The 977,517-nt window shown below is 40.5% G+C and overlaps 113 protein-coding genes, 3 long non-coding RNA genes and 12 other non-coding genes across 201 annotated transcripts; 68 read left to right on the forward strand and 60 right to left on the reverse strand.

The window, feature by feature from the left end:
* Positions 1–747: 747 nt before the first annotated feature.
* Positions 748–2,547, forward strand: LOC108145744 (serine hydrolase-like protein). Its single transcript, XM_017271307.2, has 2 exons — positions 748–1,132; positions 1,564–2,547. The coding sequence occupies exons 1-2, from the start codon at positions 1,109–1,111 to the stop codon at positions 2,470–2,472; spliced, it is 933 nt and encodes a 310-aa protein (XP_017126796.1). The 5' UTR covers positions 748–1,108; the 3' UTR covers positions 2,473–2,547.
* A 629-nt stretch (positions 2,548–3,176) lies between these two features.
* Positions 3,177–5,173, forward strand: LOC108146536 (probable serine hydrolase). Its single transcript, XM_017272576.2, has 2 exons — positions 3,177–3,625; positions 3,775–5,173. The coding sequence occupies exons 1-2, from the start codon at positions 3,602–3,604 to the stop codon at positions 4,762–4,764; spliced, it is 1,014 nt and encodes a 337-aa protein (XP_017128065.1). The 5' UTR covers positions 3,177–3,601; the 3' UTR covers positions 4,765–5,173.
* Positions 5,174–5,347: 174 nt separating this feature from the next.
* LOC108146337 (serine hydrolase-like protein) lies at positions 5,348–6,759 on the forward strand. The gene is made up of 2 exons (XM_017272303.2): positions 5,348–5,518; positions 5,746–6,759. Exons 1-2 carry the CDS (start codon positions 5,495–5,497, stop codon positions 6,757–6,759), a joined length of 1,038 nt encoding a protein of 345 aa, XP_017127792.1. The 5' UTR covers positions 5,348–5,494.
* Positions 6,760–7,312: 553 nt separating this feature from the next.
* On the forward strand, positions 7,313–9,210 carry LOC108146336 (probable serine hydrolase). Its single transcript, XM_017272301.1, has 2 exons — positions 7,313–7,426; positions 7,874–9,210. Exons 1-2 carry the CDS (start codon positions 7,403–7,405, stop codon positions 8,888–8,890), a joined length of 1,041 nt encoding a protein of 346 aa, XP_017127790.1. The 5' UTR covers positions 7,313–7,402; the 3' UTR covers positions 8,891–9,210.
* Positions 9,211–14,645: 5,435 nt separating this feature from the next.
* Positions 14,646–28,017, forward strand: LOC108145642. Its single transcript, XM_017271179.2, is given in 11 exon segments — positions 14,646–14,754; positions 16,992–17,246; positions 18,247–18,442; positions 18,950–19,063; positions 19,145–19,319; positions 21,011–21,102; positions 21,105–21,780; positions 22,763–23,127; positions 23,763–24,271; positions 25,506–26,424; positions 26,858–28,017. Coding segments are annotated over 10 exon segments (3,816 nt in total). The 5' UTR covers positions 14,646–14,754; positions 16,992–17,079; the 3' UTR covers positions 27,461–28,017.
* Positions 28,018–29,657: 1,640 nt separating this feature from the next.
* LOC121467099 (muscle M-line assembly protein unc-89) lies at positions 29,658–64,722 on the forward strand. 4 transcript variants are annotated; one of them, XM_041708197.1, is made up of 19 exons: positions 29,658–29,762; positions 31,163–31,684; positions 42,272–42,394; positions 42,463–43,770; positions 43,983–44,324; positions 45,862–46,038; positions 46,639–47,397; positions 49,249–49,443; positions 49,960–51,385; positions 51,624–51,784; positions 53,360–55,151; positions 56,439–56,645; positions 57,221–57,399; positions 57,691–59,334; positions 59,754–61,224; positions 61,890–62,339; positions 63,022–63,104; positions 63,196–63,376; positions 64,363–64,722. In XM_041708197.1, exons 2-19 carry the CDS (start codon positions 31,322–31,324, stop codon positions 64,464–64,466), a joined length of 10,965 nt encoding a protein of 3,654 aa, XP_041564131.1. In that variant the 5' UTR covers positions 29,658–29,762; positions 31,163–31,321; the 3' UTR covers positions 64,467–64,722. The 4 variants fall into 4 exon arrangements, with proteins under 4 accessions (XP_041564131.1, XP_041564132.1, XP_041564129.1 ...); XM_041708198.1 differs by lacking the exon at positions 61,890–62,339; XM_041708195.1 differs by lacking the exon at positions 57,691–59,334.
* Positions 64,723–72,671: 7,949 nt separating this feature from the next.
* LOC108145644 (titin) lies at positions 72,672–154,128 on the forward strand. Of its 4 annotated transcripts, XM_041708200.1 has the most exons (35): positions 72,672–72,907; positions 73,839–74,200; positions 76,997–78,584; positions 78,945–79,174; positions 79,240–80,604; positions 80,666–83,464; positions 83,555–89,113; positions 89,173–89,460; positions 89,523–89,754; positions 89,819–89,990; positions 90,051–90,237; positions 91,021–91,369; positions 91,435–92,746; positions 92,895–93,024; positions 97,249–102,723; positions 102,925–104,160; positions 104,527–104,594; positions 104,677–104,980; positions 105,314–105,388; positions 108,655–114,492; positions 114,654–129,995; positions 130,209–130,433; positions 130,997–140,227; positions 140,878–146,016; positions 146,235–146,276; positions 146,339–146,590; positions 146,704–147,672; positions 147,751–149,418; positions 149,486–149,627; positions 150,214–151,229; positions 151,290–151,595; positions 151,826–151,930; positions 151,994–152,188; positions 152,251–152,553; positions 153,192–154,128. In XM_041708200.1, exons 2-35 carry the CDS (start codon positions 74,008–74,010, stop codon positions 153,380–153,382), a joined length of 62,526 nt encoding a protein of 20,841 aa, XP_041564134.1. In that variant the 5' UTR covers positions 72,672–72,907; positions 73,839–74,007; the 3' UTR covers positions 153,383–154,128. The 4 variants fall into 4 exon arrangements, with proteins under 4 accessions (XP_041564134.1, XP_041564136.1, XP_041564137.1 ...); XM_041708202.1 differs by lacking the exon at positions 114,654–129,995; XM_041708203.1 differs by lacking the exon at positions 130,997–140,227 and having other exon boundaries at positions 72,673–72,907.
* Positions 105,399–108,645, forward strand: LOC108145643 (titin-like). Its single transcript, XM_017271180.1, has 4 exons — positions 105,399–106,315; positions 106,384–107,459; positions 107,675–107,735; positions 107,926–108,645. The coding sequence occupies exons 1-4, from the start codon at positions 106,243–106,245 to the stop codon at positions 107,994–107,996; spliced, it is 1,281 nt and encodes a 426-aa protein (XP_017126669.1). The 5' UTR covers positions 105,399–106,242; the 3' UTR covers positions 107,997–108,645.
* Positions 154,129–155,853: 1,725 nt separating the features above from the next.
* On the forward strand, positions 155,854–156,580 carry LOC108145786. Of its 2 annotated transcripts, none has more exons than XM_017271356.1 (4): positions 155,854–155,952; positions 156,008–156,187; positions 156,246–156,282; positions 156,431–156,580. In XM_017271356.1, exons 2-4 carry the CDS (start codon positions 156,020–156,022, stop codon positions 156,484–156,486), a joined length of 261 nt encoding a protein of 86 aa, XP_017126845.1. In that variant the 5' UTR covers positions 155,854–155,952; positions 156,008–156,019; the 3' UTR covers positions 156,487–156,580. The 2 variants fall into 2 exon arrangements, with proteins under 2 accessions (XP_017126845.1, XP_017126844.1); XM_017271355.2 differs by having other exon boundaries at positions 155,871–155,956.
* An 11,464-nt stretch (positions 156,581–168,044) lies between these two features.
* On the reverse strand, positions 168,045–169,163 carry LOC108145609. Its single transcript, XM_017271144.1, is given in 4 exon segments — positions 168,045–168,358; positions 168,448–168,909; positions 168,912–169,049; positions 169,052–169,163. Coding segments are annotated over 4 exon segments (1,026 nt in total).
* Positions 169,164–174,085: 4,922 nt separating this feature from the next.
* Positions 174,086–175,354, forward strand: LOC108145747. The gene is given in 4 exon segments (XM_017271309.1): positions 174,086–174,378; positions 174,380–174,861; positions 174,864–175,015; positions 175,073–175,354. Coding segments are annotated over 4 exon segments (1,209 nt in total).
* A 112-nt stretch (positions 175,355–175,466) lies between these two features.
* Positions 175,467–176,873, forward strand: LOC108145610. The gene is made up of 2 exons (XM_017271145.1): positions 175,467–176,597; positions 176,658–176,873. The coding sequence occupies exons 1-2, from the start codon at positions 175,467–175,469 to the stop codon at positions 176,871–176,873; spliced, it is 1,347 nt and encodes a 448-aa protein (XP_017126634.1).
* A 56,640-nt stretch (positions 176,874–233,513) lies between these two features.
* On the reverse strand, positions 233,514–236,482 carry LOC108145712 (proton-coupled amino acid transporter-like protein CG1139). Its single transcript, XM_017271273.2, has 9 exons — positions 236,228–236,482; positions 235,852–235,977; positions 235,648–235,798; positions 235,468–235,589; positions 234,768–234,997; positions 234,465–234,595; positions 234,221–234,399; positions 233,977–234,149; positions 233,514–233,782 (listed from the first exon to the last, which is right to left on the reverse strand). The coding sequence occupies exons 1-9, from the start codon at positions 236,230–236,232 to the stop codon at positions 233,541–233,543; spliced, it is 1,359 nt and encodes a 452-aa protein (XP_017126762.1). The 5' UTR covers positions 236,233–236,482; the 3' UTR covers positions 233,514–233,540.
* A 753-nt stretch (positions 236,483–237,235) lies between these two features.
* LOC108145611 (axoneme-associated protein mst101(1)) lies at positions 237,236–239,300 on the forward strand. Its single transcript, XM_041708475.1, has 2 exons — positions 237,236–238,906; positions 239,283–239,300. The coding sequence occupies exons 1-2, from the start codon at positions 237,284–237,286 to the stop codon at positions 239,298–239,300; spliced, it is 1,641 nt and encodes a 546-aa protein (XP_041564409.1). The 5' UTR covers positions 237,236–237,283.
* Positions 239,301–239,366: 66 nt separating this feature from the next.
* Positions 239,367–243,340, forward strand: LOC108145888. Of its 2 annotated transcripts, none has more exons than XM_017271536.1 (3): positions 239,367–239,833; positions 242,510–242,812; positions 242,924–243,340. In XM_017271536.1, exons 1-3 carry the CDS (start codon positions 239,816–239,818, stop codon positions 243,239–243,241), a joined length of 639 nt encoding a protein of 212 aa, XP_017127025.1. In that variant the 5' UTR covers positions 239,367–239,815; the 3' UTR covers positions 243,242–243,340. The 2 variants fall into 2 exon arrangements, with proteins under 2 accessions (XP_017127025.1, XP_017127026.1); XM_017271537.2 differs by lacking the exon at positions 239,367–239,833 and adding an exon at positions 241,673–241,712.
* On the reverse strand, positions 243,250–246,095 carry LOC108145887 (succinyl-CoA:3-ketoacid-coenzyme A transferase, mitochondrial). Its single transcript, XM_017271535.1, has 4 exons — positions 245,934–246,095; positions 245,205–245,403; positions 243,907–244,883; positions 243,250–243,709 (listed from the first exon to the last, which is right to left on the reverse strand). Exons 1-4 carry the CDS (start codon positions 245,991–245,993, stop codon positions 243,395–243,397), a joined length of 1,551 nt encoding a protein of 516 aa, XP_017127024.1. The 5' UTR covers positions 245,994–246,095; the 3' UTR covers positions 243,250–243,394.
* Positions 246,096–246,516: 421 nt separating this feature from the next.
* LOC108145885 (lysosomal-trafficking regulator) lies at positions 246,517–266,371 on the forward strand. Its single transcript, XM_017271531.2, has 18 exons — positions 246,517–246,756; positions 248,261–248,539; positions 248,617–248,693; positions 249,340–249,505; positions 249,565–249,675; positions 249,985–252,571; positions 254,510–255,298; positions 255,701–256,143; positions 256,266–257,249; positions 257,893–259,470; positions 259,984–260,154; positions 260,577–261,302; positions 261,792–261,925; positions 261,985–262,738; positions 263,147–263,647; positions 263,986–264,890; positions 265,364–265,843; positions 265,914–266,371. Exons 2-18 carry the CDS (start codon positions 248,429–248,431, stop codon positions 266,032–266,034), a joined length of 10,638 nt encoding a protein of 3,545 aa, XP_017127020.1. The 5' UTR covers positions 246,517–246,756; positions 248,261–248,428; the 3' UTR covers positions 266,035–266,371.
* LOC108145886 (centrobin) lies at positions 266,357–268,907 on the reverse strand. The gene is made up of 4 exons (XM_017271533.2): positions 267,586–268,907; positions 267,361–267,522; positions 266,962–267,299; positions 266,357–266,902 (listed from the first exon to the last, which is right to left on the reverse strand). Exons 1-4 carry the CDS (start codon positions 268,780–268,782, stop codon positions 266,497–266,499), a joined length of 2,103 nt encoding a protein of 700 aa, XP_017127022.1. The 5' UTR covers positions 268,783–268,907; the 3' UTR covers positions 266,357–266,496.
* Positions 268,908–269,579: 672 nt separating this feature from the next.
* On the forward strand, positions 269,580–275,306 carry LOC108146321. The gene is made up of 11 exons (XM_017272285.1): positions 269,580–269,775; positions 269,839–270,039; positions 270,127–270,595; positions 270,649–271,410; positions 271,464–271,606; positions 271,667–271,784; positions 271,852–271,947; positions 271,999–273,408; positions 273,727–273,768; positions 273,831–274,238; positions 274,299–275,306. The coding sequence occupies exons 1-11, from the start codon at positions 269,665–269,667 to the stop codon at positions 274,511–274,513; spliced, it is 3,975 nt and encodes a 1,324-aa protein (XP_017127774.1). The 5' UTR covers positions 269,580–269,664; the 3' UTR covers positions 274,514–275,306.
* On the reverse strand, positions 275,176–276,949 carry LOC108146322 (microfibrillar-associated protein 1). Its single transcript, XM_017272286.2, has 3 exons — positions 276,784–276,949; positions 275,798–276,719; positions 275,176–275,739 (listed from the first exon to the last, which is right to left on the reverse strand). The coding sequence occupies exons 1-3, from the start codon at positions 276,851–276,853 to the stop codon at positions 275,304–275,306; spliced, it is 1,428 nt and encodes a 475-aa protein (XP_017127775.1). The 5' UTR covers positions 276,854–276,949; the 3' UTR covers positions 275,176–275,303.
* A 3,170-nt stretch (positions 276,950–280,119) lies between these two features.
* LOC108146284 (sodium-coupled monocarboxylate transporter 1) lies at positions 280,120–286,287 on the forward strand. Its single transcript, XM_017272225.2, has 7 exons — positions 280,120–280,450; positions 282,987–283,747; positions 283,811–283,972; positions 284,218–284,333; positions 284,389–284,748; positions 284,817–285,278; positions 285,681–286,287. The coding sequence occupies exons 2-7, from the start codon at positions 283,079–283,081 to the stop codon at positions 285,982–285,984; spliced, it is 2,073 nt and encodes a 690-aa protein (XP_017127714.1). The 5' UTR covers positions 280,120–280,450; positions 282,987–283,078; the 3' UTR covers positions 285,985–286,287.
* Positions 286,288–286,526: 239 nt separating this feature from the next.
* Positions 286,527–302,807, reverse strand: LOC108146283 (putative uncharacterized protein DDB_G0288537). The gene is made up of 5 exons (XM_017272224.2): positions 302,186–302,807; positions 297,564–298,280; positions 296,762–296,866; positions 296,596–296,699; positions 286,527–287,734 (listed from the first exon to the last, which is right to left on the reverse strand). The coding sequence occupies exons 1-5, from the start codon at positions 302,712–302,714 to the stop codon at positions 286,943–286,945; spliced, it is 2,247 nt and encodes a 748-aa protein (XP_017127713.1). The 5' UTR covers positions 302,715–302,807; the 3' UTR covers positions 286,527–286,942.
* Positions 296,394–296,465, reverse strand: Trnac-gca. The gene has a single exon. It is a non-coding gene; the product is annotated as a tRNA-Cys (tRNA).
* Positions 302,808–311,810: 9,003 nt separating the features above from the next.
* Positions 311,811–337,939, forward strand: LOC108146445 (lysosome membrane protein 2). Of its 2 annotated transcripts, none has more exons than XM_017272455.2 (8): positions 311,811–311,829; positions 325,995–326,295; positions 333,195–333,286; positions 333,346–333,503; positions 335,001–335,142; positions 335,466–336,179; positions 336,894–337,019; positions 337,080–337,939. In XM_017272455.2, exons 2-8 carry the CDS (start codon positions 326,004–326,006, stop codon positions 337,458–337,460), a joined length of 1,905 nt encoding a protein of 634 aa, XP_017127944.1. In that variant the 5' UTR covers positions 311,811–311,829; positions 325,995–326,003; the 3' UTR covers positions 337,461–337,939. The 2 variants fall into 2 exon arrangements, with proteins under 2 accessions (XP_017127944.1, XP_017127943.1); XM_017272454.2 differs by lacking the exon at positions 311,811–311,829 and adding an exon at positions 316,630–316,931.
* A 2,411-nt stretch (positions 337,940–340,350) lies between these two features.
* LOC108146160 (LHFPL tetraspan subfamily member 3 protein) lies at positions 340,351–347,185 on the reverse strand. Its single transcript, XM_017272047.2, has 6 exons — positions 347,017–347,185; positions 342,166–342,348; positions 341,959–342,092; positions 341,324–341,450; positions 340,941–341,183; positions 340,351–340,874 (listed from the first exon to the last, which is right to left on the reverse strand). Exons 2-6 carry the CDS (start codon positions 342,305–342,307, stop codon positions 340,723–340,725), a joined length of 798 nt encoding a protein of 265 aa, XP_017127536.1. The 5' UTR covers positions 342,308–342,348; positions 347,017–347,185; the 3' UTR covers positions 340,351–340,722.
* Positions 347,186–348,273: 1,088 nt separating this feature from the next.
* Positions 348,274–349,410, forward strand: LOC108146161 (adenine phosphoribosyltransferase). The gene is made up of 3 exons (XM_017272048.2): positions 348,274–348,507; positions 348,648–348,885; positions 349,026–349,410. The coding sequence occupies exons 1-3, from the start codon at positions 348,416–348,418 to the stop codon at positions 349,239–349,241; spliced, it is 546 nt and encodes a 181-aa protein (XP_017127537.1). The 5' UTR covers positions 348,274–348,415; the 3' UTR covers positions 349,242–349,410.
* A 1,017-nt stretch (positions 349,411–350,427) lies between these two features.
* Positions 350,428–358,801, forward strand: LOC108146159 (carbohydrate sulfotransferase 11). Of its 6 annotated transcripts, none has more exons than XM_017272042.1 (9): positions 350,428–350,460; positions 351,896–352,308; positions 355,218–355,439; positions 355,723–355,870; positions 355,961–356,027; positions 357,356–357,500; positions 357,578–357,733; positions 358,170–358,507; positions 358,566–358,801. In XM_017272042.1, exons 2-9 carry the CDS (start codon positions 352,165–352,167, stop codon positions 358,657–358,659), a joined length of 1,314 nt encoding a protein of 437 aa, XP_017127531.1. In that variant the 5' UTR covers positions 350,428–350,460; positions 351,896–352,164; the 3' UTR covers positions 358,660–358,801. The 6 variants fall into 6 exon arrangements, with proteins under 6 accessions (XP_017127531.1, XP_017127530.1, XP_017127533.1 ...); XM_017272041.1 differs by having other exon boundaries at positions 350,441–350,460; positions 351,887–352,308; XM_017272044.2 differs by lacking the exon at positions 350,428–350,460 and adding an exon at positions 350,495–350,814.
* A 480-nt stretch (positions 358,802–359,281) lies between these two features.
* LOC108145976 (FACT complex subunit spt16) lies at positions 359,282–364,339 on the forward strand. 2 transcript variants are annotated; one of them, XM_017271709.2, is made up of 9 exons: positions 359,282–359,482; positions 359,669–359,932; positions 359,999–360,298; positions 360,362–361,539; positions 361,609–362,475; positions 362,538–362,800; positions 362,867–363,020; positions 363,121–363,240; positions 363,992–364,339. In XM_017271709.2, exons 1-9 carry the CDS (start codon positions 359,414–359,416, stop codon positions 364,149–364,151), a joined length of 3,375 nt encoding a protein of 1,124 aa, XP_017127198.1. In that variant the 5' UTR covers positions 359,282–359,413; the 3' UTR covers positions 364,152–364,339. The 2 variants fall into 2 exon arrangements, with proteins under 2 accessions (XP_017127198.1, XP_017127199.1); XM_017271710.2 differs by lacking the exon at positions 363,121–363,240.
* A 12-nt stretch (positions 364,340–364,351) lies between these two features.
* LOC108145979 (coiled-coil domain-containing protein 181) lies at positions 364,352–367,677 on the reverse strand. Its single transcript, XM_017271712.1, has 2 exons — positions 365,823–367,677; positions 364,352–365,769 (listed from the first exon to the last, which is right to left on the reverse strand). The coding sequence occupies exons 1-2, from the start codon at positions 365,887–365,889 to the stop codon at positions 364,352–364,354; spliced, it is 1,485 nt and encodes a 494-aa protein (XP_017127201.1). The 5' UTR covers positions 365,890–367,677.
* A 108-nt stretch (positions 367,678–367,785) lies between these two features.
* LOC108145980 (transmembrane protein 134) lies at positions 367,786–371,615 on the reverse strand. The gene is made up of 2 exons (XM_017271714.2): positions 371,130–371,615; positions 367,786–369,382 (listed from the first exon to the last, which is right to left on the reverse strand). Exons 1-2 carry the CDS (start codon positions 371,291–371,293, stop codon positions 369,031–369,033), a joined length of 516 nt encoding a protein of 171 aa, XP_017127203.1. The 5' UTR covers positions 371,294–371,615; the 3' UTR covers positions 367,786–369,030.
* Positions 371,616–372,261: 646 nt separating this feature from the next.
* LOC108145977 (HBS1-like protein) lies at positions 372,262–374,516 on the forward strand. The gene has a single exon (XM_017271711.2). It carries the CDS (start codon positions 372,380–372,382, stop codon positions 374,390–374,392), a length of 2,013 nt encoding a protein of 670 aa, XP_017127200.1. The 5' UTR covers positions 372,262–372,379; the 3' UTR covers positions 374,393–374,516.
* A 982-nt stretch (positions 374,517–375,498) lies between these two features.
* On the forward strand, positions 375,499–378,578 carry LOC108146245 (ras-related protein Rap1). Its single transcript, XM_017272181.2, has 2 exons — positions 375,499–375,675; positions 376,073–378,578. Exon 2 carries the CDS (start codon positions 376,503–376,505, stop codon positions 377,055–377,057), a length of 555 nt encoding a protein of 184 aa, XP_017127670.1. The 5' UTR covers positions 375,499–375,675; positions 376,073–376,502; the 3' UTR covers positions 377,058–378,578.
* An 86-nt stretch (positions 378,579–378,664) lies between these two features.
* Positions 378,665–380,574, reverse strand: LOC108146244 (CUE domain-containing protein 1). Of its 3 annotated transcripts, none has more exons than XM_017272179.2 (2): positions 380,370–380,574; positions 378,665–380,239 (listed from the first exon to the last, which is right to left on the reverse strand). In XM_017272179.2, exons 1-2 carry the CDS (start codon positions 380,526–380,528, stop codon positions 379,556–379,558), a joined length of 843 nt encoding a protein of 280 aa, XP_017127668.1. In that variant the 5' UTR covers positions 380,529–380,574; the 3' UTR covers positions 378,665–379,555. The 3 variants fall into 3 exon arrangements, with proteins under 3 accessions (XP_017127668.1, XP_017127667.1, XP_017127669.1); XM_017272178.2 differs by having other exon boundaries at positions 378,665–380,284; XM_017272180.2 differs by having other exon boundaries at positions 378,665–380,236; positions 380,370–380,573.
* Positions 380,575–382,628: 2,054 nt separating this feature from the next.
* LOC108145720 lies at positions 382,629–388,158 on the forward strand. Of its 2 annotated transcripts, XM_017271281.2 has the most exons (5): positions 382,629–383,281; positions 386,973–387,176; positions 387,250–387,547; positions 387,797–387,808; positions 387,884–388,158. In XM_017271281.2, exons 2-5 carry the CDS (start codon positions 386,979–386,981, stop codon positions 387,952–387,954), a joined length of 579 nt encoding a protein of 192 aa, XP_017126770.1. In that variant the 5' UTR covers positions 382,629–383,281; positions 386,973–386,978; the 3' UTR covers positions 387,955–388,158. The 2 variants fall into 2 exon arrangements, with proteins under 2 accessions (XP_017126770.1, XP_017126771.1); XM_017271282.2 differs by lacking the exon at positions 387,797–387,808.
* An 11,841-nt stretch (positions 388,159–399,999) lies between these two features.
* LOC108146431 lies at positions 400,000–411,852 on the forward strand. Its single transcript, XM_041708477.1, has 8 exons — positions 400,000–400,110; positions 400,200–400,337; positions 401,130–401,534; positions 408,816–408,877; positions 408,965–409,115; positions 409,559–409,655; positions 409,713–409,955; positions 411,473–411,852. Exons 1-8 carry the CDS (start codon positions 400,096–400,098, stop codon positions 411,631–411,633), a joined length of 1,272 nt encoding a protein of 423 aa, XP_041564411.1. The 5' UTR covers positions 400,000–400,095; the 3' UTR covers positions 411,634–411,852.
* A 9,723-nt stretch (positions 411,853–421,575) lies between these two features.
* LOC108145769 lies at positions 421,576–422,917 on the forward strand. Its single transcript, XM_017271338.1, has 2 exons — positions 421,576–421,734; positions 422,328–422,917. Exons 1-2 carry the CDS (start codon positions 421,576–421,578, stop codon positions 422,640–422,642), a joined length of 474 nt encoding a protein of 157 aa, XP_017126827.1. The 3' UTR covers positions 422,643–422,917.
* Positions 422,918–424,779: 1,862 nt separating this feature from the next.
* On the reverse strand, positions 424,780–438,980 carry LOC108146290 (pollen-specific leucine-rich repeat extensin-like protein 2). Of its 2 annotated transcripts, none has more exons than XM_041708138.1 (5): positions 438,896–438,980; positions 436,921–436,975; positions 426,445–426,656; positions 425,599–425,899; positions 424,780–425,346 (listed from the first exon to the last, which is right to left on the reverse strand). In XM_041708138.1, the coding sequence occupies exons 2-5, from the start codon at positions 436,921–436,923 to the stop codon at positions 424,933–424,935; spliced, it is 930 nt and encodes a 309-aa protein (XP_041564072.1). In that variant the 5' UTR covers positions 436,924–436,975; positions 438,896–438,980; the 3' UTR covers positions 424,780–424,932. The 2 variants fall into 2 exon arrangements, with proteins under 2 accessions (XP_041564072.1, XP_017127724.1); XM_017272235.2 differs by having other exon boundaries at positions 438,806–438,967.
* Positions 438,981–444,652: 5,672 nt separating this feature from the next.
* LOC108146457 (RNA-binding protein 33) lies at positions 444,653–448,633 on the reverse strand. Of its 2 annotated transcripts, none has more exons than XM_017272469.2 (4): positions 448,405–448,633; positions 448,154–448,288; positions 446,015–446,680; positions 444,653–445,245 (listed from the first exon to the last, which is right to left on the reverse strand). In XM_017272469.2, the coding sequence occupies exons 1-4, from the start codon at positions 448,520–448,522 to the stop codon at positions 444,842–444,844; spliced, it is 1,323 nt and encodes a 440-aa protein (XP_017127958.1). In that variant the 5' UTR covers positions 448,523–448,633; the 3' UTR covers positions 444,653–444,841. The 2 variants fall into 2 exon arrangements, with proteins under 2 accessions (XP_017127958.1, XP_017127959.1); XM_017272470.2 differs by lacking the exons at positions 444,653–445,245; positions 446,015–446,680 and adding exons at positions 446,719–447,281; positions 447,347–447,964.
* Positions 448,634–449,323: 690 nt separating this feature from the next.
* LOC108146288 (protein JTB) lies at positions 449,324–450,051 on the forward strand. Its single transcript, XM_017272233.2, has 2 exons — positions 449,324–449,382; positions 449,439–450,051. Exon 2 carries the CDS (start codon positions 449,481–449,483, stop codon positions 449,937–449,939), a length of 459 nt encoding a protein of 152 aa, XP_017127722.1. The 5' UTR covers positions 449,324–449,382; positions 449,439–449,480; the 3' UTR covers positions 449,940–450,051.
* Positions 449,979–453,333, reverse strand: LOC108146287 (patj homolog). The gene is made up of 2 exons (XM_017272232.2): positions 451,464–453,333; positions 449,979–451,405 (listed from the first exon to the last, which is right to left on the reverse strand). The coding sequence occupies exons 1-2, from the start codon at positions 453,006–453,008 to the stop codon at positions 450,341–450,343; spliced, it is 2,610 nt and encodes an 869-aa protein (XP_017127721.1). The 5' UTR covers positions 453,009–453,333; the 3' UTR covers positions 449,979–450,340.
* Positions 453,334–453,572: 239 nt separating this feature from the next.
* LOC108146464 (dnaJ homolog subfamily B member 13) lies at positions 453,573–454,820 on the reverse strand. The gene is made up of 2 exons (XM_017272478.2): positions 453,827–454,820; positions 453,573–453,772 (listed from the first exon to the last, which is right to left on the reverse strand). Exons 1-2 carry the CDS (start codon positions 454,809–454,811, stop codon positions 453,654–453,656), a joined length of 1,104 nt encoding a protein of 367 aa, XP_017127967.1. The 5' UTR covers positions 454,812–454,820; the 3' UTR covers positions 453,573–453,653.
* Positions 454,821–454,861: 41 nt separating this feature from the next.
* On the reverse strand, positions 454,862–457,017 carry LOC108146463 (hsp90 co-chaperone Cdc37). Its single transcript, XM_017272477.2, has 4 exons — positions 456,882–457,017; positions 456,606–456,809; positions 455,380–456,039; positions 454,862–455,320 (listed from the first exon to the last, which is right to left on the reverse strand). Exons 1-4 carry the CDS (start codon positions 456,912–456,914, stop codon positions 455,027–455,029), a joined length of 1,191 nt encoding a protein of 396 aa, XP_017127966.1. The 5' UTR covers positions 456,915–457,017; the 3' UTR covers positions 454,862–455,026.
* Positions 457,018–457,977: 960 nt separating this feature from the next.
* Positions 457,978–476,464, forward strand: LOC108145828 (spectrin alpha chain). 4 transcript variants are annotated; one of them, XM_017271433.2, is made up of 9 exons: positions 457,978–458,093; positions 464,585–464,668; positions 464,729–468,779; positions 469,576–469,671; positions 470,703–472,626; positions 473,097–473,700; positions 473,894–473,923; positions 474,830–475,430; positions 475,594–476,464. In XM_017271433.2, exons 3-9 carry the CDS (start codon positions 464,790–464,792, stop codon positions 475,720–475,722), a joined length of 7,374 nt encoding a protein of 2,457 aa, XP_017126922.1. In that variant the 5' UTR covers positions 457,978–458,093; positions 464,585–464,668; positions 464,729–464,789; the 3' UTR covers positions 475,723–476,464. The 4 variants fall into 4 exon arrangements, with proteins under 4 accessions (XP_017126922.1, XP_017126924.1, XP_017126925.1 ...); XM_017271435.2 differs by lacking the exon at positions 473,894–473,923; XM_017271436.2 differs by lacking the exon at positions 469,576–469,671.
* Positions 458,001–463,754, forward strand: LOC108145829 (protein disks lost). Its single transcript, XM_041708114.1, has 2 exons — positions 458,001–458,093; positions 459,907–463,754. The coding sequence occupies exon 2, from the start codon at positions 460,040–460,042 to the stop codon at positions 463,688–463,690; it is 3,651 nt and encodes a 1,216-aa protein (XP_041564048.1). The 5' UTR covers positions 458,001–458,093; positions 459,907–460,039; the 3' UTR covers positions 463,691–463,754.
* Positions 476,465–476,634: 170 nt separating the features above from the next.
* LOC108145830 (39S ribosomal protein L46, mitochondrial) lies at positions 476,635–477,554 on the reverse strand. The gene has a single exon (XM_017271439.2). The coding sequence runs from the start codon at positions 477,462–477,464 to the stop codon at positions 476,688–476,690; it is 777 nt and encodes a 258-aa protein (XP_017126928.1). The 5' UTR covers positions 477,465–477,554; the 3' UTR covers positions 476,635–476,687.
* Positions 477,555–478,068: 514 nt separating this feature from the next.
* LOC108146509 (U6 snRNA-associated Sm-like protein LSm8) lies at positions 478,069–478,495 on the forward strand. The gene has a single exon (XM_017272546.2). The coding sequence runs from the start codon at positions 478,172–478,174 to the stop codon at positions 478,457–478,459; it is 288 nt and encodes a 95-aa protein (XP_017128035.1). The 5' UTR covers positions 478,069–478,171; the 3' UTR covers positions 478,460–478,495.
* LOC108146508 (DNA polymerase delta subunit 2) lies at positions 478,481–479,909 on the reverse strand. The gene has a single exon (XM_017272544.2). It carries the CDS (start codon positions 479,816–479,818, stop codon positions 478,523–478,525), a length of 1,296 nt encoding a protein of 431 aa, XP_017128033.1. The 5' UTR covers positions 479,819–479,909; the 3' UTR covers positions 478,481–478,522.
* A 549-nt stretch (positions 479,910–480,458) lies between these two features.
* On the forward strand, positions 480,459–483,790 carry LOC108146147 (ankyrin-1). The gene is made up of 4 exons (XM_017272003.2): positions 480,459–481,611; positions 481,683–482,015; positions 482,068–482,171; positions 482,227–483,790. Exons 1-4 carry the CDS (start codon positions 480,801–480,803, stop codon positions 482,995–482,997), a joined length of 2,019 nt encoding a protein of 672 aa, XP_017127492.1. The 5' UTR covers positions 480,459–480,800; the 3' UTR covers positions 482,998–483,790.
* Positions 483,791–483,853: 63 nt separating this feature from the next.
* LOC108146146 (dynein heavy chain 12, axonemal) lies at positions 483,854–499,880 on the forward strand. The gene is made up of 10 exons (XM_017272002.2): positions 483,854–485,110; positions 485,674–486,560; positions 486,973–487,153; positions 487,212–489,881; positions 490,095–490,409; positions 490,556–490,798; positions 491,367–492,455; positions 493,173–496,950; positions 497,374–497,693; positions 498,216–499,880. The coding sequence occupies exons 1-10, from the start codon at positions 483,929–483,931 to the stop codon at positions 499,443–499,445; spliced, it is 11,895 nt and encodes a 3,964-aa protein (XP_017127491.1). The 5' UTR covers positions 483,854–483,928; the 3' UTR covers positions 499,446–499,880.
* Positions 499,881–500,253: 373 nt separating this feature from the next.
* Positions 500,254–503,406, reverse strand: LOC108146416 (DDB1- and CUL4-associated factor 8). Its single transcript, XM_017272419.2, has 5 exons — positions 503,046–503,406; positions 502,220–502,955; positions 501,192–502,162; positions 500,879–501,119; positions 500,254–500,720 (listed from the first exon to the last, which is right to left on the reverse strand). The coding sequence occupies exons 1-5, from the start codon at positions 503,165–503,167 to the stop codon at positions 500,460–500,462; spliced, it is 2,331 nt and encodes a 776-aa protein (XP_017127908.2). The 5' UTR covers positions 503,168–503,406; the 3' UTR covers positions 500,254–500,459.
* Positions 503,407–503,970: 564 nt separating this feature from the next.
* LOC108146193 (probable chitinase 2) lies at positions 503,971–508,119 on the forward strand. Its single transcript, XM_017272106.2, has 5 exons — positions 503,971–504,091; positions 505,566–505,686; positions 505,766–505,930; positions 506,343–506,848; positions 507,331–508,119. The coding sequence occupies exons 2-5, from the start codon at positions 505,590–505,592 to the stop codon at positions 508,006–508,008; spliced, it is 1,446 nt and encodes a 481-aa protein (XP_017127595.1). The 5' UTR covers positions 503,971–504,091; positions 505,566–505,589; the 3' UTR covers positions 508,009–508,119.
* Positions 508,120–508,750: 631 nt separating this feature from the next.
* Positions 508,751–515,138, reverse strand: LOC108146192. Of its 4 annotated transcripts, none has more exons than XM_017272103.2 (4): positions 513,972–515,138; positions 512,317–512,549; positions 511,945–512,128; positions 508,751–511,882 (listed from the first exon to the last, which is right to left on the reverse strand). In XM_017272103.2, the coding sequence occupies exons 1-4, from the start codon at positions 514,810–514,812 to the stop codon at positions 509,703–509,705; spliced, it is 3,438 nt and encodes a 1,145-aa protein (XP_017127592.1). In that variant the 5' UTR covers positions 514,813–515,138; the 3' UTR covers positions 508,751–509,702. The 4 variants fall into 4 exon arrangements, with proteins under 4 accessions (XP_017127592.1, XP_017127591.1, XP_017127594.1 ...); XM_017272102.2 differs by having other exon boundaries at positions 508,751–511,885; XM_017272105.2 differs by lacking the exon at positions 513,972–515,138 and adding an exon at positions 512,621–513,071.
* A 2,102-nt stretch (positions 515,139–517,240) lies between these two features.
* LOC108146396 (glycerol kinase) lies at positions 517,241–525,065 on the reverse strand. 2 transcript variants are annotated; one of them, XM_017272394.1, is made up of 3 exons: positions 524,889–525,065; positions 519,122–519,748; positions 517,241–518,711 (listed from the first exon to the last, which is right to left on the reverse strand). In XM_017272394.1, the coding sequence occupies exons 2-3, from the start codon at positions 519,741–519,743 to the stop codon at positions 517,603–517,605; spliced, it is 1,731 nt and encodes a 576-aa protein (XP_017127883.1). In that variant the 5' UTR covers positions 519,744–519,748; positions 524,889–525,065; the 3' UTR covers positions 517,241–517,602. The 2 variants fall into 2 exon arrangements, with proteins under 2 accessions (XP_017127883.1, XP_017127884.1); XM_017272395.2 differs by lacking the exon at positions 524,889–525,065 and adding an exon at positions 521,411–521,591.
* A 593-nt stretch (positions 525,066–525,658) lies between these two features.
* LOC108146378 (uncharacterized protein At4g17910) lies at positions 525,659–528,066 on the forward strand. The gene is made up of 2 exons (XM_017272369.2): positions 525,659–526,784; positions 526,846–528,066. The coding sequence occupies exons 1-2, from the start codon at positions 525,956–525,958 to the stop codon at positions 527,523–527,525; spliced, it is 1,509 nt and encodes a 502-aa protein (XP_017127858.1). The 5' UTR covers positions 525,659–525,955; the 3' UTR covers positions 527,526–528,066.
* A 101-nt stretch (positions 528,067–528,167) lies between these two features.
* On the forward strand, positions 528,168–533,111 carry LOC108146377 (WD repeat-containing protein 35). The gene is made up of 9 exons (XM_017272368.2): positions 528,168–528,370; positions 528,432–528,543; positions 528,801–529,237; positions 529,351–529,525; positions 529,579–530,151; positions 530,424–530,527; positions 530,586–530,884; positions 531,056–532,756; positions 532,819–533,111. The coding sequence occupies exons 1-9, from the start codon at positions 528,347–528,349 to the stop codon at positions 533,009–533,011; spliced, it is 3,618 nt and encodes a 1,205-aa protein (XP_017127857.1). The 5' UTR covers positions 528,168–528,346; the 3' UTR covers positions 533,012–533,111.
* Positions 533,112–533,433: 322 nt separating this feature from the next.
* LOC108146053 (protein draper) lies at positions 533,434–552,050 on the forward strand. 3 transcript variants are annotated; one of them, XM_017271862.2, is made up of 12 exons: positions 533,434–534,048; positions 541,823–542,072; positions 542,134–542,297; positions 542,364–542,489; positions 546,323–546,569; positions 547,042–548,081; positions 548,888–549,094; positions 549,162–549,662; positions 550,210–550,521; positions 550,583–550,729; positions 550,819–550,851; positions 550,972–552,050. In XM_017271862.2, exons 2-12 carry the CDS (start codon positions 541,972–541,974, stop codon positions 551,226–551,228), a joined length of 3,135 nt encoding a protein of 1,044 aa, XP_017127351.1. In that variant the 5' UTR covers positions 533,434–534,048; positions 541,823–541,971; the 3' UTR covers positions 551,229–552,050. The 3 variants fall into 3 exon arrangements, with proteins under 3 accessions (XP_017127351.1, XP_017127352.1, XP_041564410.1); XM_017271863.2 differs by lacking the exon at positions 550,819–550,851 and having other exon boundaries at positions 533,435–534,048; XM_041708476.1 differs by lacking the exons at positions 546,323–546,569; positions 547,042–548,081; positions 550,819–550,851 and having other exon boundaries at positions 533,435–534,048; positions 548,945–549,094.
* On the reverse strand, positions 540,025–541,321 carry LOC108146056. Its single transcript, XM_017271867.2, has one exon. The coding sequence runs from the start codon at positions 541,203–541,205 to the stop codon at positions 540,297–540,299; it is 909 nt and encodes a 302-aa protein (XP_017127356.2). The 5' UTR covers positions 541,206–541,321; the 3' UTR covers positions 540,025–540,296.
* LOC108146055 lies at positions 542,496–546,316 on the forward strand. The gene is made up of 2 exons (XM_017271866.2): positions 542,496–545,396; positions 546,117–546,316. The coding sequence occupies exons 1-2, from the start codon at positions 543,094–543,096 to the stop codon at positions 546,247–546,249; spliced, it is 2,436 nt and encodes an 811-aa protein (XP_017127355.2). The 5' UTR covers positions 542,496–543,093; the 3' UTR covers positions 546,250–546,316.
* Positions 552,051–552,108: 58 nt separating the features above from the next.
* Positions 552,109–601,727, reverse strand: LOC108146165. Its single transcript, XM_017272061.2, has 5 exons — positions 601,059–601,727; positions 573,434–573,490; positions 556,053–556,565; positions 554,183–555,685; positions 552,109–553,782 (listed from the first exon to the last, which is right to left on the reverse strand). The coding sequence occupies exons 1-5, from the start codon at positions 601,102–601,104 to the stop codon at positions 553,160–553,162; spliced, it is 2,742 nt and encodes a 913-aa protein (XP_017127550.2). The 5' UTR covers positions 601,105–601,727; the 3' UTR covers positions 552,109–553,159.
* LOC108146168 (cold and drought-regulated protein CORA) lies at positions 569,535–572,069 on the forward strand. Its single transcript, XM_017272063.2, has 2 exons — positions 569,535–569,801; positions 570,277–572,069. Exons 1-2 carry the CDS (start codon positions 569,793–569,795, stop codon positions 570,790–570,792), a joined length of 525 nt encoding a protein of 174 aa, XP_017127552.1. The 5' UTR covers positions 569,535–569,792; the 3' UTR covers positions 570,793–572,069.
* On the reverse strand, positions 576,433–578,608 carry LOC108146166. The gene is made up of 2 exons (XM_017272062.2): positions 578,504–578,608; positions 576,433–578,437 (listed from the first exon to the last, which is right to left on the reverse strand). The coding sequence occupies exons 1-2, from the start codon at positions 578,504–578,506 to the stop codon at positions 576,653–576,655; spliced, it is 1,788 nt and encodes a 595-aa protein (XP_017127551.1). The 5' UTR covers positions 578,507–578,608; the 3' UTR covers positions 576,433–576,652.
* Positions 601,728–604,404: 2,677 nt separating the features above from the next.
* On the forward strand, positions 604,405–607,236 carry LOC108145752 (dynein intermediate chain 4, axonemal). The gene is made up of 4 exons (XM_017271316.2): positions 604,405–604,665; positions 605,154–606,595; positions 606,744–606,959; positions 607,020–607,236. The coding sequence occupies exons 1-4, from the start codon at positions 604,483–604,485 to the stop codon at positions 607,234–607,236; spliced, it is 2,058 nt and encodes a 685-aa protein (XP_017126805.1). The 5' UTR covers positions 604,405–604,482.
* A 755-nt stretch (positions 607,237–607,991) lies between these two features.
* On the forward strand, positions 607,992–609,309 carry LOC108145764 (ras-related protein Rab-34). Its single transcript, XM_017271332.2, has 6 exons — positions 607,992–608,245; positions 608,304–608,405; positions 608,465–608,529; positions 608,674–608,807; positions 608,861–609,086; positions 609,145–609,309. The coding sequence occupies exons 1-6, from the start codon at positions 607,998–608,000 to the stop codon at positions 609,201–609,203; spliced, it is 834 nt and encodes a 277-aa protein (XP_017126821.1). The 5' UTR covers positions 607,992–607,997; the 3' UTR covers positions 609,204–609,309.
* Positions 609,310–609,667: 358 nt separating this feature from the next.
* Positions 609,668–611,170, forward strand: LOC108146370 (60S ribosomal protein L23a). The gene is made up of 3 exons (XM_017272355.2): positions 609,668–609,777; positions 610,141–610,556; positions 610,622–611,170. The coding sequence occupies exons 1-3, from the start codon at positions 609,747–609,749 to the stop codon at positions 611,009–611,011; spliced, it is 837 nt and encodes a 278-aa protein (XP_017127844.1). The 5' UTR covers positions 609,668–609,746; the 3' UTR covers positions 611,012–611,170.
* A 222-nt stretch (positions 611,171–611,392) lies between these two features.
* Positions 611,393–611,490, forward strand: LOC121467152. The gene has a single exon (XR_005977302.1). It is a non-coding gene; the product is annotated as a small nucleolar RNA Me28S-Am2634 (small nucleolar RNA).
* Positions 611,491–611,625: 135 nt separating this feature from the next.
* Positions 611,626–611,726, forward strand: LOC121467153. Its single transcript, XR_005977303.1, has one exon. It is a non-coding gene; the product is annotated as a small nucleolar RNA Me28S-Am2634 (small nucleolar RNA).
* Positions 611,727–611,855: 129 nt separating this feature from the next.
* LOC121467151 lies at positions 611,856–611,953 on the forward strand. The gene has a single exon (XR_005977301.1). It is a non-coding gene; the product is annotated as a small nucleolar RNA Me28S-Am2634 (small nucleolar RNA).
* A 111-nt stretch (positions 611,954–612,064) lies between these two features.
* LOC108146369 (telomere length and silencing protein 1 homolog) lies at positions 612,065–613,175 on the reverse strand. Its single transcript, XM_017272353.1, has 3 exons — positions 612,983–613,175; positions 612,313–612,926; positions 612,065–612,258 (listed from the first exon to the last, which is right to left on the reverse strand). The coding sequence occupies exons 1-3, from the start codon at positions 613,096–613,098 to the stop codon at positions 612,104–612,106; spliced, it is 885 nt and encodes a 294-aa protein (XP_017127842.1). The 5' UTR covers positions 613,099–613,175; the 3' UTR covers positions 612,065–612,103.
* A 129-nt stretch (positions 613,176–613,304) lies between these two features.
* LOC108146163 (serine/arginine repetitive matrix protein 2) lies at positions 613,305–626,005 on the forward strand. 7 transcript variants are annotated; one of them, XM_017272059.2, is made up of 11 exons: positions 613,305–613,428; positions 613,511–613,832; positions 614,350–614,451; positions 616,401–617,114; positions 617,723–618,097; positions 618,334–618,396; positions 619,544–619,682; positions 620,993–621,063; positions 621,123–624,065; positions 624,768–624,980; positions 625,513–626,005. In XM_017272059.2, exons 2-11 carry the CDS (start codon positions 613,594–613,596, stop codon positions 625,676–625,678), a joined length of 5,025 nt encoding a protein of 1,674 aa, XP_017127548.2. In that variant the 5' UTR covers positions 613,305–613,428; positions 613,511–613,593; the 3' UTR covers positions 625,679–626,005. The 7 variants fall into 7 exon arrangements, with proteins under 7 accessions (XP_017127548.2, XP_017127544.1, XP_017127546.1 ...); XM_017272055.2 differs by lacking the exon at positions 616,401–617,114 and having other exon boundaries at positions 621,123–622,851; positions 623,866–624,065; XM_017272057.2 differs by lacking the exons at positions 616,401–617,114; positions 625,513–626,005 and adding an exon at positions 625,080–625,357 and having other exon boundaries at positions 621,123–622,851; positions 623,866–624,065.
* Positions 626,006–626,835: 830 nt separating this feature from the next.
* On the reverse strand, positions 626,836–628,068 carry LOC108146278 (Golgi-associated plant pathogenesis-related protein 1-like). Its single transcript, XM_017272217.2, has 3 exons — positions 627,694–628,068; positions 627,500–627,628; positions 626,836–627,433 (listed from the first exon to the last, which is right to left on the reverse strand). The coding sequence occupies exons 1-3, from the start codon at positions 627,733–627,735 to the stop codon at positions 627,113–627,115; spliced, it is 492 nt and encodes a 163-aa protein (XP_017127706.1). The 5' UTR covers positions 627,736–628,068; the 3' UTR covers positions 626,836–627,112.
* Positions 628,069–628,189: 121 nt separating this feature from the next.
* LOC108146277 (peroxisomal membrane protein PMP22) lies at positions 628,190–629,444 on the reverse strand. 3 transcript variants are annotated; one of them, XM_017272216.2, is made up of 4 exons: positions 629,327–629,444; positions 629,114–629,226; positions 628,786–629,044; positions 628,190–628,671 (listed from the first exon to the last, which is right to left on the reverse strand). In XM_017272216.2, exons 2-4 carry the CDS (start codon positions 629,200–629,202, stop codon positions 628,444–628,446), a joined length of 576 nt encoding a protein of 191 aa, XP_017127705.1. In that variant the 5' UTR covers positions 629,203–629,226; positions 629,327–629,444; the 3' UTR covers positions 628,190–628,443. The 3 variants fall into 3 exon arrangements, with proteins under 3 accessions (XP_017127705.1, XP_041564034.1, XP_041564033.1); XM_041708100.1 differs by having other exon boundaries at positions 629,114–629,240; positions 629,327–629,425; XM_041708099.1 differs by lacking the exon at positions 629,327–629,444 and adding an exon at positions 629,287–629,305.
* A 365-nt stretch (positions 629,445–629,809) lies between these two features.
* LOC108146276 (vacuolar protein sorting-associated protein VTA1 homolog) lies at positions 629,810–631,462 on the forward strand. Its single transcript, XM_017272215.2, has 4 exons — positions 629,810–630,023; positions 630,096–630,157; positions 630,243–630,393; positions 630,461–631,462. The coding sequence occupies exons 1-4, from the start codon at positions 629,914–629,916 to the stop codon at positions 631,074–631,076; spliced, it is 939 nt and encodes a 312-aa protein (XP_017127704.1). The 5' UTR covers positions 629,810–629,913; the 3' UTR covers positions 631,077–631,462.
* LOC108146279 (transmembrane protein 35A) lies at positions 631,229–633,906 on the reverse strand. Its single transcript, XM_017272219.2, has 3 exons — positions 633,346–633,906; positions 631,905–632,043; positions 631,229–631,837 (listed from the first exon to the last, which is right to left on the reverse strand). The coding sequence occupies exons 1-3, from the start codon at positions 633,466–633,468 to the stop codon at positions 631,617–631,619; spliced, it is 483 nt and encodes a 160-aa protein (XP_017127708.1). The 5' UTR covers positions 633,469–633,906; the 3' UTR covers positions 631,229–631,616.
* A 691-nt stretch (positions 633,907–634,597) lies between these two features.
* Positions 634,598–635,572, reverse strand: LOC108145777 (protein brother). Its single transcript, XM_017271347.2, has one exon. It carries the CDS (start codon positions 635,313–635,315, stop codon positions 634,674–634,676), a length of 642 nt encoding a protein of 213 aa, XP_017126836.1. The 5' UTR covers positions 635,316–635,572; the 3' UTR covers positions 634,598–634,673.
* Positions 635,573–635,876: 304 nt separating this feature from the next.
* LOC108146498 (proline-rich protein PRCC) lies at positions 635,877–637,424 on the forward strand. The gene has a single exon (XM_017272534.2). It carries the CDS (start codon positions 635,941–635,943, stop codon positions 637,375–637,377), a length of 1,437 nt encoding a protein of 478 aa, XP_017128023.1. The 5' UTR covers positions 635,877–635,940; the 3' UTR covers positions 637,378–637,424.
* On the reverse strand, positions 637,372–637,919 carry LOC108146499 (transmembrane protein 60). The gene has a single exon (XM_017272535.2). It carries the CDS (start codon positions 637,836–637,838, stop codon positions 637,443–637,445), a length of 396 nt encoding a protein of 131 aa, XP_017128024.1. The 5' UTR covers positions 637,839–637,919; the 3' UTR covers positions 637,372–637,442.
* Positions 637,920–638,307: 388 nt separating this feature from the next.
* LOC108145972 (coatomer subunit alpha) lies at positions 638,308–642,520 on the forward strand. Its single transcript, XM_017271701.2, has 3 exons — positions 638,308–638,403; positions 638,513–639,562; positions 639,623–642,520. Exons 2-3 carry the CDS (start codon positions 638,617–638,619, stop codon positions 642,379–642,381), a joined length of 3,705 nt encoding a protein of 1,234 aa, XP_017127190.1. The 5' UTR covers positions 638,308–638,403; positions 638,513–638,616; the 3' UTR covers positions 642,382–642,520.
* Positions 642,521–642,818: 298 nt separating this feature from the next.
* On the reverse strand, positions 642,819–644,172 carry LOC108145974 (protein big brother). Its single transcript, XM_017271705.2, has one exon. The coding sequence runs from the start codon at positions 643,777–643,779 to the stop codon at positions 643,138–643,140; it is 642 nt and encodes a 213-aa protein (XP_017127194.1). The 5' UTR covers positions 643,780–644,172; the 3' UTR covers positions 642,819–643,137.
* Positions 644,173–644,696: 524 nt separating this feature from the next.
* Positions 644,697–646,130, forward strand: LOC108145973 (methyltransferase-like protein). Of its 2 annotated transcripts, none has more exons than XM_017271703.2 (2): positions 644,697–644,895; positions 645,087–646,130. In XM_017271703.2, the coding sequence occupies exons 1-2, from the start codon at positions 644,801–644,803 to the stop codon at positions 645,898–645,900; spliced, it is 909 nt and encodes a 302-aa protein (XP_017127192.1). In that variant the 5' UTR covers positions 644,697–644,800; the 3' UTR covers positions 645,901–646,130. The 2 variants fall into 2 exon arrangements, with proteins under 2 accessions (XP_017127192.1, XP_017127191.1); XM_017271702.2 differs by having other exon boundaries at positions 644,796–645,028.
* Positions 646,131–646,350: 220 nt separating this feature from the next.
* On the forward strand, positions 646,351–652,626 carry LOC108145975 (vesicle-associated membrane protein 2). 5 transcript variants are annotated; one of them, XR_001774439.2, is made up of 7 exons: positions 646,351–646,436; positions 646,857–647,294; positions 648,604–648,754; positions 649,224–649,382; positions 649,444–649,495; positions 651,125–651,565; positions 652,187–652,277. XR_001774439.2 is itself a non-coding variant. In XM_017271706.2 (6 exons), coding segments are annotated over exons 2-6 (552 nt in total). In that variant the 5' UTR covers positions 646,352–646,436; positions 646,857–647,292; the 3' UTR covers positions 652,375–652,626. The 5 variants fall into 5 exon arrangements, 3 of the variants coding, with proteins under 3 accessions (XP_017127195.1, XP_017127196.1, XP_017127197.1); XR_001774440.2 differs by having other exon boundaries at positions 646,378–646,436; positions 646,854–647,294; XM_017271706.2 differs by lacking the exon at positions 651,125–651,565 and having other exon boundaries at positions 646,352–646,436; positions 652,187–652,626.
* Positions 652,627–656,026: 3,400 nt separating this feature from the next.
* LOC108145852 (vitamin K-dependent gamma-carboxylase) lies at positions 656,027–662,586 on the forward strand. The gene is made up of 4 exons (XM_017271471.2): positions 656,027–656,125; positions 660,005–660,592; positions 660,699–661,045; positions 661,493–662,586. Exons 2-4 carry the CDS (start codon positions 660,015–660,017, stop codon positions 662,584–662,586), a joined length of 2,019 nt encoding a protein of 672 aa, XP_017126960.1. The 5' UTR covers positions 656,027–656,125; positions 660,005–660,014.
* LOC108145854 lies at positions 657,030–659,618 on the forward strand. The gene has a single exon (XM_017271474.2). It carries the CDS (start codon positions 657,441–657,443, stop codon positions 658,191–658,193), a length of 753 nt encoding a protein of 250 aa, XP_017126963.1. The 5' UTR covers positions 657,030–657,440; the 3' UTR covers positions 658,194–659,618.
* An 843-nt stretch (positions 662,587–663,429) lies between the features above and the next one.
* LOC108145851 (ATP-binding cassette sub-family B member 7, mitochondrial) lies at positions 663,430–669,113 on the reverse strand. 2 transcript variants are annotated; one of them, XM_017271468.2, is made up of 6 exons: positions 668,889–669,113; positions 666,572–666,698; positions 666,070–666,295; positions 665,325–665,479; positions 663,922–665,270; positions 663,430–663,860 (listed from the first exon to the last, which is right to left on the reverse strand). In XM_017271468.2, exons 1-6 carry the CDS (start codon positions 668,997–668,999, stop codon positions 663,615–663,617), a joined length of 2,214 nt encoding a protein of 737 aa, XP_017126957.1. In that variant the 5' UTR covers positions 669,000–669,113; the 3' UTR covers positions 663,430–663,614. The 2 variants fall into 2 exon arrangements, with proteins under 2 accessions (XP_017126957.1, XP_017126958.1); XM_017271469.2 differs by having other exon boundaries at positions 666,070–666,193; positions 668,889–669,112.
* Positions 666,599–669,004, reverse strand: LOC108145853 (SET domain-containing protein 4). Of its 2 annotated transcripts, XM_017271473.1 has the most exons (3): positions 668,889–669,004; positions 667,233–668,653; positions 666,599–666,698 (listed from the first exon to the last, which is right to left on the reverse strand). In XM_017271473.1, exon 2 carries the CDS (start codon positions 668,576–668,578, stop codon positions 667,235–667,237), a length of 1,344 nt encoding a protein of 447 aa, XP_017126962.1. In that variant the 5' UTR covers positions 668,579–668,653; positions 668,889–669,004; the 3' UTR covers positions 666,599–666,698; positions 667,233–667,234. The 2 variants fall into 2 exon arrangements, with proteins under 2 accessions (XP_017126962.1, XP_017126961.1); XM_017271472.2 differs by lacking the exon at positions 666,599–666,698 and having other exon boundaries at positions 666,750–668,653.
* A 484-nt stretch (positions 669,114–669,597) lies between the features above and the next one.
* LOC108145859 (protein OPI10 homolog) lies at positions 669,598–670,478 on the forward strand. The gene is made up of 2 exons (XM_017271480.2): positions 669,598–670,075; positions 670,209–670,478. Exons 1-2 carry the CDS (start codon positions 669,680–669,682, stop codon positions 670,404–670,406), a joined length of 594 nt encoding a protein of 197 aa, XP_017126969.1. The 5' UTR covers positions 669,598–669,679; the 3' UTR covers positions 670,407–670,478.
* LOC108145856 (2-oxoglutarate dehydrogenase, mitochondrial) lies at positions 670,448–686,211 on the reverse strand. 2 transcript variants are annotated; one of them, XM_017271477.2, is made up of 10 exons: positions 685,975–686,211; positions 685,381–685,738; positions 685,248–685,320; positions 684,883–685,193; positions 683,192–684,006; positions 682,503–682,657; positions 681,540–682,437; positions 681,022–681,176; positions 670,549–671,137; positions 670,448–670,484 (listed from the first exon to the last, which is right to left on the reverse strand). In XM_017271477.2, exons 1-9 carry the CDS (start codon positions 686,200–686,202, stop codon positions 670,549–670,551), a joined length of 3,582 nt encoding a protein of 1,193 aa, XP_017126966.1. In that variant the 5' UTR covers positions 686,203–686,211; the 3' UTR covers positions 670,448–670,484. The 2 variants fall into 2 exon arrangements, with proteins under 2 accessions (XP_017126966.1, XP_017126965.1); XM_017271476.2 differs by having other exon boundaries at positions 670,477–671,137.
* LOC108145855 (titin homolog) lies at positions 673,614–677,842 on the forward strand. Its single transcript, XM_017271475.2, has one exon. It carries the CDS (start codon positions 673,629–673,631, stop codon positions 677,508–677,510), a length of 3,882 nt encoding a protein of 1,293 aa, XP_017126964.1. The 5' UTR covers positions 673,614–673,628; the 3' UTR covers positions 677,511–677,842.
* Positions 686,212–686,479: 268 nt separating the features above from the next.
* LOC108145858 lies at positions 686,480–688,666 on the reverse strand. The gene is made up of 3 exons (XM_017271479.2): positions 688,340–688,666; positions 688,053–688,286; positions 686,480–687,846 (listed from the first exon to the last, which is right to left on the reverse strand). The coding sequence occupies exons 1-3, from the start codon at positions 688,556–688,558 to the stop codon at positions 686,491–686,493; spliced, it is 1,809 nt and encodes a 602-aa protein (XP_017126968.1). The 5' UTR covers positions 688,559–688,666; the 3' UTR covers positions 686,480–686,490.
* Positions 688,667–689,114: 448 nt separating this feature from the next.
* On the forward strand, positions 689,115–690,910 carry LOC108145935 (TOX high mobility group box family member 4-B). Of its 2 annotated transcripts, none has more exons than XM_017271639.2 (2): positions 689,115–689,301; positions 689,829–690,910. In XM_017271639.2, the coding sequence occupies exons 1-2, from the start codon at positions 689,221–689,223 to the stop codon at positions 690,507–690,509; spliced, it is 762 nt and encodes a 253-aa protein (XP_017127128.1). In that variant the 5' UTR covers positions 689,115–689,220; the 3' UTR covers positions 690,510–690,910. The 2 variants fall into 2 exon arrangements, with proteins under 2 accessions (XP_017127128.1, XP_017127129.1); XM_017271640.2 differs by lacking the exon at positions 689,115–689,301 and adding an exon at positions 689,360–689,755.
* An 81-nt stretch (positions 690,911–690,991) lies between these two features.
* On the reverse strand, positions 690,992–719,433 carry LOC108145933. 2 transcript variants are annotated; one of them, XM_017271637.2, is made up of 5 exons: positions 718,824–719,433; positions 694,762–699,685; positions 693,495–694,263; positions 691,968–693,428; positions 690,992–691,905 (listed from the first exon to the last, which is right to left on the reverse strand). In XM_017271637.2, the coding sequence occupies exons 2-4, from the start codon at positions 698,671–698,673 to the stop codon at positions 692,005–692,007; spliced, it is 6,105 nt and encodes a 2,034-aa protein (XP_017127126.1). In that variant the 5' UTR covers positions 698,674–699,685; positions 718,824–719,433; the 3' UTR covers positions 690,992–691,905; positions 691,968–692,004. The 2 variants fall into 2 exon arrangements, with proteins under 2 accessions (XP_017127126.1, XP_017127127.1); XM_017271638.2 differs by lacking the exon at positions 718,824–719,433 and adding an exon at positions 706,671–707,082.
* Positions 702,539–704,117, forward strand: LOC121467123. Its single transcript, XR_005977259.1, has 3 exons — positions 702,539–702,851; positions 702,911–703,093; positions 703,489–704,117. It is a non-coding gene; the product is annotated as an uncharacterized LOC121467123 (long non-coding RNA).
* Positions 719,434–720,291: 858 nt separating the features above from the next.
* Positions 720,292–729,439, reverse strand: LOC108146310 (transmembrane protein 184B). 2 transcript variants are annotated; one of them, XM_017272267.2, is made up of 8 exons: positions 729,091–729,439; positions 725,304–725,547; positions 725,077–725,242; positions 724,752–725,010; positions 724,029–724,368; positions 723,481–723,555; positions 723,335–723,419; positions 720,292–721,727 (listed from the first exon to the last, which is right to left on the reverse strand). In XM_017272267.2, exons 2-8 carry the CDS (start codon positions 725,544–725,546, stop codon positions 721,441–721,443), a joined length of 1,455 nt encoding a protein of 484 aa, XP_017127756.1. In that variant the 5' UTR covers position 725,547; positions 729,091–729,439; the 3' UTR covers positions 720,292–721,440. The 2 variants fall into 2 exon arrangements, with proteins under 2 accessions (XP_017127756.1, XP_017127757.1); XM_017272268.2 differs by lacking the exon at positions 720,292–721,727 and adding an exon at positions 722,369–723,111.
* A 958-nt stretch (positions 729,440–730,397) lies between these two features.
* Positions 730,398–740,831, forward strand: LOC108146281 (transcription factor mef2A). Of its 2 annotated transcripts, none has more exons than XM_017272221.2 (3): positions 730,398–730,604; positions 735,751–736,069; positions 737,769–740,831. In XM_017272221.2, the coding sequence occupies exons 2-3, from the start codon at positions 735,927–735,929 to the stop codon at positions 740,689–740,691; spliced, it is 3,066 nt and encodes a 1,021-aa protein (XP_017127710.1). In that variant the 5' UTR covers positions 730,398–730,604; positions 735,751–735,926; the 3' UTR covers positions 740,692–740,831. The 2 variants fall into 2 exon arrangements, with proteins under 2 accessions (XP_017127710.1, XP_017127711.1); XM_017272222.2 differs by lacking the exon at positions 730,398–730,604 and adding an exon at positions 733,937–734,061.
* LOC108146282 (cyclin-K) lies at positions 730,947–734,715 on the reverse strand. The gene is made up of 2 exons (XM_017272223.2): positions 734,226–734,715; positions 730,947–733,293 (listed from the first exon to the last, which is right to left on the reverse strand). The coding sequence occupies exons 1-2, from the start codon at positions 734,238–734,240 to the stop codon at positions 731,923–731,925; spliced, it is 1,386 nt and encodes a 461-aa protein (XP_017127712.2). The 5' UTR covers positions 734,241–734,715; the 3' UTR covers positions 730,947–731,922.
* A 186-nt stretch (positions 740,832–741,017) lies between the features above and the next one.
* LOC108145660 (peroxisome biogenesis factor 10) lies at positions 741,018–742,283 on the reverse strand. The gene is made up of 2 exons (XM_017271213.2): positions 741,894–742,283; positions 741,018–741,836 (listed from the first exon to the last, which is right to left on the reverse strand). The coding sequence occupies exons 1-2, from the start codon at positions 742,164–742,166 to the stop codon at positions 741,210–741,212; spliced, it is 900 nt and encodes a 299-aa protein (XP_017126702.1). The 5' UTR covers positions 742,167–742,283; the 3' UTR covers positions 741,018–741,209.
* Positions 742,284–742,625: 342 nt separating this feature from the next.
* LOC108146016 (RING finger protein 10) lies at positions 742,626–746,016 on the forward strand. The gene is made up of 4 exons (XM_017271790.2): positions 742,626–743,355; positions 743,580–745,073; positions 745,137–745,291; positions 745,350–746,016. Exons 1-4 carry the CDS (start codon positions 743,265–743,267, stop codon positions 745,791–745,793), a joined length of 2,184 nt encoding a protein of 727 aa, XP_017127279.1. The 5' UTR covers positions 742,626–743,264; the 3' UTR covers positions 745,794–746,016.
* Positions 746,017–746,147: 131 nt separating this feature from the next.
* Positions 746,148–748,140, reverse strand: LOC108146018 (choline-phosphate cytidylyltransferase A). The gene is made up of 3 exons (XM_017271794.2): positions 747,896–748,140; positions 747,280–747,603; positions 746,148–746,948 (listed from the first exon to the last, which is right to left on the reverse strand). Exons 1-3 carry the CDS (start codon positions 748,007–748,009, stop codon positions 746,253–746,255), a joined length of 1,134 nt encoding a protein of 377 aa, XP_017127283.1. The 5' UTR covers positions 748,010–748,140; the 3' UTR covers positions 746,148–746,252.
* A 995-nt stretch (positions 748,141–749,135) lies between these two features.
* LOC108146017 (choline-phosphate cytidylyltransferase A) lies at positions 749,136–757,477 on the reverse strand. 2 transcript variants are annotated; one of them, XM_017271792.2, is made up of 4 exons: positions 757,235–757,477; positions 751,428–752,044; positions 750,541–750,864; positions 749,136–750,478 (listed from the first exon to the last, which is right to left on the reverse strand). In XM_017271792.2, exons 2-4 carry the CDS (start codon positions 751,962–751,964, stop codon positions 749,738–749,740), a joined length of 1,602 nt encoding a protein of 533 aa, XP_017127281.1. In that variant the 5' UTR covers positions 751,965–752,044; positions 757,235–757,477; the 3' UTR covers positions 749,136–749,737. The 2 variants fall into 2 exon arrangements, with proteins under 2 accessions (XP_017127281.1, XP_017127282.1); XM_017271793.2 differs by lacking the exons at positions 751,428–752,044; positions 757,235–757,477 and adding an exon at positions 750,929–751,027.
* Positions 757,478–758,086: 609 nt separating this feature from the next.
* LOC108146189 (DENN domain-containing protein 5B) lies at positions 758,087–767,264 on the reverse strand. Of its 3 annotated transcripts, none has more exons than XM_017272098.2 (15): positions 767,094–767,264; positions 766,443–766,900; positions 766,277–766,386; positions 765,089–765,501; positions 764,733–765,022; positions 763,592–764,672; positions 762,577–762,783; positions 761,669–761,846; positions 761,274–761,613; positions 761,083–761,212; positions 760,771–761,021; positions 760,552–760,697; positions 760,222–760,340; positions 759,767–760,149; positions 758,087–759,292 (listed from the first exon to the last, which is right to left on the reverse strand). In XM_017272098.2, exons 2-15 carry the CDS (start codon positions 766,714–766,716, stop codon positions 758,871–758,873), a joined length of 4,344 nt encoding a protein of 1,447 aa, XP_017127587.1. In that variant the 5' UTR covers positions 766,717–766,900; positions 767,094–767,264; the 3' UTR covers positions 758,087–758,870. The 3 variants fall into 3 exon arrangements, with proteins under 3 accessions (XP_017127587.1, XP_017127588.1, XP_017127589.1); XM_017272099.2 differs by lacking the exon at positions 767,094–767,264 and adding an exon at positions 766,953–767,069; XM_017272100.2 differs by lacking the exons at positions 758,087–759,292; positions 759,767–760,149; positions 760,222–760,340; ... (2 more) ...; positions 761,083–761,212; positions 761,274–761,613 and having other exon boundaries at positions 761,817–762,100.
* LOC108146190 lies at positions 763,169–763,578 on the forward strand. The gene is made up of 2 exons (XR_001774465.2): positions 763,169–763,315; positions 763,362–763,578. It is a non-coding gene; the product is annotated as an uncharacterized LOC108146190 (long non-coding RNA).
* A 570-nt stretch (positions 767,265–767,834) lies between the features above and the next one.
* Positions 767,835–769,969, forward strand: LOC108146448 (protein phosphatase PTC7 homolog). Its single transcript, XM_017272458.2, has one exon. It carries the CDS (start codon positions 768,102–768,104, stop codon positions 769,068–769,070), a length of 969 nt encoding a protein of 322 aa, XP_017127947.1. The 5' UTR covers positions 767,835–768,101; the 3' UTR covers positions 769,071–769,969.
* A 525-nt stretch (positions 769,970–770,494) lies between these two features.
* Positions 770,495–782,698, forward strand: LOC108145880 (GATOR complex protein Iml1). Of its 6 annotated transcripts, XM_017271521.2 has the most exons (22): positions 770,495–770,668; positions 770,743–771,050; positions 771,113–771,601; positions 771,665–772,272; positions 772,337–772,508; positions 772,566–772,992; positions 773,053–773,184; positions 775,382–775,519; positions 776,762–777,164; positions 777,221–777,395; positions 777,837–778,028; positions 778,805–778,879; positions 779,109–779,173; positions 780,418–780,525; positions 780,780–780,986; positions 781,042–781,139; positions 781,200–781,367; positions 781,426–781,586; positions 781,652–781,814; positions 781,876–781,988; positions 782,048–782,103; positions 782,161–782,698. In XM_017271521.2, the coding sequence occupies exons 1-22, from the start codon at positions 770,617–770,619 to the stop codon at positions 782,501–782,503; spliced, it is 4,653 nt and encodes a 1,550-aa protein (XP_017127010.1). In that variant the 5' UTR covers positions 770,495–770,616; the 3' UTR covers positions 782,504–782,698. The 6 variants fall into 6 exon arrangements, with proteins under 6 accessions (XP_017127010.1, XP_017127011.1, XP_017127012.1 ...); XM_017271522.2 differs by lacking the exons at positions 778,805–778,879; positions 779,109–779,173 and adding an exon at positions 780,107–780,168; XM_017271523.2 differs by lacking the exons at positions 778,805–778,879; positions 779,109–779,173 and adding an exon at positions 780,110–780,168.
* On the forward strand, positions 773,191–775,294 carry LOC108145883. Of its 2 annotated transcripts, XM_017271530.2 has the most exons (2): positions 773,191–774,267; positions 774,335–774,454. In XM_017271530.2, the coding sequence occupies exons 1-2, from the start codon at positions 773,315–773,317 to the stop codon at positions 774,354–774,356; spliced, it is 975 nt and encodes a 324-aa protein (XP_017127019.1). In that variant the 5' UTR covers positions 773,191–773,314; the 3' UTR covers positions 774,357–774,454. The 2 variants fall into 2 exon arrangements, with proteins under 2 accessions (XP_017127019.1, XP_017127018.1); XM_017271529.1 differs by having other exon boundaries at positions 773,191–775,294.
* LOC108145881 (puromycin-sensitive aminopeptidase) lies at positions 782,641–788,867 on the reverse strand. 3 transcript variants are annotated; one of them, XM_041708428.1, is made up of 7 exons: positions 788,765–788,843; positions 788,488–788,553; positions 787,693–788,111; positions 785,509–786,325; positions 783,545–784,869; positions 783,361–783,483; positions 782,641–783,302 (listed from the first exon to the last, which is right to left on the reverse strand). In XM_041708428.1, exons 1-7 carry the CDS (start codon positions 788,826–788,828, stop codon positions 783,090–783,092), a joined length of 3,027 nt encoding a protein of 1,008 aa, XP_041564362.1. In that variant the 5' UTR covers positions 788,829–788,843; the 3' UTR covers positions 782,641–783,089. The 3 variants fall into 3 exon arrangements, with proteins under 3 accessions (XP_041564362.1, XP_041564361.1, XP_017127016.1); XM_041708427.1 differs by having other exon boundaries at positions 787,693–788,333; XM_017271527.2 differs by lacking the exon at positions 788,488–788,553 and having other exon boundaries at positions 787,693–788,333; positions 788,765–788,867.
* Positions 788,868–789,460: 593 nt separating this feature from the next.
* LOC108145882 (protein cueball) lies at positions 789,461–797,103 on the forward strand. The gene is made up of 4 exons (XM_017271528.2): positions 789,461–789,838; positions 794,217–795,633; positions 795,700–796,033; positions 796,099–797,103. The coding sequence occupies exons 1-4, from the start codon at positions 789,745–789,747 to the stop codon at positions 796,198–796,200; spliced, it is 1,947 nt and encodes a 648-aa protein (XP_017127017.1). The 5' UTR covers positions 789,461–789,744; the 3' UTR covers positions 796,201–797,103.
* Positions 797,104–797,527: 424 nt separating this feature from the next.
* Positions 797,528–803,717, forward strand: LOC108146240 (poly(U)-binding-splicing factor half pint). Of its 4 annotated transcripts, none has more exons than XM_017272169.1 (5): positions 797,528–797,655; positions 798,453–798,546; positions 800,937–801,231; positions 801,724–802,227; positions 802,288–803,717. In XM_017272169.1, the coding sequence occupies exons 1-5, from the start codon at positions 797,653–797,655 to the stop codon at positions 803,312–803,314; spliced, it is 1,923 nt and encodes a 640-aa protein (XP_017127658.1). In that variant the 5' UTR covers positions 797,528–797,652; the 3' UTR covers positions 803,315–803,717. The 4 variants fall into 4 exon arrangements, with proteins under 4 accessions (XP_017127658.1, XP_041563951.1, XP_041563952.1 ...); XM_041708017.1 differs by lacking the exon at positions 797,528–797,655 and adding an exon at positions 798,889–800,067 and having other exon boundaries at positions 798,452–798,546; positions 800,436–801,231; XM_041708018.1 differs by lacking the exon at positions 797,528–797,655 and adding an exon at positions 799,929–800,067 and having other exon boundaries at positions 800,436–801,231.
* Positions 803,718–804,097: 380 nt separating this feature from the next.
* Positions 804,098–810,159, forward strand: LOC108146180 (protein zer-1 homolog). Of its 3 annotated transcripts, XM_017272088.1 has the most exons (10): positions 804,098–804,409; positions 805,906–806,262; positions 806,806–807,620; positions 807,681–807,805; positions 807,866–808,037; positions 808,096–808,257; positions 808,320–808,481; positions 808,709–808,858; positions 808,943–809,188; positions 809,255–810,159. In XM_017272088.1, exons 2-10 carry the CDS (start codon positions 805,962–805,964, stop codon positions 809,414–809,416), a joined length of 2,295 nt encoding a protein of 764 aa, XP_017127577.1. In that variant the 5' UTR covers positions 804,098–804,409; positions 805,906–805,961; the 3' UTR covers positions 809,417–810,159. The 3 variants fall into 3 exon arrangements, with proteins under 3 accessions (XP_017127577.1, XP_017127576.1, XP_017127575.1); XM_017272087.1 differs by having other exon boundaries at positions 805,882–806,262; positions 808,709–809,188; XM_017272086.1 differs by having other exon boundaries at positions 808,709–809,188.
* Positions 810,160–811,205: 1,046 nt separating this feature from the next.
* On the forward strand, positions 811,206–826,750 carry LOC108146182 (protein rhomboid). 2 transcript variants are annotated; one of them, XM_017272089.2, is made up of 8 exons: positions 811,206–811,232; positions 812,432–812,684; positions 812,740–812,832; positions 812,990–813,013; positions 813,082–813,258; positions 824,978–825,208; positions 825,271–825,682; positions 825,750–826,750. In XM_017272089.2, exons 2-8 carry the CDS (start codon positions 812,514–812,516, stop codon positions 826,097–826,099), a joined length of 1,458 nt encoding a protein of 485 aa, XP_017127578.1. In that variant the 5' UTR covers positions 811,206–811,232; positions 812,432–812,513; the 3' UTR covers positions 826,100–826,750. The 2 variants fall into 2 exon arrangements, with proteins under 2 accessions (XP_017127578.1, XP_017127579.1); XM_017272090.2 differs by lacking the exons at positions 811,206–811,232; positions 812,432–812,684; positions 812,740–812,832; positions 812,990–813,013; positions 813,082–813,258 and adding an exon at positions 823,226–823,388.
* Positions 819,967–821,318, reverse strand: LOC108146184. Its single transcript, XR_001774464.1, has 3 exons — positions 820,874–821,318; positions 820,512–820,603; positions 819,967–820,454 (listed from the first exon to the last, which is right to left on the reverse strand). It is a non-coding gene; the product is annotated as an uncharacterized LOC108146184 (long non-coding RNA).
* LOC108146183 (dynein light chain roadblock-type 2) lies at positions 823,924–824,652 on the reverse strand. The gene has a single exon (XM_017272091.2). The coding sequence runs from the start codon at positions 824,552–824,554 to the stop codon at positions 824,240–824,242; it is 315 nt and encodes a 104-aa protein (XP_017127580.1). The 5' UTR covers positions 824,555–824,652; the 3' UTR covers positions 823,924–824,239.
* Positions 826,751–830,741: 3,991 nt separating the features above from the next.
* Positions 830,742–831,559, forward strand: LOC108146428 (N-alpha-acetyltransferase 30). Its single transcript, XM_017272432.2, has one exon. The coding sequence runs from the start codon at positions 830,796–830,798 to the stop codon at positions 831,528–831,530; it is 735 nt and encodes a 244-aa protein (XP_017127921.1). The 5' UTR covers positions 830,742–830,795; the 3' UTR covers positions 831,531–831,559.
* Positions 831,560–835,168: 3,609 nt separating this feature from the next.
* On the reverse strand, positions 835,169–839,536 carry LOC108146427 (protein rhomboid). The gene is made up of 4 exons (XM_017272431.2): positions 839,212–839,536; positions 837,543–837,896; positions 836,476–836,893; positions 835,169–836,299 (listed from the first exon to the last, which is right to left on the reverse strand). The coding sequence occupies exons 2-4, from the start codon at positions 837,873–837,875 to the stop codon at positions 835,986–835,988; spliced, it is 1,065 nt and encodes a 354-aa protein (XP_017127920.1). The 5' UTR covers positions 837,876–837,896; positions 839,212–839,536; the 3' UTR covers positions 835,169–835,985.
* Positions 839,537–872,185: 32,649 nt separating this feature from the next.
* LOC108145756 lies at positions 872,186–872,898 on the reverse strand. 2 transcript variants are annotated; one of them, XM_017271321.2, is made up of 3 exons: positions 872,536–872,898; positions 872,366–872,460; positions 872,186–872,309 (listed from the first exon to the last, which is right to left on the reverse strand). In XM_017271321.2, the coding sequence occupies exons 1-2, from the start codon at positions 872,780–872,782 to the stop codon at positions 872,423–872,425; spliced, it is 285 nt and encodes a 94-aa protein (XP_017126810.1). In that variant the 5' UTR covers positions 872,783–872,898; the 3' UTR covers positions 872,186–872,309; positions 872,366–872,422. The 2 variants fall into 2 exon arrangements, with proteins under 2 accessions (XP_017126810.1, XP_017126811.1); XM_017271322.2 differs by having other exon boundaries at positions 872,366–872,478; positions 872,536–872,897.
* A 107-nt stretch (positions 872,899–873,005) lies between these two features.
* On the forward strand, positions 873,006–876,780 carry LOC108145612 (cohesin subunit SA-1). The gene is made up of 7 exons (XM_017271148.2): positions 873,006–873,312; positions 873,374–873,467; positions 873,535–873,708; positions 873,777–873,978; positions 874,218–875,794; positions 875,849–876,139; positions 876,208–876,780. The coding sequence occupies exons 1-7, from the start codon at positions 873,254–873,256 to the stop codon at positions 876,733–876,735; spliced, it is 2,925 nt and encodes a 974-aa protein (XP_017126637.2). The 5' UTR covers positions 873,006–873,253; the 3' UTR covers positions 876,736–876,780.
* Positions 876,781–884,725: 7,945 nt separating this feature from the next.
* Positions 884,726–886,308, forward strand: LOC108145714. Its single transcript, XM_017271275.2, has one exon. It carries the CDS (start codon positions 884,854–884,856, stop codon positions 886,168–886,170), a length of 1,317 nt encoding a protein of 438 aa, XP_017126764.1. The 5' UTR covers positions 884,726–884,853; the 3' UTR covers positions 886,171–886,308.
* Positions 886,309–894,028: 7,720 nt separating this feature from the next.
* LOC108145728 (alpha-(1,3)-fucosyltransferase C) lies at positions 894,029–896,134 on the reverse strand. Of its 4 annotated transcripts, XM_041708406.1 has the most exons (4): positions 896,027–896,095; positions 895,950–895,974; positions 894,929–895,884; positions 894,029–894,677 (listed from the first exon to the last, which is right to left on the reverse strand). In XM_041708406.1, the coding sequence occupies exons 3-4, from the start codon at positions 895,867–895,869 to the stop codon at positions 894,257–894,259; spliced, it is 1,362 nt and encodes a 453-aa protein (XP_041564340.1). In that variant the 5' UTR covers positions 895,870–895,884; positions 895,950–895,974; positions 896,027–896,095; the 3' UTR covers positions 894,029–894,256. The 4 variants fall into 4 exon arrangements, with proteins under 4 accessions (XP_041564340.1, XP_017126780.1, XP_041564339.1 ...); XM_017271291.2 differs by lacking the exon at positions 895,950–895,974 and having other exon boundaries at positions 894,929–895,930; positions 896,027–896,134; XM_041708405.1 differs by having other exon boundaries at positions 895,960–896,104.
* A 4,584-nt stretch (positions 896,135–900,718) lies between these two features.
* Positions 900,719–902,692, reverse strand: LOC108145613. The gene is made up of 2 exons (XM_017271149.2): positions 902,328–902,692; positions 900,719–902,267 (listed from the first exon to the last, which is right to left on the reverse strand). Exons 1-2 carry the CDS (start codon positions 902,690–902,692, stop codon positions 900,719–900,721), a joined length of 1,914 nt encoding a protein of 637 aa, XP_017126638.2.
* A 187-nt stretch (positions 902,693–902,879) lies between these two features.
* Positions 902,880–904,894, reverse strand: LOC121467092. The gene is made up of 2 exons (XM_041708175.1): positions 904,500–904,894; positions 902,880–904,434 (listed from the first exon to the last, which is right to left on the reverse strand). The coding sequence occupies exons 1-2, from the start codon at positions 904,892–904,894 to the stop codon at positions 902,880–902,882; spliced, it is 1,950 nt and encodes a 649-aa protein (XP_041564109.1).
* Positions 904,895–915,944: 11,050 nt separating this feature from the next.
* On the reverse strand, positions 915,945–916,016 carry Trnae-cuc. The gene has a single exon. It is a non-coding gene; the product is annotated as a tRNA-Glu (tRNA).
* LOC108145614 (DC-STAMP domain-containing protein 2) lies at positions 915,945–918,934 on the reverse strand. Of its 3 annotated transcripts, none has more exons than XM_041708136.1 (10): positions 918,388–918,934; positions 918,024–918,334; positions 917,699–917,959; positions 917,271–917,647; positions 917,053–917,221; positions 916,701–917,003; positions 916,544–916,649; positions 916,420–916,488; positions 916,243–916,365; positions 915,945–916,186 (listed from the first exon to the last, which is right to left on the reverse strand). In XM_041708136.1, exons 1-10 carry the CDS (start codon positions 918,897–918,899, stop codon positions 916,114–916,116), a joined length of 2,304 nt encoding a protein of 767 aa, XP_041564070.1. In that variant the 5' UTR covers positions 918,900–918,934; the 3' UTR covers positions 915,945–916,113. The 3 variants fall into 3 exon arrangements, with proteins under 3 accessions (XP_041564070.1, XP_017126639.2, XP_041564071.1); XM_017271150.2 differs by having other exon boundaries at positions 915,945–916,189; XM_041708137.1 differs by lacking the exons at positions 915,945–916,186; positions 916,243–916,365; positions 916,420–916,488; positions 916,544–916,649; positions 916,701–917,003 and having other exon boundaries at positions 917,082–917,148.
* Positions 918,935–919,046: 112 nt separating this feature from the next.
* On the reverse strand, positions 919,047–919,118 carry Trnae-cuc. The gene has a single exon. It is a non-coding gene; the product is annotated as a tRNA-Glu (tRNA).
* Positions 919,119–919,284: 166 nt separating this feature from the next.
* On the reverse strand, positions 919,285–919,356 carry Trnae-cuc. Its single transcript has one exon. It is a non-coding gene; the product is annotated as a tRNA-Glu (tRNA).
* A 174-nt stretch (positions 919,357–919,530) lies between these two features.
* Trnae-cuc lies at positions 919,531–919,602 on the reverse strand. Its single transcript has one exon. It is a non-coding gene; the product is annotated as a tRNA-Glu (tRNA).
* Positions 919,603–919,756: 154 nt separating this feature from the next.
* Positions 919,757–919,828, reverse strand: Trnae-cuc. The gene has a single exon. It is a non-coding gene; the product is annotated as a tRNA-Glu (tRNA).
* A 16,003-nt stretch (positions 919,829–935,831) lies between these two features.
* On the reverse strand, positions 935,832–955,256 carry LOC108145678 (protein rhomboid). Of its 2 annotated transcripts, none has more exons than XM_017271233.2 (4): positions 954,988–955,256; positions 939,161–939,568; positions 937,027–937,411; positions 935,832–936,587 (listed from the first exon to the last, which is right to left on the reverse strand). In XM_017271233.2, exons 2-4 carry the CDS (start codon positions 939,404–939,406, stop codon positions 936,271–936,273), a joined length of 948 nt encoding a protein of 315 aa, XP_017126722.1. In that variant the 5' UTR covers positions 939,407–939,568; positions 954,988–955,256; the 3' UTR covers positions 935,832–936,270. The 2 variants fall into 2 exon arrangements, with proteins under 2 accessions (XP_017126722.1, XP_017126721.1); XM_017271232.2 differs by having other exon boundaries at positions 939,161–939,571.
* Positions 943,988–944,059, reverse strand: Trnae-cuc. Its single transcript has one exon. It is a non-coding gene; the product is annotated as a tRNA-Glu (tRNA).
* On the reverse strand, positions 944,317–944,388 carry Trnae-cuc. Its single transcript has one exon. It is a non-coding gene; the product is annotated as a tRNA-Glu (tRNA).
* Trnae-cuc lies at positions 944,652–944,723 on the reverse strand. The gene has a single exon. It is a non-coding gene; the product is annotated as a tRNA-Glu (tRNA).
* Positions 955,257–977,517: the final 22,261 nt, after the last annotated feature.

Raw genomic sequence — 977,517 nt, forward strand, 5'->3', positions numbered from 1 at the left:
CCTAGACTGGACTTAACTCTCGTTTTGACAACAACTTGGCTTTCTTAGCTGGTGAAATGGGCACTGGAAAAAATGGGAAGTGATTACCACGCACGAAAACAATTCATCGCTGCACTTTGAAGCTGTGTCTGTTTATCTGCAACGTCTTTAATGCTCTTCTAATCTCATCAACTTAGAAATACAATATCAAGTGCGTCAAATGCTAACCTAAATTTCGTACATTTAGGCTTAACCCACTTCTACCTGTGCAGATTTAACAGCGCAAAAATTAAACAGTAAAATCAAATCACCAATTAAATTTTAACAATGTTTATTTTAGATTAATTTTTGTAAAATAGTTCTTTCGCTTTTTTCAGCGCGATCTTTAAGAATCCTTCATAATATATTTTTTAACAATTTTCTTAGGAATATATTTTTTTTATTAGGTATGTACAATTTTTTATTGTGTATAAAAAAATCGTTAAGCCCTGTTCCAAACATACCGTCAGTTTATTAAAATGAAATAAAATTAATTTACTTATTTAATTTTAATAATATTGATAATTGAGTTACAGTCATTTACTTTGTTTTTAGTTAAATATTTAAAATTATTGTCCGATATAATGGGTTAATTCTATTTTGCTGTTATACTGTCACTCAGCTGACTGCCGCATACTATCTCATTTTTGTGCATTAACATTCACAAAACCAGAATTTTGGCTGCGTTAATTGTCAAAAACAAAAATTAGTTGGTCCAAAGCATTCCGATAAGCAAGTCGTCGTTTCGGTTGAAAAATTTTAGCAATTGTTATGGTGGGAATTGAGTGCATGAAATAGTAAATGTTCACGATTGCCTCTTCATTTTATTCAATATTGTATGCTAAACTGTCACCCTCTATTGTAAAATAAATATTGTGATCTGCATTGAAAACGATAAATCATAAGCTTTTTTGTAATGTGTAACCCAACCACACACAGAACTTCGTGAAGTAATCATCTCTCGGTGTAACAAATCTGCAGTTTCAAGGCTGCCTAAAACGTCTGTGGTTGATTGGATAAAAAATTTAAAAACTTTATATCACAAGATCGAATTTTTAGTGCACTTAATTGCGGCAAATCAACAGACAGAATGGAAACTTTATCATCAAGCTCTGTAAGTAATTAAAACTGAAAAAAAAAAATGAAGAAAAAAAATCAACTATATATGTATATACCCATTTATTAAAAATTGTTTCCTCATAAGAAAACAACAGTATATATAAAAATATATATATTTTTTTTTAATTGCTTTGCTGAAGTGTCTGCGAATGCTAAAAAACGTAAAAATAAGCTAAGTTCTAACACCATCTAAAAGAGAACAAAAGCATAATCAGCAACGCTTTTTTTCAAACTCATATTTCTGTATGACGTTTGTAAATCTTTAATCAAGAGATTTTATTTTAAAATCAAAAATTAGCAAAACAGAATTGGTTATCTCTGTATTTGGGCTGCCATTTTAGAGATCAAAGGTGGTCAAATCTTATTTTGCGAAACAAGAATACCAACTTAATATTTAATATTTAATAATTTCCGATCCATTTGCAGTTTGTGGATGTGAAGATTCCGGCTCCTTGGGGTTACATATCAGGACGTTGGTATGGTAATCGAACGGATAGACCTATCTTGGCAATACACGGTTGGCTGGACAATTTGGGAACCTTTGAGCAACTGATTCCGCTGCTACCGGATTACATAGGAATGCTCTGTATCGATCTGCCCGGACATGGAAGATCTTCTCGATTTCCAGCGGGCGTGCACTATAACGTCTACGATTACGTGTTCATCATTCCCAGGGTGATGAAGGAGCTTGGCCTGTCAAAGGTCGCCCTAATGGGTCATTCTCTGGGTGGCGTGATGAGCTTCATGTACGCGGCAATGGCGCCCAGCACTGTGGATTTCGTTATATCACTGGATGTACTGTTGCCTCGCAGAATCGAAGATCCCAGTAAGCTAACCAGGGATATAGAAGGATATATGGTGGAGGAGAAGCGACAGGCAGATGGTACCCAGCCCGAACCACCCTCGTTTACGTTGAGTAAAATGCGCAATGTCCTGGCCAAGAGCAGCAATAACTCGATTCCTCACAACCTGGCCGATCACATGCTCCACCGCCAGGTGGCCAAGTCACAGATTTACCCGGAAAAGGTGTACTTTTCGAGAGACGGACGCGTTAAGTTCTACCACATATTCGATATTGAAAACGGTCTGGCCGCCGAAATGGCGAGGCGTATTCAAAAGAAACCCTATCTGGTCATCAAGGGATCCCTTTCGCCATTCGTTGGTCCCCGTTGCGACGAGGCCATGTCCATTCTGTCTCAAGATAATCCACACTTTGAGTTCTACGAGGTGGAGGGCGGCAAACACCATGTCCATCTTCATGCGGCCAAAGAATGTGCTCGCTATATCGTGCCCTTTATCCGCAAACACATACCTTCACAAAGCAGCAAATTGTAATGTAGATTTGAAACTACTACACTCTCATTTGTTATTTTTATAGGATTTTGTTGTTACTCTTTAAAATAGATTAATACTTGTTGTAAAAAATAAAAAAAAAATTAAAATAAAATCACAGACAAAAAGCAGAATTGGGTGCAGAGATGGCCAGCAAAAATAGGAAAGAAGCCCAACCTCATCACCAAGGGATCTTTCTCGCACTATTTGAGTCCCCGAAGTGACGAGGCCATTGCATTTTGGACCAGGGTAATCCACTATTTGAGTTATATGAAGAAGATGGAGATCACTTTCATTTGCAATTTCCCAAAGAGTGGGCAAAGTACATAGATCCCTTTATCCAGCAATATCATCCTGCGAAGCAAAAAAGACAGCAATATAGAGAAATGGAACCATTGGAAAGCACCTTTCGTATTTGTGAGCACTTTTTATATTTAATTTACCTTTTAAAAATTTTGGTCAGCATATTTCTCTGCTATGAAAAGGAAAAAAGTTACTTGGAACCTTTGTTAGAATTATAAAATCTCTTAACAATATTACATAAATTTTTTTCCACAGTTACTTGCTTTAAAGCATTTTTAAAATAAAACGGAATTACTAACACCATTCGCCCCGAGAAAGCCAAAAGCTTATTTCGCTCTTTAAAAGCTTTATGATTGTTTTGGTTTTGCGACCTAGGCGCAGTTTTTCTCAGTAGTCCAGCGGAATGCACGTGCTGTTTTAATAAACTTCAAAAACTAATAAAATGTTAAACATTTATTTAAGATAAGCATATAATAAACATATTTAACTGTGCAATTTTATAAAAGACTTATTTAAATTCATAAACCAATGCTAGATGATAAAAATGTTACCTTGCTCTCTTAATGTTTAGTTATCATAAGCTTTTAATATTTGAATCGCCGCTCTTACTTCGCTCTTTTTTTTTTAACTCTGTAATATAACGATCTCTCTTTTTCGATTCGAGTAGGTTATTAATGAAAAGAGTATGAAGATAATGAAATAGTTCTTGCATAGAAGTGAATGCGTTGGGTCGCATTTATAAAATAGGCTAACACATATATTTTGCAATATCACACAAGATAACAGCATCTGAGCTAAAACAATTATAATAAAATCGAGTTTGAAAGAAATGGGAAAATTATCGCTGAGTGATGTAAGTGAATCATAAGAACGGATTAAGGCGACCTTTGCTCGCCAATTATTAATTTGTAATCTAAGACAATGCCAAGTTAACGATTAGTTATTGGTCTAGACTCTAGAGTATTTTGCAATAACAGCATAATCATTCTTTAATTTTTCCAGTACGAGGCGGTGAAGATTCCTGTGCCTTGGGGCTTCATTTCGGGTCGGTGGTATGGCAATCGAAAGGAGCGACCTATACTGGCAATTCACGGATGGTTGGACAACCTGGGCACCTTTGACCGACTGATTCCTCTGCTTCCCGACTACATTGGAGTACTCTGCATCGATTTGCCAGGCCATGGAAGATCATCGCACCTTCAGCCGGGAATGTACTACAGTGTCTACGATTATGTGTTCATTATTCCGCGTGTGATGAAGGAGTACGGATGGTCAAAGGTCTCCCTGATAGGTCACTCATTGGGCGGTGTCCTCAGCTTCATTTACACCTCGTTGGCTCCTCACACAGTGGATATGGTCGTCTCGCTGGACATATTGCTGCCATTAAGGAACGATATAGAGTATATGGAACTGAGCATTGAGAAGCAACTGCTGGATGTTGACAGGCAGAAGCTGGGAAACTATACTGAGCCACCGTCTTACACTCTGCCTCAGTTGGAAAAAGTCATGGCGTTGGGAACCTTCAATTCCGTTTCCCCAGATCTTGCCAAGCATATGCTGCACCGCCAGTTGATCAAATCGAAACTATATCCCGAAAAATTCTACTTCTCCAGGGATATTCGTGTTAAATACTACCACCTTATAGATATCGATGATGGTCTAGGAGCAGAAATGGCAAGACGGATTTACAAGAAACCATTTCTTATTATAAAAGGTTCAAGGTCACCATATTTGCCACCTCGTAACTACGAGGCCATTTCCATTTTGGCAAAAGATAACCCACACTTTGAGTTCTACCAAGTGGAGGGCGGAACCCATCATCTTCATCTTCATGCCGCCGAGGAGGTCGCCAGCTACCTAGTGCCCTTCATCCAGCATCATCGACCTCCTGCCTTGAATTCCTGGACGATCGCAGGAAACGGGAATAGTATTAACTCAAAGAAAAAGAAAGGATTCTTAGCATGGACCAAGAAAAAAACCAGCAAGTTGTAAAACAAGTAAAGTACAAAATTTAGTCGCAGGTAAATCTAATTTCCTTCATATTGCTAAATAAAAACATTTAAAAACATTTGTTTGTTATGTACAAAATTGAGTCGCAAGTAAATCTAATTTCCTTCATATTGCTAAATAAAACCATTTCAAAATATTTGTTTGTTATGTAAACATACATACTTTTTTGTTACTAGTTTTTAATTTAACTTTAATTTTAATTTTTAACTGTTTTTCAAGTATAAATTTTCTAATACAAAAATGTATATGATTGTGTGTCATATTTATGTATACTTAAAGAACCATAACAAAAATGTAGTGTTGTAAATATTTTATTCTATTTGTAAGGCTAGTTTTAAGAATTTTAATAATAAAGAATATTACTTGACTAATAAAGTAAATGCTGGTTGCACATCTTGATGCTTACAATCATTACAAAAGGGTTATTAATTTCTGTATAGAAGATCTAACAATTGTTCTCTTCTAAATGTAAAGCTCTCTGTTGTAAAGCTCATTTTGTCATTCTCTTTTTTTGGAGGCCTAATAGCTGAGTGAAAGTGATAAAGCAAATCAGTCGTTGAACAACTGTTCGAGCTGTAAGAATTACAATTTAGGTATAGTAAGTCCCGAATTTTAATCAGATACTCAAGATTATAACTGGAAGTGGTGCCACACTTACCGGACCGAGTCTAAAAATTGTCGACGGGCAAAGTTCAGAAGGCAGTCAGTCTGGATGGGAACTTTGTCATTGAGTGATGTGAGTAGGTAAACACCTAAACAATAAACCAAAAAAAAGAGATAAGCAGAACTTGCCCCTACTAAAGTTGTGTAACTGCGCAATGATTTTGAAATCACCAATATATGTCAGTGTTCCAGGTCCACTTTAAAATTCAATTATTTTAATGAAATATTTAAAATTGTTTGTAAGCTGATTATTAATAACATTTTTTTAATTTTTATATATATTTTCACAACATTTAATAGTATAAGGAGGTAAAAATCCCTGTACCTTGGGGTCACATTGCTGGACGTTGGTATGGCAATCGAAAGGAGCGACCGATCTTGGCAATCCACGGATGGTTGGACAATTTGGGCACCTTCGATCGGTTGATTCCCCTACTTCCCGACTATATAGGAGTACTCTGTATCGATCTTCCTGGACATGGCAAATCCTCTCGAATTCAGCCAGGGATGCACTATTCCATCTACGATTACGTAATCATCATTCCGCGCGTGAAGAAGGAGTACGGATGGTCAAAGGTCTCCCTAATGGGTCACTCCTTGGGTGGCATCATAAGTTTCCTTTATACTTCACTGGCTCCTCATACTGTGGATATGGTAATTTCCCTGGACATTGTGATGCCTATGACACCAGAACCTAAAAAGGTAATTGGTAGTCTAGTTCAGACCATAGAAAAGCATCTGGAAGTTGAAGATCGTCAGGAGAAGATAAATCTACACGAGCCGCCCTCCTACACAATGTCTCAATTGACCGAAATCCTTGCCAAAGGAAGTTCCAATTCCGTGCCACCCGAGTTGGCCAAGCACCTTCTTCATCGTCAGCTGTCGAAGTCGCAACTTTACCCAGAGAAGTACTACTTCGCCAGAGATGGACGGGTGAAATTCTACCATCGCACACAAATGGAACCTGGACTCACTGAGGAATTGTCAAAGCGAATCAAAAAGAAGCCCTACTTGATCATAAAGGGATCAAAGTCTCCAATGATTGGAGTTCTAAGCGAGAGGCCATTGTCCATTTTGCGTGAAAATAATCCGCACTTTGAGTTCCACGAGCTGGATGGAGGTACCCATCATGTCCATCTGCATGGCGCCGAGGAGTGTGCCCGGTATATAGTACCCTTCATCCGACGTCATCGACCGCCAACCTTGACTTCTTGGTCTTTAACCGCAAAGGAGCATCAACTTAACGCCAAAGAAAATCGCAGGCAACAAGAAAGATTCCTTGAGAGGAGGAAAAACAATCACAGCAAACTATAAAGTATTTTATAATATAAGTATTGATTTTTCCAATCACTTGACAATTTCATTAGTTTAATTAAAAAAATTCAGATCACAATATAATAAGAGGTTAAGCCCTACAGACTAAAGTCACTGTCTTCAGCTGATCAAGATCACATATAACTACATTAAATGATTTTATGCTAACTAAAAACTTAAATAAGTTGCTATTAACTGACAAGTAAAATCATTCAAGTAAACCTAAAGATCATGTTTGTATCTCTTGCTCAACTTAAAATTGAATATTAAAATAATACCACAGGTGCTATAATAACTTGAATTTCCATTAAAAACAAAAGCTTCTAAAATTCTTTCAATAAGTAAAATTGATTTTATTCTCTTTAAAAATGTTTTTATACACTCTTAAGGTTCTCTTATTCTCTGAACGATTAGTTCTCTTTCAGATTCTCTCTTTAGTTAGCTTTTAAAGCGAAAAAATTGATATTGCGAATTAGTCGATGAACAACTGTTGCACGTGAAAGAAGTACAATTTTTATTCCCGAAATGTCATTGTAAAGTCAGCATTTTGGGCTATAAACATAAGATAGTACTGGACGAGACACCACAATTGCTGGATCAAGTCTAAAAGTGGTCGGCGGGCAAAGTTCAAAGGGCCGTCGGGATGGGAACCTTGTCATTGAGCGATGTGAGTAAGCAAAAATATATAAAATAATAAAGCTAAGAGAAGTGATAAGAAGACTTTCACTGCACAACAAAACCTTTGCTTGCCAACTCTTACAAAGCTGCTTGGAATTAACTAACTAACTGAGCATTTAGAGAGATGATAAACAAAGCATTTATTATTATTTTAAAACAAATACTTTGTGCTTAACAAAATCAAATTATTAACAACAAAAAAGTAAACTTGTAAAAATAGCGTAGTAATATTCAGTTTAAATATTTAATAAAACATGTTGAATTCAATAGTCAGATATTTATTCTTACTATTTATGTTTTTTATCAGTGTGGTAAAATATGTAATTTAAGTTTAAAGTTGAACTGTTTATAAAACCTTTCAAACTAAATATTTTAAATTGCAAGCTAAAAATGAAATACTTTTTCTTTTCCTATTTATTTTTACAATATCTAATAGTTCAAGGAGGTGAGAATCCCAGCACCTTGGGGTCACATCGCAGGTCGATGGTATGGTAACCGTACAGAGCGACCTATTCTGGCAATCCACGGATGGCTGGACAATCTGGGCACCTTTGATCGCCTGATTCCCCTGCTGCCGGATTATATAGGAGTACTTTGCATAGATCTTCCCGGACATGGAAGATCGTCTCGCCTTCAGCCGGGTCTGCACTACAATATGTACGATTTAATTTACATTATTCCCCGGGTAATGAAGGAGTACGGCTGGACAAAGGTCTCGCTGATGGGTCACTCTTTGGGTGGCATCTTAAGCTTCTTCTATACATCCCTGGCTCCAAACACGGTGGACATGGTCATATCCTTGGATATTTTGTTGCCCAAGCCACTGGGAGATCCCGGAAGGGCCCTTCTCCAGGTGGCCCAGGAAATGGATAAGCATCTGGTGGAAGAGGATCGGCAGGAGGAGGGCAATTTGCACGAACCGCCCTCCTACACTCTCGCCCAGTTGACCAAAGTCCTGGCCAAAGGAAGCTACAATTCTGTGACCCCCGAGTTTGCCAAACACCTGCTCCACCGCCAGGTGAAAAATTCTCAACTTTACCCGGACAGATTCTATTTCTCCAGAGATGGACGTGTCAAATACTATAACTCCATGGCTCTAGAAAGCGGACTTGCAGCAGAAATGGCCAGAAGGATCCGAAGAAAGCCCTACTTGATCATTAAAGGATCAAAGTCAGCATATGTGGGAATTGAGTGTGAGGAGCCCATGTCCATTCTGCGTGAAAACAATCCGCACTTTCAGTTCTATGAGGTTGAAGGCGGTACCCATCATGTCCATCTGCATGCCGCCGAGGAGTGCGCCCGTTACATAGTGCCCTTCATCAGGCATCATCGACCTCCAAACTTGACTTCTTGGTCACTAACTGGAAAAGAGCAGCAACTTAGCTCGAAAGAAAAACGCAGGGTTCTGGAGAGATTTTTTGAAAGAAGTAAAAACAAACGCAGCAAACTGTAAGATACACTAAATACTAAAGGGATTACCTATATAAATATTGATGTTTGTCCATAAAATCACTGTTTGATCTCTTTAAATAGTTTGGTTTCACTCTTAATAGTTGAAATTTTTAAGCAAAGCTAAATACTTTATAAAACAATTTTTTTTTAATCTTTAAATTACACCGTGGCCCACGAAGAAAACCTATAAAAATACAGGATTGATATTTTTCAAATATTTTTTATTGAATAGTCCATTAATCCGTTTCAGTTATGGAAGACCACTTTAAACAACTTTTTTTTGCTGCTTTTGAAGGAAATAAAATTGCCAAATAAAATTTATTCGCAGACATCTTCGAAGTTTTAAGTGACAAATTTTGCCTAATTTATCACTATTACAAAAGGTACGATAAATGTTTAGTGTGTGTTATTTCTATGATTGGATATTTAATTATCAGACATTGCCTGGGCGAAGTTAATGCCACAGCAGGCAGTCTTTTATCCCGATATATTTCCTATCCTCCCCCTTAAGGTTCTTGTGTGACTATTTCCTGCTCACCCGCTGGCATTCGACTTGCAATTTACGGAATTTTAAGCAGCTTACAGCTTGAGCCGCATTAGAACAATTAGCGCAGTCGATAACATAGATTTCGAGCCAGTAGAGTGCAAAAAGTTAAGCAGCAACTGAAAATGTCCTTAAGAGTTGTCCTTAAATTGAATTTAAAGAGTGGGAATAGTTGCGAAATCGAAATACAGCACATAATCAGCTAACCAAATAAATGCAAATTAAATAACCGAAATAACCAAGCAAAACTTTTCTGTCCCTCACAAAAGTAGACTTGATTCATGGAAAATTTATTATCGGAAGGCGAAGAAGATTTCCGTTGCTTACTTTTGGGCCGACGCCTAGTAACGAAAGCCGGGAAAATATTATTTAGAAGTGGGTGTGCAAATGCGAGTGGCATTTATTAAATTAAACACTTTGTTGTTGGCCAGGAAATTGTTGAATTTGTATCGCATAATTTTCTTGTCATACATTTTGATTGGATACGTATTAATATTTATGGCCGGAGCTTCCTAATTTTGTCTCATCGCTCGGCTGGCTAATTCAATCAATTAACGTTTTGAGTGTCGAAAGCAAGAAAATTAATGAAAATTCACGAAAACTCACGAAAATTCCTTTCTTACACTATCGATTTTGCCATTTTAGAGAGTAAAACAAGCATACACAAATGTGTACTACACATGTACATACCTACACGTGGCATATTTTGGTTGTAATCAGAGACGCCGCAGGGTTTCTCTCCGTTTTCCATTTTTTTGGCATTTTGAAGGTGGAAACCATAAAGCCTTGAACGGCATATGCCTAGATTTGGCAAATTTAAGTGGGTTGGGCGGCGATTCCCGGCTCGTGTGCACTTAAATTCCCTTTGAATGGGTCTCGGAAACTTGAACGCTTTCCGCCTCCAATTTCAGCAACAATTTTGCTTCTGGTGTGATATTGGGTTAGGCAGTATTAAAGAGGTTAAGTAAAATCGCTCGGGTCTTGGGGTTCTTCTAGCTAAATGGCCAGGAAAGTTGATGAATTCGCGGGGCAGCCTTGCGCAGACACTTAATGAAAGTGAAACAAAGCCATTATTTTCACTAGATGAACACTTCCGCGAAATAAAGATTTTTGGGAATTCGGTCTTGAAACTTGGGCAAACCTTAAATCAACTTGTAGCTAATTTGAAAGATCAAAGCAATTTGTTCAAAGAAATTAAAAACTTACTATCACTGTTGCGTTGGGATGCATTTTAAATTTTATATTTATTCTCAAAGGGGCAATGAAACTTGAAACATAAATGACTATAATAAATTAATTGGCGTACTAAATTTAGCAAAAATATGTTTAAAATTTCTCATAGAAATCTTGGGAATAATAAAATCAATTTAAAGGCAATTTAAGGGAAAACATTTGAGGAACTACATGGATTTTCTTTGGTAAAATTTTTCAAACTAAAATAAACTCCAGACAATAAATAAAACACCATAAAATAAAATTGTTTGGCATTTTAAAAAGATTAAAATTTTGCATAAAATTTGTTTGGAAAAGTTGTGAGAAAATAAAATCAATTTGAAAGCAATTGAAAAAGCTTAAAGCAAAGTTTAAAGCATTTCAGGAAATTTATAGATTTTCTTTTAAATGTAATATATTTTTTTACTGGTTTTACTTTCTCAACTTAAAGTTACCTCCAGCCGATAAATATAACATAACATAAAACAAGCGTAAAGCTAAAGAAAGCATATGAAAGTAAAACAAGTTTTTCCCAACATAAATTTGCTACCGCAAATGGGAAAAATGTTCAAGGTGAGGTGGTAAGTAAACTTCCTCAAAGAATTTTAAAGCGATTCCTGAGCACTTTCGATGCGGCATGCATCTGTCCAATAAACATCACCTGGCACACCTTTAGTAGGGCCCACAGCCCATAAACCGTCCAAAACTACCGCAGTTAATGATTTAAAACGGACCACAAGATTCTTGGTCATCGAGACTCCACTCACAGGTCTGATTGAAATGAATTGGAGGGAAAACCCTTAAACCAAATGAATTATGCAGAGGCCTGGCGTGGGGCTTAATATCGTAAAGCAAACTTAACGAAAACTGTTTAAAATGCGAGCCGGCCATCTCGAATATTCCCGGCTCTCGCTGCTCGGTGCTCGGTGCAATAAATCTGAGGCCACACAAAACTGCACTCGATTGCTTTGCCGCATGCAATGTTCGCTTTTTTTTTTCTCTGCCCTCTGCGAAAACGTGTGCGCAATTTTCGCAATTTTCTAATAGCCGTTAAAGCTGTCAGGGGGGCGGGAGGGGCATCGAGTTCTCGTAGTTCTCCTTCAGTTATATTACAAACAAGAAAGAAAGCAAACTTCGGCAAGCCGAAGTTCATATACCCTTGCAGCTATTGCATGAATTAAATACTTTTGAAAACATTTAAATTATGATTTACTGCAGTATATACTGAAAAACAGTGAAGCTATGATGATTTGCAGCTCAATTATTAGATAGTTATTTTATATATTTTTATTAGTTCTATGGGAGCTATATGATATAGACGTCCGATTTTGATAAAATTTAAACCATAATTCTGAAATAATTAAACATTGCCACATGTCGAAGAACTAAACAAAAAATTAAAAAACAGAAAAGTTATAATTTTTTTTCATTTATTTCTCCGATTGTTCCTATGGGAGCTATATGATATAGTCGTCCGACTTTGATGAAATTTAAACCGTAAATCGAAAATATTTAACCATTACTAAATGTCGAAGAACTAAACAAAACATTAAAAAACAGAAAAGTTATAATTTTTTTTCATTTATTTTTCCGATTGTTCCTATGGGAGCTATATGCTATAGTCGTCCGATCCGGCTCGTTCCGACTTATATACTACCTGCAATAGAAAGACAACTTTTGGGAAAGTTTCATGCAGATAGCTTTAAAACTGAGAGACTAGTTTGCATATAAACGGACGGACAGACGGACAGACGGACAGACGGACAGACGGACGGACAGACGGACATGGCTAGATCGACTCGCCTAGTGATGCTGATCAAGAATATATATACTTTATAGGGTCGGAGATGTCTCCTTCACTGCGTTGCAAACTTCTGACTGAAATTATAATACCCTCTGCAAGGGTATAAAAATGGAAAACAACTTTCCACGTCCGATGATGCTGCTTCGTTGCATGACTTTTTGTTTTTAGCTTAAGCGGAAGTGCTTTCGACGCCATTTTGCGGCCGGCCATTGCAATTGAGTGCAGCCCTGACTTCATCAGCTTCCACTTTCGTACTCCTCGGCCCTCAAGGATCCCGTCCACAGGAGCCCAAGGATACGTGCTCGAGCGTACTGGCACGCACTTTAAGTTTCATTAAACAAAACCATCGCGCGCCTAGGCCTCCAAAGATTGCCTATAAATTCATGGAGGGCAGTGAAATGGAAAGCGAAATCTATGACAGGACGTTCAAGAAATTTGCTACAGTAAAGAGTCTAACAAGGCGACATAATAAAATAAAAAAAATAATATACATATTTTGTTGGGTTTATTTGGTTTGTTTCTTAATTGTTTATATTTATGAAACAATAATTTCTAATCAAATTTTGTCTTAAATATATTAATTAATTTAATATTTTTAATAATTTTCTACAAAGACGTAAATTTTAATCCAAGATTAATAGAAAACATTAAAAAATGACTTAGAAATTTTATTACTTACTGTACTGTAAACAAAACTATAATGTTATAATCATAATTGCCAACAATTTCATTAATTAAATTTTTATTTGAATCAGCTGTGAGCTTTGCAAGATTCATTTTTACTTATAAAACTCCTATAACTTATAAGATTAGAGTCACCCGTCATTTAACGCCTAGTCTTTACTGTATTCCTTGGCTCTGCTGACACAGCAGTGAAAAGCCGTTTGCATTTCAGTGATTTTGGGGCGGTCGAGATGGGGTTCCCATTGCCAGACCCACATTCCTTGGACGACCATTAAATCTGCTACAATTTACTTGTGATTGACATGTTTATAAGGGTCGTAACCCAATAGACACCCTTCCTTAGCCAAATTTTCCGACGGAATGACCCTTTTCGGTTGGAGATGTTTGTTTTTGTCCTCTTTCATAAACAAGTGAAGCCTGAATCGCTTCTGGACTGCTCTTTATTTTCTTTTTCATTTGCCCCGCAAAAATAAATCTTTGATATTTGCGCTGTCAGGGAAGCATACTAAATATCCTTTTGCATTTCAAGTACTTTGGACAACAATTCCTGGTACTGTCTGAAATCCCAGGCACACACAATTAAAAGTTCCCACGTCAAGCGATATAGGAATAAAATAACAACAAAGAATGCATAAAAAGGAAAAATTATGAAAGAATCGAATGGCTGATACCCATTGGTAATTTTGTTTTTTGAACTCGAAACTCGTATAAATGCTTTTAAAATATAAATAGAAGGGTTAATATAGAAAAGCCTAATACAAGTTTTTTTTTCATTTGATACTCAAGGATATAAGCTCAAATTTAAGTAAATGAGTAATATATCTTAAAAGTCTTAATTGATTTTACTACGTTAGTTACTTAAATAAAATTCAAAAATAAGAAATGAACTCCATACCCAATGACAAGTTTTTAGAAAAGTGTTTGTTGCTTAACAGCTTTAATAAATTAAGTCTTATAAAATACACTCGATTGAAATAAGAACGCATAATTAAATATAATACTTGCTTATTCATTCTTTTCCACTCAGACTCACAATTAAATGAATTCTTTAAATGCGTTTCCCATTTAAATAAATTCCCACATTTAACAAACACTCTTCCCGAGTTCATCATTCCCATAAAAACCGAAGAAAAGAAGTGGAAATAAAGAAAACAAAAATAAAGGGCTCCCACAGAATCTCCGATATCTCCATTGGCGGACAAAACGCATGTTTTGTTTTAATTTTGCACTCGGCGGAAAAGAAATACCAACCGCAAACCGGTTTTTCAGGCGCCCCACAAAAAAGGGCTAAACGTGCGGGTAATCGGCCGACAATGCAGTAACAAATGAAAATAAATAAAAAATACTACAGACCACTGATCAATTGAAATGCAACAAAAAACAGCTGACACGCAAGCAACTGCAACTCGAACGCACTTCGAGCCGCAACTCGAACTTGAAACCAGGTTCGCATGGATCATGGCTAAGATCGAAATGGAGGCAGCATTTCAAAACTTTCAGTTGAGCGCGAGAATTCCACGCGGGCGAACGGGGCGGATGAACGATATCGGTATCGTTTCGGTTTAATTTAGGTGTAGATAAACGCGATAAGAACTCGCTACATTTCGAAATCACCCAAAAAGTAAGACCCCTCGACACTAATCGATAAAGAAACGTTGTTCAACCCAAGTCAAATTACCCAACATTAAACAACACGCAAAATGAACTGAAAACTCATTTCGAAACAGCTGAAAACATTTGTCAGCTGTTGAAACAAATTTTTTTCTGCGGAGAAATGCTAATGACTTTTGTTGTTGCTGCTGCTGCTGAACTTTTCAATTAATTTAATAGCCCGTCGTCGTTGGCATAGATCTTATCGTCATATCATAAAAAAACCAAAAAAATATATAAAAGACAGGCCGAGGAAAACAAAACCGAAAAAGTTCTCAAGAAAGTTTAACGAAATTGAAAGAAAACAAAACAAAACAGCAACTCTCAAACGGTTGTTTTTGTGTCTTGCCTATTTTGGAAGTGAAGTTTTTTGTTTTGTAGGCCGAAAGGTGTGCCCGATTTCAAAGATTGAAGGCATTAATGAACCCCACGACGGGGTTCTCAAATTTTCGGCTACTCTTTTTCCTGATTTTTTTCGCTAAGCTCAGTGGTATTTAAAAATATATACATAAACTCTCTGTGCATATTTGCAAAGTATTTTTCATACTGACATTTGAAACCAGAAATATGTATGCTCCAATCCTAAAGTTGTTGTGCAGCAAGGTTGTTTTTTACCTGTCGTCTGCTATTAATTGAAATTCAATGCGGAAGGGGCGGAGGTACAGGCAGTGAGGAAGGGGGTTTCAAGAGGGGGAAAACCGCTAGGCTATGACAATTATTACAGCTCTCCAAAAGCGGCCAAAGGAACAGGCTGCTCACGGCCTGGCCATCAAAACCCGGAGCCAAGCCAAGTAGTGCAAATTGCTTTGCCAGCATAGAACATAAAAAACGGGAAAGGAAGTTGTGGTTTAAAACTTGATTTTGAAATGCCCTAAAAGGTTTAAAAATTAATTCAAATATTTATGATAAAAAGTATATTTACTTGTTATTATTGTAGCAAGCAACCTGTTTGTCTAGTTTAGTTATATTAACACTAAAATGCCTAAAAAGCTTAAGAGTATTTAAAATATATTTTACTTTTATATTAGTTACCCAGTAAAGTTATGTTTTAATGAACCATAAAATTGTTTAGTTTCAATACACTTTTATTGAGCGGGTACAAGCTCACATTTCTTTATCTGTAAATTTTGGACTAGTGATTCCCTATAAAATTATGAAAATAAATACTCCTTGTTTTTTTCATTATTTAAATAACTTATAAGCTTTATATATATTGTCTACTCTTTTACATAATATAAAACATAAATAATGTATTTATTTATACCATATTATTACTAATAGAGTAATTTTTAGATTTTAAAAACAATTTATTTTTAAATACCTGAGTACTCGTTCTGAAAGAGTATAGGAAAAAACGGAGCAAAATTGCCAGTGGAAAGGCAAGAGTGAGAGGCAGGAAAAGAGGCATCGACCACTTACGCATAACTGTAAGATAGACTGCCAGCAAACAGGATTTTTTGCACGTACTTCCACTGCAGACAAGTGAAAGAATTACTTGCCTCTTTTGCTCCTCTATGTGGTACTATGTACTATAGTGTTTGAGTTTGCCGCGCCCCTTATCAACCGACAAATTAAGTTCAAATTGCTGCTGCTGCTGCTTTGGCTGCCTGGCATGGAAAAGAGCTAAAACTTCAATTTGTGTCAAAATACTCATGCGCAAAAATGGAATTTTTCCATTAGGCCCGAGAGATAGAGACCCCGAATAGAAAAAAAAAAAACCAACAAAACAGACTTAAACTAACATGAAAATAGTGAAAATCATGTGGAGAGACTGGCTAGGCACTGCAAAAAATTTAGTGTTATTTAAAAATATAAATATTTGAAATTAAAATTACTATATTTAGAAATGATGACTGGTAAGAAGTGATATATAGATAAAGGTTAGATAATACCCGTTTTGTAGCCCAAAAATAGATTTTAAACCATTTTTAACAAATTGTTTTCTGTGCATTAGAGTAAAGTAAACTAAAGGCAACCAAAGTTTCAGGCTGCAACTTGTCAAACGTGTTCCCCAACAAAGTCTCGCGGCATTTGGAAATGTGCAGCATTGTGCAGCGGCAAGAAAAACAGCAGCAAAATGCAGCAGCAACAGCAACAGCAGCAGCAACGAAAACAACTCGCATAACTGTGACTTGTATTAATTTTCAAGCTTTTCCAAGCTGCAAACAAAAAGAAAAATTGTAATCCCGCCATCCTATGTCTCAACAGAAAAATGTGTGCGGCGACAAAAGCTTCAATTAGCATTTAAAGCATTGAAGCCCCATCATCGCGATCCCATCGTTAAAAATCCCTTCAGATGGAGGAGGACGTGCTGAATGCCCTGCAGACGCGATGCGCCTATTTATCCGGCGGATTTGATCGCCAGAAGCGCATCATCTTCGTTGTCAACGCGTTCAACGATCTGCAGCTGTGGAATCGCCGCTATCTGCAGGTGACTCTGGACTATCTGAAGCGGTCTCTCAGGTGAGAATCGGGAATTAAGTGGTTTTAGGCATTAGAAACCAAATGAAAAAAAAAGAAAGACAAACCGGCAGTGGAAATGCCGAAGAGTCATTAGCATATGGCCGAAATATGCAAATAGCCCGCAGATGATGAAGGTTTTTGTTATTTTTGTTTGTCGTCTCTTAATGCATTACTTTTCATTAGACACGGGTTTTTTTCTGGGAGGGGTCTGAAAAGCAGGTCTTCGAAAGGGGGAAGTAGGCCTCAGCAAAGCTGGTTATTTATATGCAAAGTGTCAGAGTTTTCAAGCTAAATTAATGCTTAAAATTCTTAAATGGCGATAATTTCCGTCAAATGTGAAAAAGTAATAACGTCTTAAATAATTGTAAAAAACAAATAAGTATTCAAAGTTTAGAAAGATCTAAACTTTCCTTAAAAGTTTTTAAAACGTTACTTTAGACAGCTTAGAAAAATGTACTCACTTTTAGAAAGCACAATCTGAAAGAAAATGAAAAAAGAAAATGTTAGTAAAAGTATGAAATAGTAATAGTAAAAAAATGAAATAGAGAAAATCTAACTAATTTAACACCAGCTGTAAAAATAAATGTTAATAAGTTTGCATAAGGTATATCGTCTTTCCAGTAACAAAAAAACACTCTAAAATTAATTTATGAAAATGATATACCCCTCATACCCTATTTAAAGGTCGAACAACAGCCTATAGACTTTTCAGCCTCACCCTTCTCTTGTTATTTCCCTGATTTGTTTATTGGCACACCAGGCAAATTGTTTAATTTTACGAGGTAGCCATCAAAAGCACACTATTAAAGACAGAGAAAAGGCCACATAAATTATGGATATATTCATTGTAATCAATCAACTGGCAATGGGTCACAAAGGTTCCCCCGCAGAAAAAGATTGGTTAATTAAAGCCAAATCGTAAATGGCAGGCTAATGAAGCATTTAAATCGCTTTCCTCCAATTCCAACCGATTAACCATCTGGGTATTAATCTCTTTCAGCGCTTCGGTGTTGCAGAATGGAGTGAGTGTGGTGGTCAATGCCCAGGAGAGTAGTTCGCGGATCTCGCGCCAGCAGGTGCGCCAAATATACGCCCTCTTTGGAGGCGACATCAATGTGGATCTGTATCTAGTCAGGGCGGAGGGCTTCTGGGAGAAGCATGTGGAGCCGTGCACCAAGTCCCAGGTCAAGGGAGAGGTAAGCTAGTGACCCACATTTGAATATAATAACAGGTGCACCTTGAGAAATAAGAAATTGCAGCTAAAATATTCTTAATATAAAATTATAAGTTAATATTCCATACAAAATTAATTTAAACCTGTACCTTTTATAAAACTATTCTTTTATCATAAAAAATCGTATTAATATTCCATACAACATTTATTTAAACTTGTACCTATAATAAAACAATTGCTAACTTGGTTTTTAAAGAATGATTTATCTATATTTGGTCAAATATTATATTACATTTTTTTGAATTATTAAATAAACTACACACAACTATAGAGATTATTTGAATCATAAGCAATTTGTTTTCTTTCTTGTGACTGAATAGTTTTTGATTTTTATGTAGTGTAACAAACGTTAATAAATTATATAATATATATATATTTATTTAGCCATATTTTTATTTTGTAAATCAGGCTTCAAATGTAAGTTTAGGCATAGAAACTAAAGATTTTTCGCTGTGTATTTTGTAATTAGCCTCTGGTGCTGTCCAAGGCGAGACTGGGCAAGTTCATAGAGCCGCAGAACCTGCCCGAGGAACTGGGCGGCACCTTGCAGTTCAACTACGATCTGTGGCTGCAGCAGCGCAAGGTAAGTGCCCCAATTTCGGAGCGCCATTCGAACGGCACATAATGACTATGTGTATATATGTATATGTTTATATTTTCGCAGTCCATCGACGAGTTTACCAAGTCGCATGTGCGGACTTTGGCATCGATGGAAAAGCTGTTGGCTCTTCTTCGCGGGCACAAATCTCTGCGGCCAGCGGAAGCGGATGTGGAGCTGAAGAAGTGCGCCCAGCTGCATGCCGGTGTCCAAAATGACATAGAATCAGCGATAGATATGGGTGAGCAGAGTTCGTGGCTCAAGTCTTTTGTTTTTTTTTCCTTGTTTTTTTTTGTGTTTTTGTTTTTGTTTTTGTGTGCCTACCCCCCCAAGCAATTAACATAATTCGTTTTGCCCTCGAAGCAAACGAGTTGGGAAAAAGACAGAGACAGGCAGACAGACAGAAAGAGACGGGGAGAAAGACACACATGTGACAAGTAAATCATTGAATTTTGTGTGTGTTTTCAATTAGAAATGCGCCACGTTTGGCAAACTTGTTTTTTCGCGCCGTTTGTTTGTCGTTTTTATTGTGGGTTGATTTTAACGGCACTGAATAACATTGAGCTTAGAGGCCTACAGAAGGTCTTTCATATAAAAATTAAGTTATTTATACGATAATTTAGAAATCTACAGGCTTTTGGAGGTACGATATTGAATAGGTATTGTTCTGGGCATGATTGATAACTGAAAATTGTTCGCGAAATTAGAAAGATTGATTGATTAACAGGAAAGCCAAACATTTTTTGAATTTAAACAAAATTATAGGTATTCAATCAGCAGTATTCAATACATATTATAAAATCACAATAATATGAATGCTGATTCGGTATATCAACGTAAGTGGCTTGTATAAAAACTGTTATCAAATCAAGTTTTTAGGAACTCAGGTCCCCCATCCTTCTTGAATACTTTTCTGGCTTCATTAAGTTATTTTTGAGAAACATTTGCGGTTAAGATCATCTTTCTGTGAGCAAGCCGTGCTCACCAGTGTTCGCACTTATTTTGAACAGCGACTTCAAATTCGACCGAATTCTCATTTGAGTGCGTGGGTTTGGCAAAGCGACAAGCACAGCAACAACGACAAACGTGACCTTTCACTTAAAGCCACAAAAGTCGGTGATGCGCATCGAAATTGTGGCACATGCCACAGTCCACAAAGCCAGACTCAGATTTAAAGCCACTCCGGGAATGAGGTTTCACTTTTGTGCTATAGATGTGTGCATAGCCATAGATCCGATCCCCCCGCAATAAAAGCCCTAAGGTGCACAGAAAAAAATAACCATTAATTATATTTTTTTTAATTGTTCAAAACCATTTAAATTTGTGAAAGCCGAAGAATTTTTTTTATACATTAAACCGCTTTTAATAGCTTATGTTTATAGAAGGTAAACATACATACATAGTTCGAACTAATTGAAAGAGATTTTATAAACGTTTAAACAAAAAAAAAATTTACTTTCACAATAAATGCATTTTGTTTTATTATAAAAACGATCAAAGTACTGAATGGAAATAAGAAAATCATTGGCTCTTTTAGTATTATGATTAACGATTATTTTAAAATGTGGTATAAGAACCTTTTAAATTTGTGAAAACCTCATTATTTATTTTTTTATTGTACCGCTAATAAAAGGTTACATCGAAAGAAAGTATACATTTTAAAATAATGGAATTAGAGTTGTTATAAGAACTTTTTTGAATTTTTTTATACTAACATTCTTTTTTTTCCTAAAAGTTTTTATATTAGCCAACAAATCGATTATTTTTGTTCAGACTATTTCGAAATGGAGAAATCTGGTTTGTATTTTAAACAAATGTTATATAATGAAAATTTCCATAATTCTATTCATTTTCTCAGTGTACTTTGCTCATCCCCTTTCCTTTTTTTCTCTTCTCTACTCTTTTGCATGTTGTGCATTGTGCATTGTGCAGGTAACGCGATCTTGGCCCGTTTCAACGAGGTCTACGAGCCGCATTCAGCGCCGCCACAAGCGGTCGCACCTGCCTCGGAATGCCCCGTTAACGCCCCCCGCCGCCGCCACCACCGCCCATCCCTGCTGCCCACTCCGCCCCTGGAATCCCCCCGCCAAAGCCCCTTTTGCCGCCCGATCTCGTTTGTGAGCGTGCCCGCATCGAGCTGCGATTGAATGAGATCGAGAAGAAACAGACGGCCATTCGAACAGCCTGGCTGGAATTGCTGCGATCTTTGAGGGAGGCACGTGAACTCTGCACTTTGGAGGAGGGAGTGTCGTTCGTCACCAATTGGATCCTGCAGCAGGCGGAGGATTTGCTAAGTCGTCAGAGGAGCGTTGCCGGTGATGTTCGTGGTTGTGAGATCCTGCGATCCGCTCACGATCAATTGGAACTGGAGTGCCGCGAAACCTACGGTTGCTATGCGGAATTGCTTTACAAAATCGAAAGATTCGCAGGCGAACGGCAGGCATCTGCCAAGGACATCAATCTGTGTCAGGATCTCCTTTCGCAGCGGGATTTCATGCAGTTTGTATGTCGCTCCTTTGCAAAGAGATTGGAACGACGACGGAATGTCCTGATGACCGCCTTGCGATTCCATCGTCTCCTTGAGCAATTCGAGGAGCTACTGGCCACTGGTAATCATGTGGTGGAGGTGGACAGTCGATCGCTGGATTGGCCCGAAGCAGAGCAGCTACTCATGCAGCTCAAAAACAACCAGCAAATGTTGAGTGAGTTTTAATATACCTATTTATATCTATAAATATACATCTTTTTGTACTATTTCAAACAAAAAACTCAATTAAAAATAGATTGATATGTTACGTTAAAGTCACGCTTTCAAAATTTTTGTGGAAAATTTTTGTACTTGCACAATACTAATAAATACTTGTTAACTATAACCATCGAACCCTGACAAAAATATGTGAAAATTGCTATGGTAATCATCATAAGTATGACAAAAACAGAAAACAAAACATCATAAAATCCGTACAATGATATCAGTCACGCTTCCAAACTTCAATGAAAAATAGAAATCCAAATGAAAATATAGAAAGATCTTTAGTCTTGACTTATTCAATATTACAGACTTGCAGCCTCCAACCGATCTCTAAGTTTGCTATACCCAACTATCTTTTAACTTGATTTTTTGGATTATCTTTTATCTAAACACTCATATATATTTTGAAAAACAAAGATCTGTTCCAACTCGAACTGTAAACACGAAGACCGATGCAACCGATCTCTAAACTAGTGACATCCAACATGCAACCGATCTTTAGACCTGCTATATCCAGCATGCAATAGGTCTCTAAGCACATATCTAAGCATAAGCAGTTTAAATATAAAAACCTATATTTAAATATATAAATTTAAAAACAAAGATCTGTTCCAACTCGAACTGTAAACACGAACAGTTCCAACTTCCAACCGATCTCTAAATTTGTTACATCCAACATGCAACCGATCTTTAGACTTGCTCTTTTCATCAAACATTCATAGTTCAAATTCAAATACCAATATTAAAATACATAAATTTAACAACAAAGATCTGTTCCAACTAGAACCATAAACCTTCAACCGATCTCTAAGCTTGCTACATCCAACATGCAACCGATCTCTAAACATGCTATATCCAACACGCAACCCATACCTAGACCTACTATATCCAACATGCAACCGATCTCTAAGCACATATCTCAACATTCACAGGCCACGTCGAGCGCGAACTTGTGCGTGAAGGTGAAAAGCTGAGCGACATGCTGGCGATGCCGGTGAAAGACGCTCTGGGCCGTGACCTCCAGCTGGACTACAGCGCGGAGATTGGCCAGCTGCGGCGGCAGATCGACGAGAGTCGGCGGCGACGTCAGGTGTGCGGACAGCGGCTGGCGCTGCAGCGGCTCACCTTGGAGCAGGTGACCCACATCCACGCCTACGAGGAGGACGCGCGGAGGGCACGCGACTGGCTGCAGGAACTGTATGCCGTCTTGCTGCAGTGCCACTCCCATGTCGGCTGCAACATCCACGAGATCCAGCTGCAGAAGGACGAGCTGCAGGGGTTCGAGGAAACCGGACGAGTGAGTTTTCGCCTCTTATTTTTTGGCGTCTTTGTTTTGTTATGTCTTTTTGGGGGGGAAATGAGATGACTGCGATCGAAAGACAGAGAAAGGGAGAGCCACTTTGGCTAACGGCAGAGTGACCGTTAAAATACATATGCTTGGCGAATTTACTGGCGGAAAATCAAGGCCTTATTGCATTAATACAAGGTTGCTTTTCTAGTTCTTCGACTGGATCGAAACCGTGAAAAAGTTTATTTTAAAAACTACTAATTAATTTAAATTAAAAATACAATAAATAAAATCCGTTGAATTTCTAGTTTTTATATTTACAAGTAGCTTGTAAATTGTTATAGAACGACCTTTTTTTATTTTATTCGAAATTTAAATCATCAGAAGCACAAGTATACGAATAAAAAACGAAAAGATTTATAATTGCGGAAAATGGTGGAAACATCTATTTTCCATTCACTTTTGACGGTGATTTTTATATTTATGTACGGATTATGTTCTGTCTCTGATTTAAACATTTAGAATTATTGCCAAACTATTGAACTGTTTTCATAATTACAATTCTATATCGTGCAATTACCACTGTATACTTTTCTATTATATGACAATTCTTAAAACTAATTACCATATTCCCTTTGCTTTAGAGTATCTACCATTATGGCTGCCAGTTGCTGGAGGCTTCCCAAACGCTGAAACTCTGCTGCAAATTGGATACCTCGGGATCGAGGCCAGAGGTCAATGCCAGTCAGAGTGTGATCAGTGATGAACTGCAGTACACGTGGCACAGTCTGCAGTCCGTTGCCCAAGAGCAGATGACCAGACTGCGCGTCTCCGCTGTATTTCATCGCAGTGTGGAGGCCTATTACCGCCAATTGAGGGAACTACGACCTCTACTGACCCAGGAGCTGTCCGCACAAATGCAGCAGCAACAAAGACAGCAGCACAATCGCAGTAGCAGTGGAATCAGCAGCGATGCAGGGGGAGAAATGGATTCGGAGTTATCTCCACTGGGAGAAATGCCACCACGGTTGCAAAGACATCTGGTGGCCAGGGAACAACTTCTCGTCGAGGTGGGAAGAATGGTCAGATTGGGAAGACTGCTGAAGAAGCGTCTTAAAGAGCCCTTCGTCTTGGACGCTTTAACAGGAAAAAGGTGAGTTTAAGTAAATTATAATTTTAATCCAACTGCAGTTGCGTGAGTGCTTGGACTTCAACCTTATATCGGCGGCTACTTCATTATGCTCAACGCATAAAACTCGGGAAAAAAAAACAGCAGACAAATGTTCTGCATATCAACTAAAACATGAGGAAGATTTTCACTCAAATCACACGAGTTCGCGGCAAATTAACTGAGAAATAGAAAAAAAAGCACAACCAAAAGAGCAAGGAACTAACAAGTTGCTAGAAATAAAATTAAACGAAATGATAAATGGGAACTGAGAAATTATAAAAGCAAACACAACTTGTCAATACGCTATCAAAATAATAAAAAAAACAGGAGAAAAGTTTAAAAATTTATGATTAAATGAGATAAGTTCATTTATTGTTTATCTACAACACAATGATCTCGTTTTAAAGGTTTGAAAACCCTTTTTTTGTCTTTTAAAAATAGCCTAAAATATTCAGCTTTCATGATTTAAATGCCATGTCTTCATTATAAACACGTGTAAAAAAACCACGTAATGTCTCAATAAAATTGAACATGATTAACACAAGAATTATAGATAAAACAAACTATAAAACCAAACCCCATAATACTTTCCAAGTAACCGCAAGCTAGACAACGAAAAATAATTTTTGACAGAATGAAACAAATGCCAAGCGGCGGCATCGACGCACTCAAAAAGTTCCACCACCCAAAATTCGAAAAAAAAGAGAACAAAAAATATTTAAATAACATAAAAGAACTATAGAAGCTATATAGTCGGCGTCCAAATCCAAGCAGTCTATTTCAGTGCGTGGTCCAGTGTGGTTCGTCGTTCGGTCCCCTTTCGATTTGGTTTCTCGGTTCGGAGCGGGAGATTTCAAGACAACTGTCAGGTTGTCAAATTAATGGAACACTCAAAACGAATACGCTATATATATAAATAAATAGTAGATACCAGATAAAGAGTGAATTTCCTGGAGAAAATACAAATACGCAAAGACAAGTGGGTCAAAGTGATAGGAAGGTGTTTTAAATATAGAAGTGTCGTCTTCACTCTCGTTTTCGCTCAGTGCTAAGCTAATCCCGACAAAGTGAATAATTGAATCTACAATTATCAGAGAGAGACATAGCTCCCTTCGACTGGCCACTAGCCAAAAGCGTGTTATAGCGTCTTACGTCAAACTAATTGTTCCCCAAAAAAAGAGGCGCCAACTCGAAAAAGCTCGAAAATGTTTGCCAGATTTCGTAATTTGTTTGCCAAATCAAAGGGAGATGAGGTGGAGGAGGAGGAGGTGACCATCACCGCCAGGCCGAAAGTGCCCAGCATTGTGGTGGATGAGCCACCCAACGAAGTCATAGAGGTCGTAGAGCAGCAAAATGAAACTAAATCCCCAAATGAATCACAAACTGAGGCTCCTTTGGCCAGCGAAGAGGAGATTCCTCATGAGATTCTAAGTGATTCCTCTAGCGATCTCAGTCGACTTTTGGAGGCCATTAACGAGGCCAGTAAACTGCCGGAGCAGATTCAAGCTGATGATGAGCATTACGAGGATGATGACGATGATGATGAGACGGCCAGCACTTCGAGTGTCAAGACCAAAATAGCCAAGGCCTCTATAGAAAGGGATATTATCTTGGAGGAAACTGAGGAAGAGGAGGACGATGAGGTGGATTCTGGACCTGCGCTTCAAAGTCTGGAAAAGATCAAGGCTCTCATTCGAAATGATAGTGAAACGTATCCGCAAAGCGATTACACCGACAATGAAACCCCTTCGCACTCACGCACTGCATCTGTGGATTCCGGAGCACCCGATAATCCGCGTCTTTCTGGTGATTTTAGTGTTGTGGCCGATGAGCTACCGCTGGACTGCAGTCCAAGTCCACTCCATGATAGTGGAAGAACGAGCAGTGCTGGCAGTGAGGCACCCGGCGAATCCCAATCCCAATCCCAATCCCAGCCAGCCACTGTGCAGGTTGTGCCCACGGGCGGCAACGAACTGGCCTGCGCCGCCATTTCGCACAAACTGGGCGCCATTGCCGAGGTGGCCGAATCCCTGGACGCAGTCATCCGCGATGTCCAGCAGCAGGAGGGGGCGGCCAGCAATGGAATCAGCAGTGCCAGCGGAGGACATGGCATCAAGAAACTGGGAAGCATTGAGGTAATTACTATATAACACATATTGCTAATATCTAATTTCCGAAATTAATTAATTTATTCAAGTATTCATCAAAAGATATGAATACTTAAACATAAAGCTTACAAAAAAAAGAAAATTTTATATTATTAAAAATAATAGTACAATATTTTTATTTTGTAGACATTTCGAGATAAAGAAGTTTAAATAAGATAAGTTCAATTACATGTGTTTGTTATTAATACTGATCAAATATTCAAAATAATACTTTTAATACTAGTGTTTTTCAACAGTTTTAAAATTGTAATATTAAAGGCCTATATGAGTTTGTGATCAAATATTTAAAGCCAAAAAATATATATACTTGAAATCATTTTATTATTATAATACGTACTATATTATCCTTTGAAAAGAAGAGACTTTAAAGATTATTATTTACTAATATCTTTTTATCCAGGACTGGCACTCCCGCTCCACCGAGGACGAATCCTTCGCCACCGCCTCCGAGGGCAACTTCACGCCCAACTCGCACTCCTCCTCCTTCCAAACGGCCTCTGGACGCACTAGCTCCTACATTGGCTCGGCCAAGAACTCCTTTGACGAGGCGGATGACTCTACTTTGAGCACCTTCGAGATTCCCGAACTGCCACCCTCACCGGTCAACATGTCCTTCGATAGCTCCGAAATGAGTTACTTCTCTGCTCGCCAGCAGAGGATGAAAAGTGAGGATCAGGATAGTGTAGTGGGCGTGGCAGAGTTGCACAGTCAGAGTGTGACGCCCACTCCGGATGAGGAGCAACAGCACTTACTGCTGCCACTGCCATTGCCACAGGCCATCGAATCGGATAGTGAGGTGGAGGGATTCAGTTTGGCCACCGGAATAACGACGGAATCCGCACCAAGGATTTCGAATGCCCACACGCCGGAGGTGAGCTACCGATCCGCTGATAATACCGCTCCGGCTTCAACTAACCCCAACGAAACGAAACCGCCGACGTCCTGGCGACGTAGTAAATACTACGAGAATATAACAAAACAAACGATCAAGGGATTTCTCTAAAAATTAAATCAACCTGAAAAACAAATGAACAAAACGATTTCCCGCCCAATTAACCTGCGCCATTTGCTTCACTGCCGATGCTCGACATTCTTGCCATTAATTAGTTGGCATTTTACTTTTGATGTTTTCTACAAAATCATATTTTAGCAAGAAGTTCTTTACATGTTTTGTTTTGTTTTGCTACTTTAATTTGCATGATTGCTTACTGTTTTTCAACCAAATTTATTATTTCTGTTGAACTTAATTGCTTGCGAAAAACTGTTTTAAATATTTTATGCCCAAAATATTTAATATTTCTTTACAACTAGTTCTTAACTTATTTATTTTGTTAGATACAAATTTATTTTAAGGCTTGCCAAATTAGAGAATTCCAAAATGCATAAGAAACTTATATAAAATTTAAATAATATTTAGAATAAGAAATTAAATTCAACCAGAGCCAGTCGAAATTTTTGCCATTAATTGTATGTTTAATATTTATTAATAACTATTTCTCCCAACACAGTCACAAAATATAGTGCAATTATTATTGGAAAATGTTTTACCCGAAAAATAAAGCTTATCATTTAAATATTTGTGAATAACTATTGAAATTTTCAGCTTTGTGATTAAATTTGAAGTTTTGGATGCAAGTAAGTAAAGAGAGTAAAATACTTTTTACAAAATACATGAAAAATATTGCATAACCTTAGGCTGTTTTTGGTAAAAAAAAAGTCATGACCATCATCTGCACTTAACCCTTGAGTGCTCTTTTTGACTTTTTCCACCCTAAATAATTTTTTAAAATGTTTCTCTGTGGGTGGCCCTTTCCCTGAGCATTTAACAAGTGGTCCTCAAGTGATTTCAATTATCTGAAATGTGAACCGTCAGTGGGCGAAGAGGGGCGGCAATGGGGTTAAGAGGGGCTGGTTTTTTTGTGAGAGCTCCCTCAAGTGGCTCATTAATCTCAATTAAAAACATATAAATAAAACGTTCCGAGTGTGCTGAGTGACTGAAAAGAATTTATGCTTAACAAGCTGATCATCCAAAAGGCGTAGAGAAAATTTGAAATGAGATTCTTTTCATGCAATTCGAACAGATTTCGTGACGTGATGGCGCTGAAAGAATAATTTGATAAGTATGAAGCGTTGATAGCAAAAAAAAAAAAGAGAAAATTGGGCATTGATTGCTGAGTCTGCTGTTGCATGCAATACGCAATGGAAATTGCACGAAACAAAAATTCAGACCCAAAGTCAAGCTTCGAGACACGCATTTCGGGTGGAAAATACTTCATAAAACGAAGAGTAGGGTACCTCGGGAAGTGGGGGATTTAAATGCGGGCGGTCAGTTTGCCTTTTATTAAGACACGATATCGTCTGGTTTCTTTTGCTTTTCTGGTGTTGTTATTTTGATCTTCCTCTCTTCACACTGTTATTAAAGTACCAAAGCTGCACTTGAACATATTGTGATTTAGCTACCCTATGCTAAATGGGGTTTACCAGCCAGAAATTCCATTATTAAAATCCTTTATACAAACTATTATGGAACAAAACAAATATTGTGAATATATACTTTAACATAATAATATAAACAATTAAATAATAAAAACAAAAAGTTTATTTACATCCAATTAAATATATCATTTATATTTTTAATTGAGAAAAGACTCAGAATTTTATTATTCAACACTTTTTTTATTATTATGCATTAAAAACAAATGCAATTTGTTATTCAATAATTAAAATAGGAAGTAAAAATTAATTTATAAAGCGAAAGAAAACGCAATTATTTATTTACTACCAATTAATATAAGGTATAAATTCTTCGTTTCATTATTCCCTAAGAGAGCCCTTTATATCGCCCCATACCTTTCGTTGGTATTGTAATTGCTGAAAAGCCGGGCGCAGGGCATTAAAAATTGAAATCATGAATTAACAACGACGGGAATGCCAAGAGCACTTGTTTATTTATGTCGTCGCCCCCCGAAGACCCCTCATACTCCCTCTCTGTCACACACTCCTCTCTCTTTTCAAAATCCAAGCCGGCTTTTTGCTAAAACGGAGCTTAGCGAGAGTGAAGAGATCAGAAGAGAAAACTTAAATTTCATTCATATAGAGCGAATCGGTTAAAACTCATGTGCTCCACGCTCTTCTCTTTTTTGATCTGCTGCTGGCCGTAGAATCTGCTCAATTCTTGGGTCTCTGGTCTTCAGTCATCGGATCTTTGGTCAGTCTTGTTCGAAGTTCGCGGCGTTCGGTTGTGCTTGGTTGTTTGGAAAGCGGCGCGCGCGTTTTTAATTCCACTTCTCCTCCATTCGAATAATGTGCGAATAAAAACACATCTATGTAAATTAAGTCAGGCAAAAAAAAAAAAGAGGAAGAAAACAATAAATTTGGCACTTCAAAAAAGTATAGAAAGAAAGGAAAATGAATCAGCCATAATTTAGCTAGAACATTTTTGGCATTCAAAAATGCTTGGCGCTAGTTTTTTTGTGTTCACTCGTCTAAAGATGAAATCAACAAAGTGTGCTAAATTTATTGTTGTTGTCAAATATTCAATTTTGTGACGACCCTCACCGCACAGAATACAAACAAAATGTTTAACAAATAGAAATTGACACAAAATGTTAGCATAGAAAAATACTTTTTATAAAAATATTCGATGAGTGATTGATGTATTGAAAAGCGTTTTTGCTTGAGTCGTGTGCAGTTTTCTTTGCTTTTTCAATACACTATTATAGTCCACGCCCCAAAAAATTTCAATCAACAATTTTCCTTTTTGTTTTTTTTTTTGTTGTTTGTTTTTTGGACAACAACATATGGATGGCTAGCATTTCCTCAATTGTGCTACTGTAAACTTTTATAAAAGGGAACTTGTTCTTCCCAATTTTTTGTGCGCTGTTTTATTTTTAGCCAGCGCAAAGCAAAGTACAATTAAAATAGTTTACATTACGCCAGCGACGGCGGCGGCGACTATTAAAAATTGAGAGAAATACCAAAAATTACCTAATTGAGGCAGCTGGCTGCACACCAGCACACACGGCGTATGCGTAATGTATTCAAAAATATCAAACAAAAATCCATGAAAGATGACTGACGACTCCTGCCAATGCAATTGGCACATGTTACAGTTTCTGATGCATTAAATTTTGTCTGTTAAGCTATAAGCTATAAGCTATAGCATATATAACAGTAGTATCTGTATTCTGCAGTATCTGGGCTAAAACAACAGTTTGGCTTCGTGGCAGAAATCGCCGCAAAAATTACTCAATAGTTTGTTGTTTTAAAAATAAACGCGAATCGAGCATTGTCTTTGAGTTTTTGGGATAGGGAGAGGGAGAGAGAAAGAAAGAGAGAGAGGAATAATAAGGGGGTTCAGCAACGAGACTAGCACACGCATCAAACGCAATTTTCTCAGGCTCAATATGCAAAAAAAGTACTTACGATTCTCTCGCCGTATATATGTATATATATATAGACACTGCACAATAATAAACAGACAGTGAGAACGCGAGTATGAAGTCATAGTCATCGAGGCAGGCAAAAAAGAAGAATTCTCCGTTTCGAAAATCAACCGATTCGCAGCGGATCTCAGACGATCGCCGGCATTGATAGCGTTCGCAACGAATCCGAATCGAATCCCCTGCCTAGTTATAGCCAATAAATTTAAATCCGACTCCGCGAGTGACTCAATTTTATAATACTACTAATACTTTCAAAACAGAGTTCAAAATGCAAAGCACGCGAAATAAGCAGGGGAAATAAGCCAAAATACGAGAAAAACTAAACGACAGAGATTGTAAAACGCCCACGCAAAACACACACACACAAAACTGCAATCTTCAAAAGTTAGCAAAAGAAAAAGAGTGGAAGAAAGCCAACCATGGAACGCCGCCAAGCCCTAGACTCATCGATGTCTTCACTCTTCTCGGTCGCCTCCTCCTCGAACAATCCCAATCCCAATCCCCGCCAGCCGCAGAATGTCCACCAACTGCAGACGCAGCAATCTCAGCAGTCGTCCCAGCTAGACGCCTTCAATTATTCAGCAACAATGTCATCATCGTCGCCGACTCCAAGTCAGGCCATGTCCACAGCCATGTCCACGGGAATGGGAACGGGATTGGGCACCACCCACACCACACCACCGCCGACAACCACCTCCAATTCGCTCGGCCTTAGAGCCACCACCATCGGCACCGTGGTCGTCCGTTGCGGACCCATCCAGCTGGTGATAGCGCTGCTACAAGTGAGTTGTTGTTCCCCTTGTACTCTACAAAGAAATAAAACTTCAAAAAACGAAACCAAACAAAACACCAAAACATAGCAACAGCAACGGCAAAACAAGAAAAAAAAAGGCCAAGAAATGGGAGACAAACATGAAGAAACATTTATCTAGATACGGAAGAAGTGTTCGGAGAAAGCTCTTGAAGTGCGCGCAAATTTATGCGGAAAGCGATATGCGATATGGGAGGACGAGGAAAGAGATTTGGGACATAGCATTGGCAGATCTTGAATAAATCATAAAGCCCAGAAAACTAGGAATCACTTTGTTAGATGGTAGTTTGAAAAATAGTTTAGGAAGACTTCTAAACTAAATTAAATTAAATTATGTAAAATGGTCTTAGCCTTTTACAACACTTTCAAAATATTTTATAATTCAAATATTCTTAATAATATCACTTAAACTATTGAAAAGTTTGGGAGAAGGTAATGGTAATTGGCCCAACTTATAGAAAAATTAATTCGAAAGAAATTACAAAAAAATAAGAAAATATTTACAAAAAAATTTTAATAAGCGGATAAAGAAGTTAATAGCAAACAAGCAAAATATTCACAATGAGTTATATTTCTGGGATAGCACTTAGCTAAAGAAACGCTTTGATTATTGAGAATGACACTATAAAAGCAGTTGAATGATATTATAGTTTAGATCAAGCTATTAATCTCTAGACATATTAAACCTGTCAAAATGACCTTTTCTAAAATACAAATGAGATACATGAGATAATCATTTCAATGACAATATAATCTTCTATGTAAAAAATAGTGATGCAATGTCTTAATGGAGGTTTCGATGAAGCTTCAAACAAATATATGGGGTTTTTCTACCTTTGCAATGTTGTGTAATAAATATGTCATTAAAAATATACTTAACAACTTCGTTAGCTTAATGGGAAATATAATATTAGCTTCTTATCAAAATATCTAACAAACATTTGACTTATTAACAACAAGTTAGATCATTTTGCAGCCCCTAACCAAGCCCTTATAAATTAAAGAATTTCAATTCCCACCTTATTTCCAACACTAATTGATAAATTCCTATAATTATCCATTAGCCATTAACTCCATCAAATTATGTGGCCGAGAGCCACCCATCGAGCTCAAAGACAACTATGTGACTTTAACAGTGAAAAATTCATGGGCTTCTTATGCCCAAAACTGGTTTACAATTTTCGATTGTTTAAACCGGCTTCCAGCAATTTCCGCGCCAATTAGCACTCGAACAACGAAAGCAAAAGTTGTTGATAGCGGGTTATAAATATTTGAAAAGCAGCAGCAGAAAAACAAACGCCACAAAAAGGTTCAAGGTTGTCTGACATCAGAGCGAAAAAAAAGATACAAGCCAAACTAAACGTGACAAAAAGAAATGTATCTGCCAGATACTTTCGACAATTAGGCGCAGCTGCTACCTGTCTGGTTTCAATACGAGCTGGCTGAATCAGTTTCTTAAGAGAGAAACTTGGTTTGGGTCTTCTCCACCAAAGAATGCCCCCACTTTTTGCTTTTTTGCCCCCTTTCAACTCGGTCGAACTTGAAGCTGCGACTTGAACTTGAGATTGAGAAACATTTCTGATGAAGCGCTACAAGTTTCATGCCCCGAAACAACAACAAAAAAAAAAAAACGCTCAATAATTATAGGCAGAGCATTGCTTTATCGTTTTTGGACTGCGGTTCCTTTTTTTCTGTTCATTCAACCAGCGGACTATTGAAATTTTCGGTGTGCCAATTTTTGCCTGCCGCTGAAATAATATTTGTTTCTTTATTCGCGATCTGAGACTCCATGTGTTAAACATTTGATTTGATTTACCATTTTTTTTCGCCCCCTACTTTTGATTTTCGAAATTATGCAAAAACATTTTCTGGCCAGCTTTTCAACACGTTTGTGTTTTATGCGTACTCGTGTTTCCATTGAAAACTCGGCAGCCTAAATAATTTTAAATTTCCGCTGGCCTGTTTGGAAAGTGAAATTGATTTCAGGAACGTACGTACTATAAACTAAAATGTTGCTAGGTAGTTGTTGTGTTTGTTGTTCTCAAACGGGTCCCAAAAAATGCTGTTGAAAATAAACAAGAGTGCCGATTCCTCTCACAGTTTCTCGCAGGTAAACAAATTAGCAACGGAACAGAGCCAAAAAAAGCTGAAATAAGAATAACAAAAAGTAAAAATAAATACACAATATTCCACAATAAAAGCTAGCAGATGTATAACGAAAACACAAAAAGAATGAAACAAATGTGTACTAGTATGAGCTAAAAAATGTTCGATGAAGTCAGCTTAATGTTATTGTTATAAATTCCACGTGGGCGATTCTTTTATATTTTTCTTTTGTAAGGGAGCGGGGCAGCGGAAGTTCTTCAAACTTTGTGCTTTAGCATAAGATTAAAGGAACAATAAGTTGGATGAATCCTCCTCATCCCTCTGTTCTATGCTTAAAACTATGCAAATATGTCTAAAGTTTTCCATCCTTTTTGGGTTCGCTTTTCGAAACAGGCAACAGTTCTTTCTTTCAGTTAGTTTTCCTTTACACAGAAAGTATTAATAGTATTTAAAGTTAATAATTTTTAGAATTTTTTTTTTAAATCTAGTTAATTTATAATTATTACTTTTATTTTATTTAAATTTCATTAAAAATTAAGCATGCATTTGAAAGTTTTTTATCAGGTCATATTAATTTTATAAATATTTAGTTTTTATAGTTTTTGCCTGTGCATTCAAACTCTAACTCGCAACAAAGTTGAATTATTAAGATTTCGAATGTTAAGTGCCGGAAGAAAATATGAATATCTGCAAAGTTTTTCGTGGCACAATGCGATTTTGTGGTGACCACATGAATGACATTTATTTGCCGGTGAAAAATAGTTGAGAAGATGTTCCGTTGAAAGAAACATTTTAGTCAAATGGCAGAAATTTCCCCAAAGGCGTTTCTTGGCCCAAAAACCCATTGTCTGTCAGCAAAGCGTTTGATTGGAACTTTATCTCCATGGGCAACTCAACTTAGCTCCTATTTAAATCGCCCTGACATGAAATACTATCAATTCTTTGGTTTGGGACCCCACCCTGAGCTAATTATCCAAAGACCATTCAACTTCTTGGCCATCGGAGGCATCAGTCTCGATGGCTGATGATTCGTTTTTGGCTCTGACGCAAATTTCGATTACAATGTTTGTTGACGCAACACGAAAATATTTACAAGTGTTTGAAATGCGGGAGAAAATGTTTCGGCCTGGTTACAAAACATTTCGTTTTATGTTCTGCTGGCTCTGAAAATGAAAAATTAACTTCAAGGCAATTAAAAAGAAAAGGCAGCAAAAGAGAAACTTCAAAGGCAGAAGATTAACATATTTGCTTAGCTAGACTCGCTCTCTAAATAAATAGATTTTCCTTGTCTGTTTGTGAAGCGTGCCTGGAGATCTCTTTTAATTGAATCTAATGCGCGAAACTAATTTTTTTGGTTTGGCTTTGGCCATAGAAAAGTAATTGGGGCGCGACTGGCGACCTGCTTCGGATCTTGGCTCTTGGATCTGGAGTCTTAAATTTTAGATCTGCTCGCAAATCGCAAATCGAATCAGGCTTTTGGCGCGATCTGCTCTGATTTGCACAAGAGGCGCCACCAAGAGGAAAAGGCTGAAAACTCTAATTGAATTTATGGCATTTTCATTTGTAAAAGTCGCAGCTTTTCAGCTTTTCAGCTTTTCACTCATAAATTGCCCAGACATATGAGCATGTACTTATGCCCGGTACTGTACGAGTTATGTACCATTATTGCCATGGACCTTTTGGCGTGGGTGAAATGCTGCAGCTGCGCACTGCGCGTGTGATGGCCGAAAGAGATGGCCGCATAGACGGCGAAAGAGACGGGTAGACGGGCGATAGAAAGCCGCAGCCAAACCAAAAGGCTCGAAAGAAAGAAATGTTTACGACGCTTGGCAGGCACATAAATTTACGCATGAAAAGCTCGCGCATTCCGCCCGCTCGCCAAAGTCTTGCGATCTTAAGATCGGATTTGGCCAGGGAACGGGGCCAGAAACTGTGACTGTGACTCGCCGACAGGGCCGCCATTCAGTCACGTGAATGTGATTTGTCACTGCGATTTATGATCTCTGGTTCGGCCAGGTAAATTACAAGGGCGCGGTTGTCATTATCTTGTTGCAAGAGCTTTGAGGTCTTGAAAAATACTCTAAAATCAATCAATTTTGCAAATGATTCACGGGTCATTAAGAAAAATGTCGTGACTAGAAAATGTATATTTATTTAGCTTTCAAAACCGTCCTTGAGTTATCATCATTATTGGGAATGTGTCACTGCTTAGAAGTAAAATTTGGATTTTTTTAAATTTACTTAAATTAAACCATTAGAAAAACCTCTAAACCATGATATATCCTATTATTTATTTATTATCAAGATAGAAAATAGAGCATTCTTTTTCTGAACCTTAAAAGTTTTAAAGAAAATAATTTTATCTTTTTTTTTGCGACCCAAAAACATCTTAATAAATTTAATTTTATAATAAATTTGATTGATAAGTATAAACAACTAAAAACCAAAATTTTCTTAATGCAGGCATGTAAAGTCTCTGATTACTTGTCCACAAATGCATCAATATATCTCCCGATTTCAGAAACTCTCTATCGATTCTCGTAGATTTTTATTACACTTCTATAAGATGTTTTAATTTAAACAAATAAAAACATTAAGAGAAGACTAGAGTTCGCGTCCAAAGCAGGCATACGCAAATAATTCAAGACAGTGATTTCGAAACCACTTCTTCATTCGCTCGATGGCGTGTCACGGTGAATGGGCCGTAAATCTTATCAGTAATTGAAAAATTCCAGCCCTAACTGACAGTATCCACACCAAGAGCTGGCGGTGGAGTGTCGTCAACATTTTCGAGCGCTAAAAATAATGTATTCTATGCGCAGACGCAGTCTCGCTGCCTCCTCGCATTTTGAGCTTGGCTTGGCTTTCGGGATTCAGATGGGTCTTCTGCCGATCAGATCAGAGTGGAGTATGGGTACGGGTATGGGGGTATGGGTATGTGGATCCACTCGAAAGTCGACTGGGGATAGGCTGTCTATCGGCGAATTTAATGCAGCTGCTACTTAGCGCAACTGACAAAACAGTTTGGCACGCACTGATTGATAAGCAAGGAAAGTTGGCTTAGAAAAGTGGTGGCAAAGGCAATATTAAAGGGGGATTAGGAAGAGGAGGAGCAGACCAGTTGAGCATAAATTTGCCAAGCAAAAAGACACAGAGGCCTCTCGCCAACTGGAAGCCTTTGGACTACGATAGGAAATGTCATGTCTGAAAATGATAAATTAAATGTATTTTAATTATTTATTTTAATTACTTAAAACAACACATTGATAAATTCATCATATAAATTTAGCAACACATAAAAATACATTAATTTTATTATTGACTTTCTTATACTTAGAGATTTGACATTTTTCCTACTTCTGGTATACAAATAAACCTTAAATTACTTAATTACTTTTGTTGACTTACTTTTGTTGACTTACATCTGGTATAGAAATGAAATTTTAAATGTATCAAGTTTAGAAACAAAAAAAAACATTTATACCTTTTTTGACTTTCTTTATCCTTAAAGTAAATACATTTTTCATACTTGAGGTATACACTATTTTAATTTTCTTTTGTTAAATGATGCCTACAACTTTTCACCAAACAATGTCCTCCGATCGCTCAGTTTGAAACCATCTATTACACCATTATCGCTTTTAATAGCTATGCTAAATAGAAATGCTTGTATGCACTCAATTAAAATCAAACACATCTAATTTCACGGGGTAGTTTGGAAACAGTACCCTATAATTTCCTCTTTCCGGGGGTCCACTGTAGATCCAGCTGCTGTAATTACCGAAGTGGAAGAGACGGCTCGGCGGTTTTTGAGTTAGAGACGCGAAATATATTGCATGTTTACATGGCAACTGATAGTCGCCGATAAACGTTCAATGAAAGTCGCGCATCGCAGGCGACTCCTGCTGATGTTGCTGCTGCAACCGCAGCAACTGCAGCAACTGCTGCAACCGCAACTGCTGTTGCAGATGTTGCAGATGAGAGATGCAGTCGTGGCCAACAATTTGTAGAAACAATTATAGAAATTATCTTTTTGTTGGCTGCGAATTAAATTGAAATTTAAATTGCATTCGATGGCAGCAACAAGATTGCCCAATACGTGTTGTATGCTCATAATTCTTTTTGCCTGGTTGGCCTGGGAAAGTGCGACCTACAAAAACTTGAAAACAGAAATTGTTTTATGTTTTCGTTGGTATTTATAGAACCCAAAAGTCTGACATCACTCGAGCACACCGCTGATGATGATCGAGGCAAAAGCTCTGAACCTCTTGCTAAATAAACAATAGCAAAATAACAGAGAATACTTTTTTTGTGCTGTTTTGTTTTATGACAAAATCAAGTTAAGTTTAATGGAGGCACAAACGCGTCAGAGCGTGCAATCCACAAAAACAGCAACAATGTGTGCGCAAAGTAAATTCAGTAAATTCATTTGCATATGGGTATTTGTACAATACATTAATGCTGTTTGCTCTCTATCAAATCGCTCACACACACACACACACACACACACACAAGTATGATGTTGCGGTTTTTTTTATTAGTCTGTTTATATAAACTTTTTATAGCCGTGTGGCCTATGTTTGATCAGGACCAAAACGTACACTCATGAACATTTTGATTTATGTCGCCTTAATTAGCCAATTTCAATTTGTATTCAATTAGCTCACCTTTATTGGAGCACTTCGCCGCACACAGCCACAAAATGAATTTGTCGCAAAAAGATAAACATGTGATACGAAAAACGTACCTAAATTGCATATTAATGGGCAGATGAATGGCATTGGGTTTTGGGTCAAGGCTGTCTAGTGAACTTTTGCGAGAAAAGTACACAGTATTTGAATTTTCACACATTTTGCTTATACAAGTATTTAAAACTAGGCAAAGGTGCTTGAAAAATTGTGTGAAGGAAATTTCATTGTAACTATACATTTAAAAATATATATCGAGTGAAAGCTTAAAAAATGTTAGAAAAATTGTGTAATGGAATCAAAACATAGAAATTGTCTATTTCTTTAGAATATAAAGACTACATTTTATGAACGAATCAAACATGTTTAGATTCCTAGAATGTAGACATTAAGTCCTTGAGCAATTAGTTTAGCTCTCACCAAACACTTTTATGTTATTTTCACATCACAATCTTGTAAAAAAAATCAGGTAAAACTAGCCAACGCCTCCACAAATTGCGATTCCCAATTAAATTTGCGATCGGTATTCGGGATTACGTAGCCAATGGCCGTAATGAAAGAGCGGACCAGGCCGGCGCTCTATAAAAATGCGCAATGATTTCACACAAAACGATAACAGCAACAACAAAAACAACAGCAACAGCATCAAGGTAATTTCATATCGAAATCGTGTTCTATCCGCTGCCGCAAAGTATTAATTTAAAAGCCAAAAACGTGTTTCACGCTAAGCGCCTCAAAGTGGACGATTGTAGCCCCTCTTTGCCTTCCTTTTTTTTCCCCTGGATCAGTCTATCCGGCTTTGGTTTACTTTTTTTTTTGTTTGCCATGTCAGAGGGTATTATAATATTTGACCAATTAGACATTTGAAATACATGAATATTTATTATTGACATTTTCTTAGCTATGAAAATATTCTATGCTATGAAATAACCATGCTGAACTTTGAAATATAAACTAATAAATAATATTCATATCTAATGACGTTTTTAAAGAGCATTTCAAATGATAATTTATTGGATTTTACTTAAAAATAATTTGGTTAAAAGAGGGTTGTACAGATAATTCAAAGGTTTAGATTTGTTTAAAATTAAACCAATATATCCCACGGTAACTATCCAGCTTTTGAATTCAATTTTTAACCATGCAAGTGGGTATTATAAATTTAATAATACGAATATTAATTCTTGAAAACAATTATTTGATAACTTGATTTCATTTAGCATTTTACAATGCTGAACTTGGCAATGTATCATCTTTCCAAAAACCTTTTAAATGGTAAATAGTTGATTTGTGCTTTAAATAAATTTTATTTAATTCTAAATTTTAAAGGGGTTACACATAACAATCAAACCTGAAGGTGTGTTCATATTCAAACCACTATATCATATAGCTGTCAAAGTAACTTAAGTTCTTCGCACGAAAAATGTAGTTAAATATGACAGTTTGATGTATTGGAAAATTATAAACAATCATGATCATTATACGATGAATATGGGATCTGTCAAAAAGGCAAACCAGGGTATTTTGATCTTCGTCTTCCATCCCGTGCATTCCTTTCCCGGGTGTTGGTGTTTTTGAACCGCCGCTGGGTCTTTTGGCATTATATCATCGCCCAGTCTTTGGATGGGTTGGGGGTAGGCAAGGCAAAAGCGTACACAAATCCTCCCACTCCCAGTGGAAAACAACCACGATCTTGGAGTACTTCCGCCATTCGGACCTGCACAAGTGCCGAACGAAGAAGAAAGACGCTTCTAAATGTCCAAATGCATATATTACGAATCTTAACGGCTCGGTGCGTGTCTGTGCGCCACTTGAAATACGATTCAATTTCGCAATGAGTGACGTATGTATGTAGGTTTTTGGCGAGAGGGGGGTAAATACTAAGGCGCCCGGCCATATGCATAATGGTTTATTTTATGCTTTATACGTACATATAAACTTAGTTATGGTCGGACTGTTTATAGTGATGTCATGCCATTTATGGTTCATATTTCAGTTAGACGACGCGAATATTCCCCTGCACTCTTCGCCACCCGTTACACTTTCAAATTTATTCAGATTTTCGAGAATTATTGGTGTGCACATATTGAAAACTCACTCACGTTCGCATTGAGTCAGTGACTTCGACTGGTTTTTTTTTCTGTTTTGTTGTTATCGCTTTACATCGCTGCCAGTGGGGCACACAATTTAATTTAATAGCAGGGTTATTAATTTGTATTGTAATTGATTAATGGCAGCCGCAGATCAAGCTCGAAACCCTAGGAGCGACTAAATTGGAAAACTACAGTGAAACTTCTGGAACAAGAACAGCCTTGTGATATAAAAAAAACTAATTTAGTCAATATACATACTTGTTAAGATTTAAAAGAACTTGAAATAAATTATGATTACTGCAATTAGCAAACAATATTTTAAAAAATATAATCAAACATATAAATAGGAATTCCTTACAAATTTTAAAAGTTTTGTTTACCGAGGTTCGACTGTACATGTTTTGTTGAACAAATTAACGCCCACGCAGCTTTCCCTAGGCATAAAACCAACCAGAAGCAAACGCTATGAGGTAGATTGTGAGCCAACAGTTGGGTTCAGCATGATTCTCCATGGTTGTTCGCCATGGCATGTGGTACTTTTCTCCATCCTCATCCCCATCCCCCATCCACATTTCCAGCTCCATCGACACATGCTCATCCCAACAGGAAAAACTAACGGATGCCATTACCATAAACAGCCTATGCTGACCTTCATTGCAATCAAACAGAGCTGAGCTGAGGTTGTGGTGCCACTTCTGCTACTTCTGCTACTTCAGTGGCAACTTCTGCTGGTGCTACCAAAATTAGAAGCTGCTGCTTCTGCTGTGTAGCATACAGTATACCTTGTGGTTCGAGAGCAGGTTTTCCCTCGCTGCACGAGATCATAGCACATTGCACGTCTCCTGGTTGCCCGATGTCAACTGCGAGCCGCATGAATGGGAATGCTGGGAGCCCAGGAACGTGACTGGAACGGATTTGAACTCGGATTTGGGGACAGGCTGAATAATGCCTTGTGGGACCCTTGTGGGAGAAACTCTTCGAATAGCTCATGTCCTATGTGATATCCCTGGGAAATGTGCAAATAACTAAGCGTAATTTATATATGTGGTTGCTCTAGAAATATGCCTCAATAAATCTTGAATGCTAGTGGCTAGGGAACGAAATCCTTTGAAAAGGGTTTGAAAAACCACTTCAAATAATATTTGTGGGAGAGTTGGCTATAGAACTAAAGAAACTAATATTTATAAACATAAAATTGATTCATTATTTCTTGTAAGAGAAACACTTTGAATAGCTCATGTCCCATTTGATATCTCTGGGAAATATGAAAGTAGCTAAGCGTAGGTGTTCCAGAATCGAACTAAAATTCGAAATAAAATTCTTAGAAATGAGTTTGCTAATCCAGTTTAAATCACATTTTATACTAGTGAAACTGTTTTACAGAAATGTCAAATATCAAATTGATCATTTTACTACTCTTACGACAGTTGTTGAACAATTTTAACGAGTATTAGTTAAATTTTAAAATATTATTTTTTCAATGTTGAGAAAATTACAATTTTTTAAATTTGATTATATGTATAATATATTCGATACACTTTGATCTTCTGAAAATGACTGAAACAATGACCCATTTTAAAAAAATCATCTTAAATATCATTTTAAATCTATATCATATTAAAAACCACAAACCATATATCATCCTATAATAAATTCATTATAACCTTTCAGAGTCCAGAGAAAATCTATATCAAAGTGGTGGAACTAGAGCCAAAGATTACAGCACTGGGCGAAAATCTGGATGAATCTGTGCGCATGCAAAGGGAGCACGATGAGACGCTGCGAAACTTACAGGTGAGTGTATGCTAAACTTCTATAAGCACCCTCTTTAGAGTATTAATAAATAAAATCCCCGTCTTTAGAGCCTGCCCGGACCCATGGATGAGTTTGTCCAGAAGGCAGACAAACTGCTGGCCAGCAAGCGCATTAGTTCGGAACTCGTCAACGCCATGGCCGATACGCTCAACATCATCTGGCAGGATATCCTAAATCTGCTGCATGATCGCCAGCATCTGCTCATACTGTGCACACAGTTTCACGACAAGATGACGCAGTGCTTTAGGAAGATGGACCAACTGGAGCTGGCCTGCGAGGAGACCCTTCATCCGCCGGATGTGCCCCATGTGCAAGAGTTCCTCAACAGATTTAAGCAACTGCGGATAGACATGCTAACCGGTGTGATGGCCGCCCTGAAAGATGGCAACGAACTGCTGGCTCAGCTGGAGGAGTTGGAAAAGCTGGAGACATTGGACACTAGACCGGAGCACATTAAACGCGATGCCACAAGGGCAGTTCACCAGGTGCAGCAGTGGTTGGAGGCCCTGCACGATCGAAGGAATTCCCTTGAACTAGCCTGGCAGACGAGAAAGACCCAAATGGAGCAATGTTTGGCACTGGCTTTGCTGGGCAGGGAACTAGTCGACTTGGAGGCAGCACTTCAGCAAGCCCGTATGGAACTGAGTACCATGTACAGTCTGGGTGAATGTGAGCACACGGCCAATGAAATGCTCACCAAGTACAGGGAGTGGAAACAGCAGGCTCTGCAACTCCGAGATCGAGCTTTGAAAATCACGCGGGCCAAGGAGAAGGTACAATCCGCTGGCCATTTCACCGAAGATGAGGCCTGTGCTCGAGCCTATGCCGTTTTAAGTGGTTGCACGGAGCATTTGGATCTGGTGGATCAACGGGAACACTGGCTGCATCAATCACGCGAGTTCTTCGCCAAGGCTGAGCACACTTTAAGTGTCCTGGAAAAACTAGAACTGGAGCTGGCCAGCTTGAAATTACCTCCTCATTCCCCGGAAAGCTATGCCATGTTCACAAAAGTAGATCGAGATGTTCGTAACTTCACCGAGGAGCCCTTACGATTGGGTTATGGCATCCTCGATGAAGTGGGCCGAACTCAGCCGGAGACTCAGGGTGTTAAGAGAGTGCTGGATGAATTGGAAAACCGCAAGGTCTATATCCAGGGCATATGCGCCCACAGCAACGAGGATCAGCAGAAGGTGCAGAAGGCACTGAGTGAGTTCCTCACCCATCACAATGAGCTCTTGGCTTGGCTAAGAGCCTCCGGGCAATTGCAACTCCAGCAGAGCGTGGATATGGGAAGAAATCTGCAGCAGGCCAAGCAGTTTCTGCTCCAGCACCATGAACTAATGCAGGATCTGGAGGTGCGTTGTTGTAAATGAAATTTTACTAGTTTCTAATTCAAACTAGAATGAGTATTCTTAATTAAACAACTTGGTGAAAGAAAGTCTCTTTAAAAATATGCTTAAAGAAAAATATTGATCAGCGAAATGCGATTTTCGATTCGCGAGTTGTTTGATTCAGTATACAATACTTGTCTTAACCGATATAACACAAATCCCTTTGCCTACTTTAGATAAAAGGCGAACTGATCAACCTGCTGCTGGAGTCCATCAAGGTCCATCTGGAATCCCTGAGTCCGCAGCAGCGCTACGATGTGGACTCCAAGGCCGAATCCCTGCACAAACACTGGATCGAACTGAAGGACCTAGTGCTCAAACGTGTGGACCATGTCTCACTGCTGATAGACTTCTTTGAGTTGGCCAACGAGCTATCCAGTCAACTCGACAACCTGCAGCGCCAACTACAGCAAACTCCCGACGAGCACAAACTGCAATTCCTGCAGGCCACTTGGACGGGCATTGCGGCCACTTTCGGTGAACTGAAGTCCCGCGGACAGCGATTCATCAACTTGAAAGTCTGTATCTGGTTGAAAAGGGACTACTACCTCTAACCACCAACCACTTCCCGCTAGTTCCATAAGTTATTTAATCTAAGTTTTTGCGGAATTCTCTAATGTCAGGGCGGCGCGGCGCTGTTTGGTTATGCATGCTGCACTTTGTTTATGCTTCATCTATGCTCGCAAACTTTGCTTTTTGAAACAACTAACTGCTGACAGCTGGCGCATTTGCACGCTGTTCATCAGCTCCCAGAAGCAGCTTGCTGACGCTGCACAAACAATAGCGAAAAAGTTCAGTGAGAAAGGGCATTTTAACTATGGCAGGGAGCTGAAGATCTGGGATGATGCACTTGAAAAAAATTTACAAAAAATATATATATTTTGCATATTTTAAAACTTAAGAGTTAGTTTCACATTTTCTTAAATAAATTAAAAATTTTTTTTGATATTTTTGTATTTTAATTAAAATGCAAAGTAATTTTACTAAGCATTAATGAGATTTGATTTTTAAAGTGACAAAAATTATTCAAGAGAAAACCCAATTTAACTTATTCGCACCTTGGGAACATCTAAGACATTTTTTTTAGTAATATTTCTAGTATGAACACTATTTGTTTCAAGAACACAGTATTTGTTTTTATTGCCATTTTTTCTATCTAATATTATGTTCAAAATAAGTTAATTTAATTTAATTTAATTTAATTTAAGTTAATGTTTTATAAAATATTTGTAATTTTTCATTCCGCCCTTTAAGAAATTTAATTTAGATTTGGGTATTAAGGTAATATATTATTAAAAGTTAGAAAAATGATTTTAAAGTTTTTTGAGTGCATAGTAGAAAAAAAAATTGCAAAAACAACAATTATTTTTGATAGGGTTTTTAAAGTGTACACTCCAAAGATTTTTCCTTAAAAAATAAAAAAACTTGCAAAAGAATTCCAGTTTGCAACTACGAGCTTCCCCCATATATTTTTGCCATCCTACTAAGGGCCTATAAATTATAAACAATATGATTTCGTTTGCCATAAACATGTATTCAAAATGACAGCGTCATTTCGCCCCATACGTGCACATAAAACCGGGAAGAAGCGGCCAAGCAGCCGCAAAAGAAATTTTTTGAAATTAGAAATTTCGCTCTTCGCGGAGATTCTGTTTTCCGTTTTCTGTTGCGTAGAGAGTTGCCTGCTGGCTGTTGGCGCGACTCTCGAGTTGGGTCCATAAATAAAGATGGCAATTTGCGCTGCCTGCTGGCTATAGATAGGTTGAATATGGCTGGTCGGATCTGGCCTGGACTCACAAAACTTAGAAGGCAACAGACCCTGGCCACAGTCACAAGCCACGCGCCACGCGCCTTTTCTCGGAATTAAATTCCCTTTTCTTTTTTCTTGCAAGAAAATAAAGAAAAACTTTTCGCTCGCGACAAAAGCAAACGCAAACGCACACAGCAGAGAACAAAATAAAAATTCAAAACACGACCAAATATCAAATAGAAATAAAAATAAGAATAAAAATCATCTATTTTCCATGCTATTTTTAACGACGCGGTGCTGCGCAGATTGTGGATCCATATCTCGAGACCAAATCCTCGGCACAGACGGTGCAAGAGACGCTGAACGACTTCAGTAAGCGGCAGGTCGACGTGACGAGCAGTTTGGAGAATTGGACAACGAGCATTGCGGAGAAGCGCCAAGTCGAATATCTACTCGAGAAAGTCATGAGCGACAACGAGGAGGTAAGTTGCGGGGTTCCCCTTTATTTAATTGCGTCTAGTCAGGATTTTATTGAGTGAATTAAAATATATTTTTAGTTTCTTCATTTGCCCTAAAGAAGTTTGTTTGTTGAGTAAATTTCAAGTACAGACATATGCCAATTATATTTTAAGAGCTCTGAAATTCATAGATTGTCTTTGCTTTCAAGATCAAAGCATTTTTTGTCTTAAATTAATCAGTCAAAAATGGAGGCGGTGAAAATGTTTTCTTTTTTGCATTTCCCTAAAGTATGCCAATAAGATTCCCGTCATATGCCAATAAGATTTTGAGAGTCGTTAGATTTATGAACTGGGTAAGAACGGGGTAACGGGGTAAGAATTAAAGATAAAATGAGAAAGCATATTCATTTGATATTAAAGAAATACAAAAAATTAAATTGCAAAAAAATTTGGTCTTTAATACTAGTTTTGCTTACTTAAGATAATTGTAAGATGTTACATAAAAGCAGTTAAAAGAAAGTAAAAACCTTTTGCTCTCATAACTAAATTTAATCCTTTATCTAATTCCCATTCAAATTTATATTTGATCAAACTTTTTTTGAATCACTCTATCTTAAATTTCAGACCGTGGCAAAGAGCACCCAGGTGGACACCCAGCTGTATCCCGTTTTCACCTCCCAAAGTGTGGACTCCAAGCAGCTGTTGATCGGCACTCGCGAAAAGCTGACAAATGTGACGCAGGACATTGAGAGGGCGCAGGATGAGATACAGCAGCGCATCCAAACCACACTGAGCATTCAGACAAAGGATCAGCCATCGCTGGCCAAGATCGAGCAGGTGATCAACAACCTGCGCATGTTGAAGGCCAAGCTGGATGGCATCAAGTACGATTATCGCACTTTGGTAGAGAGTGTGGTGCAATTCCTGGAGAATATAGTGCAGTTACGGCGCGAAATCGACGACTACTTCGCGAAGAACAACCAACAGCAAGTCGTTGCCGGAGCGGATCGCAGCATTGCAGAGCACGAGAAATTCCGCGATCAGTGCATGGATAAATTTAGATCGCTAATCACACAATCCGAACTGCTGATCGATCGGGTGCGCATACTGGAACCGCCGGGAGCCCGAGAAATCGACACCGATCGCATACTGAAGTTGCTCGAAAATCTCCGGCTGCATTTCGAATCCAACAGCAGTGCCCGCATGTCGACTCTGGAGCGTCTGGAGAAGATCGAGCAGTTCCGCTCCGATCTGGAGGACATCGACAGGAGTTTGGACAGCGTTAGTCAGCAGCTGCACGAGATCAACAACCAAAGTGTCGACAGTTTGGCGGCAGCCAAGACCACGTCGCTGGCGTTCGAGTATTTTGAACGGACCATAGAGGTGAGTGAACTGCCGCCGCTCTGTTTGGTTTTGGTTGCGTTTGGTTTGCTTTGGTTTATTGAGGTGGGTTAGGATCGGTTGGAACGGGCAGGCAATGTGCGAAACTATTTATTTCATTGGGTAAACAAAGTGATCAAGTGCAGGGAACTTGTTAAATCCCAACTGCAAGTGGATGAAATAAGCTGGTAGAGCTCATTTGGTAACCACATTCAAAATTGTATTTATTTTGATAGATAAATATGTTACTAAGAAGATTCATATACTTCATTAGGTAAACAAAGTGATATAGTGCACTGAATTCTTCACGCAGAAGAAGTTGTTTTTATTTTAAATCAAATAAAAAACCAAAAGCTAGGAAGGTTTTTAAAGCAGTTTATATATTTTTGGTTGTATTTTGTACAATATAAATATTATAAAAAAAATTCTTGATACTTCCTAAACTAGATAAATGTATAAATGGAATTATGAAGTTTTTGTATATAAATTGATTGTTTTTTAAAGAGCAAAGTATTAAAAATAAATAGAATACATAATAATAATAAAATAATAATATAGCGTTTTAAATTAATAAATTATTTTCATAATTTATTTTTTTGTTCATTAATTTGAAAGAGTAAAGTATAGCCCAGCACATATATTATTTATAAAATATTATCGACTAGTTTCATTCAATATAATTTATTTGTTCGCAAATTTACATATTTTCTTTAATGATGAACAGATCTCTGATAGATTTCGAGTCGACTTTTGATGGGTTTAAAATTATTGAATGATCTAATCCCATTCTAGTGTTCAATGCCCAGGCAATTGAAATCAACGCGCCATCAGCGACGCTGGGGCCAAACAGCCCACACGATCGAGGTAGTCATATAGTTATGGATATATATCTGTTGCTATATAGATGTATAGATATAGAACAGATCGATCCCTGCATGCGACTAGAGTTGTGTGTCTCTTTATTTTTGCATCACTTCCCGCTTACTTTTTCGGGTGGTCACCAAAACTGGCAGCAGCCTCACAACATTCATCAAATTTCCAAATGGGAAACGACGCACTGCCCGGGATGACATTTCGAAAATATCGCAACTTTCAAAATGTTGTCGCTGTCAACGGCAAACGATGGGCATGGGCTTTAGACGGACAGCGGCAGCTGTCGTTAGTTTGTAATTAAAAACTCTGGGCCAAATACATGAAATACAACTCAGAGATACGGATACAGCAAGAAACCGAAACAGAAACACACATTCAGATACAGACCACTTTTTAATGCACTTATATTTGCTGTTGGGCATTTGCTGTTATAAATTGCTTCTAGCGTTCTGATTTTTATGACCAGCTAAGCCATAGAGCGGATGGAGATGCACGGAGAAAAAATTTAATATTATTTTTCATATAAAATTTTTTCAAATACCCAAAACTTAAGAGATATTTCATTGCTTTATCCACATATTAAATTTCCAAAATACCATTATACTATAGTATTATAAAATTATAAAATTATAACATTTTTTCAATTATCAATCATTAGTTTGTTAAGAGCACAGTTGAGAAGTTTAAAAGTATGTTCAACTGTTTTTTTTTATCCCAATCAATTTTTCTAATCCGACGGGTTCTTTCATTGATATTTGTTAAATATTCCATCAAGTTAAAAAAAAATTATTTAAATCATCTCTGGTCTTGTACCAACAATTTTGTTTCTGTGTAAAAGAATATATTCTCGCTTGGCTGCATTCTGCCTAGACACACTGCGTTTTAGTTGCTGCCTAATGGGTTAATTTGCTGGCGATCTATATGTATATTTTTGGCTGTCTCTAAAGATTACCTCTTCACATTTCTCACCCACACATCTAGCTGCTCGAGAAGCGGATCGAGAAGTTTACGGAGTCCACAAGTCAACAGCTATTCATTAGCAATCCCGAGAGTGAGCGTTACGTGAAGGACGAACTGCGAAAACTCAACGACAAATGGCAGAGCTTCAAGGATCAGGTGAAGCAAAAACGAAAGAGCCTCAATCAGGCAACCGAGTTCTTCGAGGTGGTCGAAAAGGTGTGTAATTAAATTCCTATAAATTCTATTTAAATAGGCACCGTAAATAATTCTTACAAAACTCTCACGATTGCCGTTTTAATCGAAAAATTATTGAAATTTTATTGCCGTAAGCTCTTTGTGTGACATTTGGTAACTTAATGTATGTTCACATGATAAATCAAAAATACATTAATTATTAAAACTGAATTATATTTTACTGCTTAATTAAGTCGTTAATATCTTTTGTTTTATAACGACAAGTGCACTTCAATATTTTTTCTTTTAAGTTGTTAAACCCTTAGTCAATTTAATATATTTAATATTTTCTGCAAGTTACTGAAGTTCTGTGTGGCATTTGGTAACTTAATGTACATTAAAACAATAAATCATGAATGCATAAATTATTAAAAAATTTAATCCATTTGTATAAGTAATTTGAAATATTTATTACACGCTTGTAAATCTTTAGACATTTTGGTACATTTTAAGTGTTTAATAATTCTATTTTAATATTCCGGTTTTAACTTTTTCCAGATCGATGCAGAGTACCGTGAGATTAGCTACTTCTACACTAGTGTCTCGAATAAGGTTCCCTATCTCCGCGACTCCGTGGAGGCCGGCAATTTGGTCAACGACATCGAGAACTATGTGAGCAGTCGCGAGGCGGCACTGCGTGCCAAGTTGGATAGTGCCTCGCAATGTGCCCACGATATGAACAAGGTGTCGACCTTGTACAACGATGTGATGAACATCTTCCAGTCCTTCATCAAGCTCAAGATGGACATAAATGTGGTGCAGGAGAGGCTCAAGCAGGAGCAGCGGCAAAAGGAGCAAAGGGAGCGGGAGGCTCGTGATCAGGCGGAAAGGGAGAAGGCTTTAAGGGAATCGGAGGCCAAGGAGCGATTGCTCAGGGAGGAGCAATCGCGTTTGGAGCATCAGCGTCAGCAGGCGGCCATCGAACAGGCTCAAAGAGAATTGGCGGCCAGGGAATTGGCTCTGCGGGAGCAAGCTGTTCGCGAAGAGGAGGCCCGGTTGCAGTCGATTCGGGAGCAGGCCAGTCGCGAGCAATTGGCCAGGGAACATGCTGCCCGCGAGGAGGAATCCCGCATCCAAGCCTTAAGGGACATAGCACGCCGCGAAGAGGAAGTGCGTCTGCAGAGCAAAAGGGATGAGGAAACTCGTATTCGTCGCGAGGAGGAGGAAAGATTCCGCAGAGAAAACGAATCGCGATCGAAACGTGAAGAGGAAGCACGCATTCAGCGTGAGGAGATCACTAGACTTCAAACGCTTCGCGATCAGATGGAACAGCAGCGCACCGTAACCGAAAATATCCGAAAGGACATACAGGTCAACTCCATTTTCACCGAACTGCGCTATGCCTCTCCACTCTTCATTCGTCCTCTCAAGGATGCAGTGACTCGCGAAGGGGATCGTTTCGTGTTCGAATGCGAAGTCAGTGGAACCCCGGAACCCGCAGTCGAATGGTTCAAAGATGGCATCAGTATCCAAAACAATTCCGATTACAAGACCACTTTCGATAAGGGCATCTGCAAGCTGGTGATTGAGGAAACCTTTGCTGCCGATTCAGCACGATTCAGTTGCCGTGCCTCGAATTTGGTGGGAACTTGCGATACTAATGCCACTTTATGTGTTCGGGAAAATGCCGCTGAAGTCCCGTTGGTACCACCAAGGATTCTACGATTCCTGGAGAGCGGCAAGGCCACTGAGGGCAGTTCCTTCCGCTTTGCCTGTGTGGTGGCTGGTGTTCCTTTGCCCACCGTTCAGTGGTTCAAAAATGACAAGTGCATCGATGATTCCCCTGACTACGTAATTAGCTACAACAATGGAGAGGCTACTCTGAAATTCGAGGAGGTTTTCCTTGAGGACGATGCTGTGTACACCTGCAGTGCCTCAAATCCGGCGGGTATTGAACACTGTTCGGCATCTTTGATTGTGGAACGTAAGTCCTCATAAAAACAATACTCAAATAAATTACATCTAATAACTTTCTAAAAATAATAAAATTACAACTGCATTTAAATTAACCACCATTTTACCAACTTCCAATTTTGTACTATTACTTTTTGGATAAACAAAGATTAAGAATTTTCATCCTTATAAAACCTTTCTGAAAATAAAAGCGTTTAAAAAGCATTTGAAATGAACAACTTATTTTACACATTTTTCCCTTATTTTAGCTTTGGAGCCAACAGAGTTGCCCAGCTTCAAGGTTCCCCTATCTAATGCCATGGCTCGAGTGGGTCAAAAGATCAAATTGGAGGCCATCGTGAGTGGAATTCCAAAACCAGAAGTCTATTGGCTGCACAACGGCAAACCCTTTCAGCCACGGGATTCCAAGGTGAGTTCGAAAACAGCCATAAATGAGGGGTAATAATCTCGTTAATTATACTTTTTACTGGAAATATATCTGTGAGAATATATTTTTGATAGATATTTATACATTTTCCTTGCCATCATTTTTCTTTTATATTTTTGTCTTTACCAAGTCAGCAAATATTTGGTCCCCATTTGGGATTTATAAGTTAAAATGAAAAGTGCTGACATATTTGTCTTAAAGAATTTTTTATCAATTTAATCAGACAATGGGATTCTGTAGATCGGAATAATACGTTTAACTTTAAATATTCAAATTAAGATTAGGAAGCTCGATTATGTGACCTAGAAAAACATCAATTGTTTTATCTTTTTTCTGTTTCCACTCGAAAAATCCCTGTTTAAACTATAAGAATGTATAGGAGAAAAATCTGTATATAAATGTTTATTTAATTTCGTTTTGAAAGGAAACCCCCAAAGATTTCCGCCGACTTTCTCCCGACTGTTGGCGATCAGAGCCCCCTGCAAAGGGTAAACAACAAATTGAAAGGCATACCACCTAGTACAATTCCCCCAACTGTCTGGCGATTGACCATTTCCATATACACAACACAGCAACTTTGTATATACCACATGAAAATCTTCGGCTGGATAAAGCAGCCAGAATTCTATATGATTTTTGCGGTGGGCGTTGCATGTGCGGTTTTGGACTCTACATACTCGTATAGTAGTTCCAAAATTCAAAAAGAAATGATCTGTCTGACGTCAGTCACGCATAAAATGCCTCTCCTTCCTTTCAAGACGATCATCGTTGGTCAAACAGAATTCAAGGCGATCGTTTTGAAAACACGCCAACGCACTTTACGAACAGAAAGTGCGCGCTGCATAAGTTTGGCCAGCATATAGCCGCCATATAATATCTAATAGCTGCAATTTTTGGCAGCTCTACTCTGTGCAACAAGCCATGCGATTCGCATGGCGAATCCAATTCACCACAGTCAGGCCAGGCAATTTGTTTATTGTGGGCGCCAACATTGTGTATACAAATGTGCGCATATATATCTATGCAGATTTTCAATTTTCATATGGCAAATAAAAACAGAAAAAAGCGAATAAAAATTAAAAATTAAGAAATGATTTCATTGGCAGCACTTTTAATTGCCGCCGTTGTCGTCGCCGCTGCTTTGACAAAACATGATCTCACTTTTATTTGATGAATTAAACAATTTCAATTATACGAACAAATCCATGATTATTCTCCATTGATGCGTTGAACACCTGAACTCAGGTGCTTCCTGCAATTTGGGGCAAAACAAAGATCATTTGTTGTGCGAAAATAAACAAAGTGTTCGTGGTGTGTGCCCCTCCAAACCGCCGGATGTGCCTCATCCGAATAACATAGACATAGTCGTAAATAAGATTTAAATCGGTGTAAAAACGAAAAGGAAAATTTTTAATTGCAAAAAAAAGCACAAAACTAGAACGAGAAAGCATTCAAAATACACCACATTTTTGATGGTCTATGTGTGTGGGGTGGTGTGGTGTGGTGAATACCGAATACCGAAACTCAAACTGATTTGGCTTTTCTCTGTACTTTCAGTACGAATACGGCCGCGTAACGCTGATAATACCGCAGGCTTATCCCAACGACGCCGGATCCTACGTCCTGAGCGCCAAGAATTTAGCTGGCGAGGCCTATACCAGTTGCAACGTGATAGTGAAAGGTCGTTTACCACACGAGACCTCCGATTCCGAGATGGCCAGTGACATAGAACCAATCAAGCCGGCCGTGCATTTGCCCCTGAAGGATGTCTCCATATTCGAGGGAAAACCAGTGAGGCTGGATTGCGTGATTGTGGGCCAACCCGAACCTGAAGTCATCTGGTATCACAATGAGCGACCTGTCAAGGAGTCCGCCGATGTTCAATTGCTGTTCCAGGGGGATAGATGCTCTTTAATCATCCAAGAGGTTTACCAAGAAGACGCAGGTCACTACAAAGTGGTGGCCATTAACTCTGCCGGTGAAGCCTCTAGCAATTGTGAACTCAAGGTCACGCCGTTGAATCAATCGGAACCCGCCACACGAGCACAGGCGGAAAGGCAATCCCTGCCCAAGGATGCGCAGCCCAAGTTCGAAAGACTTCTCTCCGATGTTTTGGCCGATGAAGGCGAGCAGGTAATCCTTGAAGTCCAGGCCAGTGGCGATCAACCCTTGACCGCTCAGTGGTTCCTGACCAACAGGGAACTTCAGTTGGATCAAAGGATCACCACTCAATCGGATTCCGAACTGGGCATCTTTAAACTCATCCTGAACAATGTGAGTGGCGATGACAAGGGAGTCTATACGGTAAAAGTCACCAATCCAGCTGGAGATGCCAAGTGCTTTTCACATCTTATAGTGAAATCAGTGAATGCACCCGAAAATCGTAGAAGTAGTCAATCCTCAGTGGAAATTCTAGATCGTCATCAGTGTCCAGAATTTAAAGAACTATTTAGCGACAAACAAGGCGAAATCGATGAGGTCATCAAGTTCGAGTGCATAGTCAAGGGCAAACCGACACCAAAAGTCCACTGGTTCTTCAACGATCAACCCGTGCATGGGCATAATTTCTTGGTCTCCACAAGCGGTGAACGTCAAGTGTTAACCATTCAGAAATTAACCCATGATGCGGTGGGCAAAATCAGCTGTGTGGCTGAAAATGAGGCAGGCAAAGCCACCTGTGTCGCCTTTTTAAATATCATTGGCAGTGGTCTACCCACCACCAGTGATGTTCAAACAATGAGCCAAGAACACAACACGGAATCTTCGAGAGTAACGATTAAAAAGCAAACGTTTACCACCACCTCTACATCGCAGGTGAATTCGTATGAGGGGAATGCCCCACAAACCGAGATTCATCACTCCTCCGCTCACATTGATCAATCCCTGAAGCAATTTGGACAACAAAGACCCGAGATTGTGGAGAGTCATCACTATCAGGAATTGAACAAAAGCAAGGAAATGAGCAGTCCAATTGTGCAGCAAAAGTCCTTTAATTTCATCCAATCCAGTGGAGCCAATGGAAAATCCACCGTGGCCATACCAGATTCACCCACTCGCCTGAGGAGGGAAATAGCTCCTAGGTTTACAACTCCACTTAGCGGAAAGATTGTGGATCAGGGTACCGATGTCAGCATGGAGGCCATTTACGATGGCTTTCCCTCGCCCGAAATCAAAGTGGAGAAAAATGGAGGCCAACTGTTCGACGATGCCCATACCAAGATATCCAACAAATGCAATCGCGTGACCATCGAACTCAAACAGGTGGGCGTGGCCGATGCGGGACGATATGCGGTGACCGCCTCCAACACAGTGGGTCAATCCACCAGCACTGCGGATTTGGTTGTTAAAAGTGAGTATTGAAAATATTTATTCAAGAGGGGTTTTAAATAGACTCTGTGAACAGCAAATTGAAGTAGCATGAATCACAGAAACTCTCTTAAATATATTTAAAAGAAATGCAGATTTATTTTACAGTTTTTCTAATATTCGAACGTATATATAATATATATTTAAGAGGTTTTTGAAAGTACATTGTGTGAACTGAAAATAATACAGTTTAGTATAAATTGGACGCCTAAATAAGATGTACTTGAAATCTCTAATCAACTAGATATTTTATATTTTTTTTAAAGGATATGTTTAATTGCGTATTTATTGTTTTTAAATAATACTATTTCAAGACATAAGTTTTCAATAAAATATTTAAGGCATTGTACTTTTTTAACAAAACCGTGGCCCAATAACTTAAAGAATAAATTGAACAAATTCGCAGGAAATACTAGTCTCCAAAAACGGAAATCTTAATATTAATGGCGCCCAACGTTAGACTATCCGCGACCTAATTTAAACCTATCAAATAACGACCACCACCGGCTATTTCTTTAAGAAATCAACTTCCCAGAATTAAATGAACTAAAAAAGCTGGCGAAATCTAAAAAGAAAACCGCATACACATGTTCCCGGGGATGGGCCCTATATCATATGTTGCCCGTCTGTCCATGCGCCACATCAATCAGCGGAGAGCATTAAAGTGTCATTGTCGGGGAACGAGGGACCGTCAATAGATCTTCAAACGTCAATGCCTTGAACGCCGCCCATGACTGCTACCCAGAATATTGATGAGTTTCTAGTGGTCGACGGGGTAGAGGATGATGATTCTCAGCTATATTGTTTTTGTTTATATTTCAATCTTTTTTGTATGGCTGATGTTTGGCTGCCCGGGTGAGGGAGAATCTTGGCCAATGCAAAAGAGATTTTCTTACACAAATTTATAAATACTCTCTGGCAGCCGTGGGGGTAGTGGGTGGTGGGTGGATACGGGATGTGGATTGGGGTTGGGGCTGTGGGATAATGTCTGCAATTATTATTATGTAAATCGCGTTAAAGACTGAAGATCGTTTATTTACTCGGGCTGGCTGTTTGCAGATTTGTCGCTGCCTGCAATGTGTGTTTGAGATTATTTTTACTGCCTGTCGGCTGTCTAAACGAATTATTCATTATGGCCGATTATTGGGACGGCTGTTCAAGTAAATTATTCGGCAACAAATCTGTTGCAATGACACACAAAAGGCTGATATATACTTATCTTCACATATGTTAATGCTCATTGTTTAATCTGTCTTTTCCACGAATTTAGAGACCATATTCCCGCCTGTATTTGGACGTCGTCTGCAGGCTCAAGTCAGCAAAAAGGGCGAGAAATTGATCATGGAGGTGGAGGTCACCGGGTTGCCGGAACCCACGGTCACCTGGCTAAAGGACGACAAACCACTGAAGGATGCAGGCATATCGGAGCATCGTCTGCTGGCCCAGGGCAACTCATTCAGACTTATAATCGAAAAGGGTAACTATTTTATTCTATCATCACCTCCCCCATCGCAAAAACTATGTATTTAGAAATTTTACTTTCGAATTTTCTTTCGAAATTAGCGAAATCGAAAGGAAGTGACAGCTAAATGGCAGAAAACGAAAATTGTTTATGCAACCCACATTTTGTCTATGTTTAATTTATCGCACATCAACACTAAACATGTTTTTGCAAACATCACAAGCTAAATCTTAAGTCTTAAACTTGTTTATATACGTTTTAATTGTCTTGTTTTTATTGTTTACAACTGTGCATTGCAGCAATTTTCGTACATATATAATTGAAATTTAAGAATCAAGACAATGAAAGTAAATAATCACATGCAAAAAAAAATCAAATATATATGTATATATATATATATATATATATGTACGTGTGGTAATTGAAAAGTTATTAGTTATACGTTGGATTTTAGCCAATTTATGTTATAGCAACAAGAAAAAAATGTGTATTCGACAAAATTATTTATTTAAATAAATATTAAAAACAAAAATCCATTGCTTCAAAATGGATTGATATTTGATAACTTTTTTAATTTTTTTTTTTTTTAGCGCAAACCTCTGACTCTGGAAAGTACATGGTTCGTGCAACAAACGCAGGAGGTGAGGCAAAAAGCATTGCCGATTGCGCCATTTTGGAACCTTCGCCGGAACGCATGCAGGAAGTGGTCAAGACCATTGTCTATGAAACTGGTCCAGCTGTGGCTCCGTCCAGCGATTTCAAAACCGAAGTAAGTGTGCATGTGCTCAATATCTAACCACCGACTACTATGCATTATCCTCCACGATCACCTACTACAACTCTTTCAATCTACTCCGATCTATTCTATCTCTTCTTTTTTTCGACTCTGTTAACTTACTTTTAAATTGATCAATATAATAAACCAAACTTTTGTGAATTTTCTCCTCTCATGATATCAACGTCGTTCGTTCTTTCGTTTCGCTTTGCTCATTCCACGGGTTTGCCACACTCCTTCATCATCACACACAACAAAAACAAAAAAAACACACAACGAAACCAGCAGAATCAGAATGGAAACCAAAACGGAACCCAACAGTCGTTCCAGAGCAGTCAGACCGATGTGACCAGTGCCAATGATCTCCACGGTTTGTCCGAGTCGAAAGTGATCACTGAGCATCGTTGCACCACCGAGGCAACCATGCGTCTAGAGCACAAATCGAATTACTTGGATCTGCCGGAGCTAACTTCGCGTCCCAAGACACCAACCACAAACGATACAATCATCATCACAACGAACACAACCACTGCCAGCATGGATCAGCCAGATCAGACACAGCCCATCACAACCAAAGCCCCCCCACCTGTGCCTCCCAAGCCCTGTACTCCAGTGGTGGCCACCACATTTGGGCAACAGCAGCAACCACCGCAGACGCTGATCAGCACCAGATACGAGCAGAGTGAGCACAAGTCAACCACTTCGTCGTCCTCGTTCGACTACTTCAAGAAGATCGATGAGGAGACAGTGACCCAGCGACCGAAGCCACTGGCCTTCAAGCCACTGGAGACGGTGGTGCGACAACCTCAGGCGCAATCTCTGGCAGAGGAGCTTAGAAGTCTTAATCTGATACCAGGAGATGCCCCGGAATTCTGTTACTCACCAAAGACCGAAAGAAACGAACCGAAGGTACCACAAATCACGGAGAAGATCAAGATTCTAAGCGAGGTCCAACCCAAGGAGCCACCACCACAAGGAGGTGTACCCGTATTCCCACCACCACTGGGTCTGCAAACTGTGCAGCATGAAACCACAACCACCAAGGAGGTGAAAGTGGAGTATGGACAACCCATTGTGCGACCTGCAGCGGTTTTGGCCACTCCTGCCCAGCAAAATCCACGCTCACCCTCACCAAAACCCTCTGCCGAAGGTGTGGCCATGTCGAAATTGTGGACACCCACTGGAGTTACTGGTTACTCGAGTGATGTGGAGCAGAAATCAGAGAAGACAATGATCTCTAAGCTGGCCACACCTACACCGACCAAGGAGCTAAATGCACCTTTCCTGGTGAATCAGATAGTGAAGAGCATACCTCCGACGACAACAGCACCTGTAACACATTTGGTAAATGTGGAACTGGAACCTGGAACACCACCAGAAATTTGCTTTGCTCCCAAGGTAGAAGAGACTTGTCGCCGTTCAATTGTCGAGAGCATAGAGCAGAAGCTGGAGCAGAATTTGATCCAAGGACCTAGTAAAGTGTTGCCCCACTCGGTGCCCACTTTGACACCCAGCAATGTTCAGACGAAACCGGTGGGTAACAACGCCACCACCTACAGACCACCACCTCCTGTTCTACCCACCCGTTTGGGACTATACGAAAGCGATTACGAAAGTGATCGGTACAAGTACAGTGGCAGTGAATCGGATGTGGAGCCTGGAAATCGCAATCAGCAACAACAGGCCACCACGGAGACGACTTCCTTCAAGTCCAGTGGCTATGCAGCTGATACAGAAGAGCATTCGAGTTATCGCAAATCGGAGACAAGTTACTACGAAACCAAGTCATCATCCACAATGGGAAATGCACCAACGCAGACACAATTTCCCAAACTGCAGCCTGAGCCACCGGCACAGATTTACTTCACACCGAAGCCACAACCGCAGGTGCAACCAGCACAATCGAATTTTAGCAGTCAGGAGGCGAAGGTTCGCATTAGATCATTCTCTCTGTGTCTATCTGTGTGTGTGTCGTTACTTTTGTCGTTCATTATCGTTGTTGCTAGCACTGGGAGCTCAAAGAAAGCTCCTACTTACACCAGCAAAAAGCCTCTGTGTCGTTGTTGTTCGTACTAGTTAACTAGCTAACACCTGAAATACCTACCAATTAATTACTAAGCTCCTTGATTATCATTCGCATTTTACATTAGATGAAACTTTAATGCCTCTAATTCAGTTATTATGATTTCCTGTTCGTTCATTTGAATGATGTTTCATTTACCCTACTCTAACCTAAACTATCAACCTAATCGCCTGATATCTAAGCCCGTTCGTTAACTCTCATTTCCCTCTGTGTCTTACTTCTTTGTGAGTTATATTCTTATTAATATTGTTTTCTTACACTTTAGGACTACAAGTACACTTCGTCGAGTATGACCAGTAACTACTCACACAACATGCAGAGCAGCAGCAGTTCCTCGCATCACGAAACCAAGTTCTCCTCGTCGGCAGCACCACAACCACCAGTGGTAACCTATCCTAGTCCCATTCCTGCCCAAAGGAAAACCCCGGCAGCGGAGTTTAGTGACTATAGCAGCGAGATTGATGAACGCTTCCGTTCTGTGTCCCGAACCAATGAATCCGATGCAGAGATCAAGGGCTATCGCGTGGTATTCCCACCCACACCGACTCCACGCACAAATATTGCCACCAATGGCCACAAGTCGCCAGTGGTGGTGATTACTCCCTCGCCCATGGAATTTGAGCCTACTCCTCAGGATGGTAGCTATGCCAGGCCCAAGTTCGAACCGATTGGCAGGGAGATACGCCATGAAATCAAGACGGAGAGCAGCAGCTCGAAGCAGTCCAAGTTTATGCAAAATCAACAGCAACAACAGCAGCCTGTTTTTAAGCCCAAGCCAGTGGCGGCCAAGTTTATAGCGGCCACGCAGCAGCAGCAGCAGCAGCAATCCAATCCAAATGCCCGTCCGACCATGTACTACAATGCTGTTGCTGGAGCTCCGATGCATCTGGCCAAGATTGCCAGCGAAACGAAGAACGTAATGCAGATGCACGAATCCACGGAGAGTTCGCAGCGAGTGGTGAATATGCAGCAAACGAAGAGAATCATACACTTTGATAGTCCGCAGGAGCAGAGGGATCAACAGATATTGGAACCCTTTCCCTACAGTCCAGCCACAAGTCGTACATCCTCGAGGCAATCGCATTTTCCACCACCAGCTACTCCCACAAAATTTGTGCCCGGAGAATTCCGGGAAAGTGATTACGAGAGTGAGATTGAAGGTGCACGCATTCAACCTCTGTGGTCACCATATGGCGATGGTTTAACCAAAGGTTTTCGAAGAGTGGCTCCACCTCAGGGAGCTGGAAGGTCCTGCAGTCTGCCACGAACCTATGAAAGAGTGCTATCGCCCATGGAATTCGATCGTGGTCCCGAAATGCCGAGCAAAATCCATGTGGACGTAAACACCTTGAGGAAGGAGCAACGCGGTGGCAGTACGGTGACCACCCAACATCGTACTCAATCCTTGAATAGGAACTCCACAATGAGACAACAGCAGCAGCAGCAGCAACAGCAGCAGCAGCAGCAACAGCAGCAGCAGTCCATGGATCAGATAGACAGGGCCGGAACTCTGCCCCGATATGGTTATAGCAATCTCCAACAGCAGGCTGAGAATCAGGGACGTCGATTGGGGTCTACCTTCCTGCAGAAATCTCACCAGTTCGTGGATGATGTAAGCAGGGATGTGAGAAGCGCCGCATCGAATGGAATGCGACCAGGTTTCAAAAGGGCTCCCAGCGAGGGCAGCAGCCAACAACCTCAGGCCTTCCGGGATGAATCGCGCGTCTCTCAATACGGTAAGTGTTCACTTTTCATTGCAAGCCTCGGACTAAAGCCCGCAGTAGAGACTTGGAGCCAGCTCCCCCACATTTGAATTGGTATTTTTAGATTTGAAAATTGAAATTTTAAATTTGAATTGGTATTTTAAGTTTTGAAATTTACAAATTTGAGAATTCAGTTAAATTGGTTTGAGAAATTTGCATCCACATTCACCTTGAAATTATTATATTTTTGTTTATCGGGATGACATTTATTAAGTTCCTTCTTCGAAACAAAAATGTTACTAATCATCATTTAAAGACCGTAATCATTAATTAGGTTTAAATTGTTTAAATCCAAAGTTCGCTATTTAATTCAAAACCTTTACTAATTTTATATTTTATTTTTATATATATTATATTTTATGATTTTATTAGATCAAATCATAACTTAACATAATTATTGTTTGTGTCTATATTATTTAATTTGTTAAAACTTTTCAGTTATACATTGGGCATCCAAATAATTATTTATATGTATTTTTGTTTTATAAGTTGTCATTTATTTGTACATTTACCCGAATCATTATAATGCCTTTTTAAGCTCAGGATTTAAAATGTTTGTTTCATACAAACTGCTTACAAATCCCTGATTATCAATATAAGCCCTTTACCGTATATGTTTGTCTGTAAACTGAAATCAGGCACCAAATGCGTCGACCCCAATACCGGTTTAATCTATTTCAAATACGATTTTGGCTATGAGTTTGGCATCCTGTTCCCCGGCGAGGGTCACAAATTCGTCAGTAGCCAGTGGAACAGCAGCGGCAATAGCAATAGCAACAGCAATGCCAGCAGGCCAATCCAAAACGGACGCCACTCCCCGTATCCACTGAAACTTGCTCCCGGCAATGAGCTAGTGATTCCCGTCCAGCACGAGAGATCCTCCGCTCAGGGATACAGTTCCGACAATGAGGTGCAGCGAAGGAATCAGACCAGGAATTGGTCTGGAACCACCAAACCGATGGCTCCACGAACAATCGCGAACAGTCAGAAGCGCTATAGCCTGCCCAGTTGCCATAGCCTCGATATCCACCTGGATCGCCTTCATGCACAGGCACCGCGACTGCCGCCGGATCAAATGATCCGCACAGGTACTGAAGCCATTAAAAAAAAGAGAACCAGATGGAAGCTATCACTCAGAACGGCTTTGCGCTATCACAATCGCTATCGATGTTGTCAATTTAGTCTAGGACAAGTTTATGTTGTGATCACGGTTGTCGCAAAAAAGATATAGAAAATATACATGTGGGCCACAAAAATCACTAGAACTTTGAAAACACTTAAAAAGATGTCTAAAAGTATGCAACAATATATCTAAAATCCGTAAGTCCGATGGATTTATTGCGAAAGACGACGTTCAATTATTCACTGCATACTTTTTAGACACCATTATAATTGAAAAAGTCTATTGATTTATGATATTTGTATCTTTTGATAAAAAACATAGCGACAATCGTAGCATTTGTGCCCTTGTGATTAACCCCCCAAAAACGTCATCAGCAGTAGCTTAAGTGTGTAAAAAAGCAGGTCCATGTTGTTGTTTAACCTCAAGTCGGAAAGCATGCTAACCCAAAATGTTATCCAGCTCGCTGCCTTGTATTTTTTGCATGAATTGTTTGTTTGCGTTCTTCGTGTTTAAACTTTAAAGTGAAACGTCGTACTTCTAAGTGTTTGTGTTTTGTGCTTGCCGCGTGCTAATCCCACTAATGGATGCGCTTTGAAAACGCTGAGCCAGAGATTCTAATGGTTTTTCCCCACACAATCCAACTCCAGTGCCGGAACTGCCCAATACGGAACCCGTCAATGCCCATCTGAGTCGCGATGAGCTGGCACAAAGGCAGCCATTATTCATAACGGTAAGCTAAGAGTCATTAACCCCCTAGAACCCACCTAAACTCAGACCCGTAAATCTCTCTCGTATCCCTCCAAAAACCACGGGACGGACAGCCCCTGAAAGACATCGCAGTCGGCGTGGGCGGTACGGCTCGTTTTGAGTGCATTGTGCAGGCGCATCCGCAGCCGCAGGTCAACTGGACCCACAACGGCGGACACTTGGAGTCCGGCAGCAGGCATTGCATCGAGTACCGGAACGGCGTGTGCCGGCTAACACTGCCGCAGGCCTATCCGGGTGAGTACTGTGGACAAGCAGGTCAACCACAGGGGCACGGAAAATAATTGGGGGCTCTGTTGTGAAGGTTTCATTAATTAAGAGTCTTGAAAAGCATATTTACAAAGTCCAAATTTTTAAAAAGCTTTAATTGTACGACTTCTTTACGAAGAAATACAACCTGAGTTTATCATTTGTATCTATATTTTGCTTATCATTTGATAATTTGCATCAGAAAGACCTTAAATGCTCGTTCCTATCATTTTTAAAAAGCTTTGATTCAATTCTACAAATTTTTACTGAGAGGTAAAACATGATTTTATCATTTGTAGTTATCTTAATTTTTCTTAAATGACAAACGACCTCAAAGGGCCTTATCTTACCTTATCCTTAAATTAAAATACTTTTAGGAAATATAACACAAATATAACACAAACGTATTACAAAATCTTTGTGTATAAGATTTTAAACTTTTAGGGTCTTATAAAATTTGTAGTTTGGAATAGTATTTAAGATATTTGATCAAAAAGGTAACATTCCTTATGTCCCAAAATCTTTCTAAGTGGAATAACTGCATTTTATCTACACTTTTTTGTAAATGGTATTTGCAATAGAAAGACCTTATAAAGACATATTTTTAAAAATAATAGTATTGTTTTGTTTAATATTTTTTTAGAAATTAATATTTGCATCAAATACCGTATAATTTTTTGTTAGCTTGTCAATAAGATAAAATATTTGTTTTATATTTCAAAATATTTTGTATAAAATATTTTAATTGTTTAAAATCTTTTAAAATTAAATCCAATGTTTAGTTTTAGTTTTACAAGGTAATTAACAGATTTGAAATATATAAGTGATATCAAACACAATGTTTCTTCATAATAGACCCAATTTTTTTCCTGTGCATAACCAAATCGGGCCAGCTCATTAATCGTTTAACTTCTCTCTTTCTCGTTTCCTCCCGGAATCCTTGGCATCTTTCGGAATGGTTCGGAATCTGGCAGATGACAACGGCAGCTACGCCTGCACCGCCATGAATCAACTGGGTGCGGCAACCACCAGCGGAAATTTGACCGTTTCGAGCACAAACCGTGGATTTAGATACTAAGCTCGTTTAAATGCAACTATTATTATTATTTGCTTTATGATTTGTTCAATGCCAAAGTTTCGCCTTATTGTGTGTATGTATTCACTGTGCCCGTGTCACTTATTCTGTTCTGCCCCATTGTTTTCTGGGTTGTTGGAATTGTTTAAAACCATCGGCCAAAGTCCCCTATTTAGTCCCCATTATACATGCATACAACAAAGGAATATAGTATTACTTGTGTTTCTGTCGAAAATAAATAAACCAACATTAAAACGAAGAAGGAAAGTGTGTTTCATGTTCATAAAATTTTTCCGAATTTTCCTCACTCTGCTGATCGTGAAAAGCTTGAAGGTGGCGCTCTCTACGCTGAATGTCGCGCAATATGTTCGAAAAAGCTATACAGATTTATTCGAAAAAGCTTTCGAGCTATTAAGGCGTTAGATGGCGCCAAACGATCGCATATCTCAGAATTGAAAAACATATATATCAAAATTATTAATAAAATCCATATTGAAAAATATTTTGTAAGAAAAGAATGCGAAGAAATTTGGGTTTCTAATGTGCATTTTTATCAAACCCTCAGATCTTTGAAAAATAATCTTTTAGATTGATTTTGACATTAAGTTTGTTGCTCTTTGATCTGTTCCCAAGATTAATTATTCTTTCAGCACACATTTATTTTCTGCCTTAAGAATCTTAAAATCACGTAAATCTTGTCAAGCACTTAGAGTATCAATTAATATCAGTCATTTGGTTTTCATTACTCATTACAGTATAAATATTTAAACTAGGCCAAAAAACTGCTTTCAAAATCAGGTCAGATAATTCAAAAAAAAGTTCTGAGGCATCGGCTGAACAAATGTTTGGATTTGTGTGAAATGAAATGTTGTGGGTGGGCGGCTGACGGTTCAACTAAGTTTCGATTTGCTGCTCATAGATGATTTATTTGCCTTTCTGCAATGTTTATTTATCTAATTTTCATGGCATTTTGTTTTTGTCGCGACAGCTTGCCAAGAATCAACGGCGAGTAAAACGCGCAAAATGCGAAAAATTTCCTCGAAACAAAGGGGCAGCATAGAAACTCGGACAGGCCAGACATAAACACTCTCGGCTGTCAAGGCAATGAGCGCACACATGGGCCCAGTATTTGGGCCTTAGAGAGTCCTTGACACTGACACCGAACCCACAGCACCTGCTGTGTTGCCAACTAATAGAGTGTGACATAGAAAGTAGCTAAATCGTTCGCCAAAAATAGCTATAAATCAATGGAAGTCCTTTAAAGTAGTTTTGCAAATAAAGAATACATTTGTAATTTAATTAGAAAATAAATTTTTGTATACTTTATACCTACTTTATTGAAACCTTTCAACAGTAGTGTGAAAAATCATAACAGTTTTATCATTTATAAATTACGCAATGTTCTTATAGAGAATCCAATCTAATGATGAAACATGGATACAAAATATTATTAAGTTCATGGATTTGGCTTGAAATTAACCATTTAAAAAGCGGATAACCTAAAAAAAATATTTTTTAAAAATCAAAACCCCTAAAATGAAGGGAAAAGTTTCTTGACATATTAAACAAAAAAAATAGTAAAAATAAGTAGATTGACTCACAAAAAAGCCTTGCTCATCATCTACAAACTCATCTGAATTTACCACTTGCCTTAGCGCATTTGACACACTTCTGTCGATGATTAGTCGCAAGTGGGTGGGTGGTCGAGTGGTTAGTTGGTTAGTTGGGTGTTTTTGGGTGGTTCAAGGTCCTCGCCTGCCAATCTGCCAATTCTAATTGTGTGCTTAGTGCCTGGCCAAAGTGTTCGAGTCATTAGGCAGCGGTCCAAGAAACAAATTAGATCCCACTAACGGGCCAAATGCAAGCACTCTGAGTCATTTGCAGCATCATGGCCAGTGCTTAGTGCATCGTTTACGAAAATATAATGGCGTGGTAATTTCAATTGAAATCGGATTTTGAATGCGAGCATATGGCCGGATTCGGCACCTTAATGATTCATAAAATTGCTTTCCGCGCCGATAAAACGCTGTCAGATATTAGAAAAAACTCTGTCAAAATAAAATTCTTTGCAAAAATATGAAAAACATTTCGCGTGTGGCGAAATTAAAATATTTGGCCGTGTCCGGCCTGTATACCATATTCCTTTTCTCTCTTTATTTTTCTTCTTTTTTTTTTTTTGGCACATTTGCAAAATTTCACTCGCTTAGTGCAAACACAATATCTGTGTATCGTGTGGCAAATGTTTAGCCAGTGCAAAAAGGTAAATGTTATTTTACCAGATTCCAATACCTAAAGCCAAACATTATCGCTTATTCTGAATACGATTGCGAAATGCCTGGATTGTTCGGCGTGCCAAAATATGTGCTACATATTTTGACCACCAAAGTGTCCCATTCTACATTTTTTTGTGATGAGTCTTTTTCCGTAGCTATACAAACATTCGCATTATGGTTTTTTCCCTGCTCTCTGTGTTTTTCTAAATTAATTGGGTAATTTTCTTAAAATAGCAAATGAACTCAGCGCAACAAGTCACAAACCACACACACAAACACAAACACACCACACACATTTTTCTTTTGCCACTTTAAATATTCGTTCATATTTTCTTCGATTTTCTTTGTTTTGTTCAGAACTGTGTGGATGAGGAAACAATTTGGTGATCCATTAGATGAGGTCTTTCTGTGGGATCCAGTTGAGTGGTTTATTATGACATTATATTAGATTGGTCAACACGGCAAAGGCGTGGTCTCACTTTTAATAAATGTTTAATAATTCAAAATTTTTAAGATCATAAGATTATATCTAATGAGCTATTTAATAAGAAGTTCACTTAGCTAACTACGTCGTACTGCAAAAATATAGATATACGTTTTATATAATTTATATTTTCTGGCAGATAATTTTGTATGGCCGGCGCACTTGCCGCATATAAATTTTAATAAGACTATTTCCGCTTTGGTTTCGGTCAAATCTTTGGGCAGCCGCGACAGTCTATACATACATTTACCAAATTTGTATGTTTATAAACTGGATAAGAGCCAAAGGCATTCGAATCTGATACTATAAAGTAGTTGGGAGCCTCGTAAAATTGTTTTCCTCACACCCACGCGGCAGCAGAAAAACGTAATAAACCAGCAGCAGTTCGAAAACTTAAGGAATTGGCCCAAAACTGCGCAGATGTTTGAACAAAAACCATTTAGCACTTCAGTTTGCCCAGCATTTGTGCAAACATGAAAATATTTTAATGTCTATATGCATAGATTTCATTTAATTGGGCGCAACAAACAGAAAGACTGGCGCCTTGAAGAAAAGGCCCGCGAATTCAGTTGCATAATCCCCGATGACAGGCAGCATCAACTGAGGAATGGGTTTTTTCTAGGAATGGGTTCTAAACAACAGCGCTGCCACGCGTTGATGACCCTGCCAACCAAGTCAGTCACTCTCGCGGGGCGAAAAAGAATCTTGGCAACTTATTTATTTATACGCACGCTGTAAATTAGCAAACAAAATAGCGAACTAAATCAGACAATAGAAAACTTGGTGTGTTGAAAATGTGCAGTGATTTCGATGCCGCTGAAAAAATCGGGGCCAAGTTTTAGCATAAACACGAATTCCGTTAATTGCCAGAAAGGCGCTAGAGCTTAATTGTTTTCAGCTAATTGAGCAGGAATATAAAAACGCAGCAGTGCAGCCATAAAAACAGAAGATCCCAATCATTTCCGCGTTTCTAATTCGCCAAAAGTCTTAATCTTCGATATACAGAAAAAAAATACTACACATAAGATTTGAAATGCCTTAAGTTGGTGCTAGTTAATGTAATATATCTTTTTTATGCATTGTCTCAAGGTTTTTGTTAAATACATTTGTGGGGAATTTTGGCAAAGGTTCTTTAAGGCCTCTTAATATAGCAGTATTTTTATTGTCTCAAATAATGAATAGCACCATTATTATATTTATATTTGTTTATTGACTAGTTGCTGACTAGTTATAAGGCCAAGTTCTAAGATTGAGACAGGATGTCTTATGTCTGAAATTACCAAATTACTAAAAATAAATGGTTTCATACATTTTTCAGGATTAGGAGTAAGAAATAGATCATTAAAAGATATTGTAGTACCTTGAAATATTAAGCATTTGCTTAAAGCGTTTTCGTTCCTACTCAAACCGCGAATAGGGCTTTTATTATCTACCATTGCAATAATTTGTTCTTATTTCTTTCCCTGTACATTTTTGCAGATCAAGGCACTCAAACGGATAGTTTGCTAATAACCGAAGAGGAACCGGCGCCGGAGTTCACGGAACATCCCCTGGATAATAATGGCGTCAATAAAACGCCTTTGCGCAAATCAGCCTCGTTTTCCTCCACATCGACCAGTTCGCCGGCGAGTTCGTCCATGGGTTCGGCCACATCGACCATGTCGTTACGCTCCTCAACGCCTCTGAGAAACAATCCAAATCATTCCCAGTCGAGTCGAGCTCTTCGCAGCGACACTATCAACACGTTCCAAAAGTGGGAGACCACGATCGAGTCCATCAGCTATGTGAGCACCAAGACCGTGTCCATTTCGGATTTTAGCCGGGAGCCGCAGCTCCGAGAGCAAACAGGTAAACACAATCAAAATCAATCATTTAAATGGCATTCTCCGATTTGTTTACATTAAAAATGTTGTTTGCATAATGAATCCATAATTAATCATCGGCCAAATGCATCCATCTTGATCCTCAAGCCATCTGGAAAATTGCTAACTACAAAATGGGCCGTCGTTTCGATCTCTCAATCGCGCATCTCGCATCCATTTGCCATGTCACGCAATCCATACACACATATCACATATTTCGAATATCTTTGAGGTACCGCATGTAAAATCACTAAATATAGATTACAGCCACCGCTCTTCTCTGCACCACATTGCAACTTTCATTTACCAGAAAGGGAGGTTCGACAGTTCGAGCGGATAGCTTATGGTGGCGGTGGGGGAAAAAGACTCTAACTGCGACTCGTGTGTCTAATTGTATAAACAATTGATATGAAAAGGCTGAAGAAAAATAGAAAATAACTGTGAAGGGCCGAAGTTGGAATACTCTTTCGTTTATTATTTAAAAATTTAAATAGAATAAATACAAGCAGATAGAAATGTAAACTTCTTCAAGATACGTAAATTAAGGATGGTAAAGGTAAAGAAATATTTAAGGTAAAATTTGTAAATTTTAAAAGTAGGGAAAAACTTTCTTACAACAACATAAAATTAAAATCATTAGATAGTTGTTGTACCCACTTCGAGGGACTAAGTCGACCACATTTGGACATTTTATACCTAAATTGCCGCTTGGCATGCAGTGCTCTTGGGGCGCAGTCGCCGCAACATCGTTGTTGTCGACGTTCCGTTTCGGTTTTATGGTTTTGCTGAATGGTGGGGGCTTAAGACCGGGACTGGGACTTGGTATTGAGATTGAGATTGAGATGGAGACTGGCTGCAATGGTCGCGAAATTTGATGCCAAAACGAGACTCTGGCAATGCAGATCTGCTTACGCGACTCATTACATCTGGGCAAAACATAAAACACACAAAGTCCAACCGTAGTGTATTTATAACCCTAAGATGGGATTGCCTTGGCTTGGGGTCGCCAGCTCAGCGGCTTTGGGGGGGGTGGCATTCACATACATACTCGAAATCCCAAGAAATATACATCATTCTCGCTCAGCCTGTTGCATGTTGCCTGCTTCCAACACTCAAGTGTCAACTCAACTCATCCAGTATCTGTTGCTCATCCTTTCGATCTTGTTTTCTGTACGATCGTTAATTGAACTCGAATTATTCTTCTCGTTTTTGCAGTTAATTAAAAGCATCGCCAGAGTTCGAGAGCTGGGAGAAGCCAAACTAATTTTTGAGCAAAAAACTAAAATGAACCAAACCTAAACCACAGTTGCCTTATTATATGTACTAAACCATTAATAATACTAATTAAAGACAAGTGAAATGTTTTCTTGTATACGTGTTGTGTTTGTTGGCACATTCTCGGGCAGTGACATAATTGGGCGAATATTTTTGCACAAAGCATCTGCGATAAGATACAGATACAGCCTCAACCTGGCCAGATAGATAAGTGCTGTTAATCTTACAGACAACTGTCAAGTGGATAGCGACCCGGAAAAAGCTGTGCACTGAGATAAATTAGGTCGAAGAACATGATAACATAATCTTGAAATCATTAATTAAATCAAAATTAAAGCAAACTTTATCATAAGCTTTATTGATTACGCTTGTACCGTTTGGGAAATGTTACTTCGAAATACATTTTACTTAACAAAAGTGTTTGATATTTTAGTTATCTTTATAAAACTTTTAAAGCAACATATCTAAATATGACATATTTTTTTTGTCACTGTACAATATTAATTTTCGCAGCGCATCGTAAAAAACAAACGCAAATTGTCTTTGCAATCCGCCTTGCAGAACCGGCTAACTGTAACTCCTGTTGTTGTTTTAGTGGATCTCTTAGCCAGAAGAAAGCCATCCACGATGCGTGTTCCCTGTTTCTTGGCTTATCTCTGCTCGAGCCACTCTAATGGTTGTAGATACATTTGTGTATAAACGGTGACAGTCGAAACTTTGCCGTCTCTGCGCTTGGCTGCCTAGAATCAACTTCTCCGAGTTTGTAATTTAATGATTCTGTTACTGTGCTGCCGCTGCTGCTGTTACTACTACTCGGGCCATGTTAACAATTAATTTGTGCACAATAAAAAACAATATTGCATGACCATTGCAAACCGGGTTGCCGTATACAGCGATTTAGTGGCTGCCTTGGGGCAAGTCCTAGCCATAAAAGGCCAAAACCAACTGACGTTTTAGGTGCAATTTGTTTTTGAGATTTTCTGAAATGGCTAAAAAGAAATAGAAAGTTGCGACATTTTTGCGAATTGGTCACTGAAACACATCTCTGTGTGCTGATGATTAAGAGACAAAATGAATAATCAAGTTATATGTATCAAACGGGCGGACGAGCCAAATTTTGTACATATCTATGTGGTTTTAATTTTAGACAAACAAAATAAATTATGTGGAAAATGTGAAAAAGACCCGAGAGCTGAGCCAACTCAAGCCAAATCCCCCTAAAGCCTTTAATTATATTGTGCAAAGTATAATTCCAAGATTCGATTGCAATTTGTATTTTATTTATTTGTACAAGATCAACTTTGATGGATATTTCCTCCAGATTTTCGGAGTAGAGGGCAAACATAAGAAACGGATCTCCGAACTGGAATCAATAGATACGGATCTGTGCCGTGTGTATGCATTTGACTCTTACAGTATCTAGAATTTCTTTGGGATGGCTTCTTTTCTGTTCTTTTTTTCGTGCACACAATGTTGAAAAATACGTGTCAAAAATAAATCGCCATATATTTTTAGCCAACTTACTCAAAACCCGAACACTTTTCGAAATCCAACGCGAGAGTCAGAGAAGAGCAGCGGGAGTCTAGCGAAGACTCCCCAGAGATATTTCTCTCATTTTGGTGATCCAAGGCAAATTGTCGAGTCTCCTGGGGCAAATGTTTATCAAACTATCAGATGGCCAAATCAAACGAGTCCCAGCAATTTGACTTTAATTGATGTGCCACTAAGAAAAGCAGCATGAAATTATCTTTGCAGTAACGGCAAGAAGGTTATCTATATTGCAATAATCAAGTATAATAAAACCATAAATATATAGAAGAAAGTACGCTTCTAAAACCTCTATTAAGTTTAAAGGAAGTAAGCTAAAAAAAACACAGATTTTAAATATGGTTTTAAAACAAAAAATATATAGATTGTTACTATGGAAATGTACTTATAGAATTATTTCTTGAGAATTCTTATATAGAAATTGAACTAAAATATATATAAAAATGTTTGGATCTTGGAACCTAAAAACCTAAAGTTAAAATACATAATAAATTTATGGATCTTGATCCTCAGAAACCTATATGCCCCGCAGTGATGTGTAGTGCATTCATCGCTCTGGGGAGTATTTTTCCACAACAACAACCACATTGTGAGTTCCGAGGAAAATGCAAAAATATCTCATGTGGAGCACGATCGTCCATCGGCGAGTTCTCCACCTCTCTCTCGGCGGGAGATCGTATGGAATCGTATGGAATCGTCGAAAATCGTGTGAAATCGGGCGAAGATCGGCTGTGCAGGCACAGCTACTTGATCGCATTCTCTGCGAGATTTTGTCATTCTTCGCTCGCACCTCACAAACGATCGACGTCTTGGTTTCAGTCTCGGGGATTATGACTTGAAACAGTTTGAAAATAGATATTTTTTAAAAGAATATACATATATCTATATCTAAACGCACCACACGGTACAGATATATGTATACGTTCGCAGCCATTTCGTTCGCCTAGAGTCCTGCACATACGCAAATATATATAGAACGTCGAAAGGATAACGCAATTTCGAGTAAGGATCAATCAGAAGTGTGAAAATTAAGCGAATCCTGAAGGAATCAGTGAATCAGTGGAAGAAAAAGTGTTCATGAAAATTTTCTCTGGTTACGAAACCACTTCAAGAAAAATGCCGAAAGAATTTTTCAGTGCGCTAAATATCTAAAAATAACACCCGATCGGGTGCTTCGTTTCGGATTCCGATTCCGATTCGGATCGTATCGGATCGGTGCTTCGGTGGCTCCACTTCGTGGGTCCGCACCCAATTCAACGAATGGACTGTGAAATCGTGTGCAAACAGATATCAAGCGATCTATAATATAATCTATATATATATAATCGAACCTGCATATAGCGAAAGAGATCACGTACCATGTGTGCGAATGTGCATTATCCTGGCTGATCCCGGCAAGGATTACCCGCTGGAACTGCCAAAAATAGTGCCAGGAATATTGTGAAAATTCTTAAGAAAAGTTCATTGGGCCAATGCAAGGTTTTCCCATGGGAGAAACCAGAAAAAATAGTTATTAATAGCCCTGTGAAAAATAAGAAGCTACCACCGACTGTGTATCTCTGCATGTGTGTGTGTTTGTGTGCGAGAAAGAGTGTGTGTGTGTGCGAGTGCGTATCTGTGTGTCGCAGTGAAATATTCTCGAGGCTAAAAATAGTTGGATATGCCTCACAAGCAAAGAATATGAAAATGAATATGAAGAAGGATGGCTGATACAGATACAGAGATCTCCGATCTCGCCTGATTTATATCTACTCATGTATCGAGAAAAATAAAAATTCAAAGCCATTAAACAAAATGTGTGACAGCCAAACATAAAGATATAAAAACCACAAAATGTTTCCCAAAATCGCAGTGATAAATAACCCGAGTGTCGTGCATTTTTTTGTTGCCTAATCACAATGAAAATCCCTGAAATTTTATATTTTTATTTCAGCAATTTAAAGAAGCGACCAAAGAGAGATAAATATATATAGAAGTATATCAAGTGAAGAAGCAAATCAAAGAAATAGTGATCGCGAGGTGTTCAATTCTACAGTGCAGTTCATTCTGCAGCGATTTGGTTGTCATTTTAAATGATATATAGTGATATATAACGCAGCAAAATGCAACGACAAAATCCGAACCCGTACCAGCAGCAGCAGCAGCAGCAGCAGCAGCAGCAGCATCAGCAGCAGCAGGTGCAGCAGTACTCCACCCAGGAGTACTCGCACTCCAGCCAGGAGCAGCACCAGCAGCAAAGGATTAGCCGCACCGAGCAGCACGTCCAGCGCAGCCAATTTACCACCCAGCGGCAAGGTCAGTCATCGTAATCGTCGTTGTCACCTGTGACCTTGTGTCCTTGCGTCCTTGGATGTCCCTATTTGGGGGCGGCCAATCGCAGGGGAAGTTTGCAGCGGGCTCGGTGGGATTCACACCGTGGATTTAGAATCCCCACTGTCCCCAGGCAATTTCCGCTGATTGGCCAAAGGATCCAGGATAAAGCTTTCCATCATCCCGCTTGCTGTTTCCCCGCAACGGCCTTGAAATCATTTAACTCTTGCTGATTGAAAATTAAAAATAGTACAACAAAAAAATAAAGAGCCATAATCTAAAAACAAACAAATAACAAAGCCTACATAAAATCTACTTTAAAAAAATTTAAAAAAATGTATTTGTTAGATGTTGAGCTAATAGTCCTGATTCCAAACCAAAACAAAATTTCACCATTAAATTTCATGCAAGGATTAAAAGGTTAAATATATTTGTTTAAACACCGTATCAAAAATGTACTTAGCTAGTGATGTCATATTAATTATTGTATGTTTAAAATAAAGAAATTGAAAGCTAGAAAAAGTTTGTGGAATTTCTATAGTCAACTTCTAATTTAAATTTGTAGATAACGCCAAAAAAGTTACTCTTCATTTTAGGACTACAAAACATGAAACATAAAATCCAGGGGATTCAGGAATAGTTTGTAAAGGCAGATATTAGTAACATACTTGTTTAGTTTAAATATTGTTCTATAATTATATACCCCAATTTCTGTTACGCTATACAAACTATATTTTTTTATAATGCAGTACAATATTGAACTTGACTCTGATTATAAACTGATTTTATCGGAAGTTCGTTGTTTATAGCTATCGATTGAATTAGGATTAATTCGGTCATTTGAGCAGCGAGATTATACACATTTACTAGCGTAAACTACATTTTTCTGTTTACAATACCAAATATAGCCAAAGAGCTAATTACATTTGCTACCTCAGTGTAATTAAAAATTAGATAAAATTCAATCGAAAATACAAGAAAATAACTATAAAGGTAACCCTCTTCCAACATTTTAATCTTCTCCATAACGAAGCGGACCTCTTATAAATCGGTGTCCGAAGTGGCGAAAATTGTACAAACAACTAAAACATAAACAGGAAAAACTTTTCAGAAAATTACCAATTCAAAAATAAAATAGCCAACATTTGTTTATTGCACTTGGATCTAATCTACAATATCTGCTTTATTTCTTATGATTAATCAACCTTGAGCCAGAAGAAAAATTAATAATCAAAGGAGGATTAAAAACATACTAAAATACACTAGTGTTATAATTTAGAAAATCTGCTTTATTTCCTATGATTAATCTACCTTGAGCCAGCAGATTTAGACACAAGCAGAAAAATTAAAATCAAAAGAGGATTATACACATATTTATACACATTAATTTTTATGATTTTCTTCTTATATATGCCCACATGTGTCACCAATAAAATTTCGAAAATGAAAAATAAATTCAGTCCTCACACGATCAGAAAAATTTCCTACTCACCTACATATATATTCATGTGTCAACTTATGTTTCATCGTTTAAATCTTAATTGATGAATACAGCCAAACTTTTTGGGTCTATTTATAAGTTTATCTATTCACCTCCCACGACTGCACTGACATACATATACCAATACTATATATAAACCGTATAAGAGTTTTTGTTTACATTTTTGACATTTCTCGGTAGAGAGTGCAAGGTGTTTGAGAGAATTTATGTACGCGTTCTCTTATACCAAATTCCCGAAGATGATTACCCGAAGATGATCACCCGAGGGTAATGAGAGAAAATAGAGAAAGAGATTTGAAAGAGGATAAGAAAAAGAGAGCCGTCAGCTGATTTTCGTATTTGTTTATCTTCGAACAGCTGGCTCAAAAGTCGTCTATATCAACGCAATGTTAATGACACACTTCACGAAATTCTATTGACAAACAAATGCATATATATAATATATACGTATATACAGGTAGAGACACGAATATAGATTTATATCTAAAGGTGTTTACTTTTAGCTGATTGCAACTATAAATAGTTTGCTACATGTGCCAACCAAATTTATAAAAACTAAAATAAACTTTAATTTACAGTTCAAGGCGAGATCGTAAAGATTTTGAATGAAAATAAGTCTTTGGTCTTGTTTGAATATTTAAATACAAATTTAAGAGCATAGAGTATTTTGGTTAGCCTGGAGATCTTTGTCAGTTTGTTTTATTTAAATATTTGACTGCTTGTATAAATTTGAAAAGTCAAAGTCTATGAATTGTTTTAAATTGTTTTATGTATGAACTATTCTACATAATTAAGCATTTATACAATTTTGATATTTTATTAAAAAAACCTAGTTCAAAATTTAATAAAATTAAATTTTAAAGTTTTTAAAAATGATAATTAATTTGATTATAAAGAGTCGTTTTGCGTCTTTGTCTTTACCCTCTGAATTGTTTTTTGATTATGATAGAACTGAAGGTGAGGGATCCTACATTTTGAAATTTCTAAATATTTTAAAAAGGGGTGGAATGCAAAAAAAATAAGTGAAGATGATGAACCGAATATATATAGTACTTAGTACTGCTTTACCCGAATTCAAAAAAACCTTTATAAAATCTGATTAGTTCTCGAAATGCGCTAACTAAATATATTGCTCTAAAAAAAAGATTTGGAACCTATTTAATATTAACATTCAAAATCAATTAATGTATGTTAAGCAGATACTGCTACATCCGCTCTCACTTCACACAGCTCATCCCAAGCCAAATGATCCTTATGTGTTTTTTTTAACGTTTTTACAGTGCAACAAGTTCAAGGTGGCAGCATCGGAGGTAGCGCCTACGTGCCGCCCTCGCTGACACACGTGTATGCCCAGGGCGACATCTCGCCGCCCGTCTTCGAGCAGATCTTCAAGAACGCTCGCTTCGCCCAGGGCGGCAATGCCCTGTTCGAGGGACGGCTGCGTGGCAACCCGAAGCCATTCGTGACCTGGACCCGGAAAGGCGCACCCCTTCTCGAGTCGCAGAAGTTCCGGATGAGCTACAACGAGGCCACCGGCGACGTGTCGCTTCTGATCAATCAGATTGGACCCGGCGACGAGGGCGAGTACACGTGCACGGCCCGCAATCAATATGGCGAGGCCATCTGCAGCGTCTACATTCAGCCGGAAGGAGCACCGATGCCCGCCCTGCAGCCCATTCAGAATTTGGAGAAGAACATCTACTCGAACGGGTATTCGTACACCTCCATTGAGGAGGAGTTCCGTGTGGACACCTTCGAGTATCGGCTGTTGCGTGAGGTCTCGTTCCGTGAGGCCATCACCCGTCGATCTGGCTACGAGCAGGACACCCAGCTATCGCAGGAGCTGGATCGCAACCAGGGTCCTGCCCAGGCGCCGCAAATCTCGCAGAAGCCGCGCAGCTCCAAGCTGATCGAGGGATCCGATGCCGTGTTCACCGCACGCGTGGGTTCCAACCCGAAGCCACGACTAACCTGGTTCCATAATGGCCAGCGTTTGGTGGCTTCGCAGAAATACGAGATCTCCTACTCGAGTGGCGTGGCCACGTTGCGTGTGAAGAATGCCACGGCTCGCGATGGCGGTCATTACACTCTGCTGGCCGAGAATCTGCAGGGTTGCGTGGTTTCATCCGCCGTGTTGGCCGTGGAACCCGCTGCGGAAACCGCCTACGAGCCGAAGCCCGTGGACGTGATGGCCGAGCAGCTGGAGGCGGGCAAGGCATTGCCACCTTCGTTTGTGAAGGCTTTCGGAGATCGCGAAGTCACCGAGGGTCGCATGACCCGCTTCGATTGCCGTGTCACCGGCAATCCCTATCCCGAGGTCTTCTGGCTGATCAATGGCCGTCAAGTGCGCGACGATGCCTCGCACAAGATTCTGGTCAACGAGTCGGGCAGCCACTCGCTGATGATCACCAATGTAACGCGATTGGATGCCGGAGCAGTCCAATGTCTGGCCCGCAACAAGGCCAGTGAGGTGGCTATCGAGGCGCAGTTAAATGTGCTGGAAAAGGAGCAGGTTGTCGCACCACAATTTGTCCAACGTTTCAGCACGATGACTGTGCGCGAGGGTGAGCCGATCACCATGAGTGCCAATGCCATTGGAACTCCGCAGCCACGTATCACCTGGCAGAAGGACGGCGTTCAGATTTCGTCCACCGCCGAGCGTTTTGTGGGCATCGATGGTGGAGCCACCTGCCTGGAGATTCCACGCGTCAATGCCGGCGATGCCGGCTGGTACCAGTGCACCGCCCAAAACATCGCTGGATCTACGGCCAACAGGGCCAGGCTTTATGTCGAGGTTCCCAGGGAACAACCAAACTACGAGCAGCGTCGTCTCAATCTCCCGAGACCAACGAAAGTCATCGAGCCAGAGTGAGTTTTCTTAGACTAAGACTTTAAACATGTTTAATTTCTTTTTTTTTGGTGCGATGTTTTTTTTTTGGGTCTTAAAAACGATGGCGCGAGATAAAAAAAAAAGGTCCATTAAAGGAAGGAACAGACATTTTTAAAAATACATACAAAACAGCGTACTTAAACCAATTTAGTTTATAAAAAGATAAAATTGGTGCTTTTCAGATTTAATAAAACATGGTCAAGTCAATTATATTCAATCCATTAAACTCTGTACAGTTTTTTTTTTGTTTTGTTTGTTTTTACTTTTAACTAGGGCACTAGTAAAAAATTGTTTAATAGTTTGATTCCAACTTTTACTAATACTGATCTTTCCGTTAGACCAATTCCTGGCCCTGAAATCATTTACCTGCGCCACGTTGAGCGCGCCAAACCCCATCTGCGACCTGGTGAGGAGGATCGCGTCTATCCGCCACCTCAGTTTATCATCCCGCTGCAGAATGTGCAGCAGACCGAAGGTGGCCGCGTCCACATGGAGGCACGCATCGAACCCGTCGGCGATCCCACCATGGTCGTCGAGTGGTATCTCAATGGACGTCCGCTGGCAGCCAGTAAGTAGTCATTACTCTGGTTATCCTCTTATCCAAAAAGCTAATGTTTTATATTTATTTAAAAGGTGCCCGCGCTACATCCGTCTTCAAGTTCGGCTTTATTGCACTCGATCTGCTGAGCATCATGGGCCACGACTCCGGAGAGTACATGTGCCGGGTGAGCAACGCCAGTGGAGTGGCCGAATCCCGTGCTATTTTGTCCGTGGTGCAGCGCCCCTCCATCGAGCAATCGTCGCAGAACCCCAACAGTCTGCAGTACATCAACCAGCTGGAGGATTACTCGCGCTACCAGCGCCAGGAGAGCACCGAGGAGCAGCTCAATCAGGCTCCGCAGTTCATTCGCCCACTCCGTGATCTCGGAGAGTTCGAGGAGGGCAAGAATGTGCACTTTGAGGCTCAGGTTACACCTGTAAACGATCCCTCCATGCGAGTGGAGTGGTACAAGGATGGACTGCCCATTACGGCCAGCTCCCGCATCACCGCCATTTTCAACTTCGGCTATGTCTCCCTCAACATCTTGCACCTGAGGGCCGAAGATGCTGGCACTTATACCGTGCGGGCGGTGAATCGTATTGGAGAGGCCATCAGTCAGTCCACAATCCGTGTTCATTCACGCTCCCAAGTCACTGCTGATCTGGGTATTCCCGAGCAGCAGCGTTATATCGAGAAGGTGGAGGAACTTGAAGACTATCGCAAGTCCCAGCAACGTCGTCATGTTCAGGAGGCTGCCGAGGCAATTGCCCCGCCGCAGTTTAAGACACCCATCCAAAACCAGTTGGATCTGCGTGAGCACGCGCATGCGCACTTTGAGGCGAGACTCGAACCCATCGGAGACTCCACCATGCGCGTGGAGTGGCTGAAGGATGGACAGCCTCTGGAGGCCAGTTCCAGGATCACCACCTACCACAACTTTGGCTATGTGGCGCTGACCATTAAGCAGCTGACCATCTATGATGCCGGCATCTACACCTGCCGTGCCTACAATGCCATGGGTCAGGATACCACCGTGGCCCAGCTGACTGTGATCTCCAAGAACGAAATCGTCTCGGAGTCCCAGCACCCGGGCGGTCTGCAAAAGATCCAGCATCTGGAGGACTCATCTCGCTACGGACGTCGTGAGGAGGAGGAGACCTACATCACTCAGGCTCCCCGATTCCTTGGTCCCCTGAAGGGTACCACCAAAATCCTTGAGGGACAGCGTGCTCACTTTGAAGCCCGTGTCGAACCTCAGAGCGATTTGGGTCTGGTGATCGAGTGGTACCACAATGGTCGCTCTATCACCGCTGCTAATCGCATCCAGACCTACTACGACTTTGGCTATGTTGCCTTGGATATTTCCCAAGTGCGCGCCGAAGACGCTGGCGTCTATCTCGTAGTGGCCAGGAATAAGCTAGGTGAAGCTCAGCAGCAAGCAACGATGATAGTGGAAAGTAAGTAAATCATAATAAATTAATTAACCATGATTTAAATATTTGTATACTCCCCACACAGCTCGTTCCAGTATCGACACATCTAGCATGCACCGTGGCCTGTACGAGAAGACCCAGAACCTGGAGAACAAGCCATTCGTGGAGCCTCAATATGACATCGAGGAGATCTCCAAGTCCAAGCCGGTGTTTGTGACACCCTTGAGCGATCCCAAGCCTATCCATGATGGCAAGAACATCCATCTGGAGTGTCGCCTAGAACCAATGGGTGATCCCACCATGCGCGTCGAGTGGTTCCACAACGGACGCCCCGTAACTGTGGGTTCCCGCTTCCGCACCTACTATGACTTTGGCTTTGTGGCCCTGGACATTATCAAGGCCACGGCCGCAGATTCTGGGGAGTACACGGTGAGGGCCACCAACCATTTGGGTTCGGCCCACACTTCAGCATGCGTGCGTGTGATTGATCACACGGATGTTGTGACCGAGACCCAGAACGAACAATCACTCGAGCAGATCCAACTGCTCGAGGATTCTAGGCGCCGCCATCACCATGAGGAGGATATCACCATCATGCAAGCACCCCAGTTTACCAGAGGTCTGCACAACATCGAAACCATTGAGGGCACCAATGTGCACTTGGAGTGCCGTCTACAACCTGTGGGAGATCCCAGCATGCGCATCGAGTGGTTCGTCAATGGAAAACCTGTTAAGACAGGCCACCGTTTCCGTCCCGCTTATGAGTTCGATTATGTAGCCCTGGATCTGCTTGGCTGCTATGCCATCGATTCTGGTGTCTACACCTGCCAGGCCAGAAACCAACTGGGTGAAGCCGTCACCTCTTGTTCCGTGCGCATCATCGCCAAGAATGATCTGATTTTGGAGACACAGAACGAGTCGGGTCTGCAGAAGATTCAATACTTGGAGGATTCGACCCGTCATCGCCGCAGCGAGTTCGTGGACGAGGTAGTCAACATTCGTCCGCGATTCCTCACCCATCCCAAGAGCTTGACCAATACCCGCGAGGGTGGTCACGCCCACTTCGAGTGCAAGATCGAGCCGGTAACTGATCCCAATCTTAAGGTGGAATGGTTTAAGAACGGTCGCCCCATCACCGTGGGTCACCGCTTCCGTCCCATCCACGACTTCGGCTATGTGGCTTTGGACATTGTGCACTTGATTGCTGAGGATTCGGGTGTGTACACTTGCAGGGCCGTAAACCTAATCGGCTCTGATGAAACACAAGTGGAATTGCAATGCCGTAGCGGTGAGCAGATTGTTACTGTCACCCAAAACGAGGCTGGCCTGGAGCAGATCCACTACCTGGAGGATCGCTCGCGCTACACCCGCCGTGAGGAAATCGATGAGAGCACTAAGCAGGCTCCGGTGTTCACGACTTCGCTGAAGAACGTTGAGATCAAGGAGAACCAGAGGGCTCATTTCGAGTGCCGTCTGATTCCCGTTTCCGATCCGTCCATGCGCGTGGAGTGGTACCACAACAATTTGCCGCTGAAGTCTGGTTCTCGTTTCACTGAGACCAATAACTTTGGCTTTGTGGCCTTGGATATTATGTCCACCCTCCCAGAAGATGCCGGCACTTACACATGCCGTGCTTTCAATGCCGTGGGTGAGGCCATCACCTCCGCTGTGGCAGTTGTGCACACCAAGAAGTCCATCTATCTGGAGTCTCAGCACGAGACCGCTTTGCCTCGTCTGCAGCATTTGGAGGATGGCTCCAAGCGTCAGCGAATCAGCGTTCAGGAGGAATTCGTGTCCCAGGCACCTGTCTTCACCATGCCGGTGAGGGATGTCCGTGTGGCTGAGAACCAGGCGGTGCACTTTGAGGCTCGCTTGATTCCAGTGGGAGATCCCAACTTGAAGGTGGAATGGCTGCGCAATGGTCAACCCATTGAAGCTTCCAATCGCACCACCACCATGCACGACTTTGGATATGTTGCTCTGAACATGAAGTATGTGAATCCCGAGGACTCCGGCACCTACACCTGCCGCGCTGTCAACGAACTCGGTCAGGCGGTGACCTCCGCCTCGCTCATTGTTCAATCGAAGACGTCCATTCAGCTGGAGACCCAACACGAAGCTGCCATGCACAAGATCCACCAGCTGGAGGATCACAGCAGGTACCAGCGCAGGGAGGAGGAAGAGTACACGGTGACCACCGCCCCAGTGTTTGTTACCAAGTTGATTGGACCAAGCAATTTGGTTGAGGGACAGAGTGCCCACTACGAGTGCCGCATTGAACCCTATCCGGATCCCAATCTTAAGGTGGAGTGGTTCCATAACGGCAAACCTTTGAGCACTGGTCATCGCTTCCGTACCACCTACGACTTTGGATTTGCCGCCCTGGACATTCTGACTGTCTACGCGGAGGATAGTGGCGAGTACACTTGCCGAGTGACCAACAATTTGGGCGAGGCCGTCAACTCCATTGTTTTGAACGTGACTTCGCGCTCATCTATCATCCATGAGACCCAGCATGAGGAGGCACTGACCAAGATCCAGCATCTGGAAGATACTTCGCGTTTCCAGAGGAAGACCGACGAGGAGCAGTTCCATGCTGAACGGCCGCAGTTTGGACGTCCATTACGTAATGCCAAGGTCAACGAGGGAACTCCCGTCCATCTGGAGGCCACTTTGATCCCCGTTAATGATCCCACCATGAAGGTGGAGTGGTACTGCAACGGTAGACCCATACAGACTGGTCACCGCTTTAAGACCACCTACGATTTTGGCTTCGTGGCGTTGGATATTCTGTATGCCCATGCCGAGGACACCGGCACCTACATGTGCAAGGCCAAGAACGCCATTGGAGAAGCTGTCACGACTTGTGCTGTAAACGTAACAGGTAATTGTTCGAAAACGAATATATTTAAGATATTTAAAATTATTACTAAAAGTGCAACTAACTAATCCTTAAACAATCTCTCACTAACAGCAAACAAGACACTCGACCTGGACACCTTGGATGCTCAGCGCTTGGAGAAGATTCGCCAGCTGGAGAGCTATGCGCCTCCCACTAAAGCCGTGGTGGAGGAGAAGGGCCAGAAGCCCATTTTCCTGACTCCGCTGAGCAACCTGGAACATCTGAAGGAGGGCGAACACGGCCACTTGGAGTGCCGAGTGGAACCGATCAACGACCCCAACCTAAAGATCGAGTGGTTCTGCAATGGAAAGCAACTGCCCACCGGTCATAGATACCGCACCACCCACGATTTCGGCTACGTTGCTTTGGACATCTTGTATGTCTATGGCGAGGATACCGGCACCTACATTTGCAAGGCCACCAATCAACTGGGTGAGGCTGTAAATACCTGCAATGTGCGCGTGTTGAACCGTCGCAGCATGATCCTGGACACCCAGCATCCCGATGCTTTGGAGAAGATCCAGAAGCTGGAGTCGAAGGTGCCGAATGCCCGTACTGAGGTTGGAGACACTCCCATTAGTCCACCTCATTTCACCGCTGAACTCCGTGGTTCTACCGAAATCTACGAAGGCCAGACGGCCCACTTTGAGGCCCAGGTCGCTCCAGTTCACGATCCCAACTTGCGCATTGAATTCTATCACAATGGCAAGCCCTTGCCTTCTGCCTCTCGCTTTCACATCACTTTCGATTTTGGATATGTGTCCCTGGACATCACCCACGCTGTGGCCGAAGACGCCGGAGAATATTCCGTGCGTGCTGTTAACGCTTTGGGTCAGGCTGCATCATCCACTAATCTGCGTGTGATTCCGCGTGGTACCATCATTTCGGACACCCAGCATCCCGAGGGTCTGGAGAAGATCCGCAAGCTGGAGTCGATGGCGCCTCATCAGCGCCAGGAGCCTGAGACCCCTGGCACTCGTCAGCGTCCGGTGTTCACTCAACCACTTCAGAACATCGATAGGATCAATGAGCACCAGACGGCTCACTTCGAGGCGCGCTTGATTCCCGTGGGTGACCCCAACCTAAAGGTGGAATGGTACCGCAACGAGAAGGTCATCGAGGATAGTTCCCGTATCACCAAGCAGCACGACTTTGGTTTTGTGTCGCTTGATATCTCGCACATCCGCAAGGAGGATGAGGGCGTGTACATGTGCCGCGCTGTCAATCCTCTGGGAGAGGCTGTAACCACCGCTTCCATGCGTGTGGTATCTGAGGCCAGCATCCAGATGGATACCCAACATCCGGACAGCATCAGTCGCATTCACCAGTTGGAGAAACCTGTGGCTCCGCGTCCCAGCGAGCCAGAGCGTCTTTTTGAGAAGCCCATCTTTACCCAGCTGCTCACTGGACCTTCAGAGCTGTGGGAGGGTACTCATGCCCACTTCGAAGCACGTGTTGTGCCCGTGGGTGATCCTTCGCTTAAATTTGAGTGGTTCATCAACGGCGTTGAACTGCAAATGGGCTCTCGACTGCGCACCACTCACGACTTTGGCTTTGTCACTTTGGACATTACTGCGGTGGTGCCCGAGGATGCCGGTGTCTACATGTGCCGTGCTTATAATGCCGCTGGTGAGGCTGTTTCCTCCACTGCCATGAAGGTTAAGACCAAGTCTAATATCGATGGTCAACCTTTGATCCCGGAGTCTTGGGAGGCTATTCGTCTGAAGGAGGCTGCCATGAACCGTGTGCCAGAGATGTTTGTGGATTCGACTCCTCAGCAGGCTCCGGTCTTCACCACCCATCTGCAGAGCTACGACAAGCTGCATGAGGGTCAACATGTCCTCTTGGAAGCCCAAGTGGAGCCTCGTGCGGATCCTAACCTCCGCATTGAGTGGTTCAAGAATGGTATTTCTCTGACCACTGGCTCCCGCATCCGCAGCACCTTCGACTTTGGACTGGTTACTCTTTCCATCAACGGATTGCGTGCGGATGATTCGGCTATTTACACCTGCAAGGCCACCAACCAGGTGGGCGAAGCAGTTTCGACTTCCTCTCTCAAAATCGAAGATCGTCACTGGCTTCAGGCCGAATCTTTGCATCCGGATTCGTTGCCTCGTATTGGAGAGCTGGAGGCACCCAAGGAGGGACGTCCAGAAGCTCCGGAGCCTACTTACGAAACTCCGGTGTTCATTACCCATCTGAACAACATCGAGTGCAAGGAAAGCGACAACGTGCGCTTTGAATGCAATGTTGAGCCAGCTCGTGATCCCACTATGTCTATCGAATGGTTCTACAATGGACAGCCACTGCAGGCTGCTGCCAAGTTTAAGTCCATCTACGACTTTGGCTATTGCGCTTTGGATCTGACCAACTCTTATGCTGAGAACAGCGGTGTGTACACCTGCAAGGCCACCAACAGCAAGGGATCTGCAACGACCTCGGGCACCCTTAAGTGCACTGGCGGAAAGACCATGTTCCTGGACACGCAGCATCCGCAGGGTGAGGCAGGTCTTGAGGCCGTTCAAGAAACTGAGGAGGAGCTGGCCAATCGCTATACCAGCAAGTCCACCAAGCCCGAAACGCAGTACCCACCACCAGTATGGACTAAGCCACTGCAAGCTGAATTTCATCTGTCGGAGGCTCAACCCATCCATCTGGAAGCCAACGTGGAACCCAAGGAGGATCCCAACTTGTTCATCGAGTGGTACTTCAACGGCAAGATGCTGCAGCATGGCTCTCGTTTCAAGATGACCAGCGAATTCGGCTTTGTTACCATGGACATGATTGAGGTTTATGCTCGCGATCAGGGCATCTACACTTGCAAGGCTTATAACAAGGCTGGAGAGGCCTTTACCTCGACTACCATCTTCTGCTCGAGCAAGGAGAGCATCATCGAGTCTACCCAGCACCCGAAGGGAGCCGAGGGCTTGGAACAGATCCAGGACCTGGAGGACTCTCTTCGCAAGGATGGCTCAAAGCCGGAGCAACCCGATCTGGGTATCCCACCACGCTTCACCACCGAGTTCGTTAACATCGCCGACATCGGTGAGGGTGAATTGGCTCACTTTGAGGCCAATCTTATTCCTGTTGGAGATCAGAGCATGATCATCGAGTGGTTCTACAATGGCAAGGTGCTGGAAGCCAGCCATCGTGTGCGTACCATCTACGCTTTTGGCACGGTCGCTTTGGAGGTTCTTGGCACTAAGATCGAGGACACCGGCACCTACACTTGCCGTGCGACCAACAAGCATGGAACTGCTGAGATCAGCTGCAACCTGGAGTGCGTCGACAAGCCGAGGGGACAGAAGCCGCGTTTCACCTCCCACATCCAGCCGCTGCAGGGCCTGAAGGACGGTCAGTCCGCTCACTTTGAGTGCACTCTGATCCCAGTCAACGATCCGGAACTGAAGGTGGAGTGGTATCACAACGGCAAGCTGATGCGTCACTCCAACCGCATCAAGACCGTATCCGACTTTGGTTACGTCGTCTTGGATATTTCCTATCTGCAGGATCATGACAGTGGAGAGTATGTGTGCAGGGCTTGGAACAAGTACGGTGAGGACTTTACCCGCACCACCCTCAATTGTGGAGGACGTGGTGGAGTATTCTACGACAGTTTGCAGCCGGATTCGTTACAGAGGATCAGGGAGCTAGAGTGCCCACAAGGAAAGCAGGCAGACACTTCCGCTCCTCTGGTTGCTGAACCACCCAAGTTCATTACCCAGATCGTCGATGTCACCAAGCTTGTGGAGGGACAGTCTGCTCACTTTGAAGCGCGTTTGACTCCAATTACCGATCCCGATTTGGTAGTGGAATGGTACTTCAATGGCAAGAAACTGCCACACGGTCACCGCTTCCGCACTTTCCACGACTTTGGAATCGTCATCTTGGACATCCTGTACTGCTACGAGGAGAACTCCGGAGTGTACGAGGCCAGGGCTTATAACAAGTACGGTGAGGACACAACACGTGCCTCGCTTAAGTGCGCCTCGAAGGCAAGCCTTATTCTGGACTCCCAGCTGCCGCGAGGCATGGAGGGTGGTCTAGAGAAGATCGCCAACTTGGAGTACAGCATGGTGCGCACTCGCGAAGAGACCACCGAAGAGATGAAGGGCAAGGCTCCTGTCTTTACTGTACCGCTGGAGAACATCGACAATCTGCGCGAGGGTGAGAATGCTCACTTTGAGGCTAGGATCACTCCTGCCGATGATCCCAAGCTGAAGGTCGAGTGGTACTGGAACGGACGTCCATTGAAGGCCGGTTCCCGATTCCGTACTTTCTGCGACTTTGGTTTCGTCATTCTGGAGATTTCTCCCGTTTACCCTGAAGATTCTGGCGAGTACTCTTGTCGTGCAATCAACGAATACGGTGAGGCTGTGACCACTGCCACCATGAAGATCCAGGGCAAGCGCAGCATCATCATGGAATCTCAGTTGCCTAAGGGAATGGAGGGAACAATCGATCGCATTGCTGAACTGGAGGGTTTGGGCTCCCGCAGCACCGAATTTGTGCCAGATGATGATACTGGCAAGCCGCCAGAGTTCATCACAACACCCTTCGACATGGTTATTGGGGAGAACGCGTTGGCTCACTTTGAGTGCCGCCTGCAGCCGATCAACGATCCATCGATGCGTGTGGATTGGTTCCACAACGGCAAGGCCTTGTGGGCTGGCTCCCGTATCAAGACCATCAACGATTTTGGCTTCGTGATCCTTGAGATCGCCGGTTGTTATCAACGCGATTCGGGATTGTACACTTGCAAGGCTACGAACAAACATGGCGAGGCTACGGTCTCTTGTAAGTTGCAGGTCAAGGGTCGCCAGGGCATCGTCATGGAGCCCCAGCTGCCTTCCAACTTCCGCACTGGCACTGAAAGCTTGCAGAAACTGGAGGAGAGCATGCACAAACGTGAGGAGCTTGTGATCGATGAGGAGCAGCCCAATCCACCAAAGTTCACCGAGGACATCAAGGACAATCTGGATGTTCCCGAGGGTGGTCCAGTCCACTTTGATTGCCGTGTAGAGCCTGTGGGCGATCCCACCATGCGTATTGAGTGGTTCTACAACGGTCATGTCATGGCCACTGGGTCAAGGGTCCACCAGCTTAATGACTTTGGTTTTATTGCTTTGGATGTTGACTACATCTATGCCAGGGATTCAGGAGAGTATACTTGTCGGGCTACCAACAAGTGGGGCACTGCCACCACAACTGCCAAGGTCACCTGCAAAGGCAAGCACAATATTGTGTACGAGTCGCAACTGCCCGAGGGCATGACCTCCGAAAAGTTGAAGGAGCTGGAACGCGGTCGCATCCCAGAGGCCCCGAAGGTGGTTGAAGAGGAGTTTGGACCACCAAAGTTCACCACGCAGATCACTTCTGTGACTGTCGATGAAGCCGAGGCCGTGCGATTCGAGTGCCAGGTGGAACCCAAGACCGATCCCAGTCTGCGTGTGGAATGGTATCGCAATGGCAAGCCCCTGCCCTCTGGACATCGTTACAGGAACATCTTCGACATGGGCTTTGTTTCTCTGGACATTCTGTATGTCTATGGAGAGGACTCCGGAGAGTACGTGTGCCGTGCCATTAACAACCATGGCGAAGATCGCACGAGGGCCACTGTTTCCTGCAAGAGTAAGTTATGATTTGGAGTAATTGCGACTTTTTTCTTATGTGTTTGTTCTTCTTTTCAGAGCTTCCCACAATTTTGCTGCAGAACCAAGTACCTCGCGGCATGAAGCGTTCGGACGCACTGACCCAAATGGAGGCCACCATCAAGAAATATACCTCCGAGGTCCACTTGACCGAGGACGATCTCTTCGATCCCGATCGCAAGCAGCCTCCTCGCTTTGTCACCCAGATCAAGGAACAACTCACTCTTACCGAGATGGCCGTGACCAAATTCGAATGCCAGCTGGCTCCTGTGGGAGATCCCAACATGAAGGTGGAATGGTTCTTCAATGGCAAACCCTTGCTGCATAGTAAGTATTACGCAAATTTAGTTTGGTTTAAGAATTTCTAATGAATTTTTTTTGTTCTACAGAGAACCGCTTCCAGCCCATCTATGATTTCGGTTATGTGGCCATGAACTTTGGCTGGGTTTACCCCGAGGACAGTGGAGAGTACGTGTGCCGTGCCACCAACTTGTATGGCAAGGATGAGACTCGTGCCTTCATTAAGGTTTCTGGCAAGCCAGGCATTGTCTACGATTCCCAGCTGCCCGCTCACATGCAGAGCATTGACCGCATTCGTGAAATGGAAGCTTCATGGCAAGTGTAAGTATCAGCTTTGTTATAAACTTTATCACTAGTTTCATTTCTATATTGAACGTGTTTTCAGGGTGCCAGATGAGGTTGATCCCGATGCCAAGCCCAGAACCAAGCCGGTCTTTGTGAGCAAACTGGAGCCCCAGACTGTGGAGGAGGGCGATCCAGCTAGATTCTGTGTCCGTGTCACTGGACACCCACGACCCAGGGTTATGTGGCTGATCAATGGACATACTGTTGTACATGTAAGTCTATTGAGTATTCCTTTTAAAAAAATCTTCCGACTAAGAAGTTTATTTTTCCAGGGTTCTCGCTACAAGCTGACCAACGATGGCATGTTCCATCTAGATGTCCCGAAGACCCGTCAGTATGATACCGGCAAGGTGGAAGTGATTGCCCGTAACTCTGTGGGCGAATCCATTGCCACCACTGAACTGAAGGTTGTTGCCCGTTCGGACGATTATCGTAATGTGCTGAAGAATTCGCCACGTCGTAAGTTTACTTTACAACACTCGCCAGAAAATCTGGAAACTATTACTTCTATAACAGCTATTAGAATGTTAACAATTTTCAAATGCAGTAGACTTTAGCTGACCAAACTTAATATGGACACTACATGCTATATCACAAAAGAAACTCATTGTAAATATATACATTCCAACATACAACATGCCACAAAAGTTTAAGTAGCCGTAGCACCCAAGTTAATTGCACTCCAGCCACATTCCAAGTAGTTTAAACAGTTTAGACAACAACCACAAATTTACCCAAAAGTCTACAAAAAATGCTTCCCAAATCCCTATAAATCCCCCCAAAGAACCGATAGTAGTACTTCAGTCAGCGACTTCAAGCTTCAGAAGAGGAAATCGCGCAGAGGAGGCCATGGAAAGAGACTCCCTAAGTATTGCCGGAACCGGGGTAATATGGTTATAACGTAGTTTTTCGTGTGCACTTTCCGTCTGTTCTAAACTGTGGTTATCATCCAGCTGATCATTGACCCTTTCTCTGTCTATACTCATTTGCTATCCCCTCCAAGAAAAGAGCTAGTGAACCTCTACGAAAAACCCCATTGAAATTTTAACCTTTTAATCATAATTTCCACTAAGTCGACTACTTGTAAATAAATTTTAAGATCTTATGGCATGCTAGTTTATTCTTTTTTTAATGCTCAAAGATCATTGCATGTGGCTGAGCTATAATTGGCTTTACGAAGAATTGCTGTTGAGATCAAATCAGTGTGTCACTAAATAATCCCTCGAATCATTCAATGTTTAGCGTGGTATGATTACGAACTAGCCGCCTATCAGAAGGAGCGACAGGAGAATGAACTAGAGAAGGTGTTCGACGAGCGTAAGCAGGTTCTTTCCGAGCAGAGCTCTCACACCCTGAAGGGCGTCGAGCATCTGAAGCCCAAGCAATACAAGCCACCCACGCCCGACTGGCAGCAAAATGTCAAGGCCAAGAAGAGCGAGGAGTACTACAACAAGTTGCAATCACTGGAAACAGAGCAGTTGCTGAAGGAGACCAACCTGCGTAGGGATAACCATCAGTATGCTATTCCCGGCGAGAAGGTCGTGAGCAGCTCACAGGCAAAGGGAATGGCCCAATCTTATGAGGAAAATCTGTAAGTAGTATTGAAATGCGGGTTACGAATAAAAAACTAAATACAAATAATATATCTTCCTGTAGTCAAGAGAAAACAAGCACCACTCAGGTGGTGGCTGCTCCACCCAAGGGCACCGCCGATCCTTCAGAATCTTCTGTTCACGGTCGCGAGGTTCATATGAACAAGCAGCAGCAGGTGCAGAAGGAGATCCAGGGTGACCTTGAGATCACCCGCAAGATCACCGCCACCGAGACCACCGAGGTGGAGCACAAGGGCACCATTCAGGAGCGCGTTGTCCAGGGACCTGTGAAACCGTCCAAGGCTCCAGTCTTCACCAAGAAGATTCAGCCCTGCCGCGTCTTTGAAAACGAACAGGCCAAATTCGAGGTGGAATTCGATGGCGAACCAAATCCCACTGTTAAATGGTACCGTGAGAGCTTCCCCATTCAAAATTCCCCGGATTTGCAGATCCACACCTTTAGCGGAAAGTCGATTCTGATTATCCGCCAGGTGTTTGTCGAGGATTCGGCCGTGTTCTCGTGTGTGGCCGAAAATCGTGGAGGAACCGCCAAGTGCAGTGCCAATCTGGTGGTCGAGGAACGTCGTCGTGCCGGAAAGGGTGGCATTCAGCCTCCCAGCTTTGTGACCACCATCCAGAGCACCACAGTGGCCACCGGACAATTGGCTCGCTTCGATGCCAAGGTTACCGGCACTCGTCCTTTGGATGTTTACTGGCTTAAGAACGGCATGAAGATTCAGCCGAGCATCAAATTCAAGATGTTGGAAGAGGATAGTGTTCACACACTGCTCATCATCGAACCCTTCGCCGAGGATTCCGGTCGCTACGAGTGTGTGGCTGTGAATGCCGCCGGCGAGGCTCGTTGCGATGGAGATTGCATTGTGCAATCTCCAACCAAGCCGGAGAAACCAACCACTCCGGGCAGCGAGAAGGCCCCACATATTGTGGAGCAGCTGAAGAGCCAGTCAGTGGAGGAGGGCAGCAAGGTTATCTTCCGTTGCCGCGTGGATGGCAAACCTACTCCCACCGCCCGCTGGATGCGAGGTGAGAACTTTGTGAAGCCATCGCGCTACTTCCAGATGAGCCGTCAAGGCGAGTACTACCAGCTGGTCATCTCGGAAGCCTTCCCCGAAGACGAGGGCACCTACAAGTGTGTGGCCGAGAACAAACTGGGCAGCATTCAGACCAGCGCTCAGCTGAAGGTTCGTCCCATCGAGAACCTAGACGCCCCGCCCACCATCACCGCTCTCAAGGATGTCTCTGTCACCGAGGGCATGCCCGCCCAATTTAAGACGACGGTGACCGGCAAAGTGAAGGCCACCAGTGTCCAGTGGTTCCGTGAGGGTCAGCTGATCCCCGAAACACCAGATTTCCAGGTGGGTTTTTTTTTTTAAGTTTTTGACAAACTTTAAATTCCTTTAATAAGCTTTACCATAGATTTTTAAATCTTTCTTATATAATTCGTAGGACATAATACGCAAATACCATCAATAGCTCACTAATGACTATTCTTCATACTTTCAGATGATCTTCGATGGCAACAGCGCTGTGCTTCTTATTGGCACCACCTACGAGGAGGATTCGGGCATCTTTACTGTACGTGTAACCTCGTCCACCGGCCAGGTCGAATCCTCAGCCAAACTGACTGTTAAAAGTAAGGATTAAACTATAACTAAGCCAAACCCGAAACCAGAGTTCGAAACCAAGTAAAACCAAACGTAAGCGAACCGTGTTCAAACAAAACAAATCCAACCAACATCAACAAAACCAACTCCAAAGAATGCTCAAAAAAAGAAAAAAGAAAAGAACAAAACAAAACAAAAAAGAAAAGAAACAACGAACGTGAAGAAATTTAACTATTAATCCCCGAGTTACTGACGTATTACATACAGTTACTACTACCCCACAACCTACCTATATATATGATCAACTACTAGTCGTAAAAGTTTGAGTGAAGAATATTTTAATGCGAACCTGTCGAAACTTTCAACAAGGATTTTTTTCTAAACTATCAAACGAACGAGTTATTTTTACTAACCATTGCAAAATGTCAAACACAAAAAAAGAAATGCAGCAAAAATATTTAATTTAAATATGTCTAACACGAAAACGTAACCGAAAAAGAACCACAAAAAAAAAATTAAAGCAATTTTTAATTGAAAAACAATAAAAATAATTACAAGTATTTTGCAACATAAATATTTATAGACCATTTTTCTTTTCTGGCACGACCAAGACAGCAGAAGCAACAGCAACAGCCATTAAAGTGAAAATTTTCAAATTCTGCAGCGAGTTGAGTGAAAGTGGAAATGAGTCAAAACCAAATGTAGAATATAGATCTCTAGCCCCTTGAGTTGAGTTATAAATAAGGCAGCTTATGTACCAAGCAGCAGGCCACTTTAAGCATACATAATAATATTTTTCAGTACCCGTCCGTAAATATACCTATAGATATGTATATTATGTGGCTCATCTATGAGTAGGATAGTTTTGGGGCCGTGTGCAAAACGCACATTTGTCCCGCCTCCGCTCGAGCGTGAAAGTTTTATTTTTCATTTGAATATTAGCATAAAATATTATGGATGACACATCTAGCGCAGCGATGCCAGTGGTGCTCGTATCTTGTATCTGCCAGATACACATTTGCTCATTTTCCATTTTCCGATTGCCCCCCGTTGACCGTGCGCAAAAACTAGCACAAGTCGAGCAGAGACCAACAAAATCTGAAAATATCGAAAGCCGTTCAGCCGTGGGATTTCAGCTGCCACCCTACTCAAACATATAGAGACATATGTACGCCCAGCGGCAGTTCTATTTTCAATTTCTTTTTTGGAGAATGTTTGGCTTTCGAGAACTAATTTCCAATAGATTAGTGTTAAAAAATCCGTTCCGCTATTTTTAGTCAGGCGGTGCTGTCTGGATTTCTGGCTTTCGGCTACAATGAAAAACATTTATGTATTTTCTCAAGTAAATCTTGAAATTTATTTCAATTTTCTTTCAATAAAACGAAAACACCGAAACCGACAAAAAATATATTTGCTTTCTTAGTTCTAGACAAAATAGAATGATAAATTACCTGCTGTTGCTGTTGTTGTTGTTGCTGCTGCTGCTGTCTATAAGGTGGATCATGCAGAGATTAGAGATATACCGATCTTAGTCGGTAGACTCATACACTTGGTCATTAGAGAGGAACATAAATTGATGATTCTGCTTATGGTGCAGAAACGAATTTAATTAGATTAATCAGTTACGGCTGTTCAGTCATCGAGTCTCAGGCATTTGTGATTCATGGTTGCACTAAGTTTTATATTTAGCTGCCAGGCCGAAACAGATTGTTGTCTTCAAGCGATGGTTTAGCCTCGGTAGTCCCAGTCTGAAAGAAAAATCCCTGTTAGAAAGGGTTCGACAGTGGGAAGCTTTAAGATACTATACTTCATATTATGACTTTTACCAACAATTCCGAACAGAATGTCGTACGCTCCAGTCCTTCAGTCCATCGATGATGATAATGATGATGTTGATAATAGCGATGTTTAAATGACGATGATGAACTTGTATTGTTTATTTAATTAAATTTAATTTAATTGAACTTTATTTATTTTGTAGTGATGTTGCATGAGATTTTATTATTCATTTTTTACTACCGCTTTTTACTAATTCGTTTCGTTACCATTTCGTTTGTCACACACAATTTCTCGTTCACCAAAACAGTCATCCACATTTCGTGTACAAAAACCAAACGAATCTCGATAGTATTTGCCGCTTGTGCCGCCAATATTTTGACTACTTTTTTGTTACATGTTTTCCTTTCGTGGCGAGAAGCTTTACTAAAAAATTAATCATAAAAACTCATGCGACCTTCGTTTTAAGTCTTATCTACTGTATCTAGAATTTCGATAATCTGCCAATCCTTTGATTCATGTTTATTTTATGTTTAATTTACTTTCGATATGTTTTTATGTTCGATCACATTACGATGACTTTGAACTTTAATTGATTTGTTTCCATTTAAAAACATAAACCAACACTCGCGTACACTCTTTTGTTGTTTAATTGTATCTCTCTCATGTATTTAATACTTAAAACCAATACCGCGTCTATAAATAAATCCAAGCAAACTGCATAATAATTGGAAACTTGTTTTTGATAACTGCCAAATGCTCCACACCTTGCCACTTTGTTGCTGCTATCGCTGCCACATTGCACCGCTGTTGCTTGCTTCCCGTCATCCAATAATTGAGGAAAACTCAGGTACACAGGTAGGTAATGCCGATGCAAGGGGTATATATTTTTGCCCCATCCAAGATCTGTACTGTTCTGTTCTGTTCTGCGGTCGATTGTTGTCTACATCCGACTGAGATGCGCTCTGGCGATGGGCCCCGAAAATATCGAGGCAGCAGACACACCCCGCCCATAAATCTGTAGTAGCTCTGCCGAACTGCTGCTGCTGTTGTTGTTGTTCCGCAGCAGCCCCACCTGGTGACGTAGCCGCCACTAATCAGATATCTATTTTTGGCCTTAATGTATACACAGGCATTTGAATTGTTCGCTCTCAATTGTACACTTGCCTGGCCACAATCCCAATTCCAATTCCATCCTCCCCCTTCTCAACCGCATCCAATAACCACGATGATGATGATGATTTCAAGTCAAACGAATGTCACTATTCGTTACGACTTGCCCAATTGTTGTCATGACAATGTGCCAGTTTTAGGTGCAGGCTAATGCAGTTCTAATCATCCTCAAGTGGATTCGTCACAACCGATTAGTGAATCACAAAACAAAGATAAAACACGGCCTCACTTCGGCCTGACTATTCGCACCTATTTTTACCAATGCCAATTATCAAAAAATATGTAGTGGTGACCTAGGGCCCAATACCAATTTATGCCTTATTCACGGTCAACGCAGATGAGCTGTCCACTTTTCAAATTTGATTTGTGCTCCACACACGCACCCACAACATTCAAGATGGAAGGTTTTGGGTTTCCTCGACGAGTCCGAGAGCAGCCTTATTTATTGCCCATGTTCTGCTCTGATATTTTCCATTCTAATTTTAAATATTCAAGTTCATTGTTCGCTTATGCCAAAGAATTATGATTTATGTGCCGCTCAGGTGAATCATAAAATGTAGAATGGGGAAGTGCAGGTAAGTGGTAGAATTGTGAGTCCACTTGAAATCTGGATGACCATCTTGAGTTTGCAAATTGAGATCTGACAACTTGAAGGAAGTGAAAAACTTAAAAAACTTATTTATATTTTTCTTTTAAGTGTACTAGGCTACACCACTTAAAATCTGGATGACCATCCAGAGTTCATAGATTGAGCTTTCTTAACTGAAAGGAATTTGAAGAGTTAATGAAGTAGTTCCTCTCACCTTAAGCAATTTTAAAGAAAATGTTTATTGATTTGTCTCACCTTGCATAGAGTACTTGTTTGTTATTTTTTGTTAGTTTACAAGAACAAGAACTAGGTATTGGTTTAGTTATTGGGATCCCCTTGCAGTTTTAAAATTTAATATAACATTTTTTTGCGCCTGACCATCAATGTGTTCCGATTTCTTTTTTATGTTTATGTCTCATTTGAATAACTCATTTTGGCTTGTTAACTCTAAGCAATTAAAATTCTTAGTTTGCATTTATGCTAACGATTAGCTTAGAAATGTTGCTCACATATTAAGCGTTTTAAATGCTATAGTTTATGATTTACATTCTTCTATTAATTTAGTTCAATTTTAAATTTAAATTAGGAAAGTCCAAAAAGGTAAGCGTTTGAGAAATAATAGTTTCCCTTGTCCCACTCGAACTCTGGATGTCTTTCGCTGTTTTACCTATTCCGATGGGTATACTAAACGGAATCTTTCCTTGATCCCCTCTAGAACGTCGCATCTCGGCCTTTCAATTGCGAACAATTGATTCCGCCGAGGATGAGTCCTCATCCTCTGGCCGGGAGGACAGTGCTCCCGAGTCGCCCCACGCTTTCCAACCTGGCCAGCAACCCGGCCAGCAGTTTGGTCAATTCCTGGGCGTCAACGGGCAGGGTCAACATCAGGGCAGGTCGCGCCAGAAGAAACCCAAGGTGCGCAGTAAGTCACTGCAGCCAGCAACGAAGGTAATTCCGTGGCGTAAATCATCACGTCCTACTCGTGGACGATCTTTGGATAAGGGAGTTTTCCTGCCAGGCTTTAAGCCTGAGCCGGTCAAATCGTGGACCGAGGAGACAATTAGCTTGAAGGCTACGCCAATCGAAAAGAAAAAGCCGACACCCAAATTGGAGGCAGCTACTGTTGTACTGAAGTCCATTAAGAGTGAACGCGATCAGGGCATAATGAGTTTGGGCGCTACGCTGGAGCAGATTATTGCTGGAAAGACGGAAAAGGAAGCGGTTCCTTGGATCACCATGCGAGAAAAGCTAAAGGCAGTGGAGAGTGTTCAAGAGCAGCTTAACAAGTTCGATTTGGATGAAGTCTATCTGCGACCCCTTGAGGGTCAAATCGAAACAGATGAGCAGCTACCGCAGCAGGCTCAAGTGGAACAGGTACAGCGCACCAAGGAAATCCAGCGACTGAAGAGCATGGAGAGTGTTGAGATTATGGAGATGACTGACCAGATCGACAAGCTGATCACCCAGCAGCAAAACGCCAAGGATCTTATCCCCTGGAAGGAGATGCGCCAGCAGCTTAAGAGTGTCCAGAAGGTGACAAAGCAAATCGACAAGTTCAAGATTGAGGAAGTTGAGTTGCGACACCTGCAAGCTCAGCAGGTTATAACTGAGGAGTTCCAAACGGGCACAGCCGAGCAGACTGTCGTCTTGATTGACGAGAGCTCCAAGGGTTCGATCTCAAAGGTGATGCGTCGCGATGAGCTGCAGCAATACGAAGATCAGTCCAACATCTATAAGCAGCAGTTTATCACCACCGAGGATGTGAACATTATGCATGTTTCGGAGCGCGAGAAACTAGAAGCCCAGAGATTGATACGAGAACAGCAGGCAGTCAATTGGCGCCAACAGCAGCAGCGCCCACAACTGCAGCCCTTGACATCAGTTGAAGATACGATCATCTCGCAGACTATCGATAGACAAAAGTTGGTGCAACAACAGAGCCTCATTGAGGAGGCTCAGCGCCAGCTGTTTGTGCAGGTTGAGGATTCGCAGATGATGAGTCTGGAGCAGTACGAGCACCAAAAGATGGTCAACCAGCGCACCCAGCAAGAGGCCCTTAGCTGGCGTCAGCCACGAGAGCCCCAAAAGTTTATCCAGGTGGAGGACACATCGTTGCTTCATTTGCAGGAACGTCAGGATACGCAAGAGCAGCAATTGCTGCAGCAACAGCCTGTGATGTGGGATCGTGGTAGGAAGAAGCCGGAACAACCTGAATATGTGCAACCTCAGACGGCGTCCGCTCAGGAAGAATACGTCGAGAAGCCAAGAACGTACGAGGAAATGCACGACGTGCTTATTGAAACCACTCCAGTTCAGCAACCCCAACCCGCTCCAGTTTTGTGGGAGCGAGGCAAGAAGAAACCCCAGCCGCAGGAAAAGACCTACGAAGAGGCCCACGACGAGTTGGTTGAACCCATTCCCGTTCAACAACCGGAACCGGTGCCAGTCCTGTGGGAACGCGGCAAGAAAAAGGTGGCTCAGCAGGAGGAAACCATCACATCCCAGGAAGTTGTACATACTTCACAAGTGGTCGAACAGCAGATCGTTGAGGAAACAAAGAAGGTCGCTGTTCGCCGAGTAATTCCACCAAGGGAACCGGAACAGAAGGTGGAACAAGTGACATTGAGGCCAACGCCACGTCCACGACCTAAGGAAGCACAAAAGACCGAAGAGATCCAACTGAAGCCGTTTAGAAGCAGCAGACCCGTTGAAAAAGCTGTGCAGCAGCAGCCTACGCAGAAAGCTTACGAAGAAGCCACTGATGAGCTACCAGAAGAACCTATTCCTCAAGTGCAAGATCAACCGGAACCTGTCTTGTGGGAGCGTGGCAAGAAGAAGTCACAGAAGCCCGAAGAGCAAGCACCAGAGATTCCAAAGACTCTCGAGATTGCTGTCGACACGCTTGAAGAAGAAGTAGTTAAGCCCACTGAACCTCAACCGCAGCCTGTTTTGTGGGAACGCGGTAAGAAGGTGAAGCCGGAACAACAGAAAGTTGTCGAGGAAGCACCAAAAACCCTAGAGGTTGCAGTCGATACTCTGGAAGAGGAGGTGGCTAAGCCCGTTGAACCTGAAGCACAACCTGTGTTGTGGGAACGCGGCAAGAAAAAGAAGCCGCAACCACAAGAAGTTTTCGAAGAGAAGGTTGATGAGGGCAAGACCTACGAAGAGGCGGTCGATGTACTGCCTGAGGAGCCTAAGGTGGAGGACAAGCCAGAGCCTGTCTTGTGGCAACGGGGCAAGAAGAAGGCTCCCAAGCCAGAGCCCGTTGAAGAAGTGCATCATGATGAGGTCGATGCTCAAATAGAGGCAGTGGTTGAAGAAGAGCAGGTCGTTGTTGAAGAAAAGCGTCGGGTCAAGAAAACGAAGAAACCAAAACCAACGCAACAAGCTCCCGAGAAGGTGTTTGAAGAGCAGCCGGATGAGGAAGTTGCTCCAGAAGAGGAAGAGCCTCAGGAAGAAATTATTGAAGTGCTCGAGGAAATTTCTGAAGAAAAACGCAAGGTCAAGAAAACTAAGAAGCCTAAGCCAACACAGCAAGTTACCGAAGAAGAGATAATCGATGAGCAACCTGAAGTTGTTGAAGAACAAGAAAATGTTGTCGTTGAAGAAAAACGCAGGATCAAAAAGGTCAAGAAGCCCAAGGCAGTGGTCGAAGAGGCTGAGCAGCCCGAAGAGGAAATTTCACAGGAAGAGATTGTAGAAGAGCAAGAAACGGTCGTTCAGGATCAACAAGAGGTTGTTGAGGAAAAGAAAAAGGTTAAAAAAGTAAAGAAGCCCAAGCAAACCGTTGAAAATACTGCTGTTGAGGAACAGCCTGTAGAGGAAATTCCAGAAGAGGTCATTGAAGAACCTGAAGAGGTCATCGAAGAACAAGAAGAGGTCGTAGAACAAGAAGAAATCTTGGAAGAGAAGAAAAAGGTTAAGAAGGCTAAGAAGCCGAAGAAGATTTTAGAAGAGACCGTTTTGGAAGATGAGCAACCAGAGGAAGCTCCTCAAGAAGAGCTAGTTGAAGAGCAAGAAGAAATTGTGGAAGAACAACGCAAGGTGAAAAAGGTCAAGAAACCCAAAAAGAAGGTGACTGAAGAGGAGACGGAAGAGCTACCGAAAGAAGTTGAAAAGCCGGAAGTTGAAGTGGTTGAAGAAATTGAGGAAACCGTTTCGGAAGAACCCAAAAAGCCGAAACCTGCTCCCAAAGCCCAAGAGGTTGAACAACTCGAAAAGGTTTCACTTAAGCCTGCTCCAAGGAAACAAAGGCCTTTGCCCGAGAAAGAACAAATAGAGGAAGTCTCGCTGAAGCCAGTGAAAAAGACTGCAATTGTTTCGGAGACCACACAACCCGAAACACCTGAAACGGAATTCGAGGTAAAGGAGTTCGTAATCACCACTGAAGACCAAATAGTGGACGTTACGAAGAAGCGCGTTAAAAAGAAAAAGCCCAAGACAAAGAGTGCCAACGAAGAATCAATGGAAGAGCCGGTTGAAGAAATCGAAGAGTTTGAGGAAGAGAAAACTCTGCAGGAAGAGGTGCAACCTGTTGAAGAAATTTTGGAGGAACAACCTGTCGAGGAAGTTATCCCCGAACAAAAAGTTGCACCCAAGCTGAAACCGAAAAAAGAAGAAATTGTCGAGAAGGTTGAAGAGGTTGCCCTTAAGCGGGTTACAAGGCCAAAGAAAGAGCTGCCCCAAGAAGCGACCTTCGAGGAAGTGCGCCTAAAACCAACTCAACGCACATCCATCAAGCCCGAAGAAGTCAAGCTGGAGGAAGTGGACTTGCAGCATGTCGAGCGAAAGGAGGAAGAAATCATTCAGGAGGAGAAGCGTAAGACCAAGAAGGTAAAGAAGCCAAAACACGAAGATCTTCCCGAAATTGCCGATGCTGAGCCAACCCAATTAGAAGAGGCTGAGCACATTGACATAGAAAAGGAGCCGAAACCCCAGGAGGAGCAACCTCAGGTGCCCTGGAAGCGAGGTGAAAAGAAGAAGCCGGTCGAAGAAATCTTGGAGGAAAAGAAAATGCCTTCAGGTAAACGCCGACCCTTGGCGGAAGAGCAGCCAGAGGAAGTTTCACTCAAGCCAATTCCAAGGAAACCAGTAGAAGAGCCGCTGAAGCCAGAAAAATCCATACCTGGCCCACAACTTGTGCCCGAGGAAAAACCAGAAATCGAAGAGGAGGAACTTGAGCTTGAACCAATTAAGCTGCCTGAAGATAGTCAGCCTAAGGAGCCGAAGGCTAAGAAGGAGAAAAAGAAGAAGCCCAAGCTGAAGAAGGCCACACCTTCAGTGGACGAGGTGTCCGAAGAAGTGGTTGAACCCTTCGATGAACCCATCGCTGAGGAAGATCAAGTGGAAGAGTTGCCAGTAGACGATGTCAAGGTTGTGGCAGTTTCTGAAGACGTACTGCCCGAAGAGGAAGTTGTGCCCACAGAGGAGACTCCCGAGGCAAAACAGAAGGCGCACAAGAAGCGCACGAAACGACTAAAGGAGGCCTCCATCGAGGGCCAGCCCCAGCTACTGGAGGCGGCTATTGCTGAAATTGAAAAGGTGGACGAAATATCCCAGGAGATCTCACAAAAGACTATTACCCTACTAAAGAAGACTGAAGACACAAGACCTCAATTCATCACGACTGAACAGCTCATTGAGCTGGATGTGGAAGACGTGCGACGTGATCTTGAGATGAAGGTCACATCGAACATCATTAAGAAGGAGAAGCGTCGCGTGGTGCTGGATGACAGCCAACCGCTGCCTGAGCTGGAACTGATCACGCAGAAGCGTATCCAAGAAGGCATTGATAAGGTGGCCGACGAGGAGCTTATCGAAGACCAGCAGCTTACGCAAAACCAGCAGGAGACGACCACCTCCGAAGTAATCGGTCAGGAGCGCAAGCTTGTCAAGAAGAAGAAGAAGGAGATCAAGCCACCGAGGATTACCGAGAAATTGCGTCCTCGACAATGCGTTCCCGAGGAGCCAACGGTGCTGGAGTGCAAGGTTGAGGGTGTACCATTCCCCGAGATCAACTGGTACTTTAACGATATCCTGCTCTTTGCATCGGAGAAGTATGAGATCACTGTGGTCGAACAGGTGGCCAAGTTGAAGATCGCCAAGGTCACACCCAGCGATGTTGGCGTCTATACATGTGAGGCCAAGAACGAGGCTGGAGTAGCAACGAGTCGTACCAACATTATTTTAGGTAAGTGTACTCTTAGAATAGAAATAGTGTTAATCCCATGCAATGTTCACGACTTTTTCGTGAGGTATTTTGAACGGTTCTTAAAGTTCAATCTATTAAACTTTACTTACCTTGATCACAAACCTACATGTATATAATTTAATAACATTACACGAATAGCACACACAATATTTAAATACTACTTATTCACATTGAATACAGAAAAAGAACAAGGAGTTGCCCCACAGTTTACCAAACCACTAAAGATTGAGTTTACTGAGGAGAAGCAGCCCGAGCGACTTAAAGTTACGGTTACCTGTCAAGTGACAGGAAAACCAAATCCTCAGGTCAAATGGTACAGAGGTATTGAAGAGGTTATTCCTAGCGAAACCGTGCAAGTGTTCTATGATGAGAAAACCGGCGATGTGGCCCTGGAGGTTATAAACCCCACTCCCAATGAAGCTGTCATCTACTCTGTTCAGGCGCAAAATCAGTTTGGACGTGCCATTGGCAATGCCAATATCTTAAGTCGGGTTGATGAAGTGCCTCGGGAGATACTCAAGGCACCCACCGTTACTCCTCTTAGTGCCGTAGTTGTACCCACTGGAGGTACTCTGTTCTTTGAAGCCAAGTACGAAGGCCTACCGAGGCCAGAGATCAAATGGATGCGCAATGGTCGCGAGGTCATTGAAAACGAGGAGACCATCATAGAAACCACCGAAACGACAACCACTATTAAGGTTATCAATATGACACGTAAACGCACTGGCAAGTACGAGGTTTGGGCCAAAAACAAGGTGGGCGAGGCCAAGTCTTCGGGATCGGTGGTGGTTTCAGATCAGAAGCCGGATGAGCAAATCAAACCACCACGATTTATTCAGCCCCTTGAGCCCAAATACTTTGGCGAACATGAAGTTGCCATTATTGAGGCAATTGTGGAGTCTGAGCCGTTGTCGTCCTTCCAGTGGTTTGTTCACAATGAGCCCATCAAGAGCTCGAATGAAGTACGCATCGTTAGCCAGGCCAACAAGTCAACGTTGCTAATTGAGGACTTCCAGAAACAATTCGTCGGACCCTTTACTTGCCGGGCCGAGAATGTGGGTGGTTCGGTGACATCAACGGCCACCGTCAACCTAGTTGAGTCTCTGCCCCAAGAGGAGGCAGTCGAATTCGAGTCGCCGCGATTTGTTGAGGAACTCATTCAGCCCGTGGAGGTAATGGATGGAGAGGCATTGCTGCTGACCTGCCAAGTTACGGGCAAGCCCACGCCCAAAGTGGAGTGGTATCACAATGCGGAGAAGATCACTGAAAACAAGGAAACTACGATATCGCAAGACTTGCAAGGCAATTGCCAGCTGCAGATTACGGAAGTTTTCCCCGAAAACGAGGGTCAATACGAGTGCGTGGCCACAAACAAGATTGGCAAGAGCTCGAGCAAGACAAACGTTAAAATTCAAGGTACTTGTGATGGTATCTATCGGTAGTTAACTAGCTAACCAGCTGGAAGTAGTGCCACTCTACACACTACATGCATCCCACACCTAGAAAGGTTTTCCAATTACTACACTATCCCCTGACAACTGAGTTCTTTAAAAAAAAACCCTTTTGTACTAACTGGCTTGGTGAGCCTGCATGTGATTCTACTGTTTTGAAAGTCTTACTGTCTATCAAGTCCATTAAATCCTTTCTCCCCCTTTTTCCGATCACTCCACTGACTTTCGTTTCTTTTGTAAATAATTTTCCGTTATTTGAGTTCGTTGCAATGAAAGTTCCGTGTGAATACACGCTTATATTGATATCGCTTTCGAATGTGTATTTTTTTAGCATTTGAATATATCCCCGATTCTGAAATCACTGGACTCACAGGATCTGAGGAGGATCTACTAGATAGAGTAAGCGTTATTGTTGTACTTGAGATTTCAAACAAGGATTTCCATGCTAACCTACCAAATGTTATAACGCAAACCATTCTAGACCCTCTCAATCGACGAACAAGCACCGAAAATAATTAAAAAGCTACCAGAGAAAATCGAGCCCAAAGAGGGTGAGCAAGCGAAGCTGGAAGTTAAGGTCATTGGTAAACCAAAACCGAAGGTTAAATGGCTGCGTGACGACGAGCAGATATTCGCTTCCGAGGAATATCAGATCGAAAATTTCGAAGACGGCACCTCAGTGTTGGTCATTAACCACGTCTATCCCGATGATTTGGGTACAATTAGTTTCGAAGCATACAATCCACTGGGTGTAGCAGTAACCACGGCGCTCTTTGCGGTCGAAGGTACTTTTATGGTTTATTCCGTATATAGTTCACTCTATAATATGAATCAAAATTTGCTTTTGTTAGTAACATTTTATTTCAGATTTTTGGAGCTGCATTTTATAAAAAATCCCACTCCTTTCCGACCCCAATTTATTGTTAAGACTCCCACCCAAAATTCCCTTTTACACTTAAATGTTGAACACTTGCAGAATTGTACACCAAAAATGACAAAAAGGAAACACTTCATAGTTTAACGATAACCAGACAAATTTAACAGATATTCTTTGTATTACTTTGTTAAGCAAATATAATAATGGTTTGTTATTTATTACTTCCACTATGTTCGTAAAGGCATCGTTGGATCGAAGGATTACCGCAAGCCGGAATGGGTGACTCAGATGGAGGAAATGCAGGTGGCTCTCAAAGGTATGTATTCTCGACTAATGCCAGCTCTGTTACCACTGTTATGTGTATATGTGTTTTAATTTCGTGTTACCAACACACAAATGTCTTCTGTGCCTTTGTCTTAAACCACAAAACTACAAAAATTCACAAAGTCTGTCCTTTGTCTCCTGTCTTATCTTTTTTTCTGTCTCTATTTTGTATTTGTCCATGTATAATACATTGTATCGTACAAAAGCAACAAATATGTGAACCTGTGAAGTGCCCTCCCCAAGAAATATGTAGCTTTGTGATTGTCTCGGTCCCTTACAGCTCTAAGGCTTGACCCCTTCCCCAACCCACCCTACCTTTATCAAATAAAATTATCCAAAAAGTAAACGCCAATATAGAACTTTTAGTATTAATTAAAAATTATTTATCGTTCGTATATCTTTTAAAGAGTCAATATCTGTATATCATCTGCAAGTAATTGGTTTTTTAAATTCGCAATTATTCTAAATTTCAACTAACCTATTATTTTACAAAAAGTGTTCAATTCAATCCAAAGAAATGTTATAACATTCCCAGAACGCTGCTTGCTTTACACTTCACAATGTGTCGAAAAATTCGATAATGCATGCATTTAAAACCCGTTTATGTGTTACTGTTCGCGTGATCATAGCTCTATTCTTAAAAATACAAACAGACAACCAATATATAAATGCACTTAAAGCCACACACGAAAACTGATTTGTTGTAAACCAAGCTGTGTAAGTACACAATAAAAACACGCACCCCCTCCTTCCGCTTTTAGATAATCCAGGTAGTAACTAATCCATAGATATTATGCCATCTTTGTGCTTATAGCTGCTAAATGCTCGCCATCACTACTAAACGAAATGCGTGACTGCCGTGCTGCCATAGGCGAAACAGCCAAGTTCTTGATACAGTTTGCCGGCAACCCGATACCAGGTATTGTATGTCGAAGAGTTCTAGTTTCGGGGTCTGATGTAGATTGGTTTCTAACTCTATGACTTTAGATATTCAATGGTATTTCAACAACGTTCAGCTTAGGGCATCTGAAAAGTATCGCATGGTAGTACGGGAACAGGAAGCCACGCTAGAAATAATGAAAATAACAAACGAGGACTGCGGTTATTATAACTGCAAGCTCATCAACGAGATTGGCATGACCATGACGCGGGCCAAGTTCGATATATCATCTACTAGCACTGTAGTCGAGGATACGGTCAAGTCCAAGACTACTATTAAAAAGAAGGTTGGAAAAAAGGCAGTGGTTAAGAGATCGGGGGCTTCAGAGTCGCAGACCGAGCAAAGAACAGAAATTCGAATTATTCCAGCCAGCACGGCAGAAACTACCATGAATGTGATCAAAATAAGACAACCCGTGTCTATTCTGGTAGAAAAGAGCGAAGTCTCGGAAGTTTTGGAAGTAAAAGATAGAAAAATTGCCGATGCCGAAAAGCGCAGCAGTCAAATAATCGAAGAAGTCGAGGAGATCGAAGAGGTGGAGGAGATCGAGGAAAAAGTCCAAGAGGCTGACGAAGAAGAAGAAGTTAAAGTTCAAGTAGAGCAGAAAGAAACCTACACATCTAGCAAGAGAATAGAGATTACAAAAACTGTGGAGCTTATACGCACGAAAATCAGCCAGAAGATCATAACAATTGAGGATATTCAAGTCCTGTCGCATCACGAGGAAGTCCAATGGCTACTCGAGTCCATTGAGGCGGAGTCTTTTGGCCAAATTGGAGAGTCTGCCCTCAGAGATTTGGCCACAATTGGACTGCTTTTGCGTTACGGCTGTGAACATTACGAGATTACATATATGTATGAGCAAAACATTTTCATATCCCTGAAGAAACCCGAGTCCCAATCGGCTCTGGTGCAGCTCGTAGAGCGAGAGGGTCACGAAGAGCTGATCTCCCAAATCCTGAGCGAGTCTTCAAATGAGGACGAAACCATCCTGGCAGCTACTGTCGGCTTCAAGGCTTTCATACGTATGATTCAGACGTATGAAATCACCATTGAGATCGTCATACGAAAGTTTGTTAGGGAGGACTTCATATCACAGGACTGGAAGATATGTGGAAAAGAGGTTTGAATTCTGTTCAATGTGTTTTGTTTTGTTCGTTTTTAAATTTTTGTTATGCAGACAGTTGAAATGCTTAAAAAAATTATTTGAATTTTACACTTATTTCTTTAATTGGGGTTAGTTTTAGCATTTCAACTAAAGTTTAATAAGCTTAAGCAGGCAGATAAACATTCATATTTTTCCAAATATTTTTATCTACTTTGATCACGGCAATCCAGAGAATAGTAGAGACATCGCAAATAATTGAAAGTCACGAGGCCATCACACATGTGAAAATAGGTGAGTGTCTGTGCAACAAGGGGAGTTTAATTTATAACTTAGCTTACCTTTATTTTTACTTGCATACTTAAAGAAGTTTATATTTATTTCTTTTTTTTTTAATATGTAAATCTGCTTTGATCTCACTTACCTTCGCTTTTCGTGCCACTCCCAAAACACGGCAAATAAAATCCCATCCCATATTCGACAGAGGAAACATTTGTTGAGGAACGAACGATAATTGTCCAAGAAGGTTTGAACATAAACACAGATGTCCTGTAAAAAAAACACCAGTTAAATAAATCCCACCAGTAACGATGTAGCATCCCACGAACTACTCAACTACAGTCTAATTAATATTATTAAAAAAGAAAATACTGCAAAAACAATAATAAATATTGTCTTTACAAATATAACAATTAAATCTTGTTAAGTCAAAACAAACAAATCATGTGTATATTCTAAAAAGACGCCACCGAATATTAAAATTACCCATTAACCGCTAATCACCACCACTAAAAGCTATATATACCTGATTTTTAGTTGAATATCTTGCTACTATATACCATATAAGCTTTAACTTATATAGACTTCCGCACACTCTAATGCTTTTGCAATATACATTCACTTTCAAGAGTAGAAGCGCTTTATTTCCTTGCACGTCAAACTGGACGACTTCCTGATGTCTAATGAGGTAAGAACTATCTCCAATTTCTGTCTGTTTGCATTCCACCTATAAATAGAGAGAAGAATTACCCATCTTTTCGTTTACTGTGCAACTCATTTTGCTTCACCGCTAGCTATATATTTTACCGCAGATACTAAATGAATGATGCTTGCACGGCTTTTACAGCTGTTAACATCATTGTTAGTAAATTGTTTTAATTAAAACAAAAAGAGAGGTCGACATTGTCATTGTTTAATTACATTACATTCACAGAAACAGCAACCACTAAAGTGGAAAAACAATTCATACAGCAACAACAAGAACATGTGCAAATACAAGAACAACAAGAACAAGTGCAGATACAGGCTACGGCTGAACAAATTGTGGTAAAGAAAACAAAATCGAAAAAGCATAAAAAACACATTCAACAAGAACTAGAAGTAAACGAACAAACCGAAACACTTGCTCATGAAACAAGCTCGGGATCACCGCAGGCTGAAACTCTTGAGAACATTGAAGAGCTTCTACCCACATACGAGACACTATCCTTGCATAATCTACCAAAAGACACGATCGAAACCATAGCAGTTGCAGTTACCTCAGAACTTTCTACTCCGAAACCGATTCCAGCGCAGGTACAGGACGAAATATTACCCCAGAAGGTATTAGCCATCAGAGAGGAATGTTTAGCACTCGACGAGGTTGGGGTACGAATAGAGACCCCCAAACTCGAAGAAATAAAGCTTAGCGAAAAGGTTGAAATGAGGCAAAAGCATGCAGTAAATGTGACCGAAACGAAGACTGATGAACTTTCAAAGGAATTGATGCCTTCTAAAATTCCCAAATCCGTGAAGGCCCAACGTAAGATGAAAGAGTTACGTCCATTTTTGGTTGAAGCTCCAAGTGTTGAAGAAGCTACCAAAGATTTTAAGCCAATAAAAACCGTTACTCAACAGGCTCGAGGTGACATATTGTTGTCGCATGAGTTAAACGAGGAACAGCAACCTGCCCTGGAGAGCATTGCACAGCTTAAGCCAAGTACAACATTTAAGGAAACCGTTCAGCAGGAACTGCTAAATCAAGAGGAGGTTATTGTCACCGAAATAATAAGCAACGAAACGGTTGGCAGGTACATCACTCAGGTAAAGCTTATTGGAGAAAAAATTGATACACAAGTAACCCCCAACATAAGTCTTGGCATTAGCGAGTGCCAACCAGAGGACTCCTTAGGCGAACTGACACCAGCTGCCAAGGGACATTCTGAGTCTTCTACGACATCAGTAATTCAACACAAGGCAATTAGTGAAAGGGCATTGGAAGTTTTTGAAAGCCTAGACCAAATACCAATGGAAAGTCAACCAACAAAGCGTCTAGCCGATTTTACCATTAGCACTGAGGAAGTTCCAGTTCAGGTGCAAGAAATTAAACCTTTTGAGAATCTAACAGACGGCGAAGTGACCATAAAACCGACTAGAGAAATTAAAGCTATGGAATTATTTGAGTTGGCTGAGGGAATAATTAATATCACAACAGATTCCCAGAGTCCAATCGATGAGACATTGCCTACATTTACGGCCAATGTGAAAGAAGCCAGTTTGGATATGCAAACACATTACCATTTTATTACTCAGGAAACAGTTTCAAACGAACAGACCTCAAGAGACTTGGAAGTGAGAGATGTTCCAAAATTGGCTGAGGGAACGCCGGTGCAAACGAGTGCGTTGACTATTGGCGAAACGCAGGAGACTAACGCGGTAGAAATGGCAAATGAGCTTATCGAACCACCTGTGGAATCATCAAAACCAGCGAAGGGCACCTTAACAAAAGCGTATGGAACAGCAGAGAGTAGGGACGAGTCCCTTTTTGATTCACTTAGTTTGGTGCCAGATGAAGATCGGAAAACAGCAAAGGGAAAAGTAATAATATCTGAAGGTGAAATCGTTGCCGAAGTTCAGGCTCCAACCGTGATTGACACAGAAGGTGAGCTTTTGTCTGCGGTTCCAAAAATGGTAGATGCCAAATACGATTTCGTCGAGCAGGCTGCTTTGGAGATCAGGCAGGATACAACTGTAGAAATGGAGGAAACCCTGTTCTGCGATGCAGGACCAAAATCACAGTTAGCTACAGAAAAAATTATTCCCACTGAGCTTAAAGTAACAACCGTGTTTGAGGTTCAACCAGGAGCAACATCTTCTGATATTATTGATGAGAAAGCGAAATCTGTATCCGCGAATCAAGTCTTGGAGGTAATGCCAATTGGAGTTGCAAGTAAGCCCGACTTGCTGGAGAGTACTAGTCTTATAAGGCACCCTCAACAGCCTGAACTTAAGACAGGTAATCTAATATTGGATGAGAGCCAACAATCTTTGGAGGTTACCAATGTACAGATAACCGAAAGCAGCACGGAGCTTGTTAATATCACTTCGAATCAAAATCTTTCCAAAGCCCAAGCAGTAACTGAAACTTTCAAGCATGCCGAAGGCCTAGACGTAATTCCCATGGAATCAACTATGACTAAGCCGGCGGACAGCAAACCGAAAGTAGGAATTGCAGATATAAGAATACCGCAACGATTCGGAACAGATGTTAGAGAGCAGGCCCTTTTGGAAAGCATTCAACCTAGAGAAGAGGAGGACAAGCCACATTCACAAACAACAGAAAGCCACTTTGGTTTACTGCAACCGCTTGAAACCATCGCATGTGTAACTTTAGAGGGAGAAATCATTCTATCCACTGAAGAGCCGCACCCATTGCAGAGCGCTGCTATTGGAACTTCAGCAGCCTTACAAGTGGCCAACACCACGAGACCCCAGCATATGGAGGCATTGCAGAGACTAGACGAACAGAAGGAGCCTAAGCAGAATGCACATTTCAATTTTGCGGAAATCACTTTACCGAACATTGAGGAAACCATCTCACTTGATGTGGTAAACGACTACAAAACACCAACGTTAAACACAACATCTCTTAGTAGTGTAGAAATCGTTGAGAGAACCCCAGCTTTAAAGACAACTACAGCCATTTTAAGTGAACACACGACCGACTTAAAGGTTCAAGACATTCCTCAGCAAGTTCACATTAAGCCCGAACTGAGTGACTTAACCCAAAAAATCCCTCTGTTAGAGCAAACCAATGTTCTTGATCAAGTCGCGGACTTAAACGACATTTTACCCACCAAGGAAACGAGTCAATCTTTTATAAATAGTTTTTTCGAGATAAATGTAAAAGAGACTCAAGCTCTTGAAAAGGAGGAGCTTCTTGAAGGAGTTGCCCAACCATATGAACAGCACATTAAAATAGCTTTGGACTCTCCAACGGTTGTAGGACTGATTCGACAAGAAAATGTCCTCGAGCAAGAGCAGGATCTTAAAGTTCCCACAAAGCAGGCGGAACAGGGAAAACTTATGTCTACAGAGCTCCTTCGGTTGCCTGTTACTGAAAGCATCCAAGAAAGCCAAAGCACCGGTGAGTTGGAGGAATTTGACGTATTGAACAAATTTGGTGCTTTCAAATTAGATCTTTTTAGTGAAACAAAATCAACAGAAACTATTGTGTACGACTCCGTAAAAAAATCTTTTGATTCATTGCTGCCAGATAATATAAAACCCCAAGAGTCTTTAGTACCCCATGAGCATACAATGGTCACTGGAAGTATTGTTTTTGATGCGGTTGAACATTTCGCAAACAAACCTGCCGACCAGCGCACCGCAACAAAGATTCAGGATAATCTAACTCATTCAATAATCGCCGAGGATCAAACATTTTTTGAGTCAGAAGAAACTCTTAAAGATCAAACGATCCCAAATCAGAAAGCCAAACTAATCGGGGATGTCCAAAATCGTTATGGTAAGCTCGTGGGCGAAGGCACAGCCTATGAAGCTATGGGACATGAATACGAAACAGATAAAAGTAGTGCGCAGCAAGCGGAAGTCACTCTCGAACTCGCTCAAGTTCATGCAACCGAAATGCAGCAAACTGTTGAAGCAGAAATAAAACTAAAGTCTCAGGAACAACCTTTCGCAGTAGCAGCATCCGATAACACACCTTCGCGGCTTGGTTTGGCGGTAACTACAAAAATTAACCCTATAGAACAAAGTGAAAATCTATTAACTTCGGCACCAGACGCAAAGATTGCTCAAACAAAATATGAAGGAAAGCAATATGAAGTTAATGTAAATGAAGTCTGCGCGCTAGAGAAATCTGAAGAACTTCTAAAGGCAGGTTTGTCTCCCGTTTCCGCAGTGAAGTCTATTGATATAATGTTTAAGCCTACACCAGAGTCACATCAGCCTAGAGTTTTCCAAAAGGAGTCAACTATACCGTTTGTATCCCCCCCGGCGGCTAATGCAAAAACAGCTCTATCTCTGCTTCAGGGTACCAAAATATACAATATGCTTGCACTAGAATCGTCCGGTCTTATTGATCGAACTCAGGCTAATGCGCAGGCGGCCCAAGAAGAATTTGTCACTATTGTAGAGTCAAATAAAGTTCAGGTTCAAATTGATAACCTAATACTGCAAAAGGAAGATATTTTGGATAATATGCAAAGGGAGTATTTCGGAAAACCTTTTATTGAAGGCACGCAGCGGGAAACACTTATTTCTGAAGTAGTACCACTTGAAAATGTTAGTAATATTAATCTACCCCAAGAGGCATCTACATATGTAGCTATTTTAACAACTAATGAAAGGATCACTCAATCGCCAATGGTACAAACACAATTGCCATTAGAACTGGAAAGTGAAGTCCAAGTTGTTTACGATAAAATAGCTCAAGCTAAGATCAAATCAGACGAAGTCAACGAATATACAACAGTATCTGAAGTTAATGCCTACGAATTAACTAATGTCATTCAAGATGAACAGAATCAGGGCGTAATTGTTAAGGTCTCAAGGGACGCAGACGTTAACAAGGCTCATTTGACAACAATACAATCAACATACCTAAAAGAACAAACCCTCCCCCAACTTGGCATTATTGATGATAAGGCAAAACTTTCTAGTGTTGAGCTTATGTCTTTGGTAACCGAAGAGGTAGTCGGCATGAGCTGTATTCAAGAAATACATGAACCTCATGAAGCAGCAAAGGAAAAAGCCAACATATCTCACCAAACTCCACATGAAGCTGCAAAAGTTTGTGAGCAATCTACATACGAGCATATTCCTGATATTTTGTCTAAGCCGATCGAAAAAACCTGTACAACGACTAGCACTGTAAAAACAGCTTTTAGGCCAACTGAAAGTTTATCCGTAAATGTTTATGAAAATATTGAGGGTCATGGTGATTTTAAGCCAAATATTGCAAACCTCTTATCAGAACCATCTGTAACTTCTGGGTTGAAGGTTTCGGTGGTAGAAGAGGTCACGGTAATACCATCCTTGGACTGCCTTGCAAGCGACGTACCTGAGGGATTGAAAGCAAAGTCAGAAACAGTTTTACACAAAAATATTGTTTACAAAGAGGAACATCCTTGCGAAAGTGTAAGTCCTTTATTGAAAGACAAGACGCATACCATCGAGCAGGCAAAACTGCAGACGTCTGATATGGGAGTTGCACCTTTAATAAGCGAGCAAAATGAGAAAGGAACTGTTCAGGATATTTTTGAGTTTCAAGCTGACAAGAAATATGCGCAACCGTCAATTACCATGCAAAGTACGTATCTTAACCAACAAACAATCGCACAAGAGCCAGTCGATTTATTAGAACTGAAGGTACAGAAGTCCCAAGAAAATGCTAATATTAACTTTGAAACAAACACCTCTTTAACAGCAGAACAGCTTAACATATTTAGCTCAACAGCATCTCGGGTTCATCCTGATACTGAAGCTACATTACAACCAACTCTTGTAGAACGTTTCCTAAATAATGCTTTACAAACTACACAATTTGTGTCAGACTCTACGTCTGATTTTCTGCCACTGATGTTGAAAAGTGCACACATTGAAATGAAAACACACGAAGAAGTACATTCTACTACGACAGAGTCACAAGCACCAATACACATATCAAAAGATGACACTGATAGTATTGAGAGAAACCAGACACAGGAAGTTATTGAGTTAGAGAGTTTAACAAAGAAGAGTTTAGATAAAACGGTAAAAAAAAAACCGGGTAAGTATATATTTAGGTATTCCTTAAGAAGTTCAAAAAATAAGGCGTATTACTTTCACTACAATTCGACCCTCCAGACCCTAAGCACATATTACACAAAACAAAGCAATTCCACATAACTCAAACAAAACAATATACTAAATGCACACTTTTTTACACAGATACAGAACAAAGCACAGACACAATACACACACAACAAAAGACACCAACACAAAAACCAAAAGCCCGTGAGACCGAAATCACTGAAGCAGCAGAAGCAGTGAAAATTATTGAAAACATTTCGGAAGACGGAAAATTAAGAAAGAAGACGGTCCGAACACGTTTAATTAAAAAGGTCAAGGGTGACAAACAAGAAGTTACCAAGATTGAAACCGTCGAGGAGGATGATAAGCAACCAGAAACAACTGTCACTATCGAAGAACTTCCATTTGAGGAAGAAAAACCTGAAGAGATTCAAGAAACTCCAGAGGAAGTTCGCGTGGTCGAAACGATTACCGAGGACGGCAAGCCCAAGAAGAAGAAGATCCGCACTCGCGTAATCAAGAAGGTCAAGGGTGACAAACAAGAAGTTACCAAGATTGAAACCGTCGAGGAGGATGATAAGCAACCAGAAACAACTGTCACTATCGAAGAACTTCCATTTGAGGAAGAAAAACGGGAAGAGATTCAAGAGCTTCCAGAGGAAGTTCGCGTGGTTGAAACCATTACCGAAGACGGCAAGCCAAAGAAGAAGAAGATCCGCACTCGCGTAATCAAGAAGGTCAAGGGTGACAAACAAGAAGTTACCAAGATTGAAACCGTCGAGGAGGATGATAAGCAACCAGAAACAACTGTTACTATCGAAGAACTTCCATTTGAGGAAGAAAAACCTGAAGAGATTCAAGAGCTTCCAGAGGAAGTTCGCGTGGTTGAAACCATTACCGAAGACGGCAAGCCAAAGAAGAAGAAGATCCGCACTCGCGTAATCAAGAAGGTCAAGGGTGACAAACAAGAAGTTACCAAGATTGAAACCGTCGAGGAGGATGATAAGCAACCAGAAACAACTGTCACTGTCGAAGAACTTCCATTTGAGGAAGAAAAACGGGAAGAGATTCAAGAGCTTCCAGAGGAAGTTCGCGTGGTTGAAACCATTACCGAAGACGGCAAGCCAAAGAAGAAGAAGATCCGCACTCGCGTAATCAAGAAGGTCAAGGGTGACAAACAAGAAGTTACCAAGATTGAAACCGTCGAGGAGGATGATAAGCAACCAGAAACAACTGTCACTATCGAAGAACTTCCATTTAAGGAAGAAAAACCTGAAGAGATTCAAGAAACTCCAGAGGAAGTTCGCGTGGTCGAAACGATTACCGAGGACGGCAAGCCCAAGAAGAAGAAGATCCGCACTCGCGTAATCAAGAAGGTCAAGGGTGACAAACAAGAAGTTACCAAGATTGAAACCGTCGAGGAGGATGATAAGCAACCAGAAACAACTGTCACTATCGAAGAACTTCCATTTGAGGAAGAAAAACGGGAAGAGATTCAAGAGCTTCCAGAGGAAGTTCGCGTGGTTGAAACCATTACCGAAGACGGCAAGCCAAAGAAGAAGAAGATCCGCACTCGCGTAATCAAGAAGGTCAAGGGTGACAAACAAGAAGTTACCAAGATTGAAACCGTCGAGGAGGATGATAAGCAACCAGAAACAACTGTTACTATCGAAGAACTTCCATTTGAGGAAGAAAAACCTGAAGAGATTCAAGAGCTTCCAGAGGAAGTTCGCGTGGTTGAAACCATTACCGAAGACGGCAAGCCAAAGAAGAAGAAGATCCGCACTCGCGTAATCAAGAAGGTCAAGGGTGACAAACAAGAAGTTACCAAGATTGAAACCGTCGAGGAGGATGATAAGCAACCAGAAACAACTGTCACTGTCGAAGAGCTTCCATTTGTGGTAGAAAAACCGGAAGAGATTCAAGAGCTTCCAGAGGAAGTTCGCGTGGTTGAAACCATTACCGAAGACGGCAAGCCCAAGAAGAAGAAGATCCGCACTCGTGTAATCAAGAAGGTCAAGGGTGACAAACAAGAAGTTACCAAGATTCAAACCGTCGAGGAGGATGATGAGCAACCAGAAACAACTGTCACTGTCGAAGAACTTCCATTTGAGGTAGAAAAACCGGAAAAGATTCAAGAGCTTCCAGAGGAAGTTCGCGTGGTCGAAACTATTACCGAGGACGGCAAGCCAAAGAAGAAGAAGATCCGCACACGCGTTATCAAGAAGGTTAAGGGTGACATACAAGAAGTTACCAAAATTGAAACCGTCGAGCAGGATGATAAGCAACCAGAAACAACTGTCACTGTCGAGGAACTTCCATTTGAGGAAGAAAAACCGGAAGAGATTAAAGAGCTTCCAGAAGAAGTTCGCGAGGTTGAAACCATTACCGAAGACGGCAAGCCAAATAAGAAGAAGATCCGCACTCGCGTAATCAAGAAAGTCAAGGGTGACAAACAAGAAGTTACCAAGATTGAAACCGTCGAGCAGGATGATAAGCAACCAGAAACAACTGTAACTGTCGAGGAACTTCCATTTGAGGAAGAAAAACCGGAAGAGATTCAAGAACTTCCAGAGGAAGTTCGCGTGGTTGAAACCATTACCGAAGACGGCAAGCCCAAGAAGAAGAAGATCCGCACTCGAGTAATCAAGAAGGTCAAGGGTAACAAACAAGAAGTTACCAAGATTGAAACCGTCGAGGAGGACGATAAGCAACCAGAAACAACTGTCACTGTCGAAGAACTTCCATTTGAGGAAGAAAAACCGGAAGAGATTCAGGAGCTTCCAGAAGAAGTTCGCGTGGTTGAAACCATTACCGAAGACGGCAAACCAAAGAAGAAGAAGATCCGCACTCGCGTAATCAAGAAGGTCAAGGGTGACAAACAAGAAGTTACCAAGATTGAAACCGTCGAGCAAGATGATAAACAACCAGAAACAACTGTCACTGTCGAGGAAATTCCATTTGATGAAGAAAAACCGGAAGAGATTCAAGAGCTTCCAGAGGAAGTTCGCGTGGTTGAAACTATTACCGAAGACGGCAAGCCAAATAAGAAGAAGATCCGCACTCGCGTAATAAAGAAAGTCAAGGGTGACAAACAAGAAGTTACCAAGATTGAAACCGTCGAGCAGGATGATAAGCAACCAGAAACAACTGTAACTGTCGAGGAACTTCCATTTGAGGAAGAAAAACCGGAAGAGATTCAAGAACTTCCAGAGGAAGTTCGCGTGGTTGAAACCATTACCGAAGACGGCAAGCCCAAGAAGAAGAAGATCCGCACTCGTGTAATCAAGAAGGTCAAGGGTGACAAACAAGAAGTTACCAAGATTCAAACCGTCGAGGAGGATGATAAGCAGCCAGAAACAACTGTCACTGTTGAAGAACTTCTATTTGAGGAAGAAAAACCGGAAGAGATTCAAGAACTTCCAGAGGAAGTTCGCGTGGTTGAAACCATTACCGAAGACGGCAAGCCCAAGAAGAAGAAGATCCGCACTCGCGTAATCAAGAAGGTCAAGGGTGACAAACAAGAAGTTACCAGGATTGAAACCGTCGAGGAGGATGATAAGCAACCAGAAACAACTGTCACTGTCGAAGAACTTCCATTTAAGGAAGAAAAACCAGAAGAGATTCAAGAGCTTCCAGAGGAAGTTCGCGTGGTTGAAACCATTACCGAAGACGGTAAGCCCAGGAAGAAAAAGATCCGCACTCGTGTTATCAAGAAGGTCAAGGGTGACAAACAAGAAGTTACCAAGATTGAAACCGTCGAGGAGGATGATAAGCAGCCAGAAACAACTGTCACTGTCGAAGAACTTCCATTTGAGGAAGAAAAACCGAAAGAGATTGAAGAACTTCCAGAGGAAGTTCGCGTGGTTGAAACCATTACCGAAGACGGCAAGCCCAAGAAGAAGAAGATCCGCACTCGCGTAATCAAGAAGGTCAAGGGTGACAAACAAGAAGTTACCAAGATTGAAACCGTCGAGGAGGATGATAAACAACCAGAAACAACTGTCACTGTCGAAGAACTTCCATTTGAGGAAGAAAAACCGGAAGAGATTCAAGAACTTCCAGAGGAAGTTCGCGTGGTTGAAACCATTACCGAAGACGGCAAGCGAAAGAAGAAGAAGTTCCGCACTCGCGTAATCAAGAAGGTCAAGGGTGACAAACAAGAAGTTACCAAGATTGAAACCGTCGAGGAGGATGATAAGCAGCCAGAAACAACTGTCACTGTTGAAGAACTACCATTTGAGGAAGAAAAACCGGAAGAGATTCAAGAACTTCCAGAGGAAGTTCGCGTGGTTGAAACCATTACCGAAGACGGCAAGCCAAATAAGAAGAAGATCCGCACTCGCGTAATCAAGAAGGTCAAGGGTGACAAACAAGAAGTTACCAAGATTGAAACCGTCGAGGAGGATGATAAACAACCAGAAACAACTGTCACTGTCAAAGAACTTCCATTTGAGGAAGAAAAACCGGAAGAGATTCAAGAACTTCCAGAGGAAGTTCGCGTTGTTGAAACCATTACCAAAGACGGCAAGCCCAAGAAGAAGAAGATCCGCACTCGCGTAATCAAGAAGGTCAAGGGTGACAAACAAGAAGTTACCAAGATTGAAACCGTCGAGGAGGATGACAAACAACCAGAAACAACTGTCACTGTCGAAGAACTTCCATTTGAGGAAGAAAAACCGGAAGAGATTCAAGAACTTCCAGAGGAAGTTCGCGTGGTTGAAACCATTACCGAAGACGGCAAGCCAAAGAAGAAGAAGATCCGAACTCGTGTAATCAAGAAGGTGAAGGGTGACAAACAAGAAGTTACCAAGATTGAAACCGTCCAGGAGGATGATAAGCAGCCAGAAACAACTGTCACTATCGAAGAACTACCATTTGAGGAAGAAAAACCGGAAGAGATTCAAGAACTTCCAGAGGAAGTTCGCGTGGTAGAAACCATTACCGAAGACGGCAAGCCCAAGAAGAAGAAGATCCGCACTCGCGTAATCAAGAAGTTCAAGGGTGACAAACAAGAGGTTACCAAGATTGAAACCGTCGAGGAGGATGATAAGCAACCAGAAACAACTGTCACTGTCGAAGAACTTCCATTTGAGGAAGAAAAACCTGAAGAGATTCAGGAGCTTCCAGAGGAAGTTCGCGTGGTTAAAACCATTACCGAAGACGGAAAGCCAAAGAAGAAGAAGATCCGTACTCGCGTAATCAAGAAGGTCAAGGGTGACAAACAAGAAGTTACCAAGATTGAAACCGTCGAGGAGGATGATAAGCAACCGGAAACAACTGTCACTGTCGAAGAACTTCCATTTGAGGAAGAAAAACCTGAAGAGATTCAGGAGCTTCCAGAGGAAGTTCGCGTGGTTGAAACCATTACCGAAAACGGAAAGCCAAAGAAGAAGAAAATCCGCACTCGCGTTATCAAGAAGGTCAAGGGTGACAAACAAGAAGTTACCAGGATTGAAACCGTCGAGGAGGATGATAAGCAACCAGAAACAACTGTCACTGTCGAAGAACTTCCATTTAAGGAAGAAAAACCGGAAGAGATTCAAGAGCTTCCAGAGGAAGTTTGCGTGGTTGAAACCATTACCGAAAACGGAAAGCCAAAGAAGAAGAAGATCCGTACTCGCGTAATCAAGAAGGTCAAGGGTGACAAACAAGAAGTTACCAAGATTGAAACCGTCGAGGAGGATGATAAGCAACCAGAAACAACTGTCACTGTCGAAGAACTTCCATTTGAGGAAGAAAAACCTGAAGAGATTCAGGAGCTTCCAGAGGAAGTTCGCGTGGTTAAAACTATTACCGAAGACGGAAAGCCAAAGAAGAAGAAGATCCGTACTCGCGTAATCAAGAAGGTCAAGGGTGACAAACAAGAAGTTACCAAGATTGAAACCGTCGAGGAGGATGATAAGCAACCGGAAACAACTGTCACTGTCGAAGAACTTCCATTTGAGGAAGCAAAACCTGAAGAGATTCAAGAGCTTCCAGAGGAAGTTCGCGTGGTTGAAACCATTACCGAAGATGGAAAGCCAAAGAAGAAGAAGATCTGCACTCGCGTTATCAAGAAGGTCAAGGGTGACAAACAAGAAGTTACCAAGATTGAAACCGTCGAGGAAGATGATAAGCAACCAGAAACAACTGTCACTGTCGAAGAACTTAAATTTGAAGAAGAAAAACCGGAAGAGATTCAAGAGCTTCCAGAGGAAGTTCGCGTGGTTGAAACCATTACCGAAGACGGAAAGCCAAAGAAGAAGAAGATCCGCACTCGCGTAATCAAGAAGGTCAAGGGTGACAAACAAGAAGTTACCAAAATTGAAACCGTCGAGGAGGATGATAAGCAACCGGAAACAACTGTCACTGTCGAAGATCTTCCATTTGAGGAAGAAAAACCTGAAGAGATTCGAGAGCTTCCAGAGGAATTTCGCGTGGTTGAAACCATTACCGAAGACGGAAAGCCAAAGAAGAAGAAGATCCGCACTCGCGTTATCAAGAAGGTCAAGGGTGACAAACAAGAAGTTACCAAGATTGAAACCGTCGAGGAGGATGATAAGCAACCAGAAACAACTGTCACTGTCGAAGAGCTTCCATTTGAGGAAGAAAAACCTGAAGAGATTCAGGAGCTTCCAGAGGAAGTTCGCGTGGTTGAAACCATTACCGAAGACGGAAAGCCAAAGAAGAAGAAGATCCGCACTCGCGTAATCAAGAAGGTCAAGGGTGACAAACAAGAAGTTACCAAGATTGAAACTGTCGAGGAGGATGATAGGCAACCAGAAACAACTGTGACTGTCGAAGAACTTCCATTTGAGGAAGAAAAACTGGAAGAGATTCAAGAGCTTCCAGAGGAAGTTCGCGTTGTTGAAACCATTACCGAAGACGGCAAGCCCAAGAAGAAGAAGATCCGCACTCGCGTAATCAAGAAGGTCAAGGGTGACAAACAAGAAGTTACCAAGATTGAAACCGTCGAGGAAGATGATAAGCAACCAGAAACAACTGTCACTGTCGAAGAACTTCCATTTGAAGAAGAAAAACCGGAAGAGATTCAAGAGCTTCCAGAGGAAGTTCGCGTGGTTGAAACCATTACCGAAGACGGAAAGCCAAAGAAGAAGAAGATCCGCACTCGCGTAATCAAGAAGGTCAAGGGTGACAAACAAGAAGTTACCAAGATTGAAACCGTCGAGGAGGATGATAAGCAACCAGAAACAACTGTCACTGTCGAAGAACTTCCATTTGAGGAAGAAAACCCGGAAGAGATTCAAGAGCTTCCAGAGGAAGTTCGCGTGGTTGAAACCATTACCGAAGACGGCAAGCCAAAGAAGAAGAAGATCCGCACTCGCGTAATCAAGAAGGTCAAGGGTGACAAACAAGAAGTTACCAAGATTGAAACCGTCGAGGAGGATGATAAGCAACCAGAAACAACTGTCACTGTCGAAGAACTTCCATTTGAAGAAGAAAAACCGGAAGAGATTCAAGAGTTTCCAGAGGAAGTTCGCGTGGTTGAAACCATTACCGAAGACGGCAAGCCAAAGAAGAAGAAGATCCGCACTCGCGTAATCAAGAAGGTCAAGGGTGACAAACAAGAAGTTACCAAGATTGAAACCGTCGAGGAGGACGATAAGCAACCAGAAACAACTGTCACTGTCGAAGAACTTCCATTTGAAGAAGTAAAACCGGAAGAGATTCAAGAGCTTCCAGAGGAAGTTCACGTGGTTGAAACCATTACCGAAGACGGCAAGCCCAAGAAGAAGAAGATCCGCACTCGCGTAATCAAGAAGGTCAAGGGTGACAAACAAGAAGTTACCAAGATTGAAACTGTCGAGGAGGATGATAGGCAACCAGAAACAACTGTGACTGTCGAAGAACTTCCATTTAAGAAAGAAAAACCGGAAGAGATTCAAGAGCTTCCAGAGGAAGTTCGCGTGGTTGAAACCATTACCGAAGACGACAAGCCAAAGAAGAAGAAGATCCGCACTCGCGTAATCAAGAAGGTCAAGGGTGACAAACAAGAAGTTACCAAGATTGAAACCGTCGAGGAGGATGATAAGTCACCAGAAACAACTGTCACTATCGAAGAACTTCCATTTGAGGAAGAAAAACGGGAAGAGATTCAAGAGCTTCCAGAGGAAGTTCGCGTGGTTGAAACCATTACCGAAGACGGCAAGCCAAAGAAGAAGAAGATCCGCACTCGCGTAATCAAGAAGGTCAAGGGTGACAATCAAGAAGTTACCAAGATTGAAACCGTCGAGGAGGATGATAAGCAACCCGAAACAATTGTCACTGTCGAAGAACTTCCATTTGAGGAAGAAAAACCGGAAGAGATTCAAGAGCTTCCAGAGGAAGTTCGCGTGGTTGAAACCATTACCGAAGACGGCAAGCCAAAGAAGAAGAAGATCCGCACTCGCGTAATCAAGAAGGTCAAGGGTGACAAACAAGAAGTTACCAAGATTGAAACCGTCGAGGAGGATGATAAGCAACCCGAAACAACTGTCACTGTCGAAGAACTTCCATTTGAGGAAGAAAAACCGGAAAAGATTCAAGAGCTTCCAGAGGAAGTTCGCGTGGTTGAAACCATTACCGAAGACGGCAAGCCAAAGAAGAAGAAGATCCGCACTCGCGTAATCAAGAAGGTCAAGGGTGACAAACAAGAAGTTACCAAGATTGAAACCGTCGAGGAGGATGATAAGCAACCCGAAACAACTGTCACTGTCGAAGAACTTCCATTTGAGGAAGCAAAACCTGAAGAGATTCAAGAGCTTCCAGAGGAAGTTCGCGTGGTTGAAACCATTACCGAAGACGGCAAGTCAAAGAAGAAGAAGATCCGCACTCGTGTTATCAAGAAGGTCAAGGGTGACAGACAAGAGGTTACCAAGATTGAAACTGTTGAGGAGGATGATAAGCAACCAGAAACAACTGTTACTGTCGAAGAACTTCCATTTGAGGAAGAAAAACCAGAAGAGATTCAAGAGCTTCCAGAGGAAGTTCGCGTGGTTGAAACCATTACCGAAGACGGCAAGCCCAGGAAGAAGAAGATCCGCACTCGTGTCATCAAGAAGGTCAAGGGTGACAAACAAGAAGTTACCAAGATTGAAACCGTCGAGTCGGATGATAAGCAACCAGAAACAACTGTCACTGTCGAAGAACTCCCATTTGAAGAAGAAAAACCGGAAGAGATTCAAGAGCTTCCAGAGGAAGTTCGCGTGGTTGAAACCATTACCGAAGACGGCAAGCCCAGGAAGAAGAAGATCCACACTCGTATCATCAAGAAGGTCAAGGGTGACAAACAAGAAGTTACCAAGATTGAAACCGTCGAGGAGGATGATAAGTCACCAGAAACAACTGTCACTATCAAAGAACTTCCATTTGAGGAAGAAAAACGGGAAGAGATTCAAGAGCTTCCAGAGGAAGTTCGCGTGGTTGAAACCATTACCGAAGACGGCAAGCCCAGGAAGAAGAAGATCCGCACTCGTGTCATCAAGAAGGTCAAGGGTGACAAACAAGAAGTTACCAAGATTGAAACCGTCGAGGAGGATGATAAGCAACCAGAAACAAATGTCACTGTCGAAGAACTTCCATTTGAGGAAGAAAAACCGGAAGAGATTCAAGAACTTCCAGAGGAAGTTCGCGTGGTTGAAACCATTACCGAAGACGGCAAGCCCAAGAAGAAGAAGATCCGCACTCGCGTAATCAAGAAGGTCAAGGGTGACAAACAAGAAGTTACCAAGATTGAAACCGTCGAGGAGGATGATAAGCAACCAGAAACAACTGTCACTGTCGAAGAACTTCCATTTGAGGAAGAAAAACCGGAAGAGATTCAAGAACTTCCAGAGGAAGTTCGCGTGGTTGAAACCATTACCGAAGACAGAAAGCCAAAGAAGAAGAAGATCCGCACTCGCGTAATCAAGAAGGTCAAGGGTGACAAACAAGAAGTTACCAAGATTGAAACCGTCGAGGAGGATGATAAGCAACCAGAAACAACTGTGACTGTCGAAGAACTTCCATTTGAGGAAGAAAAACCGGAAGAGATTCAAGAACTTCCAGAGGAAGTTCGCGTGGTTGAAACCATTACCGAAGACAGAAAGCCAAAGAAGAAGAAGATCCGCACTCGCGTTCTCAAGAAGGTCAAGGGTGACAAACAAGAAATCACCAAGATTGAAACCGTCGAGGAGGATGATAAGCAACCAGAAACAACTGTCACTGTCGAAGAACTGCCATTTGAGGAAGAAAAACCGGAAGAGATTCAAGAACTTCCAGAGGAAGTTCGCGTGGTTGAAACCATTACCGAAGACAGAAAGCCAAAGAAGAAGAAGATCCGCACTCGCGTAATCAAGAAGGTCAAGGGTAACAAACAAGAAGTTACCAAGATTGAAACCGTCGAGGAGGATGATAAGCAACCCGAAACAACTGTCACTGTCGAGGAACTTCCATTTGAAAAAGAAAAACCGGAAGAGATTCAAGAGCTTCCAGAGGAAGTTCGCGTGGTTGAAACCATTGCCGAAGACGGCAAGCCAAAGAAGAAGAAGATCCGAACTCGCGTAATCAAGAAGGTCAAGGGTGACAAACAAGAAGTTACCAAGATTGAAACCGTCGAGGAGGATGATAAGCAACCAGAAACAACTGTCACTGTCGAAGAACTTCCATTTGAAGAAGAAAAACCGGAAGAGATTCAAGAGCTTCCAGAGGAAGTTCGTGTGGTTGAAACCATTACCGAAGACGGCAAGCCCAAGAAGAAGAAGATCCGCACTCGCGTAATCAAGAAGGTCAAGGGTGACAAACAAGAAGTTACCAAGATTGAAACCGTCGAGGAGGATGATAAGCAACCAGAAACAACTGTCACTGTCGAAGAACTTCCATTTGAGGAAGAAAAACCGGAAGAGATTCAAGAACTTCCAGAGGAAGTTCGCGTGGTTGAAACCATTACCGAAGACAGAAAGCCAAAGAAGAAGAAGATCCGCACTCGCGTAATCAAGAAGGTCAAGGGTGACAAACAAGAAGTTACCAAGATTGAAACCGTCGAGGAGGATGATAAGCAACCAGAAACAACTGTGACTGTCGAAGAACTTCCATTTGAGGAAGAAAACCCGGAAGAGATTCAAGAGCTTCCAGAGGAAGTTCGCGTGGTTGAAACCATTACCGAAGACGGCAAGCCAAAGAAGAAGAAGATCCGCACTCGCGTTATCAAGAAGGTCAAGGGTGACAAACAAGAAATCACCAAGATTGAAACCGTCGAGGAGGATGATAAGCAACACGAAACAACTGTCACTGTCGAAGAACTTCCATTTGAGGAAGAAAAACCGGAAGAGATTCAAGAGCTTCCAGAGGAAGTTCGTGTGGTTGAAACCATTACCGAAGACGGCAAGTCCAAGAAGAAGAAGATCCGCACTCGTGTAATCAAGAAGGTCAAGGGAGACAGACAAGAGGTTACCAAGATTGAAACTGTTGAGGAGGATGATAAGCAACCAGAAACAACTGTCACTGTCGAAGAACTTCCATTTGAGGAAGAACAACCTGAAGAGATCCAAGAGCTTCCAGAGGAAGTTCGAGTTGTTGAAACAATTACCGAAGACGGCAAGCCAAAGAAGAAGAAGATCCGCACTCGCGTAATCAAGAAGGTCAAGGGTGACAAACAAGAAGTTACCAAGATTGAAACCGTCGATGAGGATGATAAGCAACCCGAAACAAATGTCACTGTCGAAGAACTTCCATTTGAGGAAGAAAAACCGGAAGAGATTCAAGAACTTCCAGAGGAAGTTCGCGTGGTTGAAACCATTACCGAAGACGGAAAGCCAAAGAAGAAGAAAATCCGCACTCGCGTAATCAAGAAGGTCAAGGGTGACAGACAAGAGGTTACCAAGATTGAAACTGTTGAGGAGGATGATAAGCAACCAGAAACAACTGTCACTGTCGAAGAACTTCCATTTGAGGAAGAAAAACCTGAAGAGATTCAAGAGCTTCCAGAGGAAGTTCGCGTGATTGAAACCATTACCGAAGACGGCAAGCCAAAGAAGAAGAAGATCCGCACTCGCGTAATCAAGAAGGTCAAGGGTGACAAACAAGAGGTTACCAAGATTGAAACCGTCGAGGAGGACGATAAGCAGCCAGAAACAACTGTCACTGTCGAAGAACTTCCATTTGAGGAAGAAAAACCTGAAGAGATTCAAGAGCTTCCAGAGGAAGTTCGCGTGGTTGAAACCATTACCGAAGACGGCAAGCCAAAGAAGAAGAAAATCCGCACTCGCGTAATCAAGAAGGTCAAGGGTGACAGACAAGAGGTTACCAAGATTGAAACTGTTGAGGAGGATGATAAGCAACCAGAAACAACTGTCACTGTCGAAGAACTTCCATTTGAGGAAGAAAAACCTGAAGAGATTCAAGAGCTTCCAGAGGAAGTTCGCGTGGTTGAAACCATTACCGAAGACGGCAAGCCAAAGAAGAAGAAGATCCGCACTCGCGTAATCAAGAAGGTCAAGGGTGACAAACAAGAAGTTACCAAGATTGAAACCGTCGAGGAGGATGATAAGCAACCCGAAACAACTGTCACTGTCGAAGAACTTCCATTTGAGGAAGAAAAACCGGAAGAGATTCAAGAACTTCCAGAGGAAGTTCGCGTGGTTGAAACCATTACCGAAGACGGAAAGCCAAAGAAGAAGAAAATCCGCACTCGCGTAATCAAGAAGGTCAAGGGTGACAGACAAGAGGTTACCAAGATTGAAACTGTTGAGGAGGATGATAAGCAACCAGAAACAACTGTCACTGTCGAAGAACTTCCATTTGAGGAAGAAAAACCTGAAGAGATTCAAGAGCTTCCAGAGGAAGTTCGCGTGGTTGAAACCATTACCGAAGACGGCAAGCCAAAGAAGAAGAAGATCCGCACTCGCGTAATCAAGAAAGTCAAGGGTGACAAACAAGAAGTTACCAAGATTGAAACCGTCGAGGAGGATGATAAGCAACCAGAAACAACTGTCTCTGTCGAAGAACTTCCATTTGAGGAAGAAAAACCTGAAGAGATTCAAGAGCTTCCAGAGGAAGTTCGCGTGATTGAAACCATTACCGAAGACGGCAAGCCAATGAAGAAGAAGATCCGCACTCGCGTAATCAAGAAGGTCAAGGGTGACAAACAAGAAGTTACCAAGATTGAAACCGTCGAGGAGGATGATAAGCAACCAGAAACAACTGTCTCTGTCGAAGAACTTCCATTTGAGGAAGAAAAACCGGAAGAGATTCAGGAGCTTCCAGAGGAAGTTCGCGTGATTGAAACCATTACCGAAGACGGCAAGCCAAAGAAGAAGAAGATCCGCACTCGCGTAATCAAGAAGGTCAAGGGTGACAAACAAGAGGTTACCAAGATTGAAACCGTCGAGGAGGACGATAAGCAGCCAGAAACAACTGTCACTGTCGAAGAACTTCCATTTGAGGAAGAAAAACCTGAAGAGATTCAAGAGCTTCCAGAGGAAGTTCGCGTGGTTGAAACCATTACCGAAGACGGCAAGCCAAAGAAGAAGAAGATCCGCACTCGCGTAATCAAGAAGGTCAAGGGTGACAAACAAGAAGTTACCAAGATTGAAACCGTCGAGGAGGATGATAAGCAACCCGAAACAACTGTCACTGTCGAAGAACTTCCATTTGAGGAAGAAAAACGGGAAGAGATTCAAGAGCTTCCAGAGGAAGTTCGCGGGGTTGAAACCATTACCGAAGACGGCAAGCCAAAGAAGAAGAAGATCCGCACTCGCGAAATCAAGAAGGTCAAGGGTGACAAACAAGAGGTTACCAAGATTGAAACTGTTGAGGAGGATGATAAGCAACCAGAAACAACTGTCACTGTCGAAGAACTTCCATTTGAGGAAGAAAAACCTGAAGAGATTCAAGAGCTTCCAGAGGAAGTTCGCGTGGTTGAAACCATTACAGAAGACGGCAAGCCAAAGAAGAAGAAGATCCGCACTCGCGTTTTCAAGAAGGTCAAGGGTGACAAACAAGAAGTTACCAAGATTGAAACCGTCGAGGAGGATGATAAGCAACCAGAAACAACTGTCACTGTCGAAGAACTTCCATTTGAGGAAGAAAAACCTGAAGAGATTCAAGAGCTTCCAGAGGAAGTTCGCGTGGTTGAAACCATTACCGAAGACGGCAAGCCAAAGAAGAAGAAGATCCGCACTCGCGTAATCAAGAAGGTCAAGGGTGACAAACAAGAAGTTACCAAGATTGAAACTGTCGAGGAGGACGAAAAGAAACCGGAAACCACGGTAACTGTCGAAGAATTTTCACTTTTGGAAGAAAAGCCGGAGGAGATTGAAGAGCTTCCGGAGGACGTGCGTTTCGTTGAAACCATCAACGAAGAAGGCAAGCCTACGCAGAAAAAGATTCGTACCCGCGTTATTAAGAAGGTTAAGGGCGATAAACAAGAAGTAACAAAGATCGAAACCGTTGAGGAAGACGACAAGAATCCGGAAACAACTGTTACTGTCGAAGAATCAGATTTAAACACTTCTGGTGTAGGAAAAGTTAGGCTGAAGAAAAGAGTTGTTGTACAAAAACCTGAAAACGAAGTTACAGTATTTGAGTTGCCTGAGCGAAAATCGGTTATACTTTCAGAAAAGGAAGATGGTACTTCTACAAAAACTGTTATTAAAACAAGAATCATCAAAAAGATTCAAGGCCCGAACATGGAAGTGACAAAGGTTCAAACCATCGAGGAATATGAAAAGGCTCCACAAACTAAAGTATGGGTTGAGAAGTTTGAGTTGCCATTCCCGGAACTTCCCGAAGAGAAGGTTTCTGAAGTTGTCGTTTTGCCTGACGAAGTGCTTGAGTCTGAAACTTTTGATGAAGAAGGACTTCCAAAGAGAATTAAAACCAAGAAGCGTGTTATTAAAAAGCCGGCACTTGGTAACACCGAAGAAGTTACTGAAATTGGAATTATTGAACAAGACAATACTGAGCCCATTTATTCAATATCGATTAAAGAGCAACCTTTAACAGATTCGAAACCGGACGACAGTAAGCTAGTTGAGTTGCCTGAACAAGTGACAGAGTTAGAAGTGGTTTTACCTGACGGCACAAAAAAGAAAAAGACCGTTAAGTCCAGAGCTTTTAAGAAGAACATCGACGAAGATCTTGATGAAGTAACAACTGTTCATATAATAGAGGAGGAAAATAAGGAGCCACTAACTACAGTAAAAATAGAGGTTGTGCCTTCTGATGAGACCTCTATTATGCCCATACCCATAGAGGAACTCCCTGAGGAAACTGTGTTCACCGAAGAATTAGACGAAAATAAAAAGCCAAAGAAAAAGACTACAAAAACGCGAACATTTAAAAAACCAGGTCCAGATGACGACGAATATTTCCAAATTCAAACGATTGAAGAAGAGGGCAAGGAACCCTACTCCCTTATACGAGTTGTGAGCGATGAAAATATTGCTGATATAATAGATATAAGTAAACTTGATGATGAAAAGGTTGCCAAACACAAACAAAAGCCTGACAAGCAGAGGGGTAAGAACACAAACAAACACACTAATATTGAAACACACATTCCACATAAAAAACATCAATTCAAAAATACGCAAAAAAAAATTTTTTTTTTATTTATTTTAATAATGTAATATTTTTAAAATACTACTAAGTATGTATATGACACAGACACTTAATAACGTATTTTTCTGATCATTCCACAATACACATACAATCATAACCGCCTTAATACAGTGGAGAAATCAAAGGCGGATAACACAGAAACGGAACACCCAGTTTACATCACGACATTTAAATCTGTACAAAACGAAGATGGAGAGACAACCATACAAACTGAAAACAAACGAGTTTCTCAGGAGGAAGGCATCGTTGTTGAGGAAGTCCTCAGCGATTCAGAACTCATTCCAGAAGACACAACACAATCACACCTTGAAATTATTGAAGTCAGCGAGCCAACAGGTGATTTATATAAACATAAACATTTTAAATCTGAGCCATATTTAAAAAATAAACCAATTAAAAGTCCAGACATATCGATTTAATAAACTTAGGCAAGTTTGAACTATCTTCCAAATGTTACACATTTACAAAAAAATATTATACCTTACAAAGACTGCATACACAAAAACATGAGCGATATTTTGTGGAAAATATATTTACTAACAAACTTATCAATTCACTTCAACGTACGTGGGACCAAAATTAAAACTATACGCAAGAAGCCTTATACGTACATGGGTCAATCTTTTACAAATTCAATACATTTATTTTAACAGAGCTTTAAGTATTCTAATGTTGTTGTAATCTTATATTTTGTAAAGTAACGTGTTGCAAAAATGTTTTGGTTTGTAAAAGATAATCCACACTTGACATTAATGCATTTCTTAACACATGCAAGAGTAAACGCAACACTTTGTGCTTTGTACAAAGTTGGTGTGTTTTAAAGCATTATATAAAATGCAAATATAAGTGTAAAAATTAGTTTAGTGCTAACACAAAACACATAATTCTTTCTTAAACAGACCAATACAACAAAGAGTACACAATCACTGAACCTGAAGAGGCAAGCGCGGACACCCAACAGAAACCGGCTAAAGACAAAAAACCAAAACAGAAAAAGACACTAGGAACTTCTATTGAGGAAGTTGACGAGACTATTATTGATGAAGAGGGTACAGGGGAAAAGACTGACAAGACAGTTAAGAAACAAAAGCCAAAGAAGGTTGAAGGTAAGGTTGAGGAGGTTAACGCTGATTTGAAAACATTTGAAACGAATGAAAAGCCAAAGAAAAAGAAAGTGGTGAAAACGAAACGGGATGAAATGGACGATTACATTCAATTCCTCATTCACCAAGAAATTCCAAAAACTGTACTTCAAGGGTACAAACGTACGGAAATGGAACTTCCTCAAAGGGCTCGTCGTGACTCGTATTTTAAACAACCCGCAAAGCTCACTCCTATGAAAATCGAGAAAGTTGAGTTTAAAAAGCCTAAAATGATTGAAATAAGTTCGGTGGTAGAGTTCCCACAAATGCTTAAGCTTAAAGCTCCTAAGCAGCGACCTCAGGAGGAGAAAAAGAAAAAGAACGAAGCATCTTTTAAGAACAAAAAATTAAAGAGCTGGATTAGGTTTATACCATATGCACCATACTGCTTTCCATATGTGGTAACCGAATTGGAAACTAATCGGGAAACCGGTGAATTTTCACGCAATGTTGAAGAAGCGGAAAAGATTTTGAAATTGCGCCCAAGAAAATTCAAGCATTCGAAACCCGAGAAGGCAGAACTTGAAGAAGCCGATCTAGGCGAACTCGAATCTGAAAACGCAGAACCATCTGATGAGGACCAATCCAAGACAAAGTACAAACGCCCTAAAAAGTTGAAGGAAGATAATTTTGAAGAATCTAGGAAACTAAAGCTTGGAAAAGGTAAAATTTCCCAAAATGTTGAGCCGGTGGAAGAGGTTCATTTGAAGCCGGTTAGTCTAGTTATCAAAGAGGAAGAAGTTGTCGTTAAGCCAGCTAAAACAGAAGAAGAGAAAGTAATCAAACAAAAGAAGACCAATAAGGCCGACAAGCCTGACGAAGGACTTCAGTTTGAACCGATTGAATTTGACGATCTTGAAAGTACCTCTGAACTTCCAGAAGAGTCAGACACATCTCTAGCTGAGGAAAATCCTGCACAGCAAAAGTCCAAATACAAGAGAAAAAAGAAGCCGACTCCTACGCCAGAGACGAAGCAGTTCGAAATTACTCCCGGAAAGCCAAAAAAACTTGGAGAAGCCCCAGAAGATAACCTCAAATTACGCAGGCGACAGGAAGATAAACCTGATCATGAAACGGAAGAGGTTAAGCTTAAACCATTTTACAAGTTCGAGGTGCTAGAATTCGACGCTGAAGATGTCCCAGAGATGTCTCCTGCCAGTGAAGAACTTGCTAAGATACCAAAGAAAAAGCGCAAGCTTAAGCTTAAGACTGAACAAGAAGAAAACACCATTGAAATAATTGAAATTTCTTCCAATGATTCCGATGACAAAATCTATGAAGTTACAGTTACAAGCTCTGAAATTGTTCAAGATGATCAAAAACCAAACAAAATACTTAAAAAGAAGATCAAGCGAATGAACAAAAAGGAGTTGGATGATTTTGTCACAGAGTTAAAAGAAGAGCAAGATCAGAATTTCTATGAGACGAGCATGCAAGATTTTTATGAGGTAAAACTGACCGAATTGCCGTCAGAAGGGGAAAAACCTAAGAGCCGAAGAATTCGACATAAAACGGGAGATGATGTGGAAGTTTTGGAAATTTTCGAAACGGTTGCCGCTCCCGGTGAAGAGCCTCTCTATGAAGTTGTTGTAACTTCTACTGAAACGAAGGACGAAGAAGATGGCACAGTACAAACTGAAAAACCCAAAAAGAAAACAAGGAAAATGAAAAAGAATGAGCTTGATGCCTATATTCAGCAACTTATAAACGCCGAGATTCCAATAACAAAATTGGAAAAATATGAGAAAATTGATGTCGATGGCAAACCGAAAAAACCCAGAAAGCAAAAGGCAAAGTTGGAAAAACCAATTTCGGATGAAGGCGAAACTCTTCTAGTTGGAGTCACAGAGCATGAACCAACGGAAAAACCCAAAACTAAGAAACCAAAGTCAAAGAAAACTATAAAGGTAGAAGAATCGGTTGAAACCGAGCTAGTTCCTGATTTTGATGAATTCCTTATCAAAAAGATTGACTCGGATCGTACTCCAGAGCAATATACTGAACAAACAGAAGAAATCTTACCGACTTTAGATGAAATCCTAGAAGAATTAGGTGAAAGCCTACTCGTAGTCGTCGTTGAGGAAGATTTTGAGTCAGTTTCATTAGCCCCTGAAGTAATTTATTCAGGAGATGAGAAAGTAGTAAAGAAACGCAAGGTCAAAACTAGAAAGGGTTCGAAACATTATGAAATTGAAATAATTGAAACCGATGCATTAGGCGATAAGCCAGATGAAGCAAAGGTAATTGTTGTGACTACTGAAATTTCTGAAGATACAACGGATGGACCCGCTCTGCGTAAGCCCGAAGCACCAAAGCAATCCGTCAAAAAGGTTAAAAAGGAGAAGCTTAAGGAGTACATTGTCAATATAGTCGAGGAAGCCCCAATAGAACACATGACTCATATTTCAGAGGATATTATAACTGCTCCTGCCACAAAAAGCCCAGTGGAAGAAAATACTTCTTCCTTTACAAGTACAGTGGTAGAAGAAGAAACAGTTAAACCTTTAATACCCGAAAACGAGAAACCTGAAGATGCTGTGGTCGTGCCAGAGACAAAGAAAAATAAAACTGGTAAGCAAAAGAAGGTTAAAATATCCGAAACAGAACCCTCTCCGGCTGCTGAAGATTCGGAGATATCAGAATTTACAACGAAGATCTCAGAATCTGATGATATTCCCCAAACGATTGAATATTCGTTGGAAGTAAAAGACAGTTCGCCCAAGTCCAAAAAGAAAACGGCGAAGAAACCGAAGCCGGACTCTCTAGCTGAACCTATATCCCAATATACCATTCGTTTTGAGGAGCTGACTCCGGGCACTGTTACGGAAAAAATTACAAATGAAGAAGGCAAGGAAGTTGAACGAGTCATTGTTAAACGTAAACTAAAAAAGAAGGAGGGACCGAAAGAATATCTAATAGAAGTGGTTGAAACCTATGAAGAAAATAGTCCTGAAGCAGAAATTGTGATCCAGACCACTGAAATAATGCCATCAATTGACTCCAAGCCTCAAGAAGAACACAAGATACAGATTGTGAAGAAAAAGAAACCAAGGTCCGAAAGCTTGGACAATTATATTTATGAACTGGTAGATCAAGAAGTGCACACAACAGATCATAAAGAATATGAAGTAACTGAATTGGAGACATCTCCCGAGGTAAAGAAGCCTAAGAAAATCAAAAAACATCACAAGAAATACACCGAGATCATCGACGGCATTCCGATTACTGTATACGAGGTAAAAGTACAAGAGTTCGAGTCTGATCAAGAAGATTTCAAGCCTGAAGAGGTCATTTTAGAGGAAATTAATCGAGAAGATACAGAGGAAGCTCCGAAGGATCTGAAAATAAATGTCTGTGAGGATAAGCCTAAGCCAAAAACGAAAAAATCGGTTAAGGCAATGATCGTAGATGAAGAGCAGCCGAAATCTGTTATTAAAGATATTTCGGAGGTTGTCGAAGTTATACAAGTTGCGGAAGAAGATGGTTTACCAAAACAGGTTGAAATTAAGAAAAAGAAGGTTTCCCGTAAGCAAGGACCAAAGGAACAAATCTTTGAAATCACCGAGACAAAAACTAGTGATGAACCTTTATCTGAGGTAACTATTGTTGAGATTACAGAGAAGCAACCTGAGGAAGGAGCACAAGAAGTAGAAGAGAAGAAACCAATTAAAAAATCAAAGAAATTGAAACCTGAAGATGTTAAGAAATATGTGATCAATGTTTTAGAAGAAATCACTGAACCCATTCGATTTGAGAATCTTGAAGAGGACAAAGAGGACAAACCACTTCCAGTGCTTACAAATATTTCGGAGGTGGTAGAAGTTGTGCAAGTCACTATACAAGATGGCACACCAAAACAGGTTGAAACTAAGAAAAAGAAGGTTTCTCGCAGACAAGGTCCGACGGAAAAAATCTTTGAAATCACCGAGACAAAAGCCAGCGATGAACCTCTAACAGAAGTAAGAATCGTTGATATTACAGACGAACAGCTTCAGGAAGTGGTTCCCAAAATTGAAGAGAGGAAACCAATTAAAAAATCGAAGAAATTGAAACCTGAAGATGTTAAGAACTATGTAATAAACGTTTTAGAAGAGTTCACTGAACCCATTCGAATCGAGCAAATTAAAGAGGAGGAGGAGGACAAGCAACAGCCAATTATTACAGAAATTTCAGAGATTGTGGAAGTTGTGCAAGTTACTGAGGATAATGGTGTAACTAAGCAGGTTGAAGTTAAGAAGAAAAAGATTTCTCGCAAACAAGGTCCAAAGGAGCAAATCTTTGAAATAACTGAGACAAAATCTAGCGATGAACCTTTAGCTGAAGTTAAAATCGTTGAGGTTACTGATGAACAGACTGAGGAAGACAGTCCCCTACATAAGGAACAAAAATCAATTAAAAAACCGAAAAAACTGAAGCCTGAAGATGTCAAAAGCTATGTAGTTAATGTACTGGAAGAGTTCAACGAACCTCAAAGGATTGAAGAAGCTGAGCAACCAGTCATTACAGAAATTGCAGCGTCCGTGGAAGTTGTACAAGTTTCTGAAAACGATGGTGTAACCAAGCAGGTTGAAGTCAAGAAGAAGAAGGTTTCCCGCAAACAAGGTCCGAAACAACAAATCTTTGAAATAACCGAGACAAAATCTAGCGATGAACCTTTGGCTGAAGTTGAAATCGTTGAGGTTATAGATGAACAGCCCAAAGAAGAAATTTCTTTACCAAAGGAAAAGAAACCAATTAAAAAACCGAAAAAACTTATGCCTGAAAACGTCGAAAGCTATGTAGTTAACGTTTTAGAGGAATATAGTGAGCCACAGCAGTTTGAAGGGAGGGAGTTCACCGATAAAGAAGAACCATATAAGACAAAGATTAAATCCAAGAAGCCAAAGAAGTCGACCGAAAGTCCACTTGAAAAAACGATCCATATTGAAGAAATGGCTCCTGAAACTATTATAGAGAATATAGTAAACGAAAAGGGAGAGGAAGTAAAACAAGTTAAGACAACAAAGAAGCTTAAGAAAACGGAAGGTCCTAGGGAGTATCTCATTGAAATAACGGAAACATATCAAGAAAACAATCCAGAGGCCGACATTGAATTTACTACAACAGAGTTGCCTTCCGAGGACTCACCAGATGTCGCTCCTGTCCAGGTTCTTCAAAAGGTGAAGAAGAAGAAGCCTGTTAAGGACGATCTTGACAAATACATACAACAGTTAATCGAACAGGAAATCACCAAAACACCTCTAGAAGAATACGAGCCGACAGACATGGATGCCAAGCCTAAGCAACCCAAGAAAAAAGTTAAGACTCACCACAAAAAAACAATTGAAGATGTTGATGGCCTTCCCGTTACCATTCACGAGTTTGATGTCGAAGAAATCGTACCCGTCTCCGAGGATCTGAAAATACCAGAGAATTCATTAGATAAAGTCGAGGAAGTTCTACAACAGCAAGATGATTCTTCAAAACACCTCGTAAACATTTCTGAAGAATTTGTTAAGTCAGATCTGCCCATCGAAACGACTCCTGAGGAAGAACAGGAAACCATTAAGAAGGAGAAACCACTGAAAAAGAAGAAGATTGTTGAGACTCCCGCTCCATTGGAAGAAATTAAACAATCTGTAGAGGTCGTTGCGCAACCCACTGAGGGGGGAACTGTAAAAGAAGTAACTGTGAAGAAACGCAAGGTATCGCGTAAAAAGGGTTCTAAGGAGCATATTTTCGAAATTACAGAAACAACAAGTGAAGATCAGCCTATAACTGAAGTTACTGTAGTTGAGTTGACCAGCGATGATGTCTTAGTTTCTGAAGAAAAGCCAAAACCTGAGAAGAAACCCGTTAAGAAGCCAAAACAATTAAAGAAAGACGAAGTTGAGGAATACATCATAAATATCATTGAAGAATTTATACAACCGACTCCATTCGACACACTTGAAACTGAAATAGAAGTTATCGAGAAAAAGCCTAAAAAATCACAAAAATCTCCAAAAACTTACACAGTGACTGAAGAAGAACACACTGATAGCAAGGTTCCCGATGTTGTTGAGGAAGATTTAGAGCAACCGATTGAATCCGTTCCTGAAGAGCTAGCAGAAACAGTTGAATACGGCATTCGTGTCAAAGAAGAAACGATGGCTGATGAACAGACAAAACCTAAACCCAAAAAGAAAACCAAGTCTACTCCAGTTAAACAACCTGTTTTGGAGGAAAGCCAAGACTATCTTGTTAAGGTAAAATCCGAAGAGAACTTGAGGGAGGAGTCGATTCCTGAGCACGAGGCAGTTGTGATTGAAGATGTAGATGTTCAACCGTCGGAGGAACCGGCTTTCCAGGTAGAAGAAATCGAAACCAAGGCAGTGGAAGAGGAAGTAATCGACGACAAGGGCGAAACGGCTAAGCAAACTGTAACTAGACGAAAAATCAAGAAACAGGTTGGTCCCAAGGAAGAAATTATCGAAATTGTGGAAACCAAAACCGGAGATACTCCAGAGTACGAAGTCATTGTAACCACAGAAGAAGCTAAAACTGCTAGCGAAGAAGCTCCTCAGGAGGAAAAGCCAAAGAAGGTTCGCAAAGTTAAAAACGTTCCGAAAGAAGATCTTCATGACTATATTCAGAAGCTTATTGAGCAGGACATACCGAAAACCGAACTGGAAAAATACGAAAAGATCGATATTGACGAACCTGTCAAAATGAAGAAAAAGCCCATCAAAAAGCTCAAGCAATCTGAGGAGAAGCCGGTAGAAGACATTGAAGAGCCGATTGACAATAAGCCTGTAGGGGAGATTTCGAAAATGTCTGAAGTTGAAAAGGACGAACCCAAGCTTACGTTTACCATCAAGGAATTCATTCCAGAACATTCTGAAGAAAAGCCTTTTGAAATAGTTGTTTTCGAAGAAACTGTAGAAACCAAGCAGATACCTGACGAAACGGTAACAGTAAAGGAAAAGGTGATTAAGACTAAAAAGATAATGCAGAAAAAGGGTCCAGAAGAAATAGTTCACGACATAGTTGAAGTAACTGATAAGGATACAAACGAATCTGAAATAACTGTCACTACCACCACTCCGAAGGAAACGCCTGATCAGGAACAGCTTGTTGTTAAACAGAAACGCTCTAAGAAGATTAAGAAAGAGGAAGTAGAAGAATTCATCAAATCAGTAATTGAGGAGGAGGTACCAAGGTCGATTGAACCCGAGGCCGATGTGACTGTTATCCAGGAATCCATTTCTAAACCAATTTCTGAGAAGGCAAAGAAAAAGCCAAAGAAAGAAAAGCAGCATTCCGTTGAGGAACAAACGCCAGAAGACAAAGAAGTTTCTGTAAAGGAGACTGTTCCGGAAGATTCTCGAGTTAGCGATGATCTCATAACTGTCGAAGAATCGACTCCAAGCAGAGATGAACCCGAACATAAAATTACAGAGGCTGATGAGGCAAAGAAACCCGAAAAGAAGAAAACTCCAAAGGCTTCAATTAAAATTCATGAAGAACAACCTGTAGCAGACGCGGTCGAAAAGACTTTCGAAGTTGAACAAAAGGAATCTGATATAGAAAAACCAGATGTTAAGGAATTCACAGTTTCTACAAAGGAAGACGAGAAAATTGAACTTAAGCCTGAAAAGAAGAAAACTGCTAAAATATTACCTGAAAAGGTAGGCCAACCTTCTGAGGATAAATTTGAAATTTCTGTTAAGGAAAGTGTTTTAGAACCTGAAGAAGAACAGCCGTTCACAGTTCAAGTGATTGAATGCGAAACAAAGGTCGAAGAAACTAAAGATGACACGGGGGAAATTCATAAAAAGGTTACTACCAAACGCAAATTAAAACGACCTGATGGTGTGGGTGAAATAGAGATTATTGAAGTTGTCAGGGATGATCAGCCTGAGTCGGAAATAACAATTGTGGAATACGAACCAGAACCCGTTAAGCAGGACGATAAGCCCAAGGAACCCAAAAAGAAAACCAAAAAGGTTAAGAAGGATGACATACATGACTACATACAAAAACTAATCGACATGGAAACGCCCAAGACAGAGCTTGAAAAGTATGAGAAAATGGAATTTGAGCCATCAATCAAAGACAAGCCGTTAGATAATCTGATAGATGTCGTGGACGAATCGCCTTCTCAAAAGCCCAAGAAAGAAAAGAAAACCAAGACCAAAGGAGTCCCGATAGAGGAAAGTCCTGCTCCGGAACAGTTAGCAGAGGTCAAAGTGATCGATGAAGAAGCTCCTAAACAACCTTCAACACCAGTTGAAATTGAAGAAGTTCAACCTGTAGAGGTACAAACTCAAGAAATTGTTTCTGAAAAAGGCAAGCCCGTACAGGAAAAGACCACCAAGCGAGTTTTGAAAAAGAAAGGACCTCAAGAAGAAACGACGTTCAAGATCACAACTATTGAAAGCGAGGACAACGATTCAGTTACTGTTATAGTTGATGAAGAACCAGAGGTAGCTCCAGTACAGACCATTGAAGAACAACCAGAACAGGCTGAAGAAAAACCTAAGCCAAAGCCTAAAAAAACAGTAAGGAAGGTTAAAAAGGACGACTTGGACGATTACGTAAAGAAATTAATTGAGGAAGAAATTCCGAAGGTAGAGCTTGAAAAGTATGAAAAGGTAGAAATGCCAGAGAAAGTTGACAAACCAGCTTCTCCCGAAATTGCTCCGGAAGTGGTAAAATATGAGACCACTGAACCAATAACAACAGTGGAAGACTTAACCAAACCAAAGAAAACCAAGACTTCAAGGCAAAAGACAGTAGTCGCAGACGAACAAATACCAGACTTACCGACAGAGACCATTTTAGACACTACTGACACAGCAGAGATCACACCAACCCAAATTGCACAACCCGAGGACACAGCCACTGCACAAATTACACCAAGCGCACAAGAAGAGAAACCTTCTCCAGATGACACTAAAGATACAATTCAGAAAACAGTTAAACATAAGAAAACAAAACCAGACACACAAAAAAGCGTTGAAACAAGTAAGTTATCAGAAGAGAGTTCTTGGAGCCTACAAAATCCCGCCGCCCTTGCAGCACCTTCTGCTCCTTTGTCTGTGTCTTTCGCATTTGTTTGTTCCCTTTGAAACCACGTTGATTTCCAATTGTTGCGCCAATTCCCATTTATATTTATCTTCTTTTCTCTCGCTGTTGAATTTCAACTTACTTTATTTGAGTCAATTTTTATTGCGGTCTTAATCTCTTCCAGTTCAACTTTAAAGCCTCCCAACACAGTAACTCCATAACAATATCTTATGCATGAATAACGTTTCTAACCTTTAAGTAGTATAGATATTTTTATCAATTCTAATTTCACATAATCTTTAATTCGTTTCATGAACTGTTGTCCACCTGAATATTACTCTATACCTAAACTGATTATATTAAAAACCCCCATATTAACAATCTAACCTTTCAACTGTTTTTATTATTAAACTATTGGATTTATTCAAATCTTTAGGTTAAGTTTATAAATGTTTTTCTTCAATTGCTACCTATGTAAATATAGCCCCAAAAATGTCTTCTGTCCAGTTCACCGATATGATTGCTTTGCAAAAGCAATAAACGGTTACCCGGGTTTTTTTTTTAATTAAAAACAAATTATTTAAACCTTAATGCATTTTTTGTAACAGGTGAACTACCAGAGGTTCAAAAAGACTATCAAATAAGCATCATTCACGAAGAGCCTGTCGAGGAGGAGCAACCACAAAAGATTTTGGAAGTCCGAGTCATCGATGAAGTCGCCGAGGTTGAGGAATCACAGCCCATAGTCGAAGAAATTGAAGAGGAGGAGGAACAACCCGTCACAGAAGAAACTGCTGAGGATGTCACCAAGCCAAAGACTAAAAAGAAAAAGATTGTCAAAAAGAAGACAGATGACCATGACGAACTCATCAGAAAGATGTTGGAGCAGGAAATCGAGAAGACGGAACTGGAGAAATACGAGAAAATTGATTTCGATGTTCCAAAAAAACTCAAACCCGAATTCGCAACTCTTGAGCCAATGAAAATCGAACGCAAGGAACAGAAGCCGACAAAGGTTACAGTTGTGGACGCTACTGATGTTCCCAAAACAGTGAAGCTTAAGCCCGGTAAACGTAAGGAAAAGCCAGTCGAGGAACAGACTGTTCAACTACCTAAGTTCAGACTTAAAGCCCGCATGGTCATGGTAGAATATCCTCCAGCTCCGCTTATTCCGAAAATCACCGATATCGGCGCCATCAAAGATAATGGTGACCTATCTCGTAACATCGAAGAGGCTGAAGAAGTTCTCAAGTTCAAACCGCATAAAACCAAAAAAATTAAGAAAATTAAGGATGACCTTGAAAAGGTGGAGCTCGAAAAATACGAAAAATATGTAAGTAGCGAAGAAGAACCTGAAGAAAAAGCACCGTATAAGAAACCTGAAAAGGCGCCAAAGCCCGAAGAAAAACAAGAGGAAGTGAAGCTTAAGCTGGGCAAGGGTAAGAAGAAACCAAAAGAAGAAGATGAGCCAGAAAATGTAACCCTTAAAAAGATTCCACAAAAGCCACAAGAAGTTGAGGAAGTGGTTGGAGTCAAATCAAAACCGAGAGAAGTTGTTGTTGTTGAGGAACAACCAAAGCAGCCCAAGGAGGGAGAGTTTATTGTGGAGCCATTCGAGCCAACTGAATTTGATCGTCCTGAATATATTCCCGAAGAGCTTGAGCCAATCGAACACCCAGAAAAGCATGAGAAGCCCAAGAAGCCCTCTAAGACTAAGTACAAGTCCAAAGATAAGGCAAAGCCTGAACCTGAAACAATAATTTCTGAGATCGTTCCTGGAGTTCCAAAGAAAGAAGAGGAAGTACCTGAACTGGAAGTCAAGTTCCGAATTCCCGAAAGAGAGGCTCCAGAAGAGACGGACTCAGAAATTAAACTACGTCCTGTCCCTCAGACTCCTGAGACTGAAGAACCTGTCAAGCAAGCGCTGGTGAAGCCCAAGGCAGAGGAACCCCAGCCCGAAGAAACTCAGGTTAAGTCTGACGACGAGGAAAAGAAACCGAAGAAATCAAAGGCAAAGAAGGTTCAGCCAAAAGAGGAAGAGATCCCAGAGCAAAAGCCAGAAGAATTTGTAATAGCTATAACCGAGGAAGAAGCTTTAGGAGAAAAACCCGTGGAAATCGAAAAGCCAAAAGAAGTTAAGGTTAAACAAAAGAAACCCAAAGAAGCACCTGTATCGGAAGTGGTAGTGGCCGAAGAAGTTCCACAACCCGAAGAAGTGCCTGAGGAAATACCCGTGGAGTACAAGATAACAACCACAGTTTTGGAACCAGAGGAGGCACCGAAGGAACATCAAGTCCGAGTCATTGATTTCGATGAGCGCAAAGAAACTACCGAGGAAATAATTGAAGAAAAGGTGGTGACGCGCAAGAAGAAACCAAAGCCCCAGCAGCCGGAAGAGTTTGAGGTCACTCTAAAGGAGCCAAAGGAAGAGCAGGTGCAGCCCGAAGAAGTTTCGGTTGAACTCTCGCTGCCAGTTGAGCAACCCGAACAGAAGCCAGAAGAGTTTGAGGTTGAACTAAAACTTACTGAGCCCACCCCAGAGGAGCCGGTTGAGCAAGAAATCGCAGTCAAGGAAAAGACTAAAAAGAAACCTGTGAAAGAAGTCAAAGAGGATAAGATAATAGTGGTGGAGGAAGAAGAAAAGGTCCAACCGGTTGAGGAGACACATGTGGAGGTCGAAAAACAAGAAGAAAAGAAGAAGACAAAGAAGTCCAAATCCTATGAGTTCAAAATTACAGAAACCGATGCTGTGGAAGAGAAACCAGCTGAAGTTTTTGAAGAAATTCCTGAGCAAATTCCAGAGATTGTACAAGAAAAGGTCGTCGAGAAGTTTGATACTTATGAAATCTCGATAAAGGAAACTGAGGCAGAAAAGGTGATTGCAGTTGAGGAACAACCCGAGGAAGATATTCCTGAAGAGGTTGTTTTAAAGAAAAAGCCAAAGGAACCAGAGGCAGTTGAGGCCGATTTTGTACTGACTGAACCAAAGGTTACAGAGGAAACGACCGTGGAAACTTCAATCAAGCAGAAGAAGACCAAAAAGCCAAAGAAGACCGAAGAAGAAGCTCAATTAGAAATCAAGGTTGTCGAGACCGAAGCCCCTGTTCCCGAGGAGGTGAATATAGAAGCTCCCAAGACTGAGATTGTGGAGGAAAAGGAAATTGATGTCGAAGAAAAGCCAGATGAGTTCACGATTCGCGTAACCGAAACTGAGGCCAAGCCCGAAGAACCAAGTGAGGCGCAGTTTACAGTGAAAAAACGGAAACCTTCTGTTACTTTCGCAGACGAGCCAGCAACTGAAATCATTCTGAAGGAGAGTAAACCCGTTGAAGAAGTTACTGAGGAAGCCCTAGTCAAGACCAAGAAGCCCAAAAAGAAGGTAAAGGATATGGAGGCTGAAGAACTAAAGATAAAGATTACTGAGGAGATTCCTCAGGACGTGCCAATAATTGAGGAAGTCGAGGAGGAAGAGGTGGTTACAGTAGTGAAAGAAGAATTGCCGGTGGTTGAAGAAAAGACATACAGAATTGGCGTTAAGGAGACAATTCCGGAAAAGCCTGCCGAAGTGGTTATCGAGGAAGAACCGGTTGTAGCTGAGCCAATTGTGGAAGAACCGCAACCTGAAATCTTCGAAGAACATAAGGTTAGAGTCATTGAGGAAACTCCCCGTGAGTTGGTCGAGGAAGTCATCGAAGAAGAGGTCAAGGTTATTCGCAAAAAGAAGCCTAAGCCAGAAGTTAAGGAGGAACCAGAGGCGGAAGTAACTGTTTCTGCTCCAAAGCCTGTTGAAGAAGTGGAAGCAACTACCAGTATTGCTGTTGTTCCAGAACAATCGACCGAAGAGGAGGCCGCTGATCTCAAGATAACAATCATTGAAGAAGTAGCACCTAAACAAGAACTTGTCCAGGAGATTGAAGAAATTGAAATCGTTGAAGAACCAGAAGCTCCACAAGAAAAACCAGAGGATTTCAGCTTTGCCATCAAAGAGGCTGAAAGGGAGCCAACCGTTGAAGAGTTGCCCGAAGAACAGGTGACGATCCAGAAAAAGAAAAAGAAGGCTCCAGTAGCCGAGGTGGTCGAAGAACCCGAAGCTGAGTTCTCAATTAAGCCGAAGCAGCCAGTACAAGAAGTTTCTGAGGAAGCCAAGATTAAGAAGAAGCCCAAAAAGCCTGTGAGCGTAGAAGAGGCAGCTGCTGAACTTAAGGTTACTCTCACTGAAGAAGTTCCTGCAGAACCAGTGGTCGAAGAAGTCATTGAGGAAATCGAGGAAGTCCCAAAAGAAAAGCCCACTGAGTACAAAATTGGCGTCAAAGAAACTGAACCAGAAGCTCCTAAGGAAGAAGAAGTCCGCTTACCAAAAAAGAAACCAATTGCTGCTCAGGTGGTCGAAGAGCCAGAGGCTGAAGTTACTTTGAAACCAAAGCCAAAGGTGGAAGAAGTTCAGGAAGAGGCAAAGCTAGTAAAGAAAAAGCCAAAGAAGCCTGTCGAAGAAGTTGCTGCCGAGGAGCTTACGGTTAAGGTTGAAGAAGAAGTTATCCCAGAGCCGATCGTTGAGGAAGAGATTATTGAAGAAGTCCAGATTAAAAAGAAGCCCAAAAAGTCTGAGCCAGAGGACATTGTCGATGCTGCGGTTGTGAAACTAAAGAAGACAGAACCTTTAGAAGAAGAAGTGGTGGCTGAAGTCACACTGAAGCCCAAGGCACCAAAGGAGGTGACCGAAGAAGAATTTTCCGTGGATGTCAAACTACCAAAGGAAAAAACGGTTACCGAGGAAACTTCCGACCAAACAGTACAACTTAAGAAGAAGAAACCGCAAAAACCGGTGGAAGAAGCTGCGGACGAGCTCAAGCTACAGAAGACTGTAGTCGAAGAAAGACCGGTAGAAATTGAAGAAGAAGAGATCGTTGAAGAAGCAGTCGTTATTCGCAGAAAACCCAAGAAACCCATAGAGCCAACGGTTGAAGATCTCGAAGAAACTGAGTTCAGTCTCTCCTTCAAAAAGCCCCACACTATTAATGAGGGTGTGGAGGAGGCTGCTACCGTGCTGAAAAAACGACCAGTCAAACCCACCACTCTGGACGAAGCTGCCGCTGAGCTTTCTATCAAGCGGCAAGAGGAGGAATACGAAGAGGGCGAGGATATTGAAGAGTTTGTTGTCAGTCAGCGACCCAAGCCAAAGCCTCTGCAGATCACAGAAGAAGATGAAGAGGCCTACACGGTGAAGAAACTTAAGCGCCGAAAGCAGGTAGACATTCCCGAATACGCAGACGTTGAGAACGTCACATTCCGAGCAAAAACTACCAAGACCAAGGAAGATGTCGACCAGGAGTTTAACATTGCGCTGGACTCGTATGCAGAAGAGGAAATTTCGATGTCTGGAAAGGTTAAGCTTAAGAAGCCGATTAAGAAAACCTTCTCTGAAGCAGCCGATGAAGCCAGAATAAGGATCATTCAGGACTATGACGATGGCGAAGAGCCCATCATCGAAGAAATTCGAGACGATGAGGATACCATCGATGAAGTCGAGGAACCCGAAGAATATTTCGTTGAAGAATTGCCACCAGATGAAGTGGACTTCAAGCTAAAGCCTAAGAAACAGCAGAAGCCAGTCTACTCTGTTCAAGATGAGGAGGAAGAACAGTTCCTGATTGGTATTCGACATCCGAAACGCGATTCGGTGACATACGATGAGGATTCTCTCACCTTTAAGAAGAAGCGTAAAGTTGTCCATCAACTTTTCAATGAAGGTAAGTTGGCTTTTGTCACCGGTATCGACAATTTTTTTTAAATCATAAATGCTTTACTTTTACATAAATAAATATCAGCTTATATGATATCAGAGTGGCAAGGTAAAATTACCCAACTTGAATGTCGGTTGCTAACGCTTAACCATTCATTGTTCAAAACTTAAAAATGTAAAAATTATTTTGAGAGAAGGTATTAATGATGTCCCATTTTTGTACAGATGGAGCTTCGCTAAATATAACCAGAGAAATGAACGTTGAAGGTATGTGTCCATCAAATAAAAGCTATTGGAATGTTAGCTTACACTTTGTTTGTAAATTTTAGAATCCGAAAATGTCAACGTAATGTATTCGATCTGCAATTACATTGCCGATAACGACGAGGCCATAAACCTTGTTGAGGGTGAGAAGGTAACTGTCATTGGACGTCACAGCTCTGAGTGGTGGTATGTCAAGAAGAGTATCACAGAAGAGGAAGGCTGGGTCCCAGCTCAATATCTGATGGAGCCCGAGGAATATGCGCAGTATGTGCAAAACAAATTGCACGAGAAAATCGATAAGCTGCCTGTGTTCGAACGTAAGTATGCCTTTTTAAAAATGTTTTCTTTTGTAATAACACTTTGAAGTCGCTGTCCACGTTTGGTTATTAAAAAATTATTAAATGTTCTGTTGTGATTGTGAACTATTAAGGTCCTGGACCGGAAGACAAGCCCGTTGCTCCCAGATTCATTGAGAAACTGCAGCCGATTCATACTCCTGACGGCTACACGGTACAGTTTGAGTGCAAGGTCGAGGGCAATCCGCGACCACAGATCGCCTGGTTCCGCGAAACTGCCATTATCAAGCCCTCACAGGACTTCCAAATGTTCTACGATGACGACAATGTCGCCACATTGATCATTCGTGAGGTGTTCCCCGAGGATGCTGGTCAGTTCACAGTTGTGGCAAAAAATGCAGCAGGATTTACATCCAGCACAACTGAACTGATTGTGGAGAGTCCACTTTCTGATCACGGCTCCGATGCCACAGCCCTCTCACGCCGAAGCATGTCGCGTGAATCGTCGCTGGCTGATATTTTGGAGGGCATTCCACCGACATTCTCCAAAAAGCCAAAGGCTCAGTATGTGGACGAAAATACGAACGTGATTCTGGAGTGCCGTCTGGTGGCCGTACCAGAACCGGATATTGTCTGGACCTTTAACGGCGTGGACATTGACGAGGAGGAAATCAAGAACGTTCGCATCGTCACGGAATCAGACATGCATATGTATTGCAGTGTGGTGCACATCACCAAGGTGAAAAAATCGCAGGAAGGCATTTACGAGGTGATAGCCACGAATCGCGAAGGCGAGGCGCGTCTGCCCATTACCCTAAAGGTGCGAACCACCGACAAGGAGGCCCCGCAAATTTTGGAACCCTTACGCAACATGGTCATACGCGAAGGCGAGAGTGTGGTACTTTCCACACAGATTGTTGGTAATCCACCACCTAAGGTAACCTGGTACAAGGATGGCAAGCCCGTTAAGAATGCCAAGTCCGATAAGGACTTGCATTCCCTAACACTGATCACACCCAAGAAGTCTGAGAAGGGTGAATACACGGTCAAGGCTGTTAATCCCTTGGGTAGTGTAGAGACTACTGCAAATCTAACAATTGAAGGTAGGTTCTATGTTTCATGTTCAAGTAAATAAAAATGTTTGTTTAAAAAGCCACTAACTATTTTATATTTAAATTTAGAACCCACAAGCGGCAACGCCGAACCACCACTCTTCGTGGAACGCTTCGAGGAACAAAATGTACCGCAAAAGGGCGAGATTCATTTGCCAGCCAAGGTTTCCGGAAATCCCGTGCCCGAGGTCCAATGGCTGTTTAACAACACTCCATTGTTCCCCAGCGAACGCATCCAGCAGGTTTATGATGGCGAAAATATTGAGCTTATCATCAAGGATGCCAATCCAGAAACCGATTCTGGTGACTACAAGTGCATTGCCAGTAATCCAATTGGCAAAACTTCGCATGGTGCCCGTGTGATTGTCGAGGTGGATGAAGTGACCTTCACTAAGAAACTGAAGAAGACCATCACCATTGAGGAGGTGCAATCTCTAACCCTGGAATGCGAGACCTCTCACGTGGTCACGACCAAGTGGTTCTTCAATGGAAAGGAACTCAGCGGCATGGATCATCGGGTTGTGGTTGAGGATGGTAAAACGCATAAGCTGGTGATCAGAAACACGAATCTACGTGACTCTGGTACCTATACATGCAAGGTCAAAAAGCAAGAAACTCAATCCACTGTCGAGGTTCTGCAGCGTAAGCCCGATTTTATCAAGGTGCTGGAGGACTACGAGGTAACCGAAAAGGATACCGCCATTTTAGATGTAGAACTTACCACCGAGTCCACTGAGGTTACCTGGTACAAGGATGGCGAGAAGATCACGCCAGAAAACAAGAACGTCGAGTTCATCAAGGATGGCAAAGCACGTCGCCTGGTTATTCGCGATACCACTATCCATGATGAAGGTCAGTACACATGCAAGATCGAGGGTCAAGAGTGCAGTTGTGAGCTGGTCGTAATCGAGCTGCCGCCAGAGATTGTTGAGCCGCTAAAGGACGTTTCCGTGACCAAGGGTGAGAATGCCATTTTCGAGATTGAACTCAGCAAGGGTGACGCCCTGGTCAAATGGTTCAAGAACGGCAAGGAGATTGTGTTCGATGAGCGCGTTCAGCTGGCCATCGATGGCAAGAAGCAATCGCTGCGCATTGTCAAGGCCAAGCCCGAAGATATGGGCGAATACTCCGTCCAGGTGGGCGACAAAACGTCAAAGGGCAAACTGACGGTAGAGGAGCCACTTGTTGACTTTGTCATTCGCTTGCCGGATGTCACTCTGGCCACCAAGACCACAGATGCCGAGTTTACCGTGCAGCTGTCTCAGCCCGATGTCGAGGTGACCTGGTGCAAGAAGGGCAAACCCATTAAGCCCAACAAGAAGCACGAGGTCTTTGTCGAGGGCACTGTCAGACGACTGGTTATCCACGATGCTAGCGACGACGATGCCGGTGAGATCAGCTGCGTGGCCGAGAACGTCACCAGCAGTACTAAGCTGTGCGTCGAGGAGCTCAAACTGCCACCCGTCATTACCTCCGACAAGGATCAGACCATTAAAGTTAAGGAGAACGATGATGCCACCTTCACTGTCAAGTACACAGGCGTACCAACGCCCGAGGCCGTTTGGACCACGCGCAAGGTTGTCATACCCAAGTCAAAGCGCACAATCCCAGCCATCGATGAGCAGTCGGCCACGCTAACCATCAAAAAGGTCGTCGACGATGATGAGGGAGAGTACACCGTCAAGCTCGTCAACCCGGTTGGCGAAGCGGAGGCCAGCCTACATTTGGTCATAATGCGTAAGTAGCCCAGCTTATATCCATGGTAATTGTTGCGGAACTGAAGACCCTAATCAAATCAACTTAGGCAAACCGACGGCACCTGGCACTCCCCAACCTCTGGAGATAATGCACGACTCCATTACGCTTTACTGGAAGGCGCCGGAGGACGATGGCAAGTCAGAAATAATCGAGTACATTCTGGAATATCACGATGTTAAGGAAGAAAAGTAAGTACAAGAAACAGCGCAGTTGGGATTTTAGTTTTAATGTTTTGTAAGATTTTTATGCAGTTCCTTAAATAAACATTGGCTAGGTGTTTTTTAGGATTTTAAGGATTTTAACAAAGTTTTTAATGTAACTAAAAATGTTGAATAAAATTATTTTGTTGGTTTTTGTTCTTTTGACTATAAAGAAACTTATTTTTAGTACTATTTCGAAAGTGTTATAATTTGTTTTCATAGTTTTTGATTTTTTTGTTGTTTCCAAATCAATCTTGTGTTAAGACATTTTAGGTATTTAACGAATTCAAATACAGTTTTTCATATAATAAACAATGAGCCAATTAAATACAGTATTATTTTACTTGTATAAATTGTTTTGACTTTATATGTGTGGAAACTTATATTATTATTCTTTTCATAGCTATAATTTACTTTTATGACCAATCTTTGTTTCCTTAATACAATTAACGTAATGTTTGACTGGCTAACGTCCTAATAATTATTAAAGAGCAGCTCTAAATTGTTTTAATGTTAAACTAAAATACCATTTGAAGTATGCAAAAACTTAATAAATATTATTACTTATCCGCAGATGGACTGAAATTAGAAAAATCAAGGACACAACGTACACCATTAGCAAACTCAAGATCGACACGGAATACGTATTCCGATCGATAGCTGTAAACGAGGTGGGACCTTCACCACCCTCGCCGCTGTCGCCACCCATCCGCCTGGTGCCCAAGGTCGAGACCGAGGCACCCAGCGTGCGGGAACCACTGCAGGATGTGGTCAGCGAACTGGACAAGGAAGTGACCCTGTCCTGCGTGTTTGGCGGCATTCCAGAGCCAAAGGTGACGTGGAAGAAGAACGGCCAGGTGTTCGAATCAAGCAGCTTACGCTATGAGAACCGTGTGGCCAAATACATTATTGAAAAGACAAACATTGAGACTGAAGCTACCTACACTTGCGTGGCGACCAATGAGAAGGGCTCCGTGGAGACCTCGTGCCGCCTGAAACTGCAGCAAAAGCCCGTCCTCGAGGTGGAGGACAAGTATTTGACTCAGAAACTGCGCACGGGCAGCACTCTCACCATTCCAGCGACGGTTCGCGGCTATCCACAACCCACTGTGACTTGGCACAAGGAGACGGTTGAGCAGAAGACCACAAAGACGGTCACCATCGAGACCACAGAGATTACTTCCACCTATACGGTAAAGAAGGTCACCCGCGAACAATCCGGCAGGTACAAGGTTACGGCCACCAATGAATCCGGCTCTACGTATGTGGAGTGCACGGTTCAAGTGATCGACAAGCCCAGCAGACCTCAGTCCCTGGAGATCAAGGACATAAAGAAGGACTCTATCACCCTGGAGTGGACACCGCCCATTGATGATGGCGGTCTGGAGATTAACAAGTATACGTTGGAGAAGTGCGACGTCCAGAACAATGTCTGGATGAAGGTTTCTGACTTTGACAAAGACATCAAATCGTATGCGGTTCAAAAACTATCTATGAATGCGCAATACATGTTCCGTGTAGTAGCCGCTAATCCCATTGGCGAGTCTGAGCCAACGGAAAGTGACCCTGTGACCATAACAAAGAAATTCGGTAAGTGGCTAGTAGATAGGGACAGTAGGAATACTGTTAATCCATTTGTGCAATTCACAGAAAAACCATCGCCCCCACGTGGTCCAACCACTGTTTCGGGCATGAACGATACGTCCTTCAACTTGGCCTGGGAACCATCGGAGAACGATGGCGGCTCTAAGATTTTAGAGTACATTGTGGAAATAAGGGAAGAGACTGAAACCACCTATAGATCGGTAGGCGTAACCCTAGGCACTGTCACCAACATCCATGTCGAAAAGGTGGTTAGAAACAAGGGCTACCTGTTCCGCATCTATGCAAGAAATGAGGTTGGCACCAGCGAGGCGTTCGAGACCACGGAAAAGATTGTTGTGGGCCGCAAGATAAGTAAGTTTTCAAGCGATTTTGCTAGTACACACAATTGCTTATTGCTTTCGCATATTGCTTTTTTTATTACGCCACTAATGCTTAAAAATGCGCAAATCTAACCACAATTGACAACAGCTAATGAAAATGAAGTTCTAGGTACGTGAGAGAAATAAAAACATCCTTTTAAAGTTGTATGTGCTTTGTTGTGCTGTGGATACTAATTGTTTTTTTGATTGTTCAACATCCAGCGCCGCCGTCGCCACCTCAGAACCTGAGGGCACCGGATGTCACCAGTCGAAGTGTCACTTTGGATTGGGAGGTGCCTGCCCGCAATGGTGGATCAGAAATCACAGGTAAGATATACATCGATTTATCAATAAATATAGGGAATCATTATACTTTTGTGTTTCGTACAGGCTACTGCGTGGAGAAACGTTCCTCAACATCTACCACCTGGACAAAGGTCATTACACTGGACGCCCACCAGCTGCACTACACGATTGACAACCTGAAGGAGAAGTGCGAGTACTGGTTCCGTGTGTCTGCGGAGAATGAGGTTGGATTAGGTGCACCAGCCGTCACCGAGAGCATATCGCTCAAGACACATGCCAGTGAGTTTAAATGACGAGTTAGCTTTGATAAATATCATTTACTAATTTCGATATTATTATAGCCGTACCCTCACCACCGACCGCTCCACTGGAGGCGCGCGTTCTTGCCGCCAATGCCCACATATTCGAATGGGGTATACCCGAGTCAGATGGAGGTGCGCCTCTGCTCGGCTACCACATTGCTATTAGGGACATGAAGAAGACCATGTGGATCGAGGTGGGTCGTGTGCCAGCTGGCGTCCAGAAATTCCAGATCAGAGATCTGCAGGAGAACCACGAGTACATGATTCGCATATTCGCGAAGAACGAGATTGGTCTAAGTGAACCTCTGGAATCGGAGGAGCCATACAAGGTCATGACTGCTGGTGAGTTTTTAAAGCTTACTAGTATCACGGGGTGTAGCAAAATAAGATAGAGACACTGTCAATCCTTGTACAATATTTTATGTAGCATTTTTTATTTTAAACTTTATGGGAATGTCTTTAAAAATGATTCATTTTAATGTATTGGCTTTTTAAAAATTCATTAAGTTAATTTCTTCAAATAATAACTCATAACTACGTTCCGTAATGAAAATTTAATAGCAGTGCAGGGAAGTTATAAAATAGTCAAAGCCCTGCTAGTTCTTAATTTCACTTTAGAAAGAGTCATTTCCTTTGAAAGGAAATAAATATGTAGGCATGGCTAAAAAACATATCTTTTTAATGTTAATGAAATTCATTTTAATGCAAAACCATTTTAAAATTTCATTCAATTTTTTTCTGTTAATGAAAGCTACTTTCCGTAATGAAAATAGTATGGCATTGTTGACATGTACATAAATATATATTTATATATAAATATATATAAATAAATATGAATGGCAGTTTAGGCAAGTAATTTAATAGCCACAAACTTTGCAAGTTCTCAATTTCACTTTAGAAAAAATTATTTCCTATAAAAGGAAGTAGGATGTAACGCAATTGGTCAAAACTTATATTAATTTCATTCTTATTCAATCCAGGTCATGAGAGCCTGCCGGACGAGCCGCGAACGGAGATGAGTTCGTGCAACACCTCCTCGTGGCTGCGTGACCACAACATGGATGCTGATATTCATTCGTATGCTCGCGGCAGGCTGCTTCAACGCGATGAGTACTTCTTTAGGCTGTGGGCGGATTTGCCCAAGAGCAAAAAGAAGAAGAGCTCCAAATAGTCGGTAAAAACGACAACGAAATAAGAAACACTTTAGTCGTAGGTTAAGCATATACTATTTCAATTGTATTTTATATAAAACAAAAACAAATGGGGTGTAACTCCCTGTTTGATTTTCTAGCTTTTTGTACTTTAGTAGAGATGACGATGTAAGGATGGTGTAATGTTAATCGCATCCCATTGTTAGCGATGCCCACGACGCCCGATCAAAGAGTGCGAGCGAAGAATAAACTTAATGCTCGGGTGCGTGGGCATGGCTCGATGTTCTGGATGGCCATTACATCATCCAATTAATGGACATAATTTTAGATTTTTCATTTGCATAGAGTTCCTTTTTTTTTGGTTTTACAATATTGTTTTACTTTCGCCTTATTTTTGTAAGCTGTGATAAATCTATCAAAATCGAAAGCGTCAAACGAAGCAACAAAAAATGAAACAGAGAATGAAAATGCCACCAAGTGGCGGTCCATCGGCATCGGGCAATGGGAGCCAACGAGCCGCAGCCCTCAAAATACCATCACAATCCCAATCCCAGCCAGCGTAACTCAATATCGTCTCTCGGGAGACAAAACAACAAATGGTGCAATTCGATATGAGTTATTTCTGGGGAGTGTTGCGAGTCGCTGGCAGCCGTTGCCTTTGTCCTGAATTCGCTCTGGTTGAAATTTATGGCATAGGAATATGAGAGAGGTTATACTCGTGTGTCTTTAAAGTTACCAGAAGTAAATAAATAAATAAAATAAATAATAACAATGAATTTTTACTGAGATACAGCCACAAGGGGTGTTTAACTACAGGTATGGTATTATTAAATTATTAGAACAATTACAAAATCTATATTTTATATTTAAATACATATTTATTTGGTGCTAATAAACTGGAACAATTACCCTATAGATATTTGAAACTATCTTTTTTAAGGCAGGTAAGTTACCATATTTTTATTATAACTAAATTAATTTTAAATCATGTTTTATAACGTCTTAAAAATATATTTATTTATTATTTAAATGGGTTCTTTGCGAACACTTTTTTTTTAAGATATAGCAATAAATTCAATAAGTTGAATAAGAAAAGTTTAACATATCCAAAAGTAACCAAAAAATGTAGTCACAATTCAAAAACTTTAGGCAGAAAGTGATAATAAATCAACTGTGACCCCTACGCTTTAACAATGCCCAGAGTTATCAAAGCCAAATAAATAAGCAAAATAAACTAAACGATGAATTTTCAATGAATTACAGATTCAAGTGTTTTTTTTTTTTGGGTTAGTGGATGCTTTTTGGCTTCACCCGAAGTCTACTAATTAATTCATTTGATTTCGCCTCCCGAACTCTGCATATAACTTTTGTGTAAAAGTTTTCTCCGTAACGGTTAGTCCGAAGTGTAAAACTTAAAGCCAAGGTCTGTGGAGTGAAAAACAAAAGCTGCATGCGTGTGTAGTGTCCAGGCGGCGATGGTGGAAACTTATCTGGTGACATGGCAAATGCTGCATAAACTTTCCAGCAGAGAATTGTGTGCGAATTTAATTAAAGTTTTTGCGGTTGCCACTAATCAAAAGGTATTATCTCCTCTCCATGCGGCTAGACGCAATAATTTGAGTCAACTTTTTGCCCAGAATTGTCTATGGCGCAGCAATCCCATAAAGATAAAGCATATTTCCGGCACTTCAAATTGCAGGAGCAAACAAAGCAGCCAAACACACTCAGGGCGGAGCCTTCTTAGCCTGTTATTCAGTTATTGATACACTAAACGATCGGGAAGGCAGGCTCCTCAAAACGGAAATTTCATTTGCTTGTTTGCTCTTTTTCCTTTCTTGTCCCCGTCGTTCTACGCTCAATTTTTCTGACGTTGTTATTGTGCAAAATTGAAAGCAGCTAAGCTGCTTTCGACGCTTTAAAGGCGTCTTCCGCAAGCATTTTGCGAAATTTTCAGCACACAAGTAGATACTTCTGCTTGTGCGACCCGAATTAGTTATGGTTTATTAAGGTGAAGACGAGTAAGAAGTCGGAAAGCTCTCCGCCGTCGTAGTAATCCAATTGTAAACTTGTAATAGAATTTGGCAAGTTGTGTTGAATGCATATAAAAACAAATTACACATCAACTTTATGGTGTGCACGTAGAAAATTGAGGACCATTCTGGTTTTTCTTTGCCTTCACCATTTCCCCTATTCTTTTACTTTCTTCGTTGGCCATGTCAAGGCTCGTCAAACGTGATGGCCTAGGAATAAAAACAAAATCCAAAGACGTACGAAAAGACAGTAGAAAGTTTGCTTAATTACTTCCCAAAATAATAAGGATGACTGGGTGAGGGGGAAGAACAACAAAGTTGTTTGTTTGCCATCCAAATAAATTTAATTATCAAATTGTAAGCCTGCGGCCTGGAATATGACTTCATGTAATAAAGCACATACACAAGCTGAATAAGCAGATAAATAAATTTGTAATTCGCAAAAATAGGCAGGCATAGATTATACAGTCAGTTCCAGATGCACATCGATATATTAACGTACAAATTGTAACACAGTTCGCAATCCAAAATTTTCGATCAATTTGTTAAATATTTTTAAAGAAAGTTTGTGAAAATCTTATTTTTTAGAGTGAGACTAATTTTCAACATCTATAGGTAATCAAAAATATGGGAGCAACCACTGCGAAGCCTTTTTCTGAAACGGAGTCCAAAGCCTTTGCAAAATTTTTGAGGAGTTTTAAAAAGGATCGTGGTGATATGGACGAAGACGAAATCCAGAGGTCAGCGGAAAATGCGTGGGGAAAGCTATTGCCCTATCAAAAACAGCTCTTTGAGGTGAATTTTTGTGATTGGTTTGTCTTAAGCCATACTATTTACATCTCTCGTTGTGCAGGTTAAACCCAGAGGAGTAAATATCAAAAAACAGGCAGGTAAGCAGAATAGATCCACCTACCGCAAGCGAAATTAGGCCAAGAAAAATGCCCCATTAGAGCCAATCGTGCTTGTTCAAATCCTGTGATGGTAATTATGTGCTTAACTAAATGTGTATTTATTTTATTTTTTCTTAAATACTCAAAGAGGTGAAAAGGCGAAGAAGACTCCTTGAGGGCTTGATATATATGGGTATGGCTTGAGTGAACATCGTGTGTACAGCTTTGATATATTTCGCAATAATGTAAATATTTTCCCGACTGTTATTAAATAAAACTGGTTATTGTAGTTGTAAAATATATTTTTGATGATACATGGACCTGGTCAATTATGTTCTTATTAATGTAATACAACTTATTTAGATAGTCACAAAGAATATAGCCCATTTCAAACGTTTTTTTTTTTGCAATAAAGATCATTCTACTGAACTATACAGTTCAATTTAACAAAAAAAACGCCATAAAGTCTTAATTACAGGACATGTTTATTATGCAATGGCTATAACCACCAATGAGTCGCTTGGCCAGATATTAGCCGTGTTAAAACATCCACCCTCATTTACGATGCGCAACATGGTTCAGTTCAGTCCCCGAATAGCCAGGCCGAAGCAGCCGTATATATATATATATATATGTAATTGCCCTGACCAAGGAGTGGGCAGCAGCAATAAAGCCAGGGCCATACATGCCACAAAATGCAGCGTCATAAAAGATATAAAATAAAAAACAGACAACTTCCGGTGCGGCTGTGCAGAAGCATCAACCGATTTCCGTTGAGTAAAGTGAGCAAACATTTAAGGAACACACATGCCATAAGCGGTAAAGAATTACGGTGCCCAGAGGATAGGGCCTCACATACCAAACTAAAATTCAATTTGGATCTACTGCACGACCATTAAAAATTCAGCTGGCGAATTTTAACGATTTAAATAACAATACAATTTGAGCTTTTTTTTTCTCCGCCCCAACTATTTGCGAAACGAAACGTTCAAAAGGAATCAATATGCCCGACTTTTGCTGCAGGCTCCCAACAGAGCAGCATATTGTAAATATAAAATATTTATTGCCAGATTGCACACGCATCCCACAGCAGCAGTTGGTTTTATTCACCACCACCTTACTGCACAACAAAAAAATTAAAGAATTGATTTAACTAAAGACAGTTTATATAATTATTTAAGGGATCCATTTATTAACCTTCGTACAATACTAAAAAATAACTAGTGATATTTTAATATTGTTTAATAAATACAAATGTTCATTTACTGTATTAAAGATATTTAATATTTAAGGATTTTAATAGACCCTTTAGGCATTTATTAACCTTTGAACGGACAAAAGTATTTATATATCCAATTCTTCAATTTTATTTTGTAAAGCTTTTTATATTTATTTACTATCAGGGCTTAAAAAGTTATACTTTTTGTATAATTATTATTTAAATAACTACTTATTTAATTTCCTACTAAGTCGCCCTTTACTACTGAGGTAGTGCAAGTGTGATAAAATATATTCAAACGTTATGCTATAATTAATAATTGTTAATAATTGCCCAAAAGTTCTTTATTTAAACTCAAGAAAAACCATAAATCAACATTTCTTTCTGTGGACCTGATTCGTCTCACAGCCAGATATGCAGCGTACCCTGTCCATTCAGCCGCTTCCTTCCCATTAAATGCATAGCATTGAAAGCATCCGCAAGCAAGAACATGGCAATTTTTCCACACCCCACATGCATTTACCACTTTTGGTGGCCACACTATGAGGCAATTCATAACATTTACCAGAAAAGTAATTTAAAATTAAATAGAGACATTTCTGTACAAATTAACAGCAAATTTCATTGCACTCTTTTTCCTCTGTCCTTTTAAAAATCAAGAGTGCTGAAAATTAAATTTCATTTGTAGGAAGGAGTAGGGATGGTGGTGTTGCTATGTAAAGACTTTTAGTGGCTTCTGGCATGGCAGTTGCGAAGACCAAAAACTAATGAAAGTTCCTTCCTCTTTAACTCCCATGTCCACCTCCTGATGTTTCCTTCACACATCTGATGACATCGTGTGCTAAGCAAACACACACACACACCCACACAACCACCCAAAAGTCTGCATGACTTTTTGGAGGCGAGTAATTAAAGTCAATTGCCATTCTGCCAAAATGAGCTTAACGTGGCGTATACGTAATGCGATTGGGGTATGAAATCTGTTTTCCCCATCTTTCCTTTGTCAACAGCATTAGTTTCGTTGACTTTCCAGCTATTAGCAAACACCACAAAACTGTGTTATAATTTATTAGAAAACACTCTCTGTCAAATGTCAGTTTGGGAAAATATTATGGCTTAATGGCAGAAATCGCTTGAAACCTAAGCCTTATTTGTAATTTTGATTTCATCATTTTGTACGCAGCGTTAAACGTTCTTGCTTACGCCCGCCAATCTAGGTGCTAGCTGAAGAAAAGTCGGATGTTTTATGACTTTGTAATGCCGTCGTAAAAGTTCAGCTAGAGGCAAAGAACCTAAAAACCAAAAACCATTTGCATTTATCCGCAGACAACTTTGTTATGTTTTTGTGCTGGGTGTTTCGTTGATTAGCTCATTATAGAGTGTTTTGACATTTACGAGCATATTTTTCTGGTGAGTGAAGCTAATTTTTAGGCACAGTTTTGAATATGAATAAACTACTGATAAACTCGTAAAATATTTGGGCCTACCTAATCTTAAGCAAATAAATTTAACATTTACTGCATTATTAATCATTAGGATGAAAGAAACGAAAATATGTATTGATTTTGACATATTATCGAAATATTTTGATATATTTGTATTTGTATTAAATGAAGTGTTTATATCAAAAAATTTCCCATTGAAGATATGCAAAATTCTCCTTTCCATAACTTATTAACGAAAATGACAACCCCGTATATTTTTTTTATTCCCACCTATAATAAATATTCAATTAACTGTGCTCTCATTGAGCTGACCTGTTTTTTATTGGCTTATATTTTCCATAATTCACGAAAAACCCCTCGAATAAAGTAAAAATATTTTTTTTATATGCCCGCAAGAATTTTTCATGCAAATGCCGCAAAGTTTCTGCATCAGCTGCCATTGATATATACTTTTTTACGGCGGAAATTTTTCCCACGCTTTCCAACTCCGCCATCAGTTGGATGTTTCGGCCATGGTGACTTAATTTCGCTGTAAGTTCCATTGGCCTTTGCATAAATGCATTTTGATGCAGTTTGCCGTCACACGAGGGACGCTAAACAGATTTGCACCTTGCATACATATAGAAAGTCAAATTTACAAGTTCGCTACGAAAATTGCAACGCAAAATATGCAAATGACAATGAAGGTGGTAGTGGAGGGTGCCCTGTGAGAATGTTGCTACCGAATGAGGGTCATGGCAAAAACCCGAGAAAAAATTCCTTAAATTTTTACACTTGGCCAGGCCAGAGACCATCTGGCAGTTAAACCAGCAGCGGCAGCAGCAGCAGCAGCAGCTGGAAATGAAGTTGTTTTCAGCAGGAGATGTTCAGTGGCGTTCAGTGGGCGGCTTGGCGACTTAATGTGGATACGTGTTGGGCATTGCCAAAGATAAGTAAACGGTGAACTCAGCCCTGCCTTCCAGCATTTGCACAAGTGCACTGGCAATGTTTCTGTTTACGTGCAGCAGCTCAGCTGCTTAAAATGCACTCCATCGACATTGGCATCGGCATACGGTGCGTATGCGTGTTGTCGTTCGCTCTGCGCCAATCGAATGTTCTAATGTTTTGCAGCACATTAAATTGCCAATATGGCTTTATTGTTCTCAGTCCCCCCTAGACGACCTCCCCACTTTGCCCCCTGTCTTCCAGCAAGTGGCAGCGATTTATGCTGTCACATTGAGCGGGTGAGTTCGACGGGGGCAAGGAGGAGCAAGGAACAAGTGTGAGCGGCGCCTGTGGGGCCATAACAACTCTACTCACAGACAAACACACAGAGAGTGCTGCCAAATCAGCATTTGGCTGATATGCATTTCCAATTTTAATTTGAATTCTTAAAAATATGCTCATTCTTACTTTTTGTCATTTCCTTGACTTTATAGAATATAATGAGAAGCCAGATCATGCTCAAGAATTAGCGTCCTCAATTCGAAATTGGTATGACCTTTCTAATTGGATTAGATACTACTATATACTATTATTACGCTATTAAGAACCGTTTTCTATGCTATGAAATAGGCTCAAGAATTTTTTTTTTTGCGCGTTTCAAACTTTTTGAAAACCCGTTTTAATTGGCTTTGATAATTATGAATAAGATACTTTTCGCTTGTTAAAGTTTTCAGTTATTTCTAAGCTCTCAAACAATTATATTTTATTTATCATGTTCAAACAACCGTTTACTAAACAGGTCAGTTTTTAAAATACTGCAATGAAAAAACACAAGCCAGATGATGCTCAAGAATTCGCGTTTTCATTTCGTAAGACAGCATATGTTTTATTTAAGCAAATAATATCTGATATTTTGCAATACTAAATTCCTGCCTTATGTGTGACTTTTAAAATGTTTCTTAATCATTTGATATTAAATAATACAATCTATGCTTTAATTGATTGAAATACCAAAATGAGCTAGTTTTGGCTTCGCTAAGTGAAGCACCACTGCTTCAATGGAGCGTGTGACTTGACTGGAGTCGCTGTGTCTGCTCCAGGCTTCCATTGCCAAGACATAAAACGTGGCACTCGATGATGCCTATGGGCAACTTCGCACATCGGCTTGAACGTCGTACCCATATATAGTAGTTGTAGTACTATAGTAGTGGTTGGTTGCCTACAAGCTACGAGCCATCCTGGCCTAAACATCACTTCACAACTGCCAAGCCGAGCACATCCGGTTTCCGTTAGTTGTGCCAGCCCGCCCCCACGGCCACGCCCCCCCCGCTCGACTGCAGCACCTGTCTGTCAGTTGGGCTGATGTTACTTCAGGTAATATCATTTAGCCTTGTCCTAGGCGCTCACGAATATGTTGGAAAAATATTATCTCGTTACAATGTTAAAAAGTATGAGAGAGTATATGGTGGACTTTTTGTACCATAGCTACGTTTTTTTTCTCCCCCTTTTTGCCATTTTAGTTCGCCACCATTTTGCTTCTCGCCTAGTTTGCCTTTGGCTTATGAGCGGAAGTACGTGTCGCTCGTCTCAAAAGAAGCCAGTATGGTGCAAAAAAATAACACAAAAAAAATGTATAGAAAAAACTACGCACATTTGCCACCATCACCTCAGGGGATAAATAAATGTGTGTGTGCGCCGGGGTTGTGGGAGATGTTTAAATTTGATTTCAAGTGCTAGCATTTTGATGGCAAAATAAGTGAATGCGTGTTGCGGCATCTTACGTGTCTTTGTTATGGCCAGAACTTCCACTTGGAGCGAAAAGTTCGAGGCGAGTCGAGAGCATTTAAGGGAAACTTCAAGTCTAGTTTTGGAACAGGTTAAGACAAGTGAGGTTAAAGTGTTAGATAAGACCGCAGTAAAACTTCAATCACCCGCTTGGGAATTTCGAGCTAAAGTTCATTTTCGATTTTTAAAACTATAAAGAAGAGTGGAATAAATCCCAATTTCCAAAGCGATAAATGTGGCTTGGTTAAGTTAGGTTCATTCAATTATTGACTTGTGGTAAGTTGCTTAACATTGGTTGGTTGATATAACGCTTTTGTAATTAGTTTGTAATTAGTTATTCAATAATTTATAAATTGAATTGAACAATTCAATGGTAATATAATTTCTCCGAACTTTTTATCTTATATCTGCATCTTTTTGCAGATATTTTTGTTAAATTTTTTTGAGTAACCCAAATGTCTCATTAATTGCTTCCATCTTCGATTACGCGCTTAATTTTCCACACTTCCTTTTACTTTGCTCCTGCTCTTACGCCCCCAATTTATTGTAATTTACCATTTCCTTGAACGCTGGCACATTGCTCCCCCTGGTCCAGTTCACCCTTCATGAGCATGTGGCTACAGTTTGGAGCACTTGCCAGGCAGAAGTTCCAAGCGAAGGAGGAGTGCTCGTTGAAAAAGGAGAATAAGAATAACAAGCGGCGAAATGAGGAGCATAAGGAGCTGCCACTTGAGGGGCGGAATGGGTGGTAAAGTCGGTGGCTGGGTGAGTGGGTGGCTGAGTGGCTGCCAAAGTCCGCTGGTGGTGGTGCTGCTGCTTTTGATTTCTCATGCGTGCAACGTTTACTCAGCCGCGTTCGGTGCCCGCGAGCGTAGCCAAAATAACATTCACACACACACACACACACACATTCCGGCCGAATTCTCCCTTCCATTCCACAATATCATGCTCATTTTACAAAGTAATGGGTATTTCATAACAAAAGGGTATGCAACGGTTTAAAAGAATGCTTAATTAGATTTTAAATATAATATTGCCTGAAGTTTATTCCACTATTATGTCGATTTGAAAATTGATAAGAATTAGTTTAAAGTGACATTCGAAGATACTTAAAAAATATATCTTTCTTTTACCACCTTTACAATTTCTTATTTGTATAATTAGTTTCTTAAAAAAGAAAGGACTTCCATTTCTATTGACTTTTTTGAAAATATGTTTATGTTACTGTTTTTTTTTTGTGCAACAATATTTATTTATAAATTAAGAAACGACTTTTAACATACTGGAAACAATATTTCGTGTATTATAGAAACCCCAAAAATGTGGGCCACGCTTTCAAATCTTTTCTCCAGATGGGAGCACAGGTCATCTAAAATTCGATACCCTCAAATTCATCGCTTTTACTTGTTTTGTTTACGCATGAATTTGCAGGAGGGCTCCGGCGGTCGCGATGGCGGTAAATGGGAAAATGAGAGCGACGGCGACGCTTCACGCTTCACTCTACTTGGCACTCACTTAATTATTGCACAAGGAACTGAAACGGGGGCAGCAAGGCGTTTCGCCTGGGGGTGACACACCAGCACAAGTTGCAACTGCTGCTGCTGCTGCTACTGCAACTGCAACTGCTGCTACTGCAACTACCGCTGCAAGTGCAATTTGCAAGTGCTGCAACACTACAACTACAACTGCAGCTTGGGCAACAAACTTTTCAGTGTGGCAATGTGCTTGACATGCATGCTTAGCCGTAATGTTAAAGCCAAATCGCCCATTGGCTTTGGGACTAGCGGGGAATTTAGAGGAGAATATTGGATCCTTTGGCCAACGGAAAGCGAAAAGTTGTGTGCAGAAAGTGGTTAAAACTGAAAATTCTAGTAAGCCCGTTTAAAGTGCTGCCTTTTTCAATAAGTGTAGGTGGCAAGTCAGTGGAAGGCAAAGGAAAATTGTTTGATTAAAAGTTTAAAAAAGTTGGGAAAAATATTTTGGGCAACTTTTAGTTTTTAAGAAAACCGAATAAAGCTGAAATATTTTAAAATTTGCATACTGCGCAGAAAATTTGTAGTGCATAGGCTAAATTAAATACCTTATTGATCAATTCCGAAATATTTAAACGGTAATTGCATTTGAATTTGTGTTTAATCATCTGTCAACTCAAAGTTGCTAAGCACTCAACAGGAAAAGATAATAATTTAGAGATTTATCTTCTTAAACAATTTACATCTAATAAATTACTTAAACAATGTCAGTAAATAACAAGGCCACTGCCAGCCAAACTAATTTCTGTGTAAGCCAAATAGTTTAACCTCCGCTAAATTAGCTCTACCGCAAAACATCATTCACAACCGAAGCAGATGTGACACTCGTTGGAAACTTTGCATAATCCATATGATGGAAATGAAACCGAATTCGAAATTGAAAATTGCGTAAAACAAGAGAACGAATGAACGGCAATTAGTAGAGTTGCCCGCAATTGACCTTTTGCTTGATTCTTGAATAAATTATTTCCACGCTAATTATGCTTAATGTCCTGGCAATGGTTTTTGGCTGACACTTGCAGCTGTTACCTGTCCGGTGGCAAACATATAGCGTATATATCGCTATCACATCCGGCGACAAGTTTTGTCCGCTTCCGGTTGGCAATTAAGTCGGGTGCGATTTGTACTATAAGCCACCCCACCGATATTATTGTTATCGGTCTGAAACAGACACACACACATACACATTCTCTGGCCATTTTTCATTTCGTTTCTCTCGAACCCCCACTTTATGGCCTGAATGTGGTGTAAGCCCTTTTGCCTTTGCTTATTTCGTTATCATTATCCTGTTATCCTGTAGCTTCTGGTGCTGCCAGGAGTGGCGCATAATTAAATTATCTCGCAATTGCCTGCTAAGTGCGCCAGACATTCGTTTATGTTGGAATTTAACCAGAGTATTAACTCCCGCTGCTCTCCTATTTCTTTAGCTATCATAGCTTCGGTTTTTTTATATTTATTAAGCGTCCCTTTTTTATCTTGGTGCCCTGAACTTTTGGCCGCTTCTGGCTTTTGTTCTTTTATTTTTTAATATTTTTTGAGGGCTTTCCTAATTATTATCTTTAAAATGTTTTGCAAAAAAAAATTGGTCCGCCACCCGCTCACAAAAAACGTCAATAAGTTTTGAAGAACCCTAATTATTTTGTTGTGTGCCTTCTTTTTTTTCTTGTTTCGGGAAAAAGTTTCTGTGGGCAGCCAAACTCAAACTGGTCTCGAAAGTTTAAGAGAGCATTTTCCGATAAATGGGAAAAAGTGTTTTTCGCCCGCTTACAGCAAAATCATTTTGTCATCTACGTTTGCATCTAGTGCAGAGCAGCCCCTTCCTGCATTCAGCACTTTGGTCCAAGGACAACATCAAAGGCTTTGCATAACAAATGCATTGTTTTGCCTTCAACTTCTCTCGGACTTGTAAGTATTGTTCCCAAAAGCTGTTGCACAAGGAAACACACACATGCACAGCACATCCTGTTTGCTTAAAAGCTTCCGCCATGCCTGGCATAGTGTATGTCCTTGCTGCTCTTAGCAAATGTGCAATTATGACCAACCATGAGAGCCCCATGATTGACGCCGACTGCCCATAAATCAATAATGTGCAAGTTGAGCATGGAAAAATGTCAACGAATGGACAAACAGCACATTCCTCTTGCCTTGACCTCGTACTCCTCCTCCTCCTCCACCTCCTCCCCGTCATGGTCATCAGCATTTATTTGCAAAAATAATGCCCATCATTGTTAATCAAAGGCGGACAGGACTAGGAAGGATCTGGGGAGTTACCCTAATGCTGACGCTGGTCAGCCATTGTTGTGTTGACCGGTGACCAATGTCCACTGGCCGAAGGCCGATGGCCAGACATTTGCTAGTCAGGAATTCAGACCGGCTCTGGCTTTCGTCCCGGCCTTTTGCTGCTGCTGTGTTCAATGGTATGTGCCTGACGCTGTCTGACATGCAGGCGCAATCATGGCAAAGACACTAGAAGAGGTCTTAAAAGGTCTTCTTGTTAAATATAACACCTAGTTTTTTTTATCAGTCAATAAGCACGTATCTCTTTTCTAAATAGTTACTATATACAAGTGGAACTTAGTCATCAGAATATGTTTTGTAGGAACTTTTCAAGTTCGATGACACACTATGACTATTTCTATTGTTTAATAAGAATTACCAAAAAAAAAAAGTAAATATTATTTTAAGAAACTTTAAGCTTGACTGCCCTACATCATAAAAACATACAAACTCAATGTAATTTTAAAAATGTAGTAACTTTTCTTACGTGTACATCTAAAAAAAAAATAGAGGAAAAAGTGATTAGAATAGGCTTACTGCCAAAATACGAACGTTTATATTCAAACTATTTAAATTCGTAATGCAATATTATTTATTTGTATATTTCAATTCTCAGTAAATTTCTCATAAATTTCTTTTTCTTAAGATTTTGTTTTGTCTATAATTTTTATTTCGTTTCTAATTTCATTCATTTTTTCCCATATTTATTTCTGATATAAATCTATTTGGTTACTATTTAGTTATCCATGCCTGTGGACATGTGTCCGTCCGAACATACAGACAAACACATAGACACTAGTCCACACTCATGTCCTCAACAATGGACGTTCGCAAACAACAATGACAATAACAATAACAACAACAGCAACGACAACAATAACAACAACAACCCGAGTGCCACTAACAACAATGGAGCACAAAATTGCGGCTGTCATCAGTGAGGAAATTTGCATTTTGCACAAATTGCAATACGTAAGCTCTGCTTTTCTGCTTTTCCGCCCCTCTATCCTCCATCCCATATCCATTTTTCCGCTCCTACTTTGTTGTTTACCCTACTACTTTTAGGGCTTTTATTTTCTTTTTTGCACAATTTATTGGGCCGCATATCAAATGATTTTGGGGGCTTTAATGGTGTGTATATAGATAGACAGATAGCTGTGCCAGAACATGGAATTATTTCGAACTCATTAGAGGAAAGGATGCATCTACAGTAGGAGCAGTGGGACCGACAAGGAAATTGCATTTACCAGCCCACCCACTCACATGCATATCAATTAAGCTCGAATTGGGTGGGTATGTGGGTGTGTGTGTGTGGGTGTGCGACAATGAGGCTACTAATGGGCGGTGGGCGTGCCTCATTAATGTTGCAGGGCCCGACTCCGAATGCAGTTAATCGAAAGATTTTCCAGTCAACTGGCCTCGCGGGACTCCTTTTCTCTCTCTCTATCTCTGTTCGCAAAATTAGAAATCACGGAAATAGTTTCCGCCTGTGCACTGAACTGAAGTGGGCGTGGCCGGGGCGGGCCATAATTCCATTGATTATGCCAGGTCCGCCAAAAGGGGAATTTAATTCAATCATTGACAGCTGAACGATGGCATTAGTGACACAGCCTTATATATACATTGGAAATAATTACTTAAATTTTTGATTTTTTATTATAAAAAGAAAATAAAATAGTATTTATAAAACAAATAAAAAAAATTTGTAAAAACACTTTATATTTTAATTAAAAAAAAGAGGAAAGACGATTTAAGTTTAAAAAATCATTTGCTACAGTATACAGAATAGTTAATTGAAACGAATTATTATAAAAGGTTTTAAATGAAAAACTTAAAAAGCATAAACCAGCTTTTTGGTTCATTTTTTTACTACAGAATATTCAAAAGTAAATTAAAAAAAATTATTAACAGCTTTTGAATTTGAGAAACTTAAACAGTATAAAAGGGTTTTTAAGTAACATTTTCTTTATTGGTTAGTAAACATTTTAAAAGATTAAAGAAAAGTTTTCCTACATTTTCTCACTACTATTATTAAGATAAAAAGATTTCGACGCTTTGGATCCGAAGGTTGGTTTATCAGAAGACCAATTAGAATTTCGATTACAAAAATAATCGATTACATAATGAATAAATAATATTCACAAAGTAAACAAAAACAAACAAGAAACATAGTAGATTTTTACAATCTAAATTAAATAAGGTTATTAAATCAAATTTTCATCTTGGCTTATATTTTTGTTTCAATGTAGCGATGCCGTTCACTACCCGCGTGTTAATCATACGCCACGTTGCACAGCTATGAGCTAATTAAGGTTCGAACAACTCCTAGCCCCTCGAGTGATTTAATAGATTTCCAGTTTGACATTTTATATGCATTCACCGAGAGAGGGCTTAAGTGGCTGAGGCCTGCTGAGTGTTTGCTGTGTAATGAATGGGTTGGCATCCTTTTTCCTTTGATTTATTGGTTTTGCTTTTCAGCTCGTTTTTTTTTATTTTTCGGTTGTGCAACCCACACAGCAGACGTGCTTTGCATAATTATTATTTGGAGAGTTTGGCAAGTGTTCCAGGCCTCTGTTGATTTTATTCTCCTAGTACATGGCTCAGAACATATGAATTCAATGTTAAGTTTTCGATAGTTTAGCCGAGAGGATCCGAATCTGAATAGTTTTCGTAAAACGTAAAGTTAAGGTACTTGTGCTCAAAGCTTATTTTAAAACCGTTTGATATAGCCACAACAAATACAAGGCACATGTTGAGCATCAGCAGTAAAAAGTAGTTTATGAAGAAAAAGGTATCCAGTTTGATTATGGTGTCTTCTTTATATCTGAATTCCCAAAGAGTGATATTCCAGCTAAGGATACTCCTAGTAAGATTGCCAGTAAGAATTCTGGGGGCTTAAATATATTAATATCATTCATTAGTGACATTCAAAAGTCAGATTACCATTATATCCGCAATATCCAGAGTCTGCTTATAGTGATTAATGTCTTTGCAATCCAATTTTTGCTGGTTAAGAGCACGATCACAGAAAGTATATATACACTGAAATAGTGGGAGATATCTCGCTGAATTTTTACCAGCCGATTGTGTACTTTAAGTAGATTTCTAAGCATTTTCCAGCATTGTTCGTTTCTAAGCTGATTTATTAATTCCTGATTCAGGGACTGAAGCCAAATGTAGCTATTTACGTGGAGAAGAAGTTGCAGATGCCAGCCCAACAGGTAGGTGAATACAAGCCATCTTTGGGTGGTATTCTTCACAGACTCCATTTGCCAGAACAAAACGAACAGTATTTCGATGGAAATCAGCCAGGAACAGCAAAAGGCTCGCCTTACGGACACACAGAACCGAGTTCCCAATTTCGACTGCAACTCCCTGTGAGCTTGGGCCATTTCATTTAAAGTTTCCGGCAAAGATCTCTTTAGCATTATGTAATAGATGCAGGCAGTTTGTAGATATAGAGGCTGCCACGATCGACCACAAATGCATCGAGAAAAACAAAGTACATAAGGAGACATATAAGGCTCCAGAAATAGACAAAGTATATGAACACCTGATGGCCAAAGCGGAACGTCTGTGTGTCCTATCATAATGCAGGCTGCACAAACACAACAGATGGCAGACCTTCTTCTGGTAATCGAAGAAGCTGACAATGTGGCACACGCAGAGCAGTTTGTGCAGCGGCGCTGACAGCGGCATGTTTCCAACTAATTGGACTAACGACATCGACGGCAGCACAGGACGAGTAGTTGTAGTTGTAGTCCTGTGCAGTCAAAGGAGCAAAAATGCGAGTGCGGGGGGCCATAACAATTTGGTGAGTACTTAGCTCTAATGCGAGGCTGGTGCTACACAGGGATAAAATATAGCAACAGCTTAGCAGGAGTGAAAGTGTTGATTTTAATTTAAAAGCAGATTATTTCCTGAAAATTACTTTTCTTATTTTCTAGTTGTAAAAGAAGAGAAAATCTAATTGTTTAATTGATTTACTTGAAAGAGAAGAGAATATCTAGAAAGCCCGAAAAAAAAAAAATATTTTTTTGTAATCCGTTTTTTCTAAGTCGTTCTTTAATACCATTTATCTTGATTAGAAAGAAGCTAACTTATCATCCTTAACAGCTAAATAGAAATAGAAAATCTGTTTCTCTACATATTGGGACATACAATTTGACTTTTTTTTAAGTCTTATCAATACATATCGACAGTTACCCAATAATGACGTGTGACAGTTTTCTTATACGTTTTTTTCAGTGTAGCTGTGCTCTGGACTTGGTACTCTGGACAAATGCTTTTAGCATGAAAAAGCATTCTGGAGCTGCGGGTAATTGATGGCATCGTCGCACACTGAAACCACTTCAATTAGCGGACACTGTAGTCAGTTCCCAAATCGATAAGTTGCACACGCTTAAATATTTAAAAATTTCACCCGAACCGTAAAACCCGCTGTCAGACCCACTTCAGATTTGCGTCGCTCACGTAGCAAACTAATTTATTTGCAAACTGGGAATTCGCCGCTGAAGCCGCCCACCAAAAGAACGAAAATAAAGCGGAGAGTGTGTAAACTCGGTCAAACCTGACTTTCAGCTCAGCACCGAACGGCGATTAATTTCTTCAGGTCTCAATCGCTGCTTAGACTCACTACCCACTTTCGACTTTCCACTTGCCACTTGCGAAGGAGATTTGCATGGCAGCATATCGGCCATGTTCATCGCAGCATAACCCAAAACTGTCAAACTCAAGCGGCTCCTTCCTTAGGCGACTTTCTACGCTGCTAACTTATCTACACTCAAACAAATTTTTGGTAATACTTAAAACTAAAATATGGCTACTATAACTAGATTTTTAGGCAATAACAATCGCCTCCCAAAAATAATTAAATCATTTTTTTAACTTAAAGATCATCTGAGCCACTAAAAACGCAAGCTTTTTTAAAATATGATTTTATTTTTCTTTTACTTGTTATTTTACCCCAATAATAATTGTTTTTTGTTAAGCCGACCCAAAGGTAGTAGCAAAACTAATATAACATTTGTAGTCATTGTAAGTTTCAGGAAAACAATCTTAAATTTTCTCTAGTGCTAGTAATTATAAATGTTTTAAAGTGACTAGGACATAAAAAATATCAGTTTTATTTTTTAAAATCCAGCTCCCACATTAACTTTTTTTAATAAACTCTTCCTTCAGGTGTATCTATTTTTCTACTCCGGTTTCACTGCTCGCCGTTTACTTTGTCATTTCAATTTTGAATTCGTGTCGTAGCGTTCAGCGCTTTATGTGGCATTTTTAAAATCCTGTACATGTCGGCCCAGGCACGGATGCCCAAGGACCCAGGAGCTGGTACGAGTTAGCAAAGACCAAAGACCAAGGAACAGGGACCAGTGCACGGGCGCCACGTTGGAATTCAATAAAGAGCTTCGACTGGCCAATGTCGGCACACTGGGGCTATGGCACAGCCATAACCGACGGAAAAAAAGAAAGGAAAAAAGAAAGGAAGGCAGGAAGAAAGGCAGACAGTTAGCCGGGCATGTTTGTCAAACAATCATTAGAGACGTCAGTCGGCGGAGGAAAAGCTGCAGGAATGTAGGCGTTGGAAAACATCACAATCAGCGTTAGCAGCTGCCGTCTGAGCCACATCACACCTAACCGAAAGCCCAAGTAGAGAGATGGCAGATATCCGTCGACCACTTCATTATGTGCGAATTTACGACGGCAGTTAAATGCGACGTCATTAGGAAAAGGCAAAAAGGGTGGGTTTTATTGCGAAATTTGATATATAAGCGGAAAAATAGAGAGGTTTTGAATATTTTTAAGCCTAAAAAAGGTAAATATTATATTTCTTTTTTAAGGAGTTGCTCTTAAGGTTTTTAATATTTTCTGAACAATCAACTTCTTAGCAAAGGATCATACCCCCAAATTCTTTTTTTTTTTAATCAAAATTGTATATGTTTTCATACCCTGCTCGTTATTGAAATCTTTATAATAACTGTTTATTTACTTCTATAACTTCTGAATCACAAAGTAGCCAAGATATTTAAAGCACCCTGATGCCAATTACATTATTTAGTAAAAAAAAAATATCCATAAATTTTAAACTAATTCTGGCTGTAAAAGTGTTCATCCCCCTGGCTACTTAAACCTATTTATATCATTACTGTTTTACTAAAATGTATGTGTCTATAAAGCTAGCTTCCTAAAAAACTTTGTAGTTCGTCTAATTTGCTAAGCCTCTCTCCATAGCTTAATTGGACAAAAATCTGCCACCACTCCACTCTTTTGTACTCTTCAGCTCCTGAATCTGTAGGATTTTCCAGTGCGCAGCTGTCCACATTCAACATTGCCGGCAACTGCAGCAATTTTCATTAGCTTAAAAACTTTGCCTTACCAAACTACATTTTTAATAAGTTTGTTTGTTTTATTTTTTTATCGCTGGATGGCTGGCTGGTGTGCTTTTCACTGAAAAAAATGCAAAAAGGGCATGTGGAACGATGGAGAGCGAAAGAGCATCAAAAAAACATGCATAAATCATCAAAAGCATCTCTGACAACTAATGAAAATATGCAAAAATTTATAGCTCAGTCAAATCGACGCAAAAAAATGTTCGGATAAAGCGCCGGTCGAATCAAGAAGAAAAATCCGAATAAAAAAATTCAAGCAAAAAATAAAAATAAGGGAAAACTCTCCTCCAACAGACCAAAGGCAAAAAGCATTTAAATTGAAAAAATGGCAGTCGAAAAATAAATTCATTTGCTTTATGCATGCCGCACGCAGCAGGCAAAAAAAAAAGTGGAGCCCGAGTGGCAAGGACACAGACAGGATGTGCGGTAGAGTTTTATGTGGCAGTTTATTTTTGGCGACACTATCACAGGAATGGCTACCAACACCCAGACTCAAATCTTTCTGTGCACTCAAAAAAACGATCTATAAACAGATGAGTCATCAATCCCAATTTAGCTACAATGCAAAGCTATACTATAATATTTGTTATCTATTACATTTTTAAGGAAAGCAATAATTTGGCATTTTAACTATTTCAACAAACTAAATTTAAATCTTAAAAACCTTTTTAATATACGTATCTGCATGCTTCTAAGAAGAATTGTCCACAACACTTTTATAATTCCCAACTAGTTAACGCAACAAATATTTTCAAACAATTTTGACTGATATTTAAATTTTATAATTTAGCTTAAAAATAAAAATAGGTAGACAAGAATATATCTATTTTTTGGAGTCTACCCCTAGGTTTCTATGTTTTTTCTTTATAATTCCTAACTGGTTAAAGGAATAGAATTTATTCAAGTTTCTCTTAAACACTTTTGATTGATTAAAATTGAACAAACAAATTTAAGCCTAGGATATAAATTTTCTTTTTTTTAATTTAGTTTATTAGGTATATAGTTTTCTATTTTCTGGGCTATTAAAATTTGTCTATTTAGTGCTGTGGGAAGCATATTGCAAGGCTAATCAATGTTTTATTTACATAAAGCCTATTTATTTATTGCTTGCCTTCTTCTGCCGAGTGTATGTCGAGTTTCCTACTGTTTGGCCACTCCTTTTTTCCGTAGTCCGCCGGTTACAGGACAAAAGTACCGGAATGTGACACGATGCGGCGACGGGAGGACAACGATGCGGCCATGTATAAAATTTTTCACAATTGCAATTTGTAATAAAAACATGCACTTTTTGCCATTGTTATATGCGACCCCGCATGCTGTGCTGCACTGTGGAATGGAGATCCCCATCGCCATCATATATGTACGAGTATGTGGGTCTGGGGAAGTGACATGCGTGTAAAACCATTTGCCGGGCGATGAAAAAGTCAGGGAAAAAAGTTCGACCAAGATGCCACCAACCGGGGCAGAATGAGCTCCGGTGCGATTGCGAGAGATAGAGGTGAATCGGGAAATTCGGGGAGGATGAGGATGTGGTGACCTCTTATGGCTTTATGCGCTTTTAAGTGCTCCACCCATTTCATAGCCATATCCATAGCCACATCCACATCCGAATGTCAACTGTTAAAGCGGTCCAGAGTGCAACTCCAAAAATAAACAGAGCATAAAATATGATTGTCGTTGTTTTTTTTTCAAAGTAATTCTCATAGGGGTAAAAAGCACTGAGAGGTATGTTAACAATGAAAAATAATTGATAGTGGCTGATGCTCTTCATATTTATGAGCACAAACCGAATACAAATAAGTTTAAAACTTTTTCACAAAGATGAAATAATGAATTTGAATGCGCACTCGAAAGTGATGACTTGAATTGTTCACAGTTTTAAAAAGCAATTTTAGCAACAAAAAAAACGACACAAGAGATATGTTTGAGTTATACAAAAGAAAACAAATTTAATACATGCTGAGTTTTAAGCAGGAACCAGAGGATCGATAATATATTAAAAATAGGTTTGTTCTTACTCCATTGAACTTCTTAATGTATTTTCATTTTATGTTCAAAGGTCAAGTTGCTAGTTATTTTACTAAATTTTAACGATTATCTTTTATTGTGCTATAACATGTCATCACATCACAATCTCTATCTACCCATAAATGTAATAAACAGTTTATGACCTTTACCGATATAACTCTGTGATAGTCAGTTACTTAGTTACTTAGTTCATTAGCAAAAATGGAGAAACACGCAACGGCCAGGGGTTTTTGCCTATGTCACCTGATTTGTGTGTGTTATCAGACTGGAAGGATCGGACTATATTTAGGATTCTATAATGTGGGCTACACAGAGGAACTAAAAAAATTCACTTGCGATGAGCAACTTTACGTGCAAATAATGGCTGTGGTTAATTTGTTTGCCAGTTGGCTTTATATCAGCTTCAGTTACCGATGGACCTACGATCAGTTTGTGTTCCTGCTTTATATACCACTTTATGTGTACTTTTTGATCCTAAGAAGACATCTTACGTCATCATAAATCAATGCAAAAGATTCTTGGCAGCCGACTGTGTGTAAAGATACGTAGAGAATGTATATACACTTTACTTCTGATTGTGTTGCTTATTTTGCTATTTTTATGGAAAATCAGAATATATTCTGTTTATCAGAGTGTTTTTATATTCGGCGTGGGATTTATCTACCACTTTGAGCTGTTGTTTTTCGGAAACTATCTCATTTAGCTGAGCTGTATCTATAGATTTCTAAATGTGTTTCTTTTTCAAGATATGATAAGTGATAGATTGCATATATTAAAGGGAATGCTGAGACAGCAAACCATTATATGGCGAGTTCATCGAAACGTGTCGAGATATTTTGCCCTTCACATTATAAGTTTTATGATCCACCCAGGTGTTCAAATTCGCATTATACTTGAGAGCCGTGGTCAACAAGTGTATGCTCATATGATTTATTCAATAATCCATTTACTCATATTGGCTTTATTTGTTTTAATTGCAAATTTCAAAAGAGATATTTGAAATTAAAAGATGATCCGAATAAATTTGTTTTAAAATCCTTGCAACACAGCACTTTGCCAAAGGCTTTTGAAGTAACATTTTTGAGAAGGCAAGAAAAAGTGCAGAGCAAACAGGATGAGATTACTATGATGGTGAGTATTTTATTTAATTTTTGTCAAATATATATTTTACTATAAATCTATTTTCAGTTCTCCAATAACTATCCAGCTGTACTGTTAACTAAAAAAACTTTTTATTTAACAATATTTGCCTTCTAATGTGTTAAGATTGGAATTTCCTTATCAATGCTGACGAGTTGCCCAAAAACTCACATTCGCGAGCTCCTTCTTTTGCTAGTTATTCGCTTACTTTATCACAAAAACTTAACATTACAGGAGTATGAGTACGAGTCCCAGGATGATTTCAATGGCAATGTGACCCAAACAATTAGTCAAGTCTATCGCTTTTATTTCTATGATGAGTTCGAGTGAATAATAAACAGCAAAATGAGCCACATTAACTTAATTAATAATTACCTAATGGTTGCGGAGAGAAAATGTGGTATGAATACCACTTTGTTGGAACTTTCAGTTGTTTCTCGAAATGGCACGACTTCGCTTCATCTTTAACATTGTGAAAGTTTTGCGATTTCCCTTGCATTTCTTTGGACTTCTTCAACTGAGATTTAGTGAATCTCGAAAACTATATCAACAAAGAGCCAACCTTTGCAGATTTTTATCTGCAATTTTTATTTCGCTGATTTTAATAATGCATAAAATTGTGAGTGGTCAGTGGGAAAAACAGAACCAGTTGTTTAATGCCCTGAATATTGAAAAAAGACCATTGAGAAGTAATGCCGAATTATGGAGCGAGAAGCTAACCAGTCTCTTTATTTTCCTGACTTTAATCTGGTGTTTGGGAAAAAAATATCTACTGTGGAAAGTGATAAATGAGGTACAATTGGCATATAAACATCTTAAATCTTTCATGGGAAAATATTTAATTGTGGAATGTTCTTGGCTCGTTTTCATTTACGCAATACTTTTGCTGCTGTTACTAACAATTTTTGGAGTGCAAATTGTTATTTTAAATTGGTCAAAAATTTATACTGGACGAAGAACATTAACCATTACCGAACTGTACGAGGTGTCTAATTACATAATGGGAATACCCCGAATATTTTTTGTGCTGCTTATGGCACTGCATATTCTATATCATCTGATGAATGCAGGTTGGCTTCAGTCTCTGAACGAGTTAAATTTGCAAAGGAATCTTAAATTATATCAGTTCCAGATCTATAACATATTTTCCATACAAAAAACTTTAAATATCTTGGCTGGTCATTATTTTAGAATGTCGTATATATGTTACTTATTTATAATGGCTTTTCGGACAGATGAAGTTTTGCACTTCCTTCGTTTTGATTCCAATGAGTTTGTGCAACAGCAAAAGACCCAAGAAGATCTTGAAGAGGAAGCTACTTGGGCTGGCCAGGAAAACCTGACAAACCTCAAGGAGCCGCTGAGGAAATCTTTACTTTTATTATCCTGGCATTTGGTTTTGTGGATTTTGCTACTTGCTCCTGCATATTTACAGCAGGAGGAATACTTTAAACTTATGGAAAAAAGCTGGATTTTCAAATCGGATGAAAACGGTTGCGAAATTAAAGAATTTCTTAATAAAAATAAATGGAATGGTCATTCGTTCAAGCAATTGGATATTCTGGACATTATGGTTGGGAACATAAGATATTTACTATATTCTTTTTACTTATATAAGTACTTTACTATATAGTTTCTTTCAGGAATTTCTATTTGCGAACGTCAACACAATTCCATTTGTTTTATGACTGACATATATCGAAAAAAGAAATCAAGCTATCATAATTTAAATATTATAGCAGGGCACTTTAAACTTCTTTTATTTATATTGATTTTCTTCGCTGTTGTCTACTTTTTACAGCAAACGGAACTCAGACAACTGCAGGAATACCTCAAACTGGATTCATAACAAAGTTAACTCACGCAACTTATCAGCATGACAAATTTAATAATAATTAAATTAGTATATAAATAAATTATGCCACAGAAGAAGCCCAGATGCTTTGTGTCCACTTTTCACCTTTCCCAGCAATTACTTAATGAATACAAAGCACAAAAGTCGGGTGGGTGGCTGGCCAACCTTTTTGCCATTTTAATGACCTGACCTCGGGCCCCTTCAAATATCACAGACATTAAAAGGCAACCCTCAAAACTTTTGCCATTATAAACATAAAATGTAAGCCAACAAATGGCCGCCGTATTGTTGTTATTCCAATGGCCTTGCTCTGGCTCTGCTCATATCTTAAGGATCCGCACCTTTTTGCGTGGCGCCAAAAAAAGGTGTAATTTATGCGCCAAACTTGATTGAATTTATTCGCAGTCGAGATTTACTCCCGGCCAGCACACAACATATCGATACAGTCAAAGAATATCAAATTAAATTCAATAAATTAACATAAATCTGAGTAAATTTCCTGGCACTCTGTTGCCCGCTCCCATTGGTATGCAAATGGCAACTGCACGGGCCTGAGCTTTCCGTGTTTTATATTTTATTTCGAGACTCCAAATCGGAGCCGCTTCGATCGATTCCAATAAACTTCTTGCCACGCGATGCGAGCAACTGGCAACATATGCGCTATCGTTGCAGCCGCCGGCAGGCCGTCAGTAAAATTGAATCAGCGCGGGGAGAGAAGGCAAGAATTCGAAAAGCCAAAAAGGAAATGAGTCGAGCGGATTGAGGCTGGGTTGGGGAACCATTATGAAGTGGTGTAAATACCTTTAACGTTTTCCAAAACACGAATTTCTATAATTTTTAGTTTTTATGTAAGAAATTATGTTTGTTTAAAAAATATATCTTTTTTAAATCTATAAGCTAAATAAACTTAAATGCATAAACCCACATCTGTGATTTTTTTATGGAAAAATACATTACAATTAGACTGTAGAGAACGTTCATTCTGTCTAAATAATTTCTTTAAATAATCCAAAGCTAACCACATAAATGTTCTTTTGAGTCTGAGGTGAACAAATTGGTTTTGTACTTGTAACGCATGGAAGAAAATTCTGAACTAATAATTGAGTTCCAAAAGTCTCCCAAAGTTAAACCAAATTTGTTGATCACCAAAAGCACTTAGTGCGGCGGATGTAGATGTTCGAGCACTTTAAGAGTGCACCTTGAAACGGCGTTTGGCATGGCTGACCCGCTGTCATTTCGAATCGGAGTCGCCATTTTGTCGGCCTTATTTTGTTTTTGGTCGCGCAATGTGTAGGCGCCATGTCTATGTGTCTGCGATTTCTTTTGGCACTTTTGAAAGTCTGCCAAATGGACAAAGCCAGAAAGGCGGAAAAGTTCAGACCGGCGTGCAGAGCAAACTATAGTACAATGTTGCTTGGTTGCAGTTTTGGCGATATAGTAATATAATGACACGTGTGTTCTGCTGTGTTGGCCTCGGTGGAAATTATTGATTAAATGTGCGTTTAGGGCGGGATACGCTTGATTGTTTGCGGTGACAGCTGTCGGCTGAGCGTTTGCAACCGCCTTGACTTCTCCGGCATGCATAATTAATCCATGCGGGGTGGGGTTTCACACAAAAGTCAAAGGGTCGTCCTGGGATGGATGAATGGATGGATGGATGGATGGATGGATGGATGGATGAATAGATGGCCTGGCGAAGTGTGGCTAATGAAATTTTAATTAGTGCAAGACAAGCGATAAAAAGTCGGAAGTATGAAATTACCATAAATGGAAAGCCGACGGAGGAAAATCAATGATAAACAGGGCCACACACACACTCATACACGCATACACGCACACATATGGGCAGAGTTCCGGGGCAATTACATGCATCAAAGATTCATATCTCCTAAATGCCGCACGGCGTCGTCGTCGTCTTTTCCCTTTTCATAATGCCATCATAATGACTTTATCTCTCTCAAGCAGGCAATAAATCTTGTGGGCCCCCAAAGGAGAGCCCTAGATAAAATCCAAAAGGGAAGCCAACCGTGGGAGGTCGCCATGGCCGTATAATGAAATATTACGCATACGCACAGTATAGAGCACTCATCTAACCCACTTTCTTCGGCCCCATTTTGCGAACAGAGCAGCGCGCCCATCATAAAAGTTAATTAATATGGCTTGGTTAGCTGTTAAATACAGCGCAAAATATGCCTATGGCCTGACCCAGCAGCCCGCTGACGTCATTTATCATTCTGCCTAGCCAGTGGCACATGGGTCGTATGCGTAATATGCGCTGACAGTTAGTTGACCACAGATTTAAACCTACAGCATCATCTCACCCTCCGCCGGCAGTCCGCTTTCGTATCGGCCATCAGCTATCAGCGAATGGGAAACCATTGGAAATTGCACAATACGAATTTGCATGCAAATTCCAATGGCCACATTGTCAACTCGGCGAGATTAAATTCTGAATTTGATCGAATTGTAAATAACCTATCTTGAAACTGAAGATTAGAAGTATAAAAATATCTTAAAAAATTAAATCTTTCAAATTTGTTACTCTATTTTCTTGATGTTCCCTTTCTAATTTTGAATATAGCTTAAATATTTTAAAATATTTTTTTTATTTTTTACAAGCGAGTGTATCGATATTCCCACGATATTACCCCTTAATCAGCTGGTCTAAAAAATATGCAAACGAAGTGGAGTATCTATGTAAATGTTTGTTTGTCTACAGTCTGGCGACGCGGGGTTTACCTGCCATTTGGCATTGTACGGAGCCTTCTCCAGTTCCCCAATTTGCATCTGCCACTCAGTTATTCTCTATACGTATACAATATATTTGAATCTCCGGGCGAGCTGGCAAGAAAATATGTTCCGTTTTTAAACAAATCCAAATGAAATCTGCGCATAACAACAAAGTTTTTTTTCTCAAAAAAGTTTTCATCTGACGAAAAAAATAAAAAATAAAGTCTTTTGGGCTAAAGAAGGAAAACTTTGCACTGGCCGTGGATTTTGTTTTCTGATAAATTTATACAGATATTGAAATCTATTTGTAATATTTCTTTCTTCCCTTTTTTTTGTGCTTTGATATGGAGCGGAATGCCTGATGAAATTCCGTACTGTATACACTTTTGATTGAATTTTCAGTTTGCCATTTTGCCTTTTCCATTTTTGTGCCTTCAGCCGGAGGCGAATTAGAGATTGTGAAGGGAGGCAAAAACAGGTTTTGTAAGCATTTTCTGAGCAACAATCTTCAATTACAGCTGGAAAATTGCCTGGGGCGAGATTGCAGAAAGGGGATGTCGAGATTTAATCACAATTAACGTCATTCGGGGCAATCGGATAAAACCACAAAAGCCAATTAGTCGGCAACAAACTTGGCAATGCTTCACAAAATGGGTAAAATGCAAAAGTATTAAATATCGCGATAATTGCATTATAATGGCAAACAAGTGCATAAATAAAGATAAGGCTAAACTTATAAATAATGAAAAATTATGAACAAAATCCCAGTGAAAATGTTCCTGAGCAAAAAGTGTAGCTGTCAATTGAATTTATTATATAATTAAGAGCAATTTGTGTGCCGCTAATTGCAGCTGTTTTTCGGGCTTCATTCGCGGCTAATTATTTAATGGCAAGTAAAAACATTGAAAATTTGTGGAACGTGCCCATTGAAGTGTGCAACAAAATCGTTAGTTTGCAGACATGATTAAAGGCTCATTTAAGTGGGATATTTAAGTTTATTAAATGTTAAATACATGCAAGTTGATTTCTGTGATTATACTTATTAGTAGATAATGCAAGCAGTAAAGTTGCATTTTGATGAGCTTTAGCATGTTTAATCTTTGATATTTAAAACGATTTGCTCTACCACAGGTTATATAAATATAAATTCACTCATTTGAAAATGACATTTGAAATGACAAACAATCCTCTTTGGCACACTTTTAAACGCTTTTTATACAATTTGAGGCCTTTGTGTGTTATTTTATACATTAATATTTTCAACCGCAACAAAAGTTTTAATCCGCGAATAATCATTTTGTTAAACAGAAAAAGCATTCAATATGCATGCCCAATGAGTTTAATGAATGTTTTGTACATTTCCCCATTTAGTTTGCAACTTTTAGGTGCCACAGATTTTTAATTAATCAATGACAAATTGTGCACGTGCAACCGCACTGTGTGCTCAATGGCGGATTAATTAAACAACAATAAATGCAGACAGCATGCGTTTCAGCGCCCCACTGATTTTTATATTAATTATTATCAAAATGTTTGCCAGCATTAATGTTATGTGCAAATTTGTGTCGCTCTTTGGCCGACTGGTTATTTGCAGGCTCATTAAAAACGGACAATGCCTGGCTGCATTTTCCACCACTCTCTGTTTTCGCAACTTTATAAATAACGATGCGGAGAAATTAAATTGTTAACTTTGAGCGGTTTGTTCTTGATTTTTAAAAACTTTCTGCGCTTGGACAGTTTTCATGACATTTATTAAGCTGTCCTGGTGACAGGCAGCAGCGCAGCTTGTTATGAAATGCAAGTACGCTGTACAAAAAGCGTTGCACACTTCCTGAATTATGAGTAGAACTAACGCAAGGACTTGCAGGACGTGGATGATTCCGGGCAGGAAAAAAAGAAGCTGCACAAGACGCGGCGAAAAGTCATACTTTGAACATGCAGCGCTGATTCCGAATGCAGTCAGCTTCGGCTTCTCAGTTTGCCTTTGAAGCTTTTACACTTAAATGAAAGACGTGAAAGTTTAAAGAGAAGAAATCTTTAAGGATATTAAACTATGGCAAATGCATTAAAAACTATAAAAGTGTCAAAAAGTATGCAACAATTTGTTTTGGACACGGAAGTCTAATGGAAAAATCCTTAAAGACAATGTTTTATTTTTCATAACATACTTTTAGACACCTTTATATGTGATTTTCAAACCATCGTTCGCTGTACGTTTTTAAAGACTCGACAAATATTAATTTTAAAATAATAATGTTAATTGTAGTTATAAATATTTTTATTAAATACAAAACCCTTTCCTCTTAATTTTTTTATGGATGGATAAATTTAAATAAACTGTATCATCTGAACTTATTTTAAATTCAAAATGGATTATACCTCGATTAATTAATATTTTCTGTCAACTAATTCGTTCTTTAAACTTTTTTGTTCAATGTAATGCTGCCACTGCACTTGTGCGGCATGCGGAAATGTTTTTGGTGTCCTTTGCATTGTGGCAAATGTTTATTTCATGTTTCTCAAGTCCGGGCACGTTGTTTGTTGTGGAGGAGTTGCATGTTGTGAGAGGGGCAGGGGTATACCCCGCCCGATGCCTCATCTCACTCATTTCGCACAGACACTGGACTCGAGTGGCCCGCTTAATCTTATTTATTTATGGCTGCGCTCGGCGCTTTACGGCTACCTGGCAACCCTTGCTGTGCTTATGCTTACACAAGTACTTACAGTACCCACAGTACTTTTCGGAGCTGCCTGGCTCTGTTTACACATGAAATGCAACGCATATCGAATGCTACTTTAAGGCTTTATAGCCCCTTTTCCCCCTCTTGGCCATTATGTGTAATTGAGGGCAGTCGATTGTTAAATGCACTTACCCTCTGTTTATCTAAGCAGCGAAGCGGATCAAGGTGTTAGACCATCGCCATTGGAGTGAAAAGTTCAAGAGCATTACTTTATTCCTTGTATGGTATTTAAAAAAAAAAACGGAATGTTAAAAGGTGAGTAGGATATTTAAAGCGATTTAGTGTTCTGTAGAAATTTGGTTATATAAATGAAACATTTTTATGAATGGAAAAGAAAATAATTGACAAACTGTTTGGCTATAAGCATTGAAGTACGAGAAGATTATGGTTTAAAATGCTAGCTATTGAGGAGACAGGATAAGTTTTTTAAAAAAGAAAAATTAAAAGACAATGAAACCTTTTTTAAATACATGCCGCACTAAATTCTTTGGTTGATGTAAAATGCATTAAAAAAAAATGTTATTATTATTATTATTATTATTATTATTTAAAGCAATTAATAACTTTGACACGTTTATATGAACAAATCACAATTGTACTTTATTATAGTTCAGTTATGGTTCGGAAACAAACAATTTTTAAACTAATAGCCCGTGTCAGTCTGTAATGTATCATCATAACTCTGCACTTGGGAATTTGAATTTATTTCGTGTATCATGCCCTTTTCTCAGCCCCACTATCGTATAGATTTCCTGATAGCCAAAATAAATTGGCGTTACAGTTGAGTAAACTTTTGGCCAGCATTTGCCATGTGCACTTGAGAGCATTTGCATACGTATTGGTGGCGGGTTCACCGTTTTTGGGTGGGTTAAAGTTTTCGGGGAGGTCGGTCTGTCGACAGTTTTAAAACTTTCCAGGCAATCAAAGTGTTAACAGCTGGGCTATAAAACTTTGGCCAAAAGAAACTTTCATAGTGCATGCAAATGTACGAGTGTGTGTGTGTTGGGTATCTACGTGAATATCTATGTGTGATTAGGGATTTGTGGCGCTTGCAAGTAGATGACCCACATTGCACATCTATTGAGAGCTTTCCTAATGAGTTCGACAGCTGGCTAATTGTTGCACGGCATTAACACCTTGGAAGCCAATTGCAGCAGCTGAATCAATGTCATTAGAGCATCTGCAGAGGATCATGGTCATGCACCTGTAGAGTTTATGCATTGGCATGGCTGTGGGCCACAAAGCATGAAATTGGGCTGTCCAACAACAGGAATTACGCACTTGCCAACAAACATTGGATTATGTTTTTATTGAATGATTAATTGCAAGGTTAATTAAATCTAAAGCATAAAATTATTGTATTACTCTGTAAAATTATTTATTAAATAGCAAAGTATATTAAGACTTGAACAAAGTGCACTTAGAAATTTTCTTAATCAAACAGCTTAGCCATTAAATGGACTTATTACCTGGACCTTTATTATTTTGATGAAATCGCAAGCATTGCTTATGGTTTTATTGAATTACACTATTAAATATAAGGTTTATTTAATAAAGGAGTATATTATTAAAGTGTTAAACAAGGTGCACTTCAAAGTTTACTTAAGCAAGTAGCTTAACGCCCAAATGGACTAGCTATTAATATTTTGATAAAACTACATTTGTCTTTGGCTAAATCCCAATTGACTCCCGTGGTCGGATTCAAACTCTTTAAGCCGAGGCAATAATTTTGCGAAAAGTAGAGAATCCAGGGCAAGGACACACCCACGCACAAGTCAAACAAAAAGCGACTTGTTAAGCTGATTTCTACGTGTTTAAGTTTTGTCTTTCGTTTGTGTTTACATGAGTTTGCCCACAGATAGAAAAGGGGGCTATTACTTCACACACACACACACACACACACACAGAGATACGAACAATGACCCCCAAGAACATTTGTTTGGTTAACCCAACAAGGGCCAGAAAACCACCCACTCCCTCATTCCAGACTGAAACCCAACGCAGATTTATTTGGGCGGCAGCCGTGGGCTAAATCAAGTCTAGACAAGTGAGCACATATTTAGTGGCCAGAAAGGTGCCCAAAGGGCTCCATCAGCCGGCGGTATAATGGCCGCCAATTAGCGTTGTTAACGCAATGAGAGCTGGTCAGCTTTAATTCAATTTACCAGATACCCCAGATATCGCGTTACGTAATTCACAAGCTGCACACAAGCCAGATATTTATTTAGTCCAGTTGGCAGCTGTCCAAGCTATCACTCGTCAGGGGATTATTGCCATATATATTTTCCCAGCAATTATCGCACAATTTGCATTCACAAATCGGGTTACACATTTCAAGCAAAATATGAGCCAGATTTAATCAAATTCCAGCTTAACGGCAAAATAAAATATGACTCAACAAAGATATTTCTTATGGTCAATAAATCCAAACAAAAACTAATAAATTTCCTGACCAAAAAAAAAAAAAAAAAACAAAAAACACATATCAAATAAATAAAAGCAGTTTTAGTTGCAAATAATTCAGCAATCTAAGATATTGTATAGCCATTAAGAATGTGCCACATTCAATCAAGAAATTGATATTCTGGGCAGCGGCAAAAGCTTTGAGAAATGTGGGTTCTCAGACTAGACTAGGTAAAATACTGGCCACCACTTGGCTAACTGGCTAACTGATTTACCCTGCCTCAAGTTAAGACAACTTTTCAGCGAGGTAAGCCAGCGACGACGAAAGCAAAATGTAAACTTCATTAAAAACTTGCAGAAAGTGGAAAGACAAGGGAAAACAAGGCGGACAAAGCGGCGAACAGACACAAAATTATTAATGAAAGGCTGCTCGCAATTAAGCTCGTTACGACTCTTAACTGCTGCTCATTAAAAGCACTCGTAATTAGCAGACGTCGCTCATAAATAAACTCGGCACATAAATTAAATGCAACGCATCACCAAAAATCACACGCACGCACAGCATAGACAATTTTCGGAAATTGGCAAGCTTAAATAAATATGGGCGAAAATCGTCATTCGTTATTTGTTATTCGCTATGCGTTATTAAAAAAGTTCTTCTTGCGCAAGGTCACCCGTTTCACTCTGCTGATCCAGCAAACAAATAAAGGAAATAGGCAAATGGCCAGCAAGAAGTAAGGAAAACCCATACGATGGGCCATCAGCATGTGTGAGTACATTTATTAAACAACTTTCAGGGTCAACGACAGCTGGAGTGCTCCGAAATCAGCATGGAAATGGGCGAAGGATGTTCCGTATGCTAATTCCCCATTGTTTTTGGGGGCGGAATGATAAAATCCAGGAAACTGGCAGAGGAAGTGCACATTTCTTGGGTTATTTATCAAGTTCAGGGTCACAAATACAGCGAGTGGTAGGGAAAAAGTATTTGCAAAAATGGAACTTACTTAAAAGAATTTAAGAAATCAAGTTAAGGAAGGACTAACAAATAAGACAAGTAACTTTATAATAATACACAATTACAAAATAGTTGACAGACAAGGCAATCGCTATAAATCAAATTTTACATTGATTTTTATCCTTCAAATATTTTAGTTTCTCATCATTGTATTTATAAACAAAGTAAGAAACATGATAAAAAATAAAATTGCTTTTCGTGTTGCAATTTAACTAAACACATTCGATTTTTGTCTTAGTAAACTTTCTTTCCAAGTGCATGGATAAGGTATTCCGGGCCCATTTTTCTTCATTGTCTTAGGCCAAATGATAAATGACAGGAAGCAGCTGAAGGAAACACAAATTTCACCAGTTTTTATCTGGTTTAGCTCAGTCGAAATAAATTCCCAGAACACAACGGCCAATTTCACAGCATGTCCTTCGGCTACAAAACACTGCTGTGTTAAGTGGCCTGGCCTAAAAGCATGGTAAACTTTTTGCGGAAATGACACTAGTTCCGATTCGAGGCATGGAAAGCGCGCTCAACTGACCCTGGGCCCGTGGAAAAGTCCGGTCAGGGCTATAATCATAGACTATGTTGCAATAAAAGCCAGGGAGGCCAGCTGAAAACACGGACAATAACCGAGAGTGTGCTGAAAACATGGACAAACTGTGAACTTCCTTTGCAGCTGGCAAATCGATCCGGATTTGTGCCATGTCATTTGGCTTCAATGAACGGCTGCATATTTAACAAACATGCTGCGCAAACATAAATTGTTTGTTTTTTCTAAATTAAAAGCATTTAAAATACCTTTAACCGATTTAGCTTAGCAAATAAATTACCTTTAAATCGGCAAATACAAAGAGACACACAGGCTCTAGCTGCAGATGACGTTTCATTTGATTCATTTAAATATATAATGCCTCCTCTTTTGTCTTCGCAGCTGCACAATTTAGAAAGACAAATGCCAAGTGCAGATGGCCGAAAGGAGAAAATTAAGTCAGAGCGAAGACAATCCAAACAAATGTCTTGTTAAGTTTGTCTGCTTATGGTAGGAAACGATATGCAATCAATAAATAAAGCCTACCAAATATGTAAAAGGATGATAAACATTAAGAACAATGCGATTTGGTAAAGATTAGAATGCACAAGATCTTAGTGCATAGCCACATCTTATTTTTTCTTTAGTATTTTTTAGTCATTTTGCTTCCCATTGTTTGCAATCTTCTGCTGACACATCTTGAAGTTGACCCACATAGTACTGTGCTTAAAAAACCCTTGACACAAAATCGTACACCCTTTTTGGTTGTTTTTTTTTTGGTTTAGACTTATCCAATCCGTTTCCGCTGCTGTTGTTTCCATTATGCTCGACATTTCAGCAATTCCGTTGACAAGAAAACAAAGAAAACGGATTTAATGTTTTTTTTTTTTTTTTTGCAATTAAATGCACATCAAAATGTGTGTGAAAAGTGTCAAAATGAGTGCGTGTACAACATGGCGTATGACAGATATGGCAACATGAGTCACAACACAAATGTGGCTTAAACTTCATCTAGGCCCTTGAAAAACAAACAAATAAATGAATAAAACACAGAAAGTCTACTTGTGTGTGTACTTCCAAAACAGAATTGTGTGTGTGTATGCATAGTAATTAAAAAAGTTTTATAATTTCGCACAGTGACACATGGATAAAGCAACCGACAGTCACACACATTTTACACCTGAGCTGAGAGAGTTTCATGCAAATTATAATTGTTGTAAAGTTACAACCACGTTTTAAATTATGTTTGCCCAACGTCGTGGCAAAAATCATCAACGTTGTAATTTTATGAAGGGAAACAAAAGCTTTGATTATGGTTAGAACAAAGAGTGACCTTAGTGATGGTTGTAAATTTAATTTACAAATAATTAAATGACACAATTGAAATTAAAAAAGTAAAGTGAGCCCATGAGCAGTGGCTAAATATATAAAATTTCATTTTTAAATAATCATTTAGATATTGCTTAAATAATACGCATCTTAAAAGTCAAAGGTCAACGTTTTTTCTAAAATTTCCAAGTCATTTACTTATTTATTAAAAAGTAATTAAATATAAGACTTTTTTTAAATTTTACGCTATTGCTTAAAGAATAAACATCTTAAAGGTCAAAGTTCAAAGTGCCTTCTTATGCTTATTTTCTCAACCTATTATATTTTCCCTAGCTTTTATATTTCCCTTTCCGAACTAAAGTCAAAGTAAAGTTGCCCCAGCCCTAAGTCCATTTCAGCTAGGTGCGATCTTATTCCGTTGAAATGACACCAGCAGCATCTTAATCCTTTTGCCAGGACATGGCAGCGTATTTCCAAAGGACAATGCCCGGCCACGCGTTTTAATTAAATTCTTTTGTCGCATACAGGCGGCGAACATGCAAAAATCCAACACTCGAGCGGAGAAAAGTGGGGATACCGGAAAACGGGTAGCGGGAAAACGGGATAACGGGAAGAGCGAAAGAAAAGCGGCAGTGGCAGTGGCAGCTGGCTGCGAATAACGGAAAAATGAATATAAAAGGCAGAAACGGAAAACGAACTTCAGCAATGCCAAAATGGGCAGCCAATCATACATATGTGGGCGTGGCGGCAGAATGTAATAAACGCGGCACTGCGTATTGTTAGATGAATTTCTATGACCCCTGTGGCATTGATTGCAATCCCATTCATCCCCAGACAATCTCTTATTGAATCTATATATCTCCATTCCTCCGCTCAACTGCTGTTCAATTTGCCATAGTCTAATTGAAGGCGTCTGCAAATACAAACACAAGACCACAAGTCACATACACACACACACACGCAGCTATTGACATTGGAGGCCGCAGCATTTCATGATGTGGCGACAATATTTGATTGCCTAATATTGAATTAATTTACCATATTTTGTGGCCATGTGGCCGCAAAATCCCTAGACCAACACCACACAGTATACACTGCCAAATGCAGCTGTAGTCATTTAAATTGCAATTACAACAACTCGGGGACTCAAGGATAAGGCAGAAATGTTCCCTTCTATACATAGTATCACTGACTTACTTTCTTTTCGTTCCACTTGATGGCTTTCTCAAGCAAATTTTATGGGTAATAACAAGTGAGCCTTCGAAACGCATTGACCTGTCCCAAAAGATGAAGAAGTGGGGCGGAAAGAATGCGAGAATAAGGTAAAAGTTTAGAGGGCAAAGGAGAAAGTTTGTCAATACCCTAAAATGAAAAAATCTTTTTAGTTTTAAGAATGTTTAAGGAAAAGGAATTTTCAAACATTTGTAAATCTAAATATATGGATGTATCTTAGAAATGTGATGTATTTTGTAACCAACATTAGGTAAGGTGGCTGATTATTAATAACTATAGACATTAAAAGTGTAATGTGTCATTTTTACTACAATTTTGTAAGCATTTTAATTTTGTAGGGTTTTTGTTTATAAAGCAAAGGAGCAAGTTTTTAAGCCCGTTAAGGAATACAAACCAATTAGTCGAAACTTATACTTGTAATATATGAATAATTATATAAAAATATTGGTCTTAATAATTTTTTGCGTTATATTTAAGACTAACATCTAGTTATAAAATATACACTTCTCACCATAATACATTTATTTCCAACCTGGTTTTCTTTGTAGAGTAGAATTCCATCTGCAATTACTTCAACTCGCAGACAATAGTTGGCCTAAAAAGTATGCAATACAAAATTTGCTCTCAACAACATTCAGCCAAAGAAGTGAAGCGTGCAGCAAAAATTCCGTTGGACAATGGACAGCTTTCGTTTCGCATTAGGCACACACAGCCAAAGCCCCAAATTGAAGTCAGTAAAATGGCATTAAAGAAGGCAGAAAAGCGACTGACGACTGAGTATAAGGCACGATTTCCGGCTTCCTTCAGAGCGCAGGAGCAACAATAATAACTTCAGACTGTGTACATATTTTGCTTCGGGGAAGTCCCAAGTCCAGACCCAAATTGTTTGACTATGCGTCCGATGTGAAGCGCTCGGTAAATATTTTAGGCAAGTGACTGGACAGGACAGAACGTGTGCCGGCTTTTTGTGCTGCTGCTGGCTGGGAAAATAACAACACATAACTGCAAATGAAATTTCGTAGATTTCGCTTCAAAGTAAATGAAGAAAAATGTGCAAAAGCAAATTGCCGAGCGAGGGGTGTAAAATGTGGCAAAGGGGGAAAATTCCGAAACACTTTGGCTGGCTGGTAAGTAGAAAATATTTTCATTGTTGCTGACACCTCGGTAAACGCGAAGGATGCCAGATACGAAGTGCAAGAGATGGAGCTGCCAAGACGGAGCAACTTTTTAATTAAGAAATCTTGCGAAAATTGCTTAAATATTTCAACTGCACTTGCAACTGTTTGTGTCCTAATTGAGACGAGATGGAAGATGCAAACGTTTTAAATGTCTACCCAAAACCGAACCATTCGAAAACTTTTATTTATGGCCATAAAATGCAATTACACAATAATATGCCATCGTTTCAACTCAATTTGGCAACCGTTGAAGGAGAAGAAAATGGTCGAAAACTGTTGCCACTATATTTACGGGCATTTTATTGGTTTCTATGGCCCATACAGGAGCCTAAATCTACCAAATAGATCGGTTGAGCGCTTCCGATTACGAATTATTGGGCCAAGGACACATCGAATTGCGAGCCAAGTTTAATCAGCAAAAATATTCAAAATATTCTTGTATTCTCGAGTCTTACCATCTCAATTGCTCAGTGAAAATATCATAAAGTGTCGCTGCGGGAATTGACACCCCGAACACACATTTGCATAGAGTTATATTCAAACGAACGCGTATATGCGCAAGGATAAACACATGTGTTCAATATAATAGTTCGATTTCCAGCCGAAGAAAACTAGTAAAAAATTTTGATTACTTATTATTATTTTAATTTAATTGTTAAAATGTTTTTACACACTTTTTGCAGCTAACACTTTGAGTTTTAGCTCTCTCTGTGTATATCTAAATCTTTGAAAATTTAACTAAATTAAATTATCTATTGCTGTTTACAAAATTGCCTTTTAAATGATGTTTTTGGATCCTTAATAGAAATTTTTTTAAGTTATTTTTTATTTGCTTACTAAATTTGTAGTAATGTGTTTCATCTTTATAATTATGCATATAGTGCTATAATTTTGTGCACATCTGTGGCAAAACGTATTTATCTACGTGCCAGTTAGAATGTTTCATTCCTGATGCTGGCAGTAGTTTCCTGCGGCGCACTCAAGTCGTAAAGCGTCTTGAACAGTATTTATGTTGGTTATTAAATGGATTCAGCACCGAAAACGATTTCAATTGGATTTGTGCGCTGTCGAATAAGTGAGTTTTATGCTGTCGAACAAGTAGCCGCATAAATGTTGATGGTCTAGCTGATGGCCACTACTGGAGAACCGAACACCTTTTAAATGGTTATGACCGCTTTTAGTTAAATTGCCGGCAGTTGTTGTAGTAGGCCTAAAACAGTAAAAACTTTTTCCCACTACAATAACTTGATGTGCTCTGCAACACTTTAGCCAACATTTGGAGTTGGAACTTTTGAAAGCTTTCGTAATCCTGGGCAAAGGGCCAAAACCGGAAGACCTTCAACTTATTCAATTTGTCGTTGCTGGGAGAAAGCAACACCACCCAAATGTGGTCGCTCATAATTGAATTATTGTAGTTAGGTTGGGGTTTTATCATCAGTTTGGGTCTCTAAAAGGTTTCCTCAGGAGTTCCCAACTACTAAACCACTTATGATTATATAGGTAGGAGTTATTTTTACAAGAATTTAATAGTAAGATTGTTTGGAGCATGGCTTTAACATAAGTTTATTTATTACCGGTTTTTAATTTGATAAATATTTAGATAACTTTACTTTTTTACTTCACTGAAAGCTCTTAAGTTACTATATTTCGCCCGAATTCCAGGGCAGAACAGCCGTTTTAAATGCATAAAACTTTTCGTATGAAAATTAAATGGTGTTGCCAGTACAAATTCGTTGTGCCATTTTTCAACAGTCACCACAATACATTTTTTTTGTACATTTTCAGTTCACATTTGTTGACCCCTTTTTACACCTACTGCATTTGCCTTTCTCCTTCGGGCCGAAATAAAAAATTTCCCTGTTAATTTCGCTTTTAAGCATTGTCAGCACATGCACAGCAAACATTTTAATTGGTCCATGAAAAAAATTGGTTAAATGGGTATTTGGCCAACGAATTTGGCCCCAATCAATCTCAATACAATTGCGATTAATTTGGTGAGCATTAAATAAGGTCATTGGCTTGATTGATGTCGAATTGCGAAGTCGGCGGAAATATATTAATAACTTAAGCCGTCTGTCATTTACCTGGCGGAAATCACCGACACCTCCTCTGACTTCGGGGTATCTTTTCCGGCCTTTTCCCGCCCATCTTTCACCATCGCCCATCTCCAATGATGCGTAATAATTAAGAACGCTTTTGCACCACTGCTCATTTATATTTACACATTGTATTGGCACTTTTGACCCAACGTTTCTCGGACTCGGACACGGAAAGTTTCCTTTGTTTGCAGCGCTAATTAAGGAAGGCCCCCAAAGGGTCCGAGTTCTTGTTCTTTGTTTGGTTTTAGCCATCTCACAGAAATTTTCTCAACTGATTAGCCCCGGCTTGCATTGTCAATGGGCGGGAGGTTAACAGGGGGGAGGTGGGTGAATTTTTTTCCAACAAACAATAGGAAACTAGAAGCTCGACTCACTCCCTTCGCAGTGAGTATTTACTTGGATGCCCCTTTGCTCTGATGCTTGGCCGTTTAATTAAGCGTAACCCGCAGTCAAAGTTGCAGTTAAAGTTGCCTTTTTCAGCTCACTGCGGAATCCTCAAATCCATTCAATAGCCAGCGGACATACTTTGTAATGAGTTCCTTACCAGAGATGACCAGAAATTGTCCGAGACTGGGAGCAGGAAATTACGTTCCTTTTTGTCGCTTTATCTAGTTTTATTTTCCAGTTTAGATCTAGTTAGTTTTGTTTGTTTTGGTGGTATAACTGTTCAAAAAGGAAAATTATTTGGAAACACGAAAGGGGAAGGAATTTTTTTGCAATTAATTTCGTTCTTTATCCTGCATAAACATACGCATAATGTAAAGACAAATATTAATTTAAAACATTTAAAACAAAGCCATTTTAAAGTTTCCTTTTACCTAATAGATCACATCATCAGCCATTATTTTTAAAAATTATCAACATAAAACATTACAAGCAGAAATGGTTGCCCAGTTTATTTTCAAATAGATCTTAAGTACTCAAAGGATATGGCCGCATGTTGTACAACTTAAAACTTAATGCGAACAGTGAACTGTGAGCAAATGATCCTGAAGCGTGCTTAAAAGTGCTACCTTGGATTTCCAGGGACATGTGAGTCCGTGGGGATGAGCTGCACTTTAAATGCACAACAGCGGCGGCACAGCTGGGCTAAAACAACAAAAACACCAAACAGGAGAAAATTCCGCACCGCATGAGCAACAGCAATGCGATTGAAGCGGATACTGCAACAACAGCCCAGTCAAAATAAACAAAACAGGTGCGCATTTTTCAGAAGCGGATGGGGTAGTTACAGGAAAGATGAGGGGCAGTCAGGAGCGGAAGGCGTGTGAGATGGGTTATTGCTGTTGCCGGCCTATACAAAAAATGAAAATGGAAAAAAAAAGACTAGCAGAAGCGCAAGGGTAGACCAGGTACACAAGATAGACCAGGCTCAGTCGGTGGCTAACGAGACGCAGTAATTCAGAATGTACATATTCTGCAACAGTAAACGACACTGAAACAGTTCCATCAACAGCCCGAAATAATAACCGTTTTTGTTTTTGGTTTTTGAAAACATTTATAGAAAAATATATTAGCTGTTTATTGATTATTTACTATCCTATTTAAGACTTAAAACTTGTAATTTATTAAATTGTTATTTAATTTTAAAATTTGAATAAATAGATAAATATTTAAAACGTAAAAGAGCTTGTTCTAAAAAAAAGTTCGATTTAGAAAACTAATTTATATAAAAAACTTTAAAATTTCCTTAGTAATTTAACTCAGTATCCTTTAACTTTAAATAATTGTTGTCTATACTAATTAGTTATATAATTTTGAAATTCGATATAATAGACACAATTTAATTCTGTAAAAGAACTAGTTCCTTTAAATATTGCTTTATTTTGAAAACTCCCAACTAAGTCGAACTCAGTACACCTTCAATTTTAATTCATTGTAAACAACTTCAGCCTTTTACAGATGTTCACCTGCTGTCGGCTTCCTTCGGCTTCAAAATTCAACATCGAAATTCAACAAAAAAAAATAGAGATCAATTCAAAAATATAAAAAATAATTGATTGCCTGATCCATTACCTTTTCGAAAATATAATGGCCGATTTATTTTCCAGTATGCTGCCATCGAGCTATTATCCAGAGACGAGTTCAACACGCGATTTGAGCAGCCACAACATTGGCCATCTGTTGATGCCGGATGGGGAGCTGAACATGCCCTTTCTTTATTCGAGATCCAGCCGACGTAACCAGCGAATGCCCCCCCAATCAGACTCCTCAACCCATTCGAATCTGGAAAGTAGTCCGCTGTCTGACGACGAGAAACGCGAACGGATCCGACTTCAAGACCTGATGAGTCACCCAGATCACTTAGAATGGTTCAGTGATCCAGAACCCCCCACAAACGAAACACCAAGAGAACAATTTTCTGGATCCGAGACTGATGATGATTGGCTCCTTCCCATGATGTAAATTTTGCAAAACAACTTCTATGTAATAATGTAGACTCAAAATATTTTATTCATTTAATGTTCACCATAATTTAACAAAGGTTAGATAATCAAAAAGTTCATAAAACTATAAAATATAACGTTTTTAAATGGTTAATTAAAACGTGAATTCTAAAGCTTCTTTATGTGTTCACAATAATTTAACGATGGTTATATATTATATACAATTTTTAAAGAATATTAAAAATATCGCTCATTTGACATCTAACATTTAATAATAATATTATTAAAATAAGACTAAGTGAGAAAATAAAACAATTTCTGTTACCTATACATAGAAATGTCTCAAATCTCAAAATATGTATATAAACCATATATTTATGTGTCCACTATAGTACGTACAAGCCAGCATTCAGACTGAGTGTTGGTGGATGTGTGCTTATGCTGCTTTGTTAGTACATTTTTCATAATTTACATGTTGTTTGTTTGTCTGTTGACTTTTTTATGTACAACCAGAGACTTGACTAAAAGCTGCAGCTTTTCCGCCCTTTCTCCCTCCCCCTGCCTGGGTGTGGGTGTGTGTGTGTGTCTTTTGAAACTGGTTCAATGCTTCGGCAGACATTCCACACACTCTCTTATTCACAGTGTACAACACAACGTATAGCACATATAGACCATTTTTTTCACGTTCGTTATTTAAATTTCCTTGGCGCTGTCGCTGAGCGTGCTCCATAAAAAATAAGCCTATTTATTTAATTGAAATGCCAAACAACAACAAAAACCACAAAGAGAGCGTAAAGCTTCCACATCTTTTTTTTCACACGCTGTGCGATAATTTTTCCACCAGCGGGAAAACTTCCTTTCCACACAAACACACCCATTGATGAGCGTCAATATTTGCCAGAGGCGCTCAACGAAATTCGCTGTAAAATGCAAACAATTAAGCATTTTGTGCAAATAATTACGGCGAAATTTTATAGCCCCGGTTGTTGTTTGTTACATGCTGCGTGTAATTGAAAAATGTTTTTTTAAGAGATAGAAAGAATTCGTGATACCTCGTATAGACATACTGATTGCAGCGATTAGAAGTAATATAGCCTACTTAACTGAGTAAAATTAATTAAATTCTTAAGCAATGATTTAATCTAAAAAAAATAGCTGAGGTAAATAAATCTATAATTAAAAACTATGGGCTAATTTGAAAGTTGAAGAACTCGTAGCTTAATTATAGATATCAACTTTCAGTTGAGAAATGCAAGGCATTTGCAAATAGTCCTTCTGCTACCCTCTATAGCTGTGAAAAATGTGCTGCATAGCGACAGGCGCAGCCATTCAGAATTAACTTTTGTGTGGCCATAACTTTGCGGTGGACTTTGGCGAAACTTTGTTACATTTCTGTTGCAGTTCCTAAGCAGCTTACCAAGAAAAGTTGCTCTGGAAAGCACTGGCAAACAGACTGCTAATTTAATGCCTCCAACAGAGAGTGCGATGGGGATTGGAGTATCCGAAAACCTCAACTTTGACCCCTGACCGGGGGAAGATGGAAAATTATTTGCGTGTTCCTTAGCCGCCACACAATTGTGCCTGCATTTATGAATTCAAATTCTAATTTACAATTTGAGTTTTGCCCAATTTGAAAATTGTTTTCCTCTCTAAGAATAATTTTTTTGTTACATTTTATTGCTATTTATAACGACGTGCGAAATCTCACACATTGTTCGCATTGTTACTGGTGTCCTTCATGTTTGGCAGTCATAAAAACAAAATGTTTCTGTTCCTGGCCATATTTTTTTCTTGCCTTGTTTTCGCCTGTTGGGGATTTGTGGCACGTCTAAAAATACAACAATAAAAGGAGAAGGAGAGAACAGAAACCGAAACGGAGAATTGTTGCCAGCTGCTGCATGGGCAATTAAAACGTGCTACAAAACAAGACCAAATAAAAGCCAAAAAACCAGAGAATAACAACAGGCAAAAACCAGATAGCAACACAAAGTTATTAAAGTGACATTTTTACAAGTGTGTGGAGGTGGAAACAAAAATCTCAAAAAACGACAGAGAGCACGGGCTAAGCAAGAAAAACAGGCTATGTCAAAGCGAAACGCAAATCCAATTTTAAGCCGCCCCAAAGCCGCAGGCCAAACCAGAGAATAAACCAAAAAATAACAAGCAAACAAAAAAAACTCAACGCAATAACAACACTAAAAACAATGGCTACTTAAGCCTCATGGATAAGGAGTGGTATTAGTAGGAGGAGTATCCACTGGCCATGAATCGTTTGATATGCATGACAAAAAACCATAACGAAAATAAACGCAAACAAAAACACAAACAACAACTTTAAATTGTACTTCAAATTAGATGTTTAAAGAAGAAATAAAAAAACACTGTAATATAAATTAAATAAAGAATTCTTAATACTCTCCGGAAATTATGAAAACACATTAAAATTGTGTTTGAAGGACCAAAGTTATGATTAACTCAAATTAACAAAGAAATATTCTCTAAATAATATTCATAAGGAAAATGCAATTTACAAACTAAAAAAAGTTAGAAAAATATCCTATTTTTTATTTTGCACTGAAGAATAGTATTTAGATGTTGAATCAATAAATTAATTTGCCAATTAATATTAACTTAATTATTAAAATAGTTGTAGTATTAACAATAGTTAACACCAGGCAGAAAAATTTTAATACCCAATGGTTTTTATACAAAATAATTAGCCAACTTAATTCAAGCTGAACCAAAAAAGAGTATTAATTAATATATTTCCAAGCATCCATACAATCCGCTTTTAATCCAATCAAATCCTTTTATCAGGAAGCTAAATCAATTTAAAAACCCATTCGAACCCGCTTAAGCCAACAAAAGTGAACTGCAAAAAAACATTTTGCATGCGCAGGCTTTTGAACAAACGCTCAAACTTTTAAGTTAATCAAAGTGTTTTTAGCCCAGCTAGTTCGACTAACTAACCAACCAACCAACCAATTCAAACAAAAATTCACCCGAAAAAAAGTTTTTCGATGGGGGACATCGCTCGTTTCGCCATTCACAACTTTAAGGACAAAGTTATCATGCCCAAAACGCTCGTTTCCCTGTTGTTGTGAGACGATATGGCCGTCAGGCAGCTGCCAAACAACGTGTTTCTATTATGGCCAAGAGTCCAGGTAATTACGCTGCGGACCAGGCCAGAAGCCAAACGCATAGACAAACTATATGCGGGCACAGCCACGCGCGGAGACAAAAACCCCAACTTGTCCGCCGGCGAATTTGTCAACACGAAAACGGCAGCAGCAGCAGAAACAGAAATGCCAGCACCAACAACAATAAGCCATAAACTGCGCTCTCATTTGCACCAGTTAGTTAGTTAGTTGGTGTTTGTTACACTAAAAAAAAATTTTTTTAACATTAAGTACTTAACTAAAGCACGTCGTTATAAAATATAATAATATCTTTATATGTTATAGATATTATTTTATGAAAGTATAAAGTGAATTTATGTTTAATTTAAATGTATAGTCCTTTAAAGTATTTGAAAATTACATTTTAGTTGAAACACTAAGAAATGTTGTATTCTTCATTTTTGATAGCATATATTAAACGAGAAAATGAAGGTGCTAAACATTTCATCTTCTTTAATTTCCGGTTATTTATTATTTAATTTTAACAAAATATAAATACTTAATACAATTTCCAGACTTGAACTTTCTTTTAACAATTGAGAAACGTACTTCTTGGTGCTAAAAGGTATTTTTTTATTTCAAAATATGCCTGAACTCATTATTTATGTTTTTTCAAGTGTTTATTTGCGGTTATGCAAAAAGAGGGGGCCTCAGGTAAAAACAGGGGGGTGATGGGTGATGGTTGGTTTATGGGGCAGGGGGCGGTAGCTAAGGTTAGACATGCCGCGACATTGCCGTTTGGGGAACGCTTTTGACGCTTTCCGCTAATTTTCCGGCTTGCCTGCTACTCTCCTGTCTGCCGCCTTGCACAAAATAAAAAAAAAGCAGGAAAGGTGGGCACTTGCTTTTTTACGCCGCGCCACAGACGACGCCTTGCCACGCCCCGTTTGACGATGTTATTTTGTGTCCTTAATCCCAAACGCTTTCATTGTGCATAAATTACGCTACCTAAAAAGTTCGCCTCTCAACACGGTCACGCCCACTCGACGACTCCCGCCCAGACTCAGCACTCCTACACCTCCACCACCGCTTTTTAGACAAATTAAAAAACTCTTATCGAGCCTTGAAAAACTTTTCCGTTTTTCGCTGCGGTTTCCTTCGATATGAGAAGCTGTGCCGTGCCCTATATAAATTGTTGTGGTTGTGGTAATAGGACTTTAAAATGCTTTTTGAGCGCACAATTTCTTTCAAAGGTTAAACGTCGCGTATGCGTGATATTCTCTGGAAAATTATTGCTTATACGCACAGGTGTCCCGACGTTAAAATGTCAGACAGCAAATTTCAGCCAGACAGTAGACGAGTCATAAAATTCAAAGATTTAGGTGATGTGCTAAAAGATTAAAAACTAAGTAATGAGATGGCTATTTTTGCAAATGATTGGATTTTAGAAATTTGTAATTTAATCCAAAAGATAAATCTTCTTTAAATTAATTCTCAAATGCATATAGATTTAAAATGCATAATTACAGATTACATTATTAAATACGATGTATTTTGCTTGGGTTTAAATTAGCTGCAATGTACATATATAAACAATGAAAATACAACAGACAATAACAGCATTTAAACAAAGATCATTTCAACACAAAGCGATAATCTTTAGTTTGAATAGTTAAGTCGGCATTTTCCCATCTCTACATAAAAGTTATTTTATTTTACTCAAAAGTCAAAGAGTTAAGAGATTAAAAACCCTGTTTACGGCTTGGGAGTTCCATTGGCCCTTAACTGATTGAATTTACAAACGGTTTGTTTGATTTTCCCCCAAACAATGGGATCGGTAATCTCCACTCAAAATGCATTTTGCCAAAGCCCCGACCCAAAATGGATTATAGCCAGCTGTCTGCTCGGTACCAGAAATGTGGTTTCAGTTGCCTGCCGCTCCAGCAGTATTTTCAGGCGCTTGCTTACCTGCAAGTCTGGTCTTATTTTTGGCATTTGCGGTAAGCCATTTTACTGCAGTTGAGTTGTGTGAGAATCTTTGATTGAATTTGCCCTCTGACATTTGCCTCAACGCGCACCCACTGGAAACGTAGTTGGGATCATTATGTTAAATGAGACGTGGCGTGGCATGACAGCCTAAAATGTAATTATTAACTACACTATGCTAATTATGCCAAACACACGGTAGGTGGAATGAAGGCCCCAAAACAAAGTCCTCTGGCTGCTGGCCAACTTGGTTACCTTGACTACAATCTGTTCAGACTTGTCTTTGACTCTGCTGCCTGTTGCTGGCTTTAACTTGTATACTGAGAAAAAAAATAACTTACAAGTGTATATTCAGCCTTTTTATGGTTTATTTATATGACTGAGTTCAGTAAACTTTCTACAAAGCAAAACAATTAAGTTTCTGCTTTATCAATGATTTCATTTTATATTTTCATATAAACTATATTGAAGTGGTCCATTTAGTTAATGGTTTAGAAAATATTCAACTAAAGAATCATATTCATATGTATTTGTATACTTTTCCATACACCAACAATTTAATGAAAGTAAACAAATTAAGATTCTGATATATCAATAATTCCACTATATAGCAAGTATAGTCTCGTGCATTATATTTGAGTTTTAGGTCAAATTGAATATAAGTTACTGAAATCGTGTTAAATTTGTAGTTTATTTAAAGAACTTTGTATTTATTATTTTCAATTTGAATGTTTTTATTTGTATTTCTTTCTTTCTTTCTTGTTGTTCTTTTAAATCACAAATTAGACAGCTTTCAGTGTAAACTACAGAACACAACTGCTGCTTCTCATTTCGGTCACCCAGGACATTTAAGAGACGTGCTGGCGCCTTTTTGAGAGCCCTACCTCCTGCCTCGACCTTCCCCGAAAGTCACTCATTCAGTTCAGTTAGTTGGCTGGCGTGCGAAGTGCTCAGCAGCTACAACTCAGCATCTCGGCATCTCAGCTCAGCAAATCAGCAGCGTGTAAACATTTTCATTCGCTGCTCAGATCCTTGTTGTTGTCGCTGTCAAGTTCTGTTCCGTGTACATTCGAGCGTAAAATATTGAATTATGATGGCAGCTGTTTCTCAATATAAGGGAGCAACGAACAAAAAAAAAAAAAGGAAAGAGTGAAAGCAAGAAAGCATTAAATCTTTGCCACTGACAGCAACTTGAACTCATTCTTGTCATGCATGATGGTCGAAATGCGGGACAACTATAGGAATGCTCCACTTTGGAAGTTTGATTGTCATTAAATGCTTTCAATATTAAGTTAAAGTTTGAGTGAGAAAAAAATATACACAAAACTTTTTGAGAAATTTATAATTTCAGAAGTTTCTAAACTAATCTTAAATAAATAAATGCTAACATTGTATTATTTAATGAAATCACAAAAATGTAAACATCAAAAACCAGTTATTTTATGGGGCCCAACCAATCGTTTCGATATTAAAATAAAGAAACAATCGATTTTTTCGATTGTTGGATAAGACTCAAACGTTTTTCCTTTTTTTGTACCATCTCTAAGTCAAAGTATTTTCTCTTTGAGAGGAGAAAAGAATAGTTCATTCATATTTACTAAGGGCAGCCCATAGGGAAAAGAACTCAAAGAGAGGGCAGGTCAGACCTTTGTATAAATTACACAATCAAAGGTAAAAGTTTCCTCTGACAGCTAATGCAATTTGCCAGGCACACTGGCTGGTTGCAGTTTGTCTGTCAACTCGGGGCTGCTGATATAGATATAGTTGCAGCTGCTGCTGTTGCTGTTGCCGGTGCTGCTGGCGAATTGAATTATAGGGCGCTGAATGCGCGGCGTATGTGTAATCCATGACGAAAACTACAAATTGAGCGCTGGCAAATGCTACCTGACTGCTACCGCTGACTGGTCTTCCTTGTAAAATAACGAGAGATCTAGGATGTAGAACCATCATCATCCCAAATCCCAAATCTGACATCCAAACATCCAAACATCCAACATCCTATTGCTCAAAAACTCTTGCCTTGCCGTGTTTGCTTTCGCTGGTGGAAATCTAGGTTGAGTGGGCGGCAAAGTGATTGCGATTGTCATCAGTCAACGCTCTAAAAGCAATTGTCTACATTGTTTGGCTTGTTTGGCCAAGATGCACACAGATGCCGCACAGCGCACATCGCACAAGCATTTGTGGGCACAGAGCACCAGCACATACAACACAGTCAATCGTCGAAACGCCGAAACGCTGCCACACACGGCTGCCATGAGCATTGTCTTGGCTCGCAAGTCCGCCACGCCTTTGTTTGCATGCTCAGTGGGTCAGTTCCTGGTTGCGGCCCCAAATGGGTTACTCGATACGTTCTTGGCCCGAACTCATTTGCCATTTGTGCAATTGAGTGCCGGAATCTCGGCAAGAGAATTAAAGCTGATTAAGAAGCTGCCTTTTGCTGTACTTCTGAGTGAATAGTTGGTACTGTAAAATGCCCGAAAAAGTATGCCATTAAATAGAAATCTAGCAAGAGAAGATTTATTTGTTTAACTTAAATTTCTAAAAACTTAAAGCACCTTTATTTACTACTACTAATGAATATCATAAAAATATATAACAACAAAGCTTAAGTCATATCAAAACTAAAAGAAAGCCACAATTGTTTTTATTATCTTCACTAAAATCCATAAAATCACGTTCCAATTATCACCCTAAAAATAGGATAAGGAATTTGCCTGACCTAAATCCCTCCCCAAAATTACCTAAAAAAAAACTTTTCCAATTTGCCACCCGCAAAATGAGCAGTCAAAAGCCCAGTGGCAACCCTCGCCCTTTTGTACTTGCTAACATTTAAAGCATTTGCTCATTTAATGATTGGACTTGCCGCCACAGCAGCAGCAGCACTTAAGTCTAATTAAAATGTTGCCCCCTAATTAATTAAACAATTTCGGGCCAAAAGGCAAATGACAATATTAAAAAAGAAATCAGGCCTGCGTGTCATTATCAAAATTCTCGGCTCGATTTATGTTCCGCCCAAATAGAGATAGATAGAAAAAATGAAAGGCAGGCGGCAGAAGGAAAGAATCCAAACCACTGCCAACATTTGCTAAGCGCATTAAAGCAAATTTATGTGCATGAACCAGAACCAAAAAAGTGGAGCCCACAATTTTATCGCAAATATTGCAAGTCGCCCAGAAAAATGCCACGCCCACAGACTACTTATTTTTTTTTATGGTGGCGGCCACCACACTGCCGCCTTTCACTCATTTCACTTTCACTGGGAGTACAAACATTTGTGGACTATTTTGATGCATAATTTAAAGCGACCCGGAAAAGAGCAAGCAAACAGCGAACATAGAAAATTTAAATGCAAATTTAAAGTTGGCAGGAGCAAATGTCTAGAATTTAAAGGCGAAAAGACCTCAAGGTCCTTTTTTTTTTTGATGAGGGCGTGTCTCGATGTCAGAAATGCTGACCCTCATTAGTTTGTTCGGCCTGTTGTAGCCATAGATAAATGTTATGTTATATTTGGACAACGCGGAGGGCAACATGTGCCTGCTTAGCTAATCATATATTAAATTTGCCAATTCTCGTGCCCTTTGTCCATTTTCGTAGGCGTTATTTGAGATCCCAAAAGGGCAAAAAGTAACACAGACCAATCCAGTGTAAAATTTGGCACAAAATTATAGGGGAAATGAGGGGAATCCCCTTTTTGTCAAAACCCACCATACCTTCGTCAAGTTTCCCCTACACCGCGCTGTGGTGAAGTTGAAGTTGAATTCTCTTCAATTGCAAGCGCGGCAGCCTTAATTTATGCAAGTTATTATAAATTTACACGAAAAAACAACATTAAGTCAGGCTTGTCGGGAAAAAAAGGGGGCGCGGCTCGTAGGCGTTGTGGCTGCTCATAAAGGAAGCAATGCTTAAAATTTGTTTCGTGAATTTTTGTGTGTGCTGTGGTCTTGATTTTACGATGCGCAACGGAAGGAAAAATAAAATTATAATAACTGCTGAAAATTGAAATAAAAGAAAAGCATAAAATCATTAGCCGACTGAAACTGCACAAAGTCAGGGTTGGGTAAGTCAAGTCAAGTCAAGTCTTTGGGGTGCTTAACTCAATCGCGCTAATGGCCATTCGACAATTTGCTCTCCAAGGAGCATCCGAAAATCTCAAAGTTTAAAGTAGATTCTCCAATTAAAACAAACCAATTATTCCAAATCAATCGAATTAAATTAATTTCATCGGCAATTACGATAAGAAAATATTTCAATTTCTTATTGAGCGAATAGTGAAATTCAAGTAGAAAATGATTCAATTTGCGGGGGAGTCGCTTAACGGCAGCCCTGGCTATTTGTAAATTAGCTTGCCTATGCTCGATTTCATGCGGACGCCGAGCGATTAAACTTTGATGTGCGCTCAACATTTAAAGCGCCAGTCAAAGGCAGCGAGTGCAAACAATTAAAAAGCGTGATTCTTCATTGGCTTTTAATTGCGCCAGGACACGCCAGCACATGCCACATGCAATGAGGACACCCGGAAAAAATTTAGAGTTCAAACTCGTTTAAGAACTTAAACCAAAATATCGAAAATGCGGACTTTTATAAGCTGAAGTGTGACCATAAAAACTATATAAATTTCAAAGCTAGTCAAATAAATTATTGTTACTTTCAATATATGTAGTTTTTTTTTGTTTTATGGCACTTCAATTCATTTCATATTGAATCAATCTGAGAAACATTAAAAACATTTTTAATCTTGGTGACTTTAAGCAGCTGGTCCGCTTAATATAGTGTGACCATAAACAAGTAACAAAAAATTTTAAAATTACTAAAACATTGTTAATTGTAGTAATCAAATTAATTAAGTATTTTTTCAGTCGTAAGATTTTCAACTAGTATTTTATAAATTCTGCTAATTATTCTTTAGGTATCTTAAGTTTCTTTCTGTGCAAAGTCATGCATGCAAAGTTGAACTTCTGTTGAAGCACTTGGCAATCATTCTTTAACCCTCGTTTCCCATTCAAGGAGAATCATTTGCAAAACTGCACTCGACTCGCCTCGAACCGACTCAACTCAACTCTGGACTGAGCTGAACTCGACGCGCCTTGGCTCAATCAGGCAGTCAATCAATCAAACAAATTGCACAACTTGCTTAACTATGCATATTGAATGCTGTCACAGACGTCTCTGTGGCTCCTAACCGTTATAAACTGCATAATTTATGACGTTGCCTGTCAGGCAATTGCCTAAACCATCTATTGATACTACTTTTTATTTTCCCACCACTGCTAGCAGTGCATTTTTCAGCAAGTAAAGAAATAAAAGGAAAATTGGTAGAGAAAGAAAAAAAAAGCAGAATGGGGCAGACAAAGTTCGTTGCGTTTGGGGCAATCAATTAAAGTCTTTGACTCTTTGCTAAACGAAGTCTTGCGGTTAAGAGGGAAAAACCAATTAAAATTTAACACAAGAATCGATGAAGCTAACCGCAAAACGAGTCGATGGAGGGTGAGCTATGGACAAAGAGATTTTTATGCTGGCTCGCAGGAGGCAATAGCTGTGTCAAGTACCTTTTGTAAAAATTAATAGCTAATATCATATCATTTTAGTTTCCATTGATTCTGGGAATAATGCACTTCACTGGCAGCTTAATATCTATAAAAATCAGAGGAAGGATAGTAAACTAAAATATTATTGGGCTATAAAAAAACTGTGCGGAAAGTAGGATTTAGTCTTTTAACTAAAGGGAATCAGTATACCAGGCTATCTAGAATCTCTATTTTGATTTCATTTTCATTTGGCTTAAGCCCTTTAATTAAAGGACTTTTTAATCTTTCATAACTAAAAATATGCTATTCCTTTAAATAACCTATAATTTCGAACATAAAACACAAACTTTTAATTTGAAATGCTTAGACAAAAGAATCCTGAGTTTTTTGAAGGAATTTAAATTATTTATCTTCTCGATTCAGGGTGTCAATTGCTTCGTCGAGAGCCCAGGAAACATGTAGTCGACCCTTAAATTGACATCCCTTCAAACTCTCGCACTTACACTCTCACCCAAAAAAAAAATAATGTAACACAAAACGCCTTTGGTTCCCATCTTCCCTTTTGTGTGTGTCATTAAGAAGAACTTTCATCATATGTTGTCGCCGACTTCGTTTTTGTCGTCGAATCCTGTGGGCAAGTTTTTGCGGTTGAGGATCCGAAGTGAGGGGTCGAGCAGGGAAAGAAAAGAAATTTGCACAATTAGCTTTTATGCGGTATTGTGGTGATTAAATGAGCTGCAAACTGTGTCAAGTGTATGATGAAGATGGGCAGGCGCAAAACGGCAGAAAACAGTTGGATGAAACCGGCAAAAACAGGAAAAAAAAAGACAGCGCGAGTGGGAGATAGATGGCTCAATAACAAATTGATGAATTAATCAATCAGACAGACTGAAGGCGAAGTTCGATCCAGATTCGGGGACATGCAGAGACACTCCAGTAGACAGCAACAATTTTTCAAAATAGGCAAGCGCGACTAACGAGCTGAGTCCCCCAACAAAAAGGAACCTCTCTACATAGGCACTGAGCAAAATAAGTTAGCGAAAAGAATATATTAATTGCTTTGTTCTCACTTAACTGTAAAAAAATAAGTCTAAACTGGAAATAAAAGTATTGAATCTGTAACTAGTAAAAGCTTCATAGATAAACCATTGTTTAAAATTATATTTTTTTTAATTATATGAATTAAAACAAATATAATAACTTAGCAAAACCAGAAAAATATTTGTTTTAATGTATATAAAATATTATATAAAAATAAGTTAAAAAGTAAATTGTTAATTGGTAAAATATAGATATTTTTTCCCTGTGTAGAAGCGTGTATAGCGAAAAGGTGGGGTAATGTAACGCCTTCAAGCTGCTTTTATGACGTGGCATAAAAACGAGCGCGTCCAAAGACAAAAAGCCATCATCAGCATTGGTCGCTAACAAGCAGCATCTCCTCACATGCCACACCAAACATCCCACACAACAAAGCCCACGAAGAACCCAAACAAATGACCATGGTCAGATTCCCATTGCCAACAAAAAAAAAAGGGAGTCGGCATTAAATTTTATGACATTTTGAGGCCCACTAAACTTTAACAAGTTCCCAAACCGAACAAACGGACGCATTCAAAAGCCTCAAAGGCAATTCTTCACATCAAAATTAAAGCCATTTCACGGCGTAATCGCTTTTTTTGGTCCACAGGCTCGTTGCCCGCGGTACAAAGTGGCGTATACGTGTTAATAACGCAACGTTCAGGACGTGCCAAGGATTTCGAATTTGTCGTAGCGACAGGGGCAGCATTTAAGGTATTTTTATGCGAGATTTTATTAAAAAAAATTAGCATATTTTATGGCCTTTCGACCAGATAGATATCAGTTAAATTTCTGCTAATGCTTGGTCTTTATTTGAGATGAAAGCATGAAATAAACGGTCCGAGGAGATTTTTGTTATACATTTAAAATAACATTTATGGGAAGCTATGGTTTTTATCATTAAAATAGCTAAGAGAATTTTATTGGATTTTTACAAAAGAACCCTGAGTTCAAATCAAATTGCTCACAATAACAATTTTACTTTTTTGTATGATATTAACCTTTACAGAAGATTTATGTTCACATTGTCACCGCCTGAGCACTTTTCTGGTGTCCGCATCTCTATCTTTTCCAATCAGGCAGATTGCTATATCAGTACTAGTGACAAATCCATGTTTCCCCGCTCAGTTACAATTTCTATCTTACCAATCGGTTCCAGTTTCGCCTCCCTTTGCAATCCAAAAGCCCCTTAGAGCTATCAGCATTCAAGAGGGATGCATTTAATATTTAATTCCAGTTGCAGCTGGAGAAAGAGTACGCTACTTTTATTACCTTTGCACCGTTGACACAACGTTTAAATCCCACGCCATGTTCACTGACAATGCCAGGGGCAACGGGATTCGGTTCAGAGTATATATATTTTATATATATATATATACATGTATAGGAGGGACCAGGGAGTCGCAAGAGAGCAACTGCATGGCTACATTTACACAGGGAACTCGGGATTGGCTCACAATGGAGTGCACTACTTTTGCAATTTCGCATTTATTGTCAAGTGGTTTCAAAATACATTACAGAAAAAGTTTTGTCCCGATTTTTTGTACTTTTCCTTTCTCCTATTTTATGGCAACTGAAGCGGACAACGAACTTTAAGTTCATCAATCAAAGGAAAAGTCTGGGTTTTGGGTTTCTATTTTATATTAACTGCATTAAAACTGTGGGCTGTGGGCTGCTCAATCAATGACAACATTTCAGATTTTATGGTTAAAATTCTATTCAATCATTTATGTTAAATTTGATTAGAAAAGGAAAATGGACCCGGTACAACAAAAGCTCGAATGGTCTATTTATCCTGCACAGCAAAATAAATTTATAGGCGATATTCCAAATAAATTTTATTTTTAAACTTGGTTTGAAGTTTTCAAGTTTTTTAATATCAATTTAACAGTACTTAATGTGAATGTTTTTTGACCTTTAAAAATAAAATTAATAATATACATTTTTTATTTCTGTGTGAGGATAAATATAGCTTCCTGCTTAAACCTCACTCATCCTTACAGAGTGTGCAATAAATTCGCTTATGGCTAACGTTGCGAGATTAAATGGCAGCTGATTTATTTGAGCCACCCTTACTGCCCGCCCCTCACCTTGGACACCATCACCGCAATACTTCGCTAAGCTCAAACAATTTTGTCAAATTGACCAAACTTAAGCTTATTTATTATGTTTGCGGCTTACACATTACACATTAAGTCCCAAGTCCTCTGTCGACTAACTAAATTGGTTTCCCTCCAAATACACAACAAAATTTGAATTTATGGCCTACAAAGTCTTTCATCCTTGGTGTTCCAATCTCCGATATCTCGGCTGATAATGTTTTTCCGGGTGTGTCCCTTATGCTTTCAGAGCATTCAACTGAGCCGCATTTGAAGTTATCGCAATGAAAAATTATTCGACACGGCCACATAATCTGAGAAGCATAACTTTGGCTACTTACTGGAAAACTATTTATCCACTGACAAATGATGCTGCTTGGAAAAGTTTCTTACAGCGCCATGCAAAAGGCAAAACAGTTTGTGCAACTTTTGAAATGATGGCGAGTACAAACAGCAAAAAAGTAACTAGCCAAATAAAGGAGCGGATTTAGTCAGCAAAGGGAACAAAAACAGGGAACAAAAACAATTTATTAAAATATGGAAAATAAAAATTATTTACTGGTTTGGAAACGGGCCAATTTAAAACGGGTTGGTTGTATACTTTAATTTATATAAATTACTATACCATATGTATTTTCACCAAATAAAGTATAAAGTAATAAACTTTTCTGCTAACAAGTTAATTGCTCGAGGTTTACAATTAGCCGAACAAAAGCTTTGAGCTCTGCCCCAATTCCTTTTATACACCACGACTTTTATAGGCCCTTTCTTAGGCCCCTTTTCTGTATTGAAACATCCATGACCTGGTCCATTTTGGAATGCTTCATGATAACTATCCAGCCACCAACAGTTTTTCTTTCCATTTTGCCAGCTTTTTTTTTTGAAACTTGAGTTTCAACTATCGCTGCAATTACGCGTTCTGCAAAACAAAATCACTCAAATAGAATGGTGCGCGTGCGTTTCATTGAAATCCCACTGGCAGAAGGAAGGCCAAGGGCGTTGGCATCGGTGGGTTAAACGGAGGTGGGTTGGGGTTGGTGCGGAATAAAAAAAAATACGGAGCTGACTGAATGCTGACTGCCGGACCGAGAGCAAAGAAAAGTGTGTGCACGAGTATTTTCCGCAAACTGATTTAATTTTTTATGGAGCCTTGTGAATTTTATATACGCTTTTTTTACTCGCCGTTACAGCTTCTGAAGTCCGGTTTGTTGTTTTTGATTCTCTCTCTGCTCTGTTTTGTTTTTTGTTATTTTTACTACTGCTTCTGCAGTCGAGCTGAACTTCAGTCCGTCTGTCTGTGCAAATATTTTCATTGCCTGTTTGGGTATATACAAATATATATGTCATTTTGTTGCACTGTTCAGCTGGCGACAATTGAAACATTTGTTATGCTCTTTTATGGCTTACTTTCCCAGCAGCTTTCATTCTTCCATGCTTCAGGCTGTCGTCACTTAAGTACAAATAAACATTAATTCGGTGGTTCGATGGTCACTTCCGGTTCGCCATTGTCTGGCTTTTCGGCAAAAGTACATTTTGAAAAAAAAAAAATATGTTTTCCATTTCATACAAAGTTTGCAATCTCCAGTGGCCAGATCACGTGAAAATGTATTTTTGCATGTTCAGGTGCTTGGACATCAATTCTCTATGTTTTTGAAGTTTAACGTGTTTACGTCATTTCTAAAGAATTGCAAAAGGAACTATGTGAGTTTTTAATATATGATTCATGTACCGAGTTCAAATCCTGATTTTAAAATAAAAATCAAACATTTTGAGAATTTGGTTAAAAGTTTAATTTAAGGTAAAGGAAATTGAGGGAAATTTAAGATTATACTCTCTTTACTGTGTTCAGATCATGATTTAAAAAATTTTGAGAGATTGGTTTCTGTGCACTTTTACTTTACTACGAATTATGAATTATAAACTGTATCCATTATTTTCTTGATTTAAAAATAAGAATCACTTTTTTTTAGACAATTTTCTTTTCTGTGCAGCTTTACTATTTTTGACCCCCCGCCATACAGCCTCAACTGCAAATGTCCCAAGCAGATATAACGCCGATAAATGGCTGTCATTAAAGCGACCAATTTAAATATAATTTCTCGGTGCCATAACTTGGGCATTGACTTAGCGGGCAGTCGAGTGTAAAGGCTTCGATGCCACCTGCTGCCATTTGCCACCTTGCCAGCTCCTGTTGTTGTTGCTGTTGTTGTTGTTGCTGTTGTTGTTGTTGCTTCTGCTGCGGTTGTCAATTCACGGAGCTGCTAAAGTTTCGCCAAATGCATCTTGACTTGGCCCCAAAAGTTTTTTGGCCTGCTGCAGGCAGGCAGCAGCAGCAGGTAACAGCAGCAGCGAGCGAGTCGAGCGGAAAAGTTAATTCACCTGTGAGACTTGACAAACTTTGCCACATTTCCAACTCGACTACAGTGAACTCACACTTGCAGGGCCACACATTTGCTGTTGCGCCAGCGAAATCAGCAAAGCGTTTAAAAACTGCAATAAAAGCCATTTATTTACTTGTTACAATGTCCTTCACCTGACACAGCAGCTGGCAGCCGGCAACTGCAACAGCAACTCATCTGTCCCATGAGGAATCGGCGAAAAACTATAAAGCCCAGCTGGAAAAACTTGCCTGTGCAGGAGTACTTATGTGTGTTGTCAACAGCAAATTGTGACATTGCAATCGTTAAGGGAATTGTAAGCAGCAAAGTGTGCCGAAATATGTGATGAAATCATTTTCATGGCCAAGAGCCGTGTAATCATGGCAAGATGTCTAGAAATACAGATTGCCAGTCTCCACCACTCAACTAGAGGAAATAATTTCATTAATAAATGATGGACTTTTATATATTAAATTCCAGTCAATTAAATTGGGCAAAACAAAGGATTTCGAATTGTTTGCAATTGATTTCTGCTAATTGGGACTCAAACATTCTTAAATAATTGGTCGTTATTTTGACTTGTATTGTTATATTCAGTTAGAAGAAAATAGAAAGAAGAAATTTCTTTTAAGCAATGTCAGAATAACCTTTTGTTAAGTTGACTATCAAATTTTTTTCTGGAAAGTAAACTTTTATATTTAAAATTCCATAATATTAAATTAGGCAAAACAAAGGATTTGAAAATATTAGCTTAATATTTAAGCTAATTTAGACATCAACATTTGGAACCATTGTGTAGTTTTATTAAATTAAAAGAAAATAGTAAATAGCGTAACAATTTTCAGACTTCAGACTTTGTAACCCACAGAATACCTTTTGTAAAATTTATAATCAACTTTTCCCGAAGAGTGAAAAACCTTTAAACCGCTGAGTGAAAGCTGAGGTTTCTTCCTTTTTACCCATCGGCTAATTTGCAGTTTTTTGCGGTCTCAGCCCTCAGATGGTCGCACGTAATCGAAGCCCCAGTCAGCTGCCAGGAGCACCAATCAATCACTGGACAAACTTGACTCAAGGGGACCGGAAAATGGGGGCCGGAAAATCGTGGGACGAAGGTTTTCTTGCGAGTATGATAAGTATGCTAAACAAAATGTTATGTGAGCAAAGTCGAAAACTGAGCTAAACTGAGCCTTTGGCCGTGCCTGGCATGATAAATCGATGGCTGGATGGCTGCGACTTTAAATGCTAGTTGTATTTGATCCCCCAAATAAAGATCTAGATATGGATGTATCTGTATAGATATATAGATAGCAGAGGGGAAGCAGCAGCGTTCAGAGTGCGACACGTGCGTATGAGTAATTTAGATTTGATTGTAGCATTTCCTAGATGTCTTCGCCAACGTTCGTCTGCCTGTGCGTCATAAACAAATCCAAAAGGACACGCGTCTGTGCACAGAACCAGGATATACATAGATATATAGTAAGCCCGAAAGGGAATGTCAGGGGCAACGGCCTCTCAACTGGTGTGATATTTTTACGCATGTTGACATTCAATTTGCCAATTTGTCAGCTCGGATGGCAAAGTTTCCTTCCTAGCTTCGATGGCCTTTGAACTTGGCAAGCGAATTTCGTGAATTAGGTACTGATTTGCCGAACGCTTTAACAATTCCCATTGAATGTTGTGCTAATTTTCCTACACCCGAACCCCCAAACACGCTTGCTTATGTTTGTTTGATTAGTTAAATCAATTTTATGATTATGATTATGCGCATACCCAACGTTAACAAGCCGAGACATTCATTCCCAGTCATGCACACGGCTGATAAAAACTTTTATTTGCACAGAAAATAAAGTAACGAAAAGAAAAACAAGGCGCAAGTGAAACAGGGAAACTTTTCACATGAATTCGAAAATGTGTTTAACGCACAGACACAGCGACATTCTATCGGGTTTTTTGGGCCAACTTACTGAGTGTGTTAGCTGGTTTGAGCACACACACACAGCGACACTTAGGCGGGCAAACAAAAATGGTTTCAAGTGTTGGCACAATTTGTTGAACAAGAAAATTTCCTAGTAGCACAATAAATGACAGCCGCGGATAAAATTGAAGATGAAATGAAATCAAATAATGTCAGAACTTATTAGACAATTTTGTCAGCGATGATGGAGACAATCTTCTATATATGAGTGCCGATAAATGGAAATAAATCAAATGTGGTCACTTTACTATTGCAATTTAATTTTAAAATATTTAACAATTAAGAGAAAAAAACTATTACAATTATACTGTAAGGAAAACACAGCTCTAATGGTAATTAAATAATATTAGAATAATTCTGTATGATTGATCAAAATTATATTAATCCCCTTATGAAATTCAATCGATTTCTCTACAAAGTTAAATTCCTCGACTCAGCTCTTTAAAGACTTATCCAATAAACCTTTTTGGCCATAAACAACTCCATTTCACTGTTCTCGTAAAAAGCAGCTTCAATCTGCAGGAAATTTCACTAATGCAAATGCCTTGCGAGTTGCATAATTCTATTGCCTGTTACATGCAATTACACAAAGTAAAACGACTCAAAGGGAGTGCGCTCTGCCTAGCCACGATTTGCATTTTGCATTTTGCGTTTTCGAATTACAAGTATACTTGTGGGTTTTTCCACTTTTCCCACTCTTCCTTTGGCACCCGGCCAAAGATCATAAAGATTGCCATCTTGAAAACCTTTGCTTCGTCGCCGAGGCGCCGAATATGGAGCGGAAAATGGGTGGAAAATAGGGTGAAAAAGGGGTCTATGCATAGTCAATGCATGTCAAACGCAAACGAAAGTGCAAAACAAAACCCAAACAAAACCGAAACAAAGCCCAAACACTCAACCTGACCACAAACGTTAGAAACTATCCCTTGATCCCCTCACCTTTCGCCCCTTAAAGGTGCTCCCCACCTTTTAAACTTGCACCCAGAAGTGCGTGCCAAAAAAAGTAGAGTAGTTTCTTTTTGTCGTCTGCTGTTGGCCCTCGTTTAGTTTGCTCGAAGGCGTGTCTTCAGCAGCCCGAATAACCTCAAGTACTCGTCTTTTGGGGCAGCAAAGGGCTTAAGGTGCACTGGTAAAAAGTTCGCTCGGAATCGATAAGTTTTTATTGGCAACATTTTGATGTGCCTTTGCAGTTTTGTTTACTTATATTTTTAAAGTCGTTCTGGTGGTTAGATCTTAGATGGAAAAGAATATTTTGTGGTCATTAAATTACCAATAGTTATCGTTTTAAAAAGTCCCATTCCATTCTTTTTGTACGCAAAGACAGACATTTGTTTTTCACTGACTTAAAAAGTTAGTTTAAATATTTTGAATGTGCCCTAACCACGCAGTTCTTCTTTAAAAATTTATGAATTATAACAAAATTCGAAGTACATTTTTTTAATTCAGATATTCGACTATATTTCCTAATTGTGGCATTGTTAAACAATTTCTGCAGTGCAAAATTTCCACAAAAACAGAAAGAGGGACACATGCACACATTTGAATGCAACTCGTGGCAAACTTTCTTCGATAGCAGCTCACCTGGCCACAAGGTCACACAAATTTCTGTGTGTCTGATTACCGAAAAAACGAAAAGGACGAAGGACACCGGGAACGATGCAGTTTAAAATTGTGTTTCAGGAGTACATCCTGTAATGGCCGAGTGCTGAGTGCTTTTAGTGGGGGGGAAAAAGTGCAATCGGGATGGGGGGAAACGCACTGCATGGAAGTAACCAAAAAATTATGGCTCTTTTGGGTAAAAATGTTTCAGAAGGGCCGAGTCTCCCAGGTGTGTGTGTGTGTGTATGTGCACCTGTTTACTGGAGTGTAAATGCCCAAAAGTGTACTCGGAGTTTATTTATAATTCTATATCCATTCGGCTGTTGTGGCCGACCTATTCAAACATTCAAACATGGCCAGGCCACAAACATTTATGGCTAACAAATGCCAGCTTTCATGTTAACCGAAAAGTGCGCCACAAGTCCCAAAAAAATCATGTTTTACACGCCAATGGAGACCTAAAAGTATTCAACACTTGGGATGGGTCTATTCAAATTGGCATTAAAGTTTGCCAAAAAAGTTAGAATTAGATTTACTTGTACAATAGTTTAAGAGGATATTTGAGTTCTTAAATATTTATCTAGATTTTACTTGAGGAAATAATAAGGAAATAACTATTTCCTTTAAATATAAAAGGACACTTAAATATATCAAATCAGTTTACTTAACGTTTTAAAAAGTAACCATATATGATATTTGATTTGTACAATGTACATCTTTTAAAAACATTTCCTTAGAGCATCCATAATTCGTTGATAACTAACCAATTCTCAATCGCTTTTGCATACTAAACTTTTTATTTGGTCCCTCATAGTTTTGCTCGCTCGCATCCCGTTAAAAACGTGCCAAAAAAGTAGCTGAATACGGGATGCGGGAACTGTGTTTAAAAAAAATCAATAGACCCACGTTAGATAGTCGAAAAAGTAGGCAATGCGAGCCATGATGAAAGTGAAGCCGATGCCGCAGGCGCAGCAAAACCAAAAGGAATCGCAAACTTTCGCATGCACAACAAACACGAACAAGATAGAAACGGAGAAGTGGCTACTAGACCGAGAAACCCCACTTTCTCGTACACCCCACCACAAATTGAAATTATGACTAAAGTTTTGCATGCAAATATTTTGCGAATTTCCACGTAGATGGCAGGAGACAGGCGACCCAGGTAGGAAAAGCGGCAGGTGAGCAAAAGTTTCAACTGCTGTTAGAATCGGTGATGCGAAGGGTATATGAGATCGTACAGGTCGAGATATATTTGGATCATTATTTTTACAAGACGATATGCTATCGATCCTAATTTAAGCCAAGTCAATATTATTAAGCTTTAAAAAAAGGTTAAACCAATAAAGCCAATGAGTATCGGTGATGCAAAATCACGTTTCAGTACTTCAATTTTACAAATAATTAGATTAAATTCAGTGGTTAAACTTTTAAAACCAACAGAAATATTGAATTTAACTAATAAACTGATAATTTTAATCCTAACCATTATTATATTAATAATTTTATTAATGACTTCCCATGTCATATTATGTTAATATACAATATATAATTTTTTAAATATTTAGATTTGTAACCCTATAAAGACATATATTATAGCTTAGTCCTTTTTGTATCTTAAACAAATAGGTTTATTTAAATAAATCCAGTACCTTTCCCACCACTACCGAGAATATTGCAGCGCGCTGAGTTTTATTTATTTTGCAAGTTACTTTGCCAGTGAGTTCATGTCGCAGCTGGGTCACTCGCAGATTTTAAATTCCAGTGTTTGTTTGTATGCCTGTTACGGATATTGAGCGTGGGCGCTTTTGAAGCTTTTGATTTTATTAGAAATTGTCAGAGGAGCCGGAGCGACGTGACCTCAAATGCCAGCCCCAGGGGCTCGACGGCAGGTGGCATACTACTATATACCTGCACCTGTACCTGTATACTAAACACATTTTTCGCAATAGAACAAAAGAAGGTTTCCAACTTGACAGCAAATTGAAAGGCAATGATCCAGTTAAAGGTAAAAAAAGAGCGGTTATGCTGAAGGGCATTAAAGACAAGTAGTAATTTTCGTTTAATTTAATTGCAATTCTTGGAAAGTTAAATGCTGGTTATCTGATTTGTTTCAGCATTTTGCCTTTAGTTTCGTTTCATTAGAAATTAAAATTGTTAACAGCAATCTTACTCAAAATTGAATATTTTTTCACAATTAAAATTTGAAATATTCTTAAGCTTCGGGATGACACACAAGAAGTTGAAATTTATTATTTTTCTTAATTGTGCAAAGAGATTTCGAAACCGATATGATTTCCCCCACATTGTTTCCATTAAAGCCAATTATATGCTGTTTTAGCTTGTTTCTGGTAATTAGATTACTTTTGTTTAACACTGGGATCTTAGTTTCATTGATAGCATATTCCACACACAATAATTGTGGCCAACTAAGTCCCACATCTCTACTGAAAACCATATCATAATATCAAGCCACACACACAATGGGCTAGGCAATAATCTTTGGAGCAAATTATGCCTTTCTCTGGGACAATCTTGGCAAATTATCAACTGGACAAGATAAACCGGCGTCAGGTGCGAAGTGCTTACATCTGCATTAAGATGCACATTTACAATTTTGCCAGCCCAGGAGTTTGGCAGGAGCATCAGGAGCAAATGCAGCCGCAGGCTAATGGGTTTTGTTACACCGCCCTTTTCCCTGTGGCTACATTGGCTAAATTTGCATACACAAAGATTAAATAGTAGTAATAAGAATAAACTACTACTACTATAGCCAATTAACAAAAGTTTGGAACTTAGTGTTCCGAATATTAAAATGAGATATTAACTGTAAAGTGAAACTTGAAACACAACTCAACATAATTTTAATTTATATTAATATAAAATAACAGTGCACCATACAGTGTTTACAACATTTTGTAAATTACTTTACTAATTACTAATCGTATATTCTACATCATTAAAACATTTAAAACAATAATGTTTTTTCAACTTTTGAAAATTTCCCTACCCGGAATAAGTTAAGATTATAAAATTTGTATTAAAGGAAACCTGAACTAAACCTAACTAAAATATGATATAAGGAAAGAGGTAAGTTGCTAGCAATTTGTGTTTTAATTCACCCTTGAAAATTATTAGTTTACTTCTTTTTTTATGATAGTAAACTTAATCAAAATGGGTTTTTGTTGTAATTTTAACTTAATAAAAAATTTAAATAAATTAACCCAAAAAAAGGAACAATGTAAAAAACAAAAAGTTTTTCCAAGTGCTTTTCTACCAAACTTGGAGCTATCGATTGCCTGCCAACACTCGCAGATAGGAAAATAGAGATGTATGGGGCGTAGAGCAGAAGTAGATCCTTGGATGGCTCTGTCATACAATATTCACATGAATGAATTACCTTTAATTGATGCTGCATATCCAGAACAGAGACAAACACAAAGGAGTCGCCTTTGGTCAGCTGTATAGAATAGTTATATATATTCAACAAGAGAGAACACACAACATAAATTGGTATTAAATATTGAGGGCTATTACCTAACTGAAAAGCCAGACAAACTGGCCGTGTTAACTGGGACATGAAAAGGATTTTCCGCCGCCCATTTCCCTCCGTTTTGAATTGTGTTTGTTCACAGTTTGTTCTGCAATTCATTAGTTGTACAAAATATTTCAATAACAAATTGCCAAATGAAATTTGCATGGGCATGTGGATGTGTGGGAAAGAGAGGGCCGGAGGGGAATGAAGTGGGGATCACAACTGCCTTCTCCCTTCCACACGTTAGCTCCCAGCAATCTGAAATAACTGCAGTTTACAGTGGTGGTTTTAAAATTTGCATGGCAACGTCATTTGGGACCCAGAGAGGGATGGATGTAGAACCAGTGGAGATCGCTACTGCCATCTTTCTTCCACACTTACGCACCAAGCAAAATAAATAACCGTAGTTATTGGACACTTCTGTATAGGAGCACCTGTGTGTGCTTGTGTGCATACCGGAATTTGCTCTCTGTGTAATTGCACTCAAAATTAAGTCGTATTTGCTGAATAAAAACCATTGCCCAATGACAATATTGGAATAATATTGAATTGCACATTCCTTGCACCTGAACAAACTGATTTCTCTGGACGAAAATCACATTGGCTTGCCATCGTAAAACAAAATGCAAAAAGGAAAACGAAAAAAAAAGCTGCTGCTGCCAGGAAAAAGAAACGTTGCTAAACCACAAAAACCATGGATATTTTAACTCAAGAAACACTTACCGATTATACACTGCAATTGTGCGACATTTTTCACTAATTTTCACACTCTTTAAACTTATTTAATTACTTTTTTTAGTAACCTGCGCTAAAAATGCGTCGCGCTGACGTGGCTGAAAAAATCGACTGGAATGAGGTGAATATCGGTTATCGGTAAGCTGAGCAAGAGAGAGGAGAGAGAGAGGTGGGTAAGTTCAACTGTGGTGAAATGATCGCTTGAATTTTAAGCTAGCATTTAAAATTGCTGAGTCATAAATTAATGAAAGGCAATTAAGTTTAAAGACAAGCTTATCTTTTTTTCAAGAAAAGGTTTGCTTCTAATAAAAAAAAACGATTCCATGAATAATTTCTTATTACTAGTAAAATTAACTTTACCAACAATATACGGCTCAGAGCCAAAATATGCAATATTTAATATTGAGTCGTAAACTCGTTAGCTTGAGTTTAAATTTCCGTAAAGTGGATAATTAAATTACTTGCACCCGTTTCGTTTTTTTTTTTTCTCTAATTCAAGATTTAATCAGCAAAAGAGTGAAAGGAAAAACAGAGTCCCTGAAACGAAAAGAAAACAAATTAAATTCAAAGCATTTCCTGCAAAACAAAATATTCAAATTCAATTTATGTTACCCATATTGAAAGCACTTGAATAAAACTCAAGTCCTTCAGTTAAATTCAAATGCTCTTTTCACTCGCAAAAAAAAATAATTTAATTCGAAATTTTAAATTCATTCATTCAATATAATGCTATTGATAACTCGATTTCGTAGCATTCAAAAGTCAAATTAAAAAAATATCCTTGGAAATTGTCCTTTTTAATACGCAGCAAGTGCATTGAATTTTCGTTGCAATAAAGAATGGATTTTATTTGCCTCTGTTTTGCCTCCATCTTTGGCTGCCCACAATTCGACAGCTGCGACTCCCAGGACGAAATCGAAAACGACAAGGAGGCGATGGCGATGCTTTGGCTACACGCAGAAAAAGAATTGCGATTTGATATTACAAATACGCCATTGAGACAAGAAAATCGCAATTGATTTTCTGCCAATTACAATTCGCCTTTGTTTTTAGAAATTTATTTTTTTAAACATATTCATAAATTTAATTAACAACATCAAGAAAAATTCATGAGGCGTATTATCCTAAATTAAAAGTTCAGATAACGGCTTTTGATAGAATAATATAGTTAAATAGAAACAATCAGAAAAATAAATGAATAAAATTATATTCAATTTATTCAAATACAAAATTTCTTATTTGATGGTGTTTTAAAATCACTGGCAATTTTGTAAAATCCTGACGGATTTTTGTGAGTATATGGCATTGGCATGTTGGCCATTGGCCATTGGCATCATGGACACAGACGCGGACATGGCCTGTCCATTGCTCTCGGCCACTTATCAGCGCTGCTGCAATTGTTTTCTTGTAAAAGTCAATTTTTGAAGTGCGCCAGCGGAAATCGGAAACGGCAGCCGAGAAAACAGAGAGACTTTCTGTTGACCTCGTTTTACCTCTCTGCTTCTTGGTAGAAGGAAATGGCCAGCAACTGGTTGATAAGTGTTAGCATGCACTGCAACAAAAATAATAGTTTTGAAAAATAAAATAATACAAATTGTTATAAACTAAAAAAATATCTGTTTAAATAAGTTATATCGCTTGAATAGGTAGAGATTCAAATTTGGTATTATTTTTAATAAACTTTTTAAATTAAAAAAAACAACCATATAATATTAACAAACAAAAGGTAAATTAAACTACATTGTTAGACTATTTCATTTAATTTTTATAAAGGGTTATTAAATTGGTTTTAAAGTTATGCCCAAACTGACTATGAACGGTATCTAAAAAATTTCAAAAATAATCTACACATGTGTTAAATGAATATTTATTTTATATATTTTGTAAGTTGTAAAGAAAAGTCTAGATATGAATCATTAAATAAAACGAAAGCTTTACAATACCTTGCTCAATTTTATTTTTTTTATTTTATATTTGATTTTTGTTTTTTCTTAAGATTAAAACACATGGGTTTTGAAAATAACTTTTAAAGGGTTCTTTGGACTTTCCTCGTGTGTCCTTTCCCCGCCTTGCTGTTTCCATGCTAAGCAGCTATTGATAAATGAGCCGCATTTAAGCATGGTCAGCAGCTGGCTGGAAAATATCAGGATGTAGCAGTGGGTCTCGGGTTTTGTTCTGGGGTCCGACGCTAAATGAAATTCAAAGTCAATCCGTTCGAGCGGAAGTAAATTATGTTTTCTTTGCTCGCTTGCCATCGAATTCTGGGGCATTATGGGGGGTAAACTATAGTGCAGGGTGCAAAGTGCATGAAACTGAAACGAATTGCAATCGAAAACGGAAACGGGGTCAATCGATATTGTCCATTTGGTGGCCGCCAGTTGGTAATGGCTGCCAAAGGTTAAATGCGAATAGAATTCGCCCATACATAGTCGCCCATTTGTGTGTTTTCTTTCATTGTTCCACCATTTTTCAAGTCATTTTCACAGATGGGCAAGCACTGAAGAGCAAGCAAGCTGCTCCTCTTTGAATATGCGTTTCTCGATTAACAATTATCCAAGCGTGCGATAACCAAATGACACTTTGAGAAAAACGATGATTAATATCGTTGTCATATTTTAATTGCTGTTTTCTAGGTTTACTGCATTGATTTATTAAGATTGAGAAATAATGCGATTTAAAATAAATCATAGATATGCAATAATCGATGGCCATTATTTTAAATGTATAACAATCGATTACCAATTCTCAAATAGCCAACCTGGTTTGAAGTCGATTATCAATTATCGAATTGTTTGAGAACCGTTATTTTTCTAGTATTTTAAATAATTAGGATTTTACAAAAAGCAGATGTAAAAGATTAGTCGGATAATAACAGTATATGTATATCTCCATATCTAATAACCATCAAAATTATAAGTTAATTGCAAACTTTAAAACAAAGTCCCAAAACTTTGCACTTAATGGCGGGAAATCTCTTAGAATAAAGCCGCAGGCGGTGGAAAATCAGCGGAAATGGCAATTTGAGTAATTCCCATATTTGCCAGCAGCCGAACGGAAGTCGCAACAAATTAAACCCTAAGGTTAATGCCGCTCAACAAAAGGCGAAAGCAACAAAAGACCAACAAAATGTTGAAGATAAATTCTGTTTATAAATGCTGAGCAAAAGAGATGGGTGTATTTGGTTGTTGATAAGAGAGAGAGGGAGACATCATTCCCTTCAGAAAAGCAATGAACAGTAAGCGGAAGTGACACCCTCTGCATACTTTATGTCTTGACTCCCCTCTCTGTCACATCCAATACACCACTCTCTTTCGCACTCCCCTCCTGCTGTCCTGCTCATGCATGCGTGTGCCTGTAATTTCGATTTAGATGCAAAGTGCCAAACGAATCGTGTGGGCTGAGATGCCACCGGATAATAATCCTTTTCTGTTAACGCCTTCACGAGTTATAAAATGTGTCACAGAATTATTCGGCTACATCCTCAATAAAGTATATTTAAATAATGGAAATGATAATAAAATCGTAGAATATAAAGAGCAAATCGTAGGCGTAGAAAGAAAAGAGAAGGGCTCAATGTTTGAATTTGTAATGGAAAAATGTACGACAATCGTAATCTTTAATCTAAATATATTTATAACACGATTAAAGCACGGGAAGTTCCATACTTTTCACAAAAAACCTAATCGTATGTTCGTAAAATAAAATAAATTTTATAGTAATTCTTATAAATAATACTCCATATCGAAAAACTCATTAAATTTTTTTTTAGTGGAATTAAATTGCCCACAAATTAAATTTATTGATTTTCTAAGTTTCAAATTGAATTTCAATTAAAAAATAAAGTTGTCATTGAAAATCAAAAGGATTCAATCTAAAAAATTTTATAACACGATTAATGCAAATATGGTTCCATAATTTGTCAGGAAAAAAAAGACCAGCGAATAAACTATCAAATATTCTTATACTTGGACCTTTTTCAAATGAAGTATCATTTTTAGGAAAAAAAATATCTTAAATTCTTTTGGAATGTGGTTGAGATGACCCCAATTAATCAATCCATTAAAAAATTTTTAAATATTCTTCATCTTTAGTCTTTTCCAGGCGAAAAGAACCTTCTTCATTGAATAACGAAGAAATAAAATGCAATTTAATTGCACTTCCTTGCCCCTATCGGACTGATTTCCTTTGTTGCATGTCCTGTGTTTGTGCTTTATGTCCCCAACCTCTCATCCTGAATTCTGCACCCCACATTTTGCCTTTCTTCTCGTTCGGTCGCTGTGTGTTTCATGCAAAACTGTGTCAAATTTAACGCCTTCGGTAATGAATTTGTAACAACATTTTATTGTTGTGCTTTTGCAACATGGACTGCAGCAGCTGCAGTCCCCTTTCTTCGCCCCCTTTCATCTAACCACTTTCTCTTACCGCCCTTTTCGCCATTTCCCCTTTTGTTTGGCCGTGTTTTTGTTATGCCACAATAAGGAGAAAGTAAAAACAACAAACCTTCGCAGACACACACACACACACACACGAAAACAAAAGCACAAAACTGTGTTAACAAGGCAACAAAAGTAAAATAAAAAAAATAAGGAGCAGAAAACGTAGTGGCTGTCCGTACAGAGAATAAGGACATTTTGAGAAGGAGCTGGTAATGGAATGGCCTGAATGGGTTGAGTTGTCTCCCGGCGCACAATGCGTTTTGCATTTTAGCAACAATTTGACACAAATTAAAATGTGCAAAAAAAATATATAAAGGCACAAGGGCCTAAGATTTTGTGGTGTGAGTTGTCGGGGGATCTGGAGGTGGAAGAACAATTGAGCCCCATGGATACCCAGCCGCAACACGCACATCCTGGTACGCGTGTCCTCGCACATGTCTCGCATATTTTAGCCTATGCCTTCGCGTTCCGACACTGCCTCTTACACTGGCCGAAAATCATTATGCTAAATATTATTTAATCATTTTTTTATGCAAGGTAAACAATTTATTTACAATCTTAATGATATTTTTTTTATAATTTAAAGCTATGTTTCAAAAAAATGTTGAAGATAACAATATGTGCTTAAAAAAGTTATCATTGACATTGAGAATATTATTATGTTTTAAAATGTATAGATATAATCTTGGCTAATTGTGTATAATGCGTGGTAATTTTTCGTGTGCCATTTTAAAAATTTAAAACATTTAATAATTCAAATCTTAAATTATATTTCTAAGTTGTGCTTAGAAAAGTGATTAATGACATTGAGAATATTATAATGTTGTAAGATTTATTTTTTTAATATATTCCAAATTTTTTTTTATTTCGTAGTATTTTATGAACCGCTTAATTTAATATGAAATATTCTTCTTAGTGTACGTGCTCCGTTTCTTCTGCCCACCTGATGTGTCAAATATTTGTCGTTAGTGCGAGCGCTGAGCCGTGTATCCAATGCTTCCGTCCGTCTTCATTGCCGGCCTTCTATTTTCCACCTGCTGCTGCTGCTGCTGCCGCTGCTGCTGATTCACCTGAATGAGTCCCCAGGTGTTTTGGATCAGGAACCGTCTAGAATTCAGCCCATCCCGCCTAGCGGCTGTCTCTTCATTTGACTCTGTTAGTTCCAATGAAGTGGAAATATGTCAACAGGCAACGGAAGTTGGCTCTGGCTACAAAAACAAACAAAAAAACGTAAAGAAAAAACGATGGAAAAAGGCGAGAACAACAGCGAAAATGTTCGCAAATTTTTCTTCTCCATTTTTTTTGTCGAGCACCTCACACATATCAGGTAATGCCTTTAGTGCCGGGGTTTGAACTGATGCCTCCTACTTTGCCGCCGCTCAAGGCGAGATAAAACTAGTTGACATACTTTACGGCGGATTGAGGGTATGGCGGGGTTATTCAGATTACAGCGCATCTGTCTGGCATTTTATTTGGATTAACGAAAAGGATGTGCAGAACTGAAACTGCTTAAGGTCATAATTATTTATTCATTTGTGCTATTTCATTTGCAATTTTAAGTGGGATTTAGCCTGAGGTGTATTTGCAATGAAAGCTATATTTTATTTACCTATATTTCTATTTATGTCTGAAGTATAATTATATATTTGTAATTAACAAAAAAAATATTTTACTAAATGAAATAAAGGGCAAAATGTAAGGAAAACAAAATCTAGAATATTTTGGATTTATTTTGCCAATTATAAAAATTTATTCATCGAATTTTAAAAATGCATAAATCGTTTTACGAAAACAGTTAAACCATGTATTGATTTTGCAACATTTATTCTTTTAGGCACTTAATAAATTTAAAGGTACATTATTTTATAAAATGTTTATTTATTAAATTGATTTTGTCTGTTGTATATAGCATATATCTGTAATATATATACAAATTTAATGCTTCGAAATACGAACTATTTATTTTTAAATTGAATTTTAATTTAAGAGTATTAAATGTTTTACGAGTTTCCTCCACTCTTTATCTAGAATTTCCTCTTTTAGTTGTTGCCCTTTGATATACTTATGCTCGTCGTATTTAGTTTGGTGATTCACGATAATGAGAGCACGTCGAGGATGCTGGGATTTCAGCAACTAGAGCAATTGCAGTTGCTGTTTCCTGATTGTCCAGATTTAGATTCTGGTGCTATTTCTTACCCTCGCCCGATCCTTGTTACCAAATCTCCGGTTGCGTCTGTTGTCGTTGTCGCACTTCCGTTGCGCGCTGTTTAACTTTTTGTGTGCAGTGACATGAGCGCACATAAATCCGACCCTCCAACTATACACATAAAAAAAATGGGAATCTAAAATGTTAAATTGGAATTTCTTAAAAAAAAAATTATAATAAAATCATAAAATGATTTACAGTTCGAATTAAATTGCTTAATTTAATTTTCAAGTACAATATTTTAATTAACGTAGAGATAATTGTGCGATTAAAAATGAGTAATTTTTATATTAATCAACTATATTAAAATTAAAAATGGTTTAAATTTAAATTACATTTTTAGATACTAAAATCTATGCCGAAATTAGGGAAATGAAATATTTGAAAAAATATATTTATCATAAATTAAACCCTGCTAAAAATCGAAGTGAAACAATTTTGAAATTAAGTATTCCAGTGTAGAAGTGTGTGGAATGGGAAAAAGAAGGGGATTCCTAGCTAGATTTGTTATGGTTCCTGTGTGTGTGTAAGTGTGTGACCCCCCTGCTGACCTTCCTGCTTGGTTATACTTCTGTTGGCATTTGGAATTCGCCATTTATCTTTGGCTTTATGCCAAGCAAAGCTGCAAAAAAATAACAACAGCAGCAGTCCAACTCCAGGCTGGTCAAAGGGAAATGCTTATTTGTTAAGGCGAAAGGAGACAAATAGCTGCGAAATATAGTAGATCCCTCATAGATATGTGCGACGATTTGACCTGCAATAAAATGCGAGAGTTTATCAGGAAACATTTGGAGATTTTGCCCACCAAATAACTCACTGCACTTCATTGACTGTGGCCGCTGCTGTGTCTCATTATTTGTCCCGCACATTTTGCCACTTTTCACGGTCGACAGTCCAAACAAACCCCTTTTCCTAGCCAAAAGCGATTTTAAATTCGGGCGTTTGCTGACCGCAAAATGTAAAAACAATTACACATAATTTAATTGTTTTGCAAATTTATAGGGACAGTAAACAAATAAATATTTCCGATTTTATTGCTATTGGTTTAAGCCCATTTATGGTACTTTTGCCCGAAAGCTGTAAGTATCATTAGGGAAATGAAAAATAATATTAAAATATACGATCATTTTAGGAACAGCAAACAATAAAGATAATTTACTTAACATTACTACTTAACTTAAAAAAAATTAGTGAAATTTAATTTCAATGACCATGCTGAGTATGTATTACTATTTTTTATTCGAATGCCAATGCACTGAATGTGCATAAAACCCATTTTCAATTCAACTATCATATTATAAAAATTGAAGTAATCAATTAAACTAACATCAATTAGTAAACAAACATTTCCTTTGACCAGCCACTTTATGAATTCAATTTGACTCTTATGGAAATTATTTACAGATAGATTCTATTAACCCGAATATTAGCGTATTTAGCCAAGTGACACAAATGGGCCTAATGAATTACACATGTAGAGCACAGATTTTGCCATATTTTGGGTTAAGGGTAATAAAATAAAAATGTACATATTTGCCCATTTGCCCAGCATATGCCAATTGCTATGACAATGTTTTTTGGCTAATTAGTGGCCTGCGGTTTATCCCATGTATGAGTGTGTTTTGCAAATACACACGAGCAAAGATTGCGAAATGGAAAATGGGTGGAAAATGCATTGCCTGAAAATCGATTTGAACCAGGCACCGAAAGGCCATTAACATTTGCACTGGCCAGCCAAAAAAAAAAGAGAAAGGCCATAACCATAATTATTAATGGGCTTGTATCGTGGGAGTGAGAGTTGGGCATTATAGATGCCATTTGTCTGATGCCATTCTCAACTGCCTTTGGTCCTTATCTGAAACTGGGCCTCAAACTGCGAAATGTCCTCTAAGCTCGGCTCTAAAGTCGCCATCGCCATCGCCATCGCCGTTTCCTTCGCTGTTCTTGTTGGCTAACAAATGGTTAGCAATGCGCACAATTGCAGGCAATTCATCTTGACCGCCATCTAGCAATTGTTCGCTCAATCGGCGACAAAAACGCAGCCCGGATTGCGGAGGGCGATGGAGAACTCAAGCCCGAGAATCGCATTTATCGATTGAGTCGATCAGTCAGTTGAAGGTCCCCTCCAGACACTCAAAGAAATAATGTTAATAAAAATGTGTTAAGAAAAGAAGGCCATGCTAAATTAGCTAAATATTTACCATAAACAAATTTTTTAATATGTCTATCAAACCCCATTTAAAAGAGATTTCATTATTGAAATAACCATATGTTTAGTCAAAATTATAAACAAAAAAATTTATTATTTTTTCATTGCTTATGATTTGGAGCATGTTTGTAAAATTAATAAAAAATACATGGTTTTGTAATACTTAAATACTAAATAGATGTTTATATTTTAAATACCTTTTGAAGTAATATTAATAAAGGAACTTTAGTCAACATTTTTCACAAAAATCATATTTTGAGATGAAGATTAAATAAACTCTTTTAAAATAAATTTAAACTTTTTGGGAACTGCTATTTAATCAGTGAAAAAAAAGGTGATTCAACATCACAACAAGAATTTAAAATGTGTAATACTTAAAAACTAAAGCTAAAAGATATAATATTTTTTTTGGGGAAGAGGATAACTGAAAGAGATTTTATATCATCAATTTTTGAATGCAATTTGATTAGCATTCGTTAATTTGTAAACTTTTCTTTTAATATTTAAATTTATAAAAGAAAATTTAATGACTTTCAAAATTTCTTAGAGAGTTTGAATGTATTTTAGTTATTTTTAGTTATTTCTATTAAAGTTAAAATTTATTTCATTTCCAAATTACTAAGTGACCTTTATATTTTTCTGACTGCATCCATGTCGCTTCTTTCTTCCCTTTTGTCAAATTCTCAGCTCGCCGCAGTCGCGCAGCCATTGAGTTATGGCAAACATGCGGCATAAATTATGGCTCTGAGGGAGGAAAAGGGAAAGGAAAAGGAAAAGGGAAAGGGGATTGGCGGCAGAAGGGGCAGAAATGGCACGGTTGGCAGGTTGAAGGTTGGCTGCTGGGCGCCTAGGGTTTGGGCCAAGAAGCAGAGCATTGACATGCCAAGTGCGAGCTCTGTGAGTTCAGCGAGCTCATGACATGACAGTTGCTCATCGTCAGCAGGATATCTCCATATATGTGTATATACATATATATCTTTATGAAGCTTTGAGGGGGGAACCTCCCCACGATGATGTTTGATTGTCGGCTGATGAAGACGATAACTGTCTGGGGCTGTCGAGCTGTTGAGCACTTGGAGGTGCAGGGACCAAGAACTAATTCACCCAAACGCACACAAATTAGTTGTGCAGGAAATGAAGGCGCACTCACCCAATTAGGGTGTCAATATATAGAAATTATGCCTCCCAAGAGCCAAGGGCCCAAGGTCATTGCGGGCTGCGTCTAATCAATGATTGATTTCCATACTTTAGACCCATCCGCCCATGGGCATTCGCCAAACAAAACTCAAGTGCCCAATAAACTTGACTCATGTGCCCCCACACGGCGCATGATTATTGCGTATACGCAACGGGGTCACTTCAACATTATGAATTATGCATAACATGGGGTATTCATAATCATTTCTGCGGTGCGTTTACCCTTATCTCATCCCCCTTCCCTATTAAAATCTGCGCTTTGGCTGCCATAAATGTTTAACGCACCTGCAGCGGCTGAGGCCCAAAAACAAACAAAAAATCTGTCGGGCCAGCTGCTCATCCGTTTCACAAATACACTCTAAAATACTTGTTTGAAATATTAAAATAAAAATTTGTGGTTCTTAAAAAAATGTTGACTTTCTTTTGAGCACAATAAATAATTGTTAATGAAAAAAATTGGTTTCCCGCATACACTTAAAAATAATATTTTAGCATAAAAATATTATTTATTGTTAAAATATACAAGGTAATTGTAAAAGTAGACTCTATAAAAAATAATATAGTTCGATGATTCAATACGTAAAAAAAACATAATTTTGATCTTTTCTAAGTATTTTTCATATACACGATTAAAAAGTTATCACATCAATGAAATTAGTTTTAAGAAATCTATGTTGCAATTTAACTTTTAATTAAAAATTTTTGTAGCATTTATTTATCATAAAAGTCTTAAATAAAATTATTTTTGAATAATATTTTATAAGTTGGTAATAAAAACTATTTTAAAACTATTATAATAAAAAATTAAAACCACCGTTAAAAGTGATTATTTATATAAAACTTGTAACTGTTATGGTCCATTGTTACAATATTAAATTGTTTTCTTTTAGAAAAATTGTTCGCTGTGTCATACACCTTTTTTTCAATACCTGATAGTGCTGATTTATTTTTCTACGTGTTCATCAGAAATAAGTGGGGTATTTGTCGGAATATGTGGCGTACATAACAATGATCCCTTTTATCCAGACAGCTTTTCATGCCTGTTATTTGCAACGATTGTGTGAAAGTGGCCAACATTTGGGTGGAGTTTGGTTGGGGTGGCTTTTTCAGGTACGAGGTCGTATTAGCCAACAATCAATGAGCAGGGTCCCTGGAGGAAGGCCACCGGTTCAAAACCCCTTTTTGCCATCATATGATTATTATAGTTCCATGCATTCAGAACATAAATCACATGGCCACAGTTGAGACACGTCGCTGGCTGTGTCGTCACCTATCATCCATCCATCCTTCCATCCAACCAGCCAGCCGTTCATTCATCCATTGCTTTATTCATCCGTTCGTTATTTATTCATAGCAAATGCTGTTACCAACCCCTTGGTTACCAACCCACCCTCCCCCTCCCGACGTTCTTGCTGTCTAGCTGCATGAAATGTACAAAATGTTTGGGCTTAAATAAATACAGAAAACCTCAGTGCGAAAACCGAACCGAAAAGCCCCGACCGCAGTAACAATGCGTCGCTTGTCGCTATTGTTGCCAATGCTCTGCAGCTTTTGCCAAATTCGCAGTGATGGGGTCTACTGTCGAAACCAATGCACACAAAAAAAAAACTAAAAATAAAGAAAAGTCTTTTTTAATAAATAAATCAAGGTTGAAGCAAGGTATTTTTGCAAAATAGCCCACGCAAATATATCTTATGAAAAAGATGTGTATAAATAAGATTTTGAACTAGAATATAATTGTATCATTATATAATCAACCAAAATGTGATTGATTTAGATTTCGAATGATTTATTATTTTTATGTCTTGGTAATTAAAATCCGATTTTTCTGAGTGCAACCAGCATCTCCTGCCCTCCACATCTCATTGTGTTGTTCTAGGTACGTGTGTGTTTAGCGTAGCGTAAAATAAATCATTTTGTTGCGGTAAGCACACACACACATTCGGTAAGAGGGTAAAGCTGAAGATTCTCGGATGCATAGAGATAGAGATGTTACGATAGCTGGTACAAATTGCCGGCAGCCAGATGATGACTCCTCTGTAAGCCGTAAAAAAATTAGTTGAATGAATAAAAATGAGTCATTTGTATGGGGAGAAATTCGAGGAAAATTAAGCAGTTGAAATCGCTGGAAAACTTCCGTGTGAAAATGTGTGATAAGCTGGCTTAGCTGCTCTCAAATCTACGTAATAAACGTGGCTAAAAATGCTCAAGATTGTAAGGAAAATAAACTGTGGATAAGCGAAACCCGAGTTGCATGAAAAGTTAGTTTGAACATGGCAGCAAGAAATATACAAGTGTGTGTTGAGAAGTTATCCAACTCAGGCCAATAGCTTTTTGATAATTTACAGCAGACTACTCAGAAAAATTTAAGAGCAAATAAACGAGCTAAAAACATGGTATAAACAAATGAATATGTATATATAATATTATTTTGTTAAAAAAATCAATATATTTGTAAAATAAACCAGTAACCTAATCAAATATTAAGGTTAAGCTTTTTACGACTGTGATCATTTTATTGCTCGTTTTTATGGTTCTGCTTTATGAAAAATAAACGTCAATAAAGTCTTCGATTTGTTGGACACATTTCTGTATTATTTTTGTGTTATTTTACCCATGATATTATTTGAAAACAAAATAAATTTCAAACCAGTGGTTGTCTGTCAAGCGGAAAACGGAAACAAACCAAAAGCTTAGCCGCAAATAAATACAACCCAACTGACAAACTACCAACAAATAAAATGTTTTTAAACCATATAAGATAAAACAATGTAAAATATTGTGCTGCAAAATTCAGAGTGCTATAGACTTTTGTAAGTCTTTAATCGTTTCACAAATTTACTACAATTATAAGTAAAAATAATGATGTTATGTATACGGTATTGTTTGAATATTTAACAAATTGTAAAATTCACAAGCACTCAGTAATTTAATTAATAAAACAAGGCAAAACTCTGTAAATTAAATTTTTCATTTTGTAAATAATTTAATATAGGAAAATAATGTTTATGATATTATTTAAACATTCATCAAATTGTAAACTACACAAGCCCACAGAAAAATAGATCAAAATTTAATCAGTTAAGGAATAAATGGAAAAAAGAAGAGACTGCACAATTAAGTTTTTCATTGCCAATTTATTCATGACTTTCTCTAATTAACTTTTACGCATTTGGACTAGACTGAAAAGCGATAGAAAGTTGAAGGCTATGCCGCATATAGGAGTACTCCCACCTGGAATTGTGCGTAATTCAATTGCTCAGAACCCCGGATTCAACTGACCGGAAGCACTAAAAGCTGACTGCCTGCCTGCACAAATATAATTAAAATGCTCCAGCACTTGGGGGGAAATGTATAAAAACAGGGAAATAAATAAGCGCAACACAAGAGTAAAACTTGTCATTTAATGTGCTCCGTCAAAGTAAAAAGGATCTAAGGAAAATTGATGAGGGGACCCTCTGAGAGGAAAACTAATTGAAGTTGTAAGTCGTGAGGAAGGTTCTCAATTTGACTTAAGTCCCCGGTTCGTTGGTGTTATTTAAGAGCCACGATATTTTTTGGTTTGTTCAATTTCTCGCACTCTAAGATCTGTCTTTACCCGAATTTTTCCAGAACTTTCTGTTGCATTTTTCTGCCCTTTTCCCACTTTTTGCCGTTTGTTGTTGCCAATTTCAAATACACGAATGTTAAGTTATTTCCGTCAAAAGAGTAATTAAACGTACAAAGCAAACGACATTTCCACACATTTCAGGGACGTCGAGCAGAAAGGTCCAGACAAAAGCGAGGGTCGATAACAAAAATATAAGGAAATATTAATTTTTAATAATAATTATTATAAATAAATAATGAAATAAAATAAAAAAGAGGGCTGCCAAAAAAAATATACAAAAAAAATTCATTTTCATATAATATAAGAGAAATTACGATTATAAGAACCTTTAACTTTGCTGCGAAAAATATCTTAAAACTTAAAAGACAATCCAAATGCTTTTATTATAATCTGTAGCTTCATGTATTGTATTAAAAAAATTTGTAAAACAATAGAAACTTATCCAATTAACTTTGGGCCATATAGTTTACCAACATTTTTGGTTTTTGAAACTTTCATTTCTAAATTCTTTTATATAATCTGATAGTGATAAATCTGTAAAAAAAAAATTACTATGAATAATTGAACTTTTAATTTATTAAAAATAGTCAATTTCAAATAGCCCTTGTAAACGATATCTTAAATTTGTATAAAATTACATACTGAATTAATTAAAAATAAGCAGTTTTACTTTAACTCGTTTAAAATTAATATTTATAAATGTGTTTTAATCACATCTTTTTGAGTGGCTCTCGTTGGGGCATCCAGGCATTTGTCCATTTGGCTCCTCTCTGGCTTCTTAGGGCCCGGCGGTCATTGCGGCTCAGTCCGGCTCTCTGTGGCCTTCACACAAGCAAAAGACTGCCAAAGAGGTCCTGGGAAACCGGGATGCAGGACGTAGGATGCAGCATGCTGGATGTTGGATGCTGAAGGAGGGCACTGTCAGTAACCTGCGAGCAAAACATTGTAAATAAAATGCAGCAGGAGATTCCGAAAGGGGAGGTAGTTGAGTTCTGTGTCTGGCTTGCTGACCTGCGGCGCTTTTGTGTTAATTGCGGTTGCATTTAATTACAGTTCGCTGCAACCGGCCAGCTTTCTCTCGTCTTCTCTTTCTACCTGCATTGCATTTTCCTCCCCATTTTCCTTAAACCAAGCCAAGACTTGTACTAAGCTTTTAATTAAAATTAAAAATATTTGGTCTACTTTGGCAGCTTGACTTTGTAGTGTTTGGATCTACACTATGCTAGCCATAAACCGAATTTGATTTATGTGTGTGTGTGTGTGTATAGGCCAATCGTTATAAATTCCAATTGCACTTCATTAAAGGTAAAGTCAAGTTTATTCAACAATTTAAAGTTCGAAATTTATTTGTAAACCGCAATGATGTCTACAATGCTAACATAAGTACCCACAACACCGCCAAAAATACCAAAGCACAACAGCAGCATATTGATGATCAATTTTATACGGAATGGTCCATAGCCTTCGGTATATTGCACACAGATCTGGAGTAAAGCCGGAAATATAAGCCCCAGGATCGACAGGCAAAAGGATCCCACCAGCGAAAGGAAGACCGATAGATCCGGAATGGCAACTGCACAGGCAACTAAAAATGAATGGGTATTGATATTAATATAATATGTATATATTTAAAGTCTACCTTGATTTAATATATATTAATTTGAATTGATTTGAGTCAAGAAAAAAAAAATAAATATTCAAATTATCTTAACTTTGCGAAAAATAAACCGTTTCAAAAATAAATATAGAAATTGTTGAATTCTTCTCCATTATACTTACAAGTCAGCAGCACAATAAGAGCTCTAAAGATCAGTTCATAAAGTGTATGCCTGGATTCCTTAAAGTGCTTGGACAAGTATTTATCCCACAGAATATGGGCTGTAACATAGCCCTGCAAGGCATACGAAATCCAGGTAGTGATGGCAAAGAATACTTTAACCACCTGAGCGGGTCTGCAAAAAGGGATTTTAAAAGTTAAGTTAAACTTAACTTGAGTAATACTCAAATAAAATTAAAAACTCACATATCAGACTGCGGAATATTTAGGGTAATGCTGCCCAAGGCCTCATCGCCATATTTCCAGTAACCAAAGAAGCCAAGGAGTACATATAAGCCCAGCACTATGGACATTCCACCGTTCATAATTCCACAGGGGCGCACAAAGGCCCTGGGCGTGGCCATATTTTCCTCAATCGCTAAAATCTTAAATAGAATCATATGTGATTATATTTCTTAATTGTATTATTTAATATAATTAGAGAACTTACAACACCCACAGCTTCCAATGCAAAAAGTACTGTGCCAAAGAATGTTGGCAGCTTTGTGACGGCCACAAAAGGTTCTCGTTCACTTAAAGGAGGTAATTCCCCAAATAAGTAGTACAAAATGATACCAAAACCTAAAAAAAGTTAAAAATCCAAATAAAAATTAGTTTTTAAAATTATTAAAAATATATAAGTAATGACAATTTCATAATTAAGTCACTAATATCTTTAGAAATAGCTTTACAAAATATTTATTGATTAGTTAATTTTTATACAATAGTATTAAACTTTTCAAAATAAACTTACCCACGAGTAATAGAAGATTTGCTGCACTGGAAAAGGGCGCCAGTAGTTTTAAATTCTTGATGCTGTATATCAGCAGGAGTGGAACTATAATTATGCACATGTATAAACGGACATCCCATTCCACCCCAGTCCACTCGTTCACCAGCTGCTTTATGCTTTCAGCTATGAAAACCACATAGACGCAGCAGATGCCAAAATGATAGAAGGCCAGGAAACCATCTACAAAGGGTCTGCGAAAAAAGAAGTTTCATTTAGTTGTTTTTATTAGTTACAAAAATATAAATTTTTCTACTATGATTTCGTATATAAGGGTTTATAAGTTCATAAGAAAAGGTTTAAATTTTAATAATATAATTGGGGTCAGATGGTCACAGGTTTTTTTAAGCAAAAAATGTTAATAAGTAATACTCGACCTAAACACTGTTTAAGTAAGCAAATTGTTTTTTAAAAGATTTCTTGTACTTGTTTTTTGTAACCTTTTGCTAACTATGGTTTGATAACATTACTTGATTTCTTGTTACAATGAAAATAAATACAAGACATTCTTACAAGGCATATACATATTTACTTGTTATTGAATTCGACCGATTAAAAACAAGATAAGATTTGTATTGCCAAATAATTAAGTCATTATACAGCACTTACAATGATTACAAAGATAATCAATGTAGAGTGGAGGTTGCCGAACTACTTAACTCACATTGCAATGGGTGCTAAACAACGCAGCCAGGGTGGACCTTGTTTTAGACCCAACTTCATGGCCTGTGAAAAGCTGACATAGGGAACTCTTTGTTGTTTGCACAATTTGTACATGCAACTGATCTGTAAAGACAAATATTAATATAAAGTAAGCGAATAATACTATTACTCTCGGACCCACCAAAATATGCAGACAATACAGGGCCAGTGATCCGATGATCAGTGTGAGAATGGTTCCATTTACATATCCCGCATGAGAAAATGCACTGGGCATGGCCAAAACTCCTGTGCCCACTGAAGCCTTGAGAAAATGGGCAAATGTTTGCCAGTTTCTGGTGGAAAAATAATCAACAAAATATTCCACAATGGAAAATCCAAAACTTACGTTGTGGGATTCTTAACATTGCGGTGCTGATGAGGATCGTAATCATCGTTACTGCCATTCGCTGGTTTTGTTGGGGTCGTTAATTCCAATGTTGTTGGGTAAACCGTCACAGTTTTTATATCGTCGCTATTAAAATGGCAATGAAAAAATTGTTTTTGAGGTGAATTGATTGATCGTTAAACGGCGCGGGTTATAAAAACAATAAGCGCCAAGGAGGTAACTCGGTAAAAAATGTTTTCCAAAATTAACTGCAGTAAAAATATAAAAACCGGGATTTAGTTAGGGCAAATGTTCTGTCATTTATTATGTTTGCGCATCAGTTGACTAATTTGTTTTTACGATCCCGAAACCAGAAGAACACATAGACAAAACTCACTTCATTGCGATAAAGTAGCGAACGAGTATTTGATAAAGCTACTTGTGCTCGGGGTCTATAAATCTTTTATCACACGCAATTAAACAAGATTTTTTCTGTGCGATTGCGAATTCCTGGCGTAACCAGGTTTTGAAGGTAGAACCGTATGCCTAACTGAACGGACGGATACTAAATTTGGGATCCCGGTCGAAGCCGCTCAACACCTCTCGTTCGTAAACCGTGCTGATAATCTTATAAAGATAATTGTACGATAATCAGCCGGTACAAAATTATTTTCGGGGAATGTGGCAACTCAAAACGCAGCGAAACGAAATATATGCCAAAATAATGTGTGCGTTTTTCATTATAAACAAAGACTTTGCAAAAAAAAGTGAAACAAGACTTAAGTCCGTATAATGGCCCTAACCTGTTTGGCGATCGTTTTTGAACCTCCCGAAAAGTTCATTAATTGACAAACTCTTTACCTAATATATTATAGCGAAGGCTGAGAGCAGACCAACACCAAATGTTTTCAGTTAGCCGATTTTTACACACAAGATAAAAAGCTTTACTGCTTTTGTATTTTACTTTACATTGCCCGCACTGTGGGTCGTTTTGGAAAAAAGTTCTGAAAAATCGTTAGAGATTTAGACTTAGGGATATCATTTTAAATAAATCGATATTTTGATATTCACTTAATAGTTAATTGGTCAACACTGCGGATGTGTAATGTACATAATAGTATGGGTTAAAATGTTTTATAGACAGACTACTTACTAAACATAAATTGACAAATAACTTAAACTTTTAAGTTACCTGATAAGTACAAAGATTATTTATTTGTTTTTATTTTTTTTGTAATTTTTATTGATTGCGCCACAGAAATCAACAAATTGAAAATATTATGTTGCATACTTTTGACGCCTCTATAAAAGCTTTAAAAACCTAAGTGTTTTCTGTGGCACCCCTTTGCCATTTATTTTCTCCAACTTAGTAACCCATGAAAATTACATCACATTAAACATTTAATAATTATTACCCCAAATAAATCAGTTTTAGAAATAGTGGCACGCGATCATGTCAAAAAAACTGTTTCGTCCAATAATTCAACCCGAGATCCTTCGACGGCTGTGTGATAAACCAAAGCTGAGCAGCAAACCTTCAAATACTCCACATCCTCCGAAGGATCCTCCAGATGAGGGTTACAATCCATCCAGTGTGGATCATGATGCGCTGGATGTGCCCGCTTTTGTGAGTCCTTCGTCCTTTCGCCAGTTTAGTTCACCCGATGAGAAGTTGGGACCGGGAGCTGGAAAAGCTTTGGAGTACAAGAATGCCCAGTATTTTGGATATCATCGATTCTCGTTTATGAATTTAGTGAGCACGGCTACTGAATTACGCGATGAACGTCGTTTGGATGGAGGTCTTCAGGCATCCATAGAAGCTGATGAAGAAACCGTTACTGAAGAATCCGAACTGGAGACCATGAAGAAACTGGAAGAGGAGTGTGATGGAATTCTTGAGGCTCAGGCCAAGCAAATCGAAGAAGCCAAATGTTCCACCAAGGAGAAGCGTATTCAGGATATGAGCGAAGAGGAGTTGCAAGAGTGGTGCAAGAAAAAGGAAGAAGATATCAAAAAGAAGGAGCAGCAAAAAAAGGATGGAGAAAAGCCGCAAAAGAAACTCGAGGATATGAGCGAAGAAGAGTTAATGGCTTGGTGCCAGAAGAAAGAATCTGACATAAAAGCAAAAGAGAAGAAAAAGCAGGCAGAAGAAAAGGCTAAATGTGAAGCAGAAGAGAAGAAAAAGAATACGGAAGCCAAAAAGAAGTATGAAGAGGAAGCAAAGAAGAAAAAGGCAGAGGAAACTAAAAAGAAGCGGGACGAAGTAGAGAAGAAGAAGAATGAAGAAGCTAATAGAAAATGTGAGGAAGAGAAGTTAAAAAAAGAAGCGGAAGCTAAGAAAAAGTGTGAGGAAGAAGAATTAAAGAAAAAGTGTGAAGAAGAAGATTTAAAGAAAAAGTGTGAGGAAGAAGAAAGGAAGAAAAAGTGTGAGGAAGAAGAACTGAAGAAAAAGTGTGAGGAAGAAGAACTGAAGAAAAAGTGTGAGGAAGAAGAAAGAAAGAAAAAATGTGAGGCAGATGAAAGTAAGAAAAAATCTGAGGAAGAAGAAAGAAAGAAAAAGTGTGAGGAGGAACAACTAAAGAAAAAGTGTGAGGAAGAAGATAAGAAGAAAAAATGTGAAGCAGATGAAAGTAAGAAAAAGTTTGAGGAGGAAGAACTAAAGAAAAAGTGTGAGGAAGAAAAGAAGAAAAAATGTGAGGCAGATGAAAGTAAGAAAAAATGTGAGGAGGAAGAACTAAAGAAAAAGTGTGAGGAAGAAGATAAGAAGAAAAAATGTGAGGCAGATGAAAGTAAGAAAAAGTGTGAGAAGGAAGAACTAAAGAAAAAGTGTGAGGAAGAAGATAAGAAGAAAAAATGTGAGGCAGATGAAAGTAAGAAAAAGTTTGAGGAGGAAGAACTAAAGAAAAAGTGTGAGGAAGAAAAGAAGAAAAAATGTGAGGCAGATGAAAGTAAGAAAAAGTGTGAGGAGGAAGAACTAAAGAAAAAGTGTGAGGAAGAAGATAAGAAGAAAAAATGTGAGGCAGATGAAAGTAAGAAAAAGTGTGAGGAGAACAACATCTCTGATGAACAAAAGTCGGTACTACGTGTTTTTTCAGATTTTAAGCTGAAGTGTATGGACGCTTTGGAAAAAAAAGAATGTGAAGTCAAGAAAAATAAAGAGGTAGAGGAAAAGAAAAAATGTGATACAGATACGAACAAAAAGGATGACAAATAAAAAAATATTCTGATTAAAACAAAACCAATAAACAAAAATAAGAATTAAAAATAAAAAAAATCTTGCTGTAAAGAAATATTGAGATTAAAAATTCAATAAGAAAAATACTTTTTAAAATTTGAGCAGGAGTTATTTTAATTAGAATAAATAAATTAAAAGTAAAACAGAAAAAAGAAATCCACCCAAACTAATCAGTTATTCTAAAATGAAATAAATTAGCTTTCCGGTATTTTTTAAGTTGATAAACTTTAGCTAAGCTTTTATGAAAAACTGGTATATCTTGGCGGTCTGAAAGCGGTCATACTGACCGTACCGCTCTCCCAAATCGAATTAGTTGTTCGGTTTGCGTGTGTGGAAAAAGTTCAAGACCCACAGAGAGAATCGTGAAATTCCGAAATCGGAAATACGAATTTTGAGTCATTATACCCGAGTGGCTATGCAAATTTAATTGCGGTTCTCCCAAATCATCGGAAAGCCAACAGGTCGCCCCTCGACTAAAATAAACGCAATCGGCAAACCAAAATAGAGAATCACAACCGGTTTTAAAATTTCCAACATCGCACAGTTTTCTTGCCTATATATTTTAATTGCAGTGGATCAAAATATCAACGCTCACACGCGCATATATTATCGTAAAATATATATGTCGATTGTGTGAGTTTTTGTTTGTGGTTCGCGGGAATGATATAGTTTTGACCAAGGAAATTAAACAAATAAAAACAAAGCCACCAGACGCAGACATAACTGTGAATATAAACCAACCAGACAGCCATGGGTTATTCCATTAGGGTAAGTGTTGAAATTGACAAAAAAAAATAAACAAAGAGAGAGCCCACGATGCGTATGTGTGTTTTGCGATCTGTAAACTAGTTTCGAACTTTTACACATCTTATTTTGTCGGAAAACAAAAAAAAATAAAAAGAGATTATGGGATCAGTGAGATTTTTCGGTTCTTTTCAGTCTTGTAATTAAGGCACCATAAAATGCCGGCCAAAACTAAAATAAAACGCAATCTCAGTTAATTACAGTGGAACACTGTGTTCACTGTGACTTCACTAAACCGGAAAAAAAGAACGCAATAACCAAATTCACAAACAGAATATAGTGTAGATTATCTAGTCACATTGATTACCTGGCCCTGTTTTTATTTTGGTCATAATGCTTATCTGTCATTACAGTCTTTTGTCGGGTGGCTGAAAGGCTTACATAAATTTCGTTGACATTGGGCAACGTTGTCAATAATAGGCGTCATCAGAAAGGTGGCCTAAAACACAAAAATGTACTTAAATGTACTCTGAAAAAATTGAGCACCCAATTGGAAAAATATTTGTATATATTTATATGTTAGCTTACAGTATTCGATTTTTATTGTTAACTGTTTATAAAATAAGCTTATAAGTAAATGGACAGAACAAACGTGACCAAAATGAATTTAAATACATTTTTAGATATTGAGACATACAATAGAGAATTTTTATCTGGTTCAAAAAAGCGTTACATAAGATTAAATACTTCATAAACGATTTTTTTTTAAACTAGAGGTTTTAATGTGGATCAAAAAACGAATTTCAAATCATGTTTGGGTGTTTAATTTACAAGTTATGTGATTTATTAAATTACATTTACCAAAATTATTTATTTAAACCTTTTTTTTTTGGTTATATGTATTAAATGTTCAAATAACACTCAGCTGACCATATAGTGGATGTGTTAATACAGGTATATTTAATCAGTCTGAAAGTGAACACCGACTACCGGGCAGGCAATCTTAAACTCAAGTGGGAGTAGCCAACTTATCATGACAACTTCACTTCATACTCATCAAAAGCTCTACTATTATTTTATATTCCCACAGTAGTCATACAATTCTTTTTTTTTGCGTTTCACGTAATTTTGGCAGTATTTACCCCAGAAGTTACTAAAACAATGTGGGCAGATAAATATCTGAATTTAAACACTTAAATTTACATTTAAATTGTTAGTAATTAAGCATCATCAAAATTATAAGGGAGGTTTTCTGATACCCGTAAACCAGGTGGTGTACTTTCGTGTATTACCTTTAAATACACAATTTTAAAAAATATACCTTTATATTTTTATAGACATTTTTTAAATGTTTCTAATGGGAATTGTAATTGAGCTAATTGTTAAATTCCCATTAAAAACCTTTAGCGCCAACAAGCTGTCATTCTCATGTTAGATTCTTTACCTTTCAAAATGTTCTACAAAATAGTTTCGATTTCCTCCAATAACTCAATTTATAGGATGTCATTAATTTAGCCACATCAGCTTGTATTGTATTTATTCTGTTTAAAACACATTTGACACGCAAACCGGTCAGTGCTTATACAACTCAGAAATTATTAATGCCACAATTGCAAAAACAAAAAGGCTGTAGAAAAAAGTCAGTATAATTGCATGTGCAATTTACAATTTTCTGCTGTCCATAAGCCTTAATTGTACATTAATAGACGTAGCGGCTGTTGGAGATAAGTAACCCCCCCGATTTCCCTTCGGCGGCTATATAGTTATAGTGATAAGCGGCGTCTGTCGATCAGCCCGACATTCAATCGAAACTGATAAGTAATACGAAATCAAGTCGCTTTTGGCTTTTAGAGGGCCTAGAGGTCTAGACCTGAGAGTTAGTACCGAAGAAACCATGCTGGTGGTAAGAAGTCGGGTGCATAGTGCAGATTATCTCAGGTATCGCAGGTGATTTATTACTCATACGCCTGGCTGTCCGTTCTACCGATCTTATCAGAAAAGCTGTACGTGATTCTATTTTCGGGACATATACAATAACATTTCCACGGGCGCTTTTTTTTTATTTATTTTTTTTTTGTTCGCAGACCGCCGATAACATTTAATAAACAATATAATAAACGGGAAAGAGAACGAAATTTGAGGGAACAAATAGAAATTAATACTCTTTAATAATCTTTCAAAGGGCAAATAGTTAATAATAACTTTTCAAGTGGTGTTTGCTCTTAAATATTTTTAAGATCGTTTTTTCAACCTAATATAGTTAAAAAATTTGCAATAGTTAAGTCTGGGTAAGCTAGTCTGGGAATAAAGAGAGAAGTCCTCATAAGTAATGGTTACTCTTTAAATAGTTTCTGATCTAAAATATTTCTTAGATATATTAGTAAACTTAATGCAACCAAAAAATGTTCATTAATTAAATCTAATTATACAAGCTTGCCTGCTTTTAAATTTCTTCAAGAGATTTTTACCACATGGAAGACAAATAAATATAGCTAAAAATAATAAATCAAGTTTCGTCTATGTGGTTTCTTAAATCTGACTTGCAAATTTTTACCATGTTCGGGGCCATAGAATAGCACCAAAAACACGATCACGCCACCGTAGAATTTCGACGACTCTCTTCTTGTTTTTTTTGCTCTCTTAGACTTTTGTCCTCCTATCACCATTTAATCTTTTCCGATCCAATCCAATCTCCTCCAGAACTGCGAAACTGGTGAGTTGGAATACTTCTACACAGACACCGTGCGAGTGAACAAACCCACCTACGATGAGGAAACCGGCGAGCCCATCCATGATCAGATCATGAAGATGCGCTTTCAAAAACACAACAATTTCCATGTACCGAAGCACTTCCTCCGCGGAACCATCTGCGATGAGATAGACGACGATCTGGCCAATACGGTGAGGCATGGAGCAGCCACGGTGATCCCCAAAGGTCCGCCCAAAAAGGCGACTCCGGGCTACGAGCGGGAGGACTACTGCCAAATGGACGGCGTAAGCAGCGTAAGTTTTATGAAAATAAAGAAAGAAAAGAAATTTCCAGATTAAAATAATATAATCTAATGTGGCTTAGATGTATCTCTTGACTTAAATTATTATACATCCTATTTACAGAACATAATTTTGGGCTACACCCGGCATCAGTACGTGCTGTTCCTGGTGCCCACGCTCTTCTGCTACAACTTCTTCATCGGCGCCGTTCTGGCCCTCATCGAGATCGTCCTGCACATGATGTCGCACCACAAGAACAGCCTCACCATGCAGAAGGGCCTGTACTTCCGGAGTCCACTCCACGTGCTCTCCTCGCAATACTGCGCCATTTGCCGCACAGAAAGCGACAGCAAGTACAATCGCACATTCGATATTCTGAACAAACAGATGCGAAACTCACATCGGGAGGCTCTAAAGGATATGGCCAAGGCAATTGGTTAATTGATCAATTAGTTTCGACACGGTCAATGTATATTTTAACAACAGAAATGTTTTTGTCACACGAACAACAAAAAATAAATGCACTCGTTTATCACTCAAGTGGAGGTATTGCATCAGCAGCTTCTTTCGGCAATCCGCATTGCATGTAGTTCATCAAACTGGAATTTGACCCATTGTCTTGACATTCGGGGAAACTGTGAACTTGGCTCCAGTGCTGGCAATGATGTCGTCCACGGTAAAGCCCTCGGCCACCTCAATCAAAGTTAGGCCCACTCCCTTTTCCACCTCGAACACGGCCTTTTCGGAGATGATCAGATCGATCACACCCTTGCCGGTGAGTGGCAGCGAGCAGGTATCCAAAATCTTGGGGGAACCATCGCGGGCATTGTGCTCCATGGTGATGATTACCTTGGTACCAGGTGCAGCAACCAAATCCATGGCTCCTCCCATTCCTTTTACGAGTTTGCCCTGAAATAGAACGATTTTAAAGTAAGTGACAACATTTTGATTGATATAAATCGGTTGAATATATCATATATCTGTTAATACAATGGTTTTCCTATCATTTCGGATCCATACCTAGACTGTAAGGGTATATGATCTTCGGCTCGCTAAGTAAGCCACTGTTCTCGTTTTTAAATTAGTGTTAGTAAAGGTTTGCTTACAGGAATCATCCAGTTGGCCAGATCGCCAGTGGCCGACACCTCCATGGCTCCCAAAATCGTGATATCCACATGGCCGCCACGGATCATGGCGAAGCTGTCGTCGGAGCCAAAGTACGAGGCGCCCGGCACAACGGTGACACTCTCCTTGCCCGCATTGATCAAATCCGGATCCACTTGGTCCTTGGTGGGGAAGGGACCCAGTCCGAGGATTCCGTTCTCCGACTGCAGCATCACACTCATGCCCTGCGGGATGTAGTTGGAGGAGAGGACGGGAATGCCAATGCCCAGATTGGCGTACATGCCATCACGGAACTCCAGAGCCACACGGCGGGCAATACGCTCCCTTAGAGCCTGGGCAGGACTAGGAGGCGGACTGGGTTTGCTGGGATCCTTGGGCTCCGTGATCCTCAAACGCTCCACACGCTTATTGTAATCGGTGCCCTTGAAAATGCGCTTTACATAAATGCCGGGAACATGAATCTCATCGGGGTTGAGTGCTCCAATGGGCACTATTTCCTCCACTTCGGCCACTGTGATCTTGGCTGCCCTGCACATTGGAGCATTAAAGTTCCTGGCCGCCTTATTGAACACTAAATTGCCCAAAGGATCAGCCTTTTGAGCCTTCACAAAGGCAAAGTCCGCAAAGATGGACTCCTCCATCACATAGTTCTGTCCATTGAACTCCTTCACCGGTTTCTTTTCGCTGGCAATCTCCACTTTGCCATCCTTGGTGTACTTAATGGGTGCACCGCCTTCCTGGACAAGAGTGGCATAGCCGGTGGGCGTGTAGAAGGCTGGAATTCCGGCTCCTCCGGCACGGATCTTCTCCGCCAGGGTTCCCTGTGGCGTCAGCTCCACCGCCAGTTCTCCTTCCAGATATTGACGCACCAGCTCCGTGTTCTCACCCACATACGAGCCAATCACCTTGGCAACCTGCTTCTGCTTGATCAACACGCCCAGACCGGTGTCGTCCACGCCTGGAAAATATAGGTTGTTTTAGAAGAATTATTGTTTGAATTTTCATTCATGAAATTTATAAAACTCTGAAATAATAAGGAACTAAAATTAAATCTGGGATGTAACTAAAAAATTTTAAAATTTTCTGAAACAATTATATTTATACAAGATCCACTTTAAATGATAACTATATATTATTTTCAATTGTTAAATTAATAATGTTTTGGTGAATACGCTTTTTATGTTAAAGAGCAAGTTCTGAGGTCAAGATTTTAAAACGATATTTTTAATTGTTTAATGTTTTGTTTTAATATACATAAAAATATTTTAAAAGTTTATACCTCCATTATTGGAAACGCCAGTGATATTCTTGACTCCCTTCTGCTTCAGGGCGGCGATCATCTTCTCCGGAATGCCGCAGATTCCGAATCCTCCGAAGAGGATTTTGGCGCCATCCTGGACATCGGATACTGCATCAATGGCCGACTCGTAGATCTTGCCATTTCGCTGTTTTCCCGACGTGGAGTAGCACGCAATGGCCTGCAAAACATCAGATCGCATAGGTATTGTGGTATATAGTAGTATATAGTATTAGCATAAAAAGCGGTTTGATATTGATGACTTTTTCACTGTATAGGTGAGCGTGCGTGGGGCTTGTTTGCGCTAGATCGTTACGTAATTTCGCCTATTTTTATTTCGAATTCCAGTGGGTAATCATAATCAGTGGGGTGATAAAGTGGATCGTTCGCGTGGTTCCAACAAAATAATGTTAATCTCCATTGGCAACGAAACATTAAATCAAAACAACACATATGTACATATATGTATAGGGGTTCCACACAAATAAAATTACTCTATTTCTGCAACTATTTAAAGTAGCACCTGTTGTTTTGCTTTTGCTGGAAAAACTTGTTTGTCACCTATTTGATCACATGATTAATTAAGTAGTTACTCTCGAAAGATAACTGATAACTGAGATAAATAACTTTCGTTTAAGATAGTTTATCTATCTATTTCTGGCACATATATTCTAGTTAACTCTATGATGTGAGGTTTAAGATAGTTTTTACCTTAATTGAAGCCGTATAACGGGCACAAAGGTTGCTATGTCCTATTAGCCGACAAAGCATTTTTAACTTAAGTTTATTTAAAATTAAAATTATAAACTGTTCGCGAAATCAACAGAAATAGGAATGAAAAACAGCTGAAGAGCGCAACAGGTTCTGGCTCGTTCTTTTGAACTAGTTCGATTATCGATATTTTTAATTTGGAACAGCTGTTTGAAAACATTTGTAATCGATTGGAATTGTTTTAAAACTATAGCAATTAGTACAATTTAAATAACTAGTTATAATAATAATTTCTCTGGCATAAGTAAATGTATACTTCTTTATATAGAAACATCAAAATCACCAAACCACAAAACTAAGTATTTAAATGCTTATTAAATTTAATTTGCCATTTCTTATCAGTTTCTATTCTCTACTAAAAAATGTAATTAATTTTAAATATATATATGTTATGTACAAACGAATTTTTAAAATCTATTTTAAACTTTAAATTCGATTATCGATTTCCTATCGATTTTAGTGGGACCAGTCGGGAAATCGAATGAAGTCGAAGTTTAGTCATCAGCTGATTGCAACAATAACAAAAATCTGCAATTGTTTATTTCGCAGCAAACAATAGAAAACGTCGGACGCTTCTACACACACACACACACACACAATCACAACCCAACACACACACACGCAAACAGACAGTAAAGAATAGTCAACCAAAACAAGATTGGTAAAATTGTTAAAATAACAAATCAAAACGAAACGAACCGTAAAACAAAATGTCGTGCTAAAATCACTTGTTGTTGCGGTGGTGAAAACTACAGTTTTTAAGGTGAGCTATGGGCAATGTTTATTATGTTTTATATATTGTGTAAATACCCAATACTAGATGCGGTCTAGCGATGATGAATAATTCGGTGCTGCGCAGTTGATAAATAGGAGTTGTAAAGGTTCGAATATATATTAAATATTCTATATACATATACACGTTATGGTCCATCGCTGATAAGATGGCAAAGAAGATGAAAGACGGTCTCCTCCTCCTCCGATTTCCATAGTTTTTCGAGCTTATCTCGAAATTCACTGGCCGTTACAGACACGCATCATCGCCAGCTGTTTACTTGGATGGAGCGCTCCTCTGGAACCTCCCATCTCCTCCAACCATCTACCATTCATACCGGCTTGGCAACCCACCTAAAACAACCCATCCACCCATCCAATCCAAGCCCACAATCCGATCTGATCTATAAATAGCAATCTTAATAGTTTTTCCGCAACAACAACCAAAGTTTCCACTCCGCACTCTGCACCGAATTATCAACATCACCGGCCGACTGGACTGCCACAGCCTCTGGGCAAATAAGCAATCATCGCGGCCTCCTCTTTCCATTTCCACTCCAACTCCACCTCCTCATCCTCCGATCACTACACGTAATCTCACGCACTGAAGAGCGGCAGGCAAGCCTGCCTAAGACGGACGGAGCTCTTCAACAGCTAAGCTTCATAGAACTTTGTCTTTATAAATTTTAGTGTGATATATTCATTACTTCCACATTATAGTCCTAGGTCTTGAATTTATTATCTACAATTGTACTTCTTTTCTTCATAACCTTAATTTGGGTATTATATATCCTGTGTTTCCGCTTCATAGAAGTCCCAAGTCGATTTTATTTTTGTATAACCTAAATTATACTCCTTATCTTTACTTTAATATCTTTAAAAACCTCCTTTTCAGGTATTAAGCCTATTCAATTCTTAACTGTCTGACATAACTTATAATCTGAGTTTTTCTTTACTTAAAAATCTTTGTTTCCAATTTGTCTTCCTCAAATTTAAAACTTATTATTTTTTAACCCAAATATATTTTTTAACCCAAATATAATTTTACTGATAAGGAAAATGTTATTGGATTTATCTTATCTAAATAGAAAGACTAGATAGAAATGTAGAACTGAAAAGTAAATACTTTGACAAGACCATTTTCTTATTGTGAATTCTACCGCTCGTTCTAACAATTGCTTATAAACCCACTTTTAACCCACTTTATTATTTTAAGGCTCCATTTAAAACAAAGCTAAAAATACAAAGAATTTTAGGCACCTTTCAAAAACTAGTATGCATTAAATAATGTTGATATTAAAATGGAACCAAAAAAATGTTCTTCATATTGATATTTAGTTAAATTATTTAAATAAATTAGAAAACCTTGAAAAATACAAAATAAATCCATATATACACAATTTTTATTTCCATTATTGACAATTCCAATAATGAAATATGATATTTGCAACTTACGAAGTGCAACTGTATTAACTGACTTTGCGTTGTAATTACAGCTGGCGTTCTCCTGCGATCGCCACGTTCAGTTTGGTCTCATCGCTCCAAGCGTCCACAACGTTGATGCCCGATGCCCGAGGAGCATCCGCTGGCCATCCGCTGGAGCAGACTCTTCGCCGACACCGCTGTCGTCGCCTTTTGGGGGGCACTACTATCTGTGATTCTCGATGGCCGGAATGGAGGTGAGGAAGGAGGAGCAGCAGCTGCTGCTGGATACCCTGATCGGACTGTGGAGCCAATATCTCCAGGCCTCGGAGCTGGAAGATGCGAGTGTCAAGGTTTGTGTGATTCGATTCTCCTTCGCCCATTGATATTCTTATCATTGTTTGCCATTCGTTTATTTTACCCATCACAGGACCACTGGATCTGGCTGTTGCTGTATAATTTTCAGTTTCTGGACGATAAGACCTTGGAAGATGCCTGGCTTAATAGGTATAATATTTTTAAATTGGATAGGATTACAGATATTAAAAAATGAGCACATAACCTTGTCTAGTATTCAACCAAATTCTAAAGTTAGTTTTTATAAAGAAAGTACTTTAAAGTAAAATACAATTTAATTGTTACATTAGTTTTTTTTTTGTTGATCCATTTCTACCTCAACCTTAAAATAGCTAAAGCTATTACATATATTTAATACTAACAAAATTTTATAGTCTTTTCTTAAAATCTATTTTCGAATATATATTATAAATACTTATAAGATACTCTTGCCATATTTTAAAAAGTTAGTCTTCATGAGGTAAATATTTAAATGCTTTGTTTTCTGACTTGTTTTTACAGGTAGCCTAAATAAAACAAACTATTTTAACGTAACAAAAAAGTAAAATTATTATTAATTTTACTTTATTTTATATAATATTCACAATATTTAATTTATATATTATTTTTAAATTTTTACGATAGATTGAACAATTTTTACAGATATTTGACCAAGAGAATTTTTATATTTACGAATTGATATTATAAATTCTTTAAAGAACTTTAAATGATTTTTAAGTTTATTTTATAAGGAAACTATTTTAATCTATCATATAGTTTTACAATATTTTTAAAAAATAATTGTGTATTCTTCCAGCCACTTCAATCTGATGCCCGAGGAGCTCTGCTCATTTCTGTTGGAGCAGGTCTACCAAATCATCAGCGAGGCGAAGCGATCTCAGGGAAGCAGTCCCGATCAGGAACAGCAGGAGCAGCAGGATAAGTGCATCAAACAGCTGCGCAAGGAGCATAATCTAGCCCAGGTTTTTAAGTTTAACTTTAAACGTTTTCCCTTTCCATACTAAGGTTATACTTTTTGCAGCTGATACTCAGCACTCCCAGTGATTGCAATAAGATACTTGCCCTGCGGACTTTTCTCACCGATAAGTTGGGCCATCACTTGTTGGCCTTTCTGCTGCGCGTGGATATCAAGGCAAGTTTGGATGGGTTTGATTTCAAATAGGGTGGTTTAATTTGCACTCTTATATATCCCAAATAACATCGTTCACACTTTTTAAAAATTCAAACATTTTGTATTGAAATGTGTTTATGGTCAGTTATAAAATAACCGGAATATTCGACATATATTCTGGCATGACATATCCTTTACTAATAATAATTTAACTTTATTATTTTTTTTTTATTTGAATAATAATAATAACAACCCAACTCCACCATTTTGATTCACCTTAATGCCTATTATTTAAATAAATTTAATAAATTATTTTTTTCTGCCTTGTAGCACATTGCTTCCCAGAAGAGCCTGTGCCAGCTGTGCATCAACCTGTTTCCCAACTGCAAGTGGAGCATGTCCAACGAGCCACTGCTTCCGCTGACCAGCGTTTCGCAGTTCATCAGCAGTTTCTACCTCAATTCGCAAAGCAAAAAGCTGCGACGCCAGCAACAGCAGCAGTCGACAAAGAGTCAATTACCCAATCACATATCAACCAATGCCATCGAATTGAATTTCGAGGCTTTTAAAGGGACAACAAAGAGCAGCGATGAATTGGCCTTGTTGCTCATCCAATTGCTCACCAGATGTGTGGATGCTGAGCAGGAGTCCCAGTTGAGTGTGACGGTACACAACTTTGCACTGGGACATTTGTGCGCCAGTTTGGAGCAGGATTCACCCGGCGACAATGATGAGATTATCAAGTTCGAGCTCCTACAACTGATAGCCCACTGTGTGAATAACTTTTACATACTAGAGCAACAGCAGCCAAATGTCCATGATTTTAATAGCAACTTTGGGCAACTCCTCTATGCACTGACTGCCAATCGAAGGAGTCCACTGCTGGCCCATGGTGTACTCTATATAATGTTTGGCACTCTACACAATCTGGTGGAGAATGGCGTTAAGGAACTTAACCAAATTGATGTGCGAAACTTTGATGCCTGCTTTGAGGTTTTGCAAGAGGCAGCCAAATCGACGAATTCTATATTTCTGAATATCTACAAGTTGCTGCTCCGTTTGACGGACAATCTGTCCAGGCAGGAACAGCACTTGCAAAGTCTCATGGAGAGCAGCGCATCGACGGCTTTGCCCAAGCAGCAACAGCAGCAGCAGCAACATCTACATCCGCGACATAAAAGAGGACAGCGGAGTAGCCAACTACATTGCCAGGGATCCAGTTCCCTGAGCTGCTATTTCCAGGGCAAACTATATAGTTTACTGCCCAGTTTGGATGCCGAACTTCAGGAGCACAGTGTGAGAAGCCTACTGCGAACGGGCAGCTGTTGCTGCCACTACAATGCCAGGAATTATGCCACCTGCCTTCAACTGGCCACCAAACTAAGTAGCAGCTATCAAAAGTGCGCCTATAAATTTCTGCACTACAATGTTTTGCACACCATTTTTGTGAAACGAAATCCTCAGGGTTGTCCTGGCTGCGAGGATAAACTGAAATCCGCCGCTTTTCATCTGGATTTACGAAATATTTACAAGGAAAACTACAAAAGCCTGCTGAATACCTCCGCCATGTTGCTATTCCTGAAGCACTTGAAACACATTGCCTATTTGCTGTCCTATGATTTGGCTGCTGGTATCCTGGCAGAGGTGGCTCTGCCCATTTTCAGGCAGTTCAAAGACATGATCGAGAGTAGGCAGTCTCAGCGAAGAAATAGCAAAGTTACGCCACTTCTAATGCCCAGCAAACTGGAAAACTATAGAGCTCTACACGAATGCCTGGGCATTTTTGTGATGTACCTCAGCGATATACGCCTGGTTAAGGCTTTCTATAATGAGGAAAATATCAGATATATGCAGGATCTGTTGGCCATACCCGAACTGCAGCGAGGAGTATGTGATCTCATCAAGGTGGGCATTGACAACATAGCCTTTCTGGGCGAGAATTGCCAGGAGCAGATCACTCTGAGCAGGAGACTTATACAACTACAGCTGAATAGTAGTGATAGAGCAACTCAGCTCTTTCAGGCTTTACTGCTTAAATGTTCCAAAAGCTACAGCGGTAAATTCTGGCTGGATGAGGGCCCTAATCCTGTCAAGCTGGAAGGACACAAGCCAGCCGATATACTCTACATAACCGCTCTGCAATGGACCCTAAACTTTGAGTTGCTGAAGACCAGTCAGTTGTTCTACAATGAATTTGCCAAAATCTACTCGATACCCGTGGAAATGTTGGACAACGAGGATGTGGATGATGTGGAGACGCCAACAGGGGAGCAGTTGTCCGAGGAAAAGAAGCTGCGGCATGGGGATAAAAACATCATAGACATTCTTAAGCTGAACTACAATGCTCTGGGCTGTTTCCTCATGCTGCCAAAAGCCACAATGGGGGCAACCGCAGTGACGCCCATTAAGCATGGTATTTGCAACTCAAGTTCATTGGAAACTCTGGTCTCCCAACTGCCACTGGGTGAATCCACTTCAGTCTCGGTCACAACGGCTGCCAGTTCGGAGTACGCGGATTCTCAAATAGATTACGCCTCGGTTATGGATAACTACGATAGTTCCAAGCCCTCATTCCTTCAGCAACTGCTCTCCTGCGAACCGGATGAAAGCATCGTCCTCTTCGACATTCGTGGCAGTCAGCCCAGCAAAGATGGCCAAACCAACTCCCTAACTCTTCCGAATGAAGAGGAAATATCCACAGCCAATGGCATAATCAACAAACTATTCAACATTGTGGGATCTCTGTTTGGCGGAAGTCCATCGGGCGAGGAAAGTGGCGGAAACTCACCAACAAGTGCCCACATCGATGCGGATTTGTTCTGCCTGTACGAACCCAACGGCGAATGCAAGAAACTCTTGCTCAAACTCTTCGAGGCGACCATGGCCATCTGCATCAAGGGTTTCCAAAACGAAGAAGGTAAGTGTCACAAGATTGTTCGGTTGAATACGCATTGGGAAAGCGAAAGAGTATATCGAAGTTATGAGTTGATAGGTGTAACATTTCTTAAATTGAGTTGTTAATAAAAGGGGTCTCTTGTTACATTTTTACAAAATAGTGCAACTTCTGAATTATTTTTTGAGAAGGAGAAAAACAATTTATTGTCTTCCAATCTAACATCGACTCAAAAAAAAAGATAATTTGAATAACGTATATATGACTAGTTTAAATATTTAATTTCCTGTTTAAGTTTAGTGAAATAGAAATCTGTCCATTACAAAAGTTAGTTCATTTTGCTTTATAAACGAATATAACTATACAAAAATAAGTTCGCTATTCCCTTTTCAACAATATAGCTAATTAAATTTTTTTTTAACCAATTAAATATGTTACTGAAAAAGCTTATAATAAACATATGATTAATTTGAATAAAACATTTGGTGTATAAGTCATCACCTAGTCACCAGTTACGGTAATAAAAGATAGATATCCATTACAAAAGAAAATTAATTTTTTTTAGAAAAAAATTTCACAAAACAAAATTGTAGCGGTTTATTATTTTTATTTTTGAAAATTATGAAGTATCAAATGACTTTAAATAGCTTAACTTTTGTTGCTTTTTTAAATATTTTATTTAAATCCAGTAAGTTTTTAGATGATTACAAATTTCGGAAAAAAGTTAGAGCAAGCTAGCTTAAATTCAATTTAGCCGAGCTAAATATTTTTTTCTTAAATTTTAATCTAACATGTGATCCTCTTAAACTCTACAAAAAATAGGAAAGCAAAAATAACTTTATTTTAAAGTGTTACTTTTAGTTTATTAAACATCCACCTAGTGAGAGAAAAGCAGAAGGTAATACAAAATTAAAGGGCATTACTTGTCTACTATATAGCTCTCTTCTAGTTAACCGCCCATCTGGTGGGTTCCACGGCATTCCGCGGCTAATGCGTTGCCAATAGGCAGTATACAATACACAATATGCAAGTACTGAAGCACACAAGTACACAACAGTTGAGTAGAGGGCTCTCGGTCTCGGGGGAAGCCCTAGAAGTGGGACTAGAACAAGGCACCCACATTCACCTCCAATCCAGCTCTAGATACTAGATTCTAGCGCCTAGACTCTGGCTAATAACGGGTCGTTGTGGTTGTGATTGCGGCTGCGGACTAAGAGAGTTAATTATAAGCCAGCTAGGCAGACAGTTAGTCAGTTAGTCACTTAGTCAGTTAGTTTGTTAGTCAGTCGGTTTGGAGTATAATACGCGGCATTTACAAGGCTCTGCCTGGCTGGGATTGAATTTCTCGTTTCATTTTGTGGGTACACATCGTTACAACACCGCATACACTGATAAGAAAAAAATGGTTAACGTTTCCGTTTCAAAATTTCTATTTAACTACAAAATAATAATATTAAATTCAATGCCTGTTTAATTGGATGATTAAATATGAAAATATTTGTATTGTTGTTGTAAACACTGAATTTGAAATGAGTTCTGTTTAAGTTGAACATGGTTTAAATTTAAATTAAATATTTCGGAAATAAAAAATGTAATGTTTTAAATATTTTTCACCCATTGTGGTTTTTAGATATATTTCTTTATCAGAAAAAAAATAGGTTAAAACTACAATGGATGAAATATAAATTTAAATTTTTAAACACAACTTAAAACCACAATAGACAAATATCAAAGCGAAAAAGATGAAACTTAAGTATAAAAAACTTCGTTGTACTAAATTTTTTTTATCAGTGTACAGACAGAGAAAACGCACATCGAGGTAGAGCTACATTCCAGACAAGAGACGACACTTTTGCTTTAGCGCTCGTCCGGCGCTGACGGCTTTTGCTCCAGTTTACGGGTTATCTGTCAGTCACCATCATATCTCTGGCTAATCCGCGGTTTATCTATTTCACTTTACAGTGGAGAAAATGCAGAAGCACCTGCGCAAGCTGCGAGCCATAATTTTAAATCATGCCACGGACAATTGGTCGGATCATGGAGAACAGCATGCCCGGGACAATGCGGTGATCCAGACATTGCAGACGCTGTTGAAGATTGCCGAGCTGTCCACCAGTGGCCACCAGGAACCAGCGGGCGTGGTCAGCAGTCCATCGGGGGATTCCCAGCCACAGGCAAGACCACGTGCCAGATCTTTCAACAGTGGCAGTGTGGAGTTGCCCCGATTGCAGACAGTTAAGTTGCCAGCCAAGAATTCATTGGCCACTCCGCCTACTCCTCGCCGGAGGCCCAATTCCAGTGAGGTAAACGTGGGTGTGGATGCGGACTACTTCTCCACCAGGGCCTCCTTGAGTTGTGCCGCCGACAGCGAACTGGAGCTGAGTGAAAACGAGCATGAGTTTTACCTCACCGCCGATGAGGGTTACGAGGCGGATGGCGAAATTGCCGATCTCAGTGAATCCGAGTGTGATTTGAACGGAGGCGGCGTTATGGCCGCCAATGAATCGTGGACCCCATTTCAGCCATCTTCCCGCTATCGAACCCACATCATGCACCAGGGATTGAGTCAGTTGGTGGTGCAAATGCTGGCGGAATTGTCACTACTCTGTATCAAGCAGCCGAATGGATGGACAGAGAGTCTTACCCAGCTGGCCAATCGGCTGTTTGTCATCAGGGACTATCTCGGGGGTCCACTGTGCCTGCTCAAAGGATTTGCACCTATTCTGAGCTGCAGCGATCCGAAATTGAGAGGTGAGTTAAGGGATTCGTTATAAAGAACCCTAAAAGTTTATACGTTCCTTATCAGCATCTTAAGTAGAGTCGATCTAAGCTTGTCCGTATGTCCGTTCGTTTGTCCGTTTTAAACTACTCTCTAAGTTCATAAGCTTTCTGCATGAAACTTTCCCAAAAGTTGTCTTCCTATTGCAGGTGGAATATAAGTCGGAACGAGTCGAATCGTACGACTATATTAAGCTGTTGTTAAACATATACAGTTTTATAGAATACCATTTAATTATAAGTTTATATACTTCAAAGTTAATGACATAGTCGTACTGGTTTAGAATGTGCTATATTTTCGTTATAGGGTATATAAACTTCGGCTTTTCAAAGATTACTTTCTTTCTTGTTCTAATTAACGTTTTTCTCCTCCAGAACTTCAGCAATCTATCCTGGAGTTGGTTACCCACCTAAACACCCCCGAGGTGCTGCAGTGTTACTACTCCATTCTGGCCTCCAGACAACCGCCAGTGGATTTGCTCATGCGGCACATGCATCACATCTCCTCGGGATCACTTCGCAAAGCTCAACCCTATATGGAATTGGACTTTCCGATCAACACAGATGGCAAAATTGTGATCACCTCGGAGCCACTGGTCAGCGAACAGATTGAAAGGGTGCGATTGCATCACCAGCAATGCCAGACCAATACTCTATTTACACGGGCTGCCTGCATTTTTCCGGTGACCCAAACACGCCTTTGGCAACCGGATGGCTTGACCCTGTCACTTTGGATGGAGTTGAGGGGTCAGCAGATGCATCGCAGTTCCATGCAGTTCAATGATGATGAGACTCGCTATTCGGGAGAGGATTTAACAGTAAGTCGATGTAATAAATATTAAAACCATACGCGAATTGATTCTCAATTAAAAAAAAATTTAATGAAGTTTTCTAATAACAAGAACCAAACACCACTAAACCTCTATATTATTTCCTCCAGAAACTCCACCTGCTTTCTTTGGGAACCAATCAAGCCATGGTCAGCATTTACATCAGCCATAACATGCAGCTTATTTTCGAGTTGGTCAAGCCAAATGAGCAACTGGCTCCGTTGCGAGTGGAGGAGCATTTGGAGGCCAGTGCAGATACGGCATCGGTGATTTCAGCCAACACACAGGCCGCCAATGGAGGAACCATTCGACAGGCATTAAAGCAAACGAAGTTGGCGCTGCTCAACAGTTTCGGGCAGATGCACTTGCTCAATGGCCATCATTCCTCGCCTGTATCGTCTGGCGGTTACTTCGAGGGATCCGCGGTGCAACTGCAGCATTTGCGTTTGCCACGCCACAAGTGGATGCACTTGGTTTTTGGTTTGCAGCAGCAAGGCGATACCGTTGAGATAAGCATATTTCTGGATGGTTTGGAGCAGCACACCATGCGGCTTCCATTCCATAATCTTCGCCAGTTGACGCGAGTGCACAGCTTTCAGTTGCTCGCCTTGGGCGAAGGACAGCCAACGAGGAGTCCTGGCAGCAGCTCCTCCTCGCGTTCCACTCTCGATGGCTCCGCTCCTCGATTTGCCCTGTCCAATGTGATTCTGTTTAGAAGGCGTTTAACAGATCCCCTGCTCATGATGAATCTAACGGCCATGGGACCGGACTTTACCGAGTTCACCCAGTGCCAAGTGGCCAACTGGAAGCCCAACTATGGTTTCGTCAGTCTGGGCAAGCTGGCTTCATCGAATTTTGGTAACCATTTGGACTGCATGCGGCAGTTGCGACAGGCCAGAGTACTGGTCTACACCGCCCAACAGCCGGATCTGGTGATGAGCTACGATGCTAGTCAGGAACTGGACATGGCCTGTTATGGACAGCCCCATGGACATATGCTCTATGGCGAACTGCTGCAGCATCAGCCGCAGACCCTCCAGTCTGCCACATCTCTCAGCGGAGGACTCTCCACGCTACTATATCTCTTTGCCAGGGTAAGTCTGTTTATATACACTAAAAATTAACATAAGTTTAATCAACAAAATAGTTCATTGCCATAAAAATAATAAATGCGACACACAGAAACTAAATAATTTTCCTACCATTAAACCATTGAAAGTTTATTATTTTACTCAATTGATTTTTTTTTCCTCCTTGAATATTACTGTTAAATTGCTGGAATAACCTATTAAAAATATTTTATTGCTATTAAATCGGTGGTTTTTTGTTATAATCTAATTTATGTTATTTTTTTTTAATAAAGTTATATGAAAGTTGTTTAAAGAAATATTAACAAAGTTTAAATAACTGTTCCTCAATTTTACGAAAAAAATAACGAAAAATATAAGATTTTAATTGTTTAATAGTATTTAAACGACATGAATATTTCGGAAAAAAGTAAGGAATTAGTTTTTCTATGTATTAACTTGTACAAGAAATAAAATAACAAAATACATAACGATTTCTTAAGATTTTAATTTTATAATACTATTTAATGTGCCATAAAACTAAACCACAAGATACATAAAAATTTCGGAAAATACATAGTAAAGTAAACATATTTTTAAGTTGATTTTACATATGTACATTTTTCTAAGATTTTCCCTAGATTTTCGATATAACCCTCTTATTTTATAGATCGTTGAACTTACGGGGAACGCAAATACGCAGGCTTTGGCTCTGGACTTACTGCTCCAGGTGGCCCACTCGGATGCTCAGCTATACACGGAGTTCCAACGCCAGGATTACCTGGCCTTGATCGGTTATGTAATTAAATCCGAGAAGTGCTGCAAGGATGTGCAGTTACTAAGGAGCATTGTGAATAATGCCTGCTCTCAGGCGCTGATTAGTAGGAAAGGAGATTCGCTGAATGTTAACGATAATACGATGGCTACTCTGGTCTATCCACGTCTTCTGCTAGCCGTACTCCAGCGCTATTCCGATTGGCATCGCTCTGGAGCCACCCACTCCGATGTTCTGGACATGCTTTTCCGCTGTTTGCTGGCTTTGACTAGAGACAAACATCCGCAAAGGGATTTCAATATGGAGCAGCTTCAGAAATCGGGTCTACTGGGGGCATTGCTCAACCTCTGCAAGGTCTATGTGATTGAGTCACCCAGTCCGGTGCAGATTTCACCCTATGCCGCAGAATGTTTTGTTCAGATTTTGGCCGTGTTTGCAGGATCGCCACCAGATTCTTCGATGCTGGATGAGATCATGAAACTGCTGCTGCTGCTGCACAAGCCAAGTGAATGTTATGTGACCCACGATCGATTGCATTTCTATTTCCTGCTCACGGCTCAACAACCTGCCAAGGAAAGATCTCTGGTGGCCGCTAATTTAAGCAGGGTGACCACTTCGCTGCGCAGGCAACTGCATCCGCAGCCGCAGGAATTGGATCCTGAGAGGGCGGAGAGGATTAAGAAACTGAGACGGCTTCATGCCACTTCATCGGGCTATAGAAAGGCGGTCAATGAATTCGAGGAGCAACTGGAGCAGATGGCAGACTGTTCCAATCTCAACAAGACCGCCTTGCGGTTACTCAGTCCCGTGGAGGCGACTCGTTGGCGTTTGAAGTTCAAGCGGCGGCATCCCACCAATGCCAGCAGTCCGAAGAGGAGTCCCCTCAAGATTGCCCGCCGGCGCATCCATCCGCACCTGCATTTGGGTAAACTGTGGCAGCCTTCAGGTCATAGTACGCCCAGTTCGGGGCAATCGTCATCGCTGCCCAACAGGAAGACGGATTTCTACGATCAACAGGGTATCATACGGCTGCAGCAGCGTCTGCTCATCCTTCTGAAGGACTTCCTATGCCTGCTGCCGGATTCCTCGGTGGATGTAGTCACTCGTCACTATGTCAAGCTGGAGCTGCTCCTCGTCCTGGCCAATCAACGCAGCTGTGCCGTCCGCCAAGCCATCATCCAACTGCTGGATGTGCTGACCAAGCGTTTGCCCAGTGGCGAACTCAACTCAGCCATCAAATTGATGTATCCCCTGCATCTGGCCAATCAGTTGACCATCCATGGCTGTGATATAGGCATGTTTGAGGCCTGTCTGGCTTGGATTAGCGGCATTCCTGGCAGTCTGACGGATGTCCTTAGCTCCGAGGCCCCACTGAGGATTCGTCAGCGTTTTGGTCTGCAATCTTTACTGGCCATTTCGCAGGGAGCCGAACCACAGAAAGTGTTTAAGGCTCTCCTCAGGCTTTATCTGCAGGTAAAATATACACTAATATATATAGTTTATAACAAACAATGCAAATAATGATTATTCTTGTGTTTTTTAAATCAAATTATCAATCAGTTAAAATATATCTTTTTAAATTGATCTTCTTTGGCGCATATAATAAATTTTATATAGATTTTCTAATTTTTATAATACTCTTTAAACATTCTAAATATTTTTGAGCAAAAACATAAAAACTAATAAATAACAATAATTTTTTAGCAACAAAAATAGAACTCAATGGTGATTTTTATGCAATAATATCATCGAAAATCTGCACATCGAAGCCCCAGTTTCAAAATGTTTTTTTTAAGCAAAATACGAGTAAAATTATAAATAATCATTAATTTTGTTTTATTTTTTATTTTGTTGCTAAAAAAATATTATTGTTCTTAAACAATGTCCTAAGAATCAAGAAATTACAATTATTTTATATAAAACAGGATGATTTCGATCCCTTCTGTATAATCCTTTAGTATACCATTTCTCATCTGCTCTTCTCAGAATCCCGATGATCAAAACAGTCTTATTGAGGCAGGACTGCTGCAGTGCTCGGTAAAGGCTCTCTACAAGATTTACTCCTTACGTCTGGGTCAATTCAATGCGGATGAGTCCATTCTGGAACTCCTTTCAAATATTGGAGAGCGAGCTCTTCGTTCTGTGGGACAGATAAATGTAAGTGATAAAAAAAATATTAAGCAAGCAAATATACCCTTGCAGCTAATGCAAAAATAAAGTACTCTACAAAACGACTATAGCTTTATATATGTTTAAGAACATTGAAGCTTTGTCGATTTTCGGATGCTTTTTATATGATTCCAATGACAGCTATATAAAATCAGTTTCTGTAATTCTAAATTAGAAAACTAGTACTATATCTTTAAGTATGTTTGTATAAATTGAAAAAAATCGATGTTCTAATTTTTTTCATTTATTTTTCCGATTACATCAATATGATCTATATGATATACAAACAATAGAAAAAAGTTACATCCAGATAGCTTTAAAACAATTATTTTTTTGTAATTCCCCTGCAATGGTATACTAAAGTGAACCAAATGAGCCTATTCTAATAAGATTATTATCCTCTACTCCAGCTCGTTTGGGACATCCTCAGCCTGTTATCCTTCTACCAGGACAAGCAGCCCCAGATGATAATGCGCAGTTTCCGCACAGCCCAGGCTCAACTTCAGCTGGAGTGGCTCACCAAGTTCTTTGAGCCCAACAGTTTCCGCATAGCCATGATCAACGATTCCCCCCTGAATCACACGGAACTGCGCACCCGGGTGGAGCTGCTCATCGATCGCTGTACTCAGTTCTTCACCGTGGGTGTGGGTCAGACCACCGGAGCCACCTATGTGGCCAGTTCCCAGGAACTGGCTCTCTTCCAGCTGCTCGTTTCGTATGGCATATCGAGCAATCAGCGATGCAACAACTTCATTGCCTGGGGATTGCAACCATCGCGGCCAAGGGATCTGCGTTCCTACATAGTGGATGCCCTGTGGCGATCCCAGCAGGATGAATTCCAGCGGGCCATCATCTGCGATGCCAAGATGATCAAGGCTTTGCTTTGGCTCTCGCTGCTGGAGGACTTGGCGGAGCCCATGGAAAATCTACAACGTCTTTGCGATGCCCTGGGCATCAAGGAGAACGATTCCTCGTGGAATCTGGTCCATGAGCTGGATCGCCTCGATCAGAACCGCAATAATATGGCCGCCAAGCAGAAGACCTTGCTGGAGAAGACCGTGTACAGATTTGAGCCATTGGTGCAGCACTGCATAGAGTCGTCCATGGTGACAACCAGAAAAGTGGCCGAACTTCAGGTTAGTAATTCTCAAATTAAAATAATTAGAGGGGAATAAAATAGATATAGGTCTAAAGTAAATTTTTTATTAATTTTGTTTCTATTTACCTCATTCTTAAATTTGAATGTCAAACATGGGCTTTTTGATCAAATCTTTGGTTAATTGTCAAATGTAGGAATGTTCAGCTTTAATTTCGGTGTATTGATCAAAATTATGGAATATAATAATTTAATGTTGGAATGCCATACCTCGTTGAATTAGTCATAAAATTTCCAATAAACTGGCATTCACAGCTCAAAAATTTTGGGTTGGATCAAATTTCGAAAAAAATGATGATGGTACCCCTTAAAAAAATGCTAAAATTGGCGACCTCCAAAACATGAGTTTAAATTGCAGTTTTTTGATCGAAACTAAGGAAAATAATGGTTTAATGTGGGAATGCCATACCTGCATAATAAGAAGTAATACTGTAAATTTCATATAAAAACTTTCTCTATTCCCTTCCAGAATGCTGAGCGAAAGGCTCTGATGTGTCACATGAAGGTATACGATGATACCTATACGTACACCAAGTGGCTGGAGATTATACGTCGGATGACGCATGAGGGTGCTCCCTGGCATTCTGCAGAAAGAGCTGAATGGTAAGTTGGGATAGGATTAACTCTAAAATCAAAATCCAATCCTGAAACCCACTCAACAGCTCTTGGGAACTGGACGACACGGAGGGACCGTCGCGAGTTCACACTCGACTGCGTCGCTGCCATTTGGACATTGATCGTCGCTTCTTTATGAACGAATACAGACCGGGACAAGGGCAACGCGAGGATCAGGAGCCATATGTGCGTCCTCTGGACTACCTTATAGCCAGTTACGATCAGCAATTGAACATATCGCTTAACTCTCAAATACTTTATAATTTTGCCGCCAAATTCCTGCCCGTTGATGGGGAAATCGAAGGGGAGATCATCATCACCGATCTGAAGCTGTACTTCCTGGCGACGTACCGGTGTCGGTACTTCAATGTGAACTGTGATATAGCCAACATAACAGAGATCTGGCTGAAACGCTACCAACACCAGGAGACGGCCTTCGAGATTCTCCTGGACACCAACAAGTCGCTGTTCTTCTCGCTGCAAAATGCCGACGATTGGAAGATCATGCGCGAGGTATTCTGTGATAAAATCGTTGCCACTCCCGATCAGGCCAAAGTGCTGGCCATCACGCAGCAGTGGCGTGAGGGTCTGCTTACCAACTGGGAGTACCTGATGACCCTCAACCAAATCGCCGGCCGCACCTACAACGATCTCATGCAGTACCCGGTGTTTCCCTGGGTGCTGAACAACTACAGCTCGGAGATTTTGGACCTGCGGGAGGGACACAATTTCCGGCGACTCGGACGACCAATTGCCGTGCAGCTGGAGGAGAACGAGAAGCACTACATCAGCAACTATACGGTGGGTTGGGCACTCTTTATCAATCAATCCTTTAGGCAAGCAATTAGGCAAAGTATGCAAATATTGAGTTTAATAGTTGTTTTTATCTACAAATTTATCAATTAAACTAGTTATTCAAATAATTAGAACTGTCATATGGATACTCTTTGGTTAATCTACCCATTTGCTTCAGTATTTTTGAATTTTAAATTTATATGATAAAATTTATAAATCTTAAATGGCTATATATGGTATGGATATTTATTTTTTTCAAAAAACCAAAAATACCAAAGTATTAATTTTGATTAAAAAAAAAAATAATATTAATTAGTATTATTATTATTATTATTGATTCCTGTGTAGACAGAAATAATGACGATGTTTTTTAATAAGCCTATAAAAAACTTATAAGTCCTTTGATCTTTTCAGTACATTGACAGTACCAACACCACAATGGGTTCGCTGATCCTCAAGCCGTATCACTACAGCTCCCATTACTCGAACTCCGGCACCGTGCTCCATTTCCTGGTGAGGGTTCCACCGTTCACCAGCTATTTTCTGCGCTACCAGGACAATGATTTCGATTTACCGGATCGCACGTTCCATGCTCTGAACACCACCTGGCTGTTGGCCAGTCGGGATAGTCCCACGGACGTGAAGGAGCTCATTCCGGAGTTCTTTTGCCTGCCGGAGATGTTCGAGAATTTCGAGCGCTTTAAGTTCGGCTGCCGACAGAATGGCGAACGGGTCGAGGATGTCTCACTACCGCCATGGTGTCAGCGGGACTCCCGGCTCTTTGTGCTCATCCACCGACAGGCTTTGGAATCGGAACAGGTGCGCAATCAGATCCACAATTGGATAGACCTGATCTATGGCTACAAGCAGACCGGGGAAAGCGCCGTGGAGGCCATCAATGTGTTCCACCCAGCGGTGAGTAGTCATAGGGGTTACCCCTACTTATAATTTTGAAAATTTAATAATAATATAAATTATCATTACTTAATGCCATGTTTAATGTCGATCCAAACCAATTTAATTTATAATATTTTTAGCATACCTATTCAATATTAAAAAAAGAAAAAAGTATTTAGTATATGTAACACGTTTTTGAGCTTTACCATTTGGGGTGTGGGTTTCTCCTCACCCTTGACTTTTTTAGATAGTATATTAAACGTTAAAAACAAATAAGTATTTTTTTGAAAAAAAAAATTTTCCACAAAAAGCCTTTAAAAATTAAACTTTATTAATCAGTTATTTCCTTGTCCCAGACCTATGCCGTGTTCCTGGATTCCGAGATCAGCGATCCCATTGAAAGAGAGGCAGTGAAGACAATGGTGAAGACCTATGGCCAGATGCCCAGGCAGCTGTTCAAGTCACCACATCCGGCGACCAAGGCACTGGACTACTCGCTGGTGGACAAACCGATAGTGTCCACTGTACGTGGACTGCGTTGGGGCGTCTATGTGGGATCGCCGCAGCTGAAGGTTCCATCCTGGGCAAATATCCACAAGATACCCGGCACCGAGCATTTGGTGAGCTTCAGCAACACCAATGTGGTATATGCTTTGCCGGGAAGGGCAAGTGTGATGCAGGGAGCTGAGCCGGATACCTACAATGTGATCTCCTGGGGCTACGACGATCGGATTGTGAGGATCCAGCCGCTGAACAAACCACAGGCCAAGCCAAAGAACCTGGTGCACAATGGAACCTTTGACGACATCACCGCCTGTGGATGCGATGTGAACTCGAATCAGCTTTGGTTTGGTCATAAATCCGGCCGGGTTAGTGTGTACAAATGCACGGGAGGATTGGATTCCCAGCAGCGAGCCTCAACGAAGGGCAGGCATAGCTATGCCCGTGGTTTCAGTTTGTCGTACAACTCTGCTTTCCGGAAAATAACCAGCAAAGGATTGGGCGGAGGAGGTGGTGGATCGGAGAGAGTGGATGAGGCGGGAAACCTCAATGCCACCCATTCCGCCTCTTCAGTTAACTCCGCCAGCAATTCCTCCAGCAGCGATGCCTTCCAGCGTGACGGAGCCGATGTCAACTGGCTGGGACCCACGCTGCTGGTGCGGCACACAGACGAGATCACCTGCATTACCCTGTCCGTGGAGTTCAAGATTGCGGTCACAGCGGGTCGCGATGGCATAGCTGTTATATGGGACTTAAATGAGTGAGTAATATAATATTTTATGAAATATTTATACCCTTGGAAAGAGTAATATTATGTCAGTCGAAACTTTATTATGTATATAAAAATATTAAATATTCTTTTTTTTTAATATTTTGGTTGATAAAGATTTTTAGAAAGTAACATTATATTATATATTCTTAATTAACATTTCTGGAAAAGTATTATAATGTTAGTTATAAACCCTATAAAGTATATAAAATATGATATATTATATTTTTGATTAAGATTTCTAGGCGAGTCGATCTAGCCATGTCCGTTTGCTTGTCCGTTTGTCCGATTCTATACAAACAAGTCTCTTAGCGTTAAAGGGGCTGCTTTTAGTATATAATTCGAAAAGGGACGGATCAGAAGACTGTATCATATAGCTTCCATTAAATTTAAAAAAAAATGTATTTCTTTGGCTTGCCAAAGTTTGCTGTCTTTCTTGATACTTAATAAAGTTTTCTTTTCAGCTGGAGCTATGTGCGAACGATTGCTCGTCCGGCGGAGATTCATCAGTCGCCCATAACGCATGTGGCCATAAGTCCAACGCTGGGAGACATTGTCACCGTTCACACGCTGCCACAACCTGCTGCTCCAACTGCGGATGCAAAACCTCCGGTGGCTGCAGCTACAGCTGCAACCAGACCCAATACCCTCAGCATTGCCGACGAATGCTTCGAGGTGACCGAGGAGAGCCTGGATGACTTTGTCAATGTGAATGTGAACCCCAATGGCAAGTCTATTTTGCGACTGCACTCGGTCAATGCTCGGTATGTGCAGCATCTGGTGCACGAGGATCGCATCCTGGCCGTTTGCTACTCGTACATTAAGGAGGGAGTGGGCGTTAATGTGATAGCCACCGCTGTGGAGGGAGGATTTGTGCGCTTTTGGTCCAGCTGGAACCTGAGCTTTGTCAGTGAACTGACGACGGGAACTTCGCCCATTCGAAGGTATAGATTGCCTATGAACCCATATAAAACTAGCCCATGTAAACTAACTATGTATTGTATATCATTACAGCATCTGCTACTCAACACATCAGCATTTGGTGGTGCTAACGAGGGAGTCCCACATTCAGGTGTGGGAATCCGAGGGTCTTTATGGCAATGCCCCAAAGTTCCCCCAAATCGTCTATAAATAGGGTTAATGAGAATACTCAATGCCACAACTCAAAGCATATCAATGACAGACACATAAAATTCGAAAAAAAGCAGCTGAATCAAAGAACATATAATTTTGGTTGGTCAACGGAAGAGATTTCAAATTATAATATTCCTTTGCGACCGCCACAACACTGATATATCAGAGAAGACTATAAAGATTCCTAGGTTTAGGTCTCATAGAGCTGTAAAATACACCTTTTGTACCAAAACTTTTTATTATTTCGTATTTGTTTTTCCCATGTGGCAGGCTAAATTCCCGCGCTGCCTTCAATTGTTGATATTATCAAATAAACAATCATATTTTGCAAAACTAAAGGATTTACTTTCATAATTATTAGGTAAAATATACAATGTACATTGTAGGGGCTTAGGGTGTAAGTAATGATTATAAAACTATAGATATTAAGTACAATATTACTTAGCGAGAGCCTCTCTTGTTGTCAGCACTTCCAGGGTGGAGGCTTACTGTTGCCACTACCGCTTTTTGGTTTGCTATGCTTGCTTCCCTGTTTGCTAGTCGTCATGGACAGAATCTCGTCGAGCTTGTCGAAGTCACTGGGCGACTTGCTGAGCAGCAGCTCAATGTAGGCCTGCAGCTTGTCCATTGGCGAGGGCGGATCTCGTTTGCCCACCACATCCAGGTTGTTCTTCTCGGTGCTGTTGCTGCGCTGCGACTTGCTCGTTTTGGGAGTTTCCGGATACATGCGGGCATTGTTTAGCTCAGGAGATTCGCCTTCAGTATCACTGGCTTGCATCAGGGAGTTTTGACTGGGAGTGGTGAGAATGGCAAGTGCCTGCTGCCACTGGGCCTCCATTACGCCGTGCAGCTTCTCCGCAATATCAGCACTGTGATTGGAAAAACATATTTAAATACTACAATTTAGTTATTTATATAAATAGCTTACCGCTTGGTTTTGTAACAGTTGAGTTTGAGGTCCATTTCATCGATCTTCTTGGAGGCATTGGCCAGCTGCAGTCGATATAGCTCCACTTCCTCAAGGTGCTTCTCCTGGATGAGATTCAGTTCCTGGTTATTCTTCTCGTTAATCATTTCCAGCTGCTTAACAGCCCGCTCGGCTATCAATCTTTCACGCTCTCGAGCCTCACTCTTCAGATGCTCCTCGTTTTTGTCCAGCTGATCCTGGAATTCCTGCATCTTTTTGGCCACCACATTCTCCATTTGTTGCTGGTAATACTGCTTGAGGGATTTCTGTTGAACATCTAGCTTTTTCTTGAGATTGGTCTGGAAAGTGATGATAAAATTTGAGTGCTTATGCTTACAAAACAATCTTTTCAATAGTAACCTCATTTTCAGTTAGATTAGCCAGTGTTTCTTGAAGAGACTTGCGCTGCGCCTCCAAGGCATCCGCCCGCGCCTTTTGCTTTTGATGATATTCCTGCAACATTTCCTTTTGGTGGTTAAGCGTGTTCTTGTCCTTTTCCAGTTCTTCAATGCGGGCTTTTAGCTAAAAGTTTAATGTATAAATTAGAAAACTAACCTTATTTATTGAACATATAATATAAATTACCTTCTCCTGCTGGTAGTCTACCTTGGCAAACTTATCCCTCAGCTTGTTAAGCTCTGCGTGCGACAGCTCCTCTGCTCTTTTGCTGCTGTGCAGCTGCATATCCAGTTGCTCCAGTCTGTCCTCCCAATCCTTCGCATCTTGCCTGCGATGGTCCAGTTCTGCCTCTAGTTTATCATTCTTTTCCTGAAACTTGGTGGCCAAGCTCACAGCCTGCGACAACTCGTGCTGCAGGGCATCAATTTTGCCCTGAGATTCGCTTCTATCCGCCTCCATTTTATGCAGAGCATCACGCAGTTGCTGCACTTCGTAGTTAAGATTCTGGGCTGCTTGCTCCGCTCCTGTGAGTGCTGCATCCTTGGAACGATCCACCTCGATGGCCACTGAGATGCGCTGCTGATATTCCAGCAGTTGGGATTGCAGGCTGTGCACAGTTTTCTCCAGATGCTGTCTCCTCAGTTGTTCCTCTTTCAGGGAAGGACTGCACTGGAGTCGCGGGTTGGGAGAATTGTTGTCCAGGACAGTTCTGGCCAAGCTACTCTTGCCCCAAAGTTCACTCAAGCTGATGAGCTTGCTGTTGTCGTTCAAGCTATTGCGTGCACCTCTTGCTACTTCACTTGCTGAAGGAGCTCCAGAAGAGGAGGAAGTCAATCGCATGCTGGGCAGGGAAGTGGCCGCCGGATGACCCTCCTGCACTAACCTCTCGTTTCTCAAATGATCATCGCTATGATGATGCAGATGTTGATGATCCTGTCTCTGCCAGCGATTCACATTGTTCTCGTCTAGGTAGTGGTCAATCTCCAACAGTATGTTATCCTCCAACGGTCGGTGCAATACACTTTTGGGCGTGGAGTGCACCATGCCATGGAGCTCCCTACTTTCCCGCTGCCCTGCTGCATTTCTCACCGTATTGGTTGATATGGTGGATATATCCGAGGGTGCCTCGAATCCCCCTCGATTGTCCGCCGCCTCCAGTCCCATATTCTGCAGCCTGGCATTTATGTTATTCAGCTCCGATTTCTTGCTGGGATGCAGGAACTGATATGCCGCACTCGTGGGCACGGGGGGCGGGGGCATGGCCAGGGCATCCAGTGCCGCCGCTGCGCCTGCGCTCATCTTCACCTCCTCCGTGGACTCCGTATAGTAATTGGGCGGTATGAGCAGCAACAGATCGGTGTCGTCCGTGTCCGTATCGCTCATTCCTCACACATTTCGAGTCAGCTCGGTTTAAAATACCCCCTGAATTGCGGATTGCGACGGAAAAGATTGAAAACAGATGCAATTGGTTTGTTGTTGCTATAGTGATAACACGACGCGTAAACATTGCACCAGGGTTGTCGTGGGTGTGTGCTATCGAATGTAAAACACAAGAGATATATCGAGTGTAGCGGGAATGTGAGATATATTTATTGAAAATAATGAAAAGTTAATTTTAACGCCATGCTTAATTTATTAATTTCAAAAAAATGTTAAATACGTCGTGAATGCAACTATTTCGATTTTGGTTTTGAAAGTATTTGCAGGTTTGAACTAAACAATCCGTTTTCCAAATTATTTCAAACTATAACTTTATTTTTTTATCTTTAGAAGGATACTAAAGGGTACGAAGGGTACTAAAATTTTTGATCAGTTTCATATTCGTGTACCACTCCATTCTTGAATTGTTTCAAATCTGAATTTGTTATATTTTATAACCTAAGGTAACAAACATACATATGTACACTTACTACTGTTTAAACATTTTGCGGAGAATGTAAAAATTTTGTAACCTTTTACTTATTTTGAGTCACAAAATCGTTGTATTTCGCAAATATTATTAATTATGTATTCGCTGTCAACTTATTTGACTTATTACTAATAATCACTGATTTTTATATGATATTTTGTAAAATAAAAATTCTTCCCGGAATACCGTTAGCTGACAGCCCTGGTTTTTTTTTCGACCTATCGGCTATCGCTTTGTTTTTTAGCGCCCTGTAATCGATTAATGTGACCGTGAAAGAACGCTCCCTATTAACCAGATTTGTTTTTCGTTCGGAGCAAGTGTTTTTCGTGCAATTTTCCCGCCAGGGACGCTCCAGGATGGCAGATGTAAGCTTGATTGTCTGGGGGTCACCGGCGGTGCACCTGGAACCGGATATCATCTACCGAATTGGACGTAAAAAGGGTCTGGAAATCAGCGTCGCCGATGAGGTGAGCCCACATCCAAGATTTGTGCATTTGAATTTTAAATAACTGCCCGTTTTGAATGCAAAGTCCATGGAACTGGCCCATGCCACCGCCTGCATCCTCCGGCGCGGAGTTGTGCGCCTGGCCGCCCTGGTGGGCAAGATATTCGTCAACGACCAGGAGAAGTCAGTGGTGGACATCGGCAAGGAGGACGCCTTTGCCGGCAAGGTCAAGGTGCGATTCGGAAATGTGGAGGCCAGGCTGGATTTTAAAGAGGAAAACGATGAGGTGAGCAGTCGACCAATCCACAATTATGCAGCGAAAGTTGCTCCAAATAAAACAGCCAGAATTTAATATACTATCTCTCTATTTCAGGACCATGATAGCAGCGGATTTGGAGAATGCCTTAAGGACAGGCAGATCAACTCTACAATGGACAGCTTCGATATACCTGAAACGCAGCCTCCGTCCGCCAATTCGACAGCAAACACCACGGCAGACAGTTTCTTTATACCCGAAACGCAGGCGGTTAACTTCCAAAGGACGTCGACCAGTGGAAAAGTGTCGCTGGGCGATGACTTTATGATACCCGAAACGCAGGATATGCTGGCCGAACTTCCATCTGTAGAGCCGCCTAGTGATCCTGTCATTAATCACCAAGATGTGTCGCTGGCTAGCGATGCGGAGGACTCTTCCGCTGGCAGCGAGATAAGGATGTGCACCCAGGACTACAACGAGGATGCCATCGATGACTTTGATTCGTCGCAGATTATTTGTGATGCTATGCTTCCCTTGCCGCCACCAAGGGCTAAGGAAACTTTAGTGAAAAAAGAAGATAAGCCGGGTAGGTAGAGTCTTTACAACTGGGAAACTCTAGTTCAATGCATTCCTTCTTAGATCAACTGGACGCCACCGACTTTGAAATGAGTACCTTGAACTGGACAGCTGGCAATTCGAAATGCGGTGCTCTGAGTAGCACCAAGGCGGATGTAGAAGCAGCACCACCACGCGGTGATGCCTGCATTACTCCCGATCTGAGCGCTCCCTCCGAGAGTCGTCCTATCCACACACCCGATCTGTACGATCTCATCTTGGGCAGTGAGCCGCGAGCAGGCTCCTGTAGTCCAGATCCTTTTGTGCGACCTGCGGAGAGGGCAAATGCAAGTGGCACACCGCAATTTGGCGGCATTAAACAGCTAGTTGTGGCCACCATTGAGACGCCCACAGCAACGCCCGACAAAGAGGATGCTGAAATTAATCAGGATTTAGTAGCCACTCAACGATTTCCAGGAAATAAATTGTTGGAAAGTGACAGTGAAGACGATGAGGAACCAAATCAAGATTTCGTGGCCACTCAGGCGTTTAATTTGGGACGTCGCCCTCAGTTGAACGAAGTTTCTGAGTCATCAAAAGATGAGGAACCAAATCAAGATTTCGTGGCCACTCAGGCGTTCAATTTGGCGCACCCACAACCAAAGTCGAACATTAACGAGACTTGCAACCAAGATTTTATAGCCACTCAAGTATTTCCCGCCAATATTGGTGGTACCGGGTGTCAGGACTTTATAGAAACACAGCCTTTTCAGGCGCTCAATATGAACTTTTTGAGTTTGCTTAACAAAGAAAACATTCCAAGCGACAGTGCCAAAAAAACCTCAGGTAATAAAATCAATTAATAACTTGTAAAATCTAACTGAAATTATACTTTTAAGGTTCAAAATCCCTTGATGAGATAGATGCTGTGCTTGACGAAATGATTTCAGGGAAGATAGTAACATCGCCTGTAAATCCCAACGAAGATGCAATACAATTCTTTAAACCCTGCGTGATTAAGGATAAGAATCACTATCAAAAGGTGATTAAAAAATATACTTTGATATAAGTTGTCATAAGTAACCGTGTTTTTTTCCTGCAGATTTGTCAAATCGAAGGGGTTTTCAGTGACATTAGCAACAAAAGTCGTTGGCGTTCTGGAGAAACTAGCGGTGGCAGTCGCAAACGCGTAGCCAGATCGGAATCTCCTTCAGAAACCCGTATGTCTTACTTACAAGTAATGCATACATAAACCGAATAATTATTAAAATACAATTTATTTCACAGCCAGCCGAAAAAATCGACGAATATCAGAAGGTTCTCAAAGACTCGACAGTAATTTGAGAAAGCGAAGGGCGAATTCAACGGATAAAAAATCAGAACGTAAGTGGTCGCAGATTGTAAATAAATCTTTTCTAAAATAAACACTTTCAGCTCTAAACAAATCTATTTGCAAAGAACATGAAATTGCCTCGATTCCAAAAGAGAAAGATAAGGATGATAAAGGTATTGCTCCCTTCAAATCGGTGGCCAATAAATGGCAAGCACGCAGAAGTCTCATAAATAACCGCTCCGATACTCCTGGAAAATCTTTAAAAATCAATCAAGTTGAGGCTGAGTTGCAGGACAAGTCTAAAGATGATCTATCTACCAAAAAAGAAACTCGAAAGTCCGGTAGAAAATCAAAGAACGTGGAGACAAATAAGGCAGACACATCCAAGGATGTTCCTAGGAAAATGACCAGAACAAGAAGCAAAACTGTCGATGACGATGATGAAGTGCTTTCAGAAAAGGCAAAAAAACTCAAGAATGCGAATGACAAAGATGTTAAGACTACAGATGTGGAAAAACCTGTCAAGTCAACAAAAGGAAGAAAGGCCAAGACTGCGGAAATCAGTAAACCAGACACATCTAAAGATTTGCCGATGCCAGTGTCTAGATCTAGGCGCAAAACCACCGAAGAAGTTGCTGAGACGTCTAATGTAGACAAAGGAAAAAAGGCCAAAAAAGCTGAGAACAGTAAGGCCAACTTATCTAAGGATATGTCGAAGCCAATGTCTACAACTAAGCGACAAACTAGCGAAGAAGACGCTGAGATGTCTAGTGCAGAAAAGGAAAGAAAGGCCAAAAGCTTATCTAAGGATATGCCAAAGCCAATGTCCAAAACTAGTCGCAAAACTATCGAAGAAGATGCTGCGACGTCTAGTGTAGAAAATGATAGAAAGGCCAGAAAGGCAGACTCATCTAAGGATATTTCGAAGCAAACAACTAGACCCAAACGCAAAGTTAGCGTGGAACATGTTGAGGCCCCAAAGGCAGAAGAAAACCCTGTCAAATCTGAAAAAGTACGGAAGACCAGGAACTTAGATAAAAACAAAGCGGACACATCCAAAGATATGCCCAAAACGATGACCAGAAGCAGGCGTCAAACTATCGTTGAAGAAGCTGAGTCGGTCAACGAAGATAAACCCATGGATATTTCATTAAAACGTGCAGTTGTGCGTTTACCCAGAGCAAGTTTAGAGCAAATAGAGACCTCCTCAAATAGTGGCGTTAGTTCCAGGGTAACTCGTGCCAAATCTCGTTCTGCGTCCATTGAGGAGCCATCAACTAGCATGGCCAATCCCAAGGCTCCAGTTGTTCCTGCTCCAAGAGCAAAACGTGCTGTCAAATCGGGTTCCGCCACACCGTCCGTTGACGAAGTGATAGCTACCTCCGCCAGTGACAAAAAGCCTACAAAGTCAGCAGCAGTCATTGAAAATCCATCAACCAGCTCTGCCCAATCCAAAAAGGCTAAGAAGACCCTAAGTAACGAGGTAGTCCCTATGAATAGATCAGGCGCAAGTAAGTTCTACGGTTATTGGTTTCACCAACCTATAAAAATATAAAAAAAATCATTTTATTCCTTTAATATATTAAAATTAAAATATTTATATTTCTCTTAAATTAAAATAATGTTTTCAGTTATTATTTACTTTTCATTTTAAACCTTCTTTAGCTTTATATGATTAAAATAAATAAGTTATTTTTTTATTGGTTTCTTTGTATAAAATTTCTTTATCCAAACTTTTACCTGCTGGCATGATCTTCCTTAACTTAAAGGCTGTAGCACTGGGTTAAAACGAAAATAAATTAAATTAACCCAATTATTTTACATTGCAGCCACAACTCGACTCAGTCAGCCTGATCCTGACCCACTTAAAGGTACAAGTTCCTACCCATAAATTCAACATATTTTTAACTTTCCATGTACTCTTTTTTTTTAGCCTTTAATCTTTATGTGAAGAAGGCCAAATCGAGTGGAAAAATTAAGATAGCCTTTACCATGTGCGATCGACCGGCGTTGCAATCTGTTTTAAAATCTTTGAAACATGTGGTGGAGGTCACCGAAGATCCGGCACAGTGCGATCTCCTCATCATGGACAAAGGCGAGCGTACCTTCAAGTTTCTCATGGCCATTGCTTCCAGCAAACCTGTGCTGTCCACCAGTTGGCTGCATTCCATAAAGACGACCAGGAGCATCGACGTGAAGGCAGATCATCTCTTTAGTGATGCCAACTTCGAGGAGAAATTCAAGTTCAATCCACTGTCTGTACTCAATCACTCACATTTGCTGAGTGGCTTTCACTTTTTGCTCGGCGAAGACATTATTCCAGTGCCCAATGAAATGAAAGGTAAGTTTGTTTTGTCAATACGTTTACCAGCTTGTGACTTATGTTAAACTCCCCCCACAGTCATCATTCAAAGTGCTGGCGGAAAGGTGCACATTCAACCTCCTTCGCTGGCCTTCAGCGTGGAGCTGTATGTGGTCACCACCAACAAGGACACCAAATCCCAGCGGCGCCTGCGAAACCACGATAACGTACATTTCATCAAAACTGAGGGCATTATGCAGGCGCTTGTGCAGCACAACGCGAAACTCCTGGACGAGCACAAGCTTAAACTTTAGGTGCCATCATTTGTAGAATAGTTTTGACTTCTTTGCTTAGTCTTCTTTTGGAATACTCAAGAAATTGATCCTAACTTTTCTCCACCATAATTTCAAGCTACAACAACAAATCACATCATTAACGAGGATATCCCTGACTAGCACAAGATCAAGCTTTAAATTTAGGTTTTTGTTTCATATTTAATTTTTTGTTTCATGTTGAGGCATATTTAATTGTGGCCATGCAAATTTAGTTGTACAAATATTGTTCCACAATTATCTCTGAAATGGAGTGATCCTACCTAAAACTACTCCATCTCCTTGTAACTGGATCCTCTTGCTATATTTTGTAGTAAGAAATTGATCCTCACCTTTTTGTGTCATTTTTCAAGTCGTTCATGATTAACATCAAAACAAAACATCACATTATAACCGAGGAGATTGCAGACTAGCACAAGATCAACCAATTTAGGATTTTGTTTCATGTTGGGGCCAACTTAATTGTGACCATTAATATTAAATTATCCTTAAAACTAGGTGATCCTAGCAAATACTACTACAACTTATTTTGTTTCGATCCCGTGGGTTTGTTGATCTGCTGCTTCTTGTTATATTTTGTAGAAGGAAATCGCTCCAAACTTTTTCAGACCACCATAAGATAACCAATATAATAGCTTTAAGCCTAGGTTTTCGTTTGATATTTAATTGTTTTCTCATGTTGTGGGGCTAACTTAATTGTGGCCATGCTAATTTAGTTGTACAAATGATTTTGCCTTTGTATGGCCTGTCTAATAAACATCCTATCTAAAAACTACTCCATCTTCTTTCGCTTCGAGCCCGTGGGCTTGTCGAACTGCTGCCTCATGCCGCCGCCGCGTTCGTTGTGGAACTTGATGTTGCTGGAGGATTCGGCGTACCAGGGCGAGTCGAACTTGGTGGTGTCCTGATCCACTAAATGCGTGTACTTGGTGCGGCCGCAGCGGCCGAAGTTCTTCACCTGCATCACCTTGGGCAGGATGGTCTTGTCGAAGTGATCCTCCAGCGTGGCCTGCGCGAAGTCGCGCTTCAGCACATCGTTCTCCTCGTCCAGGTAGAAGGCGCCGCGATGGTAGTACTTCTGCAGGAACTTGTACTTGCCCTTGGTGGCCTTGTTGGTGACCAGTTTGGGATTCTGGCGCAGCTCCTGCCGTCGCTCCTCCTCGGTCATGTTGCGCATGCGATCGATGTCTAGTTTTTCACGTTCATTGCTGTGAGTTAGGGTTAGAAATTAATGGGGGTTTTAAAGGTAATAGGTAGCTGACTTACTTATCCCTTTCCTCACGATCCCGCTTCATCCTTTTGAGCTCTCGCAGCTTCCAGGCCTCGTACTCCACCTCATCGTTCTCATCGTCCGTGCACACATCCTCGATGCAGGCCTCATTGCTCTCGGGTTTGGTCTTCTCCAGGTCTTTTTTGACGCTTTCTTCGACCATCCTCAGGGTGGCTCTTCGCCGCTCCTTGGCCGCCCGCTTGGCCTCCGCCTCCAGCTGCTTTTGCTTTTGGGCCTCGCGCTCCTTCTCCTGAATGGTGGCCCTATCTCTTTTGCGCACGAAGAGTGGCTTCAGGCGGGGTTCATTGTCCTCCTCGCTTTCCGTCTCCTCCTCGTACTCGGAACTCTCGGATTCGGACGACTCCGACTGCTTTTCATCCTCCTTCTGGAGCACTTCCTCTTCGCGCTGTTGCTGCAGCATCCGGGATCTGAGTTTGGTGCGCCGGTTCTCCAGCTCCGTGTCGCTGAGCTCTGCATCTGTGTCCGATTCGGAGGCCAGGGTGATCTTGTTGGTGCCCCGCTCAAGGGTGCCCGTGCCCTGTGCCGGCTCTTCGTCCAGCTCCTCGTCCTCGGAGTCGTTGTCCATGATTTCGGGTTCGTGTATGTGTCGATGGCGCTCCCTTCGCTCCTTTTCCATGTCCTCCATGTCCGAGGGCCTTTGGCGCAGTCTCCGCAGGCGGGGATCGTCCACCTCCGCTTCATCCTCCTCCTGGGCATCACCTGCTGTCCCCTCCACGCTGCCTCCTCTGCGGGATAGCTCCATTTTGTGGCGCTCCGACTTGTGGCGCTCCAAGCGCTTCCTGGTGTCAATGAAGTCATCGTCGTCGCTCTCCTCCGAACTGGAGTCCGCGCGGGCGTAATCAGGTCGCTTTCCGGATATATACCGCTGCACCTTCACCTTTTGCATGGACAATTCGCCTGTAAAGTGGTCATAAACAATAACAATGGGAAATGCTGGCGCTGCTCAAAATATCCAGTTTACCCTTCTCATTTCGCATGGGAATGGCGCCCGCGGTGCTCTGAATTCCCGCTGCGGCAGCGGCGGCACTCATTTTGCGTTTATTTTAATCAAAAACGTTAAAAATCACAATTTTACAGAAATTAGAGGTGACAAAATAGCGATGCAATAGAGGTGGAGGAACATCTAAGTCATCGATGTTTTCAAAATAGGAACCATATCGTTGCTTGGCACAGATTGTCGATGTTTATTCATCTCTAACGATATTTTCCTGTCACTGTTAACTTCTCACTCCTCTGTTGAAACTCTAAACTCTGCTGAAATGTTATTTAACACAACTCATGTGAGAAATGTAAAAATTGTTTTTAAATTCTTAAGCTCCAAATCAAAATTTAAAAGCATATCTAAAATTAAAACACTGCTAAGTTCGAATCCGAAAAATGTAATGATTGACAGACGATATTAAATTTCGAACGTTGAACGCACACTGCTTGCTGAGAGAATTGCCAGATGTTCATGAAGAAGTCTGGCAGCTCTGCATAGGTTAAGTGGCAGCTTTTGTGTGGTGGGCGATAGATTTGAAAAGCATTTATAAACGGTTTTTTGGTTAGATTGTTTTTTTTTGAGGTTTTAATTAATTATTTTTCCGCTCGAGTTATATGTTTATTGTTTTTTTCATGATAACATGACGGAAGTGCGATGACTTGGCTGTGTACATATTAGAGAATTCAACTAATTGAGACATTCAATTAAAAATAATAATGTACATATACGTTTACAGAGAGAAATATATGTTTCTTTAAAGGATTTCTTGCATTTTGTTAATAGAATATCTAGTTTGTTATTTTCAATAACTTAAAGGCTATCTTAAATCTGCCTAATTCTTATGTTTATTAACTTTATAGTTTTAAACATTTTCTGAATACAAAATTCTTTTGCAGTGCCTGTAAAAATTGCTATAAATTCTCGCAATGTCAACGCCCACTCTCATTAGTTCATTAATTGACTACTACGCTTTCACCCATTCACTTAATAAATATGGATTGTCGCCAGTCGATGATCTTGTGTAATGCCGGCATCGCTTTAAGAATTTTCCGAAAATTGTTTTTATTGATCTACGAAATATGCGCAATATATTCCATTTCGGCAGCACGCAGTCAGCACGTGTGGTGTGGTGGTCGTCTTGTAAATGTTTGTAAAAAGGTACTGATATGTTGTGATACCGAGCCAATCGGACCAAAGTCCGAAAGAACAACCTGATGGGCGAGAGGCTCGACCAATTTTGTGACGTCTCCGGTAAAACTAGCCACTTGCATCCGAGAAAACAGAGTTTGAGGTGGGTTTGCTGGATTTGTTGTTATAAGATCGTTTCGGGCCTAAACACTGAGTCGCATTTGCCGAACTGCTTTTAACTGCTTTTCGTCGGCTAGAGTAGTTGAATGGCCAAGATTTACATGAGACTGTTAGTTAACGACACGGCGGTAATATTTAATTAATGCAACACGCTTAAATGCATATCTCACTGACCTTAGACCAAGGCATTGATTAAGATTTGGAGACTTTCCGCTTTGACGGGGAAGTACCTGCCCCGAAATTCGAAATCTTATATCTTATAGCGACCCATCCACGTGATTTTCCCATTTCTTCGACCTCAATGTAAATTTATTGCGGGTTGAAACTCTTTTTGAACTGACCGGCGCCCATTTCAATTCAAATTCAAATTCCTAATACATTTCAATTAAAATTAAACACTGGCGCACAAGAGTTGTAAACAAATAATTTTCTATTAGCGGGAGAAAGAGTGTCATGCCTGATCAAAATCGTACCAGATCGAACTCGTTATCGTTATCCAAGTAAGACATTGCATATAACCAGCGGCAATTGAGGCGAGGCGATGAATATATCTACATATATGTACACAAAATAAAACGAAAGATAAAATCGTTCTCATTATTAATTGGCGCACTTTTTTCCTTTGTGACTCGGGGGCTCGAGTTACTTAAAAAGTAATAAAGGGTAAGTCGAATTGAAATATTCACACAGCACGCAAGCCGAAATTGGCTAAGAACCATCAATTAAACTTTTGTGTTTTGTGCTTTGTTTACAACGCATTTCGATTTAGCCAATTAATGATCGAGAGATCTGCAAAGGAGTTGGAAAATACCGGATATTTTCCGACTTTCTCTGCGGCGAGGGTTCGGATTCTCCAGAAATGGAATGATTCTTTTCATATGAATCAGAGCGTTGCAATTCCGAAATCAATTGCCACCAATTCACTGGAAGTTTTTTTTTAGAGATGGTTTGCCAAACATATTTTCATCAAATTTAGCAACCCCTGCATCGAATCCGGAATTTAAGGGGCTCGGATTACTTAACCCCGTGAGCGTTGCCTTTATTAAATGTCAAGTTGTGCAAAAAGGGGTACTTTATAGCTATTGCTTATCAATTTGATTTATATTCTAAGATCAATCAATATTTATAGGATTGTTTGCCAAAGTAATTTATGTATGTTCTTTAAGAAAGAGCTAAGTTATGTGTTCATAATTACAATTAAATGAATTTATTAATTTTAATTAAACGTATTTTTAAAAAAGCCGTTTTAAAAATTGTCTTGCAATTGAAAAACTAAAATTACTTATTGATTTAATAATAATGTAGTTTGTAAATATTAACTACTTATATGTTGCTACCCATTTTAGTTAAGGAATTAAATCGCTTGATGAGGTAATACGACAAAAAGAAAATATTATTTTTTTTTAATTTAACCACTTGATAGGGAATTTTTTATAAATATGGTGTTTTTAAATCTCAGCAGAAGGCAATGTTTATTTTAATCACATGCTAGAATATAAAAAAAAGATACCTATAGTTTAGCAATCCACAAAAAACTCAAGGTGTTAGGTAAATAGTTATTCTGTACAAGCAAATTATTTTAAGTTATGGTAACTAAGTGGGGTATATTTTAGTAAGGTAAATAGTTATTATAATTTGACAAAATTATTCTACCTTTCCATAAACTTATTTAAGACAATGTTTATTTTCAGTCAAAATCAAACGTTTAAAATAAGTTGCCTATATTTAAGCACTCCTCTCAACTATTGGCTATCACTTAAGTTTTTCTCTCGCCGCGAAAATCGACGATCGCGTATCCGTCGTCGCTTTTTCAGCTCTTAGTTCGATTTTCGCTCTTTCTTCGCTTTTTGTGTTTATCAAGACCCCGAAGAGCGATCTCCATCTCCATCTCGATGTCGATTTCGATGGCGATCTGTGGGGTTCCCGAAGCTTGGAGCCCGAGATCTGTGATCTGTGATTTGCCTGCGCCGCCTTGGGTGTTGTATAAAAAAGCGTAACGGCCGCTTGCAAAACTCATTCATTTAAAAATTGTCAATACGTTCGAACGGCAAAATACGAGCAGGAAAGCCAAGAAAATAGCAAGTGCTTAAAGTGGAAAAAATACACGAAGGATACGTTTAAACAAAAAGGACAACTCAAAAGGATTATAATTTATAGTGATATAAACAAAAATAAAAACACGTTAATGAAATACAGAAATAATCGTGGCTTAATATTGCAAATTCAGTTCAGAACATTTCTAAGATACGGATTTCCATGTTTAATTCCATTTGAGAGATAAACAATAACGACAACCGAAGGATTTTGAACTAATCGAATTGGAACATTACTAACCAAGGTGAGAAATAAATCGGTTTTTCAGTGAAAGCAGCTTGAGTGTTTAATTAACAGTATGCAAATGAGTTATTTTGATGCTTTTTATACTAGTTTCCATTGATAAATAGCTTCCCAAAGTAAACACCCCAAGACAGTGTAATTTATAGGTGGCAAATAATTTAAACTAGAATTGAGAACAACTGTAACAAGAGAAATTCACTTAAATAACTCATGACCAAAAGTTGAGTTAAAAAGTAATGAGAAACAGTTTGTGTAAATGCATATTTCAAATGCCGATTAGGTTGAACTCCCATTCGGAATATATTATTATAGAATTTTTTTTAATTGTTTGACTCTCTTTTTTGTTTTTTGTTTGCTATTGCCTGTGGTATTAGGTAATATTTGCAGCTGTCAAGGCTGGGGAAAATCGCGCTGATTGATCTGAGGCAACGACAAGTGCTCACCCACTTTGTGATCTGTATCTTCTACCAACAGTCTGCGCCACAAATCATGTCAAATGGTTTATTATTCTTAAATTAATAACAAAATAGAAGGGGGTTCTCGGGGCGAGATAAGAGCGCCAAGAAAAGCAAAACAAAACACGCATATTAATTGGTTACCAAAATGATGATGGGAACGAAGGGCTTTCAAAATCAGTTAGGGGAAAAGTCCACCAATTAAGCCAGACAACCAGAACTCAGAATTCATACGACCCGTGTGTTCTCTCACCAAGAAAAACAAAGTTTCATCCATGCTCCTCCTTACCAACAAAAAAAAAAAGAAGAATTTTAATAATATCAGTTCTAAGCTATTAAAATTTATTTGTGAAATTTATTTTGAAGCTTCACAAATTTGTATAAGATAATTTAATATTTAAATTTGAAAAAAAAAATTATGTAAAAATTCAATTTAATGACACTATATATTTTACTCCAGTATACTCATTAATCAAGGGGTTTGGAAAATGTGCATTTTCTGCCCAAAATGTTTTCAGCTAGATATCCTACTGATATTTTCTCTCTGTGTAGCAGGCCATTTCCAGACCAACGCTCTCTCTTCGCTGGGCTTTTTGCTCTTCATTTCTGGCCTTGCCTTTGCGAAGTGTGAGTCTGGTACTCTTTGAAGCTGCTCGGGAAATGGCGAATTTCTGGCCCAAACCGGCGCAATCCGGCTCATTCCAATGGTCGTCGATCTTAACCAGTTGAATTCGGTTAAATCCCGATTGGTGCTCACATTCCTCATTTTCGCTCAAACTTTGTAGCCCTACGATTGTTTGCTATATATCTGTATATAAGTCCATGTAACACAGGAGCAGCTTTTCTTCAATAGTTTGATTGACCGGAAAAGTGGGCGGGGGAAGGGGGCGGGACGGGGAGAAGGAGGCGCCAGAGGTTCTAGTTTCATCAATCGTAATTGTCGAGTGTTTGGGATCAATTGAATGGGAAGTGATTGCCATCGTTTATCAGTTGCAAAATGTCTATTTTATGATTTAACAATTAAGAAAAGACACAGGAATGTGTAATAAATTCAAGTTACTCATAGATAAAGCTTGTGTAATGAATACGAACATGGAAAAATTTGGAATATTTTAAAAAGTTTAAAACTAGATTTTATATGTTTTTTAAACTTAAAAATAAAGCGTGTCTTCACACTTTCTACAAACATTTTATATATAATTAGAATAACAGATAAAGCTTGTATAATATATACGAACAAAATTAAATTGGTATGTCATGTGATCACAAAGATAAGCAAAAAACTGTATATATAATTAAATGTTTTTTAAAATTAATAAAAAAAAGATGTGAGTTGAGACTTTCTTGTTAATGTATTTTACTAATATTAATAGAAAAAATTAATAAATAAAAATGACTATAAAATGAACTATAATTTACGCCGCTCAAAGATATAAGTGTTATAAATAAGGTGTTTTAAAGCTATTTGTAAGAAAGTAAAAAATAAATAAGATTTATTTTTATTAACTAATTAAAAGGTATCTCACAAAATCCATTTTGGAATTTTCTTCAAATAAGCCCAAACATAAGCATTATTATAAACAAAATTCCTAACCTTCAACATCATCCATGCGATTTCTTTTGGGCAGAAATAACCAGTTTGATCGGCTAGACAACCAGTTAATAGCAGCTTTCAGCTGGGTCCAAACCTTGCCCATCCACTTGTAACTCTTACAGAGCGATAACTCTGGATTTCGTTCCGAAAAAGAAACATATATCTCCCAAAAGCGTTGCCTTGACTGCCGCCGCGCAGAAGAAAACATATTAATCATAAAACAATTACGCTCAAATGGAATTGTTTGTATAAGGAAATAATATATTTGTACTTGAACATGGGACGATGAGGCGATGGGGCGATGGCCTCCCCTCCTCCAGATCGTTTCGGTTTTGGTGTCGGTTAATTAATTAATGGGCCACCAAGATGACACCAAAAACTGACACCCACTTTGTAACGCCGCCGCCTCGTTGCAATTTCTCTTTTCGCGAACCTTGATCTTGCAATGATCTAAGTCTAAATCGTTTCCGATCTGTTTGTCGTTTCAGTTTGCACACATATCGCTGGGAGGAAAGTCGACTGGACAAAGTCTTCTCCCGGAAAGTCATCCTTTATATAAAGGAATTTGAACTTATAAAGGATGTTTGCCACTCAGGATACCATTTTGAAGCTGCTGACATTGTGCGCCCTGGCACATTCTATTACCGCCTTGGCGCTGCAGGAAAAAGCAGAAAAAGCTGGTCCTGATCCCAGTCACAAGTATTTGATAGTGCGCGGGGAATCCCCGAGTGGTGCTTCGGGTTCACAGGAGCATGTGGAGTTCGATAATGCCGCCACTTTGCTCCTCAGGGCCTTTAGAAATCAACAGATTCCGGCTTCAAAGGATTTGGAGGAGTGCAGTGCTCCCAGTCACAAGGCCACCTTTTCGGGTTATGACTATGTCATCCTGCTGGGCATGCTGATTATATCCTTGGGCATTGGCATCTTCTATGGCTTCTTCCAGAAGGGCGGGTCCAACTCCTCCAATGAGTTCCTCCTCGGCTCCGAAATGAACATCTTCCCAGTCACGCTGAGTTTAACCACCAGTTTCATCACGGCCATTGAGCTACTGGGCAATCCCTCCGAGATGTACTTCCAAGGCACTCAGTTTGTGCTCATCGTTATACCCATGGTTTTGGTCATCCCTGTGGCAGTGAAGATCTTCTATCCAATTTACTTCAAAATGGAGCTCACCAGTTGCTACGAATATCTGGGTATTCGGTTTGGCAAGGAAATTAGGATACTCGGTGCTGTACTCTACGTCATTCAGGTGGGTTAAGGTTGGAATTTTATTCAAGGAGAAATGGGTATTTAACTTAAAGTCCTTTTACAGATGTGCTTCTATACGGCGGTGGCTGTTTTAGCTCCGGCAATCGCTCTTTCCAAGGCCACGGGTCTGGACACCAAGATTGCCGTGATCCTGATCTATGTGGTCTGCGTGTTCTACTCATCTCAGGGTGGCATGAAGGCTGTGGTCATTGCGGATTCATTTCAGGTGAGTTGGGGTTTTTAATACAGCTACCGTCGAAATGATAAATTTTTAAAGTTGTTTGTTTTTATACTTTTGAGAAGTTAATACTATAAACTAAATGGGATAAATATCAATAAATTAAACCATTGAAATTTGTTTATACAATCAAAATAACAATTTCAGATTTAACTTTACTTCGTATTTCTATTTTTTGACCGTCACTATATATCCTTTAAAATATTGTATTTTAATGGTGATTTCCGCTTTAGGCTGCTGTCCTGGCTGTATCCTTGGTGCTGATCGTGGGTTTGGGCAGTTTTTACAGTGGCAATCCCATTCAGGTCTTTCAGACTGCTGCCGAACATAATCGTTTGGAGTTTTTTAAGTGAGTTTTGCTTAAGTATGCCTAGATTTTTATTAAACCCCTTGTATTCCTTCAGCATGGATCCCAGTCCTACGACACGTCACACTGTTTGGTCAGTGGTTATTGGAGGCTTCTTCTACTGGACATCCTTGTTTTGCACCAATCAGGCCTCCGTGCAGAAATGCATGTCCTTGAAGTCCTTGAGGCTGGCGAAGATTGCCCTGGGATTTGCCATTATTGGCTTGATTGCGGTGTTTCTGCTGAATTTCTACACTGGTCTGATGGTCTTCGCCCACTATGCGGACTGTGATCCTTTGACAGCGGGTCGTATTTCGGCCACAGATCAGTTATTGCCCTACTATGTGATCAATACCTATGAGCACATTTACTCAGTGGCAGGAATCTTTGTGGCTGGCATCTTTGCAGCCAGTTTGGGGTGGGTGTTTGACTATAAAGGGAGTAACAGAATTTTTAAATTAATAATATTTCTAATTTCCATAACAGAACTGTGGCCTCTGCCTTGAACTCGCTATCCGCTGTGACCTGCGAGGATCTCTTGGTCAATGGCATGAACATCAAAATCTCACCCGAAAAGGGAGCTACCTATGCCAAGTGGATGTCCTTGGGCTTTGGCATTGCCTCGTTTGGCTTGGTTTTCATCGTGGAGCATTTGGGAGGTGTCCTGCAGGCCACTTTGACCTTAAATGGTCTGATTGGTGGCGTAACCTTGGGTCTTTTCGTCCTGGGAATCGCCTGCAAACAGGCTAATACTAAGGGTGCTTTCTACGGAGGATTGTTATCCCTGGCCCTGGTCATATTCGTAGGTGTGGTGGCTCAAATTGTCAGTGTGGAACAGCCAGCGTTACCCACCTCCATCGACAACTGCGATTGCCATGTCAACTTGACCAACATCATTGGAAATCTACTCACAGAACCTGTGGAAATCATTGAGGAGGGAGGTTTCACGTGAGTTAAACCTTAAAATATTACATTTTATAAAATAAGTTATAAATTAGGTAATTATTTAACATTTTCTATATCGATTTTACAACAGTTTTATATCACAAAACATGTCACTGGATGACCTCGTATTCTCAAGGCATCCTTTTATGATCTTTAAAAAAGTATATTTAATAAGTTGTTCGCGTAAGCAAAATTTAATTTTAGAATAATCGATTTTCAATTGTATCATTGCATAAACACTTTGAGAAATGATTTTAATTCGCCTTTAGATTATTGAAAAACGAATTTCAAAATTTGTCTATAAGAAAACACTTTTTTCACACACAAAAAGTTTTTTAAAATATCAATGTTTTTCTAATTTAATATTTCTTATTATTATTATTATTTTCTATTTTAAAAAAACAGATCATGGCCCATTTTCCGGCTGAGCTATATGTGGTACAGCATGATCGGATGTCTGCTCACCGTTTTTCTGGGCTGGCTAATTTCCCTGATAATTGACTTTGTCCAGCGACGAAATGTGCTGAAGATCACCGGCAAGGGCATCGACAATCCCGCCGTTTCCGAGGAGATCTTCAAGAGCGACTCGCAGGTGCAGTACACCACCACGAGCTGTGTGACCACCACCACGGCGGTGGATCCCGATCCCCGAGAGACTTCAAGTGGCGAGGGGCATGTGAACCATGCCATTCGCATCGACGACGAATAGAAATCGAATTGAGAACTCGAATTCAGCTGAGGGGTGATCCCCATCGGTGTATTCCTTGTGTAACCTGTAACCTCCATGTACAAAGACCAGTCGCAATCTGTTAACTGTCCTAGTTTAGTCGAAAGAGTGATTTCTAGTTCGTAAGTCCAATCCAAGCCGAGGTTGTTGGCTCAGTATTCTGTATACACACACACACACTTACTAATGTTACTACGAATGAATTTTATTTTTAGTTCTTGTTTTAAGGCATCATACAAATAAAACCTATATATTCCTGAGCAGCATCTGTTGCTGAAATGCCAAGTTAAGTTGGTCTTCAGTAAGTGACAACGAGTATTATTAACAATATTAAAGTAAATTCTTTTACTGTGCTTTATTAAATATAAAGTAATTACTATCGTTTAATAAAGTCAAATGAATTCATAAATTTTAAAATTATGACGCATAATTAAAGTGTAATTCATTATTCTAGTGTGTTTAATTAAAGATTGTTATAGTTTGAAAGCTATTTCCGGTTTTGTTTTATCAAAAATCCTTATTCTTATTTTCTCTGAAAATAAAAATCTGAAAATATATGTTAACAATAAATTTGCTCTAAGTATATACAAAACAAATTTGATAAGTCTTGCTTAAGTATTTAAGCTTCTCAAAATGATTTAAAAATTTTTCAAAAAAGCTTTGTTTTTTTAAGAATTTTTAAATCAATAATTTTTATGTATAGTACTATAGTATTTTAGCGTCCTTAAATATTCAAAATATTTTCCCAATCCCTTATTAAATAAACATAAAGCTCTATTAATTTTTCAAAGAAGTTTATTTCGCTTGAGAATTTAAATTCGAAAAAATATTATACACATATTAAATACAATAGTTTGAATGCATCAATAAATTTACAATTAAAACATATATGTACATGGCCTGTTGCACTTCTGTTCGCAGTCACAGGAGCAGTCACGAATCACGTCACGCTGATCTCTTCGTCACTATCCGAATTGGAGTCATCGTAGTCATCGTAGTAGAGCTTCACAAACTCGGAGCTCTGTTGCTGTTGTTGATGTTGCTGATGCTGCTGCTGTTGCTGATGTTGCTGTTGCTGCTGGTGATGGTGATGCAGTTGGGCAGCTGCAGCGGCGGCGGCCAATTCCACCTCACGCATGGCACTAAAATGCGGGGAATGATGCAACTGCTGCTGCAGTTGCTCGAATCTTCGCTGTTTCGCCTCCTGAATGCTGTTTTCCAGCTTGAATTTAAGATCGGCCGCAACCAGTTGCTTTTGCATTTCGGCATTGATCTTGGCCTGAAATTCGGAGGCAGTGCATCCTCCGGGTGGCGAAGAGGCGGCAGATGAAACCGTGGTGCCCGATTGTCCGGGCGTGGGCGTGGCTGCCGCCGATTGATCGCCCATTTTTAAGCTGGTTAGAAGTGGAGGTGGCGAGCTTATCTGCAGGTTATAGCCCATCGACGGCGAACTCCGGCTGCTGGCGGATTGTGGTGACTTTGGAGTAATTGCCGCCGCTGGTGGTTCATCCTTGGTCACTGCTCCTGAAGGAGGGGGCGTGGCACTACCATTGGGCGACAGTAGGGATGGTGAAAGGGGCGTCAGAGGGCGATCGCACTTGGCATCACTCAAATCCGGATTCGGATTGTTCTTATTTGGCAGCGTCTGGTCGCGGGAACCACCGCTGGCCAGGAGTTCCCGTTCCTTGGAGTTCCGCCACTTCATCCGCCGGTTCTGAAACCATATTTTCACCTGAAAATAAGAAGTAACAAACGCAGTGTTAAATAAATGAAGTAAATTTGTTGTTATGGTTTTGTATTTATTTTAAGTATTAAAGTAATTTTTAATTCAAAACCAAAATATTTATTTTTACTACTCCATTTTGTAAAAGTGTGGATAAGATAAAATAACCGGGATCTGATTGAAATGGGTAAATTAAGACTGTCCAGTAGATGGAAAGCTGTCCGGAGCAGGACATCCCGGGAAAGGCAGTAAGACAGAGACATTGGGGTGTAGTTCTGGAACTTTTCATGGCCACCGGGGCGTATGAGTTGTGTGGGTATCAAATTCCGCTTCTGGGGAAAAACAAAAACTTGGACCGGCTATCCGACAAAAACTTTTCTGTGGCAAATTGAATTTCGCACAAACCCATCCACAGATCCACCCACCGACCATCCAATTTGGGGGCGGGTCGTGTGTGTGGGCGTGGCCATGGACCGGGCAGAAGTTTGAACTGCACTGCCATCGCCAGACGCCGGCCATATCCATAATAAATGCAAATTAGAGACATTTACCCAAAGCGGCTACAAATTGATTAGAGGGCGCACAGTGGCACAAACATGAAGAAATTTTGGGAAATTATAGATTTTTAGGGGAACTTTGTCGGGCGTAGGGTTTACATATACATTAAAGTGTAAAAAAATTTATTTAATTATTCAAGTGTACATGAAATTTAATAGAGAACAGTAATTTATTTATTTCATAATTTTTTGAAAAAACAGGTCATGAAATTTAGTTCTCTTTACTTTTATTATAATAATAATTGAATTTTGAGAACAGTAAGTTATATAGATTATTTTATCAAAAAAAAAAATGTTTAATACAAATTTTAATTCTTTTAACGCTGTAAAATATCCTGAGACTTTCATATATTTAAAATTGTATTTATTTAATCACAAAATGATTAAGGACCTCTACATTTATCCAATTTAAATATTTATTTATTTATATTCTTTTTCTACTTTCTCTACCTAGTTTTTAATGTAGAGAGATTTTGGGACCCCTCATTTTATCCATATTAAGTATTTATTTATTTATTCTCCCCACACGGTGCGGGCTGCAAAGTTGGTCCAGCAAAAATGCTGTAAGTCCTGTATCTCACATCCGGGTATCCTTTCCAGGCCCTCTAGCTCTCTAGCTCTGTAGCTCGGTGGTCCTCTAACGCCCTGCATTTGACAGGCAAGCCGGGACACTTGAAGCAGATTGCAGGACTCGGGTCGGGGGCAAGTATCCTTGGCCCACCTCTTCATGAGCTGTTTTTGAGTTATTGTGCAGTCCTGCTGATGCTGCTGCTCCTGCTCCTTGCATGCCGATGACACAGCAGGACATTCGCACTTTGTAGCCAAGCCCAACAATTTGCAACAATTTATGGGAGACCCACTCCATGGCGGTAATTAGATTGTGACTTGATGTGAAGTTTAAAGCAAATTGAAGCGTGAAATTTGGGGAGGAACTCCCAATTAGATTTAATCCCTGGCATTTATAAACAAATAAGTAAACAACGGTCACCAGAAAAAGCTGCTGACATGTTGAACAAGCGATTAACCGCAGAGATTCCTTGGCACGTGCCTGCTTTTCGGCATTTTCGGTATTCGTTTGTATTCGTTTGCTGTTTCGCTTACTTCCGGTCATTGAGTTTTTCAGCGTCTGTCGTTGGGAAAGCCAGATTTCCCATTTTCCGCCACCCCTCAAGCAATTGAAATAATAAGCTCAGGCGGCGATAAGATTAATGATTATGGTTCCAAGCCCAAAGTCAGTCGAATATTGAGAGGGGGGGACTGGAACTTTGGAACCACTGTCGTCGACCACCGTCGTCATCGTCATCGTCTGTTTCTGATGGAAATTAATTATAAAGCGTGCAATTTAGTATGCCATGGAACGAGGCGTCTGGACGAGCCTTGTTTAATGAGCCAGAAACTAATTTCGTATTAAAAACCTGTTCTACTTAACCCAATTATTGCTAAAAACAAACAACTTACTAACGGAAATTCCTCAATAAACAGCTTGTTGCGGTAATTATACAACTATGTACATTCGATAGACCCCGAAACAAATCGAGTTTAGTTGTATTGTGTTTTGTCCGGCTTGTTAACAAATATTGACCATGTAACGACTGCTTTACCCATACTCACGCCAAACCTATAATTATTGTCTAACACAAAAATAGTCGTTTTATTTTTCGCCACTCACATAATAATTAAATTTATGCAAACATTTGTACCGGCGACAAAAACTAATATTCAATTGTTGTGAATAGTAATTAGCGTTTTCGCTAAATGGTTTAGTTTGTGGTGTTTGGAGAGCTCGGATTATTAATTTGTTATGAAATAAACAAGGATAGTGGGTATTTGATAAATTGATTGGCAACAAATTAAGTGAATAAAATTTGAATAAAATGTGAAGCATAATAGTATTCGTTTAAATATTTGATAAACAGAGAAAATAACTGTTTTTACTTTGATTTTTAGCTTGTTTTTGGAGTATTTTAAAATGGTCTGTTGACAATATTTATTTTCAAATTTTATATTTGCAAATCATTTATTTTCCTTTATTTTGAGAAACTATTTTTTCAGCGGATTTAACCATTAAAGAAAAAGAACTTGCAATCATATATTTCATAAATTCTTTATAATTTTAAAATAAATAGTTTTATACTCTCAACTTATCTGGTTAATCTGTGTTATTAGTTGAAACAATCTTTTCAACAGCAATATTTGTATTCGAAGTAATTATAACAGAGAAAATAATTATTTTTACATAATTTACATAAAATCTATGACAATTATTTTGTATATTTAAAGTAACTATTTTTCTTTTTCTTTTTGGGCTCTGTATTAGTTGAAAACATATTTTCAACGAACTTTTGCCCCAAACTTCGTCTCGAAATGAAGTCCTTAAGCACTCTCATCTCGAATTTCGGCTAAACGTTTTGCCACTTTGTTAAAGACCCAACCTTTCTCTATATAACACTCCCCCAAAGAACTAGAGCCCATTCCATTGACAGTAAGCCAAAACGATAAGTAACATATTTTTCTGACACGCTGCCAGCATAACGCGCATAGAATTTGTTTGAAGTTTTTATAAACCACCCAAAAGAGTCGGGTTGGAAGTGGAAGCTACAAATTGCTCCCCTCCTCGGATTTTCTTTCTTTTTGTGCCCGAAAATTGACTTTGGGCAATGGGCACAAGCTGTTGTTTTTGTGGGGGAGGATGTTCTGGCTGCAGAATCCCCAGTCTCCTGACTTCGGCAACATATGTTAACTAATGAGGCTGGCCGTATATATATATATATATCCATCCCAGGGGCAGGCTGTCAACCCATTTCGAGACCCCGGATGTCATTCGATATGCTGCGTAATAGCGTATTAAATAGTCTGCTACTATTTGGCAAAGTCATTCAGGCGGCAGTCGGCAGTGCGTTTTGGGTTACTGACCATGGTCCATTTGGAGTCCTTTGGCAGGAAGTCGTCCTCCCCCTTTTTGTGGTTATTGTTTCAGAAGCAGTTTCAGAATCAGAAGTGCTTGCAAAATACTTTGGCTTGTGGCCGGCGACCGTTTATTTAGCAATTTGTCAACAATTTATTTTGTAACCAAAGCTGCGAATGATGGTTTTTAATGTTTCCCAATTGTTTGGCGGCGGAGGGTTGCAAATTGGCAAATTGAAATGAAATTGGAGCTATGAACATTTTTGGGTGGTCTTAAGTGTTCTTTGATTTGGAAAGGCGGAGGAGCTGGCTGAGATATTTATATATATATATTACATTTAATGTACAGAGAGCTTTATTCATGTACTAAACGAGCAATCAACTATATACCCTCTAAATAACAACAACAAATAAAATACACTTTTGTTTCTACCTGGTCCTTAATCTAATTCAATTTCAACTGTTAACCACTTCAATATTCAAGTACATAATTAATCCAAACCCAAATAAATTTGCAAATGTAAATTTATGGAATAATACAAAATGACCACAAAAATAAGAAAATTACTCTTTATTAGCTGCATTTATTACTAAATTAAAATTGAATAAGTCCCCTTGAGTGGTAAACTTTTAATCTTAAATCAAAGCCAGCTATTCCTTACAACCAACCACTAAACGGCCCTTAAAGGATAACAAGACCCATAAAAAGCAATGCAAACAACATACTATAAAAGGCCAACCCATATATATCGAGTGTTCAATACTCTCGATTCCCATTCAGGGATTATTTATCATGCAATTTGATTTAAAGCCCCTGGCTTCTGTCGCCACCGCGAAAAGAAATCGAAATCGCAAACGCAAACCAAATAAAAGCAGAATGCTCTGCATGCGACTGCTGTGGGAATCCCCCCGTAAATCCGTTAAAAAACACACACACACACACAAAAGACAATCCAGACGAAATGGAAAATAAAAATATTTATAACGTGAAAATGCCAAAAGAGAGATAAAGAGTGGGTGGAAATTCCACAGTTGATTGCCAAGCGTTGGCTGGAATTTCCTTTATTCGAGCTGCGTGATTCTTTTATTTCTCCCCCATTTTTTCGACAAATCAAAAACAGACGAATTTGTTTTGGACACGACACTTAAAAAGTTGCTGTGCGCAAAAGGGAGGGTGATAAATCCAGACACGTGTGTGCGGGGGTTGAAATTTATATATATACACATATATATATTTTCGATTCCTTGAAGCCTTTGTGTATTGATTTAAAAATGCAAATCACATTTGGCCTCAAGATGTTTTCATTTCCGCTGCGTGATTTTGGCAGACGCCTGCGGACAACTTTGAGCTGATTTTCCCTTCCGCTTTCCCGCTTTTCCACTTTCCCACCGCCCTTTGTCTTTGAGTGTCATTAATGGCAATTAAATTTATAGCCAGCGGATTATGAGGCTGGTAACTGTCACTTGCAGTTCGTTTCAAAGGGGGCGTAACTGATTTAAGAAGTGTGCTGGCTGCTACTCAAAGTTGGCTTATCATATAGCTTTTTTTGGTGAAATATGCTTTGAAGATTTTAGATGTCTACTGAATTTTAATTTTTGAATGCTTTAATTGCTTCTAAAGCCTTTTTAGTGTTCACAAATACTCACTAATTTTAAAATTTTTTTTCCTATCTGTTTTTTTTACAATTATTTACGGTACATGGCCGAGTAATAATATGTTTAATTATATACATCCAACGTTTTTTAAATGCAAAGAAATAACTATTTTTAAGGCAGTGCTTAGAAATAATTTAATCAGTTGTCTGGTGTTCTGCACGAGTCGTGCATTCACGTAATTATTTATTTATTTATTTTTTAGGAGAAGACCTAATAACTATTTATGGAAAAGGAAGTTAAAGTAATGAAATGTCTTTTAGTGCCTGAGCTCACATACATTTTTATAAAATTTAAATTAGTTCTTTTTAAGTCGTATTTTAGCTAAAATGTTTACTTCCATTAAACTTAACACTAATCCACTACTTAATAACATCTATAACGTGACTTGCATTCCAACCAGAGACCTGACTAAAAAAATACACCCCTAAACCGCCCATAAATCGCGTTGACTGCAATAAACGCAGTCGGTTTTGGATGCCATGCCGACGATATTTCGAGTGCGTTTGTAAAAATCGCAATAAACGTTGCAATGAACAACACTCGAAATGATGAATCACCTGGGACCTGGGCATCATCATCAATGCAGCGTTTGTTGGCCAAACCACAAGGCACGCGACACAGGACAATGGTCGAAGACCCAGTCCACCGTTTGCACAAAATTGCAGGCCACTGCAGTGTGCTGATATTTATGGCGGGCACTGTATGTGCAGCAAAATGAACAACAAACGGCCGCAAAAAGTGCAGCAAAAGCAAGGATGGAGGCTCTTAAATCATGTTGCATACAACTAGGCGCAGTGCAATGCACTCACACTTCAAGAGTCCTTACTCACACACACACACACCCACACACAACCTGTGTCACTCGAGTGTGAATATCCGCACTCGTTCATCACCCACACCAAATTGGGAAAAAGGACCCCAGATTTCCAACCAGACCAATCCCTTTTTATATGGCACTCGTTAATGGAGCTCCCATCGCCGCCGGCTGGCCAACACTTTGTGTGTCCTTTGTCCTTTGTCCGGGTGTCCCTTTCTCCATTCCAAATTCCCTGTCCAGTATCCAGAATCCTTCGTCCTGGTCAGAGCCACCGCAAGCTGGACACCCGCTGCGATTTGATTGCGAATTTTTCTGACATTTTTGCACATTTTTGCTGTTTTCACCAAGCTTTCTTTTGGCTTTCTTTTTTCTGTACAGCCAACTTCTCCACGGTTTCTCCTAGCCATGTGTTTTAAGCGTTTTCTATATTCCCCATTTTCCCACTGCATTTGATAAATGTTTTCAAGTTTTTCAACTAAAGATTTATAGCTGAAGTAAGGGCAATATTCATCAAATAACAGTTGGAACTTTAAGAAAATTAAAACTAAATGAAAATAAATAGAAAGAAAGATAATATCAAAAAGTTATTTTTAAACAAAAATATTCAAAATCTAATTTATATCTATAATTTACTTTATTTAGTGAATATTTATTTTAAATTAAAAACTAAATAAAATAACTGTGTATAAGTAAATACAAAGATATTATCAAGAAGTAACTTTAAAAGCAAAAATATGAACTTTATTATTTATATTTTGCGATCAATTTATTTTAAATTAAACATAAAAATTAAAGTGCTTTCCTGATAAATTTGTTTTTTTTAGCTGAAGATGTAATAATTGCATTGCAAAGTAAACTAAAATCGCAGGCGGGTTCTCTGATCTATATAGTGAGAAGTCAACTCCATAAATCTAATGCAACCTAGTTTACTTAAACCGAGTCACAATCAATCATTTTAAAAATAGCCATTATCTAACGTTCTGAGATCATACAATAGGTATAGTATATTACACAATTTATATCCCTCATTTTCGTAACAGTTTAACGTACGAAATACTGTGGAATTTTACTAAACGATCTTTTTGCCAGACGCGAGGCATTATAAGATCATTAGGGTGTAAGTGATCGATCGAGCGACTAAAAAAGGGGCGTGATTTGAGAAATGAGTTGATGAATTCGTGTTTCCTGGACAACTGGACACGCTTATTGTGCAATTATGAAATTTTTATGAATCCATATGCCAGTGAAAAGTGGCGAAAAGAACAAAAAACAGCTGCACTAATTTGGCGTGACATTGTCAGACATCAGGAGTCATCACCATCATCATCATCATCATCAGCATTTTGGGGGATGACTTAGTGACTTGTCCTGATTGAGTTGTGATCGATTACATTGTGACAAGACCGAATTGGCCACGCAAATTTTTCGCAGCCATGTGAAAATGTGCAATGCGCAAAATAACCTTTTCTCCTTGCCTTTCCCTTACAAAAATTAATTTAATTATTGCATGACTACCCGGATGGGAACCTCCGCAATCAATGAAAACTGGCCGCCGTCTCAGCCGACATGAATTTCTTATGGCTCGTTATAATTTCATTATACTTCCACTTCGACCTCCGCCTCCTGTACACATATATCGGTCTATATGTATAGTTATATATATCTGAGTGATATGTATAAGAAAAGCGACTGCGCATTTCAAGGAGCGAGTGGTGTTGCCCTCCCATTTTTCCGGTTTTCTGCCATTTTCCCGTGCGCAGCCATTGCCGGAGAGCTTCCAGGGCGGAGTTTTAACTTTTATCCGCTTTTGTTCGCTTTTTGCTTCGGCTTTTTTGGGGCACTCAATTTATTTTATGCTCCCGTCGCCTTTTGTTGTCTGCTTATTAAAGCTGATTCGAAAAGTTGCTGGCAAAGCAAAGCGAAATTTTCATAAGCGGTTAAATATAATTTTATAATGGCATAATTCTGTGCTCATTATCCTTATTGATTTTTGTTTTGTTTTCGAGAACAGTTTGTTTATGGATGGCTTACACCAAATTTACCGAGTTTAGTGGGTAAAGTTTTGGTTTTGTGAGTTTGGCGGAGAGAAATGGGTTTTAGAAATGCTAATTGGGTGTTGTTGGTGCAAGTTTTTAGCGGAATTAGGGCATATAAGGCGTAAATTTATCGAGTATAAAATTAATTATGTCACACAAAAAAGAGGAATGTTTTTGAATGTTTTTAAAGTTTTTTTTTAGCTTTAAACGCTTCGGTTTGCATTTAGTTTTAATTAACTAAACTATGGTATACTTTTACTTAGTCGTTATAACTCGGTTCAAAAATTAAAAAACAATAAAAAACTTTTTAATAATATGGTGCAACAATTTTACAAATTGAAAAAAATATATATTATTTTGTAATATTTATTTTGAGACTAAGTAAATTAATATTTACTTTATTTATCCTTTATTATTTTCAACGCTTGTATAGGCTTTCATTTAAAAAACAAATTATACTATACTTTTGGGCAAATTTACTTAGTATATCCACGCAGACAAAAAACCTAATTGTACAATAAGTAAATATGATGCAACGATTCAACAAATTGCAAAACAAGAAATAATTTTGCTTGTGTTATATAAAATTTAAAACTGAGACTTATGTAAGTAAAAATAACTAATGAAATGATCTCTTGATTAAGTGATGGTATTAAAAATTAACAAAATAAATTAAAGATAAAGATACAAGATAAGAAAGGGGGCACCCGGATTTGAACCAGGGACCTGTCGATCTGCAGTCGAACGCTCTACCCCTGAGCTATGCCCCCCGTTGAAAAGTATCCAACCAAGTTGGCTTTATAGACTTGAAAGCATTGAATTTCAGCAAGCATATGCAAATAAAACCATGATTCATAATATAATAAATAAATTTGTTAAAAAATATTTAATTTAACTCACCTGAGAGTCCTTTAGTCCCAATCTCTCGGCCAGCTTTTTGCGATCCGGCTTGCTGATGTACTTCTGCTGCTGGAAGCGCTTCTCCAGTCCCTTTCTTTGCGAGTCTACAAGGGAGCAACAATTAATTGATTCGCTTTCGGAGTGGGTTTCTTCCCCTTCTACGCACCTGAGAAGACGGCACGCCGCATCATCCCACGACGAGGCTTGCCACGTGTCGAATGGGCCCAGGGGAATCCCTGGCCAGGAGGCAGGGGAAACACTTGGGCGCCAACTGCAATTTGGAATTTGCAATTGCAACATGGAAGAGGAGAGAGGAGAAGCATTAGACCAAAACACTTGTTAATGGGCACAGCGGGTGGGCTGTCGGATGTGTCATATTCGGACAGCAATTAGGGGACTCTACACTTGGAATCTAAATCCTGGCTCTCAGAAATTTGATTTTAGTTTAAAATACCTCATGAAAAATGTTTAAATCAAAAAATATTTCTTATTAATAATATTTCTGAAATATATTTGATCTATAAAACTTCCCAAATAAATCTGGATAATAATTATGTAATCTGTACCTGTCAAACCTCATAATTAAAGATAGATTTTTTAAACTTGTTTGTATTAGCAAACTTATTGTGTCATTTATACAATTTTTTTAAAATATTTACATTACGTTATTATTTACGTTATTATTCTTAGCAAAAGATAATTTTATTTGATAATAAATTAAGTGCAAAAGGCATGTCTACTTGAATTGAAAATTTATTCCTTGAAAAAGAGATTTTCCAAATTCCTAAATCACCCACTAGATATGTAGTCTCATTGTCCTTTTTTTTTTGTATTTAGAAAAGTATTTAGGAGTGTAAGCGAAATAGAGCTTCATGATTAAATAAAGAAAACTGGTCCTAAAAAAAGAAAAATTCTAAACAATCAATTGTAGTTTTTTGAAGTATAGACACATCTCTAGACACACTTACCACTCATGTAGGGATTGCGGCAGTGCGCCAGCAGCGAGTGGAGGTGCGGGTGGTTGAGGGTGTGCGGCAGGAAGGGCGTGGGGCGGCTGGGCATGGGCTTGGCAATCACCGGCGGAGGAGGCGGTGGCGGTGGCGTCTGATGGCCATGGTGGCCACCACCTCCTCCTCCTGTAACTCCTCCTCCATTGCCCAACAGCTGCTTGTCTTGCGTTAATCTTCGACTGGCGTTGTCCTCATCGGGATTGGGATTCCCCATCTCGTGCGGTCGACCATCCTGGCCAGAATTGCTATTGCCATTGCCATTGGCATTGGCAGTGGCATTGGGATTGGCACTGGAGCCGCCGTGATTGTTGTCGCTATCACTAATTGTGCTGCCAGGTGACGACGACGAGGATGCGGTTTGCGGTTGACAACTATTGCCGGGATGTTGCTGCTGATGTTGCTGGTGTTGCTGCTGTACATGTTGTTGCTGCTGCTGCTGCTGATGCGGCGGCAGTTGATGCGTTAGAAATGCGGGATGCGGAAAGTGGGCGTGATGGTGATGCGGATGCGGATGATGGGTATGCGGATGCGGATGCGGATGTCCTGGCACTGGCAACTGTTGGTGTTGCTGGTGGGGATGCTGCTGCTGCTGATGGTGTGGCTGATATTGATGCGAGTGCTGCTGCATGAAGTTTTGTTGTAGATAAGGCCATATATGCTGCGGTTGCATGAATTCTGCGGAGGAAGAGTGAGAGTGGAGTGGCAAAACCATTAGTGGTGAATGAGTCACTAAAGTGAAAAGTCTGCACAAATTGTGATTCGCCCCGAAAGTATGTTTTACAAATGCGCCTTAATAAATGCTCAAAATGAAAAAAATAAATAAATTGATAAACATTGATAGCCATTAATTAAGTAAAAGCACTTATTGAAAATAGGCATAAAACTCATCAAAACTTATCGCAATTAAAAAATAGTAAATAGTTCTTTAAAATCGTCGAAATAATGTATTTGTTGGATTATTTTTAATTAATGTAAATGTTAAATTATCATCTTTAAAATAATATAATTTTTAAATCACAACTCAATTTAAATGTCCACATTTTAAGTACTTAAGTTTCTAAATATTTTCTGGCGAAAACTCATAAATAATCTGAAAATATTTTCGGATTTTTCAATATATCTTGTTGTAATATAGGATCATAATATTGAGGTATGAAGCGAAAGTCTTAAAATAGGTGAATCCTAAGTACTGAAGAACAATTTTTCTCTAACCACCTATGATGCTCAAAAACAATGATTTCCATTTATGCTAAAGAAAACGCAAATATAAAATATATATAAAATTACACAAGCTAAACCTAAAAAAATTTAAGTTAAATTATATATTAATTAGCTTGTGTTTAACTGTATATAATAAAAAGGAATGTTAACAAAATTGCCTAACAACCCTTAAAAAAATCATTTAACACAAAGCTTAAAGTACTTTGCTTTCTAAAATTTCTCGGCCAAAAGTCAAAAACGAGCTAAAACTTAAATATTAAATAATGTTATTTTCTAAGTGTATATTTACTGTTAAGCCATTTAATATAATTTAATTAATGCCCCTCTTGCACATTCAAAACCGAACTTTGAAGTGTCAGATTGTCAGCCTTGAAAACAATCTGGCAAAGCCTTTATCCAGTCGCACTTCTTGGCTCATTCTCAAGGAATCGTTGAAGCGTGTTATGTGCTGTCTTGCCAACTTCCAGACAGGAGCCATGGCCCCCCAATCCACCCCTCAAACATCCACCACCCCCTCTCACACCCACACACCCACACACACACACGCACAGACACACACGGGCTGACAATGGAAAATGAAATCTGCTTTGAAGTGTCAGTGTGAAGTTGGCATAATTAAAGCAAACACAAACTCCGGGATAAAGGATACGAGCTCGCACCTTGAGAGCAAAGTTTGGCGCCTTTGATTCAGCAGCAGGATATTCCAAATATACGTACTATATATATATATAGAGGATATCGGGGGTTGGAATCTCCCATTTTGGAGCTCTGTGTGGCTGCATTTAATTTTCTAATTAAACACCCCCCAGAGAGGCAGGCACATCCTGACGGGCTGGCAGTTGCTGCAGGATATTCAGGATATGATTTTAATTCGATTAGAGAACAGAAACAATTAACGAATTAACGCCTCTTTAGTTTTGGCATCGTGTGTGTGTGCGCGTTCAATTTGATTTGCTTTTGACTCTTGTGGCTAACAGCTTTTGGCTTTTTGCTTTTATGGGTACCCCCGAAAATTTCCATTTCTATATGGCCATCCTGGATTATATCCTCATGTGTAGGAGTGTGCTTTTGTGGACGAGAATATGGCACATGTGCGCCTAATGAGCGCACAAATTAAGTTATAATTGTTCGCTTTTGTTTGTTTTGTTCGTCGGCGGTTTACCGACTTTTCTGTATCTGCATCTGTGCTTCGAAAATTTGGCAAGTTTTTGGCCTTGTTGGTTTATGGCCCTGCAAAAAAGTTCATTTGTGGCTTACTCTTTGGAGTAAAAACCATTTACGATTTGAGGGGAAAATTTCCTAAGTGGCTCATTGATTGGAATACGATAGCAATTAGTTCGAATATATGTGAGAGGAAATTGTGCTTTAGAAAGTTTTAAAATGGAATACTCCAAGTATTTATTTAATTTACAGAATCTGTAGTCCTAAAAATAATATTCTAGTTTGACTAAAGAATTTAAAATTAATTAAATATAAAAATACGACAAATATAATTTTAATATCTTTTATATATACAAAGGTAATCCAAAATTTAACAAATATATAAATTCTTTAGTCTCTAAAAAATTGCTAAAATTAATTAGAGAATACCTATTTATAACAAAAACAGCTTGGATACTAAAATGCCACGAATATAATCGGGAATTTTGTAACAATATAGCATCTGTTGTCTCAAAAATGGTATTTTTTGATTGTCTAAAGAATTTAAAATAAATTTTATATCTTATGGTAATGGGATACCAATATGGCTGTTAAATAAAACCTTATTTAAATAGCGTAGCATTAAAAAAGTATCTAAAAGTATGTAATGACTTTTTTTGGTTCCGTAAATCTATTGCAATATGTTATTAAAATAGTAGAATAAAAACTAATGGCTACCCATATTTTCAAATAAAATCAATCAGTACTCTGAATAATTTATATATATTTATTACTTATTGCATAGATGGGTAACTACGTGCCATTAATTCTCAATATTAGCCACCTTTTTTTGCCACGCGTTTGCCATAAAAACTGCACGATTTATCCCCAAAAGATCGTCAATAAAATCTCATAAAAAATGGATATAACGGGTATGGGAAATAAGAAGGACCTGCCCACTCATTAATATGGAAAAGTAAACCGCGATGCAATAATCACATGACAATTAAATCCCACAATTCCAGAATTAGACGAGAACAATGCTAAAAAACGGCCAGAGCAAAGCTGTTACATTGACTGATGGCCAATTGGTTCCGCCTACTTTTTGTCCTTTTCTAAATCATATGGATATAGAGATTCTATGGTACATCCTCATCCCCCGTTGTAAACAGCACGCGGCAGAGGATCTCTCATACCATATTATACAATTCAGATCTTTTTTTGCGGAAGTGCGGATGTGGATGTGGATGTGAACTGGTTATGCGGCTTTGTTGCTTAGGGGCTCGCTGGGCTCAATAATTTAAACATGATTAGGTCTGGTTGTGTTTTTACAGCCTGCGAGCTCAGCGACGCAACGCCCAAAAGGGCTTAGGCCAACACAACTCAACACAATAAAATCACGGCGTAAAAACTAAGGCAACTGCGAAGTACCCGGGACTTTGATCTCTCCCTGCAAAACTTTTGGGCAAGATTTGTTATTCTTTTGGCTTTTCATATTGCAATTGTATTCGGTATTTTGTTTTTGTTTGGCATTAGCCACGGCAAATTAATTGCCAAGCCTTTTTAATGGCATTCTTAAAATGGCCCGCGGCGGTAACCTAATTGGAGGAAACTATCTCAGGGACTTAAGACCACTTCAGAATAAGAATAAGCCAGGGAAATAAGAAAATATCCTGATTTTTACCCCAATATCTTCAAAGGGGAAAAAAGGTAACTATTTTAGAGCTTATAAAATCTTAAAAAGAGAATATTAATTATTAAAAATAAATACTATTCTATAGATTTATTATTTAAACAAAAACAACATAGTTTTATTTTGTGAGTAATCAAATTATAAAATTGTTTACCATTAAAATTACTTCTTTCTTTCAAAATTTTGTATATAATGGTAATTATAAAGTTAAATAGTTTCATAATTTTACTATTTGCCTGAGACATTATTTTATTGTTTAAAATTAATTCAAAATTATTTTGTTATTGCTTTGTATTTATCTAAAAAATGGTAATTAAAAAGGAATATCCATAAATTTATTAATTGGATTGTGTAAAAGTAATTCAAGATCTTTCTTCAATTTTAGTGTAATTATATCAACTGAAGAATAAAATCACAATTAAAGATACTTTCATAGAAATAATGTTTTTTTAAGATGAAAAAATTAGTAACTTAAGATACTTCTTTAATTTTAGAGGTAATATATCCAAATAGCAAGTATTCTTACCATTTCTGACCCGGACTCCTTCCCGGGTATCCCCCAAAATCGCACTGACACTGAACTTGAGTATGGGCTTGCTGTTGGTATCCTTGAGGATGGTGTTGCCCACCGCCGGGATGCTGGTGTCCTTGGGCTCCACCTTGGGCAATTTGATTGCCACGGGTTCGTCCACCTCGGCCAGCTCGTCCTCCAGCTCCTCATCCAGGTCCATGTGCGGCTCCTCGCCCTCGACACTGCTGCCAATATCGGCTACGATTTCGTCCGCCGAGGAAGAACCATCGTCCATCAGGTCGTCCATTTCGTCGATGCTGTTCACACTTTCGGCACGAATCTCACGGCACTTATCACACTTGTAGCCGCGCAACTTGGAGCAAGTGCATCCAGTTTCGGTGGGCAGTTGCGTCGCAGGATCCGCCGCAGGATCTGTGCCCGAACGACGCGACAGGAGCATCTCGCTCAGGCTCGACTTCAGCTGGCTTTCCGTGTAGGTCTGCTGGGCGTGCAGTAGACTGTCCACGAGAAAGGCCGTAGACATGCTCTACTACTATATATATTTTTCGTATTTTATATTATCTACTATAATCCTTATTATTTTGTTGAGTTTTTCCCGCCAGTTGTCGCGTTCGCGTCGAGTGCTCAAATCGAACTGAATGCGTTGGCAAAATGTATGCTGGCAGGCGCAGGACGAAGAAGGCAGGACGCAGCATCCCGGCAAGGATTCCCAAAATTCGAGGGTTGCTCGCCGTTGGTTGGTTCGTTTTTAGTAGCCCAGTAGCCGTGTCGCCTGTATGGCACGTGATTTTTCGTCCTTATGTATATCCCTATGCTCTCGCTCTCACTCGACCTCTCTCTATCTCCCCCTCTCACTCGCTCACTCTGTGCTGAATGTCCTGCTTAGCCTTTGCCTGCTCGTTATTGTTGTACCGCTTTTTATTTGATTTTATTTGTGTGAAAACAATAAAAATTTAATTTTCTTGTTTGGTTGCCTTTGCCACTCGCTGCCTTGAACTGAATTTTCCTCAATCTTATAAAATTCCACGGTGTCGCACAGTGGTGCCAATGCTAAGAAATAATTAGGCAAATAAATAAATAAAGCATACGAAAATTTTGAAATTAGAATAAAACAACAATATAAGCATCAGGGTGTCGGCAAAGAAAATATTTTTTCGTTATTTATTTCGTATTTCCAAATTTTTAATTAATTTTTTCAAAAATATTTTATTGAACGTTGCCTTGAATTTTTATTACGAGCTTAACGCGGTTTGACATTCCCGAATTTGTTTATTACTTTTGTTGTAATGGGAAAAAACAGAAATTTTAACTCATTATTTCGAGTTCGTCGAAAATAGACCCAAAACAAAATTTGTTTTCTGTTAATGCCAGTTGATTGAATATTTTATGACGAATTCAACGAGTTATAGCATTCCAACACTAAACCATTATTTTCCATAGTTTTGATCAAAAAACTGCAATTTAATTGGGTCGCCAATTTTAGCATTTTTTATAAGGGGTACCATCATCATTTTTTTCGAAATTTGATCCAACCCAAAATTTTTGAGCTGTGAATGCCAGTTTGTTGGAAATTTTATGACGAATTCAACGAGTTATGGCATTCCAACACTAAACCATTATTTTCCATAGTTTTGATCAAAAAACTGCAATTTAAACTCATATTTTGGGGGTCACCAATTTTAGCATTTTTGTAAGGGGTACCATCATCATTTTTTTCGAAATTCGATCCAACCCAAAATTTTTGAGCTTTGAATGCCAGTTTTTTGGAAATTTTATTTGCATTGTAATTGCTCGAATATATACGATTAGATTAAAAAAAAAACAAAACATAAAATAATAGCGAAAGCAATGATTGTGGGTAAACACTTTTTTAAAAACATTTAAAAAGCAAATAGACTGTTGAAATTCAAAAACCTTTGTTTACACAAATAAATTAGCAAAATGGATTATAATAATAAATACTGCACATAACTAAAACTAGACTGCCCCTCCATAAACTTTTCAATTTGTGCGCGCAATTTGTTGCAGGCACCGACGGCATGGCAAAAAAAAAGAAATGCTTGGGCTGGCAGCCAAGGAGTCAGTAGATTAACTTTTATTATGACCGCAAATTAGTTGTCCTCGTCGCCGTTGATGACGACAATCGAGTTTATCGACAATGATGACTTATTTACTCTGGACTCGCAATGAAAATGGCTGAGCACCATGGCTTATGTAAGCTTTTGCTTAGGAGCCAGATGAAAAGAGGGAGTGGAGTGGCAGGATGTGTATGTCCTTTTGGCCTCTATTGTGTGTGCACAGAAAGAGAGAGAGAGAATCGAGCAACCCTTGTGGCTTGTGCGAAAAGAAGAAGAAGTAGTAGTGAGTCCTGCAGAAGGGGCGTGGCCTCAGTCGAATTGGAAAGCCATCAGGATGTGAAAGGAGGAGAAGTGCCCTCGACAATAGGAAGAAGTACAAGGATAACAAAGGCCCCAGCACAGATTGTTTTGCGCTGCCATTTGTGGCTTTTTGCTTTCATATGGAGCACGCCTCAAAGGATTACCCCCGTTTTGCCAGGACTTTGCCAGGATATCCACTTCTTCTACTTCTTCTGCCAGCAGCGAGTACATAAAACATGCTCATATAAGCGTATAAATATGTGATAATAATGATTAAAAGTTCTCATCATGCCATCATCATTTATGCAAAGGATTTCGCTGGCGTGTGTGTGTGTGCGCTGAAGAGTCCTTACATTTTTATTTGCCACCGACACATGGCTGGAGCACAGTAAGTATTTTCCATTTTCTACAATTTTCCCCCCTCTCTTTCTCCCTCTTAGTCGCTATCTCCATCTCTTTTTGTAGTCGCCATAATATGAGGACAATTATTTGATAAGTGGGTTGAATGTGCAGAGTCCTTCGAAATTCCAGTTCCTGTTCGCTTTCCATCTGCCATTGTCATGGCGCTTTTGCTGCTCCTGCCTTTTGACAAATGAAAGGGGTCACCCAAAACAGGCTTTTGTTGGCAGCCCCAAAATTTATCCTTATATATATCCTTGGCCCCCCTTAAATTTCATCCAGGGTTAGGTGTTGGAACACAAACTTTTAATTGTTTTTCAGAGTGTTGCCATGGCCTCAGTTTATTTTCGTTTTTATTTTTGTAATTTGTTTGCTGAATTGGAAATATGTAAATGATGTTGTTGGGTCTGCATTTTGGGGATTATTGTGCTGTTAACGTTTGGCTTTTTGGCTGGGCTTTGTGGGCTTATTGTTGAGACTCTTGACATTATATATGATGGCTGAGGGGGGGATTGTTCTGTCTCGAAAGTTATAGATAAAAGAAATTTTATTTAGATATGAAGAATAAATAAGGTTAGGAATTTCTATATTTTATAAGATACAATTATATCTATGTTAAAAATAATAAATGTATGTCCAAAATAATTATTTTGTATTCTTAAAAATAAAATGCCAATAAATAAATCATCATTATTCAAGCTGATGTAGAAATTAGAAATAAATTATATAAGAAATTGATCTATTTTGTATGTATTTTGTATTTTGTATGATACATTTATATTTATGTTAAAAATAATAAAATTATTGTCATGCATTTAAAATTAATTTACAATTGAAAAAAAAAATGTTTTATTAAATTTCTGAGCTGCTTTATTAAAAATAACTATTTTGTCCGATACAGATATTATTTTATATTTTTTAAAAAATAGCAATATATAATATATTTTACAAACGGAATATTAATGGTACCATGCAAAGTTTCTTTATTGATATACATTTTTATCTCAGGTGTAAAGATTAATGACAACTAAAACCTAAACTTATTTAACATTAAAACAGTTTTATGGAAAGATAACAAAAGACCTTTACAAATCGAATAAAATTGATAATTTCAATAATTATTATTATTTTCTTTGATTAAATTTTTTTAATTTTATATTTAAAGTAATAAAATTATTTCGTTGCTTTTAATAAACTAAATGTCAATAAAAAAAAAATACACTTTATTTCATCTAATTTTTTCACAAATACCTAAGCTTTTTGCTTTGATATTGTAAAACATAATAACATAAAGAAATGACAACAATAAGGTATTTCACAAACAGAATCATAATGATAATATCAAAGCTTATTACACATCTCAGATTGCTTTATCAAACCCCGAAGCTCCTGACAACTTCCAACTTGCTTCCTTTTTGAACTAACTTCACTTTATCTGGCAAAAATGCCCTTGCAGGTAAATTCAGTTGGCCAAATTCAAAGACTTCTGTCTGTCATCGCTGCCACATGCCACTCCAGTTCGAATAAACAACTTCATGGCTCTTTGGAGGGGAAATGTGGATTCGTGGAATCGAATGCCGTTGACAGCCGCATCATTATATGGATATCATTATCGTGTATCGTCTGCAGCAGTGGCAGTAGCAGTAGTAGCAGCAGAAAAAAGCAAAAGAAGGTAAAATGTCACAAGATGCTGCTCGATGGGTGGGGATAAATGGTTGGTTGAGTGGTTGGTTGGTTGGATGGTTGTATGGTTGTATGGTTGGATTTCTGTATGGATGGGGGCGTGGTTGGGCAATATAATAAAGCGCAAACATTTATACACGACACTCGATGCGAAGGACGATATAGAAAAAGCATTCCAGCCAAGTTAACTGTCGATATCAGCTGCTGCCACGGCCATATTCTCCGCTTACTCCACCTCCACCTCCAGCCAGCAACCCATGAAATGAATGCGAATTCTGTTTGCCATCGATTTTCAGGACAACGTTTATTATTTTTATTATATTCGCCAGGCAACTAGAGAAGAACTCTCGGGGTGGATGAAAAATTATGGGCTTTTCATAACGTTAACAGTCGCATAAATACACTCTTTGTGTCAGCCAAGTAGAAAAAATGCGATAAAAGATTATAAAGTGTGTGTTGTCGTTGGCTTTTGCTGCCCAGTGTGGTGGGTTCGAAGTTCGTTCTCGTTCTCGTTCTCATTCTCATTCTCGTTTTCGTCCTGCCGGCGACATCTGTTTCCGACATCTTTTAATAAAATTTTCATCTTTATTACAAAACGATTGTTTTATGCGCCACGCCCCCCTGGCCCTGCCCCTGCTCCTCGACGCCTTAAATCCCGAACTTCAACTTGAACTTGGACTAGACGGAAGTCCTTCAGAGGAGTCGCGAAAAGGAAGTAATTAGAATGAAGCGATTTTTAGTTGCCAAGTTTTTCACTCGTTCGCTCGCTCGCTTTTATTTTATTTTAATTTTTATTTTCCTCCCCAGGCGAAAAGTTTTCATGGGACTCCATGACCCGCCAAACAGTTTATGAAAATATTTTCCATTCTTTATTTTATTACTTTATTTCACTTAATTTGATTGCACGCAGCGCCGCGTTTTTTTGTTCTACCCATTCTTGATTGTATGGAAATAATTGCCAACTTTATTGGTTAATTTATGAAATTTACACATTTAATGGTTTGTCTTATTGTTGTCGTGAGTTGGGCATGTGTGTTTGAGTGTGTGTGTGGCTTGTAGTTGGTAGTTGTGGTTTTTGCGGTGGCTCGCATATTTATTTGTGTTTGGACCATGTGGTTGAAAAATGCAGTTCAGTTGAGTGGTTGTTAAGTGGGCCTAGTTAGGTGTGTAACTACGTGAGAAAAGCTAATTTGGGTGAGTGCTTTAAATTGTTGATGGACAGTCAATGAAACGATTATTTAGTTATTTTTTTATGAAGCTTAAGCTTGAATATATTTATTAGTCTAGTCTTATTGTTTCGTAACTTTAAAATTGATTGCTTTGTATCGTTTTAATTTTACGCCCTTTAGTTGCAATATTAATCAAAAAATTTTACTTTCACTTTAATTAACAGGAAAAATGTTTAAATGCACTTATATTGTATGACACCTTTAAAGTGCATTACTATTCCACATCAAATAAAGATCATTCATTTCCCCCCTTTTCCTTTTGCCAGTCATGATTCATGATGGAGTACTGTTTCCCCACTTTGATGGTAGACCAAAAGAAATATTTTTGCAACATTATTTTTTACAATTTTTTTGCAGCCGAACTTCGTTGATTTTTTGATATACGCATGAGGGCGCTGATTAAGCCAACTGGAAAATTCGCATAGCCTCTGCTCAGCCACGCCTCCCTCCGATTTCCCCATAACCAGAACAGCCAGAATTGCAAAAGCAAAAAAATAAATAAACAAAGCTTTAAAAATAAAATCAGTGAGTTGCATAATTTTGCAAGAGAAGCGAAGAGATGAGAAGAGAATCAGAGCGAAGGCAATTAATATTTTTTATTGCATACAAATTGCATAATTAGTCAAAACTAAATGACAGGACACAAGGCACACAGACCCAGAAATGCGAAGGGCAATAACAAAAAGGAGCGAAAGGGTAGCAGACAACAAATGTGTTGTTGTGATTAATAAAATTACACGAAATGAGACGCCGAGAGTGGTAGATAAAGGATGGCAGGCAGGATACAACGAAATTTGACAGCTCGAAACAATAATAACAGAAGCAAGCCCACAAAATTCGCAGCGAAGGGGGTTGAAAATTCTAGATCCCGACGAAGAAGAAAAAAGGCTCATCACTTGACGTTGCGGCCAAGAAGGAGGAAAAATGGAAGAAAAAAGGACGAGGAGCGTTGTGCTACAACGTGTGAAAGCAGCAAAAGGACATTCGGGCGGCTACTTGACTCGAGTCGAGTCGAGTCCTTCGAGAGGCCCTAGGAGAACTTTAATTAATTTTCATGTCTCGCTGAGTTATATGACTCCCTGTGGACACCGAAATCACAGCGTCTCAAGGTGTGCGACCAGCCAGCCGGAAGTAAGTTGGCAATTTATGCGGCATTGTTGTTGTCACATTAGATCGCAGCATAGGCAGTAATTAGTCAAACAAATTTACAAGAAATTTATTGATGTCAATGGAATAGAAATGTGACTTGCGTCTCGAGAGATTTATCTTTTAATGTGGTTTAGGTAAATATGTGCATATATTCAATTGAATGTTAGAAAAGATCAATGCTTAAGTTTAAAACTTTTTCTAGTTTTCTACACTTAAGTCAAATCAAAATTCTACCTGTATTAAAATTAAGAATATGTATTTAAATCAAGACTTAAGGGCTTATTGACTTCACCTTAATCAATATTATATAGAACCTACAAGATCATTACTTAAGCTAGACTTCTAAAACTAAAAACTTAAGCTTAAGTCAAATCAAAATATTAGTGTTATTGAAATTTAGAAAATTTATTGAAATGTAGATTTTGTTCAAGTAACTGCTTTCTTTAAGGGCTTACTTTCTTTACCTTAATCATATATGTTTTGTAATACGACTTCCCATTATAAACTTTGGCGAACTCTCCCTTAAAACTACTTTAATTTCATTTCTAATCTGATGGATCACCCGACGAAGTTGGTGTCACCCAATTGGCAAGTGCTGAGTCCTCAATTCGCGTGATCTCACAACAAGTTGTCAGGAGTAATTAGAGAGTTTTGCCAGCTGACGCTGCCAAATGCCGAATGCCACCCTCTATATAAGTCCTTTTCCCCATCCCCACCAAAAGTGGCATCAATGTAACGCCTAGTTAGGCAACAGATTGCGCTGAAATGTATGCAAAGGTTGGAAAATCAAACCACCACCACCAACACCACTACTGCTGCGAAGGACAAAGGGATGCCCGGTAATTTAGACACGCTGCTAAATTAGCGAAAGGGTGACCCCGATTTATACAGATCGAGGCAGATATTTGGGGTTTATGCGGCAGTACGGGGGATTATACAATTGGATAATGAAAATAAAATTAGTTTTGGTCACGTGCTTAGGGAAATATGAAATGATTATTTATGAAACAAATGCATATGCCTTGATGGGCTATTTCTAACTGGCCCGAGAGGAATAATCACAAAGACCGTAAGCCAATTCAATTAACTTGGCTGCCAGTGCATTTGAAGTCGTTGAGTGAAGGCCTGCGGCCGGAGGCACAAACATTTTTAATTAATCCGGAGAAAGGAGTTTGGAGTATGGAGCCGATCCATCCGGGACAGCACCTGGTTGCTACTTTTTAGCAAATCCATTGGCTGCGTTTCTGATGGACATTTGGCATCTGTTTCTGACCAGGCCAACGATCCAAACGAGCCAACGTAGCCAACAAGGTGCGCATCAAACAATTTCTGCATTTGCCAGGCTTTGGCGTTTCGGTTTTTGCTCACTCATCACCGGCTTTTGATTGCGCAATTTCATTTCATTCATTTTCCTACTCGTTTTTTAGCCCACTGTTTGCTTTCGTTCATAATTATTATTTACATTTATGCAAAATAAATGCGCCCTGCATTTTTACAGTTTTTATTTGCCTCCAGTTGATTGACATTTGCAGCCTGCCGGAAACATCGAAGGGTTGAAGTTTCCGTAATTAAGGAATCATATTTTTGGTGTTTGTTTAGCTTGCGGTAGGTTGGAAATCGCTGAGAACTAAATTAATTAAGGGGTTTCTCTTAACTATAAAGCCAGAAGAAATGTATGTATGTCGTACTTAAGTTGCAACAAGTAAGGTGCCACATTTTATGTCATATCTTTATTTCGTAAAATTTCTAGGAATAGCTGCGTAAAAATCTACAAAAAATCAGAGTTAAATATTAAATAACTTTTAATGGAAGATTTTTTTAAGTGTTTAATAAATTAAATTATCTAATTATTATCTAGAAACCACTTCGTAAAAATTAAATATTTAATAACTCAAAGTGCAGATCAGAAACACTGGCAATGGGATATCTAAAAGGCATTTTAAGTCTACATTATTTATTTCTTTTATCTACTGACTTGCTATTTAAATTATAAGAAAAATATTCATATTTTCCCTTGTCCAGCTCCACGCATAATTCTGAATTAATGTCTGAATGTCTGGTATGCTTCTATATGTACTGACATACGCATGCCAACAGGTCAGCCGCACAGTTCAATTAAGACTTATTAGATGTGCTTCAAGAAATAGGAGCGCAGCAGGGGTTAAGAGCGCCCAAAAAAGTGAATACAATTATAATTGACTAAATTTATTTTATACTTAATGGTGCGAATGGAATTCTCTTTTTTCGCTTGTTATTTTTGTAAAATAAAAATATGTTTAATTATTAACATTCTTATTTTAATTGTTAAAATTTTAAAACCTTTTTTAAGCCTTGTTAAATTCCAAACATAATTAAAATACATTATTTTGTTTCTCTTAAATATATTGCTCTTTACATATGGCTAAAAATAAATCTAGAAATATATAAACCCTCACTCCGCTCCTGGTTTTGCGAAAAGAAATCTGAAATTGAGTAACTGAACACATTTCCTATGCCATTTAGTCGATTTCAAAGCTTTGTGCGTAGACATACAAATATAACGATTTCTGAAAATATTTTAAGAATAAAAATAACTGCAACCAACTAATTAACCTCCAAAAAATATGTTTTCTGTCAACATATTAAATTTAACTTATATACAATTAATTGAGTGCAGTGACTGACTCTACTGAACGAACGAAAATAGCATACAAAAATATAAAAAACTATTGCATAATAATCAAGCAACAATTGCAGCATAATTAAATAGCAGGCAATGAGAAAGTTAATCATTATTATTGCAGGCAAGGACCTGCCAGGGGTGAGTGAATTGCATATATCGATCAAAATGAATGACAATTGATTGAGTACAGCGCAAAAAGTGCAATAAATATAACGAGCTTTGTTGACCCTTAACCTGTAGTAAGTGTACCGAGGTCAAAAGACCCCACCGACCTGAAGTTATGGCGCTACTTTTTACTATTTGGTGTCTGTGTCTCGCACAGTGCAATTGTTTTTATGCCTGACGTCGTAAAACAACTCACAGTGCCCTTAACCAGTTTTAATAATTGTTAATGTTTTTATTTTAAGACCATTTGTAGTTAGTTTACAGTTGGATCAATTAAACTGCAAATGAAGAGGAGCTTTCGTAGTAAACCCCCTCTATAAACTAGTATTTTTATTATAATAGTCGGTGCAAGATTAGTAGCCTTGACAGTAATTGGTAATTGCAGTGGAAATCTTGTTCGAAATTAATGAGGAGGCAAATCAATAGTGGGGTAGTCGCGGAAAGCCATTTGTTTTCTAGATCGTCTGATAGGCAACGCCCTACGATATATTAAGGCGGAATTTTTAATTAAAAAATTGATGGCTTGCGGCTAAGCAATATTTGGTTGACAACGTTTTTAATTCGCTTAATAATTTTTCATCTCTTTAAATACTTACAAAAATTCAATAGCAAATAATTTCTAAGATTTTGTTTGTTTGTTATTTTAATATGTGTAAAATGTATGATAAAATTAAAAATCTTCCTAAAAGTATGCAATATTTTATTTTAAGATTAACATAAAGTTATGTGGCTTACATTGCAATTGTTAATATTATGTTAAGCAGTTTCTTCTAAAAATAATAATTAATTTCAGTGCTAAGGTTAAGTTTTCCCTGCATTACCATTTCCAATTAAATCGCAATTAATCCCCAAGCCATATGAACTCAAATGAAAAATCCTCAAAGATGCAAAGCATTTTCCACAAATTAAAACATAAAAGTCTGCGGGTAATTATTTCCATTTCAACGCCTTCAACAGCAAGGCGAAAACTTTTCGTTTTCTTGGCCATAATAATAAAGAGATTTGTCTGCTGGGGTTGACTTGGCTTGGCTTGGCCTGGCTTTGGTTTTAACCACGATTGCGCAGAACACTGCTGCAGGGCTGCAGTTGTCCTTCAAGCGGTAATTGTACGAACAAAAAAAAAAGAAATATATATGTAGTTGGCCAATATGGTAGATGATGGGCTAACTCCTCGGGCTTCTAGGCCAGTCGTCTGTGAATTATGGCCCTTGGAACGCAACGTTTTGTAAGCCTGTTTACCTGCTTAAGTCTCTGCTGGGCAGTGAAATAAATGAATTGAATTAATGGATTTGTAAAAATTGCTGCACTTCACGTCATCTTTTTGGCAATAAGTTTGTAGTCATAGCTTGTATTTTAGCTAGGTCATATTTCAGGGGTATGGCTATGGCTCGTGCTGTCTGATTTCCGATTTGTTTGGCAATGAGATGCCGTTTGATCTTCTCAATCTTTCTGGCTGGGTTTTTAGGCTTCGGACTTTTTGTTAGTAACCTCTCTAGGTTGGATTGCGACACTTGAGACCTGTTTTCGTTTTCGTTCAGGTGAATCAACTTTTGAATGTGAAGGATGATGTCTCGTTCTGGTCACACCCTCTTTGCGAAACACTATAAATAAATCAAAATGTGTCTCAGGTTCAAAGTTCGTATTATTCAAGACGTACAATACTTTGTTGGCTTTTGAGTGCGACGCTGCGATATCCATATAAATCCAAGCCCTTACCCCTGTTTGACCAAGATTTAGTGCCGAGTGTCTGACAAACAAATTAAAAAGTTTGCGAAATCTTACAAAAGGGCCCGTATCCCATATCGGGGCTTGGTCAGTTCGAAGTGCGGGAAATTACAGTTTAATCTTGCCCAGACAGTTGATATGTGAATTTAGCGTAACGTTTGCAAACTTGATCACTATTTGGTGAGACAGGATTTTTACAATTCTAACAAGCAAACTAAGTTTTCCAGAAACCACCTTTAATCATTATTATCAGTTTAGTGTTTAGGGTAGATGCCAGACCTTTAACACTTGTATGTTATAACATTCCATAAAAATGACAACTAACTTTATGGGTATTAGTTAAGTTCTGAAACTGCCTATATATCAATATTGGAAAATATTTCGCACCTTTTATATTTGTATGCTAGGAAAATTAAATATCAAATAGAGAAAGTAATTTGCCTTTATTACATCGGCACTATAATAATTAAATAATTTAATCAAAATGAAATTTCTTTATATTGATATTTAACTATATTTTGAGCTTTCCAGAACAATTATTTCCTAAGGTATATGCTTATATTTTTAAAAGATATCTTTTGCCAAGCAATTAGGACTGATAATATTTATTCTTTCAAAAGTGATTCACACTTGAAAAAACCCAACGTCATTTGTTTGACACTTTATCATTTTATGTATTTAAAACAATCTTTTTTTATGCTCTTGTGTGCTTGATCTCGGTACCAAGTACCAAAAATGATCATTCAGTTAAGATCTCTATCGCAGGGCAATTAAATCGAACGTGCCGTTAACTAATCACCCATTTAAACTCGAAATCCGAGCTATATTGTCCGGCAAACTTGAACTTGCGATGAGTGGACATAACTGGCCTCTGTAAAATGAAAAGACTTGAGTCAAATTCCTCTTGCCATTCAAGTGGAGCGTCTGCCGAGGCAGTTTGAATATTTTTAATGTCCCCCGTGGCCTTTTCCGCAAAATGCTGGCAATTATAATTATAAACAATATAAGTTAAAATTTTGTTTGTCCAAAAAACGACCACAACTTGTCCCATAACATGTGTCGTACTTATTGTTGTCAAATGTAAAAACATTTTATTGTGCTTTAGGTAGTGTTTCACAACTGCAATTATGTCGTTCTTGTCAACTGCAACCTTCGTGGAAACTTGTTGTATATATTAGATTAAGGTCTTTTGGGTTAAAAACAACTGCAGTGGCATCCTTGGTAGATTAACTGGGTAACTGTGCCATTTGTAAAACGCCGTGCGAATTGCAGTTATTTCCGACTACCGAGTTTACCGAGCACTTGAAAATTTTCGAGTGCTTGCGAATTTTGACCCACTTAAAAAAACGCATTGAACTGCGCGTGTAACTTCCTTTGCGGCGGCAAATTTGTTCTACAAAAGACCAGTTTCCGGTGTCGGTCATGCTATTTAATGTGCTGACATCTAAAGTAAGCAAAGCGCTATCATCTATCATCATCACTAGAAATATGTAAAAATCACAGATCGTTGCGGATCTACTAGAATGCCATGCTAATTACTTTACTGTATATTTATAGACTAAGAAAGTTATGATCGATTTAACCAGTTGATGTCCTTCATCGGATGAGGGGTATTAATCAATTCCATAAAATTTACGACCAAGTTCTTGGCCGTAAAAGCAACTTTTATCTACATACAGGTCTCTCTAATTGAAGAGTTCAGATCCCGTCAAGTGAGATCAACAAAAGGTACTACTACTATAGATCACTGATTTCTAGTTGTTAAATCGCTCTAAAAACGGTTGGAATAAGCTGTCTAAGTCTAGCCAGGGCAGTTAAGCCCCCGATCTGGACTGTTTACTTGGACACATAAAAACAATTGCGCGGTCTCTAAAAATATTCCACTTCAGCTAATGGCAAATGGGGAGCTTTTCACAACCATCGCCTTCAAGGTAGATAATTCGGGTTTATTATTTGTAATTGATAAAGCTTGGTTTTTATTGGGATCATACATTCGAAATTAGCCTTGGTCTTATCGCGATTGCAGAGAAAGAAAATTAATTGTTATTTTAATTGGAAACATTTTATTTCGAATGAAAAGCAAGTAATTGAAATAAAATTTAATTTAAAATAATAACTTCGCTTATAATATATGTAATATTTAGCTTACTATATTTCTTTTTTAGAAAATAATATTTGAATTTGATTCAAAAAAAGTTGTGGATTTGTTATTATTATTTTTGTGATTATTTGTTTAACACAATTACTTAAAAATTAATTCTGTTTTAAATTAAATAACAACTTAATCCAGAACAGCGCTATAGAATTTATCTTTGAGTTATTATCAATAAATAATTTTTTTTATAGCATCTCAAATAAAAATTAAACCAAGATATACATAAAGGGTAAATTTAATAGCGACAATTAAAAGTTTATTACTTTCTATACAACCAGTTCTTGAAGATAATTTCTTTAAATAAAATTGATAAGTACAATAAATATATTATTTCTCAGTGCACTTAAAATCCTGGTCAAAAGTCATCTCTTTCCAAGACGTCGCACCGCATCTCCCTCAGAAAAACCCCAAAAGTCGGAAATACTAAGGAAGCTATAAAACGGCGTCAAGTTCACTTAGCTAGAACCACCAGCGACGATAAAAAGCGAGAAAATAAAGTGGAGTCAACAAGAGAAGTAACCCAAAGTACAGGTGACTCAGCATAAAAGCGAAAGAAGAAAAAATCCCCCAACACCAATCAGGCCAATTTCATGCTGACCAGAAGGAAAATATTCAACAGAGGAGAAACTCACCTCGACTGCGGTTTCTTTAAGCCAATTGCCAAATTTCTGTTACCTTATAGTAAATCTAAACAGCGGCGAGGATTGCGGCATTTTGGGTACGAGCATAGTACGAGTATAGTACGAGTATCTCACAGATACAAAACTGAACGATCGGCTCAGTTTAAACAGCGCTCGTACTTAGTCGGCGATCGCTGCCGACGTCGACGTCGAAGTCTTGGGGTTTTAAACAAAAACGTCTTGCCCAGACGACGGTCCATTCATGCGAGTTTTTCATTCCGACGCGTCAACTTAAAACGACACATGCTCTCGCCAGCGGGCGCGATCGTCAGTAAATGCGGCTAAATAAGTTCACACAATTCGACGAGTGTCTGTGCGAAGGATAATGCGAAAAATCGATCATTAAACAACAAAAAAAGAAAACAAAAACAAAACCTCTCCTAATTGGCACAAAATCAATTAGTTTGCGGCAGTGAATATGCAAAAAGTTTATTTTTGACCCAGAAAAACCAATCGAGATTTTCCCAAAACACTAACTTTGGATTAGCCGTGCAGCTTCTGAGAATATTAGAAACGTAAGTGTCGAACGGGGCGTATGAGTTATGTTCGTGGGGGCGTATGTGCAACAAGCTGTGCCCAATAAATTAATAAATATTAAGTGCGGTCTCATTAATTATATTTCCCTTGACAAGTGAGGAATTTTTATTAATGTGCTTCTGTTAAAGGTTTCGCGGATTGTCTGTGATATTTTCATTAAGTGATAATAAATATATGGTCTGCAATTTATATTCTTTAAGTGATTTTGAAATGTAAACTGCATAGCTGTGAAGTTTTAATTTTTTTTTTAATTTGTTGTTGTTTTTAATAAGAATTTTTAAGATTTCCCTGAGTTGATTGAAGAATCCCTTAATAAATATTAATATGTTTACTAAATCCAAGTTTGATTTCTATTTAAAATGTTTATACAGCTTGTAAAAATATTATTTATTATTTAATCACGAAACTAACTTAAAGGTTAATTCAACTTTAAATTCACATACTTGTTCTATCATCGATTAATTTAAATATTTGTATGGCTTAAAAAATGATTGTATTATAATATTTCTAGAGAAATACATTTAGCATACGCGTTGTAAAATTTATTCGCAATCAAACAAATAATATGAAATAAATAAGCAATTTAAAATATATATAATAAATTGAAATTATATGTTAACTTTTAACATTTAATTTAATTTAAGTTATTATCTCTGTCAACAAGTAACTTAAAATAAATAAGCAATTAAAGTCCTATTTTTATTATCATTTAATTATGAACTTATCAATTTAATCAGCGGAATGCACTTACATAAATTAAATAGGCGCGCCACGGCACCTTTTTTAATCAAAATACGGGTCAATGTGCGCATTTAATTGGATTATATACATTAACGGAGCTGTCAAAAATATCATTTTATTCGCCAGACGAGAGCAAATCAATTAAGCTGATTGCAAAAATGCCGGACAGCAGACAGCAGCCTTATCAATACGAGCTGTCAAAAAATCTATACTAATCGAAAAGCCCTTGCCCAACAAAATCTTAGATTGTTGGTTTTAATTTATAAACAGTTTTGTGATTTTTTCCCCCTCGTCTTTTGGCTCATTTTTGCAGTCTGCAATTAAGTGTAAACATTTTGCAAGTTATGCAAAATAACAGCAATGTGGTTATGAGCGGTCATTTCTCGTGTGTTTGTCTCTTGGCCAAATGCATATTTTTGGAGTCTGTCGATCTGTTTTCGGTTTATTTCAGTTACTGGGGGATTTCGCAAGTATGCAACCGCAGACACGTACCAAAAACCCCAAAATGCTACATTTTCCCCACCTATGATTAAGTTTGACCCAAATGCACGACGAGTTCAGGTCAATGTTAAGGTGTAATTGAAAGAGAAAAAAACGTAAGGTCACCTAAGTCTGTGTTTCTCCCTTATACGGAAATAGAGATAGATCTTTCTAGTTTATCTGTCACATATTGCTATAGATTATTGACAAGTCCCCGTTTTTTATGCGTTTCTATGTCATTTACGCAGATCTTGCAAAATACTGTTTACGACCCTAGTGACAGCTAAATAGAAACGCTTGAGGGGAAATAAAAGTAATAAAAATTGAGACATTTTTATGTGAAATGGTGTGACATTTAGGGGTCAGCGCAAACAATTTACGTAGAATTGAAAATGCTAAATAAACGGGGGAGCTTTGAAGGTCGGTCGGGTGGTAAGATGACCCAAAATCAAACACTTAGTGACGACATTTATCGAAAGTTTGGAGCTTAAAGTTATTGGAAATTGTTTTGGTATGTAACTTATATTTTCTTAAAAATTAAGAATATTTGGTCAAGTAATTTAATTATAATATTTACAAAGTTATGCGTATATTTAGTATGGCTTACAAAGTTGCTGTTTTAAGGCTGATAAAAGTTAAACAGTTTACTGAAAACACTGTACATTTTTAAACTTTTAATAGTCTTAAACAGCAACTTTGTGAACCCTACGAAATATACACATAACTTTGTATAACTACCTGACCAAATATTCTTAATTTGTTTAACCTTTTTGTGAGAAATAAGCTCATTTAACAATTATTAATTTATTTTAAATTTTTACAGATATAATAAGTTCCATTATTGTAACCTCAATAAAGAGAATTAGTAATTATTTGGGTTTTGTATTTATTCATAGAAAAATCAAAGTAGAAAACTTAATTTTTAATTTTAATTTTAATTTTTTGTTTATTTTTAAAATGTTTAATCATGTTTATGTTTTCAAATGTCAATATTTTTTTTAATAATCTTTTTTAATTTAATTTAATTTGATTTGTTTTATATATATTCTAAAAAAAAAACCATTTTTCCTTTCTTTTCTGTTGCTTTCAGAAAATTTTTGACTAGTTAGTCTTAAACGGTTTTAATAACACCCTTTTTAATGGGTTTTTTTTAAGCCATAAATATATACATTTGCTTTAAAATATTGAATACTTTATTTATCACCATTTTTTAAGTTTTATAGCTTAATCAAAAATAGTGTTCTATGAGTCAGATAGGCTTAATAAATTATACAGTCATTAAGATTGATATGTTGTTTTAGTTGATATATATCATATCATATATACATTTTTGAGTATAATTAAACCAGCAGTTGGTTTTATTATTTTTGCGCAACTTAAAAATCTTACAACATGGGAATCCAGGTCTTGCACGTTTACCCCTTCCCTTGTAGTCCTATTTAATCACGCCACCTTTTCGTTTAGCTCCAATCGGTTTCACTTTCAAGTGAACCGCAGACAACAATTTAGGCGAAATTTCCAACGCTGTCTGCACCTTCTACAGCACTTAGTTGGGACAGCCAACTAGTCACTCATCCCAGGCATCCAACCCATCCATCCATCCATTTGTCCGCCCACCAATTGGCCAGACTTAAACGTGGACACAGAAGTTGTCTTAAATTAAGCGCAAGCGAAAGAAAAAAACCTTAAAGAGCAATAGACGTCACACAAAAGACTGCTTTTGTTGCGTTACTTTGGCGTTTTCCTAACCGTTAAATTGAAATATTGACACAAGTTTTGTAGCTCTTTTTTTTTGTATTTTCTGATTCATTTGGTAGAGCTGGCCCGAGGCAGACTCACTTGCTAATAACGCGAACATACAATACCTGGCAGATAGATAGGTTTACATAATGAGCGGGCCATGCTCTTTAATAACCCACCGATTGGACCCCCCTGATAAGGCCGAGAAATTGGCAAATTGCCATTTGGCGGCTTAAAGTGCGAGAAAGCCATCAATCGCTAATTTTAGGCCGCAGGCGAGACAAGCGAATCGGTTGGCTATATATATATAAAGCTTATATAGTGACTTAGGTCAGGATTGAAGTTGCCGGCCCACACAAGCACACACACTTGTTTACGACCTTGCCGGCATTATTATTTCACTGACAACCAGATCAGACCCTTCTCAAAAACCAGCGAAATTGATTCATGACTTGCGCTATTTAAAAAGCCAGCTCGAAAAGGGCTTTTTTGATTTAATCGAAATTCTCGGGCGTAATTGGAGCATTTCGCGAATGGTTATGCCAAAATAAAAGACCATAAAAATGTTCCCAAAAATAGACAGCGGGAGAGTGTGTACGTATATAAGTTACAACACTCCACGCAGCAGCTGCTGTTGCTGCTGCTGAGTATTGGAAAATATTTGCCAATAATTTTTTTGCTGGCCGGCAACGCTTCAGTGATTGGCCACGGTTTCAGCCAAGTCTGCCACTCAGCCGGGGGAACTGCAACTGCGTCCAGACTCCATGACGTTCACAACAATCTTGTTAATGTTTTTGCCGCTCTCAGCTTTAACTGAACGCGTGTCAAATGCCTACGAGGCAACTAATCAAGTGATTTTGAAGATGAGAGCTCAATTAGGGCATCTGAATTGAAACAGCACTTGTTGAACTACTGAAAAATAGGCTTTTAAAGGGTGTTTCGGGGGGTTTTAACGGAGAATAAAAATAAATGCAATAAGTGCTAACAGCATGACAATATTTTTTATCATTTATAATGTTAAAGCTTTAGAAGAGTAATGACTTAGTCTTATTACTTCCACCAAGAACTTAACTTTTATAACTACCATATTCTAAATGTCAAGTTCGTTGCCTAAGTCTTTCGTTTCAGTTGTTACTATTTCACTTTCCACACACAAATTGCAGAATTTTTTCAATTTCGAAACAATAATTATTATAACATGAAGTTTAATGTTAATGTTGAGTTACTTAATGCCATTTTACATTGTTTACAACGCTTCTGTGCCGTTGTAGCTGTTGTTGTTGTACCATTTATAGAATGATTTGTTGCGCTTGGCCTAGCTAGGTAAGCTATGAATGTATACACATGTAAATATACCCATCGCTTTCCCTCTCGATACGTTTGTGCCTTAATTGCGCTGAACAAAACGATGGCATAATAAGAGTCGGAGTTGGAATAGACTCCCCGCCAAGGAAAGTGTGGCGCTACCAAGCGGAAAAATCTCACACGGAAAGTTGAAATTAGATAAATTGGAATAATATATCAAAAAATAATATTTAACTATCAATGTTTTCGTATTTATAATAAGACCATTCTACAATTGCCTCAACCAGATATTCAGAAAAAATACTTATAAATTAATAAAAAAAATAATTTGCTTCTTAAGTTATTATTTTAAAATTTTTTTATTTCGATTTTTGAAACATCAGTCATTAAATCAAAGTAAGTTAAGTTTCTTGTTTGAACCAAACAAAACCGAAAAAAACCATAATAATCTTATATAGCCTTTAAAAACAATCAAAACGAGGACTTTAAAAATATTAAAAGAAATACAAAAACAGCATACACCTCGTAGAAGAAATCAAATTAACTTTATTTAGCCCTTTAAAAATAATCAAAAATGTAATGATAATAATTAGGGTTCCTCGAACACTTTGAAGTTTTTCTTCCCGTGCATTTATCCGTTATGCTGCTGAGGGGCATGGCCAAATAAATGCCCCATGCCCCATGTGTAGGCTGCAATTAGAGCTAAATGAGAGAGCACTTCTGGTTGGAGCTTCGAGACTTCCGTAAAGATTTTTATGTTTATCTCAATGTCAACAGCGGGAAAGATGAACGAACCCTTTCGCATGTGAAATCGAACAGAAAGAGGCAACCCACAGTTTCAATAATTGCATACAATTTGCCAATCAACGCGTTCCCAACGATGCCAATTATGAAATGCCAGGCCCTTGCCCATTTGCTCGCCCTTATTTTTTTTTGCTTTTTGGTGGGCGCAGCCTTTTGGCCATGGCTTATGAAGCCATTCAAGTGAAGGAAAAGGAAGCGCTTCAAAAAATTGATATTTTATATATGTAATAACAACGCAGGAAGAAGAGAAGAAAAAAAAGGAATAATGACCATAAAATTATAAAGCGTTGGCTGCCAAAAATTAAGCAGAAATTTATTAAAAATGCATAAAACAGGCCGCAATCTCGCACTCCAGCCAAACTGGATCTTTGTCTGCAGCTGGATCTGTTGCATTGTGAATGCGTGAAAGAGAAAAGTGGCGCGTGACCTTCGCACTACTGAGCAAAAAGTCTACACCACACCAGCCAACCTGAAACAGAAGCTGTGTGAAATTATTAAATCAGCAACTTCAGCAGCAGCAGCAGCAGCAGCAGCAGCCACAACTGCACTGCCAAGAAACCAAAACAAACAAGTGCAGAGGAGACAGCCAGGCGGTGAAAAAACAGCCACTCCAGCTGGTGGCTACTGTTTGGCAAGAGGTAACATCGCCGAATGAGTCAAGGAAGGCAGCGAACTTGAGATACACTCGACGGCAGCTACAATGTTTGGTAATATTTGCTTACAATGTGGGGTTCAATAAAAACAACTCAACCCCAAAAAAACAAAAGACTAAATTGAAAATTACATAACAATTAAGTTACAAATTTAAAAGTAGCATTTCTGAAACAAACGAACTAATTTATTTCCTTAAACTTTTTTTATAAGCATTTTTATGTACAGTTTTCTGCAATTGCATATCTTTATGTTGTTATTTTATTTTGTGTATATTTTGAAAACATATTATCTATTTAATTTTCTTATATTTTAATTTCTAAATTAACTTTATAATTTACATACATATTTTCATAATATTCAGCAAAGTCTATTTAAAGCGTTTAAAACTTGAAATATATATTTTTAAATTTTACTTGTATAAATTTTATATCAAAATAAAATAATTTCCATTTAATCTTTCTAAAAAAGCATTTAGAAAACTATTTATCACTTACAACTTAGTTGATTAATAAGTTCCTTAAAAAATCAGTGAAAAACGAATCCATACAATGACTTATTTTGTTAACTGGTTATTCCAGAATACCCAATCCAGTTTGCTTAATTTTATTTTTCCCATTTAAAGTTCATGAAGCTATAGCTAATTGTGGGCTTTTCCCAAATTGATATCCTCCCAGTGAATTTATCACAATACCCTGAAGCAGACGCCAAAGAAGGCGCAGCTCTTGACTCACACTTTGAAATGCACGCGAGCAGCAGCAGCAGCAGCAGCAGCAGCAGCAGCACTAGCAGCAACATTTTCCAGCGGCAACATCAACAGCAGCAACATGGACAGCAGCAAAATGCAGCAGGTGCAAGCGGGAAGGTAGATTTTTCGGCAAATGCCAACGAACGCTTTGCTGGCCAAGCAACCTACTTCTGCCGCCACTTTTGCTGGCTGCAGACTGCAGACTACAAACAGCAAACAGCAATCGAAAGTGAGGCTGAGAGCAACATATAGCCATGGAATCGGGTTGGGTATCGTACTCGTCGTCAGCTGTTAGAAAGCTTCAAGTTGGCTATGAGCTGCGAGCTGGACATGGTGCTGGTGCTCCATGGTGGCAACTGCCACAGTTGCAACACATTCAGCCAGTTGCCATATACCACCTCTGGTCGGGGATCTATATGGCTATTATAAAACCGTATTTAGGTCAATCAAATTTCGCATTTGGCATTTTGTAATTTCTTTACGCAAATGCTTGTGCTATTTTTTAATGATTTTCTAACCAAGCCAAGCCAATCCAGTCCAGACTCCAGGGTATCTTACTGCATGCTGGTGTCTCATTTTCGTATTACATAATGTGCCGAAAGAAGCCAGGTGACCACGCCGTGGCCAATAAGCACAAAATTGTGAAGAAAACGTGTTTCACTTTTATTTATTTTTCCCTGCTCTCTGACTTTTACCACTTTTTTTTTTCTGCGGGAACTTCTTAATGGATTGCCGATGGCTGTTGAGGCGTGAACTGTGGCAAAAGAGTGTATGTGTGCAACAAGGGGTTAATGGTGGAGGAGTGTCGCGAAATGATATATAATAGCCAATTCCGACTGCTGAACGCTGAACTTCGAATGAAGTCGTTATCCAGAACTTGCAGTATCGTTCGTTTCCGCATCCTTTCCCTTTGAAATGCCCTTGGGAAGTTGGCAAATTATATGCGGCCTTAATTATTTTATGCTCATTAAGCGTACAGCTAAATATTTGCCCTGGCAAAATGGCACAAATTAAGGCACCGTCTCTTGGCCCAAAGCAGTTTACAATCTGGCTGCAATTAAAAGAGATACGCAAAAAGAAGCAAGACAAAGTACAAAATATAAATGTCATTAATTGGGTTTAAATATTTTGGTTTTTTTGTTTTCTTTATTTTTTTCGGTTTTGTATACAACTTTACACAACTTTGTTCATGAAGCAAAATCGCTCAATTGTGACAACAGTTTAACTAACATTTCAGTTATGTCAGAAGTCAATTAAATATAATTTGGCCTCACTTGAGATGCGACTTAAACGAAAATCTTGGCAAATGACCAAATGAGTTATGAGCTCACAGTTGGAGCGACAAAAATAGAGTTGAGAGTGGAGAGTCCATTTCAAACATAGGTCCAGATATGCAAAGTTCGTTGCCTTAGTCATTTGTTTTTGCTTTTTGAACTGAGCATGCCGTTTGTCATAGCCCTTAAACTTGATTGTTGATCACGTGCATTGACTTCAGTTCGATTCCGCTTTGACTGAGTCTAAGATCTTCACGTTTTACTTTATTTACATTTTAGTTTTTTATTTAATGGCATTTACTAGTGTTTTTCTAATACACAAAATAATTATAAGAGGTTAACGAGGCTCATAACAAGTAATTAGTAGAACTCTTTTATGAGTTTATGAACAAGTTATGTAAATATAAAATTTTAACATATATTTAAAGTACTATTCTAAATTCTAGCAAAGTCATTAAGCTTAAATTATTAAATGTTGACTAGACAAGATATTAAAGTACCAACAAACAAATGTATTCTATTTAGAATTTTATTAAAATAAAGCAATGAACAATTTCTGTAAATCTAAGCCAATTAAATTAAATTTTAATTGGTCAAAGTGTTAATTATTTAAATCAAATTAATTCCTTGTTGGATTTAAAATAAATGTTTACAAATTCCAATAATTAATAAGTTCTAATTGCAAAACTAAACATGATCTGATTTCAATTGATTTGTAACTATAATTGATCACGTTTATTGAGCTTGAGTTTGATTCCGCTTTGCCTGATTAATTCGCTGAACTCCCAATAATATTTTCAAGTTTTCCTGGACCCACTGATAAATTCCATTTTATTTGCTGCATTTTCAATTAGGAGGCAAATGAAACTGTGTCGGTGGCCAGTGGCCAATTAGCATATTATCTATGGCTTAAGGTAACGACCTGACGACCTGCCTGGGTTCCCCGGCACTCACGTACCGAGTGACAAATGTATTTACGCCATTGAGCATTTATCAGCCACCGGGCTAATAAAAACATGTATTATTATACTGTTGAAACTGAATTTATGGCACGATTCATTGCGGTTTTGTGTAGGTCCGCTTAGAATTGCAGCTAATCGCAGCCAAATCTTTGGTAGGAGTATGCCAAGGCTGGACCAGGTTCTAGAAATACTTCTTCGCATCTCCAGCAGCTTTGAGAAACGACCCCAGGAAGTACTTAATTTTTAAATACCTTCCATAAATATGTTGTTGTCCCCGTTGTTGCCGTTGAACTAATCCACCCCAACCGCTTTTATTGCTAACTATCTCCGTTATAGACTTGAATTATGGGCTTGGAAAAACATTACCTGCGATATGGACGCACCGCTAGAGATCACCTCCTTGACTGGGCCACCTGTGGGCGTGGTCGACGGCAGCAACAACAACAGCAGCAGCAGCAGCAACAACATCAACATCAACAACTGCAGCAGCATCCACAGCAGCAACAGCAGCCACAACAACAAAACACACAGCCATCACAGGGGTCAACTGCCACGGGTCGGAGGTCACGCCCCCATGTGACCCATAGAGGAACGCCACTCTCCATGCTGATATCAAATGGAGTTAGGATTAGCAATAGTAAGTACAGCCAACTTAATTATACCGCTAAATATGCCAGTCATCCATCCGAGTGGAATATTTCTAATGAATCTAGAATAATGAGGTACAAACAAGACGTATTTAAAAGCAAGAGCAGCAACAACAATTAGTAGATCAGCATGAGGCAAAACATCAATGGGACTTACGGAAAATTTCTGAATAACCAGATAATATATATTTAATGAGTTCCCTACTAGATACGAATGATTTATTGCAAGAAATATAACTGCAACCATTTTTTTTTTAAATCACCAGAAATTTAGTATTTAAACTAGAATATTTTGTTAGTAATTTTTTTGTCAAAATTTACTGCACCCCATTTTTTTGAAGATATTACCAAAAATTAAATATTTTAATTAGAATATATAATATTATACATACATATCATACATATTTTCCAAATTTCAATACAAAATATATTTTAAATTTGTAAAATTCAATTTTTGGCCAAATATCCCTAAAAGGAAACGCCTTGACTGACAGCTCTTCTTATCACCTTTGTTAATCAACAAGAAAACTGAATTAAAGAAAAATGTTATTAAATGCTCAATTAGCTAACTAAAAGTCAATATCAACTGCCAAATTGGCCAGAGGCTTGTTAAGTTGGCTGAAAGCAAAGCCAAAACCCATACCAAAACACCAGATTGACAGCTTGGAAATACCGCAAAATGTTGTATACAAAACTGGTCATCCAAGAACTGCAACCGAAAAATTGAAAAAACGAGTATTTGGCCAAAAGGAAAAACCAAGAGGTAAAAAAAAACCAAAAAATTCAAAACAATTTAGAGTCGAAAACAGCTAAACTAAGCAGAAAGCTAAGCAGCGCAGATGTAAATCAAGGAAACACAGAGACAACACGAACACAAAATACGAAAATCAAACAGAGACTGTAGCGTTCTATGCAATGGCCGACATTGCGTATACGCCGAATGGGCCAAGCTAGTCGAAGGCAGCCAAGTGTGCAAACAGCCAACAGCCAGTAAGCCAACTAGTAGGCTGGCAAACAGTAACCATGGCCAAGAACATTCGCCAGAGAGGGACGGCAGCTAACTGAACTTGGCTTAGACTTAGACTAACTCCGTTTGTTTACGTTTTTCGCTTTTCTCTATTTTCTGGCCTCAGTTTCGGTTTCACTTCGTTTTTTTCAGGCATTTTCTTGATTTTCGATTGTCGCTTTTCTAGAATTATATTTTAAGCGCTTTGCACTTGACTATTGGCCTGGCTTTTAGTGCCATGTTGGCCAAGTGCCTTGCTATTGGACTTCTAGGGGATGCTGTTTGGCCAGGGCAATTATGGGTACTTCTGTGAGACGTGACGATCGCAGGAGGATTGTCAACTGTTTGGCTTTTAAGACCAAAACAGTAAAATTTTTAATTGGCACACATATACTGGTAATTTGAGATAATCTTTGTATATTTTATTAAGGAAGCTAGCTGATGTTTGTTACTCTTAAATTTTTCACCACTACTTGAGCAATTCTACCATAATGCAATGCCCGAACATTACAAACAGCAGCAGTCTAACAACGAGCAGCATTAAAAACAGCAAAATTCGCAATTGAAACCTCTGCGGCCAGCACCACTACCACTAGCCACTGTTAACTGCCAAATACTCGGACTAACGATGACCAATACCAGCAAATAGCTACGAGCTTATTCAAAGCAAATATGAAAATATTGCCAAATCAATGGACAAGACTTTGAGTGCGGGGAAGGAGGCTAAATGGCTACACAGAAAACATATACTATACTATTTCCAAATATTAATATATTATTCAAAACCTAAGCAAAACGTATGAATTTTACTCTATATTATGTATATAATTTTCCACCTATATAATATTCCAAAAGTTCCCTATTTCAATGCTTCGAATAACCCAATATTTTTTTTTAACCCCACAAATATTTCTTTCGGTACAACTCATACTTCCAAACGGTGAATGAGTGCCGAAAAAGTGAGTGAACGAGTGGGTTCCGAGTGGATTCAAGGGGCCAGTGATAGCGACAGTGAGTGGATTGGCCAGTGGCAAAGCGAAATCAAGTAGCCGCCATGGATGCCGCAGATCGAGAGAGTGAGCATAAATTAACACATGCAGTTTGCCTTTTGGCCAATTCTATGACTAAAGTCGAGGCTCTAGACGTGGTTGGTGGGGTTTTTGGCCATTTGTTTGGCCGGCTCAAACAAGAAAAGGCGCGGTGGTTGTCGAGATGCAGTGGCTCAAGTGGCTGAGCTCACGAAGAAGAGTTCCCGAACTGCAGCGGACAATTTGGCAACATCACCTCAACAGCTCATGTCTGCCAGTGTGCTTTGCGATTATATAACCAGATGCTGGCATTAAGGCCTGGCCAAGATCGTGCTTCGGCTTTGGTTACTCTGCGTCGGAATTTTTAAGATTTTGACACAGAATTCAGCCAACCAGAAGTCCAAATAAATATTAAGTGAGCTGTTTGGGAAACGCATAAATATTTAAATAGAATATTAAATCTTCTTAAATTGGTTACTTTGTTCTGACAAGCTATATATATACATAATATATAATTTTTTTTTAATTTTAGGTAAAATAATTATAATTATTATTATTTTATTTCTAATGTTTACCTAACTATTAAAATAAAATTAATAACTAGCTTAAATAAAACAAAAATAAGTTAAGTAAGATCAAACAGATTTTATTTGTAACAGTAACAAACTTAATATTAACCTAATTATCACAAATATGAAATGAATACAATAAATTTAAAAAAAAAATAAATGATCTAAGAATTTACAACCATGATTATGTATCATGTAAAATTTATCACTTGCCGCTTTAATAATTCAATCTCTTGAGGGCTTAACATTACAAGCTATAAAGGGGATTTTTAAAACATGTTCCAATCTAGCTGAATAAATCTAAATAGGGCCATCAATTATAGCCCGTTCAGATCTTCGCTGACTCAGCCGCATAAAAACCCAGTTGACTTTCCATAATGGGTTTCTCCCCAGGATTTCCGTTACGAGCCTTTGCCAATTTTTCCCTTTCATCTCTGGGCAAACTTTCTAGATCCAGTTCCTAACCTTCGGCTCCTCTTAATATACCCTCTTCTCAGGTCCTTATCCACACCGAAAATCAGTTGTAAATGCTTTAATTAAGGGCCGAAATGCGATAACTTAAATGCAAAATTGCCGCGAAGGCACGTCTCGCTGGTGCCAAGAAACTGGTTTTTGTGGGACATGTCCATAGCCATTGCCCTTTGTTTTCGGTTTCTGTATCGGTATCGGTTTTGGTTTTGGCTAATTGGGCAGTGGCACTAAGGGATCGGCATGCGTAGTACTCCAGATCTGTGGATCACGTGATGCAAATTGTAGCGCGTACAAGGAAGTGATCTGGGTCCATTATTTGCTTAAACAAAAGTGTTTACATGGCCATAAAGATTGTAGGAGGGGCAGCCGGATCAGGTCTTGGATTATTATTATTATTACTATTATTATCATCGTAGTATGGCACGTTCTTAAGCGAAATCTCAGCTCGATTGTCTCGGACATTGCAACTGTTTAGCTCTATTGTTAATGGATACAGTATTGTTTTTTACTGGGGGACTAGAAACTGTCTATTGAAATGGTATATGACCAGCACGCTTTGTTGCTTTTCTGTTGTTGGCCAAGAGCTGCGAAGCAGCTGCAGCTTATTTTTTTTCAGCCGGTAATTGTGAGCGTTAATTTTAACAGGCAATTGGGAAATTTACGTTTATTCTTTTTCGTCTGTTTTTCATTTTCGGGGCCAAGCTGCAAACGAAAAAATTTAGAAAAAACCAGGTTGGATAGACCTCCCAGCCAACAAATGTATCACTTAAGCCTCCCAGCCAAATATTACCGACCATTTAAATTGTTTCACTTAAAACAGTTTCAAAGTCTACGCCAATTGCATTGCTCTAAAGTTTTTCTCGCTTCTCGTTGATTGAGGTTTCTATTTCTTTTTTTTAATTCGAATTTTTGTGCGTGGTTTTCAGTTAGCTGTCGAGTCTAGAAGCTCGGAAATATGAATATCGCATGCTCAGCTGTAATTTTCAAAAGAAACGAGCATATGACACCAGTGGCCAAATCCAATTAAAGCAGGGGCGTAAAAAGAGGGGGTGCTTAATTTAATTTGGTTGTTTAATTATTAAACATTTTGTTAAAACACCAACAACTTTTTTGGATTATCTTGATATAATGCTTTTAGATCAAACAGGACCCACTTTTAATATAATGTTTTCCACATTTACTAGAATATTTTAAAATCAAACCAATCAATTTTATAAGTATTGTATTCAACATTATTGTGAATTGCACTGAGCTTACTGAGCTTTTCAATTTAAAATGTTGGATATTTATTTTTACTTTTCCATATCTGTGTAGATTTCTTTCAAATAGTTATTATTAATAAAATCATAGTTTTTACTATTTTATTTTGGTTTTTAAGCAAAACTTGTTTATCTTTTTCTACTGTATTTTTTATATGACCCTTGTCACCGCCCCTGCTTTTCTTGTAACTCAAAACTTCAACGCCCGTATGAGCAGGTAAACGCAAAAAAAACCAGCCGAAAAAAAACATAGCAAAAAACAAAAATATCAAAGTAAGTAAGTAGCCACAACAGTGCTTACTCTGGGATCAGCATAATTGTCAACAGTCGTCGTTCGCTGACGTATCAATAGTGTGCCAAATGTTTAGTGACCATATCGCTACGACTATATAGATATATGACTGTACGGCTATATAGCTATATCTTCCCATCTCACTCTTAAACCCGATTTGCAATCGCCGTTCGATTGCAGTAACATTATGGCGTAGGAAAACTGAACAACCAAATAAAGCCTTCCGTTCAGGTGCTCTCTTCCCTTGACCTTGAGCTCCGAAATGTTATGTGCCTCATTTTATGACACTTGTTGTCGTTTTCATTTTTTTTTCTTTAAGCTTTTTTCTTCACTCTTTCCTTAATTTTTTGCGTAACTTTCTCTGGGACAGAGTTTATGGTCTCGGGCTCTTCAGGGTCAGTGGAACACGATAAAGAAGCCGCCTGAAGCCTGAACTTTGCCTGTCAAAAAATGATACAATGCACATACAATCCAGCTATATTTTGACAGCAATTATCGCTCCCAGTTTCAATACGGATTTAATGAACTCCAAGCTGATTTATGGCACTCACTGTGTAGATCTCTGTCCCTTTTTATTGTACCCTAACAATAAAATAAGGTTTAATGGGAAAGTATTCGCACTTTGAACAAATAAAAATGATTTATAGTTAACAGAAGAATAACTAATTTAAAAACTTTAGATCTCTACAGTTTAAAAAGTCAGCACTTAGAAGTTAGGTCATAAGCAATGTAAAAATAAAAAAAAATTTAATTTGTACATAAATTGTTTATCACCTACCTAAATTGCTTGTCACATTATAATTATTTATCTATGTAGTTACTTATTTTTTAAATAAGTTTGTCATTAAATGATTGATTTTCTAAGTAGTGTATTTAAAGATTCGCTTTTCCCAGCTGACTTCCTTCCTTTTTTACTTATTTTTCGACCTTATCGCTGACGTCGCAGTTTTTGACTTAGTGACCTGCCAGAAATCGAAGCAGCGCCAACGAAATGCATTTATAAGATAATAAATAATAAATAAAATTGAAATTTATGTTGTTTCAAAACGCGCTTCACCTTGCACATTTTCGGGCCACAGACACTTTTGGGCGAAACTTGATAGCGAAAACAGTTTTTCTTGATCGGCGTGGCGATTTAGTTCGTTGACTGCACTGGGGCGCTCGGTCGCCGCCTTAAAAAATACTCAGAGCCCGTTGGCATTGTATGCCCATCATCATCGTCATCATCATCATCATTAACATCGAAATCATCAGCATCAGCGGATTCGTCAGCTGAGATTGAGATGCTGCTGGCCACGCCCCCCGCCTCGAAATGCAAACAAGGTGATGTTGTCGTTGTCCGTTTTCCAATTTCCAGGCTAAGTGCATGGGCCAATTAACATTGGATCGCTTGAGATTAAGTTTCAATTAGTGATAACAGTAAGGTCGTAAATTTTGGCAGCTGTCATACTGCGATAAGTCGGCCAAGATCGCGATTGACGCTTGACGATTGACTGCCCACGAGATGGCAAAAAAGCGAACCCAAAAGTGTTGACCGTTGTAATTGCATGTGACATCCGTGAAATTACACCGTGAAATTCGCAAATAATTTTATTTTATTTACCTTGCGAAATTGCCTTAAAAAACTGGTATTAAAAAGGATTATGAAAAGCTGCATTCAAGGGGGTAATTTACGTAATAATTCAGTCAACTGAAATGGGTTATAAAATTTTACCATTTTCTTTCTAGGAGTAACTTTAAAGTTGGCATATGGTATATTTATGTTTAAAATAATTGCTTAAAAGTTCAAAATGACCTATATTGTTTTTATTATCATTTAAATGTGTGCATGTAATAAAATATCATAAATAATAATCATCTTTGTAAGCTAATAAAAAAAAAATGGAATAGTAAATAAAAATATCTGACTATTGAATTAAAAATTTGAAATTTAATATTTAAATAAAATATTAAATCGTAATATTAAACACTAAGTACAATGCAATTTAAATTGAATGATTTAAAATACAAAATCTTTTAATTAATGTGGAAATCATAATTTAAAGGCATTTTATTAAAGCTAAAAATGGCTTAAGTTTAAAAAAAACGTCAGGTATTAAAACCAATTCCAAAAATTGTCAAACAATTGTTCTATGACCATTTTCAAATTAACTAGAACTCGCAATGGGTAAGTTGTAGTAAAAAAATGTTGAATTTACTACAATTTTAGTTTTCTTTGTATGTCAACCCATATTAATATCTTTAAATGTTCTTTATTTTTTCAGATAGACTAGCTGTGATAATTATTGGGATAATTACTTTAATCTTAGGCATAATTTTATCGTCCATGCCCTGGCTGGATTACTTTATACTAAAGGTGAGTTACCTCTAAAAACAAATAAGAGTAGATTAAATGTAAAATAATCTTTCCCCCAGAACTTAAGGCTGTGGAATGATACATTGAGCTATCATTATTGGCAAAGGCCTGGTGTCATCCGACTGACCAAGCTCTACATCTACAATGTGACCAATCCAGATGGTTTCCTTCGAGGGGAAAAGCCCCATCTGCAAGAAGTCGGTCCTTTTGTCTACAGGTAAGCCAACATTTTAAGCCATAAATCTCGGCAATTGAAAAATTCGTTACGCCTTTTCTGACACCCAAGTTGCAAAAACCTTTTGTGCATAAACATGTGCATAGATAAATTTCCACGGCGGCTTTGGCACAGCACTCCAATTGGTCATGGTTTGCTGGGAAGTTGATGTCTTAATACCCGTCATTAGAATCGCAAGTGGCTAAAAGCAATGCAAGTGGCTAAAAGTATTAGCTACGGAAGCAGTTAATGGTTAACTTATTGAACTTCTAGAAGGGATAATTAGCGGCTTAGAAAGTGATATCTGATTTATATTCATTGTATAAGGAAATTTAACTGCAAAGTTGGACTACTGTTTACCATAATAATAAGTTCTGAAATATAATTACAGTTAAGCAGCTATTTTAAACTTTTGCAAACTAGAAAATGTTGTGACATACATTGTAGTTTAGAATTGCAAAATTATTTTATTTCATTTTGGTTTTAAACACACATAAATATAATAGGTATATAATATTTTCATGGAATTTCAACCGTGCCTTAGCTATATTAAATTGTACTTAAAATCACTTAATCAATGTTAGGCAATTAAAATCAATGCTTTCTTAAATTATACTCAAATTAGTTGTTTATCAATTAAAATTTGGTTACCAAAATGAAACAATCATTTCTGTTTAATAATTTAACTAATATAGACCTATCAATATCATATCAAACTATGATAAAATCCACAGCAGTAAAATAAATATGTGTTCTATAAATGTCTAATAAGTTAGATAATATTTCTTTGATTTAATTATACTAATAAGTATCTTAACAAATCTCCCAATATTTTTTAATTAATCACTTAAGCAACGTTTGGTTATCAAAATCAGATTAAACTAAGCTTGAATGCAAAGTGCAAACAATTGAATTATCTCTTCGGATTTTAACACCCAATCAAACTGGCCAACAGCCGTGAGCCGCCGTGCAATTAGTTGGCCAATTTACCATGAGCTCACAGCTCGGAGCTCGAAGCACACTTGAAGGCGAGTTTCCGCTGATCGAGATTACAACATCTAGAGTATCGTGTATGTAATGCAATGCAATTTTTAATAACAGACCGCGATAGACCATGGTGAACCCGTTTAAATGAAGGATAACCCGAGGAGGTTCGGTTCAAAGTAATCAATCATTGTATCACCTTAATGTTTAGGAATTAGTTTGTGTGCGGATATCTCACCTCATGTGATGATGAGAAGTTAAAATTGTATTTTTAATGACAAATCGAGGCCCAAAGTGCCCATCATCCGCAGTTACTTTTTATGTTGGTTTCGACTCTTTTTTCTCTTTCTTTTTTTGTTTCGTTTTGTAATTTCTCTGCCTCCAAATGAAACTGAACTTGACATTCAATTGCTTTGGCTTTTTGTTGTCCGCCCCTGACTTTGGACCACGAAATCGAGTTCGCAGCACGTGCCGATTAACGATAAGATATTTGTTTCTCTTTCTCCGCTTTTACAGGGAAGACATGCAGAAGGTGAATGTCAAGTTTCACGAGAATAACTATACCGTGTCATATCAGCATAAGAAGATACTGCAATTTGTTCCTGAACTGAGTATTGATAAGGACACGCCCATAACCACGCCCAATATTCCATTGCTGGTGAGTCTTAAAACTAGAGCGGGAAAATACATATTAGGATTTGTAACCTTTACAACAATAAAAAAAAATAGATTGATTTTTTAATAAATATTATGGTACATTGTTTTTTAATGACCGCAAAATACAAAAAAACGTATTTATCTTGAATAAAAATTGGTTAATCTGTTTTCACTAAATGAAACCATATAAATGTACAACTTTTTAAATAGAAAATAAAGATTATTGAATTCTTAAATAAATTCCTATTGATGGTGTTACCATCTTAGATTTTTTAAGGCTTTAAGCTCAATAGATCTAACTATCAAAACTCTTATAATTAATAGACCCTCACCAGTCTCAGTCCGAAATTAGGATACCTCCTGTCGAAAACCATCTCCGTGGTGGTGACGGCTGCTCAGTTTAAACCCTTTATCAATGTGACCGCCGAGCAGTTGGCCTTTGGCTACGATGATGCGTTGGTGAGTTTGGCCCACAGGTTTTATCCAAAGCACATGAGACCCATGGAGAAGATGGGTCTGCTTCTGGGTCGAAATGGCACTCTCACGGAGGTATCCTCCGTGAAGACGGGCATGGACAGTATGGATCAGTTTGGCTACATAGACTCACTCAATGGAATAGACCATCTGCCGCATTGGAGCGAACCGCCTTGCACAAGTATAGCTGGATCGGAGGGATCCTTCTTTCCGCCGCGGGATCTTACCAAATCCGAGACGGTTCACATCTACGACAAGGATCTCTGTAGGATCATCCCACTCAAATATGTGGAGAGCCTGGAGAAGGATGGCATAGCGGCGGATCTGTTTAGGTTGCCCAACAATTCCTATGGAGATTCTGCCCACAATCCGGAGAATAAGTGCTACGATTCCAGCGACTACGAGCCCATCCAGGGTCTCCAAAATATCAGCCCCTGTCAATATGGCGCACCCGTTTACATATCCAATCCGCATTTCTTTGAATCCCACCCCGATCTTCTCAATTCTGTGGAGGGTCTGAAACCAGAACGTGAAAAGCACGAAACGTACTTCAAAATACAACCGGTGAGTTTATTTCATATTTACATACCGCATAGGTTCTTAAAATATCTTGATTTAAATTTAATTTAAACATTTTTAATAAAATCAATAACATCCAAATATATTTAAGATTAATATGATATTGTATATTATTATGACAAAATACAACACCACATTGAATCTTTAAAAATATCAAAATAACCAGTCATATATGGACGTGATCAAACCAAATAATATTGTTATGAGTTCTTGACCCAAACACCGTATAAACAAATTCATCTTGTTTAAACGCTTACCTACCTAACTTTATCATTATAGTATCTGAGTGACGTACTTTCAGTTGTATTTAATGTGTGACGTTCTAAGATGAAAACATTCGTATGAAATTAATTTAATTAGTTTGTGTATTGTTCCGCCACCGTATTGCTAATGCAATTATGCGGTAATATATTTCTTATTTAATTAACAATTTTATATCCGTAAACCTTTAAGCAAGTTGTCAAATTTATATTAAATTCTAAGATAAAATCAAAATACATTTGTTATGAGTTGTAAACCCAAAGACGATTTGAAAACTTATTTCAAAAAGTTAAAAAGTCTTATAATTTGTTTACCTAAATGACGTACTTTATTTTATGTGTGACATTTTAGGCTGTAAACATTTGTATAAAAATAACTTAATTAGCTTGTGAACTGTTCCGCCAACGTGGTTCTAATCCATTTTTGCTTCTCTTTTAGAAACTTGGAGTACCGCTGGAGGGTCAAGTGCGGATACAGCTGAATCTAAAGGTGACGCGTGCCAAGGACGTTTATCCAGTGCGTGATTTTCGAGACTTTGTCTTTCCGGTCATGTGGCTGGAAGAGGTGAGATCTGAAATTCCAGAGCCCACACCTTGAACATCTTCATAAATCTAAATATTTTAGGGCATCTCCGAGCTAACACCGGCCATCAAGCGCTGGATTTATTTGGGCACAGTAATAGCACCGAGTGCCGTGCCCATAGGATCCTATTTGATGATATTGGGCGGGGCCTTTGCCATCATATTCAGCTTTGTGCGGGCCTACCAGAACTTTGTGTTTGCCCGCGATCCCACGCTGGAGATCCTCGAGATGGGCAGAAGGTCCTTGAGACGGGGAAGTAGCTTCATAGCCCATCAGCAGCACAGATTGCTGGTGCATCATAGGGATAGCTACTCGCTGCTGCGACATGGACCCATGGCCACCTGTTTGGGGGAGGGAAATCAGGAGGACTCGCAGCCCATTATCGATGAAAGCCTCACCGCAGGACTAAGTCTGGAGTCATAGTGGCAGATATAGAGATTAAACTAGATCCTTAAGTGTGTGAATGATCGAAAGTCTGACAGAGCGCATGTTTTCATAATATATTTGTACTTTTAGTTTCGTTATGGCCAAAATCGTGGCATATACTTGACGTTCTTGCCACTGCATTAGCATTATCATTACTCAGTCTCCACATCGAACCAATCAATCATTATCAATCATCTTGCTGCTACCAACGCCAAAACGGGTTTGCTAGTACAACTTGTATCTTGTATAGTAGATAGACGTATGAATTTGTATACATTTTTGTCCAAGGAATGCTACAAATAATTCACTAGTCAATGATTACAATGTGAAAAATGCAAGCACTCATTTCTAGTTTCGCTAGCCGTAACTTTAAGTTAGTCTTAGCTATAAGCTATATTTTATGTTTTTGTATTTTAATAATGTTAGGCTGAGGATGTACGAAATTATGTAATATAAAAGTGAATTTGCAAATTTAATCATTTGGTTTTTCTTTATAAAATTTATTTAAAGGTGCCATATACAGACTTTGTATCACTGGTAAAAAAAAACGAAGTAAATCTAAATATTTAATACTCAATTTAATTATTTGGCGCTTTGATTATACTTAAAATCCTTAACAATTTTTCAATTGACTATTATAGGAATTGATTTAAATATCTGAACTTAAATTTTTTAAATTTCAATTTTTAATGTTTACTATTCCATTTTTAATCAGTGAAAATTTTAAAAATCTATTTTTTGGTTTTGCTTGACCTCTCGTATATCTTGAAAATGTTCTTTAGAACTCATAAATCCAAGCGCCAAGCATAAATCTCCTTGTTAACAGCAGATTCTTCAGAACAATTCCCGACTCTTATAAATCAAAGTAAATAAAAAACGCAGAGCTGTGGAAAAATGCACTAGAAAATAAACAGAGGCACTGGATTTTCGTTTCCTTGAAGTTTTTGTTGATTGACGCACTTTTGACGTTTTCACAATTCCACACAGTCAAGCATTTTCCGCATTTCCCCCTCAAACAACAGAAAAAAAGCAAACTGAAAATACACACACACACACACGGGTCGTATGAGCAATAAATTATACACAAGTTCTAGAAAAGGGGGCGGTGGGGGTGGCTAGTTTAGACCACTTGGGCTGGGCTTTTGTTTCGGAAATAAAAAACAGGCACAAGAAATATGATGTTTTGCAATGTTGCTCTGAAGTCTAAAAGGAAAAACGAGGAAAAGGAGAAAAACCGAATCGAAAGAATGGAATTCCATGGCTGGCAGGAGGCAAGCAGTACAAGTCGTTAGAAAAGCGTTTTCATTTCATTTGGCAAAAATGTTTATACAAAACCAATTTTACAATTTTCGATTCAATTTCTGTTGCTGACATTTCACTTAAACGAAAACCTTAAAGGCGCAATTCATTGCGCCTCCTTTGTACATTGAAAAGGGGGTTTTCCCGTTCCTGCCATTTCCCTCATGAGAATTGTAGCGAAAAGCTGCGGCAAAGGGCGTGGCCAGATATAATAATAATAGCCAATCTCCACGAATAACCATGAAAAAGTTGTTATGCTCCTCTAATTTGCCTCAGCCACTTGGAAATCCATAAAATGGCGAGTGATAAACTAATATTCGCCGGCAGCATATGCTGACAAAAGCGTCATAAATGTAAGCCACACACATATCCACCCCCATAAATCCCCCCACCCAAGTCCTAAAATATTCCCAATGAAATGGCCGCCAAACCTCAAGGACAACGAAAGTTAAAAATTCGTTTATGGCGCTCCATAAAATCGAATAAAAACAATTGGCACATCAAAATCCACACAGAAATACCCGAGATCTTCATTGCCATTTTGGTGGGGGTGGCTTTTCCTTTTTGGGGGGGTGGTCTGGAAAATGCGTGAGTACAATTGGAAAAATTCTGGCCATATGTTGCAGGCGGCAAAAAGATGGCAAAAGAAATGGCCCAAGTAAATAAAAACAATCAAAGCGGCTTGCCTTGGATCACGTCGATGCTTTGGATGCCCTTTAAAATTGTAATTTATTTAAAGTTTGATGCTTAGGTGATGTTTAAGTAAACCTATTAAAGGTGGTGGCCTTATAGTCTCGAAAATATTAGGCGAAAAATGGTTTTAAATTTTTAAACTATGGATTTTCAAAGGAATATATATTATTGCGTACTTCAAATAACCTTTTTAAGAGATTTGATATTACTACAGGTAGATTTAATTTTTATATCAGTTTCAAATTCAAATTGAAAATATAGAATTTTATACAAAATACGTTAGTAAATTATTTCAATATAAAAGATTATTTGAAATACGTTTATAATTATAATAAGTAGACTTTTCTTTATAATTTTATATCATAACTCCCATTTTTTGGGCATAAGTTGGAATATGAACAACCCCCACGGAGAGTATCCCAAGAAGTCAAGTGAAATCCGGACTTGGGGTGGATTCGCTGTCGAACCTGGAGCGATTTGCTCGGCGTCAGCTGGTTGGCCACTTAGGCCCGTGATGGAATTGCTTATGAATTATACAAGAATATTAAAACGTGCCCGGCGGAAAGCCACTTGCACTTGCCACGGATCATTCTGCGCGGGATATTTCAATTGCCACCCACGAATTGGGGAGTGAACCAAGCCATGGCTCTCATGGAAATACTTTATTGGAAAAGTATGTGCCAAATGGTTATTGAAATGAAAGCGGGGTGGGGGGCAGATCCAAATCCAGACTTTGGTACAAACAAATTGGGCGCTAAGTTGCCCGTTATGGGTTTTATGTGTGTGTGGGGGTGGTGGTCATAATTTGATTTTCCCTAGTCAAAAAGTTGCTGACCTTGATGATGATGATGATGGCATAATTGAGGCGGCTATTTGTGGTCGAAATAAGCATTGATTTTATGTTTAATATTTGTACACGTTTATTGTTTATGCGTATATAATTTACAGGCAGAGCTTTTTAGTGGCTCTGTTAATTTTTAACTTAATCGAAGCATACATTTAGGCACAAGCTATTCACACGAAATGTTAAATTAGAGTTTAAGATCCAAGCTTACAACTACATGTTGGCATTCAGTCGGGCAAAGTGGCATATACAAAATCATTCACTCGTTGACTTTCACACAAATACACATGCACTTTCATAATTCCAGCTAAATGTAAAACTCAGCAAATTTAAGTAAACAACTTTGAGCTGAGTTTCACACCACGAGTGCTTGCGCGCACTAAGCTTTGTTGGTTGTTGTCTTGGCTGTTTGAATGTTTTTCCTCAGTGATAACGAGAAAATTGCGATATACTATCCTCATTTGGAGGAGCCACCAACAGAATGGGCTGCAAATTCAAGCCAGTAATCCGTGGATTGGATTTCCTCGAACCCGCCAGACTAATGGCATCTGTGAGATACGCATTGTTGATTTCACCTGCGGGAAATAAACATAAAATAGATTATTTATCCAAGGAAAAAAATAGGGTATCGCATAACCCACCTTTGTATAGCGAATTCTGATAAATTGGATCTGGCTGCAGGCGCACGTGCCTCGTGGCCAAGATGAACGCCAAAGTGGCCAAGACCACACCATCTATGCAACCGATTATGGCCAATGGATAAGCCCAGCGAATGCCGCACAAGCCCAGCTCAAAGCGATTCGCTTCCGGGCCACAGATCTTACGGAAATCATCTGAATTCCAGCCAAAGGGAAACGCCGCACAGGCCACAATCATACACAAAGCTGGAAAAAATAAAAATTAGTTTAAAAAATTATCAACAGAAAAAATACACAAAACAACTTTGTATACACAAGAACGTGATGTTTTCGATATGGTTTACTATTGGAATCAAAATAGTAGAGTGGGAAATAGTTGACCATACCTGATATAATTTGCATCCAACCGCAAAGATGGAAAACACGCGTTGACTTCATAAACAGCAAACAAACCAAGAAGAATATGGTCAACAAGGCCAAAGCTATGGCGCCCAGCATAAAGAATGTGGCCAACTGAAAACAGGTAAATAAAATAGAAAATTGTCATGTAAGCAATTCTTATTTAGTTTTTTACCATTTCCGTTTTTTGTTTAACGTTAAAATATGTCTTTAACTTAACTATAAAACGAGTTGCATGCCATTAAAGGTTTGGCCTTCGTTAATAAATTGCATTATAGATATTATAAAAAGTTTTCATATTTTCATTGAGGTTGATTATAGAATATAGTTTATAATATTTAGTAATAAGTTTAATATGTTTTGTGTTTACCGCTAGGATCTTTTGTTTTTTAAATATTAAAAATTACATTTTTAATTCTATATATACATATTTACTTTACTATCCTTATTTATTTATTTATGTTTTAATTAACAAGTTATTGGTTTGCAATTAGTGTTTGTCAACTTGAGGTCAAGCCAAAAACACTTAGAATAATATAAACCCCATTAAATTGTTTATAAAATCTAATCATTTTCAAATAACTTAGATGAATCAAAGGTATAAGAAACCTTTCCCACTCACCTGAAAGGAGAATGTGGGCACTTCGAAGATGCTTTCCCATCGTCGGCGGCAGTTGTCGAAGATCTCGTCCCGCTGGCACTGCTGCCACAGACCGAGACGACCAGCTCCATCGTTATCCGGATCACCGATCCACTCTGCAGAGATATACAAAAGAGTACACAGATCAAACACTGAACTATTTGCAATAAATAGGCACAGTCAACCCACCTGGTGTCACGAACGCCACGATTCCAATGATGGCATAGCAAATGGTGAAGATGGCCCATAAAACGCCGATCGCCTTGGAGTTGCGGATGTACTTGGAGGCGTACAGATGCGTGGTGTCCACGTACTCGATCTTCGTTCCCATTTTGTGGACTTACTTTAGAGAGTGGCGAATGCTTTGTTCACCTGTGTGTGGAAGCAAAATCAAGCGTTGTTAAGTGTTTGGCGACCAACTTCATGGTTTATAATTGGAAGATGGAACCAAAGCAACCAGGGCAACTTTAACAATTGCGTTTCGGCTGGTCATAAATCGGTTTGTGGGTACTTCTTATTTAAGCTGATTAAATTGGCCAGCTTTTTGGTTTGATGACCTCGCGCGGCAGAGTAATGAGCTGAAGTCAGGAAACTCTGATGCAAGAGTCGCAAATAATAACTTTCCATCCATCTGAATGTGTCGTGTCCACTTAAAAACATTTTCAAATCATTAAACATGTTTTTATGAGGTTTTCCCCTTCACTTCAATCAAAACATTCGAAATTCGAATGCGAATGATAATCGCGAAAAAAAATAAAGAGAGAGAAATAGCTGGGGGCTACGTTTTTGGTTTTGCTTATGTAAATGAGCAATTATTTGGCCAAAAAAAATTAACGACTATTTCCAATATATTGCCTCATATCAGCCACTAATTCTATGTCAAAGGGAGAGAGCCATTATGCAAAAACCGTGTGTGTGCGGATTGACTGCCTAATTTTAGCCATGATTCATGGCTCAAACTGGCTGTCGATCAATATAAACTCGTTTGCGAATCGGTCAAATTTTGAATTTAAGACATGAAAAATGCCATGCTCGTAAAATGCAATTTCATTAGCTTTGTCTAGAGATTTCCCAGCCTTGTGCTCATGCTTAATTTATCATATTTACTTTTTATCTTGAAACTGAGGAAACTGTAACACAAAAGTCTCTGCCCGTGAGAAGTACAACAAAAGGAACTTGGTCAAGATTGGTTCATTAAGGTAAATTAAAGCCATGGCAAACAAAGAGAATCAGACTCAATTATGGGAGTTGGGGCTTGGAACTTGTAATTTAGAGTCCAAGGCAAAAGTGGAATCGATTAACACAACAATGCTAACAACAAAAGAGAGAGTCGGGCACGAAGAACCAACAATCTGACAAACAAACAAACGCAAACAAACAACAAGCCCAACCCAGTAACATAATGAAAACTTTCCTGCCGGCACGTGATAGCTTGTCTAAAAACAAATCCAAATCGATGGAAAATCTTGTCCATGAGTCATGAGTGGAGCTGGAAAAGCCAGTCTCGGGAAAATTGCTGTGGACCAGACAGACAAACCGCAGACGTCTAACTAATAATAACTTCCTTTATCTCCGTTCGACCGTTGGAGTTTCCAGTGGTGTAATTCGTAATTTGCAGTTGGCTTTCAGTGTATTTTTTTTTTGTTTGGCTGGGCGGGTAAAACTTAACTGCATTGCTGCTTTTTCGGATTCGAACGTGACCAAAAAGAAAGTGACCAGCGGAGAGCCTTCCAAAGCCGTTCGTATGACGCAGCAAAATCAGTGGATTGGAGTTGGAGTCTGGCTTGTCTTGGGTTACACTTACATCCGCTCACCGGCCGGCAGCGGAGTATTCGGCGAACTTTCCGGACGAGTTTCACTTGCACAGCAAGAAATATAGCAGAAACATTCCAAAATTTGAATACACAATGCAAGCAAAAGCGAAGATCAAAACAATATATTGAAAATTAACATGAGCTCTTAGCAAAAGTTGTATCATACCATTTATGTTCCTTTAAAATGAATTCCGACTTTTTAGTCGAGCACAGCAAATAATTATAGAAATGAAAATTTAAGTAATACATCTTTAATTATGTTTTAAGCATTAGAATATTTATAAAAATGTGAAACTCATATATTAATCAAAAATTCGATTATAGCATTTCAACATTTACTATATTAATTTTTGTAGCAAGAGCAATAATTTTAAGAAAATTGAAATTATAAGCTTTATCATAGTTAAATAAATAGATTCCTCAAAAAAATTATAATTAGAGAAAAAATGGTATTTAAAAACATTTTATATATATTCTTGTCATGTGTACTTTTTAGCTCATGGTGACCCTAGCTGATTTCAAGATTCAAAATTTTAATTTATAAAACATAATGATAAAACAAAATCAGTTGAACATCTACTTAGTAAACCTTTATTATCATACGAAGTAAGATTAGCTTGACCCCCATATCACAACATTGTTTTGTTTCCTGTGCACTGCAATAAATACTCAAAAAACAAGCTGAAATTAACGGCTTTGGGTGAATTGCAGTCTCAGCAATTACGGCGACTTTTGAGCTGATACTGCACATACTCGTATGAGCGACGAAATAAGGTCAGTTGGGTAATGGCAATACCTTAAACGTGGCAAACTGAGAAATGCCACTGCAATTGCAGTGGCAGTTGCGAAAACTGCACTCCAAACTGAGAGCAGAACGGGCTTTCTTTTCTTTCCATTCAATTTCCATTACCATTTTACCAACATTGGTCATTCCACATCACCCTGAGCTCCCAGATGACTTTCTACTTTATAAACATAAATTTCACATTAGGCACAGCGACCAAGAGAGGTTGAGTACCCCGTGTCGGAATCGGCTTTTGACTTTGATATGGGGGTTCCCTCACCTCTCAAGACTCCAAAAAAAAGAAAAGAAACACACCGACCAATTGGCCGCCGCACACTTGCAATTAATTTTCACATTTTCAGCTTTTCACCGGCTTAGCGGGGGAAAATCTCTCATTGTTACGCTTGGCGATCAGGAAACACACATATATATAGTATGTAAGTAGCTTGTTATGGTTTGTTTTGGGCCAACAAAGTGGAACCTAAAACACGTCGGGAAGCTTGATCAACACGTTCGTAGTTTCTCAAAAAAAGCGTTGCTAAATTTCAGGCACCACCATATGGAAACTGGTTCCTACATTTCAGAATTATGCGGAAATGTCGTTTAAAGTGGCTCTTGTTTCATGTTTTTATTTCGAATTTGAACGCTTTTGGCCATTTCTTTTGGGTTCCCCTGTGTGTATAATTTTTTTTTTGTTGCCATGATCTTTTCTGCATACATTTTGTTCGGAACGATTTCTTTTTCTTTTTCTTGAACAACAGGGAGAACCACAAAACGGAACGGGATTGAAGACCAGGAGAACCGGCAAAACTTAACTTTATTTTTTGTTTTTTTGCGGTCTGTTACTCAATGTATTGACAGTCTTTACAGCTGCCATCCATCTTGGGTGAAGTCCGCTTTTTTGGAGAGTTTACTTATTTTTTTTCTTGCGAAAGTTGGTGGCATCCACACACGGCCCCTTTGAAGCGTCGCCAATAAAATTGAATCCCATCTGAAGCTGGTCCGCTCACTCAACTCATTCACTCTGCTCGTGGGCCTTAGGTATGTGTCTCTGTTTTTCTACGTTTTTTATTAGATCACGATTCGGATGTTAGCAAACATTCGCGGATACCAAGAGCCAGCCAGCACGATGAACGGGGCCCAACATCCAACTACAATGGGGGTCTATACATAATAGTAACTCACACCGGGATTCTCCACTGAGCTTGTGTCTACGAAAGTCAGGGGCGGCTAAAGATTCTTTTGGGTGCTTTTTAAGGGTTTCCAAGGACCTAACCTTAAAGTCGACATCAAAATATTAATCAGCTCTAATAAAATATTATTACTTTATTATTTTACTTTATTACTTTAATTATCAACTGATAGACTCAAACTTTTTAAACCAAACATTAGAAACAAAACAAAAAATCCTCAAAAAGTGATAAAAGAAATACATAATTTGAGTACTAAAATTCATTATGACCGATTTAACTTTAAGTTTAAGCTGATTTTCTCAGACAAATGTTTTAAAGACAAGACAATGCTTTTCGAATATTTATCCACCAAAGTTTGGCAATAAATTTCCCTTTTTTATGCTGTTTTTCAAGCGCCCTATTTCCATGCCCTTCGACACAAAGGCCGCCACTGCGCAGCCGCAGAAGTTTCAGTCGAGATGCTCGTTTGCCTCAAAAAAAATGTACAAAAACAAAACCAAACAGAAAAACAAAAAAACTGTGCCTCTTTCTGGTTTTTCACGTTACTCGGGCGCGCGTTTTGTGCCGCTGCTGCAGTAGTTGTTGTTGCAGTTGCAGTTGCAGCAGCAATTGTTGTTGCTGTTGCAGTTTCAATACGCACGTCTTCACATTGCCAAGATATATAGGTATGTGTGTCTAGCACACTTAGAAAAATTCCGTTATTAATATAAATTTAAGATCAAATTTTTGAAAGCGTTAAACAAATTGTTTTTTGGTTTTATAGGAGCTATTTCTAAATTTAAAAAATCTTAAAATAAATGAAGTGTTTCTATACAAATAGCAATTCATAAATTAATTGTTATAACTTTGAGACTTTTCTTCTATTTTGCAATTTAAGCTATTAATTCTTTTGTAATAATTTATTAATATATTTTTCCAAGTGTAAGCATTCTTGTGAATGTGTTTTTGCACTTTGCATTATTGTTGCTGTTGTATCTAATGTTGCATATATATATATATATTATTTTTTTGTAGGTTTTCACGTTTTTATGTTGCTTGAACTTTGTTGCTTCAGTTGTAATTGTTGTTATTGTAGTAACTGCCATATAGTTGTTGTTTATGGCTGGCTTTATAGGCGTTCTTCGACTTTTTTAAATGGCAAAAACGGGGCGCAGTTTTGTCGACTGACATTTACTTTTGCCGTTAAGATCGAATTTACAATAATTTGAGGATTTGCAAACCATAGCTTTTCCATGCGAATTTTGCTTACGTTATTCGAGAACAGGTTTCGGCCTTAAACTGGACTTAGGTGTTGATTATTGTTGTGACTTTAATTTATTACTATTGTTCGCGAGTTTGCATTAATTATTAAAAAAATCGCGGGCAGAGAATTCGATCCGCTTCTTCGGAAGAAACCGCTAAAACTGAACCGTAGCGTTCGGCGCTGAAAAACGAACTGAATATTTCTTGGCATTGGAAGTCTAAGATACATTCACATAGATACTCACATTCACCTGGTCTTACCTGTGGATCACCTGTGAGTGTGCGTGTGTGTCTGGGAGAAAGAGAAAATGAGAAAGAGAGAAATAGGTAGAGAGTCCAGGTGAGAGTTCCCGATCTTGGCCCGCCTTTGATAAGTGCAGCGAAAATTGTTAGCATTTCTTTTCAATCATTTTGCTTGATAAATAATGCAGCAATGAGTGTCTTTCCCTCAAAGAATTGCTGAGTTTTCTCCACTTATCGTTTAGATAGCAATGAAAACTGGAGAAAGACCCGGGGAAAAAGAGAAAATTCGGGGGAGGTTTTTCACTGCTACCTGCAGGATGTTTGCTAAATTCCTGGGAATGCTTTCTTTGTGCAAGGAAATGCCAAGGCAAATATTTGATCTGGAAATAACTATCCAGCATCTGTTTATGATTAGAATTTAGAATAAAACTAGGAACAAAAGAAATTGAAAGAAACCTAATTGTAAATATTTAAAATATTAATATTCAATATCATCTTTAAAATTTCTTTCACTTTTTGTAAATAATTAAGTATCTATCTTATAATGACAAACATACAAAATTAAATATTTAAGAATATTTTAAAATCAATCAATATTAAGCATTTTGTTGTAAATAAGTAGTATTCCCCTTATCTACCATTCGAACCATTAACTTTTTTTTTTTTAAATGTAATTATTTAAATGCTTTTATTTAACTTATTTGCACTTCTAAACAAACTGTAATATATCTGTTGTTTTCAAATTTCGTGCGAAAACACTTTCACCACAAGTATTAAAAATATAACCAAAATATTAATCTTAATAATATGAAAAATATAATAAAATATTAAATAAACATATTATGGCTTACACTTGTTCTGCAGCTTAGTTTTAGACTTTAGCGTACAAATAAATAAATAAAATAAAAACTCTTGAATTTTCTTATCCACCTAAATTTCAAATTCACCGCCCAGCGAACTCAACACGAGCATTCATCGCATAAAGTAACTCACATCTATAGCAACCACCTTCCCCGATAGCAGCTGACTTATCAGCTGTTCCCTTGAACCAACCCGTAGTTGGGCAAAACTCACGTAGCTCTGAAATCTGAAATCAGAAAACCTCTGTAAAAATTCCCTTAAACATAAGTAAACTAAAAGAAATAAAAAAAAACAAGAGAAATATGAGCCCAATCAGTGCGGAAGACAAACTGAACTATGTGAAGTCAAAGATTGGAGAGTATCCAAACTTTCCGAAGGAGGGCATACTATTCCGGTGGGTAATCATCACACGAGGTTATCTGAAAAGGGCACTAATAATCCAACAACGATGTTTATTGTTGGCCCATAATGAGTTCTTATCTGACTGTTAATAATAATAATGTAGAACCCTCCGTTTCCATGTAAAACATTTAGTGACATTTTTGGAGCCCTCACCGATGCCAAGGCCTGTGTTTATCTGAGGGATCTGCTGGTGGATCACATCCGGGAAAGTGCATCGGATGCGGAGATCATCGTGGGACTGGATTCCCGTGGCTTTCTCTTCAATCTCCTTATAGCCACTGAATTGGGAATAGGATGTGCCCCGATTCGCAAGAAAGGCAAGCTGGCCGGTGAAGTAGTTTCTGTGGAATACAAACTGGAGTATGGTAGTGTAAGTAGCTGCCAATTACAAATAGAACTAGAAGAATCATTTTTAAAAAAAGGGATCCTAGAGATTTCAAGTTCTAGTTTACAATATTCCAACCACTTAATCCTATACAATTATTTTAATAACCCCTTTCTCCATTTAAGGACACTTTTGAACTCCAACGTTCCGCCATCCAGCCTGGTCAGAAAGTCGTAATCGTAGATGATCTACTAGCCACAGGTGGTTCTTTAAAGGCTGCCTCCGAGTTAATTCGCAAGGTGGGTGGCGTCGTCGTCGAAAACCTGGTGGTTATGGAACTAGTGGGCCTGGAGGGTCGCGAAAAGCTGGATGGAAAGGTACATTCCCTCATCAAGTACTGAAAAGAAATCAAATAGAGACGAGACGAAGTCCTTCCTCATTTGCATTTACATATTACCCCTTAAAGGGGCTTTTCAACTAGCAAATTTTTATAACAGCTTTGAAATGTTAACATTTTATGAAACAGAGGCGTATTTTTATAATGGAATATATTTCAAATCGATAACAGAAGTTGTTAATCTATTAATGGAACTTTTAAATTAGCTCATAATTGATAAGATGGATTGAGTAGAGCAGTGAAACTTGTGAACATGGTTTTTAAAACAAAACCAACTTAAACTGAAATGAACAGAAATGTGGACTTATTTTTACATACATTTATACATTTGATGCTATTTTTGGATAGTTTTCCGATCATAAATTAATGATATTTTAGTTTTAGATGTTGTTAAGCTTTATTATCAGTCAATGGTATTTATTTATATCAATTCGGTATACAAAATTTAGAAAATAGATCTGCGGGGAAATATTTTTCTGTTTCGGATATTAGTATTTGCTGGTAACAGCATTCTAAGTTCTTATTACTATTGAATCGTTCTCGGGCACTTTAGTTGAATAAAAAACCCCGAAAGTATGCTATAAAATAGTTGAACGTTTGTTGCAAAAGCTATTTAATGTTACAGTTAAATGTAATACGGTCAAACATTTAAATTAAAATTATTTTAAGGAGACCTATACTTGTAATCTTTTTTTGGCCCCAAAACTTTTGGATCCACCCCCGCAACCCTGGCCGCAAACCTTTTGCATGCCGCTCTCTCACTGCGCACTTGATGAACTCTCTCACTCAGCTTTCTCTCTCTTGCAGTCCCTCTCTTATTGCTCTCTCATTTACCGTTACCGGCGCTTTTGCTCAGCAATAAACAAAAATTGTTGTGCTGCGTTAACCCAGAATTCGAAGGTATTTCCGACCACCCCCGCCCGTTGATAAACAAATCAAAGGTGGCCAACAACCACCCCCACAAAAGATACCGAAAAATAGCAACAATCACAGGGGGAAACAAGCCTCAAGGAAGAATCAAGGATTAAAGGAGCTAAGGTATGGCAAGCCAAAAAAAGCAACAAAATATGCAGAAGAGAGAATGAAAAGTGGCGAAATGAAACCGAAAACTGAAACTGCGCTGCTGCTGCGCTGCCGACGTCGCTGCCCACTGCCTGTGCTCATTTCGCATTTGATTTTGATTTCATTCGTGAAATGTGCGTTGTGCGGTGATGACGATAACGGTTAGTGTTTGATGTTGGTTGTTTGTTGTTTGTTGCCACTCCCCCTCTCTCCTCGTACACAAAAAAAAACAAAATTTATCAGAGCAAGCCTGGCGAATTGATATTGATTGCGCGCTTTTCTTCAATTGGCAAACAATTGAATAACAACTATAAAAAGGTGCCCTCCATTAATGGAGGCTCATCTTCTCCGTTTTTGTTGTTGTTTATTGTTGTGAAAAGAAAGAAAGGCAGAGAGAGAGGAACGAGAGAGGGCCGAAGGGAAAAGAGAGAAACGGCACAGAAAGCAAAGCAATTGACAGCACGTTACGTATACGCCTCTTACGCCCCGCATTTAGCATTTGTTTGCCAAGTTTGGTGTGTGCCAGAGTGTGTATAAATTTATTAAGAAACCAATAATTCCTAACAAGAAACAATACAAAAGTGAAAACAATACATTTGTGGACTTGACATTCAATTAATCATTAAAATAGCCAAGAATTAAACAAAAACAAAGTGTACAATTTATAAAAAAAAACGTAAAAGTTTGCAACGAGTGAATTTTTTTCAAAAAGTTTTTTATTTTGGGAGTTTAAAAAAAATAAGCAGAGTTTAATTGACGAAATGCCCCGACAACTAAAATTATGGAGTTTAAGGTCAGCAGAAATGCAATAAAAAAAAGTTAACAAATTACGCAAAGCAAAGTCAAAAGCTTGCAAAAAGTGAAAATGAGAAGGGATGACTTTATAAACATAAACAGAAATGCAGGAAAATATATAGGGGGTGTGTGTGGCTTTATAGGGCCTTTAGAATGAAGTTTGAAGTTTATAAAAAATCAATAACAAAGTGAAAAACAAAAGGAAAGTCAACAGATTGCTAAAAATTTAAATAGAACATCAAGAACGAAGCCTTTATAAATATCAAAACCAAGATATACTAATGCATGAGTGGTTTTACCATAATGAGTGCATTTCAAAATGAGTAGAAGAAACATAAAAACAATAAACAATAAAATAAAGACTACAGAGAAATTGAAAATGAAGTGTAAAGAGTTAACGAGCAGACAAAACGAAGAGCTAAGTAATTTATGTGGGGGTGTTTTTCCCATGAACTCCACAGTACCTCAAGTTGCACTGCCAAGAATGGAGTTTGAAGTGAGCAGAAAATCAATAAACGACTTCCCTTTTATTCTCGCTTCCTGACATGCAGTCAAAAAATGTAGAAGCTCCAAAAGCACACCCCCAAAAAACAAAAAGCCGAACTAAAGCGGAAGTGAATCAATTGTGGGCATGAACTATTGGGCCGACTGCAGTGACACAATTTTGGTCGAAAGCCACTCGACCATAAACCAAAAATCTGTCATCCGTCCAACTCACTCAATATATTTTTGTTTTCCGCTCTTGTCTTCTTTGTTTTTGGTTTTTGGTTCTGCTGTTTTTTTTTTGTTAAGAACATTTAGCACAGAAAACTATATTTAGCCAGCACGACGTCGACAACGATGAGAACTTACAAAATCTGTCGCCAACTGCAGGCAAACTTTGCGACCGCGTAGCAGCAGCAGGAAATGTCCCACGATTATCAATAGCAGACACGCGCGTCGCTATCCAAAATCAATTCAAATCCACAACCAAAACCGAAACCGAATCTGAATCAAACCAATACAAACCGGAAGCGAGGACCGAAGAGGAAAATACCCATCAGTTCCTATGCAGTTAGAGCCGAGTTTAAATGAAATTGAGCAAGAGCCTGGCAAACTGTCGCGCCATCCGGCGCTATTTGCTCATCTTCACGGCCATTTCCCTGCTGCTCCTGCCCCTTTCGTTGGTCTACCTGGTGTGGAACGAGCAGCTGCAGAAGATCCGAGGATTCGAGGTGAGTGGAGCCGCCACTTGCCACCTGCCACATGCCAACTGCCAACTGCCACTATGGGAGTGGCAGTGGCAGTGGCAGTGGGTGGTGCTCGAATAGGTAGCATGCCCGGGTAGTAGTGCCCCTCGCCTCCGTAGCCCTTGAGTGCCCGGCAAACATCTGCTGAACAAATCGCTTAAGCAAGTACACAGAGACAAAATAGGTACAGCATTCGTCATGAATTTATTTTAAGTCTTATGCAAACATGATTCAAAAAATTAAATAGTTAAGTTTATAACAGGTTTCTCTTTAGAGAAATTAAAAATACAACTGATAGATTTCAGCTTTTAAAAACTGTATTTTATGTATCAAGGTGTAATTTTATTATTTCTTTTTAAACTGGAATAAAAAAGTTTTGTATATAGAAAAATTAAATAGATACTTTTTCAAACACTTTTGAACTTATGATTTAATATAACAAAAATATTCAATTAAGCCTCTATAAATCGTTATGTAACTGATGCCACTCCAGGTTTTTTCTCTGTGTACTTGTTAGCTGTAGATATACTCGCTTGTAGTTGCCGCCCGACCGCCTGCCCCGCCCACCCCTCATCGCCTGACAACAAACAAATTGCAGGCCATCGATTGCCTGACTAGTTTCAGGCCATCGGAGAAGGCAGCTAAAAACAAAACACCAAACAAAACAAACCAAACCAGAAAAGAACTAAAAATGCAATTAAGTGAAATTATTATAAATGCTGAACGAATCAACAAACTTATCAGCTGGCCATCTGAGCAATCAGCTCGAATTCTATAAACAAATTGTGTGAAGGGCATATGGAAAGAGCCGAGAATAAACTTACACGCAAATTAGCAGCAAACGCTATAAATACACGATAAATAGCTGCGATCGCAAGCATCTCATTGATGTTTATTTATTTAACTTGTTTAGAGATTTTAGCATATTTCTTTTGTTTCGCCTTTCGCACTTGAGAACTGCACACTTATCGCCATTTAATTCTCACCGGGGAACTGAACTGCAACATTTGAACTGGCTTTCTAAGGTATTACATGTACGTTTGATTGGGTGCAAATTAATTCGAAATTAGCGGCGGGCTTTTGCTGGCTTTATCGCCTATTTGTGCTTGAAATTGAGCAAATGCTATATAAAGACGGAATATTCCAATTGCACAGACACACAGACATACGTGGGACAAACGAAAATCGTTCTTGGCTTATAATCACATAAGCTGTCTAACCGCCCCCTAGCCACGCCCTTTTTGGCCCGTACAACCCTTTGGCATGGCCTAAGCCGATTACACACAAAAAAAATCTTAGTTCAATTAAAAATCAATAAAATTCAAGTTATAGAAAGTTTTGAAAGAAAGTTCTAAGCCTTACTCAATTTAAACCAAATAAATCTTAGGAGAAAGAAATGTTATTTTTAATTTTTATTCAACATTTTTTTTGTTTTCTTCAATTTGTTTTTTTTTTTTTTTGTTAATTTATTAGCAATGTATTTTAAAACAATTTTTTGATGAAAACATATTTTTTGGTATTATGGTCCCTACTTAAATTAAAGGCTTAAAAAAATTCATTTTATTTAAAGTGTCGAGTAATATGGCGTGGTCGCCAGAGACTCTTGGGCGCCCGTCCATCGGCCTTGGCCAAATGGTTTGCGAAAAAGGAAAACTTTCGCAGAAATTACACTTAATTGCGTGTGGCATCATGAAAAAGTCATTAACGGGGAGCCGGAGAATATCGATTCACGGGTGGCTGGCACCTCAATCAATATACGCTTGCCCACTGCTAATTTGCATTACATTACCCAAATGACACAAGCTTATTCAGTCCCAAAAAAAAAAATAAAAGCACATTAAGACACGCATACGTCGTGTTGTGTTCCAGTTAAACTGCTGTGTTCTTTTTTTGTTTGCTTCGGCCAGCACACACGCATAATTAAGCACTGCGAATCACAAATACCCACGCACTTTCACACTAGTACTGAGATGGTCCACCCTAATGGAGCTCACAATCTTTCCTTCCAATAAAAACCCAAAACAATTCCGCACAGCTCACGTCATGCTCATAGCTCCACTTAAGATGAAATTGACTCATGATGACTTTTAAAAGGGGAAGATATCTATACTCTTTCTAGGGTGTTTTTAAATTTTTCGCAGGTCTTAAAATTATTGATAATTAATTAATTTTGATTTATATATTTCACAATTATTTTTTATTTTATTTTATTTTAATTGGTTAATTTTATGTACTTACCACTACTTTTAACATGGGTTCATTCGGTTGTCTTATTGTTTTTGGCTTTGTTTAAATTCCTTTAAATTTCAAATGAATTATAAATGGGAGGAGACAATTAAGCTAAAAGCATCCAAATGCTTAGACAAGTCATCAAGTGTGCCCAAACATTTACGGAAGTATCACATTCTTTATTCAGACCCATTGCCCGTCCACTACCATTAATCAATCTTATCTGAAGCAAGGCATTCATGGTACCAGTGAATTATTTCCGACACACTCCCTTAGTGGAGGGTATATATATACCATAGCCATAGCCATATAGTGTGTAATATATATATGATACCCTATAGGGTAGTAGCATTGCAAGTGGGACGTATGTGAGTCGAATGCAAAGTGCCTGCCACGATGACGACAACTTATCCGCAAAGTCGCCGCAACCACTTGATTCATGTGGCCATTTTGCGGATGACAGTTGACACTGGCGTCTGGGGGTTTTAATTGGGATTGAGATTCAGATGAGGGCAAATGTGTGGGTGGAGGAGTCGACCTTGGACCTTGACAGACCGCTTGTAAATTGCGCATACGCCACGTCATCCTACGCCCACTCTTAACCCAAATAGCAAAACACCCAGTCCAAATCCTTATCCACCATGCAACTGCAACTGATTTTCTAGGCCTTTAATGTGCAGCAGCAGCAGCCGCCGCAGCAGCCGCTACAGCAACAGCAGCAGCAGGAGCAGCAGCAGCAACAGCAGGAGCAGGGGCAACAACAACATGGGCAGTTTCCGTATCCGGTGGTCCGGTATCCGGTGCTGCTGCTTAATAAGAACAAGAACAAGGACCTAACCGTCGTGGCAACGGGCAAGACCAAGAACAAGTGGCGCTATGTTGATAAAGTAAATATGTAACCACCGCACAAACACCTAACTCACAGCACACACACACTCACACCACATACCCCACACAACACACAACAAACACTTCAACTCACAGGCTCGTATAATTAATAATGTAAACAGAGCGGCTAAATAAAATTCAGATAGCCAAATTGATTGCGCATTAGCGAGTCGCATTGGCAGGCATTTTGGGCACCCCACTCCCATTCTCTCCCATTCTCCACTCGCTGGCGTCCCGAATTTCACTCAAGGCTCAACTTTCCGTTTGTTTGTCCTCCGGCAGGACAGCAACCAGACGCTCCTGCCCCTCATCCCCGAGTATGCCGTGCAGACGCTCACGCCGCAGGAAATGCTCCAGGTGGAGCAGCGGATGGACCAGCGCAGGGAGCGGCTGAAGGACAAGTGCTCCTCCTACGGCCTGGATGTCCTAGGTGGGTTTTTCTTTATATTGGACTTTTAGGTCTGGGTGTGGGTCTGGCCATGGGTCACATTTTATCTATCTCGAAACGTCTTATTTACAGGTCACGACTCGTGGCACACCCCAAACACGTGGGAATTTTTGGTCAACAAAAAGTATCACATTATCTGGTGGGTGTGAACTTTATTTACCTTTAAGCTTTGTTTTGTTAAAGATTATTTTGGCTTTAGAAATAAAATAAGAAAGAAATATAAAAAATAAATCAAAAAGACTTTGGATTATAAAAAGCATAGAGAAAAACAATATGTAATATATCAAAAGAGGTTGGAATATTTTTATACCCTTGCAGAGGGTATTATAATTTCAGTCAGAAGTTTGCAACGCAGTGAAGGAGACATCTCCGACCCTATAAAGTATATATATTCTTGATCAGCATCACTAGGCGAGTCGATCTAGCCATGTCCGTCTGTCCGTCTGTCCGTCCGTCTGTCCGTCCGTCTGTCCGTCTGTCCGTCTGTCCGTCAGTCTCTCAGTTTTAAAGCTATCTGCATGAAACTTTCCCAAAAGTTGTCTTTCTATTGCAGGTAGTATATAAGTCGGAACGAGCCGGATCGGACGACTATAGCATATAGCTCCCATAGGAACAATCGGAAAAATAAATGAAAAAAAATTATAACTTTGCTGTTTTTTAATTTTTTGTTTAGTTCTTCGACATATAGCAATAGTTATATATTTCAGAATTATGGTTTAAATTTCATCAAAATCGGACGACTATAGCATATAGCCCCCATAGGAACAATCGGAAAAATAAATGAAAAAAAATTATAACTTTTCTGTTTTTTAATTTTTTGTTTAATTCTTCGACATTTAGTAATGGTTAAATATTTTCGATTTACGGTTTAAATTTCATCAAAGTCGGACGACTATATCATATAGCTCCCATAGGAACAATCGGAGAAATAAATGAAAAAAAATTATAACTTTTCTGTTTTTTAATTTTTTGTTTAGTTCTTCGACATTTAGTAATGGTTAAATATTTCCAATTTACGGTTTAAGTTTCATCAAAGTCGGACGACTATATCATATAGCTCCCATAGGAACAATAAAAATATATAAAATAACTATCAAATAATTGAGCTGCAAATCATCATAGCTTCAATGTTTTTAAACTTATACGCAAGTAAATTATAATTTTAATGTTTTCAAAAATGTTTAATTCTTGCAATAGCTGCAAGGGTATATGAACTTCGGCTTGCCGAAGTTTGCTTTCTTTCTTGTTTGATATAAAATAGTGTATTATGTACTAAATATACTATTTTGTTATACTAAAACAAAAAGCAAAAAATCAAAAGCACGGAGGACTTTTGAAAGTCTCTATGCAATAAAAAAAATTGTTGTTTTTTTTAAATTACAATCTTATCAATTATAAAATGAGTTTTAACAGACATAGAATATTTATGCAATTTTAATGATACATACTTAACGTAAATTTTTGCAGGTGCAATGTCTTTAAGGCAGCCTCCTCGTCCTGGATGTTCAACTTCAATGTCCTGGCCGGCTACTCACCCAGTTATTTGCGCAAAACCAAAAAGATTCTCCTCAATCTGGCCAGGGAACGATATCCCCGGGTGACGCTCGACGAGGTGGGTTGGATGTCAAGGGGTTGCTTACATTGGCCTATTGAATTACAATTTAATTTGTTCTATTTTTGGGGCGACAGCTGCGTGAGGCGCAGAACTACTCGCTGACCTTTATCATTGCACGCGATCCCTTTGAGCGATTATTGAGTGCCTATCGGGACAAGATGGTATTCGCTTTACCCTACTCCTTCCACGATAAGCTGGGACGCAGCATTGTGCGCAATTATCGCAAGAAGGTAAGCCCTTGGGTTGTTATCCATGGCGTATACTTAATATTAGTATTAGGTTACACCCTTCCAGCAGTAACAAGTATACGCCGTGGTTAACACAGCAATTTAACTACTTGTTGTTATTGACTTAATAAGATTTGTGCTTGTTGAGTAAATTAGATTCCAAATTAAGTTGTTATGTTCGATTAAAATTCAACATTTCATATCGTATATATCCTACTGGTTTTTTTAGTCTTATTAAGGTTGGAAATAATTGACGTATCGTTTTGTTAACATCAGATTACCACAAAACAAAATATTTTATAATTAATTATTATAAATGAGATAACAATAACACAATTTAAAGATTGTTTTTTGAGTGTTTCAATAATGATTATTTTTTATTTAATCGATATTTCTTCGTTGAGTATATTTTAATATATTAATATATTTTATTTAACAGCCCTCGCTGGCTGCCCGTGCGGCCAACACAAAGTTCCCGTCGTTCCCGGAATTCGTGCACTGGCTGCTCGACCAGGTGAAGCGCGGCAGCTTCATCGACATGCACTTCGTGGCAGCCACCTCCTTCTGCACACCATGCCTCATCCGGTTCGACATGATACTGAAGTTCGAGTCGCTGGCGGAGGATCAATTATATCTAATCGAAAAGACTGGCCTGAAGCGGGTGATAGCGCCCGTGTGGCGAAATATGGGCAAGGGCCGCAAGACGCACGAACTCCAGCAGCAATTCTATGCGCAACTGACGCGCCACGAAATGCTGGAGCTCTACGAGTATTACAAGTAGGTCACCCTCTTTAAATATTTTGAAAGTAAATAATAACATTTTCTATCCCATTAGATACGACTTTGAGCTGTTCGACTATGATATCCAGGAGTATCTGCAGGTGGCCCGGCCGGATGAGGTCGAAAGTCCCGCGGGCACAAAGAATTAAACCCAGCTCTGAACTCTTAGACTTTGCTATAAACCAATGAATCAAGTTCAACGAACTCACATATTAGCCGTCACAGTACGTAATTGCAAATGTTGATAATACTGAAGGAAAACAATAATAAACTTAACTACATTTAAACGAAGTGTTGCCTCTGTCTTTCTTTTGAATCTCTGGATGAGCTTTAAATAACTAATAAGTTTTATCCATAAAACTTGATTTTAAAGAGTAGTAAGAATAAAATAAAGTTCCCAAAAATAAATTTAAAAAATTAAAAAAATAAATAAAAAACAAAAGAAAACCTTTTTTAAAATGATTTATGATTAAACAATTAATATTCAAAATAAATAAATGCTTTAAATGTTCTTATAATTATTCTCAACTTATAAGTAATGTTTTTGATAAAATAGCTTTATGCGTAAGTATACAAAAAATGTTTAATTATAATTAATTTTTGATTCAAAATGTCTTTTGCTTATCCGTTTATTTAATAGTTACATTGAACCGTTATTCTTGTACCTTTTCAAACCGTTTCCAGTGTTGGTAAAGATGGCCATGACTTGCCAGTACTGCTATTAAAACCGATTACATATCGATATACAGCTAGCTCACCTCACGCTGACGCTGATTCTTCTTCTTTTTCTCGTCGCGCCGCGCAATTTTTTCGTCCGCCGGAATTTGCAAATGCAAAAACACATTTTAAACTAGATTTAACAATTGTAACAATAGAAACTACTGTCATAGAGCCGGTGGCAAGATGTCGAGCTTTGTGCTGGACAAGGAGGCGTTTGTGCGCCGCATAAAGCGATTGTACACGGAATGGAAGGTGAGTACGTCCGCCGGTCCGGAAGTCTCCGGATTTGTTGGTGTCTACAGGAGCACCCAAAAAGCATGCGGACTGCATACGATATACGTTTACACACAGCGATAATGGGCATTGAGAAATGTGGTGAAATGATATCAAGACACGCGGTAATAGATGCTAATCTCCATTTCTTTGTCTTTCACGCAGGCTCCCAGCATTGGACACGATGATGCCCTTAGCAATCTGGACTGCATCATGAGTGTTGTGGGCGTCGAAGAGGATGTCCTGTACTCCAAATCCATGGCCCTGCAGCTCTGGCTCTTGGGCTACGAACTGACGGACACCATCTCCGTGTTCGCCTCGGATGCCATCTACTTCCTCACCAGCAAAAAGAAGATTGAGTTCCTGAAACAGACCCAAAACATCACCGAAGAGGGTGTGCCCAAGATCAATCTCTTAGTGAGGGATCGGGTTAGTTACTCTCCATTTCACATATCGAAACCACTCTAATGCCTTTTAATTTCCCCTTACTAAAAGACGGATAAAGACCAGGGCAACTTTGAAAAACTCATCAAAGCACTGCAAAACTCTAAGAAAGGCAAGCGCCTGGGCGTCTTCACCAAGGATGCCTTTCCCGGGGAGTTCAGCGAAGCCTGGAAAAAGTCCCTGATGGAGTCCAAGTTCGAGCATGTGGACATCAGCACCATCATAGCTTACCTGATGTGTCCCAAAGATGAGTCGGAGATCAATAACATACGCAAAGCATCGCTTGTGTCCATGGACATTTTCAACAAGTATTTGAAAGATGAGATCATGGACATTATTGATTCGGATAGGGTGAGTTGGGGTATTATATCCATATAATATGTTCTTATATTGATTAACCCTCTTAAACCTTAGAAAGTCAAGCACAACAAACTCTCAGATGGCTGCGATACAGCCATTGGCGACAAGAAGTACACCAGCGGCCTGGATCCCAGATTGCTGGACATGGCCTATCCACCCATCATCCAATCGGGCGGAGTTTATAGCCTAAAGTTTTCCGCCGTGGCGGACAAGAATCCCCTGCATTTTGGCGTTATTGTTTGCTCTTTGGGCGCCCGCTACAAGTCCTACTGCTCAAATATATCGCGCACCTTCCTGGTCAATCCCACCGAGGCCATGCAGGAGAACTACACATTTCTGGTAAGTGTGCAGGAGGAGATTCTCAAGCTGCTGGTGCCGGGCACCAAGCTGTGCGATGTGTACGAGAAAACGCTGGATTATGTGAAGAAGGAGAAGCCCAGTATGGTGGACAATCTGCCCAAGAGCTTTGGCTTTGCCATGGGTCTGGAGTTCCGGGAGAACTCGATTGTCATCGGGCCCAAGTGCCAGGCTCTGCTCAAGAAGAACATGGTCTTCAATCTGCACGTTGGCATCTCGAATCTGACCAATCCCGATGCCACCGATAAGGAGGGCAAGAACTACGCCCTCTTCATAGGCGACACAGTCCTTGTGGGCGAACAATCGCCGGCCAGTGTGATGACCCCGTCCAAGAAAAAGATCAAGAACGTGGGCATCTTCATCAAGGACGACAGCGACGAGGAGGATGTGGACGACAAGAAGGCCGCCAAAGAGGACCAGGGCACCGAGATCCTGGGCCGCAGCAAGCGGAATGCCGTGCTGGAGTCGAAGCTGCGAAATGAGATCAACACGGAGGAGAAGCGCAAGGAGCACCAGCGGGAACTGGCCCAGCAGCTGAACGAGCGGGCCAAGGATCGGCTGGCCAAGCAGGGCAACTCCAAGGAGGTGGAGAAGGTGCGCAAGAACACTGTGTCGTACAAGTCCATCAGCCAGATGCCCCGTGAACCGGAGGTCAAGGAGCTCAAGCTGTATGTGGACAAGAAGTACGAGACCGTCATCATGCCCGTGTTCGGCATCCAAGTGCCGTTCCACATCTCCACTATTAAGAACATCTCGCAGTCGGTGGAGGGCGAGTACACGTACTTGCGCATCAACTTTTTCCATCCCGGCGCCACAATGGGTCGTAATGAGGGTGGACTTTATCCCCAGCCAGAGGCCACGTTTGTGAAGGAAGTGTAAGTTCTTCAATATACTCATATTAAGTGAGTTAAAACTAACAAATTTTGCATTTTCCTCCTTTTCAGCACCTATCGCAGTTCCAATGTTAAAGAGCACGGAGAGGTGGGTGCCCCTTCGGCGAATTTAAATAACGCTTTTCGGTTGATCAAAGAAGTGCAGAAGCGCTTTAAAACCCGCGAAGCAGAAGAACGCGAGAAGGAGGATCTTGTGAAGCAGGACACGCTTATCCTTTCCCAGAACAAGGGCAATCCCAAGCTAAAGGATCTGTACATTCGGCCCAATATCGTTACCAAGCGCATGACAGGCAGCCTGGAGGCGCACACCAATGGATTCCGCTACATCTCCGTGCGCGGCGACAAGGTGGACATCCTGTATAACAACATCAAGAGCGCATTTTTCCAGCCCTGCGACGGCGAGATGATCATTCTGCTGCATTTCCACTTGAAGTACGCCATTATGTTTGGCAAAAAGAAGCACGTGGATGTGCAGTTCTACACGGAAGTGGGCGAGATCACCACGGATCTGGGCAAGCATCAGCACATGCACGATCGCGATGATTTGGCTGCCGAGCAGGCGGAGCGCGAGTTGCGCCACAAGCTCAAGACGGCCTTCAAGAGCTTCTGCGAGAAGGTGGAGACGATGACCAAGTCGATAGTGGAGTTTGACACGCCGTTCCGTGAACTGGGATTCCCCGGAGCACCTTTCCGCAGCACAGTGACGCTGCAGCCCACCTCGGGCTCCCTGGTCAATCTCACCGAATGGCCACCATTTGTCATTACCTTGGACGATGTGGAACTGGTGCACTTCGAGCGCGTTCAGTTCCATCTGCGCAACTTCGACATGATCTTTGTGTTCAAGGAGTACAACAAGAAGGTGGCCATGGTCAATGCCATTCCCATGAACATGCTGGATCACGTCAAGGAGTGGCTCAAGTGGGTTTCTCATGCAACTTTCATTTATAACTTATGTTAATTAATTATTTGTAACCCTAAAGCTCCTGCGATATTCGCTATTCGGAGGGTGTTCAATCGCTCAACTGGCAAAAGATCATGAAGACCATCACAGACGATCCCGAGGGCTTCTTTGACCAGGGCGGCTGGACTTTCTTGGACCCCGAATCTGGTAGCGAGGGCGAGAACGAAACGGCCGAGTCCGAAGAGGACGAGGCCTACAATCCCACAGATGCCGAAACGGATGAAGAGTCGGACGAAGATTCCGAGTATTCAGAGGCCTCGGAAGACAGCGAAGAAAGCGATGGTATAATCATACATAAAAATACCAATTTAATTTGCTTCTTAATATGTATTTGCTAAACTTTTACAGAGGACCTTGGCTCTGATGAGGAATCCGGCAAGGATTGGTCTGATTTGGAACGTGAGGCCGCCGAAGAGGATCGCAACAATGATTATGCCACCGATGACAAACCACGCAATGGCAAATTCGAGTCCAAGAAACATAGCAAGAGTTCAAAGCACAGGTATGAGAGCGTTCCAAAGATTCCCCATCGGAGTATGACAATATCCGAGAACTTCTTGGTCTTATCTATATCAATTGTTACCATTTTACACTCAAAACAGTCGCCGCGACCGCGAGGAGCCTCGATCTTCGTCGTCGCACAGTAAAAAGCATAAGTCGAACTCCTCCTCTTCCTCTTCGCATTTAAAATCCTCCAGCTCCAAACATGGCAGCTCATCTAGGTTTGTTATCGTAAACACCCGCAAACACTTAATACCCAATCATATGGCCTAACGCAAGTGCTTTTCAGACATCATTTCACACAACAAACAAAATCCACACTTACGAAATTTAGTTTCAAAATTTTGAATTTTATATTGGTTTTTTTTTCCTAATTTATTGTTAAGGTTTTGGGTAGAATTTTTATTCTGATACCGAAAGCTCTGTTCCTTGTCAAAGTCTTTATTATTTAAGTTTGCTCTTCATCTCTAAAATTCTAAATTCGGGTTGGGTTTTCAAAATTCCTTTCCTTGTTAAAGTCTTAATTTTTTAAACTAGCGTATCATCCTTAAAATTCTCATTCGGCTTGGTTTTAAAGAAATTTTTCGTGCCTTGTTAAAGTCTTTATATTTTTCAAGTATTTTTAATTTCTGCTACTTCTTAAAAATGGGGTTTTTTTTTCAATTAATTTTAATTTTTCTTTTTATTCCAAATATTTTAAATCGGCTTGGTTTCCAAAAATTTCTTTTCTTGTTAAAGTTTTTATTTTTCAAATTAGCTATTCGTCCCTAAAATTCCCATACAGTTTTGGTGGTCCAAATTATTAATAAAGGTTTACCTCGAAGGATATACTTTATAAATGGAATCTAATCTGAATTTAAAAAGAAACAACATTACACTTTTGCTTGCTCCAAATTTTGTTAACACATTTATATATTAGTTAAAAAAAATGTTTTCTAACAACCATGCAAACTCTGTTCTCTTATTTTAAAGCCCATCGAAATCGTCCAAGGATAAGTACCACAGCCGGGACAAGCATCATTCCTCCTCGTCGTCCGGACACAAGAGCAGCAGCAAGGATAAGGATCGCAAGCGCTCGCGGGACGACAGTCGCGACAATGGTCACAACAAGTCGAAGAGGTCGCGTCATTAGAATCCTCTGCGACACTCCACTGCGATTGTAATTCTAATTCTGTTATCCATTGTCTATCTGTTGAAAGATCCTTCCACTCCCACTCCCGCTCCGATTCTAAACCCACTCATTTTTCACGCTTCAAAAGTTGTATTACAAATTAAACATAATACGATATACATTTATGTAATAAACTAATGTAAGAATTACTACATTATGAACTACTTGTTCCAGCTGCCGAGAAGGTGTCGATAGGCGTGCACCTCCTCCTCGCCGCTGTCACGTCGACGCCTTCGCCTGCCTCCACGCTGCTCCTGCTCCTGATGATGCGGATGAGCATGCTGACGTGGACTTCCGGCGGCGGCCACACTGCCCTTCCTCTTGTGCGCATCGAACATGTTGCGCGTCTTGTTGATCGGGTAGCGCATCTTGTTCTTCAGCCAGGTGGTGAAGGCCCGCTCGTTGTCCTGCATCTTCTTCAGCTCCTGCTCGTTGCTCTGCAAGGTCTGCTCCATGGAGAAGCGCTGCTTGCGCCGCAGCTGCTGATCCCGACGCTGCAGCTGCTGGGCAGTCAGTCCGTACTCGGACATGTAGCCCATATACCGGGGCAGCTTGCCCTGGATCGAGTGACGATGCTCGCAGCAGATCTTGTAGTTCATCCGGATGGAGGGAGGCGATGTCGTTGAAGCGGTGGCACCGGATGATGATGATGGCGGAGGTGTGGGCTTGCTGCGACGCCGGAAACTGAAACTGCGCGAAGTGAAGAAGGTCTTGGAAGTGGCCTTGGGACAGGATTGCTTCACCTCTTCCTCGGGTTCCTCCTTCTTGTAGTAAATGCTCTGCTCGTTGAGCTCAAAGTCATCGGGAATATAGCTGGCCACAATGATGGACAAGTCATCCTCTTCATCGGCTTCAACTGGAGCAATATTCACAGACGGCGGCGGCGGTAAGGGAACCTCACTTTCTGCTCCCGTCAGCCTATCAATGGTGGCCTGCTGCTTGGAATCCAAAGTCTTGTACAGATTCTTGTAGGCATCTCTCAACTTCTGGCGTGCCTCATTCAAAGTGCGCTCCTCCTCCTCGCAATCGGATTCGGTCAGCAAGTTGGTGAGACTCTTCTGATCGGAGTCATCTTGGTCGAAGGTGTTCTGCCTCAGTTGAGGAGAGGCAACCTTAGCTGGAGAGTCGTCATCATCCAGATCTGCCTCATCCACACCAGAAAAGTCGTCGTCTTCATCTTCATCAATGGGAATGGCTTCTTGGATAGCAGGCTGCTGCTGTGGGGGAACCTCACTCAAGTCCAGAATTTCCTCGCAGATCTCTTCCTCCACTTCTGGCTCCTCCTCTTGAGGAGGTTCCTCCGGCACCTCGGTCACCTCTGCAGCCACTGGCTCCTCTTCCACAATGGGCTTAAGCTTTAGTTGCGTCAACTGCTGCAGCAGCTCATCCGGCGGACTGGGACTCTGATCCTTCTGCTGCTCCGTGGGTTCATAGTCCTCCAGATTCAGGGCGAACTTCACCTTGGTCACCTTGCCACCATTGGAACCATTAGAACCCTCATCCGCGTCCGGCGCAAAGAGCTCCTTGTTGGCCTCCTTGATCCTGTCCACAATGCTGTACTCGTTGACCGGCTTCAGGACTGCGGAATAATCCATAAGTAGGGACATGCTGCCACGGAGCACAACGACTTACAGTAGACCTCGCAATCCTCGTCCGACTCTGGCTCACGTTCGCCCATCTCTGCCAGCTGCGGGCACATCGATTGGGTTCGAGTGTTGGGATATTTTTAGACAGCGATTTACGACGATTCCAGCCAGCGGGAAACTTTGCCAAAATTTTCCATTTCGTGTCGAGCAGCTTTTCCGCACCCATCCGCAAGTCTAATGAACTTGGATGTGCACTCCAGACATTAGCGGCTCCTCCACTCCTTTCCACTCCGCTTCGCTCCCTTGCGGTTATGATGGCCCATCCATATCCATATCCATTGCCATCCTGTTTCAATGGCGCCCGTTGCCAGGCCACTCGGATGTCCTGTGTTTGATCGATGCCCGGTGACAAATTGTCTCTCCGGGAAGGCAGAGCCCCATGGGAAAGGTACAATTTTGGGTCACCTAGGTGGGGTTCAAGCTTCACGAAAAGGTACAAGGTACAAAACCAAAGTTATATAAATTACTTAAAATCATACAACCAAGATCCCTAATTTTTATATTATAGTTCTTAAGAATAAAATCGCAAATAATCGTTAAAATTGGTGTTAAAAAAATATAAAACAAAAATAGTTGTTGAGAAATGAGAATTGTTTTGTTAAAATTTCACAATAATTCACTTTTAAACATTTTAAAAATCTAAAAAACAATCGCATTTTAGAAGTTTGTTTGAGTGTATTTTCAGATTGCCAAAACATAGAGCTAGATAAGTTAAAACGTGTGAGTTGTTTGAAGTACCCAAAAAAATGTTTACCTGACTATAATTGACTGACCCAAAAAGTATTAAAAAATAAGGAACATTTTTTTTAAAGAGCTTGCGAATAATGAAGACATTATCAGCAACTAGATAATTTAAAAGGTGTGATGTATTTGAGGTACCTATAAATGATAAAAAAAACGTGTACAGGTACAAGCCCCAAAAAAACTACCCACCTCTGACAGAGGTGGCGCCTCCGAAAAGGGGGGCGAATCAACAAACATTATTTGGCGTTTAATTTCCATGCACTTTATTCCATTTCCACACTTACTTCGCTAAGCACATTTAAAGCTTAATCATCAACGGTCCAACCGAGGCGAAAGAAATCGAATCGATTCGAATGGAGTCGGGTCGACGTAACAATTATTCAAATACAATTCAAATAAGTTCAAAGCTACAAAAATAATCGATTCGGAGAGGCGCACACAACACCAATATAATTAAACCTATTAGAGCCGTCGTTAACTTCGTATATTGAGCAAGTATCTATCCTATTCCATTGCCGATTTGATTGTTTCTAACATTTCACTTCATCTCATTTGCATTCGCCATTAGCCGAATCCATTAAACCAAGAGGAGTTTCTTTGGGATTGGTTAAGAGCTGGATGGAACTGGCCTACAGTGCGTTTCGTGATATTAGGACAAAGGCCAAGGGTCTGTATTATTGCGCGGGGCTATCAAAAAAGTAATAGAGTAAGGTCAGCTAGAAAACGGAAAGTCTTATCGCAAGTGGCTCATTAACGAATAGATTTATGAATGGAATTTAAATGGGACAGCATAAAGTTGTTAAAGATTAAATTTAATTTTGTACTAAAGAATAATCTACAAAAAGTTCTTGAAATATATTTAATTTCCGCCCCTATCCCTTATCTTACAGTTCCGAAACGCACTGTCGACTTACTGAGGGTGAACTTGTTGATAATGATGGATTCTGATACAGTTCAATGGGGAATGCCGCAAAAGAAAGATAAAATTTATCGCCCATTCTTAGCTGCGTTAAGAAATGAAGCCAATTCCCAGAAGAGAGTGCTAAAAAAGCAGTGAAATAAAAAAAAAGGGACTAATCACGTTCAAAAACCATAAACAATTGATAAAATATGTAGTTGTTTAATCCCATCGTTTTTAGATATGGGCCAAAGGCAGTGGTATTTAAATTAAAGTCCCCTCCACTGAAAATAAAAACAAACTGAAATGGTCAAAAATAATATTTTTAATTCGAATAAAAACCAACATTCAATGGGAAAATACATACAAAAGTCACAAAATTACAGCTAAAAATTAGGTTTTTGTGTAAATTTTGGAAAAAAAGAAGTCCTGTATAAGCCATAAATCGTATTTATGTGTTTTAAGTAAATTTTTTGTTTTTCTGTGTTTTTCTTTTGTTTTTTTTTTGGATTTTCTGCGTGTAATAATTATTCTCTTTTAATACAACCATATTCAGCATTTCTTAAAAAAGAAATTATACGACTTAAAAAACTAAACGGCAGATGATGAGGTGTGTGATTAGTTATTTTTTTTTTGGAAATGTGAATGACTGTGAGATGTAATTTCATTAGAGGACGGGGTTAAAGGTCAGCGGAAAAGAGACGCGTCATCACTTTAATAGCTATAAAAGAACGTATTGCAATATCGGCGCATCGTCTTACATCACTAGTAGCTTGGTATTATCATGGTTTGCTCGAGAAAAGATCCCTCGTTGCAATCGATTAGGTTAAATCATAATCATAATCATAATTCGACGTTGACTAAAGTCTAGATCTAGTTCTTTAAGGCGCATCCCTGGACAGACGCTCACTAATCATATACATAGATTCGTGGGTGTACGGTTTGTTAATCATTTCTTGTTTTGTTTTGTTTTTTCAGTGTTGGTTTTGAAAATCGTAAAACATTTTCGTACGCTTGCCAGCGTTTTTGGTGCAATTAAATTTCAATAAATTACAATTACAATTTATATATAGTATACGTTATAACTCTAGCGCTTCCTCAACATGTTAGCATCATATACAAAGTCTTTCGTTTGTTTTTTCTCTTTTTTGTTTAAATAAATTTCGAGTGTACGTATGAATGTTTTGCAATAATTTTTTGCGTTGGATTTGGGTACAAAACACTTTACCGAGTACATAATAGAAAATATTGTAAAATATATAATCTATATATATTGCTAGAATTCTATTCGGGTTGTTTTTTAAGGGGGGCTAGGGGCTTTTGTCTAATCGAAAATTTTTGCCATTAAACACAAAAAGTACGTTACACAAACCGAGTTTCGGGTTAAATACAATTACGATATAGAAAATAAATTGTTTATACAAATATAAACAAACACATAGATTTATATTTATAGATGGGGAACGGGTATCTCCCACCACTCCCCACCACCCTTGCTATCCTGCTATCTTGCTTTATCTGGATCCTTGGATCAACCTATCCAGATGTCCGTTTATGTGAACAGAGGCAGGTGATAGAAGTCAAACCCTCGATATCCCTTGGCTGCCAGCCAAATGTACACGACGTGGTAGGCCCCGGGTATGAAGCAGATAAGTCCGGCCACAAAGAACACGACTCCCTGCGACGTGTTCTGCGGATCGGCGATGGCGAAGGTGCCCATCACGAAGAGGCCCGTGCCCACGACCAGAAGCGTAAAGGCGGCTAGCACAGTGCGCCAGTTTTCGCGCACTTTAGGGTGCCGCCAGCAGTATGTGTTGGTCTCCTCCGTGGGCAGGTTGCCGTACTCCTGGATGAGCGAGTCGCTGTCCCGGGAGGTTGTGTCCTCGGCATACTTGTTGTAGCCCCTGCGGGAGAAACGGAAGATGGGAAAGCGGTTAAAAGGAAGAGTGTTTAATGGCCTTGGGGGCAGTATAATTGCAGCCGGTTTTCAACGTCGGTTTTGACCCACTTAATGCGAGACTGTCTTGACTCAAGAAAAGGTATTCTGCAGAAACTGCATTTAAGGTTTTCAATTTAAATTTTTTAAATCTCTTTTCATTAAATATCACTTGAGTTACAATGGAAATGTAACTAAATTATAAATAGGATTTATTGAACAGTTCTGCTTCAAGAAATGATATACTAAGTTTAAGTTCTGAAGAAGTAATATATTTAAATTCTTTAAATAAGCAATTTTTATTGTATTGTATCTTAAAAGGTCAATTCGATTAGAAGTTTATTTCATGTTGTAAAATGTACATGTTTTACATTGCATATAAAGTAAACGCAAATTTTGCTAAACTGTAAGCTAGATATAATAAATATTTAGTCCAACTTAAATTCATCATAAAAAGGCTATTTTTATTGACTCGGATTTAAAAAAATCCAGTTAAAAGTTTATAGCATATTTCAAAAGGTTATTGGCAATCTTTATTTTTAACTGAGTTTTTACTTGTTTTACAGAGAACACAAGTCATTAAACTGACTGACTGACTATGACTAACATATAAATTCAAAACACTCCAAAATTGCACAAAGAAAATTTAATATAGCCTCCAGATAAAGTGATATAATATACAACAATCTTTATAAAATGTTTGTCCCAAAATATTTAAATAAGCAAATTGCTATTTTAATGATAAACTGAGTTTTATTTTGATTTTTAACGCCAAAGATTATCTCTTGCATTTCTAGTGAATAGCCTAATAAATAGCCTATTAATTGGTCTATCACGATTTTCATGATGATTGGTCATATCTAGACAAGCTAAAAGTCCAAACAACTGAAGTTAACATTTAAATGTTTAATTTATACGTTAAACAAAGCTTCCATTTTCCAAGTCACCTTTTGCACTCTGTTAAATATGGACTTTAGGACCCTTATCAACCGTTTCGAGGGTTATCGCGGGGTTGGATTGCCGCCAAAAGCGAAACGCAATCAATTTCGCGTTTACCACTCGATTATATTGGCAAGAGAAGCCCGACAAGTGCAAACGGCGATGAGCTGGTGGCTGGTTTTAGCTTGCTGGGCCAGCTAACTGGTTCCAGCTGACCGCAGGCGAAGGCCAGTTGCCTCCCTGCCCTCCTCCTGATCCCCTCAAGAAATGCCGGAGCGAGCGAAAACCCTTATGACGAAATTTATGCGCAATGATTTTTACAATTGAATGCCAAATTAGGCTGGACCGTCTGCATTTATAATCCCCATAATTACAAGTCGTTTCTGTAGTTGCGACACGCCATGCATGGCTAATGGGGATTGGGATTGGGATTCGGATTGGAAGTGTGGATAGGGAATGGCAAGAAGGTATCCATCACGCACGCGCCGCTTGGCTAACTTATTCAGGTGCTTCCGGCGGGAATAGGGAAGTAGCCAGCTCATAGAACACCAGACGCACAGCTGCTCAGTATAGTATTTTATAATATAAACATAGCAATAACCGGAATCACAGTCTCAATGGAAATGGGAATGGGAATGGGACTGGGTCTCCTTGTTTGGCACAAAACAAAGAAAATGGTGCCAATAATCGGAATCATTGCCCACGCAAGCAGATGCAGATCAAAGACCTGTTTTTCTACTCAAGATACACGAGAGATCTACCAACACCCAACTCACTTGGGATCCTGAATCCTTATGGAGACGTCTTCGGTGGAGCGACCTTGCTTGCCACCCCGCATGGGCGTGGATATCACTGTGGATCCATAGACGCGTATCGCCTCGTCCGTCTCCTCCTCGAAGGCGTCGTGAATGGAGAAGCCCCTGGCCCCGTTGTTGTACATGTTTTCTGGGTAGTGGGTTCTCGGTTCCCCAACTTCTGCCTATCTGTTCTGTGTTGTTTAATAATAAACGACTATGTGGGCTATAGAGATTCGGTTTGCCAACGTCGGCTGGCCTCGCATTTGCACTCCTAAATACGGCGGAAATCGAGGGAAATACGGCTCCGTTTTAGTGCTGCCCCGAAGGCATGGTCGCCCACTCCGAAATCGCGATGTTTTTCACTATTTTCTGTCGCCCGTAACCGTTGCAAAAGTGTTTTTCTTTTCACATTAAAATGCGACACAAAAGAGGCAAACTCGAACAGTGTGACCGTCGCGCGGGGGTGTCAAAATCCCGTGCGGGGGTGGTGGTTCAACTGAATAACTACAAATTCCATATTATCGATAGTGTTCGGATAACTTAGTAACTATCGACTGTTAATTAAAAGAGAAGATTTAAAATGGAAGTTAGTATTGTTATAATTTTCAATAAAAATTTAAAAAAGTTTCGAAAAATAAATTTTTTTTTTCAAATAAGTCAACTACTTTTGTTTAAACATTTCTTGTTTACAAACGATTTTTTTTAGGTTTTAAATGTATGTTCATAACACAAGTGCTTACCTAGTTCTAGTAAAATATTTAAAAAGTTAACAATCTCAAACTATGTATATTAAAAGTGTTTACTTAGTTCTTGTAAAATATTAAAAAAAATATATACATTAAATATGTATATAAAATATTAAAAGACTTTGGCGTGAAACATTTTAAAAAATTTCGATTTTGTAGATAATAAAAAAATGTTGAGCTAACCTTTTAAAAGACACCAAAGTTCATTTGTCCTGAACACTTCAAAAGATCACTTTTCATTTCCTTAGTTTTTTGATGTCAAGCCAATTTAAATCTCGCTGGATTACGTTTAAATCGAGCCCCTCAAGCACCAACGAATCCCCTTTTAACCACGTCCTTGGCTAAAATACCGCAAAATACCTAACAAAATACCATATAAAACCAGAGAGGCGGTCACACCTGCACGCACCTTCTATTTTGTTCGCAACTTGATGAAATTCTGAATTCCTTCCGTGAAATTGTGAAACACAGAGTCCTGCCAAGATGTCGCGCCACAGGATAGTGCGGACCATGGACTACAACGACGAGTACGATGGCTACGACGACATCTACGGCCATTCGGTGGAGGACGAGCACTGCATTTCGCCCACAGATGCGCAGCAATGGCTTTACGATCGTGCCCGTGGCCAGCAGAGCATCTCGGCTTTCATCAGCAAGAACAAGGACATCCAGGAGGAGGAGGACGATGATGAGGATGCCGCCTTTGAGAAGGCTCGCCGCGACTCCGAAAGTTTCCAGATGCCGCAGCTGGACGAGATCGAGCAGGCCAAGCTGAGCTCCTGCGTCGATGAGGTGCGCAGCGTAGTGGGCGATGCCGTTTCCGAGCGCCGCATTGTGGAGACCTCCATGAAGTTCGACTACGACATGCAGAAGATCCTGGATGAGATCCTGAACGAGGAGACCAAGAAGTCGGGGGAGAAGCCCGCCGCTGCAAGTCGCATAAAGGTGCCTCCTCCTGCCCCCGTGCTGCCCAAATCCTCCAGCAAAACGGCTCCAACGCCACCGCCCAAAATCAATCTTAAGGAGCCGCGACGTGGCTTCGAAATAGCCTCGCCCAAGGTGCCCTCATCGCCCGTAGTCTCGGGCAGGAATACACCGGTGGACATTGCCGGCGGCGACGATTTAAACCGCAGCTCAGCCACCCTTTTTAAGGTCTCCAAGGAGCAATCGCTGCGCAATGCCCGCCAGCTGTACGAAAAGGAGCGCGCGGACCAGAAGAGCCACATCCACATGATCGTCATTGGCCATGTGGACGCTGGCAAGAGCACCCTAATGGGTCACCTGCTCTACGACACCGGCAACGTCTCACAGCGAGTAATGCACAAGCATGAGCAGGAATCCAAGAAGCTGGGCAAGCAGAGCTTTATGTACGCTTGGGTTCTAGACGAAACGGGTGAGGAACGAGCTCGTGGCATCACCATGGATGTAGGCCAGTCGCGCATCGAAACAAAGACAAAGATCGTTACACTGCTAGATGCTCCAGGACACAAGGATTTTATACCCAACATGATCTCTGGTGCCACGCAGGCGGATGTGGCTCTCCTCGTAGTGGATGCCACTCGAGGGGAGTTCGAATCCGGTTTTGAGCTGGGCGGACAGACCAGGGAGCATGCCATCCTAGTGCGATCCCTGGGGGTTAACCAACTGGGCGTGGTCATCAACAAACTGGACACTGTTGGCTGGTCGCAGGAACGCTTCACTGAGATTGTGACCAAGCTGAAGTCGTTCCTCAAGCAGGCTGGCTTCAAGGATTCGGATGTGAGTTTCACGCCCTGCTCGGGACTGACAGGCGAGAATCTCTGCAAGAGTGCCCAGGAATCTGCCCTAACCAGCTGGTACAGTGGTCCCCATCTACTGGATGTCATCGAGAACTTCAAGATACCCGAAAGAGCTATTGACAGACCATTGCGTATGTCCGTATCGGATATTTACAAGGGCACTGGCTCGGGATTCTGCATTTCGGGACGCGTGGAAACCGGAGTGCTATGCCTGAACGACAAAGTTCTGGTGGGTGCCAGCAGAGAGCAGGCGCAGGTCAAGTCGCTGACCATGAACGAATTCCCGCAGACGAGTGTTTTCGCCGGGGATCAGGTATCCGTGACCCTGCCCGCCTTGGACATCAACAACGTGACCGTGGGCTGCATCATCTGCGATCCGCAGACCCCCATTCCGGTGACTACGCGTTTCCAGGCACGCATCATTGTGTTCAACGTCAAGGTGCCCATAACCATGGGATTCCCGGTGCTGCTGCATCACCAATCACTGATAGAGCCCGCCGTGGTCTGCAAACTGACCGCCTCCATCCACAAGAGCACCGGCGAGGTGGTCAAAAAGAAGCCCCGCTGCCTGGGCAACAACTCGTGTGCTCTGGTCGAACTGGAGACCAGCAGACCCATCTGCATCGAGCGATATGCGGACTTCAAGGAGCTGGGACGCGTGATGCTGCGGGTGGCAGGCGTCACCATTGCCGCCGGAATGGTCACCAAGATCCGCTGAGGGAAGGCCCATGCCCTTGCTGAATTTTGTACGAAATTTTAGTTAGATATTTACTTTTGTTGTTTTGCTAAATATACATAGTTTATATGAATTCATTAAATCGAAAGACGTTGGAACACTGGAATTTACACCTTTTTGCCTTAAAAAGGGGGAAATTAAATATATGTCTGTTTAAAAATTAAGAGTAATTTTAAAAATATGTGTGTAATGGAGTTCTTTAATTCATAAAAATCTTTTAATCATTAAATTAATCATTCAAAAATTATATTTAGCTAAGAGTTGATGTTTTGAACACATTAATCATTATTTTAATATTTATTTGAGTCATTTAATATTTGGTTTTCAAAGTATGTGCTTTAATTGGAAAATTAAAGTAGAAACAGTAATTTAGTTTGCTAGAAATATAAAGTTTATTCAGATTTTGATTTATTTACGGGTAAATCTGAAATGCATAAGAGTAAAAATTAAAAGTCATACATTAAGTTTGTTAAGAAATTTACTAGAGTGTTATAAATATTTATCATTGGATGATTAATTTCCTACATCTTTAAGCCAGCAAATAAATATTGTTATCAAATTAATCATCATGTTTTAATGAAAATTGTATTTGCATTATTCATATATCCAAGCTGGTAAGTTAAATATAAATAGTTATTTAGCTTGCTATAAAAACTCTGATTATATCATATTGTTGATTCATGACTTAACATTCAAAAAAAAAATATTTCTTTTACTAAAATTTGAATTAATAAATTCAAGATCAAATTTTTTGTTTATATCACAAGGCTACATCTAAATTCATAAAGTGGTGTCTTTTATATTTTCAATGTATTGACTGATTACTGTATTTTCAGCAGTTAAATTCGAGTTAAAAAACTATCGATACCATTGATGAGAAACAAGATTGTATTTTTTACGAAAAAAAATTATTAGAAAAACAGCAAATTAAAACAAAAAATATTTTTTTGGCGCCTTCTGCTCTTGATAGTTAAAATATAGATATTTTAACAAAAATAATAGTTGAGGGGAAGTTTTTCCAGCGCTAGCGTTTGGTATATTGCCCCGCCAAACATCGATATTATAAAAACATCGATGTGGGTATCAATGTTTCGCCCCCTCTGGTCACACTGTCTCTGAGAGTTCGCTGTTTGCTGTGGGCGAAAAAGTTGTCTCATTTCTGCGGAATTAAGGCGTTATCAATCAAAAGTGCAGCGATTCGCGAGCGGCGTCAGGTGAAGCGGTCCGAGGAAAACGCATTTAGCGGCAGCGAGTGAAAAACACAGGTAAAACTCCGTTGCGCTCCGCCCAGAGTTGCCCTGCTGCGCGACATGCGGGTGCATTTGCGTGGTCTAGTGTTGCCTTTGGCTAGCTGATATACACACATTGTACGAAAAACCCAAACAACAAGTGCATTTTAATTGAAAATCAAGTGAAATGACTGAGAATGGCGAGTTTAAGGCGTTGCAGTGAGAGCTGAGTGGCTCGCGCTGGCTGGCAACCCTAAAAATGAATCATAAGAGCTAGAGAGAACGAGAACGAGAGAGTTGCTAGGGAGAAGAAGAAGAAAAGAGGGAGTGCAGTTCTCAGCATACCAAAAAATCCAAAACCAAAAAGACTCGCAGCGAATTTAGAGTTAATAATAGTGTCTAAACAATCGTCTTTCTTCTTATTCCCAAACAGTGTGCCCTCGGTAGCAGTGACGGCGGTCTCAAAAAAAAAAACGAAACTCAAAATTACCAGGAGATTTCCGCTCAAAAAGCAACAATTGAACGCACGCAACTCGGCGGAAGGAGCGAGCGAGAGAGGGAGAGAGAGGCACAAACACCAGCACACACCGACACTCACACACACACACACTCGCATACACGGCACAAAGGTTATCAACAGCAAAAGCAAAAGCAACAAAAACAACAAAACAAAAAATTACTTTAAATATATAAAACATATAACTAAACTGCAACCGACAAGCAATCGCCGAACAACGCCTAAAAAACTAGTGATTATATCGAGTAAAAACGTAAACCACCTACCTGGCCTACCTGCATTTTGGGTCTCTCTTCAATAGAATTTAGCACAAAAACAAAAGCGATATATAAAGGATATAGCCAAGATGCGTGAGTACAAAATCGTGGTCCTCGGAAGCGGCGGCGTGGGAAAATCGGCGCTGACGGTCCAATTTGTCCAGTGCATCTTCGTGGAGAAGTACGATCCGACCATCGAGGACAGCTACCGGAAGCAGGTGGAGGTGGACGGGCAGCAGTGCATGCTGGAGATCCTGGACACGGCGGGCACGGAGCAGTTCACGGCCATGCGGGATCTGTATATGAAGAACGGCCAGGGATTCGTTCTGGTCTACTCCATCACGGCGCAATCGACATTCAACGATCTGCAGGACCTGCGGGAGCAGATATTGCGGGTCAAGGACACGGACGATGTGCCCATGGTCCTGGTGGGCAACAAGTGCGACCTCGAGGAGGAGCGCGTCGTCGGCAAGGAGCTGGGCAAGAGCCTGGCCACCCAGTTCAACTGCGCCTTCATGGAGACCTCAGCCAAAGCCAAAGTGAATGTGAACGATATTTTCTACGACCTGGTCCGGCAGATCAACAAGAAGTCGCCCGAGAAGAAACAAAAGAAGCCGAAAAAGTCCCTATGTGTTCTGCTATAAGACTTCCAAAAACAAACAGAAAAACAAAACTAAAAAAAAACAGAGAGGAAAAAAAGGATGTAGAGGGGGAGCTGAGGAGCAAAAAGTATAAGCGTAAAGTAAAAAATTTTCAATTTTTTTTCCGTTCTCGTTTCGTTTTTGGATCCGAATAGCAATTGTCGCGAAAATTGAAATAACCAATCTACTATATACAACCACAAAACAAAAAAACAAAACTTAAACTGACAAATGTTTTTAACTGTTTCAAGTTTTTGTAATTATATTACCATTTACTACTATTATGATTGTACTATTTTTCGCTGATTAACCATTAATGCATATGGGGAATTATTATATATATATCTACATATTTAAAATATATTTGTCGTTCGTTTTTGAGCCGTTTTTTAAATTATGCAACAAGTGAAACATTCGTAAACTAAAACATTCGTATTTATTGATTCTTTTCGATTGTACTCTACACACTCTACTACCAACTACTTATACACGAAAACCCAACCAACAACAAAACAAGTATATCTTTAAATAGAACCGAGATAAAAAAACAAAAACATTCAAAACACAAAATCAAATTAAGCTAAAACTAAATTGTACGCCTAAACGATAAAAATTCCACGAAAGAAATGAGCAAATAAATCGAGAAAAGAAATGAATCATGAATAAGGAACATATTTTATAAAAATATTGTATGCAAATGATGTCAAAATGTTGCAAACAAAACAGAAGTAATGAACCCATTTAGTAATTAGTTTAAAACAAATTTACAATTAATTGTTTAACACGATCAGTTGCATCTAAAATTGAAAATACACCCACTCACACAAACATACCAGCCACATCCCAAACACACACACATACACATTCACACCCACTCTCTCAGAGAGCCAAAAAAAAGGAAAGCGGAAACGGAAATGAGAGGGATTGCCATGGCTCATTTACGCTTCCTGGTAAAAACAAAAAACAACATTAACAAAAAGTACAGAGACAGCCACAAATTCTAGTATATTTAATACTTAAGAAATGGTTTAACATAAAACTGTCGTGTCAATCCCAAAATGAAAAGAAACCTAAAAACGAAGTAATTTACAAATATTTCATAATAAACATTGCATAAAATTCGCGTACGAGTAGTAACCAATATGCCCTTAAATCAAAGTCTAAACACAGCCAACCAACATTAAAACTAAATAAAAACCTAAGCCCAAACGTATATATTAAATATATGATAAAGATACAAATCATTTTTGAACATAATAAACAAACAAACCGTTACAATAACAAAATATGTAATAATGAGCGTGTGAAAAATGTAATTGAAAAACCATTTTTTCGAACTTGTTACCCCACTGGCCGTGTTTTTCGGACTTTTTCTATGTTTCTGATCTCAGAATCTGATGGTCCTGATTTTGCGGTGCAGTAGGTCAACAGGATCGATCATCTTTTAATTATTAATAAATGTATTATGTTTATAAAAAATTAAAAAAGGAAATGCAAAAACAAAATAAAAATTAAATAAATTCATTTAACGATTTTTTTGGGTGGAAGATCTAAGGAGGTTGTTATAGAAGCTATTACAGTCCCTTCCCAAAAGAAAACTATTTTGTGTATTGAAGTTTTGAAATATCTGTATTTGATACTTGGAATAGTTATATAAGGTTGTTATTCAAATATTTATACATATACAATTACAATCAAATAGCCGCTCTTTATAATTATAATATTTTGCTAGTTTATAGCACGCATATTAATCCACTGTAAGATCTGCGATAGGATCGATTGATTCGGAGTTAAGTTGGGGCGTAGTGGGCGTAGTAAAACTGCATTGTATCCACAGCTGATATGGTATGCAAGTTCCGAGAGATTCGCGGGGTATACAATATAATAATCATCATAGTACATAATGCATTTGTAGATGTTGGCGAAGCGCGCGGGTCGTCAGCAATTAAAATGTAGAAAGTTGAATTTAAGACTGGGATTACGGGGTAGTTTCGATTACTGTACAATAAGTGGCAATTGGCCGGGTACCGCTTTATGACTAGGTTTTTTGGGCTAAGCAAAGTGCTCTACGATTTCTGGTGTGTGTGATGCTTGGTGAATTAACGCTTTCTATAATCAGTCGAACGTGTGGTTGTCTCTAGCAAACTGCGGCTCAAAGGAGGCCGCCTTTTTAGATTCGATTACAAATAATGGATAAAACTTAACTACGCTAATTTGGCAACAACGAAAGGGGTAAACAAAACCTAAACGTATACAAACAAACAAGGAAAAAAGGGGATGGGGGAATATTGCACGGTAGGTAGGAAAATTGCACTTAAGGTTAAAACTAGGGTAATACCATCATCGCATATTTGTGTTGAGATTGGGAGAGGAGATTTCGTTCTTGCCTGGAGATTACTTGGGTTGGGTTTTCGCTTTTCTGGGGAAAGATTACTTAGCGCACGTGATCGTCACGTTATGGCCATTATTGAGATAAGATAACATAACGTTCTCTTGCCGCTTCACTTGCGCAGCTGCAATTGCCCTTGTTGCTGACTGCTGGACTGCTGCTGCTGGTTCGCCTGCTGTTGCTGCTGCTGATCCCGCTGGTGATGATGGTGATCCTCATCATCGCTGGGCTCCTCGCGCAGCGGCAACGAGTCTATCTGCTTGGCCGTGGTCACCTTCTTGTTGCGCTGCCAGGTGAAAACCCTGGCCATCTGCAGGAACTTCTTGCGCGACATCTTGCCCATGTTCTTGAGCCGCTCCTGGAAGGGTGCATCCTCCTCGCCGCCCTTGCTCTTGCCGCTCTGCTCCTTCTCGAGGGCATTCATGAAGTCCTGGTTCCAGCGCAGCTGATTCATAAACTCCTCGTTCTGCAGCATCAGGGCGAACTGTTCGTCCGGCAGCTCGAAGTCCTGCTGCCCGGGTGCGGGTGTGATCCGAAGGAATCCTGCGGGAAGGGGTCCCAGAATGGGCGGATTCCAGCGGCGGGTGCGCTTGGTGGGCGTGTTGTTCTGGCTGTTGCTGCTCCCCTTGCTCAGTGGTCTTTGCTTGGGCGAGGCTCCCGTGTTCTGGTGATTCGGCGAGGTGGTCAGCAGGGCACCAGGTGTTCCAACTGCTCCAGCAACTGCTCCCCCGCCATCCGTGGTGTCCACCAGCTGCAGGTCTTTGTCCGACGTATCGTTCAGGTTGATGAGGCTCTGCTGGGGCGAGACATTAGCATCCAGTTCATTGCGCAGTTTCTCGTTCTGCGTTTCGTTTCGTTTAGTGGGTTAGTTAGTACACATTAGTACATTGGATGTTAGTATACACAGGCACCTCCACTTCGCTCACCTGGTTGTCAATCGACATCGCCAGCAGGGCGTCTATGGTCTGGTCCACCGCCCCCAGATTCGCCCGCAGGATGGCCTCGATCACCTCGCGATCGATGTCGGGGAACATCTTTTTGAAATCGGTCATTGCCTGCGAAAATTCCAGTTGCAGCGTAGACATGATTATTCTTATTTTTATTTTCGCCCCCACAGTAGAGGTGGGACAACATCGATGTTTTCAAAACATCGGTTTCATCGACAGCTGAACGACGGTTCTCGATATGTTCTAATTGGAAATGCAGGGGTTCCACTGAGCTCTTAGTGGTGCAATATATTAGAGTATAATTTACAGTTTTATTACTGTTTTTACTTTTCATATTTAAAAATCTTAAAGACTACGAAATCGAACATATTTTTTGATCTGTGCGAAATATATTAAATATTATAGTATATAAATTAAAAAAATAAAACAAGAATTAATTACAAGTATTTTTAAAAATTTTAAAATATTTTTATGAACAAATAAAAAGCAATAAAGTAAGGAGAATTGGAAAATTAATCTAAGAATATTCCTCACCGAAAACACTTATGGTTTAATATATTTTTATTATTTTTTTTTAATCAATATTCCTATTGCAATTAAAATTATTATCGCTGGCTTGATAGGTAAAATTTTATAATATTATAATTCTTTTGAGAAAAACAACTTTATAGCAACGACAGTTCTTAAGTCCCAAGAAGAAAGCAAAGTGTATTTCGGGCACACATCTAATTGGAATACCGATAGCTTACTAGTTATCGAATTTCCACCCAGCCAGTATTGCAAAACGTCTAAGTCTAGCTTTGGCGGCAATTCAAACTGGATTTAGGCGACTGTGTCAATAAAGCGCAATTAAGTGCATGATTGAGGATGTTTGAGAAAAAGTTACCCATCAGATGACTCAATAATCATTTCACAATAATAAAGATGGCCTGATGAAAGTCATGCAGTCGCGTGATGTTCGCAAATGCTGATAATTGTGCGGCACGTGCTTTTGCCTTTGTTCCGGCACGCAGTGTCAATTCCGACGGCCGCGTTTTAATAAGTGTCAATTAGCACTGATATGATTGCCATTTGATTCGCTATCAGCGATAGGCTGCTTCCAAAAAAAAAAACCGCTTATCAATATCAGACGGACAAGTGATGAGCGCGACTCCCCCGACGGATTTGGTTTCGGATTTGGGGGTGATGTAACCATAAAATTCAATTTAATCACATAGTCTGCGGAAGGAGCGTGGGCTCCTAGATTAGAATGCTATTTTTCGATATTCTCCTTTAAAAAAGTCAAAATAATCTAATTATAGGCTAGACAGACTTAATTAATGTCTGCTGGGACTTTGTCCAACACGCATTCGAATTAGGAAATAACTTGGGGGAGATTCTCTATAAGCGAAAAATAATCTTAATAACACAGAGAAATTAAAATTTATAGATTTCTGTGTCACGGCACCCCCAATTAATTTTGGTTTCTGTGTGACTGAATCCCGGGCTGGTATTGCGTCACTTTTTTGTTCTTTTTAGAATCCAGATCTGCCATGATTAAGTTAGCATAAAAGATAAGATCAGTGTAGTTATCTTTGCGATGGACATGTGTAAATTTCCATGCTATTTTTGTATGAATTCTGGTAAATGCGAATTTATTTTTATCCCTCTTGTTGATGTGTTTTATTAAAAATATTTTATTTAGATTTGTGACAGGTCACAAAATGTGTAAGAAACTTAAATCATATGAAGATTTCAGTTTAATTCCATGAGTTTGCAAAAACAGTTTGAGATTTCCACATCCGTTGTTCAAAAACTGCAAATCGACATTGACCCATTTAACTTTTTAAACATTCTAGCTAAATCACGACGAGTTTAATGACCTATTAAAACCAAAAATTAAACTTTTGTAAAATCTCACTCTAGTCTAATCATCGCTAAACTTAGATTATTGCAAACCTTGTCTAAATCATTACCTTGGGAAAGTTACGCCTAGAGTCAATGAACCAAGCGAGGGAGTAAACCCCGTGTATAATACAAGTAATTGGGGTTCATAGATCAGAGGGAGACATAATTCATTCAATATGACCCATTCCTATTGCTGTAGCGTACAACCCTACTAACTATATAGCGCTGATCATAAATCATGGCTTTATCGGTCGATTTGTCAAAAGCGTGGCACGACAAACGCACGAAGATGAAAAGATCGTGGGCCGAAGGTTCGAACCGACTTGATTCAGTTCTAGTGAGATCTGAAGATCCGCTGGGTTTAGTTCGTCGCCAAACCAGAACGCGACTAGTAAGAACCCGAGAACATCGAGTGCCCAAATTCCAAGATTGTTCTTAAATTAGCCTCGCTGAAATAAAAATACAAAACCAAAACTTTTCAAGTACTCGTGCCACCCCTTGCCCAGCAAAAATCTGACTCCCGGTGGGCGGAAAATACTACACCTCCTCAAAAAACAAAAAGAAAAACCCACCCACACGAACATTTGACTTCTGTCAGTTCCGAAGTGTCGTCGTCGGTTGTTTATTTGTACCTGTTGAATTACCCTTTTTTGCGGCGTCGGTCTTTGAGCGCCTATATAAATAAATGCTCCCAACGGATTTGCGCTTATTCTGCATTGTCACACCCAACGGTTAAGATTCACCAGGCGGAGCAAAAAAAAAATAAAAATATTGAAAACATTTTGTGGCATAGCTGAAAAATTTTGGAATATATTTTTCTGTCACAATTCAGTAAAAAAGTACAGTTTCAATAAAAAATTACAGTTACAGTAAAAAAGTACAGTTACAGTAAAAAGTACAGTTAAAGTGGAAGTGTAAACCGAAATAAACTAAATTTGAGATCAAGTTTTAAGAACTTGACAGATCTTAAAAAGTTTTTGTTAAACCGAATTGATTTTAAAAAGGTGAGTTTTTAATATATTTATAAAATGTTTTTGTAATTAAAACTATTTTAGTTATATTTAAACATGCCCTCTATATGTATGAATAGTACAGATAAGCCATTAAGATAAAGCTAAGATTTTCCATAATCATTGAATATTAAATCGAATCATTGAATTAAATTCAAGGGTCAGCTAAGTGGCGCCAAGAAAATTACTTTTGCCGTATCGATAATGAATATATATATATACATATATATGTAATTCAATAATTTATACATTATCAGCAGCTTTTTTTCAGAACTGTCATTTCATTGCGGGATTTTCGATTTTAATTATGTTCCACACATATAGAAAATAATTGTAGCCGTCTTATCAGGGCTGCAATTCAAAAAGTTTCAATGGAAGAAGTCTCGTGAATCGAAAGTATTGCGTAGTTTTTTATACATCACATCGGAGGAGGGGGATTCCAACTTAGATTGGGATAGAGATTACTTTTGTTTACACAGCTTGAGAAGCTCGAGGAAAAAAAGAGGGCGTGTCAGTAGATTTGAACTTATTGTTCTTGATAAGAACGAGCTCCTAGCTCTCCCCATACATATACCCTAGCTTGTGGTCCGATATTTTATGACGTGCCCGGTGACGCACTTTATGGCGGGCAAATAAAAGAACAAAACCCAATGATTTTATTGTATATTCCCTGTATACTATATATTCCCTGTTGATGATACGATTTGGGTCACAGAAGTTGAGCCCACCAGCCTAGTTTGTATTAAAATGTTGTGATTGAAGCATTTTCGGAATTTTTGCGCATAGATTAGGATTTTACTTGCGCACAAAACACGTATGTATATTCTTAGGAAAGGTTCTAGAATGTGACCAAAAATTATTGGGAGAATACTATATTGCTACATCTACCCTTAGCTAAATCAAACCAGTTAGAAGCTGTTCAGACTCAGACCCCACGCCCAAATAATTAAATTTTCTGATAATTACTTTACTTAGAAATCATAAACCTCAACCTTAAAATTTCATAAAAAAAAAATTAATACAGCGATATAAAAAGTTACAATATGTCAAAGAAAATAATGTAAAACTAGACTTAAGATTAATATATATATATCTTCATTGTTATTTTTCATGATTAATTAAAAATGTATATATGATATTATTAAACCGAATATATTAGAATATAAATGACGTTGTTTTTTATAAATCATTTTGAAGTCTATAATAAATAAAACTAGAAAAATTGTATGTCTTTATGCTTACAAAACCATGTAGTAAATGTTTTTATTCCGCATTTAGTATAAAGAAAATATGTTATTGCCTCCTTAAATTAAAAAAAGTAATACTATTATTGTGGCCATAGCTGTAGAAATTTCTGCCCTGCATAATTAGCAATTTAGTAAGGCCTATTGTGTTATACCTTGTCATCTGGTTATCGCTTATCGGACACTGTTCAATTTGAGTGTTTTTAATAACCTGACCACGCGTCATGGGAAACTGTCAAATAAATTCGACAAGTGCTCAATGCCTTCCCGGATATATATATATGTATATATATAGTAGTATATACTATATAGTAGTTATTCACTATGTTTATGGGGAAAGATCCCGCCCAGGGTTCAATGAAACCTGTACGCGCGAGGCCTTGACTCCAATACCAAAATAGAGATGAGCTTGGCTGGGGATCGCAAATTAGCCACAACATCAGTGCATTATCAGCTCCGTTCAAATCGCTATACACTTTTATTTGGTTTTATTGGGTCATTAAAATGCGTTTGGCGCGATTACGCTGCGACATCAATTACCGATCGAGAGATGAAAAAGCCGCTGACACGATCGCCAAAGTTTATCGCTTGCACTTGTTCTCAAGAGGTGAAAAGAAAAAAAAAATAGAAGAAAATGTCGAGCTAAAAAAATCTGGCTCAGGCGGCAACAACAAATAATGGCGTACTTTTCGTTTATTTCTGATTATAAACTGCAATAAATGGAAAATATGTTGCCAGCTGCGTGGCGCCGAAAAAATATAAAGAAATAAAGGTGGGAAAAGAGGGTGAGTTGAAGATAATAATGCTACTAAAAATGCAGATAAGAACCAATAAATATTTTTATAACGTCTTACAAACGTCGACATAATTGTATTTATTCATTAACAAAGAAACCATTAATTTAGGCGATGTATTTTTCTGTGAAATTCGCGTTAGTTGAGCACATAATCATCTTTTTTATCTATTAACAAAAAATCTTTGAATAAGGCAATCTATTTTCTTGTAAATTTTACTGTTGGTGAACAATTCTCTTTTTAAACTCCAACTTTTAGTCCAACAAATTAGACATATTAACAATTAAAAAAAAAATATTTCTTAAAGGCTTAATTTTTTGTTTTAAATGTTACTATTTACCATTATTCCATCACACTTTTTAAACTCCAACTATTAGTTTAACTCACTTTTCCCGCACTTAAGAATGAATCCCCCCATTTGTTATCCCATTCATTCATTTGCTAACCACCCCAAATGACTGGTAATTTTTAAAAGTCATGGACTAGCCTCCCCGAAATTGACCCACTCCTTATTTGATAATGAGCTCGCGCCGCCCACCTTTGGCATTATTCCGGTCACTCCCGACGTCAAAGCTTGAGCTTAATTAGGCATTAATATTTCATAAATGTCAATTACGAGAGGCGTATCCTTCCCCAACCTTAAACCGCGGATGACCCGTGTTCGCAGCATATCAAGTGATGATATTGCAATGTGACCTGAATCTGTGAACTCTGCATTCAAAGAAGCCCTCGGCTGTTTTAAGAATGGCGAAACATTAGGAAAGCCAAAACTTTTAACTGGAACACGGCCCTGATTCCATTGAGAATAGGCCAACCAACTTGTTGGCCAACTGCAACGTGACTTATTTGAAGTACCCAACACCTCGAGTGGGTCGAACGAAACCCCTTGGAAACATTCACATCGCATATTTTGCTCAGCCTGCCACAGTTCGTTTTGCTGCTGTTGTTGTTCTGTTAACTTGTGTTGTTTGTAATAGGAAACCCTTTGCGTAAGCACTGGAGGAGGGTCCTGGAAGGTCCTGGAGATGGGGTGGCAGCAGGAGTTTGGGGTGGCTGGGTCATGTGTTCCAGCCCCTGCCTTGTTGTTCTAGCCTAAATGTTGTTTACTGTTTAATTACTTTTTTTAGTTATTAAATTTAATTTCAAAGACAATTGCAGCTTACAAAAACCCTCAAGATTATTAACATAACGTCTTGGAACTTAGCTGGTCTAGTTACAATAGAATAATCAGCTTGAGGCCACTGAAAAATAAATAGGCACTTTTACTTACCCATAATGCAAGTTCATAAATTTCCTAGTTGACTAGATTTAGAGCTTGAAAAAATATAATAGTCATAATATTTAACAAGTAAAATAAATAAATAAGAGATATTTAAATTATAAAGTTAAAGCTTATAAAAATATGTAATTTACCCCCGTTATGTTTTAATTTATGTATTTATGTATTTATGTATTTAGTTTCCATATTTTTAGTTTACAGTTAAATCTTTTTTGATTGCCCTTTTGTTACCTTAGTTTATCAAAATTTCTAGATCTAAAAAATCTAATTTACCTAGTTTTTCATATTTATAACTTAAAGTTCAACGCGCTAAAAATACGTAAATTACCGACCCCCTTTAATGTTTTGATTGATTTTGAATTCCGCAGTTGAGGATGTCTGCCCGGTCGCCGCCCACCACATGTGGCTGCTCGTCCACCGCCCACTGGGCCATTGTCATTGTGCTGCTGTCAATGGCGATTGGACCGGCAAACGCCCTGCCCCGCCCATCCCGCAACACGCAGTTGTTGTTCAGTGAGCTCCTGGGAAGCGGAAATGTGAATGAGGACAACAACTATTATGGCGAACAGTTGGTAAGAGTTAAACCCACCTAAATTGGTATAACCACAGGAAACTAAGCCATCTGCTGCTACTTTCGACTTGCAGAAGCTCCAGCAACAGGAACAAAAGCAGCAGCAACGGCCATCCTTCGCCAGGAAATGGCCATCGCTGAGGGATCTCCTGCTGACCGCCGACTATGATGATTTTGGAGTTACCCAGGAGGAGAGCGAGGAGCCGGAGGTGTCCAACACCCGTCTGCTGGCCAAACTACACAAGCTCGGCGAAAACGGAGGCGGCCAAGAACTACGATACAACCTCGTCAACGAACTGACCAAAATGCCCATCAAGAAGATATTGCCAGGACATTCCATCAAGGATCACAATACAAAGAAGAATGTTCAATGTGAGTGCACTAAGAACTATCTTTTTATGGGGAAGAGAGTTATTAAAGAGAAAGCAATAGATTATTATTGTCAATTGGTTTAAGTTTTTCAAAAATATTTATCTAAACTAATGTTTTTAAGTCTCTAAAGCTCCCCCACTACTAGCCTTATAAAATATTGATATAATTCCTGTATGTGGCATGATTAACTAATTTATGTTTTTGGATTGTTTTATTTTCATGTGATTTATTTGCAATTCCCAAATTTAGTTCGTAAACAATGTAAGTGTTGCATGAACTTAAGCACAAGGCCATGAATAAGCATATTAACCATATTATTTTTAACCACCCTTTCAGATATGTCGCCTTGCCACTTTAAGATCTGCAACATGGGACGCAAACGCAATGCTGGCAACAATCCATATTGAAGAGAATTAACGCTACAAGACACCGAAAGCCATAAAACCAAATTAAAATAAAACTTTTAACGAAAAATTAGAATTTGCATTGTCACAAACCGTTGAACGAATGTTCAAATGCCAAGTATTGTCCACTGTTCTAATTAAAATTAGAAACACCAGAGCAGAATTTTAAATTAGAAATTATGATTACATTGTATTTATAAACAATATATCGACTAACACACACACACACTCCATGCTCTCTGCATATACACACACATTCACACACACCAAAGTATTTCCATATTAGTTATAAATATTAATATTATCTATGATTCTTGTTGTATTCGAAATACATTTAATAATAATAACCAACAATATGTTGTTAGATTTTAAGCCCAAATTTATATATTACAAAATATTTATTGAAAACAAAAACAAACATGATATGTGGCCAAGTTTCTTGAATAAATGTTAAATGATTATGGTATTCAAGGATCCAAAGGTGGTCCACAAAATGTTTTTGGCAGTATCTGACTTTGGTTAGTTATTAATTTGAAAAGTATTTCAGCTCCATTAAGTATTCAATGTATTTTGGGAATAAACAGAATTTTTAGTAAAATATAAAGTGAGCTTTTAGGCTTGTTGAATTTATCACTTGGTATTTTTTATATTCTTTCAATTAATTTTTTTTTGGAAATGTTTGCATTTAATTTTAATTAATCTTACGGTTTTTGTTATGATTTTTGAAGATAAGTATTATTTTATTCATGTCTTCTTAATTTTGAATTATTATGTTTATGTTTTTTCTACTTAGAATTATTATATTCATACCTTGATTTTCTATTTGAATTTTTGTTTATTAATTTCTTGCAAAACCTGATTTATGTCTAGCAGTTTAAAGTTTGCTTTCTCTTTTCTGAGGTCAAAGGTTTAGAGTGCTTAGCGTACTTGGATTTCAAAGTACGTCTTGTGTAAGCATTAATTTTTCTACAAGATTTTTATTGGCACTTTGAACAAACCACAACGAGCGATAAAAAGTTGATTAAAGTGTGCCATTATTTGTTTATTGATTTCTATTTATTTTAGTTGTTCGCCCCGATTGGCGTTAATTATATATGGATTTACATAGCAGTCGTGAGAAATAAGATATCTTTAGATGTTTCTTAGAACTTGTAATTTGCTTCAACAAAATCACGCAGCCACCTCTGAATTGTGTTTATGGATTGGCCGACCTCCAGGTCGCCATTGCAAAGGCCAAGTGCCACTGCAATTTGTTCGAAAAGTCAGAAGCCGAACCAAAATCTGCCGATTCTGGTGGGTGTAGCAGTACGGAACCGAAAGAGAAGTGTCTGTCTGCAGGATATGAAATATTAAAGCCGAACGCGTTTATAGTTGGCCACTTAATGTCATGACGGCGCCGTTGGCCATTAAAAAAAAAGCAGCATGGAATAAAAATAAAGCCAACTGGCAGTAGTAAACGCCCAAACGCGTTTGCGCTGGCTGTGGGAAAATCTTTAGAAAATCTGTTGAAAATCTGAATCCGCAGTTGTTACTATTTGTGTTTTACTATTACAGTTTCAATGGGTTTGCTCTGTGCTGACGTAGTGTGCTGACCACTTGCGACCTTCGGCTGTGCCTCACATTTAGTCTATGCTCTTTAACACGTTTACACGAAATGCATTTCGATTTATTCGCAATTACCCAGCAAGCGGCATTCGCTTTCAAGTGATTCATGCCCAGCCATAACTATATATCTGTATATTTATATATATATGGTGTTCTATTCGAATGCAAATTCTATTGTAATTAAACGTGCTACAATCGCTCGACAAATTGCTGGTGTCTGCTGATCTCGGGAATTATGATTCCAACATTTCAATCTAAAGATCTCAGCTAGTCGGGTGTTGGCGTCTACATATATGTTACTTATTTCTGAGCTTCCCACGAAGCTAAGTGACAATTGAGAGACAAATTTTGCAGTGGCAGAAGACGATTGGGCCAACTAATCAACCAGGAATTCTGAGAAAGTACAGATAAAAATAAATTACACTTTGTACACAATTTCTTAATTTAAATATATATTTTGATAAAGTAACAATATTGTTTAAGTCTGTAATTAAACCAATTCTTATTTTTTGATGTTGAAATGGAAACAAAAAATACCCTTGTCAAAACTTAAGCCTGTATTATCTTAACTTATGATTAAACCAAATATTTCCCAGCTTCTTAATATGCATTTTATAATCATTTTAATAGTTTGCTAAGCACAATATTAAAATGTATTATTAGGAATTACAGCATACTCAAATGAAAACTTAATTACACCAAAACTGAAACTAGTTTAAAATTAATAATTCACCACTAAACCAGTCAATTTAAAATCAAATTTCATTTATTTATTAATAGTCAATTTTTTAATCATTTTAATAGCTTGCTAGGCACAGTAAAAAAATTTAATAAAATAATTAGTTCATGCTCAAACGAAAACCTAATAAAAAACCCGTTTAAAATAAATACTTCTTAGCTAAATCTGCCAATTTAAAATCATTTAATTCACTTTGATATGCAATTTTGGAACCATTTTAATAGTTTTCCCTGCATCATTAATCTTAATCTGCTTAGCATGCAAGTATTTTCTTTGCCCTTAGCAATTCACCAACTGCGTTTAACTTGAAACACCCCGTCGGGAAATCCAAAAATAATTAAACGCTAAAGTGCTTGGCGTTTTACGAGCACAAAACGAATTCAGGGTCAAGCTAATTGATTAACGGACCAGAGCAGATCTGACGAAAGTAAAAGTAAACCTAAAAGATACTTAATTAAGTTAATTTAGTTGTTAAAAGTCGCGTTTTAATTGCACTTTCAAAATCACGCCAGCACCTACACCTGGCCAGGCTAAAACAAAAAGTGGAATAGTCAGAATCAATTTGAAATGGTAACATTAATTGCCTGGGTTCAAGTGGATGGGTGGGGATCGTGGCATTTCTCACACACCATACTCCATACTTCATACTCCAAAAAAAAAAAAAAAAAATCCCCACTGACTCAATCGAGTGATGTGTGAGAAAAATTGTGGCTGCAACTGCAACTGCAGCTACTATATAGTTGCAACTGCAAAACAATCGCAATTGTTTACTGGGTGCTGCACCAGATATGCGCGGGTTTTATTATTATTTCTCCTCTGAATCCGAAGCGGCATTGACAAGGCCGCACTTTTGGACGATGATGAAGTGGCTCTGGTCGAAGTCGCTCGCTGGGGCATGTGAATAATGCCTCGGGCAAAGTGTTTGCCGCCTGGGCTCCACAATGTGTAACATAATTTATGTGGCCGGATTCCTAAATGTAATGAAGCCATAAAGCTAAAAAGGTTTTCGGGAAACCGATTTTTGGCTACCGAATGTGGCCAAAAGAATACTGCAATCAGCGGGGAATTTACACTTAACAAATCTAGGTACCAATTTCAGTTTAATAAATTACGAATGCGACATTTAAATGAAAATTAAATGTGTTTTGCACCCCTTTTTTATGAAGGCATTACAAAATAATTGATCAAAGCTATAGACCAATTTCATCAGCATAAATATCGCAGATATATACGATGGAAACTTTAAAGTAATTGGTTTAGTGATCTTAACGAATTAGATTAAATAAAAGAAAAAAAACTGAAAGTAGAACAATAAAAAACCAAACACGCAAATACAAAATCGAAAAGTAGTAACCAGCTTAAATAAAATCATATATTAATTGTTTCACATGGAGTACAAAAAATAAGCAAAGTAGTGCATGTGGTATTAAAATAGATATAAAATAATAAAAATAAAACTTTATAAAGCAAAAGACCATGAAATCCAATTAAAAACATAAATAATAATTGCTATCGCATGGGTAAAGTGGTATTAAACGAATGGATAAGATTTAAGGAAAAAGAACTAGGAAGTCCAATAAAACTGCTGAAATAAAAGCGATATAATAAATTAATTAAAAATAAACAATTTTATAAAATAAGTTGAATTATATCACAAATAAAATGTTAAAATATATTCTTATATTAGGATATCTTGGATAATGAATACTTGTTATATTTCTAAGTGCAATATTTACTAAAGGAAGATTTCCACTGTGTCTACCATTCAGACTTTTCCAAAACAATGACAAAATGCTTGTCCAACCAGCACGTGCCAAATATCTGTTCGAATCAATGGGTTACCGGCCACAATTTCCATTCATTCATTGGCAACAGAATCGTGCGTAAACGCACAACTCGTTTGGCCTTAATGTCAACCCAGCTGGCCAAGCAACTGCGTGGAAATCCCATAAAAAACCCATAAATTCGCAGCAATTGAAAGCTGGCCAAAGCGAGTTTCCTCATGAGACGTGGAAATGTAAAATCCCCGCTTCAGTGGCTCTGAACTTGACACAATTTCGCTATCGCTGTGCAAATTGACTATAGACCATTGCAAAAGTGACATAATTAAGGCAGAAATATATGTACACACAGTACATAGCCGATGGTTAATTACAGCGATTGAGCCACAATTGTGGGCCATTAGAGAGACCATCCCAGATGGGGGCACATTCAGCTTCAAAGGGGCTCCATTAATCATCACCGGCGAATATGGGAGTTGCAGCGTTTCTCACACAATCAACAACAGTCGGAGTGGCGGAAAAAATGAATTGCCTTTTAATATCGAAACTGAAAGTGAGCTGAGATTATGAGTTAAGAACGAACAGTCGATCAATTTGGTCAAAAAAAATCTTGTCTATACTATATATTTATTTATGCTGTTTGTCTGCACGAAATTGAAGGTGTGTTGCGTGCCTTTTGTTTTTCATATAATTAATGATCTATTAGGTGAGGAAAAAAGGCAATATAAATTAGGGTTTTTGCTTCCGCATTTGCTGCTAATAAACATATGTTTTTTTGTGTTGAGGTTCAAATCTTTAGTTCCAAGAAATGGCCATCAATTAGCCAGGCCTACACAAGATGTCAACTCAATTTGGCCTGGCAACCCATCAACGCAAGCGATTTAATTATCATCTCAGCTTGTCTGCAACCGATTGGATTGGATTGAAATAGAGTGGAGTGGAGTAAAGTGAAGTGGCGTGAACTGAAGTCTTGGGATTTGTTTTCGCTCGTTGCCGGCATCAAAATGATGGCTAATTGTTATTTTTGCATATGCAGGCAGGCGGCTGCTTGCATGTTGTTTGATTAGACACCAAACCGGGTGGAAAAGTGAGAGAGAGGGAGAGAGTGGGCCTTACATAATAATCTAGTTAACAAATTGTGTCATGTGGAGCTAGCCGAGTAGCCCAGTAACCGAGTAACCGACTCAACTGTCTCAGTTTGCGGCCTGCATCCAGCAGCTGCAACTTTCGAAAGCGTTTTGCCGCACAGAGCGATTGAGAGAACAGAAACCCGCCTTACATAATCCATGGCGAGGGTGTTGGCCTACGACTCCGCTTGCTATATAAAAAAAATCATTAAAATATTTAAAAATAAATAATCCTCAGTCAGCAATCTAAACTAAGGCAGGCAACGAGCCAAAAACCTCACGAATTTCGGCCTGCTCGGGCGCCACCAAATGGTCAGCAGCAAACCATTCCTTAGCCCAAATATGATAGATCTTCCGCAATCTTGTCGTTCAGCTCTTTCTGGGTGTGTCCAGTTGAAATGGAAAATGGAAAATGAAAAATGCAAAATGGAAAACTGAGTGGAAAAGGGGAAAAAGCTGTGTGTCCGGCGGCAATTGTGGGTTAATGGGTGAATGTGCTGTTTGAACTACATTACTATACAATGGTTAATCCGTTACAAGCGCGGGTCCATGGGTCTATAAGGTGGCATGGCATAGTATAGTGGTTATGACTCGCGACTGGGGCAAGTGGCAAAATATTTGTAGTGCAAAACTAAACAAAAGACTTGAGCAACAAACTTGCCCTGGCTGCTGCTGCTGGTGCTGCAGTCAGGGAGCTGGAAATTTGTGCAGGAAATTATAGGAAATTTGCAAAGCACAAAACGTGGTCATAAAAGTTAATCGTATTGTTTTGTCAGATATTTCAACACATTGACTTGGCACCAAGTAGACAATCCTTTATCATTGTTCTAGGTTGTTCTTTTTTAAGGCAAGCCACAGTTTGTAGACATGTCCGAAAAGCTCCAGGGGATCTAAAACAACTGGACTGTCATGTTTACTGTCTACAGATACCAGGCGTCAACACCCACGCAATGCAGGCAGAAAAATGCAGGGGTTCAAAGGGAGTTGCATGTATAGTAAGCCGAGATCAATCTTTGATTACAGGGCAGCCACACGTCTTGTGCAAGATGCGATTGGCAACAATTGTGCTGCGGTTAAGTCAATGCAGAGATGGGGGTGCAGATCATAAGATGCGGCAGATTGGTACTCTGAGACATCTCTGTTTGCGGTTTGCCTCTCGATTGTGTTGCAAGCATGGCAAAGTATGAAATATATATCTTCTGTATAAGTTGGAACAATTCTAAGCCGGATATGGTGAACAATACGATAAGCATTCGACATGCCAGTTCACAAACAATGCACTTTTTATCGAGCGCCAATAAATCAGCGAACTGAGCCACAAATTTCAGCAACAACAACGAAAATGACAATGGCCAGACACAATTACAAAACCATATAAAAACCAATTCGATGCGCGAGACTCAACTCAAAAAAGCGGAAATTTTGTAAAGCGCCACGCCCCCTTTGGCCCAGTAGTGAATGCATTGCGAAAAGCGAGCGAACTGAATGCAACCCAAATCGGTCCCGAATGGGCCGTTTCGGCCTGGTCATGGCAAATTGCCATTGGTGGGGGGCACCATTCTAAGCCTGGTCTGGCCCCCGCCTGAAGGTCGAACCGAACTCCTGGCGGAACAATGGTGCTGATCTATGTAAATCTCGAGCGACATAATTGCACGGATTAAGCTGTTGTCTATTTACTGGCCTTTCGTAATTGGACGGCTGATAAGCCAAACGCCCACCAAAAAGTTTTGGCATTAAGCTGTCAGTAAATTGAAACCCAGATTCCAAATCTCTGAGACCGTTTACAAAAATTACACTTTGTAAGGGAAAAGCTAAGAGACCACACTGATAAAAAATTAAATATTAGTATAAATATATATGTGACTATTAAATTCAACATTTTATATATAATATTTAAATAAAATTTTAAATCCAAATATTAAATACAATGCTCATTTAATTGCATGATCTAATATAAAAATATTATTTCAACTAAAGTAGTTCCTATTTGATTATTTTAATTAAAAATAGTTTTAATGTAAAATACATTTTTAAATATTAAAATCAACAGTAGATGAAAATTAAAGCGAAAAATGTTAAAATAAAGTCCAATATATATGGATTTTTTTCCTGTGCAGCAAACGAAAAAATTCAATCAAATTGAAATCAAAGTAGTTTTGACCTTGGTGTAGTAATTTTTTCGGTGGGTGCACTTTACCTTTTGAGGAAAGAAAAAAACAGATTTTCTTTGCTGTGCTATCAGATTTTAAACTCAAATACGTATGACAAGCATTATATGCCCTTATGATTTTATTAATCAATTATGACTTTTTTTAAACATTTTCTATCCGACAGTTGAACCCTTTTGTTTATTGATTGCAGTTTGATTTCCAATGAATTCCATTCGTCGTTGGTCAAGGTCACCAGTTTGTTCAATTACTGCAGCTGCTTTTGTTATTATTTATCGCCCTCCTCTTTTTTGTGGTTTTTTTTTCTACCACAAAGCGTAGTAGCCGCTGGTCAAAAATGAGCAAAGCAAATCATGAGTAAATGTAATTTGCCATGAGTCCGTGTTTGGGTTTAGTTCGATATGTTAATTGCAATTCGGTTTTGCATAATTAATTTAAATTATAACCCACGTTTTCCACTCACTGTTGACTTGTGAACTCACTACCATCGGGCAAACATTTCGCAAGACATCTGACAGAACGAAACTCAAAATCAAACGAATGACTTGGGCAACGAACTTGTTTCGCATATTGCACACGACAAAAACAACAATGGCAATAACTAGAAAAGCTGCAAACATTTGCCACTCAATCAGCAGGCCACAGGCAACAAGCTAGTGCAACTAAGGCAACGCACACAAATTGCTTTAATTACAACAAATTTGTTTGAATATATATCAATTTGAGGTATTTCAGCTGAGTTTAAGCACGTGCACTGGGAAAAAATTTGTGTTTCTTGAGCAAAAAATGCATTTAAACTTTTCAGGAACTTAAAAAAGCTTGAATATCAAGATTTATAAATACTTGTTAAGTTGATGTTAGTTCTTTAGTATTAATGTCTGTAAATATAAGTAATCTTTAAAGTTTATTATTATTTCATTTTTAAATACTCCTTGTAAAATGTTTTTTTATGAATTCTGGCATATTTTTTATCGCCTAATAGAAATTAAAATATAAAAGCGGTTTAATAACTCTTTATAAAAAGCTAAAATATATATTTATTTATTTATATATTAAATATTGTATAGTAAATATATATAAATTCCTAAAACCGCCATAAACGTTTTTTCTCAGTGTAGTCTAAGCAAAAGCTCTGTGAATTTTTAGTCGACACCTCAGAATCACGCCGACCGTTCACGTCATGCACCCGCAGCTAGAAAAATATGGCCAGATCTGCGGCTCTCCACTCAGCCGGACTCAACTCAAGTGACCAGAGACTCGGATCTTGGAGATTGCTTGGATCTTGGATCTCGGATCTGGGATCACTTGGTCCGCTGACATGACGAGCCAAGATCGGGCCAAGATTGCAACTGCTGCGGGCCACTTGGGCGTTGCGATTCTGTGATTCTGCGAATCCGGCTGCCGACTTGGTCTGGGTGGTCCACTATCTGCTGAAACTCCACGCCTGACTCATAACTGTTAAGCTATGCATTTGCGGATCTGTTCCGCTGAACTGACTGAAATCCAGCGGAATGGGTGAATAATTAAATCGAAAAGGAAACGCGCACTATGGCCAAAGAGTTTCGCATTCACGAATTTGCAATTGTCATTGTTTGAGTCTGCTCTAGTATGCTTTAACTGGACTTGGCTGGGTGTTCTGGTGTCTTGTGAGTGGCCTATGATTGTTCAAGGAATTTCCACACATTTAACTAACGGGTTAGTGCATATGCATACCTAGGAAACGAAACCTCTTATCAAGGAAGTTGCGAGAACTGGTTTAAGTCATTGCGTTATTAGTCAGCACTTGCAATTGAAAGTTTAGGGGAAATGAACTATGGAGAAGTATTCTATTTAACAATCCAAACCACTCCCCAAGGCTTTGTAGTACCAATCCTACCTCTTCACCAAATATGGCTCAATCATCCATCAAAAGGCAATCAATTACTGCATTTTTGCTCGAATCCAACGAAACCTACTTTTTTAAAGTCTCGACTGCGAAAATTCAATTAATTGGCCATGGTGGTGCGTCATTTTCCGTAAACAAAGGACGTAATCAGATCGTGCTCTAATTCAGCCAGCCTAAGCTGAACTCCGAGATTCAGTTTGAATCACCAGGGGCAATGGTTAAAGGGGTTTGCAACAATTTTACATAACATACTTACAAGAAAGAAAAATAAGATATTCTTTTTATTTTTAAACTTTTTTATATAAAATTTAAAACTGGCATTGTGGAAATTTAACAATGTAATTGTGTCCACTTTAAAAATGTAAAATTATAGAAATAAGACACAAAGGATTAATACTTTGTAAATAGCCGGCATAATTTAATTTTGTGTTTATAGTGCTCCTCTTTCTTAACAATTAATGTACATTTTCAATTGTATATTGGATAAATCATTTTTAAACCTTAAGGCATTTAAGGTAGGTTTCTAAATTAAATCGATTTTAAAAGATTTAAAAGGTTTTAATAATTAGAAAATTTTAATATTTAGAATAATCATCTATGCTTTGCTTGGAATTAAGTATCTAATTTAACTAAGCCTCTATCTTTTATGAACCTCCTTTCACTAAGGTATTCCATTTTTTTGAATTTTTTTAAATTAGCTTGAAACTGCATAAATGAGATTTTAAAATATGGAAACAAGATACAAAAAAAACAAATTTTTTCTTACTTATCATCCTTATTAAGTTAGTTATAGTACCCCTCTTGAAGTTACGCTTCTGACTCCAGACCATTGCGATTACAACTGTTAGTGATCCGTTACACGTCGTTTGCCGTTCGTCGTCGCTGTGTCGTGCTAACCTTGAGATGATTACTTCAATTTTTTTAGTTTGCGATGCCCAGCTGGGCGTAGAGCGGTAGGGGGGTCCAAAGGGGGAAGGGGAATGGCAGAGCCGAGCTTACTAATTCGAGACAATTTATTAAATGAGGCAAAGCAGGGCAAGTACATAGCATAAGCCCAGCAAATATGCCATAAAACAAAGCAAGGCAGCCCCGAAAATATGACAAAACAAAACGCTATTTTTTATTTTTGTAGTTTTGGCCTGGTAATGAGTTTGGGGCTGCACTGGCGGATTTTTTGGCCATAATGATGTGGCGCCATGCTGCTCCCCACTTCCACAGCGTCTTCGGGTGTTGCCCTCTCTGTATCAAGACCCTCTTGCCTTCCCATTTGCGCAAGATTGGTTTAATAAGCAAAACGGCCTACATGGCAATTAAAAAAAATTGCAGTAGGAACAAGACTAGTGCACTGGAAAAACATTCACCCACTTTTTCATTAAGCAATCAATAAATGCGTATTAATAAAAGTAAGACTTTTGGAACATAAAACAGAAAATTATTGTTATATTAATTTAAAGCATTTTGACATTGTTATTTGTTATCAGTAATTTAAAAATGGCCAACATCAAAACGAAATCGCTGTACTAAAAACTACAATATTAGTTAAAATATGGTATAAATCCGTTATTGTTATTATATAATATGAAGGGCGTGGCCAACTTTATTTATTGAACAGGATAAAACTAACCTTAAAATAAATTCTTTAACTTATTTTTGTTTCACCTGAACTATTTGTTTTTTTTCAGCATCATAGGAAATGGAGAGCAATAAAAGGAACCATAAACATTGTGCTTAAATTAAATGCAATCTATTACACATTTAGTTTTGGTATTATTTTTCATTTTATACTGAATAGAAGGTTGAACTAGATTTTATTTATTGTTCAACAATCCTTGTGCCACAATTCTGCCCTATATTTTTAGCTATGTATTTTTTTGAAGTGCACAATAGCATTAGCTGGAAGTTTTTTTGATAGACGACGCCCGCTGTAAGCAAACAAAAAAAAAGAAACATAGAACATTGAAAACATCGTCTTGCAAACCCACGAAATAGACGAGCGAACAAATTGCAACATGCACTGAGGAAAAACTATGCGAGGGAAGATGAGGGGATGGAGGGGGGGTTGGGGAGCAACACCTCCGCCCACCGAAATGCAATTTTAACTTATTTCAGCCATTGTCTTATTTTATTCATAAGTATCCATGTTTACGGCTAATTTTATTCGTGCTCGAAGATTGTTTTGCGAGGGAGCCTTTGCTGGAGAGGCCATTTCAATTAAATCGTGATGGGCGATGGCAATATATAGATAGCTTACCTTTTTTTTCCGATCATGATTTCATAATTAATATGCCATAATAATGGCCAATTTGATATGTTAATGTTTGTTTAACTTTTAGCTGATAGAACGAACTGTGGTATCGAATGTCGAGTCTTATCCAATTTGAGGTTTTTCCCTTCCATTTCACAATTATTTCGTTTTCGATTTCGATTTGCATACATCTCGACGGAGTTATCTCACAAATCAGACAATTTCCAAAGACAAACCACAGCGAACGCCCGCTCCACATTCAACTGAACTTCACTCTCGTTTTCTGTTTTTTTTTTGTCTTCAAAAAGCATTAAATAATTGTGGATTGTTGAGTGCTGGTAGGGGAAGGGGCAGTGAAGGGGGTACCGCAACTTCTTGGGCTTCGCTCCGCAAAGCTTGGCTTGAATTGCCGCTGCTGACCGACTCGCATTCGGCTTTTTGTGGCTCGGTTCGTGTTTGGCTTGCTCGGGCGTTGTCTTGTATATAAAAGCGGCTTCCTTCTTGGTTCTAGTTATCAGTTGAATCCAGCTCAACGTACAGCGCACACTCTCGCGTCTACTAAATAATCCCAATAACTCAAAAACTCCATTAGCAATGGCATTCTTCAAAGTGAGTGAACAGGATAATCCGCAAAAGTGCCCTGTGATCTAATTAAAAATAACATTATAATAATAATAACCCACCCCCTTGTGATCTAGTCCCTGATCTGCCTGGCCGTCCTGAGCGCCGCCTCCGCCGGAGTCCTCCACGGACATGGTGGACATGCTGGTCTCTACGCCGCCGCCCCGGCCATCTATGCCGGCCACGGCCATCATGACGAGGGAATCGACTACCATGTAAGTACAAGAATACTCCAGAACAAGGGTTCCTGAATCCAAAAGGCAACATAAAAGATCTTTAAAGCTTTTGCCTCTTTGACTTACCCCTTTAAATCACTAAAAGTTGGTTAGACTTAAGCCAAAACTTGAATTTCTCTACTACGGAAATTGTAGTTAACTATAAAGTTAACAAGTAATAACAAAAGGATTGCGATAAAAAAAAAATTACCATCATTCTTTATTTTTAACTGACAATTTAAAAGTAAAAATTAAATTTAAATTTTTGAGAAAAAAAAAACAAAAAATCCAATTGTTAAATTTTAAAATTTAAGTTTTTAAGTATACCACCAGCAGCTATAAAATTTACCCGAGCTTGCCAATTTAGACAAGCATTTTGACCCAAAAAATTACTCATACGACATGTTAACCTTTTCCCTAAAAATTACTTATACGACTAGTAATTTTTATGCATAAAAATTGCTCATACGACCTGTAAACCTAGCCAAAAAGTTGACAAACACTCTCCGATGAGTTACAAACTTTAAGCCAAGCAATCAGGCAATCATACAATTATATATAATATGCCCTAAAATGGACACCACCAACAATCGGTGGCAGCCTTTCACCCACTCCTCTGCCAAAAAAACACAAGATGCTGGCCCAGGGTCATTGTGGCTTTTGACATTTGGCGATTTTCCCACGCCATGTCCATTAGCATAGAGTGGCGTGTGGCATGAACATTAAATTAGCACCCAAATATGCACTTTTCATTGAGTTTTTTTTTTTTGTTGTTTTGTGTAATCCATACAGGCCTACCCCAAGTACCACTACAACTACGGAGTGGCTGACTCGCACACCGGAGATGTGAAGTCGCAGCACGAGGTGCGCGATGGCGATGTGGTGAAGGGATCCTACTCCCTGGTGGAGCCCGATGGTTCGGTGCGCACCGTGGAGTACACCGCCGATGACCACAACGGCTTCAATGCCGTCGTCCACAAGACCGGACCCACGGTCCACCATGCCGCCCCCGCCGTGGTGGCCCATGCCGCCCCTGCCGTTGTGGCCCATGCTGCCCCCCAGTTGGCCTATGCCCCGGCCGTTGCCCACCATGTGGCCGCCGCTCCGGCTGTGCCCTACGCCGGATCCCTAGCGCATCATGCCGCCGTGCCCGCCTACGGATATGCCACTCACAATGCCCACGCGCATGTGGCCCACTACTAAGTTAGCCAGGGTTGGCCAACTGCACCACTAGCAACACCACCACCAACCACCAACCACCACCACTCTTCTGTAATTTATTTAAGCACGTTGACGACCTCACAAAACAAAGGATGATTTGAGCCTGCTACAAATACTCAGTACCCCAGTCATGTCCATCGCTTAAAGGGGATTCCCCCTTGCAGCATCTCTGTCTCCCTCTCCCTCTCACTCACACACACACACACATTGCCGTCTCTGTCTCAGCTTTCGCGCAATTCTCTTTTTTGTTTGTTATCCAAACTTCTCTTTTATTGTAAATATCGAAAAAAACGAAAAGAAACATGAGTGAAGGACAAACGCCCATCATGCCAACACGCCCACGAAGAAGAACCAAGCAACCTGCAAAAAGATGAAGAAAAACGAACAAAACAACAAAAAAAATTATAAAAAAACACATGTATTATAATAATTTTGTGTATACTTTAAGTTTGAAGCTGATACTGCTGACAATGCTATTAAATACAAAATGTAGAGAATTACAAAAATTCAATTATCTTTGGTTTTTATTTCGCTTAAGGATTTAAACAATTTTGTCTTGCTCGAACAATGATAAAGTTTGAATGTCTTAATTATATTTAAAATAATAATAAGAACTTGGTTTAACTTTTAATCCAACAAGGTTAAATCAATTTTGTCTTGATCAATCGATGATGAAATTAAGATGCTTATTTAATTTCTTTAGAAATTTGACGAGTATCAAAAGTAGTAACAAATAGACAAAATTAACCAAACTCAAATTCGAAAAATTGAACTTAAAAATTTGGCTAAAAAACTATATTGCTCTTATACAATTTTCTGTTGATCTCCTAAAATATTATTAAAACAAATTAAATAATATAAAGTTACAATAAATATAGGTAGAGCAATTCTAAAAATATTACAAATTCTTTAAATACGATCGATCTTATAAACATTGTATTCTTAACTCGCGTGGCTTTAATTAACTATGAATCAGATTGAAAAGCTGTTTTCCATTTCTGATCAAGAATACATTCACTTTCAATCAGTAATCGAATCTATCTATGGCTAATTATGGTTGCCATAAATTATGAAAGTTATGGAAATTGATGGGTAGAGCACTTCGTTGAGAGCACGTCACTTGATTGACAATTATCGAGCTGGCTAATTTGTGGGCGTGAGTGGAAAAGGTGAAGGTAAGCATCGTCGATTGATTAGCATTGGATCAGCCAATAATTAGTTGGTGTTTATTAAATTATAAACTTATCAACTGAAGAACTCTGACATCTGTACACGTGCATTTTATCTTAAGATCAGCTTTGATTTACCTTGACATACAATCAACCGGAATTTGCAATATACCAATATATGATTAATATGAATAAAACTTACATTAATATTTTAAGTGTTATTTCTTTTAAATTTAAAGATACAGATCTAAAGATATTAGAGTACATAAATATTAAATTAAATAGATTTTAACAAAACGCTATAAATTTCTTTAAATAAAATTGGCTGAGAGACTTAAGGATTCCTAATATTAATATTTTCTTTGACTTTTTTGTATACAGCTTTTAGGCTGTGTTTGTCTAACTAGCTTAAAGCTCGGATTTGAACATTTTATTTAGATGCTTAGATAAATATTAGACTTGAATGTATGCTTTTTGGCTGTTTTATATAATAGAAAAAAGGAAAGCCTTCTTTTATGCAGGTACTGTTATTTTTTTAATATTAATCTTATTAACTCATATTTAATTTCCAATATATTTGGATTTTTGGCTCATTTCCGCAAAAAAAACGCGCCGAAAAAAAATGTTAAATGAAAATATTGATCCTTCTTTCCAAAAAACAACTACAAATTACTTCAAACTAACATAGTTTTGCAAAAAGCCAATAAATTATAAAACAAAATTTGTTGTCTTCCTCTTATCGTATAGTTAATTGCTTAATAACAAATTCACAACTTGACAAGGTCAATGAGTGCCACTTGGATAACCACATTTTCCCTATCTATTTACGCACTTTTACTTTCAATTCCCCCACTGGAAGCCACCGCAGAAAGATGCCCCCGGTGGTGCTGCCCTCCAGTGCGGTCACAAGTTGGGGGGCGTCTTTCCGCTAAAGACAATAAACACATAAAACATAACTCTTAAAACATTTAAGTCACAAGAGATGAGTGTGTGTGTGTGGAGGCTTCCGCATGCAACAAATCTTCGCATTTCCGTCACTTTTAACGTGCGAAAGAAACTAAACAAAGCCAAATATTGATCTCTTAATGGGTACAACGTGGTTTCTGTTTAGACAAATGCCCAGCGATCAAAACAGAGACATCCAAGAAAATGGTTCAAAAATGCTGGGTGAGGGAAAAAAAATTTATCAGAGATCAGTGATCACCGAAGCGTTTAAATGTGCGCATTTTTTTTCTAGCCTTTTTTGGAGTTCAAATCCAAAACAAAAGGGTGAATCTCTCATACGTGGTCTCCATTAATATACTTGATACGAGAAATAAGACCGGACAGGTGACGCCTTTGGGGGGCGGATTCTCCAAGCAGTTAAGGTCGAAATGGGAAATGCCGGAAGGAAGTTTCCGCCGGCTAACTAGATCTCAGTTTAAGACAGGTGTACTATGCACTATACCTCTCCCTTGCGTTAAGACAAAATCTCAATGTCGAATAGAATGTAAAACTTGAATCTTGTATCTATAGCTGCTGCTCCAATAACCTTTAGTTAGCCAGCAACTTCTTCATACTTAAATGACAGTTACTAAAGTCTCGGCTTTATGTTTATCTTTCTGTTTCTTTTTCTGTTTTTCTGACTATGACTCTGACTCCGGACCAGTTGACATTCAAGATGACTGCCTCAATAAACTATCGCCAACACGTGCTCTCTATATGGCATCGATTGCACTTATTGTACCGCGGTATCTCGGTATCTGTGAAGCGGCAACATTAAGATGTAACCTCTAAGATATGCATCTAAGCTGAAGCTGATACAATTTATAGATAATAAAATACCTCGACTACTGGCTACTGGTTTTAAGAGATGCGCAGAGGGGCTAAGAAATGACTTGCAGATACATTTGTTTGTTGCACAGTGTCAAGTGATCGGATTTGCATTTGTATCCAATTTGTAGAGCTTGTGATAGGAAAAACATGTGTGTGTTATTTAGAAACCAATAATAAAACGTGACTTAGAAAAATAGGATACTGATAAGAACAAAATAAAAAGCTAGGCGAATTTGAATTAAATAGTATATGTTAAATGCAAATTTGCAAACTAATTAAATTTAATTATTAACTGGCGCATTAATCTAATAGTATTGAATTTGTAACGTCGGGATAATACCAAAAATCAAAAAATGAAATGTGTAAAAGAGTACAATATTATACAAGTTTAAAAAAATAAATTTATACGCAATGTGTAATAAAAAGAAATTTTTACTTAAATTAAATAGTAAAATAACCGAATTAATAGCAACTAAAATATATAAGTAAGTATTAATCAAAATATAATAGGAATTAACAAATTTTTTGTAGCACCTTTAAAATCAGGCAATATATTTTAAGGTACAAACATTTTTTTTCGTAATTTCCATATTACGCATACGCAGTGCTAGCCCCCAAAACTTAAGACTTCCACTTATTTTTCCAGCTCACTACAAACCACTGTCAAATGCTAAATGTCGTCTGTCTGTCTGCGTAATTGAAAAATGCCATTAATTGTTGATTAATGTTGGACAATGGGCAAATGATCGGACATTATTAAGCAGAAGTTAAGTAGAGGCGATCATAAATAATAAGAGCCAACGACAACCCATCTACTCAAGTCAGCAGTGCATAATCAGCATGTCGACTGTCAGAGTCAATTATATAACAATGTTAACTGGATTAGTTGGGCCGTTAATTTGATGCATGGCAAACAGTCTGCAGCAAATTGGCCGCCGAGGTGCGAAATTTATAGTATTGTAGTAGTAGTGGGCCAGCGGCGGAGGAAGAGTCGGACTTGTCAGAGGCAGCCATTCATTTGCATTTTATTGCCCCCAACGAATTTGCCACGGGTCATTCTGTAACAGGCTGGCCTGCTTAACAATGGTCACTCAATTGGAGATGCGGCAGTACAGCTGAAGGCACTGGACCATAGCCAACTAAGGGCGACAACAATGACAGCCGCAAGTTGGCAGTATTATAGCCGAGAAACAAGACCAAAAAAACCGCCCACACTCGACTTGCAACACCCCCACTTTATTCCATTCCCCAATGTTGCAAGCCCTTGTTGTCGAAGTGCTCCATTCCATTGTCAAATTAGGCAGTGTGCAAACAAGACGAAATTAGGTGACCAAAGTAAACCATGTCAAAGTCAGCAGCCTCGATCCAAGCTTATGACTCGTCTCTGGATTTGGCCAAAACTGCGACCTCATGGTAATCGCATTGCCAACTCCCCAGAGTGCCGTAGTTTAAACAGAATGATCTTGCCAATGAGGGGCCTTTCAGGCAATGGAAATGAGGCATATTCATGGAAGCAAAGGAATTCAATGTGACTGGAGTCTGGGTAGATCCTCAAGCATACTAATTTACAGCCATTGTATATTCTTTAAATGAACAATATGAAATGATATGATGCCTTAAAATATGGATAGGTTAATAATCATCTGCTGATCTTCAACACCCTAAAAAAAACTGAAAGTTTTTTAGAGATAAACTATAGACAGTATTAAAGAATAAGTGTGATACATTTTATGTATGTTTTAAACAATATCCTTCACAAAATAATTACGGATATTATTGAGCTTATAAAACTTGTATTATATGAAAACAGATGCCAACATAGAAGACAGCATCCGAATTCACTAAAGTTACTTTAAAAATACTTAAAACTAAACATGAATTTAAAGACATCTGCATATAACCATGAAGTTAAATTTAAACAATTATAACATTTTACTTCCTAATTCTAAATGCTTTGTTCCCATCCCACATAAACTTACCCCTTAAAATGCCGCATTTTAGAACATTTTAAAAGAATTCTTCTACGCCGTTTATGAATTTTCTTTTTGCTTTGTTGTTTTTTTAGCCGGTTAAATATATTTAAGTTAATTGCCAGAAACCAAAAACAATGCCCAGCCACGCACATGTCTGTCATGATGCCTGCTTACTCAGCAAAAAGAACGGGCTGGTAACTGCATATATGGAAAACCTTCAGAAAATACCGACAATCGCTGAGTGAATTTTCCCAAGTCTAGAGGTAAGTAGCAAAATGCTTCTTGGCGGCATGCAAATTGACTTAATCTAGTATTTAGTTTTACAAAAACCGCAGTCGAAGAGAGACAATTGTTTCCAAGCAAAGTCGAAGGTCTGTTGGTTTTTTCGGTTTTTTGGTGTGTTTGGTCGGGTCAGCTGCGGATTACTTCTGAAGCTCTCCTCGCATTTTAATTAGAGTCTTTAGCGCGCCCCTCGCAGCGGTTAATTGTGTGAAAATGCCCAAGAAATGCCGACCTGGACATTAAATAGCCCACATTATTAGCCGTACAAAAAGCTGCACTAACTACAAGTTAAGGCTTCTGCGGTCTAACAATAATTTGGATTAGCTTGTAGGCTGCCAGACAGACCGCAATTGGCACGTTCTCGTCTTGACTCAAGGGTGTGCAATAGCCATAAATTAAAGATTGAAAATCTGTCTCAAACGGCTTTTGTTGGGGTTGAAAGCCGCGTGGAAGACGAGTGCAATTTGCATAGTTTTTTGGCTCAGCTGAACTAATTTTAATTTTGTCAAAAGGCTTCTAAATTATGCGGTTTTCTGACTACATTAGTTTGTTTTGGAAAAAGCGTAACATTTAATTTATTTGTTTCACAATACTTCCATACCCTTAAAAGTTTGGAACAACCTACATCTGTTTAACAATATAAATTTGATTTATATTTTTAAATATAAATTATTTGTTTTAAGAAATGGCTTTTTTATATATTTTTTGTATAGTCCCAAGCTCGATTATATAAAACTATTTGTTTAGTGAAAAGGATTTGTAATAAAAAGTAAAATTACATAATGTAATTTAATTAACTAAGAATCGTTTTATTTATTTATCTAAAAGTTAATATAATTTCTTTTCAGTATTATCGGGCTGATTATTTTAAATTAAAATTTATTTTATTGACAGAGTTTTATCCTTTTATCAGATTTTTTAATAGTTAGTGCCTGAAATGTCAGATGCACGAATTCTTATGAACTACCACCATTTAAGTGACAAATAAAGTTTTGAAGATTTTATGAACATTTTGTATGGTCCAAACCAGATTTTTAAATACCTATTTAATTTACCCTTGTTTAAAATAGCTTTAATTCATCACAGTATCTTTAATCTATATTTTCTGAGTCATACTAATTGTTGTGCTCAAAGCAAAGGTCAGATTTGCCACAGCTAAGGAATACCATTTACTTAGAGTCATAAATTGTCCTGCTTCGAAGACGTGGCTTTCATTTTACCCCAGAATTGAAGCCAACTTTGAAGTCTAGTTTAATGCGCTTGACCTTCAGTTTGAATGCTGACAAAAGAGACAAAAGAGTTAATCGGGGTCCAGTTGTTTTAGAATTCGTACTGGTGGTAGTACTTGTTACTAACTTTAGCCGCTGCCATTGAAGTAGATCACTGAGAATTTCGCATGTGCCGAATAACTAGGGCCTTATTGTGCTGCAAATTGCAACTTGACCCGATTTGCGTTTGATTTACATTACTTTTCGGTTCTTGTCAGCGATTTATTTCGGTATCGGTATCGGTTTCGAGTTCTTTTGGCAAGCATTAAGTTGTTAAGTTTAAATTGGCCAACAATCATTTCTTGCAGAAAACAAGGAAGGAAATTAATGATTAACTCGGAATGATTAATCTGGCATAATTCTGGTCTGCAAAAGAGAAGTGATTGTTCCAGTTGACTTCATTGTGTGGCGTAGGATTGGCAACGGATTTTGAGAAATGTGTCGCAGATCGCCCGACAAAATCACACAACGCCACCCCATTCAGTGGATACAGCGTACTGTATACAGTATACAGTATAGTGGATGGATTGGCAACATCCCATGGAGCAGCAGTAGTGTAGTAGTCCATGCTGCAACTCTATTTCCATTCACATGGAGAAGACTGGATCACCATTCGCCACAGCCGAGTGACTGAGAAATTCAAGAGTCTTGGCATTGTGGCTGCCCTCTGTCGACTTCTCTGCCGGCGTCGACTTCGCTGCCCGCGGCTTTCGCACATTTCGCGCTTATTTAATGGAAACTTGCTTTTAGAATCGCCACAGTATTCCGGGCAGCTTTGCGGTGTTTGTATCTGGTGCCGTTGAATTACTACAAGTAAATTTTTGATAAAATTCGAAAAAAAATCCCTATCATAGTGAAGTGTTTACTAACGGATACGCAATTTGGTGTTTATTTTTAGCAAATATTTTTCACGTTTCAAACGCATTTGAACCAAAAAGTTTATATTTCCTAAAAAATAAAATGGCAAACTTCGTGTGCTTCGTGATCCTTTCGTTGGCTCTGTTCGCCAGTGTTGCTGTGGCGAAGCCAGGATACGCATTGGACTATTATGTGAGTTTTGAAGTGGAATATTATTAAGGGCTTAGCCCTAAATAATTTAAAGAGTAAATAAATAAGGAATTTTTTGATTAATTTTTGTGTTTGAAAATAAAAAGCTTATATTTAATGTTTCTTAAAATGTGTTTAAAAGTTACATAAAATACAGTACAAATAATGAGTTTCCATTGCTTCCAAATAAAATTTCTTTAAGAGGAAGGAGATCCTTATATAAACTTTATTTTAGTTTATACTACATTACCATAATACATATGGTTCACTCATTACGGTAACAAATGCTTAGTTAATTTAAGTAGGTGTTTTGATTTATATAACAATATTATAAAATAATTTAGTATTTATTTAAAGGCACTAGTTCTGAAATTTCGGAATAATCTGTTTTTTTTCCTTGAAATTTTCTAAGAAATTCTAAATTTATTTTAAATTTTTGTAACCAGGACCATCCCAAATATGCCTTTAACTATGGAGTGGCGGATCACACCACAGGAGATGTAAAATCGCAGCATGAAACTCGAGATGGCGATGTAGTCAAGGGTAAATCAAATACAGATAAATCAAAGTTTTTTGTATTTCTATAGTGCTGTCCTTTAGGTCAATACTCTTTGGTTGAACCCGATGGTTCCATCCGCACTGTGGACTACACGGCGGACTCCATTCACGGCTTCAACGCGGTGGTGACCAAGTCGGGACCCACTGTGCACGCCCAGGCGGTGGTGGCCAATCCCATTGTGGCCCATAAGCCCATTTTGGCCCACTACGAACCACAGGTGGTGAAGCACGTGGCTCCGGTGGCTCATCATGCCCCACTGGTGGTGGCCTCCCCGGCGCCCTATGGTGAGTAAAAAACTTTTGGGGAGGGTACACTGGTAAAAATCGTAGTAAATCAATGTATTTTATACTCAGTTTAAATGGTTTTTTTTTTGTAATTGATTTCTAAATTTTAAAATTTAATTTATATAAAATTTTGTTTTCACTAGACAGATATTTATTTTAAATTTTTATTATTTTGTCAGTCTTTATATGGTTTAAGGGAGATTTAGGGATCTAAGGTTTTATAGAATGGCTTAGCAGCACCTTCCATAGTTGGCCTTCACCTCTGGTGGCACCACTTCTTACCCACGCTCCTAAGTAGTCACCCTCTTTTGTGGTTCCACCCACCCATTCCCACTTGTTCTCTGATTGCTTTTCCAGGCATGAACACATATCGCATGCTCAAGCTGTTCAGGCGGCATGCCAACTATCTGAACAATCAGTATCGCAAATTGCGCCCAGACGAAGACGACTACACCAACGATGATAATAATGATGATCTGGGTTTTGACGCTGATTACTATGCAGCCTACTGACAAAAGTTCTGTGATCTGTCTGAATATCTTACCATAATTGCATTGTAATCTCATCATTTCTAGCTTGGGTGGCAGTAGTTGCATTGGCAATTTCATTCAATAAATTGTAATTAGTCTTACATTTGTGGCCAGTCAGGCAGCTAAGCTGAATCATGGCTTGTAAACTGGGTTGGAAATGTGTAACATCATATGGTTGACTAATCCGCCGACGACACGCCTCTTTACAGTGGGTTACCTCACTTTGCTCCGATCGTAGATCGTAGCCCAAAGATCTAGCTTTGTTTATGCACTTTCGGTTTCGAATTTCCCACACAGATTATGTCAGGTGCATCATCTTCCAAACGAAAAAAAAAAAAAAACACAAACATCCAACCGCAGCATAATTTTCACGAAAATTGCCGCCGTTTCTTCTTCTTCTTCTTCGGCACTTTTCCCTTCACCCAAAGACTTTAGCATAATTTTCTCAATGTCGCAATGCCTTGGGCCTGGGAATACACCTGAATACATGGTGAATACACACTCATGTGAAAACTCATAATTGTTGTGGGTGCTGCGGTGCAATTTTAATTGAGAATTATCAGCACAACGCACAGCGAAAGAAATCAGCGCTTAAAACAAAAGACTTAGGCAACGAACTTGTTTGCATACAAAACGGTTAAGCAAAACAAAAAAAGCAAGAAGGCAAAGGAAAACAAAACCAAACAAAACAAAAAAGAAAAACAGCACCTGTGACCAATTGCCTGACAAATTCGTGCACAAATAAATTATTTGCAATGGGGCCTAAAGAAATGGCAAAGAAAATGCCTTGGTCAGCATTGAATTGTTACTTTATTTGTCTTCGCCAGTTGAGCTACTTACCAACAATGGCAAAACGGTTAACAGCTGTTACAGCAGTTTACTTCTCGTTTTTTTTTGTCGGTCATTATTACAACAGCGCCGGAGAGCGAAATAAATTTAAGTCAATCACAAAAAAGCTAAAGTTTCTATATGTATTCGATCTTCAAGTGGCCAAGCACTATGCTCCGACGGCGGCAGCTGCACCCATCCACTACGACTACGACGATGGCTACTACAACCAGGGCCAGCAATATGAGTACATTCCCCAGTACGACCAGTATAATGGACACTACGGCCATTATGCGAGTCCCTACGCAGGTCACTACTAGTATGGACGGATGCATTTCGTAGTCGTTTAAGCCCACTTAGTTCGTACACCACCCCGGAAATTCAACGGATTCTCTCAGTGTAGCTTGCAAAGGAGCTTTGAGATCTACGCTACGCACGAACGAACAAAAGGGAACAACATCAAGGTTAATCTTACTTAAGTTATGTAACAAATTTGTAAAATAAATATTCGAAAAAAAGTTTAAGTGGAAATACAAAAACTAAGTGTGTTTTCTTTGGTACTTTTGCTAGGTTTAAAATTATTTGAGCCCACTTAGTAAGTCCGCCTCGAAAATTCATCGAATTCTTCCAATGTAGCTGGCAAAGGAAGAAACAAAAGAAAACAATATCAAGGTTAATCTTAGTTAAGTAATGTAACAACAATTAATTTTGATCTTATTCCATTTTCGAAAAAAAATCAAAGCAATTCTTGTTTTTCAAAAACACCCAAAAATTGATTTTAGTTTGTTGTTAAAAGATACTTGTAGTAAATTCCATTTTGGCTCAAATAAAGTATAATAACCCTTGAAAAGCCAGTCGAAAGGGAGCACTGGATTTGTTTAATTTAAATTTAAATATAAGTTTTTGCTTTTATTAATTATGGTTTAAAAACTGATAAAAAAAAAACTTACGTTGATATCTTGTTCTTCCTCATTGATTTTAAATGCAACTCAGTAATTTCTAATGAGCAGATGGCTTAAATTAATTAAAATGCAGCTATCAGATTCCGATTTCCATGTTGGCGTTACAATTTACACTTAGCAAAGCATTAATTCAGTTTACACTACCCATTTGGGGAAGCTTTAATTGATATGTCTCATGGCCAATTGAACGCTCCAAAAGCTTTGAATTTTATTACCGCAAAAATATTGCCATTCAATATTCAAAGTTTTTCGTTTCCGTTGGCGTTTTCCTTCAACAAAAAAAAAACAAGACATTTTCACGGTCTGCAAATTTGTAACTCTATCTTACATAAGCTTGTTTTTTGTTCAACTTCTGTTTTGGGGTTTTCTTTGTTTTGTTTGTTTGGATGGCCCATTTCGCTGACTTAATTGCGGGTCTCAAGATTTTTCTTCCGGTGGCTCTGACTGACCCGCCAAATGGTCAAAGTGCCAACTGCTAATAAAGCTTTTTATTTAAGTCAAAAGCTGGGCATAGAAAACTTGTCTTAAGCTACAAGACAAGGTTTTGAAATTCACTTAATTTTGTTGCCAATTTTGCTGCCTACTTTAAGGGATTCTATTTTTGAGCTGAAAAAAATTAAACAACTTTTGCCTGCTATAAAAAATGTTGTTCACTACAGCCATAACTGTCTATAATATGCATTTATGTGCAATTTTTATTTGATTTTCTCTTGGTCAGCAGTGAACACACATTGTGACACCGCAACGTATACTTAATAATTCAGCAAAATATCACTCATAAGACTGGTAAACTGCATATCTAAGCTGTAATCTTGAGCGGCTGCTAATCTGCGTACACGAGACAACATAGAATTAGCCAATCGCTTAATTAACAAATAAATTGAATTTGGATATGATCTTAATAACTGTTAATGGTTCTGTCTGATTGTTATTGCCTCCCCCCCTGAGCCACCAAAACAACCATAGCTGTCTAGCATCACGCAATGGATTATTCTAATTATTTTTATTTTTTTATTCTTTTATTGCTGTCTATCTCTGGTCAATTACACAACGGATGTGAATATATCCACTAGTAAACTGGAAGCGTCTTCTGAGCGTCGTGTTTTTGTGGCTCAAGGTTATGGGCCAAGAACTGGTCTCGCAGGCAAACATTTCTCGGTACGAGTTGCTTTGCATAAAACGTAGATTAGCCCGCTCAATATGTAAGTTATGAGTTGCATTTGCCGGACAAAGTATTATACAAAATTGTTCCAGTGTTATTACATCAGAGTGCAGCGCGTTGAGCCATGCTTGCCCAATCCCAGTACCAAATCATTTGGGCGCATTAGGATTGAATTAAAATTGCTGGGATTGTGCGGGCCCCAATGAAAGTGACAATTAACAAACCAAAACTGAAGCTGTTAAATAAAAACTGTTTTTTTTTTGTTGTGTTTGCTCCGGACAGGCCGTCGTCGCCTGAATTTCCTCGAGAGGTCTGAGGCCCGGAGCAAATGTCTTAAAAGTCAAACTTCAATTACACCAAACGCCAGTAGCCAACTCCTATATATAAAACATATGGCCATATACATAGATGTGGAGTATGGAGTATATATGTTCGGCACACAGGTTGCCAAAGTGGACAATTTAATGTGGCTGTCATGTTAAATGCCAAGCCAATAATTTAAGCCTCATTTTTCGTGGCTAAGAAATGTTTCAGCTTGGTGGCAAACAGTTCAAAGGAAATCATGAAAAATTTCCAAATTGAAATGAGAAAATTCAGCAAATAAATAGAAAAATGAAGTGAAGAGTATTCAGAAAACCCCTAAAATCATTTTAGCATTCAAATCAATTTTATAAACACTTTTTAAGATTATTTTAAGGAAACAGAACTTGAAAATGGAAGTAAATTAAAGTATGTAATTGAATGGATTACTACTTTAATTTACTTCTATTTACTCTCGGTGTACAGATAAGTTAAATTTAAAGTTTTATTTTATGTTAATATGTAACTATCTTTTTTATGTATTATCTTATCTAAATATGTACATTTTCGATAGCCAACCCAATTAATATTTCTAGCTATTAAAAACTACAGTTAAACAAATTTGAAAAAAAACTGTGGAGCAGTTTTTAATTTATTTTTACCTATTCAATAAAAATGTTATTAGACCCAAACCAAATTTAATCTTGCAACCAATTTGTAGCCATAAAATTCTTTGCTGAAAACCAGATTAACTAAAAAATAAGGAAAAACTACAAGAAACGATAAACCTAGTATCCAATTTTAATCTACCACTCAAACGTAATAAATCTTTCGGGCAAAGTCCAATTGCATTTCATTAACAGTCAATTTAAAATAATCAACCATGATTACTTCCGTCTCGTGGAAAAACAAACTAACTTATTAATTGAACCCAACCACGTGCCCAACTCATAGTTGATCGGCATCGATCAGACTTCGATCATTCGAAGCGATTTGTGCAACCACAAATAAATCTATTTTTGCAAACCCTCTTGAACCGTGTTTTGAAAACCGCAAATAATGTTTTCCAGTAAACAAATGTATTTTTTTGCTGTGAGGCTGCGCAAAATTAAGTCATAAAAAGTTAGGCAAGTTGTGAGCATCCGTGAAACCGGCTAAACTGAAAGCACTTTGGCATCTATTATTGACTTTAGAGGCTGTTTAGTTGCTGCTGCTTGAATAGTTGCCAAATTCAGCATTCAAGCATTACAAAGCACCGAAGTAAGATATAATGGTAAAGTAACTATTTTGTTTAGGATTCTATTGATGCCCATGTGACCGTGTTGGTCGTAAAGATGCAAAGCCACACGACCCTTTCAAAGTGATTGTTGTCGCTGCTGGGACACGTTTTTTGGTGTGTTTTTTGAAAAATATTGCAAAATGAGTTATAAACATGTGTATGCCTGTGTTTGTGTCATTGACTCATGGAACAGCAAACCAGAACATTTAGTTTAGGGGGTACACCGGGTATTACTCCTTATTGAAAATATTTAAATAAGCAAAACAAGTCTATGTCAGAAATGGATCGCCAAGTAATTCAATTTTATAGCTATGTACATCTAATTCAACATATTGAACAGATATTAGTCATACTTAAAAAAATATTTTTAAAAACCATATCAACTGGTTTTAGTATGAAATTTTATTAATTAATTGTAATTAAACAGAAAGGAAAAGAGATAATGAACGCTTTAATATTTTACGAATGAAAACTCGTGAGTAAATAATTACTGTAATCTATTCTCTAGTTACATGAGCTGTCGCCAGTTTTTTATGTGTTTTAGTCTCTTCATATCATATCATTAGATCATATCTATGAAACATGTTAAGACAAGGTAAGAAAACATTAAAACTTGTTTATGCTAAAATTCTAATGTCATGTACTTATTCTAAATCGTATAGACCCCACCTACTCTCTAATTACATCCAAGCTCAGGCAGCTCCATTTGATGCGTCACTTTTACTATCGGCACTGAAAAATCTAAGCTCAAATTCGCAAAACCGAAAAATAAGCAGCAGTCGCGAGAGTCTGAGATATATATATTGGGGGATATATGGCGGGGATATAGAGGGGTGGCTATGGTTATTATTGCAATGGATTTTCGGATTTTGCAAGGCTGCTGCCTGCTGCCGATCACTGATGCAGTTTTGTTGCCCTGTTTTGTAGCCAGTTTTTGTGTTTTTGTGTTTTGTGTGTGATGTTTGAAACTAATTTGCGGTTACAAGAGTCGTTTTTGTGTGTTCATAGCCCAAAGTGCGGCATCATGCCCTTTTGTTCGCTGCTGGGTGCTTTACCATATTGAATCCAATTCAGGGAACTGAACTGCTCGCAATTTCTGTGTGCCAGCCAAAAGTTAATTAAATCACACACCGGGCCGGGGAAGAATTGCAAAAGAGAATGATCTAATAGTTTATTTATGCACACACGAATAAGCATATATAATTATGGGGCACCACGATTTTCGTGGTGACAATCTAAAATCCCAGACTCAGGCTCAAACTCAGACACATCTCATCTGCCGGCTGTCGTAAATACACCCAAGAGCACTTCAAACACTTCAGAGCAAGCGTGGCAGCCCAGTAAAGTGGTTCAGTTTTCAAGTGTTTGCCATTGATATTACGACCCACACATAGCAACTAGCAACTTGCAACCAGCAACTTTGCAACTTTGCAACTTGCAACACAAAAGTAAGTGGCTCTCTGTAAAAAAGGAAGTAGTTTGATTATTTCTTTTTTGTGGGAAACCTCCTTAATTTCGGTACTTTCATTTCTCAAACATTCAACAAAATGATGAAAAATCTTATTAAAACAAGCCCAGAAATCTGTTACAATTACTCAAAGTTTTTTTTTCCAAAATTTGCATAAAGCAAAGTTCAATAACATAAATTGCCAGACATCAATATCGCTTTTTTAGATTCGTTTTTCACGTTGAGCTTGATTTTTACCTTCGAATGGCCAAGGAAATTGAAACTTTCATATGCACAATTGGTTTTCCATGAACTTAACTTTGCCTGCGTCCAGATTTTTTTGTTTTTTTGGGCAACTTTGGCCTTTTTCCGCAATTGTCACATGCAATTGTCATTGCCATGGCTTGTGGCTCTGTTTTTTCGATTATTTTTTGTGACTCGAGATTTATATTTGCCCGGTGCCCATTTGGAGCACATTATGTAAATTCGGTGCATTTAAAACGGGTTTCAATTTTGTCGGTTTGCCGGAGCTCGGTTGTTCGCAACATTTCTGCGATTCGTATCGCATTTGAGTGCTTTTCGGCCCGCTTTGGAGCTGTCCTAGCCATGCATTTTAATTGGGAAGTGCAGTGCAACACGACGTGGCCAGGAAAGGCCATAAAAGGCCTGCTTTTTTTTTTGGTTGCTGGAGACTGGGAACTGGGGAAGAAAGGCCCAGCCAAGTGTGGTCACGAGTGCGGCCTTGAAAGCGGTCTTCTTCTACGGTACCCATGACATTATGCAATCCCCAATCGAGATCTCGTAGAAGGGGAAGTGAGTGAACCAGGTCGCTGAATTTAGACAACAGACACGAGATGGCGGCTTGAAATTGCGGAAGATGAAAAGGTAGATTATGGCCGTAATTGTCGTAGAATGCTGCCCAACGTTTAATGCGTCTCCTAAACAAAAACACGACAAACCAGACAAGATCATAAAAGTTTATTCAACTTGCCAACTATTTTCACAGGCTGCTATAGGGATGTTAGACTAATGATTAAAGCGATGTTAATCATTTTAAGTTCAACCCATTTCTGGAAACTTTATAAGTTCATAAAAACGTTTAAAGCTTGTAATGAGTTGTCTTTAAAAATCACGCTATTGAGAGTAAACTCAAGTCAATACTTTATATTTTATAAAAAAAGATTCCTTTTATTTGTTTGTTTAACTAAATAGAATTGTAAATCATAGTTAAATCGTGTTATGAGTTCAGAAGATTTTTTATTTATGTAATTCAACACAACAATGTAAGCTCAAGAGATCTGAGAAGTATTTTTTTTAATTAAAGTAATTCTTTTAAATTGCCTAAATGAAGCTGGGCTTAAAAGAAGTATGCGACAGCCCGTAATTTAATTACATTTTTCAATTATTTTTATTTATGCCATAATTTTATAAATACAGAAAAATTGTCAATTATTGTTTTCAATCAGTATGGTCGTTACAAATGACCTTTTTCTGCTTATAAATCCTTTATAACATTTTTATGTTCGTTTTGTGGTTTATTTTAAAAACTAGTTGTTAATGAAGCATTTAAAGAGAAATATACTATTACTGTCGAATTTAGCTGCACTCATCAAAAACGAATAACAATTTGTATTTTAATATTCGATTTGTTTCTTATATTGAAAAGAAATTATTCATTAATTTAAATGATAGTTCTGCAATACACCTTTAATTAAAACTTTCCTTACAATTTTACTGTGGTTAGCTTGTGATCATAAATACATACAAGTATTCATTGCAATATTCAAAATGCTGTCTTTATAAAGATAAAGATAATTTTCAAATTAAAACTTATTGTTTTTCTGTCTAGGTACTTTGAAATTGAATTCATTCCAACTGAAGCAACAATAATAATACCCGTATAAACTTACGATCATAAAGGCATAAACAATTATTATTGCAATATTAATTTTACTGTGTACATTAAAAAGACATCGATTAGTAATTTTGTAATAATTTTCAACAGTGCTATTCAGTTAAAACTTATAGTTTTTTTGTCTATGTACTTTGAAATGTAAGTCCTTTCTAAATGAAGCAATAATTGACAAATATATTTTGATTGTGGTATTTAAGAGCTTTCTCTGCACGCCCATATTGCACGCCCCTTTTTTTTCATTTCACCTGTCATTTCATCTTTTCCCCAGTTGGCAGTTAAACGAAGTTCGCAATTTGCAGTAACTTCCCCCAATTTACTATAAGGCCTAACGGCAGCTTAGCGCAACATTGGCGGCGACATTGGCTGTGATTGTGATTGTGATGATGTGAAGTTGTGAAGCTGCGAACTGTGGCTGCTGTTGCCCCCCAAGCGATTGCTATTAAGATAACAACAAATAGCATTGACTAAGGTTATATATCTGGGCACGACGAAGCGGCGGGGACGACAGTATATGTAGGTATGGTATAGCCTCCGATCTCGCAATGCTATACTGTATGCTTGACGTGCAACTGGACTGGGCACCCGCATAACTAAAGTTGGAGCTGCAGTGGCAGTTCATTATGTAAACAAAGCAAGGAAAACAAGAAATCTGGCCACAAATCAATAGAAAATGCAAGTGTTTTTATTTTATTCGCATCAACGTTTGCGTTGGCTTCCGACCGACTGGCAAAGCGACTGACTGACCGAGTGCGACTGTCTCTGTTTTCAACTCTGGATCTTTGGATCTCTGGATCTCTGAATCTCGATTTTCAGCCGGGCCAGAAAAATAACGCCAACCCGGTCCAGTTATGAATAAACATTCGCCGCATGTTTGTCGGGCCTAATGCGGCGCGTGTGTCTTTTGCCAGCCTGGTAAAATGGTAAACTTGGTAAATGGTAAAAGAAATGGTTTGTCGTCCGATATTTCGCTCTTTCGCCATTTCATTTTCATTTTATTACATTGCAATTAGCAAGTCAAACGAAACAAGTGGTCCTGGCTCAGCCTGTTTTTTTGATTTCTTTGGGTTGTTTTTCCCCAGTGCATTTGGCATTTAGGCAGTCAGAGATGGGCCGAGAAAACGTGCCCTGACCCAGCGTAGATTGTAATCGGTTCGGTTCGACTGTGAATTATGGAAGTCAGGCAGTCAGCCAGTCAGCCACCCAACCGACCCCGCAATTAACGACAGTTTGGACGGGCCCAGTTTCGGGTGCCAAGATTCGTGGCCCAGAGGGATCCAGTCAACATCAAGCATTCAGCATCCAGCATTCAGCCAGATTAATCTAGTTAGCTGCCATTGCGCAATTGCAGTGGGCGTATGCGTAGTCCAGCCCATGGCCAATCGAAAGTTGCAGTAGCGGCCTAATTAGACAATTTCTTTATTACCAACGAAGAATCCGAGACTGCACAGTAAAAGAAAATTACTAAGAATAATTTAATAATATCTTTAATTTGCAGTATTTTAAAAACTGGTAACTTAAAAAAAATCTCAGCTTAAATGGTTTATATTTTACAAAAGAAGTTATATTTACAAACAGGTAATTTTGCATTTAATTTTAAGTTATGATTATTTATTTACGATTACGATTTTAAATTTATCAATTTTCCAATATTTTTACAAATACCAAAGAAACAATAATTACAAATTAGAAATGTTCAATTAAAAAAAAAGTATAAGTGGTTAACAAATTTTAAGCAGATATACTTCTGGATATTATGATAAATAAATACCTATTTTAAAATTATCGATTTACCATTTTTTCCAATTGCAAGTAATATTTACAAATAAGCAAATTTGGCTTTTAAAAAAGTATACAAGCGATTTAAATGTAGATAAATGAAATAAGAACATAAATTCATAAATGAAGATATAAAGGAATGAAAAAATAAAAATCTTGTTGGCACTTATCATATGATTTCTTTCGGTGCTTGGTTGTTATTGCAGCCTTTCACAAAGGCCCCGAGGCAATTACAGCTGTAACCAATCAAAAGGGCATTGGTTTTTATGAACTGCAGAGCATCCGAGTGGGAAGACCTGGAACAAAACTGGGCAGAGGCGATGGCGATGGCGATGGGGATGGTGATGGCGTCACCTGCTGTTCAAATCTTTGCATTGCCAGCAAAACGTGCCTCGAAAAAGTCTCGAAGGGGAAAAAACGTTAACCATCATGATGCAAGAGAAAGAAAGTTTGCCACTCGCGCCTCATAAACGGCAATCTCCTCGGAGCCAAACCCATGGATTGAGAAAAAAAAGGGACCAGGTGCTTGGTCTGGGTCAAATGGCACAGAAAAAGTATGTTGTCAGTATTAAATTGATATTCACAGGTCAACAAACATGTATCAATTTTTAAAATTGTATTTAATAACTTTTTGGAGCCAATTTTTATTTCAAGATGTCGCATTTTATTTAATAATTTTATTGAAAAACTCATAGGAAATAATCTATGGTGTTCGTATTTGTTACTGCTTTATTGTATATATCTCGGACTTTATAAAATACAGATTAGGAACGGACAGGCGTATTGTCCACTGATTCAAATTAAAAAAAAAAACATATATATTTAATTCCATCAAAGCGAGTATCGTTTCTTATCAATTTTTTTTTCTGTGTGGCCAATTCACTTGGGACGGCCAGTCACGTTAGGGCATGTTAGCCAACCGTCAAAGATCGCCAAGATCCATAATGTGCATATTGTGCCCTGGGTTTGGGTTCGGGATCGGGGGCCTTTGTCTTTATCGACTGCTCGCTTTTTGACACTAAATTGCCTTGACTAAAAAAGACTTTGGCCCCTAACGAAGTGTGAAAGATGCTGGTCTTTGATTCGCTTTGATTGCCCAACTTGTGGCATGCACTCTATCCACCGTCCTCCGTCCACCGTCTACAGTCCACCAGTTTATGGCTGCTGTGCACCGTGAAGATGTAGTTAACAACGTGACTATGTAATCAGCATCGCTGCAGTTTGCTAGGAAGTGGCCGCTCCGAGCTTTCAACTCGAACTGCTGCCGTAACCGCAGCAAAGTGCAAATGATTTTCACCCCGGCCACTCCTCACTCCAAGGGGCCAAGCGCCAAACTCCAATCTCCTCCGGTCAAACCTCCCACTCTTCTCGACCACTTCGTTATGTTTCTTTTCTAATCAAATTAATTTCGGCAGCAGCTCATGCCCACGTGTCCGGTCAACATGGCATATGGATTGGAAGTTGTTTTCGTTTACGTTTTCGTGATCCTCTGGCTGCTTCAGATTGCGCATACGCAGCGTGGCCCAGCCGGGCATATTGAGTTTTACAATGATTACGGCAAAAATCATGACGACGAAAGGGTAAGTCTTGCATCTGTTTCCTTACACTGAGAATAAAATAATTTAAATCTTAAGAGGAGGGTAGCTTTAGGCTTTTTTAAAGGAGTATTATTCCATCATATATAATGTATATGATAATTTATGAAATTATGATCTATATTTTAAAATAATGTAATCAAACTTTTATCTAAATAAGTATTTAAGTAGTGGTCAAAGCTGTAGTTCTGTTAAAGAATTATCTAAAACATTCCGTGAAAGTAAAAAAGTACGAGTTATGCACTTGTATATGATACTAGAAAACTAAAAATTACAATATGTATGTTTCAGATCTAGCAAATACCGGAAATTATTGTTCTTTTTGATTTTTTTAATAAAAAAAAGAAGTTATTTTAATACTGTAAACAAGTTTTGTTTTACGTTTCCTTTTTTGTATACCACCTCATCAGACCTGCTAAATGTACTAATTGATTAGACACATATTATTTTGTTGGGTTACAAACTGTTGTAAGAAAATGACACAGATAGCTGGTACGGTTAGAAATGCAAATATAATATTTACTTAGAGAACCAAATCGCTTAATTGTTTTCTAGTAAATTTTGCCTCCTCTTAACAGCTCCACTACTCGCATCAGTATCACATTTCCGATGCGGCCAGTCAGGTGCACATCCTGCACCGAGAGCAGCGGAAGGGAGACCATGTCTCCGGCTCCTATGCCCACCTGGAACCCAACGGACACATTCGTAGTGTGCACTACGAGGTGCGAGGACCGAGCCGGGGATTCAAGGCCGTCGTTGAGCAGCGAACCGGGAACAGTCGGGTGCATCAGGCAATGGAATTCCGGAATCGGAATCGGAATTGGAATCCCAGGCAACCCAGCCAACCGATCCGGGCTCTTTCCCTTGCCGAGCCTGTGGCATTTGTGATTTAAGACTTCCAGCGGCGTGAAACCGGCCCGAAAATATAAACAACAGACGACAGGCGAATTATTTGTCTTGTTTCACGCAGCAGTAAATTGCAAAATGTTTAATTGTCTTTCAATGACTTCGCTGACTTGTTAAGTGAATTTCTAATTTGAAATTTAAATTGATTTCGGCCGGGGCTCATAAAATGTAAGCGAACAATTTTATTAAACTTAAAATGTAAATATTTCGGGGCTATATATCAGCGCAAAGCGGCGGAATGAATGAATAAAATTATTTTCCCTTTTGTTTTCGGAAACAAACAACTGACTAGAGATGTAAACGGATTTCGATTGTTATCTTTGAACTGCTTTTGAGAAAAGAAATTTATGGCTAACTTTAGCATCCCTATTATTTTGTAAACCAATCTTGCGGCCAGGCCTTTTAGCCTGAGTAATTGTTTAAGCCACCGAACGAACGGCATTAAATTAAACACTTAGTCAGCTACTTCACTTTCCGAGCCGAATATGAATTTCAGGCTTAATTATAATAAATTAGACCCCTCTGTGCATTGTTGACGTAGTGTTTTTGCGCCACTAAACCCGTTGACAAACCGATAAACTCGGTTAACGACACCTAACTAAGCAAACCGAAGGAGCCGGGCATAAATCAAATATTTTTGGATTGCAGAATGAAGAATGATTGTATTTTTGTTAGCATTTTGTGGGCTAATTATATTGTTTCCATTGCTGCCGCTGACGTCTCTTGGTCAGGGTCTGCGCACGCCGCTCTGTGATCAGTGTTCAGCGATCGCCGATTGGCTTAAATGATGGCCCAGAAGCCGTTGCCGCCGTTCAACGACACCGCTAATTGCCCTGGCTAATTGCCGTATGTTTTGTGTTGGCACTGCTTTTGTGCCCAGTTTTGAGTGCCTGCGGCTGTAAAAAGTCGTTCAGGAAAGTGCCAATCAGTGTTGGGGTCCGTTATTCCGTTTGACAGCTCACCTTCACCTCCGGCCTGCCCTTTTCTTGACCCCCTCGCGGGCAATTAAAATGCAATCTAGGCGCCATCTTCGTCGGTTGAGCGAAATTTCCCACTTTATTTATTTACTTTTTTTGCTCACTGTTATATCTCTATTAGCTTAATTTTTCTAACTTGCCTTATATGAATTTGTCAAGTTCGTCGCCTGAGCCTTTTGTTTGCCAAAGAAATATTTACGTAATTTCGTTTGTTTAAATAATATTATTTTAAGCTAGGTTGTTTTCCATCAGTAACCGTTTACCAAGTTCGTCGCCTAAGTCTTTTGATTTCCGTCAGGTTTTAACTTACCTATAATATGTTTATGAACTTAAGAAGTTCGTCGTCTTAGTCATTTTTTTGCTTGTGATATTGGGAAATTTACGTTTTTCTCTTTGCTTGTTATTATTATTTTTATTTTTGTTAGTTATCCGACAATTGACATATGACTCAAGTTCGTCGCCTAAGTCTTATGATTTTGTTTGCTTGGTTTTTGTTTTCACTTATTTATGTTATGTTATTAAATTATTATTATTTTTAATTGACTTGCCTAAAAGCAATCATCGTTCTCTAATTTAGATTCAAACAATTCGAGTAAAACACTTAAATGATATTAAATTCATTGACCAAGTGCTTCAAGTTTTATCTTTAGGAAATCGATTGTTTGCTGTAATAAATACTAGAGCTAGGTGTTAGACCTTAGTACTCTTTTATTTTTTAATAGTTACCACACGTGCTTAATTAATTTTGTTTTTTTTAAGGGACGTTTACTTTTTTTTGAAAAATCAAAAATTCAATTTATTTCTATCCAAACATTTTTACTTTCCATCAATATTTTTTTCCCACCACTAGTTAATTTCATTTAACTACTTTACAAGCCCACTTCGTATACATAAAATTCAATTAGGTTTTATGATGCCCATCCGTTGCGTAAGTACCTTAATTTCGATAAGTTGTAATTAAGAAATGTTTGCTTTTATAGCATTCTTTCTTCCCCAACAGTAATTACTTTAAGTAACCTTTTTTTGCAATTACCACACTTGACCATTGAAAGTTCGTTGCTTGAGTCTTTTGTTTTTGCAATAAATTCTTCCTTAATTTAAACTACTATATTTACCACACATTCCGATGCAAGTACCTTAACTTCGATTAGGTTTTATTATGGGATGTTTAATTTTATTAATAGTTATTTACAACATTGTGGGCAAGTCTTAAAGTTAATGTTCGCTTTAATGTTTTCTTGTTTCGCGATTGTATTTTTGCTGTAGCCGCAGCTGTAGCTGTAGCTGTTTGTTTGGCTGCTCAACTTGTCTGCAACGAGTTTTGCTCCTGCTGCAGCAGCTTTTTTGCCATCTTCTCCTGCTCCATGTGCATTTGGAGGAGCTTCTTCTGCTTCGAATGCTTCTTCAGATGGGCGCTCTTCTCGTGTGCCAGCTTGTTGTAATTGCCAATTGTTGTGGGCTGTTGCGGCTGCTGCGTGCTTGTAGATGTTGTCGTTGGGCTGCTGTCTGTGGATAATAGTGGTGATGATGATGGTGCTGGTGTGGCAGTGGTGGTGGAGGTGGTGCTGGTGCTCGTTGAGGTGGTGCTGGAAGTGCTGCTTGTCGTGGAGGAACTGAGAGCCTGAGCCTTAGCCTGAGATTGCTCCTCGTCGAGTCGCTTCTCGAGTTCCGCCTGCCATTCCAAGGCCTTCTCCTCCACCGGCAATTGCTGTAACTGCAACGAGAGATGATGCATGCGATTATGGACATGGACATGGATGGTGGTGGAATCGGGCAAGATGAATGTGAAAGGAGGAGTGAGCGTGGCTAAAACCCATTTACAACAGTGTCAAAAGCGGGGGGAATTTCGTGTCTGGCTTTAATCTCTTGTACAATTTCTATATATAGGTGTAGTTCTAAATGCAAAATCAGGTTTCGTGGTGATTCAGTAGCGCACAAATCGCTTGCGATTCTCGTATTGCCTTACATAGTTCCAGGGATACGCGTACTTGGCCTTCTCGTAGGCCTTGTACTTCTTGGTCTTCGCATTGTATTTGCCCTGCAGCTTGTCGGGCATCACAATGGCCGTATACTTGATGCCCACTCCGGGCACATACTGGGCGGCCAGTCCGGGCACGGAGGTCACACCGCCGCTGTAAGAACTGCTGGCCAGCTGTCCGTAGTTGTTGTTGTTGCCCGCGGGCGGTTGGTTGTTGTAGTTGGGTGGGGCATAAGGTCCGGCGGGAATCGCCCAGGTCCTTGGTCGCGAAGGCGGTGGTAGGACGTAGCTAAAGAATAAGGGAAATCAAAAAGGGGTTTAAAATAATAAAAACACTTCAATAAAGGATCTACCATTTATAGCATAAATTCAAGTTTCTTTTTTATAAAATTTTAAAATGTATAAGGTTTTTTGATTTTTTGATTACTTTAAAAATGAAAATAGTTATTAATTAATTACTGTTTAAAAGACATGGCCAAAGAAAAGGGAAATCAAAAGGGTGTTTTATATAACAAATACATATAACAATACCCTTGGTTATAGTTATTCTGTATTTACATTATTCTGATTGAACCCCAAACTATTTGTGTTAAGACAACTTTTAAAAATGTCTTCCTGAATTTAAACGTATTTGCTTTACATTTAACAAACTAATATGAAGAAAAGGTAAGAAAACTATTCAAAATTCATTTTCTCTATAGCTGACTGCCAGCTAAACTCCAAAAATACCAACAAATCAATGGATTTATATAAATTATTTACATACAAATATAGTGAGTGTCCCTTGAAGCTAGTTTTTCTGGTTAGCTCACAGCGAAACCCGTTTGCACTTACACATAGGGATTGGGGTTGGGTATGTCATCGCTCTGGTCCTCCCAGACGGGCGCTGGATCCCGGTACGGCTTCCTCGGTGGCTGCGGGGTGGTGCGCGGGGGGGGCGGTGCTATGGGTCCCGTGTTCGTGCCCCAGTCCACGCGGATGGCCTGCGCCTGGAGGCTGAAACCGGCGACTGTGGCGACTAGCAACAGCAGTGGGCAAGGAGTGAGCTGGAAAACGAGTTTTGAATGAATGTGTGAATCCTGGACAGCAGCAGAAGAAGAAGAAGAAAGTGCTTTGCATTGTCGTGTTTTGCAAATTACAACACGATTTCGTTTGCTGATATCATTTAGAATCGACCGAGATCGGGATCGAGATTAACCGATTCGAGATTCAAAAACACAAATGTCATAAAACCCGCTTCGCCTTATCAACGCAGCCTCGACTCGATGATCAATTAAAATCGCTTTATTTAGTCGATTGGCAAATTGGCAGACACACAGCGAAATCAATTTCAATTTGAGTTCGCACTTGAACTCAATTTGTGTGTGTACAACTCGAATGTAATAACAATAATTACATATGAAAACACCCCCCTCGTGTTTATAAAACAATGTCAAGTGGTAAATTGGTGCAGCTGCTTTAGGTTTTTTGTGTATTTGGATTTGGAATAAAAAAGGCGCTCATATATATTTAAAGAAATTGTTTACTTTATTGTTCGCTGATTACCTTGCACTTTACTCAGATGTTTGGCCTATGAATCGCAGTAACACATAAATATTTATGACGACTGTTTGTTGGGTTAATTGAATTACCCGCTCAAATAATAGATTTTTTATTGATTAATTGCATTCAGTTCAAGTTTTTATTCAATTCACTGTCGTTTGACACTTTTTATGCGATTCTCAAATCGATTACAATGGACAACACTGCAGAATGTGACATTATTTATGGTTAATTCTGTTTTTTCTCCCATTCCTGTTTTCTGTTTGCTTAACTAATGAGCCTTGAGGAAGTGTGTGCTTTAGACCGCCGCAAAACGCACCCAATACCAATGGCAATAGCAATAGCAATAGCAAACCCCAAGTGCCGGCAATATGGGGCTAAACCTTTGCGGCTAAATATGGCCATTAGTTACGTCACGGCATAGAGTTATGGTTCGGCTGGGAGGATAGGTATCTGGCTACAAATTTGTCAGCACAGTAAATGCCAAAAATGGCATCGATAACGTTGGTGTATGGATACCATCTGTTTGGCCTGGCCTGAGGTTTATTACATTTATTATTGACCAATTGTCGGGGCTGGGATTCTTTTGTCCCGTACAAATCGATCTATTTTTTTTCACCAATTTTCCCATGATTGACAATACAATTGATTAATTGTGAACTAATTGTGAGATAGAGTACAAAGAGAAAATCTGAAGTTATATTTAAAATTTTTATTTTTTTATTATTTTACATCCAGATATTAATGTTTTGAATTATATAAAGTAAGCCATTTAAAGACATGCCAAATAAAGAATTCAAATCAATAAGATATTTATTTCTATAATATTAAATCCATAAATTCCGCAAAGATTATACCTACAGCCTAAAATCTATGCTTCTTGCATTGTATGTTTCTACAATTAATCTATTTCTTTACAAAAAAAATAATTTTAAATTTGTATACATACATGAAACGATAATTAAGTGTCTTAACGCACAATTTAAGTCAATTAGATATGACACAATAACAGATTGTCTGCCATGTTTCTTTGTTTATATAAATAAAATATTTGCATGAATAAAAAATTTACATAAATAAAATAATAACCGAATGTTTCTATTAAACTTGTAAGTCAGCAAAATATGACTCAACATCCATGTTGTGCAATTATTGTTGTGTGCATTTGTTGGTCCATATGTTAAATGTTTGACCAAAACATAACCCCAATTTGGGATCGTGAGGTGGCTAATACTAATGCCAGCAATTATGTACAACACTTGCCCCGAAGAGGCAGCAGTTAAACTGTCAGCGGGCTCGGCTATCCCCCGATTTGGCTAATTGATTGACAATTTTGCATTGACAAGCATTTACTATTTATTTGTCATTGCTATGCACAATGCATATTGGCATATGTTACTGTAGAGCCGGCGGTTGCAGCAATACCTGTTCGCCCGGCCGATCGACTCTGTCATCGCTTTTGTGCAATCATAAAAAAACGGGCAGAAATCAAGGCCAGCATTAACGATCGATGCACAGTGTACATGCCAAGTTTTTGCCTGCTCTCCTTAATCCATGCTGGAGGTTGTCATAAAAATAAGGTGAAGTCGAAACGAGTCCAGAAAACTGATGGCAGCTAACCTTATTTAAAACCTAACCTGATATATAAGTAGAAATAGTGGCTGTCAAAAACTTCAACTTCAGTCTGAATTTAAATTAATTTGGTTGTACTGTTCAGTTAAAATAGACTTAGTTTGAAAACTTGAAAAGTAACCTAGTTTAAGACATATACTTATTTAAATTACTAGAAATTGTGGCGGTCATAAACAAAATTTTCAGTCTGGCTTATTAATTTGTACTTTGGGTTGTACTTTTCAGTTAAAAAGCTAAAGTTTGGTTATATTTTAACATAGAGTCACAAAAACTTGAAAGTAATGCAATTTTGGATTTTTCTAGTTTTTATTACTGTTAGTAGTAATAGTATTTTTTCATAAATATAAGTAATATATAACTATGTGTTATACTTTATATTTTTTACCAGGAGACAATAACACTCATTAAAATTACAGAAATTATAAGAAGTATATATCATAATTATACTTTTTTTCGGTGTGTGCTCCATTATGGTGCTTAAATACATAATTCCGAGACAGAAATCAAAGCGGCGCGGACAACTATTCCAATTCAGCCAGATCTCAACACGTTTTGCTCCGTTTTGAAAACCTTTTAATGGCTCCAGTTTGACAAGACCTGTTATTAGGCGGCATGAGAAGCCATAAACTCGGATTTGTGTAACAATGGTCGCCCTGCTGGCAGTGTCACTTCCGACAGACAAAATAGCTGACCCTGAACTTGAGTGGCTGGCGCATGGTGTGTCTGAGATTTTGAACTTAGATTTTCTCGTTTTTTATACCCTTGCAGAGGGTCATTAAATTTCAGTTAAAAGTTTAGAGTGCAGTAAATAAGCCGTTTCCAAACATATAATGTAAAAATATTCTTGATCGGTAATAGTAAAACTGTTGTATGAAGCTTATAAGTTTAATCGAACCTGATCTGAAGACTATATCATTCATGTTTTATAGAAAATATTAAAAAAATAAAGGAAACAATAATTATAACTTAGTTTAAGACATTGTATAAGTTTTTCATTTTAGAGTAGGGATTTTAAATTTATATAAATCGAACAATGATATTATATAGTTTCTATTCGTTACAGTCGTTTTATAGAATGTGTTTTTTTTTTTTTTGTAATAGCTGCAAGGGTATATAAACTTCGGCTTGCCAAAGTTGGCTTCTTTTTTCGTTTATTCTTGGCCGAGCTAATGGGCCCAGAACTGCGCAGTGGGTTGAACGAACCGTTCCGAAATGGAGGGACTCTCCTTCTGGGTCGTAATACCCAGAACTCGAGGCACTCCTCTGCGGGCCAAAGCGATCTTGATCGCGATCTGGTAATGGTAATGAGCGGCAGCCGCCCGCGGGCGTTCCACAAAACTCACTGCTCACTAATTAAAAACAATCAATAAAGACTAAGTAAACGCCGCTCCACACGGTCGGCATTACACCGCATTATCATTATCTTTGATTAACGCAGTTTAGAGCGAAAATAATCATTTATTATCAAGCTCGCTGACTAAGACTGTGGCTGCATTTATGTTTTGCAGCATGCTTTGTTCCAATCTGAAATTAAGTGCTTAGACAAAATATGTTTGCGAAATTTTGTGCAGCCCCAAAAAAAATGGAAATAAAAAAAACGAAAATAGAAGAAAAACAACCAGCTCGTGCTTATGTTTTTTGGGTCAAGCTTAGATTTAATTTAATGTGGCTAAAATAAAAGAAAAGCCTCCTTAGCCAGCTGACTGTGGCTTAGTGTGGATTATAGTTGCTTATGTTGGCCATTGGTGGTGTGGCTTACCAACTGGATAAATGGATAATTCGTCTGAGATCTCGGTATCTTATAGTTATTGTAAATCTCTTTTATTACACAACATTATTGGCCAAAAAGGCGAAGCAAAGTTTAACACTTGCATTTGGCGCGTTCAAATTGTAATTCAATAATAAGTATGCCATAATCATTTTTTAAACGCCCTAATTGAAATAATTTATATTGGCTTATGGGGGTACCCCTCATAAGTAGTTAGATATGACTGGGTTTTTTTGTTTCTTCAATTTTTTGTGGGTCGTGCTGGCAAAAAAACTGCAGTTTAATAGTGAATATGGGGCACATGTATTTTTGAGTTACAATTTGTGAATTGCAGTTTTTGCAATGCGGGTAAAAGGCGAAAGCCCTCAAACGATAATGACAAATGGTTATTCCCTTAGCTTTGAAATCGTGTCATTAGTGTGGGTGATGAATGTAAGTCAATGATATGTGGGGGCTTAATAAAAGAGGGTATATCCATTGATTATTGAAAGCAAAGAAGAGATTCGAAAACAAAAATCATTCATCAATCAAAGTGCTTTCAACAATCGCACAAGGTGATAGGTGGTAGATAATGAACTGTCTTCGAAAGAAAGAGATCATGAGGGGATTACTCCGGTTATGGCGCTGTTATTAAATCGCAAAATTAATTATACTCTTTGCCTTATATTTTATATCTTTAAAAGGTCATGAGAAGATAATCAAGCGATCACGATTGGAAATGGATTAACGAAATGAGATGATAATTTATTACAAAACAATAGACGCATAGAGTTGATCGAAATAAAACGTTTATCATAAGAAGATGTTACACAAAACAAACAATAATGAATAAAAGAAGAGGTTTAAAATCTTCCATTTCATTTCCTGTTTCTTACTTGTGCTTGAGCCTATAATTATATTCGACGTTTTTAATATATTTTTTTTGCTTGCTTTTTTAATTAATTAGCAGTGTAGCTATTCTTCGTTTAGGATTTTTTCATCCATCAACTTAGCCTTGTCACATTCACTGAGTAAAATCGTATTTACTCCCAACAACAATTACCCACTAAAAATTAACATAAGCAATAAATTTCTAGGAAAGTACCAAAAACCATACTTTTCATAAAAAGAATAGAAGACAATCAATTGTAATCATCCTACCTTTCGTTTCATTTATTTTATACTTCGTGATTATATGACTTACTGTATATTGCTATGCTAAATGATCATCATTTGTCTAGGATTTTCCAAGCATAAACTTAGCTTAGTCATAGCCACTAAGTAACATCCGCTTGAAGTACTCACTATCTCCAACAAGCTGGAAATGCCAGAATGCAGATCAGATCTAAGCCGTAGACGTAGTCATATGGTACTTTATGAAGAGAAACGTTGTAGGTGTGATCTGCCCAGCGTAAAAGTGAAAAAATATCATCCATAAATCTGTCTGCCAGTTTTCGCGCCGTAGGTGATCATTAAATTTACATCTTAATGGCTTCTGGTGCAGAACGCGAGAAGACATCCGGCAGATCAGTGAACTGGGTCCACTCTAAGGTGGCCAGGCCATCTGAACTGACCTTCATTTCCAAGTCGAGAATCATAAATAAAGGGTTTAAGAATGACTTCATCTGCCCGATGTTGAACAGCCGAAGCGTGTCACGTAATTAGTGTACCATTTTATTTATTTTTTACAACGCGTACTCATTTGCATATAAACCACTGGCCTAGCCTGCGATTCAAGTTTGGAATGAGACTCAGTTTCAGTTTCAGTTTTAAGTGCTTAGTTGAGTTCTTGTTTTTCCAGGCACATATCCATCTTCATCAGAGCAGAAGTTCAAGGCCTGGCAAATTGTCGCTCGTTCAATGCAATGGCAGCCGCTAGCCATCCATCAATTAAGCAAAGTAACCTTGATAAATCGGAGAGCAAACACTCCCCTCCATAACACCCCCTTGATACCCTCAAAAGCGCATTAGGGGGCTAGCCAAACGCTAGCAAAATAATTATTTCGTGGCTAAAGGTTCGATTTAATTTTTGGCTGCGCTCGTTTGTCACAGCGCAAACTCGTTTCCATTTCTATGTTTCTGCCAGCTTAGGCATTTGTTCGAGCTATTAGATTCGGTTTTCAGTGCATTGCCACACAGTGTTCACAATGTACCCGGGTGTGCAAACACAAAATAGAGGTGAAGTACCGAAAATAATATTCAATTCAAAGCTTCCTCATCAGTCAGAAGTCGACACAGCAAGAAATATTTGGGATTTTAAGGAGATATACTCCTTAACTCTGAGTTTAAGTTTAAGTCACTATATATTTATTTGTATGCAAAATTTATTCGTTATATACTCTATTTGAAATAAACAAGTATTAGATCACAATTAATGATTTAATTAAGAAATTCGATCCCAACTTAAAGAGTTAAATTTTAAGTTGAAGTTTATCTGGTGTTTAGATTTGCTTTTAATTAAGGTCACTATTTATAAATAAATTTTTGTAATTATAAATTTTAGACATTTTATTTAATCAAGTCCTAGAAGGTTAAAATAAAGGGTTTACATCTTATAACAATTTATGACTCCAACTTTTTGTGTGCCATTTTAAAGCTTACCTTTGAAATCTAATTGTAATTAAAAATGTATTTAATTATGCATTATAACTTTTGAATATTTTAATAAGAATGAACAACTATCTTTAAGAGGAGACATTAGAGTTTTAAAAACTATAATATTTTAGATGAGTCTTTGCAGTACTTCTCAGGAAATGATATTTTTCTTGAGTGCAATTCAAGCGATATTTCGCCATAACCTTGTGCTGGGAGATCGGCACAGCAGCCTCTTTGATCTGTCTGTTCGGTGGCAGATGTGTCTTGAGTTATGATAGGTGATTGGCATCGATTTGTCTTGGGTTTTGGTGAAGGTGCCTGACTGACTGACGCATTTGAGTTGAGGCTACCCCAAGTGTTTCTAGTTTCGAAATTTAGAATGTCTAGTATCGGTTTACAAACTGAAGAGCTAAAGTGATTTTTAAATATTTTAAAGTGGAACAAAGTGTGCTTCGATATTGACAGATTTAAATGTGATACATACAAAGGAATAAACCGCAAAGCTTTCTCTCCCTTTTAAATATCCAAGTCTCCCATGCGAAACTCAAATTTATTAGGCAAAGATTTCTCATTAATGAAATCTGCGCATTTGCATACTTTCCCAGGCAAACAAATAGTTGGCAAGAAAAGCAATATGATTATGCACTTTGATTAATTGCCACACTGTTCCCATGCTATTTCAGATTTCAGAGAAGTTCAGCCCAAGTCAAGTCCATATCCATAACAAAAGAATAATAAACAATAATCGATGGCCAAAAAAAAAAATAATTGGCAAATCGAATACCCAAATAAAATTTATAAGCAAACCAGACGTGGGAGTCAATCAGGGGAGCAAACAAAAAATGGGCAGAAAAAAAGTAATCACAGAATCTTAATAAATAAGTAGACATCATGTTGATTTCAATTACGCTGCCAAAATGCGCATTTTGTTGTTGTTTTTTTTTTTGTATAAAGTGATCAATGGGGTTAATGAAATTTCAAATCTTTTCATAAGCACAATTTCTTGTTTTTCTCTAAATATTTATGATGACTTTTTGCGTAGATCGCCAGCATGACCATGATGTGTAGGTGGATTCTATTTACACGACAGGCATTGTTTGCCAACGGAATTGTTCCCAGAGCAAAGCAAACTTGACCTTTTTCAGTACTTTTCAGAGATGCTGAGATGCTGAATTTGCTGATTTCACCCGCTCGGACACAACATGCAAGGGGCGTGGCTGGCTTTTAATTAACACAAAAAAATTGGCAAATTAAATACTCGTACTTTGCCCGCGAATAAATTCAATAAATGACTTGAGAAGCGGTTACAGAAGCTGAGGCAGCAGCATCGCGAGGGTTGCGCAATACATCAAATATTCAGATAAACACGGCTACTGAACTAAATTAAGAGTTTTTGAAGGATTTCTCATATGAGTCATTTCTTTTGAGGTATTATTTAAAAGTAATGCTCGTAATAATTGTTAAAATTCTTATATTTCAATAATATTTTATGGTTTTTCTTATATCTGAATAATATTTTAGGCCGAAATTAAATTATGTAAAAAACCAATGAATGTTAAAGTTCGCTCAACTTCAAAGTGTGGCCAATTTGGACAATGGTATCACCGGGAGATCTCCCCAAATTTTTCAGCAAAGTCATTCATTCTGGACATTCCAATAGGGGCTGCTGCCAGATTTTAAAGGCTAGAGGAGATCTACATCTCCATAAATATGTCCCAGGGAAGGCCGGAGGGCAAAACGATTTTTGCCAATTCGACTGCCAGTTTCTGGTTTCCAGCAGGCCAGTTGATTGACTTCATCTCGATAGCAGAGAGGCTCATTGAATTTTTGGCATTTTGGGCGGCCACATTTCGCAAAGAAAAATTGTGGAAAAATACAAAAACCTTCGAGACGTAATAACTTGCATTTTGAGTAGGGCACTTAATGCGTCTCTCGGTTTTTTCAGTTTTTCAAGTTGTCTTGGTGGTTAGTTAGTGGCCCGAATAACCCGGGCGCTAATCATAAATCTCAACGCAACTGCCTAATCAACGGTTACGAACTGAAAAGTTAATGCCTGTCAGGCAGTTAAGTGTCTTGAACTTTTAGCCAGGAATGTTGTGAAAATGGGGAAAAATAAATAAATCGAAACGAATCAAATCAAATCGTATCGTTTCGTATCGAATCGAATCAAATCGCAGCCCAAAACAATGGGCCATAGTTATGGTCAAGACAATAGGTTTGCTGTGTGTTTTTTTTTTTTCATGAGGTCAATGTGCTACCGTTAGCGTTTAAAATGATTTCGGGAGCGTGGCTAAACTTGCATTTGATTGTTTTGTAAACAAACCCAAAATCGGCCGTTAATTTGTACAATTTGTGCTTTGTTCGATTTTTGCATAAAATCAGCATTAAGTCAATGCTATATGATTTGTCAATAGCACTACCCCACAATTTGAATCACAATGTAAAATGGTAACTGAAAAATTGCACGCCCTTTTATCAGGTGTTGGACGATTATTTAAATATTTAATTTGAAACACAAGATCGTGCAACATCAATTTGAGCATCTCCATCTCTTCGTTCGTTTAAGGAAGTCATTTAAATTAACAAATTGCATATTAATATGATTATGCTTTCGGCTGCGGGCTCTTTGTCTGTGGCAAATCACCAAAACAAAAACAGAATTATAAAAATAATCGAACACGTTAATTACTTAAATGATGTTGCACAAATATTGTTTTTTTTTTGCCTTGCGTATTTTGACAATTAATGACGCTGATTTCACTCAGACGAGCAGAGTGTTTTTTTATTTCCGGTGAGACTTCAACCCAGCAGCTTAATAAATGTACAAATAAGAGTCGGAAAACAAACTTGCCACAGAACAATGCGTACGGAATAAATAAGAATCGACATTCAACCGCACTCACATGGGCAATTGTGGGTCAATGCCTTTGTCAACTGCAATTTCTGTATCGTTCAGTATCTCTGTACAGAAAGAGTGGTTTAATGTGGTTTGCCCTTGGCGGTGTGCAGCACAGGTTATGGGAATCCGCTATTATCAGATTACCTTGTTTTATATTTATTTAATAAGAAGTGAAAAGGAATAGTAAGCTCTGGGAACCACTGGCAAAAGCTGGTAAATTTGATATTTGGTTGTTGTTGTTTAAGAGAATAATATTTATATATAACAGAACAAGAAGAGTGAATGTGCACAAAAATTTATTATAAGCTAATTTAAAGTGAATTCCCGAATTAAATACTTTGTCAAACATTTCCAAAGAACATTGTGTATTATTGTTCACTGTTTGCAAAATATTTTGGGATTAAACATTCTTAAACACATTTTCAAAGAGTTTTTTAATAGAATGATAAGCCAATAATTGTTAGTTTTAAAGCTGTTTAAATAATCTTAATCATTAACAATGTGTTTGATAAATTCCATTTTATTTAAAAAACATCTCATACTCAAAATTTGTAATATATTTAAATAAAATATATTATATTTATTTTTGCCATCTTATAAGGCAAGGTCCATTGACACGAATGCCTGGTATTGCTCATGCGTTGATGCGAAATTTATGCAGTTGCTAAGAGTGTGTGTCAATTTCATTGGATGATCGTGCTTGGGATGTAATTATTTCAAAAATTATGTGAGAGCAAACTCAAAAATCGAGAAATGCATAAATACTTGGGCATTGATTACCCCAAGAAAACACGAGGCAATCGTTTGGCGTTTGGCTACACGTGTTTGAACTCAATTACGGCACGGAAATCGTCTTAAAAAATTATAATCAATAAAAAATTATTATAGTACTTACCATTTTGTGATTTGATATGGTCGAATGTGAAACCCGATACTTCTAAGTCGTTTAACTGCAAAAATATTAGTTGAATTATTGAAAGGTGACATTTAAGATTTAACTACAATCACTTTATTTGAAGTTTGCACTTGACGTTTGCATAACAATTTTAGCACAGAAAGTTGTTCGCCTGTCCTCTACATATAGTTTTGTTATTAATTTATTTTAGCTGGTCAACTGGTCAACCTCAAATCAGAAAACAGAAATCACTTCCATTAACGAGGTGTATAGGCTATATAATCTGATGCCTGGTGCAATTGTAGACGACTCTGGCATATCGAATGACGTGTGGCGGTGGGACAATATCAAATCAGATTTAAGGAAAATACCAAATGTAATGGCGGCCACTCATTATGCAATCCCCTTACTTAGTTGGACCCTAGTGAATGGTGATTGTGTTTGTGATTGTGTCTCCGTGATGACGATGACTTTTGGCGTCTCAATTTGCCAGTGCAGCATTTTGGCTTTCTGGCGGAGATCTAGTTCGAGATTCGAGATTTAAGACTCGAGATTCGTTCCACACATGGCAGACCTGATAAGATGGTATTTTGTACTCTCCGAGGGGGTGTATACTATATAGCTATAGCGCACGATCTGTCGCGCATGCGTAAACATTAAAACCAATTTAAATGACCATTTACCATTTTTCGCGAAAAATCTAAGGTACGGTTAATTTTCAATTGCCTTTGGCGTGGCGTGGCATGGCGGGTTCGCTTTTGGTCTCTGTTTTTTTTGGCCACACAGTGTCGCAAAGTGGAGCCAAATGCGAGCCACATGCCACGCATTTTAAGTGCCGTCTTGGTCCCAGCCATTTGCCATATCGTAAATATTCGAGGAAGAAGGCGTGCCAGTATATGTACTATACTTTCTGTCCAAAAAGCCGGCCCATGTCACGGCTAACAGTCGGAACGTGACTATGTTTAGACGGACTCTTAACTTTCAGGCGTCAAAATACGCACTGGAGGTCATAGAATCACTAGCGTAGCAAACCCGTTTTCGGCTGTAACAAGCCCGCAGATCAGGTGACCTTAAGTCAATTTAAGGAACTGCATAAATTAAGCATTTAACTTTAATAGAGCCGACAGAGATGCTTCAACTCTGATCTTGACACAATGCGAAACCAATTTGCTTAGATTAACAAGGTTTTATAATCACTGGCAACACCCCACTTCAAGTGCCCACAATTATCCGCAGCACTGAGAAAACATTTCCGGCACATTAAACGGAAAAAGCTATGCTAAATTGTGAGTTGGCTGCTCATGATAATAATAACAATAATAATAATAATAATATATGTACGGCCTGTTCAAAAAATCATTTCCAAGTTGTTGCATTTAAAAGAGGCAGGCCATAAGTTTTTTCCCTTCCATTTAGTTTATTTTAGTTTTTAGCTGCAGAGAAAAGTCAGGGGCGAGGTTTAATTTATGGCAGCTCGGAAAAAAAGATTTTTCTCTAGATTGGTTATGCATTTTATTGTATTTTGTTGTTTTTTTGGGGGGTATTTTGACAAATGCCTTAAAGTGTTTGGTGCGTGCAAAACGGCGGAACGCCTTCAATTTTATTTATCTTCGGTGGAATTGATTTATTTATTTGCATAAATTTAACACGCCTGCGACAGCAGCTGCGCGCAGTTTGGAGTATAGCCTGCAGGCTATAAATTGTCTGCATTGCAGCACGCAAGTTCGTTGCCCAAGTCTTTTGTTTTTTTTTAATGCTCCTTTTTATCTTTATTTTTATTGTTATTGTTGTTTCTTATTTTTATTTGTTTCTTGCACTTATCGAAGGAGAGAACTTCACAACACAGTAATATTTTAGCATGTTTGCCTCATCACTACACACATACTTTGCTGCTAACTGCTGTCGATGATGGTTGTCTGAAGGATATATATAGTATATATCTGGTGGCGTAGGGATCTCGATCTCGATATCGTACCGCTGTGTTTTTGCGCTAAAGCGTGACAAAACTCATTGAAGACACGGGCCGCACTGAAAGCAGCGAATGTGGTAGCATCAGCACAAAGTCTCCGTCTCCCGATTTGTCGGCCTCATCAGCTGGTTTGCGAATCAGCCAGACGGCTTCAAGCCAGGCCCGAACTTTGAAAAAAAAAGCAGCCGAGTGCGAGCACGAGCCCGAACTACGACTTCGGCTGTTTTTCGCTTTGTTTTTCTATTTTTCATTTGTGCTTTTCTCATTTTATTTTTTTGCCAGCCAGTTTTCATATGTGGCCCATTGAACAACATGTTGCTAGGGCCATTTCCGGCATTGGATTCTTGAAAACATGTTGCTATGAAGTGCAACAATAACAAGAATAAGTAAATATATATTGTCGTTATTAATGAGTGCGTTTAACCTAAATATAATATAACAAATAAAGTCTTCTAATTTAATTTTGATGTCGCTCAGGCTGTGGTTTTTGTTGATAATCACTTGAATTCTTAGAATTCTGAAATAAATAAACATTTTAAAGTTATTATATAATGAGTTTAACTTTTAAAACATTAAGTTAATACTTAAATTTCATCCAAAAGATTAGTAACTCTAATAGGAAACAAAAAAACAAGTTAATTTACTTATCTTTTTCAATGCAATTTAATTTAAATTCCAAAACTTTATAAACATTTTATTCATATTATTAAGTTATTCAAAACAATTTGAACTGATATATATTGAGTAAAATACTTCATTTAATTTTTCAATTGCATTCATCTAATTACTAAGAAACGATAGTACAAATAATATTTACTTAACCTAATTAAATAACTAAAATAATTTTTGAATGAGAATATTAACACATTTAAATCACTGAAAAATATTAAATTTGTAAAGTCATCACAACATTTAATTGCTTTAAATTAGATATTAAAAGTTGACATGTTGATTAAGGCTTACATTTTTGCTATTCATCAAAATAAATATTCAAGTATTAATTATTCCATTTAGTGTTTGCCTTGCAGATTGATTATATTGGATAGTATTCATATTGTAAATATTCGAAAACAGTTTAATATTCAGAAACATGTTTAAAAAATTAAGCCCGGGTAATTTATTACATTTCCGTTTTTCATTTTAATGACCCAACATTTGTTTTTGAATCGTATATGCTGCCAATTAGTCTGAACAAATATTTTGCTGTATCTCATAATTCATTATTAATGATTTGTTTAACTTAGAAATACTTAATAAGTTAAGTAATGCTAATTTCAGACCGCTCTCAGATGTATTTGATATTTTTACTAATTGTAATTCAAGTAATTCAATTATAATGTATAAATACAATAAATGTATTTTTATAAATAATGTGTTAATGAATTATTTAAATAAACGTTAATAAACATTAATTTAGAAAGGTTTAATTGAGTTGCTTGTGTATGGGTAGGTTTCCAAATTAAAGCTATTTGACAGCAAATACTTTTATCTTTTTATTTATTTATTATTATACAGTGCTGACAAAATTGTGAGTAACATTTACATGTGTAGTAAAACAAAAATATTTTTAAATAATTTTAAGAAAGATACTTGTTCAAAAGGATGAAGAATTTATTAAAATATTGTTTTATTTATGAAGTCGGTTAGTTTTATATTTGAAAAACTGATGTGGGGAATCCAAATGGTGCACGTGATTTTGTTTACAATTAGTATTCACATTAAATTTATACAGTTTTATGCAACTCAATAAATTTAAACATGTATAAGTTTTAGGGGTAAGTCGGTTCCTACTTGGTTAGTAAAAGTTTTACTTGTGTTTGGACTGGTAGACCTTTTACTGGTAGGCCTAATGTAATGTGTGGGGTGTGGGGCATCCCTGACCTCTTTCAACAAATCACCGAGTGATAACACACACAACACACATGTGTGTGCACAGCGAGCCACACTGAACCACAATTGAGTGGCATTACAGAGAGCGATTACGTGAGCGACATTGAAATCGGATATAGACTCCGAGGCGGCTGAGCTCTTTACGCATGAGCTGAAGGCTGACGTATTTTAATTTCTTTCATTAAACACTTGAGAGCCCCCACAACTGCCAAGTGGTTGTCCCCATCAATTTGATTGGATGTCAACCGCGTTTGATTTTATTGGCTGGCCAAGTTAATGAGCCGCAGACCAACACTCGTTATTAATTATCGATTGCCTTATGTCAATGCAAAACACTCGTGTTCTCGCATTTATTTAATTTAATTTTATGGGTTCACAGCACACACAATGTGTCGCTTAATGGAAGATCTGTTTCCTCGTTGGGAACTAAAATTATGCTAAGTAATTCTGGGTGATTTTGGCTCTGCCTTTTGCGGCAAGATAGTTCAGGTCAATTAAATTGTAAATGCAATTAAAAAGCCATATCAATCAGCTCGCCTATCGATGATTAGCATACACAAGTTTTTCCAATTATGTGTGTGTCTGTGTGTTTAAGTTCGAATAGTAAATCAACAGAAATGTCTGCTAAGATCACTTTGGTCTGACAAGTTGCCTTTGGTATGATATGGCAAGGTGTACAGAAAGAAATTTTCTCATTATAGGTGTGATACTAAAGAACAACTTATCATACCATATTAAATAAATAAATAGCAAACCGCCCACATTTAAAGCGAGTAAAGGATTTAATTTATTTACTAGATATTACTAATTAAATTAACTATTTTTTTTCTATTTTTTACCTATGGTTACCTACTGTTGTACATTTTTATTTTTATTAGCATAATTTTAAAAGGCATTATATATAAATAATCATAGATAATCAAAATATATACATACATACGTTGTGTTTAAATATTTAGTATTAATCATTTATTTTTCCAACTGAAACATACATTTAAACCATATAATTTTAAACTGATTTTACATGTATGTATCTCTTATTTACTTAATTAAATTAATAACGTTATTTTTTTCATTTAAAAACGTTTACCCATATCTATATTTAAAAAGTTTTATTTATATTAGGTTAATTTAAAATCAAAATATAGACCTTATGTTATATATACAATATTTATCATGTTCCTCATGTTTAATTTAAAATCGTTTACAAACACTACCAACATTTTTTTTCAGTGTATATCTTGGTTTTGTAAAGTGTGCGGTGCAGTTGGGGCGGTGTTGGTGGTTGGGCTGTGTAACTGTCTTTGGTCTCCACTGATCATTGCTGGGCAAAACAGGTATTTCAAAAGATTATTATCGCTTTTATGGTTTTTATCGTTTTTACAGCATTTTTTATGTCTTTATGATTGATCTGATGAAGTTTTCAGTTTTTTGTTGACTATTTTTTTCGGGACTAAACTGCTGCTGGTCTTTTACAGCAAATTTTTTTTATTTAGTGAGAGTGTGGGAGAATTTTGCCAGCCGAAACTAATCTGATGTGATAATTTTAATTTTGATAAATTACTATTGAAAGTGAGCGGCTAATATATGGTAATTTTTTGTACGTTTAGTACTGGACATTGGAGTGGATTAGGCGGAAACTGGGTTAGGAACCGAGCTGTTATCTTGGCGGCCCAGCCCAACTCCACCCAGTTCTTAAGACACGGCTCATATTTCTGGTTTCTGGACTCGCAACTTCGAATTAATCTGTCAACGGCTATCGACAGCAGATCTCTGACCAGCTACCCGGTTACCCTGTGCCCCATATCCACATCCACAGCCACATCCACATATCCACATCCATATGCAGTCACAGACTCAGATGAATTAAACATGAACCGATCCGTGTGGCAGCCACCAAGTTTCGCATTGTTTTCCCCCACCTGTCATAATTCATACTCTCGGGCACATCTAACGAATGCCACCTAGACGTCGGCCTACGAATTCTCAAATGCAAATGCTGAATGCTGAAATATTGATATTGAACGCCTGACTGACGCAGCAGATAAAAGGTGTACCGGAAAAAATAAGGACAAGTTTCTTTAAAATCGAATTAGAAATGGTTTCAATTAACTAGCAATATTAACAAAATCAAGAGCTTAATTCGGCAAACCAAAGTTTATATACACTTCAAAATGTTATAAAGAGCAAGTAATTTACAAATCGACTATATTTTGATTTAAATGAAAATGTGTTGAATGTAATGATTCTCCGATGCATTTTCAATATATATATATATGAAGAATTATTCGATCGTTTATATTAGCAATCATACCTTAAGAGAATGTTAGATACAGAAAATTATTGTAAGTTTTGTATAACAATAAAGGAAACAAACTTGGGCTATCTTAAGTTAAGAACTATATCACATAACGTCCCGATCTGTACCATTATTAATTTAGATAGCTTTAAAGCTGAAAGATTAGCTTAACACTCCTGCATGCTCAATCAACTTGTAACTGATTTTATAATATCCTTTTCAAAAATAAGTCACACATAACTGTGTCAGACTAATTTAATGCGTTTTATGGATTTATTGTTTTTAAATAAGCAGAATAATAAGTAGGAACATAATAATCCAAATTAATAATTCGAAAAATTATATATATTTTATATATTTTTTTAGTCAACTTATGTTTTTTTACTTTTCATAAATAAATAAGTTTGTTTTGAGGTACAGGGACTTTGAGTTATTAAATTTTTGTTTAATTTTTATAGTCGTTCCATGTGTCATTCCAAAAATGATGATATTTTTTCGCATGTAGCCATATGCCAGAACAGCTCCGATAGCGGGGGCAATCGGGCGAAAAAAGTCACAGCCAATAACCCAACTCAATGCCTTCGAAACGGAGCGTTTTGAAGTGGAGGGAATCGGAGTCGGTCGGAATGAGTGCGCGTTCATTTATCTTTATTAGGAATGGCAATTGGAAACGCTGCAGATAACAGACAAAAGGCGAATGGAGAGTTCCACAGGGGGTGTCAGTATCATTTGTAATATCTCCCCAGTTGATACGCTCATTTAAGTTAGTTATTTATGTAACACACATTTTCTTGTACCAATAAAACAAGATTTCTAAATGGTCGCGGCGCAGCACTTTACATTTGCACACAATTAAGTGTAATAATTTATGATAAATTGCCATTTAATCGGAGGAATAAAATGTATTTTACTACAGACAATGTCGTGCCGAACCCAAGCAATTTCTTTTTAATTAACAATATGCTAATCGGTGGGGCTCCCTTTTTCAATTTCAGTTTCAGGTTCAGGTTCAAGAAACACTGGAACTAATTTCACAGATTGGCAAAAGAAGGAATTATTATCGGGATTTGTCAATAATAAAAATAATCCCCACGAGAAGCTGTCAAGAGTCGATTGGGTATCCGAGTATCGAGTATTGGTGTATCGGATATGATTGAACGAATAATTAATGGCCGGGGATTAGCGACAAGTACAAGCCACACACTGGATGCTGTACCGCCTCGGGCAGCAAATTAATCAGCATCTGTAGACGAAACGGGTGTGGGTGTCAATGGTAGATGGTGATATATACGTAGAGCTGGTTCTGAAAGGAGTTTGTCATAGAGTCAGACAGAAAACAACTCTATCAATCAAGGCCAAAACCGATGTCGAATTCGATATCCTTGCCAGAAACTGCGGGTTGAACAGAACCACGCACTTATTATTAATTCCATATAACCTGTTCAGCATTAAAGTTCATTGTGGCTATACACACCGTATGCAAAACACCACAGCTGGGGCAAACGAACTGCTCGGCTGGCGTCTAAATATAATCGCGACTAAAATTAGCGTCGATTCATTCAAAAAAACAAATGTTTAATATTCATATATGTATAAGCATAACAACATGACAAAAAACTAAAAGGAAAATGCATTTCCAAAACAGGAAAAAACGACAGCGACACACATTTACGACGCACGATAAAAACCATTTTTAAAAAGAAGACAAAGAAAGTGTTGAAAATGTTACAAAACTAGGACAATGATGGCAATTTCCGAATCTATTATTCCTGCTGCACCACCGTCTCCTCCAGATTGCAGAAGACGTTGCGCATCTTGTCCAGATCGGGGGGCGCTGTATCCGGATTCCGGATCCACATGATATAAGCCTGCTTGTCGGTGCGTGTCAGGGGCTTGAAGTTGCGCGGATTCTGGGCCTCCTCGTCCTGCAACTTGGAGTTGTATCGCGCATAGAGGAATATCCGGTACCGCCAATTGTCGAATGTCTGCTTCCACTCGGTCACATGCTTCACGGCTCCCTGAGGCACTGCATTCAGTAGATTGGCCAGCTTTAGCCAGTAGGGATCCAGCACGGGATCGTTGCGTCGATGATCGTTGATGAACTGATGCTGCTGGAGGAAGTGCACATACAGCTCCTTCTGCCGCTTGGACATGCGCTCCTTGCGTTCTGTGGCCAAAAAAAGAAAAAAAACGGTTGGAGCTTAATTAACATCATTGTTGTTCATGGCAGTCAGTTAAAAACATTTTAAGCAATTTATTCAGATGTATGATCAAATTAATGCAAATATTATACATTTGATAATGTTGGAATGCGCTTAAATGGTGTTCGTAAACCGAATTTAAAGACATTTGCTTATTTATGGGTTTTGTGATTGCATGTTTTAAGTATTTTCTGCTTTAATCGAAAAACAAAATTATTTTATTATGTGTAGAAAACATTTATTTTATGAATTTATTAAAATTTCTTTAGTAATTTTTAAAGAATTTATTAAAAATTCAATGACTCTAAACTCTCATCACATTTAAAGCACTAATAGTTTTAATATGAAATCGCTACTTAATATGTGTAAAAAAAAATGAAAAAAAGTGAATTCCCTAAACTGTTGAGCAAGTTGTAAAAATATCAAGCCCTAAGCTAAGAACTTTATTTGTTAGATAATGACTATTTTCAAGACCTTTATATACACATCAATTTTAATACATTAAACACAACTACCAGACAAATCGAATGTGTGTATAAAACGGACTTGCAAATACTATATGAAAAGCAATATTTCATACTGTCAGAGATGTACAAATAAAAAACCCTAATCGCAGAGCTTTATTAGTTGGGTAATTGTTATTTTTAAGACTTTTCAACACCCAACAAGTGCCTGTTAAGTCTTTAGCGAGTCACTAATTTTATGGGTAGTATAATGTTTACGAGGATCACTTACGTCGAATGTTATTTGTGGTGGTCGTGCCCATGGCCATGTTGACTCCATGTTGCTGCTGCGGATGTTGTTGCTGCTGCTGTTGCTGGTGTTCGTGCTGCTGCTGCTGCAGGAGGGCCAAATGCTGGTGCTGCTGTTGCAAATGTTGATGTTGCTGCTGCTGCTGGATCATGTACTCATGCTGGATGCGCTCCTGCAAGAGTTGCTGTTGCTGCTCCTCGTGTTGTTGCTGCTGCTGCTGCAGATGCTGCTGGGGATGCGAGGTGGGCGGCGGCGGGAGTGGCAGGGCCGCAGACAAAGGCAAAGGCGGTGGTGGAAGCGGCTGCGAATGCGGCGAATCGGGCAGCTCATCCTGCGTGTCATAGTCCATTTTGGGCGAGCAGGCCTCGTAGGCGGGCATGCCCAAGTCCACGGAGGCAGCTCCACTGCTGGCCTTATCGATCCGGTACTTCATGCTCTCCTCATGCTCGTGCTCGTGCTCATGATCGTGCTCCTCATCCTCGCAGGCGGGCAAAGTCATCAGCGGTGTGGGGGCGGACTCTAAGACATTGCTACTAGGCTGGCACAGATTGGTGGGCTCCTCGGGCGTCGGCGAGTCGTTGAGCATTTTCGGGTCCGCACATCGGCACTGGCGGTTCAGCACATAGGTGTCCATGGCCACATCGTACACTGCAATAACACAAATACATTATCTAGTAAGTAAACATAGCCTTCTGATACAGAATATATCTTAAAACTAATCTTGAAGAACATGTCAAACGCAATTTCTTTCTCTTAAATCATATTGTATTTCTCGCTTAGCACTAGTTAAAGTACAAATTAACAGTTTTATCTTTTGCACTTTGATCCCGGATTCAGTAGTCGTAGCTGTTCGTTGTGGTGGTGGTCTCGTCCAGCGGCACAAACATGTCCATTTTCTCATAATCCTGCGGCGCTATGTGCTTGTGGCTGGTCCACATGGCGTATGCTTTCTGATCGGTGGCTGTCAGTGGCTTAAAGTTCTTCGGATCGCTGGTCTCCGACATGCTCAGCTTGGAATTGTAGCGCGTGTACATGAAGATGCGATAGCGCCAGGCATCGAAGGTCTGCTTCCAGTCCTCCACATTCTTCACAGCTCCCTGGGGCACACTGTTCAGCATGTGGGCCAGTTTGGCCCACAGCGGTTCGGTGAGGCCATCGTGGCGTCGATGGTTCGACAGCATGCAGGGATTATCTTCGAAAAACTTGACATACAGCTCTTTTTGGTCCTTGGACATGCGCTCGCCACGTTCTTAAAGAAAAGATTTAGCGAATTAGGTAAGGACAAGGCGCGCGGGAGCAAAGACCACTTCTCACTTCTAAAACGACTCATAAGACCCGGCGTATAGGGCGACTGTTGGCTGGGATTGGGCGCGTTCATCGGTGGCAAAGGGTGCGTGTAGCTGGGGAAGATCTGCTGACCCGGCAACAGCTGCTGCTGCTGATGCTGCTGCTGCTGCTGTTGGGCCTGGGCATGCTGCTGCTGCTCCTGGCGGGCCAGAAACCTGGAGGCACGCTGCAGACGCTCCACCTCCGACTCGGACTCCGCCTTGGGTATGATGTCCATGGGATCGATGGACTGGGTCAGCGATTCGGGTGTCCGTTCCGAGTAGGCCGGACCCAGGCGCAGTTTGTGGCTATTGTCCGTTGGTTCCGATCCGGAATTGTTGCCCTGCTGCTCCAGCGGCGAGTCCACACCCTCGGCGCTGCTCATGCCCAGCGCCGGGGAATTGGGCTGCGAACCGGGCACATATTCGTGGGCATGGTGCGAGGCACTTTCGTTGGACCGCTGCGGCAGTGGGACATGGATGTGCTGGTGCTGGTGCTGATGCTGGTGCGGATGGGGATGCAGGTGCTGCTGCTGCTGCTTCAGGGCCGCCATCGAGCAGGAGGGCTCGTAGGAGAGCAGCTCCTTGGCGTGATTGTCATCCAGAGCTGCAAGATGGAGCATTTTACAATTTGGGTTTTATTACAGATGGCAATCGCAGAGACTTACAAGCGAAGAGCACACAATGGATCTAAGAAATGAGCTACGAAACTCCGGAATTCCAAACAGTCAATCACAAACGCTTAAACGCTAATTCAAAACGCGACTTAGCCGAGTGTAACTTAAACGCTATTTACCTTGACTGATCTCTATAACGAAGTTGGTGAGGTCGTGCCTTTGAGCCAAATAGTGCAGCAACAGTTCGTCCGGAATATTAAAGCCGATCTTCTTGTTCCGGAACTCAAAGTTGTAGATCCCAAAGGCGGCGCGAACTGTGGATGGTTGGGATATATACATTAATTGTGTTCCAATGGTTTGAGACACCTTTTCATTTTGGAGGGGCTCCATTTGGGTGCAGCCCCCTGCCCCCTTCCACCACTGCGCTTACCCACGTTCTTCAGGTCCCATATGTTCAGGTTACGGTTCTCCTCGGGCACTCCGATCATCAGCAGCTTCTTTGTGTCGCGAAACTGAAACGGAATTATAATCCCCGATCGCAGCACCATTTTTAAATGCGCCCACACCACACGCGATTTACTACAAAAATTTTCACAGATTTCTCACGTCCGCTTTGTGCCTATCGTCCGTAATTGTTTTGGTCTCCGTCCATTCTTGTTCGTAAACAGGGAACTAGTTCGCTGGGCAGCGGCAGTCTGGTCACACCCCTGCTAGTTCCGCGAACTACAACGAAACTAGTTAATATTATAGCTACCGAAACATGAAAAATGGCTAGTGACAAAATACGTTATTTTAATCTCAATTATTCGCAATTTCCTTTCCGAATATTGTTAGTCATATATAGTCTTAAGATTAAATAAATAATTAAAAATTAATTATGGTAACCTATTCTTGTACATTTCACACACATCTTGTGTTTAAGCTTCAGCCAGATTTACTATATTCAACTATTCAACTATACATATATAGTTACATCCATATTAAAATGTAAAATAATGGCGACGCGATCTATACACTCTTAGAGATGTACCTCTTTAATACGTGGGTATTCATGTTTTGTATTTTAAAAGAACAGTTTTGAACTAGCTAACAAAGAAACAGCTCAGAAACTGTACCTATTTAAAAGATTTTTGGTGGTAATGATCAACAACCAATTTTTTTAATAGGTATAACAAGCTTTTTAAAGGTATGCCATTATCAAATCAGCTTAAAATTTACAAAGTCATGGGCTCTAGGGTACAGTTTTGGGTCACCTCTCTACAAACCAACGAATATTAGGAATTGGACAAACTAGTTCCGAGGACAGCTCTTGGAACTGAATATTTTTAGTATTTTTTAAAGACACAGCTGCGGTCACACTGTGACTCAGATATCTAAAAGAAAACAAACCAAAACAAAAGGAATCAAAGTAATCCCAGCCAGAATTCCAAAAATTTAAGCACCAATTAATCCCAGATTTTATAGGATAACTTAATACGAAAAGAGAGCCACTTACCCGCCTCTAAAATGCTTGAGAACTGCCAACGGCATCATATGCTCCTTGGACTGGGAGCACTGACGATGGTCACCATCCTGGTCCTCTTCGTGGAATCGCGATATGCGGCCGAAGGACCTCGCCGCCGGGAGCCACAGTTCGTCATCGAGGACAACTCGACGTGCTGGCGCAACGAGAAGTACCATGTGGTGCAGGAGTGTCACCCGTGCTCGGAATTCGACATAGTCAGCCGGAGCCTGGGCGTCTGCATCCACACGCACTACAAGGAGGTGCTGCGCTGCCAAAGTGGCGAAATAGTGACCAGGAGTTGCGACCGGGTGGCACTCATCGAGCAAATGAACTTCCTGAAATTCGAAGTCCTCTGTTTGGTCATTGGATTACTGAGCTACCTGGTTAGCTACGCGCGGGATCGAATCCTATCCAGGCGGAACTACATGCGGATCGAGCGACAACTAAACCGAGTGCAATAACCCACAGCTCAGCCATTCCCAAGTGATACTCATTGATCGTACGGAAGGAAATTATTTAATTTAGTTTAAGTACATACACTCTGGAAATACCATGTTAAAATTCATTTGCTAATACTAGGGGGTTTTCGATATTGCATGCTGTGTGGAATGCGCGTTTTCTGGGAGACAAACACAATTCGGTGCTTAATAATATGCATAACATTTTGATTCGGTAATAACAATCGGTCCTGTATCCTGTATAGCCTAGCAAAATTGGAGGAATCGGAATAGTAGCAAAGAGAACATAAGTATTCTTTTGATTTAAAGAAGAATTCCGATGCCACCAAGTTTGCCAGTATAAAGAAACAGCGTTAAAGATTCAGCTGCCTGGAATGTTTCGATTCATCCTTTCGTATCCTATCCTAGTTTCGCCAGTCGGGAATCAGATCCGGTTCGGCTCCCTTGGAGGCAGTGGGCGGCATCGAAGGCGGTGCAGCTGTGGGTAAGGCTGGTGGCGATGGCTGCGCATCGAGGGTCTCCTCGCTGGTGGTGCTCGCATTGCTGCAGGCCTTCAGCGAGTTGTCCGTCATGGGCAGCGGTTTGGCCACTCCAATGCGCACCACTCCCTTGGAGGCACCCTTCAAGGCCTGCACAGCCTGGTCCAGCGAGGCGTTCTCCAGATTGATGGAGTTAACGAACAGCAAACGATCGCCGGGAATAAGGCGTCCATCCAATTGAGCCACTCCGCCGGGCACCAAAGAACGGATAACAATCAGTGTGTCATTGGGATCCAGCGGATCTTGATAGTCCAGTATGGAGAAGCCAAGGCCACGATCGCCTTTCACCAGTTCGATGATTTGCGGTTGGGATGACCACATGGCCAGCCCGGTCAGCGGCTCCAGGGAACGCGACTTGAGCTTGCTAAAGGAGGCGGCGGCAGCAGCCACTGAATCGCAATCACCAACGGAGCCAGCGGTGGCCAGACTTCCATCCGACTTGGCCTTCACCAGACGATCGGTGGCGGGCAGCAGGTTCTCAAAGTTGTTGCTCAGTTTTTTGAGGGTGTCATCGGAGAAGGGCAGCAGCGAGGTGTTCCTGTTGCGGCCGCATACCATGCGCACATCCAGCGGCAGTTCCTTGAGAATGGCCACCACCTCCAGGTGGTTCATGCCTAGCAATCGCTCGCCGTTCACCTCCAGCAGTTCGTCTCCAGAGCGGAGTACTCCATTAACACCAACGGGTCCGTCGGGCAAAATGGAGCGTATATAGTGGTGCGGTCGCACTTCCCGTCCGCCCTCCACATCCACGGTGCCCTCCAAAGAGATGCCCAAACCGCCAACGGCGAACTTCTTGATCTGGGCCACAATCACCTCCACATCAGGGCCCACAATCTTCTGCCACTTGCGAATGATCTCGGTCTCCGCATCGTCGGAGAGCTCGGGATCGGTGTAATACTTGTGACGCGTGATCACACCGCTGTTTTTGGCCTGGGAAAAAGGGGTTTCTCGATTAGATTGCCTTGGCAATGAGTTTCTCATCACTCACCTCTGATTTATCCGCCAGGGGAACAACTTCCGTGGGTATGATCTTCGTGGAGCCATCCAGAGAATCCCGTACTGCCACCAATTGTTTGCCCGCTCCAAAGGAGCTCAGTGTGGTGGTGGTCATTGTGGTAACCGACGGCGGAGTGGTCATAAAGGCTTCCGGCGCCGGTAGTGCCTCCTCTTCCAGCTCACGGGTTATGCTGCGCGATGGCGTTGTGGTGGCCGAGGATGTGGTGGCCACTGGCGTGGGCAGGGGAGCCCTTGAAGGCGTTCCAGGAGCGCTGGATGGAAGCTTGTCGTTGGCAGCGATTGCCTGCTGCAGCTGCTCGAACTTAGGTCCACGCAGGTAGCGTTCCAGGCGGAGATTTACCACCTGACCGGATTTCTTTAGCAGCTCAACGGCCTGGTGATTGGAGTAGCCCTGCAGCGACTGGCCGTCCACTTCGATGATGCGATCGTTGACTCGGATGCGGCCACTCAGGTCCGCCGCCGATCCCGGCGAGACACTCTTCACGAAAATGCCCGACAACTCCTCCTTCTCGCAAACATAGCCGGCAATGGTGATGCCCAGACCGTTGGCGTCCTTCTTCAGCTCCACCTGCAGCTTCTCCGTCTCGGGCAGAGCCAGCAGTTCCTCGAGGTCGATGTTGGGGTCAATCAGCATGGAGGTCTCACCGCGATACACAAAGCGATCATCCTCCGTGGTGGTCTGCGGCGTGGAGGCCGTGGAGCTCTCGCCAAAGATCTCCGGATAGCCGGTGGAGATAAGGTACCGCTCCAGCTCGGCGGGATCGACCAAAACGCGCGTGGGCACTACAGCAGTGCCGGGTTCCAGGGCGTACTGGGGCGTGGGCAGATTCTGCTCGACGGGACGGGCCACCACCAGACGGACGTGCGTTCCAGACTGCCTGAGCACGGCGGCCACCTGTTCGGAGACCATTTCGTGCAGGTTGACGTCTCCAATCTGCAGGATGTGATCCCCCGAGCGTAGGCGTCCATCTCTATCGGCCACGCCACCGGGCAGAATGGTCTTCACAATCACGCCCGAGTTGCGAGCTCCAATGATGCCGAATCCCAGCCCGGTGCCATCGTTAACCAGTTCTATGGCCTGGATTTGGGCGTAGTCCGTGGCATACAGATCGGCCAGGCCAGCAGCTCCCTTGGAGTTCTGGCTCTGCGGACGCGGCTCCTCGCCTGACTTGTCTGGACTTCCGCCGGGCGAGGAATGGGAGTGCAAGGAGCGCTGGTCATCAAAGTCGTACATCACCTCGCCGCCATTCAGGCTGAGCACAAGATTGCCGGCCACATCTATGTCGAAGTCGTTGGGCAACATGGACGGGTGCTGGGCCAGCTGGGCATTGAGCTCGGAGAGCGAGTCCTGCACGTGGACGATGGTGCGGAAGACGGGGTCCTGCAGGATGCCAAGAATGGTGTTGAGGCTCTCGGCCGTCTGCATTTGCAGTTTGGGGTCATCGGACTCGTCGATGCCTTTCTTCACAGCCTCGATTTGCTGCAGGGCGCTGGAAATGTCCGCGCTGAGGTGCATCTTGTGGCAGTTTGTGTGTGTCTTCCAGTGACCAGTGGAGCGTGGTTCCACTTCCGCTGCTGGCGTTTCTATACGAACTTTTTGGGTGGGGGCGTTGTGGCGTTGGCACACTTTCGTGGTAATCGGATTTGCACTCGAAGTGGAGCAGCTCCGGATCAGTTACTGCACCCAATGGATGAGGCGAGGTGTTCCCCTTCTTTTGCTCTATTTTCGGTGGCCACTTGCTGTGCAATTGATTTTTAATTATCTCTTTTATCTTTCAAATGCATTTTCTTTTTTCGCTGGACAGCTGTTGGCCAGAGTTGACATACGTTAACGACCTTGATTGCTTCATCGATAAATAATCGATTTTTCTTTCACAGGGGCTGCCAACTTGTCTTGTAAATTTAAATTTTACCGTTAAATTCGAATTAACTTTTTTTTACTTTTTACATTTCATTCACATTTGTTTCCTTTTAAAAAGTTGTTAACGTTAAAGTAAATGAAACATTGAAGCCCTTTTGTTCCTAGTATATAAATACAGAAAACATTGAATTCCCTATGTCCAATCAATTAAGACCTAAATTTGAACGCGAAATTTGAATTTATTTGTGAGGTACTCCAAATTGTAAGTGTTCTAAATGGGGAATAACAATAAAAAGACTTTTATTTAGCCATTTGCCGTTCCTCCTCCTCCTCCAGCTCAATTTCCAGCTTGCGGAATTCACGGAAAAACTCTCGAGTCATTTGTTTCATACGTGGCGTCAAATACTTGGGGAAAATATCTAAAGGGAAAACCACTAACAAACTATTTAAGTCCCAAAAAAGTGAAAACATACAATTAAATTCGATGATAAGATCCCCAAACTGCTCCACCTTTTTGTTGGCCTCTTTGATGGCTGTAACTGCGTCCAGGTTTCGGCATTTGGGCAGTCCCTCGAGGGGAATGACCCTGGTGTAGCCCGGCTGCACTACGTCCGAGATGACCACCTTCAACCGGCGCCTATCCAGCGTGTCTATGAAGAAGGTGAAGCCAGTGAAGGCCTGAGACAAGTCAATGGCATGTCTGTAGACCAGATCATGCTGGTTCCTTCTCTCGAAACTTGGATGAGCCTTATCGGCGGTTATGAAGATAATGTCACCCGGAATGGTGGCCGGATAGCGATCGCCCTCCTCCTTGAAGCAGAAGCGAGTTCCCGCCGTTGTTCCCGGGGCAATGTTCAGCTTTAGGGTGTGCTTGCGCTTCTCCAGCCGCGACTCCTTGGCGTCCACGATCTCCTGGCGCCACACATTCATCAGCTTCACACAGCCAGTGCGCACTTCCTCCAACGAGAGCTCAATTATTCTCTCCGTGCTGGAGTCCTTCGTACGCACTCCAATCCCGTGCTGCCTGGTGGCATACAAGCTGGGCGGATTGGCAATGGCATCGATCACATTGGCATAGGGAGAGTAGCTGCCAAAGACCGCCTGATAGACCCTCATGTGGTCGCCATCGTATTGATATGGCGGAAAGTAGCCATTCGGCAGCATTACTCCCTCGAAGAGACCGGCCTCGCCAAACCGATCGTAGATGGCCCTATACAGATCGTTGCCCAGCACATCGAAGGCCATGTTGATGTAGGCCCACTGCTTGGGCTCGCCCATGGGCGAGAGATGCGTAAGACGACCCTCCTGGGCCAGCGGCACAAAGTCCTGCTCGTCCTTCTTGTCGCGATGCGGACAGAGGCGAATGGCCAGGCGGCGATAGGCCAGTGTGATCTGCTCCTTGGTGGCTCCCCTCGGCTGGTCCAACACCGCATAGTAGTCCAGCTCCGGGCGATTCATTGTGGCTGCTCGAACATAAACGAACGATATTAATTACTGACAATGTGGTGTTTACTGAGTTTGACAGATTGCTGAGAATTTAGCTGACTTTATTCAAATTATATACAAAAACTCAACTGACGCGCGCGGGGATCTGGTTGTGGATGAAATATGCATTATGTGGACAGTAGTACATTAAGATTAGAGCTATGGTGTAGATGGAAAAGCAGCGGCGATCAGTCAACGTCCTCGGTGCTGACGCCAGTGTAGATGGGCTCCTCCTTGGCCGCACTCTCTGACTTGGCATCGTCGGTCTTCTCCTTGCCGCCGGCGGCATTTTCTGAGTCCTCCTCCTCGTCGTCGTCGTCGTCGTCCTTCTTGTCGCCGCCCTCCAGGTCAGCGGCATTGGGCACCCAGAGGCCGGAGTCCACGCAACGCTTCATGTGCAGCTTGGCCACGTCCACGGGCATGGCGGCGATGGTCTTCTGCAGCAGTTCCACGTCGCGGGATTCGAAACAGGCCTTCAGTTCCTATCAAAAAGAACGAACAAATGTTAGTTTAGTATATATCAGGGATGTCTTTATCTTACATCAGGCAGGGATTCAAAGACATCGGCTGGATCAAGGCCACCGGGGCCGAGACGCTCCTTGCGCTCCTCCTCCTCGGCCTGGGCTATCGCCTCCTGGATCTTCTCCTGCGCTCGCTTCTGGATGCGCCCCTTGAAACCTTCAATTTCGCTCTCAAACTGCGCCTTGTACTCGGGCTGACAGTGCTGGATTTTGGAGAAGAAGGAGTTGACGCAGGCACGCGGATCCACGTCCAGCTGTTTGGCCAACTCCAGGATGTACTGCATGCAGATGCACTGATGCGCCACATGGGCCATCAGCTCGTGCTTTTCCTCCATTTCCAGGTTGATGGACCAGATGACCAGGTAGTTGGCCGTCTCCTCGCCCACCAGCTGCAGGTGCTCCTGAAGGAATCGCTTGGAGTCGTCGTACTTCCTCAGCATGCCGTATTGCTTGCACAGCTTCTCGTTCTCCTTGACGAACTGCTTCATGCGCTGCTCGCGCTCCTCCTCCGAGAGATTCTCGTCTGGCTTACGGCCAGCCTTCTTGTTAATCACGGTCTTCTCGAAGCCGGGCTTACTGATGGTGTCCACGTTCCAAGGCGTCTTCTTCTCCTTCTTTATCATTTCGCTCTCGATGCGATCCAATTCCTTTCCCTCGGCCTCGATCTTCTCCAGCTCTTTCTGCGAGGGGGATTAATAGGTAGTAGTAATTATAAATGAGTATAAATTTGCTGTTCCTATCGCTATTAGGTTATAAAGATTATGATAAATATGTATTTCTATATTGATAGATAGTCTAAGAATGTTAACCAAAATTGATTCTTTTCAGCTTTACTTACAAAAGTTACAATATAAAATAGGGCCATATAAGAGGAATTGGTAGACTGATATGTATATAAATAATACATAGAATATTTCTTTTGACGCCCTCAAGATTAAAGAATTTCCAACTAAGGCAATCTATCAACAAGTCAACAATACCATAAGCTATACCTGAATTAAGACTTTTACTAAGAATTATGTTTCTGATTATTTTAGGAATTCCTAACTTTGACTGTCTCGTATTTCACATACGATCCTCTTAAGAATGAAAAGTTTTCAGGTAATTTTGTCTATCAACAAGTGAAGAATGTCATTATGACTTGAACTGCGGACAATTGACATAATGGACCATGGATCTCTCTCTGTTTCAACCAAGAATTCCTAGCCAAGACAGTCTAGCAACAAGTGAGCAGTTGGTGACCCACCTTCAGAGCCTCCTCGTTGCCGTCCTTCTTGGAGATCCGCTCCTTGACGTCCATGAGCCGGGCCTGGAAGCTCTGGCGCTTCTTTTTGAGCTCGTCTTTCTCCATGTCCATCTCCGCCATGCGCTCCACGCGAGCCTGGTGTCGCCAGCGGAACAGGGAAGGCGTGTCAATGTTCGGGTGAGTGTCGTCCTCGTCGTCCGAAATCTGAAAATTAAAGTGAGGAATCACCGGGTGGAATCACAGTAGCCGATGGACTAGCTTCTGGCGCGGACTTACCTCGATGTTTTTCCACTTGCTGTAGTCCACCATTTTGCTGTTTATTCGCTTCGATTTTTCTTTAAATGTAAGTGCTGCAGGTTTTTGTTCTTTTTCCGCCGCTTCCTTTTTTTTTTGGATTGCTCTGGAAATTAATGTGACCGCGTGACTACTAGAAAAAAATACCAACAATCGATAAAAAGAACTATCTCGTGTCAAATGTTTTAAATAATTTATTTTTAAAGAAAACTAAATACAAAAAAAAATCAATGCTGCCCTCCAATATAGTTACTACCGTTAGCTCAAAAATCGAGGTTCACGAGGTTTGTTTTTAAATGATTTGCTTTTAATTCTAACTAATTTCAACTACCAATGTATTAAACCAAGAAATTCCGTTGTCTTTTAATTCTAAACCATATAAAATTTTTGAACATAGTTGGTTTTGAAAATATTATTATTTATAGGGCAAAATAAGATTGAATTGATTGATTGATTCGTCCTTGGGCTTACATGAGATAACCTAAATTTCACTCGCCGTAATGATAGGTTATTGTGTGCAATAAATGTATTGAAAAACCAAAAATTTTTGTTTTAACTTAAAGGCGTTGTTTTAAATATTTAAATAGCTCATATATTAATTAACTTCATGGAATATTTTTCGCTTCAAACTATTTTTTGTTTCTGCCTGTGTATATTATTTTTCAACTAAAAAAATTCAAAGAACAGGTATCGAAATGAATACCAAAAATGTATAACTGACTCATGTCTCGTATGAATTACCTTTATAATAATTAATAAATAATAATATAATACTTAATAAAGACATGAGTCAGTTATACATTTTTAGTATTCATAATTAATAAATAATAATATAATAATAATAATTTTAATTCAATTAAAAATATTTTGAAACAAAAAATATTCCATAAAGTTAATTAATATATGAGCTATTTTAAATACTTAAAAAATAAATATTAAAAAATAAAGAAGTGCCCCTCTTATTATTAAATAGTTGAGTTCAATTCAATAGTACCGGAGCACCTCAAGTGGATTGTTCCGATATATCGATAAGGCAACGAGCTGCCATCGCTATCGGCCGACATATTGAAAAAGTGCTCTTAACCGTGCGGTTCCCGTGAAATTTAGGCGCTCCGTGAAAATTACGAAAAACTACTGGAAATCAATAGTTTAATTAACAAATTAACTGTCAACCATTCGATTTGCCTTCAGAGTGTAAGTTGCTACAACTATTTCGACCGTACAATTATGTTAATTGGGTTAAAAATGCAATTGAAATTCGGTTTGCGTGTGAAGTGAAAATTTTCGGGTCAACGCCACACCCTCACAGGCGACACAAAAATCCAATTAAACATGGGTAAAAGTGAGAGAAAAGTTTTGGCCTATAGTTCAAAAGGCAGAAAGACCAATGCCAGTGCTTAATTAGTCATACAAATTTTGATATTCTGCCAAAAAAAATCTGGATTCCAATTGCAAATTCAAGAAAAGTATCTGGTACTCCAGTTGTGCATGTATGTGTGTGTTATGCAGGAGTAGAGATTTCTATGTGTGTGTGTGTGTAAGGTGGTGGTGCGGCAACTTCAGCAGAGAGAAAGCGAGACAGAGAGAAAGCTCTCTCTTTGCATGTTTGTGTTTGCGAGAGAGTTTAGGTGCGAGTAAAGAAAAAAATAAAAAAAGTAAATTGTTTGCCTTACATTTGCCAAAACCTGTTTTGGTTGGGGGAATGTCCTTGACTTTGTTCAAGGCCTGTGTTTGTAGAGGATATTTTAGGCAGTACCGCCTGCAAGCTTGTAAGCAAAAGTCATTCAATCATTTTATTTTTTTGGCCATCATTCATTGCTCATAATTCCAAACCGTACGCATTACGTCATCCTCAGCTATTTTCTGATGGACACTTCAATTAATGTTTCGGTCTCTCTCTCTTTCTATTCATGTGTGTGTTTTCTCTCGCTCTCTTTTCTAAGGTGGGGGAGCTGTTGTTGTTTTTATTTGCCACCGCGATAAACAGTTAAATTGCCTCTTGTGTGTATGCCGACTTTGTATGGCTGCCAAGCCCTGGTATCTTGCTATCTCCCTCTCTCTTATTTATTTCAATTTCCTGCGTGAAATTATGTATTTTGAATGTGTGTTGTTTGTTTGTTTGTCTGCATGTTTGACCCACCCTCGCCCAAAATGATGTCACTGCCCACGGTCTGCCGCCTTTTGACCTCTTCTATTAAGAGCCTTTTCCTAATATTTATTAATTTATATTCCGGGCTTCTCTCAGATTTTTAAAAAGTAATTGATCAATTTGGTTTTGATATGGGGTTTTTTTTAAACAATTCATTATTCTTCTATTATTATAAGATCGTAGGATTTTTTGTGTTATTTTAAAGTTTTACGAAATAATAAGGAATCTAGTTTCAAATTCCACACATTCCTTAGATTAGTTTATCTTAATTGCTTAATTGGTATGTGATATTGAGTGTACATAAATCTCTAGAAATTTTATATTTTGTGCTTCGTTGTTATGTTTAAGCGGTCATCTGAATTTAAACAAAACACGTCTCTTAAAATTAAATAAAATAAAAGTTGTACCTAAAAATAAATGTATTTATGTTTAGTTGAGGCGTTGAAAAAATATTTACTATTAGAACCTTACCATACTTAGAGGTCCTATCCTATCTTATCTGTGAACTTCTTAGATAATTGGTTTCAAACTTCACGAAAATTTCTTGCATACCTTTAATCCAGACTTTTTCCACTAAACTTAAACCTTTCTATCCTAACCAATATTTCAATTCTTATAGCTTTTTAGTAAAGGTGATGATGTCATCGCCGTCTAAATTATGATAACTCGTAATGTCTTTCGTGCAGTTTAATTTGATTTAGCTTAGTGTGTGTGAACAAAGTGATGTCGATATGAAAAAAAAAAACAAATCAAATCCTGCAACTTCAACCCATCCAAACAATTCTAAAAATAAATTGAAAAACGAAAACCCAGAAAAGCCGAGCCAACATTTCCCTCTTCTCTCCTCTTCCGTTGCAGGAAAACAAGAAAAAGGGAGAGAGAGATTGAAGGAGGGAGAAAAGGTCAAAAATAGCTCGAGCTGAGGCAAAAAAAAAATAGAGCATAGCAGGTCATGCCCCACCGAGAAGTCATTTAACGAGGAGATATAGAAATGACTAAGCCGGAAGAGAAGCATTTGCAGCAGCTGCTTGCGCAATTGGAGAAGGTACCACGCCCCCAGCTGCAGCAGAAGTTCATAGCCCACTTTAAGAAGGGCGGCAAGGGAAATAACCATTGCAGTCTGGAGGACTTTGCCGCTTACTTCTTGGCTGCACTGCGTGAGAATACAAAGCAATATTTCTACACCCGCAATTCGGAGACACCCGTACATTCGCTGACCCCCATACGTCAGCACAAGCCACCGCCCGCCGATGTGGTCAAGGAACTGGAGGAGCAGCAACAGCACCAGCTGAATGAATCTCTCAATCGCAGTCTTAATGTGAGCTCCACTTCAACAACGACACCGGCTCGACAACAGACTGGACAGGGCCGTAAATCCACGCCAGTTAGTGGTGGTCAGTTTTGCAGCACGCCCAACAGAAGTGGAGGAGGAGGCGGAGCAGCAGCAGCAGGAGGAGGTCACAGCTTCTGCCTGGGCGATTTCCTAGTCACCACGCCCAACCAGAGCCAGCAGCAGCGATCCAAAAAGAAGACCACGCCCCAGCAGCTGCATTCTGGAGCGGGTACACCACAATCCAAGCCCCGGCGACGTGTCCTACCCATGACCATCAGCAAGAATGTTTCGGCAAGCTCCTCCTTTGGCGACACCAGTTCCTTTAGCAACGATAACAATCTATGGCGAATCTCACAGAGCAGCGAAATCTTTGATAGAAGTCAAGGAGCAGCGCTGGAGATGGAGGCCCGCAAGTCGCTTTTGCTGAACAAGCAGGAGATCAAAAGCGAGGCTCCAGTGAATGTCAGTCAGCAGCAGGAGAGAAGCCCAGAGGATGAAGTAGTTTCAGGAGAAATCTTAAATCTGGAGGATGTGAGCGATACCAATCAATTGCAGCTACTATCCACAATCTATAGCCTTTTGATTGACCTGAATCTAGTGCCCAATGTGCTAAGTGAGCTGATCTTTGTGCTTCAGTTGCTCAATATACGAGACTTTGGGCAAAAGCCCGTAGAAACATCAGATATTTCTATGCCTTTGGAGCGGCTCACTCAGTACAAAAGCTGCGTTTACTTTGTCTTGAAACTGCTGGAGAACCAGCAAAAGTTACTGCTGCAGCTGGACAAAAGGAGTTTGGTGGTGCTGCTTCAAAACGAGAGATTAAGCCTTATGCCTGCCGGCATTGTCAAACAACTGGAGGCTTCGTGCCAGCAGCGACAGGAGTTTGCTCTGGAAACCTCATCCTCCTCGCAGCAGAATGTCTACTATCATGTGGAGAAAGATTCGCGGGACAACTTTCCCTCGCAGAATGAGTTTGGAGCCTTTAAGACCCAGCGAGATCTCTTTTACAAAGCCCTGAAGCAATGGGAAGTGGGCCACCTAAATCGGGTTTTCAACTTTGCCAGCGAGTTGACGCCCCGCATTAGGGAGATCTTTAAGGTTTCAGAGCACCCGGTTAATATGACTCATTTTGCCAAATTGTTTGTCAGCCAGCTGTTGATCTGCGCCACCGAGACCACCGAATCTCCCGAAGAGCTGGGCTTAAAGCTGGATCCGCTCAGGCACAACAAACTGGCCCAGCGCCTGGTGACCTCAAATTCAAGTGTGGAAGGTCAGTTTCCCCGTTCGCAGGCCTTTTTCCGGGACTTTATCGCCGGATGTTCGTCGGTGGCCTTTCTGGTGCATCTGAAACTGGCTCTTTTCCTTCAGCTAATGCGCCACAACGACTCCACCTTTGATCTGCTCCAACTGGCAGAAGATGTTGGTGCCGATGAGCAATCCGTTCAGCAGGGACCGTACATTGTTCGCGTCCAGACCATGGCCAACATGCTGATTCTGGCCAAGTTTCTGGGCTATGTGACTGTTTTGCCTTTCAGTGGGACCACCCAGCATGGCAATCCATCGCCGCCGTTTCTCTGTCCACAGCAGTTGCAACTTCGCAGTCACTTTCATCCGGATTTCAATCTCAGAGAGATTCTCGAACGCTCCATGCGACAAGGCAAGCTGCTGATTACACTGCCATGGCTGGTGCAATACCTGGTGATGCTCGATTTGGTCACCCTGCATCTGCCAGACTCATTGGCCACCTTGGAGCTGCTCTACGCATTGTATGCCTCTATTCATGTGGATAAACTGCAACCTGGGGCTGTTTTCATAGTCAGAAGTTGCATTGGCTGGCTGTTGGATGCCCAGCCCCAGTTGGTTAATGGCTACTACAGCCACCGAGCACTTGAGGCCACTTCATCGATTGTGGATCTCTGCCTGAGTGGCCTGCGTTGCAATGAGAAATCCTACGTCCCCTTGTTGGAAGAACTTTTGCCAGTGGCTTGTCCCTTCCTTCAAGAATTCCGGGTGAGCATTACGCCTTCGCGACAGGCGAGGAGCGGTCGCTTCCGCTACATAACCACTCGCTTGGAGCAGCTGCAGCAGAGTAGCAGTGCCGCCTCCAAGGAGGCAATGGCTCCCAGTGAGTTGACTCCCGTGGAGCAGCAGCAGCGCAAGTTGGCCGATGCCTTTCTGCAATCCCAGAATGCGTCCACCAGAAGACTGATTGAGTTTGTCACAGAGCGCAGCTTTAAGTGTGTGGTCAAGGATGCCCAGCAGGAGATTTTGCTCCCTTCAAAGGCTGCAGCGGATGCCAAGGTGAACGAGATTAGCTCCATGAAGCAAGAAGAGGTTTATCAAAAGCTGCAGCAGATATTTCAAGAGGCCAGGGAGAAGGCCAGCCAACTGTGGAAACAGCAGGTACCCCAGATGCTGGACAGGCGCATAGGTCAATCTTTGGAAGCCCTTCTGCCCGCCAGCACTAATTTAGTGCTGTGCTCCACATATGCTCAATTGATCCGAGTTCAAGCTCAGACGCAGCTGCAACAGTGGCTGCAATCCAGTGTGCTACACTCCACCTTCTACCATGGTGATCTCCAGGAGCTGGCCACCAAGGTGTGCCACTCCAATCGAAACAAGGCGGATGCCGCAGCTGCCGGTGGTGGCGGTTCCAGTGAGCTCCAAATCAGCCCTGATGTGGGATTTAGCCTGTCGGAGCTGCTCTTCCAGCTGCAGCAATGGATGCACTGCCTCAGCTTGAGGCCGGAAAGTGTGGGCAGTAGGGAAGAACTCAGCGAGCTGCTACGACAATCCCAACAGGCGGTTCTATTACCCCAAATGCCCACTGTTTTCTATCACCTAATTGGTTCCGGCTTGGTACATCTGCTCCAGTTGCTCATTAACAGAAAACCGAATTTATTTGACGACGATGTAATCTCAGCCAGCTGTTCGGTGTGGCGATCGCCGCAGTTTATGGCCAGTGAGGCCTCACCCGGAATCTTTGAGAGCCTGCTCAGCATTAGTTTTGTGGAGGAGTTGGGCAACAATCCGGACAGCTTCCGACTACTGCAGAAGCTGCTGGGATGCATGTTGGAGTCGGGAGCGGTGCGGGCCGAGCAGCTCAACGAACTCTTCATGCCGCTCTTCGCCGAAAACTGGACGCCCCACGTTTGGAGCACCCTGTCCAGCCTGCTGCAGCAACTCTCCCTTGCCGGGAAGGATTCCGGAGGCCTCGATGGCTCCGGCGAAAGCCACGAAGACGAGGCCAAGTCGCAACTCTTCATGGAGATGCTGGCCGATTTATCGCGAGATTTGGATAGTTTTTAAGTCAAGAATGTTGGTTATGTCACCCGTAACGTTTATGTTTCGAATAAATCGTTCTTTTTTTGTATTTGTCTGCTGAAAATAACTCGGAAATGGGCGGCAAAGTTTATTGAGTAAGTGGCCGATAAGATAGCGATAGCTGTTGGAACCTAATCAGCAAGGGAATGCGTCACTTTCGCAGTTTTAGTTCGGTTATGCTGTGCAAACGCTGAGGCCACTGAAAGGGGACGAGGTTGGCAACCGATGTGATCATCGATGTGAACAGTCGTCAACGAAGTGAAAATATATTTTACAATTCTACGATCATTACTAAACACTCTCCAATTAAAAATTGGTTTATCAGTGTAGTTTTTACATTCTGTCTAAATTTATTTAACTAACTTAATAAGGTTGGTATGAATGCTATGGGGTTCCATTGGATTTATCAACAGAGTTTTTCATATCATTTTATTTCACCAGTTTTTAAAGTTTAAAAGACAAAACACAAAAAAAAAGTTGTTGAATGTTAAAGAATATATTTATTCTTCTTTATTTCCCCTATTTTGATAAATCAAAACTTTGTTAAAATGTTGTAAGAAGTTTATTCTTCTCTCTTTCTCATTTGATAAGACGAATTTCAGCAACCGACAACAAAAATAAATAAATGAACCAAGTCATGGCGAAATAAAATATTATGAAATAAAATTTCTATTCTTAGAATACGTTGAGAAGAAATACTATTAAAGATAGTAATGTTTGTAATTTGCCAGCTGCTACTGATTTTAATTTACTTCCATGAATGTGTGTTGTTTTCCATCTTGTGAATGACCCAAACGATTAAGTAATTGACTGTAATTGTGTTTGTGCTGATTAAACCGAATTAAATTAATTATTCCCCCTCGCAATTTCCTTTTACAGTTGTGCACGGTCAAACATTTGATGAAGAGGAAGCAACAGCAGCAGTATTAAATTAAATTTATTCAGCGCCCAGAGCAGCTTAAGGTAAAGTCTAAAAAATTAATTAAAAATGTACTTAATACTAATTGCATTAAATGTTTACAGCTTAACAATATCAAAACGAACGAATAACTCAAGAAATTAGACAAGTAAACGAAACAGCGAAATGGAGAACTTCACACCCAAAGAGGTGAAGATCCTCGAAACAGTCGAGGACATCCAGGAGCGACGTGAGCAGGTGCTGTCCCGCTACAATGACTTCAAGATCGAGACGCGTCAGAAGCGTGAAAAGCTCGAGGACTCGCGCCGCTTTCAGTACTTCAAGCGCGATGCCGATGAGCTTGAGTCATGGATCCACGAGAAACTGCAGGCTGCCAGCGAGGAGAGCTACCGCGATCCCACTAACTTGCAGGCCAAGATCCAGAAGCACCAGGCCTTCGAGGCGGAGGTGTCGGCACATAGCAATGCCATCGTTTCGCTGGACAACACCGGCCAGGAGATGATCAACCAGCAGCACTTTGCCTCCGAATCGATCCAGATTCGCCTCGACGAACTGCACAAGCTGTGGGAGCTGCTCCTGAGCCGCCTGGCCGAGAAGGGTCTGAAGCTGCAGCAGGCGCTCGTTCTGGTGCAGTTCCTGCGCCAGTGCGAGGAGGTCATGTTCTGGATCAAGGACAAGGAGACCTTCGTCACCGCCGACGAGTTTGGTCAGGATCTGGAGCATGTGGAGGTTTTGCAACGCAAGTTCGATGAGTTCCAGAAGGACATGGCTTCGCAGGAGTACCGTGTGACGGAGGTCAATCAGCTGGCTGACAAGTTGGTCCAGGATGGTCATCCAGAGCGTGACACGATCACCAAGCGCAAGGAGGAACTGAACGAGGCTTGGCAGCGCCTCAAACAGTTGGCCATTGTGCGCCAGGAGAAGCTCTTTGGGGCCCACGAGATCCAGCGTTTCAATCGCGATGCCGACGAGACTGTGGCCTGGATTGCCGAAAAGGATGTGGTGCTGTCCTCCGATGACTATGGCCGTGACTTGGCCAGTGTCCAGGCGTTGCAGCGCAAACACGAGGGTGTTGAGCGCGATTTGGCTGCCCTGGAGGACAAGGTTTCCACCCTGGGAGCCGAGGCCCAGCGCCTGTGCTCCATCCACGCCGATCACAGTGATCAGATTCGTGACAAGCAGGCCGAGATTGCCAACTATTGGCAGAGTTTGACCACCAAGGCCCGCGAGCGTAAGCAGAAGCTGGATGAATCGTACTATCTGCACCGTTTCCTCGCCGATTTCCGTGATTTGGTGTCCTGGATTAATGGCATGAAGGCCATCATCTCGGCCGATGAGCTGGCCAAGGATGTGGCTGGAGCCGAGGCTCTGCTGGAACGCCATCAGGAGCACAAGGGCGAGATCGATGCGCGCGAGGACAGCTTCAAGCTGACCACCGAATCCGGACAGAAGCTGCTGGAGCGTGAGCACTACGCGGCCGCCGAGATCCAAGAGAAACTGGCCGCCTTGGAGAACGACAAGAGCTCGCTGCTGTCGCTGTGGGAGGATCGTCGCATCCTGTACGAGCAGTGCATGGATCTGCAGCTGTTCTACCGCGACACGGAGCAGGCGGACACCTGGATGGCCAAGCAGGAGGCCTTCCTGGCCAACGAGGACCTGGGCGATTCCCTGGACTCCGTGGAGGCGCTGATCAAGAAGCACGAGGACTTCGAGAAGAGTCTGGCCGCCCAGGAGGAGAAGATCAAGGCCCTGGACATCTTTGCCACCAAGTTGATCGATGGCCAGCACTATGCCGCCGACGATGTGGCCCAGCGTCGCCAGATGCTCCTGGCCCGACGAGCTGCCCTGCAGGAGAAGTCCTCGCGGCGTCGCCAGCTGCTGGAGGACTCCAACCGCTATCAGCAGTTCGAGCGCGACTGCGACGAGACCAAGGGCTGGATCAGCGAGAAGCTGAAGTTCGCCACGGACGACAGCTATCTGGATCCCACCAATCTGAACGGCAAGATGCAGAAGCACCAGAACTTCGAGCACGAGCTTAATGCCAACAAGTCGCGCATCGAGGACATCACCAATGTGGGCACCGAGCTGATTGAGAAGCAGCACTATGCCGCCGACCAGATCAACACCCGCATGCAGGAGATCGTGGTGCTGTGGGAGACGCTTGTTCAGGCCTCGGACAAGAAGGGCACCAAGCTGAACGAGGCCTGCCAGCAGCAGCAGTTCAATCGTACCATTGAAGACATCGAACTCTGGCTGAGTGAGATCGAGGGGCAGCTGCTGTCCGAGGATCATGGCAAGGATCTGACCTCCGTGCAGAACCTGCAGAAGAAGCACGCCCTGCTGGAGGCCGATGTGATGGCCCATCAGGATCGCATTGAGAGCATCAAGGTGGCGGCCAACAAGTTCATCGAATCGGGCCACTTCGATGCGGACAACATCCGCAACAAGGAGGGCAATCTCTCGGCTCGCTATGCCGCTCTGGCCGCTCCCATGGGCGAAAGGAAGCAGCATCTGCTGGACTCGCTGCAGGTGCAACAGCTCTTCCGCGACTTGGAGGACGAGGCTGCCTGGATTCGCGAGAAGGAGCCCATTGCTGCCTCCACCAACCGTGGTCGCGACTTGATTGGTGTGCAGAATTTGATCAAGAAGCACCAGGCCGTGCTAGCCGAGATCAACAACCACGAAGCCAGGCTCCTGAATGTGATCAGTTCGGGCGAGAACATGCTGAAGGATCAGCCCTTCGCCAGCGACGACATTCGTCAGCGTTTGGAGGCTCTGCAGGAGCAGTGGAACACGCTGAAGGAGAAGTCCAGCCAGCGCAAGCAGGATCTGGACGACTCGCTGCAAGCTCACCAGTACTTTGCCGATGCCAACGAGGCGGAGTCGTGGATGCGCGAAAAGGAGCCCATTGCCACGGGCAGCGACTTTGGCAAGGACGAGGATTCCTCGGAGGCTCTGCTCAAGAAGCACGAGGCTCTGGTCTCCGATCTGGAGGCCTTTGGCAACACCATCCAGGCGCTGCAGGAGCAGGCCAAGAACTGTCGCCAGCAGGAGACTCCTGTGGTGGACATCACCGGCAAGGAATGTGTGGTGGCTCTCTACGATTACACGGAGAAATCCCCGCGTGAAGTGTCGATGAAGAAGGGCGATGTGCTGACCCTTCTTAACTCGAACAACAAGGACTGGTGGAAGGTGGAGGTCAACGATCGCCAGGGCTTCGTCCCAGCTGCCTACATCAAGAAGATCGAGGCTGGGTTGAGCGCTTCGCAGCAGAACCTGGTGGACAACCATTCGATTGCCAAGCGCCAAAACCAGATCAACTCGCAGTACGATAATCTGCTGGCTCTCGCCCGCGAGCGTCAGAACAAGCTGAACGAAACGGTTAAGGCCTATGTGCTGGTGCGCGAGGCTGCCGACTTGGCCCAGTGGATTCGGGACAAGGAGAACCATGCCCAGGTCGCCGATGTTGTGGGCGAGGACCTAGAGGAGGTGGAGGTGCTGCAGAAGAAGTTCGACGACTTCAACGACGACCTGAAGGCCAACGAGGTGCGTTTGGCCAACATGAACGAGATTGCCGTGCAGCTGACTTCGCTGGGACAGACGGAGGCCGCCCTCAAGATCCAAACGCAGATGCAGGACCTCAACGAGAAGTGGAACAACCTGCAGACGCTGACCGCCGAGAAGGCCAGCCAGCTGGGTTCCGCCCACGAGGTGCAGCGTTTCCATCGCGACATCGATGAGACCAAGGACTGGATTGCCGAGAAGGCAAATGCCCTGAACAACGACGATTTGGGCAAGGATCTGCGCAGTGTTCAAACACTGCAGCGCAAGCACGAAGGTGTGGAACGCGATTTGGCTGCTCTACGGGATAAGATCCGCCAGCTGGACGAGACCGCCAACCGATTGATGCAGTCGCATCCGGACACCGCTGAGCAGACCTATGCCAAGCAGAAGGAGATCAACGAGATGTGGAACCAGATCATCACCAAGTCGACCGCCCGCAAGGAAAAGCTGCTAGACTCGTACGATCTGCAGCGCTTCCTCAGCGACTACCGCGATCTGTTAGCCTGGATCAACTCGATGATGAGCCTGGTCACCTCCGACGAGCTGGCCAACGATGTCACTGGGGCCGAGGCTTTGATCGAACGTCATCAGGTGAGGTTCTCAATGGGGTATACATCCTAACAACTAGGAAACTTTTATATTTAGAGATCTTTGGTGCTCACTTTCTAAATTTATTTGTAAAAAGTAAGGTTTTCATTGAAGAAAGGGTATTTTTTATATGTTTTTAAATATTTTTTAAACCTTCATTGGAGTCTTAAAAAAACAATTTGGACTTAATACATCCGGTAATAATTGAAAAAAATGAATAATAATAATTGATCAGTTAACCAGGATCTTTTGGAATTAAATACACCGTTTTTGATAAATTAAATTAAATTAAATCATTAAATTAAAGGTTTTCTTAGAAAGTTTTAATTATGTTTTTAATCCTTTTTTGAATCCTTAAAATAATTTGGCTTTTAATCCATCCGTTAATATTTTATCAAAATTTATAATAAGAATTAAGAAAAGTAAGAATAATGTAAGAAAATTTTTTTAATTTCTAAACGGGGTATGATTTCTGTTAAGTTTGTTACTACAAACAATCGGTATAAAGAAATCGAAAACCATTTCGGGTATATACTTATTAACATTCCATTTAAGCATTAAGATTCTTTGAACTGCAGACTGATTTATTCTTCATGTTCGGAACCTCTGACTATATCTTTTGTCTTTATGGTTTTGTGTTTTTTTTTTGGTTCGTGTCATGTCATAAACGAACATCAATCAATCAACTACAAACGACAACTACAACGGTTCATGGTTCATGCCAACATCCAAATACCCATTATGGTTGTGTTTCTGCATTCCTACACCCCAAATAAAACGAATACAATGCGAATCGCAGGCACGTCGTGTCGAGATTTTGTACACACTGGGCAGGAGCTCGGCTCCTGGAGCCTACGCCTCGACCACCAGCATCGCATCTCCATCCGGCGACGAGGTAGATCCTTCGCTAACCACCATCACTCCAGATCCGTGTTTCGTTGTGTTTTTGTGTGTGTGTGTGTGCTCGCCTTTGATCAGAACATACTCGTATCATCCATTCCAAAACGCTATATCAGAGGGTACTTGTAATCTTTTTTTCGATCAGTGTGAATACTCTTTCATGTACAAATATGATATATAGCCATATCTACGGCTTTAGCTTTTCCTTACACAAACACACACACATTTTGTTCTTTTGGTAACCCAAGCGGTTTCTTGTTATCTTATTTAATATTGCTTACACATTTCGGGCCGTCATCAACATTAACCCTCACACTCGACACTGATTTCTCAATGTCTGGTTAAGGTTTAGAATGTAAACTGAATGTTAAATTATTTCATGAACCAACTTAAAAAAATTTGGATACTTAAAATACTTACTGAATTTTTACTTATGCCAGAAAAAACAAAATTATAATATGTAAAAGGTACCTTAGCATTCATACTTGACATTGATAAGGTTAAGGTTTAGAATGAAAAGGTTTTCATAATACAAATTTGGATAGATACTTTACTATGGATAGGAAAATATTGGTTACCATCATTCCGGCCTACAAATTTATTATCTTTTAACGACTATTTCAAGCAATTGATTAGTTGTGAATACAAAAATAATAAATAGTTCAAATTTAGAAAAAAATAAAAAGAAGATTCTTTGTGATTGATGAGTACATAAAAACCTGTTTTACTCACCACATCTTAGCCTTAAACACATGTATAAATAAATCAAACTATACAGAGTTTTCTACAATCTTTTCATCATCATCGAACATTCATGCTACGTTTACATTTCACCCAGTTTATCCACCGAATTGTTCAGTTTAACTTCGTTCTACGTTTGTTACTTTTGACTAATACGACGCTGCAGCATTTGATTATCAGCGGCCAGCCAGCCAGCGTAGCAATGTTGTTCTCTAACCCGGCGTTATTACCAATCCAAGAACTATGACCCAAACTAATCCGATTTTACCCCAAAATTTCCCCCAGGAACATCGCACGGAGATCGATGCTCGCGCTGGAACCTTCGGCGCCTTCGAGCAGTTCGGAAACGAGCTGCTGCAGGCGATTCACTACGCTTCGCCGGAGATTAAGGAGAAGATTGAGGATCTGGCCAAGGCACGCGAGGATTTGGAGAAGGCCTGGACCGAGCGTCGGCTGCAACTGGAGCAGAACTTGGATCTGCAGCTGTACATGCGTGACTGCGAGCTGGCCGAGTCGTGGATGTCGGCCCGCGAGGCCTTCCTCAATGCCGAGGACGATGCCAATTCCGGCGGCAATGTGGAGGCGCTGATCAAGAAGCACGAGGACTTCGACAAGGCCATCAACGGGCATGAGCAGAAGATTGCTGCGCTGCAGACGGTGGCGGATCAGTTGATCGCTCAGAACCACTACGCCTCCAATTTGGTGGACGAGAAGCGCAAGCAGGTGCTCGAGCGTTGGCGTCACCTCAAGGAGGGCCTCATCGAGAAGCGTTCGCGGCTGGGCGACGAGCAGACGCTGCAGCAGTTCTCGCGCGATGCCGACGAGATTGAGAACTGGATCGCCGAGAAGCTGCAGCTGGCCACCGAGGAGAGCTACAAGGATCCGGCCAACATTCAGTCGAAGCACCAGAAACATCAGGCCTTCGAGGCCGAGCTGGCGGCCAATGCGGATCGCATCCAGAGTGTGCTGGCCATGGGCGGCAATCTGATCGATAAGAAGCAGTGCAGCGGGTCAGAGGATGCGGTGCAGAAGCGGCTGACACAGATCGCCGATCAGTGGGAATACCTCACGCACAAGACGACCGAGAAGTCGCTGAAGCTGAAGGAGGCCAACAAGCAGCGCACCTACATCGCTGCTGTCAAGGATTTGGACTTCTGGTTGGGCGAGGTCGAGAGTCTTTTGACCACTGAGGATTCTGGTAAGGATTTGGCCTCTGTCCAAAACCTCATGAAGAAGCATCAGTTGGTCGAGGCGGATATCGTGGCGCACGAAGACCGCATCAAGGACATGAACAACCAGGCCGATTCCTTGGTGGAGAGCGGCCAGTTCGACACTGCCGGCATACAGGAGAAGCGTCAGAGCATCAATGAGCGCTACGAGCGCATCTGCAATCTGGCGGCCCATCGCCAGGCCCGTTTGAACGAGGCCCTGACCCTGCACCAGTTCTTCCGCGACATTGCCGACGAGGAGAGCTGGATCAAGGAGAAGAAGCTGCTGGTTGGCTCCGATGACTATGGTCGCGACTTGACCGGCGTCCAGAACCTCAAGAAGAAGCACAAGCGTTTAGAGGCCGAACTGGGCTCCCACGAGCCGGCCATCCAAGCGGTGCAGGAGGCTGGCGAGAAGCTAATGGACGTGTCCAATCTGGGTGTGCCCGAGATCGAGCAGCGCCTGAAGGCCCTCAATCAGGCCTGGGCCGAGCTGAAGAACTTGGCCGCAACACGTGGCCAGAAGCTGGACGAGTCGCTGACCTACCAGCAGTTCCTGGCCCAGGTGGAGGAGGAGGAGGCCTGGATCACCGAGAAGCAGCAGCTGCTGTCCGTCGAGGACTATGGCGATTCGATGGCCGCCGTCCAGGGTCTGTTGAAGAAGCACGACGCCTTCGAGACGGACTTCACCGCACACAAGGACCGTTGCTCCCTGATCTGCGACCAGGGCAGCGAGCTGGTGGAGGCCAAGAACCACCATGGCGAGTCCATTGCCCAGCGCTGCCAGCAGCTGCGCCACAAACTGGACAACCTGTCCGCCCTGGCCGCCCGCCGCAAGGGAGCCCTGCTCGACAATTCGGCCTATCTGCAGTTCATGTGGAAGGCCGATGTCGTGGAGAGCTGGATCGACGACAAGGAGAACTACGTACGCTCCGATGAGTTCGGACGTGATCTATCCACCGTGCAGACGCTGTTGACCAAGCAGGAGACATTCGATGCAGGTAAGGAAGTTATACTTAATCCTATTTTTAAGTAAGATTTTTATATCCGTTGCTCGTAGAGTAAAATCGTATATTGTGTTCTTTAAAAAGTATGTAACATGTAGAAGAAAGTGTTTCGACCCTTTAAAGACCCTTTCCAAATTTTTCCACTCCCAATCTAACATCCACAAATCTCCAAATCATTCTGAGATATGGTAGCGTCCAATTAATGGTCGTATATGTTTATTGGGTGATAGTTATTGACCCAATACACAGCAAAAATGGTCCAAATTTGAGAAGTTATTAGCAATGTTTTAATTATGACGTCACTGCATGTTTGAAAAAAGGAGTTCCTATATTTAAAAGAGCAGGAGAGAGTAAAGTATCTTTTAGCGCTCCGGCAGTCCGACAGATGACGCCACATAAAACCAAATTGCTGTTTATTCAAAATTCTTCTTGTATTTATTCACTTGTGTTCTAATTTTGTCCAGGTCTCAACGCCTTCGAGCAGGAGGGCATCCACAACATCACGGCACTGAAGGACCAACTGATCAACGCCAGTCACGCCCAATCGCCGGCGATCCTGAAGCGGCACGGCGACGTCATTGCCAGGTGGCAGAAGCTGCGCGACGCCAGCGATACGCGCAAACAGCGACTGCTGGCCATGCAGGAGCAGTTCCGCCAGATCGAGGAACTCTACTTGACATTTGCCAAGAAAGCTTCGGCCTTCAATTCTTGGTTCGAAAATGCCGAGGAGGATCTCACAGATCCTGTTCGCTGCAATTCGATCGAAGAAATCCGCGCCCTGCGCGACGCCCATGCCCAATTCCAGGCGTCTCTGTCGTCGGCCGAAGCTGATTTCAAGGCATTGGCAGCACTCGACCAGAAGATCAAGAGCTTTAATGTTGGACCCAACCCGTACACGTGGTTCACCATGGAAGCTCTTGAGGAGACCTGGCGTAATCTGCAAAAGATCATAGAGGAACGCGATGGCGAACTTGCCAAGGAGGCCAAGCGACAGGAGGAGAACGACAAGCTGCGCAAGGAGTTCGCCAAGCACGCCAATCTCTTCCACCAGTGGCTAACTGAGACAAGGTGAGTGTTGGGGCTTGGTATATGTATCTTAAGGAGGGGTTTACTCAATCCAGATGTGTGTTGGTTTCGACTCCATGTACCACCCATCCCCAAGCCCACACACAAATCCGAAAACAAGTCTTGTGGTCTCTCGACTCTCTCTCTTCTTCCCCCATAAAAAAAACGTAACTGAAAGATCCATTCTATTTTCTAGATATTATATGCTGGGTTATAACCGTCAAGGGTAATTAAGCGAGCAGGCTTGATATTCTGCGTTTGAACTCGTTATTTTCTGTTGTGATCTGTTTTGGTTCCTCTTAACTCGCGTTGGAGCCGAGCTCCCAAACACGCTGCGCCTTCACTAACCCTTGGGAATAACTCTATGTTTCTCCGTAACTCTTGCTCTAGCGCTTGTAAATACTCGTCAATAGATATCAACACTGATAAGATCGAGCAACGACGACTAAGGCCTAGTTTTAGTTAGTTGTATTTAGCGCAAGCACCCACCGACCCAACAGATTAGATTGTATATTATGAACGTGCTGTTCCGATTCTCCATTATTCTTTTGGTCTACTCACCTCAAACTATTCAAAATTAACGAAACCTAACTGTTTGGCATGCGAATCGAGAGCAAAATACTGTTGTGTAGCATACAGATATAAGTAGAAATCGAGCAATTAAGTCAATTATTTTATTTCTTCTGTTTCATCGAAAAGAGTTAACCAAAAATTTAGTAGCTTTTTACAATTTACAATTTGAACGTTCCTTTGGCGCTATTCTTATTTTAACTCGCTTCTAGCAATTAGACGACAACTTTTGTCTTTATTTAGTTGCTGAACTCAAAGAACCAATCCTAATTACACTAAACTCGAACCAGGCTCCACCAAATTCCCACAGACACAACTTTGTAAATATGTACAAACCAAAAAAAAAAGAAAAACAAATGGGAAGACAAACTAGTTGCAAGCCCAAAATCCAGAAAATAATATTCGTTGCCCGTAACAGACCTCTAACAAGATTTGCTTATCTTTTATGCATTTAAATTCATTATATCGTTCCGATTTGTTTGAGACATAACTCTCGATATTGTGCCCTACTAACGAATGCTCATTTGTCTGCCAACCACTCTGAAACATCGCCAATCCACAGAACGTCCATGATGGAAGGCTCCGGTTCCCTGGAACAGCAACTGGAGGCACTTCGCGTCAAGGCCACCGAGGTGCGTGCCCGCCGCGTCGACCTCAAGAAGATCGAGGAGCTGGGCGCCCTGCTGGAGGAGCACCTGATCCTGGACAACCGCTACACGGAGCACTCGACGGTGGGCCTGGCCCAGCAGTGGGATCAACTCGACCAGCTCTCCATGCGCATGCAGCACAATCTGGAGCAACAGATCCAGGCACGCAACCACTCGGGCGTCTCCGAGGACTCGCTCAAGGAGTTCTCGATGATGTTCAAGCACTTCGACAAGGACAAGAGCGGCAAACTGAATCACCAGGAGTTCAAGTCCTGCCTGCGCGCCCTCGGCTACGACCTGCCCATGGTGGAGGAGGGACAGCCCGATCCGGAGTTCGAGGCCATCCTCGATGTGGTCGATCCCAACCGGGATGGCTACGTCTCCCTGCAGGAATACATCGCGTTCATGATCTCCAAGGAGACGGAGAATGTGCAGTCCTACGAGGAGATCGAGAACGCCTTCCGCGCCATCACCGCCGCCGACCGCCCCTACGTCACCAAGGAGGAGCTCTACTGCGTAAGTATATCACTACTGGAGGGTTAAGGATATAATAGAAGCCTAGGACGAAACCACCTTTAAAATGTCAAAAAAAATTTAGATGAAATAGATTCCTTAGAAGGAAACCACCTTTACACCATCGAATACCACCATGTAACAGCTTGCTATTTTCCACCCACAGAACCTCACCAAGGACATGGCGGACTACTGTGTGCAGCGCATGAAACCCTTCTCGGAACCCCGCTCTGGCCAGCCCATCAAGGATGCCCTAGACTACATAGACTTTACGCGAACGCTGTTCCAGAACTAAAGAGCCTGCCTGCCTGGTTTTGTTTAGTGGCGCCTGAGCATATGTCTTACAATTTAAAATATATTTCTAAAAACCAACAAAACTGCAAAAAAAAACAAACAAAAATATATATTTACACCATTATTTTCGATAATTTAGTCTATAAGTCAAACAGTTTAATGCTTATTTAAGAACCTATGCCACAATGAACCTAAAATCAACAATAGCACCTTGCTTGCAATACATATTTATCAACATGTCTACGAACCATTTGTAGTTTTTGCATTTAACAACACACCCCGATAAAAGTATCTTAAATTTGGACGTTTCAGTTTGAAGATTGGCATCACGCATCAGGTCGCCGGAGAAGATATTTAATCGAGGATATAATCAAAGTAATTCGAGCTGGCGCTCGCAGAAAAAATCGCGCCTGAAGAGCAGATAAAAAAGCTTAGCTTCCAGTAATCAAGAAACTCACATTTTCCATATTGAATGTCTGTAACTTGTAACGAGCATAGACACAATTGAAATATCAAAAAGTTTAAGATACTATTGCTACCAAAAAATACATAATATCCAGCCTTTGTGTTTTCTCCAGTTTCTACGTGTATTCGAAACGAAAGTAGTAAACTTTTTCTAAAGCAAAACAAAAAACAAAACGATGAAAAACAAAACAATAAATATTTGCCTCTGTATTGAACGTATATTTACAATCCGTGAATTGCAAAAATAAATATATTGCTGCATGTCTAAAAATGTTAAATGTGTGGAATGTTTTCTATCGGGATTTGGATTCTAGTTTATTTAAAAAGGTTTGACTAAAAATTTTGGATCCACTTGTATTTTTTTTAATTAATTAATATTCAATTTTGATTTGATATAACATTAGTAAAATGTAGTTAGTTAAGTTAAACTAAGAGTATTTTTATCCCATTTAGTATTTTATATTTATTCGTTAGATATCAAAACAAATTTAACAATTACGATTACAACAAGAACTTGTTAACGCTTTCCGCATAGGCAGTATTGGTGAGCTTCCCATTGAGCGCCTCCTTGGGCAGCCACTCGAACTTGGCCACCTTCTCCGCCACCTGTCCGGTGCGCAGGGAAGCCCTGTAGAAGAACACCTTGGCTCCGACGCTCTGCGTCCGCTGGTTGCTGGGATACTTGTACTTGTGGAAGCCGACGGGGGCGTTGCCATAGAAGAGTACCTGCAGTTCCTGGCCGCACTGCTCGCGGAGCACACGTTCCGCCGTCTGGCGCATCGATTCGCCCTCCTCCCGCTTGCCCTGTGGCAGAATGAGGTGCTCCTGTGGACCGAGTTTCTGCTGGACGAGCAGGTAGAGCGTATCCTCCAGGCAGCGGTCCGTGGAGCTGGTCTTGTTGGCCTTATCATCTGGCGTGGTGCGGTCGGCCAGCTGGAATTTCTTCAGCTCCTCGATGTAGGCATCTTTCAAATCCTGCGCCGTCTGCTTGGCCCCACTGTCCTCCAGATCCACCTGAATCTTGCCCTGCTTAATAAGCTCCGCCTGGACAATCTCCCGCTCGTGCTTCAGCTCGTGGTTGGACTTCAAGCTGTTCTCGTACTCCACACGCCACAGCATGTCCTGGAACTGTTTCTCGAGGGGATTGAGGGATTTGGAGACCACAGGCAGGCGCTCCACGAGCACGCCGGCATACAGATCCCACTTCTCCGGGGCGGCGGCAGTGGATTGGCTACGACTCAGCTCCCGGACACCAACTTGCACCAAGCGACGCAGCATTTTTGGCAATTTAATTCAATTTGTTAAAGAAAATTAAAGAATTGGGCACCGATTACATGAGCACTAGAGCCGGAACAGCTGTGGTGCGCATGTGTTATCGTTATCGGAGAAAGCACATCGCAAGCTTCTCATAATTTTTATTTTTTTAACAGTGTTGTTAGCTATTCAGCTTCTTGTTAATCAAGATTGTGGATAAATATTATCCAAAATAGACAACAAAAATATGAATAGTTTTTAAATATTTATTATAGTAAAGAATTTCAAATATAATTTAATATAAATTTAAATTAAGCAGTACAACATGTATGTATGTTAATGTTTATATACGAATATAAAAGATTAAACACAACAAGCATATATGTATGAGCTATATTAATAAAAATATACAAGAGCTGCTTAATTATATCAAACATGAGAGCTAAGAGGGAGTATTCACAGGACTGGCTTTGGTACCTATAAAATGTTTTTAGTTACGTATATGGACTCTGACTATGTGATATATAACATGTTAATAAGGTATTCAGTTTTAAAATATGCTAGATCCAGCTTTGAAAAGGCCAAGCTGCCAACACTGATGTGAAATAAAGCCGGAACAGCTGTGCTGAGAATCTGCTATCGTTATCGGAGAGAGCGCGTCGCCAAAGTTTTCACAATTTGTGTTTATTATTTGCCGCTGTACGAATTAATACAGAAAAGACTGCCTTAAAATGTCCGGTCTGGAGTCGTATATCAACCACACTGTGTCCATCATCACGGCGGACGGGAGGAACTTCATCGGGACACTGAAGGGATTCGACCAGACCATCAACATCATCATCGACGAGTGCCATGAGCGCGTCTTCTCCACGACATCCGGCATCGAGCAGATCGTCCTGGGACTGCACATTATCCGCGGAGACAACATCGCCGTGATCGGGCTGATAGACGAGACCATCGACTCCCGCCTGGATCTGGCCAACATCAGGGGCGAGCCGCTGGGCCCAGTGGTGCACTAGGATAGCGAATAAAACCAGTGATTCTCAAGACTTAAACACGGTGTATTATTAATGTTAATTGTATTATTCGGCGTCCACGCTGAAGCTGACTTGGCGGCAGTCCAATGTGTCCAGGTCCACCACGGCCACGCTCTGAGTTTGGCTGAACTTGGGCACGCACACCAGACGCGTCCGCTTGCCCTGGGATCCCTCGTGCAGCGCCGTCTCGAAGGAATCGCAGTTTCCGGCGAAGTACACGTGCGGACACTCGCGCAGGATGAAGGGATCACTGTCGATGTACGGATAGCAGGCCAGTGTGTCCGGAGCTGTGGGTGCTATGTGTCCCCAGGTAAGGGTGCAACGCAGTGCCTCCAATGATGAATCCAGCGAAGTGCTGCGCAGCAAATCGGAGACATTTTGGCCAGAGGTTCCTACGACGAAGGCATCGTCCAGCTTGCAATTGTACGGATTGGTCACCGCCTGAAAGGAGGTCAGTTTGGCGGCCTCCGGGAACATGCATTTGTGGAACGCCTGCTGGGGTAGCATAAAGTTAGCCGGATCGTAGGCTCCCGGCATTATGTCCACAGGAAGACTGCGAGACCACGAGGCGAACCACTTGTCCAACTGGGTGACAGCCTGCACAGTATCGTTGGCGTTGGCCTGGGTGCGGGCCACCTGAAGAGTGGGCACATGGGCCACTGCACTGGCTCTCACCGAATTGCCAGCCACGATGAGACGCACCATGGAGCGGGCCTCCTTGCCATTGCCCAGACTTCCAGCCAGCCAGTACTGGAAGAGATTCAGCGCCTCCACGTAATTGTGGGCCTGCAGTTGGTCCAATCCCGAGACGAGCACCAGCAGGCGGCTCTTTCTAGTCGTAGCAAGCGGCTTTTGGGGTCCACTCTCGTAGAAGAGAATGTCCTCCACATTGAAGAATCCCTCGCTGTCAGTACCTCCCAATGTGGCGCATACAACTCCGGTGGCCATAAGCTCACCCTTCACCTCGCCCTGCAGCCGCACTCGCTGCAGTTCATCCTCCAGCACAATCTTGTCCTCCGGCTCCGAGTAATTCTGTCGTGGTGGCTGTGGGGCCAACTGGTTCTCCTCGGAGATGTCCCGCAGGATGCTGGGCTTGTGCGCCTGATGCTTGTAGATGGTGCCAATGAGGATGCAGTGGATGTCCTGTTCGCCGCGTAGATCGCACAGCTTCTTGATAGGCTCCTTGTTGCCCCACTTCTTCTGGGCCAGAGGCGTAAGGAGGCGGGTCATCTCGGCCAGGCGGTGGGCATAAAGGTGGCAGAATTGCTTCTGGTAGTCGTGTCCCTTCAGCCGGAAGTGGCTGCTCAGGTTCTCGTACTTGGTCTCCAGGCGGTTGGTCATGTTTTCGGCTATGTTTTTACTTTAAAACTCAGTAATCTTTCAAGACGCTTGTGTATTTTTGGGCGCCAATTTGATACAGTGAAGATTCGCTAGGGAAACATCGCAAGGGTATTTCACAAACCTAATCGATAATTGCAACTGGGTAAAAATATCAGTAATGAAAAGTCGATTTTAACACGTAATTGTATTTATTTCTAAAACTATACTTTTAAAGTAGGTGTTTTGTACAACAAAGATTTTATTCAATATTATGGGTAACTGCTAACTAGTACTTAACCCAAACAAGACTTTTTAAATAAGGTAATAAATATGTAAGGTTGAATATCAGTTTATATACGTATATGCACTAAATTCTGAAAGTACTTTTTAAAATACTTGATTTTATGAACAAAAATGTAAGGGTAAGTGTTATGCAGCACTTAATCCAATAAATATTTGGTATAATATACAAATATGTGTAATAAAATCAGGATTTTTTTATGTGTATTTATTACTAAAACTATTTTTTTATAGACATTAATCTTGTAAAAAATAAAGTTATTAACTATTGAAGTAACTGATATCTATTATTTACTGTACTCTTAACGCCTATCGATAGCCGATAGTTCCACACGCCCTGCCAACAGCTGTTTTACACATATCGAAAAGAAGAAGAAGCAAAGCTGCAAAAGCTGCGAAAAATATTTGTGATTTGGAAAAGAACTCGTTTTGGAATGTGCGTATGCGATGCATTTAGTGTGTAATCCCAACCAGAAGATGTGGGACTCTGCGATACGGGACATTGGAGCAACCTTTCTCCACCCAGTCGCCGTCCAGTGCTGATCTGGGCGAATGTTTTTGGGGCTCTTATTGATTTTTACGGTTTCGCGGGACTGATACGCATTTCGCTTTTTGCCGATCCTCCCCGGAAACTGTGTCGTCGCAGGAGGAGAAGGAGGGAGTAGCATGTCAGTGCGGCGTTAGAGGGTAGCTGCCAGAAGCCATGGGCGGCTCGGTGAGCCAGGTGTTCCGCTCCGGATCGGCGCTCCTCTCGCATCGCGACGGCAAGCTATCCAAGGCCACTGAGGAGACCATCCAAACTCTCTTCGACATCCTCCGCGCCAACCCAAAGGTGTCCCTGCAAACGCTCGAGAGCCTGCTCATCCAAATACCCAAGAACGAGAACATCCTGGCCATGCACGACGACTACGGCTACAACATCCTGCAGCGCAGCGTTGGCCTCAACCACATAGATCTCACCAAGTGGCTGCTGCACCGCCATCGACCCGATGTGAACCGCTCGCCCTGCTCCCTGCCCCTGCACATCGCCACGCTGCGTGGCTACGAGGAGTGCGTGGAGTTGCTCCTGCGCCACGGCGGTCGCATTGACGTGGACACCAGGATGTGCTTCCCCGGGGCCCATACCCGGAATTGCGAGGAGAGCGGCAAGTGGCACAACAATGTGGACGATGTCAGCGAGCGACTGAATACAAAGCTGCAGAATGCCCTCTACTATGCCATAGACGGGGATCAGTACAACGTGCTCAGCTTGCTCACACAGAAGATGGAGGAGCCATGGATCCCATTTCGGGTGAAGAAACCGCTACTCCATTTGGCCTGTGAACGCGGCGCCTGGAATTGCGTCCAGCAACTGGTCGTTACGCGTTCCGAGGAAATCAATCTCATCATGGACGAGTATTACCCGATTCACCATGCCGTGCTCCATGACGGCCGTTTCCTCGAGCTGCTCATCCATCATGGCGCCATCACAACTGTGCGCACCTGCACCCAACAAATGACCCTGTTGCATGTGGGTAAGTTTCTACAGGAAGCGCAAAAAGATTCATCACCATATTTGAATATTCACTAACATTTACTTTTTCAGTTATTTTTGCTGCTCGCAAATCGGCAGATGACACGCTGGCCACTCTGCGCATTCTGTTGGAACGCGGCTGCAAGGAGCTAATCAATGCCCCCGACTCACTGGGGAACACACCCCTGCACGCCCTAATAGTGCGCTATGCTTTGGAGGAGGCGCGTTATGGTTACGACAAGTGGACCAAATGGGATGTCCTGCACCTGGTGCGATTCCTGCTGCAGAACGGGGCCAAGCAGTCGATTAACCAGGCGGGCAACAGCGCCATGGCCTGCGTATTTCGCCACTTGAGAGACTGGGAGGTCTGCTACGAGCTGCTCAGCATGCTCATCAAGGAGAATGGTGAGTAATTATAGTAACAATAGTTATGGTTACCATTATTTTCTGCTTGCAGGTGATCCCAACATAGTGGGAAGGGATGGGTCTGTGCCCATTATGGTTCTGCTAGTGCCATTAATAAATAAGGATCATCTGCATCACTTCACGCACTCCATGAAGGTCTGTCTATTGGATTAGAAATACTATTTACCCCAGCTAATCCCTTTAATTGCAGGTCTGCTATCTGAACTGCATACGCATGCTGCTGCAGCATGGAGCCAATCCCAATTGCTCCTATCGCGCCAACCTCAAGCCGCTGCACGTGCTCGTGTTCACGGTGAGCGAGAACTTTACGCTCAACTGCGACGCCCAGAAGCGCACAAACTTCGACTTCATCAAGAACATACTTCTGATGCTGCTGCAGCATGGACTGGACTGCAACAAGACATATCAGCACATTCTGCAGGCGGTGATGGACATGGTGCAGAATGTGCGCACCTGCCACGACATGGAGTGCGTCTACGAGCTCACGCTTACGCTAATCCAGTATGGGGCAGATCCCAACATAGTGCTTAGCGGCAAGACGACGCCGGGCATTGCCATCTTCTCCAACGAGCTGGCCACCTTCCGCAGCTCGTTCCGCACCAATTCGTGCTACCTGCTCTTCTACTACATCATCTTGATCACCAAGAAGGAGTTTATCCTGAACGATCCGCATGCGTCATACACGCGGGTTATACATCTCTTCTATTTGACCATGCAGCACGAGCCGCTTTTCAATTGCCTCAAGGCGCTGCACAATTTTTATGTGGCCCAGGTGCCCAGCAAGAAGACGGAGCAGCTGATAGCCCTGATCTCGACGCTCTACCGCCGGCCGCGCAGTCTGAAGCAGCTATCGCGCTGGGCCATCTACGAGGCGATGAACCGCAAGCTGGCCCAGAACATCAACCGCTTGAACCTGCCCGGCCCGCTCAAGGATTACGTGCTGCAGTTCGACGAGAGGTAGCGAGTGGCGTGCGCCCAGGACCAATGAATCCCAACCGCAGCGAACTAGAGTCAATCACTACTACTGTTGCCCCTAGGCTATGTAATGTTTAATATGCATATTTGCCTACCCTAGTAGGTATGTAGTTACGCAATAATTACGAACTATCAGGCCTGTTCTGGGTAGCCCTATCATAGCTTAAAGATCAGCTCATTCGATCGCATTATCACTTTGATTTGATATTCGAAAAATGGAGAGATTTAGGTTATTTGGAGTTATGTTTTGAACTAGAACAGGTCCGTATAAGATATGAAAACGCTTAATCGTACCTAGACACAACAAAAAAACACACACACACACACAAACACATAAGAAGCCAATTTAAATATTGTCAAATCAAACATGTGCAATTTCTTTGATACGAATCTATTGATACTATTTGTGAAGAGAAGGAGGAACGCTCATCTATGTTTTGTAATTCTATACGTAAAATTTTGTGAACTGTAATGCGCTTTACACTAAAAAAATCCACTCACCCCCTATTCCAAAACTCTCATGCTGCATAAGTTATAGGACATAAACTTAAGGCTGTTTTTTGACAAACATTTCGGGTGTTTTAGAATTTTGTATATTCGAACGAGCGAGAGAGACGTTATGTAATTATTATTGTAACTATTATTATTGTTGCTAAACCGTTGTTAATCTCTGTATCTGTAATGTCATTTTCAATCGAATTGATAACGCTATCGATTAATAAATAAACATGAACTTTCACACGACCGACGAAGGGTGGTAATCCGTCAAGGTCATCGAACCGGAAAACCCCTCTTCCTTTTGCTGAAAATGAAAACAACAAAGTAAACACAACAAGTCGCCTTAGCAACAATAACAATTGGAGAACTGGAATCAGTTGAATCAGTTTGTGGCCAAAGAAGGCATCAACACCACCAGCATGTACAGCAAGAAGCTGGAGCGGATGCACCGCCCGCCCTCGGACATCACCAAGTACGACAACGAGCCGTACATGAAGAACCCCCTCCTGAAGTTCCGCATCAGTGAGGTCCACGAGCGTCGCCACTACCAGTTCCTCAAGCAAAAGGCGGCGGATGTCAAGGTGCGGGTGGCCCGCCAGCAATGGCAGCCGGAACCGGATATGCGACCACTGCCACAGTCCCACTACGAGGACAATCTGCGACGCGAGGTGCGCAAGATTGTGGTGCCGCCCATGTTGCGCCGCACCGAGGCCAAGATCCTGAGCTTCGCCTCGGAGCGGCTGAAGAACAAGTACCCCGAACTGGTGAAGGCCTACATGCAGGATGTGCACCAGGAGTTCAATCGCCTGATGAAGGTGTACAGCATGAAGAACATCCTGCGACATCCGGAGTTCTCCGACGAGGATCCGGCCCAGTTTGAGCTGCCCCATCCCGACACTGGCTTCCGGCGACCTGGTCGCACCCAGAACTATAGCAACTTCCTGGAGAATCGGCGACGCATCGCCCAGAAGCTGCTGATCCTGCAGCAGCCGCTGAGGGCCATCCTCAATCTGTCCGTGGGCGAGTTGCCCGACCTGGCCTGCGTCTTCCACTATGTCCTGGCCACGGGGGCCATGCAGCAGCAGCTGGGATTGGGCGGCAGGGAGGCTCTGTCCTACAAGTTCTACCGCAAGTATATCCAGAATCAGCTGGACAAGGTCAACACCTTCCTGAGGTGGACCTGGTATCCCAAGGTGGTGCTGGTGCTGCGCAAGCTCATGCGCAAGCGGGTGATGCCGATGAGCACCTGGAAGCGGGCCTGGAACGCTCTGGAGGGTCTGATGAACCGCGAGATGACCAATATGAAGATCAGGACCTTCGAGGAGATGTACCGCATGTGCAGTCATCCGCGCACGATGCCCATGCTGCGCCTGTCGCTGGAGTGGGCAGAGCTCTCCAGCGATCTGGACACGAGGCCAAATGTGTGGGCCATCCTGCGCACTTTCGCCGAGATCGCCACCGAGATCTCGATGGTGGGCTACCGGATGGAGCCACTGCAGCCCCAGGTGCAGACACTCACCTCCATGGCCATGTACGCGAAGGTTAACGACTACCTGAAGATCGATATGAATGAGAACTACCTGAAGGACGTGATCGATAAGGTGGGTATCAAATCTGAAAACTTGGTTAATTTAAAGTATTAAAAAATAAATTAATCGCTTAGGTAATTCCTATTTACATAGTATTTATATAGAACCCATTCTATAGATTTATATACAGCAAGACTAAATTTTAGACATTTGCATGAGTTAACTAATTAGTTAGTAGCACTAATAATTGTTTATTAATTTTGGCATAATATTGATAGATCAATCAATACTCAAAAAAAAAACTTTGTTCGGCTATTGCATTCATAATCAAAATGGGTTTAACAAAGAGCTTTTTATTAGAACTTTAAATTTTATAAATATATGAATGAATGATAAATAAATGCTTTAAAACAAATCTTAAGATCTTAATATAACTCTAGTGTAAATTTTAATTTTGCTATATTATAGATAGATTATTAAAAACTTAAAAAAAAAAAATTGTTAATGCAACTATAAAAAAAGGTTTTGTTTCGTCTTATGCATTCAGGATAATTAGAAACAATTCACAGATACATAGACCCTTTCAAATAACCATAGATTTTATTATAAAAAACATTTAAAATTATTCCCCACAGGTTCAGGATATAATAATGCGGACGTATCAGGAGGTGATCCAGTACATAGAGGCTTTTCGGGAGAAGTACTATGCGCTGTACTCCTGGCAGGAACGAGAAGCCCTGAATCATTTTCTGTCCGAGCCGCATGAGTTTGAGGAGTACTTCGCCCGTATCGACATGTACTATGGGTTCATCCAAATGCTGCGAAGTGAACCCGGCACCGAATACTTTGTGATGGCCGTAATCCACAATGAGCCCGCAGTATTGGGGCTCCGATCGCTGGCCGAGAACCTGATCGATGAGATCACCACAATCATCATTCGGGAGCACATCAAAGCAGAGGTGGAGATTTGTGATGAGTTCGAGAAGATCAAGTACAGGGCCCTGGAGATCCCGAAGTCCACGGAGGAGCTGTTGGAGAGCGCTGAGTACATGATCCACGTGAAGAAGGAGAAGATCGCCGAGTTGACGGATCGCATTCAGTATTGCCTGCAAGTGGGCACCAATATCGTCGAGCTTACCGAGATGTCCAAATACCACTTTGATCTGACCATCAAGACCATCAACTGGATCAAGGACATCAACGACATCTGCGACTACAATGCCTCGCAGCAGGAGCAGTTCAAGTTCACCTTCGAGGAGCACCTGCAGGAGGTCATCCGCAAGCTGAACACGGACATTGACGATCTGCTGCCCAAGTTGGCCGTCATCGATGACATGAGTCGACCGGACAAGTTTCGCGACAGCTACATCATACTGCAGAACTTTATAGATCAGCTCAAGACCTTCGACGACTACGTGGCCTGGATCAACAAGGAGGAGAAGCTCTTCAAGATCGCCCAGACAGAGTATCCCAAGTTGGAGATCATCAAGACTTTTGTTTACCCCTTTGCCGAGCTTATGAAGTAAGTACTATAGGTTATGGGGTTACATGGGTTACGCAATTTTAAATTTAAATTTATTAATTTTTAAATAGAATTTATTGCTTTTACAAATGTTTAATTTTTTGGTCAATGTCCGTCCCTTGCTTAAAATTGTATTAACCTATATAATAAAACATTTTTTTTTGTTTAACAATTTTTTTTTTCATTGCCTATTAGTTAAATTTTTATATTAGGTAAATGATTTTTTTTTTGTTTTTCTTATTTTTTCTTAAAATATATTATTATATTATATTATCCTTAAATTGTATTGCCAAAAAGTATTATTTGAAAACAAAATAAGTCTAAGAACCAATCATTTTGCAAGGGTTTTTTTTTATGACTGAATTGATGAGAAGTAAATGGATCCTATATCTAATATTTTACCCATCTGTAGATGCTGCATAAAGTGGCAGCGTAACTTGAGCGTATGGAACGATGGACCCTTCGAGTATCTGGAACCGCAGTTCGTGGAGAGAACTACGGACGATTACCTAAAGGAGTTCCAGAAGAATCAAAAGTATTACAGAGTGAAAATCAAACAGGATTTAATAGACAATCCCGTTTGCAAATTTAAGGTATTTGCTTTACAAGCCTTAAATAGTTTCTGATAATTATAAAGTTTTCAAACTGCAGGGTCAAACGGAAGACCCAGATCCGGCCAAGCACCCGGTGCCCCTGCGCCTGTGCACCTCGATGATCCAGTCCATTAAGGACTTCACCATCGGAGTGTTCATAGTGAACATCATGTGCAATCCGGCTCTGCGCAAGCGCCACTGGAAGGAGATGTCCGAGATAGCCGGCTTTGATGTCACTCCGGATGCGGGCACCACACTGCGCAAGATCCTGAACTCCGGTCTGGATCCGATCCTGGACCAGTTCGAGATCATCAGCATTGGGGCGAACAAGGAGCTGCAGCTGTGGAACGCCCTGCAGGCCATGATCAAGGAGTGGGAGAGCAGAGTCTTTCCCTACGGTCCCTACAAGGAGACGGGGGTCATGATCCTCAGCAGCTTGGATGATATTCAGGCCCTGCTGGATGACCACATCTTGAAGACGCTGGTCATGCGGGGATCGGCCTTTATGAAACCCTGCGAGGAGGAGGTGCGTGCCTGGTACGAGAAGATTATGCGGGTCAATGAAACGCTGGATCAGTGGGGCAAGGTGCAGGCCAACTATCTGTACCTGCTGCCCATATTCTCCTCCAAGGACATCGTGGCCCAGATGCCCGAGGAGGGTCGCCTCTTCACCATTGTGGAGCAGACTTACACGAGGAACATGGGTTTAGTGCTGCGGCAACCACTGGTGATGGAAACTGCCCCGGTTTCGGGCTTACTCGAGTCCCTGCAGAAGGCCAACGAGCTGCTGGAGGACATTGCCACCGGGGTGAGCAACTACCTGGAGAAGAAGCGTCTCTACTTTCCTCGCTTCTTTTTCCTGGCCAACGATGAGATGCTGGAGATTCTCTCCGAGACCAAGGATCCCCTCCGAGTGCTTCCCCACCTGAGTAAATGCTTCGAGGGCATCAATAGCCTGGAGTTCGATGCGGCCAAGAATGTGCTGGCCATGATTAGCAGCGACAAGGAGTCCATTGAGTTCATGGAGCAGGTGTCCACAGCGGCGGCAGGCGGAAGTGTGGAGAAGTGGCTGATTGGAGTGGAGGATGAGATGCTCAAGGCGGTGCGCTACCAGAACGAGCTATCCTTTGCCCAATACCCAAAGGTCAAGCGACATGAGTGGGTGTTGGAGTGGCCCCAGATGACGGTGCTGGCCATTTCGCAGGTCTACTGGGCAGCCCGCGTCCATGGCTGCCTGCGTCGCACATTTGGCGGCAACATGACCATAATGATGAACTTCTTCCAAGAGCTTTCGAAAGAACTAAATGACATAGTCACCTTGGTGCGCTCTCCCAAGATCAGTAACCTCAATAGGATCACCATTAAGTCGCTGATTGTGATAGATGTCCATGCCAAGGACGTTTCTGAGGATCTGATCAAGAACAAGGTTAGCAATGAGTTCGACTTCCAGTGGCTGGCCCAGATGCGTTACTACTGGGAGGATGAGAAGACCTGGGTGCGCATCATCAATGCCACGGTGCCGTTTGCCAACGAGTATCTGGGTAACTCGGATCGCCTGGTGATCACACCCCTCACAGATCGCTGCTATCGCACTCTGGTGGGAGCCTATCAGCTCCATCTCAATGGAGCTCCCGAGGGTCCAGCTGGCACGGGCAAAACGGAGACCACCAAGGATCTGGCCAAGGCCCTGGCCGTCCAGTGCAAGGTGTTCAATTGCTCCGACGGCCTGGACTACAAGGCCATGGGCAAGTTCTTCAAGGGATTGGCCTCGTGCGGTGCCTGGGCCTGCTTCGATGAGTTCAATCGCATCGAACTAGAGGTACTCTCCGTTGTGGCCCAGCAAATCCTGCTGATCATTCAAGCCGTTCGCGGCAATGCCACCAAGTTCATGTTCGAGGGCACTGAGTTGACCCTAAATCCTGCCTGCTACGTCTGCATCACCATGAATCCCGGCTACGCTGGGCGTTCCGAGCTGCCGGATAACCTGAAGGTGCTCTTCCGTTCGGTGGCCATGATGGTTCCAGACTATGCCATGATTGGGGAGATCTCCCTGTACTCCTATGGCTTCGTGGATGCCCGCAAGCTGGCCGTCAAGATTGTGACCACCTATCGACTCTGCTCGGAGCAGTTGTCCAGCCAGAACCACTATGACTATGGCATGCGAGCCGTGAAGACGGTGCTGTCCGCCTGCGGTAACATTAAGAAACAATATCCGGATGAGGTGGAGGACATTCTCCTCTTGCGCAGCCTGATCGACGTGAATCTCCCCAAGTTTCTCTCCTTCGATGTTCCTTTGTTCGAGGGCATCATCTCGGACATCTTTCCGGGCATCAAGTTGCCGCACATCGACTACTCCCTGGTGGAAACCGAGTTCAAACGGGTTTGTTTGGAGGAGGTTCTGGAGCCAGCTCCCAGTTTCCTCCTCAAGGTCATTCAGACATACGAAATGATAATCGTGAGGCATGGCTTTATGCTGGTGGGCGAACCGCTGGCGGGCAAATCCAAAACACTTCAGGTCCTGGCCAAGGTTTTATCCGCGCTGAAGATCAAGGCACCGCAGAAGAGCAGCTACTTTCAGCACGTCCAGATGGGCATCATGAACCCCAAGTCCATCACCATGAACCAGCTATACGGCTCCTTCGATCCCATCTCGTACGAGTGGACCGACGGCCTGGTGGCCAAGATCTTCCGTGACTTTGCCATGACGCCCACGCCGGACAGGAAGTGGGTGAGTCTTTTAAGTATCAGTTTATATCAATAAATTTTTTTTTTCGTCTATTTAAAAGTCAAAGAGGATACAATTTTTGTTTCAATGCAAACCATTTTTCGCTTATGAGCATTGTAAAGTCTAAAAAACTTTATTATTTTTGATTTAACATAATTTTATTAATGTATACAAATAAAGTTAAAATTTTGTAACACAGTGTTGTTGCTTTCCTAGGTCATCTTTGACGGACCCGTGGATGCAGTGTGGATTGAAAACATGAACACCGTGCTGGACGACAACAAGAAGCTGTGCCTGACCAGCGGCGAGGTGATCACCATGAGCAACGAGATGTCGATGGTGTTCGAGGTGATGGATCTGGCCCAGGCCTCGCCGGCCACCGTCTCCCGATGCGGCATGATCTACATGGAGCCCTCGACGCTGGGATGGCGCTCCTTTGCCAAAAGCTGGCTAAAGAAGGCCGATCCTCGCTGGGCGGATGAGGAGGGGGTGGCCTATGTGATGGCCCTGCTGCAGTGGCTGCTTCCGCCTGTGAGTAATTTTTTATTTACCTAATCATAATGTTTACTTAACCTGACAATTCCCGAATTTAATTACTATTAATATGTTGTATAGTTTCACAACAAATACTCAATGTTTTTAATATATATATGACTTTATATATTTATGATTTCCAGTGCCAAACGTTTGTCAGGCGCTTTTGCAGCCAGTTTGTCAAACCCGGGGAGTTCAACTGCATGCTGACCCTCTTCGACCTGTTCGACATGCAGATTGCGGAGGCCATCGAGGAGAATCCGGAGGACTACCAAAAGTACATGCAGAGCTACTTCCAGGCCGCCATTCTATTCGGTCTGATTTGGGGAGTGGGTGGAGTGCTGGACACTGCCTCCCGAGAAAAGTTCGATGTGTTCTTGAAAAAGGTATGTGGCATTTTTAAATCCTATACTTGTGATGGGGTATATAAATTATTCGTTAAAAAATCAGGAATAGGTATAAGAAAGCGTTTACAAACTATTCTTGATCAGAGTCAATGTCTAATCGGCCAGTCAAGTCCAACTGTCTATCCATTTGAACGTTGAAATTTGGAAACTACTACAGCTATAGATTTGGAACTTATCGTTCAAATTCTAGTTATTCCCACGCATCTCAAGTTTATTTCAAAACTCTGTCATGTTACTTTTTCACTCTAGTAATGTTCATTCGGTCAATATCTATTGAATCACCAAAAATTGCCCCAATCGAACCATTATTTTAAAAGTAATCGAAAAAGTTTCAATTATGACGTCATTGTTCATTTAAAAATCAGATTTTATATGTTTAAGAGAGCGAAAAGGCCGTTGGCTTAAAGCAGTAGTTCAGCACATAGTCCCACCTTAAACACATTTTTTTTTTGGGGGAATATTGATTTTAAAAGTCGGGGCATTCGACTATAGCCTTTCTTGACATTAATCCTCTATAACAGCTGGGCATATACATTTGTTACTGCAGCTTTGGGACAGCGATCCTCCGCCACCGGAACCGCTGGGCAAGATGGAGATAACTCCTCCAACTGAAGGTCTACTGGTGGACTACGTGTTTCTGTACAAACAAAGAGGAGCCTGGCGCTACTGGCCCGATCTTGCCAAGCGCATGGACGTGGAGGAGACCAAGACGGGGGTGATAGTGCCCACAGTGGATACCGCTCGCTATATTCACCTGCTCAAAATGCATGTGGAGCACAAGAAGCGAATGCTGCTGGTGGGTCCAACGGGCACTGGGAAAACGGTCTACATACAGAACTACCTGATGAACAAGCTGGACAAGGAAGTGTATGAGACGGGATTCATCACTTTCACCGTGATGATCTCGGCCAACCAGTGCCAAGAGCTGCTAATATCCAAACTGCAGAAGTGGAAGAGGGGAATCTATGGTCCACCGAAGGGAATGCAGAGTGTGCTCTTCGTGGACGACATGAATATGCCGGTGAAGGAGGTTTATGGCGCCCAACCACCCCTCGAGCTTCTGCGCCAGTTCTTCGACTACGGCCATGTCTATGACCTGAAGGATAGCTCCAAGGTCTACATCCACAATGTACTGATCGTGGCCGCTTGTGGCCTGCCCGGTGGAAGTCGCCAGGATGTCTATGCCCGCTTCCTGAACCACTTCAATGTGTATTCCATTAACACGTTCAGTGACGACAGCATGTTCCGTATATTCCTGAATGTCGCGTTGAATGGCTTCCGGCGTTGTGGCCACGGACAGGATGTCTTCGTTGTGACCAATCAGATAGTGAGTGCCACGCAGAGCATCTACAAGAGCGTTCAGTCCGAGATCAGGGCCACTCCGGCCAAGTCTCACTACATATTTAATCTGAGGGACATGTCCAGAGTCATTACCGGATGCACTCTGGTGCGGAAGGAGTCGGTCACGGACAAGAAGATCTTCGTGCGGGTCTGGTACCACGAGGCCATGCGAGTGTTCTACGATCGCCTGGTGGACGATGTGGATCGTAAATGGATGTTTGACAAGCTAAACGAGTGCCTCAAGGCTAATTTCAAGGACAAGGTCGAGACCATCTTCGAGCGGTATTGCGTGCCGGTGAGTGAGGTTATTTCCAGGAACTGCAAACAGGAATTAAATTTAAATCCAAAAATTTACCTAAAATTGCCACACTAACAAAAGAAAACTTTGGCCAATCCATCTATTTTCTTAAAGATTTTTAAATATACAATTTATATAATATTCATAAATAATAATTATTATTAAGTAAGTTAGTAATAATCATTTTTATACCCTTGCAGAGGGTATTATAATTTCAGTCAGAAGTTTGCAACGCAGCGAAGGAGACGTTTCTTGATCAGCATCACTAGTAGAGTCGATCTAGCCATGTCCGTCTGTCCGTCCGTCTGTCCGTCTGTCCGTCCGTTTATATGCAAACTAGTCTCTCAGTTTTAAAGCTATCTGCATGAAACTTTCCCAAAAGTTGTCTTTCTATTGCAGGTAGTATATAAGCCGGAACGAGCCGGATCGGACGACTATAGCATATAGCTCCCATAGGAACAATCAGAAAATTAATTGAAAATAATTATAACTTTGCTGTTTTTTAATTTTTTGTTTAGTTCTTCGACATATAGCAATGGTTAAATATTTCAGAATTATGGTTTAAATTTCATCAAAATCGGACGACTATAGCATATAGCTCCCATAGGAACAATCGGAAAAATAATTGAAAAAAATTATAACTTTGCTGTTTTTTAATTTTTTGTTTTGTTCTTCGACATAAAGCAATGGATAACCACCACTTTTGCTTTCCAGGGACAAGATGAGCAGATGTTCACCATGGAGGCGGCCAGTAGCATCCTGTTTGGCGTTTACTTCGACGAAGATAGCGTGCCAGATGAGCGTCGCTACGAGGAGGTGCCCAGCATGGAGGTCTTCCTTAATCTGGCACTGACCAGCCTGGAGGATTATAACTCAACCCGTCGCAACAAAATGGACATTACCCTGTTCACCTTTGCACTGCAGCATTTGAATCGAATTTGCCGCATTATTTCCATTCAGGGAGCTAGTGCCCTAATCATTGGCTTGGGCGGATCTGGACGTCAATCTCTGACCAAACTGGCCACCAATATGGTGCAAACGTCGTTCTTCCAGCCGGAGATCACCAAGAACTATGGGGCCAACGATTGGCATGATGACATTAAGGCCATACTGAAGGAGGCGGGCGGCATGAACAAGCACACCACATTCCTGATCACCGAAAATCAGATTAAGATGGAGCTCTTTCTGCAGGACATTGATTGTCTGCTGAATCAGGGTGAGGTGCCCAACATATTTCCCATCGACGAGAAACAGGAGGTGTTGGAAATGGTGCGACTGGCTGCCCAGGGAGGCAATCGTAACATAGATGTCTCGGCACTGCAGGTCTTTTCCTTTTTTGTGGACCGCTGCAAGCAGAAGTTGCACATGATCCTCAGCTTTTCACCCATAGGAGATGCCCTACGAACTCGGGTTCGGTTGTATCCCTCGCTGGTTAACTGCTGCACCATTGATTGGTATGACAGTTGGCCGGAGGAGGCTTTGACCATGATTGCGAAGATGTCCCTGGTAAATGTGAAGGTGCCAAGTGAGGATATCAAGCTGGCCATTATGGACACCTGTCAGTACTTCCATATGACGGCTGCCAAAGCCACACGAGCCTTTTGCCAGATGACTGGCAGGCATATCTACCAAACCAATGCCTCCTTCATCGAGTTGATTCGATCCTTTCAAACCCTCATCGAGCGGAAGCAGAGCGAAACAATGCTGGCCAAGATGCGGTACATAGGTGGCCTGGACACTTTGGCCCAGGCAGCAGCCGCCATATCGATTATGCAAAGGGACTTGAATGCCCTGCAGCCCAAATTGGTGGCCTTGGCGGAGGCCTCGCGCAAAATGATGCTGGAGATCAACAAGGAAACACTGGCGGCCAGTGCCGCCGCGGAGCAGGTGAAACGGGATGAGGAGGTGGCCTCCGTGCAGGCTGAGGCTGCCCAGGTGCTGAAGCAAGACTGCGAAAGGGATCTGGCCAAGGCCATTCCTGTCCTGGAGGATGCTTTAGCAGCTCTGAACACCCTAAAGCCAGCGGACATAACCCTGGTCAAGTCCATGAAGAATCCCCCGCCAGTGATTAAGCTAGTAATGGCCGCCGTGTGTGTGATCAAGGGTATTCCTTCGGATCGCATACCAGATCCGGCTTCGGGAAAGATGGTCCAAGACTATTGGGGTCCAAGTAAGCGTCTCCTGGGCGAGATGAACTTTCTGCCGGCCCTCAAGGAGTTCGACAAGGACAACATACCCGCGGAGATAATGAAGCGCATACGCAAGGAGTTCATCCCGAATAAGGACTTTGATCCCAAGGTGGTGGCCAAGGCGTCGAGTGCCGCCAAGGGTCTGTGCCAGTGGATCATTGCCATGGACATGTACGACGAGGTGGCCAAGGTGGTGGCGCCCAAAAAGGCCAAACTGGCCGGAGCGGAGAAGGAGTATGCCGACACGATGGAGTTTCTGGCCCAGAAGCGTGCCTTGGCCTTGGCCCTGGAGGAGAAGGTGGCCCAGTTGAACATTGAGCTGGACAAGGCTAATGCGGAGATGCAGAAGACCGAGGATCATGCGGAGAGCTGTCGGAACAAGCTACTCCGCGCGGAGGCTTTAATTGGCGGCCTAGGAGGAGAGAAGTCAAGATGGAACAAGGCGGCGGAGGATCTGCAGGAACTATACGATCACCTGCCTGGCGATGTGCTCATCTCTTGCGGCATTATAGCCTACCTGTCAGCCGTTAATCTGCAATACCGCTCCGATTGCGTCAAGGATTGGTTTAAGAAGGTCAAGGACCTCCAGATTCCCTGCTCCGAAAAGTATTCCATAACAGAGGTGCTGGGCCTCGAGGTCACCATCCAGAACTGGCAGCTGGATGGACTGCCCAACGATGAGTTTTCCAGCGAGAATGCCATTATCTCGGCCAATTCAAGTCGCTATAGTTTGTTCATTGATCCCCAGGCTCAGGCCAACAATTGGCTAAAGAACATGGAGCGCAAGAACCGGCTGAACTGTGTCAAGTTCAATCAGAGCAACTATATGAAGGTGATTGCCGAGGCCTTGGAGTACGGCACTCCGGTGATCATTGAGAACGTGCAGGAGGAGCTGGAGGTGCCTCTGGATCCCATCCTGATGCGGCAGACTTTTGTACAAGGCGGCATTAAGCACATCAGCTTGGGTGAGGCAGTGGTGCCAGTTAATCCGAATTTCCGACTGTACATGACCTGCAATCTGCGTAATCCTCACTTTCTGCCGGAAACCTTCAACAAGGTGACCGTGATTAACTTTGCCCTCACCCAGAACGCATTGATGGATCAACTACTCAGCATTGTGGTGGCCAAGGAGCGTCCGGATTTGCAGGAACTGCGAATCACACTCACCACGGAGGCGGCGGCCAATAAGGGAGCTCTCCGGGATGCGGAGAACATGATACTGAAGACGTTAAGCGCCGGTGGTGACATCCTGGAGAACGAGGCAGCCATTCAAATCCTAGCTGATTCCAAAGGCCTGTCCAAGGACATTGTGGAGAAACAGGAGGCGGCCAAGGAAACAGTGGCCAAGATCGAGGCCTTCCGGTTAAACTACAAACCGGTGGCCGTGCACTCCTCCATCTTGTACTACTCTATCACGGATCTGCCCAACATTGATCCCATGTACCAGTTCTCCCTCAACTGGTACATCAATCTGTACATGTACTCCATTGAAACGGCCAATAAGTCAAAGGATCTGCCGCGTAGGATCAAGTTCCTGGTGGATGGCTTCACCCGCAATCTGTACAACAATGTGTGCCGTTCCATTTTCGAGAAGGACAAACTACTCTACTCCTTCATCCTCACTGCCCGGATTTTGCTGGGCACTGGTCAGGTGGAGATGCGGCACTTTGCCCATTTGGTGACCAATGCCAAGGAGTCGACCAATATACCTCCCAATCCCGATCCCAGTTGGGTAACAGAAACTGTGTGGTTGAATGTTCTGCGGCTGGAGGAACTCAAGGAGCTGAAAGGCATAGTGGAGCACTTTAAGAGTCATCTGAGCGCCTGGCAGGCCATCTACGATCACTTTTCGCCGGAGAAGCAACCACTTCCAGCTCCGTGGCAGGATAAGACCACTGCCTTCGAGAAGATCATTGTGTTGAAGGCACTGCGACCCGATTCCGTTTTTCTGGCAGTGCGACTCTTCATTGCCGACTGCATTGGCGAGCAGTATGTCACTCCGCCGGAGTTTGACATCTCCAAGTCGTATGCCGACTCCACGGCCTTGACGCCTCTCCTGTTCATCCTCTCGCCCGGAGCGGATCCACTGGGCTCCCTGCTGGCCTTCGCCGAGAAGATGGGCCAGGAGGAAACCTTCCAGAGCATCTCACTGGGTCAGGGACAAGGTCCCATTGCCACCGCGTTGATCAAGAACGCCCAGGAGATGGGCTACTGGGTGTGCCTGCAGAATTGCCATCTGGCCGCCTCCTGGATGCCCCATTTGGAGTACCTCTGGGAGAATATGGACACCTTTAACACAACGCGTGAGTATATTACATTTATGGGGTTCATGGGTACAAAAATGCCCTTGCTCCAATCAACATAATGTGTAATCGACACTTTAGTAAAGAAATGAAAAACAATTCTCTTTTATTACAAAAGAACAAAAGAATATAAAAAATTACATCTTGCAAACATAGATTGTTTTTAAAACTATCTTAATCTAATAACAAACCTATCTACTGAATGGTACTTCAAGGCTTGACTACTACTACTACTCACTAGTAAACATTATTGATAGTTTTAATTTTATGCCGATAAAAAAAATACAAATTAAATTAAAAAAACAAAATTTTGTATATATAATTTGTTTATATATTATGATATACATAAGAGCGAGTGTTTATAAATAATACATATAATTTTACTTGATTTAAATTAATAAATTTCAAATACCTCTTCTTCAGCCAACTTCCGAATCTGGCTAACCGCTTATCCGACGCCTCAATTTCCGGTCACCATCCTCCAGAACGGAGTCAAGATGACCAACGAACCGCCGACCGGACTTAAGGAGAACCTGATGCGTTCCTATAACTCGGAGCCCATTAACGACTACGAGTTCTACACGGGATGTGCCAAGCAGGATCGCGCCTTCACCCGGCTGCTCTACGGGATTTGCTTCTTCCATGCCGTTGTCCAGGAGCGCCGGAAATATGGCCCTTTGGGTTGGAACATTGCCTACGGATTTAACGAGTCCGATCTGCAAATATCGGTGCTGCAACTAAGCGTAAGTTTGGATTATTATGATAAGAATAGTAAATTGATAAAATTCATATTTAAAATATATATAAATATTTATTTAATAAATTCTAAAAACTGCAATCTACAAAATTTAACAAAAACCGCAATGGAAGAAAATTACATTACATTTAAAATAACATTAAAATCAATTCCGAATGTAATTAAAGAAAAATCCAAAAGAAATTTTATATTTCCATATTTAAAGAAACTTAAAATGTGTATTTGTCTTAAATGCATTATATTTAAGTTTATGTTTAAATAATAAATAATATCCATTAAAATCCATTTCCAAAATAGTCAAATGAGAAGCTTGGAAAAAATTTAATAATTTCATATTAATTATTATCAACATAACGCAATGGATGAAAATGAAAGCAAATTATATTTAAACTCAGTAGAAAAATACTTAGATTAACTACGTTTTTTTTCTTTTTACCAGTGAAGTTATGTTAGAGATGTATTCAATATACAAATAAATTTATTATTTTAATCCTGCTCCCTTTTTTAGATGCTGCTGAACCAGTATGAGCATGTGCCCTACGACGCCATCTCGTACTTGACCAGCGAGTGCAACTACGGCGGAAGGGTCACGGATAACTGGGATCGCCGGTTGATTGTAACCATCCTGGCGGACTTTTGCAATGCCCAGGCGGTGTCGGACAATCGCTATAGGTTCGCCAGCGACGATCGCTACATCCTGCCCCGGAAAACGGAGCACCGCGAGATCCTGCGGTATCTGGACGAGAATCTCCCTTCGCTGGCGCCGCCAGAAGTCTATGGTTTGCATGCCAACTCTGGCATAACTCGGGACCTGCAGACAACCAAGACGCTGCTCGATTCGATGATCCTGTTGCTGGGCAGTGAGGCGGCGGGATCCGCCGGAGCCGGAGTGAGTGTGGAGCAGGTCATCTTGAATACGATCAAGCAGATCGAGACCGAGATGCCGCCGGACATGGACATTGAGGCGGCGGCTGAGAAGTATCCAGTGGACTACAACGAGTCCATGAACACGGTGGTGGTGCAGGAGATGGAGCGCTTCCTCAAGCTGCAGAAGGAGATACGTGGCAGTTGTCGGGATCTGGCCATGGGTATCAAAGGCATTATCGTGATGACACCTGATCTGGAGAACGTGATGACGGCGATGAAGTTCAATCGCATTCCCACCAAATGGATGTCCAAGTCGTACCCCTGCCTGAAGCCCCTCGGCTCGTATGTCCAGGATTTATACAAGCGTCTCAATTGGCTGCACGACTGGCACCATCATGGCAAGCCACCCACTTTCTGGCTCTCCGGATTCTTCTTCACCCAGGCCTTCCTCACCGGGGCCATGCAAAACTTTGCCCGGAAGTACAAGATTCCCATCGACACGCTCACATTTGACTATGATGTGCTCAAGGTGGAGACGAAGACGACGCCGCCGGATGACGGGGTGTACTGCAACGGACTGTTCCTGGAGGGCGCACGCTGGGAGTGGCGGGAGAACACGCTGGTGGAGCAGCTGCCCAAAATCCTCATCTATGCCATGCCCGTGATCTACTTCCGGCCAGTGGGCATAGCGGATGTGGTCGAGGGATCACGCTATCGCTGTCCACTCTACAAAACCGGGGAGCGGAAGGGCACCCTGTCCACCACCGGTCACTCCACGAACTATGTGGTGCCGCTGCTCCTGAACACCCATGTCAAGGCTTCGCATTGGGTCAAACGCAGCGTGGCCCTCATCTGCCAGACCAGCGATTGAGCCACTGAGCGACTCCTCCGGTAGCCATTAAACTTTAAAACTTTCTAAAACATTTGTTAAAAACGTGTGTGTATGTTATCATCTATAAAAATTGTATATAATAATTTCCTGGAAATTAAGGAACACAACTTTGTATATTTATACTCAACAATAATATATTTTAAGCAAGCAAAGTTGTGCTATTTAATATCCAGGTAATTGTTTGGAATTGATAAGGCCTCACTCATTAAATATTAACAACTTAAAGGTTGTTCATATTGATTCCCTGAGATTACGAAATGCTACTTTGTATTGTTTCCAAATTATAATAATTTTTGTAAGCATGCTAAGTTGTTATTTTATAACAAGGTAATTATTGTTACCTAAATGATTTAAACTAAGACTTGTCAAGAAATCCAAAATCTTCGGAAGTTCATAATTGATTTCCTGGAGATTAAGGAACACAACTTTGTAATTTTACATTTAAGAACTATTTTAAACATTTAAAGTCGTGTTATTATACCATAAATTAATTATTACGAATTTATTATGGCCTTACAAATAATAAAAATTAACTTAAATTTGGAAAGAAATATCAAAGTTTCTGTAATAAATATAAGTACATAACTAAGATTTGACAGGAAATACAAAAGCTTCTAGAACTTTCAGCTTATTGAATTTTAAGTAACTTTATAGAAAATTCGAAAATCAATTTACTCATTCAGTATTATAATCAATAAATATATACACTTAAGATCTAAATAGAAGTGCAGAAATGTACTTTGTCCGCTGTTTTTTTCCTAAGTATCAAAATAGTAAAAACTGTGAATCATTCTCAATGAGCATTTATTAAACCCGGTTTTTAATTAAAATATGCGCACTTATGTGATACGATTACAAATTCACAGCTTCAGAAACGCTTTCTAACATATGTATCATATATATCAGAAATTATACGCTGGTCGAGGAGGGCTTTCGAAGCACATCCACGCCTCTGATCCTGTTGCAGGATCGGGATAAGGATCGGGATCAGGATTACTGCGTGCGGCAGTGCACTCCTGGGCCATTGGTGTCGTCGGAGCTGCTGCTGCTGCTGGAGTCGGAGCGGTTGCTCCGGGCGCGTCGTCGCCACTCCGCGGCGCTGCCGGGATTCCCAGCGAGGCGGGAGCGGGAACCCTCCAGGAAGCCGCGGATGAAGTACTGGAATTGGTTAATATCGAAGTCACCTCTGTCCACAATGTTGCGACTGAAGTTGCGCTGCAGCGTCTGCTTCAGGGAATCCGAGTGGGGACCGCTCTACGGAAGTAATCGATGAGAAATCAATAAGAAATTTCATTTAAAACGAAATTTAGTAGGAGTATAAATAATAAATAACCTTTAGATAATATTTCCAGCACCCAAACTAACTTGTTTAAAACATTATGCATCATAACTACATAGTTAACTGAACCTACCTTATCAGGGCCATTTGGCGTCCAGATCTTAACGTCATGCTCCAGGCCAGAGGTGGCCAGCACCGGCATCCAGGGATGCGGCTCCAGGCAGTTGACCACTCCGGCGTGGTCGCCCTTCATGAAGTTGACGATTGCCTCCGTGTTCTTGTCCCAGAAGAAGATGTTGCCGCAGTCGCTGCCGCTGACAATGTACTCCGATTTGGGGCCAAAGAAGTTCACGCCCTTGATGGTGCGACTATTGCTGTGGGTACAAAAAAACAAAAACACGTGAGTGGCAAGGAAATTAAAAGAAGCATTACGCATTTTGACTTACATGTGACCCTCGTAGCAGTGCAAAAACTCGCCATCCTTGTAGTTGCGACTATCAAAGAGATAAATTCCCGCATCGCTGAACGAGGCCAAAATCTCGCTGCCGCTGTGGTTGTACACGGCGCAGGTAATTTGCGCGATCTTGTGCTGCTCAACAGCAGTGGGGGTCATCTCGTGGAGGGGCTTGGTCAGCTTGCGCTTGTCATAGACACGCAGCGTATCGTCCGATCCGCTGACGCAAAACTCCGGCGCAAACGGATGATGGGCGATGCTGAAGAGGCGCACTCGACTCCGCTCATTGGCATCGTGGTAGACGCAGCGCAGCAGTGTGGTGGCCGCATTGCTGGTGCGCAAGTCAAAGTGCTTGACGGCCGCATCCTCGCCGGCGCTCATCAGCTCGTGGCGACTGTGCGGCACCAGCACGATCTTGTGCACCGATTCGCTGTGTGTGTAGAGCCGCATCGGTTTGGTGGCACCACCCGACGGCGGGACGACGGCCCGGCGCACCTGGCCATCCCGGCTGGCGGCCACAATGTCCAGGCAGCCGGCACTGTCGATGAACTTGGTCTGGAATATGTTCATGCTGTGGCCGGAGTGAAAGCTGTGCAGCGGCTTCTCGTTCGCCCAGTCCCAGACGACAATGTTTAGGTCATCCGAGCCGGAGCAAATCAAGTCGCCGGCGCGATTGAAGTTCAGGCAGTTGACGCAACCACTGTGCCCGTTCATGCAGCTTAGCAGCGTCATCTGCTCCACCACCTGTCGCGAACCGTAGTAGCCCAGGCCAAAGCTCTGCGCAGAGGTATGGCCGCCACGCCAGCCAATCCGGTTGATTATGTTGTGCTCCCGGTGCATCAGCTCCTGCAAACTGTTGAACGTGTAAGCAGGCTTTTGCTTGCCCATCTCCTTGTCCACGGCAAAGTCGACTTTCTCACGATCGCCGGCATTGGCTTCCGTCTCGTTGAACTCCATCTCATCCTGAAAGGTTTAGGTGGGCTTAATAGGTATTTGGTTAGCTTATAAACACTGGCTCACCTCGGTGGTAAGGTCATTTTCACTAGAAAGGTCATAGCGGTGTACCATTTCGTCGTTGGAAGAACTTTCGTCGGCGGACGGTCCAGCTGGGGCCACCTGCCCATCGGTGTCGACGTCTGCATCCGCGCCCTCTGTGTCCTCCTGCTCATCCTGTTCGTCCTCCTCCTGCTGCTCGGGTACTTCTACGGAGTCAGTGCTGTCCGAGTCGGTCACCGTGCCCGTTAGCTCTATGTTGATGCGGCGATAGGAGCGTGTGGGTGGTATATTCCGCAGGTTGAACCTGGGCGAGGTGAGCAATGCTGCGGAGGATGGATTCTGGTCATCACTGTCCATAGTTAATATGGAATTGACCGTCTTTGGCTTGTTGGTGGCCAGCTCGGCACTGGCGGCATGCGGCGGTAATTGACACTCTAGAGAGGAGGGACCAGCCTGCTCCTCATTTGACTTGTCCTCGAGCTGCTCCTGATCCTTGTGAGCCTGGTCTTCTACTAGTTGTGCCTCTTCCGGTAGCTTCTTCTCAGACTGCTCATTTTTCGGCTCTGTCTTCTCTTTATCCAACTGCACCTTCTCCAACTGTTCCTTCTCCTTAGGCTGCTCAATCTCCTCCTGCTTTTGCTGCTCCATCAGCGCAAGTTCTTGGCCCAACATGTCGCCCTTTTCCTCTTCATTATTGTTGTTGCTTGTGATTGTGGTGCTGTTAATTACGGATTGGCTTGTGGCAACAGTTTTCTTCTCGCTGCATTCCGCGCACCCGGAAAAAAATCAATCAATCGGTTAGCCAAGCCGCAGAGCTTACTTAACCCTCGAGACACCACCACACACTTACCCACCAGCCTGCGCCGTGGTCTCTTCAATTTGGCCATCGGGAATCCGGGAATCCGTGTTCTTCCGCGGTCGCTTGCAGGCAGATGTGGTCCCGCTGGCCACACAATCCTCCTCCAAGTCCATTGCTGGTGCAGCACGTGCTCAAATCTCTCTGTCTCTGGCTGCGTTTTGTGCCGACCCGGACTACTTTTCTCCGATTTTCCGTACAAACGCAGTTGTGTTGTTTACGTCCAAAGCTCAGAGATGGCACTCAATTGATGCAGCATTAACCGATAGACCGATAACTTGGCGCGCTTTAGCTGGTCCGTTTGAAAGTCTTTAAAATTACGTTGGACTTTCCAGAGCCAGACAAGGGGGAACTAAAATGTTTGAGCTCTTAAAAATGTGTTTAGTCATACTGGAAATCATGCTCAGAGCATCCTAGTTTAAGTAAATAGATCGAGTGTAAAATAAAAAAAATGATGTGAAAACAAGCCGCGATTTATTATAGATATTTATGTTTCGAGTATTTGAATTAAAAACCTTAAAAAAACTAAAAATTCAACTTTTCATTCCAAAAAGTTCAAATTTAAAATCGGCTTGTCCCATAAATTGTACTACAAAAGTGCATAAGTTTTTACTGAACCTGCAAGATCTCTTGAACATATGTTTATAAACTCTTTTAAAGCTTTCTCTTGGTCCCCCAACGTCCTGAATTTTGACTCTTGGAAGTTTCAGGGAGAGATGTGGGGAGAGTGCTATGTGACGAGCGGGCTCTTTACCTTTTTAAAACCCTCTCTTCGGGAAGTTAATGCTCTTCAATTTTATGCTGAGCGCGACTTGTGCTCACCCGACGTCTTGGAATTTTGGCTGGTAGAGGGAGAGAGTGATATGTAGCTGGTGGATCGGGCGGGTTCGGCTTGAGTGGCTCTACAGAGCAGGAACCAAACATATATGTATCAATTTTCGCTGTGGCCACACCAAAGCGAAAGAGCCAAGTTTACTTCACACTCATAAGAGACCTTTCCTCGGCGGTAGTCGAAAAAGCGGAATAACGAGACAAGTTCGGTAATAAAAAATAGTGCATATATCGTACAGAATACTTAAACCGTAAATATTCGATACGCTGAACACGTTTAACGGAGTCACATATATTCCCTTTGTGCTGTGCTTATACTTATTAAAAAAAAAACAGTGAATGTACTTGTTTTGAGTAGGGTTTCTCCTCGGTTTTTGTACTCTTGTGTGCTTCTGCTAATTGGCTCTCCATTTCCTCCGCTGCGCATGCGCAACCTACAAAGTGCCAATAAATGGGAGTTCATCTCCCACCCCATTTGATGTTTATTCTCGGCTTTATGGCCTGGTTTTTTTCCCCTCCATCTCGATTTCAAATTCGTATTCGTACTCGTATTTCGTCTTCACATGTTTCGCGACTTTTCTGTTTTTTTTTTCGATTGGGGTCTTAAACTCGTGATGAACGCCAGATTCCGGTTTGCGCACAAAAAGTAATAAAAAAAAAAAAGAAACAAATTAATATGCATAAGTTTGGTGGAAAAAAAGCCGGAAAGTGAAACCGCTTTTGGCTTTGTTTTCCACCCATTTTCTCAGCGCGCAGTTCCTATTTTCCAGCTCTTAAAGTAAAACCAACTTTTAAGTGCCTATTCATGCCGTTTTGTTATCAGACCTCTGAGATATCAAGGCTAACTTGTTTTTTTTTCCCATTACAAAAAGACAGATAAAAACGGTCTAGAACTGCGAAAACCCGCTGCGGATCGCATGATTCACGGTTCTGCTCGTTGCACCAAAGATTCGCTGTTGACCAGCTTTTTAAGGGCGCACCGGCGAAAGTTGAGAATCAGGTTCCACAACCCACTCGAATTGCCAGTACCCGGCTACCACTTCCACTGCCATTATTAAATACAGACTGAAAAGAACAAAGCAAGTCTTTGATTACATTCCTTCCGATTTAGATTTTAAAATCATATTGTTGTGACTCATTTTTCGAATAAACTTTAATGCACTTTAAAAAATTGCTTCTGCTCTTCAATAAAATACGAACGACTTAATGTTACAAACACCTAAAGAGAAAAATATTTCCATGGATAATCAATCTTGGTTTGTTGTTTGTTGATTATTCAATTGAGTAAACATTAAGTAATTTAGCAAGCTGTAAAAAAATACGCTTAAGGTGATAAAATAAACTATTTTGAGCTTTAGCTGCTATTAACTTTTAAATATTTTAAAAAAATGTTGTAGTGATATTATTTGACTTTCGACTTATTTCGTTCAAAATAAATCTTAATCTTTTATAGCCTTTGCAAATAAAAAACAAAGCTAAGAATTGATTTTGTGCTAATCTCTGAGAATATGTAGAGGAGAATATATGCGAATGACTCTAGGGTTTTTCTAACTGTCAATTCGTTTGCCTTTCACTTTTCCCGTTCAATTAAAGCGCCAATTGAGTTGAATTGGAATTATGAGTTGTCACAACATAGTTGGTGGCCAGCCACGCAGAGCACTTAACTAGATCTTCTTTCTCCAGGAAAAAAGGAAAACCAAGCCGCAGATGACGCTGAATAAGGGGGAATCACCGCAGCTGTGGCTGCTCCTCCTACTGGCCTCCATTTCGGGCACTTTATGGGCTTCAGTGGCCGCTAGGACAGGTGAGTCCTTTGCCGTTGTGTTACCCGCAAAGGGGTTGCTAACCATACATAATTATAAATTTACTTTGTTTATTTGCAGGACCCTCCCATGATAAGGTGGTGGTTTGCTACATTTCCACATGGGCTGTTTACCGTCCGGAGCAGGGCGCCTATGCCATCGACAACTTCGATCCCAACCTGTGCACCCATGTGGTGTACGCATTCGCCGGTCTGGACCTCACCCAGGCAGCCATCAAGTCCTTGGGTGAGTTTCCGCGTTCGATTTATGACCATATGCAAATTTGAAGGGTTTCAGCTTTTTTTACACGGAAAAAAAATACAATAATTGCTAGTATTAACCAATTAACATTACATTTTACTTTTTAAAGTAAATAATCAAGAAATCAGTTTGTTAAGTTATTATAAGGTAATAATAATTTTGTTAATCATTTGATATTATACTTTATAAAAAAAAAAAAATTTAGGTTTATTTGTGTTACAACATTAGTTGAAACATAATTGAGGAAACTAAGATCGATGATCAGAATGGACCAGGATTTGATTAATTAAGAAATAAAAGAAATAAAAAAAACAAGATCGAAGATCATGTTTGGCATAATTTGAAATACTTATAATTTCACTATAAATAGTACTCTATAATTTTGTTTTCTGTGCAGATCCGTGGCAGGACCTTAAGGAGGAGTACGGCAAGGGCGGCTACGAAAAGCTGACCGGCCTGAAGCGCAGTCATCCGCATCTGAAGGTCAGCCTGGCCATCGGCGGTTGGAACGAGGGCTCGGCCAACTACTCCATCCTGGTGGCCAACAGCCTGCTGCGCGGCAGATTCGTCAAGCAGGTGTCCAGTTTTGTACGCAAGTACGGCTTCGATGGCCTCGATCTGGACTGGGAGTACCCGACGCAGCGGAAGGGAAAGCCCGCCGATCGCGAGAACTTCGTCCTGCTGACCAAGGAGCTGCGCGAGGAGTTCGACGAGCATGGCCTGCTCCTAACCTCGGCAATCGGGGCGGCTAAGAAGGTCATCGACGAGGCCTACGACGTGCGGCAGATCTCCCGCTACCTGGACTACCTGCACATCATGTGCTACGACTACCACGGCAGCTGGGACCAGAGGGTGGGCTACAACGCCCCGCTCTCAGCGGCCGCCGACGATCCGCTCAGTGTGGTGAGTGGAAGTTTCTTGTAGAAAAAACAATTCCCGGAATCTTTGATATTTTCCATAATTTAAACACTTGCTTTGAATCAATATTCTTTGTTTATAATCCTATAAAAATGTTGTGCTTTTTAACAAACTCGTAGTAGAAAATACTTCATATATAATTGCATTATAGGAATCCAAAAGATCACAAAACCTTTTTAGAACAAATTTCAGATAAGATTCTTTAGTTTGAGAAGTTTTTCATATAATGTTAAGAGCATTTGCTTTATACTTAAGTCAGTAAGGCATGGGAATGTTAAGATGGTTGTTTAATTCTCAATGTGGAGTTTATTTAGATTTTATACTGCAAAACATGACCATAATAAAATAAATATAAATGTGTCCTAAATATCCTTTGCATCATCAAAAATCCTTAACCCTGTTAATCTCCGGTATCCAGAGCTTGTTCTTAGTTTGAAAATCTATCATTAAAATTTTTGGTTTTACAGCAATTCTCCATTGACTACCTGTTGAAACTGGGTGCTCCGCCCGAGAAACTGGTGATGGGTCTACCCTTCTACGGCCGCACCTTCAAGACGGTGGCCGAGGGCAATCTGAACGACAACAGCGATGGAGTTGGCTTCAAGGGTCCTTATACGCGCGAGGACGGGTTTCTGGGCTACAACGAGATTTGTAAGACGCTGAGCAACCAAACATCCGGATGGACTCGCCAGTGGGATCCAAAAACTAGCCAGGTGCTGGCCAAATCGGAGCGGAACATCTTCACCCAGGAGGTGAATGTGGTGACCTACGACAGCTCGCGTTCCATTGCCAACAAAGTGCTGTTTGCCATGTCCAAACGACTGGCGGGTGTTATGGTGTGGTCCGTGGACACGGATGATTTCCTGGGCAACTGCAAGCTAGATGAGGATACCTACGACGATTTCCGTAAAGTGACTGCAGCGCCGCGTAGAGCTAACCAGAATTATCCCTTGCTAAGGACCATCAATGAGGCCACCGTTCTGGCCGCGGATGAGCTGGCTGTTCCGGAACCGCAGCCAGATGACTCCGAGAACGAGATCCCGCACGGCAGCATTGCGGATCGAAAGAATGCCGCAGCTTCTGTGGTCAGTTTGGGTCTGGTTTCCACCGCCATCTTCATGCTGCTGCACCGGATCACCCAGTGAGGAATCGGGATCGGGATTGGGATTGGGTCCATCCGGTGGCCATAGGCTAAGCAACACATCACCTTGTTTATGTAGTCATTAAAGTCCAAATTGTAATTTCTAAGGTAAAAACATGTTGTTTCTTTATCGTTGTGAATTTAAGACAATTTTCAAGGGGTTTATCAGTGCTGGAAACTTTTTAGTTATTTTATATAAACACAATTCTGGAACCGTTTTGGTGTTATTTATTCTTTACTATAAAAAGAGAAAAATCCATCCATTATAATTTGAAATGAATATTCATTTACCTATTTTTATTACCCCTTCAAATATTAACGTCCCACCAAAATCCATTATGTCTTAAATGTCTTAAGTTAAGTTTAGGTATTTTGATGGTATTAAAAATAAAAAATAGTTTTAAAGTCCATACTGTAATTTCGTGAATTATATACCATCAAGAAATGGATTATTGGTAGTAAAAACTAAACTTTTAAAGTGTTTTTATATTTAACACAATTCTGAAACCGTTTTGGAATTCTTAGCATTTAGAAAATTAATTAGATTTCAACCCACTAAAATTTTTAACCGCCCATTAAAAATCCATTGTTTTTTTGTTTTTGTTAAAATGTTTTGGTTATACTTGGTGTACTTCTTTAATAAATTTAACTGGCGCTCTAACATTTAACTAACTAGTCATATATTTGTATGTGTATATGGGTGTGTGTATACTGTATACACAACTATGTAAATACGCAGGTAAATATAACATAATTTGTATATATAATATCCATAGATTATCATTGCTACAATTTGTCAACATTCAATTCAATGCTACCATATGTGTTAAGTAATACAATATACATATGTGTTCTATGTAAACTATGCAAAGGATATCGCGTAAAATAGTTAAAGCAAAGTGTTTGGGGACCCCTTGGGACCTTCGATAGTTTTGGGAGAGAAAGAGGATATTTTTTAAAAGAATAGAGTTCCCTTTTTGGATGGCAAACATTACAAATGCGACGATTCTTAACGAAAGGTGGTGGCTCTATCGGCAGTGATGGGAGGTATATAGGGTATATACCTAATTAAATGATTGAATCTTATACCTTATGATGGATAAGAAGATTGAGGAATAGATTTTGTTTTGGTATTTTTGAATATTTCATCTTCGGGCTTTCAAATGGAAAGTATCTGGGCTATGGTTTATATACCCAAATAATTAAATGATACTTTAATCCATATGATTATTAAGAAAACTGAGGAATACATTTTGAATTTAGAGCTTATTCCATATGATACCTATACCATATGATATTTAGCCATATGATACTTATACCATATAATATATATACAACTTGATATTTATACCATATAATATTTATGCCGTTTGGTTTTTATACCATATGCTACCATATCATATGGTGTAAGTATAATATGAAATAAATATTATTTGGTGCTAACATATATAATCAGTATCACAATGTATATACACCATATATATAACATGAAGCTCGTATTATATGAAATTTATACCATATGGTACTTATACCATATGATACTTATACCATATGCCATATAAGAAGACTGAGAAATAGACGTTAAATTCAGTACTTGGCATCATCATTTGATTCCCCTTTACCCCCCATCACTGATCCTTAGAGAATATAATGAAGGTGAAACCGCTGCTAGACGAATACCTCCTGGTCGTCGGTGTCTCACAAGCGACCTCCATCCGAGGAGGACCAGTCGGAGCGCTCGGTTCCGCTGCCATAGATGTCCAGCTGCTCCCGCGATCGCGTCTTCGACTTGGCCTTGTGCTTGGCCTGCTGCTGCGATCGCTGCAGCTGGTAGGGATTGACACCCCGGTCGTTGATCACCTCGTAGTGCGAATCGCCGCCGCCAGTCGATGCAATCAGCAGCTCGTGGATGTTCTTGGTGGAACGACGATGTGCCTCCAGGCATTGCGATTCCGAGGAGTAGGGAAACGAGGCCACAAAGCTGGGCGACGACTGCTGACCTCCAGTTATTGTCGTCGTCGGAGCAGGAGTAGGATCACTGGCAAAGTTCGCCGGCGGCGGTGGCAGCGGCAGCGGCAGGGGAAGATTACCGGAGCAGGGCGTCGAGGGCGAGAGATCGGTGAACTCCGTCTTGGCCTCCGACTCCACGGAGCACATGCTCTGGCGCGAGATCTCCTTCTGCAGCTGCTGGTGCTGCTGCTGCTGCTCCTTCAGCGTGGGCATGTTCAGGTTGGAGGTCTCATAGTCATCCTCCCGCCTGGTCTGCGGAATGGGCAGTCTACTCCTCACGGAGTGCTCCCTGCCACGACCAAACCGCTGGGCCAGGTAGTCCTCATTGCTCTGCCCGCTGCTGTGGCTGCAGTTACTGTGCTGATGCTGATGATGGTGTCCCGGTGCCTGTGCCTGGTGATGATGGTGCCCTTGGTGCCGCTGGGCATTGTCATAGTAGCTGTCGTTCTTCACGGACATGTTGCAGCAGCTGCTCACGTCGGCAAAGTACACCTCGGACTCGGCGGGATCTGTGCCCACTGCCTGATCCTTGGCTATGGCTCCATTGGAGTCCTGATACCCACTATTCTCCACTCCCGCCGTTTGAGGTTGTGCCTGCTGTCCAGGATTTGTCTGCTGCGTAACCTGCTCTGCCTGCTTGGCAAACAGCTGTTGGACATTGGGTCGCGATTGCTGGCCGGGATTACTCTGTGGGCCAATGCTCTTGGCTCCAGTGCCCGCCTCCAGGCGCTTCTTGAGCTTCCTTGTGGGCAGCGTATTGGAGCAGCGTTCTCGCTCCCTGGGATTACCGCCATCGCTGTCCGATGGCGTGTTCTCGTACTCCGCCTTGGACTTGTAGGCGGCGGAGGAGCGTGTGGCCGCCACCAGGGTGCTCACATTGCCAGCACTGCTGAGGCCATCCATTCGCTCCAGAGTTCCAGATTGCACTTGCAGGCGTTGCAGCTGCAACTGTTGCTGCAATTGCTGCTGCTGCTGTTGCTGCTGATGCTGCAGGTTGGGATGCAGTTGCTCCTGGGTGAGGGTGACGGCCACTGTTCCAGGGTTCCCCACCAGACAGGCTGTGGGCTGCAGATACTGGTAGTAGCCACGACGAGCCGGACTATTGGGATCACTGTACGGCGGTGGAGGACCCCAAACTCCGTAGGGCAGGGCATTTGGCGGGGGCATGCCACCGTAGGCGGCGGCCACCACGGGCTCCTCGATCAGCATCTGGTTGCCATCATGGTTGCCCTGCATGGCCGTCGATGAACTGAACCCGTACTGGGAGTCAGGACTGGCGGCTGCCTGGCGAAACCTGCGCCCCGTGTCCGGAGTGGTTCGCTGCCAGGGCATTCGTGGCCAGCTCCAGCCGCTGTTGGAGCGACCTGCTCCGCGTTCGCCACTCCGGCAGCCACCCACTGCATCCTCGCCTCCGCCGGGATTCGGCGAGTAGAAGTTACCCGGCGGCTGGGCAGTCCAGAATCGCTGCTCTCCTCCGCCGCCTCCAACTCCTCCTCCTCCTCCGGCACCGGCTGCTGCTGCGGCGGCGGCCACTGTGGCCTCATCCCACGGATAGGCGGTAGCCTGCAGCGGCAGCGTCAACTGCCTATGGGCGTGGCACTGCTCGCAGCATCTACAGTTCAACATCCGGCCAGGACCCATAGCAGGAGGTGGAGCCTGACTGGCGTACAGAGATCTGCAACGCAACTCCAGCTGCTCCCAGTACATTTTCTTCCTTTCGTGACTCAAAAGTTGGTACACCAACATGCAGCTGAAGACCGCAATGAGTACTCCGGCCACGGACAGGCCAAAGATGGCCCTCAAACAGGAGTACAAGGAGCCATGGACCACGCCGCAATCCGAAAGGGAGTCGAACACCAGGCGCACTCCTTCTGAAAAGCATTGAAATTAGCCAGGAAGCTTAGCTTACTGCATCGTAGTAACAACTCACCCTTGTCCACCCGATCCACCTGGGATTCAATGAGGTCTGAGTAACAGGTGCAGGTCCTCGTCTTCTGGGCATATTCGCATTCCCTCAGCGCCTGCAGACGACTCATGTGCAGCACAGTGGTGGTCACGGTGACCAAAGCGCAGGTTAAGGCGGAAACCAGGCCACAAGCTCCAGATAACTTAATCTGGAGGGGATTTGCAAAAGATTAATAAAGGTTTACAGGGGGAATTTTACAAAGAGAAATTAGAAAGAGAAAGAGAATTAAAAACAGTTAGGATCTATTTGAAATATTTTAAAATCTTTAAATATAAAATTAATATATATTTTACTTAAGTTGGGCATTTTGTTCTCTGAGTGTAGTTTTATCCTTACCAAATAACTATAGCGATTCCTGCGCCTGGCCAAACTCATGATGCAGATGCCCGTGAGGATGAGCAAAGTGGCGGGCACAAAGGTGGGCACCGTCTCAAAGTTACCCACCGTGATGGTGTACGAATGGAGCAGGAAGTAGACGCCCAGGAAGAGTACGCCCAGCAGGCAACTGAAACCGCCGCAGATGAGACACCACACCACATACTTCTTGATCCCAGCTCCATGGCGATGTACTGTAAATTAAAGGAGAAAATTTAATTTAATAAAGATAATCGGAATGAAAAAAAGAAAATCGAATCCCAACCAGAGCCGCGATGATGGGCATCCACTTGGCCGGAGGAAGGCGGAGGAGCTGGCACCCAGGAGCAGGGCGGAGGCATGCTGTACTGGACGAACTGCATCACCGGATAGCCGTGCATTTTGACTTGGTTATACGTGGATTCCTTAAGGCAATTTAAAGAGTGTCATTTATGGCCTAAGAACACATCTTGGCGCTGGAAATTCCGGAACACGTTTTTCCCCGATTTTTGCACTCTTTCTTTTTTTTCTGTTTTTTTTTTTGTTCTCCGCAGTGCGAAACAGAAAAATATCTACACAGCCATTTGGAAGCTGAGTTGAGAAGCTGATGAGGATGAGTTGCCTCCAGTGGCAGCTGCGCGGAACAAGGAGACTGGAGTGGGGGTGCTCCGGGTGGCGGATAGAGCTAACCAAGCTGGGAGTGTGCGTTGCAATTACAGGAACGGTGTCAACTGAAATCCTGACTGACACTAGCCATAGCGCCAACCCCCCGAGCAAATATTTTGCACCAGCTCCAGGAAATATAGAGAGTGCTTCAAAGGGATAAAGAGAGAGTGAGAGAGAGAGCAGTGTCCTTCGGCGCAGGCGCAGGATGTGGATGATGAGGAAGCGGATGAGGAAGCTATGGAACCACGGAACCAAGCGGAAGCTGCCTTCGCAACGGGCGGCAAATCAGTGACACGAAATCTGTGACCCAGCGACTGAGCGGTGATTCACGCAGTAAAGAAGCCTCAGCAACAGCACTGACGCAAAATCAGTACACAAATCATAAGTGAATATAACAATACCCTTACAGACCCATTTAAACATTTTTTTTATTTAAATTAAGTCGCTTCATTAATCAAATTTGATTACATCACAAGCACCATGTTGATTTTTGCAATCACAAAATTTGTAAGTTTTTTCTTACACATGTTTTGATGGATTCCAAGGAAATTATCATGAAGAATACTTTAGAAATAAATTTCTTGTCGTTGATATTAACCAAGACTTCAGTGGAAAAAATGCATTTATATTGGAATTTTGTCAAATACTATTAAAGCACTTTAATTATTAAAGTTTAATGAAATAAAGAGCATAAAATAAGAATTTTGTTTTGAAGTTAATTAAAAATGGAATTTTAGAGTATTTTATTATATGTTGCAATACTAAAATAAATTCCAAAGTTTTCATTTGCTTTTATTTAGCTATTTAAGAGTCTTTCTTTTGTAATAAATGTATAAAAGAAGCAATTAAAGAATCTAAAAGATCATCATTTAAGGAAGGCATTTTACAGCATCTACAGATAATTTATAATACAGGGGTTACAAAACGAGTTTTTAAATTCCCCCTTATGGAAGCAAGTTAAGATCACTCACCTATGGAACCATTTGCATTGCTCCGTGGCCTGGGCGGTGGGCGTGGCGGCAGCGGTGGGCGATTATCGTCCAAGATCTGGGACTTGATGCCCGAACCAGGAGAGGCTGTCACTGCACCGCCTCCTCCGCCATCCAGCTCAGTGTCGTGGTATATATCGTTGCAACTATCACCCGTGGGCTGGGACTTGGGCGGAAGCTGACCCGCTCCTCCGCCAGATCGCGGTTTCTTCTTCTTGATCATGGTGCTGTTGTTGTCGGACTCACTGACCGTGATCTCATCCGCACCCAGCATGGCGTCCGCCAGCAGACTTCTCTTGTGCTGGGCCAAGGAGGAGTTGCCTCCAGTGGCTGGGCAGGTGCATTCCAGGTCGCAATCACAGCTCCCAGCTCCGACGGAGGAGTCCATCTGGAGCTGCTCCTGCTGGTGATGCTCCTCGTGGAGCGCCTGATAGGAATGATTGAGCAGGGATTGGGCGGACTGCGTTTTGATGGGGGAACTCCTGGCCGGATCCTGCTGACTGGGGGTTTGTTGGTGGACCAACACAGCCACGGCCATGGAGGCATTCTGGGCGGGATTGGAGGGCGGAGGAGGTGGTGCCCGGCCACAGGAGCAGGGACATTGGCAGGGCAGTTGTGGTTGAGGCAACTGCTGTTGCTGCTGCGCCGGATACTGGATATAATGATAGTGATGAGCCATCATTTGGCCAGGCGGACCAGCTGCTCCCAGTTCCTGTTCCCGTTCCCGTTCCCGACCAAGACCGGATTCCAAGGCGACACGTTGCAAGGATGCCGAGACATTTGTTGTTGTTGCTGCTGCTGCTGCTGTTGGTGGCAACTCCATGTTGCTGTTGTCCGAAAACCGGTTTGACCCTTTAACTTCATCCACTTCGAAGCGATCACTTATGCTGCACACTCATTTTTATTTTACCACTGCCTTCTGCTTGCTGGTCTCACGCTTCTAAAACCGAAATCCGATAAATTGGGCGAATTTATTGCTAAATTTGCAATATTTCGCCTGTATATATAAATATCGGATTAACATAAACAAGACACTACACTACACTACACACACAGAGAAAAACAAAAGACGCCGCCGTGGAGTCAGAGATTCACTGAGAGTGGAGATCAAGCGACAAACCGTGCTCGCAACTCAAACGCAACTGAGCGACCGTTCTGGTTTCGATCGCACTCGGATCTGATCGAACTTCGCAGATCGAACATACACTGGCAAAAATACTGTAAGACAAAAATAAAACTAACAACTAGCTAACTTGGATTTTACAAATTAATACAACCGAATTAGAAGTAATTAAAAAATACGTCAATTAATGCCAAAGGTACTTTTTTTATTAGTTAATATTTTGGTGATACAAAAAAATTATGGTTTTTAAAAATTAATGTTACTTACTTTGTCTCACAACACGGTAGAAAAATCTTTAAATTTGACTCCAAATAAAACAAATAATAATAATAAGCCCTCGTTTTTTCTCAGTGTAGGAGTTCGAGGCAACTTGCAACAGACACCCACACACTCGAACCTGCTCCAACTTCAACTCCACTCCGGAATTTCTACCTGTGAGTGATCGTGTGTGTTGCGCGCGCTTCAACTTCAAACGGATTCCGGTTCTAGTTGTTGCTTTTGCTATTGCTTTTGCCTTTGCTTTGGCTGCACTGATTCAGAAAAATCTTGAAAGACGAAAACAGGGAAAATCAATTTCTTTGTTGTTGCCAAAGGTGAGCATTTGTTTTCGTTACCTTACCTTTCGCTTTGCCTGCTCTGCTGAGCGACTACCTGAATAATAATAATACCAGAAACACCACCACTTGTTATTGTTGTTGTTGCTGGCAACCTGCAAGCCAGAATCTGTGTGAGAACCCATATTTATGAGTGAGTGTGTTACTTGGGGTAATCGGTAGATCCAATTTAAATGAGATCCCAGCTGAAAAGCGTACAGTGGATACTTGTTAACTTAGATTGGCTTAAAAATAAAACAAATTATTCTTATGTGTTTATATATTGAATCCTTAAAATTTGAGATTTCAAAAGCATAGAAATCTTTTGATTCCAGTAGATATATGAAGTTAAAGATGGGTTCATCGATTATATGCTCAAAATTTAATTCTATCCGAAATACGTATAGTGTGAAAAAGGTTATTAATTGTTTAAACATTATTCACGAAAAGTGTTCACCTACAAATCAAAAAATATTCCTAATCTAATTTAAATAAAATATCAGCTGAAAGACGTACGGTGAATACTGCTTACATAGCTTGGTTTCAAAAGGTGGTGTGGAAATGAATTTACAAGGATGCGTGACTTTTTAAATTTCTGTTCCTATGTTGAATGAACACTCTTTTCTAACCCTTTTTGAGGTTATCCCCGAGTTTACCCCATAAACTAGTTCGGCTCTGTAGGTGTCCATAACAGGTATATTTCCCTATTGACTTGCTTCGACATTTGGCTGTAAAGAAAGAAATCTCCCAACGAAATTTCTTGCTTTATCTCAATGTGACAAATAAAAGTTTTTATAGGTTCATATCTTGACGCATTAAATTACCTAATACCCATAAAACCTTTAATTTGATTTGTATCTATAAAATTGAAAATTTTTATTTTAGTTCAAAGGCTTTTTATTAGACACTATCAAGAAGATAAACTATCGTATTTCATAATCAGCACTAAAATACGACTTAATTAGTTCATGGTGGTCCCATCTATGTAAGTAACTTGATATCTCCTGGCCTTATTCCGGACACACCTTAAGGTGTTTAAACAGATTAAATACCTCCTCCTCCAATAAAAAGCACACACCCTCCAGCTATTAATCAATCGATTACTTTAGTCATATTTGAACTGATACTGACATTTCCGCTGCCTGATAACGCAACAGATATTAGAACATACCCCACGTTGTGTGAGATTGCAAATATGAATACTTTAGGTAGGGGTACAAAGTTTATGATTCCTAAAACCTAATAGCTGTAGCAGAAAATGAGACCTAATATAATAATGGTTATAATATAATATATATATATATATATATATTTTAAGATTAAACGTAGTAAAAAATTAAATTCTTTAAAACTAAGCATCATAGAATTTTGTACTTGATCATTTTACAGATAGCCCCAATCTTTTAATTTTCCCTAGAGCATTTCATTTTCGACTTTGGCCTACCTCATCTTTGTACTATCCACAAGCAGAGTTTAATCAGTGATCGCGCAGATATTGCACTGAAATTCCTGGTAATTCGCAATAAGACGCCAAGTTTTCGTATTACTTTTGTTTATTGTTTAAGGGGCGTAATCACTACAGATACAGATACACATACGAGTACGAAACCTACTTAAATTAGAAATGTCGTTTGCAATTTGGCTATATACAATTCCGCTGATATTGCAGCCATCGTTATTGAAACTTAAGCTAAGAAGTACATAATATGCAACGAAAACACGATATAGGATAGTCAGAAGATACTTAAAATAGATCGGAGCTTGGCCAGCTCTTCGTAAGCAACTATTTACAGGGTTTAAAGCACGCACAACCACCCATTTTTTGTCCTTTGAGGACTATGTACAAAATCCGGGGAAAAAGTAATTACTATCACAACCGAGAATCGATTAGAAATCCTCAATGGCCACTGGCGGCCAGGGAATGCACCAGCATGGCAAAGCTGCTGATGAGGAAGATACTGGCCGGCAACGAGGACAGCATCCGGTAGTTCTCCTCCGTGTGCTCCCGCGTCTTCTTCTGCTTGATGACCCATCCCAGGCTGCGCTCCACCGCCCGCTTCCACTTGCCGTAGCGCTCCTTGCGCTCCACATCCGTGGTGGTGGCCAGGAAGGTGTCGTAGTGTACGTTCTCGTAGTAGCGCTTCTCGGGCTCGAACTGGCACAGGTTCACTCCCTCCGCCTGGGCGGCACACATGGCAGCGCCGAACGCCGTGGAGTCCATCAGCTGGGATCGAAAGACGGGCAGGCCAATGGTGTCCGCCTGGAGTTGCATCAGCAGATTGTTTGTGGTCAGCTTGCCATCGGCATGCAGTTTGTTGATCTCATAGCCACACTCCTGATGCATGCACTCCAGGATATCGCGGGTCTGGAAGCAGATGCTCTCCAGGGCAGCCCTCACTATGTGATTTTTCTTGGTAAATTGCGTTAAACCAATAATGATGCCTCTAGCATTCTGCCGCCAATAGGGAGCATACAATCCAGTGAAAGCGGGCACGAAGTACACATCCCCCGAGGTGGGCACCATCTCCGCATACTTCTCCGCATCCCTGGAGTCTGGCAGTATACGCATTTTGGTCTGCAGCCAGGACAGAGCATGTCCAGCTACCGAAACAGCTCCCTCGATGGCATATATCGTCGGTGCCTGCGGTCCCAGCTTATAAGCCACAGTGGTCAACAGTCCATGACGCGAGAAGACAGGCTTATCACCCGTATTGCAGAGCAGAAAACAGCCGGAGCGGTACGTGTTCTTAGTCTGTCCTGGCTTCACGCACATCTGACCCAGTAACGAGGCCTGCTGGTTGCCCATTATTCCACTCAAGGTCATGCCACGCAGTGGACTCCTTTCCGAGGTGACCTTTCCGAACACCTCCGAGCAGCTGTGGATGGTGGGCAGCATGTGCTCCTTGATGCCAAACGTCTTGAGCAGCACCGGGTCCCAGTTTTGCGTTTCAAGATTCATGAGCAGAGTGCGGGAGGCGTTCGTCACGTCCGTAATGTGGAGAGCGCCTGGAGGGTAAGATATTAATTATAATTATTAATTAATCATTATAATAGAAATAAGTAGTAGAGCTCTGCATGACTGTGGTCATAGTTCCCTTTGTTTTTATGAGCCTTTCAATCTATATATGTTTTTTAAGTAATAGCTCAAGGGTCCTATGACTCCTCTTATTCTAAAGAATTCGCGGTTTGTGCTTTGACTTTAAGAAAAGACAGTAGACAACAGAAAAGCTGCCAATTGAAGAGTTGTTGTGAAAGGGTTTTGGAGCCAGATTGGAGACGATGCATTTTCTACTTCTTATCAAGATAAACAGCAATTGAAAAAATAGTTCTAAAGAATGTGAGTCAAAGGGTCCTATGACTCCACTCACGCAGGGCTCTAGTAATCCTTGTTTTAATTTTGTTTTAAAATGACTTACCATTGGTCAAATTCCAGACGATCCAGCTGTCGACGGTGCCCGCCTTGCAACGCTTCTCCCGAATGGCCTGTCGCACTTCGGGCACATTGTCTCTGAGCCAGCGGATCTTCAGGGCCGAGAAGTACGTGGAGATGGGCAAACCAGTGCTGCTGCGGAAGTGATTCGGGTCCTGCACCTTGGCCACAATCTGCTCCACTGTGGTGCTGGTGCGAATGTCCTTCCACAGGAGAGCATTGTACAGTGGCTTGCCGGTTATGGCATCCCAGACGATCGTCGTCTCACGCTGGTTGGTGATTCCAATGGTGGCAATGTCGCTGACGGAGAAGCCCTCCTCGGGCAGCTGCTTGATGGCCTCCTCGGCACACTTGTTAATGGAGGCCATCATCTCCAGCGGATCCTGCTCGTACCAGCCATCCTGGGGCGTTATAACACTCAGTTCCACTCGGTGTGCGGCAATCTCCCTGAAATCCGGTGTGGTGTAGATCGAGAACCCAATGGTCTTGGTGCCCTCATCGATGACTCCGACGAGGCCAGTGTGCTGGATGAGGGATTGCTTGCGCAGCTCCTTGCTGCGAAACGGCACATCCGCACTCGAGTGGGGTAAGTTCTTGCCCTCGGTCATGCTGCCTGAAAGGTAGAAAAACAGATTAGATAAGCCACTCACAGTCTTGGGAAATTATTGCATAATAATTACTTAAATAGGTTGGTGACAATTGAAATTAAAATTGCATTGCATTTACTTATGTTGCTTATAAAAGAAAAGCTTGATATAATATTCATTCCAGAATATCAGAAAGTAATTTCAGTAAATAAAATGTACTGGTCTAATCATTTTCGTTTATGACAAGGAATGTACTTTACATAAAACATTTAACAATAATAAACATCTAAAGAAAATAATACACATTGTTTTTTTAGGGTGGGTTTAAAATCAAACTAATGACTAAGTATTTGATTTATAGATATGAGAAATTATTGCATAATTATGTGTTGCAGTTATTATTTAAATGGCTTTGTGACCAACATTGGAATTACATTTCGTTCAAATATGTTGCTTAAAAAATAATTGAAGTCACACCAATTGATTTAGTTTATGAATACAAAATTTACTAACTTATAGACTTAATTTATAGACTAGAAACCCAGACGCAAAACGCGATAATATAAGCGAACGCAATATTCAAGGTACTTCCGTTGGAGGTCCAACCAATATTTCAAACACCGCAACCATAAATTCATTTGACGATAACGATCGAAGATAAAGTTGAAAGGCTGTGAAAAGCAACCATCGTTTCAGATCTGCCATATAGCAGCCACTCCCACTCCCTCGAGTATTTTTAACACCAGTGTTCTATATTTACCATTCACACTTCTATGGGGACACATTGTGGACCTGCTGAGCGATATGATGATATGAAATGGACTTGTGTATATATACTATGCATACAAGTACAATGTACTCGAGCACTTGTTTCGGCATTGTTTGACTTTGTACCCGAGTTGGCTCGTTTGGGGGGCTTGATTTCCATTACGAATCTAATGGTCGAGCCCTCTTCCCACTCTCACACCGAAACACTGAAACACTTGTTGACACCAACAACTTATCGCTCGGATTTGCTGCTCCGCCTCTCTGAATATGGAGCCCAGAAATTCGTATACATAAATTATGGTAAACTGTCATCATCCCAATCCCGGCGCCAAGGTCAAGTGTTCGTAATAGAGATAAGGCCCTAATGATTGAGTGCACTGAGTGATTTGCCACTGTACATATACATGTTTCGTATTTTATTTCACCGGTAAGCTGATTGGGATTTACATTCGAAAACTTTCCAAAGATTCCTCAGTTTCCGGATTCAACTGGTATTCAGTTTAAATTAGTTGGCGACACTTTTGAAAGTCACATAGTTTAATGTTCGTCTGTTTTTTATGGCTCTGTACTTTCGTTAGGCACTGTTTACTGATAAGCAGTCATCGATACACAATCAATAAACTGATATGTTACCAGAAATAGTAGATTAGATATGGGAAGCATTTTTTCAGTGGGCTGATCGGGCAATATTTGTCTACCCACTTGCTGTGAACACTCCAATAAAAACGCAAAAGACACAAAGGAATTTCAAGTAATAATTTACGATATCACCAATTACATGGGATAATTTACGATATGTTTGATTACAAGTAATAACCTGCGATAACAGGTAACAATCTTCGATAACTGCGATTACAAACAACTATCTTCGATAACTAAAATTAATGGTGTTTTTTTTAATTTTATAGTAGTTTTCTCACTTTTGATATTCGATTGTTGTTGTTAATGACTGCTGATAACACTTGTTTAAATATTTTTAAATTTTAAAAGAGAGCCGCGGAGGAAAGTTTAAAGTGAAAGAGAGAGTAGTCGATCGAAAAAGAGGAACAGAGCGCGACCAATAAAAACACAACCGACCGCGGCGAGCGCCAAAATGTATCTGAAAGTTGAAAATCAAACGATTCGAAGGCGCGACAGCGCAGTGAAAATACCCATACATAGAAAGAGCTTTCAGCTCGACCATTTATTGGATGTATGTGGGTATTCGGACTAGGCAAATCGGCGACTCTACGAATTTACTACCGACTGACTACCCATCGACCAGACCAAAAATAAACGGGCAGCAGCAACAATTCCAGCTGATAAGACAAGCCGGCAAAAAGAATGCCGATGTCTGGGTCGTTGGGTGGATTTGGGGGTGGATTAGGGGGTCGAGTGGTGGGTGGTGCTGCCGTAGACGCTTTTCGGTGCAATAAACTGCCAACTGGTTGCGACAGACGCCAGCAGCCTTGGCATTTAAAAACACCCATTTGCATTCGCTTTAGGCGGATATAGCCCAGTACAGTGGGTCAATCGTATCGCAAGTGATTGTCAAGCAAAAAAAAATTAAATTCTTAATTAAATTCTAAACAACTTTTATGTTTAACTAACAATTTATTAATAATTTTAAAATTTTGTAAATAATTTAAACTAATTTCATATAACTTACACATATCTAAAAAAATTCTGTCTATTTGTGTTATACGTGGTTAAGTAAAAATAAGGTTTATTTGAAATTATTATGACAGTAAAATAAATTTTACTATTTTCTAAATATTTTAATTTTATTAATTTTGCGTATTAATTAAAGAACAATCATTATTAGAAATTTACAAAATTGTCTGGTTCCAATCTCAAGAATATTCGGAAATGATAACGATACCATAATCGTAAAAGGTAAATAGTGCCTCTTGGCATGTAAAAAGGTAATGATCAATCAAAATGAAAGCCTAATCCACTATAAATAACTGGGGTTTCCCACGGTAGGTTTACGGTAATAGTTAAGCCCCACAACGGAATGCAATTAGGGATTGTAGCTGCGATTTGCATGTAAGCATATGCATTATTTCCCATTTCCCCACAATTATGTACACATAGTAATGTATAATTTCAAGAACGGAAATTATTCCACAGAAATTTATCCCACACATAAATTCTTCAACTTTTCAAAGACAATCCGTATACGCAATCTCACGTGTGGGCGTTCATTCAGCTCATACTTATAGGCCTGGCTATTTAAAGATACAACAAATATTAAAAGTATTCCATTGAGGCGTAAACAAATAAAACAAACGTTATGTGTGTGACATCTTCAAGAGCAGGCCAAGAAAACGAAATAAACGCAAAATGCAAATGATTGTATTTAAATATTTGCATCCTTAAGCGAAAAGGGGGAGTGTGTGTTCGTTATATAAACAGCGATCTAGTGGGACAACCGAAACAGAGTTAATGAAATCATTTTGAGCAACTAAAGTGACTTCATTAAAGCCAAATGTCACTGTGAAAATATATGCGTATATTTTGCATGTGTGTTGGCCCACAAACGAAAGCAATTTGGCCCGACTTGATGGCCTTAAGTAGGCTATTTAATTGTTGAGTTTGGGGTACGTAAGAAAAATGATAAAATTTAAAAAAAGACGCGAAAAATAAAAATACGGTACTAAAGAGCTAACGCTCTATAAAAAACTTAAGGCATAAAAATCTTTATTAAAAGTAAAGTATTTTTTTTCGATCTTTAAGCCATAGAGTATTTTAAAATCGAATTGACCATTGTACAGTAAGATAATGAATTGTATTTCCTTGACGTGCAATTTTTGTTTACACACATATATCGCTATATACGCAATGATGCAGTGTATGTTAGTAGAAACCATTAAAGTCATCGTAAAATATCGTATTATTATTGCCCTGTAATTTCAGTCACAATATCAGAATTACACTTGAGCTGGACAAATGGGCGGGTGCGATTTTGTCATTTGCATTTTTCTTTATGTTGCTTTGTTCTTTTTTGTTAATGTACATATTTAATTCGAGTGCAAGTAATGCAATTAATGATTACATCAGGGGTACAAAGGTTCACTAAACTTCTGCAAATACATGCATATATTAAATTACGCATACGACCTGTGGACTATAAATATAGGCTTATCGCAACCATATCATATCGTATGACCAAATTTCTCACTTAAAATGATTACTGAAATATTTGTTGCTGCTGATAAGGCAGGTTTTTGTTGGGGTTGCAATTTATTGTTGGGTAGTGCGATTGTTACATAACAATCTACAGAAGGGGCAAGATAGACCTATTTGAACGAGTAATGAAATACCTCATCACGACAGGTCAAAGGTCCCTCGATTAGCCAGCTTTTCAGCGCCAGGCGTGGTCTAATCACCTAGTTGCATCTATAATAATGTGCACACTTCTCTGTTGTTGTTAGAATAATCAACAGAACTTTTACATGCAAAAAAAATAGTTTTTCATATTACACTGTTATATTTAAGTATTGAACGATAAAAACTCATTGTGAAATATTTAAAACAGTAACATATTCTTGTTTTTGAGCTATACAAAAAGATGTATATGTATGAGAACAAAAATAACTCCACGATAATAAAAATTATTTTACTTTAAGCACTGAGATTAATATTATATCTTAAATAGCATAAAAACTTTTATAAATCATTGTTCCTAATTACTGCTTTTAGTATAGCATTTACAGGAAGCACTTTCTAATACAATTTAAGTTTTATTTTCTGACAGAAAAATTTGAACTAATTTGAACTAACTAACTAAGTAGTCCAAATTGATCATATTTTTTTCAGTGCACTTATTTATACTCTGGCACATCTGTTATTTAGCTATGCCGTGTTGATATTTATAATTTTCTTTAGCACTTGATGGCAATTAGTTACGTAAATTGCATTTGCCAGTGGCAATATTTAAAAAATAAAATGCGATTTTAGCTTCCGTATCTCGAACTCACTGCGTCGAACGTTGCCGTTTGAATGAGTTTATTTATCGAAATGAGCAACAAATCGGGAAACGATCGAAGGGACGTGGTAATGGGTGGGAAGAGCGGCAAACTCACGTGGTTTTTCAGCATAAACAAAACAGAAATCAATATTCCAACTAGACATGGGCTGTTGCTTACGTCACTAATAGGACAAGCCCCTCACAAGCTGCATTCCGATTGGTCCAACGCCCCATGACGTCACAACGTGCAAAAGCACAACAATGCTACGTAATAGGAGCTCAAGCTACCTACACTTTAATAATACCCACTAAATGAAGGCTTTAATTAACAAATTAGCTAGCCATATAATTAACACATTTAATAATCTTTAATTAACAACTTATTGATTAATTAAGACACATGAAGTAAAAGAAACACGTGAGTACCGGCAGAGTGTGAAACTCACCCACATTTGCACTGCTCTCACTTGTTTTATAGTTGAGCTGGTTAGGAATGATACAACTAGATATCCGACGGCATGTCAGCACACTTTATTTGCAGAATAAACCACATTTTATGGCCTATTTCATCGGTTTTATCACTTTGCAACCGAAGACGAGCCTCTTTTTCCAATTTAACGCACTAAAAAATACCACTGCTCAAGCGTTGCCAGATGTGTGGAATTTGATTGCAGTGGGCTGCCAGACAATCGAGTTTGTTCAATCGATAATTTCAAATGGCGCTGCATTCAAATTCAATTTTAAATTCTTATAACAAAATAAGTACTTATCTATATCCATTAAAAATATAATTTCAATAAAAAACAAACCTTTTTTTGGTTTTTTTTTAATAGGCATAGAATGTTTGTTTTATTTATTTTAAAGTTGTTTTTGGAAATATTCAAACTAGTAGTTTTTAAGTTATCCGTTGGCTTTTATAGTATAAAAAAGAAAGGCATTTAATGTTATACATTAAAGCTAGCGACCAACTTTGAAACCCTAAAGCTATTTTGCATGAAATACTTTTAGTCTTAATCGTACTTTGCCCATATTCGTCACGCTGGAGTGAAAAGCTAATTTCTTAGCGTTTGTAAAGGCAAAGTTTGTTTTGGATTTATCAGTAGCCAATTACGGCGAGGTGTAAAAAAGTTAAATTAAGTAAACAAAAAATAGATAAAAATAGTGCGTAGGTGCACAGAGAGAAACTAAGCCACCATCATGAAATGTTGTCAAAAATGCCTATCCTTGATATTACCTTGTCATTTTCAATCCGCGTAAGATTTTTAATTCGCCCTGAATCATAGGTGAAATACTTCACATGCTATCAGCTACATTCTTATGTTTGAAGTCTAACGAATTGTTGTGTATTTCGAGTTCTGTGCTTTTTTTTTATTGAGCCCCCCGAAACGAACAAAACGGCTTTGACTATGCCTATCTCTCGGTTTCCGATAAGTGGCCACGACTATCAGCTGGCAGATTAAGTGTTAGTTTTATCAGCACATTTGGGAGTCCAAGGGGTGGTGTTCCAGTCGATATGGGCAGTCGAGCGACAGCGGATCCGCCAATTCCCGATTTCGATTTCGATCCGATTCCGGCCAACAGAAGTCTCGAGGAGCGCCTTGGATTGGTTGACCAAGCAGAAATATACGATTCGTTATGGTTTACCACACTGGTCCAGAGCTGGGAGTCGCTGGTGCTGATCCTGTCCACCTTCTGGTGCATCCTCTTGGCCCGAGTGGTGACCCAAAAGTTAAGGCTCAATGGCTCACCCAATCTCTGCTATGCAGTGGAGTTCATTCTGGTCATTCTGCCCTGCATTTTGCTCGTCACAGTGGCCGTGGACTACAGTTACCACATAGGACTTGTGATGTTTTTAGTCACTCTATGGTTCCTGCGCAGGACTAAGGCTCTGGAACGAGCTAGAATTCGCAGCCAGTTTGATTTGGGAGGCAATCGACCCATGGCCTTCTCCGTTCTGCGTGCTCTGACTCACCTGATCACCGCCATCTGCATTCTGGCCATCGACTTTGGCAGTTTCAATAGACCTTATCGCAAAAGCCGGCAGTTTGGCGCCAAGTTAATGGACACGGGCATTGGCTTGTTTGTTTTCACCATGGCCATGGTGTCCAGGAGGACTCGACACTTGTCCGATCTCCGCCGGAGTGTGCTTTACTCCGCTTTGCCTTTGATACTTTTGGGACTGGCCCGTACCGTGGCCATTTTGATGCTGGGCTATGGTCAGGATGCCCATGAATATGGACAGCATTTGAATGCCTTTTTCACACTGGGATTTACCAAGTTTTTGGGAGCTTTGGCTGGTCTACTGGCGCGCAAGGATCTGCATTTGCTGCCCTTGGGATTTGGTAGTTTCTTATTTATCATTGGAATTTCCTAAATTTTTTAATCCACAAAATACTCTTTCAGGTATTTTGCTCGTACACCAATTTGGCCTGAGTGTCCTGGGCATTTCCGACTATGTGATGGATGAGGATGTGGAACGCTCCAACTTATTTGATGCCAATCGCGAGGGTCTCGTCTCCTTGCCAGGATTTGTGGCCTTGTACTTAGTATCCATATATGTGAATCGCTGGATGGTGGCCACCACTTTGTTGAGCTATTCCGAATTGGTCAGAAAGCTGCGGCGATTGTTCTACCTAGTGCTGATCTTGTGGAGCTTGTTCATCATCTGTACTTACGGCATTGGCATCTCGAGGGTCACCTGCAATTTTGGCTATGTCATTTGGATGCTGGCCATTGGCAGCACCACCTTGTGGGCCAGCTTTGGAGCCATAGACTTTGTCATAAACAGTGTGATGCCCTGGGAAAGCAATCAATTAGAGGAGCAGGAAAACGGTCTTCTTACAGGAGATACTCCCGTCAAGGGAAGAGAAAAGTCCATTGTTCCATTTACCATCAACCAGGCCTTGAACCAAAATGGTTTGACCTTCTTCCTGGTGGCCAATATCTTAACCGGTGGGGTCAACATGTTCCTCGAACCGGAGGATCGCTCCAATTTTGAGTCCGTCATTATTCTACTTGTCTACATGTTTATAGCCACTAAAATGGCTCACGAATTGCTGAAAAGAGGAGTTCGAATAGCTTAATGTAAGAGACCCGTGATTTAATTGAATTTAACTTAAATATATTTATATCTTTAAATGCTTTTTACAAGTGACTAATTAGAGAAATTTAATTTCAATCTTTCAAAGGTTGCCCTTGCTTTGTTATCTTTATGATTTTATACTAACTTGTTTGTCTGTTGGTTAAACAACTTTGTTGTGGCATTTGTCTAATCGATTAGCTGTCATGTTTGACTCTCATTTATTTTATTTGTATTACTTACGGAAAAGAACCCTGGTTCTAAAGTTCTATCAGTAAACGATTGACATTAATTACAATCTTTAATTTATAGGGGATTAATTTACTTTGAAATGATAAGAACTTTTCATTTTGTTATACATTGTACATAAACAATAAGCCAGGAATGAAGCCTTGTAGTTATAAGAAAAATGTATATATGACCTTTTTATTTATTTACTATTGACTAAATTGTAACCTTCCACATATACCAACTAGACAAAATTAAGTAGGATATAGAATTCGTTCTGACATGTGTTAAAATAAAAATAAAATAAAATAATTGTATACATTAGAATTTTAAATGACCCGCCATCGATAACCTAAAGGTGCTTCGATAGCAACAGGTTGCAACAGGTACCTCTCTAATATTTACCACAGAAACCAATTAAACCACTTTATGGCCACAAAACAGGCTTGTGTTTTTGGCCAGCTGAGCAGTGCGTGGCCATAATAAAAAACCCAAAACTAAACTGGAAAACAAGTCGTCATGGAAACCATTTAGTTTTGTTGCCACAGCAAAAGCAGAAAAATTTAAAAGAAACCCAAGTGCAACTGCAACACAAAGATGTTTGTTTATCTCAGCAAAAAGGTAGGCATTGCTTTTCGGTTAATGTAGATAAATGTTGGCTATAAAGTGTTGACCCCCACAGATAGCCATACCCAATAATGTTAAACTCAACTGCATTGCCTGGAACAAAGAGGAGGGCTATATCGCAGTCGCCGGTACGGATGGATTACTTAAAGTGCTGAAATTGGATCAGGGTAAGTGCAACCCATTATAATGGGGATAAACTAGGTTTAAACACGTACATATCATGCCTAACAGTTTGCATTATTTTTTTGATATACTACCTTTTTTTTACCGAATGTATATACAAGTTGACTCATAATAAATATTTTATTTTTATTTAAACAAAATAACATGTAAAAACCTTTGTTAATAAGATTGTGGACTACGAACTGTTAGTGAAAATCAAAAAACCGAAACATTTAAAAAATATTTCTGTATCGATTTCCAGCTGCCCCCAATGGCCAGAGTAAAGGTGGCCTGGCCGCCGTCTCCAATCTGTCCATGAACCAAACGCTCGACGGGCACAAAGAGTCGGTGCGGGTGGTCACCTGGAACGATGCCCAGCAAAAGTTAACCTCCTCGGACACGGATGGGGTGATCATGGTGTGGATGCTGTACAAGGGATCCTGGTACGAGGAGATGACCAACGATAGGAAGAAGTCCACGGTGGCCAGCATGAGCTGGACCTCGGATGGATCTCGGATCTGTATTGTTTACGAGGATGGAGCGATTATCGTGGGTTCTGTGGATGGCAATCGCATCTTTGGCAAGGAGCTCAAGGGAACTCATCTTACCGGAGTGCAGTGGAGTCCGGACAACCGACTCATCCTCTTTGCTCTGGCCAACGGAGAGTGTCATCTGTATGATAACCAAGGCAACTTTGCTGTGAGTAAATCAGACAAAAACACTTCTTGATGGGTCTAAAAACGTCGTGACGATCGCACCTTCAACATACAAAACTTCTGTAACCATACTAAGTTTCAATATTTCTACCCCAGATGAAGCTGCATATCCAATGCGTGAACATAAGTGGTGGATCCTCCTCCAGGGGTCATCGCATAGCCAGCATCTGCTGGTTCAGTGGAAGAGTTCCACAGAGCCGAAAGCGACCCGTTTTGGCCATTTGCTATGAGATTGGACGGGTGCAGATCATGAGAAATGAAAATGATGATGGTAGGAGGTTGGAAAGATACCAAGTATTTTTAATTAACCCACTTGTTTTGCAGCCCCCACAATCTTTGACACTGGAATGCGCAATGTGGACGCGAAGTGGAACCACGATGGCACTGTGCTGGCTATCTGTGGAACTACCTTGGACGCAGTGACACCTCCCCTGCAAAGGGATTCCAACCAGGTGTGCTTCTACTCACCAATGGGTCGGATCTTTCGCACTCTAAAGGTTCCGGGCACCGACATCACCTCACTTAGTTGGGAGGGGAAATCTCTGCGTATTGCCATGGCCGTGGACTCGTTCATCTATTTCGCCAATATCCGACCGGATTACATCTGGTGTTATTTCGAGAAGACTGTGGTGTTCTTAAATAGCAACAGCGTCTCGAGGGATTCGCCCATGAGTGTGATTACCTTCTGGAACACGGTCTCCAATCAGAGTTTTCTCAAGGAAGTGGAGCCCACTTTGTGTTTGGCCTCCAGTAGTGAGCACTGCGTTTTGGGAGTGGAGTGTGTAAGTAGCAACACCAAGGAGATTGCGCTGAGCACCCTGGAGAATCGCAGTAACCCAGCGGATGATAGAGTTTATCAATTACTGCTGTGCAACTCCATTGGGACCACTGTGGATTGTGAGTACTGCATAGATATAAGATTATTATTTCATACAAATTTTTATTTAAACAATTCCTAGTACTAGTTGGTTAATGCATATAAAGGCATGAATTTGTTTGCTGCATATGCAAAGGGAAGATATTTACCAGCTGATTCAAGCTGGTAATGGAAGCCTTTTATAATTCCCAACTGGTTCTAGCTGGTGGTTTTCTCGCTAATTTTAATGTGTGCTGGCATATAATCTTATATTTACTTCAAATTAATTTAATTTCTATATTTTTGGTTTCAGCAAAGTACACCGACATCAGACCCTGCTTTGTGGGCATCAACTCAAGCTATGTGGCTATAGCATCCCAGGAGGAGATCCTCATTTGGCATTACCACACGCCCAAGGTGGGTTCTTTTACTTCTTAATGTAATCTCTGGTTATCAAATTTTGATTTTCCTTTAGAGTGCCTCCACTTTGCACAATGTCAAGGCCCGCAAGGAGAAGCGTTTCCACATTGATGACACACCCACTGGAGTGGAGATGGCCAAGGATCTGATGCTGAGTAGTAGCAGTGGCGATGGTCATTCCACACAGCGTGGAATCAGTGATCCCATCTGTGCGCTGGCCCTCTCCGAAAAGCTGCTACTGGTTGCCAGGGAATCGGGAGCCATCAATGAGTATAGCATTGTTAATGTGGCGCTGAGAAACCGCCACCTGATGAACTCCAAGGTCCACAAGATGGCCATCAATTGCAATTCCACGTGAGTTACTTACTTGTTATACCCCTTATAAATCAAAGAAATTATTATAAATGTAAGAAGATTGAAACGCCGTTAAGGAAACATTTCTGACCCTTAAAAGTTGTTATATTCCTAATCAGCATGACTTTCTTGTTTTCCTATAAATGTTTAATGTTTAATGACTTTATTTAGCCGCGCTGCCATCATCGACCACATGGGTGTGATGACCCTCCTCGACTTGGACGACAACCGGGAAACGCAACTCAATTTCAGTCGGGTTGAGCGCAAGGATGTGTGGGCAGTGAGTTGGGCAAAGGACAATCCACTTCTCCTGGCTCTGATGGAGAAAACGCGCATGTACATCTTCAGGGGCAACGATCCTGAGGAGCCAGTCTCCTGCTCTGGCTACATATGCACCTTTGAAGACCTGGAGATCACCAGTGTGTTGCTGGACGACATTATTAGCGTGGGTGAGCTGCAGAACTCGTCGCATCTTATTCAGCTGAGGGTGAAGTCGCTGCGGGATACCGATGACCTGCTGGAACATGTGGGATTGGAGGATGCCAAGCAATTCATCGAGGATAATCCGCATCCGAGACTGTGGCGACTGTTGGCCGAGTCTGCGTTGAAGAAACTCGAACTGGAGACGGCGGAGAATGCCTTTGTGCGTTGTGCCCACTATCCCGGCATTAAGTTGGTCAAGAGACTACGCACCATTCACTCAAGTGATCTGCAACGGGCAGAGATTTCAGCCTTCTACGGAGAGTTTGAGGAGGCGGAAAAGCTCTACCTGGATGCAGATCGTCGGGATCTGGCCATAGAGTTGAGAATGACCCTTTGCGATTGGTTTCGGGTGGTCCAGCTGTACAGAATGGGAGGATCCGGCGTGTCGGACCAACAGATGGAGATTGCCTGGCGAGAGATTGGTCACCACTTTGCCAATCTTCGCTCCTGGGAGAGCGCCAGGGAGTACTACGAAAAGTCTCACTATCTGGAGGGCTACATGGAGGCACTTTACCATTTAGAACTTTTTGACGACCTGGAGAAGTGTGTGGAACGGTTGCCGGAGAAGAGTCCCCTGCTGCCGAAGCTGGCCGACATGCTGGCCTCCGTGGGCATGTGCTCCGAGGCGGTGCAAGCTCATCTACGCTTTGGTGACCAGAAGGCCGCCGTCTCCACCTGCGTGAATCTTCGGCAATGGGGCGAGGCTGTGGAACTGGCCCAGAGATTCCAGCTGCCCCAGGTTCAAACTCTAATAGCCAAGCATGCTGCCCAGTTGCTGCAAGAGGGACGCCTCAAGGAGGCCATTGAGATGCAGCGGAACGCTGGCCGCCACCTGGATGCAGCTAGTCTGCTCTCCCAAATGGCTGAACGGGAGCAGGAAAAACGAGCTCCCCTGTTGAGGATCAAGAAACTGTATGTTCTGGCTGCTCTGCTGGCGGAGGAGCATCTCAAGGCGGTGGCCACTCCAGAGATTGACTACGCCAGTGGCAGGACCACCCTGCTGGACTCCATTTCCTTGGAGGATGCGGCTGCCATTGAAAAATTGTGGCACTGTGCCGAAGCCTATCACTTTATGCTTCTGGCCCAAAGGCAACTACGCTTTGGCATTATCCACAGTGCGGTGATCACAGCAGTGAGACTGCGGGATTACGAGGACGTACTGCCTCCGGAGCACATATACAGCCTATTGGCCTTGGCCAGCTGTGCGGATAGGGCATTTGGCACCTGCTCCCAGGCCTTCATGAAGCTGGAGCAACTGGGTCATCTGCCGGAGACGACTCTACAGAGGTATGAGGAGCTGGCCGCAGGGATCTTTGCCAAGTACGATCCGGAGGATATCGCTGGCGAGCGGGTGGATTGCTACTCATGCGGAGTGCCAGTGCCAGACAGGTGAGTGGCGGATGATCGGTCGGAAAACCTATTTTACTGATGACTTACTTCATTTTTTTTAGCTCCCCCTCCTGCCCAGAATGTAATGCTCGTTTTCCCGCCTGCATCTCATCCGGAAAACCGATCACCCAGCCCACGAACAACATATGGATATGCACCACCTGCCACCATTGTGCTGCACCCACTGAGATCTCAAGGCATCGCACCTGCCCACTGTGCCACAGTCTGATTGTGTCCATGACAGTGGAGATTTAAAATAACTGTAGAGCGGCTTAAGTAAAATATGGAAACATAAGAATACGAGTATCCGATCAGGCTAAGGTCTCAATAAATAAATTATGTTTGTATAAAAGTAGCGATCTCTACTAGTACTTTATCGTTAATTATTTTGGCAATCCAAAAAGAAATTATTCTAAGAATTTCAATTTTGTTTATCCATGTGCGTAAAACAAATCACAATGAAGGAAATGAGGTACATTTATCTTCCGAATTTATTTTTTTTTTATGTTTAAAACTAAAATGAAAATCTAATCCAAATTTAAAAAAAATAAACAACCTTGTCATTTAGGGAATTCCCCATATGGATAAACATCGATACCCCATATGCCAAGCATCGATAACACCGCTATTTCGAAATCATCGACATCAGAATCGATGCTTCTCCTCCTCTTGTTCCATCACAAACAAAAACAGAAGAGCAACGCTTGTAACGGGTTCGTTTTGCTCAATTTTAAATGAATTAAATAAATTCCTGCTCTGCCCCGAGGCGTTCGGTTGTGTGCGTTCGCAAGTAAAGTAAATAGAATTTGCGGTGCTTGCAAAAAACGAAACGAGCTCCAATTGAGCGACGAAAATAATTGGAGTGCATTACGGGTTAAAGAATTGCGTTGTTGTGCGTCGTCGTTGTTGTTTTTGTTGTCGGGTTGGTCGTGCACGAAAAATAATTGTTTTTATTCAAAAGGGGCTACATATAAATTGCTAAATAAGCTTAGCTGCGAATAGTGTGCCAAAATTAAGAGAGTCGCGAAACGAAAACGAGTTTCTGTGAATGTTGAGAAAGCCAAACAATACGCAGATATACATATCTATAGGTGTATATGCATGGTGCTGTAAGCATTTAAAAATACAAATCCCCTTAAAAGCGTTTGACGTCCAAAATTCATGGCCACGAATTGTCTGATTTCTTGAACGTGTAAATTTAGTGAAATGCGAAGTGAGTTTTGATTTTGAGTGCATTCTTCGGCGTTTGTTTTGAGTGGGAACAAAACCAGTTTTTCAAGACACTTGTAAAGGTGAGTTTAACCCCAATCGTGGCAATCGTGGCGATTAAAAAAGACTTTAGTCTTTGTTTAAAAATAAGTCTTGTGTTAAATGTGTCATTTTCCCCTGGAATTACGAAAGTTCCAGTTAGCTTTGTCTCCTCTTTCTCCCTCTCCCACATCCACTGTTTGTTTATGGCCCTTTTGCACTTGTGTGTGTGTCAATTAGCGCTTTTATTGCGCGCACACTAAGAACAGTTAAACCTGTTCTGGTTTCTCTTTCGCACAATTTTATGGCCTTTCTTTGGCTTTTGATTTTGCTCAGTCTTCTTTTTCGTATCTTTATATCTGTCATGAAGAGCAATCGCAGTAAATTGACGAAATTCTCTTTCATCGTATGAATCCACCCCTTCCCCTCGCCAACCCGCATCTTTGGCCTTCCAGTTTCCAGACTGCTGCGGAAGCTCCAGCTGTTAGAGTAACAACAACAATATGCACAGATCAAATGAAAACACTGCCAGCATACACACACACACACTAAAAACCCAACTAACGTACACAGCTGCAACTATTCCCTGATGAGTTCCAGAATGAGATACAGTTTTGCATCTATAAAAAGAACTTAGAAACCCTATTTAACAAAATATATTTCAGATTGTTGTAAAAGTGTCTTAAAATATCCACCTTGTCTAGATAAAAAAGTTGTATGATGGAGTTTTAAATCTTTAAATGGTTCGACTTAAAGAGGTTCCCCTATAAAAATCAATAATTATATTTCACCGCTCCCGCCTTGCGAATCTAGAGCCCCCAAGGAAGATGCTGAGATTTCGCATTGCGGTATACACAATTTATTTCACAATATTCCTAAACACATATATATGCCGGGATCTTGTTAAGCCTTATTTTTTTGTACGTATGTATTTTTAATTGCTTACGATGGCGATTGTCGTATCAATCCTTGACTATGAGCAACATAGTCAACCTTGCAAATTATAAACATATGTTGCTAGTCCCTTGAAAACCCTAGTTTTTGAAGGCTCAATTCTACCAGTGCTATACATAGGAAACAAATTTACAGAAATACATATGAAGAATTATTGATTATTACTATGCCAATCTTACAGTACGATTTGGTTATAATTTTACTTACAAAAGTGTTAAGTTATAAATTAAATATATTTACTTTCTATTAAGAAACAACAATTTCGTAAAATCTAGATGGTTGCGGTTTTTTCCACATAAATAGCTTTTATTTTCTCACATTTTCCTTAACCAAGCGATTTGCAGCTTAGTATCTGCGACATTGACAATGGAACTTGATCATTATTATCATACGTGATTTGATGAACGATGACGCCTGTTTAGGACTTGAGCTTGAAAGTGCAATGCACAGCAAAAAACACCCCACGAGCCATTGCAAAATGAATTGCTGAAACAGCACTAAGAGGTGCGCTCCTCACCCTCATATGCATATATGTACTTTATGTACATGTGTACATGTCTGTTCAGATTCCCTTATAAAGCCTGACTTTGTTGTCGCCATAATTACTCAGCTTTATTGATAATGCTGGGTGGAGTGCGAAGGAGTGGCTGGGGATGAAACCCCCTGTAATTTCTGGTCCTAGAATTATGTGACAGACGGCAAAGAAAAACCCATCAGACTGTTTTTTCGTTGTCTGTTGTCAGTTCTATTATGATTACAACAGTTTTCTTCTGCCCCTCTACCTTTTTTATTTTCTCTGGGGTTGCATTATCCAACATTGCTTTGCTTTCTCCGTATTGTTGCAAGTGCAGTTTCAGTAGCGATGATTATGGAAAATTCTTGGTTGTCTGTCTGCATTACAAGGTGTGGGTGTCGTTCCGTTCCTCTAGAAAAAATATACAAATGTTCTCTTTATTTTCAATTGAAATACAACTGTGTTCTCTGAATTTCTCTAGGAAGCTTCTAGCTTTTTCCGAATTCGGGCTAGAAATCGGAGCTTCACCTACTAATTGGCCAACTTAAGTGGAGGTGATAATTGTGAGCTCACCTGCGAAACGAATACGAAAACGCCTAAACAGCTAAAATTACTGTCAATGCGGCTGACGTGGATACAAATATTTTCGCTTTTATACATATTTATAAATTTGTCATGTGTGCATGTTTGCTCACTTGTTTTTAAAGTGGAAGTTATACTGTCATCCTAATATAATCACTTTTTTATTTCTTAACGTAGTGTATGCCTAATGTTTCCATTTAAGCTGTTCACTGAAAGATTTAATTGTGCCAACATCACATTGTACCCAAATTAAAGTACAAGTAACAACGAAACAAGAACAATTATAGCTTCGATTAAGGTTCCACAGTCGGAACATTTGGTTTTCATACCAAATAAATTTCTTGCCATTCAAAATGTTTATTATTTTTTCAATTGTTTATTTCAAATGTGTTTTATCAGCAGGGCAAGGCGTTAAATTGCCAACTGGATGTGAAGCATTTGCGTTGCGGTTATTGGGGATGTTTCAGTATATTTGAATTTGATTTCACTATCCAAAGTACAGCTCAAGTGAAGGCCTCTCTTATATAAAATATTTATTGTTTATGGAGCGGGAGCCGACAATCTTTGTTTAGTTTTAATCAAGTGCGCAGTATGGGGATTCCATTGGGGGAAGTGGATATATCTCGGGTTTGCCTTACTCCTCCCACATAAGATTATAGGCATAAACGCCAGTTCCTGATGATGTACTGAATAAATATATTTAATAATAAGCTGGTATATAAGAACTTTTTCTGTAAGAATTCATATTTTATTGACCACTTTCCACACTAAACGTTTGTATTCCTACTTCCGTCTTTTATAATACTAATTGGAAAATACTTTTTTTAATTTGCAATCAAATTGTAATCTTCTCCTTTTTAAAAATATCTGAAAGAGATGATTCTCTTGCACTTTTGTTCAACAAAGCTTTTTCTGTAGTATAAAAATGTATTCCACAGCTTTGAGTTTGCACGATCCACTTGAACGCAATTTCCTTCATTTTCCTTCATCAAAACTCAAGTAATTTTCATGCGGGGTCTTCATGGGATTAGTCATATATAAGTACCTACATATATGTATAGGTACACTTAAAAGGCACGAAGAAACGTAGACAGACGGTCAGCGGAAATGGATTTCAACTTATTTGCCAAGTTTCTAATACAGGTGCTAACAATTTATGGTCATCAGTTAGGTCTTAAACTATATTTTGATAGCTTTAGGTGTCCGATTAAAAATTGCAATTGGTATCTCTCTTTGAATTTTTGTGTTTGTGTAACTTTGTAAAGAGAGATAAGGGAAATACATATTTTTTAGCGGGTTCAAGTAAACATAAGGAGTGCCACCAATATCAATCTGTTGGGAAAGGGCGGAACTACAAGTCTTCGGTTTCAGTGGTAAATTTAACCACAGTTCAGACTATAAACCAAACCTTAAACAAACATTTTGTGAATGAAATCAAAGTGAGTCAGCCAAACCAGATGCTGTTCATGCGGAATCGATGAATGGTGAATGGAGTCGATACTAGCTACAATTAACTGTGCCGGACACGTTTTCCATTGAAAAAATCTCACACACTTGTTTATTATACAACTAACAGATCCAAATAGGCTATAGTCCAGCATTGTTTAATGTGACTCATCCACGACATTTTCATTTAGCTCATTAAAACAGCAATCAGTAATGTAAGCAAATAAGTAAATTGCAAATGTAAACTCTTTTTCTCGTCAAAACGCACATAATAAAAGTGCTTTTCGCATTTTTATATAATTTATGCGGAAGGCAGAATAAAAGTTTATTTGCTGCTTAAGTGGCAAAATTAAAATTAATGGTGATGGGCTATATAATACATTACTTTAGTATGGGGTCTCTAGCTTTAAAGGATCCTTTTTGTGTGTCAAGAGTTTTTTTGTTTAATGTTATAGTTATACAAGAGATTATTTTTTAAGATAAGCCTATCTGTTTAATAACATATTATTAGCATGTGATCAATTGACCTAATCTCATTTCTCTGTTGAAAAAATAGAATTTAACCAAACGTTGCAATTTAATTCTGTTATTTAGTTCACACGTTTTCGCTACCCATTGGTATAATTCTATTAGTTTATGTCCATGACCGGATTACGCATCTTCCGTTCAGTAGATTTGTTTATATAAAGGGAGACCGAATTAGTCAGCTAGAAATGTAGAAATAAGAGTGAACCGAATCGCTGTTGGGTTAGAGGTGGAAAATGGCCTGGGTTATTCTTATCGCCCTGGCGTTATCTATTGTAATCTTTTGAGCAAAGTCAAGAGGGGTCCGCTGGTAGTTATCGCTGCCTTGTTTATATTCTTTTCTCAGTGTATTTTTTAGTGATATGAAGATAATTTTTATCGCTTAAGCGATATCTAAAATGTATGAGTTTTATGTTCTAAATTTTCTGTCATTTAAGAGTAAATATTTTGATTTGTCAATAGGTTAAATATTTAAAATTAAAACATTAAAAACCTATACAAACTTTACCAACTGGATTCGTAATTCTTGGTTTAACCAAAACCATATCGGTGATTTTCTCCAATGCTTTCTTTTTCGGCGACATTTGATTACTCTTGTTCTGGATTAAAATTGGAGAAATTAAGAGTTAGGAGAGGAGCACATGCCGTCATGCTATTAAGTGAATTAGATTTTTCGCTGTATAAAATACATAGTATAACCAGCAATTATAATTCCCTCACAAATAGAGATTGTGGATCACGACAATCGCAGCTCTAATTGTAGGTATTTTCCAACTGAACAGTCATGTCGGGGCCATGGTTCATGTCAGTTCCTAATGACCGACTGGTAAAAGGAACAGCTCTCTTTTGTCTGCTATTGCTATAGATATTATACGAATGTGCACCTAATGTTTGGCATTAAAAGTGGATTTATATTTCCTGAAAAACTGTTGCGTGGTATCAATTGTAAATGGTTCGACCTGGGTAATTTTACTGATACCGATCCACATTTATGCAATCCATTATTCTTGGGTCATTGGTAATTGTAAACCATGGAACGGGCAATACTTGGCCCAGTTCACACGTAGACTTGACATAATTTATGTTAAGTTCTCAATGTCCATTACATGCAAGTTGGATTGAAATCTGAGAAAACCACTCAAACAAAGCTTTAGGCCGCTGTTCTCCCTTGAGAAAACCCTCCCAAGTCACTGAATGCTTTCCAAATGCTGCAAAAATTGTGGAAATGTGGAAATCAGCAGTCAGTGAATCATGTAATATACTATAGTGCTGTGAAAATGGGGCTCTTTGCTGGCGGGATGCAATTGAAAGTGAAATTACAACGAGCATGACCAACAAAGACCCACAATCTGTGGTGCTGCCTGCACCATAAGTAGCGGAAATGTATTCGTTTTGTTTTTTGTTTATATCCATATTTATCATGCATAATAAATTGCAAGAATAATGCACATATTAAATGGGATTGATGAATAACAAGCAAGTGGCCAGCAAGCGAAATAAATCGTAAACAAATAAATATATTTGAGGATTATTGATCACACATTAATGGAGAGGCAAATATTTAACACCTTTCAACACATTGCACTCTTCAGTTATAAAAACAAATTAAAAAATTGTTCGAATTCGTAAATGATGAAATAATATTATACAGAGAATGTTGTCAATAATTTGTAGACAAACTCATTTATCTGCGGTTTTTAAAACGAAATTACAGAAACATAAGTTCTGGTTTATTTACCTTTTACTTATTTTTCTTTTCTCCTTATCGCTTAGGTCAAATCTATGAGATCTTTAAAAATCACTATTATACTTTATTTTTGTAATCTATTTTCCGCAATCGGTATTGATGCCATAATAATGTACATATAATGTACTGAATATTTATCTGAGATTTTTAAAACATCATTAACAAACAAATTCATCTATTGGCGTTTAAATTAAAGAGAATTAACTGCATATATTCAGATATTTGAAAAATTCAAGAAAAATAAATTCTAACTTATTTTATAATTTGTTTTATTTATTTTTTACCCTATATCGCTTTTGTAAAATTTTAAGGGATCCTTCAAAAAAAACACTATTTTACATTTCTTGTGCTCTATTTTGTTGCTGCAACACAAAATATAGACGATGTTCAGGAGGTTTCTTGCAGTTTGTGGAATGCGCTGCTCTAGTGTCTTTGTGTAAAGTGTGTGTTTCAGGTGGAGAAGGGTGCTCTTGGGGATGTTGTTGTGGCTGTCCCTTCTTCTTTCTTGAACCCTGTCAGTTGGTCTAAAATAGACGCCAGCGCAGCTGACGTATGCCCTCTGCCGCGGCCGTTCTTATGGAGAAGACAAACGATAGGGCAAAGCCCAGAAGGCTGAAGAGGAATAGCCAAGGCGTGACCAGCACCACGATGAGAAAGAGCAAGGTGTCATTGGCCTTGGCATTGGCCAGTCGCCACAGCATCTGACGCAGAGCAATGCGCAGCTGGAACTGGACGCGGTTCACCCGGAAGCGAACGCCGCCGCCAAGCGAGCCGACACGCTTGACCTGGCGCAAACCCGCACCCACGACTAGGGTCAGCAGTTGTAGTAGCACCAGCAAGTGCTTTGCAATGGCCGTCTGTCCGCATCGCTGGAGCGTCTCCTCCAGCCGCCGGCGCCGCTCCGGCGACAGTGTGTCCATCAGGCAGCCGTAGACACGACGCCAGCGGGATTCCAACAAGGTCGCGCCATCCAGATGATCGCGAAGCTCGCTCTCCGAGTCGGTATCTTTAATGGTTGAAAGGCCGGCTGGATCTTTGGTCTGATTCAGGTAGTCCGGCGGGGATTCCTCCTCCAGCATTGAGAGGTCACCCTCAAGGCATCCAAAGTAGTTGGGTATGGGCGGCACTCCCAGCCGCTGGCCCCCACGTCCCACTCCGCCGCTCAGGATGCGCTCGGCCATTGTGGGAAGTAGTGGCGGCGGCAGAGAGTCCAGGCCAGCGCCTTCGACCAGCGAACGATGGCGGCTGATGGAGCCCATCAGCGGCTTAGTCGGCGTTTTGCCCAAAAACGGCATGCCGTTGAGACCCTCGGAAACGGGCGCTGGTCCGTGTCCAAAACCACCGCCATCACCGAATTGCGGAGCATTGAAGTTGAAGGCACTGGCTCCAAATCCTCCCGGGCCGCTGTTGAAGGGCAAACGTTGCTTGTGCATCTTCTCCTGCTTCGCTCTAGGGGATTGGAATGATTTAGTTTTTCTGAGAACGCCTTTTCCCCAGTTACTTGTTGAGCAGCTTTCAATTTCAGACTGGTCCAAAACCTGGTCGGGATCAGAAATATATGGCTTTAAAATCATGGATTCAGTTACCACTTGGATTGTAGCTTGGATTTAATTTTTTATATTTTACAAGTAGTAAAAGCTATAAAAAAAAAGTTAGTCGATGGTTAAACGGCTTACTGCTCAAAATTAAGTTAAGAATTTGTCAGTTTTCTACAATTGAAACCGATCGGTACCTTTGAGGCTAGAATTACCTTAACAAATCAGTTTAATTTTTATTATAATTGTATAAAGCTAAATTTTAATAGTGTTTTATTAAAATGTATGTGAACAGTTTTTATATATAGATGAAATAATCTAAACTTGTACTTAGTATTTGTTTGCGGATAAACACTGAACAGTTTTATATATATACATGAAATTATATAAAATATTACTTAGTATTTGTTTAAGGGCAAACACTTTCCGCAACTAATAATACGTTATTTACAAAAATAAAACTGAACCCTGAAAAAGCCTGACTAATGCATTTTTTTCTCCCTTTGTTCTTACAGTTGCCTCTGTTGCATTAATCGCAGCTTGAGTCATTCTTTCGTACTAAACACTGACAGTTGATTATCAGTTCAATGTGATCCGCCCGTGCAGCTACAACAGTAAGAGAAAACCCACTTCGGGACCTGGAACCCCGGAACCCACTGCCATTATGTTGCGGCTTATCCTCATCGCCTGCCTGGCCCAAATGGCCCTGGCTCAGGCGGATCTTAAAGATCTGGATGGACCCAATATCTGTAAAAGAAGAGAAACGTAAGTGCTTAGCTGTAAACAATCGAATTAAATGAATTTAGATTACCGAGTAATCTTTAAGGTACCCCGTCGAAGTTGTCTACACAGAACTGCAATCTTATCAGGAGCGCAGCTCCACTTGGTGCATGGCTATTCCTCCCAGGTGCTCCACCTATCGCCTTAAAAACCGAGTGGTCAACAAGACCCAGACGATCTCGAAAAACCGTATTGTAAGGGATTGTTGTGGTGAGTTGGGCCTGTCTATATGTATATTTAAACCCAAATCTAATCCTTTTGCATCCCATTTTTTAGATGGCTACATTGCCAGCGCAGGAGAGTGTGTGCCACATTGCTCGGAGCCCTGCCAGCACGGAAGATGCATCTCCCCGGAGAAGTGCAAGTGCGATCATGGCTACGGAGGACCCGCCTGCGATATAAGTTCGTTGACCCCTTAATCTATTCTTACTTTATGCCTAAATGTTGTGTGTTTTTGTCCAATTCAATGTACAATGAACCGCCTTGGGTGTTTCTGGGGTGTGGCTCAATCTCCAGTTCGTGATGTTGAAATTTTAAGTAAGGTACTAAATGTACTGATTGCCCTTATTCGAACTGTCTGTGATGAGCCGATCCCCTTTGATAAGTGCTTGGTTAATCACCCAAGAAGCTTTGAATATGTCAATCTCAATGCCCTTGCAATGCAAAGATAAGGATTCGTCTTTAGTTTGGAACAATTTTTATAATGACTTAAGATTAGTTTCAGCATTTAAAGGTTTGAACTAGGCCAAACACGATTTTAAGGGACGCAAACTCATTAATTTTATTAAGAAAGCCAAATACAAAGAAGGAGTTTAATCCCACGTAAAGTTTTTGTTAGAATTGGACTATTTTAAATATAAATTAAAAAGAAAAAAAATCATACAATATGACAACACATTAAAAGTCACATAAAAACTTTCAAAACAAAACGCAAAAAAAAAACAGAAAAAAAATAAAATCTTTAAAAAAAGAAGCACACACTACAAGAAGTCACTGGTAACACAAGATGGATGACGAAGAGGACTTTAATTACCTGCCGCGGCAAAATACCAACAGCTTGAGCGTTCCCAATGAGCCGGACATGCTGGCCGTGTACGAGGTTTACAAGTCACCTCTGACCACCAATCGGCACTTGCTCTCCGAGCACAACCGGGTGACCTTCGCAGAGGCCTTAAATGTCCCCAATAAGCTGCCCACTTTGGCGGAGCTGTGCGTCCGGGAGTTGACTGGGCTGGGAAAAGCTAACGAGCCTGTTGCTGCTGTGCGCGATGATCCCCTGAAGATGCGCATTCACTACGATTCGCTGGATGTTAATCTTCCACTGCGGGAGTGCTACTACGTGGAGGATGCGAGCTTCTGGAGGCGCGTAGTCCTGGCCAAGACCTCGGACACTTGTCTCTCGCTGAAGCGACTGCATGATTACGATTGGCGTGGCAAGGGCCTGAGCCTTAAGTACGTGGAACTGGTGGAAGCCTGTCCGGCTGCTCTCTGGCCAGAGCAAGAGATGTCTCAGCTGGCCGAGTTGATACATGATCAAGTGCGCTCGATGGACATTCGGCACTTGCAATCGCTGACGGAGTTTGCCTTTCCGCGGAGGGCACGAGGCTCAGACGACACGGAGCCGGATATCACCTCGGAGGAGTCGGCGGGCATGGAAATCTCCAGCGATGAACCAATGACCCCGGAAGATGGTGGCGAAGAGGGGGAGGAGGAGCAGGAGGAGGCGTTGGGATTCCATTCATCAACGAAAAAGGTTATAGGCTTTTCCACCAAATGGAATGTGGAGTACTCCGACGAGGAAGACAACAGCTCCGAAAATGAACGACGAAAGCGTCGAAAAGATAGGAATGCCGCTCGTCAGAAGTTAAGGGATCTGAAGGCCACCAAGGAAGCGGAGCATGAGCAGCGCAAGCGTCGTAGTGCCGAGATGCGGATACCCAAAGAACCGGAGCCACGGCAGAAAAGAAAGCGAAAGCAACGTATTGAAGGCGCCTTCGACATTCAAGTTCAATCTGAACCAGATGATGGCGAACACAAAATAATGGACAAGCGCAACAAGCTAAAGTATCTTAAGCAGCTGCAGCAATTGAAATATCCGGAGGATGATTGCTTTCACATTGATCTTTCCTTTGTGCGGCACTTTGTTAACTTGGTCTCACTGAATCTGGAGTTCCTGGGTCCGGCAATGGGTCGGGAATACCACAAACGTCACGTCCTGTTCTCGCTCAAGGACATGGTTCATTTGGCCAGAGGATTGGTGTTCCTGCAGCAGCTTCAGATCTTTCGGCTGCGCAATAGTAGGCTTAATAGCTTCAAACTATATCCCTTGTGCCGGGCACTGCGTTTACTACCATTACTCGAGGTGGTGGACTTTGGCTACGATCAGATGTCAGATGACTGTGGCCCCGAGCTGGGAATTCTACTGGATCGACCGTGCATGCTAAAGTCCCTCGAACTGGAGTATAATCGCCTGGACACAAGGACCATGGCGGCCATTGGCGAGGCACTGCTGCGGCCGAGCTTCAAGAGACTGGAGTATCTGGGATTGGCCCACAACAAGATTAGCAGTGATGCCCTGACTACACTGTGCAATCGAATCAAGGGCACTGAGCACGTGGAGGAGTTGAATATCTCCGGGTTGGAGACCAATCCTCGGGTAGTTGTGGATGAGATTGGCGAACTACTGCGTCGGCATGATCCGTTGCGTCGCCTGAAAATGGTGGCCATTCCATTGGGTTCAAAGCTGGGCATTAAACTAATATGCGCCCTTGCCGCCAACATGAATGTCACTCAGTTTGATTGCCGCGACTGCGACTTGGACGAGGATGAGGAAATGGATGCAGATCTGGTAGTCAGAAGGAACACTTTCATGAACGAAAACAGCTTTATCATAGATACAGAGCGCTTTCCCAGAACCTCCGATGTGTTGGAGTTTGCCAAGACACTCAAACATCCGATGGTGCGGCAGATCGAGAAGGACATGAACTTAAGGGATGAGTGCTTTAAGCACTATCCTCCGCCCACGCCAAGTGTCCATAGCTTGGTGCGTCCACAGTCGCTGGTGGTGGTGCCGGAATCAGAGTACGACATTTGGCAGGTGCTGGGAATTATGCCTAAAAAGGAGACCAAAGACAGCACAGCTCAGTATGAGAAGCTAGAGCAAAAAGCGAGCTCAGAGTCGGTATTAAACAAGGAACCATTTGTATACGAGCCCAACGACTTCGACCTGGAACAGTTCCGGGAGCACGTATATCAACCGGGACCGGCCAACAGGCATGCCTACCTCGTCAAACAACGGAATTCGATTAGGTAACTAGCCTGTTTGTGAAGATAACTTAATTCAAAATTGAAAGTTTGTATAACTATACAAGAAACAAATAATATACCTATACTATATGTAATGTAAAAAAAGCTAGTGAAGACTGTCTCAAAATGATATAAAAACTGCACCTTATATAAAAAAATACCTTTGTATTTAATATAAATGCAGGCGAAGTCTGTTTTAAAATCATAGCAAAACTGTAGTACGTAAAATAACGGAAGTCGGTTATATATCAAATGTTTCTTTAACTCTACGAAGAAGAAAGAATATATTTGTATCAAATATGCAGCTAGTGAAGTCAGTTTTAAAAACATTTAAAAAGGGTTTTTTTTAAATCATAAAGTGTACAAGCTAAAAATTAAAATCATTTATTGAAGTTTTCTAATTTGTATTTTACATAATGACAAAATCGAAAAGTTAACAATCCAAATCCTTGTTTAATAAGTTATCTTTATTTGTTTCAGTATTCTAGAAAACCTATAGTCGAATATTTGCCAATGCAAGGGCATTATATTTTCGGATTACCGAAGATCTGCACGTAGTATCTCCGTAGTTGTACTTTGTCTCTCCCTTTATGTTGCTTTTGTAGCTTGAGTTGGTTTGCCCGTTTTTGAGTTGCCATCTTGACCCGAAATCTAATCCCGACCAGCCACACACTACACTCCACTCCAATCCACTCCACTCCACTTTCTTACACACCCACGCAGCCAATCCAGCTTAATTATCCCGGTGCAAGCAGGCTTAAGGGCACTGAATTCCCAATCACCAAAGCAGCAAAATTCCGTGGCTTATGAGCAGCTTAGCAGCAAAAAAGCAAAAAAGCAAGAAAGCAGCAACTAACTGTCGAACCCGTAACCTGTGAACCCGTGACCCGTAACCGCTGCTAACCAAGTTTGTGTCCACTTTTCGGTAGATTGCCCGCCGGGCTGGTACGGCCGGAACTGCTCGATGCAGTGCGACTGCCTGAACAACGCCGTCTGCGAACCCTTCTCCGGCGACTGTGAGTGCGCCAAGGGCTTCACCGGACCACGCTGCGCCGAAATCTGTCCGGAGGGCTTCTTCGGGGCAAATTGCTTGGAGAAGTGCCGCTGCGAGAATGGGGGCAAGTGCCACCACGTGTCCGGTGAATGCCAGTGCGCACCTGGTTTCACGGGTCCTCTGTAAGTGGACAGAATGAGAGGAGGCTCTTTCGGTGACATAACCCAGTAGTGCAGGATCGTGGTTAAATTAAACGCAGAATGCAATCAAGGTAGCTGTTTAAATTGCAACGCAACAAATTGGGTAATATCGGGGAATTTTCAAAACGAAACTTGCTTAACTGTTTAAACGTTTAATATATTAGCTTAAAGAACATATACTACATTTTTTTTTTAATTTAAAATAGAAAACTACACAGTTGTCTACGCTATAGATTTACATCTTTTTCAATTTTGTTTGGATCGACTTGAAATTTAAACGAAGTATTTAGAGATAGTTTCATAATGCAAAACAAAAAATGTTTAATTTTTTAAGTTAAGTTAGGGGATACCCCCTAAATGCAAAATTCCTGCATTCTGCGATTAATTTTACCACTTTCCCTGAGCTCTGTGTTATGTCACCCCAAAAACCGTACTAATCCTCCGCTCCAACTAGATGCGACATGCGCTGTCCGGATGGCAAACATGGTGCCCAGTGCCAGCAAGATTGTCCATGCCAGAACGACGGAAAGTGCCAGCCGGAGAGTGGGGCGTGCATGTGCAATCCCGGCTGGACGGGCAGTGTGTGTGCGAACAAGTGTCCGGTGGGCAGCTACGGACCGGGATGCCTGCAGACCTGCGCCTGCTACAAGGGAGCACCCTGCCACCACATCAGCGGAAAGTGCGAGTGTCCGCCGGGATACTTGGGAGAGCGCTGCTTCGACGAGTGTCCGCTGAACACGTACGGATTCAATTGCAGCATGACCTGCGACTGCGAGAACGATGCCACCTGCGATCGCGCCAATGGATCCTGCATCTGCAATCCCGGCTGGCGGGGGGCCAAGTGTGAGGAGAGGATTTGCGAGGCGGACAAGTATGGGTTGGACTGCAACCGCACCTGCGAGTGCGACATGGAGCACACGGAGCTGTGCCACCCGGAGACGGGCAAATGCCAGTGCAGCATCGGCTGGAGCAGTGCCCAGTGCACCAGACCCTGTACCTTCCTGCGCTACGGTGTGAACTGTGAGCAGACCTGCAATTGCAAGAATGGAGCCAAGTGCTCGCCCATCAACGGAACCTGTTTGTGTGCGCCCGGCTGGAGGGGATCGACCTGCGAGGAGAGCTGTGCCCCCGGCACTTTCGGTCAGGATTGCGCCCTGCGCTGCGACTGCCAAAATGGAGCGATATGCGAACCAGAGACGGGTCAATGCATGTGCACGGCCGGCTGGAAGAACATCAAGTGCGATTGCCCCTGTGATCTCAATCACTTTGGACAGGACTGCGCCAGGACCTGCGATTGCCAGAATAATGCCGCCTGCAATCCGCAGAACGGCAGCTGCACCTGTGCCGCCGGCTGGACGGGCGAGCGGTGCGAACGGAAGTGCGACCCCGGCAAATTCGGACACGAGTGCGCCCAAAAGTGCCAGTGCGACTTCAACAACAGCCTGGCCTGCGACTCCACCAACGGACGATGCGTGTGCAAGCAGGACTGGGGAGGTACTACCACCGGGATTTCTATATACACCTCATTGAATTCATCTCATGCAGAACATAGATCATCAGCAAGATCATTGGGCATTGAAGTTTAAATCGTAGGACCTATTGCTGCAAGTGCTTCACGTTTATTGATCATAGATCAAGCTTTATTCAAATTTTAATTATGTCGGTTGCCATATGTTAGGGATCATCCTTTTAAAGTTTTTAGTTGCCAATCTCTCTACAAATTGTTAGCTTGCATGATTTTTCTAGTTCCAAAATATTCAGTTTAGTAGATCTTCTTTGTAGCAATAATACCTATTTAGAATTCGTATTGCTTGTTTATTCAAAGAAACCATAAAAATGTACCTTTCAAACGATTTTCTAACAAAAAGAGTTTTATAAGTTATTATAAACTGCGATCCAGTCTAATAAACTGCTAAACTTGAAGTGTTTTAAAAAATCCATAAAAAAAGTTAACAAAATAATTTACAACTTGATTCAATGTAACAAATTGCTGAACTGTTAACGTGTTTTCCAAAATCATAAAATATATAATTTAGATAATTAAATCTTTAGGGGCAAAGTTTGAGAAAGAGGTCTATTTAGGCAGAATTCCTACCTCTAACCAATTATCAGTACCAACTCAAATCATTAATGCTCCGCACTCATACCATCTTTACTTTCATTTCAATTGCATCTATTTTGCATGCCTACCGTTTCATTTCTTTAATTTAATTTGCTTTTCTGGTTTTGCACCTGTGTGTTTTTCTGTTTTTTTGTTGTCCTTGTTTGATGCCCGAACGATCAAAAACCGCCCACCCAAGGCGTTCATTGCGAGACGAACTGTCGGAGCGGTTACTATGGTGAAAATTGTGATAAAGTTTGCAGATGCCTGAACAACTCGTCCTGCGATCCCGATTCCGGTAACTGCATCTGCTCGTCTGGATGGACGGGCGCCGATTGCGCCGAGCCCTGTCCGCCCGGATTCTATGGTATGGAGTGCAAGGAGCGCTGTCCGGAGATCTTGCATGGTAAGATTAAAGATTAATAAAGAAAAAGTATGTAAAAGTTATGACTTACACTATCCTACACTTACAGGCAACAAAAGCTGCGATCATATTACGGGCGAGATTCTCTGCCGCACTGGCTATATTGGACTCACCTGCGAGCACCCGTGTCCGGCTGGACTTTACGGACCCGGCTGCAAGCTCAAGTGCAACTGCGAGCATGGCGGCGAGTGCAACCATGTGAGCGGTCAGTGCCAGTGCCTGCCCGGCTGGACCGGTGCGAACTGCAACGAGTCCTGCCCCACGGATACCTATGGCCAGGGATGCGCCCAGCGATGCCGCTGTCTGCACCACAAGGTGTGCCGCAAGAACGACGGCATGTGCATCTGCGAAACGGGCTGGACGGGCACCCGCTGCGACGAGGTCTGCCCGGAGGGATTCTACGGCGAGCACTGCATGAACGCCTGCGCCTGTCCGTCGGCCAACTTCCAGTGCCATGCGGCACATGGTTGCGTCTGCAGGAGTGGCTACACGGGCGATAACTGCGACGAGCTGATCGCCTCCCAACGAGTTGCAGACCAGAGCGAAGATTGTGAGTTAACAAATCGGGACTCCATTAAGTTTAACCTCTGGAAAACAGTGAAATTGATGCAGACCTAAGCGCATTAAATGAAGTAGAATTTATTGAAATTGTATACAATATACAGATATAGTTCGCGGTATTGATTTAAGATATCTTTGAGAATGGGTACTCCCTTTCATTGGGACTCATAAGGTTAAAAAGCATAGATCAACGTTTTGCATTTCACGTTCAATAGTAATTTATAAAAACCTGTTCCTAAAAATATTTTGCATAAATGTTAAGGCGCCTGCTTTCTACCGTTTAAAATACTAATCAGAATACTGCGTGAAATTTTGCCGTTTTTTAAATTTTTTTTCTAAGATCCTAGAAATGGAGAACCCACTTTCGCAGATATGTCAAATCAAAGCATTAATTGTTGATTTTTTTTCTAAATGCGGAACCACAATATGAACTAGCTATACAGATATGAGAAAATAAGTCTCTACTAGAACATCTTTTACAAAGTTTCATTTTGTTGTCCTGTGTTATTAATTACAAAATCTTTTCTCACCTGCAGCAAGCCGAGCAAGTGTTGCATTGACCCTGGTCCTGATGACCCTGTTCGCTTTCATCATCTTTGCCGTGTTCTTCTACTACCGCCGACGTGTGTCCAACCTAAAAACAGAGATTGCCCATGTGCACTACACCCATGACGCGAACACCTCTGGCTGGCCGCCCATTAATCACAACTTCGACAATCCCGTGTATGGAATGCAGGCGGAAACGCGACTCCTGCCCAACAATATGCGCCCCAAGATGAATAACTTCGATCAGCGGAGCACGATGAGCACGGAATATGGCGGCGATGATTCGAATGCCAGTGGCAGGGGTATTACCATTACAATTTTACCCTAATTATTAGTGTTTTACAAATGATTTTGCATTTGCAGTAGGCAGCTATTCGATTAACTACAACCACGATTTATTAACGAAGAACTTGAATGCGGACTTAACCAATCCAATTGTTTATAATGAATCGCTAAAGGAAGAGCATGTATACGATGAGATCAAGCACAAGGAGGGCTACAAGGATCCGGGTAAGTGCTTAGACTCTATAGAAATCAAGCTTAGTAACTTCGCAACTAACTATGTACTCCACATTTGCACACATTTCGGCATATATCAGTGAAAATTTATAGCAAGATTTTGTTTCCCGAGGGTAAGCAAGTGTTCAAGAACCATTCTTTGTTGTGCCCTGCCAGTTTTCCATCATGTCCAGTGTTTAAAGTGTGACAATAAAGTTTTGTTCGACTAAAATCAGTGATTTTGTATACCCTAGATGAATACGATCACCTGGACTACTCGCGACCTAGCACCTCGCAGAAGCCGCACTACCACCGCATGAACGATACCATGCTCAACATAAACCAGGACGAGGAGAAACCCAGCAATGTGAAGAACATGACGGTGTTGCTGGACAAGCCGCTGCCACCAACGGAGCCGGAGCCGCAGCACGAGAGCTTCGACAATACGAACACCAACCTGGACAATGTGTCCACGGCGTCGCCCAGTTCCAGTCCGGAATTTCGCAAGTAGGCAGCCGGAACAGTCACTTCACCCCGCTGGATTAGATTTTAAGTCGTCTATAAAACAACATTAGTTTAATTTATGTCCTAGCATTTTAGTTGTGTAACGTAATACTGTTTTGCATTTGTCCTGCGTTCGTTTTGTAATTGTGTATTTGTAATTTGTGTATTTCGCTCAGTTTACCCATTTCGTCTGCTCAGTCAATTGTAAATTATTCTTGATACTTTTGTACATGTCTACTTCATTCTCGCTCTAAATTGTACTAACGATTGTGCTCATTTTATCTATCATCTACGCGACTAACACCCTAAGTGAAATCATATGTTGTATTAAGTACCTATACACACATCTTCCTGTTAAAATTGTGGAGTGTCTCTGAGAGAAACTCGTTCGGATCGAAGGTTGCAATAATTTTAAATCGAACCCATGCATATACAGATTGATATCAATAGCATATAAGCATATGGTATTTATATTTTTAATAAGCAATTTATTTGTAGAGTGCATAAACAACACATTAGAGGAGATCCATATTAGACATTGATAAACTATTTTTAATAACACGAAATATTCGTCAAAGTAATTGTTATCAAAATTAAAAGATGATATTAAGTGAAAGGAATCGAATGGCCAAAATTGCATAAAACTCTATTTGAGAGATTTTAGATGAAATATTAACCAGTAGCTCAAATATTGAAATTTTACGATTGTGTCAACCCATTTATAACGTTAAGTTCCTACCCTGAGAAAATTGCATGTTATTGTTCATATACACATATTCGATCTTTTAAAAACGCGGATAATAAATACATAACAAATATTTTAAAAAAATGTAGTTTTATTTCCCTCCCAATTCCAAAAATGTATTACAAAAATATAATTTGACTTTCATATATTTATTTAAATGTCTGTTAATGTTATTTAGTAGAAGCATCAAGTACAGTAATTTTTTTTATAAATAGTTTCCGTCTGCGCTTTCCTCTTTGATTTTCGTTGAGCAAGTTTTCTATTACATAGACTACTCGTAATGCTAGGCTAGATAAATACAAGATCCTTCGAAGGATCCACACGCACACACATACACAGATACAAGTATTCAATTACAGACACCGATACGAGTTTACAACTAGAAGCGTACTAAGGATCGCGAATGGAATGTCTGGCCTATAAGTGCTTAATATGGATATACTTATAATTGAGTTAAATTTAGAGCTTGACTTGATATTAGGGTGGGCTGGGTTGGATTGGGTTGGGTGGGTCGTTTTGGGATAAAGAATGGAAGTAAACTTTGGAAAACTTATAGAAATTGAATCCTTTTTTTGTAATCTTTTGGATAAACTATGATTTTATACCCAGTAATACAGCATATTTTTATAATTTCCTTGATTTACCAACAAGTTGGAAAAATATACATTTGCGGTCAAAATAATAGTAGTCCAAAATACTTTAAGACATAAGACAATTTTTTCTCAATGAAAAATTAAAGTGTAAACGACAGTAAAGCATTTAAAGCTAATTAAATATACTCTTTTACTGGACATTGTATAGGAATAAACAAGTTTCTAATAACTTAAGTGTTACTTAAAAAAAATTTAAAAAAAAATTCCGTTATACATTTTCATAAATATTTTAAAATGAACACTGTTTATAAATGGAGATTTTTAAGTTTAGTGTTTAGTTTTAAATTATTTTTTTAAATAGTACGAAGTTTTTCAAAAGAAGCTTCCAAACTTTTTAATTTGCCTTTTCCATAAGCTAATAAACTACTATTATTTTGACCGTAGCTGTACTTATGAATACAAATCCTAAAAATTAAAAATTAATTAATTAAGGTGATATGAAAAAGGGTTCAGAAAAGCCACTTGGCAGTGTTCATAGATTTCGGCTTCTAGAATCCCCTTGAGTGACCCAAAGCGACCCAACTTTAGGCGGATGGAGGTCTACAGGTAGCCATGGCCGGCCACCTCAGCCGGAATGAAGCCCTCGCGTCCGTCCCGCGTCCGGATGTAGAACCATTGGCGCTGGTCCTTGGACTCGCGGCACTCGCACAGCGTCACAATCTCGCCCTTGTGCACCGCGATGCTCTCCGTGATGTAGTCCGTGTTGATGGCGACTAGAGTTTGCCGCTGGCCCACCTCCTCCTGGCGGCGGCGCAGGGCCTTCAAGGTGGCCTCCGCCTCCGCCTGGTTCTTGGCCGGCTTGTGTTCGTAGGGTGGCGGCACCAGAGGCGCCAACTTTGGATGCAGATGCTGGCCATTCTGGCCGTTGGTGATGTAGGACACGTTGGAGAGTCGCCTCGACGCCACCGCCGGCTGCTGTGACTGATGCAGATGGGTACCTCCATTCGGTTGCTTCTTGACGGACTTCTGCTGCAGGGTCACATACTCATCCTGGGAGGCGCCGCTCTTGGCCGAAGCGGAACCGGATGCCGCGGCCACTTGGCGCGTGGAACGCAACTGGGCGTAGGCCTTCTCCACCAGGCGCGGCTTGGAGGCAGCCCTCAGATACAGCTTGTCCACCTGCTGTTCGCCGTACACGGAGCTGGCCGTGCTCCCACCTTTCACTGTTAAAAAAAAATATAATAGTAAGTATCTGGATTTTGATTAAAAAAATGTATATTTCATAAACATAAATGAAATAAAAATCATAATATTCATACAGCATAAAGCATTCCATGATTTAATATTAAAATATTTTTGTTAATGTGAATGGTATTGTATATAAAGTGGGTCCTATTAAATTTAATTAAAATTAAATACTCAGATATGAAAATCTACTTTGAATTAGTAGTTTTAGTTTTCTAATTTAATGTTGCTTAGATTTAAATTAAGTTTGAAGATACTAAAATCTATTCGGCAATATATCAAAATTGTCAAATTTAAACTAAATATATTTTTCAAATATTTAAAACCATTTTAAATTTCAAGCGATGACAATCAAAGCGATATACTAGGTGTTTTTACCATTGTTTGTTTGGTTGTTGTTGTTGCTGTGGTTGTTGTTGTTGTTAATGGTGGTGGTGGTGCTGGCGCTGATCTTAAGGATCTGATCTTCAGCGGCCTTGGTGGAGCTGCTGCGTGGAGTGCGGGCGCCATCGGAACGGGTGCCTCCACGCAGCCGGATCTCCTTCTCCGAATCCGTCATGTTGCCACACGGACGGGGAAACACATCCGCATTGGACTCCCAGCAGGGAGTGTTCCTCGATCCGTTCCTCGCCTGCTGCGGCAGAATCCCCAGGGGCAGACAGCACGCATAGCCCACATAACCCTCCTCCGCGTGGGGTGTTTGCACATACAGCCAGTTCTGGTTCTTGAACACCGCATTCACCACCATGCCCAGGGGTAGAGGGATCTCCAGCTGATAGCCACCCGGTCGCGTCTGGTAGAGGGTACTTGCCGTGGCCAGGACCACGGGTATATTGCCCGGAGTGGCCAGCGAGCAGCGGGAGAGAAACTCATCCACGTTGTGAATCTCGTAGCCAAAGCGCTGCACCCGATTGCGATCACGGCGTTTGCGATGCCTATGACGCCGCTGCTGCTGGGGGGCAGCTGCTCCTCCCTCCGAGGCAGCCACCAAGCTGGGCTCCGAGTAGGAGGTGCACTTCAGGGACTCTGCCCCCGTTGCCGATCCCCTGGCCTCAGCACCACCACCATCGCCCGCCTGCGAGCCTGCACTGGATCTGGCCTGCTGCAGGCGGGAGGCCAACTTCTTGCGGATCTCGTTCCGCTTTCTGGCCAGGAGCAGGGCTTCACTGTGGTTATCGCTGCGCGGCGCCCTCTGTGGTGTGCACACGAAGAGCAACTCTTTGGTGGAGGCGGCGGCCACTGGAGGAGCACTACTCAAACCAGTCCTTGAGACATCCAGCAGATTCTGATTGCTGAAGAACTTCTGGTTGGCCAGGTGACCGTTGGGCGGAGCCTGGTGGGCGGTGGGCGTGGTGGCATAGCCATTGAGTGGCTCACCGCCACTTGGCAGCTGCTTGACCCGGTACCGCTTCTTGGTGACATCCAGCTGGGTGGGCACGGGTTCCGTCCGGGCGGACAGATAGACCTCGTTCTCCTTGCGATCCCCTTGCGCATCCGCCGACTCCTTGGGCACTTCTTTCTGCGGTGATGCTGGTGGAGCTGGCGCCTGTGGCGCCGTCTGCGTCTGCTGCTGCTCTCGGAGCACCCAGGTCAGTGAGATGCGCGGCCGTCGCAGGCTCAGGTTCTGACCCATCGCCAGCTGCGGAGTGCTCTTGGCTCGCCCGCCGGCCACTAGTGGCAGCAGTTCGTCGATCTCCACATAGTCCGAGCTGTACTCAAAGCTTTCCTCTGGTTCGGGATTGCGGAGATCCCGGTGGCCAGGTGCCGGACCTGTCGTTGGGGGCGGGGGCGTGGCCGTGAAGTTTCCAACGGAACTGTCACTGCTGCCGGGCTGCTGGAGGATCAGGGAGCAGGCGTGCAACAGATCCGGACAATAGGCATCTGTAGAGATAGATAACATAAGTAAAGGTTCAAAGCAAAAGCAAAAAAACAAGACTTCTAGATACCCGTTACTCAGAAAACAAAATGGTTTGAGTGGCGCCATCTGCCGAACAGAATTCTAAACACTACAACCTAAAAGCGAGGTAACAAATCTGCTGTGACGTCATAATTAAAACTTTCGTAATATCTTCTTTAAGAATGGATCTAGTCTAATTGTATGTTTAGGAGCAAATTGCCTTAAAAATGATCTAAGCCAATTTGGCCAAAGTCATTTAAAATGGAAAGCTATTCATTAAGATGTCCATTAATTCCATTATTCCTTAATAGTAACGGGTATAATAAGCAGTGTAAAAGGTTTAGTAACTACCTCTCAATCCGCGCCTGCGTCGACGATGGCGTCTGGTGGCACTGCCACCACTGCCCAACTCGGAGCAGCTGGATCCGGAGCTACTGGAGCTGTCTGTGCTGGATGCAAATTGCAGTTGCTGCTGCTGGAGTTCCCTTAGTCGCCGTCGTCTTCTTGCCTGCTGACGAGCTGCTAACTCACTGGCTGCAGCAGTTGCTCCTGATGGTGGGACTGCCACTACACGTGCTGGTGTGGCCGGATGCACTGCATCTGCTTGGTGGGACCTTCGTTCCTGACCCGACCTTGGTCTCTCCGTGTAGCTGGGTGGTGGGGTTGAGGGAAGAGGACAATAGTTGGGTGGCGGCGAGAGCGGAACTCTCAGGGCCGACTCCTCAAGCACGTAGTCGTTCTGCTGAGCCTGCAGTCCTACAGTTCCAGCTTCTTCGTAACCCAGTTGAAGTCCCTCTTCAGGCTGAGCAGCGGTGGGAAGGGCATCGCCACCATTCTGACGGTACGTGGGTAGGGATGTGACAGCTGGGGGTGAAAAATATTTGTTGAAGGATTTTTGTTAAGCTTTTATCAAACTAAAACTAGTATGAATATGAAAAAAGCAGAGAAATACTGCTAGCATTGGTTTAAAATTAAATTATACACTTTCTAGTACACTGGTTCAAATATTTTGTACTCAATCAATTGCGGTTTTTAGTTATTTTAAATATGAAAATATTAAACATTTTTATTTGACTATTTTCCGAATTTATTTTAATATATGAAATGGCAAGTCTTATGTGCAGATGCTAGCAAGAGCAAGAACAATTTTTTAGAGTGAATTATGTAAACCAGTATAAAAAATCTATGCTCTTTCAAAAAACCTTTTTTAATTAATATTACAAAACATTTATTCCCGTAAGGGGTTGCTATTTAAAGCTATAATATAGACTGTTCTTCTTTACATGTTCAATAACCTATGCTTTCAAAGGAAGTGCCTTAAAGAACCGTTTTTTAATTAAAACTGCAAGGCATTTATACCCCAAAAGGGGTTGATCCAAAGAGAACCCCTTGCTGCCGACCAAAACCCTCATAGACTTCACATGACAATAAAAATTCCAATTATAGTTAAGAGTCTGCCGATTCAGAAACAATGACGTGGTCAGGTCTGTGGGTCCATCTGTAAAGACCATTGAGACGCGATAACGACACCTGAAGTCGAAGCCGAAGCATCGGCCAAAAAGAAGACGACTCCCACACGGGGAGCAGGGAATATTTAAAATATTTGCCAATATAAATGTCAGGAGCCGGGTGAGTGGAGAATGGAAAACGGAGATCGGGAATAGGAAACGGGGAATGGTTTGTGGCCGCCTTCATATGCGGCTATCAAGGCCAAGATCAGCCAGCTCCAAATGGCAAAGGCGAAGGCGAAGGTGAGGATGAGGATGAGGCTGAGGATGAAGTTGAATGCTCAGATGGAATGGGGAAAAGAGCGGAGCTACGCAGGCAAGAAGCGTGGCCAATAAAATTCCAAACTGATATGCTCAATGGCAACAACGTGCCACAAGTGAGTAGTAAAATGTTGAAACGTGACGGTATTTCAAAAATACCAAATATTGCATTGAGCAGCCTCTTCGGATTAGCACATTTGCACAATGTTCAATGAAAAGAGAAAATTTAGGTTGATCGGGGTATACAAAAGACTCGTGTACACTCTAACCAACCTGATATTATGGCCAGAGAAATTGCAATTATATGCTGACAAATTGTGGCAAACTATAACATGGCCACTTGGAATGCAATATATTTATGGGTGGAAAATCAGTAGAAAATAGGAATGCATGTTAAACACTTTTTAATTGGTATAATTTAAAATTGGTCTAGATCTTAGTATAGTTAAGGCTATGAAGAAGGAATGTTTATTGAAGAGATCATCAATGAAACCTAATTGAATTTTAATTTCTATATTACAAAATGATAAGAACTTGATAAAGGGAACAATTTCAATCACTGCATTTAAATTCAGGAAATTAGGAAATTGATCAATTTAATTAAATTTACTTTTTGAAATGTTCTTTAATTAAATGATTCCTTAACCAAAATTGAGTAATCCCACAATGTTGGTAAGGGTACTTCAGATCATAACTAAGCTCTGATGAAGCGCAGAAAGGACAAGGCCCTGAGCCCTGAGCCCTGAGCGAAGATCCAAGACTTGGCTAAATCTGCGGGCCCAGCGGCAACGGCAGCGATGAGACTGTAACGACCTTTGCAAGATTTTGCAGAGTAGGGGGAAGGGGGTGGATGCGGAGTGGATAGGTCTGTCAGTCAGTCGGCGGTCGGCGGTTCCGTTGCCCCGTCCGTAATCAAAAAAGGTTCAAGCGCAGAGATCGTGCGAGGATTACATGGGGGTGTGACGACAGGCCAGCTCAAAGTCATTCACTCAGCTCCACCGACTCCCAGCTCCAGATGGAGCTTCAGCTCAAAAAAACAAAAACCCAGCTCCAAATCCTGCTCCGACTCCAGCTTCAACTCGATCGTGATGCTGTGGCGTTTAATGGCCTCTACGTGAGACGTGATCTCCACCTGGCACACTCAGGAAAAATATAGTTCACTCTTAAAATTAGAAAGCTTAAAGACAAAGCCCTTAAAGACTTACTCATTTTGAAAAGGCGCTCTAAACGACAACCCAACATTTAAATGGGAATCAGGAAATTTGCACGAATTCGAACGAATAAATTTACTGTTTTTATTCAATTAACACATTTACCCAGTTTACTTTAGAGCTTTCCTAACAGAAATGTTTTCAAAAAGAGAAAACACATTTTTCTGTTTATTAAAGCATTTTTTTTCAAGCCCTAAATTCCTTAAATTTGAATATAACATTTTTTTAAAGTGCATTTGGATCGAAGAGGGGCGGGGCAGGGCCAGATTGAGGGCGTGGCCGATCACGGGGCAGCACAGGGGTACTGAAAATCGAAAGTGTTGCTCCGGGTCGAAGCTCCGCGGCGGCCCTCTAATTAAACGCAGACGGCTGCCAAATTAGCTAATGACAACATTGCGCCGGAACCATCGTCCCCGGCAACAACAGCTACAGCAACAGCAATAGCAATTGCCACTACATCAGCAACACCAGCCAAACACCAGCCAACATCGACATCAGCAACGCATTGCACAAATCACATATCCAAACTTGCAATGCCTGCCCAAAAATGGTCAACACTCTGACAAATTTGTTTTGCAACTTGTTGGCCCGCCTGCTGCAAATATGGTTGAACAGACCAGCAGACCAACAGACCAAGAGCCCAACATGAACATGGCCACTGGGGCATAGTGGTCGTGGCCAACGGACCGGGTTCCACCTTCCCGGGGCATAGTCAAAGCCACCGCACAGCTGTCATCCTTCGGAGCGGGTTCGAACTTAGGTCTCCAGACTCCATTCTCCGGACTCCATACTACAGTCTCTGGAGCTACCAATAGCTGGCCTGGCCTGGCCCAGTGCCACTCTGGTGATAATAATTCAATCGAGAAATGTCGAAGCGTGCAAATTGGCCGATTGATTTGTGTCTGGCCCGCTGGCTTAAAAGGCGCTTGGAATTGATTGGTGTTGCATGTGATTAACTGCCAGGCTCGGGAGATCGCATACCCAATTACTGGTGTTAGCCAGAAGTCAACAAAGGCTACAGAATATACAGAATATTTTAAAAGGAAGTTTCAACCAAGTTTTTCAACTACATTGAATATATATCTTGATGAGGTCTAAAATATTATTTCAAGTACGGGTACAAGATACGATTTTTATAAAAAGTATTTGCTTTTCGGAAAAATCGAATAGATATTATTATTTAATTAACTCCAAGCATGTCGAAAAATGTTTAAATAGACTTGTTTATTTTATATGACTCAAACTAAATTTGGTAAATAGTTTATGACAAGAAATTATCACTCTGCCAATGTTTTGAGTCATTTATATTACCAAACTCTTTTTAAATTTTTAAAAAAGTAAGGCACATTAAGAAATCTTAACAAACCCTGGATCTGTAGACATTTTACAATCAATTTAAAACCATTTACTGACTTGTTATTTTTATATGACTCAAGATATGTTTTGTAATCAATACTTGCCACGTAAAAACACCAAAGAATGTTTCAAGTCATAATTTAGTGTTATAACAAATGTGTTTGCTCTTTTTTCGATCCTTGAAATTAGAAAATCAGAACAAACTCAGGATCTTTAGAAATTTTCCAGTCAGCCTATAACAATTTAACTGATTCTTAGATATGGGAAATTAGAAGGCAAGCGGAACCTGGTCAGAACAATCTCTAGAAGAACTTTAGAAATTTTTCAATAAAGCTTAATCTCTTGGCTTAAATGGCTGGCACCCCCCTTTTTCCTTACATCCATTGCCCCAAGATGCAAGATGCCCCATAGATGCTGCACAATCGATAACTGTTGTGGTCGGCGTTTCGCGCACGTCCCTCGCATATATCTTAAAATGGCAGCCGCAGATAAGACGCACTAATAAGATAAAAACATTTTAATTGCCACTAAACATGGCAGCGCCTCAGACGGACCACTCTCTCCCCGGACTCCGATTGCCTCCGATTTCCTCCGATTTGACCCCTCAATCCCCGCCAGATCCAGTGTTTCTATTTTTTTTTCTTTTCTTGTGCTGCGGGCCAGACAACTGTAAAACGGCCACTACTGCAAACATATAGTGGCCGGCCAAAACGTTGTCGCCGCTAATGGGTTAACAAAACGCCAGGCGGCAGACATATAAATAAAACTCTGATTTCGTTGAGACTTAATTAAAATCGAGCTTCGATCCGCTTCCAGCTTTTAGCTTTTAGCTTTTAGCCGAGGTGCCAAAACAAATTAAAACGCTTCCGGAGGGGTCGTCAAAACTTTAACGACCCACCCAGGGCCTAAGGACACGACCAGGCACCAGGCAACCAGCACCAAGTTCCAATGGTCCAGAGTCTTCAAAATGACCACCAACCTGGCCCTGCTCCACGGAGACCATAAAATGCGGCATAAACTTGCTTGATTGTCAGATTGTCAATAGGTGCAACAGTCAGAGTTGGTTTTTCAGCGGGTTTCACGCCAAATTTGGTGTTTGCGATAGGAAACTTTTACAAAATACTAACTTAAAACACTTATAGGATGTTATAAGCATACACTTTTGGAACCTTTGGAACAAAAAAGATCTTTTTCCTTTTAGGAAACTTTAAACTTAATATTTATTTGATTACTTAAGCATATAGACCTTTGAAAATTGAAGGTAATGGTAATAATAATTTACTTAACTGCACTTTTTATTATTAAATTAATAATAATAATAATAATTAGTTAAAATATAGTAAATAACCATATTCTAAGTGTTTTTATAGACTTTCAATACCGAAATCATTAGGTATTTAAAACAAACACGTTTTTCTTAGCTTTCCTTAATTAACATTTTAAAGATGATTTTGAATTATTGTTCGACAATTTGCAGTACTGAAAATGAAGTGTCGTTTATGCAAATTTGATTGCCAATTCAGCTATGTTTATAGACAACACTGCTGTCAATAACGCAGCTAGTCCCATGCGATGCCAAGTCCTTGTTGACAGGCCATGGATAGGTACCCATTTCTGGATAGCTGGTGGCCAGGTGACCAGGTGCCAACATGCCTGCCACTGCACAGTCATCAAATGGCTAATTTATGCTGATAATAATTTACACAAATTTCAGTTTTTACCTTTTCAATTAGCTGGGTGATCATGTGGCTGCCGATGGAGATGGCTGGCAGTACTATTTAAGCCCGGTTTTATGACATTTTAATAGACCCTTGGCATTTGGGTGGTCAAGAAATGGTAAAGATTTGAATAGGTGCGATTCCCGAACGCGATCAAAAGTGAATTAAAATCTTTTATCGACTTGTCTGCGTCAAAAAGGAGCAGCCCTTTATGAGAGCAGGAGGGGATTTGGATTGGGGGATACGGTCGCTGGCCAGGGCAATAAAATTAAACGTTTGTTAGCTTTAGGTTTTTGGTTTTCGTGCGTGTTTTAAGCGGTTTTAAATATTTATGAGCCCATTTGTAGCCACGCTGGCTGAGGCTGCAAAAATATCATTTTATTGCCTTAATAAATTTAAATGTTGTGGCCGGGCTGTTGAACACGAAATGTTTGAGGAGGTGCGGAAATGAAAGTCCCATGCTCTTGCAGGTGAAAGAAATCTCAGGTTTGCTAGGCGTGGGCGTTATAATATATTGGAACTTGCCAATTATGGATCAAATTAAACTGAAGAAATAATGATCTCTATATTAAATAGTAAAGAAAAAAGTCTTGTTTGTGCCGAATATAAAAATAGTTGTCTATTTTTATTTTCATTCACTATTCAGCTATTTCAAAGGAGGTTAAAGAAATTCCATTTTCATTGTCATGCTTTGGCAAGTCGCTTTGACAAACATTGATCTCACCCCAGTTTTTTTTGTTGACCAAAACAAAAATTCAAATGTGAAAAGGACCAGCTAAGATGTCCTTGTTGTCCTATCGATGCCCGCATGTCCAAGGATAGGCGAACAATTCCTGGCAAGTGCGTATTTATGACCAACTTGGAGTACTTTCCATACATATGGACAAGAGGTTGTTAAAGCACAGTCAAAAAAATAATACGTTTTGTTTTTGTTCCTGATCTATGTTTTAATTGATGGACATAAGACATTATCTATTTTTCAATTGCCAGACATTTAATATGGAAGATATTTAGATATAAGTAACAAAATTAAACGTTTTCTGTTGGGCTCTAAAAAATATGATTTTAATATACCATTTCCAGTGAATTTTTTGTTCGCAAAAGTGCTCAACTTTTTCTCTACTATTGTTGGGCCGACGAAGACAAAAAAAAAAGTAAGGAGAAGACAAATGTGGCCCCCTTTTGAGGCTGGGTCCTGGTGCCAGTTTCAGCGCCAACCGCTACGATAAGCGTCAAAGGACTTGGCCATAAAAAGCCATGAGTTCGTCGAGCTGGTGGAAATGGGGAGTGGCTGGGTGGCTGCTCTTGGCCAAAAAAAAGGGGAAGATCAAAGCGAAAAAAGCAATAAGTCCTGCGGGCGGAATGTAAATTGAAATACAGGAAGGATGGGGGAGCACTCTCTCTGCCAGCTAGAACTTTGAACCCGAAAGTGAAACTCAAACCAATTCCGGAGTCGAGATCCGGACCTAACCCAACCCGAGGAATTGCCGGAACGGGAAGCACGCGGCACGCACTTTGATTTGCTGGCCGAGATCTGCCATCTGCAACTCGCTGATGGACCTGTTGAGGAGCAAATGGAGAGCTCCTGGAGCAGCTGGAGCAAGTGCACTTTGGCCTCTCCGGGAAATATGTCTTCAAGAGCCATCCACTGGGGTAAATCCCTCAATTGCAAATCGCTGAAAACGAACGAGGAGCTCGGGTCCTTCATTGTCTTCCTTAGAAACGCCGCGTGCTTTATAAAAATTTCCATCTCGACCAGGAACAGGGAAATGGGTAATGGTGAATGTAGGTCCCTTTGGGGACATTGTTATAAATTCCTTTGCTGAAAAATGTGAAAAATGCGCCATGTAAATTATTTCTACGTCATTTTTTGCCGCTCTTTTCCTCGCTTTTATTGTGCATGATAAATTTTTATTGTAATTGGCTGTTGATTTATGGGCCATGGCCAACATAGACTCCGGGGAGCCAAATCTCGGCCCCAGTTCGATGATAGCAAGTGCCAGATAAACGATTCTCTTTCAATTTGCCATTAATTAGGCGGGACAGCGGGATGGCAGTGGCAGGCAGCCCCTCCAGAGGCTGAGTCCCAAATGGTCGGGGCATAAAACCTAATCGCGGCATTACAGAAATCATCTATGAAATTGCGCCCGCTGATGCGTAACCTGGGCCGCGCCCACCCAAGCAGGAAGTGCAAGGCAGCAGCTCACATCCAAATCGAAAGTCAAATCAAGAACCCCAAAGCTAAGGCCTCATTGTTTCTCAGATGCTCCGCACTCAAACACCATAAAACTTTATGAACCCACCAGAACCAGAATGGCAGCCAGCAAAGATTTTTCCAGCTCCTGCCCAGAAGTGGCATATTTTTTAATGCTTTGCCAAAGATTTCATGGTAATTTCGCCGGGTTATAACAATTTACAAATTATGTAATCGAAATTTATTGCTGCTGCGCCTTCTTCATTCTAAGCCATATCAAGCTTCTCCTGCTGGAGGCCATTTCTGGCAGCTCCTCCATTCCTTAGTTCCTCGACTGGGTGGGCCTGTGCAACTTGGCTTTTTGGACATGCACAGGTGGCCCTGATGTTTGGCCGTTTGAGTTGGGCCACATTTGACTCCCGGCCAGAACGAACGGAACGAAAGGAAAGGCGGCCAATGAGGATGGTTTCAGATTAGCGGGAGCTGACTTTGCCATTAAATGGTATACTGTCTATTGTTAATATCGAACGTTTTAAAAGCACAAAATCTATTTCGTGGGTGCGGAGTCTAACTCTTTTAAAAACCCATGTAGAAAGAATAAAATAATAAAAAATTAGTAAAGCTATATAATATAAATATTAATGTTAAGTGCCTTTAAAAATGTAGTTATAAATTGTTAATCTAAAAATAATACTAATATTATTTTTAAATGGCAAGCATCATCATTCTGCTAGAAACGTAAGCAAATAAAAATATTATAAGTGCCCAAATTATCAAATAGAAAACATGAAAAAAAAAACATTTTTTTAAAGCTTTCAGATTTGTAGTAGATTTAGAGAAGCGAATATTATTATGATACATAGATTACAATTACAAAATAACAACAGTAATAATAAAATTTCCCCATTATCGGTAATCATAAAAATCGTAAAAATATATAGAAATTGGTATTTAGTAGCTCCAATAAAGACCCATTCAAGTGCAACTTTTGGCGTTAGAAACATTTCAAATGTGTCCCCCTGCGAGACAGCACAAATTGAGTTATACTAATTCCCCCACTCGAAGCCTGTCCACGGCCATTAGATAAGTTTCCACCTGTGAGACAGTGGCTTAGCAAAGTTGCCCGCAAATAAATGGCAATTTGTTCGCATTAACCTGGAGTTACGCCCACGGATTGCCGCCCATTCGGCGCATAGAACCGTGACCCATTAGTTACGGCACTTTCCAAACAAACTCCAATTATGCAGCCATTAAATGCCAACTATTCTGCCATCAAGTGCTTTAGTTTGACATAAATCTCGACCGGATGGCGAAACTTTTGCCGCTGCCTCGAATTTCTATTGCGCGGGCAATAGAGTCCACCCAACCCAGCCCAACCACCCACTTGAACTCCCGAGTGGCCACCACCACCCGACCACCCATTCAATTCAGAAATCCGGCAATCCACCAGGATCAGTGGGCCATGTCCTACGAGAGCTTATGTTGCAGCTTTAATTAACGCCAGGTTTTTCGGACTGCCCCTTTCCTTCCCCGCCCTCCTGTTCATAGTGCGAATTTGGCCAACAGGTGCGGAAAGTTTTTACTAGCTCCCTTGTTCTAGGCCTCCCCTTTCAACACCCTTCGACACTGGAAAAAATTGGTCATGCCCTGCAGGGTAAACCACCAGTTATGATTAATTTATGTTGTTTAATGTTTAATTAATATTTGTGAGCTTTTGAAATATTTTTTGTAATCTCTTTTAAAGAGAAGTTGCAATATATTTATTTACCGTTAAATAAATCTATTAAAAGTTCTCTTTAAAAGAGAGATCCTTGTTCCGTTAGATTCTGATTCTTTTTTTCTCTTCCTCTCTCAATTGGCTGTCATTTGCAATTTGCTCGTTTTCCCGTCGGACGCAAATATTTTCTAAACGCTTATTTTTATTGAATTTTTGCCAATTAAACACCGAATATAATAGTTTAAACACCTGTGACTAAGTGAAATTTGCAAAACAAAGAAAATAAACACTCTGCGTTTACAAAAAAGTCTCGGGCAGCTTTTACAGTTTGCTAATTATACTTTAATTATTTCCTATCTAAAAAGCAACTACAAAATGTATACTTTACATCAAGTCAAAGCATTATCGGTCAAAAATCAATTTATCCAGGTTGTGCAACCTTTGAAATCAAAAAAACTATTAAATTTTAGTGTTTAAAATTCGTTTTAACATCTTTGCTCGCACCAATACATACACACAAGTATCGCGATCAAATTCGCCGTGTTCCAATTCGCCGTAAAGATAATTTTAATAATGATGCTAAGTTGGCCGCAATTTAATACTGCAAGTGTTGATTTCCGGGAATAACCAGTCGCCAAACTCAACTTCCATCAAATTATAAATAAATAAATACAATTTTTTTATGATCAAACGAAAGTGAAAAAGTGAAATTTTTTTTAATGATCTTTTAAATTGTTTTTAACGAATGTCGTCTTCAAAAGTTAAATTAAGTGGTCAATTCTTTATAATCATTTACTTTTCTAATGAGAGAAAGAAAATGCATTTTTCTTTTTTTTTTTGTATGTGATTTTAAAAATGAGTTGAAAATTCTATTTTCAAAAAGCGAAAACTATGCTTTCCAAAATAAACATGGGGTACTTAATAAAATAATGGTAAGTTTAAATATATAAAATTAAAACTCATATAAATTTTCTACATTTAATGCCTAAAAAATTTTCAAAACAAATAATAAAAAAAATGTCTTGTTTTAAAATAGTGTTTCTTGTATAACGGGGTCTTTTAATTTCCCGCGGTGCAACCATTTTAATACCCCTCCCCGTGTATTTTTATTTAATTTAGAGTCGCGCATTGCCGGCCAGGACTTTCATGTTGTAATTTCCTCAAATTTACGAGTTTGCTTAGCCCGGATACGGGTTGGGATAGTGCAGGCAGGACTCAGGGGTTTGTGGGTTGTATTTTTTGGGAAGGCAGAACAGAGCAGCAGAGGCAGGATTTACGACTCTGCTTGGTTGGGTTAGTTTCACTGCCTTTCGGGTTTTCCGGAGCTCTGGCTACCGTACTCCGCCTCGGTCCGCTGCGGCTTGTTAGCGCCTCGACTCTCATTTTATTAGCAGCATCCTCTAGGCTGCCCCCTTAGTCACCCCTCGTTATCCTTCGCAACCAGATTGCTGTAAATGAGCAACTTTTTGCCCTTAAATCCAACAAACTGTGGGTGTGTTCGAGGCGTGTGTGCGAGCTTTTTGGTAATTTCGCATGCAGTTTATGGCTAGGCATAACAACCAAAGCAGCAGCAACAACAAAACTTGGGGCTTAGCTCTTGCAGCTGTTAGAAGACCCTTGCATCCCAAACACCCATCCCCACAATACACACTCCTACACCCTTCGACGCCCCTGACACACAGGTTGATGACGCCGCTTATAAAAGTTGATCAAAATTATTACTACGCCAGGGCAAACATTTTGGGGAAGCTGTAAAAGGTTATCCCCTACTAGGAAACAGAAAATACCCTTTTGAAAAAATACTTTCAACAGTGATAATGCTTACATAGTCTTTACTTTCTTGAAAGAAAAAGAGAAACGTTTTAATTTATTCTCATATATTATCGATCATTAACTTTCTCTTTCGACACAAAATGTAATATTTATAGTTTGTCTATGAAAAATTTAGAGAATACAAAAAAAAATTTTATGAATCGTAACATAATATCGTAAACTAAAAGAATTACAACCAAATTGAAACAAAAATCCGATTTAATTAATTTGCATCAGATCATTGTGGTATTTTAAATGTATTTTTTCATCTTTGCTTTAAAGTTTTGAATAAAATATTTTTAGTTTATCAGAGAACATATTTTCTTAGATCTCAGATGCCTGCTTAGGTTCAGAGCCAACTTAGAGGTATCTAGTAATACCCTACCAGGGCATAAAAAGGTAAAGAGGTGAAGGTGGCAGCAAGGAGCTCGCGAGAATCTTCATTTCCCCAATCTCCTGAAGGGACCCGGTTTCGGGACAATTAGAGTGGGCCATTGCCATAAAGTTATAGAATTCATGGCGCACGTCTTCCACAACGCATTTCAGAGTTTACTTATTACTGCAATTTATCTGCCCGACGGACAAACTTTCGGGCCACGTTTCATTAGCCATATGCTGGTGGGCCGAGAACTCTTCTCTTCTGGATTTTCATTCTGTTGCGTAAGTGTGCTTGGGCTTTTTACGAGTGCACATTCTGTGCGCGATATTAAATCCATATAAAGAGGAAAAGGCATGTGGATTGCATACATACATGTAGTTGTAGTTACTGATGCATCGCAATGAGCCAAGTTCCAATTAATTTCCAAAAGTCGTAAAATGGTAATAATTTTATGGCCCTTGCTGAGCAGCTTGCCACCATAAATTTGCTTGCCAATTATAAATTTAATTGATTAAAATCTTAAGATTTATTGAATGGAAAGTGCCAGTATAAAAAAAAACTGTGCTAATAAAAAAATAGCGGGGGATATTTATAAATAGCTAATTAAATAATCGAGAATTGAACTCGAAATCTTTTAATTTAAACATGTGTTATTTATTCCTTTATAAATTTCTAAATAAATATGGAAAAGACATGCTTTTATAATAATACAAACATAATTTGCTTAGTGATATGTTACGCATACGCCCCGTAAACTAGGTGAGCTATTGTCCAAGTTACGTATGTAAATGAAATCGATCGCTGGCAAATGCTAATGAAACGAATATTTAATACGCAACGAATTAAATACTGGCCCCTGGCCACCTCTCGCATGCTTGTCGGGTAATTAAAGTAATAATGTTAAGTAGAAAACACGAGCGAATCTATGTCTTTTCCGCATTTCGCGGCGTTGCATAAAATGTTGAACAAAGCGCGTCGGATTAGATAGTTTTTATATGGGATTGGGTTGAAAATTGAGCGGTGGCGTATGTGAGATTCCAGTGGCCATGAATGGCAATGGTAATTCCGTTTTGCAGGCTCCCAGAGCCAGTCACCAAAACGCCGCTTCCGATTCAACAATTCAGGAGCAGAGAGGCTGTGGCGAAAATTGTTTTGTTGGCGCAAAATACTTCAAACGCTCTACTGAGCAGTGACCGCGCCCCAAGCAAGGGACACACTGAGAGAAAAAATTACAAGAATAATAAAAAATTTTCATATTGTTTTATCTGTTTTAAAATATGCTAAAATTGTAATTAATATTTACATTTATATTTATACATTCAATCCGTTTCATTATATGTCTAATTTTTAAAAATCCAGAGCATTCTTTTTGTACGTTTATTTTCTTAAAACAAGAAAAATTTAATTAATATTTGTCAATCGAATTAAACTAAAAATAAAATATTTCTATAAACTGAAGCTTATGCCTTAAAAACCAAATTAAAGAAAGCACGTGGATCTTAGATTTTGTATTTTAACCTTAAATAAATATTTGGTGTTTAGTAAAATAAATATTACGGTATTTCTCTCAGTGTTGCAACAAGCAACAAGCTGTAAGCAATAATTAGGCACACGTAACTCTGGACGCGACTGTGGTGCTGCACATGCAAATGTTGCGGCTCCGTGGAGGCTGCAATGCAATCGACACCGCCGCCGACGAAGATAATGATGGATAGGTGGATGAGAGGGAACTCCATAAGTACGCCACATGCGGCCATGGTGCACTGAACTTGATTACCGCATCAATATAAAAGCCCCATCCATATCAGCCGGCCCACACAGTATTGAAAGCGAACGCGCGCCATTCGGTGGTCGGAGTGGACAAACTAAAGGATTAATTAAAGGACCTTATTAACCAGCATCAACAGGAACATTAACAACATCTACATCAACAAAATGACTACAGTGAGTCAAGTTAAAGCTGACCATTTTGGTCAACTTAAAATCAGACCTATTGAAAATAGTTTTGTGACCTTTATTCAACTTAAAGCAGTTTATTAACATTTGTTGTGTAAGGTGTTAAATTTCTTTTAAACAAAATTATAAATATACAACTTTTTGTTAAAAAAAAAATGTAATTAACAACTACACTAAAAAAAATCTTATCTAAAAATATTTAAATTTTTCAATCTTACATTTTTCAACTTAAAGCGTCTTTTTAAAATTTGTTGTGTAAGGTGTTAAATTTATAATATTTTTGATTAAATGATACAATTAAAATTTAAACGTTTTAACCCAGAGGATCTTTCCTGAGTTTCAATTCAATTTCCTGACCTATACATTCCAATGTGTGTTTCCTTCAATTACTATCAATTGTAGCACTTTCCCCCAAGGAATAGAACACTTAACACTTCCTTCCCTTTGATTTTCACCCAAAAAGATGTCATCAAGGAGTCCCTCGATGGCTGGTAAAGTCCTTGCCATAATGCTCCTGCTGTTAGCGACGGGAATTCAGGCGCGGCGCCTGGGCCACCGGCGCCTCATCATCCACGTGCCGGTCAAGGTGAAGACGCACCATCACACCCACACCGTTTACAAGGTGCTCCACGGATCGCATGGCGGCGGTGGAGGAGGTGGTGTGAAGCAAACGGTGTACAAAGTGCTTGGCTTCTCCACACACGGAGGTGGCATAGCCAAGGGAGGAGGAGGAAGTGGAGCCGGAGGAGGAGGTGGCCATGGAGGAATCAGCGGCCACGGGAGCTACGATTTGGGCGGAATGGGCCATGGCGAAATCACGTACGAGGACATGCACGGATGCGAGAGCGGCAAGGTAATACCGGCGGCCAGGGACATGATTTTTAATCACTACTCGCGACATGGCGAGGAAGGTGGCACTGCCGAGGATTATGCCGAGGAGTTAGACGACTTTGTAGACCTAAGGGATGGCTGGTTGTGAATAAAGAGACGTGTGCAAAATCCCCACCGATTAATTATAAAATTCCAGGCAACAGTGATCCCCTCTCCACATTTACACTACGCAATTGTTGACGAAGCCCAAGTCTCGACACCGCCAAATTCCTATAGCTCGGAATTTGTGTCTTTGTTTTTGGCTACCAATTCGCATTTGTATTGTTTAATTAGAAAGCAGTGGGCTGGGCGCAAAAAGAGGGTGCGATTTGGTGGGGTCCAGAGGAAAAGACTTGAACATCTTGGCTGCAGTCGCGCACTTGAGGAAAACTTGAAGTATTTACATAGCTCTCGACTCGGGCATGCGGCATATTTTAGTGGACAATTAAAAGAAACGAGAAGCGGCTGAATGAAGTAAATGGAAATACTCATAGATTCGAATAAAATGGCCAGACAAGTTTAGCTTCTTTATTAAATTGCCAATTTAAATGCTGGGAAATCATTGACTTTAAAAAGCCACAAATTTAATTATGACTTTGACTAATCATCAGAGCTTAAGAAGTATTTTAAAATCATTTATATTATTCAAGATTTTGTAAGGACCTGATATTCGTAACAATTCAGGTCTTCTATTTGCACTTTGTCTTAATCACCTTTCGAATATCCAATTTGGCATAACTTCTAATCCGCCTTTTCCAAACACCTATTGATCAATCAATTTAATCGCTGCCAGAGAAACAGCTATGAACTGGAGCATCAGATTGGCATCAGTTCGCTAGAGCCTGACACAAGGCAGATTGATCACTGGCCTCCCATTCTGCTTTCCGACAGATGGCTCCAATAAAGATAAACCCAGTGCAGATTCTCCATTCAGATGCGAGGCCAGGTAAACACAGGTGCCGCCGTTCGTTGAGCGCAGAATAATTTGCGTGTAATTGAAGGCGACAGCGCGTCACAGGTCGGGATGATAAATGCGTCTGACCGTTCCACGAGGAAAACCCGATCCCAGTCTATAAAGACACTCGACGGGTGGCCGCCGTTCGGTGGTCGGTGGTCACTGGTCGTTGCTCACTGGTCGCACTTTCGGATGGCGCCAACTGCTCAGTCCGAATGGATGGGGCCTATTTAAAGGCATTTAGCTGGTAATGACATTTAAGGCCAGCGATATAAATCGCACCACCGCCGCACTGGCAACATTGTTGCCGCGAAACGAATTAAAGCCCCTCACGCAACAGATGAAGTTGTTGGGCCTGAGCCACATCTAATCCACTGGACACGTGGTAAAGGCTCGAAATCAACTGAGCGGATTAAACATTGAGCTCACTGCACGCGAGAAATTTTTGGGTGCGAATAACACTAATGAATCATGATTAATTAAAGCACTTATAAATAATATTTTAAGCTCTAGCAATTTATTGACAGTTTTTAAATGTTTCTTAAGTACAACAATATAACAAGTTTAATTAAACAATTTAAAAATATTTACAATGTCATATCATGTATATTTTAAAGGCTGTGTCTTACTTTCAATCTTTCTGACAACCTAGAAAATCCAAAAATCTCCTTTTAAGTAGCCTAAGAACTTATTTTAATTTTTTGTACTTAATAATTATATAGAAAAAATGTATTTAAAAGGAAGGCAATATTAAAAAACTAGAGCCATTTAATGCCGAAATCCTTTTTGCTCTGTATGAGCCACTGAGCTGCTTATGTCCACTGATGACGAACTGAGTCCGCAGAGCTTTGTCCATCAGTGGCTCGGCTTTCGCCTGTGTGCCTGTGCCCCTCTACTGTATGTCTGTCATTTCCTGGCTTTATTGGATACGTTAAGCCTCTGCACATATTTGCATCCTGGCTGGGCGAATAGCTGGCGGCAACAAAGCGTAAAACGATTTGGCCAAAACCAAATAGGCAGTCGGCCCAGAACAAGTCCGGTACTTTGGATGGGCCGGGGATTGGGCTATTTGAGTTACCTTTACAATATTTGGCCGCTTCGACAATGCCTCCAAATGCTAAATACATTTTGTGTCGTTTGCCAGCATTTGATTTGCTTTTCACTCTCCAGCCTGCGGTCTAAATAAATGTATTGATTTTGGCAAATGGCTTTTGCCCGCTCAGGAAAGCTTTCAATCTATATTTGCACCAAAGTGGAACATGTCCTCTTGCCACCCAAAAATCAGGGTTTTAATGCCAACATTTAATGTCAAACTATCATTTCACTTTTCGAAAAAGGTAAAATTGACGGAAGATTATAATGCAATTATAAATTATTATGAAAATGACTTTTTAATTAAAAATGTCAGTTATATTCTTATACTGTTAACATATTAAAATTTATTAAATTTCTAAATCGTACTTAAAAGCAACCTATAATATAAACTTTCCCCTTCAATATAAACTTTTAAACTGGTTTAAGCTCTTTTCAATCAGCCACAGGACATTTAAATGTGTAAAATCCGACAATCGACGAACTTTTCCCTTGTGTGTTCATTTCGTAATTGAGGCAATCCTTTCACCGTGCTTATCCCACTTTCACCCGTTCTCTGCCATGTTTACCCTTCGTCTAGCCTTTGATTTTTCATTTTTCCAGCCACAATTTTTGGCCATTTTGCTGTTTGCTTAATTGGTTTCATTAGGGAAATATTCGGTTTTCCATCGAGGCTTCGTTTTTGCAACACCCGGCCACTTACCGTCCTTCCTTTTCGCCGAGCGGAGGATGCCAAAAAAACGACGCTCCTGAATCGCACCTGAAAATACAGAGTGAAGGAGAAAAGTTTAAAAAAGTTGGTCTAAGGTATAAACTTTAAGGAGAAAAAGTTTTTGCCGGGTGGGTGTGTAAGATGGTCCGAAAGAACCAAGATCCAGTTACACGTGTCGTAGGAGCAAAAAAGCCAGGCGGCATAATTTTCACAGAGTGACAACTAAATAAATAGAAGAGGGTGCCACCGGAGGAAGAGTCATGGGCAGATGGCAAAGTTTGAGCGAGGATGCGGGCAGCCACTCCGTCTGAGCCACTAATTTTAACACCATTAATTTGCGAGGCAGGACCAGAGGAGTGGAGACGCCGGGTTCACACCGCAGAGATAGAACAGAGAATTTTAAATGAAATGGACACAAGTTTTATTGAATTGACTGGCACCACGGGCCAAGAAAGGAAAGGAGGGAAGGCGAAAGGCAAGGAGCTGATGCCATGAAGCCCGCTCCGGAAACGGAAACGCATTACTCTGCTCCTTTGAGCGACTGGTCCTGCTCCTGTTCCTGCTACAAATTCTGCTACTCTTGTTGTTCGTGTGGCCAGCACTTTGCCCCACACATTTACACGCAAGTGTAGGGTGGTCCAGTGGGTGTAAGCACAGAGGAAAAAACAACAATAAATTTAATCAAGATTTGTACTTCACCGTTGGTAATATAAACTCCAGAAATAAGGATAAATTTATGTTAAAATCACTTTTTGATAATTCGAACAATGTGGAATTTGGCTATCTTTAAATTTTTAAAAATTTTACAAGATAATATAAGACAAAGAAATTTGATAACTAGAACAAATACAAAGCTCTGTTAAAATATAAATAAGTTAAAAGAATTTAAAACTTATTTTTCCTGCTCTATTAAATCTATTTAAAAGTTTAAAACTTTTTTCCCCGTGTATGTATTGGGTGCGGTGGCTTTGCCACCAATCAAAAAGAAGTGGCAGCCAACCAGAAGTAGAAGTTGTGGCAAAGTTTTTGATTTCATGATATATTTATGGGCATCCGCTGCTACTTTGGGCCCCATCCAATTCCTTTGAGTAATAAACTCGGGCCCCCAAAGGCCGCTGCAAAGGATGCGGCTTACATCTTTAACTAGAAGTTATTAATTTATTTTATTTTCAATCTCCATATACATATATTCGGTTTAAAGCGGCTACTGCTCTGACATTGCATAATAGAGGTTTGAAAGTAAAATGATTCAGTGGTTGTTGTGGTCTCCGGCACGTACAAAACCCGCTAAAACAGATAGCAATCGCTGGGAATTTATTCGAATACCATGCGGTGGTTGAGCTCGGTTTAGTGCAGGTATTTTCGAAAATTTCATCTGCAATTTGCGCACCCAAATAGACCGATAAGCCGGGACTAATGTCCCGCAAAGGACTCGCAGGACAATTGGGCACGGGCACTATCGAGATGAGTGCGGTAAGTGAAACGGGACATGCCGTTTGTTAATGGAAAAAAAGCGACTCGGCATGGATTCAATTAAATATTAAATAAACGATATCAGCAAATAGCAATTTCCTTCTGCCCCCCACCATTCCACTCAAACATTTGTGGATCCCCCGATATTGAAGAGAAATGCAAACACAATTGCAAATGCCTGGGAAAACTTTATGAGCCAGCGTAATCCTGGCAATTATGTGCTGCCATCTCTGTCCCCCATTATCCCTTTCTTTGCTCTCTTTGTGCGATGGACCTGAACAGGAGCAAACATTATCTCCATATTGCATAAAAGTATGAAATGAACCAATAAGAGAATTACACATGCAAAATACACGGTAATACTTGGTGTGAATTTGGGTAAAAGATTAGGGACACATTTGATTTAATTTTAAATTTGAATTAAAGAAAGTAAATAAAAAATAAATACTTGAATAAATAGTTTTCTAAACAACATAAAAGCAATATTTTCTTTTATTCAAAAGTAATAAAATAGATTTTTAAAGTGTATACAATTTTCGTTTCATTAAAATTGCAATTATAGTGTTTAAAGTCTTAAACTAACGTTATGATTTAATTAAATTCTGGGATATCCATTTGGTTAAAGTGTATATGGACGGAAAAGAACGTGTTGCTGCATGGGCATTAAATTCTGATGAGAAATGATTTGAACAGGTGCTGCAGTGGCATCGCCAGAAGAAGCTCTGAAGAGGAGGTGAGGCTGGGAAGATGAGTGGGTGGATTGAGAGAGCTTGGCAAAAAGACTAATTATGTATTCATTAAAATGGCAAACGGCAGAAGGATGCACGTTCCCGTGTACGAATGCCTGTGAGCAGAGCATCTGCATCCCGGGCTTCGACTCCGGCTGCCAAATGAAAATACTGCAACCTAAGGGTTGGAAAAAGTTGAGCAGTCATGAATGCATCTGGCTGGTATACATTTTCTGCATAATGACCCCACTTTTTGTGTGTGCTTGCGGGTCTGTTCTCACATTTTGATTATATCTATCTTGGCTTGATAACCTAATGTAGTATGACGAATGTGTGAGCTCTTCCTGACTGCTCTCTATCTCTATCTGAATGAAATGCCCGGGTAATGATTCATAAATACACACATTTATCATATTTGCACGAGTTTTCTTTGAATTGAGTTGGGAATGGCTGTTAATGTGTGAGAGCAGGTTGAATTTATGTGTTTCTTAGTTGCCTGATTGAAGGAACCAGTTAAAAATATTAGATTGGGACTTTTTCTTTAAGTATAACCCAAAGGCATACCCCTAAAAGTTTGTGGCTTAGTTTCACCAGAACTAATTTTATTGAAATTTTAATGCTGTAACCTCATTTAATCGTTTAAAAAAATTGCTTTCTTATTGGTATCCGATTCAAAGAGGCTTTAAATTTTATAAGAACCAGTGTTTAAATGTACAAGCCAACAAACTAGGGTTGATGTTCTTGAAACAATAAATAAAATAAAATGATTTCTTACTAGGTTGGTATGTAATTTATTGTATTTGAATTCATAATTATTAATTAATTACCTAAATATATGCTATGTTTATTAGTATGTAAATCCTTCTTAGTTCTTTTTTGTTCTTTCGGTTGCAATATAATTTGTTTTAATTAAAAATTATTTATTAGTAACCTAAATATATGCTAATTTCCTAGTATGTCATTCCATTCAAGTTATTGGTAGTTTTTTTCGGTTGGGATCCTTGGCTTCTTAGTTGGAGAAACCACCAAAGATGCCTTTGAAAAAGCGGTAGATAGGCTTCGGGATCTCCACGGCAAATAGTACAGAGCTCTCCTCTTCTTCCTGGACTCCAACTGGCGAAGCATGCTGGGAACTCTTGCCATCGCCCAGAGATTGCTTCTGGAAAAGTTTCGTCTGCTCGCCAAGATGATTGAGGATCAGCTGGTGGATGGCAGCCTGTTCCTTTTGAATTTGGCTCATGCCATTGTTGGCCTGCAGCTTGAGCGGCTGGCTCACATGGACATTGCTGGCCTTCATCAGATCCTGGAAACTGATGCTTCCCGAAGACGATGCCTTGCCTTGGAACACTTCAGGAGCGGGAACTAGAAGGGGTAGAGCAGCCAGATTCACTGGGAGCAGGACATTGGCCTCACCCTTCTGACCCTCATTGGCGACCTGATTGGCCAGTGGATTGGGAATCAGGTAGAAACTGGGCTTTTGTGGCTGCTGCTGCTTCTGGGGTTCCTCGGAAAAGGCACGGAACTTTCCAAAGTACTGGTATTCGCCACTCTCCTGGTATCCAGCTGGAAGATTCACCACCTGAGGCTGGCCCTGGCTTTTGTTTACGAAGAAGGGATTCGGGAGGAGTACCAAACTGAGACCCACAACCTTGGGGAAGTCCGTGAAGGGATTGGGCAGGAAGGGGAAGGGCTTGGTCTCCTCGTAGATGTGGGTGTGCTGCGTCACATTAGCCGTGGAGTTCGCAGTAAGATTCACGTTCACATAGGTGGGCTCGTACTTCTCGAAGGGATTGGGCAGGAAGGGAAAGGGAAAGGAGAAGGGAAATCCGGGCTTCTTCTGGTTGGGATAGTAGTGCGTATGGTTGTGAATGTGATGGGTAACATTGGCTTCCGAGGTGTTCACCACAGAAACGTATTCCACCTTCGGGTATGATTGGAACTTATTGAAGTGGCTTTGATACTGGCCCAAGGGCTGGGATCCGTTGATCACCTGCACTTCCTGATACTTGAAGATCTTTTCCAGGTCTTGAACACTAAGGAGCTGGTTTTGGTTTAGGGTTTGACTGGGCTGTTCATACGCAAACTGAATCTTGTTGTCGCGACCTTTTTTTGCCGAGTGTTCTTTGGGGATTTCATGTTCCTTAGTAATCTCATTGGAAGTGGATGGTTTTTCTTCTATGCCAGCTTGCACTCCTTCTGAGTTTATGGTGATACTTAGCTGAACTGGCTCGTCTTTTTTAACTTCTGGTTCAACCTCTACGGGTTTGCTAGCATCGGCAGATGCCACTTGAGAGCTGATTGAGTTCGACAGCTGAGATTGGCTTTCCTGGTTAACTTCTGGTTCAACTACTACAGGTTTGATAGCAACAGAAGGTGCCACTTCCGAACTGATTGAGTTAACCAACTGAGATTGACTTTCTTGATTTCCCTTGGTAACCTCTACTGGATTGATCGCCTGAGAAGGAGCAACTGGAGAATTGTTGGAGCTAAGCATCTGAGATGGACTTCCCTTGATGTCTAGAGCTTTGGTAGAGTTAGCTACTTGAGGTTGGGTTTCCTTGACTTCTTCGGGTTTGATAGCTTCGGAAATCGGTTTGGCGGGAATTTCTGGAGTATTAACAGGGCCAATCAGCAGAGGTTGAGTTTCCCGTATTTCGTTGGCAAGTTCCTGCTGGACTTCCAAGGGTTTAATATCTGCCGGTGAGGCGACCATCTCCGAAATCTTCTCCTGATCTACAACTCTGCCCTGAGTGGCCAGTAGAACACCAAGAAGGACCAGTAGACGAAGAGAATGCTGGTGGAGAAATTGGAAAGACTAGTTGTTTTACCAATTACCAAATAACACTCTGTCTTGACTTACCATGATGATGGCTTCTGTTGAACTGTGTCTATCCAGAATATTCCCTGACTATTTATACCAATCCAGGACAAAGGTCACTTACCTAATCTCTGCAGGAAATGCCTACCCATCGATCAGCTAGTTTTGTTTCAAATATCTTCCATAATAACCTTGGGCACTTTGGGTTCTTTTGCTATAATCGCTGCGATTTGTGTGATTTGTGTTTGGCTGACTTCACTTAAAAAGGCGCCAGTGGCACGAATATCGGTAAAAATGGAATTGCACTTAAGTTATAGCGCGCCAGTGCTATCTGTTCAGCCCCTCCCACCATTTTTCCCCGGGTTTATTTGGGTCGTTTTACGTGTAACATGAAAATGCCATTGTTTCCGAGGCGCACAAACGGAAATCTATGACTCGCTTTTCAATGTTTTTGCTCGATGGAAAAATGCATGGGCGAGTGCAAAAGACTGTCGTCTGTGAGGAAAGTGAGTCGCAGCAGGAGCTTAAGGCTACAGCGTTGGCAAGCGGGCGAGAGGCGGGGCGATGAAAATGTGGGAAAAGGGGAGTATCGGGTGGGATTGGGATAGGGTTTTCCGGGGCAAGTGCACATCAGCTGCATATTCATGGCAAGAGCTTTATCTTCGGAACTTTGTCTCCGCCCCATTTCCCTGGCTCCATTGACATGTCGCCAGGTGAGCGATGAGCATGAGCCCTACCTGGTCATTGACATGACAAGTGAGGAAGGGAGAGGAAAAGATTGGGGCAGAAAGAGACAGAGCCCTGCATACTGGGCTTCTGCTGGGCTTTGTAATTGAATTGCCCGATGCATAGCTCGAATTTTTGGCATACTCCAATTTGATTGAAGGTTTTTGTCACTGACAGAGGACTCCCACTGATTTGGATCGATTTTCGAGTTGGTCAAAAGATGAAAACGACAAGGTGAATGTAGAAAAAAATCAAAGTCGATGGAATATTTACACACAATTTACTGATTTTCTGAAGTAATAGTTAAATCATGACTATGGATAAACTATTAGTTTTCAAATTGAATTCAAGACAAAAAATAAAAATAAATAAAAATAAAAATAAAATAAAACTCAGATAACTAAAAAATAATGTAACTTTAACAGAACATTTAAACAATTTAAAACAACATTTTTTTATGTTCTAGTACCTTATTAGTATAAGTACAAGTAGGCTTTCCCTTATCTAATATGTGACAAGAAAAATAATAAATTAAAAAAAGCATAGAGATATATATATACATAGATTTTTAAATTTAGAAGGCTGTTACATTCAAAAGAACTATATCTTTTCCATATTGTGTATTCGTAAACAAAGAGTAGGTAATATAAGCATTAGATAAATATATTAATATGCTTAGAAAGCAATTCCAAAAGGGGAAACCTTAAATTTACTTTGAAAAACGTATTTTCTTAATCACTGTCCATAAGGAAGTTCGACTAATCACAATCTCTCCTACAGATTCCCCTTAATTTCTTTGCCGTTCAGGTTTTCATTTGCCCAGCTCCATTCATGCATAATTTACACCTGAAAATACAATCAAGGTGGCAATTATTTTCTGATTTCCCGACAATGCAAAGTGTGGCTGTTTCCACATTGTGATTTCCTTTTCTTTTCGCAATAAAAGAAAACTAAAATCTAATCACTTGCCAGTTAAAAAATTCAAAAAGTGGAAATGGGCGGCAAACTGAAGCCCAGAACTATTCAAACACCGGGGAAACTGAAGTTGAAGTTGAAAACGAGGCTGAAGTTGCTGCTGGGCCAAAAAAAATGGTTTTGCGCAGCGGCAGATGAGCTGTTGAAATTGCAAGTGCGGCACTTGCTCAATTTTTCATGAGCCTCCCACTAGTAGATTTAAGCATTTCTGCTGGTGGGGCTACACAATATCAAGTCGACTTTGGGTTGTCCTTACAGGGGAAAGAATCCAATTCATAGCTTGGTTCGTTTTATTTCCTTAAAAATACTTAATCGGTATATGTAAACTTGACAAGTTTCCTGTCAAAAGTAAATTTAAAATAAATGGATACATAGTAAAAGAAGAAGTATAACAAGATAATAAAAATATTTGTCTATGACATTTGTTTAGGATAAGGTTTTAAGAACATAAACAATTCGTTGGAAACAAGGAAATCTGCTTGGACACATTTTTCTTTTTATTATAATTATTATTAGTTTTAAATTGATATCCACTCAATATACAGAAAATACTCTATTGAAAATGAACTCCTCTAGCAGCTGAAGATGGTCAAAGTGAGGCCAAGGAATGCACCATAGCCGCAACCCACACAAGCTGGTCCCAAAATCGCAACTTTGGATGCAAAAGGAGCAGCAGTGGACAGAAGATTTGAGAGGGGAAGATGCAAAGAATGGGGTTCTGTGAAAAGGCGAAATTAGCAGGACTGGCAGCTCCCTCGGCTCCAAGAGCATCCAGCTGAATTCAGAGTCTAGATTCCAGCATCCAGCATCCAGCATCGTGGCCAGACAATGAGGCGAGCTGCGGCCCTTGACTTGGCCAACTCCCAAGACCCCGGCTCCGAAGGCACACGAAAATAATAAGGAATGAATGTAAATAAATGGTGCTAGGGGTAATGGCAACGGATGGACGACAAAAACAGAAACCCCAAGAGGGGTGGTGGGGGGTCAAAAGACGCCCAAGGCCAAGGCAGCATCATCATCATGGTCAGTGAGATAAGCCCGGACCTGGATCGGTGTGGCAGTTGCAGTTGCAGGCGAGGGCTACGTAGCACGGCAGCCCACCACGCCAGCGGGGGTGAGGAAAGGGGGTAAGCACAATCAGAGGAAGAACAATAGCAATCACATTGAAGGAAAAAATAGATATCGTTTATATTCCATCCAAAATATTTAATTTGTTGTTTCGGGCTTTTTACGGGATTATTACTTATTTAGTATCACAGTGATTATATATATCTAAGCAACTATATTTAAATAACCACACAAGTTTTATATTTCATAACAATCTATACATTTTATGTCCCAGTTTCTAACACATCCTAATTTTGAGAACATTGTGTTTAAAGATAAAAAATTGATCAAGTTTCCTAGTTCCAACATGATTTTTAACTCTAAAAGCCAATTTAAAACATTTTAAGACCTTTCTTCTTTTTAAATATCACAGATCTAATTCTAAATAGTCACACACTCCAGATTTATTTTCCATAACATTCCATGCATTTTACAATGACCATTGCAAATACCAAAAGGTGTAGAAGCTCCTGGTTAACCACTCCTATTATAAGAACCCCTGCTGTGCCGTTTGCGATTCTTCTGGCTGAGCTCCTCCGCTCTTTTCTCCTCTTTTTTGGGCCGAACTCTTTCATTTTGGGTGTGTGCAGTGCAGCGGCGATAAGATCAACGTGTGAGCCCGGGCCAGTGCTGTGGCATCTGCAGCAGGTGTTTCGCTTTCAGGTGCTGCCACACAATATGGGTAACAAGTTGCACCATCCTGGCCAAGTTTATCGCCACATAATTCACACGGAGCCCTCAGCCGAGGAGGCCACATCCGAATTGATTGACTCCCGCTGCGGAGTGGGAGTGGCAAGGTGGGAAGGTGGGAAAATGGAAAAATCAAATAGCCTGAAGCTGGATGGGGGGACATCCACCTGCAACATTCAGCCAGGACCACGCTTCACTAGGCAAATATGGCAGGCGACACAAAGCGTTCGCACATCCCACATTCATCACATCCGCATGCCGGTGCCATCAAGAAGATCCGGCCATCATCGCCCGTTCTCGCTTAGAATTCAAAACATTTCAGACAAATTGGCGTTGCTCTTTGAGCCCCAATGTGTGACAAAATGGAAGGCAAACAGACCGGACCAGACCAGGATGGATCCCCTTTAGCCCCATTCCCCGGCTGGACAATGCAGGAGTGCAGCGGAGAGTGCGACAGCAGCCCTTGTTTAATTTATGCCAAAACATTTCTGAAGCGACGTTGACGACGTCATTTGGCTCGGACCGGCTCACATTGGCCCACAGTAGTTAGCCCTGTTCTCGGATCTCGAATCTGGCCTGGGATTGAGGTGTCACTTGATATGCAATAAATAAGCTGCTGGGAAAAGTGTTAACGAGCCTGTCGAGGCAGGGGGTGGCCATAAGTGGTGCACAGAGCCAAAACTAGACTTTAAGCGTTAACGATTAAAAACAACAGAAAATAAAGTATATTTAAGTGCTTAGATACATTGAACTTTTAATAAGAATATGGGAATACAGAAAGTTTTGATAAATTATAATAAATTATAATAATAATTTCATCAAATCTAAAGATATACAAAGAAGAAAGAAATGTTCATTTATCTATATACATACACCTTTTTTAAGAATGATAAAGTAGTATTTTGTACATAATTTTAATGTTTGAGGATATCCTTTACAGTATCACATTGTATACCTAACATGTTTAAAACTATGAAATTTGCAGTAAAAACTACATAAATTCATTTGTAATACACTGTAGATCCTCTCCAATTTTCTCTCAGTGTATGGGGGAAGCCTCTGTCGAGGGCCTTTGGACTCCGGAGAGAGCTACTTTGTGCTGTCTGTTTTTCCAGCAGCTTGCAACGCCTTGGCGCCACAAAATGAACGCCATTCATGGGGCAACGTGCAACGACAAGAATGTGACCCATTTTTAGCACCAGTAGCCATTCTCACCTCCTCCTGTCTTGCCGTCTTCCCGTCATTCCCACATTTCCCCCCGCATTACAAAACCCAACTGAGTATGCTGTTGTTTGTTTAAATGTTTGCCCATATATGGTACATCCAGCTATATAAATATGTGAACAGCTTTTAGCACCTTGCCCCCGCACTCGAGTGGAGTTCTCAAGTGGTTGGGGCGACAGTTGAACGTGTCCCATTCCCAGTTGCCAGCCAGCAGCTCCCATTGGGACCCGAAGATCCCCCGTAGAATCATCCGGAGCACGTGCGTCCGCCAGACAATGGGAGCTTAAGAAACGTCTCTTCTCGACCCGTCAGCTAATGCTGAAATGGGAACGGGAACAGGGACTCCAGTGCAGCAGCACTGCTTCTTTTTCAATAATAATTCCCTTTGGGTTCGAGCAGCCGGCGATATTTTCTTTATTTTTTATTCTTCGTTTCATTGTTGTTGCACAGAGAAAAACTGTAAGCAATAAGTCTGCTGGTTGTGGTAACACATAACACATTTATTTCATGAAGTGTATAAGTTTTCTGCAGTAATAGTTATCTTGAGAATCAATCTTAAGAATCAATGCTGAAATAGTAATTGTTTCAAACCATAAATGGGTAACTTATTTACTGCTCTCAAACCAATCAGTTTAATGGGCATTACGAAAATAAGCTTCTAAGTATCAGCACAGAAGTCGAATTAATTTCGTAAAACAAATTATCAAATCAGAAGTAAAGTTAATATTTTTTCTGTGTGCCTTTTGCAAGGCGGGGCCATTTTCAATTAAGCAAAATTAAAAATTTATTACGAGCCACGACCGAAAGAAAACAAAGGATCGGAAACAGCAGCAGTAGCAGAGGGCAGGGAGAAAAGCAAATTGCAGAGTAACTTGGGGTAAAAGCGATGTTTATGTTTTCATTAAAAAAAGGAGAAACCGAACCAGGTTGCGATGTGAGATGGGATGGTGTTCTATGGAATGGGAGCCCGGTGCGTCGGTGGATGATTGGGCTGCTTCGACCCAAAGGCATCATCGTTCCCATCCGTTATCCTTTGGCTCGTTTTATTTGCACTGAAGTTTTAATCATTGAAGTGACACTGACAGCCAGTGGAAAAGTGGTGGCATCACTCTTTTTTTTCGCTACTGTGCCAAACGGAAATTTCTGTCAGAGGGCCAACCAAATATTTATGTTTCAAGTGATTATTGAATTTGATAGGCGGCCGCCAAACGGAAAACTTTCATCTGCCCCAGCAAAAGGATATTAAAAAAGTTTTTCATAACGCTTCGCAAAAGTTTGAATGGCGCGCAAATAAACGGGTTGATAAATACGATTTTGATGGGGTTATCTGAAATTATTTTGGGTATCTGAATTTATTTTTTAAACGTGGGCGTTTGTTTTTAATTGTTATTTGGATTATTTTGTAATAAAAAAAACATTACAAGTTTAATATAAAATTTTACTGCCTTAATCTTTTAAACATATTTATTAGTCTGACCTCTTAAACATTTACCACATTTACTTATAAATAAATAACGAGGTCATAAACAAACCAGTTCCATCAATTGGCTGTTGTAAGAATTAATGATAAAGTTTTAAAATTTCAGCTCATATTTTTTTTAAGAAAATTTAAACACACAATTTTTTAAACATAACAAGCTGCAAGAAATAATTTATTATTTATTTTTCCAAACTTTTTAATAATATCTTCATTTGTAGCTCAATTGATAAGTTTTAAATAGAAAAGTAAAAATTAATAGGGATTATCACATTTTCCTCTAATTAATTGAGCATTCTTAATTAAAGTAGTTTTTTGAATTTTCGAAATAATAAATTTTTTTTGATTTTTCTTTACCTCTTAACAATCTCTTTATTGTTGCTAAATTGTTAGGTATTCAAAAGCTTTTAAAGCAAATTCAATTCTCATATAAGGATTTTCACATTTTCCTATAACTATTTTATCCTTCTTAATTAGAACATGTTTTTGATGTTTGAAAATGTAACCTCATAATTTGTAAGTTATCTCGTTAACACAATTTAATTAACTAACCTTTCCCAACACTCTTTCGGTTGTCCTCGCTCCTTCGTTCCTTTTATTCCCTTTGTAATCTATGTCCTCTTTTCGTCTTTTCCTCTTACATCAGTTGCCGTTATATTTCAATTAGCATAGCGCAACGAACATTTATGCGGCGATAAGTTTTCTTCAATTAAAACTTTGTAACACAGACACACAAAGCACACAAACACTGGCACGCACACATTCAAATTACCGAAACTTTGGCATAAATTTTAATTAATATGATTTTCTCGGGCTTTTGTTACTTTCAGCTACTTCATAAAATGTGGAGTGCATTTTGAGTAAATATGAGGCGCCACTAATAACACACTTCCGCCCCAGTAACGGTTTGTTTTCTTTTCCCTTTTAGTTTAGGGGTTTTTAACAATGGCGGTGGAACGACTTCCGCAAGCACACATGGGGCTTAACGGTGGGCTTACGGTAACAAATACGTTACGTTCTGGGTTTATTTGTTTTATTTGTTGCACGTTCTCGTTTTGTTTGTTGCTGCTGCCTTGTTTCAACTCGTATTTTTACTCTCGCTTGTGGCAACCTTTTGTTTTATTGCATAGTATTCTTCCTTTATTTTCGCCTCGCTCTTTGAAGGTTCAACGGACTTGGGGATCGGGCTTCTATATAGTCAATATAGTCGGGAGCCCCGCTGAGCTGAGCTTTTTGGCCCGCTTTTGCCGGCGACACTACACGACAACACGAACCGAGACAGACTGAGCCGCCGCGCGAAAAAGATTTTTGCAAACTGTTGAAAAATCGCACGGAAAATGTGCGAAGCGAAGCACTTGCCGAAGTCGAACAACGCAAAGCCAAGCTTCGTGTCCACATGTTGCTAGCAGCAGGCACACAACAGCAACATTAGCTACAGCAGCAACAGCAACTACAGCAGCAGCAACAGCTACAGCAGCAGCATCAACTACATCAGAAACAGCAGCAGCAGCAGCAACAACTACAGCACCAACAACTACGGCAACAGCAGCAACAACTACAGCAGCAACAGCATCCCGCAACAACAGCAGCAACAAATGTTGCCAGTGCGGAATGTTTCTGCATGCCAGAAACGTGCGCATGAGAAAATGTTGCCAAACGCTCGTAGTATGTTTGTTGTTGTTTTATACTCTAAAAAAAGGTATAGATTGATCTTTTAGGTATATGTTTGACTCTACAAATATTAAGGAATACTTAAACCTAATGTTTTTTAATAAGTTATACAACTACGTTTATAAAACTTTAATTCTTAAATTTACACTGTATCTTTACTTTGGCATCTCAAATTCTTTAACTTCTACAGAATATCAAAAGACTTTAACTTTTAATCGTTAGAGTTGTTCTATTAGACATATTAGTCCTATCAGACCTATTTCAAAATAACTTAACTTGAAATCGTAATTATCCGTAAATAAACTGGAAACGGTTCCAACATAACATTTATGTTCTTCAATCAAAAATGTAGAAAATTAAAAGCAAGTTTTCACCTACAGATAAAAGTACAAAAGTAAAAGATTATTTTAGTTGAATTTACATTTAAAAAATTTTTTTAATGTTTGAAATTAGATTAATGCTTTTAAGCCATTAGTTAGTTTTGATAGGGTGTTCAAACTTCGTTCTTTGCAGCCGGTAATCCTATCTGGTTTTTGTTGCTGTTTTTTCGTTTTAGGCGGGAAAAAATGTGTGTTTCTGCTGTTGTTATTGTGGCTAGCAGCCAGCTTGTTGTCTCTTTTTGTTGTAGCTGCAACCATCCATGTAGCAGTGATTATTTTGTCAATTGCAGTGACACAAAGGCATCTATCTCTAATACCAGAGTCACCTCGCCCCCAGTTCCCCTCTCGTCTACTTAGAGCGATTATTTCGATGTTGTCTTTGTTATTTGGGAGCTAAAGAGAAATACTCAGTAGAAGGTAGGGGAGATGGCTTACAAAGCGGGCTTAAGTAGTTGCGGATTGTTAAGAGAGCTTTGAGGGCATTCAATTGATTCCCATGAATGGCAAAGAGTATTCCCGACGACATCAAAGTGCTCCACTCGAATGATTCACTCGCCTGTAATGGATACCATACCATGGTCATACATGAATCTGTATAATTTACTTAGCTGATTAGAGGATAAGCGGATTATGCAAATGATGGACAGCCCATAAACACAGTTCCATAAAGTAAGGGATCCTGAAAAATCAAATAATTTCCAGCTGCAGGAAATATCCGGACATGCACACGGCCTGCCAATGAATTTTTAATATAACACACGCATATTTAATTTTAAATCAATTAAAATAATTTACAAAAAGAATGCTTCGACATTTAAACAGATTTCCCCCGGCAGACAATGGAATGCATTAAATGTTTGTGACCACAGAAAATGAAACATGCGGTGGCTTGTGTTTAACCAACTAAAAACTATTTTATTGTTTTCAGTAGGATTTCCAACCAATATCATGTATTGTTTGTAACAGGCAAAAAAAATGTTTTTAACGAAATTGGATGTGATATTTTAATTGGGTAAACATTAGGTTTTTGTAAAATCACACAAATTGGCTTAACTAGTCGGTGAAACCAAATATCATTATAAATTGTTTGTAAAATAACAAAAACAAATATATAATCAACTTTTTATAGATTTAAGGCAGAGTATCAACAAATACTTCAGCTCATTACCTAGACTTAATGCAATTGAATGCAAAACATTCAATAAATTATCATTAAATGTTTAGCTGTTAAATGCTTGAAATTATTTAACAAATTGAATATCTAGCAAGCAATTTAAGTCATAAATTTACTTACTTTTATTAAAGATGTCTTGTATACATGTACACATACCTCATTCTATAAATTGGTAAAGATGAATGGGGAAGTATTTTATCTAATGACACATTTAATGACTGCCAAATTACGATCAACCGCCGCTATTAAAGCGTCATGCAGCCATTAAAGAACATTTTCTGGGCACCATAAAAAAGGCTTGTATAAAGAAAAAAGAAAATCGACAGTTTATAAATTAAAAAGCTGGCCACAAAATAGAGCCAGCAGCCCACAGCTCCGCAATCGGTTTCCATTTCCTCCTGAAATTAAATGAAACGAAATCAAATGGAGTAAAGTGAAATAAAACAGGCAACTGTAGCCGCTACTTCTGACGAAATTAACGAAAATCATTTCAACAGTTCCTGGCTCACTCGAAGGGAGATTCCCCTTGCCAGGAAATCAAGGAATCCAGAAATCCGCCCTGCCAGCATCCATTGAAATGCTGGTAATTAAGCGCTCTTGAGCGGTTCACCAGTGAAAAAATGTTTAAAAGTAAAAACGAATGAGGAAAACATGAGAAATAAAACGAAACACAACAAATTAAAATGGAATTTAAGCAGCACTAAAGGACGAGGCGTGGAAGCAGTCGGGAGCAGTCAGTCAGGACTAAAAACAGGACCATAAAACCGGGACAAACGCAAACAAGTTCAAACCCAAGGAGTGACTAAAAGCATTTCCGGTTCGGCCAGGCCAAGGAGAACTCAAGGAATGCCCCGAAAGTATGCTAAGGAAGTACTACCGCCGTGGAGCTACCAAATAATGCCACGCCCATCACACTGCTAGAAGTTTGGTATTTATTAATAAGATTAACTGCTAATTTCCGGTTTCAGTTTTCTCATTTTAACTATGACACTTTTGCAAGCACAAAAATATTAAAAGATTTACTTATAGCTTCGTTTTAAATTCTTTTATATGAGCTTGCTTGCTTCAATATCATTTATAATCACATTAATATAATGTGTATATTAATCAATCATGACTAATATCTTGATAATAGGATTTAATTATAGTTTTATACATTTATCAAAAGTCTTTATGAACTGCCGTAGGGAACTATATTTTTAATCGAATTAAATTGGTAAGTTTATTGTGTAGAACTTCCTGTGTAAGCCCGGCGAACAAAACGGCTGCTGGCAACAACAACAACGACAAAAGGAGTAGCAGCAACAACAAGTCAGAACAAATTTCTTTATAATATACAAAGAAAATGCCAAGCTGAGGGGCCAAAACGTGCAGACAAACAGGAGAAAGCTGGGAAAGCCGGGGCAAAAGGCGGAATTTTGCCAAGAAAGCGTAGTCCAAATGTGACACAAACATGTGTATGCTCAGCTGGTGCCTAGGCAACAACAAAAGGAGCAGGCAAAGGATTACAACCAATGGGGTTGGGGAGCTGGAGTATTTCCAGAAGGCAAAAGGATGCCAAGCGACTTACGTGCGTTAATAATACGCATACGACACGTTGTACGCAGTAAAGGCAAGCCCTGGCACTGACTCTGGCCATACATCATAAGGTTGCCCGGAGTAACGTCAACAGTGGGCGGTGAGTGGGAGAATGGGCGGTGGCGTTGTATGGCACCGACCTTGATTACGTTTGCAGGCTCACTGACTTTCCGCCGCCCACGAAGGAAACGCAGGTCCTTGGCAAACGCATAAAATGTATTTAACACACAATTTATGTCTGCACGAGGCGCTCAAATTTACAGCCCGCAGGCAAGTTGCTCGCTGTAGGTTTATTTTATTAGAGCAGAAGAAGGAGCAGCCGCATCCTGCCAGCTCCAGGACACCTCCAGGAAACCAGGATCGCCCCCACTTTCCACCCGCTTTCCGGACGCTTTGTTTGCCAGCCATTTGTCCTACACATAAATTGGCCCGCGGGACCATCAAGCAAAAATCATATGTTTTATACATGGCCAAAGTTCGCTCATGTGAAGGGACTGAGCAAAAAAGTTTAATAGACTCGACTTTAATATTTCAGATTTTGCCCTTTTCTCGCTGCGTCGGAAACAAAAAGTTTTTATTTTGATTTTATGACTTTGATGTCGTCGCTTTTTTGTGTGCAATTTTTAAGGATTGTAAGCCAAAGTTGACATGGCAAAAACGAAAAAAGGGGAAAGTTTTATGAAATTTTTGAAACCCGGTGGAGGGAATATTATGATGGAAAATGAGTTATATAAAATGCAATGATAAAATACGTATTTTCAAAGTCATAAAGGCTAACTAGTTTGTGGCTTACTGCTTATAGATGCAATGAATTCATTTTATTTAAATTATGAAAATTAATTCAAGTGCGAGTTTAATGGTTGTTTCAACATTATGGACTTATTTTATGATCAAACTTTGTCTGCTTCTGTAAATCACAGTCCCTAATTAAATAAAATTCAACCATGTTGTCATATGAAAAACAGAAAGCCTAAAAAGGTTAAGAGCATTCCCAGCCTTTTAAAAAACTTGACAAAACCTCAGAGACGGCTTAAAAACCCGAAAGTACTAAAATCTGCTGCTCACATGTGACTTTTTCCCCACGCAGGCCAACAAAAACCAACGAAAATAAAAGGAAAAACTTTTAATTTTCCGCAAAATACTTTGGTAGAACCTTTTCTTAACAAGAACTTTTCATTTTTAATTAAATGGCAGAGCCAACCGACTCCAGCTCCTCTCAAACTCCGACCCAGAATGTTAAAGAACAGGAAAACGGGGGTCCAGCAACTCAAAAAGTCTGCGGTCTGGGATTCTCAGAGCTGGAGAATCGACGAGACGGAGAATCCCAGAACCAGTTCCCGTCCCGCCTCCCACAATAAAGCTCAATTAGTTAAAGGCAAGCGCGCGCTGCTCAATCAAAGACCAAGAAAAAAGCTAAAGCCGGAGCAGATCCGAACGAAATTTCCGCCGCGGCCCACAAATCGTGCATTATTATTTGTTTGTTTGGACTGCTTATCAGCTGGGCCCAAGACCAAGATCACAAAACCCCAGTCACTCAGTCGGTTACAGTGGAACCTTAGAATATGCAAAGTCTTTCATAAAAAAAATTAAATTTGTTATTTTCTTAAATCAAAGTGTTATAAAAATATATTTCTAAAGCACCAAGTTGTGATACGTATTTTATTATTTTTTTTAAATTTTTTTTATTAAATTTTTTAAATTAAAAAATCAGGTTTCAAGTATCAATTTGTAGCCAAAAACTGTCTGTCTCAAGTACTTAACAGCTGAGACCAAAGTAAGATGTAAGAAGTAAGATGTTCAAAAAACCAAATGCTTAGTTTATTGCATTTTTTTTAAACCTCCCTGACCATTTTTACTGAAAAATATTTTATTTATACTACTGTACCTAGCCAGTTTCGGGCGTAGAGGCAATTGCAGTCACGCATCTCACGAGTGCGCTATTATATTCTCACCTTATGATGACTGACTGCGAGGCTGCAAAACGCGAACCGAAACTGGGATTGAACTGAGGTGCTACTCTTGGGAAAGGGGGGAGAATTTGGAGGGGCTTGGCGAGGGTTTTTAAGGGGCAGGATGACGGGGAAACCGGGCGAGTCAATTGAAAAGCCGCAAACAATAATTGCAGTTACCTAAGCTGAAGCCCAAAAACCGCAGCAATTTTTGTGTGCTGCCCCTGAAAACGGGAAAGGGAATGCGGCTCATCCTGTTCTTAGATGATTTCGGTGGGTATAGGGGGGTTCGACGGGTTCCGAAGGGTTCCGGAGGGTTCAGAACGCCTCGAATTAGGCAAATTGTCTGCAATTTCGCGTTTTCTTTTTGTTTTCTTGCCTTCCGATCATCCATCTTCCATCGATTGTCTTTGCCTAAATATTTGTGTTGAGGAAACTGTGCTAAGACTCGCTTGTTGTGCCGGTTTTCATAACTCCAATAGCTCCCCGCTCATCTCCTTCATCACGGGATTCCCCGCGATACTTTGAGTTCACGGGTTCAGCGGGTTTGCACTTGTGTGTCATCCTGGCTCGCGTTCGTTTTTTCTTTTCTCCCTGATCCGTTTCTATGCAGTTTGCCCTGCAGCCATTTTTTAGTTGTCGAGGACGACACCCACAACACGGCACCCCCTTTCCCTCCCCGCCCCTGTTCCTTAACCCGCTGCTGACTGAAGCACCTTCATTAACATACCAACTTGGTAATACCAACTGCGAACGGAGAAACCAGGGGCCTAGAAGGAAGTGTGCTAAAAAGGGGATGCAAAATTTTAAAATATGTATTGGTTTATTTAAGAGGCTCATAAGTTTGGATCATTGCGCTTGTAGCAAAATGATAGTAATTTTAAGGGGTTACAAAATTAGGAAATAAATGTCATTGTTTTATTTTTAATTTTTTTTTATAAATAACAGTTTGATCATATCACATGTTTCAAAGCATAAAAACAGTATTTTCCCTTATGCTGCGCCCCTGGAAGGCTTATGTATAGGGGTTTTGGGACTCAAAAGGAGGGGCAGCCTGCTGGGGAGGATTGCCCGCCTGTGGGTAAGGAATTTCAGCTTCGTGGCTCGGAATTTTCTGTAATCCGATACAATTTAGCGGCTTAAAGCTTCTGCCTGCTTGACGCTCGAGTTTCTCATCATCTTGCCAGCTCGTTGTTGTTCCTGTTGTGTTGTTGCTGTTATGACTAAGTCTCCTGTCCCGCCCCCGCAACCCTCATCCCACCACCGAATTAGAGATTCTTGGGCGAAGTAGCAAAGGAAGATCCCCAGTCAGGCACGCGTTTCGTTCCCTTTTTTTTGTGTTCCGCCTATGCCTTTGTTTTGAGTCCCTGTCATACTACGGTCTTCTTTTTGCTGATTTTATTGCTAAGGTTACTTTTGGAGTTATGAGGATGAAGCGGAGGGAAAGGATGACGATTAAAAGCCACTTGAATGAATCCCTCACACTTACCGTATCGCTCCCACTGTCAAAGTGGATTTGAAGTGAGCCTGAACCACTTTTAATATCGCTGCATTTTAATTAGAAATTTAATAATTATTTTAATCACTGCGCTTTAAATGGTAATTATTTTTATTTTTCATAAAGATCACTTCAAATAAACTAAATACGGATCAAACTCTTTCATAAAACTTTAATAATTTTTTCCATACAACACAAATTTAAGCATTTAAGATTTTTGTTAAGCTGGTTTACTATTTAAAATATTTAAAATTGTAGTTATAATAAAATTGAATACTGAAGATCACTTCGGAAAAATTAAATACCTTAAACTCATTATTAAAACTTAATTTCATTTTTCCCATATGACATAGATTTAAGCATTTATGAATATTGTTAAACTTGCCTTCTTTTTAAAATATTTCTTATGGTAATTACGATTTATAGTTCAAGTTTCCATATTTAATATCCTTTTTTTTCCAGTGTGCCAAACACATTTGCTTGCCATCAAATATTCCACAGAATCCGCTTTGCGTGTTGTTTCCCCATCGCCGGCACTCTTTTTTACTGCTTTGCTCAGGAATGCAAGACAGCAAAACGGAATTATCAAAAATAAAACCAAGTCAGGGGTAAAAAATAAAAAAATAAAAGAAAGCTGGGAAATTGAAACAGAGAAGTGCAGAAGAAATGACAGGAAAGGCGTATGCGCAATGCATGTGGGGAAAAATCTAAACAATTTGTGCAACAACTTTGCTGACGGCTACGAAAAGGATTGTACAACTGAGGTTACAGACAGTGAAATCGGGGATTGGGACACCCACAGCTGTTGTGGCATATGGAAATTCTTTTTGCAGCCCTTAGCACCAATCCGGCATAGAAAAATCTCTACTAAAGTGCTCCCCTCGTAATTGCGTTCATACATAATTATTATGCTGGGTGGTTTTTTGAGTGGGGTATGGGGACCCTTGTCAAGGTCTCCCCAAGAGTTATGCTACATTTAAACTAAATTCACTTCTCATAGGTGGAAAGTGCAAAATGCGAGTGTGAGTGCAAGTGAGAAAACAAGAGGAAAACAAACCGTCGTTTATTTTTCACTTTTTTTCTTCCACTCAGCGACCCATTAAATGGCAGAGTTTTCCCAGCCACCCACTCAGAGTGGGTTAAAAAATTGCATTTAATTCCATATTGAAGTCGCGGCATTCTCGTGTTCTTTTTGTTTAACTTTATTTGCCTTTGTTGTTGCTGCGGCTGCTGCAGTCCGTTAAATATTCATAAAATCAACTTTGGCGGGCGAATAGTGAATAGAAAGAGATGGGGCGGGAGGGGGAAAGAGAGAGGACATTGGCCCAGAGCTGCACACTGAAACGGATTTCAAATATTTGTTTGATTGGGTTTAGTTGCTGTTGGCAAATACATATGAGTATGCAGTATATGTCCAGATACTCATATTTGCACTGGGAAAAATAGGAGAGCAATTATTGAGAGGTATTAGTTTATCAGCCACCAAATTTATTATTTTTAGTGCTGTTACTTAAAATTATTACATTGTTTGAAATTATGTTAAGGAGGCATTTAAAGGGCTTTACCAGAAAAATCAGTCAATTTGTTGGAATTTTTTTAGAGAAAGTATTTGTCAAAATACGTTAAAGTTTTTTTAAACAAAACAATGCATTTTTCCAACAAAAAAGGATTTTTAAGTTTCAGGTCTTTCCTTCTTTTATGCTGCAACCAAGAGTTCTTGTTTCTCAGTGTAAATCCTTACAGCCAAAGTCTGTTTGCCTTGCTGCCCAGCTTTGAAATATGGAATATTTATCTAATGTGCATCAAACGGAATCCCAAGCAGCCAAAGAATGGAGCATGGAAATCGAGCCGGCAGCACATGGCCAACGAAGTTGAATTGTTGAGCAGCTCCCACAAAAGGCCACGTTAAGGATATTATTGTATTATAAGTCATGGTCGAATGAGCCCATCGTATAGCTTTAAGCACAACGCAGGGCTTCCTGTCTTCCTGCAAAAGACTTCCTCTTCCTGTTTTCTTTCATGCAAATCACAATTTGTGGAATTCCATAATTTGTTCGTAATTTGCAGGGAGAGTGTGTATAGTAACCCCTAAAAATGACATTAAATCTCGGCCGTACCGCACACACCTGCACACCAAAGGAAACATTTGAATCCTGCTGCGACTCCTGCTGGAAGTCAATTTACGGCCCATCCCCAGAGGTTGAGTATCCGACCTGGTGCCAAACGGCACTTAAATGAAGTACACGGGCCCAGAAAGTCTATATCATGGTTGTGCCCCAGGAATACTCGCATGTGTGGGTCTAAAATCAATATCGCTTCAATTGCCTACTTTTTTAAGGCTTCCACTCTAAGTAAACCTATCATTTTGTCAATTAAATTATAATAATTACCAGAGGCCGTGATGTTTACTTGGATACTTTGCGAATCTTTGTAACCAATTAATTGCAAGTTTTGTGAGCTTTACACATTTTTGAGAAGAGAAAAATAGCACATAATATGGTTCTTAAATTAGAATTAAATTTATTAAGAACAGGGCTTCTATACTCTTATGTGTTTAACTTTATTTTTAAGCTTTAGTTAACTAAGAATCAGATTAATGTGATAAAATTAGTTGACTGTATCTTTCACTATATTTACATAGTTTTTTTTTACATTTACATTTACAAATATACAAATTGCGATCCAGCTAATAAAGTGGACTTCGCTGGGCTCTTTTTAGCCATTATTGTTTGACAACACTGACAGAAAACTCCCAGGCCCAGACAGAGTGGGAAGATACCCATTTCAGGGAAGTGGAATGGGGGAAACAACTTCAGCACGTGCTGTCAGCAGAAAGACAGGCGGAGGGACAAACCAGAACCAGACGGAGAATGAGCCTGGTCTGGTGTGGTGTGGTGTGGCAAAAAAGGGGACGCAGTCTCTCTTTCTCCGACTGCCCCCGATTCCACTACCCATCCTGGTTACCTTCACCTTGGCTGCAATTAATTCTGGTAACATAATCTTCACTTACAACTTTATATGACACTAAATCAGTGCAAAGTGGGAGCTGAAATTGGGGTAAGGGGCCAGTGCCAGGGCCAGGGACAGTATATTAGAGTGGAATCGGTCTGTCGGTCGGTTGAGCATGTGCGTTGTTGTGGGCGTTCCCAGAGGCGGCTTTACAAGACCCAATTATGGGCTCACACACACGAAATTCAACGCTTTCGGAGCCCGAATTTAATTAGTTCCATTTAAAGCGCAAGAGATATGAAAACACGACCGCCGAACAAAATGCGAATGCCAAGCGAGCATTTTTTCCGCATATTTGCACGCCAGTCGATAATTATCGCTGGAAATTCGGTCAGAGGTTGACCCACCCTCCACACTCCAAAAAGTCATCCGCTTCATCTTGTTCATCTGCATGTGAGACTGAGACCTGAGACCCTCGAAATCCACCTGATATATAGTGTACACTCGTTCATATAGTAAAAGCACTTGCAGATGCAAAGAGATGAAGGGGCGTGATCTGCTGCACGCACACTGCCCATTTCATTTTCACTTTGCCCAGCAGGGAGGCAGCGAAAGATAACAGATTATATAGTATCGTACTTTCAGATGGGGAATCGGGGAATAGGGGGGCTATATGATGGTTCCATGTGACTGCCAGACGATTACGTGATTTCTCGAACGCTCATATGCTCGTGCATGCCATTCGGGCTCTTTGTGGGGCACAATGAATGTTTATAAGATTTACTTTTGTCATTCAATAAAGGAAATAAAAAAGCGCTTATTATGCACTTGCAGCCGAAATGTCATATCATAAAATATGAATAAATTATTGAGGGGGCTTATGAGCACGAGAAAGATATTATCCGTATCTGAAGATCTTATTTGCATTTTTGTTGTGCTAGTGCTATTGTACCTTCATAAGTCAATGTAAGTGTTGTAAAATTTAAAGACTTACACTTAAAAAAGTCATTCCTTTGTAGCAAATCACAACTTTAAGTTGAAATATTGAACTTGTATAATTAGCTTCGTATATTTTCCTAAAATAATTTATACTTCCCCTACTGAAAAATATATCCCTATTGCAGGAAATGGCAACATAAGTTTAGTTTTGTATAATATTGAGATTTTACTATTCACCTTCATTCCTTAGAACCCACACCTCTTTTCCTAACACAGTTTATACTTTCTTAAATTTTCACTATCTACTCAAACCCCGCTGGCAGGCGTGAAATTTGGGATGAGTTCGTTTAATAAATTCCTCAAAATAGTTATTCCCAGTTCTGGCAATTTTCTAAAGTCATTAGCAATTGGAAATGGTAATGGCTGTGGAAGTACCACTCGCGACGAGTGCAAGTGAAATCCGATGAAATGCATCCCCGACCCGACCCGACCCCACAATTCACAATGGCCTGTGGGAAGTTTAGGCGTGAGGAGTGGAGGCAACGCCTCATGCCGAGCGCTTAACTTTTCGACATGTTTCACATGTGATGAAGATTAAGTAGAAAATAATTACAAGCTGGGCCATAACCGCAGCTAAAGCTGTGTGTGCGATCGCGATCATATCGGATCGGATGAGGATCGGAACGGAACGGAACGGATCGGATCGGGATGGCTGGCGGTAATTACATAAACGGCGATGTCAGTGCGGTGACAGGACGGCGTCATCGGAGCTCAGGGAATCTGGATTGTGGATTCTGGAACTCCATCCAACCATCCATCCATCTGTCCATCCATCCATCCGTCCATCCGACTCCCAGCCAGTCGAAGTCGAAGTCGAAGTCGATCATCAATCGTGCGAACTTTCCAGAGGGCCCCGCCCCCTCGAAACGCGGATATCATTGCAGTCGAGGGCACCATACCACGAACTATAGTATGTATAGTATATACCTGTTTTTAGAGCCAGACCGCGATTGCAAAAGAAACCAACCAGCCGAAAATAAAAGGGCCAAATCAGCGTGTAAGATGCCGGGTCGGTTGGACCTCTTCTGGGGCCATAAATTTTAAAGTAATTTTCTCTTAGCCCCAAATAATTTATGGGAAAATATTAAGCTGCCCCAAATACTCACGAGTGCGGAGATCCTAACCTAACAGACTACTAAAAACTACTTTCGGGGTCCAAAACAAACCCAAATAGAGTAATTAAATAAGAGGTTAGACTGTTAGACATGTTTACTGGGATATTCCTGGCCGACAATTTCGCTTTTGGGATTTCGAACTGGTTGAATTATGGTCATGGGCATCCTTAAGGTTCAGGTCACGATTATCTGCATACGCAGCCGGCAATAATAATCTCAAAATTGGCGCACTTAAGCGCGAGGATGAGGATCCCTCGGCAGGCGTAATTTGAAAGTTATTTTGTTGCCGTTGCGGTGAAATTATTGAGCAATATGCTGATCTGTAAAATCATAAATAAAAATATTTGTACTTGACCGCAGAAGGCCTGGGATTCAGACTCGTACTGCGATTCGTCTGCACTCGCTCCATCTTCATCTTCATCTCCATCTTCGAGCCATCTCCTCCCTCTGACAACTTTTATGTTATTAGGTGAGAGAGTCGCTTTCGGGGTCCAAATCGGACCTCGACGGATGAATCGCCATCCTGGACTCCGGATCGAGAGACTCCGCCCGCGGCTTAACGATTGATAAAGTCTTTTTATTTACAAGCTGATAATGATGGTGTAGGTGCAGCTTTTGGCATTGCGACGGTTTTTCATGTAATTTATGAGCAATTTGCAGACGATTTTCGAGGCTCCACTGCTCACGGAATGTGAGGGGTGAAGAGCGGGGGGACTGACCCAAAGATCTGTGGCAAAGGGAGCGATACGGGAAAAGAGTTGGGAGACCGTTTAAGTGAAAGATCTACAAATGGAATTTATGGGAATTAAGCCACTTATGAAATATAGTGTCCTAAAAATGTAGAGAGAGTGAAGACTCAACCTTTTGAAAGAATATCTGGTGAAACTTATACAAAATTTAAAATTTTTACAAATTAAAACATAACATTAACATAAAATATTTATGTTCTTTGACTTGTGCCTTAATTATCAAACAATCTTGTAGCCCTTAACTGATCAAAAAATGAAATTGTAAAAAAAAATATCTGACTATTGAATTCAAAATTGTATACCTACAATGTAAGTTCAAAATGATTAGATTAAAATATATGTATTAACGAGAAAAATTTTAGCTTTAAAATAGTTCCTTTTTGATTTAGAAGCATAGAATAAAATTTTTGAATCACAAACTTTTTAATATCCAATTGAATGGAAACAGAGTTTGAGCCCCTAAAGATGATTTTTTGAATAGAGGAAAAATTAAAGGAAGAGAACAAACGCTTTGCAACCTTTTCAATAAATCGGAAACCACACTTTATGGTAATTTAAATTATTCAACCTTGCTTTTAATCTTAAGTTTAAGAATCTCTAGCCTGTTTACCATTCCAATCCCATTGAGCACGCTCTAAGCAAGCTGACCGAAAACTATTTTGTAATATTGATAACCATCTCGATGGAGAATGGGGCCTGGCCAGGGCCATTAAAGTGTCACAACAAAACGTTGAACTCATTTTTTGATATGGCACTGGGCCACAAGAAACCATAAAACAAGCAACTTGATGGGGAGTTTCAAAGGGAACGGACAAAAAACAGAAGACCCTAGACACGAACTAACAACACGAATGCCTAAATGGACGAAATAGCCAAAAGTGTCAACTGCAGAAAGGGGAAGAGTCGAGCTGTGTGGGTAAGCCGATTATGGGCCACGACTTTTGGGAACGGAACGCACATAAAAATGTCTCTGGCGGAGATCTCCCGGAATCGTGTTAAGCGTGCGCCAAGGTTTTGGAGATGGGCACCCCTACTACTGCCACTTTTATAAGGCATATGGCTGTGGTGTGGATGTCTTGTCTCTGTTGTTATTGTTTGTGTTTGTGTCGCTGCTGACGATTGTCATTAACATCAAATTACCACAAGTCAAAGTCATGTTCCTCAAAATAAAACCCTAGAACTAAGATCGCAGGCCCCTTCTTCCCTCATCTCAGTTCAGCTCAGCTCAGACAGATAGTCGGCGGCACTTAGTTGGAAAGTTATGGAGCAGAATTGAAATGGGAGAACCACAACAAGAGATTCGCTGGCGCAACCACAAAAATGTGGGGAAAAAGGGTAAAGAATTCCTTGGTTTTTGATGGAGATGCTGGCTATCTGTTACAGCTTGTTGACCATTAAGACAAATCTGTTATGACACCTGACTTTGGGCTTAAGGTTTTTAAAAAGCGGTGTATAAAGCACGTAGGGTTTGTATTGGCTTTAAGATATAATAAAATTCTTAAATTTAAATTGAAATATCTTTAAAATTCAAAAACAAATAAAATGATATACAAATTTTAATCAGTAATGAAAATATTTGTAAACAAAATATAGTAATTCAGGGATAATTCTGACATACATATAAACTCAAAATAATGATGTAAACTAATTAATTTATGGAAATATGATCACAGCAAAATAAAAATATAAAAAAAACATATATAAAAAGCGAAAACCTTAAATTCAATAAAAGCCCTTGAAAGCTTAAAAATCTTGATCAAACAAATCTTGAGTCTCCAAAATCTTCTTTCCTCCAACACAACTGTTTATTCCTTAAGCTCGTATCCCCACGTTTGTGAGATATTATCTGCGATACGGTAATCTGCATAATTATGCTAAACACATTAAATTCATTCATAAATCTTTTTCGCAAGCATCATTCACAAAGGGAACACCTCGGTGAGAATTTTGATAATGCGATATGAGCTATTATTCATGTCCCGCAGAGCTCGCGCTCTCATTTGTATTTGTCCAATTCTTTTGTGGGTGATAAAACCCAGCTGGGGTTATTTATGAGACGGGGACACTTGCGATCTTGGGCACGGGAATCGGAATCACCGAAATAAAATCAATAAAACCAGTCGGTGGTGGCCACAACAAGACCAAAACCGAATCAGAAATAATTTTTTTTAAATGCAAATTATGCAGATGAGACGAAACTTTGTGTGAGGCCAGTCGAAATATTCGAGTTTGGTTTGAAAACGAAATTCACCTGCCCGGCGAAATCATATTTCTTCTTGCCCAATCCAATAATATGGAGGCGTAGGAGGCGTGGCTTTGTGAACACTTGGACTTACTGCTTGAGGAGCTGCTCGATCGTTGAAGACGCTTCCAAAACAACATTTTTTTTCTTTGAGAAGCTGATAAGATCTGTCTGCTGATTGGTTTCGTTATGTGAGCACGTTTGAGGTTATGCGGGTGTGGGTCTTCTATTGCGAAATGCTGTTAACGTTTGACACCCAAAGCATTAATTATTTTTGCCACTGATTTGCATAAATTTCGAATCACTCACTGACGAACTGAGTAAGTTCCCCAGATTCTAGCGCACGCGTCACAAATTCAAACGATGGTGAAGGTAACGCGGTCGAAAGGCAACTGCAGTTGTTCAAGTTGTGGCGACAAATTGAGACATTAACACCCGGCTTCTGAAGAAAGTTATGTATATGGAGCGATTTCGATTTGTTTTTGTCACTATAACAGGTAAATGGGTACTGGGTACTGGGTGCCCAGCTGGAGTGTCAGGTGTCAACGGAGAGGTGTGCTCAATTAGCTACCCGGTTTTCTGCACTTCCGTTAAGCGCTTTTCACGCCCCTTCCTCGAGCGCACGAACTCGGACTTCTGGCCCGCTCGACGGTTAATTAACGAATAAAAAGTCGCTTTTTTTTCTGTTACGAAAAAAATCTCCGAGCTCGGCTTAAGCGTTGCTTCGCCGCCGCCGCCGTCGCTTCTTCCATGCTCCGTACAATAAAAATGAAAAAGAAAATATGTTACACCAAAACACGGGGCGTCGCAGTCGGCGGCTCAGTCGACGGCGAAGTCGGCGTTGCCCAGCGCACATTGGGGCCAGTGGGGACATAAAACAGGTGTAAAAACCGATATGAACGAGCGACATATACGTATATGCTTATGAAAAAGCATATGCAAGATCGAGATAATCTAGTGGATGGAGAGCCAAGTTTTATGGGTTTTCAGGGTGTGGACACAATTAGATGTTCGTAAAAAACGAACGTTTTAGTTTCCCGGCTTGAGTTTGAGTCGGTTTTTGACAGGGTGTTAAACCTGTCATAACCGCCTAGAATTTATGTAGCAACAAACTATTAATTATTTCACAATCACTTGGTAAACATCTTAAAAAACTGCTTTTAAAACTTAACTTGTTTACATGGTGACAAGAAAAATAAATTAATTTTACAAAATTAAGCTTATATACTTTACTTTTATGCAGTGCAAAGTTTTTTTTAGGTGATCTGGTTTTTAGTTTTAGTTGGTTGTAAATATCTTTGGTAACATTTTTTAAGGATGTGCTAAAAGCTGTTTAAAATAAATGTGTTTGGCTAACATTATTTTTTCTTAACTGTTTTGTTGGATATAAGTTTTAAATATCTATGATTAAATATAATATATACTTAAAATATTTTTTAAAGTGTACTCAAGTTGTTTGAGTTTAATTTGTTTGTCAGACTCAGGACACTTGTCTTTTGAATTGATTTAATTATTTTTTCGCACCTTTTTAATGTTTTTCCTTTTTTTAAGTTTTAAATTTCTAGGGTAAAGTCTAACCTCTGTTTCAATTATTTAGTAAGGAATACTAAAAGCTGTTTAAAATTAGTACATTTGCCGAAAGTTTACACTTGTTTTGTGAGTTGATTTTAATATTTGATTTTGGACAGGTTAATTCAGTGTGGACTGCGCAGTCGCAGCCGACATCGACGTCGCAGCTAGCGTTGCGTTGGTGGCGGTTCAGTGAATTTCACTGACTGTAGTTGCTGTTGTTTTTGTGGCTGCTCCAAAAAGTGTAACAGCAACAAGAATTACAACAATAGCCACATTAACCAACCATCAGCAACAACAATGAGTAGTGATCGTTGGCTCGTGCAGAGTTCATAATGCACGCAACCTGCAAGACAGCCAACTATTGTCTTTAGCCTTTCTTGAATATGTATTTTTTTTGTAAGTTTTAGCTATTTTTCATTGCCTGCACATTTATTGCTTAACGCTTTGATGCGTTGACGGTTCCTGCTGCGGCTCAAGCTGCCTTAGCTCGCTCTTCTTGGCCATCATTTGTCCGGTTGCCCCTCCATTTGACATATTGCACTTGGCTATCTCCTCACTTTGGGCCTTATTCCTTCGTTTTCCGTCTCCTCTTCCTCTTTTGCTGCCTGTTCATTAAGCGAATCAGCGTAGCGAAGCATAAAGCCAAATTAACATAAACAACTTATTTTCGACTTCTACTTTATCTGCACAGAAAACAATACAATCTATAAGCCTAATTTCATTGAAACTTATTTAGTAAAATATTAATAATATTTGACATCAACTAACTCATTGTTTTATAATTTTATACATTTAATTTTAAAAAATGGCTTTGCAAAAAAATGTCATACGAGAGGATCTTCACTTTTCGAACAACAACTTAACTTATAAGCTAATGAATTGGAACTAATTATATAAAACTAGTAGTAGTAGTTGTATATATATAATTTTTTTATTATTAAGATTGGCAATTAACTATAAACCTATTATTAATTTTTAAAATATTATAAAATATACAGAGTATTCTTAATAAGGACAATTGAAAAGTTGTTAATTTAATTTTGTTCTTCATTTAATTGTTTTTTTTTAGATATTTAGGGTTATTTTTTTTCTTAGTTAATATAAAGTTGGATATTTATATGGGCAAAGTTGGCAAATAAAAATTAATCTTAAAATATTATTTTCCAAAGTGATCCAATTTTCTTTCTCTACACTATATGGCATACCGCTAACAATCGCACATATGGTTAACTGCTACCTCCTCTCTAGCTCATCTTTCGGCCATTGTCAGGCTATGTGGCGGAATTAAAGACCCTTTACTCTGCTATTCTTCTATTGCCGCCATCGCACCGGCAAATTGCTTTTGGTACGCGTCTAACTGGAATACGAATTTCATTTGTTGCCAGTTTGTAGATTGTACTTTTTAGTTGCTTGTTATTGTTGCAGCTTGTTTTTCTTTTCTCCGCTTCGGGAGTTTTTCTTGTGACAGGTCACAGCACCAGCTGCCGATGATTTGTTTTCTTTTTTGTTGAAGCTTTCCACTTAAAGTGGTCGATTCCCAATGAATTGCATAGGAAATGCTCTAAATACTCTACTTATTATATCTTTCAGACTTAGAAATGACCTACGATCGTTCGCACAATTTAATTTTGTAACTCTGCTTTCTTAAATGTATTTCCCAAGTAGAGCAAACACATAACAATCACTCTGCCTTTGTATCTCCTCCTTCTAAATATGCATGATTTAAAATATGTGTTATAAATATTTATGGATGCAAAGAGAGCAGTCATGTGTAAGACTGTTAATGGAATTCCATGTTGTAACTTGAAGCACCCGCCAATGCAACTGGCTCGTGGTAGTTATAGCACCCATATACTATTGTGTTGCCATGTTTGCAATGCCCGCAATAAACAAGTTGAGGAAACTTCGGCACGCGCTACTTTTTATTTGCTTTTTATTAAAGAAAAATGTCGCGACCTTTAAGAAAGGATTACCGCACTGCGGATTTCGAACAGCTCAGCAAGATGATCAAGGATCATCCGCTGATGAAGGCTCCTGAAACGGAGCAGCAACAGTTACAAAAGCTACGTACGCCGGAGTATCGAACAAAGTGTGTGATGAGGGCTTCTCTAGATGACATTGCTTTGGGGGTGAGTTTTTGAAATACGCATAATTTTAAGAATTATGAATGAGACTACCTTATATGTATAACCAAAAAACGAACTAAGTCTATGTATAAATGTATAAATTTAGAAGCGACTTTTGAAAAAATTTTTAATATTTTCGTGAAGCTAATACTATAAGCTAAATGTCGCAAATATAAAAGCACACACTAATCTTAGATATAATATCTTTAAATAGTAATAAAAAACATTTTTATTTCAAAGCAATGTATAGATAAACGTCGATTTATGGTTATTTTCTTACATTTTTTAAAAATCATTTCCATTATTAACCGTTTGGAATTTCCTTAAAAAAAACTAAACTTTTGAGCACTTTACCATTGCCCACTACTGTTATTTTAACCGCATTATTCCTAAAATTAAGTAAAATAAAGTAACCTTAATCAAGGAATAAGTTTTCTTAGTGTAGATTTACGACCTTCCCTACTTCCCATTTATCACCGTCCTATTTTTAGATCAATCTCTACAAGCTGCAGCTGGACAAACCGATGTCACCCAGCTTAGAGGAACCCGATTACTTGAAGGAGCAGACTCCATCCGGCCGTTCCGCCGCCTCCGCTCGTCCTCCGGCCACGCCCTTTATCAAGGTTCTCCTCCGTAAGACGCCCATTGTGGTTTTGTTCGAGAGACGCAGCATGACCGCCTTGGCGGACACGGAGGAGGGTCGTCAGGTGATGGAGGATAACAGGAAGTACGAGGAACTCCTCTCGGGAATCGACAAAACCCGCAGAACCGTGGATGCGGATACTCAAACCATGACGGCGCTAATGAAATCAAGACTAGTGAACACCGAACGGCTGACCACTGCCCAGATGGGTTCCTACGTGTCCAATTTCGAGATGTACGACACCTACACTGACCTGGAAAAGTCCACGACGAGTGTACAGGTTCAGGGTGAGAAAAAGATGGAGATAACGACCTATCACGTAGGCGGAGTTGATCAGTTTGTGGCCATTAATGGCCTTCCTGGTTTTCGACTTGCACTCATGTTGACCATGCGCATCCTGGCCAGCAATGTATTTGAGCCACAACAGCGACGCTATAGGAACATGGCATTACCGGATCCATTGGCCGAGGACGTGAAGTTCAAATACCGATTGGGACTGCTGTGGAGACTGAGTCCGCCTTCATCGAATCCCAAGGTTCATCAAGCAGTGAGCGATGTGAGCTTTTGTCCCAGTAATGGTGACATAATGGCCGTGGCCTATGGTGTCTATAGCCATGGCAAGGTGGGCAAGCTGCCGAAATCCGGATGGGTTTACGTGTGGAACATTAAGAACCCAGTGAACCCCGAAAGACGTTACAACTACCAAGTGGCCGTGGTCACCGTAGAGTTCTCACCCACACAACCTCAACTGTTAGCCATTGGACTTCATAATGGAGGCGTTGAAGTGCGGGATATTTCTGGCCAGGATCTGCCACCACTGGCCATATCTCAGCGTTCATCTTCGCCCCATTTTGAGCCAGTCACTGCCATCAAATGGATCTATTTTGAGGGCGATGTTGGTTCCAGGAACGCCCACATTACACCCTTTTTGGCCACTTCACAAGCGGGAGCTGTGACCAAATATAGGCTTATAAATAGTCCCAATTTGCTGGGATTCGAACAGCAGCGCTTGCAGCGGGCGGAGGGCGAGCTGGAGGGAATTCCCATCGAGCGACTGCCACCTGCGGCCTCACTTTTGGCCAACAGGCATCCGCAATGTCTGGAGATTGTTCTCGATCCCGTGCAGGCGGACATATACTATGTGCTGACCGACGAAGGAACACTCTACAAGTGCTCAACGAACTACCCACTGCAGCATCTGGAGCTGAGACAAGTGCACGATGGCCCAGCCGCCTGCATGGAGTTCTCGCCGTGGTCTCCCAGAATGTACCTCACCTGCGGGAGTGACTGGTGAGGATTACCATTCAGTTAAAGAGATATTTACCAGAAAATAGGAGTTATATTATAAAAATTTGAAAGTCCTTCTATAATGAAATTTAAGGATTTATTCAATCACACTCTCATTAGTTACTTATATCACTGTCCGCATTTTTACCAGGTGCATTCGAATTTGGTTGGCGGGCATCCTGCTGCCCATAGTAACTCTCCAGCACCACCTGTCTCCGGTGCACTGCGCCCGCTGGAGCCGGACCCACTCCACCATCCTGGTTTCGCTCAGTCGCAGCACAGTGGACATCTGGGATCTGCGTAACAGCACCATGAAGCCGGTGTCCTCCACCATAATCGATGGTGATATTTTCTACACCACCTTCAAGTGAGAGATCTTTTTAGATCATCTCTATATAACATTTGCTAGTAAGGATTCTTGTTGTAGGTTCACCCACTGCGGTCGTTCGCTGGCCGTGGGAAATGAGGCTGGCAATCTGCTCATGTTGTCCTTTGAGGACATGCCCTTCCCCCCGCACTTCCAGTACAAGCAGCTGAAGAGAGCCATCTTCAAGGCGCTGTCCATGCAACCAGATCTTCGCAAGCAGGTGAAAAGCGTTGGATACTTTGGCTATCCCGGAGGCAAGAAACAAACAAGAGCTTGAGAATAAGTTTATCAGTATAACAGGTAAATGGAAATGCTAAAGAATACGTTTTTATAAATATTAAAAATAAATATATGAATCAATTAAATGGAAGAATTTACTGGTGAGTGTAGAGGGACATAACTAACTCACACAACTTAAATTGTTTGTGAATTTAATTAAAAAATCAAAGAAACATTTGATTTTTTAAAATACACATTGAGAATATCTGTTATGTTTTAAATAGAAATCATATTTTATAAAAACTAAATAGTAGGATTCAATTTAAAAGTATCAAAAATTCATGTTAAATACAAACTCAACTCTGCTTGTGTTGTGAGACCTAAATTGTTACCTTACTCTCCAATACTTTTTAGCAGTAAAAGAGATTTCCATATACTACCTGGGTTTTTATTTTGAAGAGTATGTTGTTTTTACTGCTCTTCTAGCCACAACTGCTTACATGATATGGCCACAATGCCAGCGTAACATTAAAGCTCAACTTAGCTGACACCTTGAGGCCTTTTTCCTATCGGAACTAACTCACACCCAAGCGGGTCTTATCAATAACCTGCATTTACAATGCAAAACACGGTAAAAGGGGTATACAATAAGGTAGCTCCCAGCACCTTGAGCATATGATAGCCACCAAGTTCAAGCCACCGACGACGCCGACAATGTTTGTGGTTTGCGGCGCAAAGGCAAAGGCAAAGGCGATTACGACGACGTGGCTGACTTTCCCAGTTTTTAGTGCTCGTTTAGTTGATATATCGACGTTCGCCATGCCTCATCTACTGCGGCAGAACCTGCTGTTGCCCACTCCGCCCACGGTGGTCATGCACGATCCTCGCACCCACCTGCGGCACCTGCCCCCCGCCTACAGTCCCGCCCAAACTCCGCTGAGTCGCGAACGGGACTTTGCCCCCCAGGTGCGGTATCACCTGGAGTCGCCACGTAAGCCCAAGTTTCGTCCCAGCAAGGTCATCTTTGTGGGCGATTGTGCCGTGGGCAAGACAGCCATCGTCAATCGGTGAGTACATCATAAACGATTTTATTAAATTTAATTAACTTATCCTATATTTTTGCAGGTTTTGCTACGACAAGTTTCAGTCGAACTACAAAGCCACCATTGGCGTGGACTTTGAGTTGGAAAACTTTAGCATTCTGGGTCACAACTATAGTCTAGAAATGTGGATTTATTTCATCAGGATATGTAATCAATTTTATTATAAATATATTACATTTTTAGGTGGGACACAGCTGGTCAAGAGCGGTTTAAATGTATAGCTGGGGCTTATTATCGCAATGCAAGTGGTAAATATGAAATTAAATTAAAAGCTTTTTTATTTGGTAAAGATGACATTAGTATAAGTATATGAAATTAAATCTATAGAATTAAAGATTTTCTACAAGCCCTTTTTATTTAATACTTGTTTCTTTTTTTCCTTTAAATTTAAGTGATAGTGGTAACCTATGACATGTCGAAGCGTGATACCCTGGAGTCGGCGAAAAAGTGGCTCCACAGCGCACTTAACTACAATACCAGCCAAAAACCTCTGATCTTTTTAGTGGGCACAAAAGCAGATCTCTTGGTAAATTAATTGTTAAACGAAGAATTAAAATAATGAGGGAATTTAATTGTCAGACGAAGGAGGAGTTTGTACGCATGGAGCGAGTGGCGGGAGTGGTAGCAGCTGAACTTCAAGCCGAATACTGGTCCGTCTCAGCGCGATCTGGTTTCAAGGTCACGGAATTCTTTCAACGGATTGCTGGTTTAGCTTTTGAAGAAGCTGTAAAGTTGGAAATTAAATCAGTAAATAATATACCAAAGGAACAAGCGGCTCAGGCATCAGTTAAATCGCAAACATTTGGTAAGCGTTTTTGTTGATTTTTATATATAACGTTCTTATTAAAACAGATAAATTACAGATTTACGTAGCTTTTTTAGCAGTCGCTTTTCGCCTCAAAAGAATGGTTGTGCTTGCTAGCCCGGAAATTTTATAAGTTATTTATAAGTTATTTTATATTTTAAGGCAAACACAAGGCGTTACTTAGTTAACTCCAGTAAAAAAAAAAACTTATTTCACATACATTTATATAAAGGTTTACAAATACATATAATGCATATTAACTAAAACTTAAGTTAAAAATTATTAAATATAACCGAGTACTTTTACCAGACTTCATATTGCGATTGAACAAATAACAATTATTTAAATGTGCTAATTGATTGTGTTTAATATCAATGACCTGATTTAAGCTTTTCTAAACTCACTTCTTAAAAAAGTAACGTATTTTTATATATTGCCAACAGAGCTGCCATACATTTTTTCAGCTGTGTTGCGCGCACACAATGTCAAGATAACTACCCAATCAACACTGTTAAGTTAATGAAAAGTGCTGTTAGGCGCACCAAAAGCGTGCTGTTAGCAGCGAAATTTCAGCGATCTGGCCACGCTCCTGTCAAATCGGGCTTCCGCTTTTTGACAACTGCCCCTCAGTTTTCCTTTTCATTTCTTTTTCTCGTAGAAATGCCACCCAAAAAGCCAACCGAGAAATCCGGTAAGGATTTTTCATATAAAAATAAGCGTAAAATGCGTGAACTGATCAGCAAAAGCAAGCCGAAAGCAAGGGCCACAAGCGGGAAATCAAAAAAGTGCGGAATAAAGCGATTTTAGAGCAGAAATGTGTTTATACAGTTAGGCGTGTGGATTCGGCCACGTGCGGTGTGGTGTCTGTAGGATTGTTCTTGAGTGTGTGTTTAAATGGGTAAACTTAACTTGAAGAGTGTTATATTTAAAGTTAAAGTGGTGTTATCAGCATTATTTCATTTGTTGCCTTGCTGATCGTTCAGGTCTAACCTTACTTCATGTTCGGGAACATGTTTACTAATTTGGACTTGGTGGTGCTCCTCTCTGTTTACAGCCAAGCCTGGCGACAAGAAGCCAGAGCAGAAGAAGGCTGCTGCGGCTCCTGCTGCCGGCAAGAAGGAGGCTGCTCCGGCTGCCGCCAAGCCAGCGGCCGCTGCTCCCAAGAAGGCTGCTGCTCCGGCGGCCAAGAAGCCCGCCGCCGCTGCTGCCAAGAAGCCAGCGACTGCTGGAGCTGCTGCCAAGAAGCCCGCGGCCGTGAAGAAGACGGTGGCCACCAAGGCCAAGGGCAAGGATGCCAAGAAGAAGATCCTCGCCGGCAAAAAGCCCCAGTCCGTGCTGGCCAAGCTCTCCGCTAAGGCTCGTGCGGCCGCCAAGGCCAAGAAGGCTGTGAAGCCAGGCACCAAGCCCGCCAAGGGAACCGCCAAGGCCAAGGCTGTGGCTCTGGCTAACGCCAAGAAGACCCAGAAGAAGGTAAGCTAATCGTGACCACACATAGATAACCCCAATTGACCTCTTACTACTCCTCTTTCAAACAGATCGTAAAGGGAGCCTTCGGCACTCGTGCCCGCAAGGTGCGCACCAATGTGCATTTCCGTCGGCCCACCACCCTGAAGCTGCCCAGGAGCCCGAAGTACCCCAGGAAATCGGTGCCCACCAGGAGCCGCATGGATGCCTACAACATCATCAAGTACCCGCTCACCACCGAGGCGGCCATGAAGAAGATCGAGGACAACAACACCCTGGTCTTCCTCACACACCTGCGCGCCAACAAGAACCACGTGCGTGCCGCAGTGCGCAAGCTCTACGACATCAAGGTGGCCAAGGTGAACGTGCTCATCCGCCCCGATGGCCAGAAGAAGGCCTATGTGCGCCTGGCGCGCGACTACGATGCCCTGGACATTGCCAACAAGATCGGCATCATATAAACGGTTCAACAGTCTGCGGTAACGTGTGGAATGGGCATCGCGTTCTACATGTTATATGTAGAGTCTTTTCTATTAACAAAATATTGCTAAGCTGACACGGTAGAGCGAAGATGAACGTTTCAAAGTTGTCTGGGTATAATAAAACCACTCAAAAACTAAGTGTGGGTTTTCCATTTTGGGTGGGCTTGATATCTCTTTCAGTTGTTTTTCTTTTAGGTAAGACTTCATAATCTAACATTTATAAAGGTGAGTTTAATCAATGGTAATTGTTAAACTTATTGCTAACATTATTTTTCTTTCTTGCAGCCAATCTTGAAATATAATGAAGCTTGCTTACCAATAAAAAAGGTAATTATAATTTCAATGTATACAAATAAAGCAAATCTACGAATTTGATGATATTTCGAGTAGGAATCTCATTGAGCTTCAGTCATTCGTTGCTTTGATATCAATTTTAATCTCTTACTGATAATAATATATTTTGAGCAATGTTTCGCATTTTTTAAATTTTTAATTAATAAAAATGGTTTTTTTCAGGTGTTCTAACAAATTATGTGGATCTTGGGTTACTTCTTACAAGGTGTGTATGTATTTTACTTATCCTGTAACTTAAAAAAAGCTTGCTCTGATGATATTTTTGGTAGGAATCTCCTTGAGCTTCAGTCATGCGTTGCTATGATATCAACTTAAATCCTTTACTGATAATTAAATTTAAAAAACTGAGCTGTCATTAAAAGTTGGAAACTAATCCAGACTTTTATTATTTATTTTAGTAACTCCAAGACGTATATGGATTCTTGCTTAAATTATAACAAGGTGTGTATAAATTCATAATAAAAAAATATAGCTATTTAATCTGATGATATATTGAGTAGGAATCTCATTGAGCTTCAGTCATGCGTTGCTTTGAAATTAATTTTGTCTCCCACTGATCTTAAACCTTAAACTATTTTGTCTACTATTTTAATTGAGACTAATTATCATTCCTCTTGTATTTTACAGAAATGGCCCACTAAACGGACATCAATTAAATGAATTGCAAAATAAAAGAGATTATATTGAAACATTGGTACTTTTTTATTAATGGCACTCTTAATATCTGCGAAATTGCTTCCTAAATTTGTCGTAATGGTAGTCATCTGTGGCTCGTTTGACTCCATTGGGATTCGTTTGATGCTGGGCGGACTTGTTGCCCTCCCTCTCCTCCCGCTTGCGTCTTCTTTGATCGCTGCTGTCCTCGATGTTAACTGGAAATAAACGTTATTGAATCTATAAATGTATGTAAAGGTTTATAAACCTACATCGATTGTGCTGCATAAAGTTCACCGCCATATTGGTGGGCACAAACTGTGAGGGACCGTCCTTCTTGTTCTTGGCATCCTGCAGCAGCTTCTGCTTGGCATCCTCGGTGGCCTCTATGTTGCGGATCTTGGCCACAATGCCGAGATCTACTTCTGGAATGCCATTCAGCATTTGGTTGGACAACATCTCCTCGGATCTGTGCGAGGACGATTGCCTCAGATGGTCGGGCAGAGCGTACAGGGCGGCATCCTCGGGCGTCAGGTATTTGTTCACATCCCCATCGTCATCCGCGGTGGCTTCTGTGCCGCCTCCCTTGCGCTTCTGTAGCTCCTGCTCGATGTACTTCATCATTTCCTCGTCCTCATCCCGCTTGTTCGTCTCCGCCGAGAACTGGGTACCAATGCCCACGTCGTAGGCGTCGTCAGCCTCCTTCATCTTCCCCGATTTCAACTGCTGCATATTAACCAGACCTCCGGTCTTCACATTAAAGGGATCCTTGATGGCCAGCTCCTCCTCGGGGGCCACCTTTTTGCCCAGTGCTAGACCCACTAAGCTGACGCCATTGGGTCGCTGTCTCAGGCGTTGGCGTTCTTTGATCTCGTCTAGGGTAAGCCTATATGGAAATTGTTGCTTAAATTGGTTAAACACATTGAAATAGTAAAGTCTTACTGCTCCTCCTGCTCTTCATCATCTGAATTCTTGCGTTGTCTTAGGTTTTTGCGACCGGATTTTTTAAAGAAAACCTTGGGGGTTTCCTCAGCTTTTGTTGCTTCGGCATCGCTCATCTTTTTAGTTTATAATTATATTACGATTTCAGAATTTGATGCAAATAAATACAAATTTGTTTACGTTTGGCTAGAAGTATGACCATGGCTGTGGATTTATAAATATACCATATATATGTTTTTGGTATATTTTTTAGGAAGTAAAGCATTTAAAGTATATTTGTAAGAGCCGGGTGGTATATTTATTTGAATTTCCAGCAGCCACACTGGTGGCGGCATTCTTTTGCAGGAATTTGGCATATTTTGACATAAAAAGTGTGTAATAACTAAATAAAGCTAGAAGATAGAACCCCAGCGCTTAGTTTCAAGCGTGCAAAAAGGAAAACTCAGGTGAGCAAATAAACTAAACTGATTGCAACTTTCTTTTGCACATACTGCAACTGAATTCGATTTTCCCTGTGCAATATTGCAGCGCTGGTGGAGCACCCAGTGGTCGCCGGGAACATACGTTGATGCTTTAGAGGAGGGGCTCCGCAGAACATCGGCATCAGCAGCATGTACAACGGCATTGGACTGACCACGCCCCGTGGCTCCGGCACCAATGGACACGTGCAGCGCAATTGGGCATGTGTGCGGCCCGGGAAGAAGGACAAGGACTATCGTGCCGAGGACGACACCAAGAAGCTGGACGCCCAGCTGAACAGGCCGCCCAACAAGGAGATTCTGGACCACGACCGCAAGCGAAAGATCGAAGTCAAGTGTCTGGAGTACGAGGAGATTCTTGAGAAGGAAGGGTGAGCTGGGGGATCTATTCGGTATTGCATGCATGTCATGTTAAATGGACAATCCGCAATTACATAATGCCGGTTTGGGTCTGTTGCTTCCTGTTCTGTTTATGTTTACATTGGCGCCTGGTAGCCAAACGCTCTTTCCTGCCAGAGAGCGGACGCACACGCGCCGAAATGTACAATGGTTCAACCACCAGCCCGGTGGCGAGAGCCACCCCTAAGCGGACAAACGACCCACACCCCCTCGGTGCGTCACATGTGAGCACTCTTCCGGTGGCCCGGACTCCTAGCTGGTGGTGAAAAAAGTGCATTTTAGTTGTACAGATTATTTTGAGTGAAAGACATCCGCATGTCCGGGCAGGCGGACAAAAAATTCAAGCACTTCCTACCTAGTTTTAAACTCTAAATAGTGGCAAAGTCCGGTTTAAGACTTATAAAAAACAATTAAGATAGTCTTAAAGGTAGAATTAATCACTGTAAATCTCTTACATATATCTGATCAATATAAATTCGATTTTCGCAGACGCACACCAGAGGAAATCAAGACCCATGTGGACTCGTTTCGCCAGAAGTTGATGGGACAGGGCAAAACAGATCTGGCCAAGGATGAATTCGGACGCGTAGCGTAAGTACAAAAGCTTATGTAATTTTAAATAAAACGTGCCCCCAACGTGGACAAATCAATAAACGGTTAAACAAAACGTCGGTGGTCTGGTGAAATCTCGGCCAGCTCACACGACAGCTGTAGGCCACACATGCGCCGCCGCAGCTCCCAGTTTGCCACCCACCCTGGAATCCAGGGGGCCAATCACAATCGAGAAGTGGTAGAGAAAATGCTGCTGCAAAGATTTTCCGGGATGCGCTCGACTTTCAGTCACTTCAAGTCTTCCAAAGCCACAGCAAGTTGGCCAAAACGCTCAGGAAACGCCGCGTAGCAACTAGATATATATATATATATATATATATACATTTACATACAAATTAGAAGCAATTAAAGACTTCTAAATAGACCGACTAAGACAGAGAAACCCAGGCGATGGAGTTGGCGCCAAGAAGCCGCCGCCGGGGACCCGGAAAAAAGTGCCCCTTTATCGGGCTGAAAAATCTTTTGAAAAATCAATAACCGCCCCGTCAGAAGTTAAGCAGGAAATGCAGCCATAAGCCTACTAATCAAAAGGGAAATCCAAAATAAGAATCGTATTCCCAATGACCTGGAGGGAGTGCTCGGCACCCAGGCAGCCCTTCAAGTGTGCTGCAGGAGGCGGAGGAGTGGCGGTGGTGGTGCCAGTGGTGGTGGTGGTGCCAGCGTTGCTGACAGGCAGCAGCCCTTGGGCCACCCCTAAATCAGCATTGCAACCCGCTGCCGAGCCGCGGATTAAACATTGTGTCTACTATTCTAGTGGTTGTTGCAAATGCTAACAAAGTGGAGCCCCATGGAAATTGAAATGGTGTCAGGACAGCAGAAGGCAACACTTGATACCTAAGCCGATCGAATGCAACAAATCACTAAATAAGTCTTCCAAACCTAGTCAGTAATTAATTAGTCTAAGTCGCGAAGTGGAGCAGCAAAGTGCGCAACCGGAGTAAATCAAACATCCAATGTCTTCTAAAAATATTATCCAACGTCTTCCAAAAGTATAAGGATACATAAATTTATAAAATACATCTCGGGCTTTGCATAATGTAGCCCAAAGTTTAAACAATTATATGCTAATCCATCGTCTTCCATTCAAAACCGATGAAATTGTAGCAAACGAAATATTTTTGTATTTTATATAAAGCATAAATATATTTGAAATCCACTGTCTTCCAAATAACATGGACTTCTAAATTTATTTACACTTAATTATATCGTTAAAAAAAATTATATATGCGTCGCGATAAAGTGAAAAAATATAAAGCATTGCTTTTTTTATAATCCACTGTCCTCCGATTACATGGATTTATAAATTTGAAACAAATATGTTGTATTAAAAAGCATACAAAACAAAAACTGAAAACCCGTGAATATAAACTAATAATCGACAAGTAATTAAATTAAATTAATTAAATCCATGAAGGAGTTAATTTACTTATATTAACATTATTTGGAATACATCGTCTTCCGCTTTCATGGATTGAGGTGGTATAAACAATAAACTTTTGAAAGCAAACGTTTTGCAAAAATAATATAAATTCTTGAAGTTTAAAGAAATAAATGCTTAAAACTTTTTATAAAGGTAATATAATATCGTGTAACAAATAACAAATATTCCAGGATCTATAATGTAAAAAATATATTTTTTTTAATGATCTGAAAACGCGAGAATGTGAAAATAATAATCAGAAATTAATTTAAAAACTCAAAAATCCGTAATCCAACCGTCTTCCGCATTCATGGATTTAACTTTTGAAAAGCAAACGTTTGCAAAATTTATATATTTTCTTAAAAACAAGTTAAGAAAAATAGGTAAACATTTTTATAAAGGCAATATAAGCTTTCCAATCGTGTAATATATAACAAATATTAAAGTGAATATTCTTAAAGACTAAGACAAAAGGGCAACCCAACATGCTCTCCTCGGAGATCTACAGTAACACCACATCATCCACAACCACGGCAACGGCGGCAGTGGGAACCACAGCGGCTGCCTCGGTGGCCACTGCCTCCACAACCACAACAACAACGATGGCAGCCACCACGGTGCAGGTGGTGAAAACTAAGAAACGCCGAAAGCGACGCAAACGCGCAGGTCACGCAATCACCTCCTTAACCACCACCACCAGCGCCACCGAAAAGAGCACATCCAACACGCCCGGTAGCAATCCCCCAAGTCCGAGCCCCTCCTCCGCTCCAAGTGCCACCGTCAACGGTGCCAGGAAGTGCAAGAAGGCACCTTATTTCCAACACGACAACCGGGAGTACCTGACCAAGTACGAGAGCTTCCGTTTGACCGCCCACACGTGGAACTATGCGGCGGTGGCCAGGAAGTTCAAGCCCTTGCGGCCGGCGTTGGCAAGCGGCGCCAACAAGACCAGGCGACCAGCAGTCGCCAAGAGGTCACTCCCGGAGTGCGCCTGCGCCTGCCAGCAGAAAGAGACGGAACCGGAGCCGGTGCCGGTGCCGGCACTTGAATCCAGTCATCACCGAACAGCTGAGCACTCCATCCACAAGAAGGAGCTGCCGCTGCCTGCGTCACATGCGAAAATCAACATCGATGGCAGCGTGCTGCTCGAGCTGCTCAAGTACTCCTCGAGCAGCCTGCTGGAGACACTGCTGCTGGGCAGCGGCAGTGCGGTGGCCACAAGGTAGCCACTTGGATAACTAAAACCCAGTTTATTTATTTAAGCACATATATTAGGCATTACTTTATTTTGATTCAGTATATTTACATAAAGCCGAAGCTCACTGGACCCTACCTTGAAAATTAAATAGCAGTTCGTGTAATATTTGTATATATTATACAATTGTAAAAGCTATTAAAGCTGGCTTTTATATTCTTAATCTTACTTGCACTCAATTTATTTGCCAAGACATTTAACCTGCAAATTTACATACGCCCGAATTCTTTTTGTTTTCAATATATTTCAGTCCCTTATTGACTTTTAAAAGGTTGCAAACCAAACGTTTGTAAATAAGAATAGAATTCATTTATTTGTTTATTTTTATTAAGGCTTTTGATTTAAATTCACTTGACCTAATTTTAAAACAAAAAAACATTTGAACATACTTGACTTAAGGCAGAATTCGAGATCATGTATGTATGTTATGTTGTAGTCACATATTGACTGATTGAGGGACTGATTGAATTTGTCTTAATGAGGCAAAGTAAAGTCTAACTAAACATTTCTAACAGATTGAAATACTTTCTGGAATTACCTAATATTAATAAATTCCATTAATTTTCCACTTGTAGTGCTCGCGACACCCATCAAATAGCCGAAGCACAGCAGCAGAAGAACGCCAAGCTGCGCGAGGCCTTCAACATATCCGAGTACTTTGTGGAGGGCAGCAGCTTCGACAGCGATCGCAAGGCGAAGGAGGATCTGGCCAAAAGCGTGGCTCTCCAAAAGGAACTGGACGCCCAGCGCGAAAGCCTGGCCGCGGCGGCCGCTGCCGCAGCAGCAGGCAAGGACAAGGAGACCGGCAAGCGGTATGCCCTAGTGCGGACTCCATCCCGCGAGCGGGAGCGGGATCGCGATGGAGGAGATGCGGCTGCCACCAGCAATGATGAGCGCGAACATGTCTCAAAGTCGGACAAGAAGAAGCGCAAGAAGCGTGCCAGGGAAAGGTGGGTACTTCACTAAATATCAGGGACTGCAAATAATGATTTTATTGGGTTAAAAATAAAAAAAATAACTGAAATAAAATTTATTGACGATATTTTTGCATTGACCTGTAAAACCACTCTGCACTATAGAAACTATACAAACAATCATTGTTTTAGATTTTTAAAATAAAGTTTATAATGTTACATTTAATAATTGTTTTAGCCATTACATTAACATCAATCATTATATTTTCCAGTTCGGCTAGTCCTGAGCGCAAGAAGGACAAGAAGAAAAAGTCAAAGAAGCACAAGAAAGAGAGGTAAGAGTGCTGGCCGGAAAGCAAATCTACAATCCTTCGACAACCGTAGCTCTGTGTTTGTTTCCTTTGCTCTTTGTTTGGACTCTACAGTCATGATTTTTTTGGTTTTGTTCTTTATATCGTACATAGTAAAATGTAAACACGTACGCTTAGAGCGTGAAAAAAAATCAATGATACTATGTAACTATCAATCAACTGCTTAATACATTTTGTTTTTCGTCTCTACTCCTTCTTTTACATTGCATTTGAAACCACAAAAGGGACTCATATGAGAAAGAAAGTAAAAAGAAGCGAAAAGCCACGTACAAATGACTCACACACTTAGTTTTAACCGAGCTAACACTAACCTACAAAGCAAAAATAAAAACCAAAAACATAAGAACCAATACCAATCCAATCAAGTGAAATGTTTCAAATGCCTTTCTGCAATATATATACTTTCGATAACCTAACACTTGCCAAGACAATCTTTTATTTGAATCCGTGTGCAGCGAGAGTGAGTAGAGTGATCAGGGATCTAAGTACGTATGGGTTGTCCACTAGCCAACACACTCCACACTCACCCACTCGAAACCCCAACCAAACTATACTAACCATAACTGATCACAAATATTTCCCCCACAATTCGCCCATTCTCATTTCCCCAAAAAAAAAAAAAACTCTGCCCGGCGGTAAGTAATAATTCGATTCTACAATCTATAAAACCATAGAAACTGCATTGCCAACTAAAAATACAAATTACAAAATACAAAACAAAACACAAATAAAGATCTACTAGAAATTAAAACAAAATAAAATACAATAAACAAAAAACGATAAAGTTAAGAGGTCTCTCTGTGTGTTGCAAAAATTAAAAGCGAATTACTTTCTCATCTTTCTTTCTATTGTTATGATTACCTTCTATATTGTTAAGACAAAGCAATTTGCGCAGTTTTCGATGAAGGTAAAGCACTGAACCACAAGTAAACCTATTTATACATTGCTGCTAACCAGTATTTTGGAGCTCTAGGGCTGCCAAAAGTGTTGCCTTGTCCAATCTAATCTGTGTGTCGTAGCAAGCACCTCAAAACATATTTGAATGGCTGACAAATAAGCGCGTGATTGTGGATGCACTAATTCTAAATGCTGTCTAACCTTCTACTTGCAGTAAGTCAAAGAAGAAAAAGTCGCGAAAGCGCAAGCACAGCGAGAGTGATGACGACAAGGACACCGAGGATGAGGACGATAGCAGCGAGGAGGATCGGCGCGAGTCGAAGAGTGCCCGAAAAAAAGCCAAGAAGGACAAGGTATGCAAGGGCTAGGGCCCCAGACCTCTAGCACTTATGCTATCGATTATCCGCGGAGAAAGGTGCGAGGAGAGAAAGCCAAAAGAGCGGGGATGGCCGAACACTCAAGACCAACTATGAGATTGATGTGAACCAAACCTCTCCAAACTAAACTAATAGTAGTCCAGTTCTGAAGCTCTTTCTCCAACACACCCAACCGCAAATATTTTGTAACATATGCATATATCTTTATACCTCTATTGTACGACTCATCCTTTGACTAACAACCCAACTAATTATTACGTCTGACCAATAAAATCCGAATGGAAGTACTACTGCCTCCTCTCTCTCTATATATATTAATGATATTATTACCTGTATATGATGATAACTCGTTTGACTTTTCGTTTCGTTGTTTCAATTGTTCACCAAATATTAAACATACGCCATTTCTTCTCTTGCTTATTTACTTCTTTTTCCACCAAATAAAACATTCAAAATAACGATTGACAAAATAACCAAGTACTGAACTATAATCCTGCATTATAAAACGTTCTCTACCTTATAAATACTAAAGCATACAACTTAATTAGTAAACAAAAAAATTACCAAAAATCACCCACAAATATTGTAAAAGGTAAAAAGGCTTCAAACGCATTCTAGTATAACCTTTATGATTTCTCTCTGAATACTTTACCTATTCTTTCATTCCTATAGTTGCTTAGAAGAAAGTCATTGTTTTAAAGGGGCTATCCACACAGTATTTCCTTTAAAGTATAATTCTAAGAACTGTGGCTAACCCCTCCATTTGTCTTAATTTCCTACATTTTTTCAAATTATTCCCAACGCTTTTCAGTTACACGTAGATCGTTTTTGCAACAAAACTCAATCCAAGTAATTTAAGTAAACTCAAGAAACAAAAAGAAATTTATATTTTGTTTATAAAAACCCTTGGCGCTTCATTGATATAGGATAGCTTTCAATGGCTCTCTTGTAGTTTTGTAAGTACTTTCATTTGACTGTTTTCCTTAAGCTACTAATCAATAACAACCATATGATACCTAGTGCGAAGTGATAGCCAATCCAAAACTCTTGTACAAATACAGAAAAAAAGCCAAAGCGAAAGCAATGCTGTTTCCAGTCCTCTAGAGAGAATGCTTGCGAAAGTCAAACTCTGCAAAATTTAAAGCACCAAACTCGAACTTCATATGTCTATCATGCCATAAAAAGAATGAATTGTTTTTGACATTACTGCTAACAGTTAGACTCTTAGCAAGAGCGCCTAACATTTTAGTCAGTCCACTTACACCTTCTACTCTTTTATTATGCAGAAAAAGCGCGACAAGAAGCTGAAAAAGAAGTCACGCGTCCGTGCCAGCTCCACAGATTCGGAGCGCTCAAAGTAAGTTTCGATTTTCTATATATTAAAGTACGAAAAATGTAAATATCAATTGTTTTCAGCTCTCCATCGCGCAAGGAGAACAAATCGGACAAGTCCCGTGGAGGGAAATCCAACAAGGCCAATGAGAAGGCTTCGCTGCAGGACAATGCTACGCGCAGTCGTTCCCGTGAACGTCGTAAGGACACGAAATCCAGGCCACATGAAGCCTCCATAGACAGTCGGCATAACAAGGCGCGGGAAAGGGAACGCTCGGCGGTCACTCCGCCACGCAAAGAGCCGGAAAGGCAGCGGTCTAAGGAGAGGCAGAGGTCGAGGGAAAGGCAGCGGTCGAAGGAAAGACAGCCATCCAGGGAAAGGCAGCGATCCAAGGAAAGACAGAGATCCAAGGAAAGGCAACGATCTAAGGAAAGACAGCGATCGAAGGAAAGACAGCGCTCCAAGGAAAGGCACCGATCTAAGGAAAGACAGAGGTCCAAGTCCAAGGAAAGGCAGCGATCCAAGGAAAGACAACGGCCCAAGTCCAAAGAAAGACAACAATCTAAGGAAAGAGAGCGTTCGAAGGAAAGGCAACGATCCAAGGAAAGACTACGATCCAAGGAAAGACAACGATCCAGGGAAAGACAGCGATCCAAGTCCAAGAATAGAAAACAGTCCAACGATAAGAAACAGGCAGTGGACAAAAGACGGGACAGATCCAAAGATCGTTCAAAGGAAAAGCAGCGATCAAAGGAAAGGCAGCGATCAAATGATAGGCAACGATCAAAGGAGCGGCAACGTTCCAAGGAGAGACAAAGATCAAAGGACAGACCACGGTCCAAGGAGAGGCAACGCTCCAAGGAGCGACTACGTTCCAAGGAGAAGCACCGCTCCAAGGAGAGGCAACGCTCCAGGGAACGTCCTGCCAAGGAATCCCGGCCCACAAACTCGCCGAAAGAGCGTAGTCCCAGAAAGAAGGAAGACAACCGCAAGCGTTCCCCCTCCATTGCGAGGGAAAGAAAGCGAACGGATGACACTAAGCCAAGTCGCAACTCCCGGTCACGCACCCGATCGCCAGCCCATTCCCCAGAGGTGCCGCCCAAGAAGACGGTGGTGCCCACACCAGCCTTCAATCCCTTCAAAGCGGCCGAGGACACTGTCAACGATATCCTGGGCACCAAGTCGGTGATGGTGGCCCTGGAGCAGACCAAGCGCCAGCGGGCTGCCTCCAGCTCTAGCTCGGATTCAGACAGCTCCTGCAGTAGCCAGTCGTCTGCCTCGCGGACGCCATCGCCCAAACCCACGCCTAGGAAACAGAAGAGGAGGAGCAGTAGGACACCAGAGCCGGCAAAGGAGGTTAAGCAGGAGGCCAGTCCAGCCAAGAAGGAGCGCCGCAGGAGTGTAAAACGGGAGCGCTCCGTTTCCAAGCCCAAAAGCAAGGCGACAGAAGCGAGTCCCAAGCCAGCGAGGCGTCGCTCCCGTTCGAGTTCCTCGGAGCTGCGCTACTCCCCCGCGGAAAGGCATCCGGAGCGCTACCAGGACATCATTCAGGACAAGAAGCGGCCTTCGAAGGCTAGGGAACCGAAACCCGCTCCAGTAGTTCGCCTACGAGCCCAAAGCGACGATGGCAGCGACGATGCCGAAACAGGAGTGGATGGTACCGCTTTGGAGGAATTCCAACAGAGCCGGCGGCAGCACGAGGAGCAGCAGGAGCTGCGCATGCTGGAGCAGCTCAAGTCGGGCATAGCGGCCAAGGCCAAGCAAAAGATCAGGATCATGGAGAAGGACCCGGCCAAGGAGGGCAGCGGCGAAGTAAGTGGCAGCGGCGACCTACTACCGACCGCTACTAAACGTAACTCGCTAAGCGAATTCCTTGTTGCTAACAATGTGACCGCTTTGATTAACCCACTGACAACGACCACGCCCCCGCCGCCCCTGGCGGTTATACTTCCGCTGGAGCAGCCCAAGGAGCGGGAACGTGAAAGGGAACGGGAGCAGGAGCTGGCCATGTCTGTGGAGGAACCGCCGGCGCCGCTCAAGAAAAGGGACGCCAGCACACCGCCCATTTGCAAGACGCCCCACGTGGCGGCAAATGGCGAGGCCAAGAGTCCGACAGTGGGTCACAAGATGCACCTGCATCACAGCAGGCCGCCTCCACAGCACCAGCTGCATCAGTCGCATCACCAGCCAGCACATCTGCAGCAGCATCCTCCCGGGAAGCGCGTATTCCACAACCGCACGCTGAACAATAACCCAAACAGTAGACATAATAGTACTAACAACCCCCATGCATGTGGTGGTGGTGGTGGCGGTGTCGGAATCCCCCATTCGAATCCCAACAGTAGCAACTCTAGCAGCGGCAGCGGCAGCAACAATAACCCCGGCATGCTGCCCTTTTTGGCGGGCACGCCGGGCACCTACAACCGCACCCCCAACCGCCTCAACCACGGTCCCCTGCTGACCGCCACCCACTACAACATCTGCAAGAACCACCAGCACACTCTGCAGCAGCAGCAGGCACACCATTTGGCCCGCGGTCTGGTCTACAACTCGGCTTTGTTCGGGCATGCAGCCCGGCATCCGGGACTCCTGTCGCTGGCCGGAGCAGGTGTGGGCGTGGCCGGTGGGCAGGGTGCGGCTCTACTGGGGCATCCGCCGCATATCCGGGGTGGTGGTGGTGGTGTCGGCGGCGGTCCCATTAGCTTCAATGCGGCAGCAGCGGCCGCAGCCGTGGCCGCCAATAGTATTAGCTACCATCATCATCATCATCAGCACCAACAGAAACCGAAAATCGTTATAAAACCCTTCAAAATTCACGATCCACAGCCCCTAGTCGCAGCGCTCGCGGACAGCTCGCTGGTGGACGCCATCGTCTCCAAGGTATCCACGGCCACCGTGGCGGCAGCAGCGGCGGCGGAGAGTGCGGCGCGCCGGAGCCGGAGTCGCGAGCGGAGGAGCCGGAGTCGGAGCAAACGGCGCACCAGCGGGAGCCACCATCGACATCACTCCAGCAGCCGCTCAAGATCGTAAGTATAACTGAGTAAAATCTAAGATAATGGTTCAGGGAAAGATTTATTTGAGAAGTGGTACAACTAAGTAAAACTTAAAATAATGGTTAAGGGAAAGATTTATTTGAGATATAGTACCCTGATTGTACCAATGAACAATATTTAAACCAAGAAGCTCGATACAACACTGCCTATAAGACATAGAAACTTACACACATATTTTGCATATTCTTTTTTATTCAAATACAATTCTAGTAGTGTCATAATCAACAATTTATTGGTTTTTGAAGCAAACTCCAATTAAACATATATATGTCTACTGACAATGAATTATTATTTTTCTTTGTAAGCTAATAAACACCTTTTAACCTTTTAGTTGAAATCAAGCATTTCCCATTAAACTAAATGGTTCCATGATAATCCGGAATGCAAAAGAATTCTCTTTCAAACTTATTTAAAACGAATACGAATGTAACCACACAGATGGTTACAAATACTTGGAGCTCCACAATAATGTTTTTCAATAATGTAATAACAAATGTTCTACAAAAGTTAATTAAGGAACACATATGGCCAATTAGGTGATTTAACTAGTCTGTTATAAGGGAACATTAGGCATTTATTTCTAATATCCTAGAAGCTTATATGTCATTGGATTATACAAATCTTGTAATATATATATATCTATATACTGTAGCTGTATTCCATCTCCCTTTCCAGGCGGTATAGCTCATCCAGCAGTCGAAGCGGATCGCGCAGTTCCAGGTCCCGCTCCGGGTCGCACTCTTCCCGCTCCAGCTGCTCATCGCACAGCAGCTCGGGCAGCTCCTCCTCCGGCAGTGGTTCCGGATCCTCACAGTCCGGATCTCGGTCCCCCTCCATCCCGAGGCGTCGCGGCTCGCCAAGCTTTCTAGACAGACGTCGCATAACGAGGTAGCTAGGAGGGATTCCTGGTTTTTATCAGCCTTATTTGATTAATTCTTAAAATTTATTAATTCCTTTGTTTTATATTTTATTTCCTTAATTCCGTAGCCGTCGATCGCCGCCGCGCAGTGCAAGACGCTAGTTGATTGCCATTATCCATTATCCGCTTGAGTTGCATTGATTTGATATTTTATTTATACACAACACGTAACGCCTGATTTCTTCTTAATGATTTTATTTTTTTCAGCTGGCTCAGGAACTACTTATAATTTGACTATTCAACTATGCACCACCAAACTCTTTTATATATTTTTGTAGCTTTCCATTTGTGTGTCATCTTAATTTCTCGTAATATAGCGAAGCCGCAAATAAACTTTGTCACCTGACCGATTATGGGGTTTTATAGGATTTTGTTTGTTTGATTTTTAGCCAAAAATTTTGTGTTCCTTACGATTTTCAGTTTGGTGAGTTATTTATTTGATTTTGCATTGCTTTTCATTCAGGATACAAATCATTTACTAATTGAATTTTGTATTTACAGTGCCCGCAAGCGACCGATTCCGTACCACCACAAGGCCGCCGGCGAGGGAGAGCCGGAGGAGGCCTCCAGTTGCTGCTCCAGTTGTTTCAGCCGCGCCAGCAGTCCGGCCACGCCTCTACTCACGCCCCTGCGCAACAGCCGGAGTCCCTCGATGGCCGCCTTCTGAGTGTTAACCGCGTCGCTGCGCAAGATGTGCGGCGAGTCCTGAGGCGAGTCGTCCTCCTCGATCAATCACTCTCATCCTAGTCATCCTAGCCCAACTAGTCAGATAATCAGACACCTAGCCCCTAAGATAGTTGTTATGCGCATTTAACTTGTTTTACACCTGCATTCCGTAGCCTTAAGTTAGTCATCTGCCCATGAATTTACTAGCGAAATTATATTGTAGCTCCGATATTAAGCAAATAATACTCGTTCGTAAGCCTTTGCTCGATTATTTGCTAGTTCTAAGCCGCGTTTTAATATAAATAAATTATTTGTTGCCTCTCGAAAAGTTCAATTCCAAATTTCAGTTTGTTCGTTTTTAAAATTTATGCGTATTTTTTTTGGCAAGCTCCATACAACTTAAAGCACTTTCGTGCCTGACGTGACAAAATCGTGACACGAAAAAAGAATCAAGCTATTTGCTCATCTCTAGTTTGCGCTATGTTGCAAGCTAACGGTTGTCTTCCAATAATGAGCTTTCTCCTATTGGTCAACCAATGGGAGCGGACTTTGTGGCAGCCATCCTGTAAAATAACAGCTGATCGCAAAACACTCGCTTAAGATTCTGGTCGCTTGCTGAGCTTTCTGTTCGCCTGGTACTTCAAAATCAGGAACTGCCCAGTTTGCATAGGAAAAATTGGATTTGGTCGGTCGATTGCGACGCTCAAATACATTTTCTTCGTTTTGAAACACCAGGCGAACAAAAACGTTAGAAGGTGTTCTATTTTCAGTTGCCTGCGTTTAGCAGGGGCGTAGTCAAAAGTGTTCTCAGGGAGCCTAAAATCGCTATTAGGGGGAGTTTGTCCCCCCAAACCCCTTCTTTCGCTGACTACGTCTCTGTACACTGGAAGGAAATTAACGGTTAATTTAAGAAATCTGTAAGCTTGGTTTTCATTGGTCAACCAATGGGAGGGCTCCGTGAAATAAAGTCTTAGAACTCAGCAGCCACCTTCAGGGATTTCTGTTCGCCTGGTGTCAGAAGCCAAGAAATTGGGTTTGAATGGCCTTTTCAACGAGCACGAGAACTCCGAAATTCGGCGCTTTGTTTTCGCCGAAATACTTGGGTAACGTGGCCCAAATCTGGAATGGAATCGGTGAACTCGTAAAAAGATTTTCCATCGATTGGCATTTAACCTGAAACCTTTTTTTAACTTTTACTGTTTTTATTTGACTGGTTTTTAGACTAAGCAGCACTGCATTAATCATTAACGAAAGTTAAAAAACGAAGTTAAAACTTATCTCACCTGTTTGAATTGATATATTTTTTTTCATTTAAAATACATGTTTTTTAGGTGTAAATACAATTATACCTTTCTTATAGGTCATTAGAGATCAACCCATTCTAGAAGTTTTCGGAAAACTAGCTTTCTTTTTGCTTTAAAAGTTAGTCGCAGACTCAGCCCCTCCTATATCTTCCGATCGGCCTGAGGACATTTTCTGCGAATCGCCCGTTCACATTTCCGGTGGGAGTGTATCTAGCTACCACGTAGTACACTCCTCTATGGTCTCTGGCATAGCCAAAACCCAGTCTTTTTGAATTCTTCCAAACTAAGGCAGTAAAATGTCCAGTAGGCACGCTGAAAACTGGATGATTAAAGTTGTACATGGGAATTTCATCATACCAAAATTGTACACATTTTACAGGATCAAGATGTCGGCATAAGTTTTCTCCATATGGTCCGTTTGAATGCGTTAACGATCCTCTACGGACCAGCACCTTTTCAAGCAATTTTGTTAAATAGTATTAAATATTTATTTATATTCATAAAAAGCGAGAACAAACCTGCGCATATTGTTGAGCTCCCCTGGAAAGAGCCGCATCCAATTGAAGCGGCGGACTGCCATGCAGCCTCCTCAACCGATTGTGTTCTCTTAAGGCGGCATAGTTTTGGTTAGCTTTAACCGCCAAGCACTAAAATTAGAGTGGTAGAGTAAGTGAATAATTTTTATTTAGAATGGATGCATTTTTCGTTTTACCAAACAAAAAGCCAGAGCAATTACGATGGTCGCCACAGCCATGCTCTTCCAGGTGGTCCAGATTTTAGAATGATATATTATCAATCTTAGGTTAGGTGCTCTTCCATTTAATTATTCGATTTTAAATAATTTTAAGTGTGACGGACACACTTAAGCAAATTTGAAATTAATCGATTCGTTAAGTACTTACAAAGCTTTCCTGGCCGTTATGTATATTTTCGTGTTGTTTTCACTTATATTTTAATTAGTTTAGGAAAGGGGATAAGAGTGTTCATAGCCAAATTAACTTCGACTTGATTAAAATAAATTTTAATAAAGTTTTTATCATAGGCAATTTTATATACATATGTGAAATCATCAATTCGGTATTAATAATATAAAATTGTGGTAATAGGAATAAGACTCACTGAATAAACATGTCTAACTTGTAAAATCTTTAAAATTAAAAAAATGTCGTTGTGTTACTAATACTTAGCATATACAATTTTCCGGCTCATTCATTATTTATACGTTTATTATTAGTACGAAAAGTTTACAAAATTTAAGGTTTAACAACAGTCGTTTGATAAGGCGACACTCCAGTTAGTTTTAGCTTATCTTACGCTCCCGTACACTTATGGACTTTTAGCAATCCGCCGGAACGCAAGGCAGATAATGAACTTCAAGCAGCCGTAATCTAAACAGTAATTGGAATATTAAGCCAAGACAACATGCACAAAGTTTAAAGTCTTCGTCTCTGGGATGGAATGCTTATTTGGCGGCCTTCTCGGCGGTCTGCTTCTCCTGGAAGCGACGACGCCTCTTGGCGATGTAAACCACCCAGATGAAGGATATGATGGCCATGCTAATGGACCGGAACATCGGTGGCACGTAGGCGAAGTTGAGGTACACAAAAACGGAAAGATACTGCCAGTTGGCCTTGAGCAGGGGCCAGTAGAGCTTCTCCACATTATTCAACGCCGTTTGGGGGGAGTTGCCCTGGAAGAGATTAAAGGTGAGAAATCATTCACAGGCAAATGCTTTAAGGTTGCTATAGCTTTCTTATCAATAAGACTACCAAACGTAATCTCTAGAGATTTATGTGATTCTTACCTCGAACAGGGAAAGAAAGAACAGGGAGAGTGCCTGGTAGATCGGAGCATAGGCAAGTCGTTCGGACAGGAATAGGAAGAACCTCCTGAAGCGCAAGTCATGGCTAAAGAGCCGCTCCACCGTTGTGTAGAAATAATGGGGCACACTTCCTCCGAAGATGAGGCCAAAGAGTCCGTAGGCGAAGACACTGTGCTGGTTGAGTTTCTTGGCCCCCGCCAAACGCTGGGAGGTCACATTCGCCGAAGTGGCCAAAACGCATCTAAAATCGGAACCAGGAGCAACAAGTGGGGGTTACGGAATGGCCAGATAAGGCGGTCAGTGTACTTACGCCGTAATGGACTTGGTGCGAACCGGATGGTTGAAGAGCTGCTCCAGATAACTGCCGAAGAGCGAGTACAAAGGCTTGGAAAGAACCATGTTGCCGGTGTTTTATAGATGAACCTGGAGAAAAGTGCCTAGGATTAGGATGCAGGTCAAAGTGCAAAGTGCAATTAGCCGCACTGATAACAGCCGCGCCACAACCGGTTCCCAGTATATTTACCCAACAACTCCAAACGTCTTGGCCGCCGATTAACAACTGAGAGTCCAACACCAACACCTGTAGACACAGGTACTAACTTTAGTTTTGTATTTGCTGGTTCCACTCAGTGTTGCCAGTTTAGCCTTTTTAAGGCTAGATCTAGCCTTTTTGAAAATGGAAACTCAAAAAAACAAATAACAGAATTTTCAATTTATAATAGATTAGCACTTTCAAACGAAGTTGATAGCCAACATTTATATTTGTTTTAAATGATTGCATAATTTCGGCATTATAGTATTAGTCCATTTATAAAGATATAGTTTCTTGTATGAATTCTTCCAGTTGGAAATAGCTTGTTTTTCAGCATTTTTATTTGATAGCCTTTTTATCCACAATCTAGCTTATGTACCAGCTCAACACCTGGCAACGCTGACTAGTTTCACGAACTCATATCGATAATAAAACTAGTCGATCTATCGGCTATCGATAAGCAATATAACTGCAAAAGCTGGTCACTCTACGTAATTCCACTAATTTCGGCACAATTTTCTAGATCCACACAAACTAAACCAAGACAAAGAGGAAGATTCAGATTTCCTCCGGCTACGATGGAGTTTCCACCTTGTCCCCCCTCCTTGAAGTCCATTCAGCACTTCCTGAAACTGGCCCAAGAGCATGACACAAGGGATGTTGTCATTGCCTACTGGGCGAGACTCTAGTAAGTACCTACAAATTGTTTTTACCCTGTCCCGGTGTGTATTTAAAGTTAATTCTTTGTTTCCGGATCTAGTGCCCTCCAGGTGGGTCTCAAGGCGTCCACCCAAACGGGTGAGGAAACCAAATTGCTCCTCGGTAAGTGAAAATCCAATACGCATATTCCGCAACTATGACTCATCCCTGTTTTGTTTTGGTTTGGTTTTCCCTTTCAACCGCATAGGCTTAATGGATTGGCTGGAGCAGATGAAGAAGCAGCATGCGGACAACGAGGCCTTGACCAACGAGGTGGCTGCCCAAGCTCACATTGAAAACTACGCCTTGAAACTATTCCTGTACGCCGATAAACAGGATCGCGAGGAGAACTTTGGCAAGTGGGTAGCGACAGGGACAACCTCTGAATCGATTTTCGTGATTCACAAGTTAATGACTCCTCCGCAGAAACGTCGTCAAGGCCTTCTACTCCAGCGGAGTGCTCTACGACATACTGCAGACCTTCGGGGAGCTGAGCGAGGAGGCGCTGCACAACAGGAAGTACGCCAAGTGGAAGGCGGCCTACATACACAATTGCCTGAAAAACGGAGAAACACCGATTCCCGGTCCCTTGCCAGATGACGATGATGAGGCGGAACTCGAGGGGGAGAATGCCAACGCCTCGGCTACGAACACATCGCCCGAGGATGCAGCGGGAGCAGTTGATCCTGCCCCTGATCCCCAGCCGCCTGCTCCATCTTCGCCGACGACTTCCAGCGTGGTTCCCCCCACCGTCGAGGAGGTGCTAAACAATCCGAACAAATTGCCCAGTCCGCCGGTGGATGAGGAAAAGCCCGGTGGCTTTGAGCCCTATGTGCCCACAGGTCAGCCCCATCCGGCCACGGCGGCCACCATTTACCAGCCCATTGTGCCCGTGGCCGGAGTGCACATCACTCCTGACCAAATGATTACCGCCCAGAAGTATTGCAAGTACGCAGGAAGTGCCCTCAACTATGATGACGTGAAGACCGCCATCGAGAACCTGCAGAAGGCCCTAAAGCTCCTGAGCACTGGATCCGAGTAGGGCACACACACCAGATATATGTATTTAGGAATCGATTCCTAGGCTCAGTTATAGCTTACAGCACCACAGTATACCCTTAATAATCTCTCCGCTAATCGCGCGTTGCAAAACGAAAGTAATACGAAATTCAGATTGACTGACATGTTGGATAATTAATTTTAAATATGTATGAGTTGTTCAAATTTATTAAAATTGTTTCTAAAAGTCGTAATTTAGATGTGTTCGACTAAGTGCCCGTTACGAAGAGGATTTGAATACAATTTTTGGTTGTTCTGGTCGTGTCTTTATGCCGTGGCTCTACAGTTTTAGTTAATATCTCTTTTATAGTTTTGTATACGATAATTAATTTGGCACCAAAGTAAAACATGAATTTCGATTTGCTAGAATGATGTTGTTGTGTGAATGAATTTGTGACACAAAGACAGGGCGCGCCAATTGCCTTGGAGGAACCCAACTTAAGGTGCTAAAACAAAGCTGGTTCAGTGAATGACTATGAGTATGACTATGTGATGCAATGGGAGCGCGAGCAGGAGCAGTCGCCTAATCCTGCTTGACGCCGTTCGCCGGTGGCTGGGCGGCCGTCGAGGCCTCGTCCTGGAGGCGGGCGGTCTGGTACCAGACCACCAGGCGACCACCCAGCATGAAGGTGAACACCAGCGCCGGTCCGGAGCGCTCGAAGGGATCACTTACCATCCAGTGCTGGTAGATGCCCAGCAGCATCAGCACCAGCAGCGTCACATTGGCCGCATTCTTGACTTTATCTGTGGGTGGGCATGGAATGTAGTTTAGCTTATCTTTATATGTCTAGGAGTCATCTCCCCAACTTACGATAAGGAATCAGAGCCATGGCCAGGCCGCAGACGATCTCCAGGATGCCAACTGTGCGCCGGTACCATTTCGAAGGTACCTTCACTCCAAAGAGGGCCGTCAACGGGAATACTTTGGCATACTTCACGTACTCTGTGCGCTGCAATCGAGAGGAAATCGGGGTTATAATTAATCATGCCCAGAAACTCATCCCCATCCCCCAGAGGAATTTGCTCCGCCTGGCGGTGCAGCCCGTTTATTTTTAAATGGAGGCGGCAAGCTTTTCTTTTTGTCTGTGTTTTTGTTGGCATCGTTGGCCCCAAGTGTTTGTGGTAATTCGAAGGTAATTACACCACTGGGAACAGCAAACAAAACGAATATTTCGAAATTCAAATGCCATAGCTTGGGCAAAAAAAAAAGAAATTAGAAAAAAACTCGAGGACTGAAAGTAAAATGGCGCGTAACGAATGCAATGCCAATTTAAAAACATCAACCGAATCGGAAATATACGATATTTGAATAAGGTGTGTCCTGTGAATTACGCTGTTTGGTTTTATTTTCAGTTTAAATTATTTTTCACATAAGACTGTCGACCCACCCTCTTGTTTTACATATATAAAACTAATTCGTATACCCTGAATTGATTGAGAAAAATACGTCATGGTGGTTTTGGTGTGCAAAATTGTTAACATTGGTATGTGAAATATTTTTATGGTAATGAAAACGAAATCTTTGGGCGTTGTTTTTACAAAAGGTAAACAACAAATTCTCAGCAACAGCTGTTTTATAAATCTTCAGCTTTTTCAAGATATACAAATATACGCATGATTCTTATTTGTTTGGAGGCATTCAAAGCAATTTACAAAGAACGTGATTATTAATTAGTTTGCCAAATTTTCAAAGCTTTCTATTTTCTTGTTAAAATTGTAAATTTTGGTTTTTTTTTGGATTGATTGCTTATTTATTTATAAACAAAAATTTAAAAAAAATTAAATTTGGTCATTATTGTTTAGCTCTTTAAATGAATCATCATCTATTTGGATAAATAAAACGTATATTTTTTACTGAACCATTTATTTTAAAATTCCACGTTTTTGGACAAACATTATCCGATTTTCCCACATTGGACTTAGGTTTTTTTTTGACTATTTCAATAATAAAGCACATATTTTTCCTGAAATATCTTTGAAGATCATAGCGTCTCGCGTCGTCTGAATGTCAGCGATTGGCATTGATGGGGTCGAGTTCAATGCCCATTAGTCAGTCATATTTTTGAAAGGCGTTCTATTATCGGACTATTCTTAAAATGTTCTCCACCAATTTACATAAGCTTTCCAAATAAAGAACAAATAGACTCAAAACTGCACCTCGAAGGAGTGGTAAAAATCGATGGTCTGCCACCCACATGACCGCAAAGAAAACAACCAAGCGAAAACTCCGTCAGTATTGATTTTTCACATACCAGGTCCTTGTAGAGATCCTTGCTGATGTGCGGCGTCAACTTCAGGGTGCCAACAAAGATGAAGAACAGGCCCAGGAGCACGGATAGGCTTTTCAGCACGATCGTATTGGATGCAGGAGGCATCTTGGCCGTTTTATGGCTAAACACTTTTTGGGGCTCACAACTCGTGTATATATTCCAAGTGGGCCGCTGGGGGTTCGGAGGGGCCGGAGTTCACTGGGACCCCCTATACGACACCCTACCAAAACACACCGGTCGCTAATTTTAGACCAATCTCTCAGCTTTTCGTGCCGATTCGGACGGTGCGGAAAAGTACGGCGACCACCAACAAATTGAAGCACAGCACACAATCCGAATGTTTGCAAATCGCGCTGCGGTATGTATAATTTTATGAATACTTAGTCCGCAACGGCGTTCCCTTCTGTTTATTTCATTTTCACTCGGCGTCTTTCCGCTTTTGAGTTTCGCGTTCGGAAAGAGACTGATTCAGATTCAGAATCAGACCAGTTGCAAAGTTTATTTCGGCAGCATCCCAACACAAACGGGCGGAAAATCAATATATGCTCACATGTCCGGTGCTCTGTTCAAATCGAGAGTTCAGTTAAGAGAGGACAGTCGGCCCACCCCGGAGAGTATACGGCGGAACGGCAGCTGGACCCACTCCTCGGCATCGTCCTCCTTGGAGGGTTTGGTCCGTCTGGGTGGTGGTTGTTCCGAAACTGGCGCAATGAAGGCCAAAGACCCCGGCCAGCAACCCTTAAGGAGCCCCAGATAAACAATCATTAGGTGAACATGAGTTGCTTTCGTAAGTTACTTTTAGAGAGTTCCCAATGAATAAGGGTTCATTAATGTTGTCTTATAAGTTGACTTACTAAAACCGAATCTCAAAGTTTGTGCTTTTAATTTTCTATTAATAATAATTTAAATTTTTAATAGACTTCTGGGTAAAAATTGGACCTTAAGTAAAATACGAATCATTTTTTGCGTTTTTTGGTTGTGGTTTTGTTTAAAAAATGCAATGCACTTATTTGGGACTAGTTGAGATTTTCTAAAAAATTTACAATATTAAACAGGGTTACCCTGATTCTAGAGTTTCCGAATTTGAATGCCAATATATTGAGAATTTCGTTTTTATTTCTTAAAACATTTCGAACGTCGCTCTGTTTTGCAGTCGATATAGAAGTCAATAAGATGTTTACCTTGATTTTAAGTTTAAACTTTAAATATAATTTCAAAATGATAATACGAGGCATTGATTCAAGCTATTTATTATCAAATTTACAAAGGTCCTTAATTAAATCTACAGACTTATAAAAATGGCCATATTACTACCAGCCCATTGGGCCTCCGGGCAGACCAGGTCCGCCCCTGCGATGGTGATCCTCCGGTGGAGTCTGGGGGGTGTGATAAATTCTCTTGGATTCAGCCATGCGTTGGTTGTAGCTTTGGATCTGCTCCTGCAGCTGGGCATCCTCCTGCTGGGCTCGTTGCTCGTCGAATTCCAGACTGGCCACGCCGTCAAGTCGATCCAAATCCACATAGCCCCGAAAGCGGACACAAACTCCGTTCATGATAAAGCTGGAGCGCAGATGCACCTTGCCGCGCTCTCTGTCGAAGTCGCACTCCTGCTCCTGGGCGTACGGATTGTGGTTGGCGTTGAAGTAGAGCTGCAGGTTGGTGCCGGAAGCCACCATTGAGATCTCCGCATAGCCCTTGCGGCAATCCGTAATGAATCGCATCTTGCGCTCCTCCGCTGCCCGTTCCCTGTAGCCCGTGTATCGCACCTCGCTTTCGCGGCTTAGGCGTCGGAAAAGCTCATCGTTCTCGAACTTTGACCTCTGATCGGGCACCACACGGGGCATCTTGAAGATGAACCGAGGCTTTGGCTGCTCGTACATGGCCATGGCTTCGTAAGGTGGGAGCATTCCATTCAAGGCGGCAGCGTCTCCAATGTTCTGATGATGATGCATGGTTATTACACTAACTGTCTTCTATGAAGCGAAAAAGTTGACTGATCTCCTTCGGGTTGTTTCGCCTATTTATACCGAATAAGAGTTCTGGTACAGGTACTTGCTTAAAGATATTTCTACCTGAAAAAGTCGAGGTTCCTGAATGTTTTATGATCCCTCAGGATATCTGACATATGGTAATGTAATGTGTGCCAACCATCTGGAGACAATCAGGTATTTTTTATGATTACCCTTTTTGGGAATCATGAATCCTGGTGCTTCTAAAGGTCTGTAGAAAACTTGTAATTTCGTATTAGGTAAATACAGCCGACAATTTAGTTTGGTTTTTTTTAAAAACAATTTTACCTATTCTTAAACTTAGTTTTGATTATGGAACATTTAACAATATTCAAATTAAACTTTTTTAAAAAGTTTATTAGAAAATATACTTATACTATTTGATTTAGTTGATGGTTTAAAAATCGAAGACGCATTTTAACGGTTTTTATCAGTGTTGATTAACACTGCACATAAGTAAAAAGAGTTGCCAACAATTCAAATCCTGTAAACAGGTGACAGCTCTATCATAAAACAGCTGTATTTTGTGTATTGCATTGTTTAATTTTAATTTACCAATTTAAAAATCATGTCGCTGGTTGCCTATGCCGCCAGTTCTGATGAAGATTCGGAGTCCGAGGAGGAAAACCCAGGGCCACAAGTGGAACAGGTGAAACCACAGGCCAAGCCAAGCACAATTGCTTCCCATGAGGCGGCGTCTGTAGAACCTGTATCAACCAGTGGTCACATTAGCGATGAAGACGATGACTACGTGCCGCAAGAGGTGTCCTTGCAGGAACTCAAAACGCCCACCGCCAGACTCACAATGGCTTTACCCAAGCCAAAAGTCATTGCACCCGCAGAAAACACTGAAGAAGAAGATGTGGATCAACTAGTGACCCCTGCATTTGCCAAGTTGCCAATGCCTCGAACAGCAGCGCCAACAAAACTCATCATTGAAGAGAAGGATGATGAATTTCTGCACAAAAAGGCGCTGCCAGTTGAAATAGAGAAACCTCCACCACCGCCAGTTAAAGGGCGTGTCAAGATCAGCATTCCATCGCTGCGGGAGTTCTCCGATGTGGACCGGGAGAAGGCTGACAAGGCCAAGAACAAAGTTGACAAACCAAATGTTCCCAAGGGATCCGGGCTGCTGAGTCTGCTCCCCCAGGCAAAGTCAGAGCGAAATTTCTCCAAGAGCTCTAGCTCCTCATCATCTGTGGCAGCCACTCCCACAGCAAGCTCTTCAAATGCACCCCAAGCTACAAGTGCTCCCGTCCAGCCTCGATCCGCACCAGCTTTTGTGCCCGATACAGTAAAACAGCGACGAGCAGCGCACAACACTGAAGGTGTGGATTGCACTAAGGCTGTCCAAAAGAAGAATACCGAAGGAAAGGAAGCTTCAAAGCCGATGCAATCAAAAACTAAAGCTAAAACCACTTCCCTGGTGAATGCCAGTGATAGTGAAGACGACGATGAGGATGGCACTGGCGACTTCTTCTCCCTTAACTCTGAACAAAAGTTGCCGGAGGTGAGCAGCAACGAGATCAGCGCCCTAGTGGCCAAGCGAGCAGCCAAGATGGTGGAGGCCAGCAGCAAATACCTCGAAGAGATCGCCGAGAAGGAAGCAGCCGAAGCAGAGGCCGCCCGCCTTGAAGAGGAGCAGACGCAGCAGGCTCAAAAACGGTATCACGAGCAGCAGCTAAACCCCGAGGCCATGGACGCACTGGTGGGCAAAAACGCCAAGCGGCGGCGGAAGGAGGCCAAGGAGATGCAGGTGATCGACATAGTCGGATCGCAGGTACTTCCCGATCGCGAGGAATGGATGCGAACGGCGCTGGCCTCATCCACCACCTTCCAGCCCACCGGAGTGCTGACGGATGAGGAGCCGGTGGCAGGGACGCGGCGAAAGCACCAGATCACCTACCTGGCGCACAAGGCCAAGGCAAACGAAGCCGAATTGCAGGCAATGTGGTCGGCCAACCGGCAGACCCGTCGGGCCACCCAAAGCAAATACGGCTTTTGAGTTTCCACTTTATGTACACCTTATCCTAAAATACATGCTTAATCCTATATTTTGTAATCCCGGTCTTATTGCAACCAGCCCTCGCGTTTTCCAAGCCTACTGCCCACATAGAAGATGGCGGTGCTTAGGAGCAGGATAACCGGGGCGATGGTCACGTAGATGGGAATCTGCTGAGGGTACTCCAGTGTCAGGCAGATCATTACCTGCGAGGAGATGGTTAGCAATACGCCTGCAATGTTCCATTTGTACAGGAAGAGGAGATCCGTCAGGCAGGTTAGGTTGCGCCACTTGCGGATGAACTTGATGATCACGTAGATGATGATGATCACATCGAAGAACCAGAGCGGGGTAAAGGTGACAAACCAATTCCAGGTGGTTCGCGGGTCCAGGCGCAGGCACAGCAGGATCAGGAAGACCAGGACGATGAACCACGTAAAGAGCGCCCGGTGTGCCAGCGTCATTATTTATTTAGCACTTGTTCATGGTAGGTTAAAAATAAACAAAGCGTAGTACAACGAAATGCACTTTTGTTCCTAGTGTTGTAAAACGACTGCAACAGGCCCTTCACAGTGGCAACTAAAAGCATGGGTTACTTTTTATATTTAATTTTTGAAAGTTTTTGTTAAACAATATTTAAGGGTTCTATTTAGAGGATTCAACATATTTTATCACACCTTTTTAACAAAAAAATGTTTAAAAAAGAACCGAAAATTTAATTTAATATTTTTATTGCTATAAAAATTGATCTCTGACTGATTTAAAATTTTTTAAACGTTAGAGCTACGAAAACAATCGCCTTAGCTTGTTGTTACTTTATAAAACCAGTTTTTAAACCCGACAAATTTTTAATTAAATTAATTAATATGTAGAAACCGTATTTTGAATTACGATTTTATACTTATTCATAATGGTGTGCTGATACTTATGGTAACCAGAGTATCTCTGGCAGCGGGCGACAACCCTACTTGCGTTTTCAACATTGCCGAGAAGAAGAAGATAATTGACGTGTCACAATTTCGACAATTGGTTGGTGTTTTTCACAAAATTAATTGTTGGCATTAGATTGCGTGTTATTTAAAACACACAAAATTACCGGCAATTATTCTTACACCCATTTCTTTATGTTTTAATACAGGCGAGTGCCGGAAGCAACCAGAACAGGGCGCTTGAAAGAAAAGCCGACACCCAGCAGAGCAATCAGATTGAGACACCTACAGGCAGAACGGAAAAAGTGCCAACATGCTGACCAACTTCGAGTCGAAGTCGGCGCGGGTAAAGGGCCTCTCCTTCCACCCGAAACGACCCTGGATCCTGGTCAGCTTACACAGCGGCGTCATCCAGCTGTGGGACTACCGGATGCACACGCTCCTCGAGAAGTTCGACGAGCACGATGGCCCGGTGCGTGGCGTGGCCTTCCACCCGCAGATGCCTCTCTTCGTTTCCGGTGGCGATGACTACAAGATCAAGGTTTGGAACTACAAGCAGCGCCGCTGCATCTTCACGCTTCTGGCCCATTTGGACTATGTCCGCACTGTGGCCTTCCACCACGAATACCCGTGGATTCTCAGCGCCTCCGACGATCAGACCATCCGCATCTGGAACTGGCAGTCGCGCAACTGCATCTGCGTGCTGACGGGCCACAACCACTATGTGATGTGTGCCCAATTCCATCCCACGGAGGACCAGATTGTCTCCGCTTCGCTGGATCAGACGGTGCGCGTTTGGGACATCTCCGGATTGCGGAAGAAGAACGTGGCACCCGGCCCCGGCGGCCTTGATGATCACCTCAAGGGTCATCCTGGTGCCACCGATCTGTTCGGCCAAGCGGATGCTGTGGTCAAGCATGTGCTCGAGGGCCACGACCGCGGCGTCAACTGGGCCAGCTTCCATCCCACTCTGCCGCTGATCGTGTCCGGTGCCGACGATCGCCTGGTTAAGCTGTGGCGCATGAACGAGTACAAGGCCTGGGAGGTGGACACCTGCCGTGGGCACTACAACAACGTATCCAGCGTGCTGTTCCATCCACGCCAGGATCTGATTCTCTCGAACGGCGAGGATCGCAGCATTCGCGTCTGGGACATGACCAAGCGTCAGTGTCTATTCACATTCCGCCGGGACAATGAACGCTTCTGGATTCTCACGGCACATCCGACTTTGAATCTGTTTGCAGCTGGCCACGATGGAGGTTAGTTATCTGTTTTTTTTTATAACATTTTGTGGTATTAATATTTTGTTTTTATTTAAGGTATGGTGGTCTTCAAATTGGAGCGCGAGCGTCCCGCTCATGCCGTGCACGGCAACATCCTGTACTACGTAAAGGAGCGTTTCCTGCGCAAACTGGACTTTACCACCACCAAAGACACGGTGGTGATGCAGCTGCGGCCGGGCAAGTCGCCGGTGTACAGCATGTCATATAACCCGGCCCTAAACGCCGTGCTCATCTGCACGCGCACCAACAACCTGGAGAACAGCACCTACGACTTGTGCCAGATCCCCAAGGACACCGAGAGCCAGAGCGAGTCGGACAGCAAGCGCAGCTCCGGAATCACGGCCATCTGGGTGGCCCGCAATCGGTTTGCAGTGCTGGATCGCAACCAGCAGCTGGTGATCAAGAACTTCAAGAACGAGGTGACTAAGAAACTGCCCACTTTCTGCGAGGAGATCTTCTATGCCGGAACGGGAATGCTGCTCATCCGGGATCCCGAGTTTGTCACCCTGTACGAGGTGCAACGCCTCGTCTCCGTAGGCAGCATTAAGCTGGCCAAGTGTCGTTACGTGGTGTGGTCCCCGGACATGTCCTTGGTGGCGCTGCTCTGCAAGCACTCGGTGACCATCTGCGACCGAAGGCTGCAGTACTTGTGCACCGTGCAGGAGAATTGTCGCGTGAAGTCTGGAGCCTGGGATGAGTCGGGCGTGTTTATCTACACCACCAGCAACCACATCAAGTACGCCATCACCAACGGCGACCACGGCATTATTCGTACGTTGGACCTGCCCATCTATTTGACGCGCGTCAAGGGAAACCAGGTGTTCTGCTTGGATCGCGAGTGCCGCACCCGCGTACTCCACATCGATCCCACGGAGTACAAGTTTAAGTTGGCCCTGATTCAGCGCAAGTACGACGAGGTTTTGCACATGGTGAGAAATGCCCGTTTGGTGGGTCAGAGCATCATTGCCTACCTGCAGCAGAAGGGATATCCGGAGGTGGCTCTGCACTTCGTCAAGGATGAGAAGACGCGATTTGGACTGGCTCTTGAGTGTGGCAACATCGAGATTGCACTGGAGGCTGCCAAGGCTCTGGATGACAAGGACTGTTGGAATCGTCTGGGACAGAGTGCCCTTCTCCAAGGCAATCACCAGGTCGTGGAAATGTGCTACCAGCGCACCAAGAACTTTGACAAGCTTAGCTTCCTCTATCTGATCACCGGAAATCTGGAGAAGCTCAAGAAGATGAACAAGATCGCAGAAATCCGCAAGGATGTGTCGGCTCAGTACCAGGGTGCACTTCTACTCGGTGACGTTAAGGAGCGGGTAAACATCCTCAAAAACTGCGGACAACTTTCGCTGGCTTATCTGACAGCCGCTACCCATGGATTCGAGGAGCTCACTGAATCGTTGGGCGAGTCTATCACCTCGCAGGGAAATATTCTTCCCGAGGTGAATCCCAATGCTCAGCTGCTGCAACCACCAGTGCCCATTCAGCAGCTGGAGACCAATTGGCCTTTGCTGTCCGTTTCTAAGGGCTTCTTCGAAGGCGCCATGGTCACCAGGGCTGGAACCAGTGCCACTGCCCGTCAGGCGCTGAACATCAACGCCGATGCTGCAGTTCTGGACGAGCACAATGGCGGCGGCGATGGCTGGGGAGCGGATGCCGATCTGGGACTGGATGAGGAGGGTGATGAGGAGATGCACGATGCGTTGAGTAACGATGGAGAAGGCGGAGCAGGCGGTGAAGATGGAGCCGGCTGGGATGTGGGCGATGACGATCTGGTGGTGCCCGAGGAGCTGGCCTCCAAGATCAAGGCCTCCGCCCTGGACAGCAACTACTATGCGGCTCCCAACAAGGGCTTGTCTCCCGCCCAGCAATGGGCCAACAACTCGCCACTGGTGCTGGACCATGTCAAGGCCGGATCATTCGAGACCGCCTTCCGTTTGCTGCACGACCAGCTGGGAGTGGTCAATTTCAAGCCATTCAAGACACTCTTCCTGCAGAACTACGCCTGCTCTAAAACCAGCTACACGGCCAATCCAAATCTGCAATCTTTGAGTGGATACCCGCTGCGCAACTTCTCCGAGACTAATATCAAGCTTCAACGCCCGGCAGTGGGAATCAAGCTGAACGATTTGGTGGCGCGCCTACAGGCTGGCTACCAGCTAACCACCTCGGGCAAGTTCACCGAGGCCGTAGAGAAGTTCCACTCCATTTTGATCAGCATTCCACTGCTGGTGGTGGACACGAAACTGGATGCGGCGGAGGCACAGCAGCTGCTGAGAATCTGCGCGGAGTACATTGTGGGCCTGAAGATGGAGACGGTGCGCAAGGGCATGCCCAAGTCGACGCTGGAGGAGCAGAAGCGACTGTGCGAAATGGCCGCCTACTTCACGCACTGCAAGCTGCAGCCAGTGCATCAAATTCTCACCCTGCGCACCGCCCTCAACATGTTCTTCAAGCTGAAGAACTACAAGACGGCCGCCTCCTTTGCCCGCCGTCTTCTGGAGTTGGCCCCCCGTCCGGATGTGGCCCAGCAAGTGCGCAAGATCCTGCAGGCCTGCGAAGTTAACCCGGTGGACGAGCACCAGCTGCAGTACGAGGAGTTCAATCCGTTCACCATCTGCGGCATCAGCTGGAAGCCACTGTACAGGGGTAAACCTGAGGTGACCTGTCCCTTCTGCTCATCCTCGTACGACCCGCAATTCAAGGGCAGCCTCTGCACAGTTTGCGAGGTAAGCCAGATCGGCAAGGACAGCATTGGGCTGCGTATATCCACTTTGCAATTCCGCTAGGTCAGAAATGCGTTGCGCTTTTTAATATACGTCTCCTCCACGCCAAGCGACGACCCTTAGTTTAGTTTAACACTATTCTTGCTTATTATGTATGAATATAAAGTTCAGTATCTGTTTAATATATTGGTATCAAATCAAATCGAGAGTGGTGTTTTCTTTGTAAGGTCCGGAGTAATACATATTCAAAACCTTTGGGTTTGTTTGACTTTAAAATATCATCAAGACAGGATTGAATTTAGTTTTGCAGTCCGAAAATGTAATTTGGATTAGTCACTATTAAAAATTCATTAGAAATAACCGATGTCTACTGTATTTTAATATAAAAGCTCCTGAAATATAGCAATCTAATTCGATAGATATCCCCGGTGGGTTATTTCCGCTGAAGTGTCTCATTTAGGCTGCGTCACAGCGGAAAGCCCAAAATTAACAATGCCATATCGATTAGTAATTATGTATTTTAGTTAAAGATACGACACTAATTCCACACTAAGTTGTAAGTATAATACCATAAAAGCATACGTAAAGTAAGCATTAGATCTAACACTAATCTAGGAGCATAATTCGAGCGTGTCTAACGTAATCGTATTGAAATCTCGCAAGGGTAGTCCCTTTTTAAATGGGCTCGGAGAATTCTCAGTTGTCCATGAAGTATTGAGTATTCGCGAATTGAGTCTCTAGCTGCTGGTGATGCGGCTGCTGCTGCTGGAGCTGCTGTAGCTGCGGATGCGACGGCCCTGGCGCCGTCCACAGGTCTAACTAACGTCGCCACATGCTGGCACCGACGCCAATGCCCCCGGAGGCCACGCCCCGTCGCACCGCCTCCATCTCGTCCTGCCGGTTGTCGCGGTAGGCGCGCTTGGTGTCCTCGAACTCTCTTAGTCGTTGGTTGTAGCGATCGATCTGATCCCGTAGGATAGCATCCTCATGCATCGCCCGTCGTTCGTCGTACTCCAGACAGCCCACGCCGTCCAGCCGCTCCAGATCCATCCAGCCACGGAACCGGACGCACACCCCATTCATGATGAAGTATGACTTGATGTGCACCTTGCCGTGCTCCTTGTCAAAGTCGCACTCTTTGTCGTGTAGGTACGGGTTCTGGTTGGCATTGAACACCAGCTGCAGATTGGTTCCCGAGGCCACGAAGCTGGCCTCCGTGTGTCCCTCGCGGCAGCCGTTCATGAAGCGCACCTGCCGCTCCTCGATGCTGCGCTCCCGGTAGCCAGTGTATCGCACCTCGCTTTCCCGGCTAAGTCGCCGGAAGAGCTCATCACTCTCGAATTTGGACTTCTGGTCGGGCACCACTCGCGGCATCTTGAAGATAAAGCGCGGCTTGGGCTGTTCGTATAGTCCGATGGTGTCGTAGGGTATCATGTTCGCAAGGGCTGCCTCGTTCATCATTTTATCGTACTATTGAGCGCGATTCTTTCGCAGAACGCTGATTGTGGGGTCTTTTTCTGTTCCTGTAGGTCCCTCCGCGGGCCTTTGCGTATACGCGATTCTTCTTGGAACTCAATACGCTAAATGGCGTCTCTTTCGGTTGCTCCTTCGATGGGCCTTATACGTGTACACAATAAGCGGTGGTGTCGCAGCACACTAGGATGCTAATTGTTTAAATATCTAGCTGCCGTCGCAGAAAACAACGCACAATACAACAAAAAGGATGGTTTGCGGTTTTGATATACCAACTGACGCGGCGTTGCCACTGAGAAAAAAGTGGAGTCCCAAATTAGAGATGGGCACGTTTTAAGTCACAGCACGACTTATTAGTTATTGGTCCCGTTAATAGGAATTTCTTTAAAAATTGTAGTTCGAATATTATTATGTTTAAATAAATTATAATTTAGTGCATCGTTAAAAAATGTAAATAAACTTTTTAATTAGTTCCTTGCTTTAATTATTTGTATTATTATTTTGAGCAAATTAATTTTGTGACTTACTAACATTAACTTTTTGTTGAGTGACTTTCATTTAAAACTTGTAAATTGTTTTATTTTTAAATTCCTACAAAGTTTCGATTTGGATTGGCCGCACGGGTGCACCACTAGAAATAACCAACAGTAAATTTTAGTCGGTCTGGCAGCACTGATGTGTGTCGACGCTTTTCATACATTTTTTGTCAATTTATTTATGTTTTCTGCACTAAAACTCGACGCGCTGACTTTCCGACGCTTCATGCTGCACTCATGGAGCCAAGCGGCATATATTTATTCGCGAAAACTCGGAAAACGAACACAACCGCGGACTACCAATTTCGCGCCCGACTGAGTGTGACGGGGCTCAAAAATACTAGCCGCTCTTGCACACATCGCGGTATTATTTGAATGCTAAAAATACGGTCACACAGGCCGCGTGTTTACAAAATATTGCATTTTAATTTAATCCGGACAACAGGTGATATAAACCTTATTCCCTGCCCGATATGAGTGATACTCCCGCTGCTGAGAACGAGAAACGACCCCAGTTTGGAACACGCCTACTAACGGACAGCGACGACGTCTTCAAGCACAATGCTTGGTAAATATGGGATGCAAATCCTCCGGAGATTGGCCAGCAAAACTTGGGAACACACTCGCCAACGCAAGAAACCAGCGGGAGCTGGCAGCCGGGTTCTCACCGATGCGCGAGAAGTGTTCGAGTTTAACGCCTGGTACTTATCCGTATTGCTATATACTCATGGAAAACCCTTTTTAATTCTCGATCCACAGGGACCACGTGCAATGGGACGAGGAGCAGGAACTTGCCGCACAGACAGCAGTGGCCAAGAACTCGGCCAGCAAAATGGACGAGGAGGACAAACACCGCTTCCAGGCAGACGCTCCCAAGTTCTGGGATTCATTTTACGGCATCCACGATAACCGCTTCTTTAAGGATCGCCACTGGCTATTTACAGAGTTCCCGGAATTAGCTCCTTTGGCCAAGGAATCAACGGAGCAGCAGCATCGCAGCATCTTTGAATTAGGATGTGGCGTTGGAAACACCATTCTACCCCTGCTGCAGTACAGCTCCGAAGCGCAGTTGAAGGTTTTTGGCTGCGACTTCTCAGCCCGGGCCATTGAAATCCTGCGTAGTCAACCCCAGTTTGATGAGAAGCGTTGCGAGGTGTTCGTAATGGATGCCACACTGGATCAGTGGCAAGTGCCCTTTGAAGAGAACTCACAGGACATCATCGTAATGATATTCGTGCTGTCCGCCATTGAACCCAAGAAAATGCAACGGGTGCTGGACAACTGCTATCGCTATCTGAGACCAGGAGGCCTGCTTTTGTTCCGGGATTACGGAAGATATGACCTTGCACAGTTGAGGTTCAAGAGTGGCAAGTGTTTGGAGGACAACTTCTATGTGCGGGGCGATGGCACGATGGTGTACTTCTTTACGGAGGAGGAACTGCGGGCAATGATGACCCAAGCGGGGCTAAAGGAGGAACAGCTCATTGTGGACCGAAGGCTGCAGGTCAACCGCGGTCGGGGCTTAAAGATGTACCGCGTATGGATTCAGACAAAGTTTAGAAAACCGCTTTAGTGCAATTACGTTTAGTCTGCAATAGAAAACTTAGGACACACAATCGTAAACTCAACCTATTACATTTAAACTGTTGTATAAACTTGTATAATTATTAAGTCAATACTTTCCTTTTTTTAATGTGTGAGAAAGCTTATAACTTAAAATTATAATGCCAATCTATAACACACAAAACTCTTACTATTATAATAACAAAGTTAATAAATTTGTAATTCTGAAAAACCATAAAACCAATGAATTTTTTTTTTAATTTGGTGTGTATCATTTTATAAAAATATATATTATTATTATTATTATATTTTATTAAAATATTATTATTATATTACAGATTCACAAAGTTTTTAAATCCTGACTAAAAAGCCCGACTTGTTTTTAAATTGTTCACCTAGTCGGCACTCGCTACTTGCGAATCGCTAAGGAAAAGCTTCTCGCTGGAAGACCACTCGCTGCTAACGATCCAGGCAGCTTTTTCCCCAAAACCAAATACACATAACAGTTAGGAAAGCTGCAAGTTTTCGCAGTTGGCCAAAAACGTCGTAAGTGAAAATTTTTATAGTGCTGCGTAAAATTATTCTAAGATTATTATTTAAGCATAGTTTTAATGTGAACTTAAGCTGCCCGAGCATAGTTAAAGTGTTGCGCTAATAAGGATATGTAAGGAGTAGTCAAATTACGCTGGAATGTGAACGAAAAGCAGCAAAAAAACCTTTGTCGTGAAGAATTTCATTGATTTTTTCTTTCTCTCTCAGCTTTAGCCTGAATTGGGCACTTGAAATTATTTTTAAAATGTTTTGCATTTTGAAGAGAGTTTAAAAGAGCCCCTGAGGGTATGCAACAGAAATAGGGAAGGACATGTGGGCGTGTTTCCGACTCTTAGAGTAAAACCAACTGATACCACCAAGCATAAACCGATGTACTAAAAATAGTTGCAACTATTTTCGCACTCTATTTAGCAGCAGTTTCAGCGGTGAGCCAGAAAATTCCTGCGAAAGGCTGTCGTGGCAAGTGTTACCCGCACACATACACACATTATCCAGACCAGATCCAGATCCAGCCAATCCCCCCGTGGAGTGGAGTGAAAATTCATTGACGACTGGGGGCGAAAAAGCTCTGGCGGAATAGAGAGCACGGCGGCACTGAGAGCACAACCCTCTAGAACAAAAACAACGAAACAGAGTTCAGCTGCACCACCACCCACTATCGCCCACCACCACCACCACCCGCTACACCACCTCCATTCCGACCTGCGGCAGTGCAAGACAGTGAAAGAGGCCAAGTGCATATAGTGTGACTAGCAGAGTACCTTCATTCTAATCATCGCCAGCCGAATTTGTTGAGGCCACCACAGCACCACCAACTAACTACAGCCACAACCACACAGCCACCAGAGACATGTAAGTGGATGGACATTATTGATTTGTTTTTTATTTTTTTTTTCGGCGCGGGGAAATGGGAAATGGGGCTTTTCGCACAGAGAGAATGCTCATTTGATAGCCACATTAAGTATACGCAGCATGGGTCGGCCATTACATTTGTCATTTGTCCAAGTGGCCAAAGGCCCGTAAAGTGAGGAGCCTAGACCTGCATTTCGGTTCACTAAGCATGATTCACTTGGCCGATGACGTTCTCGCATCACATGGCCAAGTCTCTCACACCGCAAAATCAATAAAACCACGTTTCGCACCACTGAGTCAGGACATGCAAACTAAGTTGCACCTATTCGGGCTTACTTTGAAGTCAAATTCTTGCTTTTTATCAACAAAACTCTTAACTTTTACCATTTATAAAGATTTCCCAATATAAAAGATTGATCACTTCTAAAAATAATCGCGGATATAGGCAAATCAAATGTTGCCGGTCTTAGGGGTTGGGGTTAGATATTGATTTGTTTTCCTTTGTAGTGGGCAAGCAAAGAGAATGGAGGGTTCAATATATATGTTCTATGAAAAATAATTATATCTGTAATTTACAAATATCTTTAAGGTAGACATTTTTAAATAGAAATTTGACTTTATATTACACAATTTTTTTATAGCCCTATAACTGTTTAAATAGAAACTTGACTTTGAGCTACAACAATTTTGTATAGTGTTATAACTATTTAATTAAATACCTTTTTTTATATTTGAACTATTAATAAATTTCTTTCAGTGCCTAAAGAAAACAAGTGTTTTGGTTTTAACATACCTTGGGTACCAAATTTGTTATTTGTTTAGTGGCAGTGAATATAAGAAAACATATGGGCACTACGAATTGTAGCTTAGATATTTATCAATTAACAATGTTTTGGTTTTACCCCATTCTGACTTAATGTTATTATTTACTATCATTATTAATTATTTCCCAATTTAAAAAACCTGCAGAGCCCAGAAGACGAGGTAAAAAGATCTAAGTTTTTGGGGGTCTGAGATGGGCAAGAAAGACAAGAACAAGGAATCGTAAGTGCGCTTTGTCTATAGATCCAAGGGTAGCTGGCTAGCAATATACTCCAGCACTATCTATAGCCCACACGCATCTTCGGATGTTTTCCGTTAACGCTAGAAACTATAGTCGTAACCCGAACCCCCACCTACACCCACTTGTTTGTAATTTGAGTACTGTATTTAATTTGAGCGCCCCCGTTGGAGTTGATTAGTCTTGGCCCAGTCTATTTTTGTGCGCTTTCCGATGACTAATGACTAATGACCTCCTCGCTTCCCGCAGGGCGGACGCTGCACCAGCTGGCGATGCACCACCAAACGCCGGAGCTCCGTCCGGAGAGGGCGGCGATGGCGAGATTGTGGGCGGACCACACAATCCGCAGCAGATTGCGGCACAGAAGCGTCTGCAGCAGACGCAGGCGCAGGTCGATGAGGTAAGTTTCGGTATTGATAGTGATAAATTTGGTATTTGGGGGAGATTTTGAAATTGTATACAAATATGTACAATTGACACATCTGGGTTCTGAATCCTGAACCATTTATTTGTCTTCATTTCTAATAACCCAATTCATATGACAGTTTATAGATTTTAATGCCTACATCATTTTAATATGTACTTATATCTTCATTTTCATTTTATTAATTTTATGTAATATCAAAAATTAAGTTTCGGGAGTTGTATTGATAATTTTGGTATTCGGAGGGCAAAATACAATACGAATTTAATATTTAGACCATTCAATCATTTCATTATATATTATACCATTCAATCATAACTTTTAAAAAGATCACTTTCATTTAATATCATTTGATCAAGATAAGTCCTAGACTTCCTAAATATTAAATTGAATTATGGAGTACTCAAAAGGACTTTTATCAATATAACCCTATATATCCGTCCAGGTCGTGGACATCATGCGCACGAACGTGGAGAAGGTGCTGGAGCGCGACAGTAAGCTGTCGGAGCTGGACGATCGCGCTGATGCCTTGCAGCAGGGCGCCTCGCAGTTTGAGCAGCAGGCGGGAAAGCTAAAGAGGAAATTCTGGCTGCAGAACTTGAAGGTAGGTCTTAGTACAACGCTCCTTAAGAAACAGGATACTAAATTAAACTTGTGCTTTCCAGATGATGATCATCATGGGCGTGATTGGCCTGGTTGTCGTGGGCATTATTGCAAGTAAGTTGACAGATCCTAGCTGGAGTGGACACTCATTACCTGAACACAGACCCCCATAGAGATACTGACCTCCACAGCCACAACCACAACCATAACCACTCGACTCACCCACACACAGAACCGAAGAAACTTTCAAGATTCCCCCGTTGTGTTTGTCTTTTAAGTTTGCCTTGGTTTAGTGCTGATTTCGTTGGATCCCCAAAAAATGCTTTCGTTTCTCTACACATCAAATCAAAATTCTGTTTTTTAATTCCGCCACCTTTTTTTCTCTAGGTAACTTTATGTAGATTGCTAACTATCTAATCCATATAAACTAACTAGTAACTTAGCCGCAATGCAATGCAAATCGAAACCAAATCAAAAGTCAATCAATCAACCCAATAAGAACCAATCGATACCAAAATTCCGACTCATTAACAACCGCTATGAGTAGAGCTCTGAACTCACAGTGCAACTGATCGTTGATGCCTTGCGAAATTTCCAAAACTATGTAGATCGATCGATCTCATATCATATGTCATGCGCTTCAACCACCACAAAAAAAAAAAAAAAACAGTAACCAAATGCGGTATAAATTTGAATTGTTGATACATATATGCCCAAGTCCAACACCATCTGGTTCCATACGAGCATACGCACAGGTTCGGTAATGAATTGATTTGATTCCCACTGAAAGTCGTGTCGTGTGTTGTTATCGTTCCGTTGCCTAACCCGTAATAAAGTTGTGATCGCTCCGGATATCGGAGATCTTAGTCCATGTGAGTTGCGATCTAAGATCCTGAAAGTATTTCGATCTAAAACGGCAATCAGCATGGTCAAGATGGACCGATATTCGTTTGTACCCGTTAGCCTTAACCGTAGGACCTTAAGTTCTAGCTAGCGTAACTCCCATAAGCCTTAATCTTAAAGTTTGTGGTTTGTTGAGTGTTTCGTTATCCTTATCCGTTTTTCGTTTGTTTTCGTTCTGATATCTGATATTGGCAGCAGCACCACAGCAACCACAGACACACGATTGTGCCATGTCCTGTGTAAATTATACAACTCGAACATAGTTCCCTCGTAATCGTAGTCCCTTTCTCAAAACTCGTTACTATTTACTCGTTACTCGATACTAAGTCTCAACTCAAACGCAATGGCCTTCAGATCGCAAAACGCTAGCCCTACTTGTACCACTAAACTACAAAAGCAAAAGCATAAAGTACTGCCATTATATTTTATTTAACTCTTTAAATCTGTTTCTTAAATGTTTTCAATTTTATTTGACACACACAATCTTTTACACTGAACCATATTTTTGAACAATTACAGAGAAAGACGAAGAATAAATACACTGAAAAAAGCTTTAGCTTTGTACAATTTTGTAAACCATAAGCAAAAAACAATTTACCCCCAAAATAACACATTCTGTGTGAGGTAAAAGCGAGAGCAAACTTTTATTTATTACTCATACGCCACGTTTATCGCTAGGTGCACTCGTTAAAAGAAATCATTTGTTAACATGACTCAAAATTTGTTTAAATTGGTTTATTGTTTTATTTTTATTTGTTGATTAAACTATATTTGCTCGCTTTAAGAGAAATCAAAAGAAATTAAACAAAAACATAAACTCACCGAACAATTTTATCGTAGAACCGTACATGTCGGATGATAATGCTGCTGCGCAGCCTCCTGCCTCGCAGCAGCAGGTGGCTCCGGCATCGGCAACTGCACCAGATTCAGCACCACAACAACCACAACAACTACTACAACAACAACAACAACAACTACAACCACACCACCATACACAAAAATCTGAACCACCGACACTCGAGAAACCATTGGCCGAGAAATTGACCGAACTACCACAGAGTCCGTCGGATGAAGTGGCGACTGGACAATAAACGATATTGAAAAACCTGAAAACCTGAAAAAACAACCAACCGAACAGCAACAACAACAAAAAACTAATCAGCCATCGATTAACCACCAAGCCGCATCCGTAGAACCATAGTCAAAATTAACCAAAAATGAAAAGAAAACATTTCACACTTTCTTTGTACCATTGAAAAATACGATCTAATCTGATACACTGTAAGCAAAAAGAAACGGCAAAAAAGCAATGCAAAATATCATACCCAGTAATTTGACACCTGCGCTTCTACTTATAACCGTATATGTTTGTGTTCCCATTTCCGTTACCGCTGTACCCCTATTGTTTGTATAATTTTAAGCTGGCTGTAAGCGATGTAGCGGCTGCCCTCTTCATCGTTTACAAACAGCTTCAGCCGCATGAATGTATGTTAATCGATGTCTTTGCGTGATTAGTATAATACTCGTTATGATTCTATAATTTTTTAATTCAATGTTGTATGTTTTTTGGAATTGGTCTAAGTTTTATGCACCGAAAAAGCGAAAGGCCTTCTCCTCAGGAGAAGTTTAAGGGAAGACAGCTTTCTGTGACTGCCTAAATGTACATAAATATATAAATATATATTTGTTTGATGCAGTTAATCCTGCTTCCCCACCCCATTGTCCACATCCCATGTCCACTTGCTATATTCCGTCATGAGCGATAAGCTTTTAACCATTGAAGTGTAATATTTTTGATGGCGTATTCTCGTGTATCGATGTCTGAGATTGGCTAAAAAAAGAGCTAACAAGAGCGCCCCTTGTGTTTTGCCCCACTTACTCTTTGATTGTATTTCGAAACAGATAAACTTGGCCTCATAGGCGGAGAGCAGCCGCCACAGTACCAGTACCCCCCACAGTACATGCAGCCACCGCCGCCGCCGCCGCAGCAGCCCGCCGGAGGACAGTCGTCACTGGTGGATGGGGCAGGAACAGGAGCAGGAGGATCGGACGGCGGGGCAGCAGGTGCTGGCGACCACGGCGGCGTATAAGTGATCTCGCTGCACGCTGACGAACGTTTCTCGATGACAATGCTCCCCAGAAGGCGAAAACAAAAGGAAAACTCAGTTAAACTAGAAAATCTCGAGAAATGCAATGAACTCAATAATAATTTCCACTTAGACGATGTGCACGAGTTGGTGTGTGAGAGGTTTTAAGTAACTTACGTCATAATATTAATACTAAATCTAAAAGAAAAGAAAAGATAAGAAAAGACGCTCCGGACAAATTAAAGTTGTTGCTAATTTGTTTATGGTTACATTATTTCATGCATAAAACAAACGGTATATAAATATAAAATATAAATACAAATATATGGTACTTAAATATTACGAGTGACTCTCCAAAAAAGAAAACCACGTACTACCCTTTATGGAACTTGAACTTGGACCTCTACGCTGCACTGGCAACAAGGAGCGCCAGTGGAAGCAGGAGGACAGGCGGTCGCTTCCCGATGTTCGCAGCTCTTTGAACTCAGTTTCCTTAGCAAATCGACTAGACAAAACTACACTAAACTAAAAAAAAAAAATCAAAGAAACAAACATAACTATTTCGGAACAAGACCCAAAACCAAAGAAATCTAAGCTTTGTTCCTAAGTAAAGTTACGCAAATATGAATATTCGAAATGTATAATCCAAAAAAGATGTTTGAAATCGACGTGGCCATATAAGTAATTGACAGTTAAATGTATCCATGGAACTTTACTTATATATAGAGCAAGTGTAGTCGGCTGAAACCAAAAACTCGAAGTCTAGTCAAAATATACAAAACGATTTATTTGCAGAATTCTGTTTATGTGCAATCATTATACTGTTGTGTTTGAGAAACAGCCCAGGCAGCAATTGAGTGCAGCTCGAAAGGTTCGAATTGAAAGATGAAGCCAGACAGTTCAACGATTAAATTAAGCGCTAGACACACAATACGTTGGTTATCTTATCCAAAGGATTTATTTAGCTCAACGCTGGCAGCAGAGGCACTTAACACATATGTTTGTATATTTCAATGTTACGAGTAATAGACGAGGCGGTACTTAGAGCATATATATGTACGTGTATGTAACGATATGATATTTAGATCTCACACACTCCACCCCAGAAAACGCCCAAATCCCCCATAACCCCCTCATGACCGATCAGAATCAGAAATCAGAGATATAACTTTGAGACAACATTCTCGTAGCACATATTGTACTTACCTTGTTCTGAAAATACAACCTATACTACGATTAATGTATTAACTAATTGATTCTACAAGCGCCTGCCCAAAGTGCTTTGCCTACCAATCAATTGGGGCACGAACAAAATCGAAATTAATTAACAAAACAAAAAAAAACCAAAGAGTAAATGGGTAAAAACGAAAAATTCAAATCCGAATGCAGGTATTTTTAGCAATATTCGTAGCGTGTACAATATGTCGCCCTTAAAGCTTATTAGAATCTCGTTCAATGTCCATCTCAACACTCACCTAGACACTTCACATGCATATAACCATTAACAGATATAAATCAATATATGTATGTAATAACCAATGACAAATGTTTAGAAAAGCGTTTCGATTTTTGTTTGGATTTTAACCAAAAAAAAGCAAACAAATGTATACACAAGAAAACACCTATAAATTCCGAGAGAACGGCGAACCTACAGCGATTTCCGGCATTGCATTGCAATGTTCCGGAAATTTTTGTCAGGCGGAAAAAGAAAATCCCGTTTAAAAAAAGACGGACACACAAAACAAAGAAACTCTATAAGAATCCCCAAAAACAACAGAAGGCAAAGAGAGTATATATATATGAACCGTATATAAACAATAATATTACTAATTAATTTAATGATTAATTGCACCCCGAAAATACATAATTATTTAAATAAATAAATAAAAATAAAACCTTTGTCTTTAATTTTTATATTGGAAATGGATTATTGGTTATAGTTTTGGAACTCGGAATAAATATTTCTTTGACCTTATCACAAAAGAAAAACTTTATTATTTCATGTTTGATGATGATTAAAAAAGGTTTTTTAAAATATTTTAGTTGTTAATGTGCAAAAAATGATCAACCACTTTTAAAGCTTAAGCGAAATATAGTCGTTTAATGTTTGTTGACTTTAATTTAGCACCCTCAAACTTAATTAATTTCCAAACGAAGCAACAAAGGTATCGCAGCCTAAAAATAGGATCGCACACAAAGTATAGCATACTATTCAGGGGAGCTAGCTCAGCTAGCCAAATTGCGCACTTGACTCCAGAAAAGGGATACGCATACGCCATGGTGTCCGCACACACGTGGCTACATAAACAACAATTGGGACGCTGACAAGGTGCAAACAGGATAATGGAAATAAAAACCCGTCTGCGTTGGGAAGCCTAGATTTAAATCAGGCAAAAGGTGCGAGCAAGGGGCGCCTGTTTACCACACTTGCTACACCTGATTAAAATCTATTGACAATGCAAGCGACGGTGAAATTGGAGCAACGCTAACAAGGGCCACACAAAGGAAACGGAAGAAGCATCTCCCCCCTTCGATGCCCCCACTCCCGATCCCGGTTCCAGCGACGAGCACTTAATGAAACCCAATTACCAAAGGCGTCCGCCAGCCAAATCCTGGAGGCGGATGGCAAGCAAAAACAGCTGCAAAGAGCCCAGCTGCTGCCGCAACACCTGCAAATTTTATTTGCATTTTTCCTGCCATTTTCATACCCTTTAAATATTGACTGGGGTATATTGGTTTTTAATAAACTAAGATAATTTTAAGATTTATAAAGCTAAATAAGTCCCTTTATAGAAAAGTATGTAGCATTATTACGCAACGTAATTAACTGGCAAGTACCAAAATATTTAACACATTTAAACAAAAAAGTTACATGTATAACATGTAATTTATTCGCAGAGAATAAGGTGTTTGGTTGCTTGAAATTCAGAAGAATTTTTTATTTGTAGCACTATTTTTTTTTAACATTTTTTGGTATTCCTACCCCGAAAATTGGTTTAAGCATATTACTCCAAAAAATGGTTAAAAATCATATTGTCGAATTTAATTATACACAAAATTATATTTTCATTTTTTAATTTGAATGTCGTAACACTTGGCTAAAGAACGTACATATTACTTGAAATAATTTGAAAAAATGTATTTGTTTATGAAATTATATATAGAAATATAATTATGCACACATTTTTATTATCATCCTATGAGTCCATTTCCCTGGTAATCTTAATGTCGTTACACTTTACTTTACTTTTACTTGTTTATTGTTATTAACTTCGTCGCCATTTCCCGGCAAGGACATGCGCAAACACCCCCACCACCGCTCACAAGACTTCGTCCTCATCCCCCTTTGCGGCACCAAGGATTACGAGGAAAGGGACACGAATACGGACAGGGACAGGGACAGGGCTACGGACACATCTCTGAGTGGAGCAGAGTGGCGTATAAATACGGCGCAGCTTTTGCGCACAGCCTCAGTTGGCGGACCGTGTTGCTCGCGATTCCCTTTTCCCAGTCGCTGTGTCCGCGAGGTGACAGTTTAATCCGGAAAACGGCCAACTGTTGCAAGTTGCACTCTGCACTCTGCAGTTTTAAGGCTCCAGGGAGCAAACCGCAGGATAACGGCTCCAATTACGGGGTTAAGTCAACAAATTGCGGGTGTGAAATTGATTTATTGCTTTATAAAGAAATTGTGAGATAAGAAAGCGGAGTGAAATTGCACTTGTTATATTTAATTTATTGGCCATAACATAAAAAGGTAAGCAAAAGTCTTACAAAATTTGTATGTTCTATATTTTCCAAAAAAGTACCCATAAGTTTAAAGTCTAATTTAGAAAGTTGCATTGTTTTTAACGTAAATTTGCAATGTAAAAAGTTAATCATCAAAAATATCGCAAATAAACAATCTTTTAAAAACTTGCAGGTGTCGTGTTTGTTGTGTTTTATTTAAACAAACTAAAAGAAAAGTCTAAACTACAGCAAAAAAAAGGTTTTTTTATGATAGAAAATTTATTAAACATTATCAAATATAAGTTTATATGATAAATCTTGACAATTTCAATACAAAAACTGAAACTGAACTTTAAGAGGGTAAAGTTTAAACATATTGTTTGAAGCCAACATATTGTTATTCAAAATTGTGGCAGTATTTCGTAATTTTAAACTTTTTTTAACGCTCATTCCTAAAATTGCAATTTATAAATATAATAGACTTTATATTCTAAAATAATCGTTAAGCCAATCGTTTTTATTCATAACAAATCTGCCGATAGATACATTTTAAACATATCACACAAAATTATACTATTTTTAAAATAAATTATTAAAAATTGTTTTAAATTAGAGTTTTTTTTAAAACAGGCAAATCGAAAACATTTTAATAATATAATTTTCTACTCTAGCAGTTTTCTTTTTTATTTTTTTAAGAAAAATGAACCGTAAAGGTTTTAAATATCCTTTTTAAACTTACCCCTCATCGCTTTCCAACACTACGCGACTTAATATGTCGTCCATATGGGCCCCAGTGCAGTCAGGATAGGGAGGGTAAATACTGGTTGTCAAGTCAATCATATGGCGAAAAAGTGGTTAAAACAACCCCTGACGTGGCAGCTTTAATTTCTCGGGGGTTGTGTTCGTATTCCGATTCCGAATCCGAATCGGAACGTAACCAGCAGCAGAGAACAGCACAGTCACTCTGCAAATTTCGGAGCGTACGGTTGTCAAGTTTTCGGTCGCCTGCGATTTTTCTCTTTCCCGATTTCAGCACTCTTCCCGTTCCCGCACACACACACAGACAGTAACTAACTGGAAAAATAGAGGGTGGAGCGGAGAGAGAGGAGGCGACGACTTTCGCTCGAATTTCTCGCATTGTTATTGTTGCTGCGCCGTGTTTCGTGTATATACTGTATACTGCTGTGACTGTGACTCCACTGTGTGTGTGTGTTTTTCCTGGAAGTTCGAATCGAATTCTCTTTCCGTCTGCGGCTCACACGTCAAGTTTAAAAAAAATAAATAAATTAGCTTTGAGAATCCTGATTTGGATTTGAAATCAGAATCAGAGTCACTAGCTAATCATGGCCGACAACAACAACTGCCCGAAGTGCAAAAAATCGATCGCCGCCAAGGAGGCGGCCGCCACAAGCATCGGATGCAGTGGCGAGGACTGCCGGAGGAGGTTCCACCGCACGTGCGTCAACATCGACGATGCCGTCTTCGAGGCGATCCAAAAGAACCCGATGATATCGTTCCACTGCGACGAGTGCAAGAATCAATCGCCGCGCGCCTTTGCCGCCAAGTTGCACACCATCGAGGAGAAGGTCAACAAGGTGTGCAACGGGGTCAACCAGATCCAGGGCCGGATGTACCAGCAGTACTTCCAGTTCGGCAATCAGCCGCTCCAGGCGCTGGGCGCTGCCGCCGCCGCCGGCGGAGTGGCTGGTGCTGGCGGTCTGGGCGGCGGACTGGATAGCAAGAAGCATCCGCAGCAGAACAACCTGATTGTGGTCGGAAACAACTGCAATTCGGATCGATTGCAGGTGGTCTGCGACTACGGCAGATGGGTGCAGGTGGGCAAGTTTGCCACCAACACCAGCGAGGAGGATGTGATCGATCATCTGGCCGAGGAGCTGAAGATCAACAAGAACCTGGTGAAGTGCACCAAGCTGGTGAAGAACGATGCCAACCTGTCGCAGTTGTCGTACTGCAAGTTCAAGATCTCCATACCGGACTACCGCTTCAACGAGCTCTTCAACGAGGCCATCTGGCCCAGCGGCGTGATGGTCAGCCCCTTCACTCCGCGCTCCCAGCTGAACCAGAACCGCCTCTAGAGGGACGGGCCCGGCGGCCGGGATAGCGGTGACCGGGCGAGGGTGAAGCAGTAAGAGGAAAAGGAGGTGCTGGAGCAGCAGGAGCAGCAGCTGGAGAGGAAAAACCCAAAGGAGAGGAGTGCGCCTGCGCAGGGAGAGGATAAACGAATAGAAGCAGAAGCAGGAGGAGGAGGAGGAACTGCATCAAGGGGTTGCTATCCGGCGACTGCCACTAAACTTTCCTTTGGGGCGATGATGGAGCTGCAGCAGGCGGAGGAGGAGGAGGAGCAACTTTGTGCCCCCCACCCCCATTTGTATGCTAATTTTCGACACTCGAGAAAACATTGTCTAGATCTTTAAAAGCTTACAGAACCTATATAATGGAAAACAAACAAGAATATTTATTGAATTAACTTTGAAAATGCATTTTAAAATGTTTTAGCGTTGCGTAAATAACGAAAATGAAATCGATAAAGAAACCAAAAAGTATTTTAATGGCAAAAACTCACAAATAAAATAGATGTGAAGCAAAAATATTAGTCATTTATGCATAACTGTCGTACTTAAATTAAAGTAAAAAACCGAAAACCAAACGAGAAACCTAAGAGAAATCCAAGCTAAACGTACTTAAAAAAGACACACACTCCAACACACACACCGAAAAAACGATTATTCAGGCGCGTATTTAAACCATTTACTAAACAGGCACTGAGATTCCCTTTTTTGATTTTCTAAACTCATTTCCTGGGAACTTCGAGCCCAGATCGTTATACTTTTAAACCAAATCGATAGAAATTTTATTACGACGCGTGTGCGATTACCTATCACATTAAGTACTTAACCGTAACCAATATCAAAACGTATATTCAAGCAGACGACGGCTTATATTGTATTCGTATATGTATGTAGTTTGAGGCATTTTCAAAGCTTGTTCCTGTTCCCAAAAACGTTTGGACATTTTGCGAACCACTGCACAGGACACTGGTCAGCAGCTAGACCCATTCAAATTCAGATCGAAAGTATATGTATTTGTATTTGTATTTGCGTTTTCGACTAAGGGGGTACTACTCTTATGCCTTATGACATGGGTGTGGGTAACCCCAATGGCAGTTTACCACTCAACACGTTCCACACACGGACAGGATTCGAAACTAAACGAAAGAAACAAAACGAAGCTGGGCAAATCCGTTGCAATAATAACTCAATGACCGAGTATAATGGATGTATGTACATGTACATTTCGTAATTGATCTATTTTTTTACACCAATCCGACAGCAATATTTTCCGTGGGCTCCACAAGCCGGCGATCCGAACAGAACCGTAGATATTTACGCAAGAGTCAGCAAACGAAATGTAAAACACATATATTATATATTTAGTATACAACAATATGCATGCATGTATTTATGTCAACCTTTTTCAATAAATTCTACAAAAAAATTAAATGCCAAAGAGTGGATTTTTTTTTTTTGGTTTTGGAAACTATATTTTAATGTTTGTGAGTTTAAGTTGAGCTTAAAGTCGAGTTCTAAAGTCTTCCATATGAAAATAATTATTAAATTCCAACCTTCTTATCACTTTAATTATAGAATATATATAAAAAAAAAAAAGGTATTGATATTTGCGTTTTGTAAACTATATGATTGAATGAGGATTGAAAATATTTGAATTTAGTTTGAGTTCTTCTAAAGTCTTTCGAAGATAAATAATAAAAAACCCTTACATTTTCCAATTTTATATGTAAATAATCATATAAAACTATAACTTGCCACAAATGTGTTGAAATAATCATTATATTAAATGGGAATATGTTCGTAAAAATTATTTTCAGGATAAGTACAATGGCCAACTCCAAACGAAATATGCCTACGATATCTAGTGCCACAGAGATTTCCAATGCGGAAAAAGATATTCCCAGCACAGCAGTGAAACCTCCCACAGAAGATGATTCAACTAAACACTCCTCCCTCCTGAGTTACTTTTTTAGAGATTGCCTAGGTCATGAGCTGAGCAACTTCTCCAGTTTGTCCCACTTTGCTAGCTGGCTACAGAGACCCGTGGATGGATCCGCCTTGGGAATCTTCCGGTTGCTCTATGGCGCAGCCATGCTGATTGACATCGCAGAGGAACGTGGCGGTGGGCAGATGGATGTGCGGTTTGGAGAACCACTGCACTGCCATTTCCCACTTTTTAATGGGATGCGGGCATTGGCCTATCCGCTGATGGGTTGTGTCTACCTGTGCATGTGGCTGGGTGCTTGGGGCATTATGCTGGGCTATCGATTCAGGATCAGCTGCCTGGCCTTCCTGGTGCCCTATTGGTACATCTTCCTGCTGGACAAGCCGACGTGGAACAACCACAGCTATCTGTTCGGTCTGGTGGGAATATTGCTGTTCTTCACCCAGGCGCAATGCTACTGGTAAGCATGATATAAAACTAAATGATCATAAAATTTTGTATGCTTTCTACCCACAGAGAACTTGAATTAATCATTATATTAAATATATTTATTTTCTAACTTTCAGCTCGCTGGACAATTGGCTATATCCCCGGAGAAGTCGCTGTATTCCCTATTGGAACTACTTTATTATCAAATTTCAATTTTTTGTGCTGTACATGTATGCTGGTCTTAAAAAGTTCTCTCTAGAGTGGCTATCGGGTTATGCGATGTCCAATCTCAGCCATCACTGGGTCTTCGCTCCATTCCGCCAAGTGATTGATCCCGATCTGATTGACCTTCTAATTGTGCACTGGTTCACCGCCTTTTTTGACCTGTCCATCGCCTTCTTCATGACCATTGAGAAGACGCGCCTTCTGGTCACTCCTTTCATGCTCAGCTTTCATCTAATGAACTCTCGACTGTTTGTTATAGGTGAGTTATTAAGGAGAAGTTTAACACCCTTTGAAAGTGTCTTTTATTGTGTTTACTATCCTAAGAATTGTATATATCCTAAATCATTCCTCTTGTTATTTTCCTCAGCCTACTACCAAATTAATGCAGAGTTGAAAGTTTGGTTTTTCGGTGCATTTTTTTTTACGATTTACGATTTTTTTTTATGGTACCATATATACCATAGCCAACAAGGTATTGAATTCAAGAATCCGCCGGTAAATATAATTTATACGGATTTTCTAGGAACATTTAATTTAGTAAATCATTGTCATTGGTTCTTTTATACAATAGTTTAAAACAATTATAGATTTATCAAAGGAAATAAATTTCAAATTGCATAACCAATAACCATTTTCACAAGTCAATATCTATTATATCTATATAGGCATAGCTAAAAATCAATAACCAACTGAACTTACCCAACAGGCATGTTTCCCTGGGTGTGTCTGGCGGAAGTGCCGCTTTTCTTCAGCTCCGACTGGCCCAGGAGGATAAGTGGTGGGCCAAAGACATCGCTTCCTCAACCACCAGATGCGTCGAAGGAGGTGCCCAAGATGGGAATCCTGGCCAGAGTTCGCACTTGCCTTATCCTCGGCTACTGTGGACTGCAGCTCTTCCTGCCCTACTCGCACTTCATCACCAAGGGCTATAACAACTGGACGAATGGCCTGTACGGCTACTCCTGGGACATGATGGTGCACTCGTACGATACGCTGCAGACCTCAATCCAGGTGGTGGAGAATGAGAGCGGCCGGGTGCACAACTTAAATCCGTATGCTTTCACGGAATACGATCGTTGGACAAAGTACGCTGACATGGCTGTGCAGTATGCCAGATGCATAGAGGAAAATATCCGGGTGTCTCAACCAGAGATGGCCAAGAACATCTCCATCTACTTTGACATCTGGTGCTCCATGAACGGTCGCTTCCAGCAGCGCTCCTTCGATCCGCGTGTGGATCTGCTCCGGGCCAAGTGGTCACCCTTTGAGAGCACCTCCTGGTCACTGCCGCTGCTCAATGAGTTGAACCATATGCGTCCCAAGCTGCGAACCATTGAGACAGAGGTGCTGGCCTGGAACAACTACTCCGACGTGATCTTTGTGGCTGATTTCCCCGGACTTACGCTTACGAACTTTATCTCACCGGACCTCATCAATTGCACTTTAACCATCCTGGAGGGCAATGTGCGGTACAGGAACGAAAGGGATCTGGAGCCCTACTTCCTGACCGCCGGCAAGAGCATCGGCCTCGAGAGCAACATCACCCATTTGGTGACCACCATTGGGCAGAAACCAGCCTCCTATCTTTTTACGTATACAAACAAAACGATGCTGGAGCAGGGCATCACGATAGATGCCGATAAGCTGGAGGAAACGGAGAAGCGTTCCATACTGCCACTGTGGCAGGAGTTCCAGCATCGAGTGACCAACTACCAACAGTTTCTGGGCCACATTGGCAACTGTCTGCTGTACTTGATCTACGGAGTACCCATTCCGCTGGCAGCGCGGGAGAGAGATTGAGATTGAATGTGAGGGCTTAGGCTACTATCGCAACTGTTTCGATTTTCACTGGGTCCTTATTTTCCATTTTGAATCAAAACTATAGGGTGTGATTTTACTTTTATTAGCAAAACGCAGTATTTAGTACTATATCTTCCAAAGACAAATCATTTTGAAAGTGCTTTAGATTGAAGATGTATATTTTAGAAACATTTTCTATACAGATAAAACAAAAATCTTTAAGATATTTAATCATTTTCAAAGTACACTAAATGAACGATTTTTAAGATGACTAATCATTTTGAAAGTAAACTAAACGGAAGCTGTATAGTTTAAGAACATTTTCTATATAAATCTTTAAAAAGTCATCTTATGGACCATGTTTGTGTGAACTTTACAATTTACATAAAATGTAAGCGATTTAAAATACCCAAACCCCAGTTTTCCGATCATAAATGTTTCCAGTATTGTCCGATCATAAATGTTTCCAGTATTGTTTTCAATTAATAATCTAACAAAGTTGTGACAAAATGTATTTATTGCTAAATAAGCTGGTCGAAAATGTGGAAATCTCTTTTGAAACCTCATAATTTGGTTTACTCAAGGAATGTCTTTGTGTGAATTTTAAAATTTACATGAAATGTAAATCCATATTCCGCTTCTCAAGCATAAATCTATACAGAATTGCATTTAATAATCTAACAGAGTTGGGACAAAATATATTGCTCAAATATGTGGAAATCAGAAAATAAATACTACCAATCGAATACCTAAACCGTGAAAAACGAAACAGAGCGATATAACCGAATGTATGGGTGATAAAACTGATAATAAATGTTCCATATTGTACTACATCCCCTGCCATTTCTCTTATCGCATATCTACAACTGTATTTACAAGGGTCACAATGATACTTTAAACCTATGAATAGCGAATCTCCGGAGGAGGGAGGATTCTACGGTGAATTTAGTGGGTCTTAGGGAGGGCCAAACGAAGGGGAGGGGCGTTATAACATTGGAACAAACACATAGATAGGGTACAAGCCTCGTCTACGCCACGCCCCGTGACTGTTCCTCCTTGATTTCCCGACTGGGGTCAAACTGCTGGGTCTGCGTTTCCCAGAGGCGGGCATATAACCCATTTTGCCTTAGCAGCTCCGTATGGGTGCCACGTTCGCCCACGCGGCCATTCTCCAGGACCAGGATCTCATCCGCATCCTTGACCGTGGAAAGGCGGTGGGCAATGCAAATGCTAGTGCGTCCGGTTGTGGCACGGGTCAAAGCCTGCAGAATGTTCTGTAAAATGAAGACAACATTAGTCAGTTTATAGATCCAGTTTTCGGCACCACAAACTCACATGCTCTGTGATGGAGTCCAGACTGCTGGTTGCCTCGTCGAAGATCAGGATGGGTGTGTTCTTTAATATGGCCCTGGCGATGGCCACGCGCTGCTTCTCGCCGCCCGATAGCTTCAATCCTCGCTCGCCCACCTGAGTGGAGTACTGTGCCGGCCAGCTCATGATGGAGTCATGCAAATCCGCCATCCGGGCTGCGTTCTCCACCTCCGCATGCGACTTGCTCAGATTGCCATAGTGGATATTGTGCTCTATTGTGTTGTGGAACAGTACCGAATCCTGCGGCACAACGGCAATAACCTTGCGAAGACTATCCAAATCCACGGCGCTGATATCCTGCCCGCCGATCAACACTTTACCCGAGTTGGGCTCAAAGAAGCGGAAGAGCAGGCGCACCATGGAGGATTTCCCTGAGCCAGAGCCGCCCACAATGGCCACATTCTTGCCGGCGGGAATGGTGAAGGAGAGGTCCCGGAAAATGGGCTTGCCCGGTTCATACTCGAAGCTCACGTTGCGGAACTCGATGGACGAGTTGCTGGTGTCCACGAACAGAGGCTGTGCATTCGATGCCGTCTGTATACTGCTATCCACATTCATCAGCGTAAACATGGCCTGCATATCGAGCAGAGCCTGACGCACCTCGCGGTACACACTGCCCAGGAATCCAAGGGGTATGGAGAGCTGGAAGAGCAGGGCATTCACCATCACCAAGTCACCCACCGTCATGTTGCCCTGGGCAATCTCCTTGGCGGCCAGCACCATGATCAGACTAAGGGCACTGCTGAAAATGGCATTCTGCCCGAAGTTCAGCAAGGCTAAGCTGGAGCTCGTCTTCAGGCTAGCCGTTTCGTACTTTTTCAGCACCTCGTTGTAGCAGCCAGCCTCGTACTTTTCGTTGTTGAAATACTTGACCGTCTCGTAGTTGATCAGCGAATCCACGGCCTTGTTCCCGGCCTCGTTCTCCGCCTGGTTCATGTACACGCGGAATTGGGTGCGCCATTGGGTCACACTGAGGGTGTAGGCGGCATATATGCCCACGCAACCCATGCTCACACCGGCGAAGGCCAGGCCACACTTCACTCCCAGGATGCTGGACACCAAAGCCAGCTCGAAGATTGTGGGCACAATGTTGAACACCATGGCGGAAAGCACAAAGTTAATGCCCCTCGATCCCCGATCAATGGTCTTCGACAGAGCTCCCGTCTGCTTGTTCAGGTGGAAGGCAAGGTCCAAATTGTGCAAATGAAGAAACACATTGCTGGCGATCTTTCTGATCGAATGATGGGCCACCTTGGCAAACACCGCATTTCGCAGCTCGTTGAATCCCGCTGCACTGGCTCTAGCAATGCCATCTAAAGGCATCATTTGGTTAATATTTAGAAACTCAAGTCAGAGAGTAGACTTACATCCTAACATCATGGCTGTGGCTGCGGAGAGCACTGCATCCGGGGCGGTGTCCATGTTCAGCGTTGTCATCGTGTCCACGGCTCCTTTGAACAGGAAGGGCACGCAGACGGTCAGCAGTTTGGAGCCAGCCAATAGACCCAAAGAAATGCCCACTCTGTCAATTACGGAAATTATTAAATAATTAAAACCTGGCTTTGTAATGCATTACATATAATTATGTATATGTTTCAACCATGAAACTTCTAAACAAACAATATACTATTCCACTTGTGCTTGTTATGTCTTTAACATACTCATGCATTATTCTAAAACGCAGGCTGCTTAAAAAATAAATATTGGTACCTTAGCTATCATACGCGAGTTCTTTTGATAATTAGACCTTTTGTTGCCTTTTTTTACTGCCAAATAAAATGACTTTTAAAAATCTATAGGAAACAAACAAAATTACCGCGAATTTCGAGCATTGCCATTTAAATTGACTAAAATCTTTCTTTTTTAAAAGTTAAAATGACGTAAAAAACAAAAAATTAAATAGTTATCGATTGTTTGTATGTTTTGTACACAATTTTTTCAAACTTATAAAATAACTTAAAAATATGTCTAAAACACTAAATACTTTAAGAGTCTTTTATTACAAATAAAATATCCACATTCTGTTAAGAACAGTATAATAGTGGAATCTAAAATTTTTATTTAATTTAATTTAAATTTTAAGCATAGGGTTTGTTAATCAAATTGACTCACCGCTTCCGCACTAGTGGATCCTCCTTGGGCCAGATGTAGGCCATCATGGCGCGCAGCATGTCCTTGGAGGTGACCTCCGGTGCGTCCAGCTTGCCTAATCCCGAGCCACCATCGCTGCCGCCGCCTATATGAACATGACATTGTCGTGATTGCTGTTGTTGTGGGCGGTAAAGTCGCTGCCGCTGTAGCTTTGTTGTTTTTGCTGCCGCTGCTGCTGGGGCTCCACCTGCATTGAATTCACTTGGTTGCAGCAAAATTCAGAGACAGGCGCTCAACACAACAAGCGCACAAACAAACAAACAAACGAACGGGCATTGGCCGACTTGGATAACAAAACTCGGTACTCGGTCCACAAAACAAAATCAATTTTGGGTTAGTCAATAGAAAAAAGCGTGAGTGGCTAGTACTAAACAATACAATAAAAACCTGCCGATCAGCAGGAGTGCTCTGTTAATTACGGGAAGTCCGGCATTGGTTAATGGACCTTTCCTTGGGAACCTACCTTTGGCCTTCTTCCCGAACACGCCACCCAGCAATTTACTGCCCGGCGTGGGCGTAAAAGGGGTTATCTTCTTCCGCTTGACATCGCCGCTACCCTGATCATCAACCTTGGCCAGCGAAGAGTACAGCTGAAAGGTCATAATTATAGTTAGAATTAATAAACAATTTTTGATTATTATTTTCTGGGATTTATTAAAAAAATAAACAAAGTTTGTTGGGCTTCTAAATTTAATGTCTTAAGGAACATTTTATAAATTTAACTGTTTTCTTGAATTTTATGTAATTAAAAATGTTATTATTTGTATATTAACGATCCCTGAAATATGAAAAATAAAGAATAATTTTATTCTGGTGTTTGCGGTTTTCCAATAGATGACTTACAGAATATTTCAGAAAAATAAAACCTTTTATAAATGCCCTAAAATTATCTACAAAGATTTGTGCTCAAACTCTTATTTTTATTTTAACGATCCTTGAAATATCAATAATATAAAATGCTTTATACTGATTTTAAATCTAAGCTCAACATAGAAAACATCATTTAACTTTATTTCTTCAATTGTAAGGCTTTTAAAATGTATTAGAATTAATTTTAAACTGAAATATCAAAAATAGAGAAAATGCTTTGTATTTACTGAAAATCTAAGCTCAATATAGATTACTTCTATTCTGCTGGATGCGTCACTTGAAATTTAGCCAGGTAACGAATGCACTCCTGCAGGTAAGACCGTGCCACCGATCCACTCTCCGTCAGCTTTGGAAGCTTATCCAGCTCTCCCACAAAGATCTCGTACTCCTTTATTTTGTAGGCCACCAGATAGGACAGCTCCGGCTGCACATCCTCGAACTGTTCGACGTCACCGAAGGCAATTTGGTTGAGTATGTTGGGGTAGTAGGCCTGCTGCTTGAAGATGAGGTGCAGCACTACCCTTAAATTGTGCGAACAGCCATCGTCGATGTGCACGAACATCTGATCGTTCAGATTATGCTCCCTAATGAACTTGAAGATGTTTCGGTGGAAAGTCTGCGAGGCTAACTCCTTGTTATGCTTAACCATGTGCTCAATGTCCAGCAGAGAGAAATCAAAATAATCATGCTTATTTTCTTTCAACCAAAAACCATACTCCGTTAAAAGCTTAAAGTTGGGCAGAGCACCGTAGCTGATGAACAATTGTTCATAGGTTTTGGTTTTGACATGAGGCAAGGATTTCAATGTCAGCACGTAATCTTGGCCGTGAATCTCTGCCGTGGTTTCCACACCATCGGAGTGGTTGAAGAGGTCCAGGAACGGAGCCAATGCCATATTGGTGTCGCCACTGATTAGAGCCTGAAAGTGATTGCTCTGCTTTTTCAGAAACCGGGAAATGAGGTAAACGCTTCTGGTGTTTACGCTGAAGTATGCCCATTTGTATTCGGCTAGCGTCCATATCTCCTGGCCATAGTTCTTCCCACAGCTATCGCAGTTAAGGAAACCCACCAGATTCTTGATTATTTCGTAATATCCCCGTATTTGACGGTTCTGAGCCACAGTTCGCTCTAGCAGGGATTCTGGCAGACACTGCAGTTCGGGTATGGCACAGAAATAGGGAGTGGAGTAGCTTCTAGGCAAGGTGTCCAAATATGCAGCGTAACCAGAGGTTTGAGAGCAATCATGCAGGTGCTTGTGGTACATGAGGTAACAGGCTACCAAGGCTTGAAACGAAATCCTGACATTCTTGTCGAATAGGTCTTTGTTGAAGAGACTTTTGAATTCCTTATCCGATTCCAGGGTAGCTATGGTTATAAGGCAACCAACTGGCAGACGTATGAGCTCGTCCTCTGGCGAGAAGGTGTCCTGTTTCGAGCACAATCCTCTGCCAGTCTCTGGATAGTTCTTTGCGGAAAGATGAGTGTGGTTTCGCCAGCCGAGGGAGTGTAGGTGAACGTAGAGATTCTGTAGGGAGTTGGTGGAATCCTCTGCTGGTTTCTGCTGGGCCCTCTGAAGCCTTAGGCGCTGAGTTCGACCCATTATTCCCGATCCCCGTGAATCCTTCTAGTCTGTGTGTGCGCTGTTTTGGTCTATATATCTATATCTCTATGCTTGCTGCAACGAAATAAGCCAAGCATTAGGTTGAAATTAATCTTAGGTAAATGGGGAAAAGGACCAAAACAACGCACACGCAGACTGCTCCGCCCCACTTATTGCTGGTAATTTCCACGCATTTAAATCGCCAATTCATTGCGTATTTAACGCCTAATTACGAAATCGTAATCTAGTCTAGATAGTCTCGCTTGTGGCCTTGAAATAGGTCTCTAGACCCGGTCGCAGGAGTACTCACCACTCTGGCCTGCACGTGTGTTCCCTTGGCGAGCGTGTAGCATTTCGCGCGTCCCAGGTGAGCGGGTAAATGGATGCTGCAATGCTTGGTCAGGTGAAGGAGTCCGGCCATTACTTAATTGCTAGACGAAATCAAAATAAAATCCCTCTTCTTTTGCACCGTCCCTGTGTTTTTGCGACGATATCTGCATGGGCAGTGTTGGGCAACGTCGCACATCAGCGTCAGCTGTTTATTATTGCCGTCTCGTTGTGAATGGCTACTCAGGTATTGGCCAATGGAACCAGTTCCTCTTCATTGGTTGATAAAAAATGAACATATTACTAAAAAGTCAACATATTCGATAATTATATTTATTGTAAGCATAAATAAAAAATAATCATATTTGGCAACATTTATTTTGTTGTGATAAGTACACACAATTGAAATAAGAATTGCTTGGGAATATTTTTTGGTCCACATATTCAATATACTTGTATTTATTGATGATAATGTTTTTAACCATATTGAATTGTTTGGCATAAAATAAAATGTTGACCAATCAACATATAACATTTACACTTATTGTATTATGAAATCACAACTACTTTATTAATAAAACTTCTTTATTCAAAAAAAAAATATTTGGTTCCAAATAAGGGATTTATTATAACCATAATTTTTTGGAGGTGACTCACTCTCAAAAGTAAAATAAAACCACCAAAAGAACTAGTTCACCTTGAGCAGCTCAATTTTATCAGTGCCGCCTACAAAACTGGCATATCTGAATTCTGGAACAGTCCACACGCTCAAAGATGTCGCTGTTTGGTTTGATTATCTCTGGACGCCTGCCGCAATCGGATTTTGTGGCCGTGGACACCACCAAGCTGCTGGTCAATGTGCCCGACATCGAGTCCGTCAACTACCTGGTAGTATTCCTCACCGGCGTATCACCACTGCCCATCGGAACCTCCGCTGCGATATACTTCAGCTGGCCGGACGCGAACGCGGCGCCCACATGGCAGTATCTGGGACACATAAACAACAACAAGCCCTCCGCCATCTTCAAGATCGCCCAGCTAAAGAAAAGTCACGAGCTGGAGGCTCATGCCCACGGAATGGTCTTTGGCAGCCAGGAGATCTCGCACATCGCCCAAATCGGAGTGTCCCTCGAACCGGAGCTAACGGTAGCTCAGCAGACGCCAGCGGTGGTAAGTTCTGTTCAGAAGGAAGATAAGCAGTAGCATCTCTATGGGGTCTTAGACCTGGACAAGTTGATTTAAAAATTTCACTTTTCTTTAGTTCAGTAATAGAATAAATTTCTACCTTCCTCCTACATTGCAGTCCACTGCCAACGACAACAAGCAATTTGGTCAGCGAATGCTGGAGAACTTCTTCAACTACGCCTCCAGTTTCGGAGTTTCAGCCAGAGACATCTCGCCTGCCTCGAACGAGACTTTCGTACCTTTCTCCGTTGTCCAGAATTGGTATACGAATTTCCAGCGACGTATGGAACAGAACCCAAACTTTTGGAAGTACTAGGGACACCTGGACGATGGGGGAGTTGTGACCTCCGCAAGTTGTTGATATTACAAGTAAAGTTTTATATTCATACTCTTTCTGTAATTATGGGCTCTCGTTTAATGTGTAAACGAAGATTTTGGACTTAGGATCTTAATATTACTCAGGCCTGCGGTGTCGTTGGCTCGGGTTCCTCCTCCTCGGGTGTCTTCTGGGTCTTTCTCTTACTTGCTGGTTCCTGTGCAGGCTTGCGTTTGACAAAGTGCGGTCTAGAAGCCGTAGTATTCGAAGGACTTCGGTCGGCTTGAGCTTTGGGAGACGGAGATGGAGCCGTGGATGGTACTGGAGCCGAACCTGATCTTTTTTTTATAGAAGTTTCCCCTTTGTAGGATGGTGATGTGCCACGTTTGGCTGGAGAACGTGGATTTTTACTTGGAGGCTCCTTCATCGATGGAATTTCAGCTGCTGCAGCTGTAGGTTCAGCAGCTGGTGCTGGAACCGAACCCGATCTCTTTTTGTCTGAAGTACCTTTCTTTGCTGGCGGCGATGAGCCACTCTTGGCTGGAGGAGCAGAATCCGCCTTGGCCTTATCCTGCTGCTCCTTGATTATCGCCTCCAAACGCGCCTTGTTTTCCGGCGTCAGCTCACCAAAGATGCTTTTGATGATGGCTTTGTACTCCTTGTAGTGCTGCACCTTGTTGCCCGTGGCTGGCGAGGAGCTGGGCGGTCGTCCGTGATAGGACACACAGCGGCTGTAAAGAGAACCAGTTTGATTAGATTAGAATGTTTATTTTAAGGGACACCCAGTATTTCTCCCCCTGTCGCCCAGAACTCTTTGGTCTATTTAAACAATAGCATTGGCGGCGGTGGGCGACGTGAGCTGATTTTTATTCAGTCTCTCTGCCTATCGTTCTTTTTTTGTGGCCTGCAAAAAAGCAATTTGGCAAGCTGACATATTTATTCAGTCTATATAGTGGCCACTATGTACTTATATATATATATATATATATATAAGACGTCTACGAGAGCGATCTTCTCGGTCTGCGTGGCATCCGAAACACGCGCAACCTCTCCTGAACATGCTTTCTATTGTCTTTAGAGATCTATCACCAATGATCATGCCCTGCAGATAATCGAAGGGGGTACTACCCAATGATACACTGAATTTTTGAATTAATTTAAAGGGTTTTTCACACAAAAAATATTTTATAAAATGTCTATCGTGTAAACTAAATTTGGAGTGTATTTCATTCATTCTTTCGAAAAAAATATATATTTATTAAAACCTTTTATAAAATACTTTAAAATAAACTCTACTCTTAAGATATTCAAAATGCAAACAAAATAAGTTTCAAAGGTCAATTCACAAAGTTTTTTTTGATTTATTTAAAATAAAACATGATTGGCTAACTTTATGGACATGCTATTGAATTGGACACACCACTGGCAGATTTAAAAATAATTTTTGTTATGATTTATTCAATTTTTTTTATAAAATCTACATTAGCAACGTTATAAACATTTTAAAGTGTTCATAAAAAACAAAAAAACAAGACATTTTGATGATTGTTTTGATTATTCAATATGTAAACATAGTATTGTTTTCAACAGAGTTGTTTTCCTTTAGTAATTTGCAAAGAACAGCATAATTTCTCCAATATTAAACATATTTTAAAAAACATTTGTTTATAGTACTTTTAGATACAAAAAATGTAAACAAAATAAGTTTCAATGCCCTATTTTTATTTAAGTGAATGAACAGTTTGCGAATTCAACAACATTTTATTTAATATGTGAAAGATTTTATTTTTTGTTATTTTAAATAGAGCTGTTTTATTGGGCCTATATTTACACAATTACCCTGGATTTACAATCCAGCTGCAGGGCATCAACACTTCGTGGTCGTTGCACCTCGGACACTACACAATTCATTTGCAATTACATAGATTGCTGACTGATCAATGATCGGATGGTTGCCAGCGAGGCGCAGCCAAAGGGAACGGATTGGTGGTGGATCTCGGCTAGACGGATCTTGTATCTCGGTGGTGCTCCCGCCGACGGATTGCGCCAGTTTCGCTTGCAACGCGTTGAGTGAAACATAGTCGAGTGTGTCGATCGAAAATATAAGCCCGATTTGGTCGCGTGTTGACCACGAGAATAGGTCAACAACAGAAGTCCCACGGCCACGCCCACAAGATGATGACAGCCAGGCAGCAGGGGGATTGGCAGGCGGGATCGGGATCGGAATTGCAGACGAGAAAAGAAGAGGAGAATCGTACGACATCAATGTCGCAGGCAGCAGCTAATAATAATCATAATTCGCAGCGGCTTGTTGTTGATGGCATCGTAAATCAGGGCACTGAGTCAGCCATGTTTTGTTGTGTACCGAAAGCGGCGCCGGAAGTACTCGGAATGGCAGGGCAATTTCCGGTTGGCCAAGGCAGCACTTGGCGCGGCAGCTTCTCTGCGATGAATCACTCGCTGCAGCATAGAAGCATGGCAATATGTCAGTCGCATATGCAACCTTTGAGGGCAGGAAAATTTCCCATGCATCTAAATTTAAGGCTTAACGAGGGGTTTCCTTTATATATTTACCAGGAAGAAGTCTTAACTGAAACACTACTAAATACACCACATCAAGTATACGCCCCCTACAAAGCAAGCTTTCCCCTACAACAAGTATACGCCCCGTGGCAGCTAAACTTTCCCCAACTGCTACAATTGCCGCGAAAATATTCCGATGGCTCGTTCCCAGAAATCAGCACCACTATGACCCGTCGTGGGCAGGTGGCCACCAGCTCACCCGTCGAGCAGGCTCCCCAGGAATTTCCCATAATTAAAAAACAATTTGTTAGCTTTCCCAATTATCGAGCAATGCTTTCTCAAGATGGGCCGGAATATCACCCGCCCACCGCAGCCACAACAACAACAATGACGCAGCTACCGGGTCTCGGCAAAGTCACCAAAATAGAAGATGGTGTACATAAGGCGGTGGTGCTGCTACTACCGACGGTTGATAATGAACTCGAGGGCGTACATGCGGTAGAAGCATTAAACTTGAACGTGGCAAGGGAAATCGAGCATCAACAGGCGGAAAATCTTAATGACGCCTTCGGCCAAAGGCGACACGACCACAAAAACGACGACGCCATGGATGGGGCCAAAAATAAACGCCGAAATAGCGAAATATGTGAGCAAAGCAAATTAGAGAAGGCCGCCGAAGATGATCATAATGAGGCAAATATGAGAGATCGCGGCGGCGGCGGCGAGCAGCAGCAGTCAATATGTTTGGCCAGGGAGCAGACAATACAAGTTGATGGGAATCAGTACCAGAATCGAAATAGCAACCACCAGCAGTCCGGCGATCTCTCAGACGCCCGCGAATCGTCGCCAGAGCAAGTGGACGTACAACTCGGACGGCAACTGACCCGCGAGCGGACCGCAATTCCGCCACCGAATCGAACCCTGCCAAATATAGAATTACTAAAGAGTTCCGTGCGCGCCTTTCTCGCCGAGTACTCATCGCCGCGATTACAGCTCAATTGGGATTGGGATTGGGACTGGGAGCTGCTTGACCTATTGACTCAAAGCATCGAACTCATTTGTGGACAAGCGGATACGGGTAACCTTTGGAGCGAGGCGGCCGTCGTCGGAGCGGACATGACCGTGAGCAAAGTCAGCGAGGAGCGGGAGACAGAATCGGTTGAGGTTTATCCCGAGCAACTCGATCAGCCGTCGGAATTGGATGATAAAAACAATAATAGTGGCCATATAGAAGCATCACCATTAGCAACCAACGACATGAAGTACGAATTGAAGAGTGCCAGGAGTAGCAGTAGAAGTCCGCAAACGGAGTCGCCAGTTAGCAGGTTAAGTAGCAGTGCCACCAGTCGTATACGTAATGTGGAGGCAAGTGTGCCCACGACCACCACAACTGCAACTACCACACGTGCCCCTCTGCTGGGGGAAATAAAGCGCAGCTCCATCAGCAGTCGCGATAGCATCTTCTCCTCCATCGATGCGGATTCAGTGCTGCCCGAAAGGACGCGTTTGCGTCGCCAGCGACGTGTTCGTTCGCAGGATTCCGTGGAGGAGAAGCCGGAGGATGTGATCGAGCGGTTGAACAAGCTTAAGGCACGGATTTCCGGAGCCCTTAGCGAAGTTAAGGGTGTGCTCAAGCAGTATAGCACGGAGAGCGAGGCGGAATCGGCGACGGAGCAGTCACAGGTGGCTTCAGATGGAGGAGCAGGTGACCCACCTCCCGTGTCCTTTCGCTTTGTGAAGAAGGTGCGACGTCGCAGCTACTTCGATGAGGCCGAGGAGGAAAAGGAGCAGGCTGGAGAGGAGCAGGAGCATGAAAATCAAACAAATAAAACTGATTCCTCTAGAGAAGACAAAAATGAGCAGGATGCCCTAAAAACTAGTAAGGATACCAAAGTTCAAAGAGAGCAGACACCCTTTGCTAGAGAAAAACTAGAGGTTACTGAAAGTCAGAAAAACGAAGTCAATGAAAAGCAGGCAGGCAATGAAAGCCAAAAACCAATAATTAATGAAAAACTTGAGCCAACTGAGGTTAATAAAAAATTAGAGGTCACAGAAAATCAAGATCTTAAAAGTACTAAAAACCAAGATACAAAAGTGCTTGAAGATCGGGATAAAGTGGATGGTGCCAAACTGGTTAAAGAGCAGGATATAACTAGTAAGCAATCAAAAAATCTAAAGATTCCTGAAAACGCTGTAGAAGCAGACAAACAAGATGAGAAAATTAAGAATCGTGCTATTAAAACCCATACCAAGGAGCATAAGGATATAAAAACCGAAGAGGCTGCCTCAGAAACACCAAAAATTAATGGTGAGCTACCAAACACAGCTGAACAAATCAAACACCCTGCGAAAAACAAAACCCAGGCCAAAATTGAGTTTCTAGCCAAGGTTCAGAGTGAATTCAAATCGAAATCTGTTAAGGAAAAAACACTCCAAGAGGAGTCTTCCAAGGAGGCAACTATTAGGGAAGAAACTGAGAAGGATACCAGTACTAGGAAAGAAATTAATAAGGAAACAACACTTTGGAATGAAACTATTAAGGAAACTTCCCAGGAGAACACTTCCAATGAAACTTCTTCCAAAGAATCAACTTCGAAAGAAGCAACTCCGAAAGAAGCAACTCCAAAAGAAACAACTCCGAAAGAAACAACTCTGAAAGAAGCTAGTCCCAAAGAAACAGCCCTTAAGGAAGCAACTCTTATGAAAATAGCTTCCAAAGAAGAAACTCCAAAGGAATCAACAACCAAAGCACCTACAGAAGTAGCCCCAAGTAAACATGCTTCCGAAAGCAAACAATCAGTGTCCTTGCCAGATGAGTCACCCGAGTCAACTCAACCACCGTCCAAGATCAAGAAGAAAGTCATCGTGAAGGTGAAGAACCCTAGACGTGCCTCGATCGCCGCCGTGGAACCATCCAAGATCAAGGTGGAGCCGGCCGTCGAGCAGAGCGATGCTCTCATCACTCAGCGACGACCCTCCGACTCGGAGGCGATTGTCAAGCGCAAGAAGAAGCTGAAATTAATGGGCAGAGGCACAGACACAGCAGCAACATTAGTATGCACAGCTGAATCTGAGTCCCCAAGAGCAACATCATCGACAACAAAAGCTGTTGACGACCATCAGAGGGAGACGACTTCGATAGCCGAGGAACAATTGGCTACGCCAGAGGTCACAGCGGTGCCAGCCAAGTTGCCTAGTGCCAAAAGTGGCCAAGGAGAAGCGATAGCAATTGTAGCAGCAACAGCAGCAGCAGCAGAAGCAGGAACATTAGCAGCGACAACAGCAATCGATTCCGATACGGCAATTAACAATCTAGCGCCAGCAGGCGATCGAATCAGACGTACCAGCCTGAAACTAGCGGAGTTGGTGGGTGAAACGGTGCTGGTGGTGCCGGCAGCAGCAGCAGCAGCATCAGCAGCAGTAGCAACACCAGGCCCAAAAGAGTCCAAAGAAGCCATCAAACAAGTGGCCATCGCCGCTGACATTGTGCCACAAATAGCGGCAGTAGCGGCAATAGCGGCAACAGCGACATTGAATCACGAAGAGTCATCATCATCATTAACGTCAGAGCAGCAACCAACGCCAGTAGAAGCTACAAAAGCCGGAGAACAGGCGCCGCCCGGCGACAGTCTAGCCAGCATGCCGGAGCTGAAAGTACTAGCCGGACCGGTGCAGCCGGTCAAAATCGAGACGGTCGAGCAGCAGCAGCATGATGTGGCCAAAAACCCAGAGCCGCTGGTCAAGAAAAAGGCACCTGTGCATCTCAAGAAGCTGGTGCGAAAGAATTCCATCGACAAGGATCCGCAGGAGAAGCAGAAGCAGGACAAGCAGGACTCCAGCAAGCTGAGCAACATACTGCGCGACAGGAACAAGATCAATGAGCTGTCCTCCAGGATCAACAAGCTAACGCCTCCCAAGAAGCAGGCTAAGCCAGACAAAGAGGCAGAAAAGAAGGCAGCCGCAGCAGATCCTAAGCCAGAAGAGGGAGTAGCTGCTCCCTTGGAGGAAGTACCAACCGAAAACCAAGCTGATCAGGAAGTCAGTGAGGAACCCGAGGTTGAACCCACGCCGGAGCCCAAGAAACCGCGCAAGATCAAAAAGAAGGTGATCATCAAGCGGCAGAAGCGGCGCCTCTCCATCGGCGACACATTCTTCCTGCAGCCGGAGCCCGAGGAGCCCACCATTCCCGAGGTGGAGACCATTGAGCGGGCCATTGCCTATGTGACGGACGACGAGGAGGACACTGTGGCGCCCGAGCAGGAACCGGAGCCAATCAAAGCGCCACTCAAATCCTGCCTGCATGTGAGGGAATACAAAATAGGGGACCTGGTGCTCTACGCAGAACGCTATCGCAAGACGCAGGTGCGCTGGAAACGTGGTCGAGTGCTTGAGAGGATCACCAGCATTTCGTATAAGCTGGAAATCGAGGGCAAGGAGGTGCCCGCCCACGTCAGCTACATCAAGAAGTACACTGGGCGAAAGGTGCGTTTCGGGGGCAAGGAGTATCTCGAAATCGACTATGAACAGGTGGCCGAGGAGGAGCGCAGGGCGGCCAGCTACAGCATATGGAACATGGTGTAGACACCACCTAATGTATACCCACCATATATACCCCACCAGTGTGGTGTCCAGTGTGTCCGGCCAACTTTGAGTGGAATTAAAAAATTGTGCAAATTTTTTAAGGATCTCAATCTCGACATTCAGTTATGTTATAGTGATTCGTCCTAGTCAAGTGTATCATATAAATATATATATAAAATATATATATTTAGAGTAGCTTAGTGTTATCCTAGTGTTTAGTGTAACTTATTCCAGGCCTTTCGTTTACATCTTAAGTATAGTACTCTGTATGTGTAATTATAAACAAGCTATTTAATGTTAAATAAAGCGGAAAATATTTCAGTTATGCGGGAGAGCGAGTGCGTTCTATTTTGGGCCTGTGTTCCAAAGCCAATTACTCATAAAACTTTTATGAATCTGTTTATTCCGATGCTAGCGATTGATGCGATTCCTGCCTGCCCCTCATCTCCCCACGGTTCTTGTTGTTTTCGGGTTTATTTATAAAGCGAATTGCCAGCGATGAATGAACAATAAAACAGGGGGCTATATTCGGAATAGTTCGACCATGGCAAACATCTCAATCAGCAAACAAAATGAGAGATTCCACCCACTCCATCAATGTCGATGATAGACAACCAAAAATCGCAAATGAGGAATGCGTGCCATTAATAAAACTTTGGCGGGATTTGCCGTGCAGTGGCCTGCACTTAGACATACTATATAGAAACTGAAACAAAAGCAAAAAGATCATCGGACATTTCTCATAATTGATTGTCAAGGCGTTCGGAATTCTTCTTGGCGAAAAAATCTCTCGCAATTACCAGAGATTTTAATTCACGCTGACAAAAACAACAAAGAATATCATGGGAAAACACACAATACACAGTACACAACACACATGCCAGCCATAAACATTGCGCCGGGGAATGAGGCGTGCCATCATATCATACTATATAGTAGACGCCACAGACCTGCGAATATGCTACATTCCTAAAGGCCTCTGCCTCTGGCGGGATTTTCATTCAATTTTCGGGGCTGGCAACCGAGTACTACCTATGTATATATGAATATATGTGCGATCAAGACATTATGTTTGCCTCGCTACGACGAGTACACAGGAAAAATTAATATTTCATGGGTACTGTCAGTGGAAATGTCAAATAAATTATTGCGAAAAGGTAAACAAAGGATATAATCAGACAGGCCATAATCGCTTTTCCTTACAATGAAACCGGTAATTTTAACACATCACATAAAATCAAGTGTCTAGGGTCGTTTTAAACACAATGTAAATCAAATTGAGCAGGACAGCCTCTAATTAAGTGGAATAATAACATGACAAATAAATATAAAGAATTTTTATATTTGAAAACCTCACGTAACAGGTGGGTTGTACTTCAATTAATTTGATAAAATGGCTAAGGATTTTAAGCAACCGAATTCTCATTAAAATATACTACAGAATATGATAGCTTATGGTATTTCAAAAGTTTTGAATTTCCATTTTTACACCTGCTTACAATATAGCGCTCAAACTACTATTTTTAAAAAAGATCTTTATACAGGATATATATCTATAAAGAATAGACTATATTCCATAAGTTTTTAAGTTGTACAGATTATAAATTTATAAAAACTATACCGTATTTCAAAACTTTTCAAGTTCCACTTTTGTAAACTTAATAAATATATTAGCTATCTAAACCATTTTTACAAATTTCAATCTACATTTACCCTTTTTTTCCAGTGCACATACATATTTGCACAAAAGAAATTGAAAAACAAAGCACATTTCATTCTATATGTTCGGAATTTCGAGTTGAACGATAGTTGGGAACACTTATGAAGACCAAAACATCAAAGATTTCAAGTGCAGAGAAAGGGTCCTCGGCGGTTACACATAAAACCATATATCTGTCTCGTACATATCGCAGATATTATTTTGAATTTCCCCCGACAAAATGTTTATGTGGTCTCAGTCTCAGGGAAGCAATATTGTTTTCCATAAATCAGAGCAGAAATCTAGCGCAGCATTAGCGTTATTAGAGGGAGCATTGGGTTTTGGGTCCGAGAATGCGAATGCGATTGCGAATTAAAATTGTTGTGGAGAGGCGAGATATCTGGGCGAAAAGACCCCGTCTACAAGAAAAGAGAGGAGAAAGAGGGGGAGAAAGCGGGGAAAGTGTTTTAGTATCAAACGCCGCGAATCTGTGCCAAGTTCCTTGCGCCAGTTCTCTGTAAATACAATGCGATGTCCAACATCGAATCGACAACGAGGCCACCATTCGGACCCGGCCAATTACTAACAACGCAGTTGCCAAATTGAACAAATTATTGGAGCCTTCGCCGAGCGGCAATTAATCGTTTCAGAGCGACAGGCATGCCGTCCATGAACCCGCATATTTCATCACCCACTAACACCCAATTTATTATAGTAATAAAGTCAAAGAACCACCTCAACCTTATAGTAAATTCCGAGTCGGGAAACGATTTTGCGGTGGCGCCATTTGAACTCTGACGAGGCCAAGTGCGTTACACCTTCTTAAAAGAAGCATCCCAAAAACTAAACAACAATATATTTGGCAATGTTTATAAAAGCGGTCCCCACTTCTGTAAATCTTTAGGGCAACCTTCTCGAATTCGCTTGGCACACGTTTGGTAGCAAAGAAATACAGCCAAACGAGAATAAAATGTGATGATTAGTGCATTGTATTTATAGCATAAAAATAGTACTTGCTATTAACTTGTTACTAGAGTAATCTATTTGTTAACAGAATACATGTATGAGCGAAGAATTATCATACATTCCAACGTGAATTCTGGTTTAGTTTGAATTGCATTGTGTTTGTAAAATAGGAAACATTTTTATATCCACTTTAATTTTCTTTTTTTATGACATCAAATTATACTATTCGTCTCGAAGTATTTTAAGAAAACTAATTTCAAAATTTTTTTTTTACTATTTTGGTTAATGCAAAACAAAATCATACAAAGGAAATTTACTTAGCAGGTATACCTATTTTAACATAATTGCTCAATACTAATAAACATATGTACTTTTATAAATAAAATATTTGACTCATTAGAAACAGTTAAGTATTTTTCTTTAAAAAAAAAATTTCAGAAAACAACTGAAGACAAAAAACATGATATACCCCAATCCCCAAACAAATGCCAGGTATCAAAAGCAAAAACAATTAAACCGAAAATCCCCAAATCTTTGCTGTTTCGGCATGCTTTTGGCTTGGGTGTCAACATCGCTATCGCCATGCAACATCCACATTGCCATCGGCATCAGCATCAGCATGAGCATGAGCGCCAAAGATGGCGTCACACGGAATTTTAAGGGGTGTCAAGCGATGCGTAGGGGCATCCGAGGAGTCGTCACTGGCAACGCACCGCACCGATTGACACTTTGAAGGTGCGTCAACGATAATCGCACCTGAATTGAATCACCCACAGGGGAGTAGCCCAAGGCCTGGCATTGCACCTTGGCATTTACAGATTATATCTGGGTTTTGTGGGCACTTACGTTTCGCTTTCGTTCTTGAGCAGCGCGGTGTCGAATCGTGGCTGCACGTAGAACCAGCCACCCATGTTCTTGTGCTCCTCCTGCGCCCAAATCAGCTCCGCCTTGGGATACAGCTCCAGCTGCTGGCTGATCAGGTCGTACGGGAAGGGACACAGCTGCAGAATGGAGGACAAACATAGATGATAAAGTATTTGCGGAAATAGTTAAATAAGGTTAAAGTAATAAAGTATATAGATAAGGTATATTAAAACAATATTGCAATTTAGTTATGCTAATAAAAACTTTGGCAAGGTAAAAGTTAAACCATTTTTCAAAATCTTGATAAAGTTAATGGAACAAAATAGGTTGCAAAGAAAAAGTTTAAAAAGTTCTTATATTTTAATTGCCTGAAGATCGAACATTTCAAATGGGTATTATCTGCATTTAAAATTGTTTTGATAAAAATAAGATTAAATATATCTGTTATTAAAATCTTTCTAAATACTCCCCAACACTGCTGATATATAATATTGACTTACTTGTTCCACCCTTACAAGGGCCACCGACTCGACCTGCTCGTGATCGTCGCGCTCCTTGAAGAGATCGTAGTAGATTTTGCCGGAGCAGAATATCAACTTTTTGACGCACTCGGGTTTCTTGCCGGCGGGACCATTGTCGGGAATGATGCGCTGGAAGCAGCTGCACTCGTTGAAGTCCTTGAAAGGACTGCGGGCCAGCGGATGACGCAGCAGAGACTTGGGCGAGAAGTTAATCAGCGGTTTGCGGAAGCCCATTTTCACCTGGCGACGCAGTCCATGAAAGATGTTGGCTGGCGTGGAGAGATTCGTCACGATCCAGTTGATATTCATCAGTTGGCGTGCCACGAAGTCGCAATCGCAGGTGTCCGGATAGACATCCGGATCGTCGTCGCTCATCTGCAGGAAACGCTCCATGCGGCCGGAGGAGTGCTCCGGACCCATGCCCTCCATGCCGTGGGGAAGGAGCAGCACCACACCAGACTGGCGCACCCACTTGGTCTCCCCGCTGGCTATGAACGTATCGATGATGCACTGCGCCGTGTTGCAGAAGTCACCGAACTGGCCCTCCCACATGACCAGCGCATGCGGACTGGCCATGGAGTAGCCATGCTCGAAGCCCAGCACAGCACACTCAGATAGTGAGCTATTGGACACGGAGTAGGGTGCCTGGTCGGGATACAGGTGGTCCAGGGCGGTGTACACCACCTTGTCGGCCGTCTGGTGGTGCAGCACATGATGCCGGTGCGAGAAGGTGCCGCGCTCCACATCCTGACCCGACAGCCGCACATGGATACCCTCTTTGAGCAGCGAGCCAAAGGCAAAAGCCTCGCCCAACGACCAGTCCGCCACCTTGTCCTCCACCATTTGCTTTCGCAGAGCCAGGATGCGATGGATGCCCCTGGATGGGATGGGAAAAAGTATACTTATATTGCGAGATAACTATTACTATTTAGCAACACTCACTTGTGCATCTCGAACTTGTGCTCCGGCGGCGGAGGACTGGAGAATATCTCGCCAATTGTCTTTAGGGTATCCGTGCTGATGCCAGTGGGACACAACTCTAGTCGATCACGACCTTCGAAAAAACCCGGCCAGGGGGAGTCAATCCAAGACGAGTACTACGGAAAAAAGACAATAAAATAAGATTGATACCCGTTACTCAGATAATAATTTTTAAAGTAAATACACCCCAGAGGACAATCAGGTTTAGGTGGCGCCATCTGCCGAAGTACTTGCTTAAAGCGAGCTGTTATTTCGCTCTCTTCAGTTCTCTCAGGAATATGCAGTGACGTCATAATTAAAACTTTCCTTATAACTTCTAAAATAATGGTTTGGTTTGAGAGATTTTGGGAGTGTCTTTAGATATTGACTAAATAAATATATACCGACCAATAACTGGACAGTGTTTAGACTTGTGGACATTAAGGTAGGCGTGGCCGAATTTTAAGATTAATTTGCTATGCGTTTGCCTAACTAAAATCTGTACGAAAAATCCTAAATCTCTGGCTTCTATAGTTTCAGAGATTCCGAATTATTGATTATGATCAAAAATATAATCCTTTCTACTTGTAACATCCTTTTTATCAACTACAATGTATCATTTAACTCTAGGGGTTAACGGGCATAAAAAAGCCTTTACTCCGGTTTCTTACCTTTATGCTCTTCATTGTTTTGGACTCGGTCCAGGCCTCCTCGCAAATCTTGTCGTATTGAGAGACCATTGCCTTGAACTCGTTGTCCGAGACCACGCCCTCCTTGATCAGCTTTTCCGAGTAGAGCTGGAGGCATGTTTTCAGCTTTCGGATGCGCTGGTACATCAGCGGTTGTGTGAACATTGGCTCATCGGCCTCATTGTGTCCATTACGGCGGTAGCCGACTATGTCGATGACCACATCCTTCTTGAACTTGTGCCTGTAGTCGGCGGCAATGCGGGCGCACTTGATGCAAGCCTCCGGATCGTCGGCGTTCACATGCAGAATGGGAGCAGACACCACCTTGGCCACATCAGTGCAGTAACGCGAGGAGCGGGAGAAGCGCGGATCGGTGGTGAAGCCCACCTGGTTGTTGGTCACAATGTGAATGGTGCCGTAGGTGGAATAGTTGGGCAAGTCAGACAAATGCATCGATTCGTAGACCACGCCCTGGCCGCAGAAGGAGGCGTCGCCGTGTATGATGATGGGCAGCACCTTGTTGCCACAGGTATCGCCGCGCTGGAACATCTCCGCCCGTGCCTTGCCCAGCAGCACCGGGTTCACGTGCTCCAAATGCGAGGGATTCGCCACCACGGTGATCCGCACCATGCGATTTGTCTGCCGATTAAGCCGCTCCTGGAAAACGCCCAGATGGTACTTCACATCCCCGGATCCAGAGTCGGTGGCCGCCAGACCGTGGAACTGCGAAAGGATGTCGGCAATGGGCTTCCGGCAGATGTTGGCCAGCACATTGAGGCGTCCACGGTGGGCCATTCCTAGAACAAGTAATGGAATATGTGTGGATCAATCAATCAATTAAAATCGGCATATAAAAAAGAAAAACTCTATTAATTCTCGTTGGCCTATCTATCACTTTCCCATAAGATATTTCTATTTTAAATTTTTATTATTCCCTTGCAGAGCGTATTATAATTTCAGTCAGAAGTTTGCAACGCAGTGATCAGCATCACTAGGCGAGTCGATCTAGCCATGTCCGTCTGTCCGTCCGTCTGTCCGTCTGACGGTCTGTCCGTCCGTTTCTACGCAAACTAGTCTCTCAGTTTTAAAGCTAATCTGCATGAAACTTTCTCAAATGTTATCTTTCTATTGCAGGTAGTATATAAGTCGAAACGAGCCAGATCGGACGACTATAGCATAACTTTGCTGTTTTTAAATTTTTCTATTAGGTTTTCGACATATTGTAATGGTTAAATATTTCAGAATAACGGTTAAAATTTCATCAAAATCGGACGACTATATCATATAGCTCCCTAAGAAATAATAAAAATATATAAAACAACTATCTAATAATTGAGCTGCAAATCCTCATTGCTTCAATGTTTTCAAAAATATACGAAGTAAATCATAATTTTAATGTTTTCAAAAATATTTAATTCTTGCAATAGCTGCAAGGGTATATAAACTTCAGCTTGCCGAAGTTTGCTTCCTTTCTTGTTATATGTATTCTTTAAAAAAAAATAAATATTTTAGAACGAATAATATTCCTTTTATAAATATTGGTTATCTATCTAACTTGACATATGTCATTCATATTCTAATTCTTTAGAACTAAGGTGGACAAATTTTGCTCCAAAATAATTATTCTTGATACAAGTCAATAATAATTATTTTATGAAATTGTAATACTGTACCTATATAAATAGACTCCACGCCCATATTCGTTGAGCGGTCCACAACCTCCTTGATGGTGGGGATCATGATGTCACATCCCTCCAAGCCGAAGCGCTTCTCCGACGAGAATTTCTTGGCCAGGAAGTTCTCAAAGCCCGTGGCGCGGATCAGACGCTCTAGAAGGAGTTTCTTCTCCTCCTTGTTTAAGTCCAAGGAACCGGGCTTCTCGAATCGGTCGCGAATCCAGGTGGTCTTCGTCAACGAAGTGATCTGCATGTACTCCACTCCAATGTGGCCGCAGTAGATGCGCTCCAAGCGGTCCAGTATCTCCCTAGTATGAATGGCAATAATAATCTACACTCAATATGGATCACTTTAAACCCACCTCAGTGGCAAAAACTCCTCATCACCGCCTATCATCGTGGATGAGGGCAGCTTGAACATAGCATTGAGATCACCTGAGAGAAAAGGCTCATATAAATTACTTTCTGAATATGAATTAACAAATAAATGCCCACCAAATATATAGGAATAGTGCTGCCTAAGTACCTCCCTGGCCGCATTGCGTTGGGAGCCATCCACAGAGGCTCCTTTATCAGGAATAATAATTCCCAAAGGATCCAGATCGGCGGCCAGGTGACCTCGCGATTGATAGGCCCGGATGATGGCCTGGATTGTGTGGTGGTCATCGATATTTTTCCAGTCACTGGGAGGCGCAGAAGGAGCTGGCGCTCCGGATGCCGTCCTTTCGCCCAGACGAGCCTTCACAACTGTCCTTTCCACCGGAGCACGTCTGTACTTCCGGGAGTGCGAAGTTTGGACAGGCATCCTCTTGGAGACTGACCGCTCGCCGCCGCCGAAGAGCTCGTCCCAGGACTAGGTAGTAATCAAATAAAATAAAAATAAAAAATAAATTTTGTAATATTAATATTCATTTTATAGGATTCAATCTTTTTATAGCTTTATATCAAATTGACTCCAATAAATTACAAACGTTTTTTTTTTTAACTTGAACTTATTTTAATAACTCGAAATATTTATGATCAAAAAATCTAAATTATGTGTTTAATATAAGAGGATGAGATGTTTCATGTATGCTTCAGAAAACTCACCTCATCCACTGACTTCGGATTGCGTTTCCATTTGCTATAGAGGCGTTCGATGTAGGCTGCACTGCATCCGTTGGCGAAGGAGTCCAGATCATGAGCACCGCACAGCGGCGAACTAGTCTTTAAGGTGCGAAGGCCTAGCTGGGCAAGGATGTGGTGGTCAGTGGCCAGCTGTGCCAGCGCCAGTTTCCTCTTCATCTGCACCAGACTCCTCAGCCGACATTGGTTCATATTGTGAGGTCCGGTAAATTTTGAATTTTACTTAGTAAGAAAGCCAAAAAGTGTTCAGGGTCTGACGGCTGAGAGAGTTATGAGCTCGACAAATATTTCGAGCTGCTTAGTAATTTATGGCAAGACATGCTGAGATTCGGTTGGCCAGTTCAAGTTCAAAGGTCACTGAGAAGGATGCAAGTGATCCTAATCGTTTTTCGTGGGTTCCAAAGGCTTTTTAGTGGTGTTATCTTTAAGATTATTGATAATGGATTGAAACCCCTTAGATGACTTTGAAGCTTTATAACTTTACTCCGTCTTTTTATTTTTCCGTGTGTTTTCATCCAAAGGTTTTTTGATGGAGTTATTTTTGAGATCACTGATTGGGGATTTACCAACCCCAGGAGTCTTTAAAGTACTTTTCTTTGTATCATTAGTTGGTTTTTTAAAATTTTTTAGAGTGATCTCATCTGAATATATCCATGATTTATCTTCTTCTGTAGGTTTTACCTTTGGTGGGCCTTTCTGATCGGCATTAAAAATCCTAAGAGGTTTTAAAGCTTCAGGTTTTGGTTTTACTTTTTTATCATTTTTTGTGTTGCCTTTTAGCTTAGACTTAAAAACTCTAAGCGTCGTTTTGTATGCTGTTGGATTCTTTTTTGAAGTGTTTTCCAAGAGTTTTGATGTTTTACTGTCTTTTATCTCTGGCTCAATCGGATCAATCATGTCTCTATCCAAGGTGGTGTCGTCGATATCGTTGATCAGGTCTTCAAGGGTTTCATAAGTATCAGTTTTATTTTTTGGTTTGCTAGAAGTGCTGTGCCCCTCGGATTCTGTTTTATTTGGTGGTTCGGTAGCCTTCAAAGTGATATCTTCTGCCTCGAGTTTCATCTTAGGGCTATCTTCATCTTCCGCTTGGTAACCAAAAACTTGAATTTTGTTATCATTCGACTTGAAATGTCTTGGTTCTGGCTGCTCCTTTGAGTTTTCATCTTTCGGTTTTAATGGTTTTTCATTTGCAGTTTTAGCCACCTTGTCCTTTCCTTGGCTAAGATTCTTTTCGTAATAACTTTTGAAGTACATGATGTTTCTTGGCTTGGAATTGGCTTTTGTAGACCTTTTCACAACCATTTCTGGCCCAGAAACCCGTTTCAAATGGCTCTTTCTACAAGCTTGTCGCCAATATTTCATGAAAGTACTAAGAGATCCAAATTTTGTTTTAAAGTTATTGCGAGCATATGCTGTTCTTTGGGAACCCAAAGAGTCTTTCACCTCCGTTGACATAGTAGGTAAGTTTAGCTCTTCTGGAGGCTTCTTCTGACAGAATTTCCTAGTCTGATTTTTTGAAAATTTGTTCTCCATTTCATTGACTGTTAAAATTGAACTGCCTTCGCGTTTCTTTATGCAACTTGTTGAAAACTGGAGCACATCCTGACAGCCTGACAGTCCAGATGTCCTGATTTCCGGTGAAAGTGCCAGCACATTCATGTCCACCTTTTGAGGACAAACCACGCAAGTATTCGAGTCCAACTGTTCGCTAGTTGATTTCGAAATGCTCGATTGGTTCTTCAGTACCGGAGGAGACTTTGTTGTCTTCCTCACAAGCACTGGAGATCCTTTCGATACGTCGATTAAGTGGTTTGCCATTGGGGAACACGATCCTACCTTCAAATAAATTAGAAATTATAAAATTTTAAATAATCAATAGTCTGAATACATTGAAATTCAAATAATTATTGTATGAGAATTGTTGATGCATTAAAAATTTGACATTATATAAGGATGGTTTTTTTAAAAATATAATATTTAATATTTTTAATTGCATTCCTGTTAGTCTCAATTTGTTTTAAGTTTTTTTTTAAGTTATTTACTTTATCTGCAGTCGATGCGCTAAGTTTTGTTCCACTTTCCAAAGGTTTTGCTTCGTGGGATTTATGTGGCGACTCTTTCGGCAAAGTTACCTCTTGTTTGGGAGGCAAAGAAATGGAAACATCCTTTCGAAGTTGATCAGGACTTGCAATGGGATTAGGATAGAATTGGCATGGAGCGGGCATAGTTGTCTCCCCTTCTTCATATACTAAATCCTTGAAGAATCGCTGCCAGGTCTAAGAATAAAAAAGAGTTAGGGAATCCTTTTACCAAATCTTACTTGACCTACTCCATGAACAGAGTTATTGTCCTTAGTCCATTTGGAAAACAAGCACTCCATGTACCTGGCATTCGAGGTACTAACAAGGACATCCGACTTGAGCTTGCCGGTGCTCAGCCCTCCGGATACCTCTTTTTTGGATCCTAAGCTGAGGAGCTGACAACGCTGCGAGCTGAGCTTCAGGAATATGCCAACGTTGCTCCATGCCATTTTGTGCACCCTGCTCATACGTAAATTTTACTCTTAATGGCCAAATACAAATTTTATTGCTGCTTTTCAAACATCGAATTTAATTTAAAGAAAAACTTTCAATTTTGAACAGAGTTGCCTGCGCGACATTTCTTTTCTTGCAAAACTGTACTTCAAAAGTGGAACCAGAACTGAACTGGTACCGAAATAGTTCCACTAATCAAGTTGGGTACCAAAGCTGTACCACAGAATATTCAAATTGATATCACATTATTTTTATCGGCACAGGTACAAAAAAATGTAATTTTATATATTGGTTATATTTAAAAATTTTAAACGCTCTCAATCTGTTAACTTTATAACTACAAATATCTATATAATAAATAATAAATATAATAAATCGAGGTCGACAAAGCACATTCCAGCAAGATTTTATTATATATTTATTTATTAAAAAAAATATTTTTCCGTCAACTATTTCAATAACAATTTAATGAAAGAATTAAAAGAATCAAAAGTTATTTTGAGTCGGAACCAGTAGTCAAACCACAACAGTGTTGGAAAATGTCGCTTCGCCCCCATTTGTCCCATATCCGCCAACGGTCACACTAATTAAAGCCCACACGATAATAAAACGCCAGAAATTGTTTAATTATTTTTTTTGTAAATAAGCCTCTGGGAGAATAACAGGAGGCGTAGCCATGAATCAGTTCCACACTCCCTCTTTCGGCGACGAGGTGTTCGAGCTGAACGACACGCCGGCGGAGAGTCCAAATCAAGCCGTAAGTGATGGAGAGGAGTGCAATCCAATCCGGAATCCAGAGGACCAGTACAGAATGTACTCTGAATTGGCGACAGTTTTTACAGTCGACTATCCCACCTAATTGCCGCGCATCGATGGCACTCCTAATGGATTTATAATGAGCGAGAGAGATCGAAATCGGCGGCAGTTGTTGTTGTTTTTGTTGTGTGCTGGCCACCAGCTGGAGGAGTTCCCCCCGCCTCCTGCCCATGCCCCCTTTTTTTTGGGTTATCGCTTGGGCGAGCGTTCCACAAACGCCGCGTCAGCTTCTTATCAGCAAACAGCACGCACACACAGTCGCACAATCAGCAGCGCAGGTTACATATATATACACTCACTCCCCTCCCCCTTGCCATCCAACTGGGCTGGGCTTGGGCAAGCAATTTGTACATTAGTTTAGTGCTCACTCTGTGATTGGGATGAAGAAGTTTTTAGTGAGCTCTCGCTGGGATTCGTACAGTAAATCATTGAATTAACCACATATCTCTTGTCTCTTCCATTTTGCAGTCGCGGAGAATGCTTAGCCTGGATCAGTCCATGTTGAACGAAGACGATGACGAGGAGGATTGCGACACATATGGCAGTGGAGGAGGTGGACAGAACTTGCTGGCCCAACCGGAGCCACACCAGCCTATCGCACAGGCACCATCCAAACCACTGGCCCCGTTTGCGCTGTTTTTCCGCGACACCGTAACCGCCATCAAGCAGCAAAATCCCGCCTGTTCGCTGGAGCAGATGCAGGTGATTGTGCAGACCATGTGGGAGTCGCTGGACGAGACGCGAAAGAACATATACAGCCAGCGGCACGAGCAGGAGAAACGTGACTATGTGCGTTTGATGCGGGACTACCGCCATCAGCTGACCGAATCGGAGGCCACGTCGGAGGTGGAACCAGCAATAGTTGTCCCCCCGCAGCCAGTGGTCATGCCGCCGCAGCAGCAGCTAGTCGCACCCAAGGTGGAGGCTGTCGAGGAGCCAGTGCTCGCACAGCAGCAACCGCCGCCCGAACAGATCCAACTACTCACCGAAGCGGCCAGGGTGCAGAAATGCACCCGCGAGCAGTGCAACAAGCCGGCCATCATCAATCCGGACTGGGAAGATGAGTACTGCAGCAATGAGTGCGTGGTCATACACTGTCGGAATGTTTTCAACGACTGGGTGCTAACCATGAAGACTTCGCCCTCGTAGCCACGCCGACCACCACCACCACCACCAGCACCACATTCTAGACTTAGCCTAGATTTTAACTCTATTTTAAGCGCTGCACTGCTCTAGCCCTAGACGAGCCAGCGACCTGCGATCGCCATGTCGTATATTACACGGGATATACGACTGCGATACGATTGTTATTTTAGTCCCAGTTTCGGTTGTAATTAGAATCTGAATGAATGCGAGACACGCTTTGTATGATACATTAATTGTAGTAAACAAATCATAACATTAACGATAGATAATGTAGAATGGAATAAAACAAAAACTAATATTTAAAGTAAGAAGAAAGTATAGGGAGTGAGGTTCAATGTTTTACTAGGGTGACTACTAGCTGCAAATGATTGCATTTAATAAATAAATACTATTTATTGAATTTATATTTTTTTATATGAAAAAGACTTATTATTCCTTGGTAATAATTTTTTATTCCGATTGCCAACAACAAAAACAACTAAAACTCTTGCTTTATATGGTAACTTTTAATAAATACACACATTTATTACTCTTGCACTTCATTATCAATATATCAATGTATCAATGCCGTTGCTTACAAAAAATTCACTTTCGTTCGCTTCGTTCTATATTTACCAAATAATTAAAATTTATAAATTAATTTGTTTAAAATAATATGTAAGAGACGCTTCCTTGGTTGCCTTGCTGAAGTAATGCGCCTTTGTTACGAGTACGAGTTAAATAAACAACAGTATAAAAAAGTTCAAGCTTAAATTATTATAGAGATGGTTCATCAATCTTCTTTTCCTTTCTTATATATACACAATTGCATATATATGTATGTTTAATTGGGCGGGCTTTGACAATAAAGCGGGATAAATAGAGAGTAAGACTTTAAATGCAGCCTGCAAAGCGCACAAAGCATATATAGTAGAGCATTCTTGGATCCGCAAGAACGTACTTTGAGTAGAGAGTTCGGGTTACAAGCACTTGTTATACTTAGCATTAAACGTAAACATAAAGCGCACTCTAAATAATATCACCAAATACTTGTTTTCATTTTCAGTTTTTTTCTTTTCTTTTGTTTTTATCCGCTTTGCATACAATCCATAGATCGATCGCTTGCCTTCCTATCGCAATAAGCTAATATAATTATACTTCGGAGTGGTTTAGGTTAAACGGCAATTACGTGTTTGCTTTGTTTTGGGTTTCGGCTGTCTGGTATTTTAACGTTTTTAATTATCGCGGCTGTCGGTTGGTAGTAACATCATCTCGTTAGTATCGCTATTGTATAATGGTTTCATGCTTGTAACTGCAACGGCAGCTGCATGCTAGATTATTGACTAGTGTTGCCTTATGGGACGTGTACGGTTCTGGATTCGGGTTGGCATCTGCTCTGGGGGGCCATATTTGATACAACCTAGGTAGATAAGTGATTAGTACATCATTAGTGTTTATATTTAGTAACTCAGTTGATATTACCCCATATAGATGCTGTTGCTCTCTAATCTTAACTTGACTACTCCACAATCTGCAGTTCGCTGATGTCCAGATCGGCGCTATCCTTGCAGAAGGTGCTGGAGCGCTCCAGTTTGGACTCGACACGCTCCCTGGGCCCGCCACTCTCCATCTGGGCATCGATGAGCAGGTCCAGCTTCTGTTTGATCGCCTGGGCTGACTTGTAGGTGCCATTCGTCAGCAGCCCATTTGAATTTGCCGCTTTAGTTGGGCCACCACCCACTCCGTTTGTCACCGCTGCAGTGGTCTTTTTGAGATGCAGCGTATTCGGGCGTCGGGTGGGAATGCTGGAGGGCAGACTGTTGCGCAGATTGTGCTGCTGCAGCATGCTGGACACGGCGGAATGTGAGGAGGAGCGTAGCGGGCCGGCAGAGGAGCGCAATTGCACTGATCCCCCGCGTTCATCGACAGGCTCCTCCGAATGCTTCAGTTGCTGTTGCTGCTGCTGCTGCAGCTTGTTCTTCTCGGCCCGCTTGGCCAGAATCTCACGGGACTTGGCCGAGAGGAAGCTGTGTCGTCCCTTGTTTGGTGCCGCTCCATCTGTTCCACCAGCAGGCACTGAAATGGAGCGTTGTTTGAACAGCTCCCGCGTGGAAAGTGTGCTGCTGACGGAGGACAGACGACTGGCTGCCGACTTGGTGGTGTGCACCGAACTGGGACTGGATCCATTGGAGGCCATGGCATTATGCTGCTGCTTCAGCTGGCGGGTGGACTTATTCCCTACCGTGGATCCACGCTGTGTGGCCTTAATCTTTCCCGTTGCGGCTTCTTTGCCGAGGCCATTTAACTGCTGAATCCTGGCCAGTTTCGAGCTGCTCGAGAGCGACTCGTGTGAGATCGTTTTGTTGGTGATCACAGAGCTCTTCATGCTCTCCGCCAGCGAGTTCTGGTCGGAGGAGTACCTTTCCTGTGGTCCCCGAGAGCTGCTCTTGGCCCGACGTGCCGGCGATGCCAAGCTGTCCATGGAAAGATTGCTGGACTTGTTGCCCAGCCGTGTGCCATTCTGCCCTCTGCGCGCTGCCGCCGGACTTGAATTCCGTGAGCTGTCGCTGGACGAGATGTGCAGGTTCTTGGCCGGAGCCTTCCTTCCGCCATTGGCCGGAATGCTCGAGCTGGTGGCACTGCGCACGGGTCCGGTTCCATGGCCATTGGTAGCGGCTGAAGCGGCAGCCCTTGGTTTGCGGGGCTCCAAGTAGCGAGGTCGCACTTCGCCTAGTTTGGCCGGCACTGCCGTAACTTTTCCTTGGACAGTCTTCGGTTCAATCACGGCCACTGCCACTGGAGCTGGCACAGGTTTCTTGTGGCTCACTGGCGGAGCCTCTGACTGAGTGCGCCGATGAAGATTCAAGCTGTTGCGTTCCGAAGCCACATGTGAGCTGGCACGATGCGGAACATAGGCGCGGGAGTTGGACTTGAGCAGTTTACCTTCGGAAGTAAATGAAAGTTATAAAACCGGTTCATAAAATAGTAGACGTAGTAGAGATAACTTACTGCCTGCCTCCCTTGACTCGTGATTCGCTTGGACTCCCCTATCAGCGGTTTGCACCGCATCCTGCGTCTGGGTGGCCTTGTACAACAGTGTCTCCTGGGCATGGGCTCGCTTCGTCTGCGCCTGGATGGCCAACTTGATCTGCACAAGATCCTGGCTGCGTGTGCTGCCGCCAAAGGAAAAGGCCTTGTTCACCGGCTTGCCGTTCTGGCGCTTCATGTCCAGCGGTTCTGTGAGACGGGCCAGCGTTTGAATCTTCTTGCGCAGCTCCAGATCCATGCGCTGCCAGGCGGTGACGCGCATGGCCCGTGAGCACTGACGGATGAGACATTGCTCTACGGCATAGACTAGGGCGCCCACCAGTCGAATGTACTCCGGCTGCCAGTCCAGTTGCTCCTCCTGCAGACCCTGCAGTTCTCGTGCCAGCTCCGACTGGCCCAAACTGGCCGGCATATGGATGACCTTTGCCTGCAGCACGGTATTCAAGCGGGTCACCCGCTGATAGCTCCTACATGCCTGCTCTGGAGTCAGCTCGGCGGCTGTGTGCAGGAGTAGCGTCTCCAGTCGCGGAATGTGCCGGCTGCGATCGTGACCCAGCGACAGGAAGGCATCACTGGCAATCAAGCTGGCAAAGTGGTCACCCACATAGGCGTACGCTGCCTCCAAGATCTCCCGCACCAGCTGCTCGCAGACGTGGCCCCAGCGGTAGGCCGACAATTGGGCCAGCAGATGGTCGCAGTCGAGCACCGTGTCCAGCACCGTCTCCGAAGTCTGAGGGCAAAGCAAAAATCAATCAGTTATAAACATTAAAAAAACCAAAAGCTAACCTCAGCAAGCCAAAGTTTAAATACTTTTTCTGTATATAGGCTCGAAATGATATAAAACCAATGTTAGGTAAAAAAAAATACAGCTAAATATACGATATAAATCAAGCAAACTACCAATTTTACCCTATCACAACTATAATATTATGTTGCCGATTAGCAAGGTTATTAATCATCATTATTATAAAAAAAATACGAGTAAGCTTTTACACTGTGAATTATCAGTTTAGAACAGTATGGTCAGTAATACAAATATATGGCAGCTATGGGAAATATTGCTAACCGATTTTGTTGAAAACTGAAGGAACTGTTGTTCTCCGTTTTCAAAGTTGATCTGCATACACATAGCAAATACGATTGCGAATTTTAAAATTTCTACCTTTAAAACTGAGTTTGATTGACTCCGCACTCCGCATTGATTATACATTCCCCTCCAATTACTCACCAAGTAAGCGACAATCTGCTGGCGGCATCGTCCAAGAATATCCGGCGGTAGTTGGGCAAACTGCCTGGTTGGCCACACCTTCAGGTAGTGGCGACACGTCCAGCGCAGGCACTTCCTGTACAGATCATCCAGGGCATGGTTCAAGGCCACGGGCAGCACCTGCAGGATGCCATCGGTGCAGCCGGAGCAGGGCTTGTGGAAGTTGTGGCAGTAGTTCGTCTTGAGGGCATGCGAGGTGACCTCCTTGAGACCCTCCAGTCCCAGCAGATCCGCCAGGGCGGCCAGCTCCATCAGGCTGATTCCATCCGGCGGATGCGAGGCACCTGAATAGATGTGGCACAGGGCAAAGTGAACGGCTGCGTACGAGTAGCCCTGCAGGGAGACCACACTCTGCGATCCGTGTCCAGCCAGCATGGCAGCAAAGTACTGACAACGCGAGCGCAGGATGCACTTGTGGGCGCGGATGCGTCGGCCGTGCACCTCCACCAGCATGTCCGTGGCAATCTCCTGCAGGAACATCTTGAGCAGATCCTCACCCAAACGTCTGGGCTGCCGGCAGCTCAGCGAGGATTCATCCATGCCCGATCTGCTAAAGCTTGAGGCCAGACTCGAGTCCGCACTGAGATCTGTTTGGATGTAGTCCACCTGCTGACCCTGACCCTGATTCTGACCCTGAACCTGCTCCAGGGTCATGCCATTGGGCAGCGAGTTGGAGAACTCTTTCGAGAAGTTTGGAAACAGCCGCGAAAGACTCCTAATATTGTCCACCGAGTTGGTGAAGTTCTGCAGTGTATTGCCTGTGGATCTGGTCATGGCCCAGGAATGCGGACGTGCCCGATTCTCATCCCTGTAGAGGCGCTGGCCCAGCTGTGAGCTCCTGTGGTTATTGCCCACACTCTTGCTCATCGAATCCGGCGACTGCAGGTCGTGCTTCACGGGCTTGTCCATGTCGGAGAGCTTCACAAAGCTAGAGGGGATCTGGCTGGGAGGCGGCGGCGGGGCCGTCTGCTCGCCATGCTCGTTGACCGTCTCCAGCAGTTGCTTCTGCTTCTCGATGGTGGCATGCAGGGATTCCATGGTATGGCCATTTTTGAGGGTAACCTGCTTTTTGGGCGAGGACGTCTCCTTCGCCTCAATAATGGTCTCCATGACGCTGCTGGTGCGATTGGAGCTGCTGCTCAGCTGGAGCGGCACCGGTATCACCGATTCCGCCTGCTCCTTGGCCAACTGTTCGTCCTGCTGGAAGGTGAGATCATCGGTGTCCGTGTTGGATGCGGGCGACAAGTCCTTCGAGAGAATACCCTCTGTTACAGAGGCCAAGCTGGACTTGTCATAGGTCTCATTTAATTGTGCATCTCTTCGTCGCTTCTTAATCCTTCCCTGCACTTGACCCGCATGCTCCTCCTCCGAACAGCTGCTGAGGCCAGGATTGGAGCCACTGAAATCATCGTAGGGCGAGACGGAGCTATCTATCGATAGCGAGGATGCCTTGGATATAATGGGCAGTTTGTCAATGATGCTCATTAGACCCGCTCCCGAATCCGCTGCCCCATTGGCAGTCAGGCTGATGGAACGCTTGCAATCGTTGCCCGCTCCCGATCCGGATGCCTGCTCCGGCTGACCATTGCTGCCCCAGCTGTGACGCTTGGCGGGATCGCTCTGCTGGCGGTGTTGCTGCGACAGACGTCGCAGTGCAGCCACCGTTAACGGAGGCTCCAGATTGCATCTGTAGTCCAGCGATCTACTCTCTCCAGTGGCTGGCATTTCCTTTTGGTTGGCACTCTTGGCCATCAGGGTCTCCGTGGAACTGGCACTGGATTTCATCACCTCCGAGTCTGCTCCCCTTCTGGAAGCCGAGGAGGAGCTCAGCGAGCTGGACAACCTCTGGGCCAGACTCAAGGGTTCCTTTCTGCCATTGGAACGCGGTGTCTTTTGCTCCCCAAAATCAATAAACATACTGAATATATTCTTGGCCTCTGGCTTCGGTTCCTCCTTGGCTTCCACCAAGTGCTCATCCTTCGGCGCCTGCTCTTCATCTTTGCCACTCTGCGAAAGATCCACAAAGAATCCTGCCGACTTGGGTGCCGTGTAGGATTTGCTTAGCTGCGATAGGGGAGCAGTTACTGGTGGTTTTTGTGCCGCCTCCTGTGGCTTTCTGTCCATGTCATCCAGCGAAACATAGAAGCCGCAGCCGCTCTTGTGCGAACTGTTGGAATCGGAGCGCTCTCGGAAACTGGAGGTGGTGCTGCTGGTGCTCCTCCTCCGCTCCGGCCGGCAGTCACTCATGTCCACTACCCAGGAGGCAATGCCGGGAACCGGTTTCCTTTGCACTCCCGTCTTGACACGCATCTCTACCCCCGCAATCTCTGCATCTTCGGTCAGGTCCTCCTCGTCATCCTCATCCGCCAGCGGGCGAGTGGGCGCAAAGTCCAGCGACACGAATCCGCCCGAGACAATGGGGCATGTGTCTGTGCGTCTTTTGATGCTGGGACTCTCGCATTGTTTCTCTCGGAAGTCCTCAATGGATGCACCGCCCGAAACAATGGGATTGGCCTCATCGAACTTGGAACTCCGCTTGGGAGTGCGGGGCAGGGGTAGGGGTGAATCAGTGGCATCACTACAGTACGCACCCGAATCCCTGTGATGCGATAGAGAGGAAGATAGCGTGTAATCCCTGTGTATGGAGGAATTGTTGCTCCCGGCCGACGCGGGTTCAATGTGCACCATCGAGTTGTGGGGCGTGGAAGCGGAGACCACCTGGTGGTTGTTTCTACCCTGCTCTGACCACACTAAGCTCGGAGCCGGACTGCTGGAGGAGTAGTCCGTGGTGTAGCTGAGATCCGGATGATGTTGCTGACTGCTGTGGCTGTGGCTATTGTGCTGTAGCTGGTGGTGAGTGAACTTGGGACTGCTGCCCAAGGGATGCACACTAAAGTGCTGAGCATTGTGCTGGAAGCTATAGGGCACGGACATGGAAGCAGGCCGCTCCTCCACCGGCTCATCATCCCCGGGATCGGGATCCTCTTGATCCTGCTCTGGTTCCCTCGCCTGCGAAGATGATCTCACGCCTTTGCACCTGGCAAATGACTTGTGAAACTGCTCCAGCTGCTCTGTGGGCGAGGGTTCGGCCTCATCTTCTCCGGTAATAACCTCCTCCTCCTGACCATGACCATCTAGGCTGGGAAAGGACAGCACCTCATCCTCATCCCTCAACGAAGAGGCATCTATAAAGCAGGCACTGGTGCCCGAGGTGGACAACGGTTGATCCCGCTTCTCTAGATCCCGCAGCAAGGAGCTGGCACTGATGCCCTTGAAAACCGATGTGGTTTCCTCCATTTCCTCGGATTCGGGCCCAGGCGGAGCAATGGTTGATGCTGCTGGATACATGGACTCCCAGGAACCAGTTTCTGTGGACACCGTCGAGGTCTCCATGCACACAATCTCTTCGTTCTGGCGTTGTTTCTCCTCCTTGGAGGGTGGCTTCACTGGCTTGCTGCCTCCCTCGTAAATCTTGTTGTCCACCGAGGCAGTCGAAGAAGAGGGCAGGATGTCCACGACGGAGGCACTGGCCCCGTTGCAACCCGGACTGGTCACTGGCGAGAAGGTATCCCGTTCCTCGCCCACGTCCAGTTCACAGGTTTTTGCCGATCCCGAGCCGGAGGTGGAACCCCTTGGCTGCGGATGCAGTGCAGCAGCCGCTCGGATATCTGCACTGTATTGCGGAGCCGAGGAAGACGATGAGGAGGAGGAACAGGCTGAGGGAGTGCTGGCACTACTGCCGCTGCTGCTGCTGTTCGTGAGATTCGAGTAGTTCGAGTGGTGGTTGGGCGAACTGGCGTCCACCTGCTGATCCAATGACCTCCCGGTGGCCAAGATTGGAGCCTGTTCCGGCGACAGGGGCGATGCATCCATTTCGGGACGGAGCTTGGAGTTTGGAGCTCGGAGTTCGGAGGGGGAGTTTCAGGGTGAAGTGGCAACGAAGGGGCACTCAACTCATCGACGCTTTTCCGGTCTAACCCAACAGCCGAACCGCCTGGTTATGCTTCGCTGCCTGAATGCCAAGTGGTTCTCCAACTCCGAATCCCCCTCTCTAATTTTTTGCACTTTTGCAGGTTTTTTTATGGTCGTTGTCTTTTGTCTAGGGCCACATGCTGATGGCCATGTCTCCCGCGCTCCTTCCGCTGCAGCTGGAAAACTGTCAACGGCTGCCAACTTAAATAGCAAAAGCGAAATTGAAACTCGCTCCGATCCTCTCTTACTTGCACTGCACTTTTTCTCTTGAGTCCTTTAAAAAGAGCTCCTTCTCTCAATATACAGCTTGAGTTTATTATTCCAGTTACTTTTTATTCTTTAGAACTCCAATTGATTTTTTTTATATCTAGTTATATTGTTTATTTTAGTTTCCAGTTACTACTTTAACTTATTCGGTTTCAATTACTATTTCTTCACTTAGTGTCCAGTTAGTACATTTAAAACTTCATCTGCATATTTTATTCCAATTGGTGTATATAGAATCCTTTATTTTGCGGTTCCTTGAAAACCTTTCTCTTGAGTTAAAACTAAAACTTCTGTCCAATTACTCCTTTCTTTCCATGATGAGCGCTTTTGAGTGGTAACCGCCTATCATCACTCCAACTCTGTTTTTTCATTCAAAAAAGAGTGCACTTTTACTTCCACTCCTCCGCGTTGAATATGCTAATGAGTAAGTTATCTTGCTCTCGCTTGCAGTTCGTTGTTGTTCGTAGATTTATTCGTTTTCCCTTTTTACATGCTGTTATTGCTTGTTTGTGTTTTTCCGCTGCGTTTGCTAAAGTTCACACTGCTTCTCCTTCTTCTTCTACTGCTGCTGCTGCTGATTTATCGCCAATTGTGTCAATTGTTGAGACTTCGCTGCCACTGCTATTGTTGTTGTTGCACAATTAAACTGCAAAAAATAAGAGAAGAGAAAAAAAACATGAGTTACTTCACACGGAACCGCAGGCACAAGTACAAATATACATATATATTTATATATAAACAAATACACAGCACACAAAAATTACTGCATTGCTTAGCTTTATTGCAAGCATTTTAAATGCATTAAACTTTTTATAATTTGCGTGTTGGCAATTATTTAAAACTTAAGTCTCATTAAGCAGCGCATGCTGACGCATCCAAACAGGAAATTAACAATTCGTTGATAAATTCCTGATTAACACTAATTTTTCGCAATGACAAGGACAGATTGCAGCGATATCAGTGGAAGATTACGGATTTTTCATTTAATATTAGTAAAATTTATCAACGGGAATACAGGTAAATCATAATACAATCTCTTACAGTTATTTTCGGTTGACTGGTTATTGGATTACTTCTTCAAACAATATTTTTATCAACCAATTATACATGAAGAATTGTTGTAAACTGTCCAATATGAAAACTCCTTTGAACGAATAATTTGTATGGTCTTAATGAAAAATTATGACTTTGAATAGTCCAAATAAACATTTTTAATATATAACACAATCACAGCAAACCACAACAACTAAATTAAATTAAACTATGTCTCTTTTTGAAAAAAAAAGAATATATTGTCATCCAATGCTAACTAATGTTATTAGTAATTAGTTAGTTTTCAGTTCTAATCCTAATGCTAGCTTTAAATAAATAAATAATAAATAAATACATTTCTTCCATATTTATTTCTGTGACAATGGAAATATTTCAAAAATGTATTAATTTAACACAGCTATTCCAACGAATCGCCTAATTATTTTCTTATCTTTTCAAATATTCCAGAAATGTCTACAGAAATTCAAGCCAGATCCGACCAATAATCACTTGTCTGTGGCTTCGGCCTATTAAACAATATCTGTTTTAGAATTTAAACACAATCCCACATGACGTCAATGCGTCGCACCCACCGGAATAGGAATCGTTAACAAAAGCGGGACAGCTCCAGCATTACCCAATTGGATATAGGAATATAGCACCTCCCAAACTGCCAACCACCACCCATCAAAAGCACCCACAAACCACAGTCTACAATAGCAAAAGCTTGACCCTCGCCTTTGTTGTTGCTTCCTTTTTTAGTTCCAGTCCGTATGGGCAAACATATAGAATTTCAATTTGCATTCCAATTTGTTATCTCGGAAGCAAGTGCATGCAAAAGCTTTGATGGCGCTGCGTTTGAAATTCAATACAGGGAAATAATGACAATATGTTGAGGGCAGCGGAATGAATTAGTCGACTGAAAACGAAAACCTCAGAAGGCTTTAGCCGTGTTTGCACAGGTCGGGGAAAACGCCTTGAGCATTTCAGCGAACTTACGCGTAAACAATAAATATATTAAAAGATGTTTGCCCAGCCAATATTTGCACAGTTCACTGAGAGTTGGCAGAAAGGTAAAGTTTATTTGTTGAAAATAAAACACGCTTCATTTGACACCTTGGTAAAGGTTTAAACACTCGAGGCATGGGAAATTATTTTGAACAGCATATCACTATAAATAAGATAAGCTTGGGGGTCTATTAAGGGCTTTTTTTCTATTTTAAAATACTTATTTACTTTAAAAACTTGACAGTATTCGCAAACTGCATTTATCAAGTTTTATTTCTTACCAGATAATATAAGCATTTAATTGTATAATCCTCTTATAAGACTTTTAAAAAGTAGAAAAAAATAATGTAATATAATTGTAAACAAGGAAAATCTCTTAGGCACGAACATATTGTATATATTATATGTCTGTGTTATTCTTCGATTGAATTTGCATACAAAGACACAAGTTATACGTCCAGTTCAGCAGCAAAACAAATCGTTGAACATGAAAATTAATAAGCTCCATACTCTATCAAGTGGTTAATCATGCAAATCGTGTGCAAGTCCGTCAGTTCGGAAAGCAAACAAAGAGACTTGGCTTGCTGAAATGTCTAGTAAATCAATCGGCTGGCTAATATCGATCGTTACACATTGCCCCCGATCATATCTTAAAGATATTCCAAGTCGCAATACGATAAAATTTGGCTCAAACAAAGACATAAGCTGTGGGTTCGTTCAACCTACTGGGAGTTGCCGACTCGAACTGAAAACAAAGGCCACAGATCGCTGATATTGGGATTGCGATCGGTGTCACCGCGTACAACAGTTGCAGAATTCCACCAGATAAACGTATAGCAATTATGTAATTTATGGCTCATTCGCGATATGCATAAGGTGCACAGAAATACAAGCCATAATCAGCCAAAGGAAAACGGAAAAATAAAAACAAACTCACTTGTAACTCGATAATCGCACGTTCTGTGCCTCAGGTATGACTTCATTTTTTTCCAGCATTCAAGTGGTTGAATTATAGACCCCTCGATCCATGCATAAACTTCCATAAATGGCAACTGTTGGTTTACTTAATATTCTACACGAAATTTATGTCATTTAATAGCAAATAGTATACTTTAAACGATAGTCATTGATGTATGACTTTTAAGTCATGGGTTTTATTACGGAAATTTACCAACTATTTTCTTATTGGATGATCAAGTTTTAATGGAGAAAATTGGATATGGAATGGGTAATAAAATGTTACCCTATTAAAAAGATTATTAATAAGAACCATTAACAAATTTATGATCAAACCTTTTGGTTCTAAAACAGTGATATTTTCAGGGAAAATCTAAAAATAGGATCCATCAGTTAAGGAATGCTTTTATTGAGATGCGACACCCAAGGTATGGTTAAATAATTATGCCATCCTATTGTAAATTATCGACAACCGCCCACATCGTGCTCAGTGAGCCTGGCATTACTTAACACCGTAGAATACTCACATTTCTATATACGATTTTCATATAAAACCCATTTATCGCTGGCAGATACCAAACAAAGGTCGGGCATGAGTAATACCCAGTGGCGAAGGCTTAGAACAACGCCACCAGCCACTAGACAGACGGACCAAGTCCAAACAAGATATAAACTGTCGATAAAATGAATAAAATGATCAAGAGACGCTTGCTGGCTGATTTGAATCTGTTGCCAAATATGGGCGTAACAAGTTAACGATGACGATGACGACGACGTTTTGATGACGACCCAAAAGCCAACGCCAATATAAGCATGTAAATTTATAGGTTGTATAAGAGAGAGGTCTACTTGTTTATGTTTGTTTGTACTATAGGAAATTGAAAATAAACCAACGAAAGCCAAACAATGCGGCGGATAAGGACGCGTGGGCAGCAGCTCTGGAGTTTAGAGTCAAAACACGAGAAGACTGTCAAAGATATGCGATATAATTGGCACCCAGGGCTAAAAACATGTGGGGAGAGCTTTGGGTAACATTTTTATAAGCAATAGTTAGGAGGTAAGGTATTTAAAGTGTAGAGTAAGAAGAATAGGTAAAAAGTATTGGTTTAATATGCTTATTATACGTTTCAAAGAAATAAAATATTTCTATTCAAACATAATAATATAATTCTGAAGGACTTAATCTCGATATATTTCATAATATTTATCAGGCAAACAAATGTATTGTACAATATTTTATTTCCGTTATTTAAATAATTTATGCGCTTGTAATCTGCGCTTTATTTGACCTAACATATGTCGTGAACATATTTATAGGTCATTCTAGCCTTTTAAATTAATTTTGTATAGATCAGAGACCTCAAAAGACTAAAATATATTATTTTATAGAACCAAACAAAAACTTATTTCCCTTTTATTATTTCCCTAATAAAATATTCTTTTCTTTTTTAGTTTATTTATTAGAAACAAAGACAGACAGACAGCTCCGGGGAGTGTGTTCTGAATGTCAATGGATAAGGCACTGGCACTGGCTCCGTTCCCAACCACTGACATCCAACCACCCGAAACCAGTCGAAGCACCACTCGAGTGGATCCAATGGGAGAGATACCAAAGATAGATAGAGCCAAGTGACAAACGATAAGTTTATAAAGGCGAATACATTGTTGCCGGCATGTAGCAAAGCTTTGATAGAAAATACAAAAATAATAAAATGAAAAAAGAAAGAAATAATAATCATAATGGCCTGTGTTTATAGGAGGCAAAAACGTTTTGTTGGGCGGGTCTCAAGTGGAGAGGTTCGACGATCGCGCGATGATTTGCAAATCGATGGAGCTATCCGCCATACAAGCCAATAATAACATCGAGTATCCGAACACACACTCACAATTTGCTGAGCAAATTGTTCGGCCAAATGATGAGCCTGCAGGCATGTGCCTAGAGATGGAAGTCAGTGATTCGAATTTTAATCGGGCTTGCATAATATCGCAATCAGCAATCAATAAAAAATTCAAAATAATAAATAGCAGCTTCGAGCATTAATCGGTAACTAAATACGTGGTAAGGCTAAGATTAAGCTCAGACATTAATTTGTAACGAAATACTGTGGCAATGATGTTTGATATCAATCATTAACACGATAGCTAATTTTCAATAGCTTAAAAATAATGCTAATCAACTTTATTTTCAAAAAGATTTATCTTTAAAGAGTTATACTTTTTTGATTTATAAAATGGTAGCCAGGCAATGCCCTGACTGCAATCAAGTAAATTAAACAAAAGTGTGGATATTTATAACTATTTTCTAAAGAGATACAAAAATACTATTAATCAAACATAAATCTAAAATCAATACAAATGTAACAGCCATTGGTTAGTACCCAAATACTCACAAAAGGAATAATCTTTAATACTAGATTTAGTGGAATATAAACAGATAGAAATAACCTTTAATAGGCAGTTACCAAAGGAACATTATCCGCTACACCTCATAACTGTTTAAAGACCTTGCTTGAAAGTGCCATAAACCTCAAGGTGTTTGCCTCGAAAGGATTACCACTCGTCACGCTAACATCTCTAGAGCCCCCAACAATGCGTTGTCGATTTGGCGTTCGTTTGGGGCAATTATGTGCGATATGCATGGACAATCGTTTGCTGGTTTTTTCAAACTGCCGGATGAGTAGCATTTGATGAGCGGCAAATAAAATGGAAACACAATTTAAACCTCGCGTGCGAGTGGAAACCAGAAGGGAAAACTAACTATAGAATTCACTTTCGTCTGTGGCCCAGAAACCAACAAACCGAATTGAGGCGTTGTCTGACCACTGGCCACGAATGTTTTATGGGTGGTTTGTGGGTGCCTGGGTGCTTGGGTAGCTCGTTGGCAAGTGGAAACCACTGCAAACCACTACATGTGGGTCTTCATTTAACGTTCAACCAACTACTTACTGCACTTATACCCAGGCCAAAAGGCGAGAGCTCTGAAAAGCGGTTGCGAGGTCAGTAACGGCAGTGATTTAAAAGCCAACCTGCTCTATGCCCTGTACACGGAAAAAGTAAGTAATTAATTCTTAAAAAACTATTATTTTGAAATGAAGAATGTTGTCTTCTATAATAAAGTTACTAAAATCGATCAAAATATGTTCACATTTTTGATAACGATTTTCTTAGGCAAAAACTTTAAGGTAATTCATATTTTTCTAAGTGCACCTCCCACTGTTTGGGTCGTTTTGAAGGACACTGCACGGCATTACAACTGATCTTTATCGGGCGCCAGCAAAGCGAACTCATTACAAGGCAAAGTTACCGAAAGGGAGTGGAGTTAACTACAAACAGGGAAGTAACAAAGGCGAAATGGCCCTGATTTCGAAAAAAGACTGCAGGCGAACGTGATTATAAATCAAATTTTAAATTAGCATCAGCGCTTGAGCTGAGTTTAACGCCGATTTTTTGATTTTTTTGATGTCTTGAGCTAAACGAACAGTAATTAAAATACAAATAAAATGCAATTACAGTGTACTTTTAGTGGCGCCTCGCCAGTGCAGCAGCGTTAATTAGCAGACTCGGCCTGGCATTGACTTGAGCCTGACCTTTTGCGTCGAGGAAGTGAAATGAAACGCGATGAATCCCCCGACGACATGCAAATGATTTCCATACGCTAATTGTGGGAGCCTTCCACGCAGCTGCGCTTAATATACAATTAAAGATCACGCAGAGTGCAAACAGGCCGACGGTGTAATATCATGGGTGAACCGAAAACAGTATTCAATGGTACAGTATACAATCCGTAGGTAAAACTCCCCCCAAATCATATTATTTGTAACCTTCAATTTTTATTCGATTGACCAACATATATTTAGTATTGATTATCCATACTTTTGTAACTCACAAGTCTCCATGACTTGAACAAAAGCACTATTACAAGTTCATGCTATCCACGATTCCCTGTAATTGGCATTAACTTACAGTACAACAAAAGGGGCTCTAAAAATTGATTTACGAGCGGCGGGACGCCGGTTGTAACTCAATCAGGCGTCAAAATTTGTGAGGCCCTTGAAATCAAATGAGACGAGACCGAACCAAAAAATTGAGACCAGTCAACAGATCTCAGGCCAAAGCTATAAGTAAGGCTAAAACCAAAACTAAAGCCAAGCCAACTGTGAAAACACCAAGCACAGCTGTTCAATGTATAAAAGTGTGGATTTGTGTGTAGCAGTGGAGGAAAGATCGTTAACTTTTTTTTAAATTTATTTCTTTAACTTTTTTCTACAAAATACTAGAACAGTTATTCCACTGAAAACTTTAAAATCGTATCTTTTTAAATAAAAAAGCTGTACAATTTATGGAGGATAGTTAAATATTTACTATTTAAGCCCATTACAAGTTATTCTTGATTTATGAAGAACGTTTTCAATTCTACGTACGTTTTTTTTTTGAAATTCTGAAATTTTTAGAGTAAATACGCTTAATTTTTATTTATTTATTTGTTTAATTTTTAAATTACGTATTTCTCTCCTACATTTCTCTTGTGTAAGGCTGGCATTATATTATATTTAATAGATCCGATTCGATTGGAATGTGTTCACACAATCTGCTTATAGTATTTTATACGTTTTGCCCACGCTGAGGAAACTTACAGAATATATTTGCATACACGTTTACGTTTGTTACACTTTTATAAGCTCTGTTTTGGTTTTTGTTTTCGTCATTTTATGATGACCACCTTATAAGGGTGACAAACGGAAGTTTTCATTGGGGCCTTGAGATTTTGCCCAATTATTGGAAACACCGAAATAAATTGCTGATTAAATGCCGACACGTCGAACCGAAAAAAATACAATTTGATAGGTGCTAATCAAATTTGCTTGCCGCCGTGTCTCAAAATTCGTTGAATAGAGATACAACGGAACGAGAGAGGGGGGCAAGAGGTGTTCAAAAAACCTTAATTTACGGTCTATTTTGTTTTATAGCAACGCGCGCGGCGACGACGCGTCGAAAATATTTAAGCATTTAAACAATATTTCTGTGTATCGCTCGCGAGTACAGCTCAAAACACAATGAGCCAAATCCATTCTGAGTGAGCGGCCAGCAGTCCCAAAGCACACGGGCCGGAGAGAGAGAGAGCGAGAGTGGGGGCTCTCTGAAAAGCACACTCAAAAAAACCAGCTGCGCAGTTAATAAAATTGCAATTAAAATAATTCGTTGAATCATATTATATAAAAAAAATTTTGCGAAATTTTCTACTTATAAAATAGTTTTCTGAACTATATTTAGTTAATTATTGAATTGTTTACATGTATAATTTCATAAGATATCAATAATTATTTTTAGTGCAGCAGCTAATGAGTGAGTTGAAGAAAAACGAAAATAAGAGAGAGATGCACCGTGCAACTTGAATAGTTACCGCAAACGAGAAAAAGCGTCGGACAGACAAAGAGCAGAGAGTGGGGCTGCTGCAACGAGTGAGAGTGTTTTTGTGTGAGTGAGTTGGGGGCCGGCGTGTGAAACTTTATGCAAATTTGTTTTTTTTTAATGTGTATATTTTTGAAAAAAAAAAAGCACTGGCTGTGTCTTAAGCTAATAGTAAACAAAAAGCCGCTGATCCGCCAGAAATAAATGCACAGAAAACAATGTTATTCGAATAAATATTAACTTCTTGGATGATACCAACAAAGTTTTTAAATGTTAAAAATTTGGAAAGTCAATTATCAAGTTATTTTAATATATATGATCTTTGGCTTGACTTTGTAATAGAAATAATTAATTGTTATATTATTTAAGTATTAGTTAAAGTGACATTGTTCATGAGCTTATAAATTTTGATATTCTTTTTTATACTCCTGATAATTATTTGATAGTTTTAATAGTTAGAACTTGCTAAAAATTAGAACAAGAAAAACAAAACATACAAAACACATTTAGTATCCATTAGCAAGATATGAAAAATTCGCAGTTGTCGGCAACAATCAATCGAAATAGCAAAGCGTAGAAAAACCATATCAAATGAGGTTTTTACAAGTGTTTCGCAAACAAGCATTTTGTTAAGATAAATTTCGCATATCAGAAATCGTTAAAATGGCATAAAAAAAGTTTCAGTATTAATTTACAAGATACAGACATCAAAAGGGAGTGAGGTATTTGAAATATGATTTATCAAATACAAATAAAACATGTTACGGGGAAACATTTTACAACTTCAATATCAAATGGCAAGCCCAGAAAAAAAAACAAACACCGCTTTGACAAATGCCTGATAAACAAACATTTTGTTAAGATAATAACTTTCCATATGCTAAAGGTTGTATAAACATGTGCAAATTTTGCTAAATAGAAATTTAAGCTATCGTTTAACAAGGTATAAAGTCTTGACAAAATGGCCATTGAATAATATGTTATTAATAATGTTAATAAAAAATAATAATCTTTCATTATTCAATATTGGAAGACATGTAGAAGCCATTTTAAATATGAATAGCATATTGAACTTGTTATTATTGTTGACATAGAAACCAAATAATTGGTTTAAGTGGCCACCGAAACCAAGCAAATGTTTTCTCTGTCGTTTAATTCCACCTGATATGAAAGGCTAATTTGGCCGTAAAAGAACGACCTGCCTCAATTTCGTAGGCCTGACGAGATATAAACAAAACAGAAGGCGATGGATGGATGTGCGAAAGTTCAATGCACGTTGATTACACAAAATATCAGGAAATCAGAAATAACAGCCACATTTTCTGGCAGCAATTGTTTCGATGCGAGAACGGGACAGAACAAAGCATTCCATCGCTTTTGTTGTAAACATAAATCACAATTTTATGGCATTTCCACGCAACTTGGCCAACAGCAGCAGCAGTTTTTTTTTTTTTTTTTTTTGGAACGTGCTCTCCATTCTGGCCGCAATTGCCCATTAAAATTTCAAATGGCCACAAAAAGTGAGTTACGCAAGTTTGCTGGCTAGGAAATGAAGAGTTCAAATCACATCTTTAACCTTTTATGTACCTAAGCACATGTCGCGCACTGTCTTTGGTCTTCTCACGAAGAAGAAACGAAAACTCACTCTCTGTTGATATGCAAATTTTGGCCCAGCCAAAAAGAAATAAGCACAACAAAATTCCACGAACAAAGAGTCTGACAAAAAGTTTATTTAGCTGAAGTAAATTTTTATTTTCAAAACGAAAACGAAATATTTATGACCTCGAGGCGGCAAGCAAAAAAGACACTATATTCACAGCCATATGCACATGCACAACCACAAAAAAAAAAAAAAAAAAAAAAAAAACAGAGAAGATGCACAGAAGTGCAAGCTGGTGCCACTTTTTCGTGTAAGAAATTCTCTTTTATGAGCTGGCAATAATAAATCCATGATGAGATTAGATTTCAATGCAAATTGACACATCTCTGGAAAGTTTCAAGATTAAATCCCATTTTCATTGAACATGCTAATTCAATAAACCCAAGCTGAATGGAAAAAGTCAGCTTTGTTTGAATGCTATTTATATGTTTCATTTCTATTGGCAATTTGGTAATGATTTCATGAGAATTCATTTTACAAGCAAAATCAAACACAGGATAAAATGTATGAACTACCTTGAAATTTATGTAAAAACTGACCTAACTGAAGATTTTGATTTTTATTGTATAAGTCTTAAGCTAAACCTTTTAGGAAATTTATATTTTAAACAAGCTAAACCTATTTAAGAAATTTATAATTAAAACATATTATTATAGATTTTTGTTATATACAAATGGGAATCTTATTAAAATCCATGTATTATTATTTGAGTTAGTGTATACCAAGTTTCGTGATGTGCCAAAATTATATTTTCTTTAGCTGCAGTTTTCGGTTTTGCAGCCGGCCATCATTTCTGACATTGTCGGCTGCGAAAATGTTTAATGTCAGGATCGACGACAAATACGATGTGTGTTGGTGCACAACATAATGGCTCCGCTGACTGCCACTGACGTCGTTTATATTGCCTTTTCCTTCGACTTTGAGGAGGGGCTCATTTTTGTGGGGTGTCTGCTGCTGCATGTGCGTGCCAAAAAAAATATTTGGGGTTGTGCGATATAAGTACGAAAGTGCGTGCAGCGAGCATATAATTTACGATCGAAATGCACGTCTCGGTCAATGCAAGTGAATATATATGCGCTTTTAAGCGATTGTGTCTGTCAAAATATAGCCATTATAAAATCCAACGAAATCGCCAAGGTCAGCGCTCGATTTCGATCGGTAGAGAAACACTTTTGGCTGCCAGATTAATTAAACCCGATAGAGAGACCGCCGAAAGAGACGGACGGTCTAGCGGCAGCGCCGAAAAAGATCTGCTAATGTCCAAAACAGCGGGCCACAAAAAAAAGTAATTATTATAAATAATTATTAGAGCGCAGTGGCAGTTAGACAGCGCCAGCGGATCCAAACGTTGAATAGCTATTGTTATACAGAAACCATTCTGCTCTATCTGAATCTGTATCTGCTGCCGTTTGCTTTTCGAGAGCACACTGCGAGGAAAAATGGTTGTTAGACTGGGATAAATTTTACACACTAATATTAATAGGAGGTGACAAAGTCGCATTATTTTTGGGGTAAAAAAAAAGTTGTAAATAAAATCATATGCAATCCAAACATTTTTTCATATATCTTTCTTTAACAATGTAACTATAACACAAGCATTGCCAAAATCTTTTTTGAACTTTTAATAAATGTTTTTCAAATTCTTTAAACAAAGAACTCTCTTTTTTGAGTGCATTTAGTCTGAGTGCTTTTAACACATTGATAGGCACAGGCCAACGCTCTCACTCAACACAAAAAAATACTACTTTGAGATAGAAGCAAAGTGGGGGAAAGAGATTAGGCCAGAGTATATAACTCCCCGCACCAACTTTCCATATTGTAAATTTTCCATTGTTTGTTATTAAAGTTTGGCTTTAGTTGGTGCTTAAAAAAAAAAACTACTCTAGTGAGATGCAAAAGCGCAAGATAAGCCGCTCATTACTAGTTTCTGCAATTTTACTTTTCTTTGGCTTTAATTTATGATTTTATGGGCAGAGAGAATATGGCCAGCAGACAAGGAAACCAAAACACGTAATTTGCTTTTAAAAATTGCAACTGACAGTGGGCGTGGCTAAGCCGAGATTTGCATATGGGAAAATGAAGATAAAAATAAAAAAAAACCGGCGTCTGGGGCTGCTGTTCATTTGTTAATCTATGACTTTTTCATGTTTTTTTGTTTAGTATGCGCCATCACTATTCAACACTGAACATGCTCAAGTACCGTTACGTACGTAAATCTGACATCTAAGTTAACCAACTTTTGCGGTCGTCTACCGCTGTATACTTACCATTATATTATTGTTGTTGCTAGGCAAATGTGCAAAATGTTAATAAACTTTTATTGCGCAAAGGTAAGGCAGCAAAACAGGCAGCAAACAAATGCCACTACACTTATTTTAATTGCGCAAAATGCTGTTTGATATGCCTGCAAATAATTTCCATACCGAGTTTTCATCAATTTACAAACGAAAGTCGTCGCAATTGTAAAAACAATATAATAATAAACTCGAAAGATGTTTGCTGTTTGTTGTGAACTCGTCTGAATCATCGGCAGCGCATCTTCCAACCCAAAATAAAAATGTCTTAACTGAGGGTGAGTTCATTGCGAAAGGTGAGTCATACACAAAAAACCAAGTAATTTGGAATATGCAAATAAGTGTCTAGGGTATGCCGTAATACTAAAAACTAATAGAGCCAATCAACAATCAACAGAGATAAAATTGATTCTAAAAAAAAAAACCAAAATTATATCAGTTTCAGATTATTTTGATTTCAAATATAAAGTATGTATGAATATATTAGGTGATCTTTAAACAAACATCAATCTTCCTTGTTTGCATTTATAATCTTGCCAAAACTACTTGCGTTTTATGTATTTTCGTTGTATAATGATACCAAATATTAGTTAATATGACAAGTTTTTCTAACGTTTAACAGAAATTCATGGGAAACAAGAAGTAAACCAAATATTTTGACAGCAAGAACAATCAATTAACATAGACCGACTAATGATTTATTGCTAGATGATTGGCAAACAAGTTAATAGAGAAATTAAGAAAAACTTTATTCTACCTGCTGACACAAACAGAATCTAAAACTCTCTAAACAATAAACTTAGTAGCCCTAAAAAACCTCGATGTCAAAAAGGGAACGTAAATCTGCCGCTTTATTTTCAGTTCCGCAAACACTCCTAGAAAGTTGAAATGGCCCATAAAGTGTTGGCACACTAAAAGTTTACTGCGCTTTTAATTTGTTTACAATTTGTTTAGCCAGCGCGTCACCCACATGCACTGCAGAGCCAAGCCAAAGTTTTTTAAATAAATTACACACTGTAATGAATAATTACACACTGTAATTAAACAAAATACGTAGTAAGAGCACAAAAGGCAGCACAAAGCAGAGCGCTGAGCCCACGCAATGACGACATCGAGATGACAATAGAGGGGGGGGATAATGGTCGTGTTACGGCGTTCTAATGCCAGCAAATAATACAAAAACCCAACCGAATCGGGAAGAACTATTGCCCGGAGGCACAGCAATATGCCACAGTTAAAAACAAAAAGAAGAAAAGTCAATGAACTCGGTGGTGGCCAATTTTTTTTATTGCCACAAAACCGTATTTATACTTTTCAATTTTCTGTAATTGTTGCTAGTTGCTAGTTGTTGCTGCTGCTGCGGCTGCCAAGCTTTCAATTTGCTTCAGTTAAACGAAGCGTTGAATTGAAAGCGAGCTGGTGGAGCTCCGAGTGCCGTCCATGTCCATAATTTGCTAATCACATTTGGCAAATTATGTTGTAAGCCGCACAGCACAATTGTACAATGAAGCGATCGCTCAGGGCGACAGACGGACGCATAATAAACGTACACAAACAGATCAAATAAAGCGGCGGGTTGACAAATTTCCATGCCCAAACAGATGTGAAAAGAAAGTCACGCCAAATGGAGGTATTCCGACTGACCAAATTGAGAGGAAAAGAAAACCTGGGTGGAAAATAGAGAGTTAAAGGGGTGAACTAGTTTGTGGTAATTTGAAAACCATGTACGTATATTTATTAACAAATTATTACTATTAATTAACCATAAGTAGTTCCACTTTAAGTTATAAAACTTTCAAATGTTCTTTACGATCTCTAAATCAATAAAAAGGTTCTATAAAATAATTTTACAATTTTGTGTACATTTTTAAGAGCTTCTATTTCCTTTGATTAGTTTCAAATAAAAATATATTAGCTTTTCCATCTCTGTTAGGAAAACCCAGAAAAGTGAAATGTAAAGACACAACACGCGAAAGAAATGCCGCATGAATCACATGCAAAGTGACACAGAAAACGCGACGCTCGGCACGTTTATTATATCGCTGGCCAATGCCAAATAACCCCCTCTTTCGATCTGCAAAAGTAGAACTTTGGCTATAGACAATTTATCTTGATTTGTTCGGGTTTTGGGGATCGAGAGAACGGGGTGAGCTCACGCAGCGCCGAAAGGTAAATGACCAAAAGCCATCGAATCGACGAGAGCTGAAAATCATTTTTGTCGTGCCGCCAAAATGGATTAATCGAGGGAGGTTTTATTGATGATCAAAAAACATCGTTTGGAGGACATTGCCATGTAGAATTAATTGTAAGTTGATTTATGCAATATGTTTGTGTTTTAATGTTCGTTTTGAGGGGTTTCTTAATCCCAATAAATTGATTAGGGGAGTGCCCTTACAAGGTATTAACTAAGGTTTGTAATGCCAACATAGTATTAGCTATGATTTATGTAAGAAATTATCATTTGTTTTGATTTGAAGTTAGTAATTATTTAATGCGAATTTATATACTTAGAAAAGTGTTTACGTAATATGAAAAAAACTACGGCTATTATTTATTTTTTATTAAGTAGCCCATGATTTTCACATTAATAAAATTAATACTATACAATTTTGTACACTGCTGGAATAATTATTAATGCGATTACAATGTGTATTTTAAAAAAAGGCTTGAAAAAAAATACAAAACTAATAAATAGGGTTCTATATTGGCGAAAAGAAATAAACTATAGAGGTAAAACATTAAAGCAACTGAATTAATACCGCAATTTAAACTGGTAAAAAATTGCAACTTTCGATTGTCGTTGCAGTTGGTCATTTTCATAACGGCTGCATTGACCCCCAAGCGGATTATTTCGTAATTGTCGAAAACAATCGATAAGTGCTACGTCAGCTCATTCGGGTATTTGAATTGCTCTGCGAAGCGCATCTAAAGGGTGCTAGAAACCCCTATTGTTTTTGGCTTTAAGTGGAATTTCGGTTTCTCTTTCTGCCCGCCGTTTCTCTCCTCCCCCGTCATGTTGACTTATCTAATTTGCATAATTTTGCACGCGAAAAACACTCCGAAATTATATTTTTTGTTTTTTGCATGCAAATTGAAAATTGATTTTCGTGTTGCGCAAAATCGGAGGTGTCGAAGGTTATTTGGCTGCGACTTGCATTTTGTCTTGTTTGATTGCCACATAAATCATATTTTATGGCCATAAACATTGAGAATGCATGCGTTTATTGAGTTTAGGCACATTTGAGAGTCCCATTTTGATTGGCTTAATTGGCTGTAAGTTTTTATTTGATTCTTGAGTCTCTCGGGAGATTGATTGATTTATGAACTGATTGATGTGCTGCTGTTGCATAATTTATACAGAATCTTATTGAGGCCAATTGATGGATTCACAGAGAACATTCCCATGGCTCTGGGTTGACCTTCCACCTACGCTCTTATTAACGCCTTACCCGCTTAAAATTAGGCGAAATGTGCCAAAAAAAAATATGTATGTGTATATTAGGTCCAAAAAGAGCTACGCCCACTTGGAATGCCTCTGGCCAAACGTAAACAAAGCGTGCCCAAAAATAGCTCTCGACCCAAGCGATTAGCATCTGGGCAGTCGAACGTGATGAGCCCTCCCCCGATTTCTACTATATCCCCTGACCCCAGAGGTAGTGCCCAACTTGCGTGACACTTTTGCCAAACGGCTGGGATCAACGCATTCTCACCGAGAACCGGCTAATTGTTCACACCCGGCAGCCAACTTGGCATGGCAATGGGCACCGAAGCTGGAGCCACACCCAGCTGAAACTAATCTGTAAACAATTAAGGCGGAGGTTGCCAGTGCATATCTCAAATTAGTTTGCAGCATGTGTGCCATTCAGCTAATTAAGTTTGCCCACTGATGAATTTAAAGCTAATGAGAGAAGGGGTGCACTGAGTAAAGAATTAAGTCTTAATTAAGTACAAGCTAGTTATCGAAAATTAATTGTTCTCTCATTAAGAAAAAGCATCTTCGTATTTCCTCTATAAAAAAAACCATTTGGAATTAATTATACTAAAACAGAAAAAAGGAGATTTAAAATTTTGCTGATTCGAAAATCAAATTGTTAAGTTAAGTTAGAATTTAACAACTTTCCCATTTCAAAAATTTGGATAAAATTGGAAAAACTTTTAAGTAGTCAAATCTTCAACCTAAAAATGTTGTTTATATTTGCTTTACCAAAACAACAAAATTGACTAACGTAATATCTTGGCGTTTTAAACTTAGTGTGACCAAAATGTAAATCTGAAAGTGTTTCGAATTCATTTTATTACTCAGCATTTATTTTTTGTTGTGTACCAAATTCGTTGCAGACGTTGGAACAGTAATAAATTCAATAATTAAATCGGCTGCAGGTCGACCATTAAAGGTTCAATGGAAAAGTACGCCACAAAACAACAGACAGAAAGACCCTGCTGATAAGGCAGAAACTAATGGAGGGAATGCGGGAGAAATAGGGGGTCGGCAAATGGGAATGTTGGGGGACCCGTGCCTAGGAAAGCATATCACAAGTCCAAACGAACGCATTTGACTCACTTTCACACAAACAAACAGTCCAAACGAAAGGCAACAAACAAAAGCAAACAACACGAGGCCGGCGAACGTGGAAACTCGGCAAATACCAGTACAAAAACTCGGCCTGCAAGCAAATGTGTGAAAATTAGGTGAGGGCACAGTAAACAGTCCCTGCAACCGATATTTTTGGGTGCCCAAGACTAGCTTATCTCCCTTTTTGTGTATGCAAGCATTTACAGCGTTCGTTCAAATAATAGTGGTTAACAAAGTACTCAAAAAGAATGATATATATAGACATGTATAAATCCCAATTTAATAATACAAAAATTTACTTTACTAATATTCTCTAATATTACTTTACTAATATTCTCTAAAATACGAAAATAATGTTCAATTTATATTCTTAGTAGCGTATGTGTGTTCCACATTTTTATTAGTATAATCAATAAAACCAATAAAACTTTTTAGAATTATAACCAATTGACTTCTTAAATAAACATGTGATGCTTAAGTCTTGGACATATCTGTAGGTTCATCGTATTAACCAACTCAAAGTGATTGTAAAAGTGGCGCACTTTCCCATATCTTTTTAAGTTGAGTATTCTAGTACCGCTGATATGACAACCCACACGCCTCACACACACCCACAGTTGTTAGGGTTCCAACTGATTAACTAATTGAAAATTAGTTTTGCATTTGTTTTCGCCCGTTTTCCGCTTCTGTCTTTTGCTAATGGAAATGGAAAATGAGAAGCAAGTAAAAAAAGTCGGTAGCGCACACTTACATTTACATGTGGTTGCGTCGCCGCCCTAACGGTAAAAAACATTTGTAATTGCAATTTGTGTGGAGAGTCAAGTGTCAGCTGTTTGCTCCCCTCTTCACCCCTTCTTATGCCATCTCTTTTCCCTTCTCATTCTGACACGCAATATGGCGTCATGTCTTTGGCATCTCGCTCGCACACACACTGAGAACAAATTCATGCGTGTGGTCAAAATAAATGCGACAATTAAAATAAGTGAGCTACAAAGTGAGGCTTTTAGCGTTGGCTTTGGCAGCCAGCGCGAATTGTTGTAAATTACAGTGTGGATAAAGAGAATTAGAGGGAAAACTATTCTAGGTCAGTGGTGGAAATGAGCTCATGTGCCACACAGTGGTCACATGCTAGAAAGAACATGTCGGTTGGCAGAACCAATTTTAGTTTTAAAATATGTTCCGAAGGCCCCAGACTTATAACACACATTTATTGGACTAGTTAGGGGTGACCTAAGAAAAAGATAGCTCCAAGATACAAATATCATAGGTATATGTAAGTTTATAAGCTTATTCTCTCTCTCTACTTAAAAATAATGCTTTTGATATTGTAAATTTATCTAATGAAATTCTCTTTACACATGATAAAGCTTCAAAACTTCATTTACGTCCTGTTTAGTTAGTCCATTAAAAGATAACGTAGGAATTTTCGTATTTATGGTGAGTAAACATAAACAATCTTGCGTTACTGGCGCCCTGATTTGATACCCGGTAATACCGGCTTCCGCGATACGAAGAAATTCGCATGCGACAAAAGGCTAAATACAATAATTGATCGATTGTCAGAAACCGCAATGAGGCACTAAATTTACTACCCACTAAAAATAGAAAAATTTGGCAACCTAATTTCCCAGAAAGGTGGGTTAATGACTACAGAAAATATTGGAAGACTTCGCTTCAATCAATGTGATATCATGGTAATACATAGTTAATGGTCTCGTTCCCCAGTAAACTTGAGGGGATTCCACCACCCCTTTTTTATAGTATTTGGCCAAGATAAGGTTAAGAACTGCACTAGAACAGTGACGCATGGTAAGACCCCTTAAGTCCATCAGCCACTTGACTTTTGGCCAAAACGGAACGCCCACGCTTCTGTTTTTTGCTTATAGCGCAAAGTTTTTGCTCTGGGGTCCAGAAAACAGAGTGCTAGAAGTTTAAATTTGAATGCAGACAGCTGTTGGTATTTGAATTTTGACTGAGTCATATAAAATTGCTGTTCGCAGAATTTCGTGTTGGTTTGATTGATTAACTATAGTCATTATTCGCAGCCAAATAGTATTTTCTCTTTTTGACGAAGATGACGATGCTCTCACATATGCAAATTGGGTTAATAACTTATTTCCATGTTTGTATTTGGCCTTAGATGACTTTTATTTTCACAGCTCTTGATGCGAAGCGGGTTTTTATTGATTTTTCTTATTTGCATGTAGAAAATGCAGTGTGGCAGGGGGGAGGGGGGAGAAAGTGTAGGAGAACAAAAGGGAGGTATGAGAGAGCGGACGCCAAAATACGCGTTTTTTGTATAGCGGCTTATTTGTTGTTTGCGGCTCACACAGATAACGTAAGCCAATGTGTACTTTAGTGTGTGTAAGAAAGATGGCAAGGATAACAGAGAGGTGGAGAGTGCAATCGTGGAGAGTGCTAGAGAGCGAGAGAGGTGGCGATTCCTACCCCAATTACGCCCGGCGGCTCCAAAACAGCCCACGCATACACATGCAAGATGAAAACACAGCTGCAGCGGCGCTGATTTATTGATTTTTCCCTGGGATTCTGAATTCTTACGCTATATTTCCCAATTACATAAAATGTTACTTGTAAATTGTGCCAATAAAATGGTGAATAAAATTAACCACAAAGGGGTTTAAAAATAGCCTTTTTCACGTCTGCCCTTGAGTTTTTCTTTTTTTTTTATCAACCGTTTCTTTCTACCTGCCTTTTGCACAACACTCACACCCAAAAGCAGAGGCGACTAAGAAGGAAGCGAAAAAAAGGAAAAGAAGATGCCAAAAACCCACACAAAAACAACAACTCTTCAATTTACAAGTTCGTGTGTGTATACTTGGCTTGTACTTACTTTTTTTGGTTTGTTAAAACAAGAGCATAGTAGAAGGAAATAGCAGTGGGAAAATCTTGTTTAGTTATTTTGATAAATTGGCTTTATCGCACGACACTTTCATTGACATTTTTTGGATTTCTTATGGGGAATGTCGAAACTGGACAGGCTTTTCTGCCTTCGGTTATTGTTGTTGTTGTTGTTGCTCAGCAAAAAGGAAACACTGCGCGAACTTGGGGCGAATACATAACTGGTTTTTCCGCACAACTTCTTTTTTCGCGTGCGTGTTTCTCTCCGTTTCTGAATTACCCGCTGGCACCTGTCCGCCGTTTAATACACCAATTGGATGCAGGTTTAGGACCCGATCAAAACGAGCCGTTTTGCTGGCCAATTGACTGCTCTAACTACCTTTTAAAAAAAACGTCGCAACGACGTGACAAGGGGGCTCAACGTTTTTTTTTAAATTTCACGTCGAGCTAATAATTTTCGAAAAATGTTTAAAAAGTTGTTCAACGTTTTTTTTTTTTAATTTATCAGTTTTTAGACAAATTTTTGTCCGCGTTTGCAACCGTCTTTTGAAAATAAACCGTTTTTCGCGACTAGATGTGTTATTTTCTTTCTCCTTCTTTACTTTCTTCTTCTCTAGTGGTGGAGAAACTTCGATGCCAACATCGATTGTTCAAAATATCGATCTTATCGATGTTTGGCAGGGACTTTCGATGTTTATCTATCCCAAACATTGAGGTGGATTTTTTATTATCTTTCTCCTTCTATTCTTCTGTTCGTGGTTAGTTTCGCGTCTAGAGGTGAAGAAACTTCGATGCCAGCAACGATTTTTTCAAAGTATCGCTGTTATCGAATTTTTGCAGAGGTTGTCCGTCTCAAACAATATTTTATTGTCACTGTTCTTGCGCACTTAGCCAGGTTCCACTCCAGTTCTTGCACACCCTCTGTTAAAATTGGTAACATAACACATCACTCATGTTTTACATTTAAAAATTGTTTTTAAATTCTAAAAAGTGAATTGCATATTATTATTTTTTAAGACCTTTTGTTACCGGTATATCGAAAATACCACAATAAATGTTAAAAATCAACGGTTTTATAACAGAAGTCATCTAGGTGGCAATATTAAAGTGATTTCTTTAAACTAAAACGGTTTTATTATTTCAGAAAAGTTAAAAGATGAATTATATCATGACTTATTTTTTGACTGCTTTAAATATTTAAAGATAATCATTTATCCACCGCTAAATCTTTTAGATCTTGGAAAAGTGGTAAAAAACTAGGTGCATTGCTGAAAACTATAACGATTATTTTTGAAACAATTTTCTTTTTAAAATATTTCAGAAAAGTTATCTGTGACCAATTGATTGGTTCTAAAAATTTGTTTGCTATAATACTGCAAAGGACATTTTCATTACTTTAGCTTTACTCTACTTACCCTTACTATTTGGTATTACATTCCGAAGTCAATAAAACACCGCAGTTATTATATACATAAATGGATTTTGAGTACTTTATGACATTTACTTTATTTTCATTTCATATAATTAACGAAAAATGTACATAAAAACGTTACTGCTTTGGTTTTCCTTTACTTCACTCCCGATAATTATACATAATTTGACTTTTCCTATGGTTTTTCCGCTCGGTTTTCCGGCACCGCTCACTCCGTGGGTCCAGACACACTCGTAATTTGATGGTAAGCCTGGCTAGTTATCAAAATACTGCTCTCGACTGCTTTTTGTAGTGGCCAATTGTGGAATTCCTTACTTTCTCTGTACAGGGTAAAATTCTTTTATACATTTCGAGTCCGGAATGGGTCATATAATTCTGGATTCTGGGTTCTGGACCTGGTCTCATTCAATCATCCTAACAAATTCGCTCTAAGTTAGCTATGTATTGTGTTAAGTTTGCTTTAAAATTAGCCTTGGCTTATAAATATATTTGTCTGTGTAGATTATCCTCAGCTTCTCCGCCAGTAATTATTGTTGAAGCAGCCTGTTGTAGACGGTTCGTGAGACGCAAGAAGTGCAGTTGCAGTTCAGTTTTTGCTACTTTTGATTTCTATTCAGTTTTTGGTTCGCTTTACAATTAAATTGTCTGACAAATTTACACAAGAGAAATGGAATCGAAGCGAATCAAATTACATATGCGGTGTAAAAATACAAAATAGCTTTGCGCAGATTAAGTCGTACCCTACATACATAAGGGAATATACGATATAGGGCTAGTCGATCCTGGATGGAAAGAGTAATCTATGGATATTTCAGATATATGGATATATTACTTATTTTCAAAAAACTTCAATAAGGTTTTATTGTTAAAAAAAACAATATTTAACCAATACAATTTAGTTTCTGCTTAATTTATTGGAAAGAATATCTCTGCATTATCCATAGACTACATCCCTTCATCTACACACCCTAATATACAAGATATATCAATGAGTTCTCTTTAATTGCCTAATAGGTTGTGATGCTCTATGCTGCTCGGCTACTTAAGATTATTGTACAAGCGACAGAATCAGCAAACTGGATAAACGAAACTGTAACCCCATCGAATTGGGTCCGAACGAAAGACTTAATTTTGTTAACAATAGGTGCGGGATGATAACAATAATCCCAAACCCTCTCTACTGGTACTCATCGTCGCTGCTCAGCAGCATGGTTTTCTCGTTGTAGTTCTGGCTGATGGTGGCCACTCGCTGACCACCAGGCTGGAACTTCCTCTGGTTGCCCAGCGTCTTTGAGGCCATGCAGTTGCTGCCGCCGTTTCCGCCAGATCCTGGACCAGTGGCCACCGCATTGTATCCCCCGCTGGTGGGCTGCGATGACGCCTGCATGGATCCTGTTCCAGTTCCCGAGCTCGGATCATCCGGATCGTAGCTGGAGACGCGAATGCCGCGCGAGTTCTTGCCACCTGTTTGGGTGTTAGTGGAGGGAATGAACTTAATCATACCGGGTCACACGGATCAAGGGACTATATCTATATACAGGGACCATTAGATCATGCCATGCTTGCAATACCTATGCCTTGATTAAGTTCCTAAGCTAAGTTCACTATAAAACCACTAAAACATTAAAGAGCAACTTTAAAATTTGATATAAGAGAGAAAAAGTTGATCAAAAATCCTTTTAATAATGGAAATACGCTTCAAAATGATCAAAATATGAATATGAATATGGTTTGATTATTGAAAAGTTTCTAAGTACCAGATAAAAATAATTTTTTTAATATTCTTTAAGAGAACTGTTTGCAAGAAAACTTAGTTATATATATTGTTTAGTTTTATTCATTTTGTTTTTAAAATATTTTAAGAGCAGCAAATTTTAACTGCAAAGAATTGTGCTTTAAAATTGTCTTCGTACTAATTAATAATTTATTTTTTAATTTTTGCATGCAATTTTAACCTCAATGAGTTTTTAAGACTAAATTATTATGTTTAAATTATTTAGAAAACTTAAAAACTTAGTTCCTAATCAAGGTACAGGTATAAATATATATTCAGAATGAGGCCAATGAGCATGCTACGAAGAAAACGAGGCAAGGCAAGGCAAAAATAGTTGTCAAGCTTATCGTACATTTATTGCTAGATATTTTAGATATTTTATACAATGGATTTAAACATTTACAAACAGAAGTAAATAGAAGCACGACGAGAGCTTATCACAAAAAAAAGTTTGTCAGGGAAGAAAAATCAAAAGAAAATAAAGAAAAACTTAGTTTTTTGGTATCTTTGAGCGAACCGGAAATACGTAAATAAATGCTGAGGCGAATCTAACTTGAAGACTGCTGTTGAACGAAGAATCTAGTTGCAGCAGCTACCGATATTGTATACAGTATAATAAAATCTTTGTTTACAAATACATAATATTGTACAATATTATAGTTCGTTTCGTACGTAGCTAACATTTAAATAAGTTGTTTAAAAAACGCTTAAGTTTAAGTGTAAAGTATAAGTGAAAGAGTACAGACAGAGGCGCGCGGCGAAAGGGGAACTCTAAAATCCCTAAAAACAAAGGTCAGGCTAAGGCAATTTCTGTTCAGCTTTCAGCATTTTGTGGAGTGAGTAAGTATCATAAGTAACTAGGCCTAGTACGTATCTCCTTTCTGAGTTTTGTCGTGTTTGGGGATACTTCTTGGGGGTTTTAAGCTAAGGCTATAAGTACACTTGTTTGCTTTGTTTTCGGATGGAGTCCCGCTTGGAATTGTAATTGCAATTAGTGTTTAGTAGCGAGCATCGCTAGAGTTTTGCTTTTGACATTGATTTAGAGCTTTTCGTAACGCTGAGCCGAGGTTACTTCTGCAAAAGATAAGAAAAACAAGAAAGAAAAACAAAAATGTGAAAAACATAACGATAATGGAATGACAATAGGCATCGAAATGCATTAAATGAGAGCAACAGAACACAAGAGATAAGATAAGTTAAGCAGGCACGAAGAAAAGAACGTAACATGCCACAGACACGAGCACAAAGAGAATTTGGTCTAAATAGTCAAGAAAATAGATTTCGGAAAAAAACCAACCTGAGCTGTACTGCGTGTACTGCTGGTACTGCGGATGGAAGTTGTGAATAGCATCTGTCATAATATCCTTGGGATTCATCGTTTCCTGTAGAAAAACAGGTGTTTTAGATCGAAGGAAACTCGAAGGTAGTTATGGCAAAGCTTACCTTAAGACTGCTTGAAATGGACTGCATGGTGACAGATCGTCCATGACCATCACTGATGCAGCTGCGTGCGTAGACCTACAAAGAGTGTACAAAAGTATTTTTAGAAAATTTTATATTAATATAACTGTTTACAAATATGTACTTTTCAAAATAGTTGTAATTTATTTATCCTTTTAAACATGCTAATGGTCAATATATTTTCATCTTGACTTATTCATTTTATCTTAAGAGAAAATTTCGCTATACAAAAGTAGTTATAGATTGTAATTTGAATTTATGGCTACATAGACCATTACAAATATATGTATGTATAGTAATGATCAAATCCATCTTCATTCGACATTTAACTATATTTTATCTTTAAAGAAGTATATTTTTTAGCACAGTCATCATTACATGAATACTTTTCATGTATTATCTCCCAATTAGAAAATAAACGTCGCCTAATAAACACCCAAAATAACCAAGAAAAGCACCTAATTTGCCGCAATCTAATCGCGTGAAATCGTAAATAGCTCCGTCAAATCTTGGCCCATTACGGAACTCACCTGATAGGGGAATGCATAGCGCAGCGCAATGGCGGCGAACAGCATTTCGATGCAGATGAAGAAGTTCTGGTATCCGGCGGAAACAGTACCAGGTTCCACGGTGACAGTGCCTGCACTGTCCACAATGGGCGAGATAACATTGGCCTTCTCCAGGATGGCCAGACCCACGCCCTGCCAGAAGGACAAGAAGATGACCGACTTGATGGTGCAGAACTTCAGCACGGGCTCAAACGGAGTCAACAGATCACGGGTGGCAAAGTAGAACAGATAGAGACCATATAACGCAAGCGATACGGAGATGTTGTAGATAATCGTTATATAAATGTAGCCGCCATCAGCACTGCAATGGAGATAAAAAGAGATATTAAAGGTATTTTCAAAAAGGTAGAAGTGGAAATTACTAAGTAAATATTTGGGTTAGAAATATGCTACTCTGTGCATTGTAAATTCATTCTAAGTTTTACTTATTCACAACTTTTTATTAACCATTGAAATTCATCACAAGCCGATTAGTTACGTTTAAAATTAAATTAACGCGATATCTTCGATTTACTATACATTTAAAGCAGTTAAGTAGTTTTTAATAAAATTAACCGTAAATCCGATTAGTTAAGTTCAAAGTTTCATAAATAGCACTCGCTAACAAGCCAACTTTAGAGCTGCGATTTTTTATGCCATCATTTAAGATACAATAAGCACGGTAATTAAAGATAAGCATATTACCTCCAATCACCATCGTGGTAGTGGCCAAAGGCCTGCAGAAAAATGATGATGAAGGCCACCAGCGGCTTGACCAGGCAAAACTGCAGAGTGGCCTGCTTGCAGAAACGCAAGAAGCCAATCGTGTAGGTCTTGCCCTTCAGACAGCAGGTGCCATAGAGACACGACGTCTTGATGGGCTTGCCGCGAATCTCCGACATTATGTTGCCCTCGCCGCCCAGGTACTCATAGCACAGCGACAAGAAGTTGTAGATGACAAAGGCTAGTTAATAACGGGATTAACGGTTAGATGATTAGACATTAAAACTGGCAAATTAGGTAGACAAACCTTCGTAGCAATCGCGCACTGTAAAGAAGTAGATGTAGACATTGTCCGAGTTAAAGAAGAGCAGACTAATCCAGGAGTAGGTGGCATAGATGGGCACGATGAACAGAATGCGCACGATCCAGCGCTGCTCCTGCGGATTCGTGTACCAGCGCAGATGCTGGTAGATCTTCAAAAGAATAAAGATTTCAATGAGTAAATGAATCAAGATAAATGACAACTCAACTTACCTGTTGACAGGTGATAAACAAGGCGGCCCAAACACAAACACCGGCCAGAACCTGGGCGGTCTTTGTCTGCAGGAAGATGCCATCGCCCACATGGAGCAACGGCTCCAGCGGCGTGTTCTTCACCTGCACCATGAAGTTATGCTTTCCCGTTGCCTCCTCAAGCGATCCCGAAGTCGTAGCTGTGGCGTTGACACTACTGGCATTTAAAGCCGCCTCAATGAGACTGGCGGCCGTTGTGCTCATGCTGCAATGGAATCCAAATAAAAGGGGGAAGATGGATTAGCGCGTGGGTAAAACTGGGCTGGGTTCACAAATTATGATAGGGCCAGTTGAAATGCTCAGACCAGCTAGACAGCTAGGCAGGGCAAGGCAGGCAAACTGTTTACGTTCTTGTCTCGACTTTCACACGAACATTGCTCCGAAAACGACATTCTACTCAGAGGCATGAAAACAATTTTCAGCATGGCTGTGTTGACACTCTAGCTGTATTATAGTTAGATCAGATGTATTTAACTATTTATTTATTTCGCAAAGAGAACATAAATTATCTGACTACTTAAATAATGAAGAAATGCTTTTCTAATCAATTAAACCCAAAACTAAATTTCAAACATTTTCAAAACATTTAAATTTTTAAAGCTATTATGCTAAATATTCATTTTGTTCAAGTGGAAATAAAGGCTTAGATAAATAGTTTTTTTTAATCACACTTGAGTTGCATACGAGTTATTTGCTCTTATATAAAATTTAAACAACACGTTCGGAGAAAATATGGGAATCAGTCATGTGCAGAGGTTGAATAATAGTTAATGAATAACGATGGCTATAAATATGCATAAATAGTAGCTGATAAAATGGTTGCACAATAAAAATAATTTAAGGCATTACAATTACTGGTATGGGAATGTTAAACTAGTTTAATACTTGATATACCAGCCGGATAGAATATTCGTCAGCAATATATGTTTAAATCGTTGATAAGTTGCTCCAAAAATGTACGACAACACTGCAACAATGTTTGGATGAATTGGGTCAGCAAAGAAACAAAGTAGAAAATGTGGAGCGGCAGGAAAAAAACAAAATAAAAACAGAAACAGAAACAAACACAAGAGTTGGAGGTGGTTGGTGCAAAAGGAGGTGATGGGATTTAGGATTTAGGAGCGGAGGGACTGAGAGGCGCGCGCATTAGATCATCACGCAATCCAATATTAATAATGGACTCTGGCGCTGCCAAGGAGAGTTATGGCCACCTCCACACCTTCCACCTTGTCTCAGGGTCACTTCCAAACTGCTCCATATCGATTTCACCTGCCCGGTAATGCCAACCAATCAATAAACAAGTGTTAAGCAAGCAAAATGAAGTACATATTTTATATGTCTTCGAACAGTCACGGTTTTATAAAGTGCATCTGGTCGGCAAGCCAGTCTATTGAACTGAAATCGCTTTAAAAATAATCTGAAAATGCTTGGGGTGAGCTTTTCGAGGGGATAAAGACTGCATGTCAATTAGGCGTACAGAAATAACACAAAGTGCATTGGAATCTCAAGTCTGGTACAAAGAAAATGAACTAAATGTTATGTGGCAACCGAAACATATGGCAATTCAAGTGGTCTATTGGGTCATTCGGGCAGAAATGCGATAAGCATTCAAGGAAGCAGAGGGTATTTATAAAAAGTTATGCTGAAAACAGATTAAAAACTTTTCTATGAATTTTTATAGAACATTTAAATAAGAAGTCTGAGAGATTGTGTATAATACAATAAATATTATACAATTAAACCGCTAAGGCTATGAGTTAAACAAAAGCTGACAAAATCAAAAACACAAAGTTTAATCGCTGCTTCTACTAGTTGAATTTTAAAGAATACTTTTCCATCAACACAAGATGAATTACAAACCCTAAACTTACATGCCAACAAATTTGCTATAATTGAAAACCAAAGTAAGCGCAAAAGAGGTCTTATATATAGCCCTTTTGGAACCCAAACCCCTGGTCTTAAATAAGACTAGTTCCGACATGAGCATGTGCATTTACGCACCGATTTCTGCTTTCTTTTGCCATCGTGACGTGCACAGTAGCAGGATTGTCCGGACTGTCACTCCCCGCTCAATCATTTTGCAGGAACAGCGAATTCCCTACCTCTACCTCAAAATGCTTTTGACAGCCAGTGGCAGGATAGGATACATCCAACTTAAAAAAACCTATTTTTAACTTGTAAATTAGAATATCTTAAATGGCTTGGCAAAACAATTTAGAAAAAAACAAGAATGATTGCCGGAAATTAAAGCCAGGAAATTAGTTTAAAAGTCAAAGTTCCTTGAAGAACGCTGTTAAGTACAAACTTTGTATAAAGGTATTTTTTGAAGCCATTAAAGGGAACAGGCATAATAATAAGTTTGAATTAAGTATTTTAAGCAATCACGAGAAAAGATATATACATATGGTTACATGGAAATAGTTATGTAGTTCTAAAATTTAAAATCTTGTTGTTCATTTTTTCCAAAATAAATGCATTCTTTCAAATGAATACAATATAGAATTTTTTACTGAAATTTTTGGTATCTATAGAAAAACCAAGAACATTTTTGGGAGTGGTATAACGATGACTCAAAAACTAAGAGAAGGTGTAACTACAACTGCGATTTCCAAGTTGTAAAACAAAAATAATATATTTTCACGGAAAAAATAACTGTTGTTTTTTTTAGTGTGGAAAAAAATTAGCAGAAATTAGTCACAGACCAAAATAAAACAATTATGAAGCTTATAATTAATTTATAATTAAATAAATAATAAGCAAATATATTTTGAAAACTTGAAATATAATTTAAATATTTGTTATAACAGTTAACAATTATCTACCCATAAGGATAGTCATAAGTTTATTTGTATAAATATTTGGAATATTCATAAGGATACGGAAGCTGAAGGAAACATTTTACTTAATGAACTATAACAGCCTTTATAGGCTTAATTTTAAATATGTATATTATGAATGTGACAAGGGTTTCCCATTAGCGGAATGAAAATCACGGCAGAGATAACAAATGAGTCACGAACTCGTGCAAGAGTTAACAATACTCGTATTGTTGAACCCGAATTTGAGGACTGCTTTCGGCCAACCAAAACGCAAAAGCGCTAAATGTTAAACGGTTGAAGTTGAATTTGCGTACGAATTCATCGACACTGAAACCCAGAAGTAAATGGCTAAAAAAAGAAGAAGAGGGTAGTAAAAAGAAACACAATCAGCTGCACAAAGAAGAAGCAACAACAAGTTGCTGCTGGCGGAGATACACAGAAATTGGCCATGCAAAAGTCTCCACGCGAAGAGTCTCCAAAAGTGGCGAAAGACGAGTAAAAGCCATATTGCGATTAAGGATGGGGGCTGGGAAGTTGCTAATTATGGAGGGAGTGGGTGGTCAGAGCACTTTGTGGGGCTTCAGCGGGTTAATTGAATTTCAAGCACACAAAATATGGATTGTAAATAACATATGCGAATACGACCTTTTGGAGAGTGGAGGAGAAAGAAGAAGACTGAGGGCTTATCTCTTTCCCTCCCACTTCCCCTTCCACAACCACTCACACTCTCACACATTGCTTATCAATGCAAAAATAATACATGGGTCTCGTTAATAAAAACACACAACACACACGTACATACATTAAACACGCTCACTAATTTCGTCATCGAATCGGGTAATTCACAACTTGCCATTTCAGGGAAAACAACTTTTACACAAACACACGCACAGTTCGAATAATTCCATTTTAATTGGCACGCTAATTACCTTTTTTCAAATGCAACTCTCCACGCTTTCGAGCGTTTTCACAGTTGCAATTTCCGTTTAATTCCGCTGCTCCCGTTCAATTTTCAATTATTAGTTTTTCTTTCGGTTTTTTTTCACCTGACGCCAGTCGCGTCGCCCACTGACGTCGTCGCGTTTTACGAGGCTAAAAAAATCGCCTAAATCGGTTAATTATGCCCGCGAACGTACACAATATGTTGTCCAATGTTTGGTCCCAACTCCTGGGTGTATTTTTCCCGATTGTGGGTGTGAAAACAGCGAAGGAAAGCGGAGCAAAATAAATGAAAATTACGCACGATTTGTGTCGGTGTGTGACCTAACTACAATAACTGCGGAAATCTGCATGCCAATACATAAAAAATACCGAAACATATGTTTTGCGGTGGAGTGTATACTTGGTATTTTCCTTAGGTGTTGGTAAACTAAATTAAATACCACATGAGTTAACACTGCGCTGCATTTGCGTTGGCGCAAGAAATAGCTGTTTTCCACTGAATCCTCTTATTTTGTTTTGAATGTTGGGAAACTGAATGTATTTAATAAATTACGTAAGCATCTCAAATAATTTTTGGAAGCCCTAAAAACTATTAATTTAAATCTAACTACATTTGCCTGTTCACTTAAAGTTTAATAATTAGATCGTTTTTTTATGTAACAAAATATGCTAGTTGCGCCTAACCAATTTCAGCATTTCGATTAACTTTAATTGTTAAAAGACAGAGAAGTTGACTTTTATATGGACGGACAGACCGAACATTTTCAAGTCGCGCTAAATAAAATTCGGTGAAGTAACATATTCTAAGCTGAAACAAATTGTACAAATAAATTGCTTTTTTACTTACCATGAACGATTAAAAACTGATTTTCTTATTTAAGAAGCATATTAATTCATATGAAAACTGTGAAATTGGTTTGTTTATGCAATCTTATCTTCTGGTTAAGTGAGACCTTATTCAGCATTTGAAAGTCACTGCCAATCATTGCTATGCATACATTGAGCTTAAAGAAAAGTCTTATATAATAGTTATAAAATAGGGGTTTTTTAGACACACGATTATCATTTCGTATACAGCACAGGTAACATATTCTTAGCTGAAACTTGAATAAACAAATTGTTTTTCGACTTACCATAAAAGATTAAAAAATGATTTTCTTATTTAAGAATCCTTTTATGAATATAATTTAGTTCCATGAATGCCGCTAATGTTTTTGGATCAGAGTGACCAGTCGTCGCCAAAATGGGTTTTATAGAGCTGTCGGCCGACAGCCACACTAATCAAGTCGCCATGTTGTTTTTTATCCCTGTCACTTATACAAGCGCAGAAAATTACAACACAGCATTTCATTTTTGTGTTGCTTCCAGGAAAATCACATTTTTCAGCACGATCAACTGCAGAAATTATCCAAATAAATATAAAGAGATTGAGCCAAAACGAACCCACCTGTCTTTGTGCATTGGTAGTCCAGAATAAGTTGCGTTTTGTATGGTTTTCGTGGTAAGTAAAAGTTCATTGAATAAATTCACTACTCGTACCTAGAACAGCGACGCTACGCCCCCTCTGCCTCTCCTCGCCGTTCGTTTCGCTTTCTCTTCTTCCGGAGATGCTGCAACAACAACTGCGAGGCAGCAACAACAACAACGTCGAGCGATAGGAGCGTGCTACGCATATAAAACAAAGAAAACGTCAGAATACAGTGAAATTTAGTTAAAACAAGTTACTAAAAGTGGGTGAATTAGTATTGATTAGTGGCAAGCGCTTCGCTGGTTTCTCTTCGTGGTCTGCCTCGTTGAATTCGGTGCGATTTTCACTTTTATTCAGGAAAATATTGAGGTACAGTTAAGCTTGTGTTTTACTAGCACCATTTTAAGATTATTGAACATAGTGTAAAAAAAACATTCCGTGTAAAGTATTTGAAAAACACCTAAAAAAAATCGTAGCACAAAATGTGTAACAATACAATGGGTTTACTAACGAATTATTTTAAAACGGTATACAATTTAGTGTTAAAATATATGGGATATCAAAATATAACAAAACCTGTAGTAAATACGGTTGTTTATAGACATTTATGCGATATCTTAATATTATCTTGATCTTTTCGAAACGGAAAAATACGGAAGATATAAGATATAGTCTAGGGCAGGTACAATACATATTTCTCTGACCTTCAGCCGTTTCGTTATAGACTATTTTACAGAAAGCAAATACAGTGGCTAACACCTTATTTCAATTAAGAAAAATTCCTAAATATATAGTTCTATCACCCTTCTATTCAACAACATTTTTGATTAATTTTTTTTATTGATTCCACCAATTTGTATTGTTGTTATTGGGTTTTTGGTACCCCACTCCGTTATTAGCGTGATTTTCGGATGACAAATATAATACCTTTTGCTTATTAGTTTAATTTAAGTTTATGGATTTTTCTTAAATAATAAAATATGCTTCGGTCTAAAAGCGACGCTAGCAACCATGGTAACGCTATTTAGGGAATAAAAGAACAGCAATTTAGTTTTACCTCTCCATGACAACATCTTCGTTACTTTTCTTAGCGTTCTTTACTATGTCCTAATAATAACAATTTGATCAAATATTAGGAAAAGTAAAATTTTTTGAATTTTAAAATAAATATATATTATATATATTGTTCTTTGACCTCCTGGCAATGCTATTATATAATTTCCGATTTTTTTTGTATATTAAAAATTCTGTTATTTTAAAATGACACAGTTATGCTTATTTTTAATTGACAATTTGTATTGTAATCTTCTTCTAAGAACTATTATTTTGACCGCATGTCTAGTTTAAGTGCTCAATACTTTAGGCCACGTGATCGCAGCGTGTTGGGACGATTTTGGCCTCCGCCAAAGATGCTGGTGCGGTAGTTCGGGGGCTGCGGTTGATTTGCCACAAGGCCGGGTCCGGGTTGTACGGGAATCGGTCCCGGAGTGCTGCTTGGGGCACGGCTGATGCCCAAGCCATTGTTGCGCAGCCTGGGCGCGACATAGGGACGCTGGCTGGTGGATATTCCGCCCGCGCCTGATCCCAGAGGCGGCAGGAAGCCTCCAGTCGGAGGAGGAGGAGGAGGTTGCTGAGGCTGTGGCTGCTGCTGCGGAGGATTCACATTGCCCTGTGACTGCTGTTTCACTATGGGCGGCACTATCGAATTCACGTAGGAGTAATTGGGAGGACCGCCCTGCTGAACTGGAGGCTGCACCGTTATCGGCGGAATCTGCGTCTTCTTCGTGAGCGCTGGAGCCAGGTACGGATGATTGCCTCCGCCAGTGCCACTGCTGTTGCTCTGCGGGATGTCGTAGGTGCGGCCCGAGGGTGTGGTTACCTGGATACTGTTGCCTGGCTGCAAGCCGCACGGCTTGGAGTAATCGTACCCATTGGGCATCGCCTGGACATAGTTGTCGAAGTACTGGCTCACCTGGTGCATGGGCGTGGAGTAGTTGACCGCGATCAGCGATTCCTTGGTGCGGATGCCGGATCTAGCCTGGGCCGCCTGGAGGCGCAGGATATTGGCCTGCTTGATGTGCGGCAACAGCTCAGCATCACCCTTGATCTTTTCGACCACAGCCTCGTCGCTATCGATGTTGCCAGTGGGGTTTATCCCTCCTACCTCGCTCTGTTCACTGGCGGCATCTGCTGCTGCCTTCTTGTTGGTGGTTTCCTCCTCCGCCGGCTTTGCTAACTCCTTCGGCACCTTCTCCTCCTTTTGACTGGGCACCGCCTCCTGTTTCTTAACCTCCACCTCTGGTTTCTTGCGATTCACAAACTCGAATAGGTCATCGATGTCGGGCACATCGGGCAGTGCTCCATAGGAGTCAAAGTTATCCCGGAAGGCCGTGGCCCACTCCTCGCTCTTATGCAAAGCTGGATCGATGACCAGCTTTGGCTGCAGCTGCTTGTGGCTGCTGGCGGGTGCTCCCAGCGCCGCAGCTTCTTCAGTACCCGAAATGCCGCCCACATTCTTGATCACCGTGATGGTCTTCACGCGGGTCCCCTCCTTGGAGTCGATATTGGTGGCAGCGTAGCTTAGGCTGAGATCCCGCTTGGTTGGCTGCGGCTCCACGATCACTTCCGCGGGGTTTTCCGGGTACTTGATGCTGATTATCGTTGTCCCGTGCACGCCCACCAGCAGCAGCAGGCCCACGGCGGCCATATGAATGCGGGTAATCTGGAAGATTCACATTTTTTATTGTCTTTTTTTTAACTTCCTTTGTTTTCGAATAGATTGATGGGTTAGTAAGGCCCTAGAGTAATTCCCTAACTTCCTAACTCAATTAAGAAAAACCAAAATTTTAATAAGAATATATACAGAACTTCTTTACGAATATTCTCCATATCGTTTCTATAAGTCATGGGTAGTTGGAGCTCACTCTATTATATAATTAGGATTCAACAATTTATGCAGCTTAGCTCAACTATTCAAATCAATATACAAACAAAAGAATCAATCTTTAGCATTTTTGGTTATATGCTCTTTTTTGATAATGGATTAGTCCGTTTCTTTATACTTTTGGTGGATGTTGGGTTTTTCTTAACAGTTTGTTGGTTGGTTTTGTAAAATAAATTTCTATGTTTTTTTTTAAATAATATCGCACTTATCATTCTTTAGAATTTTTTGAATTTTTGGCGCTCAAGATTTCTTTAATCAATTCGCTCTTGATGTTGGTAAGGCTATTGAGCGATTTGAATTTTTCTTCTGCATTTAAATGAAAAACGTTTTAACAAGGAACTAATTAAGTTTTAAATTGTGTATTGCAGTGGTGGTCTTTATGGTAAACTTGCGTTTATTTATATAGTATGAGCATAGTTTGGAATATCTTCGTTAAATATTAAGATACTTATTTCAATTGGATGACATATAACGACTAAAGTGAATTTGGATAAGTGATAGTCGAAAATCATTTGGTTGAAGAGAAGATCCATAGGAAATCCAACAGTAAGTTGCTCTTGTAATTCAAACACAAGTTATTTTAACCCCAGAAACGATCGCTTGATTAGAGGATCGCATCAATATGGTCAAACACTGCTGCGCGATCAAGCTTAGTCCACAGTTCATGACACACTTTTAATGGTAATCCTATTTGTATCGATCTCACTCACTGTCGAGTTTCTCATTGCTTTAATCCTCCGCACATGCGATCGATCAATCAATTGATCCGATCGTTTAACGATGAACGTGTCGTGATGATGGCGATGTTAGCGATGAGGATCGATGACGACCGACTGCGACGGAGACGGTAACGCGGTCAATTCGATTTTCTTACTGCCGGTCCGAGATGCCAACAATGCTTTTTATATAGCCAGGCGGAAGGAGTTGTTTCGGTTTCGTTTGGTTTGGTTTGGTTTGGGTTTCCTGTAGCCAGCTCCTCGGCTCTGGATACCTAATGTCTTTGACACCGGGACACAAACAAACCGACATCGCCAGGCAATTGCATTAGCTCAAATCACAGCAGTGCCGATTGAACTAAAGCTGCATAATCGCTTTCCCATTACGTTCAAAACGATCAACGGGTTTTCTCCAGCCACTTCTGCTTTGGGAAAGCAGTCGTCGTCGATCCTCCCGCAACCCGCAGTCCCGATCCATCGATGCCTCATCCTCTAGCAATGGACAAAGAGTCGTCTCGTTTTGGCACATAATTGAATGCGACTAATGAGGAAATAAAAGCGGACTAATGATCGTGGAGCAGGTGGATCTGTGGGAACACCGCCTACACCTTACACCTTAATTAGTTATATTTAGTTTTGCTTCTGCGAATACCTTTCTGTCTTTGGTAAGATCATGTGTGAAGGTCACCAGTTGCTGTACGGGTAAGTGTGAGACCTCATTTAGACCTTAATATTGTTTGCGGGTTAAGGAGAGCTCCCAACCTGCTGCAAACTGGTCGTCTTACGCAATACCGAAACAGACGCTAGACGCTTGGTTAGACCCAAAAATTGTCATGAGAAACTGCCATGCGAGTCCATGAATTGCAGCGCCTAATGCGAATCCATGAATTGCAGCGCCTAATGTGAGTGCAACGATCAAATGTGTCGAAAGATTAAATCGAGATATAATCAGGAGCAGAGCCCAGTTTTTCCCCAAGGAAATGGTCATACAAAATAGTTTATATCGGAAATACAGAATTAAAATATAGCGTGTGATGAATAATAAGTGGGGTTTGAGGTTTTTGGTATTTGAGGATTTTAAAACGCGAATTTTGGGAAAGAGTAAGAAAAGAGAATCGTTGCTCTGATTAAATTTAATTCCGGTTTATTTTGGTTTAGCTTTTAAGTTAAGAGTAATGTCTATTAATTTAGATAGGGTTTGAAAATAAGGATATAGATAGCCTTTAGCTTGATATGAAAAATCGCGCCTTGATATTTTTCAGTACTTAGTTTAGTTGTTATGAAAAATAAGCTGTTTAATAAACAGTACATCAATATTTAATTAACTTAAATCTTATTTCTTCCAATAAAAAGTTTATTTTGGGAAGCCAAAAGTTAGGAGAATTCATTTTAGTGGATTTGTATATAAATAAAGCATAAAAGATAGAAAGCGTATTTCTGATCTTGTGCTGGAACATAGTATTTTAAGACATTCGATTATGTTGGCAAATTCTCCATAAGTCTGCGATTATCGTTACAGATTCAAGAATCCACGGACAACCATATCATACCAGTATCCAAGGTGATGGACAGACTGATGTTCAACTGAAGAATATGCGTACAGTCTTTAGATGCGAATCCATCCAGACAGTAAACTCTCTGTCTATACCAAAAAAAAAGAAATAAATAGCTAATCAAATCAATTGGTTGATCAAGATGAGTGTGATTATTCGGTTACAAAATTTGCCGTGGACGGCAAATGCCCGCGACATTCGAAACTTCTTCTCGGGCCTAGCGATTCCCGAGGGCGGTGTCCACATAATCGGCGGCGAGATGGGCGACGCTTTCATCGCTTTCAGGTAGTTAGCCACAATCTCTGATCTATATGTAAACCCATAGAATTCTCGGAGCTCCAGCGGGTCTAGACTTGGGTCGGGGCCTGAGCCTCTCTTAAGTCGCTGCCGGGCTCTTTTCAAGCATGTCTCCACAGCTGCGGTCAAAATAATAGCACTAAGAAAATACCTTTAAAAAAAACTTGCAATTTTCCAGCCATGCAAGTATGTTTGGAAATGGTTTTGTGGACTTAAAAAGGTAATATCAGCCCTAATAATACGTCCTTGCAGATATTCAATTCCACTTGATCATGCCTATGATTGTTCTGATGTGTTCCCATAGATTTATTTAACATTTAATAGTTTCTGAAAAAGCAAATGCCATAAAAAATTACAGAAAAGTCTCTTTTTAAACAATTAAAGTATTGCATATTGCAAGTTTCAAACTGAAGAAAAGGGTTTTCAGCTACTATTGTGGATTATATACAAAAATCGTCAAAAGTAAAAAAAAATATTCAATGACCAAAAGGTACAGATACGAACAAAATTTAAGCAGTAGGAAAGACAAGTTAAATGTTAAATAAAAGTAAGTACGGCAATATATCTGTATCTGGAGCATATATCGGGTAATCGTATCCTATCCTTAAGCTCAAAGAATAAACCAACATCGGAAGCCTAACTTTAATTTGTTAAAAATGAAGTTATGAAATTGTCAGATTTAACAGTAAGCAAGTAATTGTTGGTTATCGAAAGTTGAAAAAAAGGAACAAATTCTATTAAATTAAATTAGTTTTTGAAATTATGGAACTGTCTTTAACGCGGCAAAAAAATATCCTGATCTATTGGCAATGTATTGAATACTTCTTAGGAGCGATTTTAGCAAATTATTATAATTGCCGCAACAAAATAAATTTCAGTCATAAAGACTGCGAGCTATAGCTTTTTATTTAAGTACGTTGTTTCTATTGTTAATTTTTTAGACTCTAAATTCGTTTAGACTCGATTCGTTTTTGTAGTATTTAGAAGTCTATGTTGTACGGTAGCCATGAGAGAAATCGAAATAAATCATCAGAACTTTGGTGCAATAATCAATAATTTTCAAATACAAATCCTTATCTTCTTAATTGGGTTATAGACCCATTATCTTGGTAATGCTGGGCTTAGTTATTTTAATTTTGGATCAGCTGAATTCATTTTTTTTGTTATATCGTGAAAAGTGTGTAGAGTGTTTAATACATATGACAACAAAAATAATAAAAGCCTATTTAATCCAAACATGACAACAAAAAAAGGAAAACATTTTTTTTTTGCCATTTGACTATTAAATATTTGCTGAGTTTTTTTTTTATTAAAAGTTGGACAATATTAGTTGACATTTAGTTGAAAAGTCCATATATACAAAAGTTTAGTTATATATACAAGTTTTAAAATGTTTAAACTCAGCGTTTAAACAGTGTTCATTGTTTCAACAAAAGGTGACAAAATTTCGTTTATATGGATATTTGTACCCGGAATTTATGCCGATTTGTTTGGAAATACCGTATGAAATGAATGAATACATGGTGCTATTATTTTGACTGCATAAAATATGCTGGCTGATGAAGAATAGGCGAATAATCAAGCCTACCGCATTCCCACAAAAGTGCTTCGAATAATTCCGTATTGAGTATATACCCTGATTTTTTGCCTTTATTTTTTTTCTCTCCCTTTGATAATCCAATATTAGCACCGACGAGGATGCCCGCTGCGCCATGTTGAAGGATCGCGAGAAGCTGATGGAGATCCAGGTGCGCCTGCTGCTCTCCTCGCGGGCCGAGATGCAGAAGGTCATCGAGACGGCCCGGAAAGGAGCCTCCGCCGCTCCAGCACCAATTGCCGTTCCGGTGCCCATGCCAGTCGTTGCTCCATTGTCGATGGCCAAGCCAGGTCCAGCTGCTCCCATGCCACCGATTATCGGCGGCTTGGGCAGTTTCCTGGGCCAGGCCAAGGTACAAGGTGGTGTGCCCTCTTTTCTGGCCTACCAACAGCAGGCGGGGATCACCCTGTCCGAGGTCACGGGTGGTCGCCGCAGTCGCAGTCGCTCCTCCAGCTCGGATGATAGCGATCGAGAGCGTGAGCGGGAACGGGACAGGGAACGCGGTCGCAAACGTCGCTCCGACCGGTTCGATAATAGCCAGGAAAGGGAGGTCAAGATGACGACCCAATCACCATCGCCCTGGGCTCAGCCATCGCAAAATCAGACGTTGCCAGGCATGGGAATGGGTCTCAACGTGGGCTTGAGCCTGAACATGCCACCGGTTTTGCCTTCACTCCAGAGCTACACCACCAGCAACACCACCAACAACAATGTGACCAACAACTATAATCTCGCCCCAAGTGTACCCAATGCCCAGCTGCTGGCCGCACTGCAGCAGGTGGCCAGCTCAGGAGTAAGTCCAGTTCAGGTGCAGCCATCCAAAAGCGAAGGCGAACCGATTGCCTTTGCCAGCGTGAATCCCTATGCGCAGATGTATCCGCAGCTGTTCCAGCAGCAACAGATGCTGCTCCAGCAGCAACAGGCTCCGGCTAAGCTGTCACCCTCCATGGCGGCCAGTTCTCCGGGCGGAGGAGGCAACACTCCGGTGGCCGTGGCAGATACCTGCTACATTCGCATCAGTGGCATGCTGCAGAGCACCTCGTACAGTGACATACGCAAGTACTTCCAGGGCCTGTACATTCCGCACAATGGCATTAAGATCATGACCTCGAATGGCAGTCGCACTGGAGTGGCCTACGTGGAGTTCTCCCGCGTGTCCAGTGCCCAGAAGGCGCTGCAGCGGAACAACACCATGTTCAAGGATCAGTTGATTCAGATTGTTCCCGTGGGCGATGAAGAATTCGAGCGGGCAGAGGAGCTGGCCAATCGCCAGCAAAACGAAGGGGGCCGGAACCATCATAATCATAATGGTGGTGGAGGAGATAGGAGCGAACGGGGCGGAGGAGGAGGTGGCATGCCCATGCCCATACCCATTAGCAATGTCCTGCGTGTGGAGGACCTGTCGCAGCATGCCACCGAACAGGAAATCATGAAGATGTTCTCCGCCAGCTACACCGTTGTGGACATCCTCCTGAGCCGCAGTCCCAACAATCGTCGCGAAAGTGTGGCCTTTGTCCTGTTCGCCAGGGAATCGGAGGCCGAGGCCGCTCTGCAGGACACTGGCAAGCACTATATAGGGTTCCGTCAGCTAAGGGTGAGTCCCAGCAGTCAGGCGGAGATGCAGAATGCCAAGGAGAAACAGCGCCGGGCCAATGAACAGCTGCTCAAGGAGGAAGCCGATCAGCGGGAGGAGCTTCTAAAGGATCAACAAAGAAGGCAGCAGAAACTGCAACAGCAGCAGCAACAGCAGGAGCAGGATCTCAACCAGGCTAGTAGATTCGCCGCCGATCCCAGAAGACGCCAGGCGGAGGAGCAGCAGCAGCAGCAGATGAATATGAATCACAATATGAATATGAACCCCAATATGAATCACAATATGATGCAACATCCCTTTGTTAATGGTGGCAACATGCCCTTCAATATGCCACCTCAGCAACAAAATGGGGGCAACAACTTCCCGTTCAACATGAATAACAACTTTAATAATATGAACAACAATGGTGGAAATCCCAATGGCAATGGACCCAACTATCCCAACGATAATGGAGGTGGTGGTCTCCAGCGTCCGCGGCAGGAGGATGTCTTCGTGCGTGTCCACAACTGCGAGTATGCCACCAGGGTCAACGATCTGGGGGAACTCTTCTCGCTCGAGAACCTGCGCATCGAGCACATCGAGCAGCTTTTCAATGAACGTAACCAGAGTTCCGGGGAGTTTATTGTGGAGTTCTGTGATCCTGTCAGTTGCAAGCAGGCCATTAGGGAGTTCCACAATCGCCGCTTTCGAGGAAGGGGATTGCGAGTGGTGGCCATTACACCGCAGGAGATTGCCGATAAGATGAATAAACCCTTTATGGATTATTTGCCAGGAGGAAATGGTCCCAGACAAGTGGAGTCTGGCAATGTTAGTGAAGGCGGTAGCGGAAATGGAGGCAGTGGAGGTCAGGAGGGCAAGCAATCTCGGCGTCGCAAGCCCAGTCGCTTCGGTGACATCGGTAGTAGTCTGGATCAGCAGGATCAGCCGCCACCACAAAAGCAGGAGCGACAGCAGTCCTTGGAAAAGGAAGAGAACAGCAATGGCAGCTCCAATGCTCCCGTCAAGCAGCACTTCAATCCCTTCGCTCGTCCAGATCCTGCCCTGAGCAGCAGCTCCTCCCTTTCGCCCAGCCATCAAAGCCAAAGCAAGCAAACCTCTCCAGCGCCGCCAGTTGCCTCTTCCCTAATCCCCGACAAGTTCAATCGTCCGGGATGCGTGGTGGCCATGCGAAATGTTCCCTACAAGGCGGAACTTAAGGATATCCTGCGCTTCTTCAGCGACTACAAACTCAGTCCGGATGATGTCATACGGCGCTTCAACGATGAAGGCCAACCCACGGGGGACACCCGTGTGGCTTTCGAATCCCCTGCAGAGGCACTATCCGCCTTCGAATCATGCCGCAGGAAGCAGATCTTCAATCGCACCGTTTTCCTGGACATTGTTAGGGCTATTAACCCTCGACTGTTTGACCATAGCTAATGTATATTGTAAATAATATAATGTAACATTAAGACTAAAACCAAACATATTAACCAGATATAGGGCGTGAACAGCATAGTCTCTAAGCTGCTTCACATGGAATGTACATAGACTTGTTTGAATAAATCTATAAATCTAAAGATTGCATAGAAGTTTAGTTATTTTTTTTTTTGTTGGGTAGCACGACTTTGAGAAATTTGTAAATCCCATGTCAACACAGAAGTTTAATTTAAGTAAATCATCATTGTTTAAGTCTTTTTTAAAACATTTTTAATAATATTGTGTACATGCTTATGTAGGGTTATAAAATTAAAGCAAAATAAAAATTTGCTAACAACATTTTATTTGCCTTAACCTAAGATCATTATTTACAATAAGTGTACCTACCAATATAAACAAAATAAACAATATAAAAATAAACTCTCTGACCAATTCGTCTTCTTTTTTTTCTTTTAGATGAATAATACATGTACATATAAAAAGACTATACAAATCAATGGCAAATCTTAAATTTATCCTTAAGCATAGTTCTGTAGTGGTATCACTTGTGACTTTTTCAGCGACTCCCGGCACAAGGGACACTCATCCCGCTCCTCCAGCCACTCGAGCAGGCAGCTCCAGCAGAAGATGTGCCCGCAGGGTGTCAGACTGCTGTTGGAACGTGGCTCCAGACATAGGATGCATTGTGGAGCATCAGGATCTGCGCTCTGTGCACTCGATCCTCGTTGCAGGAATTTCTTCCCGGCCTGCTTAATCGCCTCCAACTGCTGCCGCTTGTGCTCTAGCCAGGCGTCCCAGCCACTGATGGCCAACGAAACGCTTACCTGCAGGAATGTGATTATCCCCAGGATCTTGTAGCCGTACAGCGAGAATTCCGGCTGTAGCCAGTGGCGGATGAGCACGTAGTTGATGCCAGTAGTGCGCTTGGACAGTTGGTATTTTCTGGCGTCCAAATAGAAGAGCGACTTGTGCAGGGCCTTCACATAGCTGGGCGAATGCCTCAACCGTTGGATAACCTTCTTAAGCTGCGGTTTGACCTCGGGTCGGATCTCCTCGTGGTTTGCCACATATGTGTCCAATTTTTGCAGCAGTCGCTGGAACAGGGAGTCGCCACCAAACTCCAAGACAATGGATATAAGTTGTAGCTGAAATGAAGTCGAAATTATAGAGTATATTTTTGAAAATCCTGTATTTACGCTTACCAATCTACTGGGAATCTGCTTGTAGTTGCCATCAACCTGTATGATTCCTGTGTACTCCTCGCCGAGTGTCTGGAGGCTGTTGGCCGATGCGAATCCGTGGTAACTGAGCTCCGCCAATAGCCTGCACATCTGGTTGTACTTGATCCAGTTCCGTGGACCGGTGAGCCGGAGGACATCCGAGAAATCCTCAGCCAACTCGTTGGTGTACCGGGCATCCTTCTGCACGGATCGGACAATCTCCGGCTGCCGGGCACGGGCATTCCGAAAGTCCATGCTGATTGGGGTTATTGGAATGTTGACTTTAACATATTTTATTCAAAGGCTGATCAAAGTGCGGCCTAGATAACAAAAACAGATGTTTCTTCTAATAGAGATGGCCTTTGGAGTAACAGTAATGTACTTTACAACACTGGGTTTCAAAGATAAGATAAATATTTAAAAACAAATTAGTATTAACGGCATGATTTTGGCTTATTATATGTATTGATATTAATTTAAACGCTTCGGTACGTGTGTTTCTGTTTGATATGAAATGTAAATCAAGTACTATTCGAGAAGCTTGAGAATAAATTGTTATTTTCTTTTGAAAATGCAAGCTTATTTTATTATGTCTTTTCATTTGTAATGCAAAGCATCTTTTTTCAAAATTGTTGTCATTTTTAAAACCATTGTCCATGCGATAGTTGCAATTACTCACGACCATCTAAAAGTGCACCTCTACCTGTCTGCAGCGCACTTTCCAACACTTACAGTCAGCCATTTTGCATAGGGCATCGCGGATGCTTTTTCTCCCTGACCAAAGGATATTTGGTTTTTCTATCAAAATTCGTTGATTTCGAGACGTCAAATCGAAACACCCCAATAGCGGAGACCATATACCGGCAGCTTGAGTGCAATTGGCAAGTGGAAATTGTCGGAAAAGGCTAGTTTTAGACCCCAAAAAAGCAGCCAGCGCAGACGTCACACCTTTTCAGTCACCAATACGAAAGCACCGTTACAATTACTAATACTATTACCGCAAGCGACGGGCATAGACTAACACCACAACAACAACAAAACAAGTGCTAGAAAATATATAGCAAGTCAAAGTACTTTTTTAGTACTTTCTTCTCGCCTTGAATTTACCTGCGTTTCCTCGCGAAAGCCGCTTGAATATTTTGGAAATATTACGCAAGTATTATTTCTTGTCGTACCCGTTGAATAATCATGGCTCAGTAAACATGAATCCGCAACGAGAATACTCTGCTAGACGCACTCCGTGTGGAGACCAAGGCAAGACGCAATTAGCTGCCCACTGGCAGCTGCCCAACACCAATACTATTAGTACTTCCCATTACCCCAATAACAATAACAACAACAACAACAACAACGATGGACAGCAACAACAGCAGCAGCAAGAAGCAGCCTCAATCCTCTCATCATGGCAAATCCTCGTCTGGTGATTCGCAAAGGAAGTCCAGTGGTGGGTGCTCTCTATTTACATATAAAATTCAGTTTTTTCTAGCATAGCGTTTCGTTTGACCAGCCTTTTGTCCAGATTTTTAATTTAATTTTTAAGAAACTAACTGTCCATGGGAGCGATTGGTAGATAAAGCGTTAAATTAGAGAGAATAGGTTTTACAAATAACATTTTCTGCATCCTTCAATACTCCAGTTTTCTCACATCTTTCGACTTTCTTCCCGTAGAAGTACATGCCAACGGCAACAAGCAGCGGCAGAACCGCCGACGGGAGCAGCTTCCCACACCACGTAACGATCAGCAGCAGCAACAGCGCAGCGTCAGACAGCAGCAGCAGCAACCACAACAACAGGCACAGCAACCTGCCAAGCTACGTCCCAATGTGGACAAGCGACCAAGGGCTCGCGGCGGAGGCGGCGGGACATACGATTTCCCTGCATCCCGCGGCGAAGACTGGACTCCAGGCGGCGCCCGACTAGACCATTATGGCGCTGGCTACCCTCGTAGCGGTGACTTTGAACATGAACTCAACTCTGTGTACGCACAGGGCAGCAAGAAGCAGAATCTGAACCACCTGCTCAACTTTCACTGCGTGCCGAGGGAACTGCAGCGTGGCGGCCATCATCAGCACCACCAGCAGCACCATGGCCTGGGCATCCGGAAGCAGCGCTACAACAAGGAGCAGTTCCTGCAGGCCAACTTCCAGTTCGTCATTCGATCGGGGGCCAAGGCCGAGGTGAATGGATCGCCAGATACGCTTATCGACTGGAGCTATATCGAACAGATCAATATCCAGACCACGGAGGAGTTGCAGTGCCCCATCTGTCTGTATCCCCCGGTGGCGGCCAAGCTCACCAGATGCGGCCACGCCTACTGCTGGCCCTGCTTGCTGCACTATCTCTCGCTGAGCGACAAGACCTGGCGCAAGTGTCCCATTTGCTATGACGCCATTCACGCCGGAGATCTGAAGAGCTGCACCATCGAGCAGCAGAGGGATTTGCAAGTGGGCGAAAAGATTACCTTCCAGTTGATGCGCCGCCGCAAGGGCTGCATGTACATCGAAAAACAGGCTGCAGGACTAGGAGAAACCATTGAACGTTTCCCATTCGTGTCCGCTGGCGAAGAAGCTAAACGGTATTCCAAGTTTCTAATAGCCAAGCGGTCCGACGTGGGCGCCATAATTGAGAGGGAGCGTGGCGAACTGCTAGCCGAATCGGATGACTCCTGTCCGGAGGACGTCTTTATTCAGCAGGCACTTGTGATGCTTCAAGAGCGTGGTGAGAAATTGGGACTGGAGAAACCCGATCCCAGAGAAGAGGAGCACGAGGAACTACCAGCACCTGTGCTTTGTCTGGAGGAGGAAACCAAGCTTGATATTGAGAAGACAGACGATGCCTCCATTTCATCGGGAGAGGCAATGAGCAGTCTAAGCTCCTCCTCTAACAATCATTATTATTATTTCTACCAGTCCAACGATGGACAAAACATCTACTTGCATCCCTTGAATGTGAAGATGCTGCAAGCATGCTACGGCACCTTGGATTTGGGTCCACTGCTGATTGAAGCACAGATTGTGCAGATGGAGCAGCACTCCATGGACGAGGAGCATCGTCGCAAGTTCACCTGTCTTGGTCATTTGCCTTTGACTTGCCAGTTTTCGGTTGTGGAAGTCGAACTGCAACCGCCAATTGTCTCTGGAGGAATACTCAAACTCTTTAAAGGTGAGTAAACTCTAACTATTAGTTTAATTTAACAAATAAAACCAACAAGTTGTGTTTCTACAGAGGATATTCTTCATCGTAAGAAGGAGCGTCAGCGTCGGGATCGCGAGGAGCGCAAGAGGGAGCAGCACATCAACGAAATCAATGACCGTCAGATGGGCAAACTAATTGCCAGTGCAGCAAACCTCAACTTAAGCTCTTCTCATGAATTTCCCACTGTGAGTTTACCTTGCCTATTTGTCTATGCTTTTAATGCAAAAAAAATCCTTAAAATAGTTCGGCTTCGAGGAGGCTTTACCGACGCCCAGTGGCTCGGTGCCCATGACAATTAACCGGCAGGACAGTGGTTCACGCTACTCCAGCGTCACTCTGGCCAGTGCCAGTCCCAAGCAGGAATTGTGGCCCACTATTGGAAGTGGCTCCCCTGGCAATACCGCTGCATCATTGGATTTCCAGGTGGGCGCTTGGGGTCGTTCGGCTCCACCGCCACCACGAGCTGTAGCGACCACCAAAACCAGTGATGAAGATTTAGAGCAACGATCTTTGGGCCACTGGGGTCTGGGTGAACTTTTGGTGGGAGCCTTGGATCAGAAAAAGCAAAAGGTGGAAGCAGGAAAAGCCAATGGAGGAGCTACCCCCGCCGAGTCCAAGAAGCAGAAAAAAGCCAAGGGCAAGAAAATGGTTCCCCTGTTTGCCATGGGCATGAACAGAGCTCCATGAAGGAGTAGTAAATCACTTATCAAGATTTATTGTATTTTGTATTTTTAGTTTGATGCGAATATTTCAACGTTATTTCAAATAACAAAAACACGTTTGTTTTTTCATTGAAGATGATTTGAAAAATCATTCAGCTAATCTATAATTTAAACCAACTTATATTTACATTATCCATATGCACAACTAATCAATGGTAATCCAATAAAGGCAGCAAGCAAAACATAAATTTAAAGTTTCCTTTGTTGTTTAAGAAATTGAAGAATTGAGAAGCATATAAAATGACATTCAAATAACCCCTGATTGTTTATCGCGTATATCTTTTGAAACCCCACATAGAATGGTAAAAATTAAGTGTCATTGCGTTGTTTCAACGAATTAAAAACAAATTAATTTATATTAGAGGGTATAAAAAGAGGAAAATTTATAGGCTAGCCAAATCCGCCGTCAATCACTGCGTTGCATTTACTGCGGATCCTCATCCTCATCGTCGTAGGCGTTTGAAGAAGAATTTATCTGGCCACGGCGGTGTTTCTGAGAGTTCCTCGGTTTTTCGCTACGGGAGCCCGCATTTCCAGCTCCATATTCTGGCGGCAGCTCCATGTACTCATCCTCGGACTCGCCGCCTTCTGTTGTATCTGGATCGTCACCGTTGATGGAGCCATTCGGACTGCCCGGCGGACTGAGGGCCTGGATGATCCTTCCCTTGGACTCGTTCCACAAGCTGTTGAGCCGCTCCCTGCCGAAAAGCAGCAGGAAAGCATCGATAAACTCGCGCGACTTCTCCTCCCACTTGGTAATGATGTCCACCTTGACTTTAGTCAACTCTCGCTTTCCCCGAGTTTTCAACTCATCCATCTTGTTTTGCAGACGGAATTTCTTCTCGGAGAGAAACGAGACGTTGAGTTCCTTGGCGGAGTAACCTCTGGCCAAGTTCCTGCGCACATACACATCGTAATCCTTCACGATCCTGGCCACAATGTCCGAGGTGGACACACCCTCTGTGCGCTCCGTGGCCACGAACATGCCGCGCGCCTTGAGAGGAGCATATATGTCGTCGACTCCGCCAGCTCCATAGGGTATGTCGTCGTGGGCCACAAAATCTATCTTGTGCTCATTAAGGAATTCATCATTCAGCGTCCAAGGAGCATTCGGTACGATCTGAAGGGAATAGATTTTAATGTATTCTTAATAGATTTGGAGATTTTGATTCATAGCAGGTAAGTACACTCATTATCATACTAATAGATACACTTTTTTTATATTATAAAATATGAACCATGATAGGTAAATACACGCATGATCATATTTATACATAGGTACATTTTTTATATTTTTTATAATAATCCAATTAGGTAAGATTTATTTGTTTGTTTCTTATATTTTTAAAATAGGGAATATAAAAAATGAAATTTCAAAAATGTCCATAAATGTAATGCGAACTAAAAACCTATTTCGAAATATTTTTTTTTTATTTTTCCTGGTTACTCACCTCATCCACATAACGACAGTGGCGCACCGCCTCGTACCGCTCGAATCCGTTCATCACGGTGCGTCCCTTCATCCGGAGGGTCAGTTCATCATTGCACACGCCAACGATGAGGTATACGTTGGGAAATATGTTCTTGGCCTGCATTAATTGACGGGCATGGCCCTGGTGGAACAGATCGTAGATGCCATCGGCATAAACCCGCACCCTACGAGTCGTTTTCCCAGCCCTGGCCATCTGATAGGTGATCCTCTGCGTGTAGTCAATCCTCTCCAGCTCCAACATGGCCTTGTCATCGTATGAAAAAGGAGCTGGCTGGCAAATATTCTGGAAAAGAAATAAGGGCACCTCACTTTAAATTTTAGGGAAAATATACATTTTTTTAAGAGCAAATACGCTATCCTTAGAAAATTAGTTTCAGAAAAGAAGTAGCATTTTAGTAAAATTTTGGTTTATGACATCAGTTTGCACATTTAAAAACAAATTGTTTTTAATAGAAAAAATATTTAGTTTTTTTACAAAAAATTTCTTAAAACTAAAATTATCTAAAGAAAAATTATATTATATTTTTGTTTGGCAGTTTTCTAAGTTTTAAGGAATTTTTTTCGAACAAACTTACGAAATCCTCAAAATCCATAAACAGTGGCAGCATCTTAAACTCGAGCGGAGTTGTGGGCGTGGCAGGAGCCGTCGATACTGGGGATACCTCGTCCTCCTCGGGCATTTTATCCATTTCTTACAAAAAAAATATATATATATATTCACGTCTCTAAGTACAACACAAGTGATCCGCTCGACGGGTTTATATCCGGACAACTGATAATATAAATTGAGACGGTGCCGGCATAGAACGCTAGACCTACTCTGTCGAGGATCGAGTCTGAGTCTGAAAATCTAAGGGAGAGATGTCCGCTAAATGCGCACTAGCGGCGATCAGAATAAATTGGCGGCAACTGGTGGCGAATCAATACAATTGAGTCCGGAGGCTGGCGAGGCACACGACTTGGTCGCAGTCTCAGGCCCGGATTCATTGCTCATCTTCAATTGCCTCAAATTGAAGCGCAAACAAATAGGAAGCGACAACGAGTCGCCTGACTTGGCACGGGTCCACCGATCCGATCAGGCGATGGCGATGGATGGGCATATGCATCTATATATAAACCGCAGCAGCGCCATTAAATAAATCAGTGAACCGCTTCCAGCCGGTGAATGGGAAGCTAATTGCGAGGGAATGGGTGTCCAATCAAGGCGAACCGTTTCATCATCGGAAGGCCGACGCAAGAATTCCGCAATTGCCATGGATGCGCAATAGCTGGGAAATACAAATGCTTGGAGAAAATGCATATATATCTCAAATAGATCGTTTTAGTGGCCAGTGACATATTCAAGTGCGAATATCCAGTATTTATACCCATTACTCGTAGAGTAAAAAAAGGTATGTTGTGTTTGTCAAAAAGTAACAAATAAAAGTATATTTTTTTATAAATATAAATAAATAATATAGTAGTCAAGATCTTGGATACTACAAGTATAAAAGCCAGAGCTTACGGGCTTAACATACAATTTCTAGTAATGTCTAACCCAAAAACCGTCAAACTTTTTCATGTCACTCTGAGAAAGGGTAGCGGCCAGCTATATGTTTACTCGATCAATGTCTATCAACACACCAAAAACCCATCAAATCGAACCATTATTTTAGAATTTATTAGCAATCTTCTAATTATGACGTCACTGCATACTTGAGAAACGAAGTTCATATATTTGACTGACCTTGACTGATAACCAAGGTTATTTTTTAATAACTATTTTTTGATAACTATGTTTTACAATACCCAATATACCTCAATAAACTCTCTTTCTTTCTTTCGATTCAATGTTTATTTTTCAAAAAATATTTAACAAAGCATTTGCAATAATTCCGCTATTGCCAACTGTTTTTTTGTTTTTCTTTTGTATTTTCCGAATGCGTTTTGTTTGGTTTTCCTTATATTGTTGGTGTTCTTCTTGTTGTTGTGTTGTTAACTTAGTTTAATGTAATGCGAAATAATTTAATATAAATATTTCTAGATATTTGCGGCACCTCGAACTACCTTTGCTGCCGATTTCGTGCCTAATACAAAAATGAGTCTTTTCTGTGTTGGTTTGCTTGACGTTCCACACACAGCTGAATTAGCTACAGGATTTCGAATTCCTCGATTCTCAAATGTGGAGATGGGAATTGGTGGTGTGGTAGAAGAAGGAGGAGAACGAGTGCCAACTAAAACTAGGGGATTACAGTACCACTTAGGGCTAAAGTAAATAGATGGGGGTTTGAGGAGTAGCCTGCGAGGCGATCCTAGGGCATCTAGAGTGTGCCGTCGAACGTTACTTGTTGGCCAACAAGTCAATTTACAATAGCATCAAAGACAGTAGTAATAAGAGTAGAGAAAAAGGTTGTGCCCGGTCCCGTAGCACACTAGAATCAATCGCTGCGTCGCTCGTACTCATCCGCCCGCTCCTCCCCATCTGCGTCCAAATCTGGTGGTGATCGACTCTGCAGACTTTGATAGCTGCGACGGGCCAGCGAGGATCGCTTCTGCTTGCCGTTCAGGGAGCCACCACTGCTGCCGCTGCCCTCGCTCAGCTTCTCGGCCATCTCCAAGTACTCGTCAATAGATTCGCTATAGTCCTCGCCCCCCTCCGTATCGTCGCCATTGACCGATCCCGACGGGCTGCCCGGCGGACTGAGGGCCTGCAGCAGCTTGCCCTTCGACTCGTTCCACAAATGATTGAGGTTCTCGCGTCCGAAGAGCAGCAGGAACGTGTCGATGAACTCGCGCGACTTCTCTTCCCATTTGGTGATGATGTCCACCTTCACCTTGCTGAGCTCCCGCTTGCCGCGCGACTTCAGCTCATCCATCTTGTTCTGCAGTCGGAATTTCTTCTCGGACAGGAACGAAACGTTCAGCTCCTTGGCCGAGTAGCCTCTGGCCAGATTACGACGCACATACAGATCGTAGTCCTTCACGATGCGGGCCACAATGTCCGAGGTGGACACGCCCTCCGTGCGTTCCGTGGCCACGAACATGCCGCGTGCCTTCAGCGGGGCATAGATGTCGTCCATTCCGTCGGTGCCATAGGGAATGTCGTCGTGGGCCACAAAATCGATTTTGTTGTCGGCAATGAACTCATCCGACAGCGTCCATGGTGCGTTCTGGACAATCTGTGGAGCAGAGAAGGCTGTCAATAAACAATACATCTTCTCGAATCCGGGGAATAACCCACCTCGTCCACATAGCGACAGTGACGCACTCCCTCGTAGCGCTCAAAGCCATTCATCACAGTGCGTCCCTTCATGCGATGGGTCAACTCATCGTTGCACACACCCACGATTAAGTACACGTTGGGAAAGATGTTCTTGGCCTGCATCAATTGACGGGCATGGCCCTGGTGGAACAGATCGTAGATGCCATCGGCGTAGACCCTCACCCGGCGGCTCGTCTGGCCGGAGCGGGCCATCTGGTAGGTGATCCGCTTTGTGTAGTCGCATCTCTCACGCTCCAGCATTGCCTCCTCGTCGTGGGAGAAGGGAGCCGGCTTACAAATGGTCTGCAATATAAAATGTTAGCATTTAGTTGAGTCATTCAACTGGACGTTTGCATCATCCGCCTACACAATCCTCCTCAATCTTATCACACATTGCTAGTCCAACTTCTTATAGTTAAATAGAAAATATATTCTCTTTATATTAATAGTAATTTGAAATGATTTATAGTAAAATTTGTCCACAGCTGTCAGACTGTATAAATGGGTTACTTTGTTACTTGTGATTTCTTAAGCTATATTTTTAAACTATTGGAATGGTCACAGTAATTGCTACACTTTTAAAATCACGTACAATGTGTCAAAAAGTATGCAGTAAAAAACAGAACGCAATTATTGAGAACAAATTCATCAGAGTTCCAGACTCAAATAAATTGTTGCATACTTTCAAAGACCTTAAAATGTGATTTCGAAACCCCTTATTATTTTCTCAATTTAAATATTTAAAAAATAAATAATAATTTAAAAAATAAATAATTTTACTGCAAAGCCATATTGATTTCTTTGGCACACTTGTATATAATCTACGATTTCATTAAAAGTTTCATCGAAAAAGCATGGATTCTTACCGCAAATTCCGAGGCACCGCTACCGTTGAAGATTTGCTGTGAAGTGGATGCAGGGACCACCAGGGGTGCTGGTGTGGTGTGCTGCTGCGGAACGTACTTGCGCTTGACGCCGCCGCTGAGGTAATCTGACGTGGTAATGCCGGCGGAGATGGAGGACAGAGCGTCCTCGGCGACAACCGCCTCGCCTCCGTCATCGGCGTCGCTCTGTGAGATGGTGCGCGTGCTGTCCCTCAATGTGGTGGCCGCGGTGGTGGGCTCACTGGCTCCCTCGCTGGAGACCACCAGCACACTGTCCAGCTGGACGCTCTCCTTGGACTTTGACTTTCCGCCGGATAGACTAGGACTGCTTGTGCGCTTATCCTGGACTTCGGATCCCTTTGTGGATGTGGAGTTGGAGTTGGAGGTGGACAACGGCATGGCAATGGCTGTCTCGTAGGTCCGCTTCCGGGTGGTCAATGTGGAGGCGCTGCTGCTGGGCGTGGCCGGTGGGGATGTGCTGTTAATTGTGCTTTTGGCGAGTATCGATGAGGTGGCCATCGCAGCGAATGTTTGTGAGCGGCAGTTTTAACGATTTTGCAACACGGACACGCAGGAACAGAGATTCAATTGACTTTCACCTGGAAGAAATAGGAACAAAATTAGTTGGTTAGAAACGTCATTTTAATAGATTGTCTTTCTCCCCAAGAATTTCTTCAATTAAAACTTATTTTGTATTTCCCACATTTATCTGCACTACTATTAAACTAATTTGCACAGTTAACCATATAAATATGTTTTCCAAAAATACGTCACCTGTATTTACAAACAAGTATTAACGTTTACTCTTTATTTGTTAAACTGACTACATAATGACGCATAACCCACTGTTATCAAATTAGAAAGTCTGTATTTCATTTGGTCTTATTATTGTTAGTTTTATAGACGGAAACTCTATTAATTAATTTTATTCATTAACAACCTTTATTTTTAATCGGTTATTCCCCCTTTCCTTGTTTTGTAAACAAAGTTTTATAACAAAAGATTCCCTTAAATATTTAAAGCTGGTGTTGATTTCTTTCATCGTTTAATAAATAAAATATTATTTTCACTTCAAAGAAATTGTAATAAGCTTAATGTGTACTGAAATGGTATGCACTTGTTTACTAAGCATTTTATAAATAAGATCCAATAAAGCCGTAAACATCGGTATATAAACAAAGTTTATTTTTGAAATGGCATGCATTTGTGCATAAACAAAGGAAAATCTTTTTATAGCAAAATCGTTTACCATTTGTTTCTTTTTTCATGTAATTAGATATCTCTTTATTAACCCCTTTATGGATAATTTGAGTAGCACATATTGGTATTACTTTAAGCTGACAAAACACGTGACATGCGACTCTATACTCCACCTCATTCTCCCCCTGCCACGCCCCCTTCTCTTTGGCGTTGTACCATGGCCAAATCGATTTCAATTTTAATTGCCAAATGGATGATTTAATTTGCCACGCGCATCGAACCACAGAAATTCCCTAGAAATCGAGCAGCAGAAATATAGCCACATCGGTTGGTAAACAACAACACGAGACGGTAATAATAGACACGTATTTGTATTCTCGGAGCAGCGGAGAGATGAGCAACTGAATCAATGGGGGGCAGTAGAGTGGGGATGGGGCGCAAAAGTGGGCGGCAGAACTAGTTCCGAATGGCGCTGCACTTTACATATGTTAACAAGTGCAGTCGCCAAACACGAGAGTCAGTAACGATGAGCACATCGTCCAGCACTTCCCATCCAATCCCCTCGTGCTTTCTCTCATACACAGTGGTCATGTTTGATTACTTAATTCATATTTTTGGTACCAGGAATTTTCTCTGGCTGTTGGCTCAATGACGAGTTGCGTGAAGGTCGTTTAAAATCTGTTTTTGTGCCAAAAAATATCAATACTAAGCGCAAAATGGTTTAATAAGACCGTCATCTTACATACCTACATATATGTACTTGCTAATTATTGTGACGGATATTATTAAGTTCATGTATGATCACCTCATCGTTAGAATTTACATTATATATATACTTTAGATGGTCGGAACCGCTTCCTTCTACATGTTATCTACTTTTCAACGAATACAAAATACCCTTTTACTCTAACGGGTTTTAAAATTTATGGTTATGAATAATTTTTATTTTATAAATTATTTTTAAATGCCTATTCATTTTTTAAATGAAACATATGCTTATCGTTAGAATTGTGTATGTAAAAAGAAAGTTCCAAAATGTAAGATAATACCTCATTTTATTTTTTATTTTTTTTTTTTAAATAAAACATTTGCTCAATAAGTTTGACTATTTTTCTATGTAAATTTATAAAACCTCCCACTGTTCGGTCAGCTGTGCGGTGCGTGGTTCACATTAATATTAGGTAGACTAACGATTTCTCATGTTTATTCATCATGGCATGGCACACATATGTATATTTATCTATATGTGGCTTACGTCGTCTTGGCATTGCGAATACGTCAGAGACTTCTATGCGTCTAGTCGAACTTTTCCTATCTTGTCCCCTTGGTCTCCTAACATACAGATAAGCGAAATTCCGCTTGAGACTCCATATCATGTGAATTGTTTTTTTGGGAAAGTATTTTGTATGTATTCAAGGTTTAATGGACATCTGAGTCACTTGAAATGAGCTTTCGGTTCAAGTTCATCCGATTAAAGTCCGAAAAGAGAGAGTGAATAAGATCAGATCTGATGTAAGCTTTATTTTGGAGCCAACAAAAATGTATTGTGCCTCTCTGAAGTATGCTAATTCTGTTGCCAAGCTAAATTTCGGGCAACACGCTAGCAATCTTCACCTGTGATACGTCATAAGTCAACGTCGTACGATACTGTACAGTCATTGCTCAATATAAAGTAACTTCGAGTTCTCAGAAAATTATAAAAGAAATAGGGCTTTAGCATAAAATGAAATTACTCATTTATAATGGTCTTTAATAACAAGTTTTTTAAATTTTTTAATTATGAGTAATGTACATACATAAATATACAGCCCCATGATTTCCTTTGAACAACATGCCAGAAAATAAGTATTATTCAAAGAAAATGATCAAATTCTCTTTTGATGACAAAGCTGTTCTTCTGACAATTGTTATTTTCTTTTTTCCTTTAAAAATTCTTGGAAATTAAATATAATAGAACTCAAACTAAAAAAAAAAACGGAAGGTATGTGTTTATAATGCAAGATTATGAATTTAAATGATTTAACAATGTGACCACAAGACAGAATGATATATTAAATCACTTCTTATCATGATGATTTTTAAAAATGAGTATTAATACTATTATTTGTGTTATTATATTATTCAATGGTAGAAATATTGCCTCCAATGAAGGACACTTGAAGCTAATCTAATAAGATAGGGTATCTAATCTTACCCCAAAAGTATTTACTGTAATGATTTCAATTTTAAATGTTTATGACGAAGAAACCACCTCCAGTGAAGTGAATCAAAACGTAAACAAAACCCGGAGAGAGTTCCATTTCGAACCGAGTGGGTGGACGAGTGGACAAGTGTGGGACTCGTAAAATCGATTACCAAATTGCCGGGCAGTTAAAGCAGGTGATAGATAAGATTTTCCTACCTGCTCTTAACTTATCTGACAGAAGAACAATATTTGTGTGTGACGGGCGCTTCCGCTGCACTCGAATCGCGACTATCGAACACGATAAATGCGTTTTGTGGAAATGAGTTGTGTTTTTAGTACTTATACCAGAGATAAGACAAACATACGCTAAATTATACTTAGAACACAGCAAACACACTACACTACAAGCCTGATAATCGGTCGGTCCGATCTTGCCAGCGTGGCACAACGGATGGCAGGCAAAGTTCGCTATCAGTACGAGTACGGGATTATTTCTTTATACTATGTGCGTATTTTCCCCAGACATAGGTCAGGCTAGCCCTCTAAGCCATAAACACTTTTGTATGTAGACTTACTAGAAAGATTATTATGAAATCGCCTGATTTTGTGTTTTTACTACACATTCAAACATGTTTTCGTTCAAATATGTTTTTTGTCACACACAACATATTTAGAACAAAGTGAAAATTTTAAATATTTTGTTTTAAATAGTATGGTTCAAAGCCTAAGGATTTTTCTTAATATGAGAACATCACAGCTCTGTTTTATCTTATTTTAACCATGAAAATGTGCTAAACACTTGCTTCTTCTTAAAACACTTGCTTCTTCTAATCGCTCCGAAAAATATTTACACAAACGGAAAACTAAGGTCGCTTTAAAGAATAAAAAGCTTTGTAAAATAACTTTCCAACTGCTTTTATTCAGCACCCTAATTGTTGAAATAATGATAACGATTTTTTTGTTACTTGTTTGATGTCAACATGAAAACCGGATGTGTTCAGTGTCTGAACCTCAGATCATTCGACAAAAATTTATTAAATTAGAGCATTTGATGTGATGATTAAAGCAAAGTTGTTTTTATATGTTTTTCACTCAATGGACCTTGCACACTATGAAAAATGTGTAGTTATGGCAAATATAGTATGCGTTACGCTTCTTAAAATAGCTTTCTAACAGGCCAAAGAACTCTGGCGAATCTCACGGTACAGAAGAAAATGATTTTGGAGTTTGCCTTTTGGCTTTTCGTTCGCTTTTGGCCAAGAGCAAAAGGTTGAAAGTACAGTTCTGAACCCTCGAAATTCGTACGAGGAGAATCACAAGTTGTATTAAAATATCCCCGCGCGTACGAGTGTTTTCGCCATTGATAAGCTGCGATCGGTTGACAATTATAGACTGAACGTGGGGTGTTTTCTATTATAGGCTGTGCATGCAGTGATAACCTTGTGGCGTGTGCTTATCATTAATGAACGGAATACACCGAAAAAGCAAGTTGACGTCAACTGTGATTTTGGATGCTATACTACAAAGTGCAAAAGAGAGAAGTACGTGCGAGAATGCTCTGGGTATTATCGTTTGTGGAATAGGAACTGTAATTTTCGTATTGACACGTTTCTGGTGCAACCTAATTAAAATTTATAGCGGTTTTTAAGTTCGAAATAGATAAGATTGTCTACGAGTATTGCACAATGCTTTCCGTCTCTTTCGCGCTCGTTTACGCATGAAATACAAATTTCATTGAGAAGCCGAAACAGCTGATTCTGATTGTGCGTGTGATCTCTCCAAACACGCGCACCCACTCTCTTTCTCACTCTCTCGCACTTCCCCCTCTCTGTTGTGGTTATTCGCTGGAAAAAGAGAGGCCACGCAACGCAACGGTAAATAGCACTTGGGAAAGTGGAGCAGAGCACCCATGACTAATACTTGCCCCAATGGAATGACGCTGCCGCTGGGGAAATCGTACGATCGCAGGGCAAAGTACGTCCCCTAATGACGCGTCAATCGGGAGTGGGGAAGTGAAAGGGGGGCGGGGGCACCTGCAACACAAGAAATCATACGACGAGCATGACGTGGCGACGGCCAATTAATGGCGTCGTCTTGCCGGCTGCAAAGAGCAAAAAATCGATAAGAGGCAGCTGTTTGTCGCAAGAGGGGGGTAAAACGGACCAGGAGAAGGTGATTATGTAAACAAGCCTTGAGAGGAGCAAGAATCGAAAACGCACATTGCTGAGCAGGCGAAATAGGGCCCCCAAAAGGAGAGCTCTCTCCCACCCACTCTCTTTTTGTCTGCTCTCAAACAAACTGCTCACGTCATCCTCCCAGAAGCGTAAATATTTTCGTTTCCCAGCCCAGTGACCCGCATCCGCATTGAAAAATCACACTTAAATAGTTTCCACTCTCAACTTACTTTCCACTTTCTTCCAACTCGGAACGGTTCTTTCGATTATCGATTGGCGCTGCTCTTTTCTCTCCGCTTCGAAACGAAACTCAATGGCTCAGGCTGGAATGACGCACGCACGGAACTCGAAAAAGCCGTCACTTGTTAACAATTTGTTTGCTGTTAGTCGGCCACAAACACAATTTCGAATAAACCGAACGAACGCACCGATTAACTTTTTTAGTTTATGCGGCTAGAGCGACCGTAGCGTTATAGCAAAAATATCCCTCGCAGTGTGACCTTGAAGTCGGAACCCGAGAGTTCTTCGTCAGGGCTGGCAAAATATACCAAAAATTCAAAACATGTTCGTTCATGAATGTTGTTTGAAAACTGCTAGAACTGTGGTTTTTTACAAATTTTAGAAAATAGTAAGGTTAACATGAGGCTTTTGCTTAATATTTTCCGTCCAAAAATCATTTCCTTTTAAAGCATTGATACCATTTGACTATTACTATTTCCAAATTATGTATTTTGCGATAATTGCAGTTAGTAAAGCACGTTATAATTATTAAAAATGTACTCTTAAATTAGGAATACGGGATATTATGTAGAGATTTGTAAGAATTATGAGAGAACAGCCAATATTATAATCGGGCATGATATGGAACACCTCCACTAAACTTGCGAGAATGTTAGGGATTAATTAGAAATTACATTTGTCGACTAGTGAATCGCAATATATTCCAGGATGGATACGCATTTGTTAGTGGTAATTTATTCTCCCCCCGGCAACATCATCGAAGAAATGACTTATAATGTAAAGTAATGTCAACATTTATAAGTTTGATTGCAGTGGATAACCAAAATAATTCCATCTTTAAATTTCATTAATGTCTTTTGCGTATTTATTGACTTTCAGTGTCTTATGTATTATCTGCAAACATTTTTGGCTAAAAAAATGTAATGTAAAAATAAAGCTTGAATATAACGTATAAACACCTTTGAGTAAATCTCATTTCACTCACTCTTAAAATACCAAAAATATATAGTAATATACAAAATATTCGCCACATCAGTTGGCCGTAATAAAAAACAAAGATTCTTTGGTAAATCAACTAAAATAAAAGCTACCGTTGAAATTGGGAACTCAGGAGAATTGACTGGATTCGGTTTAGGATTTTGGGACCTTATCTACTAGCTACACACACGCGTACATTTTTATATATATGTAGATTTTTGAACAACATTTTAGAATTCTTTATAGTAAACGTCTTAATTGCACAGTAAATGTCTTTAAAATTCGATTGCGTCGATGACAAGGAATTTTGTTCAACTTTGGCTTCAATGTTCCTGGGACTGGCATCCATTTCATCCATTCCATCCTCTAAAACGTTCAGCGTTTTGACTTGGTTTCTTGGCAAGCTGTTGTTGGGTCGAATGGCAAGTGGCTAGGCTTGGGATTAGAATTAGAATTAGGTGTAATCAGGGGCAAGTGTTTCTTCTCCGCTTCATATTAAAAGCTAACAACGAATTCGAGAGTTTCCGAGATTCCTTAAGAGCATATGTATGTGAGTATTCTCTAGGTCACTGGTTGCAAATGTCCGTGGGTGAGTATTTGTGGTAAATGGTGTATTGCAGTGGGAGTTGGGTGAGAAGCATCCGATCCTCAGCATTGGGACGGAATGCGTATGCCCTGTGTTATCGAGTTCTCCAGCACGATGTGGCAGTCGTCCAGCGGCTCCAGGATTTGGATGAGAAAAGTGAGAAGATTGCGGCGCCGCAGGAAGCTCTCCTCCTCGTACATCTCATGAGTAACCTTGGTCAGAGCCATTGGCTTTATGAGCCGCGTGAGAAGGTGCTCCCGCAGGCTAAGACAGATCAGCAGCTGGAATTTACCATCCTTGCCGAGCGCCGTGCCGTTGATCTCGTCCATCAGTTGCACGTACAGCCGCCAAATGCTGGAGATCTCACGGCGCTGCAAACTGTTTCCGCCGCCTCCGCTTCCATTGCTGAGGGAGGAGTCCAAACTAGAGGCTGAGTCCTCCAGTTCCAGCTGCAGATTTTGTTCAAACAGCTCTTTGATCTTGGCTGCAAAAGGTAAAAGGAAATGATTAGCAGGATTCAAATATTTAAGGTCTTGGTAAGTAATCAAAATTTTCAATAATCTCTATAATAGCACTGGCTTTAAATAGACAAAATCCACCAGAGACGTAAGTTTGGGTTTTCATTGCAAATGAATTCCCTGATTGTTAAGATAAAGGTATGAAATGAATTTAGTTTTTTAGGAGTGCATGTTTTATGGTTGACGGATCTAGAATTTTAGCTCTATGTTACCAATCCATTTAACAAGTATATGAACGTTAAATAACATTCTTTTTCTAGTGAAATAAGACAAAAAAGGGTCAAATAGGTTAATTTTTCCCCAAAAAAATGGCACCATAGAAATAATGTTAAGTGTTTGGAGAATTTTAAATTTGTAGCGCAGAGCATATATGTAAATGTAGCTTTTCCAGACTCCAAATAATCTTAGTCAATTTAAAAACATTTAAAAATTCCCCTTACTGAAATAGTCCCAAATGTAAAGATTCCGTCCAAAGAACCGCGCCGACCGAAAGCCGCAAAGGAAGACCTGCTCCAGGCACTTGACCAGTCCATCGTCGCCGCACAGCAGGTTGGTCAGCGTGCCCACATCCCGGTCTCGGCTGGGTTTGTAGTGCCACTTGACCAGGACGTTGACGCAGTTGCCCAGTTGGTGTTGAATTTCCGAGGGAGCCAGTGACTCCTGGCGCTGAACACTGGGACTCCTTGTTCGTGGCGGCGTGCGGGTATCCGCTCCTGGGACCAGCTCGGCGTTCTTCACGCTCGTCGAAACCCGTTGGCCCACCAGCAGGCGTTCCGTGGAATCGTCATCTACGCCGCGGCCCAGCCAACGGCCACAGGGGAATCTTTTTTTTTTTTTGGGGGGGGAAAGCAAAATTATATTACACACGGCGAACCCGGGTTGCTGCTCAGCTTACTTGTAGGTGTGGCCGGTGACCTCATTGCGCATCACCACCTGCTCCACCAGCCACTTGTGGCTGGGTCCCGAGTTGTCATGACCAATGCGCATGGTTGTCAGTAGGCCAAGGTTCTTGTACTGCAAAAGGAAGGGCCTTGGATTAGTTGCTAGGAGGGAATTTGGAGTAGGGCAACCCTCACTTGAACTTTTTTGTTTACTTAATTTTTAACTATATAATAGCAAGACAAACAAATTGGCCAATTCACTAAAATATAATATTTTTTTGAGCTGCAAAAGGGCTTAGCGCCTTAATTAAGTAATTTTCTTTCACACCAAGGGCGTAACTTACATGGAAGATGAATTCCAGAGAGCCCTTGGGGACCGGCACTCGTTGTGTCTCATTCATGGTGCCCGAGACCATGATCCAAACGTTGCTGGAGGTGTGGTAGGAGCCATACTTGCGGGAGGGGAAGATCACGACGCGGTAGGGCAGCTCTGTGGGCGGGAAAGGGAAGCGAACCAAATGATGGCTTATGGGCAAGCTTTAGGGACTGCTAGCGTAACCTACTCGTCGTGGGGTAGATATTGGTGAAGCTAAAGTAGTCCACCGTATTGAGTGTGAGCAGATGGTAGAGGAACTGCTCCTTCTCCTCCTCGCAGCGCAGAAAGGCCGAGCGCTTGTACAGCGATCGCAGCAGGGCCTCGTCGGAGAGCAAGGTACGAAAATGCCTGGACAGCAGCTTCTTCTCCAGCGATAGACGCACCCAAGCACGGGTGTAGCCAATATGCGTCTTGATATCCGCCATGGCCAGCACGTTTCTACGGGGATAAGATCTCTTTGTAATATATATAAGCTTTGGTTTTTAGTGTCTCTACTCACTTTACATCGAACTCTAGGGATTCGGGTAATGGACACAGCTGCTCCAGGCCCACGAATTTATTGCGATCCCGCGACCGACTGCGATTTGGACTGGGCGGACTGTCAAAGTCCGTTTGGAATGTGGAGAGATCTGACAAGGGACAATTTTAAGGCTTACAATTTGAAAAGGAAGACCAAACTTCTTCACTCACAATCCATGCGCTTGCGCATAGCATTCCAGGCCAATGCTGGCGAGGCTGTGGCAATGGTCATCTTGTTGCCCGGACTGCTGGACACCTGTGGCGTCTGTTCCGCTCCCGAACTATCGCCAGCTCCCCTGGTCTCCTGCATCTCGAGGTAGGCCTGTAGATGCGCCCACAGGGCTGACTTGCCCTGTTTGTTTTGCAGGCCATGCGACCAGATCTTCTCCAGCAGATCACACATGCTGGCTATCAGGGTATTCTCCTCGATGCCATCGCCTTTGAGACCCAAGGCCACTGCCTCATTGCCCAGTTTCTCGAGCAGCATGCGGTTGGTCTTCGATTTGATGTCCTACAATGATGTGATAGGAATTAGAACAGTTTCAATCCAAAATCAAGAAGCTTACCTTCAGCAGTCGCTCCACAAACGTCCAATTGGCCTGGGCTATCAAGGCCGGACTCACATCCGCTGTGGTCAGGTTGGCCGAGAGTCGATTGATGGCATTCGAGCCGGGCTTCTGGTCCAACGAGATCTCCCTGGCCCGCCACTTATTGCCGTTCTTCACCCGCCGCAGGCTGTTGCCTCTGTTAAGGATGCGGATGCGGTTGCGGAATCGGAGGCGGATTCGGATACGGATACGGTTTTTGGTTGAGGTTTTTTGTTGGTTGATGGAGGTTAGCGCGGATGAGTTTGAAGTTTCGGTTTGAGTTTAGTTTGAATTTCGAACGAGAATAAAGAGACAGCGGATTAGTGGGAATTTCGAAGGGGGCTCGAGGATGGGCTGGTGGATATGGATGTGGATGGATGACCAGGTGGAGTAGGATTAGCAGGCGGTGAGCTGTGGGCAGTGCATGCGGTGCAATTTACGGCGGGAAGGGGGAACGAACGAAACAAAACAAAACAAAACAAAGAGTCTCGGTTAACGATTGGAGAATGCTGAATTTATTGTTAATTGGTATGCACTAAAAGAAAACAATACGAGTAGAAATAAAAATATATGCTACCAACGGAAGTGAGTATCCAGTGGAGAAGGCGCTATTTGATTCGATTTGAGCCAATTTGAGCTAACAAAAGGTACACATGAGATACATCTACGTACAACTAAGTGTCTATGGTATCTATAATTAATATTTACGTAATATCAAACGTTTGCCATCCCTTTGCGGGGCTAAGGTACATTTCTCCCCCGATATTTGGGGACTCTTGTTATTGGATGGGTGCGGGGGTTAGGGGATAGGGACTGGTGTTCGATCTTAAAGCAGGACGTGCTCTATACGACTAACTATATAAACAGAGGGAACTGAGGGCAACTACCTCGAGGCGCACTCCTGATTGAGAACACCCTTCTCGAGCAGTGGAAAACTGCGGAAGTAGGCCGCCCGGTTGGCCAGAATTTCGCTGGGTGGCGTCACTTCGATGTCGATGCAGTTGAGCCGCTTCTCAAAGCCCTGTTGCGAGTCCTGGCTGAGCACACACGGCTCATAGCTGGTGGCCGCGATCATGTTCTCCCCGTGACGTCGCCTGAAATGGAATAGCATAACAGAGAAATACATTAAAAATACATTCTCAACATGGTTTTATAATAAACATGAATAATTAAAATACTGATTAAAAAAAACAAAGGAGAAATGAGGAACAGTTGACGCAAAACTATTAAATTAAAGAGCTGGAATATTTATAATTTATTATAACTAGATGACACTCTGAGAACATGTCAATCATGTTAATCAGTACAAATTTTAATTGGTTATATTGATGTAATATTTTTTATAAATATAAATACTATTAAATAATCCTATGTTCGTGGGCTATTTTAATTTACTTAAATAAAAATATTTAAACTTGATGGCACTCTGAAAATCATGTCACTCCACTATATTAAACCCCAAATGTAAGTCAACCAAAAACGACATAGTATGTACGTTATCCAAATTTTAGTGTTGCTTGTCATTGTGATTTTCGTGATTGGTGATATAATCTATAAGGAAACCAGCCCACTTCCCACTAACATGTCGAACTCATCTCTTAAGGATGTTAAGCGAGTGAAGAGGGAGTAAGTTAATAACAGAATTCTAACGCCAGGTACTAATTATCGTTAGATTCTTCAACATGCGACCTGCTCAATATATGCGCAAAAAAAAGGGGAAAGGGGGAAGTTGGTACAAGTGGAAGCCGAAAAGAAGACGACGTCGTAATCGTGGTGGTAGAAGTAATACTAGAGGCTTAACTAATAGTGAAAATGTTTTAAGTATTCCGTTCGTGATATATTTTATGTTATTTGGACTATTATAAAAATATATAACGTTTTACTACTCATTTTTACACTTACCTCAGTAGTTTAACGCGCTGATCGAACAGCTGAAGCTGCTCGTCAGGCTGCGACTCCCACATGGCCAGGATCTTGTTGTCGATCAGCGTGGCGAACATTTGAGATTCAAGAAAGCGCGACAGGAAGGCGCGATGGTGCTCCGGCTGATCGGACAGGAACGAGGACTTGTCAAAGTTCTGCAGCGTTTCACGGTTCGAGATCCACTCGTCACGCGCTTGATTTGGATAGATCACAAAGTACTCGTAGGCGTGGAACATGTGCACGAATCGATTGAGGAAGATCTCTCGCACCGAGTTATTGATGCGCAGGTCCTGGTAGTACTGATCCACGGGGCTCAGCTTTTGTTTCTCACCACGGCGAGCGGTGACTGGCATTGTGGCGTCCACTGCGTCCACGTCGTGGTATATGCCGACCGGTGAGGAAGACAGCGAGACTGTGGGACTGCCCACAGGAGAGCCAGCTCCCCTTATACCTCCCTTCCTGCGCAAAAAGTCGGCGATGCGTGGCACGTGATCGATCCTCGAGGGATGTGCAATCAGCGGTTGGTAGTCCACGACACCACCGCCTGGCGATCCCGACAGCGTATAGACCGTCTCCTGTAGCTGTTGAAAACGCTCCTTGCTACGGCGAGCAGCCTGCAAGCCAGTGGGCAAAGTGCAGCTGGAGATCATGGCATCCACTCCTCCTGGTCCGCCGCCACCATTGCCGCCCGGCCCTCCTCCAGCTCCCCTGCCTACATAGCCGTTCCTAAAGCTGGGCTCCTGGTCGCGGTCCCGCTCAATCTCGAACTTGTCCAGCACCGAACCAATCTCGGCCATAAAGTCCAGCTTGTGTGGAAAGACTGGAAGCTCCTCGGGCAGCTGGATGTGCTTCTTGTCGATATCCACAAAGCAGAGCGTTGCCTCGCTGCCGATCTTGTGAGCAGCCTCGCATTCGGCATGCAGTCCCATCACAAAGGGCACTGGTGCATCCAGGAAGTGGTGCAGGGCAGCTGGTAGTATAGGAGCATAGACATGTGGCCACACAAACGGAAACAACAGCGAAGTAATGCACTCGCCCACGATCATAAGTCTTTGGTAGTCTACAAATACGAATACATAATACATGTTATTTCCCTTTACATATTGTTTAAAACTCCTACCTGTGGACCGCAGCAGGACCTGATTCTCTAGAAGGACGCAAGTCAGCAGCTGTATAACACACTCCACGCCCAGGTACTTGAAAAGCAGACGTAGCGGGAAGTCGAGCAGGGGCAGCTCGGTGGCCAGAAGTGGGCGTTGAAGGATCAGTGCAATGGCGGGCAGATGCGGCTCTGTGGGCGGCAGGTAAACGCGGATGGACTTGCCCGGCTGCGGCAGCATCACCTCATAGAGTATGTTGTACACATAGGACTCCAAACTTATGCCAGCACCAGGCTGACGGGGAAGACATCTAGGATGTAGGAGACAAATAAGTATCAGTGAAAATGTTATTATATTTATAAGTGAGGTCACTCACCTGTAGAGATTCTTGAGAAACATCTGGGCGGCAAAGGCGTAGGGAGCCTGGCAAATCAGCGTGATGCTCTTGGCCACGTACAGCTTGTCCTTGTTGATGTCGTAGTAGCTTTGTGCGGACTGCGGCGCCTGGCCGGCCACCTTAAAGTGCCTCGGCAGTGAGCGACTGACCGGGCCATCCTGCTTCACCCGGCTGAGCGAGTGCGTCTGCTGGCCATTGGACAGCTCTGTGATGAACATGCTCTGCAGCGTGTGAATGGCCCCGCAAATGTTCCTGTTACGGATCTCCTCGTAGAACACCAGGCTGAATCCATAGCACCGCTTTCCATCCTCCCGCGTGGTGGCAAACGAATGGAATCTGGGCTCGATGTTATGCTTCTGGGTGCGGAAACGCAGGCCCTGCGGCAGGGAGAGCTGTGTGGAAGACAAAAGGGAGGGCAGGGTGACTACTTAGTCTCAAGTGGCGGGCATAAATAAAATCCATTCATTAGAACACATGTGCCCAGATACCCGAGATAAGAGGGTTTAACGGGGTGGGATGACGCGGCCGTAGTCGTGGCATCAATTAAAAGTGCTCCTCTCTCCACTCCCAACTCGTATCAATGAGCTGGCTAGCCAAGCATGAATTTCCACCGAAAGGGCAGCCAATTGAGCTCAATTAGACATGAATATGGATTAGGGTGGGTCGAATACTTTGCATTTTTAACAATTTTCTTTTGATATCTTTTAAGTTATGAAAAATATATTCTACAAAATTAAATTTTAATATAAAAAAGAGAAACATTAAACATGGCTAGCAAAACAAAACGACCTGATTCCAATGACACGTGTTTATCCATCATCTGACCTAATTACACACATTTTTCATCATCTTTTGACACAGAATATGGTATGGAAGATGTTTTTTGGGCTTATGGTGGGTCGATTACTTTAAATGCGAAAGTTTATGCAGTTATGGGGCTATCGTAAATCATTTTTTTTAATATCTTTGGATCTTTAATGAATATTAAAAAAAAAAAAAGTATTTTAAGCTATGAATACACAAAATCAAACAATTTAAAATTTAAATGATTAATTTTGGGCTAATGTTAGCTGGCTATATAATGATAAAAGTTTATCTGACACTATCTAATCGAATTTAACCGACCCACCCTAATACAGACGGATGGGGAATGACCTCCTGATTTACCATGCAAATTCCATGGGCATCGAAGGGGTTCCAGGGCACATTCTCGGGATAATGGGCCAGTGGTTTGCTCTTGTAGGCGCGGTCCAGTGGCGAGCAGTGCAGGTTGTCCCCTGAAAGATAGGGATATTAAGTATAACCAACCGACTCTTGGCAAGCATTCACTTACCCGCAAAGCGATCCGGCTCGAGGCCCGTGTCCAGGTCCAGTCCACATATCACAAAGTAGTCGGCGAAGCGCGAGAACTGCGGATCCGCGTCCCGCTTTAATTGGTTTAGCTCGGATTGGGACTGGGACTGCTCTCCGGGCGAGGTGGGCGATTGGACCTGCTGGCCGGAGGATGGCGGCATCTGGTTGCCACCACTGCCATTTCCACTACCATTCCCGCTGCTGAGCATCAACTTGGACAAACGACTGGCGACGACATTCTCCCGCGTGGTCATCGCTCCTCGTCCTGCTCCTCCTCCTCCTCCTTTTCTCTCTCTTTGTCTTTAATCCGCCAAGTGGGACATCAAACAAAAAGCACTGCCTCCATGTGTTCGTGTGCTGCTTGTGTGTGTATACATGTACCGTTATGCGCTCGCGATTTCGTGCACTTTCCAATTTACACAACCAATCAATTTCCGTCTGCAAAAATACGTTCAAGTGCTATTTTTATTTATTTGTTTTTTATTTTTACTTTTGACGAGAGTGTAGGTGTGCAGGAGAGAGTGTATGCAAAGTTTTCTATGCCAATGTCGTTGCCCACGTCCGTCCACCACCACCAACAACAACAAAAAGGGCAAAAGAAAACACTCTCCTTCTCGCACTCTTCACCCACCTTTCTGCCACACAACTTTGCTGTGACTTTTGGAGCTGATTTCTTTGGAGCCTTAGAAACTGGGTTAAAAACTGGTTGCGTATTTGTTTGGAGCCAGCAACAACAGCAGCTGGACAAATACAAATATATGTGGAGTATTTCCACTGAATTTTTTGGCAAACAAACTACTAGAGGTGGATAAACATCGATTGGTCGGGTGGTTGAGAACTTCGGTGGTTGGGAACTTGGAGTTCATAATAAAAACGTGAAGTAAAAATTAGTTTTTTTTATTTTACTTTTCAATATCATGGGTTTAAGACGAAATTCGAGATTATAATTACCAAGAGGTAAAGCCTTACAATGAACTGAAAGTAAAAAATTAATTTTGAAAGCAAATATAGTTTCGTATTTTTTTTCAACGGTGGTTACAGGAACTTGATCAATTTTATGAAAATTTTTTTTCAACGGTGGTTACAGGAACTTGATCAATTTTATGAAAATTAAATCACTAAATTTATACTTTTGCATCATATAGAAAGACAGAACATTTAGAAATAATGTTAAATTATTGTTATGTTAAATTAAATATACAGGTCGGAGTTAACTTAATATGAAAAAAGTTAAAAATTAAATTGAATACGTGAGTTTTTAAAACTGGTTCTCTAAGAAATTGGTTCTTTTAATACCGCAAAGAGGATGATTATAGCAACGGAACCAGTTCGCAAGCGGTGAGTTGTGGTGGTGGGGAATCAGTACGCAGTCAGCACGGAACTAGTTCTGAACTGGAGCAAAGCGAACGACCTGACGTGAAAAAGTGTATCACATAACAATTCGTATTAATTTGGAACGTAAATTGTGGCCCCGTCGAGACAGGAGTATTGGCTTGGAGCAAAACAAAAACTGGAGGAGTCGTGGTGGTCAGAAGCGAAAGTCAGGGGAATCCAAACGAATCGACATCGACATACCACTACCCCCCACCCCCCATGCGATTGATTGATTGAGAACACGAGACCACGAGTTCTTGGCAAGATGCACTCGTCACTCAACTGGACCTCACGCCTGATCTCGCGCGCCCTGCGCAGCAGTTTCTCCACGCTCCTGGAGACGGCCACGGGAGTCACCAAATCAGGAGGAGCAGGAGCGGGAGCCACCAAATCAGGAGGATCAGGAGCAGCAGCAGGATGCCCTCGACCTCGTTTTGTGTCAGTGGTTTGCGGCTTCGCCAAGGACAACCTGCGACACAAGTACAAACCGGGCAAATACGGCGAGGATTCCTGGTTCAAGGCCTCCACCGAGAGTGCCGATGTGATGGGCGTGGCAGACGGAGTGGGCGGCTGGAGAAGCTATGGCATTGATCCCGGCGAGTTCTCCTCGTTCCTAATGCGGACCTGCGAGCGCCTTGTCCAATGCAGTCACTTTAATCCCCAGCGTCCGGTCAACCTTCTCGCCTACAGCTACTGCGAGCTGATGGAACAGAAGAAACCCATCCTGGGCAGCAGTACAGCCTGTGTGCTGATCCTGAACCGTGAGACGAGCACCGTACACACGGCCAACATCGGCGACAGCGGCTTCATTGTGGTCCGGCAGGGCCAGGTGGTCCACAAGTCGGAGGAGCAGCAGCACTACTTCAACACACCCTTCCAACTATCCCTGCCGCCGCCGGGACATGGTCCGAATGTCCTCAGTGACAGTCCCGAGTCGGCGGACACCATGAGCTTTCCAGTGAGGGACGGCGACGTCATCCTGATTGCCACCGACGGTGTGTTCGACAACGTGCCCGAGGATCTGATGCTGCAGGTGCTCAGCGAGGTGGAGGGCGAACGAGATCCCGTCAAGCTGCAGATGACGGCCAACAGCCTGGCGCTGATGGCGCGCACCTTGTCCCTCAACAGCGAGTTCCTCTCGCCCTTCGCCCTCAGCGCAAGGAGGAATAACATTCAGGCGCGAGGCGGCAAGCCCGATGACATCACCGTTGTCCTGGCCACCGTGGCGATGTGAGAGATGTGTGCGGTGCTCCAGGTGCTCCAGCCCCCCACAAAAACCATCCTCCACCCTAGTGATTAACGTTTACTTGTAGTCCGTACGTGTTTAGTTAGCTTTAGGAGCCTGTTCCGTGGTTCTGTCTACCGTTTAAGCTGCATGTTGAGATTGAGATTGTGGATGAGGACGATGACGATGACGATGACGAGGATGACGACCGAAGACCGACGACCCTTTGAATTGTTAGTTACATATATACGAGCAAAACTCTTTTTCGAAACGACATCCTGGTGAGCAACCCCCGCCTTGATTGTATACATAACCCTCGCTATAAGTAGAGAAATGCGAATTATCTGCCCGGGCGATCTCTGTCGTCAGTGGCAATTCTAATCACTAATCACCCACAAACAATAAACAAGCAACCAACCAAGCGATTGCGAAACAAACCCCGATGCCGATGTCGAGGATCGGGTATACGAGTCCGGGGTCCGGTGTCCGGATGGTGGACCCGTAGCCCAAGTAAAGTGGAGTCGAGTGCAGCTATCTGACTGAGGACTGAAGGATTTAGCCATTTACCCAGGCGAACTGTCTTTAAACAATTTTTGTCGAAATGTACTCATTGAAATTTGCGACCCAAATAAAATTATTCATTGAAAAAAAAAAACAACGAATGCGATCTGTAGTCATTTCGGAAAATAAATTCATTAAAACAATTAATATATGTAAACAATAAAAAATGTATGGAAAACTTAAAATAGAACGTTCTAATTGCCTTAGATTAGCTTCATGGTCGAAAAGATGTAAATTAATAAATACAACAGCGGGAAAATTGATAAATCTTGGTGGAATATACATACTGATTCAATGCGACGTAGCAATCTCAACAAAAGCACATTAAAATAATTTATTTAAATATATTTAACAGGTATTTGTTTTTCTTATCTGGAAGAAATCGATTACGGTTCTGTGACGCAGGTTTACTTTTGTGAACTAAGTCAATAATAATAACAACAAAAGTTTATAAAAAACGCATTCTATTAATTGACACCGATTAGCGCCAGTGTAATATATATTTACACCTGCGGTAGAATTAAAAGGTTTTAAAACAATTAATAAATAAACAAAAGTTGTATTTGGTATGTGTCTGGTGACATAACGTTTAATTTTTAATTAAGGTCCTATTTTTAAAACTTAATAAATTTAAATATATTTTCTAAAATTAAAGTTACAGAGGGGTTTAAGAATGGTACTACTAGTTCAACCGTTAAAACAATTGCTTAAAAATATAAATAAAGCACAATTGATTATATTATTTTAAATAAGTTATTTAAATTTAATAAACTAATAATAATTAGTAGTATCTAAATTTACGATCCATTTTGATTATGTTATGGTATGTTTTTGCATTAGCCATATACCAAACAATTTATCAACTGCGGTCACACTGCAGATAAGGAATCAAAACAAAAGGCGAAAAAAATAGAATTTTTATTTTCATGCGAAATGGGCAAATGTTTTTGGTCTTAAATAAATAATTGCCCGTTGGTTTTGCAACAAAGTCAATATGAAGCTGTACAAGCTGAACACACACACGCGTGGATGCAATAAATCCTACGGTAAGCAAAGTGCTGGATTGTTGTTATTGCGCAAACATATTTCACGGCTGTTTCAACCATACTAACATTTTAAGATGCGGACCTGGTAATGAACTTGAAGGATCATCCCAACGCCAACGTGGGCGATGTGGTCGAGATCTATGCCCCCGACGAGGAGAACGGCACCCACCTGCTGCTCCAGATCACGGAGTTCAATGGGAGCTGCGGCCGGGATGTGATCAGCATCGAGTCGGGCATTGCCAATGCCTTCAAGATGCGTCAGTACTCCAATGTGGTGATGCGCATTGTTAACCCAGCGGATGTGGCCCTGGACTCCATAGAGATCACCTTCAAGGATCAGTACATGGGACGTTCGGAAATGTGGCGTCTCAAAACTTATTTGGTAGGGCAAATGGAATCTTTATAGCCACGATCATTTCTGAAATCTATATAATCCTCCCCCAGACGGACACCTGCGTGTATGTTAACAAGAAGATCGACTACAATGACATGCAAATTCGATGCCAGGTGTACGAGATGTGGTCGCAGGGCGAGCGAGTGGCCAGCGGCGTCATTACGGAGGACACCAAGATTGTCTTTCGGAGCAGCACCTCAATGGTTTATCTTTTCCTGCAAATGTCCTCGGAAATGTGGGACTTTGACATCCATGGAGATCTGTATTTCGAGAAGGCAGTGAATGGTTTTCTCACTGAGCTCTTCCAGAAGTGGAGGAAGTTAAGCTGCAACCATGAGGTCACCATAGTGCTCTTCTCCCGCACCTTCTATGCGGCCAAGTGCTTGGACGAGTTCCCCGAGCACATGCGCGACTGCCTGCAGCAGGACTACAAGGGTCGCTTCTACGAGGACTTCTACCGCGTTGCCATCCAAAATGAGCGCTGCGACGACTGGTGCACGGTGCTAGGACAGCTGCGAAAGCTATTCACCTCCTATCAGGTGGGTTAAGTCTTAATATTTGCTGTATAACCTATATCAACCTATTGTTTTTACGAAAAACAGGCCACAGTGCTGCGCTATCATGAAAGGGAGCACATGAAAATCCCCCCAGCCACCAATTCCTCGGCCACGCAGGGCAACTTCCTGGAGGTGCTGAACATCTCGCTGAACACCTTCGAAAAGCACTACCTGGACAGAACTTTCGATCGCACCGGGCAGCTCTCTGTGGTCATAACCCCGGGCGTGGGTGTATTCTCAGTGGATCGAGAGCTGACCAACATCACCAAGCAGCGCATCATCGACAATGGAGTGGGCAGCGATTTGGTCTGTGTGGGAGAACAGCCGCTGCATGCAGTGCCGCTACTTAAATTCCACAACAAGGACACCACTTTGACCTCCGCCGACGACTACTCCCTGCCCCACTGGATTAACTTGAGCTTCTACTCCACCAACAAGAAGATAGCATATTCAAGCTTTATACCGCGCATCAAGCTGCCACTTTTTGGCTCTCAGCTGACGTTGTACGATGGCGCAGGCGAGGGAGGCGACGGCGAGGAGAACGAGAGTCACTTCCTAAGCTGCAATCAGTCGGAATACAAACATAACTCGCTTTTCGACTACGATGCCTATGACGAGCAAATCTTCCAACCATTGCCCGCCCAGAGTACTTGGTAATGATTGTGTTGTTTAAAGGCTATTTATCATTCTATATATATATATAATTCCTTTTTCCAGCTCCCTGCAGCGCGTGGTGCGAGCCAAGAAAACATCAGTGCCCAGTCTGGAGACGTATGCCTATAGGAACAACGATTGGGAGAATCTCACACCCACACAGATTCCGGCTATGCGGCGCAAAATGTCCGATCCAGACATTCATCATGGCACTTCGGCAATGCTGGCTGCTTTGGTAAGTGCCTCAAACACTAATATGTTTTGGTTTTTCATTAGAAATCTCCAATTTTAGCAACCGGATACGACGAATCTCTCAGAGTCTCTGGCTTCGGAGAAGAACTCCCGTCGAACAATCGTTAGCATTGCTCCCATAGTGCGTCCAGGTCGCGCTCTCATCAATCCCTTTGATCCCTCGCAAGTCACCATCAAGTTGACTTCCAATCGCCGTCGCTGGACGCACATCTTTCCCAAGGGTCCAACCGGAGTGCTTATACAACAGCATCACTATCAAGCGGTGCCAGCGAAAACCACGCAAGCGTGTCAGCAGAGACCATTGCAGCAGATCCAGAACAACAGTCAGACAGGAAGCAATAACAATAACGAGCAGGAGGATTACGGGTGCGAGAATGGAGAGCAGTACGACCGAGTGTCCACCCATTCGCTGCTAAGCAAGTCCGCCTCCTCGCAGAGCTTTGTCATGGGTGAAGAGAAAATTGACTGTAAGTATGGGTACCATTTAAAGATATACATTTGTTGTTAAAATTATCAAATACCCGCAGTCTTCAAGAGGCGTCAGAACTCGCTGATGAATGCCCTGCCCGCCAATGTGCCCAATCTGACGGCCACCCAGGCCAAATCCTATCTCTGGGGAGCAACTGGGGAGCAGGAGTGGACGCCAGCAATTACCACAGGTATGTTTAAACAGTTTGGGAGGGTTAAAACTTTAGAGATCCTATCAGGAGGGCAGTAATTTGCGATGCCCTTTAAATGTAAAGTGCAGTAACAAATCCCAGTCAGTTTGGCTTGACTTCACCCGCGGAAATGTTTCACCAGTTCCCTGTGCTTGTGCTGCTCTTGTTGGGCCACCACCAAATCAGGGCCAGCAGGGAAAGCTTTGTGCGAGCCTCTGACCTGGCCCAGTTTCTGGACCGGATTGGCCGCCTTCACCGCCTGCCTGGTATTACCATAGTCAACAGCATGGGATCGATAAGTCCCAGCTATCTGGATGACCTGCATCGCGAATTGATGTGCAACAGCAGCAATCACTTTTATTTGATGCCACAGATGACGGCCACCGAAGAGGATTCATCGACTGTCCGTTTTAGTAGGCTGCAGAATGAGGACACACTGTACTTGGTGTTCGCCAGGGACTCCAGGGATGAGGTGATCCAGTTGCAGGCGCATAGAGCCCGCGGAAGACGCTACTCCAAGACCATATTCCTGCTCAGAAGGCATCAGTCCAATCGGGATGTAAAATATTTCTTTAGGCTTCTCTGGCAGCTGCAGTTCCGATCCGCTTTGGTGGTGGTTTCGGCACAAAAGTTCTACCAAATGGATCCGTATCCCACTATTAGCGTGATACGCATGCGGAGACTATCGGCCTATGATCCGTATCACCTGTTTCCGGCTCCCAGTCGGAGGAATTTTAGAGGCTATAGGATCCGCTTGCCCGTTCAGCAGGATGTACCGAATACCTTTTGGTACCAAAATCAAAGGACAAAAGCCTTGGAATTGGATGGCTTGGGTGGAGTCGTTATCAGCCAGTTAATGAAGCATATAAATGTGACCTTGGATGTGTTCAGTTTCGCGGTTAATGGTTCCATTTTAATGAATATGACGGCACTGATGGATCTAATTGTGCAGGGAAAGGCTGAACTCAGTCCGCACTTGCACGATACCTTGCGTCCAAACAATCTGGTGGACTACTCCTATCCGGCACAGATTTCTCCGCGCTGCTTCATGATCCCTTTGGACAATGAAATCTCTAGAAGTCTGTATGTATTCCTGCCTTTCAGTTTGAATCTATGGATTTGCTGGCTATTCACCATGCTCATTGTGCAGTTTGTCTTTGTGCGCCGCCTAATGCCGGATACCCATCTTTGGGCCATACTGGGAGTGCCAGGAGCTGGTGCAGCTAGATGTGAAAACAGGAAAGCTTGCAGAAGTATCTCTACTTTTCTGATCCTAGGAGGGATCTTCATAATGGTCCAATCGTATAGCACCAAGCTCACCTCTTTTCTGACCGTAACACTTACGAGAAGACCAACTGGGAGTTTAGATGAGCTGTTTCGGCTACCCCATCGCATTCTGGTCTTACCCTCCGATGTGGAGGCCATTGTAGCTTCCCTGGGACATGCTGATCAGTTTAGTTCAAAGTTTTGTCTTACTGATCCACAGACCTTCGACCGGAAGAGAATCTCAATGGATCCGGAGTACATCTACCCAATCAGTCATATTCGCTGGAGTTTTTTCGATTTGCAGCAGCGTTTCCTGCGCAAGAAGCGCTTCTTTTTCTCCAAAATCTGCCATGGTTCCTTTCCGTATCAATATCAGCTCACAGTGGACTCTCATCTCAAGGATGCACTTCATCGCTTCCAGCTACACGTTCAGCAGGCCGGCTTACAAGACCTTTGGCTGCAGACTAGCTTTCGAAGGGCACATCTGATGGGGTATTTGCAGGATTTCTCCACATTGGCCGATCTGGAGCAGAAGCTACGTCTTAGACCATTGGCCCTCAATCTTCTGGTGCCCGCCTTCAGTCTGTTTCTGTGCGGACTGGTGGGCAGCGGCATAGCCTTTCTGGTGGAGATCCGCCAGAGCTTCGGGTGCTTCGGACAAAAGCAGACACCGCCCACTAACCGCAACCCCCGGGATTAATGCATACGAAGTAGCTCATCCTAACCAGAAACCCTTTAGTCGAATTAGTACCGAATATTAAGTCTAATCTAATTTTACGTATGATTCACATTATATTCCCCACCTCCACCAACAACAACCACCCACCACAAACGCCATGAATGATACCCAATCGGACCCTAACCAACGAATCCAAATTTGCAACCCATCATATACGTATCCCATCGAAACCCATCCATCCCGGTCGTTTAGTCAAGCATCTGAGGCCGATCGTCGAGGGCGAGCATCATCATCTGGGCGGCCTGGAGGCACTAAGGGCTGTGGCCGTAGACCCGCCCCCCGATCCGGAGGCGGGCGGAGGCGGCGGCGGAAGAGGAAAGATCATCATAGGTTTGGACAAAAACAAATTCACCACTTTTGAACTCTGTACAAAGCATAAGCGATGCATCCGAAAGAAAACAAAAGCACACAAAAATACACAAAAACACACCTGCAACCATACACACAACACACGATTAGAAAAAACACTTGTTTATCATAGATCATATCGGATCTGTAGTTTGGCGTTATTGTAGTTATAGACTTTATAACATAGAGAGTAGTTGCTTTTGCTTAAAAATATATAATGTTTGCAGTAGGTATTTATCCAATAGCTTTGTAAACAGAACTACGAAGGAAATAATTTTATTTTGCTGGGTTCAGTAAAAATTCGTAGCTATAGAGTCTATAATAAGGAGAGCAGTTGTGATAGCACACAAAAAGAAGTCAATCCGGATCTTCAAACTAAAAATCGCAAACATCAACGTTGAGGATCCGGATTGGTAGCTTAACTTCTCATTTCTAAAAAGAAAGGTCACAAATATAAACCACTCCTTTGAGTTCCTATATAGTTTAAAATAATATACCAAATTTTCTATAAAGTTACCCTTGAAAAAAAAGTTTTTCTATTGAAAAATAATAAAAGTCATGAGTTTCTATAAAGAGAGTTGCACGATATGAATCAAATTGCACAATGAAAATACGTAACAAAATGTCATGTACTCCAGTGGCATCATATTTGCTTAAGGGTGAACCTTCATCCAAGTCTGTAGATTATCTTTGCTTTGCACTCTCACCTGCTTAACTCCCTGAAGCCTTTGCCCTGCACAAATTTCATCCACTATAATTACTATATAGCTTAATCCGTAGTTGGTAGAAAGCCACCCAACAAAACTGCACCACCACCCAGAAACCCAAAACAAAAAACCACGCACAGACACATCCATTGGGAAATGGTTTGGTTATCCTCAAGGAGATGGGAGCATGTTGAACTGACCAAGTAGAGAGCATGTTGCCGTTGTGTAGTTTATCGTAGCGTTAGCATGCTTGCCACGCCCACTTGCCCACTTGTCCACCTGTATTCCGTACCGCACGCCTACCACACGCTAACCCATCCGTTGGTGACAGCTCTCGTTCCCGGACTGGAGTTCTCCTCCTCCTCCCACCACTTTGGTTATGATTTCCGTAGTCTTTCTAGCTTGAGCGAATTTTGATTTAAACACACCTGTACCGGCGTTGGCTTTCTCTCTGCTCTGATCCCATTCCGCCCTTCACCTGTCACTGTTCCTAATCCCCCGGTGGATCCGTTTGCAGGCGTCGACTGGAAGTCGCTCACCATACCCGCCTGTCTGCCCATCACCACGGATTACTTTCCCGACAAGCGTTCATTGAACAACGATTATGTGATCTCGGATTACACGCTGCTGCCCGATGATGTGAATCATGATTATGCCCAGAGTAGAGCTGTTTACAGGAAACCCCTGTCCACGGAGGAGGTATGCAAGGAGATCGTTTCGCAGCGTTTGGCTCAGGGTTTCCAGTTAATCGTGGTCGATGAGAAACCCCCCACCGCGATCGGATGCTCCTCGGGATCTGCGGTGCAGCCGGTGAAGCCGCCCTGCGAGATCAATAAGGAATACCTGCTCTCCATTGGCCGCATCTTTCACAAGATCTCACTGACCGGTTCGGTGATCACAGTCACGGGTTATAGGCCCAGGTAAGTAAAGTTAGGAGGCTTATTTTTAATCCTGTATTGATATTTTCTGTTCTTAGACACCCGTACCCTCCAATAAACGTGGACTACCGGTACCGCTTTCATGCCCCACAGCACGAGACCTACGAAATCTCTGGCGTTAACTTTACCACCGAGAAGCTGGAGAACTTTAACTGGAACCACATGGATCTGTACATTTGTACGCGAGGAGATGTGGATTATCCACTGATGGAGGTATACCTTAATCACAAATATATACTGTGTAGGGAGTATTATAATTTAAGTCAAAAGTTTTCCATGCAGTGAAGGAGACATTTCAAAACCTACAAAGTATATTTATTCTTGATCAGCATGACCATTTTCGTTTGTTCGGAACGAGTCGGACCGAAAGAATATATCAAATAGCTCTTATACGAAAAAAAGAGATTCTGCTGTTTAAGAGATAATGCTGGTTAACTTTTTGAATATTTTCCACTTGGTCATTCAAGCCGAATATGCGATTCTAAACAATATCCAATTTCCACGCGAAAGTTATTTACTATTTTTGAATAAGGTTTTTTTTTATAATAATCGGACAATGACATAGTTGACATAGGAACGATCGCAAATTTTATCGGTATATTGGCATAGCTCCATTGTTTTTATATTTCTTAATATTTATATATCTCTTTTTAGAGCCTTAAGTACTGGCGCTATCGCATGTACCTGCTGCCCAGGGAGAACATTGTGAGCAAGATCGCCAGCTGTCAGCGTTGCGACATATTCCCCGATGTGACGGCGGACAATACCCGGGAACAGGTGGAGGACTTCGTCCGGCTGATCGAGGCGGTCAGCAAGCTGAAGCGCCAGTTTGCTCGTAGGGCGAGAGTAAGACAAAATCGATTCCTTGGCTTGGCTTTTGTGCATTCGTGATCCGTTGCGTTAATTCTGTAATTGCGTTCTGACTCCTAATTGACTAATTGTTCTGCCAGCGATGTCCACTGATCAATTAAGAATTGATTGGTTACACAAGCTTTCTAGAGTTCCGTAAATAGTTTATTTGTTGAGATTTTTGAAAATGATTTAACAAGTGAACATATAATACAGGGGATTTATTCAAATCAAGATGATATAGTTATATAGTTTTTAAAACTTTGAAAATCCTTTTTTGGCAGATTTCGATCAGTTCTAAAATTCTATTTAACTTTTTTTTTAAATAAAACGTTTTTGGTTGGAAAAGTTTAAAAATAAGATAAATAAAGAATAGTAACAATAATAATGAAATGTCTAATAAAATAATTTTTAAAATTATAAAAATCAATTTGTTAAATTCTAATATGCCTAATTCTTTTAAAAACAAAAGTTTTTAAAAATATTTAAAGCACTTAACAAATTATAAAGAAAAGGATTTTATTTAAAAAAAAGTTTTTTTTAAATGTAAGACACAGTTTTTATGAACCTTAATTTTGTTATGAACATTTTTTTAAATGTGTTTACAATTGAAGTTTAATGAGTTTAGTTTTTTTAAAACATTGAAGAGGAATTTAGGAACTGCAAACGTAAAACTAGAACTGTTGAAAATATTAACCTTGCATCACAAAGCCCGCTTTTAGAGCCCGTTGCCTTTCCCCTGATGTATCGAGTATCTCGCCTCACTTTTGCAGGACAGCCCCATCGCCCACAGCTTAACCAAGCGACGACACAGTACCAGCATTATATCCAGGCCTCAGCCTAACCAGGTTATCTACTCAACTTATTTCAAAATTAAAATGTTAAAGACATCATTTTTTTTCCATCTTAATTGCGCACTTTTGCTCTTGATAACTTTCTTTTGCGCACGTTTGAGTTTAATAGTTTCGATTGATTCGAAAGTATTGCAGACAAATCGGTTTTATCTAATAATTTTGTATCTTTTTTTTGAATGCCCCAATTCGCTTCGAATCCGAACCTGAATACTCAACTCCTCAGGGACTCACGAATTCTCCGTTCCGGGAGAGAGTCGGCAGTAATCGACTGCCGGAAAAGCGACCAAGGTTTTTATATCGCCTCCAAAAAATAGATCTAAGGCCCCTTATGTCTCTCTTGTACACATACAAACAAACATACACACACAAAACGCACATATAAACACTGTACTTGCATTTACATAAACCAGGAACCGTAATGAATTTTTAGTTTATTTCATGTATTTATTTAGGAATATTAGTGACTAGTTCATTTTTGTTAAAATGTCTTTTGATTTTAATTTAAAGTAAAGCTAAAATTCAAGAGTTTGTAAAAAAACATAGTAAACTTAGTACAGCCATTTACATTTTTAAGCAAAATTTCATTTCTATCTCGATGAAAAATTTGTTTAGTTATGAGTTCGATCACTATCTTAGTGCTAACCTCACATTTCCCAAATATAATTTCTGTGTTGCATAGTTTCATATCGAATACTCAATATTTTAGTGAACTTATTTTTATAACTATTTCAACATTCATACATATATAAATATAATTTGAAATAAGGTAATATAATTTTTTTTTATTTTTTTTATATATTTTTTTTTACTTTTATTCTAGTTGTTGATATGTTTCAAGATTCACAGTATGAATTTCAGACCTTAAAAAATGTCGAATTAATTTTATATGCCTTATTATTTTATACATTTTATAAAACATATTTTTATATAGAACTGTTTACTTACGGTCCCTGGTATAAACTGCACGATTCGTTGGGGATTTGGTTGGCTGCTGTTCCCAGGTGGTTTGCTCAATGGATTCCAAGGATCCTGGGCACATAGGCTAATTGTATATATTGTTGCTGGCTTGTTGTTTGGTTATCCCTTTTTGTATTGTATTCGTAGTCCTTACTGTTGTTTTTTGTGCATCCTGTTTATCAGATTTTGTTGGTTGGTTGTTTCATTTCTATTTGGTTTCGTTACGTATTTTTTATATAATTTAATTTGGTATCTGGCTTTCAGCAGCATGACACACCTAGAATCACTGAAAAGCATCATAACCAATTAAACTCACCGCAGCAAAGGTTTGTGCCACCCAGAGGGCCAGGATGCCACAACGTCCTGGCTCCGTTTATCTATCATGACTCGACTAAACCCCTCACTGTCCACATACCCGAAATCCCTAACAAAAACACACGCAATTGGCCTGCTGAACCCTGTATCCCCAATCCAGATACACACACACACCAGACCCACATGGCAAAGGACCCGGATAAGAGGAGTTACCTTAAAGATCTATCTAATCTATTAATTTCTGCTCCTCTGCATGGCAGCATTAATGTGCGTCCCAAGCTGGAAAATGGTCGGATTCCGCGTATATTTCCCGCCACCGATGCTGCGGCAACTGCAGGACTCGCCGCCAGAGATGACCAGGATGATGGGTGGGTCCTAAGCTTAAGGGATAAACCCATTTGTAACTTAAAAAATTTACAAAATATATATTAATGTAATAAAACGTACTGAAAACATCCGGCTCGAGGGACCAAATGTTTTTGCGGATCCTTGCCTAGCTAAAGTTCTCCCAGATATTTTGACATTTTTGCTTTGCAGATATAAGTTTTTAGTTTAGATTTTTTTGTAGCTGAAACCTTAAGATCAGTTTCATAGTCGTGTTTCCCATTATCTTTTATTCCAGGTTCCCCGTTGACATCAAGTTCAGTCCGAATGCCACGCTGGTCGAGATCTTTGAGGCCATGAAGCATCCAGTAACCGGAGTGGGCTACTTTTCCCAGACCCAGTCGCTGCCCTCCTGCACATTTGTGTCGTATGATGCACTGATGTGGTTGAAAACCCGTCTCAACAATGGACGACATCCTCTTGAACTTTTGGAGGCCATGCGAAAGTGCGTTCGTTGTGTTTTATAGAAAACTTAAAGTACTAATTTCAAATTCTTTTAGAGAGCGCATGATCTGCCATGCTTCGGGTGATTGGAAAAAGCCAGTGGTGCCTGGCTTTGTTTTCTATTATGTGGTGCAGCAGGATAAGAATGCCAAAGGTGGTTTGATTTACCTAATTCTCTATATGAATATGACCTTTTAACCTATTTCTTATACAGATTACGCCCCGCCTTTGGGTGATTACAGTGCCTTTGTTAACGAATGGCTAGAGATTGAGTTCCAGGGATGCAGTTTCCTATGGTATGATGAGCCTCTAACCACACCAGTGCCCAATTTCTTGAGGGACTCACCCGCTCCCCAATCCTGGACAGAAACCTGCAGCAATAGTTCGTATTACTTATAACCTTAAATAATTTTTTATATATTTTAAATTCCAAATTTAAGAGCGCGTCTATCGCCAGTCGCATTTGGAGATAGATGTAAACCAGAAGAGCGATCGCATGGAGTGGGGTCATGTCAAGCATCATACAGTGCTGCAGCCCGGATTCGCCTTTGAGATTGTGGTCGAGTGGGTTACCTCATCGGGTCCCATAGTTGCTGATTTGGTCAGTAAAAGCATCACCAAAGTAAAATCTGTTTGCCTTAATTGTATAATTTGAAATACGTGCAGATTGGTGGCTGGATGCGCAAGGCGAATCAGTTTAATTTCTTGGTCTCAGTGCCAGCAGATCCCATGGCAGAGCCCTTCACCAAGAAATCCGATCCTCTGAGAGGACCCATTTTCATTCCGCTCTGCACAACATTCCTGCCCAATGGAGCTGCTCTTTTCGAGGGTATATTAATTTAAATATTTTTAAATTGTGCCTATTTATTAATTTTTAACAACGTTTGCAGAGTTCCCCGAGGAAAGCAGATCGGATCGTATGTTGTTCTTGCAGGAGGCCATTTTGGCCAAGTTTGGATTTTTGCCCTGTGTTTTGGAAAAGAAATATAGCGTGGGAAAGGATGTGAGTGAATATAATACTCCTCTTAAAATAGTCTTATTATAAAATCTTTATTCTTATAGCTGCCCAAGGAATACCAGTATGTTCACTGCACGGGCAATATGTTTGCCTTGATACGGTAAGCTTTTGAAATCCAAATACTCATTGATACCTACTAATTGCTCGTATTTTTCAGCTGCGCTACAAACAACTACCAGGTGGAATCTCCCATTCTGCAGGAGGCCAATGTCACTCGATGCGTCTACGGCCACACGAACAACACAAATGTGCCCAAGAAGGTAGGTTTTCTGTGGGCCTGGAATCATATGATTCCCAATAAGAAGTGGAAGGCGCAGACCATCAACAATTCCGCGGACGGGGAGCTCTTCCAGTTAAAAATGCTTAAAGATTTCCGCGAGTTCTGTTCGAACAGCGATCAGCGTCTGTCCACTTTTTGGTCGCAGTCCCAGGAACTGAAGCGAAAGGCCCAGAAGTTTGAGTTTAACAACAACAACACCGATGAGGTTAAGCCCAAATAGAGTTTAATGGACGAAGATATAAGTGCATCGCGTTTTAAATTGTACATTCTGTTTTTTGGATATAATTATTTTTTATTTTTGAATAATTTAATTTTTCAATTTCAAACCAGTTTTAACCCTCAATAATTGAAACTTTCTTTTTTCTCTTACTAGAAATTGCATTTATTTATCGTAATAAACTCAACACGTATATAACTTCCAGGGGATAGAAAAGTAGAATGGAGATACACATTCGATAAGCTTAGGGGTCTTAAATGCTGCTAGGGGTCTGCGTTCGAATCCGCCCTTCTTTGTTTAGGGCGTGTAGTCAATCGTAATATATATACTCCTGTTTGGAGCACAGTGGCTTTAGGTGGATCCTTGACTAAAGCTAACCTATTTGGCTCTCATCATCTGGGGGTTCGCTTGCATTTACTTCATTACATTTTGTGACGGCTTTGGTCGTGTGGTGTTCTATGGATAGAGATATTAGTTGTAGTTGCGGGTTACTGGTACTGTTGATGGTGCTGCGGCGTTGCTGTTGCTGTGCTAGCACTGCTGGTGATTGTTGTTAAATGCTTTGGTATGCTGGCCAGCATGGTTACGTTTATTCATCGTCCCTCAGGAAGAGGGCCAGCTGCGCGCGATCCCGCTGCAGCCAGGCGGCATTTAGGCGGATCGTCTCCACCGCCTGGGATACAGTGCGCTCGCAACCGGGTATTTGGTTGACCTGGAAGAACTCCTCCACCTCCTTGGCCTTCTCCTCGGATGCAAAGTTCTCGATGAGATACTTGATCAGTCGGGAGAGAAGGAAGCCACCCTGAAATAGAAAATGTTATATTAAATGCCGTAACTATTGATTGTTGAATTTATAGTACCTGGTAGCGTTCCAAAAGCTGTTTGTTGTTCTCCTTAAAGAATTCCCAGGCCATATCACGACCCTTAGGATTGATTGCCACGGCGACAATTACAAAGACAGCATCCTGAGCCCTCACTTCACCCTGGAGAAAAGAAAAATCAATAAATATCCATGCCCAAGCCGAAATTTAAAGAAATACTCACAGACATGGCAAAGTCAATGACGCGTCGCAACAGCTTAACATCCCCGCAGCAGCCCAGTGCTCGAGAGATTCGATCCTGCTCCTCGTGCAGATCGGTGGCCCTGTATAGGTTAAGCATCTCCTCGAAGATCTGCTCGTCGCCATCCTGCAGGACAGCTTTGTAGCAAGTGGTGCGCAGATCCGCTGGCAGCGGATTCGTGCCGCTCACATGGCTGCGGAAGCGATTTTTCGCCTCCCCAATGATTTCGTTACTGCGGAAGGATACGAGGCGTGTGAGCACCAGACTTCTGAGCAAGGTGTCCAGGTGATTCTCGCCATCGCGTGGCTCCCAGCCCAGGCGATAGGCCACCGGCTCGTACAGATTGCGACCAAAGCGATGGAAGTCATCCATGAGATCCGTGTGCGAGATAAGAATGTGCAGATTGGTAAGCGAATTGGTGATCGCAGTCCACACCGTGTAGTTCGTCTCGTTCCTGTACGAATCCACCAGTTCCAGGACCTCGGCAGTGTTGGCATGACCCGCCTGCACCATGGCGAACATGTCATCTATTAATCCCAGACGATCGAGAGGCGGCAACTCCATCTTCTCCACAGCGGGCATTAGCTGTTCGAGCATTTTATTTGAGTAGCGGGTGCGGTAATAGCCCACTGTTCCCGGGTTTATCTTGATCCAATCGCCTTCATCTACATTCTCGAGGGTCACCTCCATCGAGGGCTTGTCCAGCAGGAAGGTCTTCGCGATGCCAGTGGGATTCTTCGAGGTAGACACCGAAATGGGCACCACCCACAGGCAGTTCTCGTCCGCCGGCGATCCATCAGCAGTGAATTTGCACTGCTTCAGGCGCAGCAGACGCTGGTTTTTGGACGTCTGCTCAGATTCCACACTGACGACCGGAAAGCCTTTGTGCTGCGTCCACGAGGTCATCACTTCCCCCACATTCTTAGAGCTGGCTTCCTGCAGGGCAGCCCACAAATCCTCGGTACAGGTGTTCCCGTACTGATGACGAGTGAGGTAGAGATTCATTCCCTTCCTGAAGTCATCCTCGCCAATGTAGTCGTGGAGCATGCGAATCACCGAGGCACCCTTGTTGTAGCTAATCTCGTCGAAGATCTCGTCGATTTCGGACGGGTGACCCACGGGCACCTCGATGGGATGCGAATTTTTGAGGGAGTCCAGCTCCAAAGCTCGCGTGTACATGTCCGTGACGAACTGCGTCCAGATGTCGTACTCGGGGAACAGGTGGTGCACGCACAGGAACTCCACAAACGAGGCGTAGCCCTCGTTCAACCAAAGGTGGGTCCACCATTCCATGGTCACCAGGTTGCCTGCAGGTTAAAATTTCAGTTAAAAATTAGATTTTTAACATATTTGTTAGTGTAAAAGTAAAGTCTTCACCATCTTTTGGGAATCAAGGGAATCTGACATGTTTTATTTTAATGCATATCAATTAAAACCATTATTCTTTATTGCTGAAATACTAAGAGTTCTAATAGAATCTGTTAGAGAAAGCAAATCATCATCTTTGGCCAGCTAAGCAAACATTTTCTTTATTTTCCAGCACTTACATCATTTGTATAAGTGCATATAAAATAAAACCATCATTATTCCTTGAAAACATTATTCACTACTTTTGAAACACTTAAAGATCACGTTCTTGTTCAAATAATCCAAATAATGCCCAGAATTTGTTCATTTTCGGCATCAAACTCAAGACATTGACACTAAAACCTAAAAGAAGCATCAATATCCAAGTAATCTGCAAACCAAATTGAGTTTCAGGTGCTTCTGCGTCAGACAAGCTGAGCTGAATACATCAGTGAATCAGAAATCCCTTAAAAGATTTTATAAAGATCAAAGACTGGTGTAGAATTTTTAACAAGTATCATTGAAAATACATCAAAAAGTGAAGATAAGTGCGGGATAAATCAAGGATAGCAAGTGTTATGGTAAATAGTTTTACTCACCGAACCACTGGTGGGCAATCTCGTGACCCACTGTCAGGGCAATCGATTGTTTGCGCATTAGCGAAGTGTTTTTGGGATCGACCAGAACGAAAGTCTCGCGGTAAGTGACCAGACCCCAGTTCTCCATGGCGCCGGCGGAGAAATCCGAGATGGCAATCAGATCCATTTTGGGCAGCGGATAGGCGATGTTGAAGTAGTCCTTGTAGTAGGGCAGCACTTTGGTGGCCACCTCCAGGGCAAATGTGCCCTGTTCGCGTTTGCCGACGGGTGTGAAAACGCGGACGAGCACACCATCATCGGACTTGCCCTCCACATAATCGTATTCGCCCACCACGACGGCCACCAGGTAGGTGGACATGATGGGCGTACGATCGAAGCGCACGCGTCGCAGATCGTCTGGCAGGGAGTCTTCCTTGACGACCGGCATATTGGACAGGGCCACGCGATCCTTGGGCACCACCAGGGTGATGTCGAAGGTGGCCTTGATGGCCGGCTCGTCCCAGCAGGGGAAGCAGCGCCTTGCATCGGTGGCCTCGAATTGGGTCACTCCCGCATAGCGCTCTTCGCCATTGGGTCCGAAGTACTTGCTCCTGTAGAAGCCCTTCATCTTGTCGTTTAGCTCGCCGGTGAAGGACATGTGCAGGACGCCTTGAGTCTCCGCCGGTATCTCCTGGTCAAACTCCAGCGTGGCCGTCTCATTCTCTGCGGAGTACACGATCTTCTCCGGTTTCAGCTTGCTGCACTCATAGTGAAGCTCCACCGCATCAATTACAATGTCCAGGGCATTCAGGGTTATTTGGGTAGTGGGCTCCTTGACCTGCAAGATAATCGAATCGGTCAATGTCAGTAACCGTTAGGTGAGCAACCCAAAACCAGTTAGAAGAAACAGTTAGCAATGTCCGAGAAGAATGGTCAGAATCCACAAAACAGTTACTTCAAGGTCATAGAAATGCGGCTTTCTTGGCTTTGTTGTGGGTTTCCGGCTTAAGCCAGGCAATCAAAGCAATCGAAAACGAGTTTTTGGCGAAATTTATACACTGCCCAACAGAAGATCCCACCGATTGCTTGCTTAATTTATGAACTAAACAAATGGTAATGTAATTCTTTCACCCGTCTTATCAGATTAATCAAGTCTTTGCTAAACGTCAGCTTAAAAAGCATTTAAAATTTGCATAAACTTGCAGTTTAAACAACTTTTTTGCTATTCGCTATGAATAAACACGTTAAGGCTTTTATAAAATAAATTATTCAAGTTTTTATTGATATGAAAAATATTTTTAAAACTTAATTAAGGAAAAAATGTATCATATTTTAAATATGTTAATACTTTGATGGTATGATAGGTTTGAAAAAAATTAAGTTCTCTTTTAAAACCAAGTTAATACAAAAAATATTTTAATAAATGAGTTGCATTTTATTTGCTTGTTGGTTTGCAAAGATTTAATGTGAATTATATCTATAGGGTATCCAAAGTGCGATTAAAGCGCACTTTATCATTTCCGCCGTTGACGCAAACAAAACGTAAACAAAATCCACCGTTATGAGCGGCGTAAGCAAAAAAGAGATTGTCTCGCATAAATTTTACGCGGTACTTTCGAGTGCTAGAGGCCAAATCGCCAGTCATTCCTTCTGCCGACAAAGAAATCGCACTTCCTAGTGGGTGTACTTATATCTATATCTGTTCATCAGTCCGAGTGTTTGCTTGCATGCAAATTGCAGCATAAAGAGAAATGTTAACAAGGAGAATGTCCAATCTTAAATATTTTTGCACACGTCAGAGGAAAAAGTTCACACAATGGATGGGGCGAAGAAAACAACAACAATGCGGGGAAAGTGAAAGTGGCTGGAGACGAGAGAAATGGAAAGAGATGGAGGCATACAGTCCCAACTCCATAGCTCAAACTATCTTATTTATTGAATGCTATTTTAGAAAAACTAAAACTCATCCCTGAGTTGTATTTATTAAATACAGAACATTTTAAGATCTGGCCTAAAAACTAAAAGTATTTTGTTCTTTTTTAAGAAACCCTTATTTATGCATAAATTATTTCTATGTCATATTATTTCAAACATGAAACCCTTATTCATGCACGAATTCTTTCTTTATCATATTATTCCCTCTCTTAATCGTTAGTGTCTACTGTTTAATAAAAGTACATTGTAGTGTTGCTGCACTGTACTCACATTGACTTGCACGATGGTCTTTCCCTTAAAGGTGAACTCCTGGAGATTCGGTTGCAGCAGGAGTTCATAATGCTTCGGCACCACATTGGTGGGCAGCCTCTCGAACTTCGCCTTCTGGGCCATCTTGCGCTCCTGCTCCAGTTGTTCCTGCTCCTTGCTCAGTGGCTGCGATTGCTGTTGGTGTGCCCGCCGCGTCTGCTGGTAGTTGCACCCGGGATGGTGGATATCCTGACCGGAAACTACGTCCGCCGAAGTGTGGGCTAGGATGGCACGATACTGGCTGCACAAATCGCCCAGCAATGGGGCGTCACTACTTTTTAGAGGTGCTCCAAGCGACACACAAGAGTAATCCCTGTAGAATTGCTTCTGCACCTTTACGAACTGCTTCGATGAGATAAGCGCGTTGAGGTGTCCACTTTCTGCTCGGAAATGGGTGTTAATTGTGGTCTTATCTGCTGCTCTCTTAGGGGGCAACTGAACCAGTGGGTTAACAACTGGGGTCCGAAGATAATGGTTAGCAACGATATTGCAGTCGTGCTTGGAGGAGGAGGAGCTCTTGTTATCGCCAGGCGTTTTTAGTAGCAACAAAGGTTTCTGGGTGGTGGTGGCGGGTAAATAGCAACTCTGGATATATCTGCCAGCTGGAAGAGGGAAAACGGTGTTAGCACTGGGATATATAGCATTTAGCATAGCAAAAACCCAAGCGTGAATTGCACTGATAAGCGTTGTTATTTGATTAGCTATCGTTTTTTTTTTTTTAGGGGGCGGGGTTACGAGGAGCAAAGCAAACCAAACCTTCGCACAAATGCTGCTCGAAATCGGAATTTGCCTTGGCTAAGTCCAACTGGAGTTTGCCGAGTTCTGCAATTACAATATTTTGCAACTGTTATTTACCAAGTCCGATTTAGTTTGGCGGAGGAAAAAGTCACAATATGCGGCGGCAAACAACACGCTTCGAGTGGCCCACTTGCAAGAACGAGTGGAACTGGGCCGCCGTACCGCCGATCAGCTGTTCGTCCGCCTACGCAACTCCCAGAATGCCAACTGCTAACTAAAACCATTGTATAATCACCGTTTTTTAACTTCCAAGCCTGTTTGGCCGTGCGTATACCACCTTTCAGTGCATTTTTGTACATGACTTTGGCCCGAAAAACTAAAAAATTAATAACAACACAAACGCAGCGCAACTCTACGGCAAATTTTGTGTGTTAAGAGTCGGTCACTTACCTACACTGTTCTTGTTATCAGCCGTTATTTTTGGTTCGGCATAACATTTTAAATTGCAATTTCTACGACCACAATCATATTCGGTATAGTTTTTGTTTGATTTGAGTTATGTTTAATATTATATATAACCAACAAATATTTGTTTGAGTTTTAGAGCCAAAGCTAAGTTTCTTAATATATTTGTACAACACAAATTCTTAAAGAAATTTCAAATTATAGTTCTCATTGCGCCATTTTTCAGAAGAAACTTGCTTGTAAGCGTTGGCCAAATAGCGAAACGTATCCTTATCTTGCAATCTAAGTATTTTGGCGCCATTTTTAAATTTTCAAGACCAACAAAAATTTCAAATTTAGCAAAAGCTCTTGTAACAAAAACACTTAACAGGAGTACTAAAACGTATGTTTAAAACACCAAATTAGAAATTAAAATGAATCAAGAGTAAAATAACAAAAAAAAATTTTTTTTAAATTAACAAAATCTATCGGAACCTATCGACCCTTGCCAGAGCTGCAAACTGATTACCAGGTGCTTTCTGTTCAGCCCTGGTCGGACCATGGAGTTGCTGTTGCTGGCAACCTCCGATCGAATCAATTGAATTTAAAAGTTAGTTTAAAAATTCTTGTCGGATCGATCGGTCGTTACCGGGTTCCGCGGCGCGTTCTATCAATCCCCTTTACGTGCTGTTTTCTAGACTCCTTCCCTACTAATCCCCGCACTTCCAACCCGCTGGCTACGCAACGACACCTGCAGCAGCCATTCCTGCAGCAACCTAACCTGAGCCCAGGCGGTTGTGCAATCGAGGGTATATATAATCCACCTGAATAATGATCCGAAGCCGAGTCGGGATGATGTTTGCGCCAGCTTTAATCCTCGCCACCTGCCTGCTGATCCCTGTCCAAGGAACGCTACTGGAGTGGGGTAAGTGCACACCGCGCCTTCCAGTGGGTGGAAAAGAACAGTTAGGAGCAGATACTGCTCCTCTGGCAACCCTGGTGGCTAACCTTCATTTTTCCCGTTATATGGACAATTGGAAATCAATTCGACATAAACAATGCAGCCAGTGGTCTTATGTAATCGCTTGACATAAGTCGTAGCATATTTCACACGCGAGTGTATGTACATATGTATGTATGTGCTTGCTATCAGCTGACTATCGGAGCTGCCCCGCTCCAAAACGTTCTTTTTATCTGCTTTATCAGTGGCAGAGGCGCGCTTTGGTATCAATGCACACGTCGCTGATTGCTGATAACTAGTAGCTACATATATTCTAATACCTGATAATCATTATTATTAGGCGTTTCACTGTTGTTGCGCTTTCCCTTTGGAAAGGTTATTGCGCGCTCTCTCTCTCTTTCTCTCTGTCACACTCTCTTTTCACTCAACGTGGCCGGCAAACCAACTGTTAAATACTGTTTAAAGTCTTTAGTTTCAACTCCCCAAACTGGAAAAACCACTGACCATTGGGTGAAGGTGAAAATTTGAATTTAAAATTGGTTGTGGCTCCATAAAAAGGGAAATTGTCTGGTTATAAACCTTTATCTCCTGTGGAATGGTGGTTCATAAGCGCGGAGTTGCAGAGTATTCGACATTTGCCACCACTTTGGCCGCCATGTTGCTGATTTACTTTGTCACGTATGCCACAAAATCGCCGGCTTGCCGGTTTGTTTAGATTCGGTGATTGTTGCTGCGATTTCTAAAATTTCCTGCGTTTCTTCGGTTTCTTGGGTTTCCTCTTTCCGAAGTCGTGGAAACCCAAAGTGCTTAAAAGCACTTTTCTGAATAAAATTACACCGACTGACGGCTGTTGTTGAATATCTGAATCGTAATCCGAGGCGAAAGATCCATTTAATTCCCTTCTAATCGGGCAAGCACCAGATTGCTTGTGCAAATAAACCCAGAAACATATTGAATGAGCACGGCGTAGCCACCTGGAAACTCGATCTGGGTATAATGAGGTACTATTCATTAGAGATCCACTTCTAGATCGTTCCACGTGCGACTTGAGAACATTCCCGAGGCATTCCATTAACACTTGATCGCTTCATTATTAGATAACGATAATGGTGGAAATCGCCGATGTGACGCGTGTGAAAATCCATATCATACTGCTATTTCTAGAGATACTGCTTATTTCATGAGTTATATTCAGCAAGCCATAAGAAATATTGACCCTTGCTCAATTCGGCATTTTAATTGTCTGCTTATAAATTTCAATCGCTTCAGTTGCAGTCAAGTAATGGCCTTAAATCCAAAAATTGTAGATCCTTTAGTTTAATATTGTTGGGGCTTGTCAAAATTGATCATCGGTTCGAATAAAACATCTTATTATTGTACAATCACTTTAACTTCAAAAAGTTTTTGCTTTATTTTCATAACACCAGCACGTATTTTGCCAAGATTATCACTTTGTCTTAAATGCACTTTATTTTTAATGCTTCTTAAACAATTTTTTGCTTTATAAGCAAATAACTTTAAATTAGCTTTGCTTTCGTAGTATTTAAGTTTTTAAAGTTCAAGAAAAACGTAAAACCTTTTTATAATTACTTCTCTGGTGCAGCTTTTTAGCTTTTAAGCAATAAATTCAATTCACAAAACAAAAAATTATATGCCATACTACTTACCTCATAGTTTTTGAACATCAGTGGGTTCTAAATGGTGTTTTGAGTTTGAAATTAGTTTGGGTTTTTAGTAACCTAACGATTTCTTACTATTTTACATCAAGAACAATATTATGCTTCAAGATTTCATTCCAAAGAAAAAGTTATGTTATATTACATAAAATTATATTTTATTATGTTGTTAACTTCCAAAAAAAATAGAGCAAAACAAGCATGATTTACTTTAAGTATAGAAAGTTAAATGGAGGTCATAACATATTTGGTTTAGATAGGATAAATGGATTAGTTTCTGTAGGACTCTCTGGCAGTTCTCAACCAATAACTCAATTCCCACCAAAGCTCCACCAATGAACTCGGGCATTACGTTGGTATTATTGTAGATTGCCAATTTAGCATTTTCTGCATCGATAAAAACGTTGACCTCAAACCAGAAGCGTGGAGGTCGACTGAAAGGTTCGTTCGCAACTGCGTTTTGAGTGGTAAATGCGGCTTAACTTCGTTAGGCTTTGTTTTTTGCAGCTCATTTTTACAACCATCGATAATTGGCCAGCGTTAAGATACATATGCATGAATCATGAATCATGAATAACCAATAGCTATAGTCTACCAATATAACCACTAAATAGAGGCATTATTATCTCAATCAAAACTCTGAAAACTAGGATTTTCGAAAACTCGAACAAGATTGGGGGGCAGTACACATTAGAAAATAGCCATGTTAACTTGTAGTTAAACAAGTTTGTCAAATATCTACGTATCTGTCTTCGTTTTTTGCACTTTGTTATGGTCTTTTGGTCTTTTCCACAGCGACAGTGACCTAGAAAGGTGTTTTTTGCCCACAAGCTAGGGCCAATGACCAGGTCGCGAGTGATGGATAATCGATCTGATCGATTGGTAATGGGGTTGTTGTATGAGGAACTGTGAAAGTGAAGCCTTGATACATTTCAATCGGATGCGGAACTGCTGCCCATTTTGGTTTCTGTTCCGCCAGCTGCGATTTTCCCATTTCCGTGAGAGGAGAGTGGAAAAAGCGTGCGAGGATTGTTTGTCTGTTTAACTTTATTTGTTTGCATGCCAGCAGGTGTTGTATTTACCCACCTGCCTGGCTAATTAAATAAATGACACGCCCCCAGAACGTTGGCAACAGGTTCTTTGATCTCGTTTGGGGACTTAAATGCAAGTGAATCCAGATTTCAGTACGGAATCATCGCCATTTGTCGCTTATCAAATCTTGTCACCAATTTTTTTTTTTTTTTTGTACACTTAACTTGAGCCCGCCATGTTTTTGTGTACAAGTTTCAAGGTGGCTATTGATTAGGGAATTGATATAATACATATAGTATTATAATATGGCCCTATCAAACCTGTGTCACAGGTGTTTCTGTTGTAAGAATATAACTTATAAATTCAAATCTTTCAGAGAGAATCAATTAATTATTATAATTTAAAGTAGTTGCCTGTTAAAGTTGTTAATTATAAGGTTTGAATACTTTGTTAATGATGTGGCATAATTAAACACCTTTCTAAACAACTTCATTAAATATTAAAAAATTTTATAGTTATTAAAAATAAACATTTTTTAAAAGCGTTTTAATTAAACCTTTTAATCATTGGTATCAGAAATATGTAAAAAAGTTACCACAATTTAAAGTATATCCTTATTATAGTCCATCAAGTAAATAAATCAATAAAAGCTCTATCTAAACAAAAATCAGATACCATAAATAGCCTTGAATAACATTATAGAAAACCCTCAACTGATTAAAATTGATTTTCTAGGTCACAAAGATTGACATTACGTATTAAGGGATTTCCCTGGGGCTTTCACTGGTTGACGTCTTCAGATCCTCGTCGCCTGTTGACTTATTTACAATGCCTTATCAGTATAGACCTTTAGACACAGACACACATTAATTTTTGATGATTTGAAACTATTGATTTTTCCGAGGCAGGCGGCGCCGCATTAAATAATCAATTAATAATAATAAAACGCAGTTTGAGCAAAATTCAATTCGAGTCGCAATTTCCACAAATGGAGGAGCTTGATTGGAATTCGTGACTTTTTTTGGCAAGTTTAATGATGGTGGTTGAGGGGGCTCGACAAGTTAGAGGCATTTGCCATTGATTGAGCTCAATTTCCGCAAATAAAACATGGGCTCTCTGGCGAATTCTATGTGATGTGATCGGTCACGTTTCCCAATTCTATAAGCCTTTTACATAGAAACTATTTTTGATTTAAAGAAAAGTTATTTTTACATTCATATCGAATTCTAGATAGGATTATTGTTCCAATGTGAATATCCTATAATCATTTTTGAATCCAATTACATAAAACTTCCTTAAAGGTAAATGAATCACTTCACTTATTATGAATTCACTATGTTTATCATATACATAGCTGTCATGTCAATGATCGGTCGATAAATAAGTCCGGGTGGAAAAAACTAGTTTGATTTTTTTTATTGAGCCTTCTAAACATTTGATAAACAAAAATTTAGCTGGAACCAAAAAACTGTGGTCATAAAAAAAAAAACCGGTCTTCATTGATATAGTTCGAAAAGATTTTACAAGTTAGTTTAGGTTTTAACTCTGTACTATTTATCTTTGCTCCTAATATTTTTTTCTTATGTTCCCTTATTAATTTTATCTAATTTAAATATTTTTTCTTTAACTTACAGACTTTGCCGTCACACTGAGGACAAAGATCCAGTTCATGGACAGTTCGTGGCAGACGATAGCCACCGCTGCCCACGAGTTTGACGAGCTGTCTGCCTTAACTTTTGACGAGTCCGAGGAGCTGATCTACTTTAATGACCTGAAGCACCAGAATGGCAGCATATTCTCCCTGAAAAGAGACTTCCTCGCTGCCTCCCACGTTGCGGAGCAGACGATTGCACGCACTGGGAATGAATCTGTGGCCGGATTGGCCTACGATCCGCTGACCATGAACCTCTTCTGGTCGGACACCCAGCAAAGGAAGATCTTCTTTGCGCCCATCCACGGATCGGCGCCACCAAAGGTCCTGGTAGATCTAAGCGCGGAGGGTGGACGACCGGATGGCGTGGCCGTAGATGTGTGCCGCCGGAAGCTGTACTGGACCAACTCGAACATCACGCATCCCACCGTGGAACGCATTAATCTGGATGGCAGCAATCGAACCGTGATCATCAATACCGCCATCGACATGCCAAGGGGTATTGTGGTGGACCAGCTGTCGGATCGTCTCTTTTGGATCGACGACCTCAAGGGTGTGTTCTTTGCGGTGGAAAGCTCCAAATTGGACGGCACGGATCGCCAGGTTGTGCTGAAGGACAAGCACCACGAACCCCTTAATCTGGCAGTGACCAACAATGCCATTTACTGGACAGATCGGACCACAAGGGCGGTTTGGAGTCACCCAAAAGTGCCGGTGATCAAGGTCACCACTACTTCCAAGCCGGAGGAGCAGGAGGACTCCACAGATCCCACGGACTTTAAGCCCGAAAGTGATCCGGAGCCGGCGGCGGAGGATTGCCCACTGGTGCGCGTAGCTAACCTAAGCGAGGAGGCCCGAGGAATCGTGGCGCGAACAGGTTTCTACCAGAGACTCCAGAAGGACCACCACTGCGCCAGCATAGTGCGCAAGGTGAAGGAACGATTGGATGAGCAGAGCAGGAAGATGGTAATTCGCAACCTGGTGGACCAGAAGATCAAAATACTGGAAGACGAGCGCTGCATGAATGGAGGCGAATACAAGGCGAAAACGGATCTGTGCATCTGTCCCACTGGTTTCAAGGGATCCCGTTGCGAGGTTCGCGAGTGCCACAACTACTGTGTCCACGGCACCTGCCAGATGTCCGAATTCGCGTACCCCAAGTGCTACTGCCAGCCGGAATTCACGGGCGAGCGCTGTGAGATCAGCAAGTGCTCCGGACTGTGCCTTAACGGCGGTCATTGTCGTGTGTCCAAGGACGAGAAGGAACCGCCCAGCTGTGAGTGCCCAGCTAAGTTTGGAGGAGCCCGCTGCGAGCAGAACTCCACGGAGATCTGTGCCCTCTTCTGCCGTCTGCTGAAGCACGAACCTAATACCTATGTGCCTTTTGGTTGCCATGACATGTAAGTCTGTCTGCGTTTTACTGAATCCCCAATGGACTTTAAACAATTAAACTTTTTCAACTGCAGCTGCGAGGAACTGGCCCAGACCAACAGCACCATCTTTGCCATCCCTCAGTACACGCACTTGGAGGTGTGCCTCACGCCCAAGGTGTGGACCAGCAGTGTGATCATCATCTTGGTCGTGGGCATCGTGTCTAGCCTACTACTGACCGCTGTAATTGTCCACGGAATTCGTCGCTTGTACAAACCGAAGAGACCTCGCATCAGGAAGACGTTTGTGGTGCGCAAGCAGGCTAGGACCAACTCCGCCGGAGACACGCCACTAACCAACCGGCCACTAGCCACCGAGCAGTGCGAGATCACGATAGAGAACTGCTGCAACATGAACATTTGCGAAACGGTAAGACTCCCTCAACAACTGATGTGTTAAATGGAGTATCCAACTTATTTCTCTCACTTTTTCAGCCCTGCTTCGATCCCAAGCTGGTGGAGCAGTCGCTGTCGAAGTCCGGCTGCAAGGAGGACAAAAAGATACTCATCCACAACATGGAGGATGATCTGTACTAGGGCGCGGGAGGCGGAGATCGACCTGCCTGCCCCCTGCAAACCAAACCTTGTGATAGTCGTCGTCGTCGAGTGCGGATTGGTATTCGAGCTTGAAAAGCTGCTGCCCGCCCGGCCCTCGACCCCGTTAGCCGCCAAGGTGCTCACCCAGGCAACCAGCAACAACTAGAAACCAACAGCCACCAGCACTATGCAACAAGCAACATGCAGCACCTGCAACACCTGCAGCAACAGCAACTTAAAAACTGATGGAGCCTGGGCACTTAAAACTCGCCAAACCAAACCAAACCATTTACTTAAGCCGAAGCAACATGTGTACTTAGAAGATCCTGGGAACGTGCTTCGGTCTCGTTAATTTATTCGTAGGATCATTTTCATCCCAGGACTAGGATTTATAATAGCTCAAAGCTCCATTTAATTTTTACAAATTTTGGATTTTTTTGAATTTTTATTTGGTTTTTATTTTGAATTCGTCATGTTGAAATGAAAGCAAGTCGCGCGACTGACAATTAGCTTTAAAAAAGGAATACGCACGGATACCAACAGCCTGTAGATCGTAAGCGGACACATAGACCATTGTGATTACTTACCTAAGCTGTTGTATCTTACCCATTCAACTGAGTCATGTTCAAGTTCCTGCTCCCCTTTGTTATGAAAAAGTGAAACTAAAAATACAAATAAATACCCCCTCCCACTAATCTTTGCTAAATCTTGCCTGATCGGGTGATCCCTTCCCTTAACTCCCCTCCTTCCCATCGTGCACTAGTTAAGAAAAGTCAAAAAAAATAACCCAAAAAAAAAAACTCCCAGAAAGATCGAGAGTTGTACATATTAATGCATAGTTTAATTTTAGTCGTAGTCCTTAAGAAAAGGGTTGAATAAAGAAAAACTACATGCAGTTGTAAATTAAAATTGTTTCTTACAGGAATTTCACCAGTTCCTCGTTAGACACGTACACTCACGAACGTCACTTTCTTAAAAACAAAAATTTAGATCGACACAGCTCTGACTTGGGATTCCTTTTTGCAGATCATTTGTTTCACTAATGAATTCCAATTACTTTTTTGAAATTCGTAATTTTTTGGCGAACAATGTTTTGACGAGCTACAGCGGTTCAGATCAGCTGTTATCGGAAGGTGGATTTGCTCGATGGAAATGGGAGTTTCATATTTCTTTAAAATTCCAGCCGTTTCCAACGGATGGACTGTGTGGAAAGACGGCATAAACGGTATTCCCAGTCACAGTTAACATTACGAGTCAGTGTTGCCAGATGTTCGTATTCACTCGATAGTCGCAACCAACAATCGATGTTTAAGAAAATCGAGAAACATCGAACTGAAGTGTCACCACTATTTCGTATCCATCTTGACAAATTTTCGCAAAAGAAACGAAAGTTAACAAATAACAGCGTTGCGGATAACAAATCGCCAATATAATACCTGGAAAACAACAAAAATGGTTAGTATTACACAAAATTGATGCAGTTGCACCGCAGAACAGAGTTTTCGACTTGTTTCCGACATCGCGTGTTTTCAATAGTCTGTGAAATTTGCGCATTTTTCGGTGCCTCAACAGTGGCGTTGCATTGAGCGTTTCTTAGGGGTGCAGTGGTTGCAGTGCGTAAAGGGGGTAAAGGGCGGGAGCAGCGGAGCACCCCGTGACCTTGCCTCCGTTTGGGACTCCGACGTCACAGTTCCGGACCCCTGCAGAGTGTGTATCTAGTTGAATAAACACCATGCGCTCGCACCTCCGATTTTGTCTATATGGATGTACAGCCCTTCGGTGCTACAAACAAAATTTACCTGAGGAAGGCAGTGTGCAGCACCCTTGTATCTCAAACTATAACATATGGTGTGGTACCTTCTTATCATTTTCAATTTATTGAATATGGTTTTAGTGTTTAAAAATTATCCCTGCTTTCAATAATACCTAACATGAACAATGATCACAACATTTTAATTATTTTTTAATCAAAAGCGAAACAAATAGAAAATTCAGATTAATTGTGGTTATTGCTATAAAACCGGCTAAGTGCTAAGTCTGCAAAGCTATAAATATTTCTGTACAGAACTAAAAAACAAATAAAATTTTTTACTTATTTATTTTTCGTTTTACTGATTGCAAAATGAATTTTTGAAAAGAATAAAATTGAAATTATATTCACACTATTATCAAAAATGTGTTCCTTGTTTTATATCAGCCAGCAAAAATTATAAAAGCCGTTAACCCCTTTTAACCTCTTATTTCTTTTACAGGGCAGCAACGATAGAGCATCAAGATCTCCGCGTTCGGATGATCAGCGCGAAATCAGCGACATGCCGGCCACCAAAAGATCGCGCTCCGACTCGGGTGAGTTTCCCAGCTGTCCGTCTATAAATAACTATGTATGATGGAATGATAACCGTGGCGATCGGCAGCACATCGCCCCCAAAAAAATGTTGTGTATGTCTGAGAATGAGCTTGGCACGTAGGTTAATCAACAAATCAATCATCGGAATCGGAATCCACGAGGAGCCGGCCAGGCCAAATTGTATTGTATTTTTTGGTTGTCCAAGCATAAAACATAAGCACATCTTATATTTTCTCTCCTACTTTTGTACTTGTACTCTACTCTACTCCGTTGCATCTAAGGGCAGCACTGACGCCACTAAATAATCGGTTTTTCTTTTTGTTCTGCTTAAGTAATTGCAGACTTCATAAACGCACGATGAACTCTAACTCAAACTGTGAGGTGTGAGGTGAGGTGAGAGTCAAACAAATCGATTTGAGAGTCAGTCTATCGCCAAAGTCGTAAAAGGCGCGATCCCCAGTCGATAATGCAAACCAATCCAAACATATACATACATATGATATGCTAAATAACGAAATCGAAAGCGAAAGCAAAGCGCAATGAAATGCGTGTGCTGCTCATGCTGCGTATGCGTATTGTGTTGTTAAATCTAGGGCATCAGTGAGTCCCGAAAACGAACCGAAACGAGTCGACGACGAATCGCCAGAACTAATCCAAAATGCATATATAACTATTATCTCTCTCTTTCTCTTTCTTCTATATCTCTCTATTTTTAGTTCTCGTAAGCGTTTTTCTACCTTTTAAGTTTGTTCCGCCTAAGACTAAGTTTTATCGAGATCGAGATCGAAATCGAGGTCGGGTATTCGAGATCGAGAGAGAGATGACCAATTAGATAACTCCACTACTACTCTACTACTACCAATCTACTACTACTACTACTACTACTACCAATCAGCCACAAAAAACAGCCCAACCAACCAGAACATCGACATTAATCCGCTTCTAACCACCTCGCCACCACGTCGTCGTGTGCCGCCAGCCGGGAACTGATCCGGGTTACGGGTCCTCCTGATCCTGTTTGTGATTCTGGCTACGGTCCTGTCCTGGTTGCATTTACATTAAGTACCAATGATTTTGTGTTTTGTCTTAGCTCAGATTTAGACCTACAGTCCGTCCTGTGCCATCCGTGTTGTGATAAATGGGGGGTACTAAAAACTCACTTAGTCCTAGTCCGTTGTCAATCGCTCGATCACCCGATCACTATCCGCAACTAGAAATAATTAACTTTTGACCCACTGTGGTTGAGCTCTCTTCGAGCTTAGTGTCGTGACAAATAAAGCATTAACCAAAAGGGTAGACAACAGCTTTATATATGTAGATAGGTAGGGCGGTGGAGAACTTAACCAACTTAAACATATTGTTGCTCTTATTATCGTTTCAGCGTCTTGTTTTCTTTTTTTTATTTTTCTCTTTTTATCACTGAGCAATGTATAATGTGTGTGACCCTTCTTCAAGTCAGTTACCACGCCCCCAACTCATGGAAATCGAATACGAATACGAATACGAAAACCGCACCTAAGGTTGCTTATAATTTCTAATTTTTATAAACTACTCGCCAGAGCTGAGCACACACGAGGAGATCGGCAAATCCCCAAAGGCCCCCAGCCCGCGTTTCTTTTTTTGGAGGGGATTCCCCGGATATCCTGCTGTGTGTGCACAGTTCGCAAGGTCGCCCACAATCGGATGTGTGTCGGCGGATGAATTTTGATTTGATACGCATTTACACACATAACTCGACACATTATCTCCTATTTATATATATAATAATATATATAATATTCACACTTGCATCACATACACTACGTATATCAATCAATTGCCTATCGATAAGCGAACAAATATGTTTTATTTGACGGGAGCTTTCTCTTTTTATTCTTGCATTTTCCAGCCTTGACAAATAAATGACAAAAACTCAAGCCCCTCTGCATAAACGATAGACTCACATATGTAGACTCTCATCCAACGCAAAAGCAAAACGAAAAGCGAAAACATTAACCTTAAGTATTATCCAATAATCATAATAATCGCAACAATACTATCGATTGCCCATCGATAGACGCGATCGTGTGCCATCGGCGGCAGCCTCTATATGATTAACAATTTGTTTTCTTATTTTTTCTTTTTTGTCTTCATCTTTCTTGCAGGCAGCAGGCAGTTTTTGTCTTTATTTAAGCGGTTTCAAACGCTTCAAACTCTTGACCAATTTGTCCCACTTTTGCCTTCGGAAATGACAGAACAAACCAAACCAAAAAAAAAAAGAAAGAAAGAAAATCAAACAAGTCAAATGAAAAAAGTCGAATCCCAAAACAAATTGCATAGCTGATGATCAACTGAACTGAACTCCTCCCTCCCCACTATGAGATGCACTAATCCCTCTTCCCAATTCTAGGCAAGTCCACGGATTCGAAAATTCCCTACCTTTCGCAGCCCCTGTACGACCTCAAGCAGACGGGCGATGTCAAATTCGGTCCGGGCACTCGGTCGGCCCTCCTCGGTCTCCTGGGCGGCGCCCTGCCCAAGCTCTCCTCGGAGCAGCACGACCTGGTCAGCAAGGCCAAGAAGTACGCCATGGAGCAGAGCATCAAGATGGTGCTCATGAAGCAGACTCTGGCCCACCAGCAGCAGCAGCTCGCCACTCAGCGCACCCAGGTTCAGAGACAACAGGCACTGGCCCTTATGTGCAGGTGAGTTCAGTGAGGTTTCAGGGGAAAAGATTATCCTGATTTCTGCACAGAGAAAAAAAAACATGTAAAATGTAATTGCCATTAAAATAGTAGTTTATCTATCATATGTTTAGGTACACAGCAAAATAGTATCGAGTTGTTACAATTTTAATCGTACTTTTTTTCAACGATTTCTCCTTTTAGTTTATTTATTTAAAAATTCGATTATAATAAAAAAAATTTGTCCAAATAGTAAGGTAACAATTTTCCGATGTTCATTTTACATATGTTTTTGTTCCTGTGTATGAAGATTATGATGCAAACTCTTTGAAAGTCTGGCGAAGATTGGTTCCCACGTCTGTAGCTCCGCGTTACTGGAGGCAGTCGCAGAGGATCCAATCACTGTGCGCTCTTAGCTGATAAGATCTGACTCCAAATCCAAAATATTCATTTATTTACTTTTATATTATAAATATTATATATATTATAAACTAATGACCATGACCCTTTTAGAGTCTACGTGGGCAGCATTTCGTTTGAGCTTAAAGAGGACACCATCCGCGTGGCTTTCACACCCTTTGGTCCCATCAAATCGATCAACATGTCCTGGGATCCCATCACGCAGAAGCACAAGGGATTCGCCTTTGTGGAGTACGAGATACCCGAGGGCGCCCAGTTGGCGCTGGAACAGATGAACGGAGCGTTGATGGGCGGTAGAAACATTAAGGTGGGCCGACCCAGCAATATGCCACAAGCGCAGCAGGTTATTGACGAGGTGCAGGAGGAGGCGAAGAGCTTCAACCGCATCTACGTGGCTTCCATTCATCCCGATCTGTCCGAGGAGGACATCAAGAGCGTCTTCGAGGCCTTCGGACCGATTCTCTACTGCAAGCTGGCCCAGGGCACCTCCCTGCACACGCACAAGGGCTACGGCTTCATCGAGTATGCCAATAAACAGGCCATGGATGAGGCTATAGCCAGCATGAATCTCTTCGATCTGGGTGGACAACTGCTGAGGTGAGTGTGTTGTATTTAAGCTGAATAAATCAAAAGATTTAACCAACATACTTCTTACAGAGTGGGTCGTTCTATAACGCCACCTAATGCCCTGGCCTGTCCCACAACAAACTCCACGATGCCCACGGCTGCGGCAGTGGCTGCAGCGGCGGCAACGGCCAAGATCCAGGCTCTGGATGCGGTGGCCAGCAATGCCGTTTTGGGCTTGTCGCAAAACACACCCGTCATGGCAGCCGGAGCGGTTGTGACCAAAGTGGGCGCCATGCCGGTGGTTTCGGCGGCCACATCAGCGGCTGCTCTACATCCTGCCCTGGCTCAAGCGGCTCCTGCTCTTCTTCCGCCCGGAATATTCCAGGCACCCACTCCCGTGGCCCCCAGTTTGCTGGGTGTTCCGGCTGGCCTGCAGCCCTTGCAGGCAGTGGTTCCCACTCTTCCGCCGCCCGCCCTGCTGGCCACGCCCACTCTGCCCATGACTGTCGGCGGCGGAGTTGGCGGTGTGGGCATAGTGCCCACGGCGGTGGCCACTTTGACTGGTGTGGAGGCCAGCAATGGGGCAGCAGCTGCTGCCGCACTGTCGGCAGCTGCGAATAATGCCGCTGTGACGGCAGCAAGTCTTTCGGAGAACATCAAGAAGGCGCACGAGAAGCAGCAGGAGGAGCTGCAGAAGAAGCTGATGGACGAGGGCGATGTGCAGACGCTGCAGCAGCAGGAGAACATGTCCATCAAGGGTCAGAGTGCCCGGCAGCTGGTAATGCAGCGGCTTATGCGGCCGGTGGACTCACGGGTGATCATCCTGCGCAATATGGTTGGACCCGAGGATGTGGACGAAACGCTGCAGGAGGAGATCCAGGAGGAGTGCAGTAAATTCGGCACCGTCAGCCGGGTAATCATCTTCAACGAGAAGCAAACGGAGAACGAGGACGATGACGAGGCGGAGATCATTGTTAAGATCTTTGTGGAGTTTTCGGCAGGAGCGGAGGCGATGCGCGGAAAAGAAGCACTCGACGGACGATTCTTTGGCGGCCGGAGAGTAGTGGCCGAGCTCTACGATCAGGGTATTTTCGATCAGGGAGATCTTTCCGGTTAGAATGCAAAAGGAGGAGATCTGAGCCAAGAATCCTCCGTCCCCGCGAACTTTGTTCTGTCATTTTTTACGTAGCACCTAAAACGAGAACGATGCAAGTTTATTTATTAACGCCAGTCGTGGAAGCGATCCACCATTGTTGAGCGGCGCGGCAGCCAGATTACAATTATGATTATGATGATGATGAGATGATTCTGCAACGCAGTGATTTAGATTTAAAGAGAGATTCCCGTAGCGAGGATAGCGATTTTCAGTGTTTTTGTATTATTGCTTGCCCTCGAAACACAGAAAACCACAACTGGAAACCCCAAACAAGCACACAATGGCAAACTAACAATGTGTACATTTTACATTTGATTCATTTCAGCGCTTAACTTACAAAATAAATAATAGTTTCCCATTAAAATTTGTATTGTTTTAAACATGTTTAAAAGAAATATTAATGTTATTTCTTTAACTGGGTTCAAACTTATGAGTGGTTTATATTTTAACAATAAAAAGCGCTAGTCCTTTAAGGACTGTCAATTTAAACTTGGCGCCCTGTTAGCCGACTTGCAACACTTTCTTTTTGGAAAATATGACTTGATTTTAATGTTTTTTAAAGTTAAGTTTAAAATTATCTTAAGTTCTATATATAATTGACGTCTTTTTAATAATTTCATTAAATAGTTTAATTAGGTGGAAAAATATTTCCTGAATATTCAAAGAAAAGTAATCGAATATTCAGGGAAAACATCGATAGGCCAAATTTCTCAACACATCGATAGTTTTGAGTAAACATCGATTTTAGTTCCAGCTCTAACAAGAAGAAAGAAAGAAATCAAAATAATGAAGTGATTTCCATACGAAAAACGCGAAATTGCAGAAAAACGAATAGGATACGCTGGCGCTCGAGAGCCGCGGCTAACGGGAAAACGCTGCGCAATCGCGGAAAAACAGCTCGCTATTCGGAAAACTCGCTGGCAAAAGCAAAAACAAAGACAGTGGAGCGCAGTGGCAAAGCCAAAAGCAAGGAAGGCAAAAAGCAAAGACAAACGCAAAGCCAAAAGCAGCGAGCGATTTTTGGAGGCTGCTTGGGGCGACATTAAAAAATAAAAGGTACAGAAAGCGTGGAGATCAACGGATTGGAATTGGAGTGGATTATGGTTAAAAATATCCAGACAGCTGTTCGCATTTTGTTTGTAGCACCTCGGAGTTTCAAATGCTATTCAGGTTATTCCGTTAGTAGCCTAAATAAGCCAGACAGACTGACGCTTTTTAATTGTGTTTTTGGTGCTTTTTTTCAATAACTACGCACCTACACACACACAGGGAGACAGTTTGTTTGTTGGAATTTTTTTTTATATTGGTTATATATATATATATAATTATATATATATATATATATATATCAGTGGCATGGGATATACATATGTATGTGATCCGAACAACTTGAGTTTGCCTTTTGGCCATGTACACACAATTCACACTCAGGTTTGTTTTGGTTTAGTAATCCTTTTATCCCTATCTCACCTGGCTAATCGGAAGCCCCTATGTTTGTTGTTGCTTATGTAATTCAATAGCCATCAGAACCCACAAGAATTACGTCCCAAAAACAGATTAAACAAAAGGCACGTGCCGCGCCGTTGGAAAGTCTGGCCAAGATTGGCCAGTCATCAAAGGGAACTCAAATTTCAATTGTTTGCAGCCAATTTGACTTGAGGGTCAAGTCCCTTCCCTTACCAAAATGATATCAACAAAAATATGAATGAATTCGACTTTCTGTTGCAAACAAACAAACAATTAGTTCAGCTGTAATCCACTTTTTATTACAAACAATTTAAAATTCGTTTAATTAATACCAATTCTGGCTTATATTTATATTTAAAATGAGCCTTACTCGATAGCCTTTATAGTTTAAAAATGTGTGACAAGGTTTATTTTGTCCCAATTTTTGATTTCAAGCAAGAGCAAAAAAAATTCTTTATGGAGACTAATTAAAATATCGATTTTAGCAACAGGCTTCAAATACATTTTTTCTCATCGTTTAATTAAGGTTGCTTTTCATAACACAGCCTCAAATAATCTGTCGATTTGCTTTTAATTGAACAGTTAAATAAGGGATTTATATTTACAAAAATTCTATGCTAAAGATTTATAGGGAAAGAATTTAGTATCCTTATATATTACATTTTTCTATTATTAAAATGCATACATTCACATTTTTGGTTTGTAATATAGTTTTTGATAGGAAACCAGTTTTTAATTAAATTTAATTATCAACCGCTTAACATTATTTTTATAATAATCATGATATGATGACATCATTTTAATGCAAATAAATAGTCAGAAAGGTGTTAAAAATTTTATTTATGGGGAAAGGTTTTAATGAATGACCTCAAATGAAAACAGGCCAACTAATATAAGTTGGATCAAAAACACTTTGGATTTCCTAGTATAATATGACAGAAAAAACGTTTTTTTTTTAAGAATTGGAATATCATTAGTTTTTATTTCAGGCGATGATGAAATGCTAAACGACAACCCCAAAAACACTTCGTAAAGCTGATCAATCCTCCAATGAATCACAGTTCTATTATCTAATTTTGCTACAGACAACAGAGGCACCATTGAGGCACCACTGGCGGAGCAGAGAAACAGCGGCCCCAAGATGAGCTGCAAAGTGCGGCTGATGGAGGACGGCTCGCTGGACGAGGAGCCGCTTACCCTCAAGGAGATCGCCTACCAGAAGCTGTGCAACAATCTGGACATAATCAGCAGCCACCGTCCCGATGGCCAGCGCAGCCTCAATCCGGGCATCGTGCTGCCCAACGAGATCTGCGACGGCTTCCTGGAGAACTATCAGCGTTTCAATCGCCCACTGGACGACAGCGTCATCCGGCTCTTTGAGGACACCCAGCGCACTTCGCTCAAGATCGTGAATCTGCGCAACAGCACACTGAGCAGCATAGGTGAGCTTCGCCCTTCTCAGGAGTACATATCCAATTCAGTACTAAAAAACTTTGTTAAATAGTATTTGGGATGTTTTATACTAGTGTATTCTTCATCTGAATTTGATTGGAAGTCTTTATTTATGTCATGTCCATCCAATAGATTTTCAAACAAATTTAATGTACTCACAATGTTAAAGATATGTTTATTTAAAAGCATTTATAATCTATGAATTGTGCTCAGGAGAAGCTCTACTCTATTGATATATTTTTTAATCAGACATTTTTCACAATATCCAACATAAGGGCTTACTTTTAATCGTAAGCCAAACAAATTATACTATCTTAAATCTCATTATTATCAAGGACTAAAAACTCGCATAATAAATTTGGAATACATTTACGAAATCATTAAATTATCAGGAACTACATTTTTAATTTGATAAATTTATATCAACTAAACCATTCGAGTAAATTGTTTATATCTTATATAATAACTGAAACTGCCAAGTTTTAGTGTCACATCTTATACACACATATTATAAATCGATTTGCAATTTTTAGGTTTGGAGACCCTGTTGCGACACAAGCTTTTTGCACTGTCCATGTGGTATTGCGACATGATAACCGTGGGATCTCACCACCTGCTGGCCCACTACGGCGACAGTCTGCGTTCCCTGGAGCTGGGAATCAGCTCCCATCTGTTGCAGTACGCGGAGCCCAACGAGAAGGAGCCGGTGGACTTTCAACTGACCTGTCCCCACCTGCGGCGACTAGTGCTCAATGGTGTGGTGATGCACCATCGACTGCAGTTCGCCCACCTGCACGATTTGGGTCACTTGGATCTGACGTCCTGCGTTCTGGCCAACTTCAGTCTGGAGGCGTTGGGATCGCTGCCCAATCTGCACACGCTTATTCTGTTCAATGTGTGGCCCATCGCGAATCAGCTGCATGCGATTTGCTGTCTGAGGCGACTGTGCACATTGGACATATCCATTTCCAGTTCCGGGAGTGGCCATGGCAAGTACGATCTGCCCGATCAAACGCTGGAGATGCTAATGGACAACCTGCGGCATCTCACACATTTGGATATCTCGGGCACGAATTTGGCGGGCAACGGGGTGGCCACCAAGGAGTCGACGAGTTCCAGTGCCACACAGCTCAGCACCAAAATGGAGCAGCAATTTGCCCTCACCGACATCCCCGGTTTGGCATCGCGAACTCAGCGACCGCTGCAGTTCCTTGGACTTTACCATACGGATCACTGGGCCTGTAAAAGACACGATATTCCAGCTCTAGAGGTGGCCGGCGATGCCAATGAGCAGCAGATCCTCACCGCAGCTCGGTATTATCACGACAGACCGGTGCTTTTGACAAGGGTGAGCAGTCTTGCTATTGGCTTATGCCCACTTGTGTTTTTAATTCATTATTCTTTATAGGTTCTCAACGATCTGTACCATCTCTTCCGCTTCGAGAACTGCAAGGACATACACACAGCACTGGATGTTGTGCTCTCCGCCATGGATCGGCATCTCAAGTTCAAGCACATGCAAATCTCTGGCAGGTGGGTCTAGCATTCTAATTTAAGACATTCCTTTTTTATTCAAGATTTTCTGTGTTTTAGTGCCACTCTGTTTTACATAGTCAAGGGCAGAGATCGCTCCAAGTTTGGAACACTGCTGCGCAATCACATCATTCGCACCCTGCTTAATGGCATGGAGATGCATCTCACAGACGACACCATGCTCCGAAATGGTTACCTCACACTCACCCAGTTTCACATGCCCTTCGATGTGGTAAGCTTGGGCTGACATGAATGATTTATTGAGTCTCGCTAAATGTGTGACTTTGCAGCTCTTCGAGTACGAGCGTCTCATCAAGATCTTGCTGCACGGCGTTTCCAAGACGGAACAAGAGGGATTTGTCCAGCGCATAGCCATCTATTTGCTAAACACACTCGCTTGCCAGGTGGATGGAAGACAAAAGCTCTTCCTGGGGGAGTTGGGCGTCGTTAGTGTAGGTCTCCATAATGCGAAATCAATCGAGGATGTTACATTGATTAATTCCCTACATTATAGACCATGCTGACTCTGATCAAGGATCGCCTAACACGCTCCGTCTTCGACGATGTGATGGAGGTGGCCTGGTCCACTATGTGGAATGTAACCGATGAGACTGCTATTAATTGTAAGAGATTCCTCGATGGTCGCGGCATGGAGTATTTCCTCAAGTGTTTACATGTAAGTTAAAATGGAGTTAACTATTGACTATATAACTAAATCAAGATGGATGTCAAAATGTTGAACACTATAAACTGTCTATACTATATATTTATTGATAAATTAGTGGGACCAAGGCAAGACCTGCTATAAGGAAGCTCAAATATGTAAATTCCTTGGTTTCAAGAACAAATAGGTCGACTTTTTGTATTCAAACCTGTTAAGCAATGCGATTTTTTCCATAACAGACCTTCCCGGATCGCGATGAGCTGCTGCGAAACATGATGGGCCTGCTGGGCAACGTGGCTGAGGTGAAGTGGCTGCGGCCCAAGCTGATGACCCAGGAGTTCATTGAGGTGTTCGCCCGCCTGCTGGACTCCCTGAGCGATGGCATCGAGGTGGGTGGTGCTGGTGGCAGTTTGTTGGCGAGAGTGCGGGAGAGAGAGATGGGCAGTGCTAACCATGCTAACCTGCGCTTCCAGGTCAGCTACAATGCGGCTGGAGTGCTGGCGCACATTGCCTCCGATGGAGCCGAAGCCTGGACCATTAAGACGCCCAGCCGTGAGCACGTGTTGGAGCGCATGGTGGCCGCCATTCAGCGGTGGAACATCAAGAGCGAGCGGAACATCAACTACCGCAGCTTTGAGCCGATCCTGAGTCTGGTGCGCTGCTATGAGACGCCCCAGTGTCAACACTGGGCAGTTTGGGCCCTGGCAAATCTGACGCAGGTTGGTGTATATATTGTCCGTCTTCTCAATCGTACCAACTAAACTGCTCTCTGATCCTTAACACAGGTTTATCCCGAGAAATATTGCCAGCTGGTGGAGCAGGAAAACGGCATCCAGATCCTGAACGAGCTGATCGAGCACGAAAGTCCCTACTGCGAGATCAAGCGCATTGCCCGTATGGTCATAGAGCAATGTGACAACGGATCGGATCGCATGGTCGAGGGCTAAGCGGATGGATGTGTAGGATATAGTCTAGGCTTAAGCATTCGAGTTTGTTGTAATGTTTTTTTCTGCTTCCTCTGTTCCCCGTTTTAAGGCAAGTGCTAGTGTTATATATTGTTCAGGAGACTTTCTTTCTTGACTTTTATGTTTGTTGCGAGAGCAACAGATAAGTGCAAGTTTAAGCTACGCGATAAATAAGCAACTAAAAAACCTAAAGAGGAAAAAACAAACAAAAATATTCGATAATTACATAATTACTAGATTATATATGTATATGATGTATCACATGTTGTAAGCCAGCGATCTTATGAGGCCGTCATAAGTGTAAATATTGTTAAAACCGGAAAGAGGAGGATACTGATAGTAGAAGGAAGGCAGTTGGAGATTAAATAAATCCTTAAGAATTGAATTCCCCTGGATCAATAGTTCTTTCTCTAGATATGTAGATGAATGTAATGAATTTAACTGCGCGATCTGTTCCTAGATTTGTGTTCATTTACCGATGGCCGCTACCACTTTTCTTATGCTTTCGCATCATTCACCTTAACCGCTCCAAGTTCTGGAGGATCGTTCTATATATAATCTAGCTATATAATCTAGACCCCTAGACTAGACCTTAAGCGACTGTAAATAATTGCAAGTAAACGATTTTAAAGTTCTGCACTTGCATTAATAATATTTATAACATTGTATGTTATCCATTAGTTACCTTACTTTACGTATATATATAATTTGATTCGTAAGCGTCATCACGCCTGTGTCTTATACTTTTTTTTCATACCCAATATCACCCAAAAGTCTCCGGGGAAACTCTCCCCAGATTCCTTTAGTTTCAATTTATAGACTTGCAGTTGGACTTTTCTTTGGATTATTAGATTGTGTTATTACCAAATTCGACTTTTTTGAAGTTTGATTGCGGGTTAATTTTAAAGGGAACTGTAAGTAATGTTTGAGCTCTTTCTATTATAGTCTTATCTTAAACCGACCTCAGGGATCAGAAAACTTTTAAAGATTTCCAAACGATATTTTAAAAGAGGATTTTTAAAGCTTACTCTTACTTAATTTAAATTGAAATTTTTTTTGGGTTTAAATTTATGTAAGGGGGTCTTTATATACTCATTTTCGATCGCCTTGTTTAAAATTTGATAACCAGAAAACTTCAAATGTCTTCGGAATGAAGATTTTTATAAAGATTGAGAACGTAATGAAATATAGATAAAAATTCCTACGATCAATTATTGCCAACGAGCCCGTTTAGAGTTAAACCCTTTTGCCAGCGTAGTTCTAACATTATTTAGATGAAAAAAAGTTAAACAAAAAATATGATTTTTTAAACTGTTACATAGTACGACTGTATTTAAAGAATTATAAAAATTGGAAAGTTCCACTGTAATTATTAAAGCATCACCTTGAAATCGAAACTTTGCAGCAGAGTGTAGCAAGGAGAGCTTCTTCCTTCTTCATATGTATGTGGGTATGTGTAAATTTCAATAAAGCTGCATCGCTGTAAACGTTTGTGGGTGTGAGTGTCTAGCTCTGGAATTGCGTCATTTCCCCCTTGGCGGGGTGGGCGCAGCGGGAAGACGGAAATGCCAACGGGTTGGAAATGCTTTCCAAACGAAGCGCATGTGCCGTGGGAATCCTGCATCCCCCAGAGAAACTTAGCAACCCTTGCACCTGCTCTCACACTCTCTTCGCTCTCTCCGCCAATTTGGCATTTCTCTTTTGTCAGTTGTCGTTTTGCCGGTGGAAAGTTCGCTTGTTTGTTGTTGCCTGGATGTGAATGTGCAATATTTTTATATTTGTGGGTGCAAACAAATCGGTAAATAGCTCAAATAAATAAAAAATATCACAGAAACCCATTAAGTGAAGTTTTTGCTAAGAACAACGTCCTTCAAACAACAAAAAAAGCAAACCCTTGGGGGAGCAATTAACCTATCAAAAGTCATTTTCTTTGAAAAGAAAATAAAGCAAAATTCATGCAATTTCATTCTCTCGAACAAAAGCATTCAATCAATGCCAATTGCCTAGTTTAATTCAACAAAATCAAAACAAAATAGTTCCGGCAATTGACGAGGCGTAAACAAAATGCAAAACAATTGTTTGCCAGCCGGATTCTGCGCAGTTTCCCTTCAAATAGCCGAAGGATCAATAACCTCCTTATCAACACGGAAATAGGGGAAAACGACAACAAACCGTTGCCTTGGCAATCAAAACAAAGGGCAGCGAGAACCAAAATAAAAAAAGAAATCTGTTTGCCGGGCATGAAATAGACTAAGGTATTGATTACCGGTTTTAGCCTATGATTAAACGGAAATTAATTTCTCTGGGCCCGCAAAGTAGTGCAACAATTCCAAACACGACAAATTGTAACAAATGGTTTTCACAGGCCCATTAATAGGGAAAAGAATCTATAAATATATGCATTTTGAGATTGAACCCCCAAAGCGGTATTCGAACCGCCGACAGAAAATTCACAAAGAATCACGCGAGAAAACGACAACTCAACGCATTCGACCAAACCGGTGGTGGAAATTCCGGCGTCCAAGTTTAATTTCAATCTAAAGAGCTTTTGGGGAAAAAAGTTCAAAAAGCTCAAGCACAGTGGCTCCAACTGGGGGATCTAGATGGCACCACTTTCAAAAATAAATAATACGTGATAAGGGGTTATTTAAAAATGGTCAATATTTTGTTTAATAAAAAGAATAGACTCAGTAATATTTTATTTTAATAGATCTTAAAACTAAGTAATTGAAAAAATGTTTAGTGGATGTGAATAGGCTTATTTTAAAGACAAAACAACATTATTAATAATAATGATTTGATTTTAGTGAGGCTAACACCAGTCTTAAAAATAAAAAAATAAATAAATACGTACATATGAATATTTTTAAGTCTTATAAAGAATGTATTAAGATGTGAATTGTATGCTGAGGAAAACAATTAAACAATTTGTATATGAAACATGAGTAGGAAATCAATATTTGGAAATAAAAACACTTAAAAATGTATATTTTTCAGAAGCTGAACTTTATTCGCTACGATCACTGCCAGTAGCATTTAACAATCCCACAAACAAACCTGGATAGCCAGGAACAGCAGGATGTGGCCCGGTTCCGAGCGAGGAAGCTCTCGGGCCCTGGAAAACCCAACCAGTCAGCAAAACGCCGGCGGTAGTAGTCAGCAAGAGACGCTGGCCGATATTGAACACATATCCACAATCGCCGGATCGTTGGCCTCCATTGGATCCATCTCGCAAACCCAAATGCGATATGTAAGTTCTTGGAGATGCTCCCATGGATAAGATCTATAATTTCATATGTTTTTAGCAATGCACCAATGATGCCGGCTATGATACGGAACACACTTCTTTGAATTCGGACTTTGATGAGTCGGAACTACGGCGGGAATTATTGAGAGATGTAAGTTCTTAAAGGAAGTGTTCATCTTTTTATTTGCTTACCACATTCTTTAATATAATTTAGGGTTGTTCTTAAATCTTTATTTCATTTAATTTTTCCTAAGGGGAAATTTAATAGCCTTTAATAATTCAATTTTCTTTTTCAACTTGATTTACAGAAATGGAAACTTCTCTTTGATATGGTAAGTAACCAACCGAACCAAATATTATAGAATTATAAAAGTAAATAATTATATCCTCTCTATTGCAGTTTGATCCCGAGGGTTTTGGCGAAATATCCGTTGAGGAATTCCTGGTGGCCTTAAGGTCGCCAGAGTTCCTGTCCCAAGTGCCTATGAATAAGCGGGAATTGCTGCTGGAGCGGGCCAAGAAGGCGAAGTTGCCAACCGGACCCGGCTATGTGACGTTCCAGGACTTTGTGAATGTGGTAAGTGCGCCGCAATTACAATGGCCAACTGGCCAAGTAAGCAAGTAACCAAGTAACCAAACCAACCCATGTGCCCAAGTAACCGTGCCGTGTGTTTGTACCGGGCTGCTCATCAACGGCAAACTCGATTTAAGTGCAAACACAGGTGCAAAGTACTCGTCCAGGACGACGACCAAAGTGTAGGCTCGTGTTCAAACAGACGGAGGACAAGGCTTCGTCCTGGCCGCACTCTTGTTTGGCAAATGCAAAAAGTGCGCTTGGCAAATAAATGCAAGGCTTACGGTACACTTGAAAAAAATGTTGCATTCAAACTTTTGTACGATTTGAATGAAACAACCTTTAAAAAGCAGTCGGTTGTTTTCAAAAACCCAATCATAAATACTTTGTTTGAAACTTTAATTCACATTAAAAAAGTTTTAGTATACATTTGTTTAGGTTTACAGTTAGAAAAAAAGAATTTTCTGACCTAAATTGGCCACAGTTTAAGAGAGGAAATTTACTGACCTAAAGAAAATTGCAATCTTTTTTAAAATTCCCAATCCCATACTAACTTAAATATTTTCAAATTGATTACCATGCACAATTTTGGCCTACGTTAACATATTAATCATTAGCTTTCTAGTTGACTAATGATAATTATAAATTGTTAAATTAGTAATCAACAGATAAATTACTTTTAAAATTAATAGCGTTGGGGCAAATAAAATATAAGATTTTGTTTATTACATAAAAAAATCGGATTTATAAGTCTTTAGATAAAAACTAGCTAGCAACTTTAGCTAGCTTTAAATAAATATTGGAAACATTTTTCGAAATATTTTTTTTCGATGTACATCTATTGCTCCTTCGACCTTTTCGCAACGCTTTGCTGGACGTTTGATTGTTTGTCCTGGCTACCTGGACTCTGGCTATTTGCCCTGATGTGGTCTGAAAATTCTGCCCAGGATCTGGCTGCCTTGGATTAAGCTTCTGATGCAGCTGCTCCGGCGGGGACAAGTGACTTCCCTCTTTTCTCGGCTTTGCCTTTGATTGGCAATCCTATTGCATTTTGATTGATTCGCCCCGAGTTGATTGGCACGCAGACAAACCGCACACGACAAAACACTCATGCATAATCAATTCCAAAGTGAATATTCACTTCGCCTTGGCCGCTCGATTGTTTGCCAAAGTGTCCTTAAAGTCATGAATTAGCCAGGCTGCTATGTCCTTATTTGCCCCTCTTTGTGTGCTGTTGGTTGTGGACGAGACGAAGCCCATTCTTTGCACAATGGTTTTCCATTCACATTGCCTCGATGGAGGACATTATTAGGTCCTTGTTTGGCCTGCTAATGCATTTGTTATTCCAATTGAGGGCTGCCCCTGTTCAGTTTGTGAGGAATTCATATCTACGGCAGCAATCTGAGATCCTTGTTGTTATCGTAGACAACACATATTTCCACTTAATTATAAATTTCAATGATCTGCTGGTCGGAAGCATATGGCAAATGGACCAAGACTTGGTATCGGAGGGATCGCCAGGAATGCTGAGGAACGATGTCCGACCTGGCAATGCGCCATGCATAATGCAGTCTGATGATTGTTGCGTTTTCAACAAAAGCTCGCACGTGACAAATCCTTTTATGGCAGCGCACAGAACTCGGGGATGTGGAGGTAAATGCGGCTGTGGTGTGTGGTGTGTGTGGTGTGCGTTGTGGCGAGGACGTGGCCAAGGCGAATGACGCCACCGAGAGGGGTGCGATGTGTTGAACGTTATGACAACTGGAGGCACGAGGCTGGCCGGCTGGCGACTGTCGTTTGTCTTCCCCGGATCGGTCCGCATCTGGCCCGCCTCGCAGGTTTTCTGGCTCTGGCTCTGCCACTGGCTCAGGCATTGGCTTTGGCTTTGGCTGTGGACCACGCATCGGGCATCCAAACATCAGGCACAGCAGGCGACGGCAGCCGGTCAAGAATCAATCTGTGTGTGTCCCATGGCCAAAGACGAACTGGGTATGCTCTTATCTGCAGTCAACTTGGTTGCTAAAACAAAGTAAATTTATAGCGGCTTGAGAAAATTTCTTTGATCGGGACTGTAATCTTGCCCCTTTCAAAAACACCTTAAAGAACCTTGCTTTTAGATCGAAAATAGTATGATCCTATCTATATCATTGGCATAACCTTACAGGAGAGTTATTATCGATAATTTTGCCCTTGCAATATTACATTTTTATGAGTTTAAATATAAGTAAGTATAATACATAAATGCTAACTATAAATGTAAGCTATTAAACGGATTCAAGACGAAAAAACACTTAATAATTTTAATTAAACTAGCAATGATTTATAAATAATTTATCCCCTACAACAATAAATGTTGATTGCAGTACATTTTATATACAAATGTCCACTATAAATGCACATTATGTGGAAAATCAAAAGTGATTTAAAAATGTAATCCTCTATTTATAAATCAAATCAATTTTAAGAACATTAAAAGTTAAACATCGACAATTGCAAAAAATCGTAATATTCGTATAAACAGTATACTTACTTATATTTGAGCTTAAAACACTGAATTAGTAGATTGATCTTGGTCCTCTTTGGTTTTAATTATTTTACAGTGGGGACTACAATGTTTGGCCTTTGGGAATGAAATTTTGCTGACCTTGTCTTTGGCAGCTCCTGTCTTAACCCAAGATTTAGAGACCCTTCCATTGAGGGGTATCCACTTTTAATTGCAGTCGGTGGTGGTGGGATCGGGCAAAAAGCAGGAACGCCGCCAAGGAGCATTCTTGCATTAATCAGAAAGTCAACGGAGCTGCCAGGCATTCGATCATTCGATCATAAACGAAAGCAATTGCGCACAACTGGTCAGCCTGGCCTGGTGATGCTATGGGGTCCCAATCCCAATCCCAGTCTCAGTTTCTGTTCCTGCCTGTGTCCCGGTCCAACCCGACCCGATCCGGTCCAGTCCGGCTGCCATTATCATAATCAGGAGACGCAGCTGGCAGACGCCGAAGCTCCAGCTTGATATCAAGGCAACCACAACCACAACCACCAGCTGAATCTCAACCGCAACCTGTGCCGAGCACGCACCAAGAAATTCCAGCGGTTTGTCTTGAATGGGCCAACTGCAGAACGGTCGCTCCTCAGAGGAATGCCAGTGCCAGCCAGTCAGCCAGCTGCTGTTCTGCAGCCTCTCCTCCTGGTGCTGCATCTCAGATCGGGTTTATTGAATAAACATTGGAGTGGTGCATTTAGAAAAAATTCTAATCAATCTTTGTTCAGAAATCAATTTTATAATTCCGAAAATACCCAAAAATCTAAATATAGTATGCGCTTTTAATTTTTTAACTTATATTTGTATTTTTTAATACAAGTTACTTTTTCAAGAAAAACAAAATATATAGGATCTTTGCAAAGACTGGCTTGAATTATTATGTTTTGTTAAGAGAAAATGTTAAAAGCATAATTTTTGTATTCCTGATCGAATTTTTCCTGAGTGTTGTGATGCTCTCCTCTCGACTCCTTCCTGCTGATCCAGCCTCCGCCGAGGTGGCGTCTGCTGCCGCTGATCTGCAGGTCCGATTGGCGGCGGAATCAGATCAGATTCGGACTTTGGAGCCGCGAGTGCGACTTGGTTCTGGGCTGCGGCCCCAAAGTAGGTGCAAAATGCCTTGCGCCTCGGACTCGGGGGAACAGAACCTGGAGGCGATCTCTGCGACGCGGTATTAAATCAATGCCAATCCATAAATGGCCTACGCGGCGCGCGTAGATTGAATTGGAATCTCTTGGCGATTTCATTATTCTGCAATAATATCGCGTAAATCGAGTGAGGGGCTGCGAGATGAGCGTACATTTCTGGTTAATTATGAGGCGGCAGTCACTAACTCTTGGCGGCAGCTGCTGGCTTATAGGGTATCAATTATGGCCTATTACACATTTTTCTACGTTAAACGATATCAATATTAATGATTGTTTCGCTTACGGTTTTATTACGATTGCTTAGGTCAAAGTATTTGTTTCCTTTAATAATAGTATTAATAATTAGAAGATTGATTTCTCATAACATTAGTTAATTTCTAAACATGAATACTTCGTAACAACTTCTTCAATTTTGTAGGTTCCGATATAATTTACCATTTCCATAATTGAAGTTGCTAAAAACTTATTCTTTGGCAATTTTTTAAATTTTAACCAACGGCAGGTACTTTGCTTAATGTCTTCCGCACTTTATGGAAAACCTTGAACTCGTTTATCGAAATGTACTTAAGGTTTTCCCCGTTCATTCCTTTAATCGTTTTTTTTTCAGTCCGCGCAAAAACAGGAGAATTTCATGTTTATTCCGTGATGGCTGCTTGACTCTTGAATTGTGCACGAAGTGGACGTGACAGTGGCAAAGATGATGTCGCTTCAGTGCTACGGTGCTTCAGTTTATGCTCCGCCCACACATCCTGAAGCTTCCTCCATCTCGACCCCCATGTCCTGGTGCAATGGTGGCTCTGCTCCACCTTCTCGTTTTTGCTGCCGACGATGTTTGGTCAATGGTCAATTTGGCAGCCGTTTATTTTGATTGTTGTGCATCCGGGGCAAGGATAACGACGTGCACACGAAATGGACCAGGACAACCCAGACCCCTTTCCCTGGCCTTCCGTTCCTGGCACTCCTTTCCACTCATTTTTTCCCCCTTTTGGCTGCGTTGCAATATTTTTGCCATCGTCACGGAATTCACCGATAACCGAGGCGAAAATGGTGGGGCTTTGCACCGTGGAGCGTTCTCTGTTTGGCATCCTGCGGCGTCATGTCCCGTTCACATATCTCGCAATGATCAGTTTTGCATGTTTTTTGCACCTGCAGGTGTTGTTTCCCATTCATATGGTTTATAGGTCGTATAATCCGCGCCACCAACTTTATCTGCAAAAAGGGGAAATCGAATTTTTGGGCAAAACGGAAGAACTGCAGCGTAATCCTCCCACACTTGTAGTGGGCAATCAAATTAGATTCGTGGGCTTGGAACTATATACACTATTCACAGAGACATTCACTTTATGGGGAGACAACTAATTACGTTGAATAAATTTAAATGGGGTGCGCACCTGACATTTACGACGACACCATAAAAACCTGAGCAGCTACTAGCCGGGGTCAATGAATGAACAAACTGCATTCCACCTATACGTACACAAAAAGAAAATTTTTTAAACAACTGTTTTAGAGAAACAAGAAATTGTGGTTTGGGTTGAACTACATTGGAATTTTAAGTCTAGGTTTAGTATTGATTGTAAGTTAAAAGAATTTGTTATTCACAAGCAAGGGCTTATAATTCCCAACAAAATATTCAGAGTATGATTTGTCTGTAAGACACATCAGAGATCTTTTACAAATAAAGGTATTCAATTTAAAATATTCCCTAATAAATAAAATTGGCTTGGATAAACAATAAAACTTCATTCTTTGAAGCATTACATCGCGTTGTAATTCCCAAACAAATATTCAGAGTAAGAATTGTGAAATCAAAAATCTTTTATCACAAATTTTATTTAATTTTAAATTTTCCCAACTGAAATTCATCAACTCTGTTAGAGTCTTGATATTTTATTATTAATTTTAATCATAAGTTCCTCTGGGCAATTTGACTACTCATTTTTTTCTGTGTGTACTCCCCTGCTCCATGGCCCTTCAAGCTCAAGTGCGTCGCATAATTGTGCTAGGAGGAGGGGTTGCAGACGGAAGCCCAAGCACGGGGTGCGCATCATTAACATTAACCTTCCAACCTTTGGTGCGCTAATGAGACGGCCAGTGTCCAATTTTGACCATTGCACAGCGCATAGGACACGCGCTTAGACTCGGGTTGGCGCCTCATCGCTACATGGCAGTGTAGTCTCCTCATCTCCTCATCGGCAGCTGATTCCCTAACGATTGCGGCTGCTCAGTGGGTTGGAAAACTCTCTGCGCTATTTGTGATTGTCCCGAGCGATCCTATATCCGATTTCCAGCACGCCCCTCTGCTTCGGCTCGCAGCGCAAACAATGCGTGAGGCTCAAGTGGAAGTCTCTTGCGGCGGGGTCCTTAGTTCCTTGGTTTTCGTTTTTTGTCCGAGGCAATGATGGAGGCACCATTTTTGCCAATCCTCAAACAAAGTAAGAGTGCCTCGCGTGTCATTCCATTTCCGCCTGCCTCGAATCGCAAATCAAATACAGCGTACCGAAGGAGCAGCTGCCAGGGATCCTTGCTCCTTGCTCCTTACTTTTGCATACATTGAAAGAAATAACTGATCGAAAAGTAAGAAAGACTGTTCAATAGGTTTTGGGAGAATTTACTTACAGGTAACTGCTGCTACAAGACAATTGTTTAATTTGTTGATCAATTCAACCGTGTTTTTATTGTGTTTTTTAAGATCAATAATTAAAACTGATCATTTAAATGTAGATGGGCTTATCTAAGACCTATACAAACTTGTTTAGGTGATACCATTTTAACATTATTTAAAAATTTATTAAACTACATAACTGCTACTACAAAAGAAATGCAAGATTTATTTTATCATTACTGTGTGCTAAAAGACAATTTAATTAGAAAAGGGAGTTATGGTATTAACATATTAACATTATTTAAAACACAAATATTGCCAATTGTCAATTTAAATTTATAACTACTTAACTAAATTCAAAAACACAAAAAGGGTGCATTAAATTAAGCAGAATTCCTGGTCAGTCTTTATTAATTATCTAAACTCAAAAGTATCGCATTATTTCTCTGCGTGCTCACGCATATCCTTAATCCATACTTGTGTGAAATCGTATATAGCTTTTGATTTGCAGCTCATTCAAAAGCCAACGGGCGACGACTTCATCCATCCATCCATCTCAACTCTCTTGGTACAAAAGACGGCGTCAAAGGCCAAGACAAGTCAAGGTATTCGTACTTTATAGAACACTCGACGATTCTGATTGCGATTGTTGATATGCAATGGAAGTGGCTGTTGGATTCCGCAGCTTGTGTGTGTTTTTATTGTTCTAACGACGGCGGCGGCGGCGGCGGCGGCGGCGGCGGCAAATATACAGGAAACTGCAGAAAGGTGCAAACGAACTTCCGCTCCAAATCAGTTTTCGATTTGCTTTTTCCTTGGCTGCGCTGATGCTGCTTTCCATATCCATTTCAGCTGCTGTTTGCACTTTCCTCGCCTTCTTTTGTTTGGCACGCGCATCGGCAGATGTCACCTAGAATGTGAAAATGAGTTAAATGGGGAAGTTTTCTGGTTTTTTATTTTAGCATACTCCTACACACGCCTCAATCAATCATCATTCAGTAGCCACTACGGCTGAAAGGCTGATTACCCTGTAATTAGGCAGCAGGATCAACGTAGGACCTGCCAAAAATACGGGAAAAAACAAAGAAAAAACAGGCAAATGTGAATTTAATGAGTAAAAATGTGATAATTAGCTGGGACCCCCGAGAAGGCCGACAAAAGGCCAGAAAAAGAGGGCGTGCATGTGAGCCCAGAGCCCATCCCGCATCCTTTCATCTGCGGGCTAATTACAGGACCAAGTCATTTGGCCAGCCAGACAAGTGCATCCGTTTGGCTGTAATTGCCGTGTTTGTTTAAGATTCAGCCCATGTTCGGTTCGAGCTACTCCACCTGCAGCGATTCCCAAGCAACGCAAATTGAATTAGGCCTTGGCATAATATTGTCATTCAATTAGATGATCTGGCCGGGGTCAGGTGGTTTTCCTCGGCTCCAAGGTGTTTCGTCCGTGCAAACATCAACATTTCCAGAGTGCCAGAGACTTTCGACCTGCTCCTGGGCATGCTAAATATGACATTTAATAAGCTGCCAAAGAAAATCAAAGTAATTGAGTGGCAAGGCAAATTGTACATTTACGGTTAATTGAGAAATGTTATTGTTGGCTTAGCTTTTATAAACATTAGTAATTGTATCTCCTTAAATTAAAGAAAATATTTACCGTGCACTAATAAGTAAAGAAAATGTTGTTAATCAAAGAGCTTTGTATTTCATTTAAATATATTTCGTTATGATTTTCATTGAAGTTTTTAGTTACTTTAAATTGATTTTATAGTTATTTTAAATATGGAGACGTTAAATTTTGTACAATATTTAGTTTGACTATTTTTATTAGATTTTAATATCGGAAATATTTAGTTTAAATTTAAACCATAATCAACTTAAACATAATGCATATAGAACAATTAAGACCAATCTTAAAACCATTATTTTCCAAATTATTTCAAATATTTGAATATTAACTCAATCAATTTAATATGCAATGTACCTAATATTATGATTTATATATTTACATATAATTACATTATTATTACTTATCCATTTTTCTATCAGCATGCGCTTTAATTTAATTTTCTATTACTCGCTTGCTCTTTTTAAATATTTTATATTATTGTCATGATAATGCTGTGTTCTGTGTGCTAATGGTGTAAAGCATTCGCCTTTGTCCTTTAATTAGAGAAGTACAGAAGTACAGAAGTACAAGTACAGAACAATGTTAATCAAATAGCTCATTTAATAAGCTGCAAACCATGATGACCACGTTTTACATTTTACATGGTGACCCGGAAATAAAGCCATTGGGCATGCACCATGCACGACCTTCTCATCCTCCAGCTCCTTTTTGTCCGGCCAGTTTATAAATATTGCTCAACTGTTTGGAATAAAAATGTCAACACGACGGCCGAGGCCGTACGCAATGCATAATAGAGAGGGCACACAATACCTCCGAACCTCCGAACCACCGATCCTGTGGACCGCCAGTCATCCTGCCACCGGAGCAACCGCCGGAGGAGATGTCCTTTTTTGCGCATAGCCACAGGCCGGCAACAAAAAATACGGAAAATACATATCGCCGTGTTTGTGTGTTTCTGCTGCAACGGACGCAATTCAAAGGAATTGTGTGTGCTACCCAGTACGCCGCCAACGTTGTCCTGTTGTCCTTTTCCCTCACCTCTCACTCCTCGCTCCCGTCTGCCGTTTGACCATGTCCGCTGACCTCATCCCAAGCGTTAAATATTTTGCGTCAATTTGCCGCCCAGTCCGGCAAAAGGTGAATGAAGCGAGGATACAGCAAAGGACATAATAATAGCCAAACATTAAGAGCAAAAAGGATATTTAAGCTTTAAAATTATTTAATTATAATGTTATAATAGTTACTAAATACTTATAAAAGAGCAAGCAATATTAGAAAGAATTGAACACTACATTTTAGAGCTCAATGAACTTTTTCTTTCATAAACAGAGTTAAATTCTTTAGCTTTGATTTACAATATTGATAATTAAAACACAAACAGAAACTTTAGCCAAGGCAATCAATTGAAAACGATCAAACCTAATGTCGCCCTTTATTTTCGCTTAAAGCCAAAACGAAATTATTAATTAATTAAAAAAAATTAATTATTTTTTAATCATTTATAAATTTCCGTATTTTACTTTTTTTCGTATATTAAGTGGTGTTTTAACAAATATTTTTTTAAAAAGTGTTTTAAGGACTACCAAAATGTTCCCTATTTTTCCGCTCGGTACTGTAACGTATACTTTTTAACACCGTTAAATGACAGGGAAGTCGCCTACCTGGTGACGTCATGTGGCGAGAAGGACTCCTTTTCCCTGCGTCCAGGATAATGACATTATCAGCCGCAGCAGCCTGCGTCCGCCAAACAAACGATAAGCAATTATTTGTTGGGAATACAATTTTCCCCTATTGGCCCTGTTGGCACTTTGTTGTGATCGCTTGATCTTGCCGAAAAATGCGATTTGTCACCCGGCCACAATGCGTGTGGGTGTTCCCATTGTCGACAACACGGTTTCTCAGCGCCTTTGTCTGCAAATCGTAACAATTTAATACCCAGAAAATTGGCCCAAATCGGAAAGTCGGATATAAAATCTGATTATTTTTGATGTTGGCGGTTCGAGATCAGCTGGGCATTGTGCAACATTGTTTTGCACCACCGTTTTGCAGCACTGACCCGCGCGGAATGAGAGTGGAAAGCGTAAAGCGGGAAAAGTCATTTACGCACGAGAAAGTTGTAAAATCAGTGTTATGTGTTAACTGTGTTTAATTAATAATCGTAATGGCTAATTGACAAGGAATTAAAACACTCAATCAGGCAAACAGTGATTTCACCGCGTAAGTTGTTGACTGATGCGAAATTAAAGGAAGTTAAGTTTACTATGTGAATGCATTTACCGTATGAAAAAGCACCCACATGCACTTTAAATATTTTAGGTAACATATTTTAAACTGAAATGTGGGAATTTATCAGTTTATTATGCTCTTAAATCAAATTTAAACGGGATAAAAAGCAATTTTAATCTAAGCACACCGACACCGACTATAAAACTGAAACTGCAAAATACCCCTTCTAGTGCGTGGGAGCGAGATAGTAGGAGCCACAGCTTCCAGTCGTCAAGAGGAAATTTATCAATTAAAAAAAAATTTGATAATTACTGCCATTAAAACACAACCAGACTAGCGCTGATTAACTAAAAGCTGTATAAATTCCCCCTCACCCAAACAGGCGGAAGTTACTATTTTGTGCCCTAAGGCCGCCGTGGCAAGCTTAATTTGTGGCCTTTTTCTTTCGCAATCTTAATCGGGCATTTTAATTGCGTGTAGGCTTCATTTGGATGCCGTCCCCACTTTTAATTAAACACAATACACATTTTCCGCTTTTTGCGGATTTTTGCCCGCTTTGTGGTTGTTTTAATGGCCGTCATCGGGGCATCTCTGCTAACATCTTAATAACATAATAAACATAATTTAGTTGGGCCAGTCACACGCATTAATGTTTTGTTCATAATTTTATGGCTCGTTTAGTTTTTTGGGGGGTAAAAGATACACGACAATCCGCAACAACAACATCAGCAAATTGCGAGTGGGGCAGCAGTAGCCATGTGGAGTGTTCCAGCTTGTGTCCTTGTTTCTCTTACGAGCTACATATTTCATCCTGTATTAACCCTCTACTGGGCGACGGGGGGTTACAATACCACGGTGACGGTGAAGCACTCCTCCGGACTCACTAGAAACTCGTGCTTACGGGTTTTGACGCGCAGAAAGCAAAGCTTATCATCGGGATCCAAATCACGGACGCAGCTCTGGGCCAACTTCAGGAAACTGGTGTGCAGGTGCTTCACAATCCCCTGGGCCGTAGTCAGATCGAAGGATGTGTGCAGCAGACTATCCATAGCATTCTCCGATACCACGAATCCCTGCGCCTGTTCCGTGATCCTGTTCGTGTTGTCCGTGTTGCGCTGCACCACCTCCTCCATCGCCTTTAGATAAATTTTCGACATTTTGAAAAGAGCTGGAAAACTAAAAAATTTGTTTAGTAAAAATTGTTTTTTAGGTATGAGTATGATCCGTATTCTAATGTGACTGTCAAGAGACTGAAGTTCTATAGGGTCTCCAGTGCTATATTCATGAATTTAGGGCACTAGCTTACTGGGATTGTAGGTATATTTGATTGCAATTTGTACCCTTCCTGAAAAGTCCAAGTAACACATTTCAAAAAAAAAAAAAAAAGTAATAGTATCCTAAAGTCTTTGATTTTAAGTTTTTTTTATATTTAAAAGACCCTAAAAATGATCATTTTACCCTTGCTGTGAATTTCTATAACTGGAAAGAAACTTTTAATTAAAGGACTTGCTCTATTAATATTTTTAACATGTAATTAATTGAGATTTCTTGATTAATGAGTCTTTAAAACTTAATTTCAGATGAGCGGCAAGCGGACACGTAGCTTCAAATGTGCCGTACACCATCGAGATCGTGAAGTCTGCTCTGAGAACGATTTCCAGCTAGTGCTCAACGAACCGCCACTCTTCCGAAAAATGGTGCATGCTGTGGCCATGGAGATCCTGCCCGAGGAGCGGGATCGCAAATATTACGCCGATCGATACACCTGCTGTCCGCCGCCATTTTTCATTATCCTGGTCACTGTAGTAGAGGTGGGTTAATGGATTGGTCCCCCCTTGATTAAACCTTAATTTCACATTATTTTTTTGAACAGCTCGGCTTTTTTATATATCACTCTGTTGTAACGGGTGAGGCTGCTCCAAGGGGACCTATACCCTCGGACTCCATGTTTATCTACCGACCGGATAAGCGGCACGAGATCTGGCGCTTCCTCTTCTACATGGTCCTTCATGCCGGGTGGCTTCACCTCGGATTCAATGTAGCCGTGCAGCTTGTTTTTGGCCTGCCATTGGAGATGGTCCACGGATCCACAAGGATCGCCTGCATATACTTTTCGGGAGTGTTGGCGGGAAGCTTGGGCACCAGCATCTTTGATCCCGAGGTGTTCCTTGTGGGTGCCAGCGGTGGAGTTTACGCTCTGCTGGCCGCTCATTTGGCGAATGTCCTGCTCAATTATCACCAGATGCGTTACGGAGTCATCAAATTGCTTCACATTCTGGTTTTCGGTAAGTATTTTAAATACTTAAAGTTAATGAAAAAAAATATATCAATGTGAAACCTTTTTACTTACAGTTTCCTTTGATTTTGGCTTTGCTATCTATGCGCGCTATGCCGGCGATGAACTGCAGTTGGGATCTTCGAGCGAATTTGTGGCTCTAGATCAGACTGAAACAGTGGTTGCCGTTTCGTTTGTGGCCCATTTGGCAGGAGCCATAGCTGGCCTAACGATTGGTCTTTTGGTCCTCAAGAGTTTCGAGCAGAAGCTCCACGAGCAGCTCCTCTGGTGGATCGCCTTGGGAACTTACTCAGCGCTGGTGGTCTTTGCCATCGCCTTTAATATTATGAATGGATTTGCCATGTTCAATATTCGCGTGGAAAAGATCCGGGTGACGGAAACGTATTTCAACGATTTCCAGGTGTAAAGTCCCCGGAGGATTTGATTCGTCTTTAATTGATATTTTGCTTAAATTTTGTTCATTGCGTTCGGTTGAAGTTTTTATTGTTTTCGGACGTCAATTAAGTTTCCCGTTTATTGTTTTGTTTGCACTATATCTGAAGAATCAGATATTTATCTCGTATGCTTACTTGTCATTCGACGTAAATTATTTTGTTTTGTTTGCTAGTTAAGTACAAACAATATATCGTAAGAATTGTAAGAGAATATTTACAACAAATCGAACTGATTAGATGTAACATAATGCTCAAGGAATAACACATTTTCTATATATACGTAAGTATAACTGAGGAATCAGAAGACTTTGTTTGAGCTAGGAATAAAACTCCACAATTAAGCTGTAAAATAGAAATAAAATACAATTATATAAATGCTTTAGGGGCTATATGGAAACCGATATTGGCAAACAAATAACTCATTCTAAATTAACAGGCCTTACAACAAATTGAGATAACTACCTCAAGATCACAACTGATAAATAATGTTATATATAGACAAAAAGTTTATAAAATCGGTTTCAATTTGATATAGCCAAGCGTAAATCAGCACTGCCAGCTTTAGGGGATACATTAGAATAAGCACCAACAGAGAAAAGCATAAATTTACATATTTTGTATTTACACAGTTTGTTTTACTTGTAAATAAAAATTCAAATGGAAACTAAAAATAAAGAATTTAAACTTAATCAGAGGTCAAAGTTTTGTGGTGTGGCTACACTGGAAGTCATAATCGAAAGATGCTAAAGGGTTAAAGTTTTAAAGTAGCAAGGCTGCCACCTAGTTTCAAATGATCGCGGGGTGGACACACTGACCGCGATCGCCATTGTATGGCGTCCTTTCATTAGTGCTTCCGTGAAAATTCCTTGAAATTGCCTTAAAAAGTGAGTTATTGTACGATTTAACCGATTCGCGTGCTGGCCGATAAGGCCGGGCCATCCATCCTTATCATTTCCATGAGTTATGACACAATCCGCTGGCAAAAAAACTACAATTTCGCTCGACGCGACACGCGTGCACCTGCGACAATCCTTCGTTCTGGTGTGTAAACTTTGGCTTTTTGCGTTGCGTGTTTTTGGCCAGGACACATTGAGAAAACATCGCGGGACAGCCAGCCGGAGGAGCAGTCAACAAATCCCAATCCCGGCGGACACAGAATTTATGTTTGTTTGAGCACAATTCGCCGTCAAGTCATTCGTCAGTCTTGTCACATTTTTGCGCGGGGGGAGGAAGAGGAAGAAGAAGCAGCACCGGAAAAAATGCGGAAAAACAAATGCAAAATGTGACAGGAACGCAACTGCGTCCTTTTTAGTCCTCCTGTCCACCAGGATCTGCTCCTGTTTCCATTGACGCTGATTAATATGGGGTTGGGCTAATTTGGAACCGGATGGGGATATATACATACGTACAAGAAAAACACCAAAAATGGTATGTACAGCCTTTTTACCTAAAAGACCATAAAAAAAGTTCAGTCATCAAATATATATATTTAAAAATAATAATATAATATTAAAAAATCCATGCTTTGTATGCTTAACTTGAAAAACAATGTCTGTTAAATTCATAATTAACAATAAATATTAAAACATTTTTTAATTTTTATTGACTTTTGTTGATTTAGCAAAGATTTTATGTATTTTAGTTAGGTCTTAATGTTAGAAGATCATAGAAAATAGTGTATTAAAAAATATATATATAGGTTCTTATGCATAAATAGTCGTTTTATTAAAAACAAGACAATTTTTTTTGTATTATATTTAAAATTTCTATAAAATTTATATCAGTTTTATTGTAATTTTCAAAAATTAAAAATAAAAATGAAGAACTTCATTTATAGTCATGCCATTAATGCGATTGCATTCTAAAAAATACTTTAAGATCAGGTTTAATGTCTTGCCTAAGTCAATAGATTTACTTGCTGGACTGCACTCAAATTATTCCTCAGGAATGAAGCCAGTCTGGAGTGGTCTTTAGTGTATAAATCATATCAATCGAAGCCTTCGTTCGCTCGGAATTCAACAAGACCGGGACGGCAATCCGCAGTTTCTGGTGCGCAAAACATGTTTATAAAAAGTACAAGTTAATATTTATGTAATTCCACAGATGCGAACCGGCCAGAGGAACAACAACCAGACGACGGAGGAGATCATTACATTGACATATTCATGCGGAATCAGAATCGGGGAATTCCAGGGAACACACAAACAATGGAGCACGCGACCATGTAGAGTGGAGCGACCCACGCGAGCCGGCAATCAACCTGCAACTTGCAACTTGCAACTTAGCAACCTGCAATATGCCTTTTGTCTTGCGAGGAAAGCTCACACATCTCGCCTCGCACATCGTCCAGTTGTCGTCGCTTTATCCGCAACATGGACATGGGGACTGGGTACTGGATACTGGGATCGTCGGAATGCTTATCAAGAGGCGCACTTGTAGCTGTCATAAGGCCAACTAAAATATTGGCATCCCAAACAGCAACTTCCCTCTTCTTAACTCTTTTCAATGAACTGCACTGGACAAAAAGTCCACTTGAGGTGGAAAGAAAAGGGAAGAGGCACCACCACAGACCAGAACTGCCCCAGGACTTGTCCTCCATCCATTTATCTCACTCGACGCCGGCGACGACAACGGGCAAATATGGAAATTTGTTGGCCTGGCCCGGCATGGTCGCCTTTTTTTGTGAGACGGCGCCCTTACTCCCCCCGCCACAAAGCCGCCACTTAAACCGCTTCATTAAACACTCCATGAACTCCCTGTCCTGGGCCAAGTGTCCTTATGTCCTGGCGGTGTAATTAATTTCTGCCACAGTCGGGTATTTGAAAAAGCTTAGAGATGCGACCGAGGAGCGGGAGGAAACGTTTTCCGTGCCACAGGAGCAATTATAAAAAGCAGTCGAGTGGCGGGGATAATAACACAAGAAGTCGGAGTAAGAATCTAGAACTTCAAAAAGGATTGCAGTAATGAATTCAAAAGAATAAAATTCCATAAATAGCTATAATAATACAAGAGTAGCATAAAATGAGCACGCATAGGGATAAGGCTTACAAAAGCAAGAGAATTTGAAACAAAATGAATTTAATAGATTAAAGCTGCTATAAGAATGTTCTTTAAGAGACATTTATAATTAAGTAATGATATAAATACTGTTACTATATACATATATCCGAAATTTTTTGCTTAAAGCTGCTATAAATCCAAAACACTTTGACATGAAGAAGAATTAATCGAAATTATCGAATTTACAGGATCAATAAACTTTTACGTGCTGCAGAACCAGTAAAAATTAAACAAACTGCTGAAGGATTTTCGAAGGATTGTGGACACCTTTCATACAACGAAAAATCAGGACACAAATCAAACCGGACTGGCCCCAAATCAGAGTGCGGGGTAAGTAAACAAGCAATGTTATAGTTATAGCCGAGCTAATCTGATTTACGGCAAGAAAATGACCAAAAGCCTGTATTGAGTTACCCCAAAAACGAGCCCCACTCTCCCACCTTTTCTGAGTGTGTGTCCTTTATGGGCCTTTTAGGTTAATTGCTTCTGTTGCATTCCCTCCATTAACCATTGGTCACATGAGGTCATTGTGGCTTCATTCTGGGGGAGCACACTTCCTCATCCGGATGTAGAATAGGAAGTCGGGCAGAGGGAAACAGAGACCGGCAAACACCATCAACACACGAACCTAATACACGAAATTAGTTTTCATATATGCAAAACCAAGGGTGACGCTTGGGCTCAGAGCTGTCACCACCCACCTGGAAGCTCCAGGTAGCTCCACCACCCACCTGGTGGACACCAGTGCGTGCTTACCAGCAATTCCGTATTCTTCGTCGTCGTCCTCGTCGTCGTCGTCGTAGTCCTCGTCCTGGCACAGACAACAAAGGATTCCTCTTTGAGGGCAACTGTCAAAGTCGTGGCAGACATTTTCATAATTTTCACATGCTCAGGGAGTTTTTCCCTTTTCCCCAACACCCGGTTCTTGTCCCAGGCGTGCCTCTTAATTGCCCTGAATGGAGCCGGGCAAAGTGGGAACCGTGACGGGAGGCGGGGTAATGCTATTTAGAGCCTGCCACGCCGAGTGTCACCTGCTGGGATTTGTGCGAGTGCCTTGCCACCAAGGTCGCGACAGGACTTTTCACAACATTTTCACTCTGTTGCGACGGCTCCTCATCATAACCTGTTAATAATGCTTAAATAGTTTGGACTGGCTTCATATTTTAGACTTTCATATAAAATTTAAAACTAATTTCTTGAACTATACTTCTCTTTCCACAACTTTGTGGATTTTTTGCATAATCTTGTATTTTATAAAAAACATCGAATAATAATAATAATAATAATATTAAGTTTCTTTTCAATTTGTTGAAATTGCTTAAATAAAGTGGGGTTCTTCAATTATGACTTTAAGTATAATTGGAAATTTATATCCATGACTTTTTTTGAATTTTCGAAGCGAGTGCTGTGGGTCTTTTTAGATCTAATACTGTAAGCTTCAAATTCCCAAACATAAACTTAAAAAATATTTACAGATGTTTGAACAAATAAATTTAAATTATTTATTTTTGTAAAAGTTTTACCTCAGTTTTCCCTTAGTTAACTATTCGAAGCTTTTCAAAATTTGAAACTTTAAACTTTTAAGAATTTTTACACATACGTCAGAAAATGGGGGACGATGTATCGGAATCAGTTCCTGTAAGGCAGGATCAGACTCCCTCCTATGAAAAATCGTATCTTGTGGAGGAGGATCAACCTACTTCTGTAGAGGAAGTAGCTCTTGAGTGGATGAATTTCCCTGTCTCTCAGGAAAAAGCCGCTCCTGAGGATGGCTCTCTAGAGAAAACAGTTCTTGTGGTGGAGGATAACCCAACGACCTCTGAGGAAATAGCCAAGATAGGAGGCCAAGACTTAAAGCAGTTCACCTTCTGTGTGTTTCAAGAAGAATCGCACCTTAAGGTGCTCCAGAGCCTTATAGACGAGGAGCTATCCGAACCGTACTCGATTTACACATATCGCTACTTTGTGTACAACTGGCCAGATCTTTGCTTCTTTGCCATGGAAGGAGATCGCTACGTGGGCGTGATAGTGTGCAAGCTGGAAACGACCATTGGCGGAGTTCTGCAGGGCTATATCGCCATGTTGTCGGTGGATGTGGAGTATAGGAAGCGGGGAATCGGAAGAGCTCTCTCTGAAATGGCCATCGAGGCAATGGCCATGAAGGATGCAGCCATGATTGTCTTGGAAACAGAGTTGACCAACAAACCTGCCTTGGCTCTCTACGAAAGTCTGGGTTTCATTCGGGAGCGTCTGCTTTTGCGTTACTACATGAACGGAGTGGACGCCTTCCGTCTGAAGTTGATGCTGAAAGATTCCGGAGACTTGTCCCTTACCGACGACTAGTAAAGTTAGTGGTAGTTTCTATTTATTAATGAATGCTTCTGATCGGTTTCGAGTTGGCCTTCGTCTCTGATCTTTGCTCCGTTCCCTTCAATTAGCGCCCCAGCGTGCTGCTACTTGGGTAGCCCGAAAAATAAAACTCTGGAGTATAAGGACTCCTCGAATCAGGTAGAAGATGAAACTCCGCCGCCTAATTGAGCCGCAAAACGGTCGATGTCGATGGAAAGTCTGCACAGAGTCATGCCGGGCTGGGTGATCAAACCGATCGACCAAAAGAGGGATAATTGCTTCCCAGGGTCAAAGTCTCGACACATTAAGGAGCACTCGTCGCCTCGATAATGTAGGGTTATGCTTTGATAGGTGGTCCTGCATCGGCATTCTGTTCAGATTCATTCAAACTGATTAAGGGAATCGCAAACTTCTAGTAGAATGGCCCTCAGCAGTTATTTAGAAGGTCGTTTTGGTGGAATAGTTTGTTTTGATGGAGTTTAATTGATAGCTAATATATTTTTCTGGTGGCCTTTATCACTTTTAAGCCACTTTTTAAAAAAATATGTTTTATAGTTATTTATTTAAAAAAGGAAAAAGAGTAAAGCTTATATTTGCATAGTTAATGTTTTAAAATTTGTCTATGGATTGTGAATCTTTAGGTAGGTTTGTTTTTACTAAGTAGTTTTCTATAAAAAAAGAAGTAATATTATAAAGGACTTAAGATTTTAATAGAAAAAATTAAATATAATTCAGCTTTTGGAGTACATTTAATCTTTGAATCGTTAATGATTATGTATGATGTGAAGACTTTTACAGCTTTTCTTAATTGTATTTAATAGTTTCAAAGTGCTATTTATTGACCCGCACAGGAGTTTGTGGAACGGAATAACAAAATTATAACAAGTAGAGAGATAAACACTTGTTTTATGGATCTAACCAAACTTTATCAGGTCATCGCTTCCCCTTAGAGTTTCTTTAGGAACATTGAACCCTTGGAGGTCTTTCTGTCCGCAGATCGTTGATCTGTGATACCCACTCGAAACCGAAACTTGCTAACAGCTTCCTCAGTTGAGTTCTGTATCCGACACTGACTGCGACTTCATTCCATTCCGTGGCAGCTTTTCGCTGTGCCACTTCACCTTTCCGCCAAATGTAAACAAAAACGTCCAAAGTCAACTTTTGGGCAGGTGGCTCCCAGTCGCAGAAGCCGCAGCTTCTGTCCACAGCTCTGTAGCTCTGCAGCTCCAGAGAGCCGAACAGATGACATGCAACGTTGCAACGTTTTGTGGCACAGCATTGCGGTGAGAAGTGGCGAGGAGCGTTGATTGAGTTGCACCTGCCATTCGCAGAAACAAGCTGGACGAAGGAAGGAGTAGAGGGGGGCTGAGCAGGGGCAGCAGTTGGATGCCCGCGTTATTTATGGGGATTTTTCGGCTTCAGAGAAGCCAGCTCTGGATTCCAAGTCGCCGTCGCCGTCGCAGTCGCAAACGCCGTCTGAGCCTGTCTGACCTCGTCCCCGATTGCTGTTGACATTGTGCCTGAATTTCAATTTGATGTCCACGAGGCGGCAGCTCCTGTCTCCCATAAATCTTGCTCCACCAAATGCCTAGACTCTCCGGGTGCGTTTTGGATTGAATTGGATTGGTTTGGCTTTTGCATTGTCTGTATGTTTGTATGTTTGTATGTCTGTAAGTCTCCCGAAGTTGAAGTTGCAAGTGCCGGCGTGTCTACTCCGCCCCCAAATCCGAATTCACTAAGCCTGTGTGCCCCGCTTTGCAGTCACATCTGCTTTATCTCCGGTACATCTTGTCCTCCTGGTAATTGTATAATTTAAGTGGAATTTAATTGGCAGGTGCAATCGGGTGTATCTGATTATGCAAACTAATTAATTGTAATTTGGGGACCCCCAAAACTTGGTCCTTAGCATAAAAATTGTTGTAGCAAAGTGGGGCCTTGAGTTCAAGTTAAAATTCTTGTCTTATTTGCGCGCTGAGAGATGTCATTAATTTGCTGATGTAACCAAGCGTATTTGATTTAGCAACGCTTCTTTGAACATGCATCATTAATAAATGTGTTTTTGAGACTACAGTTTTGACAGTAGTCATAATACCCTGTAGTTATTTATTACTAGAAAGTAAGCATAAACCATAATTTAGTTAAAATGATACACTAATTTAGTATATAAGTTTTACACAGTATACAACCCAATAAAAACAAAACCAGAAAAAAAATAGTAAGAAAACCAATTGACTATATTGTTGGGTTTTTTAGCCGAATAACCAACTAAACAGTCACTTATGATTTTTGCGTATTAATCAAACGTTTTTGATTCAGTAATGATTCTTTGATTATGCGTTATAAGTAAATACGATTGGGAGACAACATTTATGATAGAACAACCCTGCATTTCTTAAGTATAATAATAGAAGATAAGAGTGTTTATTTTGTTCGAACTGTCCTTAAGTAAACTATTATATATATATATACTTTGGATAATAGATACTTTTTAGTCTACAACCCAAACTAAACAGCTTCTCATGATTTTCGATTCGACGAAAGTCTTCCAAGTGGAATGCCTATTTGAAAATTCATGGACTTAAGTCCTGCTAATCCTAATCCGGCAGGATTGAAAACTATGTTGAATGACAATATAAATTATTACGAAATTCCTACGCTACGCCTTCATATTTTATGTGGGCTTTTCAATTTCCAACGGCTCACTCTCATATAGAGCAAATATCGATTGGGGGACGGCAATTTGCACCCTTCGAACAGGAAAATTCGTTGACACAAGTAACTTCTTTGGAGTGGGTATTAATTAAGGATTTGTGCCCCAAGTTTCAGTTGCAGTCTTTCGCTTTGAATTCCAACTCATATTTATGTGGAGCAAATATTGATTGAGTTCCCCCCAAACTCACCATTCGCATGCTTTACCGCCTTGAGTTATTTATGAAGAAAACGAGAATTTCATTTATAATTTAGACATTTATTTTTGTTCAATTTTTCTCTGTTTGTTTAGTTTTGTATAATTTTTTTTCTATTGGGTTTTGTCTTGTCTCGTGCTGAACATTTCCGTTTCTGAGTTTTTTTGGGGGTGGCGTTGTGGTTCCATTATTTGGAAAATTGAATATGCTATCTTGGGGTTTTGGGACGCACTGGGACGTACTATTTTGGCTTACGCTTTGCTGGCTTTTATGCCAGATTAGCTATTTTCATTCTGCGATTACTTTGAATATTTCTCTATTTGCGTACGATGATTTACATTGCTATCTATATATTCGGGCGATTTTGTATTTGTATGTGTATCGGTTAATATGTCAAGTATCTTGATAATCTTCTTGCTCGATTATTTATTGCCCTTAAATTGTGGGCAAAAACCAACAACCAAAAACTGAAAGGAAAAATGAGGGAAATGAAAACGCTTTTGTTGCTTTTGTATTTCTGTTGTATTCTTGAAATGTTTTGATTTTTATTTTCTTTGGCTTTTCGTGTGTATATATTTCAATTGAATATTTTTACAGTTGAATTGGTTGCTTTTGTTTTTTTCTCTCTTGTTGTTTTTTCGTGCTTGTTTTGTGTGAATTTCACTAAATTATTAAATAAATAAATAAATAGTTGGCTCGATTGACAAATTAATAAACTCTCGCTGTCCTTCAATAAATAAATATAATTAGTAATACTTTTGAGTGTCTGTGTGTGTAAGGGGGATTACGATAAATATTTGCTCGATTTTGTAACGCATTAAGTGACTTTAATTTAATTTAATTTGATTTGCCTAATTGATCTGAATTGAATGGTTCTTTGCTGTGGTTTTCCATCGTTCATTTTTGTTGTTGTTGTTTGACTAGTGTGCGACTTAATAGTATTTACAATTTGAAACAATTTGTTAGGGGGCTAGTTATACCTAGATAAGTATATGTATATATCGCTAAGACCTACATAGTTCGAGAGCAGATTATGCTTATGGATGTATAAACAATTTGATACAGTTTGCTGATGCCTGATGCTTCGATTCATTCAGAGTAATTGCTGCCAATAAATACATAATTTAAGAAAACAGGCGAAAACCATTAAACGAAAACATGGATAATGGGGTTTAATTTAAATCATAGCGAGAGGCGATTAGTTTAGATCTTAGTTTCTTGATTTCCTCTTGATTTTTACTTTGTTTTTACACGCGAAATAAATTCAGTCTTTGGTTCTATCACAACATTTGTTTACACGTTTCGGCTTCGGTCTATGTTCTTCTTATAATTTTTCTTTTGAGTTTGTGTATGGTGTTTCGGAACTGAAACGGTTAACGGTAACTGCAAACGGTAACGATAACGGTAATGCTAACGAAAAGCAAAAGCCAAACGAATTTCGAATTTAGTTTTGAACTAAATCGTTGAGTGAACTTTTCTTTTCCCATCAACTCTCTGTCTCTCGATCTCTCCTAAAGAAGAAGCTGCATCTGAATCCTCATATTTAGGACACTCCCAGGTCGTGCAACAGATGCTGGGTGATCACCTCGCCCTGCTCCTCCATCAGTTGGGCGGTGACCGTGTTGATCAGGTTGAAAACGATGGCGAAAACGGTGAAGGCACAGTATACGCCCAAAGCCAGCCACCAGATCAACTGCTCGTACTCCCGATGGCCGAAGTTCTTCAGCACCAGGAATCCGATCGTGAGTCCAGCCAGAGCTCCCGTCAGGTGGGCAATGTACGACACCTGGGGACCCTTGGCAAAAGCACCGCCATCGAAGTACTGGGTGTACAGAGCATAGCCCAGATCGCAGGAGACTAAAAATAGAAGAATAAAAAAGGTTCAAGTTAGTTATGTGATTTAGCATAGAGGATTTTTACACATAAAGTTAAAAAATATCCAAACTTTACATTATATAAAAGTTTTACAAAAGTTTTCAGATTAGTTGTGAATTTTTGGTTATCTAAAATTATAATGAGAGATTGAAACTCACCAAAGATGACCACAGATCCTAGTTGCGTAGATGCGCTCTTCATGTGCGCATAGTTCAGTGTGATGTTGGCCAAATGGGCGGCCAAAAGAGCGTAGACGCCACCGCTGGCGCCTACCAGGAACACCTCCGAGTCGACGACACTGGTGCCCAGGGAACCGGCGAACACACCAGCCATGTAGATGACTCCAATCCTGGCCGTGCCGTGCATCACCTCCAGGGGAATGCCGAAGAACAGCTGGATGACGATGTTGAAGCCCAGATGGAACCAGTTGGCGTGCAGGAACATGTAGCTGAAGAAGCGCCACACCTGGAGGCGCCTGTCCGGCCGATAGACCAGCACCGAATCCGAGGGAATCGGAACGGGGAGCCCGAAGTTCTGGGCGGGCATTGTGTAGCGGTCGTAGGCGAAGATGGCAATCTAAAATGAAGAGAATGGGGATTGGGGGTTAGTTTTGGATGCCTTTTGAGGGGGGGGTTCACTCTGATTTATGTTGTTGCTGTCTGGCACGCGACCGCGTCCCAAATAAAGTCTTATGAAAATGCTTAGGGCGAGTCCTGCCAACTTGGCAGGGCTTCAAAAACTAAACTCATACGCCCTGTGGGCCGCCCTGTGAGTTTATTTGATATTCGTGCTAGTTTCTACTCAAGGCAAATCATTTCCACTATGGATGAAAAAGGGCATGTACTTTTAGAGGATGTTATTCCCTTAAAAATATATTAGTTTAGAAATTAAGCCTTAGTTTAAAATACTAAAAAAGACTGATTTTTTCTTATCAATTTTACCCTTAAAATAACTGCGAGTTTTTGGTTTCATATACTTTTTCTGTTCGCTTTTCCTTCACTTGTTTGTTGTTCAACTTGTTTACAATCGATTTTCGGGGGCGCCAACGAGTCAGACGCAGAAAACGAAACATGAACATGAACAGACGGAGGAAAACTCTCGGAAAACTTCCGCCCCAACGTCCCTTTCCGCTTCCCTATATCATTTTTATCGCTCTTGGGATGAAAGTTTGCGGCTTCTTTGATTTAATGGCATGAGTAATTTTGTCTGTGTTCTGTGTGCTTACCTCAATGATGGAGATCACTAGGATGAACCAGGGCCAGTGCTGGCGGTGCACGTACTTCAGCAGGCCCAGATCCTCTGCCTCCGGAAGGGGCGTGGCCGGAATGGCCTCACGTTGCATGTAGATGTGTTCACCTTGGCGGGTGCAGCAGGTGCTGCTCGCCGTGCTGCAGTCCGTGTCATAGGACGATGAGGAGGTTGAGGAACTGGAGGAGCACGCGGTGGGAATGTCAATGATGGTCTCCTTGGTGGAATGCTCTTCCTCCAGCGCCTCCTGCTCCATCTCCTGGCCCAGCTCCACCTTGGTTTCGTTTACATTCTGTGTAGGGTTCTCCATTCTGGCGCCGTTGAAGAAATTCTGGAAGAGACAGCACGCATAAAGTTTGTAATTAATTAACTTGAACCGAACAATAAACAAAAATCAATTAAGTGCATAAATTATTCATAAAACGGAGCACAAAACAAGAGCAATTACAACACTTAAGATTGAGAAACGGGAAATGCAGCAGAATAAAAAAAAAAAAGAAGAAAAGCAGAGAAAAGCAAGAATTTTGTTTATGGCCTGGGACACGGATTCCGAAGCCCCTGCAACTTCCTGGTTTTTCCCCCACGGGGATGAGAAAGGAAAACTGGGTCAGCTGGTAACAACAGCTAACAATAAAATTTGATGGGCCAAGTTTGTGCTATTGCTCCAACTTCGGCGAGGCCCTCTAATATTAGCTAGACAAACTTGAAGATACTTTTTTTTGTGGCATCTCCTCCGCCGTTACATAAACTGCACTTTCAGCCCTGAAATCATCTTCGCTAATGGCCAACTAATCAGCTAATGGTCAGGCATTATTGTAATTCGCTGGCAAGAGACATTTCCTCACAAATTATGTTAATCGCATTCGATTCAATTACAGTCACAGCACAAATCTTCTTAAATTCCTCAAACAATTGTTCGACAACACAAAAAAACGAATTCATTGCCTTGCACAACAAAAAAATTCCAAATAACGCGTTTCTCTCACTCCTACTCGCTGGGTTTTGTATGGCCCCCTCTCTCTCTTTAAGTCGAGTTGTACACACGCACTGTTGTTGTTGTAGTTGTAGTTATGTCTACTACCTACACTGTTCAAAAAAGTGAGTGGGAGCCAAGACGCCTTGGCTCTCCTTGCTTGGTTTTTCTTTGTGTTTATTTTTTTTTTGTTTTCGGTTGCCTAGCAATTTCAATATGGCACGAAATCGCAGTCGACCGCTTATTAATTAATTTATTTATTAACATTAATTGCAGACTGCACTGAATGTCCATGCGAGCATGAACAAAAGAGATGTCGAAAGCGTTCTTAACATAATGAATTAATTCAGAGAGCCCGCCTCTACCGTCTGTTTTTTTTTTGTATTTTTTTTGTTACGGTCAGAAGCATAGTTTCACATGACCCGCGGTGTAATTTGCATTTTTTTTATGCTTTCTGCTGCACTCGCACCCCTAAAAAAACCCCAAAGGGTGCGAGAGAGAGAGGGCAAGTGTAGTAGTAGTAGCAGGCAAGTTGAACAAACTCATTATGCCTCTAAGTTTAAGTGCTTTTGTTTTGCCGCTGTGTGACAATTTCTATTGCAATTTGCACATTTCTTGCATCTCTCTTGCTATATCTCTCGTATTCTCATTAAGGTCGGGGCCTGGGGCTTACCTTAGGTTTTTCTGCCTTTTGCGATATTATATCCGAAATGCGGGGGGTTTTTTTTTTGTAATCCAAATGTCTTTAGTTTATGCCATTCGCTTGGTTTTTCACTTGTATTTTGTGCTCACAACTTTTTTTTCGGGAACTAAGTTTTAGTGCTCATAAATCCAGGAGCTTGATTTTTATTTGTTAGATAGTATTCAGATATTCTTGAGATATATTTTCTGGTTGCACCCACACACACACGCAGCGCACGACAATTTGAATATTTAGTTTCAGTTTGTTTCGAGAGGCGCTGTCTCACTTTCTTCTAAATCGATGAACTCGCGCTCGCGGTTCGCACGTAAATGAGTTTCGAAGGCAACGCAGCCGGCCTTATAAGTGCTCGATGGCCAGTGGTGGGTTTTCGAAGAGAGCGAACGCTTGCAACTCGAACATGTTGTGTTTTCGTTCGTGCGTATAAGAGTGGCAGCATATTCTCCGCTCTTGTGTGGGTGCACTGCAGTTATTCGCCTGCAGCAGCTCGAAGCGAGCGGTTCGATGGATCGACGCTTGGCTATTTGCCGGTTTCCCCATCCACCGGTTACCCCATAACGGTTAATGACTCATCCAGACGCGTTATGGCTTATTACCAATGCCAACTGACAAACTGACTAATAAATGCGTCGTCTTCAGCGATCTGCGCTTTGTCATGACTTACTACGCCGATCTTCTAATCTTGGCCGAATTGCGAAATTCCAGCAAGGTTATTACGACAGAAAGTTGTGAAATTCGTTTTTCATTGATTAAGATCTCAAAATATTAAATCTGGTTTTTGTACTGAATATTTAATTAATCTTTACATTCCTCCATTTATTGGATAGAAAGTTTATGGAGTTATAAAAACTAAAAAGAAGCGTTGTGAAATGCAATTACCTTATTATGTCGTTTTCTATCTTGAATAAGAGCACGAAATTGTAAATCATATTTTTTAAACAAGGCAACATCTTCAGATTCTTTAATTTATTAGGTAGAAATTACGGAATTCATTTAATAAAAATGAGTTCTAAAAATGAATTACGAAATTACAATATTAAATCCTGCTCATGAAATTAATGAACTTAAACGTTAAGCAATATTGTGAAATTAATCCAAGGCAATTACGAAAGTGGTTTGATTTGGATTTAACTACAAAATAAAGTGGAACCTGCTAAATGCTTAATGCTTAATATTGAGCTTGTTCCAAAATGACCGCAATTCATGCCTTTCGACAAAGAAGCTATAGAAGCTCTACACATTTGTACTAAAATTAAAGATGATTAAATCCTGATTAAAAGACGATTTATCTGTGACCACAGAGGCTGAAAACAGCAGAAATTAAATTAATGACTTTTCAGTGCAAGCAAAACCAATCTAAATGAAATTGGTATTTGCTCCACAGCTGTTCTTCAGCCTAAGTATGTAATTGCTCAATAATACATTGACACTAAAATGAAATGTGCTTTGATGATTTTTTTAGGAGCTATTATTAAAAAAAAAAAAATCATTTTGCAATTGTCTATAAGCTAGTTTTTTAAATCTTTAAAATATTTTTGAATATCTGGCAATAACCTTTAGTAGTTAAATTTAATAATTAAGTCATTGCATTATTTATTCGATTGTTTTGTTTTGGGGAATCTCGTGGAACGTGCCACGGCAGGTGAGCTGAAATGCAAATCAAAATTCAGCTCAGTAATGCAGAACATGTCCCGGATTCAGATTCAGATTCGAATTCGAAACCGAACCCCTACTGATTACCTCCTGATTCTCCGATTCCCGGTAAGAGATCATTGCCAGGGGGTTTTAAATTTCACACCTTTTTCCACCGAGGAGGGAGCTGAGGCTGAAGGCGTTGAACAGATAGAAATCGGTAGCAAAAATAAATATTTATACAAATTATTAGGCAGCCTTAAGCCGTTGCAGTCACGAGTTCGCGGGAAAGGTCACGTTATGTTGCACAAAAGGAGTAGCTTTGGCTTCCTGGCCGAAAAAGGATCAGCCGTTGGTTACGTGTTTTGCATGATAAGCTGGGAATTTACACAGATCTGTTGATCTGATAGATAAGACAAACACCCAGCCAGCTAAACACACACAAACAGCCTCGATTATGTACGAGTATATCCTGGCCAGTCATCATCGGACCAAGAAGAACTCCCGCATGAAAAGTGAAAATATGCTCACAGGGTGGGAAAGAGAGATGCCTGAGATTTATGATGACTTTTTAACATGTGCGTGCAACAGGTAAGCAGATACAAAAACACAGTTGCATTACATGGCCATGACCAAGGCACGTCATCAGCTCTCAGTTCAGCTTCAGCTCCGGCTTCATCTTCATCGCAAATCCTTTTTTCCCACGTTCCCTCAGGTCGAGTTTCTACTCCATCCATTGCTGGATTTTCATTGTGCCAGACACGCATCGCAACACTCCATGGACCCAATGCTACTCTGGCAAGGTCACCCACCCACCCAAAACAACCAAACACACACAGGTAACTGTGGGCTGTGTGGACCGTGTGGGCGTGGGTGGGCTTTTCCCACGCAGGACGTTGATTCCTGGCCCGCACGCGGGAATTTCCTCCAACATGTGCGGCACATATGTGAGTGCCTCATGGGCCGGGAATCAGGAAATTCCGTCCGCCACTTGCCACTTCCCACCGCACACAGCAAGGTGTCCTTTTTCCGCTTCCCAGAGTTTCGCGTTGCGACTTTTTGTTCGCCGCGCACTTGTTGTCTCCGCAAGTTCCGCCAAATGTTTCGCGATGTGTGTTTTTCCCAGCGCATATTTGTCCTGCCCAAGGATCTAAGGACTAATCATCGTCCAGGGGCGCGTCTTTCAAGCAGCTTCTCAGAAGGCAGATGCAAAAGGAGGAGGATGCGATCTGGTTGAATGCCTAAATCTTTAAAACGACTCACTTTAATTTCTAAAGTACGTTTTCAGCCCTCATATATGTTAGAAAGTTAAATTTATTGCATTGTAAAAACGTGGCTTAAACTTCAAATTATGTAACTTTAATTGAAATAAATTTAAATAATAAAAATTATTGTTATATCGTTAGGAAGTAACAAAGCAAACTAAATAAATATTTTATTTGACGTATCTATAAAATAATTGAATTTGATTTTTAATCCTTAAATTGAAATTTTAAAATTCTTCAAAATTTCCTTATGAATAATTTTGTTTGAAAGGGCATTTTATAAATCCTAAAATTGAATTTGTTGTTCCTTATATTTCATTATAAAGAAATTTGTTTTAAAAAGTCTGTTAAATAATATAAATCCTTAAACAAATTGAATATTTTTGGGAAAACAAGTAGAGAAACACCGGAACTGAACTGGGTGTCAGAGAAACCCAGCGAAATGCAAATTTATTTAGAACGATAAAGTGGAAGCGAAACTTGACGGGCCAATTGAGTATGGCAATGGGAACGGAATTGAAAAATTGATTGAGAATGAAGGCCAATAATAATGGACAAGTAATGAGACTGTCCGCAACAGCCAACGGATCGTGGGAGGCTAACAAAAGGAGCAAACTGCCCAAGAAGGCCAAGAAGCCAAGGCATGCTCGAAATTTATCTATTGGATTAAGGTCTCTTTTGTGGACGTCATTATGGCCAATGCCAAAGACAAATTGGAAATTTATTGTTATTGGCGGGCGGAAGGAAGGAAGCGTAGCGTAGCATAGCAAGGATAACAGACCAGCGAATATGCATAATAAAAATGTCAATCAATGAACTGCAACGACCCGAAAGGAGTCCTCTCTGCCCGGGTCAGTAGTGCTGGGCACGATAATTGAACATAAACATTGCATTCAAGTAGTAATTGTTGAAATTATTGTGCATCCTAATCCCGAACGAACGAACCAAAACCAAGACCAAGACCAAAGCCGAAACGAACGCTGGACAACGAGGCATTGGGTCTCTGTGGTCAATGCAGCAGCAAAACACCAGTGTTCCAGCACCGAAAATAAGCATTTAGTCCAAAAAACCCAGGCCGAGTTAAAAAGGACATTTGTATGTATTCCGGTGCCCTTTTGGAATGGTTCCCAGGACATCTCTGCCGCACACTGCCATTTCTGGCAGCCAAAAGGAGCCAGCAGCAAAGACAAACACAAATGTTGATGCCCGCATTTCTCCCAGGCGCTGAGACAAAAGAAGGCCAAAAAAGGAGCAGGGTAAACAACAATTCCAATGGCCAAATCCAAATTGGCTCTGACTTGGAGTAAGTCATCAGATTGAATAAATAAATAGAGCTTGCTTTGGATAAGAATAGCAGATAATGGCCAAGAAAGAGGTCTTCAATACACACAAAATATAATGGATACGTGAACAAGCCTTTTAAGTAAAGTGATGGGAATATATTGATACTTAAAATCAATCGCAATTTGCAATGTCTTAGATTTTATGTTGAAAACATTGTAGTATTTTAAAACCTAGCTACTTAAAGATGAAATCATAAATTAACTTGCTTTAGACATAAACTTCAATTAGTTCAAATACATTTGCAAGAAGCACCAAACTTGTTGAAAAGAAAGTTAACCAATTTAAACCCTTCATATAAATCGCAACGTCCACACTTAAGCTGCCTCCCATTTGGATTTAATTTGAGTGTTCTGAACTGAACTCCGAAATTGGCAAGCGCCATAGAACAAACAAAAAAAAAAAAAAAATAGAGGGGGAATAAAAACCGCATTCGGTTGAACTCTTTATTTTCTTCTCACCAACCATGTTAAACCTAAGCCCCACTCACAGTCGTTGAAGCACTTGACCACTGGACTCTCGCGAAACTCGTGGCGCTAATCAGTTTAAAGGGCGCTTGTCCACTCTGGCAATGCTTTGGTTTTAATTACGCGGCAAAAGTTGGACCGCATTCGCATCCGCATCCGCATCATCCACAACTTCATCCCCTCATTCCCGTTGCCACCTCATCGCCAACTTTGCAATCTGGCATTTTTTTGCTGCAGCATCTCTCGCTGGGATTCCCAGTTAGTTAAAGTGCTGGCAACACATTAAAACTGCAATTCATCCGCAGCCGCAGAGGCCACACATGGCAGGATTGGGGATGGCGAGGGGATGGGGATTAGGATGGCGAACTCGAGGACGGACTACAGCTCAGCTCAGCGGGGGCTTGCAGCACTAATGAACATTTTATTACAAAAGTTTGCACTGGATGAGGAGCGAAAACTTCTGTGCAAGTTGCACATCTTTTTTATAGCATCCCGGGCAGAAGTTTGCCCAATTTGAAATATTATTATGCCAAGTGGCCAACTGGAGTTCGTAGGCCAAGCCAACGCCATCCACCAGGCATCGCAATGCACTTGTGCGACTTCAAATCCAGCTGGGAATGCCACTCAACCCTTTTCGGGCGGAGGTGTTGTCTGGCGGGTGTCTGCTGCGACCCGTCTGCCCACGTGACACCCACGTGAAACCCAATCCCGTGCAGCTCGGATATTTGCTCAGCGGAACTCAGTCCAGTCAGCTCTGTAATTCCGTTTTAATTTGCACGCCCGGCGTGAAGTGACTTTGCCTGCTGGCCAAAAGGAAATTTAAGCCCCAGACGAGAGTCACCCCCAAGGAAAAAGAGGGGTTCCATTCTGACCTTGTTTGCCCCGAGCAGAGTTCGGTTTCCGCTCCCACTCAACGGTTTAATTACGGATTCGAGCAAACATTGCAACCGAAAAAGTGTTTGGTCAGAAAAAGGAAGCGAGGGTAATCTTACCACTCAAATGGAGAAGAAGGGGTTGTAGGTTAAGGGTCAATGCGTTTCAGTTTCTAATTATGATTATTTTAATTGTCCTGACTTCAGCACTATACGAAAAGGGGGGTAAATAATGTGTGTGTGTTTTCTTGGGATTTTAATGAAAACGTTTTAGTTGCATTAGATAAGTTTTTTTTCTAAAAGGACATTAAGAGGATAATAAAACCAACCCCGCAAGAGAGTTGTTATGTTTGTGGAAAAAAGGGTAATGACTTTAAGGGTTTTGGAAACTATGTTTAAAACCAAAAAGTTAATTTACCCTTTGAAGCCCATTGATTTTATTCAATTTGGCCATCAAAGGGTTAAATACTAAAAATTCTGTTAATACTAAATATTATAAAAATGCTTTTGAAAGTTTATAGAAAATATTTTCTAGTACTTATGTTCTTAACATGAATTTGAGTTTATATGATCGCCAGGATTATGATTTTGAAGATAATTAAACCTAATCTGCTAGGAAATACTTAAGTTTGTGGAAAAAAATTAAGAGTTTAGGAGCTTTGGACACTTAGTATAAAATCCACAAATTACTGAACTCTTAAATCTATTTTACACAAATATTTTATAAAACTTATATTGAATTTGAGTCTATATGATCGCCTGGAATGAAAACATTCCTTACAACTTTCAAACATATATCAAAATTTTAAACTTTTCTTGTTTTTTTTTTAAATAAGAAAATGTTCTTAATTCCTAACGATCTTTTAATGCACCTCAAAAAAAGTTTTTCTACCATAAAAAGTGTTATTTTTTTTAATTCTTTCAATTACTTCATCAATTGCTTTGGCATATTCGCCATAAAAAGCTACACCTGTTGGTCTGTCTGTCAGTTTGGGGGCTTAAAAGCCCACTTACCAGAGCGTACTACGCTTCACGAGTAAAAGTCCCTTTGGCCCGACATACGGGGCACTGCCATTGATGGATTATGCTGTCAATCTCTGGTAAATTGCTCCTGCAGCTTAAGCCTCCCCTTTTCCCGCCTGTGGCACGTGCTTCTCCTTGCCCCTTGCCACCGTCGCTTATCGCTCCCTCAGAACCCCCTTTTCTTCTTCTCTCTTCGGGACTCGACAAGTCATCACTTGGGGGCTTAAAACCCCATGAGGGAGAAGCAGGAGGAGGAGGAGGAGCAGGTGAAGGCCTTTCCAGTCCGCTCTGTCGGCATTCATTACAAGGAGCAGGCGGCTAATTGAAAGCTGCACTCGACCCAGCTTCGAAAAACGCTCGGGGAGGAAACCAAAACCAAAACCGAAACCGAAACCGAATCTGAACCGCTTTTGGGCAGCTGCGAAGTTATGTAAAAGGGGGGTCTTGCCCCCACTGTCGCTTTTGTCGCTGTTGCTGCTGCTGCTGTTGGCCCCCCAAAAATAAGCAGAGATGGATATTGAAGCGAGGCAGCTGTCGATTATTGACACTGCGGTTATGAGGAGGTATGGTACAGTGCCCAAGGTGGAAAACAGTGGGAGGAGAGCTTGGAATTGGACACGGAGAAAATTGGTTTCTAAGTTTCTCGTATTTTGTAAAATGTTGAAATTATGTGCTTTACTAAGTTGTTTCCATTTTGTAATTAGTTATTATAGTTAAAGTCTGCAATTTAATTTATTACAAACTGGGTTTAAATACTTTGAATTAAACGTTCTCATAAGTTGTAACTCAAAGTCTGTTCTTAATCCTTGCATTTCCTAAACACAAAAATAGGAATTATAAGCGCTCCCAAGAAACGTTGTAATAAACTTAATAAATATATATCGTCTTTAAGATGGAAGTCTTTTTATGAAACTGATTTTTAAATAATTGCCGCTGAGTAATAAGTCGAATATTTAGTTTTTATATAATTTAGACTGGGTTTTTTCCCATTTTTATAATTTTTGGCTGAGTGTAAGGGACAGGGGAGCATCGACCATCGATAAACGGCCCCAAAACAGATGCTGGCAGACGGCGTCGGCAATTACAACACGCGAACGAACGCAGGCCAGACAACAGGTTGGTCCTGCGGCTGCAGCTTCACCGCCACTTCCATCTCCATCTCCACTTCCATCTCCGTTTCCAGTTCCAGCCCCACTTCCATCTTCGAACCGAAACCGAAACTGAAACTGAAAAAAAAGGTTGGAGAAAAAAATAACAACATCCGAAAATATCCATTGGAGCCTGGCCATCGTTTTTCGACGTGGTTTTTGCGTTTTTGTTTTCTGGTTGGGTTTTTGTTTTAATTTTTTTTGTTTTGTTTTATTTTTGGTTTTTTGTTTGTGGTTAATGATGAGCCCGAATCGCCGTTCGCCGTGTGGCATGGACAGTTGAACCATCCGATAAGTCTACCCTTCTGGTATCCTCCCCTCTTTGGTCCGACCAGCGCGATAATTGCCGGTAAAACGCCTCGCTTGGCCTTTTAAATGCTGACTCGCGTTCTTGTTGCTATATGCGCTCTCGTTTTTTCATGGAAATCGCTTAAAGTTCGGATCGCAGGGTATGGCGACTTTAGTTGGGGGTTTATTGGGAGTTACAGACCTTTAGGAAGTTTTGTGCCAACGATGGGATAGATACAACTTCTTGTAAACATTTGTTTTACAAGTTTTTAAACTCATCTAGCGGTAAACTTATACAGAACTTTATAAATATATAATTTAAATAATCTTACAAAATATTTGAAATGCATTTTTTCAAAATAAGCAAATAAAAACTTCCGCAGAAATAAATTTTTCTATCTTTTCAAAATCTTGTATCCATTTATTTAATTCTCAGACATTTTAAAATTGAAAAATCATGAAATGCATTGGTATTCTGGAACCTTATTTTGATTTTTCCATATATTTCATTACTAGAGACTCTATCTTAAGGACACTAACAATGGTCTTTAAAATGTAAAATAGTATGATATACTTGTCCCTTTAGCGATAGGGCATATATCATTCGTTTTGGGGTATTCCTTTCTCCACGCTGGCCGTTCCGGCTGGCCCTTTATTTTTTTTCGTTGTTATTGTAGGCCGCCTGCAATGAGCCACAAATTGCAGCTGGCGCACGGAAGCGACGCTCACGAATCCCGAAAAACCGAAAAAAAATCCATAACTAAACCGACGGTCAGACGCGCGAGGCCAAGTTGAAAGTAAAAAAGTAAAGCACGCGCCGCTCGCGAACGCCAGAGCCGTTGACCGCTTGGCTTCGTACCGTACCGCTCCTCTTTACCGCTTCCCCTAGCCGCTCCCCTCCTCCGTAGTCCGTTCCGATCTGCTGCGACTCAATCAACTCCAGATGCAGTTGCTGTAGTTGTTGCACCTGCCCAACAATTGCAGCAGCGAGTAATTAGTGACAGATCGCTGGCGCAATCGCGTGCTGATAATTCCGCTTTCCAATTCAACGCTTTGCCTGAATTTAAACAGTGGAGAAAGGCATGGATTTACAAAAGGGTAGTCTCTCTATCTATATTCTTGGCGGAAATCTCTGCAGCTCTGCTCCTAAACCATTTTCCAATTGTACAAACTCTATTTTGCGTAATAATTCCTCAATCGGTTTAGGTCTCCAATCCCAAAAACCGTAACCCCGAAAATAAAACAAAACAAAAAAAAAAAAAAACAGAGCTATAAGCGGAAAATCTAAGGCCTCACGCTGTGTCATTGTGTTTTTCATTTCGCAATCGGGGATTCGGGGATCAAAAAGAACAGAACCAGGAACAGGACCAGTCAGTCACTAAATCTCCAAAGGCCCGCTGTTATTCTCCTGCTCACGCGCCCTGCAATTTGTCATGGCCTGACCATGACACACATTTTGCCTTTGCCCAGGTCTTTACTCGGTCACGTTTATGGAAATGAAAATGCAATGCAATGGAATTGACAAATGAAAATGAACATTTATTCGCATTCAATTCGGGTGGTTCTTCCCATTCCAAGTTCCTGTTCCTGCTCCGCTGAATGGCCAGGGAATTAGCGATGCTGGCAAAGGGCACGTCCATGCATTCGAGGATTCCGGGGATTTCGGTATTATTTTCCACTTTTTGTAACTCTTCACGTTTGGCTAATGTCCTGTGGTGATGATCGGGTGGACGTTTTAAGTTTTTGCCGGAAAATCACACGAAGATAGGGGAGAAATTTTACAATAATATATTTTAATGGCGATCAAGAAATGAGAAATTGTAAAATATAAAAGAAAATTTCAAAATGTTAAATTTCGTGTTGCTGTGTAATATTTGTAAGAAATAGCCAGATGAATGATTTGGGAATCTGAAAATAATCAGCTGTTAACAATAAGAGAGCCATGCTTAAATATCCCCATATTATTAAACATTCAAGGATGCTAAAAATAATGCCCTATAAGAGAATCAAGCCGGAAGACCCATTGTATCCAGAACATAAAACGGAACTCTTGTTTGCGATCCGCAGCCAAAGAGAAAAGATCACTCCTCCAGCTGTCGTTTTTTCCTGCCGCACTTTGCTTCATCTCGAATGAGTCGCCGTTTTCCATCCATAAACATTCGTGTTTATTGCAAATTATGGAATCAAATGAGTCTCTCGGCTGCCGACTTGTCACATGTTGGTTTCTGTTCCGTTCAGAGGCCATATGGCCTGGTCTCTGGGTTTTTGATATTTGGTCTAGTCTTGCGGTCCACAGCTGACACTACGGAGCGCGTGGCTTTGGAGGAGACAGGGAAAGTGGTTGGATGGATGCCGGAATAGGGAAAGTACTATACTGGAAAGGACGCCCCAAGGAGTCTTGCTTATCACGATGCTGCTATGAAAAATACTTTGCCACCTGAGCGAGAGACTCGTGTCAGTTGTCAGTCAGTCTTTCGGTCCTTCAGTCTTTTGGTCCTTCAAGGATATTAGAGGGAGCCAACCTAATGATGATGCTGTCAGATTTGGCCCGGGGACAACAGTTGGTTGAGTTGCTTGGCGAGGAGTTTTCACTTTTCCGAAAATGAAAAGTGTTTCTTCAATAATTTGTAAATTTAATTTGGTGGCGGCAACAGATGCCGCTCCTTGTTTTGTTTGTCGAAAATGAAAATTAGTTTTGACGCTGTTATGACGGCTGCTGCATCTTTGGCTGCTGTTGCCCAGGATCCCGGCCTTGATTAAGGTCCTGTTTTTGCTGTCTTTTGTTAATAATGGTGACCAGCAACTGACCCTAGGCCTGACCATATGTTGATCACGAAACGCGTGCCCAGCACACGCTTTTCAAGGAAGATCTCCTGCCGGACCCAAGACTAATCAGCGTATTTAAAGCGAAAGGAGGCAGATCCCATTTAAAGAAATCGCCTGTCTATTTATCATTTCTTTCACGAAGTTTTTAACTATTAATGGATGACGGTTCCTCATTAACAAGCTCTTGATACATTTTGCTTTATGTATTTTTTCTTTAGAGTCTTATGAAAATGCTACAATTATATTAGAAGTGTTTAAGTTAAATATTGTTTGTTTAAATGAAATATTTCATAATATTTAATAAGTTAAGTTAAGTTAAGTTTGGTATATTTTTTGAGGGGGGTCTAAATACAGAAGCCAAATTATTAGTTACTATATGTATTTAATATCAGTATTTCCAGCCTTTGGCTGTTCATTCAAACTAGTGAACTTCTCATTTAAGTGGTTTCATCTTTCACAATTTGTCAAATGAATAACCTATTAATAATTTTAATTAGTGTGCCATATCACTGTCTCATTAGCAGCTTATAATTCCCAAACAGTACTGTATCATACTCGGCTGACACCACATCAAATTCCTTTCAATTGGCAACCAATTATATCCTGCTGCTGTCATAACAACAGCATCCCTTGGCCCCCATTCAGTCGTCCGTCATTATAGAATAGCGCGATTAGTGCCTCCATAATCCCCAACACAGACTATAAAGCCGATACACGGATACATATATATCAATTAGCTATTTGTGCCGCTTCCATTTGGCCATTTAATTGGCATTTAATGCCACATGGTCAACGGCTTTCGGCCGCACTGCAAACTGCGATGATTATGGTAATGTAATCCATGCAAACGGATTTCGCAAATTTTGGTGGAATTTAGCCGGAGTTGAAATTGAATTTTCTGCTGTTTCTGTGGGGATTCATTCAAAACAAATTTAATTAGCATGTGGTGCTGGAGCTGCCGCCAAAGGGAATTATTTGATTCTGCCCCCGTTGTTTATTCTGTGGCCACAATAGGACAGGGCCAAAGGGATTACGATGGAAGTGCAGTAGAAGTGCTCGCAGCACAGCCTTTTCAATTGATTTAAAGTGTGGATGTGGATGGACTGGATGGATATCTGAAAAATGAAAAAATGTTGCAATATATGAAGCCTTTCCGCTTGCCGACTCCATTATCCTTTGGTCAACACTCTTACGCACTTGCAGCCCATAAATCCGCAATTACATCTTGTATTCTACCGCTCACCTCACCGCTTCTCTTAATGCTTTTAATGCCTTATGGCCCAAACAGACACACACGGACAACGTTCACATTCTGGCCACAAATTGTGAATTCGCTTAATGAGAAAATCCTCGCTTATTAAAAATGAAATTTCGCACTTTAAATACACATCATCTCGACGAGTTTCTCCCCCTCAACTCTTTACGCACCCGATTTCCACTTGTGCTAATGGAGTCGAATATAGCCCACATATTAATGTGTTCATCTCGACTCAGCGGACTCTTTACTCCGCTGGAATCTGTACGCTACTTCATCACACAATGAACGCCCCTTTCGATTCCCGCCCCAATCGCACTAATAAACTTATTTGCACAACTAACTTGAGCAAACATTTGGGGCACTGCCCATCAAGTACACACCTACCTATGGCCCCTGGTTGGGATCCTTGCTCTGGATGCGACGACTCTACCAGGAGGGCGTCTGCGGCGACTCATTAGGAAACACCTACCTCAGACCCCGGCAGAAACCAAATCCACTGGACACGCGAAGGAACTAATTAATGCCGAAACACCGAAAAGCGCGAAATAAACAAATGAAAACAAGAGGAAAATCTGCCCTTTCAGGTTCATGAACGAGGAATACTCTTGCAATGAAAAGAGTGCTCCTATAATTTTGGAAATTATTTTTTTTAAATTGCTACAAAATGCTAACAAATTAAAATTCTGAGTTCTGTTAAATTATTTTGTTTGTCAAAATATGTCTACTTTTTTTTTTTTTAACATCTTCATCAACTGAGAATAAGGGAGTATTTATTTAAAATTAAATTTGCTAATCGTTGAAGTATTTATTATTTTGTAAACTTTAGATAAAGAGTTAGAAACCATGCCAATAAATTATCTTGAAAAAAAAGTTAAATAATATCTGAGTTCTGTTTAATTATTTTGTTTGTCAAAAGTAATAGATTTTCCTAAGATTAACCGTCTATATATTAAGCTTGAAACAAATATATGAATAACTATTCCCCTACCAATTTAAAGGGCATTTTCCTTCGCGTAATGAAAGAACAGATGGACTTGGCCTTAGCTGGGTGTTGAGTTGAGCAGCCTTGCCCAGTTACAGCCTCCAAGAAACGGAGAGACTTTTAATTAATAAACGGCCCGAGAAATAGGGGCTGAAATAAAGGGTCTGGCTTTTTGGGACTCTGCGCTAATCGCTGGGATTATTAATTAGCTAGCCGTGTCGCGTCGCGACTTTGGAATGATAATTGCGCCTGTCGTTTGGTCTGATACTCTTGGGCTCTACAAGTTGTGCCGTAAGTCTGGCAAATGATTTGATTAGCCAATCAATAATGGGCGCCCCAAGCCCCCGGGATCCCCTTTTTGTTCGCCAGCCAGCCAGCAAGCGGTTACCTTCGGCGGCGGCGGCAAAATGATTTTGTTGTCTCGCCGCAGGCCACAAAGGTGCCAAAGGAACGTGGTACGGAATGGTATGGTATGGGTATGGGAATGGGTATGGGATTTCAGGCGCATTATGGATTTGCCTGCACAGATTTTGCTCCATCTGCTCCTGCTGCTGCTGCTGCTGCTCCTGCTCCTTCTGCGGTGACTGGCAAAAAACACATAACATTTATTTATGCCCGAGACGTCGTTCTACTTCGGCCGGCCGTTTTGTTTTTTGCTCGAAACCAGATCCAGATCACTTATTATTAATTTTAGTGGTTAAGAAAATGGGAGCTCCCCGAACTCCCTGCAACTCTCCGATCGGCAGTGCCCCGGGCCCCAAAAGGCATGCAGATGGGCAAAAGGTTCCTGGCAATGTGTCCCGTCTTGGCTCGAGTCGAGTCAACTCGATGTGGTTTTGTTTGGATTGTCATGCCCTCACTAAGAAGAGTTTTTCAGTTTTAATCATAGCTCGCAGGTTAATAAAATATATGATATTAAGATCTTAATACTAGAGAATGTTTTATTTAAATTATGAAACCATTTTTTTTAATTATTTAACTTGACTTTGTTCATGTCCAAACTTAGCACTTACCACTAGCTTCTAAGTCTTATATAATAGCTGAATAATATGTTATCTTAATACCGGAAAATGTTGTAGTATTTCTTCTTTTAAATTTGTGAAAACAGTAATCCTTTTATTTTTGGTGTAACATTTAATTTAATTCATATTTCTATAAATATGCTTTAATCTACAAACTAAATGTTCAACTAATTTTAAAATATTAATGTTAAAATGTTAATATAAGATATTGTTCTAAGAAATTCCAATGTTTTTGTCAGTTCCCCGTTGATATTTATATCAGTAAACCCACATGTCATAGACCTTAAAATATGGCAAGGGTATTCCGAAATTTGGTTCCGCTTAGGCTAATCTCGGCCTCCGAGATGTTTTGTTTTCGGGGCACTTTTAATTAGTTTTGCTTTGAAGGCACCAGAGCTCCGGAGCTTCAGCTTGAGGGCTGCCCTCAGCTCCAGCTCCCAGTGGTGGAATCATCGAAGTCAAAGACTGAGTCAGAGTCAAAGGCAAAGGCAAAGGCAAAGTGGTGCAGCATATGCGCTACTTGGAATGCGACGTCGTCAACTTGCGGCAATGCCCAATTCACCAGGAGGCTCCCAACCTCAGAACTCACTCATTTTCCCATTCAGTTTGGGGCAACGCCCACTTTTGGGTACGCTCCAAGTTCGCAAGTCTCATTTTCGGCTCTCTCCTGGTCTTTTTTTTAATAGTCCTCCATTCGCCATATACGCAAATCGATTAAAATTGCAGCATCCAGCGGACTGAAAATGGAATGGACACTGTGCTCGGAGTTGTGGATTGGGATTGGGTTTGAGTTTGGGTTTGGGTTCGGACTTGGGTTTGGGTTTGTGTTCCTGGACCTGGACCTGGACCTGGACACACACTCGTATTTAAATGCCAAGTGAAAAACTATAGCCAATTACTTTAAATTAGTGTAATTCCCATGGCATGGCATCGCCTGGATTGGATTGGATCGGGTCGGATCGGTTTGGGGTTTTTCGTTTGGGCCCTGTGCACCGCTCACCGCATACCACTCACCACTCGCCACTTTGAATTGTTGTATTTATAATTTTAGAATGCGGCGGGGCCTGTGCCATTTGGTATTGGTCCATCTGGCCCGCGGGTGTAATTTTAATTTCTGCAGTCCCACTCCTGTGGCATCCTCCCATTCTCAGTACGAATCCGATTGGTCCTTGTGCCGGCACAGCTGTTTAGAGACGCGTAATTGCCGTGCGTCTAAGCCCCACGATGGCCCATGCCCCAATGCCTGCCGCCTGCCCACCAACAGATTCCAGATCCGCGATCCATTCTCCCCGTTCCATGCTCCACTTCATGTCACAGGTGGCTGCCACAGAGGCTCCCACTCCCTGCCTCCTCCGACTGCATTTAATAACTTTTTATTCGCATTACCCTGCAGGGAAAATGACAGGTGGAGGGGTATAATGAACAAAGGGTCAAGGATTAAAGGACATATTACTATGGTTGTTTAAAATCATTGAAAAACAGATTACAAATTTCTGTGCCAAGTTTTCCCTACCTCTATGGGTCATTGATTTATATAAAACTCTGTAGTACTGTAACATAAATTTAAGTCTACATCTATCGTTTAAGATGTTTCCACATTATGATTAATGGGATGGTTAGAACAAGTATAACTTAAAACTAATTTTACATACTTCAGTATGCATTAAAGATCTTCTTTTAACACTATTATTAAGGGTTAGGTAAGAAAAAGTTTTTTAAAATTAAATTTCTTAGTATTAAAAGGTATCCTTACTTTACTTAGTAATATCATACCAATATTCATAATATTCTTTTACAAATTTGTACATTATATTTTGTTAAAGAGTAGTCTCCTAGTCGAATCCTGTTCAGATACAGCAGCTTTGTGTTTCTTTCACTTTTCGATCAGTTGCACTGTGGGAAAATATGTAGAAGCTGGCAATCAATGTCCAAAACTTTGCCCCACGGCCATGACAAGTTGGCTCGATTTATGAGCCTACACCCCGGAGACCCCTTTCTCGGCCTTCAAATTCGGAGCAAAGCGAGAAACCCAGCCCAAGCGAACCAAAACGAACCCATTTCAGTGGACTAAGGAAACTGGCCAAAGCTGCAGTTTCTCATGGCTTAGATTTGTGGCAATAATTGATTTTAATTTATGTAGTTGAAAGGCTGTAGTAGTGGTGTTTGCCGTCGAAGGAGGGAAATTCTACTATGTTTCCTTTATTTTTTGTTTCTGTGATATAAACCAGTAAATCCTAGTAAAACGAGTGAAGTATTCAATTGGCAAGCTAATAATTTTAAGAAAACTATTCATTTGATACTTTAAAGCCTAAATTGATTTTGGGACAGAATTATATCAATCTTATACAAGTGCAAATAGAACATAATTTATCTACGGTTGTCACTTTATTCTTTTTTATCCCCACTTGAGCTCAAAAATCTATGAAAACTCTTAGGAAAAGGTAAAAAGAACCGATTTAGATAACATTTCTAAAATAGTTGCTGGCTAATCCTGTTAGTTGGCATACGTTTTCGTAATAATTTTAGTGGCAGAGTGACTTGCTTGTAGGGTTCACCGTAGCGTATAATTGTCGGGGTCACCAATTTTGATGACTTTTCCGCTCCAGGCTTTTTGAACCCGTCCAAAAGATAAATAAGCCAAGTGGCCAGCTCTGGAAAGAGTCAGCCGCGTTACTGGAGTGTAACTTTGCCTAATGAAATTATGAGGCATTTCTCAGCTTTTTGGCCTGTTACCTTTATTTTTCTTTAATTTCTATTTTTTTATTTTTTTGGCAAGATGTCTGTTCTGTGGCCGGTCAAATTAACGCGATGGGGCTGGGAAAGCAAAAACACTCGGAAAGAGGTTAAAATTCTGAGCGAACTATGACTATAACAGTTGGATTGCCATTCCGGCGAGAAGAACTCCCAGTTCCCAGCTCGGCTCCCAGGCCGAAGCCAACCCAGAAGCAATTAAAACGCGTTTTCGCAATTAAATGACTATGCTATTTTTATTTCCCCCCCTTTGGCTTTTTCCGTTTTTTTTTTGTTCACTGTTGGCTTTTTAGTTGAACAAAAGTTTATGTCAAAAATGTAAATCAGAGAGAAGAGAAGAGGGGGGCGGTGGCTGGCTGGCAAACGGAATGACTTTTGGTAATTAGACTTCTTGACTTGGGCCCAAGTTTTCGAGATCCAAAAAGGGTGTTTGGGAAACTGTTTCCAATTAAAAGCGGGTGGAGTTGGACTAGGGGAAATAAAGGGGAAAATAAATACAGAATACGAAATTGTAATAACTTTATATCGCAGCTCGGCGGTAGGTTGTTTGTTTTCTGGAGCAGCACAATTGTTGTCAACTCAACTGTTTCGCCAGCGAAGCCATGACGCTGCACTTTTCTCTCCGGTCGCTCATCTGCCACATACTATATGTACTAGTACCGAGTGTAGGGGGAAAAAGCATCATTATCATTTCTGGAACGCGACATTAACATTAAGTTGGCTCCAAGACGCGATGTTGATGCAACTGCCAAGCGTAACGAACACGCTTACAACAAGCCGCCACCGCCAGTAAGCTCAACTAACAACTAACAACGAAAAAAGAACAACGAACACCAAACACCACAATCATCATTAGTGGTGTTAGTACAGCGTTTTATGTCTGTGCAATACTCCTGCTCCATAGAGCAGCATTCGGCGATATAGTATATAATCATCTGGAGCAGTACTCTACTCCAGCTCAAGCTCCAACTCCATACGACATCTTGGCCCGTGGTCACACCTCGCTTCTTCCCGATTCCATCATCATCATGTCCCGACTTAATTGGGTTTTTCACTGAACAATTCTATCAATGCTTACCTCGTGTGTACTTTGCAGATAGTCCAGGTGCACAATGTATATAGACACCTATTAGGGGCACGCTTCAATGCCTAGGAATTGCATGTTCTTAGTCTCTGTATCAGGTATCAGGAAAGGGGTTTTTCATTTTCCTAGGAAAGTATTATTCTCGCATGTTTGTGCTGAGGAATAGCCGTTTACCGCCCCTCTTTTATTTTTTCAGCATTTATAGGGTTTTGAAGTCCATTAACACCGACCAAAGACTTTCAAAAGTTTAATTAATATTCTTTTGAATCTTTATTGTACTTACATTTTTTTGCGAAATCTCAACAGCACTTGTTTGTAAAGTTATTCAATTACTATACGATTAAAAGTAGTTGAGTTAGTTAGCTCTTAATTTTTTGAAATCTTAAAAAGATAAACAAAAAAAAACTATGTACCTTAAGTTTTGGTTATAAGTCATATTTAACGAATTTAATTCCATTAGCACCGACCAAACAGTTTCAAAAGTTTAAGAAATATAAATTTTGATAAATTTTGCGAAAGTTCAACAGTTCATCTTATTTGTAAAGTTGCTGAATAACTGAACATTCTTAGTAATTAAATAAGAAATACGTTTTAATTAAACAATTTTAAAATTTCTGAGTTTTTGTATAAGGTAATGTTTTCATATTCTATAGAAACATTAAACATTTTGAAACATGCTAATAAGTTTCGGATATAAGTAAACTTTAAGTAGCCACGTACAAGTTTTTAAGTTGTGTAATTTTTTTGCATTATTTATTTATTTCTTTCACCAACGGTGTTTATTTCTTAACTGACTAATTGTATATATTAAACATTATTCTTACATTAATCTACTTAAAAAATCCATAAACCTATGCTTTAGTTGAGTTTTTTTTTGAGAAATATAAATTCCATTCTCTGTTATAATATAAACATTAAAGGAAACGTTGTTTCAAATGTGTTTCAAATAACACAGATCTACAAGACAAATCCAGTTGTTGGCTAATTATGCATTGCACTATTCCTAATCCTCACACCATCTCATCTTGCTTCCTCCTAAGTCAATTTCCTTATAAAACCCATCACTGACATAACTGTTAATGCACTTCCTTCTTGTTATTGGGCTACCCTACACTACCCTACGTGCTACTGTTAAGTGAAACACCAAGACACCGATTTCGTTGTTATTCGTGGAAGTAAATTGAGATGTCAACTTTGGTGCGGTGGTGATGATCGGGTGGAGGATGGAGGATCCGATGAGCAAACACCGATAAGAGGTCTTTAATATGCCCAATACCAGATAGGCCACCAGATACGATGCCGATACCGATACCGATACGGAACCGAAGATGATGCAAAACGTGGCCAACCGGCGAGATTTACGATGGAAAGTGTGAGAATAGGAGACGCGACAAATGACACGGAGCAGCGAGAACAGTTAGAGGTCCGAGATCGAGATGGGCAATGACTAGATCATTATCTGGACGACCCCCACCTACTGCCACTCTCCACTTTTCGGTCATCAGTGAGCCGTGAAATATGATCAAAATATTTATGCCCCGGCCGCAATTATGAGCCAGAGAAAACAGGGAGAAACATTAAAAAACAAGAAAGAAAGCAAACTTCGGCAAGCCGAAGTTCATATACCCTTGCAGCTATTGCAAGAATTTAACATTTTTGAAAACATTAAAATTATGATTTACTGCGTATATGTTTAAAAACATTAAAGCTATGATGATTAGCAGCTCAATTATTTGATAGTTATTTTATATATTTTTATTATTTCTATGAGAGCTATATGATATAGTCGTCCGATTTTGATAAAATTTAAACCATAATTCTGAAATAATTAAACATTGCTATAAGTCGAAGAACTGAACAAAAAATTAAAAAACAGAAAAGTTATAATTTTTTTCATTTATTTTTCCGATTGTTCCTATGGGAGCTATATGCTATAGTCGTCCGATTTTGATATAATTTAAACCGTAAATCGAAAATATTTAACCATTACTAAATGTCGAAGACCTAAACAAAAAATTAAAAAACAGCAAAGTTGTAATTTTTTTCATTTATTTTTCCGATTGTTCCTATGGGAGCTATATGCTATAGTCGTCCGATTTTGATGAAATTTAAATCGTAAATCAGAAATATTGAACCATTACTATATGCCGAAGAACTAAACAAAAAATTAAAAAACAGCAAAGATATAATTTTTTTTCATTTATTTTTCCGATTGTTCCTATTGGAGCTATATGCTATAGTCGTCCGATCCGGCTCGTTCCGACTTATATACTACCTGCAATAGAAAGACAACTTTTGGGAAAGTTTCATGCAGATAGCTTTAAAACTGAGAGACTAGTTTGCATATAAACGGACGGACAGACGGACAGACGGACAGACGGACAGACGGACGGACAGACGGACATGGCTAGATCGACTCTACTAGTGATGCTGATCAAGAATATATATACTTTATAGGGTCGGAGATGTCTCCTTCACTGCGTTGCAAACTTCTGACTGAAATTATAATACCCTCTGCAAGGGTATAAAAAACGAGGAATCTCGGCGTCCAGAGACAATGGAAGAGGCCCTCAGGTTTGGGTTCGGTTACCTGCTGCTCACCAGTCCAAATGTGTATTCATTTTATGACTCTATTTTTTGTGTGTTCTCGCCATCGAAAATTGTTTTTTACGATCCGGTGTTCGGAAGTGCAACGAAATTGCAATAAACAATCCAGTTTGATTTGCCTTGATTGATGACCCCGCGTGTACCGGCCGTTGAAGAAAACTCGCCTGGAATTCTCAAATAGTTTTGCACTCGCTCGCAGTCGCCTTCAAGTGCAATTATCTAAAGAGACAAAGAGAATTAGAATCAAAGACAAATTGTCGACAGAACTGAGAAGCGGCAATGCAATTAATTATTTTGTCAGGGCTGCCTGCTGAATGCTGCCTGCACCTGAGTGAAGTTTTTTCTCCCCGTTTCTCAGATCTGAAAGTGCCAAGAGACAAGTGAGAAATTAAAACTTTTCGCTGCAAGAGGAAGGAGAGTGCGCACTTCCGACAGGTCAAAAATGAATCGCGCAATTAAACAGTTCCCTGGGGTTTTGGACAGGGGTTATACGAGAAAGTAACCTACCTACCTACCTACCCACTAACCAATCTCCTTCAGCTTCAGAAGGTGTGAAAACTTAATTAAGCCCGAATGTGAAGACGAAGCAAACAAACAAAGTGGAAAACATTGCGCGGAAAATTCGAGATTTTTCAGTACGATAAAATTGAACAGCTTAAAGTTTAAAGACTTTAAAGTCCCCCGCCTCACAAACACCAAATTGTTGGCAATCTTGAACCAGAGTTGCCAAATAGATTTCTGCGGTTGCCTTTTGCGGTGGCTTTGACGGCAGCTGACAGGGAACTTGTTTGCTCTCATACTGGCATATAAATAATTGGAATAGAAATTCGGTCTCTCAGGGGGGCTACAGTAAAGTGGATTGCAGTTTTTGCAGATTTAATATTGTGTAAACATTTAAGTTTTTAAGGGTTTTATTTGTAGTAAAATTAAATATAAATTTGGAAATACATTTACTTCAATAAATATGTTTTCAATTCGATTATATTGTAATTAGTATGTGGTTTTATTTTTAACATAGAGTTCATTCTTTAAGTTCAGCTTACATTATTTTTATGTAGTTGTAATACATGTTGTAGAGAATTCTCCAGAATTATTTGGGATCCTACCTGACCTTGACCATCATTCCCGCACTTAACACAACAAGGCTACCTAGCCGACATTCCCCTGCATCGATAAGCAAACATTCCCCGAGCATGCGTCACAGAGTCATGAAAACTATTTCATTGCCTCATTTGATAAGGCCAATCTAAGGCCCGAAAAAAAGAAACCCATCCTGGAACAAAGGACTCGCCTTCAAGCCTGCGATGGTGTGGGCGTTGAGTGAACCTGAACCTCTTCGTTCTTCGGAGGAGACCACCAGGTTATGCTGACTGCGTCTGATTTATGCGCGCTGTAGAATTTCATGGCTGCTTAATTAGTGATTTACCCAACCCAAAACACTCCCACGTCATCGGGGAGTGGGAACTTGGAACTGGGAACTGGGAACAGAACCTCACACAGCGACGAATCGCAGATGGATGAATGGAGAGAAACAATCGCCTTGAATTAAACAATTAATGTGTAATTATCACAGTTTGCCAGTTTTTGCCTCGGGCCAAGCGCCAAGAAAGGAACTGGAACTGGCACTGAAACTGAAACTGAAACTGAAATCGGGAAGAGAAAGAGTCGTCAAAACGCCCACTGGAGTGGAGGTGCGGGCGTCGCCGATTTCTGGCCAGGGCGTGCCGACAAACGATCCTCCTCGTGGCCACGACCAGGGCAATACATCATCATCAGAGCCTAAGAGGGCCAAATGCGAAGGGAGATGCCATAAGCCATAAGCCATGAGCCATCACGATCCTTGCAGTGCTGAGTAGTTGAAAACTGAATCATGTAATTTGGCCTGATAGATGGTCCCACATACACATGGAAAAAAAAACATTTGAAATTGGTTAAGCGAAAATGGTTAAATATTATTAGAATAACAATCGCATAACAATTTTCGTTTTAATTTAATGAGCACTTTGGTATGCTGTTTATAATCTTTCCAAACTTACAAAAAATGTTTAACAATTTATAGTCGAAATATGTGTGTATGTTTGTTTGACCCCCGAAACCCATTGAAAAAGGGCTCTTTATTTATATAATTTTTATATTACTTTGACCATTTCTTATTTTTTGAAAAGTGTGTTAAAAATTAGTTTATATCTCAAATAAAAGTATTCAGTAAGATTAAATATCAGATGATAGCACTTAGTAAGCTGAGTTGCAAGAGGTATATAAGTCCATTATCCAATAGCAATGCTATAAAGCTTTGAAGACAATATTTCGACACCCTCATTGAAAGAGTTAATTAGATAAATTTTTATACTTTTTAACTAAAAATCAAAGATGATTCTGCAAATAAGCTCATCATTTTTTCCGAGTGCCGAAAGAGCTGAAATTCGTTAGAGGGGGCACAAAACAATTAGCTTTGGGTCAGGGTTAGGGTTAGGGGATCGGATCGCCACTTGATCAACGATCACTGAAGGCGCCGCCGTCTGTCAGTCGGAGTCAGGAGCTTCAATTATGTTGTTAGGCTGTGGATCAAAGCGATCACCGATCAGCGAGCTCCGCAACAAGCCGATCTGATCACCGAAAATGGTTGCGGACATTGAAAGGGCAATTAGAGGAGAGAGCGCAACTACAAACCAAAGCGAACCACGTGGTCCAGATGATCGGAGCCTTCAAATTATGCAAATCGGTTTACGGCTAAGCCCGGAAGGACCAATTCAAACAATTGCATTAATGGCGCTGCTGGAAATATGTCCTTTGAGAAGGGCTCAGCTCGGCAGCAGTTTCCAGCTGGACCAAAGACAACCAAAACTTTTGTAGAAAGCGTCTAGGCGTGATCCCTGGGATCTGGGGATAATGTCGATAATCCACAGCGACCAGGGGCAAACAAAGGACAATTAACTGTTTCGTGCTCTAATTCGGGTGCGTGAGCCGAAAGCAGAAATTGATGGCAATTACTCGGAGCTGAGTCCGCTTTAACCGCAAAATTGTCCCTGATCTTGGTCCTCCTCCGTGTTCTCTGCGTGCCTCTTAAGCCGCATTGTCTTTGTTTGATCTCTACCGAAAGAACAGTATACCATTCGTTCCAAAGTTAAACTCTACTGTGCACCGTTTTCGAATCCGGAGCAATAGATGAAAGACCGCTTAAGGCGCCGCAGATCTTGCAAAGCATATAAAGTGCTTAGCATAATTAGTAGATCGATCGTCTTGGACAAATACCCATCTTAAGGGTCTTTGTGTTCGTACTGGAAATCTGCTTTGCTCTCATGATCTCTAGTTTAAGCAACTTAGGCAATCTCTAGGCGATCTCAAACTAAACCCAAAGCAAAGTTCTCGAACAAAGCAAAAGACATATCTAACAAATTGTTCAGCTTTTTGTTAGATCCCCAAGAAGCTGATCCTCCATAAATTCGTATGAAACTCCCATAAATGTCCAAATATTTACACAAATTAAGCATTTCTTTTGCTTCGAAATAAACAGTTGAGATATTTCCATTAAAAACGACAGCTTCTGTTGTTATGGAAAGTGCAGCGGAGCAGAAGCATTTTCCCACAGAGCTTTCCTTCGATCGGTTTTTGGGTTCTTTGATCGCCGGAGAAGAATTGAAAATGAAACGGATTTTCATTCTGCCTTTTCTTTTACTTTTCTCTCTCTTTCTCTTTTTTGGACCAATGACACCTGAAAGCGCCCACACGAAATTGAGACATCCACTTGGAGATCGGGGCGAGATCTCCACCGATTCCCATAGCTTTCAAGTGGAATGTGTGCCGGGTGTTGCATCTGGGGGATTAGTAGCACTCCGTAATGACTTTTGCATTTGATTCCGTGGGAACAACGACTGCACTGCAGCAGTGACATTGAAGTGGATCACTGGATGGATATCTTTCGGTTGACAGCTGTGGCTCATTTGCATTAATTCCAATCGGTACCTGCATTCGTGCATTAAATTGTCTGTCTGTCTGCATGCAGCTCCTCCTCGGCCAAATCGACCGCAAAACGAAGTCAGTCTGGCCAACTGCTGCGGTCGGAGCTTTCGGCTCCATCAAAGTTCAGGTGCAACAATGTTGACAACTACGCCCCTCCTTGATCCTCCTTCGGTTTTTGTCTTCTGTTTTGGAAATATTATGCAGGGTAATCCCTTAATCGCCCAGGTCCAGCCTTCTTTTGTTTGGCCATATTTCTACTAATTTCCTTCGGGGCATTTGCAATAACCATTTGTCTCACAAAAGGATGCCAAATTTCTAATAATCCCTAAGTGGGCATAATCCTTTTGTGTGCCACTGCTCGGGATCTTCCGTTTATGAACGTTTTGTGCACATTTCCTACCAATTTTTTAATAACTCTTTTGGAAAGCAGCATATAAAGGAAGTTGTGGAAGTGAAAATGTAGTGGAAAAGTATTATCCCAACGATTGTCCTGTGGGCGGATATGGATATTTAATACTTTTATGCATTTGTGTTGAAAGGCAGGGTCAAATGTGAGTTAAATTCGAGCGGCGGCAAAGTTTTGAGGGCAAAGAGTTTCCCAAAAAGAATTATCGAAACAATTGGACAAGTAGTGATCGTGACCCGAGTGGTCAGAGCAACAGAAACCCGTTGGGCAAGTCTTATCTGCTATATGTGACACCATACCATATGCTTATGTTTATCACCCGACCCCGTTGTGTCTACCCCCAGCGAGCTTCACACATCTGTTCCCCGATCTCCGGAGTCTGCATCGCATCGCACCGTACCGCATCGCATCGAAGGTGGTCCAGGTCTGTCTCCGCTTAATAACCGAATAAAAAATGATAACCCGAAAATAAGAAGACATCAAAGAAGCCCAGCCACAGACTGCAGGCCAAATTAAGAGAAATCGCAGCCACAGAGCCTAACAAGCTACGAAAAAAGAAAGAACCGATAAAAAGAAATGAAGGGGAGCAGGTAATAAGTAGGACGACTATGAAATACCTTATATTTCAAGAGACAATACTTACTATTTTTATATAACATAAAAGAAGTTGTTCAATTTGACTTCATTTTTTTTGGGGCTGCAAACCTTATTTATTTTTTTATTTTCAAAAAACAGTGGTTCTGTATGAATCCCGTTTTTATATTTAGTTAATGGTAACAATCTCTGTATACATTTTGTTACTTTAAATTTGTAAACCAAATTACCTGTTATTTAGAGGGTCAAAATCCAAATAAACCCCATCAATACCCTGTATAAAGTTCAAGAGAACGGAGAGAGACTCGAAGCCATAATGCACAAAGGGTCATAATGATCGGCAAAGATCGCAGCAAGTTCGGAGTCCGAAGACCACCGCCGTCTAATTTATTCACAGCGAGATGTGGGGACCGTTGGGTTCGTTGGATCTGGTTTGGGGCTGTGTATATAGTATGTGGCTCCGGACAGATCCGAGCCGCTCTTTAAACTCTTATTAATGAGCCGCGCAAGTGTCGCACGCAACGCGCCGATTAAGGCCCAGTTAACAGGGCTCGGAGGTGGCGACCGACCGTGTCCATGTCCGATGTCCAAAATCCGAGTCCACGCTCATGGCCAAGTCCGTATCCATGCACTGAAAACATCAGGGATTAAACTGGATTATAAAATTAGTTCAAGTTTAATATTATTTTACCTCGTAATTAAATAAAGAAATTTTAAATTTTAATTTTTGAATAATATGAAAAACATTTGTAGTTAAATATATTAAATGTAGTATCTTTAATGTACACTCTTTATAAATTTCACTTAAGATTTATAAAATCCCTTTTGATAACCAGCATAATCAGTTGATTAAAACATTCTAGCTTAAATGTACATTCTTAAAAATTCCACTTAAGAACATTTAAGAACAATTTTGAGAATACAAATAAATACTTGTATAAGCTTTTATGTACACTTTTTAAAAACTTTATTTAAGATTTATAAGAACCTATTTGTTAACTAGAATTATTATATGATTGTTTAGCTAACAAATGTATATTTGATTTGATTTATATATTTGTATATTTGATGATTGGTCTTAAAATTTATAAGAACACTTTTGATAAGTATCGATTGAATAAAGTATAGATGTATTATTTTTAATAGATACTATAAAGTTCTCTTACGATTTACACTTTTGATTGATTTAACACAATCTACGATACAATAATCGACTTCAAGGCAAATCAGATTTGCCAAGTGTATCTGTGGCATCTCTGGGATTAAAGTGCAGTCAGAGCGACGCTTTTATCGCCCTAATGGACATGGACCCCGATCCGTGGACCGCCTCTGTGTGACAACTGGGAACTTGCTGTTTCAATTAAGGCTGGCCATAAACTCGGCTCTGCCCCTTTCTCCACCGATGATGCCTGTTATCTGCGGGGCTTGTCACTCGCCTCGATTTTGTTTTCCACTAAATAAAGACATTAAAAGGGCCGTCAGGTTCTGTTTTTCGTGTCTCCTCGTTTCGGGCTTAGCTGGGATTTATTAGGGACCACCTTTGGACTGTGGCTTAACACTTTTTAATTTCACTTGCCACACGGGGCAATCAATCTTGGCCCGAGATCGTGGAGTTATGAGCCTGAGAAATGGTCACCGCTCAATGGTCATAAACCATCATTAACAAGGCAGCTGCTTCTCCGGCGCTTCGGACTGGTCATAACCAGGGATTTTGGACATGAACCCTGGACATTGGGCATTGGACATTGGATGCGATGCAGTTTTTGTGGGCGACCGGCAACAAGTTCTATGGAATCAGCTGCCGGGCGGGAAATGTGTTGACAACTCGCTTCTTGTGGGGTCTCATCCAAAAGAGATTTGAAGAGGGGGTGGTCCGTCCCCTCCTCGATTTTTGGGAATTATGTTTGGTTTATTGCAAGTTTTTTTCCGTTGGTCTAGTGGGGAAGAGATCGAGAAAAGTAGATTCGAGGGAATTCGTTACGGAATGCAGACAGAGCTTTCTGCTCCACTTTTCCTACCCACCCTATTTGTTTTTCACTCTTCGCAGTTAGATTTAAACCGATTAGACAGTCCACTGGGGGTTCCTCCATTATCTCCAGCTGCTGGGAATGGAAAGGAGATTGCATTTTGGTATAATCATTTCTATTTAATGCTCCCCCGAAACACTTCCCAGAGTTAATTAATTTAATTAAGCTTACACTTCTCCATTTTTCTTATTTTTGTCCTAGCGAATATCTCTATTGTAGATTACCTAAGATTAATAATTCATATAATATTTAATCTATTTTAGATTAATGTTTTCTATAAACTTTGTAAACACAAGTTGCTGATTGAAAGGTTTTTAGAAGTTTTTGATTATCAAAAAATAGTTTTTAGATTAAAAAAACTTTCTTAATTGTAAGAATATTAAAATCAAAAAATAATACTACAAAAAACTTTTTCTGTATTTTATAGGCGTGTAATTTGCTTTAAATATCTATGTAATATCTATTTAAGTTTGATATAGTGTAAAAATATTATCAAAACCTGTTTCTTACCCCTTTTCTGTAGTAATATAACTCATCCATCTTTAAGCTTTGCTAAATTTCGCTTCTAATATCCCAATTAACGTATCGAACATTTAACCAGAAACCCATCGACGTGTTGAAATGCCTTAACTTCTCTGACTTTTTCCATCGCTTTTTTAACCTTGGTTTCTTTACCTATATCATATCGTAGTCTTGGTAATCCAGACGGCAAGCCACGAAACTCGCCAAACGGTCGAATTGAGCATATTTTCATGAATGAACGAGTGAGTGAGTGAATGAAATTTCGATTTCCACAACTCCTACACCACAATAGCGATGTGGGGGCATTTAGCGGGGGCAACTTGGCTGGTGAGCCAACCTACTCGCGCATGCAAAACACGATTTACTATTAAGGCAAAATGCGCAGACGGAGAAAAAACAAAATCAGGGAATTAGGGGGATCGCAGGGGGAACCAGAAGCCAGACAAACAAACAACTTTTGACGTCGCATAGAAGAAATTGAATGGAGTGCAGTGGAGTTGAATGGAGGAGTTCCATGGTCCCAAGTCCGAGGCCCGGAGGAGTTTAGAGTTTTTAGACCCGGCTCCATTCATAAATGGCTATGGCAAGCGGGTTTTGGTTTTGGCAACGTGCTCTTCGTCTGATGACTCATCTCCAGTGGATAACTGGCTATGGGGCACGTGATGCCATCGTCGAGGTGTGTCAATTAGCAGTTAGTTGTTGCAGAGTTGAAGAGGCGGTCACAGAAGAAGGAGGTAAAGGGTTCGGGTTCGGGTTTAAGATTGGGTGCTGGCTGAGAATGAGTATGAGGATGAGGAGTAGGTAATCGCTGGTGGCCCAAGTCCAGGGCGTGACTCATCTCGTCATGGGAGCTGTGCAATGTTTTTGTGGCGAAAGGGGTTTTCAAAGACTGGTTCAAGTTGGTAACTTGCAATGTTTGCTAAACAAATTAGAGAAATTCTTGTCATGCAGTCACCAAAAGCCATAATTAATCAAAACCCTTTTTTTTAAAGTTCATGCAGCTTAAAAATCTCTGATTAATAGAATAGGATGCATTCCAAGTTTTGAAAGCATAAAGAAATTAAAAAGTTCTTTAAAATTGAATACAATAATAACGGAAGTAAAATTCTGGTTCTATTAAAAATGTATTCCAATAAATTAAAAATAAATAAGAAGTGTGATGAAAGTAATCAAAAAAAAAATTTCTGTTATAAAGATTTATAACAAACTATGACCTCGAGTTTTTCATTTCGATTTATATTAATAACTGAAGTAATAATAAATTAAGAATTTGAAATCTTTTTCTGAGTCCTCCATCTCTAGAAAATAAAAACAGATAATTATAAAATAATAATTAAGAAAAGATTACCTTTGAAAAGTTTAAGAAAGTTTATTTATAAGCTAGTTATATATATATGTTAAAATATCACTAGATTTATTTTTTAAAATTTTTTAATATATTGATATAATAAATGAAATACTGAATCAAAGAAAAACTAGTTCAGAGTGGAACTTGATCGTCCATCTCTGGAGACCAACGCCTTTGCCACTTTATGAATGAAGCGATTGCCAACTGGTTTTTCAGCGCCGCTTCCTGCGCCCTAGACTTCATCTGGAAACGACGAGACTTGAAGCCAGACGGCGACTGGAAGTGTGCACCCACATGATCCATGGCTCGTAGTTGTTAGTTGTGCGGGTGTCCACATCCACGTCCACTTTAATACTGGGTACTCGTATCCACATCCGCTGGCTTCTCTACTAAATGCGGAAGAGGGCGGCATTCATTCGTATGCAGCACCTCCCCATCCCAAGTTCCTGCCCCCCTCGACCACATCCAAACTCACGTGCTGGGCGGGATTTGGTTGGGGGTTTTGAATCCGAGTTCTGGGTTTGGCATTGTCGGCTCTCTTTGTGGCGCCCACAGCCGCGTGCCGCTTTGATTAATTATGCGGTGCAATGTGGCCACCATCTACTCCTCCTCCTCCTCCTCCTTCTCCTCTTTTTTCCCTTTGAATGGTTAACTGTCATTGTTCGGGGCATATTTGTTTGGTTTATTCGTCTGTAACTGGCTGTAACACACAACAATTGACCCAATTATGATGACATCAGGAATATCTGGACACGACGAGATGATTTTTCATGTCCATTGGACAGCAACACCGTGGTATTATCTTTGGTGGGGGATCATTGTGATAAACCTGGAAATGGTTTATAAAAAATTATCTGCATTGTTAAAGAGGTCATGATATTAATAAGGTCTATTGTAAGCTTATATACTACATAGAATTTGCTCTATTTATTACTTGCTTGTCTTTTTTATTTAAATTATTGTCAAACGTGTTGTAAATTACAACATTTTGAGCATTGCATTGCAAATTGTTTTAAACCCAAACTACATTGTAGTTAAACATAAATGGAATGTTTTAACTAAGATTGGTTTTACTCACTTAATGTTGCGCCGCCCAAGTAAGATTTCCCAGAAAATTCTTTATAAGAAGCTTCTGGCAGTACTTTCCATTTACCCTGCCTGGCTAAACTTTATCCTTGGCTTGATTTCTTGGCTACTTTTCCTACTTGTTTTTATTTTGTTACCATTTTCCCACTGCAAATTCCCTGAAAAGTAGCAACAAAGTGGCGAAAACAGACGCCAGAAGCGAGGTACTGCGCAATTTTACTGTCAATTAGGCGGGCCACACGGCCAAAAGTCGAGTTTATTGTTAAGCCACCTTAAAAATTCGAGGCCGAGAAGGAGGTTGAAGTGAACACAAGGCGTAAATCTTTTAGGGCAAAATAACACTGCAAAAAAAAAAATGTATACAAATTGTGACTGCAACTTTCTTAAAAAGTATTACATTTCAAAAAAAAAAAAAAAATTGTTGATAAATTGTAGATTAGAAACGCGAAAACTTATCAGCAACTTCAAAAAATGTTTTCAATATTTTTACTATAGTGTTGCTTACCAATTAGTTAAATTTTAATAAAAAACTGATTTTCAATTTAAGCTTTAAGAGGATATGTTTTCATAGATCAATTTTTCCAAAACCATTTAATTAATACAGTTGATGAAACACAATAAGTTTTCAACTACTTTATCAAAGAATAAAATTTATAAATTGTTTTTTTTTTAAATAAAGGGTTTTTTTTAATCTGATTTTTAATTAAAGTTTAAATATTCCTATTTTGAGTTCTGTTTATCAATTTTATTTCAGAAATTTAACAGATCCCTATGAAGAACCGCGACACCGGGCAGGTGTGTTCGTCAGGGGATTTCGGTGCCAAAAGAGTAGAGATTCAGAAGTCCAAATGGCGGGTGAATTTGAGGAGCCAGCACGAGCGCCACTGCAGCTGCCGCTGAATGGACAGCGGCTAATTCCCCTGCTAAAATGGCAAAATGGCAAAACGGCAACAATGAACAAGGCACAGGGTGAAGGTCAGATTTCGGGCAATCAAACAATGGACAACAATGCCCGGCCAAAAGGAATCGTTTTGAATATGAAATGAGATTGGCACACAACGGGCCGAGAAATGGTAGTCGACTTGACTGACCGTAGGTGGACTCCAATTACCCTACGGCAGCTGGAACCGCCTCGCCCCGGGTTTGGAAATCGGATTCGCAATCTCCTCGATCTCGATTGATCTTTCAATCAATGGCAGCTGTCTTGGTCGTCTCCTTTTTGGAGTGCGCCAATTTTCAATCTCGAACGTCAATATTTGGCTGGACTCCAGGAAGATTTGAAATTCCAGGAATGCCCCGCTTTTTAGGTAAGCCACATTGTAGTCGACTAAAAAGTGCCCTATAGTTATTATATACAAGTTTGAATGATCTAGTTATGAAGAAAGATGTTAAATTTCGGCAAGTAATGTCTCGCATTAGCTAAATTTATTTTGTAACATTTTACAAACTGTAATCATAAAACTTTTTTATTTTATTTCCGTAATGTTCTTAAGAAAATGGTCTTTTAAGCAAAAATATAATAAATAAATAAATATAATTAAAAAATAAAGAAGTTTATAATGAAATTTTTGTATGAAAAGTTAAAAAACTATTTCAGAACCCGAATATTTTTTATTTCCAAAATTATGGTTCACAATATTATTTACTTTTTTTTACCTCACAAACCCTAAATTAATTTTAATTACTCCATTTTTTGTATAGGCAACAAGATCTCGTTTATTTCATCTAATCACTTTCCTTAAAGACTCAATACCGCCCTATATTTCCCTTTTTAAACTACTGAGCATCAAGCGGGTTATCGCCAGCTTTTTATCGTGCCAGCGCCCGAAAGGAGCCGCGTCATCAGCGCAGATTGAAATAATTCGGAGTTGCCAACTTGCCAAGTCATCTCGAATTGGTCAGCGGTCGAGGCCTCTGATCTCTGGCCATATTCCATATTCCTGGGGAGGAACGGAGGGAAGCGGAGATCGCGTGCGATAGGCTACGTCAATATTTGTGTTTATTTCTGGCTCGGATCAGTTGGGAACGGGAATGGGAATGGGCATGGGCATGATTATGAGGTCCTTGTTAGTCCGCTTGAATTGGCGGCGCTTTCGCTTTGAGGTCGGACAAGTGGCTGCCCAATTTGCGCTTTGTTTGTGTATCATTTTGTGGGCCTGGCTAATTGTTTTGTACCCCTAAAGATCGGCTACCTGACCCGATCTCAATCCGGCGATGGGAATCTCGGCGGTTTTATTTGCCCTGGATTTCATTATTTTGCGGTAAATGTGGGAAAACGGCAAGCAGGTTAGAAATTTAACAAGTTTTTTTTTTGGATTTTATGTACTTTTTCGAGTTTACTGGGAAAATTGTACCGGTAAATGTAATTTATTTTTATCCTATACAAGCAACTGTGTGTAATACACGATAGCAAGTTACAGCTCCAAATTAAAGTAGACTTTTTGAGGGTACAAAATAATTTATGACTAGTTGAAAAAAAATTATAGCAGTTTACACAAAAATTTACAGCATAGACAACAAGTATAAACTATACGCCAATTTTCTTCAACTCGGAAGCTCCTTCTGTAATTAAAAGGTAAAGATTAAAGTAAACACCAAATTATTAAATCTTAACATACCTTCTACAAAGTGATTTAAAATTTCGGTAAAGAAAGTATCATATATTTTCTTCACGGTTAAGTATAAAAATCGAAGGATTCCTTGGGAGAATTCCCTATTAGTGATTCTTAAACTAGTTAAAAGATCAATAAATTTCAATTGCAACGAACTCGCAGCCAAAACAACTCACCTTTGTTATTGACTATTTGATACTTCCCGTTTTGCTTGCAGACTAGTCCCTTCCCGATTAAATTATCTATGGCTTCATCCACACTATCGACGATTTTTAGGACTTTCTGATCGGTAGCTACGCTGACCATCTTCAGGATCGTCATCTTGGAAACTGACGCCCCCAGAACATCCATGCCCTCCCACACAACGCGCTCCATGTCACCGTCTTCCTTTTCCCTGTAGTCTGAGCTCTTTCCCGAAGACATTTTACGCTTGAAATTTTACACTTAAAATGTTAAAATTTTAAACTTTCGTTTTTTTTTCGGAGTATAAAAATATTTAAATTTATAGAACGGATTGTATGTAACACACGAAGTTATGTCGAATAATGAACTGATACAGTATGGGATAAAATATTGAAGTTTCATTTGGATTTTCAAAGCCTACTTGGAATGCAGAAAGTGAAATGAATGAATAGTTCTTACAATAGCTTTTTTTTTTACCAAATTTCAAACTATATTATTTAAAGGTATTTTATGAAGCCTTGCAACCCTGAAACTAATCTCTTTCTATTCGATTATTGGTTCTTTGGTTGACGGTTCATTTTCTGTCACGCGGTTTTCGCAAGTTGGCAGTACCTTCATGCTGTCTTTTTCTGCTCGGCAATTTTTCCATCCCGTTGCACCGTTGCATTTGTAAAGTTTTTTTAATTAATTCAAACCTTTAAGTGGTCAGAAATGAGTAATTTAAGAGAAATGGATTTAAGTGACTCGAAAGTTGCTGAGCAACAGACTAGGTAAGTGGGCCAAAAAACTATATAAAATGTAAAGTCATTGATATAACCTAAATATTGTAAGCTACCAAAATGACGAGTCAAGTGGCGAAAACGCAGAGCCTGCTCCGCCAAATACATTGCTACAATGTGTTCTGGATAATAATCAGCAACACGAGGTGGGTATGCTGATATGGTAAAGTGATGATTTATTTATAATCTCAAAACAAATATTTCCTATTTCAGAAATTGACCAGTCGCTGGGTCAACTTTTATATGGAAAGTCCTACAGCCGCATTGCTTGAGCTAATGCAGTTTGTGGTGGAGGCCAGTGGTAGTCACTACCAGATCCCCAAGGACTCTCCCATGCCATTCTCCTACAAGGACATATTGATGGCCAGTACAGCCAAGTTCCAAAGTGTAGGTGGCAAAATCTTTCTTCAAGAAGGGGTTTTTAAATTATAATTATCGACATTTCTTCATCTTAGGTCAGCATGTATTATCCACTGATTATGAAGAAGGCCAAATCGTTTGCGAGCAATGTGATCGGCTTTATAGAGGCTTTACTAAAGGCACTGGGTGCCACGCCCAGTATTCTCGACAACATGTTTTTGGGCGAATTTACGGGCTTTTTGATAGCCTGTTCGGAGTGCACAATTCGCCCCTTTCGCCATACAGGCACAATGATTGGTAAGTTACTAAACCAAGTTGAATTCATGTATACCAATTCAAAACTAAAACTAATGAAAACAATTTTCTTAATAAACTATATACCAAAAATCTTTTCCAAAATAAATCGGCTGTAGTTTGTATAAATAAACGTTTTCATTGCAATAGATTGCTGCAGCGCACAATTATTAAAAAAAAATATATATATTAGCTTAACTATATTATAATTATATTATATTATCATGCTTATTTCCTTTTAGGTCTAAAAATGATGACAATTTTAAGCGATCTAAACTCCGTGGAAGGTGGTTCCCTGGGAACACTGTGGATGCGGATGTTCAACAGCCTGTTTTTGGATCGCCGCCAGGATGTGGTGAACGACATAAGGCTGCTTTGTCTCCACGAACTTGGCGAGTGGTTCAGCAGGTATCCAAATTGTCACCTCCATCCGCACCGCTTGCGATTTTTCTTCGAAGCCCTGCAGGATTGCTCGGTGGAAGTAAAACAGTGCTGCCTGGAGAATATCTTACGACTTTCCCTCTACGAAGACCTTCGTCCCATGTGCTTGGAATTGGGGGGAGAATTCTCGGAGCAATTACGCACCATTGCCGTGGATAGGGAGAATGAAATGGGAGTGCAATCCTTGCGCATCTTGACCGATTGCTATGGATCCTCTCCAGAAATTCTCAACGACACCGATTTTCGTATGCTAGAGCAACTAATGCTGGCCTCAAATCGTGGATTAGCTCAGGCAGCAGCGAAGTTGTTCATTATGCGAAGAATGGAAACCGAAGGGGATTGCTTTTCACGAAAGATTCGTCCTCTGCTGGAGTTTTTCGTTGATGAGAGTCAACATGAACATGCTGCCTATCTGGTGGATTCTTTGCTCGAAGATTGTGAAACGGTTCTAAACTGGGAGCCCATGATAGAGATGCTAATGCAGGATCAGGACCCAAACCTTACCGAAGTCGAAAGCTCTGCCTTAATTGAAATCCTCTCTAAAGGAGTGAAGCAGGCGATCACAGGGGAGATTCCGCCAGGAAGATATACCGAAGATCTAAAGAGGGAACCCATGCCAGGAGCTCAGGAGAAGGCCACCAGGCTCTTGGCACCTGTTTTTCACGATCTCCTTGACAAATATGACAAACGTTCTGGAGATTTGGAAAATCTTTTGGAACTGCCGCAGCATTTTAGTCTAGAGTACTACCAGCAGGATGATAAGCTTGGGGAACTTCACAAATTAATGGATCAGATCGAAACCATTATATTCGTTCACATCGAGAACCGCGTGCTTCGTACGGCAGCTCACACGCTGGAGGTTCTCCATGAAATTCCCTCCACCAGGGCGCATATAAAGCAGTTGCTGAACAATGCTGTGACCAATTACAGGATTGCACTGCGCTCTTGGCAGGCTTCGTATGGCATGCCCAACTTCAGCCCCTCTTCCACATCCTCCTTTGCATCCTCGAGCTCCAAAAAAAGTCCACAGAGTCGGGCGCGCCGTCTGCTGAATACCCTACGTTTGGTTTCAGCCCTCTACGGACGTTTCAATCTCAGTGTCTGGAAGTTGACGGAGTCCGTGCTGTCCAGTCTGAAGCGAGTGATCAGGGAGCAGGAACGACCGGGAAAAGATGCCCTGCCCACCGAGGCAGTGGGTCTCTATCTAGAGGTTGCCTACTTCAGCTTAAACTGGGACTTGAAGAGTTTCAGGGTGGAGGCTGCAGACAATCAGAGAATGGAGGAGACGGCTGCATCGCTTAAGAAGCACTTGGAAGACTTTCTATTTGTTACCTTCGAGCAGGTGGTTAGTGAGTGCAATCTCCCAGTCGCATATAATGTGAGTAATACGAAATTTTCCTATAAAATGTACTAATACATCTGTTAATTCTAGTCCTTTTCTTTCATATGCGATCTGTTTGTGCTATACGGAGATCAATTGCGAGAAAGTACAAACTTCTGGGTACGTTCCCTTATGTACCAGCCGTCTCTAAATGAAATAGAGCTGCTGGAAATGTCTGTCCTGCGAAATATTTTAAATTGCAGTCCTTTGGAAATTATGAAAGAAAATAACTTTGATCAACTGCAAGATATGCGACGCCTAGTGGCCAGCTACTGCAAACTGGTAGTTTTCAATGTATTTCCCGTCATGAGAGCCTCTAAGGTCTTTCAGTATTACGAAAAGGTTGGTCAATACAACACAAGATATATTTGATTTTATAGACTATATTTTATTTTATTTAATTTATACAGTACAATGCACCATTTGGCGATATAATGAGAAGCTCCATGGAACTAGCCCTGAACAATAATTCTGTTAATTTTGGTATGACAGTACTTCACACCTGTTTGCTGCCATACGAGAAGATTCTGAAGGATAATAATGGAGAAGTATTGAGGTCCTTTCGCTCGACAGAGTTCTCCGAACTTATCAGCCTGGCCAAACGATTGGCGGAAACATTCAATTCCAATCTCGTGGAGAATCGCCATGGTGTGATAGCTCTTCACACAGCCGGCATTATGTATGTTATGGAATCGGTTCACGATGAACCCACCACGGATGCCCCAAAAAATCTACTCTTTTTGCGTGTTATCCAGGAGTTTGCGCCACAGGTCCTGGCACAGGACCGTGTTACACTGCTGCAAATGCTACAGCCCATTGAGCAGCCGACATTGCCTTCTTGTCGCAGCGAGGAGTGGCAGCCATTGGAAGGATATCTTTCCGCTTTGAATCAGTCTTCAAAGCCAACACGTCGTCGGGATTCTTCGGTTTTAGCTTAAAGAAACAATTACCCGAATTGTTGCCAATAACAAAAACATATGTTTATTAATGAACCTAAAAGATAATCTAATTAATAATTAGATGGATTTTTAAGGTTCTCTTCATCATGTGAACTTTATAGCATTTATATAATTTCTGAGAATGATTTATTGTTGTTTGTTATAATCTGAGCTCGAAAAGCTTACTGACTACTTAAAACCATTTTTTTAACTGATTACGTAATTGCTAACCCTTAAGGTTAAAGGGTTTTTTTTTATTTAGGAGTAACCCTTTAAACGTGAGTTATATTGCTTGGCTCAAATCATTTGTCGTTTTCGCAACTACGTGTGCATCCTTGTTGCCTTTTTGTGTGTGCCATTTGAGTGCCATTGGAAAACCCATCTCAGTTTCATCGACAGCATTTGGTGGAGCTTTTCCTGCTGCAATGTGCCACCTTTCCTTCCTTTAAATCGCCACAAAAGGTTGCGTAATAACGCCCAGTATCTTGTATCTGCAGGCTGCACTCAGTCGTCAGCTGCTGTGGTATCGAATTTCCAAGGTCCTGCTCTGCAATTTTCATTTTCAGTGCTCGCCTCGCTGACAAATTGACTCGATACTTTGTGGGTTCTGTTGAGAAGTAGTATGTTGTAGTAGTAGTAGGAGGGGGTGCCCATGTCAAAGGCTGCACGAGCTAACACGGCCTTTGACACCACGAAATGGAGGGTGGAGGGCAGGGAATCGAATCCGAGAGCCCTCAAGGTGGGCGCTAAAATTTGGAAACGAAACTAAACGAAATGAAATTCAAGTGGATATTGGGTCACTTCTGGTTTTGGTTTCCAAGTGCTGTCCATTTCCTTGGCACATGCCAAGTGGTCGGCACACGTATCCGATTACGGGGCAGAGAAACCTACAAAACTCCCATACAACCAACTACAGTACTTTTGCAGATTCCACTGGGCACACAGCTGCGGGAGTTGGAGATGCTAACCTAAACATTCCTGGCCATCAAGCACACGGCGGATCGATCGATCGTTGGGGAGCAACATCTGGTCATACTGATCTTAATTGGAACATCTCCTCGAAGGAGGCACACTTAGGTTCTTTCTTCCTACGCACTGGGAGAAAATATTCGAAAACAAGCAAGGAGACAAACTTCGGCAAGCCAATCAAAAATAAAACATGCCTTCTAAAATCTTATTACACTCTGCAAACTTTTGACATAAATATATAATATCTTTTGCTCTGGGGCTCATGAAGAAGCTGTGGAATACTATTTGATTATTTAATATTTTAAATAAAAACTATATTTGAAATAAGTTCCCCACCTACAAAATTGTTAAACAAAATTTGTAGTTAAAAAAATACTGCATAAAACACAATTTTACACAAAAAATGTACGTTGAAAGTTACCCATTTTTAAAGAAATCAGTGGTTTGAAAATTAATCTGAATACGTAAAAAATACATCTTTAAAGTTAAAAAAATTAAGATTCTGATGAAACATCAATAACAATTCTCTGATTAAATATACTTGTTAAATTATATACTATTTATGTTTATTTTAAAGGTAGAACTTTAAGTACTAATCATCTTTCTACTCTCTTTTTGTTTCTTTTTTCTTTCAGTGTACCTGACAGGTAGCAACGAACTGAGCCAGCAACCTGGCCCATCAATTTCGCGTAACGGGCTGCGAGAACCGCTAGGCCATGGCAATTGCATTTCACGGTCTTTCCCGATCTCCCTCGATCTCAGATCGAGCTCCTCGAACGGAACCTGATCACAGATGTCCTGACGGCCCAGATCCGATCCGAACCGATCTGATCGCCCTCGGTTGCGGTTTAACGAGATGTGCGACCGCCCCCTCGACACACGCCTCCACGCCACAAAAACCCCCGAAAGATCTCCCCTAGCACGATTTTTTGGCCCTGATAAACCACGTTGCGCTCCTCCTCGAGCGAAAGTGTAACACAATTTTCAGACACGTGCATCTGTCGTTCGTTTTGAGTTTCGGATCTTGAGGAACAGTTGTGGCCCCCGAAAAGAGTACAAAACTGTTTGCAAAAAAAAAATAAATAAATATAAAAGAGTTTTAAAGGGGCGACACGTGGCACTTGATTCGTATCACATTTCTGAACTATTTCGGGAGTTTACATTTCGGCAGGGAAGGGTTTCTCCTTAGTTTTCATTTCGTTAACTCCTCTTGCCAACTGTCAACCCATTTGGCTGATATTTATGGCCAGTTGCCTTTGGCTATCGAAATTCGGGAGAGGGGTCGTCGTCGTCGCTGGCTGTTGCAACTGTTATTAACATGAATTTATTGCTTGTTTCGACTTTTTTTCGGCTGCAAATTTAAATTTTAGCAGACAAAGTGTGACCACACCGAAGTTTTATCGCTATTAGGGCTTAAAAGGGTTGAGAGCATGGCCAGTACACAAAATGTATGACCTGAAAGAAAGCAGAATTTTAGCCTTCTACATTTTTATATACAAAAATGTATTCTGTTTGGGTCTTTATAAAATTAGTTTAAAAAAATATATAATAGTCATCAGAAATTGACTTAGATTAATTTATTTTTAACGTTTCAAACGATTTTAGTTTTTTCTTTTTTTGCAGTATTAATAAATAATTTTTTTAAATATTTAATTTGCAAAGTATTTCTCTTCGTATCCTTAAAAATAACTAATGAAAACCTAATTTACCATAATTTTTCAAACTTTCTAGAGAACCTTTTTCCCTTTCCATTTTATTTGAAAAATGTCTTTCTAATCGACTGGAGTACAACAATATTAACTTAACCAAATCCGTGTTGGCCCCGTCAAGTTGCGTGTAAAAACACGAATTTTTCGATTCATCATCGCGACAGGAGGTCCTTCATCCTAAGTCCTTCGTATTCGTTTGCCCGCGGTTCCATTGATAAATGCCAAAAGAAATTTGTCAATTGTCAATCAGAGGATCTTGAGTTCGAGGTGATCCCTCCATTGACAGCAAACACGCGGTGTGTTGTCCTTACTCATTTCTTTTTTCCCTGACTGCTAGCTGTTTTTGTTATTGTTGCTGCTGTTGCTGCCGCTGCTGCTTCTGCTGCCTAATGTCTTGGCAAATAAGGAGCGCCGCTCCTGGCGGCGACTTCTGCCATGTCCCCTGCATGTCCTCAATCTTCTGGATGTCCTGTTCCTGGCAGGCACGGTACACGGTGTGTGTAAATCAGGCCGCCTGTTTACAAATGTGTCGCCATCGCGTAACTCAATCCTTGCCGCGCTGGTAGCACAGGATGCGCTCGACAGCCGTCGCCGGCTTGGCAAACCAATAAATACCATTTAGATGTTGCCTTAAGGACGCCTACCCCGCCCCGCCCCCTGCGGCCTCCGCTTGCGTTTCTTACACAGTGAGAAATTTTTATACGAGGTATGTTTTAATGGTCTTTTAATAGTTTTCAGGAGCTCAGCACTACATTACGAATTTTTAGATAAAACGTTAGTTTTTTTTGATAATATAATTTACATATTTAATCGAAAAAAATATAAGAATCAATTACTACGTTTGTATGCGTTAAAGAGGCCTGCCTTTCAGAAAAATTGACTCAGTAGTTTTTAAATTAATGTGGTCACCGAAAAAATGAGAAAAGCAAGCGTATTTAAAATAAATTTTATAATTTGAACTAACAACAACTTAAAAAAAATAAAAGTTGTAGTATTTAACCAACTAATGGCTCGTAAATGAATTAAAGTTGTAGTATTGTCCTTTGAGTCGAGTTACCATTGTAAATCATATATTTACTTATTATGATAGGTCTTAAGAAACATTTTCGGTGCCGCTTGTGTGTCAACAGAGTCATGTGTCTGCATGTCGCCGTTCCTAACATATGTCCTTTGACACACACACAAATCCTTCGAAGGACAAAGGTTCGAGGGTGCAGCTGAACTCGCTCAGGACACGCATAAATTAACGGGCACGGAGTTACGCTGATTGCAGCTCTAATCCCCGATTCCTGAATCCTGTTCCCTGATCCCTGATCCCCGCCGAACCATCGTGCACCTTTTGGCCCCATTAGCACGCGTTCTCCGCGCACGCGCAGCCACTTGAAAGGATAACGAATTTCGACTCCACTTCGGCGTCAAGGAGTCGAAACGAAGGCTAAGGGCCAGGACCCAGAGTCCTGCGCCTCAAGTGCCAGGGTTAAAATTAGTCGAGCCCTGTCAGCAAATCTGATTTACGCCCCAGCTGCTCCTTTCCAGCGGAGGTCTTTTCCTCTTGAATCTCTGCTTTCAATCTGCGCTCAGCTTTTCGGGACTGCCTCTTTTTCTCAAATTATAATTTTAGTGGCAATCTAATTAAGCAATTACAAGCGTGCTGTTGGGAGTTGTGTTGAGTTGAGTTGAGCTGCTCTCGGCGCGTTGATTTATATACTGGAAAAGGGGAAAATTAGGGAGGGTAGGGACAGATGTTTGCTCTGAAATCTGTGTACAATTTTATAGTTTTTTTAACATGAAGCCTACTATGGTTTTTTAAATTAAGTAAATCTTATAACTTGTAGATCTGTGCCAATCTTGTTGGCTTATAATTGCTTTATTTTGATAAACACTCATAAATTATACACTATATGTTGCCAGTCGTATACTTATTCGTAATGTTTATTTAGTTTAATTTAATACGTATGCAGTTTGTTATCTGGGGGCAATCATCTTTAAGTGCAATAACTGTTCTACAAAAATGTATAATAATTTTATAAACATTTTATATACAATTATAAAAATCCTGTTACGTTTGTGTTCTTGATTTCAACATTTTTTTAAATTGTGTATTGAACAACTCATGGGGTTAAAATCTAAGCCATTGATTTTGATAAACACTTTAAAATTATATAATAATGCATGGCTTTGCTGATAAAGTACCACTTCTTTGTATTGTTTTTTTTAGTTAATTTAATAGCTGGCTAATATTGTTTTAAAACTACATATAAAGCAGAAATCATCTTTAAGTACAATTATTAACCATATTTTATATATCTTTTTAGGCTTAATTTGAGCGGGAAGCCTTTCTCCTCCCCTCTTCACAACATTGGGTTTACAAATTATGAAGGTCTTCTGGCCTTTTCCTTGCACTTGACACATGGGGACAGTTCAATTAAATGCGATATTTACAACACCTGACACGGACCACAAACTGGACAAATTAGTTGACAGGCCGACAGTCGACGATGACCACAGATGGTCAGGGGTCAAGTGCTGCTCCTTGGGACCACAGATGCACTTCTTCTACCCCCGCCCCCGCCCCCTGTTCCGATTCCTGCCAAAGGGAAAGTGTATGGAAATTAATTACCAAAGGCCATCGACAAACAAATGTTCCATGAAGTTGTGGATATTTTCCCGATGGAGCGAACAATCCCAAGCGATCTGACACATCCTCAACGATTAATCATGCGGAGAGACATAACTTTCGGTGAGATTTTTAATGACTGCGCCTGCTGTCATCGCTGTGATCGTAAAAACTCCGGCCCGTGGGCCATCAAATAGATTTATTATTGAAAATATTTTGGCTGTGCTCCTTGATTGTTTTGTGTCGTCCTTGCACAAAGGATGCTCCCAAAAAATACACAGCAGGATGAGGCGGCGTTTGCGGATGCCCAAAGCAAATGTTGTGTTAAATTTATTTTTATTGTATTTTGTCATTTTATGATGACTTGGCGCAGTCCCTCTATTCCCCGTTTTAATATTGTTTGTACATTTCCTCGGGAGCATTCGAATTCGATTCGTCGTGGGTCATAAAAGTGCAAATGGTCAAACATTTCGAATTTCTGGGGAGGGTATTTCTTTATCCAGGGAGCCAGCTGTCTTGTGGAAATCAATAAGTTACAATCAAAATAGAACCAGAAGCTTTTCCAGTAGCCCATAGCCGTTGAATACCTTAATCTACAACTCTCAATATCCGTTTGTATCGCCGACAATCCTGTGTATGCCACACTAATTAACCCTTGTAGCTCGGCGAGATGGATGACAAAAATGGAAAGGGGCGGCATCTTGGACCGAGGAGCACATGCAACACCTTTACACATAATTAGGGGCCTGTTGACTGCTCCCGACAATGTATGTGTGTGTCTATATGGAAGGTAAACACTTGTCTCCCCCAAAGCACTGAGAATAATACAGTGATATTTAGAAAAGAATTTAAAGCATTTTATCATTCAAAACAATAGAAAAAAAAGAAGAAAACAAAAGGTCATATCATATATATCCGAATAAATCTTTATTTATTCTTAAATGTAACCCTTGTTAAAAATTATTTTTTTTATATTTCTGCACTTGATAGATAATACAAATAAATATAAATTTAAGTTTAAAATTTCTTCAGTTTCTAAAATAAAATTTAATTACCTTTGCGTGTAAATTAAAGTATTTTTTATATAATAAAAACATTTTAATATTGTTTTCTTTATAAATAAATATAAATTGGTGGATGAGCCTATTAATAACCTTATCTTTCTGCAGTTCATATAAATATTTAGTTACCTAAAATTAATGTTTAAGTTTTTTCCAGTGTCCATCTCAACTCATACTTATTCCTAACCACCTCTGGTTCTAGCTTCAACTTGGTGCTGCTGCCATTCATTAATCCACATAGAAATGCCAATGCCAGAGTGAGATGTTAATGGTGAGCTGATGGAAATGGAGATGTGGAGGTGATGGTGATGGTGACCAAAGCGAATGCAAACGAAGGCGGCTGAGGCGGCACAACAACAAAGCGGCCAAGGGGCCTATTAGCCACAATAAAGAGGCAGCCCCACCCATCCCCTGGAAATTCTATTATGCAGATGAATGGATATGGGACTGGCTGACTGACTGACTGGCTGGGTGTTTGTCTGTTTGCCCCGCCAGATGCCATTACAATGTAAACTCAACAAAAGTTCACTAGGCAAACTTTATGCGGGCACGGGCACGGGATCAGGAGAAGACGTCTTCATCTTCTCCAGTACATACTAAATACGAAGTATATCCGAGACAGCACTTCCAGCCACCAGCCACCGCAGCGGAACAATTGATCAAATATCATAATTTATCAAATGACAATGCAACAGGCGGCAGTGGCGGCTTCGGCCTCAGAACGTTTCCATTCCCGTATTTACTTGCCCCAATCCCCACACCACATACCCCGATCTCGGCTTACCGATCCAAGATCCCCGATTCCCCCATTCGAAAGCTACATCTTAATTTATTTGAACAATTTAGGTCTGACACAACACAACGGCCATCGTTTGGCTGTCGTGTTCTCGGTTCTCTTATTTATTTCGATGGTCAGTCAGTCGGGCCCCAATCTATTTAGCATAATTGCAGCTCCGATTGGAACTGAGAACCGAGAGCCGAGACCAGATGATAATAATGCACTCTTGTGTGGGGTCTGTGTGTAATCCTAGATAGGCCACAGTGGGTCAAATAACCAATAACCAAATTAAAAGGCTAGGGAAAATATTGGGACAAACCGTTTATTGTTCTATTATGGTAAGTCTGGTCATGGATTAGCTCTAATCTTACAGAGAAAAGCATACTTTATTGGATTTGGAAAGATTTCAAACAAAACTGTGTCAAGTATGTTCACAAATTGGTACATTTATTTGTAGTAGATAGGTTTCATTCTGGTCTTGGTTTTCTTTAAATTATTTTTTGGGTAACGATTTATACCTTTTGAGCTTAAAAAATTATTTATTTTTCTTGTGGCCTAAATAGCTATTATTAAAGTAAACTGAAGAATTCGCGGAAATATGTATTAATTCAAAATTCATGAAATAAACATTTCCTGAAATCTTTGGTACTCATATTTTGAGTTGATTCTACAATCTTAGTAATTAAAGTAATTGTAATTTGTAACTGTAGTTGTTATTGGCGTATTAATGTAAAAATAATTAAATTAACCTTTCAAAAAAATTGTGGTTCCCTTTTATATGAATTAATCTTACAACATTTATAATTTAAAATAAAGGTTTTGGAAACAGCATTCATAATATCATTATGCCTGGAAATTGACTTCATTTTCTATTATAACTGTTATATTTGAAATTTTTTGTGAAGTGTTTTGGATGGAGTGCATATTTTGCAAAATTTGAATAGGTCATTTTCTGTCTTTCATTTCTTTGAGATCTAAATTGGAATGGACAATTTTGAAAGGGCAAAGAAGCTACATGAAGAGGCAGGAGTTCCTCCTGGTGGTATAAAACGCTGCTGTTGCAACTGCAGAAGAAAACTGGATCCCTACCAGCTTTTCGATGACAACGTGGAGGACATAGCCAAGAGCCTGGCTCAGATAATGCTGATTTGCGGCCTTAGTACAAGCAAATCCAGTGCTGCAAAGTCTATAATCAAGAGGGCCTTTGTTTACCATGAGCGACTGCGCACAACCTGTCCACCGGCTCCAGCTCCAGGGACTCGATTGCATCGCGAGGATTTGCTGCAGGCTCTGCGCCTAAAGTGTGAAATGGAACCTGTGGAGGCGATGCTCACCTATTCGATCATCAAGAGGGCCTTCAAGGCCTTCTATCATGGCAAGCCACAGGTGAGCATTAGTAATCCCATAGTGGATGCCATGGCGGTGCACACCCAGCAAGCTGCTTGGATGCATGCTGCCCACAAGACCTCGAGAATCTTCGACAACTACAAGGCGGCCTTCTTCTGGGCCCACAAACACTACGAGCGGCAGATCAATCTGGTGTACGCTTCGCTCTACCAGCGGATGACCACCAGATCGGATCCGCTCCTGGTGCCGGGATGCCCCTGCAAGGGCTGCTCCAAGCAGGAGGTTCCCGGTCATCCCAAGGCTGGCCAGAGGCCCATGAAGAAGATCAAGCTCTCGGAGGATGCCAATCTACCGGAACCCTGCATCCTTTGTGGCCTGCAAGTGCCGCGAATGGAGAAGGGTGCTGATGTGAAGATCAGGAGGAAGCCACCGCGACCCATAGTCAACCATGAGGTCAACCTGCCCAGATGCCAGCAGTGCAACTCTCCCTTCCTGATTTGTGAATGCAATATCGATCAGTTGACTGGCGAGCAATTCGGGGAATGTGGACAGGACTCTTACAAGGTCAAGTGGTATCGTCTGGAGGAACCAGTGCCCATTTCACAACCCATAGCTAACCACAAATCGAATGGCGAAGGAGAGGAGGACACCAGTTTTGCGGAGGTGATGGAACCTCCAGAGGACTGGGACAATCACCACTGCCCCCTCGACTGCAAACACGACTCCTGCAGCGAGTCTTCAAATGTGTGCCATGCCACCTCGTCGTCCGGATCTTCTTCGCACAGTGACTTTGCCAGCTGCATGGACGGTGAAGGAGAGGAGGACGTGGTGGCCCAGCTGGAGGAGTACCTCAACAAACTGTGGGCCGAGGAGGTGGCTCAAAGGAAGAATCCGTCTTATGTGCCACGGGCCATCGAACCTCCCGGTCCGAGGTGCACGAGGTGCAAGGACTAATTGTACCACTTATATTACCTTTTTGTTTGGCTTCGACTCATACATATTTATCCGCTCATGATTTGGCTAAATAAATTATTGAGCAGTGGAAAAATTAGTTGCTATCTTACATTAAAGATTAAAAAAAAGTACCCAAAATCCGGAAGGTTTAAGTCCATAACTTTTCTATTGAGTATCTGATTTCAAAGTGGTATATCTTTAACGCCTTCGTGCTTAGTTTTTTAAAAAACTGCATTAAAAACTTGGTTTGTAAATTCGGGTCGATTTTTCGCAATTTTAATGATGTAACCCCTTTCAAAATTTCCGAAAAACTCGTCTTTGCAGAAAAGTGACCAAAATCCTGCAGTTTTAAATCCATAACTTTTCTTTCCGCCACCGAATTTCCAAGTGGAGTATCTTCAAAGTGTTATGGCTTAACCCTCTAAAAACCTGCATTTAAATTTTGTTTTAAAATTATGAGTTGTTATGTATTGCGCAATAAAACCTTAACAAATTTCCGAAAAATAGCTTTGCAGAAAAGTGACCAAAATCCGGCAGTTTTAAATCTATAACTTTTCTATTGAGTATCCGATTCCAAAGTGGTATATCTTTAACGCCTTGGTGCTTAGTTTTCTAAAAAACTGCATTAAAAACTTGGTTTGTAAATTCGGGTCGATTTTTCGCAATTTTAATGATGTAACCCCTTTCAAAATTTCCGAAAAACTCGTCTTTGCAGAAAAGTGACCAAAATCCTGCAGTTTTAAATCCATAACTTTTCTTTCCGCCACCGAATTTCCAAGTGGAGTATCTTCAAAGTGTTATGGCTTAACCCTCTAAAAACCTGCATTTAAATTTTGTTTTAAAATTATGAGTTGTTATGTATTGCGCAATAAAACCTTAACAAATTTCCGAAAAATAGCTTTGCAGAAAAGTAACCAAAATCCGGCAGTTTTAAATCTATAACTTTTCTATTGAGTATCCGATTCCAAAGTGGTATATCTTTAACGCCTTGGTGCTTAGTTTTCTAAAAAACTGCATTAAAAACTTGGTTTATAAATTCGGGTCGATTTTTCGCAATTTTAATGATGTAACCCCTTTCAAAATTTCCGAAAAACTCGTCTTTGCAGAAAAGTGACCAAAATCCTGCAGTTTTAAATCCATAACTTTTCTTTCCGCCACCGAATTTCCAAGTGGAGTATCTTCAAAGTGTTATGGCTTAACCCTCTAAAAACCTGCATTTAAATTTTGTTTTAAAATTATGAGTTGTTATGTATTGCGCAATAAAACCTTAACAAATTTCCGAAAAATAGCTTTGCAGAAAAGTGACCAAAATCCGGCAGTTTTAAATCTATAACTTTTCTATTGAGTATCCGATTCCAAAGTGGTATATCTTTAACGCCTTGGTGCTTAGTTTTCTAAAAAACTGCATTAAAAACTTGGTTTATAAATTCGGGTCGATTTTTCGCAATTTTAATGATGTAACCCCTTTCAAAATTTCCGAAAAATTCGTCTTTGCAGAAAAGTGACCAAAATCCTGCAGTTTTAAATCCATAACTTTTCTTTCCGCCACCGAATTTCCAAGTGGAGTATCTTCAAAGTGTTATGGCTTAACCCTCTAAAAACCTGCATTTAAATTTTGTTTTAAAATTATGAGCTGTTATGTATTGCGCAATAAAACCTTAACTTATTTCCGAAAAATAGCTTTGCCGAAAAGTGACCAAAATCCGGCAGTTTTAAATCTATAACTTTTCTATTGAGTATCCGATTCCAAAGTGGTATATCTTTAACGCCTTGGTGCTTAGTTTTCTAAAAAACTGCATTAAAAACTTGGTTTGTAAATTCGGGTCGATTTTTCGCAATTTTAATGATGTAACCCCTTTCAAAATTTCCGAAAAACTCGTCTTTGCAGAAAAGTGACCAAAATCCTGCAGTTTTAAATCCATAACTTTTCTTTCCGCCACCGAATTTCCAAGTGGAGTATCTTCAAAGTGTTATGGCTTAACCCTCTAAAAACCTGCATTTAAATTTTGTTTTAAAATTATGAGTTGTTATGTATTGCGCAATAAAACCTTAACAAATTTCCGAAAAATAGCTTTGCAGAAAAGTGACCAAAATCCGGCAGTTTTAAATCTATAACTTTTCTATTGAGTATCCGATTCCAAAGTGGTATATCTTTAACGCCTTGGTGCTTAGTTTTCTAAAACACTACATTAAAAACTTGGTTTGTAAATTCGGGTCGATTTTTCGCAATTTTAATGATGTAACCCCTTTCAAAATTTCCGAAAAACTCGTCTTTGCAGAAAAGTGACCAAAATCCTGCAGTTTTAAATCCATAACTTTTCTTTCCGCCACCCGATTTGCAAGTGGAGTATTTTCAAAGTTTTATGGCCTAAGTCTCTAGAACCCTGCATTTAATTTTTTTTTTTAAATTATGAATTATTATTTTTACGGCTTAACTCCTTAAGTAATTTCCGAAAATAAAAACTTTTTTATGGTTAATTTTTTGAAAGAAAGGATGGCTAAAACTTCTGTCACTTCTAGAATTACGTTAAGTTCATCGACTCGCCATCTGATCCCTGATCCATCCCACACCCACTCCCACTCCCAGACCTGGGCAATCGATCGCCCACACGGGAGCCGGCGCTTATCACGCGCCCACAGATCGCGCCTTGACAATGGCCACTTAAAATGCCATTGCCGGTTGTAATCGCCTCTAAATTGCTGGCACCTCAGTGCTGGTGCTGGATGCAATGGGTTGGAATGGGGATGGGGGATGTGGCATTCAATGGGATGGAGCTGGAGCTACTGTTGTCATCGCGGGCTGCTCCGCCCAGCAGCTCCCAGGAGCTTCCACATAAATCGCTGCGTTTATCTAAGCACTTGCATCTTACGCTGAAACAGAGCCACAGGGCAGGGAGTTGCGGATTTTGGCCCGTTCACGCTCCTCGCCGCTTATCAATCTCAGCTCATCTGCACGCAGAACAGAACAGCGTCGAACTAAACCGAACTGAACTGAACCGAACCGAAAAGACAAGAAAAACAAAACGGAGCGGAGTGGAGAACATCTTCTGCGAAAAATAATTCCGCAACTTGTCACATTTTGTAAGATTCAAAGTCGCGGAGACAGCAGGCACTAAACTGCAGACGCCTCTGCGCCAGGGATTCTGGGATTGGCCAGCAATGAGGAGTCCTTGACTGTCGGGATGCAACTATTTAAACAGGGTAGTTCTAAATAAGAAGGTATAATCGACTGGGAAAACTAAATATATAAATTTTAAATCACGTCATGTAGTAAAAAAAAATTATTTAGTGCTGAAATAGTTTCTTAATTTTAGAAATAAACACATCGCCTATTTTAGAAACAATTACTTTAATATTTAATGAATGAAATTCTTAGAATTAAGAAATAAATATCTTGTTTTACAAAAAATATAACCTATAATGGAGTTTATTTTGTCACATGGGATTATCTCATATCAATAACAATATCATAACAATTTAATTTTTAAGTTTATGATGATAACTGAAAGTATACACATTAAACTTAAGCAATGTTTATGTCCTTTGTAGAAAAGATTAAATAGTTTAAGTCTGAATTAAGAGGGTTTCCTTCAGTCGAATTATCACAAATTACCCTCACTATTTTTGACTAGGCTTAGACTTCACCCTCGAATTCCCCGTCTGACTCCCCAATGTCTCTGCATCGGTCTGTCGCTGTGGCATGTTAAACTGAAGTCACATTTGCATATAGATTTATTTTTATGGCCTCTGTCTTTGGATGGCTCGTGAACTATTTATGTGTGACGATCGAATCGGATGGGATGGGATCGGTTGGGGGAGAGATCTGAGCACAGACCCAGTCCGAAGATCGGTTCTTATTGCCCAACTTTCCTCCCATTAAAAGATCTCCATTAAATATTTGGAAATATTGGAAAATCTCTAGATTATTTCGTCTTGCCAAATTCTTAATTATGATATGCTCACATTGGATTTCTCTATTACCCCAGATTTGATGTGTCTCCCCATTCCTATATTTTCGATGGGGATTAGTTATTGTGTGTGGTAAACAAAGCTCTTACACTCAATTGAGTGCCACTTCTCGGTTTGTGGATGGAACTTGGAAGCTGTTTAAGAGACGCAAGAAACCATTGAACTTTTCAATAGCCATCAAATTTGCGTCTAATGCGAACTGAGTCTCAGAAAGTTCCCCACCATCGTCTTCAAATTTGTTATGCCCCTGCATTCGATAGGCACTGCAGCCACTCGAAGTTCACTTTGAATGTTTCATTCTGATGCACTCAGAGAAAAATATTAGTCAAAGTAATTGTTATTTTTCAAGACTATTTAAGATATTTAATTTGTTGCGAATCAAATATTTGATTTCTATTTACTAAAAAGAATATAAGCTGACTAGTTACCCAATTCCTTAAAATAAAATATATGCATGCCTACATTAACAAGAATTTAATATTAATTTTAAAAACAATATTCTTAGGAGTGAGAGCTATTTAAATTTGTACTAATTTTCTCTCGTGTATGTTCTGTTCTGATCAGTGCCATTGTTGTGGGCCTGGAGCTTAATAGTCTTTTTATAGCTGCACTTTTTCAACTTCAATTAATGAAGTGTCGAGTTGTTAACACCAAAACACACGCCTTACTCCCAGTGGTGCAGCCTATGGCTCCCGATCCCCAATCCCCGATCCCCGCATCCATTTACCATTTAGCATCTCACCATGGACGTCTATTTCCAAACATTTTGGCCAGCCGCGTGATGGGAAGATACTTCGTGGCTGCTGCAGGTGGGGCAGCCGAAAATGTAAACAAACAAATTAAAACGAGCATCGACAGCAGCCGCAGACTTCGCCTCAGGTGAGAAAACGGGCACACGGAGCCGGGAAATGGGGATATATGGGAAAAGAGGCCGAAGGGAAAATGCATTTTCACGGCAGCGCGAAACGCAAACAACCCAGACAGAGAAGAAGCCGCGGAAACGGCCAGAAGCTCTTTAATCCCAAAAAAACTTTGGTAGCACTTAACGGTTTACGAGGCTGCAGAGAAGGCCTTTAAAGTTTAAAGTATTTAGATATCAAAGTGGGAAAGGAGATGTGGAGCCAGCCGTAAAGCCCTCTATCTGGTGCATTTTTTGGCGACACTTTGTCGTGATTGAGTAGTTTAAAATTAAAGTGTGATTAAAAGCGAAACTAAAACGTTAATTTCAGGGCTCGAAAATTTAAGATAAGTTGTGTTTAGAAAATGTAATTAAATGCAAATAGGAGATGGGAAGAAGGAATTTATAATTAATTTCCAGTTTTCTTGTACCTATTTGTTTAATATGTAAAATAAACACACAAAATAAATTACAAAGGTTTATGTAATAAAATATTATTAAATATAGGAGTTAAAATTTAATAAATAAAAATAAAGAATTAAATTATATATTTATTAGTCGAACATCTGAAAATTATAACAGCATTCAAATAAAATAAATCATTGAGAAAAATGTTGTTGTTATTACAAATTTACTATAAACATCCTATAAATTATGTGGGTACTAAGTATGAAGTAAAAATATTAAATTCATTATATTACATATTTATTAGTCGGATTTTTGCAAATTTTTAATTCAACATTCAACTTAAATCAATTATTTTAATGAAAAGGGTTTTTAGAAAAGAATAGTTTTGTGTTATTCAAAATATAGTATAAAAATCTGATAAATTATGTTGGTTTTCCCAGCGTCACACATACCCCCTCCCTTTTATTTATTGATCAGTTAGTACACTTCTCACATCATCCCATTGTGGTTCAGTTTGCTCTGCTGCTTCACGGTGTCCAGAAATCAGAAATCAGTGTGGGAAAACAGTTGGAGCGTCAACTGAAGCGCCGCTTCCACCTGAAACTCCAACTCCAAAAAGAAAGAAAATCTGGAGAAGGCCGCCGCCAACGCATCCGAGAAGTTGGAGAAGTTGGAGTCCAGAGCGAAGAACAGTGAGAAAAATGTTAATGATAAACCTGTTTGTCAATTAAACAAAAATATTGTAATAGTTGATAACAGAATGGGCAAACACGAAGTGCACCGAGAGGGAGTGAGATGATGAGAACTTCCCAGAACCGAAATGGTTTGGTATGGAATAGGTAGGGTATTGGCGGGGATTGGAGGAGATTGGAGGGGACTGGAGGGCAGAGGAGCAACAAGGGACAACCTGTCAACCCAAAGGGCCCAAAGGCTGGACTGACTCGATGTGCTTGACTTTGGTTTCATTATCGCCTCGCCTTCAACTTGAATTTTACCATGTTCCAGGCCCAGTTCGAATTATGCACTGGGAAAAATTCAACGAAATTTGCATTAAAAAATGAAAAGTTCTTTAAAGTTTTTTTCTTTTACAGGGCACGGGCCAGATCGAATAACTATACCATACAGCTCATAAGGAAACAATCGGAAAAATAAATTGAAAAAAAATTATTCATTGGAAAGTCATCAAACCTGTACTGTTTTTAACCATATACGCTTCAGAATGAAAATATGGTCGTTTAATAGAATATTTTATATTTGTAATAAGAAGGCCCAATTTATATAGTTTTAATGCTCAGTGCATTCGCAGTCACAACTCTCGGCCATTTGGCCACTCTGGCTTATTGTTTAGTGAAGCATTTAACTTATAAATATGGTTGTGTGTGGCAAGAGGAAAAGTGTTTTGTGTATGTGATACCGTTTTGAAAGACATTCCGAGTGGGGATTGTGGATGAAGAGTGAGTTCTAGTTGGGCGGGGGGAAATGGGGAGCATCCCGGGCACTTCACTCGCAGCGCTGTGAAATATTTCCCATGACAATTCTGTTTGTTTTTCGTGCATTGTGTTGGCACCTCCTCACCTGCCTGTCGCCTGTTCACCTGGACTCACTCCACCTCCACCCAACCTATTCCACATTTCTGGACCGCCTTGTCTTGTCGTCGCCCACTCGTTTCGCTTTCGGGCTGCCCAACGCAGGTCCCACTCCATCTGCATCTGCATCTCATCTGGGACCAGACCATCGCTCCACAATGTGGAACAAGTTTGCTCTATTTGCTTTATCTATGCCCATTGCCGGTCGTCACCGGCTGTCACTGCTTTTTTCCCAGGCACAAGGCTCCACTCCAGAGCGACAATAGCTGCCAGGCAATCCCAATTCCCTCTGCCTCTTCTGCCCATCCCCATCGGAGATCGAGCCCCATTTGGCCTCCAATTGATCTCCCATATGGCGGCATTGGCTGATGGGTATTTCAACAGGTCGCCCGGCACGGGTTGGCATGCGAGGCATCCTGCCATCCTTACAGCCTTCCAGCAAGTTGCTAAAAACACCAAACATTTTAAAGGGAATTATGCCGGTTTTTGGGGAAAGAAATTCGAATACAAAATACTCTGACCATTAAAGATATGTTTAAACAAGAGATTTATATATAAAACATTATAAGGCAGTAACATAAATCATGCAAAATGTAATAATCTTATTTATCGTTTTAGGAATCTCAACATAAATTAAAGCAACTCATTTATAACATAATATATTAATATAAACCATGTTTTGAAAAAAGTTATTTTCCTTGATATGAATTTTTTATAATTTTTCATCTCATATGAATACAAAATACTAATCTAATTTATCTACCGTAATAACATTTAAATATAATTAATAATTATAAAACATATTTATTTATTAAAATAAATCATTTTCTGGAAAATGCTATTTGCCTTTAAATGAATTATTTATAACGTTGCAACTCAAATTAAACTTAAACGATTTTCAATATTAATAAAATGAAACACTTATAAGTTCACTACATTATTTAAACAGTTTTTCAAACAATTTTCATTTCTTTTTTAATGCTAACAAATTTTGAAGCAACCTGTTCTCCTCAATAGAGTATAACTTATTAAGCTCCCTTCATTCCAAAGCTGTCGGCGAGGTCAATGGAGTGCCGCCGAAATTCCGCGAAATTAAACCAGCCAAAAAACACAGAAGAAACCCCCAAAACGAAGGAAGAACAAACTCAACTCAACTAAACGGAACCACACCGAACGAGGGCAATTTGCGATCGTTGGTAATTATAATTGACCAAAGTCCAGGGACTCAGAGGAAGGTGGTGGATCGATTGGGGCACTGGTATTCGGCTGAAGTCCACCATTTGATGAAGTCCAGTTTGGAGGATCTCTGGCCAATCTGGCGCTCCTCGGCGGGTTTTTGGATGAGGGAGCAGAGGGCGCAGTAGGGTTGGGAAGTTTGGCGCAGCTTGTAGATGGAGTGCCACCAGAAAAAGCGATTGTACTCCTCCCGGTTATTGGCCAGATCCATTAGGTGACCCACTAAATCCTTTGGAGTGGAAAAGTCCAGGCCTCTGATATACGATTGCTGTGGTACCAGATTGGTTAGATTTCCTCCTCCGATCAGGACGGGTACCATAAGTTTATCCATGGCCATGTACATCTGCGGGGGCACATAATCGGGACAGGCGCTTGTTTCAAAGATGAGCATAAAGTGGTAGTGACTGCAGCTAGGGGAGGGAAAATAAAGGTTAAATTAATAGATCTAGCTTATGCCAATATTTCTTTTTAGTTCAGATTAAACGGATAGCTTTAATTCCATTAAAGTAAATATATGTTTTAAAATATTATGTTTTTGAATCAAATAGAAATCGTTCTAAAAAAAAATAAAATGTTGAATTATATCAGTCTATTGATATTTGTTTTTACTATTCCATTTTTTGTTGTGTTAGTATTGGGATGTATTCTCTAATTTACTTACTCTTGAGAACCCAGACAACTATCATGGGCATCGATATCGGCATATTTTCGCAGTTCCTGCAAATACAGGCTCCCCGGAAGACTATTCTGATCCACTTCGTATGTTAAGTACACAGCCAGTCGTGTCTTTTTTAATACTTCTGAATCCAGACGTTGGGGCATAGAGCCCGGCATATCATCAACTAAATTATTACTGGGACTGCGGAACCAGTTGAGACGTCTGGCCAGATTGGTATGGGAGAAGTAGTAGTCCGTCCAGATCAATTGCGAGTCCAGTCGATAGGTCATGGTCAAATTGAAGGGGGGCAACATTGAGCCAGCCATTGGATTCTGCGCCAAACTCAGTGGCTTCTTGGCGGCATAGACGGCATAGTAATCAGGAGTACGCTTGATGATATTCAAATCTTCAAAGGAGTAGGGATGATCGGCACTGAAGACCACTGCATCAAAGGGTTTGTCGTCATGATTTCGGCGAGTGGAGACCAGACAACCACACTCCATGTGTGCCGATCCACCGGTTGGTAATTGCTCGTTCCAAAGCAGGATCATCTTGAGACTGGTCTCCTTCTCAATCCTTTGGCGTCGGTACAAGGGAATCGTGATGAAGAGCAGACAAATGGTTACCACAGCCACAATGGCTTTCAGGACATTCATACACTGATTGGGTGAGTACAACTCACGCTGCAGATTCCTCATAGAAACTGGAGATCTTCGGGGGGGAGGCAGCCTAACAGCATCCTCTGAGTTTATCGAATCCGTATCCGGCATCCTTCGATTTGTATCCTTACCATCTGCGTCGTCAAAAAGAAGCTGAGGTGGCAAAAACCTGGGAATGTCCTCAATTTCATCAGTTTGCTGACGCCGTTGCTGCTGCAGATCGGGATTCCGGCGGAAACTAAGGATCTTGTCCACTGGCGTCGCTCGTAGTTTGTCCATCGGCATTGTAACTTGATGACACTTACAAATAATTTGACAATAAAGTTCTTTAGCAATTGGTTTAGGTCTAAAATAAATTAATTTACATTGGCAAACCTTTGAAAATATGTGCTACAAAATGGAAATGGTAATCCAATAATAAAACAATTTTTTAGATGCAAACCTTGAGTGCGATTTCTTAAAATAAAACCTTAAGAAAATTGGGTGTTATTTGGATTGAAAAGAGTTTTAGTTATTGTAGACAAATTTTGAGTCAAAAATCAAGGCAAACTGTTGCAATCAAAATAGAGAAATGCGTTATTTAATTTCTACTGAATTTCAAAAATAACATACAAATTTAACCTTTGCTGTGTAAACAATATTTTACATGATTTATGCTTTAATAATACGTCTGGAAACTAAAAAATAAATATTTATTAGAGATGCTCTTACTAAAATAGAGAAATGCTTCTGCAATTATGTTTATCATACTCTTTGATTTCTATTCAGTTTCTAAAATCAAATATAAATTGTATAACATCAAAACGTCGCTGGGAATTGATTGTCTCGATCGGCCAACTGTGGAAAACCCTTTTCAATCAATCCAGCGTTTTTCCCCTCCCCCAACCTGCCCACTTTGCATTTCCGATTTGGCACTTTCATCAGGATGCCCACCGACACTTCCTCTCTCGCCTTTTTGCCGTTTTCAACTCGTTCAGGCGAACAGGAACAAAGTAATCAATCATTTTGCCAAACCATCAGAAACATGACAATCTGCCAGAAAATTTGCGTAACGTTTTACGATTCACCGTTGGGTAAGGGAATTCATGTATATAGCCAGCACGCTGAACAATCCATCGATGATGTATCACTGCAATTTCGAATATTCATTTCGCAGTAGTTGTTTTTTCATCCTGCATGCCTTCAGTCTGGGCTCATTTCAAATGCGTTCCGCATTCGCGACGAGGATGTGGAGTGGGTGGTTGACTGGGGGAGGAGTTGGGTGGAGTGGGTGGAGTGGGTGTCGAACAGTGGACAGTGGGGAGGCCACTTTGCGGACGTGCCAGGCGCTTGAATGGATCGTTGGCTGTGTAGTGGATGGATGATGCCGGTGTCATTGTTTCCCTCAACTCACCTCTCCCATCCTCCTTCACGCACGTTGTCTCAATTATGGGAAAGTGCCAGTGTAAAAAGAGAAAAATATGTATACAAAGAGGGAGTGCACTTACAAAATGATTGTCCCTAAAGTTTTTCTTATAAAATTAAAATTAATTTTAATTTAAAATTCGTACAATTTCTTAAGTATTTCTATTTTTACAGTTTTTGTGGAGCTATAGTTGTGGAATTGGCGTTTAGTTTTACAGCACCTGCGGAAATATATTTATGGCATTGGCATACAATTGATTACAAACAATGATTGCTTATAACATTTTACTAACATTATCGTCATATTTTAATTTCTTTAATATTTTATAGCTTTTTTTAGGTATCCTGACTAGTGAATTTAATGTTTAAGCTTTTAAAAGACATGATAAGATTAAATATTGTAGGATAAAATATATTTGACAGTAAACATATGTAAGAATATGCTTAAATATGTTAATAAAATAATAGGTTACAAATTTAATTATTAGGAATGATTTCTTAAAGACATATTTAATATGAAGCTATGAAGTGTCAGACCAAAATTATCTCTGATAAAAATGCTCAGAATTATTTTTAAATAAACACAATTTTTATTACTGTAGCAGTGCGGGAGGACTTACCAATTTTCGAATTGACAACCATTTAAATGTTACGCATCCATGTTAACTTCCACAACGTGACTCGCCAGGCAGAAATATTTAAAATGGGATTCGGGGAAGAGGAGACCATGTAAATTGCCTGGATCCGATGAGTTATGAAAGTGAAATGGATTTGTGATTGCCGGCCAAACGAGCGAAATTAGAAGAAGCCTGGGCCAAAACAAAGAAAACCCAACCGAAGCGAACCCAAACACATACCACATATAAATTTTAATTATTCCCGCGAATCGCTGGCGAAGGAAAACGAATGCATTCTGAGATCCCAATACCATACCAATACCATACCAATACCAGAGCGATCCTGCTCCAAGTCGGCGAATGGAATTGAAATTCCATTGTGAATATTTTTTGGGGGCGTTGCCGGCGCGTCGAGAAAAAATGCAATAAATATGCATATGAGAGAAGCTCACCTCCGAGGAGGTGCTTTTAAAAGGAGTCCCAAAGGGGCTGAGGAGTTATGGCGATTTGAATAATTTGGTTCCCACACTTTCGAAGATCTCTCTTCGCTGGCAGCCGTTTTTAATTAAAGTTATTAATACTGCTCCTCAGACTAGGTGATTTACCTAAACCACAAGGTCTTCCATGTCTGCCCATTTCCATTCTTCGCTTCACCGCTGACTTTTGACTTCTGACTCATGGCGGGGGCTACTTATCGGAACTGGAGGTGTCCTTAAGCCCCGATCTCGATCGGCAATTAAATGCCGCACACATTGTTGGCAACTGCTTAATTATCCATTCGATCCCATTCGATCGCATTCGATTCGATTGGATTCCAAAGAGCCGCCTCTAACTCGGACCTTTGGGCTTAAGACTTAAGGAAAGGAGCTAACGAATTAACATGTAATTATCTCAGCTTGGGCCGCTGGCCAAAGGAAACGCATCGAATCGCCGGCGACACCCGGACCAATAACAAGCTGGGGTAGCAGAGATGACAATTTAGCTATTAAAAAAAAAACAAAAAAATATACATGTTTTTAGATATAAAAATAATTTTCTAAAAATAAATTTATAAAGAAATTTGAAAAATTAGTTTTCGGTAACGAAAATAGTTATTGTAAGCTTGTGTAAGCTTTTGCAATTAAAATTTAAGTTCCAAAACCGAGTAAAAATAAAAAAAAAATTATAAAATAAAACAAAATCATTCAGTAAAATAATAAGTAACAACAACAACTATTTCATTCAAAGGCAAGTTATTGGATTTAAATTATTTTTCTTAAGTTTAAATAGCTACCATTATTTAGCTACTTTCTGTTGTCTAAAACGAGTCAGCACTGTTGGCCAGAAACGCGACTGCAGCCTAGACACGAGAAAAGATACAGATACAAAGCAAACTGATCAAGGGATTCTAGAGGCTGAGAGGTAGCAGCTGCCGCAGGTTGCGTGCGTGCCGCTTCTTACTCCGCCCCCTTCGATTCCTAATTCCTGCTTCTGGGGGCGTGGTCCTTCTTAGGCGGATTCCCAAATTGATCTTGGACTTGAACTCAGACCCTCAGACCCTCTGACCCTTCGACCGACCACCCGCACTAATAAGACGAAGGGGAAGTGGCGCTAAAGTTGTCAGTCGCCTTGTCCGCAGGCGACGATCCTCTACACCCTAATTAGGTGTTATCTACGACTTGGGTTTGTCTGCTCCTTTTTATGTGGCCGACAAAGTGAGAAGTTTCTGGCAGTGCGGTGGAGTGATTAAATGAGATACACCCCAAAGACCTCCAAAGACTTTCCCTCGCAATCAGCTTGGCGCCATCCGAATGCGGAACATTTAAATACCAGGGTTCGGCCGAAATTAGTAAATGGCCAAAACAAAGTTAAGTTAGGGATTTATAACAAAATTGCAACTGCATTTTATCTTTTAATGATTAGGGCAAAATATTGTTTTCAAATAATTAACAAGATTCTCATTTAGTCAAACAAACTGTAAAAAATTCTCCTTTTGTTATTTGCAGAAAAATTAGTTCAATTTAAATATTCAATTCTTACTAGACTTTAAATATCAACAAAGTATACTTATTTTGTTTATGTGGAAACTAGTTTTAGCACACTAATGATCTTAAAAAACCATTTTCCAAAATTAGTTTTTGCTTGTTTGATCTCTATTAAAGCAACATAAAAAACATTTTTTAGAGAATGTCACACAATTTGATACAATCACATAATTCAGAGACTATTGAAGAGACTATTTGGCTTTCACAGGAATATGACATAATTTCGTCGACTGCGTGAACTTGGTTGAGTCATCTTCACACGCGTGTTGGCGTTTTGGCGCCACTTATTCGGCGGCTGACGCTGAGTGTAATCGTAATCCATCACTGACACACTTGTCCAGTCGTTTGTGCTTATCACTGCCCGGCACTGTCCGGTAATCGCACTCATTGTCCAAATCCAAATTCTCGCGACTGTTTTGCGCAATTGATGGCAATCAAGGGAAGGGCAATTGCTGCGACCAGCGGTGGATGCTCCGAATGGAGGCTGCTCCGGTCCATCACGGGATGACACATCCGGAAACTGGCAATCAGCAGTCCGGAGCAAAGCGGATTCCGCTGATTTAACCGGAGGCAGCTAATTGTGACCCACTCTCGCCGTTTATCTATGAATGCAATTGCAAAAGTTCACCATAAATTGGGTAAACTGGTTCACAAATCTTTATTATGCACTGAAAACTAATGTGTTTACGGATTCCTAGCAAGCTCACAGGCCAAGCAATTAGAAATTTAAATTGGAAATAAATGTATAGGGAAAAATATGCTTCCCAAACTTGAACAGTCCTTAGAAAAATTAACAAGTAGTCAACAAGTACTAAAGATAAAGTTAAGCACACTGGTAAAAACAAATGAAGAAAATCCAATCCAGTTCTCTTTTATTTTTATACATTGCTGTTATTAGTAATTTTAAATATTTTTTTTATATATCATTAGACTATTTCGGAACAGTTTTTATTATCTGAAAAATAAATCCATAAGTCCAAATTTTAATTTAAGAAAATATATAAAGTTAATACTCAGCTATTTAATTTTACTATTTCTTTTTTCATTTCTGTACTTATTTAAGGGTACAATTTATTAACAGTTATATGACTAATGGCAAACGCAGTACTTTTTCATTTGTGCCTCCACCACACACCTAGAATCCTTTTCGTAGCTGTTCAACCTGCTCAGCTCGTTTACATTCATGGTCAGCACTTTAGTTCTTATGTTCCATCCCACTGTGGCCTCAAACAATCCTCTGGGAATGGCCCAAAACTCAAGTGTGTAGATATGCTCATCCGGATCCGTGGGTTTGAAGGCAGTTGCCAGTATAAGTTTTCGGTATGCGTGTCGGACGTGACCCAATTTAAATGTGTGACAAATATCTGAGATCTTCTTTTCCAGAAAGTGTTTGTTTAAACCATCCACTATGGCCTGGCCAATTTCCTTGATTAATGTAGGATCGTTGACTTTTTCGGGTGGGTGACAAGTGCACCATTTTTCATCGATGCCCGCTTCGGAGCAAGCTCGATTTACTGGTAGGTCAAAGAAGAGCGATTGACAAGTTTTACACTTAACCGCCTGGAAATTGGGATCGAAATCAGCCATGGATGCAGTGTTCAATTGCAGCAGATGGTGCAAAGTCATGTGCAGATCGTAGTTCGAGGAAAGTCGATTGCGATTGTTCTTCAGGCTTTTCACATACTGGGGATATTTCTCCCTAAACCACGGCGGCACATAAATGAAAATCATGGGCAGACGCTCTTCGAGAAATCCCGAAACTTTCCTTCTAAGAGAGTTAAACCGATCTCCGTGGTCACTCATGAAAATCACAACCGATCGATTGAATAGTCCCAGTTGCTGAAAGTTGTCCAAATACTCCTTGAAAGTACTATCCAAAGCTGTGGCTCCCGTCATGGAGTTATGGGTAAAACTGTTGCTCCAGAGTAAGCCAAACATGGGAGCCTCGTTCAGAAAGCGCTTGATGAATTGGTGACCAAAATCCCAGACATATTTAAAACTCAAATGACGGCCAACACAATAGGCCGCGCTTAGATATGAAGTCAACTTTAGAGTTGCCTCGGCAGCATATAGAAAGGGTCTTAAATAATAATCGACTGGCTTGTTCACAAATCCAGCTGCTCCATAGTTGAAAGTGCTCATGTACTCACAGTCCTCGGCGAAAGCTGTTGTATATCCCTCTTTTTTGTAACGCTTCCAGATAAAGTTGACTTCGTCCAGGCAACCTCGATAGCTTAGACCGCAATGCTTTCTCACTTGTTCCTTCGAAGTTCCCGCAAGTACGGCCAACATATTGGGTAAAGTATTGTCGCCCACTTTATTGTAGCCCTGCATCTCGAACCATCCCTCCTGATCCACATACTTCGAGACCTTTGGCATGGCACGCCGAAAGTTCATGCGGGATGTGGAGTCCAGACCCATTATAATCACACTGGGCTTGGGCTCATCCTTCTGATTCATTATCTCGAGATTTTTTCTCAACTGCTTGGCCGTAAAGTGATCCTGAACGAAAGCGAAACCATCTCGCTGGAAGGTCTTTGATTTCTCGCTTTTATTTTGGATTGAACAAGAAGTGGTTAGGAATTCGACATCTTTGGGTAGAGTCAGGTGGTGGGTTAAAAGTCGATGATCTGATAGACTAATGGTATACAAAACGAACGGTTAATGGAAGTCTGAAGCCTGCTTAACGCTAACCCACCTATATGAATCATCTGGCCGCATCTCCTTGCTGTTTCTTGTAATTTTCTGATAGTAACAGGTCAATGTAATATTTTTTTGTTTACCCTTAACTAACTCCTTGTGTATGTGCAAACGATAGAGCTTAGTTTCTGGGTCGAATTCGGGCGTTATTAGCTCTCTATCGTGGTGACAGACCTTAAGTTTTCGGCTACGAAATCTTGACATTATATCCTGGCTGAACGGATCCACATAGGGCATCTTGCAGAACTCGCTTTCCACAAAATATTTGGTAAGGTTACTTGGCTTAGATTCCCATTTTGTGGCTGTTATGGTGACTAACAATGAGCAGAGAATCAGAAGGAGTTGCTTACACCTCGAAGTCATTGTTTCAACTAACTGAAAGTTGGGTTAAAGTACTTTAATTTGGGGGAATAATCATGTTAAGCATGGTTGATGCTTTTTAAAAGTTGAATTGTAATGTAAAAAGTTATGGTCCATATTTAGAATAAGATTGTGTAATATAACATATTAAGCTTAATAAAACAAATATATATTAATATTCTCGTGGTGTTTATTTAAACGGTATACATATGCAATATTTCTTGATTATTGGGTCTTTCGTGCACTTGCTATACTCGTTGTATGACTCCAGGCGACTTATTTCGTCCACGTTCATATTTAATGATTCTTTCTGGGTGTTCCACTGTACAGTGGCCTCGAAGTGCGCCGATTTGGGCCAGGTGTCGAAAGTTATGATGTATGTGTGCCGTTCATCGTCTTCGACGGACTCATCAGTAACTGGCATCTTGCGGTCCATATGAAGGACCATTTTTAGGCTGTAGTTTTCGCAAAGCTTGGTGAGATTTCTATCCTCCAGATGCTGGTTCATTTGTCGCACCACTTCTAGAGCTATTTTCCTAGTGTGTTTTGAATCGGTTACCGTTTGAGTGGGCTCACAGGAGCACCACTTTTCACGAATTCCAGCCTGGGAACAAATTCTATTGTAGGGAAGTTCGAAGAACAGCGACTGACACTCTTTGCACTGTGAAGCCTGTAGACTTGGACTGAAATCCGACATAGAAGTGACATTTAGTTGAAGTAAGTGGTGCAAAGTCATGTGCAGATCAAAACTGGAGGACAGTCGATTCCGGTTTCTCTTTAGGTTCTCCACATACTGGGGATATCTTGCTCTAAACCAGGGAGGAACGTATATGAACATCATGGGCAGACGTTCTTCAAGATATCCCGAAGTAGCGCTTCGTCGAGTTACCCCATATCTATAGCCATGATCGCTTAGCACCAGCACAATTGACCGCTCGAAAAGTCCCAGGGCATCATATACCAAAAGATATTCCCAGAAGACCCTGTCCAAAGCAGTGGCTCCCAAGAAATCCTCATGAGTAAAGCTGTTTGACCAGAAGAGTCCAAATATAGGTGCTTTGCTTTGGAAGCGTTGCATAAACTGTTTGGCAAAGTCAAAGATGTATCTGAAACTTAACCGGCGGCCAAGGCAGAATACGTTTCCAAAATCACGTCTAGTCTTCAAATTGGCTTCCAAAGCGTTTATAAAGTTCCTAAGATAGTAATCGACTGGCTGGTTCTTAAAACCGGGCTTTTGATAGTTAAACGTGTTGATCTGGGCACAGTCTTCACCGAAAGCTGTCATATAGCCATACTTTTTGAATCTTCGCCAAATATAATTAAGGTTATTAATGAATGAGCTCCTTCTAAATTTACCTTCCAAAAGAGATTTTTCCTCGGCGTTTCCAGTGAGAATGGCCAAAAGATTGGGTAGGGTATTTTCACCCACTTTATTATATCCCTGCATTTCGAACCATCCTGGACGTTCCAGGAATTCCAGGAGCTTGGGCATAGAGCGTCTCAGGTTTAAGCGGGATGTGGAATCAATGCCCAGAATAATAACATTTGGCTTGGATTCCTCATCTGGACGACCGCCTCCTAGATTGTCAGTTTTATTATCCAAACGATCCTGCACAAACAGGAAGGCATTCTCTTGAAGGAGTTCCAATTCTTTCTTAGCATTTACGGCAAAGCATTGAACGATAATAAAGTCAATGTCCTTCGGTACCAGTAAGGATTTGATTAAGGGCTTAGGACCGGAAAAACTGTTAAGGAGAAAAACATTTTAAAATGTCATATCAAAAACTTTAAATCCTTGTTTTTAGCCCACCTAAAGTCATTATCCGGAATAAAAGCGCTTTTGTTTCGACCTATCACATGGTATTCACACTTAATTGTCGCATTGCCAACATTTTTCAAAAGCTTGTCAGCAGTGTTCTCATCTATATGGATCCTGTATTGTCTTAGTTTCGGATCGAACTGACTGATTACCAAATCATTATCGGTGCTACACTCCTTAAACTCCTTGCGCTTAAAGAACTGCATTATGTCTTCCGAAAAGGGATCCATTTTGGGCATCTTGCACGACGGACTGTCCACGTAAAATTCTCCATCTTTTTTAATAAGTTTTTCAATGTTTGGGTAACGGGAGTGCAAGCTTAATTTGGTCAAGCATACAAAAAAAAGAAGAGCACACAGTAAAAATACATTACTCCGCAGACCCATAATGGTGACTGAATTATCATTAGATAAGGTTTTCATGGCTGGCACTAATTTTGTTGAGAAATTCGATCCTCTATTTAACAGTTTAATAGGTTTATACATAGTTAAAAAAGGTTTTTAAAAATGTTAAATATAGTGCTCAACCCCTTCACTGCCAGGACTTAAAAGTTTGTCACATTATATTTTATACATTTTTGGGTATGCTGAAATATGACCAGACCGTCGCATAGCTCAACCTATTAAAATAATGTTTTAAATTATATAAAAACCTTAAACCTCTTTGTGGACAATCGTAATAATTTTCAAAAATTCGTTTTCAATTACTTAGCTATTCTGCCAACTTTTCTTACTTTCAAAGGCAGCATGGCCTTACCATTAGTTTCGTCTTCATTTAAGTGTGTTTTTCTCCACTTTTCAAATTCATATTTATGCGAGTTTGAGAGAGTGCACAAACACACAAATCATGCTGACTATCTGGAACTGCGGGCTATATCTTCCTGGCCGTGTTTATAGCGTTATGGCGTGAGACACTGGGTGAGACATGGGCAATTATGTAAATATGCGGCGGCGCCTGCCAGCGGCGAAGGACGAAGGACGCGGGACACAATGGGACAACCGCAAATTATTGCCGGCCATTTGGCGAATGAATGCGTGACAAAACACAGAGCACACAGTATACAGTACACAGCACAGAGGACAGAGGACACTCCTTGGATGGGACACGGGGAGTATTCACAGGAGACAATCGCGCACAAGGACAATGGCGGGCGCAGCGGGAGTGGCAGCGAGGTCAAAGGTCAGCCGCGCTAATGTTGTGCTAATTGCTAATTGCGATTGGAACGCGGTGAAAACAGAGACATGGACAAAGGAGCTGCTGAGGCGGCGCTCTGTCCTAATTGAAGTGTCCTTGTCGCGATGATATACTGCCGGCGATTGGGAAGGAGGTAGCTACTCGGATTGACAAAGGTGCATCTACACTCAACACTCTGGATTTGTTAAATTTTGAAAAATGTTACTCTCATAAAAATGTGTATACATTAAGACACCTAATGTTTATCCGAGTTGTGACTAACTAAATTTATTCATTAGTACATGTTTAATAAATAATAAACTGAAATTGAGAAAAAAAATAATAAAAAAACCTAGGAAGTCATATTTGTTATCGGTTTCCCTCAAATTATTTTCCTAAAATTTAGATTGACCCTTGCTACCTGCAATTCTCTGAGTGTAGCCCCTTAGCCATTCGCCTTTCATTGCCATCGAAAGCGACGGCGACATTAAGGATGACGACGGCAGCATCCGAATGGACCACCCAGAGAGCCAAACAAACTGCTGCTCTTCCATATCCTGGCAGGAGGTCCTTGGCCCCCAAAAAACCCTTCACCTCCGCTGGCTTTTTGTTTGGTAATTCGATCTGGCGCACGCGTGGCCAGCTCAAGACTTTAGGATCAGGAACCCAAAGATCCCCAAATGGATCACTCTCTGATCTTTTTCGGCAGTCGCCAGCAGTTTGAGTTGTGTGTCAGATGAAAAGGATCGGGGCCAGAGGCAAACTCACCAGTCAGGTGAGGCCAGGTGTCAAACGTGTAACTGGATATAGTATGCATATACACTGGCAACCTCCTCTGGATCAGGTCATCTTTAATTTTGGCATATGCAAAGTGGACCACCAAATTGACTGGATCGACCGTCTGCTGTTTTGGGTCACTGCTGGAATATACGCTTTAAAATTAATGGGGTATGAGGATTTGCTTAGCGGATTTGGTTTAAAGGCTGGTTTAGGAAACAATTCAAACCCTAATTATTAAGAATGCAAAATAAGGTATAAATCTTATCCCTATGGGCAAGATGCATATCTGCAATAGTATTTTTCATCAAAAACGTGACAAATGCTTATTTCATGTAAAGACATATCCTTGATTCCTAATAAAACTGTACAATATCTTAAAAAGAATAATATGTATTTAAAATAAGCCCTATATGTTTAAAAAAAAAAAAATTTTGTATATTTGAAAATGTCTTTATGAAAAACAAAGTCAATATTTTTTAAAACAATAAAATGCCAAAAAATAAATATCGCATTTTTTAAACTTTTTGTACTTCTCAGTCATAGAGAGTATGCATCCATCATTATATTAATGCTAAGCTTATTCATAATGTTCCCCCCAATCCCCTACACTTTTTTTTGTTGGGGCATTTAAAATGTGTCTTTGCCTTAAGCGCAGCTCTCGCCTGTTTCACGTTTTTTTCAGCTGGCCACCCGAGTTGATTGAAATTTCGGCAATGACCCCTGCAGCAGCCGACAATTGTGGCCAAAAGTGCAGCAGCAGAAGTGGCAGCAAAAGTGGCAGCCAAGGCAGCTGGAAGCAGCAGACTGGAAGCAGCTGCCGCCCGGGGCAACTTTAACGTGGACATTAACGTTAACAGCGACCTTAACTTTAGTGGCCAGTGGGCCAGGTCGACGAAGCGTTAAAACGCACACGTTGACAGCTTTTTTCTTTTGTTTTTTGTATGTTTTTTTTTTGGGCTTGTCTTTCTTTATGGGCTTCATGGGTTAACTGAAGCGTCGGCAGTTGCAATTTGCAGTTTGCATTCTGCTGTTGCTTAATGTGCGATTTCTATCTGCAAATATAAATTGTAATTATTGCATTGTTGCGTCGGAGTTGCGGCAAGTTCTTATCATCGCCAGCCATCGTCAGGCGACTGAAAAAGGCAAAAAATTAACAAAAAATTGCAAATGAGTGTCGAAAAGTACGCTGTACACCCCCCGCACCTGAGTTCACCTGGCATTGTTTTTCCCTTGCCACCGGCAGACAAAGCGAAACAAATTGCCCAACTTCAGTTGCCGTTTCTGCTGCTGCTTTTCGCGCTTTAACACTTTTTTGAATGGGCCGCCGCCGCGGTGGGGTTTATAAAATTGATGATGGACCTCTGAGTTATTGCCTCGACTTGGTGACGACAGCTGCCGCTGAAAAATAAAAAGGGAATGTGACGGGGTGGGATAAGCTGGAGGGCCACCCAGGAAAATGATTTAAGAAAACACATTTTAATTACGGCGCTCGAGGAGTGATGAAAACTGCCCGCAGAGCGCAGGAGGCTGGAGGAAAAACAAAACGCGTTAATCAATAAATTGCCGCTCGGTGCAGCGATTTTCCTCCCATTGAAATGCATCCAACGGTGCGTATGAAATTGAAAATCAAGCAACACAGCAGCATAGGAACCACCAGAATCGAAACCACTTGGTGTGGAGCTTGGAACTCGTGGACCAAAAGGGACCACACGAATGGCGCCCCCATATGGAGAGACCCTTCCTCCAGAATTCAGATAAGTTGGAGGGCAGTGCTTTGATTTATCACTCACTGAGCATTTTGGAGTCGAGCCGATCTGTCTGCCCCTCTCGGCCAAAGCATCGTTCACTTGTTTACCACAGGTTATTACACGGAAAATTAATTAATATTTGTAGATTTCATTCTTTTTTTTAATTCCCCTTTAATTTTTGAACTAAATATGTAAAAAGTTCATAACTTATTTAATCTAATATGTTCGTTCAACTTCAATTATTTTAAACTGAAACTTATCTTTCTATTTAGTTATTATGTTGTATTAGTAAGATAACATAATTTAAATATAAGATTCGATTATATATTTCCTGTAAAATATTTCTGTTTTTGGATTAGAATTTACAACCAATAAAAACTAGAACTTGATTTAATTTTTTTTGTATTATAACCACAGCTGTTATTTTGCTGAATTACAATTTAGTATGATTACTTTTTAATTAAATAGAATTTTTTCCACTGTGTACTAACTGCGGCTTTGATTGATGCCCCCACACATGCACCAGGGGGAAAAAAAGAGACCCACACATGGCCACACCCAGAGACCCAGACGCCGGCCTTCGCGATCACCTTCGCCATTGCCTTGGACTTGGATTTTGTATTGGCTTTGGTTTTGGTATCTCTTTTGGCCTTTGCCACGGTCATGGCCTGTTAATTGAAATATGTTTTGGCCAGAGAGATCAAAGGGATCGAAAGTGGCGTTCGGGCAATGATGATGATTTGATTAATTCGACTGGGAGTGGGAATGGGAATGGGTTGACTTGGATGCAGCCAAGATAATGCAGTGATGATGGGTTCGATTCGGAACTAATTAAAACATTTTAAATAAAACACAAACGAAACTCTCTGACAGGAGAGCAACTTTTTTGTATGTGTCCGACTGTCTGGGCTGGAAATACGTGGAAAATAAAACATTAAACAATCATAAAAATAAACACATTTTCCCACACTGTTGTTGTGTTTGTTGTTGTTGGGGCAGCAGCAACAGCAGTTACAACAAATAATAATAAAAACGAGAAGCAGTCGAGAAACTTTTGTACTACATGGAAATGTCATTCGCATAACAACAAAAGACAACGATGGTGATGATGATGATGATGATGATGATGGCAACAACAGCCAACGACAACCAACAACGAAACAACGCACAAAGTTTCAATTCTCCCACCCCCCTTGTCTCTTAACCCCTTGGTGCCCCAGTTTGCGGCAAAGTTGGTGGCACCTTTGTGGGGCCTGCTGAGATAACAGCCAACAAAATGTTTGATGTACTCGAAAGTTAATGTTTTGTGGTGTCAACTTTTGCCGGGCTTCATGGCTGGGTTTTTGGGTTTGGTTTTTTGGTCTTTTGGTTTGGGGGTTTTGCAATGGAGAGCGGCTTTTAATGGTCGGGGATTTTCACTAATTTGCCTCGACGAAATTAGCCTTTATTTTTTGGCTCTTTGGCTAATCGCAAGTGCTGAAGTTTTCGTGGCAAAGTTTGACCTTTCACACGCTCTCAGATTGCCTTCACCCATCACCTCCATCAACCTCCAAACTACAACCCTCCTTACACACTTTTGCTTTCAAAGAATTACAACAAAATTAACAAGAGCGTTCGTTATCAAAAGAACTTTTAGCCGCCTCATTTGTTGGGGCCTTCAAACTCAAAAAGACTGAAACTGAAAAATTGTTTTCCCACGCAAATTAACACTTGACTTTGTTTTCATATTTGCACAAGATGACTTCATTTTCTTGGGCGCTTTTTCCAACCTCACTCACTCCTCCCTCTTTAAATATTTTTTTATTGTTGACTGTCCTCCGCCCGACTTCTCACCTTTGAAAAAAAAGAAACACAGAAATTCGTGTCTCATCTGCGGTTGTTATAGATATTGTAGGTGTTTCAGTTGTTGTGCGTCATTGTCTCGATTTTAATGTGTTATTGGGTAATATTTACCGCTACGATTATACAGTGACTAGCCATTGTGGATGAGCTGTCCAGCTGTCTCTATAGATGTGGGATTTTTTTTAAGGGTAAAAGTCTTAAAAGAGTATTATAGCTAAAGTATTAAATAACTCAGACATTTCCTCCGAACATGACATTGCTGTCAATGTTTTTATGTTTATTAAAGTAGCAATCAAAAATAGTTTAGATATAAGTTTTGAAAATTGATAAGTGAGTCCTGGAAAAACAAAAACAATATCAGTGGCTTATGGGCGTGTCACATTGTCCCGCTACTATTAATTTAATAAAATATAACATTTAATGTATACAAAATAAAAGTAGACACATTAAATAATATATTTTGTTATTTGTCTCTAAATAATTGGATTTGTAGGTATATAAATGGCCAAACTTTTTTAATTTCCTTCAGTTAAATTGATTTTGAGTTTAAACAGCTTTCATAAGGCCAAAGTTCTTTAAAGTTTCTATAATTAAATTGTTATTGAGTGTAAACATCAAAAGAATACTAAAACTTTGTTCACTTTTTTCAGTAGTTTAACTAAAAAACACGTTTATTTGGTAAATAACCCATGAGCTATAATTTTGTTAAATGTTTAAAACGGAAAAGTTTTCCAGATCCCCATAACGAAAATCAGAAAAGTAATTTTTCACCTCTCGTGTGCAGTCGCTTTCAATAACACAGCATAATCCGCATGTCCAGCTGGGCTTATTGCTGCCCTCGTGACGAGCAGATGGACAAAGGACATACTTGCAGGAAATGGGGCGAAGCCAATACTGAGGGCAAACTTTTCTCAGAGACTGTGTGTGTGCCCAATCAGGGCGTAATAAAAGGACAAGGGGCAAAAAGCTGGAAAAGCGACCTGCACTCGTACATTTCAGTTGCAATTGCAGAACGGCACAGGCACTCGAAGAAAATAAATTCAAACTCCTTGAGCAGTTCTCAGTTCATGTGTGAGTGTGTCCAAGGATTCGGAGCTCTGGAGACAATAAACTTGCTTCCACTGCAATTTCTTTGTTATTTGCTGAGGGGAAAAGGGGACTGCGATATGATGGGAGTGGATGACACTCGTGTCAGCCATAAGCAGCCAGGATCAACTTTTCCTGGCTCCTTGTGCTCTCTCCTCTGTTTGCCTTGGCTCAACTTGGAAAACGGGATTTAAAAAGGAAAGCTTCGCTAGGATTTGTGCAGCAAATTAGCTTCATTAATGGATGACTTATTCCACGGGGGAGAACGATGAACCAAGAACCACTAGATTCCACTATTTTTGCATGCGATTCCTCGCAGCTGCACTCGCTCAATCAGCGCAGAAATTTATTATGCTCCATAATCATTTGTCATCTTTTCCATTTTTCCCATTTTCCCAGGCTACCAGGCTTCCTCAAACACCCATACATTTCCATTTGGCGCCCGCAGCGAGCGCATTAAAATTTTTCGCAACATTTTTCACGCATATTCAGCATCCGGCATTCAGTGTTCGGTGTTCAGTGTCCAGTGCTCAGTGTTCAGCACAAATGGAATGGCAACTGGAGCACGGGACACGCTCCATTTGACCAGCCACTGCGATGGGATCCAGCACGGGTCATAAATATCCGGAATATTGTTAAGAATATAACAATTCTCCGCTCGCAGCACTAATGTCATCTGCCATTTCCCTCTATCTCGCAGCGTTTTTCCCTTTTCGCCGCTTCTGATACATTTTTATTGCGTTCGAGTGGCGAGTCGTCTCCATTTTATGGATGTCCAAAGAGGTCAGCACTGGTTCAGTATTTGGACGAGACTTTAGGGTTTTTATTTTAGCAGAAATATTCCATTTTATTTAGCATATGCTTGAAGAGGCAAGCTCATCACGACGAAAGATAAATAATATTTGCTCTAAGCTCTTTTTCTGCAGTAAAAACTACTAGTAACACTGAATATTAAACGCCCTCCTTCTTAACTCCCCAAATAACTTTCTTTTTTAACATTACAGCTAAAGCATATTTTTCTACGATTTCTTGATTTTCCTATTCTTTCTTTCCTTTCTTTCTTTAATGTATTACGAAACTTTCTTTTAAACGATTTTTAAGTTTGGCAACTACATCTTTTCTTACCTCCGGAATCCATCCATTTTGTAAAACCAACAAAGATTGGTTACTCCATGCCATCCATCTCCCCTCTTTAAATAATTCAATAAATTTGCGCACAATTTTTCCAACAATGAAAAGAAAAATTCTCTTTTTCGCTGCTTGCATTCTTTGGCATTGCCATAAGGGGAAAATCCATAATTCATACATTCGCCAAATAAGAAAAGCGTCAGAGGGGTGCAAAAAAGGAGCAGCAATGAAAACATTAACAAGCAGCAATAAAATATGAGCCAGCGAATGTAAATCGCTTTCCATAATTCATCGCGTTGACTCGACTCCGCCGGGCTGGTTTTCCGCCGTAGATTTTCCCTGGAAGCGTCGTAAACCCATCGAAGAAGGCTGGGCCATCGTAAAACTAATGAAATTTCAATTCGAATGACGCGACAACGTCTACGACCTGAAACCTGAAAATTCCACGAAATTTTCGCGCACTCGCCACGCCAACGAAATTCATAAATTTCCTCGGACGCCGACGACTCCCTTTTCAATTTTCCCAGGACAATGTTGGGCAACGGAAGCAGGTCCGGTTTTTTACTCGATGGACTGGCAACGACAGGTGAATTTATGATGAAGTGAGTCGTCAGCATTATTCCTCTCACCTTCACCGATTTTATCCGAATATCTCTTCGTTTCCAAGGCAGGTCGCGTGTAAATTATGAGAACTGGTGATAAAAACGAAAGTAATTCAAAATCTTCGACGTGTGCGAGAGTTTATCGCCCAAAAGTAAAAGGCAAAGGAATAGGAATAGGGACCCACAGGAGAAGGTTTTCCACAACGCATCTCACTCCTCCGACCCAGATTTATATCGCTGGATTTATGATCCTGTTAGCGCCACTGCAATTGCTTATCTCATGGGTAGCATCGTGGATAGGAGAATAACTTGTTTACGACCTGCAGATAGAATGAGTAAATGCTTTTGCCCATTTCCACCTTTCTTTTCTTTCATTACCTGATTTTCACTTTTCATTGTTTTGATTGTGGTTAAAAATGTATTTTAGAAACAAAATAATTTGGACGTTTGTAAAATATTTATTATTGAATTTTAAATCTAATATTTTTGAACCAACAAATCACGAAAGGTCGTATTTCTATTATTAGCTTGTAAATGTTCCAAGAACAATCTTATAAAAATCTTTGTTTTTGTTTAATTATAATTTAAAGCATTCAACTTTGAGCCCTATTCTGTTCTTCATTTATTTTATTGCAAAAAAGTTACAACTGGAAAATACGACAAAGTCGATTGAAAAAAAATATCAGGTACATCTTTAAAGCTAAACTTTTCACATAAAGTACTTGGAACTAAGTTATTTTGTTCCAGCAATATATGTTAAATGGTACTATATTTAAAACTTTTATGACCGCTATCTGCTGAATATGCCGCCCCATTATTGCACTTTTAGTGTTATTTCCCTGACAAGCACTCCCTACTTTCTAATGGTAATTAAAGCCATTTCCCAGTGACACGGCGACGCCATATTAATTTGAGCGGTCACAAAACCGCAAATAAAAATGTCGCATTTAATTTGTGTTTGCGTTTCTTTATGCATTTCGCTCAATTAAATTGCACTTGAACCTGTTAGAAGTGGAAATGCCGCTGGTGATGGGCGGAAATGATTGTGACACGCGATTGGGCGATCAAAAAGTGCACTAACCCGTCCTTAAAACTCTGGCAGGACTCCACCGACCACATTAATTTGCGCCAGTTTCGCATGTGCGCCCACCTTTAAAGTTGTAATTAGGAATTGTATCACCCGGCGACCGGGGCACACCTTCCATTTGAAAAGTGTTTGCTCATTGAGTGGGCGTGGTCACTATGTCCGTGGAGCTGCAATTACGAGAGGACCTCCTTTCTCGTAACGTTGCGGAATGAAAAGATTCGCCGGCTTTTCCAGGTTTGTTGTACTGTGGCTTTTTTGTCTGGTATCTCTTTTGTTGGGAAAACTACAAGCCAGATATCATTCCTAAATAGGACAGTGGAACAATTATCCTCTGAACCTCCAGAATTTTACCAAAGCTTTGTTGTCGTCTTGAAATTAAATATACAAAAATATTTATGGAACGGAATCTCGGTAGACATCTTAGTGTTTCATATCTTAAATATCATAATAAATAAATACATTGCCCTCCAATATTTTTCCCTTTTTTTTACCGAATCCTTCACCACCGTAAAGTCTGCTCCTCTATGCAAATTCCGCGCGCCCATTTGCTTTTGCCCGCTGTTTTTGTGGTCGGGCATGCTTTGTTCTCACCTCACAGCTCACACACATCTCATTGTACCGTATCGGCGCTTTGTATCTTTAACAAAATTGCCAAACCGCAGGAAAAGCTGGAAAATAGAAGTGGAGAGGAGAAAAGCCAACCGCGTGTAATGCGAGAATCTGCCCGATGCGAGGCGCCCGATTAAGCTCAGAAACTAACCGCAAAAGGGGTTCGAAATTCGAATATGGGGAATCCAATCTTCTAACCCCGCATTTGAAGCAGAAATACCCAATCGCCTGAATATTTGTGCAAGACGGAAGAGGGGTGTCAGCCATTTGCATTTAGCGAATTATTTTCTTACAATTTTCCACACAATTAGACACAGAGAGGCGAGGCAAATGCAAATCCCCCGGAATTCATATCCTTTTTCCTTCAGTCTCAGTTCTCACACATGCAGTTGAGTTTGAAAGGCAAAGATACATTAGTATCTGGAGCTTAAATAGCTCGACAGAACTTACTTGCAAGTGGAAATCTATTTCACTTGCCATGAACTGGTTACCAGGAAGAGCAGCCAGACGTGTGGAAAACTTTTCGCCGAATTTTATATTTATCTGTCCTACTTCCGAAAGGGGCGGTAAGGGGGCGTGACTAGGGTGTGCCCCCTCCAAAAATAGGCGTTTTCGTCGAGCGGCAGGCGTCGTCCTCGTCGTCCTCATCATCATCATAAAAAAACAAGGCGATGGCAAAAGTTTTTCAATTTTTGCTCCAACTTTACCAGGCTGTCCCAGCCCCGCCCCCTAGTCCTTAGCCCTCCGGTTGTGTAAACATTTGTAGTTTACTTTCAGTTGGCAGGCGGCTCGTAAAATCTGTCCGTTTCGCTTGAACTGAGACCGTTTTGAAACTGTCTCGTAACTCAGACCCGCAGGTTAGCCCAACACCCAGTCTCAGAAAAACACGGAACTTTGGGTTTGTTTTGTCAGAAAGGACCACCGATTGAATTAGAAAATTATGCTGAAAGTTATTTGGATTAAAGAAGGAAGGTCCTTGACCATTGAGAGCCAGAAAATTAGGTAATGGGATAGAAAATTACTCAGGCAGGATGAGAACTAAGCTGGAGACTTGGAGAATTTAGGTGGCAGCATAATAATAAGAAAACACAGTTTATACCTGAGAAAATTAAAAGAAAACTTTGGGCTAGCCAATAAGAAAACAGATTTGCAAGCTCATTGGAATTCGATTAGAAGTATAAAAAAATAAAGAAAAGGATACCCAGAATAAACAAAGGATTTTTATTCTAATCGAATAAATGTTTGAAAACATTAAATTTTTCGGACATTCAATTGGCTATTAACTGGTATTTATGTCTTTGATGTTCCAAGTATGTAAGGGCATACAAAAAAATTAAAAAACAATTACTATTATAATAATAAAAAAAAAATCCACAAACGTTTCCCATACCGGGAATTGAACCCGGGCCTTCCGGGTGAGAGCCGGATATCCTAACCACTAGACAATATGGGACTTGATAACGTGGCTGTCAACTATTATTGTTCTACTTTTAGAAGAAATCCTTTCTAAATATAATTTTCCTCTAGTGAAACATTTTCAAATCAAAGCACTATGCATTCTTATCTCGTTCCTGGAAGTTTATGTCTGAGATGCAGGTATCTGCTTCGCAATCAGAAGAGTTACTACTGTGATAAGAAAAATTAACAACTGGACAGAAATTTAAACAATTTAAAATTACCCTTGGAATATTTCACTATCGCATCGGGAGCTGCACAAAATACATAAATTATTGCACTCTTGAAAGCACATCTTACAGTAGATTCCCCTGCAGGTTGGCAAATCACAGGGAACATTATCCCATCTGCAGAAATATAAGTTAATCAAACCAACTGTTTATGAAGTTTAATCAACTTACTTGGTCAGCGGCTTACTGCAGATAGTGCAACATTTGCCAACAATAGTTCTTCGACAAACACTAAGCCACCTAAAAAAGAATTGAATTTAAGCAATTATTTCAAATTATGTGTTTGGAAACTTACCATATTTGACGGGAATTTAACCAACTAGTGCTGGATAATATTCCTTTGTCATAAACAAAAGCATTTAATAAACGGGCTTGCCGACATCTAGTTTTAAATACAGTTTCTAAAAAAAACATTAACAAATTAATGCATATTGTTTTTGGAAACTTCTCACCTCTTTCCTTTAGTATGTTATAGTGCAAGTCCCGAGCTCTTCGAATTGATTCCTTTGGATAAAAGTATACCATAGTGAGGTGTCTTAGACGACGACCATATGGCTCCCAAAAAACCATAAGCCAGGCTAGCAAATATAGCAAAAATATCCATAAATATCGAAGGTATTTTGGCTTCCCTGGAATTGGCAAACAACTTTGAGTATTCATTTTAAAAGTTTTCGGCTCAAAAGCGTGAATAAGGTCTCGTAGAATGTCACCAATTTTACCTCCACCTTTGATAACAAGTTTTTCGTATTCGGGAGCTGTGGGAAAAATATTTAAACTAAATTCTTTGCCAGGACTTATAATTACGTTGAAGATCAGCAGTCATATGGCCATGAAAGGACATTAAAGTCAGCATACTATAAAGACTATAGTCCACAAAGCAGATACAGAAAAGCTGGATTCCTGTGATTATTAGAAAAGTCCAGGAGCGATACATAACAGTGAACTCATTTGGCAGAAGTCGTACTGAGTTTATCTAAAGTTCTCTTTGAAAAACTTTCAATTGAATATATATTTACTCTTACCTTCACATATTGATTATCTTCGAAGCTGCTCAAGGGCAATACTCTTTCTCCCATTATTTGATAATACTCCTTATCATAGTTCTCGAAATCCTTTGTTATATAGACGTTTTCAAAGTTTCCAGCGGCCAGAAATCGAAACCAAAAATTAAACGATTGGAGTATGACAGCGAGCAAAAGTATAAAGACTATCAAATCAAGCCAAAGAAAAACGAAAAAGAACTTATGCCTTTGCGATTCCAATTGTCTCGTTATATCCTGTTCGTTTAATTGATCTTTGGTAGTGACTAGTAAGTTCGTAGAATTTAATTTCAAATTATGATCAAAACTAATCGTGCTTATAAAAATAAATCGAATTTTTATAAAGCTTAAGTGCAAACCTGTAAAAAATTTGAATATGTATTTAGTTTGAAAAGTGTAACCAAACCCACGTTGAAATATTTCCTCAATGACCACCTGAGACCATTGAAGATTGTCATTGAAGAAGGTTTTCAGAGTCTTGAGACTATCGCAGAACCAATTAAAGCGTTCCTTGTTGCAGCAGTCCTTTGTTTTTACTCCGAATTCAGTTTTGCACTGTGTAATACTTAAATTCCATGCTTTCAAGCAGCGATCATAGGGAGTACCCATCTTGTAGTCAAAGTGATCCCTCTGCACGCCCAACCAATCTGCGCAGATCTTAAAAGTGGCATCTAATGAAACCAAGCTGCCTTAAGTAAAAGTATATATGTATTATAATTATAACTATATACTTACGTATCTTAGCTATGGGTCTCTCCAGTTTTATTAAAAGTTTATCTAATTTATTCACAAGCTTGCGGATATCCGTCAACACTCCTTGAAATGATTCTTCCACTGAATGAGATGGATCATTTATAATACGTTGCATAAGCCTAAGAGCTCGAATGAGAACATTTTGTCCGCAGTATAGAGTGTTCGCCATAATGCAAATGTTGTGAATTATATTTCTTACAGGTCCCGAACACGCCATTAAAAAAGCCAAGGCAATTATCACTGCTCGGAATTGGTAGCTAGCCAGGCTTGAAAAACATAGAGCCGCAATGCATCTGCGAAAAAAATTATTAGTTAATAAACCTATTGTTATTTTAAACCAACGCACCTAGCTGGACGTCTTTGAATCAATATGAGCAGTAAAAGAAACAGCAACACAGCGAAAACCCATTTTTCATTTAAATCAATGCAGGCCTTTTGGGGATTTCTGTAGTACCAGTATAGAACCAATAATATTCCAACAACATATCCCGCGATAATATAGGGCAAAGGATTGCCTAAACAGATTGAAGGTAATATTAGACCACGATCTGCAGTATTACATTCCGGTTGGGGATCCCTTGGATCCTCCGGCGAATTAAAAGGATAAATGGGAGCATCTCCTTCGGGACTTTGGCATCGGTTTTTACTATATTCATTCTGTTCCCGATCCAGGTCATTGTTGCTATTTCTTTGCAACTGCCCTTGGGTGTTGGAAGAACAATTTTTATATGAGTTGTTAACTCCTTTACCAGTCTGGAGCACTGAACTATTTTCACTTATATTTTCCTCATCGCCTTCATTCGGATATTTCCTACGTTGTCGTTCACGTTTATTAGCTTTTTTATACACAATATTCATTACTAAGTTGGTTTTATTTGAGGTATATATTATGAATATTGCTGTAAGCGACAGTAAAGTTAAAGAATACTGAGAAAACCCGAATTAGTTAAAAAAAAGACTTTCTATATTTTATTTGGTTCTTAAAAAAAATTATCGTAATCATATTTCCCATACCGGGAATTGAACCCGGGCCTTCCGGGTGAGAGCCGGATATCCTAACCACTAGACAATATGGGACTTATGATCTCAAGAAATACAGTGTTGTCCAATGGTAATAATTTTATAAACCAATTTTAAAATAAAACATTCTTTCACAAATTTCTACAAATTATTTTTGTTGTCTAGAAATTATTTAGACAACATTCCGAACATATTTATTACTTAAAAAAAACTTTATCCATATTTCCCATACCGGGAATTGAACCCGGGCCTTCCGGGTGAGAGCCGGATATCCTAACCACTAGACAATATGGGACATGACATCTTTAGAAAGGTAGTGTTGGCAAACGATTAATTTTACATTAAAAATATTATAAATAAATTTTAAAATAAACGTTCTATCCATAATTTTTTCTTAATTCGTTAAATTATTTTCCAATGACCATAATTTCAAACATATTTATTACCAAACAAAAAAGTTTATCCATATTTCCCATACCGGGAATTGAACCCGGGCCTTCCGGGTGAGAGCCGGATATCCTAACCACTAGACAATATGGGATATGAAATCTTTAGAAAAGTAGTGTTGGCAAACGATTAATTTGACTGGGAAAATCTTATAAATACATTTTAAAATACAACACATTCTATGCGTAATTTTTACTTAATTTGCTAAATTATTTTTCAATAATTTGTAAAATAAAGTTTATCCACATTTCCCATACCGGGAATTGAACCCGGGCCTTCCGGGTGAGAGCCGGATATCCTAACCACTAGACAATATGGGATGTGGTAATGTCGGCGGCAGAGATTCTTGGCAAGCTTTCTCAAGAACCATTTGATCTGGGCCAGTGTTCTTGTTTGTCATCATACAGTTTAAAATCAGCTCCTCGCGGAAGACCCACGCGGCTTTTCAAATTTACTGTAACGAGGGGTCAACTTCATATAACCTTTTTCGGAATTAATTAAAAACCATTCAACACTCGGCACTGGCAGTTGCATTCGTCGATGCCCACAACTCAACGGACTCCAGTGGCTGGGAATGAGGCACATAATCATCAATTATTCGCACAATTACCGCAAACAAATAAATATTCTTAATTTATTGTGTTTTCGGATCGGGCTTGGCCGCCCACAATGGCAACAGGCGGCGGTAAATGCAGACGAAAAATCGCTACGAAAAAATATTAAAAATAAATTTTCAACCCGAAACAACAAACACACAAATTTCGGAGGAGAGCAGACGAATTGGGATGAGGGGCGATTGCGATGGGCTGGTTGGATACTGCGGTATTGAGATTGATGTCCATAAATTAATTCCTCGCCGCTCCGTCTCCTGGCGTTGCTTTCCTGCCGCTTTCATTGTATCTTTTTAGTCAGTCTGGGTGTCGTGCGATAAATTTCATAGATGCATTTGGTAATTTCAATTTGTTTTAATGTGTCGCCGCTATTCTATATATAAAGCACATATAGCACATATCATTTGAGGTTTATTGGCCGTGCCGTGGCTTTGCTTTGCTATTTTTGGCTGGCCTCGTGGGATGTTCTAAAGGCAGCAGCCCCACCACAGCAATTGTCGCTGCTTATCAGAGGGTGAAATAGCAGGAGAAGAGCTCTAAAGCTTTCAAATTTGTCCAAGGGCGGAAATGTATCTCATAGATTTCTTGAAAGATCAATAAGCTTGCATTGAAGTACACTCGGAAAAAAGTTACACTTAATCGTGCATCTAAATATGCATTCTGTTTCATATAACAATTTGAAAATTTAACTTTTGAATGAAGTTTTCTTCAAGCTTTTATCACATTATTCATTTGGCTGACTTAAATTGGATTAGTTTACATTTCCTTCTTATACGATTTTTTATAATGAAGACAAGACAAACTTTTCATGTGATTGATGTGCACTCGAAAAAAATGAAATATTAATATAAACTTTCTAAGAATGCAGTTAGTTTCATATAATGGTATTCAAAATTATCTCTTTCTTTGGACTCTTTTTTGGTTAATCATACAGCTGATTCGATTTTGATTATTTCAATTTTATTAATGCCTTGCATTGACTATGACAACTATAATGAAAAGCTTTAAATATTAATGATTTTTTGGGCAGCTCTGTTAATATTCTGCGAAGTGTTGAAAAAACAGGACAGCCTTTAGCGTATGCACTATAAATCAATTTCCGCTTAAGGCACGTTTTCGGACAAGCATTTCCTGAATATCCACCGAGGGATTTTGGGGGCTTAAGCCCCGTGGCGCCATCACTTCGTTTGAAGAGATTAGAACATGGGGCTTTCCATCATAATTAATAAACTGTCGCTAGCCGTATTTATTTGTATCTGTTCGTGATGTGTCGTGTTTTATTTCCACATAAATTTGGGGCTTCCACATGTAGCAGTCGTAAAATAAAGTTATTTCGGTTCTGTCATCAGCGTGGCTCTCACCTCACCTGAACCTGAACATGACCCTCAACCTGAACCCGGACCCAAACCCAAACCCCCCGCGGTAATCGTCATTTAGAGCTGGCTTCCTCTCCACTTGGGTGTCCGAAATTTGTCGCGCGATGAGGGAAATTTCGTTTGAATGGTTTCCGCAATGAAGCGACAAAAGTGACAGCCATGTCGTAGTTATTGCTCTTGGACTTGCAGCGCATTTCCCGAGAAAATGCGGCCCATAAAGTGCGGGAAAACCATGGCCAGCAGCCAAAAGGGGAGCTGTTTCCCAATCTCTTCACGTTTTGAGAACTTCCTCTGCCGCAACTATAAACTGCAACTGGTCTTCGGTCTCGGACTTCATTTCTTTTCATTAGCCGCCCGCACTGCCGGCCATCTACGGACTGACCAGGTCATAAAACGTAACTGGTTACTCCGCGTAACTCTCGCGCTTGAACTATAGACGGTATACAACTCACTTGATTACTTGCCCGCTGGCCTGGTCTTTTACTATGTAATATATGTGTTACTGGCACAGACGGACGGGCGGACAGACAGCGGCACTTTATTAATGAAAAGCGCAAAAGTTCTCTTTATTTTCCCAGCCCTTTTACGTGTGTGGCCTGCATCGAGGTCAGGCGGAGATTTGTTAGCCGAAAGTGAGCGGTTTCTGCAACGGGCCAAATGAAATGGCCAGAAGACTAGACACGACCGACAGTCGCGATTATGAGGAAAGTGCGGCAATTAGAGAGTTTTTTTTTGTTGCTTCTAAAGGTTGTTTTTTTGGAGATAGCCAGTCAAGTTAGCATGGGAAACAAACTCATTAAGAAGTTGCGCGTACTAATAAGTAGGATAATGTCACGTAGAATAGTTCCGAGAATAATTTTATTTAGTGAAAGTATACTAGACATGAACTAAAATTAACATTTATCAGCAATTTTACATAGGGATTGCGAAAGTTCTCATCAAACTGAGATGAAATCTATTTATTTAGCTTTGCCAAATTAAGTCTTAAGAATAATTTTTTTAATCTTAAAACCAAATTTAAATGCAGGTTTTTAGAGGGTTAAGCCACAAGACTTTGAAGATACTCCACTTGGAAATCGGGTGGCGGAAAGAAAAGTTATGGATTTAAAACTGCAGGATTTTGGTCACTTTTCTGCAAAGACGAGTTTTTCGGAAATTTTGAAAGGGGTTACATCATTAAAATTGCGAAAAATCGACCCGAATTTACAAACCAAGTTTTTAATGCAGTTTTTTAGCAAACTAAGCACCAAGGCATTAAAGATATTCCACTTTGAAATCGGATATTCAATAGAAAAGTTATAGATTTAAAACTGCCGGATTTTGGTCACTTTTCTGCAAAGCTTTTTTTCGGAAATTAGTTAAGGTTTTATTTCGTAATACATAACAACTCATAATTTTAAAACAAAATTTAAATGCACGTTTTTAGAGGGTTAAGCCATAAGACTTTGAAGATATTCCATTTGGAAATCGGGTGGCGGAAAGAAAAGTTATGGATTTAAAACTGCAGGATTTTGGTCACTTTTCTGCAAAGACGAGTTTTTCGGAAATTTTGAAAGGGGTTACATCATTAAAATTGCGAAAAATCGAACCGAATTTACAAACCAAGTTTTCAATGCAGTTTTTTAGAAAACTAAGCACCAAGGCGTTCAAGATATACCACTTCGAAGTCGGATACTTAAGAGAAAAGTTATAGACTTAAAACTACTGGATTTTGGTCACTTTTCTGCAAAGCTTTTTTTCGGAAATTAGTTAGGTTTTATTTCATAATACATAGCAACTCATAATTTTAAAACAAAATTTAAATGCAGGTTTTTAGAGGGTTAAACCACAAGACTTTGAAGATACTCCACTTGGAAATCGGGTGGCGGAAAGAAAAGTTATGGATTTAAAACTGCAGGATTTTGGTCACTGTTCTGCAAAGACGAGTTTTTCGGAAATTTTGAAAGGGGTTACATCATTAAAATTGCGAAAAATCGACCCGAATTTACAAACCAAGTTTTTAATGCAGTTTTTTAGCAAACTAAGCACCAAGGCATTAAAGATATTCCACTTTGAAATCGGATATTCAATAGAAAAGTTATAGATTTAAAACTGCCGGATTTTGGTCACTTTTCTGCAAAGCTTTCTTTCGGAAATTAGTTAAGGTTTTATTTCGTAATACATAACAACTCATAACTTTAAAACAAAATTTAAATGCACGTTTTTAGAGGGTTAAGCCATAAGACTTTGAAGATATTCCACTTGGAAATCGGGTGGCGGAAAGAAAAGTTATGGATTTAAAACTGCAGGATTTTGGTCACTTTTCTGCAAAGACGAGTTTTTCGGAAATTTTGAAAGGGGTTACATCATTAAAATTGCGAAAAATCGAACCGAATTTACAAACCAAGTTTTCAATGCAGTTTTTTAGAAAACTAAGCACCAAGGCGTTCAAGATATACCACTTCGAAGTCGGATACTTAAGAGAAAAGTTATAGACTTAAAACTGTTGGATTTTGGTCACTTTTCTGCAAAGCTTTTTTTCGGAAATTAGTTAAGGTTTTATTTCATAATACATAGCAACTCATAATTTTAAAACAAAATTTAAATGCAGGTTTTTAGAGGGTTAAACCACAAGACTTTGAAGATACTCCACTTGGAAATCGGGTGGCGGAAAGAAAAGTTATGGATTTAAAACTGCAGGATTTTGGTCACTGTTCTGCAAAGACGAGTTTTTCGGAAATTTTGAAAGGGGTTACATCATTAAAATTGCGAAAAATCGACCCGAATTTACAAACCAAGTTTTTAATGCAGTTTTTTAGAATACTAAGCACCAAGGCATTAAAGATATTCCACTTTGAAATCGGATATTCAATAGAAAAGTTATAGATTTAAAACTGCCGGATTTTGGTCACTTTTCTGCAAAGCTTTTTTTCGGAAATTAGTTAAGGTTTTATTTCGTAATACATAACAACTCATAATTTTAAAACAAAATTTAAATGCAGGGTTTTAGAGGGTTAAGCCATAAGACTTTGAAGATATTCCACTTGGAAATCGGGTGGCGGAAAGAAAAGTTATGGATTTAAAACTGCAGGATTTTGGTCACTTTTCTGCAAAGACGAGTTTTTCGGAAATTTTGAAAGGGGTTACATCATTAAAATTGCGAAAAATCGAACCGAATTTACAAACCAAGTTTTCAATGCAGTTTTTTAGAAAACTAAGCACCAAGGCGTTCAAGATATACCACTTCGAAGTCGGATACTTAAGAGAAAAGTTATAGAATTAAAACTGCTGGATTTTGGTCACTTTTCTGCAAAGCTTTTTTTCGGAAATTAGTTAAGGTTTTATTTCATAATACATAGCAACTCATAATTTTAAAACAAAATTTAAATGCAGGTTTTTAGAGGGTTAAGCCATAAGACTTTGAAGATATTCCACTTGGAAATCGGGTGGCGGAAAGAAAAGTTATGGATTTAAAACTGCAGGATTTTGGTCACTTTTCTGCAAAGACGAGTTTTTCGGAAATTTTGAAAGGGGTTACATCATTAAAATTGAGAAAAAATCGAACCGAATTTACAAACCAAGTTTTCAATGCAGTTTTTTAGAAAACTAAGCACCAAGGCGTTCAAAATATACCACTTCGAAGTCGGATACTTAAGAGAAAAGTTATAGAGTTAAAACTGCTGGATTTTGGTCACTTTTCTGCAAAGGTATTTTTCGGAAATTAATTAAGGAGTTATTTCGTAATATTTTGTTTTCATTTGATCAGAGGTCTTAAGCATCAACGTTTGTGCTTAATATATTAAGTTTCAGGGTAGAAGAAAAACAATTTAAAATAAGAATCAAAGCTCCAATTATTGTTAGTTCCGGGCTAAATGGTGTTTTTATCATAATAATTATTTCATTACATCTTTAAATAGAGCTTTTCTAATTTGATCAGAGTTCTTTTGCCTCAATGTTTATGTGAAACGAACAGCTATGGACCAACCACACAAAACTGCAGAAATCATAAAATAACTCACGCAGTGGCTGATCTGCAGATCTCCTCGAGGGGTAAGAAATCTGGAACCCCTGCATGGAGCCTTGGGCAAGTGCATTGCAACTAGAAACTGAAATACGAAATACCCAAGGAAACCGAATAAAATGGATCCATTGGTGGAGATTATTTCAAGACACCCACCAGCGAGGGAATTTTTTGCCTTTGTTTGCCGGGACTTATTCGGTTTTTTTTTGTTTTGTTCCCGGCTGACAAGTCGTTGGCATCTCTGGCGCATGTTAATTATGCCAGCGAACTACCTATACTCCGCGGATTCCCCCTTTTGCGTCCAAAAAGCCAAGATGTGGGCCGTGGCCACGCCGAAAAGACCTTGACTCTCGCCAAGATCTTGATACGATTTATACAATTTTTGATTCATGGCGTCTCCGCTGTCGCTTGGTCGCTTTGGTCGCTTGGTCGCTATCTTTGGCGACTCGCAAACCGAATTAATTTCGTAGGCAAGGCGTGTTGCCATATTTGTCGTCGCGAGAATTTCGAGTTCGAAAATTTGAATTCAATCAGCAATTTGCATAAATTTGCAGGCCGCGCAAAAAGAAGCTGCTTAGGCCCTAAAAGGTGGGATTAGCCGGTCGCCCACGGAATTCCCTCCCACCACAAAAAAGGCCTCCAAAAAAACATAAGACTCCGTTTTGGGCCGGTGACCCAGCCAAAGTGTGGCGGCTAATGGGACAGCCAAGTGACAAACTGGCCACGAAACGGCATTGGTTAGTGTGGGCCGCTGATTGACTGACTGATTGACTGTTTGACTGACAGACTGATGGACTAAATAGGGCCCCCATTCCCCGCCCATCTTATCAGACAAAACCACAGACTGGTCCAAACATTTGCAAATTGTTTCGCTTTTGGCTTTTGTCGCACGGGCCACCAAAATAGATTAGCCAAATGGGGGAGGTGGGCAAAACGCATCTGTCTGAGATATCGTACGATTTTGTATATATAAAACAAGATTTATTTTGGTATTTAAAAACTATCAAAGTTTGAATGCTCTACAAAAACATTTATTTATTGTATATATTTAAGTCAATAACGAAGTAAGTTAACATCATTTTACAAGGTCTTATTTGTTCCAAATATTGTATAAATTAAGTGAGAAAGTTTAATGCTTTACTGAGTAGCTAAAATGCAACCCATTATTTTATACAATATATTTAATAATATATAGTTTTTATTATTCAACTCTTTTCGTTTTAAGTTTCAAAACAATATTAACAGATAGTTATATTTATCTCATTAAATTTATCAAATGCCCATTGTTTTCAGTAAGCCATTGATAATCGCTTAGTCAAAGTAATGAATGTATTATTAAATTTGTAAATATTATTATTTAATGACAATTTCATTAAAATTCAATCATTTTTTAATTCTCTTTAAGTTTTTAATCAATCAGTTAAACTTCCATTGACAGTCGTTTCTTAAATGTGAATAAATACCAATAAAAACTTTTATCATAACTTTCAATCAGTTTTTTGGTATATTTCTTAGCAACCTGATAAACTTAACTGATCATACTACCACCGATTAGGGTATCCCTATAAATATCGTGCCGCTGCCACTGCCGCCGCTTTATTTCAGTTTCTATTTCTGGCTGATTCATTCTCGTCCCATTCTCGTTCAGTGGGCTGATGCTTGATGCCGATTCTTGATGCTGGTGATCGTCGCCTCGTCGTGGTGGCTGCTAAATTTAAATGCCCAAACATCCATAACAACATTCATGAGGATCGGCTGGGTGCACCTTCCTTCCTTCCTTACCTCCCTCCCACCCTCGATTTTCACAATTCCCAGAATTTATTCGTATTAATTTCCCCGCATTAGTTTTTAATGCGTCGACGCTAGAATTAAAGGCATCGTAAAGCTGACAAATATTTTATGGCGAATGCGAGTGTGAAAAAAAGCGCGACAAATTAATGAATTTATGGGACACTTTAGGGGGTCTCTTCTGGCATTATGGCCACCTGTCTGTTCTGTTCTTGTCTGGTCTGGTCTGCTGTGGAATATGTTCCCCTCTTGCGTTTTGGATATAAATCGTTTTGAGTGTCGCCGGGCGCCAATTGGTCACCCCATTCCCCATTCCTATTTCCCAATTTTGCGTGGGCGATTTTCAATTCGTTTTCCGAGCCAAAAACCTAAAGAGCTCTCGTACGTTATACGTTATTCACAAAACAAAGAATGAATGTTTCTTGGAATTTGGTTTTATTTTCGAGCAGATGAAAGCGATTCGCAAAGTGTTTTGTTTGTTGTCACACATCGAGTGCATGATAGGGAGTAGGAAAACGCGGGAATACCAGTACAGTGGGGACTGCCCACGTGGCTGGCTGGGCTGGGTGGCGTCCCTTCGATCGCATTCCGCGACTCCAGCGAAGAAGACGTCGAAACGACATCCTGGGAAACTGTGTGGGCGTCCTCGGAGGTGTGTGTAGGATCTTCAGCACCAAGGAACTCCAGTCGAAGGCAGCCAGATCAACTAAATCAAATCGAGAACCGGCCCGACCTGAACACCAAACTAGTTCTCGCCCGGGCGCCAATTTAGCTGGGGATGCATCACATTATTTCTCGACCTATCGCCGTGTGATCTACAACTTTTATTTCTTTATTGGCCAGCCAATGATCATATTAATTGTATTAGCATTTAATTGTTAGTTTTGTTGAACAAGGAAACAAAACGTATTTTAAATAAGAAGGTTTTCCAAAGAATTTAAATGTTTTTTAACTAACATGCCAAAGTACAGTTTTAAAAGTTTTGAAAATTTGGCCTTTAGACATTTTTATCTCATACTTACTTGTTAAAGTATATTTATCTTATATTTACAAGCTGTAAGTATTCTTTCTGAAAGAAGCAAATAACTCAGTTATTGACTCAAACTTGCAACCCCATTTATTAGCCATCTTTTCATGTGTTAATTTTGCCGTCTCAATATTGCTGCTGTTGTTGACCGCACGCGTTTCCATAAACAAAACACCAAAAACTTGAGGCAAGCCAAACCAAATCCAAACAAACAAAATGCAGTGCACAACCAAACGCGTGGCAGTCGCAAGTTTTCCAAAAAACAGGTGCGGTTCAATGATGATAGGAACGGGGTTAATTTAAACAATACAAAATTAAGACCAAAAAATAAATTAAATTCTGGAATGTGTTGTGAAATAAGTATTAAACACTTAAAAGTACTTGATGTTAATCTGTAGATGTTTATTAAACTTTGTTAAAGAGCTGAAGACAAAATAACGAATTTATTTTGCAACTCACCCTTCTGGCTCACTCCGCTCCTGTTTTTGGCACCATCTTCTGGGATACGCTGCATCTTCTAGAGGAGTTCGTCTATTTGTTTTCCAAACAAGCTTCTTTCGCAGACAGGCAGGCGGGCAGATGCAGCTCATACAGCCTCATTCCCCTCTTCCTGCCATTCAAGTGCGTTCAATTTTCAATAAATCCATAAAATTTAGCTTCGTTCCCCGCAGCCAAGAGAAACCGCAGCAGCCCCAGCTCACTTTTCCACCTCCTCATCGCCTGAGTTACTCAGATGTCTGGGCCAGTCCATGGCTGCATTTTTGTTTTGGTCTGTGCGGAGTAAACAATGCACCAACAGCAGTCGAGCTGGAGGAGCATCTGCAGGAGGGGCAGGAGAGGATGGAGGCCAGAAGTTGGATCCAGCACATGCCAGATGAGTCATGGGACCATGGATACAAAAGCGAAAGCAATTGGATTTAGGATGTTAAGCAAGCTTAAATTTTTAACATGTTTATTGTTAAGAAAACTGATTAATCTGCTTGCTTTTTAAAAGTATACAAGTAAGCAATACTTTTTTTAACTTATATATTTAATTATTATTATTGTATTATCATTAAAAAAGGAAAGACATCGGTATTGTATCTTTTATTCGTTAATTTTATGGTTTCCTTGTGGAACAAGCTTATAACAAATTCTTAATAAATGAATTTAGTTTATTTATATATAAGATTATATTGTTTCGTACTCACTTAATAATACATTTTAAAATTGTGAACAATTTTATTTAAAGGAATTATTCTTGTGTTATAATATTCAATCACATCCACTGTGCCAATGACAAGATTGTTGTGTCAGTCGGAAGTTTTGTGAAGTTTCTACAGTCTTTTCGTAGACATTTTCCGCTCGCTCTGGACCATCGAAGACTGTGAATATTCTGCATCTGTTGATTCTGCGGTCCCTGGGCAGCGTCATCTGCAACTCATCATTTTGTGAAATATTGCTCTTTTGCATACCTGCAGCCAGTCGTCTGCGTCCATTTCAGCAATTGTTGTTTTTCTGCCGGGTTAAAAGAACAGAACTTAATTCCGACCGATCAGATGGAGTCAGAAAAATGATGAAAAAAGTAGAAGTTTGAGAGAATTTCAATCAACTGGCGGACGCCACCGCAGACATAATTTATTGCCACTTTTCGCAACGATTTTCATTTCTCGCATTGATGTTTTCCTTAAGTGCGTTCCCAGTTTTCAGAGGAGGTATCAGAGGAGATATCGCAGGGCGGGACAAATTGATTGTCGGATGCTCCTGTGGATGCCCCAGAAACTGCTCACCTCGTCGGCCGAAAGTTAATTGGCCTGGTCCAGACAGTCGGACACGGAACACAGGTACTTGCCACTTAAGTGCGCTTAATTAATGCAAACCAAATCCCCTCAATGGAACGAGGGGCAATCGCATTGGCTTGCAGGATTTCGGGTCGCATTAGATTCGCATCGGGGGTAACAAGCGCGTCGCCTGTTCTTGGCCAAGTACTCCTGGCAAGCAAACCACTTAATCCACATCGCAAATGGCCAAGAGTTGCGCAATTCCCAACTGTTTTGGCTAACTCCACGGGGTGTGAATAGTAGGATATACACCGAGAAAAGAATTTTAACTTAAAACGCCAAAAGAAAAATTGTTATAAAGACTAAAGAATAAAATTCATGAACATCATGTCCATCATATTTTAGGCTATAAGAGCCTAATTTGAGCTATTAAAACACTTTTTTAACATAAACAAAATATTAGGTTCGATGATTTTTTAAGTAATCGCACCCACGCCTCTCAGCTTCCTTAAATTTAATGAGCAACGCAATACACCGCTGAATTACCGAAATTGTAGAAGTATTGATTTTTTCACCAAATTTTTTCTGAAAATTTAATACTTCAAACATCTATTAATATGAAAGAAATAGTTAATGTAATATATTTAATTGATTGGATTGTTATTTTTCTAGCGCTACAAGCATAACACTTGCTTTTCTTAAATTATTATTATTTGAAAGGAGCAAATGAAAGTCTTACCTTACTTTTCATAACCTTTGCGGTCAGGGCATTAAACCTTCGGTCAAAGCCATTTATTTTCCTGCGTGGGTTGTTTTCTCGCTGGCTGAATGTTGTTGTCAACTGACACCGTCAGTGACTTTTGGTGGCCAAAGTGGGTGCAGTTTGGAACGGAGGAGCCGCCAGTCTGGATTATCCTTTGTTGGGCATCGACAAGCAGCCAGCGAGAAGAAACTAAACATGGAACCGCTTCGTGTTGTGTTGAGTTGTGTTGGATTTCTTGTTTTCACTCCACCCGCACTTAGCCACGCACTTTTTTGCGCCCGCAGAGCTTAATTGCGAGGTGTTCAAGTGAACTCTGATTGCCGCTGCTCCGAATCTGCTTCCTACCCTGCTATACTCCTCTGTTCCACCAGATTCCTTTCCAGCTTTTTGGCGATGGCGTTAATTGGGCAGCCAGAGCAGCCAGAGCAGCAACAGCAGCAACAGCAGCAACAGCAGCAGCAGCAGGCGAAACATTTGCTGCCACTTTGATGCCCTGCCGATGATACTCGCCAGCAAGCTGCAGTCGCAGTCCCGAAAATTTGCATTTCAAGCAGCCCGCGATTTATGGCCCAGTCCGTTGGATACGGCTGATATTTGGGGGGAACTGCTGTGACGAATCCAATTATGAGGCGCGCCAGCTGAAGGATTGGGGGTTTACTATAGCATTGGGATGGGGATGGGAATGGGGATCCAAGAGGAGGCAACCGTGATGGGTGCCATGTGCCTGATGCGATAATGCGCCATCAAATGGCCATAAATAAAGCGCACAAAGCGGATTAAGCGTTTTGTTAACAGATTTATATTGAGCTGAATTATGAGCCAGCGGCGAGGCTGAGATTTAATGAGTCTCTCCCCCGAGAAGGCAATGAGATCGGGATCAATGAAATTAACTCGAGCTTATTGTCCCCTCGGGACGTAGGGTGAAATGATTGAGGGAAAGTCTTTGCTTAAGTTTATGTAATGCCAGGAATACTCCTATACTTACAGACAAAAGTTGTAAAAATAAAATGTATGTACAAAATATAAAGAATGACATTGAGCCCTAAGCCCGACATTATGAAACATATATTATAAGCTATTAAATGAAACCTACGCATATAAATATGAATTAAATGGAATACACTTAGGTGTCACTTAATGGTCTAAGCTTAAAAAAACAGAAAGGATGGTAACCCTAAGTTAAGCAATTAGCTAATTTTAATTAAGATTTAAACATAACAAAGCCGAAACAAACGAAAATTGCTGCTTTTATTTAAATTTATGATTACTTTATTTATGAATTTAGTTGAATATTATATATTCTACAAAAACTAAACCCTTTTAGATGTACTTTAATTTAAATTGATTTAAATTAGTTTCTTACTTAATATTACAAATAATGTTAAGTCAAAAATGCTGTAAAGATTAATTTTAATTTTGGAACTTAAAATAAATTTCTTATTTTAGAATTGTATTTTAATTTTTCATTTCTTGCCTTTAAATATATGCTTAACTTTTTCATTAATTAATAGATAATGTTAACGACAAAAAAAACTCCTTTTTGATGCATTTCAATTAAATTTGAATTTAATTAAATTAAGTTAGCATCAACCTTAATGCTAGATTCAATATCATGCCAAGAGCCAAGCTGTAAGCATTGTGATCAAATTAATGAACTTCTGCATTTCCTTTATTTCTCAAGCATCGTATATGAATTCCCTGTTAAAGTTGCCCTCACTTTTATTCTGTTTTAGTAGTTTCCATAGTTTCTGAAAGCTTTGCATACCGACCCGGAGGAGAACATGAATTAGAATTGATGGCAAATGCCAAACAAGACTTTATGCAGATATTTTTTTGATAAATTCATGAGACGCTCGGATGGGAAACAAAATGAATGAACACACTGAAAGTTGCAGCACACAAATGCTGCTGAGTTTCATAGTTGTGCTACTGCCAAAAAATATTTATGCTGGAAATTCGAGCTGCTATCGATTGGGAGAGGTCATGCATATTGTGTTTGTTTCTTTTTCCCACCATTTGTTTATCGAATTTAAGTGCTCCCCAAGGGGGTCGTATGGAAAAAAAACTGTGACATTCTGGGACATGTTGGTCTATGTTTCGAAGGGGAAAGGAGGAAAGATGGCATCCCGGGTTTGGGATGGTCACTTAAAACCTGGCCAAAAATTACAGCCACCGAAAAGTAAGGCAACCAGCAACAAAAACATATATTCGAAAAAACGAAAACACATAAAAACTCAGTTGCAAATTGCCCCCGAGGGCAGGCAATGGCAAATTGAGGCTGCCGCTGAAGAAGCCGCCTCACCTGGTCGAGGAGGAGGTACCTGGAGTATCTGCCGGAGTACCTGGAGTACCTGGAGTACCTGGGAGGTGGGGCGGATCATCCTCATCAGCCGATCGACGAGTGGCTGCCGCGTGCTGAGCTCCAAAGCCCACGAAAGGTGGAGATTCCAGACTGAGCGTCGAATTAAGCAAATTATGGTGGGCCCCAATGATCGATCCGAATTGTGGCCTGTTTGCCCCCTCTTGGCCCCTCCCTACCACCGCCCCTGTCTCTGCGGCAGATGCTGCAATTTGCCTTAATGCCCAGGATTATGTTTGACGCGACTGCGAAAGCTGCAAACTGTTGACTCTTTTTTGCCGTATCCCCTCAAATTGGCGCATGTAAATTTTTGGGTCTGCTAAAGTCGCTGACCTGTAAGGTTAGGCATATGGATTAATTAGGGGAGTTAGCACAGGTTAAAAAAAAATTTAGTACGCAACAAAATTATATTATAAAATAAATATTTTTTAAGATAAATTGTAAGAAACACGAATCGTAGTTAGTAAGAAATATTTGTACCTTTCAAACAATTTTTGAAATTCAAAAACTTTAAGTAGACATCTTTCCTATAAAGAATTCCTAATACTTCAAATTGGTTGAGATCCATCATTTTAAAATTTAGTACTTGATACAACTTAGTTTTTAAAATCAAAATTTTTAAAATTTTTGCCAATTTTTCTGGTTTTTTAAAATCAAATCAAAAGTAGGGACTGTCTGATCACCTTCTTTAAGGCATATACTTTCGATTCTCATTCCGTCCTGCTTCTGGTATTTTGTCTCCTCCTTGTGCTCTTTATTTTGCCTGACGCTGACATTTGTGTGTGCGCTGAAATATTTTTTGAATGCAGATTTTTCACTTAAAATTATTTCAATTACGCCAAGTGCAGGCCATGGAGCCAAGGAGCCAAGGAGCCAGGAAGGAGCCCGAGGATTGGGACTTGACTCGACTTTTTTGTCGACTTGTCCACTTCTCCGAATGGCAGCTGCTCCTGCTGCTGCTGCTGCTGCAGTTCAGTTGTCGCTTTCGGAACTTCAGCTGCAAGTAGATTAAATGCCACAACCGCAAACAGACAAACTTGGTCAATTATTTTCAACGGCGGACACAAATTATTGATGCAGGCCCATTCCGTCCCGCCCCCTGGCCCCCGAAAAGGCGGGAGGGGATCGGGGGACTTGGGTTGAATGAGCCAGGAGTGGAGTTTTAAAAGCTGCCCGACGAAACCGCATCATCAATCTGGGGAAGACTCCATCGTCGTCGTCTCTTCTCGAGTGAGAGAAATGGAGAAACGGAGACAATGGGCTCTCCTCCCTACCCAAAAGGTCTTCATTAAATTAGTGAAATGAGCACGTCGGCGAGGATTCAGCTGCAATTCAACTGGTGGTGGCACACTTCGAAAAATATAGTTAGTTTAAGTACTTCTATACAAAAAATACTTTTGTTAATGTTTGTTCTTCTTACTGTTTAAAGAATCACCTTTCTTTGCATTTTTAATGCATGTTTAAGACAACATTACCTTTAAAATTAACTTTAGACCTAAATAATTTTTAAATAGAAATTCAAATGATTTATCCTTTCATATTTATATTGCCACGCTGAAGATAATTCTCTGGCCATTTTAACCCATTTTTAATACGCTCTGCCAAACAGGCTTGATCTACTAAACCTATTTTTAAATTATTTAAATGACTAAAATAATTTAAAATAATACGGGATAATTTCTTAACTGTTCTCCTTGTTACACATTTCCTTTATTAATGACTTACCGTTATTCAATGCAAACATCTAAATATGTAGTTCAGATTACTTACCATATTTTATAAGTTTTCCTACAAAATTAACTAAAATTGTGTAGAGTGCAAGATCTTGAGAGTTTGTTTCATTGAGGAACCCCTGAAGGTTCGCATCTTCGAGCAGCCCCATTTAATGTCACAAATATTTGTTGTCAACTGTCAATTGAGTTGGACGCAGTACGAGACTCGCGATAGCTGGTGACGACTTAACGAGAACTCGAGGTGATCCTCTATGCTCCTCCGCGATCACAGATGCCCCGAGTTCTTCGATTCCGATTCGTCGATCCACGTCGATTGAGGAATCGCAAATGGCTTGCTAAATTGGCTCAACTGGCTGGGTGGGTCGAATGTTCGATTGAACCATCAATGTCTCATCAAAATGCGCTCGTTTTGGGTGGTGGCTGGCAGTCCGGGGAGTCAGAAACGTAGCTTGCAGCTATTGAATTACCAACACATCCAGTACAAGTTTACAATTTCATTTTCGGCCAATGCGAAATCCAAAACCAAAATAATAGTGCCCCCCCTAGCACCTTTTCAACCAAATGGCAAATGGGGCCACCACACGATGGGGCAATGCAGTACCAGAACAGAACAATGTCCAAAGCTGATGGCTAATTTCTGTTTTTGTTTGTTATTAATTTCTGGCACTTCCCCTCAAAATGTTGGTCTATTGATTGCAACAGCTTTAGCTGATTGGGGAATTAGCATGTGTTTTTGGCGCAGTTTTTACCTCAGATTGGAATTCAAATGAAGTGGTTTGTCCGTGGGCCTGATGCCATTGTTCTCTTAAAAATACATTTAACATTTTTGTTTGCATAACAGCACTGTTTCACAGCTTTCAGGGAAAATATTCCAATATAACAAACATTTAAAAGTGCTCTTTAGTTTGATAATTTATTGAGTTTGAATTTTCGTTTAGAAATTCTTTTAATAATTCGATTTTGGATATATAATATGTCTTTAAGCTATGGTTTGGCATTAAAAACTAAATAGGCAACTCAATGGAGGAGTCCATGTCCATCGTTTAGATAGCCACCCAAACCCGATCCTAAGTCTTTGATGTGAGCCAGGCTCAGTTCTTGAAAGGCCCATCTCCACTCCTTTGGCATTGGCATAAGATAAATGTTGGGGCTTACGAGCTAAGAGTATTTTGAGCGATCCCCTCTTGAAGTGGGAGCCAGGATATCCGATAGATATAGTAGATATGTCTTTTGAGCACACTGTGTCCTGGGGAAAGTCTTACCGACTAGTGACTAGAGACTAAGGCATAAGAGGAGACATATGTATGAGCATGGGGACGCAGTCTTTGGCTCCTTCTGTCTCGGATCATCCCATTCCGAGGTCGTTCATGAGGTGCTGTCTGATCGCCTGACCCTCCTCCTCGGCCAGCAATTGGGCCGTGATCGTGTTGACCAGATTAAAGGCGATTCCAAAGGCGCTGAACAAGCACCATACGCCAAGGGCTAGCCAGCGTAGGGGGCGTGGTCGCAGTTCACCATCCAGCTGCCGGAGGAGCAACAAACCCACACTGATCCCGGCCAGAGCTCCGGTCATGTGGGCAATGTAGGAGACCGAGGGACGCGTCTGTAGATGCTGCATTGCCAGTTCACGCGAGTAAAAAGCGTAGCCCAGATCGCAGAAGACTGAGGATGATAGAAAATAAATATATAATAGATAATCTCAAAGTATAAATATTTAAAAAATATATATTTTTTTATTATATAACATTCAATAACTATGTTAAAAAATATCTGCTAGGTAAATGATTTTTCTCTGATTTTGTTTTACTTTGAACAAAATTGTATTGAACTGGATCAAACAAAATAATAAAATATAAAAAGATTTAGTTTAATAACACTATTTAATTTAGTCGCGTTTAAATAAATAAATAAATAAAAAAATGTTTTATGAAAATAAAAATCATACTAAACACTTATGTATTAAATAATTAAATTTTTGGATCGACTTGAAGTCATATTAATAAGTGTTGGTAACCTCTTAAAATAATTAAAGAATAAAATCTAATTATTTTTAACCAAACTGTCAAAAATTGGTACTCTGTAAGATAAAAAGTTTACTCACCAAACAGAACAACAGCCAAAAGCTGGAAAACTCCATGTCGCATCTGGCCAAAGTTGAGCAAAAGGCTTGCCAGTTGGGCGGCCAGTAGAGCATAGACTCCGCCACTGGCACCCACCAGATAAACCTCCGAGTCCACCACAGAAGTTCCCAAAGATCCAGCCAATACCCCGGCCACATAAATGACCCCTGTCCTCAGTGATCCATGTACCAACTCCAAGGGCACTCCGAATAGCAGTTGGGTAAGTACATTATAGCCCAGATGAAGCCAACTGGCGTGAAGCAGGGCATAGCTGAGGAATCTCCAGAGCTGAAGGCGCTGGTCCGGACGGTACACCAGCAGCGAATCTTCGGGTGGATCTGCACTCACCCATAGAAACACAAGGATCTGTAAGTAAACGTCATGTATATGGTAGTTTAAAAATAAAATTTGTTAGAACAGTCAACAAATCAAAAACTAGAAAAAACAACAATGTTTAGTCTCATTTCTCAGACACAAAAAGGTAATATTTTAATTAAGTCTTGTATTCTTTTCTTCTTTTCTTTTTTATAAAAGAAAAAACCTCTTTCATAAATATCTTTTACCCCGAACTAGTTCCAGATTAGCACTCTTAATAAGTTAAGAAGGCATACTGGCATGAAACCCTTAGCAATGTATGAGCTTACAAATAGAGATTTTATGTACGGCACAACCTTTTTCATAAATCTCTTTTATCCCGAACTAGTTCCGAGCCCCTTGAAAAGCATTGGTTTCAAGGGGAACCCCCGTACGCATACCCATACATATACGCACTCAAGGCAAAAGGAAGGCAGTAATAAAATCATCAAACCCGCCCAGCCGAGAAAGCTTTTAGGGGGAAGGGGTGGAAAAAGCAACCCCCAAAGGCGCAGACTGCCAGCAGACAGCGACGAGACGTCGCCATCAATGCCCCCCCTTGAGCCCTGGATCTCCATTTCTTCCCTTTTTCCCTCTGTGTATGCCCCATTATTCCCCCCCTAAATTCCCCTTTTTCTGTGGCCTGGCGGCGTCCAGTCTGTGTGGTGAGCAAAAAGCCAGACGCGGAAAACAAATCGTAGACGTGTTGGATTTTTCGCACGCACTCTGTATCCCTTCTTCTATCCAAAGGCCCCCTTCTACCCTCCCCCCTTAATGCTTCTCGTATATCCTTTAACCGGAAGCCAACATCCATTTACAAATGCATTGGACTGGGCGTTTGAGGGTCTCTAAGTTGTGTTCTGTGTGTGTGTGTGGCCCTGTCGGCAATTTGTTTGCCTCAAAAGTCAATTGCTCGACCAGATCTCAGATGTGCGGGAGAAATATAAGAAATACTTGGGGGGCGGCCTTTTATCTGAAGGTTGGGGCTGAAATATGATACATGGCCAAACAAACAACCCTCTTCGCTGGCCATCTCGTTTAACTTGCGATACAAGACGCGCGGCAGACGTGACTGCGAGATGCTGGCCATTGCGGCTTTAAATAATTGAAGATGGGGTTAGGAACACTAATGGAAAATGGACTAAAGCATCATCAAACAAGTAAAAACACTTTAGATATTTGTTAATCTATCTGCTAAAAACTATTTCCTTACTGATTACTTTTTTATTTTCAAACGGCAAATTCAACTATTTATAAATACCTTAGTATATGTAAAAAAGATTGAATACATACTTGAAATGCTTACGAACCAAAGTATTGTTAACTTAAAACTTCTTAAAGTCTTAAAAAAAATACACAGATACTTTATGATGACTCTGTTCCATCATAAAGCTTTGCCACACCCAGGAAAATGTAATGAAGAGTAATACTCAAAGATTAAGGACTTATCGTAATAAGTAATTGCCTAGACAGCCATCAGACACAAAAGATCAGGGGTTAGATGTGAGCCAAATCCAATATGTTGGCTATCCCAAGGGTTGTGCAGTGCAGCTTGTAATGCCAACAATTAAACCGAACCAGAATGTGGCCAGAATGTTGTGCTTTTATATGCGATGTCATGGCAACCTTACCCCACATGGCCATCCCCCAATTTGAGGCCACCCCCAAATGTGGCTTTTATGACCCGCAATCAACCCTTGAGAAGGGTAATCGCATTAAAAAGCGGTCACATTTGGCGCCCAACGTGGGGCCTCTACTCACCTCCAAGAGCGAGGCGAGGATAATGAAAAAGGGTGGAACCCACTTGGAAGTTTTGGGCTCCCCCTCAAGATGTTTCGCCCTGTGATTACCCCAATCCGGGTTACTTTTGGTAGCCGGTGCTCCGGATGCCCGTTGCACCACTGGCTGCACCGCCATCAGCTGGTCACAGCAGACGCCCAGCACCAGGCCGGATTTCGACGAAGACGGAGCCGGCGGCATTTGCACAACGACGGTACTGGGCGACATCTCCTCCTGCTCCCCCTGCTCCGTCTATTTTTGGGGCGTCTGTCTTGTGACGGTGCCCCACTTAAATGTAGCAGGAGCAGCTGATGCGACGGCGAAGGCGACGCCGGAGACGGCTTCTGTCATGGTGAGATGAGCGGAATTCTGTCTGGCCCCGGCGGCGGCCTGCTGGAAGAAAGAGCAAAAAATATCACTTAAGAAAATATTTTTAAGAATATTTTTAGGCAAGGAAAGGCTTTGGGAAGACCATTAAAATATGAGCGTTATATATATTTATTTTTAATTGCAGTAAATAACATAATGAAAGCAAATACCTTCACAAATATATTTTCTTTTATTTTGTTTTTAATAACCGTAAGTTTTTTATGTAAAAAATACATATCAAAACCAAACGAAAGCTAATTTAAGGAACACGTTGCCATTTTGGGTGAATCTCTTTTGGCTCAGCAATTAAATCTTATTTTTTCCTAATTATATTTTTTCGACCAGTGTGGCAGAGGATTACGCGGTGCTGACTATGGCCAAATTAGCTCAAGGTTGTCTCTCTTTCTGCGGCTGTCTCCGGCTTTGACGACAAGTGCAGCGCAATTTCTCCCCGGCGCGTCTCGATTTGGCAGACGACGATATTCGACATCGCCAGAGGCGCCATCATTCAGGTCTACATATCCCCCGGGCACCCCGCGACCATCCCCTTGCCGTTCCCCCTTTTAATGGCCCTAGACGGCCATAAAAGAGTCAAGAATTTATTTCTTTTTTTGCACTCACAAGAAATTTATTTCCGCTGCGGCAGCACCAAAGAAAAGAAGGCCAAAATGCAACCCCGAAAGTGCTCAAACTTGAGATTAAGACGGAATTCGGAATTCGGAATTCTTACCCGGAGAAAGCAGTCAAAGGAAATGGCCAAAAGGCGTTTTTTGCCATAGGCCAGGGGGCTTTGGAGGAATAAGAAACCAGTCAGACCTATGATCGTAAATCTTGAAATTAAATGTTGCATAAAAAAGTAATGAAGCTATTGTAAAATCCAATAAAGTGGGCTATCTATCATATGTCAGATGGCTAGGATATATTGCTGTCTGAGCTGAAACTTTTTTTTCTTTCAAATTATATAAAATACTATATAACATATTTATATTAATGCTTTAACTATCAAAAGATCAATTATATTAAAAGTTTACATGTGAAGTCTTAAACTTAAAACTTCAAAACCTATTGTGTAACTCAAGGATTAATTAAATTCTATGTGTTCTCTGTTTTAAGTGAAAGGTAAATAACTGTGTGCTTTTTCCGGAGGGTTAACTATTTAATGTGCATGTTATGGTCTTGCCTAGTTTATGTTTTGGTTTGTTCTGTACGGCTTTCAGCTCAGAGGTCCCATGGCGTGTACTGTTCCCTTCTGGCGTGTCCTTTTCGGCTCTGTTCTGTTGTGGTGCGGTGCAGTTGCTCTTGGTAATGAGTTTTAATGGTGATTACCTTTGGCCCAAAACAACAGGGATAGTAGTGGAAGGTCCTGTCGTGTTGTCCTGCCCTGCCTGCCCTGCACTTCGGTTCTCTGTTTCCCAAAAACTTGTTTCGCAGACGGAAGTGTTGCTCTTGGTCTTCCCCTTAACGATCCTGGCGCACAACTGGCAAACCGGTTAATGGATCCCGATATGGGGACCAAAGGGGCAGGCGCATGCCAAAAACTGTAAAAATATCGACAGGTGTATCCTTAATGTCCTTAAGCATCGATTCCTGGTAGCTTCGAGCTCCGGCTCCTTGTTGTTCAACTTGGTCTGCCGCTTTTTCTGCCGTTGCCCTTGGCACGCAACTTGTTCGTGTGCACAGGACACTGAAACGCACAATATCCTTGAAACAAACATCCAACTTCCTCTGTGCCACCTCGTACTCCTCCCTTTTCTGCCCTCTGTTTGCCTTCCTGCTTGGCTCATTTGGCAAAGGCAAAAATCGAAGTTCAACTCGCCGTTGAAGTTGATTATGCAAGCCAACCTCCTACGGTGCTCTACCAACATTTTTACCTCTCCCCTCCTTACACAGAAAATAATATTTTACAAAAGGCAGGTTATATTTGTTTTATCAAATTATTCAAAAACATGTAGTTCAAGAAATACTTTACTTTTAACCTTTAACAATAATAGAAAATAATATGTAATAATAGGCAGATTGTATTTTATAAGTGTTTTATCAAATTATTTTAAAATATTTAAAGTAAAAAACAAATTTAGAGAAAATGAATTCTCTTATTGTGTTGCTCAAAAAGCTTAAATAATGAGGTGTCCTAATCTAATTTTATGATTTATTAAATGTAGGATGTGTTGCCCCCAATCTTCTATCTTTAAACTTTCTGTATCATTTTTAGTTGGTTTCTAATTTTCAATTTAATACCAATACCTCCTAAACATATCGCTTTGATTTGCATAAAATTGGGTGGGTAATCGGTTTATTCAATCTATTTTTCCAGTGTCCTGCTCCTTGAGCTGCTGTTCTAGATTTCCTTACTCGACCGCATTTTGTGTTTGCATTGGGCAAACATTTCATTTACATAATGCTGACTATTTGTGTTTGCATTATTTGCTCGCCATTCCTTTCCTGCAAGTCTTTTCCTAAGGTTATTAAATATGCAAGCGTATTGCCACCCATTTTTTAGGTATTTTCTTTTATTGATTTATGTGGCTCAATGGTCGTACTGAATTGGCTCGAAACACATTCGAAATTATTTTACAATTCCTGGGAAATTGCACGGCAAGAAGAGATTTCCCCTGCTAAATAAATACGGTTAGTTGCATTTGGCAGCGAAAGGGCAAAAGACAAAAACAAATTTAATTACTGAAGCCGCAGGGTGCAACGCCACCCAAAAGAAATAGTGAGAGAAAGAAATGTAAGAAAAAAATACATAATTACAACGCGGCTTAAATGCCTTTGGGTCGAGAGCAAAAGTTATGGAAAACGAGTTGGCAGCTACCTCAATCCACACAGTCAGTGGGCGGGTCGAAAAGTGAAAGAATAACGAAGAATGTTACGTTAACAAAACGCAACAACAAATGAACTGCAAGCAAACGCAACTACAACAAGACGATGAACATGAACTACCAACAATGACGAGAAAATTATTATAAAACTATAATTGAAAAATGTTTACTAGGTGGGTGGCTCTTATGTAGAGTGATGGTGGGATCAAAGAAAAAAGTTACGGGAGCTTACACAGAGGAAATTGATATTTAAAATTTTGTAGAATCGTTTGTTTATTGGAACTATTTAAAATTTCATAACATGAAACGTAAAAAAACCCTATTCTTTATAAGGAATTTATTAATACAAATTAAATAGATGTGAAAAGCAAGGGATTTTTACAAAATAAATTTGCAGGGTTTTAAAAGTTCAGGTTTTGTTTTCTTCTTTTGTTTTTATTTAGTTAATACTTTTAAGAAAAGGATTTAGCCTCTGAAAAAATTCCCACATTGCAGTACATTAAAGGTCACCAATAGGAGCTTTCACTGTAACCCAACTCTGGGAATGGTTTTCACTTTTATACATTTTTTCCAAAAGGTTTCTTTTCGCATTTTTTGTATGAGACGATAATGAAGCGTTATGAAAGATGTACATAAAAAGCGAAAAGGGGGGTTGGGTTAAGTTAGTTGGGAAAGGGGGTGGCAGGGAAGCTTTGACGCCCAAAGTCTTAGCTGGTTTCACAATAAAATTCCGACAATTGAAACGAATGCGATTAAAAGTCGCGCACGCCATCCGAGAAGAAATGCGAAAAGGGGCGGGGGGCTGGGGAAAAGTGAGAGGGGGGCAAGTGGAGCATCGCGATAGCCGGCGTCTTGGAATTCTCAAGCCGAGAAACTGGGAAACCGTCGACCCACGCAGGCTTCAAAGTTCATTTCCATTCGGGTTGCATGTCAAGCTGCAGTGCCACAGGAGTGAGGAGAGGCGAATGTGGGAAGCAGACTAGCCCTGTCCCACTCACTCCATCCCATACCCCTCTCCCTTACTCGCACTCCGATGGATGGTCTTTCTCTTTGCTTTCAATTTAATTGTAATTTCTTTTGTGTTTATTGCGTTTTTGTGTGTCTGCTGCTTACGTTTTAATTTCATTAACTTGTGTTTACTGTGTGAAACACTTGCCCTTACTCGGACCCCCCTCTTTCCCTCCTTCGGACCGCCTCTGGGCCATAAAACGCTTCACATAAAACTTAACCACTAGAGTTTGCCTCTGATTCTGTTGTTGTTTGCACAATTTCAACAGAAGAATGAAGCCGAGAAGCTGCTCTTGATGTCGAGTCCAGGTTTCGGAGATTTAGAACGGCCAACGGAAAGAAATTTTTAAACTGCCCAATTCGTTGGTGGTCTAAAAGTCAAAACGACCCATGATTATATTGGAAAGTATAGAAATAAAAACGAGAAGCTGCTGTAAATAAGTTGAGAATGTTTCCCACATTAAACATTTGTAGCAATAGAATACATTTTATTCCAACTATGTATAGACTAGACATCATTCTTACCTATTTATTATTTACTATCCTAGTGCGATAAGATAGAAAGAGTGCACAACTTCGTTAATAAACAAAATAAAAATTGCAACCATATTTCCCATACCGGGAATTGAACCCGGGCCTTCCGGGTGAGAGCCGGATATCCTAACCACTAGACAATATGGGACTTGTCTTGCCACGATAAGAACTATTATAAAAGCAAAACATATTAGTTTTGACATTAAGATTTTTGAACTTTTCTTATTGAAAACAAAGAATTTTATAAATTTTTTAAAAGCTAATATTAAAATAAACTGTTGTACAAAAAAGCTTCTATTGGATCAAAAATACCTTATCAAAAACATTTTTCAACAAGCATTATATATATATAATAAATTAAATTAAATTGCCCGCAAGAAACAAAAAAAAAAGCCAAAGCCATATTTCCCATACCGGGAATTGAACCCGGGCCTCCCGGGTGAGAGCCGGGTATCCTAACCACTAGACAATATGGGAGTTAAGACTTCGCATGCTGGATGTGATTAAGAATTCTGGTAGTACTTATTTATAAAGATCAGATCTTTTATTATCATCAGATTATAACCTGTTTGTATTGAATGATATTGAACAAAAATGATTTAGGTTTTATGCTAAGCATCAAAAACAACTAAAGTCTGTTGAATAAGCACATAACTCTGCTTTATACTTTTAAGATGTCTTAAAAGAATTAAAAATAATAAATTATGAAAAAATAAGGAAATGTAAAAAAGAAACCATATTTCCCATACCGGGAATTGAACCCGGGCCTCCCGGGTGAGAGCCGGGTATCCTAACCACTAGACAATATGGGATATGAATACGTGGCGCGCCAAACGCCAGTTTGAGTCAAGCGGCAAGCAAGATCGTTTTTCGTGCGCCGCTTGAACGTTTGCTTTTGTTTTTGTAGATTTATTTTGACCGACATTAAAAATAGCACCTGAATCACATTATGCTACGTAGAAAATCCAAAGACGATGACGAATGTAAATTACCCATGGATTGGATTGGATCGGCTTGAAATGGAATGCAAAGCGTTGGCATATGCTTATAATTCTGCCAGTTGGATCTGTGGAAAACCGCAATTTTACCCTTTTCCTTTCTTGTTCCGTCTCCCCGCTTAAGTATTTATGTCTTTTCGTATATTTCTACGACTTCGCGTCAATGCACAAATCAGTTAACGTCCGGCAGACGACAACGGACGGTGGACGGTGCACAGTGGAGGATGGACGGCAGACGGCGGACAGACTTAATCACCTGCTGCGACAAAGACACCACCGACTGAACCAACTGAACCACCTGACCACTATTGTTGTTGCTGCCTAAACAAGTGCAGCGGGTATCCATGTTTATTTTACGGTTCAACGATTATTACCAGTTATTGTCTAATGCAGCCGTAAAAGGGGCCACCGAAGGGGGAAGGTGGGAGAGGTCGCACGCCCCACCACCAGCACCACTACACCACCAACAAAAATACCACCTCGTCGGCAGACAGCGAACAGCAACCACAAGCAGACTACCGACAGACAGAATCGGGGAGCGAGGGGGAAAAGTGGCTCTGGACAACTTTGGGACTGCAGTAGGTGTTGCCTGCAACCACCGATGGTGCAAGGTCCAAGTGGGTGAGAGTGCACCGAAAAAAAAGAAACGATCTCTTTTTACGCGATTTGCTAAATTTTTTTTTAAGATTTTTATTTTGTCAAATCTCAGATAATGGCGACGTGGTGTTTTTATTTAAGAAACAAATTGTTTAATTTTTTTTTGATTTAAGTTAAAAAGTTTATAGTTCCATAAAAAATTATTATTTTCTTCCCTCTGCATTCGCTTCTAAGTGTGTAGGTTGTTCTTGTGGTCCCTGCTCATTTCGCTATCAATATTTCAAACACGTTCCAAACTCTTGCCTTTTTCAGAAGGGAGTAGAGTCCAGCGCAGAGAGAGAAAGAGGGGGGCGGGTCAAAACGGAAGTTCACACGGAAATATAGGAAAATACAAGAATAATAATAAAACGAAAAACAAAACATAAAAGACGGCCAGACAAGCATAATGCTCGTACATATAATCAAAACGGAACAGCCAAAAAAATGTGGAAAAATGAATCACGCAAACACAGTCTGTGCAGATCGAATCGGGGTGGCTAAAGTTTCATATCGTTGGGGAATTGAACATTCCCAGATATATATCCAGCCCAAAAAGGGGAGGCCAATTTCGTAATATGGCAACTAAAACGAAAATGAAAATGAAAACGAAAACTACAGTCGAAATCCAAAGACATAGAGCCAAGAATTTACGGAATGCCAGGGAGGAAATGACGAACACTTTGGCATAAGGCCACTGTAGAGATTGTCAAGGAGAATCTAAATAAAGGGGAATTAATGTGGAAGTGGATGTGGTTGCTGGGCAGACGATGACATATCAATAAATTAAGCACGCGGCCGATTAAAGTGCGTGGCCCAACGAGACAAAGTCTAGACGAAGGAGAATCCAATAAACCACCCACATACATACGAAAAATTTTGTTACAAATATAAACATGTGCTGGTTTTATAAGATATATATTTGTATCATTTTTCAAAGCTGAAGGTTTGCACGTGCAGCACAAAAGTTTTTAATTTGTAAAGAGTTTTTGTGTTGTGCACATATTCCAAAAAAACTCAAAAATATATAAATACTTATTCGTATGGCCAGCAGATGGCATTCTGAGATCACTCGATGAGCTTGATTTATGGCTTGAGAATTTCGCCCGAGTCCGATCTAATAAATATCTATGGAAATTGCAGCACGAACTCTGCGAGGCACTGTGATAATTAACTTCCATGCTTAAGATTCAGAGATACAAATAGCGCCGAGCGGGTCAATTGCTGCCTCTTTCTCTATCAAACCCAACCCAAAGCCCCCTCTTGCTTTCTGCTTCTCTGCTGATTGTGCCGAGTGAAGCAATTTAATGCAAAAGCCATCAATTAACCCGCTTTTACCGCCAGATACAAAAGTATCTTTCGCCGCTCGCTCGAACTGTTCGATGCGAGATGCAACGATTTGCACGTAGTTCCGTTAGCTAATTGGATGCTGATGGCTCACAGCCGCCGATTCAGTTTCAGATTCCGATTCCGACTTCGATTTGGTGGCCAGGAAGGATGAATGGAAGGAAACTGGGCGGAAATTGCCCTGCCATCCAATGGAACATTGACCCAGGGCAGGAATTTGCCAAGCGCAGCCAAGTCCGCTTGTTTGTTGCCCCATGAATAATTAATTTATGATTTTTCTCATTGTAAATCATAACAATTAATGTGGCATTAAATGGTCAGAAAGGAGGAGCAGTGGTTGGAGGCCGACATGACCACTGCCAAAGGCGAGCAGCAACATCAAAAGGCAATTATGCTACCCCAATCCGCAGAGTGGGTGAGCAGTGAAAAATGTTAATAAGAAAACACAGCGAAAGAAAAGTATTTCGCTGGTGTGGGGGCAAAAAGGGGCGGAATTCGCACGCTAATGGAAATGAAAATGGAAATGGCTTGACAAGCCTTTTGTTCTGCCGTTTTTCTTCTCTGGGAGCCAAAGACAACTAAAAGAAGCGAACCACAGATTGCTCACAAAGGAAGATAGGAAGGAACCAGTTGGGGGAACACAAAAAGTCAAGAGACAGTTTAAATTGCCCCTTAAATAGTTCTTAAATAAACAAGCTACCTTAAAGATGTCAGAAGCCTCGGTTAAATGGGTGTTTTGTGAGTTTATTCTATTTTACTCAGCATCAACTGATGTCATAGCATTGCATTTTGAGAAATTAATTAAAAAATTACTTTCCTTATTAACCAAAACTTAAACCAAAAACATAATTTTCCTAGAAACTTACTATTTTAAATTGTCTAAAGAAATTATTTTAAAATGTATTGATTGAACTTTCTTTTATTTTTAAGATACTACTATGTTTTAGGGCTTTTCCATAAATATTTTCACCAGATTTCCATCATGATTTCACCTGTGGTCAAGTTTTCCCAAGCTCCGTGTGCCGAGTAGCTAATGTGCGATCCATTTTTCGTGCGACTTTCCACTGGCCAAGAAAATCGCGGGCATAAAGCAAAAGTGGCGTCATTAATGGGTTCAATAGCTGAGCAAAGTCGGTGCAAATGCGGTTCACTCCCCGATTTTCCCCCTTTGTCGCCCTTTTGGAGCTCAACGAACTGGACTGTGCCCCGCCCCGATTATCACATTTCGATTAGCGACGACTCCAAAGCAAAATATAGTGGAGTGGAGCTGCGCTGACCCGCCAACTGGCGTTCATAACCACATTAGCACCGCTGGCGCTGCCCTCGACCTCCTCGGATGACCCACCTGCCCCGCCCCTTCCCCCTGCTCAGATCCATACACTGTAGTATATATCCCCCGATCTACATTCGCTACCTAGACATTCACTGCGCAACATTGTTGCCGCAGTCTGTGGGCCCCCTTTTCCGTTCCCGTTCCGCCCCCTTGGACCGCCTCTTGTTCTTTGGACGAAAGCGGCGCCTACCTGTACCCCTCCCCCCTCCTTCACCTGCCCCTCCCCCTTTCTTGGCGTGGTAATTATTCGCGCTCAGGTGAATACGCGAGTCTGCAAAGCGTAACTTGTAGCTTGTAGATACATCCACGTATCTCTGCGCACGCATCTACATATGGAAAGCCATGGGCATGGGCCGAGGCTGGAAACTGTGAAAAGCCATAGAGATGAGCAGGTGCCCTCCAAGGTGGGTTATAAGAAAGCACTACTTGTTTTATAAAAGCAGGGACCATAATCGTCATAAGTTTTGTTTTAGAAATCTAAAATAATGATTATATTTAGATTTTTACTAAACTCCACACATTACAGCTACATTTCCGACTCGATAAAGTATATATATATATTCCTGATACCTGATCTGGTCTCGTGAGTCACGGGACCATCGCTTCGGTAGATGGACAACGTTAATCACCGTTGCCGTTTAGCTCACTGAGCTTGTTGTTGGGGCTCCGCTTGGGGATCTCGTCTGGAAGTTGGAGCTCTACTATAGCTGTTGGCTCGCATAGTTTACATTTTATAAGTTAATTGAGTTAACTGTGCAACGCTCTCACTTTGTGGTCATTTGCAGATGCAGATTGGCTGGGTATCCGCCAGATACTACATATATAATATATATCTGCAAGTGCATCGCATCTATCGGATGCAGCACTGATCATCGGGAACAACTATTAATGGGTGGTCATTTCATATCCCTCACGCGGAGTACTGTTGCTTTAATTATAAATACTTTCCACCTTTTTGTCGGCGTTTGTAAACCTGCATAATTCGTGTTGCGGTTGAAAACATTAAAATTAAACAAAAACCAAAAGAATAAAATAAAACAAACCCGCCGGCGACCAACAATTTCAGCTGTTTGCTATTTAATTGCCAGAATATTTCATTTCACATGTATAAGTATTCCATGCATTTTTTCCTTTTGTACTATTTCACCGGACATTTCTGCGTTTTTCTTGATTTCGGTTTTTCAGCTTTGCTGTGTTTTAATTTTTTTTGTTTTTCTACCATTTTGTGGTGTTTCACATTCTGTCAATGCATAATAATAACCTAAATAGCTGAGATAACCCTTTGTAAACGATTTGCTTTCGGTTTGTCCGTGATTTTTGCTTAATTCTATTATAAATACTACATGAGGACAGTGCGTAGCATTGGATCAAAGGGCTTTTAACTGTAAAAAAAAATAATAGAATGGGATAATTAAATTTATTTAAAGCAATTTGGTACGTATAAAAAATCTTGTATTTTAAAAATGTATGCGTGTTTTGGAAACTTAATCTATTTTAACCACTCAGCTTAAGTTTATTGAGTTTTGTAATTGGACCTTGTTTAATTAAATAGTTGAATAATCTTCCGCTGGCAAATAGTTGTCACATGAGAGTGACACTTTTTTGCTAATGCAAATAGGAAATACCTCTTATCCGTGACACCCTCGTCATATTCCTCTCGCAAAGCAAAACCATTTATACGAATTGTGTCAATAGCTTGGCTTTGATAGTTGTCACCCAACTTCAATTGCTGACGTCAAAGACTTGGCCCACGCTTCGTGAAAAACTGGTTTTTGGGACCCCCACAACCGAATACCCCTTTCAAAGCCCTCGAATATTTTCTTATCGATGCGGATTTCAGGTGTTCGCATTGCGTGGGCCTGACTCACCTGAACTCACCTCAACGCAGTTCGTATTGGTCTGGTTCGGTGCGGTTCGGTGCGGTGCGGTTTTCTAATAGAATTCGACCCTGGCGGTTTCACTTTTCCCCAGATTTTTGAGTTTTGGATTTTTTTCTTTTCGGCTACAGTATCAACAGAATTGGTTGAGATGGTTTAGTGTCGTTTCACACGTAAGTTGCAGGCCTACAGTGGTCCGTCACCAAGTGGAAACTATTAATTTTTGTAGTCACCTGATTATAACCCAACTGATTGATCCTAAATAACTATGTTTTTCTTATGGTTAACTTCTTGAAGGGTTTGTCAATAAAAAAAAACCAATAAACAAATTACGATTTTATAAAGTAAGTAACTAAATGTAGCTTTTACATTCAGTGTTTACTTTATGATTTTATTGTTTAATGTTCCCTACAGCTATAAATAGCTATACAAAGTATTATAAGATAACATAACATAAACTTCAAAGATTTTGTAAATTTATAAAGTCACTTATAGTTAGTTATAACTTATTACTTTGAGTGCTTTTATTTCCCCTAAAGCTATACATTTAACAATTCGAATAATGTTTGACCCTATTTTTTTTTTATATCTTTATCAGTTAATGGTATTTAAGAAAGGGCAATTCTTTTTATGCAAAATTATCTCAAATCCTCTTTATTTTCTAACAATGGATTTTCTAATTTTGGTGCAGCCACTGTATCTGTATCTGTGGGATGCATTCTTAGCATGTTTGTTTGTGGTTTGCATTGCAGTATTCGCTTTTTTTTCAACCATTTGTTTGCTTTGTTTTTGTTTATCGCCAGCCGCTTGCGAATCTTTGTTGTCTTATCTTCGACTGCTCTTCTTTATTTTCTTGATTTTCTGTATTTTCTGCTCTTTTTCTTTTGTTTTAGTCGCGCGCACGAAATTTTCACCTCCGTCGAACAGCATTGATGAATGAAAAGGGGGCGGGGCGCAGAAGACAGGTGAAAAAGGGGGAAATCGACGATAAGCGATGAGTGTGCTGCGGAGTTCCCTTGGTAGCTGAGCTTTTTGTTGCTGCCGTCGATTCTTGTGATTCATATTCCGCAGTCGCAGTCGCATTCGCATTTGCATTTGCACATTGCGCTGGTTAGGCATTTTTTCCGGCTTACCCCCCGCAGCTACGCCTCTGTACTGCCCTTTTTTGAGAAAGCCCCCTTCTCTTGATGTTTGGTGTGAAATATTTACGTGTAGACAACATTCTTCCAACTGCAGTTGCAATGGCAACTTAAAATCCCAGACTTAAAGAAGCAAACATACATAGTAAACTTATACAACTTTACCGCTTTCCTTGGCATTTTTACCCACGTTTATTTTCGGTGCATTTCCGTCTGCCATTTGCCAGAGCACCTTATCCTACGCCTCACCCATTTTCCTATATATCACTCCACCCATCCTGAGCTTAAAGAAAATAAATCTTAGGAAAAAAGGTTAGCAACGATTGTGTACCCTGGAACTTAAAGTATATTTAATACAGTATCCGTTTAAACGAAATCAAAATAAACCAAAAAAAATTATTTATTAATGAATTTTTAATTGAAATAAAATTTTATGAATTTGAAGTATTGTTTTTCCTTTGACAAATCTATAAAGGGCCCCACTTTTATGGCAAAACAAGAAAATTATTGCTATTAAAGAATTAAATCTTTCACAAACAAACTTCGATTGCAGTTTTTCGAGACAGTAAACCCTAGTTCTTGGCAATCAAAAACTAGAACCGATTTTGCACCACTTATTTCCATCAAGGGTATTTTACTGAAAAAAAGAGTTTCCTTCGCTATTCATCTGCGCTTTACTTTTGGCATAAACATTTCCTAAACTTTTATCTAATTCAACAAACTGCAGCAACAACAGGCGACAGCAACAACAGGCCACTACAACAATAACAACAACATCGTCAGCTTCATCCATTTTGCAAGGTTCCCAAGACATTTCCACATTTTCCAAGTCATTGTTCTTGTTGTTATTATGGTGGGCTCCATCTTTGAGCTTTTGTTTTTCTTTATTTATTATTCTTATTTTCTGTTGTTTTCTTTTTTTTAATTTTTTTTTCGCAATTTCAGCGTGTTTCAACTTGTTAGGCATTCAACTTTTCACATCGTTGCTCTGCTTATTTTTTTGTTTTTCCGCCGCGAAGGTTTTTCCTTCAGCTGAATGTGTTTGTTTTTTCGGACTTTTCGGTTCGGTTTGGTTTTGTGCAACACACGCCACTTGAATTCTTTGTTTGCGTCGCCCTGAGACTTTGGGGCGCCTCCGTAAGGGGGGCGTGGCTGGTTGGAGGGTGGGGGTGTTACTTCTGGTGGTGTTGTTGCATAATCTGGCAGTTTTTGTGGAATTTATTTCATTTCTTAAAAATACGTTGCTGTTTTTTATGTGCTGTGATTTTGGGACCTTTGATAAATAATATTTGAATTATTTCTGGGTTTTAAAAGTTAATTGGTAAATTAAATTAGATTGAGCTACCAAAATTTCTGAAGGCGTTTCCACTTTAAATAATTGCCTAATCTTTTTTGAATTTATTGCGCTTCACCTGCATAAACTGCACTAATTTATTAGCTCTGATTTGTATGCGTTTCGGTGGGTATCTCATAGATACCATCTGTATCTGTATCTGTAGTGTGCGTGCGCACCTTGGCCGACAAGACAAACTACAAAACTGTTGGAGCCATTGTCTTTGCAACTCAACTTGAAATGTCTGCTTAGATTAATGCGACTGCGAGAGGGTCTGACACTAATGAAGGTCAAAGGTGGTCCAAAAAGGGCGGAAAGGGGGTGGTGGGGGAGTTGAAGACAGCTTAAGAATGATTAAATACTATAAACTGTTGACTTTTGCGTTGAAATTGCCTTGAAAAAAGGGGGGAGAACACAAATCAGTTGCTGAACTTAATAGCAGTCACAAGAAGTTTTGGCCAAATTAAGTTCAGAGGAAATGGGGGAGAACATAAATAGTAATTAAAGTTTTACGAGTTGGATAGTAATTTTAATACGTAGAGCTTCAACTTTTGTATTCCTTTGATCCAATTTAACTTAGAAAACTTTTTCGCATATCTTTTCATAACTTTTCCACTTCTGCACACACAAAAACAAAAGAAAAGTAACCCAAAAATTGAGTAAACAAAACTAAGCCATTCAGAAATCAGGTCTTTAGGTTTTTTTCCCTTTTTTTGTTTGTTTCGCTGTTTTGTTTTAATTTGGCTGTGCGTCTTTCGCTCTGATCTGTAAAAAAGCAAACTTGACATATTTAAAAAATATATATTTACGAACGAACAAGAGCCAAGGAAAATTAAAATGCATTGCGTATGATTTTTTCAAAAATAGCCAACGCATTAATTTTTTTGTATCTTGCATGCACTCAACAATAAACAAAAACTTAACCAGAGACAAAAGCCCAAGGCAGCCGACTACCCAGTGATTGAGTCTTTGATTTATGTATCTGAATATGAATCTGAATCTGATTTTGACTCTTCTGCACTTGTTTGCCAACTTGCCGCCTTTTGATTGAGCAAAAGTTTCCCAGGCAAACAAAGAAAAAAACACAATAATTTGAAAAGTGAATAATTGACGCATTGATATTGATGCGTTTGAATGAAATACTTTTTGAGACTGCGTAAATAAATCAAAGTTCAAACAAAAGTAAGCCAAATGTGGAAGCGTCTTCCCCTGAAAATATTTTGGTGGCAAGATGGATGTCCAAACTGGGAGTTTGAGGCCCGCCCACATGGAACTTGGCACACTGGCAGTGCCACTTCATAGACCCTCCATCGATCGTTGGCCACTCCTGCCCACACGCACTCACGTCTGCCATTCACGTCCATTCCGTCCGATTCCATTCGAATTAGACAATAGAAATCGAACAGCCAACCAGTAGCTGGCCAAGAAGTTGGCCAGAAGTAGCACTTGTCCGAGATCCCACAAAAGATATCGAAAAAATGGAGCAGGGCGGGCAGCCCACATGAAATGTGGAGGGACTCCAGCGGAGAATTCAACGGAAAGTGGTTACCATTTGCTGACAGCTCCAGCTTTGGCGCAAAAACAGTATTCACTTTAACCCGCGTTTAACTCAACGCCGCTCCACATTGCGTATACGCAATGTGTGACTAGTGGGTGGGCTGTAAAGGAAATGCAGTTAGCCCATTCCGTATACGGCAACAAATATGGATGGCGAACGACAGGCACAGATGTTTTCACAACCCAAAAGATACAAAGCTGCCACAGATACTGATGCTGAAGCTGCTGCTGCACTGACACATGCAGATTTACATGCACTGAGATAAAAATAGAAGGTGTAATAAAAGGCATATTTAAGTTTAAGAATAAAGTAACGGATGAAGTGATTTTACGGTCATCCAACAGAAGACCAGCTTAAAAAAAAAGTTTTAAAAAATGGTACAGATTCATTTAATACAGATTTAATAAGAATAATTTTCAACTGAATCTGAGACAGTCACATTATTGGTTATTTAATAAACTGATTAGCCAAGCATTTACTGGCAATTTAAATAATTAAGTTTGTAAAAATGGTTTGTGTTTTATTTATTTCAATATTAATAAAAATAATTTTCAATTTAAATATGAACTTTTTATTTTAAACAAATATATCTAATGTTTCTTGATAAATGCTTGCAAAAATTGTTTGTTTTTATTATTCTCTCAAAATTATGTCAAATTCAATTATATTTTTCGCAGTGGTCACTCTACTCAAATAAGTTCAACTCAGCTTGGTTCAGTTTGGAGTTGAGTTTTGTCAAGTTTTAAGCCGATGGATTTATTTTTTTGGGGTTTTGTATGGATCTTGGAGGGTGAGATATAGAAGTAGATGGGATTTTAGAGTGGTGGGATCCAAGGCGGTGGGGGTGTTATGACTTACCGAAGGGGCTAAGAAATGTGTTGACTTTTTTCTCAGGCCATCCGGGGGGGTGGAGGATTTTGTGTACTATGTTAGATGGTGTGATGCAGCTTCTTTTCCTACTTCTTCTCTGGAGCGGATGAGCGACAAGTTACTGCGGCAGTAGATCCGAGCAGTAAATTGTTTGGTAGTACGAATGCTACAAGGGCTTTCCACACGGATTTCCCTTGAGTTTTTCCCACTATTTTCCAGTAAACCGTTAGTGGCGCGTGCTGCCGCCGGTTGCCGTTACAAAGTACCGTTCACAACTGAGCTCGTTTTTTATGCGGCCCGATACTTTTATAGATTCGCAAAGTGCCGGGCCTGGCCAAAAACAAAAAAAGGGGTAGAGGCTCTTACCGGAGGGTTTACACACGACTGTGTTAGTTGCCCGTTGTTGTTTGTTTGGTGTGTGTGTTTTTTATTTTTGTATTTTTCACCCCTTTCGAAAAGCCGGCTCTTTCTGGCCAAGGTAAGGCCCCTCCCCCTTAGCCGCCGCCCCCTTTTTGAACAATAAAGCCAGGTGCAGCAAACATGTTCGAAGTTCGAACGCGTTGCCAAGTTTTCCTTTATCGTGCCTTTTTGCCTTTGGCCGCCATCCGGTGAACGGTAAACCCACAAGGAGTCGCGTGAGGAAGCGAGAGGGGGAGAGTGTGCGCCAGGGAGAGGACGAAAAAGGAGCCGGCTGCCTTTTAGCAGCAGCTGCAGGTGCGACAGAGAAGGAGACACTTGCAGATGCAGCCGCCGACGGATAATTAACAAGCTGCTCATTAAGCAAGCACTTCCCAAAACAGCAATCATTATTGACTTAACATATTTACTTAACTACTAATAATTATTTAAGTGTTTATTTGCCTAAAGTACATATTTTTATTTTATAAGTGGTTTATGCATTTAAAGTTTATTCGACCTTTTCATAATGCTTACCTTTTATCTGCAACACTGAACTCAAAGAACTTAAAATAACAATAAATTTACAATTTACAATTTATTGTTATTTTTGTAAAACATTTTTTTTGCATTTACTTTTTCTTTAACAAACTCTCTTTAAAGACACACAAATCAAATTTCTCGCCCTTGGCAAAATAAATAAAATCACTTCGTTCTCAGCTGCTGTTTCGCCTTGTTTATTGGGTGTCAAAAGGTGCATCCATCAGATACAAGATACGAGCCACCAGCTACGATAAACTTATTTATGTGGGCTATCTCTGGCATCTCTTGGGACTCATCACTTTTGTGTCTCGCGACTTGTTAACATATCGAATACAATTCTGATATGTTTGTGGCCTCGTCGTTTGTTGAATCTTCTCCCTACTCAAATAGCAAACATCGAAAGAGCAAGATACTAATACATTAACAATTGGCAGAAACATCTTCGTCAAAGATGCCTCCGTAGCAGCGACTGCCGCTGACAGCTGATGAGGGCGCCGACCCTTCGTACCGCTTTCACTGCCTCTCACTCTCACTCCCACACAGCCACGCTACCCCTATAACATTCACTCCCTTTGCAAATCCGCTTTAATTCGCGCAGATTGGATTCAAACTGATTTCGGGTGCTGAATTAAGTGACAGTTGAACGGGTGTCCATGTATTTCTGTTCTATAAAGAAGGGGCACGAAGATCGTAACGAAAGGAGATATTTCGCTGATTATCTTATGGATATGAGGGTGCTGTCAGCGATGCGAAAAAAGGAGTTAAATCACTTGCTAGTTAAACCCGTTACTAGGTTATGCATTCAGATCCTTTAAAATCTTAGGCATATAAATGTCGCCAAAATTTAAAAGCGATAATTTAAATTCATTTAAATGGTCCGAATCGAGTCAGCTCGTTGAAATTGTATTTGGTCAAGTGAGTTTAAGTACCTTTTTTTTTAAACGAATTCAAAGCAGCATTAAAAAAAGCTTCAAATTAATTTCTTGCGCCGCAAATGAAAACATTTCCAATCCAATACCATTTCGCCTTGTCGTAAAAAAAAAGAAAACACAAGAAAAACATTTGCTCATAAAAATTGCATTGGCTAAAAAGACAATTTTTTAAGCTGTTATTGTTTCGTGTTTTGTATATTTTTTCAGCGCTCATTTCCACTCTCGCCCATTTATATTTTTTTTTCAACGTGTTTAATTGCCGTCCCTCGGAGCCGCAAAAAAAATAAAGAAAATGAAACGAAAACAAAGAAAATATCATAAAAGCCAAAAATACTACGTACAAAAACAAGGTGAAAATATTGCGCAAAGCAAAAATAAAAAATAACAAAAGTGGCTAAAACAAAAATCAAACAAATTCAAACAGAGGCGAAAGCAAAAGGCAAAAAGCGATTTATGCAAAATACAGATAAGCCGAAAAAGCAAAGACGATTAGGCGATTTAACGCACGCAAAATAAAATCCAATAAAATGTGATTACCATAAGGGACTGAGCAGGGACGGGCGAAATAAAACAGATGTTCGACACGGGCGAAAATAACAGTAACAACCAGTGGTGTAGGCAGGGGGCTTTACGGCTCAAACTCTAAATCGAAACATTATTTAAATTTACTATGTTACATGAGTTATGCTCCTCATTATTAAAATTTCAATGAATTTTAACAAAGAATGGTTCATGAGCAGAAAGAATATCGTTATATCTGATATAAACAAAAACAAATGTATCTGAACGTATCTTAAGTCATTTGTATATTAGTATCTTGGAACTGAAGTTATGAAAATTCTGTTTTCTATTTAAACAGTTATTAAATGTTGGCTTAAAATATTCAATTTTTTTCTAATAAACTTCTTTTCCCTCCTGTCTACGCCACTTTAACCAAAAACTTTTTGAGAAGCTTGTTTCTTGTTTGCATGTGTTTGTTGTTTATTTTGTTTGCATCTCGTGGCAAAGAAAGAGATGTGTAGTTATAGAGCGAAAGACATAGCCTCAGTAAGATATCCTTTGACAGGAAGAGAGAGAGGAAATCAAGGATTTTAGTCAACTAGTTTTTCGGGCCTCACCTGCCTCTGCCACATGCCGCTGCTCAAATTACGCTCCCTTTCCCTAGCATCATTTTTTTCGCACTGCTTCCTTTTTATTCCTCTGTCGACTATGGTCCTTATAAAACATAATAATTATTATGACTTGCTCCGTCCCCTCAAACCTCCGTAATACTCCCCTTAAGTCTGCTTCCGTCCCAGACAGAAGAAAAGAGATGGCAGATAGAAGGAGAAAAATAGGGATATATAGTATGTATAGTTGCACTCTTACTAAAGAATATAAAAGCAAAAAAAAAATAAAAGGAAGATCGAATGACAATAACATCAGTATCTAAATTCATTTTTATCATTTTTTTTATCAAGATTACAAAACAGTTTCTCTGCGAAAATGTAGTTTCGCAGATAAACTATTAAGAGAATTAAATTATTTGGATAATCTTTCTTTAAAACGATTATTTAAACTGAACTCTTTAGAAATATAAAAAAAGAAATTGCATGAGAAAATCGTCATCAGCACGACAAAAATAATCTTCTTCCACTTCCTAAAAATATAATGTTCTACATTTCTATAAATATAAGTAAACAAAAACACCAGTTTATAAAACACTTTTCATCGATTATACTTTGTTTATTGAGGCACCCAAAAATATATTATGAAAGCAAGAAATATGCAAAAGATAAAATTGCCTACGTAAATAAATATTTAACTTACTGCTAGAGTTTTGGAAATAGAAATGACACATTCGACTGTCGAGTGACCACTGTATTAAAAGGGAGTGAGAAGAAGAGGGACAGAGATACACACGACAGAGACAGAGGACACAGTCTGCTGCAGCTGCGAGTATCGCCAATGTCAATGTGCGATTCATTCTGCAAAACATTTCGAGACATCGGGCAAAGCAGTGTGCCCCCTCCCGAAAACCTCTTTTTTAATACACTCCGCGCATACAAATAAGTAGGTGGAGGAGAAAGGGTAGGAGGAGGGGGCTACTCTCGGGCAAACGGAAAACGGAAAGTGGCTGGTAGTCATTTTATTGAGAAATCCGAAAGGAAGAAGGCACAAGCCAAGAAGTGGTTGGCAGAGGGGCACCAGCGACGGGTTAAGGGGGCACGGACATGGGGTTAAGGAATGCGACGCCTGCCGCATAATAACAAAACAACAATGAGTATCTGAGTATCTTAGGATTGGAGTATCTGGGAATCTGAAAGAAACGCAGCCAAATGCATCCGCACAGTGGGCACAACAAAGTTGCTCCCATAAAAGCGGCGGAAAAGCAAAGCAAACCAAGGCAAACAAAACAACAGAAACAGCGGGGAAGGAAAAACAAAAAACAACACAAGAAACCAAACCACAACACCTTGCCAAGAAGAGTGAGATTGTATCTCAAAGATACTCACTCTTATACGCTCGAACATGTTCGCATAACCGCTCTCTCAACTGTTGCAACAGCTGTTCGAACGTGTTGCGTATAAGAGAAAGTGTGCCACACACAACATGTTGTGTAGAAGAGATGTGAGGACAAGTGCTTTGAGGTTCGATGGTTTGTATTTCTTGGTTTATAAAGTGGAAAATGGAATGAGGAAGTGCAAGGGTGAAGGGGAAGTGCAAGAAAGATGAATGAGTGGGAGATCGAAACAAGATCGTTCATGATCGGTGGTGAAATAGAGCCAGATATTTGTGCAATATGACATTTTTTTTGGTTTTGAAGGTATAATATCAAACAAAATCTTACATGTACATAGATGAAGCCAGTATACATTGTTTTGGCGAATAAATAAATACATATATAAATAATCATTTCTTTATTTACCTATACTTTTTTTATGTTTTTGTTATCCTCATAGTAAATTTAGAAAAATCCATCAATGGGCTACTTCTCCATTCAAATACAAAAGTGCGAAAACAAAATAAAAACCGAAAAGTGGAAAAAAACTACCGGTTCCTAATAGTTTATTAAAGCAATTAATTTGTGTGGTTAAGTAAACAATTGGGTTTCCTTCCTAAACACGCATTCAAAACAAACAATTACGAATTCTGCATATTTTTAGCATCAGAAAGTTGGAACTTCACCGAGTTTTTTTTTTCTAGAGCTCCCATCCATCACCTGGTTAAATTCAAACTTTATCTTTCAGGAGCTCCATCTCTTTCTCCTAGCTCATCTCGAACTCTTTCTCACATCGTAAAGCCATCCTTTTCTTTGGGGAAACTTCGGCAGTGGCAACTGTGCCTTGTCCATTAATTCAATGTAAACCATTCAAATGAAATCCATTAGAGTTTATATTTCAGCCATGAAACGTTGGGGGCTCCTTTTGGGTAGTTGGCAGTTCCAATGGGCCACTATATGGCCTCCTCTATATCCTCTTTATCCCACCCTTCCCTTCCCTTTCCCTCACATGGATAACGAAGCCCACAAGGCTCAATTTAAAACCATCTCTCGTCCTTTTCCTCAGCACACAATGGCCTCCTTTACCCGGCCAATGCCATTTTGAAAAGCTTAGCCGAAAAATATTTGCATAAGATTCAAACTGCAGGCAAGAAACGTTTTAGAACCCCCTTTCCCCGCATTCTTCCTCTTTGCCTACCCACATTGCAGGCCAAAATAAAATGCAATTTACCCGAAATGAAACAAAATAACTAAACCTAAACCTAAAAACCCCCCCCATTTCCACTTGTGAGTGGCTTGGTCGAAAGTTTTGTTCAAGTTTTCGGCAGTCAAATGTGGAGTTCATATTTGCGTTGGAATTACCCCCAGCCCCATTTCCGTCCCCACTGTCTAATTGTATGAAAATACTTGGATCCTTTGCTTTCTGCTCCGGGCCAAATGGGAATTTAAGCCCGGCAGGAGAACAGAACGCCGAACGACCGCCAAAAACTAAATGAAAATGAAAACGAAAACGGAGTGCAAAAGGTAGTCAAGGTGTCGCCGCCGCTCGATTTCTTGACTTCTATTAGGATCGAGGGCAATATTGGCCTTTAAATTACTTAAATCGTCTTCAATATCACTGGAAATGGTATCTAAAAATATATATTTTTGACGAAAGATCTTAAATATATTTAATATAAAATACAGGGAGAAAAAAAAGTTAAAAGTCGTGAATATGCAGAATTAAAAATTCAAAAAATTAGGCTTAAAATAGTACCTTAAAATATATTTGTGAGAAATGCAATAATGGATTACATAAATTTCTGAAATTTAGCTCAATAGATTATTTTATTCTTTATTATTTTATTAAGCAATATATTTAAGGAAAATAAATTTATATCTTATAAGTCAACTCTTTAAATGGCTGCAGCCATTTTAAAACTCAAAATCATATTTTTTTAGCATAGAGGATACCTAAAATTTAACCTAGCAAAACAGTTTTCCTAAACTTCTGACATTTCAGTGCCAAATACTTAATTTTTTTTATGTCTCAGAGAAGAAATTGAGAAATGAGGACAGCAATGTGTTTTGGGGATTAGGAGAATGTCACTGTGGGTTGGATTCAAGCCATGGCTAGAATCAGAGAATCTGTGACGTCAGCCGGGTATTGACTGGGCAAAAACATCTCGGGAAATTGGCTGGATGACCAAAAATAGTGGGGGGAACTGAAGCATTGAGTGGGTGGTTAGGAGATTTGTTTCTGTAGCAGCTCCAAGTGCAGCCGAGCATTTGACAGCCCTGGCATATGCAAAATTTACATTTGAATTAAATATTTGGCACCCTCCCTTGTACACTAGCTGGCTATATATGTGGTATATATCCATATCCAAAACCACAAATGTCTGACATCTCTGGATCCCCGACTGTCTGGTTGTCCCACCCCCTCTCCACCCTCTGGGCTGCAATTTCGGCAGATTAACTTTATCCTTTTTCATGGGGTTCTGCTACCCTCTTGAGCCCCTCATTTAAGTGGGGTTGGTTGGAATAACAGAAAGGTGTACAATAATAAGGATTATAGCACTGAAAAACGGATTGAAACAATTACAATGTATTGATATTTAAGCAAAACAATTAACTAAAGAGATGGAATTATTGTACATATATATACTGTTCTTTCTTTTTATGAAATTGCTGCTAATAAATACAAATTTATGCAAGATGTCATAGGGAATAGCAGGGATGTTAATTGTTTAACTCCCCAAACTTATAAAATTAAATTAAAAAAATATATTTATTAGTTGATGAAGGTATTATATATAACAAATTGTATAACAAATTCTGGAAACTCCAACTCATAAATGGGCTTATAACTTACACTTTCACTTTTTCTTATTATACATATATGCCTTTACTTACTTTTCATCACTTTCTTTATATTCCAGGATATCCCTCAGTTCAGTAACATATATTCACTATTTCTGACTTCCTTCTAATACACAAAACACAAAGTTGCAAGTGCCTCCTGTAGTTTTCCCATTCCCTCCATCCCCTTTTTCATTCATTCAATTTTCTAGTTTCCTCTCGTTCTGCATAGTTTTTAATTAAATCAAAATATGTTGCACCAGCCAGTGTACTATATGGCCGAATGACCAGAAAAAAAAGCAATAGGAGTGGGCGTGGCCTCTCCGATCGGAGCAATGGCGATTGCCACTTGGGTCCAGGGAGATGCCCATCATCCAGCATTCAGTCTTCGGGTCAGAAAGAGGCAGCATCTGTGGATGACCAAGGCTTTGTGGGTCAGGTTACGAAACCCGTTTCTCGGTTCTGATCTCCCTTCTCTCTCGCTCACTAGCCGGTGATTGGAAGAGTCCAAAAAACAAGATACAGATGCGAAGGGTGTTCAAGATGCCTGTGCTACCTGCCATTTGCCCTGTCCATTGAGCGTAGAGGGCCACAGAGTCATCAAGTCGCAACCACATCATTAATAAGCCTCTGCAAATGAAGATGGTTAAGGGTAGGTGCCATAAAAATAAAAGGGTGGATCTAAGGTAGCAAATCTATGGCCTAATAGTTAACACGTCCTGGCTAATGAGGCGCAACCGAGAGAATTTAAAAGTTATAGGACCTATATAAGGGAAAAGTCGACAGTCAGACTGATTAATCTCTGGGAATACTTGTATTCTCAAGGGGTTTCTTGAATTGTTTGTTTTACCCTTCCAAATAGTTTTATAATTGTGGGCAGAAGTTTTTTATGTCAAGAAAATAGTAAAAATACGGTTGTTGATTAACAAAGATACAATACTTAATTTTATTATTTTAATTATTAAATCCGGTTGTCAGTTAGTTATTTTTTATACAACACTTTTGAAGAACTAATTATAGTTACAATATCTTTATGGCTAACAAATAGAATTCCCGTATTTTAGTTAAATCTATAGAAGCCTTAAACTATTAGGTCAATGGTCTTTTAATATTTGAAATTCTCAACAATGTTTGAAAACTGAAAAGCCCACCTCAGACTAAGCGGATTGTGGCACCTCTTAGAATACATTGATATATTTTACAGAAAGTTTTCCATTTGCATTTCATTGCACCTGCCCCTGAAAATCTCAGCTCTGCTCTTCTGAACTCCAGCTGTAGTTTTCCGAGCAGAAAGAGAAAACTTCAAAGGAGTCAGGCAGCCTCAGTTCATAGTTCATTTTCCGAGCACACTCAACGTAATCACCGCCGAGATGATTTCCCGTTTTTGTTCAGGGACAGAAACACTTGTCGACTGAGATTCTCCACTCGGCAGAGAAGGCACAGAAGACAGAGATACTGAGAGAAGTCGCAATTGAACTGCACTCGAGGGAGCTGGTACCGAAAATAGAAAAGTAATAACAAGGAACTTATGCTAATAGCGCGTACCAAAAGAGCCAAAAGAAAACAAACAACCGACAACAACAGGCGGCAGACAATTCATAAAAAATGTACTTGGGGAAAACCGAGGAAAAGCGGGGAAAAGCGGGGAAAGGAAAGAGGCCACGACCTCAGGGTGCAATAAAAATTAGAGTGCGCATGCGCAGCCGGAACAGAATATGTAGGAAAATATGTTTATTAAACGTTCACAGAGGGGAGCCGCGGAAGCTGCAGGAGCTGGGGAACCTTTTAGGCACCATCATCAGTCACTAAGTGTGAGGCAGCCAAAAAGTGGCAATAGATCTTCCTCCTTCTGCGGTTTCTGGGGGCGGACTTCATAAATCATCTTATAATTGACTAGGTATTTTAGTGGTATTCCAGGAAAAGAACTTAAAGACTCCACTAAAGATGATCTATTATAAGAGGGATGAGTGGCTGATAAGGACACGTAAGCATAAGTTGACATAGGTTGCATTACATGAAAATTAAATGTTATGTAGGGTGTGGAAAGTATTTCGAGTGTTTTTGAAAAAATTAAATATATAAGGTAACTCAGTGATGGCAATAAAACTATGGTGAGAATTTGTATAGATATATATTACATAAAAAAACTATCCTATTCGTTACTAAAATGTGTCGGTTAGAACTTTAATTGCTCAGCCAAAATCATTTAGCACAGTTCACTTAGCTCAGTTGATTTAGCAAAGTTTATTTAGCAAAGTTATATTTTAAGTGGATAATTTCCCTAGCAAACAAACTCCTTGAACTGGTATACCTTATAATCTATTTTCGATTGGCGAGATCGTTGCCCAGATGACCTCTAACCCAATTCCGGTTGCCAAGTGGAAAGTTTTCACCCAGTGCAACGCCTCTCATTCCACTTGATTTCCTTTAAATATCTCTTCGGGCGGTGCATAAACAAATTCCGGATTCGAGCAGCTGCGAATGATGATGATGCAGCGGATTTTCGTCTAAATCATTTTGCCCAGCTTTGGGATTTTTCTTGCCATAACTTGCCCCTTCCAAAGACCCCTGACCCTCCCATAGTTATAGGTGAGCTCTGTAGGGAGCTAGGGCAATTTATTACCTGCCATTTACCGTTCCTCATTATTAATTGCAAGGCAATTAATCAGTTTTGCTTGCGTTCAACGAGGCGTATACGCAACCCTCTCTCTCGCTTCTCGGTCAAAATGGATAGAAAATGTGAATGAATTGAAATGCAAATTGTTCGGGTAAATAAACATTCTCCTCGAAATTGGGGATGACTTTAAGACACAGAAAGCAACGCAGTGTGAAATCGGAAATTCGTGTCTCCTTCACGTGTCCGCTCTGCTTTTGGTTTTCCTTCCAATTTTGGCTGCATATTTGTCCGCAGGACGTGGCAATAAAATGCATCGACAGTTTTCCCTGTTTGCGACGCTCTTTTTCCCTTGTTCGACGATATATTTCTATTCGATTTCCAAGTTTCAGCTGCATAAGTACAGCCTCCTCGTCCCAGGAAAAAAAACCCCCCACCCATCAAGGCCACTGTCCCTTACTCAATAAAACTTTTTGATTTCCGCTCGAATAGACGAAACTTTTTAATGCGGATGTTCTGTGCCAGCAGCAGAAAAGCAGAAAAGAGCGAAATAAAAAGCGAAAAGTGAAAAACGAAAACGAAATCAAATCAAACTAAATTGAATCGAATCCAAGGCAAAACAAAAGGCATTGGGATGGGGGGTCTGTTGGGTCTGTCAGTAAAAAACAGAAATTTAAATGTAGAATCAGAATCAATACCGAGAAGACTAAACACCTGCCAAATCGCCCTCAGTTCCAATTTAATTCAATTGGATTACTTTCCATTGCAGCACCACTCGCGTGTTGAAAGTGGTAGGGTTTTTGGTTTTTTTTTGTTTTTGTTTTTGAAGAGGGGCTTAGAATGGCTGGAGGTACGAAAATCGCCGCACCAGGGACAGTTTCCACCATTGAGTGGCTAAATTTCCCCACCCTTTCGCGTGGGGCTTCTTTATTGCTTTTTGTAAACTCGCGATTAATGCACTCTCGGCTGCAAAAGGCCCCACATCATGCAGCCCAACACCTCTGGCGCTTCGTTTATTGCCTTTGCCAATCACTCAAATGGCTCAAGAATTCAAAACAAAAGTAAAATAGACTTAAATAAAAGCAAACAAAGTATAAATGAATGAAAGGAATTGTGAATGGAATACACATAGTTGAATGGGACGTAAGAAATTGACTAATGTGAATAATATGTAGGAGCACAAAGGAAAAACAATTTCCAAGGTATTTAAATTTGTGAGTTAAGGGGTTTTTCTATGAATAAAACACAGGTAGGTGAACATTGTAAATAAAGTTGAATTACTTCATTGGTTTCTTACAGAAACAACACACAGATTTAAAGAATTCTTTATTTTAAGTTTAAATCAGTAAAAGGACCAATATCTTCTTATATTTATAAACAAAATATTTAAACAACTTCTAAGCAGATTCAGTTAGTTCATCTTTGTTAAAGTAATTCTTTGTATTGCTTACATACAAAACGCAACATTGGAGAAAAGAGATAGTTAAAAGTTAAAAATAATATAATGTAATTATGTTTGCTACATAATTTCTTAGCTATCGTGAAAATAAACTTTAAGAAGTCTTCAATTTGTAATAGTACTTTTTATAGCCCAACCAAATGTACAACAAGAGTGTGGCAAACATGGGATAATAACTGCAAAATAAATTTTACCCACAAAGGGACTTAGCTCGTTTATATTTGATATTCAAAATAATGTACCTTCTTGGCTTATGTAAAGAGTGACTTGGAAGTAAACTCCAAGTCTAGTTCCTCTCATAACTGAAATATGTATCTGGAAACTACTCAAAGTACTGCTGCCATAACAAAACCTTCGATTAACCCCAGTTTGGAAGAGAATAAGCAACGAAAGCGAGCCATTAGCAACCTCAACTGCACTTAAGCCCGGAACACGAGACGCCAACCAAGTGGGGGAGCATCCACATCCAGCATTCAGCATCCAGCATCTCTATATCTTAGCCGGAGAATAATGGAAGAACTGGCATCGCTCGTGCCAACTCCTCGTCAGATTTTCCTGGTCAGGAGCAGGAGAAGGAGCAGGAGGAAAAGGAGCAGGGGCACCACTAGATGAAACCGAAACCCAAGCCGAAAACGGAGACAAAGCCAAACAGCAGCAGCGAGGAGAAAGGAAGGGCGGGCACAATCACCGGAAAGAAATGTGGAGGGGCTGCAGCTGGAATCTGATAGGAACATCATCTCGAGCATATCCGGCAAGTGCAAGTGCGTGGAGGTGGATTCTGCAGGGGATTATGATGATGACTGGGGCAGGGGGTTGGACGAAGTGAAAGCGAGTGTTGACGCTTCCAGCTGCGGGGTTAATAAGCGATATAAGCGATGCGATAACGAGTTGTGGAGTACACGAAGTGCTCTTCTTTTCGTTCCCCACCCGCAAAACTCCACTTCTGATACAAGTTCCTCAATGGGGATTAAGCTGATGCCTGGACACACTGAGAAAATTTAACAGCCGACATAATTTGCACTTACTTTCTCTCCTGTTTTTGGTTCCTTAAATGTATCCGATTAAACTTATGATTTTCCAACATACATTATTTTTAAATGACTATGAAAGCGCCAATTTGGCATTACTTATAAACAAGTTCCTTAAAATCCTTTCTTATTGCTTGGTTTCTCGATATTTATACCATTAAAATAAACTATTTATCGAAAAAAACATTATTTTGTCATTTCTGATTTTTTAGTTCTAAGTCCAATATAAATAAAAAAATATTTCTCCAGCAAACAATAATTGAAAAATGGGGGTGAACTACAAAAACAAAACTATTTATAAATAAAAAATTTGGTCCACGTTGTTTGCACATTTGAGCATAACATAACATGTTTAGAAGTAGCAGTAGTATTTTTTCAAGTGCTTAATGCTCAAACCTCTTTTCCCCGCCTGCCCCCATTCAATGCCTTTGTCCTTGCCTGCTAATGGATGCGACAAGGCATGTCCTGGCTAATCCTGCGACGTTCCTGATTAAGTGCAACTTTGACGTGGAACGGTTTAATTGGTGGAACACCCAGGCAGCAGCTGCCCCTGCCCCTGCCTCATGTCCCTTTCCCCAGTACCTTGTACTCCATTAATGAGCTATGAATTTGGCATTCATCCCTGGCCTCCTTGCAGAGAAATCCTTTGACTCGAGCCTGCCAGACTTCTATGCAGGGACTGCGATTCGATCTCCGCCCGATCCATGTGCAAATTCGATCATTTCAATCTGCTTTCCATGTCCTTTGGCCTGGCATCTGCCGTCGTCGGCAGCACGCGCATCCTTTTTGTAAACACTAGGACAAAGGACTATGGACTTGCCCGAGCACACACACATGTTGTCCCGACAGGAAGCGCACTGATTGAGGGGCAAATCTCTGGCCCTCACCCTCCATTTCTCGTTCGAATTCTTGGCCTGGGGACAGATGTTTTTATAGAGAACGAGAACGAGGACGAGGACAGAAACGCGTGTCCTGCCAGCAAATCGGAAGTGCAATCCCCCCGCCCTCGCTCCATTATTCCCGATCCTGCTCCTCTTTGATCTCTCCTGGCATTTAACCTACGAAATAGTTTTGGTTTTCGGTACCACAAGATTTATTATTATTATTCCTCATGCTGTGCTTCCATTGAATCCGATAGTTTTGCATCCCAATTATGGAACTGAGGTTTTGACCCCCGACAAGTGAGGAATTTGGGGTCGGGGGCTACAAACCATTTCCCTGTGTACTTACAAAAATAAACCCTACAAGAACAAAGACAATTAGCGGACATGTATTAATTATTCAAAATTTATACATTTTAATTTCATACTTTAAATGAATATTTAAATAAAAATAAAAATACATATTCTATAAAATTTATTTTTTAACTTTCGCTTTTTTGATTCGGGGTTACATTACAAAATGGCAAAAATTTGCAAACTGTCCAAATTTTCTTCATATTTTGTTTAACAAAAAAAGAAAAATAATATATTTTAAATGTACATGTATTTTTAGATAATATTCCTTTTAAAAAAAATTTCCGAAGAAAACTATTTTTGCGCTGCAACTGTGGGAAACCTCTTAAGCATTATTAAAACGTATCTAATTTCGGCTGCCCAGCGAATTTCGTTACCTTGTGCTCACTGGGCAAGCAAAGTGAATCCTTTTCCATTTAGCTCACTGACCTGTTAGGACGCTGATAAGTTCTTGGCCAGGATCGTGCTCCTGTTCCTGTTCCTGCTCCTGCTTCTGCCTGCAACCATATCAAGTAATTAGATTTCAGAGCCAACTCGTGCACTTTCTCTGTGTGTTTGCATCGTGGCCAGGTAAACAGCTTTTTTGGTGGTTGGGCCGGTGGATGGTGGGTGGGTGAGGTCACTGGGTGGGAGCGTTTTCTAATTAGTGCACCGCAAAATATGAGCCTGACCACCATTAGATACTGCTGCCGATGCTGCTGCTGCTGCTGTCGTCTGGCCTCATAAATTCACTGACCAGGCAGCCGGAGGTTCAATTAAATTTCAACTTGCGAATCAATAAACCAGCAACATTTTCAACACAATTCATTTAGCGTTCGCTGGTGGATGGGTTCGTTTGGCAGGAGGAGTAGAAGCGAAAGGACAGCACAGCACAGGACAGGCCAGGAGCAGGAGCAGGATCAGGAGCAGATGTGTGCACCTGGAGGAAATCAAAGTGCCGAGGAGCAGCGAGGGGCGCAGAGGGTAAGGCGCGTGTGCAACTCGACACCGGAACAAGTGGCAGCCAGAGGGATGGGATGGGATGGAGGTGGGGGACGGGGAAGAGCCAAGCTGGGGGAGAAGGGAAGTCAGTTCCACAGTCTTACCTCAGAAATAAAGTAGAGCAAAAGCATGTGATAGTTGTATGAATAATTACAGTACAATTATAAACCAAACAATAAAAATTAATTTAAAAAAAAATGTAAAATACAAATCTATTAAATTAAGAAAACTTATGTTTCTTTCAACTAGATTTGTTACTAAACTGCTGATTATAGGACCATGTTTTAGTACTATGATAGTAAAAAAAAACTAATAGAACTTTGTTGTTTAACTTAACTTACAGTCATACAAATATTTAGTTAAAACAATAAAAGTTAGAATGAAGAAATTTAATTTTAAGACTTCACAATTTTATTCTTGTTGCTTTTGTATTTAAGACCAAGATAATTAAAAAACAGAACAAAATTTACAATTTTAATATCGAATACCCGACAATAATACCAAGACAAACTACGCAAGACCAAATCAATCTTAAATAAGTTATTTATATGGTTTTTTGTTTCCAGGCAAAAACATTGTCAACGTTGTCTTTAACGTTACTTTTGAAATTAAATTAATGAGTATTGTGTTTTTAAATCTGCACTTATAATTCCAAGGTCAGCCAACTTATCCAGAAAAATAAAAAAAATAATGATAATGATGGGTTTTGATAATTTAATTTTAATAAGAAACTGAAGTAAGTTTTTTATAAAGAAGAAATCTTTGGGTTCTTCTTAGTATCTGTCTACTATAAGTTTCCAAATGAAGCACGGCGTTCTTAATGCGCAGCGATGAAAATATTTGGCAACAGTCAGTTTGATGCGGTCAGGTGAAAGGTGGAGAAAGGAACTACGAGAAAGGAGCCAAAAGAAAGGAATTATAAGCCAGGAGGCACGCGCAAGGGGCAAACATTCACTGAAATTGGGACAACAACAGGAACCAGGAACCAGGAACCAGGATCATGGAACATGGAACATGGAAAAGGGGGAAAGGAAAAGGTAACCACACGAACAATGAGCTCGACATCCTGGCGTTGGACAAAAGCAACATCGGCAAATCGGTGCACTGCATTAATTGGTTAAGTGATTTTTTTATGGCCAACTGGCAGCGTTTCAGTGGGGAAAACAGGAAAACTGGCACAGGAATTACTCGAACTTCGAACCTCGAACGGAGGACCTGTCGACCGCAGGCACAGGATAATCGAAGTGTTGCAGTTGCAGAGGCGAAAGGAGAAAGAAGAAAGGGGAAAGGGAATGTGGAACAGGATTGCAGCCTGTCACATGTTTGTAGCAAAGATGCAGCCGTGCTGATAAAGAGAAAAGCCAAGGATGCACCACAAGATATAAAGGCACTGAGAAAAAACCACTTGAATATTGAAATTTAAATATCAACACACTTTTCGGAAATGATATCAATATCTGTTAATTTTGTTTAAATTTATGCCATAAACTTAAAAACAAAAAGGAACCAATTTAAATATAATAATCCGTTTGACTAGCGATTTCAATATCAGTTTATCTTTATAGCTTTACGATGGAATAAAATAGAAATACAAATACAAACCAACAATAAATTTTTAAAAGTTTCTAGCGTCTTATAACTTTGATACAAATTTAAAAAAAAATTTAAGTATCCCACTCATATTTAAAAAACATATTTAATATGGTTTTGACATCGCAACAATAATCATTTTTAAAGGTTTTAATAAGTGTGTCTTAATACTGACCGTATTAAAGTATATGTATTAATTCTATACTTAATAATATAACCACTATACTTTTTAGTTTTATTTCTATATACATCACTCATCATATTATTTTTCAAACTCTATAGCTTAAAACTCATGTAGCAATTATTAAGTCTTATTATTAATTTTTGTTACTATTAATTTCATGGAACCCTTTTATTGTCGCAGTGTAGTTATCCTTGGCCCGAACAAGTATCAGCTGCAGTATAAAGTTAAGAAAGAAGCTGGGCTAACGAGCGGAAAACACAATATTACAAGCCCATGTCCATGCCCATAACTCGTGGCTCAGAAGCAAGGACCTCGAGCCCCGAACCCCAGGCTCAGAGCCAGGACCTTTGGCACGCTCCTTCCCATTCTGGCAGCAGTCGGCAGATGGGAATGGGAATGGGAATGGGTGAGGAGTTGGCAGACGGCGGCGGCGGCGGCGACAAATCTCATTAAAACTGAATCGAAATGGTAATTCGAGTTGTTCACAAACAGATCCCGATGCAACTGCGATTCCGATTGCGATTCCGTTTGCGATTGAGTTGATAGCGCCGGGTCCCATGTGTGTTTGTGTGCCCCTGCTCCTTATTCCTCTTGCATCCCAGCATCCTTATCCTTCGAGGACTTTGTTTGCCAAGATGTCTGAGGAGGGATTTCTACACGGGATGGGGGGGAGGGGGGAACTCGGGGCAAGGTGTGATTTGGCTGCTGCCATTGTCTGCAGGATGTGCTGCCTGTGTTTGCCGCTCGGTTTTCAATGCGGGCAGGTGGTTTTGAGCGGTCCGAATGGCTCTGCATGTGCCAGCGAGGCGTGGCGAGGGGGGTGGTCGATATGCCCGATATGCCCGATATGCCCGGGGTATACATTGGACTAAACTCCCCTGCCTACTTCAGCCTAATTGCAATCTAAGTGCTTGGCTGGCTATTGTTGGTCCCCGAGTGTCGAAATACCTTAAATGACGTTTATAGTTTCCGTTTGAAATACTAGATAAGCGCTGTGGAATTTACATAAATATTTTCAACAAACATTCAACTAAGAATTAGAAAATAAATCAAAATAGTAATGGTAATAAACATCATAGTCACAGAAAGCTGCTAGAAATAATTCAACTATGCCACTATACTATTTATGCATTAAAAATAAAAGCATCAATTTGTACTTTAAACATGTTATACGTTGATCCTTCTGTAACATTTACTGACAAGTTATTTATATTTGGCTTTTCGTCATTTACTTGAACTCAGGTCAATGACATGTTTAGTATGGGACAATAACAAGCTTTTATCAAATAAGACTTTACTCAAACAATGAGCTAAAACATCTCGAGGCCATAGATTGTAAAGCAGACATAATAAACTCTAGCTGTAAGAATCAAATGTTAGCCACAGGCTATTACAAAATTATAAATTTCCCAGCATTTTCCAATTTCGTCCCGCACTTTGTGGTGCTGTCATCTTGATTTGATTTTGGCATCAGGCATCAACTTTTCATGTATTTCAATTAACATACTTACAATTCAACCAGTTTAGTCCCTCAGATTGTGACATGCGGATTAGGAGTGATTATGAAAAATTACATTTCAATTAGTGGCAAAGTGAATCTATTCATAAACCGCAGCCCGCATGAAGGATTGAGGGGTTGAGTGGGGCAGTGATTTCGGGATTGCGTGATTGATAGATGGATGGATGGACACTGGCAGGAATTAAATTAAATGCAACGCGAGTGTCACTTTTAATTAGCCCCGAAACCCGAGAGCCCCTCACTCCCCGGATTCGGGATTAGTCCATGTCCAACCCTGAAAATTACGCAGAAACTGAGCAGCAGCATTTCCACTCTGCTACTCCCTTTTACAACTTTTCGCGATTGTTTTCCATTAAGCTGAATAATTAGCATTCCTCTTTGCAAAAGAAGGTAAAGGTGTGTGCGCGTAACTACGGACAAGTTTCCTTTTGCTTCCTCCTCTCAGCTTTTTATCGCAGCTCCGAAATTGATTTTGACACCTGAAAACTGCACAAACTTCTGGGCAAAGAACTTTCTGCCAAAGAAAGTTTTTTCCGGGTGCAGCGAAATGGATGAGGTGCCTAACAAAAACAGAATTAAACATAAAGAGCAGGAGATTCGAGGGTGGGCGCAGATAGCTGAGCAAATCGCAGTGAGTTCCATTTGAGCAAATAACTTTTTGTCTCGAAGATTACACGAGCATTACAAGACCTTCGGAACGACCTGTGAGTGAAGTCGAAATTGCAGTCGAGGCTGATGGGGAATTATGTCAGCCCAGAGGTTGAACATAGTTTCCTGCTTTCCTCACTGTCTCCAATAAGCCCTGGAAATACTTTTACACGCAGATAAAAAATATATCAAATTAAAATAAATTATTTGCAAGCGTCAAAAAGTAGAAGCATCAGGCGCTCAGAGAATCTGAATTAATAAAAACCATTTAAAATTTAAAATGCTTTTGGAAGAAATTTAGATTTCGTTGGTCTTTTAAAATAAAATTCGCATCAAATTAAATATAATTTAACTTATTCGATAATGATTTTGGTTCTTTTTGTAGACGGCCTTCTGATCTTAATTAATTTGATCTTTGAAATATAAATTAAAAAATAATTAAAAACTACCAAATTCATTCGTTGAATATTATAATTCTTTTGTGGGCTGACTTTTTAATTACAAGATTTTATCTTGTTTTATTGTTATGGTATTTCTTGATTTTTATTGTCAATAATTTAATTTTTTAAATGTTTATCTGAAGAGTTTAATAGACCTTTAAATAAAAAGCACCATTACAGGCAATAAGCCGCCATTTATTTTCTAAATATTATTGTTTTTACTGACAACTAAACTCCTATTAACTTTGTTCACCTCATTCCTTTCTAATATGTTTCTAAATATACAAAATTCTTCAAAATTCCCTCATTTCTTGCCGTGTATGCACTTTAAAATTGATGTGCATATGGGGGGCGGCATATGTATGTGTGGTTAGGTGGGCGGGGTAGCCGCAATTGATGTGGCAATATTTGCTGCACCTTGTTGGCTTCGCCTCCCAACCACCCACTTTTCACCCAGTTCCCAACCCCCAACGCCCCACCCCTCCGCTCCCCAGTTTCCTCTTGAGGGAACACGCGTCGTATGCGCAACTTGTGCAGTTTATTGAAAAACTTGCCTAATTTATGGTCTAAAGGCGGTAAAAGGTACGAAGTGAAACGGGCGGGTCTTCCATCTACTTGGTAGTTGTTCTTTGACTTTTCTAAGCAACGACTGACAGTCAATCAAATTATGCAAAGAATGCGCACACTGAAAAGCCGTAAACAATCCAAGGGAAACGAACTCCAACTAAACGCAATTGAGTTAAAAGTGAGGCGAAACAATTTAATTGGGGGAAATGTACCCATTCTGAATTTGAATTCAAATTGGAATTGAATGCAAAACGAATTACCAAAGTGATTTACCCTGGCTGCTGATCCATTTAACAAGTTCATATGGCAACTGGGACATCAACCGGCCAGGGGATTCTGAAATGAATGCGAAAAACGAGCAGGGTCATGGCCAAACCCCAGGTTCAAAACGGGAAAAAGGGGAGAAAATCAAACAGATGTACGAGCAGCAGGATAAACAGTCGTTCGAATTCAAGAGAGCGCTTAATGGCGCAGTAATCAAAAGTCATTATGTGGAAGCAGCAGCCAAGGACGCACCACAACACATCCTGACAAAAGGCAAAATTACGCGTATTATGACCACAAGCAGAGTTGGCCAAGAAAATGGTTGCGCGGGGATGGAAAACTGAGGCGTTCTCGAGGGGGGGTTGGAAATCTGAATCACCAGCCAAAAAGGGGCGCGTCTCAAAGGCCCAACCTTCGTTTTTCCCCGCTCTTAATTTGTTTGTCGAGCAAGGAAACTGAAAATTTGCCACATCACGGTGACCGGCCATTAAGTTTGGAGGGGGTTCACAGGAGTTCCCCAGCAACAGGGGTTTGGCTCTTGAATCGGCCACTAACCCGCGGATTAGGCCCAAATGCACGCACATCCCGGAAAACCGGAAAATCGTTGGGCGGAGAATTTGAATCCAAATGCATGGCACATATATGCCCGGGGATATATCCTGGAATGAGATGCCAGGACACGTGCTGCGGCACAAGAAACGAGATTAGTTTCTCCAGCAGAAGGAAATTCCTGAATTGAGTTGGGGGAAAAACTAAAACAAGAAGGTGGACACATCGAAATGGGCTTGGGTATCAGCTAAGGGTGAATTAAAAAGCCACCAAGTTGGAATAGGAAAAGCAAACAGAACTACCATTTAAGAAAATACATTTGTTTGAAAATCACTTTTAATAAAGTAGAAGTTTTACTTAAGCCCTTTTTAGAATACCAGACATATAGAATAAATACTGATATGAAATGTTACTTGTTTTTATGAATTTTCGTAACGATAATAAATGAAATTCCAATTTGCTCTTAATCATTTAATTTGTTCGAATAAAAAGAGAAAGCGAAAATTGACCCTTTCAAAATTGATACCAGAATTTTACATTATTTAATAGTTAACCTGTGAAAATTAAAGCGATTATTCCCATTTTTGGTTTTCTGGTTTGCAAAGAGCCTACTAATTAATTTAAATACAAAGTTAATTTTATCTCTTTAAAGATAGCCATGGAAAACTGAAAGCATTGGCAAATAGTTTTCGAAACCAGACAAATAAAACGATTATAAAACTAATGCCTAACCAAAAAATAAAAGAATTTGAAGCGACCCAAATCGACAGAATTTCTACGAATTCATTCGATTACTGCCTTAATCATAATTTACCTGATAGATCCATTAACTAACTCGTAGAAAATGAGTTCAAGGAACTTATGATCAATGGAAACATCCCCTTGATTCGAGACCAAGTTCTGCAGAAAGTTGATTTGAAATATTATTTCAACAGAAAGCTGAATTGTTTTGTAATAAATTGCCAATCACTCAGTGACCATTTAGAGGAAACCATCGACCCACTCGATTACAGTCTGTATATGTATAGTCTGTGGAAGCTCCTCTTCGTCACGGCATCAAGTATAGAACATTATTAAGTGATCCCCTGGTCTTTTGGGGATGTTGTTTGTTTACCTGACCGGCGATTGAAATAAACTCTCGTGCAATCCAACGAAAATAGAATTCAGTTCTCTGTTGCCTGGCAGTGGAGGGCCCCAAAGAAAGCAGACAAATGCAAATTTATAATCAAAACTTTCGGGGGCACACGACGCCACTGATGACGTGGCGCTAACGTCACTGAATTTTCACTCACGCGCTAAAATATCTTTATTTATTTATTATTTTCAGCCGGGGGGAATTACTTATCTGGTTTTGTGGTCTATGGGATTTTAGTGACTGCATCATCGCCACCTTAGTGACGTCACTTGGATCGCTCATCTGATCTCTTTTCAACCGCCTGTCTTCAGATCAGTGGGTGGTAATCAGAATTCTACGAAGAATTCTCTATGGCCTGGCTGATTGACTGGAAACTGGGTCTCTCTGGGGGACTGCTTTTGTCTGCTCTTCGACGGGTTTTATTTATTTGTATTTAATGGAAATTGCGCCTTGTTTTCGCCAAACGCCTCCGCATACGCCGAAAAAGAGTCTAAAGTTTTGGGCACTAAATTCGACACTTGGTGAAAAGTTATAGTCCGGTGGTTCCCTATATACGCGCTTCTGATCTTTGGGTTTCAATCGATAAACTGGCCAGTATTCTTCTTTATCTTGTGATCAAATGGTGGAATAAATTAATTTTTTTGTGTACAACTTTGAATTTTGTTCAAAGAAAAAAATTTAGTGTTTGTTTTTACAGATGAATAGATTTAAGATTAATTGCTTCGTTCCTAAAGACAAGAACATTCCTGGAAATCCTTATCTTAACAGTAATTTAAATCTCTAAACCACCGTTAAATCATTTGTTTCCTTAATATATCCTCTTCTTATATAAAATAAAATAAATATTAAATAAATTTTTTCTATCAATTAACATTTCACTAGTATTTAAGAAATTAACATTTGTTTATTACCACTTCGTAGTATTTCCTATTTATTTCGAACATCATTTGATGAGCTCACTAAGATTTTAGTAATGAACATTGAATTATTAATACTTCAGTTGTTTAAATCGATTTTTCGGCCTTCACCACACTTGATATCCAATTACATGTTATGTAGGCAAACTGATGAAGGCAGCACTCAACAAATGCTGACCACTTTAAGGAAATTA

This window comes from Drosophila elegans, unplaced genomic scaffold, assembly GCF_018152505.1.
Source record: "Drosophila elegans isolate 14027-0461.03 unplaced genomic scaffold, ASM1815250v1 contig_208, whole genome shotgun sequence".
Taxonomy (NCBI): domain Eukaryota; kingdom Metazoa; phylum Arthropoda; class Insecta; order Diptera; family Drosophilidae; genus Drosophila; species Drosophila elegans.

Bases quoted from the DNA above. Each gene is read 5' to 3' on its own strand.
- LOC108145714 (XM_017271275.2), top strand. From the start codon at position 884,854: ATGGACAATTTTGAAAGGGCAAAGAAGCTACATGAAGAGGCAGGAGTT.
- LOC108146322 (XM_017272286.2), bottom strand. From the start codon at position 276,853: ATGAGTGCCGCCGCTGCCGCAGCGGGAATTCAGAGCACCGCGGGCGCC. The intron at 276,720-276,783 runs GTAAACTGGATA...ACCACTTTACAG, and splicing joins TCCCATGCGAAATGAGAAGG to GCGAATTGTCCATGCAAAAG. The intron at 275,740-275,797 runs GTAAGTCAGCTA...CCTAACTCACAG, and splicing joins GATCGTGAGGAAAGGGATAA to CAATGAACGTGAAAAACTAG.
- LOC108146163 (XM_017272059.2), top strand. From the start codon at position 613,594: ATGTACAACGGCATTGGACTGACCACGCCCCGTGGCTCCGGCACCAAT. The intron at 621,064-621,122 runs GTAAGTTTCGAT...AATTGTTTTCAG, and splicing joins ACAGATTCGGAGCGCTCAAA to CTCTCCATCGCGCAAGGAGA. The intron at 624,981-625,512 runs GTAGCTAGGAGG...TTGTATTTACAG, and splicing joins GACAGACGTCGCATAACGAG to TGCCCGCAAGCGACCGATTC.
- LOC108146336 (XM_017272301.1), top strand. From the start codon at position 7,403: ATGGGAACCTTGTCATTGAGCGAT. The intron at 7,427-7,873 runs GTGAGTAAGCAA...AATATCTAATAG, and splicing joins GAACCTTGTCATTGAGCGAT to TTCAAGGAGGTGAGAATCCC.
- LOC108146457 (XM_017272469.2), bottom strand. From the start codon at position 448,522: ATGGTGCTGCGATCGGGGATTATAATTCCGTTTCAGTTTCGCGACACA. The intron at 448,289-448,404 runs GTAAGCGCAGTG...AACCATCCACAG, and splicing joins ATGGGACCTGAAGAACGTGG to TTCGCGCCGCCTTTGGGATC. The intron at 445,246-446,014 runs GTAAGTGATCCT...TTTTGGCCACAG, and splicing joins CACCACAAATAACATTCGAC to AACGCAAGGAGCGCATGTCC.
- LOC108145786 (XM_017271356.1), top strand. From the start codon at position 156,020: ATGGGAGCAACCACTGCGAAGCCTTTTTCTGAAACGGAGTCCAAAGCC. The intron at 156,188-156,245 runs GTGAATTTTTGT...CTCGTTGTGCAG, and splicing joins ATCAAAAACAGCTCTTTGAG to GTTAAACCCAGAGGAGTAAA. The intron at 156,283-156,430 runs GTAAGCAGAATA...AAATACTCAAAG, and splicing joins AAATATCAAAAAACAGGCAG to AGGTGAAAAGGCGAAGAAGA.
- LOC108146240 (XM_017272169.1), top strand. The intron at 801,232-801,723 runs GTGAGTTCAGTG...TGACCCTTTTAG, and splicing joins GCACTGGCCCTTATGTGCAG to AGTCTACGTGGGCAGCATTT. The intron at 802,228-802,287 runs GTGAGTGTGTTG...TACTTCTTACAG, and splicing joins CTGGGTGGACAACTGCTGAG to AGTGGGTCGTTCTATAACGC.
- LOC108145886 (XM_017271533.2), bottom strand. From the start codon at position 268,782: ATGAGCGATACGGACACGGACGACACCGATCTGTTGCTGCTCATACCG. The intron at 267,300-267,360 runs GTTACTATTGAA...ATCACTTTCCAG, and splicing joins CTAATCTAACTGAAAATGAG to ACCAATCTCAAGAAAAAGCT. The intron at 266,903-266,961 runs GTAAGCTATTTA...TTCCAATCACAG, and splicing joins AACTGTTACAAAACCAAGCG to TGCTGATATTGCGGAGAAGC.
- LOC108146147 (XM_017272003.2), top strand. From the start codon at position 480,801: ATGGGCGGCTCGGTGAGCCAGGTGTTCCGCTCCGGATCGGCGCTCCTC. The intron at 482,016-482,067 runs GTGAGTAATTAT...TTCTGCTTGCAG, and splicing joins CATGCTCATCAAGGAGAATG to GTGATCCCAACATAGTGGGA. The intron at 482,172-482,226 runs GTCTGTCTATTG...CTTTAATTGCAG, and splicing joins ACTTCACGCACTCCATGAAG to GTCTGCTATCTGAACTGCAT.
- LOC108145610 (XM_017271145.1), top strand. From the start codon at position 175,467: ATGGCACGACTTCGCTTCATCTTTAACATTGTGAAAGTTTTGCGATTT. The intron at 176,598-176,657 runs GTTGGGAACATA...TTTACTATATAG, and splicing joins TGGATATTCTGGACATTATG to TTTCTTTCAGGAATTTCTAT.
- LOC108146536 (XM_017272576.2), top strand. From the start codon at position 3,602: ATGGGAAAATTATCGCTGAGTGAT. The intron at 3,626-3,774 runs GTAAGTGAATCA...TAATTTTTCCAG, and splicing joins GAAAATTATCGCTGAGTGAT to TACGAGGCGGTGAAGATTCC.
- LOC121467099 (XM_041708197.1), top strand. From the start codon at position 31,322: ATGGAACGCCGCCAAGCCCTAGACTCATCGATGTCTTCACTCTTCTCG. The intron at 43,771-43,982 runs GTGCGTTGTTGT...TGCCTACTTTAG, and splicing joins AACTAATGCAGGATCTGGAG to ATAAAAGGCGAACTGATCAA. The intron at 46,039-46,638 runs GTAAGTTGCGGG...CTTAAATTTCAG, and splicing joins TCATGAGCGACAACGAGGAG to ACCGTGGCAAAGAGCACCCA.
- LOC108145859 (XM_017271480.2), top strand. From the start codon at position 669,680: ATGTCGCTGTTTGGTTTGATTATCTCTGGACGCCTGCCGCAATCGGAT. The intron at 670,076-670,208 runs GTAAGTTCTGTT...CCTACATTGCAG, and splicing joins CTCAGCAGACGCCAGCGGTG to TCCACTGCCAACGACAACAA.
- LOC108145854 (XM_017271474.2), top strand. From the start codon at position 657,441: ATGGCCGACAACAACAACTGCCCGAAGTGCAAAAAATCGATCGCCGCC.
- LOC108145777 (XM_017271347.2), bottom strand. From the start codon at position 635,315: ATGCATCATCATCAGAACATTGGAGACGCTGCCGCCTTGAATGGAATG.
- LOC108146192 (XM_017272102.2), bottom strand. From the start codon at position 514,812: ATGGAGTTGCCACCAACAGCAGCAGCAGCAGCAACAACAACAAATGTC. The intron at 512,129-512,316 runs GTAAGGATAAAA...AATCCCCTCCAG, and splicing joins GGAATCGCTATAGTTATTTG to ATTAAGTTATCTGGAGCTTG. The intron at 511,886-511,944 runs GTGAGTTGTTAC...AATGCTTTTCAG, and splicing joins GGTGGATCGGGTGGACAAGG to AAGGAGTGCGCCTGGTGTTC.
- LOC108146509 (XM_017272546.2), top strand. From the start codon at position 478,172: ATGTCCGGTCTGGAGTCGTATATCAACCACACTGTGTCCATCATCACG.
- LOC108146055 (XM_017271866.2), top strand. From the start codon at position 543,094: ATGGATGACGAAGAGGACTTTAATTACCTGCCGCGGCAAAATACCAAC. The intron at 545,397-546,116 runs GTAACTAGCCTG...ACACCCACGCAG, and splicing joins AAACAACGGAATTCGATTAG to CCAATCCAGCTTAATTATCC.
- LOC108145612 (XM_017271148.2), top strand. From the start codon at position 873,254: ATGAGTAATTTAAGAGAAATGGATTTAAGTGACTCGAAAGTTGCTGAG. The intron at 873,313-873,373 runs GTAAGTGGGCCA...AAATATTGTAAG, and splicing joins GTTGCTGAGCAACAGACTAG to CTACCAAAATGACGAGTCAA. The intron at 873,979-874,217 runs GTAAGTTACTAA...ATTTCCTTTTAG, and splicing joins CCATACAGGCACAATGATTG to GTCTAAAAATGATGACAATT.
- LOC108146182 (XM_017272089.2), top strand. From the start codon at position 812,514: ATGTGGCCCGGTTCCGAGCGAGGAAGCTCTCGGGCCCTGGAAAACCCA. The intron at 813,259-824,977 runs GTAAGTGCGCCG...ACTTAATTTCAG, and splicing joins TCCAGGACTTTGTGAATGTG to ATGAGCGGCAAGCGGACACG. The intron at 825,209-825,270 runs GTGGGTTAATGG...TTTTTTGAACAG, and splicing joins TCCTGGTCACTGTAGTAGAG to CTCGGCTTTTTTATATATCA.
- LOC108146183 (XM_017272091.2), bottom strand. From the start codon at position 824,554: ATGTCGAAAATTTATCTAAAGGCGATGGAGGAGGTGGTGCAGCGCAAC.
- LOC108145643 (XM_017271180.1), top strand. From the start codon at position 106,243: ATGCGTGACTGCCGTGCTGCCATAGGCGAAACAGCCAAGTTCTTGATA. The intron at 106,316-106,383 runs GTATTGTATGTC...CTATGACTTTAG, and splicing joins TGCCGGCAACCCGATACCAG to ATATTCAATGGTATTTCAAC. The intron at 107,460-107,674 runs GTTTGAATTCTG...ACGGCAATCCAG, and splicing joins GGAAGATATGTGGAAAAGAG to AGAATAGTAGAGACATCGCA.
- LOC121467092 (XM_041708175.1), bottom strand. From the start codon at position 904,894: ATGGGTCTGCGGAGTAATGTATTTTTACTGTGTGCTCTTCTTTTTTTT. The intron at 904,435-904,499 runs GTGGGCTAAAAA...TCTCCTTAACAG, and splicing joins ATTCCGGATAATGACTTTAG to TTTTTCCGGTCCTAAGCCCT.
- LOC108146464 (XM_017272478.2), bottom strand. From the start codon at position 454,811: ATGAATCGCCCGGAGCTGGACTACTATGCGGTGTTGGACCAGCCGAGG. The intron at 453,773-453,826 runs GTATGTTTTCAC...TTTTCCCTTTAG, and splicing joins TCTTATCATCGAATTTAATT to ATATTTTCCCCAAGTATTTG.
- LOC108146428 (XM_017272432.2), top strand. From the start codon at position 830,796: ATGGGGGACGATGTATCGGAATCAGTTCCTGTAAGGCAGGATCAGACT.
- LOC108145880 (XM_017271521.2), top strand. From the start codon at position 770,617: ATGAAGCTGTACAAGCTGAACACACACACGCGTGGATGCAATAAATCC. The intron at 771,602-771,664 runs GTGGGTTAAGTC...TACGAAAAACAG, and splicing joins AGCTATTCACCTCCTATCAG to GCCACAGTGCTGCGCTATCA. The intron at 781,587-781,651 runs GTCAGTAAAAGC...AAATACGTGCAG, and splicing joins GTCCCATAGTTGCTGATTTG to ATTGGTGGCTGGATGCGCAA.
- LOC108146193 (XM_017272106.2), top strand. From the start codon at position 505,590: ATGACGCTGAATAAGGGGGAATCACCGCAGCTGTGGCTGCTCCTCCTA. The intron at 505,687-505,765 runs GTGAGTCCTTTG...GTTTATTTGCAG, and splicing joins TTCAGTGGCCGCTAGGACAG to GACCCTCCCATGATAAGGTG. The intron at 506,849-507,330 runs GTGAGTGGAAGT...TTGGTTTTACAG, and splicing joins CCGACGATCCGCTCAGTGTG to CAATTCTCCATTGACTACCT.
- LOC108145756 (XM_017271321.2), bottom strand. From the start codon at position 872,782: ATGTCTTCGGGAAAGAGCTCAGACTACAGGGAAAAGGAAGACGGTGAC. The intron at 872,461-872,535 runs GTGAGTTGTTTT...AATCACTAATAG, and splicing joins TCAAATAGTCAATAACAAAG to GGAATTCTCCCAAGGAATCC.
- LOC108145881 (XM_041708427.1), bottom strand. From the start codon at position 788,828: ATGTACAAAAATGCACTGAAAGGTGGTATACGCACGGCCAAACAGGCT. The intron at 786,326-787,692 runs GTGAGTACAGTG...ATTATCTTGCAG, and splicing joins AGACCATCGTGCAAGTCAAT to GTCAAGGAGCCCACTACCCA. The intron at 783,484-783,544 runs GTGAGTATTTCT...TCTTTTCTCCAG, and splicing joins TCATTGACTTTGCCATGTCT to GGTGAAGTGAGGGCTCAGGA.
- LOC108145852 (XM_017271471.2), top strand. From the start codon at position 660,015: ATGGCCAACTCCAAACGAAATATGCCTACGATATCTAGTGCCACAGAG. The intron at 660,593-660,698 runs GTAAGCATGATA...TCTAACTTTCAG, and splicing joins ACCCAGGCGCAATGCTACTG to CTCGCTGGACAATTGGCTAT. The intron at 661,046-661,492 runs GTGAGTTATTAA...CTTACCCAACAG, and splicing joins CTCTCGACTGTTTGTTATAG to GCATGTTTCCCTGGGTGTGT.
- LOC108146159 (XM_017272042.1), top strand. From the start codon at position 352,165: ATGAAATTGAGCAAGAGCCTGGCAAACTGTCGCGCCATCCGGCGCTAT. The intron at 355,440-355,722 runs GTAAATATGTAA...GTCCTCCGGCAG, and splicing joins AGTGGCGCTATGTTGATAAA to GACAGCAACCAGACGCTCCT. The intron at 357,734-358,169 runs GTAAGCCCTTGG...TTTATTTAACAG, and splicing joins TGCGCAATTATCGCAAGAAG to CCCTCGCTGGCTGCCCGTGC.
- LOC108145933 (XM_017271637.2), bottom strand. From the start codon at position 698,673: ATGGATGCATCGCCCCTGTCGCCGGAACAGGCTCCAATCTTGGCCACC. The intron at 694,264-694,761 runs GTGAGTAATTGG...CTTTGCCCTCAG, and splicing joins AGCAGATTGTCGCTTACTTG to ACTTCGGAGACGGTGCTGGA. The intron at 693,429-693,494 runs GTAAGTTATCTC...TTACTTCCGAAG, and splicing joins CGAGTCAAGGGAGGCAGGCA to GTAAACTGCTCAAGTCCAAC.
- LOC108146288 (XM_017272233.2), top strand. From the start codon at position 449,481: ATGCTTGAGAACTGCCAACGGCATCATATGCTCCTTGGACTGGGAGCA.
- LOC108145979 (XM_017271712.1), bottom strand. From the start codon at position 365,889: ATGTGCCCGCAGCTGGCAGAGATGGGCGAACGTGAGCCAGAGTCGGAC. The intron at 365,770-365,822 runs GTAAGTCGTTGT...ATTATTCCGCAG, and splicing joins CGAGGATTGCGAGGTCTACT to TCCTGAAGCCGGTCAACGAG.
- LOC108146284 (XM_017272225.2), top strand. From the start codon at position 283,079: ATGTTTGCCACTCAGGATACCATTTTGAAGCTGCTGACATTGTGCGCC. The intron at 284,334-284,388 runs GTGAGTTTTGCT...GTATTCCTTCAG, and splicing joins AATCGTTTGGAGTTTTTTAA to CATGGATCCCAGTCCTACGA. The intron at 284,749-284,816 runs GTGGGTGTTTGA...TTTCCATAACAG, and splicing joins ATCTTTGCAGCCAGTTTGGG to AACTGTGGCCTCTGCCTTGA.
- LOC108145972 (XM_017271701.2), top strand. From the start codon at position 638,617: ATGCTGACCAACTTCGAGTCGAAGTCGGCGCGGGTAAAGGGCCTCTCC. The intron at 639,563-639,622 runs GTTAGTTATCTG...TTTTTATTTAAG, and splicing joins TGCAGCTGGCCACGATGGAG to GTATGGTGGTCTTCAAATTG.
- LOC108145611 (XM_041708475.1), top strand. From the start codon at position 237,284: ATGTCAAAAAAACTGTTTCGTCCAATAATTCAACCCGAGATCCTTCGA.
- LOC108145935 (XM_017271639.2), top strand. From the start codon at position 689,221: ATGAATCAGTTCCACACTCCCTCTTTCGGCGACGAGGTGTTCGAGCTG. The intron at 689,302-689,828 runs GTAAGTGATGGA...TCCATTTTGCAG, and splicing joins CGGAGAGTCCAAATCAAGCC to TCGCGGAGAATGCTTAGCCT.
- LOC108145853 (XM_017271473.1), bottom strand. From the start codon at position 668,578: ATGGGTCGAACTCAGCGCCTAAGGCTTCAGAGGGCCCAGCAGAAACCA.
- LOC108146337 (XM_017272303.2), top strand. From the start codon at position 5,495: ATGGGAACTTTGTCATTGAGTGAT. The intron at 5,519-5,745 runs GTGAGTAGGTAA...AACATTTAATAG, and splicing joins GAACTTTGTCATTGAGTGAT to TATAAGGAGGTAAAAATCCC.
- LOC108145856 (XM_017271477.2), bottom strand. From the start codon at position 686,202: ATGAACCAATGTCGGCTGAGGAGTCTGGTGCAGATGAAGAGGAAACTG. The intron at 685,739-685,974 runs GTGAGTTTTCTG...ATTACTACCTAG, and splicing joins ATCCGAAGTCAGTGGATGAG to TCCTGGGACGAGCTCTTCGG. The intron at 685,321-685,380 runs GTGGGCATTTAT...CTTTTCTCTCAG, and splicing joins GCACTATTCCTATATATTTG to GTGATCTCAATGCTATGTTC.
- LOC108146369 (XM_017272353.1), bottom strand. From the start codon at position 613,098: ATGAGCGATGCCGAAGCAACAAAAGCTGAGGAAACCCCCAAGGTTTTC. The intron at 612,927-612,982 runs GTAAGACTTTAC...ATTTCCATATAG, and splicing joins GATGAAGAGCAGGAGGAGCA to GCTTACCCTAGACGAGATCA. The intron at 612,259-612,312 runs GTAGGTTTATAA...GTTTATTTCCAG, and splicing joins CTTTATGCAGCACAATCGAT to TTAACATCGAGGACAGCAGC.
- LOC108146245 (XM_017272181.2), top strand. From the start codon at position 376,503: ATGCGTGAGTACAAAATCGTGGTCCTCGGAAGCGGCGGCGTGGGAAAA.
- LOC108146498 (XM_017272534.2), top strand. From the start codon at position 635,941: ATGTCGCTGGTTGCCTATGCCGCCAGTTCTGATGAAGATTCGGAGTCC.
- LOC108146053 (XM_017271862.2), top strand. From the start codon at position 541,972: ATGTTGCGGCTTATCCTCATCGCCTGCCTGGCCCAAATGGCCCTGGCT. The intron at 542,490-546,322 runs GTTCGTTGACCC...ACTTTTCGGTAG, and splicing joins AGGACCCGCCTGCGATATAA to ATTGCCCGCCGGGCTGGTAC. The intron at 546,570-547,041 runs GTAAGTGGACAG...CGCTCCAACTAG, and splicing joins CCTGGTTTCACGGGTCCTCT to ATGCGACATGCGCTGTCCGG.
- LOC108146416 (XM_017272419.2), bottom strand. From the start codon at position 503,167: ATGGACTTGGAGGAGGATTGTGTGGCCAGCGGGACCACATCTGCCTGC. The intron at 502,163-502,219 runs GTGAGCCAGTGT...TAAACCTTTCAG, and splicing joins AAAATGACCTTACCACCGAG to GATGAGATGGAGTTCAACGA. The intron at 500,721-500,878 runs GTAGGTTCAGTT...TTACTTCCGTAG, and splicing joins CGCCAAATGGCCCTGATAAG to AGCGGTCCCCACTCGGATTC.
- LOC108145830 (XM_017271439.2), bottom strand. From the start codon at position 477,464: ATGCTGCGTCGCTTGGTGCAAGTTGGTGTCCGGGAGCTGAGTCGTAGC.
- LOC108145888 (XM_017271536.1), top strand. The intron at 242,813-242,923 runs GTAAGTTTTATG...TCCTATTTACAG, and splicing joins AAATGGACGGCGTAAGCAGC to AACATAATTTTGGGCTACAC.
- LOC108146378 (XM_017272369.2), top strand. From the start codon at position 525,956: ATGGGCAGTCGAGCGACAGCGGATCCGCCAATTCCCGATTTCGATTTC. The intron at 526,785-526,845 runs GTAGTTTCTTAT...ATACTCTTTCAG, and splicing joins TTTGCTGCCCTTGGGATTTG to GTATTTTGCTCGTACACCAA.
- LOC108146321 (XM_017272285.1), top strand. From the start codon at position 269,665: ATGGCAGATGTAAGCTTGATTGTCTGGGGGTCACCGGCGGTGCACCTG. The intron at 271,785-271,851 runs GTATGTCTTACT...TTTATTTCACAG, and splicing joins GGAATCTCCTTCAGAAACCC to CCAGCCGAAAAAATCGACGA. The intron at 273,409-273,726 runs GTAAGTTCTACG...TTTACATTGCAG, and splicing joins TATGAATAGATCAGGCGCAA to CCACAACTCGACTCAGTCAG.
- LOC108146370 (XM_017272355.2), top strand. From the start codon at position 609,747: ATGCCACCCAAAAAGCCAACCGAGAAATCCG. The intron at 609,778-610,140 runs GTAAGGATTTTT...CTCTGTTTACAG, and splicing joins AAAGCCAACCGAGAAATCCG to CCAAGCCTGGCGACAAGAAG. The intron at 610,557-610,621 runs GTAAGCTAATCG...TCTTTCAAACAG, and splicing joins CCAAGAAGACCCAGAAGAAG to ATCGTAAAGGGAGCCTTCGG.
- LOC108145977 (XM_017271711.2), top strand. From the start codon at position 372,380: ATGTCGCGCCACAGGATAGTGCGGACCATGGACTACAACGACGAGTAC.
- LOC108146018 (XM_017271794.2), bottom strand. From the start codon at position 748,009: ATGGATAAAATGCCCGAGGAGGACGAGGTATCCCCAGTATCGACGGCT. The intron at 747,604-747,895 runs GTAAGTTTGTTC...TTTCTTTTCCAG, and splicing joins TTATGGATTTTGAGGATTTC to AATATTTGCCAGCCAGCTCC. The intron at 746,949-747,279 runs GTGAGTAACCAG...TATTCCCTTCAG, and splicing joins ACTGTCGTTATGTGGATGAG to ATCGTACCGAATGCTCCTTG.
- LOC108146310 (XM_017272267.2), bottom strand. From the start codon at position 725,546: ATGAGCACAACGGCCGCCAGTCTCATTGAGGCGGCTTTAAATGCCAGT. The intron at 725,011-725,076 runs GTTTGTCTACCT...GTTATTAACTAG, and splicing joins AGTGCGCGATTGCTACGAAG to CCTTTGTCATCTACAACTTC. The intron at 724,369-724,751 runs GTAATATGCTTA...TCTCCATTGCAG, and splicing joins TACCACGATGGTGATTGGAG to TGCTGATGGCGGCTACATTT.
- LOC108146283 (XM_017272224.2), bottom strand. From the start codon at position 302,714: ATGTCTACGGCCTTTCTCGTGGACAGTCTACTGCACGCCCAGCAGACC. The intron at 296,700-296,761 runs GTGCGTAGAAGG...GCTCCCTTGTAG, and splicing joins GCGGCGTGCCGTCTTCTCAG to ACTCGCAAAGAAAGGGACTG. The intron at 287,735-296,595 runs GTGAGTTAAATT...TCTTATTTTCAG, and splicing joins TGGGACTAAAGGACTCTCAG to GTGAAAATATGGTTTCAGAA.
- LOC108145660 (XM_017271213.2), bottom strand. From the start codon at position 742,166: ATGGACTTTCGGAATGCCCGTGCCCGGCAGCCGGAGATTGTCCGATCC. The intron at 741,837-741,893 runs GTAAGCGTAAAT...ACTTCATTTCAG, and splicing joins AGCAGATTCCCAGTAGATTG to CTACAACTTATATCCATTGT.
- LOC108145855 (XM_017271475.2), top strand. From the start codon at position 673,629: ATGAGAGATCGCGGCGGCGGCGGCGAGCAGCAGCAGTCAATATGTTTG.
- LOC108146431 (XM_041708477.1), top strand. The intron at 409,116-409,558 runs GTGAGTTTTGAA...TTTTGTAACCAG, and splicing joins GATACGCATTGGACTATTAT to GACCATCCCAAATATGCCTT. The intron at 409,656-409,712 runs GTAAATCAAATA...GCTGTCCTTTAG, and splicing joins AGATGGCGATGTAGTCAAGG to GTCAATACTCTTTGGTTGAA.
- LOC108146508 (XM_017272544.2), bottom strand. From the start codon at position 479,818: ATGACCAACCGCCTGGAGACCAAGTACGAGAACCTGAGCAGCCACTTC.
- LOC108145980 (XM_017271714.2), bottom strand. From the start codon at position 371,293: ATGTACAACAACGGGGCCAGGGGCTTCTCCATTCACGACGCCTTCGAG. The intron at 369,383-371,129 runs GTGAGTTGGGTG...TTTCTCCCGCAG, and splicing joins ATAAGGATTCAGGATCCCAA to GGGCTACAACAAGTATGCCG.
- LOC108146161 (XM_017272048.2), top strand. From the start codon at position 348,416: ATGAGCCCAATCAGTGCGGAAGACAAACTGAACTATGTGAAGTCAAAG. The intron at 348,508-348,647 runs GTGGGTAATCAT...TAAAACATTTAG, and splicing joins AAGGAGGGCATACTATTCCG to TGACATTTTTGGAGCCCTCA. The intron at 348,886-349,025 runs GTAAGTAGCTGC...TCTCCATTTAAG, and splicing joins ACAAACTGGAGTATGGTAGT to GACACTTTTGAACTCCAACG.
- LOC108146499 (XM_017272535.2), bottom strand. From the start codon at position 637,838: ATGACGCTGGCACACCGGGCGCTCTTTACGTGGTTCATCGTCCTGGTC.
- LOC108145976 (XM_017271709.2), top strand. From the start codon at position 359,414: ATGTCGAGCTTTGTGCTGGACAAGGAGGCGTTTGTGCGCCGCATAAAG. The intron at 362,476-362,537 runs GTGGGTTTCTCA...GTAACCCTAAAG, and splicing joins CACGTCAAGGAGTGGCTCAA to CTCCTGCGATATTCGCTATT. The intron at 363,021-363,120 runs GTATGAGAGCGT...CACTCAAAACAG, and splicing joins AGCAAGAGTTCAAAGCACAG to TCGCCGCGACCGCGAGGAGC.
- LOC108146448 (XM_017272458.2), top strand. From the start codon at position 768,102: ATGCACTCGTCACTCAACTGGACCTCACGCCTGATCTCGCGCGCCCTG.
- LOC108145882 (XM_017271528.2), top strand. From the start codon at position 789,745: ATGATCCGAAGCCGAGTCGGGATGATGTTTGCGCCAGCTTTAATCCTC. The intron at 789,839-794,216 runs GTAAGTGCACAC...TTTAACTTACAG, and splicing joins AGGAACGCTACTGGAGTGGG to ACTTTGCCGTCACACTGAGG. The intron at 796,034-796,098 runs GTAAGACTCCCT...TCACTTTTTCAG, and splicing joins ACATGAACATTTGCGAAACG to CCCTGCTTCGATCCCAAGCT.
- LOC108145614 (XM_017271150.2), bottom strand. From the start codon at position 918,899: ATGAATATTGTGTATAAAAAAGCTAATAAACGTGAACGACAACGTAGG. The intron at 917,648-917,698 runs GTGGGTTTGGTT...AATTTTTTACAG, and splicing joins CATTGAGGAAATATTTCAAC to GTTTGCACTTAAGCTTTATA. The intron at 917,222-917,270 runs GTAAGAGTAAAT...AGAGAACTTTAG, and splicing joins AAGATAATCAATATGTGAAG to ATAAACTCAGTACGACTTCT.
- LOC108145975 (XM_017271706.2), top strand. The intron at 648,755-649,223 runs GTAAGTTTCGGT...ATATCCGTCCAG, and splicing joins CGCAGGCGCAGGTCGATGAG to GTCGTGGACATCATGCGCAC. The intron at 649,383-649,443 runs GTAGGTCTTAGT...TGTGCTTTCCAG, and splicing joins TCTGGCTGCAGAACTTGAAG to ATGATGATCATCATGGGCGT.
- LOC108145712 (XM_017271273.2), bottom strand. The intron at 234,596-234,767 runs GTAAGTTTATTT...AACTTTTTTTAG, and splicing joins AAATCTTCTATTACTCGTGG to GTTTTGGTATCATTTTGTAC. The intron at 234,150-234,220 runs GTGAGTTTTTAA...CCCTTTTTGCAG, and splicing joins AATATTCCGCAGTCTGATAT to ACCCGCTCAGGTGGTTAAAG.
- LOC108146276 (XM_017272215.2), top strand. From the start codon at position 629,914: ATGGAGTTTCCACCTTGTCCCCCCTCCTTGAAGTCCATTCAGCACTTC. The intron at 630,158-630,242 runs GTAAGTGAAAAT...TCAACCGCATAG, and splicing joins GGAAACCAAATTGCTCCTCG to GCTTAATGGATTGGCTGGAG. The intron at 630,394-630,460 runs GTGGGTAGCGAC...ACTCCTCCGCAG, and splicing joins CGCGAGGAGAACTTTGGCAA to AAACGTCGTCAAGGCCTTCT.
- LOC108145720 (XM_017271281.2), top strand. From the start codon at position 386,979: ATGTCTGCCCGGTCGCCGCCCACCACATGTGGCTGCTCGTCCACCGCC. The intron at 387,177-387,249 runs GTAAGAGTTAAA...TTCGACTTGCAG, and splicing joins ACTATTATGGCGAACAGTTG to AAGCTCCAGCAACAGGAACA.
- LOC108146244 (XM_017272178.2), bottom strand. From the start codon at position 380,528: ATGTCTACGCTGCAACTGGAATTTTCGCAGGCAATGACCGATTTCAAA. The intron at 380,285-380,369 runs GTGAGCGAAGTG...AACGAAACGCAG, and splicing joins CGATGTCGATTGACAACCAG to AACGAGAAACTGCGCAATGA.
- LOC108146427 (XM_017272431.2), bottom strand. From the start codon at position 837,875: ATGGAGAACCCTACACAGAATGTAAACGAAACCAAGGTGGAGCTGGGC. The intron at 836,894-837,542 runs GTAAGCACACAG...TCTTCATTTTAG, and splicing joins TAGTGATCTCCATCATTGAG to ATTGCCATCTTCGCCTACGA. The intron at 836,300-836,475 runs GTGAGTTTCAAT...TTCTATTTTTAG, and splicing joins AGGATCTGTGGTCATCTTTG to TCTCCTGCGATCTGGGCTAT.
- LOC108145887 (XM_017271535.1), bottom strand. From the start codon at position 245,993: ATGCTTTGTCGGCTAATAGGACATAGCAACCTTTGTGCCCGTTATACG. The intron at 245,404-245,933 runs GTAAAAACTATC...GATGTTTTGCAG, and splicing joins GTTATACGGCTTCAATTAAG to GCCATTGCGTGCTACTCCAC. The intron at 243,710-243,906 runs GTAAGCAAACCT...GTTCTATTTCAG, and splicing joins TGGCCAACTGGATGATTCCT to GGCAAACTCGTAAAAGGAAT.
- LOC108145851 (XM_017271468.2), bottom strand. From the start codon at position 668,999: ATGGCCGGACTCCTTCACCTGACCAAGCATTGCAGCATCCATTTACCC. The intron at 665,271-665,324 runs GTAAGTCTACTC...TGATGCCTTTAG, and splicing joins CACAGCCATGATGTTAGGAT to ATGGCATTGCTAGAGCCAGT. The intron at 663,861-663,921 runs GTGAGTTTGTGG...TTCATTTTACAG, and splicing joins TGGACTCCATCACAGAGCAT to AACATTCTGCAGGCTTTGAC.
- LOC108145644 (XM_041708200.1), top strand. From the start codon at position 74,008: ATGCAACGACAAAATCCGAACCCGTACCAGCAGCAGCAGCAGCAGCAG. The intron at 78,585-78,944 runs GTGAGTTTTCTT...TCTTTCCGTTAG, and splicing joins ACGAAAGTCATCGAGCCAGA to ACCAATTCCTGGCCCTGAAA. The intron at 147,673-147,750 runs GTAGGTTCTATG...ATTTAAATTTAG, and splicing joins TGCAAATCTAACAATTGAAG to AACCCACAAGCGGCAACGCC.
- LOC108146290 (XM_041708138.1), bottom strand. The intron at 425,900-426,444 runs GTAAGTGCAAAC...CTTATTCTTTAG, and splicing joins CCCAACCCCAATCCCTATGT to CTACGTCCTACCACCGCCTT. The intron at 425,347-425,598 runs GTAAGGCAATAC...CTCTCGTTGCAG, and splicing joins ACGCGTATCCCTGGAACTAT to TTACAGCAATTGCCGGTGGA.
- LOC108145764 (XM_017271332.2), top strand. From the start codon at position 607,998: ATGCCTCATCTACTGCGGCAGAACCTGCTGTTGCCCACTCCGCCCACG. The intron at 608,246-608,303 runs GTGAGTACATCA...ATATTTTTGCAG, and splicing joins AAGACAGCCATCGTCAATCG to GTTTTGCTACGACAAGTTTC. The intron at 608,530-608,673 runs GTAAATATGAAA...TTTAAATTTAAG, and splicing joins TTATTATCGCAATGCAAGTG to TGATAGTGGTAACCTATGAC.
- LOC108145678 (XM_017271233.2), bottom strand. From the start codon at position 939,406: ATGTCGCCCAGTACCGTCGTTGTGCAAATGCCGCCGGCTCCGTCTTCG. The intron at 937,412-939,160 runs GTGAGTAGAGGC...GTTTACTTACAG, and splicing joins TCCTCGCCTCGCTCTTGGAG to ATCCTTGTGTTTCTATGGGT. The intron at 936,588-937,026 runs GTGAGTAAACTT...TATCATCCTCAG, and splicing joins TTTGGCTGTTGTTCTGTTTG to TCTTCTGCGATCTGGGCTAC.
- LOC108146445 (XM_017272455.2), top strand. From the start codon at position 326,004: ATGGGCTTGGAAAAACATTACCTGCGATATGGACGCACCGCTAGAGAT. The intron at 326,296-333,194 runs GTAAGTACAGCC...TTATTTTTTCAG, and splicing joins TGGAGTTAGGATTAGCAATA to ATAGACTAGCTGTGATAATT. The intron at 333,287-333,345 runs GTGAGTTACCTC...TCTTTCCCCCAG, and splicing joins TGGATTACTTTATACTAAAG to AACTTAAGGCTGTGGAATGA.
- LOC108146281 (XM_017272221.2), top strand. From the start codon at position 735,927: ATGAGTGTGATTATTCGGTTACAAAATTTGCCGTGGACGGCAAATGCC. The intron at 736,070-737,768 runs GTAGTTAGCCAC...ATCCAATATTAG, and splicing joins GACGCTTTCATCGCTTTCAG to CACCGACGAGGATGCCCGCT.
- LOC108145752 (XM_017271316.2), top strand. From the start codon at position 604,483: ATGTCGCGACCTTTAAGAAAGGATTACCGCACTGCGGATTTCGAACAG. The intron at 604,666-605,153 runs GTGAGTTTTTGA...TCCTATTTTTAG, and splicing joins TAGATGACATTGCTTTGGGG to ATCAATCTCTACAAGCTGCA. The intron at 606,960-607,019 runs GTGAGAGATCTT...TTCTTGTTGTAG, and splicing joins ATTTTCTACACCACCTTCAA to GTTCACCCACTGCGGTCGTT.
- LOC108145885 (XM_017271531.2), top strand. From the start codon at position 248,429: ATGGCCGGAATGGAGGTGAGGAAGGAGGAGCAGCAGCTGCTGCTGGAT. The intron at 256,144-256,265 runs GTAAGTCGATGT...TATTTCCTCCAG, and splicing joins ATTCGGGAGAGGATTTAACA to AAACTCCACCTGCTTTCTTT. The intron at 261,926-261,984 runs GTAAGTTGGGAT...CCCACTCAACAG, and splicing joins TCTGCAGAAAGAGCTGAATG to CTCTTGGGAACTGGACGACA.
- LOC108146287 (XM_017272232.2), bottom strand. From the start codon at position 453,008: ATGCACCTCAGCGCGGACATTTCCAGCGCCCTGCAGCAAATCGAGGCT. The intron at 451,406-451,463 runs GTGAGTGATGAG...CCTTTTTCCCAG, and splicing joins CCCTGGCGGATAAATCAGAG to GCCAAAAACAGCGGTGTGAT.
- LOC108146189 (XM_017272098.2), bottom strand. From the start codon at position 766,716: ATGACCACGCGGGAGAATGTCGTCGCCAGTCGTTTGTCCAAGTTGATG. The intron at 765,023-765,088 runs GTGAGTGACCTC...CCTACATCCTAG, and splicing joins TTTCTCAAGAATCTCTACAG to ATGTCTTCCCCGTCAGCCTG. The intron at 761,614-761,668 runs GTAAGCTTCTTG...ACATCATTGTAG, and splicing joins TTGTGGAGCGACTGCTGAAG to GACATCAAATCGAAGACCAA.
- LOC108146180 (XM_017272087.1), top strand. From the start codon at position 805,962: ATGAGCTGCAAAGTGCGGCTGATGGAGGACGGCTCGCTGGACGAGGAG. The intron at 807,621-807,680 runs GTGAGCAGTCTT...TATTCTTTATAG, and splicing joins GACCGGTGCTTTTGACAAGG to GTTCTCAACGATCTGTACCA. The intron at 808,482-808,708 runs GTAAGTTAAAAT...TTTCCATAACAG, and splicing joins ATTTCCTCAAGTGTTTACAT to ACCTTCCCGGATCGCGATGA.
- LOC108145858 (XM_017271479.2), bottom strand. From the start codon at position 688,558: ATGAGCAGGGTGCACAAAATGGCATGGAGCAACGTTGGCATATTCCTG. The intron at 688,287-688,339 runs GTAGGTCAAGTA...TTTTATTCTTAG, and splicing joins ACAATAACTCTGTTCATGGA to ACCTGGCAGCGATTCTTCAA. The intron at 687,847-688,052 runs GTAAATAACTTA...ATTTATTTGAAG, and splicing joins GCGCATCGACTGCAGATAAA to GTAGGATCGTGTTCCCCAAT.
- LOC108146160 (XM_017272047.2), bottom strand. From the start codon at position 342,307: ATGGGAACGAAGATCGAGTACGTGGACACCACGCATCTGTACGCCTCC. The intron at 342,093-342,165 runs GTGGGTTGACTG...ATATCTCTGCAG, and splicing joins CGTGGCGTTCGTGACACCAG to AGTGGATCGGTGATCCGGAT. The intron at 340,875-340,940 runs GTGGGTTATGCG...TATTTCCCGCAG, and splicing joins TCAGAATTCGCTATACAAAG to GTGAAATCAACAATGCGTAT.
- LOC108145973 (XM_017271702.2), top strand. From the start codon at position 644,889: ATGCTTGGTAAATATGGGATGCAAATCCTCCGGAGATTGGCCAGCAAA. The intron at 645,029-645,086 runs GTACTTATCCGT...CTCGATCCACAG, and splicing joins GTGTTCGAGTTTAACGCCTG to GGACCACGTGCAATGGGACG.
- LOC108146146 (XM_017272002.2), top strand. From the start codon at position 483,929: ATGTACAGCAAGAAGCTGGAGCGGATGCACCGCCCGCCCTCGGACATC. The intron at 489,882-490,094 runs GTGAGTCTTTTA...TTGCTTTCCTAG, and splicing joins CCACGCCGGACAGGAAGTGG to GTCATCTTTGACGGACCCGT. The intron at 490,799-491,366 runs GTATGTGGCATT...TTGTTACTGCAG, and splicing joins TCGATGTGTTCTTGAAAAAG to CTTTGGGACAGCGATCCTCC.
- LOC108146056 (XM_017271867.2), bottom strand. From the start codon at position 541,205: ATGCACAAGCAACGTTTGCCCTTCAACAGCGGCCCGGGAGGATTTGGA.
- LOC108145829 (XM_041708114.1), top strand. From the start codon at position 460,040: ATGACTAAGCCGGAAGAGAAGCATTTGCAGCAGCTGCTTGCGCAATTG.
- LOC108145769 (XM_017271338.1), top strand. From the start codon at position 421,576: ATGCCCACGTGTCCGGTCAACATGGCATATGGATTGGAAGTTGTTTTC. The intron at 421,735-422,327 runs GTAAGTCTTGCA...TCCTCTTAACAG, and splicing joins AAAATCATGACGACGAAAGG to CTCCACTACTCGCATCAGTA.
- LOC108146016 (XM_017271790.2), top strand. From the start codon at position 743,265: ATGGACAGCAACAACAGCAGCAGCAAGAAGCAGCCTCAATCCTCTCAT. The intron at 743,356-743,579 runs GTGGGTGCTCTC...TTCTTCCCGTAG, and splicing joins TTCGCAAAGGAAGTCCAGTG to AAGTACATGCCAACGGCAAC. The intron at 745,292-745,349 runs GTGAGTTTACCT...TCCTTAAAATAG, and splicing joins CTTCTCATGAATTTCCCACT to TTCGGCTTCGAGGAGGCTTT.
- LOC108145883 (XM_017271529.1), top strand. From the start codon at position 773,315: ATGTTTCACCAGTTCCCTGTGCTTGTGCTGCTCTTGTTGGGCCACCAC.
- LOC108145613 (XM_017271149.2), bottom strand. From the start codon at position 902,692: ATGACTTCGAGGTGTAAGCAACTCCTTCTGATTCTCTGCTCATTGTTA. The intron at 902,268-902,327 runs GTGGGTTAGCGT...GTATACCATTAG, and splicing joins CGGCCAGATGATTCATATAG to TCTATCAGATCATCGACTTT.
- LOC108146279 (XM_017272219.2), bottom strand. From the start codon at position 633,468: ATGCCTCCTGCATCCAATACGATCGTGCTGAAAAGCCTATCCGTGCTC. The intron at 632,044-633,345 runs GTATGTGAAAAA...TCTCGATTGCAG, and splicing joins AGGATCTCTACAAGGACCTG to CGCACAGAGTACGTGAAGTA. The intron at 631,838-631,904 runs GTAAGTTGGGGA...GCCCACCCACAG, and splicing joins CATGGCTCTGATTCCTTATC to ATAAAGTCAAGAATGCGGCC.
- LOC108146165 (XM_017272061.2), bottom strand. From the start codon at position 601,104: ATGTTGTTTTGGAAGCGTCTTCAACGATCGAGCAGCTCCTCAAGCA. The intron at 555,686-556,052 runs GTAGTTACTAAA...CTATCTCTACAG, and splicing joins ACGCAGGCGCGGATTGAGAG to ATGCCTATTGTCCGGATCTG. The intron at 553,783-554,182 runs GTAAAAACACCT...TTTTTTTAACAG, and splicing joins CAACAACCAAACAAACAATG to TGAAAGGTGGGAGCACGGCC.
- LOC108145744 (XM_017271307.2), top strand. From the start codon at position 1,109: ATGGAAACTTTATCATCAAGCTCT. The intron at 1,133-1,563 runs GTAAGTAATTAA...ATCCATTTGCAG, and splicing joins AAACTTTATCATCAAGCTCT to TTTGTGGATGTGAAGATTCC.
- LOC108145974 (XM_017271705.2), bottom strand. From the start codon at position 643,779: ATGATGAACGAGGCAGCCCTTGCGAACATGATACCCTACGACACCATC.
- LOC108146463 (XM_017272477.2), bottom strand. From the start codon at position 456,914: ATGGTGGACTACAGCAAGTGGAAAAACATCGAG. The intron at 456,810-456,881 runs GTAAGTCCGCGC...TTTAATTTTCAG, and splicing joins GCAAGTGGAAAAACATCGAG to ATTTCGGACGACGAGGACGA. The intron at 456,040-456,605 runs GTGGGTCACCAA...TCCCCCTCGCAG, and splicing joins GCAACGAGGAGGCTCTGAAG to AAAGAGCTGGAGAAGATCGA.
- LOC108146277 (XM_017272216.2), bottom strand. From the start codon at position 629,202: ATGGTTCTTTCCAAGCCTTTGTACTCGCTCTTCGGCAGTTATCTGGAG. The intron at 629,045-629,113 runs GTAAGTACACTG...TTCCGATTTTAG, and splicing joins CGCACCAAGTCCATTACGGC to ATGCGTTTTGGCCACTTCGG. The intron at 628,672-628,785 runs GTAAGAATCACA...AATCTCTTCCAG, and splicing joins TCTTTCTTTCCCTGTTCGAG to GGCAACTCCCCCCAAACGGC.
- LOC108146017 (XM_017271792.2), bottom strand. From the start codon at position 751,964: ATGGCCACCTCATCGATACTCGCCAAAAGCACAATTAACAGCACATCC. The intron at 750,865-751,427 runs GTAAGAATCCAT...TTTATATTGCAG, and splicing joins GCGGTGCCTCGGAATTTGCG to ACCATTTGTAAGCCGGCTCC. The intron at 750,479-750,540 runs GTGGGTTATTCC...TCTGCTCCACAG, and splicing joins ACTGTCGCTATGTGGACGAG to ATTGTCCAGAACGCACCATG.
- LOC108146396 (XM_017272394.1), bottom strand. From the start codon at position 519,743: ATGACCGAGGGCAAGAACTTACCCCACTCGAGTGCGGATGTGCCGTTT. The intron at 518,712-519,121 runs GTAAGTCATTTT...CTTACCCTCCAG, and splicing joins CGTCTGGAATTTGACCAATG to GCGCTCTCCACATTACGGAC.
- LOC108146278 (XM_017272217.2), bottom strand. From the start codon at position 627,735: ATGGCTGTGGCGACCATCGTAATTGCTCTGGCTTTTTGTTTG. The intron at 627,629-627,693 runs GTAAAACGAAAA...CTCTAATTTTAG, and splicing joins TTGCTCTGGCTTTTTGTTTG to TGCTTGGCGGTTAAAGCTAA. The intron at 627,434-627,499 runs GTTTGTTCTCGC...TTGCTTGAAAAG, and splicing joins GAGCTCAACAATATGCGCAG to GTGCTGGTCCGTAGAGGATC.
- LOC108145728 (XM_017271291.2), bottom strand. From the start codon at position 895,869: ATGCCGATGGACAAACTACGAGCGACGCCAGTGGACAAGATCCTTAGT. The intron at 894,678-894,928 runs GTAAGTAAATTA...TCCCTCCCCTAG, and splicing joins AGTTGTCTGGGTTCTCAAGA to CTGCAGTCACTACCACTTTA.
- LOC108146377 (XM_017272368.2), top strand. From the start codon at position 528,347: ATGTTTGTTTATCTCAGCAAAAAG. The intron at 528,544-528,800 runs GTAAGTGCAACC...ATCGATTTCCAG, and splicing joins AGTGCTGAAATTGGATCAGG to CTGCCCCCAATGGCCAGAGT. The intron at 530,528-530,585 runs GTGGGTTCTTTT...ATTTTCCTTTAG, and splicing joins GGCATTACCACACGCCCAAG to AGTGCCTCCACTTTGCACAA.
- LOC108145828 (XM_017271433.2), top strand. From the start codon at position 464,790: ATGGAGAACTTCACACCCAAAGAGGTGAAGATCCTCGAAACAGTCGAG. The intron at 472,627-473,096 runs GTAAGGAAGTTA...AATTTTGTCCAG, and splicing joins GCAGGAGACATTCGATGCAG to GTCTCAACGCCTTCGAGCAG. The intron at 473,701-473,893 runs GTGAGTGTTGGG...TCTATTTTCTAG, and splicing joins CAGTGGCTAACTGAGACAAG to ATATTATATGCTGGGTTATA.